Here is a 1,104,695-nt window from a genome sequence, read left to right on the forward strand (position 1 = left end):
TTTTTTAGCAAAAGAAACAAGCTTTCTTTGAACTTCTTTTAAGTAAAATCATCTAAGAGAAACAAATTATGATTTTCCTCACAATACCAATTGAAATATTCCAAAAGTTCATCTAATTCAGTAAATGAAACTTACTACATAAGTATTTTATGAGAACAAATTAAAGTTATTACCAAAAAGGACAGATAATATTTCATTTTCACTCTGTAACAGAAAAATCTATCCAATTCTGTACAATTACTTAATAAAATATATATGAATAGATCAAAAGAAACCTGTTCATTTCTATCATGATTGGAATGACAAAGAGATTGAAGTGCTGAATAAACACTTTTTTTTTTACTTCAAAACCAATGGTCTATTTGGTTAATCTTTCTGAAATAGACTACATTAGAGAGAAAAACAAATGGTTGTTAAAAATTAAAGAGTGGGTGGACAAATATGACCCAGGTGCCTTGGTCATTCCTTTTAGTGGGGCCTTGGAACTCAACCTGCAAGAATTGAGTGCTGAGGAGAGACAGAAGTATCTGGAAGTGAACATGACACCAAATGCTTTGCCAAAGATCATTAAGCCTGGGTTTGCAGCACGCCAACTAGAATACTTTTTCACTGCAGGCCCAGATGAAGTGCGTGCATGGACCATCAGGAAAGGGACGAAGCCTCCTCAGGCTGCAGGAAAACTTCACACAGATTTTGAAAAGGGATTCATTATGGCTGAAGTAATGAAATACGACGACTTTAAAGAGGAAGGTTCTGAAAATGCAGTCAAGGCTGCTGGAAAAGTACAGACAATAAGGTAGAAATTATATTGTTGAAGACGGAGATATTATCTTCTTCAAATTTAATACACCTCAGCAACCAAAAGAGAAATGATAGTTTTTGCTTGGATAAACATAAAATTTTCAAAAAGTCATATGCATTTTTTAAATTAAATTTTCTGAAGGGGTGAATAAAGTTGGGGACATGGGACTCTTCACATCAATTATTTTTTATTTGTTTTAAAAGTATAAAATTCAGTGTACCTCCAATGAAATATGTTACTAAATGTGAACAGCTTTGCTTTTCACAGGATTAAGATCCTACTCCAAATTATTAGAAACTTTTCAGAAACCATATTACTCTCACGATACTTCATTAATCTCCATCATGTATGCCAAGCCTGACACATATGACAGTGAGGACAATGTCGCTTGCTCCTTTTTGAATCTACAGATAATGCATGTTTTACAGTACTCCAGATGTCTACACTCAATAAGACATTTGACGAAAAAAAGCTAAAAGGCATGTTCATGATATAAGAAGACGTCGTCTTCCACAGCAAAATACATTAAGCATATATTCATTTAAAAACATATTTATGCTCATATACAAATATGCAAATACATATCTTCTGCATATACAACAGAAACAAGGAATACATCAAATGATTGTCATTCAATTACTTAATATTCCGTTTTCATTCAGAAAATTAAAATAAACTGAAGGAATACATCAAACTATTAACTCAGTATATGGACTTTAATTTTACAACTTTCTCTAATGTACTTGCTTAATATATATATGTACAAATGAATTGTTTTAAATTATAATTTTTACAAGATACAATTTAAGAAAGACTTCAACTTTTTCTTGGTTTTTGCCAGAAGCCACAAAATTAAACATGACATACAAAGTAATACTGAAAGTAAAGTTGAGTAACATCCATTAAACTTTAGATAATCTTACAGTTTCTACTTACAGATTCAATAAGTTCCAGCGTCTCTGCAAATTCTGGGATGGTCTGTAGAGAAGACAGCACAGCATTTGCCTCTACAGCCAAGAATTTGGTTGGTGAATTCTGCTGTGCAGAAACAGTCTGGTTTTCATCCATACCATAAAATTCAGTAGCATGCTCCTCAAGACTATTTAGAGTATTAGCCATGCTATCATCCATGAGGAAACTACCAGACCAGCTAGAAAAGTTTCCAGGTTGCTAGAAGTACAAAAGAAATTTGTCTTTCTTAATGTAGGCATAAATTTATATTTTAACAAATTCAGATTTTAAGTAGAAGTTTTGTTTTATAACAACACACTTCACATTATTTCAGCTAAAAATATAATACTAAATATAACCTTTCCCCAGCACTGGTATAAATTTCTTTTATTAATCTCGTATTGACTAGATTTTTTAATTCAATTCTTACCTATATAATCATTGTAAGATAAAAACTAGTACTTACATTTAACAAAGTCTCAATTCTTAAAAGCTAGCTTCTCTTTTCCATCTTGATTTCACAACACTTGCATTCATAAGTGCTACACTCAGCTCTCAGGCCCAGTATTTGTCACTCTCTAGTGAATGATGCTCTCTTGCTCTGAATGCCTTTGCACAAACTGTTGCTCCTTTTATCTAGAATGTTCACTAACCACTGATAGGGGAAGGAACCTATATTCTTCACGTAAGAGACAGTTCAAACACTTGTTAGGATTTTATATGATATATGATTTTATCTAGTTAGAATAATGTCCTAATTTTTCTGTCTTAAGACTGAACTCAGATAGGATTTTTTCCAGTTAACGTGACAATGTGGCTCTAAATCAGGCACTTCACCTAAATGCAACATTTTTTTTGTACATCCTGGGGCTTGAACTCTGTGCCCTGGCACTGTCCTTTGAGTTCTTTAGGTCTAGGCTAACACTCCACCACTTGAGCCACAGCACCACTTCTGGTTTTCTGGTGGCTATTTGGAGATAAGAGTCTCAAAAGACTTTCATGTCCAGGCTGGCTTTGAGATCCTCAGATTTCAACCTCCTGAGTAGCTAGGATTATAGGCATGAGCCACTTGTGGATGCACCAAGGACTTTTTTTTTTAATCACAAACACTATATCCCACTTCTTAGTTAAGATCCTACTCAGAAGAAATTCTTTGATAGCAGGAGCTGTACTTTGTTACTCTTAAGAGAAGTTGCCTGAAGCATTTCTTCATTTTCCATTATCTTATAATAAATTTCTTTTTAAAAAGAGGAGAAAGAGGGGCCCGGAGTTTGGCCTAGTGGTAGAGTGCTTGCCTAGCATGCATGAAGACCCAGGTTCAATTCCTCAGTACCACAGACATAGAAAAAAGCCTTAGAAGCGGTGCTAAGGCTCAAGTAGTAGAGCTCTGGCCTGAGATCAAGCCCTGGACTGGCAAAAAAAAAAAAAAGAAGAGAAAGATCTTGGAATCATGAAGAAAAACTAAACACATAAAGAATCAAGTATATAGCAATGTGCAAAAGAAGAAATGATGAAAATATTCTACATCATTAGCTATTCAATAAGGGAGCTAGTGGTCATGAACAACCAAAATGTAGCTGATACAAATAAGGAATCAAGTTTTAAATTGTATTTAAAATTAAATATGGTGGATTCACAGCTGAATTCTGTAAGGCCTTCAAAAGAACTCACTCCAATACTCCTCAAACATCTCAATAAAACTGAAAAAGAAAGGAATGAAGAACAGAAAGAAAAGAAAGAAAATCTCACCTTCTAGAAGACTAAATATCTATTGAAAATAAAGAAAATAACTGAATTAATAAAAAATAAAATAAAGATAAGTAAAATTAAATGTGGTTAATAGCTACCCTATTACAGCAAGAAAATTACCTATTTCAGAAGAATCATTAAATAACTCACTCCCATTTCTATTAAAAGTAACAATTACCAAATTGACAAGCAGCAGGAAGGGAGAGGGCTAATAAACAGAGTGAACAAGTAAATGAGAGTGGAGTTTATATGCAAGAAAGTAGAAAAAAATGAAACTTGCTGAAATTAAGAAAGGAAAGTTGTATGGGGTGAGTAATGGGCTGATCAGGATATACTGTATACATGGGGAAATATCCCAATGAAATCCTCCTTGACAGTTACTGTTGCTAATTTAAAAATTTTTTAAAGAGACATGTATAGAGGCAAGATGAAACCAACATAATAACATATTAATTACAGAACTAGGAGGGTATTTAGTATACAGGTCTTCACTGTTCTCTTTAACTTATAAATATTTGAAAATGTGTGTAGAATATGGAAAATAATCTTCTGGAGCATCCTTGCACAATCCAAGAGCAGAGGTAATTCGGTTTCCTTTCCCTCAACTTTTTTTCTTTTCAAATTAACGATCCAATGAGTATCTTTCAGCACAAAATGTACTAAGATTGACAATAAAAAATATTAATTTTCGGGGCCAGGAGTTTGGCCTAGTGGTAGAGTGCTTGCCTAGCATGCACAAGGACCCAGCTTCGATTCCTCGATACCACATACATAGAAAAAAGCTGAGGCTCAAGTGGTAGAGCTCTAGCCTTGAGAAAGTTCAAGGACAGTGTTCAGGCTGTGAGCTCAAGCCCAGGACTGGCAAAAAAAAAAAAATTAAGTTTCAATGTAAATAAGGTACAAAAAATATTGTTGCAAAACAAGTTCTACCTCTATTAAATTTTCCTAGCACTAAAATAAAACAATAATCTCACTAGGATAGTCATTTTCTGAATGAATGATCACATCTGTTTTTCAAGAGTTAGAAAGATCCAGACCACAAAGGGAGGTCAGTCAGTCTAAGAAAAAAACCATGGCAGTGCAATCATAGAGACCTAGATCTAAACTTCCAAAAATGTTTTCTTCATAGAAATGATATGCAAGAATATGTATAAAACACCTACAAGAGTGAAACACCATAGATATTCAGATGATAATCATATCATCACGTAATGGTATAAAAGAATAATTCATGTGTATTCTAGTGACTAAAGCAACTTCCTTCTGAATTCAATACTGATTACATTTATTCAATCAGATGGTTAGAAGAATGGATTTCAGTTAACAGGTTCTAAAAAGGAATCAACTTCTCCATTTTATTGCAAAACGCATATTCTTTTATCTACATTTATTTTAAATTAAGACTGTTGTTTTTAAAAGTTAAAAAAAAGTGTGTGTTTTGTTTTTGTTTTACAGTTCAGAAATGGCCTTGCACTTATGAGGCAAATACTTTCGCTTAGTTGCATACACCATCAAAAACAACAACAAAAAAATATTCTAGGGCTGGGATGTAGCTCAGTGGCAAAGCATTTGCCTAGCAAGTACAATGTCCTGGATTCGATCCCCAGTACCAAAAAAGAAAAGACAAAAAAAACTCTAAAAAATTTTAAACATGACATGTTTAAAATTTGTCCTCTCCAATATTAACTATTATTTGTAGCTTCTTACAACTGAAATTACACCTAAGTTTCTTGCTTATGGCTTATCAAGTTTCAAAACAAAAACTGTTATTTCTATAATATATAGCTTACCAATAACAGTTAATGAATGTTAACCTTAATCTTCTCTTAGCTGGTATAAACACACTACCAGTTGCTTCATAATACTATTCCAAGATCTCAAATTGTTCTTACCATAGTAATATTGAACAATTACTCTCAATGTGCTAGCTTCTCTTTTAGACTCAAAAAATCGATCTCAGATGATTTTTTTTTTTTTTTGGTACTGAGATTAAGCCCATGGCCTTAAGCATATACGGTAAGTTATACTACTAAGCTACAGTGTCAGATCAAGAAAACCATTTTGTAAGCATAAAATGGCTCAAGATATTATTTTAAAGTTTAAAACTTACCATACAATTATAAACATGTCTTTTTTTTCTTTTAATCCATCTAACATGGCCTATTTAATTCTACTAGAATAAGCAAACTAATACAAGTTATTTTTTTATTTTTTCCATATATTTTTTATTGTAATTAATGGAAGGGTTACATATTCACCAGATAGCAGGTGCATTACTTCACAAACATTGATACCCTTTCTCATGTCATGGTCTCCATTTCCCTCCCCCCCTCCCCCTAATATGAGTTATTCTTGCTTAACCAAATCTCAGATAATGGTTATCATACCTAGTAACCAAAATCCAACAACCATAAACAATTTCTTCTTTTATATTTCTTTTGTAGGTCGTGGGGCTTGAACTCTGGGCCTGGGCAATGTCCCTGAGCTCTTCTGCTCAAGGCTACCGCCCTACCACTGAGCCACAGTGCCACTTGGAGTATTCTAGTGGTTAATTGGAGATAAGTCTCAGGGGCAGGGGAATTTGGCCCAGTGGTAGAGTGCTTGCCTAGCATGCACGAAGACCCAGGTTCGATTCCTTGATACCATAAACATAGAAAAAAGCCAGAAGTGGTGCTGAGGCTCAAGTGTCCAAGGACAGTGCTCAGACCCTGAGCTCAAGCCCAGGACTGGCAAAAAGAAAAAAGAAAAAGACAAAAAAAGAGCCTCAGGTACTTTAGTGCCTAGGCTGGCTTTAAACTGTGATCCTCAGATCTCCGACTCCTGACTAGCTAGGATTACAGGAGTGAGTCATCACACCCAGCTTAAAAGACTTCTGTAAGACAACATATAAAGTGTAAATGGTCTCTTTCTACATATTGTAATGTCACTACAATGTGTTGAATTCACATTCTAAATAGATTAAACAGGGAAATATATTCAGAGAGAATGAAAGTCCTACATCTCTTAAATTCCTAATTTTCCAGGCTTAACTTTTTCCTATTAAATTCGTCACTATATAGAATATTTAAGATAAAACCAAAGCCTATCTATTAAAAATTTTTATCTAGAATCTGCTTGACATTTATGACTCAAAACCCAATCTTTTAAACACAAGCACCTTAATAAAGAACATCATAACATATGCTCAGCAATACAGAGAGCAATCAGCCAGTCTCAAAAGTACAAATTTTAAAACTGCTTACTCCGTATTAAAATGTGATGTCAGTAGCTAGCAAATTAATTAGAAAGCCTACAGAGTGGGAGAAAATCTTCACTAACCATACAACAGACAAAGGCCTCACATCTAAAATATATCAACAGCTCAAAAAATCGAATCACTCCAAAACTAATCTCCAAAGAAACAACCATCCCATTAAAACATGGGCCAAAGACTTAAAGAGAGTCTTCTCTGAAGAAGAAATAAGAATAGCCTATAGCACATGAAGAAATGCTTAACATCTCTGGTCATAAAAGAAATGCAAATCAAAACAACTCTAAGATTCCACCTCACTCCAGTTAGAATGGCCAGGATCAAGAAATCTGATAACAACAGATGCTGGAGGGGATGTGGCCAGGAGGGATCACTACTACACTGTTGGTGGGAGTGCAAACTCTTTAAACCACTATGGAAAACAGTATTGCAGTTCCTCAAAAGACTAAACATAGAGCTCCCCTATGACCCAGCAATTCCACTACTTGGCATTTACCCAATCCTCCACAAACAAGGACATACTAAATCCACTAGCACAATGATGTTCATTGCAGCACTATTTACCATAGCAAAGATATGGAACCAACCCAGATGCCCCTCAGTTGATGAATGGATCAACATGATGTGGTATTTGTACACAATGGAATTCTATGCTGCTGTCAGAAAAAACGACATCGCCCCATTTGTAAGGAAATGGAAAGACTTAGAAAAAATCATATTAACTGAAGTAAGCCAGACTCAAAGGAACACAGGCTCAATGGTTTCCCTCATTTGTCATAATCAGTAGAAACCTTGGTCTCTCCTAGCAGAGATTTACAATAGAACAAAACCTAGATACATAAGGCCATACAGTATGATCCTAAATGAAAGAACCTCCAGGATATAGAAACAAAAGCCATATAATGAGTGATTGTTGTCCTTAATGTACTATGTTATCTCTCATCTCTTTTGCTGTCCCTTGGTTATCTCATATTGTTACAGTAATTCACCTTGTTATCTGACATACTGTATATATGCATATTTGGTTATTTGAAATCAGATAGGGAAGGGGGGAAAACAAGAAGAGGGGTTGGGGTGGGGGGAGGGAAATGGGGACCAAGACATGAGAAAGGGTATCAATGTTTGTGAAGTAATGCACCTTATATATAGTGTGTATATATATATATAATGTAACCCTTCTATTAATTATAATTAAAAATATGTGGAAAAATGTGATGTCAGATAAAACTTTACAGCTAGTGACAACTATTAAAAGTGTCCATAAAAAGTTCAAACAATAAGGTCTAAACATTTAAGCCTATGTCTTACAGAAGGAAGTCGCTTTCTTCTAACTTCATTCTCTGCTGACATAAGAAGCAACTCCAGTTCCTTTATTTTCTTTTCCTTATCAGGATCTTCATCAACAAAGGGTTGCTACAAAAAATTAAAGAGAGACAAACTACTTACCAAGTTGCTATAAAATATTAATGTTCTAGGTTTGGGAGGCAAAAACTAAGAGAAAATGGGGGAAGAAGAAACATTGTTCAAAAAGAAATGTACTTATTATCTATGTAACTGTCACCCCTCTGTAACGATTACAATAACAATAAAAAATATTTTAAAATATTAGGATTCTAATTTTTTCTCCTATGCAACATAAAATATATTTCCTCTAATAAAACTTCTTCCTACTATATATAGCAGATACATTGTTTTAATCATTTTTGGTTTTTTGGCCAGTCCTCGCTTAAACTCAGGGCCTGAGCACTGTCCTTGTGCTTTCTCAAGGCTAAAGCTTTACCACTTAAGACACAGCACCACTTCCCACTTTTTTTCTATGTATGTGGTACTGAGGAATTGAACCTGGTGTTTGTACATGGTATGCAATCACTCTACCAGTAGGCTAAACTCCTACCCCAATTCTATTTTAACTCATGAAGAAATTGGCAATATTTGACTTTTTTAATGTTTAAAAGTATTACCCAGAAATAGTGCTGTGGCTCAAGGGCAGGAGTAGCCTAGAGCTAAAGAGCTCAAGGACAACGCCTAGGCCCAGGTTTGAGCCCCCCACGACTAACAACAACAAAAAAGTATTCCCTTTGTTTTTTGTTGTAAATAAGTTACCTGAATAAAGGCAGAAGAAGTTTGAACATGTTCTACACAATTGCCTTCAGGTGGTACATACTGATAACCAGGGATCTAAAAAGGAAGTAAATTATTACATTCTTAAATTGGTACATATGAAATTATACATAGGGATTTTATCACAACAGTTCTATCAGTTCTACACATGCATATAATGTACTTTGATCATATTCACCCCCTATATTACTTTTTCTAATAAAGCATTACTATTGTACACGTAATGCTTTATCTAAAAAATTTTAATCTGAGGTAAACAAAATTTGTTATAAAATATCAACATTAAAAACTTTGGCAGAGTGCTACTGGCTCATACTTGTAATCCTAACTACTTAGGAAGTTCAAACCTAAGGATCCTGGTTCAAATCCAGCCAGAGCAGGAAAGTCCATGAAACTGTTATTTCCTATTAACCAGCAAAAAGCTAGAAGTACAGGTGTGACTCAAGTGACAGGGTACTAGTCTCGAGCAAAAAAGAGCAGGTACCGTGCCCCAATTCTGAGTTCAAGTCCATGACTGGCACACATTTTTCCATTTCATACCTTCACTAGTTCCACATCTAGTAACTACATTCCTGTTTCTAGAATCTACATCAAGAAAACTATAAAGTTCAGGAAACACAAGAATTACTTAGCCTAGTTTTATCAGCCAATCAAGTAACAATATTGCTATCCCTCACTTATTTTTTCATCTCCTATGGAAGAGTTATACAATCAGAATTACTTGTGTACTTTTAATAGATATTCTGACAACAGAGTAACTATTTCCCCTCATTTAAAACACTTGGAATTGTGAGGTTACATGTGAATTCAGTGAGCAGTAATGAAAAGAAATATAAGCTAGGCAGTGTGGCTCACATCTGTAACCTAGGGTACTTAGGAGCTAGCCTTGTGGCAAAAAATGTGAGACTCTATCTTAAAAAGAACGTAAAAGGGGCTGGGAGTTTGGCCTAGTGGTAGAGAGCTTGCCTAACATGCACAAAGACCCAGGTTCAATTCCTCGGTACCACATACATAGAAAAAAGCTGGAAGTGGTGCTGAGGCTCAAGTGGTTGAGCTCTAGCCTTGAGAAAGTCCAAGGACAGTGCTCAGGCCCTGAGCTCAAGCCCAGGACTGGCAAAGAAAAAAAAAAAAAACTGTAAAAGCAAAAAGGGCTGGGGTGTGGCACTCAAGTGGCAGAGTACTTGCTTAGCAAGTATAAAGTCCTAGATTCAAATACTAGTACTTATTTTTTAAACAAAGGAAAAGAAACGTAAGAAAGTATTTTGGGGGGCAGGAGCGTGGCCTAGTGGTAGAGTGCTTGCCTAGCATACACGAAGGCCCTGGGTTCGATTCCTCAGTACCACATACACAGAAAAAGCCAGAAATGGTGCTGTGGTTCAAGTGGTAGAGGGATAGCCTTGAGCAAAATGTGTCCAAAGACAGTGCCCAGATCCTGAGTTCAAGCCCCAGGACTGACCAAAAGAAAGAGAAAGAAAAGAAAAGCCAAACTCGCCACCCCTAAGTATTTTTGAACCTGAGAATCAAATAAACATGAAATCGTCTACTTTCTATAATGGCACACCTAAATCACTGTCCAAAATAAAGTCATTATACAAAAATTCTAACATAGTTCTTTTAATTTCAGTGTCATTTATTATTCAAATTTTGTAACTTCAATAAATGAATCTTATCATTCTTAAACTTTTCATGAAAATCTGTGTATATTTAATCTATTTCTTCAAGTCATACTTTACAGATGAAATTTAAGTAATCACAATAGAAGTATTTCTAAAATTGTTTAAAAGGGTTAAATAATTCTTAACACACAGGAGACAGCCTTATCTAGCTGGTTGGGTTTAAGGGTTGGGGAGCTGTCTGACTTTGAGACAAGGTCTTGCTGTATGTGTGGCTCAGGGTAGTCTCACTCCAGATCCTCCTGCACCAGCTTCCCGAGAACTGGAATTATAGACACATACCACCATGCCTTACTCCCAACATACTTTGACTAAGATATTTCTGAATTTTTTTTAACTAAAGAGTGTGTTAAAGACTCTAATAATACCAAGTATTTTAAAAATTAATTCTCTGTCAGTTAAAAGATAAACGTAAGTAATAAACTTTCTAAGAAAAGGGCAGAATGTTCCATTTACAATGATGGAAATCTAGGACTAAAGAAAAATGTAAAGGTACAGATAATTTGTTAAAAAAAACCTTACTTAAGATTGAGTATCAATAGATAACTATTGTCTTCATATGTTTTCCTATGTCACTATTTTAAGTGGTTCTTATAAAAAGAATGGTAGAAAATAATGTCAATAAAATATAAAATAAAACCTCAGATCCTGTAAGCATGGATTGTTTTTAACAATTTTATCTTCTGATAGATAGTATTTATCTCTAACTTAATCTTTACCTTTTATTTGAAAAGAACCAAGAATTGTTCATCATTTAATATATATGTATATAATAGGAAAACAGGTAAAGATAAAACAAACCTTATGAAGACTGCTGAACTTTTAAGTAGGAAATGCACTGAAAAACATACAGTTTGGCCCATTTTGAGCTTGGATAGTTTCTACCTTAATGAATCTGCCTAAAAAAGTCATCCAAGCCAGGTGCGATGGTTCACACCTGTAATTCTAGAAACTCAGGAGGCTGAGAGCTGAGGATCAAGGTTCAAAGCCAGCCTGGCCACAAAAGGACCTGAGACTCTTATCTCCAATTAATCACTAGAAAATGGGAAGTGGGTCTGAGGCTCAAGGGTTAGGGTGGTAGCCTTGAGATGAAGAGCTCATGGACAACACCCAGGCCGAGTTCAAACCCCATGACCCACCAAAAAAAAAAAAAAAAAAAAAAAAGTCATTCAGGTGAGTAGTTATTCGGGGAGAAAGAATGACATCAAAAACCAAGTATTTATTTTAATCCCAATGACTACTTATTTTTTTAGCCAATTTTCCTTTAAATCATTTTATAAACACTTACAAGATAAGCTATACTACAATTACACAGAACTTTTTTTTTTTCCTGGTTGGTTGTAGGGATTAAACTCTGGGCCTGGGCACTGTCCCTGAGCTCTTCAGCTCAAGGCTACCGCCCTACCACTTGAGCCACAGCACCACTTCTGGTTTTCTAATGGTTACTTAGGGATGAAAGTCTCTCAGTCTTTAGTGCCCAGCCTGGCTTTGAACCACAATCCTCAGATCTCAGCCTCCTGAGTAGCTAGGATTACTGAGGTGAGCCACAGCATCTAGCTACATAGAACTTTTTGGGTGCAAACTGCAATCGATGTTAAAGCACAGATAACAATTAAATCATAAATGAAGAGGCAAAGAACTGGAGTATTAATAAATGTATACACTACATTTCTTAATGTAAAAAGTCCACAAAAGGAAGATTTTTTTAGAATCTATTTGCCAAAATTATGGCAATATCTTTTAGTATGGATCTTCAAATCTTGTCTATCCCTACCCAACTGAGTTTTATTTTCCTATTAAGAAACTAAGCACCTTCTCATATATATCTACTAAAGAAATGTTTAAATAATAAATATATTAAAAATATGTGCCTGAACAGGTATGTAAAACTGATTCTGGGTTTGCAAATGGTCCATAGTCGCACAAGGTTTGTGTTGAAGTTTTGATGAAGATCGTTCTGATTTTATTCCATCTTGTAGATAGCCTTCCTGTTCCACTTTTCTTCGCATAGTAGAATTCCAATGATTTTTGATAGAATTATCAGTTCTAAGAATAAAGTAAAAAGAGAAAAAGAGAAAAAGGATTTCACAAAGTTCAATCCTATATATCATGCACAAGGTGCTTATAACAAAATTTTAAGAGTTGGTGAAATTAAATATTTCTTTAAATTTTAAACTATTTCTATATGGCAGATATATAAGCAGCAGAGATACTGCAGTAAGACTAAGAAGCCATGATCTTATGGAGTTTATATTCTCACTGCAAGAATAGCCATGAGAAAGGAAAGAAGAAGAGAAAACTAGCAGTGCAATGAAGATAATTAAAGTAGGATGAGAAAAGTGGCTAACTCAGGTTATTTTAAAAGCTATTCCAGGAAGGTCCTGTGTAAGATAAAGATCTGATTTACAAGAATGGACCAGTCATACAAGAACAGGAAAAAAGCCAGGCATTGTGGCACATGTCAGTAATCCTAGTACTTGGAGAGGTTAAACCAAGAGGATCCCAAGTTCAAGGCCAGCTTGGGCTACATACTGATATCCTGTCTCAAAACAAGACAGGAAAAAAATGTAGATAAAGAATATATCAGGGGTCAAGACCAAATATCATCATAAAAAGCAAAACACGGCTACCGGGTATGACCAGAGCACTTAAGTCCATGAGACTCTTATCTCCAATTAACCACCTGAAAACCAGTGGCGCTGTGGCTCATGGGGTAGGGTGGTAGCCTTGAGCTGAAGAGCTCAGCGACAGTGCGCCAGGCCCAGAATTCAAGCCCTATAACTGGGCAGAAAAATTTTTAAGAAGCAAAACACAGCTGGGAGTTTGGCCTAGCAGTGCTTGCCTAGCATGCACAAAGCCCTGGGTTCAATTCCTTGGAACCACATATACAGATAAAATCATAAGTGTTGCTGTGGGTCAAGTGGTAGAGCTCTATAGCCTTGAGAAAGCTCAAGGACAGTGCCAGGCTGTGAGTTCCGGCCCCAAGACTGGCCCCCCAAAAAGTGGTAAAGTGCTTGCCTAGTGAACACAAGGCCCTGAGTTCAAGCTCTAGTACTTCCCAACTGCCCCCCCACACACAAATGAAAGAAAATACAAAATACAAAATCCCAGTATTCTTTTTTGCTTTTTAGGACAAAAAGAGCTTACTGACTAACTTAACTTATGTTCATGTCTTTATAAAAATGTAAATCCTCTGTAATATAAATAATTCTATCCTATACAACATACAAATTTACTGTTAATCTGCTTTATGTTAAGGTACTAGGCTAGACTCTATGTGGGAAAAAGGATGCAGAAAATCTGGGAGCACTGATTCATGCCTATAGTCCCAACTACTTGGGAGGCAGAGAATGTGAGGATCAAGCATCTGTAGGAAGACTTCAATCCAGACTATCCCAAGTAAAAACTCAAGACTATGGAAAGTAACTCAAGCAAAATGGGCTCAGGACATGGGATAAGCAATAGATAGCATCCCTGCCTAGCAAATACAAGGCCCTGAGTTGAAAGCCCAAAATTACCAAAAAAGAAAAAAGTATTAAGAGACTAAAACTGTCAGAAGCTACTAGTCCAGAGTTCATAACCCACATAAAATATTGAGCACTGCTTTAATTTTCTCATCTATAAAACAAAGACAGTAATATTTATTTTCAATATTTCCCAAATATATAATTTAGAATACATATAAAAACAATAATCTCTAAAGTACTAAAGTACTCTGCAGAAATTATACAATATAAAACAAGTATGTAACTTCAGAAGGAAGGAGGTATGAATTCTCCAAGGTTGTTAAAATGGTTTGCCATTGTAAGTACTAATAACCAATGCAATGTAGACTGTAATGAGCTCAACACTGCCTCTGATGGATAAAAATATTATATTTTAATCACATAGTCATATATACTAATTCCATGGCTACAGCATACCATCATTTATTAAAAATTGAGCTTTCCTAACATACTATCACAAGCAATTTATCTCAGCCAGGATATTTGTAATTCTTTGAACACGCGCATAGTATCTGATCCAAAAGAAATCTCTGATTTACAATCCATTCCAAAAGAATTTGTAGAAAAGTCTGCCTAACAATGACATGTAAACATGATTTTGGAAGTATATTAAACATTTACATAAATATAAAGGTCTATTATTTCATTGTATGATTTACTGCTATAAAATACTTCATTAAGAAAGTAACCAAGTTACTTACCAAGGAATTTATTACGAACTACCAAACAGATACATGTAGAATATAGCCTAAAACCTTAATTACAAATTAAAGACATTTTAAAATTTTTTGTATGTTGTGAGGCTTGAACTCAGGGCCTGAGTGCTGTCCCTGAGCTTTTTTGCTCAAAGCTAGTGCTCTACCACTGGGAACCAGAGCTCCACTTCCAGTTTTTAGGTAGTTAATTACTTGAGCTGGCTTTGAATCTTGATTCTCAAATCTCAGCCTCCTGAGTAGCAATGATTACAGGTGTGAGTCACCAGTGCCTGGATGGGTACTATAGCTAATAGTGAGAGAATACATATCATGCTTAAGTATAGAAAACTGTATATATATATATATACATATTTATAATGCACCTTCCAGGAAGTAGTTTGGCAATTTCGGCCCAACGATTTCCCAACCGTTTATGTGCTTCATAGATGATTCTGTCTTCTTCTTCTGTCCAGGAAGATTTCTTTACCTCAGGGTTCAGATGATTATGCCACCGTTCTCTACACTGTTTGCCTATTCTTCCTTTTAAATGTTTTGCGATTAAAGACCATCTTTTTGGTCCATATTTCTGAACTAATTCAATAACCTAAAAAACAAAACCAAAGTTTTGAAAAGCATTCCTTTGAAACAATTTTAAAAACTAACTCAAGAAAGACAGGGCTGGGGATGTTGCTAAGTGGGAGCGCTTTGTTTCACTTGTTCAAGGCCCTAGATTCAATCCCTGGCACCACCACCACAACTAAAATAACAAAAAAAAGACATTAAGAATGCCTTCAAGTCATTAAGACATTCATAATATCTTTTTGTTTTATTTTATTGGCAATACTGGGAGCTTTGAACTCGAGCCTTGCATTTTACACAGCAAGTATTCTACCACTTGAGCTCTCTGCCAGCCAGTTTTGGGGTGGTTATTTTCAAGATAATGTCTCGTTTTGTGCATGGGCTTTATTGGGCTACGACCCACCTACTTATGCTTTCCCCACATCTGAGATGACAGGCACATGACACTGTGCCAATCCAATGTGCTTCTTGTGTAGCTGAGATGACAGGCATGTGCTGTCACACTGAGCTATTGGTTGAAATGAAGTCTCACAAACTTTTAAACAGGATGGCCTCAAATCCTTCAGATTTCCACTTTTCAATTAGCTAAGATTACAGGTTTGAACCACTAAATCCAGCCCAAAACATCATTTTATTTTTGCCAGTCCTGGGCTTGAGCTCAGGGCCTAAGCACTGTCCTTGGACTTTCTCAAGGCTAGAGCTCTACGACTTGAGCCTCAGCACCACTTCCAGCTTTTTTCTAAGTATGTGGTACGGAGGAATCAAACCCAGGTCTTCAACACATAGTAGGCAAGCACTCTACCACTAGGCCAAACTCCCGGCCCCAAAAACATCATTTTAAATAAATGAACCAAATTCCAGTTGCAACTATAATTTGCAAAGATATTTTCATAATTTTTAAAAATAATTTTACAATATATTAACCGTCAGTGATAACCTGTGCAAAAACTGATTCCCAATTTATCAGAACTCTAAGGGACTAATTAAAGTGACTCAAAAGTTAAATTTATTTGAAATAGAAATTAACAGAATTAATAGAAATTAACTTAAAATAGTTAAGACATTGATATGTGTTTACTTTATATCTTAAAAACAAAAACTTCAGTAAAAAGTCAAACAGAGGGGGGTGGGGGGATGGGGGGGGGGGGAAGGGTGATGGGTACCAAGACATGTGAAAGGGTATCAATGTATGTGAATTAATGCACCTTCTATCTGGCAAATATCATGTAACCCTTTTATTAATTACAATAAAAAAACTCATACAGATCAGTCTGAATGATTCCCTAACTGAAAAATACAGATCACACATTTTAGGGTTTTTATTGTTGTCGGTGGTGGTTCTGGGGCTTGAACTCTGGGCCTGGGTGTTTGTTATGCCTAAGCTCTTCAACTCAAGGCTAGCACTCTACAAATTAAGCCAAGTCCCACTGTTTTTCTGGTAGTTAATTGAAGATAAGTGTCTCACAGACTTTAGTGCCCGGGCTTGCTTTGAACCATGATCCTCAGATCTCAGCCTCCTGAGTGGCTAGGATTACAGATATGAGCCACTGCACCAGGCTTCAGGTTTGGTTTTATTTTACCTAAACTTGCAAGAATAGTTATTCTCAGTCTACCTTACTGCCACTTGCTTCATTATCAAATAGGTCATTGTAAACCTAGTAGAGCGACATTTAACTTTAATATACATCCATTTTCACCATATATATACTATGTTTAAAAAACAAAAATTTAAGATTATATACATCATACATTTTAAAACTTTTATCAACCATTAAATAAATCAGATCACTACTGAGCCTACTTAAGCAAATTATTTTTCAACAGACCAGAAAAACTTGAATCTTTAATGGAAAGTTGAAGAAGGAGGCCAAGGTGACATGAATCAGGAGACTAAGGTATAATACTTGCAGGTAGAAGGAACTTTAGGTAGGGTCATGGGTAGGATCGCAAGTAGCTGGAGAGTTCAGGGGGTTTCAGGACATTCCTTGAAAGGTTGTGGCCTGGTTCAAGGAACCTACTGTGCAGATTAATGGTTCAGCCAGGCCTGTGAAGCAACCTTTTTTTTTTTTTTTTAAAGGAAATCTATTCTTTTTTTTTTTTTTTTTTTTGCCAGTTGTGGTGTTTGAACTCAGGACCTGAGCACTGTCCTTGGACTTTTTCTCAAGACTAGAGCTCTATCACTTGAGCCATAGCACTACTTCCAGCTTTTTTCTATTTATGTGGTACCGAGGAATCAAACCCGGGTCTTCATGCATGCTAGGCAAGCACTCTACCACTAGGCCAAACTCCCGGCCCTGAAGCAACCTTTTAAATTGCTCTGAGCAGTAGTAAGAATCCAGTCATTAGAATACACTAGCATGAATGCTCTAATTATTCCAACTATATCAGCAACCGGCAGGCCTTAAGGAGCCTCAACTATAGAGCAGAAACATCCATTCCTCTCCAACTTTTACTGCACAAAAATGATACTAGCTCTTAATTATAAATCCTCTGGAAACATGATGCCCTGATTTGTGCGTGCGTGTGTGTGTGTGTGTGTGTGTGTGTGTGTGTGTGTACACATATGATTCATTAAAGGTCAGGAAGAAAATAGCATCCTATATCTAGTTATCAAATTAAAATTTAAAATGTTGGGGCCAGGAGTTTTGCCTAGTGGTAGAGTGCTTGCCTAGCATGAACGAAGACCCGGGTTCGATTCCTCAGTACCACATACATAGAAAAAAGCCAGAAGTGGTGCTGAAAAAGTCCAAGGACAGTGTTCAGGCCCTGAGCCAAAGCCCAGGACTGGCAAAAATAAAATTAAAATATTTGTAAGCAAAGCATGATAGATCACACCTATCATCCCAACTTCTTGGAAGGTGGTGCCAGGCCAGCCATGTTTGAGAAGGGTCAAGACAAAGATACTTTGAGAAACCCTGGCTAAAACATATACTGATTACAAAAGGACTCTAACTCTAAGCATGGCTCAAGTGGCAGAGCACTTGTCAAGCATGCCTCAGTGCCATGCACACAATACACACACATACACACACACACACACACACACACACACATCTTTTCAATGTTTCAATTTTTGATAGGAAACTATGTTTTAATTGGTTAACAAAGCTTATGGTGGGTCAGGATTTTTTTCTTTTGCAAATCACTATCAAAATAAAAAGAAGGGGTCTCTATATGCCTGGATGTGGTAGCACAAGTTTGTAGTCCTAGCTATGAGGGAGGCAGAGATTGAAGGATCACAGTTCAAGGCTAGCCCAGGAACAAAAATTAGTAAGACCAACAAACAAGTCATATGTGGTATCACAAGTCTGTAATCCCTGCTGTGAAGGAGGACTAGGTGAAAGAACTGAAGTGTGAGGAAAGCCCAATACAAAACTCCAACTGTATCCCACAAAAATGGCATTGAGACATATCATACAATGTCTTCCTAGTAGTATGAAACCCTTATACTGATGTGACACACAAGAGTACTATCTTTTTCTAGTAAGTATAAAACCCTTAGTTCAAACTCCAATACTGCTTTCCCCAAACATGGCCTGTACATATTATATAATTGGTTCAATTCAATTAAAATAAAAATTATTTCAAAATAGCCAACAGCTGATTCTTATGCAACTTCTTCTAAAGAACAAAATCCAGGGATATAAATACATACTTCATATATTAAAACAAAGTATCAAGAAAAAAAGGCTATGCTACCTACTCAGTGAATATAAAGAATATAAAGATATTACCCTCTGATCTTCTTCTTTAGTCCAAGGGCCCTTTATCAATTCTGGATTTAAAACCTTCTGCCATCGATGTTGGCACTGAAAATCAGACCGATTCTGAAAAAATTTAGTCAACATAATGTTGTTATTGAATAAATATGTTCCAGAGGCAAGTCAACTGTAGCATACTTTAATTAAGAACAAAATCGTAAGCCATGCACCATGGCTCATGTCTGAAATCCTAGTTATCCAGGAGGCTGAGATCTGAGAATAGTTCAAAGCCAGCCCAGACACAAAAGTCCATGAGACTCTTATCTCCAATGAACTATCAGAAAACCAGAAATGGCATTGTGGTTCAAGTGGTAGAGTGCTAGCCATGAGCTAAAGAGCTCAGGGTCAGTACCCAGGCCCAGAGTTCAAGCCCCATGACCAACAAAACAAAAACAAAATTGCAGTTGAGAGGCCGGGAGTTTGGCCTAGTGATAGAGTGCTTGCCTACCATGCATGAAGACTGGGGTTCAATTCCTCAGTACCACATACATAGAAAAAAAAGCTGGAAGTGGTGCTGAGGCTCAAGTGGAAGAGCTCTAGCCTTGAGAAAATCCAAGGACAGTGCTCAGGCCCTGAGCTCAAGCCCAGGACTGGCAAAAAAACAACAACAAAAAAAATTGCAGTTAAGAAAATGTATTCAGTTGACTGCTGGTAACTCACACCTATATCTAATCTAGCAACTTGGGAAGCTGAGATCTGAGGATCACAGTTCAAAGTCAGCCTGGACAAGAAAGTCACTGAGACTCTTATTTCCAATTAATCACACACACAAAAAGCCATAAGTGGATCTGTAGCCTCAAGTGATAAAGAGTGCTAGTCTGGAACAAAAAAAGCTCAGAGACAGTGCCTATGCCCTGAGTTCAAACCCAAGGACTGGCATTAAAAAAAGAAGAAGAAGAAAACAAAATGAGCCAGGTACTGGGGTGCTGGGGCTAACTCCAGTAATCCTAGCCTCTCAGGAGGCTGAGAACTGAGATCAAGGTTCAAAGCCATCCCAGGCACAAAAGAACCTGAAACTCTTATCTCCAATTAACCTCTAGAAAATGGGAAGTGGGGTTTGACTTAAGGGTAGGGCAGTAGCCTTGAGCTGAAGAGCTTACGGACAATGTCCAGGCCCAAGGGTAGGATAGTAGCCTTGAGCTGAAGAGCTCAGTGACAGCGCTCAGGCCGAGTTCAAGCCCCATGACCCACAAAAAAGAAAAGAAAAAGGAAAAAAAAGTGCTTTCTGTATCAATCTTTAGATAAATATATTATTTATTTTACATACCTACATTCAAGTTTTATTTATCACCAAAGCTTAAACTACAAATTAAAACAGAATAGTTCAAATCAAGTATATATCTACAATACATCTTATAACATGGCAAGCAGCAAAGCCATGGCAGAAAATTCCACAGTGGGCCAAGAGTGTGGCCTAGTGGTAGGAGTGCTTGCCTAGTATGCATGGTTTGATTCCTTTGTACTACATGCCCAGGAAAAAGCCACAAGTGGTGCCATGGCTCAAGTGGTAGAGAACTAGCCTTGAGAAAGTTCAAGGACAGTGCCCAGGCCCTGAGTTCAGCCCATAGAGAATGATCTGGCATTAAGGACTAAATGACATTCAGTAGAAAAACTGTACAAAGCAGACAAGAACTCAAAAACAACCCCAGATTCACGCAGTACAACAGTTAAAACTCCTAAAGTTAAGACTAGATTGGGGTACATTGTATGATAGTGAACCCCATGGAGTTATCAAGAAAACAAGTTATCATATGCAATTATGTAGGTTAAGAGTTGACACTTAAAGGAGGCATTGTCCCTGAGTTCTTCAGGTTAAGGCTACCGCGCTACCCCTTGAGCCACAGCACTACTTCCTATCATTTTTAAAGTAGTAATTTTTAAAGCTTTTTGTAATATTTGCATGTCTATAATAGTATTTCTGGAGGTGGTACACAAGTCTAACCACAAAATTCTCATGTGCTACATATACCTTATTCACCAATATGTTATTTTTAGGGTATTTGCATTTTTTTCCATAAGTCAAGTCTTCTGCATGTGGAGCCATGCCAGAACTCAAAATGTCTTAAGATTTTGTAACACTTCAGAGCTTGGATTTGGGGATTAGTTACTCAATATGTACTAGAAATGTAATAGCTCATAAAAAAATTTAACCCCATGTCTTGAAGCAGCCAAATGCAAAATATAAGTTAATATTTTACTTACCTGAAGATGACTAGCAATTAGAGTCCAATCATCAGTTCCATGTTGTTCAACCAACTTCTTTAATTTATCATCCTATTAAAGCAGGTATAACTATTAGAAATTGTTCCTCTGTCCTTTTCCTCAATCCCTGAATACAGACAACTTTCCAGTACTGTCTATCATATCTATACTGCTTCTGTCAGTCCCAATATCACCCAGTTTATTCATGTCCCTAATTAAAGACAAAGAATGTAAGCTAGTTGATAAGTAACTTATCCTGATATTTTGCTTTTAAAATATTATTTATTAACTGTAATCATACTACCTGATAAATACAAGCATGTAATTAGAAAACCTTGCCAGACAATTACCTCATCTCTTGTCCACTTTACTCTATTCCAGAGTTTTTTCAATCCTTTCTGTTGTGGTACTTCATAATCATGATCAGCATACTGAAGGTCATCATCCTCATCCTCACTACAAAAAAGCAAAAACTTGTGAATGCAAGAATTGTATTTAAATTAGTTCAATTGATGAGCTTGTCTTTGCAGGCATGACTGAAAATTAAGTCATACAAAGAGCAACATTTTTTTTCTTTTCTTTCTTTTTGCCAGTTCTGGGGCTTGAACTCAGGGCCTAGGCGCTGTCCTTGGACTTTCTCAAGGCTAGCACTCTACTACTTGAGCCACAGAATCACTTCCAACCTTTTCTGTTTATGTGGTAACCAAGGAATCGAACCCATGGCTTCGTGCATGCTAGGTAAGCACTCTACCGATAGGCCAAACTCCCAGCCCCAAGACTAATTTTTTTTAAGAGACAGTATGGTACTGACATATAAATAACCAAGCACATAAACGGAACAGAACATTCAGAAACAATGCAAACACCAATGTGGATAACAATTCAGTAGACTAAGATGGGTTTTTTCCATAAACTCTATTACTGGTAGTCATTTTTTAAGGACTAAAATACATACTGACTTTAAAATAAGTTCAGATCAGATATGTATTTTTTAATGAAACTGTAGCCTGGTGATGGTGGCTCATGCCTGTAATCCTAGCTACTGAGGAAGCTGAGATCTGAGGATCAGGCCAAGCAAGAAAGTTCATGAGTGTCTTAGGTCCACTGAACTACCCAAAATGCCAGAAGTGGAGTTATAGTTCAAGTGGCAATTCAAGCCCCAGGGCAGGCACAAAAAAAAGAGAAAGAAAGAGAGAGAGAGAGGGCGGGAGGGAGGGAGGGAGGGAGGGAGGGAGGGAGGGAGGGAGAGGGGCGGAACAAAGGAAGGAAGGAAGGAACGAAGGAAGGAAGGAAGGAAGGAAGGAAGGAAGGAAGGAAGGGAGGAAGGAAGAAAGGGAGGAGGGAGGAAGGAGGGTAGGGGAGGGAGGAAGGAAGGAATCAAAAGAATACTGAAAGAAAACTTTACTTTTTTACTTAGTAGAGAAAAGGCAAATGTGACAAAAACCTAAGGCCCACAAAAGATGAGCAAAGGTGAAAATAGTAAGTGAAAAGTAGTACATGAAACTCAAAAGATGAAATAGGGCTGGGAGTTTGGCCTAGTGGTAGAGTGCTTGCCTAGCATGCACGAAGACCTGGGTTCGGGATTTCTTGGTACCACATACATAGAAAAAAGCCGAAAGTGGTAGTAGTTAGAATACATCATGATTCAGACTAGCCACAATTCAAGAGCCGGTAGCCACATGTAGCTACTGCAAAGCAGATCTAGAAGCAACAGAGTAAATGAATCTTCTGCTAAAATACAAAGTCCAGAGTAGACTGTTTTGGCAATCCCTAGCGTATGAAGAATAGTTGAGATCATGAGATGACCCAAGGAAAATTAACACAAGGAGGTGAGGAACAAAGGAACCTGGGTTCATACAGGTCTTGTTTTGTTTTGTCTCAAAAAAAGGCAATTTTGAAAGTAGCCACCAAAAGGGTAGGTCTCCATGATAAACTGAATTATGAGATTACAAGAAGATTACTGAATAAAGTTATGAGTATCTGAGGATAACATGAGCTGCTGACATTTATTTGAAACTAGGTACGAGACATTCTGACAGACTATGAAATTTTTCTCTTAAAATTTCACAACCATAAGAAGGGAGTGTTAATAATGTCATTTCAAAGGAAATTTGACGTAAACAAATAATTTTTGTCACAGCAAATATGTCATAGAGCACACTGAAAAAACAGAAACATCAGAAAGCTAAAAGATACTAAGGACAAATCTCAAATACATTTTGAAATCAGAACAAGCTGCTAGTTCTAACTTCTCTGCACACTTTGTAATTAGCCTAAACATATTAGCCTGTCAGGGATTCAACTGTGAAATAAACCTAATACCACATATGTTATAGTGATGCTACAGAATAAAATAAAAATATAATGCACACAAAAGTGCCTTGATATTAGTAGCTGATTACCTAATAGAATTCAAAATTACTTTTGCCTTACTAGAATTAACTTTTCCAAGAACTCATTCTTATTTAAAATAACATACATTTAAAGATGTAGCTATCCTTACTGTAATACAGTTGAGAATAGGTAAGGCCAGGAACATGGCTTAAGTGGTAGTTAGTTTGCCTGTCTAGAAGGCACAAGGCCCTGAGTTCAATTCCCAATGTCATAAAAAAATTGAATTAGTAAAATATTAAAAAGTGTACTGGTGCTAAACAAATGTTTCAATTTTTTTGAGTAAAACATATATAAATTCAATCATACAGTGATAAACCTAAGGCCTTAGATCTAATGTATATGATATGCAGGTATTTCCTCTGACATGTCAGTTCCATTAGGACCAAAATCATAGCTGAACAGGCAGGAGAGCAAGATACCATGTTCTCCTATCTATAATATTTATCTACTTCTACAGCTCAATTCTTTGGGGAGGGAGGGGCCACAGGGAATGCTAGTACTGAGTTTGAACTCAGGGCCTCATACCCTTGTTTGATTTTTCCTGCTCAAGGTCAGTGCTTGACCACTTGATCTACAGATTTACTTCTGGCTTTTTGCTGGATAACTGGAGATAAATAAGGGTCTCAAAGATTTTTCTGCCTAGTCTGGCTTCCAACTATGATCCTCAGAACTCAACCTCCTCAGTAGCTATGGTTACAGGTGTAAGCCACCAGTGCATAGCTTAATGTACTTTCATTTTCCAATACTGTCTTTCCATGAAGCCAACATTCATACGTAATAATTCAGTCCTTAACTATTTTGTTTCAGATTTCAAATGCCAAGCCTAACTAAAGAAAATACATCATTGGCAACCAGTTTCAGCTATCACAAATATCACAGGTTAAACAAACTGTTAAGTCACAGATGTTTTAATGTCCAATTACTTCATAAATTTCCAAGTAATCTACTAAATCAGATAAAGCGCTGTATTCAGAATATCTACTCTATGTCACCAGCCAACTACAACCACACAGTAAGTTCCAGAGTGCAAAAACTATGTCTGTCATGTTCACCTTTGAGGATCAAGCAGAGTTCCTGCCAATCAAATATTTGTAAGTTCAATAGTCTGTTTTTTATAATTCCATTTCCTCCAAGTGCTCTATATTCCAAAAATACACCATTTCCTTTCAACCCAACCAAAACTTTCACCTTTCTCAATACAGATGAAATCTCAAAGTGAATATGAGAAAAGAACTCATTTTTAACAACAAAAAGTACCACTAGGAAGAGACAGAACCCATTCCCATTTGTTAAACTGAACTTTCAGAATCCAAATGCACCTCCAAGTGGCAGAATTTTAAAAAGCAGAACCTGATGAAACATTCTTTTAAAATTCAATACAAAAATGATTCTATGAAGTGTCTACTGTTTTTCTTAGAAATGCCCACTGCAACATTACCACTTCCTGATACCCCAAATAACCCTCTAGCATGCTTTTCACAGGTTGTCCTCTTTCTCTCTCCCTTTAGATTCCAATGGCTTCCACAACAGCACATTAAAGACTGCTTTTAAAAAAAGTTATTTCTATCACAATTTAACCTGGGAATTTTCCTGCATAAACATTGAGTATTTGTCCCCTCCCCCTCCCAAAACCTACATCATATCTAATCTGTAAAAAGTCCACTTTAAAGTTGCTACCAAAATTATTTTAAGGATATACACACACAAATGTAACTTTAGTCCAAAAGAATAAGCAAGGAGTAATTTTCCTAAGAACTTGTTCCTTTTAATTGTTAAATGCAGCTCCTTAATTTTGGGCTACATAACTCATGAGAGATCTTTATTTCTACATGAGGTTTCATTCTCTGCTATATTCAGCATGGTCATCAGTTTCATTCAAGAAGCTGGGTTTTCTAAATGGGTGAGAACAAGGGAACATTAAAGTAGAATTCTTAGAATCATCTTTCTACCACCTATGGGACTTTCCTAAAATCTAATTCTATTTTTTAGTTTTGTCATCAAGTTAGTTTACTTTTCATTTTTCTTTCTTTTTTTCCTTTTTTGGTGGAGCTAGGGATTGAACCAATGGTCTAGTTTTGTCTCATGATAGGCAAGCACTATGCCACTGAACCATACCTCTAGCCTAGTTATTTCTATGCATCTCTATATGACTGTTGAAAAATACCACTTTTAAGTAAGTGTGACAGCACACATTCCTAAAAATGTACCAAATCACTAGGTATACTATAAGAACATTCCTGGCAACACTTAATTTGAAAGAAAAAAACCTGGATGAGGGAAGGGATAAATCTTCACAAATAACCCCACCAAAGTAACACTTTTATCATTTAACAATGAAAAAGTTGTAACCAATCATCACTAGAAACCATTGAGACAAACTCTACTCTATTTTCTACTTTGTATATAATTTTTGGCACATTTTTATTGTAGCAAACAGTGCTGGTAATACATATTAATTCAACCAAATCAAGCTTCCTGCTTCATAAGTAAATAAAACATTATAGTCTTATATGATTATTTTAGAAGAGGGCAAAAGAAGGTAAAATTATTTCCCAAGTTACAAAGCAAAAATGTTAGAGAATTTTTATCTTTTTCTTCAATCTAAGACATGGGTTCTAGAATTATCAGTTTTCTTTTCTAAGTCAAAGAAAATACTAATTCTATATGCCCAATGTTTAACCAAACTATCATATTCAAATAGAAACAGTTTTATAAACTATGAATCAATAAAGTGATCAGGGTACATATGAAACAACAAAAGCAAAAAAAAGTCTATAGCTTATTAGGCCAGGAAAATGGTTAAGGGTAGTGTCTAGTGCAGTATAAGCTAAAAAGTTGTGATAGTCAAAACTTCACTTGTGAAATAATACACAAATTGTTCACACTTGATATTAAGATAAAACATTTGGAAAAGTTCAGAATTCAGTTTTAAATGATAACAACTAAACCATCTAAAATAGTATAAAAAAACAAAATGAAGTAGCCATAATTCATTTTTATTACAAATGATTCTACTAGTACTGGTTTGAAACTAAAGAGAAATACAAGTTGTTTTATAAAATCTGTTCTCATAAAATTGCTCTAACTTGCTCTTTAAGATCACAAACTTTCAGAAGTCTGAAATCTTTATATTTAATAAAATATATACCTTTATTATATTTTGTGAAGATAGGCTAACTGGATTTAATGTTCTTAAGTTGTTATATTCAAGGGTATGAGAAGTTACCAGGTTAACATAATAAAGTGAAATCAGGCCACCCAGTGGTTATTATAATGTACTACATACATAAATATTGAATTCTAAATCTGGACTGCAAGCCAGTATTACAGTCCAATCTGATTTCACATTGCAGACCATGATTAATGCCAAAAGTAAAATAAAGTCTGGGGAGAGGTCTACCCAGTTACCCATAAGCCCAAATGTGATAATATGTCTATTTATTATTTTAGAGTGTATATTTTTAAATGAGAAAAGATCAGCACAAAAGGTCCTCAAAGTAGGATATAGTTTAAAGCTAGAAACTATCTTTACAGACCTACAAAATCCAAACCACAACACTAATAGATTTTAAACTGAGATAGAATTTATCTTCTTTCCCAAAACAATTCTGCCATAATGACAATATACTTCACCTCCACTTATTTTGCTGGAAATAACAAAAGAACGATTACAAACATGCACAAACACACATGGGCACATGTGTGTAAACATGCACAAATATCACTAAATAATACCTTCAAGCATAAAACTAGGCTTTATCTTGTGGTTTAGTGCAGTCAACGGTTATCTCAAGTGCGTATCTTAATCTTTTAGGAGTAACAGGTTTTGCAGCTAGGGAGAAGTTCTAAAATAATGCTTATTTGTACATAAAATGTACTTTAACATTAAATATATATTAATAGGATAACCTAATTTTATAATTGCCTATAAATATATCTTCAAAACTGCTGCTACACTATGTGCCTACTCCACAATGCAACTGAGGGGAAAAATATAGATTTCAATGAGTTACTCTACAGCTATTAAATAAAAACCAAAGGAGCCACTATCTTTCAGTTATTTCATACTTGAGGCAACAGTTTTATTTAGATCATACTGAAAAAGTCTATTAAAGGATTTATGTCTATATTCATATGTGGAGATTTTATGCAGCCAAGTACAGATTTCGCTTACATTAATAAGGGTTGCATACTGGCAATATCAAAGTACAACTTGAAATAACTAGGTTATTGCCTTTCTCTTACTACCATAAATTTCATTCATATATGTTAACATTCTTAACCAAAGGATGAGTTAATTTTGTCCAATGAATAGGTTTCTCCTGCAAAACATTCCATTTGTCATCCTCTAAAATACACAAGCCATACATATTTACAAATATCAGAAACACAATTTAAAGCATAAAACTTAAGTATGAAGACAGGAGAAATGCACCAGTCAGAGGTGACAATTTCTTGCCACATCTTCTGTGTGCTCCCTAAAAAAAGTACACCTTTATTCTACTATACTTATTTGTTCCAGACCTAAACCTTAAAGTATTTAAAGCTCACAGTAATGTTAATAAAAGAATTTATGTGTGCAAACTAATTATAATTTTTCCTTTCTTACTCTAGTATTAGGAAACAACTATATAACAGAAAACCCAAGCAGGAAAGAGAGTTCTAACACTCAACTATCAGTGTCCAAACATACTGCAGCTAAAAATGACAGAACTGGCCAAGAAACTGTTTCAGAAAAGATTGACATCAATACTAAGCAGATAACTTCATCTTAAATATAAATACAATTTTATGGACTTCAACTTGTTACTTTGCATTGTTCTCCTTGAGCTTGTGTTCTCAAGGCTAGTGCTCTACCACTTGAGTCACAGCTCCACATCCAGCTTTTTTTTTTTTTTTTTTTTTTGGTATTTAATTGGAGATAAGCCAGTCCAGGCTGGCTTCTAACAGAGACCCTCAAGTCTGTCTCTAGAGTAGCAAGGATTACAGATATGGACCACTGACACCCAACTTAATAGGTTTTGAAATTATTTTAAGATGTACCAATTCCAAAGGCCTAAAGTAGTACTTCAGTAAACATCACCACAGAAGCTTCTAACTTCTGTTTTCTGAAGATGGAGCAGTTACCTGTGTGGTTTTGCTCCCTCCCCCAAATGAAGACACTTTTGTCAGGACTGTGGGAAACGGAGTATTACTGTGTTCCACTAAGTACAGACTAAGCGTGTGGCTGAACATCCCCCCCATTCCACTTCCTCCAGCCCAGTACAAAGAACTGGGCTGACTAAAGTGTCAATTCTGTGACAGTTGAAAACCTGATTGCTAAAGATGTGTGTGTGTACACAGTTGTTCTACTTCTCCAGGGGTCTGTCCTATATTGTAGTTGCTATAAAAGAACTATAACATAATTTCATATAGATTTATGCAGATCCATCTTACAGCAGGCAAGTGATGCTATGTATAAAGTAAGAATATTATGGATTATTATTGCTGAATCTGTTTTGTCAGAACCTAAAATGAATATTCCCAGCCCTAATTTCAACTCAGGAACCACAACTGTAGATAAGACTTTGGGGTTATGAATCCAGATAAAAGCATTTGAAAATTCTGCCCAAAACCTTTTAATGTGGAAAATGAAGAACTAACCCTACTCCGCAGAGTAGCAGCTGCTACTCTGTCACTCATTCCATAGTAACACAGTGATATATAAATTCATCCTAACATTTTCCATCCACAAAAAAAAAATTGTGCCCCACTCCTGTAACATAAGTACAGTTTCAAACGTTAAGCGAATAAAAAAAATACATTGTTTTATTTTAAGATCTAGCTATGGGTAGCAACAATTTAACACCGTCCCGGTAGAAACATACTACGAATGTATACAGAAATATGAGAATGACCCTCCACTAACTCCCCAGGAGGTTTTTCCATAACCTTTCGAGGCTGCAGAGCTGGCAAGAGGGGTGCCCACCCGGCTGGATCACAAGGTCCCGGTTTTGAGTGGCGCGATCCCTGAAGAGTCATCCAGACAGGGCATCACCACTTCTACCAGCGTGACGTATACCCTGAAAGGCAAGAAACCTCCCTCCCTGCCCACAGAAAGAAAAGAAAAGAAAAGAAGAATGAGGCTGAGAAAGGTTAGGAGCCTGGATGCGCACCGTGGGGAGAATCAACTCCGAGGAGCAACCCGAGTCTTTGTTGGTCTCTGCCTCCAGCACCCCGAGACCCCAACTTTCCCGAGGTCGGAGCTGCCCTCCTGCCCGCGGGACCCAGTTCACCCGGGAAGACTGCGTGTGCCCGGGGTGGGGGGCTCGGGCGAGGGGGCGGCGGCGGGAGAGAGGGGATCCGAGCCCGGACCCGGCCGACAGGCCCCGGGCCCCCGGGTGTCACCCACCTGCGCGACCTCTTCGCCATCCTTCAAGTACCGCATAGGCGCGGGCTGGGCGGGGACGCGAGTCAGCCTCCTCCAGCCTCGGGCGGATGCTCCTCGTCCCCCCCGACCCTCCCTCCGCTTCCCTCGCTGCTGCCCCGAGGCGGCCGGCCGAGTGCGGAACGCAAGCCCCTCGGCAGGACTGGACGGGACGGAGGGACGCAGGGACGGACCGCGACCCGCCCCCAGCCCGGGCGCCGCTCCTAACCCCGGCCCGGCCCGGCCCGGGATGCCCCGGACATGTCAGCAGGCGCGCCCCCGCCCACGGCCGGCCCCTCCCCGCCGCCTCTCTAGCCGGTGGCCGCCGCGGTCAGTCCCCGCCGCGCCTCGGATGCCGACGCCCCCCCCCTCCCGCACTCCCGCCCGCCCTCCGCGGTGAGCAGCTCTGCAGCGCTCGCAGCCGCCTGCAGGGTTTTGTCGGCACCGCCGAATCTCGCGCCCAGCCTCCCTCAGGAGCCGCCGTTTGAATCTGCGCACGCGGCCCGACACCCCATTGGCTGCAGCGGCCGCACGCGGGGGCGGGGGGCGGGGGGAGAGAGGGCGGGGCACGGGGCGCGCGCGCGCGGCCGAGGGCGGGGCTGGGGCGCTGGAAGCCAGGCCCGGAGCCCGCGGGAAGGAGTCTGCGGGGTGCACCGCGGCGGGGCCGAGCCGTGACAGGACCCGGAACGCGCCTGGCGGGGGTGCGGGGCGGGGCGCCGGGGCTGCCGGGAAAGCGAGTTCCTGCGCTCGCACCGGCCTGGGCCGGAAGCGGGGGCGGGGCTGACCCCCACGAACCCCCAATTTCGCGGGGTGCGCGGCGGAGGCCCTGGCGCGGTGTGGGAGCGGGCGGGGCCTGGCTGCGGAGGCGTTCCGCGGAGCCGCGGCTTCTCGTGATCCCTTCTCCCGCCACGCTCGTCACCAGCTGGGTCTTCAGACCTGAAACAAATCGAGCCTTTACCATTAGATGAGCTTAGCCGTTATTTCTCCAGCAGGGAAAAAAAAAAAAGTTGTGACTTTAATTCTGCCCAGACGTAGCTACGAAAGTGGCGAAACTGAGCCTCTTCAACGTTCTTTTCCTTCACCAGGGAGCAAAAGTGTGCAAAGGTGTTGGAAGGGAGGGGGGGGACATTTTGTGACTTTGGAGATGGACTGACGGGCGTCGGCCGGGAATTTTGCCCAGATGAATGGGTTCGGAAGTGCTGGGCTGAAGGTGACCTGATGCCGAAGAGATGGGAGGGAGCGCATTCTGCACCCCAGGAGTTTCTATGCAGTTGAAATTTAGTGGTCCCCAAACTAAATACCTTCGAATTGCACCGTTCCTGTTGCCTTAAAGTAGGTTAAAGAGGATTAGACACGGTTCAAGGTCCGCATTTGCAAGGCAACATGCTCTACTGCATAGAGCATTGAACCACACGGTTACTATTGTAACAAACTGAACATTTTGCTATTTTGAAATGCTACATGCATCATCTTCTGCAAAGCAGAGGCACAGGTGCACATATGAATTCAGAGGAGCGTGCATGCAAGATTGTCAGGCACGCACACTTTTATAGTTCTTTTTTTTCCCCCCGCAAGCATAGATTTGGGGGGCGATAAAGTGTTTTTCTTTTAAGCCGTTCCTTGTTGCTTCGCTTAACTAGTCTCCAAATTTTATTAGACTTATAATGTCATTAGAAATCTTTTCTTTTTATTCTTGCAGTTCATTTATATTCTAACAGGAAGCAGAGAGCTTCTGCTATGTTTTAGGCTATAGTTAATTTTATATAGAATACCTTTTTTAGATCTTGAAGCAGATGTTTTAGATTTTGATAGTAAAACTAATTCCTCTCACTTTACATTAGTGGAAATAACTTATGAGGATAATATAAGGTCATCTAAATCATTCATAAAACTTGAATTAAAGTAATCTATTTATTTGAATGCGCATACTCAGTTATATCATTAAGATTTGAAAGGGGTTGAGAAAAAAGCAATAAAAAAACAGGCAAAAGATTTGAATACATAGTTCGCTAAGGGAGATGTAGAAGTGAATAAAAGTGATAAGCACATGAAAATAAAATCAACAGATACATGCAAATTAAACCACAGTGAGATATTACTGCATGTCTGTTAGAAAATAAGACAGAGGATGTGTTGGTGAAGATGAAAATGGTTAAACAAAGCTTTCGTGCATTGCTTGTCGAAATGCAAACGGTCACGTACTTTTGACTGTATAATAGCTTTATTCGTAGTCATCAAAAGCTGAAGACAAATGGACTTTCTTCCTTATTTCAACTCTCAAACTACTCCAGAATAATCTTAGTCTGTTAGTTCTCAGGTTTTTTTCCATGGAGATAACCTGAACTATGGGAATTGAGTACCAAAAAGAAATGGGTGATAGGGCAAATGCTGGAATTTCTTTGAAAAATTTACCGGAGATAGAAATGTAGCTCTAAGCATGTGTGAGGACCTTAGTTCTGTTCCCAAAGCTAAATAATTATAGTTATTATTTTTTCTATAAATATTTGAGTAAACATCTTCCCATAAAGATGCAGTGTTGATATAGCTGAACCTTCTTAAGGTTTGCTGGCTAATGGAATGCCTAAAAGACTATACTTTCTAATAGAACTGCATGTGCAACTAATTTCACACAGGAATTTTTGTCTGTTTTATTTGCAACTAGACTCCCAGTCTCTAACAGAAGCCCACCCAGGACACTCAATAAATACAGTATCTGTAGAAAATAAGGCAAACATTTGAATAGATATGTTTAAAAGGATGCAAGAAAATTACAAATTGAAGTAGATTTGAGTAGAGGGGTACTGGGAAAGAAGAAAAAATAGACAAGGTTCATTTGACTCGATTATGATGTATGAATATTTGAATGCCCATAGTGAAACCCCGTTGTACAATTAATGTATGCTAGAAAAGGAAAAACAGTATCCAGGCTATATTGGGGAGGGAGTAGGTATCAGCAGGTTGGGGAGGATCAACAGGAAAAAAGATATCAAATCCTATTTTATGACTACTGAGGTAGCAAAATTTTCTAAATTCTGCCAGCAAAATTTGGATAAATACCAATTTCATGCATTGGAATGTGATAGATGGCCATATTCATCCAGATACATATGCATATCCTTGTACCAATTATTTTGTCTCAATGAAATGATTCAATAAAAGCAAAAATTAGATACATTTGAGTGCTACAGTAGTGTATCCCCATAGAACCCCAAAACAGAAGACTTCATATAGTTGTGATACTACTTTGAATAGTTGCTCAGATTGAAGGGAATAGCTAGTAAAAGTAGTATAAAATTGAGGAGATGCCATTAAATGGCCATTAACAGTTAGGTCTCTCTAAGTGCTTTGTGTGCACTCACCTTTAGTAATATTCACAAATTCATTAATCATAGAAATCTTATCAGCATAGGTATTACTTTCATCTACTTCATTAACTGTGAAAAATAGCCAACAGAAGGTTAATTTGTCCAAGTGCATACAGAGGCAGAAGCAAGCTTAGAAATGGAACTCAAGCTCTCTCTATTCTACCTTACTATCTTTGGGCATTCAGCTATAAATACTGTGTGCATGTAGTAAAGAGATAGTAAGGTATAGTGGAAACTAACAACTGTATAATTAGTATATAACTTATATAAAAACTTTACATATTTGGATACATGCTGATCATTCTAGAAAAAAATCATTTCTGGAATACACACTGTGAATGAGTTTCACTTTGGAGAAAAAGCTGGAAAGGAGGCAGGGCAGGTTTTATCATTTGCCTGACACATTTTCACATTATGCAAAATTTTTAGAAATATTCATGCTAATTTTATTCATTTAAAAAATAGAGTTGATGCTAAACTCTAAATATCGCTAAAATTCCTATAAGGAAATAGCACAAGTATAGCATCCACTATCATTTGGATTTTTGAATGTCCTCCAGAGGCCCATATTTTAAACTAACCAACAAAAAGTTTGGTCCCCAGAGCAGCACTATTGAGGAGAGGTAGAACCATTGAGAAGTGGACTTGGTGGGAGGTCATTAGATTATTGGCAATGTGTACCTGACAGGGATTATCCCTTCCTGTTCCTCTGTTCCCTAGCTTCCAATGTAGCAGCCTTGTTCTTCATGCACTCCTGCCATGATGAGCTGCTGTGCCACAGGTCCAAAACAACAGGGCCAGCCAAACATGGACTGTACCTTTCCACTCTGTGAGCCAAAAATAAATATTTTCCTTTTAGAAATTGATGATGTCAGAGTGTCAGAGGCTAGCTAGAACAATATATAAATATCCTCCAATATTGGTGATACTTTCTTTAAAATATATATTGGCAGGAACCACATAGTATAATATTCAGTATGTAATCAAAACATGGGCTTAGAACTGTGTCTCAGATTCAGAATCTTTGCTACAACCTCTCTCCCCCATCATTGTCCTTTTGCTAATCTCTATATTTCAAGTGCTGTTTTAAGTTTGATGAAAATTTTAAATAGAAATAACATTGTCTGATATAAGCAGATGTAGAATTCTTGGTTTAGCTTTGAAATTTTAAAATAAGAGCAACTGAACTGTAAACAAAATTGTAAAAAAAAAATGTTTTAAAGTGTCCCATTCCAACTCAGTACTCTTTGCCTCTAGTCTTTTGTGCCAGATAAGAATAATGGCTCCCAAAAGATGTTCCTTTTCTACTCCCCAGAAACTAAGAATGTGTTACCTTAAGTGGCAAAGATATTTTGTAGATATGGTTAAATTAAAGATCTTCACATAAAAAGATTAGCCTGATAGGCCCAGTGTAATCTCTAGGCTAGAAAAAAAGGGTTATAAGGGAAGGAATTTCAGGCAGTCTCTAGGTACCGGAAAAAAGCAAGGAACAAATGCTTGGCCTACAGCCTCCAGAACACTCCTTGATTTTAGTGGGGTGTTATTCTTATTTCTGGTTTGCAGAACCAATTAACTACTCAAAAAACAGAAGTAGCATTGTGGCTCAAATTGATAGCACGCTAGCCTTGAGCAAAAAGAGCTCAGGGATAGCATCCAGGCCCTTAGTTCAAGCCCACTACTAAACAAACAAACAAACAAATAAATAGAGCAAGCAAGCTAGAATGCTTGACTTTTCTTGGCAACAGGTTGAGGTGCTATACCTGGGACTGCTTTTGAGACAAGAGAATAAAAATGTAGTGCCTTCAAGCATTTATCCTCACATTTATAACTATACAATGCTGCAAAATAAATAAGAGTTAAGAAATGCAGGAATGTTCTGTATGAGTTAGGGTAATTCATATAATATTCTTGAGTTTTCTGTGCTTGTTGTGTTTTTCATGCCTCTCCGTATGTACACATATTCACCCTTCTGTCAAGTATGTTCTATTTTTGCCTGTGAAACTTCTATTCATCCATCAAAACCCAGATCACAGGATTAATTATCTGTGGAAATCTACCTTCTTCTGTCCACAAGCTAAAAAGTTTGTGGTTTGTGGATGCTGGCAAGACAGCAGATTCTTAGGTCAAAAATTCTTTTTGCCATCAGAGAGCGTGGTGGCTCACGCCTGTAATCCTAGCTACTCAGATCTGAGGATCAAGGTTCAAAGCCAGCCTGGGCACTAAAGTCTATGAGACTCTTACTTCCAATTAACCACCAGAAAACCAGAAGTGGCACAGTGGCTCAAGGGGTAGGGCAGTAGCCTTGAACTGAAGAGCTCAAGGACAGTACCCATGCCCAGAGTTCAAGTACCACGACCTACCACAACAATAACAAAAAAATCCTTTTGACACATGAAGAAATGTTTGACATCTCTGGCCATACAAGAAATGCAAATCAAAACAACTTTGAGATTCCACCTCACTCCAGTTAGAATGGCCATTATCAAGAAATCTAATGACAACAGATGCTGGCAGGGATGTGGCCATTAGGGATCACTACTACACTGTTAGTGGGAGTGTAAACTCATTCAAACACTACGGAAAGCAGTATGGAGACTCCTCAAAAGATCAAACATATGGAATTTGTCTCATTCATAGTTTTCTCCCCCAAGTTCTAAATTAAAAACAAAACTTGTCTTTTGACTAGTACTTGTTGAATAAATTCAAATATGATTTAAGTATGACCATATAATGTGCATATTCCATAAATCAAATATAAAAACAAGACATTATGGGGCATGGTGGATAGGACATCTAACTGGAATAAGATTTGAGGCTAGCCTGGCAAAGCGCTGAGTATGGTAGTATGTCTGTTATCCTAGCTACATGGAAGCTATAAGGATGTGAATCTGAGGCAACCATGAGACCCTACTAAAATAAAAGAAAAAAAAATCCAAAGTCCATTATCACACACACACACACACACACACACACACACACACACACACACACACAGTCATTGTTTTACAAGTAGAACCCACCTCCACACACTTCTACACATAGAACCAATAAATGGGATGAATCCCTCAGATTCCCACCATTTGTTTCTCAGGTAAGAATTATGTGATATAACAAATGGACCAAAGATAGATTTAATTCCAGGGGACAGTACAAATTTGCAAAAAAAAAAAACTTTAAATATTTATGCCTTAGTGAAACTTACAGCTTGGATAATCAAGAATGATTCCCTAAGAAAGGGGGGGAGGAGAACGGTGACAAAAACATGAAAAGGGGTATCAATGTATAAGAAGAAATGCACCCACTACCTGACGAATATAACTGTAACCCCTCTATACATTATCCCAACAACAACATAAAATTTAAAAAAATGTTTCCAATCATTTCTGTATATATTTTTTTTGCCAGACATGGGCTTGAGCTCAGAGCCTGAACACTGTCTTTGGGTTTTCTCAAGGCTAGAGCTCTACCACTTGAGCCTCAGCACCACTTCTGGCTTTTATCTATGTATGTGGTACTGAAGAATCGAACCCGGGTCTTTGTGCATGCTAGGCAAGCACTCTACCACTAGCCAAACTCCTGGCTTATATATGTATTTTTTTTAACATTTGAAAAAGTTATTCAGGCTGAGTGGTGGTGGCTCAAGTCTGTAATCTAGTTCTTTAGGAGACTTAGATCTGAGAATCATAGTTCAAAGCCAGCACAGTTAGGAAAGTCTCTTATGAGACTCTTACCTCCAATTACCTACAGGAAACCAGAAGTAGAGTTGTAGCTCAAAGTGATAGAGCTCTAGAGCTCTAGCCTTGAGTGCAAAAGGTCAGGGGTACTGCCCAGACCCTGAGTTCAAGCCCCATGACTGACAAGAAAAAGAAGAAAAAGTTATTTAGTCAATATAGCAGTAACTGGTATCTGATCCAGTCAATAAAAATAAAATCCATAATGAACTGCCATAAGTAGTATGTTTATCTTAATTTATTTACAGAAGAGTTTTTGAGAACTCTGTCTTGATGAGATATGACTAATGGCATGCAAATACAGACCTCAAGTTCAACTATAGCCACAGGATAACACAAAAGTACTTATGTTAGTACTTGGGGCTCATCCCTCATCTCCTGTTCCATTAGCACCACTTTCAGCAATGAGACTATGAAGAACACAATGATTACATCTGTGAAACCACAGGGTTATAGTAGAAATGGAGGTCTTGAAAAATCCATGGCCTGACTTGGGTCATGGAGCCCTGATCATCTTATCTCTAGATTGTTGCACATGCTCAAGAGAAAGTCTTCAAATATTTGAATATTTGAAGCTCAGGGACAGTGGTCAGGCCCCAAATTCAAGTCCCAGAACAGCACACACACACACACATACCACACATACACAAGGCACAAACCAAGTTCTCTTTTTATGCCTTTGTTTTCAAACATTTCATAAGCACTGAATGACTCAATTGCTTGAAGAAATTTTAATCCTTTATAGATAGGTACAATATATCTAGTAATGAACAAATTACTGCTCCTAGATGATAACTCATTTGAGGAAGTTTTTCTTTTAAACACGAACTTTGTAAAACTGATTTGTTCATACATTATATTAATGTATAATTCCATAAACAAACAAAAAACCCAAAGAATAAAATATTACTTTACAAAGCCAATGTAGAGAAGTTGAAGGGAAAATCAGTGTCAACTTAGTTTTATTACTGATATAAAAGAAAACTTCAAATACTGTACAGTGAGGTGTGCTGTAGAACACTATACACTGTTGTACTATTATCAATTACTCATTATTTAATTTTAATATATACATCAGGAAATAAAAAAATAACAAGCAACAACTAGTGCCATAAAGAGATATAACATTTATACTACTTTACTGAGCAGGTGAAGCCTTTGCTATTTACTTTTTTCTAAATATTGACACTATTACTGCATATTTCTAAATATTCCCAGCAGCCCTTTCCTCCAGTTCTTAGCATTAATTCTTAATGTCAAATAAACCTGAAGATATTGATAACCTTTTCAGTCTTTTATTGCTCTACCACAGGCATAAAGTCTCAGGGAGGGATTTCTGCACTCTAAAGACAAGTATGCAATATCTTAAAATTTAAAATACTAAGTAATTGATACAAGCAGATATCAACTATAACATTTTCTTTACTGGTTTTTCCTTTTCTTTTACAAGAGAATAGTCACTGTATTAATATACTTACAAAAGCATGTAGACTCCATAATTAAAAACTTTAAATGTCAGATATACAAGGAATGGCATTTTCTCCAATAATACGCAATTTTTACAATCTCTGTTGGAACACGTTTAAATTCTCACAATTAAGTCCCATTAAGTATGAACTGATAGAATCACTTAAGAATGGCAGGATTCAGCCTGAGCATGGTGGCACAGCTACTTGGGAGGCAGAGAAGGGAGGATTGAGGTTCAAGATGGGCCAGGTCAAAAATGGAAGTCCCTGTCTAAAAAATAAACTAAAGCCAAATGGGTTGGAGGTGTGGTTCAAGAGCAAGTCCAAGGCTCTGAGTTCAAATCTCAATACTCATGAAAAAAGAAAAGGCAGAATTTGCAATGAATTATAACTTAACATTTGTGATTTTTCTCATTGTTATACTCATGAGTTTTACTTTGAAAAACTACTTCTTGTGTTATGAAGAGCCTCAAGGTGGCACAGCTTTGTTAAATTATATAATATTGAAGGGAAGGACATGTCTATACAACTTAGAACATATTAAAAAAGTTATACAAAGCCATTTTAAATTTATAGTGAAATTTAAGCCAATTTTGCTAAGGCTATTTTTATTAAAATCTTAAGATGAATCTTACTTTGAAAAAGATGACTCAAAACTTTCACTGCAGTATTTTATCTTATTTTTTCAGTCATGGGACTTTGAACTCTGGGCCTGAGTAGTTTCTGAGCTCTCCAGTTCAAGGCTAGGGCTCTCCCACATTGAGCCACGGTGCCACTTCCGGTTCTCTAGTGGTTAGTTGGATATGAGTCTCACAGACTTTAGTTCCCAGGCTGGCTTTGAACCGTGATCCTCAGATCTCAGCCTCCTGAATAGCTAGGATTACAGGTGTGAGCCACCAGCACCCAGATTCACTGCAGTCTTTTAAGTTTGGGCTAGTTGAAAAAATGAGAAAACTATATTGATACTTTGAAATAAATGTGTTATCACTACATTGTCCAACTGAGGTAAATTAATGACAGAAGTTACACATTTATTTCCTACCTAAAGGTCAATTAGTAAAGCTGAAATATTTAAGAGAAAATTTAACTAGCAGCCTTATCAAGTACCTACAAAAACAATACTGTTACAAATTTTGTACTTAATAGCTAATGAGATATGCCAGTAAAATTCTCAAAACCTGTAATTAACAGTGTATGAGTTGCTAGCAAGTGATCTTCCCTGAGGTAAGAGACTTTTCATTTCAAAGTAATGGTAATAAAAGTAATGGTTATAAAGACCTGTGGCTGGGAATCACAGATACATCACATACTGACAATGTAACTGTCAGCATTAAGGCTTGACTGTAAAAGACTAAGTAAAAATATATAAAGATCTAAACCAAAGTTTAGTCAGTAACAGTAGCTGTGACTCTGGGTCCTTCCCCTGAGTTTGGCCTGTTTGTCCTCCTTACCTTCTCTATTTAGAGCTGGAATCACACACATGTTCTAAAACCCCCTGGGCTTGCTTTTTTGATACAGGGTCTTGCTCCATTTTCTGTCTGGTCAGGTCTCAAACGTCATTCTTCCCATCTCTACCTACAATGTAGCTCTCATGCCTCTATTCTACCATTTTCCAATAAAATATTCTGAAACACAGTTTGACACAGGGGTAATCAACTGTAGGTTAGCTCTTTTGTTCCTGAGTAACCATTCCTTTGGTGTTAGAATCTAAATCATAATATTTGGCAATGTCTTGTTTTCTTTGATTTTAACTGTCTCTCATTTTATCAGTATTCTAGACACACACCACCTTTAAACTACTTGGACTTGGGGCCATCAACTCAAACTTGGTATAAATTCACTACAGAAAAAAGTAAAAATACTGTTTCCATATTCAGTTATAGTGTTATAGCTAGGAGTAAAAAAAAATACTGTAATTGAGATTTCTAACGAAAAATGCAGCAGTTACCACCAATGGTAGTACTAAAAAACAATCATTCTACAGTCTAATGTAAGTCTAAATGTAAGGACATTTAAGAACTCAAATCCTGTCCTAAAATTTTTGTGAGGCCCACCCCTGCAATGCCAGCTACTCAAGGGAGGAGGGGTTGGTGTTTAAAGCAAAAATCAAACAAGAAATTCTCAAGGACCCACTGTCAACAAAAAAGCTGAGCATTATAGTACAAGCCTGTAATCCCGATATGCAGAGAGGATGAGACTGTGGGTCAGGCCTGGACAAAAAAATAAGTGATCATTTTAAAAAATGACATCTTATTTGAAAAATAACTAAAGCAAAAAGAGCTGGGGATGTAGCAAGCCTGAGACTCTGAGTTCAGCCTCAGTACCATCAAAGAAAAAAAGAAGGAAAGAAAAAAAGAGCCTTTGTAAAGATACCTGACCCACTTACTAGAAACTGCTACTTTGTTAATATTCCACTCAAATTTTCAGCTAATATAAAATAATTTCAAGAAATCTTGACCACTTCTCAGAATCAAGCCTTTTATTCTTTATCAAGGGAGAACTCAAACTGTTAATGTACTATTCATATGCAGCCAGCTTCTAAATAGCATACTGTTGCTACAGAAAATAATGAAGTATTGTCAGAGATCAAGCCCATCTTCTAATGTTCATATCTGCATTATAATTTATACTAAAGTATTTAATAGGGAGATACATTTTCTATATTTTTCATTTAATGTTTTAAGATCCTATTTGTCGGTTATTAATATTCCAAGCCACAGGTGCAGAAAATAACCTGTTAAAGAAAGGTGATCATGGCAGGGAGCGTAGCCTAGTGGTAGTCTTTGCCTAGCATGCACAAAGCCCTGGGTTCAATTCCTCAGTACCACATACACAGAAAAAAACCAAAAGTGGCACTGTGGCTCAAGTGGTAGAGCTCTAGCCTTGAGAAAGCTCAAGAACAGTGCCTGAACACTGAATTAAGCCCCAGGGCTGGCAAAAGAAAAAAAAAAAGAAAAAGAAAAAAGGAAGGTGGTCATATAATTTTCTTTGAAGCAATGTATATTTTGCTCTTGAACAGCTTCCCTACACTTAAAAAGAAAAACTTTTAATGGCTAAAATGCCAAAAAATAGTGGTAAGTGATTTTTGTAATTTTTGGTTTAATAAGGAAGGTAGACTAGCTATACTAAATGTTAAATGTTATTTGGTAGCTCTCTTGCTTTATGCAAAACTAGAGCACAATATAAAATTTCTAAATTTTCTTGCTATTTTGATATAAAGATTCTTGAAAGTAAATTTAGAATGCAAAACATGTGGCATTATGATAAAAACGAATCCATATATATCTCAGATAAAATTATAAAATGTCTGTATTCTCCATTCTTTCCTTATTAAAAAAAATGGAGTAACTTAATAAGTGGATTTGGTTCAAGATACTTTCATAAAAGAAAAACTTCCCTTATCTGAAAAACAAATTAAAAGTACTGTCTATAACCCTTTATGAACAACAGGTAGATTTTTAAATACCTAATATAGTTTCTGGTGTACAGTTTCTTAGAATTGCAAACAGTTCTGTATTTGTTACATGTGCAAACAGAGACAGCCAGGCTTTGAAATGCTCTAAAGTAAGAAACTGTATTAATATAACTTTTCTCTCATCCATTCAAATTCAACTTAATTTCAGTAAACAGAGGAAGAAGATGGACTGAACTGTACATTTTAGAATACAAGTTTGCAGAACAGCATAAAATAGAGCAGTATCAATCTCAGGATAAACACTCTTAGTCTTTAAGGAATATGTATGAAAGCTGCTTCTCAAAGACACTGGCACTAAAGATTTAATGAACACACTATTTAAGCAAATGCTCAGGATATGTTGCAGTAAAATTTGCATCTAAACTCAAGTAAAATGAACAAATAAAGAAAACTGTATGATTCTAAGACAAAAAGGAAACATTTTTGGTTCAAAAGGGCTTAAAGACACTTAGCATATACAGGCTTAAATATCATTGATCAAAGTTCCAGAACAATGTAACACATTTATGAAGATAAACTCTTATTTATAAATCCTCCACGAATCTGACATACTCTGAAAATTAGAAATTAACTACTGCTGTAATTGTTTTTAATTTTTCTACCACAATTTGCAATCAACTTTTCTGCAAACAAAACAAAGCCAAAATTAGGTGGTACTTGACCAGGCCAGGATTAAAATAATGGTAACATAGTATCAACAGATTACACAATTGGCTATGTTGGCTCAGACAGCAACTAACTGAATCACATTGACTTTATCATTCTAGAATAGGTATTTTTTCCCCCAACTTTGCTCAGTTCGGCAAAATATTATATCATTACACTATTCTCAAAGTATTTTTTTGCCAAGAATAGCTATCTCTATGAATATGTTCATGTTCACAGAAATGTCAGAATACTACTGTCTAATAAATCATTTTCTGAATTTTAAGGTACAATTTAGTTCAGATCAACTTCAAATTTACATAAATCTTTTGACACTCTACTAAATACCAAGGATGGCTATCTGAATGACATCAACATTTTTCTTCCCAGTTCTGTTTTTTTTTTTAGAAATCAAATGTATCAGCAAGAGAATTTTCAATGTTTAAAACATTAAGACTTTCATGGAATTAAAATTACAAAGAACTTCCAATGAACCACATATATGGAAGAAATGCATTTCAACAAATCTAATAACTAGTTTACAGGAATTCAGAGCCAGCCCGGGCAGCAGTACATTAAAAGCTATTGCCAATCACACACTTGCTATCATGCACTGAATAACAAGATATAATCTTTGAGTTACATACATACAAGATTTTTAATGACTAATCAAGTTATGTGGCCCAGCCAACAAATATTACATATTCACAATAAACATCCTGCCTTTATTAGTCTCTAACTAAATCAAGAGTGATCCATTGGCTCAGTCATCTCAGCATCTTGACTATCCATCTCTTCAGGCTCTTCCACAGAATTTCCCGTTTGTGCTTTTGACCTTGTGGCAAATGCTGCTCCCAGCGCATCTCCCACACAGCTATCAGTTGTTTCTGTATTCAAATTTTCAGTGCCACCAGTTAGAGAAAAAGATTCAGGCAAACCAGTCTGAAGATTTCCAGGCCTCACAGAAGAACTTACAATTTCTACTTTTCTTTGAGGAAGATCAGATGTTGACTGCTCTGTATTCTGATCCCGCAAATGCTTGTCCATTGAAGCCTGAATAGAAGAAACCATTTCCTGTAATTTTTTCCTCTGGGCCTCAACCAAATCAGGATCAAGCTGCCTGTCTCTCATTGTTACTACACCAGGAGCTATTCGAATGAGCTCATTGTTACCTGGAGCAACTGGAAATACCGGAAGCTCTGTTTTAGTGGAACTATTACTGAAGTCTGTCCCTGTATTATGCTTTCTTACAATTGGAGTCTCCCTACCTCTTGGATCAAGGTGTGGGTTACTAGATGCAGTTCCTAGAGAATGCCCCTTTCCCTGAAAGGCTGTTACATTATGAAGTTGCTCAGATTTCTTTTTCACTACACCACCACTACCTAGTTTTAACAACCCATGTGAAGGACTTGATTCCCTGCTTCTTGTAGTAGCCTCTGCTCGAACCTGACTTAAAGCCTCTTTAACTAAATCTTCCACATCAGGACCAATGGGGAAATGTCCTGCAGGATCCACACACAACTCCACTCTGTCTTCAGAAGCGTTATACACAAAGGTTTTGCCAGGTAGATGTGGAAAAGTACAATGCTTTCCATCAGCCATACCTAAAGAAATAGAAAAAATATTCACAAATTAAATTTTCTTTCAGGCATTAGCAAAGATGTAGTGAAGACAATTATAGTTTAAATAGTGAGTCTTCAACAGATAACAACTTTCCAAGCCAGATTTATCACAAAGTAATTATACTACAATACTACAACAATGAGCATTATCATAGACTTTGTGTTCCCCAGAAGACTTTAAAAAATAATCATTTTTCTATTAGGAAAGAAAATTTATTTCTCTTTACAAATTCAAATCACAATTTCAAGTAAATATGGCTTTCATGTCAGATAAAGTATCTGTTAATAATAAAAATCCAAGCAGAATTTTCCCTTGATATACTTTTGGCAGAAACAACTGACAAAAAACAAATAAAACTTAAAGATGCTGGACTATAGCTTAGTGGAAAAGGGTGTGCCTACTATGTTCAAGCCCTAAGTTTGGTTCCTAGCACTATAAACAAAATGGCACAGAATGAGTTTACTATTTCTTTTTTTTTGTGTGTGTGTGTGTGTGTGTGTGTGTGTGTGTGTGTGTGTGTGTATGTGTGTGTGTACTGTGGGGTTTGAAATCAGGGCCTAAGCGCTGTCCGTTAGCCTCTTTGTGCTCCAGGCTAGTGCTCTACCACTTGAGCCACAGTGACACTTCCAGTTTTTAAGTGGTTCACTGGAGATAAAAATCTCAGACTTTTCTGCCTAGCCTGGCTTCAAACCTCCTGAGTAGCCAGTTACAGGCAAAAGCCACTGACGCCCAGCTCAGTTGACTGTCTCTAAATATCCACTTCAGAGCTCTAAAAACCATAGCTCCAGAAAAAAAAGTAACAGAATTTTCTAAGCCCAGGAAGCATTTATCTACTTTACTAAAACAGACTGTGAGGATTTAAAAATGAACAGATTAAAATAAGTTAGGTAATGGGCTGGGAGTTTGGCCTAGTGGTTAAAGTGCTTGCCTAGCATGCATGAAGACCCAGGTTCGATTCCTTGGTACCACATACATAGAAAAAAGCCAGAAGTGGTGCTGAGGCTCAAGTGGTAGAGCTCTAGCCTTGAGAAAGTCCAAAGTCCAAGGACAGTGCTCAGGCCCTGAGCTTAAGCCCAAGACTGGCAAAAAAAAAAAAAAAAAAAAATAAGTTAGGTAAGAATAATGATGGAGGACTGGGAGTGTGGCTTAGTGGTGGAGTGCTTGCCCTGCATGTATAACCCCCTTTCAATTCCTTGGTACAACATACACAGAAAAACTAGAAGTGATGCTGTGGTTCAAGTGGTAGAATGCTAGCCTTGAGAAAGCATAAGGACAGTGCGCAGGCCCTGAGTTCAAGCCCCAGGACTGGCAAAAATATCAGTAATGATAATGGTGGAATATATATATATCAGATCCCTTGACTCTGAGAATTATTAAGTGTATGTAAAGCATATACCACAGAGACTACTATTAGTCAGGGAATCAATATGAGATCATGAGGGCTTTGTAATTGTTTCCAGGCTCCTACTGTGATGTTTAACTTTGGTTATTGTAGGGGAAAAGTCAGTTTCATACTCATTCATTACAGCATTATTTATAGTGAAACACTGGAAATCAACTTTAAAAAAAACAGAATAACACACTATGGCCTACTTAATGAAAATAATATGAAATTACTAAAATTTATATTTACAAAAAGCTATGATGCCTGACACATGTAATAAAAATTTTAAATGAATAAAATAGTATGTTCTATGTTAATTCAGACAGAGATAATAGACAAACTTAGAAATGCTGTGGGACTTTAGGTTATACTTCATGAAGGATACTAATAATAGTTTCTTCCCTCACTCTAAAAAGCTATCCAGTAGTTCCAATGTGTCTCTTTAAGAGTACTTTAAATAACTAGAGAAAAGGAACAAACTGGAAATGAATAAATTGCTGAACATTTATAAAGCATAAAGTTCTCTGAATACAGAGTTCAATAAAATTTCTCTAGCACAGGTTAGATATAATTACATATGCTAATGATCCTAGCTATCCAGGGGGTATACATCAAGAGGATCTCAATTCTAGGTCAGACCAGAGAAAAAGTCCATAATACCTTATTACAAAAACCAACCAAGAGGGCTGGGAGTTTGGCCTAGTGGTAGAGCGCTTGCCTGCCAAGCACAAAGACCCGGGTTCGATTCCTCAGTACCACATATGTAGAAAAAAGCACAAACTGGTGCTGTGGCTCAAGTGGTAGAGCTCTAGCCTTGAGAAAAGTCCAAGGATAGTGCTCAGGCCCTGATTTCAAGCCCCACAACTGGCCAAAACAAAAAAAAAACCCCAAGAGTATGGTGGTGTGTGACTATCATTCTAGCTACACAGGAAGTGGAAATGGAAGGATTTTTAGTTGGAGGCTGGCATTGGATAGAAAGTATGAAAATAAACTAAAGTAAAAAGGGCCAAGCCTGGTACTGGTAGTTCACACCTGTAATCCTAGTCACTCAGGAAGCTAAGATCTGAGGATCACAGTTCAAAGCCAGCCCCATCAAGTAAATCAAAGAGGTTCTTTCCTTTCCTTTTGCTTTTCATATATTTTTATTGTAATTAATAGAAGGGTTACATTATATTCACCAGATAGTAGGTGCATTACTTCACGTACATTGATACCCTTTCTCATGTCATGGTCCTCATTTCACCCCCCACCTCCCACCCCCGCCCTTTCCTTTTCTTTTCTTTCTTTTTTTTGTTGTTTTTTGGCTTTTTTGTTTTGTTTTGTTTTGTTTTTTTTGGTTGGTCATGGGGCTTGAACTCCAGACCTGGAAGCTGTCCTTGAGCTTTCTGGCTCAAGGCCAATGCTCTACCACTTTGAGACACAGAGCCACTTTCGGTTTTCTGGTGGTGGAGACAAGTCTCATGGACTTTCATGCCCAGGCTAGCTTTGCACCACAATCCTCAGATCTCAGCCCCCTAAGTAGCTAAGATCACAGGCATGAGCCACCAGCACCCCCTTGTCAAGAAGGCTCCAATAAGCTATTCAGAAAAAGTGAAAGTGGCATTGTGACTCAAGTGGTAAAGCACTAGCCTTGAGCACAAAGAAGCTCAGGGACAGTGCCCAGGCCTTGCAAGCCTCAGGACCAGCAAAAAACCAAACAAACAAACAAAAAAATGGGGGTGGGGGGTGGGGGAAGAGGCATGACTCAAGTTGTAGAGTACTCACCTAAAAAGCCCCAAACCCAAGCATCACCTCCCCAAATTGTGTATTACATATCAACAATTTCTTTACTCAGTTAAAGAAATGTAACCTATTATTTATAACTATATTGTTCCTTATATCAAAAATCTGCAAATTACCCAAAAGTCTATCAGCAGAACAATGGACAAGCTGTGTTAAAAAAAACAGTAGAATACTATGTAATAGTGAAAATAAACAAACCATAGTTGAACCCATCACATAATTAGCAAGTCATAGAAGAATATGTAGAGTGGAATTCCATTTTTACCAAGTTCAAACACAAACAAAGCTAGGTACTACATAGTAAAAAGAAACCTACACCCTATGACTACTCTATAAACATAATGTTTTATCTCATAAACTAATATGTATCTATGACATACAAACCCTTAGCCCAATTTTGATTAAGTTCTAAAAACTAAGCGCCAGTGATTGCATATAGAAATTCCCTTCTTGAACACTTATTTGTTAAACTTGTCATTTGAAATATGATGTAAAAATCAATGTTAATAAATTCTTTAATAAAAAAGAAACCTACACAAGTATTAAAACAATTTTCCATTCATTTCTGCATTTACCTCTGCAAAGAAATTTACTACAATTTAAGCCAGTTAACTTTAAAATACTTTTCCAAATAGCTATAATCACAGCTAGTTGGGAAGCTGAGGAAGGAGGATCACTTCAACTTACAAAATAAAGACCAGTCAAAAGAACAAAGTAAAACACTGTCTCAAAAAAAAGTCTGTTTTATAGTCAAGATAACTTTATAGTTCAGTCACATAGCACAGGCTTAGCATGCACAGGTCTCTAGGAATAACCTTCAACAACACACACAGAAACAGAACTTTAAAAAGAAATCTAGCAAGTAGCAGCTAGAATTCTAATAATAGTAACGAACTTTGCTAAATGTTTATTAGGTACTAGGCTCTTTGTCAACTACTTTATGTGGCATATCTAACTTGACCCTCATAACAACCCTGACATGATCACTTAACTAAAAATGAAAACTGAGTCTGAGACGTCATATAGGAAGTAAAAGAATAATTTCAGATTTCTGACTCCAGAGCTCTAAACTATCTAATAGGAAAAAACACTACGTGTAATGTTTTAAAAAATACAGCTCAACTGAGATACAATTTACTCATCTTTATAAAGTGTACAATTAAAGAGTTTTTAGTATATTCAGAGTTCTTTAATCATAACTACATCTTCAGAACTTTTTTCTCTAAACGAATCCATGTATTGAAGTGACTCCTCATTTTCTCTTGCTATCTATCTCATCCCTATTGCTAAGCAGCTCTTGATTTACTGTTTCTCTAGGTTTGTCTATTCTGGGCATTTCATTAAATAGTCTTAGCTTTTTTTTTTTTTTTTTTTTTTTCAGTGGTTTAACTCAGGGCCTGGGCACTGCCTCTGAGTTTCTTTCACTCAAGGATCATGCTCTACCACTTGAGCTACAGCATTACTTCATTATATAGTCTTTAATGACAGGCTTCTTTTACATACTACGCTGTTTTCCTTCATAATGGGGCATGTACTTCTTTCTTTTCAAATTGCCAAATTAATACTTCATTGTACTGATATGCCTTTTTTTATCCAGTCCTCAAATGATGGACATCCAAGTTATTTTTATATTGGAATATTATGAATAATGCTATGAACATTTATGTACAAGCTTTGAGTATATGTACATTTTCACTTCACTCGGGTACACACACACTCAAGAACAGAATTATTGGGTCATACAGGAAATCTGCTGAGTGTCCGGAGAACTGCCAGACTATTTTCCCAAGCAGCAATGCCATTTTACAACTCCACCGACAAACAATATATGAAGATTTCAATTTCTTTACAATTGTGCCAGCAACTCTTATTGACTCTTTGGTTATAGCCATACTAGGGAGGAGAAGGTATTATCTTATTATTTGCGTTTTCATTTCCTTGATAACTAAAGATGAGTGGCATAGTTCATGCACTTACTGATCATTTATTTTCTTTGGAGAAATGTTTACTCAAATTCTTTACCATTTTTTAATTGAGCTATCTTTCTTTTGTGTTTAGCTGTTATGAATTATTATTCCAGATATAGGCCCATTATCAGATATATGATTTGCAAAAAGAACTCTTTCATTCTGTATATTGTCTTTTTGCTCTCTTTATAGTGTTTTTTGCAACCTAAAAGCATGTTTTTCAATTACCAACTTATTTGGTTGCTTAAGCTTCTGGTGCTATAGTGGATTTTATCTAATTCAAGATCAAAGAATTTTACATCTCTACTTTCTTCCAAGAATCTCCTAGACTTTTAGTTCTTACATTTAGGTCTGTTACACGTTTTGTATATATTTTATTTATAATTCACATAGAGGTCAAACATCCTTATTTTGCATGTAGGTATGTCCCCAAAATACCTACTGAAAAATTATTTATTATTATTAATATATGTTTTTGGCCAGTACTAGGGGGTTGAACTCAGGGGCCTCGAGCTTCCTGGGCTTGCTTGCTCTTGGCCAGCAGCACTCTACCTCTTGAGCCACGCCCACAGCCTGGCTTTTTGCTGGTTAATTGGAAATGAAGTCTCGTAGAATTTTCTGCCTGGGCTGGCTTCGAACTGTGATCTTCCAGGTCTTGGCCTCCTGAGTAGCTAGGATTAAAGGCGTAAGCCCATGGCACTAGGATGAAAAAAAAATATTCTTACCCCAGTGAATGGTCTCGGCACTACAGTTAACATTTTTTAAATCATTTCAAAATAGAAATATAAAACTATTTAGAAAACCAAAGCCGCCACCATCACATCAACCTCTTTTATCTCTTCAACTTTCTTCTATTACAAGAAACAACTAAGGGAAATTATTTTCAGTTGAATGGAAGACAGATACTTACACGAATTACTAAGATCCTCATAACTGGTTCTAATATCTAACATTTAAAAACCATTAATTGGCATCAACACTTTTCACAAAGTACAATGAAAGAAAAAAAGGAAAAGTTAAAAGGGATACAAAGACAGATGCCAATGGCTCATGCCTATAACCCTAGCTACTGAGAATCTGAGCCTGGGCGATTAATCTAAGAAACTTTTTATCTTCAAATAACCAACAAAAAACTAGAACTGTAGAAACAGAGGCATGGCTCAAGTGTTAGAATGCCAGCCAAGAGCCAAAAATCTGAGTGAGAGCATGAAGCCTTGAATGCAAGCACGGACACCGACGGACACACACACACACACACACACACACACACACACACAGAATTAACACCCCCCCCAGAAAGCACAAGAAAATAAAATAATCAATGAAATGAATATAGAAGACAGAAATTCAATTCAAAATTGTTTCTTTGAAAACATCAATAAAATTGATAAACCATTAACCATAAGAGTGTGTGTGTGTCACAAATTGCTAATACTGGAAATGAAAGAGCTTCAGATCTTACAGACATTAAAAAAGAACCATAAGGATCATTATGAACAACTCTGTGCTAACACAATTGATAACAGATGAAATGAAGATTTCTTGAAAGACAAAACTATCAAAGTTTACTCAAAAGGAGTTAACTTTAGCACTACTTACTCTATCAAAGAAATGAAACTTAAAAATTATTCAGCAAAGAAAACCCTAAGCATAGATGGTTTCATGGATGAATTCTGACAATTAGTTATTTCAAAAGCTAGCAGAGATGGCCACTGGTGGCTCAAGCCTGTAATCTTAGCTACTCAAGAAGCTGAGATCTGAGAACCACCATTGAAGGTAGCCCAGGCAGACAAATCTGAGAGACTCTTATGTCCAATTAACCAGTGAAAAGCTCCAATGGCAGATCATCAGCCTTAAACAAAAAAAGCTCTGGGACCCTGAGTTCAGACCCTGATTTCAAGCACCAGTACTGATATGCACACACATGTACGAACATACACACCCATAGCAGAAAACAAAAGGATAGACTTTCTCAATTCTAATATATCTAAGACTTTCTCAATTCTAATATATCTAATAAACACTATTCTTGGATTAAATAGTATTATACACCATGAAAGCACTGAACAAAAGAGTAGCAAACTGAATTCATCATGCCATGTTGGTTCAATATTTGAAGATCAATCACAGAAACCTACCCTATCAACAAATTAAATGAGAATAACTACACAGTCATCTTCACATATGTAACAAAAAGAACACAGCAAAATATAATATTTATTCCCAATATAAACTATCAGCAAACTTAGGAACAGAAGGGAATGTCCTTATGAAAAACCCACAGGGTGCATACTTCCCTCCAAGCTCCAAGATAAGAAACAAGGCAATAAAGTCCCCCTTTGTCACTTCTTTTTTTTTTTTGCCAGTCCTGGGCTTGGGCTCAGGGCTTGAGCACTGTCCTTGGACTTTCTCAAGGCTAGAGCTCTACCACTTGAGCCTCAGCACCACTTCCGGCTTTTTGCTATGTATGTGGTACCGAGGAATCAAACCCGGGTCTTCATGCATGCTAGGCAAGCACTCTACCACTAGGCCAAACTCCAGGCCCCTCCCCTTTGTCACTTCTATTCAACAATAAATTATAGGTTCCAGTCATTTCAGTAAGGTAAAGATAAAAGGTATTTGAGCTGAAAAGAATAAATAAAACCTCTTTTTGTTTGCAAGAGTCCTATATGGACAATTCCAAGAAATCTGCTAAAATGTAATATATGTTTGGCAAGATAATGGGTAGGTAAACATTTAAAAAAAACAATTTTATTTCTATGCACTAAAATGAACATCAGAAAATTGAAATTTTTAAAACCTATGTTCTACAATAGCACCCCAAAATATGAATATTTAGGTTTAAAATGAAGTATTTGCAAGAGCTGTATGCTAAAAACTATAAAATACTGATGAAATTAAGGACTTACATAAGTGGAGAAATACGTTTTCACAAGTTGAAAATGTAGTCTATCAGAGACAACAAATGTCCCTGATTTGTTCTACACATTCAATGCAATTTTTTAACCAAAAAAAAAAAAATTCAACAGACTTTTGTAGAGGTTGACAAGTTGGTGCTTGAATTTATATACATATATATAAAGGAACCAGAATATGCAAAACAAGATGGTTTTGTTACTTTGTTTTGCTGGTCCTAAGGCTTGAAAACTGGCTCAAGGCTAGCGCTCTACCACTTGAACCACAAGCACCACTTCTGGCTTTTTTTTTTTTTTTGCCAGTCCTGGAGCTTGAACTCAGGGCTAAGCACTGTCCCTGGGCTTTCTCAAGGCTAGAGCTCTACCACTTGGGTCACAACATGACTTACAGCTTATTCCTATGTATGCGGTACTGAGGAATTGAACCCAGGTCTTCATGTATGTTAGGTAAGCAATCTACCACTAGGCCAAACTCCTGGCCCAAACTTCTGGCTTTTTTTCTGAGTGGCTTATTGGAGAAAAGTCTCTCATAGACTTCTCTGGCAGGTTGGTTCCCTGTGATCCTCAGATCTCAGCCTCCTGAGTAGCTATGATTACAGGCGTGAGCCATCAGTGCTTACTTTCTAAACTAGGTTTTTAAAAAGAATAGCCATGGGCCGGGAGTTTGGCCTAGTGGTAGAGTGCTTGCCTAGCAGAATGCACAAAGGTCCGGGTTCAATTCCTCCGTACCACATACATAGAAAAAAAGCCGGAGTGGTGCTGAGGCTCAAATGGTAGAGCTCTAGCCTTGAGAGAATCCAAGGACAGTGATCAAGCCCAGGACTGGCAAAAAAAAAAAAAAAAAAAAGAATAGCCATGAAATGTTCTTACTAGCAGGCTTCAAAAATTGCTACAATGTAACAGGAACTCACATGCTGTTTTTGCTGAAAAGCACTAATATCCTAAAAATACCCAGGGATTAACTAAAAGCAGGAGAAAATCTTGGCATCCCAGCCTTAATTTTCTCTACAGTTACTCTAAGCCATTCTCTTTGTATGCATGTACTTCATAAAATCACCTTGGAATCCAGGAAGGACTGGATTCCAGGAAGATAGAATGGTGGGAAATTCCCCCAAGAAAAGGAACAACAAAATTTCTCCTCTAGACAGACCACCTGACAGGACTTGGTTATCCTAAGCAAAACTGTTCTCCTGAAATGATGACAGTGGTAATATCTCCCAAAACACCTCATAATGATTAATACCAGTCCAAACTTTAACCAGACTGTTAATAATTGTGCATCCCTCAAGTTTTTTTAAGTTATTCAAATTTTAAGTTCACCCAGAAGATGGGTTTAAGTGTTTCTTTGGCTTTTCTCACAACCTCCTTTCTCTGCCTTTCATCATTACTCATATTTTTATTTAATATATGAGTAGTTGGACCTCACATATAGAAAAGGAAAAAGGACCTGGAGCCTAAAATTCAGTTACAAAAAGATACAATAACCAAGACTAGATGTAGTAGCTCCAGTTTATAATCTCAGCTATTCAAGGAAGGGGTGAGAAGGTTGAAATTCAATATCAGTACAGAAAAATATTAAGAAGATCTTAAACAAAAACTGGATGTGAAAAAAAAAGAAAAAAAAATTGGATGTGGTGATGCATGTCTATCATCCATGCTACATAGGAAGCATAAATAAGAGGTCTGCAGTCGAAGTAGGCCCAGGCAAATATGTGAGAATATCTTCAAAAGATAAAACAAAAAAGAGGCAGCCGAGACTTTGGCCTAGTGGTAGAGTGCTTGCCTAGCATGCACGAAGACTTGGTACCACGTACATAGAAAAAAGCTGGAAGTGGTGCTGAGGCTCAAGTGGTAGAGCTCTAATCTTGAGAAAGTACAAGGACAGTGCTCAGACCTTGAGCCTAGTGGTAGAGTACTTGCCTAGCATGTACAAAGATCCAGATTCAATTCCTCAGTCCCACATATGTAGAAAAAAAAACTAAGAACCTTCTTCAAGTGGTAGACTGCCTAGGAAGCTTGCAGCCCTGAGTGCAACCCTCTAAAATTGCCAAAAAAGAGAGAAAGAGGAAGAGAGAATAATGAAGATGTTTACTGTCAGGAGAGACACATATGGTAACAAAACAATAAAGATACTCTAGAATTAGATTTACACATATGTGGTCAACTGAAATTTAAAATATAACTTAATGCATACAGTTGTTGTTTGTTTTGATGCTGGCCTTGGGGCTTGAATTCAGGGCCTAGGCCCTGTCCCTGGGCATTTTTTCTCAAGGCTATTGTGCTACCACTTGAGCCTCAGTTTTACTTCCACCTTTTTCACAGACTTTTCTGCCTAAGCTGGCTTTGAATCACATTCCTCAGATCTCAGCCTCCTGAGAAGCTAGGATTACATGGACCACCAGTGTCCAGCTTGCATGTTGTATTCTAACTTACGATTTTCAAATGTACAACATACAGTCAACTACATTACATCAAATAGATAAAATGTAGCCTTTTAAATAAATTACACCAAAAAAAGGGGGAAAGAACCTTGGCTCATAACATTCAATAAATTAAACAATTAATTTGATTTTATCTTTAAAATAATACTGTATATTAATATTCAAAACTATAGGTGGATTATAAACTTCAACACTTGGGGCCTGGAGTATGACCTAGTGGTTGAGTGTTTGTTTAACATGCTTGAAACTCTGGGTTTGATTCCTTGGAACCACATACACAGAAAAGCCAGAACTGATGTTGTGGCTCCAGTGGTAGAGTACCAGCCTTGAGAAAGCTCAAGGATAGTACCCAGGCCGAGTTCAAGCCCCAGAACTGAGCAAAACAAAACAAAAACAAAAACTTTAAAACTACATCTCTAAAACTATTAGAAAAAAAATTGAGAATTAATGTCTATGGAGTAGGCAAAGATGTGTGTGTGCACACGCACACATGTCCATATTGGCCTTCAGCTCATTTGGCTTGCTTGCTAATAGCTGACAACCGCTTAAGCTATGCCACCAGTCTGACATTTTGTTGATTAACTGGAGAAAGAGACTTGTAGACTTCTCTGCCTAGGCTGGCTCTAAATTGCAATCCTCTAGATTCTTGCCTTTTGAGTATCTAAGATTACAGGTATGATTCACTGACACTCAGCTCAAAATCTTCTCATATTAGAAAAAGAACAAACCATAAAGGAAAAAATGTTAAAATTGAACTTTAAAATTTATGGTCTTGGGGTCAGGAGTGTGCCTAGTAGTAGAGTGCTTATCTAGCATGCACAAAGCCCAGAGTTCTATTTCTCAGTACCACATACACAGAAAAAGCTGGAAGTGGTGCTCTGATTCAAGTGGTAGAGCACTAAACTTGAGAAAAGCCTAAGGACAGTGCTCAGACCCTAAGTTCAAGCCCTAGGACTGGCATGCGCACACATGCATACACACACACACACATATAGTCTTCCAGAGATACCACTAAGTGAATGAAAAACCAGTTACAAACTGGGAGAAAATATTTGCTAAACATTTATCTAATCAATGGTGGATGTCAAGAGTATATACTAAAAGTCGAAACTCAGCTGGGTATCCGTGGCTCATGTTGTAAAGCAGGCCTGGGCATTCCCTATGAGACTTTTATCTCCAACTACCAAGAAAAAAAAAAAAAAAGTAGGGTACAGAAACAGTGCCAAGTTCCAAAACCACACGCATGCAAACACACAAACACATACAACCTCAGAAATTAAAGCAATTTTAAAATTGGAAAAAAAACTGTAATAAACACATCAAAAATTGGTCAACATCACTTTATTAGATAAATGAAGAGCTAAAGGTATATGGCTTAGTGGGAAAGTGCCTGCCTAAGGCTCAGAGCTCAAACTCTAATACTGCAAATAAAAACAAAATAATAACAACCAAACAAATAAAAAGCCAGCCAGGCACTGGTGGTTCATGTCTATAATACTAAATACTCAGAAAGCTACGATCTGAGGATCACAATTCAAAGCCAACCTGCGCAGAAATGTCTATGAGACTCTTATCTCCAATTATACACCAAAAAAAACAGAAATAGAACTATGTTCAAATGGTAGAATGCTATGTGTGGGTGTACTAGCATACACCCACACATATACACACTCACAAACCAACTGTGGGATGGAAATATATATATATATATGTGTGTGTATACACACATACATACATATGTAGATAGATAGTCCAGGTTCGTAATGCAAATCTTAGTATTAGTACATGTGCGTCCATGCATGGGCACATACACACACGCCAAAGAAATACTAATAATCAGGATACACACATATGCTTCTGTCTCTATCCAGAGTCATTTTGCCAATAGGAACCAGATCTTGGGCCACAGCACTTAAACAGTTGACCTTGGACCAGAACCACGACCTAAAATAAACCTCTTTCCTCATACTTCATAATTCAAAACAAAAGAAAAAAAGGCAAATTGTTTACTATAAAGGGCAATATGATAAATATTTTATGTTTTATGGAACATAAGATCTCTGCCACAAAATATTTAACTCTGCTACTGTAATGCAAGAGTACCCACAGATAACATATATACATGAATATGGCTGTTTTCTAATAAAGCTTTACATACTATCGGCAACAATTCTATATATACATGAATATGGCTGTTTTCTAATAAAGCTTTACATACTATCAGCAACAATTCTACAATAGCCTTTAGACAGCAGTTTACCAACTCCTATGCTAAATCAAAGCCAAACACAAAAGGGTCCTTCTAAATAATTCCAGTTATATGACAGAACAAAACAAAAAAAGATCAAAAAACATAAAGGATCAAAAAATAGATCAGTGCTTGTTAGAGCAAGGGGATGGTCAAAGGGGACCTGACTACCAAAAATCAGAAAGCAACTTTTTAGACAATGGAGATATTCTATAGCTTACGTTGATTATATGATTGTATATATTTCTCAAAATTAATATACTGTATACAAGTTTCATTTATAGGTTCAGCATATATAATCCAATAGTCTGAAATCCAGAATGCTCCAAAATCTGAGAGGCTTTCAACACAGTGTATCATAACTGGTAGAAAATTTTACACTGAAATTGCCTCATAGAACAAAATTACTTAAAATATCATATAAAATTACCTTCATGCGATGTGTATAAAGTACACATTTTAGATACTGAATGAAGGAAAATCTAACTATCTGTAAATTATACCTCAATAATCTTGTTTTTAGTTTTTTAGTTTTTTTTTCTAAAAGATATTCTTTGGTCCTATATTTCAAATACGGCAAAATAAGAAAACATTTAGGAACAATTAAGTATCAAGGAAATTTGAATATTGACTCCATAATATTTCAAATTAAGGATCTGAGGGTATAGCTCAGTGGTATAATGCTTTCCCAACCTGCACAAGGACCAAGATTTGAGCCTGGCACTATGAACAAAGACAATAAGAGTTTTGATTTCTTCAATATTGGATATTTTCATATAATTTAGATGTGAAGAGTATTATATTATAGTCTTTTGTTTATTTAGTTAGAGGCAGGGACAGGATCTCAGGAGCCTGGCTTAATGGCATTTATTTTTTGGTCTTGGGGCTTGAACTCTGGGCCTGGGCACTGACCCTGAGCTCTTCAGCTCAAGGTCACTTGAGTCACAGTACCACTTCCAGTTTTCTGGTGGTTAATTGGAGATAAGAGTCTCACTGACTTGTGCTCAGGTTGCTTTTGAACCTCGATCATCAGATGTCAGCCTCCTGAGTAGCTAGGATTACAGGCGAGCTACCGGCTTACAGCCTTGATGGTTATTTTTGAAGATGGAGTCTCAAAGACTTTCTGTCTAAGTTGGCAGATTTCAGTCTCCTGAGTAGCTAAGATTACAGGTATAAGCCATAAGCACTCATTATTTATTACAACAGAAAAAAAAAAGAAATCGTTTACCTTTAGAGATAAAATATTGTGGACTTATAGGTGATACCATATTATATCTGAGATTTACATTTTAAAAGTCGAGTTGAAGCCAATGCCAGTGGTTCACATCTGTAACCCTAGGTACTCAGGAAGTTGAGATTTAATAATCATGGTTTAAAGCCAGCCCAGGCAGGAAAGTTGGTGAGACTCTTATCGCCAATTAACAACCAAAAAGTTGGAAGGAGAGCTGTAGCGCAAGTAGTACAACACCAGCCTTGAGTAAAAACAGCTCATGGACAGCAATGTAGGCCCTAAGTTCAAGCCCCAGGACCAGTACACACACACACACACACACACACACACACACACACACACACACACACAAGAACCCAGTCCAGTTGAGAAAGGAACAGACATGCCAGGCCTGGTAGCACACATCTGCAAACCTATCACTCAGTAGTCCGAGGTAGTAAGGTGGCATGTTCAAGGCCAGCCAGGTCTATATAACAATGACCTTGGCAGAAAAGGAAGGGGATAGAAAAGGGAAACACAAGGGAAGGGAAGGTAAAAGGGAAAGGAAAGAGGGAAGGAAAGGAAAGAGGGAAGGGAAGGAATAGAAAAGACAGTTTAAAAACAAACAAAAAAGAGAAGAATAAAAGGAAAGTTAGACCACTGGTAATTGTTGAAGATGGGTCATTGGGAGTTCATTATGACATTCTTGCTACTTTTACATGTTTGAATATTTCTACAATAGCTATAATAGCCAAGTTGAAGTTTCAAAGAAAAAAAAAAGCATATGAAGAAGACATGAAAACTACAAAACGGAGATTCTATACTTAAAGACTGGAAGACAGAGAAAGCACACTGTGTGACAGGGCAAAGGAAAAATTCAGGAGCCGAAAAAAATCATGTATCTGAATCTTTGAGAAAATGTTAAGAGGTCGAAACACATGCCCTAGTAACTTCTCTTAAGACCCTAAAATTCCCAAGGTACAGTTATAAACTTACATACCATGGCATAACCTTTTTTTTTCCTTTGGTCGGTTGTGGGGCTTGGACTCTGGACCTGGGTGTTATCCCTGAGCTCTTCAGCTCAAGGCTAGTATTCTACCACTTGAGCCACAACGCCACTTCCCATTTTCTGGTGATTAACTGGAGATAAGAATCTCAAGGACTTTCATGCCTGGGCTGTCTTTCAACCACTATCCACACATCTCAGCCTCCTGAGTACCTAGGATTACAGGTACGAGCCACCAGTGCCTGGCAATGGTATATACCTTTACAAATAATAAACACAATGTCAAAGACATTCAATGTTAGGTGAGCTGTCTCCCAAGACCTAGAAAACTATGAACTATATTCTAATCATAGCTAAACACAATAGCAAGAAAAATACTATATTATCTTCTGAAATAGTTGCTAGCACTATAACTGTTATTTAGTTATTAAGAGTTATATATATATAATTTAAGCCAAGCACTAGTAAACCACAGCTGTAATCTAGTGTTTCAAATCTAGTCCATGGAAACAAGTTTTGAAGACTATCTTAATCAGTACTGTGAACAAGTGTGGTGTGTCTGTTAGCTCAGCTATGTGAAAGAGTAAAACAGGGAGAGATCATGATCATGTTGTAGGCCAGCCTGGGCAAAAATTCAAGAGACTCATCTCAACAGAAAAAGCTAGGCAGGCTGGTGTTCGCTAATCATCCTAGTTATGCTGGAAAGCATAAACAGGATCAAGCCAAGTCAGACCAGGCCAAAAAACAAAAAAGAAAAAGAAAAAGGAAAAAAAGAAATCCCATCTCAAATAAGTAGCACAAAAAGGGATGGTACCATGGCTTAAGCAATAAAGTACCTGCCTACCAAGTAAGAAGCCCTGAGCACATACAGAGGTGTGTGTGCACATACGTGTGTACATATATATATATATACATATATATGACTATATAGCTAAGAATATAAGAATAGATATCCTGTGATAGTGTGTATATGTATACACACTATGTGTGTTTATGTCATCCCTAACTATATCATGGCTCACATATTGGGACTTCACTGTATCATGGGTTAAAATGTAAATAGTGATTGATTCCTTGCCTATCACTGAGTTACCTTCCAGAGACCCACGCAATAGGTGAAAACCCACCAAGTAGCAATAAGGGAACTGCTATTTAGCTGAGGGAAAACTATATAATGCTGCTGCTTCATGGATTTTTCATCTATTGCAGGGCTCTCTGGAATATAACTCCTGGGATAGGTAAGGGATCACTGTAATTTAAACTGTGCCTAATGTGTAGGAACAAAAGAGTGATAGAAAATTTTTAATAATAATACAGCAGAAAACACAGCAGACCATGTAAGGATAATCTATTTTAATTAAAACAGATTTAATAAGAATATGTACTTAAGCAACTAATTTTTACCACTTTTATAAAAAATGCACTAAGTATTTAATATAAATATGTACTCTAATATACATGATACATACTATATAAGATACATATGATATGCATATATATGTATGTGTGTATGTATATATGTACATTTATGTATTAGCTTTATACTCCTGGACTCAAGTGATCCTCTCAAACACTGGGACCAGTAGGCATGTACTCCAATCCCTGGCTAAGAATTTTTTTTCCTGGTCCTGGGGATTGAACTCAGGGTCTGGGCGCTATCCCTGAGCTTCTTTTTGCTGAAGGCAAGTACTCTACTACTCCAGCCACAGCACCACTTCTGGCTTTTTCTGGATAGTTTTTATTGAAGGTAAGAGTCTTACAGAGTTTCCTGCTCAGGCTGGCTTTGAACAGTGATCCTCAGATCTCAGCCTCTTGAGTAGCTAGGTTTACATGTGTAAGCCACTGGAACCCAGCTAAGAATGTAAATGTGTGTGTGTGTGTGTGTGTGTGTGTGTGTGTGTGTGTGTGTATGTGTGTGTATGTATATATACATATACATATTTAAGGACTCATCTTTATCATTTATTAATTTAGTTAAGTTAGTTTGCCAGTCCTAGGGCTTGAACTCGGAGCCTGAGCACTGGCCTTGGGCTTTCTCAAGGCTAGAGCTCTACCACTTGAGCCACAGCACCACTTCCTGTTTTTTCTATGTATGTCGTACTGATGAATTGAACCCAGGGCTTTGTGCATGCTAGGCAAGCACTTTTCCACTAGACCAAACTCCCGGCCTCAAGAATATTTTTGATAGAATACTATTTGAACTTTCTTAATCCTCTAACAACTTGAATAGAGATATTATCTAAGAACATCAGAAATTAACTGTACCCATGGTTTTCTTCATAATATTGTAGAATACGCCACCCTGCTGAAACATGTGAGGAAGTCCTTTTGCATAAGACCATACATCTTCTCCTGCAAGACAAAAACAGAACAGAATAAGCAAAAACCAAGATTGCTACTCAGGGGTGCTTGAACACAAATTAGAATAGATTGCAGGGTAGAGCTCCTAAATGAGTGAAGTAGATAGGCATAACATAGATGATACAGAGCAGCAGGTCTGTGGCATACTAGAAAAATGCATGGACAGTTTCAAACTAACAGTGGCTGCCAAGAGCTGTCACAGAAGAATACAGACCCAGTGTTTCAATGCTAAGTAGCTTTTCAAAAGAGGACAGCAAGCTACCGTGTGTGGGTGTGTATATACTGAGACTTGAACTGTGGGCATGGATACTGCCGTTAGCTTTATTGTTCAAGTCTAGCACTTCACCATTTGAGCCACATATCCACTTTGGCTTTTTCTGAAAAAAAAAAAAAAATGGGGTGTGAACTTGGGGCACTGTCCCTGGGCTCTTTTGCTTACAGACAGCACTCTACCACTCAGAGCCACAGAATTACTTCTGGTTTTCTAATGGTTAATTGGACCAAAGAGTCTCATGGACTTTCCTGGTTGGCCTGGCTTTGAACTGTTATCCTCATATGTCAGCTTCCTGAGATGCTAGGATTATAGACATAAGCCACCAGCACCAGGCAGCAAGCTATCTTTCTAATAATGAATTTTCTCAAAATTTAAATGTAGGAGCTAGTTGGGCATGGTGGCTCACATCTGTAATCCTAGCTACTCAGGAGGCTGAGATCTGAGGATCGCGGTTCAAACCCAGCCCAAACACGAAAGATCAATTAACCACCAGAAATCTGGAGTGATGCTGTGGCTCAAGGGGTAGGATGATAGTCTTGAGCTGAAGAGCTCAGGGATAATGCCCAGGCCCTGGGATAGGGCGGTAGCCTTGAGCTGAAGAGCTCAGGGACATCGCCTAGGCCCTAAAACCAATTAAATAAATAAATAAACAAATAAAAAATTAAATATAGGAGCTGATTTTAAAATGTCACTAAAGTTGCATGAGTACAATTGACAGAATGTTTTAAGACTGAATTAACTTAAAGGAAACTAGTTTGCAATTTCTGGGACTGATCATGGTTCAAAGCCAGTCTTTTTCCAATTAACCCAAAAAGCCACAAGTGGAGCTATGGCCAAGTGTAGGTAACTAAGTTTAGGCACAAGAGCTCAAGGACAGTGGCACATGCCCTAGTTCAAGTCCCAAGATAGGCGCGCGCACACACACAGACAGACAGACAGACACACACACACACACATACACACACACAGACATACAAGACCAGACAATGTCTACAAGTAAATTTATTGCACATAAAAAGACACTTTGATAATGTCTATTTCAATGAAAAGTTTAAAATACTGAAAACAATGTGGCTAAGATTGTGATTTAGTAGTGTAACATTTGCTTGGCATAGGCTCTGAGTTCAATCCTTAGCACTAACCCCCCTGTAAAGTTGTGAATGATAAATCATTCTTGAAGCTACAAAAGATGGGAAGAACCTAAAAAATTAGTGTTGTGGTACATAGTTCTTTATATGCTTCCATATATTTTCATTTTTCTATTGTTAATGCGTACTATTTTATTATTAGGAAATTTTTAATTTGATAAAGTTAACTTTTGTTTTTTCTAGTATGAAAATTATACAGACTTGAGATTTCAATGACAGTAATGATACTAATTACTATTACCTATAAGACCTTCTCATACACACAGGAAAAATAAGAATTTGTGTAGCACGTTGTATGCTGGTTGTTTTTAAAACAGATTTTTTTTTTTTTTTTTTTTGCCAGTCCTAGGGCTTGAACTCAGAGCCTGGATGTCCCCGAGCTTTTTCTGCTTAAGGCTAGCACTCTAGTGCTTGAACCATAATGTCACTTCTGGCTTTTTCTGTTTATGTGATACTGAGAAATCAAACCCAGTGCTTTGTGGACGCTAGGCAAGCATTCTACCACTAAGCTACATGCCAAGCCTCTAAAACATTTTTTTTTTTTTCCAGTCCTGGGGCTTAAAATCAGGGCCTGGCCTTGGGCTTTCTCAAGGCTAGAGCTCTATCACTTGAGCCACAGCACCACTTCTGGCCTTTTTTATATATGTGGTCTTCGTGTATTCTAGACAAGCACTCCTGGACCCCCTAAAACAAATTTTAAAAGCCTTTCCTGGGGCTGGAGGCTCACCTCTGTAATCCTAGTTACTCAAGAAGGTGAGATCTGAGGATTGCGGTTCTAAGCCAGCCCAGGCACTAAAGACCAAGAGACATCTCCAATTAACTGCTAGAAAATAGGAAGTGGGGCTGTGGCTCCAGGGCAGGGCAGTATCCTTGAGCTGAAGAACTCAGGGACAGTGCCCAGGCCCAGAGTTCAAGCCCTATGACCAACCAAAAAAAAAAAAAAAAATTAAAAAGTCTTGACTCTCGAAGTTTCAGTTAACCAGAATCTACTAATGGTGCCATTCGTAAACTTGCTAATTTAAAGCTAACCACACAGAAATTTTCGATTTTCAATTCTGAATAGGGCCAGGAATGTAGCCCAGTGGTAGACTGCCTGCCTATACACGAAGCCCTGGGTTCAGTACCTAGTACCACATAAACAGAAAACGCTAGAAGTGGTACTGGAAGTGGCAGAGCTCTAAACTTTAATAAAAGGTATCTAAGGACAGTGCCCAGGCCCTGAGTTCAAGCCCCAGGACTCCCCCTCCCCCCAAAAAACCTCTGAATACTAATAATAGCTTCCAAATACAGAAATACTAATAATCCCTAGCAGAAACTCTGCTTTCTAAAGTTACTAAAATCATTTGGATAAATTCTTTTATGGTGATAAACTTTCACTAAATTATTACTATTCTACTGTACTTTAATATTTTCTAAAATACTCTAGGTCATCATTTAGTTGGAAAACATAAATCATATGAACATTAATAACATGAAAGATACCAACATTTGTTAGTACTTAACTATTTCTTATTTAAGCAGGACCACTTACTCTATGGCAATGTTTCTCAACTATATTTTTTATTATTTTGCCATAAAGAGCCTTTTTGACATTTTCATTAGTCCCAAGCCTCATGACATTTGAATATCACAAATATACTGCACTGGGTGTGATTCTATTGCTTTGCTGACTTAAGAGAACAATAAATACCATATAAGCCTCTATTATCTAGGAAAGCACGTTATATACAGGTGTATTTACTCGCCCTAACTATGTTCTACTGACAAAGGAAACAAGCTCAGACTGCTTAAATAACAGAAACAGGATTTGAATCTTGCATGTCAATCCAAAGCTTATATACACTTTCCAATGACATTAAATTCTTGTTTACAGACCCAATTCTTGTACAACAAATCTGATGGCATGACCTAGGCATTCTGAGATCAATATGAGTTTGTCTGTAGTTTGTATGTCTGTCTTGCCTCTTCTCCCTCTCCTACGTCTCCATTCCTCTTCCTCTCCCTCTCTCTCTTCTTCCCAGCATGGGAGTTTGAGGGCAAGCGACAACTCCAACTTAACCAGTCTTGCTTTTTTAAAGGTATTTATGGATTTTTTTTTTAATGGGTGGAGAGTTGGGCTTCAGTGGCTCACGTATGTACAGGAGGTTGAGATCTAAGGATCATGGGCCAGGAAGACCGTAAGACTCTTATCTCCAATTAACCACTAAAAAAAAAAAAAGAAAATAGAGGTATGGCAAGTAGAACATCAGAAAAAAAAATAAGAAGAAGAAGAAATAGAGTTGTGGCAAGTGGCAGAACACTCGTCTTGAGCAAGAAAAACAAGAGGTAGGGCCCAGGCACTCAATTCAAGTCACAGTATCATTACCAAAAAAAAAAAAAAAAATATATATATATATATATATATATATATATAGTACTTCATACAAGGCCATTACAGACTCATACTTCTATCTCCATCTATCTTCCTACTGTTGTACTAATACCACAGTTCAGGCCTGACCACCTGCCTAGATTATTACCAAAGCCTTTTGGCTTGCTTGTTTTTGGCTCTTATCCTTCCCAAATTACTCCTTCAGACAATTAAGAGTTAAACTTTCAGTTAAATTTTACTGGTTCCCCAAAAGCCACGTGCCAAAAATGAAGTTTCATTTTCACAGCATAGAAAGGTAAGAATTGGTTTGCCTTATCCTGACTTGATTCCTACAAAATAACATCAAACTGTTCCAGTTCCCTGAAAGGGCGATAATTGTTATATATTTTTTGAAGACTCAACTTAGACTCTTAAGATTCTTCAAGTGGTGGTTAGGTAAGTATCCTTTCATGTTCATATGAACACATATACCACAACCTTGTTATATAAACAAAGCTAATTATATTTATTTTTTTCTCTTTTTACTTCTTAAGATTTTTTAGATTCAGGGAACAGTCAGTGGTCTAGCAGACTATTTTCAGGACCAGGTCCAGTGTCAAACTATCATTCTTGGTATTGGCTGAATGAATGTACAGCATGATAATACAAATGAGGATTTTACTTTAAAACAATTCCTGAAAATACAGAAAAACAGTAACTGAAGTACCATGTTAATTGTTCTTCAATGCTAAACCTATAAAATATAACTAATATTTTCTACTGTATAGTTTTTTGAGAAGTTAGTACACTAGTATAAAAAAGATTGATTTTTTTTTGTGGGGGGGGGGAGGTGGGTCATGGTTCTTGAACTGTGGGCTGAGCGCTGTTCCTGAGCTCTTCGGCACAAGGCTACCACCCTATCCCTGGACCTTGTTCCTGAATTCCTAAGCTCAAGGTTATCACCCTACCCATTGAGCCATAGCCTCACTTCCTGTTTTCTAGTGATTAATTGAAGATAAGAGATACATGACTTTGAAACTCCATCCTCAGATGTCAGTCTCCTGAGTAGCTAGGATTATAGGCATGAGCCACCATGCTTGGCAAGATTAATTTTTTTCTACCATTTCATTAGAAAGCAAATTCTTAGAGAATAGGAAAAGCAAGGGAAAACTTCTAGCAAATATTACGTCAATGCGTATTTTTCTAAGTCTCCAATTATTTTTACTTTAGGTTCAACTATTTCTTCATAATACAACAATGAAACATTGCCATTCAACTTATGTGTAAACAAAAAAGTATATTTTACTAACATAAAGTAATTTATTTGCAATTTATCTTCTACTGATAATCTTCTATAGTCCTATCTCCTACAGTCTTCAGTTCTCCTATCTGAAAAAGTTATATATAGCAACATTATAGATGGTTTTCCCATTCGTTTATCCATTTTTTTTCTATTGGATAAGATGTAATTTTCAATTTTTTTTTTTTGTCAGTCATGGGACTTGAACTCTGGGCCCGGGTCCTGTCCCTGAGCCATTCAGCTCAAGGCTACAGCCCTACCCCTTGAGCCACAGTGCCACTTTTGGTTTTCTGGTGGTTAATTGGAGATAAGAGTCTCTTGGACTTTAGTGCCCGGTCTGGCTTTGAACCCCTATCCTCAGAGCTCAACCTTCTTGGGTAGCTAGGATTACAGGCATGAACCACCGTGCTCGGCTATAATCTTCAATTTTTTTTAAATTATTACTTAAATAAAAAAAATAGTTTGTGGGGCCGGGAGTCTGGCCCAGTAATAGAGTGCTTGCCTACCATGCATGAAGAGCTGGGTTCGATTTCTCGGTACCACACACATAGAAAAAAGCTGGAAGGGGTGCTAAGGCTCAGGACAGTGCTCAGGCCCTGAGTCAAGCCCAGGACTGGCTAAAATGAACAAATAAATAAATAAATAAATAAATAAATAAATAAATAAATAAATAAATAAAAGTTTGTTTGGGGCCATGAGTTTGGCCCAGTGGTAGAGTGCTTGCCTAGCATGCATAAAGAGTCAGATTCCATTCCTCAGTATCACATACATAGAAAAAAGCCAGAAGTAACGCTGTAGCTCAAGTGTTAGAGCTCTAGCATTAAGAAAGCCGAAGGCCAGTGCTTAGGCCCTAAGTCAAGCCCCAGGACAGGCAAGAAAAAAAAAAAAAAAAAGGTTTTTTTGTTTGTTTGTTTGTTTTTTTTAAGTCAGGCACCAGTGGTTCATGCTTGTAATTCTAGCTACACAGAGGCTGAAATATAAGGATCAACAGTCAAACCACACTAGGCACGAAAGTTTGTAAGACTCCACCAAAAAGCCAAGCATTTTGAAAATGGAACTGTAGTTCAAGTAGTAGAGCACTTCAGTCTTCAGACACTGCCCAGTTCCAAGATCCACAACTAGCACACACACACACACACATCCTAACAAAGTAAGTTTAAAAGGTCATAAGTCGTAGGTGCAGTGGCTCATGCCTGTAATCCTAGCTACTAAGAAGGCTGAGAACTGAGGGTCAAGGTTCAAAGCCCATCTAGGCTCAAAAGGACCTGAGACTCTATGTCTAATTAACCTCTAGAAAACAGAAGTGGGGCTTGGCTCAAGGGTAGGGTGGTAGCCTTGAGCTGAAGAGCTCAGGAACAGCACCCAGGCCTAGTTCAAGCCCCATGACTCAAAAAAGAAGGACATAAGTCTTGGGGGGCAAGGGGACCTAAGGGTTAGGGTAAGTAGGAGAAAATCAAGGGAGGGAGTAACAATGTTCAACAAGAAATGTACTCATTACCTTATATGTGTAACTATAACCTCTCTGTATATCACCTTAACAATAAAATTGAATTAAAAAATTTTAAAGAAGGATAGAAGATGGCTAATAGGCATGCAGGGGTGCAGTTGAACAGGAAGAACACCTTCCAATATTCTATAGCACAGTAGGGCCACAATTTTGATGGGGGGGAGAGGTTGAAGTTGTTGTTGTTACTGGAATTTGAATGCTCTTCTCCACCTGAGCCATATCTCTAGCCTTCAACTGTATATTTTTAAATGGCTATAGAAGGCCAGGAGTGTGGCCTAGTGGTAACCCACGAAGTTCTGGGTTAAATTCCTTGGTACAACACACACAAAAAAAAGCCAGACATGATGCTGTGGCTCAAGTGGTAGAGTACTAGCCTTGAGAAAGCTCAAGGGCAGTGCCCAGGCCCTGAGTTCAAGCCACAAGACTAGCAAAAAAAAAAAAAAAAAAGCCAACAGAGGAAATGGATGTTTGGCACAAGTGGTAGATAGTGTTCCAGCCTTGAGGGGAAAAAAAGCTTGAAGTTTTTAGTTCAAGGCCCAGTATTAGAACTAGATAGACTGATACAGACAGAATGGGGGAAGGAGGATGACAGGCTAGTAGAAAGGAATTTAAATGTTTCCAGTATAGAACATGATATATGACTGAGGTGAAGTATGCCAATAACCCTGATCTGATCATTATATATTGTATAAAAGCATTAAAATATCACATTGCACTTTATAAACACATACAGTTACTATGTCTCAACTAAAAATAAAAAATTATAAAGCAGAGGGCTGGGAGTTTGGCCTAGTGGCACAGTGCTTGCCTACCATGCCAAAAGTGGTGCTGTGAGTCTAATGGTAGAGCACTAGCCTTGAGGAAAAAGCCAAAAGGCAGTGCCTAGGCCCTGAGTTCAAACCTGAGGACTGGCCAAAAAAAAAAAAAAAAAGTGTAAAGCAGGGCACCAGTGGCTCACACCTTAATCCTAGCTGTTCAGGAGACTGAGATCTGAAGATCACAGTTCTAAGCCAGCCTGGGCACGAAAGTCTATGAAACTCTAGTCTCTCATTAACCACCAAAAAGCTGGAAGTAGAACTATGGCTGAAGGGGTAGGGCAGTAGTCTTGAGCTGAAGAGCTCAGAGACAATGCCCAGGCCCAGAGTTCCAAGTCCCACAATAGAAGGAAGGAAGGAAGGAAGGAAGGAAGGAAGGAAGGAAGGGAGGGAGGGAGGGAGGGAGGGAGGGAGGGAGGGAGGGAGGGAAGGAAGGAAGGAAGGAAGGAAGGAAGGAAGGAAGGAAGGAAGGAAGGGAAGGTGGGGGGGCAGGATGGACAGACGGACCCAGGTTCGATTCTTCAGTACCACATATATAGAAAAAAAGCCAGAAATGGTGCTGTGGCTCAAATGGCAGAGCTCTATCCTTGAGAAAGCCCAAGGACAGTGCCCAGGCCCTGAGTTCAAGGCCCAGGACTGGCAAAAAAAAATCAGTTGGCTGAGATCTGGAGATCAAGGTTTAAAGCCAGCCCAGGCACAAAAGGACTTGAGACTCATCTTCAATTAATCTCTAGAAAATGGGAAGTTGGGTTTGGCTCAAGGATAGGTTGGTAGCCTTGAGCTGAAGAGCTCAGGGACAGTGCCTAGGCTGAGTTCACACCCCATGACCCACAAAAAAAAAAAAAAAAGGAAGGAAGACTTAAATTATGATTTAAATAAAAATAACCTTAATGCATTTCAAATTCCTAAAATAATTTAAGTTGTTCTAAATTTAAAGTATGAACCCAAAGGTATTCATTTGCTGAAATGATTGTTGCCACATCTCTACTCTTTCTGTAGAACCTCCCATCTAATTCCTTATCTAACCCTATAGTCAAAATTGCTTCTAAGAAAGATATACCTGCTTCTTATACTCAGGCCCTTAAATGTATCCACTCATACAGCTTTTAGAGTCACCATCAGTTAAAAAAATTAATAATGCAATCATGCATACCAGCCCAATTATGTATAAATACACATAGACAACACACAATACATCCAATCTGCTAATAATAATTTCCTTTACAATGTTAAGTACTATATTTCATGTTATACATCACATCTTATAATTGAAAAAATTTAAAAGTATCAATTATCTGATAGAAAGGAATATAATTAATGTTAAATCTTCAAACTATGATTATATAAAACCACTATTTCCAATGCATACATATGTCTGTAAATGCATCGACATGCTTTTTTTTTTTTTTGGTCAGTCCTGGGGCTTTCACTCAGGGCCTGGGTTCTGTCCCTGAGCTTTTTTGCTTAAGGCAAACAACTGTTCACTTCCAGCTTTTTTGGTGGTTAATTGGAAGAAAGAGTTTCACACTGTCCTTCCCAGGTCAGCTTCTTCAGTAGTTAGTATGCTTAAGTCACCTATACCCAAATTAATTATATGCATTTTCATTGAACTTTATGACTACTCTCCCATTACAAATACGTGACATATAAATAAATATGACCATCAGATGGCATATACAGAATATACATAAGTAGTATCACTATTTGAAAACTACCCTTCATCTAGCATCATCCTAGAAAATAATCATGAGTCTCAAGTATGATTCTAGAAAATCTTGAGATATTCGTGAACATCAAGAGGTAGAATGGGATTAGTGTTTGGTTTTTCTCTTTTTTGTATGGGTCTTGGGACTTGAACTCAGCCTGGGCACTGTCCTTGAGCACTTCAGCTCAAGGCTGGCGCCCTACCTTGAACCAAGTCCCACTTCCTGTTTTCTAGAGCTTTATTAGAGATAAAGAGTCTCAGGTCCTTTTGTGCCTTTTCTGGCTTTGACCTTGATCCTCAGATCTCAGCCACCTGAGTAGCTAGAATTACAGGTGTAAGCCACCTCGCCAGGCATGGTTAGTGTTTTAACTCAGTAGCAGAATGCTTAGCATGGATGATTAGGCTTTGAGTTTGATGAAGAACACACACACACACATCAAGAGGTATTATGAAAAAATACTGCAGGACATACTTCTTTCAGGAAGAAAGAAGGCATAGAAAGTATATCAAAATGAAATAAGTTGGGGCCAGGAGTTTGGCCTAGTGGTAGAATGCTTGCCTAGCATACATAAAGACCCGGGTTTGATTCCTCAGTACCACATACATAGAAAAAAGCCAGAAGTGGTGCTGAGGCATTTACCATATTTAAAATACACTATCACACACATACCAAATAACTGGTCCACAAAAATTTTAGCATCATACTCTGAGAAAAGGTTGAGTTGAAGTCATCTAGGTACTATTTAAATAATGAAGATGACAGTCTGAAAAAAAAACTAAGTTCAATACTTCTAGTGCTCTCAACAAAATAGATTTAAAATATCTGAAACATTAGAAAGAACACTATTGTTCCATTTTCTGCTACATATGATTCAAAATGATTGTGACTAGTTAATACATGTGGTCTATCTTGACCAAAAAAATATGCACCTATTGTTTAGTTGATATAAATATACAAATTCCATTTAATGAATATGCTAGTTAAAAGCAAAATAAAAGGCAGCCTTGAGTTCAACCTCCAGCAACCCCCCTTCCACAAAAAAACAAAAACAAAAACATCCCTAAATAATAGGAAGTCAACACATTCCTGGTACTATATGGTGAGCCCATTTCATGAAGCTATACAATCACCATGTGTGCGTGTGTGTGTGTGTGTGTGTGTGTTATTTAATTGAATAAGTTTTCCCTTTTTATAGGTGCCACTACACCTACAAACTCAGGGCTTAAACTTAGGAAATCTCAGAATTCTTATGAATTCTACCATCTGAGCCACAACTCAACTTATAGCTTTTTACTGATTGGTTAATTGGACATAAAAATCTCAGATTTGGCTTTGAACCACAGCCCTCAGATCTCAGCCTCATGAGTAGTGAAGATTACAGGTGTTGAATGAGCCACTGGTGACTAGCTTTTGAAAAATTTTTCTAAAATATATGTCAGTCATATTTTGAGGTTTTTAATTTTCATATCTATAGAAAGGAAAGCTGGCAGTGTTTTGATGAAAGCTATAAAGCAGAGGACTTCCCTAGTGGTGATCCTGCAGGTAATTTTATGATGGGTAAGATCTATGTCTCATCCATCTTTGTACCTCCAGCAATTTCAAGCTCATAGCATACATTCATTTTGCTGAAATAATCTGTGTTCGTTCATTTAGTAAACTCTTATTTGCACCTACTATGTGCATGTCCTGTACTATATGATAAGGGATTCACTAATAAATTAAGCTATAGCGTCTACCTATAAGGACCTTATAATCAAGGTGGGAGACACAAACAACTGTAACAACAAATAAGATCATTAAATTTGTGATCAGTACTGTAAGGTGAACAAAGAGGATACAACAAATCCTAAGTAGGGGGAATTCATTCAAAACAGCCAGCAAAGGTCATTATTTTCTAAGCTATTTTCTAAACTAACATAAAGGCAGTTTATCTCATATTTGGTAATTTACAAATTAATTTTCCACTCTGAAATTTGCCATTTCCAAAAATTTCAATTTAGTGTAATTTTCCAGCCCTCCCCAATCTGAATATCACTAGTCCCAAGCACTCTTTATATATGAATGTACCGAACTATCAAAATACATTTTATAAATACACATTTATTAAGAATACTTTCTACATCATTTGAAGTTATGAGAATTGAAGAAAATTTGTAGAGGGTCAGCACTCTTAGTATATTAAAGCATAAAATTTCTCAAGAGCTATTAGTATAAAATTATCAAGCCATTTAATTCAAATTCTGTGGGACTAGAAGGTATTTTTTAAATTGTACATTTGTGAACATCAACATTAAATATTAGCAGGAAAGTTAGGAATAAACATTATTTTTTTAACTCATTTCAGTCCATAGACTCTTTCACAAACAGATTCAAGAAGCTCAAATCAAACTCAGAAAAGGAATTATAAACCAGAATTAGTTTTACTAATTTTCATTGTGAAAGATTATCATACTAATCAGATTTCTAAGTATATGAATCCCAGCAGGCCAAGTATTAATCTACCCAGTGAATATAATCCTTATTTGCAGCTGTACATAAATATTTATTATCAGGAAGGTAAATATCTGAAAAAATAAATGATGGATAAAGGGACTGAGATCTTTCAGAGTGGCTTTATAGTCAGGACTGATTATATATTTCTGACCCATCAGCAAAGATTACCTTTCTAATTACCAGAATTATCATGAAGTACAGATAATGTATCATTCTCCTTTGTACAACAGTGTGTGAACATTGCCAAATTCTGCTTTTCAACCTTTTTCAATGTTCAGTGCTGACCATCCATTCCATTTCTGCAGCTACAGCCTTTCTTTACATATGTTAATGCCATCTATTGAATTCAATTAAAAAAATTTTGAAAGTGCCTTATTCCTGCATGAGCACTATAGTAGGTACCAAATTTACAAAATTAGAGAAGATACAAGTTACATCTTCAAGATTTCAATTCCTATTTAAGAAGACCTACTCTTTCTTGGGTTTTACCTAGAAGAGTGCCAATCTTTTGAAAATATTTTCTTTATTTATATAATTTTATCCTTTCTGTAAGGACATTATTTAATTTTTAGAGGTCTAGAAATACTTCACCATTGCCTTTACATACCAATTACAAGGAGTCCTTGTATAGAAGTAACTCAAGTTCTGGAGAGCTGAGGAAAATGCCTGAAATCACAAGTTAAGTAATAGAACCAACTTTCAAATTCTAAGTCTTTCTGATGCCAAGGATCACACAAATTTACCTCAATTCGATTCAGTCGCTAAACAACAAAAACTCTGAGATGGAGAAAAATGTGTAGTGCTAAAGATAGTTCCTCTAGTCAAAGTGCAGTGTCCACCAAATTAAAATAAAAAATATCACGCTATAACATTTGTAAACAAATTGTATGTATGTATAATTATCTCTATCCAACATTCAAAAATAAAGGAAAGGAAAAGCATGAAAAAAAATCAAGCTATAAATTAGTTTAAAAATCTCTGATTAACTACTAGGCCCCCAAATTTAGTAAGTCAGAAGTGAATAATCTTCAATATGGGAGGTCAAGGTCTAATTCTTTGCTATTTAGTACTCTTTGAAAACAGAATCAACCCAGACCACCTATCTAGTATCACAACAAAAAAGGTGTATCACAACAAAAATAAAGCCCTTCTAATATCATATCTAATATACTTTATACTTTTATACTTTATACTTTTAGAGTTAGTAAAACATTGAAGCAATTTTAATAGTAAAAAGATAATGTAAAAAGTGTACTACTAGATGACCCCAAATCATCTAAAGGTTTACATATTTAGTTGATATTTTAATTTATGCTGAACTATTAAAAAGTACTTCTTAGCCCATCGTTTTGTTTCTTATGCAAAGATTCACTGAACAATGAAATAGAAATGAATAAGAAAAATGTGATGAATTATGAAAGAGAGAATAGGAAATGGAGAAGAGAAACTATTACTAAGGGGGAATGCATCAAGAATATAAACACTAGAAACTGAAAATCACTGAGCAGGAAGTCCTGAAATCACATGAGAAGCAGGAAAATGAAATTTAAAAATAAATGAAAAAGGAGCAAAATGGAAAGGCCTAACAAAGCTTGAAGGGAGAGAGAAAGGTCAAAGAAAAAGCCTTTACATATGAGTCTGTTTTAAAAAAATTTAAATAAGATATATTTAAATAATTCAGTGTCAGCTGAGGGACTACTTTCACTTTGTACTTGTTTTCCTTAATCACTCAATCACATGAACTATTACTCCCGAAACTTGATTATTTTCTCCTAAAATATATAATCAAGTATTTACAATGATCACAGATGTTTGTTTCCTAGGCAACAAGAAAACTCTATTCTATTCACAGTTAATATGTACCATCTGAAGTAAATTGATCTTACCCATTAATGTTGCCAAAAGACACAAGGAGTACATCTCTTTGTCAGTTTGCTCGAGAAGTTCTTTAGATGACAGTTTACTAGTAACAGCAATCTCTTCTTGGTTCACAGTGTGGGCTGAGTGTGCTGCAGCAGACTGACCACCTTCTGCTTTGCTTTTTAGAATATCTATTGTAATTCTGTCCCCATGCTGTAAAGGAACAGGCTCCTTTTCCATGCCTGCCTGTGGTGGCATTAACTCTTTAGGAGGAAAGCCATATCGAATGCACTGTAAATACGGAGGAATGTTGAATTCCCTGGCTATACTTTCCTGAAGTTCAAAAAAGGTGGTTGAAGACTTAAGTGTAACCATGGACTGTCGTCCATCATTAGTTGTTATTCGGATCTTCTTCTCCTTAGAAGTTGTAGGCGAATAGGGAGCCTTGGTAGGGGTAGCAGGTGCAGAGGATGGACCATCACGAATGGCACTAGGAGAAACAGTTCTAGGTTGTCCTTTTTGTTCTTGTTTTAACTTTTCTGTTTTCCGTTTCTGCATTGCAGAAGCCTGTTCTGTAATATTATGTTGAATAGTTCTTTCAGTTTTGCTCATGTTTAACTCTTCCTTGTGCAAAGTTTTTGTTTTCTGTCCAGTAAGAATAATTTTAGTAGGAAGCTGAGACTCTTCTTGTGCTTGCACATCTCCAATTCGCTGGGCATGAGCACCATCTATGTTTACAGGCGTATAATCATCAGGATTCTTTTTGGCAGTTTGATGCAATATAGTGTGGACAACTTTCTGAACTAGGATTTCACTCCCAAATTCACCTGGAAAGTGCTTGGTAACAAGTTTCATTGCAACATCATAAACATTACTATTCAAAGACTGCTCGCTTTCATACTGGAACCAATATACTGTTTCTCTGACCACTCTTCCTCCCCATTCTAAAGTAATAGGGAAAGCTTCTGGTAGATTGTCATACTCTTTACCATCCCAAAAGTGTTTGAATCCACAACCACATTTGCCACCAGTGGATTTAGAATTAGTTCTGTCTCCATCCAAATACACAATAGATCCATCTCCTCTGACCCTTCGCACAGATGAGCCATGGCACCAATTACAAGCTGTTAAATTACTCAATCCATAGTCTGGTACCAGAATATCCTTCAATTGGTCATATGAGCAAACCAAATTGTTTAAAGGAAAGCTATAATTTTTGTCAGGCCTCAGCTGTCCGTGAGTACTTTTTGCCAGGTTATACAGTTTCCCTCCTGGAGCCAACCACTCTGGAGGGACATGAAGTTCAGAAAGGGCACCACAGAGCAAACATTTGTGAAGGCGATTATCCATTACTGCTTTTTTAGCAGCTGCCGTTACTTCTTCAGGCTGAACTCCTATCACGCCAGTCCTTCTGTAGAAATACTGATGGACATCAGCTACCAGACTAGGATGGATACCATGTTTGTCCATAAAGACTTCTTCCATAGCAGCAACAAGTCTAAGTAAGTATTTATCTTGCAAACTTCTGTCTCCTCCAATAACACAACCACCATCCTCCTCAAGTTTGATGTACTTTTTAATAAGATCTTGAGGCACACCCCACGCTTTGGGAAGCAAATTCATTGGCAGTTTGGGCAAAGCAGCCCCTTTTATGCCTACTAGGGGGATATAATGATTTCTACCAGAGCTACTCCACGCAATACAGATTGGTTTGTTCAAATGGCCATCTCTTCCAGTACACTTCTCTGCGGGTATGAGCCCAGGCAGAAAGGTGGCTGAATAATCACCAGAGCTTCTCATGCCGCTGAGGGAATCTAACAGGATTATAGGACGATGTAACACATTAGCAAGGCCAAATATGTGGATGTTCCTCAGGCCTAAGGGCACACCCTCGGGTGGCACAAACAGAGGATCACACTCATTAATAATGTCCTCCCACTCCGCGGCATCAATAAAGTCATGGAACAGGGCTTGATATTGGGCCAGGTGCTGCTGAAAGTGCTGTTTGAGATTCTCTCTCAGGGCATGCCAGAAGAGTTCTCGGCCTACTAGGGCCCGAGACACAGCATGCACTAGGCAGTGTCCATCCCCATCCACATGCACTGGAATGAGGCATTCCTGACTTTTATTGGCCCGCTTGATATCCTCAAGAGTGTCATGCAAATAAAGGAGGCTCCCGGAGCGGTCCTTGCCGTAGCCCACCGTGTTCACATGCTCTGGCTCAATGAGGAAGGCACGGTCACCCAGTAAAGCACAATCGAACAGTTCGCCCTGGTTCATGTCCCGGAGCAGTTTAGCCCGACCTGTCTGTTTGTCCATTCCATAGCGAGCCAATATGGGCGACAACAATTTACAGTGGTAATTAGAGAGGCCCATCACCTTTACCAGTTCCGTGTTCTTCTTGGGCGCCCCCGTCACCCCGAGAAGCGCGTTCCGCAGCAGGTTGTGCAGTACTACGTCCGGGTCGGTCACCTCCTCCACCCCCTGGAGCTGGTGCTGCTCGTGCCGCTGTCCGCACTCGGTACACTCGATGCTGACAGAACCGGAGGCCGGGAAGAAGAGGCGCGCCTGGCACTTGGGATCCGGGCAGCTCCCGGAAAGGATTCTCCGGTCTCTCCTCTTGGAGAGTCCCCCCGGAGCGGCGGCCGCCGCTGCCGCCACAGACGACGGACTGTGAGGAGCCTCGGGGGGAGGCGGCGGCGGCAGCGGAGGCGGCGGCGGTGGCTGAGACATCGCTTTCGGCTCTCGAGGCTCGCTCCCGCGTCCCAAGCGACCCTCAAAGGCTCATAACCCAGACCCCCACCGACCCGACTCGATCAGGTCCAGGCCCAGGGCGAACCACTTTCCTTTCCCTACCGGCTCCTCCTCCTCCTAAGCAAAAGCGGAAGCGCCGGACGTTGCTTCTCTTCTTACTTCTCCACAGCCGTAGCCGTTGCCCCGAACGTAACGGCCACCACCCCAGCCCGCACTCACACTCACTCACTCTCGCTCTCTCCCTCAGATACACTGATATACACGCCCTCACTGAGACCGCGCAGGCGCAGCTTCCGCTTTACCCTCTGGGAATTGCAGTTTTCCGGTCTCTATTGCCTTTTGAGTGTATCGGAGTTTTCGTCCAAAAAGACTACAAATACCATAATGCCAAGCGGTTCGGCGCCCGTGGAAAGGAGGAAGAGGAAGGCTATCGGCTGAGAAGACGAAGGGAAGATGGTGACTCGTGTGGCCTGTTGGGAATTGTAGTTCTAATTAGGCCTCCTTGGTCGTTTTAGTCACTCTATGGCTCATGTGGGAGAGGCCAAAAGACCACATTTCCCAGGGTGCCACGCGTCTCGTCCCTCTGCCCTCTCTCCTGGGCCGTAGGGAGGATGAAGCGAAAACAGAATCAAAAGCCTTAGGTGTTGTAGCGGAGGGTCTGAAGTTCACGACTACTAAAGGGGAGGGGAGTGGAAAGGCTCTCTATGAAGGAGGTACCGTAAATAAACGTCCAGGGATATGGCGGGCCGGGAAAATAAAGCGAATGATCTAGTCCAGGCCGGAGGTCATAATATAAGGGGAAAGGGGGACCGTAGCTGATTCCTGGGATATCTCTTAAGGGTTTTTGTTAGTTTTCTGCGTTTCTTTTCTTCACTTCCTTATTCTCCTTCCGGTCAAAGTTCTTGGGCCACCTTTTCTGCCTTTTCCACCTCCTTCAGTGGTAGTCGTCGAAGCCCTATTTGATTTCTGGTTCCATGTTTTTACAGTTTACAGTACGAAGAATATCTTGAATATGCATAGAATTTCGTACACGTAGCCAGACTTTTTAAACTGTAGGTTTCATACAACCATCCCACTGACAGTCTTTGTAAGACAGACTAATAAAGCGTTGTCACTACCAATTTGTACCTAATAATTGTCTACAGTCGTCTCCAAAATTGTGTTTGAAAGAGTAATCTTGCAAGTGTTATTTTCTCACCAGTTTTACCTGACCTGTGCAAAAGTAATACTAATGTACCTTCATAATGGGATTAGTACTTTGAAGGGATTTTTTTTCAGTAAAGTTTTCTTCAAATAATTCAGACATGAGAACTGGCGTATTTTTACTCTGACTTCTGACAGGAGTTTACTTTTAACTACATAGATTGGTCTTAGAACTGTTTTTTTTTTCACTGAATGTTTGTAAGTTAAGAAATTGGACATTATCTCGACACCTGAAAAGATATACTTGTAATGAAACCTTTAAGAAATTGAACATGGTCTCCCTCACTCCCTCGGTTGAGGAGGAATACCTAAAATGAAATGTTTATTTTTGTAAAACAGGATAAAAGAATTAAATTGTTAAAGCATTGGAGCAAATGTCAGTCTGAAGTTCTACAGTTGTTATGCACTTTTATGTCATAAAATGTAGTCTTATCCTTATTGATGGTACATATATTTTTGTGTGGCTGGGGGTGGGTCAGGGGGCTTGAACTTGGCCTATGTGCTGTCCTTAAGCTCTTCAGATCCAGGCTACCATCCTACCCCTGGGCCTGGGCATTGTCCCTGAGCTCTTCAGTGCAAGGCTACCACCCTACTCTTGAGCCAAGCCCCACTTCCCCTTTTCTAGCGGTTAATTGGAGATAAAGAGTCTCAGGTCCTTTTGTGCCTGGGCTGGCTTTGAACCTTGATCCTCAGATCTCTGCCTCCTGAATAGCTAGGATTACAGGCATGAGCCATCTCGCCTGGCTTAGTGCAGTAGGTTTTTCAACGTTTTTACATGTAGGATAGGAATGTGACTTAGTGGTAGAGTGCTTGCCTACCAAGCACGAAGCCCTGGGTTTGATTCCTCAATACCACATAAACAGAAAAGGCTGGACTGGTGCTGTGGCTCAAGTGTGTGCTAAAGTACTAGCTTTGAACAAAAAGAAGCTCAGGGACAGTCCCAGGTCCTGAGTTCAAGCCTCAGGACTGGAAAAAAAAATGTACCTGTATACCTCATTCCAAACTATATCTTGAAAAAAAAAAAAAAAAAAACTACTTTCCACCCCATTGAAGAAAGGAGAAGCCTTTCTCTGGTCTGTCATGTTCACACACTTACCTGACCCACTTTTCATATGTGGAACCTTGATTTGTTTGAAATACTCTTTTTTAAAGAATATTCTTTTCTAAAGAATATTTCTTCCCCTAGCATAGTGCAGTGACTCATGCCTGTAATCCTAGCTACTCAGGAGGCTGAGATCTGAAGATGGAAGGTTCAAAGCTAGTCCAGGCACAAAAGCACCTGAGACTGTTATGTCCAATTAACCAAAACAAATGGAGAAGTGGGACTTGGCTCAAGGGTAAGGCAGTAGCCTTGAACTGAAGAGCTCGGGGACAATGCCCAGGCCCAATAGGGTGGTAGCCTTGAGCTGAAGAGCTCAGGGACAGCGCCCAGGCCAGAGTTAAAGCCCCATGACCCACAAAAAAAAAAAAAAAAAAAAGCAAGGACCTCCTGGCTCTCTCTCTTTTTTTTTTTTTAACTAGTTCTGGGTCTTGAACTCAGGACCTGGGACTGTCCCTGAGCTTTCTTTCGCCCAAGGCTAGCACTCTACCAGTTGAGCCACAGCACCACTCTGGCTTTTTCTATTTATGTGGTACTGAGGAATAGAACCCAGGGCTTCATGCATGCTTTGTAAGCACTCAACCACTAAGCCACATTCCCAGCCCCTCTACTTTTTAAGCTATGCTGCCCCCAGTCCTATTGTTTTCTTTCCTTTTTTAGAGGTAAAGTGGCATGGGATTTTTGAACTCAGGGCCTCAGGCTTGCTAGATACATGCTGTACCATTTAGGTCATGCCACCAACCTAAATGTTTGAACTATATGAAATGAAGATAGGCTTTAATTTACAAGTTGAATATGAAAATAATGATAGTAATTCTATTCATGATGTAAGCAATACAGATTAAAAACATTATATACAGTATAAAAGCCAGTAGAGCATTATGGTTAGGAACACAGGCTCCAAACAGATTGCTCTGTAGATCCTGCCGATGGCACTGATGAGCAGTGAGACACTGAACAGGTTACTCACCATTTTGTCCCTCTGCTTTGCCTCCCAAGCAGGAATGATTATTACCTGCAGCTTCCTCATAAGGGCATTATGTAAGATTAAGAAAATACATGAAAAGACCTTGGTGCTGAGCATATGTTCCACAGCTGTTAATAGCTATTTTTATGATGATGGTACAATCTTTCTTTCCCTCTTTTAGTTTAGGAAACATTGATTTCTGTCTATTTAGAAAACGTTTAATATTAAAAATGCAAAACAAAACAAAAATGTCATTAAATGGTTGGGCATTAACATTTCCCTAGGCCTTAAGTTTTCTTACAATTCTGATAATCTTTGTTTTATTTTGTTTTGGTGCTATCCTGGGGCTTGAATCAGGCCTGGGTGCTGTCCTTGAGCTTTATCTTTTCTCTCTCTCTCCTCTCCCCCACTTTTCTCTTTCCTTCTCCCTCCCTCCCTTTTTCTCTTTCCTTTCTCCTTTCCTTTTTCTTGCTTTTCTTTTTTAGGACAGATCCTTGGGCTTGAATGCAGGCCTATATGCTGTTCCTGAGCTGTTACACTCAAGGTTAGTGCTCTACCACATGAACCATAGTTCCATTTTGGCTTTTTTTTATAGAAGTCCCACTGTCTGGGCAAGCTCACTGCTGCTACTTACTAGCTGGGTGATAACAATGTTAACCCTTTGGAGTTAAAAAGACTACCTATCCTAAAGGAGTGCTTGAAAATTTAACACCAAAATCAACCTACCCGGTAGAGTAAGCCCTCAATAAATTTTTGTAACATTTGTATTATTTTTTTTGTCTGGAGACATGGCTCAAATAGAGTGCCAGCTTTGAGTGAAAAAGTCAAGTGAGAGTTCAAAGACTTTAATGCCAGTTTTATCAAGGATAGAGCTCTACCTCTTGAGCCACAGCACCACTTCTGGCATTTTTTCTATGTATGTGGTACCAAGGAATCAAACCCAGGTCTTTGTGCATGCTAGATAAGCACTCTACCAGTAGGCCAAACTGACGGCTTGGAGAGACTCTTTGTTTCCAATTAATCACTAGAAAACGGGAAATGGGATTGTGGCTCAAGGGTAGGACAATAGCTTTGAGCTGAAGAACTCAGGGACAGCACCCAGATCAGAGTTCAAGCCTCATCACCCCCCACCCCCCCAAAAAAAGAAAACTGTATCTTGTAGGAGCATTAGTAAGGCATATAGTGACTAGCATAGCTGCCTGTGAGAAATATACCTTGTGAAAAATTAGGTGATCCATTGAACTTGCTACCAGAGGGAGAATTTCTATGTAGTAAATATCTGGATAATCACCATAATTGTTATGGAGTGATACCAATGGATTCTCTTCCTCTTTTATCACCGTAGCCTAAGCATGAACCAAAACTCTCAGGACTCTGTTATTTGTTGATAAAGGAAGTAACATTAGACTAGGTAATGTGACATAAATGGCTTACCCAAAAAGGCTGCTTAGCATACCTCCTTGTGATAAAGGTCACATGCCATTGGGATAATCACAGAACTGCCAAATAGAACTATCTGCAATGATGTGAGGAAAATGTCCTATGGTAGTATGGTCCAAGATGGCAGCCCCTAGCCATGTGTGGCTGTTGGGTACCTAATATGTGGCTGATGCAAATGAGGCTTGTGATTTTAATTAGTTTTAATTGAATTTAGCATATATAGCTAGCACAGATTTAGGTCTTTAAAGGTCACATTAAAAATATCCCAGAGTGGGGTATAGGTGGTTCACTCATATAATACTAGCTATTCAAGAGGCTGAGATCTAAGGATCATGATTCAAAGCTAGTCCAGGCAAAGTAGTCTATGAGTCTCTTATCTCAGATTAACCATCAAAAAAGCCAGAAGTAGAGCTGTGGTTCAAGTGGTAGAGTCCTAGCCTTGAACAAAAACAACAGCCCAGGGACAGTGCCTAGGCCCCAAAATAAATAAAAATAAATAGGTAAATAAGTAAGTTGAGTTCTTGAGCCAGGAACCCCATCTCTGTCTTTAAAGAATGCCCACTGCTGTTTCTTTTCTAAGATACTCATTACTACAACATACATGACGTAGGTAATCTAGCAGGTACTGGCTGCTAGTTTTTCCATGTAACATCCAAGTGCTTTTCTGTCTCAGAGCCTTTGTACTTGCTCTTCTGCCTAGAAAACTCTTCCCAGAAGAATCCATGAGTGTGTCTGTTCCATATTGTTCCAGGGAGTTATCTTGCCTAAGCAACTTCTAAGACAGCACTTCTATCTTTCTCCCTCATCCCACTCATTTTCTGAACACCAACAATCATTATCTGAAGTTATATAATTACTTGTCTGTTATCCTCCTTCCTCACTAAAACTGTAACTAAAGCTGTTCATAAGGGCAAACAGTTAATGGTTGGATGTCTGTGCCAGGCATATAACACTCAAATACTGTTGAATGAATGGCTGTTATCTATGGCAGTGTGTCTCAATCTAAGATCCAACTATAAGTTCCTTCAGAAGCCACTAATTCTCTGCTAGAATTTCTTTAATTTTGTATTATGTTCTTTCTTGATTACTTAATTTTTTTTGACAGTCCTGGGCTTGAGCTCAGGACCTGAGCACTGTTCTTGAACTTTCTCAAGGCTAGAGCTCTACCACTTGAGCCTCAGCACCACATCCGGCTTTTTTCTATGTATGTGGTACCGAGGAATCGAACCCGGGTCTTCATGCATGCTAGGCAAGTACTTTAATCACTAGGCCAAACTCCCGGCCCATTACTTAATTTTTGTGTAAATTTAATGTTAGTCTGAAATATTTATGATTGTCTAGATAAGCACTAAAGCATGTAGTTTTGAATGCCTGAGTTCACATGCACTTGGGATTTTGGGTCACTTGATAGAAAAACGCATACAGATTTTGCAGTCATCATAATAAAGGACAGAGTTTGGCGAGTTGAAGTCTCATGTGTTTAATAGACAGATGTGGCAAACTCAGAGAGCCAGCCCTATAACTATCGGTGCTTTATTCCCATTAAAAGGGAAATTGCACAGAACACACATGCATATACTTACTTTCACAATAAATGAAGAGGTAATACAAGGGAAATGTTTTTTTTAACTCTCAACAATAATTACACTATTTAATTTAGATTGCAAATACCTCAATTTTGTGTGCATGTGCATGCAAGTGTGTGTGTGTGTGTGTGTGTGTGTGTATGTGTGTGTGTCATGTATGTGTGTGGGAGTGTGTTTGTGTTCATGTGCATGTGCACTGGTCCTAGGCATTGAATTTGAACTCAAGGTCTGGACAGTGACCTTGAGCTTTTTTGTTCAATGCTAATGTTGCTGGTTAATTGGAAGTCAGGCCTTCACAGCTTTCCTGCCCAGTCTGACAATGAACCATGATCCTTAGATCTCAGCTTCCTGAGTATCTAGGATTACTCATGTTAAAGTGAGTAAGACAGCTTTTACAAAGTCATCAAGTGATAGTTAAGTAAAATTGATGTTCCACAATTTTGTAGTAGCAGGATTCTTAGTAGAATGCAAGTTGTACTGGGTACAGTGGTTCAGTCTTATAATCTTATCTACTTGGAAGGCAAAACAATTAGTACTTTTTGAGGTCAGCCAAACACAAAGTTCATGAGAGTCCATCTCAAGAAATGGCTAGGCGCAGTGGTGTACCCCTGTCATCCCAGCTACAGGAGAAGCACAGAGGCCAGCCATGCCTATCATTCCCAACAACAGGGAGAAGCCCAAGTAGTAGGATGGCAGCCCAGGCCTGCTCTGGCATAACTGAAACATAGCAAATGCAAAAGGAGACTAGAAGCATGGTCCAAGTAGTAGTTGAAACCTCAGTACCATTAAATAAATAATAACTAATAAAGTGATATTCTTTTGAACTAGCAATAAGAGACCTGGAAGTTACTAATTTAACATATATGCTCAAATATGTGTTATTTTCACTGGTAGTATTAAGCATACAGACATAGCCAGGCACCTCAGGAGGCTGAGATCTGAGCATCTTAGTTGGAAGCAAGCCAGGTCAGGAAAGTTCATGAGACTCATACCTCAACTAACCACTACTCAAAAGTCGAAGTAGAGCTGTGGTTGAAGTGATAGAGTGCTAGCCTTAAGCAAACGCCTTCAGAGACAGCACCAACGCCTTAAGTTTAACACAAAATAAAAACAAAAACAGCTACATTTAACAATGAAATAGGAAATTGAGTCTTTTATTTTTTAATTTTTTATTTCATTATTTCTTTTGTCCGTCATAGGGCTTGAACTCTGAGCCTGGGCTCTGTCGCTGAGCTCTTCAGATCAAGGCTAGCATTCTACCACTTGAGCCACAACACCCCTTCCAGTTTTTTAGTGGTTAATTGGAGAAGAGTCTCACATGCCTGAGATGGCTTTGAACAGTGATCCTCAGATCTCAGCCTACTGAGTAGGTAGGATTATGGGCATGAGCCACCAGTCCTCAGTGTATCTTTTATTTTTTTTGTGGGGGGGGAGAGAGACGTCAGTCATAGGGCTTGAACTCTGGGTCTGTGTGCTGTCCCTGAGCTCTTCAACTTAAGGCTACCTCCCTACCCCTTGGCCTGGGCATTGTTCCTGAGCTCCTCAGCTCAAGGCTTCCTTGCTACATCTTGAGCCACAGCCCCACTTCCCCTTTTCTAGGGATTAATTGGAGATAAGAGTCTTAAAGTCTTTAGGGCCTGGGATGGCTTTGAATCTCAATCCTCAGATCTCAGTGTCCTGAGTAACTAGGATTACAATCCTAATTAACCTACTCTTATAATTCAAGTTAACATTAATTTCAAATTGCAAGTCCAAATAACTAATGTCATGGAGTAGGAGAATGCTTATTCTTGTCATAGTACCTGTGCTGCTTCCTTCCCTTTTTTCTTAGAACCTAGAGGGTACTGTTAGAGTAGAGAAAGTAACATTTCAAGTGTCTAGTCAAACACTTAAGCACCTGTATTTTTCTAGTAATACTTCTGCATTTTTGTACAGTTTTCTATTTCTAAGTCAGTTAGCTCTGTTCCTTAAACTCAACTTCTTTTTGTTTGTATAGTATAAAAATAAAAAAGTCCCTGACACTTATTTTGTTTCTTTTTCACCACACTTTTTTTTTTTTGCCAGTCCTGGGCTTGGGCTCAGGGCCTGAGCACTGTCCTTGGACTTTCTCAAGGCTAGAGCTCTACCACTTGAGCCTCAGCACCACTTCTGGCTTTTTTCTATGTATGTGGAACCAAGGAATCGAACCCAGGTCTTCATGCATGCTAAGCAAGCACTCTACCACTAGGCCAAACTCCTGGCCCCTTCACCACACTTTTTGTTTCTTTCATAGGTACTAGATTTATTCTGAACTGTCTTCCTCCTTTATTATATGTGTGTGTGTGTGTGTGTGTGTGTGTGTGTGTGTGTGTGTGTAACATATATATGTGTTAACTTTTGTGGTTTTGAGGGTCAAACTAAGGACCTTGCACATTCTAGGCAAGTGCTCTACTACTGAGTTACATCCCAGCCTTTTTTGGATCTGTAGTTGCAAAAGGCATACTTTAGTAAGAATAAAACTACAAGCCTTCATACATATTCAATTTGCAGATCATCTTCATAAATCCTTTCGTATTCTAAGATATAAGAGCATGATAGTAATGATGTGTGAGAATTTGAATCCAAGGCAATTACAAATGTTTTTGTGTGTGTGTGGATGTGTGAGGGGTCAGGGGGTTTGAACTCAGCTTGAAGTCAGGCTGGGCGCTGTCCCTGAGCTCTTTTGCTCAAGGCTACTGCCTTATCCTTGAGCCAAGCCCCACTTCTCTTTTTTCTAGAGGTTAATTGGAGATAAGAGTCTCGGGTCCTTTTGTAACAGGGCTGGCTCTAAACCCTGATCCTCAGATCTCAGCCTCCTGAGTAGCTAGGATTAGGGGTGTGAGCCACTGCACCCAGCTTTGGTTTTTATTTTGATGGGCAGCTGTTTATTGGGGGAAGCTGTGTGTGTACTAAATGACAGTATCAGAACTAGGTGTCAGTAGATCACATCAGAAAATGCCTCAGAAGTTAAGCAGGAATAAATAGATGGTATATCCTTCACAGAGACACCTCTCACACAGCATTTTTTGATTTATAATTAACCTCCACAAAGTCTGGCATTTGGATTTGGCAGTGTGTGCAACATGAATTCTATGGGTATTAATAAGCATCAGATTGAAGGAAAGGGTCTTTCTTCCCTTCCTTCCTTCCTTCCTTCCATCCTTCCCTTCTTTCTTCCTTCCTTCCTTCCTTCCTTCCTTCCTTCCATCCTTCCCTTCTTCCTTCCTTCCTTCCTTCTTTCTTTCTTTCTTTCTTTCTTTCTTTCTTTCTTTCTTTCTTTCTTTTGGTCATGGGGCTTGAACTCATGGCCTTGATACTGTCCCTGAGCTTTTATGCTCAGGGTTGACACTCTAACACTTTGAGCCACAACACCATCTCTGGTTTTCTGGTGGTTAATTGGAGATAATAGTCTCATGGACTTTCCTGCCTGGGCTGGCTTCTAACCATGATCTTTGGTAGTTTCAGCCAGTAGTGCCCAGTGAAGGAAATATTTTCCATTCAAATGTAAACTAGTTCCTCTCCTCCACAGCCCCACTGGAGTTCTGACCTTTTTTAGTGCTTGATGACATTTTGACTTTACAGAGTGTGTAACAACAAGAATATGTCAAGAGTCTTCTTTGAGCATAAGATATTTTAGAAGTTATATTACCTCGGTGTTTTATTTAGACAGTGTATTGTATTGAGAGATAAGGATAACAGAGGTTATTAATGCCCTCAGCCATTTCATGTCACTAGGGCTGATAAGGAACATTTCCATATTTCTCTGAACAATTTTGAGTTTGTTTCAGAGGCATACTTACTGGAAAATCAATATAAGTAGTGTCGTCTTGATTTCTGCTTTCTTCAGTATGTTTTAAAAGGTTCTTTTTAGGGATTGGTGGCTTGGCTAAGTTGGTAGAGAACCAGCCAATGAGCAAAATGTCAGGTACAATGTTTGAGTCAGTCTTAAAAGAAACAAGAGAAAGAATCCCTTCAGTCGGGCACTGGTGGCTCACACTTTTAATCCTAGCTACTCAGAAGGCTGAGGTCTGAAGATTACAATCAAAGCTAGCTCAAGCAAGTCTATGAGACTTACCTCCAGCGAACAAATGGGTCAAGTGGTATGAAAAAGCTAAGGGACACACCCAGGCCCAGAGTTCAAGCTCCATTATTAGCAAAAAAAAAAAGTGCTCTATAATTGCCCATATTTTCTTTTAATTTACACAGAACTTTTTCCAGTGCTTTAATCTATTTGATTCTTAAAAATATAAGGGAGAAAGGTGAGGGGCGGGAGTGGGGGGAGGGAAATTGGGACCAAGACATGAGAAAGGTATCAATGTTTGTGAAGTAATGCACCTTTAATCTGGTGAATATAATATAATCCTTCTATTAATTACAATAAAAATATATGAAAAAATATAAGGGAGAGGGCCGGGAATTTGGCCTAGTGGTAAGAGTGCTTGCCTAGCATGCAAGATTCCTTGGTACCATATACATAGAAAAAAGCTGGAAGTGGTGCTGTGGCTCAAGTGGTAGGGCTCTAGCCTTGAGAAAGCCCAAGGACAGTGCTCAGACCCTGAGTTCAGTCCCAATGACTGGCAAAAAAAGAAATATTATATATATATATATATATATATTAGGGAGAGATTCAACTTACTTTACATACTTATTTACTGCAAAATATCAATTTACAAAACTATATTAAGAATATTTTTAATCTTTGTTTTCAGATGCAGAACTCTTCAGATTAAAGCTTACCAATAAAGTCAGTATGTAAAACATCATTATAAAATGAGGAAGAATGAATGATCTCAATCAGCTGCATCTCCTAACTCCATTCCTCTTGTTCAGAGAGAGCTCTAGCTCTAGCATGTTCTTTGGAAATCACTGGAGAAGTTCATCCTTTCTAAATTACTTTAAATGTCACCTCTGTACTACATTTGAGTTTTTACCTATTCCACTTACTTTTCTTTTTATGCTCCTTCATACTTTAATTAAGGAGCTTCAGAGCTTTATAATATAACAAAAGAAGAAATGGAAATTTCTAAATGAAATTCTCAAAAATTTGAATTGTTGGCAGGTTTCTTTCTTGTTTTATTTTGGAGGGCCTTTTATTGGGAAGAAGGTTGAGTTTTCTCCCTTCTTTTAATATTAGAAGCCTTTAAAACTGCATCTATCCAGTATTGGGAAGAGTTGAATATGCATATATAAATTTTTATTCACCAGTACTGGGTTTGAACTTAAGACCTTGAGCTCAGTTGGCTTGCTTGCCTAGCTGGCACTTTACCACATGAACCACACCACCAGCCCATCTTTACTTGCTGGTTATTTTGGAGTTGGAATCTTAAGGACTTTCATGAGAGGGCTTGCCTCAAATGTCAATCTAGATCTTGGCCTCTTTGGTAGCTTGTATTATGGCATGAGCCACCAGCACTCAGCTGAATACGTATCTTTAATAAAATATAGAGAAATGCCAAGCACCAGTGGCAGTATATGAATAGAAATGTGTGTATAAATATATATATATATGAAGGAGAGAGAATATTTAATGTGGTATACTATGTTAATAAATATTGTTAAAGTATAATTTAATTAAAAATGTACAGTCCTTTTTATTACAGGATTCACTCCTAAAGAATCAAGAAATATGTGGAAAGATTTTTCTGTTGTTTATACTGATAATATTGAAAATGATGAGGATCTGCTTAAATGAATCATGTCCATGAGATAACTTTCAGTCATTAAAATGATGTTGCAGAGAGAAAAGTGTTGAGAGCTTTTGATGACTCTCACTATACTAAGTATCTTAATTGTACTGAGGCTAATAATATTTTAATGTGATAAATATCATTATTCCTGTTTATAGTCAAGAAAACACCCAAGTTAAATAAAATTCTGATAACTACTAAAGTAGGGTTGTCAGAATTCAATCTCTGTTTTAATCCTTCATTTACAACCATTGATATGAAAAATACCACTTACTGATAATGAATTGTTTATAAACATTCTGACATCAAAATAAAACCATGTAGTCTTTTTTTCCTCCCCTAAATGACACTGTTTGATAATTTTTTTTCTAAAATAAATTTACATTTAGAGTGCTTGACTAGCCTGCACAAAGCCCTGGGTTCAATTCCTCGGCACCACATATACAGCAAAAGCTAGAAGTGGTGCTGTGACTCAAGTGGTAGAGCACTAGCTCAAAGACAGTGCCCAGGTCCTGAGTTCAAGCCCCAGGACTGGTGGAAAGAAAATAAACATACATTTATAAATTTTTTTAATCAAGTTTTGAGTTTAACTGGACAAACAGTAGAGCACAGATATATGCGTAGCTCACCTTCAATGCCAGATGATAAGTTCTGTATGTGATGATTGAAGCACTAGTCAGAGAGACCAACTGTCTTATTTTGAGTTCCAGCTGTGTTATTTACCAGCTGTTTGAACTTGCAAAACTTGTCCCTTCTCTGTCTCAATGTTTTCATCTATAAAATGAAGGTTTTCGGGCATGGTGGCTCACACTTATAATCCTAGCTACTCAGGAGGCTGAGATGTGAGGATCGTGGTTCAAAGCCAGCCCAGGTACTAAAGACCATGAAACTTATCTCCAGTTAATCTCTTGAAAATGGGAACTGGGGCTGTGGCTCCAGGGTAGGGTGCCTTGAGCTCAAGAGCTCAGGGACAGCACCCAGACCCAGAGTTCAAGCCCCATGACCTCCCCTACCCCCAAAATGAAGGTAATCATTGTATCTGTCTAAGGTTGTGGTGAGGATTAAAACAGTTAAAACACTTAGGACAGTACCCGAAGCAGTACAGGCTCAACTGTGAGCTCTACCTATTAGTATTATTAGATATGTGTGCAGAGTTGAGAAAGAAAAGAGAAATGAGTACTCACTGTATATCCCAGTTTCTCCAGTTGATCGCTATGAATTAGGTTGGATTTGGGGGGGGAGGTTATTGGGGAGCATATTCTTTTGTTTCATAGTACAGAGTTGTAATTTAGGGCTTCCCAAACTTGCTAGACAAATACTCTACCATGGAGCTACTTATCCCTTTTTAGCACTGGTTATCTTTGAGAGAGGGTCGTGTTTCCTGCCTAGGTGTAAGCCTAGACTGTGATCTGCCTATTTGAGGCTTTACATCTTAACTTGAAAGACAGGTGCACACCTTTACACCCAGCTTTTTTTTTCTGCTGAGATGGAGTTCCTATTCAGGATGACTTAGAATTGTGATTTTTCTCAGTATTAGCCTCACAAGTAGTTAAGATGACACTGGATTCAGCTATTAGTTGAGAAAGGGTTTCTCGTGTATGCCTGGGCTAGCCTTGAATGGGGATCCTCCAAACCTCAGCCTCTACATAGGATGGCAGTCCTGATCCACTGAAACCCAGACAATTGAGTATTTGTAGTCTACTTTTCTATAAATGAGACCAAAAATAGGGTGGTTATATATAGAGATAGCAAAGTGCTTAAGGGGAAGGAAAGAGAAGATGAAAAAAGAGAAGGGTACTGGAGGCTCACACCTGTAATCCTAGCTACTAGGAAGATGAGATCCAGAGAATTACCATTTGAAGCTAGCCGAAGCAGAAAAGTCTTTGAGACTCCTATCCTAAATAACCAGGAAAAAGCAGGAGAGCTGAGTGGTTCAAGTAGTAGAGTGCAAGCTGAACAAACCACATAACCAGCAAAAATTCAGTAACATGAAGGAACAATGTTTTAAGATACAGGACTGAATGGGTGTTCTGTATGGCAATCAAAATGCTGTTTTGGGAAAATAACTTTTGAATGCTATTGTCTTAATATTTTCCTGCTAGAACTTTCAGAGAGCACATGTCCATTAGAGACTAGATGTGCTGTGCTCCAAATCTCAGAAACCCAAGAGGGAAAGTAACTCCCCAGAGGATTCTGGAGTCTGCTCTGTTCTGCCCCTGGAAGCTTGTGAATAGTACTTCCTTGAGGATGGCCTTTCACTTACTTACTCATCTGAGAAGCATGACTCATTTCCAAGGACCTTGAGTAATGTGGAAAGAGCCTGGACTTTGGAGCCAGGCAAATCTGAAGTAAACCCTGGCTTTGTCACTTACTTAGCAGCTATATACTTTAGGGCAAGTTAAACTTCTCTGGGCTTCCTCATCTGCAGAATGAAAATAAATGAAATCTCTCTGGGTTGAGTAGGAAAGCACACACAGGCACCCTTCTTTCCCTGTCAGATTGTGGTTGAGGGTGAGAATTTGGCCCTATTTTTTTTAACTATAGCTAAAGGCTACATTGCTATATTGCCTAAGATAGCTGCAAACTTAAAATAGTTCTCCTGTTTCACCTTCCCAAGTACCAGAATTATAAGCCTGTGCTACTGTATCAAGATATTTTATATTTTTCAACATCTAGTGCTATGATCATTTATGCTGAGCATATGTAGATATGCAATCTAACATAAATGCATGCAGAAACTGAACAATGAGTAAACAAGATGTGGATTTAGAGTTGAAGAGTTGGGTAGGTTGTTGTCAATAAGGGACCACTGGGGAGAACAAGGCTTTAGTCCCTCTGCTATGAAGTGTTGTGAAAAAGTGCAGCTACCTGTGGACCCCTTGTTTCAGTTTATCATAGGATGCCTTCTGAGAAGAGAATGGCCACCTCATCTCTTCTGACAATGGTATGCTATTAGAGACAATTTACTATCCTTGCTTTACTTTTTAAAGTTATGAAATACTTAAAATATAAAGAGGATGGACACTGGTGGCTCCTAGCTACTCAAGAAGCTGAAATCTGAGGATCGTGGTTGGAAGCCTGCCCACACAGGAAAATCCTTTTGAGACTTTTAATCTCCAATTATTACATGAGTATTCATGTATGCTGAGCCATTATAGATGTTTCTTCCTCCTCCTCCTCCTCCTCCTTTCTTTTTCTCTCCCTTTCTTCCTTCCTTTCTTTTCCTTTCTCCTTTCTTCTTCTTCCTTTTTGGTTCAATACTGGGGATTGAAATCAGATCTCTTGTTCTCACTCAGGTTTTTACTCACAGTTGGTGCTCTACTGCTTATGATATATGTATATATATGCATATATATCCATGATACTGAGGGATTGGAAGCTTACAGAAATCTTTATGATTCACTCTTGAATATTATTGTCTATATTTGGGGGAACAAAATACATTGGAGATTTCAGAAGAGGGAAAAATAAACATGAGACAACAAATAATATATATAAAGTATACGTATATGTATGTGTATATGTGTGTATGTGTGTGTTTTTGTGCTTTTTTTATGGTGCCAAGGATTGAACCAAGACTTTGTGCTGACTAGTTAAGCACATTATCACTTGAGCTAATTGAAAAATAAAGATAATTAAGCAAGTAAATAAGTGAATATCTTGAGCTATTTTTTCTTTTTTGTTTGTTTTTATTATTATTATAAAGGTGAAGTATAGAGGAGTTACAGTTACATAAGTTAGGTAATGGGTACATTTCTGTTTGGACAATGTCACCTCTTTCCTCACTCTTTCCCAGTTTTTCCCTTCAGTCCCTACCCAAAAGTTGTATAGTTCATTTTCAACACATAAAGTCTTATTATCTTGCATGGGTTGGCCTAAGAGTGTGGCCTCCCCACCTTTACCTCCTGCATTTTAATCATTATTAATTTAAACAAACATTTCTGCTGTTTCATTACATTCTTCCTACATTAAAAAAGATCTTTGTTTGTGAAGTAATGCACTTTCTATCTGGTGAATATAATGTAACCCTTCTATTAATTACAATAAAAATATATATAAAAAAATTAAAAATTAAAAAAATAAAAAAAGATCTTTCCCATGTTTTTACATCCATAAAATTATCAATGTTTGCTCCTTTCAGGCATTTTTTAATTAAATAATTTATTAACATTGATTTTACATCATATTTAAAATATCATGTTCAACATACAAGTATTCAAGAAAGGAATCCCTTTATACAATCACTGGCACTTAGATTTTAGAACATAATTAAAATTAAGCTGAGTGTTTGTATATCATAGGTACATATTGATATATGTAATAAAATATTATGTTTATAGAGTATATAGTCCATCATAGATTTTTATGTCTATGTAATTATGTTTATATCTCCAAGACCATGTCTATAACATTGGGTACCCAAATATTGAGTCAACGCTCTTGTACTGTTTGGATCTAATATCCACAAATGAAGGATACCATGCTTATTTTGTTTTTGGAGATAAGGTTTTGCTAACTTTGCCCAGGCTGTCCTCAAACTCATGATCCAATTATCTCTGCCTCCCAAGTAGCTGAAATTATAAGCATGTATCACTTCACTCAGCTACTAGAGATGGAGTCTTTGATTTTTTTTGGCGGGGGGAAGTCCATCATGGGGCTTGAACTCTTGTCCTGGGCTCTATCCCTGAGCTCCTCAGCTCAAGGTTAGTGATCTACCACTTGAGTCACAGTGCCACTTCCCATTTTCTGGTGGTTAATTGAAAATAAGAGTCTCACAGACTTTCATGCCCAGGAAGTAGCTAGGGTTACAGGTGTGAGTCACCACCGCCCAGCAAAGAGATGAATTCTTAAGGAGAAAACTGGGTTAATGAGTGTTCCAAGAACATACCAACCAGCTCCAGGAAGATCCTGAGCCGGGACAAACCTTGGCCACGGAAGATCTAAAAGAAACTAGGAAGGCTGGAAGAGAGTACAGGAGGTGGCCAAGAGACTGGCTCACATATGAGGGCTTTGGGTTGTATTCCAGGAATTAGGATCCATTGGAGGTTTTTAAGCAGAAAATGAGATGACTAGATTTGTGTTTTTACTGTAGCTAGGTGAAGAATGACTAGAGATCAGCGGAGAAAGCAAAAATTCAACTCAGGGCAAGTAGGAAATAGAGGATTTTGGTGCTCTTACAGTAGGTTTTCCCCCTTGTCAGGAAATTTAAATTCACATCAGGTGTCGAGGTGCATGTATGTGACCATAACATTCCAGAGGCCAAGGATTGCAAGTTTGAGGCCAGCCTGGGCTACACAGTGAAACTCTTGTCTTAATAAAACAAACAAAAACAACCATGACACAAAGACTTAACTTTGTAAAGAATTGTTTTAATAATTCTTGAAAGCCATAAATTCCTCATAGGTCTAGAAGATCTACTGTTAAAACCATAACACCGGCCAGGCACTGGTGGCTCACGCCTGTATTCCTAGCTATTCAGGAAGCTGAGATCTGAACATTATAGTTCAAAGCCAGCCTGGGCACGAAAGTCGGTGAGACTCTTATCTCCAATTAATCACTGGAAAACTGGCTCTGTGGCTCAAGTGGTAGAGTGGTAGCCTTAAACTGAAGAGCTGACAGAGCCCAGGCCCAGAGTTCAAGCTTCATGACTGATCAAAAAACAAAGCAAAACAAAATACCCAAACCATAATACCTCTCCACATTATTTAAATTTCATGGACATTTTTTTTTTGCCAGTCCTGGGCCTTAAACTCAAGGCCTGACCACTGTCCTTGGACTTTCTCAGGGCTAGCGCTCTATCACTGGAGCCACGGCACCACTTCTGGCTTTTTCCTATGTATATGGTACTGAGGAATTGAACCCCAGTATTTGTCCATGCTAGGCAAGCACTCTACCACTAGGCCAAACTCCCGGCCCAGCTTAACCAAATTTTAGTATAGAGTTTAGCAGTAAGTGCATGCCCAATCTCCAGAACTCTCTTCATCTTGCAGAGCTGAAACTCCATAGTCATTGGACAATAACTCATTCCCTATTCTTTCTCGGTCCTTGGTAACTATTCTTCTACTTTTGGTGCCCATGAATTTAACCATTCTAGGACCTTACATAAACGGGAGCACACAGTATTTGTCCTTTTGTGACTGCTTATTCCACTTCACCCAGCACTCTGCTACTAGGCCAAACTCCCAGCCCCTTCATGGACACTTTGTTAAAACTTTTTACTTTGAAAGTTTCCATAGAGAAGCCTCATATTCCTTTGACCCAGTTATCAAAGAGACAACTCGAGAGATGATCGCTCGTTCTGCTGCTACCCTCATTACACATCCCTTCCACGTGATCACTCTGAGATCTATGATACAATTCATTGGCAGAGAATCCAAGCACTGTGGACTTTGTGACTCCATAGTAACTATCTATCGGGAAGAGGGCTTGCTGGGATTTTTTTCGGGTCTCATTCCTTGCCTCCTAGGTGACATCATTTCTCTGTGGCTCTGTAACTCCCTGGCCTACCTCGTGAACACCTATGCACTGGACAGTGGGGTTTCTACCATGAATGAAATGAAAAGTTATTCCCAAGCTGTCACAGGATTCTTTGCCAGTATGTTGACCTATCCCTTTGTGCTTGTATCTAATCTTATGGCTGTCAACAATGCGGGCTTGCTGGTGGATCCCCTCCTTACTCCCCACTGTGTACTTCCTGGATAGATTGCTGGTACATGCTGCAAAAAGAGGGAAATAGCAGAGGAAATAGCTTGTTTTTCCCGGAAGGTCCCCTGTGGGAAGTCTTATTGTTATGACCTGAGAATGTTAATTTGAAGATGTGGGGCAGGGACAGTGACATTTCTATAGTCCCAGATGCACAGAATTATGGGAGAGAATGTTGATTTCTATACAGTGTGGCGCACTTTTTTAATAATCATTTAAGCTTGGGAAAATGGAGATGATTGGTGTCTGCCTTTTTTGTTCTTTTTCCCAGCACAACATCCTTTACCACTGATACTCCCACTGTAGTTATTCTGGATAGGGACTTTTTGCTCCAGATTTTTGTTTTACTTAAACAGAAAAAAAATAGTGTTTTCATTTAGGTACAAGCAGGTTGTCATGTGATTCGAGCCCTAATTTAAGGCTTCATGAAATGAAGAGCAATACCAGTAAGAAAAAGTAATTCTGTAAAACGTAAGAGAATTAAACGGACATGACATGCTGTGTGGGAGGTTAAAAAATAAAAAAATATATACTTTTGCATAATGAAATTACTCTTCTTAGTAGTTATTTTAGTAATAATGTAAATCATTTTTCCATTCATGTGATCATTGTTTAAATTATTTTTGAAGCACCTCCCTTGGAATTATCATCAAATACCTAAAAATGTATGCTTGTAAAATTAAAAGACTCAGAAAAAAAATCTAAGAAGTTACCTACTCTACTCTTTTAACAATTCCAGGAAATTCTCTGATGTACCATAACTTAGTTTTCTCACTTTTCAAATGATTAACATTTGAATTGTGCTCCAAGATGTCTCCTTTGTAAAGTTCATATGAATTATTTTTGGTACATATATCTTTGGGTTTACTTGGAGATATTTTGATACTTTTATTGGTCAAAGGGAAGAAACACCATTAAAACGCTGAATTAGTCCTTCCAATCTGCCATCCACCAAAGCCTTGTGTTTCCACTATGATGGATACTAACAACCTTTTGCATTTTTGCCATTCTGTTAGATGGGGTATACTATAATGACATAAATGGGAGCAGACTGGTCCAGTAAGAAAAGATTTTCAGCATTAGCATAGTTTAGTGTTGCTAAAGCTTAGTGTTAACCTTATTTAATCCACAGGTGATGCATTCTTTAATTGTTCTCCCCCTCACATGACTCATTTTGTCCCTCCACCTCTGGGTATGTTGCACTCAGTTTTCAAAAGGTTGTCCTAGGTTGAACATATGCTTATTTGTATTTCTTTTTTCTTTTTTTCCAGTCCTGGAGCTTGTATTCAGACACTGCCCTTGGGCTTTCTCAAGGTTAGACATCTACCATTTGAGCCACTGCACCACTTCCTGCTTTTTCTGTGTATGTGGTACCAAGGAATTGAACCTGGGTCTTCATGCATGCTAGGTGAGCACTCTACCAGTAGGCCAAACTCCCCGTCCCACTTATTTGTATTTGTTTCTTGGTATTTGACCTGTTTTTGTTTGGGGTGAGATTTTTGATCCTTTTATTTTATTTTATTTTATCATTTTAGACATTTTTTTGGTAGTACTAAGTTTTGAATTCAGGACCTTAAGATTGCATGGCAAATGCTCTGTCACTTGAGAGCCAGGACCCCAGAACTCCTCTTATCGTTTTAAAGGAACTCTATATAAGTTATAATCCTTGCTCCACATATTGCAGATATTAGCATAACTTAAAGCTTCCTGGAGTCCCCTGCAGGATTCTCTTTGATTGCCTTCCTATATTTCCTGCTAACCACTATACACTCTTAACCTCCAGGATAATGCAAAGCATAACAGGGTTCTGTATTAATCTATATAATCTAACCAACTGTCACTTTCATCATGGTGTTCTATGTTATATGTCAAGTCAAAAAAGTTTGTTCCTACCCAAAGTTTATCTTTCTTGTTTCGGCCTTGAACTCAGGGACTGAGCACTGTCCTTGGGCCTTCTCAAGGCTAGGGCTCTATCAATTGAGCCACAGCACCATTTCTATGTATGTGATACTGAGGAATCTAATCCAGGTCTTCGTGCATGCTAGGCAAGCACTCTACAACTAGGCCAAACTCGCTGCCCCATGTTTACCTTTTTTTTTTTTTTTTAAATAAGTGGCCCGGAGCATAGCCTATTGGTAGAGCATTTGCCTAGCATGCATAAAGCCCTGGGTTCGATTCCTTGGTACCACATACACAGAAAAAGCTAGGAGTTGTGCCGTAACTCAGGTGGCAACTAGCTAGCCTTGAGCAAAAAAGCATCCAAGGACAGTGCCCAGGCCCTGAGTTCAAGCCCTAGGATTGGCAAAAAACAGACAAACCAAAAAAAAAAGTAGTTATATGGTCAGGGTTTCTTTTTTGTTGTTGTTTTAGTTGTTATCTCTTAAAACCCTAAAAAAGGAAATTAAAGCAGAACTGAGGAAATGGAAAAACCTCCCATGCTCCTGGATTGGAAGAATCAACATCATGAAAATGGCAATCTTGCCAAGGGCTAGCTACAAATTCAGCGCAATACCCATCAATATCCAAATGTCATTCTTTAAAGAAATAGAAGGGGCAATCCAAAATTTCATATGGAATGATAAAAGACCCCGTATAGCAAAAACACTTGTTAGCAGAAAGAGTAGCGCAGGAGGAATTTCAATACCGAACTTTAGACTCTATTATAGAGCTATAATCATCAAAACAGCTTGGTACTGGCACAAGAACAGGCCTGAAGACCAATGGAATACAACTGAGGACCCAGATATTAAACCACAGACCTGTGGCCACCTAATCTTTGACAAGGGAGCCAAAAAAAATAGAATGGAAGAAAGATAGCCTCTTCAACAAGTGGTGCTGGCAGAACTGGATAAGTACCTGCAGAAAACTAAAGTTGGATCCTTCTTTGTCACCCTGCACTAGAATTAACTCCAAATGGATCAAAGACCTGGAGGTAAAAGCCGACACTCTGAAAACTTTACAAGAAGGAATAGGAGATACACTAGGCCTCCTTGGCACAGGTTGAAACTTTCTTAATAAGGACCAAGAATCACAACAAATCAGAGAAAGGCTGGATAAGTGGGACTGCATTAAACTGCAGAGCTTTTGTATGGCAAAGGACATAGCTAGTAAATTAATTAGTAAGTGGGACTGCATTAAACTGCAGAGCTTTTGTATGGCAAAGGACATAGCTAGTAAATTAATTAGGAAGCCTACAGAGTGGGAGAAGATCTTCACCAACCATACAACAGACAAAGGCCTCATATCTAAAATATATCAACAACTCAAAAAATTGAATCAATCCAAAACTAATCTCCAAAGTAACAACCATCCCATTAAAACATGGGCCAAAGACTTAAAGAGAGTCTTCTCTGAAGAAGAAACAAAAATGGCCTATAGACACATGAAGAAATGCTCAACATCTCTGGTCATAAAAGAAATGCAAATCAAAACAACTCTAAGATTCCAGCTCACTCCAGTTAGAATGGCCAGGATCTAGGAAACTAATAACAACAGATGCTGGAGGGGATGTGGCCAGGAGGGATCACTACTACACTGTTGGTGGGAGTGCAAACTTGTTCAACTACTATGGAAAGCAGTATGGCAGTTCCTCAAAAGACTAAACATAGAGCTCCCCTATGACCTAGCAATTCCACTACTAGGCATTTACCCAATGGTCCAGAAACAAGGACATACTAAATCCACTATCACAATGATGTTCACTGCAGCACTGTTTACCATAGCAAAGATATGGAAACAACCCAGATGCCCTTCAGTTGATGAGTGGATCAACAAGATATGGTATTTGTACACAATGGAATTCTTTTTTTTTGTGAATATCTTTTTTTATTGTAATTAGTAAAAGGGTTACATGATATTTGCCAGAAAGAAGGTGCATTAATTCACATACATTGATACCCTTTCACATGTCTTGGTACCCGTTTCCCTCCCCCCCCACACCCCCCACCCGTCTTGGTTTTCCCCCCTTCCCTATCAAATTTCAAATATCCAAATACAAATAAATTCAATATATCAGATAACAAAGTGAGATACTATACCAATATGAGATAACCAAGGGATAGCAAAGGAGATGAGAGACAACATAGTACATTAAGGACAACAATCATTCATTATATGGCTTTTGTTTCACTATCCTGGAGGTCCTTTCAATTAGCTTCACATTATATGTCCTTATGTATCAAGATTTTGCTCTATTGCAAATCTCTGCTAGTAGAGCCCAAGGTTTCTACTGATTATGACAAATGAGGGAAACCATTGAGCCTAAGTTCCTTTGAGTCTGGCTTAGTTCACTTAATATGATTTTTTCTAAGTCTTTCCATTTCCTAACAAATGGGGTGATGTCATTCTTTCTGACAGCAGCATAGAATTCCATTGTGCACAAATACCACAACTTGTTGATCCACTCATCAACTGAGGGACATCTAGGTTGGTTCCATATCTTTGCTATGGTGAATAGTGCTGCAATGAACATTGTTGTGCTAGTGGGTTTAGTATGTCCTTGTTTCTGGGTGGTTGGGTAAATGCCAAGTAGTGGAATTGCTGGGTCATAGGGGAGTTCTATGTTTAGTCTTTTGAGGCACTGCCACACTGCTTTCCATAGTGGTTGAACGAGTTTGCACTCCCACCAACAGTGTAGTAGTGATCCCTCCTGGCCACATCCCCTCCAGCATCTGTTGTCATTCGTTTTCCTGATCCTGGCCATTCTAGCTGGAGTGAGGTGGAATCTTAGAGTTGTTTTGATTTGCATTTCTTTTATGACCAGAGATGTTGAGCATTTCTTCATGTGTCTATAGGCCATTTTTGTTTCTTCTTCAGAGAAGACTCTCTTTAAGTCTTTGGCCCATGTTTTAATGGGATGGTTGTCACTTTGGAGGTTAGTTTTGGAGTGATTCAATTTTTTGAGTTGTTGATATATTTTAGATATGAGGCCTTTGTCTGTTGTTTGGTTGGTGAAGATCTTCTCCCACTCTGTAGGCTTCCTGATTAGTTTACTAGCTATGTCCTTTGCCATACTAAATCTCTGCAGTTTAATGCAGTCCCACTTATCCAGCCTTTCTCTGATTTGTTGTGATTCTTGGTCCTTATTAAGAAAGTTTCGACCTGTGCCAAGGAGGCCTAGTGTATCTCCTATTCCTTCCTGTAGAGTTTTCAGTGTGTCAGCTTTTACCTCCAGGTCTTTGATCCATTTGGAGTTAATTCTAGTGCAAGGTGACAAAGAAGGATCCAGCTTTAGTTTTCTGCAGGTACTTAACCAGTTCTGCCAGCACAACTTGTTGAAGAGGCTGTCTTTCTTCCATTCTATTTTTTTGGCTCCCTTGTCAAAGATTAGGTGGCCATAGGTCTGTGGTTTAATATCTGGGTCCTCAGTTCTATTCCAACACAATGGAATTCTATGCTGCTGTCAGAAAGAATGACATCGCCCCATTTGTTAGGAAATGGAAAGACTTAGAAAAAATCATATTAAGTGAAGTAAGCCAGACCCAAAGGAACTTAGGCTCAATGGTTTCCCTCATTTGTCATAATCAGTAGAAACCTTGGTCTCTCCTAGCAGAGATTTGCAATAAAGCAAAACCTAGATACATAAGGCCATATAGTATGACGCTAAATGAAAGGACCTCTAGGATATAGAAACAAAGGCCATATAATGAGTGATTGTTGTCCTTAACGTACTATGTTATCTCTCATCTCTTTTGCTAGCCCTTGATTATCTCATATGGTTACAGTATCTTACTTTGTTATCTGATATATTAGATATATTTGTATTTGGTTATTTGAAGTTGAATAGGGAAGGGGGGAAAACAAGATGAAGGGTGGGGGAAGAGGGAGGGAAATGGGGACCAAGACATGAGAAAGGGTATCAATGTATGTGAATTTATGTACCTTCTATCTTGCAAATAAAATGTAACCCTTCTATTAATTACAATAAAAAATATATGAAAAAAAACAAAAATAAAAATACCCAAATGAAAAAAAAGAAATTTATGGATAGCTAAATCATCATTGTGCTGGTTATTGAATAATCCTGTCTTCCCCTACTAATTTGAAGTGTCACTTGTATGAAATATTATATGCAAGAATGTTGTTTATAGCTGGGAATTTGGCTTAGTGGCAGAGTGCTTGCCTAAGATGCATGTGACCCTAGGTTCAATTCCTTAGTACCACATAATCAAAAAATAAAGTTAATTAAAAAAAGAATATTGGTTATTTTCTAAGTTCCATTGCACTTCATTGATTAGTATCATTTTGCTCTGTGATGTCATATTTCTTTTTCATATGTCAGTATATCACAGGCCAATTCTTTTGTTGTATTTCAAAACTTTCTAGGCTATTTTCAAACATTTATCTTCCAGGTAAAGTAGAAAATCAACTCTCAACTCACTCTCTCTCTCTCTCTCTCTCTCTCTCTCTCTCTCTCTCTCTCTCTCTCTCTCTCTCTCTCTCTCTTCCCCCCACTATTCTCCCTCTCCCCATCTCTCCCCACTCCTATATTAGGCCTTCAACTCAACTGCTGGACACTTAGCTTTTTAGCTCAAGGCTAGCACTCTACCACTTGAAGCCAAATCTACTTCAGGAAAATTATAATCTGTGTATCTTCCTTTTGTATTTAATGCTTTGTATTATTTAACCTCTCCTTCATTTCTGGACAAAATTGTTCCAAATTTTGATGGTTATAGCTGGTATTGGTTTTTAAAAAATCATTGTTACTTAGATCATTTTTTCCCTTTCAAATTTCTTACCATGACTAGAAAAAGCATTGAATGTAATTTTATAGCTCTTATCACATACTGAATGTCCAGCTTTCCTGAGGGACATACTCCCTTTCCAGTAATACCTAGAATAACCACAGAATATCAGTAACAATAACAAGAATGAAGACAATGACAATATGGATGGTGAAAACCTTTTCTCAGAGCTGAGCATCCCTAAGAATTACATGTCTTTCCCTCACCAGTGTGTGTGTGTGTGTGTGTGTGTGTGTGTGTGTGTGTGTGTGTGTGTGACTGGAGTTTGCTGAGCCACATCTCAAGACCTTATTTACACTCATTATTTTGAGATAGGGTGTCACTGTTTGCTCAGGCCTATGAACTACAGTGTCCTATTTTGTGCTTCCCAACATATCTGGGTAACAGGCATGATACATCCCACCCAGGTTCTACCTGTTGAGATGGAGTCTTCCAAACTTTTTTTTTTAACCTGGGCTGGCCTCAAACTGCAATCCTTCCACTTTCAGTCCCCTGAGATTATATATAGGCAGGATTATAGGCATAATACAATTTCCCTGAACTACAATAGGTTTTTAGTGTATATTAATAGAGGAAAAAACAGTGGATTTTTATTATTTTCTTGTTTATATTTTGGAACATGATCTCAGAGTCTCACTATTGTCTTGCCTCAGCCTCCCAACTAGTAGAACTGCAGGCATATGCCATCACATTCAGCTCATTACTGTTCTTTTCATACATGAAAATAAAGTACTCTCCAATTAGGTACATTTATCCTTCCTCTTTGTATGTTTTTATTTTCCTTTTAAAAATTATCTTTTAAGTATTTGTACAAAGGGTTTGCTATTTAACACAACAGTTTATAAATACATCTCAATGTTACCTTTTCAACATTCTTATCCATCTCTCCCCTGCCCACTCTTTCTGTCACTCTTGTTGATCTTATAGAGTATGCATTGAGTTCTTGACTGTGTTCCCTCCCCCTTAACCCCCCCCCAGTTCTGCTCTTCATCCATCTACCCCTCTTCCTTTACTTAAAGGGTTGTAAACTAATTCTAGCTTCCACATTTGAGGGAAACACACAACACTGTCTCTTTAGACATGATGTTCTTCAGGTGTATCCATTTTTCTACAGAACACATCATTCTTTATGATCAAATAATACTGTTCTTTATATGTGCCATATTTTCTTGACTTATCTATTGATAGTCTACTAGGCTGATTTCATTATTTGGCTATTGTGACCAGTATCATGATAACTTGGATATCCAGGTATATTGCCAAGAGTAGTATAACTGGATCAACTGTCAGTTGAATTTCTAGTTCGGGGTTTGTGTTTGGGGCAGTACTTGGACTTGGACTCAGTGCCTTGCACTTGCTGGACAGTTGCTGTACTACTTGATCATTACTTTATTTCTCCATTTTTTGTTGTCACATTGAGTCTATATGATTCTGTTGCTGTCATTGCATAGAAAAGGAAAATGAGGTACAGCGAGGAGAGAGTACCCACTCCCCTCATAGAGGAAGAGAGTTGGTCAGGTGAGTCATATTCCAACATCAGGGCCTTCACATGTCTTCCCTAATGTCTATTCATTTTTCATTATACCTTGAAACTCCTGAAGGTAGATGAGCCCTGAAACTTGCTTTATTTTTCATTTCTTAACTAAGGAGTAGCCTGCTGCACCTTTTCCTCCCCCCCTTCAGTGTTAGGAACCAAACCCAGAACCCTCAGGCGTGCTAGGCAGGTACACTACCACTCTAGGACTGATTCTTAACAAAAATCTTTGACCACTTATGTGGTAGTCTAGTGAATTTATAAGTATAACAATGATTTCTGAATACTGCAAGAAAATTTTAAGGATTCAGTTTTTTCCCATAAAATCTTCATTAACATTCTTGGGTTTTCATGTCCAGTAATTGCTCCTTTGCTATACTCACTATAATTTTGTAATTTCTTTGAAAATTATATTCCCAGCACGTATAATAGTACATTAAGTATTTGTGCTTACATAGAACATCATTATCTCAATGTTGTAGTTGTGATAATAGAAAATAACCCTCTTGGGCCAGGAATGTGGCCTAGTGGTAGAGTGCTTGCCTAGCATGCATGAAGCCCTGGGTTTGATTCATTGATACTGCATACACAGAAAAAGCCAGAAGTGACTCTGTGGCTCAAGTGGTAGAGTGCTAGCCTTGAGAAAGCTCCAGAACAATGCCCAAGTCCTGAGTTCAAGCCCCAGGCAGGAATGGCAAAAAAGAAAAGAATATTCTTTTCCATTTTGGGGAGTTCATTTTGATAAATGTTATTTAACATGATCAGAGGTTCTATAGTTCAATGAAATGGTCAGGATGGTGGTACCCACAGTCATTTCAGCTACACTGGAAGTTGAGACAGGAGAATGGTGAGTTTAAGGTCAGCATGAGCTACACAGCAAGACCCTGTCTCAAAATCACCATCATCACGATCATCATCATCATCATCATCATAAACATCATCATCCATTAAAACAGCTTCACTTCATAAATAATCTCTCCCTTCCTCCCCCTGCCCCAACTTTCCGCCTAGGTCCTAGTGCCTGCTAAGCAAATGCTGATCCATTGATTCACTCTGCAGCTCAACTTGACTTCTACCTCAGGAACCTCTTCCTTGAGTGCTGGGATTATAGAAATGTACTATCATGTCTAACTAAGCTGATGCTTTAAGGAAAATGTTCTTTACCATATTAAGAAAGAAAATCTCCAAACATATGAACATATTTTTTCATTTATTTTACTTTTAAAGCAAAGACTCTACTACTTAGGATACACCCCCAGCCTTTATGTCTACATTTTGTTTCTGAGGTGTATATGTTTTGGTTTTGAGATGCCTATGTATTTTCAGAGTGATCTTGAAGTTGCCATCCTTCTGCCTCTGCTTCCTAAGTAGCTGGATTGCAGGTGGAACGTAACTGTTGTTCATTTGTTTAGATACAATATAACACATAATTACCAAGACATTTCTATCTTTTTAATTACTACAATGCCAACTTATTAAAGGCTTTAGATTTGAAAATACTTTTTAGTTCTGTTTCTACCAGCTTTTCCAGCTTCTATAAATCTCTGGATATTGCAACTATAGCCTCCGGGAGGCAGTGTTTCTCCGTTAATCGTGAAGCAAGACTGACTGAATTCTTTGGAGTACAGACGGGACAAGGAAAAATACTTGAAAACGTTACAAACTTTACAAAGTGTTCAAGACAAATTATATGGCAAATGAAATACTGGGAGTAATAAACAACTCAACAATGTGGTTTACTGAATAAAATATGGGTACTTCAGCCTTTGACACTGGCAAAGGATTCCTCCCTTCTTGCTTCCTACTAAATGCACAACACAAAATCCATTTTTTCCTACTCTGTCCGAAGTTGGTAAACCTTAAACATCAGGCAAGGGCCTCTTCTAAATTCTAAGGACCAGTCTCACTATCTGCCACTTTCTTAGGGGATGGATATAAAGTATAGCAGCCTTTTTCTGAGAAGCAAAGTGCTATGGTATGCAGAGTTTCTCCCATAAAGGTTCATGTGTTGGAAGTTTGGTCACCAAAGAACAGGGCTGAGGTGGTAGAATGTTTAAGAGGTGAAAAGTTAAAATATATGGGCTCCATCTTTGTGTAGTGGTTTGAGTCTTCTGGGACTGACTCTTTTTCATTTTTAAATTGTTATAAAGATTATGTACAGAGATTATAGTTCTATAAGTCAGGTAGAGTACATTTCTTTCGAGGCAGTGTCACCCCTTCCCTCACTCTCTCCCAGTTTTCCCCTCCCTTTGGACTCTTTTTTGAGAGAGATTATTTAAAAACAACAAAACCTAGACCCTAGCTAGGAAATGTTAGTCTTCCACCATCTTTGATGGACATAATATAATACCTCTGACATGTGAGTTATGATGATACTTGTTGCCTTAGTTACTTTCATGCAATTGGAACCCACTTTACCTGAGCTGATGTGTCAGACAGGTGACCTCTCTGCATGTGGAGGCTGAAAACTCCACCTTCAGATCTTAGTACCTCTGCCATTTACTGAACATGAACGATATAAGGAGATATGAAATTTGATAAGATATGTGCAGGCCACTATTATTTGACTACACATCACCTTTCCTCATGCCTTAAATAATCCTGCTTTTTAGCCCATAAATATTCCTAAACCCTAGCCTCAGAGAGTTGAAATTGAGACTTAGTCTCTCCTTCCATGCTCAGCTGTCCCAAGAATCAACTTTTTTCTTTTGCATTATCTCAGCAGTTGGCATACTGTGAAGTGAGCAAAAGAGAGCTGGTTCAGTGACAATGGCTTCTATCATCCGTGAAATAGCAACAGGCTAATTTGCTAGCTTGTTTGCTTGTAGGGCAAAGTAGAATCAAAGTCCTTGGCGGCTTGACTAAACAGGACAACCACACTTGAATTACATGCAGCCCTCTGACAGTAACACACCATTAGAAATCCACATATTATCCATTTTAACAAGCATTGATATGCCAGTTATTTTCTTAAGAGTTTATGGCTATACTCTCATTTAACCACGATGTATGTACTAAGAAATTTTCCCATGTAAAAAGTGCCTGCTTAGCAACTGTGAGGCCCTGACGTCAAAGCCCAGTACAGAAAAAGAAGATTCCTATTTTAAGATGTGGAAGAGGAACAAAGGTGTTAGAGTCTAGGACAGTAAATTACCCCAAATCATACAGTTTTTGTCAGAGCTCTGTCATTCAAGCAGAAACACCAGAAACCTGGCCATAGCTTTTTGGCTCAGTACATCATAGTAACTGTGTTGAAGTCAGGAAGAGGCTGGGCAGTGAGAAGATGGGAAAAGATGATGAAATAGTTAATTTCTCAAAATATTTGTTGAGATCACCCATTTTTAACCTTTAATTCCTAATAATGTTAAACTTTCTCTTCTCTCTCTCTCTCTCTCTCTCTCTCTCTCTCTCTCTCTCTCTCTCACACACACACACACACACACACACACACACACACACACACAATAGGGTCTCATTATATAACTCAGGCTAGTTTCAAATGCATGTTCCTTCTGCCTCAGTCTACTGAATGCCATGATTAAAGGTATATACCACCACATCCAGCTTCATTGTGTGTTCAGAGGATAAACTCTTCTCATATTGATAAATGTTGTGATCTGTTATGCTATATTTGTTATGCTTGTTAAGATTTGAATGAAAAAAATTAACATATATATGCTTTGTCCACACAAAAACCTAAACAAGAATGTTTATAGAAGCATTTTTCACAATCGCTAAAATTTGGAAACTACCAGAATGTTGGCAGTATTTATAATGTGATTGATAAATAAAATGTGATATTATCCAGATAGTGGAGTATTTTTCAAATTAAAACAAGTCAGGTTTGTTGATTCACGCCTATAATCCTAGTACTCAGGAGGCTGAGGCAGGAGGCTCATGGGTCTTTTTAGGCCACTAGCAAGACCTGAGCTTTTTATTTTTCCTTTGCCACTCCTAGGGCTTGAACTCAGGGCCTGGGAAATGTCCTTGGGCTTTCTCAAGGCTAGCACTTTACCACTTGAGCCACAGCATCATCTGAAGATTTTTCTATGTATGTGGTACCAAAGAATTGAACCCAGGTCTTCATGCATGCTAGGCAAGCACTCTACCACTAGGCCAAACTCCTGGCCCTCTATCCCTTAGATTTTTTCACTCAAGGTTGGTACTTTGTCACTTTGGAGTCACAGCTGACTTTTTACTGGTTTATGGAAATAAGAGTCTTATGGATTTTCTTGCCCAGGCTGGCTTCAAACTGTAGTCTTCAGATCTCAGCCTCCCGAGTAACCATAATTACAGGTATGAGCCACTGGCACTGAGTCACAATTAATTTCTGAAATGTTACATTGTTTTCTTTTTTAAAAAGTAGGCTAAGCTGGGTGATAGTGACTCACTTCTGTAATTCTAGCTGCTCAGGAGGTGGAGATCTGAAGATCTTGATCCAAAGCCAGCTAGAGCAGGAAAGTCCCTAAGACTCCTATTTTCAATTAACCACCAGAAAACCAGAATTGGAGCTAGGGCTCAACGTAGTAGGCTAGAATTGAGCACAAAAGCTCAGGGACAGCACCCAGGCCCTGAGTTCAAATCCCAAGATGGGTAAAAAAAAAATTAAACTAGGTCAGCCACTGGTGGCTCATGTTATAGTCTTAGGTACTTGTGGCTGTGAATGGGAGCATCACAGTTGGAAATCAGTCATGACAGAAAAGTTTATTGAGATCACTTCTAAATCCATAGCTTGGTGTGGTAATACATTCTTGCCATCCCAAACTGAGTAGGAGGTTGACATTGAGAAGACAGTTCTAGGCCAATCCAGTCAGAAAATTTTGCAAGACATCATCTCCATAGAGGGAAGTCCGATGCTGAGGACTTCAAACCTTCTATCCCAGTAATGACAGGAAGCCTAAAGGTAGTCAGGTCATGGCTCTCGTGCAAACCTGGATGGAAAGCAAAACCACATACTGAAAATAATCGGTGAAAAGCAAAGCTGGCTAGGCACAGTGGCTCACACCTCTAATCCTAGCTACCCAGGAGGCTGAGATCTGAGGATAAAGGTTCAAAGCCAGCCTGGGCCCAAAAGGACCTGAGACTCTTATCTCAATTAACCTCTAGTCTAAATGGAAAGTGGGGCTTGGCTCAAGGGTAGGGTTGCAGCCTTGGGCTGAAGAGCTAAAGGACAATGCCCAGGCCCAGGGCTCAAGAACAGAGCTAAGGCCAAGTTCAAGCCCCATGACCCACAAAAAAAAGGGAGGCTGGAGGCATGGCTCAATAGCAGTCTCAAGGCTCTGGCTTCAAATCCCTCAAATGCCTCTTAAAAAATAAAATAACTGGGGCTGGGAGTTTGGCCTAGTGGTAGAGTGTTTGCCTAGCATTCACCAAGACCTGGGTTTGATTCCTTGATACCACATACATAGAAAAAGCTGGAAGTGGTACTGTGGCTCAAGTGGTAGAGCTCTAGCCTTGAGGAAAGTCCAAGGACAATGCTCAGGCCCTGAGTTCAAGTCCCAGGACTGGCCAAAAAATACAAACAACAAAAATAAAATAGCTGGACATGGTAGTGCATGCCTGCAATCCCAGTACTGGGAAGGCTGGGGCAAGAAGATGGAGAATTTGAAGCCAGCCTAAGCTATACAGTGGGAAGACTCTGGTTCCAAGGAAGAAGCAGAGATTTTTAAAAAGAAGAAAAATAAAGGAAAAAGGTTAAGTTCTCCTAAGGCGGTGAGCTTTGACTTTGTTTATTTGTAGTGCTCAAAAGTAAACAAGACACCAAGAAGTCATGTGTTCTGATCTCTTGTCTTGAATAGCTCTCAAACCACCGTATTTTCATTACTGTTTGGAGAGAAGTATGAGATCCACTTTAATGAACAAGGCTCTTAGTTCAATCCCCAGCACTGGAACAACAAACACCTCCAAGAATTCCACTATGGGCTTATCCAAATCCCCAGCACTGGAACAACAAACACCTCCAAGAATTCCACTATGGGCTTATCCAGTTCTCATTGCTGTGACCTTAGTTGCCACTAGTATTTTTCAAAAGGTCATTCTCCAGTGCAAAACAAGAAAATGTAACTTAGCCCAGTTACAAATTGAAGTGATGAGTAAGGAGATAAAATCTAAAAGAAGTAGCTGCTGTCAAATAAAATGCTTGTGAAACTTTCCAGTAGTACAGTGCCAAGCTGTGGAGTCAATCAACATAGTGAGAGGAAAACTGTCTCCCAAGCACAATGTGTCTTTCATCATTTACCTTGTACCTGCTCTCTGTCTTGGCACAGTGCTTTGCAAAGGAAATGTTGATTAAGTCACTAATGCTTATATAAATTTGGTTGTACTCAACAGTTATCGAAAGAAAAGAATAAAAAGCATTGCATTCTTTTTTTTTTTGTCCGTTGTGGGGCTTGAACTCTGCACTGCATTCTTAGATGATATGAAACTAAGGAACGGGGATGTAGAATATACCAAAAACATGTTCTGTGCACATGTACTCTATCTATCTTTTTTTTTTTTTAATGTTGGGCATTGGTGGCTGACACCTATAGTCTCAGCTACTCAGAAGGCTGAGATCTGAGGATCCTGGTTCAAAGCCAGACTGGGCAGGGAAATTTGTGATACTCTAATGTCCAATTAACCACAAAAAAATAAAAATTTTGGAAGTGCACTGTGGCTCAAGTGTAGAGTACTAATCTTGAGCAATAAAGCTCAAAGACTTCTTGAGGCCTTAGTTCAAACTCCAGGACTGGCACCAAAGGAAAAATAAAGTTTCAGAAAGCAGTGATTAGTAGTTCATGCCTTTAGTTTTAACTATTCCAGAGGCCTGAGTGGGGCTGGGGAAGAATCACCTGACCCCAGAAGATCCAAGCACAACACAAACAAATTACAAGTTTAAGACTTACATTAGTACTTGTACTCATTGGAAAATGTAAGTTTCAATCTTTTAAATGTAAAACTATCAATATATTTGAAATAATGTAATAGCATTTTATTAATAGTATAAAAGGTTTTTGCTAAACAATATCAAGATACTATAATATGAAACTTTCATTTGATGTTTTATTACATTGTAATATATTACTGGTGAAGGTTTTGGTTTAATATTGTGATATAGTCAATTGATGTTCTAGTTCTGAGTTTAGTTATTCTAATTATTTATTTTAATAATTGCACAGCTGAAAGAGATATTTCACAAAGATATTTAGATTTAAATGGAGGAAATATGAAGTGGTGCTGTAGCTCAAGTGGTAGAGTGCTAGCCTTAAGTTAAAGAGCACAGGAACAGTGCTCATGCTCAGAGTTCAAGCCCCATGACCAAAAAGAAAAAAGAAAAAAAAAGCTGCCTATATTAAATGGAGGAAACACATTATCATTGGTTTATCTACTAAAGTACTCATGTTCATTTTCAGACCTGTCAAGCAGTTGTGTAGCAGTTTGACTTGTAAATGTTCATTTTCCTTGTTATCTTGTAAAGGAAAAGCATAACAGCATTTTACCTTTCAACACACTTTAAAACCCACTGAAATTCATTAGCTGGGAAATCCTTGAATAAGTAGAAAGATGTACTTCAAAATTTCTAGTGCATACAGAGTTTAAAATGGTTTTGTTCCCATTTATATATACACATTGCTGTTTTTTTAAAACACACACACACACACACACACACACACACACACACACACACACACACACACAACATTTGGAAGTATTTCCAAACACTTCAGAGTTCTCTCTCCAAAGTCCTTCTCCTAGAATGAACATATATGCAACTACAACTATGGGGGTGAAGGGAAGTGAGTATCTCATGCAGAGCTAAAACTTTAAAAATAAATGTATATATGTCTCTGTGTGTATATATACATGTGTGGGCATGTCTACTATGTAGTATGTTGCCCACAGACAGTATTACAGAAAAATCCAGATTGCTTGGATATTTTTTTTGTCAGGGAAAACATTTAGTGATGCATCTAGTGCTTGTGTAATGCATATTTCTGTGGTAGATACTATACAAAGAGATTTATTTATACTGTTGTCTCTTGGTGTCTGTGGAAGACTGTTTCCAGGACCCTGTATGTACTAAGATCTACAGATACTCAAATAACTTACATAAGAAGTATTCAAAATGGCATAGCATTTGCAGATACCTTAAGTCATCTTTAAATTATTTATAATATCTAAAAACAGTGTAGTTGATACAATTGATATGTAAATAGTTCTTTTATTTTATTTAGGGAACAACGACAAAAGATAACTGTACACATTCAGTATAGGCAGAGTCTCCTTTTATTTTTCAAATATTTTCAATATGCGATTGGTTAAACACACAGGTATGGAACCTGCAGACATGAAGGGTGAACTGTATGCATTAACTCAATCACCTGAACTGAAATCAGTAGATGCTATTATTACTGCCACAGATGAGGAAACTGAACCCAGAAATGTTAAGTAACTTCTTTTTTCACAAGTCCTGTAATGGAAACACTATGGCCACATCCCAGGCAGTGTGCATCCAGAATTTCTGAGTGTGTGTGTGTGTGTGTGTGTGTGTGTGTATGTATGTGTGTGTGTGCGTAATGGGACTTGAATTCAGCACCTTGAGCTTTCACTTGTCCTTTCATTCACATTAGGTGCTCTATTCCCTGAGCCATGCTTTTAGTCCTGTTTGTGAGTACTGATTCTAGGGCTTGAGTTCAGGGCCTTGGCACTGTCCCTTAAGTTTTCACTCAAGGCTGACACTCTTACCACTTGAGCCACAGCTCCACTTTCAGTTTTTTAGTAGGTGACTGGAGGTATGAGTCTTATGAGCTTTTCTCCTCAGGCTGACTTTGAACCTCAATTCTCAGATCTCAGTTTTCTAAAACTAGGAAATGTGTGTGTGTGTGTGTGTGTGTGTGTGTGTGTGTGTGTGTGTGTGTGTGTGTATACAGGACCTCTCTCTGTAGCCCAAGCTGGCCTCAAATTTCTATCCCCCCATCTCATTTTCCCAAGTGCTAGGATTATAGGTGTGTACCACCACAACCAGGTAGAATCACAAGTATCTTGAATACATTGCTAGAGAAAAAAAAAGAGGTTTTACAATCAGTCCCCATCTCTGTATAGTCCCCATTTCTGCAGTCCATAGAAAGGATTCCTTGTATAAAATCTGAAGTAGCGCTGTAGCTCAAGTGGCAGAATGGTAGCCTTGAGTTGAAGAGGTCAGGGACAGCGCCCAGTCCTAGAGTTCAAGCTCCATGACCATCCCCCCCACCACCAAAAAAAAATCTGATCATAGATGAAGGTATCCTCATTAACCCTTTGAATTTGTAGAAGATCCATCTTCCTCAGGTTACCTTAGTCAACACATTCACGTAACTGACAAATGTGTCATATGTTAAAATGTTAGTTAACAATAAACTTACATTTCTTTCTTAGTTTTTAGATATAGTAGTCATTGCAAAATTTCCTTTCTGAACTATAGATTGTCTTGAGAACCTCTAGAATGTGTATCCTCTACTTTTGAAGTGATTTGCCTCAGGAAATATGAAAAAAGTAAAAAAATTCAGAAAAATGTCTCAATAAAATAGGTGCAAAGCTATTCAATAGGGCAATCAGGATAACTCCTTAAATATAATTTAAGAAATAAAAGGTGTCCGTGTAATAATGATGAAATGTAATATCAAGTGCACAAACAATACTGGGTTGTATTCAGAAAGTGTGAACTGAATTGCTGGAGTGAATGTTCTAACTATACTAAGGAGTTATTCAGTCTTTCATACAGTTCCATGTCTCATTCTGGCTACCATATCTAAAATCTAAATAGGAATGTGGAGAATTTGGAAAAAGAAATGATGAGAATCATAAAACATAAAAATAGTGTAAGAAAGGTTAAAAGAACTAGGGTTGTTTATTTTAGAAAAGCTAAAGGAATTTAAACCTTGCAGTATGAGAGGAGTTATAATCCCTTAAAGTCTATTTAAATCTTTGTCACATGTGGTTGAGGCACACAGATTCTTTAGAGAATTAGCTGAGGAAATAACAGCAACACCCCTCTTTAAGCCACAGGCTATTAAGCCCTGGCTTTTGAAATGGGTTCAGTCATTAATTGCACATAATTGACAGTAAACAACTGAGTCATCAAATGAACTGTATTTAAGAAAAGCTATTATTTCCTACTGATAAGCAACTTAAATAATAGTTATCTTCAAAGTTCACTTAGCAGATTTGAATTTAAGGCCTAATAGGATCCTCTGAACATAGAAACTGCTAACAAGATTATATAAATAAGTTATGGTCAACTATTGACTATTCAAATAAGATTAGGATTAATAAAATGAGAGGGAGAGGGAAAGAGGGGAGACAATAAATGTATGAGGGAGATTTAATAAACGTGTGTGTGTGTGTGTGTGTGTGTGTGTGAGAGAGAGAGAGAGAGAGAGACAGAGACAGAGACAGAGACAGAGACAGAGAGGGAGGGAGGGAAGGAAAGAGGGGAGAGAGAGAGAGAGAGAGAGAGAGAGAGACAGAGAGACAGAGAGACAGAGACAGAGACAGAGAGACAGAGACAGAGAGACAGAGAGAGAGAGAGATTTCCCTAACAGGAAATCTTACTTTAGTAATCTTACTTTAGTAATTTCTTTTTTTTTTATTTCCAGTCTTGGGGCTTGAATTAGGGCCTGGGCACTGTCCTTGAGCTTTCTCAAGGTTAGTGCTCTACCACTTGAGTCAGAGCGCCACTTCTAGGTTTTTCTGTGTATGTGGTGCCAAGGGATCGAACCCAGGAGATGCTAGGCAGGCACTCTACCACTATGCCACACTCCCAGCTCCACTTTAGTATATTTAACTTGGGAAAAAAAATCTTAGCAAAACTTAAACTGAATTTCTAGCTACTATTTATTTTTTGGAAAAGAATGGGTGGTGTTGGGATAGATGGGGAGGATGATGGAAGAGGTGACACTGATCAAGATACATTGTACACATAAATTGACATGTTGAATTAAAACCTTTTTCTTTTTTTTTTTTTTTTTTTTTTTTTTTGCCAGTCCTGGGCTTGAGCTCAGGGCCTGAGCACTGTCCTTGGACTTTCTCAAGGCTAGAGCTCTACCACTTGAGCCTCAGCACCACTTCCGGCTTTTTTCTGTATATGTGGTACCAAGGAATCGAACCCGGGTCTTCATGCATGCTAGGTAAGCACTTTAACCACTAGGCCAAACTCCCGGCCCACCTTTTTCTTTTTTTGTGCAACCATTTTAAGCCTAGCAGGTTAAGGTGTGTGTGTGGGGGTCCAATCTTTTAACACTTCCCCTGGATTTTTCTCATGAAAACTCAATGTCCTGTGATCTGAGAAGCCTTAGATTTGATCTTACTTTAGACTTGCTTTAAAATGCAGTTTTGGTTGAATTGTAAAATACACTTGAACTTTAGGCCTTTCCAATCAAGTTTTGAGTTTGACCTTTACTAATTTGACTCAAGAAATGAGGTTGAAGGCCTGGGGTTTGGCCTAGTGGTAGAGTGCTTGCCTAGCATGCACAAAGACCTGGGTTTGATTCCTCTGTACCACATACATAGAAAAAAGCTGGAAGTGGTGCTGTGGCTCAAGTGGTGTAGTTCTAACTTTGAGAAAGCCCAAGGAGTTTGGCCTAGTAGTAGAGTGGTAGCCTAGCATGTATTAAGACCCAGGTTCGATTCCTTGGTACCACGTATATAGAAAAAAGCCGGAAATAGTTCTGTGGCTCAAGTGGTAGAGCTCTAGCCTTGAGGAAGGACAGTGCTCAGGGCTTGAGTTTGGGCCTCAGGACTGGCAAAAAAAAAAAAGAAAGAAAGAAAGAAGAAAAGAAAAGAAATGAGGTTGAACTTTGGGTCTTCCACATGCATCTCCCAACACCCCAGAAAAGCATTTACTGAACTGTTTTCCAGATCATAGACAAGTTGGATCTGCTATGTGCTAAGGGGGTATTAAAGCAGTCTCAATTTCTGTTCCCATGAGTATCTACATTTTTCTAACTGTATCTTGGATTCCTTAATATTTCATCAAATAGTTTTGCTCAGAAAAAAAATCAATACACCTAGTAATAAACTAGTTTTCCCATATTTGTACTCACTTTTACAATAGTTTTCTTTTAAATTATATTGCTGAGATAATTTATACTGAGGATTATGTCTTAAACTACCTTCCCCATAAAAATGTTTCTCTTTTATTTGAGGTTATGGTATATCCTATGATTAATCTATTAACTGAGAAACAAAGCTAGAAACTATACCAAAAATCCATGATGTCTGACCCATTTAAGGAGGTGAGTCTGTAATAGCATAAAGGTAAAGTTGCAAATAATAGGATTCAAACATGCAAAAACATTTTTGCTTTGTTACCAGGTCATTGGTAATTATTACCTAGACTAGACACTCATCTTCCATAAAACAAATTCTCTAATAAATACTGGTCTCACTTTCTGAACTAGTTACCAAGAGAAGTCATTCAGGTCCTGTAACTGCCACTTAATCAATTTTTTTCCCTGTTAGAAGTGATTTCTCTTAGCTTGGTAAGCCCATAACCTCTTCTAGGGCTATGATAAAAGAACTGTAAATAAAACAGGATATATTATAATATAAAAAAACAAAAATAGACAACAGCAAAAACAAACAAACAAAAATTCCCCCAGAGGCCTGGAGTTTGGCCTAGTGGTAGAGTGCTTGCCTAGCATACACAAAGACCTGGGTTCAACATACATAGTAAAAAGCCAGAAGTGGTGCTGAGGCTCAAGTGGTAGAGCTCTATCCTTGAGAAAGTCCAAGGACTGTGCTCAGGCCCTGAGCTCAACCCCAAAACAACAACAATAACAACAACAAAAATAAGTAGCTAGGCACTGGTGGCTCATACTTGCAAACTATTTCAAGAAAGTTCTCCAGTTAACCACCAGAAAGCCTGAAGTGAACCTGTGGCTTAAGTAGTAAAGTGTTAGCCCTTAGTAAAAGAATCTCAGGTAAAGTAACCAAGCCTTGACTTCAAGCCCCAAAGTTAGCACCAATAAATAAATAAATATTTAAAACAATTACCCAGACCTTGTATGCTTTTATAATCCTAGTATTCAAGAGATAGAAGCAGGAGGGTATGAGTTCAAGGCAAGACTGGGATACACTCATTTCACTGACATAACCTGAGTTGGGCACTGGTGATTTATGAGAGAGATATATGTGTATATATGTGTATATATATATATAACCTGGTTAAAACTTTTAGGCAACATTTATATTGTCAGTCGAATTTTACAAAATTCTGAATGTCTTAGCATTTTTCCTGTTTTAGCCTTTACATATAGATAGATAGATAGATAGATAGATAGATAGGGAAACTTATCTGTATGTGTATATATCTATATAGATATATTCACACATATATATATGTATATCCTATTACAAACTTCTAAAATGTGACTATTGTGTATAACTACACATGAAAGAACATTAGTACTTTTATATTTGTTTGAGCAGTCTATTTTCTGCTGCTATAGATACAACCATGTATTTATAATTGAAAAGAAATGTATGTGTCTCATGCTTCTGTAGGCTGTCAAGTTCAAGAGCACAGCACCAACCTAAGTTGAGGATATTCATGATGTGTCATCCCATAGCACACAATGGAAGAGCAAGAGAGTGAAAGAGAGTGTCAAACTCATTCTTTTTTTTTTTTTTTTTTTGGCCAGTCCTGGGCCTTGAGCTCAGGGCTTGAGCACTGTCCATGGGCTTTCTCAAGGCTAGAGCTCTACCACCTGAGCCATAGCACCACTTCTGGCTTTTTTCTATGTATGTGGTACCAAGGACTTGAAACTGGATCTGGAATCTGAATTTCCCCCTCCACCCCCCTCTTTCTCTCTCTTCCTCTCTCTTGTTTGTTCATGGGGCTTGAACTCTGGGCCTGGGCGCTGTCCCTGTGCTCTTCAGCTCAAGGGTACCACCCTACCACTGGGGCCACAGCCCACTTCCAGTTTTCTAGTGGTTAATTGGAGGTAAGAGTCTCATGGACTTTGTGCCGGGGCTGGCTTTGAACCAAGATCCTCAGATCTCAGCCTCCTGAGTAGCTAGGATTACAGGAGTGAGCCACCACACCCGGCCCAATTCCAAATCTTGTTCTCCTTATTTCTACTCTATAGATAGAACACACAGGTAGAATATTTATCTTATCTGAACTAGTAGAATTATATCTGGGTTCCAATTTTGGGATAAAAACCTTGTCCTATTTTCAAAAAGTTATATACATGAAACCTTCTATAAAGCCATCATTTGAACATGCAGCTAGAGACAATTTTTATAGTTTAAATATAAATTGGAAATAATGGATATTGGATATTATCTATATCTTCATAAGTGAATGTGATTAAAGTGATTAGCCTCATCATATGTCCTTAAACTTAATTTTGGTGCCTAGAGATATGGCTCAGTGAAAGTGTTACCTAGCATTAATAAATTCTTGGGTAATCTCCAGAAAAAAAAGAGTAACTTTAAAACTGGGAAAATCCCTTATGAATACCATTTACCTCCCCTAATTTTTACGAAATTAAGCTCTTGGGCCCGGAGTTTGGCCTGGTGGTAGAGTGAGTACTTGCCTAGCATGCATGAAGGCTGGGGTTCAATTCCTTGGTACCACATACATACAAAAGCCGGAAGTGGTGCTGTGTCTCAAGCAGTAGGGCTCTAGCCTTGAGAAAGTCCTAGGACAATGCTCAGGCCCTGAGTTCAAGCCCCAGGACTAGAAAAAACAAAAAACAAAAGAAAGAAACCAAGTGATTAAAACTGTAGCTCTCAATTATACTAGCAAATACCTAACCTTTTGTCAACTGAAAATAGTTTATCCCTCTTTTTTTGTGTGTATGCTGGTGTTAGCATTGGTTTCTCTACTCTTTTGAATACACTTTCACTTCTGGCTTTTTACACTTCTGGCTTTTTACATGTTACTTGGAAATAATCTCTCAGATTTGTTTGCTTGGGTTGACTTTGAACTTGGATCCTCAGCTTCCAGTCTCTCAAGTGGCTAAGATTCTAGTGTCTCCAGCCTCTTAAAATATTTGTGGGAGGCAGAGTGTATGTGTGCGCATGTGTGTGTGTGTGTGTGTGTGTGTGTGTATTCACAACAGGGAGACAGACATCCTGGAAATATAATGCTTCCCAGATTCTTTTTTTTCTTTTCTTTTCTTTTTTAAAGAATGTGGTGATAGCAATGGAATTCTTTGCTGCCATCAGAAAGAATGACATCGCCCCATTTGTAAGGAAATGGAAAGACTTGGAAAAAATCATATTAAGTGAAGTAAGCCAGACTCAAAGGAACATAGGCTCAATGGTTTCCCTCATCTGTAATAATTAGTACTTATCTAGAACTCTCCTAGCAGAGGACTATAATAGCTCAAACCCTAGGTACATAAGGCCATACAGGATGAGGCCAAATTAATGGACCTCCAGGACATAGAAACAAGAGCTTAATTATAAGTGACTATTATTCTTTATGTATTATTTTTTTCTCTTGTGTTGCCCTTTGGTTAATCTCATATTGTTACAGTATCCCACTTTGTTACTTGGTATATTATATGTTTACTTGTTTATTTAAAAAAGGAGGGGAAAATGAGGGGAGGGGGTTGGGGGAGGGAAATGGGGACAAAAACGTAAGAAGGGATATCAATGTATGAGAAGTAATGCACCCTCTATCTGGCGAATATAACTGTAACCTCTCTATAAATTGAAATAAAAATAAAAATATTTTTAAAAATATAAAAAAAGAATGTGGTGATAGGCATTTGTCTTTTTGTTGTTGTTGTTTTGTTTTGTTTTTGCCAGTCCTGGGCTTGAGCTCAGGGCCTGAGCACTGTCCTTGGACTTTCTCAAGGCTAGCACTCTACCACTTGAGCCTCAACACCACTTCCGGCTTTTTGCTATGTATGTGGTACTGAGGAATCGAACCCGGGTCTTTGTGAATGCTAGGCAAGCACTCTACCATTAAGCCAAACTCCCGGCACGGCATTTGTCTTTAAAGCAAGAATGATGTCATTCTATTTGGTGTTTATTGATACAAAACTTCCTTTTGTCTGAGAACATTTTCAGCACGAAGAATATGCCTTTAATTAAGACCTACACTGACCACTTGCTGATTTTTATTACAAAGAAGGGACTTTGCCTGTGCATTGCTTTGTCTGTGGACAAGCATTGACAACGTGTCAGTTTATCTATCACATCCATTTCCCAGTGTCACTGAAAACTATTGTTTAGAAAGTTCTGCAGGATTATTATGCTTTAAAAATATAAAAAGTATTTGGCTTCATAAGCCTTTTTTTGGAGAAGAAAAAGTCACACTGTGGGTATAAACAAAAATAAAGGAATATTTTTATGTTCACACATGGGGGACTAACTATTCGAATATTATTTTAAAATATAAGGAAATGTTCTTTGAATTTAGGAAGTCACTGTTAGATCTCGGTTCCTCTATTTTTAACAGTTTGTAGATTTGTAGCAAATGTTCTGGAATGGTATGACTTGAGTAGAGATCATGCCTTCAAAATCTGAAGCCCATGCACATGGGAGTGTTAAGTGGTTGTGGGGTCGATCTCAAGGAGTGCAGAGTGGGACTTAAACTCTGGGCCTGGGCGTTATCCCTACCCCTTGCGCCACAGAGCTACTTCTGGTTTTCCAGTGGTTAATTAATTACAGGTTAAGAGTCTCCTGGACTTTAGTGCCCAGGCTGGCTTTGAACCTCCATCCTCAGATCTCAGCCTCCCGAGTAGTTAGGATCACAGGCGTGAGCCACCGCGCCCGGCTGTACCTCAAAATCTTAAGCACTGTGCTCCACACCCAATCATATAATTCTTAGTTGTTCAGTTCTTGAATAGGGCTTAAAACTCAGCTCCTGCAGTCAAACAGGGAAGACTAAGAATCCGTAAAGACTGGCCTCTTGATTTGGATGGAGATGAATGGGCATAGAAGACGGGGAGGGAAGGAATCTGATATGGAAATATATATATATATACACACACACATTCCTTTATATATAAATATATAAAGAAAAAATTCTCTGTACACAGGATCTGCCAAAGTTGTGACCACTTTCCTCGGCCTACCAACGCGAAGGTCACAACACTGGTGATGAAAATAGGAGAAAACTGACCCCCGCCCCTCAAATGATGCCGAGGGAAGCCTTCGCGGTTCTGCTCAAGGATTTGGCTCCAGGCCCATCTGGGACGTCTCTCAAGCCCTCAGGCGGTCAAGCAGTCCGGCTCACCCCGCACAAACCAAGGTCAACTTCAGCCAGCGGCCGGACGCCTCCCCGCACGCGGCCTGGGGGCCCGGGGCCCCGGGGCGGGGGCGGAGGGGGGCCCGGGGGCGGAGGCGGAGGGGGACCGCGCTCTCGGCCGCCGCCGCGACGCCCGGCACACGGAACCCACCGCCGTCCTCTTGAACTTTGCACACCGCGTGACGGGGGCCGACGGCGCACGGTGCTCAGGGGGGACCGGAGGCGCTGGTGCCCGCGGCTGGGACGGAGGGCCTGAGCTGGGGTGCCCGTCCAGAGCCCCACCGCGCGGCGTCTCGGGTGGTCCCTGTCCCAGGACTCCCCAGCGGGCCGCCCGGTTCTCCTCGGCCGCCCCGCGCGCGCTCCGCGGGAGGAGCCGCCGTGACGCGTCAGGGAGGAAACGCCGGCGCCCGGCGGCCCTGCCGGGAAGGAGGAAGCGCCAGTGCGCTGGGCTCGGTGCCTGCGGAGCGGCTGAGCAGCCCCGCGCAGCCGGGTAGGTGTGCGGCGGGCCGGCGGGAGGGTCCGCGCACGTCCCGGACACTGTGGGAGCCCCCGGGCGCCCGCCAGGAAGACGGGGCTGGCCGAGGGAGCTGCCGGGGCCTGGGCCGTCGCTCCCCTCGCGGTCGGCGCGAGTGTCCCGGGGTGCCCGGCAGGAGAACACTCGTGCTCGCGCCCGACCCGCGACTCGTGTGTGCGTGGGGGGTGTGGGGGTGGAGAGTTCGCGGCGCCTTTTGTTTCCTCGAGGTGAAGGGAGATGAGGCTTTGGAGATTCCTCCGCGCCCGCGAGGTGTGGGTGGATGCACGTCGTTAACCCGTGCGCAGCCCCGAGCGTGGGGAGCCGGCCGCCGGCAGGCAGGGCGGGGGACCCGGCCGGAGCTGGAAGTGGCGCCCACGGACGGGGCCGGGCGGGCCGGGGCCGGACGGGGCGGGGGGCGGGGAGGGAACCCTTCACCTGCGGTCGCCGGACTAGCGCGGGCTCAAAGTTCTCCGGGGTTGGCACTCCCTGCCTTTGCACGCGTTGTCCCTCACGGAGTAAGCGCTCGTAAGGTAGCCAGCCAGGTGTGATGGTTATTTGCAAAGATAGAAAGAGAACGGAGTCTTCTCTGGAAGCTTAAAAACCCACACAAACAAAACCCCGCCTCTTTCACTGAATTTTGCACGGTGCATTTGGAACGCTGTCGGTTTGAGTTCGGCCCTGGAGACTCAGGAATGAATGCAGAGCACCACGATTTCAAACAATCTTTGTCGAGGTGGAAAAACAAAAAAACAGACCGTGTGCGGTTACGTACTCATTCACCCACCTGAGCTGGAAGGTGATGTTTTTCTTTTTAATTGACCTAGCACTTAGCTCTTCACCTTGTACTGGTCTCTTTCTGAGTGCTTTATAAATATTAACTCACGTTCTTAACTCAAAATATTAACCTGAGAGCGGTTCTCAACATGAAGAGCCTTGTGTACTTTAGTTCTCTGAATGTCACGGAAAGCTAGGAGCATTAGAGGAAGTTAGTTCTTAGGGCATATTTTAGGACTGGGTTGCTTTCTACCCCCACCTCCACGCCACCCTCCCTTGGCTTAAGACCAGCCATCACCCCTCATTCCCTTTGGGGAGTTCGAGGAAGACCCATTTGTAGAGATTAGGTCTGCAGCAGACCCCCAAGCTGCCTCTGGAAGGTGGTTTCTGTCCTCCACCATAGCACCAGTCGGCTAACTCTGCAGAGACTTTTAACTTCCCTCTTCCTTTCACCGCCACTGCATGGAGACTTATTTTGTTTTTCAAAGGAGCTTTGTTCCTAATCGGGCTGACAGTTCATATGACAGCTTAGATGTGAGCAGCGTCAGATTGAATTTGGAATGCACTATAAAGAGAACGTTTTTGTTTGCATGTGTTAACATAAATAGTGTTTTTATGGTTTTACTGCTGGTTGCTGTTGGCAACATTGGCTTGGAGAGTTTTCTTCATAAGGTGTCCATTTTGTGATATACTGACCATATAGGAAGAGGTATTTTTCCAAAATAAAATGCCTTTTTCTAATGATCATTGGGGGCCAGATGGCAGATTGGTAAAGACCCAGAATGGTGGATAGATAAGATTGACAGTTTCTGTCATCCTGGTGGTTATAAATGTAATATCAAAAATCTTCACGTCCTGCTCTGTCTTCTTTCTTCCCAAGTTCTTTTTTTCCTCCAATATATTTTAATTTCCTGAGAAGTGATCCAATAAGCCTTATTTAATCATGGTTTGAAGTGTTTCAAAGCAAGAAGGCTCTGTATAATTTATGGGATCATAGACATTGGTGACATTCATGAAGTCATTTCAGTCAAAAGACACCAAATACTTCCATGGTTTCCATTGTATCTCGAGGCACACTCAAGACCTGTGATGTCAGTAGCCCTTTTTAAATTACCATTTATGCCAGTCAAGAAATTGAGCTAGATAAATGTTGATGTGTGCGGACTGCACGGCTGGAGAGGCAGAGCTTGGATAGAGTAGACATGTAGGCAGGGCACGTGTAGGCCTGTAATAAACATTTGTGGAATGAATGACTTCAGATATCTTGATCTTTCAAAACACGCCTCTCAAAATACCATCATAATTGATTTATGCTGGGGAGATTTCCAGGCCTGATCCAGTATCTCCTTTCAAACAGGGTGATAAAATTACTTTTCTACAAAACTGACAAGAATGCTGTTTTGACTCATTTCTTAGGATTTGTCAGCTCTGGTATTTGAAAAGGTATGTGCTTCCCTTCCTCCTCTCCTCAAACATCATACCATTTTTCTCTGATTTTGAGAGTGTTGGGATTGTGTTGATAGCTTTCTTATACCTATCTCTAAACTTCTTAGATTTATGAGGAAGTTCAAACAAATGATCATAGTATTTTAATTTCTTTCTGAAGTATCTAACATTACTGTGGGTTTTTTTTGAAATGCTGTTATTACTTTAGTATAAAGCATGTTTTTTTTTAAGCAGGGAAAAATCTTCAACTATTTATATCCCTCAGGCATAAACCTCTGTATGCTAAATTATGTGATCCTTAGATAGTAACCTTCAATTAGAAAGGAGAATATGTCTATTACCTGGTTTGAGAAAACAAGAAGGGCTTTCAGGGAGAAAAGGAAGCTGGGATGGCAAGAAATCGTTAAGGATTAAGGATTTTAGAGAAATTTCTTAAGGATTTTAAAAGAAATCCTTAATGAAGCCAGACTGAGTCATCTGCCTGTCAACCTGCAGCATGGGGGTGGAATAAAATACTTTTGAAACTTGCTTTGTTTCAGAAGCCACTTTACCTTTTCCCATCTTCATATTTTCTCTTCCTTGCTAATTTACCAATGAAACTGCTGATTCACGAAACTCAAATTATATAACACATTATTCCCGACAGAGTTCCTACATTGTTTCAAGCAACTCCTTTACCTATTCTATTCCTTATGGTGGAACTTTGGTACTCATTTCAATCCCAAAATTATTTCATGGAGAAAAGTGAGGAATCTAAGCGGTACCGATCCTGTGTCTTACAATCTGCATTAACATAATTTTAGCTGAATATTAGCTTTGAGTTAATTGCTGTTGCCAAGGAAGCTGATGTGAAATCAAATACTAAGTCCAACTCAGAGCACCAGCCATTAAAATAGTATCATCTGTCCAAAGGTTTTCAGAGAGAGTTAGGGAAGCGTGCAATATCTTTATCCTTGTCTAATTTCTCAGGCTCTTTCCTCTTGCCATGGCTCCTGAGAAATCTCTTAAAATTTACCTCCTTGTACCTACCCTTCTACTTAAAACTAACCTGGGCATAGCATCACAATACTGTGATTCCACTGAGGAATCTGAGGCTGAAGGATCTGAGTTCCATGTTAGCCTGGTCTATTGAGAAAGATTCTATTTCAGAAAACACCAACCAGATTACCATATTCTTGTTTTTCTGGAGTGAAAGAGATAATGAATTCGGGAACTGGTGTAGGCAAAATGTCTGGTAAGATGGAAAATAGATGGTGTGTAAGTGAACTAAGATATTATGTCTTACAGTGAAAAATAAGTCCTGTTAGTATAGCTGTTTCCATTGTGGAGCCATATATAAAGGAAGAACTATATGGGAACCCAGCACTGGTGGCTCACACCTGTAATCTTAGCTACTCAGAAGCCTGAGATCTGAGGATTGAAGTTCAAAGCCAGCCCAGGCACTGAAAACCAAGAGACTCTTACCACTAGAAAAGAAGTAGGGCTGTGGCTCCAGGGGTAGGGCGATAGCCTCCAGCTGAAGAGCTTAGGGCCAATGCCCAGGCCCAGAGGGAGGTAGCCTTGAGCTGAAGAGCTCAGGGACAGCACTCAGGCCCAGAGTTCCAGTTTCACGACCTACAACAAACAAAAAATTATATGGGAATGAAGTCTGGGAAGGACCAGGAATTTTTATTGGCATGATAAAATATTGGTGGGAAAATTTCTTTGTATTCCAAGTACAAAATCATTTTTATAAGCAATGCTTTCTTTGGAAGTAAAGTCATGGTTCAAGGGGTAGAAAGCACAAGAATTCAGGGGCAAGCCTATACTCTGAGTTCAAGCCCCAGGACTGGCACAGGAAAAAAAAGAAAAGGAAAGGAAAAGAAAAATGAAACTTTTTAGGTTACTGAGTAAGATTATTATTTTTTTGCAGGTAATTTAGAGAGGTTTAGTGGCCTTTATCTTAAGAGTAAGTGATTTGACAGGTTTTTGGTTAAGTAATGGCCTAGATTTTTGTATCTTTCTAAACACTTTTATTGTTGAGATAATGTCATTCTTTTCATGGATTTTGTTCTGTGATTTTGAAGAAACAACTGTATGTGCACATGGTAATGAGCATGATTCTCCATTCAGTTTCCTGATAAATTGCTGTTAGCCAATACAAAACATTTTGTTCTCTTCAGATAAAATGAACTTCATATTACAAAATTACTTCATATTTTTAAAAATGGGTCTTACTGAGGGATTAATCCACAGATTTCTGGGTGAAATTTCTTCAAGTGTCACAGTACTTTACTAGGACTAACTAATGTGCTTGCTTGAGTTTGCAAATGAGAAGAAACTTTATAACTCTTATTTATTTATTTTAAGGAGGTTTCACTGTGGTACTGGTTAGCCTTGAATTCTTGGACTCAAGTAGTACTCCTCCCTCAACCGTATGGAATTACTGGGACCAATAGCACATGCTCTAGTTATTTACCTTCCTGTCTTTTAAATAAATAATGAAATTAAGTTAAAATCATCTGGTTTACAACTCAGTATCTACACATGTAGGCATTTATGGGGCATATATATAATATATATGTATGTGTAAACTACACAAGCTAATGAACATTATAATAAACACAACCAGTAAAAAGGGAATTTGGAAATTATATCCTTAAATTCCCCAAGAAAATTGTATGTGCACAACTTTTTGTTCCCCCCCCCCTTTTTTTTTGTCAGTTGTAGGACTTAAACTCTGGGCTTGGGTGCTGTCCCTGAGTTCCTCAGCTCAAGGCTCTACTCTTTTTTTTTTTTTCAGTCCTGGGGCTTGAACTCAGGGCCAGGGCACTGTCCTTGAACACTTTTTTGCTCAAGGCTTGAGCACTCTACAATATGAACCACATTGTAGAGCACCACTTCTGGTTTTTTCTATGTATGTGGTTCTGGGGAATTGAACCCAGGGCTTTGTGCATCCTAAGCAAGCATGCTATCAGTAGGCCATACTCCCAGCCCCACAGCTGTACTCTTTGAGTCACTTCCAGTTTTCTGATGATTAATTGGAGATAAGGGTCTCACAGACTTTTGTGCCTGGGATGGCTTTGAACTGTGATTCTCAGATCTCAGCCTCCAGATAGCTAGGATTACCGGTGTGAGCTACTGGTGCCCAGCCTCTTCCTGTTTTTTAATTTTTAATTTATGTATTTATTTATTTATTGTATGGGTCATGGCTTGAACTGGGCCTGGGGCTGTCTCTGAGCTCTTCAGCTCAAGGCTACCACCCTACCCTTGAGGCAAGCCCCACTTCCTGTTTTTTAGAGATTAATTTGGAGATAAGAATCTCAGGTCCTTTTGGTACCTGGGCTGGCTTTGAATATTGATTCTCAGATCTCATCCTCCTGAGTAGCTAGGATTATAGGTGTGAGCCACCGCACCCAGCTTATTTTTATTTTTTAATTGTTGGGGTACATTTTTAATTGTAGTGGGTACATTACTTCTTGAACATTGATACCCCTTCTCATGTTTTTCTCTTACTTTCCCTTCCCCTCACACCCTCCCAATCATCTTGTTTTTCCCCTTCCCTTCCCTATTTCAAATAAACAAATACATGTATATACAATATACCAGGTAACAAAGTCAGATACAATAACTGAAAGACCCTCCCCCTGAAAAGATAAACAAATTAAAAGCATATCATATACTTAGCAGCTTAGCATTAGTAACGCCATTTTGCAAGGCCTGAACTAAGAAATAAAAGTGTAGTCTTAGAATAAAAATAGGGGGGCAATAAGAGGAACAATGTATGGGCCAACATCTGACCCGGGTCCAGGAAACAAGAGGAACAGATGTTTGGTAAAAAGAATGGAGTGACACCAGGGCGGCAGTTGGGCCAGGCCTGTGGTTAGAGAAATGTGTTAAAATAGAAAGTCGCCAGTATATCAATAAGAGGAACTTGATAAACCAATCAGAACCCTGTAACTATGCTGCCTCTGCTTCTGTAAGCCTGCTTCAGCTGTCTATAAAAATATACCCCTCTCCCCAGCCTGGCGCGCAAAGTCTTCTAGGAGACTTTGTTGCCCGGGCGCCCGATACCCTGAATAAAAACCTCTTGCTGCTTGCATCCGATTGAGTGGTCTCGCTGTTCCTTGGGAAAGGCCTCCCACTTGAGGGACCTCCTCTTAGGAGGGTGGTCTTTCATAACAACATGAGATTAACCATATGGGGGAAAAATAAAGAGGAAAGAAATAATTTCACATAGCACATTACGAACAACAATTATAAAGATAAACCTTTTGTTTCCATATCCTAGAGTTCATTTTGCTTAGTCTCATCCTCTATGTACACAGCTTTTGAGCTATTGTGATCCTCTGCTAGGAGAATACAAGACATGTACTAATTATTACAGATGAGGGAAACCATGGAGTCTATGTTCCTTTGGGTCTGGTTTACTTCACTTAATATGATTTTTTCCAAGTCTTACTTCCTTTTTTTTGGTCAGTCGTGGGACTTGAACTGTGGATCTGGGCATTGTCCCTGAGCTCTTCAACTCAAGGTTACCATCTTACCCCTTGTGCTACAGCACCACTTCTGGTTTTCTGATGGTTAATTGGAGATTAGACTCTCATGGACTTTTTCTCATGCCTGGGCTGGCTTTGAAACTCGATCTCAGTCTCCTGAGTAGTTAGGATTACAGGCATTGGCCACCAGCACCTGGCTCTATACTTCCTGATTTTTACTTTACTTTTATTCCATATTTTGAGCATTATTTTTGAACTGATATGTTTGTACAAAGGGTTACAATTTTATAAGTGAGGTTATGAATATAATGCTTCTTGGACATTCCTCCATATTCCCCTCTTCCCTACTGATCCACAAAATATTTCATACAGCTTTTACATTGTGTGTATTGGATATCATGACTGCATTTATTCACTCTTCTTCTCTCCATTCCTGTGACTCCATTCCCCCCAGCCCCCCACTAAAACAAAGGGGAAAAAATAAAACATGCTTCCATTTCTGGGAATTCATTTGGTAAATAGTACTTTAGTTGTGCAGGGACTAAAGCCTTTGGAGTCTTCCTCTATGTATACACCTCTTAAGTCAGTTTGTTTTTGTGCAGATGCATAGAGCCCCATATAAATTATCATGTTTAGTTGTGTTTTAGATCTATTTTCCACCTACAAGAGAAAAATATACACCATGTGTCTTTCTGAGCTTGAGAAAACAGTATTTTTAATTAGAAAGGTATGTATATCTTTTGATTCAAGCAATAGAAAAGCACATATGATTTAAAAAAAGATATTCAAGCCACAGGCATGGCTAAAGTGTTAGAGTTCCTGAAGCTTGAAGCCCCGAGTTTAAATCTCAGTCACACACACAAACACACAAAGATAACCACTGCAAAGATTTTATATTCTCCTAGACTTTCCCCCTTGCTTATACAAATTTGTGTATCTATATTTATATAATGTATTTTTAAAGCAAGAATTATTCTATGCAGTTTGTCTTTGTTTCTCATTTAACACTTTAGCTTAGGATATCTACTTTTCCACATTCTTTTTTTATTCTACAAAAGGGAGAATAAATACTGTGCTAGGTACAATGATGTATCTGTTGTCTCACCTACTGGAGAGACTAATTGCATGAGCCCAAGTTCTAGCCAGCCTGGGCAAAAACACCAGGCTTCAGTGCCTCACACCTGTAATCCTAGCTACTCAGGAGGCTGAGATTTGAGGATCCCAATTTGAGGCCAGCCTGGGCAGGAAAAGTCCATGATACTCTGTGTGTGTGCACACGCATATATGTACATGCGTGCACAAACAATTGGGCCAATCCTGAAGTGTGAACTCAGGGCATGGGTGCTGTCAAAGCTAGTGTTCTATCACTTGAGCAACAGCTCCGTTTCCAGTTTTTTGGTAATTTATTGGAGGTAAGAGTCTCAGGGACTTTCCTGCCTGGGCTAGCTTTAAACCTTAATCCTCAAATCTCAGACTCCTGAGTAGCTGGGAGTATAGTTATGAGCACCAGTGCCTGGCAAAGGCTCATTTCAATTGACAACCAAAAGCTAGAAGTGGAGCAGGGGCTTAAGTGGTAAAGGACAGGTCTTGCAAACAAACAGAGAGACAGTGTTCAAGCCCTGAGTTCAAGCCCCTGAATTGTCAAAAACAAAAGGTAAAGTGGGTGCTGGTGGCTCACATCTGTAATCTTAGTTACTCCAGAGACTGAGATCTGAGGATCACAGTTTGAAGCTAGTCTAGGCTGAAAAGTTCTTGAAATCTTAAAAAAACAAAAACAAACAAACAAAAACCTCAGGAAAAAACAAGTGCTACTGTTGCTCAAGTGCTAGCCTTGAGCAGAGAGGCTCAGAGACAGCACCTAGGCTCAGAGGTCAAACCCAAGGACCAGAAAAAAAAAAAAGCAAATATATCTCTTCTTAATAACTCTTACTCCCATACCCAGAACTTTTGTGTGTGTGTGTGTGTGTGTGTGTGTGTGTGTGTATACAAATTTTTCAATACATTTAAAAATGTTTCCCTGATACAGGCTTGCTTTCTTAGTTAGAAAACTGCTTCAGTAGCCAACCAACGTCATAGATTCCATGTGCCTTTGAACTAGCTATTTTAGTGTATTTCCTGGCTACCTGCCATACCCCAAACCTGGCTAACACTCTTGGAAATTTATATTACTGCCCATAAAGGAGATGAGGTGTGGGTGTAGATGTTCCAGCCCATCCATCCGCATCCACATAATACAGTCAGCTAATGGAAGGCAATCAGTTGTTGAATTGTCTGTGCTTCTAAAGTATAAGACACTTAAGAAATTATAAGAATATCCACACATGGTTGATTTTAATCAATAAGGAACAAGCACAATTGATTTGAGCCAAAGGTTCAGTTAGACAGTTGTTAGAAATCAGAACAGCTGCTGAATGATGGTGGCTTATCCCTGGAACTCTAGCTGCTCAGGAGGTTGAGATATAAGGTTCTCAGTTCAAAGCCAGCCCAGGCAGGAAACAACATGAGACTCTTATCTCCAATTCACTGCCAAAAAAAAAAAAGCAGAAGTGCTGTGGCTCAATTAGCCAGAGACAATGTCCAGGACCTGAGTTCAAGACCCATGACTGGCAAAAAAAAAAAAAATCAGGACAGTTGAATTTGAGATGTATTGAAATATTTTCCTAATGATAAGTACATTGTTTAAAGTAATTCGTTCAGTAAAGCTGCTGCCAGTGATGGCGATCGGTAACACTGATGTTTCTTACAATTCTATTTAGCCTGGGGTTTAGTATAGTATGAACTCCCTCTTTACATTCTAATACCATCAGTTTTTCCAAGTGGCATCTGTCTATGCTAACTCCTCTACTCTCTTTTCTTTTTTTTAAATATATTTTTATTGTAATTAATAAAAGGGTTACATGATATTTGCCAGATAGAAGGTGCATTAATTCACATACATTGATATCCTTTCACATGTCTTGGTACCCATTACCCTCCCCCCCACCCCCACCCCCCCACACCCCCCCACCCGTCTTGGTTTTCCCCCCTTCCCTATCAAATTTCAAATAACCAAATACAAATAAATTCAGTATATCAGATAACAAAGTGAGATACTGTAACAATATGAGATACCCAAGGGACAGCAAAGGAGATGAGAGATAACATAGTACATTAAGGACAACAATCATTCGTTATATGGCTTTTGTTTCAATATCCTAGAGGTCCTTTCAATTAGCTTCATACTATATGGCCTTATGTATCAAGGTTTTGCTCTATTGCAGATCTCTGCTAGTAGAGCCCAAGGTTTCTACTGATTATGACAAATGAGGGAAACCATTGAGCCCAAGTTCTTCAGCATTCTCACACTTATATAACCCACCACCTCCTTGGCCTCCTTTGAGGGCTTCCTCCCACCTCCAAAATAACTTGGTTTCTTTTTCCTCTTCTAGCTCTTGCATTAAGAAAGTATAGAATACTTTCTCCATCTTATTCTCTTTATTTTAGTCTTGAGCAAAAAAAAAAAAGATACTAATCATGGTGTAGTACATTTAACGACAGGCCTTTAATAAGGAAAAAGAAGGCTTTTAGTTTGGAAGGAAAGGTAGACATTTAAAGAAGGAGTGGTTTCAACCTTCAGAGCCCTTGAGAATACCTAGTAATTCCTTTCAAAATATCCATACTAATCTCCATCTACCTCCTCTTCTTTAAATAATAAGCTGTTTTTCCTTAAGCTTGGTATAAACTAATAAATTTGAAATGTATTTAAATTTTTTCTTGTTCATATCATCATACCAGCTTTGGGATTTGTGCTGTTTCCCCCTCTGTTGAAGATGTTAGCCACTGAATGGGTTGTATGGCATATTCAGTGTGGAAAGATTAGGCCCAGACATGATCACTGCTTCCTTTAGACAATGCATCAAGGTCCAAAGTTTCTGGCTTTAAAAACAACTTTTTTTTTTTTCAGTTAAGTTGAATTCTAGAAAGGCTACCTTAGACCAAAGGTTAACAAGCTTTGAGAAGTGGTATATCAAGATTCCAAACCTTTCCCCTACAGATTTTCATCAATGGAAATATGTGTAGGTGAGACCTGGAAGCTGCCTGGATCCTTGGAAGTTAGAGAACAAACAGTACAGGTTGAGCAGTGTCAGGTTTCTTCTGAGACTTCCACAAATTTGAGGTACAGGTTCAGGCCCAGGTAGCTGACTGCATACCAACTTTAGCTTACCTGTAAAAAGGTACTTGGGCTAGATGTTTTGAAAACACTTTAGCCATCTCAGCCCACCCCCACCCCCCAGACAGTAGCTACTTAAGCTGCCCTGAGAGTAAAGGTTTGTTTTTTATAAATATTTACAAAGACATTTTTGAAAAGACATTTACATTTTTATTCAGCTTTCCAACAACATGGCTCTGAAATTAAAATCTGAAAACATTGTATTTGTTGCTTATTTGAGCTAGGGCCATTGTTAACAAAGTTTTAGAAGACTTAAAAAAATGTTTCTTATTTTTATGCTTCTAAGTATATATGGTCAGGCCGGAGTATGGCCTAGTAGTAGAATGCTTGCCTAACATGCATGAAGCCTTGGGTTCGATTCATTCATACCACATATACAGAAAAAGCCATAAGCAGGGTTGTGACTCAAATGGTAGAGCACTAGCCTTGAGAAAGCCCAAGAACAGTGAGTGCCTAGGCCCTAAGTTCAAGCCCCAGGACTGGCAAAAGACAAAAATAAAAACTAAGTGTATGTGTTCATGCATAGTAGATCATTTAGTTTACTGGGAAATAAACATTCTTTTTTTATATAATTGATTTTTTTTTGCTCCAGTCTCTGCTTTATTTTTTTTCTTAGTATAAGATAAAATATTCCAATGTTTTAATGAAGAACATTTTTTTCTTTGAATTTTATCTTTTATATTTCTGTTATTTTTGGTCACTACCAATTCTGACTTCTAATGTTAACACCATTTATTTCTGTTCGTTCTTTTTTAAAACACAAATTTTATTTTTTATACTCGTGTGTGTGTGTGTGCGCGTGTGTGCGCGCATGCATGCCTGTTTGTGTGTGTGGTGTTTTGAGACAGAGTTGTACTATATAATCCAGACTGGCTTGTAATTTGTGATCTTCCTGCCATCAGCCTCTTAAATGCTAGAAAGACACCAGCATGCTAGCTACCATGCCTCGCTTTATTTCTTATTCTTATTCTCTTCTTTAAAAGTCACCTCAAAGCTAGACGCCATGGCTCATGCTTGACCTTCTGTCTACCTGGGAGGCTAAGATCCAGAAAATCTCAGTTGCAGGCCAGCTTAGGCAAAAATGTGTGATATCCTCTTTTCAGCCAAAACTCCATCAAAGTGGGGGCACTTGCCTGTCTTCCCAGGTATGTGGGAGGCCAAGATCAGGTGGATCTTGGTTCCAGGCCAGCTTGAATGTATCCAGCTTAGTTTCGTTCTTTTTACAAGATTATTTTAACTATTTTGAACATGTTTCAATATAAATTTTAGTGTGAGCTCATTAATTTATGAAAAAATAATTTTATCAGTGATTATATTAAACTTTGAAGATTTTTAGTATTATTATGAGTATTAAGTCTTTTGATGTGTGTACATGCAGCTTTAATTTCAACAATACTTTGTAGTTTCCAATGTATGAGTTTTGTACTTTTGTTAAAATTTAAGAATTCAAAATTTTCAGCTGGGTACCAGTGTAGTGGCTCACACATATAATCCTAGCTATTCAGAAGGCCAAGACCTGGAAGACCACAGTTTAAAACCAGCTTAGGTAGAAAAATCTGACAGACTCAATATCCAGTTAACCCACATAAAACAAGACTAGAGGAATGGTGCAGTTGGTAGAGTACCAGCCTTTAGTAAGTAAGCTGAACAGGAACTTGAAGCCCTGATTTCAAGCTTTGGTACTCAAACATACAATAAGAAACATTCTAAGCATTTTTTTTTTTCTGGTGGGTCATGGGGCTTGAACTTGGCCTGGGCGCTATCCCTGTGCTCTTCAACTCAAGGTTACCACCCTACCCTTGAACCAGGCCCCACTTCCCATTTTCTAGAGGTTAATTGGAGATAAGAGTCTCAGATCCTTTTGTGCCTGGGATGGCGTTGAACCTTGATCCTCATATCTCAGCCTTCTGAGTAGCTAGGATTACAGGTGTGAGCCACTGTGCTCGGCACATTTTATTTTTCTTGATACTGTTTTAAGTAGAATTGCTGTCTCCATTTTATGTATTTTTGCTACTGTATGAAATACAACTGATTTTTGAATATCTATCTTGTATTCTTCAATTTAGTTGAGCTCCTAATTGTTGAATAATTTGGGGAGATATTCTTTAGAATTTTCTGTAAGATCAGATAAGTGAACATAAATGTTTTTACCAAGCTGATGCCTTCACATTTTTTGTTGTATTGTTGCTGTGTTAAAACTTCCTTTAGAACATTGAATAAAACTGAATAGAACTGAAATAGTTACCTTGTTCCTAAAAGCATTCAGCTTTTCTTTGCTGGTATAAGCTGTGAATTGATCCTATATGGCCTTTATTAGCTTCAGGGAATTAATTCCCTTCTACTTCTACTTTATTGATATTTTTATGTGTAAAGGATGTTGAATCTTATCAGATGTCTTATTAATATGTAGTGAGATTAGTCTTGGGTTTTTTGTTGTTACAATATTGTATTCAACAATGATTGATTGTCAGATATGAAACCAATGTTGCATACCTGGCATTAACCATACTAGATCATAGTGTAAATGTTGTCATTTCTGGATTTACTTTGTAGGTACATTGCTGAAGATGTTTGCATCTGTATCTGTGATATTCACATCTGTATTTTTTGTGACATCATCATTTGGTTTTGGTATCATAGCAATACTCAATGTATTAGCTGGAAATGTTTACTCAGTTTTGGGGAGTTAGAGGACAAGATTTTGTGAAGAATTGATTGAATTTTTTTTGATGTGGGACTTGAACTGTGGGTCTGGGCTCTTCAGCTCAAGGTTACTACCCTATCCCATGAGCCACAGCACTACTTCGTTTTCTGTTTGTTAATTGGAGATAAGAATCTCAGAGACTTAGCTGGGCGCTGAAATCTAAGGATCGCCTGGGCTGGTTTTGAATCTTGATCCTCAGATCTCAGATTCCTAAGTAGCTAGGATTATAGGTGTGAGCCACTGCACTGACATGTTTTTTTTTTTTAACATTTGATAGAATTTACTAGTGAAGCCAATTAATTGTACCTACACTTTTCTTTGTGGGAAGCTTTTCTGAATACTAATGCAATCTTTTTCCTTGACATGTATTTATTCAGCTTATCTGTTTCTTTATGAGTTAGTTTTGCTAGTTGGTTTTTTTCTGTAAATTCATTTAAGTATGTTGAACAATAGAGTGATATCAAGGTGGGGAAAGACACTGCTAAGAAGAGATGGATACCAACTGAAGTTAGTTTGGACTTACAAGGAGAATGAAACAGGATGAACATGATTAAATCATTCGCAAATATGGAAATAGAACAATATAATGTATTGAAATTATTTGAGGAAGGAATAAAGTAGAAGGGAGGGTATTAGAGGGAGCGAGATTGATTGGAATACACTGTAAATGTATGGTAATGTCACATGAAATCTCACCTTGTATAATTAATGTAAACTAATTTAGGAGAAAAAGCTACTGGGTGCCAGTATCTCCTAAACTTGTAATACTAGCTATTCAGAACTGAGATCCAGAGAACTGTTGTTCAAAGCCAGACAAGGCAGCAAAGTCTATGAGACTTTCCACATAACCAGCAAAAGGTCAGGATGGAGGAGTGGCTCAAGTGGTAGAGCATCAGCTTAGCAAGCAAGCACAAATGAGCTTGCTACCCTGAATTCAAACCTAATATCAACAAAAATGTAAATACTTGATAAATCTTGGTTGATGGTAACTTGTTCGGTGTTCCTAATGTTTACTAACTTTGGCTAGGGTATTTAGAAGACCTGGGCTATAGTACTACAACTACCACTAAGTTAAGTAACTTTTAGTATAACTTTATTTTCTTTTCTGTAAATAACTCAAAGCTGCTTCTACCTTGAAAATGTTATGGTCTTATTAAATTTATAGAGAAAAAAATCTTTAAGTAAAGATTTTTTTTTCAATCGAGGTGGAAGTTTTTGTTGTCGTTTTCAGCTTTTACAACTTTAACTAGGGTATGCTGCATGAATAAGATTCTTTATAGCATTATCTAAAGCCAAGAGCTGATTTATTTGAAAACAAAGGGTTTCTTTGCTGTGTCATCTATCTTGGCATGGCCATGAATCCAAGAATTATTCTACACAAATCAGAGAACAGTAATGCAGTTGTGCTTAAATCTAGAGTTCCACACAGCCATTCACTAGAGATGAATTGAGGTGAACAAGTACTTCTAACTTAATTTGCAAAAGTTCTAAAGTGCACTGGTGGAATTCACTGCAGGAATCATAGTAAAAAGAATTGGAAATGTGACTCAGATAGTCTAAAGCTGTTGGAGGAATTATTGCTGGTTTTTTGTTTCTTGTTGGTTTTCTTTTGCATTTGTTTTCAGGAGCTGTGAAATTTCTAGTAAAAGCTAGCAATAATGTAAGTTTTATGGACATTTTTACAGTTTTGAAATAATTCATGATATGACTGTTGGGGAATAGATCAGAATGATGGGTTGTCTGTACTTTTAAAAGGAGATAGGGAGCTGGAAATGGGGGTTAGTGGTAGAGTGCTCACCTAGCATGCACGACGCTTTGGGTTCAATTCCTCAGTACCACATAAACAGAAAAAGCCAGAAGTAATGCTGTGGCTCAAGTGGCAAAGTGCCAGGCTTGAGCAAAAGCAGCTCAGGCACAGTACCCAAGCCCCGAGTTCAAGCTCCAGGACTGGCAAAATAAAATAAAATAAATAAAAAGGAGCTGGTATATAAGGAGCTACTATTCATATAGTAAATTTTATTTGAAAGTTGGAAAAAAATATATATATATTTTTTGCCAGTCCTGGGCTTGGGCTCAGGGCCTGAGCACTGTCCTTGGACTTTCTCATGGCTAGAGCACTACCACTTGAGCCACAGCACCACTCCTGGCTTTTTTTTTCTTTCTATATATATGGTACCAAAGAGTCAAACCTGGGTTTTCATTCATGGTAGGCACCACTCTACCACTAGGCCAAACTCCTGGCCCCCCCTTTTTGTTGTTGTCAGTCCTGGGAAATGAACTGTGGCCCAAATGCTTGCTAGGCTGGCACTCTACCATTTAAGGTATGCTTCCAGCCCTTTATGCATTTGTTTGTTTGTTTGTTTATCTGTCGTAGGACTTAAACTCTGGGCCGGGGGCATTTTTCCTGAGCTCTTCAGCTGAAGGCTACCTCCATACCTACTCCTTGAGCCACAGTGGGCCTCTTCTAGTTTTCTGGTGATTAACTGGAGATAAGAGTCTCACAGACCTTTGGACTTTTTAGTGCCCTGGCTGGCTTTTTGAACTGTGATCCTCAGATCTCAGCCTCCTGAGTAACTAGGATTACAGGTGTGAGCCACCTCGCCACCTCATTATTTTTGAGGTGGGGGTCTTGCTTTATTTCCTAGAACCACCTCCTACTTTTACCTCCTGATGGGGGTGGGGATGACAGATGTGTGCTATTCTGCCCCGCCATTGTGTTTTCCCTTTAGGGAAAGATGGAGTCTCAAGAACATTTTTGCCCAGCATGGCCTGATCCCCAGATCTTGGTCTTTTGTTTCTTTGTTTTTGTTTTGTTTTGTTTTTGGTGCCAGGCCTGGGCCTTCAACTTAGTGCTTGAGTGTTGTCCTTGAGCTTTGTTGCTCAAGGCTAGCACTCTACCACTTGACATACAGCTCCACATCTGACTTTCTTATTTGCTATTACTTTTTTTTTTTTTTGCCAGTCCTGGGGCTTGAACTCAGGGCCTGGGGCACCGTCCTTGGACACTTTTTACTCAAGGCTAGCGCTCTGCCACTTGAACCACAGCGTCACTTTTTCTGTGGATGTGGTTCTGGGAAATGGAACCTAGGGCTTTGTGCATGCTAGGCAAACATGGTACCACTAGGCTACGCTCCTGGCCCCCACATGTTTTTTTTTGGGGGGGTATGTTTAATTACAGATAAGAGTCTCATAGACTTTCTTGCCCAGGCTGGCTTTAATCTTTACATCTCAGCCTCCTGAGTAGCTACAATAACAGGCATGAGCCACTGGGGTGACAGAGATCTGACTGCATCTTTGTCTTTTAAGTAACTAGGATTATAGGCTTGAGCCACCATACCTGGACCCAAAGTTTTCTCTATGTCTTTTAAAAGAATGCACTTTAAGGTGGTGCATGTCTATAATTCTAGCACTTGGGAGGCCAAGAAGGGGGACTATGAGTTTGAGACCAGCCTAAATAGGAAGACCTTGTTAAAAAAAAAACCAAAAATGCAAGAATATGTTTATCAACTATATATGTAAAATAGACATGTATCTGTTTGAGGTTCTCTGGGAAAACCAGGAGGCAGATCTCTAAATGTATCCAAACACTGCTATTAATGTTTGTTTATAATTCCATGTATAGTTTGTGTACAGAGTTCAGTTTTAAAAGGGGAAAAAGCTGTGAAACACAGACTTAAGTAATTAACTAGTAGTCACAAGTCATTATTGTTTATTGTGTAAAGCATACACAGAAGTAGAAAGCTCTATCAGGTCTATTGCACTGTACAAATTAACAATGGAATTCTTAATGAAAAGGATGGGTTATATGGTTGTTCCTGGGTACCCAGGGGGGATTGTTTCTAGGATCTCTTATGACTACCAAAATGAACAGAGCTCAAGTTCATTATATAAAATGATGTAACAAGGTGAACGGTGGCTCACGCCTATAATCCTAGCTACTCAGGAGGTTGAGATCTGAGGATCATGATTCAAAGCCAGTCAGGGTACTAAAGTCCATGAGACTCTCATCTCCAATTAGCCACTAGGAAATAGAAGTGGCTCTGTGGCTCCAGGGGTAGGACAATAGCCTTGAGCTGAAGAGCTCAGGGCAGCGCCCATGCTCAGAGTTGAAGCTCTACAACTGACAAAAAAAAAATGACATAGCATATGTATAAATCTGCATACAACATTTAAATCATCTATAATTATTTATAATACCTAATACAATGTGAATGTAATGTAACTAGTTGTTGTACCATATTATTTAGGGGATAATGCCAGGACAAAGTTTGTGCATGTTCACTGCAACCACTGAGGCAACCATCATAGGCTGAACTATTATAGTAACAAATGATACATAAAGTAAACAATGCTTGAACAAGAGAGGGCTGGGGTCTGGGTACCAATGAGAGACAAGCAGGCATGCCTACACATCTTGTTGTTTCAGTGAACTCAACATAGTGCTTGAATGCAACATATTCCTGTTTTCTTTTGTGGAACGTTAGGGTATTTTTTTTCTTTTTATGCTCGAGGTGGAACCTAGGCTTCACACATGCTAAGCATGTGCTCTACTACTGAGCTATACTTCTAGCTCTTAGATTCAGTTTGCACATTTCTCTAGATGACTAAAGAATGAATCCTGGGATTGTAACACTTGATAGAACCTGTACCCAAATATTGGTGTAATCACAGGTAAAAATGCACTCCCTATAAAATGTGTATGTTACAAGATGGTCACAGTTTAATGAATGTTATTGGCAAACATGGCTATGTATACAAGTAACAGTTCGATTCTGGTAACTCATAATCTAATTTCAGCACCTGGTAGATTATCTGTAATAGTGGTTAATAATGGAAGCTCTAACTTTACCCAGACCTTAAATCAAATGATGGTTCATCTATCACTTGTAAATAAGTTTCTTCATGCATAGAACAGTCACAGTAGTATGACATACAAGGAAGATAAATATAGTACTTGTAAAGCACTTAACATAGTGCTTATGAAATGCTAAGTGCCAGTCAATTAACAGTATTTTTCTTGTGTGCTGGGGATCAAACGAAGTGCTTTGCTCATGCTAGGAGAGTTTTCTTTCGCTACAAGGTCACATGCCAACCCCTAATAATATTCTATGTTAACTTTGTTTCTTGTGTTAATTATTTCAAAGAAAGAATACTTTTTTTTCCTTCAACAAAGTCTTTGGGTTATAAAGGACAGTTTGGATTATAGGAAAGGATTCTTTAGAGATGAATCCTAACCCAGGCATCAAGATGGAGCCCTCTTCATGTTTTTGGACATGGTGTTTAACCATTGCCTTTTCTTTGGGCTGCAGAAGATCTTATGCACAATGAAAACTACTCTTTTTTTTTTCCCAGTCCTGGGGCTTGAACTCAGTACCTGAGCTCTGTCCTTTCTCAAGGCTAGAGATCTACCACTTGAGCCACAGCACCATTTTTGGCTTTTTTTTTTTTAATGTATGGTACTGAGGAATCAAACTCAGGTCTTTGTGCATGCTAGGCAAGCACTCTACCACTATGCCAAACTCCTGACCTCTTCTTCCCCCTCTCCCCATCTTGTACTCATGACTCCCAAATCTACGATTTCCAGCCTAGCCTCTGGTCTTTACCCTTTAGCCTGAGATATCCAGTTACCTCTATTAGATACCTAGGTTTGTACAGTGTTTCCCCATGGTGTCATAAACCATTTGTCTGGGTTCTTTTTGCTGTATCTAGATAGAATTATCTAGATAGGCAAGTAGAAGCACCTCCAGTTAATCTGGGCCATTGGCAGGTTTTTGTATATAGTGGTAGCTGAGGAGAGTGGTTAGAACTACCCTGAGTTCAGGTGGAGGCCTTTGACAGCTCATGCATTTCACTTCCGGACCTCTGGATGACAATCCTGAATTTTTGTCAGCCAGAGGAAGGGCTGTGTTGCAGCTTTCTCATGGAATCAGGTCTGGAACATTCATCAGCTTCCTCAAGCTGCCTTGCAGCTTTCTTAAAGGGCTGCTGGTCTATGGATTAATTGATTTTTATATCATATTTCAAATGACGTGTTTAACAAGTATTCAAGAAGGGGCTCTCTATATACAATCACTGGCACTTAGATTTTAGAACAAAATTAAAATTAGGCTGAGGGTTTGTATGTCATAGATATTAATCTATGTAATAAAACATTATGTCTATAGGGTTATAAATTTTTATGTCTATGTAGTTGTGTTTATATTTCAAATACCATGTCCATAACATTGGGTATGCAAATATTGAGTCCTCGCTCTTGTACTGTTTGGCTCTAATAGCCACACATTAAGGATACCATGCGCCTTTTGTTCCTTTGGTCTTGACTTGTCTCACTGAACATGATTTGCTCTAGATTCATCCACTTCCCTGCGAATGCCATTATTTTATCTTGTCTGTTGGCTATGTAGAATTCTGGTGTGTGTGTGTGTGTGTGTGTGTGTGTGTGTGTGTGTGTGTGTGTATCACGTTTTTTTGTATCCATTCATCTGCAATAGGGCATCTGGATTGTTTCCATCACTTGGCTATTGTGAATAATGAAGAGATGAATGTGGCCGGGCAAGTGTCCTTATCATATCCTGGGTTATGATGTTCAGGATAGATGCCCAGGAGTGGTATAGTGGGATCGTAGGGAAGGTCTATTTTCAGTTCTTTAAGAAACTTCCACACTGCTTTAAAGGAAAACACTTTTTAAAAGAATGCTTTAGTAGGACACCAGTGACTCATACCTATAATCCTAGCTACTGAAGAGTTCGAGTTCTGAGAATGGAGGAGGCCAGCCTGAGCAAGTCTTATTTCCAGCTAACCTCTAAAAAGTTGGAAATGAAGAAGTGACACTGTTCCTGAATTGGTAGAACGCTGGCCTTGAGCTGAAGAGCTCAGGGACAGAGCCCAGGCCCAGAGTTCAAGCCCCATAACCGACAAAATAAATAAATGAATAAAATGAAATAAAATAAAATAAAAAGATGGAAATGGGAGGTGTAGCTCAAGTAGTAATATCCTTGAGTAAAAAAGCTACTCTCTCCACTCCTTTTTTTTTTTTTTCACCAGTCCTGGGCTTGAGCTCACTTCCGGCTTTTTTCTATGTATGTGGTACTGAGGAATCGAACCCGGGTCTTCATGCATGCTAGGCAAGCACTTTAACCACTAGGCCAAACTCCCGGCTCTCCACTCCTTTTTAATATAGTATTAGAATTCCTAGCCAGAGCAATAAGGCAAGAAGCAAGCATAAAGGGGATCCAAATAGGGAAAGAGGAAGTGAAACTTTCCCTCTTTGCAGATGACATGATTCTGTATTTAAAGAACCCTATAGACTCCATTCCCAAGTGCTTGAGCTGATTTGAAACTTTGGCAATGTAGCAAGGTATAAAATTAACCCTCAAAAACCAACTGTTTTCTCGTTGCAAACAATGAGAGGAGCGAGGCAGGAATCAGGAAAGCAATAGCCTCAAAGAAAATAAAGTACTTAGGAATTAACTAAGAATGTAAAGGACCTTTATGATGAAAGTTTTAAATATCTGAAAAAGGAAACTAAAGCAGAACTGAGGAAGTTAAAAAATCTCCCATGCTCCTGGATTGGAAGAATCAACATCGTGAAAATGACAATCTTGCCAAGGGCTATCTACAAATTCAATGCAATACCCATCATTACCCCAATGTCATTCTTTAAGGAGATAGGAGCAATCTAAAATTTCATATGGAATAGTAAAAAGACCCCATATAGCAAAAATAATTCTTAGCAGAAAGAACAGCGCAGGAGGAATATTAATACCGAACTTTACACTATTACAGAGCTATAGTAACCAAAACAGCTTGGTACTGGCACAAGAACAGGCCTGAAGACCAATGGAATACAACAGGACCCAGATATTAAACCACAGACCATGGCCACCTAATCTTTGATAAGGGAATCAAAAAATAGAATGGAAGAAAGACAGCCTCTTCAACAAGGGGTACTGGCAGAACTGATTAAGCACCTGCAGAAAACTAAAGTTTCATCCTATGTCACCCTGCACCAGGATTAATTCCAAATGGATCAAAGACCTTGAGGTAAAAACAGATACCCTGAAAACTACGAGAAGGAATAGGAGATAGACTAAGTCTCCTTGGCCCAGGTTACAACTTTCTTAGTAAAGACCCAGAAACACAACAAATTAAAAATTTGAACAAATGGGACTGCATTATACTGGATTAAACTGGCAAAGGACATAGCAAGTTAAATAGAAAGCTCACAGAGTGGGAGAAGAGTTTAACCATACAACAAAGGACTCATATCTAAAATATATCCACAGCTAAAAAAATTGAATCTCTCCAAAACAAATCTTCAAAGAAACAACCATCTCATTAAAAGATGGGCCAAAGACTTAAAGAGAGACTTCCCTGAAGAGGAAATAAGAATGGCCTATAGACACATGAAGAAATGATTGACATCTCTGACCATAAAAGAAATGCAGATCAAAACAACTTTGAGATTCCAACTCATTCCTGTTAGAATGGCCATGATCAAGAAATCTAATAACAGATGCTGGTGGGAATGTGGCCAGGAGGGATCGCTCTTACACTGTTGGTGGGAGTGTAAAAACTTGTTCAACCACTCTGGAAAGCAGTATGGTGATTCCTTAAAAAACTAAGCATAGAGCTCCCTTATGATCCAACAATTCTATTCCTTGGCATTTATCCAAATGTCCAGAATCAAGGACGTACTAAAGCCACTAACAGAACGATGTTCATTGCAGCATTATTTACCATAGCGAAGATATGGAACCAACCCAGATGCCCCTCAGTAGATGATTGGATCAAGAAGATGTGATACTTATACATAGTGGACTTCTATGTTGACATCAAAAAGAATGACATTGCCCCATTTGTAAGGAAATGGAAAGACTTGGAAAATATCATATTAAGTGAAGTAAGCCAAACCTAAAGGTTTCCTTCATTTGTTTCCTTCAGTGGTTTCCTTTATTTGTAATAATCAGTACACATCCAGGACTCTACTAGCAGAGGTTTACAGTAGTGCAAAACCTAGGTCATATAGGTTGAGACTAAATGAAAGGATCTCTAGGATATGGAAACAAGAGCTTTATATTGTGTGATTGTTGTTCTTAATGTACTATGTTATTTCTCTTTTATTTTGTTGCCCTTTGGTTAATCTCATATTGTTACTGTATCTGAATTTGATACCTGGTATACTGTATATACCTTTATTTGTTTATTTGAAATAGGAAAAGGAAGGGGGGAAATGATGATTGGGAGAAGGTGGCGGGAGAGAAGTGGGGAAAAAAACATGAGAAGGGGTATCAATGTGTGAGAAGTAATGCACCTACTGTCTGGCGAATGTAACTGTAACCCTTCTGTATGTTACTATAAAAAAATTAAAAAAAAAACAAAAGCTACGGGACTAAGTCCAAGCCTCTGTAGGGATACAAAAAAATGCATTGTTTTTGTAAATTGACATGTTGAATTGAAACCCCCTTTGTGTGATTATTTAAAGATGACTTTAAAAAATTTAAAGTAAGTGCCTATAACAAAGGCTTATCAGTCATGGTGCTTTGACAGCATATCCTGGGTAGTGTTGGGTCCTCACCATCTGTTTGCCATAGAGCTCAATAAGTATAAAACAACATTTTTTAACCCAATTCCTAATGTGCCACTCCCATGTTTCACCAATTTTATTTTCGTTTCATTGTCCTTATGCAACTAAGCTTTCATTGTCCAACTAGAAGGCTGAGAGGCATTCCAGACTTGTTCGTCTCTTTGATGGCATACATCCTATTCCTTCTGATTCTCATTTAGCAGATAGTAGAACAGATACCTACCATTTTTGCGACCCTGTATTTAATTCCTAATACGAAAAACAAAACAAAATTTCACTTACCTTTTAAATATTTCTCAAGTCTGCCATGACCTCTTGAGGCTCTTTTCATCTGCATCTTCAGTGACCCTTTCATAAGTCATTTTTTTCTAGATCCAATCTTGACAAAGTCCATGCACTTCCCATATTGATGTCAATGTAACGTGAAGTACATCTAACCATTGCCAATATTGCCTTCCTTTCATTCAAGGTCAAGTTCAGATTTGTTGGGAGGAGGAGTTGGGAGGGGTAAGTGGAGAGGAGGGCTAACCAGAGGGATGGTGGATGGTGTATGGAGGAGTAAATGTAGGTGAATATGGTTGATGTACTCTGCAGCCATAGGAGAAAAATAGAACAATAAAACTTGAAAAAATTAAGATCAAGTCTAATGTCCTTAGCATTGCTTGTCAGATTCATTATGAACTTCTGATCTCTACTTATCTGGGTGCTCCCAGGCTCATTCTTGTATTGATGGTACCAGGATTTGAACTCGTAACTGGGCTTGCTAGATTAGTGAGCTACCACTGAGCTATACTTTCAGCTCTCAGGCTCATTTTTTAAAATCTCCACTATAGTAATATCTCTCACACTCACTATGCTAATAAACTTGTGTAAGCTTAGAATGCCGTCTCTCTATTGTTCACTATTTTATACTAAGCCCAAGAGCCACCTGCTTTAGGAAATCTTTCCTAACTTTTCTTTCCTGTTCTGCCTCCCAAAACTGCAGTATCCACTTTTCTCCATTGTTTCCATGTATATTTCTTGAGACATCTATTACAACTCAACCATTTTAAATAGAATTATGTATTTCAGATGTGTTTGTCTACTTTTGCCATCTATGGAGGAAATCTTGGGCTGAGAAAAAAATCAGGCTTGAGTTCATCTTCCGAAGTTGACGTTGTACTTGTTATTGAAATTATTTATTGATACCAAAGCACTAACAAAAGAATAAGAAAATGTGATTTGGTTCTGTGAGACTAATAAGGGTGGTCTTATGCATGTTAAGCGGATATTCTGCCTTGGAGCTGTAAGCTCCAACTCCTGGAATCTTTTAATTATAATAGCACTATGTGGGCTAGGGGTGTAGTTCGAATGGCAGTGCTCTTTGTTTCATTTCTAAGGCCCTAGGTTCAATCCCCAGCAGTGGAAAAAAAAACAAGCAAATAAACAAAAACCAAAGAACAAAATGTAGTACAGTGCACGGAGTATAGTAGGATTGGGGAGGATGATGAAAAGTGTGTTGCTGATCACGATGCACTGAACTCATAAACTGACATGGTGAATTGGACCTTCTTTGTGCAAGTACTTAAAGATCATTTTAAAAATTAACGAATGTTAAACTCATTCATGCAAACTCAGCTTTTGGGTTGATTGTTTGTGCTGGTATGGTCATCTGCTCACACCTTAAAATACAAAGTAAAAAAAAAAAAAGGAAAAATATCCCCATCCTACTGTGCATTCCAGAAAAGACTAATCTTCTTAAAGGCCTATTTTAATTGCATGCTTACTTTTCTCACACACAATAGCTCTTTATTACTTCAAGTTTAAACTCCTCACCCTGTGTTACCTATTTAACCTATCCTGGGCAGTCCTTCTACAGAATCAGCCTGCAGTTAAGTCAGTTTACTTAATAGGCACTGTAGGCAGAGAGTATGAGTTAGATGGTCATGCTTACAATAGATTCTGACTTTTCAAATCTAGATTTTAGTATCAGAGTATTATAGACTTTTGTTGGGAGCCAAGTGCAGGGTCAGGCTGGCCCATGAATCTGCATCACTGAGTAAGATAACCACACAAAGAAATGAGCTGTCATGTATGAACACCATGCCTAACTTTGAGCTATATCGTCGGTATTGTGAATCACTTTCTGCTGAGACTTGATTACCATTGGGTACGAATGTGCTATTGCTTTATCCCTCTCTGCTGAGAACTATAGTGAGAGTAAATACATGGACCTCCCCCACCCTGCCCACCTTTGTGCTGATAGGCTCCTGCACCCTATATTAGCTGAATGGACTTTCTCAATAAACTAGTTTCTGCCTTGACGGGTCTCCCTGACGGGTCTGATTGTCCTCTGGCAAGGGAGGGCTGGGTGCGGGCGGTCAGTTGGCCCTCTCCTTTCTGGTCGGGGTGTGTTCTCTCTATCTCTCCTGTGGGTCGGGAGGGACCTAGGACTAAAAACCCCAACAGACTTTAATATGATATGTTTGTGCAATAAACAGAAGCTTTATATTCACAAAATATTTATTGAGTGCTCACTGTTTTGGACTAAGCACCTTTCCAGTGAATGAAGCTTTGGCTACAGTGAAAAATCAGTCTAACTTCTGTCTTCATTTAGCTTTTGGTCTAATTTTGAAGGCAAATAACTGTAATCTCAAGCCATGAGATCAGGCGTCTTCTCAGGCTCAGTGACATTATCCTGATATCACTTGTCAGGAAGTACAACACAAGTGGAAGGAACAGAAAATTCAATAGTGTAGTAGAGGATCCTGGTATACTCAGGCAAGTGAGAGGAATTTAAGGATGGATCTCAGGTACTAGCAGATACCTGGATTACTATAACTGATCATAAAGGGGGAAATAAAGGAAATTTCCATCAAGGACATATATATTCTTTTCCTGAGGATCTGAAATGTTCAAATTAGATGATTATTCTTTCATTGGAAGATTTAGTGGTGGGTAGGGAGGGGAACAAATAAAGAAAATAAACTTCTGTTGGTTCACTAACCACTCAGCTTCATTTCTTGCCACCTGTTGTCTAAAACAACAGGTGGAGCTCTAAATCCTTTTGCCTCTGTCTCCTGAGTGAAAGATTATAGGCATGTGCTACCATACCTAATTATCTGAAGTATTTTCTTTTTTTTCTTTCAGTGTTGGGAATTGAACCCAGAACCCACGCATGCGAGGCAAATATTTTATTACTGGGCTACGTCTTCTTCCAGGAATGCTGGTTATTACATGTCAGAGTGAAAGTGAGTGAAGCCATTCCATGGCCAATCCAAATATTCAGTTAGGATTATCAGAAGACAATTCCTAATATCAAGCATCCTGAATGTGGCTTTATGAATATTGTGAGTTCTCATGCTATTAAGGTGTGAAGCTTATTTTAAAAATAGGCAGTTTAATTTTCTAACCTCATTTTAGTGTGTATGTGTTAGTTAGCCTATGACCATAGTTTTTCCACTTTGGTAATCTTTGCAAAACTTACAGTGTAACTCCCTATAAATGAAAGACTTTTCACATGGTTTAAACAACCACAGTTTTTGGAAAATACAATACAAAGTGCCTGTTATAGAAGCCAGCAGACTCAGGAGAGCGTTGGAGTAGACTTGGGAGAGCTGGAGCAGATGAGTTTGGATATAGTGCTGCAATAGGTAGAATGTGTGACATATCATTTTTAAAAAATCTGTCATTTTAATACAGAGCTAAGAAACCCTTTTATATTTTTAGACTTTTATTGTAAAACTGTCTTTTTTTTGCCAGTCCTGGGGCTTGAACGCAGGGCCTGAGCACTGTCCTTGGGCTTTCTCAAGGCTAGCACTGTACCGCTTGAGCCACTGCAGCACTTCTGGCTTTTTTTTTTTTTTTTTGCAACCATCGAGCTTGAACTCAGAGCCTGAGCACTGTTCTTGGACTTTTTCTCAAGGCTAGTGTTCTACCACTTGAGTTAGAGTACCACTTCCAGCTTTTTTCTATGTATGTGGTACCAAGGAATGGAACCTAGGTCTTCCTGCATGCTAGGCAAGAACTCTACTGCTAGGCCAAACTCCCGGCCCCACTACTTCTGGCTTTTTCTATGTATGTGGTACTGAGGAATCAAACCCAGGTCTTCATGCATGCTACAAAAGCACTTCCACCACTAGGCCAAACTCCTGGCCCCTGTAAAACTATTTTTAAGCCTGTTGAAATCTTATTAAAAGTAAATGTAATGTGTTTTACTGTATAGCACAGCAGATAGAACACCAATAGTTTAGGCTAGCCAGCACAGGGTTTCATGGATGAATGAGGAAGGGAATTGGAACAAGTCACCTAAATGTTTCACTTTCCACATCCGACAAACAGAGTGCATAAAGTTCTCCAGGAAGAACTGGATGAGGTAAAGGCCTCAGCACTGTGTATGGCTCTTTACATTGAGGTATGTCAAACACTAACATAGCCTTTTCCTTTTAGTTGCTCAGGATGTTCTGCTGAATTGGAACTACTAGGAAAAAGTTATATAATCTAAAGCCTTTTCTGATTTTCAGAAAATGTAATTGGGAAATAGCTAGGTAAATTTCAGAACTTCTGCAGTTAAAATATTTGTTCATGCTCAGAGACTTATGTGTGCTGAATTAGCACCCTGTAAGCACAAAAGTGAGTTGTTGGAGGGAACTCCAAATAGTTGAAATAATTTGTTTACTAACTTATTGGGACTTAGGGTGTTGCCTAGGGAATTTATAAGTATGTCAGGCCATGATAGATTCTTTTTTCATATGTTAATGCACTGTGCATTAGTCTATGGGCCATGTTTTCCTTGCCATTATTGTGACACCAGCCTCATGGTTCTCTGGGATCTGACTTAGCGTTCACTGGCAGGCAGGCAAAGGACCCAACAGACCCAGTCTAGCAGTGCTCTGAGTCACATTTTCCTCTAACACAGCTGATGTTTAGATCAATAAACTCTGACAAGTAGAAGGAACAGGCTCATCAATTTTAATTTTGAAAACTGTCTACTTTCTATTGTCACTTGTCTGAATTACTTTTAAAAAGATAGTAGACTCATCAATTTGAGATCTATCATGTCAGAGTTGGCCATTAGAGACTTCTGAGTTCTCAATTATTTCCTGTGAAACTCTCACCAGATACTCTAATTGTGTAAATGCTTCTAAGAGTCAATGGTGAAGAAATGTGAAGGGCTTATTGTTTCATTTACTTTTACAATACACTATCTTTGATTAGTATATGTAAAATGGGCAACATTTAATTTGTTTAATCATAGAAAACTTACTTTATTTTTATTATCAATTTGAGGTTCTTGCATTTGATCGATTAACTCTAAATTGTTTGGTAGATTTCTCTTTTTTCCAGTTTTATGGTTTGAATTCAGGGCCTGGATGTTGTCCCTGAGCTTTAGTGCTCAAGGCTAGCTCTCTACCACTTGCATACAACTCTACTTCTGGCTTTTTGGTTGCTAATTGGAGATAAAAGTCTCATGGACTTTCCTTCCCTGGCTGGAGCCACATTACCACTGCTAATGATCATTTTATGAGAAAGCAATCAGTGAAGGATAGTAAAGCATAACAGATTTGACCTTGAGAAGTGCACTGTGCCAGCAGTTGGTGAGGTCCAGGGTAAAAGATGATGATCTCGGTTGAAGAGTAAGTAGCGAAGTTGTAAGACAGAACTGATGGTTTATGAACTCTTTGCTGAATAAAACTTACTGGCCTGTAGTATGCTGGCAAGCCACTTGGGAACAACAGAGATTTTTCTGGGAGATATAGGTCTTTCAATATGAAAACCAGTGTCATAAGTCAGACTTATAACCAGGGTTATAAGTCAGACAGTAACTGACACTATGTGCTAGGCTAGGCTCTAAAGGTGTGAAGAAAGTAAATTAACAGACATGCAAAGAAAATTATGTGAGATGAAGTAGAGCTGTAGCTCAAGGGAAAGAGTGGCAGACTTGAGGTGAAGAGCTCAGGGACAACACCCAGGCCCAGAGTTCAAGTCCCACAACAGAGAAAAAAAGAAAATTATGTGAGATGAAAATGTAGGGTAGAAGTAAACAGGCTGTAGACACCCACTAGTTGTGGAAGATAATCAGAGAGAAGAAGTGAAGAGAAGGTAACAGAGTTGCAATGAATTTAGAGAAAATGTCTGACAAAAACTTATTTGAAAGAACATTTCAGGCAGAAAGGGATATAGAGAAAGGGGACCTGAAGAAGAGAGCCTCAGTGATTATACCATACAATTGGAGTATTTGGGAGATGAAGAGGACATTAAGCCTGGTGGTTTCTTTGTATTCAGGGAGAGTGGGTCAGAAGACTAGGGAAAAGAAAGCTGGGGACTTGGGAGAAAGAAAGGAAATCACAGTTTCTGAGATGACCACATTAGAGGGAAAAGCTTGGAAAATTGCAAAGCATTAAAAGAAATATCTGGTACTTGTTGGATACTTTCTTTGGTTCGTGTACTAAGTATATAACCTATATTACTGCAACCCTGAAAATAGCTATCACTGTTATTTCCACTTTATAGATAGGAAACAAGGCTTCTGTATACCTCTGACTTCACAAGCTCTTTCTTGTGTCCATGTCTTCCCTTCTTCTATCCTCTAAAAACACTTTTCATTGGATTTAGGTATTACTTGGATGATCTACCATTATACTAAGATTCTTTTAAGGGCCACCGTTCAACCTACTAAGTCACTTACATTTTGAATGGATTTTGATGCAATTGTGGCTTTATAAGGTCATGCATTAGTCATTTAGAAAATATTGACTTACTGCCTTATGCAGTTCTTCCAAATGTTGCTACATTTCATCATATGATTTGTAAAATCACATTAATAAATATCATCAAGTATATCAGTAACATCTTTTCAGTGTAGGGGAACTGACCAGCTTATGATGGCAGTAACAAATTTTCTAAAACACAAACTTTTGCTTGAAATCTTAAATGTGCCAACAAGCATACTGAGTTGTTTGACTTAATGTGGCAGGCTTATTTTGTTCATTTTCAGGACAATGTCTGCCAAGTACCCAAGTTTGGCAAATGTAGTATCATTTTTTTAGTCATCTTTTCAAACTAAAATGGAGTTAGTTCTATTTAAGAACAGCAAGTTCAGCTTGGGACTCAAACTCACACAGAGCTCTTCCTCCAAATACCAGACTGGTTTATGGCAGAAGTACTCTAAATGTATGTCCTATTCCTTAGTAAACTTGCCTTAAATTTTTTTTGGTGGTGCTGGAGATTGAAACCAGAGTTTCATATACGCTAGGCAAGCCCTTAGCCTCTGAGCCCTACCTTAGTTTTACTTTTATCAGCTAAAGGCAAAGTGATAGTGAGAAATACAGTGACTACTCATACAGTAGCCTCAGTGCTTTGACTCAGGCTGGGTCACCAGTACTATTACTCACAATTGCTTTTCACTATCAGGGCCAGTGTTAACACACTGAAAAAGGCAAATAATATGTTAGTGCAATTATGAAAATAGTTTTACTTTTCATACCTCCCTAAAGGATCTTAGGGCTTTCCAAGAAACTGGGATTAGATTTTGAGAATTACTAGTATATTCCATTTAGTTTATAACTAAAATATAGACTAATTTTTTTGTGTGCCCATCCTGGGGCTTGAACTGAACTCATGGCTGAACACTGTCTTTGGGCTTTTTCTTCAAAGCTGGTGCTCTACCACTTGACCCACAGCTTTTCTATGTATATGGTAGTTAGAAATTGAACTTGGGTCTTTGTGCATGGTAGGCAAGCACACTACTACTTGGCCAAACTCCTGGCCCTAAAATATAGACTAATTTTTAAAGGTACATATATTTCTTACATAATCAATTAGACGACTTCCTTAGAAATAAAATATCCAAATTTATATAAAATACAAACAGAAGCTGGGCATTGGTAGCTCACACCTAACTACTGAGAAGGTTAAGGTCTGAGGCATGTGGTTCAAAGCTAGCTGAGGCAGGAATCTTATCTACAATAAACCACTTAGCAAAAGCCCGAAGTGGTGCTGTGGCTGTAATGGTAGAGTGCTAGACTGAGCAAAAGAAGCTCAAGCACAGTGTCCAGGACCTGAGTTCAAATCCCAGGACCAGAAAAATAAGTATTTTTATAATACATAAATTAATATATTTTATTAATATTAATTAGAGAAAAATATGATACAGGTGAGTTCAAAATGACAATCAATTCTTCTACCTTAGCATTGCTCTAAAGCAAACACTTTTTGTTTTTTTAATCATTCTTGGGACTTGAACTCAGCCCGGCATTGTCCCTGAGCTCTTCAGCTCAAGGCTACTGCCCTACCCCTTCAGCCACAAGCCTACTTCCAGGTTTCTGGTGGCTAACTGGAGATAAGAGTCTCGTGGACTTTAGCGCCTGGGCTGGCTTTGAACCATGATCCTCAGATCTCAGCCTCCGGAATAGCTAGGATTACAGGCATGAGCCACTGTGTCCAGTGCAAATACTGTTTTAAGGGCAAAACCCTTTCTTTCAGAAAATTTAAAACATGCACAACATGGGTGTGCAGAGTATAACCAGCCTCCATAAACTCATTGCCCAGTTATCTAACTATTGCTATGTCTCATTTCAACTAATATACCCCTCCCTGTGTATTCTTTATATACATGTATATATATATATATATATATATATATATATATATATATAATTTTGAATCCCAGACATTGGGTTGTTTTGTATCCATAAATATTTCAGTACTATTTTTGTAATATGGACTGTTTAACAAAAAGCACAACAAATAACATCAGCCCATTTATAAAAATTTGTGTGTGTGTGTGTGCACACGTGCGCACGCACATGCATGTGTATGTGTGTGCACACGCACATGCTGGGGCTTGAACCCTGAGCCTTGTTCCTGAGCTTTTGTGCATAAGGCCAGCATTTTCCACTTGAGGCACAGCTTTACTTCTGTCTTTTTGCTTTTTGCTTTTTTTTTGGTGGTTAATTGGAAATACTCGTCTCACAGATTTTCCTGCCAGGGCTAGCTGCAAACCATGATCTTCAAATATTTGTCTTCTGAGTTGCTAGAATTACAATGTGAGACACTGGCACCCATTCTCAAAGATTTCTTCATGTCAGTGGATATCTAGTTAAGTACAATTTCCCCCAATTGCCTCATATTCTTTTCAATAGATTTTTGATCTAAGCAATATCCAAATAGTATATTGCTAATGAATGTGTTTGTAAGTCTTTTCATATGTGTATTTCCTGCCCTTTTTCCTTTCAACTTACATAGTAAAGAAAGTAGGACATTCAATCTAGATTATTTCACACTAAATTCTACTGATTACATTTCTGTGTTGTCATTTAACATGTGCCTATGCCTATGACGCCAGTATTTCCTATAAATTGCAAGTATGAGCTATACTTAATGATAGTTGGGTTCAAACATTTTGGCAAGAATAACTTGGTGGGGATGGAAACAGGGACAAAAACATGAGAAGGGGTATCAATGTGTGAGAAGTAATTCACCCCCTACCTGATAAATAGAACTATAATCCCTCTATACATTACCCTGACAATTAAAATGAAATAAAAAAGGAATAACTTGGTGATGTGTTTTACCATCAGGAGGCATAAAATTGTTTGGTCAACTCTTAACCCTATAAAGTCTTTGGTGATCATTATCTATGTGCATTTATTTATTAATTCATTGCAAAGAAGTTGTATTATATCCCTCCTTCTCTTGCTCCTCCCCTTCCTATCCTCCTCTTTTGCCTCTCCTCCTCCTCCTCCTCCTCTTCTTCCTCCTCTCAGTCTTTCTCTTTTTCTTTTCATTTGGATGCTAGCTATTGAACACAGGGTCTCATACATGCTAATAAGTACATGCTTTGCCACTGAACTTTACTCCCAATACTTTTGTCTCTTCTTTATTCATAACTACAATTCCTCAATAAGGAACATTTCCTCTCACTGTTTGGTTGTCCTAGGGTACAGTTTGTATTGTTAAGGCAAAATACTTCATTCTTGCCTTTTAACTAGTTTCCAAACTAATGGCTAAGTTCCTTAGCATCATCCTATAAGATTCTTTTATACATGTTTAGAACTTGTATAAATTCTTGGTTTTGTATACTTCTGAATTCAATGTATTTCAATTCACCATAGTCCTCTTCATCTTCTTCCTCCCCTGGGGCTTAAACTCAGGGCCTGGGTGCTGTTTTTAAGCTTTTCACTCAAGGCTGCACTCTACCACTTCTGGTTTTCTGATAGTTAATTGGAGATAGGAATCTCATGGACTTTCCTACACAAGCTTGCTTTGAATCATTGTTGGGAGCCAGAGTGGAATCAAACTGTACCTTGATTTGCATCAGACAATGGCTTTATTGTCTTATTGTTTTCTGGCCTTATTCTGTTTAAATGACCTGAGATTTACCATATGAATGTAACACCTGGAAGTTCCCTGGGTCTCAAGGAGGGAAGAAGCTGGAGTGGAAAATAAACGCGGCTGCGGACATCCCGGACCCGGTGTGTCTGTCTCTCTTCTATTTCTTCCTAGTCCTTGCCCCCTATTTCAGGAACCCCGATCTGCGAACCCTGGTTTGCTGCCGGCTGGCCCCGGCAAATCATGATATTCAGATCTCAGCCTCCTGAGTGCCTAGGATTAAAGGCATGAGTCACTAGAGCCTTGCCCATAGTGATTCTTTTCTATGTTCAATTTTCCTATCCTTGGCTCTCTTTCAATTGGCTTCTTGGGCCTCTTAAATAACTCTGGTAGTCACTGATATTATTATACTAGAAAGTAAAAATTAAAGACATCCCAGGCTCATCTGGAATGCAGATCTCTAGTTAGCCAATACTACAAGAAGGAAAATACTAATAAGGCATCATCTTGGCACTAGGGAGACTCACATTGGTGGGTTTCTCATTAATTTTAGTCTTTATATATTAAAGCTAGGAAATACATATGTAAGAATGTTCCTAAGATAAAACACAGTGAATACTCATTATGATACTTTCAACTGAAAGTCAGTAATATAGTTTCTTATATTTCCTTTCTTCCCCATCAAAATCGCTGATTCTTAAGGACTAAGGTAATTGTTTCATTATCCAACAATACAGACATGAACTCAGAATACTAACAGCAATAATAAATGATTACATGAACAGATTTTTATTGTTATTGTAAAGTTGATGCACAGAGGAGGTACCATTTCATTAACCGAATAAAGAATACAATTCTTTTTAAACAATGTCATCTCTTTCATTCTCTCCCAGGTTTTCACTCCTACCCCATTTTTTTTTCAGTATTGAATTTTGAACTCAGTTTTACTCACTTGCTCAAAATACATGGTTGGCTAGTGCCAACTAGTTTGGTTTTGTTTATTTGGAGAAGGAATTTGAAGGACTTTTCTTCCTAGATTCACTTCCAACCAAAATCTTTTGGATCTCAACTTACTGAATTGCTAGGATTACAGACACAAGCTACCAGTGTCTAGCTTGAACAGATTTGTGTGTAAGTGTGTGTGTTGTCCATTGTCCGTGTGTGTTGTCTGTGTGTGTCTGAAACGGAGATTTGAACACTTGATCTGATGCTTTCACTCATTGGCTGGCTGATGCTTTGTCACCCCAGGCACACCTCAAACCTCTTGAACAGATTTTTAAAGTTCATTTTGTCCTTAGGATTTATTTCACTTGGGCTACCATTTATTTTCTAGTCACTTGAAATATTTCCAATAATCAATTCCATTTATTTAACCTTGAGATGGAGCCATGTTTAATCTCTTCTGCTTTTAATTTGTGTTATTGTCTTTTCAAAACCTCTAAATATGATCAACTTAAACCTTTTTTCCCCAAGTTTGTACATGATTTTAAGGTTTGAACTTGGGGTTTCATGCTTCCCAGAGAAGCACTGTACCACTGGAACCTGCTCCCACACCTTTTTTTCCGGCTTTTTTTTTTTTTTTTATGTATGTGGTGCCAGGAATCGAACCCGGGTCTTCATGCATGCTAGGCAAGCACTTTAACCACTAGGCCAAACTCCCGGCCCCCCACACCTTTTTTTGCTTTAGTTATTTTTCAGGTAGGGTCTCCCAAATCAGCCCCAGCTGGCCTCAGACTGGTCTCCTACCTATGCTTCCCACATAGTTGGAATTTTAAGAATTGCTACTAGACCTAGCTTATTTGCTTACATAGAGGGGTTGTCTCAGTAACTTTTTGCCAAGGCTGGCTTTGAACCATGATACTCCTGATCTCTACCTCCCAAGTAGCTGGGATTATAGGTGCATACTATTTTGCCTAGCCTAAGGTTGTACACATCATAAAATATACAGTTGTAATAGATGTAGCCTGAGTTCACTTAGTGTATCCTTCTTTCTCCCCTACCAAAAGAAAAATCACCATTTTGGTGACTTCCCTGGCTACTTTATACTCTCTACATTTAATAATCTTTATTTCTTTTATCTCTATGGTAGATGGTGGCTTGAAAGGTTTTATATTATACATCTAATGTATGATGCAAGGGGCCTTGAATGGAACTATTAGCATGTTTAATAGTTAATATTCCCTTAATTATATTGATTTTTTTTTTTTTGGTCCATTGTGGGGCTTGAACTCTGGGCCTGAGCACTGTCCCTGAACTCTTCAGCTCAAGGCTAGCACTGTGCTACTTGAGCTGTAGCACCACTTCTGGTTTTCTGGTGGCTAAATGGAGATAAGAGTCTCAGGACTTTCATGTCCAGGCTGGCTTTGAACTGTGATTCACAGATCTCAGCCTCCTGAGATTACAAGCATGAGCTGCTGGTACCTGGCTCTTATATTGAAATTATGCTCTTTGCCAGATAAAGAATTTGTCTTCAATTAATACAAGCATTAACTAGATCCCTTACAAATCACATCAGATCTCCATTAAGAAAAGCTGAATCATGTAGCATTTTAAAAGAAATATGAAAAATTTTGGATTTTAGACTACTGACCATATCATATAAATCATTTTGGGTAAATTTAAATTCAAAGTCCTATCCCAAGTTCTGGTGTCAAGTAAAATTCCTCAGCCCATCATTAATAATATTGGATGTCAGATTTAAAGGTTTTTGTTTCCTTTCCAAGATCTCTAATTGTTTATGAAATTTTATTTCCTCTGGACCACTACTAAATGAAGCTTGAATGTAATTATATAACAATTCTTTTGTAAAATTCAGGCCCTTTCATTAATCATGATGTATTCATAAATATTCATAAACTGCTTTGTTAAGTGATAACTCCTTTGTACATCTACTTAAAGATAATTAAAAACAAAAAACAATCCCTTGAGGCGGGAGCATAGCCTAGTGGTAGAGTGCTTGCCTAGCAGTCATGAAGCCATTCCTCAGTACCACATACACAGGAAAAAGCCAGAAGTGGTGCTGTTTCTCAAGTGGTAGAAGACTTTGTCTTGAGAAAGCCCAAGGACAGTGCTCAGGCCCTGAGTTCAAGCCCCAAGACTGGCAAAAAAAAAAATCCCTTTCCACTTACACTAAAATTTATGTAAGTTGACATGTATTCATGTATTTATACAAGAATATATAAGCACTGTTTTATATAAAAACTGTGTTGGAATCACAGGAAGTGACATTAAGAGAATGGTATTATCAGTCATCTCTCTTGGGCCTATAATGCCTGTAGTCCTAGCTACTTGAGAGGCTGAGAATGGGAGGATCATGAGTTGAGGCCAGCCTAGATACAGGAGTTTTTAACCCTCCTTCTCCTCCTGTGGCTGAGCACAGTAGCACATACCAAGCCCCCTAAACTATGTAAGAGGTTGAGATTGGAAAAATCTGGGTTCTAGACTAGCTTAGACAGAAACATTTTCAAGTCTCCATCTCAATGGAGGAAGTTATTCATGGTGACAAGTGTCTATCCTTCTAGGAGCTTCAGGAAGCCTAAAATAGGTGTGTAACCAGGCAGGAAAAATAACTAGTAAAAAGCTAGGCACTGATGGTCGTGTAATCCTAGCTACTCAGGAAGTTCATGGTTTGAAGCCAGCCCAAGCAGAAAGGTCTCCAAGAGAGTCTTATCTCCAATTAATCCCTCAAAAAAAATACTGGAAATAGAGCTGTGGCTCAAAGTGATAGAGTGTTAGGCTTGAGCAAAAGAGCTCAGGGACAGGGCCCAGGTCCAGAGTTCAAGCCCCATGACTGACAAAATCAAAACTGAAAAATAAATAGTACTGGAGGAGTGGCTCAGCAGTACAGTGCCTGCCTAGGAAGCAAAGGCCCCCAAGTGTAGACCTCACATTACCATGCACACACACACATAAACACACACATACACACACAGGTCTGCTTTACCATATGTTCTGATTCTTTTGTGTCTCTTTCAATGCACCGTTGCATTGCCCTATTTAAACTTATTTAAATGTGTTCCTCTATTACTAGTAAATTTTTAGTTTTTGTTTTTCATCTTTTGGCAGCATTGAGTTCTGGACTTCATGCTATCTATGCAGTGACTCTACCAGGAGATCATGCCTCTAGCCCTTTTTTTGTGATGGTTAATTTTGATCTAAGGCTTGGTTGTGTGCTTTGGACTCAGATCTGCCTATTTTTGGCTTCCTGTTGTTTCTAGATGATTAACACATTCTGCCATGCTCAGGTTTTTGTTGAAAGGGAGTCCCTTAGACTATTTTTTATTTTTTTTTGGCCTGTGCTTGCCTGGAACTATGATCCTTCCACTGTTAACTTCCTCTGCATCTAGGATGACAGGAATATGCTACTGTGTCCAGCTGGTGTTTGAGAAGAGGCATCTAGAAAACTTTTCTGCCTGGGCTGGCCTGCAACCTCAATCCTCCCCATGTTACCCTTCTAAGTAGCTACGATTTCCAGTTCCCATCTTAATTTTTATTATCTTTCTAATTGTGGGTTCCAACTTGAGATCTGTTTTAGAATGTTTATTGGTGTATTTGTTGATGATTTTAGCAAAATTTCTTCAGTATAATGAAATTCTTTTTTTCCCCTCTTAAAATTTGCCAGTCCCAGGGGCTTGAACTGAGGGTTTGAGCACTGTCCTTGGCCTTTCTTCCTTCCTTTCTTCCTTCCTTTCTTCCTTTCTTTCTTTTTTTCTCTCTTTCTTTCTTTCTTTCTTTCTTTCTTTCTTTCTTTCTTTCTTTCTTTCTTTCTTTCTTTCATGGGTCATGGGGCTTGAACTCTGGGCACTGTCTCGGGGCTCTTCAGTTCAAGGCTATCACCCTACCCTTTGAGCCACAGTTCCACTTTTCATATTTTAAGGGTTAATTGGAGATAGGAGTGTCACATTCTTTAGTACCTGGTCTGGCTTTGACCTGCGATCCTCAGATCTCAGTCTCCTAAGTAGCTAGAAATACAGGCGTGAGCCACTGCACCTGGCTTGTCCTTGGCCTTTCTCAAGACTAGAGCACTACCACATGAGCTACAGTCCCATGTCTGGCTTTTTCTATGTATATGGCACCTAGTACTGCAAGTACTTGACCACTAGGCCTAACTCCCAGTCCTAAAAAAATTTTTATGGTGCTTAGGAAAGAACCAAGATATTTGTTAGGCAAATATCTTACTTTTCTGCATTAACCAGAATTCAAGTTTATTTCAAATTAGCAACTAACTTAGAATTCTAGAACATAAAGTCTGAGACCAGTGAAAGTTTGAAATTAGCCTGCTATAGAATATTAGCACATGTTTTCTTGGAAATTCCCTGAGCTATTCAAAATCATTTTATGAAGTGATTATTACATAGAAGTAATCTGCATAGTGGTAAAAAAGCATGAATCTGAGCCAGCGTGCCTAGGTTTCTAACCCCAGCCCCACTCACTGTTGTGACCTTTGGGTATGTTACTTGACTTTTAAGGTGCTTCTTTCCCTGTAGATTGAGGTTGATCACCAGACATAGCTTAGGGTGTTACTGTGAAGATCAAGGAAATTAATATCTGTAAGGTACTTGAAAAGTCAAGCACATGTTACATAAATGTTAGCTATTATTCTTGTGACTGTTACTGTGAAGGCTGGCAAAGTATTTTGACTATATTGTCAAGAATACAAATAGTTCTCATTAACATCCTATTGTTCAGAAATGTTTTACTATTTTGTCAGGAAATTACATTATGACTTACTTAGAAAACTTCTGTAGTATCTACTCTTGTCAAACACTTGGTGTATACTGATAATCTTAGAGATCATTTTTTTTCATTCCTAGCAATTTTCTAGAAATGTATCTTTTTGTTTTTTAAATCTCTACCTAACTTTTTGAGTATAATACAACTAGAGTAGCTGTTTCACTGTTCTAGTCCCAACATCAATGTCCTTTTGTGTGTGTGTGGGGGGGGGTCATTGGGCTTGAACTCTGCCTGGGCATTGTCCCTGAGCTCTTCAGCTCAAGGCTACCACCCTACCCTTGAGCTAAGCCACACTTCCCATTTTCTAGAGGTTAATTGGAAAGTCTCATCCTTTTTTGCCCCTGCTGGCTTTGAACCTTGATCCTCAGATCTCAGCCTTCAGAGTAGCTAGGATTACAGGCATGAGTCACCTCACCTGGCTGTTGTATACATGTTGTCTGGCAGTCTTGGTTCAGATGTGTCAGTCAATCTGATACAAACCTCTCAGCGCTAGATTTTGACATCTCCCCACAGGGATGAATAGAAAGTAGAAAACAGAATAATGGAGGTTGAGTTCTATCAAACTATACTGTATCCTTGTATGAAATAGCATAAGGAAACTCATTTAATGCTGCTGAATAATGGGGAGAAAGGATGGACAGGGAAAGAGAACAAGAGATTGAGATGGTTAACCTGATTAAAGTAGAATTATATGTATGTCAAATACCACAGTGAACCCCTTTTCACAATTAATATATACTTAAAAAAGAATGGTAGGAACATAAACCGGCTCTTCTGTGGGGTGAGTACTCTCAGGAGGGATAGGGGAGCTGAGAGGGTGAATATGGTCGAGCTCTGTGCACATGTGTGAAAAACACAACAATAAAACCTGCTAAAATTGTTTTAGAAGGGGGTAAAAGGGATAAAGGAGATTGACAGAGGGGTGAATTCAATTAGGGTATATATTATATAGATAATTGGATATATCACAGCAAATTCCCTCATACAACTAATATACACTAATAAAAGATGCTAAGAAAAGGAAAACAACACAAAAAAAGAAGTCCCCCCAATTCTTAATTATCACCTCATATGTTGAGGAACAGAGAGCACTTCCAAGACTCTGGAACCAATAGCCTCTGGTAACCACTTTGTAAATAAAGTGTGACTGTTGTTTAGTCTGCCTATTTAATATTTTTTAAATCTCTAGCAAGGGTTGCTGTGAGTAGTGTTTTATAGATTATTTGGGCTAGACTTCAGAACTTTGGGGCCTCCCTGAAATGTGCCAGTGACATTTTCTAAACACAAGAGGCCATTGATAGATTGCAAATCAGTTTTCACTCTTACTTGGTAGTCCTTTTGCAAACTTGGTTCTGTAAACTTGTGCCATCTGGTAAGGTTGCACTTAAGGAAAGTTTACTTTCTAACAGTCTTTATAATGTGGCGCTCCCTAACATGGGAAATTTACTGAGAGTCCAGGTTCATTTCCAGAATGTCCAAAGCAGAGACGTGTATGTGATTCTTTACTTTATTCTTGAGAAATTCTTTGAAAAAAGAAGTTCTTAGTATCTTATTTGTGTGGAAAAGGACCATTATTTAGTTAATGGTGGGGGGGATACACTTACATGTTTAAAATAGTTAGACTGATTTCACACACACACACTGCCATTCCTGGGGCCTGAACTCAGGACCTAAGCACTGTCTTTGGGCTTTCTCAATGCTAGTTATCCACCACTTGAGCCATAGCACCACTTCCAGCTTTTTCTGTGTAATGATACCAAGGAATCAAACCCAGGTGAATGTTAGGCAACCACTCTACCATTAGGCCACACTCCCAGCCCTGAATATGTGTGTGTGTGTGTGTGTGTGTGTGTGTGTGTGTGTGTGTGTATGTGTGTATGTGTATTAAGGGGATTGAACCCAGAACCTTGTATGTAGTACTAAGCAAATGCTTTACTGCTGAGCTATCTTCCCAGCTCCTCTTTTTTGTGTGTGCAAATACTGGGGCTTGAACTTACAGCCTGGGTGCTGCTGGTCCTTAGATTTTTCCTCAAGGCTAACACTGTACCATTTGAGCCACAGCTCTATTTCCAGCTTTTTCTTTTTTATTTATTTTTCCTATTTATTTATTTATTTATTGCCAGTTCTGGGGCTTGAACTGGGCCTGAGCACTGTCCTTGGGTTTTCTCAAGGCTAGTACTCTCCCACTTGAGTCACACCACCACCACTTCTGTGTATGTGGTAGCTAGGAATGGAGCCCAGAACAATTTGGTTAAAGATTTTAGTTGCCTTTGTTTGGGGGCTGAACAGAGGAGGTTGGTTTTATCCACAAAGAATGGCTGAACAAATAGGGATCAAAGAAAAAGCAAATTGGTTATTTGGGAAGTTGCTTTTCTTATAAGATAGGGATAGGGAAACAGAACAATGGAAAAATAAATGATTAAAAGCAGATAACTTTAGGTTACTTTTTTTTTTTTTAAAGGATTAGAGGATGACAGGATTAAAGCAGAGAACTCTCAGGATTAAAGCAGAACTTCACCTTCATTGACCTGTTTGGGAAACTGGATTATCTTATTTTCATGTCTGGTAACAATGGGTCTACAGTTTTTATTTAACCCTAGTAAACCCACCATGGCTGTCTATAAGGGGACTGGCTTTTTGGCAGGTGATGTGCCTGAACTGTTGGAAGGAAGAGGAAATTAGTGTTCATTTATGCCTATGATGAGGATTCTTACCAGTAACTAGTGTCCACAATTTTTAAAAAGGAAGCAGAAGAGCTTGTGATGGAAGTCAGTAAAGGAATTGCTTATTTTCCTTTTCCCGCTTAATACCATTCCCAACTACTTCCTACGCCTGGAAAGACGAATTCTTCCGTGATTCCTGGCTGGCCAGAGAAGAATGGGATTAGGCCAGTGCTCAGTATGAGTCAACTTCATTCTTTTAAGATCTCACTTGGTCCTCCTGCACCTTTATCTGGAACCTGGGGAGTGTGCTTTCTCTGTCTCATTCCAAGTCTCTTCCATCATCCCCCGGACTCTCTCCTTTTCTCTCATCAGTCTGCTGGGGTCGTGTGCCTTTCCCGCTAGAGGCTCACGCCCCCCCCCTCCTGCTTCCCCTCCCGCCACCATTATTTACCCAAGGCAGCAGACTACAGTGTACCCACCTCCTTTGGCCTCTAACCTCGCGGAGCTCCCAGGTTTGGGCTGAGCGAGCTGAAGCCCCGCCCCCTCACCGAGGCGGCAGCATCCGTGATTGGACGGGGGCGTGACCTATCACGGGGGGCGTGGCAGGGGCGGGGAGGGTGGGGCCCGGGCGGGGAGCTGGGCAGGCGCCGCTGGGGGCGTTTGGCGCGGCGTGGATCCGAGCGAATGTGGCGCAGTTGTGGTGTTGCTTCCCGCTCGCCACGCTCAGGGGCGGCTTCCCCCCCACCCCCGCCTCAGGTAAGCGCGACGCCGGGTCCACCCCCCCTCCCAAGAAAGCGAGACGCCCGCTTAGTCCGGGAAGACAGATGGGGAGAGGGGTCGCACAGGTGTGTTTGGGGGTCCGGGCAGGGCGGGAGGCGGCCTCCGGAGGGACCCGGGCCAGGTCCGACCCTGCCGGGCTGAGCTCTGGCTCTGCAGCGCTCGTTCGCGGCGCTGGCTCCGGGACTGGGAAGGTTTGCGTTGTTCTACATGGACCCTCCTCCCCCAAACTCCCAGAAACCTCAAGTACCATAAAGTTTGTTATTTTCTAAAGTCTTTAAAATAGCTTTATTGTTCTAGGTCAGAGGAGAAAACCTTGGTGAGTTTGTAAGATGACCTTATATTGATTTCTGTACTGTTGAGCTTGCGAGAGCAGGTCTGACAAGTAGTGGGACAGTTATTTAAAGGACACCAGGGTCTTCCTGGCCAGTGTATCCCGCGGATGAAGCGCGCATCAGCTTGGCAACCAGAATGCCTGGACTGCAATTTTCTTATTAAAAGTAAAAACTGGGGCAGTCTGACCCGTTCCTTAGTTTTCACATATGTAAAATGGTCATAATTAACAACCTTATAGGATTGTTGTAAAGATTTGGTTAATACCTAGTGCTAATTTTATTATGCTTTTCTATGCTCCCTGATATTGATGCTAGAAATGCTTGGAGATTCATTTGAAACAAAATTTTGTTGTTTTGTTTGAGACTGGGGTTTAAACTACCCAGGCTGTTCTCAGACTTTCCATCCTCTTGCCAAAGCCTCCTGAGTGCTGTGATTACAGGCATTTGCCACCACACCTGGCTTAGAACAGGGTTTTTGTAAACGGACTCCTGAAGGTTTCCATTGTCAAGTGTTTCAGAGGTGTCAGTTGGTGTTACCACCTATTTGGGATTAATTCATCCATTCCAAATCAAACCCCTTTTCAACTGCTACAGATCACTCGATCCCTTTGTTTTTTCTCTTTTCACTTAGGTCCTTCCACATTTTAGACAAGCGGTCTCCCACTGAGCTATACCTTCAGGCCTCATAGTAAAGCCCCCAGTTTTGAGAAGGCTGTTCTGAGAGGAGTGAAAGAAGGCATGTTTAGGGTGGGCATAGCCTCTTTTTAACCAGTTTAAAACAATTTAAAATCAGACCCTATGAATTTATGTGAAACTTAAAATTGTACTATTGAAGTGTAGGTATTGCAAGAGTACATAAACTAGAGGACACAAAATAGATAAACAAGATCTCATCTCATTAGGTGAACCATAACTTTCCATATAGAACTTCAGAATTCAAAGAGATCTTAAAAATCAGTACAGTTGGTCTTCACAATAAGGTTGAGGCTAAAGACCCATAACCAATAAACAGCAGCCCTTAGAATGGAAATCAGCTCTGTTGATCAACAACAAAGGAAGATAGATATTGTTTCTAGTTTTGATGGTAGTTACTGTTTTTATTTTTAACAGTTTTATGGTGCTGTGAATGGTTTTCCTCTCAGTGACATCCTGCTTGGTAGCTTAATTGCATGATTCATAATCATTCTTCAGTCCCTTTGATTTAAATCACAAGTCTGAAAGTTGCTACACCAATTATTGCTTTCAGAACAAGATGATTGTCTTCTTAAGCTTTGTTTAAACATGTTCTAACATTGCTTTGGTTTTGTTGTTTAAAATACAGCCCTTTTCTCCCATGTTCAGAAGGTAAATAGCCAGTATAAACAAATTGGCAGTTTTCACTCCCTGTGTATTGGTGATGTGTGTTCTGATTGGGTAGGATACAGTCAGGAAGTTGAAGCCAGAAAGCCAGCCCAAAGAAATAGGACTGGGTGATGCAAACATACTTCAAAGCATTATGGAATAAAATTATTTTGAGATATTGTTGTGTGAGTTGCTGACTACCCCAGTTCATTGCATAGCTCACTCCTTCACCTCTGGGTATTTGCTCAGATGTTACCTTCCTATTTAAACTTACATACAATCTCACAGTTCCTATAATATATACCTATCTGTTTATGTATACATGTATAATTATTATCTGTTGTCTGTCACTAGAGATAAGTTCTAAGAAGTTAATGATGTTTTCCTGTTGAGTTCCCTGCTATATGCTGAGGGCTTAGAAACAAAACTTGGCACGTAGGAGATATCAAATGTGTGGATCTGATGCGAATATTTCCAGCAAGACTAGTAGTTACTTAAGCTAATTCACTACCCTCCTGTGTGTGTGTGTGTGTGTGTGTGTGTGTGTGTGTGTGTGTGTGTGTGTGTATCAGAGGCTTGAACTCAAGGCCTAGACATTGTCCCTGAGCTTTTGTGTTTAAGGGTAGTGCTGTACCACTTGCACCACAGCTCTATTTCCGGCTTTTTGCTGGTTAGCTGAAGAGTCTCATGGACTTTTTGTGCCCAGGCTGACTTTGAACTGTGATCCTCAGATCTCAGCCTCCTGTGTAGCTAGGATTACAGGTATGAGCCACTGTTGCCCAGCTTCATTATCCTTTTGCACTGTTCTCCTTTGTCTTGACTTTTAGTTTTTTCTCCTGGTTACCAGGGATAAGACAGTGAGACAATGTTAATTGTTCCTCCTACCTTGCACCCCACATGCAAATAGTTACCAACTTATTTCACCTGTCATTGTGCCTTCATTTCATTATACCTTCTACACCTACAGCCTTGCAATTCTCTTTCCAAATGCCTTTGCATCCTCTTCTGCAGCATAAGATCCTGAGTGAGAAGAAGCCTGACTTTTCAAGTCCCTTACAATGTGATCAAGGCTTCCACTTTCACAAAATGTGTCCTATAGATCAAAACAGTGATTTTCAACCTGGGCTTGTAAATAGGCAAGTAAGAGGTTTTAATGGCATTGCCTTATAAAATCCTATGGTAAGTATTGCTTCATGACAGCTTCTGTTTTTATTAACAGGTCAGTAATTTTCTTCAATGTACCTGAACATTCAAACTGATTTAATAGTTCATTTCTGTTTAAGGCTGTTTATCCAGCAGTGTGCCCTCATTTGTCATCACATATTTGTAGATTTTTTTTTTTTTTTTTGCTGGGCCTGGAGCTTGAACTCTGTCCTTGGGCTTTCTCAATGCTAGAGCTCTATCACTTGAGCCACAGCACTACTTCCGGCTTTTTCTATGTACGAGGTACCAAGCAATCAAACCTAGGTCTTCATGCATACCAGGCAAGCCAACCTCCTAAACCACAGATAAGTTTCGTTATTATAAGTGATTTTTCTTCCTTCTGAATTCTTTTGGTTTTCTTAGTGTCTTTATATTATAGACCACTTTGTGTTGTAATTCTTTAAGCAATTTTCTTTTTTATTACAGAATTTATTACCATTGATTTTTACATCATATTTCAAATGACGTATTTAACAAACAAGTATTCAAGAAGGGAATCTCTATATACAATCACTGAGCAGTTTTCTTTTTGATATATATAAACACAAGGACAAGAAACACACAGAAATTCCAGTTACTGTTTTTTCCTCTATAATTTTTTTTTCTTTCTAGTTACTTGGGGAGGAATAATAAGACCAACTTATACGCTTTATAAATAAAAGTAAATTTAATGTTCCATCTAATAGGCCTTTAAATCATTGCAGATTAAGCTTCAACAGTTACTCAACAGAAAGAGCTTACAGGTACATGGCAGGGGATAATCCAGTCCTAAATAAAATATGCAAATGAAGGCACTGAATTCTAGATTCTTTTTTCTTTTTGTTGGTCATGGGGCTTGAACTCTGGGTCTGGGTTTTGTCCCGAAGCTCTTCAAATCAAGGATAGTACTTTACCACTTGAGTGTATCACTTCTGGTTTACTGGTGGTTAGTTGGAGAAAAGAGTCTCACAGACTTTGTGCCCAGGCTGGCTTTGAACCAAGATCCTCAGATCTCAGCCTCCTGGGTAGCTAGGATTACAGGCGTGAACCACCCGGACCTAGCTGAAGTCTGGATTCTTAAGGGCAACATACCACCACTCACATAGACAGGCAGATATGTAGAAAAGGACACAGCAGGAAGCAAGTAGGACAAAGTTCATGGAACAACAGCTACACAGCTTTGACTTTTCCACTGAAACATTCCTAAACTATATTTTGTTTTTATATCTTAAGCACACATAATACTCTTTTTCTGTTTTGTTTTCTAAGTTGGGTAGGAGTTGCATAAAGTAATTTACTTCGTTTTATTAAAAATCTAAAAACTGACAGAAAAAAATCCTTAGTATATTTTTTCTGGGTAGATGTAAGATACGTAAGTTTGTTTAAAGCTTATGCTTTTTAAATTTGCTATCAGTAAAATATTTTAAGCTTGATGAAAGTAAAAATAAAAGGAACATAGGTCAGTATTTCTTCCATATTTAAATTTTATCTTACTTGTTTTTGTTGCTGCCCAAACTTCAGCTGGACTTTTCCATACTAGGGCAGGGATGTTCCTGACTTGGTTTTTTTTTTTTTTTTTTTTTAAGTGCTTTTTAGATACAGATTAAATTTCTTTGATCATTCTTAGGGTAAATGCAGTCTATCCTGATAGGAAAGTTAGTAAGGAAAATGAATATAAAGTTACTAAGTTTTGAAATTTTAAAATTTTGCATACCGTTTTTTACTAATAACATAACTGAAACAAATGTTCTACTATTTAAACAAATGTTCTACTATTTCAATAAGTATTATACTTTGAGTAAGTAATTGGTTATACTTTATATGCATTGCAGAATAGCTTCTAATGTGCTAGCTAATGAAGTTTACTCTCTGAAGAATTTTGAAAACAAAAGCTTTGGCGTAGAGTTTTCTTTATCATACTACCTAAGCACCTGAGTTTATTCTGAGTTCTCCTTGTTTTTAAAACACCTTTGTTTAAAGTGTTACAAATAATGAAGTTGGGACACATAAGGGAAATCCAATCCTTGTATGCTGTAAGCACTGTGTAAGTAAATCTGTTTTTAGTAAAGATTTTATGTGGGAGTGATGCAGTAAAGAGAGAATGATGATTCAGGGTACTACTTTGAAGATTTCATCAGCACACCTCTGCATATTGGAATTTCCGGTGTCTCTACCTGTTGAATGAATAAGCAAAACTAGTGAGGTGGGTGTGTGTGTCTTTGTGCATTTTTGAACTCAAGTTCTAGGCACTGTCCATGAGTCTTTTTGTTCAAGATGAATGTTCTACCAGTTGAGACATAGCTCCACTTCTGGCTTTTTGGTGTTCATAAGAGTCTCATGAACTTTCATGCCTAGGTTGGCTTCAAAACTTGATCCTCAGATCTCAGCCTCCTAAGTAGTTAAGATGAAAGATGTGAGCCACCAGCATCAGGCAAAACTAGTGTTGTCGTAGGGTCTGCTAGGTGCATGGCAATGAGTAAATCAGTTTTTAACCCTACTTGGGAAACCGTCAGTAGGCAAGCAAAATGCAATCTTTAAATGCTCAAATGAAACTGTATTAATAGGGGATGATGGAGGAATATTGGGAGCAAGTGCTTTAGTTAGTGTGTTGTAGAAGAAGTGACATTTATGCCATTTCCACATGACAAGGAGCCACTGTAGAAGAGACAGAGTGGAGATGTGGAAAGGTTTGGTATGTGTGACCTAGGAGGAAGGTGCTGACGGAGTCTAGTGAGTGGAGAGAGAGTGGCATGGTGGGTGGAACTTGAGAAATAGGAAGCTGGATAGGTGAGGTGGGGGTGGCCTATAAGCTGTCACCATCAATTTAGTTTGGATTTTCATTCTAAGGGTTGTGAGAAGTTATGAGAAGGATGTAAACAGTGAATGAGATGGACAGATTTATAGCATTTTAGTTTTAGGATACTTTGGGCAGAATAGATTGGAAGGAAGTTAGAAGCAGAGATAGCAGGTTGGAACTCCCCTGAGGAATTCTGAGTTGATGGTCCTTGTTGATTCTCTATTGGTTTTGTGCCTCCTCAATATGAATTTTCCTCATATTCTCTGCAGTTACTAGGCAATGTCTTTGTAGTGTTGTGTGTTCACATCTGCCTGCAGGATGTACTGGGAATGTGGTTCTTAATGGGAAAGCTTGGGCAGTAGAGAATGGTGCAGCCACTCTTCTAATTGAACCCAAGACTGTGAGCTTGGGGGCTGAAAACAGAGCTTGGGGTCATTGCTACCATTCCTCCTCTGTTGGTTCTGGACCAAGTGGAAGAATGGGTTACCAGTAGAGTTTAGGGCCTTCTGTCTTACCCTGGCAGTATATGGAAGACAAAGGACTGTCATAGTTACTTTTCCCTCCTCCATTCCTTTCCGTAAATATGTATATTAAAATAGTGTTGGTTTCAGGGAATCAGCAGGCTTGTGACTTTTGTTGAAGTTCTTGAACCCTCCTCTCAAATTGCTGGTTACACACAATTATTCTTTGTTATGTTAGCCCCAACTATCACTTTTTCTTTATCAAGAATCAGAATAAATAAATGGTAACTTTAAGAGATGTGATAAGTCTAGGAAAAACTAGAACTGCTTTGTGATTACGGAATGAAAGAAAAATCAGAGGGAGGTGGGAGTAGGAATTAAAGGAAGGATATGTTAGTAAGGAAGGAAAACAGGAAGAGTTGTAACTGATTTATCATGTGATATATATGCCAGGAAGAAGGTCACTATGTATCTTTCACTGGCTATCCTGTTAGATTTTTTTCTTCATCTCTTCTGCAGTGAACTTAATTTACAGATGTGACAAAGATGTGCTTTGTTTCTGTTGAAACATTTTGGCTGTGTTTGGAGCTAGTATCCTGAGCAGCGAAAACAAACAGATACAAGTTATTACAATTACAGTAGACTTTAGGTTCCAGTGGCTAGTTAGTTTGGGATTAGAATTTCCTGAGAATGTGCTTTGAGTGTAATTTAAAATAGAAACCATTCACTCAGTCTGTTCCTTTCTCAGGAATAATGCCAGTCCCCATCACCAAGCCCTTTTGTTACTTCCTGGGCCTGTCTCCAGTTCCCAGACTAGTTCCTCACTAATCTTCATGCCATGCTCAGAGTATGTGTATAATTTCCTATGTACCCCTTTTCTTCCCACCTATTGTTAGCCTCCATTATCCATATCCATCTACCAGAATGGTTCATCTGTTGCAGTTGTTGAACCCACCTTATCATATTTTAATCAACTAATCCCCATAGCTTATCTTGGGATTTTCTTTTGGGTTATATACATTCTAAGGGAATGCACAAATGTATATGCTATGTATCTACTATTATCAGACATATAGGTGAATAGTGTATGTATGTAGATAAGTATGTATTTAGTACTGGTCCTGGGGCTTCAACTCAGGGCTCGGATGTTGTCTCTGAGACTTTTTGCTCAAGACTAGTGCTCTGCCACTTGAGCCACAGTTCTCCTTTTGGCATTTTGGTAGTTTGTTGGAGATAAGAGTCTCATAGATTTTCCCCACCTGGGCTTTAAACTGTGATCCTCAGATCTCAGCCTCCTAAGATTGCAGGCATGGTACCTGACTGGTATCAATCTTTTAATGTGTGTCTTTGGCATTTATTTTCTGACAGATTGGCTTGCCTTCGGAATTTCTTGGTATTCTTTGATGTTTCATGCCTAGAAAAATGTAAGTTATACCTAAAGTCCATTTAGATTTTCTCTTCCAGGAGTTTTAAATTTTTTGTCCTTTGTTTGCATACATTTTCTATTGCATTTTCCTAACTTCTACCTTTAGGTTTTATTGTTCTTAGAACACCGGTACCTTGGTCCTGTCCTCAATGAAGAAAAATTTTGGTAGCTCTTTCAGACCTATGGTGCATACGTTGTGACAACTTTTTTTCCCCCTCTCTCCTGGTTTAAATTACCAACCCTCTACCTGCTGTATTAATTTAGAGTGAATATTAATACCCACATCTATCTTTAGTCTGGATAAGATACACTAGACAATACAGAATTGTAAAATTTTTATGGAATGTGAGTGAATAGAGGTTTGAAATTTCTGTCTTAGAGATAAAAGCAGAAGAATCTTTTGGCCTTTTCATTAAAGAAAATTTTATCTCACCTCAAACAAAGATGGAAAGACTGTAATTAGGATATAAGTAGACAAGATGTATAGACTAGAAATTTTTTTTTCTTTTTTTTTTTTTGTGGGTCATGGGGCTTGAACTCTGGGTCTGGGTGCTGTCCCTGAGCTCTTCAACTCAAGGCTAGTGTTCTACTTCTTTGACCCACAGTGCCACTTACCGTTTTTCTGGTGGTTAATTGGAGATAAGAGTCTCACAGATTTCTGGCTTTGAACTGAGATCCTCAGATCTCAGCCCCCTGAGTAGCTAGGATTACAGGCATGAGCCACCAGTGCTCGATGAAAATTATTTTTTTACAAGTTTTAACTAATGTCCATTTATTTTAAGAAGTGTTTGAATCAATAAAACTTTGACCTAAAACTTGAGTGGTTTTCTACCATTGAGTTCATCCACATTGCTATTTTTTTCTGTTCTTAAAAATTATTATTATAAAGGTGATTACAATTTCATAAATCAGGCAATGAATGAGTACATTACTTTTTGCATAGTATCACCCCTCCTTTGCTCTCTCCTAGATTTACCCTCCCATCCCTGTCTACAAGTTGTCTAGTTCATTTTCAATGTGTGTCTGCACTGTGCACTGCTGCACTTGTTCACTCTCTGTCCCTCCACTTGTGTCACCCAAAGACAGATGACTAAACAAACAAGACCAAATAACTCTTGTTTCCATTTCCTGGAATTCTTTTCAACAAATATTGTTTTATATGATCAGAGGCATTACCCTTTGGTCTCCTCCCCTAAGAGTATCCTCTTTTGGTCTCCTATGTGAATACCTAAGACTCTTATTTCCAGTTAACCTCTAGAATATGGGATGTGGACTTGGCTCAAGGGCAGTAGCCTTGAGTTGAAGAGGTCAGGGACAGCGCCCATGCCTTCAAGCCCTATGACCCCACTTCCCTCAGAAAAGGTAAGCTTGGCTTACCTTTCTTAACATGATTTGTTCTGGGTCCATCCATTTTCTGATAAATGGCATATGAACGTTTCTAATGGTTGGATAAAATTCCATTCCACAATGGAATTTTAAGTATCACATTTTTTTTGATTCACTCATCTATTGTAGAGCACTGTACTGTTTCCATGGCTATAATAGTGCAGCAGTGAACATTGATGTGCAAGTGTCTTTATAGCATGCTGACTTGTGGTGGTCTGGGTAGTTGCCTAAGAGTGATATGGCTGGTTTGTAGGGAAGACCTATGTTTAGGTTTTTGAGGAACCTCCATATTTCTGCCCAGGGTAATGTATTAGTTTACACTCCTTCCAACAGGGCAATAACATTCCTTTTTCTCTATATCCCTGCCAGCATTTGTTAGTCAGATTCACAGTGTTGACCAGTCAACACTGTGGAGTGAGAGTTGCTTTGATTTGCATTGCCTTTACGGTCAAGGATGTTGAGTATTTCCTCCTATGTTTCTTTGCTATTATTAATTCTTCTTCTGAGAAATATCTCCTTAGCTCCTTTGCTCATTTAGTAATTGGTTTAATAGATTTGGGAGGGGTTAATTTCTTGAATTCCTTGTATACTTTGGATATTAGGCGTTTGTTGGATGTATTGATGGTAAAGATCTTCTCCCAGTCTGTTGGCTGTCTTTCTAGTTCAGTAACTATGTCTTTTGCTGTGCAGAGACTTTTTTATATATTTATTTGTTTATTTTTTTGTGTGTGGAGGGGAGTCATGGGGCTTGAACTCTGGGCCTGGGTGCTGTCCCTGAGCTCTTCAGCTCAAGGCTACCACCTTACCCCTGGAAACACAGCCCCACTTCCCATTTTCTAGTGATTAATTAGAGATGAGTCTCTCCTTGTTTAGTTCCCTAGGCAGGCTTTGAACTACGATCCTCAGATCTCAGCCTCCTGAGTAGTTAGGATTACTGGTGTTGAGACTTTTTGTTTTGATGCTAGTCTCTCTCCTATCTGCTCCGCCTTGAATTTTTTTTTTTGGTGTGTCATGGAGTTTCAACTCAGCCTGGGCCCTGTTCCTGAGCTCTTCAGCTCAAGGCTACCGACCTACCCTTGGACCTACCCTTGAGCCAAGCTCCATTTCCCATTTTCTTGAGGTTAATGGGAGATAAGAGTCTCAAGTCCTTTTGTACCTGGGCTGGCTTTGAACCTTTATCCTCAGATCTCAGCCTCCTGAGTAGCTAGGATTACAGGCAGATTAAGCCCCTCTTTTTTATCTAAAAGCATATCTTTGGGTTTTTTTTTATTTGTTTGTTTGTTTGGTTGGTTGGTTAATTGGTTGTAGGACTTGAACTCTGAGCCTAGACATTTGTCCCTGAGCTCTTCAGCTCAAGGCTACCACCCTACCTCTTGAGCTACAGCACCACATCCTAAAAACATACCTTTGAGAATATCATCTGTACTTTTTATTTTTATAATTTAGCCTATGTTTGCCCGTGTGATGAGGCAGCGTACAGAGTCTGTTCCCAGTAGTTGTTGGTGAGATGTGTTAATACAATGTGATGTATAAAGGAGGAGAGAGCAAGGGTGGCTCTGACAGTTCTACTTAGCCCTGACCCCTCCTTGTGGCAGAATCAGGAATCTGCCTTCCTATGTAATCCAATTGCCTTGTGAATTCCCAGTGTCCTCTCCAGTTCCAACGAAGAGATTCTAGAAAAGGTGATTTAGAAAAGGATGCATGTAAAAGTAGTGTAATGAATTGAGGGATGTGGGGTGCAAGCTGGGCTTTTGGGCTGGGAATTGTCCTACATAGCAGTGTGATCATATGAAAGTACTCCTAATAACCTGGGTGTCTTTCTTTCTTCTCTTTTATTCCTTTGCTTTCTTTTCCTTCCTTTCTTCTCTTTCTTCCATCCTGTTCTGTCCTTTCCTGTCTTGTATTTTGCCAGTCCCAGGGCTTGAACTCAGGGCCTATATGTGTCCTTGAGCTGTCAAGACTTGTACTTTACCATTGGAATCACAACTCTGCTTTTGGCTTTTTTGTTATTTTATAGGAGTCTCACAGACTTTCCTGCAAGGCTGGCTTTGAATGGTGATCTCAGATCCTACCCTGCTAAGTAGCTAGGGTTATAGGTGTAAGCCACCAGTGGGTGGCTAGTGTAAGTTTCTTTATCTGTAAAATGAGAATAATGATAAACACCTCAGGAAGTGATGGATGTTAGAGGTGAATTCTTAAAACAGCACCAAATCTGGCACCAATAAAGCTAAATTCTTGACTTTAGCACTTTTGACATTGGTCCAGATAATGTTTTGTTATAGGCAGTTGTTAGTTCATTGTATATAGTTACTATCATTCCTGATCTCCCAATGCTAAGACAACAATCTCTAGATGTTACCAAATATCCCCTTAGGTAAAATTATAGTCCCATCTCCAGGGATCAGTTCAACAATAGTATTCAATAACTTCTGGAAGGATTTTGTATATTTCCCTTTCTGCAGTCTCCTGGGGAATTGCTGTAGATTGCATTTGGGAAAGTCCTGGAGAAAGATCAACAGAATAATCTCATGTTTGATCTTCTTTGGTCTAGAATTCTCTGAATTTACTTCCATACTTGCTTCCCAGGGTCTTGTTGATAAAAATTGTAGAGATTGTTCAGATTTTATGGTAGGGAAACAGTATTCTCTTCAGAGTAGTTCCGGAACTCATTTTTGTATTTTTTAAATTAGGACAGAATGAAGGGTGGAAGAAGTAGGGTAGTAAGTAACTGGAAAAGGTCTTGTAGAGGAGTATCGAGAATATGGGTCTTCTTCCAGGAGTTCAGGTAGCAGGAAGTTTAGTTGGAGTTCAGTGTTCTTCAGGACGGTAGCATCCATGATTCATTCTGCATTCCCGATAGTGTCCTTATGTTAGCATAAAGACAAGCCTGCATGTTTAATTGTCTTTGAGATACACAAAACTATGAGAAGTAAAAGACTGAGAGTCACAGGTTTTCTACCTATCTATTTGGAAATTTATAGATTTGACATATCACTTGATTTGCACAACCAGGAGTAACCTCCGCCTATGTTACAATCTCTGAAGTCTGCAATTTCATCAGCCATTTGAATTCCCAGGAGCCTTCCTCTACCAGCACTCCACCCTGTGTCTCCCTATGTAGGAGGCAATTGGAGGGATCATGAGAGCACTCTGTTACCCTCCATGCACAGGAAGCTTATTAGGGTACTTCTCGAATATATATCCCTTTTTAAAAACTTTTTTGGTCAGTCGTGGGGCTTGAACTCTGGTCCTGGGCACTGTCCCTGAACTCTTCAGCTCAAGGCTACTGCCCTACCCCCAGAGCCACAGCACCATTTCCAGTTTTCTAGTGGTTAATTGGAGATAAGAGTCTCATAGTCTTTAGTACCTGGGCTGGCTTTGAACTGCAATCCTTAGATCTTAGCCTCCTGAGTAGCTAGGATTACAGGCGTGAGCCACCATGCCTGGCTCATATTTTTTTTTTTATTTTTACATCATATTTTAAATGACAAGTTTAACAAACAAGTGTTCAAATTGGGAGTCTCTATTTTGGCCATATTTTTTTCATATATTTTTTATTGTAATTAATAGAAGGGTTACATGATATTTGCCAGATAGAAGGTGCATTTTATATATATATATACATATATATATACATATATATATATATGGCTCATATTTTTTTCTTTCCTTTCCTTTCCTTTCTTTTTTCTTTTTCTTTTTTTTTTTTTTGCCAGTCCTGACCTTGAGCTCAGGGCCTGAGCACTGTCCTTGAACTTTCTCAAGGGTAGAGCTCTACCACTTGAGCGTCAGCACCACTTCTGGCTTTTTTTTCTATGTATGTGGTACCGAGGAATCGAACCCGGGTCTTCGTGCATGCTAGGCAAGCACTCAACCACTAGGCCAAACTCCTGGCCCCTTTCCTTTCTTTTTTCATCTTTGCAGTACTGAGTTTTAAACTCTGGGCCTCACACGTCCTAAGCAGTCATTCTATCACTTGTCATGATCCCAGACTTTTTGTTTTTTGCTTCGACTAGAATAGCAGATGTGCCCAGGTTTTTACCGGCTGGGATGGGATTGCAAAAGCCTTTGCCATCAGGAAGGGATTGGGAGGGATCTAACCTTCATGTCACATTTCTCCTACCCTCTGATATACTATTACCTTACATTGGCTGAATCTAACTAGAAGACAAGGGGCAGGAGGTAGAAGGCCATGATATGTAGTTTAGGATTGTGGGACTTTCCAAGGCAGAGAAAGATTGGCAGTTAGATCTGGAAGAACAAATAGGGAATGTCTAGCACAATGCCAGACCACAACCTGTGGCCCAGGTTTCTATATGCTCTATACTTTTAGGTGTCCTCCCTGGAAACCTTGTATGGAACAGCTTATCAGCTTATTCAACTCTTTCTTCTTCCTTCATTTTTTTTTCTTTTTCTTTCTTTTTTTTTTTTTTTTTTTTTTTTTTTTTGCCAGTCCTGAGGCTTGAACTTAAGGCCTGGGCACTATCCCTGAACGTTTTTGCTCAAGGCTAGCACTCTACCTACTACTTAAGCCACAATGCCACTTCTGCCTTTTTCTATGTATGTGATACTGAGGAATTGAACCCAGGGCTTCATACATGCTGGGCAAGCACTCTTATCACTAAGCTACATTCCCAGACACATTCTTTTCTTTTTTCTTGTTTTGCCAGTCCTGGGCCTTGAATACTGATCCTGGGTACTGTCTCCAAGCTTCTTTTACTAAAAGCTAGCACTGTACCCGTTGAGCTACAGCACCATTTCTGGCTTTTTCTGTGATTAATTGGAGATAAGAATCTCCAAAAGTATTGACAGGGCTGGCTTTAATCTGAGCCTCCTAAGTAGCTAGTATCACAGGTGTGAGCCACTGGCGCCTGACTTTTCTTCATTCTTAATGAAGGACACTCAGTGTGATCTCTTTTTATATCTTCAGAAAGGAAGACCTTAGGTCTGATGTTCTAGAGTTCTGTTTCTGTGGGCTACAGCATAGTATTGCAGACATTTCAGCTCATAAATAGTAAAGTACTACTAGAACCTATAGTCCTAAGTCCCGTCTTAACAAGAGGAAAATGTGCATGGTGTGGTTCATAGCCTTCCCCTTCTTGTATCTGCTGCAGGTAGAGAAGGATGAGCTAAAGTGGCTTCCGAGTTCCCAGACAAAGCTAATCTGCTTTGAAAAATAATGGGTTCCACCTGGTCTAATACTTAAGCAGTAGACTACTGTGAGAGGAGACAGGCTCTGGTCATCCCATTAGAGATCCTTTAAGTGTGATATAACTTCTAGCACGTAAGACCTGCAGTATAAGACTGGCACCAGTGGCTCACTCACACTTTAATTCTAGCTACTCACGGAGCTGAGGTCTGAGGATTGTGGTTTGAAACCAGCCTAGTAAAGTCTCTTTATTTCCAATTAAAAAATTTTTTTAACATAAAAAGCTTAGAGACAGTGCCCTGGCCCTGAGTTTCAAGCCCCAGGGCCTACACCAACAAGCAAAAGAACCTCAGCAGGTAATTTTGCAGAATCTATTGAGCAGTAAGGAAGGTGGAAAGGATTATTGCTTAGTGAAAGGGCTATATATCAAATAATAAATTTCTAATCTAAGGTACAGTAAGTGAAAGTAAATATTTGCTAGAAGAAACACAAAATGGAACCTATGTATGAGGAATGATAGTATTTTAAAATTGTTTTGCTAATCCTTTTTTTTTCTGTTGGTTAAGGTTGCATGATGGATTTTGAACATTACCTCGAGAGGTTTCGTATTTTGGATTAGTTAATTTTGCTCATCCTCTGCTGATTATTTCTTTGGATACATTTTTTGGTGTCCTTTTGATTAATTCATGCAAAGAGATTATACCATGGACCACAAGGAAAGCTGCCCAAGTGTAAGCATTCCCAGCTCTGATGAACACAGAGAGAAAAAGAAGAGGTTTACTGTAAGTATGTAACGTGAAGCATTTGGGAAAATTGATTCTAGAGAATATTTCCCCCTCTACCTTTTTGTTCTTGTCTCACCTAGAATGTCACCCCTTCTCTCATGTATTTCTTTTGAATGACCTGCCTTCACAAAATCTTTCCTGGTTTTAAAACAAACGAATTAGCCTTTTTACTGCTGATTTTTTTATTTTGCCACTTTACCTATTTCCTGGGAGGGCATTAAGAAATTATCTCATAAACTCTCTTAGCCAAAAAAAATGTACCTGTATATATACCTGCTAATATAGACACTGGAGGTTTTGTGTCATTGTCAGTGGTTGTAGACTCCTACACCTACTTCATGCTGTTTTGAAATATCTATTCATATCTTTCCTTATGACATTCATTATTTTGTATCTCAGCTAAAAAATACCACTTTTCTCTCTTTGTAATCTTTTTTTTCTCTTTGTAATCTTAAATGTAAAGACTTTCTAATTTTGTATTTTTTATTTATTCTGGTGGTATTTGGGTTTGAACTCTGGCTTTCATATTAGCTAGGCAATCCCTATTATGGGACTTTATAAAGAGTAAACACAATGAGAGATTAACTCAAAATGTAGTGAACTTCTTTGTGCGTTCAATTTCCAGTACTGGGAGGGGGGAAAGAACAGAAGAGTATGCATGATGAATATTTGCCAAGTCAGTATTATTGATGATCATTATTGGAAAATGCTTTATTAGTCTAATTTGTATGTATGGAGATTTCCTGCCATCCTTCTGGGGAAAAAAAAGGCTACTTGTTTACAACGCACTTGGTCTCCCTTGTAAATATATCCTATCACTCCCATACTGAATATATGAAGAAAATCATGTAATTTAATCCTGTTTAGCACTTAGTGTGATTTAGTTAAAAATTTCCTGGCTGTGTTAACTATGTTATTGTTGCCTTATTTGAACACTTTCTCTGCCCTGAGGTTGGCAAGTTGGTTTATTTGAGGAGAGGTGTCCCCTTTCTTTTCTTTCTTCTTCGTTTTTTTTTTTTTTTCTAGTCCTGGGATTTGAACTCAGGACTTGAGCACTGTCCTTGGGCTTTCTTAAGGCCTAGCGCTCTACCACTTGAACCACAGCACACTCTGGTTTTTTTTTTGTGTGTATGTGGTACCGCGGTAACAAACCTGGCTCTTCGTGCATGCTAGGCAAGCACTCTACTACTGGGCCAAACTCCCAGCCCCAAGAGGTGTGGAGTAGATAACAGTTCTCAAGATAAGCTACTGAAGATATTTATATTCTTGTCATTCCTCTAGCTCTTTATGAATCCAATTTTAAAGTGCTTGGCCAACTATGGTTTACATGGACAAGCCATGTGGCACTTTACCAGTATCTATTATGGTATCTGTAATTGGTGGACTGAGTTGGAAATCCTTTTTGTTGGCCTGTATAATATTTTATGCTATTCTCCATAGCTAAGGAGCACCCTGAACTTCTGGTATATGCTTTCTTGTTCTCTTGGCTTAGTAGACCACCCTAATGAGTCATTCTCTCTAATGAGGGAGGTCACCTGATGTTTGCCCAGTTGAGTCACATGACAAGTGGCTTAGAGTCTTTGTTTCTTGGGACTTGGGGGAAGCTGAAGAATTAAACCCTTTGGAGGAAAACCCCCCCAAATAAACACATTGACCATTGTACTCTGCTTAACTATGTGTTGGTAGGGGCTAGATTCCTCCAAATCATACTCCCAAAGTTCCAATGGGGAATTGCCAATATAGTCCCTTGGCCCTCTGTTCTGTTTTCCTAAACAAACACAGCTCTCATATCATTCACTAATACCTAGAACAGAGATTAGAGGGTGTTACTGCTCATTTACGTCTCCAGCCTCTAGGTTGTGAAGATATTTTAAGACAGCATGTGTTTGTTACACATTTGTACAAACATATTTTTATTTTTAGCAGTATCACATTGAAGGCTACAAAAAGAGTTATATATACCTTGGATAAAATAGTTTCGACTGGTTTCCTTCCTCCTCATTTTTTTTTAAACTTTGGGCCATTCTCTCCTTTAAGGAGGGACTTCACAGTGTGCCATGCTTGACAGAAGTTTATACATTGCAAATGGGGGCAGATTATCTCAGGTGTTCCTTACTTTTTCAGGGTAGAGGTATTTCCATATCTTCTATGAAAGGGTCAGGTCTACCTTTAGCAACATTCTTACCCAGCTGTTCTCATACTAGGCCCTGAGTTCCCAGAAACCCTGTCCAAATCACATTGTTCATTTACTTCCTTCAAATAATCCCAAGTGTTGCCTCATGAAAGAAACTTTTTTCTGACACTTTCAATGTAAATTAGCGCCTTTACACCCACTTGACCTCTTTCACTCTCTGTCTTGCTTGACTTACTAAATTTAATAGCCATTATTACCACCTGCCATGGCTTATGTTTATTTGTGTGTACATTGTCTGCTAGAATGAAGAATCCTTGATAGAAGCAAGGACATCCTTTATTATTACTTTTCTAGCTCTTAAAACAGAGTAGATGCTTAATGTGTATTTATTTAATTACTGTCAGATGACAATAGTACTACCTTAGTTATTGGTCAGTATAGTGTGGTTCTCAGTTCTTAAGAACCTTGGATCCATTCAGCAGTTAGACCTTACCTCACTTAACACAAACTATCCAATTTCAACAAGCCCAGATGCCTTATTATACTTATGAACAAAAATTGGTATTATGTTAGCAATTTTTTTTGCCAGTCCTGGGCTTGGGCTAAAGGCCTGAGCAGTGTTCTTGGGCTTTCTCAAGGCTAAACCTCTACCACTTGAGCCATAGCACCACTTCTGGCTTTTTTCTATGTATATGGTACTGAGGAATCGAACCCGGGTCTTCGTGCATGCTAGGCAAGCACTCTACCACTAGGCCAAACTCCCAGCCCAGTTAGCAAGTATTTTTGTATGTCTTTTCTCATAGGCCATTCATATAGTTCTCATAGATTCATGCATAGTATTCTAACATGTACATACTAGTATAAACCATTATAGTACATTATGCTTTGATTTATTCATGTGATTAAATTATCAGTAAGTGTCTATATTATTCTAGATACTATTATAGGCCCTTTTGGGAATTAAGTGAGTAGCAAAAGTGACATATCTCCAGCTGTTAAAAAATTTAGAATCTTGTGGAGTTAGACAGGCCCTGAGGTAATACTGAAAAAAGAAAGATAATTTCATGTAGTAAAAACTATCATAACTATCTGAGAAATCCTGCTTTTCTTCCTGAATATTTAAAAAATTTGAAGTGTTTTTTCTTTTATATCTTTAATGTTTTCCTAGAAGTTATTTAATAAGCACCTACTTATAATCACAGTGTTACTAACTTTGCAAGACTTATTCCTGTAAACATATTTGCTTCAGAGCCCTGTCCTGGAACTTGGACTTGGTTTTAGTCTTGGCCACTTAACCCTTCAAGGGACCGTTCTCCACACCAGAAAGCTAACACAAAGAACTTAAAAAAGCTTATATTCACAAACATTTATATTATACTATACACATTCTGTTATAATTTCTATTGTTGTTTATAACATAACTTATAAGCATTTTTTTGGGGTCCTTTTATAAGAGTGCTGCTTCCAAGTCTGTTTCGATGACTCTATAATAAACTGTTTCATTCACTGGCCCTTTCAGTGGATCTTCCTCTTTTCCTGCTGTACTCTGTGTGTTTGGGGAATGTTTATTTTAAATCAGTTCTGATATTTTACCTGTAAGAGCTTTTTCCTTCTTCAGTTAGCTTGATTCCTGGATTCCATGCTTGTGTCCAAGTTGTTTTGTTCTCTCTATATGAGTGATGCATCCATTGTACATATGACTAATGCCAGTGATTTTTGCCTCATCATCAGTGTGACTTTAAACAGTATTACATAAGTCATATAATATAATCACATATAATATCAGAGCAATATTTTCCTCTTAGTATCTAATATGAAGTTGTGAGTGGAGATTATCTTTCATGGGAAAGGGTAATTAATACCCATGGATGTGTCTATCTCCTGAGATAAACCTGGTTTCTTTTTTTTAAGTTGTCTGTGCACAATTATATTACAATCTCAAAACTAATCCATGTCTCTCTCTAGTCACCATTGTAAAACATAAGATTAATAATGTAAGCTCTGTGTGTTACCTGGGTCTTGTTACTTTATACCATTTAAAAATGATACAAAATCTTTGGGGCCTCAAATTCTTTCCACATAATTTAGTATGTGTTGAATTATATTCTGAGATTACCTATGCAATGAATAATGAGAGTTAATTCTCTCATTGTAATTTTGTTACAAATAATACTGTATAAAAAATATGACTTAGGGGGCTGGGAGTTTGGCCTAGTGGTAGAGTGCTTGCTTAGCATGCATGAAGACCTGGGTTCGATTCCTTGGTACCACATACATAGGGGGGGAAAAAAGCCGGAAGCGGTGCTGAGGCTCAACTGGTAGAGTTCTAGCCTTGGGAAAAATCCAAGGACAGTGCTCAGGCCCTGAGCTCAAGCCCAGGACTGGCAAAAATAAATAAATAAATAAATAAATAAAAATTTTATCTATATATAGAGAGGGAGAGGGAGAGAGCGAGAGCGAGCGCGAGCGCGAGCGCGAGCGCAAGAGCCAGTGGGGGAAAAAAAGATTTGTATTGAGTGTTCAGGAAGTAATGTACTTTGGCCAGGAGTTTGGCCAGTGAGACAGATATAAGACACTCTCATCTCCAGTTAACTAACAAAAAGCCAGAAGTGGCTCTGTGATTTAAGTGGTAGACAGCCAGCAATGAGTAAGAAAGCCAAAGGAGACTGTGAAGCCATGAATTCAAGTCTCAGTACTCTCACTGGGAGTGAAAAATGACCTGGAAGATGATAGCTAGTAGTTAAATGATTATATTGTACCAGATTTCACCTAAAAAATATAATCACAAGGCAAATGCTGGGGAAGAAAAGAAAAGAGAAAATGCTGTCAATTGAATCTATAATGTTTAATTATTGGGAAAATATCTCAAGAAAGAGATGGTATTAGAAGTTAATAGATCTAAATAACGAGCCCATGCATGTTTGTTGTGTTATTCTCCAAAGATAAGAGAGAAATTTAATAACACTTAAAAATTACCATCTTTTGATAGGATCATACGTTTCAGTTCATTATGTTATTCTGCTTTTATTTCTATAGGTTTATAAAGTTCTGGTCTCTGTAGGCAGGAGTGAATGGTTTGTCTTCAGGAGATATGCAGAGTTTGACAAACTTTACAACACCGTAAGTAATACTCTACAAGATTTCTTTGAAAAGAAAACATTAAAGTCCCCCAAAAAGTTGAGTGTGTGTGTGTGTGTGTGTGTGTGTGTGAGAGAGAGAGAGAGAGAGAGAGAAAGAGAGATGAGAGAGAGAGAGATGCAGGGGGAGGAGGCAAAAAGGTGAAAGATTCATCAAAAATATCCAAATAATGTTCAAATGACTTACAACTATTAATTTTTTAAAATTTTTGTAATTTTGAAGTAACATTTATTGTCCTTATGTGAAATTAGTACAAATTCTAGAAAATCTGGATAACAGATTGTGCTTGCCTAGCATGCATGAAACCCCAGGTTCAATTCCTTGGTACTATATACACAGAAAAAGCCGGAAATGGTGTCGTGGCTCAAGTGGCAGAGTGCTAGCCTTGAGCAAAACATGTCCCAAGAGCAGTGCCCAGGCCCTGAGTTCAAGCCCTAGGACTGGCAAAAACAAATTTAAAAAACCCAGAATGCTCAAGTCATTGTCATTTTACAGAAAGGAAAATTGAGGCACAGAGATGGAACTTATCTAATGCTTTACAGCTACTGCTAAGTTTTTGGGGATAGTTTATAATATAATTTAATTTTGTATTGGTATAATTGTATTGGTCCAATTGGTATATTTGTATGTGTACAATTAATATTGTATTGGTATAATTTAATAATATACAGTGAGTGATATGTTTAAAAGTATATCTTAGGATGACTTTTCTTTAAAAATTAGTTTTACTTAACATATAACTAGAAAATCTATAATAATTAATATATGTAATGCTGTTATTTAAAAATTTTTGCAGTTAAAGAAACAATTTCCTGCTATGGCCTTGAAGATTCCTGCCAAGAGAATATTTGGTGATAATTTTGACCCAGGTAAGCAATAACTTTATATATCAGCTATTGAGTGAAAGCTGAAGTTTGAAGTAGTTAGCATATTTATTGTATAATAGTTTAGAATATTTTATAAAAACTGTCTTTAAACTTGACAATCCTTATCTGATTTAGCCAGGAATTTTAAAGAAACAGAAGCACAGTCTGATTCATTAATCTACCCAAGATTTACATACAGGTAGTAAAAAAAGGAAAAGCAAAAGCACTGCAGGTATAGCTAAAGTGATATGGAGTGTTTGCCTCACAAGTATGAGACCTTGAGTTCAATCCTCAATAAGGCCAACAAAAAAATAAACAAAGAAAAAAAGTTATATGGGGCCAAGAGTATGGATTAGTGATAGAGTGCTTGCTTAGCATGCATAAAGCCCTGGTTTCAATTCCTTGGTACCACATACACAGGAAAAGCTGAAAGTGGTGCCGTGGCTCAAGTGGGAGAGTGCTAGCTTTAAGAATGCTCAAGGACAGTGCCCAGGCCCTGAGTTTAAGACCCCAGGACTGGCAAAAAATGGAAGAAAAGAAGCTATGAACCAGGACTGAGAGTCAATACCTCACACTTTTGATCATTGACTAGTACTCTACCAATTGAACCATGCTTTCAATCCCAAGAACTCTTTTCATGAAATAACTGTAATAATTTCCAAAGCAAAGTACACATACAGAGAAGACAACCAGAGATATCTGAAATGTTAAGACTGAGTGACACAAAATTATTTTTTGAACTAGCATAAAGACATTAAGCAAAATAAAACTGCTGGGCAGGGCTGGGAGTTTGGCCTAGTGATAGAGTGTTTGCCTAGAATACACGAAGACCTGGGTTCGATTCCTTGGTACCATATACATAGAAAAAGTCAGAAATGGTGCTGTAGAGCTCAGGCCTTGAGAAAACCCAAGGACTATGCTCCAGGCTCCATACCGCATACATAGAAAAGCCAGAAGTGGTGCTGTGGCTCAAGTGGTAGAGTGCTATCCTTGAGGAAAATCCTAAGGACAGTGCTCAGGCCCTAACTTCAAGCCCTAGGACTGGGGGCGGGGGGGGGGGGGAGACAGTGGGGCTTCATAGTAAGACTCTGTCTCCCCTCTTCCCCCCCAAATAGGTGTTTAGATGTAAAATGAGAAGTGTTTGAGAATTTTGGGGGGGAGATCACATTTGCTATATTAACTACCATTTACTATCTTATGTTGTATATTTTTAAGTAAATGTTTTAATAGTTACACAGGCTGACAGAAGTAATGCTAATAGTTTATATCTCTCTTACAGATTTTATTAAACAAAGAAGAGCAGGACTGAATGAATTCATCCAGAACTTAGTTAGATATCCAGAGCTTTACAACCAGTAAGTAATTTTCACGTGTTCTAAAGGAACATTTGAAAACAAGTCAAAGAATATTGAATAAGCCTCACAGGGAATTTACCCTTTTTGTGGGTTTGTGACATTTTCCTGCAGTGTTTTCCCTTACATTTTATTTTCCATTCTCTTCATCAGCTCATCTTGGTTATATTATTTCTTCCTTTTGTATTTGTATTCGTTTTATAGATTAAACTTGAAAGAAATTTGCAAATACAGTTAAACATTTTGCTTATCATATGATATCTCACTTATTTGTACCTTCAGGAAGTACTGCAGTAGCTCCTGTTGCATTTGAGAATATAAAGCTCAGTGAGCATCATCCATAGCTTTTAGAGGCATGGACCCCCAATCTAGTGGGAGTGAAGGACATAGAAATAAAAAACTGAAGCCAGGTAATTTTTGTTATAGATGCTAGACAATAACAGAAAATATAGCTAACTTTGCTGAGGAAAGTCGAGCAAAGTTTAATGGGACTTAAAGGACATATAATTATTTTCCAAGAAATGTAGGGAGAGTATTCAAGCTAAAAGGTGGTGCATGTTAACAGAGGGTACAAAAGTCTGCAAAATGAGGACATTCAAGAATTAAGTAGGGCCGGGAGTTTGGCCTAGTGGTTGAGTGCTTGCCTAGCTTGCATGAAGACCCGGGTTCGATTCCTCGGTACCACATACATAGAAAAAAGCCAGAAGTGGTGCTGAGGCTCAAGTGGTAGCCTTGAGAAAGTCCAAGGACAGTGCTCAGGACCTGAGCTCAAGCCCAGGACTGGCAAAAAAAAAAAAAAAAAATTAACATAGTATCATGGCTGGAGCAGTAGCATTTCACAGCACACATACAAAGCCAGAGTTGGTAGTTTTGAAGCATATGTCTCTACTTCCTGAGCAATCTGGGAAGTGTTTGCCTTTCTGAACCCACACAGACTTCTACCCACCCAAATATCCAGATAGCCACTTAAGTTGAGGTTGTGCTAATGAGCTTAAACTTTTTTCTATGGACCATTTTGAATCTGGTACTTGGTGCTTGAGTATTGGCAATATCCTTTGTAATTTTAAATTAAGATGTGATACTATTTTGTGTATATGAAGCATATTCTAAGAAATAAAATTAAATTACTTTCACAGATCACCTGCCTAATTTTTATATAAATATAAAAATTGCCTTAGGGATGATGTGAGAACATGTTTTTTTTAGTTTTCTTTTTCAGAATCACAACACTGAATGACTACATTTTTGAGCAGTTTATGATTGAACCCAGAGCTTTGTGTGTGTTTGGCAATTGCTTTATCACTGAACTACATTCCTATGTGAGCTACATTTTCTAGAAATGATGATTGCCTTTTTGGTTTTTGGTGGTTGAGGGGCTTAAACTCTGGGCCTGGGCATTGTGCTCTGCCACTTGAGCCACAGCGCCATTTCTAGCTTTCTGGTGGTTAATTGGAGATAAGAGTCTCATGGATTTTTGTGCTTGGGCTGAACCATGATCCTCAGATCTTAGCCTCCTGAGTAGCTAGTATTACAGGTGTGAGCCATCAGCGTCTGGCCTTGATTGCCATTTTTGTAGTAATTTATAGTACATAGACGGATTCTGTTATTCTGAGTAGAACTTCTGGCTGCTTTTTCTTTTGGGGGGGTGGTCATGTGGCTTGAACTCTGCCTTAGCACTGTCCCTGAGCTCTTCAGCTCAAGGCTACCAGCCTACCCTGAGCCAAACCCCACTTCCCTTTTCTAGAGATTAATTGGAGATAAGAGTCTCAGGTCCTGGCCGGGAGTTTGGCCTAGTGGTTAAAGTGCTTGCCTAGCATGCATGAAGACCTGGGTTCGATTCCTCGGTACCACATACATAGAAAAAAGCCAGAAATGGTGCTGAGGCTCAAGTGTTAGAGCTCTAGCCTTGAGAAAATCCAAGGATAGTGCTCAGGCCCTGAGCTCAAGCCCAGAACTGGCAAAAAAAAAAAAAAAAAAAAGAGTCTCAGGTCCTTTTGTACCCCAGCTAGCTCCGAAACTTGATCCTCAGATCTCAGCCTTCTGAATAGCTAGGATTACAGGCCTGAGCCTCTGTGCCTGGTTTCTGGCTGCATTTTAGTTAATTTATTATTAACTAAACCATTAAGGCCAGATCTCTTTTGATAAGGTTTTCTTCCCAGAGTTTTTCTCTACCTTTGACAGATGTTGGCATGGAACAAGTATACTATGAATGGTTATTATCATCTTCCATGGTATTTTAAGTATTACTTAGAACTTCTAGCATAATATCGTATATATTAAATATTGTTTCTGCAACTTGAAATAGTATAAACATGTTGTTCTTGGAATTAAAATTCAACTTTATGTAATCCATTATTTTAAATGACCAATTTTTAAAACAATGAATTGTAAAACTGTTTAGTTTTTACATATCCAACTTTGTATAATTTTGTACACATGTACTGCCCTGCTATTCAGGATAGAAGACATTTCTAGCATCAAAATTTGTACTGACATTTTTCTCTTCGATATGACATTTCATATTTTCTTGACTTTATAATTTCTGTATTTTCCATTTGAATGTCAAACTCTTTTAAATAGGACATTTAAGTGTTGACTCTTCAGTATAATTTGTATCTCTGTGATTATTCATGAAATAAACATCATCACTAGTTTACTTGCCATTTGGGTTTCCTCTTTGATGAACCTCTGTGCATAGCCTATTTGTTGATTTCCCCATTTTAAGAAATTAATTTGCTTTTCTCTTTTATGTAATGTATTTTGTGTAGCTACACATGCTAATATAATGGTTTCCATTTTGTTCTTATTTTAAAGGGGAGAAAAATCTATAGCCATCTTTTCAAAGTCATATTAAAGTTTTATTTTTTTCAGTCCAGATGTTAGAGCATTCCTTCAAATGGACAGCCCAAAACATCAATCAGATCCATCTGAAGATGAAGATGAGAGAAGTACTCAGAAGGTAGTAAAAGAAATAATATTTTTAACAGAAAGAAAAAGATGTCAGTACAAACTGGAATGTGGCCTAGTGGTTAGAGTGCTTGCCTAGCTTGCACGAAACCTTAGGTTTGATTCCTTGGTACCGAATACACAGAAAAAAAAAAAAGCCAGAAGTGGTGCTGTGGCTCAAATAGTAGAGCGCTAGCTTTGAGAAAGATCAAGAACAGTACCCAGGCCCTGAGTTCAAGCCCCAGGACTGCCCTCTCCCCCCAAAAATGTCCACAAAAATGAAGTTAGAGTTACCTTAGGACATAACATTTACTCAAAATGAAGTAATTTTGCCCATAATAAATTTCTACTCTGCAGAATAACTAAACACCATGTATATACCACCCATGGATCAAAAAATTCAATTAAGAAATTCAAAGAATTCATGTTCTTTTCTTTTTTTTCTCTTTGAGATCTTCATACAGCATACTTTCTAATGTTGCTATTTATAGGTTCAGAGAATTACTATAGCTGGCTAGAATTAGTACTCGCTATAATAAAAAGTACTCAGGTTAAATGAAAGTTAGAAGAACCAGGCTCGTGCCTGTAAATCCTGCTTACTAAAGAGACTGAGATCTGAAGTTCCTGGTTCAAAGTCAGCTCAGGTAGGAAAGTCTGAGAGACTCTTACCTCTAATTAATAACCACAAACCCAGAAGTGTCTGTCTGTCTGTCTGTCTGTCTGTCTGTCTCTATCTCTCTTTCTCTCTCTCACTTTTTTTACTATCCAATAATATCTATATTTTCTCTTCAGGTATAGAACACAATACCTAGCTAATTCCTTATCATCTTCATTATCTTACTTCTACCACCACTTCCTAGAAATTTCACAAGTATTTGAGCACTACTAGCTTGGAGCACAAAAGCTCAGGGACAGGGCCTAGGCCCTGTGTTCAAGTCCCAGGATTGGCAGAGAAAAAGAAGGGAGGGAAGGAGGAAGGGCAAGAGAGAGAGGAGGGGAAGAAGGGAAGGAAAGAGAAGGAAGGAAAAAAGGAGAAAAGGAGGGAGGGAGAAAAGAAAGGTATTCTAGTATGTACCTTTAGAGCTATGAGGAAAATTGGACTTGTTAGTCCATACTTGTAATCCCAACCTCTGAGGAGACAGAGGAAGGATTGTAAACCATGAGGATAATTTGGAAAGTCAGTACCTGAATAAATGAGGAAAGCATTTATGAAAATTCCAGACAATTGATCCTTTAATACATACACAACATACACACACGTGTGTGTGTGTGTGTGTGTGTGTGTGTGTGTGTGTGTGTGTGTGTGTGTATTAAGAACTTAGGAGACAAAAAAGGAAAAGATACGTGAATTAAAACTCTTATTTTGAAATATAGGACAAAATGCTCAGCTTTGAAGTTAATAGCAACTACAGTTATTTGGCTTTTTATTATATTTTGTTTTTAACAATGCTGGAGTAAAACCCATGGTCTGAGCATACACTCTTGTAAAACTGCATCTCAAAAACAAAGTACAAGGTGGAAAGTGAATAAGAAAGAATAATAGAAGGGATGATAAAAGAAAATATAAACAAAGGGGTTAGGAGTATGGATTAGTAGTAAATACTTGCCCAGTATGCAAAAGAAAACTATAGGGAAAGGTAAATTATAATAATCGAAATCATAGTATATAACAATTCTAATTTTAAGTTTATTAATGTACTCCCTTTGTAATAACTGGTATTCAGTATATAAAAGAAAATCAGAAGTGCTGGCTTAAAGGCACTTTTTTCCCCCCTGCTGGTTCTGGAATATGAACTCAGGGCCTGGGCCATGTTCTTGAGCTTTTCTGCTCAAGGCTAGTGTTCTACCACTTGAGCCACAGCTCTACTTCTGGTTCTTTGGGTACTTAATTGGAGATAAAAGTCTCAGGGTCTTTCTTACCTGGGCTGGTTTCAAACCACAGTGCTGAGATCTCAGCCTCCTGAAGAACCAGGATTACAGAAATGAACCTCTGGTACCTGGATCTCATTTTTCTTTTTAATATCTTTTTGTTTTGTTATGATTCTGCTAACTTGTGATTAAACAATAGTTTTATGAGTTGGAACATTACAGTCCCAGAGCTAACCTCTTCAGAAATTTGATGTATTTCTTTTTGTGATGACTAGAAAGTAGCAATTTTCCTTCTCTGATGGCCAAGATGATTGTCAGTGAAGAAAAAGACAGATTCAACTTTTATCTTTTCTGTCTTTGATACATTATTTGAAAAAATTGCCATTATTCAACCAGTTTTCTAAATAGAAAAAGTAATTCTTCTTAAATTGTACTTTCAACACCTATCTCTTTCTGTTTAATTTTGCCAACCTGGAGCCTTATTTCTGGCTTAGCTTTTCCTTATAACTGCCCATGAAAGTTATATACAAATTATCTTTTGATTGTGTATAGTTGGAACATTAGTTTTTCTTTAAAATGTGCTAATATCTGGTCTGGGAGTTTGGCCTAGTGTGATAGAGTGCTTGCCTAGCATGCACAAAGACCCGGGTTCGATTCCTTGGTACCAAATACATAGAAAAAAGCCGGAAGTGGTGCTAAGGCTCAGGTGGTAGAGCTCTAGCCTTGAGAAAGTCTAAGGACAGTCCTCAGGCCCTGAGCTCAATCTCAGGACTGGCATAAGAAAAAAATAAATAAATAAAATGTGCTAATATTTGTGTGTAGTATAATTATATATGTTTTACTTCATTAAGAGATTTTTTTCCTCTCTATCCAAACAGCTACACTCTACCTCACAGAATATTAACCTTGGACCAACTGGAAATCCTCAGTAGGTGAAATTCATTTCAAACAATCCTTTAACTAAATTTTAATGAAGCTCTTTTTTGAGGATGTACAGATAACATGTATCAGTTTAATGGAGAACTATGAGATACAACCATAGTTACATTGAGTAGAATGCTGTCATTTGCCTGACTGACTCACTGTTTGGCTTTTTATTGTTTTAGTAGAAACTTACTAAAGGGGTAGGATTGTTGCTTTTTAATCCAAAATGTTGATTAGATTTTACTGTTTTACTTATTACTTTTCTGGTTTAGGTTTTTGTGTTTTTATGGAAAATCAGTTGACTATATTTTCCAAGAATCTTAAGTCCTGTAAAAAGAAAGAGAAAAAGCATCTTTGCAAGTGTAATTGATATTCTTCTCATAATCTGTCAGTGGTGTGTCCTAGTTAGTGTTAGCCAGCTTGTTTCAAATTTCCTAATGGACATTTAGTGTATTAAAGGGCATTACACTTTATCTTGCTTCCTCTATTACACACAGTTTATGTGAGCACCTAGGGAACATTTTGAGGAATACAATTTGAGAAATGTTAAATAGTACCAGAGGTGGCAAATACAGGCTTCATTTCTAATGTTGATCTGTTGGAAGTGAATGTCTGAAGTATTCAATACTATAATCCTAGTGACTCAGAAGACTGAAACCTGAGGACCTTGGTTCAAAGCCAGCCTAGGCAGGAAAGTCCCTGAGACTCAGTTACCACCAAATGTCAGAAGTAGAGATGTGGTTCAAGTGTTAGAGTCCTAGTCTTGGGACAGCACCCAGGCCTTGCTACTAGCCCTAGTACTAGCACCTCCTCCCACCAAAAAAAAAGCTTGCATCTTTCTAACTTATGAGAGGCTGATTCTTGTCATTGTTAATTTATTTCAGTGCTAAACCAACTGACTTTGATTTTTTAAAAGTTATTGGAAAAGGCAGCTTTGGCAAGGTAAGAATGTCTTAATTTTCCTTCAGTGATTAAGTATATATAGAATGAATATATGCTTACATATATGAGTCATGGAATTTTTTTGTATGCAAGGCATGAAAGAGTCTCAACTATCAAAGTGTTAACAGGATAATTAAAAGCTAGGATTCTAAAAGGGCATTTATTCACCAAGTATTTGTAGAGCACATATGCTCAACAGGTACCCCTGTGGGCTCTAATGAGATACTATTGTGATACCGAACAACGTAGGGGAAGAAATAGTCGATTAGAAATTTGCCCTCCAGTAAATATAAATAGTAATGGGATGTGATGGACATTCATAAGGTGAAGTGTTAGAGGACAGTGTACAGCGGTGGGATGTGGAAGCTGTGCTTGGATGTGTTGGTCAAGGATGGCATCTTTGAGAACAGACTATGTATGCTGAAGTTGAAAATGAAAATGTGATGAACAGCACCACTGTATATCAAAGACAGATTTTCTTTTTCTGTGGCAAGATGCTCTAGGTTTCTTTTAAAAGTGTATGCGTGGCTTTGAGTCACTCTCCCCTTAATGCTGTGGAGCAGCTATACACAAGGAGCTACTGGTTGCTTCCCTTGCCTTTGGTTTTTTTTTTTTTTGCATGATATTTTTTATTTTTATTTTTTCATATATTTTTTATTGTAATTAATAGAAGGGTTACATTTTATTTGCCAGATAGAAGGTACATTAATTCACATACATTGATACCCTTTCGTATGTCTTGGTCCCCATTAACCTCCCCCCCACCTCCACCCCTCATCTTGTTTTCCCCCTTCCCTATCCAATTTCAAATAACCAAATACAAATATATCCAATATATCAGATAACAAAGTAAGATACTATAACCATATGAGATAATCAAGGGATAGCAAAAGAGATGAGAGATAACATAGTATATTAAGGACAACAGTCACTCATTATATGGCTTTTGTTTCTATATCCTAGAGGTCCTTTCATTTAGCGTCATACCATATGGCCTTATGTATCTAGGTTTTGCTCTATTGCAAATCTCTGCTGGGAGAGCCCAAGGTTTCTACTGATTATGACAAATGAGGGAAACCATTGAGCCTATGTTCCTTTGACTCTGGCTTACTTCACTTAATAGGATTTTTTCTAAGTCTTTCCATTTCCTTACAAATGGGGCAATGTCATTCTTTCTGACAGCAGCATAGAATTCCATTGTGTACAAATACCACATCTTGTTGATCCACTCATCAACTGAAGGGCATCTTGGTTGGTTCCATATCTTTGCTATGGTAAATAGTGCTGCGGTGAACATCGTTGTGATAGTGGATTTAGTCTGACCTTGTTTCTGGACAATTGGGTAAATGCCTAGTAGTGGAATTGCTGGGTTATAGGGGAGCTCTATGTTTAGTCTTTTGAGGAACTGCCATACTGCTTTCCATAATAGTTGAACAAGTTTGCACTCCCACCAGCAGTGTAGTAGTGATCCCTACTGGCTACATCCCCTCCAACATCTGTTGTTACTAGTTTCCTTGATCCTGGCCATTCTAACTGGAGTGAGGTGGAATCTTAGAATTGTTTTGATTTGCATTTCTTTTATGGCCAGAGATGTCAAGTATTTCTTCATGTGTCTATAGGCCATTTTTGTTTCTTCTTTAAGTCTTTGGCCCATCTTTTAATGCGATGGTTGTTTCTTTGGACATTAGTTTTGGGGTGATTCAATTTTTTAAGCTGTTGATATATTTTAGATATGAGGCCTTTATCTGTTGTGTGATTGGTGAAGATTTTCTCCCATTCTGTAGGCCTCCTAATTAATTTACTAGCTATGTCCTTTGCCATACAAAAGCTCTGCAGTTTAATGCAGTCCCACTTATCCAGCCTTTCTCTGACTTGTTGTGATTCTTGGTGTTTATTAAGAAAGTTTCGACCTGTGCCAAAGAGGCCTAGTGTATCTCCTCTTCCTTCTTGTAAAGTTTTCAGTGTGTCAGCTTTTACCTCGAGGTCTTTGATCCGTTTGGAATTAATTCTAGTGCAGTATGACAAACTTTAGTTTTCTGCAGGTGCTCATCCAGTTCTGCCAGCACCACTTGTTGAAGAGGCTGTCTTTCTTCCATTCTATTTTTTTGGCTCCCTTATCAAATTCCCCTGCCTTTGTACTCTTCTCCACTTGCCCCTCACACAGGTAGCAAGGCCTCTTAGACTCTCTATACTGGCCCTTTGCCTCTCAACTCAGATGCCATTTCTGCCAGGGATGTTCTCTTGCTGTCTCCCCCGTTCCCCCCAACACACAACTTGTATGTCCCTGATCCTCTCATCACCACACACTTGTAATTGTTTAACTTCCTAGACAATGTCTTATTATTTCATGTAGGTCCAAATCATAATGTCTGGGTTACTGCAGACACTTACCCTGAGTTCAGTGGTTGGCACTCCAAGGTTACCAGAACAAGAGGCAGATTTCTACTGATGGTGGTGGTCATAGTCTCTGTGCCATGAACCACCTCCTGGCCAACTCCTCCATCTCGTCAGGCAACTCCCCCATAGTTAACGCTCCATCACTTCCTGAGCTTTTGTCTGCATTCACTCTTCAATCTAGGGTTTCTACAAAAACTTCTGGAAGGATCACATCTTCCACAACTGGCTTCATTTTTTGTTATTATTATATAGAAATGCTGTTATATACATAGAACAATTAAAATTAAATTAAACTTTGTACAAATATTAAAATACTATCTTCACACCCACTACAGTGTACAGGATATCTATCTATATACATGTTATATATATCTACACATACACACACACACACACAATAAAGCAAACCCAAACTGAAAAAAAAGTGTATGCATGCATTGGTGTTGATGGCTCACACCTATGATTGTAGCTACTCAGGAAGGTGAAGTGTATAGTTAAAAGGTTGCCCAGAGAGAAAAATCCACGTGATTCCAATTAACTAACAAAAACGTATTAAAGGCATGGCTCAAACAATAAAGTACCAGTCACAAGGAGAAAAAAAAGAAGCTGAGCAAGAGCACAAAGCCCTGAGCCTCACTACCAAAAAAAAAAAATGTGCATGCAACTCGACCCATTATAAAAAGTCAACATGATATTTCTTTCTCTGAACTCTTTTGACTTAAAAGCCTGGTTGAAAAATCTAAACATGAAACAGAAACACATTTTGATCACCAAAAAATGACTTGTACCAGGCACCAAGAATTCATTCTTGTAATTCTAGCTACTCAGGAGGCTGAGATCTGGGGAATCTCAGTTCAAAACCAGCTGGGGCAGGAAAGCCCATACGACTCCATTCTCAGAACAATTGGAAGTAGCTCAAATGATAGAATACTAACTGTGAGCAAAAAAATCCTCAGGACTGGTGCACACACACACACAAGAACATACATGCATGCACACAAAATTTCCTTTATTTTATAGCATGAAGTTAATTACCTAGTATTTTACAAAGGCATTCTCTGGGCCTCCTTGTTCACATATATACACCAAAGTTTTCAAGCAGTGTGAATTATGTAGTAAAAGTCTTATTATTAATATATTGAGTTACAAAAATATAATACCTGGTTATTTAAATCGATGTCCTTTTTTGCTGTATCAGAATACCTAAGAAAAAGTAGAGTTACAAAAAGGAATGGAATAGAGCTCAGCCTTCCAAAAAGAACATCTAGGTCTTCTATGGACTTGCTTTTTTTTTACAGTTTAAAAATTTGGGCTGTGCATTTCTTTGGAAATAATAAAATACAAGTCCAGGTACATGATACCAATCTTTAATCAAATAACTTAAAAGGCATACACTTAGTGTCTTAATTATAAAGAACTTCAACTAATTTATTATTTCAAAATATGCGACATCGCCCCATTTGTTAGGAAATGGAAAGTCTTAGAAAAAATCATATTAAGTGAAATAAGCCAGACTCAAAGGAACTTAGGCTCAGTGGTTTCCCTCATTTGTCATAATCAGTAGAAACCTTGGGCTCTACTAGCAGAGATCTGCAATAGAGCAAAACCTTGTTACATAAGGCCATATAGTATGAAGCTAATTGAAAAGACCTCCAGGATATTGAAACAAAAGCCATATAATGAATGATTGTTGTCCTTAATGTACCATGTTATCTCTCATCTCTTTTGCTGTCCCTTGGTTATCTCATATTGTTACAGTATCTCACTTTGTTATCTGATATATTGGATTTATTTGTATTTGGTTATTTGAAATTAGATAGGGAAGGGGGAAAAACCAAGACTGGGGGGGGTGGAGGGGAGGGTAATGGGGACCAAGACATGTGAAAGGGTATCAATATATGTGAATTAATGCACCTTCTATCTGGCAAATATCATGTAACCCTTTTATTAATTACAATAAATATAAAAAATATGCATAAGAGATTCTGTCTTTTATTTCAGTTAATATTGCAAATAAATGAAAATATTTTTATAGTTTTAAAATCTTCACTATACATTTTCATTTAAATAATTTGTATCTTTAAATCCATGAGAATTTCTTTCTTAAAAAACTTAATATGCTTAAAGTCAAAAAGGAAATACTGATTTAGGATCACCATTGACCTTTTTTCAAAATAAAATTACTCACAATTGGTTGTACAGAAGGGTGAAACTTGTTCAAATTAAAGTGGTACATACACACACACACACACACACACACACACACACACACAAAAAAAAAAAAAAATACTGGGGCTGCAGTATGGCTCAAGTACCAAAGTACCAGCTTAGCAGGTACAGGCCCTGAGTTCATACTCTTGTACTACCACAAAAAAAGTTATTGACAAGGGAATTATCCTTATAAAAGCATTGAAATTTGTAATTATTTACCCAATTTTTATTACAGGTTCTTCTTGCAAAACGGAAACTGGATGGAAAATTTTATGCTGTCAAAGTATTACAGAAAAAGATAGTTCTCAATAGAAAAGAGGTAATATTAAATAGTTATTGCTTCTACTGACCCCCCTTTTTAACTAACAGAATTGTTTTCTGGTGTATAATACAAGTTGATCTTTTCCCATTATTTTTTAGCAAAAGCATATTATGGCAGAACGTAACGTGCTCTTGAAAAATGTGAAACATCCATTTTTGGTTGGATTGCATTATTCTTTCCAAACAACTGAAAAGCTTTATTTTGTTCTGGATTTTGTTAATGGAGGGGAGGTGAGTTTTACAACTGATTTCCAAATATTAATAATAGTTAAAAAATAGCTTGACATTTATATGGCTATATTGCTCTGTGTATATAAGCATATTTTATAGGCTCACATTCTCTGCTTATGTATGTGTATTGTATGTCCATGAGATCTAGTCTTATCATCCAGATGGTAAGCCCTCATTAGACTGTTTTGTGTGTGTGTGTGTATGCCTGTGTGTGTGCACACAGTATTGAGGCTTGAACACCTGAGTTCAAGGACAGCCTGGGTGCTATCCTTTTTATTCAAGGCTGATACTCTACCACTTGAGTGACACCTTCACTTCTAGCTTTTGTCTGGTTAATAGAGATGAGTCCCTTAGACTTTTCAGCCTGAGGCTGGCTTCCAACTACAGCCCTCAGATCTCAACCTCCAGAGTACCTAGGATTATAAATGTGAGCCACTGGTGTGTGGCTTCTCATTAGACTCTTAATGTGGACTCTTATGTGTACATGTACACACTGCACATAACTGAAGCCTCTTCCCCACCCTTAGCCACAACACTTATCACTCATTTTATCTCAGGCCTAGAGAACACCTTTTAAATCTTACATCTGCCACTTCCTTTGGCCAGAAATGGTGTGAGCCCAAAAGACAGCTTTCAAGGTTGATGGTGGCTCTTGGAGGTTTCTGGGTATGTGCTTGATGCTGGATTTGTTTCTGAACATAGGGCAACTCAGCATTTGCACCCATGGACTTGATGGGGGCTAGGGGGTGGAGACTCTCACTCTTACACATGGAGTTGCCCAACTTGCTTGAAATTAATTGGCTGGCATCTTATAAAGGAGTCTCAGATAATTCAAAGTCCAATAGATCTTACCAGTACATTTATTTCCATGGTAGCTTTGCATTATCTATTACTGTTTCCTGATGAGAGCTCAGATAACTAAGACCTGACTGTTTTCTTATCACTGGATTCTGGAAGCCTTGACCTTTCAACTGGATGTATGTTTGTTTCTGCTGTATGAAGCCCCAAAGTGTTGCAATAGGCTTTGGTTTAAAATTGTTTCACTGTTTTATTGATCAGCATTTTTGTAATAAAAATAATAGTAAATAATTTTTTTAAAAATAGCTTGAAATTATAAAGGTATTCTTATAAGCTTTAAAGTGATATTATTAGCAGGTTTTAGATACATAAATACTCAAAGTACCCAGTACAATGTACAGTAAGGAAATGTAACACAGGGCCTTCAGGTACAAACTTCATTGATAGGTTTGTCAGCAAGCTGTACATAGCTTCTACACAGAATGATATACTGAAATACTAGAATTTAACATGATTTGTAATTTAGATAATAAATTTTATTTGGGTGTGTTATTTTCTAAAATACACGACCTTTATCCTAATAAAAAGTCCTGTGGTGAGTCATGTAGGCAGTGATTCAAATGAATGATTCACAGTATGTTTTAACATCAAAGACTTTAAATCTTTCTAGAACAAAGAATTTTATTTAAAAGAAAAATATTTTTAAAAAAGAGTCCCATCTTTTCTTCTTCCTGTGGTTGGTTGTAGAGTTTGAATTCAGGGCTTGTGTGTTCAGAGCTCTTTTGCTTAACACCAGCACTCTACCTCTTTAAGCAACAGCTCCATTGCAGGTTAATGGAGATAAGAGTTTCATGAGGATTTTTGTGCCTGAGCTGGCTTTGAACCACAATTCTCAGATCTCAGTCTCCTGAGTAGCTAGGATTACAGGTGTGAGCCACTGGCACCTACTACTAGAGTCCCATCTTTTGAGTCAAATCTATTTATAATGATCTCTAAAGCACAGATCTAGAAGAATATTGAAATACACTCTTGGCAATGTTCTACATTATCTAGTTCTCTTTAATATTTTATCTTCACAACATTTAAACTGTAAAAGACAAACTAGGCTTGTGGAAGTTATGTAGTTAACAAATATAAAGTCAGGGACTGAATTCCAGCATCAGGTACTCTAGTTACAAGTTCTACAGTTGGTTACTCCCCTTCCTCTACTCCTCAACTTTCATATCTTGCTAATTTGTCTAATCATTTCCTAAAGTTCTTAAAATTGTTTTAACTGATAGATACTGTTGTATCTTTATTTATTTTCTTTTTGCCAGTCCTGGGCTTGAGCTTAGGGCCTGAGCACTGTCCTTGGGTTTTCTCAAGGCTAGAACTCTACCACTTGAGCCTCAGCACCACTTCCAGCTTTTTTCTATGTATATGGTACCGAGGAATCGAACCCAGGTCTTCGTGCATGCTAGGCAAGCACTCTACCACTAGGCCAAACTCCCGGCCCTGATACTGTCGTATCTTTATAAAGGAATAATCTGTCCCCTAACCTCAAAGTAAAGAGAGAAGAAAAAAAAAGAATATTTCAATGTTACAATGGTACACATAACTGTGGCATAAAAGAATCAGGAGGGGGCTAGGAGTTTGGCCTAGCGGTAGAGTGCTTGCCTAGCATGCACGAAGACCCGGGTTCGATTCCTCAGTACCACATACATAGAAAAAAAGCTGGAAGTGGTGCTGAGGCTCAAGTGGTAGAGTTCTAGCTTTGAGAAAATCCAAGGACAGTGCTCGGGCCCTGAGTTTAAGCCCAGGACTGGCAAAAAAAGAAAAAATCAATCAGGAGGAAGATCAATTTCTATTCTGTACGTCTGACAGAAGATCAAAAACACCGAGAGGGTCCAGGAATTTGGCCTACTGGTAGAGGGCTTGCCTAGTATGCAGAAAGACCTGGGTTCAATTCTCGGTATCACATACATAGAAAAAGCCAGAAGTGGTTCTGTGGCTCTAACCTTTGGAAAACCCAAGGACAGTACTCAGGCCCTGAGTTCAAGCCCCAGTACTGGCAAAAAACAAAAACCAAACCCTAGATATTTTACAGCAGTCTTCTAAAAAGCATCTATTGACCTTGTAATCCTACCTACTCAGGAGTCTTGAGATGTGAGGATCATGATTCAAAGCTAGTCTTGGCAGAAAAGTCCCTATAGAGACTTATCTCCAATTAACCACTTAAAAATGAAAATGGAGCTTTGGCTCAAGTGGTAGAGTGCTAGCTTTGAACACAAAGAGGCTCAAGGACAGCACTCAGGCCGTGAATTTGAGCCCTACAACCGACCCCCAAAAAAGGTAAAAAAAATTTTAAAATGAAAAATAAAAAGCATCTATTGAAACTCCTTAAGTCCATGTCAGATGTCTCTTTAAGACTTAGCATGGTGGGAAGAAGGGAGAAAAGGAAATTACTGTGGAGAATCTACATGTAGGTGTATGCATGTGTAAACATAAAATCTATGTCTATCATAATGAAACCTATCTAATGCTACTGGAAAAATTAGGAAGTAGAGAAATAGGAATATGATGGGAAGGGTATATATATACTGTGTGCCAGTATGGAAATTGAACAATTAACCCTTTCATGTTACAAATATATGTTAACTTAAATTTATTAATAATTTAAAATGACTACATAGAGGCCAGATTTTGAGGCATCTTGATTCAAGAATGTAGATGCTCTTCCATTGTTCCTTCCCATTGTTTCTGTGGGCCTGAATACTAACAGCTAATGAAAAATTATTGAAAGCCAGCACTTCACAGTTATTTCACATGCATAATCTCCTCAGTTAATTACCACAACTTTTCTTATAACCCATTTTTGTCCCATCCCCCCGCCCCAGCCAGCCCATTTTATAGATATGAGGCTTAAATTAGTTAACTTTCTTTGTCATATTGTTCTAGTGTAAGGCTCCATTTGACATAGGTATTCAACCTGCAAAGCTCTGTTCAGAATCACACATAAATGTTCAAAAACATTGATATCTTTGAAATGTAGATATGAGACATCTGCCTGCAAATGAGATCTTACTATAATCCTCCTAGGTTGCTTCATGCTGTTTTAGGACTGCTTCTGAGCCCTTTCTGTTCTGAGCAGCAAAGAAGAAAAGAGGCAGACTTGTCATCTAAAAGATACACTTGGCTAAGATAATGAAAAAAGAGAATGAACTATAATAGAACGTGTTGGTGGGGGTAGAAGGTGTTGAGTATGGCAGCTAGTAGACAAGGAACAAAGGTGAGGAAAAAGAATGAAGAAAGCAGGAGAGTGATTTCATTCCCTGTTCATGTCATTCTTTTGCTGATATTCATACTTATATTTTAAACTTGACATGTGATACTTACATTTTTAGCTTTTTGTTTGGTCTTTTCAGGACCACAGTCCTTGTATTTATACTTCCCATGTAGCCGAGATGCTAGACATAGGCCATTGCTCCCTGCTTTTCACTGGTTGAGATGAAAGTCTCCCAAACTTTTTGCCCAAGTAGGACTCAAATTTCAGTCTTTTCTGTTTTCACTTTTTTGAGTAATTACTTTAGGATGACAGAATTGAGCCACAGTGCCTGTCTAGGATGTCACACTTTTACCTGGCCAACCTTGGACTACAATCCTCCCTCTGCCTCCCAAATTGCTGGGACAGACATGTACTACCACACCCATGTTTTCCCCATACATACCCAGCTGTTCTCTTCCTGAACATAATACTCCTATCTCTACTTCCTGAATAGCTGAAATAACAGGAATGAGCCACCACACCCAGCTGTGTTTTGCCTTTTGATGTACTAAGCAATTTTTGTTAGCTGTTTATCATTATTTATCATTATCATCATTTTAGGTTGTTTTTTTTTGGTGGTACTGGGGATTGTATGTAGTATGTGGGAAGTCAGCACTGCAGTCATGTGGGTCATGGCTGATAGAAACAGTGATAGGGATAAGATTTCAGAAATAAATAGAAGACAAAGCAGAGTATATTCTTTGTGGGATATAGGGAGTGAAGGTAAAGGAACAGTTCAGGTGACTCAGGCCAGTTCCCTCAGAATACATTGCAACTGATCTTTGTCACAATTTAAAAAAGAATCTTTGATATTTGGATTAAATAAAATAAGTAAATTGTTGGTATTTAGAGTTTCTATAAAACAATCACAAGCAAATTATTTCTGTGGGTTATATTTGTCCTGCCAGTCACTAGTATTTATTTTGATGAAAAAGCAGTCAGAAAGGTCCAGTACATGGCACTGTGAAGATTGTCAGTCTTTATTGATAATCTTTTCTAGAGCAGGTGGAAAGTTGAATATGCTGTTACATTAAGGACCGATAATCTGTAGGACATAAGTTTAGGAGAATAAACAAAGATTGGTGGATAATCAATATTGGATGAGATGGGAGGGTCGTAGCTCTGTGCTTCATTGCATTTTTGTCTCATGTTCAAAATATCGAAACAATTTTCACTTTTGTATTTGCAGAATATTTTTGTTTAACACTTGTGACTGATCCTAACCCCTCCCCCAATTTTGTAGCTGTTTTTTCACTTACAAAGAGAACGGTCCTTTCCTGAACACAGAGCAAGGTTTTATGCTGCTGAAATTGCCAGTGCACTGGGTTATTTGCATTCCATCAAAATAGTGTACAGGTAAATTGCTTAAATATTCCATGTAAATATATATTTTAAAATTTTCACTTCAGGTAATATTCAGGGCTTTTTCCCCCTTCTTTTTAAATTCACAGAGACTTGAAACCAGAAAATATTCTCTTAGATTCAATGGTAAGTAGTAATTTAAAAATCCACTGGGTTTCAGTTTTTTGTTGTTATGCATGATGGAAAAAAGTCTTAAAGGTTCTATATTGCATGATTGCATTTCTGTCACATTGTTGAAATGACAAGACTAGAGCCACAGAACAGATTACGGGTTGCAACAAGATAGGATCCTAGGGGAATGCAGAAATAAAGGATAAAACAAGGAAGTACATGTGTGATAGAATAGTTCTTGACTGTGATGGGTGTTACATGAACCTCTACATGTGTATTGTGTAGTGCTATATGCACACACTCAAATGCACACACACAAGTTAAGATTTGTGTTATAGTGATACGTCTTTTACCACTGTCAGTTTCCTGTTTGATATTAGTACTGTAGTGATATAAACACTGAGCTTTGCGGGGAAGCAGGACAGGGTAACATGGGACTCTGATATTTTTGCAGTTTCTTGTGTGTTTATAATTATTTCCAAAAAGTTTTTAAAAAATGGTTTGTATCTAAGCATTGTCGTATCTGACTGCTGTTGTATTTGTCAGGGACATGTTGTCTTAACAGATTTTGGGCTTTGTAAAGAAGGAATTGCTATTTCAGATACCACCACAACCTTCTGTGGAACACCAGAGGTAAGAAATATGTCTTATCCTGCTGACTATAAAAGAGACCCTCTCTGGATATGAGTATTAGGGGGAGAGGGGAGGGCGAATGGAGAAAGTGAATATGGTCAAAATACTTGATGCATGTGTGTAAAAATGGGCAATGAAAGATGTTGAGATTGGTTGGGGGAGGAGAATGAGAGAGTAAAGCAGAGTGAGTCTGATCAAAACACACTATGTATATATGGACATGTCAGAATGAAACTCCTCTGTACAATTAATTGATACTGATTAAAATTGTGGGGGGATATATCTGTCCTTGACATAATAATTTGTAAAATACAAATGTGAATTATATTACATATATAAAATTAAAAATAAGCCAAGAAGAACAGAACCTATAATTACAGCTTTCAGCAAACTAAAAATATCTGATAATCTTTCTTTATAGACAGTTTATTATTATTCCTCATATAACTTTTTTATTAAAGAATTTATTAACATTGATTTTTATATCATATTTCAAAATAATGTATTTAACAAAGAAGTATTCAAGAAGGGAATCTCTATATACAATCACTGGCACTTAGATTTTAGTACATAATTAAAATTAGGCTGAGGGTTTATGTCATTTATGCATATTAATCTATGTAATAAAACATGTCTATAGAGTCATAAATTTTTATGTCTATGTAGTTGTGTTTATATTTCCAGTACCATGTTCATAGCATTGGGTACACAAATATTGAGTCCTTGCTCTCCTATAACTTTTTTAAAAAATCCAGGAAAGATAAGTTATGCTATTTCTTTTAATATCTAAGGCAAAATTTACTTAAAGTTCTTCAAGCACTTTATTATGTTGATAAATCCCTTAAATCATATTTCAGGAAAATGTCCTAAAATCAGTTGTGCTGATGGTTGTATAACACTGTGATAATGCTAATATATATTGGCTTATGCACTTTGAAAGGGTGAATTATATCTTTACCACATAATAAAGCCTTTTTAAAAAATGAGTTCAAAGCAAATATGGCAAAATATTCAAATTGTCTATAATTGTATTGCAGTTTGATTTCTGATATACACTTTTTATTTATTCCATATGGTTGAGTCTACTTTAATAAATCATTTATTAGTGGAAATAAAGCTATATATATATGAAAAGCATAAATCAGAATTTGTTAGGGAGAGATCTTATTCATAGTCATATTAGGAAGAGAAAATGTGTATGAATATATGCATGTATGTATTTAACTCAGGATCTTACACTTGGTAAGTGAGCATTCTGCCAGCCTACTTCCAGCCCCATTTTTATTGGTTATTTTTGAGATAGGGTCTTGCTGTATGACTCTGATGGCCTAGGCTGAGATCCTACTCGTGCTTCCTCACCTGTTGGGGAAGACAAGCAGATGCTACCTCTCTAACCACTAATTGAGATGGAGCCTTGTGGATTATGATTCCTCTAAGTCTTCCTCACAAGTAGGTAGGATTACAGGATTTGAAGTCCCTTGCTCAGATTTTTTAAAAATTTCACATGAATAATTGTAACTTAGGGGCCAGGAGTGTGGCCTAGTGCTAGAGGCTTGTATAGCATGCACAAAGCCCTGAGTTTGATTGCTAGGTACTACACAGAAAAAGCTGGAAGTGTGCTGTGGCTTAAGTGGTAGAGCTCTAGCTTTGAAATAGCCCAAGGACAGAACCCAGGTCCTGAGTTCAAGCCACAGGACTGGGAAAAAAAAATAGAAGGGTTACAAATATAGACAAGATCTAGGTCTAGATTAGAGTGGGAGAAAAGAGGAAAAAAAGTACATTTTAAGGTAAATGATTATTACTATAATACTTTTAATTTAGTAACATTTTCTTATTGCTTCTTTTTTTATGCTGCTAGGGATTAATCCCAAGTTACATTTCAACATTATATCTGTAATTATTCCACAGTAATGATAAAGGTTATATAACATCTAGGATAACAAAATTAGGACAGTTTGAAATAAACTGCCTTGTATATATAGTGAGACTTAAACTTTAACAATTATAATTATTAGAGTGTATTGGTTATACATGTTAACATATTTCATTGTAATACGAATACAAATTCAAATTTGAAATAAATTACCTTTTTTTTCCCCAGTCCTGGGGCTTGAACTCAGGGCCTGCGTTCTGTTCTGGGCTTCCTCAAGGTGCCACAGCCCCACTTACGACTTTTTCTGTGTATGTGGCATCGAGCAGTCAAACTCAGGGCTTTGTGCATGCTATACAAGCACTTTACCACTAGGCCACACTCCTGGCCCATAAGTTACAATTATTCATGTGAAATTTTTAAAAATCTGAGCAAGGGACTTCAAATCCTGTAATCTTACCTACTTGGGAAGAAGATTTAGAGGAATCATAATCCACGAGGCTCCATTTCAATTAGTGGTTAGAGAGGTAGCATCTGCTTGTCTTCCCCAACAGGTGAGGAAGCACAAGTAGGATCTCAGCCTAGGCCATCAGAGTCATACAGCAAGACCCTATCTCAAAAATAACCAATAAAAATGGGGCTGGAAGTAGGCTGGCAGAATGCTCGCTTACCAAGTGTAAGTTCCTGAGTTAAATACATACATGCATATATTCATACACATTTTCTCTTCTTAATAGGACTATGAATAAGATCTCTTCCCTAACGAATTCTGACTTATGATTTTCACATACACACCTTTGTTTCCTCTAATAAATGATTTCTTATTAAAGTAGACTCAACCATATAAAATAGATAAAAAAAATGTATATCAGAAATCGAACTGCCACATGCTTATAAAGGCTTATGGAGGAATTGAATCTGGCTCTTCATGCATACTAGGCAAGCACTCTACCACTATGCCAAACTCTCGGCCCAACCCTTCTATTTTTGTTTGTTGTGAAGTAACATTTTCTTGTGGATGTACAGTGATCTTAAATTCTATAATTATTAGAAAAAAAGCATAAGGCTTTTTTATGTTCAGAAATTACTATATCCATTTTATTTTTGTTTCCATTTTTGGATCATATAAAAGCCTCATAGAGAATTATTTACTTATTTGCATTTGATGCAGAAAGAGAAAATTCAAATTTGTCATTGTCTTAGTGAATTTGTGATTGTGGGGCTTGAACTCAGGGCCTGAGTGCTGTCCTTGGGCTTTCTCAAGGCTCGAGCTCTACTACTTGAGCCACAGCAACATTTCCAGCTCTTTCTCTGTATGTGGTACTGAGGAATTGAACCTGGGTCTTCATGCATGTTAAACAAGCACTCTACCACTAGGCCAAACTCCCAGCATGAATTTGTGATTTTTTTAATTAAAATGTAAAATTAACAGTTTATACAAGTTTGCGAAGTATGCTTGAGAATTGCTATTGTTAATTCTTGAATATGAATGCAACTTAGTCTTTTTCACTAAAAAGAATAAAAAAGATTATACCTGAAGTGCTACAGTGACACTAAGAACCACTGCTATAGAGCAAGAAGATATAACCCATTGAAAATCTAGATGTGTTTCTAGTGTATTAATAACACCTCAAATGAGTTAAATTTCTTAATTATTCCTATATTTTGTCTTGATTTTTTTTTACTGAATTGTTATGTTGTTTGCATTCCTTTCAACAGTATCTTGCACCTGAAGTAATCAGAAAACAGCCTTATGACAACACTGTAGATTGGTGGTGCCTTGGTGCTGTTCTGTATGAAATGCTGTATGGATTGGTAAGTATTCTGTTCTGAGATCATTATTCCAATACATTATTGATAATAGGGAAATCAGTTGTCTCTGTTAAGAATTTCACAGACACTTAGGTAATACTAACAGAACATTAATAGCCTTGTTAAATGAATCCAAAATACATTAAGAAAAATGTACAAAAATAAAAACTTTGCTAACAGTACCGCTAATAAGCCAAGTCAGCTGAGAACTGAGGTAATACTTCTTTCTTCCTTTCGTCTTTCCCTTCTTCTCCCCCTCCCTCTCTCATCTTTCTTTCTCTTTTCTCACTGCCCCTCTTTCCCTCAATTTTTTCCCCTGTGAATTATTAGTCTCTTGGTTCCACTACACTGAAGTTTAACTTTAGTACACGTGTTAGATATAGATTTTTTTAAATTTATTTTAGCAGTACTGGAGTTTGAATTAAAGGCCTTGGATTTGCAAAGAAGGCACTGTACCATATGAGCCGTACATCTAGCTGTTTCTATGGATAGTGTCTCATACTTTAGGTTTGGAGCTGGCCATTAAGACATTTCTAACTGAAATATCATATGTAGTTAGGATTACAGATATGGACCACTGCCCAGTTTGTTGAGGTGAAAGCTCACATTTCTGCTTTGGGCTGGCCTTAAACTGTGATTCTCCTGATGTCAACTCCTGATTAGCTGAGATTACCAGCATGCATCATCACACCAGCTACATAATTTTGAATGATAGATTTTTAGGAAAGCCAACACTGTCTCTTCTTTTCCCTTGATTTTGATAGCCTTGTCCAAAGCATTGTTTCTAGATAACTACTTATTTTGTCTTTTGTCTTTTTTTTTTATCTGAAACTGTGACTACTTATTGGCAAGGGCCCTACAGTCTAAGCCAGGACTCCAACCATGTATTTGTCATCTAGATCTTTTCCAGTCCTTTGTATTTCTTTAGTTCTCAAGTATAGAAAAGATTGTGTTTTGAAACTTAAGGTACATTTTTCCTTCCAATACAAAAGAAAGGAAAAATAGTAGGCCTGTAAAATTTCCTTAATTTTAAAAATTATCTTTTACTTTAAAACTTGGAGCCCAGCATCAATGCTCACTCACCCTGTAATCCTAGCTACTTAGGTGGTTGAGATCTGAGGACCACCATTCAAAGCCAGTGCAAGCACTAAACTACATGAGATTGGAAGTGGAGGTGTGGCTCAAGTGGTAGAGCATCAGAGTTTTTTCCTCCTATTTTTTCTTGTTATTATGAAGATCATATGCAGAGGAGTAAAGGTTCATAAGTCAAGTAATGAGTTCATTCTTCCTTGTTGTTTTTGTTGGTCATGGGGCTTGAATTTAAGACCTGGGTGCTGTCCCTGAGCTTTTTCACTCAAGGCTGACACTCTCCCACTTTGAGCCACAGAGCCACTTTCTATTTTTGGGTGGTTAATTGGAGATAAGAATCTCTTGTACTTTCTTACACAGGCTGGCTTTGAAACTCCATCACCTTCCTCAGATCTCAGCCTCTTGAATAGCTAGGATTATGGGCATGAGTCACTGGTACCCAGCCATGAATACATTTCTTTTTGGTCGGTGTCACCCCCTCCTTCTTACAGCACCAGTTTTGAACTAAAAAGCTTAGCAAGAGTGTGATGCCCTGAGGTCAAGTCCTAGTACCAGCACATAGACATACACACATTTGGACATTGTCCAAAAAGAAATGTACTCATTACCTAACTTATGTAACTGTGTATCATTTATACAATAAAATTTTTTTTAAAAACTTTGACCAGATGAGTGACTAGTGTTCATGTTGAGGCTGCATCTTAATTCTTCAGCATATGATAATGTATCATTGTCACAAGTAGTCTCTGTCTCCTAGAAACCTCTGTATAGCTACTTTATTCCTAATAATGAGGAAAGTATTTAATGGTGATCTGCCTTGAATCTCTTCTTCCAGTGATTCTACCATAATGCCTATGACGAGATTGGTGTTTTTCTCTAAAAGATGCTTTTCATTTGCTTTTTGAAGTTATTTTCAGCCCTCTGCAAGATGCTATGGAACGCTGGCCTTGTGAGCATCTGTGGAGCTCTGTAGTATGTGAGATTATAGAGTCTCTGTATCAGGAGGCCACAGTGCCCTGGGCAAATGTGCCAACACGGTCCTTCTCTGCAACTGTCCAGACACAAATACTCCCTAAGGATTCATACTCAAGTCCAACTTTTTTTTCATATATTTTTATTGTAATTAATAGAAGGGTTACATGATATTTGCCAGATAGATGGTGCATTAATTCCCATACATTGATACCCTTTCACATGTCTTGGTCCCCTTTTCCCTCCCTCCCACCCCCACCCCTCATTTTGTTTTCCCCCGTTCCCTATCCAATTTCAAATAACCAAATCCACCTTTTAAAATGATTTGTGCACTTACCATTACACTTCCTTAGTTTGCATTCTCTTTTCCAGCCTCCTTTTTATTGCCGAGATGTTGCTGAAATGTATGATAATATTCTCCACAAGCCTCTGAGTTTGAGGCCAGGAGTGAGCCTCACAGCCTGGTCCATCCTGGAAGAACTCCTAGAAAAAGATAGGCAAAACCGACTTGGCGCCAAAGAAGACTTTGTACGTAACATGTTTTACAGTCTCTGCTGTGTTTAAGCTTATTTAAAATTAGCAAACAAGCCCTTATTTTATGTGGTATTTAACGGAAAAACTATTAAAGAGCAGTACAATTGAAAAAAAAAAAGTACACTTATCCCCACAATTTTCAATAGTGTTCCCATAAGAACTATATGCCATTTTAAACACCTTAGTTTACATTTTCTCATTTGATCTCTTTGTACCTCAAATCCAGCTTTTTTACTCTTACGTTTATCTCAAATTTTAATTTTATTTCTAACAATTTCTTCTCCTTTCCCTATCCTTTTAAAATATTGTATTAGTATAATTTTAGATGCGTAAAAAAATTGCCAAATTAAGTACTTTGCAGTTGCTAAGATTGAATCCCAAGGACCATGTACTCCACTACTTGAACTGTGTCCCACAGTCCTTTTATATTGAGACAGTTTTCCTGTTGTAGTTTTCTGAGCTGTCCTGGAACTCTCAATTTTCTTGCTTCTTCCTCCTAGAGTAGCTATAATTATAAATATACCTCAATTCCAATTAAATCTGTGTTCATTTTTGGTTTTTAGGCAAAGTCCCATTATATAGCCAAGACTAGCCTGGAACTTTCTGAGTAACCCAAGCTGATGCTGAGCTTACAGTATTCTTGCTTCAGCTTCCCCAAGTGCTAGGATTTCAGGCATATGCCATCACAGACAGAAATTTAATGTTTACTGCTTAAATAATAACAGCGCTTCCTTTCTTAAAAATTCTCGGAGGGGCTGGGAATGTGGCCTAGTAGTAGTGCTTGACTAGCATGCACGAAACCCTGGGTTCAATTCCTTGGTACCACATACACAGAAAAAGTCAGAATGTGGTGCTGTGGCTCAAAAGGTAGAGCGCTGTCCTTGAGAAAACTCGAGGACTGTACCAAGGCCCTGAGTTCAAGCCCCAGGACTGGCAAAAAAAAAAAAGATGAAGGAGGAGAAGATCGAAGAAAAAGAAACCTTAGAGATGGATTTCCATCTTGGACTTGAACTGTGAGTTCAAGACTTTTATGTTTTTGTTTCTGTTAATTCCTCCCACCGTCCAGTTCAGTGGGTAGTTTTGTCTACAGATTGTTTCCCTCCGTCTTGCTAATATTTTACAACTTCTTTTTTGTATCCCTTGTTTGAATTCACTGTCAGAAATTGCAACCCTAGATACATCCAGCTATCTTCCACCCTAGCTACTGGAGGTGCTGAGGAAGTAACACAACAGGGCTTGTTGAAAGATTAATGCCATAGTCCCAGCTTCCTTTGCATTTCACCACTGTTTGCTAATGCCCCTATATTTCTCCATCCAGCTCAGACTCTCCTAATCTGTGTTCTCTATTTCAGACTTCTCTAAACTTCCAAATTCCCTTTTGAGTTTTACCTTTTGCTTTTATAAGATTTCATTAACACTGGGGCTTAACTTTTTTCATCATTGGTAATCTTGCTTTATTTCCTTTCCTAAAAAGTTGTATCTTAAAGATTTTACAACTGATTCTTATTATTTCTAAAGACATATAAAGATAGCCAGAGCCTTTGATAACATGAGAAAAGTTATATTAATCACTGTATTCAGTGAGTACTGCTCCAATTCAAAACTAACACCTTGGAACTTTAGTTTACCTGTGTTTCTAAGAGGAAGTTTGGTCTGGAAGTGTAGCTCAGATGCAGAGAGCATGGTGAGTGTGCATAAGGCTCTGTCACTCTCCAGTACCACCTTTTGTAGCAAATGATCTTGCCTTCTGTTCTACAGGCAAAAACAGAACTATCAGCATGAAACCAGCCCAGTTCCATGCAGTCTCTCCAGACTGCCACATCCTCATGGGTTTATTTGTTTTGGTTTATTTTTTCAGGTAGGATATTGAGGTTTTGCAAAGGCCCATCCTCAGGACATGAACCTCTACATCCCACATGAGTAATCCTACAGATTTGTGTCACCATGCCCTACCTTGGACTCTTGAGATTGCTCATTCACCACATGCTCAAAAAGTGAACTCCTGCTATTATCATTCTGTGTTTCCTAGAAAAATTTAAAATATCACTATTCATCTGGTTATTTTGATTAGAAATCTGACAGATATTCCTAATTTCTTTCTTCCATATTTAACAGTCATGTCCTGTTGCATTTGCCACCTGAATCTTCATATTTATGCATTACACACAATTGAAGTCAGCCAAGGTTGACCTCAGTTGCAGTATTCTTACCTCACCTCAGCTTCCTCAGTGCTGGGATTACAGATGTGTACCATCACACTGGCCCTGGACTCATCTCATTTTCTAAACCAAATTTGTCACCTTAGGGCTTTCCTTCTCTTTATAGAACCTTTTCTCTTTACTTTTTTTTTTTTTTTTTTTTTAGTACTGGCCCTAGGACTTGAACTCGGGGCCTAAGCACTATCTGTAAGCTCTTTGCCCAAGGCTGGCACTCCATTACTTGAACTACAGTTCAAATTCTGGCTTTGTGGTGCATTAATTGAAGGTAAGAGTCTCACAGACTTTCTTGCCAAAACCATGATCCTTAGAACTCAGCCTCCTGAGTAGCTAGGACTACAGACATGAGCCACCAGTGCCTGGCCTTTCTCTATCAAGTTGCTTAGCTAATTCTTACTTATTTTTCATACCTATTCAAACATCATTTACAAAATTTTATTGTTATTATAAAGGTGTTGTACAGAGAAGTTACAGTTACCTAAGTGAGGTAATGAGTATATATATATATATATATATATATTGGATAGTGCCTACCTTCCCTCACTCTCTCCCAGTTTCAAGCATCATTTTTTTTAAAGAAGCCTTTAAAAAAAGAAAAAAGACAGACTTGTGTCCAAACTCTGATGGGTCCTACTTTATACATTCCCATAGTATCTTTCAAGAATTACCCCCCCCCCTGGGAGTATATCACTTTTACTTCTGTACTACTGTCTAGAACTCTCTGCCAGCTTCCTTGTATTATATATTCAGGTTAGATTCTTTATCCACATGCTTTCTTCCATATTTTTATTTCCATATTTGTATAGACCTACACTTTCATATATGACTATAATACAAAATATTATCAAATGAATCTCAACTTAAAACTGTTAATATTCATATTTGGTGTGTTACTTGTACAAATGAGAAAATGTAAGCTCAGTCATGTCACCTGTGATGAAAAGGAATATGTTGATCCCTAAAACACCAGCAGGTTATTTAGGACAGACAGTAATCCATTTTACCTGAGGAAACTGTCTATTGAAAGGATATGACTTAAGTTTATGTCATTTTGAATAACTGTCTTTCAATGGTTAGCTCTGACAGTCTCTGTCTCCCACATAAATGACATAAATGTTTATATAAAGAGAATTATTGAGGGGAAAAATATAATGGATTTAAGTCCTAAGATTCTTCAATGATTAATATATTCTTCATCACCACTAAAAAATTCTTTTATTGATCTAGCTTGAAATTCAGAATCATCCTTTTTTTGAGTCACTCAGCTGGACCGATCTTGTACAAAAGAAGATTCCACCACCATTTAATCCTAACGTAGTAAGTATATATGCGGACCTTTCTAGAAGAGTAAAACCTAGAAAGGTCTCAAAACCTAACCTGAATGAAATGGCTTCAGTACCTGTTTGTGAAGTATGTCATTGAGGGTTGTAAAGTACAGTTAATAAAATGTCAGGGTGGGCTGGGGGTAGAGGAGTGAGTGGGGGAGCATCTGCTTAGATGCTCAAGGTCCTAATTTCTATAACCAGCACTGCAAAAAAGGAAAACTGAAACAAAAAGTTCAGGATGCTGGGCCAGGAGATCTGAGACTTGGGATTCACAGCCAGGTAGAAGAAGAAAAGCAAGACTCTTATTTCCAGTTAACCACCAAAAAGTCAGAAGTAGACCTGTGTGGCTCAAGTGGTAGAGCTTTAGTCTTGAGCAAAAAAAAAAATCTTAGGGATAGTGCTTAGGCTCTGAGTTCAAGCCCCAGATTGGACACACATCCAGGACACACAAAGGAATTTTTTTTCTTTAAACTTTTATTTTGATGTTGCTGTAAAACTTAAAGAATATTTAAGTTAGACCAGGATAATGAAATTACTTTCCTTTATTCAGGAAAACAGTCTTATTTGGTATAATCAAGCCTCTCTGAAGGTTAGTTTCTGTACATAGCTCCTAGTTCACACCAATAGGTGTAATACAACCTACATATATAACTATTTATAGACTGACTTATTTCTTGTAGTCCAGAGTGATCATTTGAAAAACTATTCACTCTTTTGGATATAATTTTTGCCTTAATTCCTAGAGGTTGTGTCTGCTTTACCTGAAATCCAGATTGGATTTCAGATCTTTTTTTTTTTCAATTTTGGAATACTATATCAGCATGCACACGATGAATGGTTATGGAGACATAACTCAAGTCTAAAGCCAAAGCCATCATGTTCATATACACCTAATATACATAGCCTGAAGGTAATTTTATATTAAAAGTTCAAAACACCTGAGTTTTGACTGCGACTCATCACATGAAGATCAGCTGTGAGATTTTCTACTCGTGCTATTGTATTGGAAAACAAATAATAACAGATACTGGAGGAGATGGGGCCAAATAGGAACATTACTACACTGTTGGTAGAAATATAAACTCATTCAACCACTGGGAAGCAGTATGGAGATTCCTCAAAAGACTAAACATAGAGCTTCCCTATCACCCAGCAATCCCACTCTTGGGCATTTATTCAAATGACCACAAACAGGCCATATTAAAGCTACCAGCACAACTATGTTTGTTGCAGTATTATTTACCATAGCTAAGATATGGAAGCAGCCCAAATGCCCCTCAGTAGATGAATAGATCAAGAAAATGTGGTATATAATCACAATGGAATTCCATCAGAAAGAATGACATCACTCCATTCATAAGGAAATGGAAAGTCTTGGGCAGGTTTTTTATGGAAACTAAAAGTAAAAGCTGGACCAGGTTCAGGTGGCTCATGCCTGTAAGCCTCACTATTCGGGAGGCTGTGATCTGAGGATCCAGATTCAAAGCCAGTCCGTAGCAAGAAAGTCCATGAAACTCTTTTCTTCAATTAATCACTAAAAAGCCAGAAGTGGGGCTGTGGCTCAAGTGGTAGAGTGCTAGTCTTGAGAAAAAATTGATCAGGGACAGCATCTATACCCAGAGTTCAAGCCCTAGCACTGGCAAAAGATAAAAAAATAAGAAAGTATGCCAGGGACCAGTGACTCACCCCTACAATCCTAGCTGTTCATGGGGCTAAGATATGAAAATCAAAGCTAGGATAAGACAGTCGATGAGACTTTTATCTCCATTTAACCATCAAAAAGTTGGAATGGAGCTGTGGCTCAAGTGGTAAAGCCCAACCTTGAATAGAAATGTTAAGGGACAGAGATCCAGCCCTCACTTTAAGTTCTAGTCTCAGTACTGGTGTATGCATGTGTACATGTGTATACACACACATACAAGAAAAATACTGTGCAAACCTATTAGATCTCTGTTTTTGCATGTTAGGGGTGGTAAATAGAGAAAAGGTAAGTTACAGTCTCAAATTCAAGGTAACTTAGGTGCTATTAAGACTCTTACTCTCATCTTTCCTCTCCCCCGAGCCAATAAGAACCGTATCTATTAGGACAGATAATGTTACCTAAATACTAACCAGTCAGGAAAGATGTAAACTTTAGCAAAAGGAGGCTGCCATGTTATTCAAGCAGAATTGAGTTTATGGGGGTGGGGAGCTGCTGGTCCACGTGATACAGGAAAATGAATATAGAAAGTATTTAGAAGCCAGGAAAAGAGTATACAAAGTTATGGAAATGATTTAACAAAGAACTAACTTAAAGAAAAGCTGCAGTGATTAATTATATGTTCTTTGTGTTTTAGGCTGGACCAGATGATATCAGGAACTTTGACACAGTATTTACTGAGGAAACAGTTCCATATTCTGTATGTGTGTCTTCTGACTATTCTATAGTGAATGCCAGTGTCCTTGAGGCGGATGATGCATTCCTGGGTTTCTCTTATGCTCCTCCTTCAGAGGACTTGTTTTTGTGAACAGTTAGCCACCTAGAAACTATCAGAAAATACAAACCTGCAGATGGGGATGAGACACCTCTGTTTGTGTGAATATATTCAAATATGTTTAACAGTGCCTCATTTTTTACTTGTAATGTTGAAAACAATGAAAAATGTATTTTCCGTTGTATGCAAGACAATAGGGCATTTCAAGTAGCTAAGTTTTGAATTAGAATTTGTATTCTAGTTTATAAGCTTATTTTAAACAAAATTTAAAAGCTATTCTTAACATTAACCTATTTTTAAAGACGTTTTGCTATTGACTGTTCTTCCCCTTGCAGTTTACACTAACACACCCAAAATAGCCTTTTTTTTTTAGCAATCTACAATTAATACATTTGTAACTCTACTATGACTTGTATTATATCAAAACTATGCAATTGGCACATTGTTGTTTTAAGAGAACACCATATCTTTTCACAGTAAATCACTCTTGAAAATAATTCGGTCTTGGTAGAATTAAAATGTGAGAGCATAATTAATAGAGTGGCTGTTACTTAATATAAAATAAGCATTCATTTCTCAGATGATATAAGAAGTAACAAAAGGAAATCACTTTTGAAATGCCAGTTCAAATTTGTACATCTTCTAGAAGAAAAGAAAATTTTAATGCTTAAAAAATTTAAGAATTCCCATAGATCTGAAGAGAAATAAAGTACTGCTAGAATTTTTTAAGGTGGTACAAAAACTGAATGTCTCTGTCTATATCTATACAACAAATACATTGTATTTACATTCTTTTTGGTTTCTGAAATGTTTAATACACTGTTACGTAGGTTAAATCTTGGTATTTCTTTCTTTTTTTCCTTTTGCCAGTTCTGAGGCATGAACTCAGAGCCTGAGCACTGTCCTTGGTCTTTCTCAGGGCTAGAGCTCTACCGCTTGAGCCACAGCACCACTTCTGGCTTTTTTCTATGTATTGGTACCGAGGAATAAAACCCAGGGCTTCGTGAATGCTAGGTAAGCACTCTACCAGTAGGCCAAACTCCTGGTCCTTGGTATTTTCTTTTGCAAACAGCTCCTTCAAACCTGTTTTCTAATTTTAAAGAATAGAGTATTCCAAATATTTTCTTAATTGGCAATTAAAAAGTAAAATAAAGAATCTGGGTCAATAGCAGAGGTTAGAACCATTTAGAAGATGTATATTCGATATCATTCCCTTATTTTGGGTAGTACTAAAGATCAAACCAGGACCTTAAATGTGCTAAGCAAGTTTTCTGTTGCTCTGCATATCTTTGAGTGTCTTAGAAAAAGTACAATAAACTGACCTTAAAACCATAACATACAGTTTTTTTAGCTACAGAAAAACTTAAGATTGCTACATTTGGAATTCTGATTCTTAAAGCAGCTATTTTTTAAGTTGTATAAGAAACAGTGTAATGACCCAATTTAAAAAGCTCTGAGAAAAAAAACTTCCTGTGTAGTTTTTCTTGAGAAAGAAATCACAAAAGTATTCCTCATCATTGCCTTTCAGCTTAAAAATGTTCAGAAGAATGGCCAGGCAGCCCATGTCTCATGCCTTTAATTCTAGCTATTCAGGATGCTGAGATCTGATAATTGTAGTTCAGATTCAGCCTGGCAAGAAAGTCTGTGGGACAGTTGTCTCCAACTTATTACAAATAAGGAAGAAAGGAAGGAAGGAAGGAAGGGACGGACGAAGGGAGGGAGGGAGAGAGAGGGGAAGCAACTATGGCTGTAGTGCTAAAATGCTAACCTTGAGCAAAAAAGCTCAGGGACAGAACCAAGGCCAGTAAGTTCAAGCTGCAGAACCGGCATGAAAGAAAATGTTCAGAGGATTGAATTTAGCTTCAATAAATATTTATATACAGTACACAGAATCTTCTTTTTGGAGATATGATATTAATGTCTACATTGTAAATATTTGGATTGTTTGGCACTACTATAAGTTCTGCTTTTACATAAAACTTTTTATTATAAAGCAAAATAAAAATTGTAATTTCTTGTATGACTTTTGTATTGAGATATTCTTTAATTAAACTGCTAAGAATTATAGTGCAATATTGTATATTTTAAGAGCAAATTTAAAATAGCATTTTGATGTTTCTCAAATTACAAGAAATACTATATAGAGAATAATAAAATTAACAAAGACTAATGATCATCTGATGCCTCTAATGAATGTCATTGTTTGAAATTGAAGTTAGTACTGGTTCCAGTAGTCATTGCAAATGACTTATATGTATGAAGGGGGAATATATATAAAATCTTGATATTTGGACAGTCATACTTTTTTACGTAATCATATCATCTAATATTCAAGGTGTAAAATTTCTTTTAAGACTACCTTCTCTTATGTCTTTTAGTAAAATAAATATATTCCCTTACAGTAGAATTATCTGTGGCAATTACTTAAATAAACTCAAAGTTCTAAATGAAGAGTCACTACTGTATACCTCAGGTCTGGAAGATCGTATTCTCTTGTTGCCAGTCCTGGGGCTTGAACGCTGCACCTGGGCAATGTCCCCAAGCTCTTCAGCTCAAGACTATCACTCTACCACTTGAGCCACAGCACTACTTCCGATTTTCTGGTGGTTAATTGGAGATGAGAGCCAGCCCAGGCTGGCTTTGAACTTCAATCCTCAGATCTCAGCCTCCTGAGTAGGTAGTATTACAGGCTTGTTTGTTCGTTGGTTCCTTCCTTCCTTCCTTCCTTCCTTCCTTCCTTCCTTCCTTCCTTCCTTCCTTCCTTCCTTCCTTTCCTTCTTTCTTTCTACTTTGTTTGGCTTTTTGTGATAGGATCTACGGGCCTCAAGCACATGACTTTGTTCATTGGTCTGGAATTACAGGCATGTGCCTATTTTTTAAGAGGGATTTTTCTGCCTCTTGCCTTTAAAGGTAATTTTTCCAGATTATTCCTCTCATAAGGTAGTAAAAGTTTGTTGTAACAGGCTTTTTCTTCACAAATGAAAGCCTCACTGCATGTGTCGTTAACTATAAATTCTCTTAAACGCACTAATCTCATTCACTTCATCAAAGCCCCCAATCACCCTGCACCTTCACCTTTGTGAGGACACAGACATTGAGAGCATTGTGCAACCCTAAAGTGTACAACAGTGATTTCAAGTGGCTTGAGAACCTTAAAATAATGTGCCAAGTTTTGTATGTACATGAGCTTAACAGAGTAGTTGGGCAAATAGTATATAGCTTTATCCTGAAAATTCATGTACAAAATCTTTGTGTGTTTTTTTTATTTATTGTGTGTGTGTGTGTGAGTCACGGGGCTTGAACTCTGGACCTGCACACTGTCCCTGAGGTCTTCAGCTCAAGGCTGCTGCCCTACCCCTTAGCTAGTGGCTAATTGGAGATAAGAGTCTCATGGTCTTTAGTGCCTGGGCCTCCTGAGTAGCTAGGGTTAGGCGTGAGCCACCACAACTGGCTTGCTTTTATTTTTTACTCCACTAGTATTAAGAGCAATTGCTCTTAGCTCCTTGAGAGCACTCTACTTGAAGAATCATTTATGTCACATTTTTGGTATTTTGCCAGTGTTGCAGTCCTTTAAACATAGTATTTAGCAGCTAAAAAGATCCCAACACAAAATGTTATTTAAATTTTTTATTTTGACGTAGGTAATGAACTAAGAAAGATATTAGGCTGTCTTAAAATGTGTTAATCCAAAGTTGAGACAGTAGAGAACAATTAAAACACTGTTACACAAAGAAGAAACAAATAGCCAAGAGTTATAAATTGATTTATAGCAGTAAAGTAACCGAAGAGCCTAGAGTTGAAAAGTACTTTATTTTTACACATTGTACAGAAAACTATGGATCACTGTTTGAATGCTAAAGAATTTAAAACAATTATATCACTCTTCAAATCCTGTTTGATGAGAGAACCAGACACAGGATTTTTAGAAATTTCAGATTTGAATGTAATTTATAAATTTGTATTGTAAATTCCTTTTTTCAGAAATGTATCTCAGATTGATCTCCTCCAACCAATATATTTTAGGCAATTTTAAAAACGAGTTATTTCCATGTTAATTTTGGTTAAATCTATGGGAAAGTCTACAATTAGTTAATTGGTGGGGCTTTATTTTGTTGGTTTTGATTTGTTTTTGTCAGTGACTGGAACTCAGACTTCGTATCTTATGTTTTTGTTGGCATTCTACTACTTGAGCCATGTTCCAACCTACATCAACATTTTAATAGTTAACTCAAGCAATCTAGGCTGTGTTTGTGTGTGTGTGTGTGTGTGTGTGTGTGTGTGTGTGTGTGTGTGTGTGTATTTTTTCCACTCCTGGGGCTTGAACTCTGGGCCTAGGCACTGTCCCTGAGCTGTTTTTGCTCAAAGCTAGCACTCTACTTCTTGAGCCACAGTGCCACTTCTGGCTTTTCCGTTTATATGGTACTGAGGAATCAAACCCAGGGCTTCATGCTTGCTAGGTAAGCACTCTACCCCTAAGCCACATTCCCACCTCCCAGGTTTATATATAATAAAATTAACTTTAAATGGTCAAATTTTATCTCTGTTGGATTTTTTTCAATTCTGTTTAATCTAGTTTTGTGTTTATTTTTTCTTATGACTCAGTAATAGTAAATAATAATGCAAACATCAGCTTAAAAGTTGAGCAGGTCACTTACATAGCAGCCAATGTCAGTTCCATCACGTGTACACACAAAAAATAATAAACTTGTTAATTAAAAGGTCAGAATTGAAACAAAGTTATCCACTATCTACTTGTATTCATAATAGTGCTTGAATAAGGCAAAAGTAATAAATGAAAGGATTACAGTTTTGAAAGGAGGTCAAAATTATCCCTTTTTCAGGTAATAAAAGCCCACCCTTAAAAGACACTAAAGATTACTCAGGAGGCTGAGATCTGAGGATTGTGGTTCAGAGCCAGCCTGTGTAGAAAAGTGTGGGAAACTCTTATCTGCAATTAACAACCAGGAAACTGAAGTGAAGCTGTGGCTCAAAGTGGTAGAGCACAAGTCTCAAGCAAAAGAGCTCAGAGGCTGTGCTCAGGCCCTGAGTTCAAGCTCACAATCCCCCCCCCCCCCAAAAAAAAAACACACTAAAGGGGAAGATGGCGCCTAGACAATAGGGACACTGCCTAGCTCTCTCTCACAAAAAGAGAGAACCAGGGAGTCCCATGAGCCAATTACCTTAAGAAATCCAAACAAACTCAAGAAGCAACGGAAAAGGACCCAAACCGGAAAAGAAATCCAGATAAAGCTCACATCCAACTTTCTCAAAGAATTCGGAACACGAGGACCCCTCCCCTACCACACCAGTTATGAGCCAAGAAAAGCTGCAGCAGAGAGGGAGGCGGAGGGAGCTGGGCCGAGCCGGGCCCAGCAACCGGGTCAGCGAGCCATAGAAGCAGCAGAACCCAGACGCGGAACCAGAACAGTAAGCAGCGGAACCCAGACCAGACCACAAGCTGTGGCAGAGATCCGAGGGGAGTGAAGGATTCTCCAACACTGTGCAGCACCCACAGACAGGCGTGAGTACTGCAGCGGGCCCCCAAACACAGAGCGGGTGCCAAGCCATAGAACTTAACTCAGATCCCTCCACCCCGCCTGAGAAGAGCAGGAGCAGGGGGGGCAAGGAATTTAGAATCCTTTCCCTTCCCTCAACAGCCCCCTCTCCCAGGCCAATGACTGGAGATTGACAGGCGTGAGGCGCTAAGACCCAGCACCCCACCAATGGAGGCGGAGGTGTCCCAGTCCCTACCCGCCCACCAGGTTCCTCTCCCAGGCCTCTGACTGGAGACTGACAGGCAGGCTATGCCAAGACCCAACACCCCACCAGGGGAGGTGGGGGTGTCCCAGCTCCCACCCGCCCACCTGGTTCCTCTCCCAGGCCACTGGGTCTGGAGAGTGGGGAGCACAGTGTCCCTGCCTTACAACAGCAGGTGGGGTGTACGGGACAATAGGAGCCAGCATCTGTCCCCCTCAAATCTTGAGCCGGGCATTCTCCAGCGGGGAATCCTGAGCAGGACAGCACCAAGGGGCCTCCCCACAGTCACAGACTCTCTGACAAAGCAGCAGGGAACTGAAGGGCCGACCAGCAGCCAAGCTCGCCTTCTGAGAATCAGAAAGGTGCGGCTCCGCCCTTGGAGTACACGTCCTCATTTGGGCCCCGCCCCTGGGAACAGAATGGTCAGCTGCAGGTCCTGCTGAGAGCCCTTGGAAACTCCCAAACCCCAGACCCTTGGCCGGGGCCCTCCCCTAGAAGCAGCCCAGGAAAACCAACCATCCTCCCAGCACGCTGAGACCAGAGCTCGCAGATCCATCCCACGGCCCACTGCGAGGGCACTGGCTAGGCTGAGAGCTAGTCATATAGCAGCACACAGCCTCTGGGAATTGACTGAACACCTACAAAAATGGCAAACTCTGACATAGTCAGCAGAGGAATCAATTTGGCTGAGAACCACAGGTATTCACATATTCCCAGAACCACGGTCCCAATCCAAGCAAAGACCGCTACCTACTGACCACAGAGCGAACTACAACAACAGTTCTCGATGCCGAGGAGAGCTCAAAGAAGAATCACGACATACATAATCAAAGTCCCACGCAAAGCCCAAAGGGCAACAAGAGCAAAGGGACGAGAGAGATGTCACCATCCCAAGAAATGATACCTGAAGAGACATGAAACATGACCCTATTCAAGGAGATGATTGTGAACATGACTAAAGAGATTAAAACAGAACTCCAAAAAAAAATTCCAGGAACATAAGCAGGAAATCTCCAAAGAGCTCCTCGAATTCAGAAGAGAAATGGAAAAGATTAATACCCTCAGAGCAGACATGATCAGCTCAGTGTCCACACTTCAAGCAAAAATGGAGGCATTAAGCAGCAGATTGACGGAGATGGAGAATAGAACATCAGAAACGGAAGACAAAACACAAGAGCTGGAACAGAGAATCGCCACCTTGGAAAAATCAGTCAGAATCTACCAGAGAGAGCTCCAGGAACTGGCAGATGCAGCAAAGAAGTCTAATCTTCGTATAATAGGGATTGAGGAGGGGGCTGAATTCCAGGACAAAGGTATGCAACCTTTATTCACCAAAATCATAGCAGAGAACTTCCCCAACTTCAAAAGGGAAAATACTCATATTATTGAAGGCTTCAGGATTCCAAACAGGCAAGATCCTAGAAGGAACTCATCTAGACATATCATAGTAAAGACACTAGACCTGAATACCAAGGAATTGATCTTAAATGCTGCAAAAACAAAGAAGGAGCTATATTATAATGGGAAGAACATTCGAATTACAGCAGATCTCTCCACACAAACCCTAAATGCAAGAAAAGCTTGGAAAAACATCATTGATGTCCTGAAGACCAACAACTGCCAACCCAGACTGATATATCCAGCAAAACTAGCATTTACATTTGAGGGAGAAACAAGAATATTTCACTCCAAAGAGAAGCTTTATGAATACGTGCACACTAAACCAGCGTTACAAAGAATACTAATTAACCGAGAACAAATTGTAGAACATCAAGAACCCCCATCAAAAAGCAAACATCTATAATTCACTAAACACAAAAGGGAAAAAAAAGAAAGAAACTTAGAAGTAAAAATAAATAACAACAATGGACACTGACCACTTCTCCATAATCTCCCTAAATGTGAACGGGCTGAACAATCCTATCAAAAGACACAGAGCAGCAGACTAGATTAAGAAACACCACCCATCCATATGTTGCCTCCAAGAGACACACCTCACTGCCAAAGAGAAACAAATTCCAAGTGAAAGGCTGGAAACGAATTTTCCACTCCAATGCACCATGCAAAAAAGCAGGAGTAGCAATCTTAATCTCCGACAAAATTAACTTCTCAGTAAAATCAGTACACAAAGATAGAGATGGCCATTATATATTAGTAAAGGGTACAATCCATGCCCATAATATTACAGTTATAAACATGTACTCCCCCAACACAGGAGCACCCAAATTCGTCAAACTCTTTTAGAACTACAGAACAAGATAGACTCAAACACAATCATTGTCAGTGACCTCAATACTCCACTTTCAACAAATGACAGGTCAATTCAACAAAAGTTAAGCAAAGACACCATCGACTTAAATGACACCATAGCCCAGCTGGGCTTAACAGATATACACAGAGTCTTCCACCCAACGGCGAAACTTTTTACATTTTTCTCAGCAGCACATGGAACACACTCCAAAATAGATTATATAATAGTTCATACAGAAGCCTGATATAATCCCATGCATCCTATCAGACCACAGTGGAGTCAGACTAATTCTGAACAATGCAATCAAAGTCAAAAAACATTCAATCACATGGAAACTGAACAACACACTTCTGAATAACCCCTGGGTAACATCAGATCAGAAATGAAATTAAAAACTTCCTTGAATGTAACGACAATCAAGAAACATCACAAAGAAACTTATGGGACACAGCAAAGGCAGTTCTAAGAGGCAAATTTATCGCACTACGAGCGCATATTAAAAAGACCGAAGAAGAGCATGTAAATAACCTTAAAAAAAACTGAAACACCTAGAGGAGCAAGAAAAAGTTAATTCTAAAACAGCTAGAAGGACAGAAATAACAACAATAAAATCAGAAATTTCAGAGATTGAAATAAGATCTACTATACACAAAATTGATAAATCAAAAAGTTGGTTCTTTGAAAGAGTCAACAAAATTGACAGACCCTTGGCAAGATTAATCAAAAAAAGGAAAGGGGATACTCAAATAAACAAGATTAGAGACCCCACGGGAACAATCACAACTGATTCCCAAGAAATCCAGTCCATAATGAATAGGTACTACCAGGGCCTATATTCAAAGAATCAAGAAAATCTAGTAGAAATGGATGATTTCTTAAATAAATATAGGCTACCCACACTGAACAACGATGAGGTAAACAAATTGAACAGACCAATTTCTTACAACGAAATTGTGGAAGTAATCAGGGAAATGCCAACCAAAAAAAGCCCAGGTCCAGATGGTTTCACTGCGGAATTCTACAAGACATTTAAAGATGAAATAACACCTATACTCTTGAAACTCTTCCGAGAAATAGAAACAGAAGGAGCAATACCAAACTCATTTTATGAAGCTAATATTACTCTCATCCCCAAACCAGGGAAAGACCCAACAAAAAAAGAAAACTACAGACCTATCTCTCTAATGAACACAGATGCAAAACTCCTCAATAAAATATTGGCCAACAGAATCCAGAAACAAATTTAAAAAATCATACACTATGATCAAGTGAGCTTCATCCCACAGATGCAAGGCTGGTTTAACATTCGCAAATCAATCAATGTAATACATCATATCAATAGAGCTAAAGATAAGAATCATATGATAATTTCTCTGGACGCGGAGAAGGCATTTGACAAAATACAACATCCATTCATGTTGAAAGCACTAGAAAAAATAGGAATAAGAGGTACATTCTTCAAAATAGTGAAAGCCATATATGAAAAACCTACAGCCAGTATTATACTAAATGGCGAAAGACTGGAACCATTCACCTTAAAATCAGAAACTAGACAGGGATGCCCACTCTCTCCACTTCTCTTCAATATAGTGCTGGAACCCTTAGCCAGAGCAATAAGACAAGAAAAGGACATCAAAGGGATCCACATTGGGAAAGAAGAAATTAAACTATCCTTATTCGCAGACGACATGATCCTCTACTTGAGTGACCCAACAAACTCCACTCCCAAACTACTAGAATTAATAAACCACTTTAGCAAAGTGGCAGGATACAAAATCAACTTTCAGAAGTCAGTAGCCTTCTTGTACACCAACAATACACAAACAGAAGGCCAAATCAAGAAAATGATCCCATTCGCAATAGCCCCCAAAAGAATAAAATACTTAGGAATATACTTAACCAAAGAAGTAATTATTCAATGAAAATTATTAAAGCCTAATGAAAGAAATTAAAGAAGACACTAGGAAATGGAAAGACATCCCATGCTCATGGCTAGGGAGAATCAACATAGTGAAAATGGCTATACTGCCAAAACATATTCAAATTCAATGCAATCCCCATCAAAATCCCAAAGACATTCTTTATGGAAATTGAAGATATAATCCAAAGATTCATTTGGAACAAGAAAAGACCTAGAATAGCCAAAACAATTCTAGGCAAAAAGAGCAATGCTGGTGGTATTACAATAACAGACTTCAAACTGTACTACAGAGCCATAGTAACAAAAACTGCTTGGTACTGGCCCAAAAACAGACCAGAAGATCAGTGGAACAGAATAGAAGACCCAGAAATAGAACCATATACCTATAGGCAACTTGTATTTGACAAAGGAGCCAAAGATATACAATGGAACAAACACAGTCTATTCAATTATTGGTGCTGGCAAAACTGGGCAGCCACATGCAGAAAACTAAAAATTGACCCTAGCCTTTTGCCATGCACAAGCATTAACTCAAAGTGGATCAAAGACCTCAACGTCAGCCTGGAAACTGTGAAACTGCTACATGATAAAGTAGGATAGACACTGGAACTCATAGGCACAGGCACATGGTATCCTTAATATGTGGTTATTAAATCCAAAGTGTACAAGAGTGAGGACTCAATAACTGCATACCCAAAGCAATGGACATGGTAATGGAAATACAAACAACTATATAGACAAAAAAACCTATGACTCTATAATTATAATGTTTTATTTCATAAACTGATATGTTTCTATGACATACAAACCCTTAGCCTAATTTTGATTAAGTTCTAAAGACTAAGTCCCAGAGAATGTAATTAGAGATTCCCTCCTTGAATAATTGTTTGTTAAACTTGTCATTTAAAATATGATGTAAACATAAGCCATATAATTAATCATTGTTGTTCTTAAGGTACTATGTTATCTCTCATCACGTCTACTGTCCCTTGGTTATCTCATATTGTTACACTATCTCACTTTGTTACCTGATATATCGGATATATTTGTATTTGATTATCTGAAATTGGATAGGGAAGGGTGGAAAACAAGATGAGGGGTGGGGGAGGGGGGAAAGGAAATGGGGACTATGACATGTGAAAGGGTATCAATGTGTAGGAATTAAGGCACCATTTATCTGGCAAATATCATGTAACCCTTCTATTAATTACAATAAAAAATATATTTAAAAAACACACTAAAAAGCTTAAACCTTAAAGCTATTGACCACTTTCAGCAACATATGAAGATAGAAAACCAACTTACGAAAATCAGTATTTCTCTGGGAAAGAAATCAGTAATTAGAATCGCATTCACAGTAGCCTCATTTTTAAAAATACCTCGGAATAAACTAACAAAATGAAAGACTTGTATAATGAAAATTAAAACACTAAAGAAATTGGTGACAGAAAATGAAAAATACTTCTCTTGTTTATGGATTGGCCCAAGTAATATTGTGAAAATGGCCTAAGAATCAACAGTCAATGCATCCCCATCAAAATTTCAATGATTCTTTACAGAAACAAAAGTCAATCCAAAGAGAAATGAATAGGAAAGCCATATGAAAGAGGGAAAACAACCCCAAATAGCCAACAGGCAAGGTGTGATGGTTCCCGCCTATATGTTCCTGCCTATATGGTTCCACCTACTCTGGAGGTGGAGACTTGAAAAATTATAATTCAAGGCTAGCTTCGGCAAAAGTTAAAGATTTCCATCTCAACCAGTAAGCTAGGTGCAGTGGAAATTACCTTTTCACATAAAATGCCACTGAGCTTCACACTTAAGAGTTAAAATGTGTTACTGTGCAGCTGAAAATGAGACAGGGGGAATAACTATCTTGCTTCATCATGCAGCTTTATAGTAAATCCTAAAAGATGGACTTGAGCCTCAAGCTCATGCGCTTAATACTTAATACTGTGTTACTAAGAGTGCCAAATTTTTTCCAAAGCCAGAATGGGGGAAGATGGCTTATGCATTTTTTTTTTGCCAGTCCTGGGTTTGAGCTCAGGGCCTGAGCACTGTCCTTGGACTTTCTCAAGACTGAAGCTCTACCACTTAAGCCTCAGCACCACTTTCAGCTTTTTTCTATGCATGTGGTACCGAGGAATCGAACCTGGGTCTTCGTACATGCTAGGCAAGCACTCTACCAATAGGCCAAACTCCTGGTCCGCTTATGCCTTTTTTAAAAAAAATTATAAATTGACAATCGTTCTTTAGAATTTTACTTAAATAAATTCCTGGAGCATTAAGCACAATCTTAAGTGTGAGGGGAAAAGTAATTGCAAAGATCTTGGAAACTGAAAATGGATGGCAGGTAAAAGTGGAGTCATTCATTGTATTAGCATCACTTTTTTGAATTTAAATTTTCATGCGAAAAATACTGATATTAAAATATTCAAAGCATTATGTTCAGATACATGTATATCTAGAAATCCCGCCTCACAGGTGTAGATTGCAGGTAGGAGCCACCAGTGCCTGGCTTTCATTGCCTTTAAGGTCTGATCATCTGTACCACACCTACCCATTGATCAATTGATGGACCTTCAGGCCTCTGCTTTAAGGCTATTACGAGCATTTCTGTATAAGTTTTTGTGTGCACACGTTTTCAAATCCTTTTGAGATTTATTTGGGGAAATACTTGACTATTTTCCAAAGTGACTAAGCCGTATGTCGTGCATCCTCTGCAGCAGATTTTTTTTTTTTTCCCATTCCTGGAGCTTGAACTCGGGGCCTCGGCACTGTCTCGGACACTGTTTGCTCAAGGCTAGCCACGCTCCACACACCACACTCTGCCTGGCAAGGTAGGAGCAACACATGCCATGCGCGCGCGCTAACGGTCCAGCTGCGCACGCATGCGCACCAGCCCCCCCCCCCCCCAGTCCCGCTCCCGCCTCAGGGAAGAGCCAGAACATTCACGCCGCACCAGGTGGGTGCTTGCAGGGCGGATAGCGGCGGCTCGGGAGGGGGGGCGGAATCTCCCTGTGTCCCCGGAGCGAAGCCGCTGCCTTCCATCTCCGCGCGGGTCTCTTCGCGGCGCTGATGGGCGCCGCGCGCCTCAAGGGGCCCGCGCGGCCTGGACCCTGAAGTGGCGGGAAGCGGGAAGCAGGGAAGAGAGGCACCATGGGCGGCCCGCTGGGCAAGGCCGGCGGACCCGGCAGCCTCGGAGCCTCTCAGAGGCCCCTCCGAGGGGCAGTAGCCCACACCAGCTGTTCCTGGTTTCCCTGCACATCTGCCCACAACCTGGGCTTGAGCTCGGGGCCCGGCCTCTGCCCCTGAGCTTTTGTCCTCAAGGCTCACTATCGCCACAGCTCTGTTTCTGGTGTTTTGGTTGTTAATTGGAAACGAAATGCTCGTGGACCTTCAAACTATGATCCTCAGATCCCAGCCTCCCGAGTAGCTAGGACTGCGGGCGTGAGCTTCCTTACCAGCATCCAGCTTCCTTATAAACACGTGCCAGCAACTGTACATATGTGTGTACACGTGTATACACATGTGTAGACTGTCTACATACCTATACACATGTACAAATACTGTGTGTGTATACCGTGAATTGGGTACTGATCCCAGGGCCATGTAGTCAAGGGCTACATCACAGTTCTCCATCCCCAGGCCGTGGTATTCTGAATTAGGATCTCCGACTGGGTAATTCAGGCCGATCTGGAACTTGAAAATCCCTCAGGCTAAGTTCTAACTGGTGAGTTACAGGCGTAGGGCACTACTCTACGCTTCTATGCGTTTTGACACTCTTTCTTATATGTATTGTGTAAGCTGGTCACTAAGACTTGTTCAAATTCTAGAATTCATCTCTTCTGTTCGGTTTTATTTCTGATACCCTTGACTGGCCCTTCTATGTCTTGGGGATATTGAAATAGCTGAAAACTGATAGTCAACTTTCATGATTTCAGTTCTTTTTTTTTTTCCACACAGACACGGGAAGGAGTTGCCATTCAAATTAAAAATCTGACCCTACAGAAAATTCTTCTGTGCCTTAAAAAACTTGGTAATAATTGGGGCCGGGAGTTTGGCTTAGTGGTAAAGTGCTTGCCTGGCATGCACAAAGACCTGGGTTTAATTCCTCGGTACCACATACATAGAAAAAAGCCAGAGGTGTTGCTGTGTCTCATGTGGTAGAGCTCTAGTCTTGAGAAAACCTAAGGACAGTGTTCAGTCCCTGAGCCCAAACCCAGAATTGGTAAAAAAAAAAAAAAAAATAAAAAAATTGTAGTAGTTACTGAAGGCATGGCTCAAGTAAGGCACCAGTCTTGAGCAAGAAAGCCAAGCAAGAACTTCAAGGCCATAAATTCAAGTATACACACACACACACACACACACACACACACACACACACACACATCTTTCTAGATGGACTTCAGAAAGTTGCACAATGAAGCAAGAAGGTGATGTTCTGATGTTGTGCTGGGCGTGGTGGCTTACACCTGTAATTCTAGCTACTCAGGATGAGATCTGAGGATCTCAGTTAAAAGCCAGCCCAGGCACTAAAGTCTGTGAGACTCTTATCTCCAATTAGCAAAGTGGAAGTGGCGCTGTGGCTCCAGGGGTAGGGCTGTAACCTTGAGCTGAAGAGTCTGCAGGGACAGTGCCCAGGCTGAATTCAAGCCCCACGACCAAAAAAAACAAAAAAACAAAAAAAACAAAAACCCACCCCCAAAATAAAAAAAAAATCGTGTCTACTAAATGTAAGGACCTTCAGGATAAGGAAACAAAAGCCATATAATGAGTGACTGTTGTCCTTAATGTACTGTTATCGCTCATCTCTTTTGCCATCCCTTGGTTATCTCATATTGTTACAATATTTCACCTTGTTATCTGATATATTTTATATGTGCTTAATTGGTATTTGAAATTGGATAGGGAAGGGGGGAAACGGGAGGGGCGACCATGTCATGAGAAAGGGTATCAATGTTTGTGAAGTTATGCACCTTCTATCTGGTGAATATAATGTAACCCTTCTATTAATCACAATAAAAAATTATTTAAAAATAATAAAAAAAATCGTGTCTATGGCCAGGGATAAACTCTAAAGTGAAATAGTGAAAAGGGCAGACTGACTGCATTATGTATCTTTGGAAAGCAGGCTCAGCTCCTTTCAGTGGCAGTGTTGGATCCAATAGCATCGGGTTCATAATGAGGATTAATAGTGTTAAACTGTCTTTGCAATACTCTTTCTTCTTTCCTACAGTTAGAGAAACATTCATCTGCTAGATGTCATCTTTAAAGCAGAATTCATAATTTTGTAGGAACCCACAATCTATAGTCAAAATGTCCTAAAACAATAGAAAATATGATCAATACACAGAATGATGCCAAATTTTATAAAATATTTCATATGATGTCCCCTCAATCCTCCCTAGTAGATTCATATTTCTCTTATAGCTCTTAAGTTATCATGTAATGGTTTCCATATGTCTTTCTTCACTACTCTTTCTAAAGGATAGAAATCAAATTATACTCTTTTTGTATCCCTAGTGCTTCTGACAGATTGTCCAATAAATAGCAGATAACAAATTAATAATTGATAATGAGTAAATTATTGGCCATTATTTCTGACTTCTCTAAATTGGTAGCTTCTTGAAGCAGACATAATACATTCCGTCACCTAATGTACCCTCATTCATTCTTACAAATAAAGATACTAAGCCTACAAGACAACAGTATCATCTAATATTATTTCAGTGAGCATCTTTTTTAGTGCCTCGCCTATGAAGACATATAAGGATCCTATTCTTTGTGCTCTTTTTTTTTTTTTAACAGCCCTGGGGCTTATTCTCAGGGACTGGGCTTCTTTTGCTCAAGGCTCTCATGCTACCAGTTGAGCCACAACCTCACCTCTGGCTTTTTCTGTTTATGTGGTATTGAGGAATCAAACCTAGGGCTTCATGCTAGGCAAACACTACCATTAAGCCACATTCCCAGCTCTCTGTGCTCTTGTGGAGTTCTAGGAGTTGTAGAAGTTGCTTGTATTTAACATGTGTGAGATGGAGTTCAAAGCCAAGGACCTCTCAAACACTGGCAAAAGAAAATTGTTCTTTGTGTAGGTATTTTGAGAATTGGAAAGTTACCTAGTTTTATTTTGTTTCCAGTTTTAAGGTAGTAAAGTTTTATTAGAAATCTCCAAAAGTAAAATTTATTTCTATTTCACTTTTAGATTTCTTCATCCTTTTTATGAATTTCACCACCTGTAATGTCTATCAGTAACTGTGGGTTAATCCATTAGTAATAGAGAAGAATTTTAACTAGGAGAAAAATGTCAAATCTAAAAATGAAAGACGCAGCCCTTATCTATCTTGACAGAAGTGGAGGCCTCCAAAAGTTTATAGATGATTGCAAGTACTACAATGGTATGTTCAGCAAAGGTGACTTTGTTAAAGCTTTCAAATATATGTTTATAGAAATAGTAAATTTTACATTTGTGTATTTTTATAGATTCAAAACAAAGTTATGCTGTCTATCGATTCAATATTTTGATAAATCCCTCTGATATTGTTGAATTAGATGCTGAGCTTGGAAATCACATTTTACATCATCCTTTAAAAGCTGCACAAGTTTTTCAATCAGTAAGTTAAAGAAAGAAATAATTTTATATCATATGGAATTTTTGGTAACTTGTTTATTTGAAATCACAGGTCTGTTTTGTTGCTATTAAGACACTTTCATTAATTGGACAGTTGCAGACTGAAACTCAAGTAAGTTTTAATTAACTATTTTTTGTTATTGCTTTGTTTTTGTATTTTTGTGCTGGTCCTGGGGCTTGAACTTGTGCCTGGTTACTATACCTGAGCTCGTTTTGCTCAAGGATAGTGCACTACCACTTCCTGCTTTTTGCTGATTAATTGGAGGTAAGAGTCTCATGAACTTTACTGCCCAGGCTAGCTCTGCACTATGATCCTCAGATTTCAGCTACTTGAGTAGTTAGAATTACAGGCAGGAGCCACTGACATCTGACAATTTTAGCTAACATTAATAAAGAAAATGTAGCTGAAAACTTTCACATTACTTGTAAATTAATATTTTTATATTCATAACTTTTATTTGCTAAAAAAATTAAATTTTGTGGCCTGCATGTACATTCATGTCTAGTGTTTTCTGCTTGTTATTATGCATGAGGAAAGGTGCTGGAAATATCATTTTATGAACATTTTGGGGGAAAAAAATAAATTTTTCCGAGGTAGGAGTGTGGGCTACTGGTAGAGTGCTTGCCTAGCATGCAGGAAGCCTTGGGTTTGATTCCTCGGCATCACATATACAGAAAACAACCAGTGGCTCAAATAGAAGAGCGTAAGCCTTGAGAAGTCCAAAGATAGTACCCAGGCCCTGAGTTTAAGTCCTAGACTGGCAAAAAGAAAAAAATCACATTTTTCCAAGTTCTATAGAATTTTTCTTGTTAGATTTTTGTTATGAAACTGTGACAAAATGTCTGACATAAATGAAGGGAGAAGCTAGTGTGGGTGGCTCACGCCTATAATCCTAGCTGCTCAGGAGGCTAAGATCTGAGGATCGTGGTTCAGAGCCAGCCCAGGCACAAAAGTCTGTTTAGCTTCTTATCTCCAATCAACCACCAGAAAACCAGAAATGGTGCTGTGGCTCAAGAGCTTAGGGACAGCACCCAAGTCCTGAGTGCAAGCCCCATGACCAACAAAATTATTTAATTTTGGTTACAGTTCATAGATTACAGACCATCATGGTAGGGAGAGTTTGGCCGTGCAGAGCCTGTAACATAATGATAATCAGGAAGGAGAGGGGATATGGAGAGAGAAAAGAAGAGAATATTCCACTCCTGTATTCCCTGATTTCCCCGTTATTAGTCTATCTGGGCCCTAAGCCTATAAGATGGAACTAGTTACATTTAGGCTATGTCTTCCCTAGTAGTAAATCCTCTCTTCAAATAACCTCACAGGTGCATCCTGCAGTGTTCTACTAATGTCCTAGATAGTTTTCATTCCAACCAAGTAGAGAATCAAGATTAGTTATCACAACTACCTTACATATGCTTTTTTATTTCCCACGTTTTCAATTGAAAGGTTAAACATTTTTATAGTAAAATGCTTCAAACATGCCAAAAGTAAAGTTATAAGTATGGTGGACCTTCGTATACTTGCCACTCAAATTCAGTCTGGCATATGTATATCATCTATTTTATTTGAAATATTTTGAAGCAAATCTTTTTCTATTGTTTTATTCTTAATTACTTTTTAGTTGGGCTCACAGATATGCACCTCCATGGCTTTGTTTTTGATATGTTTTAATGAAACTATCATTTCAATGTTATATTATCATACCGTTGATCTTTGTAGAGAGAATGCCCTTCAAGATTGTTCTTACGTCCTTTAGATACATACTATTCGTTTTTGATAGTTTCCTTAGTTTCTGACACAAGGAAATGCCCCAACTCCATTTGGTATATATTTCATCCCAGAGCTTTACCAGTCATTTCTCCCTGGGAGCCCTAGTTTCTGTTAGTGAGAAATTACATTTAGAGGTAAAAATTTGGCCACTAAGGGCCAGGAGTTTGGCCTAGCAGTAGGGTGCTTGTCTACCAGGCACAAACCTGGGTTCAGTTCCTTGGTACCACATATATAGAAAAGCCTGAAGTGGTGCTGTGGCTCAAGTGGTAGAGCACTAGCTTTGAGGAAAAAGCCTAATTACAGTGCTCAGGCCCTGTGTTCAAGCCCCAGAACTGGCAAAAAAAAAAAATGGGTACTAGAAGTATTCACTATTCTTCTTGTTTAGTGAATTTAGTCAGGCAATATGTGTTTTGAGTGGAAACAATTAGTGTATAAGATTTTTTTCTTGTTTAATTTTGACTCTCTTTTCTTTGGCTAGGGGAATGGCTCAGTAGTAAAGGGCAAGTGTGAGGCCCTGAAACTTCAGAATTGCCAAAAATGACTTCTGAGCATTCCCTTGATTTACTGTGCAGTCCAATTGTGTTTGCAATTTTTATTAATACCATTTTATGTTCTTACCAGATTAATATAGTGCTGAAATTAACACATTTACCTCCTCTGCCAAGTTATGATTTTGATATTTGTGAGTTTCCACTTGATTATACATCTCAGAGATTTTATATGATGCAAGGAATTGTGATTGCAATGACAACTATAACCAAGTATTCACAAGGTGCAAGGTTTCTTTGTTCAGATGAAGGATGCCCTTTTTCAAAAGGTAAATATTAAAATGTAAAATCAAAACATCCATCAATATATTGCTTAATTTCAAATCACATTTACAGTTACTAATTGCTTCAAATTATAATGAATGTAAATTTGATTATCTTCTAATGCATTCTTTCCCTCCACCCAGCAGTTTTACAAGTACTTTTACATTGTTAAATGTCGCTCTTTTCATATATATTGTTCCATGCTATTCCTTGTCTACTTAAGGATACTCTGTAAACTCTTTGGCTTAACCAGCTCAATCCTTCTTTTTTAGGGGGAGAAGGGAAGGAGAGGTCCTGGGGCACTTAAGCTTTTGTGCTACTAGTTGATCCACAGCTCCATTCCTGATTTTTTTAAATTTTATTCATTTATTTTTAAATTGTCAGGATAATATATAGAGGGGTTACAATTACATTCATCAGGTAGTAGGTGCATTACTTCTCGCACATTGATACCCCTTCTCATGTTTTTTGGCCCCATTTCCTACCTCCCACTCCCTCCCAATCATCTTGTTTTCCCCCTTCCCTTTCCTATTTCACATAAACAAATAAACATATATACAATATACCAGGTAGCTGGGCGTGGTGGCTCACCCTGTAATCCTAGCTACTCAGGAGGCTGAGATCTAAGGATCATGGTTCAAAGCAAGCCCGGCACTAAAGATCTGTGAGACTCTTACCTCCAATTAATCATTGGAAAATGGGAAGTAGGGCTGTGGCTCCAGGGATAGGACAGTAGCCTTGAGCTGAAGAGTTTAAGGACAACACCCAGGCCCAGAGTTCAAGCCCCACAACCCACAACATATATATGTATCAGGTAACAAAGTCAGAGAAAGTAACAATATGAGATTAACCATAAGGGCAAAAATAATATAATGAACATTAGTTGATCCTCTCTGAACCCTAGTGCAAAACTGAATGGTGCATGCCCTGAATTAGTGTTAAATTATTGAACATAGCCAAATCTGAAAGCTCTTTTTCTTTCAGGATTTCAGTATATAAGAGTGCATGTGCCTGGTGCTACAGAATCATCAACAGTAAGAAATGACTTTTTGTGTAATCTTTGTTCATCTTCACTTCAAGAAGACAGAAAATTTAGAGTACTTGGTGGTAAAAATGCATTTACATTTTGGAGTTATAATTTTCAAAATAGTGTCTGATATTTTAATATGAAAAGCAAAATTGCACATATGTTCTAATAACTAATTTATTTTGTTTTTTTGTCTGCAGATAAACAGATAGTTGAAATAATTACCACAAAAGTTATTCATGCTTTTCAAGGGTATACTAAAAACCAGCCATTTAGGTTTCAATCTCTTACAATTTTCCTGAGAGGTATGTAGAATTTGAAACAAATGGCTATAAAATAAGGAATTGACTTATTCATGCTTATAAATGAGAAATTATTACAAGTTGTCTTATTCTTAGGTTGCTAAATCCCAGAGTCATAGCCATTGTATGACAATGTTCCCCCATTATCTCATGTTAAACTGGAGGTTTTTTTAAATTTCTTTGTTATTTTCTTTGACTGCACTGGAACTCAGAGCCTCATTCCTGCGAGGCAGGTACTCTCTCTTTTTGTATCATGCCACTTACCCCTTTTGCTTTCAGTTGTTTTTCATTAGGTCTCACATTTTTGCTAGGGGCCAGCATCAGACTTTGATCTTCCTACTAAGTCTCTTGTATAGCTGGGGTTCCTGGAGTGAGCAATCACACTCAGCTTCTTTGTTAAGATAGTCTCACCTGTGATTTGCCCAGTGTTGTCTTGAATCAGGACCCTCTCACTCTCTGCCTTCAGGTATTGATTAAAGACATGCACCACCATGCCTAGCTGAAGTAAAGACTGGCTGTTTTTCTGCACATAGTAAAATCTTAGCATTTTTAAAATAATTGAATTAACATTTACATATGATTAACTATGAAGAATTATTTGGATATGTTCCCATGAAGAAGTGGTGTTGTGTGTACTTCAAAAAGTATAAGCCACACATGGGCAAAAAAAAAGAACTGAGTAAAAGCTCAAGGACCTGGGTTCAAGCCCTAGTACACACACACACACACACACACACACACACACACACACACACACACCACAAAATAGCCATGAATGGACAAATTCTTCCGTGTAGGAGGAAAACACTCACAGTAACAATTACTCAGGAAGCAAAGCATATTTAGGAAATGAAGAATCATTATCTAGAAGCCAAAACTGCAAAAATATGGGGCTCTTTTCCTTCTGGGAAAATTAGAGAAATTTAGGAAGGTCCTAGATGCCATAAATCATAGATGGGAAGCACGAGTTAAGAAAGTTAGGACAAAGACAGGCATTTAAATTAGAAATAGTAACTAATTTGTAAACAAATATTAGCTTATTTAGTCACAGCAACCCTAATGTAGTTCTGTTAATACATTTTTTTTCTTTTTCTTTTGTCAGTCCTGGGGCTTGAACTGAGGGCCTGGGCACTGTCTTAGGGCTTTCTCAAGGCTAGCATTCTACCAATTGAGTCACAGCACCACTTCTGGCTTTTTGTGTCATACCAAGGAATCAAATCCAGGGCTTTCTGCATGCTAGGCAAGAACTCTACCATTAGGCCACACTCCTGGATCCTGTTAATACATTTTTAAATGTAGTTCTCACTTTACAATGTAGAAACTGAGATATAGAGTTGCTAAATACCTTGTCCAAGGTCACAGAGATAGAACTGGAGGTATGACTCAAGTGGTAGAAAGCAAAGTCACACAGCTTGTAAGTTGTACAGGCAAGATTCAGACTCAGGCAACCAGCATCAAATATCTATATTTTCAATTATATATATATATATATATATTACATTGCAACATAGAAATATAAGTGGCTGGGCCAGGAGTTTGGCCTTGCATGCACGAAGACCAGGGTTCAATTCCTCAGTACCGCATACATAGAAAAAACTGGAAGTGCCGCTGTGGCTCAAGTGATAGAGCTCTAGCCTTGAGAAAGCCCAAGGACAGTGCTTAGGCCCTGAGTTCAAGCCCCAGGAGTGGCAAAAGCAAAACCAAAACCAAAACAAAGAAATATAAGTGGCTATCCAGCTTGCTTTTTTGTTTGTTTGTTTATTTGTGCAGGTCCTGGGGCTTGACCTTAGGGCCTAGGTGCTGTTCCTGAGCTTTATTGCTCAAGACCAGTACTCTATCACTTGAGTCATAGCTCTACTCTGGCTTTTTGGAGGAGTGGTTAATTGATATATGAATCTCACAGACGTTTTCTGCCTGGGCTGACTTCAAACCACAATACTCAGATCTCAGCCTCCAGAGTAGCTTGGATTTCAGGAGTGTTTCACTAGTGCCTAGTTCCAGCGTGCATTTTAGTAGAAAAACTTTTCCCTAAATAAACTCTTCTGAAGAATACAAATGTTTATCATCCTAACATGATGATTGCAAGTTTGAAAGCATCCTGAACAACACAGCAAGACGTTATTAAAAAATAAAAAAGTGGGGGAGGAGGCAGGGGAAGGAAGATACAAATATATTATTTAAAATTGAATGACGGGGGGCCGGTAGTTTGGCCTAGTGGTAAAGTGCTTGCCTAGCATGCACAAATAGCCGGGTTGATTCCTCGGTACCACATACATAGAAAAAAGCCGGAAGTGGTGCTGAGGTTCAAGTGGTAGAGTGCTAGCCTTGAGAAAGTCCAAGGACAGTGCTCAGGCCCTGAGCCCAAGCCCAAGACTGGCAAAAAAAAAATTAAAAAAATAAAAAAAAATTAAATGACGGGATGGGAGTTTGGCCTAGTGGTGGAGCGCTTGTCTAGCATGCATGAATACCTGGGTTCAATTTCTTGGTACCAGATACGTAGAAAAAAGCTGGAAGTGAACTGTGGCTCTAGTGGTAGAACGAAAACCCAAGGTGAGTGCTCAGGTCCTGAGTTCCAATCACCAGGACCAGCAAAATAAAATAAAATGACTAGATGCAGGTCTTTGGGGTTTATATAAATGACTTGTCTAGTCTTCCTAGCCTACTTATTTTCCTCTTGATTAAAGATTAGAAACTATGAACTAATTTCCTGTGAACTAGGGACACATCAACCGAGGTCTAAGATTCCAGGATCATGGCCTAGTGGTAGAGTGCTTGCTGAGCATGCACAAAGACCTGGGTTTGATTCCTGGGTACCATATACACAGAAAAAGCCAGAAGTGGTGCTATGGCTCAAGTGGTAGAGCACTAGCCTTGAGGAATGCCCAAGGACACTGCTCAGGCTCTGAGTCCAAGCCCCAGGACTGGCAAAGAAAAAAAAAAAAAGAGAAAGATTCCAGGAAACAGTTTAAAAACTATTCATGATAGTTTCTAATTTGCTTCCTATAATTAATTTTGCATCCTTTATTTATTTTTTTATTTTAGTTTTTGTTAGTGTTTCTGATTGTTTCTGCCGGGGCCAACCGGCAGCAAACCAGGGTTCGCAGATTGGGGTTCCTGAAATAGGGGACAAGGACTAGGAAGAAAAAGAAGAGAGACAGACACACCGGGTCCGGGATGTCCGCAGTCCAGGCAAAGACTGCCGAGACTGCCGCGTTTATTTTCCACTCCCCTTTCTTCCCTCCTCCTCTCCCAGGGAACCTCCAGGTGTTACATTCATATGGTAATTCTCAGGTCATTTACATAGAATAGGGCCAGAAAGCAATAAGACAATATAGCCATCGTCTGATGCAAGTCAAGGTACAGTTTGATTCCACTCTGGCTCCCAACATGTTTCTATCTTGTTTCTTAATTATTGAGCATAGTTCTTAATTTTATGTCTACAGGATATACCAAAATATTTCTTGTAGTTGAAGGGTGAGGGAGGGAAATACAGAAAGATTATCTATCATCCATCTGTCTATCTATCTAGCTATCTCTATATACAGAGAAAGTCACTGATCTGCACATAGCGAAGTTAATCTTTTGCTTCTCATTGTAAACCTTTTTTGGTAATTTTAGGACCAACCAATTTTTGATTATAGAATAGAGACTCATGTTTTTCATTGTATTTTTTTAAATAAATTTTGAACTCATCCAAAACGTTGCCTTTTTATGGGTGTAAGAGAAGAATCTATCCTTCTCTAAAAGAGTAGATCTTGTAGGCAACTATAACTTCATGTCAGTTCTCCACTTGATAGTTATCTAGCTCCATACAAGTCACTTGCCCTCATAGGTTTTCTTTTTTTCGTATATCAAGTAGAGATAAAAATAACTGTCTTACAGGTTTGTTTTTTGTTTTTTTGCCAATCCTGGGCTTGTACTCAGGGCCTAAGCACTATCCTTGGGCTTTCTCAAGGCTAGAGCCCTACCACTTGAGCCACAGCACCATTTCTGGCTTTTTCTATGTGTATGTGTTACCAAGGAATCGAACCCAGGTCTTTGTGCATGTTAGGCAATCACTCTGCCACTAGGCCAAACTCCCAACCCTGTCTTACAGTTTTTAATTAATAACTAATTATAAGTAGCTTACTAGTAGCTTATAAGTAGCTTATTCGTGAATACCACCTTTCAACATTACACTGTTTTTAAATAATACTATAACTTATGAGAACATTTATATAAGCAATTAATGCACATATATTGCATATTAAACTGGGTTATCTCTTTCCTTTTGCTTACATTTTAGGGAGATATCTAGTTGCTATATCACATGTTTCTTGAACGTAATTCCTATTTCATACACATATCAGTATTTATCAGTCCCAGTTTGCATTATGGATGCCATTGTATACAGATATTATAGTAAACAAAACTGAATATATCATTAATAACTACTGAATCATTACTTGTTCTGGTCCTTTGGATCTTATGACCATGTAAAAGTTTAGTAAATATTTTGTTCTGTGTTTAATTTTAGATGAATTAGTAAATAAGATGAAAATGGGAAATGAATATAAAATTGTTGGAATTCCAGTCTGTGTAGAAACCTCACAAACTTCTGTTTGTATAGAAGCAAACAGCGTCATTCTTTGTAATCCAAAAGGTAAAGAAAAGCATGTCTCAACAAATATTTGCATTTAATTCCATTTGTTCAGTAAATAGATGTTATTTACTTTGTGATGGGCATTTTCATAAGCAGTGGGAACAGAGTCATAAATAGGACAGTCAAGGCTCTTACTCTTAAATCATGTAGTAGATGGTCAATAAAAACAAACTAATCAACAAAATGCTTTATGATACTAAGTGCTATTTATTTTTGTGAGTGTGCTAATCTTGGGACTTGAATCCAGGTTCTAGGTGCTGCCTCTGAGAAGCTTTTTTGCTCAAGGCAAGTATTCTATGATTTTGAGCCACAGCTCTGCTTTTGGCTTTTGGGTACTTAATAGGAGATAAGAGTCTCATGAGTTAGGTGCTGATGGCTCCTGCCTGTAATTCTAGGCATTCCTAGCCAGGCTGGTTTTGAAATGTGATCCTTAGCTCCCAGCCTCCTCCTGAAGTCAAAATATCAACTTTATGACTAATTATTCCTTTACAAACTCCAACATAGGGAGGGGGTAACAATGTTTGACAAGAAATGCACTTACTACTTTACATATGTAACTGTAACCCCTCTGTATAGCACTCTGACATTAAAACTGAATTTAAAAAGAAAGAAAGAAAGAAAGAAAGAAAGAAAGAAAGAAAGAAAGAAAGAAAGAAAGAGCAAAAGAAAGAAATTCAAAATAGGGCTGGAAGTGTGGCTTAGTGGTAGAGTATGCTCACGTAGCATGCATGAAGCCCTGGGTTCAATTCTTTGGTACTACATACACAGAAAAGCCAGAAGTGGTGCTGTGGTTCAAGTGGTAGAGCACTGGCCTTGAGAAGGCTCAAAGACAGTGCCCAGGCCTTGGGTTTAAGCCAGCATTAGATAACAGCATTAGATAAACAAAAATGGAGAATATACTTACTTTTTTCAATTGGTTTACAAATATCTAAAAGTAGAAAAGCCCAGTTAAGTCTTGAGTAGAGTAGGGTTTTTAGACTCTGTGTAACCACCTGCAGTAATAAAGGCCCATTTTGGAATTAAATGCACATGGATTCTACATATCTTGACTCATCTTGAAAAGTCAAGAAGATCTTGAAGATCTTGTAAAGAAAAAAAAAAACATTGACAAAGGCAAGTATTGATAGACCATAGTTTAGTGATCATTTATTCATACATTTGTGTGCCAGTACTGAGGTTCATCTCAGGGTCTTGATCTCTTACTCTGCTTTCTTATTCATGGCTGGTGCTCTACCAATTGAACTTCATCTCCAGTCTACCTTTTTGCTAGTTATTTGGAGATTGAGTCTTGTAGAATTTCTGCCAGGCTAGTTTTAACCTTTCATTCTCAAGTCTCAGTCTCCTTAGTAGCTAAGATTACAAGTGTAAGTCATTGATACCTGATTTATCATCTGTTTTTAAACTGTGAGCTGTTTCAAGAGTTTTAAAATTTGTTTGCAGAATACAACTTATATGTAGGCTAGAAAGTGAGCATTCTTATATTGTAATCTAGAATTTGACAGATTTAAGCAAACAAAAGTGTCAAGAGCTTGTGAGAAATATAAAATCTAATATCTCCCCACAATGTAATAGTACTTTCACAACACAAACATAATCCAAAGTCTTAAAAGAATGGCCTTTAGAATAGTGCAAGTAGCTGCAGTTTATACAATGGGCTGAAGAACAACCAACAGGATGTGCAGTTTGAGTTGGTTCGAGTCAGTGAAACTGTATACCTTATGAACCTGAATAAGAGGAGGAAATTCCAGGGATAAAACAATAAAATATGGCCAGAAACAAGACATGCAGTCAACTGCCTGTTTAACCAAGTGGAAATTCAATAAACCCCTAGCTGAGCCCCTAGCTGAGACTTACCTAATGTGATTATAATCAATCATTAATCAATCATTACCCTGTAACTATGCTTCTGCTTCTGTAACCTGCTTCAGCCACCCATAAATATCCCCCTCTCCCCAGCCTAGGTGCGCAAGTCTCCTAGGAGACCTTGTTGCCCCGAGTACTCGTGTTCCTGAATAAACCTCTTGCTGATTGCATCCGACTGAGTGGTCTCGCTGTTCCTTGGGAAGGGGGCTCCGTCTGGAAGACATCCCGCTGAATCGGGAGTCTAACATTTGGAGGCCCCAGCGAGATAGAGACCCCCACCCAGGGACCACCGACCCACCTCCGGGAGGTAAGCTGGCCAGCAAATTTCTGTTGTCTTTTGTGTGTCTTGTCTTATGTTAAGAGTATTTCTGGAATCTGTGACTCGGCCGTGTCAATCTGTATCTGGCGGACCCGTGGAGGAGCTGACGAGCTCGTACTCCCGACCGCAGCCTCCGGGAGACGTCCCGGAAGGCGTCTGGGGTCAGATTTCTGACCCATCTGGTTTCGGGGCTTAGCCCCGGTCTGTGGACTCTCTAGTCCGTCTGGTAGGGGAGACTCCGAGCTCCCCCTCGAACGCCCTTCCCCTTTCGGTTTTGCACCGAAGCCGCGCTGCGAAGTGTGTTGTCCTTTGTGTCTGTTTAATTGTTGTGTTTATGGTGTCAGAAGTGGGACTGATTATTAATATGGGACAGTCTGTGACTGCTACCATGCATGTCATCAAAATTTGGGGTATTTAAAGGTCTCTGCTTCTGTCTTGTTTTGTGAGATGTTTTTTTTTTGTTGTCTGGTTTTGTTTTCAAAATTGGTACCAGTTTTATGGATCCTTGCAATTTTTGTGTGTATTCTGAGCAGTTGTAACAAGCCCTAAAAAAATAAATCACTGCTAAGTTGCCTTGTAAAAAGTTTTGTTCTGAACCTGGTTCTCACCTGCAAGAGTAAAATTGGCAAGGCTCTCTTGACACAAACTTCCGGAAAATGAACGGCCGATATTAATTTTGCGCGCTTTAAGATCTTTGAGTATGAGTGTGTGTGAATGAGTGAGTGAACATGTTCAAGGTTAAATTATCAGCATGCTGTATAAAACAATGGATAAATTTATACTTGAAATAAAAAAAGGCAATTGGGTAAATCTAAGTCTAAACTTTAAGAAAATTATCAGGTTAAAATGTTTTACAATGTCTCAAAGGGTTATTGCATTGCTTTAAAGAGAAACTGGTAAAAAGTATTTTTCTAAAGTAGAAAAAGTATTTTCTAAATGAAATTTGCATTAATAATTTGATATTGAAATGCACAGAGCTGTTTACATTGTGAACATTGTATCCTGTTTAACCCAGAGGTATTAGGGAATTTGGAATCTATTCCCTTAAGTTAAAATTTGGAGATAAATATTAGGAATTAAAATGTAAATTTATTTATTTCAGAAACCTTACCTATTTTTCAAAACTGTCTAAGCAATCAAATGCTAAGAGAAAGGATGGGAAAACTTGGGATAGTCCTGTGTGACCATCTTTGGGGGTGAGAGGTGGACTGGCAAAGGTGCAGCTCTGGGTAAATAAGCTCTGGGTAAATAACCTGGTCAGGTGAACTGAGATCCACATCTTCGCTCTTTTTCTTTGCAGACTGACATTGAAAATCTGATGGTAAAATCTGGGTAATATAATTAGTATTTTAAAAGGAATAAATATTTAAAAGTTTATCTCTGTATAATTTGGGTTCATGCTACTGCATTGCAATTGAATGCATTCGAGAAAAAGAAAGAAACTAAGTCCAGATTTAGACTTTTGGTGCACTGATGATGTTTACAGTTCTTGCATTGAGGAAACTGTTGCTGGAGTGTTGAAACCTGGAAACAAAGGGAGTTCCTGGGCCCTTAAAGATTTTTCAAATGCACATAAAGGCTAAAGTGTTAATTGTTTAAGCAAATATCAGTAAAATTTTTAAAGAACATTGGATCTGAACAAAGTTTGAAATTGAAATTATCCTAAATGTTTGTTTAAACAAGAAAAATTAGGACTACCAAAATGGTTGCTTAATTGCTATTTCAGCTTATTCTTGCAAGTTACTCTATAGCAATCTGCAGCAGGTCCATGGAGAAGGACAGCAGATCCTCATTCAGATGTAAATTTGGCCCTCACCAAGTTCCAGGTAAGCTCATGCTTAGAGACTATTTCTGAGTTGACCACCTTGTTGCTTCTAATTGGAGTAAAGTGGCCTTTGTAGGACTCACTGATCTGAAAGCCGCAGTTTTGAGCCAGCCCGGGCAAGGCAAAGTCCCTGTGAGACTGTGGTGTCTAATCTGTCAGAGTGCTATTGAGAGTTACTTTGGAGCTCGAAGTGGCAGGGTGTTAGCCTTGAGCTGGAGAGCTGAGAGACAGCACCCAGACCCTGAGTTCAAGTCTAGCAACCAACAAAGTGAAATGCCAATGGGACATTTATCCCTGTGTGAAGAGACACTACTGGGACAATGAAGCATCCAAATGCAGTAAGCCACAGCTTGGATGGCAGAGGTGGTGTCAGATCCTAGAGTCATTTGTGCTTGGCCATTCAAAATTAATCAGAGCCGGGAGGTCATAGAATAGTTTGTAAGCATGCCTTACTAATGCCCATGCCTTTCATACCTGGGCAGGAACTTGTCAATCATCTGTAATAGAGGATGGTTTAAAATCCTAACTGAGTGAAGTTTGATTTGACACCAGCCACAAATTCAGGGTGGATGTGACGCTTGCGTCCCTATTATCTGTTTAGATCTGGCAACTGAAGCATAGAGTGCAGGGATTAAGTTCCCCAGAAAATCAGGAAAATGCCTTTGCAAATGGGTGCTAAGTAAGCTACACTGTTGTAGCCAAAGAAAAAGTTTGTGCAGTTGTTAAATGCTTTACATGACCTCCAATTTGGAGTAGAATATCACTCCTGATATGTAATCTTGGCAACCTCTTGGTAAAATAGGCTAAGTTTTTAGGGTCCCTGGCTAGGTATAGAGACAACGCCCCTGAGTCAGCCTGAAGAAGTTATAGAAGATGGATCGTCGCCCATCAGTCCTCTTTAAATAAAGGGACCAAAAAGTTGTTTCTTAAAAATTAAGACAGCATAAGTTAGAGGCATAAAAAAAAAATAGTAGTAACAAATGTGCAAGAGTGGAGACTGCACTTGTGGGGAACGGCTACAGTTTCAGTCTTCTGTGCCTGTCTAGAGAGTGCTAAGCCTTGTTCAATCTGGTTACTAAAAGTTGCCACCCTGGTATTACTTTGGATTCTCAATCCTATACTGTCTTAAAAACCAACGGGTGCCAGCCTGCAAAAATGAGTGTGCTCGGGTAAAGCAACTAGAAAAGCATTGGGAGAATTCACCAGAGTCAGGCCTTAGGTTAAGTTTCTTTAGAAATTTTGCAGGTGACCCAGCAGGAGGTGTGACATTCTATTGGAGCTGCTGTGCTGCCGGATTCAACCACCACCTTACAATTGTTTACTGAGAGGACTGGAACTAAACTCTTGGTGATGGGACCCGACCTGATTTGACAGACCACCCCCTTCAGGATGCTGAGCTCACCTGGTTCACGGATGGCAGTAGCCTTCTGGAAAATGGAGAGCGGAAGGCAGGGGCAGCTGTTACCACTGAGAATGAGGTAATTTGGGCTGAAGGACTACCCCCTGGAACATCGGCTCAGAAAGCAGAACTTATTGCCCTGACAAAGGCCCTAGAGATGGCTGAAGGTAAGAGACTCAACATTTACACGGATAGCCGATATGCATTTGCTACAGCTCACATACATGGAGAAATTTATAGAAGAAGGGGCTTACTGACTTCAGAGGGAAAGGACATTAAGAACAAAGCCGAAATTATAGCCCTATTGACTGCATTATTCTTACCCAAAAGACTGAGCATCATGCATTGTCCGGGACACCAAAAGGGGGAATCCATGGAAGCCAGAGGCAACCGCCTAGCAGACAAAGCGGCCCGGGAAGCTGCACTCCAGGGCAAGAGAACTCCACAAGTGCAAGCTCTCTCAATAATAGAGAAGCCTCACCGTAGTCTTCCCCCACTCCCATACACTCCAGAGGATATTGAGTGTCTTAAGAAAATGGGGGCGGCCTATGACTCCAAACAAGGACGATGGACTTTTGATGGAAAAACAGTTTGGCCCAAAAAGTGGACTTTTAAATTCATTCTGGATCTCCACACTCTAACTCACTTAAGTAAAAATAAAATGAAGACTCTTATAGAGCGGCAGGAAAACCTCGGCCACTTCTTAGGAAAGGAGGAGGCTTTGCAACAAGTGACTGCCCAGTGCCCAGCGTGTGCTAGAGTAAATGCAGGACAGACTAAAACTGGTTTAATCAATCCCCCTGGTTTGCAACTCTGTTATCCACTATAGCAGGACCACTCATTATACTCATTCTAATTCTCACCTTGGGTCCCTGTAACTGTAGTACAAGCCTTAGTGCTCACTCAACAGTATCAACAACTTAAGGAAAGAGAGACCACACTCATTGAATGAAGGATTTCATTCGACCCATAAGAAAATGGGGGATGTGAGAAATATAAAATCTAATATCTCCCCACAATGTAATAGTACTTTCACAACACAAACATAATCCAAAGTCTTAAAAGAATGGCCTTTAGAATAGTGCAAGTAGCTGCAGTTTATACAATGGGCTGAAGAACAACCAACAGGATGTGCAGTTTGAGTTGGTTCGAGTCAGTGAAACTGTATACCTTATGAACCTGAATAAGAGGAGGAAATTCCAGGGATAAAACAATAAAATATGGCCAGAAACAAGACATGCAGTCAACTGCCTGTTTAACCAAGTGGAAATTCAATAAACCCCTAGCTGAGCCCCTAGCTGAGACTTACCTAATGTGATTATAATCAATCATTAATCAATCATTACCCTGTAACTATGCTTCTGCTTCTGTAACCTGCTTCAGCCACCCATAAATATCCCCCTCTCCCCAGCCTAGGTGCGCAAGTCTCCTAGGAGACCTTGTTGCCCCGAGTACTCGTGTTCCTGAATAAACCTCTTGCTGATTGCATCCGACTGAGTGGTCTCGCTGTTCCTTGGGAAGGGGGCTCCGTCTGGAAGACATCCCGCTGAATCGGGAGTCTAACAAGCTGGACAGAAGTACACATCTCTGTTCCTGGGCTAGGGTGAATATCATACATGTTTGCTCTGTGAGGACTGCCCAAAAGGAAGAAAGTGTCTAGATTGTTCATGTATATCTGTTCCTCCAGAACTGGCAAACTAAATAAATCTCATCCTTTTTTAGCTGAAAAGACGTGAGGAGAGTATCTTGTTATAGTACTGTATATGATGTGCTTTCAAAGTAGTAAAATATACATTTTTCTTTAAATGAAGTCTTGTATTCTCATTCTTCTCATTGGTCTTCACTGAGGATTTTAATATTTCAAACATAAGAAATATAGGAGCAAAAACAGCAAATATAGGAAATATAGGTGCCCCATAATCTGTTTGTTCAGACAGGTTTTTGGGGGTTTTTTTTGTGGGTTTTTTTGTTGTTTTTTTTTGCCAGTCCTGGGCTTGGACTCAGGGCCTGAGCACCGTCCCTGGATTTTCTCAAGGCTAGGGTTCTACTACTTGAGCCACAGCACCACTTCTGGCTTTTTGCTATGTATGTGGTACCGAGGAATCGAACCGGGGTCTTCGTGCATGCTAGGCAAGCAGGTTCAGACAGGTTTTAAAAGAAGAATGAGATAGATGCTTTGAGTTTATAGCTAATCTATGTGGATGTGTGTAGTGACTGACTGATTTCTTTTATCTCATTCCCTGGGATAGAAATAACAGACTAGTGTAACCACCAATCATAATTTCACTTCATTATTTTAAAAATTTCAACAGGGCACCAGTGGCTTATACTTGTAACCCTAGCTATTTGGGTGACTCAGATCTCATGATTATTTAAAGCCAGGTGAGTCACAAAAGACTGTGAGATTCATTATTTCCAATTAACTACCAAAAAGCCAGAAGTAGATTTGTGGCTCAAGTAGTAGAGCCCTAGCTTTATGAACAAAAACTCAGGGCAAGGGCCCATGCCTTGAGTTCAAACCCAGGACTGACACACAAAATTCAAATTCAAATATGCTATTATTAGAAGACTAAAATTTGATAAATGTTATTTCTTCTTATTTCTTTTAGTTCCTTTAGGAATTAGTGACAACTTCAGGTGTCTTCTCTCCTTGACATCTACCTCATGCTGGAAATTTACAGCAATACTTGCCAATATCTTTGCATCACAGATTGTTCCTCCTGGCACTTACAATTTGCTTAAGTTCTGTTTGTTGATGAGTCTAGTACAATCAAGTGACCGTAACAAGGAGCTTGAAGATTACTTGGATATTTTAATTATAACAAGTGATACTCTACTTGTAGACAGGTAAAGTATTTGTCATGAAAATTTCAAATTATATGTTGATTATAGTACTGCTTAAGTCTTTCCCATTAGTATTATTACCAAGAAAATATTTCAAATCCATCCAAATAATATAGTATTTATATCTATTATTATCTGTGAAGCTTAAAATGTTTAAAACATGAATTAAGAGCTGGAATACATGCTTTCAAGATTTTGAGATTCTACCCACTCAACATTTCAACTTATTTCCTCACTCAGAGGCTTTATTTTCCAGTATTCTCTAGTTCAGTGCTCTGCTTTTACACTTCCCTCCCTTCCTCCTTTCTCTATCTCCCTTCTTTCCTTCCTTATTTCTTTTCTTTTTATTTTGGCTGGTACCAGGTTAGAACTGAGGGCCTTGTGATCTTGAGCACCGGCATTTTGTTGGTTAATTGGAAATATAGTCCCATAGACTTGTCTGCCTGGCCTAGCTTTGAACCACAATCCACAGGGCTCAGCCTCCTGCATATCTAGGGTTATAGGAGTCAGCAGATACATATGATTTGGATTTTTTTCCCATGGTACTTTGTTTGAACTCAGAGCTGTATGTTTTCCAAGCAAGCGCTCTACCTCTGAGTCTCATCAGTATAGCCCCTTTTTTACATTTTTGAATATTCTCCATACAAGCCAAAAGGCTGTTCTTTTAATTTTCTTAGAGATTTCATTCAATGATAATTATGCATTGCATTTTAAAATGTTGTAAAATTTTTCAAAATTGCTGAGTTTGGAAGAGAAACATCATCCTAACCCTAGAATAAGTATCAATTCAACATTTTGAGGCTCTCGACTAGCAAGTACCCTCTTTTTCAAACAAATTACTTTAAAACAACAAGCTGGGCGAGGTGGTGGATGTCTGTAATCCCTAGTAGATGGGAGAGAGAAATGGGAGAACTATGGTTCTCAGCCAGTCCAGATAAAACAGGAAGATTCTCTTAAAACCAAACCAGGTATCTTGCTGGAGGTAACTGGAGGGGGTCTGAAACCAGTGCTATCAAAATCACAAAACACTATCTGAAAAATAAGGAAAAAGGGCTCAAGTTTGTAGAACATTTGGCTGGCAAGTTCAAGGTCCTGAATTCAAACCCAGTACTGCCCAAATATAAACACATATATACATATTCACAGATTTTTATTTGAATGTCTTATATGCAATTCTGAAGCAACAAAAGGTATAGAGCCTGGCTCACACCAGTAATCCTAGCTACTCTGGAGGCTGAGATATTTGGATCTATGGTTCGCTGATAGCAAAGTTCATGAGATTTTTACCTCCAATTAATAATCAAAAATAAGAAGTGGAGCCTTGAGCAAAACATTCTGGGCCAGCATCTAGACTTTTGAGTTTAAGTCTCAGTAGTAATGCATGCATGAGTGCTCGTGTGCACACACAATATGAATTTTAAGTTAAAAGTCTAAGTATAAGAAAAATCTAATATTTAATTGAGCAGATGTTGTTTTGCTAAAATCACAACATCACAGTTGATACAAATATTTTGCTAAACACTACTAATTATACAAATATAATTTTACACTAACAGAACTTGAAAGTACTCACTTTATTTTCTTAGTTACATAAAAGTGGAATTTTATTTCCACTATATTAACTCAAAATCAGGTGATTTTGATTTAGTCATTTGTGAGATTTTTTTTTTGCCAATCCTGGCCTTGAGTTCAGTGTCTGAGCACTGTCCTTGGACTTTGTCAAAGCTAGAGCTCTACCACTTGAGCCTCAGCAGCACTCCTGGCTTTTTTTCTATGTATGTGTTACTGAGCAATCGAACCGGGTCTTCGTGCATACTAGGCAAGCACTCAACCACTAGGTCAAACTCCCCGCCCTAAACATTCTTCTTCTTCTTTTTTTTTCTTCCCAGTCCTGGGGCTTGCACTCAGGGACTGAGCACTGTCTTTGGGCTTTTCTTCCCCTCAAGGATAGAGCACTACCACCAGAGCCACAGCACCACCTCCAGTTTTTTTCTATGTATGTAGTACTAAAGAGTCAAATCCAGGTCTTTGTGCATGGTAAGCAAGCACTCTACCACTAGGCCAAACTCCCTGCTCGTGAGATTTTTTTTAAACTTTTGTTTTGCATTATAATGTTTAGAATCCATATATTAATACCAAAAGAAGAAAGAGAATGCTTTTAAGGATTTGAAGTTAAGAAATGAAGAGACTAAAACAATTAGCAAAGATGTTAGAAATAAAAAAGGTGTATCAAGAGTATTGTATGATGGCCGGGAATTTGGCCTAGTGGTTAAAGTGCTTGCCTAGCATGCACGAAGACCCAGGTTTGATTCCTTGGTACCACATATATAGAAAAAGCCAGAAGTGGTGCTGAGGCTCAAGTGGTAGAGTTCTAGCCTTGAGAAAATCCAAGGACAGTGCTTAGGCCCTGAGCTCAAGCCCAGGGCTGGCAAAATAAAATAAATAAAAATCAAGACTTCCATTTAAAAAAAAAAAGTATTGCGTGAATAGTCATGATGGCATATTGGCAAAATGTAAAAATGGGCATATGTAAAAATGGTGAATGTGCAAAAGAAAGCAATCCATAGATGAAAATGGATCTGTTTAAATGTCATCTCTTTGAGCTTTCTCTGACACCTATCCAGGAAAAACATCACTGCCTTTGAGTGTTCTCAAGGTATTTTTTTAGTACTTATCACATATTATAAATTCACTTTTATGTCTTTTTTTGTCAATTGTGGGACTTGAACTCTGTCCCTGGGCTCTTCAGCTCAAGGCTACCACTTTTGTTGAGCCATAGCACCACTTTCTGGTGGTTAATTGGAGATAGGAGTCTCACGGAGAGAGACTTCAGTGCCCAGGCTGGCTTTAACTTCAGATCTCAGCCTCCTGAGTAGCTAGGATTACAGGCATGAGCCACCACTTCCAACCTTCATTTTTATGCCTTTCTAGGCTATGAGTTTTCCAAATGAATGACTATATTTCTTTTTCTTTTTTCTCCTTTCTTCCTTTCTTTTTCTTTCTCTTTCTTTCCTTTTTTTTTTTTTTTTTTTCCTTTTTATTTTGTGCTGGTCCTGGGGCTTGAACGCAGGGCCTGGGCATTGTCACTGAGCTTTTTTGTGCAAGGCTAGTATTCTACCAGATAAGCCACAACTACACTGCCAGATTTTTGCTGGTTAATCATAGATATGAGTCTCGTGGACTTTCCTGCGTGAGCAGGCTTCAAACGACAATCCTCAGACCCCAGCCTCTCTCAGTATCTAGGATTACAGGTGTGAGACAAAGCACACAACTCTCATATGTTTTTACTCCTAACCCAGAACTCATAATGCTCAATAAGGTTGGATGTAATTTAATTATGTAGCACTTACACATTACAACTTCTGAAAATCAACTAATAAAATGAGCTGGTGGCTCACATCTATAATCCTAGCTACTAAAGATGCTGAGATCTGAGGTCACAGTTCAAATCCAGCATGAAAGGAAAGTCTGTGAGACTCTTATTTCCAGTTAACCACCAGAAAACTAGACTGGCTCAAGGAGTAGAACATCAGCTTTGAGTTGAAAAGCTCGGGGACAGTGCCTAGGCCCAGAGTTTAAGCCTTAGGACCAACCAAAAAAAATTAATAATGAATAATGTGTTTTCTCCCTAGACTTTTGAATTTTAGCATAAACCTTGTTCCCCGTGGTATACGTCATCCTGTTTCTACTGAAATTTTTCCTACTCTATCCAAAAATACATATGGAACTGGAGCAGTTAGCATTCAAGCAGGTAGTGCTTTGCTAGCTAAAGGTGGTGTCTGCTTTATAGGAGACATAGCTTCACACAAAAAAGATAAACTTGAACAACTTCAATCAGGTAAGCATTAATTTTTTTCAAATTAATTTCACATATTTAACTTAGTCTTTTTAATAACAAATGTTACTTAACAGTGAAGAATGTTATACTGAGCTGGCAGTATGACTCATTTGCTAGAGCACCAGCCTAGGAAGTGCCTTGAGTTCAAACTTTTCTTTCTTTCTGTATTTATTCAATGGTACTGGTTATCAAACATAAAGTGTTGAACCTACTAGGTAAGCACTTTGCCACTAAGGTACACACCAACCCTAGTTCCAACTTTATTACCACCAAAAAGGATACATTTTAGGAGTTAAAAATCATATCAAACATCTGTTGTACAAATAAAAATAATTTGAATGTGTAAATGCACCAGTTCATCATTTGCTCTGAGTTGTGCTAATACATGATATATTGGGCCAGGTTTATTTCTTCTTCTGGACATACTGCATTAGCTTTCAGCATAATGTGAACAGCAGTAGTGAGAGAAAGGCATCCTTGTATGTTCCTCATTTTTTCCATATATTTTTTATTGTAATTAATAGAAGGGTTACATTATATTCACCAGATAGAAGGTGCATTACTTCACATACATTGATACCCTTTCTCATGTCTTGGTCCCTATTTCCCTCCCCCCCACCCCCACCCCTCATCTTGTTTTCCTCCCTTCCCTATCCAATTTCAGATAACCAAATATGTATCTATTCAATATATCAGATAACAAGGTGAAATACTGTAACAATATGAGATAGCCAAGGGATAGCAAAAGAGATGAGAGATAGCATAGTATATTAAGGACAACAATCACTCATTATATGGCTTTTGTTTCTATATCCTGGAGGTCCTTTCATTTAGCATCATATTATATGGCCTTACGTATCTAGGTTTTGTTCTATTGTAAATTTCTGCTAGAAGATCCCAAGATTTCTACTGATTATGACAAATGAGAGAAACCATTGAGCCTATCTTCCTTTGAGTCTGGCTTACTTCATTTAATATGATTTTTTCTAAGTCTTTCCATTTCCTTACAAATGGGGCAATGTCATTCTTTCTGACAGCAGCACAGAATTCCATTGTGTATAAATACCACATCTTGTTGATCCACTCATCAACTGAGAGGCATCTGGGTTGATTCCATATCTTTGCTATGATAAATAGTGCTGCAATGAACATTGTTGTATTAGTGGATTTAGTATGTCCTTGTTTCTGGACCATTGGGTAAATGCCAAGTAGTGGAATTGCTGGGTCATAGGGGAGGTCTATGTTTAGTCTTTTGAGGAACTGCCATACTGCTTTCCATAGTGGTTGAACAAGTTTGCACTCCCACCAAGAGTGATCCCTCCTGGCCACATCCCCTCCAACATCTGTTGTTATTAGTTTTCTTGATCCTGGCCATTCTAACTGGAGTGAGGTGGAATCTTAGAGTTGTTTTGATTTGCATTTCTTTTATGGCCAGAGATGTTGAGCATTTCTTCATGTGTCTATTGGCCATTCTTATTTCTTCTTCAGAGAAAACTCTAAGTCTTTGGCCCATCTTTTAATGGGATGGTTGTTTCTTTGGAGATTAGTTTGGGAGTGATTCAATTTTTTGAGCTGTTGATATATTTTAGATATGAGGCCTTTGTCCATTGTATGGTTAGTGAAGATCTTCACCCACTCTGTGGGCTTTCTAGTTAATTTGTTAGCTATGTCCTTTGCCATACAGAAGCTCTGCAGTTTAATGCAATCCCACTTCTCCAGACTTTCTCTGATTTGTTGTGTTTCTTGGTTCTTATTAAGAAAGTTTCGACCTGTGCCAAGGAGACCTAGTGTATCTCCTATTCCTTCTTGTAAAATTTTCAGTGTATTGACTTTTACCTCAAGGTCTTTGATCCATTTGGAGTTAATCCTGGTGCAGGGTAACAAAATAGGATCCAACTTTAGTTTTCTGCCGGTGTTTAGCCAGTTCTGCCAGCACCAATTGTTGAAGAGGCTTCCTTCCATTCTATTTTTTTGGTTCCCTTATCAAAGATTAGGTGGCCATAGGTCTGTAGGTTAATATCTGGGTCCTCAGTTCTATTCCAGTCTTCAGGCCTGTTCTTGTGCCAGTACCAAGCTGTTTTGGTCACTATAGCTCTGTAATAGAGTCTAAAGTTTGGTATTGAAATTCCCCCATTTTAATGACAAAGCCTAAAATTTCTTAGCATTAAAATGCTAGCTATACATTTTTGCAGAATTTTTTTTTTGCCAGTCCTGGGCTTGAGCTCAGGGCCTGAGCACTGTCCTTGGACTTTCTCAAGGCTAGAGCTCTACCAGTTGAGCCTCAGCACCACTTCCGGCTTTTTTCTACGTATGTGGTACAGAGGAATCGAACCTGGGTCTTCATGCATGCTAGGCAAGCACTTTAACCACTAGGCCAAACTCCCAGCCTTTTTGCAGAAATTTTTAAAGGTCAAATTGTACAAGTTTTTTTTACTATTCCTAGTTTGATGAAAATTTTTATGATGAATGAATGTTAGATTTTGTCAAATGATTTTTTTCTAAATCTATTAATAATCTGATGTATAATTTTTCTCTTTTAGCCTATTGATCTACTAACTTACATTAATGGCTTACGTTAATTACTTGGAATAAATCTTGCTTGATTGGGGTATACTATTCTGTGTGTGTGTGTGTGTGTGTGTGTGTGTGTGTGTGTGAATGTATGCATGTGGGCCTTGAACTCAGGGCCTGGGTATGCTCGTTAGCTTTTTTACTCAAGGCTAGAGCTCTACTATTTGAGTCACTGCTCCTCTTCTTGATGACTTTTTTTTTTTTTACATTATTGAGTTTGGCATGTTATTATTTTTGTTGAAGAGTTTTGCATTTTTATTCATGAGAGCTAGCTATTGTATTATTTGTTTTATATTTGCTTAGTTTAGGTTTGATATTATGATAATGCTGGTTGGGCAAGATATAAATTTTAAAAGGACATGTTTGGCTATAGTATTGATTAGGCAAAGAGCAGTGGTACCTTGCCTTCTTAGCATGACATACTGTGCAAGAAAACTCTCGGGCCGGGAGTTTGGCCTAGTGGTTAAAGTGCTTGCCTAGCATGCATGAAGACCCGGGTTCGATTCCTCAGTACCACATACATAGAAAAAAGCCAGAAGTGGTGCTGAGGCTCAAGTGGTAGAGCTCTAGCCTTGAGAAAGTCCAAGGACAGTGCTCAGGCCCTGAGCTCAAGCCCAGGACTGGCAAAAAAAAAAAAAAAAGAAAACTCTGGGCACATAGCACATTATAAATGAGAAAAGAATACAGAAATGAACAACACTATATGGTCAGTTGGGTTTGTTTATAATGGCACCAAAGTGAGTCAATGGGGAAAGGAGTTTTCAACAAGTGATGGTAGAATATCAGGCTATATATATGAACAAAGTTTATATCTCATATGCAATAATTAATTTAAAATGTCCATAAAGATAAAAGTAACAAAAGCCATATAACGAATGATTGTTGTCCTTAATGTACTATGTTATCCCTCATCTCCTTTGCTGTCCCTTGGGTATCTCATATTGTTACAGTATCTCACTTTGTTATCTGATATATTGAATTTATTTGTATTTGGTTATCTGAAACTTGATAGGGAAGGGGGGAAAACCAATCCGGGGAGTGGGTGGTGGGTGGGGGGAGGGTAATGGGTACCAAGACATGTGAAAGGGTATCAATGTATGTGAATTAATGCACCTTCTATCTGGCAAATATCATGTAACCCTTTTATTAATTACAATAAAAATATATATAAAAAAAGATAAAAGTAAAACTATAACTGTAACCAGGAGTTTGGCCTAGTGGTAGAGTGCTTGCCTAGCATGAACGAAGACCCAGGTTCTTCTATTCCTCGGTACCATATACATAGAAAAAAGCCAGAAGTGATGCTGAGGCTCAAGTGGTAGAGCTCTAGCCTTGAGAAAGTCCAGGGACAGTGCTTAGGCCCCTGAGCTTAAGCCCAGGACTGGCAAAAAAAGAAAAAGAAAAAAACTGTAACTGTAAAGCTGCTAACAGACAATATAGAAGCCAGTTGGCTCAAACCTGTAATTTTAGCTACTTAAGAGGGAGAGATAAGGAGGATTCAAGGCCAGCCTGGAAAACAAGTGAGACTCTAGCGAGGCTAGTGGTTCATTCTGTAAATCCAGTTATACAAGAGGCATAGGAAAAGATTCTTTGTCTGAGATCATTCCCAAGCAAAGAAAGACTTTGCCTGAAAAATATACTAAAGTGAAAACAGCCTACCTGTTTTTTTTCTTTTAATCTCATGTATGGCCTTTCGTTTATCTTTGTGATGACTGGTGATGTTCAGCATTCTTTGATGTGCTTTTTGGTTTGGGGTTCCCCCCAACACCCATGGGATCCTGGAGGAGGATCCTACTTCTTATCTAGGTGCTGGGAAAAATGTGAGATACTACCTGCAAAATAAAGCAAAAAAAAAAGGCTTGGGCATTGTTTTAATGATATAGTGCTTGACTAAAGTGTGAGGCTTTGAGTTCAAACTCAAATAAAATCTTCCATTGTTTTCTTTTTTTATCTTTTTGTTTTGCTTTCTTTTTTTGTGTGGTACTAGGGACTAGCTAAACAGCTACTCTACCACTTGAACCAAACCTCCATTGTTTGTTCAGGATAAGGTCTAGCTTTATTTTATTCCCAGGCTGCTCTGGCCTGGAGTGCTTCTTCATATGACTGAAGATGACAAAGGCATGCTGTCATCCCCACCCAGTCATTGGACGAGATGAAGTTCAGTGAACTTTTATGCTCAGGCTGATCTTGAAGTGTAATCCCCTGATCTCTGCCTCTCTAGTAGCTAGGATTATAAACTTAAGTAGTCACACCCAGCTGCCATTTTGAAAAGCTCTTGTTCATTTTAGAGCTGGGGATGTAGCTCAATTCAGAGTTTGCTAAGCTGTTACGTGTCAAGCCCTGGACTTGATTCCTAGCACCACATAGAGATGGCCATTTTGTTTTTATTTTATTTTTGTTTTTGTTTCTTTAGTGAAGTTATCACTGACTTTGCCCAAGATTTCTTCAAATTTTCAATCCTCCTGTCTCTGCCTCTCCAGTAGTGGGGAGTACAGACTTTCACTCTAATGCCTGTCTGTGTGGTATTAATCTTGACTGCCCAACTTGGTTAGATTGGGAGGCACCTTGGAGATAAATAAAGCATACCTCTGGGTGTGCCTGTGAGGACATTTCTAGAGGATTAAGAGAGAAAACTTTCTCCAAATGACATAGTAACAAATGCCCCAAATAGGAAGAAATACTGTCTCATAGGTTGGGGCCCATATAATATAATGGGAGAAAAAGAGAAAGATGTACATGTAGAAAGTCTCTCTCTGCTTCCTGTCCACCATGGTATGCACTGCTTTGCTTCATACCTCCACCATTCAAGACCAAAAACCCTGAAACTGTAAAGCCAAAATTCATTTCTTACTATAACTTGTTTATGTCAGATAGTTTTTTTTGGCTTATACATATGGACACGAGACTATTGTCATGAATGAAAAAAAAAAGGTCAATTTGAAAATGGGAAGTAGAGGGCTGGGAGTTTGGCCTAGTGGTTAAAGTGCTTGCCTAGCATGCATGAAGATCTGGGTTCGATTCCTTGGTACCACATACATAGAAAAAAAGCCAGAAGTGGTGCTGAGGCTCAAGTGGTAGAGCTCTAGCCTTGAGAAAGTCCAAGGACAGTGCTCAGGCCCAGGACTGGCAAAAAAAAAAAAAAAGAAAAAAAAAAGAAAATGGGAAGTAGAATCCAAAGAATAGAGTCAAATCTTTAAACCAAATTATTATAAAGAATGAAGGGAGACAAAGCTGGCACTGGTGGCTCATACCTGTAACCCTATCTACCCAGGAGGATGATGTCTGAGGACCAAGATTTTGAAGCCAGTAAATCCAGGAGATTTATCCAATGATTTCAGTAGTCAGCAAAAAGCCAGTAGTGGTGGTGTGGCCTAAGTGATAGTGCCAGCCTTCAGCAAAAAAGCCAGGCAAGGGGGTAAGGTCTTGAGTTCAAGGCCAAAAAAAGAACGAAGGAAGGCTAGAAAGGAGAATAAGATGTTCCCACATTCTTTAAGTGGATAGTATACCACCAATTATGGACAACAAGCAGAGGTATGAGGAGTGATCTTTGATGACTATAGACTTGAACATGTTGGATTTGAAGTCATTATGTACAATTTTATATACAGAAAAGAATATTGATTGCATCCTTCCTTGTAAGTTTGCATATGGACAATCTCTTCATCCTCTGCCTGTTCTGCCCACATGCCCAACAGCAATTCCAGTACATGCTTTCACCTGGTGGTTTTTGTTAGGTTTGACTGGAAGAAATAACTTCTTCCCTTGGCTCTCTCCCCCTGAACCCTGGAAATCCCCGCCCAGCACCTGTAACTCTGGCAACTGGCATGCCTGGGGGCAGTGGGAGGTTCCCACTGAGGTATTTCCCCATCCCCTAGATCACATCCCCTTCTGCTGTGTCTATACCCCTTCCCCTATATAATCTCTCACTTCCCGCCCTAAACTCTCTTGCTCACTGGACTCCATCTTGGGCGGCTGGAGTCTGCTCTTTCCTAACCCAAAAAACCCTCTTCTGAACTTCGTGGAGTTTCCTTTCGGCAGACCTTACAGTTTTCATAAATTCAAAAGATGTAGAAACATTGGATATTTATCTTGTCTTTGTTCAAATGTGGGTGGTCTAATGAGTTTTCCATAAAGCATCATATTTACTCATGTCTTCACTAACTGAAGTGTAGTAAAAATTTATGTTAACATAAAATTTTGTTAGTAATTTGTACACATCTAGGACAAAATGGAAAAAAAATAACAAATAAATATCTTCTGACTTAGTTCTGGAGAACAGAAGTATTACAGTATACATTCCAGGAAAGAAGTTTAGGGATGATACTGATCAGCAAGTGACTTTTCCAGTTCAGTGCAGTTTTTGGTCTTTTGTTGATATGGATTCACCTTCCAGGAGAAATGCACAGAGACCCAGCACTCTAATTGGTCAAATGGTAAGGCATATATTTATTTTATTATTAGGCTATTGTGCTAAGGAATCTTGTCATAGATTTTAATTATTTTATTTCTATAAATTCTTCTTTTTTCCTTCTACCTGCTTTCTTTTTCTTTGCAGAACTGAGATTTGAACTCAGGGCTTTGACTTGCTGGAAGTGTCCTACCACTTGCTGTAACTAAATAACAACCCAGTTACTGAAAATTTTTTAAGTTTTTTTGGTTTTGTTTTACTTTGTTTTGTTCAAGCCCAAGGCCTCATACATGCTAAGCAAATGCTCTACTACTTACCACCAAATAATATCCTCACCTCTAAAATTTTAATTCTTTTAGTTCTGTAAATCAGTTATCTGTTCAGTAGAAAAGAGAGATGAGGTGGCTTTAATAAAAATATTGCTCTCCATAGTAGTCTATTGAGATACTGTAAACAATATAAATAATAAATTATATATAGTGATTAATTTGTAGTTATTTAGATATTGTTATTAGGTATTTCCAAATTGTGAAAATTCCAGAACTTATTGTTTAACTCATCTTTTAATTTGAAATAGGATTGCAGTTTGATTCCATCTAACCTAATAGAGGCATTTGGATTATTGATAAACTGCAATGAATCCTCTCCTTGCCACCCACTTCTTCCTTCTGTGCAACATACTTTAAAGAAAGCCATTGATCCTGAAGGCCTACTTTATTTAGCCTCTAAACAGTTCACAACAGAAGATTTTGAAAAGGTAAAGGTAGATAAAATGGCTATCCAGAAAGCCTGTGTTAATGTTTTCCAATTTAAATAGAAATCTCTTCAAATATTCTTTTATTACAACTTTCCTATTTTAAGTACATTAAAGATAGTGTATAGAAATTACTTAGGATTAAATTATATAAACATCTGTACAGGGGGTGTGATATCAAAATGTTGAGTTTATTTTTTGTCTAAATTGCCATAGCTTAAAGAAGCTCCATGAAAAATAAAACTGAAATAGAATATTTCTGTAGAAAATTATGACAGGCTCTATGAATATACAGTAATTTTCATTTTAAGATATTCAAAAGGATTTTTCTTATATGAATGCCTTTAGAGTTCTCATTGTCAAGAATATTTTGTATACTTTCATAACCTGTTTTATTATTTTGATATTATGAGAATATGTGTGCCATATTCAGATAACCAAATAACAGATGACTTAGTATTAGTATCATAGTTTTTGCCTTGGTTGGCTTCCAACCTCAATCCAAAGACCTTAGCCTATTGAATAACTAGGATTGCAGGTAAGAGGCATTGGCACTGACGCTGAGCTTTTTCAAGAATATTACTCTACCATTTTGAGCCACAATGACACTCCTGGTTTTTGAGATAAGAATGTCATGGACTTTCCAGCCTGGGCTGGTTTTGAACCATGATCCTCAAATCTCAACCTCCTGGATAGCTAGGATTATAGGCATGAGCCACTGACACCCTACTTTAGCTCAATTTTTAAGTCAATAAAAATATAATACCGGCCAGGAACTTGGCCTAGTGGTTAAAGTGCTTGCCTAGCATGCACGAAGACCCGGGTTCGATTCCTTGGTACCACATATATAGAAAAAGCTGGAAGTGGTGCTGAGGCTCAAGTGGTAGAGCTCTAGCCTTGAGAAAGTCCACGGATAGTGCTCAGACCCTGAGCTCAAGCCCAGGACTGGCAAAAAAAAAATAAAAAAAATATAATACCAATATACTGTGGATTTTTTATATAGATTCCATAATAAAACTTAAATTTCTTAATTTTTTTCACATTTTTAATTTAGCTACTGGCTTTTGCAAAGAACCTGAATGTAGAACTCAGCTTAGAGGCAGAAAGAATGATTCATGGATATTATCTATCAAGTCGCAGAATCAGAACAGACTCTATATGTGGATCCAAATTGTCAGCATCTGCATTAAAATATTTGTAGGTATTCAAGATTTTAAGGCCAGTATTTACTTTTATATAGTGTGTTTAACGTTTCTATTTCCATTGTTTCATTATTCATTGATTTAGGTAGGTTGGTTTATAATTTACCTTGTTTCAAAAGAATTTAAGGTGGCTTAACAATTTCTTTTATTATATTTTACATCATTTACACCTCTAATAATTATGAGAAAAAATACAGGCTTCAAATGCAAATGATTGCTTTTTTTAAGCATAGGCATTTGTATTCCAAGCATTTTTTCAGTTGGACTTAGAGATAATTCTTTAAATGTAATTTTCCTTACATTTTACTTTAAATATGTACAGTTTAAGACTCTCAGTTATGGCTCAATAAAGCTTTTCAAAAATAAAAAAGCAAAAAAACATAACAAAAAGAAAAAACAAGCCAGGGAGAGGGAGTAATGAATGGTTTATTTGGAGACAAGCAAACACCTTTTCCTTTCAAACACTCATCCCTCGCCTTGGGCTGAAAAGAGAAGGAAGGAAGCTTTTCCTTTCTTTCTTTCTTTCTTTCTTTCTTTCTTTCTTTCTTTCTTTCTTTCTGTCTTTCTGTCTTTCTGTCTTTCTGTCTTTCTGTCTTTCTGTCTTTCTTCCTTTTCTTTCTTCTAAGAAAGTTTCTCTGTTTTAGGCAAACTATGCCTGACTTCCCACAGAATGATGGAGATAGTGAACACAGTGTGGGACAGCCATCTTGTTGTCCTGGGATGAGGGACTTGCCACTATAAAAACAGGATGGCTACAAGGATCTTACATTAATAGCAGCTCAGTGGAGGAGACAGTGGTATACTACCCCAGTCACCTACTTATATATCTTCAAATGGAAAAGATAAAATAAGATAAGGTAGGGAAGATAAGCTAAGGTAGAAATCAACTCTTCAATGAATGTTGGTAAACAATTCATGTTTTCAATTTCCTAAATGCTTAAGTCAGATTTTACTACTTTAAAATTTTTAAAGTCCTGCTCTCTCAAGTTTGTCTGTAGTAAAAATATTTTGTATTAAAACTACATAGCATTAGTTTATGTATGACTATGTCGATCCAGATTTAATGGAGTTATTTTAATATAACCACATTTTCACATATTAATATAGTTCACATTAATAAATACTGAGGAGTAAAGATAGCTTTTATGAAACAGCGCAGTAAATGAATAATACCAGAAATGTTTGACACTTTAATTGTCCCTTTCTCTAAACAGGCCTCTCATAAAACCATTTTTGCTTTCCTGGAAAAGTAGAGCTGAACATTGCACTGTCTTTGCTTTGTATTCAAAGCTCTGTACATGCTCTATTCTGTGATACATTTTTAGGAGGTTAGATGAGAATATGAAGGATGTGATATTTTAATACATAAATAAGCACCATGGGTGAGACATTCACAGACCTAAATTATGGTTTTTTTGTGTGTACCCCTACTAGGTCTTTAAGCTCATGGCCTAGATTCTGTCCCTTAGCATTTTCACTCTACCTCCACTTCTGTTTTTTTTGCTTGCTAATTGGAGGGACAAGAGTCTCATGAAAATTTCTGTCCAGTTTGACATTGAACCTTGATTCTCAGATCACTTTCTTCTGAGTAGCTAGGATTACAGATATTAGCTACCAGTAACTGGCTTGAATCATGGTATTAATCTAGTAAGAATGAAATCAATAGGATTAATGTAAAAACCTTCATTAGTCCCTGAATTCCTTAATCTAACTATGAATGTGAAACAACTTGAGATTTCATTCTGTTTATATTTAGTATGAGTAAACAATTATGTGGCTGCTATAACACTGGGATTTGGGTTGTAGTAACAGAATATGTATCAAGATTAAGGAAATACTATTTATTTATTACTTCTACTGTGGTCTTAAATCAAACTTCAGTTTCTGAGCTAAAAAGGAGTATCAAACTAACCTGCACACAAGAGGGTAGCCAGGATGGTGAAGGACTAACAATTATCCTTCCTGGCTTATTACTTTTTTGTTATATGTGGTGGTAGAGATGAAGCAGGGTCTCTCCTATGGTAGGCAAGCATACTGCGATTAAGGGGAGAAATACCCTCCTGCCATTTAAAGATATTAGGAATATTTAGCTTGGAGGAAAGAAAACAAAGGGCAACTACAAAAGTTACTTCAGAATTTGAAGAGCTATCACATCCAAGAGTTATTCTTTTTCTGCAGACAAGCAGGTGACAATACCTTTCAGCTTAGATTTATGTAACCTTTGTAAGTTACAAGAAGCCTCAGAAATCAAATGTTATAAAACTATAGTTAATTAAATTCTAGAGACTCAGTCTCAGTTTTCTGCATCTCAAGAACAGCATTCATTCAAGTATATCACATTTGCTTTAAGGAAGCTTAAGAAATGTTTCAGTAATTAAAACATTAATTTTTTGAATAAAGAATAAAAGAAATGTATTCATTATCTGACTTATGAAATGATAACCCCTCTGTCCAACACCTTAATAATAAGAAGAAGAAAATTATAGTTTAAAAACACAAAAATTTTAAAAAGCCAAAAAGGAATGAAGAGATAGCTTGGCTGGCCCTCAGCGGCTTACACTTATAATCCTAGCTACTTAGGAGGCTGAAATTCAAGGATTGTGGTTTGAATCCATTTTGGGCGGTGGGGGGTGGATAGGTCTAGCTGAAGTTTAAGCCCAGAAAAACGTTTTTCTCTGTGTATAAAATCTTTCAACTCCTACCCACTTCTCTGCCATTTTTTTTCCTCCTGAGAAACTAGATTAGCAACTGCATGATCTTGCTCCTTTTTCCTGCCTTCTCCTCTCTGGATAGGCTGGAACCTTTGATTATATCATATGGGCATGTGTGTGGGATGGGATGCCACTGATATAGATTGAAGTAAACCAGTTAGATGAAAAAAAAAATCTGGACTTGAGATGTGGCTCAGGTAGTAGAGCGCCAGTCAGCTGTGAGCAGAAAATTCTAAGCCAGAGCCAGAGGCTCTGAGTGCTAGTCTTGAACAAAAAGGATAGTGTATGAGAGATAATATATTACCTTGTAAAACAGTGAAGGCTAGGAGGGGTTCATAAGAGACTGGAAAGTTAAGTAGGCCAGGACTAAGTAGAGGAGGAAATTCACTTATGTGATAGGAATTTGAACTTTTAACTCTAAGATCCCTTATAATAACTAAGGCTTCAAATAGATAAAGAACTGGTTAAAAACAAAAACGTAAGTGTGGGTCTGTAAGAGATATTTAGCTAGGCTTATTGTCCCAATTGTGTATTTATTTGAACAGAATTTGGGGGGATGAGAGTGTAGAATGTTAAATAGAAGCCAGGATAGAAACTACTCTCATAAGTCTATGTAGTAGTATACTTGCCTGCCCTAGAAGAAGCTAAGTTGTTGGGAAAGAAATATTGTTTCAAAGGAAGAACATGATGATCTTTAGTGTGTCCTTAATGTTCATTTATGTCTTAATTTGTTCCTTCTAAAACATGTTATTTTTATATCAATGTTGTAATTATGTATTTCATCTTTTAGAGTTTCCTTATCTGAAGCCCATGCTAGACTAAGCTTAAGGAATAAAGTACTCAAAGAAGATGTTCTAATTGCAGCCCTGTTATTTGAAACATCTCTCACACTAAAATATGGTAATGTATTAAATTACTATTGGTCCCTTCAAATAATTTTAACTTAAATATCCTTAAATTGTTACTTACTCTAAATAATCTCAGGTAAAACTTGTTTGAATTTGGATATTTACTAAGCTGCTTATTTTTGTTATTTTTTCATTTTTTGCCAGTTCTTGAACTCAGGGCTTCGGGACTGTCCTTGGACGCTTTTTACTCAAGGCTAGATCTCTGCCATTTGAGTCACAGCACCACTTCTGGCTTTTTCTGTGTATGTGGTACCAAGCAATCGAACCCAGGGCTTTATGAATGCTAGGTGAGCACTCTACCACTAGGCTATGCTCCCAGCCCCTAAGCTCATTATGCATATATATATTTGGTTTGGTTTGGTTTGGTTTGTTTGGTCATGGAGCTTGAACTTTGGGCCTGGGTGCTGTCCCTGAGTTCTTCAGCTTAAGGCTGGTACTCTTATCACTTTGAGCCACTTTGTGCTTAATTGGAGATAAGAGTTTCTCGGACTTTCACTTTCATGCCTGGGCTGGCTTTGAACCACAATCCTCAGATCTCAGCCTCCTGATAGCTAGGATTATAGATATGAGCCACCAGCACCCAAATGCATGATTGCTTTTATACTTCAACTTTTGTATTGTTTAAAATATCATAAGGAAAAAATAACTTAATAAGACATGAAATTATTTAAATTTGTGTTCATTTAAAAATAACATTCATAGTGCCAGACGTGGTTGGTTGCATGTGCCTATAATTCCAGTACCTATTTCACTAAGATCATTCTTTGTTTAAAAAGACTAGTGATTGGTAAAATACTTATGTTACATAACTTAAAATTTTAAACTGCATTACTTTGATTGGAAGAGATTTTATGATTACTATTTTAGACTATTTTCCACTTACACTATATTTTCTTCTTCATTTAGGGGCCACTATATTTTGTGTTGCTCCAAATGCATTATTCCCATTTGAAGTGTATAATGAGGAGTATTTAGAGAAGAGGGATCTCTACCTCACTCAGTGCCAGCAACAGCTCCAACAGTTCATTGCTGCTTGTGCACCTGGGACAGCCGTTTTCTCTAATGATGAGTAAACAAGAAAAGATTCTTTCTCATTCCTACTTAGACAATGGGTTTTACTTTGTCTAGTAGAGTGATTTTGAATGTTTCAGGTATACACAGCAGAATTATCTGAGTCTGTATAATGTACAAAATTAACTAAAAGGATGAATACTAATTCAGACTTTTAAAATCAGAGTGGAGATTTAAAATGTTGAGCAATCTACTTAAAAATGATGAAATTTTATTAAAAAAAGAAAATCTCAGCTGGGTGTGGTGCTTCATTTCCTGTAATTCTAGCTTCTGTAAAGGGTGAGATTAAGATTCCAAATCCAGCCTGGCAAGGTGGGCTGATGCCTATAATCCTACTCAGGAGGCTGAGATTTGAAGACTACAATTCAAAGCCAGCCCAGGCAGTTAAGTCCTGTGACTCTTATCTCCAATTAACCGCCAGAAAACCGGAAATGGGACTGTGGTTCCAGAGGTAGGGTAGAGGCCTTGAGCCGAATAGCTCAGGGACAATGCCCAGGTCCAGAGTTCAAGCCCCACAACCAAAAAAAAAAATGCAATTCCAGGTCATCTAGGGCAAAAAAATTTGTGACTCAAAAAGCAGAGCAAGAGTGGGGTGTGGTAGCTGTAATCCTAGCTACTCACGAGGCTGAGACCTGGGGATCACGGTACAAAGCCAGCCTGGGCACTTAAATCCGTGAAAGTGCGCAGTGGCTTAAGCGGTAGGGCAGTAGCCTTGAGCTGAAGAGCTCAGGCACAGCACCCAGGACCAGAGTTAAAGCCCCACAAACGACAAAAAAAAGCAAGCCAGGCAATGGTAGCTCGTGCCTGTAATCCTAGCTACTCCTAAATGAAGTCAGGGAAAGCCTGGAAACTGCCCATGTCAACTGACTCTAAATGACTGTAAGAGTTCAAAAGGCAGGAGACTAATTTTTAAAGTCTTCATTCTTATAGATAGGATCTTGCTGTTGCCCAGGCTAGAACTCCTGGGCTTAAGCCATCTTCCTGCCTCCAAACCTCATCCTAACTACACTATTGTAGTATACCAGATTTCTTGGCTGCTAGTCTTCTTTTTAATGTATCAGTTTCAAAACTGCTTCAAAGAAATCAAAACATACTTCCCACAAAATCATTCACTAATGGGGCAGTTTGTGAAACTATACCAAGGAAGGCTTATTCTGAAACTAGCTCTGTATAACCTGATGCTGTTCTAACTAAATGTGTATGGATAAAATTCAATTTGTCAATTAAAATTGAAATCCTTTTTGTGCCTGTTCTTTCATGTTTCCAGTGAAATGTGCGTGATGGTAAAACAGTGCTATCTCATAAAACCCAAGATCTCTAGCTGAGCGTGCTTTTCAGGAGGCTAAGATATGAGGACCACAGCTCAAAACTAGCCCAGGAGGAAAAGTCCTTGCCTCTTCTCCAATAAACTATCAGAAAAGCCAGAAGTGGGTTTGTGGCTCAAGTGGTAAAGTGCAAGCCTTGAGCAAAAAAGCTCAGGGACAAAACCTAGGCCCCTTAATTTTACAGTTGAAAAACAACTGTAGGAATGTTGAACTCTAGTAGTCCTGTGGTGTGAGGGATTCTAAGCCACATCTAAATCCTAAGTTTTAAGATGCTGCCTCTGATGTAAACCTGTTACACCATATTAATTCTATTGTATTACTCATATTACTATGTTGTTTGATACAAAAGTATGGAATACCTGAAGATTTGAAGCAAAAACACCTGTTTGAATTTAACCCATCATCACATAGGCAGAATTCTTGTGAATATTAATTTTCCAAAATATAATACTAGAAACATCACCCCACCTCAATGAGAACCACTCTTTCCCCCTAAATGATCTATGTATTGGTGAAAACAGGCCATTAGTGAGCATGAAAGCAATTATTTAGCACTACCCTGTACAATTAAGATAACTAGCCAGTCATATATTTTCTACATGTTTATTGAGTTTAACAACAGCATAATCTTCATTTGCTTCTGTTCATGTTCTTTTCAGTAGTTCTTCACTTTCCTTCCAAAATGTAGCATGCCACATCCTTTGAAATAAAATAAAAAGCCAGGTGAAAATCATTTTTACTCAAGCTCAATAGTTTTTAGCCCCAATTTTCTGTAAGTGCTGTTAAAAAAAAAATCTGAGGAATAAAAACATACCCCAGCCATTTGGAGTTATTAGGGATTGTTCTTGAGAAACTGCTATCAGTTCAAGCAATGCAGTATTTTAGCCACCAGAGCTAATGGTCTTGGGCATTCACCTATATACTGAAAAGAAAAATAGTTCACTCAATAAAAAATTTCATTACATCTTTCTAATTTATCTAAGAGATACTGGCATCTCAGTCTTAGAAAATTTCTTCAAAGAAAACCTCAGCTGGGTAAACGGCAATAACTTATGTCATCATTGTGCCAGCAGCACACCAGACATTCTGGCTACTTTAGTGATAAAAGCACACAGACCTTGTTACCTCCCAAGTGATCCTATTTGGTTTTCTCAGCCATTTTCTATGACAAACTTCTAGGAAACATTTGTTCTAAAATTAAATCATCTTCATGTATCTTCAAAACTCACAGGCCTATTGTACCTAGAATAAAAAAAAATCATCAGTCCTTATCCATGGGAACCATAATCATAACTGAAACCTGACTGCAACTTTTTTTTTTTGTGCCAGTCGTGGGGCTTGAACTCAGGGCCTGAGCACTGTCCTTGGGCTATCTCAAGGCTAGAGCCCTACCACTTGAGTCACAGCACCACTTTTGGCCTTTTCTATGTATGTGATACTGAAGAATCAAACCCGGGCCTTCGTGCATGCTAGGGAAGCACTCTACCAGCCCCATGGCTGGTAGCTCTTAAGTGAGCTATTCAATCTGGAAATAAGTTATTAGCAAAGGCCGTTTTTATCAACCGTTTTTATCACTATTGGGGCAATATTGACATGTGGTCCTAAAAGTACCACATGCTTTTCTCAGAGCTTGACAGAGATGAGCAAGTGGGAAACAAAATACTAATATGGAAGCCTTAAAACATTACAACAGCAAATCCAGTATTTTTGTAGCCTGGATGATGCTGCCAAACTAATTTCTTAACTACTACAAAGGACATGGCCAGTGAGGAATATCCTACAGTACTCCAAAAGATAAATCATTTGAGCCAAAAGCTATTCAATGAGCTTCAATATGACTTATGTAATAACTACCACGTCCAAATCTTGAAATATTTCATTAGGAACAGAAGACATACGGCTACCAGTAATCTCAAATTCAAAACCATCTTTAAAAAATTAAGGCGCATAATATTCCACATGGTTAGCACCACTGGGAGTGACAAGGAGCAAATCAACATTTGAGAAGTAAAACAGCTTTTACTTCTGAGCTCTGTATATTTTAGTTTTGAAAATTTGCCTGAGGCTGGGACTCAACCTTGGTACCTGATGCTCACAGGCTGGGGCTCTACCTAGTCTGTAGAGCCACGCCTCCAACCCCTTAAATATACTTTTCAACGGGAAACTTTCCGTCTCCCAGCTGTTATAGTTTTACATTGGGAACAGTCGTCTTACGTAAAGGCGAGCACGGAGTACAGCAGGCATTCGTGACTGAGGACTTCCTGCACCTGCGTGATTTGTCCTCAACGTCAAGGTCTCTGCAGAGGCTTTGTAAGGATGAGCCCGCAAGTGCTCGGGAGTCCTACCAATACGCTGAGCCCGCAGCGGCGGTGAGCGCGGCCCGTGCATGGCACCCGCAGCGGAACGTCCGCACAATGGCCCGGAGGATCGGAGGCCCGGGACGATCGGAAGCCCTGGCGACGCCGCGCAAGCGCCCCCCGCCGATACAAAAGGCATCCGAGCCAGGCATCGCGGGCAGGGCCTGGGGCCAACGGCCTCCCTTCCGGCGCGCCGATTTTCCCAAGCAGCAGGTCGTTTATGGACTTGTGAACCCCAACAGTCAGCAGCGTTGTTTGTGGGATGCAGTGAGCTGTTTCGCAGGTGCGTACCCGCAGACGGCGCCCGGGAAACGCTCCGGGCCGCGCCTCCCGGGCCCCACGGAGACCGCTCAACTGCAGGGGGCTCAGCACCCACAGCGCGAGGGGCCTAGCACCGAGGGAAAGAGGACCGGGAACTAGTCTATTCTCACCTCCCGGGGCCCGGCGGCCCACCCGCCGGCGCCACGGCCCAACTAGCCCGGCTGGCCCGGCTGACCAAGCCCTGGGAGCCATTTCCCCTGCGATGCCACGCAGGAAAGGAAGCGCGGCCGCCGCAGCCGCGTTTGGGAGCCCCGCAGGCCCCGCCCTTCCGGTATGTGGCCACGCCCCTCCACGGAGAGCGGCCGGTAGCGGGCGTGGCCGTGGCCAGCGGGGGCGGGGCCAGGCCTGCCTCTCCTTACCTGGGCCCGGAGCCGGTCCACTGAACGTTCTAGGGCGGAAGCTCACGTTTGCAATAATGTTCTAAAATGGGACTCTCGTTTTCCTAGCGCTCCCATCTGCCTGACACACACCTCACATATTTCAGTGTTTAAGAAATGGATGGTATTGGATTACTTCGTTAGAGTAAGCATTCTGGAACCTCTCCCTTTTACACATACAGACTCAGTTACCAGGTAGAATAGGATAATGGCTAAGGTTAATTATTATTCTGTGTAGTTAGGACTATAGTTGAACCATTGGCAGCTGGTTTTGGAGGGTTTGGACTCAAGGCGTGCTCTCAGCATTTTTGCTCATGGTTATTGCTCTACTACTTGAGCCATGATTCCAATGCAGCATTTTGCTGGTTAGCTGGAGATGAGTCTCACAGACTTCTCTCCAGGTTGGCTTTGAACTTCAATCCTCAGATCTTGGCTTCCTGAGTAAGTAGGATTATGGATATTAACGACTCATGCCTAGCTCAGTACTAGAATTTTTAAAGTACTTGTGAACCAGTTAATAACTTACCTTGTTCATGAGCATGTATTTTTTCTTTTTGTCAATCCTGGGGCTTGAATTCAGGGCCTGAGCACTGCCCTTGGGCTTTCTCAAGGCTAGGGCTCTACCACTGAAGCCACAGCACCACTTCCAACTTTTTCCATGTATGTGATATCAAGGAATCCAACCTGGGTCTTCGTGCCTGCTAGGCAAACTCTCTACCACTGGGCCAAACTCCCGGCCCAATGAGCATGTATAATTTTATGTCTCATTACTTCTCTTTCATTATGACATCCTACAAAATACTAGACTTTGTGCTAGAGAAGAAAGGTCTGTGATCTTGTTGCCTGAAAGAACTCACAGGAAAGCATTAGCTTGAAAAGTGAATCAGTTAAAGACTGATCTAAGAAACAGGGCTACGAGTGTGACCTAGTGGTAGAGTGCTTGCCTAGCAAGCATGAAGCCCTGGGTTCAATTCCTTGGTTACTACATACACAGAAAAAGCTGGAAGTTGTGTTGTGGCTCAGGTGGCAGAGTGCTAACCTTGAGCAAAAAGTGTCCAAGGACAGAGCCCAGGCCCTGAGTTCAAGCCAGAACTGGCAAAAAAAAAAAAAAAAAAGGTGGGGGGGACAGGTCTATGAAACAGATACAAATATTGGGTGAATTGAGCCCCCAAATATTTCTTCTACCAGATAGTAGGAAGGGCATTATTTTACCTTAGAGACTTGGATTCCAGCTAAATTTTGCTTCTATGCACTAATTTTGCAACCAGGACCAACAGGTATTTGTTTGCTGGCAATTGTATGGACAGGTGTGTGAAGTGTAGGAGAGGATGAGTTTGGATGCCAAGCTCATAGATGCTAAGGGCTCTGATTTAGACAAGTGCTTGGTACCACTGAGTCCTAGGTCATGAACTGAAGACAAATACAAACATGTTCTTCCTCTACCACAGCTCCCTGTGGACTGACAGCTTCGGAGCTGCTCACAGGCTGTGGTTGCCTTCTGCAGATGGTTCCTGTTGCTAAAGGATTACTGAGCTGGAGGGACCATAGAAGGCAACCCTGCTTTAAGACTTAATATGGACTCCTTTTAGACTACAGACAATTAAATATCAAACTAGACTAGAACTTAGGTGTTTCTAACTGCACAACCACCAGTTTCCAATTATCATTTTAGATCAGGATTTTGTTGTGGGTTGGTGGAGGAGGCGTGAATGGCGGTGCCAGTCCCAAGACTTGAACTCAGGGTTGAGTGCTATCCCTTAGCTTTTGTGCTCAAAGTCGGTACTCTGCCACTTGAACCACAGCTCCACATCTGGCCTTTTAGTGGTTACTTGGAGATAAGAAACTTGCAGACTTCTGTGCAGGGGCTGGCTTCAAACGGCAATCCTTATTTCCTAACCTCTTGAATAAGATTATAGACATGAGCTACCCACATCCAGCTTGATCAATTATTTTAATTGTTTAAAGTTTGTATTCAATTAGATATGACACAATACTCAATTTTGCTTTTTAAAATGAAGGCTCTTTTATCCCTTATTACAAGAAATCTGAGGGTGTTAACCAATTCTAGGGTTGGTTAATTCACCAGTACAATATGACAAGAGTTTTTGATTAAGTTAAATGAGATTCTCTGCTTTCCCATTATCAAACACAAAATGCCTCTAATAGCTGTAAACAACGTATTTGCACCTATGAGCATCCAAATTCAGGAAGGTAGAACATTGCTTCTCAAGTGACTTTTAACCAGGGCAGAAAATCTATTCATAGTGTCCAGAACAGACTTCTATTCAGGGACCTTTGGCCATTATAGGGTTATATACAAATCTAGACATCATCATCTGTATTTCTTCTGAGAACTGTCCATTCAATTTGCTTGCTTGTTTATTAGTTGAATTATTTGTTCTTTTGGTATTTATTTTTTTGAGGCCTTTGAATATTCTGGATATGAATCCTTTATCTGCTGAAAAGTTGTCAGGATTTTCCACCATCTATGGTTTATCTGAGTTCTGGTAATTGTTTCTTCTGCTATGCAGAAAGTCTGTAATTTGATACAGCCCTATTTGCCATCTCTCATTCTGTTTCTGGACAATTAGAATCCTATTCATCATCTAAGAAGAGCTTTATTAATCAGAGTGGTATTAGGAAAGAGATAATAAAGGTAGCTTTAAATAATACCAAGTATTTTATTATGTAAAGAAGAGATGGAATCTAATATTGATAGGGATTAATGAGAAAGTGGAGTAAGGAAAGTAGAAAAGATCCAGTGAATGTGTTGTGGTAGGAAGTAGAAAGAAGAAATGAGGAGAACAGAGTAGATACACACACACACACACACACACACACACACACACACACACACAATAACTAAACAAACAAATGATGCTCAGGCAGTCTGAACATCAGTTGCCAAAACAAAATGGAGGTAATATGGAAGGATTAGAGGTGAAGGAAAATGAGTAGAAGAAGATATTAGCAACAGGGCAGTTTTACTTGTAAATAGAGGAAATTTGAATGGGGAAAGGACCATAGAAAAGAGGATTCAAAATAGCATTTAAAAGATTTAAAGATTAACACATTGAAAGACAGGATTTAAAACTGAATACACCACACACAGATTTTATTTAGATTGGGTCTCAAAAACTTCTCCAGCCTGGTCTCAAACTGCAGTGCTCCTGACCTCTGCTATCCCAGGAGCGATTTTCTGCTCTATCAACCTACGTCAGTCCATCCCCCTCTCCTTCAGTCTTCTCATTCCACCTGATAATTTACACTATAACTGCAAATTAGTAGACATTCCTAGGCTGGAGTTTAGACACCTCAGAGTAATTGAAACAGGAAAAAGTTAATAAAGAATTACGGTGACAGGGACTGCCTGTTAAAAGAAAGGGCATCTAAGGAATGTAGAAATAGGACCAGGAGTTTGGCCTACTGGTTGAGTGCGGGTTCGATTTCTTGGTACCACATACACAGAAAAAGCTGGAAGTGGTGCTGTGGCTCAAGTGGTAGAGCTCTAGCCTTGAGAAAGCCCAGGGACAGTGCTCAGGCCCTGAGTTCAAGGCCCAGGACTGTCAAAAAAAAAAAAAAAGGAATGTAGAAGTCAGGTCTGTTCATGACTTAACTCTGTCAGCCTCAGTGCTGGGAGCAGGGCTAGGTAGTTAACGTAGACTGGTGTTATGGGCCTTTTATTTTCTCCTTCTCTTTTCATTTCCTATTAAACTATGTTCTGCTTCTCTCTAGGAGACATGCTTGAATTGTTGTCTTCATTCAGGTTGTTTCTTGTTTCCTCTTCCTACATAAAGCTTAATGTTCTTTAAGAATATTTCTCTAAGCAGTAGCTAAAGTTTTGGACTTTAGAATGCTCCTTTCTCTTCAGCCAATTATTTTTATTTTCAAAGGGACTGAAGGAAGTTACTCTAAAGTTTTCTAATAACCTCGATTACTCATGTCAGTCACTTCCAATTATATGTTAAAATATTCTCTTATGTATATGGCCAATTGATTTTTGATAAGGTGCCAGTATCTTTTAAGCAAGCAAAGACAGACAGTCCAGCAAATCTGGAAAACTGATATCCACATGCAAAGAAATGAAGTTGGGCTTTCACATTATACCATGCACAAAAGTGGACTCAAAATGGATCACAAATCTTAAAATACCTTGTACAGTTTTGGCTTATCTCTAAGTTCTATGTGAGGAAAGTTCTGTTGTGTACACCCTTTACTCCTTATCGTCTAGTGGAGTCCCTAGCACTTCATCAGTCATTGTTCTGTCAATAAATTATGAATCATAAACTCTCCCATTCTCACTCTCTCTTCCCTGTGGTACTGGGATTGAGCCAGGTTCTTGGGTATGCTAAGCAGCGATCTACGATTGAGCTACAGCTACAGCCCCAAGGTATTTATACGTTTTAAACAGTTATTATTTTCTTACAAGCTGTCAGGATCTATACTCTGCACAGAAATAGGTAACTCCCATTAGTAAATTAATACATTTGGCCCTTGGTCCTTTTGCATATTAGTGAGTGATGTGGAGAACCTCCCAGACCTTCTGGAAGTTGGCAGCAGAAAATAGGTGGGAACTGGTGGGGCCTGCTGGAATAACCACATCCTTGTGCTTTCCCCTGCAAGCGTGTCAAAATCGAGGCAATGCAAGAGAAACGTAAATGATCCTAGTCATGAAAGCATGACATTTTTCTAGGAGAACTTCAACTTCAGCCAAGATTGTTTTTAAACATAATATTGACATTGAGATACACAGCATTTCTACATCTTGTCTAGTTTCATGTTCCAAATCTATGGGAAAAAATATATATTAAATTGTCAGAAAATAGGGCACTGATCTGAATGAAACTTGACTCTTAAATACTTGAAGTCCAGGAACTCTAATTTTGGTGACAATTACCTAAATTGCTTATGATTTCTATCCGGATCTAAAATAGTCACAGTGGCTTTTACTGTCCATGTGGGACATTTCTGTTCCGTAGTTTAACGTTCCCATCCAGGAAAATAAGTACAGACCTATCACTAATTCTGAATGCAATGTTTTACCAAGCTGTTAAGACTGGCCAGTGGGGATGTCTGCCGGGGGCTTTGAGGGAAAATGTTATATTTGTTGTTGTTGTTGTTGTTAATGAAGACACACATAAGAAGAAATGGCTCTTCTTTCTCTACTTCTGATCTGTGAAAGAATCCTCCCTTCTCAATGCAGGAGTTTCGCTTTGAGGAAGGGCAGCTGAAAGACAATGAGGAGGTGCCACAGTGAAGCTTCTTGTTGTATGAAAGAATACATTCTTTGGGGCCGGGAGTTTGGCCTAGTGGTTAAACTGCTTGCCTAGCATGCACGAAGACCCGGGTTCGATTCCTTGGTACCACATACATACAAAAAAGCCAGAAGTGGTGCTGAGGCTCAAGTGGTAGAGCTCTAGCCTTGAGAAAGTCCAAGGACAGTGCTCAAGCCCTGAGCTCAAGCCCAAGACTGGCAAAAAAAAAAAAAAGAAAAAAGAAAGAATACATTCTTCTGACTATTTAAAAAACTATTCAAGAATGATTGCACAGAAAAATCAAGAATGTATGAAGTAACTGAAAACTTCAAATGAAGGTTAACTTGGGATGTTATTCATATCTCAATAATAATCTATATCAATTATGTCCTGCAATCAATCTCCCATTAAACCTTCCAGGGCAATAAGGAATTAACAACTCTTTTCTCAGATTTTACCAGCTTCACTTTTAAGGCACAATGAGTATACTGTTTTCTAAAGAGACCCCGAGGGAAAACATAACAATGGACAAGAAATATATTAACAGGAAGGAACTGGTGGTTAACTAGAGAGCATAACACTGGAATTGCAGCTGTGCAAAAAACTAATTTGAATATCCTCAGAGTGTAGATATCAACACTCTTGTTTTTCCTTGTGCTGGTTCTGGGGCTTGAACTCAGGGCCTCAGGCTCTCACTTGGCTTTCTCACGGAAGGCTGGTACTTTAACAATTGAACCACACTTCCACGTCCAGCTTTTTGCTGGTTAATGTAAGATGAGTCTCATGGGCTTTCCTGTCTGGCCTGGCTTTGAACTGTCACCTTTAGATCTCAGCCTCCTGAGTAGCTAGGATTACAGGTATGAGTCACTGGTGCCCCACTGCTATTCTGGTTGTGGATTATTAGGTGTATGTATATCTGAGAAGACCCTTGTGCCCCACCTTTCAGAAGTATCCTGTGTGCACTAAGCCTCCTTCCAGAAACCTCGTTCTGTGCTACCTATGCAGGACACAAATACAAATAGCAAAGTCCCTTTAATAGTAAAGAAAGCAAATGTGGCCTGGAGTTTGGCCTAGTGGTAGAGTGCTTGCCTAGCTTGCATGAAGACCGGGGTTCGATTCCTCGGTACCACATACATAGAAAAGCCAGAAATGGTGCTATGGCTCAAGTGGTATCTAGTCTTGAGAAAGCCCAGGAATAGTGCTCGGTCCCTGAGTTCAAGCCCCAAAACTGGCAAAAAAAAAAAAAAAAAGGCAAGGGGCATTTTAATTGAGGGTGTTGTTTTCCAAGTGGATTCGAGGTACTAACTCTAATGCTCCAGGCATCCAGGCAGCATGGGAGGAACCAGACTACCTGGATTCTGATCCAGGTTCTGCCCCTGACTTGCTGGACAGTTCTGAGCAAGCTTCTCTGATTGTTTCCCTTATCCTTTGTGTAAAGGCCCATGAAGGTCCTTAGTATCAGAAAACCACTTAGGTGTGCTGTGTGCTCTAAACTAGAAGTTAAAGAAGATGGACTACTAAGTGATTAGGTTATAACTCATCCATCTAGATAGTCATACGGTCCATGTACGATCACGTTAAACTGTCCACATCACTTCTCACATGTGAGGACAATAGCATAGTTTTCTTTATGTGATGTAATAGACCCCTTGGTGTTCTGGAACCTCTATTCTCAAAGAGATAAACTACCTGCAAAACAGGTCTTTTCTCTTTTTTGACAGTCGTGGGCCTTGAACTCAGGGCTTGAGCACTGTCCTTGGGCTTTTCTCAAGAATAGAGCTTTACCACTTGAGCCACAGCACCACTTTAAGCTTTTTCTATGTATGTGGTACCAAGGAATCAAACCTAGGTCTTTGTGCATGCTGGGTAAGCACTCTACCACTAGACCAAACTCCCTGCCCCCTTTATTTTTATTATTAAATATATTTTTATTATTATAAAAGAGATGAACAGAGGATTGCTATTTCATAAACCAGGAAACGAATACATGTCTTTTGGGTCAATGTCACCTCTTCCCTCGCTCTCGCCCAGTTTTTCCCTCCCATCCCCACCACAAGCTTTGTAGTTCATTTTTACCACAGTTTCTAGTGGGTATCACTGCTGCATTTGTCTACCCTCTGTCCCTCCATCTCTGTTTTTCCCCCAACCAGATTAATGAGCAAATAAGACAAAAAAAGAAGATAACCTTACTTCCATTTTCTGGAATTGGTTTAGGTAATTATTCCCTTATAGGATCAGAGGCACATAGACATTGCACCTTTGTGTTTCTCCCCTAGAATATCCTTCTTTGGTCTATTGTTTTGTATAATTTATCATATCCCAGTGTATTTTAGGTCTAGAAACCATACTATAAGAAAACATGCACCCATGTGTCTCTCTGATTTGTTCTAGGTCCATCCATTTCCCTGCAAAGGATAAATTGTTTCTAATGTCTGTGTAAAATTCCATTGCGCATGATACCGCAGTTTTAATCCAATCATCTGTTGTAGGGCATCTGGGCAAAACAGGTCTCTTCTAATGCTAGTCTCTGTCCAATAATAAAATTTGAAACTGTCAGGGCTGGCTTCTCGCTCAGTGAATTTTCTACCTGCCTTCCCTTCCTACCACTAGACGGCTTGAGGGGGGAGCTGTGTATCCAAAGGAGGCAGCGGAAGGCAGCAAAGGTGCCAACACTTGATCCCTGGTCTAAATGGAATGCTGGCATGGCCTGTGTGTGGTCACCTCTCTCTCCAGGTCAGGCCTCACTCACAGCCTCCTGATTCTCGAATTTGGGCTCAAGAGCTCTCCACACCTACTAACTCCGCCAGGTATCTCCCTCAGCCTCTGCTCACCCTGTCTTGCATGCTGTGCTGCTATGTGTAGAGTCCTGGCTTCTGGGGAATGGAGAGGTGGTCAGTTCTGCCCCACTATACCAATGTACTGGGCACCTCTGCAGTGAGACTGGGAGGTCCTCATTGCTGTCTTCCTCCCTCCCATCACCTGGCCCCAACCTCCCTGTGCTCCTGTTACCAAGCAGAGTCTGTGGTTTCCACTATTCTGGTGTACAGTGGCTTCCTCCTAGGGGAACCTGCCCTTAGCCCGGCCTTCAAGGGCCACAAGAGTCATTAAACATACACAGTATCCTCCTTCCTTGGTAAACTTCTACGCGTCCTGACCTTTATTCACAAAGGTGTTTCCCCAATTTATACCCTACTACGTGGAATCTAGAAGCAATGTCTCCTCTTCTCCATTTTCTTTCTTCCTGGGATTAACTAAACCGGGATCTTGGCTCACAGGTCTGCAGGAGACTCCCGCCTGGCTTCTGTAAGGAAGGGGGCGGGCACTAATGTATGCAGTGTGCATCCAGGAGGGCAGTCATTGCTTTGGGGACAAATCTTCACTGGGGTAAGCCACTTCCACCATCACCATCACCCTTCACGCTGGGTGTGTGGCTGGAGAAGGCGTCATAGGTGGGACATCTCTCTGGGGTTCTCAGGTTGAGCAAGGCCCACCATCACTAGCTTTAGATTCTTGTTCTGGTCTAGTCTTAAGGTCAAGTCTTCCACTTTAGGGTTGTGTCCCCTGTGTGTCGCTCGAATCCAATCAACACATATATCCTGAGTGGACACTGATGGAACTAGCATTCTTTTTCTAAAGGAATGATGTAAAAACATTCCATCTTCTTCGTTCTGACCTTCCCTTCGCCTCCACTGGCACACCTGCTTTCTCTTGGCAGTAGCCCACATTTCAGAATCACTGTGATACAGGCATTTAAGAGGAACAAGAGCAACAATGCGCTGCACACGGTCCTTTCATCTGAGCTATGCCCCTGCTCTTTCAAGTTTTGTGGTTTTACCTGGAGCCAGCCTTGGACTACAACCCTCCTACTGACGGGCCCCCTGCCTTGCCAGCATCTCAAGCGTGCGCCATCGTGCCCAGTGTATTTTTGAGGTGGAATCTCGTTCACTTCCTCTTTAGGCTGGTCTCACACTGTGATCCAAATCTCTGTTCCGTAAGACTCTTGTGCTTAAAGGTGTGAGCCACCAAACTTGGTCCTTTTTGTGTTCAGATCTTGGGCCTTAAACTCAAGGCCTGAGCCCTGTCCCTGGGCTTTTGTTCTCGTGGCTTGTGCTCTACCACTACAGCCACAGTTCTACTTCTGGCTTTTTCGTGATTAGAGATAAGTTTCACACACTTTCCTGCCTGGCTTTGAACCACAATCCTCACATCTCAACATCCTGAGTAGCTAGGATTACAGGTAAAAACCACCAGTACATAGCCTTTTTTTCAAAAAAAAATTATTTCTTGTTGTAACTGATTTACTCATGGAATAAAAAAATATGGTGATATAATAAAAAATTTAAACAGTGATTTCAAAATTTGTTTGAAAATGAGTATATTTAAAATCAGTTTTCTTTAGATCTCAGTTTTCAATGCTGTAACAATGGAGAGGAGCTGTCAGGACACCCCGCTTGTTTCCTAGAGTGCAGGAGCCCTCAAGCTCCTCGGAAACTTTCATATGCACAGGAAATGACTATTGACATAATCTTTAAGCCTAATAGCTAAGATTATTCTCCCGTTTATAATTTAAAGGCTTCTGACAGCTAAATGCTATGGTATAATTCATAATGAAAGTATTTGAGTGACTGATGTATGTTTCACTGAATTAAGGCCTGTGTAAACATCAGAAGGGTTCCCTTCCCGGGTAAGCTGTTAGGCACACTATCAATGTCCTGGTTCCCAGCTACACTGCAGCTCCTTGTGGGGCATTGTGGTCCCTCAATCCACAGGAAGCAAGCTGACAGGATTTAAGGGACATTTTATTCTCAGTACAAGTTAGCTACTGTTAGGTAACAAAAGCACATGGGAAATTCCCTGAGCTAGACAATTTTATTACATTGTCCTTGAATTCTCCTTTTAAAATTTTGGAATTGTACCTTGGGGATATTTTGTAAATTGTAAGAACACAAATATAAATTCAAAAGTGTACACCTTGGAAAAAAGACAGTAGCGTACACTGCTAGTAAAATCTTAGGAGACCTGGAAGTTAATCCTCTAGCAATGCTGGTTTTAATACAAAATAAAAATATGAATTTGCTATTAAGGCAGAATCTGTTGGCATGAGCTGAGTAGAAGTTTGTAGCTTTTCAAATAAAGCATATAATTCATACAATTTAGAAAAAAGCAGATATCCCTCGTAATATCTAATGCATACATTTCGGTCAGAAGTAATCTGTTGGGCATTTCCCTCCCTAACAGCTAAGAAGAGCAGTGATACAATTTTACATAGAGCCAACAAGAAACTTGTCTTATTTGGATGACAAACACATGTGTTGATTCTAAGAGAATCATGTGTGGCTGTTGTGGATGTGTTTTGTCTGTATTGGATTATTTTCTCCGAAAGGCATCGACTAAAGAACAAAGACTGAGCGCTGAGCTGGAAACCTAAGAAGGAAACACTAAGAATGAGCTGAACAGAGCCTGAAGACTTGCTCTATAATTGAAAATAAATGGTTAGGTGCTTTGATGAATAGAAATGAGGCCCTATGGGGAAAAGAGAAATTATGGAATAATTTCAACTAAGGCACATTTTCAACTAAAATAATGACCGTACATATCATTTGGGTCAGTCAGCACATATTCCCCTTTTCACAGTTCTTCTAGGACTACATAAAGTCTCTATGGAGGGCTAAGAAAGTCATTGTTTCGGTTATGTGCAACTGCAGATTGGAATAATTTGGTTAAAAATAATTTGGTTAAAAATAATTTGATTCATAAACTAGTGCAACAGTGATACTCACTAGACACTATGGTGGAAATGAAATTTACAGTTTGAGGGGGAAGGGAGTTGCGGGAGAGGGAAAGGAGAAAACGAGGGAGGGGGAACACTTTGAAAGAAAATGTATTCATTCCCTTATGTAAAGTAACCCCTCTGTACTGATGTACAATATACAATTTTTGAGCCTTCAAAAATGCAAAATGGGAATTCTACATAACCAACAGACAAAATAAAATAATGGCATTTGCAGGAAAGTGGATGAAGCTAGAGCGAATCATGTTGAGTGAGACAAGTCAAGACCAAAGGAACAAAAGGTGCATGGTATCCTTAATATGTGGATATTAGATCCAAACAGTACAAGAGCGAGGACTCAATATTTGCATACCCAATGCTACAGACATGGTATTGAAATATAAACACAACTACATAGACATAAAAACCTATGACTCTATAAACATAATGTTTTATTACATAGATTAATATGTATCTATGATATACAAACCCTTAGCCTAACTTGATGTTCTAAAAACTAAGTGCCAGTGATTGTATATAGAGATTCCCTTCTTGAATACTCGTTTGTTAAACATGTCATATGAAATATGATGTAAAAATCAATGTTAATAAATTCTTTAATAAAAAAACAAAAAATGCAAAATGATTCTTCCTTACCAAGTAATGGGGAACAGACAGACAATCCCCTTTCTTCTCTATCCCAAGCATCTTTACAACAGTCTTTTTCATCTGATTTTTCAAAAGTTTGTATTTGGTGCTGGTTCTGTGGCTTGATTGAACTTTGGGCTTGGATGCTGTCCCTGAGCTTTTTTTTTGTATAAGGCTGGCATTATACCGCTTGAGCCACACCTCCACCTATGGCCTTTTGGTAATTAATTAATTAATGAGAACTTACGAGTCTCATAGGCTCTCGTCTTGGCTAGCTTCATATCATAATCCTCAGATCTTAGCCTCCTGGATAGCTAGAATTACAGATATGTGACACTTATGCTCATCTAAAGTTTATTTTTCAAAATAAAATGTGTGTGTACTTTTTGACACAGTTTTATGGATATATAGTTGAATACAAGAAATTAACTGATACACACACACACATATATATATATATAATCAGATTAAAGAAAAAATAAAGCCTGTTACAACTTGTTATGCCTCTGAAAGTCATTTTCCAAGCCCCCAAAATTATATCATTATAGAGGAATTTTAAATGGGAAATCCTACTGGGAAAGCTGAATGAACTGAAAGAGCTTGAGGATTTCCGTTATAGATTGTGGGTAATATGATGATTCAAATGCATCCCCTCCCAAGTTCTAATGTGGCCTCTTAAGTGAACACTAGCTGGAAATATCTATCATCTAGAAAGATTTTTAAAAATATATTTCATTGTAATTAATAGGTTACATTATATTCACCAGATAGAAGGTACATTGCTACCCTTTCTCATGTTTTTGTCCCTATATACCTCCCCCAGAAAGATTTTTAAGTGTACTTTTGTTAACTACCCAAAGAAACAGATGCAAACTTTTTCAGACTAATTTTTACATCAGCATTTTATTTTAATAATGCTCCATATCCTGACCATACATCATTAATTAAAACAGCATGCTCCTTCGAACCTTTTGAGGAAAATACAAAACTTTCCTCTAAGACTTTTTTCCACCTACTAAGGCGTTCATATATTTAGCGATTTAATAAATGTTATTAAGGTTTATGATATACATATACTTTCTTGTATTTAAAACATTTGAACCAGGACAAGTAAAAATGAAAAGTTATATCATTAAAGACAAAGCTCTTCTAATAGAATGATTTTTGGAAAGTGATAATTCAACAAAAGCCATAGGTTTTTTCCCCCCAATTAAATGCTGTAAAATTTGTAACCAAACAAATGATTTTGCTGAAATTCATACTAAAAATTTTACAAGTCTGCTTGAGGTAACTTTAAAAAAATCTGATTCCATTCCTTAATATTACAAGACAACAAACACTGTATTTAGCAGCCAATAACAACTACTGAATTCAAACCTTATTTTGCTTCTTATTCAGTTTCAGGGCATGGGTAAATATATCTATAAGTATTTAAATATACAAACGTTTGTCTTACCTATTCATATGTAGAAAGATTTTCTAATTGGTCACATTTTAAGGTTATTCACATTAAAATAATGAGAATTACAAGTTGTTGGAGTTTAAGTTAAAACAGCCGTGTTCTCTTGTATCAACTGAACAGGCGTTCAACTAATCTTTTCCTTTTATTTCACTGTCCCAAAGCTGGAAAACTGAGGTGAAGATAAAATGGTGTTTCAATTCTTATAGTAATTCAACCAAGCCCATTAACTGGCTTCTCTATTTGCTAATCTTAGGACAAATTCAGCCACTTTCAACCTGGTTTACTGAAAAAGAAATGAACTTCACAACTGGAAAGGAGAATAATAAAAACTAAGAAGAAAAGACGTGGTGAAAACAAAAAGAAGCCAGTAAAGAGAGGATGCCTGTTTTTTTTTTCTTAATTATACTGCACTGTTTTGGGGTTCGGTGAGTTCCCTGCCAGCCTCTATGCATGGTACATGTCTCCTCTGAAATTTTCCAACTTAATGAAAGCTGTTAGTGTATTCAACAATTTAATAAGATGGTATAAAAATATGTACTAGAAGTAACACTTCTTTGGTATTAAAGTATTTGTAACTAAGTAGGAATGAAAAGGAGCAGCATCCAAGACAAAGCTCTGTCTACTTTCCCTACTGAATTAAGTTCAGCAGGCTCCTGTTGAAATGACTGGTATAAAGAAAGCAGCTACTTCCTGGGCATTTAATGGTAGGAAGCAGAAGGGAAGATGCCTGCAAGGAGCGGTGCATGCAGGGCAGACACAGGAGTCTACTCTAGTCTGAATTTGTCTCAGCGTGGTGCTCTGTGTCTTTAGAATCCCTCAAGGTGCAAATCTGAAACCAGACTTTCCCATTTCATAACTGCCACTTGGGTCACTTTAAACAGCTGACATGAGGAGGAAGCGCCTGACAGCACTGGCTGAGGGAGTTTGTGGGGATTCACTCAAGGCCTGTACCAAGCCTGAGAGTTCACTCTTCCATGTGGCCGCGTGGCCAGGTGCTCCCGTGCACACCCACTGCATGTGTTCTAATGCCTTCTGCAGTCACATCGTAATGCTGAAGAAACCTATTGGAAAGTGGCTATGCCCTATAGAACAAACCATTTTTAAATACTTCAAGTTTTCCAAGAGAGAAAAATTACTAGTGATACAAGTTATCGCAATAATTTTTACACTCACATATATAATCCAAGGTGAACAAATGATAGCACAAAATAGCTTCATAAATCTGATAAAAGCACACACTGGTTTTCACAATAAATAAAAATACAGATTTAAATTAGACTGTTAATATGCATGTGTTTGTATGTGTATGCCAATTTGGGGGCTTGAACTCAGGGCCTGAGTGCTATCCCTGAACATTTTTTATTTCAAGGCTAGCACTCTAACTCTACTGCTTCAGCTACAACTCTATTTCGGGCTCTTTTTTGGGTGGTTAATTGAAGATAATCATCTCACGGTCCTAACCAGCCCAGGCTGGCTCTGAACCACAATGCTCAGACCTCAGCCTCCTGAGTAGCTAGGGTTACAGCCATGAACCAGTGGCAATGGATTGTTGATCACTTATTTATAATAAAGAAAATGTGTGCATTCTTTGAGCATGTATACTACTATTTGCTTTTATGTATTAGATTTTTTCTGATGGTACTGGGATTTGAAATCTGGGCCTGGTGCTCTATAGCTTGAGTCATACCTCTAGCCCTTTTTCTTGTTTTCTAATAGCTTTTCTTACACTATATAGTGGTAATTCTCACAATGAATACATAGGTAAGCTGTGTTTTATATAGGATAGGTCATTTAATTTCATGTTTACTTAGATAAACCTTGACATTCAAAGATGGGCTCCAAAGTACACCTTCAGAAATGTTTGCTATTTTTGATATAATAAATAACATTTTATTTAAAGCAAAGAGCCAGTACTTGTACTGTCCCCCCACCCCCCAGAGAGATCCTAAGGCTGTGAGTCTGTTGGAGTGCTGCTATGGTTTGCTTTCTCTCCAGACACCGAATGCTTCAGAAACTGACCAGTAGCACCAATGTATAATCTTGATCGCATGGGCCATTTCTGAAAAAAATAATTTTAAAATAAGAATCTAGTACTTAGCACAACATACATAACATATATTAAAAACTCCAAATATCCTCCATGTAAGTGAAATATGAAATATGATATAGTCAGTAATAATTGTAATTATGAACCCTACTAACATGAAAAAAATCTTTAACAAATAATAAAATACTGGTTATAACTAAAAATAATAATGTACATGTAGACAAGAAATACCAGAAGTCACAGAATAGTGTAGAAAAAATGTAGTTGAAAAATAAAATTTTTTTTTAGTTCTTCTGGACTTGGTCGCTGTCCCTGAGCTCCTTATGCTTGAGGTTAGCTAGCTCTCTACCACTGGAGCCAGTGTGCCACTTCTAGCTTTTCCTGTGATAAATTGGGGATGAGAGTCTCATGGACTTTCCTTCCCCAGCTGTCTTCAAACCAAGATCATCAGATCTCAGCCTCTGGAGTAGCTAGGATTATAGGCATGTGCCCGGCTTACTTGAAATATTTTTTAATTTCAAACTACACCTAAAGCAAAATTAAAATGTAGCTCTAAAGAGTAAGTGCTCTGAAAAAAAAATAAGTGCTTTGGAGGTACATGCAAACAGAGCTAGGTTCACAGGCAGAGTCCCACCCCACAATGTGTGATCCTGAATTAAATGCATATTTTCTACATGAAAAAAGTGTTCGATTTTATACTATATATACATGCAATAAAACTGGAATGATGCAGAGAAGGTTAGCATGGTCCCTATGGAAGGGTGACAAATTCATGACACATTCCATACTTTTGGTTTGGATATTTTAGTACATGAGGGGGTTACAGATAATGGTAACGTACTTTATAATTCTAAGAAATCCGAGGAAAATGTGAAACTTTGCATATTTTCAAGACCTTGATAATTTGAAAAAAATAAAAAGAAAACCTTCAATAAAAACGGAAAACCTTTGGGGCTGGGAGTTTGGCCTAGTGGTAGATTTCTTGCTTAGCATGCACAAAGACCCAGTTTCGATTCCTCAGTACCACATACAAAGGAAAAAGCCAGAAGTGGTGCTAAGGCCCAAATGGTTGAGCTCTAACCTTGAGAAAGCTTGAGGACAGTGCTCAGGCCCTGAGTTCAAGCCCAGGACTGGCAAAAAAAAAAAAGGAATAAAAGTGGGCAAAAGTGGATTGGAAAGTCTCTTTATTGATATCCACCACAAAGTTTATTTTAACGTCTCCAGATGTGATCGGTGACTGTTCCTAGGTAGCTCAGTTCTTTTAAGATGCTGGCTGGCACTTCATATTTTAAACCCAAATAAAATAGGAAATTTGTGCTACTGGAAATTTAAAAATGAACTTTTCTTATTAAAAATAGTCTACTCTTGACCCTTTTCAGCTCCATGATCTTAAAGTTCCTGGCTTCCAGAATATAGACATGTGAATTTCTCTTATTTAAAGCATCCAGTTTGTAGTGTTTTGTTATGATAGCCTCAACAGACTAAAACATAGTCTGGGTTAGAAACAGTCTAGGGCAAAAATCAGATACAGGTTTCTGGCACTCTAATAAGCCAGTGCTTAATACCTTGTAATCTTAACCCATTTTTATAAGCATAAAAACTTCATGCTTAAATCTCGTGTAATTTGGAAATTATGTGAATCAAATTCACCTAAAAACCAATAAAAGGAAAATACCAGACTCACTCCTTGTAGTTCTCATATGTGATACTGAGATCCCATTGTGTTGAGAACTGCGGGCAGTCATTCAGCTAAAGTGATAAGTGAAAGAATCTATTCCTTATCGCCTTGCTAGGATATATGTAACTTCCTTTAATAAGAACTTTGTGTCTTTGATTTTCAAAAGGCTTATAATGACCTTATTCAGTATTTTCTATTAATTTTGCAGTACTAGACAGAACTTATAGCATGTGTGTTCTAACACTAGTCCTTTTTTTCTTTTTCATTTTGAGAATGAGACTTGGCAAATTTACCTGAGCTAGTCTTGAACTCAAGATCATGGTGCTTTGGCTTCTCAAGTAGCTGGAATTATATCTTATTTAATCAAATTAATGTCATAGTTTGCAGTATGCATAGTAGATTTTAAGAATTAGAAATTGTTATTTTGATTAGATTGTCACTAGAACGTCAAAAGAAAAAGAAAGTTGACTGATCTACCTTCTGGTTTCCAATGGTTGTCTCACTATGTAAACTGATAAAATCCTGAACTCTACTTCTCTTACTCATACTTAAAACCAGGTAGTGTCATTAAATTTAGAAAAATCTAGTAAATTCATAATTAACTAGAAATGAACCTGAAACTGAAGATCTTGGAAATGTACTCTTGGTCTAATTAATAACATAATAACATAATCCAACATTTATTACTGAATTATTATTTTTGTATGTTATGATAAATGATTAATGGGCACAACAATGGATAAAGTCTTTTGTGCTTTTTTCCCCCACTACGGAAGTCTAAAATATATTTCTGTCCTTCCAGAAAAATCACTGTCCTTTGAGCTATGGGTGCTGAAATAGTTCATGTCCCCAAAGGATAAAAGTTGTAGGAGACCAAGCTCTTAAATCTTCTGATTTAACCACTTTTCTTTTTGATGCCAAGGATGGAGCCTAGGGCTCTGCTAACACTGAAAGACTCTCCACCCCTGGTGGCTTCAAACTGTGATCATCAGATCTCAGTCTTCTGAATAGCTGGGCTTCCAGGACTGAGCCACCAAGGCTCTCTAAATTTCATTTTTAAGAGACTATCTTCACCCTTTGTACTGCTCAAAGATTAAAAAAAAACTTGATCTCTAAAAATGAAAGAGATCATTTTCTGTTTTCTACCACTATCTTCTACAGCTGATCACAATCATTGATTCAGAGGACCAGTAAGATTTAATTTTTCTTAAATAGTTAAAACTATAAACATTAGTGCATTACAACATTACCAAAAAGCTTTCAATGCTTTATTGTTACATTTTAATACTGTGCTTCTAACATTACTCACTTAAAAACACTAGACAAAACTAAGGTGAAAATTTATTTCTTATTCTGAACTTTATCTCCCAGGAAGAATTTAACATATGATTTTTATACTAAAATGTATTTAATATAAAATAAATCTCCTTAGAATACACCAGAAGTGTTACATCTACATTAGTGTTATATTTGAATAGCAGTTTAATGTCTGCTGCAATACAAAACCATTAATTAGAATGAGTAAGATTCATTCAGCTGAAATTTTTATGCAATTTCATGAATGGGTGGGGTCTATCATAATAAATAATGGTGTTTCACATTTTATACTTGTAATAGTTTGTGTATCATCATGTTGATTATATTTGCAAGGTAAATTTGGGTAAGCCTTACCCCAGAACTGTAAGTACTGTTAATATTGGGTGTGCTTTATACACATCAATAATAATGCATAATTATTGAGCTCTAAAGTACTTAAAACTAAGTCCTAATTGTATATATGAGTATGATGAAAACAAGAATTCAAAAATATGGGTTAAGCAAGTATAGCTTATGTATTTTCTAATAGTAAGCTAGCTCAAATACAAGATTTCAAAACAAATCTAGAGGAAAAGGCAATTAATCAATATATGTGATAAAGATAAGTATACATTTGTATAGGCAATAAGTAATGAATCAGTCACATATATTACATTAAATAAGAAAGTGGACAGTTTTAACTAGAAGTAGAGAAATTATATAAAATAGATTCTCTTGGCTAGTTACAAATGCAGGCCAATCTGACAATAGAGTAAAACATTAGTCTTCCTATGGTTCTTGGTAGCTGTGTACTGCATGATGTTTAACCTTTATCTTAAGGGGCTGAAATGTTACTCCACAGAGTTATAAAATGGTCTCCTTGATTCGTACATAAAAATAAAATAAAATAAGCTGTTTTCCTAGGATTACTTCGGAGCAATTCTACGGCTACGTTTTAATTCGTGAAGCCTTGCGAATAGCCCATGAAAAAACACAACGGAAATCTACCTATGTAACTAAAACACAGCCTCCTAAAGGGTCCTACATATCACTTAAATATGATTGATAACCAGGATGGGTAACCAAGGCCCCCATTTCTCACTGGAGAGGCGGGAAACGCGCAGGCAGCCATCCTGTAAAAGGCGCGAGTCCCCTACCCACGGCGCGCCGGTTTAAACGCCCGGCCCGGGCTTTCGCACTGTTAGGGAGCAGTTCTCGTAGTCGGGCCCTTGCCCCCAGTGCCAGCGACTCGGGTAGCTCTCCAGATCTGCCCCCGGGTTGGTTCCAGGGAGAAAGGGCTTGGCGGCCTCGGCCCCGGTGGTGAGAGGCAGGGCGGCTCTGGCGCCCGCACGTCCCCACCCCAGCCCAGCCGCGCCCTCCGCCCGCCTACCTTGACCGGGTGCAAGTAACCATCGCCTCGCAAGGTGCCCAGGCCGGGGTCTGCCGGCGCCTCGGCGTCGTCCTGCAGGCTGCGGGTGAGGTGGGCGATGTACGTGGTGGCCAGCAGCAGCACGTCCAGCTTGGACAGCTTGGTGTCGGGCGGCACCGACGGCAGCGTGCGCTGCAGCTCCAGGAACGCGTGGCGCAGGGTCTGCACGCGGCTGCGCTCCCGCGCTGCGTTCGCCGCCGCCGGCCGCCCGCTTCCGGAGCGCGCTCCGACCCCAGCTCCGGGCCCCGCCGGGCCCGCGCCGGTTCTCACTGGGCTCGAGTCGCGGGTGGCCGCGGCTGAGGACGCGGGCTCAGCGCTGGCGCTCAGAGGGCTGGTCGCTTTTTGGCGGCCGCGGTCCATGACGACGTCTGGCACCGTGTGCGCTGCAAAAGACAGCCGGCGAGGTGAGGGGAGCGGGGACGCGGGGCGGCGGGCGCGGCGAGGGCAGGCGCGGGGGTACCACACGGGCACAGTGGCCCCGCTCCCGCCGCCCCGCGGAGCTCGGGCTCCTGGACGGTCGTGGGACCCGGCTTCCCCCGGGGACGTCCCGGAGCGCAGTGTTGCCTTGATTAAGGGCCAGGGCTCGGCTGTGCCCGGTAGATAACTCTTCCAAGGTCCGCCCGAGCGTTCCCCGGCCAGCCTCTCGGGGAGTGTGCGGGCCGCGGGGCGAGGAGGACGTCCCCTGGCCATTCGTCCCGGGGCGGGGGATTTCCGTGGAGGGATGGGGAACCCGGGCCTCTCGCCTAGAGGAAGGCACCCGCTTCTCATCTGGGCCCGGGAACCTCACCTTTCCCGGAGCGGCTGCGCGTGCGGGGCTAGACTCCGCGGGGCGAGCGCGCCGGGGCGTCTAGCCGAGTCTGCGTGGCCAGGGCCCGCGGGTCACTCCATCCTCCTTCGGCCTGAACTGGAGGCCCCTTCCAGACTCTTGCCAGGTGCGCCTTAATTGTCTTCGCCCGAGGCCAGGCGAGTGAGCCCGGGGCGACGAGGCACGTCCTGCGGAGGTCGGTGCCCAGCCGCGTGCCTGCTCCTGGGGCGGTCGACTAGGTACCTGGCCGTCCGGGAGGCCCCGGGACGGTCATTAATCACCGCGTCCGGCGGGGAGGGGCGGGCGGACGCCGGGCTCCGCCCCCCGCGCTGAGCTCTGCTCTCCGCGAAACCCTCCAGGCGCGGGTCTGGTGGGCGCCAGCGGGGCCTGGTCTGCCCGGGTCCGAGCCTTCCTGGCTGACTGCGGTCCTGTGACCTAGGCCGGCCCTGTCTCCAGCCCTCGCAGTCGGCGTCCCGCCAGTGTGGGGACGCTGGCACGGGGTCCTTTGGGAAGAACAGAGCGCGCCCCTTCGGTGCGCAGCCTTTGCTCTCCCCGCCAGGTGAGGGGACTGTTGGTACCGCATGCCCCGCGCCCACACACCTCGTGTTCCTTACACCTAAAACTCTTCGCCGGCTTTGCTCGGGAGCGAAGTTTTCAGAGGTGCAGTTAGAGTCCGATAGATAGAAGTGGACCCCAGCCTTGCATGTCTGCCGCTTGTCCTGAACCTGCCTCCGTCTAAGGTGGCATCTTAAAGGTGGAACAGTAGGTTCCAGCAAAGTAATGAGGACATTCTCCAATGTGTTTGGTGATCAAAACACACTCAAAGCGACTCTTGTATATGTTGTGTACCTTCCAATAGCTTTCTGCCTCTCCAAATCGGGAAGTAGATAGTATTAGTGTCATTTATCCTACCAGAACAGAGCAGAACTCACACAAATTATATTTAGTGAATCAGAGCCATCTCCAGGCTTCCATCCCAGTTCCCTTTTATAACCAGATTACTACCTTAGGAAAAAAAAGTACACCCAGATTCCTTCGGTTCAAAAAGAACTTAAGCAAGCAAATCTTTATTTTCCCAGTAACTTGTATGCAAAGAGTGATAAAACATAGATCCTCATATTTGCACGTGGAAAACTCAAATTCTACTAAGAAGCAAACGAAACAAGAACTTAGCTCACATACTGAGACACCATTTAACTACAGACCCTCAAAAGATGTTGCACGGTTCTATACAGTGAGGAAATCAGATCACTCGAGGATGATATTACTCTTTTCCTCAAACACATTTTCATTTACGTTTGGGTTTTGGAGAAGGTGAGGTTCGAGTATATCATTTGTTAGCAAATTTTCAGATTCCTTCAAAGAGAGATTCCTACATTCGCAAGGAGAAAAAATCGTGTTTAATGGTTTTAAATACGTAAGCATTTCCTTTCCTTCCCTCCACCCAAAGGTAGCACACAGAATGTGGGACACAGTAACAACAGTAAAAGCTAATGATTAGTTCCTTCAGTGTTGCACCCTTGGCATGTCCCCTGGGCCGGCTGCCAGTCTCGGCTCTGTGGGAGGGTGGAGAGGTGTCAGGACTCTTCACCTCCAGCAGCCACTGGACCTGAATGCCCTTTGCTGCAGGTTAGGTGAGGCAGGACCAGACTGCTCCTTTTGTCCTATCTCTTGCCTCCCTAAAGCCAATCTAAGTAGTCCCAGCTCCTGAAACTGTTATTTGCAGCTACAGTCAAAATTTGAAAACATGAATGTTTCTATGGTTACATCAATAATTAGCAATAGATGGCACCTCAGTTTTACAAATGTAAAATTTTATCAGCTGTAAAAGCATTTGCAAAACAGTATACTTCAGCTTTATTGCACAATATCTATAAGATAACTAAAAGACAAAAAAGATAACTAAAAGACATTTATGTTGCTTACTTCTATTTTTTTGAGGAGTAAAGTGGGTGTCTTAATTTCTAAAGTTTTTTTTTTACAACTGCAGGTTAATGTTAATATCATACCTACATTACTGGTACACATTAAAAGTTTATTTTCCTTAGAAAATTAAATAAACTAAGGTAAGATTTTACAAAACAAAAATAAAGGTATTTTTGAGCTTTGCAAGTAAGAACATCCTAGAATTGATGACTAAAATATTGAGTTTTAGAAATTATTAATTTTTTTGCCAGTCCTGGGGCTTGCAGTCAGGGTCTGAGCTCTGTCTTTGGGCTTTCTCAAGGCTAGTGTTCTACCACTTGAACCACAGCACCACTTCCAGCCTTTTGGGTGTGTGTGGTACCAAGGAATCAAACCCAGGTCTTCCTGCATATTAGGCAGGCACTCTACTACTAGGCCACGCTCCAGGCGCCTAGGAATAATTAGATCTTTTGTTATGACTGTCTACAGATATAACACTGGTCAAAGCAAGTTATGTTAACTATTAGTTATGTTAACTATTGGTTTTCTTAATGCAGAAAACCAAATGCTTCTATATTTTAGCAAGACAGACTAGGTGTTCCAGAAATAGTTATATAATATATACTTTATAAAAAATATAAATTATGAGTCCCAAGGGTTCGCATTCCTTACAGGTGTCAAAACCAAGAGCATTTTAACCCAGCTGGGAAGTTATTTTTATGTTAACAAGAGATGGATCCACTCTATCATCATTAGAGTTCTTTAGAGATAGTTGAATAATAAAGTAACAATTTGCTTTTTTTTTCACTGTTCAGTGTTGTACAGCATTCCCAGTGGACCTTATATAAATATGTAATATATTTATATGTATACAATATATAGATGTTTTTAATGTCCATTTTCAGATTACTATGGCTCAAGCATCTCCTAGTGTTTTTGAAGAGAGGAAATACCTGTCAGAAGTATTTACTGTGACAAATACAGAAAGAAACAATAATATGTACCTGTTTTGTTTTATACCATATATTATTTTTAATTGAACAGTGAAGGCATTTGTTCAAAGTCAGCTTTAAATAAAAATAGTTTGACCTAATCTTTAATTAAAGTGTACATTGATAGTATCAAGTTCAGTTTGAGGGTCAAAAGCAACGTCAAGGAGTCTGACTTTTTCCTCCCTGTAGGGAAAGCAGGCTTGTGTAAATATACATGAGCACAGACTGCATGCATTTGTGAAAGTAGTGGAAAACATTCTCTGTCTCTCAACAGATGTTGCCTCACTGTGTTCCTCAGAGGACACAGGCCAGAGGTGAGGGGGAACACATACTTTCAGACTTTTGAATTGTACAGTCTAAGCTGTGCAGTCTCCTAGTCTTGAGTGTTAAACAGGGATATATGAATAGAGACTACATACAGGAATGATTCGGCTGATGCCAGTTCATTCTTTCCCTTAAAGCCAATAAGAGAAGGGCACTGCTTTTCATCATTTTTTTAGAAATTAAAATCTGATTCCTTGTTTTTTCTTTAATTAATTAATTAATTAATTTTTCAGAGCTGAAGACCAAACGAAGGACCTTGCATATGGCTGATAAGTACTGTAACTCTGTGCTATATTCCGGCCTGTGTGTTTTGTGTTTAATAATTTAATGACATTTCAGCTTTATTCTCATCTCTTAGCTTTATGTTAAATGTACTAATGTGTTAAAAATAAGTAAACCCTGAAAAAAACTCTGTATCAAGAGCTAGATGAAATTCCATGATGCACTTTGTAGTGTATTAAAAATGGAAATATAACCTTTTATTAGAAGCATCTAGAAGATTTAAGTTTGGGGGGGATATTAAAACAATAATTTGGCATGCCTGAAGTGAAAATGCTAAGGTAATTATAGACATCTGAAAGAAATCAATTATGTAATACTTTTCAGAGGATAACACTGAAAATTCAGAATTGAAAATATTCACTGACTTCTCAAAGGAACCTTTATTGTCCTGGCTCTGTTTAGGATAGCTCACTGTTTTAGTGCCGAGGGGCTTATCACATCTAAAGTATTTAATGTTCCTAGTTAGGCAAATGAGGATTGAATGATTTACTGCTTCATCAGTCTGGTCTTAGTGATCTCAGCTTTCCTCAGGGACACAGAATATGGGTGGACCATTACTGATCTAACTCAGTGAGTGCAGCAATATACACAATTCCCCAACTTGTGTGTGTGTGTGTGTGTGTGTGTGTGTGTGTGTGTGTGTGTGTGTGTACTGGGCCTTGAACTCAGGGCCTCATGCTTTTCTTTTCTTTTTTTTTGCTCAGATCTGGTGTTCTACCATTTGAGTGATATTTCTACTTCCATCTTTTTCCTGGTTTATTGGAAATGAAGAGTACCATAGACTTTCCATCTGGGCTGGCTTCAAATAGTTATCTTCAGATCTTAGCCTTCTAAATAGCTAGAATCATAGGTGTGAGCAACCAGTGCTCAGCTAGAATTCACCAACGTAGTATGCTAAGCCTATGTATATTTTTATTGTTTTATTTTCCACTTCATGGTATGGATGCAATACTTCTTAGTGCTCCAAAAAGAAAAAAAGAAAGACATCAAGAACACTGTTGTGGAATTGAAACCCAGTGTAAATCTCCCTGAAACTATCAAGAGTGTTGTGGGCAAAATGGCGATGGTTTGGTTGATAAAGATAATGTATGTTGTAGGTAAGCAGAAAAGCAAATTCCCATATATCTTTTTTTTTATTGTGAATGACTAAGAGACACGACCCAAATAAAGTGTCTTCCACACTCACAGATTCTGAGTGCATCTTGGTAATCTAGAGTCATCTAAAAAACTATTAAAGCAAAAAAGCACTGCCTGGAAAGCAGAAAACCTTGATTTCAAATCCCAACATAGAAAAAGAAAAAAAAGATCTCTGATCATTCAGACATCTTTTCTTCTGGGACTTTGTCAAGTCATCTAGTTTGTAACTCCCAACTCTTCCTGAACAAACTATTGGGGATAACCAATAGTGAACTCTGTGTGTGTGTGTGTGTGTGTGTGTGTGTGTGTGTGTGTGTGTGTGTGTGTGTTTGGCTGAGGATTGGAGACAGAGAACCAGAAGACAACATGGAGGGCCTCTCTTACTGCAGACGATAGGTCTCATCTCTTTTAAAAAGATAAATGAAGCCAGGAGTAATGGCTCATGTTTGTAATCCTAGCTACTCAGAGGCTGAGATCTGAGTTTTGAAGTTCAAAACCAGCTCAGGCACTAAAGATTGAGACTCTTATCTCCAATTAGCCACTAGAAAACTGGAAGTGGCAGTATTGCTCAAGGGGTAGGGTGGTAGCCTTGATCTGAAAAGCTCAGGAACAGTGCCCAGGCCCAGAGTTGAAGCCCTACGACCAACCAAAAAAAAGATAAATGATATGAATATTTGAAAGAACCTACCCCATATCTTCTGCAGTTGTAGAGTTATCTTCTAGAGAACTTTCAGGAGATACATTTCTATTTGCAAGGTAGTTTTGTATGTCAGAGAAAAAGACTAGTTTTGGCCTACCCACATGTGGGTAATAAACAGGAACTATGTGATGCATTGTTTCATAGTTACCTGTAACATACAAAGAATGAAGAGCATTTTGCTTTGAAACTAGTAAATTATAAAAAAAAGACATAGCAGTATAAGTTATCTTAAAATTACATTTTATGAAATATAATTTGAAAGTCTTAATGGATCAACAGTAAAACTGGTTACAAAACATACAAGAGAAAACATCACAGACCTTTATACATAAAATCCTGTCATTTTTTTGCCAGTCCTAGCTCACACCTGTAATCCTAGCTACTTAGAAGGCTGTGATTTGAGAATCATAGCTCAAAGCCAGCCTGGGCACAAAAGTTTGAGAGACTCTTATCTCCAATTACCAACCAGAAAACCGGAAGTGCTGCTGTGGCTCCAATGGTAGAGTGCTAATCTTGAGCTGAAAAGCTCAGGGACAGCACCCAGGTCCAGGGTTCAAGACCCATGACTGATGGGGAAAAAAAAAATCCTATAGTTTTAAATTTATGTGTTTCCTTTCTCTTTAGAAGTAACAAAATATCTTTTGCAAATCCAAACCATAGAGTGTGCTGTTTGGCTATATAAGGATTAAATTATTGTACATAACATACAAGTATCTAAGGGTACAACTTATTTTTAAGCCTAACAGACAACACTCTGTTTAAAAGAGGATGACAAATGTGCAGGTGGGGGAAGGATTCATAACTGGATAAGGAAGAATATTCTTGAGAAATGGTCAAATGACTTTCTACTGTAGATAGCCTCCATTGTAAGTTTTAATTTAATTGAGCTTAAACTCTGTTTTCAATATTGTAAGCCATACAATCTTTATCTATATATCTTTCTGTGGACATTTAGGTTGCTTACACATCTTCACTACTGTGAATAGATCATTAGTGAATACAAGTATGCAAATGTTTCTTGGCAATCTTTGTTTCATTTTTTCTGAATAATACTCAGAATTAGCATTGTGGGATCATATGGTAGTCATCCTTTTAAAATAATAGCCATCATGGCAGGTATGATTTAATTTAATTATAGTTTTGATCCACAGATCCTGATGGCTGCATTATGTTACTTGTACAGTTTTCTCTTTTCCATTTCTTAGAGAAAAGGTAACTGCAATCCTTAGTTCATTTTTAAAATCAGCATGCTATTTAGTTTTTTCCTTGCTTTCTTTGGTGTTGATACACTGCATCCTCCTCCTTTTTCTTCTCCTTTTTCTTCTTCTCTGCCTCTTCCATCACTACCTCCTCATCCTCCTTTCTCCTCTTTGTTCTTTGGAGTAATGTTAGCTCAAATCCTTAGTCCCTTTCTAAAACTACATGGTATTTTTGTCTTTATCTTTGCTGTCTTTTTCTTTTTCCTCCTCTTCCTCCTCTACCTTCTTTTCCTGTTTCTCCTGCTTCTCATTTTCTTCCTTTTACTCCACTTTGTTTTTTCTTTCCTTCTCCTCCTCTTCCTCACACGCTTCTTGGCACTTTTTCTTGGGGCTGGTATTCTATTATTTGTATGAACCTCCATTTCTAGGGTTTTGCTTGTCAGTTTGAGTTTTGCCAAGAAGGACCCCAGCCGTCACCGCCTCTGTAGTTTGGGTGGACCCCAGCCACCAATGTCTATATTCTATGATCTTTTACACACCGTAAAATGTACACCTAACAAACACCTACTGTAATTACATTCTTTAAAATATCATGAAATTTATTTTTTACTTTAGGTACAGTGTTGTACACTATACCCCAGACTTTTTATAGATTACTGAATGAAGCTAGTGGAGTGGTTGTTTATTAACTCATTTCAATATATGTTAGATAAGCAAAATCATACTGTTTTCTGTGACTGATATGTCATTCAACATAATGTCCTCAGTATTCATCCATATTGTTAATTTTTTTTGCCAGTTGTGGGGCCTGAACTCAGGGTCTGAGCACTCTCCTTGGACTTTTCTCAAGGCTAGAGCTCTACCCTTGAGCCATAGCCCCACTTCTGGCTTTTTTCTATGTTTGTGGTGCCAAGGAATCGAACCCGGGTCTTCGTGCATGCTAGGCAAGCACTAGGCCAAACTGCCAGCCCCCATCCATATTGTTATACATTATTTTCTAATGGCTGAGTAATGGTCTGTGATTCATGTTTTCTCTATACGACATTCTCTTTATGTACTCGTCTCTCTGTGCATATTTAGGTTTTTGCCATGTCTTGGCATCTTGGGTCTTGTGACTGTGGCTGCGGTGAACATAGGTGTGCCATTGTCTCATAGTCATCTTGCTTTCAACATGTTCTGCATAATATTCAGAGGCTACTGGATCATGTGGTAGTTATATTTCCTGTGTTTTCAGGGACCTCCATAGGATTTATCATGTTTGTGAGGGTTTCTTTTGCTATTAGTTGTAGGAATTTCATATATTTTGAAAATTAATTGATGTCAAATATACAGTCTGTAAATATTTTCCTTCATATGTTACAAAGTGTTCATTATTTCCTTTGTTTAGATGCTTTTTAGTTTGTTATATCACTTACGTTTTTATTTTATTGCCTTCCTCTTTATTGTTATAACCCTATAATCATCATTTCCAAGATGAATATCATGGAATTCAGTTTTCTTCTAGGTTTTATTTCACAACTTTAATCTATGTGAAGTTGTTCATGAGTATGTTCCCTGATTGGGAAATTGAAATTAGGTAAGAAAAGAAAAACATTATTATTAGAATAGGTCTAAGCTTTAATTCTAGTAGTACTTTAGTTTTAGTGAGAAGCTTTGGCATCTTTGGTGTAATAGTGAAAATAAATAAAATGTTAAGTTTTTTTTTCAGCAATAGATACTGAGCCTAAGAACTTGTTTTATGCACTACTGAACTAACATACTCAAACTTTTTTTTTCTTTCTTTTTAACTTTATTTTAAGACAGGGTCTTGTTAAGTTGCCCAGAATGGTTTCAAGCTTATGTTCCTCTTGATTCAGCCTCCCAAGAAGCTTGAGTTGGAGGTGTATGCTCCATGCCTAACTGAAATAATGGAATTCTTTTTCTTTAATTTTTTAATTTTTTTTTTACTTTTGTGGGTCATGGGGCTTGAACTCTGGGCCTAGGTGTTGTTCCTGAGTTCTTCAGCTCAAGGCTACCGCCCTACCCCTTGAGCCACATCCCAATTTCCCTGAAATAATGCAATTCTTATTGGGCCTTACTGGGTCTAGCTAGCCAGAAGTATGATAGACCAGAGATGTGTCTCTGATCTTCTTTAAACAATGAGCAGTCCTTATTGCCAATACCTTACCTCACAGCATACACTATCAAGTGCATGATTCCTAAATGTTACCCTTTTCCTAAGTGTTAGGTAAGTTACAGTTAAGTGGATAAGATGTAGCAAGAGCACTAGCCTCTCCTGCCTTTTTCCCCCTGCTCCTCTTCACCTTACTTCTCTGGAAGACAGACCTACTAGGATATGCTATCCAGGCATAAAACCTCACCCGCCCCCCTCCATTCTATTCCATTTCCTATCCTCTGGCTTAACACTCTTGTGTTAAACCCCAATCCCTGTATACAAAGACACTAGGATAAGTCAGTTGAGAAACAAGAAGAAGCTCATTCCAATGCTGCAGTTAATTTTAGGCAGCCCCTTTATATAATGAAGACAAATGTTACACATTACATTTAGTAACATTTGTCCTTTGTAGCATAACTTTAGAATGGTACAATCCAAGTATTTAAGCTTGGGCTATATGCACGACAAGAGGATATACCCACAACAGAGGCCAGATGTGATTGTGAGTAATTTTAACTTCTTTTTGTTGGTCATAGGGCTTGAACTCAGCTTGGGCTCTGTCCCTGAGTTCTTTTTGCTCAAGGCTAGAGCTCTACTACTTCATTACTTCCAGTATTCTGGTGGTTCATTGGAGATAAGAGTCTCCTTCCCCTTGGCTTTGAGCCATGATCCTCAGATCTCAGCTTTCTGAGTATAGCTAGGCTTATAGCTGTGAGCCACAGGCATCTGGCTTAATTTTAACTTTTTATGCTCATGGAAACTTTTTGATACATTTTTATTTACTGTCTTGAATTTTTCATCATTGCCAAACAATTTACATGGCTTTTATCTTTTTTTTAACCACTTGTTGGGGGGGGAGTATACATTTCTCCAGTCCTGTAAATTGTGTCTACATAGACATTCAGTATGTCACATTCAGTATGAACCAAACGAACAGTTTCATAATGGCTAACATTTTCATAATAGGTAAAAATTCCTAGAAACTGTATTATCTTTATTGACCACTGAGTAAGTAAATATATAGGGGAAAAATCCCTCATAGGCCAAGCACAGTTTTCACTCCTATAATCCTAACTGCTTAGGATGTGGATATTGGGGGGATCGTGATTTAAGGCCAGTCTGGGGGAAAAAGAAAGACCCACTGAAACAAAGGTCCTGGGCATGGTAGCTGATGTATAATCCTAGCATAGGTAGGATCACAGTCTGAGGCTTGTCTAGGTAAAAAATTAGACTACCTTAAGCATTAAAGGGCTGGAGTAAAGCTTAAGTGGTAGATCACTTACATAGCAAGTACTCAGACCCTAATTCAAAATCTAGTGCTGCCCTACAAACCAAAAGTACCCCCCAAAATAAAAAGAACAAAACCCCACCAATGGCAATGAAACCTGAATTTAAAAACTAAAACAAAAACCTTATGTTTGTTGACAGCTTGTTTGTTGAGACTGCTCTTTGCTAAACTATATACTCTCAACTGATAAGGGACATGGTACTTACCTATGTAAGAGTCTTTTACATCCGCATCCTCATCTTTACTGATCTTTTTCTTGCTGATTTTCTTAGCATCTTTGGATGCTTTCCAGTTAATTAGAAATTGTCTTTCCATGTTTTTTATTTCCTTTCCATCAAGAAATTCTAGAGAAAAGAAATGTTAAAAATGCAGTATGTATGTATGAATATATAAATAAAAAATACACTTGTGGCTGAAGACATATAAACTTAAGCTACATTATAGGCAGAAATGTTTCTTTTAAAATAGCTGTTTTACATGGATTATATATTTTTATTGAGCTTTTACTTATTTTTAGTTCTCTGATTTCAAAAAGAATATGAGCTAGATGGTGGTATTGGCTCATGCCTGCAATCCTAGCTACTCAGGAGGCTAAAATCTGGGGATATAGGCTGGGAATGTGACTTATTGGTAGAGTGCTTGCTTACCATGCATGAAGTCCTACCTTCTATTCCTCAGTACCACATAAACAGAAAAGGCTTGAAGTGGTGCTGTGACTCAAGTAGTAGAGTGCTAGTCTTGAGCAAAAGCAGCTCAGGGACAGTGTTCAGGTCCTGAGTTAAAGCTCCAAGACTGGCAAAAAAAAAAAAAAAAAAAAAAGCTGGAATTTCAGTTTCAAGCCAGCCGGGAAAGTCCAAAATTGCGCCCCCCCCCCAAATATTCTTATCTCCATTAATCACAAAAGATCCCTGAAAGTGGATCTGTACCTCAAGTAGTGGACAGCTAGCCTTGAGCACAAGAATCTAAAGGATAATGCCTGGGCCTTGAGTTAAATCCTTCCCCTCCAAAAAAAAAATGTTACTATAAACATCTGAATTTTTTTCTTTTTTTGCCAGTCCTGGGGCTTGAACTCAGGGTCTGAGCACTGTCCTTGGGCTTTCTCAAGGCTAGAGCCACACCACCACTTGAGTCACAGCACCACTTCCGGCTTTTTCTATGTATGTGGTATACTGAAATCGAATCCAGGTCTTTGTGCATGCCAGGAAAGCACCCAAACACTAAGCCAAACTCCAGGCCCAAACGTCTGAAATCTTATGAAAAGGCTCAAATTATCACTCTTCCTATCACTGTCAGAGATAAACACTGTAAATGATTAGTTATAGGATATCCTTTCTATAGTCATATGTAAACTATATTATGATTAAAAAATTATACACAGTAGAAATTGTATCCCATTTTCTCCTGACTAATACTATTCTTGGGAAAATGTTTTAAATGTATAGTAAGATTTATAACATAGTATTCAAACTGCTTATTATATCTTAGGACACAGCTTGTCAAGGGAGCAGCCCACAGAATCAGTTTGTATGAATTCTGTGATCCATTCTCTTCACATTTTTTCCTTTTAGAAAATTCCAAAAATTGGCCAGGAGTATAGCTTAATGGTAGAATGCTTGCCTAGTATGCATGAAGCCCTGGGCTTGATTCCTCAATAGTGCATACACAGGAAAAGCTGGAAGTGGTACTGTGGCTCAAGTGGTAGAGTGCTAGTCTTGAGGAAAGCCCAAGGATAGTGCTTAGGCCCTGAGTCCAAGCCCCAGGACTGGAAAAAAAAAGTCGGTGGTTGTGGCTCACGTCTGTAATCCTAGCTACTCAGGAGGCTGAGATCTGAGGATCGTGGTTCAAAACCAGCCTGGGCACTAAAGACCATATAGTGAGAGTTAAATATTCTAATATATAAGGTTTCAATTATTTTTCAATGATAGGTCTCATGAGATAAAGTACTTTTAATTTTTCACATTTTCCACTATCTTAACAATTATTTGTGTAATTTTAAGCAACTCAATTTTTGAAAATTTTTTTTGTTTTAATTTTGTCGGTCATGGGACTTGAATTCTGGGCCTGGGAATTGTCCCCAAGTTCTTCAGCTCAAGGCTACAGCCCTATCCTTGAATCACAGTGCCACTTCCGGTTTTCTAGTGTTTGTGTATATTACAGATAAAATGGACCCTTTGTATAGTTTCTATATTCTTCTTTAAAAAGAGTGTATTGTGAACATTTTGCCATGATTATTTAAGCACAATTTTAGGGGGTGATAGTATTTGTTACGTATGAATATTCTATAACATATTGAATAATTCTTTTTTTTTTTCTATGTGTGTGGTACCGAGGAATTGAACCCAGGTCTTCGTGCATACTAGGCAAGCACTCTACCACTATGCCAAACTCCTGGTCCCTGAACAATTCTTTTCTTATAAGGTATTTTGTATTCTCCATAATACAACAAATAGCCTGGCTATTTGCTAGTTATTTTGGAAATTAAATTTCTTGAACTGTACTAGCTTCAAACCGTGATCCTCTGGATCTTAGGCTTCTGAGTAGCTAGATTACAGGCATGAACCACCACCAGCACCAACAAGGCAGCTTATTTATTTTTTCAGTGCTGGGGCTTAAACTTAGGGTTTTTAAGGCAGACATTCTGAGCCACACCTCTATATCACATACATAAAAAAGCTGGAAGTGGTGCTATGGCTCAAGTGGTTGAGTACTAGCCTTGAGGAAAGCCCAAGTACAGTCAGTGCTCAGGCCCTGAGTTCAGTCCCCAGAACTGGCAAAAAAATAAAAATAAATAAAAGTTATTCTTTTATGTGCTGCTTTCTCAACTACTTGAAAGTATTAATATAGTTCCAGATTTGTTTATATTATATAAATTTGCTAGTATATTTTCAGATGGTATACACATCATCAATACATAATTTTAAAACATGTAGTACAAAAGGTAAAAGTGAAAAGTCCAAGTCTTTCCCCATAATTCCCCCCCCCCCATAATTCCTTTTTTATATGTTAAAGTCACAGACAAAGCTAGGAACAACAAGGCGGCTAGGCCTCAGTTAACCAAATTTGACATCACTGTTTGCCTGTCATCGTATTGGAGGTTATTGTGTGGGAAGCAATATAGGAAGGGAAGGAAAGTAATGAATACAAGATATTGAAATTTATTTTATCTTAATGAGTTGCTCACACATGAAATTTTCTCCCATTCATTCTAACTAAACAAGTAGATGGTTTGTCAGCCTCCTATTTGGTGATAACTGGGTAATCTACCAAACATGAAATGTTTCCTCATAATCGTTCTTACTAAGAAAAGCAAATCAGTCCCTCACCTAACTTTACATTCTCTTTTGTTTATATTTGGTTAAATAAAAAAGAAAAAAACCTTGAGAATAAGAAAGGCTAAAATAAAAAAGAATTGTATGTGTATACTGACATAGAAAAAGAGTAGAAAGATATATGCTAAATTATTAATAGATTATGGTACAATTATGACATATTTTCTTCTCTTTTATGTTATAGAAAGAGTATTTAAAATAAACTTAGAATAACTTATTTATATATGTCAATATACTTACCTTTCATTGTCTCATCTACAGTGTTCCATGAGAAATGTTTCTAGGGACCATCTCAAGAACAATGAAAGGTTTTTATTAGTTTTTTGGGGGGAGGGGGCTGGCAATTGAAACTAGAACTTCCTGCATGCCAAAGGTGCACTTTCTCACTGAGCTGTACCTCAACCCCCAAATGGAAGGTTCTTTAGCTTGTAAGCCCTTTACTTTGATGCTGAAGAAAGTAGCATGAGTGCAATTGTGTGTTGGTGGTCAAAAAGAGGACAGGATGAGAGGATAGGGTAGTGGATTGCACAGCAGAAATGTCTGTAGAGCTTTTTAAAATGCATGACTGGGGCTGGGATTTGACCTAGTGGTAGAGTGCTTGCCTAGCTTGCACGAAGACCCAGGTTTGATTCCTCAGTACCACATACATAGTTTTCTATGCCAGAAGTGGTGCTGAGGCTCAAGTGGTAGAGCTTTAATCTTGAGAAAATCCAAGGATAATGCTTAGGCCCTGAGCTCAAGCCCAGGGCTGGCAAAAAAAAAAATATGCATGACTGCTTTCTCTGTGTAATTTGTTCCATACATAGTGGGTTGGATGTAGCCTTTGCCTATGTATTGTGTAGAATTTCCTGCATTTTTCTTCTGTGCCTCCTTCCTACCCCTAAATACCGATAAGCTAGCATCATGAGTTTTGAAATGTTTTGTCATGTTTTAGTTTTTATATTCAAGTACAGCATGCTTTAGCTGTAACAATTCAGGAAACTCTCATAAAGCTCCTCCATGAATCAGCACTCCTGTTTCTGATGCTATTTAACTTAGTCACTACTGACCAAGTGTTCTAGTCCATTTTCCTCAACACAGAGCATGTTCAGGAATGCTATTACATGTAAGAATTGCATAAAGGAACTCTCTACCTTTCTTCTCTTTACAAAGGAAAGGTCTGCTTACATGTTCTTTGGGGACTGTTTGGCAAACATCACACAGAAATGAAAACCTTGATCAATTTTATCTACAGAACCAAGAGGAAAGAAGTCTTTGGGATCATCAGAGGATTTGTGCCAGTGAAAGTTTAGCAGAAAGTCAGAAAGTTTTCTGCAACTATGACTAACCACTTCCATTGTTTACAGCCACATTTTCTCCTTAAATAAAGAATACCTGGCATTTATTTTTTATTTTCTTGCCAGTCCTGGGCTTGGACTCAAGGCTTAAGCACTATCCTTGGGTTCATTTTCTCAAGGCTAGGGCTCTACCACTTGAGTCTCAGCACCATTTCTGTCTTTTGTCTATGATTGTGGTACCAAGGAATCAAACCCAGGTCTTCCTGCATACTAGGCAAGTACTCTACCACTAGGCCAAACTCCTGGCCTCCTGGCATTTTTTTTTTGAACAACAGATAGTTTTCTAGTGCTATTTCTCAATTCTTAATTTTTGCTCTTAATTTAAAATAGCAGTTTTAAAGCTCATCATTTGCTAGATCAACATGTTATATTTATATTTCTGAAGGACTGCTGAAAAAATAGCCAGAGAAATATAGTATTTTCCAAGAAAATAGTATTAATAGTAATATACAATGCATACCTAGTGATTTGGACACTAGTATCAGCCTGTCCCTGTATTTGGGTTTGAGACAAACAGGATTTCCATTTAGATCCATTTTCCATAGCTTTATCAGCTTGTTCAATAAAATCTCCAAATCCTAAAATCAGAGAAAAAAGCAGGACACAGGTTTCTCATAAGTATCACTACTTTGAGTGTATCAGTTAACTGGTTTTTTTTTTTAAAGATAATTACTGCTTTTCATGTAGTCTTAACTTAGTGCTAGGAACTTACAGGATGTATAATAACTAGCTTTTGAATAAAATAGTCTACACTAGAAGTGACTGAAGATGAGACAAAAAGTGAACCCTTAAGTTAGGGATCACAGAACTGTTCTTGGTCATGTCACATGTAGTTCATATAAGAGTTTAAATTAAGTTAGGCCAATGAAAAGAAAACGGCCTGGCCATGTGGTATTCGGGCAGGAAGGAAAAAGGTTTTATTCTGAGATGAGCCCTACACTTGGCCAAAGGGGGCCGTGAGGCTGATTTACCCCAACTTATGTAGGGAAGTGAGGGAGAGGGGAGGAACAAGGGGAGAAGGTATGGCCAGGTGTGGCCAGGTGAGGGGAGCTGTGGCCATACTGATGCAGATGTGACCTTGGAGCCTGGGACACTCCCACAGTCCAATGGGAGGTGACCAGGGCGGTCCAGGACCACCAAGTGTGCCAGTTGCCTAGGTAACTCAGGTACTGGGAGGAGACTTGTGGGGGGGGGGGAGGGCTTCCAGAACTGCCTTCTTGGGAGCACCTTAAAGTTCAGAAAGCATGTTCTGCTACAGAAGATGTCCTGTTCTTACTGGAAGTAAAAGTTTACAGATTAATTAGAGAGTAATAAATTTTAGAAAGGCTTTGCAAACTATGTATTTTTGCCTTTTATGAAGAATGTGGAAACCTCATCAAGCTGGAAAGAAAATCACTTGCATACTTATCACCTAAAGATCACTTTTATTACTTTTTTTTTTTTTTTTGCCAGTTTTGGGGCAAGAACTCAGGGCCTGAGCCCTGTCCTTGGACTTTTTCCTCAAGGCTAGTGCATTAACACACTTGAGCCACCGCACCACTTCCAGCTTTTTTTTTTTTTTTTGCATGTATATAGTACCGAGAAATCAAACCCAGGTCTTAGTGCATGCTAGAAAAGCACTCTATTACTAGGCCAAACTCCCAGCCCTTTTATTACACTTTTATATATCCTTCTTGACTTTTTTTGAGCTTAGGGACTTCAATTGTCATTATATAAGGTTTTTTTTAAAAAAATATTATATCATAAATGTTTGCATGCTGGTATAACTTATGAGAAAATAAGACACTTGGCATTTGAAGAAATGATCCATGATATACAGTTAAAATTGATATGAGGAAAACAGATTAATTGTATGTTAGAACTGGCTTTCAGAGCTTGCCTTCTTTGCCACCTCTTCTTCCCTATCTATATTTCTTTTTGTATTCATTGTCAGTCTCTTCCAGTTTTTTGTCCTTTTCTGACTTTCTCTTTTTAAATGTTATCTTAACTACAATTTAATGGAAATGAAATCTATTTTGAACATTTCTAAGTCTTGCCTCCTGTTAAAAAAAAGTAATGACAAGATATTGCCATATCTTGGCTACTGTGAATAATGTTGCAGTGAACATAGGGATACAGATAATTCTTCAAAATAGTTTAATTTCCTTTGGCCTTATACCTAGAATTTTGTCTGTGCTAGACCCTAAGGGATGCAAATAAATGGTCTATGAAAATACAGAAATTCATTTTTAAAGGCAATGGTAAATTTTCTTGGCACTGTTGCTTACTGTGTGCATGGGTTCATTTATAGAATGAGGATATTTAAGATTAATTGCCATGGAATATAAAGAGCCAGGAAACAATATAATAAATGAGTTCTCTGCCTTTTGCTTACCCTGCTATTCCTCAGATAATTGGTTTTCTTCTTAATTTTGGCCAACGGGACAAAAGTTTTAAGTAAGAAAGAAACTTCTGACCTACTGACAATTAGCTGTCTCGTTATAAGAAAACTTTCAAAGTGATCATTTAAACCCTCAATCCCAGGTCCTAGAATAGGCCCTCTAAACATTTGTTCAACTGTGATTAACAGCCGTAATTATTTTATGTGAGAGTTATACTGTATTTCTCTTACTCTGAAAACCTGAAGGAAGGGACTGTATATTGCACTTTTTTCTAGTTGTTATAGTGTTGGATACAGTATGAGAACTTTAAATTGATATAGATAACAAGAATGTTTGGCATTTTGTTAATTATTCCTCACTTGATAAATGACCCTCGACATAGTCCCTCCAGTGTATGTTTATTTAAGGCTAAACTATGCCTGTGCTGAAATACGATTACCCTTTGGATACGCTCTGGTTGTTCATTGCCTTCCTGTCTGTAATAAATGCTTTCACTTTCCCGCCCTTCAATAAGTTACTAGAGGAAGCAGACACTTTTCTGGACAGTCTCTATTTGATAAATGATCATGTCATGCTATCACTTAGAAGAGTGCTGTAAAATACTGAAGAGCCAATTCTGTTTCCCCAGCAGGGCTGGTGTTGAAGCTCCTGGATGGCTGTCTGCAGCAGGCCGTGCTCCTCACACAATTAATGATGACCACTGATGAACCTGTATTTGACCAGCATGCTCCAATCTTTATCGGAAATGTCTGCCCTACTGTCCTTCCTAAATCAAAAGACAGCCATTTGTCATCCTCCTGACTGCCTGTCATCATATTGCCTGGGCAAAATCTATAATTTTAGCTGTTCCTGACTAAACTGTGGGATGAATAAATTTATCTTTGGGCCACTCTGCTTGTCAGAATCAATACTGAGCAGAGGTTGAATAAATTAGAAAATAAAAAAACATGACAGGCTATAGTAGTTGCTACTAAATCAAATATTTCATTTATATAAGATACAAGATGTCACATTTTAAAAATTCTTTCCACTTATTGTGAAGATTCTATATACCTCACGATAAATGGTCATCAGAAAACCAATAAGTAAATCACTGCAAATCGGACTGTGCAATGTAATTTTCAGGTCATCTTATTGATTGGGCAAACTTTAAGGCATAAAAACTGTTCATATTGAAAATGTTCTATTCTTTCAAGTTCTTGTGTGTTTTTACAAACTGATATCTGGTTTTATAACATTAGTAACCTATACTATGCTCACAAAGAACTTGCAGAAATTCAAGTATTTAATATTCTTAAATATTGATATATACTTGCTTAAAGAATGCAATGTTAACCAAAGTAATATTAAACGAAAGCAAATGCCATTAAACTAGAGCCCTGTAAGAAGGAAGTTCCTAAACCATGTACTGTTTAACCTAGAACTTTTTTGTCCTCTTCCTCAAATGTTGGCATTGCCACTAATTTTATGGAGGGAAACATGAGACATCATCTGTAAGTTTCCAGTTATGTGCTTCTGGTCTCACACTTCCTCCTCTTTCCCATTTTCGACAAAGATAATTTTTTCCTTAATCTTTCTCTGGTCTTGGGATATTCTCTGTCTTTTATTTCTATTCCTAGTGTTCTTTCTCCAGCTATTGTCTTCATAGCTACTATCACCAGATTCCCTTACCTTTTGTCTCAAATGTTCATGGTTAAGAATTACCAACATATCTTCTTTAAATTGGCAGGTCCGAGAAAGAAACTGCAATACTGAATTTGTTGCTGTTGCTTGTTCTTAAGTCTCACTTGGAGATAAAAGAGTTCATAGCCTTTACTTCTATACCACTGGACATTGCTGGAACCACTGAAAAGGCATAGCTCACTGTGCCAAACATTACGAAATCATGAGCTTTGAAAGTTTTAGTTCTTTGGAGCATCCTACCCTGTGTCACTTTACTTAAGGCCTTGTGTTTCTATTGTTCAGCCTTTATGAAATATTTGTAAACCTGTCTAGCCACAGACATCCCCAATGTACTCTCTAGAGGTTGCTCTTGAGAACTGAGAATATATATCATAAAAGTAATGTTTTATCTGGTGGATTGTTGCCTAGGCCAGCTTACAAAAACATTATCTCTGTGAAAAAGGCTTCAGAACATATGTGCCATACAGTACTATATAACCTTCCCATATTGCACTCATGTTTCCAGACCCCTCTCTCTGTGTCAGACCCTCCTGCTTCCTTTTTCCATAATTTATATTTGTACTTTCAAACTATTTTTGTTTCCTCTTGATCACAGAAGAGTATAAAATCACTCTTTCAGAGCTGCAGATCAAAAAGTTATCCTTTTCTAACCCCTTTTCTATCTTCTCTCTTTAAATCTCAACCCTCTTCCAGAAAGGAACATTCCATCTGTGCCACAGTCACATTCTTGGTGGCATTTTTGGTGACTACTAAACCAGTATGCTGAATACTCCTCATTCATCTCTTCTCTGAGTCTGGCCTCATATATCCAGTTGTTTACGTGATTATTTTCTCCAGAATTTTTCAAAAGGTACTCCCAAAATTATCTCTCATAGAATTTTTCTATATGACCCCAAATTATGATCTCCAACCTGCTTCTTCAGTTTATAACTTCTGATTGCTTGAGGCAGAAGTCCAGAGATCATCTCCATATTTCCTATATTCAGTTCACAATCAAGCCTGTCTACTTTACTTGCCTTTTCATGCAGGCAAACCCAGGGGGACTTTCAAGACTTATCCTTGTTTGAGAATAATTGAATTTCCTAATTCTTTTCTTTTCTTCCCAAAGAACTCAAATTTCTTTCATTTTAATTCTTTCTTAATCTAAAGATTCTGTTATTTATTCATTATAAACCAGTTTTTTCTTAGATACTTAAAATGAGCTTTCCATGCTAATACACATAACCACAAATCACTTCAGTTTATAAAACTTCACAAAATCAAAGTAAAAAATTGGCTAGCAAGACTTTTCATAATAATGTGTGACCCATTACAATGTTGACAATTTTTAGTAAAATGGGAGTGACTGAAGACTGTTTTGATATACATTTTGGTGGTTACTTTAACTTTTGAATCTTTATTTTTAGAGATAATTATCAGCAAAAGCAATGAATTAAAACATACTTTTTAACGTAAGAATTGTACTTTGTTTTTCATTTTCTGTAGATGTATTTCAGGAACCTACTTGATGGCTACATAAAAGCAGCTGGTCTCCGTAAGTGCTTAAAAAAAAAGAACTCTCAGGTAATTACAGTGGTTTTTCCTCTCATCCCCCATGGCACAAAGCTGTCTACTTGCTGACGTCTTTTAGGATGAATGTCAGCAATCTCATGTATAGGATGAGAGATTTCTTTTCTTCATCACAAGGTTTGATGCCAGTAGATTTGGGGCAACTTAAGTAGGCAAAAAGAATGGAAAATTGAAAGGAAAAAAAGACCCACTGGATCCAGATTACATATAAAAGATTCTTCTGGTGATACTGGAGTTTGAACTCTCAGCCATGCACTGCATTTGTAATAAACTTTACATTTTGCTGAAGAATACCGATCCACTGTCTCCTTTTGTAATGTCACTGCTTAACATCTTGGTCCATTTAATGAAGACATTGTCTTACTATAGAATTGTAGGAGTTCTTTATGATTTTAGATCCAAATAGTTAGATAAAAATTTGATAATACATCCTTTTAGTCTATAGCTTCATGTTTTATTAACATCTTTCAAAGAGCCAGTGTTTAAAATTTATAAAGCCTAGTTGATCAGGTGTTTTTAGGTGTTAAAGGAATCTCTTTTTTTCTTTTATTTTTAGTTTTTTGTTCTGTGAGGTCTGAGGGGAAGGTGGTCTGGGGGCTGAGGGAAGGCATGGCCTCCCTCACTTTTCTCCAGTGGTCCCTGTCACCATTGCTACCTCCTGACCAGGGTCAGGGAGTGGAAGCACCACTCCCCAAGGGTTCCTCTATTTCATTTAAAAAAAGAAGCTTTGTATTTTAACAGTTAAATTTAGATGTATTTTTTTTTAATTTTAGATACTGGGATTTAGATACAGGGTTTTGTACTTAATTTGTAGTAAATTTTGAAATAGGAAAGTGTGAGTCTTCCAGTTTTGTTGCTCTTTTCAAAACAGTTTTGACTACTTAGGTACCTGAAGGCTGCCATTTCTTCAAAAGTATCTTCTGCCTTTACTCCTTTTCTTCTCCTAGGACTTAATTTACAAAAATGTTTTAATGTTTGTAATATCCCACATGTCATTAAGGCTTTATTTGGTGTTTTCAAAATAGTTTTTCTTTCCATGTTTCACTTTGAGTAGTTCTAATGCTATATCTTATTCTTTCATTTTTGAGTTAACATACATTTGCAATGTGAGAGAATTTTTTGAACAACCCATTCCTCCTCTGATGCCATATCTTTAAGTTCAGTTTTTATTCAATCCAATGAACTTTTTATACTTTTTCAGCTTTAAAATTCATGTTATTCTTTTTTATCTTCTTTTTGTACTCTTAATTCCTTTACATTCTATATAGCTTTTTAAAAAAGTTCTGTCTTCAATTTCTTTCTTTCTTTTTTTGCCTTGAACTCAGGGCCTGAGCACTGTCCTTGGGCTTTCTCAAGTCTAGAGCTCTACCACTTGAGCCACAGCATCACTTTCAGCTTTTTTCTATGTATGTGGTACTGAGTAATTGACCTGGGTCTTTGTGCATGCGAGGCAAGCACTCTACCTCTAGGCTAAACTCCCAGCCCCTCTGTCTTAAAATTCTATCTTACATGTCATTTATATTTGTTCTTTACCTGAATTTTCTCCAGTATGATTTATATTTTCATGTTTCTTGTCTACTATTTCTCTCCTAGATTTCTGGTCTGAAAAGTGCCTAAAGGAAGAAAGCTAAGATACTTTAGCACGCGCTTTGTTTTCCTTCTCTTAAGAAACGCAGGTCTAGGCTGCCTGTTGTCCAATGTCTGAAAAGTTGCTTGGTTTTAATTTGTATTTTGTGTGTGGGAGAGGGGTGAGTCTGGTCCTGGTTACTAAGTCATGGCCTATTATATTATTTTTGTTGGTGGTGGTCGTCATGTTGTTTGAACTCTGGGCCTGGACACTGTCCTTGAGCTCTTCAGCTCAAGGCTACCATCCTACTCCTTGAGCCACAGCCCCACTTCCCATTTTCTAGTGGTTAAATGGAGATAAGAGTCTCACGTTCTTTAGTTCCTGGGCTGGCTTTGAACTTCAATCCTCAGATGTCAGCCTCCTGAGTAACTAGGATTAAAGGCGTGAGCCATCGCACCCAACTCCTATTATATTACTTTTTCAATTTAATTTTCTTCTTTTCTTTGCCTCTGATTGCTATGGTAGTCTAAATGTATCCCTCCAAACTTCATTATGCTAAAACTCAATTACCTGTCTTATACAGCATACTAAAAGATGGAACCTTTAGGAAAGACTTAACTGGTAAAATGGAACTTTCATGAATGGATTAACACCTTATAAACTTACTGCTGGTGATTCATCCCTGTAATTGCTGCTCAGGAGGATGACATCTGAAGATCAAAGTTTGAAGCCAGCTAGAGCAGAAAAGTTCATGAGACTCTTACTACAATTAACTAGCAAAAAGCCATAAGTGGAGGTGTGGCTCAAATGGTAAAGCATTTGAAATAGTTAAGGGATAGTACGCAGGCCCTGAGTTCAAACCCCAATTCTGGCACACAAAAATAAATAAATAAGTGACTTTTCCCTTTTTGTCTCTTCTGCCACACAAGGACACAGTGTTCCTGCTCCGCAAAGGATGCAACAACAAAGTACTCTGGTGTGGAAGCAAATAGTGACCTTCACTGACTCTGATCTTGCCAGCGAGTTGATCTTATACTTCCCAGCCTCCTGAACTGAGAGGAAATAAATGTATGCTCATATAAATTACTGAATGTCAAATATTTTGTTATATCAGCATAATACTTACAGTCTGATTCTGACCCTCTAATTGGTCATGTATTGGAACTCTTGAATTAATTCTCTAGGACTCTACCACCTGAGCCATAGCACCACTTCTGGCCTTTTCTGTGTATGTGGTACCAAGAAATCAAACCCAGGGCTTTGTGCATGACAGGCATTCATTCTACTGCTAGGCCACACTCCCAGCCCTAGTACTCTTTATTTTCTAATCTTGTTTTTGTTCTTTCTGAGATATTTCCTCACTTTTATTATGTAAGTCTTTTTTTTTTTGTAGGTCATGGGGCTTGAACAAGGAGCCTAGATGTTCTCCGAGCTCTTCAGCTTAAGGCTACCACCCTACCCCTTGAGCCTCAGACCCACTTCCCATTTTCTACTGATTAATTGGAGATAAGAGTCTCACGTTCTTTAATGCCCAATCTGGCATCTGACTTTGAACCATGATCCTCAGATCTCAGCCTCCTGAGTCGCTAGGATTACAGGCATGAGCCACCATGCCCAGCTTATTGTGTAAGTCTTATATGGTATATTCTATTTCTTCTATCATAAATTCTCTCTTGGTTTTTAATTGTTACTTTAAATAGTATCTTTCAAGGTTCCAGTGGTTCATGCCTATAATCCGAGACACTCAGGAGGTTTGAGATCTGAGGATTACGGTTCAAAGTCCATGGGACACATATCTGCAAAAAATAAAAAAGGTAAAGGTGTGACTCAAGTGTAGAGTGCTAGCCTTAAGTAAGAAAGCCAAGGGAGAGTGCTGAAGCCCTGAGTTCAAACCCCATATTTGCAAAAGAAACAAACAGTTCAAAAAAGAAAAAAGAAAAAAAAAGGAAGGAAAGGAGGGAGAGAGGAAACAAGAACTCTATTAATTCTTTCTGGAGAATGCCCCCAAGACCTAAATTAACTTCCAGCAGATTCCATTACCACAATATTGCCATACTGGGAATGAATCATGTGCAAACCAAAGTATATGGAAAGGAAAAAGAAAAGAACCTTCTAAGTTTATGTGGATTTGGTTACAAGAAAATCAAAACCCCTGCATCTGTCATGAAATATGTACAAAGCATGATAGATACTTGACCAACATACTCTTTTTTTTTTTTACCAGATCCAGTATATTCCTATTATCCTCATATTAACTACTGAACTTTATTTGAGGCAAGTGACCTAACTCTCATTTTTATCTTTATTTATCATTGATTCTTACTTAAGCCTTCTCTTCTAATTGGTCTTTGAAATGTTTCTGTTTGGCTTTAGCCTCATTTGTTCTCTTTCTCGTCTTTCTTTCAGTCCACTACACTAAATTAATGAAAATGTTGTTGATTCTCAAACTTATCAATCTTACTTCACTGTTGATCTTCCCATGCCAGACAGGTTCAATTCAATTTCCAAATAGGAATCTATTCCCCATTACCCCTCCTTACCAGCTAATAAAGTCTGTTGTCACACAAAAACTACAAGTCATCCTTCATCTTCCCTTTCATTTCATTTATTCCTACATCCTATTCACCACAAGTTCCATGGAGTCTATCTAAAAACAGTCCTCCAACATTCCTATTTTCTTCATCTCCAAGGAAATATTTTCTTTTAGTTTCTTAGTTTCCTAACTGCTTGCCTACCTGTTTACTCACTTACTTCTCTTTCTTTCTCTCTTCCTTTCTTTCTTTTTCTTTATCTGTCTTTCTTCATTCCTTTGTTTCCTTCATTCTTTTCTGTGTGGGTCTCTGTCTGTCTGTCTATTTATCTGTCTGTCTGTCTCTCTCATCATTTTATTTTTTTCTTGGTACCAGAGTTTGAATTTAGGGCTTCATGCTTTCAGCCCAGCTACTATTTTTACTGGAGTTCTTGGAATTCATTATTCACATAGCAGACAAAAACCCCTATTAAGAAATAATAGTCCTTTCAAAGACTTTGTGCTGTACTTAGAATAAGGTCCTTTACCTGGGATTTGTTCCCTTCTTTCCAATCCCATATAAGACTGCTGTTTCTTTAGTCATTCAGCAATTATTTATTGGGCATCTGCTGTGTGTTAGGAACTGAATGAGGCTCTGGAACCCACAACAGTGAACTGATCCGGTTCCTTAGATACACCAAATTCTCTTCAGCCTCAGAACTTTCATATTTGCTGTTCCTTGTGCCTGGCATGTTCTTGCCCTAGATCTTGGCTTTTCTTTCATTTTTCAGATTTGAAGGCCAATATACCTTCCTTAAAACCTTTTCTTGTTGATCTAATTTAAATTAGCCACTGAGCCCTTTTCTGTTTCATCATCTAATTTAATTCATAGCCTTTCTTTACAGTGTTGTGTGCTTATATATTTTCTTGCCACTTCCTCCTTTGTCCCACTATGATGTAAGTTTCCTGAGTGGAGATACTGTGCCTGTTTTATTTATCACGATAAACCTAGCACCTTGAATGAACTTCTCCAAGCACCTAAACTAGTGCCAAGTGGTCAGAAACTAATATACATTGTGAACCACTTGAAGTGGTTCAGAAAGGCAACACAGAGGAGGGGATATTACATGCAGTCTTAAAACAGATTTGATTAGTTAGATGCTAATTGTTAGATATTCTTACATATTTATGCTGCCTATGCATTCCTAACATAGCTGAAGAGGAAATCATTGTAGGCAAAGTAACAATCATAATGTCATATAGGAAAATTTCATTTAGGATCATTTGAAGGCTGTAATATTTTATCAAAAGTTCCCTTTTCTCTATTTAAAGCTAAAGGTATTGTAGAATAAGACTTGAGGGGTCAGGAGTTTGGCCTAGTGTTCGCCTAGCATGCTTGAAGACCCAGGTTCAATTCCACTGTACCACATACACAGAAAAAGCCAGAAGGGGTGCTGTAGCTCAGGTGGTAAACTCTACCCTTGAGTAAGTCCAAAGATAGTGCTCAGGCCCTGGACTGGCAAAAAAAAAGAATATTTCAAAATATTTATTGGTAATCATGACACTAGGTAATTGGATACTTTAAGATGTATTTATATATCCACCAATCATTGCTTGGGAAAGCATTTGTGAAAATACTTATCTATAATTTAAAAATGATGCCAATTTGGGAAATTAGAATTTTCTTCCATTCTTCCTTTAAAAAGTCAAGTGTCTTTGGCTGGCCACCCCATTCCCATTTCCTATGTAGGGGAGTATGGCCCACCATATTCAACCCAGGCCTTCTCTGCTCAAATCAAATTCCTATAACTCTAGTTTCAGTCACTTTGAATAGGATTGCATGCACTATATATTTGTTTGAAGACACTCAATTGTAAAAATCATATTATGTTGCAAATATGGGAACATCATAGAAAAATTTAAAAATCTGATAATGAATACAAAATGCCCAATAAGAATTTACTGCTAAATTTAAAATATTTTTGGATGCCAAGTGAATTGGCTTAAGCTTGGCTTGAGAGATAGAGATTGAAGGTTTGTGGTTAAAGACTAGTCTGGGCATAAAAGTTTGTGAAATTTCACCTCAATTAATGGCTAGGCACAGTGACATACACCTGTCATCCAAAGGAACAAGGAAAGTACAATGGTTGAGTGCAGTGGTATGCTGCTGTCAGCCCAGCAACAAATACAAGAACAAAAAGGAAGATTACCATTTGATCAATCTCAGGCATAAAGAGAAACTCTATATTGAAAATAACAAGAAAAAGGAAAAAGAAAATAACCAACCAGCCAAATACAAACACACACACACACACACACACACACACACACACACACACACACACACACACACACACACACACACACACACTGGTAAGGTGGCTCAAGTGGCTCAAGCACCTCCATAGCAAGTTTGAGGTCCTGAATTCAAATTTCAATACCAAAAACTATTTTTGAATTCGGAATTTATTTTCTGAAATCCTTATGTTTTGTGTTTAACTTGAAACAACTGACTTGTGCTTCCTTATGACCTTTACATTGTAAACATCCACTCTGATCCACTCAGTAGAATTTTGGTATTTTGAAGAATTGATATATATATATATATATATATTTCATAGTTATCTATTGTTCATGGAGGAACTATGTAATATAGTCTAAATCTGGAAATTTAGATGAAGAAATATTTTTAGGTTAAAAAATGCTATTTGGATGTCATTTTGATTATACATACTCTATTCATGGGCAAAGGAAATTCTTTGTTTTTCCTATGGTCCTCATGTCAGAAAACTGTATCAGGCTGCTCACACCCAAGCTGAGTTAGCCTCAGCTGGTCAGTGCAATAAACTTCAGTTCTGAGACATCAAACAAAAAAAGAAGAAAACTATATCACACCTCACCGCATTGCCAGACCTAAACTTTAAAGTCATAGCAACAGCTCAGCATGTGGGTGATTTTTTTCCAGGTAACATTTCCTAGCTGTAGGTTCTATGTTAGCACTACCAAACTTAAAAAACAGACCCATCTTGTTCACAGTAGGTTTCTTGAGGTCTGGAACTGAGCATTTTCTTCTTCTATGAGACAGTTGGTGACAAATATGTAGGTGTCCAGTACATATTTGAAAAATGAGTAGTTGAATGTATATAGGACAATATGACACTATATGAATACAGCTAGTTTAACACCCAGGTTACTTCATGTAGAAGGAGCTAGATGATAGCAGAGGTGGTTTTTAGAAATTCATTCATTGGGGCTATCAAAGCTAAGAGGGAAAAGTTTGATGGACAAATAATGTGGAAGGGAAAAGCATATAGTGTCTCAGAGAAATTTTATTCTATTAGTGAAAGAAGCACTAGACTGAAGAATTATAAAAAGGATTACATTAAGAAGTAAAGAATCATAAGATAGTTTTATAACAGATCCAGAAGTTTCTAAACCTCATTTGTTTAAATTATAGATATTTCAAGGCATGCTTTCCAACCATAATTCATTCACATATTTTAAAATTAATTTTATTTACACTACCTTCACATGCAGAAGTTGGTTGTCAACTGCTATGAGGTGATTAAGATTCTCCAGGATTTCTAAATCTCTTATGTCATCAATATTATTGTTGCTGATATTCAATATAGAGAGGGATTTCTGTAGGAAAAAATAAATTATCACTAGTAAACAGTTTAGACACTGTATGTGGGAACCAGAATTCCTAATTCAAGCTTAAGGGCTTGAGCACAGTGAACTCCTAATTCTTGAAAAGCTTAAAGGCCTGAGCACTGTCCTTGGGGCTTTCTCAAGGCTAGAGCTCTACCACTTGAGCCACAGCACCACTTCCAGCTTTTTCTATGTACGTGGTAACCAATGAATCAAACCTGGGTCTTCCTGCATGCTAGGCAGGTACTGCTAGGCCAAACTCCTGGTCCTTCAATGCTCTTTTTTTTTAATTGAACTTTTAGAACTTTAGTATATGATATATATATATGTATATGTATATACATATATATATATTTTTTTTTTTTTTTGCCAGTCCTGGTGCTTGAACTCAGGGCCTGAGTATTGTCCTTGGGCTTTCTCAAGGCTAGCACTCTACTACTTGAGCCACAGTGCCACTTCTGGTTTTTTCCTGTGTATGTGGTACTGAGGAATCAAACCTGGGTCTTCATGGATGCTAGGCAAGCGCTCTACGCCTAGGCCACGCTCCCGGCCCTATGATATGCCTTTCTCCTTTTGCTTTTAGCACAGCATAGAAAAATGTTTATTATACTGTAAGAAAATTATTATTTTATGCTAAATGTTGCTAAGATTTCTACTATCAGGTAAAAATACTTTTTTTTTTGTCGGTCGTGGGACTTGAACTCTGGGCCTGGGCACTCTCCCTGAACTCTTCAGATACCACCCTATCCATTGAGCCACAGCGCCAATTCCTAAAAATACTTTTATATCTTTGTTTTTCAAAAGAGAAAACATGACCAACCTGATCTGGGTTTTAATTCCATTATTGCCTTTCTAGTTTTCACTTTACCGTCTATGTGTTCTGAGGTCACTTGGAAATAATATGAACCTTAATGAGGATACAGGATAAATAATATGAGAATCCTAAATCAAAGTTATCTTAAAATTGGAAGCTAAGGAATCTGGGTATCATATACATACACAAAGGAATCTACGCATAGGCAACCTTTTAAAAACATTTTGACATTTATTTATTGGTAATACTTACTTGGGCTTGATCTCATACTTGATAGGCAGGTACTTTATCACTTAAACCAAACTTCTAACCCCCTGGTACCTTTTCTTCCTTTCTTATTTTTTCCTTTTCACTTCTCCTCCCCCTTTCTGTCCCTTCCTTCCTTCCTTCCCTTCCCTTCCACAGCGGGAGGATAATGAGTTTGAGGCTAGCCAGAATAGTATGGTGAGATCTTGCCCCATAAAAACAAAACCTACTATGTTATCTCTCATCTCCTTTGCTGTCCTTTGGGTATCTCATATTGTTACAGTTTCTCACTTTGTTATTTGGTATATTGAATTTATTTGTATTTGGTTATCTGAAACTTGATAGGGAAGGGGGGAAAACCAATACGGGGAGTGGGTGGTGGGTGGGGGGAGGGTAATGGGTACCAAGACATGTGAAAGGGTATCAATGTATGTGAATTAATGCACCTTCTATCTGGCAAATATCATGTAACCCTTTTATTAATTACAATAAAAATATATATAAAAACAAAACAAAACAAAAACCAAGCTGGGCTCCAATGACTCATGCCTATAAACCCAGCTATAGGAGAAGCCAATCTGGGCAGAAAAAAATACTCAAAATTCGAATCTTCATTTAACTAGAAAAAAAAGGTTAGACTTGAGTTGTGCCTCAAGTGGTAAAGTACCAGACTTGGGAAGAAGTGGGACAATGGATGGGGTCCATAAGATTGAGAGGCTCTGAGCTTTGTCCCAAATCAAACACAAAACAAAACAAAAAGTTGCCAAATAACTGTGCAGTCCTTTTTTATTAGGATTTTCCATAACTTTTTTTGTTAGTCATGGGACTTGAACTCTGGGCCTAGGTGTTGTCTCTAAGCTCTTTAGCTCAAAGCTAGTGCTCTACCACTTGAGCCACAGTGCCACTTCATACTTTTATAAATTTGGGCTATGATAATCAGCAACACCTAAATTGTGAATTAACATCTATATTAGAAGCTTAGTTTACAATAACCTTTTCACATCCTCCTTTGAATCCAGCTACTCTTAAGTGGCTGGTAGCACTATTTCATTTATGTTACTGTCATATTCTGAGATGTTATGTAAAGACAAAACATACACACACACCCACAAAAAAACCCAAACAAACAAACAACAACTCAATCTCAGAGTCTTGAGTCTTGAATGACCTCTCAAGCAAGCAGAATGTGTGCAGTACCCTGCTCCATCATCACTTACTACTCACTATAGTTCTTGTCAAGCATTTAAATGTGGCTTACTGACAAAGAATGAAGAGTTCTTGGATCAAACAAAAGCTTTTCTCCAAGGGGAAGCCGCTGACTCTCAACATGAAGCTCTCTTAGTTCTAATCCTTCCAAACCTTCTACGACAGCAATGTAATTGCTTCCCAGATACCTGCAAAACATTAGGAGTAGTTCTAAACAGACTTCCTAAAAATGCCCTAGTCATTCAGCATGATCAAAGGGTAATCATAAATGGTGCTGGGCAAGGATATGGTGTTTATATAGAATCTGTGAAGTTTTTTAAATGACCATTTGTATTCTCAGACTTAACCTAAAAATTTTACTTTAAAAATGTTTTGAAAGGCTGGGAATGTGACTCAGTGTTAGAATACTTGCTTAGCATGCATAAAGCCCTGAGATAGATTCCTTAGTACCACATAAACAGAAAAGGCTGGAAGTGGTGCTATAGCTGAAGTGGGAGAGCAGTAGGCCTTGAGCACAGAGAGGTTCAGGGATAGAGCCCAGGCCCTGAGTTCAAACCCCAGGAGTGGCAAAAACAAACAACAGCAAAACATTTTACATTGGAGTTGTCTTTGCTAAACTCTCTGCCAGGACCTCCCATAGGTTAGGGTATAGGAAAATCAACTGGGAAGTAGGTTGGGATCTGGATGGGAAGCCAGCAACCTGCATTTAAATAAGCATTCCTCACTTCACCTTTGTGCCCCCATTCTAAGGCCACTGGCCCCCTTCTTGAGAAGCATAGTATTCATTCTCATCTGAGAAACTTGGATCTTCTAGTCTTAATTAACTGGAATTATTTTCTATTTCAGTGTATAGAGGAGTTACAGTTATAATTACCAGATAGAAGGTGCATTACTTCTCACACATTGATATCCCTTCTTATGTTTTTGTCCCCGGTCCCCTTCCCCTACCCCCTCCCTTAACTGGAATTATTATACATATTAAAGGACACCATACAGTCAAATTATATCATGATGATCAATTCTAAAATCTTTTTTTAAGAGACCCAGGCTGACCTCAAACTCTCAATACTGCCTCTACCCACTAGGTGATGGGATTACAGGTGTGAACCTTGTCCAATGGAAATAATCTTAACCATCTGAGATGAGTTATGCTGAAAGGCACAAAACTCATCTGGGTTCCATGGAAAGTTTTGACAAAATAAGTCTACATAAGGATGTTTTAGGTGTCCCTAAAACATTTATACTAACCCCCCCAAAAAACTAGGTCATTTACTAGAACCTAAATTATTGACTATTTCATAGTTAAAAATTTATTTCATACTAATAACAACATAAAAGTGAAAATCCAGACCTGTTCTGCAAAATACATATGAGAAACATATTCAAATGCATTTTCACTTTACTAAACGCAGATTGGGAATGGATGGCTGTGTAAAATATGTGCAGGATGATGAGCAATTATATTAAAGGCACTATATTAAAGCACTATATTAAAGCAGTATATTAAAGGCACTTACAGTTTTTCCAGTTTCTTTAATGATGCAAGGTTCTCTATACATGAAATACAGTTGTTTTGTAAGTACAGGTGGGTCAGATTGGTGGCATAATTCAGGTTAGTTATTTGACTAATACGGTTATCATATAAATATAAAACACTAAGACTTTTGCAATGAGAAAGGTCATCCTGAAAAGAAAAAAGTGAATCATATATAACCTTTCCTGAAAACTTAGCTGTTTCTTTTAAAAATGTTTTTTACTTGAGTATGCAACAGATTTTGCACTGTTCTAAGTACAACCAAATAAGAGAACAATGATTTTAAAATAACTTTGAGGCTATAACATTTTATAATTATACCAGTCGAACTGTGTTTAAGATTTTCCTATTGCTAATAACTTCCCTTGGAAGTAAATAGGTTCCTCTGAAGGCTGGATCATTGAAAAAATTGTTGTTTTCACTTATAAAGCAGGGTTTGGAAGAAATTATTATAGCTTTAAATACTGAAAATTAGAAATCATCTGGTATTCAAAATAGTGGATTAATAAAAATACTACAATAATTCTATGAAGTGAATACCATAAAACCACTAAATGTCCTTTTGTTTCTTTAGCACTCGCTCATAGATTTCAAAATACATAATTGTGACAATATCATAATATTAGTACCCAATATCATAAATTTATATGAATGCATATCTAGAAAAATGACTGAAGGATAAGATATCACCTAAAAATTAAAAGTAGTTATCTCTCAGTGGTAGGATTGATATATGCATATATATCTACATATATTACTATATAATGCATATTATGTATAATGAACATTATACATACATTAAAATTATACAGAAATTAAAGGGTTTTTTTTTAGAGCTGTCTTTTTTTTTATAGGGTGGGGAATACTAGGAACTGAACTTATTTGATAAATGCCCTACCACTTGAGCCACTCTCCAGATCCTTTGCTTTTGTGTGTGTGTGTGTGTGTGTGTGTGTGTGTGTGTAGCGAGTCTTGAACTTGGCCTTCTACCTGATGCTCTATTTGAGCTATGTCTCCAGTTTTGACTTTTTGCCAAAACTTAAAGATGGGGTCTCAAAGACTTTCTCAAAGACTACCAGCACTAACTTTAACCTTGAAGCTCCAGGTTTCATCCTTCTGTGTAGCTAGGATTGTGGACATGAGCCACTGGCATCTGTCTCAGTTTCCTTTCTCCCTAATGAAAGCATTCATAATGGAGAAGTAATGATTTGCTGTAAAGGCCAAAACAACTTTAAATGGGGGCACTCCAGAAAAATCAGTCTATGTATTGTATGAAGAGGTATAGAGCTCTGAGCAACAAAAAGAAAGCATGAGATTGGTCAGTTGAATTTAGAAGCATCATCAGAAATAGAAACTTTTTTATTTTTTGTCAGTTATGGGGCTTAAACTCAAACCCTTGGCTCTGTCCCTGAGCCTCTTTGTACTTAAGGCTAGTGCTCTACCACCTGAGCCACAGTGCCACTTCCATTTTTCTGAGTGAATAATTTGAAGTAAGTGTCTTGTGGGGGATGGGGGGGAGGTTGGGAGCATGCTCTAGTGGTAGAGTGCTTGTCTGGCATGCATGAAGCCCTTGGTTTGAGTCCTTGGTACCACATGCACAGAAAAAGCCAGGAGTGGTGCTGTGGCTCAAATGGTAGAGTATTAGTCTTGAGAAAGGCCAAGGACAGTACTCGGCCTGGACAGTACTCAGGCCCTGAGTTAAAGACCAGGCCCAGAAAAAAAAAAAAAAAAAAAAAAAAAAAGATCTCATGGGGCCTTTCTGCCCAGGCTAGCTTTGAACTGTAATCCTCAGATCTCAGCCTCCTGAGGAACTAGGATTATGGGTATGAGCCACTGGCACCCAGCTGGAAACAAACTTTTAGAATACTTTTTATAATACCAATTTCTCCAAGATATCTTTTTTATTGCTTTTTTTGCCCCAATACTGAGAATTATCTCAGTGTCCAAAATGTTTTTTTTTCTTATAATCATCCTGAACTCAGGGCTTGAGCACTGTCCCTTAGCTTTTTTTTCAGGGCTAGTACTCTACTGAGTGAGCCACAGCTCCATTTCTGGATTTTGGTGGTTAATTGGTGATGATAATGAAACTTTCTTGTTGGGGCTGGCTTTCAACTGTGATCTTCAGATGTCTGCCTCTTGAGTAGCTAAGGTTATAGGCACCGGTGCATTGGTGCCTGACTCTACAGTGTCTTTTGGGGTGGTGGTAGAAGGGTCGAAGGGTCATGGGGTTTGAACTCACCTGAGTGCTGTCCCTGAGCTCTTCACCTCAAGATTACCACCCCACCCTTCAGCCAAGCCCCACTTCCTGTTTTCTAGAGATTAACTGGAGATGTCTCTAGTCCTTTTGTGCTCGAGCTGGCTTTGAACCTTGATCCTCAAATCTCAGTCTCCTCTGTAGCTAGGATTACAGGGGTGAGCCACCCCGCCCGACTTCCACAATGTCTCTTAATGGACAATTTTGCCTGAGACTTTTCTGTTTCATTCATTCATTATTCATTTAGGGCTAGTGGTATGGCCTAAGTTATAGATCACCTGCCTAGAAAGTGCAAGGTACTGAATTTAAAAGTCCAGTAATGGGGCCAGGAGTATGGCTGAGTGGTAGATTGCTTGCTTAGCATGCATTAAGACCCAGGTTCAATTCCACTGTACCACATAGAGAGAAAAGCCAGAAGTGGTGCTGTGGCTCAAGCAGTAGAGCTTTGGCCTTGAGGAAAGCACAAGGACAGTGTCTAGGCCCTGAGTTCAGTCCCCAGGACTGGCAAAAAAAAAAAGTCCAGTAATGCCAAAAGTAAACAAAAGTAGAAAAAGTAAATGTTTATTAAGTACTTGAGTCAGCCATTGTATTAGATGTTGAATTTAGCATAACATAAACAAAATAGACATTATCCTTCCTCTCATGCAGTTTTTATATTTCAGAGGAATTATCTTTCATATAAGGATAAAAATTTATTGAAAACAACAGATACCAGTACAAATAACCCAAGAATATACACTTTAAAGTTTCCCAAATTAAAACAAAAAATCATTTTAGCAGTGAGTAAATAACCATGTTTTTAAAATAGTAAAAGGCAAAAATTTTGAAGAAAACTGGAAAATCAGTGAAACAAAAAGCTGTTCTGTTTTGTTTGAGCTGGGTGCTGATGGTTCATGCCTGTAATCCTAGCTACTCAAGAGGCTGAGAGCTGAACTGAGAATAGTGGTTCACAGCCAACCCTGGCAATAAAGTCGAAGAGACTCTTATCTCCAATTAACCACCAGAAAACTGGAAGTGGCATTGTGGCTCAAGTGGTAGAGCCCTAGCCTTGGGCTGAAGAGCTTAGGGACAGAACCCAGGTCCAGAATTCAAGCCCCACAACCAACCCCCCCCCCAAAAAAAGGTGTTTTGTTTTTGTTAAACATAAAAAAACTGACAGACCATTAGACGATTAGCTAGGTTCATGAAGAAAATAAAGAGATTCAAGGGGCTGGGAGTTTGGCATAGTGATAGAGTGCTTGCCTAGCATGCACAAAGACTCCTATTTGATTTCTTGATACCACATACATAGAAAAGGCTGGAAGCAGTGGCTTAAGTGGAAGAGCGCAAAGTAGTAGAGCGCTAGCCTTGAGAAAGCCCAAGACAGTGCTCAGGTTCTGAGTTCAAGCCCCAGGTATGGCAAAAAAAAAAGAGAGATTCAAATTAGTAAGATCAGAGATGCCATAGGAAACATTACAATTAACATCCAAGAAATTCAAATGACTATTAAGGAGTACTTTCAAAACCTACACTCACAAAAAAAGGAAAATCTAGCAGAAATGGATGAATTTTTAGAAACATACAGACTCCCTAAACTGAGCCAGAAGATATAAACCAGCTAAACAAGCCAATAATATGCCACAAAAATAGAGGAAGCAATCAGATATCTTCCAACAAGGAGAAGCCCAGGCCAGGATGGATTCATCATTGAATTCAATAAGATTTTTAAAGATGAACTAATATTAATATTCCTTAAGCATTCCTGTGAAATAGAAACAGAGGGAATAGGACCCAGAGTTTGGCCTAGTGGTAGAATGCTTGCCTAGCATGCACAAAGATCCAGGTTCAATTCCTCGGTACCACATACATTGAAAAAAGCTGGAAGTGGTGTGTGGCTCAAGTGGTAGAGCTCTACTCTTGAGAAAACCCAAAGACAGTGCTCAGACCCTGAGTTCAAGGCCCAGGACTGGCAAAAAAAAAAAAAGAAGAAAAGAAACGGAGTAATTCCAAAGTCATCCTATGAAGCCAATATCATCCTCATCCCAAAACCAGGTCAGTATCCAACAACAAAAAGAGAATTCCACACCAGTTTCTCTGATGAACATAGATGCAAAGATCTTCATTAGCCAACAGAATCTAGAAGCAAATTTTAAAAATCATACATTATGACCAAGTAGGTTTCATCCCACAGATGCAAGAGTGATTTAATATATGCAAAATCAGTCAATAATTTACCATGTCAACAGAGCCAAGACAAGAACCACATGATCATCTCAATAGATGCAGGGAAAAAAAAAAGGTTTTGACAAACTACGACATCAATTCATGTTCAAAGCTTTGGAGAAACTAGGACTGGAAGGAACATTTCTTAAAATAATAAAGGCAATACATGACAGACCAACAGCCAACATCATACTAAATGTGGAAAAACTAAAACCATTTCCCCTAAAGTCAAGAACAAGATAAGGATGCCCACTCTCTCCACTCCTCTTCAGTATAGTTCTGGAATTCTTGGCTAGGGCAGTAAGGCAAGAAAAGGACATAAAAGCGATTCACATAGGGAAAGAAGAAACTAAACTATCCTTATTGTCAGAGGACATGATCTTATATCTAAAGGACCCAAAAATCTCCACCCCCAAACTCAGATAGCTGATCAATTACTTCAGCAAAGTAGCAGGATACAAAATTAGCATACAAAAAATTATTAGCCTTTCTATATGCCGACAGTATACAAGCAGAAAGAGAAATTATAAGAATAATTCCATTTGCAATAGCTTCAAAAATAAAATACCTAGGAATTTAACCTAACCAAGGAGGTAAAAAAGCTTTATAGTGAAACCTATAAAAAATTGAAGAAAGAAATCAGAGAACATCAAGAAATGAGAAGACCTTCCATTTGGTTTGTGGATAGGCAGAACTAATATTACAAGTATGGGCATACCAGTAAAAATGATATTCATATGGAACAACAAAAGACCTAGGATAGCCAAAATTATTTTAGGAAAAAAAGCAATTTGGGTGGTATCACAAACCTGACTTCAAACTCTACTACAGAGCCATAATGACAAAACAGCTTGGTATTTGCACAAAAATATATCCAGTGATCCAGTGGAACAGATTAGAAGACCCAGGAATAAAACCACATACTTACAGTAATCTGGCATTTGACAAAGGAGCCAATGACATATGGTAGAAAAAATATAGCCTCTTCAACACTTGGTGTTGGGAAAAGTGGGAAGTCTTATGACCCTGCTTGTTACCATGAACTAGTATCAATTCAAAGTGGATCAAAGACATGAATGTCATCATGAAATTTTGAAACTACTGCGAGAGAGAAAGAGAAACATTAGAACTTATTATAGGTATAAAAAGAAACTTCTTGGGTAGAGTCCTAGAGGCACAACAGATAGGAGAGAAACTTGACAAGTGTTTCTGTACAGCTAAGGACATAGTTATGTACTGAACTAGAAAGACAGCCAACCAATTGGGAAAAGGTCTTTACCAGCAATACATCAAAGGCCTAATATCCAATATATACAAGGAGCTCAAGAAACCAACCCCTCTCAAACTTACTAAGCCAATCACTAAATGGAAAGGGAGTTAATGAGGACTTCTCAGAAGAAGAGGCAAGAATACTCAAGGAAATGCTTATCATCCCTGGCCATAAAGGAAATGTAAATCAAAACAACTCTGAGATTCCATCTCACTGAAGTTTTATTGGCCAACATTTTGAACAACAAATAATGCTGGCAGGTATGTGGGGGAAAAGGAACCCAACTTTACTGCTGGTGGGAATGTAAACTAGTACCACCACTCTGGAAAGCAGTCTGGAGGTTCCTCAAAAAACTAAACATAGACCTTCCCCATGACCCAGCCATGCCACTCCTAGTCATCTACCCTGGGCCAGGATATGATAAGGATATGAACCAGAATATGATAACACCTGCACATCCATATTCATCGCCACATTATTTACAATAGCCAAGGATGGAAATAGCCTAGATGCCCCACAATAGATAAGTGGATCCAAAAACTGTGGTGCAATGAAATTTTACAAAGCAATTAGAATAAAATAATGTCATTTGAAATGGATGGAACTAGAACAACTTAGGTTAAATGAGGTAAGCCAACATCGGAGAGATAAATGGCACATGTTCTCTCTGATATGTGGAAGTTAAATCTAAAATGCACTGGGATATGACAAATTACACAGGATTCTAGGTACTCACATACAATGAGACCACAAAGGTGCAATGCCTAAGTGCCTTTTCATATTTATAGAAATTAATATATATACTGAAATGAACTCCTAAGATATGGAAACAAAAGACTTTTTGAATTTGTTTTTTTCTTTTTGTGATGATTCTGTATTCTTTACCTAATAGATGCTGTATTCATCTGCATATCTTGGGGGGCACAATACAAAACTTGAGGAAAAGGGGTGAAAAGTGCAGCAGGGGAGCACACTGGACATGGATGAAAGTGAACTATACTATTTATGAGTAGAGATGGGAGAGAGGGAATGGAAGAGAATGGGGTAAAAGATGACACTGTATGAAAAGAAATGTACTCATTACCTGACTCATATAAGTGTAACCCCCATGTATATCACCTCTAAATTAACAATGAAGTAATTTTTTAAAGCAAACTAGAATTCTTACCAAGTCAAAATATCTTTCAAAAACAAATCTGAGACCAGAAGATCAGTGGAACAGAATAGAAGACCCAGAAACAGAACCACTTACCTATAGTCAACTTGTATTTGACAAAGGAGCCAAAGATATACAGTGGAACAAACACAGTCTATTCAATTATTGGTGCTGGCAAAACTGGGCAGCCACATGCAGAAAACTAAAAATTGACCCTAGCCTTTTGCCATGCACAAGCATTAACTCAAAGTGGATCAAAGACCTCAACGTCAGCCCGGAAACTGTGAAACTGCTACATGATAAAGTAGGAGAGACACTGGAACTCATAGGCACAGGCAAAAGATTCCTGAACAGAATCCCAGGGTCAAAACAGATTGGAGAGAGACTCGATAAATGGACTACCTAAAAATAAAAAGTTTCTGTACAGATAAAAACATAGTTGCAAAAGTAGAGAGACAGCCAACCAACTGGGAAAAGATATTCACCAACAATACATCTGACAAATGCTTAATATCCAGTATCTACAGGGAACTCAAGAAACTAATCCCCCGAAAACCCAATAAACCATTCACTAAATGGACAAGGGAACTAAAGAGAGATTTATCAGAAGAAGAGATTAAAATGGCAGAAAAGCATATGAGAAAATGTTCATCATCTATGGTCATAAAGGAAATGCAAATAAAAACAACCCTAAGATACCACCTTAACCCAACAAGAATGGCCAAGATTTTGAACTCAGACAATGACAGTTGTTGGTGGGGTTGTGGAGAAAAAGGAACCCTATTACACTGCTGGTGGGAATGTAGACTAGTTCAGCCACTCTGGAAAGTAGTGTGGAGGTTTCTTAAAGAACTGAAAATACACCTTCCCTATGATCCCGCCATACCACTTCTGGGCATATATCCTGAACATCATGACCCAGGATATTATAAGGATACCTGCTCAGCTATGTTCATCTCTGCACTATTCACAATAGCCAGGCGATGGAAACAACCCAGATGCCCTACTGCAGATGAATGGATACAGAAAATGTGGTATATATACACAATGGAATTCTACATAGCCAACAGACAAGATAAAATAATGGCATTCGCAGGGAAGTGGATGAATGTAGAGCAAATCATGTGGAGTAAGACAAGTCAAGACCTAAGGAAAAAAGGCGCATGGTATCCTTAATATGTGGCTATTAAATCCAAAGAGTACAAAAGCGAGGACTCAATAACTGCATACCCAAAGGTATGGACATGGTAATGGAAATATAAACATAACTATATAGACATAATGTTTTATTTCATAAATTAATGTTTCTATGACATACAAACCCTTAGTCTGATTTTGATTAAGTTCTAAATACTAAGTCCCAGTGATTGTAAATAGAGATTCCCTCCTTGAACACTTGTTTGTTAAACTTGTCATTTAAAATATGATGTAAAAATCAAAGTTAATAAATTCTCTAATAAAAAAACAAATCTGAGATTAAACATTTTCAAACATCTCAAAGCTGAAAGATTCTGTCAACAGCATGTTACAGGAAGTTCGAGTATAAATAAGTATTATCATATAACTACTTAATGATAACCAGACCAACTAATCTTTTTTTGCCAGTACTGGGGCTTGAACTCAGGGCGGGGGCACTGTCTCTGAGCTTTTGTGCACATGGCTTGTGCTCTATCACTTGAGCCACAGCTCCACTTCCAGCTTTTTGGTATCTACTTAGAGAGAAGAGTTTCCATAGACTTTCCTGCCTGGTTGACTTTAAACCATGATCCTCAGATTTCAGCCTCCTGAGTAGCTTAGAGGCATCAGCCACTGCTACCTGGAAGATCAGCTCATTCTCAAAGACACATCTATAAATATAATACTTAATTTTAACAAGTGTAATATTGCAAGAAGGAAAAAACTTTAGTCAATGACTATAATCAAAATAGTTACTATATTCAGTATGCTCTCAAACCAAATTCAGCACTATACGTTGCTAATTATGCACAAATAGGAAATAATTCCAGAGTTCTTACAATTGCATCAATATTTCTTTCTGAAAAATTTATATGAGTTATTTTCTTCAAGCATTGTGCAATAGTTTCATCCTTTCGGGGTTTAAGATTGCTGTTTCTGGCAATCAACTCCAAGGTCAGTCGAACCATAATGTCTCTATAAATTAAATTCTCAGCAGTAGTTCTGTTTTGATACCATGTTCAGAAGCAAATTAGGTAGTTTATTTCCAAATTTCTAAAAAATAACCAAGAAAGGGAATATTATGATATTATATTTTGACTTATTATTTTCTTATAAAAATTATGTAATAAGCTAGTCTACAGATTTTTTTGTGTATGTTGAGGTTCAAACCCATAGCCTCTTACAAGTTAGGCATGTAAGAGTTACATTCCAAGCCCATTTTTTTCTTTCTTGGAGAGAACAGTCTCACAGACTTTCTTGGGTGGGCTGACATCAAGCCACAGCTCTCAGATGCTTTCTTTCTCTCCTTTCCTTCCTTCCCTCCCTCCCTCCCGCCCTTCCTTCCTCTTTCTCTCTCTCTCTCTCTCTCTCTCTCTTTCATTTGTCCTTTCCCCCTTTTCCTTTCCTTTCCCTTCCTCAATCTGGTATCAAACTCACAACCCTCCTACTTGAACTTGAACTCTGTTCCTGAGTTCTTCAGCTCAAGGCTAATGCCCTACCGCTTGAGCCACAGTGGCACTTGGGGCTTTCTAGTGGTTAATTGGAGATAAGAGTCTCATGGACTTTAGAGCCCAGGCTGGCTTTGAACCTTATCTTCAGATCTCAGCCTCCTGAGTAGCTAGGATTTGTACAGGTATGAGTCACTGCACCCAGCAAGCCCAGCTTTTTTTTTTTTTTTTTTTTTGCAGTCAGGGGACTTGAACTCTGAGCCTGATCACTGTCCCTAAGCTCTTCAGCTCAAGGCTACAGCCCTACCCCTGGGTCTGGGTGTTGTCCCTAAGCTCTTCAGCTCAATTCTTGTTTTCTAGTGGATAATTGGAGATAAGAGTTATTCTTTAGTGCCTGGACTGGCTTTGAACTGTGATTATCAGATTTCAGCCTCCTGAATAGCTAGGATTACAGATGTGAGCCACTGCCCCAAGCCAGCCCAGCTTTTGATTTAACTTTTTTTCCATATATTTTTTATTGTAATTAATAGAAGGGTTGTTGGGAGCCAGAGTGGAATCAAACTATACCTTGACTTGCATCAGAGGATGGCTTTATTGGCTTATTGCTTTCTGGCCCTATTCTATGTAAATGACCTGAGAATTACCATATGAATGTAACACCTGGAGGTTCCCTGGGTCTGGAGGAGGGAAGAAGGGGGAGTGGAAAATAAACGCGGCAGTCTCGGGAGTCTTTACCTGGACTGCGGACATCCCGGACCCGGTGTGTCTGTCTCTCTTCTATTTCTTGCTAGTCCTTGCCCCCGATTTCAGGAACCCCAATCTGCGAACCCTGGTTTGCTGCCGGTTGGCCCCGGCAAAGGGTTACATTATATTTGCCAGATAGAAGGTGCATTACTTCACATACATTGATACCCTTTCTCATGTCTTGGTCCCCATTTCCCTACCCCCCACCCCCACCCCTCATCTTGTTTTCCCCCTTCCCTATCCAATTTCAGATAACCAAATACAAATATATCCAATATATCAGATAACAAAGTGAGATACTGTAACAATATGAGATAATCAAGGAAAAGCAAAACAGACGAGAGATAACAGTACATTAAGGACAACAATCTCATTATATGGCTTTTGTTTCTATATCCTAGAGGTCCTTTCCTTTAGTGTCATTCTATATGGCCTTATGTATCTAGGTTTTGCTCTATTGCAAATCTCTGCTATGAGAGCCCAAGGTTTCTACTGATTATGACAAATGAGGGAAACCATTGAGCCTATGTTCCTTTGAGTCTGGCTTACTTTACTTAATATGATTTTTTCCTAAGTCTTTCCATTTCCTAACAAATGGGGCAATGTCATTCTTTCTGACAGCAGCAAAGAATTCCATTGTGTACAAATACCACATCTTGTTGATCCACTCATCAACTGAGGGACATCTGGGTTGGTTCCATATCTTTGCTATGGTAAATAGTGCTGCAATGAACATCGTTGTGCTAGTAGATTTAGTATGTCCTTGTTTCTGGACCATTGGGTAAATGCCAAGTAGTGGAATTGCTGGGTCATAGGGGAGCTCTATGTTTGGTCTTTTGAGGATCTGCCATACTGCTTTCCATAGTGGTTGAACGAATTTAGCACTCCCACCAACAGTGTAGTAGTGATCCCTCCTGGCCACATCCCCTTCAGCATCTGTTGTTATTAGATTTTTTGATCCTGGCCATTCTAACTGGAGTGAGGTGGAATCTTAAGAGTTGTTTTGATTTGCATTTCTTTTATGACCAGAGATGTTGAGCATTTCTTCATGTGTCTATAGGCCATTTTTATTTCTTCTTCAGAGAAAACTCTCTTTAAGTCTTTGGCCCATTTTTTAATGGGATGGTTGTTTCTTTGGAGATTAGTGTTGGAGTGATTCAATTTTTTGAGCTGTTGATATATTTTAGATATGAGGCCTTTGTCTGTTGTATGGTTAGTGAAGATTTTCTCCCATTCTGTAGGCTTCCTATTTAATTTACTAGCTATATCCTTTGCCTTATAGAAGCTATGCAGTTTCAAGCAAACTTTACTTTCACTGAAACCATACATAGATCGAAACACAGTGATTGCTGGTGACTTTAACATACCACTCTCACCTATGGACAGACCAACCAGGCAAAAACTCAACAGAGAAACCTTAGATTTGAAGAACTGTGTAGACCAACTAGATCTAACAGACATCTGCAGATTATTCCACCCAGCAACAACACAATATACGTTTTTTTCAGCAGCACATGGAACATTTTCCAAAATAGACCACATTTTAGGGCATAAAACCTGGGCATATTCAGAAACACTAAAATTATTCCCTGCACTCTCTCAGACCACAAGGGCATCAAATTGGAACTAAACACCCATCTCCACCAACGAAAACCCTGTAACTCATGGAGATTGAACAACACATGGGTCCTCGAGGAGATCAGAACAGAAATCCAACAGTTTATGAAATTTAACAAAAAGGAGCATACAAAATACCAGCTCCTTTGGGACACGGCAAAGGCAGTAATCAGAGGAAAATTCATAGCTCTGAGTGCCTACAATAACAAATTGGAAAAAATCGCAAACCAACAATTTAATGTGTCACCTTAAGCTCCTGGAAAAAGAGCAACAAACCAACCCCAATCCCAGTAGAAGGAAGCAAATTATTAAAATCAAAGCAGAATTATTTAACTTTTAAATCATTTCCTCTTACTGAATAGTACCAAATTGTTGTTTGGAGCTTTTCCTTTTCCTTCTGGTGCTGGGCCTCACTAGGCATGTTCCCTACTATACTGACCTACATCTCCAGCTCTATTTTGTTATTTTTCTCTAGGAATAAAAAGGACTTGAAGAAATACTATCCAATGTTCAGTTTATAGGTGAAGAAGCTACATTCCAGAGAATTAGGTCTTCTTGACTCTCTTTCCCATAGTTAGCACAATAAGCATATTTATATCATAAAACCCATAAATCAGAATACATGATGTGAAAACCTTAAGTTACACATTGCAAAACAATACAAAGTACTTGAAAATGGAGCTGGCCTATGAATTTCATACTATAGTACTATAACTATAATCCAGAAGGAGCAACATAATGCTGTGCCTCCTAATTCCACGTTCAATTTTGGTTTCACTGCTTACTACTTAGATAATCTTGAGTAAGTTACCTCAGTTTTTAAAAAATAGGGCTAAGGGTAGTATGTCTCGGTGCAATAACATCTGCCTAGTATGTATGAGGTCCTGGGCTGGATCCCCAGCACTGTGGAATAAATAAGAAAATAATCAAATAAAACAAGATAAGAGACCCAATGGAGCTGGGACCATTGGTGTTACCTGTAGTCCCAGCCACTCAGAGGGTGAAGTAGAAGAGTTCTTGAGTTCAGGAGTTTGAGGTCACACAACTGAATATGTTCGAGAACCTGTCTCAAACAAATAAGGATAATGATGTTCACTTCAAAAGGACAGTGTGGAGATTCATGGGATAACAGTACGAAGTGTTCTTCCATGTGCCTGTACATAGAGTAATAATGTTTGCTGTCATTGTAATCATCACCATCAGCATCATTACTGCTTTGTTCACAAATATATCCATCTTCACTGTTTCCCCTCCAGTATATTGGGACTATTAAATAGGAGACAGCTTATCCAATACATTATTACTTTATATCATATAGCCATGTGTTGCCTGTAGTTTGTGGCAACCCTTTTTCCCCCATTATCCAGAAACTACAGCTATTTAAGTCACTATTTGTATATCAATTTGTTGGCTTGAATTCTGGGCTATCTCTTTGCTTTTGAGCTCAAATCTAGAGCTCTACCACTTTCAGCCTCAGCTCCACTTCCAGTTTTTGGTAGTTAACTGAAGATAATCTCATGGACTTTCCTGCCTGCAATAATCAGATCTCAGCCTCCTGAGCAGCTAGGATTACAGGTATGAGTGACCAGTGTCAACTTGTACTCATTGTGTGTGTGTGTGTGTGTGTGTGTGTGTGTGTGTGTGTGTGTGTGTGTGATGGGGCTTGAACTCTGGGCCTGTGCACTGTCCTTGAGCTCTTCAGCTCAAGGTTACCATCCTACCCCTGAGCCACAGCACCACTTCCTGTTTTCTAGTGATTAATTGGAGATAAGAGTCTCATAGTCTTTAGTGCCTAGGCTGGCTTTGAACTGCGATCCTCAGATCTCAGCCTCCTGAGTAGCTAGGATTATAGGCTTGAACCACTCCAGAGCCCAACTTGCAAGACTGTAAGAAATTTATTTCTCCCAATTCATGATCTTTGGGTGTTTCTATTATTTGTTTTTGCTGTTACAATGCTGCTTTAATTATTCTTGTGCAGGTCACCTTTAGCATGTGAGCAAAAGCTACTCTAAGGTTGAAACCAGAAGCACCTACTTCTGGGTTGCACACTTCCAACCATACTATATTTTGTCAAATTTTTCTTCATGGGCATTTTTTGTTTTTTTTTAGCATTGGCTGGTAGAATCACCCATTATTCTATAGCACTTGACTTTGCAGTTTTAACTTTTTGCCAAGCTTATATTAAATACCTCATGTCCTAACTTGCCATTCCCTACTTACTGCAGAGATTGGAAGTATGTTCCTGCTTACTGGCCTGTTAGAGTTCCACTTTTTTTAAATGTAATTTTTAGAACACATGTATTTTTTCCTAATAATAATTTTCCCCACTTAGGATATGCATAGCAAATATCTTGGCCTGTCTTTTTTATTCCCCCACTTGTTTTTAATGATAGCCTTGTGGGATGAGGCTAAGTGAAATGAACTAAAAAATATGGAAACAAGGTTTATCTCCATGGTTGTCTTTCATGTACTATGTGAAATTTATTTATTTACTCTTTTATTCCTCCTTATGGTTTATCCCCTAGTGTTGTATCTGACTTTGGTATCTGGTGTATTGTGTATACACTTATTTGTTTATTTGAATTAGGGAAGGGAAGGGGAAAAACAAGATGATGAAACAAAGGACAAAGGTGAACCAATGTAGCAGCAATATTCACAAAACAAAGTGTTGGAAATAAACTTCACAACTTGGGAGAGGATGGAGGGAGGGAACGACCCCCCCATAACATGGGAAGGGGTAACAATGTTCAAAAGTAATGTCCTCAGTACTTTACAAATGTAACTGTAACCCTTCTATATTTTACCCTGACAATAAATTTTTTAAAAAGATGTAGCCAAATATAGTCAACTTTATTTTGAATTTAGTCAGAAGAACAATTCGTTCTTTTTGGCTCATATTTTGTGGTTTACTTAGCAAGTCATTGCTTGCCCTAATTTTAAAATTTACTTATATTTTCTTTAAAAAGTTTTGTTTGGCTGGGAGTGTGGCCTAATGCTAGAGTGCTTACTGACCATGCATGAAGCCCTGAGTTTGATTCCTTTGTACCACATACACAGAAAAACCCAGAAGTGGTGCTGTAGTTCAAGTGGTAGCACTAGCCTTGAGAAAACCCAAGAACAGTGCCCAGGCCCCACGATTGGCAAAAAAAAAAAAAGTTTTATTTTACACATTTAGGTGTAGAACTGATTAATGTGTAAGAAGTGAGATAGTCTACCCATTGTTTCTCTATGAAGAATCAGTTATCCTAGTATTATGTGTAGTGTTGTTTCATGTATGCATCTGTCCTCAGTTCTATACTGTCTTAGTTCAGATAAATATCTTTTCACCTTGGTTATTCTTAGTCCTTATTTTACTCAATTTTAACATAATTTGTCATAGTCTATGAAAAACAATTCTCAGGACTTTGTTATGAATTGTGTGGAATTTATAAATGATTTATGAGGTAGTTTAATTTCCCTATTACTGAGTCTTGTTTTCTATGACTGTGGTTTATCTCTCCATTTGAGATGTGCTTCATTAATGACTTTCAATACTTTTATAATTCCCTTTGTTAAGGCCATGAATAAATTTTGTTGTATTTGGGGGGATATGTTTTTCCTAATGATGTAAATGTCATACTTTTAGAAATCATATCTCACATTTATAGTTTCTATATAAAAATAACTAGTTGGACATTTTTCATCATATATTCAGTAATACTGTGAATGATACAGTAATTCCAATAATTTATAGACCTTTTTGGGAGTTTTATGTTGAAAATCCAGACAATCAGACACCTTTCTTACTGATACTGGACTCAACAAAGTATTGGCAACATCTCAATACTAAATTATAATGCTTCCCCCCCAAACAGCTACTCTATGGTTAAAACATTAGCCATCTATTACTGTTATCTTTTCTTTTACATTCCAGAGATAAACTTAACTCAAAAAAGAACATACTGAAGATAAATTAAATTTTTGGGATTAAAAGATCTAGTCTCAGAGAACTTTGTCCTTTTCTTTCTGATACTTTGTTGGCTTGGTGAATATTGGCTTTTAATTCCCTTGAATATTTGTTTATGGTTTCTGTAAAACTAACTGTACTTGTTGGGTGCTCTTTTATGAGGTAGTAATTTAGGGGAGGATTGATGTTTACTGTTGTTTTAGTTTCTTCAATGGTTATACACTTATTTTTCTCTTCTGGAGTCTGAATACATGCACACACACAACTTACTTTTATGTCTACATTTTAAATTTGTTGTCATAAAATTTGTTCTATTTTAATTTTCCAACTTTAATGCTGTTCCCTTTGCCTTTCCTATTTTGTATTTTCTCAGTTTTTCCCTGATTAGTCTTGTCAGTTTTATCTTGAACAAACTTGTCTATTTTGTTAAGTAATTTAGAAAGTGCCAGTTTCAATACCTTGTTAATCATCTCTACTGCAGTTTCATTAATTTCTGTTTCATCTTTTGGAAATTTCTTTTCTCATATTTCCATTTCTCAAGGTCTAAATGTCCATGGCCTCCCATCTACACTGTTTTTTCTAATATAAAAAGATACAGTTGTTAAAAGGATACCTTTAGCTGTTTCTACAAGATATAGTATTTTCAAAAGAGATATGTTTTTAAAGTTGAATAACCAGTGGCCAAGAGTGTGGCCTAGTTGGTAGAGTGCTTGCCTAGCATGCACGAAGTCCTGGGTTCCATCCCTTGGTACCACATACATAAAAAAAGCTGGAATGGGTCTGTGGCTCAAGTGGTAGAGTGCTAGCCTCAAGAAAGCTCAAGGACAGTGCCCAGGATCTGAGTTCAGGCCCCAGGACTAGAACAAAAGTATAATAAATAAACAAATAAAAGTTGACTATCCACTTATTTCATTGGCCCATAATTTACAGTTTTAGAACTATTTCTGGGAATTTCAGATAGCTTTTGACAGTAAAGTGAAAATACATATTTTAAAGAGGTTATGCAAGTCAGAGGTTATGCAGTGGAGGAGTGTTGCATTAGTATTTATGGAGGAGATGACCCTTTGGGGTGATTTTGACCAATAGGAGAGAAGACCTACAAGGAATTTACTTTCTCTTCTTTCCCTTGAGCATTTCTGGAGACATGTTCATTGCAATCTCTCTCAACATGCTGTTATTTTGAGGTATAGTCTCTCTTACATTTGCTCTCTTCCTGTATCTGTCCAGTTCCCTTCTTTCCTTCACTCCTGTTTTACTGGGATTACAACTCCTAAGTATTGCTAACTCAAGGGTTTTTTTTTGTTTGTTTGTTTGTTTTGTTTTTGCTTTAGGCTGCTAAAAATAAAATAAATGATGTGAATCCCTATGAATGACTACTCTCTGGGAATTCTTTTTTTTTTTTTTTTTCCTTCTGGCTGAGCCTGAGAACTAAGTTGACACAGGGCAGAGAAAGAGGAGGAAACAATATATATTTAATACAAGTTTTCACAAGAAAATGAAGACTTAAAGACATAGGGTTGGACACATACATATTGAAGACAAAACCAGCAGAGATTTTTTTTTTTCCAATCTTGGGGCTTGAACTCGGAGCCTAGGCTCTGTCCTTGGGCTAGTACTCTACCACTTCCAGCTTTCTTCTGTGTATATGACATGGAGGAATAGAACCCAGGTCTTTTGTGCATGTTAGGCAAGCACTCTACCACTAGGCCAGGCTCCTGGCCCTCATCCTATCAATGTCTATTATCTGGATAGCTTCTAGGCCGCTGTGACCCGGGCCCCCCAGAGCCGGGCTGGGCACCCAACGCCGTTTGCAGCCCCCCCCCAACCCCCTTAACCAACCCGACTCCGGGGGCGCCACGGGTCTTCCAGATTCAGTTCCTGCCCACACGTCCAGGTAGGGACGTCAGAGGCGCGCCAGGGCCCCGGCCCCCGCACCCCCTTCCTCCGGAGCCGGTTCCCAGCCTCTCTCAAGATGGGGGCCCCAGCCACCGGGTCCCGGGGAAGGCTTACGTAGCCTACGCTAGGGCTTCTGCAGCCCCCCCAGGCTCCGTCCCGAGCGGGACGGTCACCTCTCCACTCGCAGGACTCGTCCAGCCCCTGGCTCCAGCTCCGGGCGTTTCCAGACGCCGCCTGCTCGCTCCCAGGACGCCGGCCGGCAGTTGCCCAGCGACCCGACGCTCGCGGCGGCTCGCACGGCTCTCGGGAGATCTCGGGAGATCTCGCGTGGCCTTGGGGCGCCTGGGGCAGGCTGGTGAGCCCTGACCTCCAGTGGAGGCCAGTGAACTTGCCGGGGCATCCTGGCAGGAGTCTGTCCTTGGTGTTCGTGCGCCAGGTAAGAGAAGGCTTTTGGCAGACCCCCAGTGGCTCCTGTTTGGTTAACTTGCTCTCAGCTTGGACTAGCTTAGGGCCCAATACCGTCCTTGTCCCAGGAACAAACCAGGAAAGGGATTCTCCGGATCGTATGGGCCACGCATTCCCCTGGGTTTGGGGTAGGTGACCTTCAAGGCATGCATCATGACCTCCTACCGTGCTAGCCCAGGTGGCAAGGCGCACATTTCCTTCCCTCTTCCACGCTTATTTTCCTTTCGAAGAAGACAGCTGGTAAGCGCATCCTTTCTGAAACCTTCCAACATCTTAAGGGATGTTCCCTCTTCTGCCACACCAACAACTGGGGTTAAATTATGTAGGTTGGCTCTCAGCCCTGTTTCTTTCTTTTTACTTTTTACTTTTTTATTGCCAGGATAATGTATAGAGTTACATTCGTCAGGTCGTAGGTGCATTACTTCTCGCATATTTCACTCAAAATTCTTGAAATCAGTTTCAGTTCGCCCTAAATCCTACAGATTTATGTCTAAAACTACCGTTTTATCTAACGTGAAAACCATTACATCCCATGACCCCCAATCCTGATATGAAAAATAGTTCTGTTTCTAGTCATGTCTGTAAGCACCATCCCAGAAAACCACACAGACAGGTCATGTAGTTGAAAGCAAGAAGACAAAGGCTGATCTCTGCAAGACAGAGAAGAGAGAATTGCTCTCAGGTAGGGGAGGTAATTATAGGGCAGGGGGGTGGGCGATAAAGACCAGAGAAGGGGCTGAGAGCAGGAGATCTTTAAAGTCGCAGCAGGACCCTGGAGATAATCAGCTGTCCAGGGCTAGACATTCTATAGCTGGCTTATCTCCAGGAAAGCATTCTATATTGAGACACATAGCAGCTAGCTGGTTTATACCAGGAAAACATCCCATATCTGGCACATAGCTGAGACTATACATTCTATGGCCTGGCTTATCTCCAGGAAAACATTCTATATTGAGGCACATAGTCAGCTAGCTGGCTTATGCCAGGAAAACATCCCGTATCTGGCATGTAGCTGAGACTATGTATTCTATGGCCTGGCTTGTCTCCAGGAAAACATTCTATATTGGAGCACATGGTCAGGTTCAGACACATTGCATCTGGACACTAGAAATAATATGTGACCAGGAATGGGCACCAGACTAAAGTGACAGCATGTCACTGACACAGTTGAGGCTGGGTGTATGTGCACTTTGGGGTGGGAATGGGCAAAGGGCACATGCAGTTAGTGAATGGGCAACTGTGTTCAGGCCTTGCCTTTGGACACCCCAAGATGAGGGCTGTCAGAGGTCAAGAGTTAGAAGTGAAGGGCTAAAGGTCAGAGGGCAGGACCAGAGGTCAAAGGTCAGATAGCAAGGCCAGAGGCCAAGGGTTAGAAGGCAAAGGCCAGAGGTCAAGGGTCATGAGTCAAAGTTCAGACGTAAGAGTCAGAGGTGAAGGGTCAAAGGGCAAAGGTCAGGGATCAAGGATTAGAGGTCAGTGGTCATGGGGCAAAGGTCAGAGGTCAAGGGTTAGAGGCCAGGTTTAGGATAAGGTTAGAGTCAGGGTCAGAGGTTAGGGTTTGGTGCATCAACTCTGGGCCTGGCTGTTATCCCTGAGCTCTTCAGCTCAAGGATACCACCCTGTCACTTGAGCCACAGCACCACATATTGTTTTCTGGTGGTTAATTGGAGGTAAGAATCAAAGGTCAAAAACCAGGGGCTAGGGGGTCAAAGGTCAAGGGCCAGAGGTTAGAGGTTGAAGGTCAAGGGCCAGAGGTCAAATGTGGTCAAAGATCAGATTTAGATAAGGTTAGGGTTTAGGGTCAGGGTCAGGGTCAGGGGTCAGGGGTGGGGCTTGAACTCTGGTCCTGGATGCTGTCCCTGAGCTCTTCAGCTCAAGGCTACTGCCCTACCTCTGAAGTCACAGTGCCACTTCTGGTTTTCTGGTGGTTAAGTGGAGATAAGAGTCCTGTGGACTTTTCTGCCTTGGCTGGTTTGAACTGCAATCCTCAGGTCTCAGCCTCCTGAGTAGCTAGGATTACAGGCATGAAGACCCGGCTTCACTCAAAATTCTTGAAATCGGTTTCAGTTTGCCCTATATCCTACAGATTTCCTGGTCATATGTCTAAAACTAACATTTTACCTAATGTAAACCATTACATCCATGACCCCCCAATCCTGATATGAAAAATACTATAGTGTTTAGTTACGCCTGTAAGCACCATCCCAGAAAAACCACAATGACACAAGTCACATAGTTGAAAGCAAGATTTAATGTTCATCAAAGCCAACAAGGCTGATCTCCTGTGAAATAGAGAAGAGACTTTTCTTCCTGGACTGGCTTTGAGCCATGATTATCAGATCTCTGCCTCCTGAGTAGCTGGAATTATAGGCATGAACCATCAGTGATCAGCTAATTGTTCTTTTTGGATCTTATTCTTTAAATAAAGAATTAAAAATCACTTTGTGACTACAGATGTTTAAGATGAATTATGGATTTTTAATGAAATAATTAAAGGGAAAATAAGCTATCATCAACATATGAAATATAAACTGGACAGAGGGATATACACTGGGAGGTTGGGGCAGCAGGATATCAAGTTAAGGCCAACCTCAGATATATAAGGAGTTCAAGGCCAGCCTAAGCTACATATGTATACCTAGGCTACATATCACTAGACCTTGTCTCTAAAAAAAAAAAAAAAAGACATATAGCTCCTTTTTTAGTGGCACAGTGTTAAATAATCACCTGTATTTTCCAATGTGACAGAAATTTGGCAGACTACAAGAAATACTTGTCAGGGCCTGGAGTTTGACCTACTGGTAGAGTGCTTGCCTAGCATGCATGATTACCCGGGTTCAATTCCTCAGTACCACATACATAGAAAAAAGCCAGAAGTGGTGCCGAGGCTCAAGTGGTAGAGTGCTAGCCTTGAGAAAGTCCAAGGACAGTGCTCAGGCCCTCCAAGACTGGCAAAAAAGAAAAGAAATACTTGTCTTCAGTACCACATTAAGTTCAGCATAAAATACTCTTTAAGACTTTCCACTTTGGTAGATGTTGGGGAATTTGTATTTGAAAGAAATGTTACAAAATCTTGAGAGTCATTTTAAAAGGCACTTTTGGGAGAGAGATCTTGAAAAGTACCTTTAAAAAAGACCCAACTAGAGTTTCCAAGTAACTTTAGCCAGAAACATACTTTATATTTCATATGGTGTTCTACCTTTGTCAATCAGTATTTTCTAAGCACAGCACTGTAAAGCACTAAACAAAACTGTGATGATTAATTGCCTTTCATTGAGAAACTGAGAAAGCAAAGGGCTCAGACATGTATATCATCACATAACTCTATACAGACAAAAATAACATTAATTGGGTTTAATAGCTCTCCTTGTCTTCATCATGTAAGATTTGGATATAGTCATTTGTTTTGGAAAACTTCAAAGATGGTGTTAGTGGTCTTGCTTCCTGGTGTCCAGGCTCTTGAGTAAGCCTGTCCCCTTAAGTGGACCTGTTCTAGTGGCCTGTTCTAAGTCAACAGAATAAGGTATTTATGTGTTGTCCTTCCCTGATGAGGTTACAAAAGATTGTGACTTCTGCCTTGCAAGCAGATCTGTGGCTTGCACTCTTTGATAAAGCACGCTGTAATTTAGGAAAGTCCATATGATAAAGATCTGAAAGTAGTCTTCAGGAAACAGTGAAAAACTGATACTTAGTCCAGTGAGAAGTTAAATGCCAGAAACTCCCATCTGAACTGTAAAGCTGGTTGTCTCAGAAAAGATGTCATCCCTGGCCAACACCTGATTATAACCTTTCGAGAGATCTTGAATCCAAGGACCCAGATTCTTGGCTCCTGACAACTGTGGAAAATAAATGTGTGTTGTTTTAATTCACTATGTTTGGGGGTCATTTGTTAGGTGGCAGTGAACTATTACAGGAAGAAATGGAAAATTCCCTTAAGGAGAGAACAACTGTTCAGAGATTTGAGCCAGGATTCTAACTTTCATGAGATATTATGGTCAGAAGAGAGAAATTACAGTGATTATAGGAGGTAGTGGCTTATTTGGAACAAAAGGTTTCTTAAGAAACACTATATTCAGAAGCTGAAAGCTGAAACAATAGAAATGAAGCCCTTTTGGTTATGGATGAATTTCCATTCATAATTTCTATAACTTGTAGTTGATCCTGTATCTCAGTGCTTCTATAGAAGATAGGTGCCTTCTAATGCCACAATGTGTATTATTGGACCCCAATGATAAAATGATCTTCAAAAATCTTAACTTAGTAACTGATATCACTTATTTATAAGTGTGTATCATAAACTGATGACTGCATAGTTTATGTAAAAATGGTCCAACTGGTTTCTAGACATTCAGTAGGCCTGGATACCTAGAGGTATTGAAACCCAACCTGTCAAAACTCATTATTTTTCTAGTCTGTACAAATCTTATATGCTTGTTTTAATTACTGCTTTGCCCAGAGTCTATCCTGCTATAAAAACTGGTGCCTGACAGCCATCTTCAGCACTCCTACACATTGGCGACATACTTGTACCCTCAAATTCAATCACCAAATCAAGTTCATATCATCTCAGAAATGACTTTAAAGACAAGCTATTTCTCCACTGTTCCCATCACTATCTACGAATGATTAGCAAGTATTTTATCAAGTTTCACCATTCTTTTTTAACATTGTGATGGAAAATCCTGTTTCTTTTTTTCCAGTCTGGGGCTTGAATGCAGGGGCTAGGCACTGTCCCTGAGCATCTTTGTGCTTAAGGCTAATACTCTACCACTTGAGCCATAGCACCACATCTGGCTTTCTCTAAATAGCTTATTGGAGATAGGAGTCTCATGGACTCCTCAGTTGGCTTTGAATCATAATCCTCTGATTTCAGCCTTCTGAGTAACTAAGGATTACAGGTGTGAGCCACCTGTGCCTGGAAATTCCTTACTTTTAAGTGATGTATTTCCCTTAAATATTACCATCTGTTGGAAAGATTGAAAATTATCTCCCCTAAAATGTTGTGTACTGACATCAGGCACAATAGCACCAGCAGTTTCATTTATTTTTATAAGAGATAGATTACAAGCATGTGACAGAAAAGCTTGGAAATAATCATTAAACTGTGCCAAGGATAGTGCAAGAAATTATGCAGGGAAATCTAAAAATTCATCTTCATACTCAGTACCAGATGGTAGAAAATCATTACTTCTTTAAATAGTTGCTTAATCCAGGAAAACAGATTTGATAAACTGACATCTATTCTGTTTATGATCAAGTAACCTTCCAATGAAGGAAGTTCTAAAGAAAAAACTTGGATAAAAAATTTAAATAAAAGTCAACACTGCTATTAAAATGTTCCTTTCTTTTAATATGCCATGAAATACCTTGATTGTTTATTTTCTGAAGAAACTTTCCAGTAACATTTCCCAGTTCTTCTAAAAGTCTTTCAGTGCAGAAAGATGATGGATCGTTGTTCTGTCCATGGTCTTTTTGAAAGCACTACTAATGACTGTAATGATGACATGTTCTTATGTAATAGAAAAAAAGTTTTACAAAACTCAGTGTTTTGTGCATTTTTGTCTTTAAATATGGAAGTTTGGAGGCCAGGAGTTTAGCCTATTGGTAGAGTGCTTGCCTAGCATGCATGAAGACCCAGATTCAGTTCTTTGGTGCCACATATACAGAAAAAGCCAGAAGTGGTAGAGTGCTAGCCTTGAGAAAGCTCAAGGACAGTGGTGAGGCCCTGAGTTCAAGCCCCAACTGGCAAAAAAAGATGGCACTTTGTCCACTATGTTTTACAGTTCTTCTATCTTGAAATATAATACACATACTCTTTTCTAAAATGCTTTCTTTTTTTTTTACCCCATCCTCACCAGGGTGTCAAACTGTAACAAACGCAGCTGTAAGTTAAAGAATCTCACCCTTAAATCAGCTTCATTATCATAAAGATACATTTATATCACACAGTTATCTATGGTAAAAGGATATCTTCTGAAAAAATATTTTGCAAACATTGCCTTTGGAGTTCTAATTTAAATAATGTTTCATCTTTATATCTGAAACATTTATTGTTAAAGTTTAGTATGGCTTTTTTCGGGAAGAATTTGAGACTAAAGCACTTATAATTGTAAAAACTTTAGGTTAAGAAAATTTAGGTTTGAATTTTAGAAAGTTTCTTGCTTACGTTTTAGGAATTTCTTGAAGGCACTTTTTGGGGAACCTCTGTGTCTCCTAAAAGAGATCCAAGATTTTTCTTTAAATTTATCAGGCCCAATAATAAGTTCAACAAAAGTTTAATTACTTGCTGATGGATTAAAGCCGAGTAAAATTCAGCAATGTAACTACCCTCATGTTTTTTCAAAATAATGTTGTAAGTAGATGAAACAACTGATGTATCTGTGTACTGCTATATAACTGCTTCATCTTTTGACTCATTTTAGTGAGTTTGTTGGAAGGATTTCCATTCCAACATGATTGTTTTTTGAATATTGCTAGTGCTTTTTTTTTTTTGCCAGTTCTGGGCTTGAGCTCAGGGCCTGAGCACTGTCCTTGGACTTTCTCAAGGCTAGAGCTCTACCACTTGAGCCTCAGCACCACTTTCGGCTTTTTTCTATGTATGTAGTGCGGAGGAATCGAACCCTGGTCTTCGTGCATGCTAGGCAGGCACTCTACCACTAGGCCAAACTCCCGGCCCTGCTAGTGCTTTTTTAAAAAAATCAGTGTGTCCTGCAATGGTAATCTTTCACTGAAAAAAATTTTTTTTCATTCATGTCCTAAGTATATTAAGAAATTTGGGAAAATGTTATTCATTTTATAATTATCTTTTGTAGTATAATAAAAGTCATATTTACATTAAAAAGGCATGAACAATAGGGTTGCCAGTTGTTATAGAGGCTGAGATATGGGCATTTCTCTTTGAAGATAGCCCAGGCAGGAAAGTCTATGGGAGACTTTTATCTCTCATTATCCACCAATAAAGCCAAAAATAGAGCTGTGGCTCAAGTGGTAGAACCCTAGCTGAGCAAAACAGCTCAGGGACAGAATCCAGGTTCTCAGTTCTGAGAATTTGGGGTTTTGATAGATAGCAGTATTTTCATAAAACAGAACATACATTTTCCTTTTATTAACAGAAACAATGAACTTTAGAATTTGAGGACCAGAGCAGTTGCCACTTTATTAAAAGTTGCAATTCGAAATCCTGATGGTATATAATGTTCTTATAGTGTAACATATAATGAATAGTGGTATTGAGAATGCCCTTAGAAACATGAAGAAGAGGCTGGGAGATTGGCCTAGTGTTAGAGTGCTTGCCTAGCATGCATGAAGACCTGGGTTCAATTCCTCAATACAACAAATACATAGAAAAAGCCAGAAATGGTGCTGTGGCTCAAGTGGTAAAGCAGTAGCCTTGAGAAAGCCCAAGGATGTGCTTAAGCCCTGAGTTCAAACCCCATCAATATATCTTTTAGTTTAGTTTAGGATTTTTTTTAGGGGGGGTAGTAGTGGTGGTGGCACTGGGATTTGAATTCAGACCTTGTGCTAGCTAGGTAGACACTCTACCACTAGAGTCGTAACCCTAATTTTCTCTTTAGTGAATAGGCAAGCCATATACTAATCAGTAATCTTTAGATTTTACAACTGGAAGTCCATAGTGTTAATGTTTATCTAAACTACCATTTCAGTAGTTCGTAGTTCCTTATTATTATTCTTACTATTATTATTTTGCTGTGCTGAGAATCAAACAGAGGGCCTTTTAGATTCTCTAAAGTACTCTACTATTGAGCTTATAGCCACACCCAATTCATTTATTTTTTGCCAGTCCTGGGGCTTGAACTCAGGGCCTGAACACTGCCTTCGGACTTTCTCAAGGCTAGAACTGTACCACTTGAGCCACAGCACTGCTTCTAGCTTTATCTATGTATGTGGTACCAAGGAATTAAAACTGGCTCTTCATACGTGCTAGGCAAGCATTCTACCGCCAAACTCCCAAACACTCCCCTTCCCAATCCCATATATATATATATGGGATTGCCATATATATATATATATATAGTGCCACTTCCAATTTTCTAGTGGTTAGCTGGAGATAAGAGTCTCAAGGACTTTAGTGCCTGGGCTGGCATTGAACCCCGCTCCTCAGATCTCAGCCTCCTGAGTAGCTAGGATTACAGCTAGGAGTCCGCACCTGGCTTATGGTAAAATATTTTTAAAGTCTAGTATCTTAAGATAATAGCTTTGGTCATGCTGAAAAAAATATGCATGAAATAGCAGATGAATTACATGGGAATTGAAAAATAATAAAGCTCAACATATACAAGTTATAAAGGATTTATTCAGTGTCATCAACAATAAAAATAATAAGGTGTACTGAACATGAGGAGGTATGAAGTAGGAAGTTATAGGAATAAGAATGAATTATCAAGTTAAATGTTTATTTGGAGATCTTTATATTAACTGATTTTACAGGAAGTTCAGCTCTTTAAAGTCATAATTATTAGTGGTAAATTGATTTATTTTATGATAGATATTCATACCCTCTAAGATCCAACCTAACTGTTAAACATTACTCTAGACAATTTGCTTTTTTGTGCACATGCTTTTTAGGATTTAAATAGTACAACTGTGGTTCATCAAAACATACCCCAAGGCACAATACCATTTTACTTGATCATTAACAGTTTAGCATAATTGCTTAGTATAATCCAAAGAAAATATGAATACTGACACTGGGGGCTCTCCAATTTGTCAGGCAATTGTTCCATAATTTTTGGCACCAAGATTATTCACATGTTGAAAAAGCAATTAATCACTGGTGTTAGCTAGTAAATTATGATTTTAGCTGTTTCCTTACAAATCTAACATATAATGACAGAGTTCCTGATTTTGTTTTTGTAATATTCTGACTTCTGAGACAAACAGTTTAAATATGCCAATCTGGTCACAGTGGATCTGGACTATATATATATATATATATACACATATATATGCACACATATATGTATATATCCATGTATATGTTTTCTAAAACAAGATTATAACTCTGTTTATAATAGGTAGATTGGTAGTATTCCTGCCACTAATACTTAGATGGATAAAAGGTTTAGAAACCTTTAAAAAGAGATTAATTTCCTGTTTTCGAAGTCCTTTCCTCAGACTTAAAGTCCTTAAACTAGTAGTTTTGCCCTGAAAAGGTAAATTTGCAATTGGAACTTATAGTGACACAGATACATTTTATTTAGTGGATGACATTTAACTCATCATAATTTGAACACAATCATTTTTTATTATTTTATAAGAATATGCAAACAGTAAAAGCAACCATCTGTGTAGTATATTTTCCTGTCTTCTACCACCCCACACATTTTTCACTAATATGTGTGTCTTAGATCATAATTAAAACAATCCAGAAATATAGAAAGAAAACTTGGAAACTCAACCATCTGTGTTGTTGATTCAGCTACAAGTGGATACAGTGCAGACTTAGTAATATAAATGAAGTCTTCTCCACATGCCTGACATATACATCTGTACCTCATCACTCATGAAACCGTTTAGACACTCTGAACCTCTGCAATATGCAGTACTCCAATCTCCAAACAACTTCTCTAATTCATGGAAAAGTTACTTGTACTGTGATTCTCCTGTGTTTATTTTTATGTGCTTGCACTATTATGCAAGGCAGTGATTTTTCAAAGTTCAGAATACCAGGTAGTCATACTAATTTGTGCCAACAATCTACAGACTTGATCTCTCAAAAAGAGCAAGTGATGCTTGGTTTTATACATTATTTTCCAACTTAAGAAACACGAATGGCTTATTGGCTAGGTTGTTTTGGGCAATACTAATGATTTTAAAGTAAAAAAATACATGATATGGTATTGGTAATAAATAATTGGATTACTCACAAAAGTGTACAGTATAACAAAAATAGGACTAAATTCACAACTGTATTATGTATGTATATAATGAACACATGCACATATGTGCATCTGTTGAATCATTGCAAGTTGGACCTTGAGATATTAAAACAACCTAGTTAACATGGAACTCGCTTGATGTTGGGGTTTCCTTGGTCTCTTAATTGGCTCAATTCATTCCACATCCGCTGGCTTCTTTCTTCCTCTGTGTTCCAGCCTGGCCTTCTACTCTGGAGCTCCAGTTTTATTACCTGGACACTGGGATTAAATTTTTTATGATGACTAACATTTCCTGCATATTAGCACTGAAGCATTTGAGAAACTATCTCTGAAAAAATTGAAACTGAACAGAAAACAGACTTTACTTAGGAAAAATGGCTTTAGTTCAAAGATGTTAGATAATACTTTGCAGAAAAAGGCAAAACTTCATCCTATGATTTAGTCTATGAAGCATGCCAGCAAATGGAACCCTGACCACCTAGAAAGCTCAAAATTATAGAGTACTCATATAAGATATGACCATGAAAATACATTAAAACTGAAGATATACTTCAAACATATCAACAAATAGGTTTTTTTTTTTTAATAGTGGTAGTGGTACATGTGTGTGTTGGGGGTGTGCCACTTCTGGGTCTGAGTACTGTGCCTGAGCTGCTTTTGCACAAGGATAGCACCTTGCCACTTTGATCCATAGCTCTACTTCCAGCTTAATTGGAGATAAGATTCTAACAGACTTTCCTGATCAGGCTAGCTTGGAACTGAGATGCTCAGACCTCTACCTCCTGAGTAGCTGAGATTGCAGGTATGGGCATCCGTGTCTGGATTTTAATGAGATATCTTCATTGTTCTCACTGTAAAATTAAGTGTGGATCCCCAGTGGCTCACACCTGTAATCCTAGCTATTCAGGAAGTTGAGACCTGAGGATCACAGTTCAATGCCAGCCTCAGCACAAAAGTCCGTGAGACTTACTCCAATTAACCCAAGAAAATGGAAAGTAGCACTGTGGCTCAAGTGGTAGAGCACTAGCCTTTATCAGATGAGCTCAGGGACAGTACCCAGGCCTAGAGTTCAAGCCCCACAACTGACAAAAAAAAATGTGGATACTGTATCCAAGTCTTGGAATTAAAAGTGCATGTTTTCTCAGTTGGTTTCAATAACTTCCTAGTCTGGTGTGGAAATTGTAGCTACTTACTCAATTATGTCTTTGAGAGAAAACCACCTTGTTAGGATAATTAAGTGTGCTAGAGTGGCTGACACTTGGTGTAGTTGTTTGGATGCAAGTGTTCTTTGTTTTTGGCTAGTCCTGAGGTTTGAACTCAGCCTGGACATTGTGAACTTTCCACTTGAGTCTCAGCACCACTTCTGGCTTTTTCTGTGTCTGTAGTACTGAAGAATCAAACCCAGGGCTCCGTGCATGCTAGGCAAGCACTCTTCTACTAGGTCACACTCCTGGTCCTGGCAGGGTTTTTTTTTTTGTTTGTTTGTTTTGCCAGTCCTGGGGTGTGATCTTAGGGCCTGAGCACTGTCCTTGGGCATTCTCAAGGCTACAGCTCTGCCACAGCATCACTTCTGGCTTTTTCTGTGTATGTGGTACTGAGGAATTGAACCCAGGGCTTCATGCTTGCTAGGCAAGCACTCTACCACTCGGTCAAACTTATGCCCCCTTTTTTTTCTTTTAAGGACATAAAGTATGAGATGAACTAGAACCTTGAAATTGGAGGTATGTGCTTTTATTTGAAGGTATTGTGAAACAAAACCAAACTTTCAACATCCTGACAATTTTAAGTATTTGGGTTTTAATATTACTTTGGGTGCTAACTGGATTTTTCATCTTAACCACTCTTCTAAAGCTACTAGAAACCTTTTAGTCTTTTTCCAACTCTTCTGGTAGCATGTAAAGTCACTGGTAAAATTCCTTAAAGATCTTTCACTCCTTTTGCTCCTTCAGTCCCTTCTTTCTCTGCCCAATTTAAAAAAGCTGAAATTTCCACAAATCACACTTGAGCCCTCTGCACAGTTACTCTCCCTGCCCCCCTCATTTAGCTTTTACTGGTAAATCTCTAGAGTGCTTTTAGAAAAACAGTTTAGTCAGGCACTAGAGGCTCATGCCTATAATCCTCACTACTTGGGAAATGGAGAATGGGAGGATAGAAGTATTAAGGCCAAAACCCAGTACTGAAGAAAACAACCCACCCAGACCTGAGTGTGGTGGCACACACCTGTAATCTCAACTTCTCTAGAGACAGATGGAGACGGGACGTTAGAGAGCCCATGCATTGGCGGTGGTGTAGTCACCCTTCAGTGGCTGGCATCTGGCTGCTCAGGTTCTGCCCAGTTGCCTTCATCTCAGGTTTCTCTGAACCGAGCCTAACCACTAATGTCAACCCACTCACAATTTCTCACTGCTCCCCCTCTTAATATCAATTTCCTGTGCACAAAGCCGACTCCCACTTCCCCATTCCTATAGGTTTACTGATCACTCCTACAGGTTCACTACCCAATCATTACCCATTAGCTTAATAGCTGTTTGTTGCTGTTTGTTCTCTGTCTAGATGGAAGCAGCCTGCCAGCCTCTCTGACATTAAACCTTTCTTTCCGTGGACCTGGGTGCTGTGCTTTATTGGGTCAGGACTTCTAACACCATGTTAGTGCCAATACACTCCTTTCCCATAGCTTAGCATGCTCTTACCTAGGCAACGCCAGGCCCATTTGGTAAAGGCAGTAAAGAGTCAACCTTGTTCTCCCTTCACCTTGAGATGGCACTCCTTTGGGGCAGTACAATCATAAAAGGGAACAAGCTCCCCTAGTGTGACCTTCAGGTCTGGACAGCTGCAAGACCCCTTATCTGCCATTTGGGCAGCAACCATAAATCCTAGACCACCATGATGAAGCTCGTCTGGTCCACAGCAAAGTCCCCACCTCTTAGCCCCTCCTCGTCCCGCCTCTGTAGGTTATATAGGTCACCTGAGACAATAGCCAGCACTTCTCTCTTGTGAGAAGGAGTCTTGCAGCTCCCTCTGCTGACAATAAACCTTTCCTTTGTTCTCCGTGCCTGGAAGTCCCCTTGGTTTTCTGACAAAGTCTGAGGTAGCCTAACTTTGGTGTGTTGGCGGGGAACTAGGTATTATCTCGGTGGTGGCGGTGTGGGGGGGGCGGAATGTGAGCTACTTCCAAATCGCCCCCTCCCCGTTCTAGTCCCGCCCCAAGGATGACGACCCCTGGGGCCGGAACTTCTGCCAGACTAACAAGGCCAGGCTTCCTCAGGCTCCACAGCGCTCTCTGCATCCAATTCACAGCCTGCGTTCAGCTGCACCGGGAAGTGGACTTGGGCTCCCGCCGGTGGTAAGGTTTTCTTCCTCTGTCCCGGCTCGTAATTTTCCTAAAGCCTCGGTACCTGAGTCTGCGAGCTTGGGGGCCTCTGCGCCCCGGGGGCAGCGGGGAAGGATTGGGGAGGAGGGGCCCTTCTGCCTGGAGAGGCCGGGGTTGATGGCTGACGACCCCCCGCCCCCAACTTGCTTTCCTCACGAGGACGACACAGATCAGGGACTCCTGTCTATTCTTCCTAGACGGTCAGCATGGGAAACTCGCAGTCCAGCATCCCTGCGGTCTCGCCTCTGGGCTGTGCACTGGCCAATATGCTCTCTCTCCACCTGGCTCCTGCACTGGTTCATGACCTGGCATGCCAGTCCACGTGGCCGCTCAACGCACCTTCGATCCCATCCTCATCCAGGATACATATGTATCTACATACTGCCAGTGCTCGGGAAAATGGAACCGACCGCAGTGTTATGTTCAGGCTTTCTCCTTCCTTCGCCCTCACCCGGCGCTCACGCCAGCCCCTAAGCCATTCTCCGTAGAAGGCTCAGAAGCCTCGGCTTTAGACCCCGCTGATTAGTGTCACCCCCTTGTCGACGACCCTCCCCTACTAATCAACCTCGGCCTCCCGCAGTCTCGGCGCTCAACTCGGGTCTCCCACCCAACTGCCTTCCAGAGAGCCCTGCAGGCGCCTGAACAAACTTCTACTCTCCAGCCCCGCCCACCTTCGCCGCGACTCCTCCCTCTGTCTCCGCCCCCTCCCCCAGGCCCCACCTCCCGCTCCAGTCCCACCCGGTTTTGCTGCGGCTCCTCCCTCTGTCTCCGCCCCCTCGGCCCCCCACTTCAAGTTTAACCTTGCCTCTCCCTTCCTCCGCTCCCACCGGGCACTTCGGTCCCCCTTTCCCCCCCTCCCGAGCCCATCGGCTCCTCTTCCCGCCTCCTCTCCTGGAAGGCAGTCCTCCTGCTTCTCCCAGTCCTCCTGTCACACTCGCTCTCAATGGTCCAGGGAGCTCCGGATGCAGCCCGGGGGCTGGGTTTTAGGGAGGGGAGGGGGGGGGCTGATGGAATAGTAAGAGCACACAGGCCCTGCTCTCCAGGTGACCGATCTCCGATGCAACAGTTTGGGATCTTTCACCACAAACCCAGCAACTTTTGTGAGAGTCAATATCTTTGTCTTGCAGCCTTACCGTGATGTGCATACTGTACTATTCACTGCTCTCCTTCCTGAGGAGCCACGCCAGGTGTGGGAAAGGGCTCAGGATCGTGAAGATGAGATCCATTTAACAGATCAAACCTACTCAATAGGAATTGAGGCTGTCTCAGGGAGAGACCCCAATTAGAACTAAACTACCCATCAGGTATAGCTGGGGACCTTTTTATTACCAGCACCCTCGATGGCCTTGGCAAAGCCAACGGTAAGCCTGCAAACTAGGATACATTAGCTCAAGTCATTCGGGAGCAACAGGAAAATCCATCCGCTTTCCTCGAGCGCCTCACACAGGCATGCCTCCAGTACACTACTCTGGCCCCAGAGACCAAGAATGGCCAACAGTTACTAACAAATTTTTTATTCTTCCAATGCACCTCACACATTAAGGCTAAGCTTAAAAACAAAAAACAAAAAGCAAAACAAAAACCTCACACCCCAAGCGGAAATTTTAGAGACAGATAAAAAGGCCCTAAAAACAGAGATGCCAAATTACTAGCCAAGGCCCTTCACCAATCTGCCCCGCCTACTAAAAATAAGTCCCTCAAAGCCTTCCAGGCCCCTGCTTCAAATGTGGCCACATGGGCCACTGGCCATGCACCTGCTTCAACCCTCCACCACCAGCATGACCATGTCCTGAATGTGGTCAGAAGGGGCACTGGACAAGGGACTGTGCCGCAGAGGAATGAGCCAACCATCCTCCCCTCTGCTCTGGGTTAATCCACTCAATTGCCTTCATTCCCAGCATAGACTCCCTTCCCTCTTTCTATCTCTCTGCTTATACCCTTGAAAAGTCAGGCTCTCACTACCAGAACCAACCCAGATATCCCTCAGTCGATGATTGGACCAGCAAGATGTGGTATTTATCCACAATGGAATTCTGTGCTGCTGTCAGAAAGAATGACATCGCCCCATTTGTAAGGAAATGGAAAGACTTGGAAAAAATCATATTAAGTGAAGTAAGCCAGACCCCAAGAAACATAGGCTCAGTGGTTTCCCACATTTGTAATAATTAGTACACATCTAGGACTCTCCTAGCAGAGGATTATAGTAGTGCAAAACCTAGATACATAAGGTCATATAGGATGAGGCCAAATGAAAAGATCTCCAGGATATGGAAACAAGAGCTTTATCTTGAGTGATTGTTGTTCTTAATGTACTGTGTTATTTCTCTTCTCTTTGGTTGCCCTTTGGCTAATCTCATATTGTTACTGTATGACTTTGTTACCTGGTATATTGTATATACATTTATTTGTTTGAAATAGGAAAAGGAAGGGGGGAAAACAATGATTGGGAGGAGGTGGGAGGAGGGAAATAGGGACCAAAAACATGAGAAGGGGTATCAGTGTGTGAGAAGTAATGCACCTTCTATCTAGCGAATATAACTGTAATCCCTCTATACATCACAATAAAAAATAAAAGAAAAAAAAGAAAAGTATCCAACAAAATAAAGGGGATCTGTTTGGGTGGCTTACTCCCTGGCTCATGCCTATCTTGGGTCCATTAATAATTTTTTGCCTTGTACTAGTTGTGCCTTGCTTATTTAGGAATATGCAGAACATCCTTATGGGAAAGATGAGACTTTCATCAATCAGTCCATCAATCAGGTGCTCCTAGAAGGGACCCAGCTGAGTGTCCCCTGCTGACTACTTCACCCCCTTCTCAGCAGGAAGCAGCTCCAGAAGGAAAGACCTTTGCCCATACTCCAGACCTGGTGCCTTCATCCAATTATTAAAACAAAGAGGGGAGAATGTTAGCACAACATGCTCTTCTCCCAGACACTAGGCCCATTTGGTAGAGGCAGTAAATAATCAGCCTCTTCCCCCATTTACCTTGAGAAGGCACTCCTTTGAGAGCAGTTACAACCATATAAGGCAACAAGATCCCCTTGGAGTGACCTTCACGTCTGGGCAGCTGCAAGATTCTTTATCTGCCACTTGGGCAGTAGCCATAAATCCTGTCCTGCCATGATGAAGTCCCTGCCTCCTGGCCCCTGTAGTTTATATAGGTCACCTAAGATAATAGCCCACACTATTTTCTTTTGTGAGAAGGGTTTTTGCTGGTCCCTTTATCAGCAATTAACCTTTCCTTTGTTTTCTTGTGTGTGTGTGTGTGTGTGTGTGTGTGTGTGTGTGTGTGTGGCAAAGACTAATAGACCAGGTTGGGCAAAAAAGTTAGCTGGATCTAGGCCGGTGTGGTGGTTTACATCTATATTATCAGGTACAGGGAGGGAGGAGGTGTGGTGATAGCAGTCCCAGGCTGGTGTTGGGCAAAAAAATACAGACCCAAGTGTTAAGAATCTGTCTGAAGATAACTGAGGCTCACTCATCTGGTAGAGCACCTGCCTAGTGGGAAGCCAAGTTCAAATTGCCACAATAATCCTGTACATGTATCTTGTTTACGACTCCTAACTCCCCAATGCTGGTAGGATCAATTCCAAAGGCTCCTGTAAGAATTATTTTGGAACTACTTTTTTTTGTCCATCCTGGGGCTTGAACTATAGGCCTGGGTGCTGTCCCAGAGCCTCTTTGTGCAAGGTTAGTGCTGTACCACTTAAGCTACAGCACCACTTCATGCGCTTCCTGAGTAGTTTATTGGATTTAAGAGCCTCACAGTACTTTCCTGGCCTCGCTGGCTTTACACCTCTATCCTCAGATCTCAGCCTCCTGAGGATGACACGATTACAGACATGAGCCACTGGTGTTTGGCTTCAAGCTACCTTTTAACTTACCCCAGTCAATTAAATATCTTTGCCTATGGGATAATCTCAGCTTTGAATCATTCCCTTGCTTTCTGCCCTGACTTTCTCCACACTGTAGTATTCCTTGTCTGTAAGAGCAGCCTTCCTATTACTCTTTATTTGGCTAGACATTCATTCTTTCAAGTTTCAAGGTTAATGGTCAGGTTACTTCCTTTGGAAACCTACCTAACATACATTTCTTTAAAATAAACATTTCTCCCGAGGTTTCCCCAGCACACATTTTCTCCCATTAGTATACTTTTTTTTTTTTTTTTGTCGTTGTGGGCATTGACTTCTTCAGCTCAAGGCCACTGCTCTAGCCTGGGCCAGGGTGTTGTCCCTAAGCTCTTCAGTCAAGACTACTCCCTTACCCTTGAGCCATAGCCCCACATCCCATTTTCTAGTGATTATCTCAGCCTTCTGAGTAGTTAGGATTACAGGCATGGGCCACACCACACCTGGCTCCAAGTAATTCTTAATTTAGCTTTGACTTCTTTTGTGGCTGGTCCTGGGGCTTGAACTCAGGGCCTGAGCACTCTCCTTAGGCTTTCTCAAGGCTAGTGCTCTACCACTTGAGCCACAGCACCACTTCCAGCTTTTTTGTGTGTATATGGCACCAAGAAATTGAACCCAGGGCTTTGTGCATGCTAAGCGAATGCTCTACCATTAGGCCACACTCCAGGCCTTAGCGTTGACTTCTCTAGTGAGTTGTGAGGACAGTGGACATGCCTAGCTTGCGCAACATAACCAGAGTAACATTGGGTCTGGTTCAGCACAAAGCTCTTGGTGAATGTTTGAATGACCAGCTACCTTTGGCTAGCATCTCCAGTACATCATTTGACTTCCAGGAAAATAATTATTGGTGGCAGGAATTGGCTTCTGTTACATAGAACAAGAAACTGTTGAATCACATTTTAACCAACAGATTGTCAAAAGTAGGTTAAAAGCCATATTGGAAAGTGGTTCTGACCATTATATGGCAAGTGAAGTGTTGAAATTCTCTGAATACTTTCAGCAGATAACATTCTTTAGAAAATAGGAAAGGTCTAATATTTTTTCACAATCAAGAGCATTAAAGGAAAATAATCTAATATTTATCCCCCAAAGAATGAAAGGACAATTTAATTTTATAGACCTTTATTACAGGATTTTAATATCCAGGACACTTCGGAGCACCTTATACTGCTAATCAGATTTTTGGTAACTGGTTTTAAGAGTGTTACTTGAGTATTCTTCACATATGAACTTTCAGGCAAAAGTATTACTCAGTGATTATTTAGGAGATATTAATCTGATTAAATAGTTTATCCTTAATGACCTGAGACATCAATCCATGGATGGCTTCTATGGTAGTTTTACAGCTGAAAAAGAAAATCACAAAATATCAGACACGTAAGTTACCCTCATGTCTATCCATGTTTTCTCACATAATTTTCATGTTATTTCTATTTCTCAAACTATACCAATTTAAAATTTACCCTTTTAGTTTTTGTCCTCCTGCATTTCTTGGCTTTTTTCTTTTTTTGATCATGGGACTTGAACTCTGGGCCTGGGCGCTGTCCCTGAGCTCTTCAGCTCAAGGCTACCACCCTACTCCTTGAACTACAGTGCTACTTCCAGTTTTCTGGTGGTTAATTGGAGATAAAGAGTCTCACAGACTCTAGCATTTCATTAATATATATTACCTAGAATATTTATTTATTTATTTATTTATTTATTTATTTATTTATTTATTTATTGCCAGTCCTGGGCTTGAGTTCAGGGCCTGAGCACTGTCCTTGGGCTTTTTCCTCAAGGCTAGAGCTCTACCACTTGAGCCTCGGCACTACTTCTGGCTTTTTTCTATGTATGTAGTACTGAGGAATCAAACCTGGGTCTTTGTGCATGCTAGGCAAGCACTCTACCACTAGGCCAAACTCCAGGTCCAGAATAATTTTTTAAAAGGTAAAGGACTATGTGCTTTTATCCTGAGATAATCATAAATACTTTCCAAACAATTAAAACATTAGTTAATAATAGAAATGATAAAAAAAAGCAGAAACAATGACAAAATCCTGTGCCGAAAACTACCACAAAAAGGAAACTTCTTTTGCCCTTCTATGTTCCTGTTATATAATTCAAGATTTTTTTTTCTATAGAAATCTTTGTTTCGTAAGAAATTGAGATACAAATATAGACAAAATTACAGATATAAAGACAGTAAAACCATATCATACTAAAAGCATACCAAATATAAGTCTCATCGGCAAAGAAAAACATGACTTTTATTCAGGTCTCTTGCTGTATTCCTAAAAACCCACGAAGAAGGGAATAAGGTGGCTGGGAATGTGGCACAGTGGTAGAGTGCTTACCTAGCATGCATGAAGCCCTGGGTTCAATTCCTTAGTTCCACATAAACAGAAAAAGCTGGAAATGTGCTGTGGGTTCAAGTGGTATAGTGCTAGTCTTGAGCAAAAGCTCAGGGACAGTGCCTGAGTTCACACAAGTCCCATGATTGGCGAAAAAAAAAAAAAAAAAAAAAAAAAGGGAATAAGGTATTTCTAAGCCAAGACGACTTCTATTCTCAGATAAACTTCCCCTTCCCTTTTTCCTTCTTTAAAAAAAAATATTTTTTGGGGGGCTGGCTGCTGTCCCTGAGCTAGTGCTCTACCACTTTATCACCCGAGTCACAGAACCACTTCCAATTTTCTGGTGGTTAACTGGAGATAAGAGTCTCACAGACTTTCTTCCCTGGGCTAGTTCTGAAACATGATCCTCAGATCTCAGCCTCCTGAGTAGCTAGAATTATAAGCATGAGCTACGAGTGCCTGGGGCACTTTCCCTTCTTTTCCCTACAGATAAGATTTTTCTTTTTGCCCTCAGTCCTGGGACTTGAACTCATGACCTGAGCACCACCATTGAGCCTCTTTGTGCTCAAGGCTAATGCTGTACCACTTGAGTCACAGTGCCACTTCCAGCCTTTTCTTAGTTATTGGAGATAACAGTCTCATGGACTTTCCTGTCCAGGCTAGCTTTGAACCTTGATCTTAAGATCTCAGCCTCCTGAGTAGCTAGGGATTGTAGGTGTGAGCCACCAGCACCTAGCTAAGATTTGATTTTTCTTAAAGTAGATACAAATGTAAAACTTTATGTATATGTCAACATATTTTCTGCTTTCCAATATATTAAAATTCAAATTTTTATGGACAGAAATGATTAGTTATCTCAATTCTATGTAATTTAAGAATTAGAATGTATGCCAAATTATTATAGTATAGGTTGTCAGAGACTGTGTTGTTCAGGTTTGTTCCTAACAAAATCTTTGGTACTAAAACTTGGGATACTGAATTACTGCTAAGGAGGAATTCCAGAAGCATAAGGTTGAGATAGGCCAGTTATTTCTATGATATGTAAAGAGTTAAAAATGTTTGAAAAATTCAAATTTGGAACATTTAAGACATTTTAATTTAATCCTTTCAAAAACTCTTAAGTTAGCATAGGATTTTTTTTTTTTTTTTTTTTTTTTTTTTTTGGGTCAGTCAGGGCCTGGGCACTGTCCCTGAACTCTTCTACTCAAAGTTAGTGGTCTACCACTTTGAGCCATAGTGCCACTTCTCGATTTCTGGTGGCTAATTAAAGAGTGTCATAGACTTTCTTGTCTAGGCTGGCCTTGAACTATAATCCTTAGATCTCAGCCTCTCTATAACATTAGCTAGATCTTTTTTATTTTATTTTTTTGGTGGGTCATGGGGCTTGAACTTGGCCTGGGCATTGTCCCTGAGCTCTTCAGCTCAAGGCTACTGCCCTACCCCTGGGCCTGGGCGTTGTACCTGAGCTCTTCAGCTCAAGGCTACCTCCCTCGCCTTGAGCCAAGCCCCACTTGTCATTTGCCAAGCCCCACTTGTAGTTTTCTAGAGGTTAATTGGAGGTAAGAGTCTCAGGTCCTTTTGTACCTGGGCTGGCTTTGAACCTTGATTCTCAGATCTTAGCCTCCTGAGTAGCTAGGATGTAGTAGTGTGAGTCACTGTACCAGTCATTACCTTGATCTTTAAGTGTTTTATGTCTCCCTAGTTGTTAAAGGTAAAAACTGTGTATCAGAATAGAGGGAGGCAGAGCAAACAAATGCTGTCATATTTAAGGAATATTATATAAAAATTGAACTATGTAGCCATGCACAGGTGGCTCATGTCTACCTGCTGAGAAGGCTGAGATTTGAGGATTACATTTGTTTTTAGGACTTTTTTTTTGGTCAGTACCGGAGCGTGAACTCAGGAAGTGGGCACTGTCCTTGGGCTTTCTCAAGTCTAGAGCTCTACCACTTGAGCTACACACCACCTCCAGCCTTTTCTGTGTATGTGGTCTTCATGCATGCTAGGCAAGCACTCTACCACTAGGCCAAACTCCTGGCCCCCGTTTTCAGGATTCTTGTATTTTTATTTTTTATTAAGTAGTTGTATAAAGAGGGTTCAGTTCTACAAATCAAGTTGTACATACAATGTACCTTGATCAAAAGGAATCTGTAGGATTAATTTGTACCTGTCTCTTGTAGCTTTGGCGAGTTTGTCTTCTGACTTTCGGTCATGTGTTTCTAAACCCAACATGAAACTCCCTCGGCCTAGTTGGGCTTCTGATTGCTCTAGCTTTTCAGACAGATCAAACACCTGACCAGTGGTATAGTCTGCATTCTGTGGAGAAAATGGTATTGTTAAAAAATTACATCTCTCATTATGTCTATCTGTCTATCTATCTATATTTGCATACTCAAGATTAAACCTAGCATCCTGTGCAAGCCAGGCAAATTCTCTTTTGCCTTGTCTTTTGAAGAAAAATCTTACTAGTTCCCCTTGAACTAGTTCCGCCTTGAACTTCTGATCCTTCTGCCATAGCCTATAACTTGGTTTATTCTGCCAGATTACAGATGTGTAGATGTGTGTATGTGCATTTTTTTTTCTTGGTAGTTTTTTTTTTTTTTTTCCATGCAGGTCCTGGGGTTTGAACTCAGTGCTTAGGTTCTCTGAGCTTTTGTGCTTAAGGCCAGCACTCTACCATTTGAGCTACAAGTTCATTTCAAGCTTTTTGGTGATTAACTGGAAACTTCAATGCCCAGGTTGACTTTGAACTACAATCTTCAGATGTCAGCCTCCCGAACAGCTTGGATTATGGGTGTCAGTCACCTGCACCCAGCTCCAAAAGTACATATTTTTATGAAAATTAGTTTTAACATAGAAAATTTCACTTAAAATCCCAGGGGGCAGTCAAAGTAAGAATTCAAATTCCAGCTGCAAAAAACAGATTCTAGTTCCAGGTGTTTGAGGGTAGAGGCTTTTTGCTTATACTTTCAAGATTAAATTCGGAATTTGTCTTCTTGACTTCTTAAATGGAATATCTGCTATTATAGGAGGCTTTGAAGTACAGGTTTGATGTTTAGGTTTTAGCCGTGCTATAGATTAGCTGGGAAGTCTGGAGTAGGATTTGTGTTCTGAAAATGGGAGAAGGTGACAATCATCTTTAGCTTAATGCAATTATGAAACTTATGTGAAGTGATATGCAGGATGGACACTGTCACATACGCCACCTAGTAAAGTCTGAATAATTATTAATTTTGTTTTTGTTCTAATTGAACTTTTAGGAATAGCAGTCCAAATACTTAAAACAAATAACACTCATTTTTCTAGTGATAAGACTTTAATTATAGGAACTGGAAAATATGGAAATTGTCGGGTAATATAAAGGAAATAAACACTATTTTAGGTCTTGCACTCCTGAGGTGTTGTTGTTTCCACCTGAGAGCAACCAGTAAAGAGCTTGCCTTGGCCTAGCCACTCAAGTTTATCCCTCTGGTCTACAGCAGATCTAAGGATGGGCATGTACTTAAGTAAAGTCAGTCAGAAATGAGAGGCTTTGCCTGAGAGCATACAGGTACATGCTTGCAACTTGATTTTTTTCTTCTGAACACGAATGCAAGAAGCTAAAAGATCTAAAGTTAAAGCTGTCATCTTGTATTCATATAAAGCCTGACATGAACCTGACAATGCTGAGGGAAAAAACAAGACATTATAAACTTAAATGTAAACTTAATGGTGCCTAACGTATACTCTGTTGTTAGACTTAGTAACTTACACAACTCCCTTCCTTATTTTATTACTTGTCACAATAGTCATCAAGATAATCTGTTATCTGATGCAAAAAAAGCAATGCTTGTAATTTGTTCTCTATAAGTCTGTTCAAAGTATATGTAATCCCCCTGATCTGGCCAGTCTATTTGCCACTTAGGCTGCATCTCTTTAATATACTTAAATTGAAATTGCAATTTGATCCAGCTTAGAGGTGCAGATTCCCACCCCGACCCTCAGATCTCTAGACTTGGTGTCTGCACTAAGTAAGATATAGCTTTTCTGAGAAATAGGGTTTCAGATATTAAACAGTTTCTATAGCTTAAATAAAATCCAAAATTTCCAGGCAAGATGGCCCATGTACTTGGCAGTGTAAAGGCCAACTTGAGCTACGAAGTGATTCTGTTTCAATCCTTCTTCCCAAATTTTTTTCAAGTACATTCCTCAAAGAACAGTACTTACAGTAAGCAAGCTGGATGAACTCAATGTATTCACCCAGTATTTATTCCATAAAAGTTCAAGTAATTTGCGATCCAAAGAAGATTTGAAATATGAGACTTCTAACGCGTAGTATCTATGAAAAGAAAGTAAAGATTCTAGTAAGGGAAAGAAAATATTTAGTGATAACACATAGAAGTCATGATCAAATTTAAGCAAATTTTATTTTTTCTGGTAAATTATATTTTTTACTCAAATAGTATTATTTTTTCTCCATAGTCTGGGAGCTTGACTCAGGGCCTGGATACTGTCTCTAAGCTTCTTGGTTGTTTGCTCAAGGCTAGCACTCTACCACTTGAGTCACAACACATTTCCAGCTTTTTCTGCTTATGTGGTACTGAGGAATTGAACCCAGGACTTCATGCATGCTAGGCAAGCACTCTACCACTAAGTCACATTCCCAGACCTACTAATATTTTAGTTTTAATTCAAGAGAAAAATGGTAATGAGGAATGTCTTTCTTTTCTGAGTTGTGGTTGCAAATCTTCTGTTTACTGAATTGGTTTTGTAATTTTTCTCCTTCTGCAGAATCCAGAAAGTTCCAAGATCTTATTAATAATTAGAATTTCTGACTGACATGTCTTCTGAGTTTGTTAATTCTAACTAATGATATATAAGTATAATGAGCTCTCTATGTAAATTTTTGCCAGCTTAAAAAAAATACAACACATGGATTCCCTACTCTTTTCTTTCTAATTCTCGTATTAGGATCTACTGCTACTTTTTGGAAAGTATGCTCTAAGTATGTTCCCCTCTCCCTGCCTAAATGTCAGTACTAGGGTTTGAACTCAAGACCTTAAGCTCTCACTTGTCTTGTTTGCTCAGCTGGTGCTCCCAGTAGACTCTAGCTCTGTATTACTCTTTCTTAGCCTCCTCTGGTTTCCACACTCCCTTGGACAATGTATTTTTCCATTCCGGGGCTTAAGCTTAGGGCTTGAGCACTGTCCTTGGACTTTCTCAAGGCTTGCGCCTCAGCACCATCTCTGGCCTTTTCTATGTATATGTGGTACCAAGGAATCAAACCCTTGTCTTCATGCTTGCTAGGGAGGCACTCTATCACTAGGACAAACTCCCAGCCCTCCCTTGGACAATTTTTGATGGGTATGGGTATTATTGTGCTAGTTTGTAAATATGTACATGTATGTATGTATGTATGTATGTATGTATGTATGTGTATATATGTATATAAAATTTACTTCTACAACATCATCGTTTTTTTCCTTCCTTCTAGTTTTCTGTCATTCTTTTACAATCATGAAAAACAACAATCCCCCCCTCCCAGCCAGAATGTGGGTTAAAAGACAAAAGATTGAATATAAATGAGAAAAGGGTTGCCATTCAGAACATGAGAGTTCACAGACAAACATGCTCCTACTCTCAAGAGAAGTTCTCTTTCAACAGCACGAATACAATGGTGAAGCACAATCCTTTAAGACAGAAGTAAACCATTTTTACAGAAATATATCAGAGTTGGATGAAAATCAGATATATTCAGAAACAGTTTTAGAAAATCAAATTTTCTAAGAATTTATAAGTGAAAAATAAGAGCAATAGTAGTACATGTTAAGATGTTCCTTGACATTGACATCATTTACTCATTTCAGAAACAGTTCTTCTTTAAATGCCTACTCTTACAGGTGCCATGGCCTATTTTAAACCTAAGGATACTGCAGCTGGTATTTGTGTTCTCACGTAAGACATCAATGATAAGGAAGCACACATATCAAAGATGAAAAGAGCAAATAAGAAATAGGAAAGGGAGCCGGGCTCAATGGATCACAGCTGTAATCCTAGCTACTCAGGAGGCTGAGATCTGAGGATCAAGGTTCAAAACCAGCCTGGGCACAAAAGAACCTCAGACTCTCATCTCCAATTAACCTCTAGAAAATGGGATGTGGGGCTTGGCTCAAGTGTAGGGTGGTAGCCTTGAGCTGAATAGCTCAGGGACAGCACCCAGTCTGAGTTCAAGCCCCATGACCCACATAGAGAGGGGGTGGGGTGGGGAGGGAGAGAGGAAAAGGAAAGGGTAATAGGAAATTATATTTGAAGTAGTGATCAAAGAATATTTTCTGTTAAGAGGACCCTTACAAAGAAACTTGATGATTAAAATATGCAGGAATAAGCCTTGTAGAAATAAGGAAGAATGTTTTAGATGGAAGGAAGGGTAAACGCAAAAACTGTGAGGCAGAAGTCTGTGTAGCTCCTTCAACAAATGGCAAGAAGCAGTATATCTGGACTAGAGATAACCCAGATAAAGATAAAGAGTTGGTAGAGTTGAGCTGAGAAAGGAGACAGACCATTCAGGGTTGCATATTTTATGGCAAGTTACAGTCTTTATTTTTGGTGAAATGGGAAGTCATTTTGAGGAGGAACATGATTTGATTTACATTTTAACAGAATCACTCTGGCTGAGAAAAAAACCTTTAAATGGGTGAAAGGTATTCAAAAGAAGACCAGTTAGGCAGCCAGTACTATGGTTTTGTCTTTAAATATGGCAGCAGCTTCAACGATGGTCATAGAGACACAGTGAGAAAAAGGTAAAGAAAATAGCCTTTAGTGGGGCCTCTTCTTTCTCCGGAAAAATGCTCTACCACTTGAGCTATACTCCCAACCCTTTTTTTTTTCTTGCTTTTTCCCAGACCATCCTGAGATCTTGATCCTCCTGCTTATGCTTCTTGGTCAGCTGCATTCTTATACCCAGCTTATTTGCTGGGAGGAGGATCTCACAAATTGTTTTGCCTTCAGAGCTGGTCTTGAAGCATAATTCTCCCAATCTCTACTTCCCAAGTGGCTGAGACTGTAGGCCTATATCACTATTTGTAGCTCTTGTTGGCTTCTTCAACATTAAAAAAATTCAGATATAATTCCTATGCCAAAAACTTCATTATTTGAAAAAAATATGTCATTCAATGATTTTTTTTTTTTCATGTCTTCGTTGGCATTTGGAGTGAAAATGTATCTAAAGAGTTTCTGCTAGGGCTGAGAGCATGGCATAGTGGTAGAGTACTCACCTAGCATGCACAAAGCCCTGGTATCACATACACAGAAAACGGTGGAACTGGTACTGTGGCTCAAAGTGGTAAAACACTAGCCTTGAGAAAGTTCAAGGACAGTACCCAGGCCCTGAGTTCAAGCCTTAGGACTTGAAAAAAAAAAAAAAAACTTTGTTAAATGGAAATTGTGTATTTTAGTGGCTACAAACTTAGTTGTTTTCAAACAGAACTTTCAATGATTAATCTCTTTATGTGCTAAGTATATGATAAATTCAAATGTTATGAATATTAACATTTTGAATATAATTATATTTGAATATTATCCTCAATTGATGTTTTTATTCTTTCAGAAGGTACTTATAGGACTGAGAATGTGATTTAATGGTGGAGTGCTTGCTTAGCAAGCATGAATTTCTGGGTTTGATTCCTCAGTACCACATAAACAGAAGAAGGTGGAAGTAGTGCTGTGGCTCCAGTGGTAGAAAGCTAGCCTTGAGCGGAAGAAGCTCAGGGACAGAGCCCAGGTCCTGAGTTTGAGCTTCAGGAATGACCAAAAAAAAAAAGGTACTTAAATTATGAAATGCAAGTTGTTTGAGCCTATTTCTAATTTGTAAAATAAAGAGCTTGGACTGGATATCTTTGAGGTTTCTTAGGATCTTGGTATTAGATATATTATTTATTTATTTATTTTGTGGGTCATGGGGCTTGAACTTGCTTGGGTGCTGTCCCTGAGCTCTTCAGCTCAAGGCTACTGCCCAACCCTTGAGCCAAGCTCCAGTTTGAGTTTTCTACAGGTTAACTGGAGATAAGAGTCTCAGGTCCTTTAGTGCCTGGGCTGGGTTTGAACCTTGATCCTCAGAGCTCAGCCTCTTATTTTTATTTTTTGAAGAACTAGGGATTGAACTTAAGTCTTTGAGGGTACTAGGCAAGTGATCTACCTCTGAACTATGCTGAGCCTAGATACACTGGTGCATTACTTACTGTTTGCAGTGTACACCAAAGTCTTCTATTTTATTCAGTGGAATAGTCTGGTATTCAGAAGGTCCTTCATCAGGAGGTTTGTAGCCCTAAGCAAAAACAAAGAAAACAGAAGACTAAATGCAACAACAAAAACATGAAATTTTCAATGTAGCTTTTTATTTATGGAAACATTAATTATGGGGAGCCAAATACTCAATTTAACATAGTCATAAAAATGCATGGTAATTTCAATCCTTCACTAACTCCATTTGGTGGTTTGTATTTGCGTACATGTGTGCTCATGTGCGTGTGTGTGCATGTGCATGCATATGCAGTTCTGAATTCTGGGGCTGGGTATTACCCCTGAGCTTTTTTGTCCACTTCTAGCTTTTTGGTAGTTTACTGCAGATAAGTCTCATGAGCTTTCTTGCCCAGATTGGCTTCAAACCATGATCTTTAGATTTCAGTCCTGAAAAGCTATGATTATAGACGTTAAGTCAGTAGTGCCTAGCAGGAGATATATTTATGTAGAAGCTTCTATTGTAGACCAGACTCTCTAGGGGAGACTGACCTGTTTAGCCTTTTGTCTCTCTAGTACCTGTCAGAATGTTATAGATACACATAAATATTGTATTTGTAAATATTTATTATATTGATAAAAAGTGCTTTTCTAGTAAGCTTAAAGATGTATTTCAAACCAAGTGTTGGTGGCTCATAACTATAATCCTAGCTATTTAGGAGGCTGACATCCAAAGATCATGGCTCAATGCCAGCATGAGTTTCCAGGAAGGTCCAAGAGACTCTTATTTTCAGCAAATACCAGAAGTGCAGCTGTGGCTTAAGTTGTAGAGATCCTTGAGCAAAAAGCTCAGGGATAGCATGTAGGCTCTGAGTTCAAGGCCCAGAAGCAGCACCAAAACACACATAAAAAATCCTCCTCAAAGTTCATAAATAATATTACTTTTTGATATAGTCAATTTATGATAGACAACTGACAACTATTTTGTAAATATATTAAATTGATTTAGGCTAGACAGAAGTACTAATTGGGATGAAGAGGCTTAGGTATAAAACACTTTATTCAGGGGATGGAAGAGTTATTAGGTATTGAACACAAGGATTTGTGCATCTTAGACAAGCTATTTTAGCTATACCTCCTCAATCCTGTGGAAGGGAACTTGCCTAGTACAATGAAGCCCTGAGTTGGCACATGTACACACACACACACACACACACACACACACAATCATAGAAAAGTAAAATGCTAATCACAGCATTAACTTAAAAAAAAAAAGTTAGCTTAGCTACTCCGGAGGCTGAGATCTGAGAATCATGGTTCAAAGCCAGCCTGGGCACTAAAGTCTGTGAGAGCCTTATCTCCATTTAACCACTAGAAAATTGGAAGTGGTGCTGTGTCTCAAGGGAACAGCACTCAGGCCCAGAGTTCAAGCCCCATGACAGACAAAAAAAAAAAAAAAAAGACTTGTAATTACCTTTGGATATGTCCTAAAGGCTCCAAGATTCACTTTTCCTGCAGAAATTGTTCTGGTAGGATCAATCTATGAAAAATAAACAAATGATAATATATATAAATCATTATATTCCTCCATTTATTCAAACATTATACAAAAAAGTATATTCATACAATATGTAATACAGCATATCCTATATATTTTAGAATGTACTGCATATTCAATATATACTATATATTCTTAGATAGTATTATAAATTACATAAAATATGGGAAAAATAACCAGCCATCCCTCCCACCCAAATATCACATAAAAATCCACTGACATGGGTAATAAACGAATGAAATGGGTACAGCAGTGGCTCACAGTTAAAAAGTAAACAGCCAGGCACTGGTGGCTCACACCTGTAACCCTAGCTACTCAGGAGGCTGAGATCTGAGGATCTCAGTTCAAAGCTAGCCTGGGCATGAAACTCCATGAGACTCTTATCTCCCATTAACCATCAGAAAATAGGAAGTGGCACTGTGGCTCAAAGTGGTAGAGCCCTAGTCTTGATCTGAAGAGCTCAGAGACAGTGCCTACACCCAGAATTCAAGCCCCACAACCCACAAAACAACAAAAAAAGAAAACATAACTATTTTATCACTTAAAAAGATTATTTAATACTGCAGATGAATGGATACAGAAAATGTGGTATATATACACAATGGAATTCTACATAGCCAACAGATGAATCTAGAGCGAATCATGTGGAGTGAGACAAGTCAAGACCTAAGGAACAAAAGGCGCATGGTATCCTTAATATGTGGCTATTAAATCCAAAGAGTACAAGAGCGAGGACTCAATAACTGCATACCCAAAGCTATGGACATGGTAATGGAAATATAAACATAACTATATAGACATAAAAACCTATGACCCTATAGACATAATGTTTTATTTCTTAAATTAATATGTTTCTATGACATACAAACCCTTAGCCTAATTTTGATTAAGTTCTAAATACTAAGTCCCAGTGATTATAAATAGATTCCCCCCTCCTTGAACACTTGTTTGTTAAACTTGTCATTTAAAATATGATGTAAAAATCAACATTAATAAATTCTTTAATAAAAAATATTATTTAAGCTGTGTATGGTGGTACATGTCTGTAATTCCAGCACTCCTGAGGTCATTTTAGGCTATATATCAAATTGAGGCCAGTCTGGACTACAAAGTAAGACTTTGTCTCAAAATCAATAAAACACATTTTATTTAATACTTAAAACACATTTTAAAATTTGATCATTTAAGAAGTCTTTCTTTTTCTATTAACAGATGAACATTTTCTACTTTTCTCCTAGAAACTTGGACAGTGGCTCTGGCAATTCCTGTTTATTCAATTCAGTCAATACTGACTGCCTAAAATGGGTTATATTTACCATGATTATCCCCATTTTATAGAGATGGAGTGGGTGGAGGATGAGATGCAAAGAAGTAACTTTTCCAAAACTTGAGATTCTAAGAGGTAAAAATTCAGATTCAAGCCTATGCAGACTGATACCAGAGCTTTGCTCTTTATTATACTGTTTTGATTTCTCAGTATACTTGCTTTAGAAAAATCTTCATGAAGAACTTAATTAGAATAGGTTTTAAAAGTAGTTACCACCACTGCTACAAATGGTTCCTGGAACTGCTGGTTAAGCATCTGTGTACTAACATCAATCCCAGAAAGCCAGCAGCCATAGCCAGGGTGGCTATGATACCAGCCAATTGCATTTTCGAGGCGGCCAACCTAACAAATGAAAAGGACAAAAAGCTTGAAATTACTGTTCAATTTCAGAGTAGTCATATGTTTTATATAATACTGACAGAATTGTACTGTGAAGGATTGTTCATAACATTAAAAAAAAAAAACCTGGATTTTCATCAGGCACTGGTGGCTCATACCTGTAATCCTGGCTACTACCTGTAGACTGAGATCTAAAGATCATGAAGCTATCCTGGGTAAGAAAGTCTATGAGACTCTTATCTCCAATTAAGCACCAAAAAAACTGGGAGCAGAGCTGTGGTTCAAGTGGTAGAGTGTAAGACTTTAGCAAAGAAGCTTGGGGGGCAGAGCCCAGGCTCTGAGTTTAAACCCCGGACCAGCACCAAAAATGGTTGTCTGAATAAAAATGCATACATAAAGCACAAAATAAACAAGCTACAATTAAGACAAGTTAATCAGTTTCTCTTCCATCCATTTAGTTTCTCAACCTAGATGCTATTCCTATAGCTAGGATCTTACACACACTTGCAGAGATATTATTTGCATGTGAATAAACATTCAAATATAATAGCATAGCACATAGTGTTTTTATTTTAGTTTTTCACCCAACAAAAAATTCTACAGTTTGCTCCATGTAAGTAAATACATAGATAGCTACTTTTTGAAAGCCTGTTTAAGTGGTCCATTAATGTATACACCAAAACTTAAGTGGCTTTATACTCCTGAATGTTTAAATAGTTCCCAACCTTTTAATTTTATTGTATCTGATTTAATTTTCTTGGTATTGGGGATAGTGAACTCAGGGCTTCCCACATCCTAAGTAAAGAAACCTTTTATTAAAAAAAACAAACAAACAAACCCCAAACCTCCCAAATAGATGCTTTTAAGAGACTTTTAATCTCATGTACACTTCACATAGAAATTGTTGAGTTTTAAACATTGAAATTTAACATGCAGAGGATAGTTTTAAGTTCAGAAAAAGAGTCATCTTGAAGCACTTAGTGGTTATTAAGCATTTTAATTATCTTTAAATAGTTGCGCATAAGAGTTGCCATTCAACAATGCAGTTTATAAATACAATGAATTTTGATCAGCCTCACTCCTTTTATCATTCTCAGTAACCTTCTAAGAAAGACTTTTTACCTGCTTGGCATTTTCTATATAGGCAGCCATGTACTCGTAAGCAGCAGCCTGAGCATTTACTCGGGTTTCAGTGCCTTCTACAGGCAAAGCAAAACTGTCCATAATGATCATGGTTTCACCATCCACCTTTCCAAGCATCAAACCCATCACCTCCAAGTTGCCTCCTGATCTGGCATGCATCACCATTTTCAGTAGAGCCAATGCTGAGATTTTGCAGTACTTAAAGTAATGGTGGCTACAAAACAAAATCAGGGTGTAATTAAACTTCTCATAAAAGGTACAATTTCAAAAGACATTTTGTTTTTATTTTGTAGGTCAAGGGCCTTGAACTCTAGGCCTGGGAGCTGTCCCTCAGCTCTTCAGCTCAAGGCTACAGCTTTACCACTTGAGCCACAGCCCCACTTCTGGTTTTCTGGTGGTTAATTGGAGGTAAGAGTCTCACAGACTTTCATGCCTGGGCTGGCTTTGAACTGTGATCCTCAGGTCTCAGCCTCCTGGGTAGCCAGGATGACACAGGCATGAGCCACTAGCACCTGGCAAAAGACAGTTTTTGAAATCATTACAAATTGTAGATTAGCGGGAAGCCAATGGCTCACACCTGTAATTCTAACACCTCAGGAGGCTGAGATCTCAGGATGAAGATTCCAGTTATCCACCACAAAGCCAGAAATAAGGTGTGGCTCAGGTGGTGGAGCACTAGCCTTGAGCAAACAACTCAGGGACAGTGATCAGGCTCTAAGTTTAAGCCCAAGGACCCCCTTGCCCCCCCCACCCCCATGCACATGCACACACATATTCATTCGCACACGGTGCTTAGCTTAGATTGTGACATATCGTAGAAGTTTTAAAAGTATTTCCACTTTGGGAGCAACCACGGGGCACGTGGAAACGGGCTCAAGGCAAAGTGTGTGGCACACGGGACAAACAAGGATGAGGATGCTGAGAGATGACAAAGCGAAGTCACCGCTGGTTGCCCCTTCACACCCAGAAGGTGTGAAGAAAAAAGGTTAAAGACAAAGAAAGTGAAGACGAAGTAGTGCCCAGCGGGGGGGGGGGAGTGTGCTGGCGAAGAGGAGGAGGGAGCTTGGGCTCCACGCACCCCGACGATCAGGGACCCAGACACCGCCCCCCTCCCCGCGGAATGACCAGCCCTCCCTCCGGGCCCCACGACTCCCACTCCCACTGGGGTTCTAAACCTCCCGCCGTCCCTCCCCTCCCCTGCGTCTCGCCAGGGACCTCCTCACTCCTTAGTCCAGGGCTTCGCCGCCAGGATCTCCTGCTGCTGCTTCTTGTCGTATTTGTAGATTTCATCGATACTCTGGGCTTCTTGCATGTTGTTGGCTAATTCCCAGGTTTTCTGAGCCATACCGCTCCCGGACGCCGCCATCTCCGAGGAATCGGGGGTGGGGGGGGGGACGTTTTCTCTGCAGCCGAGACAGCTACGTCACTTCGCTCTGTCTCTAAAAGCAGGCTTTAGTCCTTACTACGTGAGCAAATTCCCACTAGGTTCTCGAGGCAGCCATGACACCCAGGAGCGGAAGTGAGGTTGGTACGGACCATTCGGGGACAGGAGAGGGCCTTGAGGGAGAGTGGTCTAAAACACGTTTGCTTGTCTAGCTATGGAGAGAGGAATAGTCTGAGGGGTGAACATCGTGCGTTAGGTTTTGGAAAGTTGTGTAAATGAGTGAGTGCAAACATGACGTTTCGGCGTGGGAATGGTACAGTCCATCGCACCGGAAGAAGGGCGGGTAACGACGGGCCAGAAGCGAATTCGCCGTCCGTGTTCCGACTGCGCAGGCTCGGAATTCGCCCGGGCGTCGGTGGGTGGAGCTTTAAGGTGGCGTGGGAGGGTTTTTGTGGGGGTGTTGCAGGTTCCGTAAACAAGTTATTTGGAAGACGAAAAGTTATAAGGACGTCTTTGGAAAAACTGGGATGTAAATACTGTTGGATGCTGATTCTGAAGACGAAAAGCAAGGCATCCTGTTTAATACAACTTGATGCACAGGAGCTAAACCCCAAGGGTTCTGGGTTTCTAGACAGTTGCATTTTAGTTGGTTAGTACTAATGTCGTGTTCCGAATGGATTGGTTCCGTTTCTATCCTTCGACGTACCTGTAAAAGTTAACTATCCGTACATGTATTAGGAACTTAGTGTTGTGCAAATACCCAGTTTTGTCTTTGGTCAAATCGCGGCTATGACTTGCTTTTGTCCTGGGGCAGGCTACCTCTTCCAGCAGTTAATACTGTTTCATCTGTTTACTTTCCTTAATTTAGGCATTTTCCCTCCATTTGCTCATCCGACATCTGCCCTTCCCTCAGAGGGAAGGGGATTGGAATCGATCTTGTCTATTCTAGGGCTCAGCAGCTGAAGGACGTGGCAGAGTCGGCTGCAGCCCAGGGTGCTTTGATCACCTGACGTGCAGCCTCCGGGACGGCAGGGGGCGCCCACGCGCACACGCATCCTCTCCCCACCCCTCCCACCGGGCGCCAGCGGGGGCGGGGCCGGGTCAGGCGGTTGGCGCGGGGCGCGTGGGGGCTGGGCCTGAGAGGCGGAGCGCCGGGCCCGGCCGTCTGTCCCCGTGTTCCCGCGCCAGACAGCCACTGCCACCTCTCCCGACGGCCGAGAGCCCCTCTGGAGCGTCTGCGGGACGCGAGCCCGCTTTCCCAAGCACGAGTCCTCCGGCCGCGGGTGGACAAAAGGCCCCGCGGGATGTGGCTGGAGGTGGGTGGCACTGGCGAGAGAGAGTTCCTGGGCCGGGTTCGCGGGCCGAGGTGGGGGCCGTGGGCCTGGGGGGCGGAGGGCCGCGCGGCGGCCTGGCCTGCGAGCGGCGGTCGTGCGGAGTCGGAGTCGTGGGTTCCTCGGGGCAGCCGCTCCGGAGGCGCTGTCCGGGCTTGAGGGTTGGGGCCGGTGTCGGGAGTAACCGGGTCTGCGTGGCTGTTGGCGAGGCGGTGCCCAGGTGACCGGGGTGGGGTTGTGCCCCTCGGTTGCCATGGTTACGCGGCGCCGACTCCCGGGTCACCCCGGTGGCCGCCGTCGCGGGTGTTGTCGGGAGCCTGTTGCTTGACGACGCGTTGACGCTGTGGGAAGCCTCGGCGGTCCCCGGCGCCGGCAATGACGGGCTCGCCCCGACCGCGGGGCTGCCTCGGGCGGTTCCTCTCCGCGCGGGGGCCTGCGCCGCGCGGGGCTCGGTAGTGCTTAACGTTTGAGTGCTCGCCTCCGCCCTCGATCCCGTTGATCCCTTTGCGCCGTTGCTTTGCTACTACAGTTTAATCTTTACTGTAAGTCTTTAAGGTCAGTACTTTTTTTTTTTTTAATCATTTTCCCCCCTCTCCTGTAATTGCCTGGTCTCTTGAGCCAGAGCCTCTTTCCGTTTTGAATTTTAGGATTCTTATTTGGAGTTTGAACTCAGTTTTCGTTGAAGGGTTAGCGATGGGACTCATTTTAGAAGACGTCTGGTTAATTTTTGGGGAGGTGGGTGGATAGTGGGGCTTGAACTCTGCTCCTGGGCTTTGTCCCCGAGGTCTTCAGCTTTCAAGGCTAGCGCTCTACCACTTGAGCCACCGCCCCACTTCTGTTTTTTTTTTTTTTTTTTTTTTTCTGGTGTTACTTGGATATAAGAGTCTCCTGGACTTTCGTGTCCAGGATGGCTTTGAACCATGATCCTTAGATCTCAGCGTCCTGTGTACCTAGGATTATAGGCGTGAGCCACCAAGCGTCCAGCAAAGGTTAAATTTTGAAACCCCCTGGTTTTCAAGCACCATCTTATGCAAAGACTCAAAAACTGCCAATGTTAGTCGGGCGCGGTGGCTCACGTCTAGGATTGTAGCTACTCAGGAGGCTGAAATCTGAGGTCGTGGTTCAAAGCCAGCCCGGATACTGAAAACCCTGAAATTCATAGCTCCAATAAATCCTAGAAAACCGGAAGTAGTGCTGTGGCTCCAGAATTAGGGTGGTAGCTTTGAGGTGAAGAGTTCAGGAATACCGCCCAGGCCCAGAGTCCAAGCCCCACAACCGACAAAAAAAAAATAATAATAAAAAAACAAAAAACGACAAACAAAAAAAACCTTCCCAAAACTGCCAATGTGAGTTTGCCTAAAGCTGATTACTCTGAGATGGTTCAATTTTATATGGAAGAATGGCTTGTCATGTAGATAAGCAAGGCAGAATATCCTGGAAACTAGTAGGATGCTTTTCCTCTATTCTTTTTCTCTGACTTTGTTGTGGTGGTTGGATATCTGCAGAAATGCTCCACGGGGAAGACATTTTGGATCTTCTGCAACACAGATGATGTTCCGAGAGGCAGCAGGTGATTTAGACAAGATAAATTGAAACAGGTGTTTTCAGGACACATTTTTCTCAAGTGAGATTTTTTTTCAGACAGGATTTAACAATTAGAACCCAGATTTTTCATTATTTTCAACTATCATTCCACTTTCCTGAGTAGTAAAAAAATTTAAAATTTTGCATCTCTGAAAGGACAGCCAATATATGCAGCTGCCCTTGGTTACCATTGATGATGTATTACCAATAGATACTAAAATTCTGGGGTGGTTTTACATAGACTTTTTCTATCTTGTCCTCTGATCTTCCTTTTTTCCCCCTTCCCAGGAAATATTATTTGTTTCCTAGCAACAATTAGAAATCTTTACTACTTTGGTCACCCACCAGAGTAAGTTGTGTGCTTTTGCAGGAACCTTTTCCCACTTCTTATATTCTATCAGCCCTGTTCACCCTTTTTCCATTCTCCCCTCCTCTTTCCCTGAGCAGTTTGTGTTTGACCATCTGAGTATGTGATGATGATATATACTTACCTATATGTCCATGAATATGTATGTCTTTTAGTTCTAACTCCCACATATGATTGAAATCACGATAGTTTTTTTTTTGAGTCTGACTTGTCTTGTTCAGTATGATGTCCTCTACTTTCATCTATTTTCCTGCAAATGACATATCACTTTCCTTTATGGCTTTGTAATATTCCATAGTGTATGTGTATTTCATATCTTCTTTATCCATAGGATGAGTGAATTCTATGACATAGAAGTTATTTCTTGTGTAAAACTATAACTTAGGAATTTAGAAGGGGGCGTGGGAGGAGGGAAATGGGGACAAAAACATGAGAAGGGATAGCAATGATTGTTAAGTAATGCACCTTCTATCTGGCAAATATAATGTAACCCTTCTATTAATTATAATTAACAAAAAAGAATTTAGAAGGAGGTTGGGAGTTTGGCCTAGTGGTAGAGTACTTGCCCAGCTTGCCTGGGTTCGATTCCTCAGTACCATATACATAGAAAAAAGCCAGAAGTGGTGCTGAGGCTCAAGTGGTAAAGCTCTAGCCTTAAGAAAGTCCAAGGATGGTGCTCAGGCTCTGAGTTAAAGCCCCAGGGCTGGTCAAAAAACAAAAAAAATACAAAGAATTTAGAAACAATTCTAGAGCAGGGTTTCTGTCAGCTCAAATCCTATCTACTCAGGAGGCTGAGATCTTAGGATTGTGATTTGAAGCCAGCCCTCCAGGAAAATATGTGGGACTATTTCCAATTAATCACCAGGACACTGGAAGTGGTGCTGTTGTTCAAAGTTGTAGAGTGTTAGCATTGAGTGGAAATAGCTCAAGGATAGCCCCCAGGTCCTGAGTTCAAGCCCTATGACCAACATAAAAATCCCCAAACAACAATAATTCCAGGGCTTATTAAAAAGAAATTAATAGCTGGGTGCTGGTGATTCATACCTATAATCCTAACTACTCAGGATGCTGAGATCAGAGGGTTGAGGTTCAAAGCCAGCCTGGGCACAAAAGTTCATGTGACTCATCTCCAATTAACCACTAGACAACCAGAAGTGGGGACTGTAGCTCAAGTGGTAGACCAGCTCTAGCCTTGAACAGAAGAGCTCAGGGATAGCTTCCAGGCCCATAATTCAAGCCCTACGATCAACCAAAACAACAACAAAAAAGAAAACAAATTCATGATTTTAGATAAATGTAGAATTAAATGGGATGAACTAAGGGCTCTTGCTAACAATAATAAGCAAGTAAAGGTGTAGGGAATGATGGAAGTAACATTTTATAGCCAAGAATGAGGTTGGAGCAATCAATCAAGGTATAATACAGCTGATTTGAAGCCAGCATGAGAAAAACAGACAAATCCAGGTAACTACCAAAAGGTAGAAATGGAGGCATGACTCAAATGTGAAGAATGCCAGCTGTAAAGGAAAGAAGCTCAGCAGGAGTGTGAGGCCCCCAGGCTCAAAAATCAAAAGTTAGGGACCAGGAGTTTGGCCTAAGTGTTAGAGTGCTTACCTAGCACGCACGAAGACCCGGGTTTGATTCCTCGGTACCACATACATAGAAAAAAAGCCAGAAATGGTGCTGAGGTTCAAGTGGTAGAGCTCTAACCTTGAGAAAGTCCAAGGACAATGTTCAAGCCCAGGACTGGCCAAAAAAAAAAATCAAAAGTTAATATTAATTCTTGGGGAAAATTTTGATCAGGAGAAGGGTATTTACATAATCTTTCTTCACAGATTGCTATGGGAATAACAGTAGAGAAGTCAGGCAACTTCTTGAACAATTTATTAAAAAAAATAAGTACCATGTATTTTTACTGGTATTGCCTTGAGAAAGACACATTACATAAGGTTCCTGCTGAGAATATATGGTCTGAGTTTAATCATAAAGAAATAATGTCCTTTTGAAAGTGTGACAAACTTAAGTTTGAGCTTATGAGATAGGGATGGGCAGAGAAGAACTACTCATGATTAGTATACAGTGACTTTCTAGCTACCTGACTTTTGGTTAGCTGGGTGCTTGAAGAATACTTCTGACATATGCTTAGTAACTCAATGACATCAGAGAAAAGGGAATCGTGGCTCTGAGTGATTTTTGTGAAGAAATTAGAAAAGCACATTTCTGAAAAGAGACAAGTAAAAATGAAAAAAACAATAAAAAAGAAATAATGTCTTTTTGAATAATATCTAACTGTAGATTAGAAATGGTTTATTAAAAATGGTTAGTAGGTAGATTTTATTAAAATATTAATGTCTTAAGAGATTAAGCTCGTGCCGGGAGTTTGGCCTAGTGGCAGAGTGCTTGCCTAGCATCCGGGTTCGATTCATTGGTACCACATACATGGAAAAACTGGAAGTGGTGCTGTGGTTCAAGTGGTAGCGCACTATCCTTGAGAAAGTCCAAGGACATGGTTATCTCATATTGTTACAGTATCTCACTTTGTTATCTGATATATTGGATATATTTGTATTTGGTTATTGAAATTGGATAGGGAAGTGGGGAAAACAAGATGAGGGGTGGGAGTGGGGGGGAGGGAAATGGGGACCAAGACATGAGAAAGGGTATCAATGTATGTGAATTAATGCATCTTCTATCTGGCAAATAAAAAAAAAAAAAGAGATGAAGTCTGGATCCTGAATTGGGGAAATTGGGGAAAGGGAAAAATAAGATGTTACAGGCCAGCTGATAAGATTTTTTATAGCTTCTTTTCTTTTTTTTCTTTAATATATTTGTTATTGTAATTAATAGAAGGGTTACATTATACGCACCAGATAGAGGTGCATTACTTCACAAACATTGCCACCCCTTCTCATGTTTTTGTCCCCCATTTTCCTCCCCCCATCCCCTCCTCTCATCTTGTTTTTCCCTCTTCCCTATCCTATTTCAAACAAACAAACATATATTCAATATATCAGATAACAAGGTAAGATACTGTAACAAAATGAGATAACCAAAGGACAACAAAAGAGATGAGAAATAACTTAGTACATTAAGAACAACAATCATACATTATATGGCTCTTGTTTCCATATCCTGGAGGTCCTTTTATTTAGCCTCCTCCTGTATGACCTTATGTATCTAGGTTTTGCGCTATTGTAATCCTCTGCTAGGAGAGTCCTAGATGTGTACTACTTATTACAAATGAGGGAAACCATTGAGCCTATGTTCCTTTGAATCTGGCTTACTTCACTTAACATGATTTTTTCCAAGTCTTTCTATTTCCTTACAAATGGGGCAATGTCGTTCTTTCTGATGGCAGCATAGAATTCCATTGTGTATATATACTACATCTTGTTGTAGATTAGATTTTTTAAAAAGTATTTCTGAACTTAGTAAATCAAGCTAAAGTTAAGAAATTTGTCAAAGGTGCTGGAGATACTCAAGTGGTAGAGTACCTGCCCAGAGAACACAAGGAAGTCCCCGAGTTCAAACCTCAGTACTGCCAAAACAAACAAAACCCTAGGTCTTGTTATTCGAGAGTCTGAACTCAGTGCTAGGCAAATATTTTTCACTGAACTACATCCTCAGCTCCCACTCAGTTCTTAAGAAACACACCCTAGACAGTTTAGGTATTGATGATTGTGAGATAGGCATTTCACCCTCTGAATTAGAAGAAGTGTGCATGCATATGAAGATACAGCTTTGTATATACAAGCAAAGGATAATGCAGGGTAAAATCTGAACAATAAGAAATTAGTAAAGAGTGTATAAGAGTGCTCAGTGACTTTTGAGCAAGTTAGGAAGTGTCTATACCTCCCCCCCACCCCCCGGCTTGAATTCAGCCTGGGCACTGCCCCTGAGCTCTTCAGCTCAAGGCTACTGCCCTATCCTTGAGCCAAGCCCCACTTCCTATTTTCTAGAGGTTAATTGGAGATGAGTCTTTTTTTTGTGTGCCCAGGCTGGCTTTGAGAGTTGATCCTCAAATCTCAGCCTCCTGAGTAGCTGGGATTACAGGCATGAGCCACTGTGCCTGGCTATGTCATTAACATTTTGAACTTTTTTTTTGTCAGTCGTGGGACTTGAACTCTGGGCCTGTATGATGACCCTGAGCTCTTCAGCTCCAGGCTATCCACCTACCTCTTCAGGCACTGTGCCACTTCTGGTTTTCTGTTAGTTAATTGGAGATAAGATTCTCAAGGACTTTTCTTGCTCCAATGGCTTAGAACAGCGATTCTCAGATCTCAGCCTCCTGAGAAGCTAGCATTATAGGTGTGAGCCACTGGTTCCTGGCTTTAAAAACATTTTTTATGGGAGGAGAGAAATTATTTTTTCTTTTTGCCAGTCCTGGGGCTTGAACTCGGCCTGGGCACTATCCTTGGGCACTGTCCTTGGACACTTTTTCTTTTTTTTGCCAGTCCTGGGCTTGAGCCCAGGGCCTGAGCACTGTCCTTGGACTTTCTCAAGGCTAGAGCTCTACCACTTGAGCCTCAGCACCACTTCCAACTTTTTTCTATATGTAGTACTAAGGAATTGAACCCGGGTCTTCATGCATGCTAGGCAAGCACTTTAACCACTAGGCCAAACTCCCGGCCCCTGTTGGACACTTTTTGCTCAAGGTTAGCTCTCTGCCACTTGGGTCACAGCAACACTTCTGTCCTTTTCTGTGTATGTGATACCAAAGAATCAAACCCAGGGCTTCATGCATGCCAGGCCAGCACTCTACCACTAGGCTATGAGCTTATATTATATAAAATAATGGGTTTCATTAAGACATTTTCATACATATAATGTATTTGCATCAGATTCTTTTTGTCAGTCATGGGGCTTGAACTCAGGTCCTGGGCGCTGTCCCTGAGCTCTTCATTTCAAGGCTACTGCTCTACCACTTGAGCAAGAGCTCCACTTGTCAGATTTTTAAAAACTTTTTTAGACTTTCCTACAAAATTGGAAAAGAAGGAAGAATATTTATAATCAGGATTCTTTTTTGAAGTTATTTTTCAGGTTGGGGACTGGGTCACATGTTTTGTCTGGGGCAGCCCCATCGTCTTGTGGCCTTTGTAGCTGGGATCCTAGATGGCCATCATTTCCAGCTCATTTGTTGAAACAGCCCTAGCTAACTTTTGGCCTGGGATGGCCTCGAATTGTCCTCCTGACTTTACCTAGGGGATTTCAGGTGTGAGCCACTACATCCAGTATCAGGTTTAAATTTGAGGTTCTCAGTGTGGTAAGTGGGATTGAATGAGAAAAGTAGAATAGGTCTTCATCTTAATAATTAGCCTAAAAATAACTGTAATAAAGTTAAGCACGTTCAAGATTTTTTCTTTTTTTTTTAGCATCTGCAAAATGGCTGATAATTTAGATGAATTTATTGAAGATCAAAAAGCCAAATTGGCCAGAGACAAAGAAGAATTACAAAGTGATCCACCCTACATGGAAATGAAGGTTAGCAATTTTCTTCCAACATGCTTTATTAAAATAGTTTCTGAGGAGTACAACTCTGTAAATGCAAAACATTCCTTTCTATACATGAGTATCTTCTGTTTCATACATACTCTTTAGTTAGGTTATACCCTCATTCTGACTGGAGCCTGACTCCAGACAAGATTTCGGTGGTTTTGAGGATGGTTTTTCTTTTGTGGTGTTTTTGTATCTTACAGCATTTCTTCTCTCTCTTATCAGAGTTTTAATGCATAATTATTTGTTAGGAGACAGCACAAAGAAGTATAGAATATATACAGTGCAGATATACAAGGAAGTTCTCATTCTATATGAAAAAGTTAGATTAATGGATATAAAATTCTTTGAAATACCTATTAGTGAATTCATTTGGGTAGTTTATTTTGTACTATTTGTTTTGAAGAAGATTAATTTGTTAAAACTGTTTCTGTAACAGTGTCAAAAGTTTTAAAGTTATTCTCATTTTGGTGAAAGTAATTTGTCCATTTATCGAATTCTGAGATTATGCTAGATACTGCTAGTTTCTGAAAACACTTGTACTGATTAGACAGATTTGTAATGCTCTATCTTGGACTAAATGTATGTAGTAAGATACAGCAAGTAGATTAGTCTATGCCATATGTTCTATCATAATAGGAATAACTTTGCTCCAGTTTTCTGTCTTAACCTTTGTGTTAGCTTGTAGTAAGATTTATCCACATGCATGATTTGGATATTCTAATAATGGAGTATTTTTACTTGCATAGTTAATATTTTTTGTGTTAAGTGTTGATAAGGCACAGTATTAAAAGATTACATCTTATAGTAATCTATGTGATAAGTGATGCTGTGATTATCTAAATGAGTGAACGAGATGGGAAATTAAATACTGAGACGAAGGTGATAATAGAACTAGCCAGGAGTTTAGCCTAGTGATAGAGTGCTTGCTTAGCATACACAAAGACCCAGGTTTGATTCCTTGGTACCACATACATAGAAAAAACTGGAAGTGGTGCTGTGGTTCAAGTGGTAGAGCACTAGCCTTGAGAAAGCCCAAGGACAGTGCTCAGGCTCAGAGCTCAAGTCCAGGACTGGCAAAAAAATAAAATAAAATAAAATAAAAGTTAATAGAGCTGAGTGTGGTGGCTCACTCTTATAATTCTAGCTACTCAGGAGGCTGAATTCTGAGAATCAAGGTTCAAAGCTAGCTGGCACAAAAGGATCTGAGACCCTTATTTCCAATTAACCTCTCGAGAAGGGGAAGTGGGGCTTGGCTCAAAGGTAGAATGGTAGCCTTGAGCTGAAGAGCTCAGGGACAGGGCCCAGGCCTAGTTCAAGCCCCATGACCCATAAAAAAAAAAAAAAGAAAAAAGTTACTAGAACTAGGCTCTGACCCTTGTCAGCCTGACTCAGTGCTTATTTCCTAAGCCATCATAATTTTCTTTTTTCAATAATAATCTGTACATGGGTTATGCCAAGGATTTTATATCTATCATTTAGTTTAGTTATAATATCCTTGTGAAATAGGGGCCATAAATAAACACACCAAGAAAATAAGATTCAGAGGGATTAAATAATTAATCCAGGTAAACACAGGTAGGTTCAGAACTGCAACTTTCATCTAGTTCCAAAGTCTATGCTCTTAATTACCCTATAGTACTTAAAATTAGCATGCATTTTTTAGAGTTACATAGTATAATACTAGCTTTAAATATGGTTATTATAATCTCAAATAGTCAATAATCTTTTAAGTGTCAGTTCAAGATCATCTGATTGAAGCCTTGTAGTCTCTCTTTCAGCATTTCTGGGCTTACCAACTTTACTTTTTCCCATAGCTCCTTTCTTGTTCATTCTTTTCCTATTACATAATTTATATATAATGTTTATTGTGTGTCTTACCAACAGTTTAAAAGCTTATGAAGGCATAGGTTTTTATATATTGTTTTACTAATTAATGTAAAAATTCACTTATTGATTAATGCATGAATTAAATATTAGATTATTACAATAGTAGCATAACTTTGCTTAATATCTCAAAACTTATATTTAAATTTCTCCTATTATCATGTAATTTTGTGAAGTTTTTTAATTAAAGTTTTGATTAATTGCATATTTTGTGTAGTTCCTTGCCCTATTTGTAAACATTGTGTCTCTTTCAGGGAAAGACTTCAGAGAAGCTTTCTGAAAATAGTAAAATACTAGTTTCCATGGCTAAGGAAAACATACCTCCAAATAGTCAGCAGACCAAGGGGTCCTTAGGTATGTGATACATACTGACTTTAAGATATCTTTAGCAGGTCATTGTGAAAAAAATTTGTCTTTGTTAGAAGAAGATATTTATTTGAAACTCCAAATTGTTACTTTCTGGGATTATTCATGAGACAATGTGGATTGCATATGAAACTTAATTTATGCTGAGAACCTTGGACTTATTTTTATTAGTATTACATTAGTTAAGATTCAAAGAAATAAAAGCTGGGTTCCAGGACTTCAGTGAGGAGGCTAAAACCTGAAGTCAGCCTGGGCAGAAAAGCCTGAAAGCTCTTTTTCTAATCAACTAGCAAAATAGCCAGGCTGGAGATGTGGCTCAAGTGTCATAGTGATAGCTGTGAGCAAGCAAGCCAAATAAGCTCTAGGCTCTCAGTTCAAGGTTTTGTCCCAGCAAAAAAAATGTATGAAAATCATTGCAGCAAGTTTGTATAGCATAACTAAAAATTAATTTGATATATATATAGAGAGAGAGAGAAAGAGAGAGGAAAGAAAGAAAGAAAATGGACTTTTGTTTCAAAATCAGATATACTTCTTGAGCTGAAGAGCTCAGGGACAGTGCCCAGGCCGAGTTCAAGCCCCATGACCCCCCCCAAAAAAACCAAAAAACAAAAAGATACAAAACATTTGATTAAAGACCATCATTTATAGATTATATAATTAATGATATAAAAATTAATATGTGCCCAAACAGTTAGAAGGGTTGCAGTTTGAGGTCACCTTGGGCAAAAAGTTAAAAAAAAAAAAAAACCCACCGTAGGCCAGGAGCATAGCCTAATGGTAGAGTTCTTGCCCAGCATGCACAAAGCCCTCGTTTTGATTTCCCAGTACCATATACACAGAAAAAAAACAGATGTGGTGCTGTGACTCAGTGGTAGAGTGCTAGCCTTGAGAAAGCCCAAGGACTGTGCCTAGGTCCTCAGTTTAAGCCCTAGAGCTGTCAAACAATAACAATAACAAACCACAAAAGCCAATGAGACTTATTCACAAAAAATAAGCTGGTCACAATAGCTTCTACTTGTCATCCCAGCTACAGCTACATGGTAGGTGTAAATGGGAAGACCTTAGTCCAGGCTGGCTCGAGGCAACCAGAGTGAGATATTATCTGAAAAATAAAGCCAAAAAGGGCTGTGGGTATGGCTCTAGTACTAAATAATAATAATAATAATAATAACACTAGAGTCATAATGATTGATGATAGTTTTAGTATGAAAGGGTTTAGAAACTTTTTACCATTTTGACCTGTTGGCAGGTATAAGTTTTAAGAAAATAAGTTTTTTTTTTTTTTTTTTTTTTTTTTTTTTTTTATGGGTCGTGGGGCTTGAACTCGGCCTGGGCACTGTCCCTGAGCTCTTCAGCTCAAGGCTACCTCCCTACCCCTGGGCCTGGGCATTGTCCCTGAGCTCTTCAGCTTAAGGCTACCACCTTACCCTTGAGCCAAGCCCCACTTCCTTTTTTGTAGAGGTTAATTTGAGATGAGTATCACAGTCTTTAGTGCCCAGACTGGCTTTGAACCCTGATTCTCAGATCTCAGCCTCCTGAGTAGCTAGGATTTACAGGCATGAGCCACCATGCCTGGTGAAAATATGAATATTTTTAAGATACCTCTTGGGAATCATTGATGGTAGCTAAAATACAAAGTAAGTCAAATATGATTCAAAAATTGTTCTCAAAACTATCTGACTTAAAACTATTCTTAGCTGGACTATTTTATGGCTATAGATATGTTCCTAAATAGTTTATTTCTTTGCTTTGTATGCTTCCAAGTAAAAAGAATGCCATTGCTGTGTAGGAGACTAAATAGTAGTTAATGGACTTTTTATTACTTTACTGAAAATAATTTATCAAAATGTCCTGTGGTCAATAGCAGATTTATTGTTAACTTTTTACATTTTGATCTCTTATACGTGAGCTAATATGCACCTTTAGTGAATTAAAGTGTTAGTGAATTAAAGTGTTGATATAGTTCCTTGATCTTTAAGGTTTTCAGTTTCTTTAATTTATCTTCTGGTATTAGATTTTTCTTTTTCCAAGTCCTGGGGTTTGAACTCAGGGCCTGGGCACTGTCCTTAGACACTTTTTGCTCAAGGCTAGGGCTTTGCCACTTGAGCCACAGCGCCACTTTCTGCTTTTTCTGTGTATATGGTACCGAGGAATCTAACCCAGGGCTTTGTGCTATGCTCCCAGTTCTGTTTGTTTTTGAGAAAAAATTACTTTTTCCAGTCCCAGGGCTTGAACTCAGGGCCTTGGCACTGTCCCTGGACCAAGCACTCTACCACTTTTCAGCCCTATTTATTAATGAGCAGTTGTCCTAAAAGGTGCTTGTAGAGCAGTAATTGAGAACATATGAAAAGACAATTGATACACAGTTGGACCCTAATAGTGTTTTTCCTTCTTTTATATCTTATAAAAGGAAGTTTTTTTTTGATTTTTTGAGAATTATGTTAAGATCATACAGTCACAAGTGATAAACTGTTGAAAGTATAACTTAATGATAATTCCTTAGAAGGTGGCTTACACCTGTAATTCTAGCTCAGGAGGCTGAGATCTGAGGGTTTTGGTTCAAGGCCTGCCTGGGTATTAAAGACCCTAAGACTTTATCTCCAGTTAACCACTAGAAAACCAGAAGTGGTGCTGTGGCTCCAGGGGTAGGGTTGTAACTTTGAGCTGAAGAGCTCAGGGACAGGGCCCAGGCCTAGAGCTTAAGCCCCACACCGACCCACCCCCCAAAAAAAAAACAAAACCAAAAAACAAAACCCATATAATTCCTTCTGTCTGTCCTCTCATTGGTGTTGCTTAGAACAGATGTAGGCCTATATTTTCCCGCTTCATATACTAAGCGACTGCGCATTTATTCATATAACTTCCTTTATCAAGAGTGTGTTCACAACTTCTAAAACTATTCCAACTCCAATTTCATTCTGTGAGTTTTAGGCCCCAGATTTTTTTTTAGAAAAATATTATTTTTAAATTTAATTTTACTGTTAGTGTGTTGTATAGAAGGGTTTCAGTTTCATATAGGAGGTTGTGAGTACATTTTTTCTAGAACATTGTTATCCAAGCCCTCAGTTCTTTTGCAAACTTCAAATGGAAATAAATGTGTAATTTATTATTGAGCATCTCTACCTGAATGTCATGAGCTCAAAATTTATGTCTTATTAACTCATAATCCTCTGTAACCTTTTAGTGCTCACTATTTACTACTACTGGTAGTAAGTTGACTACCAGTCTTTTTTTTTTTGACAGTTGTAGGACTTGAACTCTGGCCTGGGCGCTTTCTCTGAGCTCTTCAGCTCAAGGCTAGTACTATACCATGTTAAGCCACCACAATACTTCTGTTATTTTGGTGGTTAATTGGAGGTAAGAGTCTCTGGTTTTCGAATTTTTGTGCCCTAGCTGGCTTTGAGACACAGTCCTCTGATCTCAGCCTCCTGAGTAGACAGGAATACTGGCATGAGCCACCAACACCTGGCTGACTAACAATCATCTCCCTCCATCCCCCCAGTTCTGAAGCTTGAACTCAGGGCCTGAGCACTGTACTTGAGCTTTCTCAAGGATAGCATTCTACCACTTGAGCCACAGCACCACTTCCAGCCTTTTCTGTGTATAATACCAAGGTATCAAACTAGGGCTTTGTGCATGCTAGGCAAGCACCAAGCATACTCTAGCAGTAAGCCATGCTCCCGGCCTTACCAGCCTACCAGTCATTCTTTTTTTTTTTTTTCTGGTCTTGGGTCTTGAACTTAAGACCTGGGTACTGACTGTCCTTGGACACTTTTTTTGCTCAAGGCTAGTGCTCTGCCACTTGAGCCACAATTCCACTTCCAGTTTTTTCTGTGTATGTGGTACTGGGGAATTGAACCCAAGGCTTCAAGCATGCTAGGTGAGAGCACACTACCCGCTAGGCTATGATCCTGCCCGCTCTACCAGTCATTCTTGATTCTCATCTTCTGGCAATCACAATCCAACTTCTCCTTGTGCCCCTGTGATGCTGCCAGCCTTCTCCCTATCCTGGAATGACCTCAGGGATCCCGGATGTACTCTTGGCATCAGGATTCCCATGTGAAATAACTAGACAAACACTTTGATTTGAATGCCTAACTCTCAAATTACTTTTCTCTAAAAAAATGTGTGTGTGTGTATATATATATATATATGTATATATATATATATATATGCTGCTCTTTCACTTTTTTTGCTTTATAGTCTACTTCCCTCTGCTAGGTCTCTCCACAGGTTTTTTTTTTTTTTTGCTAGTCCTGGGGCTTGAACTTGGCCTGGGCACTGTCCTTGGGCTTCTCAAGGCTAGTGTTCTACCACTTGAGCCCCAGCCCCACTTCCAGCTTTTTTTGTATATGTGGTACAGAGGAATTGAACCCAGGGCTTCGTGCATGCTAGGCAAGCACTTTAACACTAAGTCGTGTTCCTGGCCCCTCTGCACAATTTTTTATAACTGTCTGAAAATGTGAATTTGATCATGTTAGTCTCTTTCAGTGCCATATTTTAACTAATTTAACATATAATTTTAACTTATGTCTCCCAGATTTGGAGAAATACTGGTAGCTCAAAGTACAACTATCACATAGCAGTAGACTGTTATGATTTTACAAATTCATTTTTTCTAGGTATTGGTATGTATGAATAATGCAACCCATGTGGCTCCTTCTTCCACTGTTTCAGGGAATGGGAAGTCTATATCAATCTTTGGTTATTTCCTGTTGGTGACTTAAGAATTTCCTTTTGCCAGGCATGCCTTCCAGTTGTCTCTTTTTGCTTATGTATGGTGTTTTGTTTTTTTGAGTCTCAAAGGAAAAGTCATATTTACCTATCACCTGTATATCTCCTATTATTGTAACTTAACATCTCAAAGTAGATGTGACATGAATGTAGGTAAATTTGGATTTTGTTTTATATCCCGATATTAATATCTGAATCTGACCCTTTTAATATTTATTTATTTATTTAAATTTTCTGTTCTTTTCATTTACTTATCTTGCCTCAGGTATCAAATACTTAGGAATAAATATTAAAAAAACTTAAAAAGAAAGATGCCATTGTCATAGACTGTGAGGTTATCATAATGTCAATTTTTCCCTGGGTACTAATAGCTCTTGTTATCTGAGGCTGAGATCTCAACATGGTTCTAGCCAGGCTAAACAGAAAAGTCCTAAGACTTCATTTCCAAAATAACCAATAAATACTGGTCTCATGGCCCAAATGGTAGAGTATTAGCTGAGCAAGTAAGTTGAGCCATGCATAAGTTCCTGAGTTCAAACCTTGGTACTGGAAGAATTGGGGGAAAAAAATGTCAGTTTTCCACATGTAGTACATTGCAACAGCAGCTTCCTTTTTTTTTTTTTTGGAGATACTGGGGCTTTGAGCTCAGAGTTACATGCTTGCTAAGCAGGAACACTCTGTTACTGTTTTTGTGTGTGTGAGTACATGTATGTGTGCATGTATGTTTTCTGGTCCTGGGGCTTGAACTTCGAGCCTGGACACTGTCCCTGAGATGTTTTCTTTCCTCAATGATAGCGCTCTACCATAGCTCAAGTGTCTCATAGATTTTTCTTCCCAGGCTAGCTTTGAACATTGATCCTTAGATTTTAGCCTCCTCAGTAGATAGGATTACAGGTGTAAGCCACTGGTGCCTTACTCTTGAGGTTATTTAGTTATTTTTCAGGTAAGATCCTTAGGGATTTTTGTCCCTGGCAGTTATGGGACCATAATCGTTCTACTTAGTGTCCCACATAGAAAAAAACCTTTTTGTTGCTCTTTATGAATAGTAATTGAAAAGTACTAAGTATAAATAAGTCTGGTTAAATGAGCTTTATTTAAATTGAAATTGCTACTCCAAAGATAAGAGGGTAAAAAAGTCAACCTTAGAACAAGAAAATGTATTTTTGTTGTGTCTGAAGAATTTGTTATCTGTGTGTATTATGTATGTCCTATAAATTAGTAGAAAAAAGACAATTGAACTTAAAATTTGAGCAAAAGACTTGGATGGTAGTTTATATTAGAGGATATCCATATTCATTTAAAAGGCCCTCATTATTTGGCATAGGGAACATGATGATTGGAATTACAGTGAGATAGTACTATAGACCTTTGAAGAACTTAATAGTGGAATAACAAAAGAGTATGAATTAACTGGAATTCATTCATTGCTGATGAGAATGTATAATGGTATAACCGGACAACTGATATTATCTACAAAACTCTGTACTAGGCAAGAAAAATACATGTGTGTGTCTGTCCTGCCTACCAAAAGACACATCTTAAAGTGTCAAAACTTTGCTTATAATATTGCTCCCACAAACAGAAGGAAACAACACATATGTCTGATAGGACAAGTGAGAATTGTCCACACCCTAGGATCCTATGTAGAAATTTAAAGAGGTGAAACAACTGATTGTGGTAGCTGATACTTGAAATCCTAGCCACTCAGGAAGCTGAGATTTGGATAAGCACAATTCTTTTTTTTGCCAGTCCTGGGCTTGAGCTCAGGGCCTGAGCACCATCCTTGGACTTTCTCAGCACCACTTCTGGCTTTTTCTATGTATGTGGTACTGAAGAATCGAACCCAGGTCTTCGTGCATGCTAGGCAAGCACTGTACCACTAGGCCAAACTCCCAGCCTGGATAATCACAATTCTAGGATGTCTTGGTCAAAAATTTTCCATAAAGATCTTAACAGAAAAAGCTGAAAAAGTGGCTGCATAACTCTCATCCCAACAAGAAACATAAAATCTGACAAACTCATGAGATCCTATTGAAAAAGACCCAAAGCAAAAAAGAATGGTAGTATGGCTTAAGCAGAACACCTGCCTATCAGGTTCAGGGCCTTAATTCAGGCTACAGTATTGCCCAGAAAAAAAAATGCTGTATATATCATGAAGCTGCATCTAATAGACATATCTAGTAAAAGCAGCAAGATATGAAAAAGTACAAATTTTTTGTTGAAGTTCAAGAAGAAGCATAGTATATCTAATTGATAGAAATCTAAACACCTCAAATATGGGTGGGGATGTTGGCTGAGATGATATATAAGTATGCTTTCTGAAGTACTTCAAATCTCCATCTGGGTTTTAATTACTTGAGTACATTCAAATTCATTGAGCAACATAAGATTATGCTGTTTGCTGAGTTTTTTATTATCAGTTTTCCAAATATTTTACTGTAGGTTGTATTTTGCTTTCTACTATAAAAGTGCTGAAAATGAGGTGATGTGTTGGAATCTGCTGAAAAAATGTATTTTACTGGTAATACTGTATACCTGTCACAAGAGACACATCAGTTTAGCTTTAATCAAGGATCCTAATATTTGACAGTAAAAATTGTATTAGCTTACTATTCTGTTGATATTACCTTTTATTTTTCTTGCTATTAGTGCCAACTGTCATTAAGTGCTTACTTTGTGCTAAGTGCTATGCTACGTTTTCACTTGAGGTAAGAGCTGGATTTATCCTCTGTGATTTTTAGACTAGCCTTTCCTGTTTGATTCCAAATAATTGACCTCATTAGGCTCGATATTTCTTTGGTACTCCTTCTTTTTCAGTGTCATTTTACCATCTTGTCATCATTTTCTTTTTTTATGCAGCCTGAATTCACAATTTCAAGATCAGTAATATCCCCTAATGTAGTTAAATTCTAGTAGTTAATTATTAAATCTCATCTTTTCAACTTCCTTCTTTTATTAGCATGTAAGTACCTCCTTCTTGAGGTATTCTACTCTTCTCAAGATTTCGTGTTTTTCTACCTAAAGATAGGAAACTCCAGGTAGAATGGAAAAAATATGCAATTGTGGAATTCCTCTTATATTAATAGTTAACTTCCATCATCAGATGGGTCCTGATGCTGCTGATAGTTATGTTTACTTAAATCCATATCATATCACACTGCCTTATTACATTGTCTTCTGTCCATCATACTAGTTTGTTATTTCTATTTTATTCAAGTACATTTTCATTTGTTTTTCTCTTCCTGTGTGGAAAACACAGTAAGCCTGGAGCTGCCTGTCCTTAGAAAGATCTGCTTGCATGATTGGCCTATGCCTGGTATTTAGCAGATAAGCAGTTCCCTGTATTGTTATAAGAGTTTGCTTAAATGACAAGGATGTTTTCTTCTGCCGAAACCTGAACAAATTATATGATTTATGTTGGATACTTCTGTAGAGTCTAGAATTTTGGTACATGCTAGTCAGAGGTCACTATGTGATCAGTTATTTGTATAATTTTCAGCATTTATTGTGTCTTGTATGACTCCATTGGGGAAATTTCTATATAGTTTCTTCTGGACTTACATGCCTTTTCTTGTTAACATTGCCTTTATAAGCTGTGACTGTGGTGGTAACAATGACTCAGTTGTTGCATCTTGTGTGAGTAATGGCCAATCACCATGCCTGTGGGTAGTCATGGTACGCTGGGCATACTCCTGTTTCTTTTCGTTTCTTATTTTCTCTTTCTCCCCCCCCCCTTTCTCTCTCTCTCTCTCTCTCTCCAGTTTCTTCTTAACTGCTTCACCCCTAAGCTTTGGTACTTCAGGAATTCATCTTCTCTATCTAACCACTTTAGGTGCTTTTTAAAATTTATCAATTCTAGACATTCTCTCCTTAAATTAAAATGCCATCAATCAGCATTTCGGGTGCCAAAGTTAACTAGATTCATTTTACTTTTCATGCTTTGAAGTCATCATTTTGGAACTCTGCAAAGCAAATATTAGAGTACCAAAGTAAGGTAAAGAGAAATTTACTTGTTATTAGAAATTATATGGTTAGATTATTACTTTTTTTTAAAACTATCTTTGGCAATACTTTGGTTGTGCTTGCTATGCAGGCAGTTTACTACCTTGCCTCTCCTTCAAATACCATCTTGCATTTGTGCTTGGGCTAGCTGGACTCTTGGTTCCCCTATTTACATTTCCATGTCCTACTTTTTGTTTGAGTTGGAGTTTCTCAAATGTTTTGTGTGGACTGTTCTTGAACCTCTTTCCCTCCAGATTCTATCTCCCAAAAAGCTAGGATTATAGGTGTGAGTCAGAATACCTGGCTTTTTTTTTTTTTTTTTTTTGTCGCGGGGCTTGAACTCTGGGCCTGGCACTGTCCCTGAGCTGTTCAGCTCAAGGCTATCACTCTACCACTTGAGCCATAATGTCACTTCTTGTTTTCTGGTGGTTAATTGGAATCTCACAGATTTTACTATCCCTGCTGGCTTCTAACTGCGATCTTCAGATGTCAGCCTCTTGAGTAGCTAGGATTACAGGCCTGAGCCACCTTGCCTGGCCTGTGTGTGTGTGTGTGTGTGTGTGTGTGTGTGTGTGTGTGTGTGTGTGTGTGTGTGTGTGTGTGTGTGTGTGTGTAGCTCCTGTTGGCTTCAACTTACCACCTTCACACATTCAGCTTTCCAAGTGTTTGCATTATGGACATGAATAATTTTAGATGGTTGATTTTTTTTTCAGTATTGTAAAATTTTAATAAAGCCTTTGTGAAAGGTAATTCACCCACTAGCTGGTTGAATTTTAAAACTACTTTTCATGGTCATTTGATGGTGTATGCCTTTAATATCAATTATGTGGGAGGCAAAGTCAGAAAACGTTAGGCAGACCCCCATCTCAACAAAACAAGCTGACTGTGGTGGTAGATGTTCATATTCCCAGGTAGGTGGGAGGTGTAGGTAGAAAGATCACAGTTGGAGACCAGCCCTAACCAAAGTTGGTCCCCTATCTGTAAAATAGTTTAAAAGGGCTAGGAACTTGGCTTATGTGGTGGGGTGTTTTCCTAGCAGGTGCAAGGCTCTGGTAAGACAAAAACAAAACAAAAACTCAAAAATTCGTTTTGAATGTATTTATTCTCATATTGAAATTTGGAAAAGAGTTATTGGGAAGAAAGAAATTACATTGTAATTTAAAATTACAAGAAAAGGAGTAGCATCAGAATGTCGTATTGCAAAGCTCTACAGTTTAAGGTTGACTAAAGGCAAAAGGCCAGGAGCATGGCCTAGTGGTAGAGTGCTTGCCTAGCATGCATGAAGCCCTAGGTTCAATTCCTTGGTACCACATACACAGAAAAAGCTGGAAGTGGCTTAAGTGGTAGAGTTCCAGCCTTGAGAAGTTCCAGGACAGTGCCCAGGCTCTGAGTTCAAGTCCTAGGACTGGTAAAATCAAAACACAAAATATTAAGGCAAAAATTTCAGCTAATATAAACATAGTAGAAAATATATATAAGAAAGTTTTCACTAAATTTTTTTCTCTTAATTATTCCTTTTAGCAAGTTAATTTTAGGTTTTTTTTGTTTTTAAAACTAAGATCCTTAATACTCTGCTAATTTTTTACTTAGTTTGTGCAGAGCCAAATAGTTCCTTTTTACTAAAAAGAGAATACAATGTTCTTCTCAAAGTAGTTATAAATTAGCTATTTATGTAAAGGCTTACTGTTATTTCCTATCATTTTTTTCTTCTGATTTTATGAAATACTTGCTTAACGTAGTACATGAAGTAATTCTATGCTAATTTGTCTAATGGGGTAAATAAGTATTTGAAGATATTTTATGTTAGCTATTCTGTAAAATTTATGATTATCATCCACCAAGAAGAATTTGATATGGTTTTGGGTCTACTAAGACAGTTGCTACAACTTGAATTAATACTAAAAATTTAAGCAATTTTTTCTTCTGCTGGTCTTGGAGCTTGAATTCACCGCCTAAGTGCTATCCCTGAGCTCTTTGGCTAAAGATGAGCACTCTAGCACTTTGAACCACAGTTCTACTTCCAGCTGTATGAGGATAAACTGGAGATTAGAGTCTCATGGACTTTCTTGCCCATTCTTGCTCGAACTAGGATCCTCAGATCTCAGCCTCTTGCTTAATTAAGATTCCAGCAGCCACTGATAGCTGGCCAAAAATACTTGTGAACTATTGTTCATGTCATTTTTTTAGTTATCAACTAATGAGTCATAATTTTTTTCTGCTTCTCTATATAAATGCAAACTATAATTGAAATAGATTGTAAAAGCTACCTTAAATATAGGACATGACAGAAAGTCACAATTTGCTGGTTTCATCCTGGGAAAGCTGAGCCTGTTAGGAGATACCTGTTGCACCTTTGTCTTTTTCTCCTTGACACAATAGAATATCCATTGTGATCTTACATAACTAGATATGTAGTAACTCTGGTTACTGATTGCCATTCCTTTTGCTCTGCAGTCAGACTTCCAAAGTAAAAAAATGAAATCCCAAAATAAATGTGTTCTTTCCTCCCTTTTTCATTTTTCTTTTGCTTAGGCATTCAGTGTATATTTGTTTCCACATTTATTTGATGTATTTCTTGTATATAGGCTGTATTGTAAAAATGAAAAAAGAGTGGCCCTTGAATCTTTTTTTTTTTTTTTTTTGGTAGTCCTGGGGCTTGAACTCAGGGCCTGAGTGCTGTCCTTGGGCTTTCTCAAGGCTAGAGCTCTACTACTTGAGCCACACAGCACCATTTCTAGCTTTTTCTGTGTGTGTGGTACTGAGGAATTGAACCTGGATCTTCATGCTTGCTAGGCAAGCACTCTACCACTAGGCCCAGCTCCTCTTGAATCTACCTTTGTTTGTTCGTTCGTTCATTTGTTCGTTCCTTCCTTTTTCTTTTTCTTTTGTGGGTCATAGGGTTTGAACTCCGCATGAGTATTGTTCCTGAGCTCTTCTGCTCAAGGCTGTGGCCCTACCCTTGAGCCAAGCTCCATGTCCTGTTTTTTCCAGAGGTTAATTGGAGAGTCTGAGGTCCTTTTGTGCCCAGGCTGGCTCTGAATCCTGATCTTCAGATCTCAGCTTCCTGAGTTAACTCTTTCTTATAACTTAGTTTCATATTTGTTACTCCATTCTGAATGTGAGAATCAAAACTATTTTTCTCCTTAGGCTTAAATTCTGTATTTAAAAAATGAAGGGATTTTTCCAATCCAGGAGCATGGGAGGTTTTTCCATTTCCTTAGTTCTGCTTTAATTTCCTTTTTTAAGGTTTTAAAGTTTTCATCAAAAAGGTCCTTTACATTCTTAGTTAAGGTAATTCCTAGGTACTTTATTTTCTTTGAGGCTATTGTGAAAGGAGTTGCTTTCCTGATTATTGCCTCGTTCCTCTCACTGTTGGCGTAAAGGAAGGCAGTTGATTTTTGAGGGTTAATTTTATACCCTGCTACCCTTCCAAAGTTATGAATCAGCTCAAGGAGCTTGGGAGTAGAGTCTATAGGATTCTTTAAATACAGAATCATGTCATCTGCAACTCTTTCCCTACTTGGATCCCCTTTATGCTTGCTTCTTGCCTTATTGCACTGGCTAGGAATTTTAATACTATGTTAAAGAGTAGTGGAGAGAGTGGGCATCCTTGTCTGGTTCCTGATTTTAGAGGAAATGGCTTTAGATTTTCACCATTAAGTGTAATACTAGCAGTGGGTTTGTCATACACAGCCTTTATTACATTGAGGAATGTTCCATGGATTCCTAGTTTCTCCAGAGCTTTTAACATAAAGGGGTGCTGGATCTTGTCAAATACCTTTTCCACATCTATTGAGACAATCATGTGATTTTTGTCCTTGCTCCTGTTGATGTGTTGAATTATATTAATTGATTTGCGTATGTTGAACCAGCTTTGCCTCCCTGTGATGAATCCTGTTTGATCATAGTGTATAATTTTTTTGATGAGTTGTTGTAGACGGTTGGCCAGTATTTTGTTGAGAAGTTTTGCATCGATGTTCATCAAAGAAATAGGTCTATAGTTCTCTTTCTTTGATGAATCTCTTATCTGGTTTGGGGATGAGGGTTATACTGGCTTCATATAATGAGTTTGGTAAAGAACCTTCATTTTCAATTTTGTTGAAGAGCTTGAGGAGTATTGGTGTGAGCTCTGCTTTGAAGACCTTGTAGAATTCAGCTGTGAATCCATCTGGCCCTGGGCTTTTCTTAGGTGGAAGTTCTCTAATTGCCATTTCTATTTCAGAGCTTGAAATAGGCCTGTTGAGTTTGGTTAGTTCTTCTTGGTTCAGTGTGGGTATGTTAATATTGGCTAGGAATTCATCCATTTCTTCTAGATTCTCAAATTTGTTGGCGTAAAGGTTTGAGAAGTATTCCCTCATGATATTCTGGATCAACATTGTGAAAATGACAATCTTGCCAAGGGCTATCTACAAATTCAGTGCAATACCCATCAATATCCCAATGGCATTCTTTAAAGAAATAGAAGAGGCAATTCAAAATTTCATATGGAATAATAAAAGACCCCGTATAGCAAAAACACTTCTTAGCAGAAAGCGCTGGAGGAATTTCAATTCCAAACTTTAGATTCTATTACAGGGCTATAATTCTCAAAACAGCTTAGTACTGGCACAAGAACAGGCCTGAAGACCAATGGAATAGAACTGAGGACCCAGACATTAAACCATAGACCTATGGCCACCTAATCTTTGACAAGGGAGCCAAAAAAATAGAATGGAAGAAAGACAGCCTCTTCAACAAGTTGTGCTGGCAGAACTGGTTAAGCACCTGCAGAAAACTAAAGTTGGATCCTTCTTTGTCACCCTGCACTAGAATTAACTCCAAATGGATCAAAGACCTGGAGGTAAAAGCTGACACACTGAGAATAGGAGATACACTAGGCCTTCTTGGCACAGGTAGAAACTTTCTTAATAAGGACCAAGAATCACAACAAATCAGAGAAAGGCTGGATAAGTGGGACTGCATTAAACTGCAGAGCTTTTGTATGGCAAAGGACATAGCTAGTAAATTAATTAGGAAGCCTACAGAGTGGGAGAAGATCTTCACCAACCTAACAATGGACAGAGGCCTTATATCTAAAATATATCAACAACTCAAAAAATTGAATCACTCCAAAACTAATCTCCAAAGTAACAACCATCGCATTAAAAGATGGGCCAAAGACTTAAAGAGAGTCTTCTCTGAAGAAGAAACAAAAATGGCCTATAGACACATGAAGCAATGCTCAACATCTCTGGTCATAAAAGAAATGCAAATCCACCTCACTCCAGTTAGAATGGCCAGGATCAGGAAAACGAACAATAACAGATGCTGGAGGGGATGTGGCCAGGAGGGATCACTACTACACTGTTGGTGGGAGTGCAAACTAGTTCAACCACTATGGAAAGCAGTATGGCAGTGCCTCAAAAGGCTAAACATAGAACTCCCCTATGACCCAGCAATCCCACTACTTGGCATTTACCCAACCATCCAGAATCTAGGGCATACTAAATCCACTAGCACAACAATGTTCATTGCAGCATTATTCACCATAGCAAAGATATGGAACCAGCCTAGATGTCCCTCAGTTGATGAGTGGATCAACAAGTTGTGGTATTTGTGCACAATGGAATTCTATGCTGCTGTCAGAAGAAACGACATCGCCCCATTTGTTAGGAAATGGAAAGACTTAGAAAAGATCATATTAAGTGAAGTAAGCCAGACTCAAAGGAACTTAGGCTCAATGGTTTCCCTCATTTGTCATAATCAGTAGAAACCTTGGGCTCTACTAGCAGAGATCTGCAATAGAGCAAAACCTTGATACATAAGGCCATATAGTATGAAGCTAATTGAAAGGACCTCCAGGATAGTGAAACAAAAGCCATATAATGAATGATTGTTGTCCTTAATGTACTATGTTATCTCTCATCTCCTTTGCTGTCCCTTGGGTATCTCATATTGTTACAGTATCTCACTTTGTTATCTGATACATTGAATTTATTTGTATTTGGTTATTTGAAATTTGATAGGGAAGGGGGAAAACCAAGATGGAGGTGGGGGAGGATGGGGGGGTGGGGGGAGGGTAATGGGTACCAAGACATGTGAAAGGGTCTCAATGTATGTGAATTAATGCACCTTCTATATGGCAAATATCATGTAACCCTATTAATTAGAATAAAAAATATTTTAAAAAAATGGAGGGATTTGATTCCTTTGTGAGGAAAGAGCTCCTTTCCAGGATGGTAGGAAATTCCACACTGATGGAATGCTTTACATTCTTTTGAAGTTAGTTAGGAGCATAGGTGAGAGGTACCCCATGTATCCTATGGTTTGTCACCAAGAAATTAAAATAAGCCAAAAATATTTATCAGCAGTCTGCTATAGTGCTTACTAAGGAAAGCAGGATTTTAATATTCTATAAAGATAAGTAGGCGTACATTTATGTTTTACTACTTTGGCTTTTTCCCCCCTGAAATATTTCAGTGATGTAATAAAGCAGTAATATGACACATATATGGTAAGTTCCCATAGTGTGCTGCATTACAAGGCACAAAAATGGTAATTTTTATTAATTGTAGTTAGTTATTTTGTCTATAATGCTTGTAGTAGCTATAGAATTTTTAGTGTTTAGAAATGATAATTTTTACTAACTATACTAGTGTATACATAGTAGGACTAAGAAGGGAGGGCTTTAAATATGTAAATGTACTTATGATTTTTGTGGTACTTTGCCTTTTTTTGTGTGTGGTACTGGAACCTTTGAAATCAGGCCCTTGAGACTGCTCAGCTTGTTTGCTTAGTTGATGCTCTATTACTTGAACCACACTTCAGTCCAGCATTTTGCTGATTAACTGGAGATGATATTTCCTTGGGTGGACTCAATGTAAGGTCTCCATATTGCAGCCTCTTGAATAGTTAGGGTATAGGAAGGAACCACTAGAGCTTATAATCTAATTTTGTTTTTGTTGGTTCTGGAGCTTGAACTTAGGGTCTGGGTGCTGTCGCTAAGGTTTTTCACTCAAGGGACGGCACCCAGTGCTTTTTCACTCAAGACTCATTATCAGTTTGAGCTAAAGTGCCATTTCTGGTTTTCTGGTGGTTAATTGGATATGAATCTCACAGTCTTTCTTGCCTGGACTGGCTTTGAATCACAGCTACTGAATTGCAGGATTACAGGCATGAGCCACCATGCTCTGGCTTGTAATATAATTTTTCAACAGGTCTTTTTAAATATCTTTATGTATCATGAAGTTTAGAATAAAGTATGTAGTTCAGTGGATTTAGTGTATAATTTGGGTTATCATCCCAAAATGTAATTTTTGAGTTCTGTGTGAAGAAAGGTACGTAAAATTGAGTTTTCTTCAAAAAATTACATCCATTTACAGAGTTTATATTTGGAAAAAATAGAAAAAACAGAGTTTCGGTTGAAAAAAATCTGGAATTGGATTGTGAATATAAAAAGGTTAACCATTATGTGAAGTCAGAATACACAGGTGAACTTTAAATTCTTGGCAATTTTAAAAGCATATAGCTTTGTTATTTTTTTTCTAAAAAATGTGTATAGAAAAGCTACTCTTGTTAACTAAAGATAAGAATTGATAATGAACACAAAGTTGTTGTAGGTACTTTTTTGTAAAAGTGAGTAAAATTAAGCAAAAGGGTGGAGGTAATCAGTTTTTTTCCCTATAATTTTGCTATCTTGAAAACAAGTTGCTAAGCATTCTATATCATTTTCTAAGTAGAGGAAAAGTAAATATAACATATCAATGCCTATCCAAGGACACAAAATTATTTGCCTGTAGATGCATAGAAGAATTTCTGGAAGGAGATAAACACAAATAATGTTCTTAGCAAGGAAACAGGTTGGCCAGTGTTCATGGATGAGAATGACATTTGCCATTATGAGCATGTGTTACCAGTCAGAACACTGTAAATCTGAAACTTTTTCTGAGCCCAGTTTCAGAATTGTACAGCTGTGCTTTACTATGTAGCAGGTAGAACGTCAATGAAAGTGCTTTGAAAATGAACTATATTACTTAATATTAAAGTTGTTTTCTTTTTAGGAATTGACTATGGATTAAGTTTGCCTCTGGGGGAAGACTATGAACGGAAGAAACATAAATTAAAAGAAGAATTGCGCCAGGATTATAGACGTTATCTTACTCAGGTAATAAGTTGTATTAATAAATTGTGTCTTATGCTTCAGAATTCATCTCTTAAATTCTTATTAGATACATGTGTTAATTTTCTATGATATCTACCAATGTCATATAGCTTAGCCAAAGTTAAGTGACATATATGACATTGAAAGGAAAAAAATGGTGTTGAGAACTTGTGCCATGAAATAACACAGACTTTTCCTGGGGGTTTGATTCATTGGTAGAAGGTATGACCAGCATGTACAAAGCCCTGGATTCGATCTTCAAATGGGATGGATGAGTAGGATATAGTGAGTGACAACAGACTTGTACATTTGGAGTAGGGAAGTGGCTCCTAATTTTAAATGATTAAGTTCTTATTGTCCCATGTTTCCTGTAAAGCTATCATGGTTTGATTATGATTTCTCAGTCTTCTATTTATCAACTGTATGTTAAAATGATATGTGGCATTCTAGTTGATTATTATGAGCTAATAAGCATTTTATATTTTGTTGAACATGTTTAGTAACTACTGATATATATATGTATATATATATATATATTTTTTTTTGTGGTGCTGTTGTTGCTTGAGAACTAAGAGAAACAGTTTAAGGGAGGAAAGATTTATTTTGGCTCAGAATTTCAGAGGTTTCACTGTAGTTGACTGGCTCTTAGTCTGTGGTGAGGCTGAAACACATGGCCAAATAATGTGGCAGAAAAAGGTTGCTTTTATGGCAGATAGGAAGCAGAAAAGCTAGACAGGAAAGGGCAAGGATAAGGTAGGTGTATTCCCTTAAGGATAGTTTTTCTGTGACTTACTTCTGGCAAGGTCCCAGCACCTTGCTAAATTTCTAGCACCTCCCAAAATAGTGCCACTAGCTTGGCATTATGGCTTCCATGAACAGCTGTCAAAGTCTTTGCTTTGTAATTGATGTTTTAACTAGCAGAACATAGCATAACAGTTATTTGAGGTAATTTTGTCAAAATTATATAATAAAGTTTTAGAATATAGATTACTTTTTAAGGTTATAAAAATATTTTAAATAATTATGATGTTTTTAGACATCCAAGATATCCTTCAGTTTTTCTGCTACTATGTCATATTTGTATCAAATGCACAAATAGTCTCTTATTTATTGTCACTTACACATGGGGAGAATGGAATTTGACTGAAGATATTTTTTCAATGGTCTATTTTCTTTTTGACTTTAGGGCATTACCCAAGCAAAAAGAAAGGTAGGGTCACCTTAAAAATGTTTTCTTTTACTTTAGCTTTTTAAACTGTAGTTTGCAGTCATCTACATATATGGTTCAACCAATTAGAAAAGTAGTTGCATTTTTTCTGAGAGGTTTGAATGTTATCATTTTGTATCTTTTAACAAGATGATAATCTATGTATGATAATTTTCCATCAGTTTATTCGTTGCTTTTGGTTTCTGTTTTGTATTTGTTTTTGGTGTTTTCTTATGCTTCTTTTTATTAATATTGTGCAAGTATTTTCAATATGCTTTTTGCTCACCATATTATGCTTATTATCATCAGACATTTGAAAATAGTTAAGATATTTAAGAATCATTTGAACTATATGTTGTCAGGACATGTATTACTTAGAAGATTTGCAGCAAAGCCTGTCAATTGTGTTTATAAATTCACATTGGAAAATAATTTTTTTTTCTATGTATGTGGTACTGAGGAATTGAACCTGGGTGTTCGTGCATGCTAGGCAAACACTCTACCACTAGGCCAAACTCCCAGCCCTGGAAAATAAATTTTTGCCAAGCACATTTGTAAATATTTTAAATATTGTAAATACTGGAAAACAGAAATGAATCACAAAGTGTGAATCCTATCTTCAAGGATATGGCTGTGGGGATCAGTATTCATACAATTTGGAAAGTGATAGATAGCTACAGCAACAAATACACAATGAGACAAGACTAGACTAGTGGAGAGTCTTACTTGGTAAAGCATGACAAGACAGGTAGAAGGCAGGGTCATCATTGGGCAAAACTGAAGAAAGCTTTTCACTTATAGATTGTAGGCTGACAGAAGGACTAGGAGGCCCAGCTTTAGGTTTGTATGGATGAGATGTACTAAATTTCCCAACATGACTGGATCAGTTATGATTCTTTTTCAAGTATTAAGAAAAAGATAGATCAGGTTAGTAAACTTAAGTTTTGATTTATGTGTGTGAGGCAGTGGTGAAGCAATATTTCTGTAAATAGCCTGTGAATTGCCCAATAACTGTATTTTATGATAATTTTCTTCTACTTCTTTTAGATTCTCATCTCACTGTCTTAAATTGCTGTTAAAGCTTCTTTACTGCTCTTGTTGCATTGACAGTCCATTTTCCAAACTACAGTGAAGAATGTGATACTGATCATTCTCAAAGTTCTGAAAGACCAAAGAAAGACATGCCAATTTAGTATTCACAGTTTTTTTTTTATTAGATGCACAGAGAAGTTTGTCTTGGACAGCAACAAAGTACCATGATCCATCTTGAGGACTGTTATACAACTTATTAGGCAAAGCAGACAAAGGATAACAGTGACCTTTCTCAAAAATAATCACAAAGTGGAAGGTCAGATAAGAGACAGCCTGGGCTTTGGTTGCTAGCACAACACATTTGGCTTGCTTCTTTCATAACTTTATTTTCGTAGGACTGGAATGTATGCTAGCGTCACTTGGTGGACAAAGTTGGTTACAACCAAGATGACCATACTTACCTTAGATAACTGGATCTCCATAGGAAGCATAAAAAGAAAGTGAAAGACAAGGAAGCATAAATCTTTACATTTAAAAGAATGTCAAGGCCGGGAGTTTGGCCTAGTGGTTAAAGTGCTTGCCTGGCATGCAGGAAGACCCGGGTTCGATTCCTCGGTACCACATACATAGCAAAAAGCTGGAAGTGGTGCTGAGGCTCAAGTGGTAGAGCTCTAGCCTTGAGAAAATCCAAGGACAGGACTCAGGCCCTGAGCTCAAGCCCAGGACTGGCCAAAAAAAAAAAAAAAAAAGAATGTCAAGAGGTTTTTGTTGTTGTTCGATTATCAGGAATATAATTGCAGTAGAAGATACTTTCTTAAAGTGACAGTAACAGTCTTTGGAACATATCTAAGAAGGTGGGAAAAAAGATACATTGAATGTGGAGAGATGGTGCCATTCTTCTTGTAGTGTTTGGATGTGTGTAGTTTCCAGCTATATTCCTTAGTTGGTTTTTGGCTTCTAGACTGTAAGATGTCATGGATACTTAATAAAAAACAGAACTTTTGGGGCTGGGAGTTTGGCCTAGTGGTAGAGAGCTTGCCTAGCATGCATGAAGACCCGGGTTCAATTCCTAAGTACCGCATACGTAGAAAAAAGCAGGAAGTGGTTCTGTGGCTCAAGTGGTAGAGCTCTAGCCTTGAGAAAGTTCAAGGACAGTGCTCAGGCCCTGAGCTCAAGCCCAGGACTGGAAAAAACAAAAACAACAAAAAAAAACCTTTTGTTTTGGTCAGTTGTGGGGCCTGGGTGATATCCCTAAGCTCTTCAGGTCATGGATACTGCCCTACCCTTGGAGCCACAGTACTACTTCTGGTTTTCTAGTGGTTAATTGGAGATAAAGAGTCTCATGGACTTTAGTGTCCTGGCTGGCTTTGACCCTCAATCCTCAGATCTCAGCCTCCTGAATAGCTAGGATTATAGGTGTGAGCCATCATGCCTGGCAAAAAAAGAAAACTTTTTTTTTTTTTTTTTTTTGGCCAAGAATAGTCACTTGAGAATTAAGAATACTTGACCATTTATTCGCAGGAGAACAGTTTTAAAATTGAATTATTAAATTAATGTTACTAGCCCAGCCCAAGTTTCTGTACTGAGCCTAAAACTTTACCATCTGGCTCTCTAGTAGACATTTTCATTTATGTGTTAAAACTATGTAAAAATATGTTAGGTGCTGCTAGTAGCATGTAATCTTAGCTACTCAGGAGGCTGAGTTCTGAGGATTGTGGTTTGAAGCCAGCCCAGGCAAGAAAGTCTGTGAGACTCTTATTTCCAGTTAAGCACCAAAATTCAGAAATGGAGTTCTGGCATAAATGGAGGAGTGCTAGCCTTGAGAGGCTTAGGGACAGTACCCAGGCCCTCGTTCTTAGGACTAGAGTCCTCTGTCCCAGGATTTGCCCAAAAAGATGTGTGTGTATGTGTGTGTGAGACCTAATTTCCATTTTTTCTACTCTCATCTCTTAAAATTCTGAACTCCTGGTATGTGTGTTCTTTTTCATTATTACTTTTGTATCACCATTTTGACCTTCCAGCATACTGATGGATCCCAGATGTATTGGGCACATAGTAGGTACTCAACATTTACTTAATGATTAAAGAATACCTGAAATTCAAGAGGGTATGTGTGAGTGTGAGTGTGAGTGTGAGTGATGGGGCTTGAACTCGATCTGGGCACTGTCCCTGAGCTCTTCAGCTCAAGGCTACTACCTTACCCTTGAGCTAAGCCTCACTTTCCAATTTTTTAAGAGGTTAATTGGAAATGAGTCTCTGGTTCTTTTGTGCCTGGGCTGGCTTTGAGCCATGATCCTCAGATCTCAGCCTCCTGAGTAGCTAAGATTATAGGCGTGAGCCACCGTGCCCAGCTGAAATTCAAGTTTTTATGAAACTATTATTGTCATTATTATTAATTAATTAAATTTTGCCAGTTCTAGGGTTTGAGCCTCAGGGCCACTTGAGCCTCAGTGCCACTTCTGGCCTCTTTTGTGTATGTGGTTCCGGGGAATTGAACCCAGGGCTTCATGCATGCTAGGTGAGCACTATACCACTAGGCCATGCTCCCAGCCCAACTTTTGTTTTTTTCTATGTGTGTGGTACCAGGGAGTCAAACCCCAGTCTTCGTGTATGAGAGACAATCTCTCTACTGCTAGGCCATACTCTTATGCTCCCTCCCCCGCCCCCAACTTTACTTGTTTATTTATTGAAAATTTCAAACACTATTCTAGACCTGGGATGGGAATGAGGAAGATTTATGAAGGAAGATTTATAACTATCCTCTTTGTGTTGAAATTCTGAACTTTTTTGTGTGTGTGTGTGTTAAATGATCAGGCTTATACTATACTATATACAGGGAGTAAACTAGTTTCAGGATATAGTCATGTGTCTTAGTGTTTCCTTTGACAAAGAAGTTTATATTTGGTCGAGAGTTTGGCTTAGTAGAGTGCTTGCCTACATGCACAGAGACCTGAGTTCGGTTCCTCGGTACCACATACAGAGAAAAGCTGGAAGTGGTGGTGTGGCTCAAGTGGTAGAGCACTAGCCCTAAGGGAAAAAAGCCCAAGTACAGTGTTCAGGCCCTGAGTTCAGGCCCCAGGACTGGCAAAAAAAAAAAGTTTATATTGAAGCTACATACAACCAACTTAAAATTAGCTTTTGTAGTGCAACTAATTTAAAATTTCAGATGTTATGAAATTGTTGTTTTAATTAAGTACTCTGTTCTTATGTATTATTAATTGTTCTATTTTCATATGTTCAGTTTTTTTTTTTTCCCTTCTGTTCTGGGGTTTGAATCAGGGCCTGGGGTGGTTATCCCTTGGCATTTTTGTTCAAGGAATGGCACTCTACCACTTACGGCCCAGCCCTCCTTTTTTGTATTTAGTTAAAGATCAGAGTCTAATGAACTTTTTTCTGGGGCTAGCTTTGTATCTTGCTCCTCAGATCTGAGTAGCTCGGATTACAGGATCAGCCTGTAATAGCTCAGGCTATTCAATGTTTTGAATATAAACTTATTATAGCAAATAATACATTGTATTTCTTTTGCTAACTAGGTTGTTAATTTCTTGAATAGAGGAAACATAGGCTTATCATTGTTTCCATATTATTTAAAATAGTATTTGGGGGCCAGAAGTTTGGCCTAGTGGTAGAGTGCTTGCCTAGCATGCACAAAGACCCGGGTTTGATTCCTCGGTACCACATACATAGAAAAAAGCCGGGAGTGGTGCTGAGACTCAAGTGGTAGAGCTCTAGCCTTGAGAAAGTCTAAGGACAGTGCTCAGGCCCTGAGCCCAAGCCCAGGACTGGCAAAAAAAAAATAGTATTTGGAAGATATTAGCTGGTCAATATTTAATGCATAAAAACAGAGTACAAGCTGGGTGTGGTGGCTCATGCCTGTAATCCTAGCTACTCAGGAGGCTAAAATCTCAGGATCACAGTTCAAAGCCAGCCTGGGCATTAAAGATTGTGAGACTCTTATCTCCAGTTAACCACCAAAAAATCAGAAGTGGCAGTGTGGCTGAAGGGGTAGGGTGGTATCTTGATATTTATAATATAGTAAGTGATTTTGTCTTTGTTTACAGATGAAGAAACTTAGGGAAGTAACATGTGTGTTAAGTAATACGTGTGTCAGCTTTATCAGTATATGAAAGTTGGAGATTTTTTTTTAATCATCTGTGGTTCATTTATTTTTTTGTTCTAGTCCTGGAGCTTGAATTGGGTCTGGATACTGTCCCTGAGCTTTTATATAGTGCTTTACAATTTCAGTCGCAGATCCCCTTCTGGCTTGTTGGTGTTAATTGGAGATAAGTGTCTTATAGACTTTCCTGTGTGGGCTAGCTTTGAACTATGAGCCTTACATCTCAGCCTTCTGAGTAGCTAAGCATTTGAGCCACCAGCATCTAGCCTTGTATAAGGCTTTGAAAACTAAGCTCTTTTCAAAGAATTGCTGATTGAAAGAAAATTCTGTTTTATCTCCTAGTAACTTTTGGTATGCTCTCTAGACTGAGATATATATATATATATTATTGTAATTAATAGAAGGGTAACATTATATTCACCAGATAGTAGATGTATTACTTCCCAAACACTGATACCCTTTCTCATGTCTTGGTCCCCATTTCCTTCCCCCACCCCCTCCTCTTATCTTGTTTTCCTCCCTTCCCTATCTGATTTCAAATAACCAAATAAGCGTATATACAATATATCAGATAACGAGGTAAAATATTGTAACAATATGAGATAACCAAGAGACAGCAAAAGAGATGAGAGAAAACATAGTACATTAAGGACAGCAATCACTCATTCTATGGCTTTTGTTTCTATATCCTGGAGGTCCTTTTATTTGGTGTCATACTATATGGCCTTATGTATCTAGGTTTTGCTCTATTGTAAATCTCTGTTAGGAGAGCCCAAGGTTTCTACTGATTATGACAAATTAGGAAAACTATTGAGCCTATGTTCCTTTGAGTCTGGCTTACTTCACTTAATATGATTTTTTTCTATAGATTGAAAAATTTTTTATCTTTATTTTTAATCTTTATTCCTGTTTTAACCTTGCTTCTATAATGTAGTGGATTTGAATATAGAATGTAAAGAAATGTATATAACACTTTAAGAGGCAACTACTTAATATATATTTTTTAAATGTGTGTGTGTACAGAAGAATTTTCTAACCACGGGTGAAACAGACCTATCTACTCTGGGAGTGTCTCTTCCTATTGGTGAGAGGTTATCTGCTAAGGTAGGTGGATAAAGAGTAGTTACTCTGAGTAGTTTTCTGAGGCATCAAAATTATAGGAGAACCTATTACATTGTTTTCTCATCATATATTTCTTTTCTGAAAATATGGAGTTTGTAATTGTGCTACTGAAAAAGTTTTATACATTATATTTGTAACTATGTAATGTGGTATATTTATTTACTACGTTGATTATTGTTTTTCATTATACTTAAGTGGATATACAGGACTTAATTTTTCAGTATTGATTTCTTTTTTATAATTTTTTAATTGTGGTTAATAGAAGGGTTACATTATATTCACCAGAGAGAAGGTGCATAACTTCACAAACATTGATACCCTTTCTCATGACATGGTCCCCATTTCCCTCCCTCAGTATTGATTTCTAAACTACAAAGTGTATGGTATTGCGACACAGTTGGCAGTATTAAGAGTGAAGATGAGACTATAGTGGACTTTTATGAGGGTGAATATAGAGAATATTTGAAATTTTTTTTTGTTCAACGCTAGCACTCTGCCACTTGAGCCATAGTGCCACTTCTGGCTTTTTCTGTGTATGTGGTACCCAGGAATTGAACCCCAGTCTTTGTGCATGCTAGCCAAGCACTTTACCACTAGGTCAGGCTCCCAGCCCCGAAATGTTTCTTTTTCTTGAGTAATACAGAGTTATATTTTAGAGGCAATAATGACAAAACTTTACCTCTTTTTTTTTTTCTTTTTTTGGTCAGCAATGGGACTGGAACTCTGGGCTTGGGCATTGTCTCTGAGCTATTCAGCTTAGGCTATCACCCTACCCCTTGAGCCATAGCACCACTTCTGGTTTTCTGGTGGTTAACTGGAAAAAAGAGTCTCACAGACTTTAGTGCTCATACTGGCTTTGAACTGCGATCCTCAGATCTCAGCCTCCTGAACAGCTAGGTTTACAGGTATATGCCACCATGCCCAGTTTAGCATTACCTCTTTTAAGACTTTATTCCCAAGATAGATCATTAAGTAGTAGATAAGACAAAATGGACATTAAATTTCATTAGTTGGCCTTATTTCTTCAATACCTTTACATTATATTGTTTCAGTGATATTGGATGTTTAAAAGTATTTCCTAATGTATTAATGTTTTAACAGAATATTTCTAGGAAAGTATTTTAATGTCAGTACAACTTTACTTTCTTACGTTTAAAATACAATGAAAGTCCTTCCTTAACCTTGGCAATTAGGTGGTTAGAGTGGGTTTTAGTTGGAAGGAGGGAAGTGTTTTTGACAAGGAATAAAAGGAAGGCGAGGGCCGGGAGTAGTCTAGTGGTAGAGTGCTTGCCTAGCTTGCACAAAGACCCGGGTTCGATTCCTCGGTACCACATACAGAGAAAAAAGCCGGAAGTGGTGCTGAGGTTCAAGTGGTAGAGCTCTAGCCTTGAGGAAGTCCAAGGACACTGCTCAGGCCCTGAGCTCAAGCCCAGGATTTCCCCCCTCCCCCCCCCAAAAAAAGGAAGGCAACTGGGCCATTCCTCCTTGGCAAATCCATGTATCTTATTTATTTTATTTTATCAAATTTATTGTTATTTATTTATCTTATATGTCTTATATCTTAGCTGGAGGGACTTAGAAATGATTTTTGGATGCATAGACCGGTTTATCTAGGATTGCTCTTCATAAATAAAAACTGGAATGCATGGATTTATAAGTCAAGGCTATTTAGAAATACCTTCTACACTGAAATATAAAGTGAAAGTTTTCATTACTGGATCATTTCCCTTCTATCAGAGACCTTATGTGTTCATAGACCAAAGCATGTAGCCATGCTTATTCCCATGTGGCAAGAGAATTGGGCTACTGCAATGATAGTCAACTCTTTTCTACTTATCTTGTTCCTTGCAATGACTTTTCTTCTTCAAATTATTGGTAAAGCTCAATTCTAAGAGTTCTGATTCATAGGATTCTGATTTTGACATTAAGGTAACTTTTCCTAAAGCTGAAGTATAACATTGCTTTTTGATTTCTATTTTAAGGAAAGGTTGAAGCTTGAACGCAATAAAGAATACAATCAGTTTCTCAAGGGCAACGAAGAATCCAGTGAAAGGATCAGGCAGGTAGACAAGAGTACTGAGGTATGTTTTACTTTTAAAGTATTTTAATACCACAGCTAAATATTTTGTACTTACTTAAATAGCCATTTAAGTTTTAGATATTTCACTTGCTTTTTCTTTTAAGTTTTTGTTTGTGTATTTGTTTTTATGCCACTTCTGGGGCTTGAACTCAGGGGCCTGGGTGATGTCTCTCAGCTTTTGTGTCCAAGGCCTGGATTCTGTCTCTGAAGCTTTTTGGTAATTAATTGTAGATAGGAGTTTCACGGACTTTCCTTTGTGGGCTGTCTTTAAACCTCAACCTTTAGATCCAGTCTCCTCCATAGCTAGAGTTACGGGTGTGAGCCTCCAGCCCCTTGCATCTCATAGTGTTTTAGATAAGAGTTGTGCTATGTATAACCTAGACTGTCCTAAATCATCTGCTTTAGCCTCCAGAATGCTAGGATTATTTGTGAATGCCATCACACCTGTCATTCCACCTAGTTTTTATCTAAGCAATTGACAAATTAAGCCAAATCACATCAAGTATAGAACATTTAAATATTTCCTTTTGGAAGTTGTTTTATCTCATAGTGAAGAATTTAATTTACCATTTAATATTTAATCTTAAAATTTTGTTTTAGGGTCAACTTTAAGTGATTTTTTTAAATATTAAGAATTTATATAGGTATGTATATTTTTTCCTCAAATTTGAAGGTAGTTGATAGGTCAGAAGTTTACTACTTATTCTTTGCACTGAAAAATAATTTAATTTGAAATATTTTCAAATAATATGTGAATATTTAAGTATTCTTATCTAGTATGCCCTGGAATAAGAATTTGCATTTTGTTCATCTTCTGTTTTTGTAGCCATTTCTACATTTTGCCATTGCTTCTTTATTAATACTTAGTAAGGGTTTTTTTTGGGGGGGGGATGGGTCATGGGGCTTGTGTGCTCTGGGCTGTCATGGGCTGGTCATGGGGCTTGTGTGCTGTCCCTGAGCTCTTGAGCTCAAGGCTCCTGCCCTACCCCTTGAGCCACAGCCCTACTTACCATTTTCTAGAGATTAATTGGAGATAAGAGTCTCCTTGTCTTTAGTGCCGGGCTGGCTTTGAACTGTGATCCTCATGGTCAGCTTCCTGAATAGCTAGGATTATAGGTGTGAGCCATCTGCCTGGCTTACTTAATAAGTTTTAATGTGAGATAAAATTTCCTTAAGTTTATTTTCTTGAGGAAAGATATTTCTTTTGGATAAATACCCAAGTTAAGATAAGAAACAAACTATTTTTTTATTAAAGAATTTATTAACATTGATTTTTACATTTTTCAAGTGACATGTTTAACAAGTGTTCAAGAAGGGAATCTATATACAGTCACTGGCATTAGTTTTTAGAACATAATAAAAATTAGGCTAAGGGTTTGTATATCATAGATATATATTAATTTATGAAATAAAACATATCTAGAGTCATAGGAGGCTTTATCTAATTTTTAAGTGATAGCATCTCATGAAAATTTTGTTTCTTTTCCTTTAAAATTGAACAACTGAAGAGTCAAAGAAGTAAAAATCCTATTAATCAAGTTAAGCCTGTTCTACCTTCAGAAATACAAACATCTTGCATAAATTCAGAGGCTCATAGGAGAGAGATTCTAACTCCTTCAGAGGCATACGAAGAACTTCTAAACCAAAGACGACTAGAAGAAGACAGATACCGGCAACAAGATGATGAAATTGAGTTAAGAAATAGAAGAGTCGCTAAAAAAACGAATGAAGGATTAGGCATTTCAAATGCAAAACATCAAAGGTTTGGCAACAAGACTGGTGTTTCAGAAAGAAGATCTCGAAGATTTAATGAAGATCGTGTTTTTGACAAACAATATTCTAGACCAGATCAAGATCCTGAAGTAAGTGAAGAAATGGACGAGAGGTTTAGATTTGAAAGTGATTTTGATAGAAGATTTATGAGAGTATATACAAATGACAGGTATTTACTTTATTTTATTTTATATATTTAATGTTATTGTTGTTACTTTTTATGATTGTATTAGGGAGACATAATTTGATTTACTATATTTAATTCTAAGATGCTATCAATTTTAAGAAATGTAGTCGTCTTATGGGTCGAGGAAGAAAAAAACATTCAAGCTAAGAACCCTATTTTAAGGGCCAGGATTTGGCCTAGTGGTAGAATGGCTTGCCTAGCATGCACAAAGACCCAGGTTCTATTCCTTGGTGCCACATACATAGAAAAGCCGAAAGTGGTGCTTTGGCTCAAGTGGTAGAGCACTAGCCTTGAGGAAATTCTTAAGGACAGTGCTCAGGATCTGAGTTCAAGACCGAGGAATGGCAAAAAAAAAAAAAAATCTACAAAAACAAAAGGTAAAACCTTCATGTAAAAGTCATTTGAAAGGGGCCAGGAGTTTGGCCTAATTGTAGAGTGCTTGCCTAGCATGCACAAAGCCCTGGGTTCGATTCCTTAGTACCATATACATGAAAAAAGTCAGAAGTGGCACTGTGACTCAAGTGGCAAAATGCTAGCCATGAGCAAAATAATGTCCAAGGACAGTGCCTAGGCTCTGAGTTCAATTTAAATGCTAAATTTATTAATAGATGGACATTTGAGAAAGTATAGAAAGGAAGTTTAGTAATTGGAATAAGTTCCACAGAATCGTACAGAAACTTTTTAATTCTTTATTTTTTTTGCTGGGGGGGGTCTGTTGTGGGATTTGAACTCTGGGCCTGGGTGCTGTCCCTGAGCTCTTCGGCTTAAGGCTAGCACTCTACAAGTAGTAGAGCCCCAGCACCACTTTAGATTTTCTGGTGGTTAATTGGAGATAAGAGTCTCATGGAATTTTGTGCCCTGTCTGGTTTTGAACTTTGATCCTCAGATCTCAGCCTCCTGAGTAGCTAGGATTACAGGCGTGAGCCACCAGTGCCCAACTTAGATATTTTTTAATAGAGAATAAGATGGCTAGACTATGAGCTCATTGATAGAGCAGCTACCTTGCATTCACTAGGGCCCTGAGTTTGTTCCTTAGCACCATTGGAAAAAGGAAAAAAAGTTGTACATGAATTCAACAAGGCTAATAGGTCTAATTAGCTCAGCTCTTAAGGTCGTTTAAAAAAGTGGGTAACTTTCCAAACTATCAGCTTCACAGTTTGAGATTTACATTTTTCCTTTTGTACTGGGCTTTGAGCTCAGAGCCTGATAATTCACATTGCTTTTACTCAGCTATTGAGCTAGCCCTAGTTACTTTGGACTTAGAGTCTTGTTAACTTTTTTTTTCCAGGCTGCCTTCAAACCTCAATGGATTACAGAATTGAAATAACCAGCATCAAACTCACTATTTTTTTTTGCCAGTCGTGGGCTTGAGCTCAGGGCCTGAGCACTGTCCTTGGACTTTCTTAAGGCTAGAGCTCTAGCCCTTGAGCCTCAGCACCATTTCTGGCTTTTTTCTATGTATGTGGTACTGAGGAATCGAACCCGGGTCTTCATGCATGCTAGGCAAGCACTTTAACCACTAGGCCAAACTCCCAGCCCACTATTTTTTTTAAATTAACATTTTATATTAGTAACTTTAAGTAGTAATTCTAAATTTAAAAATGGTAAGCACAATTATATTAGTTGTTTTATAAAATAAGTAGGACTCCTGAAGGTTTTATGAATTTATTTTAGTAAAATGTGTATTTATGTTCTTTTTCTTGGCCTCAAACATTTCTTTCATACTGGTTTCATTCTAATTATCAATGACAGGTGACTTAAAATCTTGTAATGAATATTTTTGTGTCTAGTGTAAGGCTCACCTTAGAAAATCTTTCATATGGATTCTGTGTAGTTTTCCTGTTGTTTTTGTCAGAGGCATTGACCTTAGACATAAATATAATCATTGGTTAAGTTGAATAAATTTAGCATATGCCTTGAAAATGATTTCTTCAATATGGTGCTTGCTTTATTAAGTTATCTATATATGTCAAAGCGTCTATTAAAATTTTAGTGTGAATAATTTAGAAATAGCTTACATTAAAAAACCTAGAATTGCAAATAGTGTCTTTGGGTAACAACATAAAACTCAGGAAGCAATAATTTCTTGGAAAATTTTGTATTTCTAAGTGGCCTTTAATTCTAGGGTCCCAAGTGATGTTAAATTTTTAAAAGAATTTTATTCAAGTGGAGCAGGTGGGGAAGGGAAATGGGCACAAAAACATGAGAAAGGGTTGCAATGCTGGTTAAGGAATGCACCTTCTATCTGGCGAATATAATGTAACCCTTCTATTAATTACAGTAAAAAAATTAAAAAAAAATTTATTCAAGTTGTTGTACATTGGGTATTGATTCAGCCAGAAACATGGGGGCACACTTTTAATCTTTGAATATCTTGGGTTTCTTCAAGGTTTTATGCTTTTTTTTTTTTTTTGCAGTTTTCATTACAAAAGATCTTCTCCCTTGTTGGTTAGGCGTATTCTGTTTGTTGTATTATATTGCAGCTATTTTGAATGTTTTTATTGTTATAGCTTTGTAGTAGAGTTTGAAGTTTGATATTGATTTTCCTCCAGCACTGTTCTTTCTGCTTAGGATTGTTTTTGCTGTTTCTCTATTTTGTTAAAGAATGACCTTGGGATATTGATGGGTATTACATTGAATTCGTTTGTTGATTTTTGGGCATATTCTACCGTGTGTGTGTGTGTGTGTGTGTGTGTGTGTGTGTGTGTGTGTGTGTGTGTATCTTTATGTATTTGTATATGTATGTGCACATGTGAGCACACACACGTACACATGAATACTTGACCAGTCTTGGAGGTTGAACTAAGGGCCTGGGAATTGAGCTTTTGTTCTCAAGGCTTGTCTAGTGCTCTATTACTTGAGTCACAGCTTCACTTCTGGCTTTTTTCTGGTTATTTGGACATGCGGATCTCACAGACTTATCCAGGCTGGCTTCCAACTATAATCCTTCTTCTTCTCCTCCTTTTTTCTTTACAAAAGTATGAACATTTTAATTTTTTTGTGTAGTAGATAGAATAGGCCAAATCAAGAAAAATAACACGGTTGTAGTCAGATAATACTAACAAAATACTAATCAGGTAATAATAACAAAGGTCAGATAATATTAATTTAGATAATACTAACAAAATAGATAATACTAACAAAATTCCTGGTTAGATGATAGTAACAAGAACAGAAGTCACCAAATGCACACATAAACATGGCTGAAAACAAAACCACCAATCTTCGCAGAATTGTTTAAGATGTTTTGTCACATTGTTGCATGCTGTTTGGGAACTTAGTGGAAAACAGAAGCAAAATGAATTGCAGATAGAAAACCCTACTGGAACTATAAATTTCATTCTAGAAAGGAATTTTATCAGTCTGTGACATGCTGAGATGAATAGCTGTGTGTTGTTATTTTAACAGGTATAATGTGGTGTTTAAGTAATCAAAAATTGGACCCTTAAATAAACAAAAACCCAAACAATCAAACAAAAAAATGGGCTAATTGCTTAAAGAGGGACTTTTCAAAATTAAAAATGGCCAGTAGACACATGAAGGAATATTCAACATCTCTGGCCATAAAGGAAATGCAAATCAAAACACTGAGACCCCACTTGAGCCTAGTTAGAATGGCCATTATCATGAAAACTAACAAAAACAAATGCTGGCATGGATGTAAACTTGTTTAACCACTCTGGAAAACAGTATGGACTTTCCTCAAATGACTAAACAGAACTACCCTATGATCTAGGAGTTCCACTCCTGGGCATTTATTCAATGGAACACAAACAAGAATACACTACTATTACCAACACAGCCATGTTCATTGCATCACTGTTTTTAATGGCCAAGATAAGGAATCAGCTGAGATTTCCTTCAATGCAAAAATGGATCAAGAAAATGTGGTATATAGTATATTAAGAACAACAATCACAAAGATAAATCTCTTTGTTTCCATATCCTACGTTCATTTCATTTAATCTCATCCTGTATGACCATATGTATGTAGCCTTTTTTTTTGTTTTATGGAGGGTCATAGGGCTTTAACTTGGCCTGGGCATTGTCCCTGAGTTTTTCAGCTCAAGGTTACCAGTCTACCCTTGAGCCAACTCCCACTTCCCATTTTCTAGAGGTTAATTGGAGATAAGAGTCTCAGGTCCTGTTGTGCCCAGGCTGGCTTTGAACCTTGATCCTCAGATCTCAGCCTTCTGAGTAGCTAGGATTACAGGCATGAGCCACCAGGCCCAGCCTGTACGTAGTTTTTGAGCTAGCTACTCAGGATGCTGAGATCTGAGGATTGCAGTTCAAAGCCAGCAAGGGCAGGAATGTTCGAGAGACTTTCATCTCCCTTCCTTCGAGTTGGTCATTTTTTGATAGTTTGCATCTCTTGTTTTAGATCTGTTTTTACCTCCTTGATTTGGATTTGAAAACTCTCTTTGAAGTCCTTTATCTCAGAAGGCTCTACCCTCTGTGTACTTTGGTTGGAATTCATTAAGCATTCTGTTTGTGGACTCCATGAATTCCTTCATTATTCTTTGGCTTCATCCCATTCACATATATCCTTTTTTATGCCTTCATCCTATTCACGTATATCCTTCTTTATGGCTTCCTCACGTTCACATATAATCTTTAAGGCTTCCTTGCGTTCACATGCGTTCATGCTTTCAAACTTTTCATCCTGCTTACCAGTAGCATTTGTAGAGCATTTTGAGGACTCTTCTCTAGGTTTTCCATTGGCTTCTTTGTTGCCTGTTTATTTTGAGTGGGAGATGTAATTCCTTGACTTGCCATTTTTCTTGAGTTTCTTCTGCCCATTTGGAAGTGGGAGCAAGACGCCTGGTTGTTTACATCTGTCTGTAGCTGGCAGGATGAAGATTTCACCCGGTCTGTGCTGTAGGTAGATGAGGCACTGAGCTGAGCCCTCAGGCTCCAATGCCTTTGTCTTGGCGCTGTAGCCGCCTCTGCCACTGCCTCTGGTCACTGGTGTGGTCTCAAAACTGTCTTCTTAAACTGGTTGTCTGACTTTTTCTGTTGTGCCCAGATTTCAGGGTCCCCAAAGACCACCAATGAGCCAAATCCGATGTAAGCCCAAGAGTTTTTATTGCAAGCTTGAGCCTGGACTCACAACCGACAGGAACATAGCCTATAATCCTTCCTTTTCGTCCTCTTGAGTAGCTAGGATTATGGATGTTAGCCACCAGTGCCTGGCTATCTCTACATATTTTGAGATGGAACCTTTTAGGGTCTTTTTAGGTATAGTATTATATGATCCTATAGATAATTGGATTTCTTTCTTTTCCTATTTGGGCCTCTTCTGTTTTTGTGATATATGGCCTTTATAATGTTAAGGTAAATTCCTTTACCCCTAATTTCTTTTCTCTTTTTCTCTCCTGCTCTCTCCCCCCTCTACTTTTTTTTTTTTTTTCTCATGCCTTCCTTTCCCTCTTGGGCCTTGAACCTATTAGGGCCTCATGTTCTCACCTGGCTGTTTTGCTCATGACTAGAACTCTACCACTCAAGTTCTGGCTTTTTGCTGTAATTAGAGACAACAATCTCTTGAATATGTATGCCTTTGAACCTTGATTCTCAGATCTAAATCTAGGATTACATGCATGAGCCACTGGTGCTCAATTCTTCATAATTTCTTCATAGTTTTAGTTATAAAATGATGTTTTATTTTGTCAAAAACTTTTTTTTGCATCAACTGAAATGATCACTCTGTTTATGTGCTCTGTTGATTTCCATATGTAAAGTAGCCTTACATTTCTGGAATGAAATCAACTTCATAATATATGATTTTTTTCACAGGTTATTTAATTCATTTAACAAGTATTTTATTGAGGACTTGTGCATCTATACTCATCAGAATGATTAGCCTATGATAGTTGTGTGTGTGTATGTATGTATGTATGTGTATATATGTATGTGTGTGTCTTGGTTTGGTTTTCAAATGAGTATAATGTTATGCTCATAGAATGAGTTTGAGAGTATTTCTTCCCTTTCTTGTAGCATGGAAAAAATTGAGAGTATTGGTCTTCTTAAAGAATTCAGCTAGATTCAGAGGAGTCCTGAGCTTTTCTTTGTTGTTGGGACATTCTTCTTTTTATGTTTCAGTCTCTTGCTATAGATCAGTTTAGATGGATTATGTCCCTTTGGCCAAATTTTCTAGATTGAGGTTATCTAGTTTATTTGATGAAATTTATTAAGTTTATTCCTGCTGATTTGATTAAAGTTTTTTGAAATACTGAATTTCATTTGTGTTTGTTATGAAATCATTTTTCTGATTTTGTTGTTATTGTTTTGAGTCATTTTTCTTTTCTGGTTAGATTACTTAAGGGTTTTTCAATTTTATATATCTTTGTACAGAACCAATGTTTTGTTTCATTTTTTGTTTTTACGTTTAGTTAATTCATGTTTTGTTTTTTTGTTGGAAATTGAGGTATAGTATATCATTAAAAATATTAATTTGAGATATCTTAATATGTGTGTATTCAAAGTTACAAACTTTCTCCTAGAACTTCCTTTGTTGTATCCCAGAGGTTTTGGAAGGTTTGAATTTTCATTGAATTCTAGGAACTTTCTGATATTTTTTCTTTAGTATTTCTGTGATCCACTCATCTTCTGTCAGTATCTTATTCAGTCTCTGTGAATTTGAAAAATTTCTGTTGTTTCTTTTGCTGTTAACCTCTAGTTTTATTCTGTTATGGTCTGACAAGATTCAAGAGATTATTTGTTTTCTGGTATTTGCTGAGACTTACTTCATAGTCTAGGATTTAATCTATTTTTTTTATACTTTTTTTGCCAGTCCTGGGCTTGAGCTCAGTGCCTGAGCACTGTCCTTGGACTTCCTCAAGGCTAGATCTCTACCACTTGAGCTCAGTATCACTTCAGGCTTTTTTCTATGTATGTGATACTGAGGAATTGAACCCAGGGCTTCGTGCATGCTAGGCAAGCCCTCTACCAGTAGGCCAAACTTGCGGCCCCAGATTTAATCTATTTTTGGAGAAAGTTCCAGGAACTGCTAAGGAGAATGTATTTTACAGGTGCTAGATGAAATAGTCTGTAAATTTCTTTGAGGTCCAATTGACCTATGGTGTTACTTAAATAAGAGTTTTTGTTTTTGTTTTGTTTGTATAATCTATCTACTAGGGAGCCTGGGCATTGAGGTCTTTTGTTATTGGGTTGGGATATATATATATACATATATATATACATATATATATACATATATGGGATATATATGGGATATATATATATGTATATATATCTGTTTTTAAATACAATGATGTTTAACAGTTTTGGCTTAAAGTCTGTTGGATAAGGGTATAGCTACTCTTGCCTGTTCTCGGTCTGTTTTCTTGGAAGATCTTTTTCTAGCCTTTCACCCTAAGCCAATGTTTGTTTTTGTCTGATAGTTATGTTTCTTACAGGCAACAACTGGCTAGGTGCTGCCTTTCAATCCAACTTGGGCCATTCTGTCTTTCAATTGGAAAACTAAGTCTATAGATACTGTTAATTTTTTTAAGCTTAATTTTTCAGTTTTTTGAAATCTTGTACTAGTCTAGGTAGCTCTTTACTTTATCAGTTAATTAACGTTTGTGTGTTAGGTTGTGGGTTTTCACGTTTGGTGAGTCTCTGGAAAGACTCATAGGATTTTGTGTCTAGTTGTGGTTTATTACAGAAATGGGTAAAGGAAAATCAGCAAAGGGAAAATGTTCATGGGAGATAGTCAGAAGGAAACACTAGTTTCTAAGAATCCAGTGAAAAAGTATACAAGAGATGGTTAATTTCTCCAGCCTAGAATTGTGATAGGGTGGGGAAAGGGAAGGCTGATAATGTCAGGTCTGGTAATTAGGCACTCTTTTTTAGCGTGTACTAAAATTCAAGGCTCCCTGAAGGAAAGCAGGTATTTTGCCATGGACTGTATTGTTTATGCAAGTAGTTTATGAATAGTGAGTCTTGTGTTACTAGTTCTGGCAATGGTGGGAACCATCCTAAAACTTTTTTTCAGGCGCCAGCAAAGGGTCGTTTTTGCAAGCAGCTTTTCTAAGATGAGCATTTTGAGGCCTGCTCTAGTAAATCTTCATAGAATCAGGAATGGATAAATCTGGTGTCTAGCATTGTCACCTACATATTTGAATTTGAATTATTTAAATGGTAGAACTAGGGAATGATACTAAACATAATAATTCAAAAGAGTTTGTGTATTAATACTTTTAGTTTAGGTAAAACTAGCTATCTTTTAAAAAATGATAAAATGAAGCAAAATTTAAAAGGGCTTGTGAAGTGTTTTGATTTTAAATTTAGATGGAAGCCATCTGTGTATAATGCCAATTTAAAATTACTAAAAACCCAAAAGTTGATTCTCCACAAATAATGCCCATAACTTGTGTGAAGACCTACATGTTGATTCTATAGAGAATAATTTTTTTTATCTAAAAAATTTTGCTGGTAAAAATTTTGATAGTGAAATTCATATTAAATGTTGAATAGTGCTTTAACAACCATATCCTGTAATTCCTCTTGAGAAAGACAATACAGTTTGCAAATCCCACAACCATAAAGAAATGTGACTTATGATCATTTCATGAGTGCTAATAATGTTGGTGTAAAAAGGCATGTTGGTTTTTCTCATGTCAGAAATTAAATTTGAAAGCAATCAATGTTTGCCAAATGGAAAAATTAATTAAAAATCATAAATATTTTCATCTTTTATTTTCTTGCTTATGATCTTGTAAGTAAAATGAGGCAATCATTTTCTATACATTGATTATGTTAGCCTATTTCTTTAAATAATGTGTTCTATTCTGCTTTTTGTAACATTTATTCTTTCATGTAATTTACAGTATTAGCAAATGTCATGATTTTCTCTATTTGGTTTAATGATAAAACTGCTGATCTATATTTATGCTAAAATGCATCGCATATACAGTGAACTAATTTTCTAAAATTCATAATTTGACTTCAAGAGCAATCTCATTTTAAATTTTGACTATAATCTTAATAGATGCAGGAACTATATATATATATGTGTATATATGTGTGTGTGTGTATATATATATATATATATATATATATATATATCCTTTTAGACTAGTACTTGCCATGCAGATTCTGCTCAACCATTCACTTACTAAATGAGTGATTAAAATTTTCAGAGCTTTGTGCAGTGGTGTATACCTATAATCCTAGCTACTTGACTGGTAGAGATAAAGAGATCTTGGTTTGAGGCCATCCCAGGCAAAAAGTTTGAGACACATTGTCTCAACCAATAAGAGCTAGGCATGTTAGTATGTGCCTATCTATAGTCTCAATTCCCTAAGAAGTAAAGGAGATAATTATGGCTTTGGTGGGCCTATATAAACAGAAGACCCTATTAAAAGAATAAAGCAGAAAGGGCTGGAGGCATTCTCAAATGGTGCAAAGCCTAAGTTCAAACACCTGTACTGCCATAAAATCTTTTAGTGTATTACGATGTTTTAACACAGTGTCGTATAAATATGTCCTAGAACTTGAGATCCTCATGTCTTAGTTTAGCCACATGCTTGCTGGGATTTGCAGGTACGTACCACCATAACCAGATAATAAAAATATATTTAAGCTTCATTATTTTAAAATGAAAAACTTCTAGAAAGTTGTATTGAAGTAATTTATAATAATCTTTAGGAGACAAAAGGCTGTTATAGGCTGGGAGTATAGCTTAATGGTGGAGTGCTTTCCTAGATTTTACAAGGTCCTGTTTAAAAAAAAAATCTAATCCCTTAATGTTCATTATTATCCAGCATCAAACTGAAATCTCATTTGAATTGATTTGAGAATGTGTTTATAGATGTCTTTGTAACACTTTGGTTTTCTTTGTTTCCAACATTATATGTTAAAACCCCCCCAAAGTTATAACAAGGTCCACTGTGTGTGGAACATGTTTTGTAAGCTAATGTGTTTTTAAGGATTCATGGAAACAGACGAGGGCACATGACTCCTATGGAGAATGATGATGCTGTCACAGAACAGTCAAACATACGAATTTCATCTGCTGGAAATAAAAGGTATAGTATGTTATACAAATTCTGGCTCTACAGTATGAAATAACACATGCCTAAAATTGGCTCACTGATAAAACAGGGTAAGGACCAAGTTGAAGAGATAATACTATATGGCTTTTTTTTTCTTTTCTTTTCTTTTTTTTTTTGTCCTGCTGGGGATAGAACCCAGGGCCTTATGTATGCTAGCTAGATAAGCACTCTACCACCAAGGTTTATCCCAAGCCTTACATTGTTTCTTTTGAAGAACAACTTTTTGTTTATAAAATGTACCAGGGTGTTCTGAATTTTTACCTATTATATGAAGTGTATATATAGGCATGCACATGCACACATATGAAATATATGTATGTAGACACATATGCATATGTGCATATCCATACAAACATATATGTGTATATGTCTGTATATATACACACACACTTGTGTGTGCATATGTGTGTATAATGTGTGTATAATAATGATAGGAAAAAAGTAACATAATAGGTTAATAATTTAAAATATTTTGAGTAATTTATTATGACAAAATGAAAAATCCTAAATTCTGTAGGGCAATACTGTTTAAATTTATTTTTGTTTAAACTTTTGTTTGAACTCAGGACTTCACACTTGCTAGGCAGACATGTCACCACTTGAGCTATAGCCTCAGTTCTTAAAACTTTACTTTGACTTTTAGCTTACTGAGTGTAGATATCTTTTATGCTTACTTTATGTGATTAGTACTTATGTATTTCTGTCTATAGAAAATAAATACTTATGATTTTTGTGATTTTGGTGGCTTTCCTCTGTCATGTGTAAGTAATTTTTCTACAGAAAAAAATAAGACATGAAAGTAGAAAGGGAATTAGGGAAGAGGAAGAAGAGAAGGAGTAAGGGGATAAGAAAAAAGAAGTTTGAATGACTTAAGTATATTATTCGCATGTTTAAAAATGGTACAGTGAAACTCATTCTGTGCAACCAATATACAACAAAAAGAATAAATGGTTCTAGTCTATAGTATATAATGAAGAAAATATGATTATCAAAAAAGGTGTTTTTTTTTTAAATAAGAAAGTAAGAGAATTGGCTATTTGGTTCTAATTCCCTCCCTTCTTCCCTTTCTCCCTTCCATCCTTTTTAGAGAACTATCTTTTCCCCTTGTACCTATGTTTGAAAGAGGGTATCTTTTAGGATTAATCTTCTTTCCCAAGTGTGTGTATAGATTATGCTTTCACCTTTTAATGCCCTTACATTAATTTTGCTTCCTGGATAAATGTTCTTATTAAAAACATAATTTTAAAATCTATAGGGTCAATGAAGCAACCTGAAGGGAAAGATCATATTTTTATTCCCTGAATATATTAGGGTATCACTTTAAAAAAATAACAAAATTTTTATTGCTGCTGTTTATACATGTAGATATGGTGCAATATATCATTGCTTGTCAAATCCATAAAATACCAATAGTGAATACAAATTGCCAACTATTGCTAATATTTTATGCATACTTAATGCCATTAGGATTTACTATTGTACCATTAAGTAAATTATGTATTTAACAGAAAAACAATCTGTGAGTGTGTGTGTGTATGTGTGTGGATCTTAGGGGCTTGTACTCAGGGCTTGGGCCTCTACCCTAGGACTTTTTTGTCGTAGCACTACTTCCATCTTTTTTAGTAGTTAATTAAGGTTAAGAGTATTATAGACTTTCCTGCCAAGATTGGCTTTAAACTGCAATTCTCAGACCACAGCCTCCAAGTAGCTAGGATTGTAGGCATCAACCACCAGTGCCTGGCTTCATATCTGGATTTGTACTTTTTGAGCATTATCTGTATTTTAATATATTTTTTTTAATTTTTAGTGCTCGGGACAATGTGCCATCCACATCTGCTAATCAAGAAATCTGTAGTCCTTTTGCTGGGATGCTCTTTGGTATGTACAGAACTGCCAGCCGGTTGATGAGACCCTTGCAAAGAGTTGAATGTTTTCAGAACTACTTTTACCAGTAATGAAAAACGCTTATCAGTGCTTACTTCATGGGAAGTAATGGGCTAAATTAAGCATTTAACTTTAATTGTATAACTGTGTAAAGTCAACTAACAGTGCTGTACTTGTCATTGATAATAAGTGAATTAGTGGTTTCAATAATTAGATTTTTTTTTTTTCTTTTTGATTGGTTGCGGGCCTTGAACTCTGGGCCTTGGTGCTGTCGCTGAGCTCTTTAGCTCAAGACTAGTGTTCTACCTCTTTGAACCATAGCAGCACTTCTGATTTTCTGGTGGTTAATTGGAGATAAGAATCTTAAGGACTTTTGTGCTTGGGCTGACTTTGAACAGTGATCCACAGATCTCAGCCTCCTGAGTAGCTAGGATTACACTAATGCCTAGCTCTTTTTTGTGTGTGTCTGTGCAAGACCTGGGGCTTCAATTTAGGGCCTGCACTCTCAATAATAAGCTTTTAATTTTGTATTTTATTATTATATAATTATTTGTTATTTTAATTTTGTATTGTATGCTTGTTTTTAATTTGACTTTATATATGTTTTATTTTTTATATTTCTTTCTTTTTCAATTTACCAGAATAAACTTGTGTTTTATTTCCATTTTTTTGAACTAATCCCTTTTTTCTTTGCTCTTTTCATGTAGTTCCTGAGAACCTTTTTTATTCAAATCTTGATTATGGTTGAAATTTCGTTTTTTTTCAATTAAAGAATTTATTAACATTGATTTTTACATCATATTTCAAATGACATGTTTAATAAACAAGTGTTCAAGAAGGGAATCTTTATATATAATGACTAGCACTTGGTTTTTAGAACATAATCAAAATTAGGCTAAGGGTTTGTATGTCATAGATACATATTAAGGATACCATGCACCTTTTTTTCCTTTGGTTCTGTTTGTTTTTATCAGAGTTTAGTTACTGAATATAAGCTAATGTAGTTACTCAATATAAGCTAATATATTCAGTAACTAAATATATTAGCTTATAACTGAAGGTAGTATAATGTAAGTTGATTGTATTAGCTTATATTAGCTTGTACTGGGGTTTGAACTCAGGGCCTCACACATGGTTGTCTTGCTTGCTTTGCTGGTACTATCACTTGAACCTCTCCTCCAGCCCAGCTTTTTGCCTGTTATTTTTAAGATGGAGTCTCTCAGAGTTTTCTTGAACCTTGTTTTTCCAGATCTTAGTCTCCTTAGTAGCAAGGAATTGAGTTGAGTCACTGGCATCCATTGTAAATACACACTTTATGATTTGCAGATGTATACTTGTTACGATTCAATTTGGAAACAGTTTGGAGAGACCCTCTTTTCCTTTTTGTGCCATTAATTTTAAAAAATGTTCTTTTTATGAAAATTATTAGAAAAGTTATTTGAAATTTGCTGAAATTTGTATACTTGGTTAAGTGCAAATGTTATTTACTCACTAATAGTATAGGACCAATAATTAAGGCAGTAGACGTATTGCCTTTTGATACTCTATGATTTATACAGTGTTCATATTGTGTTTATCTACATTTAGAGCTAATTTTGTGATACTAATTTATGCAATAATAGTATTTTCTCCTGGGTAAATTTTTTTTTTTAAAGTCAGTCGTGGGGCTTAAAGTCTGGGCCTCGGCACTCTCCTTGAGCTCTTCAGCTAAAGGCTAGTGCTCTACCACATTGAACCATAGCATCACTTCCAGTTCTCTGGTAGTTTATTGAAGATAAGAGCCTTGCAGACTTTAGTGCCCAGGCTGGCTGTGAACTGTGACCCTCAGATCTCAGCCTCCTGAGTAGCTAGGAATACAGGCATGAGCCACCAGTGCTCAGCTTCAAAAAGGCTTTATCAGTTGGATTTTTTTTTTTTGAGGGGGTCAGTAGTGTGGCTTGAACTCTGGGCCTGGGAGTTGTCATTTTACCAAATTTTTTCCCTTAATTGTGGTTACCATTGATATTTGATGGGAAGACTACCAGTGTGGTTAATGTTGCTTATTGTGAGTGTGTGTGGGGGTCACTGATGCTTGAACTTAGGGCCTCTTAGCTTACTGTCTCTTAGCTTCTGTACCACTTGAGTCACACCTCCATTTCAAGATTTTTGATATGTTCAAGGTGGTTTCAAATCTTGATCTTTAGATCTCAGCATTTTGAGTAGCTAGAATTATAGGTGTGAGCTACTAACACCTGCTAGTATTAATTTTAAAGTAGTTACCTATGCTTGAGTGCATTGGGGAAATAGTTAAGACACTGCTGCTACAATCTAGGTGAAATGCAGTCAGAATATATCTAAGGTTGTGGACCTCAGAAGAGAAAGGAGGCCTTACGTGAAATAAGAGAAGATGAGCAGTGGAAGTGAAATTGAAGTATTGTGACATTAGAAAAAAAGCATTTGGTTTCAAGAGATGGACACTTGAAGAGACAAAAGGTATTAAGGGAAGATATTAACCAACTTTGTGAAAAAAATGGGGGTGAGGATTAGAATATTCTGTTATTAGGAAGGTTTTCCACTAAAGGTAAATACTTGGGAATTACTGATGTGTATGTTATATTGACACATGATACAAACTCATGTATTATTTTTATCATATAATTATATAATATATTTTATGAAATAAATAAGTACTGATGCATGTGATTTTTTTTCCTTCTGTACTTCTTCCATGTTCACTAATCATTCTGTATAACTAAACATGAAGCTTTAAAAATTTTTTAATTGGTGCATAAAGGTGTTTAACATTGCATTTTTTTTTTTTTTTACCATTGTCCAGGAGGTGAAGATCGAGAACTCATTCAGAGGAAGAAAGAGAAATACAGACAAGAACTATTGGAACAAATGGCTGAGCAACAGAAGAACAAAAGACGGTAATGAAAGCACAAATAGCTGGGAGTTTGGCCTAGTGGTAGAGTGCTTGACTAGCATTCACGAAGAGGCTTCTTTTCCAAACACTATGTTTTGATTTGTAAATCATTTACATTGTAATCACCACATTATCAGACAGCAAGGAAATTAATTTGCTCCATTTTTTTCCATTTAAATTTTTTAAAATTTATTTTAATGTAGAGAGAGGTTATGGTTATGTTCGCCAGATAGAAGGCGTATTACTTCTCACACATTGATACCTCTTCTCATGTTATTTGCTCCATTTTTTTATGTAGAGTAGTATTTAGTGTTATCTGAATGCCCATTGTATTATCCCTTATATAGTAACAAATATAAATATCTTCTAGATATTCAGTTTGAAATAGTAAGCATATGCACACATGAAAACAAATATGGAGGTTCACAGGTATTTAGTTGCATATATTCTTCAAGTGTGAGAATATTGTGAAATACTACTTCTAGAATTATGAGTAGAATTCTGATTCTAGACAATCTGAGACGTATAATCTTTTTGTTTTCTTTGGCTCTAAGAGGAAACTATTATCTGCACAGGTGCATACTAGGCAAGCACTCTACCACTAAGCCAAACTCCTGGCCCTTAACATTTTTTTCTTAAAAATTTGAATTCCTAATAAAGAATTGTAGTTAATTTGTTTAGTCTTTTTATTGTGAACTGAAAATACATATGGACCCTAAGAGAGGACTTTGTGAATGACTCTTTGCCTTTAAAGTATCCAGCACACTGGTTTTGAAATATTTAAGTCACTTTTATGGAAATTCTAACTTACTGTGTACTATCAAAAATAGTGTTTCTTTTGATATTACTTAAATTAAGGCTTTTGTCATTTAAAGGCATTATTTGTATTTGTTTATAAATTTATTAGACTTCAGTGAAAGTTTTTCAATAGAGATTATAATTTTGGTAGTATTTACTATAAGTTTTTAATAAATATAAAACTTTAATTTTGTTAGAGAAAAAGATTTAGAACTCAGAGTTGCAGCTTCTGGAGTCCAAGACCCTGAAAAATCGGTAAGTGTTTTGGGAATCTTTTATTTATTAAATTAAATTAATTAATTTTTTATTGGTCTTGGGGCTTGAACTCCGGGTATGAGTGCTTGCTATCCCTGAGTGGAATCTTTTAAAAATGTTTATAATCTTTAAATTAGCTTAAAATGTGGTGGCAGGTTGGGGATAAAGGGTATTGTGAAACTGTAAAGGTAGAACAATTGGAACAATAATAAACTAAATCCAGATCTCAAAAAATACAACCCATGCCAGGTGCAGTGGCTCACGCCTGTAATCCTAGTTACTCAGGAGGCTGAGATCTGAGGATTGAGGTTCAAAGCCAGCCTGAGCACTAAAGTTCACAAGATTCTTACCTCAAATTAACCACTGGAAAATCAGAAGTGACACTGTGGCTTAAGTGACAGAGCGCTAGCCTTGAGCTGAAGACCTCAGGGACAATGCCTAGGCCCAGAGTTCAAGATAAAAGAAAAATACAACTTATAACTGTTACTATTGTTTAATTCCCTAAGGGATTTCTAAAAAAATTGTGTATAGTTCTTTTACTTTGTTTTAAATTATCCTTTTATTTTGTTTCATATGTATTCTTCCAAAACAAAGTTTAATTTACAATTAATTTAATATTTTTTCCTGATTACTTTTCTTACATAAATGATTTTGAAAAAAAACTTTAGTACTTCTTTAAACATTTTAATAATTGTTATTTACTGTAAAACTAGAGAGATAATAATCTTATTTTTACTTTAATTTTGCAATTCTCAACATTAAGTGGAATGAATTACTCACATCATTGCAGTTAAGTAAGGAGGAGGTAACAATTTATTGCTCTTAACAAAATGTACTTTTTTGTAGTTGAATATGTAGTATTTGCTAATGCAGAGCTTTGTTTTTATTTTTAAATGATGGTTAAAGCCTTGAATTTTGTTAAAATGTTAAGTCTTTTAAAAAAGGATACAGAAAATCTTTAAAATTAAACTTATTTGAATTGTTATATGACTGTAGGTAACTTTTTTTTTTTTGGCCAGGCCTGGGGCTTGAACCCAGGGCCTGAACACTGTCCTTGGGCTTTCCTCAAGGATAGAATAGAGCTCTACCACATGAGCCCCACAGCACCACTTCTGGCTTTTTCAATGTATGTGGTACTGAGGAATTGAATAGGATTTTTCGTACAGGCACTTTACCACTAGGCCAAATTCCCAGCCCCTGTTGGCACCTTTTGAATTACTTTTACTGTTATCCATTCAAAAAATTTAATTTAAAAACTCAGCATATGTTTAATGTGCTCTGGGATCAATCTCCAGCACCAGCCCCTTTCTAAAAAAATTTTAGTACTGTAACATTATCTTCCCCATCTACTTCTGAGTGTTTACAGAATGAAAATTTTAGATTAAATAATCTTAAAAGTAATTCCCAATAAAGCCAGGCATGGTGGCTCATGCCTCTAATACTAGCTACTCAGGAGGCTGAGATCTGAGGATCAAAGTTCAAAGCCACTTGGTCACAAAAGGACCTGAGACTCTTACTTCCAATTAACCTCTAGAAAACAGGAAGTTATGGCTTGGCTGAACAGTAGGGCAATAGCTTTGAGCTGAAGAGCTCAGGGACGGCGCCCAGGCCGAATTCAAGCCCCGTGTCCCACCAAAAAAAAAAAAAAATACAAAAAAAGAAAGGGGCCAGGAGTTCGGCTTAGTGGTAGAGTGCTTGCCTAGCATGCACAAAGACCTGGGTTTGATTCCTCAGTATCACATACATAGAAAATATAGAAAAAAGCTGAAAGTAGTGCTGTGGCTCAAGTGGTAGAGCTTCTAGCCTTGAGAACATCCAAGGAGAGTGCACAGGCCTTGAGTTCAAGCCCCAGGACTGGCAAAACAAAACAAAAAAAGTTATTCCCATATAAATTACTCCTGCACAAGAAAATTAGATTCCCAAACTAAACATTTTTCCTTCTTAATGAATATCTTTAAAGTAGCTTTTAGAATCCAAATCTTCCTTTTTATAATCTTGAGCTTTTTTTTTTTTTTTTTTTTTTTTTTTTTTTTTGCCAGTCGTGGGCTTGAGCTCAGGGCCTGAGTACTGTCCTTGGACTTTCACAAGGTTAGAACTCTACCACTTGAGCCTCAGCACCATTTCTGGCTTTTTTCTATGTATGTGGTACCGAGGAATGGAACCCGGGTCTTCGTACATGCTAGGCAAGCACTCTACCCCTAGGCCAAACTCCTGGCCCCTAATCTTGAGCTTTTTAATGTAATATATTGGCATATTAAATTTTGTGGATTTGCAGATTTTTAAAGTTTAACTTTGAGTTTAAACTCTTTGTACAGTGTCAGGTTTGATTTATGAAAATGTGTTAGTGGTATAAGAGTTAAACATTACTTTTGAGCTTACTTTTTGGTGTCTAAATCTTAGATAATAATGAATGATGCTACTTGAGTCAATTTCAGCAGATTGACCTGTGGCCAAGTCCAGCTGGTGCTCATTTCTGTGAATTTTTATTGCAAGAGAGCCTTTTCATTCTTTACATATTGTCTGGCTGCTTTAGCAGTACAATGGAGTAAGGGCATTAGAAAAAAACCATATAGTCTGAAAAATCTAATATATTTCCTGACACTTTATAGAAAGTGTTTACTCAAAACCCTGTTTCACAGAATACTCTAAACAGAAATGTTAATTAATAGGGAAGCATCATATTGTCGCAGTATAATAGGAACAGTACTATAGTTAATTTTTTTAATATCTGACTTTAGTTGTTGATTATTAATGATGAGTCTTTAGGTGACTTATGTATTTCTCAGGAAGCTTCAGTTACTCATTTATAAAATAAGAATTAAATCTTTAAAATCTTTTATAGCTGTAAGATTCTGTTGTTTTGTACTTAAGTGCTTGCTTGGATAGATGATGTTTTGAGGTTCTTCTGTGTTTAACTTAAGATTTTATATAACAGTGATTTTTTTCCCCTCTATTTTAGCCTGATAGACTAAAGCAGCTTAGTACAGCACCAAGACTTTGTGAAGATAAGATACCACCTGAGAGACCCAGAGTAGCTTTCCAGACACCTCTCCCTCCTTTATCTGCCCCAAGTGTTCCACCCATCCCATCAGCTCATTCTGTCCCTTCTCAAAATGAAGATTTGCCTAGTGGACTCAACAGCACACTTGGTGAAATGGTGCCTCCCAGGTGCTTATTTAAAATTTAAGTTTTGTGTTTGAGAATTGGATAAGATATTGTTATATTTATATATGTTTAGAAGTGTATCCTGAAGCAGATCATACTGTATATTTATATATGTTTAGAAGTGTATCCTGAAGCAGATCATACTGTCCGTTAGAGATTTTACATAATAGCTTTGGCAAATAATTTCTTTTCATTTTTGTTAGTCTTTAGTATTATAAAACAAAGGAAATTCTTGTAACAATCTTAAAGATGATTTATAATTTTTGAATGAATTGCATTTAAATATACTTCAGTACATATTTTTAAATGAAATATTTAATATTTTATTATATAAAAGGTCTACATTCTCAATTTTGTTATTTCCACTTGGCAAACATTGAATTCTTCCTTCAACTTCAACCAAAAAGATGGTAATATGACTCATTTACAAATGATTTTATTTTAGCTTGTTTTCCTTCAATTCTTTCTTTCTGATTACTTGGGCTAAGGAATTCAAAAGACTGGGGAAAAATGTATTGAGATAAAACTTAGGTGTTAAAGATATTATTTCTGTAGATTAAAGTCATTGTGTTACACTGGACTGCACATAAAAGTGTGTTTTTTGCACTGATATTTTGTGGTCTGTACTTCATTTTTTTGTGGAACCTGAGGTTTTGTTTTTCTTATTATGAGTGAATTAATGGGGCGCGTTTAAATGTGGATGTTTTTCAAATATTTCTGGGCTCTCCATTCTTTCAGCAGGACTCGTCTGTCTTTCATGTATAGTACTAACAAAATGGCAGGATTGTGTTTACTGTATTATCAGGTGCTTTGTTTTCTCTAATGGCTCTCCTATTCAGAAGACTGGGAGGGATTGGAATTATAGATTGTATTGTGGTTTTAGCTTTTGGGTAGGGATTGAAATGATTGACTTTACTGTCTAGAATTCAGGTGAACCACACAAATTTGTTGAACTTCAAAATTAGTACTATAATATTTTTGTTTTCTACTATTACATTGTTATGAAGATTAGATCTTATATAAATGTATAGAATTTAGACTGGTGATGACTACTTCTTTTATAACAGTTACTTGGCTTCTTCTTTTTTTTTTTTTTTTGCCTGTTGTGGGGCTTGAACTCAGGGCCTGAACTTCAAGGCTAGTACTCTGCCACTTGACCCACAGCATCACTTCCAGCCTTTTTCTTTATATGTGGTACTGAGGAATCGAACTCCAGTCTTCGTGCATGCTAGGCAAGCACTCTACCACTAAGCCAAACTCCCCCGCTCCTTTTTTTTAAAAAAAAAAAAAAAAAAAAGTTCTTGGGGCTTGAACTAGGCCTTGGCATTGTCTCTGAGCTTTTCAGCTCAAGGCTACCACCCTACTCCTAGGCCTGGGCATTGTCCCTGAGCTTTTCAACTCAAGGTTACTGCCCTACCCTTGAGCCAAGCCTTCACCCTGTTTTCTAGAGGTTAATTGTAGATAAGAGTCTCAGGTCCTTTTGTGCCAGGGCTGGCTTTGAACCATCACCCTCAAATCTCAGCCTCCTGAGTAGCTAAGGATTACAGGTGTGAGCCACTGTTCATGGCTTCAGCTTTTTTATTGACATGTTTTAAGTGACAATAGTGAAGTCAGTTTCACTGAATGACTTGAAAAAAGCTTTAATGCTTTCTTAGTTTTTCAGAATATTTGGAGTACACAATATGAATTTCTTAAGTTACAGCCAGAAATGAAAATATTCTAGACTATACCTCTATCATTTTTTGTTCATCTAAAGGAATGTGTCTTTACCATTTATATTACTGGAAAGTAATGTGGTTTTAGAAATAACAGCAGAAATCATGAAGCTCTTTTCTAATCAGTGAAAAGCTAAACTAAGTTTTTGTAATTTATAAAATACACTTTCAATTTCTTTTTTCTCTCTCTATCTCTGTGTGTGTGTGTGTGTGTGTGTGTGTGTATGTGTGTGTGTGTGTGTGTGTGTGTGTGTGTGTCCATAGTGGGGCTTGAACTCTAGGCTTGGGCACTGTCCCTGAGCTCTTCAGCTTGAACCACAGTGCCACTTCCAGTTTTCTGGTGGTAAATTGGACCTAAGAGTCTCACAGACTTTTGTGCCCTGTCTGGCTTTCAATCGTGATCATCAGATCATAGCCTCCCGAGTAGCTAGGATTTCAGACATGAGCCACTGGCACCTGGCTTCTGACTTGTAATTTTTATTTCACATTACGGTTGACTTTCTGGAAGACCAATACATTTTGCAGTTAAAAATGTATCCCTTTTCCCACCCTTAGTCATTTGTGCAGTTTTGAACTCTGCTCGTGGTTTCTGGGTTGTCCTTTGATTGCTCAAGCATTTCCATTTGGGGAAATTCTTTGGAGCTCTCTATACCTCTCAAGAGATTTCAATGCCCCTGCTGTTCATATAGCTCTCTGCTTGTTTTATTTCACTTGTTTGTTCTAGTTTGTTCTACTTCTGTATTATTTTGAGGGACATGAAATACATCTCTTTTTACTTGATGTTGGCCCACTATTGGCTACTAATTATTAAATGTTAACTTATGTCTTACAGAACTGTTGTATTTCAAATTGTGAAATTTTATTTGCTTTTTATTACTTGCTTTTTGAGTCATAGTTTTGGAAGAACAATTAGAGTGAGATTGTGGCTTTTTTAAGCTTGTGATTGGACTCTCAGTAATGTTTTGCAGCAGAATGATTTTGGTAAGAAATTTACAACAAAATATGAGAAGAATTTTCCATTTTCTTTTGATATAGGATTGCACCTCTGCCTCCACCTCCCCTACTACCATCTATGGCTACTAACTATCGAACTCCTTATGATGATGCATACTATTTTTATGGTGCCAGAAATACTTTGGATCCCAGTTTTGCTTATTGTAAGTGATCTATAGGGTAAACATCTTTTTTCAAGTGGTTTAATAAGGACAATTGGTTTTCTACAAGGGAAATATGCAGTTAACATATTAAATTTTTAATTCGCGTATATCTATTCACTTGATAAATTCATTTCCTGTTCCAGTACATTTCTGGTACTGTATCAGAAAACCTACTTTATAAAGAAAAGTTTATTTGCACTCACAATTTTAGAGGCCTAAAGTTCAAATAGGTACATAGGCTCTGGACTACATCATGTCATGTAGGAGTGTGTATTTCTGCATTCTCTTTTCTTCCCCTTATGCTTTAAAGTGTTACTTGACTTCTTCTGGGAGTTTTCACCATTCAGATGTGACAGATTGGATAAAAACAACTATTAGGCTGAGTCTTTCTTGTCTTCAGTCAGCTTTGTATGAAATCCAGTTGTTGTAAGATGTTTTTGTTTTGTTTGTTTCCTCCTTTCCCTGAGGATGTTTTCTTGCTACTGTTGCTTTGTTTGTAATAGTTTATAGACTATGTGCTGTCACTAGTCAAGAAATTCTTATATACGAAAATGTATTTCTTTACAGATCTGTACTATACTATTCTTTGGACCTTCTGCTGGAAAAGTAGAACTAAATCTCAAATAATGTCTTTTTTTTTTTTGCTAGTCTTAGGACTTGAACTCAGGGCCTGGTCACTGTCCTTGGGATTTCTCAAGGCTAGAGCTGTACCACTTGAGGCACAGCACCACTTCCAGCTTTTTCTGTGTATGTGGTACCAAGGAATCAAACCCAGGGCTTCATTCATGATAGGCAAACACTCTACCAAGAGGCGAAACTCCCAGCCCTTAATGTCTTTGTAATGATAGTATCTAGTAATATTCTAGTATCTAGTGTTGTAGATGTAAGGATAGTTCTGTGTCATTCCTTTGAGAATGTAATATATCTTCTGCCTGCCTTTATTATACATAGTAGTGACTATACTTTATCAGATCTTTTTTTAATGATGCTTCTCTAGAATGTTTTCTTTCCAGATGATTATTAGAAAGCTATTAAAAAATGATGGCAGTTACCAGAACAGTTAGAGAATTTTTACTGTTTTCTATGGTCATACTTTTAGCTTTTCTTTTCTTTTTTCTACATGTGTTGGATGTCTCTAGAATGTTGTTTAGATTACTACAGATTCAGAAATAATTATTGCTACGTTTGATGTATAATATACTGTTATCATCCTTTATTTTTCTCTCTCATTCTGAGTGTATGTATATAATTTGTACAATATATATATAAATAAATATATATATGTTTGAATTTTTAGAAACTGCTGTGAGAAAGATTTCAGTTAAGTTGGCATTGTACAGACATTAAATAGGTCTAGAAATGATAAAAACTTACTTTTTTCCATTTGTACAGGGGTAACTGCACTGTATTAAGAATGCTAAATTTTATGTATGTGGGTTTGATTACAGAAAGTAATGTCTTCTCTACTGAAAAAATAAATAAAGCCACCAACATCTAATCATGTAGCTTAGGTCCTTATCTAGTCTACTATAATCATGCTTTCAAGACCCTACCTTTAAATTTTGAATTGAGATTAAGAATAACATTCTTAAGTATGTTAATAAGACTTGGGGGATTAAACTCCTGTATGAGTTCTGGGGAAACAAATTATACTCAAAACATATGTTTTTTTATTAAAGAATTTATTAACATTGTTTTATATCATATTTCAAATGACATGTTTAACAAATAAGTTTTCAAGAAGGGAATCTCTATATACAATTACTGGCACTTAGTTTTTAGAACATAATCAAAATTAGGCTAAGGGTTTGTATATCATAGGTACATATTTATGAAATTAAACATTATATCTATAGAGTCATAGGTTTTTAAAACACAGTTATAGACTGAAGCAAAAGGATCATGAGTTTGAGACCAACCTGTGTTACAAAGAATTTCTAGGTCACTCTGATCTATGTACTGAGACCTAGCCACAAAATAAAATCATCAAAACCAAGATTTTGTGTGTGAGTTAAACTTTTTTTTTGCCCCCTGGAGCTTGAACTCAGGTCCTTAGCACTGTCCTTGAGCTTTCCCAAGGCTAGAGCTCTGCCACTTGAGTCACAGCACCACTTCCAGCTTTTTCTGTGTATGTAGTAACAAAGGAATCGAACCCAGGGCTAGGAGCATGCTAGGCAAGCACTCTACTGCTAGGCCAAACTCTTGACCCTAGGGCACAATTTTTTAATGTGTTATCTTGTATTGTTCTTTACTAACTCTTAATTCAAAATGATGTATTGATGCTTTTTATTAGGAAATATTTTTTTCTTGTGCTTTTCCCTTCCGTCATGAAGTGTTATTAAATGGGAATTCATTCTTTTTTATTTTCTCTCTAAGATGATTCAAGAATGATGGGAGTACAGCCTGTACCTTATGGCCCTGTAACACATCAGCTAGCACAACCTAATGTGTAAGTTATAAATTAAGATGATAATTGTTTCTCTGTTTCACTGCTTTTACTTATTGTATTAAAAGAGCATAATAAAATTTTATATTGTAATAATTTAAGGGTACTGGTCTAGTGTAGTGTATTATATTTATCATGTTAGGTAGTGATGTCGAAAAATCTTTTCATTGTATAAACTGAAACTTGGTATTCATTAAACAAAATGATAGCACTCTTTCACCAACTTCCATTCCCTAGCAACTTCTATTCTGTTATCTGTGGTTTTGACTCTTCCCAAAGTACCTTATGTAACTAGTCAGATATGTGTTTCTGTGACTGAAGCTAGTCACAGAACTGGTTTATTTCATTAGGATGATGTCTTTAATTTTCATCTATATTATACATGCATCAGAATCTTTTAATAGTGAATAATAGTGCCTTGTATGTATATGATATAAATTTTGTTTATTCATCTACTTGGATTTCTTTTGTGTTTAGCATTGTTGTGCAAATGTATCTTTGGGACCTTGTTCTCAGTTATTATTATGCAGAAGTGAGATTACTGAGTTTAATTGATAGTAATTTGAAAAATACTATTAAGAAACTGTCATACTGTTTTCTACAGTGGCTGTACTAATATGTAATACCTCTCACAGTCCACTAGGATTTGAATTTCTTCACATACTTGCCTACACTTTTTTTTTTTTTTGCCACTCTTCGGGCTTGAGCTCAGGGCCTGAGCACTGTCTTTGGGCTTTCTCAAGGCTAGAGCCATAGTATCACTTCTGGTGTTTTCTGTGTATGTGGAATCAAACCTGGGTCTTTGTGCATGCTAGGCAAGTACTCTACCAGTAGGCCAAACTCCAGGCCCCATACATACTAGTTATTTTTATTTTGGGATTTGGACCTAAGTCTCCAAAAATGCTATGGGAAGTATACTTCTAACCTTCATTTTAGTTTAATTTGCATTTATCTAATTGGTCAATGATATTGAGCATATCTTGTATATATTGGCTGTTTGCGTACCTTCTTGGAAGGACTTTATGCTAGACCTCTGCCATTTTCCCCCCCTTTGTGGTAGTACTGGGGATTGAAGCCAGGATATTACAGGCACTTTTTTTTTTTGGTGGATCATGGGGTTTGTACTGGCATGGGCGCTGTCGCTAAGCTCTTCAGTTCGAGGCTTCTGCCCTACTGCTGGGCATTGTTTCTGAGTTCTTCAGCTCAAGGCTACCACCCTACCTTTGAGCCAAGCCACACTTCCCCTTTTCTAGAGGTTAATTGAAGATAAGAGTCTTAGGTCTTTTTGTGCTGGGGATGGCTTTGAACCTTGATCCTCAGATCTCAGCCTCCTGAGTAGCTAGGATTACAGGCGTGAGCCACCAGGCCCCGGCTTACAAGCACTTTCTAGGCAGGCACTATACCATTGTACCACTATACTACTTCCAGTCGTTTTTTGCATTGATTTTTTTTTTTTGAAGTAGGGACTTAATTTATGTCTGAACTATCCTGGTCTATGATTTTCTCTTTGTGCTTTCCTAGTTGACTGGAGATAAGAGGCCACTGCCCTTGAGCCCAGCTTTTGTGCTTCTGCCTATAGCTGGGACAACAGACTTTAAGACTGAGTTTTTCTGCCTTTTGTGCTTGTGTTGGTGTTGAACCTTGATTCCTCAAATCTCTTTATCTCTCGAGCAGCTTAGATAATAGGATTGAGTCTCCATTCCTAACTTTTTCCTTTTTTTTTTTTTTTTTTTGTTGTTGGTCATGGGGCTTGAACTCTGGGTCTGGGCTCTGTCCCTGAGCTCTTCAGTTCAAGGCTATTGCTCTACTTCTTGAGCCAAAGTGCACACTTCTGGTTTTCTGGTGGTTAATTGGAGATACGAGTCTACTGACTTTAGTGCCCGAGCTGGCTTTGATCCTCAATCTTCAGCTCTCAGCCTCTTGAGTAGCTAGGATTACAGCCACCAGCCCAGTCTTTGGTTAATTCTTAATTTTTTTTGTAAATGATATTAAATAGAAATTCAACTTTATTCTTTTGTATGTGCGAATATCTATTTTTCTGAGCACATTTCTTTTTTTAAGAGATCATTCTTACTTCATGGAATGATTGGGGCATCCTTGTGAAAATCATTTGAATTTATATATGACAGTTTATTTCTGGGTTCTCTATTCCTTTAGTCTATATGTCTGTTTTCCTTATAGTACAATCCTATTTTGATAACCGTAGCTTTGTAGTTTGAAATGAGGAAAATGAGTCTTTCAGTTTTGTTCTCCTTTTCAGAATGTTGTTTGCCTGTTTGGGCTCCTTGACATGCTATGTAAATTTTAGGGTGGGTTTTTCAATTTCTGTTAAAAAAGATCATTAGAATTTTGATGAGGATGCATTGAATCTGTGGATTTGTAGTTTAATAATATTGACTTTTCTAATCCTTGAACTTGAATTGTATTTCTACTTACATCTTCATTAATTTCTTTTGTCACTGTTTTGTAGTTTTTTGTGATATTGCTCTTTATTTTTTTTCTTCCAGTCCTGGGCTTGGGCTCTGTCCTTGGACTTTCTCAAGGCTAGCACTCTACCACTTGATCCTCAGTATCACTTCTGGCTTTTTGCTATGTATGTGGTACCGAGGAATCGAACCTGGGTCTTTGTGCATGCTAGGCAAGCACTCTACCACTAGGCCAAACTCCCGGCCCCGTTATTGCTCTTTTTGATGCTTTGTACATGGAACTATTTTTGTAGTTTCCAGTTGTCCATTTAGCTTATTTTTGTATATTGACTTGTTACTTTTCTGAACTCATTAATTTTGCCATTATTTGGGGGGGGCATGTGTGTACTCTTTAGGGTTTTGTACATACACGAACAGAGATGATTGACTTCTTTCTAATTTGGATGCCTTTTATTTTTTTCTTGTTTGATTACTCTGCTTTAAAATTTTAGTACTATCTTAAGTAAAAGTGGCAAAGAATATATTCTTGCCTTGATCTTAAAAGTCTTTTTTCTAGAATGGATATTGCTGTGGATTTTTTTTTTATATATGGCTATAATTATGTTGAGTTAGTTTCTACTATTAGATGGCTGAATTTAGTATTTTTTTCTGTGGTAGTTGACATTCACGACCAAATCATTGCATCCCTGGAATAAATCTCCCCTGGTCATGGTATATAATCATTTTATTTTATTTTTTCAGATTTAATTCACTTTATTATTCCACACAATCAGTAGAGTTTCTCTAGTAATGCACTTATAGATATCCCTGAAAGTCTAGTCTTTATCAGTTTATAATCTTTTTTTTTTCCCCCTTGGCGTTTGAACTCTGGGTGGCCTGGTCGCTGTCCCTGAGCTCTTCAGCTTAACGCTAGTGTTCTACCACTTTAGCCACATGGCCGCTTCTGGTTTTTTGGTGTTTAGTTGGAGATGAGTCTCACTGACTATCATGCCCGATCTGGCTTTGAACCATGATCTTCAGATCTCAGCCCCTGAGTAGCTAGGATTATAGGCGTGAACCACTGGCACTGGTGCTTACTGGCTTTTTACTAGTTTACTGGTGATAAAGAGTCTTGGAAGATTTCTCTGCCCAAGGCTAACTTTTAACTTTGATCCTCAGATTTCAACCTCCTGAGTAGATAGGAATAAGTGACCAGTACCCATCTACTCTCAGTCTTACTTAAGAAAAAAAACTGAGTAATGGGGCTGGGGATAGGAAGGATAATGAATGAAATAGAGACTAAGAATCTGTATAATGTGTATGGATAGCAGTTACATTTTTTTCTTTATTAACGTTGATTTTTACATCATATTTTAAATGACAGGTTTAACAAACGAATGTTCAAGAAGGGAATCTCTATTTACAATCACTGGGACTTAGTATTTAGAACTTAATCAAAATTAGGCTAAGGGTTTATATATCATAGAGACATATTAATTTTAGAAAATAAAACATTGTTTATAGAGTCATAGGTTTTTATATCTATATACTTATATTTATATTTCCATTACCATGTCCATAGCATTGGGTATGCAGATATTGAGTCCTCGTTCTTGTACTCTTTGGATTTAATAGCCACATATTAAGGATACCATGCGAGCAGTTACATTTTTAAAGATTGAATTTACTCAGATAAATCTTAACCTTTTTTCCCTTACACTACAGAGTCATCCTGCTTTCAAAAAAAAAATTAAGATGTTAAAAATAACTTGATCTGGTTCACCGAGTGAGAATCCATTGTGGCATTTAGCAATATAGTTATTTAGCTTAATATTATAAATATATAAATTACATACACAAAAGAAGCTTACTGAAGTGATGAGGCTAATTTTAGAGAAAAGAAAACTATAATTTGAGACCGTTATACTTTTTTCTTTATTGATTTGTTTTGAAATGCAGTTTCACTCATTATTTGGATACTATTTGAGAGAAGTACTAATATCATATCATTAATGGATAGTATTTGAGAAATTTTTGGTGTGTTATTTCTAAACATTCAAAATAGATCATACATATGTATACTGCTTAAGGAATTACCACAAGGTATTTCCTTAGATGTAACTGCCAACTAGTCAAGAAATAGATCTATTATATTTTCAAGATTGACAGATTGCCAAGAAGAGTCAGGAAGGAGAATTTTAAAATAGATACTTGCTTGAAGATACCTCTTGACCTGTAGAGAAATATAGTTCCTTCTTTATTTTGAGATATTTTTATATGGCATGTTATTTTCTTTGTTGAATTTTTTTATTCTTGAATAATAGGTAGATTCAAATTATTTGTTTGATATTAGGAATACAGTTGGACAGCATGAACTGAAAATTACGAATGATAAGACAATGACTTCTGGACTGCTATTTGAAGATAAACCAAAACCTTCCAAACAGTCTCTTCAGTCTTATCAAGAAGCTTTACAGCAGCAGGTATTTACTTATTGACTTAATGCCAAACGTTTTATTTGTGACACTATGGTCCTTTAGAACTAAGTGTGGCAGAGCAAGAAAAAGATATTTAATTACAACAGCATGGTAGTTTGTGTTGTTGTTTGTTTTGGTTTGAGCTTGGAACTCAAATTTTGTATCTGATACTTACTTTCATTCATTGATTGGCACTCTAAGATTGCAGGCATGACTGTAACCCCAATAGGATAAGTCTTGAAGTAGAAATATTGGAATGCTGTTAGAAGCATGGGCTAGAGAGAATAATTGCCTGGAACAATTGGGAGGGCATCACATGGTATTTGATATTTAGGCTGCATGTTATATAGGTTAGATCTTCCTTGAATATTCTGGGAAGGGAATTGGTTTGGAGGAAGAGAGATTTTTTTTCTCTTTTTTTTTTAATTAAAGAATTTATTAACATTGATTTTTTTTACATCATATTTCAAATGACATGTTTAACAAACAAGTATTCAAGAAGGGAATCAATATACAATCACTGGCACTTAGATTTTAGAACATAATTAAAATTAAGCTGAGAGTTTGTATGTCATAGATACATATTAATCTATGTAATAAAATATGTTTAGAGTCATAAGAGGCAGAATGTTTTTTATTAGACTATGAAAGATGAGCTAATAAAGTTTTTTTTTTAATTCCATCTTTATACAGCTAAGGGAAGGAATTTTTTTTTTTTCCCGTGCTGGGGCTTGGACTCTGGGCCCAGGCACTGTCCCTGAGCTCTTCAGCTCAAGGCCTTGCCCTACCTATTGAGCCACAGCTCTACTTCCGGTTTTCTAGTGGTTAATTGGACATAAGAGTGTCTCAGTCTTTAGTAACCAGGCTGGCTTTTAACGTAATCCTCAGATCTCAGTCCTTGAGTAATTAGGATTACAGGTGTGAGCCACTGCACCACACCATGTCTGGCAGGAAAGGAAATTTAAACCAAGAAAGATGAAAGGACTAGTGATGTGAACAGATTTAAAGGTATTTTAGAAAAGAAAACTGGTTGTGATTTAGATATGGGAGAAAAATATTTGAACTATGGATATAGTCCACCTAAGAGGCAATGAGGGTCTGAACTAGATGAAGTAGGGAGAAAGGGAAGAAACTGAGATTTCATTAAAAGTACCTACGTTATTCCTTGTGGATTTAAAAATGAGCAAGAACAGAATTTGAAATGTCAAATTTCTAATCTAGGAAAATAACCAAGCGGGAAATTAGTGGGGAATACATGTAGTAGAGTATGTTTATGGAGAAGGACAGTAGATTTAGTTGTTTTCAGTGTGGTAAGAATTCATTTAAGAAAAACTTATGTGGGCTGAGAGGGTAGCCTAGTGGTAGAGTGGTTTCCTAGCATGCATGAAGTCCTGAGTTTGATTCCCTGGTACCACATACACAGAAAAAGCAGGAAGTGGTGCTGTGGCTCAAGTGGTTGAGTGCTAGCCTTGAGAAAGCTCAAGGACAGTGCTAAGGCCCTTAGTTCAAGCTCCAGCACTGGCCAAAAATAAACAAATGCAGGCATTTTTATTGGGTTAATAACCTTTTCTCTGAAAAGACCCTAGGACTGGCAACTCATGGTAAGATACGTGTGTATGTGTATATTCTGAAGTATTTACTACTGTAAAATTCCTTTCAGAAATCTTAAAGCACTTTCATGGGCCAGGAGTTTGGCCTAGTGGTAGAGTGCTTGCCTAGCATCTATGAAGACACGGGTTTAATTCCTCAATACACACATATATAGAATAAAGCTGGAAGTGGTGCTGTGGCTCAAGTGGTAGAGTTCTAGCCTTGAGAAAGTCCAAGGACAGTGCTCAGGCCCTGAGTTCAGTCCCCAGGACTTGAGGGGGGGGGGGAAATCTTATGTAGTTTCTTTGTGCTGGAGTGAGAGTGCCTAGACTTACCATGCATGTGGTTTGGGGTTTGAAAATGACTTAGGAAATGTTGATTCTTATTCAGGAGTCTTATTTGCCTATCTATATATACATCACTAGAGAACAGTCTTGTACTTACACTTGGTGGTAAAGAGCAAGCATTTGTTTTACATGTTTTCATAACATTGTACTTAACGTTGCCTAGCAGTTTGTCAAAACCTTTGAACCTTCAGTGTCTGAATTCTGGGAATAGACTGCATAAAGAGTGAACGTCTGTGGAACTAGAGATGAGACTTTGTGTCTGGACAGTTTCAGTGAAAGAGCAGATAAAGAAACTAGGGAGACCTCAATGGTACTACGGATCTGGAGAAGTCAAGGGGGTGGAGTGATTGGGGTAGAAATTTGGGGAGTAGGGGTAGAGTTGATTGGATCTCATCTAGTTTTAGTGCCTTGAAAAGCCCCTGGTGGCATGATCTGGTGCAACTGCAGCTATTTATTCCAGACATTTAGGTGTTTTGAGAATCACAAATTTAAATTTCATAGTAAATGTACTAGAACAAAACAGGGGTATATTAATTTTTTAACCAGTCAAATAAATATACTCTGTTTTATGTTATCAAGATTCTAGAGAGAGAAGAAAGAAGGAAAAAAGAACGTGAAGAAAAAGAAGAATATGAAGCTAAGTTGGAAGCTGAAATGAAAATTTACAACCCTTGGGGAAAAGGTGGAGGTGGTGCACCTCTCAGGGATGCAAAAGGAAATCTGATAAGTATGCTGTTTCTGTGTACTTGTTGTTAAGATAAATAATTTTACATTTGAAAAACAGAGCAGAAAGGAGAGAGATTTGTAGCTTGTAAACGAGTTTTTTTTTCCGTAATGCAGAAGAAACATTTTGTATACTTATAATCATTTGTTATTACAGTTTTTCCATCTCATGATGTAACCCAACTGCAGAGAGGAGTTCATGTTAGTTGGCATTTACCCAAACTAGTATTTAGATTATTTTTATTTTTTAGTAAAAGTAATAAACTTAAGTTATTCATATTTTAAACTAATAAGACATCTTAGAAAATACCTGAGATAGTTATAAGAAATGATACTGTGTTTACTGTATATATAGAACATTCCTACTCAATGCAGAAATCTTTCTTAGAGATCTCATTTCAGGAAAAAAGGTTTATTCTCAGAAACTTTATGGCAGGTTGCAGAATTATGTTAATTTTTCATTTATGTTTTGATCCTAGTAATCATAACAAATACCTTGAAAAAGGGACTCTATAACAAATAATTTCTGATTAGCTTGTGGCAGAATAAAAGTGAAGATAATGGGGTTTTGGAAAATTCTTTTATTAGAAACAAGAAATAAAGGATAATAGAAACGTCTCTGTTAAAATGTTTAAAATGTAAATTTTATGTTCTTAAGATTTTATTATATGTTACTATAGGATGTGTAATGGAATCAGAAGATTGATGGGTGTTGAGTTACTAGAGTTCTTTTGCATTATACCTTTGATTTACTTTTTGTTAAATATATATACAAAGACACATTTCAGACACACTTAAAATTAATAACTTTTCTTATCAAAATATTAGTTCCTTTTCTCCTCATGAATGAGTACTTAGTTTTGAAAGATTGAAACTCATCACTTTTTTGCAGATGAGATGATTTTAGGAGACAAACATTTGATTATTTCTTATTTTATTGTTTACATTTCTTTTTATTTATTCCTTGAAACTGCCTGTATTGCAGGTTTTTCATGGATGAAATATGGAACTGAGCAGATTCCTTTTTTTCCTACAAAATTATGGTATAAACTTGCTCAATTTTCTATCTTACTGCTTACATGCGCACAGTTTGTAAAGTAAACCCCTTAAGGACTGAATGCATACAGCATGCTGCAAGGTACGAGAAATAAGCTAAAAGTGAGCATATAAACCTACATCTGGACCAGTACTGAAGGCTGGCAACAACACAGGGGAAAATTAATAGAAGGAGATACAGTTCAGTCCTGAAAGGGTTCAATAGAAACTCTAGATTATTTCTTATTTTAATAGATTATTTATATGGCTATGTATTAGAAAATACCTGTTTTCCATTTAAGGGTAGTGATAGAATATTTCCTTTTAAAGCAGAGGTGTTCCTTACAGCAAAGGTTTTAATCACAGCACTTAATGAAAAGTTCTGTACCATCTCAATTCTCAAGAAGGTTGAGATGATTTGTGTCATACTCTGTTGCTGCTTGGGAGCTTCTCTAACTGGTAACTCAGGGATGTAGATCTCATCCATTGTGTTCTACTCCATTTGATAGTTTTTATTTTGTTGTTGTTGGTTGTGGTGATTAATTGGAGATAAGAGTTTCATAGACATCCTGCCCAGGCTGGCTTCCAATCATAATCCTCAGATCTCAGCCTCCTGAGTAGCTAGGATTAAAGAGGTAGCCACTAGCACCTGGCTTGATAGTCTTTTACTTCAGATAGCACTGATATTCATGCATTTGGATGGCACTTGGCAAAGAAATTGTTGATGGACACAACCTGGATCTTTTTCAAATGAATTATACTAAGTAAAGGAATCCCTTCTGAGAATGTTATATACGTATGTATCTTTCCATCGTTATGACATTCTCAAAATGACAGTACTATAAGGAAAGAGAAATTGCTATGGGTTATACAAGGGGAAAAGGGAGAATATATAAGGAGATAGCATGATGGAATGGTTTTTGGGTAATGAAACTTTTCTGTATCTTAATTATAGTGATTTTCTAATGAAGTTTCACTGTTAAAAGGCATGTGTTAAAAATTTTACAAGTACTGAATACCAAATGGAAATGTTCAATTAAAATCACAAAACAGAAATCTAACCAACTTGAAAGATGGTCAAAACTATTTCATAATTCTGACTAGCAGCATTATTAAACATCTTTTTAATATATGCTTAAGTATCTTTAACATATTATCATATGCTGGTTAGACTTGTTTTTATGTATGAGTGTATGTAAAGTTAAAATTTGCATGTTTAAAGTTATTGAGTTTTGACAATTATTTCTAATAACCACCACTACCACCAGCACCATAATTAAAAGATTTAGTATATTTCCAGACCTGCACAGAAAATTTCCTGTGTTTTTTTAACCTCTAATTCTGTTATCCAGCTATCTGCCACTGACAGCATATGATTTTCAAAAAACAATAATAGAATTGCTATTTATTTTACTTCATGTTTTTGAAATAATAGGATTTAACTCGGCCTCATGCTTGTTTAAAAGGTACTTTTTAACAGTCCTTTTTTTTGCATTGGTTTCCTTCCTTCCCTTCCCATCTTTCCCACCCCCTCCCTAATCTCAATCTCTTTGTCTTGGGACTTGACTTCAGGGCTTGAGTGCTGTCTCTAAGCTCTCTTCAGCTTAGGGCTGAAGAGCTAGCACTCTGCCACTTTGTGCCACAGTTTCACAGTACCACTTCTGGTTTGCTGGTGGTTAATTGGAGGTAAGCCTCACCTTTGAACCATGATTCTCAGTTCTTAGCCTTCTGAGTAGCTAGGATTACAGGAATGAGCCACCAGTGCCTGGCTTTATTGGTTATTTTCTAGGTAGGCTATCACTGTGTGCCAGACCTGTATTATCTTCATACTAGTGTTTCCCCATTTTGCTGGGGATGATAGGCACTCACCATCAGGCCCAGCCATTGTACTTTCTCTGTAACTGAAATTATAGGTGCTTGCTATTGCTCACCTGTAAACTTTTACATTTGGGCTGATCTTGAACAATGATCCCTCGATCTCTACTGTCTAAACAGCTAGGGTCACAGTCTTGAATTGCCAAGCCTAGATGCCTTTTAATTTTGACAGTTTAGCATAATGCTTATAAGATTCATCCCTGTTATTCCATGCATCCTTCTACAGTGCCTGAATTTATCAGATAACAAATTTAAAAAAGTATATCAGTCTCATCAGCATTCATTTGCCATTGTATATACTACTGATTATACTTGATCATCAAGCACCAATTGGCAGATTGCTCTCAAATCTTATTACTAATGTTAATTTTCAGACCAAACATTGAAGGATTACAGGATTTCTAAGAGTCAGAATAGATGTGTGGATCAAAGAGGCCTGGTTGGAAGGTTAAGTATGGAGGTAGAAAAGATGCAAAGGGATCACTTCTGATGGGTAGATAACATAAGAATAAAAACCTGATGGCCCAGCTCCTGAGATCAGAGGTCAAAATGCAGAACTAGTTTAAAGGGAAATGTTAGTTCAGAGCATGGCGTTGCCCTTTTGCTTCCTTGATTGGAACCAATTGCAATTGGGACAAATGGCTGTTCAAGTGAGCAGGGGGTATAGAATGAAGCTGAACCACAACACCAGATAATCTGATGACTGGTCAGGGTATGGTGGCATATCCTTGTGTAAGTTTCTTCTTTTTATGTGATTCTAGTGAAGGAGTTAAAGTAAGTTCATGGGTCATATTCTGCTATGGGCCTGATACACCCAACCATCCATGTATTTTTGAATTATCAGTTTTCCAGATGATTTTTTGTTTTTAAATTTTAGTCCTAGGACTTGAACTCAGGGTTCTGGATATTGCCTTTGAGTTTTTTTTTGCTCAAGGCTAGTGCTGTACCACTAGAGCCACAACTCTACTTCCAGTTTTTCTTTTTGTTAGTTCATTAATTTTTTTTTTTTGGCCTGGGCTGCCTTTGAACCCTGATCCTTAGATATTAGCCTTCTTAGTAGCTAGGGTTATTGGGTGAGATCTACAGGTATCCAGCCAGTTGATGTTTGTTTACTCGCATAAGTGAGTCATAACTAAGAATGGTTTAGGTTAAAACTGTTGTCTTACAAAATGTAGTGAGTTAAGGTTAGGCCCCACTGTAAAGTTATTATTTTACATATCGTTGAGTAATCCAGACCAGGCCCAATCTATTCTCAATATGTCACTTTTTTCTTCCTTTGTAGTTTGCATTGTTTGGAAGTACCACAGTTTTTGTTTGTTTGTTTTAAATTTAATTTTTCCCATTTACCAGTTATTGAACATTTGGATTATTTCCAGTTTAAAACTATCATGAATAAACTTTTACAGACATTCGTTTATGGGTCTATATTTTCCATTTCTCTTGGTGCATTCTTAGGAATGAGTTCACTAGGTTATATAGCAGTGTGTTTAATTTCATAGGAAACTACCAAACATTTTTTTCAAATTGTGTCTTTTTTCCCCCACAAGAAAAGCATGCAATTTTCAGCTGCTGTGAATTCTCATCAACATTTGAATTTATGCATCTTGGAAATTTTAGTCATTCTATTAATTTACATTCTATTAAGTCATTAAAATGATTAAAATTGGATGAGTCATTTTTGTTTTATTGAGGTGTTACACAGAGGGGTTAATGTTTCATAAGTCAGGTAGTGAGTACATTTCCCCATTTGCTCTATGTCATTAAAAAACCTTTTTATTGTGAAATAATTTTAAGGCTTCTGGAATAATTGCAAAGGTCTTTTATTCAGATTCCATTAATTTAACATCATTTTACAATGATTATAACTAGAAATTAACATTGGTGTGATATTCTTAATAAAATTATACTTTACTCAGATTTTACCAGTTTTCCCCCCTAATTTCCTCATTCTTTATTTTTTATTTTATTTTTTTTGTCGGTCCTGGGCTTGAGCTCAGGGCCTGAGCACTGTCCTTGGACTTTCTCAAGACCAGAACTCTACCACTTTAGCCTCAGCACCATTTCTGGCTTTTTTTTCTATGTATGTGGAACTGAGGAATTGAACCCAGGTCTTCATGCATGCTAGGCAAGCACTCTTACCACTAGGCCAAACTCCCAGCCCCTCCTCATTCTATTCTAATCCAAGATCCTGTATTGCATTTAGTTGTAATGTCTGTCTCCTTTAGTCTGTGATAGTTCATGTCTGTCAATCTCTCTAAATTTATGTTTATAAATAAGTTTTCTTAAGATTCAGTTATTATGTTACATAGTTTACTCATGCAAAGTATGTAAATAGTTCTAGTGGTTTCAAAATTACAACCACATAACCAATTTTAGCACATTTCCCATATTGAATTTTCTTGATATTTTTGTCAAAAGCCAGTAGACTATAAATTTATTTCTGTGTTCTTTGCTATTATCTCTGTGTTCTTCATTTTCCTTCATGGTTCACACCTGAGTTTTAACATGTATCAAATCTGACACTTTTTAATAAGTAACATTTTAAATAATTCTGTATTTTAACAATCATTGAAGATTCTGGAGTCTTACAAGCCAGATTTTCATACTTGCTCTGCTGCTTAGTTATCTGTGAACAAATTAATCAATTATGTCATATATAATATTGGCATGAAATTATTACTTATTATTTTCTAAAAATGTTGAAGTTTTCATGTTGCTTTCAGTTGGCACTACCAATTATTGCAATAATTCCTAAAACAGTATCTGTTTTCAATGGTACCAAAGTGAGACTCATCAGCATGCATTTTAGAATGGACATCTAATGTACCATTTCCTGCCTCATTCTCCTGTTGTACTTTGTATCCTAATCAACCTCCTAGAACTTCTTCATATTCTATCGTGAACCATTTTCTCACATTATTTAATTTTATTTTTTTCTTATATCTTTTTACCTTTGAAGCTTCTATCCATTTTCTAAGTCAAGATGCCCTAAATGGTTTTATATGAACTCTCATGATTATGATATTTTCTCTTTTGTAACGCTCATGTTATTTGCCATGTTCTATATGGTATTCTAATTGTGATTCGTAAGCCGGTGCTGTAATCCTAGCTACTCAGGAGGCTGAGATCTGAAGATCAAGGTTCAGCACCAGCGAGATCACAAAGGTCCTGAGACTCTTACCTCTAGTTAACCTTTAGAAAACTAGAAGTGTGGCTTGGCTCAAGGGTAGGGCAATAGTCTTGAGCTGAAGAGCTCAGGGACAGCGACCAGTTCAAGCCCCATGACCACCCCTCCCCCCACAAAATACATCTTTGAACATAACTGCTTCCTGATAAATTTTGCTAAAATCCAGATTTGAGTTTCCTTTCATTGCTAACTATACTCCCAGTTTCTTTGGAAGACGGATGAAGGACTAATTTTTTACCCTTGAGTCTGAAACCATTTAAATGTTCAGAGATCGACTAGTGATTGTTCCAGTTTTTTGTACTGAGACGTTTGCTACATATGTATTAATATGTATTGCTGAGTAACCAACTATCCCCAAATCTTAGTGTTTAAAAACAAACAATATGTTTTTCCGTGGGTTTTGTGATTGGTTTTGTTGGTTAAATTTCTGAGTGTCACCTGATATTGTAGTCTAGATACTGACTAGGGTTGTAAAAGGCATGATGGGAACTGGAGAATCCATTTCCTATATGCTTATCTAATGTGGCTCCGGTGACCTGAGTTGGTTGTCATATATATCTCTCTGGGGGTTCTTTGAGAATCATTATGTTATAGCAGTTGATTTTCTTTTATGTGAATGATTTGAAGATGGAACAAGGATTTTTGTGAATGATTTGGGTTTTCTACTAAGAAGCCTTGGAAATCAATACTATACTTTCTGTAAAATCCTAATCATAAGAAATTAATTATTAACTGGACCATACTGAAAGGGAAGAGAATTGAGCTTTGACTTTTGAGGCATATTGTCAAATAACTTTTGAATATAGTAACTCTACCCTACAAGAATGTAGTTGCTTTACAGGAGCTGATGAATCTAGGTAAATTTCACTATGATTGCATGGAATTGCTGCTGTTTGTTCCCTATTAAAGAAAATCGACTTTAAAGAAACTCGACTTGTGATGTAATAAAGATGCTGTCAACGATTTATCCTTTTTTTCTCTACTAATTTTGAGTTATTTTACAGAGTTTTGGGAAAACCTAAATAGTTTTGATCATTTGTTTCTGTTTCAGGGCAGCATTCTATCACTGAATTATTCCCAACTTTGTCCTGTTGTTTTTCTGGGAAAAAAAAGTATAACCTTACCAGAAAGTTACAAAAATGTTTATTGAAATAAATGGCTTATTTTTCCCTCTCAGCTGATTTGAATAGGATGCACAGACAAAATATAGATGCCTACCATAACCCAGATGCAAGAACATATGAAGATAAAAGGGCTGTTGTATCTCTAGACCAAAATTTAGCCACTTCAAATGCTGAGAACCTACAAGATTCTACAAATAAAAACTCAGGTTTATAATCACATTTTATTTTTTTTTAAAACTTATTTCTGAAGTTCAGTAACGTTTCTCTGTTATTCTTTGCCGAAGTTCTTAGTTTGAGAATTGGATTACTTTGAGTTGGGAAGCATAGCATAACACATTGTTTATATTATTCACAGTGTCTTATCTTCAGTTACTTTGAAAAAAGCTGAATAGAAAAAGATTTCTTTTTAATCCCATGCATTTCGTCTTAGATTTTAGCTTGTTATGTATATATTAGCTGTAGCTGGCTATTATATTTTAGTTGCTACTCTTGTTTTTATTATGCTAGTTGAGAGACATTTTACAAATTAACCTTAATTTGCTTCTTAAACCTAAGACTGTGTGTTACAATAGAAGGCAATTCAGTGTTTACTTATTTTAGGAATCACCTTCCCTTTTAAAATCACTGTAGGTATATAAAGAAATGAAGCAACTGAAAGGCTTTTAAAGTGTTGTATTTTCTTGTTCTTGTTTTTGTTTTTGTTATATGGGAGCTTGAACTCAGGACCTGAGTGTTCTTAGTTTTTCACCGAAGGCTGGCACTCTATTGCTTGAGCCACAATTCTGCTTCCATCCTTTTGTTGTTTTGTTTTCTTTTTTTTTTGGTGGTTAATTGAAGATCAAAGTCCCACAGACTTTCCTGTTCAAGCTGGCTTCAAGCCATCCTCAGAGCTTAACTTTCTGAGGAGAATTATAGACATGAGACTTTCTTCATAAAATGTAGCTGATTTACTATTAAAACAACATTTGAAAGTCAAGGATTCTGTAGTTGAAATCATTCAATATTTTTATGATTTTCTACAGTTATGATCATCTTTATCCAGTTATGTTTAAAAATTAAAGGAAATTTGTAAGAATGTACCACCTTGTATTTAATTATGATGCCTATATAAAAGTGACCATTTATTCAATATAAAATTCTGCATGTGTATATTCACAGTTTTGATTGTAAACTAGAAAAGAACTTTATGTTGTGAAGTTTTTATAAAATATTCCTGACTGGTCTTGTAGTTTTATTTATTTTTTAACCTATAATACTTTATGTTCACCAAACAAAAACATTGGAAAATAAACAATTTCCATGAGTTCTTCCCAAGAACAGGAGCCTGATAATAGAATATGCACTGCAAATTTGTTATTTGTAGACTTCCTTCACTTACACCAGATTTTTCTGCTAGTGGTGATACTAGGATGCTATATCTTTTAATAAATTGAACATACTTAATTCCATAAATTAGACTGTCTTTCTCTAAGAACTAAAGCTTTTGAAGTTCAAGAAACTGTCTAAAACAACCTAATTTATGTTATACCATAGATATGTTATTATGAGTGCCTTGCTAGGTAATTTTCATACATGTCCCATGTAATTTATTTTTTCTTTTTGTACCTGTTCCAAAGCTTGAACTCAGGGCCTACATGCTGTCCCTTAGCTTTTTTTTTTGCTCAAGGCTAGTGCTCTACTACTTGAGCCACAGCTCTATTTCTGGCTTTGTGGTGGTTAATTGAAGGTGAGAGAATCTTATAGGCTTTCCTGCTTAGGTTGACTTTGAACTGTGATCCTCAGATTTCAGCCTTCTGAATAGCTAGGACTACCAGCACCTGGCACCAGCACCTAGCAGCCCCATGTAATATTTTTTTTAATAGGCTTTAAACATATCTGGAATTGCATGTGTTATTTTTAAAGTTCATAGTCTTCTGATATTACATGCATGATTGACATTTTTAAGATTTTTCATAATGTTCTTTTTTTACAGAAGCCAAGGTCTTACTGTGCAGCTTACTGGGCTCATGCTTTCACTCTTAGATTTCTTAGTGCTTAATACTGTAGATATGCTTCACTATGTCCAGTTTACAGTATTCTTCATTTTCCTCATGTCATTTTAATTTGGCTTAATTTTATTTTTTAAATTATATTCTGCTTTCTTTATAATGGAGCTAATGTTTCTAGATGGTTTTTAAACTTAGTTTCTGAAATGGCTTTTGTCTATTGCTAATATTTCTTCTTTTTTTCCCTCTTCTTCTTTTCTTGTTTCAAGTCAGGGTTTCATGCTTGCTCAGTTTGCTTGCTTGGTTGGCTCTCTACTACCTGAAATATGGTTCTAACAACAGGGTTTTGTTAGTTTTGGATTGTCTTGTACTTTTCTTCCTGGATCAGCTCTGTCTGAACTGTGATCCTATGTATCTCAGCCTCTTGAATAACTAGGATTACAGGCATGAATCACCAGCACGTGACTGTTTGTAATATTTCGTCTTTAATTGTCCTAAAGATTTAGAATGCAGTTGATCAAGGTGAAAGATATCACTCAATTATATTTTGTCTACCACTGCACAAGAACCTCCAAAGAATATGTTTAGTTTGTTTTCCAGAGGGCAATTTTCTAGTGGAAAACGTGTTCATGATATTTAAGTTTTGATTTTTTTTCTGTTCATCTAGTCTCTTTGCCATTAATAAACTTAATTACAAAGGCACAATAAGCATGAATGACCACTAACTTGCAAGCATACAGTTTTGCCTACGTAAATGACAAAAGTAAGAAAAGTACATGCTTGGGATTGGTGGTATAAAGAATGAATCAGTAACTCAAAAATAACATTAAAAGTTATTTGATACCATTTTTTGTTTCTGCATTCAAGAGACTCCTAGAAAATAATTAATTTTCAAATTGCTTTTATGAAATTTTTCCATTCAAGAGTATTTATTATAGGGAACATATGTTACAATCGCTTAATTATTCATGTTTTGATACTTTAAAAAGTTTTTTTGCTGGTTTATTTTTTGGTGGTCTTGGAAATTGTCTCAAAGGCATTTATACCTTAATTTTGATAGTTTTTAAAATTACAATTGTTAAAATGATTGACTCATTTTATAGTAAAAATTGACTTTCTGATTTAAATTAATAAATGAGAAGGATTTTGGAAATATTGATTAAAAATAATTTAAGAAAAATTTTGGTATGTACCAACATTTAATATATGATTAAGAAGTTTTTACTTTTGAGGCAGGTTCTTTCGCAGTTCAGTCTGGGCTCTAATCGATAGTTTTCCTATCCTTACCTCCCAAGTGCTAGGATTGTAGATTTGACTCTATACCAACTAGAGTGATAACTTAAGTAAAGAATAAATAGCCAGGGACTGGTGCCTTATACTATTATCTTAGCTACTCTGGAGAGTGAGATCTGGATCACAATTGAAACCATCCTGGGCAAAAAAGTCTATGACATTCTTATCTTAAATTAACCAGCAAAAAGCTGGAAGTTGAGGTGTGGTGGGGAGCCAGCCCTGCCCGACCAAAGACACTAAGTAAGTGTGCAAGACCCTAGTACTAACATAAAAAAAGGCTATATACAGGAATTTAAATGTCTTTTTAAAAATTTCTTTTTTCACAATTTTTTTTTTTTTGCCAGTCCTGGAGCTTGAGCTCAGGACTTGAGCACTGTCCTTGGGCTTTCTCAAGGCTAGAGCTCTACCACTTGAGCCACAGCACCATTTCTGGCTTTTTTCTATGTATGTGGTACCAAGGAATTAAACCCGGGTCTTCCTGCATGCCAGGCAGGCACTCTACCACTAGGCTAAACACTCAGCCCACAAATTCTTCTTTACAAGCTTTACTGTGATGAAAGTTGTCAGGCTATTAGCTTTTATTCCCATATAGGTAAGATTTTCAATTATTAACTTTAGTCTTGCCATTTTTATTTCTCTTGCTCCATTCATGTGCTCTTATCTCAGCCTTTTTTTAATTTTAACTTCTAGACTTCTCTGTTAACATTTTTTTTCAAAATATGGGGTAATTAACATTCTTCCATTGTTAACTTATATTTGCTAATATGTATTTTCATAAAATTATTTTTCAAGGTCATGTGCAAACACAGAGCTCTCCTTTTGCTCGGGGAAATATATTTGGTGAGCCTCCAACTGAACTTCAGATTAAGCAGCAAGAATTATACAAGAATTTTCTTCGTTTTCAGGTAAAAGTCTTATTTGATCATGGCTTCAAACTTGTAAGTATTCTAATGTATTGCCAAATAGATTTTTATCCAGAACATCTATATTAAATCTAACATGTCATACATATAATACTTAATTTATATCACATATGGTTATTACTAAACTTACATCTAAAGAGAACAGATGAGATACACTTGACTTACCTTTTCTTTTGTTTATGTGTGTGGGGGTGGGTCATGGTGCTTCAACTCAGCCTGGGTGCTGTCCTTGAGCTCTTTAGCTCAAGGCTACCACCCTACCCCTGGGCCTGGGTGATGTCCCTGAGCTCTTCAGCTCTAGGCTTTGATCCTACCATTGAGCCAAGGTCCACTTCCCGTTTTCCCATTGTTTTAGAGGTTACTTTCCCTGGCTCTAGGTAGGACCATAGCCTTGACCTTAAGTTCTCTGGGACAGCGACCAGGCTGAGTTGAAGCCCCATGACCCACCCTCCCCCCCAAAAATAAATAAAATAAAATTCAGTTTAATTTTCAGTTTTTCATAGTAGCCTCCCTAATAAGACACACGATATTGAAAAGAAAATTACAAATAAGTTATAAGTATTGAATTTGTAGGATTATAGGAAAAAAGCTGCATTCTAGATTTTCAGTAGGTTAAACTTAATTCTTCAGATAGAGGAAAAGAAACAAAGAGAGGAAGCAGAGAGGGAGAGACTGAGAATTGCAGAAGAAAAAGAAGAAAAACGGCTTGCAGAACAGAGAGCACGAATCCAACAAGAATACGAAGAAGAACAGGAAAAGAAAAGAGAGAAAGAGGAGGAGGTATTTTTCAATTCAGTTTTCTATTTAGCTTGAAAGTAAAGTTTTTGACTTGAAAAGATATAATAGTTTTAAACTATAAGATTATATGTATTCGTTGGCTATTATTTTATTGAGATAAAAACTAAATTTAGGGTCTAGAGTTTGGCGTAATGGTAGAGTGCTTGCCTAGCATTCACGAAGACCTGGGTTTGATTCCTCAGTACCACATACATAGAGAAAGCTGTGGCACAAGTGGTAGAGCTCTAGCCTTGAGAAAACCCAAGGATACTGCTCAGGCCCTGAGTTCAAGCCCCAGGACTGGCACCAAAAAAAATAAAAAACCTAGATTTAAAAGAAATGATTTTTTTTAGCTGAAAAACAATTATAAGCTTACTAAAACTATTAGAGAAGATAGCCAGTATTTTTATTAAGCAAACAGCTTCTTAAAAGAATTTTATCTCTTTATTTTCCCGCAAATAAGGTAGCTGTGTTGTTCCTTCTGCAATGCTGGAGATCAAATCCAGGGCCTTGCACATGCTAGGCTATTCCTAGATCACTAAGCCATCAACACTTGTAAGTGTACTCCAGAATATGTGTGAAGTGTATATTTTTTTCTTTATGTTAAAGCAAAGGCTAAAAAATGAAGAGCTCATTCGGTTAGCTGAAGAAAGACGAAAAGAAGCAGAAAGAAAAAAGAAAGAAGAAGAAGAAAAACATAACTTGCAACTTCAACACTATTATGAAAGAGAAAATATTATTGGGGATGAAACAAAGGCAAGTTTCAGATAAGGTGTCATACTTCAATTTGTATTGGGAAAATTATGATACCGTTAGTAACTAAGAGTTGCTGATTATGTGTTCCCCAGTACTGTATTACTACTGAGTCTGGCCGCTGAGAATATGGAACTTCCTCTGTGGTACTCTCTTTGTGTTGGTACTTCCTTCACAGTGAATTTAATGGCTCTTCTTACCCCTTTTCATTGCCATTACCATGATCTTCAGCAGAATAACCTATAAATATAGTTTATAGACCACTACTCCTATGGAATGTTTGTCCTGCTTCATGCCAAGAGTAAATACAGAATATGAGAATGATTGGGAACTTTTTCCGTATTAATTTTGTCTATTCAGTATACAAACAGATATTATAGTTAAATTTTATATACCTGAAAATCGCTTTGAGTGGTGATTTTTTTTTTGCCAATCCTGGGCTTGAGCTCAGGGCCTATGCACTGTCTTTGTTTCCTTAAGGCTAGTGTTCTACCCTGAGCCACCACACCACTTCTGGCTTTTTCTATGTATGTGGTACCGAGGAATTGAACCTGGGTCTTTGTGCATGCTAGGCAGGCACTCTACCACTAGGCCAATCTCCCGGGCCTTAAGTAATGATTTATTCTTATTCTATTTTACAATTTTTTGTTGTTGTTGTTTTGCCAGTTCTGGGCACTGAACTCAGGGCCTGAGCACTGTCCTTGGCCTTTTCTCAAGGTTAGTGCTCTACTACTTGAGCCACAGCACCAGTTCTGACTTTTCTATATATGTGGTACCTAGGAATCAAACCTAGGTCTTTGTGCATGCTAGGCATGCACTCTAATACTAGGCCAAACTCCCGGCCCCTACGAAAATATTTTTAACTGGTAAATGTGTGTGTGTGTGTGTGTGTGTGTGTGTGTGTGTGTGTGTATTTATATATTTGTATCTCTATATATGGTATATTTAGGATGTGGTTTGTTAATACTATTCAATATGTAACCTACTTTAGAGAAGATAAGCCTTTCTGATGGAATCAGTTGTGCGGTTTGATTTTTCGTTCCAATGTTTTTATGGTGATATAAGTGGTAAGTATTTAGAGCTAACATTTGCTAACAGATTGTTTAAAAGAGAATTTAAAAGTGACACCTATACTTTGTTTTTGCTGTTTATTTTCAGTTTTAGGAATGTTAGAATAATTTATCATTAAAGAATGAGAATTGCTAGTTTTCCAGCATGTTGCTGTCATTTTTTTATGCTTAAAAGCAATACTATGGGCTGGAAGTTTGGCCTAGTGGTAGAGTGCTTGCCTGGAATGCACAAAGACCTGGGTTCAATTCCTCAATACCACATACTCAGGCCCTGATTTCTAGCCCCAGGACAGGCCAAAAAAAAAAAAAGCAATGATATATATATATATATATATATATATATATATATACATACACACACACACACACACACACACACATATATATTTTTTTTTTGTGACATAGTTGGAGGGGAGTGGAAAACAAAGTACTGAGGTTTAAATTTGGGGCTTGGCATAATCACAAAGCTATTTTTATGACTGGCTTAATTGCAAAATAGTCTAAACTTTTAGCTTATCTAACTGTCATTTAATGCATTAGGGTCTTGATTCTAAACTTGCTTGTTGTCATTTGATATATTTTTATGTACTCTTTTTTAAAGCAATCATCTTATTTTTTAGTTAATTTGTATATTTATTTGCTCACTTTTTATCCTGAGTTAGCATCTTTGAGAACCCTACTCCCTACTATGATAGAATTCCTTTATATGTTTTTGATGAAAGTACCTAAATTTAGAGGTTGATATGTATTGTGTTTCAGAAGAGATTTTTTTGCATAATGTATTGTTATTCTGTTACTAAGGTGATTATATTTTAAGTGGATTTTTTTTTCGTCTTGTTTGGCTTCCTGATAATTGAAATGCTCTTTGTTTTAAATTATTTGTTGATTAAAAAGAATCCTAATCTGCGATAATGCTCTTATAATTAGATATCGAAATCCATTTATGTTTATAATTGATTGTGAGTGTGTGTGTGTGCATGTATGTGAATTTTAACCAGGACCTGGGCCCTGTCCTTGAGCTTGCTAAAGGCTAATGCTTTACTATTTGAGCCACTGCACCACTTCTGGGATTTTCTGTGTATGTGGAATCAAACCCAGGCTTCATGCATGCTAGAGAAGCACTCTACTGCTAGGCTAAACTCTCGGCTTCTAACTGATATTGATCTTTTAATCATTTCATAACACTTTTGTATAAGGTATTTTATTAACATTGTCAACCTGAACTCTTAAAGTACATATTATATGTATGTGTATATGTGTATTTATTTATAAATACAAATTAAATTTTTCATTTAAATTTTTCAGCACTTAAGACAACCTTCCCCTGTAGTTCCCGCTCTCCAGAACAAAATGGCAAGCAAGTTGCCAAGACCACCATCTGTGGACAGCATCATAAGTTCCTTTATTAATGTATGTACTTTTAATTGTGGTTAGTGTTCATTCAGTAGTTTTACAGTGGGACTTGTCATATTTGGATACGATGAATTTATTTAGATTTGAAACATGTATACATGTCTACAGAAATTTGTCTCTGAGGTAATTATAACTAATTGTGTTGATTTTGCAATGCAACTTTGGAGCCTTAAAGTAGAATTCTTTTAATAAATCATAATTTAGCAAATGGTTCTTGTCTAGGCGTCTCAACAAAATCCTTTGAAATTTTGTTTTAGCTAGCTGTAGTTGTTCTTGGGAAGTTCATATTTTACAATCAAGAGAGCTGGGAAGATGTTCCAGACAGGTGGATTTAGGAATTGAATTTGCCATGAAGTGGTGGTAAAAAGACTTTCTGCACATGCAGTCATGGAAGGCAGAATAAGCCACATGGCGATTCTCTGTGGTTTGATCTGGCCTGGATGTGCTTTTGTGTAAAGTCAGCAGAACAGAACATATATAGGGTGTTAAGAGTGTTGGGGGCTTTCATCCATATTCCATGTGCTCCTGAGTTCCAAAGTGCACTAGACCTACCTGTGAGATTCTGATTGTTCAGTGGTAGTAAATGCATGGGAATTCATTGTAATATTTAAGTAGGACAATGACATTATTTCTTTCATATAATGTGTTCTTTAGGCATTAAAGAGAATATATCCTGCAAGTAATTAAGACACTTTTCAAAAGTCCAGATATGAAACTTTGAGAAACTAAAACAAAGGCATAACATTAAAGAAAAACTAGGAATAGTTGACAGTTTCATGAAATATTGAAGGCACATAGTTGTGAATTAAAACTTTCAAGTTTCTGGTAAGTTTCTAGAATAGGAGTTTGAAAATATAGTTGTGCTGAGGTAAGAATTTTGTACTGAATTTCAGTTTAGGAATCTTATACTGATGCTTATCAAATTATTATAATTTTCCAAGATGAATGTGTAGAGGGAGATATACAGAGGTTTAAGGATGGAACAGTAGGGAATCATTGGCATTTGAGAGTCAGAGAATGGAGTAGAGATAGAGAAGATTTGAGAAAAGGGCAGTGATAGCAATTTTTGCTGGCCAAGTAAAATAAGTGCTTAATATTCCCATTGAATATGCCACTTAAGTCTTTGTGACTTTGATGAGGACAATGCTGCCAGAGCAGTGGGCATTAAATTGCAAGCAGAGTAGCTCTGTATTGAGGAGTAATTGTTAATAGGAAGTAAATAAAAAAGTATGTATTTGCTGTCCTTTATGGAGATTGCTTATGAAGGAAAAGAGAAAATGACAGTAGATAGTGAGGAAAAGGAGTTTTTATGCATAGACTGCAATGAAGGTGCTTGCAGAGAAAAAGATGGAAGAATAGCATAATTGGAGGAGGCAGTATTCACTTATTAGATGCCTAGGACAGATATAAAGGAATTATTTTTGATTACAGGTAATAACCCTTCCATTTTTTGATTTTTTAAAATTGTAATTAATAGAAGGGTTACATTATATTGGCCAGATAGAAGGTACATTTCTCCATCATTGCTATCCCTTCTCATGTTTTTGACCCCATTTCTCTCCCCTACCCCCACCCCATCTTGTTTTCCCCCCTTCCTTATCCTATTTCAAATAAACATATATACAATAAACCAGATAACAAGGTAAGATGAGAAATAACATAGTACATTAAGAACAACAGTCACACTTTACATGCCTCTTGTTTCTATATCTTGGAGGTCCTTTCATTTAGCCTCATCCTATATGGCCTTATGTAGATAAAACCCTTCCATTTTGCTGAGAAGAAAGATTGTAGATGTAGGTTTTTATAGATGGTTTCCTTTATACATAGATATAATTACTTGTTTCAAGATTGTGAGTACTGAGCACATTGACATTTTGAATGTATCTTTGTCATTATTGTTAAACAGGAAAATTTGGTGTCAAGGGCTCAGTCTCCGCCAGTACCTGCAAGAAAAAATCAGCTTCGTGCAGAAGGTAGAATTGAATGTTACCCTTGAAATATAGAGTGTTTCTCTCTTTTTTTTATTAAATATGATTTTTACATCATATTTCAAATGACGTGTTAAACAAGTATTCAAGAAGGGAATCTCTATATACAATTTTGATTTCTCCAGACTGATGATTCTCTGTTCCAGCTCTTGCGTTTTATCTTCCATTCCTGATGTCCTATTCTCCATCTCAGTCAATCTGTTGCTTAATGCTTCCATTTTTGTTTAAATTGTGGACACTGAACTGCTCATGTCTGCTGAGAGGATATTAATCTTTGCTTCCATTTCTCCTTTGAATTTGAGGAGATCCTTGGTAACTTCCTTTTTGGAATCCTGCTTTAATCTCTTTACTCATGTCCATGAATAGAGTCATGTTTTGTGTCTCTTCAGGCATCATTTCTTGGGATGGTGACATCTCTCTCATCCCTTCATTCTCATTTCTTTTTGGGCTTTGTGTGGCACTTTGATTATTTATATATGTTGTAATTTGTAGTTGTGCTTTCCGCGGCATTGAAGACCGTTGTAGTTTTGCTCTGTGGTCGGTAGGTGGCGGTCTTTACTTGGTTTGGGACTGGTTGTTCTGGGAATCTGTGTATGAGTGTGGTTCTCAGCCAAATTTGTTCCGCTGCTGAGTAGGTCAGAGTTTGCAGCTTTTACAGGTGTTTGGCCTGTTCCCAGAGGCTCTGTGCCACTGCACAGCTAGCTCTCAGCCCAACCAGTGGCCCCACAGTGGGCCATAGGATAGAGTTGTGCACTTTGGTCTCAGCTAGCCTGGTGGGTGGCTAGTTTTCTCACCCATTTCCCAGGGGCAGGGCCCAGCAGAGGGCCTGGGGTTTGGGAGTTTCTGGGAGCTCTCAGCTAAACCAGCCAGGTTTCCACCCTGTTCCCAGAGGCGGGGCCCATGAGGACATGGGCTCAGGCCTTTCTGTCTCTCAGAGGGCGAGCTCGGCCCCTGCTGGTCTGCCCTTCAGTTCCCTGCTGTGTTTCAGCCACTTTGGCAGAGAGTCTGTCTGTGACTCGTTGGGGGGCCCCTTGATGCTGTCTTGATGGAGATTCCCAGCGAGAGGACGCCTGGTTTAGGTTTGGGTCATTCAGATGCTGGCTCCCAGACTCCCGCACACCCCCACCCGCTGTTGGAAGGCAGGGTCTCAGCGCCCCTCAGTCCCCCAGTTTCAGTGGCCTGGGAGAGGAGGCTGTTGGATGGGTGGGAGCAGGGACACCTCTGCCCCCTTTGGTGGGATGCTAGGTTCCACCTGCCAGTCTCCAGTCAGTGTCCTGGGGGAGGGGGCTGTTGGGGAAAGGGACAGGATTCTGAATTCTTTGCCCCCCTGCATTTGCCAGTCTTTCTTGGGAGGGTTGGGAGGGGTCTGTGGTCTGTGTCAAGTTCTGTAGCTTGCCACCAGCTCTGCTTTCCTGATGGGTTTGGGGGAACCCACTGGACTACTTACTGACAGGGTTTGGCTGTGAGCTGCTCCAAGGTGTTGGAGGGTTCTTCGCTTCCCCTCTCGTCTCTGTCACCATCTGTGCTGCCCATGCCTGGTCTGTGAGGGACTCCTGCGTCTGGATTCTGCCGCCCGCTCTGCTGCAGCTTTTGTGGCTTGGAGTCGGCGGCGAGGGGTGCATGAGGGGTTCTCATGTTTGGGGTTCTTTGAGAATGTTTCATATAAGCTTTATCTGGATTTCTTTTCCCGTTTGTTTCCAGGTTTCTTTTTCTCCGTTGCTTCTTGAATTTGTAGTTGTGGTTTTCTTAAGATAATTGGGTCATGGGATTCCCTGATTCTGTCTTTTTGTGGGAGAGCGCTAGGCCAGGTTCCTGTTGTCTAGGCGCCATCCTCTGACCTTGTATTTCTCTTTTTTTACTTTGAAACTATTAATAGAGTTGGAGAATGTTGAAAAAAATAGTATAGAAATATTCAGATGTAAAGAAGAATGAAATTATTTCAATTGTAGGAAAATGGTGGAATTAGAGATGATCATATTCAATTAGATAATCAAGCTCAGATAGCCAAAACTGTTTTCACTTCTGAGAGTATAGACTTAAAGTGATCATGATGGTGATGACGATAGCTGTACATAGAGTACAAGGGGAGATTCAAAGAGAAGAAATCAGCAACTAAAATATTAGTATAGAGCCAGTAGCTCTGGCCTGTAATCCTAGGTACTCAGGAGGCTGAGATCAAGTCTGAAGCCAGTTAGGCAAACAAATGTGAGAGGCTATTAACTCCAAAAAGCCAGCAAAAGGGTGGAAGTGGAGCTTTGCCTCAAGTGATGGAACTTCTCCCTTGAGAACAAAGCTATATGTGAGCAAGAGGCCCTGAGTTCAAGCCACAATATGCTCATGCATGCACGAATGCACGCACACGCATGCCTTTACACTTGCTCATTCACTTGCTTGCTTGTTCTTTCTTTAGGCTTCCCTAGTGGAGAGACATCCTTTAAATAGGACCATGAAGTAGATTGAGGGAGGTAATTCTCTGGCAAGTAGTTGACCTTGGTGTACTTGGCATACACTGAGCTTTGGTCAGGTCTCAACAGCTTTTCTTGTATTTGTGAGATTTGGGCTGGTTTTAGGGATTTCAGGCTTAGAGTTGTTCCATCACCACAAAGGAGCTCCCTTGTTCTGCTCATCCCTAACAATAACCTGTAAAACTCTAATGTGTTTGTGAATCTTAATGGTTTTGGTTAATATGATTTGTGTATATATATATATGTATACATTCAAAATTCATATATTGTCTTTCATATATAGAAAACAATTTCCCTAAAATTTTTCCTGGGAACATTCTTTTAATTGTATTTTATTGTTGGGTGTAATGTATATAGAGGGCTTACAGTTACATTCGTCAGGTAGTGGGTACATTGCTTCTCGAACCCTGATACCCCTTCTCATGTTTTTGTCCCCTTTTCCCTCCCAGTCATTTTGTTTTTTTATGGGAACATTTTAACTTTGTGATAAATCCGTTTGTCTCTTAATGTTTAGTCTTTTCTTCATATGGCTTTCTTGTTTTTTACTCACTGATTGAAATTTGCAGAGGAGAAAAAAAATGTAATTATGGAATTATCAGAAATGAGAAAACAGCTTCGAAGTGAAGAGAGGCGTTTACAAGGACAGTTGCTTCACATGGACAGTGATGATGAAATTCATATAAGGTAAGTTTAAATTGCATGTTTGTTTTTTCACTTATCACCTGGTCAATATTTCTATACTTTTGGAGCATGATTATTTTCCTTTTCTTAGTCTTTTACAAAATTTGGTGTAGAAATTCTCTTAAATAATGCTTCAGGAATGGTATATTTAAGACTAGAGTTATCATAGACAATTGCATTTTCCTTTAGTAGTGTAATTTTTTTTGAGATATTTAGGCTATTTTCATACTTGCAGTGTATTACAAAATGATTCACTCTCTATTTTTTCTCCTCCTCCTTCCTCTTCTCTTCCTAACTAGTAGTAGTAGTCCTTTAGTTTAATCCACATTCTGTTTTTCTCCATAGAAACAAGTGTGTCTGTGGGAGGGTACACATATGTTCATGTTCATGTTCATGCACACTTAGGTTTTTTAGTCTGGCTTCTACATACATATGACCATAATGTTTTTTGGAGCTTATCTTGTCTTAATCCACTTTTTCTGCAAATGTCATGGTTTCATTTTTCTTCACGGCTGGGCAACACAATTCCGGTATGTAAGAGTGTGTTATATCTTACTCATCTTTTGTTGACTATTATGAATAGTGCTATAATAAGCATAAATATCCATGTGTTTTTATAATTTACTCTTCCTCAGATATATGCTCAGTTTTGGCATGGCAAAGTCATTTTTAGTTTAGTTCTCCCTCCCACCTAGTCTGGGGCTTGAACTCAGGGTCTGAGCACTGTCCCTGTGCTTCTTTTGCTCAAGGCTGGAACTCTACTACTCGAGCTACAGCTTTTCCTCTTTATGTAATACTGAGGAATCAAACCCAGGGCTTCATGCATGCTCGGTAAGCACTCTACGATTAAGCCACATTCCTACCCCCTATTTTAATTTTTTGAGGAGCTTTCATACTGATTTCTACAGTGGTTACCTTAGCTTACATTCCTACAAACAGTGCATGACAGTTCCTTTATTTCACCATCTTTTCCAGTATTTGTTACTCTCTTAATCGCTGCCATTCTGAATAGGGTGACATGGAATTTTAAAAGTGGTTATTCTTTATGGCTTTAGGATATTGAATGTTTCTTCATGTTTTCATGTTTGGCATCTTTTTGTGAGAAGTATTTGTTCATTTTGCTTGCCTGTTTATCAACTGGATTGTTTTTCTCTTGCTATTTATTTTGTTGAGTTCTTTATATATTCTGGATATTAACCCTTCATCTGTGGAATAGCTGAAAGATTTTTTCTCCTGTTCTGGTGATTTTTTTTTTCTGTTCAGAAACTGAGATAGTCCAATTTGTTGACTTTTGCTTCTGTCCAGTTATTTGACTTTTGGATGTCTGGAGACCTTTTTAGAGAAAAAAATGACAAATGCCTATAACTTCCTCGAGATTATCCATTTTTTTATTTCCTAGAGCCAATTTTTATTTCATTGGCCATTTCTTTTGTTTATTTACTTTATTTATGTATTTATTTATTTATTTTTGTGGTTACCGAGGCTTGAACTCTGTGCCTGAGCACGTCCCAGGGCTATTAAGAAGAATATGTATTGTTAAGCTACTGGGTGAAATACTCTGTGATTGTCTGTTAATTCCATTTGGTCTATGTGTTATTGAATTCTAAGATTTCTTGGTTGATTTTTTTTTTGTTTGTTTGTTTGGGTGACTTTTGTATTGGTGAGGGTGAATATTGAAGTTTCCTACTTTTATTCTACTGGGGCCTATCCATGCTTATAAGGAGAGGAGTATCCCAGAAACTCAGTTCATGTGTGGGTCATATTGCTAACCTATGCCAACTCAAGAAATATGGAGCAGCCACCATTGAATAAGGTAGCTATACATGCCTGGCAGCTAAGCATCTGTGGATTTCTTTCTATGGGAAACTAAGCCGTCAGCGTGTATACTCTGAATTTCTTCTACAGTGTAAAGACTTAAATGAGGCGCTTTCCATTTGAGTATTATAAATATTTTTTTAATATAAGGGACTGAAATTGAAATAATACCTGTTATAATGTATTGAAAGATGCAAAAATGTTTTTACAGTGAAATAAATTTAAATTCAGGCTTTCTTCCCATTCAGCACATTCATCATTGATTTTTTTTTCATTTATTTATAGGAAAAGAGAAAGGAATCCTATGGATATATTTGACATGGCCAGGCATCGGGTACAAGCTCCTTTCAGAAGACAATCACCTAAGGGCTTAGATACTACTACTTTTCAGAATATTCATGATTTTAATGAGCTTAAAGATAGAGGTAAGAACATGCTGCTACTTTGAATATACAGCAAGAATATCTACTATATTAAAAAATCCTTTAAGATACTTTTACTTTCTAACTTGAAATTTCATTTATAATATATATGTATATTTTAAGTTATGAATAGAACTTTATTTGTACCCTAGATGACAACATTGTCCTTCCCTTCTTCCTTCCCTCTTTATTTTATTTTATTTTTTTGTGGATCATGGGGCTTGAACTCTGCCTGGGCACTGTCCCTGAGCTCTTTAACTCAAGTCTACCACCTTATCCCTAGGCCTAGGCATTGTCCCTGAGCTCTTCACCTCAAGCCTACCTCCCTACCCTTGAGCCAAGCCTCACTTGTCTTTTGCCAAGCCCCTTGTGTTTTCTAGAGGTCCTTTTGTACCTGGGCTAGCTTTGAACCTTGATCCTCAGATCTTAGCCTCCTGAGTAGCTAGGATTACAGGTGTGAGCTACCACACCTGGCTTCCCTCCACCTTTGAACATTGGTTATGCATAGTTTTGGGTTTGGTTAAAAGTTTTCTTTTGGAAAACAGATAGCTGTTAAAACTTCGATGTGGAGCTGGGAGTTTGGCCTAGTAGTGTGCTAGCCTAGCATGCGCAAATACACAGATTGGATTTCTTGATACCACATACATAGAAAAAAGCTGGAAGTGGTAATATGGCTCAAGTAGAGCTCTAGCCTTGAGAAGGCCTAATGACAGTGCTTAGGCCCTGAGTTCAAAGCCCAGGACTGGCCATAAACATAAATAAATAAAATTCGATGTGAATGAGATTGTGTGTAGAGAAGTATAAGGAATAAAACTTGTGATTCAATGGAGATGGATAATGGAAGATGAACTTAAGGAAAAGAAATGTTGTTAATTAGTGAAAAATCATACAAATATGGAATCCTGAAAGTGAAGGGAAGATTATCTATCAAGAAGGGATTGTGTGACAAAAATATTAGAAAGTGTTAGTTGGGGTGTGACTGCAGGTAAATGGAAGGGAATGATAAAATCAGAAGCCCATAGACTTCATATGTGAATCTATCAAGAAGCAGTGTGGGAAAGTGCAGGGAAAGGAGCAGAGAATGAGCTTGGGAAGATAAGAGGGTGAAGAGCTAGTGAGGAAGAAGATTCTTAGGGACAGGAAAGGGAAGAAGGAATTGTGGAAGAGAGTGATTTTCCTGAAAGGCAGGAGGAAATCTAGTACCTTTGACAGTTAAGAGTTGACAAGAAGATTTGATAGAGCCTTTTAGGAAGAATAAGACCGAAAGCTGAATTGTCAAAGTGTAAGTCTTGGGAGATTGAAAAAAGAAGTTTGAGAAAGCAAAATGCATGTTGTGTGATTTTTTTTTTTTCTTATTTATGTTTGCTAGTTCTGGGGCTTGAATTCAGGGCTTTTTCTCAAGCTACTGCTCTACCACTTGAGCTATAGCACCACTTCTGGCTTTTTTCTATGTATGTAGCTGGGGAATCAACCCAAGGTTTCCTGCAGGCAAGCACTCTACCACTAAGCCACGCTCCTGGCCCTTTCTCTTCTTTTTTGAGGAGTCTTCCGCTGAGCAGGTGTCAGAGTAGAGAAGGCAAATTATTGGAAAGGAAATCATCCAACAATACTAGGTAAACTAGAATTTACACTTTTGATTGACTGATTGATTGATTGCCAGTACTGGTACTTGAACTCAGGCCTGGGTGCGGGCTCTTATCTTTTTCACTCAAGGTTGGCACTCTTAACACTTGAGCCACAACTCCACTTTCAGCCTTTTGGTTAACTGGAGTTAAGTGCCTCATGTACTTCATGCAGTCTGGTTTTAAGCCACAATTCTTAGTAGTTTCTATTACTGAAGATTTCCTGAATGCAGAAAGATGGAGAAATGATTTGAGTCATTTTTTTCTTTCCTTCCCTCCCGCCCTCCTCCCTCCACCTTCCTTTCCTTTCCTTTCTTTCTCTCCCCACCTCTCTCCCTTCTCTCTCTCTTCTTCCCTCTTTCTCTTCCTCTCCCTCCCTCTCTCTTTTTTTGCTAGTGCTGGGGCTTGAACTCAGGGCCTGGGCTCTTGGATACTTTTAAGGATAGTACTCTGCCACTTGAGCTACAGTACCACTTCTGGCTTTTTTTGTGTATGTGATAACGAGGAATTGAACCCAGGGCTTCATGCATGCTAGGCAAATACTCTACCTCTAGGCCACACTCTGGGCCCCAAGTCAAGTTTCTTATATATAGTGTTAACATTGTTAACATTTTGATTATTTCCTAGTCTTTCTGAGTATACTTAAAACAACAGAAAAGATAATTCTACTTCTTTATTTTTCTCTCCATTTTTCATGTATCATTAATTACATAAGCTTTTCTAACTTTATGTTTACTGATTATATTAATTAAGCCAGTGAGTCTCAAGGAGTTTGGTTCAAGGACTTCTGTGGGCAAAATTGCTTTTCTTTTTTTTTTTTTTTTTTTTTGCCAGTCCTGGGCTTGAGCTCAGGGCCTGATCACTGTCCTTGGACTTTCTCAAGGCTAGAGCTCTACCACTTGAGCCTCAGCACCACTTCCGGCTTTTTTCTATGTATGTGGTACCGAGGAATCGAACCCGGGTCTTCATGCATGCTAGGCAAGCACTTTAACCACTAGGCCAAACTCCCAGCCCCGCAAAATTGCTTTTCTTATGACATTATTTTTTAAAAACTTTTTCCTGCTTGGTGCCATTGAGTTTCAGACCCATAATTCGAGCTACTTAGGAGGGTGACCTTTAAGAATCACAGTTTGAAGCCAGCCAGACAGAAATGTCCCCGTAAGATGCATCTGCAATTAACTACTTAGAAACTAGCAGTGGAGATGTGGCTGAAAGTGGTAGAGTGCTAGCTTTTGAGCAAAAGATGTCAGGGACAACAAGCCCTGAGTTCAAGCCTCACAACAGACCACCCCCCCCCAAAAAAAAAATCATTTTCCCTTATATGCTTAACAGTTTTCTGGAGGGTACACGACATATGATGCTTTTATTTCCCTATCGTTAATAGTCTGTGCTTGGGTATTTCCATGTTAAAAGAATTTACTAGATTTAATTTCAAATATAGCATATATATATAAATGAATGATACATAAATAAATGGTCTTTGAAGTCCTTAATTGTTATGAGTTTACAAAGGTCTTATGATAAAAAAGGCTTGAGTTATAGAATTGACTCATTTCCCCATGTTACCACACCTGGTTGTATGACATGGTTGCTGGTATTATTATCCATAGGATGAAAACTCTGGAAGTGGTGAGACCCAGGCTTCATTGTAGTTTGTGTGCAGAGTAACCTCATCTAACTTCACTCTTTTAAAGGCTTTTGTAGATTTTAACTGTATTTTTATTCTTAGGATTTAAAACTAGTACTATTTACTATTTTGATTCTGATCAATTATAATTCATAAATCTTGGCAGATAGGAATTCTTAAACTGCTAATTCTTTCAGTAATTATATATCTCCTAAAATTCTAGGATGTTTGAATTTGTCTTGCTTTTCACATGATTTTTATAAAATAATTATATAATTATAATATATTTATTTTCATAAAATATTAATTGGATGATAGGTGTGTGTATGCACGCGTGCATGTGTGAATGCATGAATATGTGTGCCAGTCCTAGACTTGAACTAAGGCCTGGTACTGTTCCTGACCTCCTTTTGCTCCAGGCTAGTCTCTATACCTCTTGAGCAACAACTCCATCTCCAGGTTTCTGCTGATAAATTCTGCCCGAGCTGGCTTTGAACCATGATTCTCAGCTACTATCTGAGTAGCTAAAATTATAGGCATGAGCCACTGGTGCCTGACCTGTTTATATTTCTACAATATATTTTAGCTGTCAGCTGTAATCAGTGTGGCTTTCTGTGTGATAGGCAGTGATTCACCTCTTATATGTACCAGCACAGAAATGCCCTCTTTTATTTAAGAACATGATAATGAACTTTATCTGTAAAGCAGTTTTAGATTTATGGTAATATTGAGTAGACATACAAAGAGTTTTCATATAGTCTCTGCCTCCACATTTTCTCTGCCTCCTCCAATATGGGCATCCTGTACCACAGTGGTACACGTTATTGAATCTGTTAACCCATATTGACAAATGAATATCATCCAAAGCTCATAGCTTATTTTGAGATTTTTTTAAAATCAGTTTTGACAAGTGTATGGTGACATATATTCATTGTTGTAGTAAAATACAGAACAGTTTCATGCCTGCAAAAACCCTGTATGCTATACCAACTCATATTTCCCTCTCCCTTGGCAATCAGTCCTTTTACGGTTTTCATGCTTTGCCTTTTGCAAAAGGTCATATAGTTGGGTATCACATTGCACATAGCTTTCTCAGATTGGCTTCTTTTGTTTACTAATGTGCATTCAATTTTCCTCGATGCCTTTTCTTGGTTTGAGCATTTGTTTTTTCTTGTTATTGAGTAATGTTCCATTGTTTATCAGTTTATCCATTTATCTCCTGGTAGACATCTTAGTTATTGTCATGTTTTGACAATTGTGATCAAGCTGTTACAAACATTTGTGTGAAGGTGTTTGTAATATCTCATTTGAGCCGGGAGTTTGTTGGCCTAGTGGTAGAGTGCTTGCCTGGCATGCATGAAGACCCATGTTCCATTCCTTGGTACCATACACATAGAAAAAGTTGGAAGTGGTTCCGTGGCTCAAGTGGTAGAGTCTAGCCATGAGGAAAACCCAAGGACAGTGCCCAGGCCCTGAGGTCAAGCCCTAGTACTGGCGGGAAAAAAAGAAAGAAACCTCATTTGATGTACCTTGGTTATGTCATGTGTTTTTTCATGTGTTTTTGCGTACCAGATTCAGAAACACGAGTTGATCTGAAATTTATGTACCCTGATCCTCCAAGAGATCAACACACCTTGGAGATTCAGCAGCAAGCCTTACTGAGAGAGCAGCAGAAGAGGCTAAACAGAATAAAGATACAGGAAGGTGCTGAAGGTGAGAACTAATCACTGCTATGTAAAAGAGCATCAGTCAACTTCCCTTTTGTCTTCTCTTGATTTTCAATCTCAGGCAGGCTTCTTCACTGGCTGCTCTGTGTTTATACGGCCGTTTTGCCAAGTGGTCCCAGAAAAGAACAAGTCTCAGCATTCTGGTTGGTTTAGTAGGAGTTGGGGGTCATGTATTCATGTACGAGGGGTCCCACCCACCTGGTCACTGTAGCCAGCAAAATTGAATATTCTGCTCAGGCAAGGCCACATCTATACCAGAACTGAGAGCTTAAGGAAGGCATGCTGAGAGGACACATTAGTGCCCTTCAGGGCATTTTCTCTACGTGTTTGGGCATTGTGTTTTAGTTTTCTCTTTGAAGTCATTCATGCATATGGTTATTTCACTGATTATTCTCATAATCTTTCTTTTGCATTCTTTTGTCTAGGCTTTCATCTCATTTACTGTCCTTAATGGTCCACTACTTTGGGACTGGTGACTTTTGAGTATGCTATGTTTCTTCCCCTCCCCCTCTCATAGGTTTTACATGTTTTGCATTGGATTTGGATGTTTGATGCCAAGTTATTTGTTGAGAAGTTTTGTTTTGTTTTGTTTTAAAATCACCTGTAGTCTTTCAGCTGAATAATCTCAGTGTTAAGGCAGGACTTGTGTAGTGGGAAAGTTGTAATTTAGTTTCCCGCACTGGACCAGTAATCAAACTTTGCTTCATTCTTCTTGCCAGGCCTGATCCCCAGCACCACTAAGAAAAAGAAAGAGTCTCTCATAGTTCTCTGTGATAAGGGTTAGGGCAGGGCTAGTTAAAGGTCAGTTGTCCACTTCTGTGCTTTCACTTCAGAAGCTTCCTTTCTTTGTGTTGTAATCCAGTGCTGGCTTCATGGAGATTGGTAGTCTGTGAGCTAGGATGATTCCCACTTCTGCACAAGCCTCCCAATTTGTACCCTTTGGTGGCAGCTCATATGCAATCCTAGTAGTGTCCCTCAAATCTGATAGTGGGAAAGCCAAGCATTCAGTTCTTGTGGAGAACTGAGGGACTGCTCTTCCTGCAGGTCTCACACCCTACCCATCATTTCATCACCCCATCACAGGGAAGATCTTGTGCTCAGAGCTCTCAGCCCTATCTGACAGCAAGTACCTACAGTCAACAGGTAGTCATCACCCATGGGCGTGGTGCTGCTCACAGCCATCTCTTGTGACTCTCCCTTCCTAGTACTGGCCTGCTGATCTAAGACTCCCCACAGCTGAGACTATTCTTTAGTTTTCAAATTCCCAGGGTAGTTCATTCTCAAAACCCACCTGACCTCAGACACAGGTGGCAGCTCCTGGAACTTTAGCATTCTGCTAAACATGGGTTCCATGCTATTTTCAAAATGTTCCTCTTGCAGTAAAACTCCCATCATACCAGTGTGGCCCAGGGACTCTGACCACTGAATCCTACTCTTCCTGAGCTTTCAGTTGATTCAGTTTCTCAGCTGGCCCTCATTAGAACCTCTCCCTCTCCATAGCATCTCTTCCTTTGATACAGTGACTGGTTGTCCATGTCCCACGAGCTCTGATTGTTCCTTGTTTTTTAGTTCCCTAGGTGTCTTGAACAGTAGGTTCTTTCTGTAGGTAACATCTGCCACAGCCTCCAAGATGTGGAGTTAAAAAAAAAGTCCTTTTCTGATGTTAGATATCACATTAAGTCACTTGTGATCCCCCAGTCTCTCACCAAGGCTATCTGACATCTAGAGCTAGAGACTTTCTATTTCTCTGTACTTTTCAGTGTCCTGTCTGTCTTTGATGATTCCCAAGGTTCTTCCTCTTTTTTCTCTCTTTAAAATCTTTGCTGCTGAAGATAAATAGCCCACAGAATGGAAGAAGATATTTACTAGTATCAGTCAAGGGCCTCATATCTAAAATATACTCAGAGCTCAAAAAATTAAACCTACCCCAAATAAATCCTCAAAAGAAATAACAACCCAATTAATAAATGGGCTAATGTTTTAAAGAGAGACTTATCTGAAGAAGAAATAAGGATGGCCAATAGACACATGAAAATGTTCTATATCTCTGGCCATAGAAGAAATGCACATCAAAACATCATTGAGATTCTCTCTCTCCAGTTAGAATGGTTGTTATCAAGAAAACTAACAATAATAGATGCTGGTGGGGATGTGGCCACATACATGGTACATAGTTGAGGATGTAAACTTGTTCAACTACTCTGGAAAAGCAGTATGGAGGTTCCTCAAAATACTGGAATTTCCCTTTGACCCAGCAATTCCATTCCCGAGCATCCAACCAATTGACCAGCCAGACTACACTTAAGCCCACCAGCACAACCATGTTCATTACCTCATTGTTTACTGTAGCTAACTTCCAAGATACCCCTCTTTGGATGAATGGATCAAGAAAATGTATTTATACACAATGGAATTCTTTGCTTCCATCAGAAAAAGACATTGCCCCATTCATAAGGAAGTGGAAAGACTTGGGAAAAAACTATACTAAGTGCAGTAAGCCATATAAGGTTAGCTGAGAGTAAACAGCTATAAACAGTAAAGTTTATAAGAGACTACACTGTGACCACTCCACAGTGAGGGTCCACGGAGAAGGGCCACCGAGCAGGAGGAGGTATGAGCAGGATATGAACTCAGAAAAGGGAAGGTGACTGACTGCCTCCAGGTAGCACAGGATGGGGAAGTGTTGTGCCTGGGGCTGGAGGGGCAGAGTCTGCATGGGGGCCTTCCTGGGTGGACCTTACAAGCCAGATCCAAGAAGACATAGGCCGCATGGGTTCTCATTTGTAAGAAGTAGAATGTGCCTGTAAATCCACAGGTAAACACAGTGGAGAGTAAAGGACAAATAAACATTCGCACAGTGAGAACAAAGGGAAGAGGGTTCTAGGGGATCAACAGCTGTGTGCATATGATCATATAAAATGGTATTTATCAAAATGAATGCCAAAAAATGGAATTGAGGGGCTTTTTATTATACTATTTGGGCTGCTGCTTCTGCTTCTGCTATTGCTGCCGCTGCCTCCCCCTCCCCCCTCCTCTCCCTCCCCTCCCCCTCCTCTTCCTCCTCTCCTTCTTCCCCCTCTACTTTTCCTCCCCCTCTTCCTTCTCCCCTTCTTCTTCTTCCTCCTTCTATTTCATTGGTTTATTCCCTTCTGTTGCTATTCTTGATTCCTGTACTCTTTGTTTTGTATATAAGTTTACCTGATTTGGGGAGACGAAGCACAGAAATGGTGGGACAAAGAGCGAAATAATTCAGCAGTGATACTCAATAAACTATACGTTGGAAATGAACTTTACAACTTGCATTGGAGTTAGGGAAAAAACTTGTAGAAAATGGGGTGGTAGGTGATACTATTCAAAAGGAAATGTAGGGCCAGGAGTTTGGCCAATTGGTAGAGTGCTTGCCTAGCATGCATAAAGACCTGGGTTCGATTCCTCTCTACCACATGCATAGAAAAAGCTGAAAGTGGTGCTGTGGTTCAAGTGGCAAAGTTCTAGCCTTGAGAAAGTCCAAGGACAGTGCTTAGACCCTGAGATCAAGCCCCAGGCCTGGCAAAAAAAAAAAAAAGAGAGCGAGAGCGAGAGCGAGAGAGAGAGAGAGAGAGAGAGAGAGAAAATGTACTCATTGCCTGACTCATACAACTGTAACCTTTCTGTATATCACCTTTACAATAAAATTTTAAAAAAATGAAAAAAAAATCTTTGCTAGTTGGGTCTAGGTTAAAAAAAAAGTTCTATGGGGCCAGAAATTTGGCCTACTGGTAGAGTGCTTGCCTAGCATGCCCGAAGATCCGGGTTCGATTCCTCGGTACTACATGCATAGAAAAAAGCTGAAAGTGGTGCTGAGGCTCAAGTGGTAGAGCACTAGCCTTGAGAAAGTCCAAGGACAGGGCTCAAGCCCTGAGCTCAAGCCCAGGACTGGTCCAAAAAAGAAAAAAAAAAGTTCTATGTTCTTAGAACTTAGTTTAATTCATTGTTTAACTGCACCCAGTGTCTTTCTATTCAGGCAATAGAAATATGGTAGAATATGGTGAAGAATCCTGTGTTAATCACGTGTGTACATGCACAAAGCCCTGTGTTCAATTCCATCTTTACCACAGGAAAAGTCGGAAGTGGTGCTGTGGGTCAAGTGGTAGGACAGTAGCCTTGAAAAAGTTCAAAGATAGAGCCCAGGCCCTGAGCTCAAACCCCAGGACTGGCAAAAAATGAAAAAGAAGTAGTGATTTTATTAAATGTATTATTGTGAACAGGGAAGTTTTATCTAGAATGGATGTAGAGTTTTATTTATTAATAAGCAAATAGTAACCTAAGAATGTTTTAAAGTATGGTAGATGGAAAGGAATTTATGATAGAAAGCTAGTCAGAAAAGATAATTTGAAGCTTATTTTTATTGAATATTTCCTAAACTTTTAACTTGTTTTTGTTCTGCTTTGTCTACAGTTGACTTAGATGCTATCCCAAGGGCTAAAGTTCAAGGGCACAAAATGGTAAGTAACTAGTTCAGGTGTTTTAGGATAAGTTTGAGGATACAAATTTTAGGAATCTGAAAAGTGAATATTACAAATTTTTAATTGTTGAGGAAATTCAAGATTTTAAGCTTTATCTTATCAGGGCAGTGGGTATAGAGAAATCCAATATGATATATAGAGGAAACATAAAGGCTAAGAAGATCTAGTGCTAGGCTGTGGGATTTAATTTAGCAGGTTTAATCTTTGTCTTGATTTTTGAATATCTATAAAATAGAGATAATAGTACTTACCTCTGAGGGTTACTATGAAAAGTAAAATAACATTTTTCACATGGATAGACAGGTTTAGAATATAAGTTTTGCATAAATGTTAGTTAAATAAAAATATAGTAAATGAATAGTAAAGAAATAAAAAGTAAAGTAAAACAAGCTTTGTTGGTGGGGAGGAGTGCCCGTAGGAGAGGAAAGGGCATAAAAAAGAATTTTGCCTAGTGGTTAGAGTGCTTGCCTAGCATGCACAGAGACCCGGATTCGATTCCTTGGTACCACATAGAAAAAAAAAAGCCCGAAGTGGTGGTTTGGCTCAAGTGGTAAAGTACTAGCCCTGAGGAAAAGCTCAAGGACAGTGCTCAGGCCCTGAATTCAGTCCCCAGGACTGGCAAAAGAAAAAAAAAGAGGGACTAAGAGCGTGAATGTGGTTAAAGCAGTTCATTTGTTTCTATGAAGACAAAGCAAAGAAGCCTATTGAAATTGTAAGGTGTAAGGGAGAATGATAGAGGAGGTTGGTTTGACTAGGTACACTGTAAACATGTAAAAAAATGTGAAACTCCCCTTACACAGCTAAGTATGCTAATAAAACAAATAAAGCAGAATGGTTATTATGAGGATTAAGTGAAATAACACGTATTAAAAAGTCCTTGTAGTGGGGCCTGGCCCATTCTGAGTGCACCCTGCTTAACTCTTCTTTACTATAAAATTACATTTAAGTGCCGTCTCCTTTGTGAACTCAACATGCCTAGTGCAGTTTTTTCCCTTCTGTATGCCCCAGCATATGTGTGCTCTATTGAGAGTTGTTTTAGCTGGGTGCTGGTAGTTCATGCCTGTAATCCTAGCTACTCAGGTGGCTGAGATCTGAGGATCATGGTTCAAAGCCAGCCTGGGAATGAAAGTCTGTGGGACTCTTTAACTTCAATTAACTACCAGAAAACTAAGTCGTAGAGCACTAGCCTTGAGGTGAATTGCTTAGGGACAGTGCCCTAGCTCAGCGTTCAGACCCCCTCCCCACCAACCCCACCACCAATCCCCAAAGGAAAAAAGAATCGTTTGCCATGCTGTCACTATGTGAGGGCATGTCTCCTCTTCCATAGGGCTATAATCTTTCTACTTTAGAATAGAACCTCTTAATTCACTGTTGTGTTGACCCCCATCTTGGTGCAGAGGTTTGGAAAGTGTGCCATACAAATTTACGAGAGGTTAAGTGAAATTTCACTAATGCTTTAAAGAATGGGTAAAATGTTTTGATTCACTGCATCATGGTCAGCAAATGCTTACCAGACTCGCCTGTGTCTTGGTGAAGTTTCTGTGTTCAGGCTTTCCAGTATTTTCTGGTTAGTGGAACAGGTGATGAATAGAAGCAGTTCTACTTCTTTCTCTCCATCTTATTTCCTTTTGGGGGACCTAGTATAGATACTTGAGTTGCCTGTTAGAGTAACTTTGTTTCCTCACATAGAATAGCCATTAATACATGATGTTTCTTTCAGTCCAGAGATGACACTGATGACTTTTTGAAAAATTCATTGTTGGAATCTGATAGTGCTTTTATTGGTGAGTACGTCTAATTTACTAATGCTATACTAGTTTATACAGTATTTATATTCAAGTGCCTTTATGCTTACAAAGCCAGTACTGTTAAACAAGATGACACACAGCCATAACATTCTATTTTATTGTCATATACAGCTTATAATAAAGCTTTCAAAGTCAAAATTACTGAAATGTATCTTAAAAAGTCAAAAGAGTACATGAATGTTCATTAACCACTTTATTTAAAATACCCCCAAATTGGAATCGGCCAAGATGTCCTTCAGCATGTGAAAACTCAAGCCATCCATACCATTTCTTATGGCTCAGCCATAAGAAACTGCGTACTGAAATACGCAGAAACTGGGATGACTCAGAAAATACTCTGAGCAAAACCAGCCAATTCTAATATAGTACACACTATATGATTCTACTTTATTTTTGAAATGACAATTTATCAATGATGGTTTCAGGGGTCAGAGTGACATTTGTTTAGCTGGGAAAGGGTAAAATGAGAGGTATATGTGTATTCAGAATGAATATCTTGTTTGTAGGAATAGATTTACAAATACCTTCAGCCACAAATGAGTAAAAATAAAACAAGAGGCACTTAAATGACTGATAGAGGATGATGTTGACATCAGTGTCCTGGTTGTGAGGCTTTGTGTTTTCTTTTTTTTCTGAGCTGCACTGTTTGTTTTGCTGCTTGAAACCTAAGTGACAGTGTGCCACTGTAATTACGGGCTTTCATCTAAACTTTTACTACACCGCAGGTACAGAAATACACAGACACATTTTTTGGAGAATTGACATTTTGCAAAAGGCAGCAAACATTTTCACTGATACATGAGAAAAGGAAGTGTTCAAAAGGGTATCCATTTGAGGTTATTGCAGGTTATTTGTGAGAGAATTTCTGCAGGTAAAACACGTTTAAATTTAACCAACAGTAGCGTGTCAGTGTATTTGAAATCATGACAAACATCTCTCTGGTCATGTTTCCCATGGCAAATTACTATGATGGTGTGTGTTTAGGGCAAGATGTCAGTACAGCATAAATCCCATGGGACTTTGGTTTTCTTCTGGAGATTAAAGCTGTTTTTTTTGGGATAAATGCAGCAGCAAAACACAAACCACCAGTTGATCAAAAAAGCACTTCTACCATAACTACAACAATTTTCAGGACACATCAAGCAACAGTAGTTTTGCCTTTCCCAGTTCTTTTAAGGATTACATCTCTGCACTGTTGTCTTAAACACGTCTGTAAAAGCTTGTTCTCTGTTAAGCCAGTTTACTGACTACAGCCTGCTTGAGGGAATTTAGTTGGTCGGTCAGTTTATCTAGTGCGGTATAACGTGTACCACCTCTCTTCTGATGATCCAGTTCAAGGAGTTGGTTGACTTGATGAATTCGGCCATGAATAATGTTACCCAATATGGACTGCACCAGCAAGCTTTCCACATCAGCTACATCTGTGTTCAACTCCTTAAAAATGCAAAGAATATGAATTCTTGTGTAAGGCTTAATTAATTTTCTGAGCACTTGTGTTCTAATGTTTCGCAAAAGCTCTTCAGTGTGTTCTCTTATGAAAGGGTCATCCATGATGTTGCTATGATTTGAGAATCTTTTCAAACTCACTGATGTCATTATTATTATTAAGTGGTAGGCACTTACTAAGTTAGTCATTGCTAGAATTTCTGGATCATTTTTGTTCGGCTTGGCTTCCTGTGAGTCAAACGGATTTATTCCAGATTTCATAAGCATATTTGTGAGGACCAGATATTTTAAGAAAGTCGTTTGTCTTGGACTTCCTGATTCATTGTAATTCTTGAACGCTTCAAAAATGTCAGTGTGTGCCTTTTCAAGTTCACCTTTTCTCAAGTGACTCCCAGGGTCAGTGGATGAGGGATGGCAGACTTGATGTGACGTGACTGTTCGTAGAGTGTTTTCAGATTTTTGTTGTTTTTCTGTGCTGTGTACATCTGAATTTCCAGAGCATATATTTCTAATACCTGTGTACCCTTTTTCAGGTCATCTTCTCCATCATCAGTCTGGCAGGACTGATGTAACTTGTAAAATTTTTCGAAGCTTTCCATATGCTTCTCGTTCTAAATATAACTTGCCAAGATTCGTGTTTGTTTCAAACCAGTCTATCATTCTTAGCATTTTTCAAAGCTTCCAGTGTTGTTTCATAAAATTCCTGCAGTAAATCCATCTGTTTAGAAGTAGAGATATAATCAAGAATAGAATTAATGGATTTTTCAGAATAATTTCTTGGGACTGCACTTCGAACATAAGTCAGTAACTGTTTATATCTATTCATTTCTGGAAGGTTTGTCAACCTGAAGTTAATCTTAATCATTTGTTTCAGTGCTTTAAATCTCCATTTTGGAAGCTGCTTAATGCTGCTTTTGGGTCATCTTCTTTTAGTGCTTTGGAATTCTAGCACTGGTTTTCCAAATCCACACTTGGCCCAGTTAATACCTTCAGAGTGTTTCAGGTCCTAGTCCTTGTGGTTGCATGTGAAATCCTCCTCCATGTCAGACATCTTGGCTTGGAGGGGGAGGGCAGGAGAAGACTCTGTTCTTATTGTAGTATTGTTCTACAAAACATCATCATGGGGACAAACTGAGCCAGTTTTTCTCAAAGTTTAAATTGTTTTAAACAGAAGCGTTGGAAAAACCTTGGAATCATATTCTAGTTTAATAGGTTGTTGACTCACAGGAACATCTCTAGCAATACCAAGAGTCATTATAAAGATGAAATTGCTGGATATTACACTAACTCTTGGTATTACTAGAAACACATTCCATGCAAAGACTTATACCTGAACGTTCAAAGCAGCATTGTTCATAAGCACCAACAGGTAACGGTGCTTATTCATTTGTAAATGCAGAGACAAAATGTGACATATGAAGTGCCTGTCAGCAGTAAACATTGTACAACGTAGATGAACGTCTCTGTAAACTCCCATTGTAGTGAGTGTAAGGGAAGGTAAATCATGGAGTGGGATTCGGGTTGCTGTTTGGGCATGGGGACGTTTGAGATGATGGCAATGACCATTATGCGTCCACGAAAACATCACTGAGTTATATGTGTTATGACAAGTGTATTTTATGATGCATAGTAATGTCGATAAGGCAATTAAAAAGCGGGCTTTTGGGGCCGGGAGTTTGGCCTAGTGGTTAAAGTGCTTGCCTAGCATGCATGAAGACCCGGGTTCGATTCCTCGGTACCACATACATAGAAAAAAGCCGGAAGTGGTGCTGAGGCTCAAGTGGTAGAGCTCTAGCCTTGAGAAAGTCCAAGGACAGTGCTCAGGCCCTGAGCTCAAGCCCAGGACTGGCAAAAAAAAAAAAAGCGGGCTTTTGCTGGGAGCTAGTGACTTACACCTGTAATCCTAACTACTCAGAAGGTTGGAATTTGAGGTTCAGAGGCGGCCTAGACAGACAAATAGTTGAGACACTTATCTCCAACTAACTAGCAAAAGCGTAAAAGTGGAAAGAATGGGCCAAGTGATAAAGTGCCAGCTATGAACAAAAAGTTGAGGGCAAGGCACAGAGTTCAAGCCCAAATACTGGCAACTTAAACAAAATAAGAAAAACCGTATCCTTGGTGTAAGCTTGGGTTTAATATTTGAAATGATGTAAGTATAATACTTTCCCCTTGTGTGGTATGTTTAGGTGCTTATGGTGAAACATACCCTGCCATTGAAGACGATGCCCTCCCGTTACTATCACAGCTGCCCTCTGCGAGGGAACGGAGGAGGAACAAGTTGAAAGGACTAGACCTGGTATGTGTGACATGTCTTAACTTTTCTCATTTATTAGATTGAGGGGTCTGGGTTCTCACCTACCTAAACTTAATGTGGCCTAATAAAGAATACTTGATTTAAACATTAATTAGCTTTGTCGATCACCCATTAGCTTGGTCACTTTTATAGCTCATTGAACTTTGCTAATTAGGGTTTTGTTGTTGTTTTTTGTTTTGCCAGTCCTGGGGCTTGAACTTAGGGCCTGTGCACTGTCCTTGGAGATTCTCAAGGCTAGCACTCTACCACTGAGCCACAGCACCACTTCTGGCCTTTTCTGCGTGTGGTATTGAGGAATCGAACCCAAGGCTTTGTTCATGCTAGGCAAGCACTTTACTACTAGGCTATACTCCTGGCCCTGCCTGCTACGTAGATTTTGAGATATTATTGTATCATCTCTTGGGATGGATATTACGAGTACAAAGTCTCTGCCCTGTGTTAATTCAGTATCCCATCTTCATGTTTCCCCTACAAAATACATGGGATTCAGAGATGGTACAAGAAAGTTTATTGTACCCCTATAATAACTTAATTGTGATATTGGCATTCATCCCATTTTGCTCAAGTGACTCATGCAAGGTCAAATAGGCAAGACCCATGTCATTTCTTTTCATTCTTCTAAACTATACATGCTTTGGAGCATTCAGCATTACTTTTGTACCCATGTCACCTTCTTCTCTTGTAGGCAGCTTTGAATAGTTTCTTAAATGTTGTATTTTCTTCTATGACATAGTTAGATACTGTCAGTGAAGCACAGAGCATTGAGCAAGGAATGCAGGAAGCTCCCAACAAATAAGTGACACTGCTCATATGTACAGCTTTACCAACTTGCAAAAACTTTGTTGCCCTGTAAATCACTAATCTACTTCAGGCTCTACAGACTTGCCTTTTCTGGGTAATTAAGTGATCATTTGTGACTGGTCTCTTGTCACTTTTCAAGTATCTTCCATGTTGTAGCCATGTGTGAGTAGTTGATTTTTTTTTGTTGTTGTTGGTCATGGGGCTTGAAATCTGTGCCTAGATGCTATGCTGTTCCTGAGCTCTTCAACTCAAGGCTACTGCTCTACCCTATGAGCCACAGCACCACTTCTGGTTTTGTTAGAGTCTCATAGAGGGCCAGGAGTTTGGTCTAGTGGGGAGTGCTTGCCTCGTATGCATGACTGTTTTTGATATCACTGTTTAGATTTTGCTGCGTTTCATTGCCAGTCCTGGAGCTTGAACTCAGGGAGGGCCTGGGCACTGTCCCTGAGCTTCTTTTGCTCAAGGCTAGCACACTGCCACTTGAACCACAGCACTACTTTGGGCCTTCTCTAAGTAGTACTGAGGGATCAAACCCAGGGCCTTCACACATGCTAGGCAAGCACTCTACCACTACGCCACATTCCCAGCCTACTATTTAGTTCTAAGACTTCTTTATACAATTCTGGGTATAAGGCAAATATATGATTTGCAAATGTTTTCCCATTTGGTAGCTTGTCTTTGATGTTTTGTCTAAGAAACAATATGAACCACCATAATGAATATTTGTTTTCCTTTATATTTTTGTTCTTTGACTTAGGTCTGTAATGACATACTAAATTCTTTTTTTGATAGGGATTGTTCAGTACCATTTATTAAAAGAACATTTTTCCCCTACTGCATTTTGTTGGTACTTCACAGAAAAATGACATTTCTCCTCTACTGTACTTATATGCCTATTCTTACATCAGTACCACTCTTTTTATCTTTTTTGTGCCCTTAATTTCAAACCATATCCAGTCTGACAGTAGTTTGTTGTTACAGATACAGTAATCCTTTGAAAGTAATTTTATCTCATTCAGATAAACATAATATTAGTGTTTATGTTGAGGATTTTCATTGATTTTGTTCATCATGATGTGCATTTCTTGAGGATAGGGGTATAGGTTTTGGTTCTGATTGTTAATGAATCCTAACAATCTATGGTTTTAAAAACAGGATGAAAGTCATTCTGATATACTACCAGATGGTCTTTCTTTAAAATCCGTCTCCAGTGTAAATGTTCATCAGCTTAGAATGAGAAATGAGGAACGAATGCGAAGACTAAATGAACTTCAGAATAAACCCATTAATACAGGTAAGTGGTGAAATTTATTAGCCTGTAGCAAGCAAATCTCCAAAGAACCTTTTACATTAGCTCAGATAAGGGAGTAAGAGATTTAGGTTCTTTTGAGTTGCAGGATCTAGACTAGATCCCAGTAATTGTGCTACAAAACCAGACCTCAGATTCTACCACAAAGCTTATCCATTTAAGTGGACAGGTGAAATTAATTTTGCATATAAACTGTATCCAGGCTTTGTTTTTAAATAACAAAGCTGTTGTAGAAAATCTGTCTTTTATTTTCCTTTCTGTCCCATGCAAAAAGCAAAATAGCACCCCAGGCAGCCTTTCCATTGCAAATGGACTTTGGTGTCTTACAGTTTGAACCCTGTCAGGACATGACAGCTACTTAAGACAGCCGCTACATTCTCTACCTATGTTCTACATCACGCTATTAATGATAATGTGCTAACAGGACAATTTATATTAGTAAAATACATTTAACAAATAACTAGTGATCTGTTTGAACAATATTCTTTGGTTTATTAAACTACATTGTAATATTTTCCAAGTAGCCATCTCACACCAAATGAATGGAGTATTAGAGAAGAGTGGCTTTTCAGCTAAAATGCATTTTCTTCCCATGAATACTGAAAACCTTTTCTTTGGTATCCTCCCTCCTTTAGTATCAATAAAGTGAGCAAATATAGATATTATTTTAAGTTGACAGAGGATAGAATATTTTAAGATTCTTTTTGAGAAGGTGTTCAATGTCTAAACTGTTTTTTAACACTGTCCTTTCAAACAGGAGCTTTGAGGTACGATATGGATTGATTTGCTCATTAACTGATTGCTCATATTCCTTTGCTGGGCTAATCCTTCACAGACCAGGAGATGTAATTTTTTTTTAATAAAAGAAATTGACATCACAGGGTAGGAAGACAGATTTTCCTATTATTATACTTAATAAGTTAAATACAGATAAGTGAAGTTGAGTACAAATACAGATAAAATGAAGTTGAGTACAAGCAAATGCAATGAAAGACAAAACAGGGGACATGGCCTTCTGAAATTAGTTGTAAAAATTACTAAGTAATTTTATTTCCACTCATGTTTTTCCCAAATGACTTTGTTTGCATAGAGTAATGTTATACGTGGGACAAATAGCCCCCAAAGTTTGTGAAATTCAATAGTTTTGTGTGTGTGTGTGTGTGTGTGTGTGTGTATGTATGTATGTACGTATGTATATATATGTGTTTCCTCAAGGTAATAGATAAAAAATAAGATTGCCTGCATCAGTGAACTTAATATGGGGTAGCCTGAGTCTCTTGATAGGCTATGCTTCTAGCCTTGTAGTCAGCCTCCTGCACATCTGGCCCCCTTGGGCCTGCTCCCTACCTCTATAAGGGGAAGGTGGGAAAGCATTGAAACAGGACAAAACAACACAGATCAGAAATGTAACTTTGTGGGGACATACAGAATTGAAAGGGTTGGATTACAGATCTGTGTTTGGTACCTGATCCATGTCTTGCCTCCTGTAGATGATGAGAGTTCACTAGTTGACCCTGATGACATTATGAAACACATGAGTGATGATGGATCAGCCTCTGTAGCAACTGAGCCCTGGCTCCGCCCTGGGACCTCAGAAACCCTGAAACGCTTCATGGCAGAGCAGCTTTCCCAGGAGCAGCAGCGGGTTCCAGGAAAGCCAGGGACGTTCACTTGGCAGGGTCTGTCTACAGCACACGGTTAAATAAATCTTCACTGGACTAAGTAGTGCCTTTTAAGGTAAAAGGAATGTTAAATCTGTACCTTTTAAATAATATGCCCTGTTTTGGGCCCCTACCTGAAAATTAATTGCATTCCACCCGTACATAAACTATTTTATTCTTGATGCTGTATATGATGTATATGGTGTACATAAAAGCTGTGACTGATTTACATAATAGAATTGTATAAATTATTTTTGCACAATTTTGCCATAAATTACGATGGTTAAGAATTCTTGGGTTCAACTACCAAATGTGCATTAAAGTCTACTTGTCATTTAAGGTGAATAAAACATGTCTCAATAGTACTGTAAAACAAGAATGTACTTTGTTTCTTGCACATTTACCATTGTTATCGCCATTCAAAAATGATTCATTTAGTAAACACATCTGTTGTTTGATGTATGAATGAAGGGACTCAAATGAGCTAGTTATTTTCATGTCATTTGTAGCTACTGATTCAGTGGAAATTGAAGGAGCTGTGATTATTTTCTTTCATGAGCCATGCACTAATATTACCTCTTTCAGCCTCCATTTTATTTTTATAGTTATGAAAAAAGGCACAGTCTCAGAGTTATTTACATGATCTCACTACTTGACAGAAATAAATTTTTATTTTTATTACCAGTGTCAGTTTCTTATTTTACCTGGAATTGGGGATCTTTGTCCTACTACCCCGGGCCCATGTATATCACTAAGCAGTAGTTCTGAAAAAGCAAACATTCAGAATTTGGGAAGTAAATTTTACTTGAATTAGAGGTCAGCTCAGCATGCACCAAGACAGTTAATACTACCCTACCCAGGCAAGCTTCTCTGTTTCCAATGACAGGCAGACAAAACTATGAAATTTCTCTGGAATTTTGCCTATTCTATTACGTGTATCTTAAGAGATCCTATGTCTCACCTGGGAAGAAAGTCCTGATGATGTAGTTTAGAAGGTCACAGTGGTTTCCAGCCACCTGAAGTTGGATAACCTAGCTCTTAACCCCTGGTCATGTCTTGCCAGTAATACATATGGTACCCATATAACTGCACTTTTCAGTTAACTCTTCATTATCTAAGTGAGGCATGGAAGGGAGGTTGAATATAGAGAAGTATCTATATCTAGTTATGGGTGTTCATTTTTTAGTATAATCCTCTTAAAAATTAACTGGCATACTCCACATTTTTGATACTATACACTGACGTGATTCCTAGGACATACGATACTATCATTTTGCAAGCTATCCCAAAGGGGAATTAAGCAAATATGATTATAAAATGCCCTAAGTCACAAGAAAGCAAAGGACTGGGAAAGGATATAATGCCAAACAGAAGCTAGAAAACAAAAGCATCATTCTGGCTGGCAATATCCTTTCTGTAGTCTAGATTTTTAGTTAAGACTAAAAGAATTGATGAAACATGGAGCTGCGGGTTACACAGGTTTTGATTGCATTGATGAAATTATTCAAAAATTTTATTGACCTATAACCTGATTTGAATGTGCCAGATGAGAATCAATATTGTACAGAAAGTTGTACAGAATTTTTTACATAGAAAAACTTTACATCTGTACCATATACATTTTATCCATCTGAAAATTTCTACATCCACTGTTAATACGGAATGCTTGACAGTCTTGTCTTTTTTTAACCATTAGAGCACAATTCACAGTATGAGTACATTTCCAGTAAGTCTAACCTCCCCAAACCATGCCAGATTGGTTATTTTAATATATCCAACATTAAATTCTGTGTACAAGAGTAAATCTACATCAAGCCCCACCACCCAAAAGAAGAAAAGTGACAGCAAGATTCATTTTGCAGTGATTCAAGTTTCAGTCCATGAAGGATCATTCTATTTTAATGGCTCATCTGTAAAAGCCCTAAGAGAAGTATATTACAGGTAGTTATTGTCAGTAGGGATATTTTCTACCTTTGTCCATCATGTCCTCACTCCCATTATTCATCTTGACAACAGCTTCTGAGCACATTGAACTCAATTACCACCCCCCACAAACAGGGCATGAAATAAAGACAAAAGTTCAACCCAAATGTTTAGTGCATCTGACAAAATATGGGTATTTAGCAAATCGATAAGAAAATAAAGAAATAAAATAAAACAGTGCAGGAAGAAGTCTATGTTTAAGATTTTTTATATTACAGACCTGCAGCTCTGTACATTTTTCACAGAAGGATGATTACCAGTATCTCAGGTAACCTGAGTGTGCAAACAATCTTTAGAATAAGAATACCATAGTTGCTAAATATCTTACCATGAACAATAATTTTTCTCCCCCACCCACCCCCAATTATAAACATTTTATCCTTCAAAATACAGCTCTCCTGAGTTGTACTTCTTGCAGAAGTTCAAACTTTACATCTGTAGTTCTTTGGGTAAATTTACTTCCATGCCTGCCAAAAATATGTAGGGCTCTCCCTGCCTCAGACGACAGGCAAGGACCCCTGAGCATAAGCTGACACTGTTTACATAGGCTTTCTAGCTCAACATGAGCCCACATGACAGAATCTACTAGATTGCTAAAGGGACTAGATGGAGTGTTCCAAGTTTGAGTTCTAGTTGTAAGCATATTTACCAGTAACTCAGACACTGTAATTCAGAGAGACCATTTTCTGGTAGGAAACCTCAGCTCCAGGGTCCTTTGAAAGAACAGAGGGATGCAGAGGGATGTAAACGTCAACAGAATATTACATTCCCATCATTGTTTGTTTATTCCAAGTTCCTGTTCAGGTGGTTGTGATATTTGGAAAACGACTCCGATTCGTAGAAAAAATCTTCTAAGTACAGCACGCAGTTCAGGAATCAAGTCAAACTGCATAATTTCACATAAGAGAGGGTAGTAGAATGACGCATGAGCTTTAAACTGGGGAAAGATAAAATTCTCCATTAGTTGCTTCCATTGCAATCCATTGAGCCTAAAACTTCCTTTAGAGCATGTGGGGGCAGGCACTGGCTAACCAGTGACTTTGTGGGTTGTAGAGTGAATGGAGGTGTGGCTTAAGTGGCTCCGCTTTGCAAGATACCCTGGTTTCAAACTCCAAACCCCAGTACCAACTCAAAACTGCTAAAGTTGATGAATCCCACGGGAGGAATAAGTCCAGTTATTATATTCACTGTACACTAGGTAATACAATGAACTAGGTAACGAGGGTGGGGAGTGGATGGGGTGATACTGGTCAAAATGCACTGTACACACAACCTGAATCCTAGCATTGAAACCCTTTTGTTCAGATATGGAATTTTAAAAATGTCGCACATGGGGCCGGGAGTTTGGCCTAGTGGTATAGTGCTTGCCGAGCATGCACCAAGACCCGGGTTCGATTCCTCGGTACCACATACATAGACAAAGCCAGAAGTGGTGCTGAGGCTCAAGTGGTAAAGCTCTAGCCTTGAAAAAGTCCAAGAACAGTGCTCAGACCCTGAGAAGCCACATGCACATGCATGAAGCAAGACTAAGAACCCAAGACTCAAACCCAAAGCCATTCATCTGTTTTTCCTGGGAAATAAGGAAAACTAAGAAGCTAAAATTGGAATGGCACAGAGATTAACATAGTTCTTATGTCAGGATTAGATGATAATTCATACTTCGTGTATTTTAAAATTTCTTTAAAAAATTATGAGTTAACTAAATCTCTTTAAATTTTAAAATTACAATTTAATAGTCTGTAATTTCTGCCTAAACCTGCAATATAAAATATGTAAGCATTCTTTAGGCAAAGCTATATTAAAAGACCACTTTTATAGCACAATTTATATACACTCAGTCTCTGAGCACAAGTCTGTCCTCTTTCCTTCACTTCTTTGTACTGCAGGAAGCAGCACACCACACAGCTAAAAGCAGAAGACAAGCTCACCCAGCATGGAGTGCCATACAGCACATCCTGCTTGCACAGGACAGGAGTGATCTTTCCCTGTCAGGCCACTTGAGTGGGTTTTTCAAACTTAATCAGGGGTCACATCAACTTGTTTTACATGTAAGATGCTATACGTGTTTTAGTGAAATGTGTACTTTCAAAAACCTTAAATATGCACTTATATTTATTGCTATAAAAGGCTATATTGGGGCCAGGAATTTGGCGTAGTGGTAGAGTGCTGGCGTAGCATGTTCAAAGACCCAGGTTTGATTCCTTGGTACCACATACATAGGAAAAAGCTGGAATTGGTGCTGAGGCTCAAGTTGTTGGAGTACTAGCCTTGAGAAAGTCCAAGGACAGTTTTCAGGCCCTGAGCGCTCAAGCCCAGGAACTGGCACAAAAAAAAAGCTGTATTTTACCTCTTTGTAGACTTAAACATGATGAGTTCATAGCCTGTTCACTAGAGGTTCTGGTCAGGTGGAGTCACAAACTGTGTCACAGGCCTGCTGTGAGCTGGAGAGCTACTTCAACACAGGGAGTGTCAGTGACACAAGGAATTAGAATAAGAATTTCAATGTCAGGGGCTACAGGTGTGTCTTAAGAGGATTCTGACTCAAGTGAGAAAGCTAATCTAGCAACCTAAGACCCTGAGTACTGCCAAAAAAATAAAAATCTGACTCTTCTGTAGAATAGCCGATTGTAGAACAATGGTGAGTGAGGACTGTGTGGGTTGGGAACAAAGCCTTGTATGCTTCAGTAGAAGCAGCACCTGGGTTGGGACCTCACATCAACTCCTGGCATGGGCGAGCTTCGGAGGCCGCGTCACACTCACCCTGTCATCGCTGATCTTTAGAACTTTAGTGAGGAACAGCAGCAGCAAATTCGTCCATGCTTCCCGGTGGCTTTCTGATGTGAGCGTGAGAAAGTAACTTAGTGCTTCACTACAGACACTGCAAAAGAGAAGGCTTTTATCTTACTTGTATACAGTCTGTACTCACTGGCAAAGAACAATTAAGACAAAAAGGCCAGTGAACAATAGTCATGAATGTGCTGGACATTAACAAGAATGTTAACATTTACATTTATGTTTTTCAAATTAGAAAAAAATTAATCCAATCCTATTTCTAGGGAAATGCACATTTTCTTAATTTGCTCAGCTCACTAAATCTGAAGCCAGTGTGAAAGCACATTCACAAACCTTATCTGAACGGACCTGGCTTTTCCTAACTGATAAATAACGAGACTTCAGACTCTTCTTCAACACAAAGGTCTTGTCAGTACAAATGGAGAGAATGAATATATAAATTTGAGAACGTCTATCCCCGAGAATACAAATTTAAATAAAGTATGTAAGTGGCAGTAATAGTTCTAATTAGCATGTCCCATTCTTAGTCTACTTTTAAATTTTAGTTGTCCAGAAGTAAAATTAGAATAAAAAAAATCTTCAAAGATTTTCTGAAACAAAGTAATTTTCACAAAGGAATGCTCTAAAGATCTGATCTTCTTAATCACAGTTTAAAGCTTCTGAATGTTACAGATAAAGCTTTCTTTTTCGACCTGTATGCCGACAGATCTGTTTATACATGAACTCTACTCCCTTGAAGCCTTCTACAGCTGCAGTCCAGTGACCCAGGAAGATGAAGCACCTGGACTGCTTGAGCTGACTCTGTTCCTGGCAGCTTAGACAACAAAGACCTTATCTTTAGCAAAAAGATACTAGTCCTTGGAAGATGGCAAGTTTCTACAATTTGGCAAGTTTCTACAATTTTTGTGAATAACAAGAGTCAGATAAGTAGGAGAGAGTTCTGAAGGAAGGAAGATTGTCAGGAACTATGAAACGGCCTCAACAAAAAGCAGCCAACAGTTCCATGCCATTCCCTTGCTTCCTAAGAAGCTGAAGACACCATCACAGATGGCCCTGGTGACAAACAGCAGTTCTAACTGCAGGACAAACCCACACCTTCCACGAGACCTAAGCCCAGTTTGGGATTTGTAGGATACAGGCAGCTCTGGTGTGGAAGGCTAGCATGAGTGAAGAAAGACATTTTTCCACTCCCTTGCTCTTAGGGTGCAAACAAAACAGTGAACCTGTATTTGACTTAGCATTCAACTTCCAAGCCCTGGCTGCCAGTGCTGACTGCTAAAGTAAGTTAGAGCCCTGGACCCTGATCTTCTCAATCACATGACACCCATAGCTTCTCTCCCCCACAGGGAGATGAAGTGTTAGATAGGAGGTGTAAGCACTGCGGCCTGCCCTGGGAACTGATCCCTGCTTGTCATTGCTAACACTTCAATACTGGGTCCACAGTTCCAGTCCCTCTGGATCACGAAACTCCTCACAGCCTCTTCTCATGACACAGAAGTGAGTGCCAGATGGGGTCTGGAAGCACTGAGATCAGCAGGCAGTGAGTAGGTCTGTCAGTTGGCTTCTAATCAATGCCCTGTTAGCACCCTCCACTCCAATGCACCCTGCTTGTATGTTTGCTTCCCCTGAGTACACACAGGGAGTGGGGGCAGTGGGGAGCAGCAGGGTACATACAGAGACCATGGGTCATCAAGCACATCGCAGCACAAAGGAGGGGAGGGTTCTACAGTGGAAGTGCTACAACACTGGAAGAATACGGAGATAATGGATGAATCACTGGCAGTCTAGCTTTTGAGGGGTGATATGGAAGGTATTTGGGTAAGGGCCTTTTGAATTCCTCTCAGAATTTTCTACTGCCTGGTACCAGACAGGAAGAAGAACACATCACTTTCTAGCACTTTAAGGGTGACAGTTAGGGACCTAGTTCACCACCCACAGAATGGGAAATTGTGCATTTGCCATCTTGGACTGTAGTTCCATTGGGAAGAGAATGCTCTGTAAATCAGAACAAAAAATTCTGTAATATTCTGTTGGCTCTTAGGCAGATTTCTGCCCATTTGAGAGAATCTGAAGATTTTTCTCAGTTCAAACAGACTGAATAAAAGCATGCCAAATTCAACACCAAAAAAGAAAAAAAAAGGATATTTGGCTACTGAGCCATGCTCCCAATCCAGTGGTGAGAAACAGCATCTCAATCCAGCTACAATATACTATCCATCAAGCCGATCGCTGAATGTATGTTAACTGAAAAATTACAGGTGATGAGACAACTTGGCCTCAGATACATAAATGCCAATGTAGAAATGCACATAATATGAAAAACCAGGCAACATGTCACCTCTAAAATTATTCTACAATAAAGGACTTGAATGAATCAAGTGGATAAAATTTTACACAACAAACTCAAAAGAGCAGTGAAAAAAATGCTCAATTTGAGTACATGAATGAGGATGGTCGCCAGTGGCGCACACCTGTAATTCTAGCTACTTAGCTAAGAGGATGAGATCAAAAATTGAGGTTCAAAGCCAGCTGGGCAGAAAAATCCAAGAGACCATCTGTAGTTAACCAGCAAGATGCATGGCTCAAGTGATGAGTGCCAGCTGTAAGCAAGTAAGCTGAGTAAATACAAGGTATGGGCTCAGGTGTCAATGCTTGTGGGGGAAGTACATAAATAAATTCAAGGATAAAAATGAAATCACAACTTACTGTAGCCTTTCAGATATAGAAAAGGCAGTACAGACAAGTTAACAGCTATAAGCACTGATATCAATAATCTAGTCTAAGCATTTATATGTATCTGACCTATCAACTTTGAACAGAGAGGATATAAACCAGCAGATCTATAGCAAACAAGATTGAAAATGATGTGTCCCAACAACAAAAAGGATCCAGGATCAGAGGAGTTCACTACTGAATTCTACCAGATCCAGAGAGAAGAAATAACACCAATACTCCACAAATTTCTCCATGAGACAGAAAGAGAAGCAAACTTCTTCTACTTGAAGTATTATCCTCAAACCAAAATCTGATAAGGACACAGTAACAATAAAATACACTTTCAATAAATACTTACAAAATAAATTCAAAAGATCATACATATGATCAAGTTGGTTTCATTGTAGGTATGCAAAGATGGCTTAAAACACTTAAGTCAGTAAACAATACACAGAATCAGGAACGAAAATGATCTCAATACAGAAAGGATTCTGACAAATTCAATATCCTTTCAGGCTAAAAGCTTTAAAAAGAACAGAAGAAACATACATTAACACAGGAAAGGATGTATATAATTTGGTAGTTACATCACCTTGAAACAGAGAAAAACCAAAATGTCTTCTAAAGTCAGGAATGAGACAAGATGCCTACTTTCCATTCTTATTCAAGGCAATATTGGAATTCCTCACTAGAGTAGTAAGGTAATAGAAATAGAAGATTCACATGGGGAAAGAAGAAGTCAAATTATATGCAGATAATGTCATTTTATTACTAAAAGAAGTACACTATGGGAAATGGTGCAGTGGCTCAAGTGGTAGAGTGCTAGCCTAGCACCCAGGCCCGGAGTTCAAGCTCCGTGACCAACCAAAAAAAAGTACATTATATGTGTACATTATGTTACATGTATAAGTATACATATGAAGATAGCAGAATAAAACACAACACTGAAAAAGGGGATAAGAGATGAAGGGGATATATAGAGGGGTAAATCTGATGGATTTGTTTAAAGTACCTTTTATGCAACTATAGAATTATTCCAATAAAACTGGCCTATTCTACTAATACATGCTAACAAGAAAGAGGGGAGCTGGAGACCAATGGCTCACACCTGTAGTCCTAGCTGCACAGGGCCTCAGATCTGAGGATTGTGGTTTGAAGACAGTGTTGGCAAGAATTCCAAGAGATTCTTCTCTCCACTAAACTACCAAAAAACTAGAAGGGGAGCTATGTCTCAAATGGCAGAGCACTAGCTCTGGGACAGCACTAAGGCCCTGACTTCAAGCTGCAGGATTGTACCTACACACACACACACACACACACACACACACACACACACACACACACACACACACCCCACCCCCACTATGACAGGGGAAGCACATCTATAGGTGCTGTGAAATAGAAACTTCCAGGACCGAAAGATTAGCTTCCTTTGTGGTTATGTCATTGTTCCTTTCCCAGTCACATGGGTCAAAAGCAGAAATCAGTCAAGATCTTACTTTAAAAGCCTCTGCTGGACCTCTTCCCAGGCACTGACTCGGCTTTCATCCATGTACATCCGGAAGAGAATGCGCAATCCACAAGCAAGGCTGCTTGTCTCCTGCTTCAGAAGATTAGGTTTGGACTTGCCTTTGAAGCCTGCAGAAAAGGGATATTTCTGGGATGAGACCAGGCATTTTACAGAAAGGACAAACAGGCTGTTGGGAGGCACATTTGTGTATAGCTTTTGGCAATGGCTGTTTACAAAGCAGAGCTGCCCTACCCCACATCAGCCTTAGATACTGTATGTTAAGATTTAAAGCTGGGTATCAGTGGTTCACACCTGTAATCCTAGCTATTCAGGAGGCTGACATCTGAGGATTGAGGTTCAAAGCCAGCCCTGGCACGAAAGTCCTTGAGATTCTTATCTCCAGTTAACCACCAGAAAACAGGAAGTGACGCTATGGCTCAAGTGGTAGAGTGGTAGCCTTGAGCTGAAGAGATCAGGGACAGCGCTCAGGCCCAAAGTTCAAGTCCCACAACTGAACCAAAAAAAAAAAAAAAAAAAAAGAGATTTAAAACAACTTGTGGCCTAGGAAAACAGAATCCTTTAAATGGATTCCACATAAAGCCCTCCAGATAAGGCTATGGAGGTAGTATGCTCTGCCCATAGTAGGGATCTAAGATAAAAGGTGGGAGACAGGGGGCTACTTAAAAATCAGAGCCAGGTCATGGAAACAATCCAGATGCCCTACTGCAGATGAGTGGATACAAAAAATGTTTACACACACACACACACACACACACACACACACACACACAGGAATTCTATATAGCCAACAGACAAGATAAAATAATGGCATTTGTAGGGAAGTGGATAAATCTAGAGCGAATCATGTTCTTGAGTGAGACAAGACCAAAGGAACAAAATCCTTAATATGTGGATATTAGAATCCAAACAGTACAAGAGTGAGGACTCAATATTTACATACCCAATGCTTCGGACATGGTATGGAAAATATAAACACAACTACATAGACAGAAAAATCTATGATTCTATAGGCATGATGTTTTATTACATAGATTAATATGTATCTATGACATACAAACCCTCAGCCTAATTTTAATTATGTTCTAAAATCTAAGTGCCAGTGATTGTATATAGATTCCCTTCTTGAATACTTGTTTATTAAATACATCGTTTGAACTATGATGTAAAAATAAATGTTAATAAATTCTTTAATAAAAAAAAGAGATGTGAAAGAAGCATGGATAGACCCAAGGAACTTGTCATCCCCACAGAAAGTGTCCCAGTCAACAATGAGTTGGAGGGAGAAAACAATTACACTTTGTTCATTCTAGAAGTGTAAAACGTGAAGAGGATGAAAAAAGCCATATTATTGAATAAAATTTCAGGAAATGTAAAGTATCTAGTATATGATATAGAAAAGAATGTTAACTATCAGCTTTCTTCATTTTTCTGCTGTCCCTAACTCTCCCAGCACTTTTTTTTGTTTTTTACCTAGCAGGTACTGAACAACTACTTTTTAAATAAACAATTAACAATGGCAGTGTAAGTTGTATAATTACACTACAGTGTAATTTGTACTTGGTGGGGGGTGAGGGGAGTACTAGAACCTCCTTCCCTGATTTCCTCACTGGGTCCTGCCCTTTTTTTTTTTTTTTTGCTTGAGACTGGCCTCAGACATCCATTTTCCTACCTATAATTTCCACCACCTGCGATTGTAGGTACACAATGTTGCCAGGTCTATGCCCAGCTAATTTGTTGAGATGGGTTATTCTCTGTGATCCTCCTCATCTCACAGGTAGTGTGTGCTACCACGTATAACACCTGGAAAGCTCTTTATTTAAATGTGCTAATTTGTTATACAACATGTATACCTCCCTACCACAGTCCATTCACTTGTATTCTGAGGTACAGTCACTTCCAACCAAATCAAAGTCATACCCTACATATCACATACAGGATTGCAAGGTTTTTTCCCTGTAAACGGACTATATGTAGAACTATATATTTTCTTTATAAAAGTTCTACCATACTAATGAACAGCCTGGGGCCCAAGTGGCCAATTGGACAATTATCAGGTAAGCTAAAACAGGGAAAAAGAAATCCATTTATATAGTTGTCTGGCTTACTGTTGAGTAGAAAAAAACTTGGTTGTTAGATTACATTGTCATTATTATTACTATTACTTGTCATTATTACAACTATTATTACATTGTTATTACTACTATTCAAATCACATCGATGAATTTTGATAGATTTCTGTAACTGAAGAGCAACAACTCATAGTAACTGTTCAACACACATAACATCTGAGCAGCTTACCTGCCTTCCAAAGAGCAGTCCTCTGCTCATTATTAGAATTAAATGCTTTTGCAAATCTATGTGACTCTAATAAGCAGTCCAGAAGCTTAAAAAGTTGTTGTGATGTCAAAAAGCGGTACATTCCTTGGTCTTGAGTATCAACTCGAACATCGAAGTCCACTGCATCTCTCTTTGGAAGACAAATCACCAAAGCACAGATATTAACCATAGTTTTAATATATTTGGAACTTGATATTCCTAAAAACTTCTACAAGTAAACCACAGAACCTCAATATGCTCTATCTTACCAAAACAGGAATGGCTGTGTTTCTGTTATGCCTCTCCAACGGCCTCAGGCCTCCTGGAATCCTGATTGTGGGGCTTTGTGTGTCCCAGGCCTGGCATCACCTGTCCTCCAACCTGCTCCCAGCCCCTCAGCTCTCCCCTCCTCTTCCAATGTAGTTAATGTAGTCCCTGGACTGTAATACTAATGATTCTGTGTGACTCCTCACCTGGCACTAAAACTCTGTCTATTCTACATCTGTATCGAGAGAACCAGTAGGACTACTGAGACAAACATAGACGGTTTCTCTCGAAACTCAACAGCCATGCACACTGCTAGCACTCCTCCACGGTTCCCTGTCTGTTTCTCAATAGCTAACTCATGCATTCACTTTTCAAGCATTCTTCCCAATCTCACACTGTCAATGACTTTTTTCTTCCCACCTCCAGGAGAAACAGAAGCGGTCAGACGAAATCTCCCACCAATTCCTAAACCCAAATGCACCAACTTCCGAGACACCATAGCTCTTTACAATTATCCTCTACCACAAGTGAATGAGCTGGTGGTGATCTCAGGGAAGTCCACCTGTGTGAAGTGCCATCATCAAGAGCAACAGCTTTGGCACCCCTACCCCTTCCCAGAAGCACTCAGGGAACACTGCTACAGTGCTGACCTTAAGAGCAGTATGAGGACAAGCAAGCCCCTTTCATACCCATGACCACTCATGCCCCTCCAGTTATTGCTCTATTTCTGTGGGCTCCTGTAGAGCAAACTCCTTTATAGGGTTAACATTATTTCCTTTTCCAGTTCCTCTCTTCTCATGTACCCATTACAACCATGTTTGGGCCCTCAATGGTAAAATTCATCGACTGTAAAGACCAAGTTCTTCAAATGGCTAGGGGGTATATTTTGAGGAGTAATGTTACATGACTCATCCAGAGTACGTGATTTACATTCTTCTCACGGCATTTTATTGGATCTCCAGAATGCCACAGAGCATCAGCTCCCCAGGGCTCAGTGCCAGCCCCACACTCCCCACACTACTGTAGCCACATTCACTAACCTCACAATCTACCTCATCCAGCCTCAAGGATTAAAATGGTAGCTATGTGACTAAAAGCCCACCATATAAAACCTCTAGCCTGACTTCCTAGCCAAAGCCCAGCCTTTACAGCTAAACTCGTATTCTCGCAACAACAAACCCCCTTACCTGGGCTGCAGCTAAGTTTTCTGCATCTTCTTTCTTACTTGTGGCTGGGAAGAACACGATGTTGTCGATAGTCTGGATGAGTTCCAGCTGCACAACACATTTAATCAACAGGGCAGCAAACAATTTTTGTTCTGGAAATTCTGTGAGGAAACCCCCCAATGCACATGCAAACAAAATATTATTTTGAATCCTTTACAATTCTATGGCATTACAATGTTAAGGAAACATTCACATGTATGAAGATACCTGAACATACCGCAGTAAGGACATCCTGCTCTGTACATAGGTACCAGTTGCTAAAAGTTTCATTAAAACAACATTTAGAAGCATTTATAATTTTTTTGTTTTATGTTTTTTGGTTTTTATTTTTTTTAAATTTCGGTGCCAGTCCTGGGGCTTAAACTCAGGACTGGGCACTACCCCTGAGTTTTCGTGCTCAAGGCTAGTGCTCTAACACTTGAGCCACAGCTCCACTTCTGCAAGATTAATTAGAGGTTAAGAGTCTCTGGACCTTCCTATCTGGGGCTGGCTTTGAACTGCAATTCTCATATCTCAGTCTCCTCAGTAGCTAGGATTACAGGAATATGCTGCCAGCATTCAGATGAAAAAATAATTTTTTTATTTTGTTTTTGTCCGTCCCGGGGCTTGAACTCAGGGCCCGAGCACTGTTCTTAGCCTTTCTCAAGGTTAGTGCTCTTCCACTTGAGCCACATCACCACTTCTGACTTTTTCTGTGTATGTGGTACCAAGGAATCAAACCCAGTCTTTGTGTATGCTAGGCAAGCACTCTACCACTAGGCCACGCTTCTGGCCCCAAAAGTAATTTGTTTAATAAACAGAAAATCATACATAGTTTAGAATAGTAAATACATTCAACTTATGCTCCCAATTTTAAAATAAGACAGCACTGAATAAAACACTAAAACTTAAACAGCATTTACTGCAAACCCAAGCCTGGCCCTTGAAAGAAAAAACTGTTCCAAAAGAATTAAATGTACGATATAGGAAGTGGGATAGGAGGAATTGTAATCAAATCATTCAATATAATATTTTAGCCATAGGTTATCTGTTGGGGATCCAGGTCAGGGGCTGTAACTAAAAACTGCCTCTTATTTTCAAATGGACTCATCAATAAAGAAGCTAAAATATGCTGACTGTATATAGTGAAGTAACAATGTGTCTAAAGAACTACTCTCCATTTGGCTTCCTTCTCCATAGGTCTAACACTGCTACCTTCTGCTACTCTGAATAAGTTTCCTAAACAAGGCAATTCTGATAATCCACCAGTTTGTAAAGTCAACTTCAAAGGCAAAGGCTTTATCTGACCTAGTGGTGAAACACAGGGTTAGAGGGGAGGACTAAGCAATTCGCAGAACTGACATGTGACTCTAGGGCAGAGGAAGGGAGGGGCAGACATCAAGGCCACACATGGCTTCTCAGGAGCAGCTTTTCCAGGGGAGGTGGCTGGTTGGCCGGCTGCCCAACAGCAGTGGCCTGCTGTATCAGGTTTAGGGGTATGGGTCCAGAAGTGGATAACTTACAATTCCTGTTTCTTCCTACTATAAATAAGGCATTTTATTACAAATTCCTATTTGTATACCAATTTGTGAAAATTAAATTGATTCTTACTGAGGACATTTACAAAGGCTCCTTCCCAGATATTTTCCAAGAAGGTTGTTCTATTCAATATTGCTGTCTTACCACTACTTCTCAAGTTAAAAAACAAAATGAAACAGGGGAACTCTTAAGTCCCATTCATGGTATCTCTTCCTCAAGAAACTCCTCCACTGTCCTTCACTGCAGTCACAGCAACCTGGTACACTGACTCACCCTTCATTTGAGTCATTAAAAACACCAGTTGCCAGGAAAGATAGTCCTACTCTTGATAGCAAGCACCTGGACTCCAGAAGGGACTGAGTGGTAGGTAGAAGTCTGAGGAGCCAAACTCATCAGTTGTGTGGGCTACCTGTGGTTGTCAAGACAGAGCTCTTAGCAGCACCAGCTGATTCTGCCAGCTAAGATGGCCCTATACAGGGTAGTGAAACTATGCCTCTCCACACTCTCCCATGCCCTTTAAGAACTAGAGGGAATGAATGCTGGCTACAGTCTCATCGATACCAACAGGTATTATCAGCACCTTTGGAAATAAAATCAATTTCCACAATATGATTTATAAGGACTGGAACTTAATAGGTTTTTTTCACTGTAAAACTGTTAGTACTGAAATAAGACTAGTTGGGGCAGTGGTTCTTTCTAAAACACAAGGCTTATAGACAGGTGGATACTCAGCTATGTTGCCATTCTTTGAGTAGCAATTAGGTGGCATGAGACCTCATCACGCAAAGGAACATGCTCTTTGCACCAAAGGGTTCAAGAAATGAGTGACCATTTGTTCTTCTTCCAGTAGCAAGTTCAGAGTGAAGCTCTTCAGAATACTTTAAAGGAAGTAACAATACCATGTCTGAGACCTAGGGTCATGGCAGGAGTATAGTGCCCTTGCTCGAGATTAGCCAAGTGAAAACCTTTTCATGTATGAACTGAAAGTCATACAAAGCTAAGCATATTTAAGTTCAGTCTTGGGAATAAAGGAGATTTATAAAGCCACTCATTATTCTCATTTATCAGTCCAGACTAAGGCTAAAGGATTCCTAAAAGAGCCATTCTGTTCTCCAGAGAACAAGAATGAAAAACAGAAATGGGCCACTCACCACCACCTATCTCCCTTTTAAGGTGTTAGCAAGGTACAGTGACTGAAGCCAAAAGGTGCTTTTAAAGTAGGGTAACAGAGCCTTTCTTCTCTCAAGAACAACAGTAAGCACCAGGGTTAATAAATTCTCTGAAAAAAAATTAAATCAAAATGGATCAATGACCTAAACATAAGCACTAAAAGAATACAACTCTTAGAAGACAACATTGAAGAAAACCTTCAAGACCTTGAATCTGGTGTTGGCTAATTAATTATGACCCTGAAAGTATGACCAACAGGAAAAAATAAAATAAAACCAAGAAAGTAAGCAAAAAACATAAATTAGATCTCATCAAAATTAAAAACTTTCCTTAAGCAAAAAACATAAATTAGATCTCATCAAAATTAAAAACTTTCCTACATGAGAGGACATTATTAAGAAACTGAAAAGTCAACTTACAGAATGAGAAATGAAATGGTTGTATATAATATACCTGATAGAGGTCTTCTATCTGGAGTATATAACAATTCAACAAAAACAAAAAAGGACAAATCATAAAGAAATGGGTGAAGGAAAGTAGAGATTTCTCTAAAAAGGATACAAGTAAAAGTTTAAGAAGCAAATTAAAAGATGGCTTACTTAGTGATAACAATCACTAATAATTACAGAAATACAAATTGAAACCACAATGAGGTATTATTTTATATCTACGAGATTAGATATCTACTTTTTTTTTTTTTTTTGCCAGACCTGGGGTTTGAACTCAGACCCTGAGCACTGTCCTTGGGCTTTCTCAGAGCTAGTACTCTACCACTGTAAGCCACAGCACCAGTTCTGGCTTTTTTTTCTGGCAAGCACTCTACCACTAAGGCCCAACTCCCAGCCCTGGTATCTACTTTTTTAAAAAAGAAGGTGATGGCAAAAATGTAGAAAAACCAGGAACTGACAGTAAGAGTATATAATGGTGAAACCACTTTAAAGAACAGTTATGTGGTTCCTCACAACGTTAAACAGAATTACTACGTGATCCAGTAATTCCATTCCTAGGTACATTTGAAGAAGATTTGAAAATAACTACTCAACCCATGAATGCATGATAAGCCAAAGGCAGAACAAACTCAGTGTCTATCAGCATATAAATAGACATGGTATATTCATACTTACAATGAATTACAACTTAGTAATAGGATTTATCTATGCATGCTACAATGAATCTTTAAAACATTATGTTAAGTGACATAAAAGATCACAATGGGATTCCAATTATATGAAAAGCACAGAATAGCTTATCTATAGATGTAAAAGCAGACCAGTGCTTGCCAAGGGGTTAGGAGGGAAAGAACAGGAATTTATACAATCGTTATGTGGTTTCCGTTTTGGGATGATGAAAATATTCTGAAACTAGAATTGGCAGTTGTACAACATTCTGAATGTAGTAAATGGTACTGAGTTTCTTTATGTTTTCTTTTGCTGGTCCTGGGGCTTGAAATCAGGGCCTGGATACTGTCTCTGAGCCACTCTGTTCAAGTGTAGCTCTCTACCACTTGAGCCACACAGTACCACTTCCAGCTTTTTTCTGAATAGTTAAATGGAGAATCTCATGGATTTTCCTGCCTGGGCTGGCTTCCAAACTCAATCCTCAGATCTCAGCTTCCTGAGAAGCTAGGATTACAGGTGTGAGTCACTGACACCCAGGGAGTTGATCATTTTCAAATAGTTACAAATAGTTTAAATGTATTATGTGAATTTAAGATCAATATTTAGGAAGTGTTTAGAACCCTTTTGTTTTCTTTTAAAGAGGTTGAAGTCTTTCTAGGGGTTTCATTCAACAAATGAAACTGAAACAATTGAAGTAAAGAAGTGAGGGTTCCCCCTTCTCAGGACAAAGGTGAATGGAGGATTACTATGGCTTCTTACTATATGCCTCTCCCTCCGGCAGCATTGTGGCAAGGCTTGATCCTTTGTGCTTGGAACACCTGCCTTTAGAAAGCAGGGTTCCATTAGTAAGTCTTCTGGCAGGTAGGTATTTGAAACCATGTTTGGGTTTACCTTGAAGACAGAAAATGGGCTGACATGTAGAAAGGATGAAAAAAGAAAACCCATATACCTAACTCAAATGCAGGGTTGGGGAGACTGATATTGCAAGTGCTAATGGAATTCTTGGAAAAAGAGTCTGTCAGGTGTTTCCACGTTGGAAGTATATTGGCACAGTAAAGAAGTGACTACAGAATATACCGCTTCTTAATAACAGAAGTAAAATCAACTGTTACTCATGTCTACAATAAATAAACAATATTTATATTAAAAGAACTCACTTGCTGATGACTTGGTTTTGTTAACTTCTTCATTCACAATGGAGGAAGAAATCAAAGGTGCTTGATGTCTATTATCTGTAGATCTTGGTTGAATAGAATCATGTATATCTACAGATTTCTGTGATATTGTATCCTAATAAAATAAAAATTTCATTGGTAAGCATGCTGAGAGAATGCAAATATTTTACTATCCTTTTAAAAAATTACTTCAAAAATGGCACCATATATAATTTGACTATATGCATAACATTAATTTTTCATACATACGTAAAAGCTGTCTTTTTAAGAGCAAAGCTTTTTCCTGGCCCTTACTTAGCACAGACCAAATATCACTAAGAACAATGGATAAAATGCTTAGTTGCAGTAACAGAGAAATAAACTAATCAGCAATGCTCTAAAGGGTTCACCAAATGAACAGAGAATATACATTTGTTGGGGGGAGAGGAAGATTTCCACAAGCATTGTATAGGCTGGGCTCAGTGAAGTATTATTGAGGTAATCTAGGAGAAAATCTTTTGTCATTTAAAGACCAGATAGACCAGAAAGGTCAGTGTGAGAAAAGACCAATGAGAAGTGTGGCACCCTGAGAAGTGAACAATGGAGTTCACTAATTCCAACATCATTAACATGGAAGTCTTGAGAAATAATACTCCTGAACTAAAGTTTTCTGATCTAAAAACAAATATGAGACTTCTTATCAGTTATTCTGACTGAGCCCAGCCTGAAGCAGCCTTTTCTTGGTTTGTAAAAAGGAAGCGGGTCTATAGTCCTAGAAATACTTCTAACTGAAATATTTTAATTGGGCTTAAAACATCATAATTTATGATCTATTATTTCCAGTTCTGGATAAAATGAGGTTAGCACATACCAATCCTGGCCATCAAGACTCCTGGAAGGATCAAATGCGAGACATTTTAAAACAAGAAAGTACTGTTATGATAGCTTCCTATCTTGGTAAGTAAGTGCTAAGACTTATCATATAAAACTTAGAGCAAAAAGTGTATGGATCCACCAGGCCTGGTCTGCCTCTCAGGAAGCTGAGATCTGAGGATTGAGGTTCAAAGTCAGCCCGGGCACTAAAAGTCCGCGAGATTCTTATCTCCAATTAATCGCCAGAAAACCGGAAGTGGAACTGTGGCTCAGAGGGTTGGGTGGTAGCCTTGAGCTGAAGAGCTCAGGGACAAGGCCCAGGCCCTGAGTTCAAGTCCTATGATGATAAAAAAAAAAAAAGTATAGATCCACTAGAAGTATTTGACCAAAATGGCCTCATATATGTGTATATGTGTGTATATATTTTGCTAGTCCTGGGGCTTTGAGCTCAAGGCCTGACCACTGTCCTGGGGCTTTAAGGCTAGAGCTCTACCACTTGAGCAACACCACCAGTTCCAGATTTTTCTGTGTATGTGGTACTGAGGAATCAAACCCAGGTCTTCATGCATGCTAGGTGAGCACTCTATCACTAGGCCAAACTCCCAGCCCTCAAATATATTTTTGAATAAAAACAAAATCACAGCTGGATGGATGTCAGTGACTTTCACTTGTAATCCTAGCACTGAGAAAGCTGAGATCTAAGGATCACAGCATGAAGCCAGTCAGAGCAGGAAAATTCATAAGATTCTGATTTCCAATTAACCACCAAAAAGCCAGAAATGGAACTGTGGCTCAAATGGTAAAGAACCAGCTTGGAAAGGAAAAGCAAAGAGGCAGTGACCAGACCCAGAGTTCTAGTCAGAAGTAATGGCACAAAAACAAAACAACAGTTCTGCATCAGAACTAGTATTTACACAGTTATGCAGTATAAAAGGAAGAGCTCACATAAGAGAAATATATGGACTGGTATAGAGATCATTCTTACATATTCAAAAGACAAGCACCTATGAAAAAAGACTCGTTTTTTTCAAAACTGTACATAATACTAAATATATATAACTGCACAGAAAATGAGGTCTAAGGAAGAGTATACACATATATATGTGTATGCACACATGATTTCTGTATTAGCTTTTTTATTTTTTTGCCAGTGCTAGGCTTGAGCTCAGGGCCTGAGCACTGTCTTGGACTTTCTCAAGGCTAGAGCTCTACCACTTGAGCCTCAGCACCACTTCCGGCTTTTTTTCTATATGTGATACCAAGGATTCGAACCCGGGTCTTCATGCATGGTAGGCAAGCACTTTAACCACTAGGCCAAACTCCTGGCCCCCCTGTATTAGCCTTCTATATCATTTGTCTGGTATGTAAGTTTATCTGGAGATTAGTTTTGGAGTCATTCAATTTTTTGAGCTGTTGATATATTTTAGATATGAAGCCTTTGTCCATTGTATGGTTAGTGAAGATCTTCTCCCATTCTGTAGGCTTCCTAATTAATTTACTAGCTATGTCCTTTGCCATACAAAAGCTCTGCAGTTTAATGCAGTCCCACTTATCCAGCTTTTCTCTGATTTGTTGTTATTCTTGGTCCTTACTAAGAAAGTTTCTACCTGTGCCAAGGAGGCCTAGTGTATCTCCTATTCCTTCCTGTAGAGTTTTCAGTGTGTCAGCTTTTACCTCGAGGTCTTTGATCCATTTGGAGTTAATTCTAGTGCAGGGTGACAAAGAAAGATCCAACTTTAGTTTTCTGCAGGTACTTAACTAGTTCTGCCAGCACCACTTGTTGAAGAGGCTGTCTTTCTTCCATTCTATTTTTTTGGCTCCCTTGTCAAAGATTAGGTGGCCATAGGTCTGTGGTTTAATATTTGGGTCCTCAGTTCTATTCCATTGGTCTTCAGGCCTGTTCTTGTGCCAGTACCAAGCTGTTTTGATTATTATAGTTCTGTAATAAGAGTCTAAAGTTTGGTATTGAAATTCCTCCTGCACTGTTCTTTCTGCTAAGAAGTGTTTTTGCTATATGGGGTCTTTTATTATTCCATATGAAATTTTGGATTGCCTCTTCTATTTCTTTAAAGAATGACATTGGGATATTGATGGGTATTGTGTTGAATTTGTAGATAGCCCTTGGCAAGATTGTCATTTTCACGATGTTGATTCTTCCAATCCAGGAGCATGGGAGGTTTTTCCATTTCCTCAGTTCTGCTTTAATTTCCTTTTTCGGGGTTTTAAAGTTTTCATCAAAAAGGTCCTTTACATTCTTAGTTAAGATAATTCCTAGGTACTTTATTTTCTTTAGGCTATTGCAAAAGGAGTTGCTTTCCTGAAACAACCATCCCATTAAAAGATGGCCAACGACTTAAAGAGAGTCTTCTCTGAAGAAGAAATAAGAAAGGCCTATAGACACATGAAGAAATGCTCAACATCTCTGGTCATAAAAGAAATGCAAATCAAAACAACTCTAAGATTCCACCTCACTCCAGTTAGAATGGCCAGGATCAAGAAAACTGTTAAAAACAGATGCTGGAGGGAATGTGGCCAGGAGGGATCACTACTACACTGTTGGTGGGAGTGCAATGGTGGGAGTGCAAACTCTTTCAAACACTATGGCAGTGCCTCAAAAGACTAAACATAGAGCTCCCCCATGATCCAACAATTCCACTACTTGGCATTTACCCAATTGTCCAGAAACAAGGACATACTAAATCCACTAGCACAGTGATGTTCACTGCAGCACTATTTACCATAGCAAAGATATGGACCAACCCAGATGTCTCTTAGTTGATGAGTGGATCAACAAGATGTGGTATTTGTACACAATGGAATTCTATGCTGCTGTCAGAAAGAATGACATTGCCCCACTTGTTAGGAAATGAAAAGACTTAGAAAAAATCATATTAAGTGAAGTAAACCAGACTCAAAGGAACATAGGCTCAATAGTTTCCCTCATTTGTCATAATCAGAGAAACCTTGGGCTCTCCTAGCAGAGATTTGCAATAGAACAAAACCTAGATACATAAGGCCATATAGTATGATACTAAATGAAAGGACCTTTAGGATATAGAAACAAAAGCCATATAATAAGTGATTGTTGTCCTTAATGTACTATGTTATCTCTCATCTCTTTTGCTGTCCCTTGGTTATCTCATATTGTTACAGTATCTCACTTTGTTACCTGATATATTGGGTATATTTGTATTTTGTTATTTGAAATTGGATAGGGAAGGGTGGAAAACAAGATGAGGGGTGGGGGGGGAGGGAAATGGGGACCAAGACATGAGAAAGGGTATTTATGTGAATTAATGCACCTTCTATCTGGCGAATATAATGTAACCTTTCTATTAATTACAATAAAAAATATATGAAAAAAGTTTATCTGATCTATAGAAAGGGAAATCACAGAAACAGCAGACAAAAGCTGAACTAATACAACAATGACATTCACTAGAAACAAATAAATAAAAAATTTGAAGGAGTGGAGAACAAACCAAGGTCAATGGACACACTTTGGCTTCCTAGTTTCAAAATTCAAGGGCCCTAGTGAGTAAACAGAAATCTGAAAAGGCCTATAGATTAGGTAAAGATAAAGGCTCAAATAGTTCTGAGAAATGCCTTGAAAAGACTTGTAGGTAGAAATACAGACATTAAATACAATCTGATGAGGTATCAGAAGGAAGAGAAAACTTCTACTTAGCAAGTAAATTATTAATAGGAAGTTGAAAGCTTTAAGCTGGTGGCTCACACCTGTAATCCTGACTACTCAGGAGGCTGAGATCTGAGGATCACAGTTCAAAAGCAAGCCCAGGCACGAAATTGGAGCCTCTTATCTCCAATTAACCACCAGAAAATCACAAGTGGTGCTATGGCTCAAGTGAAAGCACTAGTCTTGAACTAAAGAGCTCAGGGACAGCACCTAGGGTCAGAGTTCAAGCCCCACGACCAACAACCCCCCACCACCACCAACAACAAAAGGAACTTGAAAGAAATATGTCATATGCATTTCTGATAAATATCAGAATCAAAGAAACCCATAATATGTTAGAAGTAATTGATAATATATATAAAACATTCACAATCATGAATACATACATACATACATATTAACTACTAATGTATGGTATATACAGGGAAGGATTCTAATGGTATAATTCCTCTGAATAACTTATAGTCCAACAAAATGAATATGAGGAAGGTAGAACTTGAAGGGGGTGTGGGGGGTGTTGGTGAAATGGAGAAGAATCGGAGAATGTAATCTTAATAACGTTAAGAAGTAGCCTGGTTTTTCCTTGTTGCTTATCATAAAATGCAGTAAGAGAGGTAAAAGAAAAAAATGGTTAAGCAAAAAGAAACCAGTACTTATGTGCTACAACTAGATTAGGCAGATTGTAAATGAACTAAAATTAGAAAATTCAATGTCATTTGCTCCATTTGTAAGGAAATGGAAAGACTTGAAAAAATCATATTAAATGAAGTAAGCTAGGCCCAAAGAAACATAAGTTCCATGGTTTCTCTCATTTGTAACAATTTGTACAAACCTAGGACTCTCCTAGCATAGGATTCTAACAGCGCAAAACCTAGATACATAAGGTCATATACGATGAGACTAAATGCAAGGGTCTCTAGGATATGGAAACAAGAGTGATTGTTGTTCTTAATGTACTGTTATTTCTCTTCTCTTTTGTTGCCCATTGATTAATCTCATATTGTTACAGTATCTGACTTTGTTACTTGGTATACTGCATATACCTGTATTTGAAATAGGAAAGGGAAGGGTGGAAAACAAGATGATTGGGACGGGGTGGAGGGAGAGAAAGGGGGACAAAAACATAAGAAGTGGTATCAATGTGTGATACCCCTCTATCTGGCAAATGTAACTGTAACCCTTCTATACATTACTTCAATAATAACAAAATAAAATTTAAAAAGTAAAAAAAGAAGAGAAGGCTGGACCAGTGATACAGATGGAAAGTATTGTGGTGAAAAGGTTAAGTGAGTGACTCAATTAGCCATCTCAGTAGAAACCACACAAAGTCATACAGGAAAGATATGGCTAATCCTTGTTTAAAAGACACAGATCCTTGAACATATACAGAAGACCAACAAGGACTCTGAGAAGGCTATTATTAACAGAAGTAAAACCAGTGAAGACTGAGACCAAAATTGGATGAAATGAAGACATGATGTCAGGTTTCTAGGATTTTGACAAGCAGGAAATGGGATGATAGAACTACTTGGCTGTAAATACCTTCTAATGGAAAGAAAAAGGAGTATTAAGCTTAGAGGGCAGAGCTGGAAGTCAGGGAGAAGCATGAAGCCATACAGCATCATTTTCAGGCCTTGAAACTTAAAGGAATTTGCCCAACAGAGTTCTGAATCTACTAAAGACTGGTCATTTTTATTTTTTGTCCAATTTCTTTCTTTTAGGGTGAAAGTGTCTACATCCTATGATATCTTGCTATTGTGGAATATGATTTCCCCCCCCTAGATTTTTATATTCACATATGGACATGAATTTCACCCCAAAATAGACAATACCCAATATCTTACCCATTCTTAATCTAGATGACTGAAATCATAATTAAGATCATGGGGTTTGGCTGGGAGTTTGGCCTAGTGGTAGAGTGTTTGCTTAGCATGCACGAAGACCCGGGCTCAATTCCTCGGTACCACATACCTAGAAAAAAAGCTGGAAGTCGTGCTGAGGCTCCAGTGGTAGAGCTCTAACCTTCAGAAAGTCCAAGGACAGTGCTCAGGCCCTGAGCTCAAGCCCAGGACTGGCAGAAAAAAAAAAAAAAAAATCATGGGATTTTTGATGATGTTTAGAATGTGTTTTTTTTTTTTTTCCAGTTCTGGGCTTGAGCTCAGGGCCTGAGCACTGTCCTTGGGCTTGCTCAAGGCTAGAACTCTACCGCTTGAGCCTCAGCACCACTTTCGGCTTTTTTCTATGTATGTGGTACCAAGGAATCAAACCCGGGTCTTCGTGCATGCTAAGCAAGCACTCTATCAGAAGGCCAAACTCCCAACCTTAGAATGAGATTTTTTTTTTTAAACTTAGAGTTGATGCTGCAATTAATTGAGACTTTTCTTTGAGGGAGAGGGTCTCAGGATTCAGCGAATATCTTTTGCCCTTGGAAATAATCATACGCAATTTAGGTTCCAGAATGTAGATTACAGTAAACTGGACAGTGGTCTTAAAAAGATATTAAGTAGAAACTCCTAGTCCCTGTAAAATGCCTTCTTACTTGGAAGTTATGCTTTGTAGATACAATGTAAAGATCCTGAGATCATCTTGGAAAAGTGCGTTTCCTTAAAGCTTTGGGGGGGGAATGAGGGAGTCTTGTTGACTCCTCAATTTTGAACTTCTGATCTGATCTTTAGAACACTTAACATCAAGTTTGACATACAGTTCTAGGTAACTACTAGTATATTAACAAAACTTTTCTATAGGATGAAATTATATCAAAATTTTAAATAAGATATTATCAATAGAATATAACTGTAACCCTTCTACTAATTATAATAAAAAATGACATTAAAAAAGATATTATCAACAAATACTTTCAGATTGGTATGAAAAATTGCACTGTTACTTGAAACCTGGCATTGATAATCTTAAAATCATTGTACTCTATGTTCTATGTCAAAATTCTCCTCCATAGTACTTATAAAATTGTGGTTATCTGTAAAATTTATTGTTTAGAAATTTAACCTGAAAATTCCAGATAACAAATTGATATCATCTTTGTAAAAGAGTTGGGCTTACTGCTACAGTTTGAATAAATATATTTTTCTGTCCTTTCCAAAATCCATGTTGCAGTAGTACTGGCACCAAAACAAACATAAGCAAAAATAACACCTTCTAACACTTTGATCATTTTTCCAACTTTCTTTGTTCCTTTGTGCTTTTTTTTTTGGGGGGGGTGGGGGTAATGGAGTTTGAACTTGGCCTGGATGTTGTCCCTGAGCTCTTCAGCTCAAGGCTACCGCCCTACCCTTGAACCAAGTCCCACTTCCCATTTTCTTGAGGTTAATTGGAGATAAAGAGTCTCAGGTTTGTGCCCATGCTGACTTTGAACCTTGATCCTCAGATCTCAGCCTCCTGAGTAGCCAGGATTACAGGTGTGAGCCACCATGCCCAGCTTGTGCTGTTTTTATTAGACACTGTGACATGTTGTAAAAATAAATGAAGTAAGATAAAGTAACAATAATGACAATAAATTGTCCAGAAACTTAACTCCAATGAACAGTATTAAGAGGAGGATGGGGCCTTAAGGAGGTGTTTAGGACAAGGTGGCAATGTCTTCATCAATAGGGATGCTACCTTATTAAAAGGATGGGAACACTAACTAGGTAGGCCCTTCTCTGTTCTTTTGCTTTCTAACATGTAAAAATGGAACAAGTGCCATCTTGAAAGGAAATCAGCCCTCACCATCACCAAACTGGGTAGCTTCTTCTAAGACTCCAGAACTATGAGAACATAATTTTTTTTGCTATTCATAATATAACCAGACTCAGTTATTTTACTATAGCTAAAGGAACAGATTAAGACTATGGTATACAAGCACTGGACCCTATCATACTTAATTACTTACCAACTGTTTTTCACTCACAGGAGATAGAGGGGGGAGTGCAGTTTCTCCAGAACTCGGACGCCAAGTCAGGAGTCTAAGATAATAAAATCACAGCAGTCACTAGAAATGCATGCTACAGGCTATATTCAACAAACTTAGAAGTGAGCGCACTAGAGTAAAATAAATATATTGAAAACATACTTTGTTTTTGATTAGGGTTAAAAACAATTTGCTGAAAAACATCAGAAGATTTTAAAAATACATAGCTGTAGGAAATAATTCAGTAACATTTAAAGTAATTGGAAGCATTGTTTGGAATTAGTTTTGTAGTTAAATACACTTTGAAAAGTTCCAGAAAACTTTAAACCTACTTTTTCTGAGGGTTATAGTCTTCAAATATTATTCAAGATAAAATTTTTCAAAGTTTAAGACTTTTCAGAAAGTTGTAGATTAAAAACTAAAAAGCAAAAAAAGAATTCAAAATTCATAGAAATCTTCAGATTCTATTTTTTTATAAAAATAAATCTTGGCTGAAGAGAAAAGTGAATTTGCCATCCTTCAAAGAGATGTTTGGGACAGAATGCTGTCCAGACATCAATTTCTTACCTAACTACTGGGGATCAGGCAGACAGATGGCAAATTGATTATTCTATTTCTTATTAAAAGATGCTTACTAGATGATGATATATATATCATATATACATGCACATATATATACATACATGTATATGCATATAGTCCTGAATATATAACTTAGTAAATTAGATAGTTCTTGTTTTTAAAAAATTGGATAGCCAGACGAGACTAACCAAAAAAAAACTCTAGGATACGGAAACAACAGATTTATCTTTGTGATTGTTCTTAATGTACTAAGTTATTTCTTTTCACTTTTTCCCCCTGTGGAAGTAAGGTACCCACCCCACCTGACAAATGTAATTGTAACTCCTCTATACATTACCCTGACAATAAAATGTAATAAAAAAAACTGGATAGTTAACTTTGGTACAGATTTTATGGGATTTATGGGATAACAGCTAGGTAAGAATTCATATAACCACTAACCTAAAGATTATAAACTCTGATACACTTGCTTTATTTCTCAGATACCAGAAGAAAGTGCATCTGCATGTGCTAGGCACAGTAGCACATGTCTGTAATTCTACCTACTCAGGAGCAGAGATTGAGAAGATTGTGGTTAGAGGCCAAAAGTTTATAAGATTCTGTATGAATCAATAGTAATAATAATGAGAGGGGGGAGGGGGAAGGAGAAGAGGAGGGGGAGGGAGAGGGAGAGAGAGAGGGCAAAGGACATAGCTAGTAAATTAAATAGGAAGCTTACAGAATGGGAGAAAATCTTCACCAACCAAACAACGGACAAAGGCCTCATATCTAAAATATATCAACAACTCAAAAAATTGAATCACTCTAAAACTAACTAATCTCCAAAGTAACAACCATCCCATTAAAAAATGGGCCAAAGACTTAAAGAGAGTCTTCTCTGAAGAAGAAACAAAAATGGCCTATAGACACATGAAGCAATGCTCAACATCTCTGGTCATAAAAGAAATGCAAATCAAAACAACTCTAAGATTCCACCTCACTCCAGTTAGAATGGCCAAGATCAGGAAAACGAATAATAACAGATGCTGGAGGGGATGTGGCAAGGAGGGATCACTACTACACTGTTGGTGGGAGTGCAAACTCATTCAACCCCTATGGAAAGCAGTATGACAGTGCCTCAAAAGGCTAAACATAGAACTCTCCTATGACCCAGCAATTCCACTACTTGGCATTTACCCAACTATCCAGAATCTAGGGCATACTAAATCCACTAGCACAACAATGTTCACTGCAGCATTATTCACCATAGCAAAGATATGGAACCAACCTAGATGTCCCTCAGTTGATGAGTGGATCAACAAGTTGTGGTATTTGTACACAATGGAATTCTATGCTGCTGTCAGAAAAAACGACATCGCCCCATTTGTTAGGAAATGGAAAGACTTAGAAAAAATCCTATTAAGTGAAGTAAGCCAGACTCAAAGGAACTTAGGCTCAATGGTTTCCCTCATTTGTCATAACCAGTAGAAACCTTGGGCTCTACTAGCAGAGATCTGCAATAGAGCAAAACCTTGATACATAAGGCCATATAATGTGAAGCTAATTGAAAGGACCTCCAGGATATTGAAACAAAAGCCATATAATGAATGATTGTTGTCCTTAATGTACTATGTTATCTCTCATCTCTTTTGCTGTCCCTTGGGTATCTCATATTGTTATAGTACCTCACTTTGTTATCTGATATATTGAATTTATTTGTATTTGGTTATTTGAAATTTGATAGGGAAGGGGGGAAAACCAAGACGGGGGGGGGGGGGCACGCGGGAAGGTAAAGGGTACCAAGACATGTGAAAGGGTATCAATGTATGTGAATTAATGCACCTTCTATATGGCAAATATCATGTAACCCTTTTATTAATTACAATAAAAAAACAAAAATAGCTCCTGAATTAAAATAAAAAAAATAATAGTTTTACCAAAAAAAAACAGTAACAATAATGGGGGGGAAGGGGAAGGGGAAGGGGAAGGGGAGGGGGAGGGGGAGAGGGAGAGGGAGAGGGAGAGGGAGAGGGAGAGGGAGAGGGAGAGGGAGAGGGAGAGGGAGAGGGAGAGGGAGAGGGAGAGGGAGAGGGAGAGGGAGAGGGAGAGGGAGAGAGAGAGAGAGAGAGAGAGAGAGAGAGAGAGAGAGAGAGAGAGAGAGAGAGAGAGAGAGAGAAGAGTTGCACAGGCATATACCAGCCATCCAATGCAGGAAGTGTAAATAGGAGGACTGTTGCCCAAGATCACCCGGCATAAACACAAGGCCCTATGTAAATAAAAACCAAAACAAAATAAGTCTGCGGGAAACATGGCACAGGGGTAGAGTGACTGACAAACCGGCCCTGAGTTCAAATGCCAGTGCCACCAAAAAATAGACTAGAACCCAACAAAATAATAACAGTAGAATTAAAATATTAATAGTTAGAAATAACAGTGGCATTTCAGTGGTCCTACCTACACATGGACTCTTGACACATGTATGTTTAATTACTGTTATATTTACAGGGATACAAACATTTAAATTGGGGGAGGTTATAAAGCTTTAAAATGTGGATACATCGCAACTTTTTTTTTAGTTTTATGGATGTGATAGTGTACATTTGTGGTTCAGCAATCATGAGAAAACTAAAGCAGTCTTCAAGCCCAGGAGGAAAGTTAGAACAGTCTAAAATATAACCAGGGTAAATCGAGGTTGGAGAAATGACTCAAATGGTAGACCACCAGTCTGAGCAAGTGTGTGCCTGAGTCCAAATCCCAGTATCCCCCTACAAAGTGAGTGTGTATGTGTGTGTGTGCGTGAGAGAGAGAGAGACAGAGAGAGAGAGACAGAGAAAGAAGACAAAAAGGGCTGAGCTATAGTCATGGGTTAAGAAGTAGAGTGCCTGTCAATCATGCACAAGGCCTTAAATTCAAACTCAGCACCACTAGAAAAAGAAACACAACAATAACAACAACAAAAACCCCTACAAAACAAACAAAAAAAACTTCCTACCTCTAACTCAATTCCAAACTCAGTTTACAGAAAGATGATAATTATGACATACATGAGCACATGGTGTAATGTAAGCCAAAAAAAAAAATCTTACAAAAGTCAGTGGGGTCATTCTATTATGACCCAAATAATGAATTATCAGGCTAAAGATTTAGTTTGCAGAGAATTTAATTCATTTATTTGTTGTGATTTATAAGAGTTTGATTTGTAATCAATCTAAATCCATGCAACACTGAACATGCTTTATAAAAACATCCATAATGAGAAATCAGTAGTTACTTCCAAACTTAATCACAGGTCACTAGTAAGCTTATTTAGTATACAAATATGAATGTAAAATGACATGAAATCTTACGCATGTGGGATTGTGGTTTTGAAGATATCCAGTGTGCAGTTACAAGTTTTATCCCAGATTTCTAGGGTAAATTTTTCACCATTCAGAATAACAACATTCTCTAAGCAGTTTGTACCAGATCGTGCTAACTGCTCATTGTCTAGAGAAAAAAAAAATTCAATTATATTTTAACAAGATAACATGCAGTATTTTCTGTTCACCTTGTATATTATAGCTGTTACTGACATACCTTGTTGCACACACCAGTATAGCTGAGCAAAGATATCATCCAACAGCACATCACTGAGTACTTCTAAATACTGGGTGAATACATCACAGATTGCATAAAGGGCGTGATTGCAAGTTGTTGTCATCCATTCAGCTTTCTGGGGGCGGAAAAAGCCATTAAATGAAGGGTATACTATTTATCCATTAACCACTAGAATTAAAAGGGAAATATGCCCAGGGTAAGACTGATACATGATCTTCCTACTTAATGGTCTCCCATATAGTTGGGATCATAGTCAATGTGTGCCACATGCGCAGCTCATGAATAAGATCTCACTGACACTTCTGCTCAGGTTGGACTTAAGCTGTCTTACTTTTGGTCTCTGCTTATAAGTGTGAATGACTATTCCCACTGTCATTTTTCTTAGTAGTACTAGAGTTTGAACACAGGGCTTCATACTTGCTACACAGGTACTCTACTACTTGAGCTACATCCCCAGGCAGTTTGGCTTAGTCTTACAGTTTTGTCTGGACTGCCCTGAACTACAACCACAATCCTATTTATGCTCTCAGGGAGCTGGGATGTTGGTTGTGCATCTCTATACACTATCCAGACTGGTTTCAAACAGTGATATTCCCAGTATTTATCACCGGAGAGTTGGGAATACAAATGTGAGTGACAATACCTGGTTTACTAGAGTTTCCTGACATTAACACTTGTAACTTTTGTTTTTTTCTTTTTGACAGTACTTAGGTTTAAACTCAAGGCTTTTCACTTGCTAGGCAGTACTCTATATTATATGACCTGTGTCTTTAATCCTTGACGCTGTTTTTTTGTTTTGCGTTGACATAAAGTGCTTGAAACTCAGGGCTCTGCACTTCTACTTGCTTTTTCTGCTCAAGGCTGGCCCTGTACCACTTGAGCCACATCTCAACTTCTGTCTTTTTACTGGTTAATTGGAGATAAGAGTCTCATAGACTTTTCTCCTGGCTAGCTTTGAACCATGATCCTCAGCTATTATGCTACTAATGAACTAGGAATAAAGTAGTGAGCCACGAGCACATGGCCTGGCTCTGGTTGTTTCTGGGGAAATGTGGCACTCAGATTGACGTAGATGTAATCAGGCTTCTTGAAGGGTAGGTGTGCACCATCGTGCCCAGTTTTTGCTTCACACAGGCTGGCCTGGAACTTGATCCTCCTAATCTCAACTTCCTGTATACCTGGGATGACAGGCATGCATTATTATGCCCAGCTATTGGTTGAGATGGGATTTTGAAAACATGTTGTCCCGGTTGAGCCACTATCATCTAGCCTATATATACCATACACTTTCCAACATGAACAACAGGAAACATAGAAAAAGAATATGCTAATAGGGCTAGCAAAGACTTATAATCAACTTTCCTGAGGTACGGTTACTTCAAAACACACTAAAAGCAAGGGTTATAACAGGTATGACTAACTTTTTTCAAGCCTAGTTTAATACTGTTATAATAGGTAGGACAAAAACGGGAAATTTGGCACCGTAGCGCCAAACACATATTAGAATGGGTTTTTAGTAAAATATATTGAAATAAAGCATATTTTACTTTGTATTCTTTACTCAGTTCAGGGTAAGACTTCGCTATATAAAACTAAATGAAGTTATTGGGGTTTCATAGTTATAACATTAAAATGAACAAAAGAAATAGGAAGTTTAGCAAACACAATGTAAATAAAGGTTAAATTTACTTCTATTCCCAAATAATGTTCCTGCCTACAATTACAGCATTATCTCTTTTTGTTGTTGTTGTATGGTTGGTTGTATGGCTTGAACTCTAGGCTTGGGCATTGTCCCTGGGTCTTCGGATCAAGGCTAGCATTCTACCACTTGACAGAGCCACTTCTGGTTTTTTGGTTGCTAACTGGGGATAAGAGTCTCACTTTTGTGCCTGGGCTGGCTTTGAACCATGATCCTCAGGTCTCAGCTTCCTGAGTAGCTAGGATTATAGGTGTGAGCCACCAGAACCTGGCTTCAGCATTATCTCTTATGCATCAGAACAGAACATTCTCAGGAATTCTTCTCTGTTCATTATGTTTAATTTGAAACATAATATGTTGGGGTAAAACTATTAAAAACTTTTCACAGGCTGGAGGCATGGTTGAAGTGGCAGAACAACAGCCACAAACTATCAAGACAAAGTAAGTGTGAGGTCCTGATGTTCAAGCCCTGGTATTTAAAAAAAAAAAAAACAAAAAAACAAGCTTTTAAAACTTGATTATGCTGAATAAAATTTTGTGTTCTCTTACCTCTGTCTGTTGTTCTGGCAATTTCATGTTGTCAAAAATTCTGAAAACAATTCTAAATAAATCCTGCCACCAGTGTTTTTCGTAAGTGTGGCCATATGTTTTCATTATTTCAAACATTACTGTTAAGCCCCTAAAATGACAAAATACAATCAGGAAAAGTTATAATACAAAAAAGCAGCTTATCTCAACTTTTACTACTCACCAAGCTACTAAGAACATAAAGTTTAAAACTGATCTATAAGCTGATAAATAGTTTTGGCAAAGTAGCAGGACACAAAATTATCTTACAAAAAGTGGTAGTTTTTCTGTATGTCAGTAAAGTGCAGACAGAGAGGGAAATCAGGGAAACAATTCCATCTGCAATAGTCTCAAAAAGAAATATAGGAATAAATGTACCTATAAAGTAAAGAACTTTTCTCTCAAAAACTAAAAGTCCTAAAAAAAAAAAAAACCCACAAAAAGCACAAAAAACTGAAGGCATAAGGAAATGGAAAAGCTTCCCACATTCATCGATTGAAACATGAAAATGGCCATACTGCCAAAGGTGATCTACAAATCCAATGCAATACCCATCAAAATCCTAATGTCTTTCTTTACTAAGAGTTAACAATCCAAAAATTCATATACAACCACACAAAAGACCCCGAGTAGACAAAAGCAAAGTTAAGCAAAAAAAAAAAAAAATGCTGGAAGTATTACAATTCCACACCTCAAACTTTACTACAGAGCATAATAACAAAAACAGCTTGATACTTGCATAAAAATAGGCCCAAAGACCAGCACACATATTTACAAGTTATCTGATATTTGACGAGGGAGCCAAAAAATGTTGGTAAAAAGCTGGAAAAATTGGACATCCCTATGTAGAAGACTGAAAATGGATCCCTGTCTATCACTTGCACTAATTTCAACTCAAAAGGACTTCAACACTAGACCGGAAACCTTGAAACTACTACAAGAAGGAGTAGGAGAAGCATTAGAATTCATTGGAATAGGCAGAAACTTTTTGAGCACAGTTTCAGGGACTCAGCAAATAGAAGAGAGACTTGACAAATGGGATTGCTCAAACTAAAATGTTTCTGCACAGCGAAGTACATAGTTACAGGGGCCAGGGGTGTTATCTAGTGGTACAGTGCTTGCCTAGCACACACGAAGCTCTAGGTTTGATTCCTCAGTACCAAATTCATCCAGAAGTGAGGCTGTGGCTCAATTTGTAGAGCACTAGCCTTGAGCAAAAGAAGCTCAGGGGAAGTGGTGCTGTTGTTCAAAGTGGTAGAGTGGTAGCGTTAAGCTGAAAAGGTCAGGGAATGTACCCAGGGTCAGAGTTCTAGCCCTATAACCAACAAGAACAAAAACAAAAAGGACATAGTTACAAAGCTAAAAGACAGACTCCAGATCTTTACCTGCTACATGCTATATATTTGACAATTGCCTTCTATCCACAATATAGAAAAAGGTCAAGATACAAACCCTTCCTCCAAATCAATAATCATAAATGGGCACAAGTGCTACATACACAATTCTTAGAAGAAGAAAGCATGGTCAATAAACACATGAAGAAATGCTCAACATCTCTGGCCATAAGGAAATGCAAATCAAAACAACATGAAGATTCCATTTAACCCAGTAAGACAGGCCGTCATCCAGAATATAAACAATAGCTAATGCTGGTGAAGATTCTGGGAGAGAGGGACAAGAAATTGTACTGTGCTGTTAGTGGGAATGTATACCAATATAACCACTTGGAAGGCAGTTTGAAGATTCCTCAAAAAACTAAACATAGAAAGAACTACTGTTAATCCAGTAGTATCACCCTTGAGCATCTATCCAGAATATTACAAGTCAAGACACAGCAAAGACATTTGCCTTCATGTTCATTGTCACACTATTGATAATAAGTTATAGAAACAGCTCAGATATCCTGCAATGGATGAGTGGATCAAGAAAATGTGATACATACATTCAATGGAATTTTACTCATCCATTAGAAACAATATTTCATCATTTGCAAAAGGATAGACCAAGAAAAAAATTACATTAAGCAATATAAGTCAGGCTCAGGGAGACAAATGGAGGATGTTTCCTCTCATATGTGAAAGTTAGACCTAAAAAATATACATGATAAAATGTACAAAGTTTTGTGCAAATGCACAAAAACAAACTGACAAAAGGATGGTATACTTAGTCTAATAGTGTAACTTTCAAACTAACCAGTTATTTAATAAACACCCGGAAGCAGAAACATGTTTCGGGGAAGAGGTTCTAAAATGGATTGTTCATGAACAGAGAGAGGAAGGGTGAGCAAATGGAGTCATTATATTCAGTGTGTATCAGGTATAACAAACTATGTAAGTTCAAGGCAGGGATGGGAGGGGAAAAATGGGCAAGAACAATGGAAGGAATGACACTGATCAAGAAGCATTATACTCATAACCTGACTTGTAGAATTGTAACCATTTTATACAAATACTTAATAATAAACAGTAATCTGAGATAGTAGTGACACTGAGGCTTACTTAGCCTGTAACTGAGATTTACTCTTGCTTGACAGAACTTTCCTTGACAGAACATAAGAAAAGGAACGAGAATGCACTCTGTTATCACATTTCTATTACTAATTTTGTACCATTCTGTATTAGCTTCATAATTTAAAATTTTGATAAACTAATGATTATTCCTAAAAAGGAAAGACACTTAAAAAGGAATTTTATATACTATAAAACTAAAGCCATGATGGTCTTAATTATTCATTGACAGGCCATTTAAATATGGTAGTCAAAGCAAGAATGCCAAGAAATACTCCCTTCATTAAGCTTATGAAGTATATACTAGGTTAGAAGACTGTCTATATAGTTGTAATAGTACAAAAACCTTAAAAGATTCATATGTAAAACATCTCATACAAATTAACTCAAAAGGCTAAATTTCTAAAAACTAATACTAAACAATACTAAAATAAAAACAATACTAAAATATAATACTAAAAAACACATACCATGTAGAAAAAAATTAGGAAATTGAAGTATATTAAAAATTTTAATATAAATACATTTGGTAGTCCAAACTACATAGCAAGCAAAATTATTCACATGAAATTTAAAAAGTATACTGACTTCTTGTCTAGTTATATAACACCCTTTTTAAAGGTCATATGCATGAATGGAATGTCACAATGAAACCTCTAATGACTTTCTAAACATTTCTTAACTAGCATATATTAATTGTTCAAGTAGACCTATACTGTAACATTTCCACATGTGAACAGATCAAATTCATTCCTCCTATCTCTCACTTCTCCTCCTCCATTCTTAAAACCATTTCAACAAGTTTCATTGTTCTATTATTATACCTGAAACTATACCTGAACTATGACCATATCCATCCTTCTGCTAGCTCTTTCTGCTCTCAATACAGGAAACCCCTAATTTGCACAGTAAATATATACTAATTGAAAATAACGCTACAAATCATTCTTAAGGCATTAACTTTGAAGCTAAAAAGAGTAGACTATAATCAAACTTTAGGAAACTAGTGTATTTAAAAGTTTTTTTACTTTTCATCTTGCTGTCCAAAAACATATTTTAAGCTCATGTTTATTTTTTAATTTCCCAATTTTATAATTTTGCATTGAGAAAGCTTATGATGTGATGCTCTGAACTTCTTTGCATACTAAGAAAAGTCAAACTCTTCAAAACTTGAATTTCAAATACTGATTGTTACCTGGTTCTTACATCTAATTTGCATCTATTGATGATACAGGATAACTCAAAGAGAATAGGGAACCATCCTCTCACCCACACCCTGTCTTCAGGTGCCACATTCATGTCGTCACTTGTATATTCCTTGAAAGCCTTCAAGAAGAAAATTTGGATTACTAATAGCAAACAAAATATGTGCATATTCAATGGTTTATTTTAATAAAAATATTTAAATTTTTACCAACCAAGTAGTCAACTAAGTAACAATGTACAAAAAGACAGTGGCCCACAAACAGCACTAGAATAGAGCCCCAAACTTTTTTTTTCAATTGGTATCAGTTCTCTGCATCATACTAATTCAAGGTTCTCATTCTTAATATTTAAATAGAATTCCACATAGCCACATGAGAACAAGATGAGGTCAAATGAACGAATGTAGGTAAAAATTACTAAGTGCTTCATGGGTCTATGTTAGTATATTGTAAAATTTATTCCTAAATCTATAGATTGATATATAAAATGACAGATTTTTCAATTCATTTTTTTGCCTTTTTAAAAATTGTAATTAATAGGAGGGTTACATTATATTCACCAGATAGAAGGTGCATTACTTCACATTGATACCGCTTCTCATGTTTTTGTCCCCATTTCCCTCCCCCCTCAATTCAATTTTTTACTTCAGAACTTAAGCATGTATTTATTCATAGTTAGTCTCAGTGCACCACAGCCACAAGCAAATGAGCAACACTGTTAAGAAATTGTCAGAAACACAATCTGGGATTAGAGCCCTACCTCTATTTCATAAGCCCTGAAACTGTGGGCTAGCAAAACATGTGCCTTAGTTTGTGCGGCTAGCACAAATGTATTACCTAACTAAAAATGTATTATCTATCTCATAAAGTGTTATGAAGAATAAGTAAATTAGTACATGTGAAATGTTTAGAAAAGACTTAATAATACCTCTAAAATTATTAAAATACCTTTAAGAATGCTTAGCAACTTTACAAACTGTACTAACTTAAATTGTTTCATATCCTCAATTCCAAAACAAATTCAGATTTCAGACTGGAAATTCATTCTCAGGGAAATTTTTTTCATATTTTTTATTGTAATTAATAGAAGGGTTGCATTATATTCATCAGATAGAAGGTACATTACTTCACAAATATTGATACCCTTTCTCATGTCCTATTTCCCATTTCCCTCCCTCCCTCACAACCTGATTTCCCCCCTTTCCTCTCCTATGTCAAACAACCAATTAAGCATATATAAAATATATCAGATAATAAGGTGAAATATTGTAACAATATGAGATAACCAAGGGACAGTAAAAGAGATGAGAGATAACATAGTACATCAAGGACAACAATCACTCGTTATATGGCTTTTCTCAGTGAAATTTTGTTAACTAAATACCATTATACCTGAGGTCTTTCAGATACATATTTTGCACAATGGCGAATAAGTCGAATTGCTTCCATACTCGTATCTGGGAAAGCTGCATTGCATGCAAACTCAGACAAACACTTCACTGCATCCTGGAAAGAGTCAATGGTTGCTGGAAAGTGTTTTTCAAATACAAGGGCTAAAACAGAGAAAGATAAAGCAAAAAACTGTAATTTTTCAATTATTCTTAATTGTACCCAAATATGTCAATCTTCAGATGTATACATATTTCTTATAAACTGCTAAAGGCTTTAACATCCAACAAATATGAAATTTCAGGTCTGGCCCTACTGTTTACTTACCTGTCCTGGTATAATATGTCTGTTTCACTTACTATTAAACACAACTCACAAAAAAATTACTGGTTCAAAGAAGTACTGATCAGCTTTTTTGAATAAATACACAAAATTACTCAATGTCTCCTTCTTTCTTGTTCTACAAAATGGGAATAGTAATACAAGAAAATTGTAAGTATTACTTATACATATTTTAAGAGCTCAAGCATTTAATAAATGATAGCCATGGTGATGCCATGAGTCCCGATGTTCTATGACCTTATGCAGATTACTTGTCTCGCTGGGTCGGTTTCCCAATCTATTGAAATCTCTCTTAAAAAATTAAAAAAAAAAAAGGGACTGAGAATGTGGCTTAGTGGTACAGTCCTTGCCCAACATGCATGAAGCCCTGAGTTTGAGTCCTCACTACTGTATAAACAGAAAAAGCTGGAATGGCGCTGTGGTTCAAGAAGTACAGCACTAGTCTTGAACCAAAAATGTTCAGGGACAGTATCTAGTCCTGAGTTCAAGTCCCAGGACGGATAAATAAATAAATAGCTACAGATGCTAATATCATGAAACAGAGAAAAAGAAAATACATGAAATATGATTATAGTGAAGACCATACAGTTATTCTTCTATAAATACTACATATAATTGTTCCTTTTTCTAGTTTTACAAGCCTCATATTGTATTTCAATTATCATCTGAACACATTAAGCTTAAAAAAAAAACAAAAAACTTTAACACAGGAAAAAGAACACTCACTGACAATATGCCCTGTTGTTTGAAAAGCAAGTTCCACTATGCTTTCATCTTGATCAGATGCAGCTAGGTGAAATACAGAGAAAATGTTCTTCCATCCAGACCGAATGTTAGCAGCTTGAGAATTAACCATCTGTGCTATACACCGTACAACCATATCTCGAATTGTTGGAGACCTAAAATTTAAATGTAATTGTTTAGATACGCATACAAATGAAACTTATCAGCTTTTCTTCCGCTTTATTTGTTCTCTCTGTCATGGAAAGCAATAAGGCTTTTCTGGTATTATTCAATTTAACAAACAGTACCGTACCTGTTTCGTTTCATTATATGTTCAAAAGGTCTTAAGAAATCCTTCTGGAATCTGAAATTTGCAAGTTCCCCTTTCTCTAAAAACTTCATTGACAATTGCCTCAAGGAGTCTACTGCAAAAATAGCTACATCTTCATTAGGATTGCAGCCAACCTGGATAACAACAGTAACAAGAATGTTACAACAGAATGTTAATGTCAGTGGTGAAAACCTATAATGCTTTATTTATGCCTTAGAACAACATGCTTCAATATCTTTCTTCTTTTTTTCTTTCTTTCTTTTTTTCCTCTCTCTCTTTCCCTCCCTCCCTCCTCTGCTCCCCCTCTCTTTTTTTTGAGAGGTCTTGGATATATAGCCAATGCTAGACTTAAACTTGAACTTGGCATACTCTTCTCTAATCTTCTGAGTGCTGGAATTATAGGTATGAGCCAATATTCTTGGATGGATTGCTAAATAATTATGAAAAAGTAATAACTACTTGCACGGAAAAAAGTCTCATGATTCAAAAATTTTAAAAAATCCTCTAAGGTATTTTTAGAACAAATAAAGTTATTCAAGTACCTTATTAAAATGATCTCCAATAACTTCCCAAATCCGAGACCACTGCAATCTTATTCTTCCCATGTTGTAATATGATATTTCTACTATTTTTTGTAGACTAAACATTCTTGGGTGTGTAGTGGAAAGTAATTCATCCATAGATACAGCACAGAGCCAACGGACAAAATCCACTACAACATAAATACATTTGGTTTTTTAGTTCAACTTTAAATGGTTTTGGTTGAAAGCCAGTTTGTAAGTAGAATGAGTACATACACTTACCAATAGCATTTCCATCTAGCCTTGTAGATCCTGTGAATATTCTGGGGAGAATAAAATATAATTTTAAGAACTTAAATAGTCTTACCTTTGATACATCAATTTAAAAATAAGTGGCTTGGAATAGCAGTCATTTTTATTTGTTAAGGGGACAAAAATCAGGTATTCAAAGGAGTATTTTATTATTATTATTATTTATTATTGTTATTAAGTAGTTTACAAAGAGGTTTCAATTCCATTAGCCAGGTAATAAATGCAATACTTCTTGGTTAGTAGCACCCCTTCCTTTGTTCTCCCCTTTTATTCCCAGTCTTACTCTCAGGTTACATAGTTCCAGTTGTATATAACATACATGGAACATAATGATTATATTTTCTCATTCTCCCTTCTTCCACTATGCACCCCCCCCAAAATAAGCATATTTTTATCTTACAATTTAGTAAATAACATTTGTATTTGACTCTTCTCCCTCTTACATTAATGTTACTAGAATAAGCCTATAGTGAATTTTTTTTTGGTGGGGGGGGCAGTCCTGGGCTTGAGCTCAGGGCCTGAGCATTGTCCTTGGACTTTCTCAAGGCCAGAGCTCTACCACTTGAGCCTCAGCAACACTTCTGGCTTTTTTCTATATATGTGGTACTGAGGAATCAAACCTGGGTCTTCATGCATGCCAGGCAAGCACTTTACCACTAGGCCAAACTCTCAGCCCTAGTGTTGTAAGTTTATTACAAAATTCACAAATAAATTTTATTACTAAATTTACAAATAAAGATAGTATGGGATTTTAAAAATAAGAGAAATATTTTGTAAAAACAATGAACTGGTACAGTATTATTAATGAGACTTCAATTTTTTGATTGTTTGATTGTTTACTAGTTTATAAGCAAGTTCTTAAAATTATATTTTATTTCTATAGGTGATGTTTATTTGACTAGAAAATTCAACAGAAACAGCTAATGGTCTTGATTTAATCAAAAAGGGGCTAAATCACTTTCTTGGACATTCAAAGGTTTAGCTTTCTAAGGTATGCAATAACCTTTGTCCAGCCTGCTTTGCTACATTCTTTTTCTACATAACAATTTCATTAAAGATTTTAGCATAAATATCTTCATCTTTGTTTTTTGTGGGGGGGGAAGGGTGTGTGTGTGCTGGTACTGAGGTTTATATTCAGGACCTGGGCACTGTTCAGCTTTTTCTACTCAAGACTAGTGCTTTAAACACTTGAGCCACACTTCTACTTTGGCTTTTTGCTAATTAAGTGATGATTTTCATGGACATTCCTACCTAGGCTGGCTTTGAACTGTAATCCTCAGAACTGAGCCTCCTGAGTAGCGAGCATTACAGTCACTGGCACCCTACCTCATCAATTATCTTCTTAAAAGTCTGCATTGAAATGTGGTACATATACACAATGGAATTCTACATAGCCAACAGACAAGATAAAATAATGGCATTCACAGGGAAATGGATGAATCTGGAGCGAATCATGCTGAGTAAGACAAGTCAAGACCTAAGGAACAAAAGGCGCATGGTATCCTTAATATGTGGCTATTAAATCCAAAGAGTACAAGAGCGAGGACTCAATAACTGTATACCCAAAGCTATGGACATGGTAATGGAAATATAAACATAACTATATAGACATAAAAACCTATGACTCTATAGACGTAATGTTTTATTTCTTAAATTAACATGTTTCTATGACATACAAACCCTTAGCCTAATTTTGATTAAGTTCTAAATACTAAGTCCCAGTGATTGTAAATAGATTCCCTCCTTGAACACTTGTTAGTTAAACTTGTCATTTAAAATATGATGTAAAAATCAACATTAATAAATTCTTTTAAAAAAAAGTCTGCATTGTACCCATGTTCTAGGTTTGTAAGGCAAAGTTCTGTGACTGTTCACAAGAATTTACCTGGTAAAAGGAAACCTGAAGGGTAGGAGGCAGGTCAAACAAACTTACAGATAACATTATAATACCCACTCACGAAGTGGGTATTATAAACATAGCACAATTAGTCCACATTAAACTGTATAGAAGAAACAACAGAAAAAGACATAAAAAGCATTAATTTCTATCTAAGAAGAAAGTAAATGGCAAAACGTATAAGAGTAAATAACAGAAGAAGAGTGGAAGAATATCCAATAAGCTAAAGGTGGAGAAATGTTGGCAAACAATGGCAAAAAGGACACAGAGTTACATTCACAGTCCCTCAGGTTCTGTTGCCTGAGGATAGCGTGGAAGTTAGTGCATTTTGGGTATGTTCCCTGAGGCAGTAGTCCACACTACTTATAATGTCCTATTAAAGATAAATCATGGGCCAGGAGTTTGGCCTAGTGGTAAAGTGCTTGGCTAGCATGCACGAAGACCTGGGTTCGATTCCTCGGCACCACATACATAGAAAAAAAAAAAAAAAGCCAGAAGTGGTGCTAAAGCTCAAGTGGTAGAGCTCTAGCCTTGAGAAAGTCCAAGGACAGTGCTCAGGCCCTGAGCTCAAGCCCAGGATTGGGGGAAAAAAAAAAACTTGGGGGGAAAACCAAGACGGGGGTTGGGGGGTGGAGGGGAGGGTAATGGGGACCAAGACATGTGAAAGGGTATCAATATATGTGAATTAATGCACCTTCTATCTGGCAAATATCATGTAACCCTTTTATTAATTACAATAAAAACAATATATAAAAAAACAACTTATGGGCCAGAAGTTTGGCCTAGTGGTAGAGTGCTTGCCTACCATGCACGAAGACCCAGGTTCGATTCCTTGGTACCACATACTTAGGAAAAGCCAGAAGTGGTGCCGAGGCTCAAGTGGTAGAGTTCTAGCCTTGAGAAAAATCCCAAGGACAGTCCTCTGGCCCTAAGCTTAAGCCCAGGACTGGTTAAAAAAAAAAAAGATAAATCATGTGGCAGAATATAGAGGTTTATCTTTGTGATTGTTGCTGTTAATGTACTATATGAAGTTATTTCTTTTCTCTTTTTTTCCCCCCCACTTAATCTCATGTGGTTATTGTATCTGACTTTGTTACCTAGTATTTTGTATACATGTTCATTTGTTTATTTAAAATAGGGAAGGGGAAGGAAGGGGGAAAATGAAGATTGGATGGGGTAGGGGAGGGAAAGGGAGACAGAAACATGAGAAGGGGTATTAAGGTTGGAGAAGTAATATACCCATTACCTGATGAATGTAACTTGTAACCCCCTCTATACATTACCCAACAATAAAATAAAAAAAAAAACCAATAAAACAGTAAGGTAAATCTTAAAATACTATAAGGAGAACACAACTCGGTTTCACAAAACCAAGTTTATAAAAAGGATTCTACATTTTCTTTATGAAAAGCAATGAATACCATAAAACAAACAGATTTAGTAGGGTGTGGGAGTTGGCCTAGCAGTGGAGTGCTTGCCTAGTATGCACGAGGACCTGGGTTCGATTCCTCAGTGCCACATACATAGAAAAGCTGGAAGTGGTACCCAAGTGGTAAAGTTCTAGCCTTGAGAAAACCCAAGGATATTGCTCAGGCCCTGAGTTCAGTCCCTAGGATTGGCAAAAAAAAAAAAAGTTTAAAAGACATGCCTTAAAAACAGCAGAGGGAAAATGAAAAAGAACAAAAGAAAAGTTTGAAAATATTTTTTAGAGAAATAAACTATTCAACACACAGATTCATTCCTATAAAAGGTTTCTGCAGTATACACATTAGAAGTAACTTTCCTTTCTTAGATTAATAGGAATTTATGAGCAAATTCAGCCGGAATAAACTGGTTATAACTTCACAAAAGCAGAAAAATGATGCACAGTAGGAGATGGGCTAGTATAAAGCAAGATGTGGTACGTTTTAAAAATTGTACAAAACTGATGTTAAGCAACTTTTTTAACCTTTACAAGTACAAATAAAACATTACTAGTCAAAATCTGCTTGATACACAGTTTAGTAATATTTGTCAAGTTTAATAGTGCCTAGAATACTTTAGCAACTGCTGGAGGATTAGCTACTACCAGATTAAAATGCTTAGTATTTTCTTAAATTCTTATGGTACAGAATTTCCAAAACAAACAAGGAGAGAATTTGAAAATCACCTTAAAGCTTTTAAAAGGATTGGGGGAAGGAGGGCTTGAGGGACTTGAACTCAGGGACTAGCCACTGTCCTTGAGCTTTTTTGCACAAGGCTGGCTCTCTACTACTTGTACCACAGCTCTACTTCTAGTTATTTCTTTGGGTGATTAATTGGAGGAAAGAGTCTCATGGACCTTTCTGCCTAGGTTGACTTTAATCCTTTATCCTAAGATATCAGCCTCCTGAGTAGCTATGATTAAAGAAGTGAGCTGCTGGCACCCACCCAGAATGATAATTTTTTGTTGGCTAAGAAACAAATTGTAAAGACTTTAAACATAGACTTAACTTTCTCTTGTTTAGTTATAACAAACAATGGATCAGAAGGCCAAATTAAAACTGGATGTAGTTGTTTTATCACGGAAACAGAAATTGTAGGAATAACACTGAACCTTTTCTGAATGAAGTCTTATAATGACTAAACATATGCTCATAACATGATTCTGGAGACATACATATATGCAGAAAGGCAGAGAAGAGTACAAAATCAGAGACAGGCTGTCCTGATAGGTTTGACAGACAAACCATCTGTCACTGCTCAAAATTCTCTATGAATTAAAGAATATAAGTTATTGCAATGACCAAGACATGATTTATGGGAATCAAGACCTGTTTAATGGAAATAAGTAAGTTACTTAAATCCCACTGTTCCGTTTCCTCATTTGTGAAGTGAAGATGCCAATAATGCTTATCTCATGAAGTTACTGAAAGGATTATATGAAGTAAAATAAATGTGCAAAACATATGCTCCATTTTGGGGAAATAATAAGAAAATGCACAAGTGAAATTCAAGAATTTTTTTTTAAGGATAACATTCCAGGGAATACTTTTAGGGTCATTAATTACTGAACATTTTAGTTCTTTCTTAATGCAAAAAGTTACTGAAACAGAGTAAATAGGCACTATGAGCCTCTAGGGCATTTGAAAAGATTATGGCAAACATTTTTTCAAGTTTCCATCATAAGTAATAAAAGAAAAAAAGTTGGTGTTTCAATTTTAGCTAATCTTCAAAATACTAAAAGATTAGGTCTATGGGCTGAGCATTTTAAAATCTGAAATATTCCATAGTAAAACAACCACAGTGTGTGCTTTCTTTTAGAAAGCAAAAATCAACAGCAATAATAAAGTATATAATATATAATTTTAAAGTCTTTTCCAAAGAAGCTTATAATGATTTTCAGTAATACTTTCACTTGTATCATAATGCAGTTTACATCATGCAATCATAGAGACAAATTACCCTACATTTTCAGAGTGATAATAAGGAAAATGTTTCTATACAGACAATAAAACATTTGTGGTTTTTTTCCATCAAGATTACTACTCCCAAAAAAAGAAGAAAAAAAAAGATTATTACGCCCTAAATACTCATACCTATTTTAATTTAAATTTTCATCCCATTTACTTCTATCCTATTCTAACAATGAAGAAATAAAATAACAGTTCTTCACTAAAATCACAACATAAGTCAATACAGTCTTATTTACTGGGAGAAAATTTACCACTGAGTAAACTGAAATTGCTGACAGCTGAAAAGGGAAGAATGTGAACACTTTACCTATCTACAGCAACAACAACACTTTGAGAACTGGTTTCTCCAATGGATTCTTGAATACTCGCTATCTGCTTCCAGTCCACATTTCCTCCAACTACAACACATAAAAGAGAGTCTTTTTAGTTTGAAAATAATTCAGTGAAAAAACACATTCATAGTTCTAAAATTTATTTCTCAAAACATTTATTTTCTTAATAAAAGTATAGGCTTCAAGTAATTTGGGGGGGGCACCTGTGACAGGACAAATGTATTTAGTGAGTGAGATACACTAAACAGCATATAAGACATGGTATACGGCATGCTTATAAAAATTATACTAATTAGGAGTACTATAATTTGGAATACAAAGTTAATGATTTTAGACATAATTACCCTTAATCTTTAAGAAAGATAAAATGAACTCCCATGTTAATGAGACCTTTTGTGGATGATTCCAATTATAGATGTTAGACTTTCCCTGTTATTTAATATTTAATTCTCTTCTTCTCAAATCCATTGGAAACTCTGTTCTAAAATTATCTCATTCAAAAGACACATTTACCTTTTCCCTAGTATGTTGGACAGTATAAAACACTATCTCTAGTTTTGGATCCTTAATCTTAGAATTATTATTTTCCTTCTCCATCATCAATTCAACTAGTCACTAAATCTTCTCTGACTTATTTTTCACATCTATTACTTTCCATTCTACTTAATTTAGGCCCTCACAATTTCTGTTTGGATTACAGAAACAGTCACCAGACTTATTTCCTCCATTAAGTTTTCCTCTTCTATCCACTACCAGAGTAGTACTAAATCAACACCTTCATTGTATTTATTTATGGGATAAAGTATAATCTCTTCAGCTTAATACTGAAGATACTTCCCCTCAACATTTTAACCAGTATGTATTACTACTATTTATGCGATCTTTTGACTATTTAAAATGTATTCACCAGGGGCTGGGAGTTTGGCCTAGTGGTAGAGTGCTTGACTAGCATGCACAAAGACCTGGGTTCGATTCCTCAGTACCACATACACAGAAAAAAGCTGGAAGTGGTGCTGAGGCTCAAGTGGTAGAGCTCTAGCCTTGAGAAAACCCAAGGACAGTACTCAGGCCCTGAGCTCAAGCCCAGGACTGCAAAAAAAAAAAAAAAAATTATTCACCAAAATCAATTTGAGTTCTCAATGAAGGATTCCTATACATTATAATATTTATAGATCCACACAAATTACTGTTGCCTTCTCACCCAAATGTAAAGTTCCCCAGCTAGGAATCAGTGGCTAATGCCTGTAATTCACGCCACTTGAGAGGCCCTAGTGGTTTACACTTGTCATCCCAGCTACGATATGAAGCCTAATACAGGTGATTTGTAGTTTAGGTGTGCATGTAGTCAAAAATAACCTGTGCAAAAAAGGGCTCCAGGTGTTACTCAGTGATAGAGGACAGGGAGTATAAGTCACTGATTCTGACTGTCAGTACCACCTAAACCAAAGCCTCCTAAGTATCAGGAGACTAATCACATAGATTTAGACTATTCTACCTTACTTAATATTAAGTCCAAAGTGGGTATTCAATAAGTGTTCACTTAACTGACTAACAAGTGAACACTATACCCTTCTATTAATGCAAACATAGGTGAGAAAACTAATGTGATGCTAACACAGAGCAATAGTAAGGAATTCAAAGGTCCAAGTCTAAACTTTGCTTCTTCCTTACTGAAACTATTTATGTACTGCCTTTAATTAATCTGTAACTATTTTTAACATTTTCTTTTGTTCTCTTCTATTAAACATGGGTATTTTCTAGTCATTCTGAGCATGCAAGAAACTTCTGTTCTGGCAGAAAGGTTTGACTAGGATTATCTCTTCAAAAAAATCAATGTTTCTACCACTTGCCCCATTATCAAGTATTTCATAACCGACTTTCACCAGTTATCTGTTTGGTCTTAAAAGCAAGTGATTTACCATCACTGTTCTTATCTTGAGTCTTTAAATATGGCAAACCAGTCTAAACAAAAAAATACTACTTCCCCAACTTAGGCACTTTGCTTTTCTTTATAGGGTTAGACAGTCATTTTATTTAATTTCTCTAATTTTCTTTCATTGTTACAAATAAGTGACTTACAATGAAGATGTTAAAAAACAACTTTGATAGAAAGAATGTGCAATATTCTTACCTAATCCAAGACCCACAAATTCATCAGGAGCCTGATCTTTTGTTCCTGTAAGAGATCCCTCTCTGCCTCTCACTGTTCCTGAAATGTATCGAGGTTTCACTCCAGTTCCTATAAGTTGTGCCAGTTCCAATTGACTGATGCACTTCAAAATCTTAATTACCAAAAAAAAGGGGAAAAAAATTAATTTTATGTTAACAATATCCTTAGTATTTTTATGTGTGGAGGCTGGATACACACATTTTTATTAATATTATTGTTGCTGTTATAAAAAGTTAATATATTTATTTAAATGTACTAATTTCTCCAAAGTATTCAAGAATGTCAGGGGTAGAATAATTATTATTAGCTTATATAAATAAATCAAACTACAAAGCTAAAAATGTTTATACCTCATGCCATGAATTTCCTAAATAATTTCCATCTGTATGAGCCACTGTAATAAGCGTTTTTATTGTGTCAATATTCTTCTGTTTCATTTCAGTAATACCAGAACTCACTGTAAGTAATGTAAATCTTGCTAGTGCCTGGACATATGCATCTCTTTCAAGCTATAAAAAAGAGAAAATTATATTTATATGGTTGTAAATACAGCAGATTAACTTATTCCGTACCGACAAACTGTTTAGTAAATTTTCAACTGACATATCATGGAATGCATTTGAAACCCCAAAACATATTTTTAAAATGACAAAGCAGAAAAATTATTTATTTCTAAAATCTAAAAGCAATGGAGGTATGAATTAAGGCTGCAGTTTTAGTAATAACAAATTTATAAAATAACACATTGAACACTTTTTTTGAATTAGCAAAAACCTGATTTATAAATTTGCTCAGTTTTCTGAAGACTGTGCTTTGTTATGCACTATGTTATAACATTCATAATTACAAAAGGGACAGGCTTTTTTATTTAAAATAAAAGCTTGGTTAAATTTTTTCTTCAATGTATACAGGAAATACTGCTTTATGAAAAGTAGGCATTCGATATTTTTGGTTCTCTTAAAGAAAGAGCTTGAGAGATATAACTAGTTCTTGTATTTAAGTTACAAAATCATACAAAATAAATGCAAACAAATAGAATATATGATTCACTAAGTATGAATGCATAATTATGTTTAAATAAGAGAAATTTAAAATTTCAGAAACTTTTTGTGGTTGCTGTTTTTAGGACATTTCTGGGGCTGGAAGTCAAGGCCTTGGCACTTATCACTAAGTTACAATGATTACAGGTGTGAGCAACTGGTACCTGGCTCAGAAGCCTAATCTATAGCTACAATTTCATAGAGAAAAAAACTAGAACCCAAGAGTATTAATAAAGAAATACTAGTATCAATAAAGAACTATACTTTTCCATTATTTAGAATTAATTAATAAATCTGATATTAAAGAGTGTCATGTAGATTATAGGGATGTGGCTGAAGTGGTAAAGTACCTTTAGTAATTGTGGGTTCCACCAAAAAAGAAAAAGAAAAAAAAAAAAGTATTACAAATTGAACTACAGAAATGACGTAAGTAATTAATGTTTTCCAAACTGGCTGCTACCAAAGGTAAACAGTTTCCATACCTGAATACTGAAAATGCATGCTATTCTGATTGCACATCTTATTCCTTCCAGGCAAAGAGAAGCTACTTCAGTATCATCACAGTCTTGTAGTCCCACACTAAATGCAGCCAGAAAAGGTGTCCAAGCCAACTGGAAAATTTAAAATGTATTATCAAGTAATAAGTAAATTATCCTAGGACACTATTAATATTTTTCAAAGATTCTAGACAAGGAACACACAATTTAAGAGCTGAGAGAAAGAAATGAGGTTATTTGCACAGTGACACGGACAGGTTTCTTAGAAAATGGGGAAAATGACATAATGCTGCCTGACCTAAAATAAGTGGGAAAACAGATCATGTAGATAATTACATACATATTTTAAGAACAGTATAAATTATTTGTATCAATAATAAAGGAATAGTGAGTATCTGTGAAAATATTAGTTTTGTACAATCTTAGAATTTATCATTTTGATAGCTTTAACAATCCTAATAACTCATAGCCTATTTCCAACAGAAACATTTTTCATACCTGGGACAAATTAAATTATTCACTCTTTAAGCTTGTACCCTGGACATCAGCTAGAATAATTAGTAAATATTTTACATTGAAGTAATTATCTCAGGTTCATACTTGGACAATTTTATTTTTTTATTGTAATTAATAAAAGGGTTACATAATATTTGCCATATAGAAGGTGCATCAATTCACATACATTGATATCCTTTCACATGTCTTGGTACCCTTTACCCACCCCCCCACTGCCACCCCCACCCCCGTCTTGGTTTTCCCCCCTTCCCTATCCATACTTGGACAATTTTAAAAACAAAAGTTGTATCTTTCTTACATTAAAGATTATGGAAGATAACAAAAAATAAAATTTACTCTCAGTAGTGTGTGTGTGCATGTATGTGAACCGCCTATAAGCCTAATTTCAGCATTTAGAAAGCAAGAGGATGGAAAGTACAGAATTCCTCAAAAACAACCACCAAAAACACCTCTGAATAACTAACAAAGTTGTATTTTTTTTTTCTTTTTTGCCAGTCCTGGGCTTGAGCTCAGGACCTGAGCACTGTCCTTGGATTTTCAAGGCTACAGCCCTACCACTTGAGCCTCAGCACCAATTCCAGCTTTTTCCTATGTATGTAGTACCGAGGAATCGAACCCAGGTCTTCATGCATGCTAGGCAAGCACTCTACCACTAGGCCAAACTCCCAGCCTGCAAAATTGTGATTTTTAAAACTATGCTAAAACCTTAACATTAAAATTTGTAACTTGGGAGGTTGGAAGTGGAGCTGAGGCCCAAGTGGTAGAGCACTAGCCTTGAGAAAGTCCAAGGACAGTGCTCAGGCCCTGAGTTCAAGCTCCAGGACTGCCAAAAAAAAAAATTAAAAATTTTAAAATTTAAAAAATTGTAAAAATTTGTAACTTGGAAATGTATGAAGAGTATTCCCTGCTTTTAATAAATCATCAAGAAGCAAAATCAGTACCTACACAGCCATGATGATGAATAATGTTTTATCAGTGTATTACAGAAATGACAACAGGATTTTTTTTAAAGATCTATAAAGCTTTTAGTATGTCTAAGGGAAAACAGAATTCTTAGAGCTTTGCTTCTGAATTTCAGAAAGTTTAGAAGTAATTGCTTAAAAACCCCGAAACAAAGAAACATGAGTCATAGTACTTAGGTTTTTCTCCAGTTCTGACCTACCTTTATTTAATCTCTGAAACTTATTCATCTATAATCCTTAAAAAATGCCACTTTAAAAAAAAAAGCTACTTTAGAGAAATGCTGTGAGAAATACAGAGAGTGCAGCATTTATAAACTACAAAGTACACTGTGAAAGCAGTAAATTACTAAGAAAAACAGTACTTTAATTTGGAAATCTGTGCTCTATTAAACAAGAAGAAATGGTCTCAAGTTAATGTTTATCTTCATAAGGAATCAAAGTAAATTATTTCTTTTATCAAATTATACTTAAATAATGTTCAAGGAAGAGATAAACAGTCTACTACTAACCATATAAAACTTTTGTAAAATACAGTTTGATAATACATGAAAAATTCTTAAAACTATTTATATTTCCTAATATTATAAAATGAATTCTAGGAATTTACCACTCATCTTCTCCCCAATTAATGTTTATTTGCTAAATAATCATAACCTACTATGCTAGATAATAGAAAAATTAACACATTCCCTGGCTTCATATATATAATGTGTATGTAAAAATAATATGTTTATCAAAAAAAATCAAATTACTTTAACTAAACAAAAGAAAAGCACAACAGGTTATGAAAAGTAAAGAGATCAGGGACATAACTCTGAAGTTTCAAACTGGAAAGTACCTGGGCAAAAATGAAAAGAACATTCTAGAAAAAAAAAGTCTAAACTTAAAATAATCTTGGTGTGACTGTGGCACAATCAGAGACAGAAAGATCAACAACGATATAAAGGGAGATGTGGCCAAATTACTTTAAGTTTCACAGACTGTGAATATGTGGAGTTTGATAGCACCACTACAAGTCAAGGAAAAGGTTCATACAGATGACATTCATTTCATTTTGTATTTTTAAAAAACTCTAGGTTATGGAAACAAGAGGCTTCTCATTGTGACTGTTGGTCTTAATACACTATGTAAAGTTATTTCTCTTTTTTTTCCACTTATGGTTAATCTCATGTGATTACTGTATCTGACTTTGTTTCCCAGAATACTGTACATGCACTTATTTGTTTATTTGAAATAGAAAAGGGAAGGGAAAAAACAAGATGATTAGGAGGGGGTAGTAGGAGTGAAAAGGGGACAAAAACATGAGAAGGGGTATCAAGGCTCAAGGAATAATGTACCCATTACTTGATGAATATAATTGTAACCCTTCTCTGCATTATCTTGACAAAAATACAAAAAAAAAAAAAGGTATCTGTAGCTGCTGTAAATTGATAAGAGCAGTGAGGAGAAGGCTCTGTTAAACAGAAAGAAGTAAGAATGTTCGGAGTAAAATAAGAATAATTAGAAATGGTTATGAGAGGAAAACTCGGAAGATTGAATTTGTGATCGCCCTGGGGGTTAGACCTCAAGGTGTGGGCCTTGACCCTGAGTTTCTTTGGCTCAGGGCTAGTACTCTATCAGTGTAGCTACAGCTTCATTTCCAGCCCTTTTTAGGAGTTTATTGGAGTTAAGAGTTTTAGAATTTTCCTGGCTGGACTGGCTTCAAACCACAATTCTCAGATCTCTACCTCTCCTGAGTAGTAGGATTACAGGCTTGAGCCACCAGTGACTGGTTGAAGATTTTAAAGTAAATTATAGATCATTTAGAGATTAGATCATAAAAACTATGAAGAATTTTCAGTGAAATGGGAAAATATTTATATGAGAAACAGCAAGAAATAATTTTTTTTTACTCAGGATGATCACAACTGATGAAAATAGAAAAGCAGTACATACAGAGCAATAACTCTCACCCCACCCCAGCAATAGAATTACAGTTTTGCTATTTTGTTGAAAAGACAAAAGCTAAATGAATGAGATTATATGGAAGTGTTACATAAAATTTAATTCTGTATTATTCCAAAAGATAAAGCTAGCTACATTCCAGTTTTCCTTTTGTCTCCCTCACTCCTAGTCCATAATTCAACAACATTTTAGAAACATTTTAACAAGCAGCCCTTGAAGAAGTAGGAAAAAAATTATAAAACTTTAGAGCTGAAAGGAAGCACAGTAATCTTGTAGATTTTTCCCTATCTACATCTATGTGTAGTTAGAATCAGAATAAGATCTTGAATTATAATCTTCAGCTTCGCAAGACATCTCTTGAACTGGAAAATAGTTGACCAATTTTCCCTTTTCAAATTTGACTGGATTCTCCTCTAGAACTTCTAAAGAACGCTTATAATACACTGTCATTCATTCTGAAACTTGGAGAAAAGAAAAAAGACAAAGAAAAAGGAACCGAATAAAGAAGGAAATGAAAATCAATTTCAAAGAACAAATGAGTATCATTTATACTAAAGTACCCACAAACACAAACAAAAGTTCCATTTGTTTTTTAACCTGAGTTCTTGGCTCCAGGCCTACTTATAACTTTCATACTACTAGGTCCTAGAGGCTCTAAGACAGAATAAGCTTCCAGATCACTTTGAAATCTGAGTCAACCCTAAAATTTAGGTATTAATTCATTTACAAAAACAAGGACTAATGATAATTCTCCAAAACTTTCCTAATTCCTAAGATTCCACTTCCATTAGTTACAGCACATAACTCCTGTGGCTTTCTTTAATGAAGACCAATCAACTAAGCCCCAAATAACATGGCTATATCTGCCATATGCAGAGTAAAATTACATATATATGCATACATGTATATATACTACAGCAAAAAAACGTTACTAGTTATTCTAACCTTAAACATAGGCCTCACATGCTCCAAATGTGTTGCGCTTGTAAAAGGTGCCTGAACATGGCTCACAGCCTCCATTAGTGCTTTAGCCGTCTTGGCCATCTGCTCCATTTCTAAGTTATACAGAAGTCTTCTTTGTTTTTCACTGGCTACATCTGAAATAACAAAGACTGTTAGCATTTAAAATGAAACCACTAGCTTTCTCTCTCCAGCCACCCAAGATGCCGAAAGGAAAGAAGGCCAAGGGGAAGAAGGTGGCCCCGGCCCCTGCTGTCCTGAAAAAGCAGGAGGCCAAGAAGGTGGTAAATCCTCTGTTTGAGAAAAGGCCCAAGAATTTTGGCATTGGACAGGACATCCAGCCCTAAAGGGACCTCACCCGTTTTGTCAAATGGCCCCGCTACATCCAGCTGCAACGCCGAAGGGAGATCCTGTACAAGCCTCTGAAAGTACCTCCTGAAATCAACCAGTTTACCCAGGCCTTGGACCGCCAGACAGCTACGCAGCTACTTCAGCTGGCCCAAAGTACAGACCAGAGACAAAGCAGGAGAAAAAGCAGAGATTGTTGGCCCGAGCTGAGAAGAAAGCTGCTGGCAAAGGAGACATCCCCACTAAGAGACCACCAGTCCTTCGAACAGGGGTTAACACTGTTACTACCTTGGTAGAGAACAAGAAGGCTCAGCTTGTGGTGATCGCACATGACGTGGACCCCATCGAGCTGGTCGTATTCCTGCCTGCCCTGTGCTGAAAGATGGGTGTTCCCTACTGCATCATTAAGGGAAAAGCCAGGCTGGGCAGTCTTGTCCACAGGAAGACATGTACCACTGTTGCCTTCACCCAAGTCAACTCAGAAGACAAAGGATCTCTAGCCAAGCTGGTGGAAGCTATCAGAACCAACTACAATGACAGATACGATGAGACCCATTGTCTCTGGGGAGCAATATCCTGGGTCCAAAATCTGTGGCTCGAATTGCCAAGCTGGAAAAGGCAAAGGCTACAGAACTGGCCACTAAGCTGGATTAAGTGTGCAATGTTGATTTCTCTGTACTAACCAACACCAGTAATTAACACTAGCTAAAAAGTTTTAAGAGTCCCCTTACGTGAAATAGTCAGAATAGGTAAATCCATAGGAACATAGATAGTGGTGGTTAGGGTCTAGAGGCTTTGCGGTTTTAATTTGAGGTTAGAAAACCATTTTTGTTGTTGTTTTTGGACCTAGACAGAGGTGGTGGCTATACAACATAGTGAATGTATAATGTATAGATGCCAAAAGAATTGTTCATGTGTACTTGCAGTGCTGGGGATCAAACTCAGGGCATTATGCATGAGAAGCAAGTGCACTACCAGGAGCTGAATTATTTATTTTAAAATGGTAAATTTCACCTCAAATTAAAAACAAGGGAAGGGAAAGAAAAGAAGCACAGCTTAGACTAGAAATCAGAAGTTATTGAAAACCTATGAATCTGGAAACAAGCAAGTACAACTACCACAAAGTATTAGGAAAACCACTTCAATGTAGGACAGAAACAGCAGAAAGAAATGATCTTGTATCATATATGCTTGAATGACAACTCCCAAGTCAACATACATGTATGTATATGTATAAAATATTCTAAAGTATTGTAATATTTTAGCATATTATCATCTACTTTTCATACCATTTTCCCTTTTCATTGATTTTCTATTATCATATAGAGAAAAGGAGATGTAAAGATGTAAAGTTAGCTCAAAGGTTCTGATTCTCTTTCCTAATCTCTCTGTATCTACAGTTTTCTCATGTATAAAATGAGAATCATTTAAATTTGCAAAATCTAATTTTCTATAGTATCCTAAAGATAAGGTATAAGGTAAGTCATACACTATTCTTTCTGACAGCACCTGCCTAATCCTCTGACTCTCAGGTTTTAGAAAGATGTCATATAGACCTTACTGCTTCCATGTCAAAACAATTCGAGGTATGGGAGCATATAACAGGAATTTCATGTACCCAGGAGGCAGAGATAAGAGGATTATACTGTGAGGCCAGCCCTGAACAGAAATGTGAAACTCAAAAATAACTACAGGAAAAAGGGACTGGTAGTATGACTCAAGTGGTAGAGTGCATGCCTAGCAGTACTGTTTCTCACCGTACTAAAGTGTCTTGCTGTGATTTGTTCAAGCTTGAGATCTGGTCTTAAAGTAGAAGTACCCAGAAAGCCATCAGTCTTCTTTCTACACTATAATTATAGTTTTAAGCTATTATCCTCAACTAGCAATATCCTGAAGACAGATCTTAGCTCTAATCTAACTACCTTTTTCTACCTTAAAACACAATGTCTAGAAGGAAGCTGGGTCTTCAATTGGCTCTTAAATGCTAGTAAGATCTAGAGATTCAATATTATCATAATTTGTAGTTTGTCTAGAAGTCATTTCCAATAATAACTTTCCCTACTTCTTCTATCTTCTCTTCATGGGCAATAATATATAAGAAGACTTATGATGCTTGCAGATGAAGATAAAGCAGAATAAAAGAATTAAAGTCTGGTCTAGCCTGTCTTTTTGAGTTCAAAATCCTTGCTGAGATAAACTGCTAATTTAGACAAGTACATATTTAAATTTATACTAAGACAGACAAATTATTTGGCATTCCTAAAGTGACCAATGTTACCTTTCTACAAGGTGTGAAAAAAGTTGCATGACCATATTTCACATTATACTACTTCTCATAAAAATAAAAAGTTAGTTGCCATACTTTCATAGGGTTACTTTATTTTAAATCAAGAAATCAAACTTGCATAAGAACTCACACTTTAAACCAGGCGCGGGGACCCAAGTCTATAATTTTAGCACTTCGGAGGCTGAGACAAGATCAGGAATTTCAGGCAAGCCTGGGCTACATAAACAAATGAAATAACAAAAATACCACAAAACCAAAACATTCTAAAATCTTATGATTCTCCCCTGAATAAATAAGGATTCAAGTGTTCTGGATACTTACTTTGTTTACTTGATTTTGTAGGGATTGTTAGTTCTTTTGTTTCTTTCATTGATATCTTTTTCCCAGCTATTTCATTATAGATGGCTGACAGATATTCTTCAGGAAGGTCTTTACTATCATTGATACCTCTATTCATTTTAATGTATTGTTCCTTTGTCATTTTGTTTTTAACCTAAATATGGAAAAGAATTTATAATTCCTAAAAGTTAACATAAAATTTTCACTCATTTTCACTATAGACATGTTTTATTTCTTAAATTAATATGTTTCTATGACATACAAACCCTTAGCCTAATTTTGATTAAGTTCTAAATACTAAGTCCCAGTGATTGTAAATAGAGATTCCCTCCTTGAACTCTTGTTTGTTAAACTTGTCATTTAAAATATGATGTAAAAATCAACATTAATAAATTCTTTAAAAGATTAACAAGATTATACACAGAAAAAAAATTTTTTCACTCATTTTAAAATATCGATTTTTAAATTTTGTTTTCAATCAAGTGTGGCCTGGGCACTGTCTTAAGCTTTTTTGCTTAAAGCTAGCACATTACTACTTTGAACCATAGCATCAATTCCAGTTTTCAGGTGGTTAATTGTAAATAAGAGTCTCACAAACGTTTTTGCCTGGGCTGGCTTTGAACTATGATCCTCAGATCTTAGCTTCCTGAGTAGCTAGGATTATAAGCATGAGCCACTAGCACCTGGCACAAGTACTTTTTTAAAGTTATAATCTGAAGGTTGAGAGTGGAAAATTTCAATAATAATAATAATAATATATGTAAATGAATAAAAAACAAATTCAAAGTAGTAAAGGTAATAGAAAAGACCCTTCTAGAATGTTATAATTCACTTTGTACTTATGTGGAAATAAACAGTATTGTTACAAAATAATCAAGATTTAACAGTGCTAGTGGTTCTTAAATAGATCACAACAACTTTTGGAAACGCACAATCAAAAAATGTAAAGCTAGTTCAGAAAACCATAAATATGTTATTAACAGCAAATTTTCTAGAAGAGTGGATACAAAAATATCAACTGTTGACAATGAAAACCAAATAACAGTCTCTGACTGAGTTATCATGGCAATGAATCTGCAAAGAATCCATAGAATGTTTTTTTATTCAAGAATATTCTCAAAAAGAATGCTCTATTTAAACTATAAGATGGCAGCCTTGTTACAAAACTTGGGAATTAACACTAAAAAAATTTTCACTGTACTTCTAGAAATTCAAATAGAGAAAATCCAGAGTCTATCGCTGCAGGGATATATTTCTAACCACCTTTCATAAAACTTAAAAGCACATCTAAAGATGAAGCTCTTCTAAAATAAAGAACACAGAACAATAATCAAATTATCAAAAACTTGCTAAAGTAATTATGCTTTGAGGATATAATTAGAACATACATAGTTAAGTTCGTATTACTCTGCAAGTAGAATATATCTTTTTTTTTTTTTTTTTTTTGGCCAGTCCTGGGCTTGAGCTCAGGGCCTCAGCACTATCCTTGGACTTTCTCAAGGCTAGAGCTCTACCACTTGAGCCTCAGCACCACTTCTGGCTTTTTTTTTTTTTTTTTGTATGTATGTGGTACCAAGAAACCCGGGTCTTCGTGCATGCTAGACAAGCACTTTAACCACTAGGCCAAACTCCCGGCCCCTAGAATATATCTTAATGTTTCCAAGGATTGAAGTGCATTGTCTAGAAAACTTTATAAAAATAGTACTGTGAAACTTTTTTCATATGGAACTTCTTCCTTAAGAAAACAAAACTATCATATTACAACTTTAAAAATGTACCATCTCATAACACTAAAAAGTATAAAAGTAAGTTAATTTACTTATAAAAAGAACGGATATGGAATGACTAAAGGAATAAAATAAATGTTGCCCAATAAATGGCAAAAAAAAATTAAAATCACTAGGAAATTCTAAGCATGGTAAAATATCTTTTTTTTTTTTTTTTTTGCCAGTCCTGTGGCTTGAGCTCAGGGCCTGAGCGTTGTCCTTGGGCTTTCTCAAGGCTAGCACTCGACCACTTGAGCCACAGCACCACTTCCAGCTTTTTTTTCTATGTATGTGGAGTGCTGAGGAATCGAACCCTGGTCTTCGTGCGTGCTAGGCAAGCACTCTTACCACTAGGCCAAACTCCCAGCCCCAGCATGGTAAAATATCTTAACATCAGTTGAATCAGAAACAAACTGAGGCAGAAACAGATCTTAGAAGGAAATCTTAATTAAATACCAGGAAAGCAACTGTGTGTCTGAATATAGGCTTCCAGAAGCTGAGATTCTAGGCAGTGCAAACTTTATGCTTAAATTAAGTTGCCCAGAACAGGGCATCTGCTTTTCATGACTGATAAACACACACACACACACACACACACACACACACACACACACACACACAGTGTTGTAAATATATCTCAATTTTTTAATCACTGCCTGGCTGATCCCCAAGTACATATTTCATCGACAGGAGGTCCTTGCCTGACGACCAGATACTGCTTCAATATGCTTTCTAATTGTATGTGTTGAGAAACTTAACCATGTTGAATACTAATGAAAACGGTGTAAAAGAAAATTTTAATATTTGTCTCATTAACACAAGTGTGTGTGTGTGTGTGTGTGTGTGTGTGTGTGTGTAGGAAGAGGTGGCACAGCTGCAAATGATGTTGTTTGGGAATAGAAATCACACTAAAAACTGATGTAAAGATAGTCAAATAAACCATTATCTCTAAGATATAAAAACAAACATGAAAAAATTAATCATGGTTATTAACAAAAAAACCTAAGCAAGAGCTTCTCCAAGTACAATGCCAATAACTTGCCAAAGGATTATTGTTGTTGCTTTGCAGTGCTAAATATTGAACTAGGGCCTCATGCTTTCTGGGTAGACACTTGGCCACTAGAGTCCCTCCTCTGGCCCTGCTAACAGCAGATTTTTAAATAAAATGGTCTATATAAAGCCCAGTAAACCTGTGATACATTCAGAACTGTTCCATTCTGATATTTTCAAAAGAGAGAACCTTCACACATAATGCTTCCATCTTATATTTTCCATATCCATCCACCTTAAACATATCAGAACACACACATTCACACAAAAAATTCCTACACTGAAGATTAATCTTAAACTGAAAATAATTTTCAATTGTTCTATTATCTCAGAGATAACTTACATAAGGATAAATATCTGTAGATGTCTTCTCCTAGAAATATTAAGAAAGTCTTTTTTTTTGGCCTGTTGTGGGGCTTGAACTCAGGGCCTGAGCACTGTCCTTGGACTTTTCTCAAGGCTAGAACTCTACCCTTGAGCCACAGCACCATTTCCAGCTTTTTTTTTTCTATGTATGTGGTGCTGAGGAATTGAACCCGGGTCTTTGTGCATGCTAGGCAAGTACTCCCCACTAGGCCAAACTCCCAACCCTTAAGAAAGTCTCATAAATAATTTCTAAAAGTAATTTTACCCAAGGATATCACAGTATGCTTTTAAAAAATTAAGTGAAGGAAACAAAAAAGAACAAAACTTAGACCTTAAAATAAAAATCTCTGTAGACAACAGAAATCCAGTGACAGTTCTTCAATATTTAAGAAGGAATTATCTGGGAGAGAAAGGATGCAGAATGAACAAAACTGGCCATAAACTTGTAACTATAGATGCTGGGTAACTGGCATAATTCTAATGGCTCTACTGGTGAGCCAGTGGTTTATGTATAGTGTATTTCCATATGACATATACAAAAGACATTTTTTATGTTTAAATTCATCTTAAGCTTTGCATAAGTATTAATCATGAGACTGATCAATATACTATATCCCTCAGCTGCTTAAGTCTAGTTAATTAGCTAGGACTAAAGCTCTGTGGTGGAGTGCCACCCCACTGGGTTGGATTTCCAGCACCACTGAAGAATAAAAAATTAAAGGATTTATAGAACATAAGGCAGAATACCTATGCACATCTGATCCTATAAAATAATGTTTATCAAAAAGAACTTCAGGGAATGGAAATGAGGTTTATTCTTTGCTGCTGTTTTTTGTTGTTGTTGCTTGGTTTTGTCTTGTTTTTCCATTATAGCTTTGAGCAGGTATGGGGGGCACAGAAAGGGTCAAAGTGTGAACAAACAAATATAACAGTGGTACACACTAAAGACTATGTTAAAAGTGAACTGTTCAACGTGTAGATGAGGACGCTAGGGGAAAACTGGGAGAGAACAAAGGAAGGGGTGGTAATGATCAAAAAGAAATGTTCTCTTTATCTGATTTATGTAACAGAGTTATCTATATAGGGGGCTCTATATCATCTTTACATTAACAATTAAAAATGAATGAAAAAGAAAAAATAAACTGAAGACAAATAAAAATAGACCTCATTTTTAATGAGTAAATGAATTATTAAAATATTCATAGTACTCAAAAAAATCTAGGCAAACAAGTGTGGCCTAGTGGTGGATTGCTTACCTACCATACACAAAGCCCTGAATTTGATTCCCTGGTACCACATACACAGAAAAGGCCAAAAATGGTGCTGTGGCTCAAATGGTAGCTTTGAGAAAGCCCAAGAACAGTGCCCAGGCCCTGAGTTCAAAATGTAGGACTGGCAAAAAAATAAAAATAAAAATAGAATCTGAATTTCAGGCATTGTATTTGTTAGATGTTTCTAACCTCTTAATTTAGCAGCTGTTTTAACTTCTCAATTAGTACTTACTGAATTCAAAAGAATATATTTAACTTTTACTAATTATAAAACTGACATAGAGGAAAACATACCTGTGGACTATGAAGGTCTGTGGTCAACATGATAATTGAGTATGCCAAAACATAAGCAGTATCTGCACTAGCAAAAAGCGTTTGTCTGGAAAAGTAAGTGTTTTATGTTATAAACTTTTATTGTTTTAAAGTTTCAATTAAATAAGTTACTTCAAACCCCACGGCATTTTTAACCTTTTCATTCTGTATTACAATTCTTGATGCATTTGACTCGTCCATTCCAGATTTCTTCCAATGAAGAAAGAGGAGTATGTCCTATTATCGGGATCCTGATGTTCCCCAGCTTAGTGTTAAGAATATAGTTGGCAATCAAGTAGTGTCTGACCCTTACTTACCCTTGGTTGCACTCTAGGTATCTAGCAGCAAATTTTTCCATTAATCGATCAATTTTTTGAGCTTCCCCTGGAAGACGAAATCCTTCCAAAAACATCCGCAGGGCTGAAACAAAATCTTTTCCTGAAAAGTCATGTTGATCCACATATGCATACATGACTTCTTTATTAAATTTGTCGTTGTCTCCCAGAAACTCACCCACTTGAGTCTAAATATAAAATATAGAAGTTGATATTCTAATGGCACATTACACTTCCACACAGGCATTTAAAGAGAAAAAAATCTGTTATAATGCAAAAGTTTTTGACTTACAGAGTTAATGTCAAACGTGAAGCCAAAGGTAAATGTGCTAAATGTTTTATTAGAAAGTCAATATATTCTAATTTAAATATTTTAAAATATTAAAATATTAAAATATTAATATTAATATTAAAATATTAAAAAATTTTTAAAAAGCAAAATCCATTAGCACTAGTAATTTTAGTACACACATAATACATGTGTATATATAATGTATATATGTCATACAGCACATATAGCAACTTGGCTATTCTTTAGGTTTTTAAGGAACCATTTTAAAGGAAGCACAGTATGCATTATTAACTTTAAAGGGAATTCTCCAGAAAAGGTTAAAATAAAATGAAAGAGTATATTTACCGAGTCTAATCTTTCCTCTTGATGTAAGAACTGAGCAATATCTTCAGGTGTAGTGCCCAGCATCCCTTGTTCTTGGAGGTACTGTATTCCTCTCTTTGGTTTCTTATTAAATCTGATGGTATTAAAAGTTAGTAAGTACAATAAAAACAGAATGTCATTTGTATTCCTTAAAAAGATCCTAAACTACAGAAATTAATTTTCTAATAGGAATTAGAAAACAATCTAATATGTGAGTACATAAAAATATGACACAAAGTTTTCTTTCATCCTTCACAGAAAAGAACAACAAATGGAAGGCCATCATTACCACTGATACAGATCACAAAGACTTCCTGTTGTAGTAAATCTTATTTCCTCCTATATCAACAGTGGTCAACAAGATTTAGGGGAGGGGGCCGGGAGCTTGGCCTAGTGGTAGAGTGCTTGTCTAGCATACACTAACACCTGGATTCGATTCCTTGGTATCACATACACAGAAAAAGCCAGAAATGGTGCTGTGGCTCAAGTGGTAGAGCTCTAGCCTTGAGGAAGCCAAGGACAGTGCTCAGTCCATGAGTTCAAGCCCCAGGAGTGGCAAAATAAAATAAATAAATAAAATTTAGGGGAAATGCCATTTAGTCAATTAATTTTGAGTGAGGATATAGACAGACACTAAATATCTCACACTTTGAACATGTATTCTTCTAAATTCTTAAGTGTTTTTGGTTCACTTGTATATGTGGATTAAAATGGAACATAAAACCTTCCCTAAGTATAGTTTATCTTTACCTACCATTTCTGCTCTATCTATTCTTATATATTTTCCTCAATTCCTTAAGCATAAGTGTTTGAAGACTCTTCCTTTGCATGCCTTTGCAGTCTCCATTTACATTTAAAAAACAAATGTGAATTTCTTAGCTTACGAATTACCTTTTATTACTTGTGTACCTTATCCTGTTACAGGTGTTTTTAATATTTTCATTACTTTAAGGAGTCGTATATTCACCAAGGCAATTCTCCAAGGCAATTTATGAATACAGTGCGTCTTTATCTGTGTTGTCACTTTAACATCATCCCTGTTTGAGCCTCGCATGCCTTATATTTCTCAGTTCTGTGGTATATATAATGAATGCTTATCTACATTCCGTCCCCCCGCCACTTCCCTCCATTCTACTCCACTCTCCTTAACCCCACCCTCCCCTCTTGCAAGCATCCATTTCCTGGTACTTTTTTTGTTGGGCTTTTGACTTACAGTCTTTTAAAATAATTATCCTACTTGCACTCTCCACTATTACACTACTGTTAATTCATTTGTAATACCTTGCTTACCACCCAGATATTTATTTGCAGATTTATAGGCACATTCTAGCTACCACAAAAGAAGGAAAACATGCAACCTGTGTTACTCTAAGTCTGGTTACTTTAATTTTTTCCACATAGTTCCATTTCCTTAGAATCCAATGTTCTTTTTGATGGATCAAAAGAAACTCATTGTGTGTATATACCACATTTTCTTGAAAAGGGACATCTGGGCTGATTCCATTGTTTTGGCTAGGGTAAACCATGCTGCAGTGAACATGGTTATGCTAGTAGCTCTGACTTTTTTGTCTTCTATTGGACAAATAAGTTCTTCCTATCTCATTTTGTCTATATTATAAACCACCCTTGGAACTGCTGGCAAATAATCTTTCTAAAACAGCTATCTGTGTTGTCATTCCTCTGTCTAAAAAACTGTAACAACTATCAAGAGAAACAAGATGAAAACTCCTTTACAGGGAAAATGAGATCTTCTATAATACAAATCTATCTCACCTTCTGTTACTTCTCCATTTGGCTGTCCTTGCTGAATGAAGTCCTCAAATATCCTCCCTCTCTACAATGGAGCCACACTCTCAGTCCTTCTTGCTATTTTTCATATAGGGCTTTGCACTTTTTTTTTTTTTTACCATTCTGGGAAATATTCGTCTCTTTTCTGGAATGTTCTTTCCTATTCTGTCCTAACAATTCCACTGTTACATTCAAGTTCATTTTCAGCCACATGTTAATTCAATTCTCACTGAGATAAACATCTCTACTTTCTAGAAGGTCATAATTATTTCCTGGGGAGGATAATTCTTATTTTTTCTTTTTCTTATTAGGGCTCTGATCTCAGTACCTTTTGCTCTCACTCAGCTTTTTTGCTCATGGCAGACACCCTACTACTAAAGTTATGAATCTGATCTGGCACTATTGCTTGTTAACTGGAGAGAGAGAGAGAGAGACAGACAGACAGACAGACAGACAGACAGACAGACACAGAGATAGAGAGACAGAGAGAGATTTCTACTTCAGCTGGCTCCCAACTTCAATCTTCAGATCTCAGCTTCTTTGGTAGCTAGGCTAAGTTCCAGCCCATTGGTGTTGGGCTGGAACTGAGTTTTAAAAAATGATTACATTTTTACAAGGAGTAGGGGGAAAAGATACCAGATAAAGAATAAACAAAAATATAAAACAGTATGAACAGCTCTGCATTTTTGGATCAATGATTCCAGAAGATATAAATCCTGATGGTACTGTTATCACAAGAAGCACTGTTACTCTATGAGTAACATAAGAGTGAAATAGAGGCAGACTTAAAAAAAAATGGTACTGGGTCTTGATGACCTCATAAATGCTAAGCAAGCACTCTACCACTGAAGTACAACTCTAGCCTCTAGAAATAGACTTTGATTCAAAAGAGCAGTTGGTGTCAGGCACAGAGGCTTAAATCCTACTAGATGTTTATTTGAAATCAGTCTGGGCAAAAAGTTAGCAAGAATTGTGTTCCAATAAGCCAGATGTGGTGATACATGCCTGAGGTCTGAGCTACGGAAGAGTCTTAGATAGGACTGTGTTCCAAGGCAAGACTAGGCAAAAAAAGTACAAAGCCCTATATGAAAAATAAGCAAAATAAGCAGAAGACAGAGTTCAAACACCAGTACTATAAATAAGGAAATAAGTAAGATTGCTCTAAATCTTAGAAGAGGCTTAAGAATGAGGACAGCAATAAGATTTTCAAAATGTCTTTTGTTTTTGGTAAGAGGTGTTGATTATGGTAAAAACAAACTGATAAATTCAGCTATGAACATGATGAGGGTAGGAAACTTACAGTGCACAGGCTAAGAGTAAGATACTTACATTAAAAAGTAACACTTGGATAATGCGACTGACTAGTTTAAAGAGTAAATTTTGTTTTGCATATTCTACAAGACTGAAAAAAAAAACAAAACACTTAGAGCTAGCACCAATGGCTCATGTCTATACAAGGAGTAGGGAAAAAAAGACCCCAGATAAAGAATAAACTACACAAAACTATAAGACAATATGATGACTACCTGATGAATGGAATTGTAAACCCTCTACATATTATCCCAACAATAAAAATTAATTAAAACAAAACAAAAACAAAAGCAGCATTTTTGGAACAATGATTCCAGAAGATACAAATCTTGATGGTACTGTTATCACAAGAAGCACTGACTGTATTCGCTTAGAGTAACAGAAGAGTGAAATAGAGGCAGACCAAAAAAAAAAAAAAAATGGTACTAGGTCTTAAGGACTTCATAAATGCTAAGCAAGCACTTTACCACTTTCAAGAGCTCTAAGGATATCTTTCTAAAGGCAGCATGGGCAACAAATGTGCAATTACCATGAAAAAAACAGAATTGTTGGTGATCAAACCCAGAGCTTCATCAATCAGCTTTTTCAACTGAGCAAAAAAACTAAGTGAAGCTGGATATGGAGGCTCAAGCATGTAATCTTAGCTACTCAGGCTGAGATCTGAGGATCACGGTTCAAAGCCAGCCCGGGCACAAAAGACTGTGAGACTCTTATCTCCAATTAACCAACCAGAAAACCAGAAATGGCGCTGTGGCTCAAGGGGTAGAGCAGTAGCCTTGGAGCTCAGGGACAACACCCAGGCCCAGAGGTTGGGGGGGTAGCCTTGAGCTGAAGAGCTCAGGGACAGCCACCAGGCCCAGAGTTCAAGCCCCACAACTGACCCCCCCCCCCCAAAAGCTAAGTGAAAGTGCCAGACTCTGAGTTTAAGCCACAGTACAGGCACAAATAAACAAACAAAAGCCACTTAGGAAGTTGTGTGACATTGGTATATAGGTAATAGATGAAGTTATTAAAGAGAATACAATCATTTAAGTTAAGACACAAAGTAAGAAATAGAATCACCAAGGGGAATGCTAAGTAGAATATAAGAAATGCTAAGTAGAATGTATGAGAAAGATTTTACTTTGAAGTCCTGTGATGATATTTTCCTGAGCCTGAAGTACTTTGAATTCTTAACAGTACTTTGTTCAAGTCTCTATTCTGACCTTACATGGAACTAATTCAAAAACAACTATTTTGTCTGCAATTAGACTATAATATTGAAGGTAGAGACTAGTGACTTCATGGTGCTTGGTATATTGTCAAGTACCAATTCTGTGTTTGCTGAATGGCAGACAGAATTTCAAAATGTGTAACTGTTTATTCATACTAGAAAATAAACCCCTTAGAAAGAAAGGCCAATTCATTCAGCTACTTTACCTAGAAATTTACATATGGAGAACAGATGGGACATGGATATATACACACTGCACAATCTGAATGAAGTACTGATGATTACTTTGTGAGTCAACTTGGTAAGACTTTAAAATCTTACAACAAATATGTGTAATTTTTGTCAGTAACATACTTCAACTGTCAGCCAAAGGCATTGCTTAAGTATCAGAAAGAAATGTTCTAAAGTAGAAGTAGCAAAACAGATAAACACATAGTGATTTCAAATAGTTGACAGTAGCTAAAGTAAGGATCAAAGGCCAGTAAATACAATTTTTCTTTATTGCACCTTTGAAACAGGATGGTATGAAAGAAAACAAAACAGTTATCTGTATAGGAAACAGACCAGGAACAGACTAATATCACAAAACTTAGAAGAAAAACTGATTTCCCAAGATTAGGCTCTGATACAGTAATCAGGCTGAGAAAGAGATGATCACCTTAATAATAGTGAAATCAATAACAAAAGTGTATCACTAACAAAGTGTATCACTACACTTGTAACCCAACTGGAGAAAATATAAAACCCATGTTTCAAAGTTTAAAATTTTGAGTTGTCACCTGAAATATAATGGGGGATTTTCATAACTGAGCCAAATTTACACAATACAGAAGTACACAATGTTCACTAAGAGCATATAATGCCTGGTGCAACGTGTGTTATCTATATGACAATTTTTAGGGTTTTATTTGAGCTAGACTACAATAAACAATGGGAGCTAAATAAGGAATAATTAGAATTCTTAAATCCAAGAAAGCTAAGATAGTGATAAGATAGTATTTTAAAAGAGATAAAATTAAGAAAATGTAGAGAAATTCAGGGCAGAGGCAAAACATTTCTGGCAGAGGGATAGTCAGTAACATTTCTCCTTAAACTCTGACACTTACAAATCTATCCCTTGTTCTATGATTTCCTTTTGTTGCTTCAGGACTTCAAATTGCTCTGGATTATCAGTGCCAGACATCTGTGTGCTATAGCTACCGATTCCAGATGATGATGTTGACTCCAAGGAGTTTAAACTTCCATATCTGTTTATTGTTTCAGGGTGTTTCATTTCACTCATCTCTTGTTCTGATGGTTTTTCCTGACCTGTAAGAAAAAAACCTGATATAGTATTCACATAGTAGCCTGCCTATCTGTGTGAAAGAAACCTGTACTTCCATACCTGTAGCAGATGCCCCAAAGCACAAATAGAACAAAAGTCTGTATTTATCATGTTTGTACCTATAATATATTTCCATAAGAAGTTAAAACTTTGGTATACAAAATACAAAAAGTGGTAGTGGACATTTCCCAAAATCTTATTATACCGTAGACGTAAGCAACTTTAGTGTACAGTATGTTTCCCTTATTAAGTAAAAAAACTTATATCTCAAAACAATATTCTACCCTTTCTCTTTGGCATATCCTTATTTCTACCATCTCTGCTCTTACACTTTGGAGTCATTACTAAGTAAAATAAAGGTCACCTTATCATACTTATCATAAGTACCTTACTACCACGACATTTGATCGGATAAATAAGGTAACAAGAGGATAACAGATAGGTAATATAAATGATATAGATACAAAGGATAAAACATGATCCATTTCCTAGGTGAGAAAGAGGAAAACAGTGTAAGATTTTATTATACTATTCAAACTAGCAGACAAATTTAAAATTTATCAATTGCTACCTACTATATTTTTCTATTTAGTGTTTTCAGATTATGGCAACTAAAACTGAAAAGTGAAACCTGAAAAGAGGCACTACTATATTCCATTAAAAATATTAAAAGAGACCGGGAGTTTGGCCTAGTGCTTAAAGTGCTTGCCTAGCATGCCTGAAGACCCAGGTTCAGTTCCTTGGTACCACATACATAGAAAAAAGCCGGAAGTGGTGTTGAGGCTCAAGTGGTAGAGCCCTAGCTTTGAGAAAGTCCAAGGACAGTGCTCAGGCCCTGAGCTTAAGCCCAGGACTGGCAAATATATATGAATAAATAAATATATATATATTAAAAGATATATATATTAAAAGAAAATAAGGCATTTCAATGTCACTTAGACATCTAACACAAAGTATGAGGTGCTATAACAGATGATATACTATTTTAATGGCATCTTCAACTTTCCTTCAAAGGATCAGTTATTTAACATGAAGAGGACTTCGAACTCAAAATGTCACCTTACCAAGAGTTGTCTGAGAGTTGGGATTCACATACTGATCCTTACTCCATTCCACCATACACTTCAAAATTGACACTAAACATTCTAAGCCTTTCTTCCTCAAGCTCAATTCCTAGAATTCACAAATGGAGTGAAAATTAGATCTTTCCAGAAAAACACATCTCTTCTTTGACAAAGTTTAAATTTGAAAATGTTCTTACCTGAACATTACTCATACCAAGTTCTTGACTGCCCCTTCCTTGGGCAATTTTTGATAGATCATTTACTAGTCTTTCAAATATATTTGCTGCATTTAAGTCACAGTCATAGTTTACATAAATATCCACTACACTCTGAGCATCTGTAACAATACATTAATTTTACTAATATGTCTCAAAAACATATACATATTTGGCTTTTAAATATCTCAATGTAAAACAGAGAATAAAAAAGGATAATTTCACATACCTGCACAAATCCTTGTAAGGGTCTGAATAACCATCCATTTGTGATCAAATGAGCTGGTTGAAGTTTCCAAAATGTATAGAAAAATTTCTTTAAAGAACACCTGTAATTATGAGGAAATTTCTGTTTACAATACTACCTATAATTCAGGCATCAGAGTCCTCTAGAGTTTAACTGTTTTAAGTTCTATCTCTTACTCTCAGTATTAAAATAACTTAGAAATAAAATATCCTGTCATCAATTTTATCTTTCAGATATTCTAATATTGGGCAGGCTTAACTGTTCCTGGATGTAAATGTAGCTTACAGTTTCAAAAGGATCTAATACACACTAAGATAGCCACATTCCCAGTCTCATGTGTGTTACTGTTTGGCCTGGCCTGAACTATAATAAATAGAAGTGTTAGATATTTCTTTCTAAGTGTTCTATAAAAATACAGTAAATGTTGTGAATAAAGGAAGTCTGGAACTCTCTGATTTACAGGATAATACATAATACAGATTTGGAGAGCTGAAGGGAGGTAAGAATGATGTAGGAAACTATAGTAAGCCCAAAATATTTTTGGATTTATTAAAATGCTTTGACTAAGGATGATTAAAAAATAATTTCAAATAATTAGAAGAAATTTTGAAAACAAAATTTTGGAATTCTCATATGTGTATTGTGTATCTCAGAGGATTATAGAAGTGTTCAATCAATCCTTCATCAAAGGTGTTTTCTTGTCCTCAACTTTATGAAAATCAGCCTCCTAAGAAGCAAATGGTACCACAAAAGAAGATAAAAGTTAATCTGCTTCAGTGTTAACATTTTAATGTTGCTGCCCATGGCATGTCCTTGGCAGAAGTTATATAGTCTGATTGAAAAAACAAAAACAAAAATGAATCAAGCACTTGTAGCACAGCACTGAGTTCTATGCATCTTGAATTTTTTCAAAATTTTCCTTCAATAGCAGTATCCTTAGAACCTCAAACCAGTGAATACCAAAAGTCTACAGTATAGCTACTATATGGTTTATCATATTACACTCAAAGTCTAGCACTACATGCTGGATGCTGGTGGCTCATACCTATAATCCTTGCTACTCAAGGAAGTGGATAACTGAGACTCTCAGTTCAAAACTAGCCTAGGCAAAAAAGACTGTAAAACTCATTACTTCCAACCAATTACCAAAAAGCCTGACTAGAAGGGTGGCTCCGGTGGTAGTGCCCCAGCCAAATAAGCAAGACAAGCAAGAATGAGGCTTTAGGTTCAAACTCTGGTTTGAATTGGCTTAAAAAAAAAATTAACAACAAAAAAAAGTTTCACTGTTAAATTTGAGGTTTCAAAAAATAAACTAAAAAATTATATACTATAAAATATAAAGTACTAATTTCAAATACTGATTTATTTGAAGATGAAAAACAGATCTTAGGAACTGATATGCCTGTACATCTTCCAAACGGCTGGAAGATTCTTCAGTTTAGCTTTATAAATCTCCAATATATTTTAAAACCACAAAAATGTTACTGTATTTTGAAAATTCTTGGGAGAAACTTTAGGAATAATAAATGTATGCATATGTGTATACATATACATGAAAGCACAAACATCAATTCTGGAAACTTTCTAGCATGTTATTCATCTGTAATGAAACAAATGAGATAACCAGTAAAATCAAACTGTAATGTCTAAAAATGGAACAGACCTCAATTTGCATCTTCAGATGTGTCTTGAAGTTTGACAACAAAGTAAGAAATATGGAAAGAGAAAGCTCAAAAACTTCTGGAACAGATGAGACTCCATTTTTTGAAAGTGCAACACAAAGATACTGCTTAATAGCATTAATAAACATTTCATTTGTTCTAAAAACAGGTCCTGCATTCTGCAGAATGGACAAAAGTAATTGCAATGAAAGAATCTTGGAGCGTAATTCATGAGACCTGAAATATTGAAGAAAAAAAAAAAGAGAGAATATATGGACAAGTTTACCATTACCATTATGATAATAACAAACTAATCAAGGTATTTCCTGATACCATATTATTTTGCAAATGTCTAGAATACAGAGGAAGAGATTACAACATGAAGACGGGAAAGCTTGGCTACTAACCATGGATACACTTAGCTTGTACCACATAACTGTAGACTTTCTAAATAAGAAAAAAATATCTCTCACAAATAGTTAATATTAAACTTTTGTTTCTCTAGAATAACTTGTATATTTATAACTTCTTTAGTGTTTTTCACATATATACTTCTCCTTAGAAATCGCTGTAATCTTTCTCAGATTAAGCATCATCTTTAGCATATAAGAATTCCAATATATTTTTACTAGTTACACAACTCAAAAATCCTCAATATCAATAAAAGGTTTTGGTTGCATTAACAAGCATTATAGCATTATTTCATGCTTACCTTTTAATAATCACTTAAGGGTGTTTTCAGTTTTGAAATAATCATATAGGCTTTTAGGAACTATTCTATATTGAAAATCTACCCTAAGTGGCTGTTTTTTCCAATGTATTTTTTATTGTTATTGTAAAGGTGGTACACAAAGGGAGTTATAGTTACGGAAGTCAGGTATTAAATACATTTCCTTTGAAAAGTCTCATCCCTTCTCTTGCTCTCTCCCAGTTTTTCCCTCCTATTCCCAGTCACAAGTTCATAGTTCATTATCAACATAGCGTCAACTGAGTATCACTGATACTTACTTTGGATCTGGTGGTCCATCTGACAGTGGTTTCATTGACAGTTTACACAATGACCTGAATACTAGAAAGGCATCCTTTTGTAAAATGTGGGAAAACTTAGCACCAGGTGAAGGTCCTGAAGAATTTCCAGATTCCTAAATAAAAATATCAAGAAAATAAAGACAATTGCCAAAATAAGATATTTCAGCCTTCCAGACTATTATTCAATTCAATTACTTGCACGTAGGCAGCAATCCCATCTAAGCCAGATACGGAATTGTTTTAACACATTGCTTTTCTTTGGATTTTGTTTGTTTTTTGTTTGTTTGTTTTTTTTGCCAGTCCTGGGCTTGAGCTCAGGGCCTGAGCACTGTCTTTGGACTTTCTCAAGGCTAGAGCTTTACCACTTGAGCCTCAGCACCACTTCCGGCTTTTTTCTATGTATGTGGTACCAAGGAATCGAACCCGGGTCTTCATGCATGCTAGGCAAGCACTTTAACCACTAGGCCAAACTCCCGGCCCTGTTTTTTGTTTTTTTTTGGTAGTCCTGGGCTTGAGCTCAGGGCCTGAGCACTGTCCTTGGACTTTCTTAAAGCTAGAACTCTACCACTTGAGCCTCAGTTCCACTTCTGGCTTTTTTCTATGTATGTGGTACCGAGGAATCGAACCTCGGTCTTCATGCATGCTAGGCAAGCACTAGGCCAAACTCCTGGCCCCGACACCTTGATTTTCACATACTCAACAATAAATCAGTAAAAACATTCTTTTAAAATACTTTCACATCATTCTTAAATATAACTAACTCATATTATCATTGACAACTAGGCATGTTGTGCCCTGAGAAAAATACATACTCAAAGGCTTTAAATCATGCTTTTTAATATCTGTTGCTTTGTGTTTTTTACTTTTGTTTTATTCTGTTTTTTTAAATTTCAGTCTGAGTAGACATAAGGTAGTTGTAAAGATAGTTAGGATGTTATCAAAGTCAAAAGTTAAACTGTTAAGAAGGTCAAGACAAAAAATCCCCTGAATATAAAGACATGATTTATAATAGAGGAAGTTTCAGAAAAGTTTGTTACTACTATGGTACTGACTTCTTTGTCTCTATGAGCAAAGGCAAAGATGAGGGTTCCCTAGAAAGCTAAAATATTTCTTACCCAATCATACTGCAACTGTTCGTGAATATGTAAAAAGAATGCTTTTTGAAAACATTAATTTCAGTGGGAGGGAGATATGAACACTGATAACACACTGCTTAGAATTAGAAATATACCTATCAGCATATGAAGGAAATAAACTGTCCTAATTGATAACAATGAAGAAAAAAAAAATATGACCCGGGCTTTTTATTTCCTCAAACTAAAGTCAGCCAGTATATCTTTAAATGGGAAGATTTACCCCACATATCTGGTAGACTACAAATTTGTTTTCCTTTCCCTCACCCATTATACCTGAGTATCATTGGAAGAGACAGACAATCTGTCATCAGGTAAGGATGGTGTATATGCAACAGAAATTGGTGTTCCTGGTATTCCATTTGCTTGAATATTCTCACTGTCACTACCATCCTCTATAGTTCCAATGTTGCCATCTGCACTTGCATTTATAGCAGTCCCTTCTCCCATATCTAAAATGATAAGAATAAAAAACATGCACATATCTGACTTAACCAAAGCGTCTTTAAAAAGAAGAGTATGTAAAACCAAACAGTGGCAGAAAAGCAAAGAGAAGCAAAATATATATTGGCACTATTTGAAGGTTAGCATATTTACTATTTAAGGAAATTTGCATTTGGAATGCTTCCAAATACAATCCTTACATTGTTCTGGTAATAAACACACTCAGCAAATTAAAGTCTACTACAGATGTGTCAAAGCAGGAGCTTAGATGTTTCCCTGTTTATACTAACATTTAATGGACTGGATTCCGATTAACACTAATGCTTTAATATGTTAAGAGAAATTCATTACAAAAAACATTTCACAGTTTTGTAAATGTTGGGAAAAAGGTTTCTTATTATAAGGGAAGAGTTTTTTAAAACTGCGATTATTATTGCCTTTAAGTTGCTTTTATGTACTGTTTTCCTAGCAGAGATTTACAATAGAGCAAAACCTAGATACATAAGGCCATATAGTATGATACTAAATGAAAGGACCTCCAGGATATAGAAACAAAAGCCATATAATGAGTGATTGCTGTCCTTAATGTACTATGTTATCTCTCATCTCTTTTGATGTCCCTTGGTTATCTCATATTGTCACATTATTTTAACTTGGTATCTGATATATTGTATATATGCTTATTTGGTTATCTGAAGTAGGACAGGGAAGGGGGAAAACAAGATGAGGGGCGGGGTGGGAGAGGGAAATGGGGACCAAGACATGAGAAAGGATATCAATGTTTGTGAAGTAATGCACCTTCCATCTGGTGAATATGTGACCCTTCTATTAATTATATATATGTATATATATACATATATATGAAGTACATCATATGCAATACTCCCTGATTTTTTTTCTATCATGAGTCCCTTTCTTTTTAAAATATCTTGTCTTTGGAACATCACAAAAAGTTTTCATTGTATCACTGAGTAATCATTCTTGCAATTAATATAAACAGAAACAAATAATTGTAGAACACAGACAATAGAAAAAACAACAAGTTCTAAAACTACTCTGCATATATTGTAAATTCATTTAATAAAGGTAAGGAACAACATATAGTATATGACCACGGCTACAATTCAGTAGCTATGTACCAAGAAATTGCTCCTTTCATGATATCAACTGAAAGCTGGTTTGAAGGAAACATATGAAACTATAAAAACATTCTGGAGTATGAAAGGTTTGTGCTTCCATATCTTGTCCATTTAACTTGAGTTATTTCATCTTTTCTTTAGTTTCTTTATAAGAAATAGAAAACATAAAATTTACAAGGAACCACTAGAGCATAAAGGATGAATAAATAGTGGCTATGATTAATTTTGTTATTAGTTGATAACACAGCTTCAACTTTTAAGTAACTCAAGTAACAGGAAAGAAGTAGAAGCTCTATCTTCTCTATGTCAAAACTGCTGTTTGTTCCTTCAACTAGAACATCTTCAATAGATTAAGCTGGATAATTCCAAAGTATATTTTGCAATTAACAAGAATTACATGAAAATGATCACCAATATAGGCTGAGTGCTGGCGGCTCACATCTCTAGTCCTGGCTAATCTTAGTTCGGGAAACAGATCTGATGATCACAGTTGAATTCAGCCCAGATAAAAGTCTCTTGAGGGACCAGGAGCTTGGCCTAATGGTAGAATGCTTGCCTAGCATGCATGAAGACCCAGGTTTGATTCCTCAGTACCACATGCATAGAAAAAAGCCAGAAGTGGTGTTGAGGCTCAAGTGATAGAGCTCTAGTCTTGAGAAAACCCAAGGACAATGCTCAGGCCTTGAGTTCAAGGCCAGGACTGGCCAAAAAAAAAAAGTCTTATGAGTCTCTTGCCTCCAATTAATCAGCAAAAGGCCAGATGTACAGCTGCAGCTTTACGAAGACAGTTCTGGGAGCCCTATTGGCAGAGACTGTCTAAGAAAGTATTTCCCATGCTCAGCCTCCAGGTACTCAGAAGGCAATGCAGCCACAGTCTAAAGGTACCTGGCTAATGCTCAAGCTGGCATAGGTGCTTGGTAATGTCCATTTGATGCTGGTTTTCAGTTATGGAGACTTCCTTCCACCCAGAAGGTTTTCAGAAGAAAGCCTGGGAGGCCAGGCAATGAGCAGAGTTTGCTTCCCTGCAGGCAAATCATTAAGTTGTACGACTGAAACAAAAGATGCAATGGAAATTCCAAGAAGTAAGATATTAAGAATGTGGAAAGCCACAGGCAGCCAGAAACTGAGAGATCATGTGAGCTACAACTGGCAAGAACATAGATGTAGAGTTGCCCAATCTTTCGGGATCTCATGTTTTTCCACAAAATGCCCCAGAGGGTAAATATGGAGCTACAGAATTTAATGTTTTTCTTCTGAGGCTCCATCTTTCTTGGTCCTATCCTTCCTCTCTATGTCATCATTCCTGTCTTTTGGAATTTTTCAATGATATTAGAGCAATTCCTTTTGTTTTGGAGATACTGGGGTTGAGCTTAGTATTTTATCTCACACTCACTAGGTAGATATTTTACCACCTCAGGAACCCCCACATTCTAAGTAGTTTTTCAAATAAGTTCTTGTTTTTTTTGTTCATTTGTTTTAGGTCTGGAGTGTGTTTTGATTATGATCCTTCTCATGTAATTGGAATGACAGCTTGTCCCAACTTGGATTTTTTGTTGTTGTTGCTGTTTTGGTGGGGGTTTTTTGTTTTTGTTTTGGAGATAGGTGTCTCACTAACATTCTGAATGAGCTGGCCTTAAACTACTATTTTCTTTTTTTTTTTTTGGCCAGTCCTGGGCCTTGAGCTCAGGGCATGAGCACTCTTCTTGGGCTTTCTCAAGACTAGAGCTCTACTACTTGAGCCACAGCACCACTTCCAGCTTTTTTTTCTATGTATGTGGTTCCAAGGAATCAAATCTGGGTCTTCATGCATGCTAGGCAAGCACTCTACCACTAGGCCAAACTCCTGGTCTTAAACTATTTTTTTGATTTCCACTTCCCAAGTAACTAGGATTATATAGATATAAACCACCACACCCAGCATAATTTTGGAACTGTAAAGATTTTAGGCATCTAATAGATGGACTATATGCATGTTGCATTGTGAGACAGGCATGGTAAGTCTTTGGGAATCAGAAATTATCTTCAAAGGCTTAAGTGTTGAAGGCCTGGTACCTACCTAATATTGCTATTTGGAAAGGGGTTAAAATCTTTAGATGGTAGAGCCTGGTTGAAGGAAGCAGGTTACTAAGGGCATGCTGCTGAAAAATACCTTATCTTTAGCACCTCCTCTCTCTGCTTCCTACCCATCATAAGGTGAGCAACTCTGTTCTGTCACTTGGTCTCCATCGTTATGTTCTGTCTTACTATAACTCTGTTTCAATGGAGGCAAGTGACTATGGGCTGAAACTTCTTTGAGTCAAAATAAATCTTTTCTCCCTTTACGTTGATTTTTCAGGCACTTGTCAGTGAGAAAAGGCTGACTAATACAACCCCCAACTATAGTACTTGCCTTGACATCTCTTAGTTGTTTCCATTATGTTTTTCAGTTCCTTAAGCCTTTCATACTAAAAGTTAATTCAGTGTGCTAAACATATTACTTTTCCCAGCAAATTCTTTTCCCCAAGTAACTTTTCCAATATCACTTAACTCTACCACAGTATCATCAATAAGTAAATAATCCATTTAGAGTAGAAAATGGGGATGTCATCTACAAAGAAATGAGGCAAACATAGCAGGACTGGTACTGCTTATACTTCAAAAGGCTTTTCTTCATTTTTTATTTTTTTCTGGTGCCAGTCCTACGGCTTAAACCCAGGAACTTAGCACTATCCTTGAGCTTTTTTGCTCAAGACTAGCCACAATGCCACTTCCAGCTTTTAGGTAAAAGTCTCATGGACTTTCCTGCAGGGGTTGGAATGCGATGTCAAATCACAAACTTCAGGGCCAGAAGTTTGGCCTAGTGGTAGAGTGCTTGCCTAGCATACACAAAGACCTGGGTTCAATTCCTTGGTACCACATATAAATAGAAAAAAAAAAAAAGCCAGAAGTGATGTTGTGGCTCAAGTAGTAGAGTGCTAAGCGCTAGCCTTGAGAAGGCCCAAGTACAGTGCTCAGGCCCTGACCTCAAGCCACAGGACTGGCAAATAAATAAATAGATAGATAGATAAATAAATAAATTTTTTTAAAAAATCACAAACTTCAGTTTAAATAACTAGGATTATGTGCATGAGCACCGGCACCTGGATGAAATGTCTACTTTCATGGCATCTGGCTGATACCTATGACCCTATATTTTGGAGGCTTCCCACCAGAACCAATTAAAGGATGTGTTTCAGGTACTGAGCTTAAAAAACAAACAAACAAGAACAACAAAACTGCTGAGCAGGTTTGATATTCTTTTTCTCCATGAGAGTCTGAAATTTTAATATATGCTAAGCAGAGGGTGCCTATGTGACAATTCCCCTCAAAAGTATTGGTCTTGAAGACTTCAATACATTTCTTGAGTTTGAAATTACTTTCTTAATTTCACAATGCAATGCAGGAGGAATTAGCATTCTTCATGAATTCAATAAAAGAGGATTCCCAAAAGTATATACTAGGTTCCTCCAGGATCTGCTCCACATAGCTTTCCCCACTGATGATTTTGCTCTGAGCCCTTCTGCTATGATAACAGGAGTATAAATGCATATGTACTTCAGGTTCGATTCCTTGATACCACATACATAGATAAAAGAAGACGAAGTGCTGCTGTGGCTCAAGTGGTTGAGCCCTAGCCTTGAGAAAGCCCAAGGACAGTGCTTAGGCCCTGAGCCCAAGCCCAGGACTGGCAAAAGTAAAAAAAAAAAAAAAAAATATGAATGATGAGAAGGCTTCTGGAGTTATATTAAGGAAAGAAATGTTTTAAATGGGAATTAGTGTTCCTGAAATAGCAAGATTCTTATTCAAGATCCACATTATACATTCAATCCTACTTCTAAATGTATATGTAGGAAGGTGCTATGCTTACTCCTATGCAGGGATCATGAACTGAAGATACTTCTGTGTGTTGGTTTCAAATAATCTTATATATAATAAAACTTTATGAAAACCAACAGTGAGGCCACGCATGGTAGTTCATAATTATAGTCCTAGCTACTTGAGGAGGTGGAGATGGGTAGGATCAAGGTTCATGGTCTCACAGAGTGCTCAAGACCCAATCTCAACAGAAAAAGATGAGTGTTAGGACACCCACCTGTTACTCCAGCTGTAAAGGAATTATTATATAGGAAGATCGAGGTCTTGGTTGGCTTGTGCATGAAATGCTAGACTTTATTTTAAAATAACCTAAAAGAAAGCCAGGACCTATGGCTCATGCCTCTAATCCTAGCTAGTTAGGGGGCTAAAATCTAAGGACTGTGGCTCAAGCCAGCTCAGGCAAGAAAGTATTCTGTGAGGCTCTTATGTACAATTAATCACCAAAAAACTGGAAGTGAAACTATGGATCAAGTAGTAGAGAACTAGCCATGAGTAAAAAAAGCTAAGGGACAGAGTCAAGGCCCTGAGTTCAAGTCCCAAAAGTGCCCCGTCCTAAAAGGTAACAGAAAGAAAGAGATGAGTACATGGTACAAGTGATATGAGTTCTTGTCTAGCCCTGTGCTTAAATCCCAGCACTGGCAGAAAAATACACACACACACACACACACACACACACACACACACACACACACACTTCCTAACAAACTTTACAACGTATGTATAATACAATCCATTAGTCAAGGACTGACCTTACATCAACTACAAGTTGGTACCTAAGTTATAAATCATGCTTTTCTCCAATACTCTAACAGATATAAAATACTCAGAACCAAAATACTTTATGCATTTTTATACAAATAGAAAACATTTTCCTAACATTTAAAATGTTATCCCTTAATGAGTCCCTCAAAAAAAGGGACAATAGAATCAACCTTTTTAAAGTGGGATAGGGGAGAGCAAGTTTTTATAAAAATTGTAACTGATGCTGGAGAAAGACAGGGGATAGTAATTTCTCCTCCCTTATCTGTGCTTTGCTTTCTTTGTTTTAGTTAGCAACTAATAACTGCAGTCTGAAAATGTAAAATCCGTAAATAAAACATTCCTAAATTCTTACTGGGTCTTAGCTGTGTAACTTGATGAAAATTTGCCATCCCATTCTACCCTATGTGGGTTGATCTCACATTAGTTACTCTGTAATTGTTTCACTTACTAGAGATGCAAATTCCCAACCTATTAAATAGTTGCTATTCAGCCAACTCTTACACTTTACAGACTCAAAGCACAATAGTAGTGAGACTGGCAATTGGTATGTTCTTAACAGAAACATAAATTGTTTCCTCTTAAATACAGATGATAAAAGGCATTGCACTTAATGGAGATAGGGGGGAAAATGCCGAGAATACTAAGATTGATGATGAGCATGAATTTGGAAAAAGAAAAAAATAAATTCAGGCTAGTTTTGTTATTGTCTGTCAGAATGTCAATGTTATGATCATAATATATGGTGAGTACATTAGTTAAGGTGGAAAGAGCTTCAAGTTTGTATATATGTATAGTAAAACACAATATATATAGGGTTGGATATGACCTGGTGGGACATTCTATTGTTTTAGCGGACACACATACAATATATAATCTGATAACAAGCTGTACATTTTTTCCCTTTTGGTTGCATGTATGATATTTTCCATGGTCAGACGGAATCCCATAAAGCAGAATAAACTAATTTCAAGTAAAGTATATAATACCTCCAACAACGATGTTTACCATTTCTTCTACAATGCTCTGTACAATATCTTGTGGCTTTTCTTCATATTCATGGTTTTCTCCATCATATAATACATCATTTTTACATAATGCTTTAAAAGAGAAAAAGTACGAGAACATCTTTATTTTTTGAAAACTTTTACTAAAAAAGTAAAATATTAAAAAAAATGTAACTCTAAGAAATTATATAAGAAACCTTCACAACTAGAACCAGAGGTGTGACTCAAGTGGTAGAGAACCCAGTCATGGGCAAAAAGGCTGAGGGAGGGCATGAGGCCCTGAGTTCAAACTCCAGTACAAAAATGCACTAATCAAAACAAATGTTTTTCGGGTATTTTTCAATATTTTTAACATATTTAAGTTCTCAAGTCAATTTAACAATGATCCATTTGATAAGCTATTTAATGATTATTCAACTTAGTTGGATTTTCTATATTATTCTATACTGTTTAAAAATCAAACTTTTAAAAAAAATTAATACTTAAATAGAACACTTCCATACTATATCTTAGAAAAAATAACTTAATGAAGTTGAAGCACATTTTAATTACTAAAGGATCAACATTGCACTTTCCTAGCTGAGGTTATTAAAGAGGCAATAAAAAGGCCATTTAGATTTCCACTACTTGGGGCCAGGAGTTTGGCCTAGTGGTAGAGTGCTTGCCTAGAATGCTCGAAGACCCCAGTTTGATTCCTTGGTACCACATACATAGTAAAAAGCCAGAAGTGGTGTTGTGTCTCAAGTGGTAGAGCTCTAGCTTTGAGAAAGTCCAAGGACAGTGCTCAGGCCCTGAGCTCAAGCCCAGGACTGCCAATAATAATAATAATAATAATAATAATAATAATAATAATAAAAATTAAATTAGATCTCCACTACGGCTTTTCTTACTATTTCTTCCTCAGAATCTGTATTTTTGATGTAAAACGCCAGGTGTTATAACTCACAACTGAAATCCTATCTATTTAGAAAGTTGAGATCAAGAGAACTGTGGTTCCAGACTCGCCAGGCACACTGACAGACATGTGCCAGTCATTCCAGCTGCTCATTTACAGGAGCACAGCAGTGTAGACTGGGTTGGGCAAAATAAATAAATAAATAAATACAATGAAACCTTATTAGATAAATATCAAAAACAAAAAGAGCTGGAGGTACCACTCAAAATGGTAGAGTTCAAGCTCCAATACTAATAAAAAATTTTCTAAGAAGCAAATAAATATCTTTCAATGTTATGAATAACAAAATAGGTAATCACACATTACAACTTCTGAATAGCCTATGGAAACTGACAGAACTTAACATAATATATCTACAGATAAAAACCAGGATTTCCACTGAGTGGTTCAAAGTCGAAATTAGAATGTTTTCATATCTGGGATCTTGTTCTGGGAGCCACTGTCCTACCAAATGCCCAGACTGTACATTAGCCAGTAGCAATTCTTCCACTGTTCTCTCTTGCTATTTTTGTAAAGGATCACCAATTATTTCATTTATTTTTATTATTACCTTTAAGTAATTTCACAAAGGAGCTGCCAATTAACAAAGTAGAATGCATCCTGATTCATGGCAACCCTTTCTACACTGTTACCCATCTCTCCCAGTAGGATACCCAGTTCATTCTTGCCAGCATTTCCCATGTCTCGCCTTCCTCACTTTATTTATCTGACTCTTTCCTCTTGGCTCTACCTTTTCTCTTACAAGTAATCATTTCTTGGTATTTCTTTTGTTGGGCTTTGACTTTGCCTTCCTAAGGAATTATACTATTTGAGTTCTCCCTTGAGCCTCTTATATTTCAGTTAATATATTTATAACCATTGCACACCATCCATACTCATGAGTTCAAATCTAGCTCCCACATATAAGGGGAAAAACATGCATCTTGCCTCTTTGGGCCTGACATAATTCACTTAACACAACTTTTCCAAATCTTTCCATTTCTTTACAAATTATACAAAATCATCCTTTCTAACGAATGAGTAAAATTCCACTGTGTACGTCACATTTTCTTGATCCATTCAGGCATCTGGGCAGATTCTAGACCTTGGTCATGGCGAACATTGCTACAATGGATGTGGTTGTGTAGGTGGCTTGAAAACTTTTACTGAAAATGTATTCTTTTTAAAAATGAAGAAAAAAATGTAACTGGTTTGTATAACCTGGTTTGTGATCTTTTGGATAAATGTCTAGGAGTGAAATTGCTATGTTTAATTACTTGAGGAACCTCTATAATACTTTCCAGATACATTCCTATCAAGCATATTCAGAGTTTCCTTTGGCCACATCCTCATCAGCATTTATTAAGGTTTGTTTACATGGTAATGGCCATTTAAACTGGGATGAGATAGAATCTAGTGTTGGTTTGATCTGCATTTCCTTTATGGCCAGAGCATGTCTTCATGTGTCTGTTAGCCATTTTTACTTTTATTCTGAGAAGTCTCTCTTTAGGTCATTAGCCCATATATTAATAAGGTTGTTGGGTCTCTCAGAGGATAATTCTTAAAAGTTTTATGTACATTTACAATAGCAGGCCCTTGTCTGACATATAGCTGGGAAAATCTTCTCCCCTTTCTGTAGCTTTTTATTGGCTAGGTCCTTAGCTTTACAGAAACATATAAATCTGATACAATCCCATCAAATCTTTCATTTGTCGTGCTTTTGGATCCAAGGAGCCCTAACGTTTCCTCTACTCCTTCCTGTAATAGTTTCATGGTTTCAGATCTTGAACCAAGCCCCAGTTCCTGTTTTCTAGAGGTTAATTAGAGATAAGAATTTCATGTCCTTTTGTGCCCGGGCTGGCTTTGAACCTTGATCCTCAGATCTCAGCCTCCTGAGTAACTAGGATTACAGGTGAGAGCCACCATGCCCGGCTTGAACACAGTATTTTCTAAAGTCGAAATGATTTCCTACAACTTCCTAAAAATGTCTTAGGAGATCCCTTGTTTGCTATAAAACTAAGGAGAAAACTCAAGTTCTTAAAGTGCTTAGACATTTATGATTCTTTAGAAAATCTTATCTTCTCCAAAGGAAGTCTACAGACTAAATTACTACTGAGATGCTACTATGTACACCATAGTGTTAACAGAACATCAGTAGGTGAAATTAACTTTAACTTAAAAGGTCACAATTACATTTGATTATCCACTAGATCATACTGTTTTTCCACATTTCTTCATTTCCACCCACTTCCCTTAGCACATATACACCCGAATTCCCTTGTCAAGATTACTTTCAGCTGCAGTTGCCTGATCAGCTTCAGTCTGCTCATTCTCTGCACTGGAAATATCAGATCCATTTTCAGGCTCTGTGTCATCCTGAAGACTTTTATCCACATCATTTGTATGGGGGTCAATGTCCCCTTCATGTTCTTGGGATATATGATCAATAGTTTGAGGTGGCAAAAATCTAAGTTGAGGTGATTCAGGCTCATGATGGCTTACTGGAGACTGTAACAGATGATGATGTTGTCGATGTCTTTCTTTCTCCATTTGTTTGGCCTCTTGTAACTGAAAAGAAATAATTTCTACTATTACTACAATTACTAGTTCAAAAGCTAGAAGGATAAGGTTTCATCCAATTAGAACTCTAATATAGGAGATAGCATCTTGCATCTAGGCTTCATATAAACAAACAAAAAACAATTCATAAAGACTTCCAGTATCTTTCACTTTATTTTACTTCTATGCAAAGTCAAAGAAGGCAAGAAACTTCACAAACCAAACAAAATAAAACACAATACAGTAAGAAGTGTAGGTGGAAAAGATTTTACTATAATTCCTTTCTATATCTGATAACTGCAGTGCTTTACATAAGCTTTTTAAAAATACTTACTGCTTGATTTTCCATACGTGCAAAGATAACATTTAGCATTTGAGTAAGAGTAGCTTTGGCCGTTGTCTGATTGATGAGATTTTTGCTTGCAAGATAGATATTGTAACATGTTCTCACAGCTTGCAGTACAGTTCCTTCATGAATTTCTATGTGTTGTGATGTTACTGCAGTAAGTAAAGCCTTTTAAAAAAGTTTCACAATAAAAATATGAGTATTTTCAACATTACTGATATAAAGCTTTCAAAAACAATTACCACATTCACACAGTACATACAATTTCTGCCTGCCCTGAATATATCAAATCTGCCATCAATTCTTAAAATAGTTAATAATTTCCTCATTCTGGAAGTAATTACTACATAATCTTCTTAACTCCAGACTACCATTTAACTAATGTCAAACCAAGTCTCACTATAAACATTACTTATTAAAATGCATAGCATTTACATTGTCTTAGCTGAATATAAAACATATGCTTCATGTGTTTTATCTGTTCTATAAGATTATCAGCTTTGGAAAATACTACGTCTTTATATCACCTTCAAATTTTTCTTGCTGTTTTAAATGACTAACCACAATAAATAGACTATTATTATCATTATTATAAAATACATTTATAAACTTTTAGGACAAAGCATTTAAAATAGTCCTAAATGAATTATCCAATAAAATATACAACTTTATGTGAATTTTTACACATTAGGTACTTGGAATTTCTCTAGTGCACACATTCCTGTTGTCCTCTTTATGGTGCACAATTCTACTAGAGTTAGAATTAATGAACATATATGTAATCAGTAAATTTTTATTAAACCCTGAATGCTATGAAATTACAAACAGGACAAAATAATTGGACAGTTTCTAGAACATGCCTTGTGAAACAAATACATCAATGGAATGAAAAGGCTCAGAAGGGACTATATTCACACATAAGGAAGCATTTTTACATGTAAATAATTTTAGAGTATTAAAAATTATATTGATATATACACACAGTACTGTAATAATAACACTGAATACCATCCCTGCAGGAATTCAACCATCCAGGCTCATTATAGCACAAACCTGGAATGGTATTCAGTAGATGGTACAATGAAATAATGAAAGCTGTTGGACAATATATAGCATTTATGTTAATCTATGGGTTGAGAAGACAGGCTAAGAGGGGCCAAACAGTACTGAAAGAACATTAGTAGCCTTTAAGGATCTCATGCTAAACTTGAAGAGTGGAATACATAAGAAAACCACACCAGAAACTGAAAACCTATGGGAAAATTCTAGGGACCCAATGCTTAATTAGGACATTCAAAAGAAGACAGGAATACAGTTTCATTCTAATGAACACTTGGCATTCATTCATCCTGATATGGTGTCAAAAAGCACCAAACTACCCTGTTATAACTAGAATGTACATAATCATCTTTCCTAATATTTTTAAGTTAGAATGCTTTTTCTGATTCCAAAAAGTACTGTTTGTGTATGTGTGCATACACACACACACATGTATATATATATACACATATTGCATAAATTCACACGGTATAATGAATTACCTTTATTATCTGTAACTGAACTCCTTCATCCGTCTGAGGTCCTTGAAAGCAGCCACATATTGTTTCAATAATTCGATCTATTAATTTTTTGCCTGGGGTTGTACTGTCTGGAGCATTGCCGGTCAAGTGCCCATAAGCAATAAGTTTCTGAAATAGAAAAAATAAAGATCTCAATTAAAATAACTGTACTACTTGTATACTATGGCCAAATGCCATATAAAGATTGCCTGAAAAGTTTATTATCGACACAAGAAATTACTTATATTTGAATAACTACAAAAAGAAAATGACTACAAGTCAACCCTGATCAGGCAGACAGTGCTTTGAGAAAGCCAAGTCTTAAGAACTTCTCCCTGATGCATTAAAACTGCTAACTGCTTTCGATTAAACAAGGCTTAATTGATATTGTTGATACCGGTGAAAACTATCTTAATCCTTTGCTTATTTTTTTTTTTTTTGCCAGTCCTGGGACTTGAACTCAGGGCCTGGAATTTCCTCAAGGTAGTGTTCTACCACTTAAGCCACAGCACCACTTCCAGCTTTTTCTGTGTATGTGGTACAGAGGAATTGAATCCAGGGCTTGGATGTTAGGCAAGCCCTCTACCACAAGACCATGCTTCCAGCTCTTTCAATACTTCTAAATGACACCAAACCACATCAGTTGATTTGAAGAAACCTGTTTTCCTAAACTGGCTTCCAAAAATCATAAATTTGTTCATTCATTACTACCATTATGGCCTGGAAGACACTGGATGTTAAGATTCTAATTTTCCAGGAAAAATAAGTTCAGAAACCAGATGTACTTATCTCTATCTATCTTAAGGACAAACCATATGATCTCTTCATAACCACCGAGTTGATAGTTGAATATGTGAATCTATATAATCCCCAATAACAACACCTGAGCATGTAAGTTTGCCTTACAAAATATCTGAGGAGAGGAGAGGAGAGAGAAGGGGGAAAGAGGGTAGGGAGGGAATGAGGAAGTGTCTACATATATGAGTGTGAATCAGGATGAAAGAATTCAGTAAATTTTCTATCACAAATGAAATAGCATAGATAAAGTAGTGAAATAAAAATTTGCCAATATGAAACTGTTTCTTTCACAGCTTGGAACTTTTCATCTGTCAAGATCATCTGTATACTTGCAATGAAATTATGAAACATACAAAATTATCAACACAGGAAGATAGGCCAAGAGCAGCTGACAAGAAGCATTATGTGCCTGTCCTGCCATGTACCAAATAACAGTCCCCACTCCTGCTTTATATAAAATAGCAAGCATTTAGCAGTTTTCCAAATGATGGTATGTGTAAAGCTAGCAAATTAAAACACTATTGTTCTAGCTAGATGTTGTGGTGGTGCACACCTGTTGTCCTAGCTACTGAAGATACCAAACCTAGGGAATTGCTTGAACTCAACAGTTCAAGATTAGCCTGACCAATGGAATAGAACTGAAGACCCAGATATCAACCCACAGACCTATGGCTACCTAATCATCGATAAGGGAGCCCCAAAAAATAACATGGAAGAAAGACAGCCTCTTTAACAAATGGTGCTGGCAGAATTGGGTTAAGCACCCTAAAGCTGGATCCTCATATGTCACCCTGAACCAGAATTAATTCCAAATGGATCAAAGACCTTGAGGTAAAAGCAGATAACCTCAAAACTTTACAGGAAGAAATAGGAAATACACTAGGAATCATTGGCACAGGTAGAAACTTTCTTAATAAAGGTCCAGAAACACAAAAAATTAAAGAAAATAGACCTACCTAAAAAAAATTCAATCTCGGGCTAAGAGTTTGCTGGTGATAGAGTGCTTGCCTAGCATGCACGAAGATAGGGGTTTGATTCCTTGGTGCCACATACACTTAAAAAAAAAAATCTGGAAGTGGTGCTGTGGCTCAAGTGGTAGCGTTCTAGCTTGAGAAAACCCAAGGACAGTGCTTAGGCCTTGAGCTCAAGTCCAGGACTGGCAAAAAATAATAAATAAGTAAGTAAATAAATAAATAATAAATAAAATGAATCTCTCAAAACCAAATCCTCAAAGAAACAACCATACCATTAAAAGGCAGGCTAAAGACTTAGAGACTTCTCTGAAGAGGAAATATAAATGGCTTATAGACATGAAGAAATGCTCAACATCTCTGGCAAATGCAAATCAAAACAACTTTGAGATTCTACTTCACTCCAGTTAGAATGGCCATGATCAAGAAATCTAATAAAAACATATGCTGGAGGGGATGTGGCCAGGAGGGATCACTACTACACTGTTGGTGGGAGAGTAAACTTGTTCAACCACTATGGAAAGCACTATGGCAGTTCCTCAAAAGACTAAACACAGAGCTTCCCTATGACCCAGCAGTCCCACTTCTTGGCATTTATCCAAATGTCCAAAACAAGGACACACTAAAGCTATTAGCACAACGATGTTCACTGCAGCAGTATTTACCATAGCAAAGATATGGAACCAACCCAGATGCCCCTCAGTGCATCAAGAAGATGTGATACTTATACACAATGGAATTCTATGCTGCCATCAGAAAGAACGACATCCCCCCATTTGTAAGGAGATGGAAAGACTTGGAAAAAATAATATTAAGTGAAGTAAGCCAGACCCAAAGGAGCATAGGATCCATGGTTTCCCTCATTTATAATAATTACTACACAATCAGGATTCTCCTAGCAATGGATCAAAATAGCTCAAAAGCTGTGTACATAAGGTCATACAAGATGAGTCGAAATGAAATGAACTCTAGGTTAATGAAACAAAGTTTATCTTTGTGATTTCTGTTCTTAATGTATTACGTGACATTATTTCTTTTTTCTCTTTTTTTTCCCACTGATAGTTAATCTCATGAGGTTACTGAATTTATATACTGATAAACTGTATATACATTTGTTTGTTTGAAATAGGGAAGGGAAGGGGGAAAACAAGATGAGTAGGAAAGGGGAACAAAAACAGGAGTAGTATCTAAGTTCAAGAAGCAATGTACCCACTACTTGACAAATGTAACTGTAATCCCTCTACATATCCAGATAATAAAATACAATAGAAAAAAATAAAAAAAGAAGAGATTAGCCTGAGCAATATACCAAGACTCCCATCTCAAAAAGAAAAATAATTAACAAGAACAACAAAAATAATCCTATACTAGCATCATAAATCTTACATTTCTTGAATAGAAAAAAGATCAACACTTTCATTATTGATAACAAAAGTAGACTTCAGTTTTTGCTAAGGTAATGGTTGTTATCACTAACCTAAAAGCATCTTTCTATAACTATTGTTTACCTTGAATATAAGAAACTATTTGATATCTTATCTCTAAAAAAAGAATAGTCACATTTTTGTTCAAATGTCAGAAATCATCAACTGTTAGTAATTTAGAAACACATTTTAAAAAGTTTTTAGATACTTTTTCATACACACCTGCAAACAATCTAAAGATGTACTAACTATTCGGGGACATCTGGACTGGCATGCCAACTCAAAAGGTAAAAAGTACTTGTCTGCTTCAATAAAATTTGTCTTTGATTTCACTGGTGGAAGGGTGCTTGATCCAACTTTTGCTTCTCCATGGGGAGGACTAAATGAAAAACAAGAGTCTAATTTTAGAAATTCATTTTTTTCATAATAAATTCATAGAAAAAATTAGCAATGTTCCAAAATGAGAGAAGAGTGTGATTACTGTTACATGTATTTTGTTGATGATAAACTCTTAGAAACAGAATTACAGCTCTAAATGAAACCTTGAGAAACCAGTCCTCTATCTTCTAACAGGACATGAAGAAATCAAGGCCTACAGAAAAATCAGTGACTTGCTACAAGGTCAGAAAGTAGTGGAGGATTCCTGTTTTACCAAAGACCTAAAGATTTATTATGTAAATGTCTCACTTGCACCCACCTGCAGTATCATACCCTAAAATGCAACAAGCTTCTGCACACCTTCCAGTTAAACTGTACCTCTCAATTACTTTCAATCTGTTCTAAAGAAGCTAACCCAATTTAAAAATACATCCTAGGTATTTTTCTAAATATAAATAAAAATCGTTAAGAAAAGATATTAATATATGCATCATGGTATTTCAGAAATACTTCTCTACACTTACATGACAGTTTTGTAACTCTATGCCTAACAATTCTATTTCTTACAATTCTATTTCTTAAAACTATAAATATCACTATAAATATCACATGTAAAGTTTGTCCTCTAAAAACAGATGCTTGTATTATTACTTTGACCAAGACAGCCAAGTTTGCAAATTATTTTTACTAAAGAAAAGAGGGAAATCCCACAAACCTCTGCTTTTCAGTTTCAGCTTTTATTTCATCTGGTAGAGGGAAGAAAAAGAGAAGCACACATTAGAAAATTTCACAACAGAAAGATCATTAAATAACTTGATTATATAGTCTTTGTAAATCCACTTGGAACTTCTGAAATATTCGAAAGACTGGGAATTCAAAGGAAAACTAAGTACTAGAAGTCTGTTTTAGTTAAATGTATTAATTTATACAAATACTGTATGGCTATTCAAAGAATGGACATTACCAACCAGACTTAGAATTGCAATAGAATTCCATTTTATCAGATCAATTGCCTTTCTGTCAACTAGGTCATACTAAAGTCACACAATACACAGCATATTTGGGAGAGGGTCCTTTAATGCACCCCACTTGGGCATCTGAGAGATTATCAGCCCAGAACAGTAACTTCTTGAATAGGTATACATTTGCTATTTAACCATGTTTTCCTATTCATGCATATACAAGGTACTATAAAATATGCATGCTAACTTAATAACGAATTTTCCCTTTTGCTATATATAATCTAAGAGACTTGGTATATCAGATAAATCTTAAATGATGGAAACTGCTTAAGTAAATCTACATGAAGTTGAAAAGAAAAGCACATGCCAAGCACATGTTATACTTGACATAAAGTAAATTTACATAGACCATAACATTGCACATGTAAATATCTTAATAAATAAATCTTACAGCAACCCTGTGAATGTACTAATGTACTAATCAAGAGTTCTTTAAATAATAGAAAACTAAGGTTGAATACTTTGTCTATGAGCTATGTGGTTAGGGTGTCTGGCTACTCAAATTTCTCCAGGTTACAATATTAGGTAGTCAATTAAAGATCCTGATTTATTACAGTATATTACACTGCAGCATCTAAAACTATCAAGAAAAATATTTTATATAATCTATGCCTATAAATTTAATAATTATCAAAACTACCATTTTAGCACTTCCCATGTACCAGACTCTCTAGTAAGCTCTTTATAAAGCATAACATCATCTTCTAATGTAACTTATTTATAAATTATGCTTAATTTATTCATTACCTACGATGTCAGAAACTTGACGGTTTAGTGTTTCAGTCTAATTTTCTTTGAACCAAAGTCCTTTCTGCTTTAACAAGGGTAGGAGTAAAGGAAGAACATTACAAAAATTATCTAGACCTATTTTAAAACTACTCAATAAAGATTCACAATACCTAATCCTTAAAATTGGTGTCAGACATAAAAATCCACAGTACAAACAAAAATAATTCAACTAACTTAAAAAAATGTATAAAGCTATGAGTATGTTTCAAGTGGTACAGCATTTGTCTAACAGCCTTGAGGAAAAAAAAGTATAGATAATAGGAAAAAATACAGCATCAATTCACCTCATTTTTTTTTTTCTTTTAGTTGTTCTGGGATTCAAACCTCAGGCTTGCAAAACAAGTTACCATTTGAGCTATGCTTGTATTTCTTTGCAGTTTACTTTGAAGTAGGATTTCATGTTTTTGCTCAAGCTGGTCTGGGACTTCAATCCTCATACCTACACTTCCCTCTCAGATCTGGGATTACATATATGCACTACCCATGTCTGGCTTAGTTGCTGAGTATTGAGTTGTCTAACTTTTGCCCCTGCTGGCCTAAAATCACAACCCTCCCCAAAAGCTAGGATTATAGGAGTGTGCCACCACAGCATTTGTCATTATGTGACCATGAGTACAACTCTCAATTACTGAATAGTTGCAAAGATCACTTATAACACCAGTTATTTGTATAGTCATGAATTATAGCTGTACATTTGCAATTGACTTAATTAGAAGAAACACTAAACTTGAGATTCTTTTTCTTTTTACAAAAGGTTTCACATTGGTTGGTTCAAATACTATTTATAACACTTGCCAATCATGCATTTCACACTAACCAGTCACATTTCCACAGGTAGTCAGTTCACAGGTTGAGGCCTACCCCTTGCCAACAGGCAGGTGCAGGACTTAGCAAAGGGCCTAAGCAGCCTGCAGAGCCTGCCAACTGTCATTTAGTCATGCAGGGTTGATGCAGGGCTGGAGGCCACCGGCCTTTTGGGAACATCCCACTTGCTCAATTCCTATCTGTGGGTGGAATTGGCAGGCTTAGGTTATAGGTGACACCCAAGGCAAAGGTGGTGACTGTGAGAAATGGCACTTGCTATGCCCTGAGCACAGGAAGGGGATGGAGGCCTCTTAGAGGTGGTGGCTCATCCCTTGCTGGGCAGGTGGGAGGGGCTCCCCAGAGGTCCAGACATTACAATAGAGCTACAAGCCCCTACTGCAGGCCTGGGGTAGCAGCACAGAAAAAAACACCAATAGCCCAAGAAAGGTGGAGCTTCTTTCTAGACAGAAACATGTAAACTGCCCAGAGCTACACAATTTCTTTTCTCACAGAATTCCTCAAAGATGTATCGACTAGGATATCACTTATGAGGTAATTTCCGCCCCTTCCCCTAGGTTAATTAATTGGAGGTAAGAGTCACATATTTTCATGCTTTTCCTGAGCAGTGGAAAATTACAGATGTGAGCCACCGACACCTGACAATGTTCATTTATATATTTAAACAGCCTTTTAGAAATTCACCCAATACAATTTTAATCTTTTCAAGTATACTTAATAATTGAAACCTAGTCAACACTTTTGGTAAGGTATGTAACTCACTTAATAAACAGGAAAGGATGTGGTTTTTTTAAAGCATATGCAAGTTATATTTGATCTCATAAATATATTAAATATTCCTTACCATGTTTACTGCTAACTGTGTTTAGTAACTCTTCTTTCCCCACTGACAGTGCAAATACAACTTCAACATGAGACATATCGTCCTAACATTATAATTTCTATCCACCTCTTGATGCAATTTTATCTTACAGCAGCTTCTACTCAGTGCCAAGAAATCTGAGGAAAGACCTCAAAGTCAAAAGAGAGACTCTTAAAACACATCAGAATTTACTCATTGTAAGTAGTCTTCTTCAAAGCATTAACTGAGAATCTATGCATCAATTATTATAATGCGTGTAGTATTCTAAACTATTTGTGGAGTTTGTAGTTCTCTGCTCATCTCCTACTTTTAAATTAATGACCTCAGAAGGAAAATTTAATCACCAACTAATCAAAAATGGCTTAGACCTCTAAAGATGCTGAGGGACTATAAAATGAAAAGTTTTTTAATTCTCTATTTCTGCGATTCATTTTGAATTGTGAGTCTAAGAGTTAAAGTAACTCTTAATTCTCTTCCTGGACAATTTCTTGCTATAAGGCCAACAAGAGATGAGTCTACTTATCCTCTCCTTGATCTGGGCTTCCTTAAAAAAATCACTTAGTAACAAACAGAATGCAGTGAAACTGATAGTGAAGGAATGCCAAGGCTTGTTCAGAAAAGGCCAAGCAGTTCTTGCCTTATTTTCTAGGGAGGAAGACACTCTAGACACCATCTTCCCCTTCAGAATCTAAAGGGGAAGCCTAAAAAACTTGAAGACTGTGGGATGAAAAGAGATTCAGCAACTAGTCCTAGTTGAGCCCAGTTTTGGGTCACCATAGCATAGTCCTTGAGCCAACAAATGGGTGAGAAAGATTCTAGAAGAATCCGGATTCCCCTGTTATTTTTGAGTTTTCCCAGCTGTGGTTCCAGACATTGTTCCACCCATCTGAAATCCTAAAAGGAAGTCTAATAAGTGAACAAATAATACAGAAAATAATAAATTTGTTACTACAATATACCATGAGTCTTTGGTGCTGACCAATGAAAGAAGTAATAGAGGAGAAGCAGAAAGGACTGCCAAGAATATGGTAAATTCCATTAATAGGTTCTGAAGATTTGAATAAGGAAATGAGATGTTAACAAGTATAGTTCTCTACAAAATACACCTTTTCTATAGTTTAATGCAGTCCCACTTATCCATTCTCTGATTTGTTGTGTTTATTGGTCCTTATTAAGAAAGTTTCAACCTGTGCCAAGGAGACCTAGTATATCTCCTATTCCTTTTTGTAAAGTTTTCAGTGTTATCTCCTTTTACATCGAGGTATTTGATCCACTTGGAGTTAAACCTGGTGCAAGGTAACAAAGAAGGATCCAACTTTAGTTTTCTGCAGGTACTTAACCAGTTCTGCCAGCACCACTTGTTGAAAAGGCTGTCTTTCTTCCATTCTATTTTTTTTTTTTTGGCTCCCTTATCAAAGATTAGGAGGCCATAGGTTTGTGGGTTAATATCTGGGTCCTCAGTTCTTTTCTCCTGTCTTCAGGCCTGTTCTTGTGCTAGTGCCAAGCTGTTTTGGACACTATAGCTCTGTAATGAGTCTAAAGTTTGGTACTGAAATTCTTCCTGCGCTGTTCCTCGCTAAGAATTGTTTTTGCTATATTGGGTCTTTTATTATTCCATATGGAATTTTGGATTGCCTCTTCTATTTATTTAAAGAATGACATTGGGATATTGATGGGTAATGTGTTAAATTTGTAGAGAGCCCTTAGCAAGATTGCCATTTTCACGATGTTAATTTTTCCAATCTAGGAGCATGGGAGGTTTTTTCATTTCCTCAATTCTGCTTTAATTTCCTTTTTCAGGGTTTTAAAGTTTTCATCAAAAAGGTCCTTTACATTCTTAGTTAATTCCCAGGTATTCTATTTTCTTTGAGGCTACTGCAAAAGGAGTTGCTTTCGGGTTGTTGCCTCGTTCCTTTCACTGTTGGCATAAAGGAAGGCAGTTAATTTTTGAGGGCTAATTTTATATCCTGCTACCTTGCCAAAGTTTTGAATCAGCTCGAGCAGCTTGGGAGTGGAGTCTATAGGGTTCTTTCAATATAGAATCATGTCATTTGCAGAGCTTCTATGTGGCAAAGGAGAGCTAGCAAATTAACTAGAAAGCCTACAGAGTGGGAGAAGGTCTTCACTAACAATACAACAGACAAAGGCCTCATATCTAAAATATATCAACAGCTCAAAAAATTGAATCACTCCAAAACTAATCTCCAAAAAAACATCATCCCATTAAAAGATGGGCCAAAGACTTAAAGAGAGTCTTCTCTGAAGAAGAAACAAAAAGGGCCTATAGACACATGAAGAAATGCTCAACATCTCTGGCCATAAACAACTCTAAGATTCCACCTCACTCTAGTTAGAATGGCCAGCATCAAGAAATCTAATAACAACAGATGCTGGAGGGGATGTGGCCAGGAGGGATCACTACTACACTGTTGGTGGGAGTGCAAACTCATTCAACCACTATGGAAAGCAGTATGACGGTTCCTCAAAAGACTAAACATAGAACTGCCCTATGACCTAGCAATTCCACTACTTGGCATTTACCCAATCATCCAGAAACAAGGACATACTAAATCCACTAGCACAATGATATTCATTGCAGCACTATCTACCATAGCAAAGATATGGAACCAACCAAGATGTCCCTCAGTTGATGAGTGGATCAACAAGATGTGGTATTTACACAGATTGGAAGTCTAAGCTGCTATCAAAATGAATGACATCACCCCATTTGCCAGGAAATGGAAAGACTTAGAAAAAAAATCATACTGAAATAAACCAGACTTACAGGAACATAGGCTCAATAGTTTCCCTCATTTGTCATAATCAGTAGAAACCTTGGGCTCTCCTAGCAGAGATTTACATTAGAACAAAACCTAGATACATAAGGCCATATAGAATGACACTAAATGAAAGGACCTCCAGAATATAGAAACAAAAGCCATATAAGGAATGACTGTTGTCCTTAATGTACTGTTATCTCTCATCTCTTCTGCTGTCCCTTGGTTATCTCATATTGTTACAGTATTTCACCTGGTTATCTGATATACTGTATATATGCATATTTGGTTATTTGAAGTCCGTTGGGAAGGGAGGAAAACAAGATGGGGGCAGGGTGGGGGGAGGGAAAAGGGGACCAAGACATGAGAAAGGATATCAACGTATGTGATGTGATGCACCTTTTATCTAGTGAATATAATGTAACCCTTCTATTAATTACAATATATTAAAAAATACTCTTTTCCTTTTTCAAATCACCTAATCTAACATCTTTGTAGCACACTCCTTATCTACCTTCTAGCATCTGGGCAATCTAGAGCTAACCTATCAAAGTCTGACTCAGATGACACTCAGACTTAACTTTACAGGTGAAATATTCCACAAGAGGATTTAGCTTCCAATTTGGCTCCTCCTCTCATTCACCTTTCCTGCTTATGTGTGCCTCTAGAACTTTCTCATAAAAGCACTCTGACTACTTGCTTATCCTTGATTCTGGGCTTCTTGAATGTAAGGGATATCTATTAACAAACATCTGTTTATGTGGTACAATAAATTTCATTATGTGTTTGTTATAAATGATCAAATCAAACACATAATATTTCATACTAATTTTATGAGTTTCATATACTATTTTTGGTGAAAACATTTAAATTCTACTTAGTAAATGTGAAATGGACAGTAATTACTTTTAGACACAACAGCTAATATGTTAATATGTTAAGTATTCATAACTGAATGAATGAACCAACATGGTACATAAACACTGAATAATACTGGTATTCAGTTCTTTTTTGCTGTTGTTTCCCCCCAGTGATGGGGCTTGAACTCTGGGCCTGGACACTGACCTTGAGCTCTTTAGCTCAAGGATAGTTCTCTACCATTTGAGCCACAGTGCCACTTCAGGTTTTCTAGTGGTTAACTGGAGATAAGAGTCTCACAAGCTTTAATGCCTGGGCTGCTCCTGAGTAGCTAGGATTACAGATGTGAGCCACTGGCACCTGGCTAATACTCAGTTCTTAAAGAAGGATATCTTGTTATTAGTGACAAGATGGCCAAACAAGAAAGATGTTATGCTAAATGAAGTAAGACAAGCACAGAAAAACAAGTACTGGAAGTGGCATTGTGACTCAAAGTGGTAGAGCATTGGCATTAGGTGAAGATCTCAGGAACAGTGCCCAGGCCCAGAGTTCAAGCCTCATGACCGACAAAAAAAAAAAAAAGAAAGAAAGAAAGAAAGAAAAACAGACAGACCGACCCAGAAAACAAGTACTATAAGATCTCATTTATATGAGAAATCTAAAAAAGTAGAAAACATAGAAACAAACAAGGATATAATGGTAGTTAACAGTCTGGGAAAGGGAAAGGCATTGATTAAAGGTTATAAATTTTCAGTTAGGCAACAGAAATAGTGATCTACTAACCAGAACAGGGATTATTTTTATTTTTGCTTTTCTTAGCATTTAGCACAGTGTCAGTCACATAGTAAACAGGCATTAAAAGTTCCCTTTCTTTACTATTTCTTTTTCCTTTTTTCTCATACTTTTCCTACTTTTGTTTCTTGCCTATGACATCAGTAGTAAAAAAAAAAAAATAGAGTCCAGTCTTTTATATATTCAGAGTTTAGACTTTTCAGTTTTAATTGGTTAAAAAACAAACTATGACATACAGGTGATATGGAGAAAAAAATGCCTTTCTTCAGAGTCCCAAATTCAGGGATGCTACTTTTTAACAAAATGTGCATGATTTTAATCCACAGTTTTCAAACACTTCTTCCTACTGGGGAATTGTGGCTCATTTCTGTAATCCTAGCTATCTGGAAGGGAGAGACTGAAAAAAATAATAGTTCAAGTCCAGGCCAGGGAAAACTGTAATGAGACTCCTAAGTTAGTTATGGTGGAACATGCCTGTGTTGTAGATACGAAAAAAAGAGGCCTAAAGTGGCTATACATGTCAGACCCTACTATAAAAATAACTAGAGCAAAATGTGCTGAGGTTCTAGCCCAAGTGGTAGGGACCATGGTTCTGATGTTAAGAGAACCTAACTAGCAAGCATAAGGCCCTGGGCTCAAGCATAAAATATTTGTTTAATGCAATTCCCAAGAATATATGTTTTACACTGGATCACAGAACATACCTGAAATGTTAAAATTTTAATTATTACTTGAGACATAGTCTTGTCTTAGAAAAAGTATTTTAAATATATAATAGAAAATGACATTTTGACTAAACAACTAATAACCAGTAATACAAAGTACATTGACACTATACACAAATCTATAAATTCAGGCAGCCAGTGAACAAAAACAAAATAAAGAAAATGCACACCAAAACACATCATAATCAAACTTCATAAAAGTAGATAATGTAATGTTGAAAACTAATACAAAGTAAAGGGCACATTATGTGTGGTGAAACAATTGTTATTGAATTTCAAAAAATTTGGACAACATTTGGGGAAAGTGGCACATTTCCAAGAACTAAAGAAATGTTACTAGCTGTATTCGTACAGATGTACTTTTTTAAATGAAAAATCCTACTACAAGTAAAATTTTCCATTTATCTGTGTAACTAAAGAATTTTGTCTCAATAGATGCGGGAAAGGCATTTGACAAGATCCAACACACCTTCATGTTAAAAGCTCTGGAGAAACTAGGAACCCATGGAACATTCCTCAATATAATAAAGGCTGTGTATGACAAACCCACTGCTAGTATTATACTTAATGGTGAAAATCTAAAGCCATTCCCGCTAAAATGAGGAACGAGACAAGGATGCCCACTCTCTCCACACCTCTTTAACATAGTATTAGAATTCCTAGCCAGTGCAATAAGTCAAGAAGCAAGCATAAAGGGGATCCAAGTAGAGAAAGAGGAGGTAAAACTATCCCTCTTTGCAGATGACATGATTCTGTATTTAAAGAATCCTATAGACTCTACTCCCAAGCTCCTTGGACTGATTCAAAACTTTGGAAGGGTAGCAGGCTATAAAATTAACCCTCAAAAATCAACTGCCTTCCTTTACGCCAACAGTGAGAGGAATGAGGCAAAAATCAGGAAAGCGACTCCTTTCACAATAGCCTCAAAGAAAATAAAGTACCTAGGAATTAGCTTAACTAAGAATGTAAAGGATCTATTTGATGAAAACTTTAAAACCCTAAAAAAGGAAATTAAAACAGAACTAAGGAAATGGAAAAACCTCCCATGCTCCTGGATTGGAAGAATCAACATTGTGAAAATGACAATCTTGCCAAGGGCTATCAACAAATTCAATGCAATACACATCAATATCCCAATGGCATTCTTTAAAGAAATAGAAGAGGCAATCCAAAATTTCATATGGAATAATAAAAGACCCGTATAGCAAAAACACTTCTTAGCAGAAAGAACAGCACAGGAGGAATTTCAATTCCAAACTTTAGACTCTATTACAGGGCTATAATTATCAAAACAGCTTGGTACTGGCATAAGAACAGGCCTGAAGACCAATGGAATAGAACTGAAGAGCCAGATATTAAACCACAGACCTATGGCCACCTAATCTTTGACAAGGAAGCCAAAAAAATAGAATGGAAGAAAGCCTCTTCAACAAGTTGTGCTGGCAGAACTGGTTAAGCACCTGCAGAAAACTAAAGTTGGATCCTTCTTTGTCACCCTGCACTAGAATTAATTCCAAATGGATCAAAGACCTGGAGGTAAAAGCTGACACACTGAGAACTTTACAAGAAGGAACAGGAGATACACTAGGCCTCCTTGGCACAGGTCGAAACTGTCTTAATAAGGACCAAGAATCACAACAAATCAGAGAAAGGCTGGATAAGTGGGACTGCATTAAACTGCAGAGCTTTTGTATGGCAAAGGACATAGCGCTAGTAAATTAATTAGGAAGCCTACAGAGTGGAAGAAGATCTTCACCAACCAAACAACAGACAAAGGCCTCATATCTAAAATATATCAACAACTCAAAAAATTGAATCACTTCAAAACTAATCTCCAAAGTAACAATCATCTCATTAAAAAATGGGCCAAAGACTTAAAGAGAGTCTTCTCTGAAGTAGAAACAAAAATGGCCTATAGACACATGAAGAAATGCTCAACATCTCTGGTCATAAAAGAAATGCAAATCAAAACAACTCTAAGATTCCACCTCACTCCAGTTAGAATGGCCAGGATCAGGAAAAATGAATAATAACAGATGCTGGAGGGGATGTGGCCAGGAGGGATCACTACTACACTGTTGGTGGGAGTGCAAACTCATTCAACCACTATGGAAAGCAGTATGACAGTGCCTCAAAAGGCTAAACATAGAACTCCCCTATGACCCAGCAATTCCACTACTAGGCATTTACCCAACCATCCAGAAACAAGGACATACTAAATCCACTACCACAACAATGTTCATTGCAGCACTATTCACCATAGCAAAGATATGGAACCAACCTAGATGTCCCTCAGTTGATGAGTGGATCAACAAGTTGTGGTATTTGTACACAGTGGAATTCTATGCTGCTGTCAGAAGAAACGACATCGCCCCATTTGTTAGGAAATGGAAAGACTTAGAAAAAAATCATACTAAGTGAAGTAGGCCAGACTCAAAGGAACTTAGGCTTAATGGTTTCCCTCATTTGTCACAATCAGTAGAAACCTTGGGCTCTCCTAGCAGAGATCTGCAATAGAGCAGAACCTTGATACATAAGGCCATATAGTATGAAGCTTATTGAAAGGACCTCCAGGATATAGAAACAAAAGCCATATAATGAATGACTGTTGTCCTTAATGTACTATGTTATCTCTCATCTCCTTTGCTGTCCCTTGGGTATCTCATATTGTTACAGTATCTCACTTTGTTATCTGATATATTGAATTTATTTGTATTTGGTTATTTGAAATTTGATAGGGAAGGGGGGAAAACCAAGACGGGGGTGGAGGGTAATGGGTACCAAGACATGTGAAAGGGTATCAATGTACGTGAATTAATGCACCTCCTATCTGGCAAATATCATGTAACCCTTTTATTAATTACAATAAAAAATATATTAAAAAAAAAAAGAATTTCCATCCAGGCTGGGAATGTGGCCTAGTGGTAAGAGTGCTTGCCTAGCATGCACAAAGCTCTGAGTTTGATTCCTCAGTACGACATACACATAAAAAGCCAGAAGTGGTGCTGTGGCTCAAGTGATAGAGTGCTAGCCTTAAGAAAATCTAAGGACAATGCCTATGCCCTAAGTTCAAGTCCCAGGACTGGAAAAGAAAGAAAAAGGAAAAAAAAAAGAAGAATTTCTATCCAAAGCTACTACAAGTCAATAAAAAAAAAACAACAACAAACAAATAAAAACCAGATAATCCAGTTTTTAAAAGTGGAAAGCCTGGTATATTTTATAGAATATGACAGCAAATAGATAAACTTGAATATTCATAAAACTCATACTTTTTTCACATAAACTATGCCCTTTTTCAGATAAAAGATAACTAAAGAAAAGTCATCACCAGACCTACCCTAAAAAAGTGCTAATAGCAGGAGCACTGGTGATTCACATTATAATCTTAGCTACTCAGGAGGCTGAACTCTGAGAATCCTTGTTTAAACTCATGCCAGGCAGTAAAGTCTATGAAACTTTTATCTCGGATTAACCATCAAAAAGCCAGAAACAGATCTGTGGCTCAGGAGGTAGGCTATCTGTTGAGCTCAGCAACAGCCCCCAGGCCCTGAGTTCAAGCCCTAGGACCAACACACACACACTCACACACACACACACTCACACACACACACAGAGCTAATGTTCTTTCAGGAAGAAAATATAAAAATAAATACATAGGAAAGAATAAAGAAACCATGGAACACCAAAAAGAACAGAAAGTGGTAAAAAGATGGTAAAATATTATCCTTTTTCCTCTTAAAGTTCTGACTTTAAATATTTGAATACTGTCATTTGAGGACCATTTTATAGAGAAAATAGTTAAGACAAAGTACAAAGGCAAAAAGACCAAAATGAAGGTTTCAATACTCTATTCAAAATTGATTAAATGCTAACATCAATACACTGTGATAAGTTACATATAATGTAATGCCTAGCACAGCTACTAAAAATAAGGTAAAAAGATACACTTAAAAACAGTTCAGAAAAACAAAAACAAAACTTTCTAAAATTATCCAAGGAACTTACATAAAATGTCAGAAAGAATCAAAAGAAAAACAAGAGGCCAAGAGAAAACCAAAGAAATGGAAGAGTTAAATTATAACATTATTAATATTACATTAAATATAACAATTCTAAGTACAAGAATTAGGACAGTTTGGCAAATAAAATTTTAGAAAACATGACCAACTAACAGTAGTCTCCCCTTATCAATGGAAGACAAATTCCAAGAGTACCAATAGATAATTGAAATTATATACCGAATCATCTTTTCCTATATATTCATATACAAATGCTTTTCCATCTTAGTAGTTCCACACAGACTTAACTTATAGTCTAAGTCAAGACAGCAAAACTATTACCAATTTCTTTTTCCGTTTTCACAAGTTTATGGATACAAAATTTAATCTTACTGTAGATGGAGATCCTAGCAATCAATGACTTTTTTCTTTCCTTATCTAATCAAAAACTATCAATATGATTTTTCCTTCCCTTATTTAATAAAGAACTTTTCCTTTCATTTACATAAAGCTATTTATAGTTTCTCCTCACTGTTTACAAACTGTCAATATCCACTACTACTGTGCATTGGGATCTTCTTTATTTTGTAAATAATGGGAACACAAAGACCATGCCTGTAATCCTTGCTACTCAGGAGGCTTAGCTCTGAGGATCTAGGTGCAAAGCTAGGCTGGGCACTATAAATTGATTACATTAAAGAGACTAAGTATAAACACTGGTCAGTGGAGATGAAGAACTGAATTCCCCACAAAGGAGAAATCATCACAATTGTCCCAAAATAGAATAGTTTGAATAAACCTAGAATTATTAAAGACAGTGAATTTGTAGCTTAAGAACCATCAAAAATAAAATCTTCTAGACCAAATCATTTCACTGGAGAAATCCATCAAATGTTTATGAAATGATTAATACCAATTTTATAGATACTAGAAAAGGTCTCAACACACTATCTTCACAATAAAACTAAATTGTTACTGAATGGAATTTCCTTAATTTGAAAAAGAGAAGGTACAAACATATGTATATATACTTACATATGTATTTTTTATGTATATACATAAAACATGATTCTGACTATAGGAGTACTTAGGATGTTGAGGTTAAAAGAAAGGGAGAGGAAAACTAAGGGTAAAAACTTTGAAATTGGCCTGGGCGTGGTGGCTCATGCCTATAATCCTAGCTACTCAGGAGGATGAGATCTGAGGATCGCAGTTCAAAGCTAGCCCTGGCACTGAGGTCTATGAGACTCTAACCTCCAATTCACCACCAGAAAACCCAAAGTGGTGCTGTGGCTCACAGGGTAGGGCAGGGTAGCCTTGAGATGAAGAGCTCAGAATAATGCCCAGACCCAGAGTTCAAGTCACATGACCGAAAAACACAACAAAACAAAACATTGAAATTATTTTAACTGTGTATGAAGTCAGTATGAGTTCCAATGAAAGCTACTGATGAACAGGAAGTGTGGAACAAGAAAGGAGAAGGCAGTAGAGACTATTGTTCCAAGTAAAGGGTTGTATATGCATATCTGAAACACTATGGTAGAGCCTATGAGTGCAATTTATACAAATCATAAAGATTTTTTAAAATGAATGACAAGAAAATGAGCAGGTGCCATTGAGAGGGTGGGTGCCAGCAGGAGCAGTAAGTTTATTTTCATGTATGAAAACAGAACAATGAAACTTGCTGAAACTGGGCACAGAGGGGAATGAGATAGAAGAGAATGATAGAAGGGTTATGGTTATCTGGAATACATTATATGCATAAATGGAAATGATAGGAGAACCCCTCTGTACAACTTACATTAATAAAGAGTAATCACAAAATACTAACAGACAACACCATCTCAATGAAAGACTAAATGTTGTCTCCAAAGATATGTAAACAGGGTAATGTTTGCTTTCTCATCAAGTCTATTAGCCTTTGCATTAACATCCCAGGGAGGGAGGGAAGACTGCAGAGAGGAAAAGAGGGAGGGCAGGAAAGAAAGAAATAAGGGAAGGAGGAGAGGTAGGAAGAAAATACGAAGGGAGGGAGAAGACAGAAGGAAGAAAGGAGGGAGAATAAATGAATGCAGACTAGAAAAAATAAACAAGCCAGTACAGGCTCATGCTTATGTAATCTTAGTTAGGAGGCTGAGATCTGAGGATCTAAGGGTCAAAGCCAGCCAGGACATAAAAGTTCAGTCCATGAGAATCTTATCACCAGTTGGCCACCGGAAGTGACACTGTGGCTCAAGTGCTAGCCTTGAGCTGAAGAGCTCAGGGACAGGGCTCAGGCCCAGAGTTCAAGTCATAGAACCTGAAGAAAGAAAAGAAAAGGAAAGGGGAGGGAAAGGGAGGGGAGGGGAGGGGAGAAACTGTTCTCAAAGGTGAGATTGTTATCTATGTTAAAAAGCAGTGATCAAGAACATAAAAAAAAGTCTGTTCATTTGTCAAAGTCACTAAACAACAAAAATAAATCATTTCTATATATTTGTAATGAATAGTTGAGAGCTAGAAGTTCACTTGTAATAAGGTTCCCCAAAATTCTTAAGAAAATCTTAACAGGCACAAAATACATACTGAAAGAAATGCTAATAAAGGAAATAAAAGAAAAACTAAAAAGTAGGAGCAGCATCCCATTTCATCAATTGAAAAACTCAAAGCAGTAAAACGTGTCAATCTCCCCCCCCATGATTACAGACTTAAAAATAAACATTTCCAGCTGCACATGACGGTACACACCTATAGCCCCAGCATTCAGGAGGCTGAGTCAGGAAGATCATTAGATACAGGCCATCTAGTGAAACCCTGGCTCAAAAAATTAAACCAAATAACTGGCTTATTAATTAAAAATTCTAGCAGGATTTTGTCTACATAAGTAAGCAGATTTTACAATATATTGGATAATATAACTAGAATAATCAAATGACTAACAAAGAACAGTAATTTGGAAGAAATGATTATACATAATTTTAGGGTGTAAAGTTAAAATATTCAATGCAATGTGGTACAAAAGACACACACACACAGGCCAATGGAACAGAGACCAGACACTGACCCACAGTACAGATAACTGATTTTTTTTAAAGCAGATTGATTTTTGACAAAGGTGCAAAGGCAAGCAGATGAAAAGGGGATAATCTTTTAAATAAGCAGTATTGAGAGTAGAATTGCTATGTAAAATATCGAAGTCCTAAAATATATTATAAATAACCCATGCGGATCATATATATAGACACTAAAAAATCTATTAAAAAAAAAAAACTTTTCAAAGCAGGTGAAATTCTGTGAGCTTAGAGTGGGCCAAGCCCTTAGATCTATACAAAAAAAAAGTCAGCACTTTGGGGCCGGGAGTTTGGCCTAGTGGTTAAAAGTGCTTGCCTAGCATGCATGAAGACCCGGGTTCGATTCCTCGGTACCACATACATAGATAAAAGCCAGAAGTGGTGCTGAGGCTCAAGTGGTAGAGCTCTAGCCTTGAGAAAATCCAAGGACAGTGCTCAGGCCCTGAGCTCAAGCCCAGGACTGGCAAAAAAAAAAAAAAAAAAGTCAGCACTTGGGCATCTGTGGCTCATACCTGTAATCCTAGCTACTTAGGAGGCTGAGATCTAAGAACTATAGTAAAAAGCTAACTTGAGCAGGAAAGTTTATAAGACTTATCTTTAATTAAACACCAAAAAGCCAGAAATGCAGTCAGGCTCAGGTGGTAGTAGGTGGTATCCCTGAACTAAACAGCTCAGGGACAAGCTCCCAAGCCCTGAGTTCAAGCCACAATGATGGCACAAGAAAAAAAAAAGGTAGACTTTCCTAAAATTAGAACTTTTTGTCTGTTAAAGAGACTATCAAAAAAATAAAAGGTAAACTGCAGAAAATATATGCAAAGGGTTTATATCTAGATTGCATGCTTTTAAAATTCTTGAAACTTAATTTAAAAAAAAACAACATCAAACTGAAAAATGGACAAAAGCTTCAGAGATTCCCCAAAGAAAATAAACACAGGGTGGCTAACAGCATTAAAAAGCATGCTCAACATCTGTCATTAAATAAAGGCAAAATTAAAACCATACACATATATAACTACCACACACCTATTAAAATGGTCAAAACCTAAACATTAAAAGACACTGATACTATGGAGAGTTGGTAAGGATAGTGGAGCAGAGTGAAACTCACACACAACTGGTGGGAATGTAAAATGGCATATGACCTCTTTTAGAAAACGGTTTCGAACTTTCTTATAATGTTAAACATTATACTTACCATATGACCCAGCAATCCCACTTCTGAGTACCTATCCTAGAGAAATAAAAACTTAAGTTCATGTAAAAATCTGCACATCAATATTTACAGCAATTCTAATCTTACTCCCCCAAACTGGAAACAATTCAAATGTCCTTTAATAAGTGAGTGATCAACAAATGATCCTACATCCATGTAGTGGAATTATTACTCAAAAATGAAAAGAACACACTATTAATACCATCTGGTAGATTCGCAAAGGCATGATGAATGAGAGAAGACAGACCCAAAACCTTATATACTATGGTTTTACATATATAAAATTCTTAAAATAACTCTGTAGTGATGGAGAACTTAAGAGTGATTTTCAATGTGAGTATATATACATGGAGAAGTTAGGATTACAAAGAGATGACAAAGTAATCTTTTGTAGTGCTAAATCCATATTGTAATAATTATAACAAAGGTTACACAAACCTTCATGTATGCCAAAGTACACAAAACTGTACATCATACAAAAAAGTCCATTTTACTGTATGTTCACATAAGAAAAAAAAAAAAAAGATGTCAGAGCCCATTCTCAGGCTTAGTGAGCCAGAATCTAGTACTCCAAATATGGCTGGGTATTTTGTAATACTGAGGGCCTTGCATTTGTATTCTTCCACTGAGCTAAATCCACAATCCATTTGTTTTGTTTCGTTTTTGTCAGTCATGGGGTTTGAACTCAGGGCCTTGGTCACTATTCCAAAGCTCTTTTACTCAAAGCTCTACCACCTAAAGGCATAATTCCACTTACGGTTTCTGAGTGGGGATAAGAGCCTCCAAGGGACCTTTCTGCACTGGATGGCTTCAAACATCGATTCTCTGATCTCAGCCTCCTGAGTAGCTAGAATTACAGGTGTGAGCCACCAAGGAAGGCCCTTTTTGTTTGTTTGCTTTGTTGTTTTTGTTTTAAAGACGTTCCGTGGATGGTCATGGTATATGCAAGAATAAGTTCTTCTAACAGCTGAAAGAATTCAGTATTATACCCAATACCCTCTCTCAATGTTCTTCCTTGTATTCCACACTCCAATAAGAAAAAAATACACATATCCTAAAATGAGCTATTTTATAGCTCTAGGCATTTGTTGAATGCCTGAATGCAATCTTATCATCAGTTTGCCTGGCAAGCACTTTGAAAGACACCTTTGTTAATGCTCTATGTCACTTCCCAATCAAAAAACTTTCAGTGGTTTTCTAAAACCTGTAGAACTTTTCATGAATCCCATCTCTTACCATTCATACTACATACTTAAAATGCTGATCTTCTAGGAAACTCTACTTCACGTCTTTTCAACTATTCATGCCTCATTTTAGCTAACGATATTCACTTGCCCAAATATTTTTTCCCATCCATCTTCTCTGGACAAAACCCTTCTAGAATTAAGTGACTTACGTCTCCTGAATCTACAGGCTGTTTTTTTCTTCTTTTTTTGTCGGTTAAGAGGCTTGAACTCTGGGCTGGGTGGTGTCCCTGAGTTCTTCAGCTCAAAGCTACTGACATACCCTGTGAGCCACAGCCCCACTTCGGGTTTTCTAGTGATTAATTGGCGATAAGAGTCTCATGGACTTCAACTTCAGTGTCTGGGTTGGCTTTGAACCATGATCTACAGATTTCAGTCTCCTGAGTAGCTAGGATTACACGTGTGAGCCACCGCACCTGACTGCTAATTACTTTTCTACCCACAATTTCCTCTGGTTATTATAGTCATAACACTTATCTTATTACATTGGACTTATTTTATATGCTAATTTCATTCAATTTCCTCCTTTATAGGAAAGACCATATTCTATATCTTTGTATTCCTCACTTAGCATAAAATCTGAGAAAGTGGATATTTTGATGTTTCTTAAAGAAACTTTATGTCTGGAAGTAATGAGTATATTTAACAGCAACTTAATTTACACTTTTTTTTCAGAAAGGTAATTGTTGTACCTGTATACTGATAGTACCTAATCTCTGAAAATCATTTTCCTAAGGCTCTCCTACCATCAATTAAACATCTTTCCTTACATGTCCCCACCCTCTTCATTTCATGTCCCACTTGCATCTCAAACTAAGTTTAAATGGAGAAATCTTTCTTTTGTCTAAACCCTTCTATTTCAAATGTGCTCACTTCCTTGTATTGCTAGTTTGCTTTCTGAGATCTTGTTTTATTGACCAGAACATTGTCTTGAATATAGAAGATAGACTTGAACCAAAATACAGCCTGTTGGCCTTGACCTTATGTCATGAGCTTCCTCCCAATCTCTTATGAGCTAGAATTATAGGTGCATATCAACATACCCAACTGCTAATTTTGAACAGATTCTTAGATTTGGGGCTTACAAGACATCTCAGAATCATCCTCAAAGATTTCTTCCTCCTATTTCCCACACTTAAATAATTATGAAGTCCAGTTGATTTACTGAGATCCAAACTTCCCATATTTAATCCCTATGGGTTCAAACCTGAGCTATACTAACCATTATTATTGTAACGATCGCAACTGCCCACAGTTCTGAATCCCAACATGAATCACCAACAGAATGATTTTGTAAACTTCAGCCTCATCATTTCACTTCATTGCCTGCTTGGTACTCTAACTGTAAGCTTCAAAACTCCTTAACTAGCATAAAAAAATCATTAGTAATTTGGCTCCTATCAAATTATAATCCTGATTATATACAGTTAATACCAAACTTTCTGCAGTTCCCAAAGGCAAAAACTTGCCTATATTTTGTACTCAAGCAAATAGTTCTACCTGAAATGATCTCCTAGGGCATACTCATCTGTCCATCTTCCAAGACTAAGATCTAAAATAACTCCTCTACAAAGCTATTCCTCTTCCTCCTACTACTTCTGGTAAGAACTGATCACTTGTTCCTTTCGGTTTCCATCAACTTCATATGTGTACCATTACAGCTCCTCGTTATTAATAACCTCTATGTAATATAAATTTCTCTCCCCAACTCAAGAGACTATAAATCCCCAAAAGGCAGAATGTAAAAATATGAATGCTTCCTCAGTATCTAGTATAATCTTAAGATGTACTGAGGGGTTCGATGAATGAAAGAGAAAAGATTAAGTCTTTGCATTGCTTTTTCAAATCTATAGTAAATCAGAACTCACAATAAAATTTTAAAGAAAAACATTAGCTGTCTCACAAACCCTCCCAAAGGGAAAACCTACTATTTTTTAAAAATAATAAAAAGAGCTAATTAATGGGCATCATCCTCCACATACAGAGAATAAGCTATCATTAAGTTTTAATGAAAGCCTCCACCATTAAAATAATTTTCATTGTTCTTAAGTGCAAAGTAAAAAAAAAGTTATTTTTAATAATTTCACACTTCACCATTCAGCACCTTTCTACTTTCTTACCTACAACTTCATGTTTGTTTTAAAAATAACTTTCTCTCAGGCTTGTTCCAATCCTCTCAGACTTTTTCCTAATCTTCCGATTTCTTATAATGTCCTGTGTTTCAAAAACTATTCCATTCTCTTTCATTATTTTAATCAAATTTCTCATTCTCTAAATGTGGCAAAACTCAGATGCTGAAGGCAAAAAAGCCTTCTAGAAATCTAGACATCAACATACAAATTGCTAATATGCTTAATATTCCCAATAGATAATCTGCATATTAGAGGATAGTAATAAATGCAAATAAATACTACATTCATGTAATATGAGAAACATTTTTGAGGAATTTCCAAAAGGACGAGGAAAAGATGACAGAAGTTCATCCTCTCAGGACTAAACAAGTTATAATAGTTATAATTAAATGAACACAAATTTTAGCTCACTCATTTAAAAAAATTATAAATATGAAATAAGAATAACAGCATCAACAATTCACAATATTTGTGTTGTGATTCTAAAAAATATTTGCTATGTCACAAGTTCTACATAACTGAAAATTTTATATCTAACTCGAGAAAGAATATAGACCTAAGAATTTGCATAATTAATTTACACTGATTAACACTACTAGGTTATATAGCTTTATGTGGTTTTTCTCCTTTCTTTTTTTTTTTTCTTTTTTTGCTGGTCCTGGAGCTTGAACTCTGGGTCTGGGCTTCTCCCTGAGATCCGTTCATTCAAGGCTAGTGCTCTACCACTTGAGTTACAGAACCACTTAGGGCTTTTTCTGCAATTGACTGTAGATAAGAGTCTCATGGAATTTCCTGTCTGAACTGGCTTTCTACCACGATCCTCAATCCTTGGATCTCAGTCTCCTAAGTAGCTACAATTATAGGTGTGAGCCACTGTGTCCAGTTATATGATATTTATATGGAATAAAAGACCCCTCTCGACAGGTGCAGGTGGCTCACACCTGTAATCCTAGCTACTCAGGAGGCTGAAATTTGAGGACTGTAGTTCAAAGCCAGCCTGGGCACAAAAAGTCCATGAGATTCTTATCTCCAATTAACCATCAGAAAATCGGAAGTGGTACTGTGGCTCAAGTGGTAGAGCAGTAGCCTTGAGCTGAAGAGCTCAGGGAAAGCGCCCAGGCCCAGAGTTCAAACCCCACGAAAAAAAAGACTGCTCTCCTCTCTTCTTTACCTTCTCTTCTCTCTCTCATCCTTTTTTTGCTCTGTCATCCCTTCTGGGGGCTAGTGATAGCTTGCCATAAATCATTTTGCTACAAACTGAATTTTCTCCCATTTCCATAAAACTTAATGGACATTGGGGAAGTTATAATAGGCTAATGCGTATTTCAAGTTACCCTACGATAATTTTTAAACTGTCTTAACTGCTTTAAAATTTTTCTTTATGAATCAAGAATAGTTCCATTTATCAATGCAGACAGACAATCTGAGAGAGAAGCACAATGAAGATGAAAGGAACAGTCTGAGAAAGGAAGTGATAATTTAATTTCAATTTCTGCCCTATGTCTTCCAAAAACATAGCTATGAACTTTCTACAGTGTTGCTATTTGTATTTACTTCTATGTCCTGCTAATTTTATTTTAACTTTGGGTGAGGGGCACACTGGTATATATTTTAAAAGCTTAACAGCAATTAATTGATATTAATCTATCTTATTTCTATTCTTCACATTACTAGACAATGTACACCATTTCATTCTTATTTCTAAAGATTCACATTAGAAATTACATATAAGATTTTGCTTTTCATTGCATTAAACACATTTTCAATGGCTTAAGTGCTAGCACTAGCCTTGAAAAAGCCCCAGGACAGTGCCCAGGCCCTGAGTTCTAGCCTCCGGACTGACAAAAAATAAAAATAAAAGCCAAAACACTGATAAATTTATGTTATTGTTCTCTACTATTAGTAGAAGTTTTTTTAATCCTAAAATTATCTGAAAAAAGCAGCAAGCAAGATTATCAAAAACAAGAAAGGGGCAATGAAGATGTCTGCACCAGTGCTACAAAGTCATAGGTTAGATATTGTGCTAACACAAATTCAAAATAACTGTAAAAAAAAAAGTTTTTGAGGTCATTGAGTTAAAACACACTTCTCAATTCAGAGGAGACAAATATGAGCTCATTAAATACATATCCCATGTTACACACTGCTATATATGTTTAACACTTTTTATTGTAATTAATAGAAGGGTTACATTATATTCGCCAGATAGAAGGTACATTTCTTAACAATCACTGCTACCCCTTCTCATGTTTTTGTCCCCACTTTCCTTCCCCACCCCCTCCCCTCATCTTGTTGTCCCCCCTTTGTTTAACACTTTTCTATATACAAAATATAAATTTCTTTCTTTTCTTTTTCTTCCAGTCCTGGGGCTTGAAGTAAGGGCCTGAGCACTGGCCTTGGGCTTTCTCAAGGCTAGAGCTCTAACATTTGAGCCACTGCGCCAATTCCGGCTTTTCCTATGTATGTGATACCAAGGAGTCAAATCTGGATCTTTGTGCATACTAGGCAAGCACTCACCACTAGGCCAAACTCCCGGCCCACAAAATGTAAATTTCTTAAAGATTCTTCAGAAAGGCATTACAGGTGAAGTTATTATGTCCTACATATTTAACTCCACATTCAGCTGTGGCATCCATACATTGCTTAATCTCCTGGAGTCCCCTGACAAGCTTAACAATGAATTTTTTTTAATCCAAAGAAATATTATCAAGTTCTATAAAATTCTTACATGTATCTTGCTTAGATTTATTAATTTATCTACACCTGATCATGTAAAGCAAATCTGGAGACAGACAGCTGAGGTAGTGGCAATTCCTTGTTCTATTCTTGTGTTTCCTGCTTAAACATATTGGTATCTGACACCTGAATTCTAGCTACTTGGGAAACTATGACTGGCTTGGGGCCTGTGCCCTGGCAGAAAGTTCCGAAGATTCCTTTTCACAATCCATCGCTGGGTGCAATGGTAAGTGCCTGTCATCCTAAACTAAGTAGAAAGCAAAGATCAGGAGGACTGTGGTTCCAGGACAGCCCAAGCAGAAAGTCCAAAAGACTCCCATCTCAGTGGAAACAAGTCAATTGTGATTGCTCCCATCTGTCTTTCAGCTAAGAAGGAATATTAAAATAACTAGTTCATGGTTCAGGTCTGTGCCTAGTCAGAAGGTAGACCTTATCTCAAAAATAACCTGAAAAAAAAAAAGGAGAGAGTGGCTCAGTGGTGGAGCACTTGACTGGCAAGTGCAGTCTTGAGGTCAAATCCTAGTATTGCCCCCACCCTCCACCAAAACTAACCAGGTGCTAGTGACTCATGCCTGTAATCCTAGCTACTCAGGTGGCTGAGATCTGAGGATGGAGGGTCAAAGCCAGCCAGGGCACAAAAGTCTGTGAGATTCTTATCTCCAATTAACCACCAGAAAACTGGAAGTGGAGCTGTGGCTCAAAGTGGTAGAGCACTAGCCTTGAGCTGATGAGCTTTGGGACAATGCCGAGGCCCAGAGTTCAAGCCCCATGACTTGTATTATTATAATACAAGTTATTATAATAATTTTGTTTTCCCTTGATTGCCAAAATTGGTATATAAACTTTCTTAAAATATACTTTTATTTGTGGATCATGGTTCAAAGCCAGCCAGAGCAAAGAAATTCCATAAGATTCTCATTTCCAATTAATCTCCAGAAAACTGGAAATAGAGGTGTTGCTCTATTTAGTGGTAAAACACTAATGCCCAGGTCCTGAGTTCAAGCCCCATGACTGATGATAGATAGATAGATAGATAAATAGATAATTTTTATCTTTAACTAGTTGTACAAAGTAATTGCCATTTTACAAAGTAATAACCTTTTTTCAATCATATTCTAGGTTGCAATTAGTCTTTCCTATTACAAGGCTTCTTTAACAGAAGTTTATTGGCAATGTAATTTTTTTATGGTATTTTGTATCTGTGTTCTGCACATTCCACATCATGACCCATCAATTTTAGTTAAAGTTATTATATACGGTTATCATACAGCTATAAAGCGCTTAAATTAAAGTAGATTATGTAAGAATGTTTCCTGTTATCTAATCTTTTATAAGTCACATATAAATTTAATTACTTTAAAATCTATACATATAAATACATTTGTAAAGTTAAAAATGTCTGTGGAAGATTTAAATATAAATGTCCTGAGTACTAAAACATATTTAAACTAATGATACAATATTAAAACCTGTGTAGATACACAACATACAGAAAATGCATACGACATACTGATGACTGAAAAGAAAATCATGACAAATAAATAATGACATGTATATTCTGATAGAAGTGATTGAAATATACAAGTTATTTTTCAGGTCTTACATGTAATTATGCATGGTATTTTGAGAAGAGTTTATTTTTTATTTCAACTGTTGAAATCACTTTAAACACTACAAAACATTAAGCTAAAAGCAAGTGGACATATTTTTAAGGGTTAGAAATATAAGTACAATAAAAGCTAATCTACCTGAAAATTACAAGACCGTTCATATTTCCACTTGACTCAAAATACAAAAACTTTACAGAAAAATGAACTCTAGAATACGGGGAAAAAAACTTTAGAGATCATTTATTTGTTATATGCTGTTTCTGTTTAAAAATCTTAGAAAAAAAGCTGTATGCTCGTAGTTCATACCTGTAATTCTAACTACACAGGAGGCTGAGATAGGAGGACAGAGTTTGAAGCTTGCCTGGGCTTCAGAAAAGACTGTGACTCTTATCTCCAAATAACCAGTAAAAAACTAAAAGTGGAGCACTAGCCTTGAGAGGGTAGAAAAAAAAAGCCATGTGATATTATTAGGCTCTGATTTCAAGTCCTAGTAGTGGCCAAATGAACACCTTAAATATGAATTTGCCTTTTCTTGAAAGTACAACATGATCTGAACTTGTAGATACAGACATACAGATCTATATAGATCTATGATGGATATAGATTGATATATATCAATATGTACCTATGGTATACATTCAGCTTAATTTTAATTTTGTTCTTAAATTTATGTGCCAGTGATTGCATATAGATTCCATTCTTGAATACTTGTTTGTTAAACTTGATGCTTAAAAATAATGTAAAAAATCAGTATTAATAAATTTTTTAGTAAGAAAAGTACATCATGATCATGATATGATGGTAATATTACTGAAATGTGTACTACAGTATTTTCCTATTTTACTAATGTTTTGTTGTCCTTTTTCTCTTCTTGATAGATCCTTTCTATCTCCCCAGAGTCTTTTTCCTTTTGTTTTGTTTTGTTTTGTTTTGTTTTGTTTGCCAGTCCTAGGCTTAAGCTCAGGGCTTGAGCATTGTCCTTGGACTTTCTCAAGGTTAGCACTCTACCACTTGAGGCTCAGCACCACTCCCGGCTTTTTGCTATGTATGTGGGGTACCGAGGAATCGAACCTGGGTCTTTGTGCATGCTAGGCAAGCACTCTATCACTAGGCCAAACTCCTGGCCCCTCTTTTTCCTTTTGTAACTTTTCACTTTTAAACTGTGTAACAGGTGGTCCAAAGGTACAGGGTAGGCCTGCCACATTAACTAAAACACAAACACTGCACAAGTCCTAATATAGCTCTGTGTAAGCTTGTGTTCATGTTCCAACTCTGCGAAACAAACACTAAGCTCGATTTCTTCCATCTGCAAAATGTAAGTGATAGTACTTAAGCATTTGGGTTTATTTTGAGGACTAATGAAGAGAAAGCCAAAGTGATATACAGTAAAGGGAAAATGTCACCTGTTCTATAAATTGCCTTACAAATAAACTGGCTCAAATATTTGAAGAATGTAGGTATTTGAGATTGGTGCCCACACTTTAATGAGAATACAGAATGTGATTTGGAAAAAAACAAAAAACAACAACAAAAAAAAAACCTTGAAATGTTAAGGCTTTTCACCCAACTTGTTTCTTCTCTTCAGTTCTGAGAACTGAACCCAAAGCTTATACCACCAGCCCTTTAAAGATTTTGTGTTTGAGATAAGATTGCATTAACTATGTCCATGCCTGTTTCTGCCTCCTAAGTAGGAGATTATAGGCAGGAACCACCAAGTCTGGCTTTAATGTTTCAATTAGGTTAACATTACACACACACACACACACACGCACACACACACACACTTTAGGGCAATAGACTTCAGTGTCAGCATTTCCTACTATGTGTAAGCACTGGACTTCATTCCCAAAATCGACAAAAATAAACAAAATTCTAAAGTAATGTACATGTCAGTATGCCCAGGATCATGAATTTGAGACCAGGCTAGACGACATAAGATATCTTCTCAACAAAACAAAATTTAAATGTACGTAAAAGGCAGGATGACACTTTCTGGCTATATAAAAACCTATTTCCAGACGGTAGGGTGGTGTCCGTAAGCCTGAAGCAATTGGATCTCAAGTTTAAGGCCACCCTGACCTATATAGAAAAGCCCTGTTTAAAAATCATTTTGGCTTCTAGTGTCCCCTTTCGAGGTATATAATCTCTAAGTACTCAAGAGCTTCAGTTACAAACTTGATGTAAATCATTTTGCATTCAACCATCAACAAACTTCTATAGATCCTTTAAAAAAATATATTCCTAACAAAAAAATTCACACTTTCCACTGCCACCAGTTTTCTTTTTTAGTCTCCATCACCTCTGGCTAAAGGGAGCTCACACTTAAACCCTAGCTTTTCAAGAGGCTGAGATAGATAAGATCACAGTTTGAAGAAAGCAAGGACAAGAAAGCCCAGTATAGCTGGACACAATGGCTTAAGCCTGTAATCCTAACTACTCAGGAGGCTGAGATCTGAGGATAGTAGTAGTTTAAAGCCAGCCCGGGCACTAAAGTCCTTGACACTCTTATCTCCTTGAGCACTGTGGCTCAAGGCATAGGGCGGTAGCCTTGAGCTGAAGAGCTGAGGAACAGCGCCCAGGCCCAGAGTTCAAGTCCCACTACTGACCCCCCAAAAAAGAAAGCCCATGAGACTCTTATGAAGGCTGGAAAATGGAGCTGTGGCTCAAGTGATAGGGAGCTAGCCTTGAGTACAAAAGCTCAGGGAGAGCACCCATGTCTCTGAGTTAATATCTCAGAACCAACACTAAATAAATAAATAAATACTCTGTCACTCCCCTGTTTAGAAACTCTCATGGGGGCTGGGAGTATGGTCTAGTGGTAGAGTGCTTGCCTAGCATGCACGAAGACCCAGGTTTAATTCCTTGTTACCACATGCGTAGAAAAAGTCAGAAGTGCTGCTGTGGCTCAAGTGGCAGAATGCTAGCTTTTAGGAAAAAGCCCAAGGATAGTGCTCAAGCCCTGAGTTCAAGCCCTAGGACTGGGACCAAAACAAAAAACAACAAACTTCTCATGGCTTTTTCATTCTTTTAAAAATAAAAACAAAAAAACAAAACCCTCAATCTGTCCTTGTTTCCCTTTGTACCTCTCAAACACATAAGCTCCTTGCATCCTGAAACACATATAGTACAAATCTATACATCTTTCTGTTCTGTTTCAGTTTCATCCAGGTAGATATAAGGCAGAATCATTCAAGGCTATGGTCTAGGCTCAAAGGTTACTCACAGAAAGGCCATCCTTAACAACCCTATCTGAAGCTGCACTCCAGCTCCTATCCTTCTGAACTATTTCTTCAGATACTCTGATAATATATATTCATTTGTAGTTTCTTTTTCTCACACCACAAGAATGTTAAGTTCCATGAAACCTATTTGGTTTCTTTCTGTATGCTTGGCATTGGAGCAGTACCTTAAACATACAAGGAATTCCACAAATATCTGAGAAAAGACTAGCTAGCATCTAGGTTTGGTTTTTTGTTTGTTTTAGTTTGATTGGGGGGAGGCAATACTTGGGTTTGAACTTAGAGCCTAGCATTTGCTAGGTATTCTACCACTTGAGTCACTCCCCAGTCCTTTTGTTTTTGAGACCAGTTATCTCCAAGTTGTCCAGGCTGATCTGATCTTTTGCCTCAGCCAAATAAGTACAACTACAGGCACACATCACAGCACCTGGCAAGAACATATACTTATATATTCTATATTATAATTTACTCGTGTTTTTCCTTTGCGAATATGCTTCCATTATAAAAAGAAAATAGGGGCCGAGAGTTTGTGCTAGTGGTAGAGTGCTTGCCTAGCATGCACGAAGACCAAATTCAATTCCTCGGTACCACATACATAGAAAAAAGCTGGAAGTGGTGCTGAGGCTCAAGTGGTAGAGTGCTAAGCCTTGAGAAAGTCCAAGGACAGTGCTCAGGCCCTGAGCCCAAGCCCAGGACTGGCAAAAAATAAAAATAAATAAATAAGATAAAATAAAAAATAAAAAGAAAATAATGGCAATGTTATTTCCCATTCAAAATTTTTTGTTAAACCTTACCAAAAGAGAAAAATTAGCTACCTACCACTAGATGGAGTAAAGAAAAAAGACTAATTGGCAAATCACTCTTTTGATCTTATTCATGCCAACTATGCCTTCTTCCCTTCTCACACTATCAATAAGAGTACTTTCTCAACACATATAACTGCTCTGGAAGACAGTTCATCATTGGGTAGGCCTATAGTACTATTTATTTTGCCTTTCTTTCCTCTTAAACAATGTCACAAAGAAATTTTCAAGGGGACAAGGTGTCCTAGAGGCATTGTGTTTATAGACTAAAAAGCAGCCAAGTAAATAAATATGGGGGGGGTGGGGGGGAACTGAGCAGGATTCTTCCTTAGAGGGTACATGGTTCATGTTATTGTAAATTTCCAAAATGGAAAAAGATTACACACTGTGCCCTACACATATTTCTTCAACTAAACTTACTTTCAATAGAGCTTTGCTAAGAACTCAGGGTCTATGACATGTAGTTTACTCAATGCTATCCTGAAGTAAGGGTCCTTAAAACCAATCTGAAATGGAAAAGGACAAATATAATACGGATCTTTCTTTTAGTCATTTCATTTACTGTATCATTCTTTCCTAGCTTTCTCAAGAATTCAAGAGAGTTGGCTTACTAAAAACATCTTTTACTTCAGATATCAAGGTAGGCTTAAACGGTGACTTAATGACTGATTTTAAATGTAATTATTCACAGACTATAACACATAGTTGGAAACGTCATAAAATGGGGAAAAGTGATAGAACTACCAAAAGTAACATACAAGGGCCAAAATCACTCAAGTAATTTCCCCCTCCATGCATATATTCTCTTTTTTATATCATTATCAACCAAAACCAGTAATAAATGGGGCAGAATTACTGTAAAGTTTATCAATACTAAATTGATATTTCTGGGGAAAACTAATTATAAATACTAATATCATACTATAAGAAAACTAGCAAGATCACTTTATGAAAAACTACATAAATTCATATCCTCTGAGGCAAATTACTTCTGTAATGATTCTTCGGTTTCTCATCATCTTCTCATATCCATTTAAGAACCCCCTCTAGCTTCCCTTTAAAACCTGTTTCTGAAAAACACCAGTCTCTCCTATTCAGTATCAATGCCAGTTTAACAACTTTGAATTCTTCATTCTAACATTTGTAGAATATCTTCTGCTTTCTATCCAAAGCTGAACTTAGTAGAACTAAGGACAACCCAAATATCAAAGAAACTCCTAAAATTTAGAAGCCTGGCTGGAATATGCCCAAACCTAAGAGATAAACAATGCTACCTTCAAGCCCAATCCCAAAACAATCCTAAATTCTTTGAAACTAAAAATAGTTTAGCTGTTGTCTCATCTGCCAGCAGATGGCCAGACTATTTTTAATTCAGGATTCTCGAGAGCAAGAGTGGATCAGACTAAGCTAGGGCAACCCAGACACCCTCACTCTACAGAACTCAATGAGCACTGCAGAAAATTGTGGTAAGGCAAGTACCAAAAGAGGGCCAACCTGGAGTTGCTACTGGGCCTGTGGGCTTCATATAAATCATACAGAGGGGGAGGGAGCTTTTTTTTAACCATCTTCAAAGTAAAATGTTTAAGAAAATTGAAATAAGTTTCAAGCAATTTTGCATATCCTTAAAACATTTACTTTTGTGTATGGAAGTTCTTTTAGATAGTGTCTTTGAGAATAGATTTTGTTATAATGAACAAGATCTCCATTAATAAGATGCTTTCTTAAGTAGGTATGCATTTTAGCCAAAAAATAAAATGTTCTTAATAATAAACAGTAAACTACAATCTGTGATATACAAAAAACTTCTCTAATTAGTCATGTTTAAAGTTGGGAATTAATTTTGAATACCAATAATCTGAAATCTAGTCATATGCCAATAAAAAAATTTTCAAATGGAAGTCAACTGTGTTAAAAGTATGTATACAGGGACCGGGAGTTTGGCCTAGTGGTAGAGTGCTTGCCTAGCATGAACGAAAACCCAGGTTCAATTCCTAGGTACCATATACATAGAAAAGAGTTGGAAGTGGTGCTGAGGCTCAAGTGGTAGAGCTCTAGCCTTGAGAAAGTCCAAGGACAGTGCTCAGGCTCTGAGCTCAAGCCCAGGACTGGACCAAAAAAAAAAAAAAATACAAATATACAAAAATACAAGAATATACAAAATGTATATTCTTATTAGCCATCTCCCTTCAATTCCATGTAAGTGCTGATCAATACTTTAAGGGAAAATGAATACATGCAGGCATGTATTCACACTCCCCACAAAATGACCTCTGTACTTCCTCCATCACTCAACCCCACCCACTCACAATCTATAAACCAAGGATGAACAAACTAGGCCACTCCAATTTGCTTCCCCATCCAGTTTAAAGGCCACATAAACTATTAAGGGACCTATGAAGGCCGGGCCTAGACTCCTATAGTAAAGAAAAGGGAAGTCTTTAATAACTTTCAGACACAATAGATACTTGAATATAGCATTTATATGTGCGGTATACTTCCTGACAGGATCAAAGAGTCTATCTCTACCAATTTGTGTCACAATACTGATGGATAATTGAAGAAACAATAGTCAGGGATTAGCTACTATGACAATGTAAACCGAACTTTTACTCTGTAGCAGGCTAAATGTAACTTTTATAAAGATCAAGGAAAGTGCCTAGTCCATCTCAAGACAACTATGTATAGCTGACATAGTATCAAAAAAAAATTCCTACCTCTAGAAATGGTAAAGACAATTTAGAGAGCTAATAAACCCTCTAAAGATGCCAAACTAGAGCAGCAGGAATACTAAATGCACAATTTGACAACAGAGTGCATTCACATTCACGGCACATCAGAGGGGAGGTGACTATACAATCAGTAAATTCAACACTCTAATTCAGAGAAGGAACTTAAAGCCAACAGACTTTTTAAATAATCTCAAAATGTAACAGAACTGAGATGTAAGCCTGGCATCATTTCCAAACTCACTATTAAAACAGGCAGCAATCTTTAGGGGAAGGATGTATACACAACACATTCCATTTCTTTAGTGTAATCTTTATTATTTAACATATTAAAATATATTCTAACATGGAAAATCTGAGTTCTCAAACATAAAAACTTTAATTTGATATTCTATGTTTTTGACCCTGCCAGATTATTTATAAGCCTACATTTAACAATTCTCTAAAAAGTACACTTTCCTCCTGTCACCCTCACCTAACAGTTAATCCTTTCAAGATCCAGATATAAATATAATATCTGACTCTCACATACTTAGAAAAAATTTTTGTTATATACAAGAAAAATAGAATGGGGAACCTCTGGCTTATAAAGGAAGCATAGAGAAAGGTTAAAAAAAAATAACAAAACAATCCTGAAGTCCACTGTACTATAGATCCAGTTTTTGTTGAGACTTCTGACCCCAACTGTAGAACCCTACCCTCTTTCACGTTGAGATTACAGGTGTGTACAAGCATACCAGGCTAAAAATTTAGAGTTTGATACTGAAATCTCTTTTGTGCATTTCATATCACCGTTATAAGAACGTAGAGCAAGTTACATAGTAACGTACTTTATTTTTAAAACTTAAAAGGCACAGTTGCCTTTTAAACCGTGAAAATTAAAGTAAGGATTTACTTTTTTTTCCTTTTGAGAATGTTCCCCCCCAAAAAAAAAAACATTTAACCAACTTCATTGCTTGCTAATTTGACCTACTCTGTATTTCCAGTGCTACAAAGTATAAGCCTCAGGGATTTACCACTATGTAAAACGTCCTGAACTATCCTTAAAGGTTCTGCCTTTGATTGATAGATGCAACAGAGCTACCAATAATCTCCTCCCCGCCCCCCAATCAATTCCTCATCTGCCTACTCTGGCTCTAGGTATTGTTTGGATTTTTCCCTGCTGCGGTCTTCATTATACCACATCTCTTCCATCTAAACTATAAATCACAAATGAAGCTTGAGAGCAGCTGCCACTGCCCAGACATGTGGCTGGTGGGTGTCATTGTCTTTTTTTTTTCTCCTTCCCCCCCCTCCTCCCATTTCAAACCCTTCCTTCCCGGGTTTCCTAAATCAACCACTTTAATCTACAGGATCTTTTCTCTCTGGGCTTTCACGCCCGGAGCCCTCCGGTCTTGTTCTTCCAGGTTAGGTACAACATTACTCTCGTTTTTCCTGATGTCAGGACGGGCTGCACCCCTCTCGCAAAGCCCCTTTCCCGAGACTGTCAACCGGAGAGCAACTTCAGCCCGTGAACCCAGAGTAACCACCCGGTGTGGGGGGGGGGGGGGAGGAAGAACAGAAACGATAAAGTTACTAGGGTCACGACGGTACGGAGCCCTTCCCACAAGCCACCCTGACACCTCGGCCCCACCTCGATCTCCCAGCTAACAAAACAACCGCTCGTCCCCGGCTCCATCACAAAGGGTGGCTGCGATCCACCCCGTCCGCGCCGCGCGCGGTCCACTCAAGCCGTCCCCTCCACCCGGCCCGGCCCCGAGCCCGCCCCACCTCCTTCGCCCCTCCGGCGCGGCGCCCCACGACCAGCTGAGTTCCCGTCAACTTCGGTCCGGGCCGGCTCCCCGCCCCGGAGACCCCACCTTCCCGGCGGGACACCCCCAGCCCCGGCCCCCCCCCACTCCCTCACCTAAGGCCACCTCGCACGCTTTGCGCAGCTGGGAGTGATGCGCCTTCTTCACTTCCTTGTCGGCCAGAATCTTCTCCAGGGCCCGAGTCAGGAACATGTTCTTGGTCTTCTTGCCCTCATACATGGACGCGGAGAAGGGGGCGGCGGGGGCAGCGGCGGCGGCGACGGAGCGTCCGACCCGCAGCTCCCGGCGGCCGGAGGGGGAGGATGCGGGGGGGAGGAGGAGGAGGAGGAGGGGGGACGGCGGAGAGAAAGGAGAGGCGGCGGGGGAGGAAGGGGAGGCGTGGAGGGCAGCGGCGGGAGCGGAGAGCCCCGGCCGCGTCGGCCCCGCCGCGCTGCGGGCGAGGGGCGTCGAGAGCCTCGCTGCCCCGGCAAGGTGGCCCCCTCGAGGGCCGTGCCCGTCGAGCCTCCGCTCCGGTCGGGCCCGGGGGTCGCGTCCCGGCCGCTCCCCCGCCTCTCTCGTCCCTCCGGGGCCCGGCGGCGGTGAGGGAGCCCGGCCCGGGAGGCCGTCTTCCGGGAGCCGAGGCCGAGGCTGCTCAGAGGCCCGGCGACAGTCAGGCTGCCCGGGCTACTGTGGGGATTAGCACCCGCCGGAACCGCGAACGGGTCTCCATCACCGCCAGCCTGCCCCGGCCGCCATGTTGGGAGGAAACGACGCGTCACGCAGCGGCCGAACGGCTGCAGAGGAGGAAGCGGCGGCGGCGGCGGCGGCGGCGGCGACGGCGGTGCTGGCTACTCAGAGCTGCCGCGGCGCCGGGAGGCGAGGGGGCGGAGGGCGGCGCGGGAGGGGCGGCCCGAGCCGCGGCGCTACGGCGGCCGGGCGGGGCCTCGCGGAGCCTTCCGCGTTCTCGCCGGCCGGGCGGCGTGGGGCGTGGCGGCTGCCCTGCGCTACCGAGCCTGGGCCTGGGGGTGTCTCGCGTCGCCGGCTGCCGGATCTGGGGACCCCGGGCGCCCCGGTTCCACCTCTGGGCCCCGGTGCACCTGCCGGCAGGGGTGGGGTCGGCTCACAGCAGCACCTGCAGTGCCGTCTCCTCCCGCACCGGCTCTCCACCTGCCGCGCTCCAGTCTGAATTTCCTTCCCGAGGGCTGGAAACTGCTGCTCCGGGTCGGAGCAGGGAGGATTCTAGGTAGTAAAAAGTAAGCTTTAAAAAAAAATAGACAAAAAATATATTTCACTTTTTCATTTCCGTAAGATAGGCGAGTTAGGAAAGGTCTAGATTTCCGATTCTTTCTTGACAGACTTTGAAGTTAGGGTGAGTGCTTTTGGCTCCAGTCCCTTTAGAAAGAGCCCGGGGCTCCTGTGCCTTTAATATACCCATTCGGTGGAAGATAGGAAAACCAGTTTCAGGATGGAAATGCTTTCTGTACAAACAAGATGAATGCTCGTGACCGTGTGTCTGCTGCCTTGATACCAAAGATCTCAAATGTCTGCAGTGTTTCCTCCTGAGCAAGAAATTATGTGAAATACCAATACATATATGTGTACAGTTTGCACAGTTGACCAGGGCTATGTCTCCAAGTTCCAGGTTCCACCAGTACAGGGTCCTTTAGTTTTTGCATATGCTCATTTCTATACCGTTGCGTTAAACATGGACTTTGCCTAATGAAGTTGCCCAAATCCAAAGATGTAAAAGCTTGTTCCAGATTAGGAAATAAAAAATGGAAAATCTGAAGGTGACTCAGAATTCAAGTGAACACACTTGGCTGACCTAGGATACAAGTCCATAACCTTGTTAATTTCATTTTTCTTTAAGCTACGTATTCATAGAAACTAGAGGTTCGTTATACTCCCGCATCAAACACAATACACACACTAAAAAAAAAAAGAGTATAAAAATTTGGGAGGAAGAGCACCAGCTCTACCTTGTTTCTTCATAATGCCACCCTTGTACCAGGTCCTGTTGAATGGTGCATTCTGTATGGTGCCTTATCTACACCAGCCTAAGGGAAGTTAGATATAACTGAGGGACTTTGACCATGAAAACAAAACAAAGCAAAAAACTTCCCTAAGCTGTCTTTCACTCCCTTTCCTCTTCTAAGGGTACACATTTAAAAAGTGGCAGAAACACAAGTTAAAGGAAGTCTGGGTCTCTGAATTACTCTTGGAGCAGAATTATCCACCCATTGGGGATGTATGTTTTAGACTTTTCATGAAACATAACTTAGTTATGTTTAGCCCTGAGCTTTATGCTAAATAACATATGCAGGATGGTTAATGACCCTGCGGAACTCACAGTATACCTCACTGCAGATATCAATCTTGTCTCCCTGCTTCTTTGTGTGCTGATTCGTTGTCTATTTCTCTCATACGTGCAGGTACCTCATCTACCTGCTTGCACTACTATACTAGCATCTTGCTGACATAAGGAGTAATAGGAGTTTTTGTTAAATAGAAAGTTAGATAAATGAGATTGGACAGAATCAAGTATGATAATTGCCCTTGTGTAGCTGAAGATATATAGTAGGAAAAGAGGTTTTAAGGAAGCAAGTCACTAGTGAATTTTTTTTTTTTTTGCCAATCCTGGGCACTGAACTCAGGGCCTGAGCACTGTCCTTGGGCTTTCCTCAAGGCTAGTGCTCTACCACTTGAGCCACAGCACCACTTCCAGCTTTTCTATGTATGTGGTACCAAAGAATTGAACCTGGGTCTTCATACATACTAGTCAAGCACTCTACCACTAGGCCAAACTTCTGGCCACTAGTGAATACATGCTTACGTATACAGTATTAGTGAAATGAGTGCAGTGGAGCAATCTCATGTGGGTTATAGGTTCAGGGATGGCTTCCCCAAAGTAATATTTAAACTGAAATGGGAAGGAGAAGAAAAATTAACCAACATGCATCAGTGAAAACTTCCCCCAAGACCCCAGGTTTTGGGGCAACAGAAACTTGGCTAGTCTTAGGTACAAAAATGCATGACTGCAAGAATCAAGGAGACTTAGCTCCAGTAGAGATGAAGAAACTAGAAGCTGTTCATACAGACAGACCCTTGTTGGAACATTTGAGGTTTCATCCCAACAGCAATGGTAATCCTTTCAAGACTTTAAGTGGAGGATGAAACAAACTGATTATTTGAAATACTCTTTTGTTGTGTATAACATCCCTGAGACAGAACTTAATCTCTTAGGAGAGTTTTCGACCTTCCTTTCCTAGGGAGACAAGTCTTTCTCCCTTTCTGGGTGTAGAACTTGACCCAAAAGATAAGGAAGTGTTGGGGAAAATCTCAGGAAGTGGGTACTCACAGACACTAAAGATGTTAACCCTAGCCTGGAGCAAAAAAATAAGATTCAATTCAAGAATAAAATTGATGCTCTTGCATGATAAAAAGAAATTTTAGTCTTTCCTTGACAAGTATACAAAGAGAGTTAACCTCAGACGTTTTGACATGAAATTGTAAGTATATTTCCAGGCGCTTATCTGTGCATTTTTGTTTGTTTTTCACTTTTCATTGGAGTTGATGAGTTGTTTCACAGTTAAACCTAATTTCAGCATTTGCTTACATCTGACTCTTTGCAGTTTTCAAAATATTGTCTATTTCAGAAATTTAAAATGAGGTGTTCTTTTTTTCCCTCATACCTATTGATTTCCTGAGTGCACTTGCCCCAGCCTGCCATCTCACCTTCCTAGCCCGTGGCAATCTCTCATTATTTTCCTTTTCATTCATCTTTTTATGATGTACTTGCTGCTTTGGCTTTGCTCTTTAGGTAATTTTCCCTCCTTACTTCCAAATAATCAAATATTTTCAAATAATAAAAGGCTTTAGTTTCACTGTCTGTTACCGTGTTTTAATGTTCTTTGAAATATAAATTCAGTAAAAAATAAAAAACCTAAACGAATACTCAGACTTCTTTGAAAATCTTCTATAATCTTACTCTAACATGCAGGGGCTAAAGAGACATTCTTTTTCTATCTTACCCATCTTAGGTTCTTTGGCCAGGGCACTGCAAATATTGTTTTAAAAGATTTATGGAATATCAGGTGCCAGTGGCTCACACCTGCAACCCTAGCAATTCAGATGGCTGAGATCTGAGGATCCCAGTTTGGAGCCAGTCTGGGCAGTATAGTCTATAGGACTTTTATCTCCAATTAAGCACAAAATAGAAGTAGAGCAGCAGTGGCTCAAGTGGTAGAGCTCTAGTCTTGAATAACAAAAATGCTCAGGGATAGTGCCTAGGCCTGAGTCCAAGGCCCTAGGACCACACCAAAATCAAAACAAAACAACAAAAAATAAGCAAGTCTATTAATATGTTTAGTGCACATACATACGGGGCTATTCAATGATGAGAAATTCAAAGGAATGATGAGAACTTGGGTTAGAGCATCTTAGCAAAGAACAATAAAATATTTAGAGATGTGAAAAAGGAAAAGTACTTTATGAGTTTCTACAGTAGCCAATTTCAGGACATAAACATGGGGAAATGGTGGAAGATAAAGGCTAATCAGTAAACTTTGCTGAGGAGATTCTTCTGGTAGAGGCTGTAGGCTAATAGTCTAAAGTTGTGTCCAATAATTCTATCCATCCAAACAGGAGAGAGAGCACCTTCATTAAAGTGTTCTGATTTTAGGCAAACAATAGGAGAGCAGAAAACTTTTGTGGCATTTGCTGTTTGTATGTCTATCTGTGTGTGTGCCAGACCTGTAGGTACTGTACCTGGGCTTTTGTGCTCAAGTCTAGCATTCTAGTCACACCTTTTTGGTGGTTAATTGGGGATAACACAGACCTTCCTGCACAGACTGGCTTTGAACCATGATCCTCAGATCTCACTCCTGAGCAGCTAGAATTATAGCATCTGCCTTTAGTTCAAAATAACCAATGTGACAGATATAGGGTGGAATATTCTGCCGCTCTTGACTTTCTAATCCAACCAGTTTCTCCATACTAATGATAATACATAATAATAGAACAGTAGTACAATTGATATTTATACAAAGTTTATTACAAGCCAACTACAACAATCCAAATGAAGTTTCCATTAGTAGTCTAAATTTATGGATAAAGAAATCAGGATTTTAAGGATTAACATGACTTTCTTATAATTAAGAACCAGAATTAGAATTGTGACATCTGGCTCCAGAGCCCATACTAAGCCCTACTACCTCAATAACAATCCATCTTCTACTATGACTGCCTCCCATGCATATCCTCTTCCCATATCCACTCCATTCATTCTTTCAAATCTCCATTTCATGTTATCCCTTCATCACATGAACACCAAATCCATTTTACACTTACATGCCTTTGTGCATCTTGCAGTAATCCATCTCCAAAGATGTCCTAGCCTTCAGAGGTCCTTTGAAAGTCCATCCCTTCCGAGAGCTTGCTTTCTTTTACTTCCAGCAATACTATTTTACCTCTTTTCCTGTCTTTTCACAGCATCAGCAATCCAATACTTTATCCTACACATATAATACTACATATATTCATAGTCATATTTAATCAGACCAGGCATACGAAGAAAAGATAAGGCCAGCCCTTTGTAATAGCTGACAAATATTGACTAAACAGAAACACGCTCAGTTTTGCTGAGATCAAAATAATTGCATAACTAACATAAGAAAGGCCATCTCCAAAGCAAATCAAATCTGTTTTCTGGCTACAAATAGGCAATAAATGGAATTGATATTCTCCTTTTTACCAGTGTGCCTGCTTTATCTTCTTTATTAAGGAAATGAACTAGTAAAATGTATCATTTAACTTTGAGGTTCAGTTCATTGTCTTATGGCAAAAAAAACATACAATGGACAGGTAGATGGAAAATTTTCCAAAATGATAGGATGTAGTTGCATTAAAAAAAAAAACCAACAAATATAAGCTGGGCACAGTGTCTCACTCTGGTAATCCTAGCTACTCAGGAGCCTGAGATATGAGGATCAAGGTTCAAAACCAGCCAGGGCACAAAAGTACCTGAGACTCTTATCTCCAATTAACCTCTAGAAAACAGGAGGTGAGGCTTGGCTCAAGGGTAGGGCGGTAGCCTTGAGCTGAAGAGATCAGGGACAACACCCAGGCCCAGGGATAGCGCAGTAGCCTTGAGCTACTGGGACAACACCCAGTCCGAGTTCAAGCCCCATGACCCACCAAAAAAAAAAAAAAAAAGAAGAAGAAGGAGAAAGCTACAGCTAGAATTTGGAAATACAATTTCTTTGAATTTTAAACAATTGAGTGATCATGTTTCACAGACCAATAGATTGAAAGCATAAGCCCTTAAATTTCTTTCTTTTAGTAAAGACTGGGTTTATATGTAGCCTTGACTATTCTCAAATTTATGATGATCTCACCTCAGCTTCTCAAGTGCTAGGATTACAATATGCACTGCCATACCTGGTTAAAAAATTTTAAGATATGTATTTCTTTAGGAGGATAGAAAGTTTTTTCAATCTGGAATACTATTCTCTATGCTCCTATACACACTGTTGTAAAAATTATGTCTCAGTGACATGGGAAAACACAAACAAGAAAAGCCAAGGCTAGCCCTGGCAAAAAAAAAAAAAAGGTGGGGGGGGGGCGCTGAAATTACAACTCATCTGATAAAGCAATTTCCTAGAAAGCATGTTACCCCAGTACTTCTGAAATCTCTCAAAACATCAAGTAATGTATCTGATTGAATTACAAACTAATAGAGAGTAAAAATTAATACTACATGTTCATATTCAGTGATAATAAGGAATACTGCAAAAATTCAACATTCATTCATGAAAGGAATTCTCAGAAACATCCTCAGAACTCTAGAATTCATTTTATATTTAATGGGAAAGCACTAAATGCTAGGATTGGAGGCATAGTAAAGATACCTGCTGTCATGATTACTACTCAATACAATAGTGGACTTCCTAGCCAGTACAAGGCAAGGAAAAGAAAAGAAAAAAAAGATACAAAGGTTAGAACAGAAGAAACAGTATCCTTTTCCACAGTCAACATAATTGTCTGAAGAAATTTTGAGTTAAAATAACACTTATAGGGCCGGGAGTTTGGCCTAGTGGTAGAGTGCTTGCCTAGCATGCATGAAGACCCAGGTTCGATTCCTCAGTACCACATACATAGAAAAAAAAGCTGGAAGTGGTCTGAGGCTCAAGTGGTAGAGCTCTAGCCTTGAGAAAGTTCAAGGACAGTGCTCAGGCACAGAGCTCAAGCCCAGGACTGGCAAAAAATAATAATAATAACACTTATAACCAAGTTTGAAACTTTTCAGGATACAGAGTCAATACATTAAAATTAATGTATTATCTACATTGATAGATAAAATGAAAATCTGTTTAAGAAGTACCATTTACAATAAAGCCAAGAAATAATATACTGGGTCATAAATCTAATGAAACATGTGCAGTTCATATGCTGTCAACAATATACTGTATTACAGCCAAGTGCCAATGGCCATCCTATAATCCTGGATCACAGTTCAAAATCATTTGGGACAGGAAAATTCATAAGACTTCTCTCCAACTTACCACCAAAAAGCCAGAGGTGGAGCTGTGACTCAAGTGGCAAAGCTAAGGGACAGAATTCAGGCCTTTTGTGCTGGTACTGCAGCACACAAAAAATTTTTTAAAAAATGTTACTGCAGGATACCAAAGAAGTCCTAAGTTAGCAACATTTTCGTGGATTGGAAGACATTATAAAGACATCTTTCAATCCAAAGGCATCGTTACAGTTCCAAATCTGTAATTATGGTCAAGCCAATTCCAAAACTTATATGGGAAGACAACCTAACTGACATAAACGTAGAATTTTTTTAAAGAGTAAAATTCGAGAGCCCAGTGTCAGTAGCTCATAGCCGTCATACTAGCTACTTGAGAGGCTGACATTGTGGGGACTGAGATTAGAAGTCAACTCAGGTACTCAAAAAGTTTGTGAAGCCCCTTTTCTACAAATTGCTGAACATAGTCTCTGATCTGTTAACTTTGCCTCCATGAAACCTAATATAGACAGACTGTCTTAGGATAGCAAGAAGGGAAGAAGCCTGTCTGAAAAATAAGCAGCAAAAATCAGACCTGAAGGTGTGGCTCAATGAGATTGAATTAGAAAGCATAAGTACAAAACCAAGTAGTACTCTACTCAATAACAAAAGAGAAAAAAATTAAATAATCATGACAATTCAGACGCTCTGGTAACAGCTAAGGGGTAGATACATAGACAGCAGAAAAGAACAGGAAGTCTTGTATGGACGAACAAAAAATTGTACATCATAATCAACTTCATTCTGACATTTTTATATTTGCATATTAGATACTTCAGTCCTATTAATTATAGTCTTCAGTCTTTCTTCCTCTTCCTTCTGACTCCCCTTACCCTGAATGGTCTACCTCTTGCTTTCATGTTTGTTTTTTAAAATCTAGACTAATATTCTATTGCGCATCCTTACGATATGTTCTTTATCCATTCATCTGTTGATCAGCACTTACATCAATTCCATGATTTTTACCAACAGATTTTTAGCAAAGAGGCAATGAGGCAAGTCAGCGAAAAAAAGTCTTTTTTTTAATATTTTTTATTGTAATTAATAAAAGGGTTACATGATATTTGCCAGATAGAAGGTGCATTAATTCACATATATTGATACCCTTTCACATGTCTTGGTACCCATTACCCTCCCCCCCATCCCCACCCCTCATCTTGTTTTCCCCCCTTCCCTATCCAATTTCAAATAACCAAATACAAATAAATCCAATATATCAGATAACAAAGTGAGATACTGTAACAATATGAGATAACCAAGGGACAGCAAAGGAGATGAGAGATAACATAGTACATTAAGGACAACAATCATTCATTATATGGCTTTTGTTTCAATATCCTGGAGGTCTTTTCAATTAGCTTCATACTATATGGCCTTATGTATCAAGGTTTTGCTCTATTGCAGATCTCTGCTAGTAGAGCCCAAGGTTTCTACTGATTATGACAAATGAGGGAAACCATTGAGCCTAAGTTCCTTTGAGTCTGGCTTACTTCACTTAATATGATTTTTTCTAAGACTTTCCATTTCCTAACAAATGGGGCGATGTCGTTTTTTCTGACAGCAGCATAGAATTCCACTGTGTACAAATACCACAACTTGTTGATCCACTCATCAACTGAGGGGCATCTAGGTTGGTACCATATTTTTGCTATGGTGAATAATTCTGCAATGAACATTGTTGTGGTAGTGGATTTAGTATGCCCTAATTTCTGGATGGTTGGGTAAATGCCAAGTAGTGGAATTACTGGGTCATAGGGGAGCTCTATGTTTAGCCTTTTGAGGCACTGCCATACTGCTTTCCATAGTGGTTGAACTAGTTTGCACTCCCACCAACAGTGTAGTAGTGATCCCTGCTGGCCACATCCCCTCCAGCATCTGTTGTTATTCGTTTTCCTGATCCTGGCCATTCTAACTGGAGTGAGGTGGAATCTTAGAGTTGTTTTGATTTGCATTTCTTTTATGACTAGAGATGACAAGGGAGCCAAAAAAATAGAATGGAAGAAAGCCTCTTCAACAAGTTGTGCTGGCAGAACTGGTTAAGCACCTGCAGAAAACTAAAGTTGGATCCTTCTTTTTCACCCTGCACTAGAATTATCTCCAAATGGATCAAAGACCTGGAGGTAAAAGCCGACACACTGAAAACTTTACAAGAAGGAATAGGAGATACAGTAGGCCTCCTTGGCACAGGTCGAAACTTTCTTAATAAGGACCAAGAATCACAACAAATCAGAGAAAGGCTGGATAAGTGGGACTGCATTAAACTGCAGAGCTTTTATATGGCAAAGGACATAGCTAGTAAATTAATTAGGAAGCCTACAGAGTGGAAGAAGATCTTCACCAACCAAACAACGGACAAAGGCCTCATATCTAAAATATATCAACAGCTCAAAAAATTGAATCACTCCAAAACTAATCTCTAAAGTAACAACCATCCCATTAAAAAATGGGCCAAAGACTTAAAGAGAGTCTTCTCTGAAGTAGAAACAAAAATGGCCTATAGACACATGAAGAAAAAAAGAAGTCCTTTTAAAGTTATGCTGTTAAGAAAAAGACATCAGGGGCCGGGAGTTTGGCCTAGTGGTTAAAGTGCTTGCCTAGCATGCATAAAGACCCGGGTTCGATTCCTCGGTACCACATATAGAAAAAAGCCGGAAGTGGTGCTGAGGCTCAAGTGGTAGAGCTCTAGCCTTGAGAAAGTCCAAAGACAGTGCTCAGGCCTTGAGCTCATGACCAGGACTGGCCAAAAAAAAAAAAAAAAAAGAAAAAGACATCATATGTTTTAGAAAAGAATGGTCCAATATACAAAACAAACTCAATATATCTAAATATAGAATAGAAAGCTAAAATACTTTAAGATAAAGCACACAAAATCTCTATGAATTAGAGTTTGGCAAAGGACTAATACCAAAGTCTTAATACCAAAGCATGATCCAAAAAGAAAATTAAAAAAAATTGATAACCTTCACAAATTTTTTTTATTTTTGACTGTAAAAGACATTGCTAAGAACAAGAAAGGAGAACTGAAAATGGGAAAAATGGAAAAGTCATATACTTGATAAATATATTGAGAATACATATTTCTTTTAATTCTCAAAATTGACAGTAGAAAAACACAGACATCACAATTTGGTAAAACCTTAGACACTTCATTAAAGAAGATATTTTTGGCTGAGTAAGCATAAGGAAAGCTGTTTAATTTTATTTCCCATTGAGAAAAAACATGAATGAAAACCTCAGTGAGATACTACATATTAGAATAGCTAAAATAAGAAATGCTGACAATAAAAAATGGCAGAGAACATGTAGATAAAACTTAAACTCATATAGTGCTGGCAGAAGTGCAAGCTGTGAAAGTAACTCTAGAAAACAATTTAATAAATATTGCTTGTGAAGTTTAACACCTAACAGGTAACCCAGTATATATCCTATGGAAATTTAAACAGGCTCACACAAAACCTATACAGATACATCTAAAGCAATTATCTTCATGGTTACTAACATGGCATTACTATATAATGAAATCATACTTAAATATAAAATACCAAAATATTGATAGATGACACAAGTAATGTTATAGTTTAAATTAGAAATGTTTCCCCACAGGCCACAGGCTCATGGGTTGAATGCTAGGTCCTCAGATAGTAGGGCTATTTTGGGTTTAGGGAGGTAGTAGAAACATTAAAAAAGATGGGCCTTGGGTAGAAGAGGTTATTGGGTGTGACTTTGAAAGTGTTCTCTCTCTCTCTCTCTCTCTCTCTCTCTCTCTCTCTCTCTCTCTCTCTCTCTCTCCCTCCCTCCCTCCCTCCCTCCCTCCCTCCCTCCCTCCCTCCCTCCCTCCCTCCCTCCCTCCCTCTCTCTCTCTCTCTCTCTCTCTCTCTCTCTCTCTCTCTCTCTCTCTCTCTCTCTCTCTCTCTCTCTCTCCCCTTCCTGTCCTCCTTGAGGTGAGTAGCCTCTGCCACATGCAGAACCACCATAATCTTATTTTTCACCATGGGTGGAGAACCAATGAAGCAAAAAAACCTATGGACTGTGAGGAAAAATAAATCATTCTCCTCTGTATGTTATTCTTTAAAGTGCTTATGTTACAAGCACTAATGGACTAATTCATGCTGTAACTTCGGGATAAATCTCAAAAGCATGATGTGGTATGAAAAAGGACCCTAAAAGATCTTCTGTTTGCACTTACAGTTTAAATCTGAAACATCCTCCAGAAGCTGTATGTATTGTAGATTCAGTCCCCAATGTAGCAGTTCAGAGATAATTGGGTTACATGGGCTCTAATCCCATTGACAGATTAATCCATTCATGAATAGGCTATTTAGGAGGTAGGAACTGGTAGATGTAGGTCCTAGTGGAACTTTTTTAGGGTATCTTTGCCCCAGTGTTCTTCTTCTCCCTATTTTGCTCCCTCGCTACCAAGGAGGTGAGGAGCTTTATGCTACTATGTGTTTTCAGTATAATATTCTGCCTTATCACAGGCCCAAAAATAAAACTTCTGATCTTTCCTCCTTTAAGTTGATTTTTCTCAGGTATTTTGTCACTGAGATAATAAGCTGACATATTTATTTGTTTTAGTTTGGACCTTGAATGTCATCTGCATATCAAAGTCTTGGTGCCATCTTGGCAATATTGAAAAGTGATAGAATATTTAAGATGTGTGTGGATTGTGGGGGTAGAGGTGGTCTTTGGGTCATGGTGGAGATGCCATCAAAGAAGACTGTGGCATCCTGGCTTCTGTTCCATTCTCTTCCAGATCATGAGAGAGTCTGATTTTTCGCTGCTATTTGCTTTTGACAATGATGTACCTACACAGAACTACAGCATGATTGTGATCATGGAACAAATTCTCTAAAACTAAGAACCAAACAAGCTTTTTCTTTTATCTTTTTTTTTCTTTTTCTCTTTTAGAGGTCCTAGGGTTGTGAAGTTAGGACCTCCAGCTTGCTAAGCAAGTATGACCATGGAGCAAGTGCCATGCTCCAAAACATCTTTTGAATTTATTATTTTCTGGACAAAGTCTTGTGTGCATTTTAGGGATAGATGTACTGTTGTTTTGAACTCAGGACTTCCTGCTTGCAAGGCAGATGCTCTACCACTAAGCTATGCCTCTAGCAATCCTTTTACTGGTTATTTTTGAGATAGGTTCTCGGCAAAGCTTCCTTGACGAGATCATAGGTGCATGCCACTGCATCCAGTTTCTTCTATCGAGGCAAGAGTTTGGTGGACTTTTTGGCCAGGACTGATATCTCTTGTGTTGCTTAGGGCAACAGCGGCATGCCACTGTGCCTAGCTGTGAGTTGAGGTGTCTTGAGGAGTTTTCTTCACAGTCTGGTCTTACTCAGTCTCTCAAAAAGCTGATTACAGGTGTAAGACACTGGTGCCTGGCTTGAGACTTGTATTTTTGATCAGGTTGGCCTTGGACCACAATCTCCTATCCACACTTCTTAGTATAGGCAATGTATATCCATATTCCAAGTAATATATTCTGTATCCTAATTGTGATGGTGGGTGGATACAGAGATATGTTCAAATTCGTAGATGTGTTCAGAAAGGTAAGTCTGTCTTACTGTGTGGTCATATTTGTTTGAAATTTTCCTTCAACACTACCAAATATGTTCTATTTCAATGAGACCACTGAATCAGAAGCCATTGGATATGTGGTAAAGAAATAATTAATTCTAGACTTTTTCCTTTTTAATTGAAAAGAAGGTTTGCTATACTTAGCATTTAAGTAGCATTGAGAGGAGAATGATTTGGGTAGAATGTAAGGTAAATCAACCAGCCAGGTTATGCATGGAATTTTCTGGATAATTATGCAGAGTTCCTATTTGCCTCCAAGCAAGCAAAACTTGACATGGAAAAATGATTCTATATGAATAAGTTACATATTTTTTGGAACTCTCCATCAATACTTAGGTACTTTCAAAACTCTTGTTAGTGATTTATCACTATTCCAACTGTAACTTTTGATGGCACCATTCATAATCTTGAGGGGATCTTTTATACACTGAAAGAAGTCAACATTGCTTTCCTTTCAAAATGTTAGTGCTGAGTGCTGAGCTCACATTTGAAATTCTAGCTACTTAAGAGGCTGAGATCTAGGGAATCTTGGTTTGAAGCTAGTCCGAACAGAAAAGTTTGAAAGATTCAATTTCTAATATCATTGACAAACGAGCTAAGCTAAAGGCATGGCTCTACAGGGGAGCACCAACTGAACAGGCAAGCTGAAATATTGTGAAGCCCAGAGTTTAGCCCAGTAATAGGAAAAAAGAAAAGTCTCTATGGATGTTCAGTTAAGTAAAGTCAGTTTTTTTGAAATATTTAGGAAACATACTGAGATCATTACAGGAATAGTAACAAATGTAACCTTGATCTTGTGTATAAAATGTTTATCCGTAGTTGGAAAACTGTAATTTGGTTTTATTTATGGTGGTTAGAGCTATCAATTGTAATCATAATAATTTAAAACTACTTTTGGGGAGTGATTGAATAAATTGCAGCACATCCAATGAATAGAATTAAGATACTTTTGTTTTTTTAGTTTATGCAGTGTTTTGCTATGTAGCTCAGGTTGGCAGCAAACTTAGGATCCTCTTGCTCTTGTTTCCTAAGTGCTAGGGGTCATATGACACCATCCCATCTGAAGATATTTTATCATTAATGTCTGGATATGGAATTATCTCTAATATATATTTGTGTGAAAAGTTACCTCTGAAATGTTATGCAAATATGCTATCATTTATGTAAACATATTCACACCTAGTTGTACATATGTGTATGTGTTAACTTATAAGACTTAATTAGGTTCATTGGAGAAATACAGAACTGGGGAATTGGGTGGCATGGGGTGAGATTTGAGATAAATCATTATAATTATTTTGTATCTTTTACATATTGAATTTTATGAATGATTTCCTATCATAAAACACAATTTTAAAATGACTTCCCTTTTTCCATAAAGAATATCTACATTAAACAAATTAATTACCTAGGAAATGAATCAATAATTCAGTTTCCTTCTTGGGGGGGGGTCCAACATTCTCACTGATTATAAATGCACAGAATAAATTTCTCATTAGGCACTTGGTCTGAATTTTTTTCTTTTCAAAAAGAATGCCTGAAAGGGTAAAGGATCCTTCAAATATTTTGATATCTTGCTATTCAAATTTTGTTCCAAGACCAGCAGTATAAGGAACTAGCTAGATATGCAGAATACTTGTGTCCCACCCCAGGCTTACCAAATCCAAACCTTCACTTTAAAGAGAGAACTCCTCACTCCTCACCCTTCTCCAGGAGATTTATAAGCAATTACAAGCATAAGAAGTACAGCTTCCATAGGCAAGATGTGATTGGGTGGAGACAGTGCCAATGACTAAAGCCTGTTGGCAAATTGATGGCTCTTGAAGGTATGGAGCAAGCTCCTGTGGAGTTTGCTGGATAACATGACCTTAGAAAGACCTTAGAATTTAGGGTCAAAAGGAAAACCCTAGGAATAAAATCGTAATTTGGTTTTCTAATTAATGTATAATTTGGCTAACAATAAAACAAGACCATAATTGGAATCTCTTTAGAAAAGATGAATTCATTATCTGTTTCTAAAAGTCAAACCAAATAAAGGAAAGGATTTTTGTTTGTATTTTGACCTAGTGTGAAATTTACGATATGTTTCAGAATGGCCCCAAACTTGCTGCCTTCCCATCTCTGTCTCCACAGTACTGAGATGAGTCATGGACCCCCACACCCAGACTAAAAACTCCTGATAAGCATTTATGAATTGTCAGGGAAGAGTCATTGCTTTTGCCTTCCTCCATTATCTCTCCACGATTTACTTACCAGTGGGGAGGCTTCTAACATAGAAATCAAATCATGTTGATCCTGGTTCAGTGCTCTTCAATGGCTCTACATGCTACTTAGAGCCAGACCCTTAGACACTTACAAGGCTAAAGCCTTGTAAAGCTTTGTAGAAAACAGAGCTGCTGGTTGGTCACGTGGATGCTGCTATGCTTTCCATGCTTGCTAAGAAGTCAATCATGCTTGCCTCCTTGCTCTTCTCTGACCTTGCCAATCATGTTTTGTTCCCAGGTCTTTGCTTTTGTTCCATCTGGTTAGGCTCTTCATGCAGACAACTCACGCCACACCTTTTTTGATAGAAAGGCCTTCCTTGGCCCACTACATAAAATAGCTACCGTCTGCTTCTCTGTCCTCCCTTATCCTTCCTGGTTTTGTTTGTTTTCCTTCTAAATTATAAATTCTTCAAAGGCTGAAGTTAATTTGGTTATTGCCCTATTTCTAGTGCCTAAGAGAGAATGAAAATGAATGATAATGCATGAATACATGAATGAATGAATGAATAAATGAATGGATAAATGATGTTGCCCTAATTTTTATAGGCTGCTTTCACACAATACCATAGGCTGAATAGCTTTAAGGATAAAAATTTGCTTGTTACATATTTGGAAGCTGGGAAGTCAAGCTTCCATCAGATTCTGGTCCTGGTGAGGCTTCTTTTCTGGCTGGTAGGGGCCCCCACTTTGTCCCCATATGGTCTTTCTTCCATCTCACCCAGGGATATGACAATTTCTCTTTCTTTCCCTTCTCATAAGCCTACAGAGCCCATCACATTAGGACCACATCTGAATGACCACATTTAATCCCACTGTCTCCATACACCAGCGGGCTACGGAGGTGGGGGGTGAAGTTCAACACACAAATGCTGGAAAAAGAAGAGAAAGGGGATAACATTCTGTCCTTAGAAAACTGAATAAACCAGTTTCCCCTTAACATCAACATGTTCTCCCTTGGGTTGCATATTCCTTTTAGTTCCTGTGTTAATTTGGTGTTGTTTCCTCCTGACCTAAATGCTGCAGTGGCCAGGAGTCCTGTCATTTGATACACTTGCCCTGGCATAGGGTATCTTTCATCATCAATAAGTAGATGTTACTGAATCTATACACACACACACACACACACACACACACACATATATTAAAAAAAATTCACAATGTTTGTTGCATTCACGGTTTGGTGCCTTATCTTCCTTGACTAAGAACTGGAATGACCTTAATAAAATATAAGCTAATTGGAGATGCTCTGAAATGCCCATGTCCACACTATACCAGAAGTAGAAATCCTTCCAGTTTGCCAATTGCATCTGTGGTTGTGTCAGTATTAGGACCAATTTATGAAAAGCCAAGTTTACTCCTGTTACTAGAACTGTAAATCTCACTGTAGGCTTTGTTACTAGAATCACCCATGGAATTTGTTTCAACATGTACATTCCCAGTCTGATAAAATTCTGTCCTTACCCAAAGTCAAACCTTACTCCTCTGAATCCTCTTTTAAAAGTGGGCCTCCACTGTAGCCTATAGGAACATGAATGATTTCATCCACTTTCTGTCCTCACCTCCTGACACCACAGACTTGCCCCGACATTAGCATCAAACACGCATCCCTTAGGATGACAACTCCAGCTTCCTTTCGTTCTTGTCTGAAAGAATTCTGTGTTGCCAGGAGAATTCTCTTTTGGTTTGGTCCAACCAAAATCAGATTCCAGGCAGAAGGCTTCTGTTCTTCCTCTTAAAGCTATTGCAGTAGAACATTTGCAATTCTAAATTCTTTCTCTGACCGTTTGAGATGAACATCTACTACTCAGAACTGTCTTCTCAAGGTTGAGCTATATCTCTTGAAGTGTAAATATTTAAGGATGTAATTCTTACTATCAATCTATGGAGGGGAAAGATATAATTCTGGAAGGTACAGGGGGCGCCGTACTAGAGTTTGAACTCAGGGTCTTATGCTTGTTAGGCAGGCATTCTTCCGTATGGTCCATAGACACAGAGGTGTTTTTTTGTTGTTGTTGTTTTGTTTTTTTTCAGGTAGGGTCTCATGTTTTTACCCTGACTTGCCTCAGACATCAATCATTCTATTCTTCCTGCCCTCCTGTGTAGTTGGGATCATCATTATATTTCACCATGTTTGTTGAGAAAGGGATCTTAAATTTTTGTCTGGGGGCCCGGAGTTTGGCTAGGGGTAGAGTGCTTGCCTAGCATGCACTAAGACCCAGGTTTGATTCTTTGGTAACACATACATAGAAAAAAAAAAGCTGGGAGTGGTGCTGAGGCTCAAGTGGTAGAGCTCTAGCCTTGAGAAAGTCCAAGGACAGTGCTCAGGCCCTGAGCTCAAGCCCAGGACTGGCAAAAAAAAAATTGTCTGGACTGGATTTGAATTGAGGTCCTTTCAATTTCCACCTATCAAGTAGCTGGGGTTACAGATAGGAGCCATTGTGTTTAGCCCAAAGTTGACAGATGCAATGCTTTAAGCCAAACACTACTTCTAATCTCCAATGTATCAGAAGTTTCTCTCCTCAAGATAAGGATCTGCTGATAAACAAGATGTCCTAGAGAATGTGGACTAGTGACCCTTCACACCTTATCCTGCTTTGCTTTCAGTCTGCACCAGTCTTTTAAAAATAGTCACTAGCTTTTGTTCCAGCAGAGTGGAGTTCAATTCACTCTGGGGCTTCTTTTTTATAATAGTTATTAATGAATAAAATCTATTATTAGATAGATTAGACCCTTAAGTATCCTTTAACCACCCACTAGTGTTTGGCTTGCTTTCTCTTTGACAAAATCAATTCTAAAGATTGTTTCAGAAATTCTGGATATGGGTATCAGTATGAAGATTTTATTTAAAAAAGAAAACAAACCTCCACGAAGAGCCTTCTGGCGCAGAATAAGAACATTTCTTTTTTTCATATATTTTTTATTGTAATTAATAGAAAGATTATATTATATTCACCAGATTGATGGTACATTACTTCACATACATTGACACCCTTTCTTGTGTCTTGGTTCCCATTTCCCTCCCCCACCCCAGCCCCTCATCTTGTTTCCCTCCCTCAGTATAAGAACATTTCTATAGGATAGTGGTCCTCAAGATGTGGGCAATGCAGACCAGCATCATCAACATCTGGAAACTTACATCTGCTTAGTTCCCTTTCTACACTTAATCTACTGATTTTCAGAGGCTAGGGGTGGAACTCAGCAAGCTGGGTTTGTCTGATTATAGACAGGATCTTTCTCTGTAGCTGAAGCTAGCCTTGAACTCTTCATTCTTATGCCTTAGCCTGACAGCTGGGATTTCAAGTATGTGCTACTATACCTGACCTCTCATATATTAGATTTGGAGAACTACTGTTGGAAGGGTTAAATATATTCTGTATGAGGCAATTAGGACTTGTTAGTCATTAACTGTGCCTTGGAGCCTAGTTATGTCAACAAACATTAACCTGAAGAATGTGTCTGCAAAATCTCCTATTTCTGCTCTATTCACTTCCCTGCATTCCCATCCCACCCTAAAATAAAAACCAGAACACTCTGGGCCATGAACAGTCTTGGAAATCTTCATTTGCCTAACAAGATTGCTGAAATTCAATGACAACAGTGATTACTGGAAAGAGGAAACAGAGTGTAGAGCCCATAAAATAGAATCACACCTTCCTGTCCTAAAAACCCCCAAATCTCTGAAACTATACCCTTAAGCTTAAGCTTACACACACACACACACACACACACACACACACACACACACACACACACACACTTTTCAGAGAGAAAGCATGGGAAAGAAAAATGATGGTATTTATGTATGATTGCCTTTTCCTCTCTGCTTTTTGAAGATTAAATATGTTGGCTCCATGATAGGTAGCCAAGGTCATTACCAGTCTCTCATTGGAGAGCAGGGGGAGCAATCACTGACTCCCTAGAGGAAACAGAAAGGTCATTGAGAGAAAAGAGAGGAAATCTGACCGTGGTTCTCTTTCTCTCTCATTTGTCAAAGGGATTTTAGTTCAACATGTCAGTTTATGAGTAAATGCATGTTAACCAGTGTCACCCCTTTTATCATTCTCATTCATCTCTTCCAACTCCATCTATTCCCTCTATCTGTTTTCCTACTTCCATTTTTACATATATACTTTGAATATTATGACTGCATTCTTCTTTTTTCCTACCCCTCCCCCTCCAACTGTTAGACCGTAAGTTAGTTGTTCAAAGGAGTTGCACCATTGGAATTCTCTCCTGTAGATACATTCGTTAGGTAATTCGTTTGTGTATATGTGTGCATGACTCTGTATATGTTTACATATATATTTATAGTTTAGATCTAAGTTCCACATATGAGAAAAATATGTTTCCTTTGTCTCTCTGGGCTTGACTTAGCAGAAAATAATATTCTAATTGCACACAGTTTTCTTCTAAGTATCAACAAACAGTAAAAGGCTTGTGCTTTTGTGTTTGCAAATGGAAGAACACATATCACTAAAGAAATCTCTGTTTCTGAAAGCACTTGTTTCAGTGCTTTCTTTCAGGTAAATATGTTCTATTGTTTTCCTTTGCTTCATACTTATATATCTTTGAAAAATACATGATATGGTAAAAACAAGTGAAAGAAATACTGACTCACAGGTACATATACAGTATACAATATTGTTTTGAAGCATATAGGCATAAAAATAATCTGGGACTTTGGCAATAAATACTTTGACATTTGTATTTCTGACAGAGTTTTATTGTGTAAGCACATAGCAGTTTTTAGAGTGTACTAACAAATGTTGAGGAGATGCCATTTCTGCAAGCCATCAAGGTATACATCTGCTGGGGATGACAGCACACACCTGTAATCCTGGCACTTGGGAGATTTAAGTAAAAGGATCACAAAATCAGAACCAACTTGAGCTAACTAGTAAGGCCCTATCTTAAAACAAACAAAACAAACAAAACCAAACAAAGGAATTAACAATACTCATTTGCTCTTCAAATGACCGAGAGTGTCTGTGAAATTTACTTAAGGGTTAACTCATACCAATGTTTCATTGAACTGTTACAGAACTCAGTTTAGCAGCTTTACTTAGTAGCGTCCAAAGAATCTCAGATCCTGCTCAAGCTACCATTGCTTCATCTGGCCATTAGGGTAACAGGTCCAACCAGTCTCCTTCCACTCAGCCTGTCCATCTCGAAACATGTTTTATAAGACAAAGGTGAATTCTGTTGGGAGGAGCAAGTGGTCTCTTCCTTTTCATTGAAGCTAATTATTTCTTTTTACTTCTTCCCCAGTGGTATTAGCTACCACCCCATCTTGAAATCCTAGAGCCATTTCTACAATGTTTATTACTTCACTTTATTAAGCAACAGATGCTGCTATCTAAAGGCTTAAAAAATAGTGGAAACAAGCAACAGTTTGGTTAGCAAGAATTTCCTGAGTCCTGCTCTGACACATCCATGAACTTTTCACATTTCATTTTTTTCTTTTTTTGTCAGTCCTGAGGCTTGAACTCAGGGCCTAAGCACTGTCCTAGGGCTTTTCCCTCAAGGCTAGCAGTTTGCCACTTTAGCCACAGCACCACTTCTGGCATTTTCTATGTATGTGGTACCAAGAAATCGAACCATGGTCTTCGTGCATGCTAGGCAAGCACTCTACCACTAGGCCAAACTCCTGGCCCAACTTTTCACATTTCAAAGGTAGTAGTAGCACAGAAAACTGCTTCTCTAAGGGAAAACCTTTATTTATTTATTTATTTATTTATTTATTTATTTATTTATTTATTTTGGGGGCTGGAACTGGAGCTTGAACTCAGGGCCAGTACACAGTCCCTTAGTTTTGTAGGTTGATGCTCTACCACTTGAGTCACACCTCCATTTCCAGCTTTTAGGTGGTTAATTAGAGATAGATCTTCAGACTTTCCTGTTCTGCTTGGCTTATAAAATTACAATCCTCAGACCTCAGTCCTCAGCCTCCTGAGGAATTAACAGGCATGAACTTGACCCCCTCTACCCCACCTTTTTCTAACTTTTCTATCAGAAAACCATTCTGTTGAAATCTATGGGTAAGAGGGAAAAAAGAGAAGAAATCCTTGACCTGTATGTATGTTTTGTTTGTGTATACTGGCTTGCCTATGTCTTTTTTTTTTTGCCAGTCCTGGGTTTGAGCTCAGTGCCTGAGCACTGTCCTTGGACTTTCTCAAGGCTAGAGCTCTACCACTTGAGCCTCAGCACCACTTCCAGCTTTTTTCTATGTATGTGGTACCGAGGAATTGAACCCGGGTCTTCGTGCATGCTAGGCAAGCACTCTACCACTAGGCCAAACTCCCAGCCCCTTGCCTATGTCTTTTATATGCAGCGGAGACTGATCTCATAGGATAGTTGGTAACACAAAAGTTTCAATACTCAGAGAGCCAACAGTAAAATTAGTAGAGAAAAAGCAAACACATAAACAAGAGCTAATAGTCAAGCAGTATGAACTAAGTGATAATACAGAACCACATGCATAGTAAAGAAACAAGAATGAGTCGTGTACCTTTAGGCAGAATTATATGGCAGCCCCAAGTAGTGAACTCAAACAGTAGTGCTCAACCACACAACCACAGATGAAAAACAAGGCTCACCATGGAATTGATCAAATGATAAAATATAGATGGGAGTCCTCAGTATTCAATGTCTGTGGTTACAAGAAGTAGCTGGCATCTGATTTTAAATCTAAATGATGAAAGAATTTTTAAAATGAGAGAAGGGTGTCCTTGGCTGAAGGAACAGCAAAGAGAGTTGATGGGGGCTTGAGAAATGAGATGGTGAATGAGGGCAAAGGCTTGCTTCCAACACACAGTACCCGGAGAGATAAAAGAAGATGGGTGGAAATTTTTGTTGCTGTTTGAGTTTTGTTCGTTTATTTACTTTTTGATGCCAGTCCTAGAGCTTGAACTTAGGTCCTGGGTCTTGTTCCTGAGCTTTATGTTGCTGTTGCTGTTGATGATGTTTTTCAAGACTAGCACTCTACCACTTAAACCTTATAGCTCCATTTTTGGCTTTTGGGTGGTTAATTGGAGAGAAAGTCTCACAGACTTTCCTTCTGAGGCTAGCTTTAAACCATGATCCTCAGATCTCAGCTTCCTGAGTGGCTAGGATTATAGATCTGCCCAGCTTAAGATAGAAAGTTCTGTTGGACAAGGCATGGAAAGCTTTGTGTAATATGCTTGGGGATTAAGTGGAAATAAGGAGGATGAACATTTTGTCTTCTTTACATGTATCACCTTGGTTTTTTTTTTCGCCAGGCCTAGGGCTTGAACTCAGAGCCTGAGCACTGTAATTGGGCTTTCCTCAAGGTTAGTGCTCTACCACTTGAGCCACAGCACCAGTTCCAGCTTTTCTATATATGTGGTACTGAGGAATCGAACCCAGGTCTTCGTGCATGCTAGGCAAACAATCTACCACTAGGCCAGACTCCCGGCTCCATAGCACCTTCTTTCCTCTGATCCACCTGACCTAGTGAAAATTACCAAAGGAGAATAAGCAAGTCACCATGCTGCAAACCACAAAGGCATCCTTGCAGCACCACTATGTCCTACCTAACAAACAGTGAAACAGGCCCAGATGTCTCCAGATTCTTCCAAAGTTGCTAACTGCATTATCTCTACTTCATGGAGTCCCAGGTCACCCTCCTCCCCCATCTCAGCCCCCATATTGCAGTCTGCTGCTTTTATGAGACCAGCATCATCACCAGGATCACTGCACATCCATAAGGTGCATGGAGTAAACTCAGAATCCCGGCTTAGAAAATGGCTGTGTATTGTCCTGCCAGGGAATGCCAAGCTTTGTCCCAAAAGGAATTGTTAGAGGATGAATCCAGATGGTTCTTGGTACTTTGTAGGTCCTTGATATATCTCCATTAGACCAAATTTTAATTGTTTATAAGCTCCTGATGAAGATGAATTATGCTACTTTTTGCTCTATGAAATCTTTCTAAATCAGATGAAGAATGTCTGGAAGCAACTGGAGTACTGTCATGTTGGGAGCTGAGTGCAGGGTCAGGCTGGCCCATGAATCTGCATCACTGAATAAGATAACCACACAAAGAAATGATCTGTCATATATGAACACCAGGCCTAACTTTGAGCTATATCGTCAGTATTGTGAATCACTTTCTGCTGAGACTTGATTACCATTGGGTACGAATGTGTTATTGCTTTATCCCTCTCTGCTGAGACCTATAAGTGAGAGTAAACACGTGGACCTCCCCTGCTCTGCACACCTTTGTGCTGATAGGCTCCTGCACCCTATATTAGCTGAATGGACTTCCTCAATAAATGAGTTCCTGCCTTGACGGGTCTCCCTGACACATCTGATTTTCCTCCGGCAAGGGAGGGCTGGGTGCAGGCGATCAGTTGGCCCTCTCCTTTCTGGGCTTGTCCTGGTTTTGGGGTGTGTTCTCTCTATACCTCCTGTGGGTCAGGAGGGACTGAGGACTAAAAACCCCGACCCTGTCTGATTTGACCTTAAATGCTTTACATTTTCTACTACAGCGTTCATTGTTATCATTTAGTAGTATGTAAAAGACAAACAATTACATCTGCCTATGATTGAACAACAGTCTAAACATTCACACCATGAGTACAAAGGAGGACATTCTTAGGAGAGGATTACAAGGACTCAATTACTATTTGCAAATAATCACATAAAATGATGCTTATTGAACTCCAGGAAACGGAATTAAGAGGGTTTTTTTGGTACTGTTTTTGTTTTTTTTCCTTTTCTCATTTCCTTTTTTCTTTGGTTTATTTTCAACTGCCATTGTTTTTGATTCCTGTACTCTTTGTCTTGTATATAAATTTACCTGAACTGGGGAGGGAAAAGGGAATCACAGAAATGGTGGCACAAAAGGTCAACCAATTCAGCAGTGAAACTCACTAGGTATGTTGGAAATGAACTATGTGATTTTTTTTTTGCCAGTCCTGGGGCTTGAATTCAGGACTGACCACTGTCCTTGGGCTTTTTCCTCAAGGCTAGAGCACTGCTACTTGAGCACAGCACCACTTCTGGCTTTTTTCTATGTATGTGGTACCAAGGAATCAAACCTGGGTCTTTGTACATGCTAGGCAGGCACTCTACCACTAGGCTAAACTCCTAGCCCAAACAATACAACTTTGGGGGGAGGGAAATTGGAAGGGGGAAAAACTAGGAGAGAATGAGGGGGGTTGACACCATTCAAAAAGAAATGTACTCAATATCTGACTCATTAACTATAACCTATATAGCATCCTGACAATAAACATTTAAACATTACCGCCAAAAATATACTTACAAATGTAATAAACTTGTGGTTTTCCTCTATCATAGATGTCCTCTCTTATCTGTTTTTCTGCTTTCCTCAGTTTCAGTTACTAGAAGTCAGCCAAGTTTTAGAATTTCAAATAGAAAATTCTAGAAATAAATAGTTCATTATTTCTTTTTTTGGGGGGAGGGGTAATGTTTAGTGCTGGAAATCAAACCTAGGGCCTTGTACTCATTAAGCATATATTCTATCACTAAGCTTGAGACCCAGCCCAGCAATTTATAAATTAACTTTCAAGTTGTTCTGAGTAGCATAATAAAATTTCTTGTTCTCTATTCCACCCAGGAAATTAACCAGCTCTGTTTAGTGCATCCATGCTGTATTTGCTTCCCTCTCATTACCTACTTAGTAATGGACATGATTATTAGTATCCATCTTGGTTATTGACTGTCATAGCATTACTGTGCTTCTAATCCAGTAACCCATCTTTTATTTAAGAATGACTCCAAACCCAAGAGTAGAGATGATGACAATTTAGTTATGCCAAAGAGAAGCTGTACAGGGTTTCCTTTCTAAGTGTATCCATGAAAATTCTTGACCTAATTAAAAAAATTTATGGGGTGTGTGTGTGTGTGTATGTGTGTGTGTGTGTGTGTGTGTGTGTGTGTGTGTGTGTGTGTGTGTTTCAGTACTATCTATAGTTTTAGAGGTCTTAGAACATGGATAAGGGATAACTATTGCATTCAAATAACTTGTGGTTAGTGTAAAAATTTGGAAAATATATAATTCTCTCTACTTTAAAGTCTGGGAATGATAGCCAGAATCGCCCAATGTGATTTTTTTCTTCTGCTGTGGTAACAAATTATTTTAAATGTGGTGGCTGAAGATAAAGGTCAGATGCTGCTGACAGTGGCCATCATGGCTAGCTTCAATATGGAGGCTCCACAGGAAAATCCATGTCCTTGCCTTCCTCAGCTAATGAAGGCTATCTACAATCTTTAGCTGTGGCCTCTTTCCCTATTTAATCATTCATCCACAGCTATATGTTCCTCTGATTCTCTTCTAGCTCTCTCTTCATTTTTTTTTGTTTTTGCCAGTACCCATCAAGGTTTGAACTCAGGCCCTACATTTTCTTGTCTTGCTTGCTGGACTGGTCCTCTACCCTGAAGCCACAACTCCAGCCAGCCTTTTGCTCATTAATAGGAGATATAAGTTCCATGGATGTTCTTTGCACTGGTTGGTCTTGAATTGTGATTATCTGGATCTCAGCTTCTGAGAAGCTCAGCCTTTGTGAGCCATCAATGCCGGTGGCTCCCTTCTGTACTTGGGATTATGTTGGATCTATTTGAATACAATCAAATATAATCCATTTGTTCATAATCATCATTTTAATTCCTCTTTGCTATATAATGCAAACTATTCCAGATCCTAAGGACTGCAAAATATGGACATCTCATAAATTTTTTTGGGGGGAGGTGTGTGTGCTGGTCCCAGGGCTTGAACTCAGGGTCTGAGCAGTGTCTCTGAGCATTTTATTTCCTTAAAGGGGAGTGCTCCACCATTGGAGGCACAGCTCCACTTCTTGGCACTTTCTGTGGTTAATTGGAGATAAGAGTCTACTGGACTTTCCTGTCCTAGCTGGCTTCAACCACAATCAGATCTCAGCCTCTTATTACAGGTGTAAGTTACCAGAAAATGGCTTCATAAACCTTTTGTTATGGGGCTTTTTATACTTTTTAGAGTTTGCATGTATGCAAGGACTTAATACATGCAATAGGCTGTTTCTCTCCCTCAATGTGTATGTAAGGAAATGAATTTCCTGAATAAGAGTAGACCTGTAGGTCAGGTTCTACTTTCATCTCAGCTAGTCAGTGAGGCCCCTTAGAATAAAACAATTGCCTTCTTCTCCCTCTCAGATGTTAGTGGAAGTGGAGTAAGTGTGTTAGGATGTGATGACTCATTAGTGGATGAACTGTTGCCAGAAAAACTTTCTTTCTGGGAAGAGTTACGGGGAGTTCCAATGAAAACAGGAGCTCCTGGCCTTAGTGAAGCTCAGATATGTTCACACTTGTAACATGACCTTCTATTAATCATGCTTCAACCAACTGTGGAAAAAGAAGGGAACTTGTTTGTCTACATATCCCAATCATTTGTGTCTGACTGGGCAACCCTTTCCTTCATTGGTGTTCTAAGATTACAGAAATGCAAAGAGTAGTTCATTTTCTCCTGGAAGGTCACTGTTGAGTCATCAGCAAAGCTGTGCTCTAGGTAGGGAGTTGAAAATGTAATGCAATTCATGCTCTGAAGAATTTTCAAAATGGCAAAAATCTGTTAGAATAATCAAATGATACAAGGGAAATCATTTAAAGTTTACTGGAGTAACTTAATTATAATCACAAAGAAATATGTTATCAGTCTGTCTCTCTGTCTGTCTTCTTATCTACCTTCCCGACACCTATTTGTTTCTAAAAGATTTTATTTTTCAGGACCTGCATTTGAACTCAGAGTCTGATGATTTTACTCAAAAGTTGGTGTGATACCACCTGAGCCATATTTCTAACCATTTAAAAAGACTATAAGCCACTAAGTTATCATGCTACTTATTAACAGTCAAATAGGAAGATAAAAAGTTTACCATTTATGGTGATAAGACAGGAAGGTTTCTCATTCTAATTTTTTCCCTCATTTTTCTCATCTCTTTACAGTGCACACTGGAATTTGGGTGTGGAATAAGATATGTCATCTACTCTCAACCACGCATTCTCTCAGAGGCCAAAAAACAAAATCACTCCATTGATGTTTTAATCACGTGTGACCAAGTGTCTCCCTGATCCTTGAGATCTCAATTAAATGGAATGAACTTTTCAATTCCAAGACTCTTGGCTGATGATGAGACATTCTCCTAGGCAGTTTACATTTGCAAAGTCACTTCTGGCTTCAAACTTTGTTCTCCTTGGTGTATGGATTATATCAATGTCCCGTGTCTTCTTGTTTGGCCATGCATTGACTCAGACATCACAATCAGGCTCTCTTCCAGAATGTACACACACACACACACACACACACACACACACACACACACACACACACACATACACGTGCACACACACACAGGCTCCTAGGAGGTAGTTGGAACAGTGATAGACTTAACTGAGGATTTGAGAAAGAGACATAGAGACAATGATTTCAAGAGCATTTTCACTCATTCTTTCTCTATCTCTTCTGGTATGCTAGTTTGACCTGATCAGCTCTGCTCCTGTTCCTCCTTCCCTCTTTCCTCTCCTGGTTCAAATCTCTTTGTTTCTGTCGGTCAGAACCCATTGGCTGTTTCTTTGGTGTTACTCCATCTTCCCTAGGCATTCCTTCTTCTAAGTGTCTCATCAAGGGATTTCTCTAGGCCTGGGCCTGGTCTCTAGGCACTGATCCCCTCCTGAGAAGAACTCAGGTGCCAGCTGTTAAGATAAACATTTCAGCCCTGTTTAATGTATTTTTTTAAACCCTATAGTATTTTCGGCCCTGAGAAGACTAGACTTTCTTTTATTCAAAAATAGTTTGTGTATATTCGTTGTACAGTAAACATTATTGCTGGCGCTAGGAACCCAACAGGGAATTAAACCCCATCCTGGCCTTCAAGAAGTTTTGATCTCCTGGAAGATGAAATGAATAATGCTTTAAACAAATAACAATATGAATCAAACACAGAGGAAAATCTCTGAATATTATCTGGAAGGGAGGTACTAGTGAAAAGGGGTGAGGAGTAAAAGCTTTTCGGGATGTCATTAGAAAAGCAGAAAAGGCTGATTTACTTCTAGATCATTGTTTTTCCCTACCAATGGTGCTTCTGAATAGACAATAAAAATAGGAAGTACAACATTTATTGAATTTCTGTCCAAAACTAATTAAGCAATTCAACAAAGAGTTAATGAGGGCTTTATGTGCTCTGGGCTTTATGTGCTGAGTACATGAAGTTTAAAGTAGCATTGAGTATGTGCACACACCTGGAACAAAATATATAAAAATAATTACAAATATATAAACTATATAATTTAAGAGATTATAGTGTAAAATGAAATAACTGAAAAGAGTTGTAAAAGGAGTAGTCAGGGAATGACCTACCAAAGAGGAAGCTCTTGAGCAGAGTCTTGGAGAATGGGGAACATGATGAAGAATGTGTTTAGTAAATGGAGGAAGACTGCTATGTTCAAAGGCCCTGAGGTTATTATTCTACTGAAAAATTCTAATCGAAAATAATTTAAAAAGTGGGAAACTACAAATCACTGTAATATCTCTGAGCCTCAGATATCTTTTTTTAAAAGTCATTGTTGACTTACATTTGCTATGAAATTTTGTAGTTCTAGAATTTCATTAATTCTTTGGTTCATAGTTTTCTTTTCTGGATAAAACTTTAAGTCCCTTATACATTAGCTGTTGCCTAACCATAGCAGATCTCACCAAACACCCGTGGACCTATGTGTGAATGGGTATGTGACTGTGGCCATGTACATTTTAGTTCTCTGTAACCATGGTTTTCCTTAGTCCCTTTTGTTAATTTCAAAGACATCCTTTGAATTTTAAATTTCTCATGTTTTACAACAGTTGAGTACCATAAATGTCATCAGTCTTTTACTTGTATGTTTGCAAAAATTAAAGGCTATTTGTTGTTGCTTGTTGTTCAGTACTGTCTTTTTGACATGATTTTCTGTCATTTTTGTATAAAACAGCTTGGGTTTTCTAGATCCGTTAGTGACCTATGTCCAAAATAAATTTAAAATATACTGTGAAGAAACTATCTAACTTGCTAATTATGCTAAAGGAAAAGTGTGAATAAAAACTATTTTTAAAACTAGGCAGCTTTAATATTTTCTGTTACAAGGGCTATAGAGATATCTTTTCATTGAGTGGAGGTGGCAAAATGTTCTTGGTTTTTGCTTTCATGATACAGTGTTTTACAATCCAGTTGTTGTTGTATTGTGATTTGTATAGGCAGGCTAGAAAATTATTTGAAAACAGCCTAGTCTTTCCTCCTCCTCTTTTTCTCCTCCTGTTTGCAGAACCATTTATTATCAGTAGAGAAATGATCTATTCATATCTAATCATGGGATTAGTATATGATCCTAATGATGAATTCTGACTTCAGTACAGGATACATTATTCAAAGCAGTTAAGTTTTTTTATACTACATTTCATTTCAAATATGCCTATTTAACATAGACCCATTATTTAGGCAACTGGGCCACAGAAACACTGTACCCTCTGTTCATCTCAGATCTTAACAGTAGCTATTACCATTTATATAATGTTCTATGGTTTTCAAAGTACTTTCACATATGTCTTGGATAAAAGGTTTTCAAAGAGATCCTAAAATCTTTAGGTAATGGACATGTCTTTAAGTTGTAGGTCTGAATTACCTATTGAAAGCATCGCTTCTTGGCTGTCATATCTACTTTCAAAACCTGTATAATATAGACTTGCAACCTCATAACTTCTGATGTCTGAATAAAAGCCCTCTCAAATAACAATGGAGCAAGGCTTTATTCTAATCAATAAGCATATGTTGACTACTTATAATTTGTGGGCATCAGCAACTTGGGGACACAGATTAAAGTTAACTACTACTTTCAAGAGGGTCCCTTGAAACATTTTAAAACAGATTCTCAATATGAAGTTTAATGATGCTATTTATGTCAATAAAGACAATGAACTCTGGCAAACAAGATCAAGGAAACCTTCACAAAGCAATAGCATTCAATTCCTAGATCAAAAAGAACCTCAAAAAATAAAACAAAACAAAAAAAAACAAACAAGAAACTACCATACTCATCCTTCAAAGAGATCTTGTGAGAGGTCATGTTTTTGTTGATCTCATGAATGATAAAGGAAAATCTGGTAGAAATGGCCTCTAGATTCTGTTTTGAGTCATATGATCATTAACTCTATTTCACTGCTGTTTCTGGCCTTTGTAACATCTTCCCTGCTCGTCAGTTGGAGCAAATAGCAAAATTTTTCCCTTCAGAGAAGCCTAGATTCTCTGTCTTCACCTCCATCTCTTGTGCATTGTGAAAAAGATGGAGAAAGACATTCACATCTCTAGGAATTTGCTGATCTTTATCTACAGGAGCTTTTGTCATGTGCTATTGAACTTCAAGGACCTGGAGAAGCCATAACATTTTTCTGATGTGAAACAGGTCTTAGGTCCTAGATTAAGAATCTTCAGAAATGCCTTAGTGGAGATTTCATGGAATTCTGCATAGTAAAGACAAAGGAAAGAGACTCTGCTTTTATTTTACATATGGTTATAATAACCAAGTCTTCTCAGAGAAGCACTTGGTTGAGATTGGGAAACCAAGAATAGATCTCAAGCCAGTCATTCTTGATACCTGCATCTCCCAATGTCATGTGGATGGGAAGACATTCATTTTTTTCTTGCTATGGCTATAATCAACTAACTCAACTAATTAACTAAAAGTTAAAGGCATATCTAAAATGATTTGGAAGTATATTTTAATTTAGTGCAATATTCAGTTCAGAGGAAAGTGGCCAAAAGGAAGAAGAAATGGAAAATGGGAAAGAGAGGAGAATAACAGACCACCTGGAAAATTCATGGAGGACAGAGTTAGGCACTGAAAGAAAAGAGTGAGAAGCGATACAAAATGGATCACAGATTCCCATTTAGGATAATATACTCTTGATTTATGATGGTGCTAGGGCTTTAAATGAATTTCACTCATTTTACAGTTTTGTTTAAATTTAACTTGTTGGGAGGGGATGAGGTGAGGGAACGTGGGAGAAAAACATGGAAAGAGTAACAATGTTCAAGAAGTAATGCACTCACTATCTTATGAATGAAACCTAACTACTCTCATATGACTCGAGAATGAGGTTCCTGTTTTGTACATTTTATGTTTTGTGTGGTTCCTAAAACAATTAACACATATAATAAATAAATAATTATTAAATAAATAACAAAAATAAATTTAACTTGTAAATTTTTATTTATTTAATATTTTATGAGAACTAAAACCTGTGATATTTTGTAAGTTGTTTAGGTTTTTATGTAGTTAAGACACTGGTATGTTAAACACAAATCATGGCATATTTGTGAATCCAGAAGATTCTTGTGAAGGAATCTATTCATCATTCAAGTTTGAGAAGCATTGGTATCAGTTGCAGTGGGAGATTAATGTTAGTGGTTGCTAAACAACTTCAAAATATGGACCATTCAGAGCAAATAGAAAATTTTGTGGAAATTGAATCTTGTTTGCTGATGAGCTTTTTATTACTTCCTAGATATTATGTATTGGTTTACAATTACTATTTTTGGGAAATAAGTCTTTAAAACTTTAAATTTTTTCTCCTTCTAGTAGTTCTGAAAACAAATGATTAATGATAACAAACATTGACCATTTGAAAAAAATGTCCATTCAGAGGCTGAGTACTGGTAGTTCACAACCTAGCTACTCAGAAAACTGAGGAAGGAAAGTCCATGAGACTCTTTTTTTCATATATTTTTTATTGTAATTAATAGAAGGGTTACATTATATTCAACAGGTAGAAGGTGCATTACTTCACATACATTGATACCCTTTCTCATGTCATGGTCCCCATTTCCCTCCCCGCCCCCCACCGCTCATGTTGTTTCCCCCCCTTCCCTATCCAATTTCAAATAACCCATCAAGCATATATACAATATATCAGATAACAAGGTGAAATACTGTAACAATATGAGATAACCAAGGGACAGCAAGAGATGAGAGATAACATAGTACATTAAGGACAACAATCACTCATTATATGGCTTTTGTTTCTATATCCTGGAGGTCCTTTCATTTTGTCATGAAATTCATATCCAATTACACACTAAAATTTGGAAGTGGAGCTTTGGCTCAAATGGTAACACATTAAGCTTTGAGCAAGGAGTTCAGAGACCCCGGCCTAGGACCAAAGCTGGGCGCTACTCAGGAGGCTGAGATCTGAAGATTGTGGTTCAAAGCCAGCTGGGGCACTAAAGTCTTTGAGATTCTTATCTTCAATCAACTATTAGAAAAGGGGAAGTGATTTTGTGGTAGGCCAGTAGCCTTGAGCTGAAGAGCTCAGTGACAGCACCCAGGCCCAGAGTTCACGCTCCATGACCCACCAAAAAACCCCCCAAATCCTAGGAGCAGCACACATACAAAAAATATTCATTCTTTTTTTTTAGAAACTCTGAAAACTAGTCCTTCCAAAAAAAGAGAATATTTCCAAATAAAAAATAGTTATTTAAACGTATATATGACTATTAAGAATATTTGTATATAACTTCAAATAAATGATACATATAAATGATATATACATAAATGATATATATATTCTTATATAAATAAACTAATACTTATAATTGACCAAGTGAGACAGATAAGATATGAGAAGTCTTATGGGGGGGGGGAGGGAAATGGGGACCAAGACATGAGAAAGGGTATCAGTGTTTGTGAAGTAATGCACCTTCTATCTGGTGAATATAATGTAATCCTTCTATTAATTACAATAAAATATATGGAAAAAAGATATGAGAAGTCTTGGGAAGTTCAAATTCTGGAAGGGAAGATAAATGTGAAAAGATAATTAGGAAGCAATAAAATAATTATTGTAATAGATATGTAAGCTGAGAAAAGAGGAGAAATACTTTTTGAAGAAAGGAATTTTTTTTACTTTAGGAGTATACATTACTTTGGTTTGTAAGTCAGAACCCTCACATTCTAGAGTGCAGTTTATGTACTCTTAAATTGACATTTATATCCTTAAGAGAACAAAATTTATATAGGTTTCAAGTTTTTGTATCATTGAGGAAATATGCCTGCAACCGTGTTTTGTAATAACACAAGAATTTGCTACACAGAGTGAGAATTGTGTAATGTAGCAAGGAAGTGTTGAAACTATGCTATCACACAAAGCATTCTTTAACATTATTGTATGATATCATAAGTAAATAGAATATAGTGAGTAGATAGCAGGCAAATATATGACGAAAAATGTGCATAGTACCATCTATATGTAATATATTGTCTAGGTACCAGTGAGAAAAATAACTATATCATCATTCTTGCCTTCAGAAGAGTATAACCTTGAAAGGAAGTAAAATATACCCAAATGACTATAATTTCAAGAAATTTGTGCCAACTGACCTGAAAGTTATATAAGTAAAATATGAGAGAAAATGCCTACTCTGGGTAGGAGGAATGGCTTCTTGGGAGAACATGATTTGGACTTCATCATCAGGGTCTCATGGAGACAAGGTAAATGAAGCAAACAAAGGAAAAGTTTGGATGGTGTAAATGTAAGCATAGAGGTGGGGGAAGACAGGTCAGATTTGAGCAATAGCAGGTATTCTAGCTGTGTCTGAGTATGAAGAAGAATTGTGGGAGATTATTTTTGAGAAATTAATAAGATGACCTGAACCACAGGAAAAACAAAATGTAACACATATTCATTGAGGGTTTATAATAACCTGGGAGTTGGAAATTCAGAAATGAATAAAGTAAAAGCTGTGCTCTTGGGAGCTCAGACACAGGGTCCTCAATGCCTAAGAGATAAATGCAGTGCAATGATTACCAAACCCGAGGCTATAATGAAGCTACAAAGGACTTTAAGAACAATTACCTTTCACTAGAGGAGTCAGAGAAAACAGCAGAGCAGGAGATCCTATTATAACTAGGTCTAGATAAATGAATGCAGAAAACAAAAGAACATACTGGATATAGTCACAAAGACATAGAAAAGCTCGCTGGTCAAAGAATAAAGTGTGGATCAATGTGACTCCAGGGGAAACTTTGGGAGTTGAGGCTGAAAAGAATAAAATAAAGGCCTCATGCACTGTATGAGGGAATTTGGATATAAGTTTGCAATTTCTATCAACTGGGTTTTTGGCACATTTTAAAATCCAAGTCATGTACCAGATAATGATATTTTGGACTATAATGGTGCTATAGGAATCTATGCCTAGACATTGTAGCCATCTTAATTTGTGTATGCATATTCTATCATATTGGTCTAATAAACACACCTAGTGACAGCTGTCTCAGAATATGTTCCCATCAGTAACTGTTGATTCTAGTACATGACATCTGGCAGGACAATGGAAAGGATTGCAAGTCTGGAAACATTACAGCAGCTAGCAGCAAGTATAGCACAAGCAATAGGACAGTGCAGTTTTGGTGTTAGTGTCTATCAAAGTTTTCCTGGTTATCATACTCTTCACTCAGTTGACCTTCAACTCTATGTTTTTGCTGGAGATGAGCTATTTCTCCCAGACAGTACACTTGTGAATACTCAGAGGTGATGTTATCACAAGTTCCAGCACTAGATCATTCTTTAGGCATACACCTAACCTACTCCAAGCCTCTGATCTCTGAGTTGTAACGTTATACTCTACCTAACAGTACACCATTGCTCAGATCAACAATTTGCCAGAATTTGTTTGAATGAGGACGTAAGTGAATTCTATCTATTGATCAAAAGGTTATGGGACGTTTGCTAAGTATGCAAGGTATAGCAGCTAAGTGCTGGGCCCTACCGGAGGAAGAATGTTACTGTGGCCATGGGAAGACTTTTCCAAGAGGTAGATCTTATAACCAAAGGGATGACATGAGCAGACTGAATGGACTCTCTGTTGTGTGCAGAGAGTGTAGAAGAGAAGGGAGATGGGGAGCTTGGAGATGGAGTTTTGATAGAAAGGAAACTGAGGTCCCAATTTATTGAGGAAAAGTGGGATTTGGTAATTGATGATATGAGGAGGAGGTGTATTATGAAAAAGCATCAAAGGTGGATCGAACATTTATACCTGACTGAACAGAACATAGATGCCATTAGGAGAAATAAGATAGGAGTGACAGTTATCTAGTATTATGGGAGAAATATGGTTTGTTCATGGTAAGTGAGTTTAAATGTGGTAATTCAAGGGTTGGGTATTGGTGGCTCATCTCTGTAATCCTAACTACTCAGGAGGCTGAGATCTGAGGATTGCAGTTTGAAGTCAGTCAGGGCAGGGAAGTCCATGATACTCTTATCTCCAATTAACCACCCAAAAGCCAGACAAGTAGAATTGTGTTTCAATTGGTAGAGTGCTAACCTTGAGCAAGAAAAGTTCAAGGACAGAGCCCAGGCCCCTAGTTCAAGTCCCAGGACTGGCCAAATAAGTAAATAAGTAAATAAATGGGGAGAAGGGTCAATGAATGGAAAGGGAAAAGGGGAGAGAATGTAGTCATGGTGCATACCACAAAATTAAGAAAAGTAAGGGAAGGGGTGCATGGAAGGGGAGTGAAAATGTGACACTGTACAAGATACATTGTATTCATAAACTGCTCTGTTAAATATAATAAATTAAAAAACAAAATGAGTACATATTAGTGGTATCATTAGAATATTCTTATTCTAGTTAAATACTTGGAGAAAGTGGATATTGCCTTAATATAGTGGATTAGCAGTTTATTAATTTTACTTATTGTTTTTCATATTGAATTCCTTTTATTATGCAGTTTTCTTTCTAACCGTTTTACTTATAGTTTTGGTGAAACCCTCACAAGCCTTAAGGGCTAATTCTAGGAGCTGAGATGTTAGTGGTATTAGATTAGTTACCACCCTGGGAAGTTTGTTAAATCCCCTGCTTCTGAGAAACATTTGTGAGAGTGTTTGGGGATCTCTACCTCTCTACTCTGGGGTAGGAGATACTTGCAGAACAGATTACAAAATCAAATTTCAAGTCAGGCAGCCGCTGAGTAACTCCAAGTTTTAAGCCCTGTTATTTCCCCTATTACAAATGAGAAAGTAAATTAACTATCACTTGCATCAATTTGGAGAAAGAATGGAAATGACTTCCAATTCGGTGGACCCAGGCACAAACTTGAGGGATTGGGTCACAAAGTTTTCCTTCTAATGTATAGACTAAGTTCCAGAGTTTCTTGGGATGCCTCTGCTGATGTTTCAGTCAGCGATCCTGATCTTAGTACCCAGGGACCCAGAATGACACAGGAGATGATTTCATTGATATTCATATATTAGACCAGTTTGCAACATGTATCAAAACATATATCTGTGGCAGTCGAGAACTGTAGTCATATTCCCTACAGAGGCTTTGAAAAGAAACAAGTAGATTGCAAGGAGTTGGGAGTCAGAGCAAAAGAGCCTGCTTTGCAGGAGAGGGAAGGCAATGGGGAGAGGGGGAAGGTGTTGAGACTCAAGTTTCATTTCCTTTTCCTTAGTTGTTTTTGTTTTCACACTATCTTGTACCACCATCATCCACTTCTGAAGCCAGAGTTTCTCTAAAGAAATGCTTTAGTTGTCAAAGGATGGTGGTTCAACACCATGTTGGTTTTCCTGGCCTCTTACCATTAAGGAAGGTGCTGGTGAAGAGTTACAATGGAGTCTTCAACATAGGAGGGGCCATACTGATTTGGCTCTGAAATTGATAAAAACAAGTAGGTACCAGAGGTGTTTCATTGGCAGTGGCTAAAGTAAGACCTTGTTCATTTTTGCTGTCACTAACAGAAGAAGCCTGGACACTTGAATGAGGTTCATGGTAGATTATCTAATCTCTTCTTAAAGCCTCCACTACATATACCAACCACTCTGGTTTAGAACACAATCAGGGCAGTGCAGTACAGCAGACAAAATGATGAGGCTACATAGACTATTTTCTGCCCATATTTGAAGTAGTTTTATCTCCATTCTGCTTCCACTGCTTTGATTAATGATGGGTTCACATGGGGCCAGTTTCCCATTTTCAAGCTCAGAACAAGATTATGACTGACTAAAAGGTGCAGAATATTTTGGCAAAACATCTGACTGCGTTTTGCACTCTGAATTGACCAAGCCTTGGAGCCTGACTATACGGTACCTGGTACTAATTGGGAAATAAGCTGGTGTTACTGTCACCTTAATATGGTCTCACAGCCCACCAGATCAGAAAGATAAGAGGGACTGGATCATCCTTTTTCATTTAGCAAGCCAATATTCATTCAGTCCTGCCTGTAAGATATCTGACAAATAAGAAGTGTGTTTCTATCAATATACATATGGTTCACATGATAGAAATTTTGGTTTCAGTTCTTAAGTACAACTGTTTGACTCCTGAATTGAGCAAAATAGTACTACTTTTCCTCCCACTTGGACTGGAGGAAGCAGATGTTTTTCCGAGTAGCCTTGTTAGTGGAGTAATTCTGACTTCCATCTTAGAAGCACACCTGTGGCCTACCACTGGAGAAATGTCTGCTGTTTTGTAGTATCTTCACTTCTGGGGCTTTCTAACAGTTGTTTCTGTTTGCTACTTTGCCTTTTCTCTATTTTTCATTATAATCTCATAACCAAATGAGATCCTTTTTATTCCTTTTTTTTCCCCCAGCCATGCCTCCTGGCTCCAAGCCTGTGATAAAATCAATAGGAAAAGAATTCAATAACTAATGGCATATTTTCCTCCTCAGCTGATGAAATTCAGGATGATACCTTATTCAAAAATCTCAAAATGTAGACTTCACCTTTACCCCTGATAGACAAGAAACAGTTCCCTGGACTACAGACGGAATACTTCTAAATGATTTTTTTAACGTCTAAGAATTGTTAATAGGATCATGCTGGCTGAATTTAATTGACACAGGGCATGACTGAAAAAGATTAATAACATCACTTTCAGATTCCCTAGGGTTTTTAGAACATTCATCATTTCAGGAGCACCTGTGACAATGAAAGGAGAGTTTCACATTGTCTGGTCCATAAAAATGGGTCCAGTTTTAGTTAGAAGAAAACGAGGCAGCTATGAGAACAGAGACATTTACTGAACTAAACGTATCTTATTTATTTTACTGGACACCTCCTATATACCAGACCCATATTCTGCTATAACAATAAAACTGAGAAAATATGGTGTTGATTGTAGAGAGGAAATGCAGAAAATCCACAAACGCTGTCAGAGATGGGAGGCTGTGAAAGTCTGAAAGAGTTTGGGATTTCATCCTACTTTTTAGCTAACTAGTAGCCTGGCAATGTTTCATGCATGCTGGTGGAAGACCCAAGACTACTGGCTCAGAGACAAATGACATTATTACTGGTAGAATAGTAAAAAAAAAAATGTAAGTTTGACTCCATGGGGTTGAGATAGGCCATAGAAAAGAGTAGTTAGGGCTTTGTGTTCTTGGAATGCCTGTGAAGAATGTGTCACACAGATACTCAGATTCCCAATGGAGGACAGCCTCGTGTAGCAGTCTCTTGACTGAGAAGATATATAGGCTGACAGGAATGGGTACTTGATGACAGCAAGAGGGACTCATTTCAGAGGTACAGCATTTGCAAAGGTCCTGAGACATAAGAGAAAAAATGGAGAATCTGGTCTCATGGGTGTGGTCAGAAGGCTAAGGCACAGCTTGGTACCTAATCCTCAAGAGCTTTGTAGGCTGTTGAGATTATGGAGTATGGTTCATAGTAATTTATATGGTTTATAGAAAGCCTAACAAATGTTACAACTTTTTAATTAGTGGATGACATGATTAAATTTTATTTTCTATTATCTGGTAATAATTAGCGATTAGTCTCTAGGAATGCTAAGTCCCCCTTCCAGACGTACATGTATGTATGTATGTATGTATGTATGTATGTATGTATGTATGTATGTATGTTGGTTTTGGGGCTTGAATTCAGGGCCTGGGACCTGTCCCAGAGCTTTTGCGCTCAAAGCTAATACTCTACCACTTGAGCTACAACTCTACTTCTGGTTTTTCTGGTGTCTAATCAGAAAAGAGAGAGAAGAGTCTCACGGACTTTCCTGCCTGGGCTAACTTTGAATCAAGATCCTTAGATCTCAGCCTCCTGAGTAGCTAAGACTAAAAGCATGGGCCTGTGGGGGGGAAGGAGTTGGGGATTTAATTCAGGGCCTCTCATTTACTGGGCATTTACACCTTCTGAGTAGCTGTGATTAAGGTGAGTTCTACCATTTCCATCCCTCCCATATTTTGAGATTCTACTACCACTTCTAGCTACCCTATGATCACCGTCAGTAACCTCACACACTCACATTTATGCCTGGCAGCCCTTTCTCTTTGACCCACATTGTACATGCTCAGATAATGGATGAAATATTGCAGGAGTATTTCTGTTTAATTTACCAAATTTCTTAGTAATTTTGGAATTGTAAACATTATTTTCTGGGCATTTATCCATGTTTTTCATATGTTAACATTCTGGTGTGAATTTTTACTTGGCAAGATATAATTTATCAATCTATGTCTAAAAGGTAAATGTGTGTGACATTCAGTTTGCTAAAATGAACATGTATATATTCTATCGCAAATCCTATTTTATTCTAAAAGTTTTACAGAGACATCTACAAAGTATAAGGATGGTATTTTAAAAGGTGAAAACCAGAAATCAACTATAGTAAACATAAGAAAGCCAATACATGTTGTTTTCTTTTTTTGTGTGTGATTTTCAACGCCTTCCAAATTTCACAATGTATTTTGAGATGAAAGAGATGATGATTAATTTTAAAGTCTGGGAAAGCGCCCTCAGACAGTCCCTTATTTTGTTTCTTGTTGTTGATGTAAAAAATGACACCATATTCTAGTGACTTTTAAAACAACACAATTTTTTTGTACAATTGTGCTGGTCAGAAGTTTGCAATCATTTTCACTGGACTGAAGTCAAGATTTCTCAAGGTTGGTTTCTTCTGGGTGCTCTGAGAGGGACAGGCTGGATCTGAGTCTTTGCTTTCTTTAGCTTCTAATAGCTACTTGCACTGTTTAGCTCATTTTCTCTTGTCTACCTTCAATATGTCACTCCATCCTTAGCTTCTTGGCTGACATCTCCTTCTGTCTCTGGTTCTTTCTTCTTGTACTTATAAGGATTCTTTTTATTTCACTGAGCCATGTCCCTACCTCAAGACCATTCATCTAATGGCATTGCATAATCCCTTCATGCCATAAAAGGAGCCGTTTCCTGGTTCTCAGGATTGGAAGATGATAGATTTATCAGGTGAGAACCATTGCTCAGTCTATCACTGTTGCACTTTCCACAGAGAGCCCTGTTTATTTTACTTGATTTGGGGTTATAGGTGACATAATTGGGTTCCCTAGATGTGTCACCCATGTATTATTGATCTGTTTGGTATAAGTTTAGAACTAAGTTCTTGGAGGTAGATACTGTTGAGGGAATACTAGTTCCCTACACAATGCCTCATCTTGAGTATATGAGGCACAGGCCCTGTCTGTCTGTCTGTCTGTCTGTCTGTCTGTCTCTCACATCCATCTTTAAACAGAAAACTGCTGGCATTTGCATCTTTGGTAAAAAGCTTTGTGGGGACTGGGAGTTTGGCCTACTGGTAGAGTGCTTGCCTAGCATGCACGAGGACTCGGGTCCGATTCCTCAGTACCACCTACATAGAAAAAAGCCAGAAGTGGTGCTGTGGCTCAGGTGGTAGAGATCTAGCCTTGAGGAAAGCACAAGGACAATGCTTAGGCCCTTGAGCTTAAGGCCCAGGACTGGCAAAAAAAAAAAAAAGCTTTATGGTAGTTTCTGGAGCCTCTTCCACTTGTGTTTAGGATAGGATGGAAATGAACACATCTTCCCTTACAGCCTTGGTTCATGAATAGAACTGGTGTGTAAATATCCTAACCCCTTCATTCATTTATTTGAAATTTGTTTTAGATACAATTTACATAAGATTCACCCATATTAAAGCATATAATCCCATGGGATTGAAAAGTACATTCACAATGTTATGCAGTCATCACTGCTAATTTCTATCCTTCCAAAAGAAACCTCATACCAATTCGTTACTCCAACTCCTCCCTCCCACCCCATACTCTCTGTCCTTATGAATTGGATTCTTTATATAACTGCAGTCATACAATACATTGTTCTTCATTTCATGGATGGACTCCATTTTTCCCAACAGAATTACACCTAGGCCTTTCACAGTGGTTATAGGTAATGTGACTGACATTTTTCTTCCTTAGTTTCCTTCCCATGTTTCTCCCAGTGTTTCTGGAATTATCTCTCAACCAAAATGCTTATATTCAAATTCTTGATTGATGGTTAGTTTCTAGGAGAGCCCAGAACCCCATAAGTTCTGGGGTTTGAACATAGGACTTTTTGCTTGCTAGGCAAGTACTCTAACATTGAGGGGAATTCACCTGGAAATGTCAGGTGTCAGTGAGTCAACTCATCAAATATAAACTGAACATGTACTTTGTGCTTGCACATGGCTCAACGCTGAAGATACAATGTAATCCAGTTGGACTTTTGTCCCATTTCTTATGGAGGATATGCAAACTGGGGATTACAGTATTAAACAAATTTTCAAGTGGAGTTGAAATTGAGCATTGTAAAGGAATGTGAGGGAAAGCCTTTGAAAGGATGATACCTGAAGAATGGAAAGCAGTAAACCAGGGGAAGATGAGGGAAAATGTCCTAGACAGCACTCATTCTATAATAAGAGCCTGTTGCATTGGGAATAAAGAAAAGTCTGTCTGCCTTTCTGTGTATTTCTGAAGGGAATAGGAGGAGGATAGTTGTGGTAGATATTTAAGTAGTTGAAGACAGATACTAAAATTTACCTCCTAACATGGAGTTGATGTCTAATTGGAAAGCATGTAATCAACAGACTCCAGATCCAGCCAAAGGCCCCAGGTCCACCTTGTCTAAGGCAGTCCGAACACAGATACAGAGACCCGGAGACAGAGACACAGACATCCAGCCAGCCACTTTGGCTGGGAACCCTTCTGAAGGGCATTGCTCACCTCAACCTTCTCAATTGTGTTTGTTGGGTTTGTGTTGCAGTTCAATTGCTTGTGTGCATGATCCTGCAGGCCTCTCACCTTTACAGGTGTTGATCCTTAATAAACACCCAGTCTTGTTCCTTAAGCTCCGAGTGCCTGTTCCTCAGAACCCAGACTCTAACAGCATTGAAACAGAAACACTTGTAAAAATATTACCAGGTTTCTTCTAAAATGCAAAGAAATTGAGGGGTTTCTCATGGCCTCATAAGAATGGATGACACTTAACTTGAACTAGAATGACTCTGGAGTCCTCATAGAAACATTTACATGCAAGTTTGACTTGCACGTGGCAGTCAGAGAACGACTTAGGGGGAGTGAAGTTCTTTCCTCTCTCATCTCTCTCTCTCTCTCTCTCTCTCTCTCTCTCTCTCTCTCTCTCTCTCTCTCTCTCTCTCTCTCTCTCCCTCCCTCCCCCCCCACCCCCCCCTCTCTCTCCTCATTCTCTTACTCTATTCTGGGATTTGAAATCAGAGCTTTGCGATTGTTAGGCAGAGACTCTATAGCTTGAGCCAAGCCCTTAGCTAAGCATTTAATGCATTGTTATGGATTTTCCTAAATTTGTCTCAAATGATCTAACATTTGTATTCACTTTTTATAAAACTTAGAAAATTTATGATAGTAATATAGCTCTCATAAAACTTACGATAGTAACATAGTTATTTGAATTTGTATGTTCTTATGTCTCTGGGCTCTTCTAGGGATATGGGCAAAAAGGAACTTCAGAGGACTTCCCCCCCCATATAGGATAATACTAGATTTTATACTGCAAGCATTTTAAATTTTATGTTCCGTCTAGATGGTAGACTACTCAAATGATAATTGGATTTGACTCCAGGGGGTACTGTGGAAAGCATTAAAACATTAAATAACAGAATGAATGTTTAACTTACATGAACTGAAATAAGGGGATGGACATTTATCTGTGTTTGGGATGTACCATTTTGGTCCAGTCTTCACTCCCCCTCTCCCTAAAAGAAGATAGAGGAGCTCTTTCCCTCACTAAGGGTATTAGTATGCTACCAAAAACACCTTTCTTCATTACAGCTTTTCAGTAGTGGGGTTTTTACCACTAGTTATCCAGAGACATCAGGATGAGTCAGGAGCCAGGTCAGGAGCATGCCAAGGTCCTAGAGGCATTCCTCATCGGGCATAGTTCCTCTCAGGTGTCCCTTCTAGGACACTCAAGCTCAAGAGTCTAGGGCCTTGCAGGGATTTCCTGTGTAATCCTTAGGTTCTGAAGTCTCCTCTCAGGCTAGATTTCTATCAAGTACCCACCATTGTCCTGGAGGGTGGGAGATGGGCTATTATCTTCAGGGCTTCTCATGTGATTTTAGAAGAAAAAATATATATATAGCTCAAATCCCCCAGTGCAGAGCAAAATAAAAATTGAATGTGCAAAAAGTAAAAGCAGTTTTGTTTGCATAAAATTCTAGAGCAGGCAAACTTTCTCTATCCTGGGGAAAGATCAGAAGCACAGTTGTCTGTGGAAGCGCATACTGTTGGGAAAAAGATCCTGATGATCCTTTCTAGAGTGAGCAATGTGCTGTGCAACTTTCCTATGTTTCAAAGGACTTTATTTTTTTCATATATTTTTTATTGTAATTAATAGAAGGGTTACATAATATTTGCCAGACAGATGGTGCATTAATTTCCATACATTGATATCCTTTCACATGTCTTGGTCCCTATTTCCCTCCCCCCACCCCCAACCTCTCATCTTGTTTTCCCCCCCATTCCCTATCCAATTTCAAATAACCAAATACAAATATATCCGATATATCAGGTAACAAAGTGAGATACTGTAACAATATGAGATAACCAAGGGACAGCAAAAGAGATGAGAGATAACATAGTACCTTAAGAACAACAATCATTCATTATATGGCTTATGTTTCTATATCCTAGAGATCCTTTCATTAAACTGCAGAGCTTTTGTATGGCAAAGGACATAGCTAGTAAACTAATTAGGAAGCCTACAGAGTGGGAGAAGATCTTCACCAACCATACAACAGACAAAGGCCTCATATCTAAAATATATCAACAGCTCAAAAAGTTGAATCAATCCAAAACTAATCTCCAAAGTAACAACCATCCCATTAAAAGATGGGCCAAAGACTTAAAGGGAGTATTCTCTGAAGAAGAAACAAAAATGGCCTATAGACACATGAAGAAATGCTCAACATCTCTGGTCATAAAAGAAATGCAAATCAAAACAACTCTAAGATTCCACCTCACTCCAGTTAGAATGGCCAGGATCAAGAAAACCAATAACAACAGATGCTGGAGGGGATATGGCAAGGAGGGATCACTGCTACACTGTTGGTGGGAGTGCAAACTCATTCAACCACTATGGAAAGCAGTATGGCAGTTCCTCAAAAGACTAAACATAGAGCTCCCCTATGACCCAGCAATTCCACTACTTGGCATTTACCCAATCATCTAGAAACAAAGACATAGTAAATCCACTAGCACAACAATGTTCATTGCAGCACTATTTACCATAGCAAAGATATGGAACCAACCTAGATGTCCCTCAGTTGATGAGTGGATCAACAAGATGTGATATTTATACACAATGGAATTCTATGCTGCTGTCAGAAAGAATGACATAGCCCCATTTGTTAGGAAATGGAAAGACTTAGAAAAGATCATATTAAGTGAAGTAAGCCAGACTCAAAGGAACTTAGGCTCAATGGTTTCCCTCATTTGTCATAATCAGTAGAAACCTTGGGCTCTCCTAGCAGAGATTTGCAATAGAGCAAAACCTTGATACAAAAGGCCATATAGTAGGATGCTAAATGACTTTATTTTTTTAAAAATTATCTTTAAGTAGTTGTACAATGGAGTTTCCCTTCACCGTGTCTGTTTATGAGTGATCAAGGTCAGCTTGGGTGTGAGTATATTTGCTTGACTCACTGGGCTACATACTTAAACTCTAATCTTTTTATACATATTTAAAAAGATAAAGCAGGGTGGAAAACAGTTAAAAAAAGAAAGAAAGAATGAATGAATGAAAGGACAATGTAAGGGCTGGGAGTTTGGCCTAGTGGTAGAGTGCTTGCTTAGCATGCACAAAGACCCAAGTTCAATTCCTTGGTACCACATACATAGAAAAATGACAAAAGTCTTGCTGTGGCTCAAGTGGTAGATCTCTAACCTTGAGAAAGCTCAAGGACAGTGCTCAGGCCCTGAGTTCAAGGCCCAGGACTGGCAAATAAAATAGGAAAAAGAAAGGACAATGTAAGCATAGTTCAGTAAAGATTTAGATTTTGAAATTTTCTGATGGGCAGAGGTCCAGTGATAGGCCAAAACCCACCATCACCCTTGCAGCTCTGTTAAGGAATATAAAATCATTCTTTTCATTCTCTATCCACAGCTGTTTATTTATTACAAATAACTAGTGTGCCTAAAATAAAGCTCCTTGGATAGAGGAGAACAAAACCCCTACACATTTCACAAATTAAAGATAGCTCTATCAGATTTATACACATCTCATTAGTTTTTTTTCTGAATTAAACTGTAGCATTTATTTTTTATTTTTATTTTTACTTTTTATTGTACTTAATAGAAGGGTTACATTATATTTGCCAGATAGAAGGTGCATTACTTCATAAACATTGATGCCCCTTCTCATGCTTTTGTCCCCATTTCCCTCTCCCATCCCCTCCCCTCATCTTGTTTTCCCCCCTTCAGTTTTTTCCCATATATTTTTTATTGTAATTAATAGAAGGGTTTACATTATATTCACCAGATGGAAGGTGCATTACTTCACAAACATTGATACCCTTTCTCATGTCTTGGTCCCCATTTCCCTCTCCCCACCCCCACCCCTCATCTTGTTTTCCCCCCTTCCCTAGCCTATTTCAAATAACCAAATAAGCATATATACAATATATCAGATAACAAGGTGAAATACTGTAACAATATGAGACAACCAAGGGACAGCAAGAGAGATGAGAGATAACATAGTATATTAAAGACAACAATCACTCATTATATGTCTTTTGTTTCTATATTCTGGAGGTCCTTTCATTTAGCATCATACTATTCGGCCTTATGTATCTAGGCTTTGTTCTATTTTAAGACTCTGCTAGGAGAGTCCAAGGTTTCTACTGATTATGACAAATGAGGGAAACCGTTGAAGGGAACCATTGTTCCTTTGAGTCTGGCTTACTTCACTTAATATGATTTTTTCTAAGTCTTCCCATTTCCTTACAAATGCCCCCCTTCAGTTTTTGTGGATAACTGACACTCGGAATTCCTGCCCACACAGAGTTTGAAAATTAAGGTGATCTGCTGTGTTTATTCACCTTAACAGGCCTTCAAGTAGTGTGTATACCTCAGGGAGAAAGGGGGGTCAGCCTGAAAACACCTCTACATGACCCACCAAGTGGGGAAAGACTGGAAGAAAGATAATTTCTAAAATTGATTTGGATGCTAAATCCATGTGGAATGTGCTGTGTTCTGGCCAGATCAACTCACCCTTAGGTATTGGGAAAGGATGCCAGAAAAAAAAAATAGGACACAGAATGAAAGGTTAAAATTTGGATCAAATAATTAACAAGTATCTCCAAATATGTATGCATAGGATACTTAATATATCTCTTGCACATAATTATACTATAATCTGAAATTCAAACTTAGTTGAGAGTCCTTCTATATTTTAATTTCCATGACTAGCAAATGTGGGACAGGGTAAGAGGCTGCTTTGTCCCAACTTCCCCACCTCCTAGTGAAAATCAGAAACAAATCATCTGAGCCAATGGGTCTCGAATGTTCACTCACAGCATATGCAAAGCTTGTTAAAACCTAGATTATTAGCCAGATTTTTGGATTTAGTAGGGCTGAGATCAGTCCCCAAATCTGAATTTTAAACATTCGTAGGCATCATTGATCCTGCTGAGTTTAGGGATCCTGTCTGAGAACTACTGATCTGAGACGATGCATTACAGATGCATGTGTTGGGATGGTTAAAAATTTTGTGTTAATGTATCTGGTTCATTGCCATTCTGCTTGGCACATTAAACTATGCATTGCTAATGAGGGAAAACACATCAAACATATCATGTATTGTAATGCAATATCAATAAATCATTTATTATTCAGTCGCCTATGTTTCTAGACTTTATGGCCATTTGATAGGTAAGTAATTTCCCTCTGCAGTGAGTGATTGTCTTTAAATGAGTGCAAAATTAATTCTATTCTATTAAAGTTAGAATAGAATTAAAATTTTGTTAAACCTATAAAATAGTGATACCAGAAATCCTTTGTTAAATAACATACAAAATAAGTATTTAACAAGATAAGACACTCAGGAATTTGCCTTACATTTTATTCACAGCCACAATTTCCACAGAAAATTACATATACACCCAATCTTCATACAACCTCAGGATTTGGGGGCTACTCAAGAGTAGAGATCCCATTTTTTCCCTAGGGATCTAGTTGTGTTGAAGGAACAAAAAGAGGCATTTGCTTCTGTTATTCATATATGTGGAGAATACTTAAATATTCTGAAGTAAAACTAAAGCTGAATATTTAGTTTTTTTGTCATCAAGATTATTGCTCTGTTTGCTTTTCTATTTATTGGCCTACTGACTTGAATTACTGTATATCTCTCCGCACTTTGCATCTCAAAGACCTTTAGTTAGTTAGGGACGGTGTGCACAAGACTGTAACTCTAGCATCATGTCTGCTACATTCAGGAGCGGACAATAAAATGAAATCTTTATCTCCACCTCATAGTTCTAGGGCTTTCTCTCTGAGATCATGCCAGTGGATTTTTGCTCCACACATCTGTATTATGTCATCCAAAGCTCCAGATTGGATGTGGTCCCGAGAGCTTTAGAAGGGGTTGCAAATACAACTGTCTGTACAAACGTCACCCTCTCAAAGGGCTGTGTTGGAGGAAGCCATCACAGTGGGAAACTTCCCCTTGGGGTTGGTCATATTCTCTGTGGGGTAGAGGTCCAGGTAAGAGAGTCCTCTGTTCCACCAAGGCCTTCCTGCTTGTAGAGATCTTCTCACTCAGCATGTTCAGGGAATTACATCAGAAATTCAGCCCATTTTCCACTGGGTGCTGCAGAAGTGGACAGGATAATTCTCCCTGGCAATCATGCAATGCACACTACCATCTTAGGAGGCCTGGCATCAGGCTTATTTTGTCTACAATTTAGTAGCCATTCACTAAAACCAGAACTGACGCGAAGGAAAAAAGAGTTTATTCATGAAGTCACCAAACATGGGGAGATGGGAACCTCAAATCTCCAATCTGCTTCCTTGAGGACAGGGTTTGGCAGTACTTAAGAGATCAGGAAATGGGATAGTTTAAGGAATGGGGAAAGGAGATTAGAGTGAAGGGAGAAAGAAGTAACCAGTGGTTTGCACATGAATAAACACACTTAATGGTTTCATATAGGGTGTGTGGTGAGAAAATAGTGACCTTGGAGTACTCTGAAGGTGGTTTTGGCCTCTCATGCCAAATGGTGCCACATAGGATATTTGCACAAACCTGAGTGAGGGGGTCACTGGTTTAAACTGGTTTGAGCTATTACTAAAGCTTGTGAAAAATAACTCTGGAAACCACTATGATGATGAGATGTGATATGTCAGAAGTGTGAGTTATAGCAAGGTAATGGTAGTATATCACCTTTTACTAGGTGACCTCTGATCTAGATGATAAAGCAAAGTGAAGCTAGAGGGTGTAGTTTTGCCTTGTTTTTGATAGTGCTCTGGACTCTGTTTTTCTTTTCTTTTTCAGGAGTACTGAGGGCGGAACACAGAGTCTCATGTTTACTAGAACCACACCTTTAAATCCTTTCTTCATTGTTTTTCTTTTTTTTTTTTCCAGTCCTGAGGCTTGAACTTAGGGCCTGAGCTTCTTTTGCTCAGGGCTGCAATCTACCATGGGCCACAGTGCTATTTCTGCCTTGTCCTGCTTATGTGGTACTCAGGAATTGAACCCAGGGCTTCATGCATGTTACAGCAAGCACTCTAGCACTAAGCCACATTTCCAGTGTACTTTGGTTATTTTTGAGGTAAGGTCTCACTTTGTGAGTGTGTGTGTGTGTGTGTGTGTGTGTGTGTCTGAACTTGGGGCTTGGGCACTATTTCTGAGCATTTTGCTCAACATTAACTCTCTACACCTGAGCCACAGCTTCACTTTCAGCGTGTGTGTGTGTGTGTGTGTGTGTGTGTGTGTGTGTGTGTGTGTGTCTAATTGGAGATTCGAGTATTGCAAACTTTCCTGCCCAGGCTGGCTTTGTATTATAATTCTCAGATCTCAGCCTCTTGAGTAGCTAGGATTACAGGCGTGAGCCACCAGTACCCAGCAGTCTCACTTTTTTTTCTATCCACCAGTGAGCCTGGGTTGTAATCCTCCAACTTTTACTTCCATCCATTATGTTTTCTTTGTAGCTGGGACAATGACGTGCATGCCACTGTGCCCAGCCACTAGTTGAGATGATCTTGAACTTTAAAGATGCTACAATAAGAAAAAAAGAAGTTGAAGAAAATCGCGAAATAAATTTGGTAAAATGTAATGTTAGTAATTATTCAAACTGGGTGTTGGTGTTTATTGCACTGTATCACCTTTTTTGTACTGTACTTTCAATAATATGTCTTTTTAAAAAAAAGTCTAAGGACTTAGAATGCATTCTCAGCCTTACCACTAATGGAAAGGAGAAACCACAATCAAGTCTCTTAAGTATTCTGTGCTTCGATTTTTACAAATAATTATATAGCAATTAGTCAATCAGCAATAATTATTGAGCAAAGCTTGCTGTGCGGGGAGCATTCTGTATTACTATCTAAATTCCTGGGGCATTGTCAGATTATTAGAATGTCTAATGTACTTTTACAAAAAAGTACTTTTAAAAGAATTAAATCACTTTCGAAGTATTATTATCACAAGATCCATTGTTGAAATTTTCTGAGTACCAATGCACAGAGCACAGCTCGATAAATGAATGTTCCCAGGGACACCTTCTTTCATGTTTAAGAATAGTTATTTAGGTTAGGTATCATCTGAGAGAGCAGCTGCACAGACTCCTACATGGAGAGTAGGATAGAAAATGAAGAGTAATATGTTACACATCTTGGCTCCTCTTACGTTTCTGAGGGAAAAAGCAAAGCAACCTTTAGATTTCTAAAAAACCATCTGTAATTGCTACATGGTAATGCCATTTAATCTGGACTCTTCAGCTCCCCCCAAAGCAAATCATATAGAAGGAAAACGTAAAAGGTAAAAATACGCAAATTTGTGTGTGTTGCTGCATGTGCACAAATATAAATGATTTAAAATTTTAAAAATACATCCAAGGGCATAACTGTAGTTTATTTCCAGAATAAGGGAGATTATTTTTTCTCTTTACCAAGGTTTGATTTCATAGTTTCACATTTACCAGGAGAGTCTGATACCTTCAGGCCGAGACTTCTTTTTTTCTCCTTTTCTATACTACTAAGGATTGAACTCAGGGCTTCTAATTGTTAGGCAGGCACAATATCGTTTTAATTATATGTTCCTTCCCTTTTTTTTTCCCAGTCCTGGGCTTGAGCTCAGGGCCTGAGCACTGTTCTTGGACTTTCTCAAGGCTAGAGCTCTACCACTTGAGCCTCAGCACCACTTCCAGCTTTTTCTATATATGTGGTACCAAGGAATCGAACCCGGGTCTTCCTGCATGCTAGGCAAGCACTTTAACCACTAGGCCAAACTCCCGGCGCTGTTCCTTCCCTTTTTGCATTGGCTATTTTTGAGGTAGGGTCTCACTTTGTGGCCGATCTATAGTCCTTCAATGAGTGTCTTCCCATATCACCGGGATGTCAGGCACGCACCACTCTGCCCGACCCTGTCCCTTCCTCGGAGCTGGAATAGCAGGTGTGAGCTACTGCACGCAGCCACTAAGATGGAGTCTCATAAACTTTTTTGGGGGGGAGAAGGGGTTGGGATAACCGCAGACTGCAATTCCTTGATCTCTGTCTCCCAAGTCAGGAGGATTACAGGCTTGAGCCATTGTGGTCAACTCTAACTTTCCTTATTTGTAGACTTGAGGCCATGGGCAAGATTCAGGTCCACAAATGACCTGTGAACTGAATAATAAAATGAATGGTCTTATGCCCTGTCATCAAGAGGGTAGAGGGGGGGGACCCCTGCACATCTTGTAGTGGAGAAGAAGGAAAAACTAAATCCTAGGTCCTGCGATCTAGGATAAGGGCCGGCTTGCATAACCGACAAGTAGTGGCAGGCATGGGTGTACTATGACAGTGTAAAGCATACTGATGCCTTGAGTCATTAGACTTTCTTCCTTGTTGTTATTAGGCAATGGTTCCCTGCTAGAAAGAGCAATCAGTGCAGAGGGTTAAAATTCCTTCATACTGTGGTATGTTTAAGTTGTCTGTGCCCCATCCAATAAAGAGTTAAATGAGAATCATTCTTAACAGTAGCTGTCTAACAAATGTTTATTGAATACATGGCACAAATTCTCTTGGGACATGGATTTTTATCTGGCAGATAGCTGGTTTGCTATAGACAGAGTACAAGTGCATCCAATAATTATTTGAGTCTAGTTAATTTAGGCTTTTAAGAAGAAATTCCAAAAGAGGAAGCTGTCCTCCCATTAAAGCTTTCATTTAAATGTTTTTTTTTCCTACTCTTGTTCAGAGGAGATAGAGGAATCTGTTTTTTTTCTTCCAGTTCATATACTTTGTTAACAGTTGTTGCTAGAAAAAAAATTAAATTTCCTAATTAGTCAAACAAGATAGCTTGAGTATGAAAAAAGTAGTCATAAAAAAATCTGAATGATCATTTGTAAATAAGAAGATCTTAGCATGCTTTGATTAGATTAATGTTTTCCTCCAGTACAAAGAATTGTTTATATCCTGCATTCTGCCTATATATTGGGGGAATTTTACGGATTTTTGTTTGGTATGGACAGGTATGTCTCAGATTCATTACAGATATTTTCTTTTACTGGTTTAAATCTTCAATCATACCTATAATAGGGTAATGCATATTGTAATCCCCCAGCTATGTCGGAGGCTTAGATGGGGAGGATTGTCAGCCCAGACAAAAAGTTGGTGAAACCTTATCTTAACTAATAAGCCAGTGTAGTGGTGTATATATGTTTATAATCCCAGCTATGTGAGAGGCAAGAGGTAGAACGAAAGATTATAGTCTGAACCTGGTCCTGGCAAAAATGTAAGATCTGGCCTAAAAAATAACAACAACAACAACAACAACAACAACAAAAGGGGTGGAGTTGTGACTCAGTTGGTAGAGCTGTGGTAGCTCTGAGTCTGGTTCCTGGTACAAACAAAACAAACAAAATGTAGATTGCTCTAAGATCTGTGACTGAAATGTTGATAGTGTCACGGTATTTGATATTAAAGCAGTTTGAGGTTTATGGACTACTAAGTGTTTTAAAAGATGCTACTTTTACATTTCTGAGTCTAAAAAGAACATTTTAATTGCAAATTCTGTCTATAGATAATTCCTCTTTTTTTTTTTTTGCCAGTACTAGGGCTTGAACCCAGGGCCTGAGCACTGGTCCTTGGCCTTTCTCAAGGCTAGAGCTCTACCACTTGAGCCACAGCACCATTTCTGGCTTTTCCTGTGTATGTGGTACTGAGGTATTGAACCCAGGGCTTACATCCTAGGCAAGCGCTGTACCACTAGGCCATCCTCCTGGCTTAGAAAAAATTCTTTGGGAATAAATTGTACTAAGAATTATGAATATACTGTTGTAAATGATTAGGTGTTTTTTTTGGATGCCACTGTTAGCTCAGTTTTCTGGTTCCCATGATAACTTATAACAAGTGACAAGTGCAGTAATACTTTTAATATTTTTCTTGCCAGTCCTGGGCCTTGAACTCAGGGCTGGGCATTATCCTTGGGCTTTCTCAAGGCTAGAGCTCTACCACTTGAGCCACAGCACCTTTCCTGGCTTTTTGCTGTGTATGTGGTACCGAGGAATCAAACCCGGATCTTCATGCATGCTAGGCAAGCACTCTACCACTAGGCTAACTTCCCGGCCCTACTTTTAATACTTTTGCATGTGTGTGTGTGTGTGTGTGTGTGTGTGTGTGTGTGTGTGTGTGTGTGTTGGTTGTGGGGCTTGCACTCAGGATCTGAGCACTGTTCCTAAGCTTTTCTGCTCCAGAGATAGTGCTCTACCACTTTGAAACATGACACTACTTCCAGTTTCCTGGTGTTTAATTGAAGATAAGTCTCCTGTCTGGGCTGGCTTTGAACCATGATTCTCAGATCTCAGCTTCCTAATTAGCTAGGATTCAGGGGTGAGCCACCAGTGCTCAAATGCTTATTTTTTTTCACCAGTCCTGGCTTGAACTCAGGGCTTGAGCACTGTACTTGGGTTTTCTCAAGGCTAGAGCTCTACCTCTTAAGCCATAGAACCATTTCTAGCTTTTTTTCTATCTATATGGTACCAAGGAATAGAACCCAGGTCTTTGTGCATGCTAGGCAAGCACTCTACCATTAGGCTAAACTCCTAGCCTCAAATGCTCATTTTTTAAAGAATTTTTTTTAACCCCAACACAAAGCTATTAACTATTTATTCATGTTCATCCTTATGAAAACTTTGCATGGTATTTCAGACCAATATTGCTTGAGATAGACAACTGGATACAAACATATCCAGCAACACAATTTCTGCTTAGCAAGCATCAGTTAGTACCTCTTAGAATACTGAATATAACCCTAAATTACTGAAGAATTCAATCTAGGACAGCAGCCATTTATGCCACTGACCAAAAAATAGTTATAATAGGAATTCAATAGCTGTCTTGGTCTGTTTTCTTGAGCTATAACTGAAAACTAAAGAAAGGTCTGCTTATAAATAATAAAGATGTACTTAGTTCACAGTTTTGAAGTTAGGAAATTCAGATGCAGCTGGTAAAGGCATTCTTGCTGTACACAATGGTGGAAAGAATTACAGGGTGAGACAGAGCAAGTCTGCTAACTCTGATTTTTCTTTCTTCTTTTTTGGGGGGAGCAGATTTTGAGTCCTTTTCCTTCTTGTAAATCCACTAGAGCCATCAGGCAGACTCCACACTCATGATCTTTGTGAATTCGTGTTACCTTCACGAAGCCTTACCTCCACTGTGAATTTGGGGCTGAGACAAGCTTTTGGGGGGACTTTTGGGCATTTAAGCCATAGTAGTAACTGATCAGACAGTCAAGTATTTACAGTTCATGTATGTACGTACATGCATGTATGCATGCATGTATGCATGTGTCTGTCCTGTGGCTTGAACTCAGTGTCTGGGTATTGTCCCTGAGCTTGCTTGCTTGTTTTCTTTCTTTCTTTCTTTCTTTCTTTCTTTCTTTCTTTCTTTCTTTCTTTCTTTCTTCTTTCTTTCTTTCTTTCTTTCTTTCTTTCTTTCTTTCCTCTTTTTTTCTCAAGGCTAGTATACAACTCCACTTCTGGTTAATTGTAGATAAGAGACTCACAGACTTTTTTTTTTTTTTTTTTGCTGGGCCATGGGGCTTGAACTCAGCCTCGGTGCTGTCCCTGAGCTCTTCAGCTCAAAGGCTACCACCCTACTCTTGAGCCAAGGCCCACTTCCTGTTTTCTAGAAGTTAATTGGAGATGAGAGTCTCAGATCCTTTTGTTTCCGGGCTGGCTTTGAACCTTGATCTCAGATCTCAGCCTCCTGAGTAGCTAGGATTACAGTCGTGAGCCAGCATACCCAGCTACTCATGGACTGTTTGCCTAGGCTGATTTCGAAATGTGATCCTCAGATTGTCACCTCCTGAGTAGAAAAGATTACAGGCATGAGCCACTGGTGCCTAGAGGCATTTATTTTTAAGTCAATTTAAAACTTAGAGGCCACTTCTCAGTGTCTATGTATAGGTCAGGAAGTTAGCCTTTTAGCTCAACTCATAACTAAATTATAAGACTAATTATAGCATCCACATGCTATAGCGTCTGTAGAAGTATTTTGATAGGCCTGCTTCACCTAGCTTGGGCTGGTGCAACAAAGATGGGTGCCCTGGGCCGTGACCCCCCTATAATATTCTCTGGGGAAAGAGGATACATAGAATTCATAAATGCAGAATCAGGGTCAAGGATTTGGAATCAAGGGGTTAATTAAAATCTGCCTTTGAAGATCTTCAAGCTATTGTATTTGCATGTGCTTTGTTCAGATGTCTTAACAGGTCTCAGTGCAATATGTGTTGTGCAATGCATCAGGTCTTTAGTGGAGCTGTTTTCAAGTGTAGCATGGAATATTCTGATGCTGATTCATGAAAATATTCCACTAAGTACAATTGCTCATATAATTATGGTCCTTAATCTGCAATGTTCTAATTAGCATCACACAGAATTCTGTTTGAATCAATATCTAATCTAGTTTAACTTAGTTATAAATACATTTTTTAAACTATGAAGCAGCCTCCAAACAATTGAGAATGGAGATCATATACAACTCTTAAATGAATAAATTCCTCATATTAAAAAGAGCACATCATTATATGAGCTATAATTTTGTTATTTAAAATGGTAAACTATATCTGGGTGTGGGTGGCTCACATCTGTCAGCTTAGTTACTCAATGGTCTGAGATCTGTAGGTTTAAAGCCAGCCTCGGCAGAAAAGCCCATGAGCTTCCAAAATAACATGCAAAAATCTCAGCTAAGAAATCATGGAAACAGCCCTTCAACAAATGAATGGATCCCCAAAATATGGTTCCTATACAGAAGGGAATTATACACAGCCATTAGAAAAGAATAATATGTGATTTTCAGGGAAATGAATGGACCTAGAGCAAATTATGTTAAGCTAGAGAAGCCAAGTTCAGACACATAAATATAACATGTTTTCTTTCTTACGCAGAAGCTAGATCTAAAATACACTAGGACATGATAAATTATACAGCACTCTAAGGCATCCACGTCCAGTGAGATTAAAGAGGATACTTTTGGGAGAGGAACACAAAGGCTCAATGCCTATGTGCATTTGATCATACAAAATAATATTAACCAAAATGAACTCCAGGAAATGGAAACAAAAGGTGTTTCTCTGTTACTGTTTTTTTTTGTCATGTTTGTTCATTTATCTTTAGGAGGGCGGGTGGGGCACAGAAATGGAGGAAGAAAGGGTGAACAAATGCAGAAGTAGTACTCACTATATATGAACTACATAACTTGTGGGTGGGGATAGGAAGGAAAAACTGGGAGGGTAGAAGGAAGAGGTAACATTGTCCAAAAAGAAATGTGCTCTAATAATAAAAATATTTTAAAAATCAGACTAGAGGCTTAAATTGTAGCGCACTAGAAGAACAAGAATGAGGCTCTGATTCAATATTGGGGAATCACAAACATTGGGGAAATAGATAAACTATAAGGAGAAGACTCTTCTACATTCTTTAATAGTCTATGAAAAAAAATTGTTGAAGCTAGATGCCAGTGATTCACACCTGTAATCACAGCTACTCCAGAAGCTGAGATCTGAAGATCATGGTTCAATGGCAGTATAGGCAGGAAAGTCAGTGAGATTCTTATCTCCAATTAACCAACAAAAAGCTGGAAGTGCTCAAGTGGTACAACACTAGCACACACGCACAGACACATACAGACACACATATACATGCACACACACGATTTACTGGAATTATTATAACCTGAGAAAGTCAATGTCATCTATTTCAGTATATGATCTTATTTGGAGATAGGGTTATTGCAGATGTAATTAGTTAGGAGCCAGGCAGGCTGCTGATCTAGTGTGACTAGGGTTTTTATAAGCAGCCAGCCCCTTAAAGACACACAAGAAGACCATGTGAGATCAGCCATGTGAGACCAGCAGAAATTAATTAACCATGCAGCAGTCAATGTGAAAGACTATCAGCCAATGACCAGAAGTGGGGAAGAGGTTTTGTTTCCATCTCTAGAACTGTGAGACAGTGCATTTTTGTAGGCCTGAGCCACACAATTTGCCATGCTTTAGTACATACAGCAGCCCTAAGAAACTTAAATACTTGCTCTACTGGATTAAATTGACAATTAAAACTTAATGTATTCAGGATCTAGCAAATGACTATTATAACAGTGGGGAAAAGTACTTTGGTAAACTATATTTAATGCATATGGTACTTATAGTTAAAGTAAAATTTTATTTTCTTAGGTACTGACACAAATATAACACTTCTGTTCTTCGTATACAGCACCTTACAGAACGCCTTGAACATAAATCATCCCCCAGCACATCCTGTGGCTTAGCTTAGAAAGATTTAAAAAGGAAAATAGCCTACAAATATTAAAATACGCACTTATAGAACTTGAGCCATAAAATGTATACAGTGCTAGTGAAAAGTGAGATTAATCATGGAAAAGAATTTACATGAGGTTGAACAAGGTGAAATTACATTTCTACTCTATCCAGGGCTAATAAAGAAACTATGAACTCTGGAGTTTATTGGATTATTGAGATTGTACATTTTCTGTTGCCCTTATTTTGAGTTTGGAAAAACGAACATTGGCACCTACATTATGAAGTGGACAAACAAACAAAGACAAATTTAATTCTCAGTATTCACTTGCTACCAGAGTTTGGGAAGGAAAAGAATTGACTATGATGAAAAATGAATTTTGAGGGTTATTTGTAAGTTCTTAATTTTTCTCCTTGATTACTTAAGAGTTGAGCATTGTCTGGCATCAGAGGCATGATAAAGGTTAGTGACAAGACATCAGTAGACATCAGCAAAGAGTCTGAACACAGGCGCTAACGGAGCAGAACCGATATAGTGCACTCCAACCAAAGGGCAAAATTTCCTAGCAACAAAGTGTGCATGAAAGTTATCAGACAATCTCAGCTAATTCGTGTGTTTTGAGAAGCATCACCTTTCTATTCTTGAAAGACTTCATCTTCACTAGCCCTTCTGCTTATTTTGGACATTTTGGCTTTTGCCTGTTAGTAGCCCAACTAGACTCCCTAATCTCCAGTTTTTCCAAGTGTCTCTTAATAGTTGGGGTGAGTAAGAATTTAAATTCTCAGGGGGTATGTTCCTTAGTAGAACCGAACCTCAAACTTGTGTGCAATCTTGTCCTGAAAGTATGTCTCTGGGACTATGAAATAAATCAGGAAGCTGGGCCTAGTTGCTTATGCCTATGATCCCATCTACTGAAGAGGCAGAGTTGGGGAGGGCTGTGGTTCGAAGTTAGCCTAGTCAATAAGTTAGTATATCCTATCTCAGTGAATGGGCTGAGTGAGGTGGTACACACTTATCATCCCAGCTATGCAAGAACCAGGGTTGGAGGATCACTGTCTGAGGCCAACCTCGGTAAAAACGGGCGATCTTGCTGAAAAATAACTAAAGTAAAAAAAAAAAAAAAAAAGGTGAGGGCATGCATGGCTCACTTGTGTAGAACAGTATAATTCTTTGAATTTAACCCCAGAGTGATAATAATAATAAATGGTAGTAAAATGGTAATATAAATTAATGTCATGGTGCATATCTGTAATCCTAGGACTAAGGCGGCTGTAACCACTAAGGATTGAGAGGTTGAGGTCATTTGAGAGTTCAGCTACACAGGGAGACTGAAGAGAACAAAGTATCTCATACATTGGATTGGTGATACAGGTAAAATTAATATGCACTGATGGTTGACAAAATTCTAGTCTCATTGTCGGGCATTTCCATACAATGTCATTTAGAATTTTTAGAATTCAATTTGGTTATTTTTATAGAAACAATAAATATACATTTTATAAACATCAGAAAGACTGAGCTGGGTAGAATGGAACACACTTGTAATCCTGTGCATATGCAAAGTCTAGATTTGGAAGCCTAGCATTCCAAAGAAAAACAAAATAAGCTTTGCTAAGCATGTGGTTGCACTCCTATACTCTCAGGAGGTGGAGACAGTGGAGTAGCAAGTTTAAGGCCAGCCTGGGCTACACAGTGAGTTCCAAGACTATCTTGAGGTACATATAGTGAGATTTTAAAACAAATGGGTCTTTGAGTATTTTTGTTTATTTTGAGCAGTGCTGGGGATTAAATGAGGAACTTTAGTCTTCTTAAATGGGTGCTCTGACCACTGAGTCATGTCTCTTACTCTGAATTTTGCTAGAGCTCTTTTACAGATAGAATCTACCTTTTTTTTTCTTGTTTGGGCTGGCCTCAAACTGTGATTCCAACAATCTTAGCCTCACAAATAGCTAGAATTAGAAGTGTCAACCCTTGATTCCCTGGCTGAGAATTTTTTTAAACTAATTATTATCTTCCTTTAAAAGGAATATACTTTTGTATGTTTACTCCCAATTGAAAAAAATGAAACTTGCTAAATATGACAAAGGGCGTATGCTATAAACAAGGACCCTTTGTTCCATCCCTCTCAATTCCCTTTCATTGGGCTAATCATTTTAAATCTTAGTTATTTCAGTATTTACCTTGTTGTTCCCAAAGCACATGCAGGTACACATATACAGATATTTGTTGCCTTTTCAGGCTTAGAGATAGCCTGTTAATTTCATTCTGTGGAAGATGAGGATTTAGTTCTCTTTTTACCCTCTCCTCTCAAATATTTTTCCTTCTTCCTAGCCTTCGGGTGTATTTATATCTAATGTTATTTGACTATGTAAGTATTATTTATAGCTGAATCACAAAACACACTAGGATTCTGTTTCTTGCTTTAGAACTCATTGTTTTTACCAGTTAAAAAATAATATTGTATTGTTGTTTGGTTTTCTGTATTGCTATCAGGAATTCATCCCCAATTTGCTATTCTCTATGTAAAAATTTGCCTCTGGCTATATTTCTGTGTTCTATTCCCTTCACATTTATCTTCATTAGTCACTTGAGGTCTTTAGTTCTTTTCTGCTGCTCCATCTTGTTCTATGAATTCTACATAAAGCTGTTACCTTTCTCCATTATCTCAAGACTCTTTCCCATTCCTTCCCTCTGTCAGATTCCCCATGTTCCTCTACCCCTTATTTTTCTCTTGGTTTACTCCACAGAGGTGGAGCCCATCCTCCAAGAGCTTCTTAAGAAATTGTTAAGACCACATTTATATGAAAATGTCTATGTTCTATCTTTCTATTTCATTAACATTTTATTGGGTGTACTCCCCCACCCCTAAAAATTCTGGAGACATTTTTTCATTGTTTCCAAGTTTAAGTGACAGAGTTGTAATGCTTCATGGCACTTAAGTTCTTATTCCTTTTCTTGTGCTTTTATCCCCTCTCTGAAAGTTTTTAAGGCTCATCCTTTACCTTAGTGTTCATATGCCTTCAGTTAGACAAATATGTTAAGAAGATTTGTATTTGCTTCGATTAAATGCTTAGGGGTATTACCAGTCTGGGATTAATCTGAATTAAATTCTTTGCTAGAGATTGATTGGATCAGTTAAACAGGATGAATTGGGCAGTGAGCTTGTGTGAGGAGTGATTCTGGTTCCACATCCTCAGTGGCAATCTCTTTCCCCTTTAGTCTTGCCCAAATTTGAAATGGCCAGTTTCCTGTGGTCCATTAGAAGTAGTGTGGGTTTGATTCTAACTTACCTTTAAATTGAAGATCCAATCATTAGGAATTTTAGAGTTCTAGTAGAAGAATCTATTAGAATTCCCAACTTGGACGAGGCCTGGGCTTTGTTCTCTGGTCACATTTCCCCACATGCTGTGGGATTCCAAGTCACATTAAGCCGATTTGACAAATGCTTTCAGGATCACAGTGTACCAGTTAAGTTTCTTGATTCCTGTCTTTATTCAAGACCTGGCTAGAGATTTCCTTATTTTCTTGTCTGCTGATTTTAAGATGATTAAAATGTTACAAGGCAGGCATGGTACCAAATGCATATAATCTTTATATGTTTGGAGGCTGAGGCAGAGAGAGCAAGAGATCAAGGCCAGCCAAGGTTACATGGTAAGTCTATGTAACCCACTCCTGCACCTCCACACACACACACACACACACACACACACACACACACACACACAAAAGAAACAAAAAGCTTAGATTTTGTTCAAGAGTTATAGTATTTCTAGTAGGGCTAGTATCTATACTGTCATCTTCATGGAAGTGCAAGTCTATGTTATTTTTTTTTGGCAGGGGTTGGTTGTGGGCTTGAACTGTGGGCCTGGACACTGTCCCTGAGCTCTTCAGCTGATGGCTCCTTCTCTACCACTTGAGACACAGGGCCACTTCTGGTTTTCTGGTGATTAATTGGAAATTGGAATCTCATGGACTTTTGTTCCCTTGGCTGGCTTTGAACTGTGATCCTTAGATCAGAGCCTCCTGAGTATCTAGGATTATAGGTATGTGCCACTGATTTTCCTCATTTGAAATATATTTTGTGAGGAATCAGTGGGACTGTTAGTGTAAAGCTCATACTCCTGGATCTGGCCCCTCAGTCAGTATGGTCTCTTATGAATTAAAACATAGATAATATAGATTGTAATATTTTGCAATAATTTTATAGACACATGGCACACTAATACTAGGGGATATAGATCAGGCCATTGTCCGTTTATTAGGAAATACAGGTGGGGAACTGGAGGCAGAGCTCAAGTTTTAAAATGCGCTCCATGAGTTTAAAAAGCCAAGTGACATCTACCCTGAGCATCATAACCCAGGATACGATAAGGACACATGCACAGCCATGTTCATCACTGCACAATTCACAATAGCCAAGATGGAAACAACCCAGATGCCCCACTACAGATGAATGGATACAAAAAATGTGGTACACATATACAATGGAATTCTACATAGCCAACAGACAAGATAAAATAATGGCATTCACTGGGAAGTGGATGAAACTAGAGCAAATCATATTGAGTGAGATAAGTCAAGACCAAAGGAACAAAAGGCGCATGGTCTCCTTGATAGGTGGATATTAGATTCAAACAGTACAAGAGTGATGACTCAATATTCAGTTACTCAAGGTCATTGACATGATCTTAGAGCTATAAATATAATTACATAAAAATCTCTGATGGGATATATACTCTACAGACATAATGTTATATAGATCAATATGTATCAATGACATACAAACTCTCAGCTTAATTTTAAGTTTATTCTTAAATGTATGTGCCAGTGATTGCATATAGAGATTCCATTCTTGAATACTTATTTGTTAAATGACATTTGAAATATGATGTAAAAAGTCAATGTTAATAAAATTTAAAAAAGAAAAAAAGCCAAGTGAGAAGTAGGGGCAGACCTTGAGTTTAAGCCTTAAGCCTGGTGCACATATACAAGCAAACACACTCGCACACACACACACACACACACTCGCACACACACACATACACATACACATATATAATACAATACAATACAATACAATACAATACAATACAATACAGCTGGTTCGTTCTATTATTTCTGTTCAAATAACAGCCAAATAATTCAACATCATTAGTAGCCTAGCTCTTACCTGAATGGTATGAGAGTTCTTCAAGGGCAAGTCTCAATTACTCTGTACATTTCTTGGGACAAAAGAACTTGGAAATGTCTATTCTCCCTTCTAATCAAATAATACTTTGAAGGAATATAAAAAAAAAAGATGCGGTTTCTTGTCACATACTAGGCTAGTCTCCAATCTTTACCATCTTTTATTGTTACCAAGTGTCAATCTGCACAAGAAGTTCCTTTGAAGTTCTGTAGATATGTTCAGTCTACACAATGACCCTCCCTTAAAACATGATTTCCACCTCTGCTATGTGGCTTTTGGCCCAATTCTGCTTTGTAGCAGAGTTGTCCCTCCTGCATTCTTTGGGACACTTCTTCAGCAGGTGCATCGTGATATTTTTCACAGCCAGCATTGTCTCGGTACAGGTGGGTCTGATGAGCATCTCTGGGAGTAAAAATCCAAAATGCCCTGTGTCACGTAGTTCAAAGGCGAATGCATATGGTATTCCAGTTTTATAAGCCCAATCCATGGAGCTACCAGAGCTCACATCTACAAGTTAAAAAAATTAGCATTACTTATGATGGCACAATTTTTCAAAATGTTTATATGATCTTGCTTACTAAACTATACTGCATCATTTCAATAAAATACCTTTTGGATTGACTTAACAGTAGTTCCTTGGCATAGACTTGTGTAATTTATATTTATAAATCGTATCTACTACCATCTTTGAAGATCTTTTCTTTTTGGGTGGGGGAGGGAAGGCTGGTGTTCTACCATTTGAACTACAGCTCTACTTCCAGCTTTTTGGTGGTTAATTGGAATCTCATGGACTTTCCTTTGGATCTCAGGCTGACTTTGAACTTTGATCCTAAGATCACAGCCTTCTGAGTCACCAATACAACAAGGCCTGAGCCATGGAGTGGCTCAGGATTTAGCCTTAAGTATTGATTTTGGACTTTCTTTCTTTTCTTTTCTTTTTTAGTTCTGAGCACTCAGTTCTTCCTTCCTTTCAAGGTCTAGAGTGTTGAAACTTTGTTTCCAGAAGACTTCCTTATTTCTTCTACCTTCCCTATTTCTTTCACTCTTGTTGAACTTGTTCTCAGTCTTTAGCTTGGAGTTTCCAGACTCTGGTTTCATAACAGTCTCCACAGAGACAAGACAATTACTAACCCCCCCCCCCCCAGTCTCTTTTTTCTGCCTTTGTTTTGCTAATTCTTTGGCCCATTTTCTCTTGTTTTTACCCTGTAGTCTTTTTCTGCTACCATGATGCTCACAGCTCCAACTTTCCTTTTTTTTTTTGCCAGTCATGGACTTGAGCTCAGGGCCTGAGCACTGTCCTTGGACTTTCTCAAGGCTAGAGCTCTACCACTTGAGCCTCAGCACCACTTCTGGCTGTTTTTCTACATATGTGGTACCGAGGAATTGAACCCAGGTCTTTGTGCATGCTAGGCAAGTACTCTACCACTAGGCCAAAATACCAGCCCCCAACTTTCCTTTTTTTGGGTGGGGGTGGGGAATAGCGCCCCACTTAAGGATTCCTTCTCATTCTCTTCTTGTCTCAGGTCATTTCTTTCTCTTTTTTTTTCATTTTATTTTTTTATTATAGAGGGGTTAAAGTTACATTCACCAGATAGTAAGTGCATTACTTCTCACACATTGATACCCCTTCTCATGTTTTTGTCCCCACTTAGCTCCTCTCATCCCCTCCCAATCATCTTGTTTTCCTTCCTTCCCTTTCCTATTTCAAATAAACAAACATATATACAATATACCAGGTAACAAAGTCATATACAGTAACAATATGAGATTAACCATAGGGCAACAAAGGAGAAGAGAAAATAACATAATACATTAAGAACAACAATCACTTAAGATAAAGCTCTTGTTTCCATATCCTAGAGATCCTTTCATTTAGTCTCAACCTGTATTTGTAAGGAAATGGAAAGACTTGGAAAAAATCATATTAAGTGAAGGAACATAGGATCAATGGTTTCCCTCATTTGTAATAATTAATGCATATTTAGGACTCTCCTAGCAGATGATTACAATAGCAAAAAAACCTACATATATAAAGCCATATATATATATATATTCAGGTCATTTCTTGATGCCAGTTGTTACCATCTTCTCTGTAGGAATAAGGTCTCTTTCCTAGGGCCTAGTTTCATTCATTCTCTTTCTCTTACATCTGCATTTGCCTTGGTCAGAACTCTCTGGGTCACTCCTTCACCCAACCAGGACATACACCTTTGGTGACCTTTTCTTTTTCCTTTTGCTTGAGAACTCAACAGAGAATCTAAATATGCTGCTTCTTCATCCTTAAATAGTTTCAGTCTTGGTGATTGTTTTTCTTTTTCGAGTAATATATTAGACCTCAGGATCTCACAATATTTGTTCAGCTTGCTTGTTCATCTGAAGCCTTATCACTTGAGCCACAATCCCAGCCCAGCTTTTTATGCTGGTTATTTTGGAGACGAAGTCTTGTGATCTGTCTGTCTGTCTGTCTGTCTGTCTGTCTGTCTGTCTGTCTGTCTCTGTCTCTCTGTCTCTGTCTCTGTCTCTCTGTCTCTCTTTGTCTCTCTGTATGTCTCTGTCTCTCTGTCTCTCTCTTTGTCTCTGTCTCTCTCTCTGTGTCTGTCTCTCTCTCTCGGGGGGTCGTTGACTGGCTTTGGACCACAATCTTCTGGATCTCTGCCTCCAGAGAAACTAGGATTCTAGAGGTGAGCCACCAGCACATGTCTTCAATCTGGCTTCAATCTGGTTCTCATTTCTACTTATCAGTTTAACACTGCTCTGGAAGGCCACCAAGAACTCCAGCTTAATCTCTTTTCTGGTTTGTGTTTTCCCCTCAGGTCCTACTTATAGCCTCTCTTCAGCACTTTATATAGCTGACAATCCGTGCTGGCAGCTCTGTGTTCTGGCCCTGTGACTTCACAAGCTCTAGCTTTTTAGCACAGAGCTGGCAACACAGGCACTGAAGACAGTGTGCCTTCATGCTCTTTCTCCAACCTCTTGCGTGGCTTCTTTGTGCCTCAGTCTCTCTTTCTTCAAAAAGGAGATGGGGTTGTAAAAATGAATGGAATAATAGATCATTTGAAATTACTTATTATTTTATATCTATATTCTCTTAACATCTAGTCTGTAGCTTTTAATATGAGCTCTTATGAATCTTTTATTAAATGAATAACTGTTCAGAGAAAATGTATTCCTTTTTAAAACTGAACTATATAAGATTTACTTTAGTATAATACTATTATCATTGTTAACTTTCCAGAGCATGTTTATTTATGAATAATAATTTGTTTCTACTGCTGTTCCTGGGACCATTTAGAAGAGCATCATAACGTAAAAAATGACAGGTAAATGGCTCTGCTGTCATTCAAATTCCTCTTGGCTCTGGCTCCCATGTCTCTCTGGTTAGAGGACTTTGGAACTAGAAATGGTAGTCACAGTGGCAAATGCCAGAGACAGGATGAGCCCACTGTTACATTAGGGTGATGTGAGCAGCTCATTTCCATGGTACTAGACTGTTCTCCATAAACATAACCATGACTGTGTCTTTATGCCAAGTTGAAAAATAATAAACTGTTCAGGCTCTGGTGGCTCATGCCTGCAATCCTGGCTACTCAGGAGTCTGAGATCTGAGAATAGTGGTTCGAAGCCAGCCTAGGCAGAAAAGTTCCCATGAGAGTCTTTATCTCCAATGAACCACTCAAAAATCAGAAGCTGGGTTGTGGTGCTGTGGCTTAAAGTGTTAAAGCACTAGCCTTGAACAACAACAACAAAAATGCTCAGGAACTATACCTAGGCCCTGAGTTCAAGCCTTACAATTGACCAAAAAATTTTTTTTAAAAAGGTTATATTTCAAGCTGGTTTCTAGTGGCTCATGCCTATAATTTTAACTACTCAGGAAGCTAAGATCTGAGGATGGTTATTTGAAGCAAGCCTGGACAGGAAAGTTCATGAAGTTCTTATTTCCAATTACCCACCAAAAAGCTAGAAGTAGAACTATAGCCCTAGTGGTAGAGTGCTAGCCTTTAACAAAAAAGTTCAGGGATGGTGCTTAAGTCCTGAATTCAAGCTTCAGGCCTGGCACACGTGTAAAATTAATGTTTAAAAATGTCCGTGTTCATATGATGTTGTTATTACTTGGTAATGTGATTGCCTTTCTATACTGTTGTTTTTTCTCTCTCTCTTTATTAAAAAACAACTATATCTGGATATGGTGGTAAATGCCTGTAAACCTAACATCCAGGAGGCTAAGATAGAGAGATTAGCAGTTTGAGGCCAGCCTGGGCTACATAATCAGAAACTCTCTTCAGAAGGAAAAAAAAGAATAACAAACAAAAAAGAAAAAGAGTTCTAAAAATTGACAGCAATATGGGACCGATGATGGTGGTTTTGGTAAAAAAAAAAAAACTTGATACTTGTATCATTCTATTATTAGCATGAACTTATTAGACAAGCAATGGTAATAGACAAGCCAAGCTCTGTTTTAAAGGCAGAAGAAAATGAGAGGTAAGACATTCAGGATAGCTAGCTTGAGAAAAATCAAGGAGAAATTTGCTGCCTTACTGAGAAGCATAATTAGATGCCAATACTTGCACATACTCACATAGCTTATTGTTTACAACTGTAAACATAGGCAGATATTTATGTATACATGATTTCTCACTAGATTTTCCAGGTAATAAAGTCACTATCATTTTAGAGTTTGAAAGTGTAAGAGACATGATCAGTTGTAATTTCTTATGCTGCAATCAGATTTCTATTTTGGAAACTGAGCCTAGATTAATAATTCTGGCTAGAATGGTAATACAGCCTATTCAGGACTTAAAGAAATGTACATCTTCCAGATCTTTATCTAAGTTTATTTCATGTTTATTTTATATCAAATGAGAAATATTTTTAAATAATCATTCAAGAGAGGAAAGTCATCTGCAGGCACAATGTACAAAACAGCACTTCATAATTTCAGGATATGGAAACAAGAGATTTATCTTTGTGATTGTTGTTCTTAATGCACTATGTGAAGTTATTTCTTTTGTCTTTTTTTCCCCCTCTTATGGTTCATCTCATGTTGTTACTGTATTTGACTTTGGTACCGGGTATATTGTGATAGTGATGCTGGGGGCCTACTGGCCCCCTCTCTTACAGCCCAGCATGCTTGTTCCCTAGGCAACGTTAGGCCCATTCAGTATAATTAGCTACCAACCCCCTTGGCCTGGGACAGACCCCTAGGGCTGAGCTATCACCATGCAGGCCAGCAAGGTTCCCCTTCACCTTACCGGTCCTATAGGTCACCTGAGGTGACCAGGCCACGATCATATAAGGTAGCAGGGTCCTGCCAATCCCTACAGGTTATATAGGTCACCCCCTAACAATAGCCAGCACTTCTATGTGGGAGGGGTCTGCCGGTCCCATTCCTGGCATTAAACTTCTTCTTTGTTCCCTGTATCTGGATGTCTGCATTTTTTTGCAAAGTCTCCATATTATCTAACATATTGCATATATGTTAATTTGTTTATTTGAAACAGAGAAGGGGAGGGAAAATCAAGATGAGTGGGAGGGGGTGGGGGGAAGGAAAGTGGGAGAAAAGCATGGGAAGGGGTTTCCATGTTCAAGAAGTAAGGTACCCATTACCTACACATCACTCCAGCAATAAAATACAAAAAAGAAAAAAAGTATCTCATAGCCAGAATAATGAAGGCAAGGAATGAAAGGGAAGCAATTGTAGCGGTGAAATATTTACTTCATTATCTTCCTGAGGACCATCTCCACCCTTCCACTACTTACAATTGCTTAAGGCATCCATTTTGGTGTTTTCTGCTATGAAGAGTACTGCAATTCAAGTCAGAGTCATTAACATATACTTAGCATATTCTCTGCTTAGAATTTGTTTAAATTAGTACAGTGATTTTTGTCAGGCAGTATAAAAGTAATCAGATAGAAATTCTCTCCATCTTCTTTGGCTAATTTGATAGTCACAAATTACCCTTTCAGGAGAATATACTCTCCTTTTTTTTTTGCCAGTTCTGGGCCTTGAACTCAGGGTGTGGGCACTGAGCTTGATCTTTCTCAAGGCTAGTACTCTACCAGTTGAGCTACAGCATCACTTCCCACTTTTTTCAGTGAAGATGGTACCAAGAAATCAAATCCAGGGCTTGGTGCATGCTAGGCAAGCATTTACCACTAGGCTACACTCCCAGTCCCTCTCTTTTTTTCAAAAGGAAATCTTGGCATGGGATATTATTTAAGAGGTGAGTCTCATGTAGTACACACAGGAAACTTACACAGTGTGCTGGAGGCAGGTCCATATTTATACCGCACCCCATGTACTGACCGAAGCGCCTTTACAGCTTTATGAGCTGCAGATTCCTGGTAAAAACAAAACAAAACAAGAACAACAAAAACAAACAAACAAAAAGAACAAAATCTGTATTGTTGCATTGAAATTTCTAGCAACACTGATATGGGGCTTAATCCTTGTTAGCTATCAATATAGAAAATAGTCATAAGCACATTAATTAATGAGTATTTTTTAAAAAATAATTTTGCCAGTCCTGGGCTTGAGCTCAGGGCCTGAGCACTGTTCTTGGACTTTTTCAAGGCTAGAGCTCTACCACTTGAGCCTCAGCACCACTTCCAGCTGTTTATTTACGTATGTGGTACCGAGGAATGGAATCCGGGTCTTCGTGCATGCTAGGCAGGCACTCTACCACTAGGCCAAAGTCCCGGCTCATTGAGTATTTTTTGTTTTTGGTTTTTTTTTTGCCAGTCCTGGGCTTGAGCTCAGGGCCTGAGCACTGTCCTTGGACTTTCTCAAGGCTAGAGCTCTACCACTTGAGCCTCAGCACCACTTCCAGCTTTTTTCCATGTATGTGGTACCGAGGAATCGAACCCGGGTCTTCATGCATGCTAGGCAAGCACTTTAACCACTAGGCCAAACTCCCAGCCCATTAATGAGTATTTTTAATAACAATATTTTACTCTTAGAGAATATGGTACATTTTACTTTTCCTTTTTTGGTGGTGCTGGGGCTGAAACATACTTTACATGTCCTTTCTCTGGGGATGATCCTCACGGTAAGCCAGTGATCAATAGTATTTCTATTCTACAGATAAGAAGGCCCAGTAGTGTGGCAGATATGCTGGGATTATGCAGCGAAGATGGGGGAAGCTGTGATAAATGCCCATATTTTTCTGAGGCTGATTTTGGGTCTTTTCCTCTTAAATGTAGTTTAGAGATACCAGTTACTGTTTATTCCAGGATGACAGAGCAACGCCAATGTCAGTTTTACTAAAACTCCAGTCAGTCTTTACTAATCTGTCTGGGTTTAACAGATGCTTAATCAATATTTCTCATCTGAGTGTTGAATAAGTGTATTTGCAAGAGTATTAAGGCAACTGTATTGATCCTTAAGTACATATTTCAAAAGGCTCAATGGTTTAGTGGATATCTACAAGGTATTTAAAGCACATCTGGATCACTCAAGAAGCCACCGATAAAGACTGGAGGTGGCTGCTGATGAGAGCTGCTTACTCTTTCTTTCTTTTTTTCTCTCTCTCTTTTCTTTCTTTCTTTCTCTCTGCCTCTCTCTTCCTTCCTTCCTTTCTTTTCTCCCTCCTTCTCTCCCTCCCTCTCTCCTTCCTTCCTTCTTTCCTTCTTTTTTCCTTCCTCCCTTCCTTCTCTTCATCTTGCTTTTCCTCCTCCTCCTTGTCTTCTACCTCCTCTCCTCTTTCTCTTTCTCCTCCTCCTCCTCCTCCTCCTCCTCCTCCTCCTCCTCCTCCTCCTCCTCCTCCTCCTCCTCCTCCTCTTCTTTGACTTGTTTTTCTTATTTTGTATTTCTCCTTGTTAGGAACAAGAACATCAGTTTCAGAATGCTTCATGACTTCTAAAGTTACAGATGCCTCAGACAGGGCTTCGGTAGATGCAGAAATTCGAATGTAGCACTCTTGCTATTGTAGCCAGGACTCAGGAAAACTCAAAAAAAAATAGTCAAAATTTTAAATGGTGGGGATTCTTACAGGCACTTAAATGATATGATCTGTCCTTTAAAACATCCCAAAGCACTTCTTTTTAACAAGGAGTTAGGCAAGTATTGTATAACAAGTGAGGGGAAAAGAAGTATATTGAAACCAGTATGCATCTCTCCCATTTCCATTTGCCTATGAATAATTTAATACTTTAATTGAAGCACTCTGGATAACACTGTAGTGTGTGCTGGCCTGAGTCCAACATTGGTGTCCTCATTCAGCTCTGTACAAGGCAGAGTTTGTAGCTAATGCCACCCTTTGTGAATGTTCAAGGACCAGGTTTCAGGAGTCAGGAGATCACTTGTTATTGATTTCAGTGATGATGGCGTTCCTCTCACAGGCGCCAACAGAAAGGGGATGTAAACAACATAACCAGCTGTCTTCATGGAGAATCTTCTAAGATTTCAACAGCTTCTCCAACTATTGTAGCAATGTTCCGTGGCAAGGGTAGCTATTTCTACATTTAGAGGATTACTGCATTCTGCTAGTCAGAAGATTTTTGTTCCTCATTATTTTAGATAACCAAGCCCTCAAAAATAAAATAAGAAGCGACTGTGCTTATTTATACAAAATATTTGCATAGCTTCAACATTCTGAGCTCCTCGCTGGGCTTCTGCCGTTTGTATATAGGTTATGTATTGATAAAGGTTTAAATATAATTTACACACAAAAAGGAGAAATTTCACTAGTTTATTTGGGTGGCTCATAAGGCTTGATCTAGGCCTGGGAGCCGTCCCTGAGCTCTTCAGCTCAAGGCTACCACCCTACCCTTGAACCAAGCCCCACTTCCTGTTTTCTAGAGATTAATTGGAGATGAATCTCAGATCCTTTTGTGCCCAGGCTGGTTTTGAACTTTGATTCTCAGATCTCAGCCTCCTGAGTAGCTAGGATTACAGGCGTGAGCCACCATACCCAGCTTCACTAGTTTTTCTAAGAATTCTTTTTAATGATAGTTAGACATCTCCTCAAAAGTGATCAAGTGATCTTTTTTGTCGTGTGCCTGTTTGTCAGGGCCTTGTGTTCTTGGCTAGCTTTTAGACTCAAGACTGGTGCTCTACTACTTGAGCCACATCTTCACTTCTGTGTTTATGAAGATTAATTGGAGATAAAAGTCTCTTGAATTTGTCTGTCTGGTCTGGCTTTGAACTGTGACCCTCAGACTTCAGCCTTGATTACAGCGTGAGCACCAGTCCCCAAATGATCCTTCTTTTTCCATTGTTTTTTCTTTCCAGTTGTCCAAAAAGACCTACACCTTACTTACAGGTCCTTAAGGAAAACATTTTTTGAAAGTATTTCTATATTTTAAAGTGACATAATGACTTTCAATGGTAGCAGAAAATGACTCAAATATGGATGGCATTTTTTCTGAACAATTCTAGTAGAATTTATCCATTTCTGCTTAATAGTCAAGAATTATCTCATTTCTGAGAATTAAAAAAAATTAGTTTCAATGATTAGTCTTACACATTATGTATCCCAGGATTTCTAACCAATGACATTGCAGATTTGTTTAGTGAATGGTTATTCACTATGGTTGGGGAAGGTGGCAGGTTAATGCATCTTAGAATGTTTAGTCTGGGGGGGGGGGAGGGTAATGGGTACCAAGACATGTGAAAGGGTATCAATGTATGTGAATTAATGCACCTTCTATCTGGCAAATATCATGTAACCCTTTTATTAATTACAATAAAAAATTAAAAAAAAAGAATGTTTAGTCTCCACCTTGGTTCTACTTACAAGATGCTATCCCGCCTCCCTCTGTGCCTCCTGACACTGCTACATGTGGACTGGGAGGCAAATTCATTCATGGCTACAAATCATTGACTTACCCTTATGCCATATCTTCCAAACTGAAGACAAAATGAAAACAGGCTGAACTTAAGGCATGAGGATGAATTTTAAAATATGGGAAACATTCCCAACAAGAATGCTTTTATTTTTATTCTGCAAATGCCTTCTCTTCTGTTATAAAAATATAAATAGGTCCTGTTCCCCAAAGGGTTGAGTATTTGCCTATAGAAATATTGTGATATGGATGTCCAGGGTGTCAGGTCAATAAAAATAATAGCTATGGTGCAGCCACAGCAATTGAATAGAAGCCTGTTTGCCCCTCAGCCTAGCTGAAGAACAGCACTGTAGACTGTAACTATAGCCTTTACAGTCTTCATAAGAGGAGGAATTTGCTCCGAATTCTTGGAATGCCGAAAGCAAAGCCCACTTTGGATAGTATAAAAAGCCCACTTTGGGGGCTGGGAGTTTGGCCTAGTGGTTAAAGTGCTTGCCTAGCATGCACGAAGCCCCAGGTTCGATTCCTTGTTACCAGATACATAGAAAAAAAGCCGGAAGTGGTGCTGAGGCTCAAGTGGTAGAGCTCTAGCCATGAGAAAGTCCAAGGACAGGGCTCAGGCCCTGAGCTCAAGCCGAGGACTGGTAAAAAAAAAAAAAAAGCCCACTTTGGCTCTTTCTTGACCTCACATCCTCTATTCCTGCTAGGCCTTGTCTATCTAAGCTAGAAATTTCTCAAATCCCAAGCAGTTTGGGCGGGGTTTATAGTTCTAGGTATAATGAAAAGAGAAATATGTCTTCCTCTTTTATAAAAATGCTTTTAGTATCATAATATAACAAAAATAAATAAATACTTGGTTTTGGTTCTGGGTTCTTGACATGTAGCTTCTAAAACCCTCAGAACCTTTAGAATGTTGCGTATTTGAGAGATGACTAGAAGATAAATTCAGGATAGGATCTAGTGTCAGAAAGCCCAAATCATAGGAGCAGAACACTGCAATTTCAGCCCTATCCCTTAGCCTTCACCAATAGACAATGATTTCTTCAATTATGCATATGTAATGATGCCTTGTAAAGCCCCTGTAACAATGGGATTTGGAGGACTGGATTGGTGAGCATGTAGGAGTATAGAAAGGTGGTTTAGCTGGAAGAGGGAAAGAAGCTGTATGGCCCTCCCCTTCTTCTCGCTCCCTTGTCTTAGTCACCTCTTCCATTTGGCTGTTCCTGAGTTGTGTGCTTTAAAAGAAATTTATAAGAGTGAGTAAAGCACTTTCCTGGATTCACTGAATCATTCTAGTGAATTATTGAAACTCAGGCAAGGCTGGAGGGCCTTTGGGACTCTTTAGGCAAGTCTTTCAGTTAGGTAACATGGGAAGCCTCTGCTTACAGTGGATATATGACATGGGGGCAGTATGTCATGAATCCTGGGTAGTTGGTGTTAGACTTGAATTGAATTGGGCACCACCTAGTTTGTGTCTGAGAAGTGATGTTAGAAATACTACATACTTGATGCCAGGAGTGAAGCAACAATGATTTCTCAAGCATCCATACAGACTGGAATACAAAATGTAATTTTATGGCTCAGTGAATGTTGACAAAGTACATTACATTCTTGTAACCAGTATCCTGGTCAAGGAATCAAACAATGGCAGCCACTCAGAAATCCCTGGGTTTTTTTTTTTTCCCCACTACTGCCTCCCTCCCTCCATTTTCCCCCCAAAGTAATTGCTGTCCTAACTTCTAAAAGTATGTATTAGGATTTAATTTTTCTTGGTTTTGAACTTTACAGGCCTTTGGATCCTATAGGCTCTGAAATGAACTCACTTTATGATGAATTATGCCATACAGGGGATAGCTTATTGGGTTTCTAAGATAAGAAGAAAAAGAGCGCTACTGTTTTAACTTTCAAGTAATCTTATGTGTGAAAGCCTGCTCATTCTTCACTGTAGCTTGTCAGATGCATGCCCAGAGACTTACTAGCATTAAGCAAATAGCACTTATTAATTAAACTTGCTTTTAATTAGTGAGTTAGACTATAATTTATGAACAATTATTGACTCAATAAAGTTAATTACAGTCCTGCATATGTGACCCAAACTGTAATACTAATCAAATCCATCCTGACCTTTTCTATATAACCTGTGGTAAGAATGTAAATATGCTTGCAATGAATGCATTGTGAGAAGCAAAATCAACAACTCTGGAACTACGCTTGGGAATGAGACTTGAAAAAGGTGAACCTTAGTAGCTATGTGCCCTTAACATGGTGATTTAATCTTCCTGGACCTCAGTTATCTGTAAAATGGGGATAAGAGTTGAAGATGTTGGAACTCAACTATATAATATTCGTACTCAGATGAAGGCAGGAGCATTACAAATTCAAGGTCACCCTGGGCTACTAGACCCATCTCAACACAAGTTATGAGGAATAAATGAGTTAAAATATACAATATTCATTAGGAGAAACACAACATATTTGCTATTGTCACTGCTACTAAGATCACCTTAGCATCTGAAAGGACACCTGGTGTCTGACACACACCTTCATAGAGAGAGTCAAATACTTACCACACAGCCAAAATTGGGGATTGTGGCATGTTTGTAAGAATAGGGATACAGCAACATCTGTGCATATGCGTGAAAGGAGAGGTAAGCCTTAATGTGCTTTCTGTGTTTTCGAAGGAATTTCGCCACAGCCTTCACTTCCGGCTCAGATTCTGGGAAAGGCCCACAGTATGTGTCATCACAAGGGTGCCCTGAGGCTCCTTCACCTGCCAGTTAGGAAAGGAAGGGGGTGACAGAGCAAGCAGCGAGAAAGTGGGAAACACCAGTCAACTTAGATGTGCTCAAAAACATATACAGTGCCATTTCTTTTCTTTCTATAAACAGGTGTTAAGGGATTCATCTAATCTTTTAAAAAATTTATAGCATATAGTTACATATGATTATTGAAAAGTTCGAGGTAACTGAAGCCCTCATGGTTGATAGGAGAGCTGAATGGAAACCAGGTACTGTCCTAAACACTTTAAAGGAATGGTTCTTTCCTCTGTCAGTTCTTGTTCTCTAGAGAACTAAGACAACATAATCCCCTAGAGCAGGCTAGGCCTCCCATTACATGCCCTGTAATACCTGCACTCTTTTCATAGCATTCAACACACTTGTAATTAGTGTTCAATATTTACTCATTTAACAGTCAACCAGTGTTTACACTGTTCTAGGTAATTGGGAAATAACACAGAAAAAAACTGTGTTATTGGAAATAACAGAAAAAAAATCCCAAATCTAATAGGTTATTTCTTCCCCTTCCTCCTCCTCCTCCTCCTCCTCTTCTTCCTCCTCCTCTTCCTCCTCCTCCTCCTCCACCACCACCTCCTTCTCCTTCTCCTCCTCCACCACCACCACCACCTCCTCCTCCTCTTCCTTCTGCTCCTTCTCTGCCTCCTCTTCCTCTTCTTCCTCCCATCGCCTTTCTCTTCTTTCTTTTGTCCTCTTCTTCTTTTCCTCTGGCTCTCCATCCCCCTTCTTTGGCAGAACTGGGGTTTGAATTTAGGGCTTCATTCTTGGTCTGCAGGTGTTCTACTGCTGTACCATACCTTTAGTCCTCTGAATGCACATTCTTTCTCTTTGCTCAGTGTAAACCAGCACTGCATTCCACCCTCACCACCCCCCCCCACACCAGATACTTGTCATCTAGAACACTACGGTAAGCATTCTGCAAATATGTGTTGGGTAAGTCAATGTTAGATCACAAGGAAAATATAAGCCACATGCTAGTGTCTCACATCTGTAACTCTTGCTACTCAGAAGGCCGGGATATGAGGGTCCTGGTTTGAAGCCAGCTCAGGCAAAAAATTCCTGGCAGGATTCTTATCTCTAATTAGCCATTCAAAAACTGGAAGTGTAATTGTGACTAACCTTGTGCTAGCCTAGTGCAAAAGAGCCCAGTGATGGCACACAGGCCCTGAGCTCAAACTGCATGACGAAGGAAAAAAGAAAGCAAAAAGGAAACAAAAAATAAGTACAAATGTTGATATAGCAAGAACATAAAAGCAGGCCAGAAATAATTGGGCAAGATCACATGTCTAACACATTTCTATTATACTTTTAGATGAGCAATATTCAAAATGTCTATGAAACTCCGGAGGCATTTCTAATTTTTGTGGGAGTCAGTTATGGTTTAGTTAAGAAGACTTATTTATTGAGAAAAAAGCCCATCATATAGGGAAAAGTTAGAAGGAGGTCTGTGAAAGGAAAGGAAGAAGATTGGATCACTGAAGCATTTCAGTCCCAAGAAAGTTTGGAAATAAATTATTCCCCAATGTTATTTTCCAGTATGGGGGTATTATCACTCATTTAGAAAAAAATAACTCAGTAAGTTCATGACAAATGTTTGGTGATTTTGTAGCATAGTCCAATCTGCTGACTAGGAGCAGAGGACTAAGACAAGTCAGTCTTGATTTTGAGAATATTAAGTATGGTTCATGATATTGGAGAGTCAAGAGCTGAAATGAGCGAACTCAAAGCAACTGACATTTCCTTTTGAATTTTATTCTAGAGGTGCCCCAGATGCAAGTGGGGTTTGGAATATACTGTAAAGTTGGTACTCTGAAGGAAATGGGGGAAATAAGAGCTATCTGGCAAATAGCAATGTAAAGCACTAGAAAAACCCAAACACAGACTGAACAACTAATTCCAGAAAGAGCAAACCAAATGAGCCAGAGAAAACAAGAATGTACAATAATGCTAATGCATATTCTCAAGGGCAGCTAGGACACTAGAAACCAAAAGGGACAAGAAGGTTTTTTTTCTTAAGCAATCAGATGTAGTAGAAATAGAAAGCTTAATTCATGGGTTGAATGAATACAGTTGATGAAAGTATTAATGAGAAGGAGTTGAATTAGAAACATCCCCAGAAGCCCTCTAAAAGACATAAAGAATTAGAAAAATGACTAACAAATTAAGGGATATGAAAACTAGAATAAGTATCAATATATGATTACTAGGAGACCTCTTAGGGGAAAAAATAAAGTTAAATATTTGAAGAGAGGCTAATTAACAGGCTTGGCCTTGTACTGAACAAAAGATGCAAAAGAGAAAATACAAAGATATGGAATATTAAAATAAAAGGAAATAATTCCATGGAGGTTAAAAGCAGGTTATTTAGAAAGAACCAGAAACAGATGAACATTTGATTTTTTTTTCAATAACAGCACTAGAGGGAAAGTTTGAAAGTACATTTTATAAAAAGAATTTTGTTGTTGTTGCTGTTGGTTGTGGGGTGTGAACTGTGGGCATGGGTCCAGTCCCTGAACTTTTCAGCTCAAGGCTGGCATTCTACAACTTTGAGCCACAATACCACTTCCAGTTTTCTGGTGATTAATTGGGTAGGAGTCTCACGGACTTTCATATCTAGGCTGGCTTTGAACCATAATTCTCAGATCTCAACCTCCTGAGTAGGTAGGATTACAGGTGTGAGACCAACACTCAGCCTCCTATTTATTTCGATAGTACCGAGGTAGAATTCAGGACCTCAAAATTGTTAGGCAAGCACTCTACCACTTAAGCCAGGTAATTAGCTCTCCATCTATTTTTCTGTAAACATAGCAATAAAGTCTTCAAAATTTACTAAAAGTAAGTAAAGATGTCAATGATTCCTTATTTATTTATTTATTTTATTCAGTTCAATTAAATAAAATATTTTGTTCCGTTTCAATTAAAATCGAATTAGAGATGCAAGATTTGGGGAGAACTCAACTAAAAAAATATTTTTCTTTTTTTATGGTATGACCAAAATATACCTTAGTCATATCCATCCCTACCACCCAAATCAAATGGATCAAAGATCTCTATGTAAGATCAGATACCCTGAAAACATCACAGGAAGGGATAGGATTCCTTGGCATGGGTCCAAACTTCCTAAGTAAAGATCCAGAAACTCAAAAAAGTCACAGAAAGTCTGGGTAAATGGGATTGCTTTAAACAATAGAGTTTCTGAGGGCAAAGGACATAGCTAACAAGATAAACAGATTGGGAGAAGATCTTCAGTAGCTACACAACAGACAAGGGCCTTATATCAACAATATACCCAGAGCTCAAAAAAGTTAGCCTCCCCCAAACAAATCCTCAAAGAAGCAACTACTCCATTAACAAGTAGGCTAAAGAATTAAAAAGAGTCTTCTCTGAAAAGGAAATAAGAATGGCCAATAGGCACATGAAGAAATGTTCAACATCTCTGGCCATAAAAGAAATGTCAATCCAAACCACATTGAGATTTCACCTCACCCCAGTTAGAATGGCCATTATCAAGAAAACTAATAATTACAGATACTGGTGGGGATGTAGCCACAAAGGAACGCTATTACACTGTTGGTGGGAGTTTAAACTAGTTCAATTATTCTGGAAAGACTAAACATAGAGCCTCCCTACCACCAAGCAAGCCCTTTGCTGAGCATTTACCAGTGACCACAAACAAGGCCACATTAAAGTGATCAGCACAACCATGTTCATTGGAAAGATTTTTATAATTCTAAGATAAAAGGATAAAGAAGGTTTTGTTAAAGGTTCAATGAAGATTGATATTTATATTATTCCATAACTTCCTAATTTAAGTAAAATAGCAGCTAGAACTACAGATCCAGCAACAGATTCTTCAACTTCACTAGTTAGAATCTGAATTGGTAAACTGATTCTTTGTGCAAAACAATGCTATAACTATGCCTTTATCATATGCTCCTAATTCTTTTGTGCTCACTACATGTCAGGCTCTTTAATGCAATCACATCTACCTTATCCAATATCCAGTATTATAACTGCAATTTTATCAGAAGAACAAAAAGTAACCTCTAAATCTATAGGACAAAACATAAATCAGATCATGAGCAATGATGAAATAATGAATGCAAAAGGCTAGCTGGGCATGGTACCTCACATCTGTAATCCTAATATTTATGAGGTTGAGGCAAAATAAAATGATTCATAGCAAGCCTAGGTCACATAGTGAGACCTCAAGTCAAAACCAAAACAAAATCAAAACAAGAGAATAAACATAAGATATGAAATAATAACTGCAAAAGGCTAATATTTTATGATCAAAAGTAAAAACAACACACACACAAAAGAAATAGCATTGGTTGAACACTTCTAGCTACTGAGTTAGGCACTGGGAATGCAAATATGAAGAAACAAAATACTTTGAGGAACATACAGATTGGCCTAGAGGACAAACACATAATGGACAATATTCAGAAAGCAGAGAAGGGGAATTACCCTCCATGAGTGTTAAGAAAGTCCTTTTACAGGAGAAAATGTCTCTTGGAACATGTAAGGCTAGAAGGATAGATGTGAGGTGGTCAGAATAAACCCAAAATATAAAGGGTCTGTTCGCAGGATGCAGGTGTCATATGGTAGTAACAATTGCAAGGGAAGGAGGCTTGGAGGGAGGGTAGAAAGGAAGGGAAAGAGGTTAGGAAAAGAAAAAGGAGGGAGGGTGCCAGAGAAGAAGAGAGGGAAGGAAGGAGAGAAAGGAACAGAGGGAAGGAAAAAGACAAAGAGAGACAGACAGAAGGACAGACAGACAGACAAACAGACAGACAGAGAGAGACTGTTGGGATAAAGTTCTAGAAAGTATGAGAATATGTAGACTCAATCATCAGGCCTTGAATACTAGGTGAGATTTCTGATTTTTGGCTTCTTTATAGTGATCATATTTGTAAAAAACGAAGTATTTTCTTGGTATATATTTGTCATTTGTGATTTTTAAGCTAATATATGAATGCACAAAATAAAAATTAAACAATGGCTTTAGAAATAACAATAATTCAAGATGTTTAAATTTTTAATTAGTCATGCAGGAAAATGTAATTTTCTTAAAATAAGGATGAGATAGTTGACATCTAATTTAAGTACTTTAGAAGTGTCCAGAAATTATTTTTCTTAAATGACTACAAGATGTAAATTATGCTATAAAAGAACATGAGTACATTAAATTCTTGGTTGATCTCCCAACTGGAATTTTTAATGAAAAGTATACGTACTGCAGTCTTTCTGGATGTTTAAAAGAATCTTTCATTTCTCTAGGAATAGCCATTGCAAAGTTAATTTGATATATACATAGAAAATGGCTATAATTGAATATTTGGTAGAAAGAATATGCAATTGTATAAAATGAAATGGTTAAAGATATCTATTGGAGAAAAAAAGAAAATGGACTAAAAGAATGACAGTAGTTTGCTAGGCTGGTGATATGCTAATCATTTCTCCCCGTGTTTTATTTCTGTAACACTATATCAATTTTATAAAAATATAGTAGAAAAGAATAGATAGCTCAGAACTTTTTTATTTTTTTTTGTAGATTGTGGAGCTTGAACTCAAGACTTGGGCACTTTCCTTGAAACTAAAAATGGTTCTAGCTGGGTGCCGTGGCTCATGCCTGCAATCCTAGCTACTCAGGAGGCTGAGATATGAAATCAATTTGGGTAGGAAAGTCTGTGAGACTCATCTCCCACTAACCACTCAAATATTGGAAGTGATGCTGTGGCTCAAAGTGGTAGAGTGCTAGCATTGAGTGATAGAGCTGAGAGACGGAGCTTAGGCCCTGAGTTCAAGCCCTATGACCTACAAGAAAAAAATGTTTAGAAAATTTAAAAGGGAAATAAGCAAAAACAGAAAAATCGTTGGCCGTATTTTACATTTTTCAGCCATTGATCTCTGAAGAATTGGTAGATATACCGGAACCGGCTAATGAGCAGTATCTAGGGAGATCAACATTATTTTTGTGTTTTTATCAGTTATGTTTTTATATTTGTTCCTATTTTTATTTATTGCTTTAAGATTTAGTAAAGAATGCTTAGGCAATTTAAAAAAAATTAGTATTTTAAAAATATTTTGGGGGGAGGCATTGAGGGCATTTGCTTAGCATGTGCAAGTCCTCAGCACATACAAAAAGAATATTTGTCTTTTATTCTCACTTCCACACTACCCTCAAGTAAAACTTATGCTGAAAACTGGGCACAGTTGCCAATATACTTTATAAGTACATACAAACAGATATGTGTTCATATACCCATGCATGCACCTATGCACCTATGAGTGTTTGCATAGCTATTCATTCGTCTTTAGAAACAAATTGGTTACAAAATAGAATTATAATCACACATTTTGCCTCTTGCTTTCTTTTTTTTCAATTGTATTTTGTGGAACTTTATGTACATCACCGTGAATCCAATCTTTTTAATGCAGTATATTGTAATTGATGTATAATTTAATCTCCTGTGTGTTTACTGTAGTAGCTGTGCTTATTTTTCTTTTGCTCTTCTCTGTTTCTGGCACACTGAATGAATATTACATTAAAGAAAGTGGGGCCACTACAACTGATCTGATATAAACAATATTGTAATAAATATCCAAGTACACATGTCCTTGCATCTGAGCAAGAACATTTCCATGAGACAGACTCAGAGAGAACTAGAACACTGGCATGAGTGATAAGTTCACATGACGTAACATTTTTAAATCTTTAAGAAGATACTTTAAATTCTCATTGACTTTTGGTCCAATTGCCCACCATGGATATTTCAGGCAGTGTAGGAATACCATTTCTTTTCAATTCATACATGAAATTACCTGCAAGTAATCATCTTTTAACTTTTGTCAGAGGGTAGAAAGTTAATCTATCAGCATTTTTGTAAATATGTGTATTCATCTTTATTTTAGATTGAAATCTTTCCTGAATGTCTTAATAATGTTCTTATCTTGTTTCCTCTTGGGTTGTTTATCTTTTTCTTAGTTGTGTATAAAAGTAGATTGTGTACTCAAGAACATCTTCTTCATTTGAAAATGGATACATTGTTTACATGGAAAATTAGTACTATTTCAAAGGAAAACTTAGAATAAACAAGCTAGTTGAAGGTGGTAGCAAAAAAAAAGTAGATTGTGTGGATATCTGCTATCTGTATTGCATTTTATACTTGAATGTATAATTTTTCTATCTAATTATTTATGGCAACAATTGTCATTTTAGATAGTTAACTTTATGGCCACTGTGTATTTTTTGTGCCTTTTTAGTTTTCTCATTTTGTTTAAGAAAATTTTACCTATTGTAACAGATTAGGGGTATTTCTAGATTTTCTTCTAAGAATTTGCTACTCTATTTTTCCCCCTTCCTAGCACAGTATTTAATCCTTCTAGATTTTTTACATACATAACACGTGGTTGTTTCTGGATGGATGGCTATTTCTGTCAACATTATTATTAAGCATCCTATTATCTTCCCATTTAATTAAAGTACCACCGTGGTCATAAAGTCTGCTACCTGTGTGGACCTATTCTTGGAGCCTCTGTTTCCTGCAGATTTTTTTCTATTAATACCCATTTTGTTACCACATTTATCTATAGCAGCATTGATTCCAGGATCTTTTATAGTTTTACATTTGTAAACTCTTCATTTATTTTTCTCATAAGCTTTATAATTCTTTTATTCCATTTCTAGAATTAAAACCAATCTATATTCTAAGTAGAATGATACTCAACTTACATTATTTGGGAATGACTTTCATCAAATAACTTAATATAAGGTCAGATTAGGCCATTGTCCTTATTAGGTTTGGTTTTTCTCTTCATATTTAATCTTTTTCCCTTTGTTACAAATTCCTTATCACTGTTGCTGTTGTCATTATTGCAACTGGATAACTTGCTCAAATGGTCTTCTAGAACAGTGTGGGGAAAACACTTCATTGAGCTATCAGTATTCTTTGCAGTATCTACCACTACTAAATGTATCCTTGGGAATTAGTCACTTGAACCATCTCTTTAAACTTCACTTACTACAAACTATCAAAATCAAAATACAATCTATTAAACACATTTTCATGTGCAGTCTGCTTCCTGCTTGCTTTTATATTTACAATATTGAGGAACAGATATATTGGCATTGCCTTAGAAAACTGGATCCTCTTCTAAAGGAAAACCTTCTAAATTTCTGAGGGTAAATTACTTATATTGTTCAATGTATCAGTGGTTATGGTAATCAAAAAAGAATGCACTTTTCATCTTTTCTGTAGGTTGAAACTATTTCAAACCATTCCTGAACACCACAGAGACCAGAGACTTAATTCCTCCATCCTACAATATAGACAGAGTGGAAGTTGCTATGTTTGTATGGGAAGGAAAACAAAACTTACTAATTTTTGCCTTCAGGATTGAATGACTAGAATTATGGCTGCTGTTGAAAACAGGGCGGAGGCTGCCGTTCCTGTTTGTAATGGCTGAGCACCAGCCACAAGTGGAGGTGTATGAGGAGATTCACCTTGCCTGGGTCCATTGACTGTATAGCTGTAGCCAAATACTCCTTTTTAAAGTAATGCATTAATTAACTAATTAGTGCATTAATTTCTGCCAGTCCTGGTGCTTGAATTCAGAGCTAGAGCACTGTCTTTGGGCTTTCTCAAGGCTAGCGCTCTATCATTTGAACCACAGTGCCATTTCTGGCCTTTTTCTGTGTATGTGGTACTGATGAATCAAACCCAGGGATTTGTGCATGCTAGGCAGGCATTCTACCTCTAGACCATGCTCCTGGCCCCTAAATTTATTTTTATTATTATAGTTTTTGTGTTTGTGTACCAGTTAGGGGCTTGAACTCAGGGCCTGCACACTGGCCTTGAACTTCTTTTGCTCAAGGCGAGCAATTGACCACTTGAGTCACAGCTCCACTTTTAGCTTTTGGGGTATTCAGTTGGAGATTAAGGTGTCACAGACTTTTCGATGCAGGTTGGCTTTGAACTATCATTCTCAGAACTCAGCCTCCTAAGTAGATAGGATTACAGGCATGAGCCACCAGTGCCCTGCTTACTATCTTGTAATAGTGTACAAAGGGGTTTTAATTCAATGTAGCATTTTATATGTACACTACATCTTGGTCAATGTCACCCTTTCCAAATCCTCCTCTCCTCTCTCCACATTTAACCCAGCACTGTACATCTCCTCAAATATCCTAGACCCATTTTCAGTTATATACATCAAATATCCACCCACTGCACCTCTATCCATTCATCTGCTTACCCTCCCTTATTACTACCACCCTCCCATTCCCTGGTATTTATTTTGTAAAATGGACTATTGAAAGGGGCTACCCCATGGAAATCCAGCCCTGTGTAGACCATACTTTAGTCAGCTTCATTGCATGTATGTGCTATGGCTCTGTATATATTTTCATATATATTTATATTTTAGGTCAGACTTTTATATATGAGAGAGAACAGGTATCCTTTTCCTCCTTGACCCTAATTTACCCTACTCCACATATATTTTCCAGGTTCGTCTTTTGAAAGCTCTCTGGGCGGTTTGCATCACTTAATTATAGTGCATAGTGAAGCATGAACGTGGGTGTGAAGACTACTTCATCGTATCCCGACTTGCACTTTTGCAGCCCAAAAGTAGTCTTACTGGATCATAGCATAGTTCTAGTTTTAGTTGTTTTCCATTTTACAGAGATTCTCCTTACTGCTTTCCATAGTGATTGCATTACTTTACATTCTCATCAGCAGTGTCAGAGGGTTCCTCCCTCCACCCCTGCGTCCACTCCATCATTCATTCTTATTCATATTCTCCACGAAGGCCGTTCCAAACACAGTGAGATCGAATCTCAAGGTTGTTTTGATTTGCATTTCCTTTATGGCCAGGAGGTTAAAACATTTTCATGCATTTATATGCCAATTTTTACTTTTGAAAAACATCTACTTTACTCCTTTGCCCATTTATTAACTGGGTGATTGGATCTTTGGGGGTTAGTTATTTGAGCTCCTTACATATCCTGGTTATCAGGCTGTTGTCAGACACAGAACTGGGGAAGATGTTCTGTCACGTGTAGGCTGTCTTTTTAGCTGAGTGACTACATCCTGTCCTGTGCAGAAGCTTTTTAGCTTGATGTAATCCAATTTATCAATTCTCTTTCTTGTTTGCTGAAACCCTGAAATTTCCTGAAACGCATGAAGTTGTAGCCTGTGCCAATAAATTCTAATATTTCACCCATTCCTTCCTTTGGTAGTTTCAAGGTTTCAGGTCTTAGATTCACCCTGATTTGATACTGGCACAAGTGAAACACTCCTCTTGACTAGCAACTATATACTTCATCCACAGCATCCTTGCTCTCTCATTTAGCCTTCTCTGAGTAAACATTTTTTAAAAAATCTCATACTAGTATAGGTGGTGCAGAACAGAGCTGACATTGCAGAGAAAGAGGCAGACTATAAAATATAGACTAGTCTATATAAAGGTGGTTGTGTTTGGCTGTAGATAGCTGGAAATCTTGTAGTACATATGTTGCAGTTATTTGTATAGAGAGTGAGCTATGTAGTTTAGCTTATCACCCTAGAAGGCTGAAAATACACAAGGACTGTATCAATAAAAACAAAAATAGTGAAAATAAAATATCTTCAAGTACGCCTATTGATCCATGAAAATGTCCTTCTATTTCTTTAATAATTTCAAGCTTATAGTTATAGGGGCCTTAACAAATATTAACAGTCAGTATACGCAGGTAATAAACCCCAAATTATTTATGCTCCTGAAAATAAATCTCCATTACAGCTGAGCACTAGTGAATCATACCTATAACCTTAGCTACTAAAGCTAAGTTTTGAGGATCACAGTTGAAAGCCAGCCTGTGTAGGAAAGTATGGGAGACTTTTATCTCCAACTAAACACCAAAAAAAAAAAAAGAAAAAGAAAAAGAAAAGCTGGAAGTGGAGCAATGGCTTAAGTGGTAGAGTGTTATCCTGGAACATAAAATGCTCATAGACAGTATTCAGGCCCTGTGTTCAAGTCCCAGGACCAGCATACACACACACACACACACACACACACACACACACACACACACACATTCCACTTCCAACAAAATATGGAGTCCATAGAAATAGATGGGAGATAATTGGTGGGCACGCAGGCCATGTATAGTTTGTAGGCCAAGTATAGACTAAATACTGTGGGAATGTAAAATAAGGAGCCATTGTAGCAATTTGAGCCAAAGACTGACATCATCTGACTCATATTTTTAAAGTTTTGTTGTAGCTGTGGATAGCATAAGACAGGAAGGGAGGGAGGGAGAGAAGGCATAAAAGGCTAAGAGTGTGGCTGGAATACAGAGGAATTCTAAATGTACAGCAAAAGGGATTTTTCTAATGGATTCAATCAAGAGTGTAAGAGAGAGGTATTAAAAACTAGTCAGTCCTATGTAGACATAATTATGTTCTGAAATCTAAGTGCCAGTGATTAGATATAGAGATTCCCTTCTTGAATACTTATTTGTTAAACACTTCATTTGAAATATGATGTAAAAATCAATGTTAATAAATTCTTTAATAAAAAATAATAAATGTGTGTGTAAAAAAACAAAACAAAACATCGTTTTAGTTTCGAGCGATTAGAAGCAACCAGATTGGAAATAGCTATAGGAAAGGCAGATCTGACAAAGTAAAGAGCAACTGTTCATTCTTATGTATCTTGCGTTAGAGCTGTAAATTACACTACTATTATCTAATATCCCCCACATGGAGATGAGAGGTAGGTGTTCTATTATAAAAACTCATGAGAAATTTGGGGGGCTGGAGATTTGTATTTGGAAAGCATATGGTAAATGATGACATCTCTAGGGGAATAAATGCAGGTGGAGAAGACAAAACAACCAAGACTGAACCCTGGGTATTCTATTGTCATAGGAAGAAGTAAGGGATCATTCTGTAAGAGAGGAGCTGTCGTCATCTGCCCCGAAGTCCCTAAGCTGGGTGGTTAGGTGTTTCTCCTAGATGTGCTCACAGCACATTTTATCTGTCATATAACTTAATATCTTACATTAAAATTGTGTATATACCAACTCCCCTACTCAGTTGGCCCTGGCACAACATTGGCCAATATTAAGTGTGTAATAAAATGTGAAACATTTTATGGTATTATTATCACGTATGAACATAACTGTATAATATGAAGAGTTGCCATTGTTTGATTAAATGCTGTTTACCTGTGAAACACTTTAGATACTGGAGTATTTCCTATTTTATAGACTGGCCTCTTGCCAATGTTATTTACTGCAGATTAAATATTGATCCAGCAGCCAAATAGGATATCGCATTCAAAATTCTTTTTGCCAGTGTTTGATTCTCTTTTGCCTTACTCATTCCCTATTCTAACCCTATCTTTACAGAATAAAATCAGAATCCTGCGTAGAAGAGTAGCTAACACAGTAATAAGTTAATTCTGGGGGAAAGGAGACCACAAAACAATTTAATACTATTTATAGCCTTCCGGGGGCATTGCATAGATTTTACCAAAACATAAAGGAAAGGCTTACAAATACTATTAAATGGTAAGATACTTTGGGGTGTTATGAATCTCTATCGGATTCACATTATTGAGGAGTCCTTTCTCCATCTGGCCTCAATTACATTGATTTTGATCTGAAATATCTTCTCTACCAGATGAAGATAGCAAAAGCCACAGCATCTTAAGGAAACAGCAAAAACCAACATAAAAGGACTTGGGAAAGGATGATAAAACAGGATTTTAGAGGAAAGGAGCAAGAAACATCCAATGTATCACTCTTAATGTTTTAGGAGTCTGAGAATCTAAAGGCTATTAGTTTTCCCTTAGGTTACAGGGCCTATATATTGTTTCTGAAACTGTGACAAAATTCATTCTCATCTTCACATACAGAACAACTGCAGAATAAATTAACAGATCTCCGCAATGCAGAGCAGAGAGATTCTTCTCTTTCCAAATAAAATAGCCTACATCTTTGCTATGAACCCTTCAACAATTTAGCTTTTAAACCATACATCACCTCTTCAGTTTCTAAATCTTGAGACATGAAACTCTACAATGGCCTCATAAATCTAGGAGGGAGACAAACCGTGCACATAGGAAATGAGAGGACATACAATGAGAGGTGTAACTGTAAAGCATGCAGTGCAGACAATAAGTCCATGAGAGCCTGGGGGAGGGAGAGGAAACCAGGAGATCTGGAAACCCTGGGGAAACAGTGAAGAGCCTGGATAGAATCCAAGATAGATAGAACTAACAACAACAAAAACAGGGGGAGAAATAAGGGGTGAAGGTTTCTTGCTTCTATAAGCTCTAGTCCTCTGGATGATAAAATGAGGTGGAGGCTAGGCTTTTGAGAGGATAAAGGAAAAGCTCACCAATATTATTGAATAGTAAGATCCCTTGGGATTTTATGCAGCTCTATTAGATACACATTAATAAGGAGCCCTGTCTAAATCTGGCCTCAGTTACACCAATTCCGATCTGAAATATCTGCTGTAATACAGAAGATGAAGATAGCAATGGCTACTGCATTTTAATGGGACAGCAAAAAGTTGCATACAATGAGAAGGAGGGGGAGAGAGAGAGGGAGAGAGAGAGGGAGAGAGAGAGAGAGAGATATGGGGGGGGCTAGAAACAACAGGGGGCTTCATTCACAGCTATACCACTAATGTATCACTAACCAGTTCAGTGACAGGCGTATCACTGCCCCTGACAAATTGTCCTGGTGAACTTGGGAACTGAAGAAATGATTCTCACTGTGATGTCAGGATCAGAAGTTGCTGTTAGTAGTAGATGTTTCACATTAATTAGTTGTGTATTATAAAATTGCTTAAAGGAAACAGCTGCTTTGGTTACCCTGATAAATAACCTGTAATTTGTTCTAATAGATTCATATTAATGGGGAGGGGAAAGTGCAATTAGTGTGGGTGTGTTTGGAACTGACCAAGGAATGCTGTCATCATTAATTAGGAATGGAGAAGGAAAAGAAAAAAGAGAAGAAATGGCTATTAATACATAAAAAATATTACACTGGTAGTTTACCAGTAGGTTAACTGGATAGATACTAGTTCAGATAAATTTCTTTTTACCAAATATAACTACATACTCAGTAATTTTAGATTCTGTTTCAATGCTTTGAGGAGAAAATTTAGTAATAAGATGTATTTATCTGATTTCTGGTCTTAATAGAAGTCTCCAGGATGGATTGCAGTTGAAATCATATTTGTAAAATATTTACTGGTTTTAATGGGGGGGTCTTCTAATTTTTTGTCTCAGGACTAGCCTCAAACTATAATCCTTCTGATTGCTGCCTCTCAAATAGGTAGGATTCAGGCATAGGCCTTTATGTCTGACTAAGCTATTTGATTTTTGTTAACACAGTTTTCTCTAGTCAAAACTTCTCTCCTTATCCAAAGTCCTCTAAATATGGCATCTGAAAATAGAAATTACTACATCTACAAAGAGCTGCTGGTGCCATTGTCTTAACTTACTATATCTTACTCCAATGGCTAATGTCTCAGCCCAGCTTCTCTCTTGCCTCCAGGACCTTCTTCAGTCTGCATCCTTGGTGGAGTTGCTTTGACTCACATGCCATCTTACCATGTTACTCCTATGCTTAAAAATTTTACAACATCTTACTGTAACCTTCAGGGAAATGGGGCAGGATTAGGAACTTTTCCTCTCTATCCATCACAGTGAGCACAATGATCATCAAACCTTAAATTATATAAAGTTATATGATAAATTACTGATCTAAAATAAGGATATTGTTCAGGATTATCTGGACAGGTCCTAAATGTGACCCCCAAGTGTGTGTGTGTGTGTGTGTGTGTGTGTGTGTGTGTGTGTGTGAGAGAGAGAGAGAGAGAGAGAGAGAGAGAGAGAGAGAGAGAGAGAGAGAGAGAGAGAGAGAGATTTGACCCCAGAAAAAAGAGAAAGACAAGTGAGATGCAAGTTCAGAGCTTTGAAGTTGGAGGAAGAGGTCGCAAGTCAAGAAGTGTATGTGGTTTTGAGGAGTTGGAAATAAACATAGGTTCTTCCCTCAAGACTGCTAAGGAGGTATAGCCTTTTTGCACAGCTCAGGGAAATCCATGTTGGGCTTCTGGCTTACAGAATTATGAGAAGAAACCTGTGCTGGGTTTTAAATTAATTAGTGTGTGTGTGTGTGTGTGTGTGTGTGTGTGTGTGTGTGTGTGTGTTGGTATTAAGGCCTGAAGACAGGGATTGTGTACTATTCCTTAACATCTTTCTCTAGATTGGTACATCACCACTTGAGTCAACAGCTCCATTTCCAACTTTATTCTGTTTAGTTGGAGATAAGTCTCTCAAATATCTCTTCTCCAGGCTGGCTTTGGACTATGGTCCTCAAACTTCAGCCTCCTGAGTAGGATTATAGGTGTGAGCCATGGTGCCTAGTATTTATGCTACTTTGGGTTTTTTTGTCAGTCATGGGGCTTGATCTCTGGGCCTGGGTGCTGTCCCTGAGCTCTTTAGCTCAAGGCTACCACGCTACCCCTAGAGTCACATTCCACTTTTCTAGTGGTTAATTGGAGATAAGAGTCTCACAGTCTTTAATGCCCAGGCTGGCTATGAACTATGATTCTCAGATCTCAGCCTTCTGAGTAGCTAGGATTACAGGCGCGAGTTACTGTGCCTGGCTACTTATGCTGTTTTAAACCACCAGCTTTGTGGTAATGCATTGTAGCAGCACCAAGTCTCTGATTGCTTTTATACGTCCTTTTCATTTATCCTAAAACAGCATTTATCACAGTGTAATGTAATGTGTGTGTGTGTATGTGTGTGTGTGTGTGTGTGTGTGTGTGTGTTTGTGTGTGCAAACTGAGCCATCAATCTTCTTTAAGGCAGAATTTGTGTCTTTTCATGTTTGTATCCCCTGTGCCTCACATACTGCCTTTAAAATATATAATATTAGAGGAAAGAATTGCTTAATGTGATTCAAACTAAAGATGCTACCCTGAAGTTCTTTTCTACTTATACTTTTTGATCTTCTTGATCAAAGGTTTTTAAGTAGATATGTGTGGAATAATTTTTTTCAGGTGGGGGGACTAAAAGATTTTTGATCTTCTTCAACTCCCCAGTGACATTATCTCTCTCCTACTCCTCCGCTGTCCACAGCTCTGCCTTCCCACGGGCTTCTCCTTTCTCTCCTCTCTGCCCCTACCCTAGTTTTGGCCTGCATCATCTATCATCTAGGCCATGCCATGACCTCTCAGCTGGCCTCCCTTCCATCAAGGGTTCAATTCACTCAGCTGCATATGGATATCAGAGTTCTACTGCAAAACACAGTACCTATCTCATTACTCTTCACCACCACAGAAGTTCTCCCTGACTCCTCATGGGCAACAAAATCAGCGCATGGTATCCAGGCCTCTACTTACTGGTGTTCAGGCAAACTGCGTAAGTAGCTATAGCCCTATCCCTTACCAGCATCTTCCTGCTATGTTATTCCCTCTTATAATTCCTTTCCTATGTATCTATGCTTCCTTCATATCAGGCAGTCTGTCTTCTCTTGAAGCCTTTCAAAAATCTTTCCTTGCCTGGAAGGCTTAGCTCCAAAGCTACTTGTCAGGCAATACTAAGGAGCAAAGCTAGCCTTTTGTGGAGAGAACAATAAGGGTTGGCATTCATCAAGATGCACTGTACTCATACATTGACATGTTGAATCGAAACCCCTTTGTACAACTACTTAAAGATGAAAAAAGCAGTCTTTTGGACAAATGATGTTGGAACAATTGGACACCTGCATGCAAAAAATCAAGATGAACATTATTGTCCTTTGCAAAAATTAATACAAAAGACCACAAACTAACATGCAGAATGCAATTCTAGAATATTCCTAGAAGATATCATGAGGAAACCTAGTGGATGCTGCCTTTGATAACGATTTTTTGCACATAATGTCAAGGGCATAATTCATGAAATAAAACACTTATTAGCATATATTAATTATACAGAGATTACATTATGATATCCACATGCATGCTAATAATGTATTTTGATTAAATTCACTCTCCATAGCTTTTTATCATGTTTTTTTCTTTATAATTTTAGTGGCTTTATTATTCTATATGAAGAAAACACTTCTTTTTCCGAAGGGAACATACCGAAATAAACAAAATCACAGATGAGAATGGTAATATCACAACAGAAATTACCAAGATCTAGAGCATCATGAGGGAATACTTTTCAAACCTTTATGCCAACAAATCTAGAAGAAATGGATGCATTTCTAGCCAATATTAACATACCCACACTGAACCAAGAAGAACTAAGCCAACTCAACAGGCCTATTTCAAGCACAGAAATAGAAATGGCAGTAAGAGACCTTCCACCTAAGAAAAGTCCAGGGCCAGATGGATTCACAGCTGAATTCTATAAGGTCTTCAAAGCAGAGCTCACACCAATACTCCTCAAGCTCTTCAACGAAATTGAAAACGAAGGCTCTTTGCCAAACTCATTCTACGAAGCCAGTATAACCCTCATCCCCAAACCAGACAGAGATTCATCAAAGAAAGAGAACTATAGACCCATTTCTTTGGTGAATATCGATGCAAAACTTCTCAACAAAATACTGGCCAACTGTCTACAACAACTCATCAAAAACTTATACACTATGATCAAATAGGATTTATCACAGGGAGGCAAAGCTGGTTCAACATACGCAAATCAATTAAGATAATTCAACACATCAACAGGAGTAAGGGCAAAAATCACATGACTGTCTCAATAGATGCAGAAAAGGCATATGACAAGATCCAACACCCCTTTATGCTAAAAGCTCTGAAGAAACTAGGAATCCATGGAACATTCTTCAATATAATAAAGGCTGTGTATGACAAACCCACAGCTAGTATTATACTTAATGGCAAAAAGCTAAAGCCATTCCCTCTAAAATCAGGAACGAGACAAGGATAACCACTCTCTCCAATCCTCTTTAACATAGTATTAGAATCTCTAGCCAGAGCAATAAGGCAAGAAGCAAGCATAAAGGGGATCCAAATAGGGAAACAGGAAGTGAAACTCTCCCTCTTTGCAGATGACATCATTCTGTATTTAAAGAATCCTATAGCATCCAATCTCAAGCTCCTTGAGCTGATTCAAAACTTTGGTAAGGTAGCAGGGTATAAAATTAACCCTCAAAAATCAACTGCCTTCCTCTACGCCAACAGTGAGAGGAACGAGGCAACAATCAGGAAAGCAACTCCTTTTGCAATAGCCCCAAAGAAAATAAAGTACCTAGGAATTGTCTTAACTAAGAATGTAAAGGACCTTTTTGATTAAAACTTTAAAACCCTGAAAAAGGATATTAAAGCAGAACTGAGGAAATGGAAAAACCTCCCATGTTCCTGGATTGGAAGAACCAACATCATGAAAATGACAATCTTGCCAAGGGCTATCTACAAATTCAACGCAATACCCATCAATATCCCAATGTCATTCTTTCAAGAAATAGAAGAGGCAATCCAAAATTTCATATGGAATAATAAAGGACCCCGTATAGCAAAAACACTTCTTAGCAGAAAGAACAGCGCAGGAGGAATTTCAATACCAAACTTTAGACTCTATTACAGAGCTATAATAAGCAAAACAATTTGGTACTGGCACAAGAACAGGCCTGAAGACCAATGGAATAGAACTGAGGACCCAGATATTAAACCACAGACCTATGGCCACCTAATCTTTGACAAGGGAGCCAAAAATAGAATGGTAGAAAGACAGCCTCTTCAATGAGTGGTGCTGGCAGAACTGGTTAAGCACCTGCAGGAAACTAAAGTTGGATCCTTCTTTGTTACCCTGCACTAGAATTAACTCCAAATGGATCAAAGACCTGGAGGTAAAAGCTGACACACTGAAAACTTTACAAGAAGGAATAGGAGATACACTAGGCCTCCTTGGCACAGGTCGAAACTGTCTTAATAAGGACCAAGAATCACAACAAATCAGAGAAAGGCTGGATAAGTGGGACTGCATTAAACTGCAGAGCTTCTGTATGGCAAAGGACATAGCTAGTAAATTAAATTAGGAAGCCTACAAAATGGGAGAAGATCTTCACTAACGATACAACAGACAAAGGCCTCATATCTAAAATATATCAACAGCTCAAAAAATCGAATCACTCCAAAACTAATCTCCAAAAAACAACCATCCCATTAAAAGATGGGCCAAAGACTTAAAGAGAGTCTTCTCTGAAGAAGAAACAAAAATGGCCTATAGACACATGAAGTAATGCTCAACATCTTTGGTCATAAAAGAAATGCAAATCAAAACAACTCTAAGATTCCACCTCACTCCAGTTAGAATGGCCAGGATCAGGAAAACGAATAATAACAGATGCTGGAGGGGATGTGGCCAGGAGGGATCACTACTGCACTGCTGGTGGGAGTGCAAACTCGTTCAACCACTATGGAAAGTAGTATGGCAGTTTCTCAAAAGACTAAACATAGAGCTCCCCTATGACCCAGCAATTCCACTACTAGGCATTTACCCAATTGTCCAGAAACAAGGGCATACTAAAGCCACTAGCACAATGATGTTCATTGCAGCACTATTTACCATAGCAAAGATATGGAACCAACCTAGATGTCCCTCAGTTGATGAGTGGATCAACAAGATGTGGTATTTATACACAATGGAATTCTATGCTGCTGTCAGAAATAATGACATTGCCCCATTTGTAAGGAAATGGAAAGACTTAGAAAAAATCATATTAAGCCAGATTCAAAGGAACATAGGCTCAATGGTTTCCCTCATTTGTCATAATCAGTAGAAACTTTGGGCTCTCCTAGCAGAGATTTGCAATAGAGCAAAACCTAGGTACATAAGGCCATACAGTATGACGCTAAATGAAAGGACCTCCAGGATATAGAAACAAAGGCCATGTAATGAGTGATTGTAGTCCTTAATGTACTATGTTATCTGTCATCTCTTTTGTTGTGCCTTGGTTATCTCATATTGTTACAGTATCTCACTTTGTTATCTGATATATTGGATATATTTGTATTTGGTTATTTGAAATTGGATAGGGAAGGGGGAAAACAAGATGAAGGGAAGGGGTGGGGGCTAGGGAAATGGAGACCAAGACATGAGAAAGGGTATCAATGTATGTGAAGTAATGCACCTTCTATCTGGCGTATATAATGTAACCCTTCTATTAATTACAATAAATATATATATGAAAAAAGAAACTACTTCTTTTTCTTTTGATGGTATCGGAGTTTCACTCCGGGCTTCACTCTTGGTAGCCAGACACTGTGACATTTGAGCCATGCACCTAGCCTTAAGGAAATACTTGATAAGTGGGACTTCATCATGATAAAAACTTTTGCTCTGTGAAAAGTCATGTCCAGAGAATGAGAAAATGGATGTTTGTGAAAAGGCACATCTGATAAAGGATATATAAAGAACTCTTGAAACTCAACAATATATTGAGTTAAAACAGTCTAAAGTCTTTAATAGACATCTCACCAAGGAAAATACATAAGCCCATGAAAACATGCTTTATACCATGCCAACTATAATGCGATGCCACTACCCATCCATTAGAGTGGCCAAAATCCAGGGCACGGACACCACCAAATGCCAGTCACACTGTGGAGGACACACAGGAACTCTCATAATTGCTGGTGGAGAAACAAAATGGATCACTTGGCATGGATATCTATAGCAGTTTTATTCCCCATCCCTAATTTGCTTATTCTAAAACTTGGAAGCAACAAACATACCCTTTGGTAGTTGAATGCAATATCATTCAGCACTGACAAGGAATGAGCCATTGGATAGTACTGGGATGTGGGGGTGGAGGAATTTATATTTTAGGTTCCTAAATTAAGAAGTCAGTCTTTCTGTAAATTCTGGAGATTCTAACCACAGACCATTTCCCTTATATATGGGTTTTGCATCTATAAGTTCAATTAACCATGAATCAAAATTACGAAGTAAAATTTTAGGTATAAGTAATTAGCAGGTCATTTAAGGTCTATGAGAAAACTGTGCAGGTTATCATGTGCAAACAATGACATTACTATATAAGGGACTTCGGTATGTGCCCAGGTCTAGGGACCAAACCCAGGTGGCTTCTAAGGGATAATTGGATGTGTCATTTTGGGAAGTGTGGCCTGTGGGTGATGATGTGTCAACATGCTTCATCTGGTGGGGGTGTTGCTATGGAAGAGTCTAGATATGCAAATATGGAAAATATGTGGGACATTTCTATACTCTCCTCTTAATTTTGCTTTAAAAAGTAGAGTCATGAAAATCACCAAGTACTAGTCCATGGCTTCTCTGCCCTCTCCCGAGTCAAGATTTCTCCTTCCTCTGCCCTCCATGAGCGAGACACCCATGCCTCTATTCATCCGCTTTCACTCAGCTTCAGATCACAGCTGGTTGTTTGCATGCTAGTCTCCCGACTGGACTGCTGGTTCCTAAGAACAAGAGCCAAATATGACTCTTATTTTCCTCCCTTTGTGCTTTGCTCATGGCAGGGGCTCAATAAATGTTTATGAAGGGATTCAATCTGCCCCACAGCAAGGTGTCTCTTAGTCCATCACATCCAATTCCATTTGCATTTTATATTTTAAAGTCAACTTATTATAATTGAAGGCTGTAATAAATGTGAAGAGATTGCACAAGAGCCTGAGCGCTGATATTTCTGGCTTACCAAAGGTAAAGTGACTGAGATTATGAATGAATACCAAAGCATGGAATTGCAGTAACCTGTCAGGATTAGCTGTCTAATTCTGTTTTGGGTTTTTTGTAAAAGATGCTTCAACTGCTTGACCACCTGTGTGTGGTGTTTTCCTGGTGAGCAGGACCACTGTGTGTGGTGCTCTCCTTTGACAGCTCAGCCCCACTGAAGCTGGGGGCTGCTCTCTATCTGCCCGAAGGTGGAGAGTAGCTGCTGTGCTGCCATTCAATTGACTCCCCAGCTCGGTACACTGAGTGCTGGGGACTATTGCTGAGGGTTCCAGACCCCCCAAATGGCTGGGATATTATAGAATTGGTGATTGTGAATGTTATACTACTTTGTCTTTGTACTTCCCCAAATCTAAGCATGGTGAAGGAAGTGAATGAATGCTTTTTCTTTTCTTTTTTTAAATTCTGTATTGTAGACCTTGCTAAAAGGTCATTTTGTCCTCTTTTAGAATGTAGATTAGAATGGCATGCCAGCTCCATTCTACATTCCATATGTGCTTTAAGGCATCGTGTTGCCTAGTAAATTCATATGACTTTATCTTTGAATTAAAAAAATGAGCATTTAGTGTAGTGGCACACACCTGTAATCCCAGCATCTACAAGGCTGAGGCAGAATTGTGAGTTCAAGATTGATGTGGTATTACATAGCAAGGTTGTCTAAAAAAATCATCCTTAAAAGTAAATGAAAGTTGCTGGGTATTGAATATGGCTCATACCTGTAATCCTAGCTACTCAAGCTGAGATAAGAGGATTACAGTTCAAAACCAGCCTGGACAGGAAAGCCTGAAAAACTCTGATCTCCAATTCACTACCACAGAAGCCAGAAGTGGAGCTGTGGCTCAAATAGTACAATATTAGCCCTGAGCAAAAAATGCTCAAGGATAGCACCTAAGCCTTGAGTTCAAGACCCAGGACTGGCACAAAAAGAAAGAAAGAAAGAAAGAAAGAAAGAAAGAAAGAAAGAAAGAAAGAAAGAAAGAAAAAAAGAAAGAAAGAAAGGAAGAAAGAAAAGAAATTATACGACGGCAAATGTATTCAAATGAAATATAACACTACATTAAAATGTCTTTGCTGATATACACACCCTAATACCTACATAAGAAAATATATTGTGAATCGTTTTGAATTCAGTCTATTTCAGCACCTTAAGATATATCAGGTGAAAGGAGAGGCAGGGAGTGATTTCCAGCCCCAATTTGATAATGGTAGTGTGTGAGAACAATGAAAAATGATAGTGGATGGAGAATAATGTAATTTCCTTTATGGCTCATGAGGTGCCTCTTGTCATGCTGTCTGCCTGTCTTACTAATTACCAAAGCTAATTAAGTTGAATAACAAAAGCTAATATGAAGGGAGAACAAGTATTTTGAATAGCAGTAGGAAATTATTTTTCTTAAAATTTTTATTTTTATTTTTATTGAAAAAGAATGGGGAGTGGAGCTGGGAGCTGGTGGCTCTTGGCCTGTAAACCTAACAGCCCAGGAGGCTGAGGATCTGAGGGTCACAGTTCAAAGCCATCTCTAGTAAAATCCCATGTGATTCCTATCTCCAATTAACCCTAGAACTGGCACCAGAAAAAAAAGAAAAAAACAGACTTCTGTTGCTTAAAACTCTTTTTTGAATGGCCAATGGAGGTACATCCTGTAAATTGCTCTCTTTAAACTGTTTCTCTCAGCTTAAAATTTTATGATGTGAATTACACAGCTCACTCAATTATATATTTGGATTTATTTTGACAAACAAATTCTCCTTTCAATGTCTTTTAATGAAATTGATGGCCCTGAAGGTGTGCTGTGAGTTTTTGTGACTTCTGTGATATTACCCCATATATTTTGAATGGCTCTGAGAGTCAGATCTGCAGAGCTCAGCCCTGGAGCCCAGTGCGTTCAGCAGGCACTGTTCCTGGGGGTACCCTGACCCTCTTATCCTTCATCCTAGCCATGCAGCCTTGCTGTCCTCATCACACTCCATCTGATGAGAGATTTTCTCTGAGGCCTCCACTTGCTTCTCCTACCTGGAATGCTCAGTCCCCCTCCCCCTCTTATTTTTTGTGGTATCATGATTCACCTTTCAGCCTGGCACTTGTGATCCTCCTATCTCAGCTTACTGAATACTGGGATTACAGACATATGCTACTCCTTTTCCCTCCCTCCCTCCCTCCCTCCCTCCCTCCCTCCCTCCCTCCCTCCCTCCCTTCTTCCTTCCTTCCTTCCTGCCCTCTTTCCTTCTTTTTTCTTTCTTTCCCATCCATCCATCCATCCAGCCAGCCAGCCAGTAGCCAGCTGTGTGTGTGTGTGTGTGTGTGTGTGTGTGTGTGTGTGTGTGTGTGTGTGTGTGTGTGTGTGTGTACTAATACCAGGGTTTGAACTCAGGGCTTTGAGCTCTCACTTGATTTTGTTACTCATGTCTGACATTCTACCATTTGACCTACACCTCCAGTCCTTGCTTTTTGCTGTTTAATCAATCTCTCAGATATGTTTTTCCCAGGATGGCTCTGAAGAGATCCTCTGAGGCTCTCTGGGGTCCTCAGATCTCAGTCTTCTGAATAAGATTACAGGTGTGAACCATTAATATTTGGACTTTTTATTTATTTTGTGCTGGTCCTGAGGCTTGAAACTCAGGGCCTGGGCATTATCCCTAAGATTTTTTTTTTTGCCAGTCCTGGAGATTGAACTCAGGGCCTGAGAACTATCCTTGGACTTTTTCCTCAAGGCTAACACTGCTACTTGAGCCATAACACCACTTCTGGCTTTTCTATGTATGGGTACTGAGGAATCAAATCAGGCCTTCATGCATGCTAGGCAAGCACTCCCAACCTCTAAGATTTTTTTTTGTTTATTTGCTTAAGGCTAGCAATCTTCCTTTTGAGACACAGCTCCACTTCTAGCTTTTTTGCAGGTTAGTTGGAGATAAGAGTCTCATAAATTTTTCTACCTGGGCTGGATTTGAACCTTGATCATCAGATCTCAGTCTCCTAAATAGCTAGAATTATAGGCATGAGCTGCCAGTACCTGGCTAACTCTTCATTCTTTATAAGTAAAGATGTATTTACTACTCATTCTCTTACATACCATATTTGTCTAAAGATATGGATTATAATATTTTTAGGTTATACTTTTAATCATACTTTGAGAATGATAGTTTTCAATAGGAAATATATAATTTGAGTCCAAATATCTATTATCAAAAGTTTCAGAAACTAAACCAATTGTTCCTCATTTCAAAACCCTCTACTTTCATTATCATTTCCTTCCTTTCAGAGCAGACAGTAGTCATATCACCTTGCCACAGCTTCTTCTCTGACTTCACCTGTCTCCCTGTCTCCTTCTCATCCTTCCTCTACTCCAGTCAGTAGCCCTCATTACTCTGCCCTCAACACTCAAAGCTGCTGCCAACTCCAGTACTTTCTGATGTGGTCCCATTCACTTTTCTTGCTCTTTCCCAAGACCTTCATTCTCCAGTGACACAAACAGCATGGGTTTCCCTCTGCACCTGTGATAGCTCACCCAGCTGCTTTGCCACCCTTCCTTACTTTCCTGCTGTTAGGGTTTTCTTCGGAGCATTTATCATTGCCTGATCTCATTTATTTTGTTCAGAGCTATGTTCTTAATAGCCGGCCAGCCAACAAAGAGTAGCTGAGTACATGAAGGAAAGGAATCATTCATGCACTTGGTAATCACTCAGGTGAGATCTATAGAAAATGTATGCAGTATTTTATTCTTCCATTGTAAAAAAGAATCCTCCTTTTTCTGCATCTTAAAAATATTCCTATCATTTTTTGTCAGTTGTTTGGGGAGTCCCTGTGACTTCTATTGTGCATTGGTTTGGGGGGGGGGGGCGTCCTCCTGGGAAGTGCTGTTCAAAAAGGCAGCACAAGGATTGAATGACTGACCTGTGTTTCTCGTCATGATGGAGCATTTCATAGCTTTCTAAACAATTATAAAATATGCTAAGAATACCTCTGTTTACCTGTATCTACATATAAGATTAACATTTACTGGAGTTTGAATTCGGGATTTCACACTTGTTCAGCTTGACTGCTCACCTGGCTCACTTGAGCCATATCTCTATCTGATTTTTTTTGTTCATTATTTTGGAGATGGAGTCTTACTGATTTTTTTTTTTGCCTGGGCTGGCAGAAAAGTTCTCAGGCTCCCGAGTAGCTAGGATTATAAGTGTGAGCCACCAGTGCCCAGCTGAGATTGTTTTTTAATAAAAGAAAAGCTACTTCAAAAGGAGTGGGATTAAAAAATAAGCATATATGTGAAAAGAGAGCTGGGAATTTTGAAGATAAGGAAAACATTGAAAACATTAATAATCTAGAAGGAACTAATGCTGATGAAAGTTTAAAAAACCCCAGCATCAAATGCCCCCCCCAAATCAAAGAGAGGATATGCATGCGTTGTCTAAAAATGCAAAATAACATGACATCTCAAATGCAAATGATACAGCAGGAGGAAAATGATTAGAGGTAGTTTGCTTTGGATAAAATGCAAGAATGCTGAAAAACAACCAATCTGTTAGAAAAAGAATTACGAGACAAAACAAGTTTTAAAAATAAACAACAAAAACAACCTTACTCCTGGCTCAAGGTAAGAACAGAGGCTTCTTAATGGCCGGGAAGTACCAGAGAATTACCTGCTATAACAGTTATGCCATCTTTTGATTTCAAAAACAATTTCAAGTGAAACCAGTGGTTCAGTTTCTACTCTGCTTCCACTTGTCCCCTGACAAATATCGTATGTATATGCTTTCTTTTGTGACTTTCAAACTGAACCATTTTCAAAAGGCTCTAAAACTTGGAAACATCATGATTAAAAACTTCATTAAAGATACTTCTCCCGGGGCCAGGAGTTTGTCCTAGTGGTAGAGTGCTTCCTATCATGCACAAAGACCCGGGTTCAATTCCTTGGTACTACATACATAGAAAAAAAGCTGGAAGTGGTGCTGTGGCTAAAGTGGTAGAGCATTAGCCTTGAGAAAGTCCAAGGACAGTGCCCAGGCCCTGAGTTCTAGGCCTAGACTGACAAAACAACAACAACAACAACAACAAAACCAACCAAACAAAATACTCCTCCCTTGGGCTGGGAATGTGGCTTAGTGGGAGAATGCTTGCCTAGCACGCATGAAGCCAAGGGTTCAATTCCTCAGTACTACATAAATAGAAAAAGCCAGAAGTGCCACTGTGGTTCAAGTAACAGAGCACTAGCATTGAGCACAGAGAGTGTTAGGGACAGTGCCCAGGCCCTGAATTCAAATCCCAGGATTGGCAAAAAAAAAAATACTCCTCCCTAATGTTGGGATGGCTGTTAGGAATAGACTAGATATTGTCTTTCAAAAGAAAATTCTTTTTTAAAAAATTTTATTGAAGAATTTATTAACATTGATTTTTAATCATATTTCAAATAACATTTTTAACAAACAAGTATTCAAGAAGGGAATCTCTATATGCAATCACTGGCACTTAGATTTTAGTACATAATTGAAATTAGGCTGAGGGTTTGTATGCCATAGATATATATTAATCTACGTATTAAAACATTATGTCTATACAAATATGTCCATATAAATGAGCAGAGAAATAGACATTTTATGCATATACACATATCTAGGACCAACCACCATTTGTACCACGGGTTTTTTGCTTTTTGTTCTGTTTTGTTTTTTTTGGTCAGTCATGGGGCTTTGACTCTGGGCTTGGGTGCTTTCCTGAGCTCTTCAGCTCAAGGCTACTGCCCTACCCCTGGAATCACAGTGGCAAATCTGCTTTTCTAGAGGTTAATTGGAGATAAGAGCCTCAGGGTCTTTAGTGTCAGGGCTGGCTTTGAACTGTGATCCTCAGATTTCAGCCTCCTGAGTAGCTAGGATTACAGGCGTGAGCCACTGTGCCTGGCTTCACAGTTTTAAAGTTCACTTTCAAAATCACTGGGTAGATGGGATAATAATTGTTGTTTGCAAATAATTGTCATAAGGTGAGAAAACAGAGACGCCACATTTTGAGAGGTCAAATCTTGGATTCTTTATGAAAAGGCTGATGACTTGTGTGGGGGAACTTCTGTCTCAAAGACCAGCAGCCAGCAAATACACTTAACAGAGTTAGGAAACTGAGCCATGAAGGCCAGAGAAAAGAAAGAACAAAAACAATACCAACAAACCAATTCTGTGCCAATAGAGAAGTGAATTGGGATGCCATGGTGACTGGAGAAGAGCCAGAGCCAGGAGATAGAACTGGAACACAGAAACACATGGCATGGCATAATGACATCTCTGAGCTGGGTCCTGGCCTAAATAAATTCAGGTCAGGGGGTAGGGTCACAGGAAACTCAGTCCCAGGCACTGGACTGACAGGTCTAATAACCCATCAGCCAAGTCCCTGCTGCTGCCTCCAGGGATTCAGGCACACCCATCACTTGGGAGCTAGGGGCATCACCTTCCCCTACCATGAAGACAAGATGCCAGACACTACCATCTCCCATATGGCTAAGATGGCGCTGCGCAGACCCAATCACCCTGTTCCATAATCAGTATCTAGATGAGAGGTGGGGGTGGGGAAAGAACGTAAGAGCTACTTCCCCAAAGGCATGTAATATATTAGTGGGAAACTATATGAATAGGAAGAGAAGAAAATGGAAGTCTTGTATCTTCTTTAAACCTTACACACTTTCAGTTGAGTTGTGATCCATGTGAAAAGGAAGATGTTTGCAAAAATAATGTTTAAGGCTGCTGATTTAGAAGAGCACTGTGGGGAACGAATACCTAAGTAGTGCTAAGTAATAGTCTAGATAAATAGTGCTAAGGAGAGAGAGAGAATAGCCTGCTACTCTTTTTAATAGGTCTGTGATTTTAAGAGGACAAAGCACAGACAGATACTGCAGTGGAGCGGCAAAAGAAGAGACAGTAGCTATTCTGAACACCAAGTCAAGTCAAAGAAAGGCTGAGCTGAATGTGGCAGTTTTTGAAAGAACAGAATTATTAGCTAAAGTCACAGAGACAAACAGAGAATGAAATGTTTATGGGAGATTCCTTAGAGGTCAAGATTTTACCAAAGGGTATAGAATCCTCTGTGGTGAGCTGTAGCAGAAGGAGGCAATATTTTTTTTCCTTTCCATTTAATAAGTTCATAAATGTCAACTCAGTCACTGGGAAAGAAATTCGTGTTTGAGCCTTCTAGAGTGATTTTAAGAGGCATTACATAAGAACAAGAGGGTGATGGCTGCATTTAAGAGGAGGAAGAGGGACACTTGTCAGGGAAGAGGCAAGAGGGTGAAGCCACTTCCCACAAAGCACACATCTGCAGGGTTGCACTGGGCAGCTGGGAGAGCAGAAGGTGCTAGAGAGTGTCCTCCACCTTTCCCTACAAACTCTCAGTCACTCTGGGTACCAGTTTTCCCGCTTACTCAGCACTCAGATATGACATTTTTCTCTTTTTGGCCTGAGCAGTACGAGAAGTGCACTAGAAAGAGGTTGTCCATAGTTCACATTACAAAAAATTTTACCCCACCTCAAACATTGAAGTCAGAAATATCAACAAGAACCACTTTCTAAGTTCTAGCATCTGCTGTCTCTTCTCCCTAAGTACCAACAGACAGATTTGAACAGGAGCAAGCATGCCACTTTTGGGGTGAGAATAAGAAATACCATAAAGCTGCCCACTTTTGGGGAGGAAGTTTTCTTTTGGGAACTGTGATATTATAGTTCTTATAATGATATTACTCGTAGGAAGCAGCAAAGCAGAAAGGATATTACCAGGCCTTAGTGGGTTTTATAGGGTTAGGTATGGGTGATATTGTTTTAAATGATATTAGAGAGAGATAGAAGACCCTGCAACTCTCAATACATCAATATTATTAATTCTAATCATGTTTATGTTCGAAATGATAGCTTGGTTTTCTGGCAATATACAGAGTTGGGCTACATCCTTTGATAAAAGTTCTTGCTACAAATATATTTAAATGATCAAGAAGTCAATTTAAGAGCTGGATGTGGAAGTGTAGGATTATGGTCTGAGACCAGCCCTGGGCAAAAATTCCAGGACCTAATCTGAAAAATCAGTAAAGCCAATACAAAACAAAACAACACACCTCCCCCCCCCTACAAAAAAGTTTGAGGGGCATGGATCTAGTTGCAAGCATGCTTGGTATGTTTGTTAATCTTCACACTTTTCAAGGTCACAAGTGGGGAGTAAGAGGAAGGAGGTGGAGTGTTACAGGAAGGGAGCACACATTTTACACTGACACCAGGAACAATCAAAGTGTGACACTTTTACATAAAATAAAAAGTATGAGCTATGAAAATATCTGCCATCAGGAGATGACAAGTTTTGGCTGGGAAGAAAAATATCTCTCTGGAGAATTTATTACCTTATTTCTCACAGCCCATACATAGATTTATACTAAAGTTGCCTGTGTGGTATGGCCAAGAACAGAACTAGCAGCTGGGAGACTGGCTGGGGGCATGGCTCAAGTGGTAGAGGGCTTTCATTCCTTCTATCTCAGTACACATTCCTAATTTCTCTCTTACGTCTGTCTGTATTGAACAAAACATTTCCCCCCCAACATTTCTTTATGGAGATTAAGTAGTTACATATATATCACAGTACTTTGGCATAGTTATACTTAGCTAAATGCACAAAGTATTTTGATATCTGAATTACTTCTTTGGAGGTACAAATACCTTCCTTCCTCCTTCCCTCCCTCTCTCCCTCCCTCCCTTTTTCTCTCCCTCCCTCCTTCCCCCCTCCCCAACAACACTCCTTCCTTCTACTTCCCTCTACTAGGGATTGAACTCAGGGCCTTGTACTGGCTAAGTATGTGCTTCACCATCTTATTCCATGTCCCTAGTCCAATTTAACTTAATATACCAGATTAACAATGCTCCCCCTGGCAAGTCAATCTCTAAGGAGTCCAATTTTGGGTTAGAAACAGAACACTGGAGGCATCAGTTTGATTTCCCATTGCTCTCAACAACTTTCCTCACTTCTTTGTTTCCTTTTGTCAGTTAAAAAGGCACAGTAGTAAATTCATGTCACACACGCTTAGCACATGCTTAATATACAATGAATCTTTAATAAATGTTATCCAATCCTCAGTAATCATGAGCAAACCTCTTATGATCTAAAAATTCACAGATGTCCAGGATTTTTTTTTTGCCAGTCCTGGGGCTTGAACTCAGGGCCTGCGTACTGTCCTTGGGATTTCTCAAGATGGTGCTCTACCACTTGAACCACAGCACCACTTCTGCATATATGGTACTGAGGAATCAAACCCAGGGCTTTGTGCATGCTAGGCAATCACTTTACCACTAGGCCACCCTCCGGCCCAAATGTCCAGGATTTTATCCTTTAAGAAAAGCACAAATAACCATAGAAATTTATCATGTTCATTGCTATAAAAAGATATTAGTGGGCCGGAGTTTGGCCTAGTGGTAGAGTGCTTGCCTAGTATGCATGAAGACCTGGGTTCAATTCCTTGGTACCACATACATAGAAAAAAGCCAGAAGTGGTGCTGAGGCTCAAGTGGTAGAACTCTAGCCTTGAGAAAGTCCAAGGACAGTGCTCAGGCCCTGAGCTCAAGCCCAAGACTGGCAAAAAAAAAAAGATATTAGGTGATTAATATATCTTTTTACATTAAAAAGGTTCTGAAATGAGAGACGGGTCAAGCCAATAGATTTTTCCCTTTATATTTATCAAAAATCTAAAATTATTTCTTGGAAGTTGGCTATGAACTCATTAAATCTTTTGGGACTTTCTGATATAATTTATGGCATGTTTCATTATAGTTAGTGTTTTGCTTTCTAATGTAAATAAACTATTCTAGGATTATCACCATTGTTATTACAAATGTGGGAAACCATGCAACTTACTTTTCTTTGGGCTTTGCTTACTTGGCTTAATATAATTTTTTTCAGGCCTTTCCATTTCCTTATGAATGGGAAAGCATAGAATTCCATTAAACATATATATATCTTCTTGATCCATTCATCTACCGAGGGGCATCTGGGTTGGTTCCATGTCTTAGCTATGGTAAAAAATGCTGCATGGTTGCACTCATAGCTTTAGAATAGCCCAACTACTAAGTGCATAGGACCATATATAATGAAATGTATGAACTCCAAGAATTGGAAACAAGAAGTTATTATTTCCTGTGTGCAGCTCCATTGCCCTCCCTTCCTTCCTTCCTTCCTTCCTTCCTTCCTTCCTTCCTTCCTTCCTTCCTTCCTTCCTTCCTTCCTTCCTTCCTTCCTTCGTTCCTCCTTTCCTCCCTCCCTCCCTTCCTTCCTTCCTTCCTTCCTTCCTTCCTTCCTTCCTTCCTTCCTTCCTCCCTCCCTCCCTCCCTCCCTCCCTCCCTCCCTCCCTTCCTTCCTTCCTTCCTTCCTTCCTTCCTTCCTTCCTTCCTCCATTCCTTCCTTCCTTCCTTCCTTCCTTCCTTCCTTCCTTCCTTCCTTCCTTCCTCCTTTCCTTCCTTCCTTCCTTCCTTCCTTCCTTCCTTCCTTCCTTCCTTCCTTCCTTCCTTCCTTCCTTCCTTTCTCTCTCTCCTTTCTTTCTTTCTTTCTTTCTTTCTTTCTTTCTTTCTTTCTTTCTTTCTTTCTTTCTTTCTTTCTTTCTTTCTTTCTCTTTTGCTTGCTTGCTTGCTTGCTTTCCTTCTGTTTTAGTTTTCTGTACCCTTTGTCTTATATGTAAGTTTATCTGACCTGGAGAAGGGAAAAGGAATCACAGAAACAGCAGGACAAAGGGTGAATTAATGTAATGGTGACACTCATTTGACATGATAGAAATGAACCATGCAACTTGGGCAGGGGGAGGGGAGTAGGGAGAAGTAAGCAGAAGAAAATGAGGGAGGGAGGGGGTAACAGCGTTTTTTTTTGTTGCTGTTGTTTTTTTTTTTTTTTTTTTTTTTAAATGTGCTTGGGCCAGGAGTTTGGTCTAATGGTAGAGTGCTTGCTGAGCGTGCACGAAGAGCCAGGTTTGATTCCTCAAGTAATAGAGTTCTAGCCTTGAGCAAGCCCAAGGACAGTGCTCAGGCTCTGAGTTCAAGTCCCAAGACTGGAAAAAAGTGTACTCATGGGGCTGGGAGTTTTTCCTAGTGGTAGAGTGTTTGCCTAGCATGCACAAAGTCCTGGGTTCGATTCCTCAGTACCACATACATAGAAAAAAGCTGGAAGTGGTGCTGAGGCTCAAGTGGTAGAGTTCTAGCCTTGAAAAAGTCCAAGGACAGTGCTCAGGCCTTGAGCTCAAGCCTAGGATTGGCAAAAAAAAATGTACTCATTACTTAACTGTAACCGCCGCCCCCCCCCCCGTTCATCACCATTGCAATACAGATATGTAGGTATCTATACATATATATAAATTATCAACACTGGAAGTAAATCTTAAGAGTCTAATTTTACCATCTAGTTAATGTTTACTTTCATTCTTAGCGCAACATTATCTATATTTTGTCTAAATCTTTAGTAATAGACACCATGATCTTCTTAGGCAGTGCATTCTTGTTTAATTTTATTTTTCTTGGTCATGGGTCCTGAACTCACTGCCTGGGCATTATCCCTGAGCCACAGCTCTACTTCTGGTGTTTAGGTGGTTAATTGGACATAACAGTGTCACAGACATTTCTTTCTGACCTTGCTTTAAACAGTGATCCTCATATCTTAGCCTCCTGAACAGCCAGAATTACAGGTGTGAGTCACCAACACCCAGCTTGACTACAGGTCTCTGGAAGCTCTCTGTGAATTACTTTCCTTGAAACAAGTTCCTTGAAGGCAAACTCTGCACTTCCTCACTTCCCCAGAGGGCAGACCCAATTCCACAAATCTTTGGGAAGGGACCCGATCGTGCTGAGTATTAACGGTGGGCAGTGACAGAACACAGTGAAGTGTCATACTCATGGAGAGCCTTCATTACCTTCTTCGTTAGACATTTTGAGTCCCCGTTTCCAAGTTCTAGATAGTAGTAATGTTACCCACACCCTTTCTCACTTTGAATTTAGCCTCTAAAATTCCATATATATCCACAACAATTCAGCTTCGATTTTCAGCTAGCTAAATCTCTTGAAACAAAAGCCCTTCAGCTGCAGGAACTCATTTTCCTCAGAATTAGGCCAGTGGCCTCTATTGTTATTTCACAGGCACTGGCTAGAAAGCACCCCAATAATGGCTTCTCCCTTTACCTTAGATGCTCTATTAGAATATATACAACCACTGTAAATATATTTATATACAAGGTATAGATATACTCAAGACAATTTCAGGGAGAGAAGCAACATACAACACACACACACACACACACACACGCACACACACAGTTTTATTTTTCCATATATGGTTTCACTCTATGTAGCACAGGCTGGCCTAGAACCTATGATCTTCCTGCCTCAGCTTCCTGAGTGCTGGGGTTTCAGGCATGTGCCACTAAACCCAGCTAGGAGCTATTACATTAAGAGACTAATTTGGTCTTAAGTGGAAGTTAAAAATTCTTTTATAATAGCCTTATTTTTTTCAATAGCTCTATTTTGCATACTATAAAAGCCACCATTTAGCGGTGTATATTTCAATGTTTGTTTTTTACTGCATTTATGATTGCCATCATGTTCTAACTCAGGAACATTTTCATCACCCACAAACAAAACCCTTAATATTAGCAATTATTTCCTTCTCCCAGCACTTGGCTCTCAGGGATCCCTTCTCTGTTCCTATGGGGCTGCCTATTCCTATTCTACAAATGTGATATAAATGGAATGATACAATCTTTGATCTTTTAAAATTGGTTTATTTTAGTTAACACATGATTCATGATTCATCCACACTGCAGCATGTCTCAGTGTCTCATCCTAGTGAGTTTTTGTTGTTTTTGTTTTATTTTTTTTATTGTCGGGATAATGTGTAGAGGGGTTACAGTTACATTTGTCAGGTAGTGGCAACATTATTTGTGCTTATAATATCTAACACTTGACCCAAAACCCATGTTTGTATTGGCTATTTTTTTTTTTGTTAGTCGTGGGGCTTGAACTCTGGGCCTGGGCATTGTTCCTGAGCTCTTCAGCTCAAGGCTATTGCCTTACCCCTTGAGCCATAGCACCACTTCCTGTATTGGCTATTTTTGAGGTGGGAGTCTTGCTATATTGGCATCCTGTCATTGGAGATGAGAAACACACCTAGCCATTGCATTTCCTCTATAACTATTTATAGCTATCTAGTATGCTCAGTATGCCAGGGCCGGCCTTGAATCACAGTCTCCTGATCTTTGTATCCTAAATAGCTAAGATTGCAGGATTAAGACACTGTATCTGGCTCCTTCATTGCTTTTTATGACAAAATAATACTCCATTATATTTTAGGAGACCAGAACATACTTCCCTCCTATCAGAAAGATCACTGAATTGAAGACAGTTAAGAAATACCGGATGTGGAAAAGCTCTCTGCACTCCTCCTATTGGCCTAAGATCAGGACATAAATTTGTGAAGATTATTACACAACAGGAAGTCACTGGAGGTGACTAGACCTTCAGATCTAGTCCACTAGATTATCCTCTGCATAGCAACTGACAGATCTCCATAACAACCTCCTGGGCTAGCCTTATCTACCATCACATTCTCCTTATCTTTACCGTCCTTCCTCCAGAAGCCTGAAACTGTTTTCCTCCATCTTATTACTTCTCTGAAATTTGCTGTTCTTGGTTGAAGAAGCCCTCAAAGTCATGTTCTAAGCCACTGTTTGCAGTTACACTGTTTGCAGTGTGTACTGCATGCATTACTGAACTTCCCGGTCTTATAGGGGTCTGTGCTAACTTTCCATAGAGTTGAGGAGAAATTTTATTTCTTCCTTGCTAGTCTGGATATACTACAGTATGCTCACCAGTTCATCAACTGATAAACAGTCCCCCCCAACACTCCCTTAGGTTTTGGCTACTATAAATAATGCTGCTATGAACATTCATTGTAAGTCACTGCATGGGCCAAAGTTGTCATTTCTCTTGAGTATGTGCCGAGAAGTGGAACTGCTATGCCATAGGCTAAATACACACTTCACTTGTTGAAAAAGTGCCACACTGTTTTCCAAAGTAACTACTCCATTTTTCATTCCCACAATTAAGTATGAGTTCCACCTTTACACACAGTCGCCAACACTTGGGATTGCCCATCTGTATCCCAGCCATCACCCTGGTGTAAAGGGTTACTTGCTGACTTGGATGCACATTGTTTAACAGTTTTTTGGTGCACTTATTTGCACTGGTTTATCTTCTTTGAAGAAATAGCTGTCCAAATCACTTGTGCTTTCTCCAAATTCCATTGTTTGTTTATTGTTGAGCTATCAGCAAAATAATTCCCTTATCAGAAATAGGATTCACAAACATGTTTACCCATCTGTTCCTTTTTTAAGTTTGGGCTACATGAGGCAATTCAGGGGTTAAGGCTTGTCCTGTCTCCTAGATAGGTTGCAATTTAGAACAACAAAAAATCTGTGCTCCCTGCAAACTCTGTGATATAGAAGGTGTAGAGAAAAGAAAATTATGCAATGTCAAGCAGAGAGTAATGGGATCAATTATGAAAAATGAATAAAATGTATGCTTAGTCCTGGCTTGCACTACTACCTTGACTTATTTGTCTATCTTCTGGAATTTCAGAGCTAGGATCCTTGTTTTCTGCATGTCCTCTGATCCCCAGGGAGCTATGGAGAGTGGAGAAGGTGTACCTATTTCCAGCTGGGAGCTCTCCACTGTCTGTTTACTGGACACTGATGCCCTGATGTGTAACCACTGCCACAGGTTTTTGTGGTAAGGAGCATTTTTTAAGTTCTGTTCTTCACATTTCAGATAAAGAAATGGTAGAGGTTTTTTTTTTTTGGGTGTTGTTATGTTTTGTTTTGCCAACTTGATGTTGACATCTAGTGTTTTCAATGCCCACATCTTCCTGCCTATTAGATCTTCTTAATCTGCTCTGGAAACCTGGGGGCTGGGGCCGGGAGTTTGACCTAGTGGTAGAGTGCTTGCTTAGCATGCACAAAGACCCGGTCTGATTCCTAGGAACCACATACATAGAAAAAAGCCAGAAGTGGTGCTGCGGCTCAAGTACTAGAGCACTAGCCTTGAGAAAGCCCAAGGACAGTGCTCAGACCCTGAGCTCAAGGCCCAGGACTGGCAAAAAAAAAAAAAACCAAAACCATCACCACCACCACCACCACCACCAACAACAACAAAACAATAACCATCCCCCCAAAACAAACCTGGAGGCTGATAGACAGTGGTGACCAGGCCCTATATCTCTGCATATTATCAGATAGGGTTGCCACTGGCATTTGACATAATCCCTTGCATGTCCTGAGTATTGAATCACAGAAAAATCAAGAATTCCCCCCCCTCTTTTTTTTAATAAAAAAAAAAGGTCTAGTCAAAGGAATGCTGGTAGGGAGAAAGTGAGGTGAAACTAAGAAATCAAAGGAATTGTATGAAGGCAATATGTTGGGTAAAAGGAGAACAAAGAGGAAGAATGGAAGAAGGTCTCCATCTGCAACCAGATATTGCCAACAGTCTATCTTTACACAGGCAGGAGCTGGCTAAGGTTACTCAGATGTTTCCACCAGGGGCACCCAGCTGAGCTGAGTGTGGGCATGTGCATGACATACATATGGGGGCAGGCACCTGCTACCCAGCCGCTGCTTAGTTATCAGCTTTCAAACTGTTCCATCGGAAAAGCATTTTTGAATTAGTTGCCTATGACTCTAATAATGTAGTAATATACTAATGTACTAATAAAATGCATTCTAGCTGCTATAACAGAAATTTGTTATAGTAGGTTTGGAAATTTATAAGCAACAGAGATTTCTTGCTCGCATTTCCAGAGGATAGAAAGCTCAAGATTAGTGTCAGAAGTATCTGGTGAGGGCTTATTCTCTCTGATGAGGCTGGCTGTCCCCACTTGGGGAGAAGCATAAACTAATTCCTGACTGCTTTTATTATAATTTTAAAAATGTATTTTATTGTCAGGGTGCCTCTGACTGCTTTTTATTTATGTCTTTTTCTTTTCGGGGCAAAGTAATGGAGTCTGAATTCAAAGCTTCCATTTGCTTTGCTTGCTTGGCTGGAGTTCTTCCACTTGAGCTGTACCTGCAGACCGGATTTTTGCTATTTAATTGGGAATGGAATCTTGCAGATGTTACTGCCCAGGTTGGGTTCACGCTGTAATCCTCCTGATTTCAGACTTCCAAGTAACCGGGATTACAGGAATGAGCCACCAGAGCCCCATTCCTTGGACCTCTTTTTATAAAGGCATCCGTTCCATTCACAGGGGTTCTATTCTCTCAACACAATCACCTCCTAAAAGCTCCACTTCTTAATACTGCTGTGTTGGAGATTAAGTTTTGACATATCCTAATGTTTTAGGGGTAGATAAAAAACATTCATCAGAGAATGAATATGAACCTGTTAGTGGCTTTAGTGTAGTTTTAAGAAAACGATCTCTAATTCTAAGCAGGCATCTATGGTGTCATATTATCGTATTTCTACAGTTCTCCTATAGATGCAAGTACATTTATGATTTCTCATCATCACCACAGGAAGAGAAGTTGTTTTACCAGCTGCTTGAAGGCACGGAGTTTATGCACTCCATTTTTGTTGAAGGGCAAGACCACCGATACTTAGAACACTGTATGGGGCTAAAAAGTAAATTAGGCATTTCATGAGTGTTAGTTCCTCTAAATCATTTAAGCCTCCCACAAGGTGGGTGTGATTTTTATAATCTCATACTTTTCCTTATAACAAAAGGAAATTGATTAGTTACTGGTGGCTCATACCTATAAATACTAGGGAGGCTGAGAACTTGGTTTGAAGCTGACCCAGATGGACAAGTCAGAGGGACTTTTTATCTCCAATTAACCATCAAAAGGCCATATGTGGAAGTATAGCTCAAGTGGTAATGGTAAGGTGACATGAAAAGATAAAGGAGAACATGAGGACCTGGGTAAAAGCCCCAGTATAGGCACACACACACACACACATACACACACACACACACACACACACACACACACACACACACACACACCTGACTGACTCATTCTGCCTGGCAGAATTAAGCATGTCTGTCATAACTTAGAGATATATTTTTCAGCCACGTCACATTCTTATTCACCAGTTCTAATTGATTGGGGGCTGTTGTCTGTCAGGATGTGTGGAAGGAGTCTGAATGCATGCCCACTTATTCTGTCTGAAATAGGTAGGATGGGGTATAGTGGCATCTAATATGCAAGACAAAACATGGAGAATGAAGGAGGGAATTGAGATAGGCTCATTTCTAAGGATCTATATTTTGAGGGCTAACTGCATTTTTACAATACTTCTCTTTCTCCTGCCTTTTCTGTTGCCAAATATAATAGCCATGGCTAACCCTCATTCCTTCTCCACCCCTGTTCCTACTTATTTATTCTGTAAAAGGCTTGTTTTCCTTAAAATGACGTCTTCCCTCCCACTTGATAGCTGAGTTACAGTCATTCAATGAATCCGTGGTATAGGCAGAAATCCATTTCTAGTGTGAGTGACTAAGAACTGCATGACTAGATGACTAGCAGGTTCTGGAGAAGGAGCTAATTGCTTTGATGACCACAGACACGTGAAGGCGGGTCAGTACCACTCAGGAGGAGAATAAAGATATGTAAAGACAGATTTATAGCCATAAAATCACGATTCTTGCTGTAGTTTTGATGAATGATAGGTCTTCCTCAATTTTCCACTTGATTTTTTCCCCTGTGTTTATATATTCAAATTTGGGGGTTGGACTGACAGATTTAGACCATTGGTTTAACATATTAAGAACTTTTCACATTTGTTTGCAAATTATAGTGATAATGTACCTACTCAGTGGCTTTATTTATGTATTATCTATTTATCTATCTATTTATTTATCTTTGTGGTGCTGTAGATCTATCCAAGGCTTCATACATTCTAGACACATGCTCTGTGAACTGTGCTTTTAGCTCTTATCTGAGTCTTCCTTAGCATTTCACATACATTACAAAAAAGTCAGTTTCCCAGTAGAATGCTATTGGGCCTATCATTTTGCAGAGTGATACCTGAAGGAAGCTTTGGTTTGGTGAATCCTTATTAGGTTCCACACTTACCACACCATTTCACTTTCCAATTTCGATTGGCATCAACACCACGACAGTGAATCCCTGGGCTCCTTGATCTTGTTTTTCTCCAGAATCGATCCTGAACCCAGGCAAGAAGAAAAACACAAAGGGTCACTCTCATGCATTTTTATTTGTTCCAGTCCTAGGACTTGAACTCAGGGCCTGGGTGCTATCCCTGAGTATTTATGCTCGAGCCATGTGCTCTACAAAATTGAGCCACAGCTCAAGTTTTGCTTTTTTAATTGTTTATTGGACTTTCCCACCTGGACTGGCTTCAAACTAAGATCTTCCCATCATGGCCTTCTGAATAGCTGGGAATACATGTGTGGTCCACCGAGGCCTGGCCTTCTGCCTTCTGATGATGTTTAGTTCATTCAGTGAAGGAGCTGTATTACTGTGAACTTTTCTACTGAAGCCCAGGGAGTAGAAAGGACTAGATTAACAGTTAAGACCCAGGATCAGATTATAGTTTCTGTCACACATTTCCTGTTTCCTACCTTCTCTTGGTTTTACTTTTTCACAAGCAAAAGATTAGGCCAGTCATTTTTTTCTCACAATTCATTTAGAAGGCAAAATCTTTATTTATATGAACCCTTAGGTCCATGTAAACTATGACAATGAAATCAAAAGGCTGGTGCTCTGGGGAGGGAGTGAAGGCTTTGTCTGCAGCTCTGAAACCACTCAGTGGGCTACCCACCAAGCTACCTTCCTGTCCTAGGATTGTTTTCTCTGACTTCTTAGTCTTCTGTTCAGTTGAATAGGCAAACTGACTTACATGTGTCCAGCTGAAGTGGTATCCATCAACGTTAAACACAGGCATGATGTAGAAATACAGATGATTCAACAATTTTCTCATGGCTGGGTCACTCCTGTATGTGAGAAGAGCCTGAAAGACAAAGAAGTCATGTTTTATTTATATTTTTTTATGAAGGGAAAAAGAACATAAGAAATCCTTCGTAGCCATAAGAAATACTACATTCAGTGGGCTGGAAAAGCAATAAGTAAATTGAACTGCACTCTTTGACATTACACACTGAGAATTTCATCTGAATTAATTTATTACCACTAATAATTTATCCGGGCTGTTAAAACAAGTTAAAAAAGGCAGCCTTTGGGGCTGGGAGTTTAGCCTAGTGGTAGAGTGCTTGCCTAGCATGCATGAAAACCCAGGTTCGATTCCTCAGTACCACATACATAGGAAAAAGTCAGAAATGCTTCTGTGACTCAAGTGGCAGAGCTCTAGCCTTGAGAAAGCCCAAGGCCCTGAATTCAAGCCCTAGGTCTGGCAAAAACAAGGCAGCCTTTCATAGTGATGGTGATGGTGTAGGCTCAGGGAGCTCCTCTCCAATAGCTTAGCATATAGCACAAACAGCAATCAGCACTGCTCAGGGCCAGGGCCCCTCCCTCCCTTCCCACAGTTTAGCATGCCCTGCCTAAACAACACCAAGCCCTGATTAGAGCAGTAAATAACTATTCCTCACCCCTTTACCTCCCATGTCCCTCCCCTGGGTAGCCATAAATCACTGGGCCACAGGATCCTCCCAGAGTGACCTTCAGGCTTGGGCAGCTACAGACCCCCTTATCTACCATTTGGACAGTACCCACAAATCCTAGGCAAGTGCTCTACGATTGAGCCACACCTCCAGCCCCTCTTTTGGTCTGGTCATACATTTTTGAGATTAGGCCTTTCTTCCTGCTTAGGCATGTGTCTGCACCATGATCCTCTCCTGTTTCAGGCTTGTTCATAGCTGAGCTGCCTGGCATGGATTACCATGCTCAACTTCTTCCATTGAGATCGAGGTACAGGAACATTTTGCCTACACTGGCCTAGACCTGCAATCCGCAGCCTCACACATAACTAGGATGACAGGTATGCATCATGGTACCAGAGCTATTCACTGAGATGGGGCCTTACAGGCTTCTTACCCAGCTGGCCTCAAGCTATGATCTTCCCATTTCTGTTACCTATGATTTAAGCCACTGCACCTTCTCACATATGCACACTCGTGAGAAGAAGTGCTAGGTGTAGTGTTTGGGGTGACCTATATAACCTGTGGGATTGAGGGGGCAGAGAGGAGGTGGAGACGCTAGAGTGGACGTGAGGAATAGGGGCTTCAACATGGCAGACCATGAACTAGAGAACACTTTTGCTTTCTTTCTACCCCTACAAATGTTTATTTCCTCTCTCCCTCCCCGCTCACTTTTCCCTCCCTCTCCCCCACCTCTTTCTTGCTCTCTCTCTCTTTTTTTTTTTGTGCCAGTGCTAGAGCTTGAACTCAGAGCTTTAGTGCTCAAGGCTAATGCTCCATTACTTTGCATCACAGATCCACTTCTGGTCTTCTGGTGTTTGGTGGTTAATTGGAGATAACAATCTCATGGACTTTCTTGTCCAGGCTGTCTTTGAACTGTGATCCTCAGATGTTAGCATCCTGAGTACCTAGATTACTTCCTTCTCTTTTTAATATTAGCGACCTTAGTGTTAGGAGGGGCTATCACATTGTGGTTTTAATTTATACTTCCTTGATTAGCGATGTGAATCCTTTTCATATACCTGAGGCTTTTTGTTTTCTTTTTGGTGCTGACCCTGGTATTTGAACTCAAGAGTCTGAATACTCTGCCATTTTAGCCACAGGTCCACTTCCAGCTTTTTGGTAGCTAATTGGAGATAAGATTCTCACCAATTTTCCTGCCTGGACTAGCTCTGAATCCTGATCCTCAGGTATCGTTCTACTGAGTAGCTAGGGTTACAGGTGTGAGCCACCAGCACTTGGCCCAGATGCCATTCTAATATCTTCTTTGGAAACACATCTGTTCAGGTCCTTTGCCAATTTTAACTAGCAAGTGATTTTGTTTGCTATTATGTTATGAGTTCTTTATAAATGTTGCATATTAACTTTATCAAACAAGTTGCTTCAAATATTTTTGGCTGTCTATATGTTATGTTTTCATTTTATTGACTACTTCCTGTCTATGTTGATTTTTACTTTGGTGCAGTCCTATGAACTGATTTTTTTTTAAAACTTTGGCTTTTGGTGTGTTAACCAGAAATTTAAGGCCAGGCCAGTATCAAGGGGCATTCTCTTCTAGGAGTTTTGTGGTTTCTGGGCTTATATTTAGGCTTTTTTTTGGGGGGGGTGCCAGTCCTGGGCTTGGGCTCAGGGCCTGAGCACTGTCCTTGGACTTTCTCAAGACTAGTGCTCTACCACTTGAGCCTCAGCACTGCTTTCGGGTTTTTTTTCTGTGTATGTGGTACCGAGGAATAGAACCCAGGTCTTCGTGCATGCTAAGCAAGCACTCTACCACTAGGCCAAACTCCCAGCCCCATATATTTAGGGTTTTTATTCATGTTGAATTAATTTATATGGATGATGCAAGACAAGAGTCTAATTTCATTCATTTCCAGGTGAGATGTTCATATTTCATTAATCTTTTATAGTTCACTCATAATTCATTCATGTCTGTGTGAATTGTTCATATTTTCCTCAGTCTAATTACGGAAGAGGCTATTCTTTTCTTATTGTGTCCTCTTGGTACGCCTTCAAAAATTAGCTAACTCCAGAGCTGAGCTGGGCTCACACCTGTAATCCCATCTCTTTGAGAGATGGAAATTGGGAAGAGTATGATGCGAGGCTATCTTGGACAAAAGTTTGTGGAGATTCTGTCTCAACCAGCAAGCTGGTATGGTAGTTTGTGTATGTGATCTCAGGTATTACTTATTGTAATAGCTCATGTTCCATCTATAATTTTATTCATTTTGTCTTCCCTTTCCCTGGTGATAAATATGACTACTGTTAGGGCTGCCTGGGAGAAATGATTCCTTCCCTTGGTGATCTCCTGTGCACCCTGGAAATCCCCACCCAGACTATAACCTTGGCAACTGGCATGTCTGGAAGCAGTGGGAGGTCCCCCAGTCTGAAGTATTCCTTCATCCTCTGAGGTCACAACCACTTCCGCTGTGGCCACACTCCTCCCCCTATATAGTCTCTCACTTCCAGCCATAAAGGCTTCTTTTTCCGTCTGACTCCATCTTGTGTGGCTGTAGGTCTGTTTTCAGTCTCTCTCTCTCAATCATCATCTCTTTGTTTCACTGGTCCTTTGTAGTTTTTCTTTCCTTTTTATTAATTTCTGTCTTGATTTTTATTAGTTCTTTCTATTTGTTAATTTGAGATTTTTCTCTCTCTCTCTCTGTGTGTGTGTGTGTGTGTGTGTGTGTGTGTGTGTGTATGTGTGTGTGTGTACACTGAGGCTGAATGCAGAGCATTATGTTTGCCAGGCAGGTACTCTCTCACATAAGCCATGCCTTCATTTGCTTTTAGTTATTTCATAGGGTTACATGTTCTTTTGCCCAGGCTAGTCTTATCAGTGTTCTATTTATGCCTCTCATATAGCTGGGATGGCATGCACCATCATAATCATCTTAATTATTGAGATGGAGCCTCAACAAACAAAAAGGAGATTCTTTTGGAGTTTTCTAATGCAGCAGTCTGCCAGGTCTTGGGACTAGTGACTTGCTCCTTGTCACTGGCCACCTTCATACCCTGCATAGCCTGAGGTCACTGCCACCTAAACTTCTTAGTGGGTCTGTAGGCAATCCTTTCCCACTTCTAACAGCTTCTCATGGCTGCATTCTGGTGACAGGGTGTCCCCAGGTTGTCTGCCTGGTGATTCTTCCTAGCTTTCAGGTCCTCAGAGCAGCTGTCTCAAACAACAGATCTCTCTAGATGGTTCTTGAGACACCCATTCAAAATATAGCAAGGAATGCAATAGATGTCTTCTTCAATTTAGTGGGGCAGGTAGTAGGAGTCACTCTCAGACCAGATCTCCACACTGGACTTAAGGCCTGTGGTAACTGCAGGTTCCTCCTGCATCTGGGACTCCCAGGCTGATTTAACTAGTGCTGCCTGGCTTCTCTTGGGGAGCCAGGATTAGAGCTACAAACCATTTCCTATTTTTCTCCTTATTACCTTTTTGTCTCTTCATGTTATGTACAGCTTTTCTATCACGTCTTTCTTTACTCCTGCTCTTTTTCATCTCTTTCTCTCCTGGGAATATAGTTTCTCCTACACTAACCTACATTAGTTGTACAAGGGAGTGTCATTGTGACATTTCTATACATGCATACAATGTATCACCCCCATCAATATCACCCCCTCGATTTCTCTCTCTTATTCTACCTGCCTCAAAATTTCAACAGGTTTCATTGTTCTACTTTCATAAATGTGCATAAACTAACTTGATCATATTCACTTTCATTCAGCATTTCCTCTCCCTCTCCTGCTCATGTTTATTGAGAGCTTACTTACTATAATTGGGAAATGGTATTCCAGTATAGAGAAATATAGACTATATAGATTTTTTACTTTAGATCAATATGTTTTGGACAGTCAAGTTGTGTTTGCTGTTTCACTGTTATGTTACAATAAATATCCTTACACATTTCTCCTGGACATATGTGAATTTATTTATGATACATATCTAGGAGTAGATTTTTTAGGGGGGGACAGAGTCACATGAGTTTATCTTTATTAATGGTTGCCATTTTTTTCTGTGTGTAACTAACCATTCTCATCTGTAGTAAAGGAGAGGAAGTAAACATGTCATCTCTGTCAGGTAACAACTCTTCATCTGTGTGTGTGGCCTTGCTTTAATGCAGTTGGTTTGTAGCCACCTGCCCAATTCACACCATTGTTTACAAAGAATCCAGTGGGCCTGGTAGGATTTTTCTCCCTATGTTATTCAAATTCCACGCTATTGTGGTTCTTTTCTCATGTTCATTTTTATACCAAATGCAACCACATTGAAGAAATACTATTTTATACTTAGATTGTTTATTGTTATTTAACAAATGTTGAATTTGAGCAAATGAGTTTTCTTCATGTATGGACATAATTGTTCAGTTACTTTTTTTTTTTTGCCAGTCGTGGGACTTGAACTTGGCCTGAGCACTGTCCTTGGACTTTTCTCAAGGCTAGAGCTCCACCATTTGAGCCACAGAACGCATTACTTCCAGCTTTTTTCTATGTATGTGGTATTGAGGAATGGAACCCAGGTCTTCATTCATGCTAGGCAAGCACTCTACCACTAGGCCAAACTCCTGGCCCTGTTCAGTGTTACTTTTACAAAACATTTCAACAAATAATTTTCTGTTATTAAACCATCCTTATATTCCCTGGGATAAGCATTTTCCTCACCTGGTGTGGGTTAAGGGTTCTATTACTCTATTCTGATTTGGGTTATATTTGGGAATACATTTGTGTCATTGGTTCCCTGATAGTGGAATTCACCTCTACAACCATCTAGAATTAACTGAATAGAAAAATATAGTAGGAGAGAGATAGCTTTGCTTTTGCTTCTATTTCCTGCTTTTTATTTCTTTCCTTTGTTAACTCTTGCTGTTTTCTAGAGTTGGAAGCTTTGATCACTACTTTGGAGACACTATCTTGGTTTAGTATATTAATTTAGAACTACAAATTTCAGTACTACCATAATTGTATTTTGCGCTTTTTAGTTACAGTAGTTTTACTATTCCATCATAGATACTATTTTTCCCTTTAGTGAAATCATGACTTATTTATGAATTATTTTATTCCTCATTCTGTACATTTTAAGAGCATTTTTTGTTAAACAAGTGATTTTTAAAAATGCATTTGAAGTTAGAAATTATGATTCTTTGTTATTGTTGAGCCTTTCTATGTCCTAGTATCAGGTCAATTTCTGTGAATTCTCTAGTTATATTTGAAAAAATATGCACTCTTTAGTTCTTATTGAATGTGGTTCTCATATGTACTTATTGTATTGTTTATTATATGGTTTGGGTCATCATAGTTTTTACTGAATAGTCTGCTATTTTAAGTCACTGAGAGTTGCACAAATAACTTCTAATGTTATTTTAAGTTTTGAGTTTGTGATTATTGTTACATCTTGTCAATTTTTGTTTTACATGTATTTTGGGAACATTTCATATTACTTTTTAATGATCTTTGTTTTTAAATAATATATAATCAAGGAAACTTCCTTAGTGTTTTACTTTGGAATGGATTTATTTTTCAATATTTTCCAGAATGTGTTTTTCCTTGATAAGAAAGTATGGAATCATTGTATTGTATATGCTATATCTGTGATTTTTATAACTCTCTAAGAATTACAGTTATTCTCCATCTGGTCAGACAAAGCAAGAATGGTCACAAAGTGATGACTGTTACATGCTGAACAAAATTATTGAGTAAAAAGCTACTAGCACAACCATGTTCATTGCAGCATTATTTACCATAGCTAACTATGGAATCAACCCAGATGCCCCTCTGTAGATGAATGGATCAAGAAGATGTGGTATTTATATACAATGGAATTCTATGCTGCCATAAGAAAGAATGGTATCACTCCATTCATAAGGAAATGGAAAGACTTGGAAAAAATCATACTAAGTAAAGTAAGCCAGACCCAAAGGAATATAAGCTCCATGGTTTCTCTTATTTGTAATAAGTAGTACACATCCAGGATTCTCCTAGCAGAGGGCCACAGTAGATGTGGATATGGCTAGATAGGATGAGGATAAGGGAAATGAACACCAGGATATTGAAACAATAGCTTGATTTTTGTGTTTGTTGTCCTCAGCTTACTGTGTGAGATTACTGATTCTCTCTGTCTCTGCCTCTCTTTTTTGTTTCTCTCCTTATGGTTTATCTCATGTTGTCGCTGTATCTGACTGGTAACTGGTAACTGGTATATATGTTATTTGAAATAGGGAAGAGAAGGGAAAAACACGATGATTGGGAGGGGTTGGGGGGAAGAATACTGGGAGAAAAACACAGGAATGTGTATCAGTGTTCAAGAAGTAATGTTCTCACTACCTGATGAATGCAATTGTAATCCTTCTTTGTATCATCTTGACAATAAAATACAATTGACAAATAAATAAATAATGTTCTAAACCCCAAAAAGATTATTGAGAGACTGTCTTAATTTGAATACCTTAAATAATAGGACACAATTTATTTTTTTTAAATGGTATAGATTTCTAGAATACACATTGATCTTGTATCCAATTTCCTTTTTAGGTACATAAAGAATGGATGGGCCATTTTTTCTTTTAATGTGTAGAATTCTTTTAGCAATTCATACATACCACGTATACATGTACAAAAAAAGAGAAGACTACTAACTAAGTTGCATCTGGGCTTAATAAGTTTAATTTCTTGACTGCTCTTGTCACTGATTAGGACTTAAAAGTACTCAACAGCTGAAAGCCAGGCATTAAATAATGCACCACACGCCTCACCGTGGCAGTCCTTAGGAACTGCAGTCACACTACAACAATTTAAGAGTGCTTCCCTAAAACTGATTTTGATTTTAAATGAAATGATATCAAAGAAAGTGTTTGAGATATTATCTTCTGGGAAGCAAATGGAAATATGTTTGGTAGTATATCAAGACATTAGTGGAATTAGGAAAGACAGAGAATGACCAAACTATCATGACAATAAATATATACATTCATACATCAGAATCAACCAGATAAACCTTGGGCAAATTGCAGATAAATTTTCCATTACTAAAGTCCTGGTGTGGCCACCAAGGCTCCTGTTCAATACTATTGAATTTGATGGGGTAGTCTTTTCATATGGCTTGATGAGCACCTGGACTGAAGAGCAGCTGATCTTTGTGAAAACTGATGTTACTGGTTTTTAAAAGGTAAATTGAAGAAAAAAACTTGTTTGTCCCTTGGACTCATTGCATTTGATTTAAAAATATTAACCACACATACAATGAAGTGTACCCTAGGACAACCGAGTATGTCACAGCATAGTTCAGTCACCATTGGAAGCAAAATGGCACCATCTATCAGAAAACAACATCTTCCCCTGGACTATACAGGAAAAAAATTATTGAAGGTAAAAAAAAGTATTTCATTATCAAAGTGGGTGAATCTTAACACAAAGAGATATTTAAAACTCAATACTGGAAGAATTAATGAGAGCGAGCAAGGCTTTCTAGGAAATAGAAAACAGGGGGAAGGGGAAATTAATTTATAAAAACAATTGATACCACATTATATGATTTTCAATACAGAAATGGCCAGCTAAGTAATAGTTAAAGCTACGTGAACAATAGGGTCTGTAAATGATGAAGAAATCACACATTGACCTTATAAATCCTAGTTCCTTTATTCTGAGAGAGACAGACTCAGAGGCAGAGACAGAGACAGAGACAGAGGCAGAGACAGAGACAGAGACAGAGAGACACAGAGAAAGTTTTAAGCATGAGGCTTGAACTTGGTAATCTTGTTTGGCTTTTTCACTCAAGGCTGGTGCTTTACCACTTGAGCCATACCTTCACTTCCAGCTTTGTTTTTGCTAGTTAATTGGGGACAAGAGTCTCTGAGCTTTGTCTGTTTAGGTTGGCTTTGCACTACAATCTTCAAATTTTAGCCTCCTGTGTAGCTAGGATTATATATCTGGCTGTAAGGCATATTTAAGATCCACTACATAAGACTGTTTTACCTGTCATAAAAGAACATACAGAGGTCCTTTCTTTGCAGGGATAGAATAGACAAAAATTTCAGGGACTCTCCCCAGTGTGTGATTAGTCATTGTACACCTCATTCAGATGGAGCACAGCAAAAATGTGCAGCTATGTCATCTCTTGTTTAACAGTGATAAATCTGTATGAGATTTCACAAAACTAGAGGGTGGAAAGAAGAAATTGTCCAATTCACATGGAACTGCAGCAAAGAAATGAAAAGTGATGATGCTGGAGGTAAAATGTGACCCACATCTAAGCAGAGTTTAGGATAAATAGCTGAAAATGTTGACACAGCCAGTACAGATCTCTAGAGATGTGAGCAGACAAACCTAGCAGCCTAGATGAAGGGAATGGCTGAGAGGAAAAGAAGAAAGATGTCCCTGAAGAGGTGATGCTGTGACACCTTGCATTAAAGGACTGCTCAGGGATATTTTACAACACTGAAAGCACAAAGCAAAATAAAGTTGGAAGGTGATTCAACTAAGCTAAGAGTTCTGAGAATTTTCCAGAGCAATTGTTAAAAAATGCTTAGTTTATATTGTAAGTTATAGAGGGAAAAGGCAAAGAACAATCCAAATTATCCTTGATAAGAAATTTTTATTTCTCAGCATTCCTCATGATATTTATTTATTTATTTAATTGATTGTGACAGTAATGGGTCTGGGTGCTGTCTCTGAGTTTTTGTGCTCAAAGCAAGTACTATCCCACCTGAGCCAAGGTCCACTCCTGCCTTTATGCTGATTAATTGATGATAACCATCTCAGATACTGTCCTGTTCAGGATTAACTTTGAGCTGTAACCCTCAGATCTCAGCCTCCTGAGCAGTGAAGATGACAGGCATGAGCCGCTGGCACTTGGCTTTTCTCATAATATTTAAATAACAACATAGTCAATAAATGTTTTACCATTTATCACCTCTAACCTGTATTTATAGCACAAGAGTAGGAGAGTTTAATATTTTGACAAATATTGTAAGGCACAGGACAAATGGTTTCTCTGTGGTTAAGGCTGAATTGACTGTTTCTTTCTTTTATGGCTGACTTTTTAAATTTGATTCTGGGATGTAACAGGAGGATTACCTGAGCAAGAACATTCTCAGTCATTAGACAGATATACAATAGTCACAGTAGATTTCAATTTTGTTAAAGTGCAAATAAACAAAATAAATATAGATTTGGCTAGTATAAGATAGTATATATTGTATCAAAGGAGAGAAAGAGATACATTGGTATTGGCAGATTAAAGAAAAGGTTGAGGAACTAGAAGAAGATGTGAGAATGTGGAAACTAATGTACTAAAGAGGAAGAAGAAATTAATAAAATATTGTAATTATACATAATGTTAGGAAACATTCTTAATATTGCAATCATTTCCAAATGGTAAGCTAAGAACAGAGAACTATTTGTTTATTCAGTTGGACTTGTCAGATAGGATCTGGACTTACTAACCGTTTTCAGTGGTTTAGTCTGTGCCTCTTGGCACATTTTATACACTCAATACACACATGCATATACATATACAATATATACACATGCAGATATAATATTTCAATATATATGAATATATGATATGCATATATATTTAAATTATTTTTTCCTATATTGGAGTTGAACTCAAGGTCTTATGTTTGCTTGGTTCTGTGCTGGTTAATATGAAATTGAAGTTTCTAAGACTTCTAAGCCCAAGCTGGCTTCCAACCATGATCCTCTAGGTTTCAGCTCTCTGAGTAGCTAAGATTGTAGGTATGAACTATTGGTGCTTGACTCAAATTTTTACCTTTCATTGTTACGTTAGTGTAAGCTAATTATAGAAAGGTGTGTATTTGGATCAAATTCACATCTCCTTTATTATAGTTCATTAACTTGTTGCCTTCCTGTTTTTAACAGGGTTTCATTGTTTCACCCATAGGTTATGTGCTTCAGTCTCTTCCCTTCAACCCCTATCCTTTCCCTGCTAGTACCTCACCAGTCCCCCTTGTACAATTATGTCTTGTTATTATTTTATTACATTAATTATGAATAATTCATTTTAGACTTAGATGCTGCATGTGAGTAAAACCCTGATATTATCCTTTTGAGCTTGGCTTATCTCACTCCACATGACAATCTCCAGTTTATCTACTTTTCATGAAATGCAATTTCATTCTTTATGGCTGAATAATACTCTATTGTGCACATATACCACTTTTCTTTATCCATTCACTGCTTATTAGGCACTGAGATTGAGGCCATAGCCTGGCTACTGTGAATAGTGCTGGGGTAAACATGAGTGTCTGAGTATATCTATTGTATACTGGCTTTGATACACACACACGAGAATATTACATATTATAGCTGGCAGTTCTATTTTTAATTTGTTGATGAACTGATCATTTCTACAGTGGCTGCATTCATTTACATTCCCACCAACTGTGGATGAAGGCTCATCTTCTTCCTCCCCAAGGCATCACCCTGTCTGTTTTCTTGATGACAGCCATTATGACTGGGGTGTGGTGGCATCTCAGTGGTACTTTGATTTGCACTTCCTTTATGGCTAAGGATATCAAATATTTCTTTAGGTATCTATTGGCTACTTACACATGTTTAGCTTCTCTAAGCAACAAGATATAATGAGACTTAAAGATCTAACTCTCCAGTGGTATTTCTTGGAAAGCTGTGGGGTTTGGGGAGAAAGAGCCTTTGAATTTGGACTTCTCCTACAAAGCCAGCTCCAAGTTTCAGATCTCTGTCCTATACATACAACCTATCCCAAACTCCAAATTCTACTACTTACCATTCACTGCCCCCTCCAAAACAACTCCTTTTTCAGAAATTGTTCAATTCTTAGTTTTGAATATTTGATCTGTCTGCATAATACATGTACACAGCATGAGCCATATGGCAAGGTTTTACACTTCATGTGGTACTAGAATAGATGGGTGGGGAAGGGCATGAAGAGGAGGTTTTTAGTACAGTCAATGGGCAGGAACACTTTGTATACAACAGAGGCACATGATGGACACTTCTCTGTGCTACTTCTTTTTCTAACAAAATCATACAGATATATATATATATATGATATCCATATATATATAGCAATCCATCTATATGACACACACATATACATATACATATACATATACATATACATATACATATACATATACGTCATCCCTCTTCAAAGTGTATAGTCTAGAGGACCATTTAATCTTAGACTCTCTCTTAGTCATCTCTGCACATACCCTTGCAATGTTTTTGGCCTGACACTGAGTAAAGTAGAATTCAATCACTGTTTCTAAGACACCTGTGGGAAGATATAATTTAGGCACAGCTGAGTTTAGTTTGAGAATGAATTATACACAGTTTACCCATATTAAATTTATTTAAAAATATAATTATTTTTGGTCCTATTTACTATGGAAAATCCAGAAAAGAAAAGGAAGAAAACATAAGTCTCTCATAATTGTCTCCTATTTAGGATTTGGCATATTTCTCATACTTGTATGTTTTAGTTATAGATTTTACAGAGCTAAAGTTATAATGTGCATAATTGCATGCTGGTAGGTGTGTGTCTGTGTGTGTGAGTCTGTGTGTGTGTGTGTGTGTGTGTGTGTGTGATATAGCAATATGTCACGAGCAGCTTCCTTCATGATTAAATGATCTATTAAATTACTGTAGTCAGTGCTATCAACCTTTCTCTCTTTACACCTTCCTCCTTTGCTTTTATGTTTGCAAACATCTTCTTTTGGAAACTAAACAGGTCCCTTTGGAAATACCATACAGATAGATTCTGGTTAAATTTGCTTGGGCACTGTGGAATTATTTGAGGCAAAACTTGAATATAGTGCATGATCCTGGGCAGTGAATATCAGACTGGCAGTGGTCAATCCTGGAAACTAACGATTTCAAATACTTCAGTGTAAATAAAGCCTGAATGCTCTGTATTGGTTGAAGGTGATTTATAAAAATAAAGCAAATACTATTCCATCTGTATTCACAACAAATAATAAAATTGGTCTTTCCCCCCATACAAACACACTAACAAAATGTAAAAGATGGGCTGCTGCTGAAAATGTCTGGGCTACTCAATATATTGACAGTTCTCTTTCTAAAGAGAAAGATCTGGTATACTAAGACCTCAGTGGGAAACTGCTACCATATCATCCCTTTCTCTGATTCTTCTTATCAATTGTGTAACATACACAGGAAGAGTACTTAAAACTAGCTTTGCTATGGTGAAAGAACTGATTCCAGGTTATCTGCTCTCCAAAGTAGATCTGTGAATCAAGTATTTATTTATTTAGTCTGTTTGCACAATTTCTGTCATATCTCATCAAAGAACATGTAGTTTAGTGGTCCAGAAGAATTCAGTTGCCTGAGAGCACCGTTCCAATTTCCCTTCCCTTCCCCTTCTCTCAATAGCCACATGGGTTGGTGCATTAGAAACACTCCAGAATAAATGACAATCACTTACTGAATAAGTAATCCCATTTTACTTGCTTAGAGCAGTGCTGTGTTGAGTGTTGGTCTCTTCACACCCAGAGCACCACTGACACTCATCAGCCTCAAGGACACCGTCACTCTCCTGGGCATCTTGTCATCTTTGCCTCACCCTGCTTTTTATCTCCCCATATCAAGGCAACTGTGGGGTCCTAAAGGCTTCCTTCATTTATGAATCCTTCCTTCTTTCTCTATGTGTAGAATCCCAGCTATCCAGGAGGCTGAACTCTGAGAATTGTGAGCTCCAGCAGGAGAATCCACAAGACTCTTATACCCAATTAACCACCAGAAAACTGAAAGTGGTGCTCTGGCTCAAAGTGCTAGAGCACTAATCTTGAGTGGAAAAAGCTCAGGGACAGTGCCCAAGCTCTGAGTTCAAACCCCTAAACAGACAAAAAAGTGTTAATGAATTGAGAAAAGGGTTAATATTGAGTATATTTCAACACAGTCTTTTTATCATACAGCCTGCTGACTTCACATAAAAAGAAATACTTAACATTGGGTAAGTGACAGGAAAAAATCTCTTCCTTTGAACTCTTGTGCACTTTCTACACCCACTCCTCCAGTCCATGCCTAACTTCCTGTCTTTCCCACTCCAGTTGTTGGCTCCTCCTTCACCCAGACATTTGGTCTTTCACCTTAAGCTCTCTAATGATGGCACATGCTTTTCACATTAGCGTTTCCTCATTTTACTTTATTGACCAAACTCTACTTCAGCAGTCTTTCACCTAGTATCACTGCACAGGACCAAGCTGTGGTCTGTTGTTTTATTGCTATACTTCTATACCACGCCAGGTTCCCTCTCAGCCATTTGCTGTCCTGATCAGATTGCTACTTTTCTCTTGAAATTTAGCTTCAGACTCATCTCCACATACTTCTGTCTTTCTGATCCCTTAATTCCTTCAGGTACTAAGAATTAGTCTAATTTACTCCTCCATAAAGATATTACTTACTTACTTACTTAATTAATTAATTTGCTGGTCCTGGGGCTTGAACTCAGGGCCTGCACACTATCCCTGGGCCTCATGGAGTTCAGTAGAGCCAGTGCTCTATTATTTGAGCCACAACTCCACTTCTGGCCTTTTTTGAGTAGTTGATTGGACTTAAGAGTCTCAAAGACTTTCCTGCCTGGCCTGGCTTCAAACTGGAATCCTCAGATTTCAGCCTCCTGAGTAGCTAGGATTACAGGCATGCGCCACCTGTGCCTGACCAAGACACATTTTATGTTTTTTTCTGCGTATATGGGTAGACAACACATGTTTTCCCTCAAATTATATAGTGATGATGACTTGTACTTCTGTTGACAATACAATATAGAATCCTGGACACATAGTGATCAACAAGAATAAAATAGACTGATTCATATAGATATCCTCTTTTTCCAAGACAGGCAACAAACTCAGGGACTGTGCAAGCTAGTACAATAATCTACCTCTGAGCTATATGCCCAGTATCCTGTGCAGTTATCTTTTTTGGGGAACATCCTATCAAGTTTTTTTTCATATAATTAATAGAAGGGTTACATTATATTCATCAGATAGAAGGTGCATTACTTCACATACATTGATACCCTTTCTCATGTCTTGGTCCCCATTTCCCTCCCCCCCACAACCACCCCTCATCTTCTTTTCCCCCCTTCCCTATCCTATTTCAAATCCAATATATCAGATAACAAAGTGAAATACTGTAACAATATGAGATAACCAAGGGACATCAAAAGAGATGAGGGATCACATAGTATATCAAGGACAACAATCACTCATTATATGGCTTTTGTTTCTATATCCTAGAGGTCCTTTCATTTAGCATCATACTGTATGGCCTTATGTATCTAAGTTTTGCTCTATTGCAAATCTCTGCTAGGAGAGCCCAAGGTTTCTATTGATTATGACAAATGAGGGAAACCATTGAGCCTATGATCCTCTGAGTCTGGCTTACTTCACTTAATATGATTTTTTTCTAAGTCTTTCCATTTCCTTACAAATGGGGCCATGTCATTCTTTCTGACAGCAGCATAGAATTCCATTGTGTATAAATACCACATCTTGTTGATCCACTCATCAACTGAGGAGCATCTGGGTTGATTCCATATCTTTGCTATGGTAAATATTGCTGCAATGAACATCGTTGTGCTAGTGGATTTAGTATGTCTTTGTTTCTGGACGGTTGGGTAAATTCCAAGTAGTAGAATTGCTGGGTCATAGGGGAGCTCTATGTTTAATCTTTTGAGGAACTGCCATACTGCTTTCCATACTGGTTGAACAAGTTTGCAGTCCCACTAACAGTATAGTAGTGATCCCTCCTAGCCACATCCCCTCCAGCAACTGTTGTTATTAGTTTTTTTTTTTTTTATCCTGGCCATTCTAACTGGAGTGAGATGGAATCTTAGAGTTGTTTTGATTTGCATTTCTTTTATGACCAGTGATGTTGAGTATTTCTTCATGTGTCTATAGGCCATTTTTGTTTCTTCTTCAGAGAAGACTCTCTTTAAGTCTTTGGCCCATCTTTTAATGGGATGGTTGTTACTTTGGAGATTAGTTTGGGAGTGATTCAATTTTTTGAGCTGTTAATATATTTTAGATATGAGGCCTTTGTCTGTTGTATCGTTAGTGAAGATCTTCTCCCATTCTGTAGGCTTCCTAATTAATTTACTAGCTATGTCTGTGCAATTATCTTTTAAGTCAACATTATTTTGACCTAATTCAGAATGAACAGATTTTAGAGGGATTATAATATATAATTCACACAGTTGATAATTCATCCTTTTAAGTTATACAATTCAGAGATTTAATATATTCATAGAGCTGTGCAATCATCTGTATAATTTGATAGTATTTTTGTTATCTAATAAAAAGTTCCACACCCCTTTAACTACCAGCCTTCCCCAGACTCTCATGTTCTCTGGCAATAAGTAACCATTAGATACTTTCTATCTCTATAAATCTGCCTATTTTGGACAATGCTTACATATGTACTCAGGTTATGTAAGGCCTTTAATGACTGGGTCTTTCATTTAAGATAATATTTCCATGGTTCATCTATGTTGTAGATATAACACCACTCCATTACATTTTTAAGTTGAAGTATAACTCATGTAAAAGAATGAGATCTTTGGCAGGGAATTTGGCCTAGTGGTTAAAGTGCTTGCCTAGCATGCACGAAGACCCGGGTTTGATTCCTTGGTACCACATACATAGAAAAAAGCCGGAAGTGGTGCTGAGGCTCAAGTGGTAGAGCTCTAGCCTTGAGAAAGTCCAAGGACAGTGCTCAAGCCCTGAGCCCAAGCCCAGGACTAGCCAAAAAAAAAAAAAAAAGAATGAGATGTTTTTTTCCAATCCTGGGGCCTGGACTTAGAGCCTGGGCATTGTCCTTGAGTTTTCTCAAGACTAGTGCTCTACCACTTGAGCCACCGCACCACTTCTGGATTTTTTTGCGTGTAGTAGAATCAACTCAAGGCTTCGTGCGTGCTGGGCATGCACTCTGCCACTAGGCCAAACTCCCAGCAGGTTTTTTTTTAAGGGTATAATTGAGTGGGTTTTTTTTCCCAGTATGTTTGTAATGTTTTTGTAACTACCATTACCATCTAATTCTAGAAGGTTTTCATCACTTCTAAAACAACCTGGTAGCAGTTAGTTTTAATTTTCCCAGCCTCCATCTGTGTAACCTTTACTCTACTTCCTGCTTCTGTGGATTTGCCTATTCTGCATATTACATACAAACATACAACATGGGGCCTTTTGTGTCTGCTGTATTTCACTTCGCAGAATGTTTTCAAGGTTGATTGTGTTGCAGCTTGTATTCATTCAATACTTCTGTGGCTAAATGACATTCTACTGCACAGATATATCATTCTTAAAAACATTTATGTGTGGCAGGCATGGTGGCACATGTCTATACTTCCAGCACTTAGGAAACTGAGGCAGAAGATTCTGGAGATTGAGCCAACATAGCTGGTCTTGGGCTATGTAACATAACTGCCTCACAAAACAAAACAACAAAAGAGGAAAAAACCCTTCCCTCAAGGAAACCGACAAAGTGAACATTTGTTCATCAACGGATGGCATTTTTTGGCCATTATGACTAATGCTGCTATGAATATTCATATACAAATTCTGTGTGGATGGGTGTTTCTCTTGCAAATATACATAGCTTTGAGAGAAACTGCCAAACTGTTTTTTAACTCTATTTTTAAGCTGCTATTTTGTTTTAAATCCAATTTTCAGCCCATTGTTTTAAGTTTTGAGCATGTCCTTCTTTACATGGATCTGATTGCTATTTTCTTTACTGTCAAGTTTATGACTCTTGTTGTCCTATAAATAATATCGGCTCTTTTTAAATTTTTGCTTTCAGTAAGATAACTTCCAGTTGTACATACTTATCTTTCTTCTATTTAGCTATTTTATTTTTTCCCAATTAATTTATGATCTACATTATCTTTCTTTCCCATGATATGTTTAAGAGAACTTTATTATCAAAAGTTTTTCTAACAGCTTTTTATAAGTGGCAAAAGGAGCATCCTCTGTACATATTCCAGTATTAAACACATTATATCTATGCATCTTTCTCTCCTCAAAGTATCATAAATATAATGTTAGTAATGGCTTTGTCAGCCTGCTGAAAGCAAGCATTCAACAAGAGAAAGATCTTGCAGCGCAAGCATAGCTCCCACTTGCTTCCTTTATTGATTGATTGATTGATTGATTGATTGATTGATTTTTTTCTTCTGAGCCTCTTTAATGCCCAAGGTCTGCACTCTACCACTTGAGCACCACTTTTGACTTTTTTTGTATATGTGGTACTGAGGAATGGAACCCAGGGCTTCAAGCATGCAAGGCAAGCCCTGTACCACTAAGCCACATCCCCAGCCCACTTCCTTTATTTTGCTTGCATCATAAAAATTCGTGACATGTAAATATTAGGAAAGAATGAGAAGAGGTAGGCATGGTGTTTCATGGACTCAGTTAGAGGCAGGAAGATCACAACTCTGAGGGCAAATTGGGCTATATAGTGAGACCCTGTCTTAAAATCCAAACCAAGGGCTGGGTGCAATGACTCATACCTAAAATTACAACTACTTTTTTTTGTCAGTCATGGGGCTTGCAATCAGCTACTTTTTTGTGTGTGGGGTGGGTATTGGTATAGATTGGGAGGCTAATGATTTGAAAAAAACAACAAACTAAACCAAAACAAAAAAACTAGTGAGACTCTCCCTTCTCTCCCAGTGATTGGGTGTGGTGGCCATGTCTATCATTCTAGCTAAATGGGAAGCAAAATTAGAAGGATTGCTTTTGAGGTTTGCTTTAGTATAAGACCTTATTTGAAAAGTAACTGGAGAGGGAAAGGGTTGGGGATATGTTTCCAATGCAGAGCATGCCTAGCAAGTGTGAGGCCGGGAGTTCAACCTCTAGTACCACCACAAAAAGAACAAGAACAAAAAGAAAGAAAACCAAAAGAGAGAGAGGGGTAGGGGGACCGGGTGGGAGGAGGGGGGAGGAAAATACGGAAATCTGGTTGGGAGAGAAGGTCAGTAGTAAAGTACTAGGCTGTAGGTGCAACCTTCAGAACCATTAAAAAGGAAATAAATTTAGGGATGGTGGCTTACTACTGAGGTTCCAGCTATTCAGCTGGAAGCATGGTTGTATTTTTGAGGCCAGCCCAGTCTAAAGGTTAGCAAGACCTAATTTTAATCAATAAATTGGGTATGAGGGTATATGGCTGTAGTCCCAGCTGGCTCCAGACCAAAATGCAAATTTCTATCTAAAATAACAGCTAAAATATAAAAAAATCAGAAAAGTGATGATTCTAAAACAATTAAAATGATCATTAGTTTAAAACACGAAAGCCCATATGCTTTATATACTTGAAAATGCCTACCAAGTAACAGCTATTTGCCAAGATAATGAATTCACTTTAACGTTAAACAAATAACCAAGTTATTAAGCCCAGGTCACCTGTCATTTCAACCTGGTAGTCTGCTTGTGTGTCACTGCTCCCTGAGCCTTGTGTTTCTAAAATAAACATTCATGGATCCATCTGCTGACATGGAGCGGAGGCAGAGTGGAAGAATCTCTCAGGGCTTGGGGCAGGATAGTCAAGCTGGCCACAGAAGAAATGGACAGATAGAGGCAGACCCATGTCTGTCCGACTACTTCTGTTTCTATGGCAGAAATTGCCAGCATGTTGGTAGGGGTCATTCAGTGAGGAAGAGAGTGTTTTTTAAAAACATAAAAAAAGAAGAATGCGGATATGAATCGTGTAGCATGTGTCTATCTGGCCTTTCATTGCACTCAATTCTCTAAAGATGCACACAGATGGTTATGTGAATCTAGCCTTGGTTCACTTTTATTGTGAGGTACTTTGCCCATGCAGTGGGCCTGCAAAGTTTATTCTAAGTATTTGTGTTGATAGATATATGGATTGTTTCCAGTTTCAGGCTAATATAAATAAGGGTGCTATAAACATTTGTGTACAGATTTTTAGAGTGAACCTAAGTTTTAACTTCTCTGGGATAAACGTCAAAGTGTAATTACTGGATCATATGGTTGTGTACCCTATTTTTTTCCTTCTTTAAAAAAAATCAAGGTAAATTAATTGTATAAAGGGGGTTCATTGTGCTATTTACAGACATATAATGTACTTTGATCACATTCTCTGTATTGCTTTGTTTTAAACTCTCCTTCCTCTCCTTTTAAAGACTTTTAAGCATTTCATTCTTATTTTCATGTGTGTATATACTATGATTCTATAATATTCACTCTATTATCAGCTACTTTCCTTCCTCTTCCCACTGGCTGGTGCCTCCCAAGAGTCCCCTTTTTTATAATTGTGCATGCCTAATTTTCAGAGCTAGCCAATTCTCTTTAATAGCAGATATGCTATTTACATTTGTCCCCACAATGGGTGAGTGACCCACAGATTCAATATGGCAAATTGCATCGATTATCTTTCCAGTATCAATTCCTGCTTGTATCCTTGAAATTGGTCATGGTGTCTAATTCTTTGGGTACATTGGTATATGAGAAATATGTGCTAATATTCTAAATACGTTTTTATTTTCGTGAAGAATGTTGGTGTGCAGTTTTCCTGTATCAGTTTTGTTATCAGAGTTTATAGGATGAATTGAGTTAAACTGCTGAAGCATTCAGTAGTATTTTCCAGTCAAACTTTGTGAGCCTTGAGCTATGATGCTTTGGTTATTTTATCAAAATGATGAATTTGATCTTCTTAATCATTATTTGGATTCTGTCTATCATAATAGCTGTGCTGCTGTTTTTGTTTTCTAAATAATTGGTCCATGTTTCTAAATTGTCAAGTCAGTATGTGTGGAGTTATTCATAATATTTCCTTTTGCAGTCTGCAGGGTCTGTGGTAATAGTCTCATCTTCATTTCTACTTCTGGCTTTTTTGTCATTCATGCCGGAATTTAGCCAATTTTCTTTTATCTTTAATAGAATTAGCATTTGGTTACATTGGTTTTTTATTTTCTAATGATTTGGTTTTTTTTGGTGGGTCATGGGGCTTGAACTTGGCCTGGGCACTGTCTTTGAGCTCTTCAGCTCAAGGCTACCACCCTACTCTTGAGCCAAGTCCCACTTCCTGTTTTCTAGAAGTTAATGGGAGATAAGAGTCTCAAGTTCTTTTGTTCCCTGGCTGGCTTTGAACCTTGATTCTCAGATCTTAGCCTCTTGAGTAGCTAGGATTATAGGCATGAGCCACCACACCTTGCTCTAATGATTTTTTTTTTGCCAGTCCTGGGCTTGAGCTCAGGGCCTGAGCACTGTCCTTGGACTTTCTCAAGGCTAGAGCTCTACCACTTGAGCCTCAGCACCATTTCCGGCTTTTTTCTATGTATGTGGTACCAAGGAATCAAATCTGGGTCTTCATGCATGGTAGGCAAGCACCCTACCACTAGGCCAAACTCCTGGCCCCTAATGATTTTTAAATGTTCAATTTCATTATGCTTTACATTTCTTTCTTCTCCTTGTCTTTATATTCTATACTCTTCATTTTCTCTTTTTTTTTTTGCCAGTCCTGGGGCTTGAACTCAGGGCCTGAACACTGTCCTTAGGTTTTCTCAAAGCAAGCGCTCTCCACTTGAGCCACAGCACCACATTTAGGTTTTTCTGTATATGTAGTACCAAGGAATGGAACATAAGGCCTTGTGTGCTAGGCAAGCACTCTACCATTAGGCTACATTCCTGGCCCTGCATTTTTTTTTTTGCCAGTCCTGGGCTTGAGCTCAGGGCCTGAACACTGTCCTAGGACTTTCTCAAGGCTAGAGCTCTACCACTTGAGCCTCAGCACCACTTCTGGCTTTTTTCTATGTATGTGGTACCGAGGAATCGAACCCAGGTCTTCATGCATGCTAGGCAAGCACTTTAACCACTAGGCCAAACTCCCGGCCATGGCCCTGCATTTTTTTGAGAGAGGAATTCAGATTGTTGTACAGAGACTTTTCTTCAGATTCAACATTTATTAAGGCTGTGAGTTTCTCTTTCAGCTTGGCTTTCACTTTGGCCATTCCAGATTATATATTCAATATGCTATACATTCATACATAGATATGTATATAGTTGGGTTTCAATGTAGTTATTTAACACATTGTATTTTATATTTGTTGAAGATTTTTGTCTAGCATATGTTTAGTAGGCACTTGAAAAGTGCGTCTATTAGATAATGTTTGTGTTAAGTACTTTTATATCCTTTTTTTCTTTTACTTTATTGATGGGGTGATATACAGAGGGGTTACAGTTACATTCATCAGGTAGTGGGTACATTCTTCTTGATTTTATATCCTTTTTGATCCTCCCTTCCCCTCTCCTTCTCTCTCTCTGCTCTCTTCCATTCCCTTTTATCCTTTTCTTTCTTTTTGGACCTATACCAGTATCCAAATAAAGGGCTTTGCAATTGCTCTACTACTTAAGCTCTACCTCTAGCCCTGCTTTTTGCTTGTTAGTTTGGAGATGGGAGTCTCATAGATTTTCTGCCCAGGTTGGCCTCACATTGTGATTCTCTGAGAGCTCAGCTACCTGAGCAGTTAGGACTACAGGCATTTTAATTTTTTTTGCGTGTAGGTTATTTAAAAAAGACCAAATTGTTGATACTAATGGTAACGGTGAGTGGATTTTTATTAAATGCATGTGTTATATACCCTGTTAACTCTTTTACTTGCATGATAACACTCAATCCTCCCATGGTAACACTCAATCCTCCCAGCACTCTGGTGTGTCACATAGTGTTATTAGTTCATTTTGCTGAGGTTCATGATGTTAAGTGACTTGTCATCAAGATTACATAGCCAGTAAGAGGCAGAACTGGCATGGTGGGCTAGGGTTGTGTGTGTGTGTGTGTGTGTGTGTGTGTGTGTGTGTACTCTGTCATTTGCTGTTCTATTGGGATTCCAGAAGGGTTGACAAAATGTCTTCCAGTTCACATTTAAGTCAGGATGCAAGACAACAGAGTGGTGGTTGGGGTGGGCATCTGAACATGCATGTAGTAGGCAGCTTCAAAGGTGGAACCTGGTGATTTCCCTTTCTTCACTCCCATGCCCTCTATTATCCTTTCCTCTTATGGTTTAGACCTCATAACTCACTTCCAGTGGACTGAATGTGGCAGTAGTGATGGTGGAATACTTCTGAGCTTTGTTATGAAGGTTTCTGTCTTGGGCCTGCTCTTTCTTACTGTCTCCCTCACTTGCTTAAGTAGGGAGGTCAGGGGTTAAGATAACCAGTGCCTGTGTGGCACTGGCCCACAGCCAGTGAGGTCCTAAGACACCTCCCAATAGCTGCACGAAGGAGCTGGGAAGCTCACTTCTGCCTCAAGCTACAACATCTTCATGAATGTGCCTTGTGAGAGGCCCCAAGCCAGAGGCACTCAGCCAAACTGCACCTGGATTGATGACCCACAGAAGAGATGCAATCAGAGCTTGTTATTGTTAAGCTGTTTAGGAAAACACAAGAGAGAAAGGGAAAGAGAAAGGGAAAAGGAGAAACACACACACACACACACACTCACACACACACACTCACACACCCACACACACACACTCACACACCCTTAGCAAACAAAGGAAGCCTGTTCTGTTCATGTGTCTTGGGAGAAGGATCCAACAAGAGGGTGAACACAGTGGGGACGTAGGGACCTGAGATAAGTCTAGACACAGCACCCTGGAGTCTCTGGGACTCTTGTTAGGCACCAATTTCCTGGTGTTCCCAGAGAGAACATGGAAACCAGATAAGAACTTGGAGCCAGTTACAGAGGGATGGGAAAAGCTTGTGGAAAGGGCATTGTTGACAAGAGCTCTTTTGTAACAGCCACTCCTGGAAGGCAAACCAGTGCAAACCAGGTGTTATACTAATTCTATCTGTGTTAAGCTTATTTAAATCTCCATTATCCCTGTTTCTTCTGCTTCCAATACCACCATCAATGGGAACGGGAGTTTTGAAACCAGTTAAAACTGTGTGTATGTGTGTTTGTGTGTGTGATAAGCATGTAATGTGTAAATATTTGCTGGGTGTAGTCATTACTACCACCTGGCTATTACACCGTGGAGGTTCCATTGCGGGGAATGACCTCTAGGCCTCCCTTTCCTATTTCTCATTGTTACCCTGACTCACAAGAGAAAACTTAAGTGGTCATAACTGGAGAGAGAAAGAGGTATAGAGAGAGTAGCAGACACAGAAATGTTTCGATTCATCGGCACAAATGAAGTTTCAGTTGGTGTTTCAAGTTTCTTTTATCCTTTGTGGTGCTGGGAACCAAACCCAGGTCCTTAAAAGCCAATCAGGCAAGCTCTACAAGTGCTGAGACATGCCTCCATCCTGACTGCGGCTTGTTATTCTTGCTCTAAAAGCAACTATCTTTGGGTGGCGGTCGTCAGGCTTGCCACTTCCTTGTCCTGTGGTTTACATTGTGTCCTTCTCTTGTGAAATTCAACTCAGCTTACAGGGCTGCTGCACATGGCAAGAAGCCATGTACACACCCAGGTGGTCCCATTCACATTCTCTGACATGTCACCACCCACACCTTTCCATGCCATTGCCACTGGATGAGTGTCCTACCCATTCATTAACATGAGTCAGAACACTTCCTCAGTACTGGGCGGTGCTCATGCTGCAATTTGGCTGTGAACAAGATAGAGTCTGTGCCCTGGGAGCTGGTAGAGGATTAGCACTGAGGGGGAGCATACCAACAAGACAAGTTCAGAGTTTGAAAAAAATAAAAAAAGATGTACACATTTTACGGATGAACCTGAGATACATTCTAAAATCCTCCCACAATACACAAGACTATATTGTACAGATAATAGCTCTTCTGTATTTAACTATTTCCTTCTTTTCACCCAAACTTAAAATAGCAGACTTTACATTGTTAGGTAAAAGTATTTGATACTAATTCATAGAGAATTAATAGTTTCTTATGAGATTTTGTATTTGTAGTCTTATTTTTTTTAAAGCAAGATTAAAGGTTCTTTTAAGATAATTTGAACCAATCATCTGAGCAGGAATAGAAATATGTTTTAGTTAGGTCATTTTATTACATAATATTTTTAAACTAATGATATTTTGGGTAGTTTTATAGTGGCATAGAGAACTTTCAAATCGAATATATTGTGGATCCTTGTAAAGAATATTTTCTCATACCCAGGAGAGTCTTCAAAGTCACAAACTCTCCTAGGGCACATAAGCTCCCCACAGAATATACTGAAATATGGCTGAAATATATTCAGATACACTGTGGATCATTGATGGTTTCTTAAAAGTACAGAACTAGAGAAATGTGCAGGTTATCTTCTAAGAGCCTTATTTCCTTAGATGCTTTCATAACCAGTTCATTCTTGACAATGAGCAGACAAATACCAAATGTGAAGGTAACTCTTTTGGAGGGAAACTCTCTTGGAGATAGGTCTCTGCTGAGCACATCAACTCCGAGGGTTCAGGATTCAAACAAAACATCTTAAAATGGATCACTGGCTATTATAATTACAAGAGAGAGCAGAACTAGAGAATATAACATGTACAGATACTCAAAATCAGGTGCTTCTAAGTCACAGCAAGATTTTGCAATGTCACCTCTTGTTCACCTCTGTATCCATATGACCTGTGTGTGAGACCTTCTTCACAGGAAGTCAAGTCATGTAGGACTTTCTGAACTGTGTGTAAGTGTAGGTAATTGTTCTAATCAGATTTTTAGACTTTTGCCATATATCTGTTGTTATGGTGGGTCTATTATTTGTCACAAATTCACAAAGGCTCTAGAATCCAACTTCTTTCTCTTTAACCAAGTGAGTACCCATGCACAAAAGCCTCCCCACTTCCAAGGTCAGAGGTGAAGAGAAACTAAATGAGGGTTTTTGGAGTTCTTTAGAACTAAGAAAGTAGTCCACAACATCAACATTTTGTTATCATTCAATCACATATTGTTGGGTTCAGGTTCCTCCTTTGCTCCTTAGGGAGAGTGAAAACACAGTGCTAACTAGCTGAAATGGACATTGTGAAAGGGTTTAACTTACTTCTCTTACAAACCACTGACAAAAGGCAGGACCAATCCATTCTCTTGCATGAATACCACAATCCATCCAGACTGCTCTTTTGTAAGCTTGTGACTTCCTGCCCAGCTGAAAACAAGAGCATTTGTAGTAACCAACTCAGGCTTTCAATTTAAGCTTCACTGTGCAACAGCGTCTTCACTGTAGTTCGGTTCATTGGGCAATTAGGTAGACAGAGATTTCCTATCTACTTTGGAAGTCAAGGCTTGCTTATGCAGAAACAGTAAAATTACTTCACTAATTGCAGCCAAAGGACTAGAAAATACACAAGTGATATTGTTGCTACATTTAATTGTAGATGAACACTGAGTAAAAAGCTGCCAAATCTGAAGGGGAGTAAGTAAGTAGGAACAATATGAATAGATCTTACTAGAAGTTTGATTAAGATGATATGGTGAACAAGTCAGCTGGAAAAGAACTCAGTACCGAGAGAAGTATATAATGAATACTTTTTTCCATGGTTATATAATTTTGCATTGTCATCATAAGTATCAATTCACAAGTAATTTGCACCAATAAGGCCGAGTATCTTACATATTCTCTTAAATAAAACAAATATGAATAAATAATGTAAGGCCTTGTTTTTCCTTTGTGCTGCTACTGAGGCTTGATCTTAGGGATTACATTTTTGTTTGGCTTTTTTTTTTCCCTCAAGCATGGTGCTCCACCACTTAAGCCACAGCTCTACTTCTGGCATTTTGGGGGTTCCTTGGAGATAAGAATCTCAGTCTTTCCTGCCTCTGAGTCTTGATCCTCAGATTTCAGCCTCCTGAGCCACTGGCACCTGGATATATTTTTTCTTTCTTAAGTTATCAGATCAAGACCAGGTGTGGTGGCTCAAGCCTACAATCAAAGCTAATCAAGAGTCAGGAATTGGGAAAACTGTGGTTTAAAGGCAACCTGAATAAAAATGTTATCGATATCTTCATCTTAATAACATGTTGGATTTGATGGCAGGCGCCTGTCATTCTAGCTACATGGAAGGCATAAATGGGATGATTGTGTGGGCAAGATATGTGAAACCTTACCTGAAAAATAAGCATAGAGAAAAGGGCTGGAGGTTTAGGGCAACTGGCAGAGCATTATATGTGTGTGTATACATATAAATAACATTGTAATAATAATATACTAATAACTAGTAAGATGTATTTATGTATATTTACTATGTGTAGTAAATATATGCTTAAGTTGATATTACATGTCTGTAGGTAAGATCACTCCATTTCCCCCCATAAATCAAAATTAAAAAATAAATGTTGTGTTTACAGGCTATACTTAGTTAACAAGTTCTTTTTACCTTTAAAATAAAGAGAGCTCTTCCTTCATAGGATTTTCCGATAGAGAACATCTGAATGAGGTCTGAACGAGTTTTATTCAGATGATGCATCCAACACTGAATCTAAAAGCAGATAAGCAAAAACTCTATCAGACACTTAGGCCAACAGAGCTTTTAGAAAACCAAAGGTTAATAGAAAAGGCAACAATAGGTGTCAGAACTTAGAGAGCATCCATGGAATAGAAAATGGAGAAGAAACTAATTTTCTGTCTTTAATTTTCTTTGGGATACTGAAAATTACATGTCATGTTCTGCCTTTCTAAATAGTAGTTTATATCTTCATGTTGCTACTTCTCTAAAGCATACTTTCTACTACTGTGTGTCTTTAACAGCCTGATGACAGTGTTTTGCAGAAAATTAATTGATATGTTCTGGTTTCTTTTATAAAAAATTCAAATTGATTTCCATTTCTTACAAGCATTTAAGGGGACAAAGAAAAAACAAATTAGCTTCTGGCAAACCATTCAAACTACTTGAATGTGTCTCTAAAGTATTGACTATTGTAATTGCCACTGACCAGAAAATTCTAAGAAGACATTCTCTTTTGCATTTCAGGGTTATTCTACAGAGCCACATGTTGGAGGGCACGCTGGAAATACCTTTTCCTGTAATGATGACACATTTGCATACATTTTCCTGTCATTAGGAAAGGTTATATTTGCGATGGATGAATAAGATACCTAGAAAGGTGGGTGACAGTTCTGACTGAAAAGCTAAAAAAATGAAACACAAGTGTCCCACTGTTCTGATGCAGTGTCTCACTGTTATGAGACGTTCTGTTCTGAGAAAATATATTTTGCAAAGTATCTATATTTTCTTTTCTTCTTATTCTTATTTAATAAATCTATAAACACTTCTGCATACATTTCTTTTTCTTTCCTTTTCTTTTTCTTTTTTTTTTGCCAGTCCTGGGGCTTGACTCAGGACCTGGGCACTATCCTCGAACACTCTTTGTTTTTTTTTTTTGCTCAATGCTTGTGCTCTGCCACTTGACCCACAGCACCACTTCCAGCTTTCATTCTGTATATATGATACTACGGAATTGAACCTGGGTCTTCATGCATGCTAGGTGAGCACTCTACCACGAAGCTATGCTCTCGGCCTCTGCATTCATTTCTATCTATATCCACTTTTGGAATTTGACTTTTACAAGGGCATGTTTATAGTAATTTGGCATGCTAGGTTATAAAAAACATTCCCACTAATCCTCATTTCAAGCTTCTAAGAAGTGTAGTTGAGACATGGAGTGTGTGAAAAGGGTTTTCAAAGGGGTCTTATTAACAAAACCCAAATATTCATTCTAAATAAGGGTATCTCATTGGTGTTGAGTCTGGCATTCCTTTGATTGACTCAAGGGAAGTATGACAATGTATGCATTCATTTATTCTGTTACCAACTTGGTGGACTTGATTTGCCTGCCTTTAGGGATGGAGGAAGAAAAGTTCTCTGCTGTCATGGATCTTGCAGCATAGAGGATTGAGAACATTAGTCAGACAACACAATCATATAAGTAAGAACTGTGTCATACTTGTGCACATTATGGGAGCATGTGATATGTGGAGAGTTGGTAGGTAGAGGGATTTCATTCAGTTTAGGAGAGTAGAAAGAGCTACCATCTTGCTTTAGCTGAAATTTGAAGGACGACAGATTGACATCACATGAACAGTAAAGATTTGGCAGTGAGTTTGAGGTGAGCTGTGAGCTAATCAGGCAAATTAAGTAAGCAAAGCTTCCAAGGTACCATCAATACAACTTGGTCTTTGGGAAGTCTCAGCTTTGCAAAGGATGTAGGGAAAGTATTAATTATACCTTTCAACCAAAGCATAGCTCTCAAATTCTGGTTACCTCAATGGCTTTTTAAAAAAGTTAAGGCTCTATTTCTTACCAAATGACTTTACTCTTCATTTTTACTTCCTATGTTCTTTATATGACTAAATTGAGTGAAGTAGGTGAATTCAAATTATTATTATTATTATTGCTATTATATCTTGTATAGCAGCAAAGGGTTCACTGGAAGAAATGAGTGAAGAGTTATGCCTGGGTTATGTACATGATTCTTCCCAGAGCCTGTGTCTATGTTTTAATGATTCCCTCTCAATCTTTACACCTAAGAGACAAAAGTGGTCTTAAAAAAGAGTAATAAAAACTCCTTTGATTACACACTTCTTCTAAAGAGTGATAAACTTCATAATTATATTTAGACAGGGATCTTCTCCTTCTCTGGGTTCCCAAGCTGCTTCCATATTCCAGAACTTTCTGAAGATCTCTGATGAGGATCCTGGATTTGAGATAATAGAGATGATGATCAAAAGTTGAAATTATGCAAAAAGTCAGGCAGCACCAAAAAAAAAAAATCACAGGTTCAGGCATAAGGAATGAAGAACTAACATCGAAGAGACCCAAGTCCTATGATACACAAGGAAAGATTTCTAAAAATATCAAATTTTTAGAATATGTTCTTTTTCTGGAAGTAAACAGTGTTAAGTAAATGGTATAATGAATAATTTAAAGTGTAAGATTACAGGCAGATGTCACCAAATAGCACTAGTGGTATAATCACAGCTACCACTGAGTGAGTATCTCCAACTATGGACCAATGGCTACAAGTGCTATGTTGATTATTATGCACATGATTTCCATGAATAACTCTGTGGGATTCTATTGTTACTTCCAATGGGAAACCTGAGATTCAAAAGTGTTAGGAATTTGCCAATGTCACGTCACTGGTTAACGCTGAGCCAGAATCTGAACCTAAATGCCAGTCTTGGGAGACCAAGTCCAATATGATGCCATGAAACTAAGTCTCTGTTGTAACCCCCCACCACCCAGTGCCCTCACTTGACCATCTCTCCTGCTGCTTCTACGTGTTCATATTCCTCTCTTCATAGAAACTGCTCTTTTGCTAACACCCAGCACAGCTGACCCAAGACTCTGAAAGGAAAGTGAGAGGATGGAAGGAGCTACAGTTCTTAAGAGAAAAGTGCATAAAAACTCAAGAGATGACAAAGCTATCTTGCTTCCCTGACAATATCAGGGATGTTAAAAGAAAAGAAGCTTACTTAGACAAAATTGAAAGGCTGAGCCCAGGGCAGGGGATCCCAGGCTCATTACAACTGGGGATCTGATCCAAATAGCGACATCAGTGTACTCGATGTGACAAGAATTAGCTTCAGGCTTGTCTTCCTAGTACTCATGGGTCACTACTAACCAGAGTACTAATGCCAATAAGGTACTTAGAGGATGCCAAGCCCTGTGTTGATTTTTCTTGGCAGGGCAGGTCCTTGAAAAGCTTTGCTTTCATGTTTAATCTTCCAAAAGAAACTTGCTTAATAGTGTAAATGTAATTAGAACATGTAGTAACATTTTAAAATAGCTTTCAAGGATGATCTACATAAGCCACTTGATGAAAAAGATTATCTAGGATCATCTGCATTCCTACTTCTTGGGCCAAGCACCAGTGACTCATGCCTGTAATTCTAGCTACTCAGGAGGCTGAGATCTGAAGATTGTGGTTCAAAGCCAACCTGAGTAGAAATGTCAATGAGACTTTTTTTTTTTGCCAGTCCTGGGCCTTGAACTCAGGGCCTGGGAACTGTCCTTGGGCTACCTGAAGACTAGAGCTCTACCACTTGAGCCGCAGCACCATTTCTGGCTTTTTGCTATGTATGTGGTACCGAGGAATCCAATCTGGGTTTTTCTGCATGCTAGGCAAGCACTCTACCACTAGGCCAAACTCCCAGCCCAAGTCAGTGAGACTTTTATGTTCTGCTAAACAGCACAAAGCAACAAGTGGAGCTGTGGTTCAAGTAGGAGAGTGCTAGCCTGAAGTGAATAAAGCTAAGGGACAGATCCCAGGCTCTGAGTTCAAGCCATCATACCTGCATTTAAACAACAACAGAAGCCTTTCCCAGGTGCTAGTGGCTCACACCTGTAATCCTATCTACATAAGACGTTGAGATCTGAAGCTTGCAGTTCAAAGCCGCCATGAAAGCCTGTGAGATTCCTCTCTAATAAACTGTCAAAAAGCAAGAGGTAGAGTTTTGGCTCATGTGGTAGGAAGTGTACTAGCTTTGAACAAGAAAGCTCAGGGATCACATCTAGTCTTTGAGTTCGAGCCCCAGTATAGACGAAAAACAAAGAAAAAGAAGCAAACAAGTTTTGGTCTATGAAGGAAGTCAACTTATTCAGGGGCATGCTAGATGTATGGCAGCCATTTTGAGTTTACTCATTATTATTTGTTGAGTACTCACCACACCTAAGCATTGATTGTTCTTTTAGTTTCAGTTTTCTACTTTGAAGTTGGCAACATTTTAGAAATAGTAAGAAGGAAGTCTGAACCAAGATAGTTTTCTTGTTAGCTGCTTGTATGGCTCAAAATGTGCATGTAACACTAAGGTGTCAGACACTGTGCATGTAAGTTTTCCTTCTTTCAAAAGATAGAAAGTTATTGCTAAATCTGATCTTCAGAGCTAAATGAACTCTAAATTGGACTTTCATTCCTTCCTGTGTTGAGAAAGAACTGGAATGGTCAGAAAGGTTGCTAGGAATTGCATGGTTATAAATTGCCCACATATTCTAGCTATTGCAGCCAATCTCCAGATATGTTCTCTTCCCTGAATTATTTCTCTTAGCTACATTTTCCCTATCCCAGGAAGCAAAGAGGCACAAATAAATTGTGCACAGATCTGTGACAGCCAGAAATTCCCACAAGGATCTCCTTCTCAATGTACAATGACCTAGCTACTTTGTTACAGAAGCTCTACCAGATTAACTCAACTCTCTGCTTAGTCATATAGTCTGCACACTAAAATAACCTCCAACATTCCTACCTTAAATGAAAGAAATTGCAGTACGGTAGTCCCAGTCCCAGAATCCTAGTTAAGTAGTTGATTGGAAACCAGTATATTGATGAGAAAGAAAGTTGTAAGTTGGAATTCCAAAATGGTCTTCTGAGCTTTAGTTAGTGATTGATAAATCAATTGGATCCATTCCTATAGTAGTGACTCAGATCTATTAGAAACTTTCCAAATGATGCCATCACTTGGTACAAAGCTACAGAGTAAGGTGAGCCCTCTAAAATGGAAATTTCATTGTCTGGTTTTATAGGCATTTATAACAGATACTTTTTTAAACAGCAGAATAAATCATCTCATTGAGATAAGCTGGATACCTGTGGGCTAGACCCTGGGTCATATTATCTCCACTTTAAAGACCACTATAGTGATACATTATGTTTCGTTATGCAGAATAAATGATGATCTTTTGAAAATACCCTAGGCTATAATGATCAAAGTCAATTAAAGTGATGACTATCTACTGTGTCTATGGAATTTAATTGACTCTTACATGGTATAAACTTGGGTCCAACAAAATGAATAATTCTAAATACTTGTTCTTCACAAGGAGACACCTGCTTTAAAAATACTTCTTTTTTTGATTCAGTTCTCTGGGACACAATGTGTGATATTCCATATCAAGTCTACATGACCTATATTTAATAGCAAAATAGAAACTTGTTAAACTAACTGCTATGTTCCTTCCTACTGAACAATAATTAATGAAACATGTACATTGTTACTGGACACCTATCGATATAATTTGCAGGTTCTTTCCTGCCAGGCATTCAGAAAGTCCAAGCAATGCCTTCAAAGCTACAGCAATGATGGAAATGTGAGCAATATGAATAATAGTTTTATGCACAGCTGTGATTATGTTCCAGAAACACAGATGAAACACCTTTCTACAGAAGGCATATTGGTACTTTAATAAGGTTGCATGGTTCTTTCTGGAAGGGTGATATTTATTTGGGGATGTTACTGCCATAATTTTACCCTTTATTTCAGATTTTGAAAGAGCCTAGGATTCTCACTTTTGGCCACGTGCCATCCTCCCCAAGAGCAAGCTGCTCACCCTAAATTTCTCCAGGTGCCATTAGAAACCTGGGGCCAGTTGTGACAGTATAACACCCTGTTAAGGTGGGGATTGGTTAGGAAAACTATTTACTATCATGTCTCTCAGCTTGCTGCCTCACTATACTGTACTTCCTGCCCAGATCCTCCATAGGGTCTCCATTCACTCCACTCTACCTCCATTCTTTTGTGTCTCTAGAGTCCCTCTTCTATTGTGAACAGCCTTTCTATATCCTCCAGGTTCTTTAGAGAACTCTCCCTTTTCATGTCCTTGCTCCATCAGAAAACTAATTCTTAAGAACATACTTTTTTGTGTGTGGTTTTCTACCTCCACCCTTCTTTCCGACACACTTTGGGACCAAGATGGAGGAGAATCTAAATTTTCTGTCTCTTATCACTGCTTCCTTATTAATATTGTAACTTTCAGGAACAGCTTGCCCTCCCTTTAGCCTCCTACTCCTGGTTATTTTCCTCTCACTGCTGGCTATGCCTTTACCTGTAATGTGCGAATTAGACAAGTAGATGCAAAATAGCTATGTTCATTCACTAGTGACTTACTCCTCTCATACTTAACCACAATAGGTTTAGTGATCTCCATCCAAAAATTCCATTTCAACCATTCTCTCCTTTATCAGCTTACAAATCTGTTACCCTCCATAAACTTCCTACCCTAGACCTTATAATGTCCAATAATCTACAGTTTAAGAGTTCCTTTCTTTGTTCCATAATTCTTCTTAGTCTCTTCCCTCCAGATTAGAACCCACAGATGAATACCTAATAAGGTATCTCACTGAAAACTTGAGCTTTCTTGCCATACTGTCCTTTCTACGTTCCTAATCTACAAGCTCCTAGCCCTGTATCATTGCTGTATTCCTATTTGGAAGTAACTGCCTTTATTTGTTCTTACCCTAGTGTTTTTTTTTCTTGGTGACATTCTTCAATATCTGTTTTTTCACTTTCATTAGATATACTTTTTTTTTTTTTGCCAATCGTGGGCTTGAGCTCAGGGCCTGAGCACTGTCCGTGGACTTTCTCAAGGTTAGAGCTCTACCACTTGAGCCTCAGCACCATTTCTGGCTTTTTTTCTATGTATGTGGTACCGAGGAATCGAACCCGGGTCTTCGTGCATGCTAGGCAAGCACTCTACCACTAGGCCAAACTCCCGCCCTACTTTTTTTTTTTTTTTTACTATTCTTCATCCAAACAATAATCATCTTTGATTTCTTTTAATTTGTGGACTCTCCTCTCTGTCCTCTCACGTAGGCTCTTATTTACTTCTTCATTCTGAAAGGATGAGGAATTCTTCCATTGTCCAGGCCCTTTCCTCCTCTTGGAAACTCTCTATGGCTTCATCTTCACCATCTCCCTTTCTACTGGTTCTTCCTTTTAGTCACCTGGCATGTCAAAACTTCCCCCTACGAATACAAATCTTAAATCTTCTGAACAACACTTCTTTGTGGTCATTTCCTATATTTCTTTCTCTCCTTAGTCTAACTGCTGAGCACATAGTCTGTGTCTCACTTGTTCACTTCTGCCTTCTCCTCTCAGCAACTAAATCTCACCATGAGTGTTAGGAAAACAATTCCCAACACCAAATATCATTGTAGCTCTTGACACCATGAATCATTCTCTCTCTGAAATCTTTGACTCCTATTTCTCTTTTCCACTCACCTTCTACCTGTCTTCTACCTACTCTACCTACTCCTTCAAAAAAAATCCTCATAATATCTAAATCTGTTCAAATCTGTCTACTAGCTAGAAAACTTGGAGCCATTTTTGACTTCTTTTCCTATCTATCGTCCAACCAAGATTAGAGTTGGCAGATTTTCTCCATGAAATATTGATGTGAATGTACTACTTTGATCTGAACTCAGGGATTCACCATCCCTTGCATGGACTGCTGTTATCCCTGACACCCACAGACATGTAGTTCTTTTACCTATATCCTCCTGGAAGCAGCACCAGACACAAGAGGCTTGGGATCCTCCCCTGCAATAAGACTTTCCACAACTTTGCCTCACTCTGTCTCTGTAGCATCTTTTCTTTCTTTTGCCTGGCTTGTTCTTGGTGTACTATATTAGTGCACTACTGTTCTGCTTCTTTGTTTGCATTGCCTGCTAGGTTTCACCTTTCATCCTTAGCCTGGCTGATATGGCTCCTGTCCAAGGCCTTGTCCTCTCAGTCAGCCATCTTGGAATGGCCAGGCTGCTGCTCTCTCTTCCCACAGAGAAAAGTTCATGTTGACACTGATCACTTCTTAGTCACAGTAAAATGGTATTAGATTAATACTTGACTAATAAAACCACAGAAGGTGAATATATTTACAGTAGTTTTCTCAAAATGATAAACTATGTAAAGCACTGTTGTAAACATTTGATAATCTGAATACAAAAATTTAGTTCAATTTAGTTCAAGTGAACGTTGTTGCAAGCGGAAGGGGATGCTTACTTGTACTGGATGTTGGCTTCCTGTAGGAAGGTTAACAGGGCTTGAGAGGCATTTTGGGGAACATGGATGTCAGTAACGGTGCCCTCTGATACATAGGAGATACTGCTGGGCTGCCACAGGTCCACCTGTAGTGCAGGAACCAACCTATAATTCACATTCAATGCAGGTGGGGAAAAATCCATGTCATAATGTCAATGACATCAAATGCATTTTGGAATTAGACTCAATGTTTAAATGACCAGAGACAAATCCCTGTTTAATTTTGAACTTGTCCTGTCCATTTTTTCCTAGCCATGTAAATTTGTTCTTTATTTTGAAGTAATTATTTGAAGACTAGTTCATGAAAGCCAGAAGAGAAAGAAGAAAAGTAGTTTTAAGTATAATTCTGATATTATTTTAAAATTATTTATTGAGCAATCTTGATATTTAAAAATTACTTATGCAAATATTTGCATAAATATTTGAAGGGTATAATTATTCTTCATCCTTCTACACAAGAAAGTTATGGTGGTTTCACAGCATTCAGCTCTATTATTGTGGGAACTGAACTCAGGTCCTCTCCTGTGCAAGACAAATATTGTACCACTGAACTATACCACCAAGGCAAAGTTTAGAAAGTTTAAGTAGAATATTCTCTAAGTGCTTTCTCCTCCCTAACACCCAGCTTTCTTCAATTCCTACTCACTCTTCATAGATCCATGTAATTCTCCCTTCTCAGAAGGTCTTGGAGCTAGAACAAGCCTCCTTTTCATAGTTGCTATAGAACCTCATGCCTCTTTCATTGGCTTTCTCTGGCCTGAATGTAATCTGGTGAGGCAAAGTATTTGTGCATTTAGTAACTTCCTAGAACAATATTTTGTGCGTGTTAGTCCTTCAATCGTTGGAAATTGCTGCACATTTACTACATGTTCAGTATTTTGTAGGAAAGCAGGAGTCATGTTTGTAATTCCAATCCTTTGAATCAGATTTGAAGCTGCTAGGAGCTCTGGATTTTAAAGAACAACAGAACATAGCTGAGGAGAAGGGGGGATGGCCTCTTCTTTTGTGGCCATATTTTTTTGAGCCACATTTCTAGTTAGACACAATTTTAGACTCATCTCTATCTGTTGATGTTTTGGTCACCGTTCTTCTTGTGCTTTGATTCTTGGTCCTGTAGCAGGGTTCTGGTGTCTACTAATCTCTTATTGAATAAGATTTAGTTACTTTAATGTCACTTGTGGCAATGTGGGCATTCTGTGAGAGCATTCTGAAGACCAAATATACTTTGTGATTCAGTGAAGCCAGTGTCCAATAATCTAATCTAATCTGGAACAGAGTAAACACAATTTTATTTTTGGAACAGAGAATGTATCCATTTTTCTTTTTTTCATATATTTGTATTGTAATTAATAGAAGGGCTACATGATAGTCACCAGATAGAAGGTGCATTACTTCACAAACATTGATACCCTTTCTCATGTCTTGGTCCCCATTTCCCTCCCCCCAACCCCTGCCCTTCATTTTGTTTTCCTCCCTTCCCTATCCTATTTCAAGTAACCAAATAAACATATATACAATATATCAAATAACAAGGTAAAATACTGTAACAATGCATCCATTTTTCTTTCAGGCAGCAGACTCCTTAGCTAACTTGCAAGGGCAAATTTTACTGCATTAACAAGCCTATCCACAATCTCAGCAAACAAAAGTGTGGGGTTGGGAGGTATGCAGAGAGGTCATTCTATCCATCTGTCAGCCTGCGGGCAACGATATTGTTAGGACTACTCCAAACTGTCCTCAATAGGCACAACCTTTTAAGTCTTCAAAAGGAAGAGTGTTGACAGAATCCTAATTTAATTTCTGGCCACATTTAACAAGATTGTCAGATATTTTTCTTATTCCTTTAGAGTTGTGACACAGTTTCATTCTTGTTCTGTTCTTCAGTGAGGAAGGGTTGGATTCTTGCTTTTGTGGTGTAAAGCATGTTGATACTTTTCACTTGCCTTTGTACATTAGATTTTCTAACCCGTGACTTGCCTCTTAGTCAAAGATGGATTTTTTTTATATTAAGGGAAACATTTCTTTCAATGGATACAAGAAAAACTGTGCTCTATTTTATGGGGTGGAAAGCCACAGGTACCTACAATACTATGGATTATCACCTTACACATGAGTCGGTATGTACTACTTTTTGAGCTACCTGTGAAAGTAAAAATCTTCATCCCACAGAAAACAGTAGCTCCCCAAAAGTTGCATAAAAGTAATATACCCTACAAGAAGACCTAAAATGAACATTATCATCAAACATGATGGTGCATGCCTGTAATCCTAGTACTTGAAAAGCTGAGTGATGAGGATGCTGAATTTGAGGTCAACCTAGGCTGCATAGTGAGACCCTGTCATAAAGAAACAATAATAAAATTGTAATTTTCTCAGAAAGGAAAAAGAAATTGACATAAAGAACAAAAACTGAAAAATATAATTTGCAAAATCAGTTAAGATATGACATCATTGGTTGTGTAAATTTGTGGGAGGTTTTAACATATCTGGGGATCAGTTTTCTTATTAGTACTTTCTTATTGGTACTATCCTTAGTCTCTTTTAGACAATCAGGCTAATGGATGCAAAGCACATAATAAGAGCTCAAAAGATATTCAATGACAGTATTATCCTGAAGTCAAGGATAAGAAATGGCAAGAATAAACAATAAAATTATATATCAATGGTCATGACAAACACATATTTTAAAGTTCCTAACAAAGTATTAGTAAATTGAATTCAACTGTGCATTCACTATGAATCAAATATGATCAAGTATGTCAAGTTTTATTCTAGAAATGCAAAGATAGCTCAACACATCTGACTCATCAGAAATATATCACATAGAGAATGAATAAAAACTAATGATCATTCAATAGGTATAGAGAAAGCATTTTATAAAATTCAATACTACTTTAGGCTAAAACTTCTGAAAAGGGCCAGGAATATGGCCTAGTGGTGGACTGTATGTCTAGCATGCACAAAGCCCTGGGTTTGAGTCCTTGGTACCATATACATGGAAAAAGCCAGAAGTGGTATTGTGGCTCAAGTGGTAGAGTGCTTGTCTTGAGAAAGCCCAAGGACAGTGTCCAGGCCCTGAGTTCAAGCCTTAGGACTGGCAAAAACAAACAAACAAACAGAAACAAATAAAAACTTTCTGAAAGCAGTAGATGTAGAAAGATCATAATAAAGACTATGTATGGTGAAGCCAGAAACAGCACTATACTAGATTAGAAATATTGGAATAAATGTCCTGTAAGATCAAGAATAAAATTAGGGTATTCACTTACTACTCCAATCCAAAAAAAATTGGAAAATAAGCAGGAAAAGAATGAAATGAAAAGCATACAAATAAGAATGGTGAAGTCAAATTCCTCATTTGCAAAAGATAGGATACTATATATAGAAGGATCTTACCAAAAGATTAACTAATAAACCAATACAGTAAAGTTGCTAGATACAAAACCAACATTCAAAAATCACTTGTGCCGGTCAAAACTTTCTTAATAAGGACCAAGAATCACAACAAATCAGGAAAGGCTGGATAAGTGGGACCGCATTAAACTGCAGAGCTTTTGTATGGCAAAGGACATAGCTAGTAAATTAATTAGGAAGTCTACAGAGTGGGAGAAGATCTTCACCAACCATACAACAGACAAAGGCCTCATATCTAAAATGTATCAACAGCTCAAAAAATTGAATCACTCCAAAACTAATCTCCAAAGTAACAACCATCCTATTAAAAGATGGGCCAAAGACTTAAAGAGAGTCTTCTCTGAAGAAGAAACAAAAATGGCCTATAGACACATGAAGAAATGCTCAACATCTCTGGTCATAAAAGAAATGCAAATCAAAACAACTCTAAGATTCTACCTCACTCTAGTTAGAATGGCCAAGCCCAAGAAAATTAATAACAACAGATGCTGGAGGGGATGCGGCCAGGAGGGATCACTACTACACTGTTGGTGGGAGTGCAAACTCTTTCAACCACTATGGAAAGCAGTATGGAAGTTCCTCAAAAGGCTAAACATAGAGCTCCCCTATGACCCAGCAATTCCACTACTTGGCATTTACCCACACGTCCAGAAACAAGGACATACTAAACCCACTAGCACAACAATGTTCATTGCAGCACTATTTACCATAGCAAAAATTTGGAACCAACCCAGATGCCCCACAGTTGATGAGTGGATCAACAAGATGTGGTATTTATACACAATGGAATTCTATGCTGCTGTCAGAAAGAACGACATCACCTCATTTGTATGGAAATGAAAAGACTTAGAAAAAATGATATTAAGTGAAGTAAGCCAGACTCAAAGGAACTTAGGCTCAATGGTTTCCCTCATTTGTCATAATCAGTAGAAACTTTGGGCTCTCCTAGCAGAGATTTACAATAGAACAAGACCTAGATATATGAGGCCATATAGTATGATGCTAAATGAAAGGACCTCCAGGATATAGAAACAAAAGCCATATAATGAGTGATTGTTGTCCTTAATGTATTATGCTATCTCTCATCTCTTTTGATGTCCCTTGGTTATCTCATATTGTTACAGTATTTCACCTTGTTATCTGATATATTGTATATATGCATATTTGGTTATTTGAAATAGGATAGGGAAGGGGGAAAACAAAATGAGGGGTGAGGGTTGGGGGAGGGAAATAGGGACCAAGACATGTGAAAGGGTATCAATGTATGGGAATTAATGCACCATCTATCTGGCAAATGTAATGTAACCCTTCTATTAATTACAATAAAAAATTTATGGAAAAAAATCACTGTGCCTGGTGTCAGTAGCTCACACCTGTGAGCTTACCTACTCAGAAAGCTTAGATCGGAGGATCACAGTTTGAAACTGGACTCAGCAGGAAAGTCTGTGAGACTCTTATCTCCAATAAATAAATAAAAAAGCTGAAAGTGGAGTTGTGGCTCAAGTGGTAGAGTGCTAGCCTTGAACAAAAGACACTCAGGATCTTAGCCTACTCTCTGAGTTCAAGTTCCAGTACCTGGGGAAGAAATTTAGTAGCATTTAATAAGCCACAGTTCCTGAGAAAGATATCATGAGAAAAACCCCATTCATAATAGTTACAAAAATGAAGAAATGCAGATAGCTAAATAGTAACTTCTTTGTATAACTTAGTGATAATAAAAATTTAATTAAAAAAGAAGAAACATAAAGCATAACCAGGGAGCAAAAGACCTCTACAATTAAAATGACAAAATATTGACTAAGGAAATTGAAGAATACAAAAGAACTCTCTTTATGGGTAGAAGAATTAATATTGTCCAAATGTCCACAATACCAGGAGCTATTTACAATTCAAAATTCATACAGAAGGCAAGAAACCCTGAGTATTCAAAACAGTCCTGAACAAAAATATCAAAATTGGAGACAAAACAATACCTGATTTCAAGACATACTGCAGTGCCATATAAAGTTGGCATAAAACAAGACATAAATCAATGGATGAGAACAGAGATAACAGAAATAAGTCTATGAGCCTATACAGACAATGGCACCCAAAACACACACTGGCACAAGTACAGACTCTTCAGTATCTGGTGCTGAGAACACTGGATATCCACATGCTGAAGACTGAAGCTTGATTTCTGTCACTCTACAAAATCAACTCAAAATGGATCAAATCCAAATGTAAAAAATTAAACTAAAAAAAAACTATGAAAAAATAATAGGGAAACACCTCACGATATTAATATATGCAATGATTTCTAGGAGATGATCCTGCAAAACACAGAAAAAGCAAAAATGTACAAATGAAATTATGTCAAACTAAATGGTTTTTGTACTACAAAATGAGACCAATTAAATAATATGAGAAAATATTTGCCAACTATTTTTCTGAGAAAGAGTTAATATCCAAATAAATCAGAAACTGGAAGAATTTAATGACAAAAGTAATCAACTAAAAGATGAACAAATGATCTCAATAGACACTTCTCCAAAGAAATACAAAAGGCCACCAAGCAATTTGTTTGAAAGAAAGAAAAATCAGTATACTAAGGGAAAACCTTCATTGTCGTGTTTATTACAGCATTATTCATCATACCTGTAATAGGAAATCAACATTGGTGCTCTTCTGTGGATAATATGTGGTAAACACACATAATGAAACATTGTTCAGCATAAAGAGAATGAAATATTATTTTGTGCAGCAAAATGAATGGAACTGGGGGATATTATGTTAAGCAAAATAAGCTAGATACAAAGGTAAGTGCCACATCTTCTGCATGGATGTTAAAAAAGTCAATGATTGTAGAATAGTAATTACTAGAGTCTGGGAAGGATGTTGCTGGGAGAATGGATAAAGAGTGGTTGGACTATGAGGATAAAAACAGACAAAAAAACCATTTTAATGTTCTACACAGTGGAGTGACTAATCATTTATAGTAGCCTGTTATCTACTTTAGGAAGAAAGGAGCTCAAAGGCTCTAAACAAAAAGAAACGATAAGGAGAGGGAAATGTAAATTTCTCTGATTTCCTAAGTGCATAGTTTTCCCATGATGTAATATCACACTGAACCCAGTCATCTGCACAATATATATATATATTAATAAAAATAAACACAAACAAGAGCCTTTTGTAATCATTGTTATTTCAAAAACATATGAAAAAGTAAAGGCTATAAGTTGTAAAGACAAAGTTCTATTTTGTGTGTTTCTGATCAAGATAATATGATTGTCTCCTTGTTTGGGGAGATTCAAATGTAGAGCTGAAATGAAGGTATGGGGGAAGGAAGCAAGAAATAAAGCAGAATAGGAACAAAGCAGGTGTTTTTCCTAACACAAAGGCAAACAGCTGCATGTGGAGACACTGTAGAGGTGGTAAATTCCTTGGGATCTGGGGTAAGTTCCCTAACTCTGGCCTTCAATTTCTTCAATGGCAGAATGAAGATGATAATTACATCTTTTTTGCAGATCAATATTTAATGATGTTAGATGTGGACGACTTCTAGCAGCAGACAGCCTGCCACTTAAGAATTGTGTAACTCTGCGAAATTTGCTTTAACTCTCGGTGCTGCAGTTTCCTCATTTATACAATGAGGATAATTTATTTTTTTATAGGCTTAAATGAATCAATGCATATAAAGTACATAAAACAGTGCTTGTTGCTTGGAGCATTTATTGAATGATAAATGATTCTAAGTTAAACTAACTTGCAATTAAAATATAATTATAATTCAGCATGATACTAATATCGCAGCTCTTCAGGACCTTATTTTTAGCTAGCTTCTTGGTTTGGTAGATCTACTTTTGAGAATAATCCCAACTCAGGCCTCGGGCTGCTTGCACACCTGGTCTCCAGATGTCCCCAGGGGCTCTCAGAATCTCCCAGAAGCCCCAGAGAGAGTCCGCTATGTAGATAAGGGGGAGGGGGTCTAGGTGGCCCTCAGTTTTTGTCTCATGGCTAGCCTTCCACCTACTTGAAATAACACACAGAAGCTGAGAACTGTTGCATTCTACTCTATTTTCTCTTTTCTTTTCTTTTTCTTTTAGAACATGGTTATTCAGGCACTTAAGTGTCACAAGAAAGACTTAGTGGCTGATCAGTGTTTGATTTACTTTACAGAATCATATTCAATATTAAGACACACAAAATTTTAACACACTGAAAAGCCTTTTGCTTAATTGCTCTGAAAACACTCTGACTTGGATTTAGTTTTCTAAAAAGCTTCTCAGACTGCCACATTTAGAACAACATTGGGTAGCTGCTTCCTTCAAATTGTGAAGCTAGATGTGGTGGCAGACATCTATAATCTCAGCACCTGGGAAGTGAGGGCAGAAAGATTATGAATGGAAGGACAGCCTGGACTATATAAACAAATAAAATACAAACAAATAAAATACAAAAAAATAAAAATGTGTTTGTTTCATAGTCTACAACTTTTAATGATAGCTTATTTGCTTAATTTTTTCCATTAATACATTTATTTATTTTTAATTTTTATTGTAATTAATAGAAGGATTATATTATATTCGTCAGATAGAAGGTGCATTACTTCACAAACATTGATACCTCTTCTCATGTTTTTGTCTCAATTTCTCTTCCCCACCCGTGCTCCTCATCTTGCTTTTGAAACCCCCTTCCCAATCCTATTTCAAATAAACAAATAAACATATATACAATATACCAGATAACAAGGTAAGATACCGTAACAATATGAGATAACCAAGGGACAACAAAAGAGATGAGAAATAACACAGTACAACAATCACACATTATATGGCCCTTGTTTCCATATCCTGGAGGTCCTTTCATTTAGCCTCATCCTATATGGCCTTTTGTATCTAGGTTTTGCCCTATAGTAAACCTTTGCTAGGAGAGTTTAAGGTTTATACTAATTATGACAAATGAAGGAAACCATTAAGTCTATGCTACTTTGGGTCTGGCTTACTTCACTTAATATGATCGTTTCCAAGTCTTTCCATTTCCTTACAAATGGGGCGATGTCATTCTTTCTGAAAGCAGCATAGAATTCCATTGTGTATAAATACCACATCTTGTTGATCCACTCATCAACTGAGGGGCATCTGGGTTGGTTCCATATCTTTGCTATGGTAAATAGTGCTGCAATGAACATCGTTGTGCTAGGGGATTTAGTATGTCCTTGTTTCTGGACGATTGGGTAAATGCCAAGTAGTGGAATTGCTGGGTCATAGGGGAGCTCTATGTTTAGTCTTTTGAGGAACTGCCATATTGCTTTCTATAGTGGTTGAATGAGTTTACACTCCCACCAACAGTGTAGTAGTGATCCCTCCTGGCCACATCCCAACCAGCATCCGCTGTTAATAGATTTCTTGATTCTGGCCATTCTAACTGGAGTGAGGTGGAATCTCAGAGTTGATTTGATTCACCTTTCTTTTATGACCAGAGATGTCGCGCATTTCATCATGTGTCTATAGTCCAGTCTTATTTCCTCTTCAGAGAAGACTCTCTTTAAGTCTTTGGCCCATCTTTTTTTTTTTTAAGAATTTATTAATGTTGATTTTTACATCATATTTTAAATGACAAGTTTAACAAACAAGTGTTCAAGGAGGGAATCTCTACAATCACTGGGACTTAGTATTTAGAACTTAATCAAAATTAGGCTAAGGGTTTGTATGTCATAGAAACATATTTTGGCCCATTTTTTAATGGGATGGTTCTTTCTTTGGAGATTAGTTTTGGAGTGAATCAATTTTTTTTTAGCTGTTGATATATTTTAGATATGCGGCCCTTGTCTGTTGTATAGTTAATGAAGATTTTTCTCCCACTCTGTAGGCTTTCTAGTTAGTTTGCTAGCTATGTCCTTTGCCATATAGAAGCTCTGCAGTTTAATACCGTCCCACTTATCCAAACGTTCTCTGATTTGTTGTGTTTCTGGGTCTTTATTAAGAAAGTTTTGACCTGTGCCAAGGAGACCTAATGTATCTCCTTTTACTTCTTGTAAAGTTTTCGGTGTATCTGCTTTTACCTGCAGGTCTTTGATCCATTTGGAGTTCATCCTGGTGCAGGGTGACATAGATAGATCCAACTTTAGTTTTCTGCAGGTGCTTAACCAGTTTTGCCAGCTCCACTTGTTGAAATGGCTGTCTTTCTTCCATTCTATTTTTTTTTTGGCTCCCTTATCAAAGATTAGGTGGCCATAGTTCCATGGGTTGATTTCTGGGGCTTCTATTTGCCTAATTTTTATCCTGATTACTTTCCCAGGGCTCTGTTAGAAGTCATAAGAAACCAAAATGTTGAAAACACAAGAAAAGTATTCTTTTACAGGCCTAGATAGCAGAGGTCCACAATTAAGGTGGCGCCAGTACAGTTTCAGTACTGTTCAGCTTCCCACTGGAGCCTCCAGGGGTGACTTGTTTGTAGCTCTGGCAGCCCTAGGCATTCCTTAGCTTGTGGACCAGTCATTACACTCTCTGCCTCAGTGAGGGTCTGTGTCTTCTCTTCTCCATCTACGGATACTTACTGGATTTAGATTGCATCTTGGTGATCCAAGACATCATCTTGAAATCCTTAAATCCATCTAAAAAGATTCTCCCCACCCCTCTGCTAAATTTAGATCACTTTCACACTTCTGGGTGGAACATGAGAAAGTCCTTTGATATCTGCCGTTCAATTCACTAAATTTCCTCACTGTGTATTAATATGTTTTCCATTATCTCCATAAAAATAGAGATTATGAGAGTCTATCTCCCCACCCCCTGCCACAGTCCGTCTCAACCCAGTCTCTCTGGTACTCAGAATCATATCGTTTACTTACTAAATGGGCACTAAATAATATATGTTTTATAGGTGGAGTAGCACATTTTTCCCCTCCTTAGGTAAACATATACCATCTCTAAGTTTGTTTGTTTGCATTCCCTACCCCAGTTAGGCCATGTAAAGACCATGAAATCATTTGGTACATTATAGTATAGAGATATATGCTTTTTATCAGCTGCCCACATTGATAATTTTGTATAGCCTTCTAATGATATCATAAATATGCAAATACCACTTAGCAGAATAAAGATTCTCAATCCCTGCATTTCTAGATTTCTAATTCTAGATCCTCTCAACAAAAATGAAAAGTTTTCAAAAAATTATTTTATTGCTGGGGTGATGTACAGAGGGGTTGCAGCTACATTCACAGACTTTTCTGCTCTGGCTGGATTTGAACCTTGATCCTCAGGTCTCAGCCTCCTGAGTAGCTAGGATTATAGGCGTGACCAACCATTGCCTGGTTGTGGAATGGCTTTAATAGAACTCTATGGTCTAGAAGTGGGAGCCAGGCTAGCTTCGGGGGCAACATGTCCAGCTGTAAATGCCAGATTGGCACTGAGTAGAAATATGCCCAGCTGTGAGTGCTGGGTTGGTGCCTCTTGATTTATAATGTTGTTTTTATTGGTGCTACTGGGGGTTTGAACTCAGGTCCTGTGCTTCCTAGATAAGTACTCTACCACTTGAGTCATGCCTTCAGTTATGATTCTTCCTTTCTAAAGGCAATTACCATTCTGCTTAGGCCATGCGATAACTGAACGCATGATAGATAAAGAGAGGTAGCTTTGAGCATTAGTGGGACAAGATGGCTAGGAGGTGATTTGGGAGATATAGAAAGAGATGTAGACCTGTATTTTCATACCAGGAGGATTTAGGAAGCTTATACCTTCTGACTTTGGCACCCTGGATTTTTTTTTGGAACACCAACCTAGCATATGTCTTTCAGATACACTACTATCTTAATTCCTGCCTTCTCAGCGAACATTTGTAGACAAGTACTAAGAGATTTCTTGACTTCTACACGGAAGGCCAAGAACTTAGAGACCACCAGGGAAACTTATTAGATGAAGGAAATAAAACTTTTACTAGCTTTAATTCCATGCCTGAGAATCAAGATAGCATTTTCATCCTGGATTCGTCGTGAAATTGTTATAAAGTAATCAGTGCTCACCTGGTATATCACTTGAATAATAAGTTCATTTGAAGACAACAGTCTTTGGAATATATCCCACAATAACAGATGGTTTCACTTCACCCACTTCTGGTGATTTATCATTTTAGACATGGAAGACATTTTCATGATATCTGATCAATATATATTCTATTTGACAGTCAGAAAAACAGTAGGATTGAGAATTCTCATTAGAAGTCTGTGCCTTTTGCAGGGTTTGATACTTAATGGAAATCACTTCTGTTTTGTGATACATTTCATCTTTCAGATCTTGGCTCAAGAATTCTATGTATTAACCAAAGAAATAAAACAAAGCTCATTTTTTGTTTGCTAGTCCCGAGACTTGAACTCAGGGCCTAAGCACTGTCCTTAGGCTTTTTCTTCAGTGCTAGTGCTCCACCACTTGAGCCACAGCACCACTTTGGGCTTTTCTATGTAGGTGGTACTGAGGAATCAAACCGCGGTCTTCATGCATGATAGGCAAGCACTCTACCACTAGGCCAAAGTCTCAGTCCAAAACTCATATTAAGTTTACTAAATTTCCAACTTGGGACACAATAGAAATGGTGATTTCCTTATTTTATCTAAATTTTCATATGTTGCATTTCAAAGAATTAATTTTTCTAATTACAATTAAGGGTTGAACTGTGTGATTTACCTAAACTCTATTTTGATATGAGTTATAAGGGCTTTTTCAGCATAAAAGTTTACATAATCCTATAAAATGATTCCTCAAATTCACCAATATTTTTCTTCCTTTCCTGAATATCAGGGGCAAAAATATTTTTCAACAAAGTGTTGACTTTCAGTGGTATATAGGTCAGTATCAATAAATCATTTATGGGCAAATATTCCATTTAAAATAATTGCAACCCCTCTACTGGGATCATTTTTTTCAGAATAGCTAAGAAGATGAAAGAGAGGGAAGTCCGCACATTACTTTACTCTAGTTTCCTTCACATTCATGTGAGCAGAGATAAAAACACTCAAGGTAGAGATGATCTAGCAAGTGAACCATCCTCTTGTGAACAAGCCTGAGGACTTGGGGATGGTGCTACCTCTCAGTTGTTGGTGGGAAAGAACAGGCTGCTTTTCAAAGGTCACCGCTATGGTAACAACCTCACACACACAGCTATGGTAACAACCTGACTGCAGAATTACAGTCATTGAGCAGAGTGCTGAGGATGCAAGATGGGTAAGAGACAGCTCTGTCCTCAAGGGTTAAAGCAGATAGCCATGCCCAATGTGATTAATCTACAGAGATGGCATAGTACTGTTCTGTCACATTTTAAGGGATCATTTGAGACATTTTTTCCAGGAGAGATGTTGCCTATGTGTGAACACTGAGTTTGAATAGGAATTAACCTTTCTTCCAAGGATGGAAGAAGGGAAGGTGTCCATACAGAGTGTGTTATGTCCAGTGTAGACATAAATCCTTTAGATTCCCATACTTGCCTCATAAATAACTGTATTTTTCTCTACTGAGCAATTTAGACAAAATACCTACTATCACGATGTGACCAGACTTCATGTATGCTTTTCTCCAATCTAAAACTTCAAATTTTCTCCTACCCTTAGCCTGAATTAGCATTTCAGCCCTTGTGTAGATACATTTTCTGAAGCATCAATTGATCTTGGGGAAAACATTTTTTTGGCTTTCTATCTGATCAAGTACCTGTTATCCTACTTCTGACAATTCTGTCTAGTCTTTTTGCTCTTCCCTATAAAAGGAAAACTCTTTGCTGCTTGAGATTTGAGATGCATAGTTCTTTTTTTTTTTTGCCAGTCTTGGGCTTGGGCTCAGGGCCTGAGCACTGTCCCTGGATTTTCTCAAGGCTAGGCTCTACCACTTGAGCCACAGCACCACTTTTGGCTTTTTGCTACGTATGTGGTACCGAGGAATTGAACCCGGGTCTTCGTGCATGCTAGGCAAGCACTCTACCACTAGGCCAAACTCCCAGCCAAGATGCATAGTTCTTAAAGCTGAATGGAGTCTTGAGGTTTTGTCTTTCCATCCTGGCTCTGAACTTTGATTCTCAAATTGGGAGTAGCTGGGATTATAGATGTGACTCACTGGTGATCAGCTCCAGCCTCAGGTACTTTGTTATAGTAACAGGCAATGGATTAAGACAATAAAAATGCAATTCCACTGCCTGTGGGAAGATTTGAGGATTGAGGCCAGCCCAGGTAAAGTTGTGAGACTATTTCAAAATCTAGTGAGACATGGAGGTGCATGCTTGAGATCCTAGGTCTATCAGGGGCAAAGATAGAACGATGGTAGACCCAAGCTGGACGTGAGAAAAAGATGTAAGACCCTATTTGAAAAATTAACTAAAACAATAAAGACTTGGAACATGGCTTAAAGACAAAGCCTTGATTTTGAACCCAGATCTAGTCTCCCTACCCTCTTTATCATGAAAAGACAATATAGAAGCACTGTGTACTAATAACAACAAAAGCTCCAGAGAACAATACAGCCTTAAGCTTTCTTATAGACAAAGGCATGCTGAAGAAGAGTTCCTACAGGATCTATCAATCTATTGTAATCAAAAGCTACACAGCAGGATTATAGACTCAACATCTTCAGATACTAGTTTCATTGCATCTAAAATAATGCTTAGAGAAAGTCTTGCAAACAAGGAGGAAATGATAAATCAGGGAACCTTGGAATAGCTGAAGAGAGTCTGATGTGCCTTTCCATGTAGGTGGATAAAATATTTAAGACAAATTATATTACCAATAAAGAGAGGGTTGTGGGACTTGAAGGTAATGCAAGGTAGCTACAATGCAGAAAGGAAAGAAAGAGATAGCATAAGAACACTATAAAATATTAGTATTAAAAAGAAATGACTAAAGTATAACTGAGGGTAGATAATTCTCCAATAAAAAGGAAATTTGATATTAGTAAAATACCTTGTTACATTATGGTTAAGATACACATAAGATTCATCTTTTAGTGTTCTTTTTTCTGGATGTAGAAATATGGGCCTGGGACAAATGGAAGTTTATGAAGACCGAACACATTGGATTTAAAGTTTGATGTTCTAAGAGGAGTGTGCTGTGGTAATCATAAGTGATGACATTCCTTACTCCTTGTTCTTGGTAAACAATAACTTTTCTAGGACCAATTGTAATTAGGCTTCATTTAGGAAAGAATTTTCCTTTACCTTTTTTTATTGTTATTGTAAAAGTGTTGTATAGAAGGATTATGGTTACATAAGTCAGGTAATGATACATTTCTTTTTTTAATAGCATCACCTCCTCCCTCTTTTTCTCCCAGTTTTCCTCTCCTATTTCTCTCCCTCTCCCAACGTGTACAGTGCATTTTCAGCCCAGTTTCTAGTGAGTATTACTGTTACATTTGTTCACCCTTTGTTAGATAGTAATAAATAGCCAACGGGAACAAAACCCATCCAATTGTGGAATTTTGCACATCCTGAATGGGCCAGAAATCAATTTAATCGCATCTCTAGCTCTATGTCTTAAAATGAGATCACCACTGCTAGGGCCAAGAACTGTCAATGGTGACAAGAAAGGGAAGGATTAAAAATGAGAACACTTAAGGGCTAGTATAATTTGAGGAAAGGTAACTGTTAACGCTTAAAGAAATGGAAGATTTCTAAGGGTTTAGCTGATTAAGATTTTTTTTATCCTTTTTGGGAATTGGGTAATTACATGCATAATCATTTTCTGATTAAAAATTTTAAGCAACCAAGAACACTCATTGCTGAAGTTATCATTTGATTTGCAAGACTCTGCATCCTGGGCTTTATTAGCAAGTTCTGAATGAATAATTAATTAATGAGTGAGTTCTTAAATGAATTCAGAGACTATATTCTGGCTGTCAGCTGTCCCTTTGCCTTTGAGGCTGCTGTGCTCACATGAGTAGCCTTTACTTTTCACCTGTAACTACTGATTAGAGAATGGAGTTCTTTGCATAGGCATTAGTGAGCAATGTAGACTTTACTGAATATTTTATAAGGAATATAAAGTAGGGACTTTGGGCCACATTTTTTTTCCCATGGCAAGCTTTTTATGCTTTTTTGTTCCCTTTATGCTTTCTTTTAGAGACAGAGTCTCACTATTCTTATACTGAATTCTGACTTGCCACCCAGCACAGGCTGGCCTTGAATCTGAAATCCTCTTGCAAGTACTGGGATTACAGGAATCCACCAGTAGGCCAGTAACTTAAGTAACTTAAGCCTTTTTCCACGTTTTTCATCTTCCAGGTCTCTATTCTTCTTTGCTAGCTCTCTGATCTTTTTTCTTTCCCCCAAGTGAACCTCAGCATCTTCACTCCTTTATCAAGCAGAGTGTGTTCCCCTTCTCTCTGAAGCAGCGGCCTGAAGTTCATTAGTCTTTTATCAATTGAGTAGGCTTCTTCCATGGGCAACATGCCACAATAAGATAGAGATGTGACAAGATGCCCACAGATCCTGAAAGTTGAAGAATTTATGGGTTCCTCTGAGATGGTGACATGAGCTAGAAGCCAACTGAGTATGCTGTCAGCTGGAGATACAAGCTTTCTAGTTTCTCCAATACTGCTTTTGGCATATACAGCTGCTAATGCTGTAATATGCACACAGCAAATGTCCTGTTAGATTCAACAAGTGGTGTCTAGGTATTCTTCTCAGTCTAAGTTGAAGAAATTAATGAGTGTGAGTACTGTCCAATCTTAGCACATTCTAACTTTGGCTAGACTAGGGTTTCAGAAGTCCTTTGTATTCTTGGCTTTTAGCTCTTGATAGAAGAACTGTGTCCAGGTTGCACAGGTCATAGCTAACATACCTATCCATTGGAGAAGTAGGTCAATAATTACCAAACTGTGCGAGCTCATGTAGGCTTAATGTACAAACCCATTCCCCCTTTCTCATCCTACCAACTGACTTAGAGACCTTGAGGATGAATCTTCCAATGTATATAACACAGCTTTCCTGAATGCTCACTAAGAATACGTACACACGAAGTGACTCAGAAGTACTTTTCTCTAGTAACACATGTCCAAGTTTATTCATGCAAAACCTTCTCCCAATTCTGTGCTTGGCATGCAGATCTATCACATACTAAGTAATATATGCTTTGGAAAGCGTGCTCTGGGACAATCTTTATCTATGATGGCTATTTCAATCAGTTAGCAAGAAACCATTCTATCATGCTGTCTCAAAGCTTATTGAGCAGCAGACACATGTGGGTATTTTGCCAACACGCAAATATTGTGACTATAGCTATCAGTCCTAGTGTTGATAGTCTTGGGTTGGCTCAAGGAAATATGACTTTTTAACCAGTCCACTATGCCTTCCTGAGGTCAGTGATTATTGATCTGATTCTAGGTCACTAGTCCAACGACTAGGATTTGTAATTCCTCAATGTTTGATGGCTGTTCTTTTCATGTAGTTAGTTATATTGACAAAGGACACCACACTTAGGTGTCTTTTTGAAAACACCAGAATTCTCTTTGCTTATTCTATACATTAAGAAAACCCTTAGCCATATTTTTCCAGCCACACAGTTTCAGCGACTCTTTGAGAAGGATGAAGTCTTGCACCAGCTTTAGAAGAAAAACACACTGATTTGGCTTCAGAGAAGGATCTGCCAAGAAGTACTGACACAGAGATAGGCACCAAGTCAATTCTTGATTTATCTCGAATCAGAAAATGTTTAGAAGCAGGTAGAGTCTGTTCTGCAGGGTACTTCTGTAATTCAAAGTAGCCATGACATGATTGCTAATACAGGATTCATCAAGTGTGCACTGGTGTTGCTCAGCATATCAGGTTTTCATTCTGCCAAGTAACAGCAACTGTACATAAAGCAGACTGTTATAGGAGGGAACTGCTAGCCACAAAGACAGTCCTATCCACCTTCTCTCCTCAGCTGGATTCTCCCATTTGTCTCAGTGACCAATGCTCAGCCTTGAATGTACCCTTTGCCCTGACTTCCCTGATCCTTTTTTGTTTTCCTTATTTGATATGAAGCTCATTGGTCTCAACTGCCTTATCTCTTACCCTAGAACTACTATTATTTGCTGAAATAAATGCCTGTATCTATTATGTATATGCTACCAAGTGTAGTATTTATTACTTAGGAATGTATATCACCTTTTAAATTATACTGATATCTTGTTAGAGATTTTCATCATTGATATTTTGTCTATGAGTTGCATAGACTTGAACTGTCTGTTGATAATCCAATCTGCTCAAAGTCCCTGCTATTTTTAGTGTAAACATGCAGCATGTATTACCTTCTAGGATGCAAATATTGCCTTATAGCCAAATTGCTAATATTGACAAAGAAAATATAAATGATTATCTATCTATATGCTGCTTGAAATCATTTATACATTATTTTTTCTGAGAAAAGAAATACTGTGTGTGTGTGTGTGTGTGTGTGTGTGTGTGTGTGTGTGTGTGTATGGGGTGTTCAATTTGGAATTATAAACACTATTTTTCAGTATCGGATTGAGTAGTTTACAAAATCACACAAGTTGCAGCAATCTAGCTGCAGGCTGTATGCCTGTCAGTTGAGTTTCTTTTCCTTTCTGCTTTTATTTTTTTGCTTTTGGTTTTGGAGATAAGGCCTTGTAGTCTGGGCTGGCCTTGAACTTACAATTATCCAGCTCTACCTCCTGAGTTCTGGGCTAACAATTTGTTCCTCCACATTTGATTATACTGTTCATTTTTGTTTGACAAGTTGCTGAATATCCCCCAAATCAGACTGGGAACCTTACTTAATCAGAACAGAAAGAAAGGTAGATTTAGGAGTATCTGCTGAAGTATCTGTTGAGGGTCTGAGGGCTGTTTATGATATAATATATAATATGAAAGAACTTTTAATTATTATTTTTACCATTGAATGTGTGTAAAACGCATCCCTAGAACCTTTACATCTATGCTTATCAAAGAATTTCCCATTTCCCTACTTTCCCATTTCCCTAGTTTAAATTCCTAGCCATTTGCCAATTGAGCAAGTGGTGACTGCATTACTATCTGAAATGGCCTTTAGCTTGTAGCCATAAAAGTTACAGAGAACCAGAGAAATCAACTTTAACCAGATCTGAGATAAATCCAGGAAATTGGTAGAAATATGCTCAGATTGTACTGTCAAAATCCCAGGTGCATCAATTCATAATTCAAGGAGAGGAATGCTTTGACAGATGTTAAGTTGACCTGCTGACTTTGATGGCAACTACAGAATATCCATTGCTTGTCTCTCTTGTGTACAGAAGTGTCACGGTCCATCAAACAGAGCACTAAATTAGGAGTGGGGCACCCAGGCAGTGGCTTTCCTGTTAAATAGTAATGAATAAGTCATGAAGTCTAATAGGCTCTTCAAAACTCAGAGACCAAAACCAGATGTCCGTCATCCTTGAGGAGTTTATTCTTTCTGAATAATCTCAGTGAACAGTCCTTTAGGAATATTTAGATGACCTTTTCCTTGAAACATCATGCTGTTTTATGCTTTGTTAAATGTCTAATTTGTATGATGTCATTAAGTCACCAATTATGTTTTGAATTGGTGTGGATTGCAGTTATAACTCTCTATTTTTGTCATGCATATCTCCTATATGCAATAATGGACTTTCTTCCAATAACCTCAACTTTACTGCTGCTTCTTCTCCTTCCTACTTAGCCAGCTTCCTTTTAATGATATAGAAGCCGACTCCTCTGGTCTTCTTTCCATATGCTATTTGGAGATCTTTTAGAACTGCTGTTCTAAAAGCCATATAATGAGTGATTGTTGTCCTTAATGTATTATGTTATCTTCTCATCTCTTTTGCTGTCCCTTGATTATCTCATATTGTTACAGTATTTTACCTTGTTATCTGATATATTGTATATATGTTTATTTGGTTACTTGAAATAGGATAGGGAAGGGGGGAAAACAAGATGAGGGGTGGGGGTGACGGAGGGAAATGGGGACCAAGATATGAGAAAGGGTATCAATGTATGTGAAGTAATGCACCTTCTACCTGGTGAATATAATGTAACCTTTATATTAATTGCAATAAAAAATATATGAAAAAAAGAACTACTGCTCTAAGGATTGTTTCATTGTTTCTTCTCAGCAAGAAAGATTTTTGTCTAGATAATTAAATATAATTTTATTATTTTGAGAAATGGTGATATCATGAGGCCAGATTATGTTTTGAATAAAACTATTTTTCCACACTTTATAAGTGTACATTAAGTTTACAGTGTGGGGGGTCCATTATGTTTTTATACCTGCACATGCTTTGATTTTATCCACTCCTCTTCCTTTAAAAAATCTTTCTTGTAATTGTTTTTTTTTTGAAGTATTGGGGATTACTTTGTGCTTGTTAGACAACTGCTTGAGCCACACAACTAGCACCTTTGTGTCTTTGATTGTTTTACAGATACAGTCTCAACTATTGCTTTTGCCAGCCTTGAACCATCATCTTCCTCTTCTGCTCCTGAGCAGTAGGATTACAGATTTTTACTATGCAGTTAGCTCTTGGAATATTCTAAGAATGGGTTTATTATGACCTTTCACACATACATACAATGTACTTTGATCATGTTTTCCTTCCCTTTCTCTCTCTACCTCCCACTGCCACTTTCATGAATAATGCTATTTTATTATTATAAATTACTAGGTTATGCATAAATGAGTTTTCTTTTAAATATCTAGTCCTTTTCAATCATTAGATTGTTAAATTAGAATTTATATATTTGTATATGTGTATAGATTCCCTAATGTAGAAAAAAGTCAACTTATCCAAAATTCAGATCATTAACTTCATTATGGATCTTGTAGTTCTCTCATATTTTGAGTTGAGGGTTTTTTAAATCCACATATTGAGTCATTTGAACTCCTTTTACTGCTCTGTCTTCTAATGGGTTCCAAGTAGCTAGATTCTCTCTTTGAAATGCCTATCATATTCATCACTAACATCAACATTTCCTTGCTGGTCTATTTCTTGATGTTGTGGACTGACCCGGCTTTAGTCCATTTTCTTTTATAATTGTTGTAATTATGTTTTACAAAAATATAGACACTTACTGCAAAAAAAATCCCTGTCATATATTGTGTGGAGGAGTCAAAGTCCCAGTTCCTTGGAAAAGCATGCAAGGCCTCTGGCATGCATCTTGTCCAGCCTCACCTGTCCCCCCACACCCATGCTTAACACATGGGTCACTCTGCTTCCAGCCTTGGGCCAAGGAATTCTTTTGCTGGAAGCTCTTGCTTGCTTCTTTCCTGTCATCCTTATTCTTTCCCTTTTGTCCTGAACAGAACAAGGGTGAGGTGCATCTAGTGTGGAAGGGATCTAAGACTGAGAATATTGAGAATCCAATGTGAGAAAAAGGGAACATGGCTGTTATAACAAAAACAGAAATGAACCGGGCCAGTGGCTCATCCCTGTAATTCTACCTGTTCAGGAGGATCACGATTCAAAGCCAGCCCAGGCACTAAAAAGTTCGTGAGATGCTTATTTCCAATTAATTAATAACCAGAAAACTGGAAGTGCCACCATGTCTCAAGGGGCAGCGTTGTAGCCTAGAGCTGAAGAGCTCAGGGACAGAGCCCAGGCCCAGAGTTCAAGTTCCATGACTGATCAAAAAAAAAAAATAGAAATGGTATTGGAAATGGCTCAGATAAATGGAGGAGTGTAAAGCTTCTGCTTGGTTGGCTTACTGGTCAATATACTCCTGAATTGTTGCTTATTGTCCCCTGCTGAACTACTGCTTATCAAACTTTCTTAGTCTGGCAGGCTGATTAGAATGGTATATGCTCAATGAAGATTTGTTTTGTTTGTTTATTTTGAGACTGAAAATTGACATAGTCCCAGGTAATGCCGATGGCCAAGTTTTTATAGAAGATGCATCTTATTTAAGGAGATTCTGATACATGGTGGCTGCTTAAATATATATGAATCTATGTATGTTAAGGTAAAATATGAAGATAAACATGAACTTTTACATTTCTATACTCTTAATAAATATGTCTAAGGAATAACCTTTTCAGTCAAATATTCCATGAATATATAATATAATAAACAATATTTACTGTTGGTTGCATATTACTTTCCGAATGAGTAAGCCATTCTCCTACTTTTAGATCACATTTAAGAGGAAAAAGGCAAATAAATAATTTTAAAGATTCAGACTCGTTCCTATACTATATAATCCAGATTCTTTTTCTGGACCACGGAATATTACTTTTCTTATAATGAAAACAATACCAAGAGAATATAAGAGAAAATACACGTATAATATAATTCTTGATTAAAATCATTTGCATAATTATTTGAAGTTTTAATATAAAAAGCATGTTCCATATGGCAAAAAATCTGTAATATTAAATTTCATGATGTTTAAGTTCCATATAAAATACCTAGACCAGTATAATTTTGAAGATGCAAAAAGAAAGGACAGAGCTTGTATGAAGTGGAGCATAATGTTGACAAGATTTCATAAATAACAAAGGAAAATTAGTTTAGCAAGGAAGGCTTTAAAAATTTAAAGCAATAATACTTGTGCCTTTGGAAATAAGAAATATGCTTCATTTGAATATCTGAGGATTTAGCTGTCTAAGGAATGAAAGAAAAGAAACAAGAAAGAGGAAGAAATTAGAAGACATTTTGAAAGACAATTTTACTGTATTATCATTCAATTTTGAATTACTTTATTGAGAAATGATTGACATTCAAAAACTGACCATGTTTAATGAATACAACTTGATAGGTTTGGATATAGTGAAATCATGCCACAGTCTATGTCATAAACATATCCAGCTTTTCCATGAGCTATCTACTTTTTGTATACTTAACATAAGATCTACCCTTTTAGCAAATTTTTTTTAACAATATGCATTATGCTTATTGTGATTCTTGAAAAATTATCTCAAATAATTAAAACATTGTACCCTCTTTCCTCAGCCCTTGGCCACCCACATTCTGCTTCCTGTTTCTATGAATCTATCCCTAAATTGTTTGCTCAGTGACAACTGCTGAACTATTTCATATTCCTTCTCTTAAGTAACATGTAGTAATTGTTCTTCTGTGAGTAGCTTATTTCTTTTGCACAAGGACCTCCAGGAGTGTTGATGTTGTTACAAAGTGCAAGACTTCCTGCTTATGAGAGGATAATTAATGTTCCATTTTCTTTGCCATTTGGTACATGCCTCTAAAAGTATGTATCAGAAAATTCATCTCCAATGCAATAGTGTTGGGAGGTAGACTCTAATCTTTATCGATATATTAGTGTTGATTACAAAAGGGCTTGAGGAGACGAGAATGTGGCATAGTGGTAAAGTGCTTGCATAGCATGCATGAAGACCCGAGGTCCATTCCTTGGTACCACATAGACAGGAAAAGCTGGAAGTGGTGCTGTGGCTCAAGTGGTAGAGCATTAACCTTAAGAACAAGGACAGTGCCCAAGCCCTGAGTTTGAGTCCCAGGACTGTCAAAGAAAAGATGGGGCCTGGGGTGGGAGGTTTGAGGCCAGTGTTCTATCTCCTCTCCAGTCCTCTTGCTTTCTGCCACGGTATGACTCAACAAGAAAGTCCTTACCAAATACCAGCACCTAGGTCTTAAGACTTTGGAGGTTCCAGAATTGTGACCCCTGAGTTTCTTTCTTCAAAAAATGTATTTTAGCAGGCATGGAGGCTCAAAATCCTAGCTACTCAGGAGGCTGAGATCTGAGGATCAAGGTTCAAAGCCAGACTGAGACTCTCATCTCCAATTAACCTATAGAAAACAGGAAGGGTGGCTTGGCTGGAAAGTAGGGTGGTAGCCTTGATCTGAAGAGCTCAGGAACAGTGGCACAGGGGTAGGGTGGCATCCTTGAGCTGAAGAGCTCAGGGATAGCACCCAGGCTGAGTTCAAGCCCCATGATCCCCCCCATATATATATATATTTATGTTATTGCAAAGATGATACACAGAAGGGTTACAGTTACATAAATATAGAAAATGAGTACATTTTGTTCTGAATAATGTCATCCCTTCCCACATTTTCTCCCACTAAGTTTCTATTGTTTATAAGTTAGCCCATTTGTAGTGTTCTCTGACAGTAGCATAAAATGGATGGAGCCACACTGTAAACCTCTGCTTTATCCATTCATCCACTCATGAATGATACCTTTTTATGAATGGTGCTGCAATAAACATGGAGGCTCAAATACCATTTCCAGGTCCTGACTTTAGTCCTTCTGGATAAGTACTCTCCAGTGGGATCATCAGATCATATGTAGGACAGTTAAAACTCGAATGTCATCTTGATTAGGTTGTGAGGTAGTTAGGAAATTCCAGGGTATTTACAGACATCATTAGATGATGAGGGTTCTAATCTCATCAGTGGTTTAATACATTGGTGATTCTTCTTCCTCTCCTCAATTCTTACTTTGTTCAAGTAGTTTGTCAGTGATTACTAAAAATGACAAACACAATATGAAAGCTTTTTTTTTTCAATTTGAAGAAGAAATTTTCAGAATGGCTGTACCAATTTACATTCCCAACTGTATATATAAAGTTTCGATTTTTTCAACCCCTCAATAATATTATATTCTGTTTTTTATCTGTTGTTCCTAACACATGTGAAGAGACACTTCAAGTGGTTTCAGCTTGTCTTTCTCTGATGATTAGACATGATGGCCATACTCTCATTTCTGATGATGACTTGTAGATCATCTCTGGAGAAATGACTATTCAAGTTCTTTGCCTATTTTAAAAGCTTGTTATTATTTCACCAGTGAGTTGGAGTCCATTTTATATTTTAGATATTAATGCTTTACTTAACACATGTAATCCTATTTACTGAAGGCTATAGCTGGAGACAAAAGTTAGTGAGGACCCTGCTCTACATCTCAATTAATAAGCTAGGTGTGGTGGTTCCTAAATGTCACCCCAGCTTTGTAGGAAGTATCAATAGGAGAAACAAGACTCCTCACTGTCTAGACAACAATGTGGCACCCTATATATAAAATAACTAAACATTCAAAAGGTTTTGGGGCATGACTCAAGTGGTAGTCTGCCTGCTTGGTAAGTATGAGACCCTGACTTCAGTGATAGAGTATGCATTTCCCCCAGCAAACCTGGGGAAAAATAAGTATATTTGTATATCCTTTTAATGTATAAGAATTGCCTTTGTGTGATTGTTGTCCTTAACGTACTATGTTATCTCTCATCTCTTTTGCTATCCCTTGATTATCTCATATTGTTACAGTATCTTACTTTGTTATCTGATATATTGGATATATTTGTATTTGGTTATTTGAAATTGGATAGGGAAGGGGGGAAAACAAGATGAGGGGTGGGGGTAGGCGGGAGGGAAATGGGGACCAAGACATGAGAAAGGGTATCAATGTATGTGAATGAATGTACCTTCTATCTGGCAAATATAATGTAACCCTTCTATTAATTACAATAAAAATATATATAAAAAAGAATTGCCTTTGTGTAAATTTCTAGACCACTGGGATTGTATTCAAGCTTGCAATGATTACAGCAGATGGAGATAGCATAGTGAAAAATTCAAGCTGGTATTTCTGATCATCTGATACAGTAAGAGGATTGTTACTTTAGAATTATCTGTCTTCTTTTCTTTCACCTACATACTGTTTTCACAATGGATAAAACAGTTTAAAAGAGAAATCTGAGTTCCATTCCCTTCAAAATCCTTCCTATGAAACAAATATGATCATGTAGTTTATAAAAAAGTATTTTTATTCTCTAGCTATTAAAACAGGCTTATGAGTGAAGAAGTAGAGAAATACAAATAGTCCATGCAAAAAAGCAAGTTGGAATTCAGTGGAATCAGAGCAGAAGCAGGTTACTTACTAAATCCTGGCAAGTGCTGGTCTATGGTGTTATGAGTTGTTTCACTTATCATATCCTGCTTGTTTAGTGAAAGTTTTTTCTGTGACTCAAGGCTTTAGAAATCATGGCGATAGGTAAATGGCTGTTCTCATGTTGTTGTTGTTGTTCTGATGTCTTATAGCAGAATATGTTGCCTACCATAGTTACTTCCTTTACATTAATTAATACAAATTAATCTACAACATATTAATAATGAGATAAAAAATAAAATCTCTGAAGGGCCTGCTTCTGAATTATATTATAGGCTAATAGCTAAAGATAATCAACTTGCTTAGACTGATAAGCTCCATTTGTAGAATTATATTTTTATTTGAACTATTACAAAAAGAAGATTGAGGATAAGTAGATTAAGAATTAGCTATGTGATTGAGACTGTGAAATTACAAAATAATAAAGTCATCCTCATGCCATCCCTTTATCTAATATGCTTGAATAAATACTATGTAGGACCTTATCCTTTGAATCACTTATTAATTACCCATATGTGGAGCTGATACTCTCATCTTACTAGGAAGAATCAATGGATGTTTTTCACACCTGGCTGGATGTATTTTAAGCCACAGTCGATGGTTCTCAACTTCAGAGATGTCAAAATATGAAAAATGTGTGCATATTAAAATAGATTAAATATGGTAGTACAGCAAAAATTTATTGAGCTAGGTATTCTATGTCAGGTATTATACTACAGTTTTGGACATACATAAATGAACAAGATGCAGACTACATACTCAATACATTTATACTCTAGCAGGAGAAAAATAACAATATCTAATTTTCATGGGGGAAAATGATAAAAGGCATGACATTGTTCAAGATTCATTATAGTCATATACTACTTGGTTGAATGTTAAGTACTATACTCCTGTGTACAACTATTTAAAGATAAAAGAGAAGATTTAAAAGATAAGATTTAAAAATTACAGTGTTACTCAGCACATAAAGCCTCCACCCCCAAACAAAACACAAATATGTATTTCTCATGTTAATTTTCTTGTCTGGTATATAAAGAGAAAACTTACTGGTAATATCATTATATAAAGAAGACTTATTGTCTCTAAAATCTAGAAGTAGTAATAGGGGTTTTGATGAAATAACCTGTGTTAGTCCTTTAAGGTATTTCTCCAGTATTTACAATATCAATTCCTCACTGGCAATTAAAAGCCTGTGTAGTTTAGAGTTGCTTGAGGGGAAAAAGTACTTATTTCCCTCTTGGGTCCCATATTGAGAAGTGATATTCAACTCGTGGATTTTTCCAATAAATATTTTAGCATCTTGAAGTTGAAATAAGAAGAAGTATTTTAGTTCCAAAGAATAAAAAATAATACTAATAAATGACATGAACAACTCAATTATAAAAATAACACCAAATAGACCAGGCACCTGTGGCTCATGCCTATAATCTTATCTACTCAGGAGACTGAGTCAGGATTGTTACTTTCAGTTAACCAGCAAAAAACAGGAACGGAGATTCTTCTCAAGTGATTGAGCACCATCTTTAGTGAAAAAGCCAAGCAATAGCGCAAAGCCCTGATATCAAACCCCAGAAAATAACACCAAACATGCTGTTTGCACCAAATTCAGGTCCCTCAAATATTGTGGAATAAACACTATAGTAAGTGACAGACATGACACTCTTCACATTTAAATCTTTGTCTTTTTGTAAATTATGTAAATCTAAATTCCTGGAGGTGGGGAGAGAAGAGAGGGAAGGTGAGAGAAGAATATATTTTTGTGGTATGTGTCTACTTACCTGTTATTAGGACATATTATAATAAAAATGTGTTAGGTTTATCCAGAGGGACAGAATCAATATAGAAAGAGATAAGATATGAAATAGCAGATATACAAGGGAATAGGTTCACATAATAATAGAAGCCAAGAAGTCCATTTCTGAACACTGAAAACATCACTTTGTCTTCCTGCAACCAAGTTTATTTCTTTTGTTGCATTAATCTCAATCTGTGGATGCCATGTATACTTCCTTTGCTGATTTACTTCTCTGTGAGAACCTCTATCTTGTCTGTTTTGTTTACTATCCTACCCTTTAAACACTTGTGGAACAAAGAATAAATTTATCTTTTGGTAGGTCTAAAATGTGAAAAATCAATACGCATTGACTATTGTATCTTACAAAGGAACTCAGAAACACAATACACCTAAATATATCACTTATTTTGTTTTAACTCCAGTCAGAACAACCAGGGGATTCTTACTACTGGACAGGATATTTATACATCACAGTCATTCATTTAAGCAAAGATGGTTTGGCTGCCAGAGGATTCCTCATAGTCCTGGTGAAAGACACTATGTGCAATAAATACTACTGGACTGAAAGAGGTTTGCTGTGATCCACCCACAGATACATTTAATCTAGGCAAACACATACTACAAATCCTGTAGGCTTTCAGTGTGGTCACACTTCATCACCAGCCTAAAGGTGTTTGTAAATAACCCTTCAACATGAGTTCTAACAAAAAGGTACATTTTTGTGGGGGAAGCAAAAACCAAAGGCAAGCACAAGCATCAATGAAATTGATGAATTTTTCTATTAACCAAGACTTATTAAATTATGTTGGCCTCAGAAGTTTTATTAGTCTAATATCAATTTATGGTGCTTTTCAAAATCAGTCCCCTGATTTATGAGGATCTCACAGTGCTGTACTGCTAGTGCCTTTTTTACATATTTAATATATTTTGAAATTTTCAGAGTTGTAGCTCATAAGCCAGTGGTAATTTCCTTTTGCCTATTACACCAATCAGCCCATTTTTTCCCAGGCTTGAACTCAGGGTCTGAGGACTGTCCTTGGGCTTTCTCAAGGCTAGAGCTCTACCATTTGAGCCACAGCACCACTTCCAGCCTTTTCTGTGTATGTAGTACTGAGGAATTGAACCCGGGACTTCATGCATGTTAGGCAAGCACTCTACCACTAGGCCAAACCCTCAGTCTTAATTAGCATATTTTTGTAACTCTATAACTATTCTATCACACCATTTAATATGATTAATTATTAACATTACCAGGTAATGCCATAATTAATACTACTAAGCTATTTAATATGTGCATTCATAAAATGTAGTAAAATCAGTATGAGTGACTTGAAGCACATCAGTAATCTTGGTTACTTTGTAGGTAGAGGTCAGGATGGTTAGAGTTTGAGGTCAACCTCAGGAAAATCGTTCACCAGACCCTATCCTAAGTAATAGCTGAATTTGGTGGTATGTTCCTGTCATTTATGTGGAAAGCATAAATGGCAAGATCATGATCCAGGTTGACCATAAGTGTAAGAGCCTGTCCCCCAAATAACTAAAGCAAGAAAGGCTGGAAATGTAGCTCAAATGGTAAAGCATCTGACTAGCAAGTGTCATCTGTAAATCTGGCCTCAGAACGAAGTCTCTAGTTTTCACACAGATTCCTGTGCAGCCCTGGCCATCCTGGATTATATAATTTCTCTTTCCGGAGGTAGGTAACACAGGCTAGTAAATTCACCACCTTCACATTTCTGTCCCAGTTGTGACATTATACATTTTTAGGAGAAGGAAACTGGCTTTATCTACTGCCAACATTCCAAGCTCACTTGGGTTTTGCATGTGTGAAGATACAGCCAACTTCCTTTCTAATATAGTTCCTTTCTGCCCTTCTATGGGCTTCATAAATCCTTCTGAGTCATTCATAGAAGAGGATAAAACTGGGAAATTCGTTTGTAGCCTCAGAAACGTGGGATTCTAAGCTAATTGCTGATGTCTTGGGTAAAGAAATGAGTCATTTGTGAGACGTACACTTGGTAGGATTGTAGTTCTAAGCCACCCATGACAGAATGAACACAACACTGGAATGCTGAACGGAAGACTGCTTCTCTAGATGTGCTTGCTGGTCTCCATCATTCAAGGCACGTCATACTGCTCACCAGAGTCACAGGCCCCTCAGTGGGACACAGCTATATTTGGTCAAATTTAGATTTCTCAGGCTTCCTACCCTTGATACAATTATGTACTGGAAAGAAACACCAAGCTTGCAAAAGTAGGAGATCCAGCAGTCTTCTGCAAGTCTGTTGAACCTCTGTGGAAGTCCACAGGGGGAATGAACAGGGTCTTGTGGATAGAGAAATTTCTCTGTGGAATGCAATGAACTGTGGTGTTTATATTTAGGTGTGGAGAGAAGGCCAAGGGTCAGGAGGCCCAGGACTGCCCCTGATGCTCAGTCTTTCTTCTGCCTCAAGAGGTTGGAAAGAGATAAACAGGTTGAATCTTGGAAGTGAAGGTCTGCTGATTTTCCAACTCTTCACTTGGGTATCAACACCCTAAGTGAGACTCTAGCTGCCACCAAGGCCTGGTGCAAAAGGGAAAAGGACATGTAGGCTGCCTCCTATTTTCCTTTCAGAGGCCCCTCCTGACTGCTTTGTGACTCTGCATCCCATGCCATCCCTGCTTAGTTCTATTCGTCATTACTGTGCTCACCAGAGTATCACAACCAAAGTCATCTCCCCCACTCATAGTCATATCACACAGTGAGCTTTGGAAGAGTGAGTGGAACCTGGCGGATCAAACCCTGATCATTTACAATCCCACTCTAAACACGCAAGGGAGGGTGTTTTTTGTTTTTTATTTTTGTATTGGCATTTGAACTTGGGGCCCTGACTTGCTATGAAGGTACCATTTGAACCACTCCCCAGTGTACGCAAACATGGATAACTGACCAGTCAGAGACAACTTCTAAATCTCCTCTTTAGTTCTTATTCTAATTTATCTTAGATGGAGGTGTCTGATTAATCCTTCTATTTAACGCCTTCCAGTTTGTTTACTATATCTAAAAATCTGTAAATATTACACTGTAAATATCTCAGTTGCTTATCGAGCAAACTCCAAAAATTCAATCTTGGTTATTAGAAGCTCTTATGGTAGCAAATGCCTGCAATCCTAGCTACTTGGGAGGTTAGCATTGGGGAAATCACAATTTTTGGGGCCATTCTGATTAAAAAGTTAGTAAAATTCCATCTCTGTAAGCAAAAAAGATCTGTTGGTAGCTCTGATAATCCCATCAGTGTGCAAGTAGATTTGAGGATCATAGCCCAAGGCTATCTCTGGGCAAAAACACAAAACCTTGATTGAAATTACTGTATCATTTGTAAAGACATGGAAAAAGTTGAGAAAAATTACAAGCGAAGTAAGTCAGATCCAGTAAGTCTTTCCCTTATACATGGAAGCGAGATATAGCTTACAAGCTCATAAGGAAATGCATTGGGTGGTATGCAAGTATATACAAATGTATTAACTGAAATATGGTGGATTCAAGGGATATCTCAAGTAGTGTAATGCCTTAGAAGGCCTAAATGAAAGTTTATCAAAATAAAACGCCAGTGGGTACTTGAAAGGGGTGGATGGGGTGGGATCAAGGAGAAAGGGGTAGAGGGATAAAAAGGAGAAGATGTAGATAAGAATTTAGAGGAACGAGGCAGCAATCAGGAAAGCAATTCCTTTTGCAATAGTCTCAAAGAAAAAATACTAGGAATTAATTAAGAATATAAAGAACCTTTTTGATGAAAACTTTAAAATGCTGAAAAAAGGCATTAAAGCAGAACTGAGGAAATGGAAAAACCTCCTATGCTCCTGGATTGGAAGAATTAGACTCTATTACAGAGTTCTAGTGACAAAAACAGCTTGGTACTGGCATAGGAACAGGCCTGAAGACAAATGGAATAGAACTGAGGACCCAGATATTAACCTACAGGCCTATGGCCACCTAATCTTTGATAAGGGACCCAAAAAAATAGAATGGAAGAAAGACAGCCTCTTCAACAAGTGGTGCTGGCAGAACTGGTTAAGCCCCTACAGACAACTAAAGTTGTATCCTTCTTTGTCACTCTGCACCAGAATTAACTCCAAATGGATCAAAGACCTGGAGGTAAAAGCAGATACACTGAAAACTTTACAAGAAGGAATAGGAGATACACTACGTCTCCTTGGCACAGGTCAAAACTTTCTTAATAAGGACCCAGAAACACAACAAATCAGAGAAAGTCTGGATAAGTGGGACTGCATTAAACTGCAGAGTTTCTGTATGGCAAAGGACGACACAGCTAGTAAATTAACTAGAAAGCCTACAGAGTGGGAGAAGATCTTCATTAACTATACAACTGACAAAGGCCTCATATCTAAAATATATCAACAGCTCAAAAAATTGAATCACTCCAAATCTAATCTCCAAAGAAACAACCATCCCATTAAAAGATGGGTCAAAGACTTAGAGTCTTCTCTGAAGAAGAAATAAGACTGGACTATAGACACATGAAGAAATGCTCGACACTTCTGGCCATAAAAGAAATGCAGATCAAAACAGCGCTAAGATTCCACTTCGCTCCCATTAGAATGGAGTGAGAAAGAAATGATCAAGAAATCTACTAACAACAGATGCTGACAGGGATATGGCCAGGAGGGATCACTACTGCACTGTTGGTGGGAGTACAAACTCTTTCAACCACTATGGAAAGCAGTGTGGCAGTTTCTCAAAAGACTAAACATAGAGCTCCCCTATGACCGAGCAATTCCACTACTTGGCATTTACCCAATGGTCCAGAAACAAGGGCATACTAAATCCACTAGCACAATGATGTTCATTGCAGCACTATTTACCATAGCAAAGATATGGAACCAACCCAGATGTCCCTCAGTTGATGAGATCAACAAGCTGTGGTATTTATACACAATGGAATTCTATGCTTCTGTCAGAAAGAACGACATCGCCCCATTTGTAAGGAAGACTTAGAAAAAAATCATATTACGTGAAGTAAGCCAGACTCAAAGGAATGGTTTCCCTCATTTGTCATAACCAGTAGAAACCTTGGGCTCTCCTAGCAGAGATTTACAATAGAACAAAACCTAGATACATAAGGCCATATAGTATGACACTAAATGAAAGGACCTCTAGAATATAGAAACAAAAGCCATATAATGAGTGATTGTTGTCCTTAATGTACTGTTATCTCTCATCTCTTTTGCTGTCCCTTGGTTATCTCATATTATTACAGTATTTTACCTTGTTGTTATCTGATATATTGTATATATGCATATCTGGATATTTGAAATAGGATAGGGAAGGGGGGAAAACAAGATGGTGGGGGTGAGGGGAGGGAAATGGGGACCAAGACATGAGAAAGGGTATCAATGTTTGTGAAGTAAAAAAGAAGTATGACTCCAAAGACACTAATTTGTACTATTTTCTTACTTTCATTGTTCTCAAACACCAATCCTCTGAACATTGTTTTTTGTGTTAAAATTGTCATTTTTTTTCATTTCTCTTCAGAAGAGTTGGTGACCATATGTTGTACAAATCTCGAACACAAAATTTAAAAATTGTAAATAGCCTATCTGTACTCTATTATGTAAAATTCTTACTTGTAAGATTCAAACATCCTTAAATCAAACCACTGTTATAAGTAAATGAATATCCACTAAATGCTTATAATGCTATGCTCCAGGATCAAGTGTTTCATTTCTATACAAATTTCAAAGGCCTTTAGAGTATTAAAATCGACAAATCAGGCCGGGAGTTTGGCCTAGTGGTTAAAGTGCTTGCCTAGCATGCATGAAGACCCAGGTTCGATTCCTTGGTACCACATATAGAAAAAAGCCGGAAGTGGTGCTCAGGCTCAAGTGGTAGAGCTCTAGCCTTGAGAAAGTCCAAGGACAGTGCTCAGGCCCTGAGCTCAAGCCCAGGACTGGCAAAAAAAATCTACAAATCACCCCCCCAAAAAGAATTTAATGTATAACCTACAGAGTTAAGATGAGTGAGGGAAGGGAGGGACTAAGGGAAGGATGAGTGAGAATATTGAAGATGTAATATTGGCCAAGATATATTGTATTCATATATTGCTTTGTTAAATGGCAGGAAAAGGAATAAATGTCTTTTTATTAAAAACAATAAGGAAACACAAAAGAAAGGGGGGTGTCTTAGCTTGGCTGACAATACAAAAGGATAGTATATTATGTAGTTTCCAAGAATCTCCTGATAAAGCATATATAGAGAACATAGCCTGGACAGGAGTCTTCTCCATCAAACAATCACAGTGATTTTCATCAGCTTCCCAGACACTGGAACCTTAAGAGGATTAGTAAGAACACGGCATCATTCTCTGATACTCTTGCCAAAGAAGCCTAAGAAGATTCTGGTCATGGGGAAGCATGAGAAAAATGGAAGCTGCAGCATTTTAGGAAATAACGGGCATAAAATCATCAAACAACAGCCAGGTTGTGAAAATTAGGGCAAGTATGAGGGAAACTATAGAGATCTGACAACTTAATCCCATCATGTTACTCTCCTTACTGCTTTTACCATAAAAGCCAGGACTGAGGGAGTTGGTGATAGCTGAGCTGGGTCTGAGGGTTATGTATCCATGTCAATACTGATGTGAGAGTCCTAGCGTATTACAAACCTGATCTTGTTCTAAAGAAATATGCACTGAAAGTGCAGCAGCTCACTTCCAAGTGATTTAAGAAAAAAGCGAATTAGGTTATACTTTCAAAATTGTTTACTATTATTTCAAAACAAGTCAGTGGAGGCCAGAGACTCATGCTTGTATTCCCAGCCACTGGGTGGCTAGACATGAGATGGTTTGAGGCTAACCTAGATCCAAATGTTTCTGAGACCCCTTCTTGAAGCACAGCTGTGGTCCCAAGCTATGTGGGAAGTTGAGATCAGGTAGACTGAGGTTCTAGTTCTGCTCGGGCAGAAAAGCAGAAGAGACACTGTCCACATAGTCTGTATCCGAGGCATTATGGAAATCCTGAAAGTGTACAGATTTTAGCTCATGTATGTACCTGAGCAAGAAACAAGATCCTATCCCCAAAATAACCAAGAGAAATCCAGGCTGGAAGCATGACTCAGTGGTATTGTATCAGCATAGCAAGTACAAGGCCTTGAGTTCAAACCCTAGTACTTCCAAATTAAAAAAAATAAAGGAAGAAATTCATTCGTTGTCATTTTAGATGTGCTCTCTTTTGAATATTTTTCTTTTGAGGCATTTCCCCTTAGGGCAAAATGTTAGTACCAGAAAGCTGAAAACAGAGACATTAATGATAGTGGTTAGAAAAGTCTTCATGGAGGAAGTAGAATTTGATATTTTTCCTAGGAGGGAGCTTTTTCATGTTTCAATAGGTTTAGAGTTTCCCTGCTGCCATGCAGACTATGTTGGTGTACCAGGCAAATGAGTGGCTAAGAAGGGCATTCCAGTCAGACCAGGACTCAAATGCTGATTTTGATGTTCACCTTTAACCATCTGACTCTGCTTCATCATCTTCAAAATGAAAATAAAGCTGATGGTGCATGTGACCTCCCATGCAATTATCTACATAAAGTGCAAGCACAGCTTCTGCCATGTAGAAGGTAGCATGATTCTAGTGAAGCACATTTGCTTTTGCCTACCATGAGTGCTATCTGGTTTTTTTTTTTGCAAGTATCTATTCTGTATCACTCATTATGGGCTGATAGGTGGAAACTGAAAGAATGATGCACCCTCTAGTGTAAAAGCAGCATGGTTCCAAGGCTTTGAGGCAGATGAAGACTGCACACATGGCAGTCACGATGATGTGACCTGCAATTCAAGGAAGTCATCTGTGCCATGGGAGGCAGGGACTCAGAGTGATGCTGAAGAATGCTGAGTAGCTAAGATACTCATAACATCATCCCAATAGGAGCAGAGTAAGCTTGAAAGGTGTGTTTGCCCCCAGTCATTGATCATGAAAAGACATGTGCAGATGGAATTGGTTAGGGTAAGTTCTCCTAGGTTTCCAACTGGGGAACCAGAGCTCAGAATGATCCTCAGGAGTTTCAAGATTGCTCTGAGATACAGAGCTCCTTAAAGCAGAGCTTCAAGTCTAATTCTCCCCACCTAGGGCCTTCAACATCCGAGGTTGGGTCAAATATTCAGGCACATTTTTATTTTGTCTTTTCTTATTGAACCTTTATCCTTCTCTGTTTCTGTTCTCTTCCTCTCATCCTTTGCCATAAGCAGTCAAACCCCTATATTTTGTTCAGTTTTTCTTTAAGTTATGTGCCCTGTTTGTTCTGTACTTCTCACCTGAGCATGTGGTAAGCGTGGGTGGTTGAGCTTGAATATTCCAGTAGCTGTTCTCAGATGGATGCTATTGTCAAGGCAGTTGTTTCTTCTCTCTGAAATTCTACATACGGTCTGTTATAGATGGAACATTTGTGATCTCCAAATCATATTTTGAAGGCCTACCCTTCCAATGAGATGGTATTGGGAATGGCGGATTTGTGAGTGATGAGGTCATGACAGTGGAACCTTTAAGAAATGGATTAGTGCTCATATAAAATGGCCCTCCAGAGCTCGCTCATTCCATGTGACTATGCAATGAAAAGACATTTCTGTCAAAGCAGGAAATTGTTCATGGCACACTAAATCTGCCTAGATCTTGGACTGCCTATGATCTTATCTTAGATCATATCTGTGAATGATCCAGAACTGGGATCATTCTCTCCATCCATGATAATTTTTGTTATTGTAGATCCCAATAGACCAAGACAGTCTCATACCTTCCTGTATTTCCTAAGATAATGTATTGGACTGCTAGGGTTCTATTTCTCTGTGTTCAGTTTGACTTCTCCATACAGTGGAGGCTCTCCTGGGGCAGATGTTGCATCTCCATGGCCACGAGCACAGTATGACTACTGATTGGATGATCGATGACTGCTTGTAGAGCATAGAATGCTGACCATCCACAAAGGACTACATAATATTTAATTCAATATTTAACTATTTAAATACAAATAGGAGCCACAAAATATGTGTTTCGGTGCTTGCTAAAATGTGGAGTATTGTTTTGGGGGAAATTCAGGCTGGTGCTGGAGGAATATAGCCTGGAGATAGCTGAGTAGGTTGCATTTGAATCATTTCTCTGCAGTTTTCTAGATTTCTAATTCAGAGGTTATTAGTGGCATTTACTCCTTATGGGCTTTATATTAAATGAGATTATAAATGCAAAAAATATGCAATGAATTTAAGGTAGCAACAAATCAAGGGAACTTAACTATTATGATTAATTCTTTTCTAATGGTTAATTCTTTCAAAGAGATCATTCTCTCAGATGCCTCTGATGGCAAAGCTGATATTGGAGTAACTCATTTGGGCTTTCTCGAGGGAAAAGGAGGAATTTTGTATTCTGTTTCTAGCACAAAGAATCCTGTGGGGATCCAGAATAAATACGTTTCTACACAAATTTCTTAGACATATAGCCTTAAAATCTTCATTCCTGGACTGGGAGTTTGGCCTAGTGGTAGAATGCTTGCCTAGCATGCACGAAGACCCGGGTTCAATTCCTCAGTACCACATACATAGAAAAAAGCCAGATATGGTGCTGATGCGCAAGTGGTAGAGCTCTAGCCTTGAAAAAGCCCAAGGACAGTGCTCAAGCCCAGGACTGGCAAAAAACCCCCAAAACAAAAAAACAAAAAAACTTCATTCTTTCATTCCTTGCTGGATCAGAAAGCTGAGATCTGAGGATTATAGCTTGAAGTCAGTATGGGAAGGAAAGTCAGTGAGACTCTTATTTCCATTTATCACCAAAAAGCTGGAAATGGAGGTATGACTCAAGTGCTAGAGTGCTAGCCTAGAGGACAGAAGTTCAGGCCTCAGTTCCAGGACACACAATGAAGTCTCATTCCTCTTTTATAGTGAGATCTCCTTCTCCTAACTTGTCTTCCCATAATGTAGCAGCTTTCTGTTACTAGAACAAAATACCTGTGATACGAAAGAGAAGGTTTAATACCAGGTATTGGAGGCTCATGCCTGTAATCCCACCTCTAAGAGGCTGAGATCTGAGGTTAGTGGGTTTGAAGTCAGCCTTGGCAGGAAAATCCATCTGACTCTTATTTCCAATTGCTCAGCAAAAGTCTGGATGTGGAACTGTGGCTCAAAGTGTTAGAGTTGCTAGCCTTGAGTAAAAAAGCTAAGGGACAGCACCTAAACCCTGAGTTCAGACACACACACACACACACACACACACACACACACACACACACACACACACACACACGGGTTTATTTTGGATCATGATTTCAGTCCATGGTCAATTGGTGTAATTCAGAGGAGATGGTGGGACAAAATAATTTACCTCATGGAAGGGAAGCAATAGAAAATGAGAAACAGAAGACCAAGGTTCTGCAATACCTTAAGAAGGTAATACGCTTGTAGTAACCCACAACCTCCCACCCATTAGACTCCATCTCTTAATGGTTCCGTCACTTCCCAATAGTGCTATAGGCTAGGAATCAAGCTTTTAACACAAAGGCTTTTGGGGGTGGAGGTTGGGGACTTTCAGATCCAAACTAAAGCACATCTTCTTTCTAAAATTGCTGCTCTAGCCGGTGTCTTCTAATGCTAATATTAACAGATTGCCAGCCCATTCTCAGAGGCACAGTTAGAATGATGAATCCACCTTCCCGCATGCTAATGACAGAAGCAGTCATCTTAGACTGGAAGGCCAATCCACATAGGAGAGTGTCCAGAGCTCATTGGTAACTCATTTCTCCAGTGCTCCCAGGGTAGAAGAGCATTTTGTAGCACATTGTATTGGTTCCTCTGTATCTTCACAGACTGTAAGAGAGAGGGCTCGGGGGAAAGTACCTTGAATAAGTCCTTCTTCCAAACTCCTATCTATAGAACTTAGAAGAGTGCCTGCTACCTGGATGTTAGATGCTTAGTGCTGAAAGAAAGGCAAAACATATCTTCATGGGGGCCAGGAGTTTGGCCTAGTGGTAGAATGCTTACCTCGACCCGGGTTCGATTCCTCAGTTACCACATACATAGAAAAAGCTGGAAGTGGTGCTGTGGCTCAACTGGAAAAGCTCTAGCTTTGAGAAAGCTCAAGGACAGGCTCAGGCCCTGAGTTCAAGCCCCAGGTTCAAAGCACCATGCTGCTGGTCTGTGGCTCTGGAGGTCAAGTTTAGCATCTCCGGGAGAAATTTGAGATGGTCTGATGCCTATGTTTTTCTTTGTGCTCTGGACCTATGACTCTCTCAAGGATTTGTTTGTTTGCTTTTAGTAGTCTGTGCTTACCCTGGGATGGAAGCTGAGCAGCAGTGATTAAAAATATTCTTTTGTAGGAGTTTTGCTTTATGATTTGGAGAAACAAGACTATATCTGAGATGTTAGCTTATTAATTTAGGTTTCTGACTTGTACCATAAGAATATAGCCTCTTAGAATTTCCTAATGTTTCTTGTGTGAATGAGTTTTCAAGGTTGAGGGAAGAGCAGCTCAATGCTGAATCAAAAGCAGAGAATGTTCTTAAAATGGACATAGTGTTTCTCACAACTATTTCTGCCTAGAGTTTTCTAATATAAAAGGGTTTTCTGTTACTATTATTTTTCCAGTCCTGGGCCCTGAGCTCTTTTTGCTCAAAGTAGTGCTCTATCACTTGAGCCACAGCACCATTTCAAGCTTTTTCTGTGGATTAATTGGAGATAAGGGTCACACAGACTGTCCTGCCCAGGGTGACTTCAAACCACGATCATCAGATCTCAGCCTCCTGAGTAGCTAGGATTACAGGGGTGAGGCATAAGTGCCTGGCTAATTCTGTTACTTTTATGCCATTGTTTGATATCAGTGTATTTCAGTTAGGGGTTAAATTTTTTATATGTTCTTTGAATGTAAAATATTTCATAATATGACAATATATCCCTTCCGATTAAACAGTGACCGGAATGGTTAGTGTCAAGCAACAAAGAATAGCATTGCTCTTATGAGAGATTCCTTTCATAAGGATTATTTGAATTAATACCAAAACAAAACATTCACGGGAAGATGAACTGTGGCCTTCTAAATCATTTAATAAACTTTAGTCCAATCAGATAATCTAGAAATGGGTATCTAAGTCAACATGGCCCCCAAACAAATATATTGGATAATGGAAAGCAGGTGGCCCATAATTAGAAAGATCTGAAGCAATGCCATGGTGTTTTTGCTTGCTGTTGTTGTTTGTTTGAAGGCTCTTGCTCTGTTGCTAGGTATGTTATAAATGGCTGTAGAATCCCTAAGCATCCAGCTGCAGATGGTGTGTGAACACTTCAAAGGGGCAAGGCTAGAAGAATAATGGAACATAGAAAAACAAAACAAGGAACTTTCTGTCAGTAGCTTTGCCATTCAAAATCTCCCCACAGATCTGGTAGCATGTGCATACTTCTGAAAATAACACTCACTTTGAAGTCTGTTCTATTAGTTAGACCTCTGGTAGGCTAAGGACCACTCTTGGTGCTGACATGAGAGATCAAAGAACACACCTTACACTGTGTATGAGGTGCCTGACTAGCCCAAGCCACTGTAGCAATAGGACAGCTAGTGGGAAGGCAGCCAAAGTCACCACCACCAAAACACCACATGTTTTGGTTCTCACAGGATAAGCTTCTTTGCAAAAGACCTCTAGGAATGTCTGGTAAATGATGGTTGCTTGCCAAATTGCTTAACTTCCCTCCCTCGCCTAAAAAAAAATAAACTGAACAAACAAGCCATTACTTGGAGGGTGCCCTCCAAAAATATGGTTCTGCTGTGGAATTTTCTGCTTATGCTTGTGGAGTGCCAAGTCCTGGTGTCAACCTTTCGGGCAAGAGACTTGTGCTCAGTGTTGCAGTTCAGTGGCAGGCTGTGCCTGCCAGTGTTATTTACTGCTGTCGTGGTTTTCTCAGGTTCTTGTCTCAGGAATTTGATAAGTGTAGACCAGAATAAGGGAGGCAAATGCAAAATCAGAAGAGAAGCACCTGGCTTGAAAGCTGCTCTGTGTTCTCAATACGTTTGTCTCTTTCCTAGATCCCATGTGTAGGAATTTTTATCTTCTGCTCAGTGTTCTCTTTCTGATGAGTTATTCCACTTTAATTAGGAGTTGACTCTTCATTGGTCAGGTCTCAGAACATTCAGATGGGTTGTTAATTTCTAATCAGGTCCCTCTGCAAATCCTCTTTCCAGAGTAATGGGAAAGTTATTGCACCCAAAGGAGCTAAGGAGAGTCAGAGAGAAGATCCTCTGAAACAATGCCTCATTTCATTTGATTTTGGCTTGCTAGAACAAGATTCTGTCCAGGGGTCCTGGGTCCTAATTAATTTCCCATTTCAGTTTGACTTCAGGTACTATGACTCTCAGGGAGGGAAGTTCTACCTCGTAGACATCTTCACTTAGATAAAGTTTTCAGAACATACCAGATTCCAGCCAGACACTGGTATCTCACATCTGTAATCCTAACTACTCAAGTAGATGAGATGAGAGTGATTCAAAGTCAACCCAGGCCAGAGAGTCTGTGAGACTTTTATCTCTAATCAACTACCAAAAGCCAGAGGTAGAATGTGGCTCAAGTGGTACAGTATCAGTTTTGGGCAAAAAAGCTCAGGGATAATGCCCAGGCCCTGAGTTCAAGCCCCCAAACAGACACTCATATAAAAAATTACCAGCCTACTTGTGTGACATAGGAGATTGTATTGTACTGTACTGTACTCTTACTGTATTCCTATAACAGGGTTGCCATGACAAGTGATCAATTCCATTCCTTTGCTGTGGTCAAGGCCAAATTTAATTTCCAGAGACTTTCACTTTAAGTGTTCTAGCTGACTCATGAGTTTAATTTTTTTTTTCTGGCCAGATATTCAAACTTTTTTTTTTCCAGTCCTGGGCTTGAACTCAGAGCCTGAGCACTGTCCTTGGACTTTCTCAAGGCTAGAGCTCTACCACTTGAGCCTCAGCACCGCTTCTGGCTTTTTTCTATGTATGTGGTACTGAGGAATTGAACCTGGGTCTTCGTGCATGCTAGGCAAGCACTCTACCACTAGGCCAAACTCCTAGTCCCTCAAATGTTTTTTGAAGAGTCTTCATAATGAAATTCACATCTCCAGATCCACAGTTCAAGTTTCAGGGAAGATAAAGCCAATCCTGCAGTTTTCTTCTTTGGCATTCTCTTCTCTCTTCACTGTTGCTTCAACAGATGACTCTTTCTTGCTTCCACAGGAAAGCATCCTCCTCCAAAGATACTGTATTTGGCTAGACCACCATCTGTTTTGCCTTCTGTTGCTCCCCTTAGACCTAGACTGCAACAAAATCCCACCTGCAGGCAACAGCCTAGAAGCTGTCAATGCCCTGCTGACACCAGAGTCTCCACCTTCTCAACCTTTGAAGGGTCAGCACCCATTCCCCTTCAGCCATCTACAGCGTTTCCTCTGAAATCTTAAATTAAAATGTCTTCTCCCTTGATCACAAATCCCTAACCATCCTTATCTCCTTCCTGGTGTCTCATTTAGATATATCGTCCCTGGAGCCCTCTGCCTTCTCTGGATTCCCTGTTCTCTTTGTGCCATCCTTCTCTCTCTACTCAAATGGGTTTGATGGTTGAGAACATTTACTTATAGGCATAGTGTTACATCAGGCCCCAAACCAGGATCAGGGCTTCAGTTCACTGTCTCCACCCCAAAGTTCTAAGAGAGGAACTACAGGAGAAAAGAAAGACTAGATAGATTGGTCCCACTTTAACTTTAGCAAGATGCTTCATAGTGCTCATTGACTTTGTTTTCTTCTTTCATATTTTTGACTGGAGATCATCAAGTGAGATGCCCAGGAATTCTAGAAAGGTAAAAGATAGTTCTTTGCCTAGAATGACCATGTCATTGGAGTAGAAGGATGGACACTCAAAAAACATAGACCTTGCTCTGCATCTGAGAATTCTGGTATCTATAATACTCTAATCTAATAATTTTTTAATAATAACAATATAATAATCTATCTTATATAAGATGGAATAATATTTGCTTATAGCCCTTGAACATCCTCTCATATATTTTAATCATCTCTAGATGATTTATAATACCTAAGATAACATAAATGCTGTGTGAATAGTGTCCATACTATCTTGCTTGGGGTATGAAAAATAGTCTGTACATGTTTAATACTACGGAGTAAAGTTTTCTGTGAAGAGGCCAGATCTTATTATAGGTCCAGCAGACTGTTTCACCTTGGCTAACTGGAACACTGTGATTGTGAGGAGATGGGATTTTAAAGGTCAGGAGTCAAAATTACCTTGGACTATGTTAGATCTTTCAATAACAACTTACTTTTACTTTGTATGTGACTTAATATTCTTTTTATCCATATATTTTTATTGTAATTAATAGAAGGGTTACATTATATTCACCAGATAGAGGGTGCATTACTTCACAAATATTGACACCCTTTCCCATGTCTTGGTCCCCACTTCCTTCCCCCCACCCTCACCCCTTATTTTGTTTCCCCCTTCCCTATCCTATTTCAAATAACCAAATATGCATATATACAATATAACAGATAACAAGGTGAAATACTGTAACAATATGAGATAACCAAGGGACATCAAAAGAGATGAGAGATAGCATAATACATTAAGGACAACAATCATTATATGGCTTTTGTTTCTATATCCTGGAGGTCCTTTCATTTAGCATCATACTATATGGCCTCATATATCTAGGTCTTGTTCTATTGTAAATCTCTGCTAGTAGAGCCCAAGATTTCTACTGATTATGACAAATGAGGGAAACCATTGAGCCTAAGTTCCTTTGAGTCTGGCTTACTTCACGTAATATCATTTTTTCTGTCTTTCCATTTCCATACAAATGAGGTGATGTCATTGTTTCTGACAGCAGCATAGAATTCCATTGTGTACAAATACCACATCTTGTTGATCCACTCATCAACTGTGGGGCATCTGGGTTGGCTCCATATCTTTGCTATGGTAAATAGTGCTGCAATGAACATCATTGTGCTAGTGGATTTAGTACGTCCTTGTTTCTGGATGTGTGGGTAAATGCCAAGTAGTGGAATTGCTGGGTCATAGGGGAACTCTATGTTTAGTCTTTTGAGGAACTGCCATACTGCTTTCCATAGTGGTTGAAAGAGTTTGCACTCCCACCAACAGTGTAGTAGTGATCCCTCCTGGCCATATCCCTGTCAGCATCTGTTGTTAGTAGATTTCTTGATCATTTCTTTCTCACTCCATTCTAATGGGAGCGAAGTGGAATCTTAGCGCTGTTTTGATCTGCATTTCTTTTATGGCCAGAAATGTCGAGCATTTCTTCATGTGTCTATAGTCCAGTCTTATTTCTTCTTCAGAGAAGAATCTCTTTAAGTCTTTGGCCCATCTTTTAAAGGGATGGTTGTTTCTTTGGAGATTAGTTTTGGAGTGATTCAATTTTTTGAGCTGTTGATATATTTTAGATATGAGGCCTTTGTCTGTTGTATGGATAGTGAAGATCTCCCACTCTGTAGGCTTTCTAGTTAATTTACTAGCTGTGTCCTTTGCCATACAGAAGCTCTGCAGTTTAATGCAGTCCCACTTATCCAGACTTTCTCAGATTTGTTGTGTTTCTTGTGACCTAATATTCTTAAGACTAATAGATAAACTCAAATGGCTTATAAAGCTTAGAAGGTTGCTAGCTTCCACCAACTCTAAAGCTAAGAATCCTCCATCATGTGAAACTTACAGGAGAGATTTCCTTCATCCTACTGGGTCATGCTATTCAAGGTAGTTAAGTCTTTGTGCTCAGAGTATGTTCACTCATATTTGGGTCAGAATAAAGTATTATTTCCTCTATTATTCTATGTTGATAATAGAACAAATGTTTCCTTTTTAATATTTTCAACCTATGTTTGGCTGAATACACAGATAATAGAATTGTTATGTGGCCTGGCATGGTCACAGATACCTGAACTGGGAGAGTGGAAAAATCTGAGCTGGCGAATGAAAAGAATCTGCCAATTGGCCTGAGGAGATGGGAAGGGAAACAAGACATGTTGATTAAGAGATTCATAGTAGTGGTGGAAGAGAGCTTCCCCTTCCCCTAATGTTTCTGCACACATGTGTGTTCTTATTTTGATAGCAGAAAAAAGCAAGTGGGTATCTCTCTTTGTTATCTGATATATTGAATTTATTTGTATTTGGATATTTGAAATTTGATAGGGACGGGTGGGGGGTGTGGGGGGGGGAGGGAAATGGGTACCAAGACATGTGAAAGGGTATCAATGTATGTGAATTAATGCACCTTCTATCTGGCAAATATCATGTAACCCTTTTACTAATTACAATAAAAAATTTAATAAAAAAATAAATAAAAGTATAGTACTGAACAAGAAAAAAAAAGAAAAAAGCAAGTGTGCATAAGATGGGCAGATCTTGGTCACGTTCGATCTAAACCCACACAATTTGGGGATATCCTCTAAGAATAAAAGAAGCTAAGATGAATACAGGCAAAAGTAATGCATTTTAAGATGGCTGCCATTCATATTGATCTATAATAGTGACTGTATAATCAAACAGTCTGATAAGACAGTAACTGACAATCATAAAATACAGAAGTATTTCTACTACAACACTGCTTTCTTCAGGATGTTTAACTAAGTTTCAGTGGCAGTTTTTTCTGGATCTTACCTTCCCCGGCGCATAATCAGGGCAAGGTGTATATTATCATCTGTAGGTAATATTGGAACACATAAAAACAACAGATCTTTTCTTTTCCTGTTGTTACCCCCAGTACTCAGGTGTGAATTCAGGGCCTTGTGCATACTACGCAGGTTCTATTTAAGACATACTCCTATTTATTTATTTATTTATTTTTGCTTTAGCTACTTTCTGAAGAGGGTCTTATATTTAGGCCCAGGCTAGCCTGGACCATAATCCTATTTATAATTCCCCTATAGTTGGGATGGCAGGCACATACTACCTTGCCCAGCGTTTTATTGACTGAAATATGGTTTGTGAACTTTTATTTCCCAGGATTTCCTTGAATGGTGATTCTCCTGATTTCTACCTCCTAAGTAGGTGGGGTTTTAAGCAAGATGACTCTGGATGGCTCAACCTTGATTTCTTTAACAATTCTTCTAATATTGGATGCTATGTGACACATTCTTACCAGTTTACCATATTTCTCTTGCCCCAAGCCACAGACCTAACCGTATTGATACAGTAGATAGAAAGAGATGACTAGTAATAACTGTAGACCAAGTCCCTGGGAGTTGAAGAAATATAATCTCATTTAAGCCAAACAAAGTATATTCTGAATTCTATTTGTGTTTAACTAAACCTCCCAAATACTCATGGTTGTTTCAAAGCAAGATGGTACAGATGACAAGGGCAAGCCTGAATGAGGTGACATACTAGTCTTGAAACAAAAAAAAAAGAAGAAAAAGAGAAAGCTAATTCCACAAGAGCGTAACTTAATTTCAGGAGAAACCAATGGTTATTTAAATAATATGAACGAGTAATTCCGGCATGTCAGGCAGTGGACTTTGGATGTTCTTAACTTAGAGGCTGTATCCCAACCTAATACCTTTGGTTTAAGTCATCTCAGGGTATCTAGAATGTGGAATATGTTGTAGCCATGAATTGTCCTCCTTGTAAATTATTGGGATTCAGAAAATGATTCTGCAAAGTGAAGGCTGCAGAAGTAAAGTTTCTCTTTGATAGTCTTCTGCCCTTTGTCTGCCCTTTATGCCCTCCTGAAGCAAGTCATAGAAATCAGAATTTGTCTTGTTCTGTGGAAACTGTAGCTCCTTTTCCTTACCTTGCTTGTTTGTAAGTCATGAGTCCTTCACTATTTTCAGGAGGAAAGAGTTCTGTACAGATACCAAGAATTTAAACTGACAAGTCCTGCTGAAATTTCCTTTAGTCTATCACTATTAGACCACATTCTTGTTTAATCAGATTTCTATATGGTGACCCTCCTTCATCAAGCCTAAGCATAATATGGATAGTTAAACCTGAGTCTTTGGGGGTCTTCAGTCTAAAGTTCACCATATTACTCAAAGCTATGATCAAATAATACATTTTCCAGTTAAGGTATATCTATTGACGACTTCTTTTAGCAGGCTAAAATATTCAACCTGCACAGGGAGTGAGAAATTGTCTACAATATCAACTCACTTGAGATGATAAAGCTACTCTTTTATAGCAGAAGCTGGCAAACTTTCTTTTAAAAATGAAAATAGAAAACACTTCATATTTTGAAGCAGGTTTGTTTCAACCCTGCTCAACCCTGACACTGTAAAAAGAGCTACAGTCAAAATAATAACAAGTTAGGGTGACTCATTGCTAAGAAAAGTTTGTTTATAGACAATGATATCTGAATTTCTTATAATTGTCTTTTTCTTATTTAAGACAGAATTTTACTATATTACCTAGTCTAGCCTGTAACTTGGGCTCTTCCTACCTCAATAAGCACAGCGTTGCAATTATAGTCTTGTGCCACTCAAGCTGGATAAAATGTATGTAATTTTCATGTGTCATACAATATTCTTATTTTGGCTTTAAACCTATTAAAAATTAAGACTATCTTTAGGTTGAAGGCTGTGTCCAAATAGGTGACAAAGCCTGACATCCTGGATTGTTTACTGAACTCTTGTCAATTCCGCTGAGATAAGATAGGGGATTACACTGATGGTAGGTTGGGGTGGAACCTACACTGTTCTACAGTTTAATATGGAGGTGATTTCTCAGCTTTCCAGTAATAACACAAACACAATATTTGGTAAGCATTGTATGCTGAAGATCTAAAGTATACCAAGTGGATCTCTACTCTCAGGGTGTTCAATACAGCATTGCATACTTTCCCTACCTGGGAACCATTACTTGCTGGTTTGGATTGGTTTATCTAGTGAAAGGCATGTATTGTACATAAGCTACCAAAGCAGCATCCTTGGCACCACCCAATTTGGGTCAGAAAGAAGGAACACCTTGCTTCTCAAGATTGGCTACCTTAGATGACTGTATCTGGTATCTTTTACCTGCCAAGTGCACCTTATGAATTAATTTCTCTTATTAGTATGAGTTTTGAAGTTCAAGAAACTTTTGTAGAAAAATGATTAATTCTAGTATTTGCATTCAAAGAAACACCAATTTAGTCATAATCATATCATTTAGATAATTAAAACATCACTCACATAATTTCAAACATGATCTATAATTACAAACATTTCCACTTACACTGAAGTTCAGCGTGCAAACATTACTGTTCCATTTACAAATTCTTAGCTATATTAAGAAGCTAACCTTCCCCTGCTTGTTGATTAATGTTTGATTAAGTTGAACAGGATAAACATCATTCTGGAATAATCAGCCGTTAATTTATCAAATTCCATGAAACATTTTACAGTTACATTTAAAAATGTATTCAATAGGCCAGGAGTCTGTCCTAGTGGTAGAGTGCTTGCCTAGCATGCACAAAGACCCAGGTTTGAGTCCTCGGTACCACATATATGGAAAAAAGCCAGAAGTAGTGCTGAGGCTCAAGTGGTAGAGCTTTAACCTTGAGAAAATCCAAGGACACTGCTCAGGCTCTGAGCTCAAGCCCAGGAATGGCAAAAAAATAAATAAAAATGTATTCAATAAATTTTATTCTAAGTCCTTGACCAGGCAAACATATTTAATGAGCAATAAAGCTTTTCTATATATTTAAATAACAAATTAAACTTACAAATATAGAAATTTTTTCATTCTTTTTTTTTGCCAGTCTTAAGCTTGGGCTCAGGGCTTGAGCACTGTCCTTGGACTTTCTCAAGGCTGGCACTCTACCACTTGAGCCTCAGCACCACTTCTGGCTTTTTGCTATGTATGTGGTACCAAGGAATCAAACCCGGGTCTTTGTGCACACTAGGCAAGCACTCTACCACTAGGCCAAACTCCAGGCCCCCTTTTTTCATTCTTTTATGTATTCCATCATTGGTTGTAAATATAAATTTTCTTTTTACTTTCAACTTAAAAATCGCAATCATATTTTAAACCAGAATCCTCCAACTAACCCTCCAACTAATATGTCAGGTTCTTCTATCTCAAGTACATAAAGAAAACACAGAATGGTTCTAACAATTATAAAGTTAATGTCTGAACTTAATCCTATGATCCAAATATGTGGGGTTGAATAACCTTCATTGATTTTTTTTTTTTGGCCAGTCCTTGGGCTTGAACTCAGGGCCTGGGCACTGTCCCTGAGCTTCTTTTGCCCAAGGCTAGCACTCTACCATTTGAGACATGGATCCACTTCTGGTTTTTTTTTCCTGTATATGTGGTACTGAAGAATTGAACTCAGGGCTTCATGTATGTGAGGCAAGCACACTACTACTAAGCCACCTCCCCAGCCCACCTTCATTGCAAATACCCTGAGATAGGAAGACTATATCTTTTAAATCAGGGATAAGTAACTACAATCCATGTCAAGTCAGGCCTGTTGCCTGTTTCCTTACGGCACTAAACTAAACCTGGTTTATACACAGTTGAGAAAAAAGCCTATCTTGGCATTCATAAATAAAGTTTTATAGAAACACAGCTATACTCATTTGTTTCAATATTATCTGTGGCTGCTTTGGGGCTGTGCTGTCAGAATTGAGTGGCTAAGACGCAAACCAGATGGCTCTCAAGTGAAAAATATTTACTCTTTGGCTCTTTACCAAAAGTTGGCTGATCTGCTTTTTATTTAGGATAAAGTCATGCTATGCTTCCATTTCAAAGCCCGAAATGGAGATCTTTGGAACAAAAGGTTTTGCCTGGAAGACAGTATTTAGGGGTCAAGGGCAAAGAGCCTCTTGAGAAAGGTTGCTTATTGCTTTTTCTCTTCAATTTACTTAGAGAGCAACAAACAATAAAGATTGATGATGAGGAAGTAGGAAAGAAATTTATTATTATTATTATTATTATTTTATTTGAAAATGCTAAAACCAGAGGGGTTACAGTTACATAAGTCAGGCAAAGAGGACATTTCCTTTTGGACCACGTCACCCCTTCTGTCACTCTCTTCCAGTTTTCCCTCCCATCCCACCCATAAGTTGTATAGTTCATTTTCAATATAGTTTCCAGTGAGCACTGCTGCTGCTCACCCATTTTTAAATTTGGTATAAGAACCAAATCTCTCCTCACTCTCTATACATCCACCACCACTCAAGTGATTTCTGTCTGATTAGGTCTTCCAAATTTCCAGGCTGTGGCTGAGCTGTGGAGACCTCCCACAGATTACTCAGGAGGAAGTTGTAGGGATTAGTGTTCTAGGCCCCCACCAACACACATGGAGATCAAATCACTAGGTGAGAAGAGACAGCATACTGGAGACCCATTAGCCTTGCTTTTCAGTCATCGCAGGAATAGAATTGTAGAAATGCCTCTAGACTATTATTTAGAGTCCAGGTTCTCTATTCAATTCTGGACATTGTAAAGTCTTAAAACTAGAGGAAACCACTTAAAGTAGGAAGTCCAGAGGAGGTATACGTGTAGGGAGAGAAAAAAAATCAGCCCAATGGATAAAAAACAAAAATGCAGCCTCTAATTACTACACTGAAAGGATACCAGCCCTCTCCCTCTTGTTCCCTTTATTGTTCATTTAATGTTACATTAAAAGAAGAATTAGGGCATGACCTAGTGGTAGGATGCTTGCCTAGCATGCATGAAGACCTGGGTTTGATTCCTTGGCATCACATATGCAGAAAAACCTGGAAGTGGTGCTATGGCTCAAATGGTAGAAAACTAGAATTGAGCAAAAGTGATCAAGTGTCCGACAGTGTTCAGGCCCTGAGTTCAAGCCCCAGGACTAGTTAAAAAAAAATAAAGGTTGCTCACGTGAATAAGGGAATAGTAGAACTGTTTATTACTTTGTTATATCCATTAAAAAGGACAAACAGAAACATATCTCTCCAGACACATATATATATTTATACACACAAATACATAATGTAAGAATATTCATGTATATTTGCCAGGTGCGGTGGCTACTCAGGAGGCTGAGATCTAAGATCAAGGTTCAAGACTCACATCTCCAATTACACCCTAGAAAACAGAAGTGGGGCTTGGCTCAAGGGTAGAGTGGTAGCCTTGAGCTGAAGAGCTCAGGGACAGTGCCTAGGCTGAGTTCAAGCCCCATGACCCACAAAAAAAGATTATTCATGTATATTTAATATGTAGATAGATATTAGGTTTATTTGTGTAGAGCTCGCTCTATCTATCTATCTATCTATCTATCTATCTATCTATCTATCTATCTATCTGCATATATATCAGAGAGAGAGAGAGAGAGGGCTAAATAGCAAATCCTCAAAGAAACAACCATCCCATTAATTAGTGGGCTAAAGAATTAAAAAAAGACTTCTCTGGAACAGAAATAAGCATAGACCATAGACACATGAAGAAATTGTTTAACAGCCCTGGCTATAAAAAAAATGCGAATCAAAACCACATTGAGAGTCCACTTCACCCTCCTTAGAATGGCCATTATCAAGAAAACAAATAATAGCAGATGCTGGTGGGGATGTGGCTAAAAGGGAGTGATATTATACTGTTGACTGGAATGTAAACTGGCTCAGCCATTCTGGAAAGCAGTATGGAAGTTCCTCAAAAGGGGAAGGGAAGGAGAATAACAAAATGGTGAGACAAAGGACAAAGGGTGAACCAATGTAATAGTGATACAAGACACTTCAGTGGAAATGAACTTTATAATTTGAGGGGGAGGGAAGTTGGGGGCAGAAAGGAGGGAAATTGGGAGAACACAAGGGAGGAGGTAACACTATTTGGCAAGAAATATACTCATCACCTTACTTATGGAACTTTGTAACCCCTCTGTATATCACCTTTACAATGAAATAAAATAAAATAAAAAGTCAATAGTCTTTCCATTATAATCAAAAGACTAAAGGGAGGCATAGAAATCATCTTTGAGTGGTGACAGGTAAGAGTGCTTGTTATTGAGATTCAATCTGGGATTTTTGTCTATTATACTTTAACGAAAATTCTTTTAGTTCCAACAATCCTTCTGTTTTTATGAGCTGTTGTTCTGTATGGCAGAAGAATTAAATTCTTGCAATGAAATACAGAGGACACTTTTGGCTTTCAATTTTGTATATATACTCTTTACCTCCCAAAAGGAGATAGGCATAGCACCTATCCCAAACTCCTCCTTGACATTTAGCAATTCTTTTTTTTTCATGTATTTTTTTGTTATAATTAATAGAAGGGTTACATTATATTCACCAGATAAAAGGTGCATTACTTCACAAACTTTCTCATGTTTTGGTCCCCATTTCCTTCCCCCCACCCCGCCCCTCATCTTGTTTTCCCCCCTTCCTTATCCTATTTCAAATAACCAAATAAACCTATGTACAATATATCAGATAACAAGGTAAAATACTGTAACAATATGAGATAACCAAAGGAGAGAAAAGAAATGAGATAGTACATTAAGGACAACAATCACTCCTTATGTGGCTTTTGTTTCTATATCCTGGAGGTCCTTTCATTTAGTGTCATCCTATATGGCCTTATGTATCTAGGTTTTGCTCTATTGTAAATCTCTGCTAGGAGAGCCCAAGGTTTCTAATGATTATGACAAATGAAGGAAACCATTGAGTCTATGTTCGAGTCTGGCTTACTTATGATTTTTTTCTAAGTCTTTCCATTTCCTTACAAATGGGGAGATGTCATTCTTTCTGACAGCAGCATAGAATTCCATTGTGTACAAATACCACATCTTGTTGATCCACTCATCAACTGAGGGGCATCTGGGTTAGTTCTGTCTCTTTGCTATGATAAATAGTGGACATTTAGCAATTCTTTCAAAAATTATTTGAGGAGAAAATTCAGAAATTTAGTTAACTTCTTACTAAATTATAAACATGTTTTTCTATATTTTATTATACTTCTTTTAGACTTAGGATTTGCTAAAAGGAAGACTCTCTACATTTTAAATGGATACTAAATGAAACTGACAATTCCTAAGACATGTTCATAAATTTTTGTTGAAAAATGTCAAATAATGTAGATTCTTTCAAAAATATCCATACTCAGTATAAATTAGGCCTTTCTTCACTGGAAGTATGTATTTCATGATAGTCTAAAAAATGTTCCCAGGCAAATCAGACTTTCCCTTCCACTTTTCCTTTTGAGAAACCCAAGATACTTGAATTGCCCAGTGCCATCATCTCTAAAACCATTCTCTTAGTTAACCCCACATCAGACTGGGCCTCTAATTCCTTGGTTGATTTTGCTTCACTTTTACCTTTGTATTCTCTCACAAGTCTTTGTATTTTTCTCCTTTCTTTTGCTACACCATCCTGTTCCCTAGATGTAGCCTCAGTCCCAGAGTGTCATTAACGCTTTTATCCTTCTGGTTAAAAGATGTACTGTGTGCATTTAAAAATGTATCCTCTGTGCATGATGCCTGGCAGGTATAATTCCTATGTGCAAAGGACTGGCGCACGGAAATTTGCTTGGAAAGGATGAAAAGACACTAAGAAAGTTATCAATTGTCAATTTCCAATTATGCTGAAGGTCTTGTGGGATGAAAAAGGTAAAGAGCATGTCAATTTGTTGATATGAAGTTATCCTAATCACACTGGATAGCTGTCCCAGGACTCTCATGTGAATGAGAACATGTGCCTTAACAAAGAAACCAGACTTTGAGAACAGATTGCATGAAAGCATAACAAAGTTCTCCAAGAATTTCACAAAGAGAAAAAACACATCTGGTTCTGGCAGTGGACAGAAAGATCTGATGAGTTAATACTGGGCACTGGTTCTTCTGAAAGATGGGTAAAGTAGGTTGAGGACTCTTAGGGGGTTGGGTTTACAGTTGTAGCCCTCAGCTTCTAGGATAGCACTGGCACACAGTGGTTATTTAACAAACATTTGCGGAACACATGGCACATGTCTACTTGTGCATAAAAAGGCTCAGAGACTGGGAGATACAAGACATTTAGAGAAGGAAAGTTGTTTGGCTAAATTATTGAATATAATAAAGGGAAAATTTGGAATTCATTTATGAGATTCTACCAAATTACCTTCTCTCTTTTTTTGTATGTCTCTGCTTTCCTGCCTGTTTCTTTGTTTTTATTTTTCTCTCATCTATCTATCTATCTATCTATCTATCTATCTATCTATCTATCTATCTCTGCATATGTCTCTCTCCTCTTCTGGATGATGATCTATTGAACATCTCTGAGGTCCTTGTACAGAAGTCCAGTTTCTCTTCCACACTACAGTGGTTGAGTCATACAATGCCCAGCATAGGGTTTTAACTTAAAATCTGTTGAGAGAATAAGGATGTTTGGGATATTCTCAGGCCACATCAACTTTAAGTATTTCAAACTGCCAAGGTAGTAGATCCACAGAACTTACAGCAAGAGCCCAGAAGTGGAGTGATTACTAGAGTTCCTAATTTCAATAATAACAATGATGGCTAATAAATAGGTGCATTGGTCCTAACATGCTAGTCTCCCCCATTTCTGAACTTTGATGTGGGAAACTTTCTATCACATGATTTAGGGACCAGGTCCCATTCATCTTATACTTCATCACTATATTTCAAGGCCTTGCTATGGGAACAGCTAGTGGACAGTGAGGAGTGGTTATGAAGCTTCGCCTGTATATCACTTTGGCTTTAGGGAATATGAGCTCAGAGGAATTTGAGTTTTGGTGACTAGTCATTATGCTCTTATGATCACTCTATATCTGCTGGAGGATCCACCCAGAGTGCTTCCAAGTCTTCTCTAATAGATCCAGATGTGGCTCCTTATTCGCTGAGATGCGTAAAGTTGTGGGGCATGTCACATCAGGGAAATGGGCTCATTTCCTGGTTTTGGACTCAACCTGTCTGTCACCTGGTTGGAAGGCTTGGCTGTGGTTTGTGATGTAAAGTAAGTCTGTCTCTGGGATTGGCCCCAAACACTTCCACCCTCTCAGACAGCACCTGATTCCCCTTCTTCACCTACCTCCCACCGCCTGCCCAACTTTGTGCTGATTGGCTCCTGCATCCTATATTAGCTAAATCTACTTCCTCAATAAACGAGTTCCTGCCTTGATGGGTCTCCCTGACGCATCTGATTGTCCTGTGAGGAAGGGCTGGGTGCGGGTGGTCAGTCGGCCCTCTCCTTTCTCGGCCTTGTCTTGGTCGGGGCATGTTCTCTCTATCCCTCCTGCAGGTCGGGAGGGACAAAGAACTAAAAACCCTGACATAAAGTATAAGTAGATTCTCCATCTCCTGTCATTCCTGAGCTCCATGTGCCACGAGCAGAGCATGGACAGAAATATAATAACAAAAATACCTCCCTCTTGGAAGAGGAAGGAATATAATCAGGGGCCAGACAATCATCATAGCTGCCTCAGGGGATATGGGACAGACTTTGTTCTTTCACAACAGAGGAAGGCCTAGCATCTGCTCTTTGGCTTGAGCTACTTGGGTATAGTTACAAGAGAAATGTAATGGTAGAAAGTGTACCTAAAACCTATCTAGTTTTTGAGAAAGAGCCTGAAACATCACAGACTTGACCAAAGAATCAAATCAAATGTTGTCAGATAAGACCTGAAATGACTGACACTATTGGATAATGTGAAGGAAGCCATGTAATCCTGTGGCAAGGCTCCAGCTTCTTCTGGTCAGAATCTCTGCTTCAGCCAGTCTGTGTTTCTCAGTGAGCTTCCTTGTTCTCAAATGATCACTGAAGAGTCTCATTTTTAATTTTTTTCATATATTTTTATTGTAATTAGTAGAAGGGTTACATTATATTCACCAAATAGTACAAGGAGAGTCTGGATGTAAATCAAAGAAAAATGTCTCTAGGGTAGCACTCTTACTTATTATGCCAACTGCTTCTTACAGTTGGCCTGTATAGGACCTCACATGGCTGAATGTTTAAAAATGGTGGTAGTCTGTCTCTGTAGGTCATCAGAACTCATTTAAGCATTTTTGCACCATGATGCTCTTAAGTTCATGGATCCAAGAAATGGTACCAAAAGTATAGCCTGTATATTTGATAGAAAATTCTTAGTCACCAGATCACTATCTCAGTCACTACAAAGAAAAATAGAAACCCTCAAAAAATAATCTCTTGCCAGGAGCGGTGGCTCATGCCTGTAATCCTAGCTACTCAGGAGGCTGAGATCTGAGGATCAAGGTTTAAAGCCATCTTGGGCACAAAAGGACCTTAGATGCTTATCTCCAATTAACCTCTAGAAAACAGGAAGTAAGCCTTGGCTCAAGGGGCTTGGCTTGAAGATAGGGCAGTAGCCTTGAGCTAAAGAGCTCAGGGACAGCACCCAGGCTCAGTTCAAACCCCATGACCCACATTAAAAAAAAAAATAATCCCTTACTGTACCCTTGATCTCATATTGACAGTCTCTAAAAATGGAAATGGATGAGAGTGTCACATTTAATGAAGCATAAGTGATTCTCTTCTAATTTTGATTTTTTTAAAGGTGGAAGCTTAAGAATAAACAGAAAGCGTGAACTAATAACAAAAAGAAACATGTAGAACCTGAGCAATGGATCATGCAAGAGAAATGGTCTCTTCTAAGCATTGGGTAGACTGTGTTCCCAGAGGCAGGTGAATAATCATCTTTTAGCAAGAACTGAATAGTCACATCTTCCTTTTCCATCAGTGTTACAAGATGCAACTCACAGATTCATTATGTGTCATATTGAAGAGAAACTCAGTCTTTTAGAGATGTGGGTGAGAAGAGAAAGCACAAAGTGGTATGGACACCAGGATACACCTATCTATATAATGGAGGGAAGATCTAAGAATTCAAGGAGAATCTGATGTTTTGAGCTTCATCTTCAAAGATGAGGGATGTCCACCAGATGGGCAAAGGATAGAAGAGCATTTCAGACAAGGTGATCAGCTAAGAGGTGCTTAGGTGAGAAACTGCAGTTAGTTCAGTAAGATAAGGATGGCGACAGATGCACAGAAGCATTAGAAAGGCAGGCAAGTGTCATCTTGTCATAATGTGAAGAATCCATACCATAGATCAATAATTTGCTCCCTTAGAGACATACAGACTCTAATGGGGAGATGGTAATCTCAGCTTCTCAGGAGGCAGAGATGTTTGAGGCTAGCCCAGACAAAACATTATTAAGACTTCCATCTCAGTTTAAAAAATAAAAAAAAACTTAGGTACAGTGGTGTGCAACTTTGACCCTAACTCTAATGGAGGCTGTAGGTAGAAGGATAGAGGTCTGAGTCTGGCCCCAGAGAAAAAACGTGAGACCCTTATGTGTGTATCTGACTTAGAATCTCTGGAAATGGGTCAGATTTTAGCCTTTTAAAAATTGCACAGAGACCGGGCATGGTGGCTCATCCTGTAATCCTAGCTATTCAGGAGGCTGAGATCTGAGGTCCATGGTTCAAGGCCAGCCTGGGCACTAAAGACCAATAGACTCTTATTTCCAATCAATCTCTAGAAAAATGGGAAGTGGGGCTGTGGCTCCAGGGGTAGGGTGGTAGCTTTGAGCTGAAGAGCTCAGGGGCTCAGGGACAGTGCCCAGTTCAAGCCCATGACCCACAAAAAATTGCACAGTTTCTCTGTGATGATGTTGACAGGAAGGACATTTGGGTGACAGATAATTTGGGCCAAAGGTGATCATGCCTAGAACTGAGGCAGCAGTAGTGATACTGAGGGGGAGAAGTTGTCAGCTGTCACTCTCCAAATGAAATTTGATGAGGGGTGACACATATGGGGCAAGTGCCAGGAAGTAGTGAATGCGGTCTGTCCATGACAAAAAATGAGCACAAGTTCTTCGGCTATGTATTCATGCCTTACCATGTTCTCATTCAACAATAGAGTTGGCTTTTTTCCTGAATTTTGATTCTTTTTTTTGCCAGTCCTGGGACTTGAACTCAGGGCCTGAGCACTGTCCTTAGGCTTTCTCAAGGCTAGAGCTCTACCACTTGAGCCACAGCACCATTTCTGGCTATTTCCATGTATGTGGTACTGAGGAATCCAACACCGGTCTTTAGGCATGCCAGGTAAGCACTCTACCACTAAGCCAAACACCTGGCCCTTTTCCTTGAATTTGAACCAACCTTGTAACTTTTTGGGGGGGAGAGGGGGGTTAGCCAACTGTGGTTCAAGTGCTAGGTTGCCAGTGGCTTTTACCTGTAATCTTAGCTACTCAGGAGGCTAAGATCTGAGGATTAAGGTTCAAAGCCAGGCCAGGCTGAAAAAATCACCAAGACTCTTATCTCTAACTAACCAGCAAAAAGCAAGACATAAAGATGTGGCTCTAGTGGTAGAGGCTTGACTGAAAAAGCTGAGGGAAAGTCCCAGTATGGGACAAAGACGAAGTATGGTACAAAGACAAAGAGTTGTTTGAAGTGACATCATTCACTGGAACTTGAGCAGGGATGGTGTCTCCCAAGCAAATTGCATGTGTTAGCCAGACAGGTAATGAGACACATGATCTGGTTGTCCTGGCAGCTAGTAGACATGCAGAGGAGGAAATGGCCAGTGACAGTTCATGTGTGATGGAGGACAGTCAAGGTCACCCTCCAAAAGGCACAATCCCAGCTCCTCTTCCACAACTTTCCTCTTGAAAAATATCCTAGGGGAAGTGGCGCTGTGGCTCAAGTGGCAGAGATCTAGCCTTGAGCTGAAGAGCTCAGGGACAGTATCTAGGCCCGTGACCAATAAAAATGAAAAAAGCTAGATTTTATCACTGAACAAGAACAAGTGCATCTCAATCCAGCAAATTCCAAACAGCCTCAGCACAGGCTCAAACTAGAAAGTTTTATAAATAGATATGAAGGAAACACAATCAACAAAAAACAATATGATTGTAGCCCACGGTCAGGTCGCTCATCTGGCAGTCAATGAGATGAAGGGTCCTGGAGCCAGCTGTCACCTCTGCCGTGACTCTATAGACGGCACCTTGCTTTTGAAAATCTGTTTCCTCCTCTTTTCATACATGGTGTATTGGATCTCTTGATGGCTTTTCTTACTGAGTTCACTAATTATTGATAGCCACACAGAAAGAGAAAAATGTATTCCATATTTTTACAATTTTGACAATTGGGTTGGTGGAATTTAATCCACATTTGGCCATGTGCCTGGATTAGAAGGAACTTTTTCTCTCTTACAGAAATCTAGCCAGTAAAAGCAAAAAATGTACGATTGCTTCTTTCCATGATAAAATCCTTAACAGCAACACAATGGAAAGGAAACGTTTAGTTCCAAATATATTGACAGACTAGTGTCTTTTACTTTTCCCTGCTGAAAGGTATCATTAGCCAGCCATTTAAGAACTTGTATTGGATTTTTTTAACTGCTAAATTACCACTAATCCACCCTGGGTTTATAATACGTTACTGGGTCTGTGGGTGAGAGATCTGTACATGAGAGGGCTGGATTCTCTGCTCAGGGAACCACTGAGCTGAAATTAAGGGGCCAAGTTGGTCTGTGTTCTAGATGCTTAGGCTCTCAGTGGTTGTGGGGAAAGTTTGTTTCCATGTAGTTGTATGATCCAGGTTCTGTTTTCTTCTTAGTGGAGTAGAGAGAACGACCAGTACTATCAGCCACTTGCAACTTGCTTTCACATGCCTACTTGCAACATGGATGCTCCATTTATCCTTGGCCAGCAAGAGTGAGTCTCTCTTCATTTCTCTTCAGTAGCCAGCTGACTAATCTCCTTATTTTTAGGGTCAATTGATTTGGGAACCAAATTATATCTGCAAAATCCTTATATAGACATCTCTAGATAGAAGCAGAGGTATGGCTCAAGTGGTGAAATATCATTCCTGAGCAAAAAAGCCAAGCGAGAGCCTATGTCCCTGGATCAACAAAACACACACACACACACACACACACACATACACACACACACACACACACACACACACACAACCTAGACGACTGGGGGAAAGATGTGTACGTACCAGAGTAAAGAATCTTGAACATCATCCTGGAATTCTGCCTACCATGGGTCTGATTAAGAAAACCCTAAATTACACAATCAGTTTGTAATAAAATCAGGAACATATGAACTCCCATGCCACGAATTCTGTCACCATTCATTTTCTTTTTTGTAGTTTCCCAGTTGGTTTAAGTGTTCAGTTGCATGTTTATATTTAGAATTCCCAGGGCCCTGTGACTTGAGAGTACACTAAGGATTAGAGGAGATGCCAGTCAGCTATGGTATCTAACTGGGGAGAGATAAAGAAGGAGCAGCCACATCTGGGATGCCAGCTGCAAAGGAGGAGAGATGAATTCTTTCGTATTGGAGGCATATTTGTCCTCCCTGGGACCCCACAACTCTTAGTATATCCTTCTAGGACACCTGACCAAGCCACATCTTTTTTGTGTGTGTGGGTCATGGGGCTTGAACTTGGCCTGGGCGCTGTCCCTGAGCTCTTCAACTCAAGGATACTGCCCTATCCCTGGCCTGGGTGTGTCTCTGAGCTCTTCAGCTCAAGGCTACCATCATACCCTTGAGCCAAACCCCACTTCCCATTTTCTAGAGGTTAATTGGAGATAAAATTTCAGGTTCTCTAGTGCCCAGGCTGGCTTTGAACCTTGATCCTCATATCTCAGCCTTCTGAGTAGCTAGGATTACAGGTGTGAGCCACTGTCCCCAGCTCCAAGCCACATTTTGAGCTTGTATTCTAGTTTGGTAAAGATGCCTAACTCTTGAGACAGTAAGAGTTTTCATCCTCCAGCTCTCCAATGACAAAACTGGAAACAGAGACACCATTTACACCATTTCTTTTTTCTTTCAACAGGATCGTGTCAATCCTATAACACACTCTGTGATTTTACATGAGGCATTTTTGTTCCTTCAGAGCCCAAACAAAGAATTTATGAAGAAACATTGACAGCATGCAGTATTCTGCTTCTAATTTTACTCACCTGCAAAACTGTTCCCCTTCTAGCATAACTTTACTTAAATCATGTCTTTGCTCTTAATTAACACTTTAATTGGCTAGTACATTCTCCATCCGGTTCTCTGGGGGGGGGGGCTCAGTTTTCTGTTTAACTTTCTTGTTTTAATTCTTCAGCAGAACCATGAAATTTAATTAGGAAAGTAACCAGCTTTGTAACAGCAGTCCTATGACTAATTAGCTCCGCTTGGCCCATACCTTCTCAGATTCCACTCAGTAGTGTACATACATTTTGCATTTATTCATGTCTCAGATAAGACATTGTTAATTTGCAGCCTAAGCATGTAGTCCAATCTTTTTGCTTTCTCCAAGATGCTTCCTTACAGCCAGTGAAATGAGCAAAATTAACTTAAAGCCTTCTTATTGGAAAAACAAGAGTTAAAGGTCAATATGTAGTTGGTTTCCAGACTGTAACGTGTGCTTTCCTTATTGGGGAATAAATATCATCTCACAATTCCGTGGGTTGGAACGTGATGCAGACCTGGCTGGATTTCTCTCTTCTGGATCTCAGAATAAGACCCAAGACAGCTTGGTTGTCCCAAGATCCTCTTTTTTTTGTCAGTAGTGGGGCTTGAACTCTAGGCATTGCTCCTGAGCTCTTCAGCTCAAGGCTACCACCCTATCCCTGAGCCACAGCACCACTTCCTCAGAATCCTCTTCTAAGCCCCAGTAGTTGTGGCAGAATCCAGGTTCTGGTCTTTGTAGGAGCCCACTGAAGTGTCATTATTTTCTTAGTGTGTATCAGTTGGAGTCACTCTCACTTCCTTCTCCTAGGCGCCACTGCCATTTCTGGCCACATGACTTCAAAGGATAGTTTACAACATCACAGTTTGTGAAATCTCTTTGAAACCAGCGGCAGCACTTCTCTACCTTTTTCTGTGGCGTTGAACAGCTGGACCACACTCCTTGTTTCTGAAGGGCTCAGTTGATTAGGTCAGGCCCACCCCAGGCAATCTCCCTTGGGCTGTCCAATATGACATCATCAAGACAATGGCTAATCTATTAGAGTCACCGAGAGAAATGATTCTGCACAGCATGTGTACCCCAGGACAGAAATCTTGACTCCTTCTAGAATTCTGTTGATCTTGCTTTGTCCTGGGGGAAGAAAGAAACTGAGATCTTCCCTCCAAACCCCTTCCTTTCCCCATGAGCCTGGCACTGGTACTCACGAACGCTGTTAGCAATGACCCCAGTTCTGCCCTATCAGCTATATGGGGCAGGAGATGACAGACAGTTGCACTCTGTGCTCTCCGCAGGCTGCTTTCTCTGGCTGGCCAGAACTGTTGCTTTTCATGGAGTAAATGAATTACTTGGTGGCATCATTCAAATTTAAAAAGACATTGAAGCTTTTAGATAGAAACTTACCTAAGTTCAAAACTTGGAAATTCAGCCCAAGAAAATCTCTTGTGTGTGTGTGTGTGTGTGTGTGTGTGTGTGTATGCCAATTTGAAGGCTTGAACTCTGGGCTTGGGCCCTGTCCTTGAGTCTTTTTACTCAAGGTTAGTACTCTACCATTTGAGCCATAGTTCCACTTTTGGCTTTTTGGTGGTTAATTGTAGATTGGATTGCCTTCCCAGGCTGGCTTTGAACTGTGATCCTCAGATCTCAGCTAGGATTACTGGTATGAGCCACCAGTGGTTGGTGAGAAGTACTTCTTAGTGAAGGGAAATAAAGGAATGTGCAGATGAGATCAAGCAGAGGGGGTTGTAAATGCTGTCTCTGGGAAAGCCTGATGGCAAAACTCTCCCTTGGCTGACATCTGTGGGCTTGGACTTGGGAGGACTCTGACCATGATAAGAAATAAAGCTACATAGAGTGACACAGAGTGCTCACACCGTGGGAATAATACTGTGTGGCCAAATCTCTGCTTTTTCTTCTAGAGTCTGTAATTTTTGTACCTGCGAGGCCCTGGGGACTATATGATCAGGCTCCAACATAACCCCAGCACTGTGTCTCCACTGAGCTTCCTTGCCAGTTAACATGGCTCATGTGTGGTCACATGTCCTTGCAGGGGACTTGAGCAGACCTTGTGGGCTTCCACTGGCAGAAGATTGTTGAAAATCTGGATCTGAGTTCCCCTGAACCTCACCCCATATGCCTGTCCCCCTTTGCTGATTCTGCTTTGCATTTTTGTGTGTAATTAATCACAGTTATGAACAGGAGTATATGCTGAGCTATGTGTGACCTCCTGCAAATTGTTGAATCTGGGAATGGTCTTCGTCACCCCCAGTTCCAGGGATGAAGAAAGTAAGAATCTGATAACCTTCATATTCAGAGTGTAGGCTCTACTTCCCTGCAAACTCAGTGTTAATTCTTTCCTCTGGGAAGGCAAGGCCAACAGCCTAAGTGGCAGGCCTCATTCAGGCCTCAGTGGACTGCATGCTGTACACACATGTGTCCTTGTTCCACGTGGTGATTGGGCAAGTTACTTAACCTTTGCCTGCTGTCTCTCTCAGTTTCTTAACAGTACCTCATCTCAGAGCAGGTAATAATAGAGCAATTTATAGAAGGCACTATGATGGGCTCTTGGTGACTGAGAATGGAGAGAGGAAGGGTGGGTGAATTTGGTTGTAATAGTCAATACCCATGTGTGGTGTGGAAATGGAACCAGGTAAATGGAGGAGATAGGAGTTTGGAGAGATGAAGGAAAAAGATGTGTCGGGACTCAAGGGGTATTATACTCAAGAATATATTGAAATAAAACCCCTTAGTACAACTACTTGAAAATAACAATAATAAAAAGTTAGCAAAGAAAGAACAGATTCATTGTTTGTTGTGCAGAATCACTGGAGTATTATCAGTATTCCTAAATTAACTCTTTTTCTTCTTTTCACTTTTCTCTCCTCTTTACCTCCTCTTTCTCCCTTCTCTTAGTTGTCTGCTAAGAAAAAAGTACAAGATATTTTTCCCAGCTGATTATCTTTCCTTAAGTGTTGAAATAAAAACAGTATGTAGAAATGCCTTTTTATTCAATCCATACAAAAAAATGGTCTAAGACCTGTGGCTCATGCCTGTAATCCTATCTACTTGGAGAATTATGATTTGAGATCACACAGGGCAGAAAAGTTTGGTAGATTCCAACTCCAACAGTAACCAGCAAAAATAGGATTTGAGGTATAGCTCAAGTGATAGAGAGCCAGGTGGTAGGCATGAGGCCCTGATTCAAGCCCCAGTACCACAACAGTCCAGTACATGGTCATTAGTACCAGTGGCCCTGTATCTTTGCTCAAAATCTTTCACTTGCATCCAGGATGGTTTTTGAGTCCTCATAATAGTCCTTATTGATGAATTTTTACTGCATTTCACAAGTGAAGCGCAACTCCACTTTCTACGATCTGTCGTGTAAGTAGGTTCACAAAGTAAAGAAAAAATGCTTCACCTCAATATTTAGTCCACAATATCTGTTCTCTAAACATACTTTAAAATGAAAGCGGCCATTTTGTATTCCCAGTGGTATATCTCAACTCAGTTTCCGTAGAGATATAAACCTTTACATTGCTTTTTGGCAATTTTTGCATCACTGATGGACTGTTATAGAAAGGGTTCAGACACTACTACCCAAAAAGAGGGTTAACGTCAGAATCACAGAAGGAGAGTTCATCAAGGACAGGAGAAACTTGAGGGAATGTCCACTGAACCCAAACTCTACAATGCCTGAGGGTTTTGTGTTGTTGTTTTTGAGTAGGTGATGAGATATCAGTGCTTCCGTCTGACATAGTTTGTATCAGACTGGGAATTAGGAGGAAAAAAAAGAATCAATAAACTGAAACTGCAATACTTCCCTTGCAAGTAAATGTAATAATTAAAAGGAAGAGGCGACGAAAAAAAATCAAAGCACAAATAGTGAACCAAATACATGTCTGATAGTTATGAAAATCTCCGTAAGCCATCTAATTTATCCAGCTTCTCTCTTTCTCCTGGGGGACTGTATTTTCATCATCTAAGGAAACACTTGTCATAAATTAAAGATTAATGAAGCCCTTTTGGTCAGATTCTTTGCCAGCCATTAAAATGAGGCCTAAATCTCCATGTATTTTATGGGCCTGCTTCTGCTTTGGAAGGCACAGAAGACAGACATTGCAGTTTTCGCCCTAACATTTTAGATAATGCTAATGATTGTCTGAAGTGATAGAGAGATGAGAACTTCTATAACTCCCAAATCCATAAATTTCACCAGAGATAAAATTATCAGAGCCTTTGCCAACACAGTGTTCTTATCAGACCCACTGAAGCACAGCAACATTAGTGAACTTGAATTTCTAGTTTTGTTTCCTCAGCTCATTTCTGCTTATGTTTATCCAGGAAGATTTGAAGAAGAAAAAATGAAGGTCTGAAAATTATAAATCAAATTAGCACATTCTTTAAAATAAACACTGAGTTTCAAAGGCATACCAGGTGTCCATTGTAAACAATAAGGACTCAAAATTAGACAAACTTTCAAAAAGATTACAGTGTTACTAGCTATAGGCAAAATGGCAAATAAAAATAATGTGACAAACTTCTTTGTCTGAGACTGAGACTGGAACTAGGGATCTGATGCTTTGGCTCACTGGCAGGAACCTTACCACCTGAGCCATATCTCCAACTTATGGTGTGTTCAGTTTTGAATAGCTTCAACTCAAATAGCCTGTAAGTGTCTTTTCAATTTATCTCATAATCTGTACTTTCTTGGCTAATTAATTCCAATTATTCAATTTCTATTCAGAAAATACTTGCATAGCTATCAATAACTCTATAACACTTGAGTGCATGCTTGATTACCTGAAGGTTGTGGTATATTTTCTTCAGTGCATATGCTTCCTCTTCTGTTTTAGGAGTAAGTCTTATCACCTTATCACTATAGAATAAAAAAAGGAGAAAAGGCAATATTTACTTTCCAAGAATGAAGATATTAACCATTTCTTTTTTAAGCCTCTTAAGAATTTGCCTTGACATTTAAGAGAAAACAGCAAAACTTAGAGCATATTTTATGTAGTTCTTATTATTCTCTGCATTGTATTTTATCCCAGTCTCAAACCTCCTCAGAACTTCCTCATACTACAAACTGACATGCTATATAATAAATACAGAATGCCAGGATCAGTGAAAATAAGAGATAGGAATCTTCACGAATGGTTCAGAACAGATACAGAGAAAAGGAAATGCTTAGTGATGGAAGAGCCATTCCTTTCTCTCTTCTGTTATTCACATTCTCTGCCACTGAGCACTGGCTCTGGCTCTCACTCTTTTCTTTAACCCAATGTTGAAAAGATGTATAATTCTCTACTATGTAGAGAAAAATATTATGCACTGCTCAAAGCATCTTGCTTGGATACGTTCCACACGGAGAACAATAGATTAACCCATCTCTTCAGGAATCTTACTTCTCCAATTCAGAACTTCCTGACTGACCTGGGATAAACAGAAGAACCAGGTACGCAATGAGATGTCGATAGCTTCACAAAATGTAAATACAAATTTAAAATCAATGTCAACAACTAGGAACATTTTACCATAATCAAAAATACATTTGGACATAGTCTTAGGTTCTTCATAGTGTACGACTTGAGATATTACTCTGCAGAGTCTTTAAAGGATGACACCCTTCCTAGACTGACAAATAGGTCTTTTCAATTTCCAGATGTATCATAATGACACATATGTATCAGAAAATATAAACCACCAGTTCATCTACATTTTTTATCTCCAGCCCCCAAAGTGCACCTGGAATAAGCAGACTTTCCTATGACCTTACTCTCCCAAAGAATAGCAAGATGAAGTTAGGTTAATGTGGAGCCCATCAGTTTTTCTACTGTGTGACTTCTGGATTTGTTGGGTTATTATTATTACTACTACTGGAGTTTGAACTCAGAGCCTTAATCTTGCTATGTAGGTGCTCTACCCTAAAATCTATAACTCTTGCCACGTTTGCTTAAGTTACTTTTCAGGTAGGGTCTTACTTTTTTTTTTCTGTCTTTACTGTGTCTGCCATGTAGCTTAGATGAAAGGCGCATGCTATCACATTTGATGTGGATTAAGATGGAGTCTTGCCAACTTTTTTCTGGGCTGACCTTGGACCACAGTACTTTCAATCTCCACCTCTAGAGTACATAGGATTAAAGACATACACCATCACACCTAACTTGTTGTTTTTAGGGTTATGTATTTACTTTTAATTAATTTAACTTTGCAATTTCAAGTAATTGCATTTACTTTCCTTAGTTCTATGATTAAAAAGACCCTTGGCTTGCTGAAAATAATTTAGTATGTTTTAGGCATTACAATTTTAATATGGCATTGCACCTTGGGTTCCTTGAAGATTACACAAAACAATTTCTGTATCAATGTCATAAAGTCTATATGTCTGGAAAAAATTAAAACAAGTAGAGCTAGAAATGTCAAATCAATATAAAACAGCTCTAAAAGGTTCAAAATTTAAATGTAGTCTCAATTTCTTTTATTTCTGCTACAAATCCCTTTGGCTTTAATTTTCCTTGGCTTCATCATATGCTAACCTCTCCAACATGACCGGATACAAATCTTGGCAGAGAAGGAAAATTCAGCAGAGTGGTAGGGCTTTTTTGATGGATGGATCACTTGACAGCTTACTGAGAAACGCCTCCATCTGGGACTCTGTCTGCTCCTCAAGAGTGCAAAGAAAGCAATCTGTAGTCGTTTTACAGCCATAAGAATATTTTTTAAAGAGATGGATAATTCAGCCTGGCAATCAGTTCCTCTTCCCTGAATACCAGATATAAAGGATCTTCCCTGAGATTATTTAATCCTGAAAGTGACTGCTTAAGACCAGATTTCTTACTTTCACCAAACAAATAGTAGCAACAACAACAAAATCCCTACAAGTTTCTTCATCTCAGCCTTTAAACTTTCTTAGGTATAATTTTAGAAATGCATTTTTATTATTTAATTCATTATTAAAGAGTGGAAAATAAGGAGAGAGAAATGATTGGCACAAACAGTTGTAAGGTTCAATGTATAAATGTGAGAAGGGAATCAGGTATCTTGAGGAGCTGGATGGGGTTAAGAGAGATGGGGGAATGAATGAGATGGAAAGGGTACATTGACCAAGGTGCATTTGTACTTACACACTGAGGTACTGAAATGAAATCCCTTTGCACAACTATGTTACTAATAATAATATAAAGGCTAGTTAGGAAAATCCATGAAATGTTATGTTTTTGTAAACTAATAGGTTATTTTGATAAACTGAGCATTAGTGGTTCGTGTCTACTGTCCTTGCTACTCAGGAGGCTGAGATCTAAGGATTGTGGTTCGTAGCCAACCCAGGTAAGAAAGACTCCAAGACTCTTTTCTCTAGTTAATCACCAGAAAAATGAAAAGGTACCTGTGACTCAAACTGGTGGTGTGCTAGCCTTGAGCAAAACAGAGGAGAGAGTGACTCAGGCCCTGAGTTCAAGCCTCATGACTCACAAAATTATTTTGTTAGATCTCCAATTACTAGGACCCAGTGAGGGCTCTTCAAGATAAAAACCTGCAGCACCCCAAGTAGTCCATTTGTTTTATCAAAGAGTTTATTCTAAATCTGATACCTAGAATTTTTTAACTGTGGGAACTATGCTTTGGTACTTTGAAAAGGGAAGTTTCAGATCAAAATAGGTATCAAAATATATCAAAATATACCTATTGGAACTTAGAAAAATTTACCTTGCACAATTATGATGATCTGATATGTGTGTGTATGTGTGTGTATGTGTGTGTGTGTGTGTGTGTGTGTGTGTGTGTGTATGTAGTATTTATTATATATATTTTTTTTGCTGGTCCTGGGTCTTGAAATCAGGGCCTGGGCTTCATCCTTGAGCTTCTTTTGCTTAATCATAGCACTCTACAATTTGACTCCCAGCTCCACTTCTGGCTTTTATTGGAATTTATTGGAGATAGTGTCACAGACTTTCTTGGTTGGGCTCCTTTTGAACTGCAATCCTTAGATCTCAATTTCCTAAGTAGCTAGGATTACAGGCATAAGCCACCAAACAGGTGAGTTGAGTGATTTTTTAAAAAATCATAATTTATTAAGGTGCGGCACCAGTGGCTGATGAATATAATCTTCTGATCTGTAGTCAGACGCGTTATCCATTGCGCCACTGGCCCACCTTGGCTGATGAATATAATAGATACTCAGGAAGCTGAGATCTGAGGATCACTGTTCAAAGCCATCCTGGAAAAGAAAGTGCCCCAAACTCTGATTTCCAATTAACCACCAAAAAGGCTGAAGTGGAGCTGTGGCTCAAGTGGTAGAGAACTAGTCTTGAGCAAAAAATCAGAGGGACAGTGCCCAACCCCTGAGTTTAAACTTCAGACAGGGGCAAGAAAAATAAAAACAAATATATTCAGGATTTATTTTTTTCTACTCCTAATAACATCAATTAAAACCCTCTGGTTACTTTTTAGATCAAGATGCAGAAATTGACTGACTAGATATAGCTGAGGTTAGGATGATTGCTGGGTACTTATGTGTACATATATTTGGGAATCAGATATTTCTAACTCAGAAAATCTACAGACAGTTTCAAAGAAGGACCACATGAACACTTTAAATTATACCTTAAGGCTATAGTGTAGAGCCAGTAGTATCCTAGTATACTACCAGATAAATAATCTCCTAGGAATTATTAATATTCATTCATAACTTTATTAAGTAAATAAGCAGACAAGCAGACATACGGACATAAAGCAAACAGATAAACAGAAGGGCCAGGGGCATATTCTAACAGAATGTGGGTGTAGACATACAGAGAGAGAGAGAGAGTGTCACACACACACACACAGATACACACACAGACACAGACGGAGAGAGATACACAGTTCCTTGGCTGTTGGGTAAAACAGGGGGTCTGATTCAAAGTCATGTAAACATAGGTGCTTTTTCTTTGCTCTAATCTGGTGTGACTTCTGAGAGTTTCCAGGTAAAAATGCACCCTGACTTAAAGTAAATCCTTATCCTTGGATAAGGAAGATGCTTAAGTTTTAGGGAAGTGTTTTTCTCAGTAAGGGATACTTCTTGTCAGACAAATGTTAATTCTTTGGGTGAGGAATGCAGGAAGGAATGAATCCTGTTGTCTCTCTTTGAAGTAAAGATGGCACTTCCTTGTTTTTATATACCACATTTCTGAGTTGCCTTCATCAGGCCTCATTTTCCTTGTTATTCAGTTTTACTTTCCCCTAAATGACTTTGGTTCCTTAATCTTAAAAGAAGTACATGAAGGAATATCTCTGGTATTTGCTGTAAGCTGACCATTTCTCATTTTCCCCTATCTGAATTCATTTCCTCAAAAATGATTCTGTTCTCTTCATCTTCAGGGAAGTTGATGGACGAGCTTTAAGCTTGACTTTTTGAGTTCCCGGCAGCCATTTACCATGCCTCGTTTTCCCTAGGCTATCCTGCCTCAGATGGAGCTCTTGGTTTTTCTTTCTGATTCCTTTCAAGATCTTTCCCAATGAATCTCTTATTAAACTGGACAGTTTTTTGTGACTTATCGAACTACTTTATGAACACACAGTTGTAAAAACTAAACATTACAGCATATGAAATGATCATGCTCTCTTCTCAGTGCTGCTATGGAGGCTTGAACTCAGGACCTTGTACTCTCTCTTCACCCCCCACCCTTCCATCCCCAGGCTAGCTTTGAAGAGCTTGGGTTACAGGCATCAACAACCAGCATCTGGCTTTCTTGTGCGTTTATATTGAACTTGTCTCATTGGATCTAATTGAGGCATAGCTTCCTCAAATCTAAATAATGCACTAGTATCAAAACCATTAAACTGTTAGAAGTGGCCCTGTGGCTCAAGTAGTGAGCATTAACCTTGAACAGAGGCTCAGGCCCTGAGGACTGGCAAAATCAAAACGAAACAAAAACCAAAATGTTAAACTTCAGTTACTTGGTTTTCTCACATCTGTATTCTGCAACATGTTTCCCTCTTTATTTAGGTGGAACAAGGGAATAAGGGTGCATTCCAATTTGGGTTCTACCACTTGCTCAATGCCCAAATATCTAAAACCCACAAATCCTAATCCTTAATTTTGGGGAAAACATAAATATTTGTGTAAAAATAGTTGTGAAAATTATTTCTGTCAGCATTTAAGGCTACTTTATGTCCAAAAATGTACTGGTAGGTGCCAGGAAGTTAGTGATTTCTTGCTCAGTGTGGTTTATGCCTAACAATATATCTGCCTAAACACAGTAGTTACCATTATCATCTCTATAAGGAAAGATTCCTCATGTCCTTTAGATTTAAAAGAGCAGAAATGGATGCTTTTTCAAATGGATTTATGATAAATCCCAGAAACAAAAAAACACAACTTGGTTATGGATCCATTCAACCTTTTGTTGCTGCTGTAGTTTGGTTTTTGGCCTTTGTGTCACAGGTGTTTGACTCTGACCACTGATCAGCTTTGTAATTTGGGAACATTTGCTCTCCTCTCAGGTGGCTTTTTAGCCTATGAACACACATGGTGTATCACAACAGTGATATAGGACACTATAGAAAAAGAAAAGGGAAAGTAGTTGTAGAGATTTTTTGTATCAAACTGTATCAAAACAAATCACATGTATAATTTTTTTCTTTGATGCATTTTTATTATTACTAAGGTGATGTACTGAGGGCATGTAGTTATATAAGTCAGATAGAGAATATATTTCTTGTTGAATAATGTCACCCCTTTCCTCACTCTTTCCCATTTTTTCCCTCCTTCCCCCACTTTCACATAGTGTTTAGTGAATACCATTGTTTCATGTGTTTACTCTTTGGGCCAACCTTTACTGTCCCAAAGTCAGATGGAAATAAGACAAAAGGAAAACACCAACAAAGAGAAAACCTCTTGTTTCTATTTATTGTATACTTTTTCAATATTCTGAAAGAAACAGCTTACCTAGGTATGTTTTTCTTCTTTCATATATTTTTATTGTAATTAATACAAGGGTTATATTATATTCACCAGATAGAAGGTGCATTACTTCACAAACATTGATACCCTTTCTTATGTCTTGGTCCCCATTTTCCTCCCCGAACCCCCACCCCTCATCTTGTATTACCCCCTTTGCTATCCTATTTCAAATAACCAAAAAAGCATATATACAATATATCAGATAACAAGGTGAAATACTGTAACAATGTGAGGTAACCAAGGGACAGCAAAAGAGATGAGGGATCACATAGTACATTAAGGACAACAATCACTCATTATATGGCTTTTGTTTCTATATCCTGGAGGTCCTTTCATTTAGCGTCATACTGTATGGCCTTATGTATCTAGGTTTTCTCTATTGTAAATCTCTGCTAGGAGAGCCCAAGATTTTTACTGGTTATGACAAATGAGGGAAACCATTGAGCCTGTGTTCCTTTGGGTCTGGCTTGCTTTATTTAATATCATTTTTTTCTAAGTCTTTCCATTTCCTTACAAATGGGGCTATGTCATTCTTTCTGGCAGCAGCATAGAATTCCATTGTGTATAAATATCACATCTTGTTGATCCACTCATCAACTGGGGGGCATCTGGGTTGGTTCCATATCTTTGCTATGGTAAATAGTGCTACAATGAACATCGTTGTGCTAGTGGATTTAGTATGTTCTTGTTTCTGGATGATTGGGTAAATGCCTAGTAGTGGAATTGCTGGGTCATAGGGGAGCTCTATGCTCTATGTTCTAAGGTTGTGCGGATGGAACCCTTATGAATAGATTACTGCTTTTCCCTTAAGAATGGGTCAGCTGATAGTGGGGACATGGCCAGGAGAGATCACCACTACACTGTTGGTGCTAGCGTAGACTTGTTCAACCATTATGGAAAGCAGTATGGCAGTTCCTCAAAAGACTAAACATAGAGCTCTCCTATGACCCAGCAATTCCACTCCTTGTCATTTGCCCAATTGTCCAGAAACAAGGACAGACTAAATTCACTAGCACAACAATTTTCATTTCAGTACTATTTACCATAGCAAAGATATGGAACCAATGCAGATGCCCCTCAGTTGATGAGTGGATCAACAAGACGTGGTATTTATACACAATGGAATTCTCTGCTGCCATTGGAAAGAACAACATTGCCCCATTTGTAAGGAAATGGAAAGACTTGGAAAAAAATCAGATTAAGTGAAGTGAACCAGACCCAAAAGAACATAGGCTCAATAGTTTTCCTCATTTGTAATAATCAGTACAAATCTTGGAGTCTCCTAGCAGAGGATTACAATAGCTCAAAACCTAGATACATAAGGCCATATAGGATGAGGCTAAATGAACGGACCTCTAGGATATGGAAATAAGAGCTATATAATGTGTGATTATTGTTCTTAATGTACTATGTTATATCTCATCTTTTTTATTGTCGCTTGGTTATTTTCATATTGTTACAGTATCTGACCTTGTTATCTGGTATATTGTATATATATGTTTATTTGTTTACCTGAAATAGGAAAGGAAAGGGGGGAGAACAAGATGATTGGGAAGGGGTGGGGGGAGGGAAATGGGGACAAAAACATGAAAAGGGTTATCAATGTGTGTGAAGTAATGCATCTTCTATCTGGCAAATATAACTGTAACCCCTCTATTGATTACAATAACAAAAGAATGGGTCAGCTGAAATGGAGAGATCAACACACCTTTTCTTTACAGCATGGCCTACTTGTCATTCTGCTTTTCTGCCATGCATGGAGTAGCATTTTACCCTCAATGAAATCTGAGCTGATGTTAGCATCCAGTTGTGAGCTGCAAACCGGGGAGAACACAATAAGCTTCTTTTCTTAAAAATGACCCAGTTTCTGGCATTTTGTTATAACCACAGAAAACAGACTAAAACATATAGCTTATGTAAATCCTGAGAACGTGTGCTATTCTGGGGCTGGTCATCTGGTACAAATTGGCCTCACTGGGTTTAAAGAAAGGGTTGCTACTCTACAGTGAAGGTGGTAGGGATGTGATATCTTGTTGGATGTAAATAAGGAAGGTATTGTTCTCTTTCCACTGGCCTCTTGCAATTATGAAGGCAGCAAACGTAAGTAATTGTGGAATATTGAGTGGAGCCCAACTGTTGCTTATCTTAATGCTAGACTTCAGGTTATACATTAAAATAATGAATATCTCTATTGAGCAGACCAAAATGAGACAGGGTTTCTTTTACCTGTTTAACAAAGCACTCTAAACAATAACAATAATTTTACTGGGCTTGGCTATTTTTAGAGGAATAAGAGAAACTGATGGGATAAATTCACCGTTAATTCAGTCTTCCAAATATTGATACAGCAATTAAAATTCTTCATTTTCTATCAGATACCTCCCTCTCAAATAGTCTTTTTTTAAGTAGTGGCACCTTAAAAAAACTGTGTGTTTTTCAGGAAGGAAGAGTTGGAAGAATGTAAAGGATCCTTATGATGAAAACTTTAAAAACCTGAAAAAGGAAATTAAAGCAGAACTAAGGAAGTGGAAAAACCTTTCATGCTCCTGGATTGGAAGAATATCATATGAAAACGGCAGTCTTGCCAAGGGCTATCTACAAATTCAATGCAATACCCATCAAGAGCAAAATATCATACTTTAAGGAAATAGAAGCAATCCAAAATTTCATATGGAATAAGAAAAGACACTATATAGCAAAAACAATCTAAGCAGAAAGAACAGTGCTGGAGGAATATTAATACCAAATTTTAGACTCTATTACAGAGCTATAGTAACCAAAACAACTTGGTACCGGCACAAGAACGGGCCTGAGGACCAATGGAATAGAACTGAAGACCCAGAAATCAACCCGCAGACCTACGGCCACCTAATCTTTGATAAGGGAGAAAAAAAATAAGAAGGAAGAAAAATATGAAGGAAGAAAGACAGCCTTTTCAATAAGTGGTGCTGGCAAAACTGGTTAAGCACCTGCAGAAAATTAAAGTTGGATCTGTCTATGCCATACTGCACCAGGATTAATTCTAAATGGATCAAAGATCTCGAAGAAAAAGCAGATACCCTGAAAATTTTACAAGAAGGAATAGGAGATAGACTAGTCTCCTTGGCACAGGTTGAAACTTTCTTAATAAAGAGCCAGAAACACAAAAAAATCAAAGGAAGATTGGATAAATGGGACTGCATAAAATGGCAGAGCTTCTGTACAGCAAAGGACATAGCTAGTAAGATAAATAGAAAGCTCACAGAATGGGAGAAGGTCTTCACTAGACATACAACAGACAAAGACCACATATCTAAAACATACCTACAGCTCAATAAATTGAATCTCTCCAAAACAAATCTTCAAAGAAACAACTTCAGACTTCTCTGAAGAGGAAATAAGACTGGACTATAGACACATGAAGAATTGCTTGACATCTCTGGCTATAAAAGAAATGCAAATCAAAACAACTTGGAGATTCTACCTCACTCTAGTTAGAATGGCCATTATCAAGAAATATAATAACAACAGATACTGGTGGTGATGTGGCCAGGAGGGATGATATGACACTGTTGGTGGGAGTGTAAACTCATTCAAACTCTATGGAAAGCAGTATGATGATAACTCAAAAGACTAAACATAGAGCTCCCCTATGACCCAGAAATCCCACTCCTTGGCATTTACCTAAATGTCCATATATAAGAACATACTAAAAAAGCCGAGGAAAGCCGCGAAAAGTGGCAGCTGGCACCGGACCAAGCCACGAAAAGCAGCTTGAGCAGGTACCGGCTCCACGCGGGGAAAGCGGCGGCGGGCGCCGGCTCTAATCCACGAAAAGCGGTGGCAGTGCAGGGCGCCAGGCTGGGAGCCCAACGGCTGCAGAAACCAGCACAGAACCGGGCCAGCGAACGGCGGAAGCAGCGGAACCCAGGCGCGGAACCAGAACAGCAAGCAGCAGAACCCAGACGCAGAACACAGGCAGCGGCGGAGACCCGAGGGGAGTGAAAGACTCCCCACCACCGTGGAGCACCCGCAGACGGACACAGAGGCGTGAGTAATACAGCGCATCCCCAAACACATCGGGAAAGCGGAGCGGGTGCCAAGCAATAGAACTTAACTCAGACCCCAACACCCCGCCCGAGAAAGACTGGCAGGAGCAGGGGGGCAAGGAATTTAGAATCCTGTCCCTCCCCTCAACAGCCCCCTCCCTCAGGCCATTGACTGGAGATTGACAGGCGGGCTACCCATAAGACCCAGCACCCCACCAAGGGAGGCGGGGCTGTCCCAACTCCCACCTGCCCAACGGTCTCAACCCCCAGCCCTCTGATTGGAGACTGACAAGCGGGCGGACCCTAAGACTCAGCACCCCACCAGGGGAGGCAGAGCTGTCCGAGCTCCCACCCGCCCACCAGGCTCCTCTCCCAGGCCACTGGATCTGGAGAGTGGAGGGCGTTGGGACCCTGCCTTACAACAGTGGGTAGGGGGTGCGGGAAAATAGGAGCCAGCATCTGCCCCCCCTCAATTCCTGAGCGGGGCATCCTCCAGCTGGGAATCCTGAGCAAGACACCACCAAGGGGCCCCCCACAGTCACAGACTCTGACAAAGCAGTGGAAACACAGCAGGGATCTGAAGGGCCAACCAGCAGCCAAGCTTCCCTTCTGAGAACCAAAAAGGCACGGCTCCGCCCTTGGAGCCCACCTCCCCAGCTGGGCCCCACCCCTGGGAACAGAGGGGTCTCCTGCTGGTCCTGCTGAGAGCCCCTGAAACTCTCAATCCCCAGACCCTTGCCTTGGGGCCGCCCCTGGAAGCAGCACAGGAAAACGTCCGCCAACCGCGCTCAGACGGAAGCTCGCAGATCCATCCCATGGTCCACTGTGAGGCCACTGGTTGGGCTAAGAGCTAGTCGTGCAGCAACTCATAAGTTTTATTCTAATACTTTCCAAACTTTGTACTCAAATATGCTACCTACTTACCCCCTGACCTCTCTCATTCTATTTTTCTATCTCTGGACCTCTGCTCGTCTTTCAACCCTTATACTACATGGATCTACACTTGATGGCTGTTGAGCAACACTGTATATCTAGGTGTTTAATTATTCTCTAGGCTCAGAGGGACTTAAAGACAATAGATATTGGATTGAGAGGCTTATTGTTTTGGGTATAAATCGCTTATCAGTGGATTATTAGACTGGTCGGTAACTGCACAAAAAGAAAGAGTGATAACACCAATCAAAACTTGTGAACATCTAGAGTCTGCCAGGTACAGAGGTCTAGGTTGGTTATATCTGAAAAACTATAATCGTGTTTAGTATAAATCTTGCTCCCATTTTCAAATGGTCAGAACAAGAAACTCAAGAAAAATGTCAAATCAAGAAACAACATCCCCCAACCCCACCCCCAATGTAAACAGCCAATGGAACAGTCACTGGCAAACCTAGAGGAGAGTCTTCCAAGTGCTGTACAAATGCAATTGATAAACATCATTAATGAAAAATGTGAAAATATAAAGAAAGAGATAAGGGAGGAAGCCATAGCTGAACAAGAGGAAACCATAAACAAGGTGATAAGTGAAAAAGAAGAAGCCATAAAGGAGGCCATAATAAAGGTTTTTCAAAGAAAGATGGATGAATTCATGGAATCCACAAATAAAAAGGTGACCGAACTCCAGCAAATGTTCAAAGAAAATAAAGCTACTGAGCTAACCACTCAAATGGAAATCAAGGAGCTAAAGAAATCCATACATGATCTAAAAGAAGAGATGCAAGGCATCAAAAATGAGCAATTAGAAGCAAGGGAGATGAAAAATAAAGTAGATAGCTTTGATAGCAGGTTAGACAATGCAGAGGAGAGAATTTCCGGGGCTGAAGATAATTTAGTTATTATAGAGAAAGAACAGAAAATGAGTCAATCCAAATCTAGGAAAAATGAGAGAGCGCTTCAGGAGGTCCAAGATACAATTAGGAAGCCTAATTTAAGGCTAATTGGTATTGAGGAGGGTCTGGAGAAAGAGGTCAATGGTATTGGAAATATACTTCAGGGAATCATCTCAGAGAATTTCCCAAATATCCAGAAGGGCAGGCCCATCCAGATACAAGAAGCTTTTAGAACCCCAAACAGACCTGACCAGAAAAGAACATCCCACCGCCACATCGTAATCCGAACTGGATCAATAGAAACCAAAAAAAGGATCCTAAAGGCAGCCAGGGAAAAGGGTTCAGTAACCTATAAAGGAAAACCAATCAGAATAACCCCAGATTTCTCAGCAGAGACCATGCAAGCAAGAAGTGACTGGAAGCATATATGTCATGCCCTTAAGTCAAATAACTACCAACCAAGAATACTGTACCCAGCTAAGCTCTCATTCATAACTGAGGGAACAATAAAAACATTCCATTCCAGGGAAAAGCTGCAACAATATGTCGCAACAAAACCAACACTACAGAGAATTCTCAAAGATGTTCTATACATAGAAAACCAAAATAAATGCAATATAGGGAAAGAAATGACACCTAAACAGCATACCATCTAAGGACCACAAGAACTGTCAAGACACAGGCCCAAATAAAAGCTTTTAAAAATGGTAGGACCTAATAAATATCTCTCAATCCTAACTCTCAATATCAATGGACTCAACTCTCCAATTAAACGGCATAGGCGGTCTAGTTGGATCAAAAAGCAAGAGCCATCGTTCTGCTGTCTTCAAGAGACACATCTTACCCCAAAAAACAATCATCTTTTGAAAGTGAGAGGTTGGAATAAACTCTATCAAGCTAACGGCCCCCATAAACAGGCTGGAGTTGCCATCCTCATATCAGATAAATACACTTCAAACCAAAATTAGTAAGAAAAGACAAAGAAGGTTACTACATACTACTAAAGGGATCTTTCCTCCAGGAAGACATAACGATCCTAAATATTTACACACCCAATCCCGGAGCTCCAAACTTCATCAAGCAAACTTTACTTACACTGAAACCATACATAGATCGAAATACAGTGATTGTCGGTGACTTTAACACACCACTCTCACCTATGGACAGATCAACAAGGCAAAAACTCAACAGAGAAACCTTAGAACTGAACAACTATATAGACCAACTAGATCTAACAGACATCTGCAGAACATTCCACCCAGCAACAACACAATATACGTTTTTCTCAGCAGCACACGGAACATTTTCCAAAATAGATCACATCTTAGGCCATAAAACAAACCTGGACAGATTCAGAAACACTGAAATTATTCCATGCACACTCTCAGACCACAAAGGCATCAAATTGGAACTGAACACACATCTCCACCAACGAAAACCCTGTAACTCATGGGGACTGAACAACACATTGTTGAATCACCAATGGGTCATCGAAGAGATCAGAACAGAAATCCAACAGTTTATAAAATTTAACAGTAAGAAGCACACAAAATACCAACTCCTTTGGGACACAGCAAAAGCAGTACACAGAGGAAAATTTATAGTGCTGAGTGCCTACAACAATGCCATTCTTTAAAGAAATAGAAGAGGAAATCCAAAATTTCATATGGAATAATAAAAGACCCCGTATAGCAAAAACACTTCTTAGCAGAAAGAACAGCGCTGGAGGAATTTCAATTCCAAACTTTAGACTCTATTACAGAGCTATAATTCTCAAAACAGCTTGGTACTGGCACAGGAACAGGCCTGAAGACCAATGGAATAGAACTGAGGACCCAGATATTAAACCACAGACCTATGGCCACCTAATCTTTGACAAGGGAGCCAAAGAAATAGAATGGAAGAAAGATAGCCTCTTCAACAAGTTGTGCTGGCAGAACTGGTTAAGCACCTGCAGAAAACTAAAGCTGGATCCTTCTTTGTCACCTTGCACTAGAATTAACTCCAAATGGATCAAAGACCTGGAGGTAAAAGCTGACACACTGAAAACTCTACCGGAAGGAATAGGAGATACACTAGGCCTCCTTGGCACAGGTCGAAACTTTCTTAATAAGGACCAAGAATAACAACAAATCAGAGAAAGGCTGGATAAGTGGGACTGCATTAAACTGCAGAGCTTTTGTATGGCAAAGGACATAGCTAGTAAACTAATCAGGAAGCCTACAGAGTGGGAGAAGATCTTCACCAACCAAACAACGGACAAAGGCCTCATATCTAAAATATATCAACAACTCAAAAAATTGAATCACTCCAAAACTAACCTCCAAAGTAACAACCATCCCATTAAAAAATGGGCCAAAGACTTAAAGAGAGCCTTCTCTGAAGAAGAAACAAAAATGGCCTATAGACACATGAAGAAATGCTCAACATCTCTGGTCATAAAAGAAATGCAAATCAAAACAACTCTAAGATTCCACCTCACTCCAGCTAGAATGGCCAAGATCAGGAAAACGAATGACAACAGATGCTGGAGGGGATGTGGCCAGGAGGGATCACTACTACACTGTTGGTGGGAGTGCAAACTCGTTCAACCACTATGGAAAGCAGTGTGGCAGTGCCTCAAAAGGCTAAACATAGAACTCCCCTATGACCCAGCAATTCCACTACTTGGCATTTACCCAACCACCCAGAAACAAGGACATACTAAACCCACTAGCACAACAATGTTCATTGCAGCACTATTCACCATAGCTAGATGGGACCTAGATGTCCCTCAGTTGATGAGTGGATCAACAAGTTGTGGTATTTGTACACAATGGAATTCTATGCTGCTGTCAGAAAGAATGACATTGCCCCATTTGTTAGGAAATGGAAAGACTTAGAAAAAAATCATATTAAGTGAAGTAAGCCAGACTCAAAGGAACTTAGGCTCAATGGTTTCCCTCATTCGTCATAATCAGTAGAAACCTTGGGCTCTACTAGCAGAGATTTGCAATAGAGCAAAATCTTGATACATAAGGCCATATAATGTGAAGCTAATTGAAAGGACCTCCAGGATATTGAAACAAAAGCCATATAATGAATGATTGTTGTCCTTAATGTACTATGTTGTCTCTCATCTCCTTTGCTGTCCCTTGGTTATCTCATATTGTTATAGTATCTCACTTTGTTATCTGATATATTGAATTTATTTGTATTTGGATATTTGAAATTTGATAGGGAAGGGGGGAAAACCAAGACGGGTGGGGGGTGTGGGGGGAGGAGGGAAATGGGTACCAAGACATGTGCAAGGGTATCAATGTATGTGAATTAATGCACCTTCTATCTGGCAAATATCATGTAACCCTTTTACTAATTACAATAAAAAAATTAAAAAAAAAGAACATACTAAAGCCGTTAGCACAACAATGTCCGTTGCAGCTTTATTTACCATAGCAAAGATATGGAACCAACCCAAATGCCCCTCAGTAGATGATTACATCAAGAAGACGTGTATTTATACACAATGGAATTCTATGCTGCCATCAGAAAGAAAGACATTGCCCCATTTGTAAGGAAATGGAAAGCCTTGGAAAAAATCATATTAAGTGAGGTAAGCCAGACCCAAAGGAACATAGGCTCAATGGTTTCCCTGATTTGTAATAATTAGAATAAACCTTGGACTCTTCTAGCAGAGTCTTACAGTAGTTCAAAACCTAGATACATAAAGTCATATAGGATGAGACTAAATGAAAGGATCTTCAAGATATGGAAACAAGAGCCATATAATGTGTGATTGTTGTTCTTAATGTATTGTTATTTCTTTTCTCCTTTGTTGCCCTTTGGTTAATCTTATATTGTTATACTATTTTACTTTGTGACCTAATATATTGTATACATATTTATTTAAGTATTTGAAATGGAAAAGTTAAGGGCAGAAACAAGATGATTGGGAGGGAAGTGAGGAGAAAAACATGAGAAGGGGTATCAATGTGTGAGAAGTAATGCACCTACAATCTGGTGAATGTAACTGTAACATTATGCTGACAATAAAAAAGAAAATAATTTTTTTAAAAAAGAAAGGAAACTTCAAAACTAAGATTCATGTGGCATTCTCAAAGGAAATGAAAATGGTTTTAAATATTTGCCAAACTTTCTAAAAGCTTGTATTCCATGGAAGAGTTAACTAGGATGATAAGTTATAATTTTTTTTCATTCCCAGAGCCCAAAGAGATCCATTACATAATTCTATCTAGAAAAACTAATGTTCACATGTAGATTTTATGTAATAAAGTGGTTGGGCCCCAAAGCTGCATTTCCTTTGTTGAAAGATTGCATTTGATGCACATGAAAAATTTCATTAAAAAGCAATAAATAAGGGACAACTTGGCAGTGCATACTCTTGGGAGCTAAATAGATTCCCCTTTCTTTGGTTATGGTTTATAGTTGCAATATAAAGTACTCAGAATGAGGAATCGCCTTCTGGCAGTTTGCTCAGGACATGAAGATTTAGATCTCACTTTTGGATTAAAGTTAGGCAGAAGTGATGACTTTATTTTTTTGCAGTTATTTTAACAGCAGAAAGAAAAATAATCTTCAAAAGACTTCCTGACATACTTCACAATAGGAATTTTTCTCAAGTGATCATGTGTGTCACCATGGTATCTCACATGACATGGATAATCAATAAACATTTGCTGAACTGAATTGGAAATTGGATTTTTGTAAGTCACATCATCCATTAAGAACCCTGAATTTGGCTTCACTGTTAGTTATGAAAATGTCTTCTTCCATTAGCACAGGTTGGAGAGGGAAAAAAAACAGTAAAATGCTATCCTGTGATTACATTAAAGTCTTACAGAAAGATTTTATCTCCAGTGTGTCTCAAGTACTGCCATACACTGTGTCGTTATTATATCATTCTTCATTTGAGTTCTTTCCTGTAGTATCTAAGAATGAGACTACATCCAAGACAAACAATATCACACTGAGAACAAGCCATTCATTCTACAGCTACCCATTTAGCAATTATCCATGAAAAGCACTTATGAAGAGGAAGAAGGAAGAGCTTACAAAGCATAGGGAAGAACTTTCAAGATGGTTACTTCAGTTAAATACTTAACATATAAACCATACTATTGCAATATAAAGGAGCATGTCTCAAATGTTTCAAGAATTATGTAAAAAATATATGAATAAAAGGTTAACTGGAATAATCAGAGAATACAATATGGAAGGAATTTGATACTTAAAACTAAGAAGACCCAGGTCCAGTGGACTGACCATCATTAGTATATATTCATTTAATGGTTTTAAAATCTGAAGATGGGCCTGGGAACAAACATTAGGTAGCATATTAATTTTGATTACATGACCTGAAACCTCTTTTCATTAGAAATCACTTAAAAATGCTAGAATGTGTGTGTGTGTGTGTGTGTGTGTGTTCACATGCATGCGTATGTGTGCATGTTTGCACACATATTGTTTCTATGTCTTTTAATATAGTAGAGTCGCAAGAAAATAGAGAAATTCATAAGAGGCTGAAAATAATGAGGTGTGCTACGTCTGGAGTCAGTGTTTATCCTGATTGATAATTATGTTGATAGTCCTCGATGTCCTAGATTCTGAGCCAAGTAGGAATTCAGATCAGAAACCCTTAAGATAAAGTGGTAAGATGATGCTAAGTGAAATGAACTCCAAGATATGGAAACAAGAGGAGTTTCTTTGTTGTTGTTATTCTTAATGTACTGTGTGTAGTTATTATTTTTCTTTAGTATTTTTCCTTTGGTTTATTCCCTGTTGTGACTGTATTGATTTTGTTACCCCATATCTTGTATATATGTTTATCTGAATTGAGGAAGGGAAAGGAACAACAAAATGGTGAGACAATGGAAAAAGGACAAACCAATGCAACAGTAATACTCACAAGACAATATGTTGGAAATGAACTTTACAAATTAGGGAGCGAGGACTAAGGAGAAGGGAAAGTGGGAGAAAAACAAGGTGAGTAACAACATTGCATAAAAAATGTACTCATTATCTTATGTATATAACTGTAGCCCCTCTGTACAGCACCTTGAAAATAAAATAAAATTTTAAAAAGCCTTAAGGAGGTCAATCTCAATGAAAAGATGACTAACAAAGATTCACTGTGAAAGAATACAGTAGATACACTGCTGGTGGGAGTGTAAACTCATTTAACCACTATGAAAAGCAGTATGGCGGTTCCTCAAAGACTAAACATAGAGCTCCCCTATGACCCAGAAATCCCACTTCTTGGCATTTACCCAATCATCCAGAAACAAGGACATACTAAAGCCACTAGCACAACGATGTTCATTGCAGCACTATTTACCATAGTAAAGATATGGAACCAACCTAGATGTCCCTCAGTAGATGATTAGATCAAGAAGATGTGTACTTATTTACAAGGGAATTCTATGCAGCCATCAGAAAGAACGACATTGCCCCATTTGTAAGGAAATGGAAAAACTTGGAAAAAATCGTATTAAGTGAGGTAAGCCAGACCCAAAGGAACATATGCTCAATGGTTTCTCACATTTGTCATAATTAATACACATCTAGGACTCCCTAGCAGAGGATTACAATAGTGCAAAACTTAGGTACATAAGGTCATATAGGATAAGACTAAATGAAAGGATCTCCAGGATATGGAAACAAGAGTTTTATCTTGACTGATTGTTGTTCTTCATATACTATGTTATCTCTGTTCTCTTTTGTTACCCTTTGGTTAATCTCAAATTGTTATAGCATCTGACTTTGTTACCTGGTATATTGTATATATGTTTGATTATTTGAAATAGGAAAAGGCAGGGGGAACAAGATGATTGGGAAGGGTTGGGGGAGGGGAATGGGGAGAAAAACATGAGAAGGGATATCAGTGTGTGAGAAGTAATACACCTCCTATCTGGCAAATGTAACTGCAACTCCTCTATACCTTATAATAAAAGATAAAAGACTAAGTAGAGAAACTTGTCTTGGACTTGGATCTAGAGAGAAGAGAGAAAAATATATTCCAATAGTCCTCTAATGGAATCAGGAATAAAATTTAAACCTTGTATGTAGTACAAAAGTTCCCAAGCTAAGCATCTGTGTGAAAGTATCCTTCAGACTGCAGTTCCAAGAAGTCCATACATACTGTGATGCATATGGGATGCTGATCACATCAATCCCTGAAGGAACTGAGGCGGTCCTTCTCTTAGTTGCTAAATACTGCCCACTAATGGCTTACAGATGAGTCCATTTCAAGCAAATATATTTTCAACTGATAAGAAGGCCACTCCAGGGACAGTCCCCATGTAAACATTCAGTCACTTATGCTGAGCCACAAAAGCTTACTGTCTTTGTCTTAATTTGAGATGTATCCAGGCTACTTTTATAGTTTCTCATGAAAAATTTGCTCTAATTATATATGCAGTTCAAGTTTTCCTCTGTTCTCAACTTCCTTCCCCCTTCCTTCCTTTCCTCCTTCCATTGAAGGTTGTTATTTGTAAGAGTACCTCTCAGTAAAGACCTCCCTGAAAAACCTCCATTTCTGAGTCTGTTTTCTGGCTTTTTTGGCATACCTTTCTCTACCTTCCTAGATGAATAAAGGAAATAATTCCTGGAGGATCTCTCTTACAATTAGACCTGAACAAAATCTCATACAAATCAAGTTCAGAGAAGAATGAGCTTTTTATTTTCAAATCAGAAAATAAGGCATAAGGAGCAAAAAAATCAATAAAAACAAAAACAGAAGAATTAGGCCCATAGAGCTTACTGATGTTGACAGGTAGAGTAAAGATGAGTAAGGGTTATCTGTAAAGGGCTAGATGGGAAATGTTTTAGGCTTGCAGAGTACATGGTCTCTATAGCAACTAGTGGATTCTAGTACTGCAGGTTAAAAGCAATCAAGATAATATGAACAAGTGAACTGAGTTTCAGTATGGACTATTGAGCATGGCTAACCATGATCTATCCCAAGCCACTGAAAAATAAGATCCGAACCATAATTATTAAACAAAAGACAATAAAGCTAGAAAAACTAACCTGAGAAAGTTGAATCATGCAGTAAATGAAGTAATAAGCTTGATAGATTAAGCAGCACATCAGTTGTGCCTGAACAGATACTGGCAAAAATATGGCCAAACGAGAATCCTAAAACATTGTTGGTGGGAATGTAAACTTGTTTAACCACCCTGGAAAGCAGTGGGAAGGTTCCTCAAAAAATTGAACATACAACTACCCTATGACAGCAATTTATCCAAAAGATTATTCAAAAGATTTGGGCTGAGAGTTTGGCCTAGTGGTAGCGTGCTTGCCTAGCATGCCCGAAGGCCCAAGTTCGATTCCTTGGTATCACATATATAGAAAATAAAAAGCTGGAAGTGGTGGTCTGGCTCAAGTAGTAGAGTTCTAGTCTAGAGAAAAGTCCAAGAGCAATGCGTAGGATCTGAGTTCAAGACCCATGACTGGCAAAAATAAAAGATTATAAACCAGGTTAACAGTAAAGCCAACAGCACAAACATGTTCACTGAAGCACTATTTACCACAGCCAAGGTATGGAATGAGCTCAGATGGCCCTAATGGATGAATGGATCAAGAAATATGGTATATAGATGCACAGTGGAATTTTACTCATCTACTAGAGACAATGCCATTGTACCTTTTTTTTTTTTTGCCAGTCCTGGGCTTAATTAAGCTCAGGGCCTGAGCACTGTCCTTGGATTATTCTCAAGGCTAGAACTCTACCACTTGAGCCTCAGCACCACTTCTGGCTTTTTTTTTCTAAGTATGTGGTACCAAGGAATCAAACCCAGGTCTTCGTGCATGCTAGGCAAGTACTCTATCACTAGGCCAAACTCCCAGCCCAATTGTACCATTTCGAAACAAATGGAAAGACTTGTAAAAAATGTATGTTAAGTGAAGTAAGTCCCAGAGAGAAGGGATTCACCTTTTCCCTTATCAACTTATAAATAAATGTCCTGGGTTTTATGTAATATACAAATATATTAACTGAAATATTATAGATTCAAGGGAGTACTCAAATAGTGTAAATGCTTAGAAAGGCAAAGTCAAAGTTCAACAAAATAAATAACAGGAAGTGATACTTGAAAAGGACAGAATGAGGTCAAGGGGAAAGGGGCCGGATGAATGAAGAAGAGAAGGGGAGAATGGCCATCAAGAACTCAATTTTGTATCTCCTACAAACTTAAGCAAGGGAAGGGATGGTTAGGAAAGGGATGGGAAGAACATTGGAAGGGGTGACACTGATCATGATGCATTATACTCAGAAACTGCTTTATTAAATGGCAATTCCTATGTAAATTACTTAAAGATAATACTAATAAGAAGTGAATCAGAAAGTATAGAGAAGTCACTGAAACTGCAGTACAAGAGAAACAGAGTAGAATATATAAGAATTGTCATATAAGCTAGAGTGAGGCAGCCTATTCTGCTTTGAATCTGTATATATTATATCCAGCAATAAAATACTTCAAACCTTTTTATTCAAAAATGAAGAATAAGGTATGGATGCTAAACCATCATTTTCATTCAATGGAAATAGTACAATAAAATATGAAAGGTAAGGAAAGCAAGTAAGAAGAAGCAAGACTTCCAGTTTTCACAGAGCACATGACTAAGCCCATAGAACATAAAATAATCATTTTGTACACCAAGCAAGTGCACTTAGCATAATAAATCAATGGAGAATTAAAATTCAAATGTCACTTGATGGGTGGACAGATAGGAAGATTGTGGTTCAACACTTGCCAGGCAAGAGGCCTGACACTTTGTGCAAAAAGGTCTAGAGAGTGACTCAAGTAGTAGAGTGCTTGACTAGCAAACACAAGGCCTTGAGTTCAAAACCCCAGTATAGCCAAAAACTCATTTTAACTTCTATAATATAGCAACAAAATTAGGCAAAATATACCATTTATAAAATGTAAAGTATCTGACCAAAATCTATGTTTATTAAAACTTGTTTTCTCACTTTATAATTTGAAAATCTTCCATTACGCATACACATAGAGTGTGCATATACACACATGTATATGCATATATATATGTGTACAAACATATACATATATATATATACATCACACACATGCACATACATGAGTATTGATACCCTATCCTTTATTCATTTAGTCATTGGTGGATATCTTTTTTGATTCTGTATCTTAGCTAGTGTGAAAAACACAACAACCATGGGTCTATTGGTATCTTTTTAAAATGATTTTATTTTGGAGGAATATATATCCAAAAGTGAGATAGCTGGATATATGGTAATTTCTACCTCCAGTTTTAAAAGGAACTCTATACTTTTCTTGATAGTTGTGTAAAAATTTACATTCTTATGGTTACTTTTTGTCTTTTTGATGATAATTATTTAAATTAGAGTGAGATGATATCTCACTGTGGTTTTAATTTGCATTTCCCTGATTATTAGCAATATTGAATGTTATTTTCATATACTTGGCCATTTGTCTGTCTTCTTTGAAGATATGTTTATTCTGGTCCTATGTTAATTTTTAAATCAGATTTTTGTTGGCTGTTGTTTAAGTTCCTATATTAATCCCTTGTCAGATGGGCAGTTTGTAAATATTTTCCACCATTCTGCTTGTTGCCTCTTTTAGTTGTTTTTGGCTATGCAGAAGAAGTTTCTTAGTTTGATAGGATTCCACTCTACTTTTGTTTTCATTGTTTGGACTTTGGGAACCTTATCAAAAATAATATTTTTCCAAAATAATATGCAATCTTAATGTTTACTCTGTTTTCATCTAGTAGTTTCAGACCTTACATTTAGTTCCTTGATCCATTTTGAGTTATGAAGAGTCTCAGTTTCAAAGACACTCATTTACCAGAACAGTCATATAGTCCTATATTATAATCACAAAACAAAAGAAACAACTGAAACTTGCTAAATGAAACTGTGTTTGTGCAGAGAAAGGCATTTTCATAGCAGCAAGAAAAGAGAAACCAAACACACACACACACACACACACACACACACATGCACACACACACACACACACACACACACACAACGAGGTCCATATATCACATATATATATGTGATGCAAAGATTATTGAGAAAAGCTATATGAAATATATAATTAAATTCTTAAAAATTTTAGTGTAAAATGAAAACATTTCAAGAAATATGCATTTACAGTCATTCTAAAGCAAACAATAATCACTAAAGATAGAGGTAACTTCATAAGGAAAGGAGATGAAAGATAGATGTAATTAAGCAAGTGACCCATGGAGGATTCAGAAACATTGACATTGTTCTACATTTTTTGATCAGTGGTGGAATTCTGGTGTTGATTTTATAGTCATTTGTTTTTATTTATGTCTATTCTTTTACTACAGTATCTCACTAAAGAGGAATCATGACCCATGCTCTTGTTAAATGTAGATCTTCAGAGTTTCTCCCCCCATGTTTTGATTCAATCGGTCTGAAAATTATGCCAGGGGCTTCTGAAGAGGGTAGGTTTGTAGAACTCTCTGAAAGAGATACTGGCTTAGTATTCAAGGAGGATTTTTTTTGTCAGTTGTGGGGCATGAACTCTGGGCCTGCTCTGAGCTTTTCAGCTCAAGGCTGGTGCTCTCTCACTTTGAGCCACAGCACTACTTCAAGAAGGATTTTCTATGCTAGGAAATCTAATACCTGAGAAATTGACCTCTGAGGAAGCAAAGAGAGTTGGTTTAGCAGTCTGAGAAAAAGGGCTACCCTCTCTCTACTTCATATGGTGATACAGATTGGGTGTGAATGGAATACTGTGGGGACAGCATGGATGATGATGGAACTCCATTCTCTCACAGTTATGTTGGCACAGTAGAAACACGGTGGTAAAATGTCATGGAGTGTGTATGTGTGTGTGTGTGTGTGTGTGTGTGTGTGTGTGTGTGTGTGTGTGTGTACAGGCATATGTGCACAAGGGAATTCCAAAATGTGATATCCTAGATTGTGTCAACTGAAGCAAATTCTGTATCCTTTGCAGACTCTTGTAAGCTTCTTTTTTATTTTTATGTTTTTGTTTTGAGACAGGGTCTCACCATGCAGCCAAGTCTGGCCTTGAATATTCCTGTTTCTACCTTTTGAGGGCTATCAGTTTGTTCTTCTTGCTTAACATGCCCAGGTGCAGAATTCTGCACAAGAACTTGAAGATGAGCTGCAGACTCTGAAGTAGGGTGGGAGTGATACTTGCCCAGACCCAAAAGCATGGGAAAGAGAATAGAATCTGTGTAAATCATGCATGTCAGGAACAGTGCTACAAGAGTAGCAGCAGCAATAGCCAGAAGACAATACACAGAGTGTCTTGGTCCATCTCTTTCCAGGCTTGGATATCCAAATCTTTTGGTGTGAACAGATTTTCCTCCCCCCAAGGAAACAAAGAAATTAACATTTTCAAGGTAATGAGTCTCAGCTCTTTCACATTCATATATTTAATTATTGCTAGAATGGATACATCATGGGAATGCAGCCATTCTTTAGAATGTATTGTTTTTCTGGTTCTGCACTCACACCCTGCCATCCTTCATAATTACTCACCTCCTCCTATGTACTAGAAAAAGAGGGGAGGAAGACCCTTCTCCCTTACATCTTTACTGTGGCACATTGTGTGAAGGCAAAATAAGTTCACGCTATTAAATAAAGCAACAATTAAATAGGGTGTGGTGAGTCCATGGTGGTACTTCATGACTTCTCTATCTTTGGGTCATAGGTCATACATGTTAAGAGAGTAAATATGGCTGTACAATTAAGAGAGTACTGTGGTTTGGAACGTTAAGGTCATGCAAAGGAGCAGGATGGCACTATGAGGAGGTGGTAGAATCTTAATGAGTGAGGATTTGGTGAGAGGTCTTTAGGTCATTGGAGTATTCCTTCAGTAGGGGAAGGGAATCTGGTCTCTTCCTTTCTCTTTCACTTGTGGACATGAGCAGTACTTCTCAAATGCTCCCACCATAATGTACTATCTCATCCTGGGCCCAAAGCAATGGACTCAAACAATCATAGACAGAATCCTCCAAAACTGTGTGTGAATATCACCCTACTCTCTTTCTACGTTGATTATCTCAAGTATTTTATCACAGGAATGGAAAGCTGAGAAGCATGGCCAGTTGTTATTGGGAAATGGAAAATGCATATCCTAAATGAAATAGGGAAAACTGAGGGGGGAGGGTAAGGTTGGGAAGGATGAGGGAGAATGATGAAAGGCATAATATTAATCAAGATGCATTATATTTATAAACTGACTTGTAGATTACTATTTTGTATGACTGTATAAAGATAATAAAAGTATAGGTTAAAAAAGACACTATATCTTCACTAGTACAACCTACATTCCTGATGTGGAGAAGATTTTTGGAATTGGTTTGTAAGATTTGTTTGGCACGGCTGGGTTAGAGAAGAGTGCTATAAGCAGAGCTGCATGGGTGACTCTGAGGGAGGCTCAGAGACCCAGCATGCCCATAGAAATGCAGGCAGAAAGTACCAATTTTAGATAGCAATAGGGATTATATTAGAAATGGAATTAGTAGTAACCCTTATACCTTGGCGAATAATTTGAAAAATTTCACAGCATGGTTAAAAAAAGAAATGTATGTAAAGGTATGACTCTATTTTTTTTTAATTTAAAGCCAAGTACTTTATATCAAGATAACAGGGAAGATGCCTCAAGGGTGTCTTGAAAATCTGCAGGACCACCCAACTCATCACGGGCTACGATGTATGAGAGTACAAATTACTTTTAAAGGCTTTTCAGAGCAAAAATCTTTTGAGAAAAGAGCTGTGGGGCACCTTGTATATCCAGGACAGACTTGGGATTTATTTTTCTGAATTCAGCCAGCAAGGCAATTAGATGCCACTGTGGTCATGTTTCAAGCAAGCCCAGATACTGATTGCATTGGTGGCAGAACCTGATGCAGAGTCACAGTGCTGGTAGGGAGGCATGTAGCATGGGAGAGTTATGAGGTGTATGGCAGTTTTCACAGAGTATAAAAGCAAGTCTGGGGGGCCGGGCTGTGTTCTGCAGCATTGGAGACTTGGCAAACAACCTCTGAAAGGATGAAATGAGGAACTAAGAGAGGGAAGCCAAATTAGTAATGGGAAATCAGGAAAAACAAAGCATGTCAGTAATGAGGATTCCCTGCTGAGAGATGTTTAGGTACTATACAAAGTCAGCTCAGGAGAGACATAGGAGCAAGGCTTCCCAAGTCTGTATAAGCCAGCATTCTGCTATGATGTGCCCTGTGTGCTGGAGATGGAGATCAAGTATCCCGTATTTGTATTGATATGCTTTCATCTTGCTTTGATCTCACTCTTCCTTGTTTACCTAAGACTTTCTTTTGTGATACTGGGAATCAAACCCAGAGTCTTGTATATGCTAGACTTCTAGACCAGTGCTCTACTGCTGAACCACTACCCCTTTGGAAATGGGAATACTTACACTGTGACATTGTATTCTAAACATATCTACAACTTGTTTGTTTCTTCTTAACCTGGAGTTTACAGATGAGTTTATCACAGCTTTATTTCCAGATTTTTGGTGACTCATTGGAAATAAGAGTCCCACAGACTCTCTTGCTCTATTTGGCTTTGAACTGTGATCCTTAGATCTCAGCCTCCTGAATAACTAGGATTATGGGCATGAGCTACCAGGTACCTGGCTACTAAGTGTATTTTCCCTTTTGATCAAGGGCAACATGCTAGATCTTTATTATCTCCCAAAGACCCACACATTAGATTTAGTGTCCAGGGTGGCACTATTGGAAGATAATGTAAACTTTATAAGGTGAGACGTAATGAGAAGTTTTAATATCATCTGGGAATTGACTTTGAATAGTATACTGAGACTCTAACTGCCCCTAGATCTTTTGCTTTTTTTCCCAAGCCATGTGATGAGCAGTTTTGTTCTGTCATGTACTGTCACAATGATTTACTGTCTTACTACAGGCCCAAAGTAACCAAGTTACTGATCTTAGACTGAAACCTCCAAAAAAACCCTTTCTCACTTGTCTCAAGTGTTTCATTACAGTAACAAGAATGAGTTGAAGATAGGGTGCATCTTCAGCCTCATCTTCGTTGCACATTAATAACAAACTGTCTTCATGATGAAGATGTGTCTTATAATAGTAAAAAATTTGAGAAACATGACACATATTTCTTCCAGGTATCAAAATGTGGCAGAGATCTGCATCTTACTAGAATCTGTATGTTTTAGAAACACATTGAGCCCAAGCACCAGTCTGCAATCCTAGCTATTCAGGAGGTTGACATCTGAGGATTGTGATTCAAAGCCAGCCTGGTCATGAAAGTCTGTGAGACTCTTATCCAGAAAACCAGAAGTGGCACTGTGGCTCAAGTGGTAGAATGCTAGCCTTGAGCTGAAGATCTCAGGGATGGTGCCCAGGCCCTGCGTTCACACCCCACAATGGGCCAAAAAAAAAAAAAAAGGAATACATTGAGAAGGGGAAACAATGTGCAAGAAGTAAAACGCTCATTACTTCATGAAAGTAACTGTAGCCCCATTAAAATAATAAATTAAAAAAGAAATAGAGTGAGAAAGGAAAATGATTGTGGGCTATGAAATAATACACGAGTACAAAAATATGAAGCTCAACTTTGCTGATGTACAGGAAGTGTAATTTGGCTGACTGGTTTGTCAAACAAGTTTGCTATCAATCTTATGATACGATATGACATGCTTTCCTATCTACTGCTTCACAACCTTTGTCAACTTGACACTCACATATTACTACTATTATTTCTCTTTCCCCTTTCTGTTCTTAGTTTATTGCTGTTTGCTTGTTTTTGGTGCCAGTCCCAGGAAGGGCACTATATAACTTGAGCCATGCCTCCACTTCCTTATTTTTTGCTGGTTATTGGAAGATAAAAGCTACTTGGATTTGTCTGCCCAGGCCAAGATCCTAAGCTCTTCAGCCTACTGAGTAGATGTGAGTCACTGATACCTGGCAATATTTCTTGAACCATATTTAATCTCCAAATAAAGACAATAACAAAGTCAAAATTATGACTAACATGAGATAACCATCTCATATTCTGACTCCTTTTCCAACGTCTCCCACAGTTCTATTACTGTTCAAAATGTAAGGTCCCACGTTTTCTCTAAGCTTAAGGCAAACCCTAAACTTCCAGCCTAGTACTTATGACCTTGCCAGCTGCAGCGCATGTGGCTTCTCACTTGGGCTGGCTATGCTCACTGCCTGTGGTTTTTCCTCAGTAGATATGCCCAACTGTAAAGGCCTAGTGCCAGAACGTGCTCGGTCTACATGAGGACTAGAATATGGTTTGTGTGTTTGGAGCAGAAAATGGAAAGAGGCGGTGCTGGGAAGCTGGGCAGGGCACACTGTAGAGTGAAGCCCTGTAGACACCATGTAGTTTGGCTTTTAAACTCCCTGCAAGGGGAGCTTTTAGAAAAACAATCAGAAAAAATATTGGATTTATACTTTTCAAGATGCATTTGGGAGAACTGCCTTCAGAGAAAGAGAAGAATAGAGTACAGATGGCTAATTAAACAATTTGTCAGAGGTCAGGGGAGAAGTGGCTGGTCTAAAGAAGAAGGAAAGGGGCGAGGAAGGATATATCAGGAATGGTGCCAAAGTGATTTTCTCATGACTTTAGGCAACTTAAAGAAGGTTCTAAAAAGAGGATTCACAGAGGATTTCCGTGTTTTTTGAGAGTGAGGAGTCTGGAGCTAGGTTTGGTGAGAAGTGAGTTCCTGTTCCTTCTTGGACATATGTGTTGAAGTGCTGCCAGATATCAAATGGTGGCTGTAAGAGTCACTTAGACACTTGAATTGGGGGCTTAGCAGAAAGTTAGGACTGGAGATACCCATTTGAGTTAGTATTTTACCCATGATACCTCTTCCACTCATATACTCTACATTCCTATTTTCATTAAAACTTGGTGAATATTTTTAAGAGCAGAATTTGAATTTCCTACAAGTTGCTTGCCAGACTCTTTTTTTCTTAGTTATTCCTTCATTCTGCTTATATAATTACAAGTTTATCCTTTAGTAGAAATCATAGGAAAGATGAAAGAGTGGAAGAGCAGAAAAGACCACAGGCTCTCCAGTTATTAGATATTCCTCAAAGACATGCATTTGAGTGTCACACTGCCTACCTCTTCCCTTGCCCTTTCAATTCCAAATTCCAGTCTGAGCAAGTGGAACCTAAATACCTACAACTACTCTGCAAGGGAGCTTGGGTCTGTCACTCTACTGCCCCAAGCGGCCACAGGAGGAGTGTGGCACAGACACTGAGGAATACTGCCTAGAATCAGCTTAAGAAAGCTTAGGATCTCTAAGAAAGATACTGGGGCTAGGTTTTGTAAGAATTCAGGCTTTATCTTTATTAGAAATTTTAAACTTTTTTTTCTTGGAAAATATTCATGCAGCGTTTGATTTTTTTCTTCTGCTGTAGGAGTGAAATAAAAGTAGTTGTAACAAGCTATAGAAAAACTCCTCTTACATTTACCCAACCGTCCAGAAACAAGGGCATACTAAATCCACTAGCACAACGATGTTCATTGCAGCACTATTTACCATAGCAAAGATATGGAACCAACCCAGATGTCCCTCAGTTGATGAGTGGATCAACAAGATGTGGTATTTATACACAATGGAATTCTATGCTGTTGTCAGAAAGAATGACATTGCCCCATTTGTAAGGAAATGGAAAGACTTAGAAAAAAATCATATTAAGTGAAGTAAGCCAGACTCAAAGGAACAGAGGCTCAATGGTTTCCCTCATTTGTCATAATCAGTAGAAACCTTGGGCTCTCCTAGCAGAGATTTACAATAGAACAAAACCTAGATACATAAGGCCATATAGTATGACGCTAAATGAAAGGACCTCTAGGATATAGAAACAAAAGCCATATAATGAGTGATTGTTGTCCTTAATGTACTGTGTTATCTCTCATCTCTTTTGCTGTCCCTTGGTTAACTCATATTGTTACAGTATTTCACTTTGTTATCTGATATATTGGATATATGCATATTTGGTTATTTGAAATTGGATAAAGAAGGGGGGAAAACAAGATGAGGGGTGGGGGTGAGGGGGAGGGAAATGGGGACCAGGACATGAGAAAGGATATCAACGTATGTGATGTAATGCACCTTTTATCTGGCCTATATAATGTAACCCTTCTATTAATTACAATAAAAATATATGAAAAAAAAGAAAAACTTCTTTTAGAAGCTATGAGCTGGATTTCAAAACCAGCTTTTCATGTAACTGAAATGGCTGTAAAATATCATTGGGGATTTTATCCTTACAGCTGGAAACATAAACCAGTTTCTGTTTTCATCCTTGCCAAATATGATCCTCAGTTTGAGGATTCTCTTTATTGATGATTTTGGTTTGGTTGGTTGGGCGGTGGGGGTGGGGGTGGGGGTCTCTGTGTCTGTGTGTGTCTGTGTGTGTACATGCCAGTAGTGGGTCTTAAACTCAGGGCCTTGTGCTCCCTCTTGGCCTTTTTGCTCAAGACTGGACTCTAACTCTTGAGCCACACCTCCATTTCCTCTAACTTGTTCTTTTGAATCTGGTGATAGTCATTGTAGACACTGCAGAAGGAAAGGAAAAGATGGGAAATAGCATACTGGCAATCAGCCCATCTAGATAGTGAAGACTGACAATGAAGACAAATAATTATTAAAGTATAAATAATAAATAATGAGGACCAGGCCTTTGAATCTGATGAGCCAGAAAAATTCTCAACGTATAATGTTCAGGCCCTGAGATCAAGTTCCAGGGCCAACATGCACACACACACACACACACACACACACACACGCACACAGATCAAAGGCTGTTTCACAGTGCAGAAAGGTGATCAGGGACCATTCACAGCCTTCCTTGTAACATATGCAATATTCAGGATTTTACCTGCACTTGCCTTAGAAACTCTTGTCCAATTGTCTTTCTAAACTGTGCAGAGGGTGCTGGAATGATGCCTGCCGGGGAGATTTGTTAAGTAACAGAAGCTGTAATTTGTAGGGATGGAGGAGGGAAATAATCTTATTAGACTCCTACAAACCAAAGCTTTCTGGAAGAATATTCTGAGGATGCACATTTTTGACATTTAGCAATAGCTCAGGAATAAGTTTAATTAAGAATAATCAGTGAGAGGATGTTAATATTAGCAGTCTAAAATTAACCACTCAGAAGCTGCAGAGTCAAATAGTTGTTGTCAGCTTTGTTCAAAGGCAAAAACCTAAAAGCTCTTTCTTTGCTCCCCCCCCAAATAATTACCATAGAATTCAGTGGCTTTGTGATTATGTAAGGATCTTTACTTCTCAATACCTTCTTCATACTCTAGTTGTGCTTTCATACTTGACATTAATTTTTTCTCATTTCTGACTAAAATCTATGTGATATAGGCTTTTCCAATGTATGAGTACCAGGTCCTGGGGAGAAAAATTGATTCAAAATAGCCTGAGATTGTGTAAGGCTAGAAGAGTGGAGATTTTCTTTGTTTGCCTTTGTCTGCAGCATGAGATTGAAAAGCAGCCAGGGAACATGATGGCAAATGTCCAAACCCTGCACCTCCATGCTGGCTCCCTACAGCCCACAACATACACCTCTTTCTTTCTAAAATGCAATTTGGGTTGAAGCGGAACTGTGGGACACTGGCAAATGGAGCTTTGTACAGGAAGGGTGCCAATCTATAATATCTATGGCATTGTATGTCTCTAGGTGAGACTATAAACAGGATTCTTGTAGACACTATGAAGTCATTCTAACATGTTTAAACTGGTCTCCATCCCAGGCATCAAGGGTGTACAGGTGGCTAGATATATCTCATTTTCTGCTTTTTTTCCACTTTGTGTTCTAGCTCCAGATTTTCTATTACTAGCTATGAAAAATTGTTGGCAAGTGATCTCACCTTCCTGCCCTTTCTGGAAGAGTTGCAGAACACTAACTCTTTATTATAGCTTCATCGGTAGGATCATGTTAGATACTCTTTGACAAATACAAAGTCTCACAATGGTAGAGAATTATTGTTTCATCTAAACTGGGCTGGAATGCTGTAACCATGCAACCTTTGATGGTGCCCATGGTTTCTTTGTTGTAGTAGGAATTCTTATTGCAGAATGACACCATTGGATCATTCCAAAATGCTAAACATGAAACTGCTTCTACTTTGCCAAATTAGATATTGAGGAAAAAGATATAGGTGAGCCTTTAGATCATTACTGTGCAAAGAGAATGTCAGTTAAGTCTGATACTAGAAATCTAGCCTTACAATTAGCCCAGTGTCTGGGATTTCACTTGCTTTAATGAGCTGGAGAGATAGACTGCCTCTGCTTATGTATGTATGCATGTATGTATGTAATTGTTAGGAATCCAGAAAAGCAGATCTTGATGGAAAGATACCAGGATGTCCATACTTCTTGAGATGAATTCTAAGGTCCTGGGCCATGTAAAAAACATTTACAGTCTCTACCCTAAACTGCTTAAAAATAACCTTTTATAGGACCAGGTGTGTGGCCTAGTGGTAGAGTGCTTGCCTAGTCGATACCACACACACTGAAAAGGCTGGAAGTGGCACTGTAGTTCAAGTACTAGAGTACTAGCCTTGAGCACAGAGAGGCTTTGGGACAGTTCCCAGATCCTGAGGTCAAGCCTTGGGACTGGCAAAAATAAATGAGAAATAACCTTTTATTCAGATGGAGCTTTTTTCTTCTGTATGAGTCAGAATCTATGAAGAATAATAAGCTAATCCTCCTCTAAATCTAATCCTGTGGGTGATCCCAGAGGCTGGTGCTGGGGTCTGGTCAGAAGTCCTGGTAAAGTAGGGGATGAGATCACCTGGAAATGACAGAGAGGTTCCCATTTGACTCTCTATAAGGAAATCATTAAAAAGGACTATTTGATCTCCGAAATCCCTGACTTAAAATGAGTGTGAATTTGAAGATTCAAGAGAGATAGAACTGAGAAGGCAAGCCCAAAGGAAGTATCCTTTGCTTTATTTGTCCTTGGCTCCTTTTTTTCCCTTTAAGGTTACATTCTACAAATCCCTCTTTTTGGAAACAAAAAGGTTGACTTTGATATTACCATGAGGGTATGAATTTTGTTGTATTGGAATCTTTCCCCTTCTAGTCTCTTCAGAAGCAAAAAGGAAAAGAAAGTCAGGCAATCTGAGATGTATTTTATCCAGATTATGAATGGGGATGGAGGAGGAAGAAAAATCCAGAGGAAAGGCTGTCTGGAATGTCATTCCTGGCTCAGGTCACTTGAGAACAAGGCACAGCTGATTTGTTCTCATCCCTGTGACTTTAGGAATCATTTTTTCTTTTTCTGTGAAAACCATGATTTTAAACACTGTTTCCCCCACTCCCAAAGTACTGTCTGTGACATTTCTGTGTCTAGTTGTCCAATTTACTTTCAGACAGCTTCATAAATGTCAAAGGACAGAAAAAAGTAGATGAGCATAATAAGTACTGGTGGTTCCCCAACCCAGGTCCTCCAACTTCAACATAGGTGGAGAACGGCTGGGAGGATTCATGATGCCATATTGCCATGTCATGTCCTATTGTGAGTCTGACTGCATGGAGGAAGGAAGGGAGTTGTAGTCAGGATATCTACTTGGTGTGTGTGTGTGTGTGTGTGTGTGTGTGTGTGTGTGTGTGTGTGTGTGTGTAGAACCTGGGGCTTGAACTTGGTGCCTGGGTGCTATCCCTAAGCTTTTGTGCTCCAGGCTAGTGCTCTACCACTTGAATCACAGCTCTACTGCTTCTTGATGGCTAATTGGAAATAAAAGTCTCATAGGCCTTTCTGTCATCTATAAAATGGTTATCATACCTTCATCTACCTAGCAGAGACTCAAGGGAATTGAATGAGACTGGAGGTGAAGGCTGTTTGTAAAGTAGTCAAAGACATCTGAAAATGAGTACTATATGGGTCCTTACTTCCCTGAGCACTGTAAAAGGGGCCTTTATGAGTTTGGTAAGTTTTATTAATGGACCAGAACACATTGCCAGAGTGAAAAGAGTAATCCCTTAGGTTGAAGCCTATGAGATTGGATCTGTACAAAGTATTTCCCAGTAGTGTGATCTCAAAGACTGGTGGACTTGTGGAAACTGAGGTAGCATGACATTTTTCTCTCAAGTACAAGACTAAAACATAACACAAAAACATATTCTAGGACTCTCCATCTCCTTACCCTTTATCTCTGGGCTTATTTTGCTTAAACATACAGCATCTTTAGACTCAGATCAGAACTGTGGCTTAGCCAGAAAGAGTACAAATACAGACTAAGGTGAGGAAGACACAAAGAGGGGAAGGCTTGGAGTAGAAAGAAACTGAAAATGTGGGAACATTCTATCTATCATTTTTCTTCAGAAGAAAAGTAGAAAGCAAAATTGGCTAAAATGATTTTAAATCTTGGAGGCTCTAAGGAAGTATTTTAGACAGATTAACAATATTTAGGATATTTAATGTCCTGCCCTAATTAGTCCATATAGTGCTCTGACCTCTCTCCCTCCTGCCTAGTTCCCTCCATTACAGGCTCTCAGATTGCTTTTGTTATTTGGCACGTCGCTCCTCTCCTACTTTCTCCTCAGGCTGATGCTCTGACGCATTCTTTGCTGCTCCAAGAAAACATTTTATGAAATGCAAATTCAATCATGTATTCATTAAATCCATATTTACTGAGTTCCTGCCTCTGATGACTCTTGGTTCTGAAGATCCTCTTCAATAACTGCCTTGCATTTGTGTAATTGTGTGGTTCTGTACCTCCTCTCCTGCCTTCCTCACCCAAACAAATGCTGGCCCTCTAAGATCAGAATCCTTTTTGTTTCTTGACAGTAGTGTGCTCAAACACTTTCTATTTCTGTCATTCCATCTGCAATGAAAATCTTTTTCTACATATGTTGGGCATAGGGATTTGTTTTCATCCTTTAGCATTCACATGGGGGAATTTCCTTTGTTCTTTTCTCTTTTTTTCTTTTTTTTGTGTGTGGGGCAGTCCTGGGGTTTGGACTCAGGGCCTGAGCCCTGTCTTTGGACTCTTTCAAGTCTAGAGCTCTCCCACTTGAGCCACAGCACCACTTTCAGCTTTTTCTACGTATGTGGTACCAAGCATGCTAGGCAAACATTCTGCCACTAGGCCAAATTCTCAGCCCTGTCATAGGGATATTTTCTTGAAAGATTTTCTGATTTTTTTTCCTATTTATCCCAGGGTGAAGTTCTATACTGCCTGCATATTGTAAGTGATATAAAATGTTTTATGTAAGATTACAATGCTTTGTTTCCATGATTTCTGCATTGTATGCAAACTTCCTGGACTAGTCCTTGTCCCTTGGAGTATATTCAGCATCTGCTCTCCACAAAACAGGCAAAATGATTTTTAAAAAATTGCAAATTTTGCAAGGCGCCATTTACTCACACCTATAGTCTAAGGATCCTAGTGCAAAGCCAGCTTTGCAGGAAAGTCCTTGAAATTGTTATCTTCAATCAACCATCCAAAAGCTGGAAATAGAGGTGTGGTTTAAAGTTGAACAGTACTAGCTTTGAACCAAAAAACTCAGGGAAATTGCCCAGGCCCTGGGCACACATGTATAGACACACACACACACACACACACACACACACACACACACCCCAAAAACAACAACAAAGGCCTGGGGTATGGCCTAGTGGTAGAGTGCTCACCTAGCATGCACGAAGCCCTAGGTTCAACTCCTAGGTACCACATACACAGAAAAAGCCACAAGTGGCACTGTGGTTCAAGTGGCAGAGCACTGGCTTTGAGCAAAAAGTACCAATGACAGTGCCCAGGCCCTGAGGACAAGCCCCAGGCATGGCAAAAAATACATATATATTTATATATATTGAATGTCATTCAATCCCATTTGCTTCATTTCGTCATTAGTTTCCAGTTATAAAAGGTCATATTCTCAAATTCTTAGAATGACCTGAGCACTGTTCTTTTCAGTGACTTTCCTAATCCAAATTTCCCTTGTTCCCTCACATTTTAGATGTATAGGCTTTTTTTCTTCTTTGCTTTATAATGAGCCCAGGTTCCCCCTATCAAATAAAAGCCCAAGTTCAAGTGCAGATTATTTCAGTCATCAGGGGATGTGGAGATTTACCTAATTAAACTATAGCTGCTGATCGTCAAATTAGAGAAATTGCTCATTAAGAGACAAAACAGTGCAGAGCATGCCTAAGTTAGTATTAACTAAGATGGGAAAGGAAGGTATGGACCTACTGGTTTAAGTTAAAACTAACTGGAGTCATTTGGTATAGTTTATATTGGAAAAAATTGAATTAAGTTATTATATTGGATAGGTAAGATTTTTCTGCTCTCAAGCATACTAATAAAATATAACTTTCTTCCTGGTCTCTTGAAGGAGTTTCCTAGAACTTGGATTACTGTTGAATCTATATATTGGAGAACTTTAATCTATACTTTCATAAACTACAAAGTTAATAATATTTGCAAAACTGACCTGAAGTCTTACTCTACATTTCAACAAGATATTCAACTAATTGGATGCTAGAACCAAGACTAATGCTTTCCCCAAAATGTCCTATTCATGAATTCCATCAGTATGGTTTATTTTCACACTTACCATAGGTAATAAATAAATCACAGGTTGTTATCAAGATGCAAAACACATTTTGTGATACACTGCCTGTTTTCTTTATTGCATTGCTTTTATTGCTTAGAGATTTTTCCCCAGTGATAAGCCAAAGTGATTTTCTAGAAATGAATTAGAAAAGATAGCAATCTTTAAAATATCATTTTCCTCTACTGTGGAAATATTTCATTGCTGCAGTCAGTATTTTAATAACCCAGGTAGAAAGCAGTTACAGAGGCTCAGTGATTTCAAATATAGTTGAGGATCAGCAAGAAACAAAGCCCCTGTGAGAGATTTTTCTTTATAAATGGAAGAAGGGCATCATCATAGAAAAGCTTCTGATTTTAGGTTCAGTAAGTCTTAGCTTGATTCACTGTCATAGCATAAATTTGGGAAGATAACTTCTTTGTCACTCAGGCTCCCAGGAGGAGAGCCTTATACTTGTAGGGCAGGGGTGAAATTTAAAGGACTTTACCCATCACTGTTGTGTGTTTGATGCCTGGCAAGGGTTGAGAATTTCAGTTTAATAAATCATAATAATGCAAACTTTTTGATCTCCCTTTGATCTTATTTATTTCTAAAGAAAGGTGCCAAGCTGTGTTGGGTATTCAAATTACTCAGTGGTTGCAATTGATGCGGTTACTAATCCTACTGGTTTCCCAAAGGATGCTGGTTTCCTAGGGGGTGAGAAAAGTGTTTTTGTGCTGATTTATCTGAGTGTTTAGTGATTTTTGCAATTATTGATATTGCCAGTAATCCGGATTCGTCTTCTCTAGCAGCCACAGAATGTTAGGATTATTGTGCAGTTTTTGTTTGAGTCATATGTACTAGGTTTTTTAACTCAAGGCCTTGCACGAACTAGACTGAGTTGGCACTTGACTTCTGAACCATGCCTCCAATCTTGCTTTTTGCTAGGATAGGCTCTCAGTTCTCCCTCTCCCCACCAGGTGTATGCCTGTCATGATCCACCCACTTTAGGCATCCCATAGTTGTGGGGATCACACACCTATACCATCATGTCAAGCTTCCCTCTGTTTGGAGGGAGAGTCTCATGAAAATGTCTGCCTGGACTAGTGAAGTAATGTGAGATGATGCACGCTATGGGCTGAGAAAGGAGCCTTATGAACTTTTGTGGCCTAAGCTTGTTTCAAACCATAATCTGGTTATTCTCAGCCTTCCTGAAACCCTTTTAGGATTATAAGCCACACACATCTGGTTTATAAAGTCTAAGGGGAGGCAAGGTTTTACATCATTATATGATTTCTAACCTCTCTGAAAAGCAGAGCACTAGTTCCTTCACTTTTATTCACTTATTCAAACATTTACAGATCGTACCATCCATCACGACTGTTGTAATCAAGATGAAATGGCCACAATGAGCAATACATAAATCAAGAACAACAAGAACCCCATTTCTGTCGGGGAAGAAATGAAGAATCAATAAAACACGTAGTGTGTGAGGAATGGCGGAAGATGGCGACGGTTCAGTGTGAGACGTATTGAGCTCCCGCCAAGGTTCAAGTTCTGGCAGTGGAGGGGACAGTTCTTTACCAAAATCGATCCTAAGTAAGCTTTAGCGCCACAGAGATCTCAGTCAGAGAGGAAAAAGGCAGAATACCGGTGTGAGAAGACAGCGTGGAGCCCCGCCAGCCGCGGAGCAGACAGAGCCACACAGAGGCTGCGCGAGCCCAGAGCCGACACCTGGCTGTGCACGGAGCAGCCAGCTCCATGGAACCGGAGAATCCAGCAATTTGTGAGCACCTCCGAGGAGAAGTTTCCACTTTTGCTCCTTGAATGGCATTGGGAGCGAGCCCCTCCCCCTCCAGCTGAGAGCAGCGCCATCCTGACTGCTGGCAAAGACCCGGCCAAAGCAATTGGAGCCTGAGAGGTGATGCTCGCAACGCCATAATTCTTACTGGCAAAGGATTTCCCAGAGGTCCCTTAGCCAGAAATCCGGCCCAGCGCTGCTGAAGTCCATCCCCCTGCGCCACCCGCAGACCTGGTAAACAAAGTCGCCAGCGAATCTTTCAGCTTTGTTTTACCAATCAAGCAATCTGATCCGAAAAACTGCAAAGCCAAATCACAAGAGAAAAAGACTTTGTGAAGAGTTTGGATCCCGAATTTAGTGGAGACAGAAATTTCCTATCCTGCCCCCCACCAAAAAAAAAAAAAACCCTGAAGAATACCCTTTTTTTTGTGTGTGTTCTTCTACTCCTTTTCATTTGCATTTTTAGGTGTTCTTATTTTCTCGTTGCCATTTTACCTATACCTTTTTTTCTAATGTCATGAGTCATTCCTTTTTTTTTTTTAACCTCTCTTTTCCCACATTCCTTCTGTCACTGTGGCCGTTCCTAGAAACACAGTGACATCTTTGGGTACAGTCTGAATAAAAATGATATCTATATTGATACAGTCACCTTCTTTTTAAACTCCTGGTTCTCAACCCTAGTATCTATTGGGTAAGAACTCACAATAGAGAGGAATCTCCCCACTCCTTTTCTTTTTTGTGTGTGTATATGTTCTGTTTTCTTTTATTTTGTTGTTGTTTTGTTTCTTTTTTCTTTTTAAAATATGTATCATTGCAATCTTCTATATCTACCTTCCTTTTTTCTCTATATATTCTTCTTATTACTTTTATTGTTTTCATAAGTTTTATCTAAGTTCTCTAAATTTTATACTCAAATATTCTACCTGTCTATCACCTTAGGTCAGTTATCCTTACACGATATCTTTTCTTCATTACTATAATAATCTTACACTCCTGCGTTATTCTTTTCCTACTTTCCTTGTTGTCTTTCATATTATTTTTCTATCTCTGGTCCTCTGTTCATCCTTCAACTCTTATAATACATGGTTTTACATTTGATGGTTGTTGAGCAATGCTGTGTATCTAGGTGTTCAATTATACTCTAGGTCCAGAGGGACTTAAATACAATAGAGATTGGATTGAGGGGCTTATTGTTTTGGGTATAAATCGCTTATCAGTGGTTGTATTAGATTTGTATGTAAGTGCACAAAAAGAGAGAGTGATATTACCAATCTAAAAGTGTGAACATATATTGTCAGCCAACTAAAAAGGTCTAGGTTGGTTGTATCTGAAAAATTATAATCTTGTTTAGTATTAATCTTGCCCCCATTTTCAAATGGGCAGAACAAGAAACTCAAGAAAAAGGTCAAATCAAGGAATAGCATCTCCCACCTAACATAAACAGGCAATGGAGCAGTCACTGGCAAACCTAGAGGAGAGTCTTCCAAGTGCTAAACAAATGCATTTGAAAAACATCATTAATGAAAACTGTGAAAATATAACATAAGAGATAAGGGAGGAAGCCATAGCTAAACAAGAGGAAACCATAAATAAGGTGATATGTAAAAAGGGGAAGCCATAAAGAAGGCCATAACAAAGGTTTTTCAAAGAAAAATGGACGAATTCATAGAATCCACAAACAAATGTACAAATGTCCAAAGAGAATAAAGCTGCTGAGCTAACCATGCAAATGGAAATCAAGGAGTTAAAGAAATCCATACATGATCTAAAAGAAGAGATGCAAGGCATAAAAAATGAGCAATTAGAAGCAATTAGAGATGAAAAAGTAGAAAGCTTTGATAGCAGGTTAGACAATGCAGAAGAGAGAATTTCCGGGGTTGTAGATGATTTAGTGTTATAGAGAAAGAACAAAAAATGAGTCAATTCAAATCTAGGAAATATGAGAAAACGCTACAGGAGGTCCAAGATACAATTAGGAAGCCTAATTTAAGGCTAACTGGTATTGAGGAGGGCCTGGAGAAAGAGGTCAATAGTATTGGAAATATTCTTCAGGGAATCATCTCAGAGAACTTCCCAAATATCCAGAAGGGCAGGCCCATCCAGATACAAGAAGCTTTTAGAATCCCAAACAGACCTGAGGAGAAAAGGACATCCCACCGCCACATTATAACCCGAACTCGATCAATAGAGACCAAAGAAAGGATCCTAAAAGCAGCCAGGGAGAAGAGAACAATCACCTATGAAGGCAAACCAATCAGAATAACCCCAGATTTCTCAGCAGAGACCATGCAAGCAAGAAGAGACTAGAAGGATATATGTCACGCCCTGAAGTCAAATAACTACCAACCAAGAATACTGTACCCAGCTAAGCTCTCATTCATAACTGAGGGAACAGTAAAAAAATTCCATTCCAGGGAAAAGCTTCAACATTATGTAGCAACCAAACCAACATTACAGAAAATTCTCAAAGATGTTCTACACATAAAAAAAAAACCAACACAAATGTAATACAGAGAAAGAAATGGCACCTAAAACTGATACCATCTAAGTACCAAAAGAACTGTCAAGACACAGGCCTTAATGAAAGCTTTTAAAAATGGCAGGAACTAATAAATATTTCTCAGTACCAACTCTCAATATCAATGGACAACTCTCCAACTAAATGACATAGACTATCTAGTTGGAACAAAAAGCAAGATCCATCGTTCTGCTGTCTTCAAGAGACACATCTTACCCCAAAAAACAAATATTTTTTGAAAGTGAGAGGTTGGAATAAACTTTATCAACCTAACGGCCCCCATAAACAGGCTGGAGTTGTCATCCTCATATCAGATAAAATAGACTTCAATCTAAAATTAGTGAAAAAAGACAAAGGTTATGACATACCACTAAAGGGATGTTTCTTCCAGGAGGACATAACCATCCTAAATATCTACACACCAAATCCCAGAGCATGGAAACACAGTGATTGTTGGTGACTTTAATATACCACTCTCAGCTATGGACATATCAACCAGGCAAAAACTCAACAGAGAAACCTTAGGATTGAACAACTGTATTGACCAACTAGATCTAATAGACATCTGAAGATTATTCCACCCAGAAACAGCACAATACATGTTTTTTTCAGCAGCACATGGAACATTTTCCAAAATAGACCACATTTTAGGGCATAAAACAAACCTGGGCAGATTCAGAAACACTTAAATTATTCCCTGCATTCTCTTAGACAACAGGGCATCAAATTGGAACAGAACACCCATCTCCACCAATGAAAACCCTGTGACTCATGGAGATTGAACAACACATTGTTGAATCACCAATGGATCATCGAAGAGATCAGAAAAGAAATCCAATAGTTTATGAAATTTAACAAAAAGGAGCATACAAAATACCAGCTCCTTTGGGACACGGCAAAGGCAGTACTCAGAGGAAAATTCATAGCTCTGAGTGCCTACAATAACAAATTGGAAAAATCGCAAACCAACAATTTAACTTGTCACCTTAAGCACCTGGAAGAAGAGCAACAAATCAACCCTAATTCCAGCACAAGGAAGCAAATTATTAAAATCAAAGCAGAATTAAATGAATTGGAGACCAAAAAAAACTGTAGAAAGAATCAACAAAACAAGGAGTTGGTTCTTTGAAAAAATTAACAAAATTGACAGACCCTTAGCAAATCTTACCAAGAAAAGAAGGGAGCATACCGAAATAAACAAAATCACAGACGAAAATGGTGATATCACTACAGAAATTACCAAAATCCAGAGCATCATGAGGGAATACTTCTCAAACCTTTATGGCAACAAATTTGAGAATCTAGAAGAAATGGATGAATTCCTAGCCAATATTAACATACCCACACTGAACCAAGAAGACCTAATTCAATTAAACAGGCCTAATTTCAAGCACTGAAATAGAAATGGGAATAGGAGACCTTCCACCTAAGAAAAGCCCAGGGTCAGATGGATTCACAGCTGAATTCTATAAGGTCTTCAAAGCAGAGCTCACACCAATACTCCTCAAGCTCTTCAACGAAATTGAAAATGAAGGCTCTTTACCAAACTCATTCTATGAAGCCAGTTTAACCCTCATCCCCAAAGCAGACAGAGATTCATCAAAGAAAGAGAACTATAGACCGATTTCTTTGATGAACATCGATGCAAAACTTCTCAACAAAATACTGGCCAACAGTCTACAACAACTTATCAAAAAAAATTATGCACTATGATCAAACAGGATTCATCACAGGGAGGCAAAGCTGGTTCAACATACGCAAATCAATTATCATAATTCAACACATCAACAGGAGCAAGAACAAAAAAATCACATGATTGTCTCAATAGATGCAGAAAAGGCATTTGAAAAGATCCAACACCCCTTTATGTTAAAAGCTCTGGAGAAACTAGGAATCCATGGAACATTCCTCAATATAATAAAGGCTGTGCATGACAAACCCACTGCTAGTATTACACTTAATGGTGAAAATCTAAAGACATTCCTCTAAAATCAGGAACGAGACAAGGATGCCCACTCTCTCCACTCCTCTTTAACATAGTATTAGAATTCCTAGCCAGAGCAATAAGGCAAGAAGCAAGCACAAAGTGGATCCAAACAGGGAAAGAGGAAGTAAAACTTTCCCTCTTTGCAGATGACATGATCCTGTATTTAAAGAATCCTATAGACTCTACTCCCAAGCTCCTTGAGCTGATTCAAAACTTTGGAAGGGTAGCAGGCTATAAAATTAACCCTCAAAAATCAACTGCCTTCCTCTACGCCAACAGTGAGAGGAATGAGGCAAAAGTCAGGAAAGCAACTTCTTTTGCAATAGCCTCAAAGAAAATAAAGTACCTTGGAATTATCTTAACTAAGAATGTAAAGGACTTTTTTGATGAAAACTTTAAAATTCCCTGAGAAAGGAAATTAAAGCAGAACTGAGGAAATGGAAAATCCCCACATGTTCCTGGATTGGAAGAACCAACATCGTGAACATGACAATCTTGCCAAGGGCTCTCTACAAATTCAACGCAATACCCATCAATATCCCAATGGCATTCTTTAAAGAAATGGAACAGGCAATCCAAAATTTCATATGGAATAATAAAAGACCCCGTATAGCAAAAACACTTCTTAGCAGAAAGAACAGTTCAGGAGGAATTTCAATACTAAACTTTAGACTCTATTACAGAGCTATAATCATCAAAACATCTTGGTACTGGCACAAGAACAGGCCTGAAGACCAATGGAATAGAACTGAGGACCCAGATATTAATCCACAGACTTATGGCCACCTAATCTTTGATAAGGGAGCCAAGAAAATAGAATGGAAGAAAGATAGCCTCTTCAACAAGTGGTGCTGGCAGAACCGGTTAAGCACCTGCAGAAAACTAAAGTTGGATCCTTCTTTGTCACCCTGCACTAGAATTAACTCCAAATGGATCAAAGGCCTCAAGGTAAAAGCCGACACACTGAAAACTTTACAAGAAGGAATAGGAGATACACGAGGCCTCCTTGGCACAGGTTGAAACTTTCTTAATAAGGACCAAGAATCACAACAAATCAGAGAAAGGCTGGATAAGTGGGACTGCATTAAACTGCAGAGCTTTCTATGGCAAAGGACATAGCTAGTAAATTAATTAGGAAGCCTACGGAATGGGAGAAGATCTTCACTAACCATACAAAAGACAAAGGCCTCATATCTAACATATATCAACAGCTCAAAAAAGTGAATCACTCCAAAACTAATCTCCAAATAAACAACCATCCCATTAAAATATGGGCCAAAGACTTAAAGAGAGACTTCTCTGAAGAAGAAACAGAAATGGCCTATAGACACATGAAGAAATGCTCAACATCTCTGGTCATAAAAGAAATGTAAATCTAAACAACTCTAAGATTCCACCTCAAGCTAGTTAGAATGGTCAGGATCAAGAAAACTAATAACAACAGATGCTGGAGGGGATGTGGCCAGGAGGGATCACTACTACACTGTTGGTGGGAGTGCAAACTCGTTCAACCAGTATGGAAAGCAGTATGACAGTTCCTCAAAAGACAAAGCACAGAGCTCCCCTATGACCCAGCAATTCCACGACTAGGCATTTACCCAATCGCCCAGAAACAAGGACATACTAAATCCACTAGCACAGCGACGTTCATTGCAGCACTATTTACCATAGCAAAGATATGGAACCAACCCAGATATCCCTCAGTTGATGAGTGGATCAATAAGATGTGGTATTTGTACACAATGGAATTCTATGCTGTTGTCAGAAAGAATGACATCGCCCCATTTGTAAGGAAATGGAAAGAGTTAGAAAAAAATCATATTAAGTGAAGTAAGCCAGACTCAAAGGAACTTAGGCTCAATAGTTTCCCTCATTTATTATAATCAGTAGAAACCTTGGGCTCTCCTAGCAGAGATTTGCAATAGAGTGAAACCTAGATACATAAGGCCATAAAGTATGATGCTAAATGAAAGGACCTCTAGGATATTGAAACAAAAGCCATATAATGAATGATTGTTGTCCTTAATGTACTATGTTATCTCTCATCTCTTTTGCTGTCCCTTGGTTATCTCATATTGTTACAGTATCTCACTTTGTTATCTGATATATTGAATTTATTTGTATTTGGTTATTCAAAATTGGATAGGGAAGGGGGAAAAACAGGATGATGGGTGGGGTTGGGGAGGAGGAAAATGGGGAATAAGACATGAGAAAGGGTATCAATGCATGTGAATTAATGCACCTTCTCTCTGGCAAATATAATGTAACCCTTCTATTAATTACAATAAAAATATATGAAAAAATACACGTAGTGTGCAAAATGGGGACGAACACTAGAGAAGTAAAGAGCAGGGAAGGGGAATATGAAGTGCCAGCCAGAAATGGCTAGTTCTAAATGTGGTAGTCGGGAAGGGATAGTGTGGCTGAACAGGAGAGACAGATGGGGAAAGGCACAGAGGAGATGAGAAAACGACACAGAGTTTTGTGGGAGGTGGGGTTGGGGAGATATCCCAGCAGAAAGAAGGTCAAATGCAAGAGCTGAGGCCCTGGGGACTCACTGGTCATTGAGGTGGTATGGCCACAGTAGTGAGTGAGGTTAACTGCAGAGATATCAGGAAGGATGGCTTTAGGCCACTGCAAAGCCTTTACTTGAGGGAAGGTTGGGCTGGGCAAGGGTTTTAAATGAAGAGTTGTGTGGGCTGAGTGGATTAAGGAGTGTGTTCCAAGATTTCTTTCTTATTAACATCAAGAGACAGGTTGCTCCTGTAGTTTCTTTCAGGGCTGGCCTCAGATCCACTGAGTCTTTTGAATACTATGCAAACTTTGTATCACTAAAAACTAAAAACAACAGAAACAAACAAAAAACCCACCAAAACAAAAAAACCATTTAAATGTGAAGACTGTTCAATTACAGCAGAGGTTATAAACTAAATAATTATATAGCACTGGGAACTAGCTCTAGAAATGTCCAAGAAGTAGGGATCTGAACTGGAACGAGGAGAAGTTGAGATAATAAACAATAACTTCCAATTTTCCTAATCTTTAGAAAAGATTTTTTTTTATCAGTAGAGGGCTTGAACTCTGGGCCTGAGCACTATCCCTGAGCTCTTCAACTCAAGGCTGGTGCTCTACCACTTTGAGCCACAGAGCCACTTCCAAAACGATGTTTTTTGTATCTATACGTTTTAGTTCTCTGGGTACTTCATGGGAGTGGAGTCAGTCAGCATTTACCCTTTTTTGTGACTGGTGTCTTTCACTTAGCATGATGTCTTCAGGGATCAATCATGTTGTAGCAGATGCCATAATTCCATTCCTTTTGAAGGCTGTGTAACGTTATACGATATGGGCTGTTTTAAGTTCTCCTAAAGTTCATTCCTTCAGTCCATGTTGGACTTCCTTTCATCTGCTGAGGACAGATGTCATGGTAGAATATCATGGTAGGAGTCAGGTCACTGGAGCTGGGGGAAAGGAGGAGGTGATTTTCTCCCCACTTGGATGGGAAAGGAGCACAAGATGGTTGGTACTGGATATAAATTTAAAGAGAGTGGCAGGTGAATCTGCTATTTCCTCCTGGTTTCTATTCTGGTTTCTTTTCTTCGATCCACTGGGGAAAGTTACAAGGAATTCATGATCTGACCAGCGACTAGCAGTCTCCTGGGAGCAGTCCATCTCAGGTCCACTTCCATCTCAGAAGCCAGCACGACTCTGGGTTTTTATAATTATATGGTTCTCACTCATGATGTCGTTTGGAAAAAATGAAATCTTAGACTGCACATCAACTCTAACAGAAGGACTATTCCTCCTGCATCCAATGATTCTGTGCCTCTTTGGCCTTTAGGAGAAAGCACTAGCTTGTGACGTTACTGTGTCTCAAGGGGACACGATGCTAGCAGCACTCACCTTGGGAAGTATTTGATGTGAGTGCTACAGAGGCAGAGCTCTTCTCCCCTATAAACCTGCAGCATGACGCATTTGCCCAGGAACTTTAGAGCCAAGTCACGCTGAGATGAGAGGAAGCACAGAAAGGAAAGGGGTGAGAGGCAAAATGGAGACTCTTCCCTGAGAAGCGGACTCAGGAGGCCTCTGGCCGTGGCAACAGAGCCCACTCCTAGACACCCTACTCCATTTCCTTCCTGTGAAAAGTTTTCTCTGTATTCAGGACCCAAAATATGCAAACTAAACGTGTGTACTCACTGGCTCCTAGTAATCCAACCTCAAGGCTAACCTAAAACAAAGGAAGTGACAACTTAAGACTGATGAAGAAGTTTCTTCTGGTAAAACACGTAGGTATAGAGATTTGGTGAAGTCTGGGTAGGAGGCTATTAGCTTGTCAATTATAGGAATCATCCATAATGGAATCTGAACTGTTTAATGCAGCAGAAATCATTTTTATGGACAAATTGAGAATCTCTATCATCAGGCTGGCATTAAGCAATAAATTCATTCAGCCTTGCTCTCCACGTGGTAAGGTAGTTTATGAGGAACGAGTAATAGATTTTTTTTTGCAAGTTAACAGTAGAAAGGATTCTTCCAGGAAGGAGGATGGTTATCATATAGAATGTAAGGAGAAGTTTGGGCAGCCAAACTTAGAGTTTGAGTGGAGGTTCCAGATACTCCTTGTGGTGGCCCTTTGAACAAGGAGGACTCAGGTCTGACATGCTTGTGATCTCATGTCAAGTGATCAGCCGAAATGAATCTCAGTTTCTGCATTCCAAGGTGAGAGCATCTATTCAATGGCCTGGGGTAAGATGTCATCCAACAATTAGAGCTCCCCTAATATTTGTAGGCTAAAGCATGTCATGGGAGACTTTCATGACAAATGCATAAATATTAAAAGTTCCAAAGCAAGGTAATAACAGAATAAAGCGATATATTTGCTCTTCTGGACAGGTCTACATTCCTAAAAGCCTGGAAGTCCAAGTTCAAATTGAGAATTTTGGATTCCATGGTGTACTTGTGGCCAAATTGCCCCCTTTTACTTTCGCCCATGCTTAGTTTTTGAACACTCAGTATGCATCTGCATGCTCCAGATATGGTCCCCACAAACACCTGCCCCTTTATAACATGCAGTTAGAAACTGCTTTTGCTAAGAACAATTGGTTCCTTCCATGGCTCACAAGTTAACTGGAAGCAGCATGAAAAATGGCCTCCATTATTACACCAGTCTTTACTCTGAGCAGTCACCGTGGAATCCAGAACAAGATCAATCAATCTCATTTTCTGACAAACGAGTTGGGAACAATGGCATTCTTATTTTATTTATTTTTTATTGTTGAGGTAATGTACAGAGGGGTTACAGTTATATTTGCCAGGTTCTCACACATTTATACCATTTCTCATGTTTTGTCCCCATTTCCCTCACCCCACCCCCTCACATTCATTTTATTTCCCCCCCTCCATTTCCTATTTCAAATAAACAAATAAATGTATATACAATATGCCAAGTAACAAAGTCAGATACAGTAACAATATGAGATTAACCAAAGGGCAACAAAAGAAAAGAGGAATAACATAGTACATTAAGAACAACAATCACACGATAAAGCTCTTGTTTCCATATCCTGGAGATCCTTTCATTTAGCCTCATTCTATATGATCTTATGTACCTGGGTTTTGAGCTATTGTAATCCTCTGCTAGGAGAGTCCTAGATGTGTACTAATTATTACAAATGAGGGAAACCATTGAGCCTATGTTCCTTTGGGTCTGGCTTACTTCACTTAATATGATTTTTTTCCAGGTCTTTTCATGTCCTTATGAATGGGGTGATGTCATTCTTTCTGATGGTGGCATAGAATTCAAACAATGGCATTCTTCTCATGATGAAGCTCCCTTGACTGACCCTAAGGCCTGATGAGGAGTGAGACCACAGGTGTGACCACCTCTGAGCACCCGTGACACAGACAGTTTAACCTTTAAACAGACAGTTTAACCTTTAAACATGTATTTTCCCCCTTGGCTCCAATTCTTCCTCTTTTTAAACCTAAAATTACATGCATGTACCTGCAAGATGAGCTGAAGTGCTTCCTTTGCCTTAGCCCATAGAGCACCTGGGACACATAATAAAAGTCTCTTGCTGCCCTTTACCACTATCATCTCTTTATTTGGCATATTGGGGTGAGTGGATGGATCTGGCATGTGGAATCCCTGGGGCTAGGATGTGGCCTAGAACTCTGGTTATACTTTCTTACCACTTGAACCTAGACCTACAAGGCTCCAAGGGGCCCTAGGAAAGGGCTTGAGACTGTTTGAACATAGTTTCCACGGACTGGTGTTTCCCAGGCAGTAATAAGTAGGAGGGGGGTAAGAGAGCATGACTCTCTCCAGTACTGACCTGTGTGATACTAGTTGTCATATCAGGAAAAAAATGATTACTCTGGTTGAACATGACAATTATATCTCATTTTATTACAAGGCTTAGTTGAATGTATGAATGAAAGGAACTTAAGTTTTGTTTAACTATAGACTGAGCTAAAGGTGATGCACATTTTGGGGGTACTATTAGGAGCAGGAAATCGGGAAAGAAAAGATGTTAGCAACACTGCAGTTCCTAAGCAATGTATCTTCTTCGGGAGTCAAAATTGCTTATTCTTCCTAAAGACAAATCAGCAAAGTTTTGGTTTGTCAAGGTCAAGTAGACGATCAATGCCGATTGTGTGGCTTGGCTGTATAAGATTTCTACTTCTTTGGAGGAAAAACATAAACAAAACTAAATCACTTGGGAAAAAATCTAGTCAGGTTTAAAGTCTGCTAAGGTTTTATCTCATTACTTTTGTCTCCTGGGTTCTTATCAGTTACTTCTGAGTGCAATGAGCCTCTCTAGGCTTCTCCATGACTGATTTTCTACATGAAGCTGTAACTGCCTACTTTTCGGCTTCTGTTTCTATTTACTACTCAAGCTAAGAGAATGATACCAACAGAGTGGGAAAAAATGCTGTGGGAAAAGTCATGGTAAGTAGCTCTTGGCCATGAAGACTGAAAACCAAAGGTGGTAAATACAGCTTGTGGGCAGTTTTGAAAAATCTTTCAAATACCAAGGCTTTCCAAGTGGAAAATCTGTGAGATGGTTTTTCATTATCTACAGAATAAAGACCAAGTTCATTGTCATTGTCCTTTTTCTCCTTTTGCTTCTTTCTACCTTCCTACATACACAGAATTATTCTTTCTGAATTCCCATTTTACTTGTATTTTTCTTCTTATCCCACAACCTGCAGTGTGATCCCATTTGCTAGGGCAATGATTTGAACATAAACTTTCAAATCCAACAGTTCTGGATTTAAGTTTCCATTCTTCAATACTGTATGATTCTAGATGAGTTACTTTTCCTCTCTGCCCTTCAACTTCCTGAAGGGCATGTATTATTCACATGATAAATATGTCTTTGGGAGTATAAGGAAATATAAAAGTGTAAAGACAAAGGGTAAACATGAAGCAATGGTACTCACTGGATACTGTTGAAAATGAGCTCCACAACTTGTGGGTTGGAATGGGAGGGGAAAACTCGGAGAGAGAGGAGGGAAGGGGTGATATTGTTCAAAAAGAAATAATTCTACCTGACTTATGGATCATATCCCTGCTGTATGTCACCTTTTTAATAACAATAAAAATGTTTTGTGAACATGCTATTTCCTTCCTTCATTGTAAGACAACAGAATTCTCTTTCTGTTAAAGAGCCAAGCTAAGACTGACCTCTTCAAAAGTTTCACCACTTGCTTGGACACAGAACAAAGTGGTGCTCTCAGCCTTATTACTCCTTCTGTATAAAATGTACCATTCTTCTCCTCTGTGGGGCTTGCACAGGGATAGACACCTGAAAGCCACTTCAGCCTTTGCTTCATGAACAGAATCACAGATTTGCCATGAATTTGTACCAATGTGCAGGGCTGCCAATTCCCTGAAGCAAGACAGGCCCAGGAAAACTTGGGACAAGGCTGGTAAGAGAAGGCTAAGGAAGGTCACTCCCACTAACAGAGAACCTTGGTAACTGCCAAAGGTTCTTATTATGTTCTGTATGTAGTTTTTTTTCTTTCTTTTTTGTTTCTCTCTGTTTTCTGTACTTGTGTTTTGTATATAAGATTGGTCAATATATGGAAGGGAAAGGTAATCACAGAAATAGCAGGGAAAAGGATGAACCAAACCAACATTAATACTCACTGGACTTGGGAGAGAATGAGGGATGGGATAAGAAGGAACAAAAACAAATGTACATATTCCCTTGCCCCTGTTCATCACCTTTATAATAAAAATTTTTAAAAATAATGATTAACATATAATAAAATACAGAAGAGACACAGTGTGTACAAATTAAACTTGGACAGCAAGTTCCCTATTGTGAGTTAGACCTGGCGGTGCATGCCTGAAATCAGTGAACTCAGGAGGCTGAGGCAGGACTATCATATATTGAAGGCCAATTGGAGTTCCATAGAAAGTCCTTGCCTCTAAACACACTGCCCTCCAAAAGAAGAAAAAATTCCCCTTCTGTCCTCTTTGTTACTGGGGGGAACAGAAGGCAAGTCATGGAGGGCTGGGAAAACTTTTCTTCCAGAAAACTGAGTAGCAGCACCATCAAGCAGCATCACAGCTACCAGGCACCTGGTGTTTGGGGGCGAGGGAGGGAAGAGGGAAGTGCCAGGACAGGGGCTGCCTGGTGGCATGGATGTGACTCAGGCTCATGACAGAGAGGCTCTGGGTGAAGTCTACAGCTCTGGTATCCTTCGCCTGAGAGGAGATGAAAGGGCTTGGTCCAAGTGACAGTGTGCAGGAACCATGGGTTGACCAGAATGGTTGAATTTTATTGTTTGGAGGCATTAGGCATGGAAAGTATTTAGGGTGACCTAACATAGGATGTTTGATAATTTTAAAATTATCTATGCTAAGAAAACCTATCATCAGTCAACCCAAGCAGGCTCTGAACTGTGTTGTTCCTATGTGTAGGCCACTTGGTAATGGTTCAGCTTAGCAGTTACCATCTGGTTATTTCTCAAGACTGTAGTGTCTCCTTCAGGGAAATCATATTTTAGAAAATTTGGTTTATCAGATTCTTACTATTAACAATGTGTTCCATTTTTATTGAGACATTTTAAACTGCCAGCAACATTTTCTTAACAACTGAACAAACCATTTGCCACAACAAATCATGGTAAACCGTGAATGAACTGATTTAAACACTTCACAGCCAGCCCTCTGGAAAACTTTGAACTTAAAGGACCTGGGATGATAACATCCAAACCTCTTCCACATGCTCCATAACAAAAGTCACACGAAAAGACGTTCAAAACTGTGTGAACCTCAAAGGACTTTGGATTCTTTCATGGTCCAGATTTTAAAAGAGTTTCTGTTAGGTAGTGGTGGTTCAGGCCTGTGAATTTAACTACTCAGGGGAATGAGATTATGAGGTTAGGGCTTAGGGTCAAAGTCAGCCAGGGCAGAAAAGTCCATGACATATCATCAATCAACCATTAAGAAGTCAGAAGTGGAGGTAAGGCTTAAGTGTTAGAGTGATAGCCTTTGGCAACAAACAGACAATTGAGAGCACAGAACCCTGAGTGCAAGCTCCAGTAAGGGCACAAAATAAAATAGTTTGATCAAGGCTAAATAGCTTACCTAAAAAGGCAACCTTAACCTCAGAACTAGAAGTTTAAGATTAGAGATTGTTGGTTCTTTGACTTTTCACGCAATTACTTTAGAGAAAAACAAACAACCTCCCCCCCCTCGAAATAAATTTAATCTCCTCTGAAGATAAGACATATCTCCACTGCTGGGGTGCTCCATCTTAAGAAGAATTGTACAAGCACTAGGTGCTCATGGTAAGACGGTGAGCTGGATGTGTCCAGCCTTCCTGGCTGGTGGGAGGAAACAAAGCTGCTCAAATGTCAAAATGTCTAACCAGCAACACTGTGTCCACAAATCACCATGTCACAAACCACGTGGAGCTATTCTCCAATATTTCCACTAGTTTGGCACTTGCCATGCATTTGAGTTTTTCTTTTTATAAAAATCCACATCCACAACCCTTTTGAGGAGAAAACTGTGTACATATAAGAAATATGGGAGTAGTAACTGGTTGTAAAAGCTTTGCCCCAGTTTAAAGTGAGCTAAAAATTGCATTGCAACAAACTAAAAAAAAGTGTCAAAGTAATTTCAACAGTTTCCAATGAATTAATACTCTATATTCTCCATATCTACTTGACAGTTCATAGAATCAGATGATACAGTCATCCTTAATAAAGCCCCCACATGCTAGTTTCTAATGGGTTGTGTTTTAGTTACTACATCGATAATTCTCTACAGCTTTTCTAACTATGCCAATTAAAGTGACTTAAACAGCACTTCCAGATTATGATAACGAGAGCTGTTTATCAATGCAGTGCTTTTTCTTTCTAGTATAATAGCTGTTCTCCAATTCTTATTATTGTAAGATTAATGTATCAGTGATTATGCAGAGGAGGTATGCTCTAGGAGGAAAAATTGATACTCACTGCTAACGGTATTATTTATTATATGTTTCAGTGGTTTATATGAAGTTTTCATCATCATCTTTAAATATCCAGCCATTCAAAAAGTATTTGTAAGTGCCTCCTGAGTTTCAAGCATTATATCACGTATTAGGTATGCAAAGAAGAGCTTTAGTCAAAAAGAACATAATTAAGAAAGGAAATTACATGAGTCTTTTGTACTAGTCCTGGGGTTTGAACTCAAGGCCTAGGTGCTATCACTGAACTTGTTTTCACTTAAGGATGATGCTCTATGACTGCTTGAGCCACAGCATCATTTGGGGATTTCTGGTGGTTAATTGGAGATATGTATCTTATGGACTTGTCAGCCTCCCGGTTAGCTAGGATTGCAGGCATGAACCACCAATGCCCAGTCACATAACACTTTCTAATTATATTACAGAAGATATTTGTAATTTTATTATACGTGTATATGGAGTACCATGGGAGAAAAAGGTTTAAAGAGAACCCAAGTCTTCCTGGGAAAAATTTTTCTAGAGTCAGGGTTCTACTCTTAATGGATTGTTGCAGTTTACTCACAGATAGCTAAGGAAATCATGGAATAATATTGAGTGAGAGCTTAAATATAGGAAAGATCACTCCGATGTTCATGAGGAATAGATTGGAGGCAGATTCTGAATATTAACAGTCAGCTTTCTTATCATATTAGATGGCAGTTTGTTGCCAAAATTATTACCAAGGGAAGCTAATCTGAGTCACATGTAGTTCATTCCAGTGTTAATCATGAATTATTGACTATTCCCTACCACATTCTTAAATGAGTAGTTTTTATTCCTGGAGATTACAGATGGTTACTTATCTATGATTTTTCTTCTGTGTGGCACAGTGCTACAGAATCAATGCTGAAGTAATAGAGTTCTTCATGAACTTCCTTAGAAATAATTCTAAGAATTACTCCAGTAATCTAGTTTCTTAGATAACTTCCTTCCTTCCATTCTCCCTATGCCCTATCCCTCCCAGTTAGTTTCTCTTGTTCTCTTCCATCTTCTTATGTTAACCTAGAAGGGCAGGCATTCAGAAGAAAGTAAGCAGTTGGCTTACCATACACACTTGGTATCTCTTGCTTGTACAACAGACACTCCTTATTCATGGAGGGACACAGGTAATGGTAACCATGAACAGTGAGGCTGTTGATGGGTGGAATGAGGGGGAGAGAATGACTGGGATCCTGTAACTAAGAGTGTTGTGCCAAGATTGTCCCATGTTCTGGGAATGACCCCCTACCCCCCTTGCTCAGGACCCATGTACTTGAACCCCAGGTGACAACGGCTTGATACTCAGTGGTTAGACACCTGAGCTCTGACCAGTCTTGAAGAGACCAGTGGTTTGAGTTACCAAACAGCCAATCAGGTGATTTTAACTATGAATTCCCCTATAAAAGCTGTGTAAAATCCTTGTTCAGGACCTCTTAGCATTCCCGGCTACGGGTACGCGGAGGTCTGAGTTTATTACACTTGTAATAAACGACCCTTGCTTTTTAGCTTTGACTGTGGCCTCTGGTGGTCTTTTCGGGGTTCTAGAAATTCGGGTACAACATTTGGTGCATTGACCGGGAACCCTCAAGCCCACTCAGAGGCCTAGTCAACGGGTCGTGGAAAAAACGCGGTAGATAAGTCGGCTTCGTTTGTCTATGTGTATTATGTTTTATCTGTTAATCTGTTAATCTGGGTTGCCTATAGGTTCTGTATCTGGGTCAATGAAGAGTCCTGGCAGACTCAGTATAGGATTGTTGATGGGGCCAGTGGGAGACATCCCCTGGACCCCATCTGGGCTATCTGTAAGGAATAATAGCCCGTCTGGTCAGGCAGGATTTAGCCTGAAGTGCACTTGTGGTCTATGTTTTTATTCGTTCGATTTCTGTTTGTCTTTTGATTTGGGTATTTATTTCCCTCCGAGATGGGTCAGATACAGACTACTACTCCGCTTACTCTTCTAACGACGAATTTTAAGGATGTTAGAAGTAGGGGTTTTGATTTGAGTAAAGATAAACTAATTACTCTTTGTAATTCGGAGTGGCTGACCTTTGATGTTGGATGGCCCCCAGAGGGCACTTTCAGCCTCCCCATAATACGGAAGCTAAGGGAAAAGATACCAGAACGGTCTGGCCACCCTGTTCAGATTTTTTATATTCTTGTTTGGCAGGATTTGGTAGAAAATCCCCCTGCCTGGTTATCCCCCTTCTTCTCTCAACAAGCGATGTCTTGGCCCTGGGCCAGGCTGATGCCCCCCGACCCAAGCCCTCAGCTCCCCTTTACCTGGTCCTGGCCTATAGTACAGATCCCCTACTCTTTGAACCCCCTCCATGTTTTCCTCCCCCTTTCAACCCACAACTTCCTATGCCAGCAGGAGGAGCAGAGGCGCCTTCCCCGGGCGAGGTGGAGGTGAAAGTGGCCGCTCCAAATGCCTTGAGTAATGCTGAAGGCCCAGTGGGCAGGACACGGGGACATGCCCAATGAGCAGCGAGCCTGCGCTTTCCCCATTCCATGGTGGCCCTCCCGCTGCATGAAATTGGTTTTGCAGATGACACTGGGAATCCTAGGTTCCAGTATTGGCCTTTCTCCACCAGTGACCTCTATAATTGGAAAACCCAGAGTGCTCGTTTTTCTGATAACCCCAAAGGTTATGTGCACTCACCAGCCCACCTGGGATGATTGTCAGCAGCAACCCCGAATCCTGTTCACCACAGAGGAGAGGGAAAGGATCCAAGTGGGGGCCAGGAAATTGGTCCCTGGTGACAATGGGCAGCCCATTGTTAATCCAGATTTAATTAATGATACTTTTCCCTTAATTAGACCTCCCCAGGATAAATGGGACTACAACACTGCAGAAGGTAGGGGAAGGCTACGGGTGTATCGCCAGACTCTAATGGCGGGTCTCTGGGCTGCTGCTCGCAATTTGGCTATTCAGTTTTTCAAGGTAAAGCAGAAACTCCCTCTGAGTATTTAGAGAGACTAATGGAAGCCTTTAGACAGTTCACCCCAATGGGCCCCGAGACCCCTGAAAATCAGGCAGTGGTGGTCATGTCCTTTGTTAACCAGGCGGCTTCAGATATTAAGAGGAAGCTACAGAAATTAAAGGGCCTAGAAGGAAAAAGTATCTAAGATTTACTCAGGATTGCTCAGAGAGTTTTTAATAAATGGGATGCCCCAGAGGAGAAACAGCTGAGAGCAACAGAGAGAATGACTAAAGTACTGGCTGCTGTAGTTCAACAGGGAAGACCACCGCAAAGAAGTTCACGTGGCCCACAACCTTCGAGGACTCCAGGTCAAGATTTGAGCAAAGATCAATGTGCTTACTGTAAAGAGTTTGGTCACTGGGCTAGGGAATGCCCGAAAAAGAAAAAGAACAAATCGGACCAATGGCAACGAAAAACTTCCGTGTTAGTCACTCATGACGTGGAGGACAAGGAGAGACAGGGTTCGGATCTCCTCCCCGAACCTAGGGTAACTTTGCAGGTGGAGAGGACTCCTGTCCAGTTTTTAATGGACACAAATGCTCAGCATTCAGTTCTTACTAAGCCTCAAGGAAAACTCTCCACAGCTATGTCGTGGGTGCAGGGGGCTACAGGAATAAAGAAATACCCCTGGACAACTCAGAGGATGGTGGACCTGGGAGCTGGTAAGGTGTTACATTCCTTCCTAGTCATCCCTGAAAGCCCCTACCCCTTATTGGGGAGAGACTTATTAACCAAGTTAGGGGCTCAGATTTACTTCCTGCCAGGCAGACCTAAGGTAACAAACTCCCAGGGCAGGCCACTGACAGTATTGACCTCAGCACTAGAAGATGAGTATCGCCTTCATCAGCAGCAGAACCCCCCTGATTCGGGAATTGATGTTTGGCTTAAACAGTTTCCAGAAGCATGGGTGGAAACTGGAGGGATGGGATTAGCTAAGCACCGGCCAGCACTCTACATAGAAATAAAACCTGGGGCGGACCCCGTTCAAGTCCGACAGTACCCCATGTCCCTGGAGGCTCGGGTAGGAATAACTCCTCACATTCGCCGCCTCTTAGATCAGGGAGTGCTACAACCCTACTGGTCAGCCTGGAACACTCCATTACTGCCGGTACGAAAGCCTCACACAGGAGAATATTGGCCAGTGCAAGATTTAAGAGAGGTTAACAAGTGGGTTATGGACATACACCCAACTGTGCCTAATCCTTATACCCTCCTGAGTACTCTTGACCCTGAAAAACAGTGATATGCAGTCCTGGATTTAAAAGATGCCTTCTTCAGTTTGCCTTTGGCCCCTAAAAGCCAAGATCTTTTTGCATTCAAGTGGACTGATCCAGAAAAAGGCATTAATGGACAACTGACCTGGACCCAACTGCCACAAGGATTTAAAAACTCACCCACACTATTTGATGAGGCCCTCCATGAGGATCTAAGTGAGTACAGACAAAAACACCCCAATTTGGCCCTTCTACAGTATATGGATGATCTTTTAATAGCGGGACAGACTCTTGAGGGGTGCATCCAGGGGACGGAGGACCTCCTACAGACCTTAGGAAAGCTGGCTATCGAGCCTCAGCTAAGAAAGCACAGATCTGCAAGACTGAGGTAATCTATTTAGGGTACCTACTGAGAGGAGGGCAAAGGTGGCTAACTGCTGCCCGCAAAGGGACAGTGCTCCGCATCCCCAGACCACAATCACAATGACAGGTGCGGGAATTTTGGGGGACAGCTGGATTTTGCTGGCTGTGGATTCCTGGGTTTGCTGAACTGGCCAAGCACTTGGCTACTAAGGATCAGCAACCTTTTTGCTGGACAGAAGAAGCTGAACAGGCTTTCCATTACTGTCTGCCCCAGCCCTGGGACTCCCGGATGTTTCTAAACCCTTCCAGTTATTTGTGGATGAGAATAAAAGGGTAGCTAAAGGAGTTCTGACTCAACATCTGGGTCCCTGGAGATGACCCATCGCTTATCTATCTAAAAAGCTTGACTCCATGGCTGCTGGATGGCCTCCCTGCCTCCAAATGATTGTGGCCACGGCACTGATGGTAAAGGATGCAAATAAGTTGACCCTGGGGCAGGAGTTATAGGTCACAACACCTCATGTTATCGAGGGCATTCTCAAACAGCCCCCAGGCCGATGGCTCAGTAACGCCCAGCTTATTCTTTATCAAGGACTATTGTTAAACCCTCTTAAGATTTCTTCCAGCCTCCAACTGCCCTTAACCCAGCCTCACTACTGCCCGATCCAGACCTGGAAGCCCCACTTTATGATTGTACTGAGGATTTGGCTCAAGTGCATGGAGTAAGAGAGGATTTGCAAGATAAGCCTCTGCCAGATGCGGAGATTGTCTGGTTCACCAATGGAAGCAGCTTTATGCACCAAGGACAGAGATATGCGGGGGCTACAATAGTCTCAGACTGAAGTAATCTGGGCTGAGTCCCTGCCTGCAGGAACGTCAGCACAAAGAGCGGAACTGGTGGCTTTAACCCACGCTCTAAGACTGGGTAAGGATAAAAGACTGACAGTTTATACAGACAGTTGGTATGCCTTTGCCACCGTCCACATACATGGGGCAATATACACAGAGAGGGGCCTCCTCACAGCAGAAGGAAAGACTATCAAAAATAAGGAGGAAATATTGGCACTCCTGGCTGCTCTTCGGGAACCAAAGAAATTGGCAATAGTCCATTGCCCAGGACACCAGAAACTTGTAGATCTTGTGTCCAGGGGCAATCATCTGGCTGACCAGACTGCCCAGGAGGTGGTATCTTCAACTCCAGTTCTAGCCCTCCAACTCCCAGACCCAGGACCCAGAGCCTTACCACCAATCCCAGGGTATATGGAGGAAGACTTGCAATGGATTGAGAAACTACCTATGGTACAGCTCCTTGATGGATGGTGGAGAGATTCCAGGAGTCACATAGTAGTCCCAGAAAAATTAGGGACAAAGGGGGGGTGGGGAGGAGGGAAATGGGTACCAAGACATGTGAAAGGGTGTCCCAGAAAAATTAGGGACAAAGGGGGGGTGGGGAGGAGGGAAATGGGTACCAAGACATGTGAAAGGGTATCAATGTATGTGAATTAATGCACCTTCTATCTGGCAAATATCATATAACCCTTTTACTAATTACAATAAAAAATTTAAAAAAATTAGGGACAAAGGTGCTACAAAAAATTCACCATAATACTCATCTGGGAGCCACAAAGATGCAAGACTTAATAAGACAAACTGGACTATGAATTAAGGAGGCAGCCATCAAAATTGATTGGATTATCTCAGGTTGCAGAGTATGTCAGCTAAATAATGTAGGGAGAAATCAGCAAAATTTAGGGGCAAGGCAGCAAGGGGACAAGCCTATTGGGAGGTTGACTTTACTGAAATAAAACCAGGGAAGTATGGATATAAGTATTTGCTAGTTTTTGTAGATACCTTCTCAGGATGGGTCGAGGCCTTCCCCACAAAAGGGGAAACTGCACAGATAGTGGCCAAGAAGATACGTGAGGACATCTTACCCAGGTATGGCTTTCCAGTAATGATAGGTTCGGACAATGGACCTGAATTTGTCTTGAAGGTTAAGTCAGGGACTGGCTTCCATACTTGGGGCAGATTGGAAATTACATTGTGCCTATAGACCCCAAAGTTCAGGAAACGTAGAGAGAATGAACAGAACATTAAAAGAGACCCTAACTAAATTGACCATGGAGACTGGTGCAAACTGGGTAGCTCTTCTCCCCTATGCTCTGTTCAGGGTTCGAAACTCCCCTTTTAAACTTTTGTTTTCACTCCAAGCCCTGAAAAGGGCTCACCAAGAAGTCTGGCCCAAGCTGAGGGACCTGTACAAGACGGAACCACCTCTGGTGCCTCATCGCTATAGACCAGGTGATTGGGTACTCGTGAAATGTCACCTTCAAGAAAATCTGGAGCCACGATGGAAAGGACCCTTTCAGGTCATCCTGACAACACCCACCACCCTCAAGGTAGATGGAGTAGCTTCTTGGATCCATTACACCCATGCCAAGCCAGTGGACCCGTTTCCAGACCTCATAGAACCTTCGGCTGAAACAACTTGGAAGACTGATTGGACCAAAAGTAGCTCGTTACAAATTAAATTGTGCCGCCAAAACTAATAATAGTTATGGGCAGTATCTGGACAGGGACTCTGTGTGGGCAAATACTTATAGTTGCGCATTTCCACCTAATGTTTTAAAATGGGAAAGGGAGCAAAGTGAAGGAAGTTTTCCCCTTGGTTGACAACCCTGTTTTCTGCCTTAGCTGGACCCTTAGGCCCTTGTGTGATTTTAACTAGATAGATCCAAGATTGGCTCTAAAAGTATCATGGGAAAGAGGGGAATGTTGTGCCAAGATTGTCCCATGTTCTGGGAATGACCCCCCCCCCCCCCCCCCCCCCCCCCCCCGCTCAGGGCCCATGTACTTGAACCCCAGGTGGCAACAGCTTGATGTTCAGTGGTTAGACACCTGAGCTCTGACCAGTCTTGAAGCGACCAGTGGTTTGAGTTACCAAACAGCCAATCAGGTGATTTTTAACTATGGAATTCCCCTATAAATGCTGTGTAAAATCCTTGTTTAGACTCGTAATAAACGACCCTTGCTTTTTAGCTTTGGCTGTGGCCTCTGGTGGTCTTTTCGGGGTTCTAGGAATTCAGGTACAACAAGAGCAAAGAAGAAATATAAAGCACTGCCCAAAGGACAGAGCTCAGAGCATCCTGAAGCCTTGTAATTATGGAAACTAAGAGAACTCAGCCCTTTGTGTCTCTAAATAACTCATGTCGAGTATCAATCTTGGGTTCACTTGGTATGTTTCTAATTTTGGAGTAATTTCTTACTAAAATTGTCAAAAGAAAACACTCATATGTATTATTATCAGTTCCTGAAAAATCTAGTCTATATGGAATACTACTTAATGAGGGACCTAAGGAATTATTCCTGTGTAAGAGAGAGAGAGTACAAACTTACTAGCAGTTCAAGCCTGTTTTCAGATTAGACAAATGATGAGCCCTTCCTTCCTTCCTTCCTTCCTTCCTTCCTTCCTTCCTTCCTTCCTTCCTTTTCCCTTCCCTCCCTCCCTACCCCCCTCTTTTCTTTTTGTCAGAGTGATGTATAGAGGAGTTACAGTTACATAAGTCAGATAGAGTACATTTCTTTCTGAAGCATGTCACCTCTTCCCTGGTATTTCCCCAATTTTTTCACTCTTGAATCCTCTCCCCAAATTGTGTAGCTCATTTTCACCACAACATCAAGTATCACTGCTGAATTAGTTCACCCTTTGTCTCAGATAAAATTACATACAAGACAAAAAGTACAGAAGTCAAAAGCAGTGATAAAATGGAAAAAGAAAACAAAAATTAAAACAAAACAAAAATTAAAACAAATCACAAAAAGTAAAGCCAAGAGCCTCATTTCCATTTCTTAGAGCTCATTTTGGTTTTTTTTTTGCAATTTTTTATTGTTAGAGCTCATTTTGATAAACATTTTTTATTACGATTACAAGAAAATAGCTATTGAGCCTTTGTAATCCTCTCCTAAGAATATCCTCTTTTGATCTTACTGTGTGAATATTTAGAATCCTGTTTAATTTATCCTATCCAAATGTATTTTTTATGTCTTTTACCATGCATTGTGTTTATTTGTAGATTTATAGGTACATTCAATCATTACAAATGAGGGAAACCATGCAACTGTCTTTCTTTGGGTCTGGTTTACTTCACTTAATCTAATTTTGTCCTAGTTTTTCCATTTCCTTAGTGCAATATGATTCTTTCTGATTCAAGCATAGTATTCTATATATATATATATACATATATATATCTCACATTTTCTTAATCCATTCATCCACTGAGGGCCATCTGGGTTGGTTTCATATAGTGGCTATGATTAGCAATGCTACAATGAACATGTGCTGGTAGCTTTATTTTTGATGCAGTCAAACTTCATCTTATATTTCCTAGATCTGAAAGTTCAACAGGATACTTCAGGAGAATAAAAGAAACCACAGGTTTCTTCACCATTATTAAGAGAACTAGTGCTACTTACAGCATCTACTCTGTTTTTGTCATGGCATGGCATTATCTTTGCTTGTTAACAGTCATGTAGTAAATGATACAAATCAACATAAAATACATTTTGTTTTGATTTTGCAGGTCAGGGATTGAAGTAAATCTGCCTTGTGCTTGCAAGGTAGGAGTTCGAATGCATGAGTCATAACTCTGAGTTCTTTTGTTTTTGTTTCTTCTTCACATTAGGTCTCACACTTTTGTCCATGAGGGATTCAAACGCTAATCTTTCTATGTCTGTCTTCCAAGTAGCTGTGTCTAGCTAGAGTGTAGTCTCATTAAAACTTGTTTGCCTGCACAATCATTTCTTAGTTGTCTCTGGCCACATACCACCTGCTCTAGCCTACTCTTTCACATCATTTGATATTCCAGTTATGTGTCTCTTTGCCCCCAGATCATTCAGCAAGAGTTGCTCTTCTGGAAGGCTCTGGTCAGCAGGATCACATTCTTGGACACAACTGTCTAATGTTAGATGTAGAATGCATTTGGTTCCTTAATGTCTGGAAGGGTTCAGTAGGGTTTGCACAATGGTGATATTAATGGAAAGGGTTGATACCTCTGCTCTAAAAACATGTGGAATGTGATAACATTTGGCTTATATAGATGTCTTCATTGTGGCTTCATTAAATACGCATCTGAGTATCACTCTCATCAGTTCACTAAAGGAAACAATGTCCTGAATCCAAAGCACACCACTCTAGTTTATGCAGAGGCAGACAGCTATTGAAAAAGCTTTTTTACTTTACTGTTAATGGGAGAAAAACATGGGAAGGGGTAATGATTTTCAAAAAATATGTATTCACTACCTTATGAATGTAACTGTAACCCATCTATACATCACCCTGGCAATAAAAGTTTTTAAAAAAGAAAGCGATTTGTCATGAGAATCTCTTTGTGTAGGCTTGAATGGTACCTGGGTTTTCTTCTGTAGTGTTCTTCCAACACTTGCGCTTATTTATACTCCTATGAATTGTGACAAATTCTTTCTTGGAACATTTTCAAGTTAGCTGTAATATTTTTCATTGTAACTTTAATAGCAGTAATGGGCATAGTACTTCAATGTATTGTAAAATATTGTTATTTTAAAATACACCCCATTTTTCAATGTACCAAAAGGAATCCAAGTGGCATATAACTAGAAATTTTCATCCATTTTTCTCTTTGAACTCATGCTCATTTATTCCATGTGTAGACTTTTCTTCCAGTGCCTGAAAACTTCCTAGATCATCATTTCACATCTCTGTGTGACTCACTTTAGTTTTGTTCCTCCCTCATGCCTGATCTCATTACATTGTACTATCTATCCTGGTCCTCGAGCTAGTAGCCTGGCAGTTATCCTTTCTTCTTATCTTCAATATTTCCATCCATCAATTGCTGCTTCCTGTATCACTTCAAAGCCATTGTGCCTCAGTTGATCCTAGAGGGCTTTCAGAATTTTTGCAAGGAAGGTTCTCATAGAGATGATGTCCAACATAAACAAGTGACAACGAACACTAGAGCATCTAGAAGATGTCATAATTGACAGACTGTTGGCATAGGTACTAAACTAGGGTAGAGTCAAGCTGCTTCACCATGAGTCTTCCCAAATGACTTTTGATTTTTCAGATTAAAGGAATGTTGCCAGGTTCCCATAACTCACACATAGCAACCCAGATGGCTGAGGTTTGAAGCCAGTGTAGCAGACAAATCTGACAAACTCTTAACTTATTAACCAGCAAAATGCAAGAAGTAGAGTTGTGGGTCAAGTGGTAGAGTACCATCCTTGAGTGAAAGAGCTAAGGGAAAGTACACAGGCCTTGTGTTCATACTCTAGTACTGATGCAAGGAAGGAAGGAAGGGAGAGAGAGAAAGGGAGGGAGAGAGAAGGGGAGAAAGAGAGGAAGGAAAGGAGGGAGGGAGGAAAATCACAAGAAAAGAAAGAAGAAGGAAAGAAAGTTGATTCATGGAAAGACAAATAGTTTCCTTTGGACAAATAAGCCTTGTTTCATTAGCTGTAAGTTCCTAGAATGCTTTAGACACTACCAAAGAAAATATTGCTTCACAACATTTCAAAATATTGGTTCAATAAATATTTGTTAAGCAAGTGGTGCTTAACAAATATTTGCTAGGCAAAAGAGTTACTATGCAAACAATAGTATATTCTAAATGCATTATGTTCAAATCAGAGTCTAAGAATAATGACCACTTTTGACACTGCTTTATTTTAAAACCAAATACTGAATTCACTTATCAAACTTTTAAAAATGACATTTAAAGCCTTTAGATTTATGGGGCCTGGCATTATTTTGCAACTTATGGGTACTAGTATACAATGGTCACATCAGGATCACCAGTATTTCTACTTTATATATTTACCTTTTCCTTTTTTAAAGGAATTATTTTTTATTAGCACACATTAGTCATACAAGGGAGGTTTCATTGTGATATTTTCATACCTTTACAATGCACCCCACTAACTCATCTCCTATATGTATTTAAAAGCCATTTAAAAATACAATCAAGTAAGTGTAAGAGTTACAGATTATATATAATAATATATAAATAATATATAATATACACAGACGCTTTTTATCCCTTTTTGTGCCAGTCCTGGGGCTTGGACTCAGGGCCTGAGGATTCTCCTTGGGCTTTCTCAATTCCTACTGAGGAATTGAACCCAGGTCTTTGTGCATGCTAGGCAAGCAGTCTACTACTAGGCCAAACTCCCAATATAGATAATATAATAATTTGACAATAATAATAGAGATAATTACTTGGGAGATCTAGCAAATTCTGCATTATGAAGCCATGCAGCTTGATATGAGTTTTGAGGGCATGTATGTTGGGCAGCTAAGAAAGTGCTGTTCAGTAAGAAATATACAAGAAAGGATTAAGGAAAAGGAAGAATCCCCAAACTTCTGCTCTATGAAGAAGCAAAGATTTCATGCTAGGATCTTGCTTTTTGGTTCATTTGCATGTAGATTCTGATAGAACAAATGAAAAGCTTTTCAAATTCTCTGATATAGGATATAACATAATTTCAAAACTATATTTATGGACCGGGTTTAGCCTAGTGGTAGAGTGCTTTCCTAGCATGTACGAAGACTGGAATTGATTCCTTGGTACCATATACATAGAAAAAGCTGGCAGTGGTGCTGTGATTTAAGTGACAGACCATCAGCCTTGAGAAAGCCCAAGGACAGTGCTCAGGCCCTGAGTTCAAGCCTCAGAACTGGCAAAACAAAAACAAACAAAAAAACCCTGCATTTATAACTTGAAGTTTGTATTATTTTTATTTCATAATCTTGTTTTGTTATTTTTATTCACAAAATGACAGTATTATACCTTATGGATGGAATAAAATACACTTAGTTCAATGAAACCCAGTTAACCAAAACTTATTATGAAGGTTTGCTATGTACCAAATATTATTTCAAACACTGGGAGGGAGCGAAATAAAAGAAGGAAAAGCCCTTTCCCTCAAGAAGTGCTTCTAACACAATTCTTATAAAACTTCTATCAAAAGTTGCTTAGTGTCAGGTGCTGGTGGCTCACGCTTGTAATACTAGCTACCCAGGAGGCTGAGGTCTTAGGATTGCAGTTCAAAGCTAGCTTAGATACCAAAGTCCATGAGACTCTTATCTTCAATTAACCACCAGAAAACCGGAAGTGGACCTGTGGCTCAGAGTGGTAGGGCATTAGCCTTGAGCTGAATTGCTCAGGGACAGAGCCAGACCCAGAGTTCAAGCCCCAGGAACAGGAAAAAAAAGTTGCTTAGTGGGCTAGGAGTTTGATCTCGTGGTAGAGTACTTTCCTAGATTGCACAAAGCCCTGGGTTTAATTCCTAGGTTACCACATGCAGAGAAAATAGCAGAAGTGGTGCTGTGGCTCAAGTGGTAGAGTGCTAGCTTTGAGAAAACTCAAGGACAGTGCCCAGGACCTGAGTTCAAGCCCAGGACTGGTGAAAACAAAGTTACTTAGTGCCAGGCATCAGTGGATCATGCCTCTAATCTTAGGTATTCAGGAGGCTGAGATTTTAAGATTGCAGTTTGAAGCCAGCTTGGGAAGGAAAGTTCAAGAGACTCTTCCATTAACCAGCAAAACCCCAGAAGTTTTGGCTCAAGCAGTAGAGGGCTAGCTTTGAGCAAAAAAGCTAAGGGAGAGTACCCTGGATCTGTGTTCAATCTCCAGAATTGGTACACACACACACACACACACACACACACACACACACACACACTGAATAAAATTATCATCTATTTTATTTGTATCATCTTAGTGCTTGGAACAACCCCATGCTAGAACGATGCTCCCTCTTCTAGAGTTGTGAAATCTGACATTTTGGGATTAGGTCCAATGTGCCATCGCTAGTGAATGTGAGTGTCAGAATTGGAACTGAGTTCTGATTTCATGGCTCAGGCTACAGAGGCAGGTGATCTTGTAGAAACTAATTGGAACATTTCCAGAAACAATATAAAGAAGATGCCTGCATTGGGTCCAAGTCGATGCTAAAAATCTATGATTGATTAAATGCTAAAATCAAGGGAAACTACTTCACAGCATCACATTCATAGCCTGACTGTATCAATCTTCTGAACAGGGATAAAGACAGTATGAACAATTCTCTTGGCACATTTACTGAAAAAATTAAAGTTCTCAAACAAAGATACAGCCATGGTAGGACTGGCTCTAGGCATGTTTACCCATCAGATACTGACTTTCCCATGACAAGCACGTTGCCCTCTGCATCATGTCTAGACTTGTGTCTCTTTCATACAAGACAGGCTGGTTGTCACTCTGGAAACTTATGCAGGTGACGTGTGCCTGACAAGGTGGGTTTGGATCTGTATCTACTTATCCTTTTATCACTCACAATTCATATTCTAGTGGAATTTTTATAGACCAATATTTCCCAATATACACCTTATCCTTTTATCTCTCTCCTTTTATCAAAAGAGATTGAATAGACACACCCGTGCTGGAGAAGATCTGATTCCACTGTGCTTGAGTATTTGTTATTTAAATGAGAGTAATACTTCAGTGAAATAAATTAACATTATTGTTATCTGTTAACATTATTATTATCCTTGTTATGGTGCCAGAGCTGGAGCTTGAACTCAATGTCTGTTTGCAGTCCCTTAGCTTTTTTGCGCTTGAACCATTCACAGACTTTTTTCCCCCTAAATTTTGTCAGGGTAATGTATTGAGATGTTATAGTTACATTCATCAGGTAGTGGGTGTATTACTTCTCACACATTGATACCCCTTCTCATGTTTTTGTCCTCATTTCCCTCCTCTCACCCCCTGCCAGTCATCTTCACAGACTTTTATCTGGGCTGGTTTTAAACCTTGATCCTCAGATCTCAGCTTCCTGAATAACTAGAATTTACAAGTGTGAGCAACAAGAGCCCAGATGAAATTCCTTTTTTTTTGCAGTGAAAGTTCAGTCTAATTTAATATGAAAGGCTTTGTGGGGATGTGGAGATGCTTTGTGGAGGTCATCAAGTCACATAACCCCAAAACCCTAGCGCTGCATGACACCAAGGCTCTGAGACATTTGTTCCTTTGGAATGTATTGCAAAGCTCAAGTTCTTCTTGTTCATTTTAAGATCAACAAAACCTTGCTTTTCATTCAATAGGCACATTTCTATATGATAGTACCTTTGGATAGAATGCAAGATTCTCACCTGTTAACTGTAGTATCCAGTGAGTATGTCACTTTCTAATAGAGTTAAAGGAGTGTTTCAGGAGGGATGTGAGAGTTCATCACTATTTAATCTGTTCATCAATACAGAGAGGAAGCTGTGCTTCCACTTCTCATCAAGTAGCATCCAGCAGACTCTACATTTGTCCGCTTTAACCCTCATTCAAATAAGATTTGAATAAAATCAGATCTCACTCAGTACAAGATCAAGCTCGGGCAAGTCCACATCTTCTTTTAAACCCCTTAATCTTAATTACTCTCTGTGATGGTTTCGACATGTCAGATGTTACTTTATGTTTTAAGCTGATGATAGTCACTGTAGTAACTTCAAAAGACATAGTTTGTGTCAGACTACTCTGTTTTGGGAAGTGGGCTGCTGCCATTTAGCTTTCAACTTGAAGACTCAGTTACATTGTAAAACCTTTATGGATTAATTGTACAGAAATCTCTAATGCCAACTGTAGCAAATTCATTTGTTCCTGTAGACAGGCTTCTGCATGCCTGGTGGACACTCCTCCAGATCGCTCAGCTTTAGCACCAGACATAGTAGAAGGAAGACTGTGTTACATGACCTTTATTGTTTTATAAAAACACATTGCATATAAATGAAATACAGAATAAAATAAAATAGCATACAAGAAGTAGACTGCACATTAAAATATACATAAAAGGCATTCAATTCTAAGATTCTTATTTAGAACAATTAGTAAGAAGAACATAGCTGAGTGTGATGGCTCACATCTGCTCTTCCAGCTATGCAGAAAGTGAACACAGTGGGGGCTCAGTCCAGGCTGGCATTGACAAAAACTATGAGACCATCTCAGAAATAAAGTAAAGAAGGTGGGCTGTAGGTATGCACCTTACTTACTAGAAACGGTGATAAGAAAGATAGTCTCACAGGCTTTCCTGCCTAGGCTGGCTTCAAACCATGATCCTCATATCTCAGTCTCCTGAGTAGCTAGTATTATAGGTATGAGCCACCCATGCCAATAACTTTTAGAAAAGATGTAGAATTATCTTTAATTATTCAATGTAGACAAAGATAAAAACCAAAAGATACCTTATAAAGACAGCCTAGAATGAGGAAATGTATTTATAAACTATTATCAACTTATTATTTTAAAGCACATAGAGAGACTTTCTATCCAAAATAAAGAACCCTTTTTGCCAGGCACCCATGACTCATGCCTGTAATCCTAGCTATTCAGGAGTCTGAGATGTGAGGATCACGGTTCAAAGCCAGCCCTGGCACAAAAGTTCATGAGACTCTTATCTCAATTAACCACCAGAAAACTGGAAGTGGTGCTATGGCTCAAGGTCTATTAAAAATAGAAATACACTGCATTATGAGAATGTGTAAGTTATGCATAAAGATGGACACATCTCTTGAACATAACATTGAATGAAAGAACCTAGGCTAATCATGGTTTCTTTGCTATAACACTGATAAAAGGGTAGCTATCCGTGAAGGGGCAGTAACTTGGAAAACACACAACAAAACTACATCTAATTACCTTCTGTACCTTGGCTTAGGTATCAATCATGTAAGTGTATTAATTTTAAGTCACTTAACTGGATGCATATGGTTCATACCTTTCTCTTCTGTATGGTCCCCCAATTAAAAAAATTCACATTAAGAAACAGCAGCCCCAGTACGCCCCAGTCAGGAGTGGTGGCTCACGCCTGTAATCCTAGCTACTCGGGAAGTTGAGATCTTTGGATGGTGGTTCAAAGCCAGCCCAGGCACTAAAGTCTGTGAGACTCTTATCTCCAATTAATCACTGGAAAACCAGAAGTGGCACTGTGGCTCCAAAGGTAGGGTAGTAGCCTTGAGCTGAAGAGTTCAGCCATAGCCCCCAGCCCCAGAGTTAAAGCCCCGACAAGAAAAAAAAAAACAGTACCCTCAAACATTCTGAGAATCAAACACATTTTATATGCCTTGTATGTATGAAAACTTAATGATTACATTTTTCAGTGTTAACCTGTTTTATTTTAAAGGAACATTTTTTTTCACAGAAGAAGCCTATGTCTCTGTGTTTAAAAAAGCCTGCTTGATATTGGAGGAAAATACACTATTGTGAAAAATGCTTTTCAGCATCAGTTTGGAATGGATTTGAATGCCTCTGAATCTTTTTTTGTTATTGATAATACAGTACACTAAAAGATTTTTATTTCATTTAATTGACACAAATACTTCTATTGTGCTTTAGCTTTAAGAGATTAGCAAAATGCTAATGCTACCCAGTTTAATATTTGGGATTCCCAAGTGGAAGTTTCTTTTCTACAGAAAGTAGTCAAGGTGGAAAACACCTAGGTATCTTCTTAACCTTAGTGCTTCTGGTGTGTAGAAAGCTACAGTCAACTAGAACAGCTTGGCCAAAACACCCTCACCACACTCATCAGCATGCCAGTTACCAAGTTCTTTCACTTGTGGTAGAAATAGCTGTCTGCTATTCAGAGAGTAATCGTAATTACCTAGCTCAATGTAATATTAGGCTTAGAGCTAAGGATCCAGGATTTAATTGTCTCATTTCCTCTGCAGGTTATTACTTGGCTACAGCTGCTGATGGGAATGTTACCCAGACATGGAGTTGGGTGTGTTGGGAGCTATGTATTAATTTTGGAGGTAGCCATGGAGGTTGAGGCACACAGAGAGCACTGGCTTGCATGCAGACTGAATGCAAGCTATCTTCATGCTCCTCTCCTACAGATTGATCTTAAAAAGCATGTTTCCCAGGGTTCCTATGTTTATGTCACATTGAACAGATGAGAGTTGAAAAAGGTTATTTTCAAAATAAAACAAATTATATTAAGCTGACAAACATTGATACAGCATGAAGCTGACAAATATTTATCTCGTTCTTAGTATTTTTTGAGGCAGTGAGCAAATAAACTTTTCATAACACTGCCCATATGAGCATACACATACACAGAGAGAGAGAAATATTCATCATCAAGGTAGGTAGGACACTTGGCTGTTTATGCTTGTATGTTTCTGCCTTAAACAATCATTTATCCAGATATGACCTGGCTTCTAACTGCTAGCTTTAAATCTTTATCTCTCTGCTAGATAATTCCTCTCTATGGGTCCTAATGTCACTTTAAAAATATGACTAAAATTCTGCCCTATACCTCCAGTTCTTATTTTCAGATTTCAGTAGTTGAATATGCCACCAATCTCCCAGTTACCAAGATCCAAAGCTAGATATCACTTATTATCATTTTGATTATAATGTGCATTTATCTGATGACTATGTCATACCCCTTGCTTTTTCTTTTTGGCACTGGAATTCAGCCCAAGGCCTTCCTCGGGAAGCTGTCTACCACCCAGACTAATGTCTTCAGCCCTTCTGTTTGTATTTTTGTTTTTGAAATAGGGTCTCCCTAACTTTGCCTGGTCCATTCTTTTTCTTTTTTAATTGTATTTTATTGTTGGGGTAATGTATTGAGGTGTTACACTTACATTTGTCATGTAGTGGGTACATTACTTCTCGAACATTGATACCCCTTCTCATGTTTTTGGCCTGGGCTATTCTTAAACTCATGATCATGTCTCTGCCTTTCAAGTAGCAGAGATTATACTTATTTAACACCATATCCATCCCAGTTTTATTTTATTTTTGTTAGATTGTAACTTTTTTCTTAGTGAATTTCAAGAGTTTTATATAAATATCCATCTATCTATTAATATATATATTACACACATATACATATATACATATATTCTGGCTACAAATCCTTTTACAAATGTATGGTTTATGATTATATTTTTTGCGTGTGGCTTATCTGGTGATTTTCCTAATGATATCCTTACAAGAGCAGAAGGTTTATATTTTAATGAAGTTTAGGACCCTTTCCCCCTACATAGTTGATTTAACACAAGCTTGCAAAGATTTTTCTCTTACATTTTCTTCCTGGAGTTCTGTACTTTTTAAGATTTTCATTTAAGCCTTTAATACAGGTATGATGCCTGGCTTTATCTTTTGCACATGAATTTTATATGGCATTTGTTATGGTGACTAATCCTCCTTCACTGTATTTGCATCACTGTGGTCAACTAGTCACACACATATGCTTCCATTTCTGAGCTGTCTATGCTGTTGTTGTTTATATTTCTGTCAGTATTACAGTTTTGATTAATGCAACTCGATTCTCTATATTAAGTCAGAAGTTTTAAGGCCTTCAAGCTGTTCTTCAGAGTTAGGCTGTTTTAGGATCTCTCATTTCTACATAAATTTTAAAATCATTATGTTTGTTTAAAAATGTTAGGTTTTTGATAGAGATTGAATAGTATCTACAGATCAATTTGAAAGAAAAGTCTGCTTTTAGTCTGTTCTGTACATAATGTGTCTTTCTATCTTCCAGTCTCTTTTAAGATTTTCTTTTTTTATCTCTGGTTTTAGGTGACTTAATTATGCTGTACCTTGGTGTGACTTTTCTTCCTTCTCCTTCCCGTCCTCTTTCTCTTTTCTTTACTCTGCTTTTTTTCTCTTTTCCCTTCCTTCCTTCCTTCCTTCCTTCCTTCCTTCCTTCCTTCCTTCCTTCCTTCCTTCCTTCCTCTTTCTTTCCTTCTCTCCCTCTCTTCTTTTTTCCTCTTTTCTTCTTTCTTTCCTTCCTTATATCTCTTTTTCTTCTACTATATTTTGTGTTCCAAATTCATTGAGATTTGTGGTTCTGTGGCTTTATGTTTTCATTCATCCAATTTGTAAAGATTTTGATCATTATTCTTCAAACATTTTCTCTACTCTCTTTCCTAGTGCACCCTTTCTCTTTTGGTGGCTATCTTTGCATGTATTCCAGACTATTAGCCATGTTCTCCCCTATCCTCACATAGATTACAGAGATTAACAATGACTTTGCCACTTTTTTTTTGTCAGTGATGGGACTTGAACCCTAGGCCTAGGCATTGTCCCCGAGCTCTTCAGCTCAGTGACACTGAACCATGGTGCCATTTCCAGTTTTTTAGTGGTTAATTGGAGATAAAAGTCTCATGGACTTTTTGGTGCCCAGGCTGGCTTTGAACCATGATCCTCAGATCCCAGCCGCCTGAGTAGCTAGGATTATAGGCATGAGCCACTGCACCTTGCTATCACTTTTTTTTTAATTTCTTACTATGTCACTGTTTGTCACTTATGATAGTTTCTGTTACAATGAGGTCAAGGTACTAGATTCTATTCTGTTTTGTCTAATCTTCCATTCATTTCATCTGATATCATTTTCATTTTTTAATTTTCTCATCTCTTTAATTTCAATTTGTAACTTTTCCATATTTTCCATGTCTCTACTTATATACTGAATCTTTTATCTGTCTTCTTGAACATATAGAATACTGGTAGAATGATTTGGTTTATGTATTTGTCTTCTCAATCTATACTGATGGCATTATAAGTTTACTTATATTGATTTCCTTCTCATTATTGCTTATGTTTTCCTCCTCTTACATGGAAAGAATAGTGAATTTTACCTTGTTGGGTCTTAAACATGGTTTTCATTCTTACAAGGATTTTTGGGATCTGTTTTCAGAATGCATTAAGTTATTTTAAGAATCAATTTCAGTCTTCCAAGGCTTGTGTTAATGCTTTGTTAGGCAGGATCTACTGTGTCAACTTCTATACTATGGCTAACTTAATGGATAAAGGGTAATTCTTCTGAGGACTTTCCTTGCTAGTCTTGGAATGAGGAAGTTTTTCTACTCTGGCCTTGGAGAGTATGAGCTATGCCTTCCCTGTACGAGGTACAGATATCATTCCCTGTCTACTTTTTGATGGTTTTTGGTGGTTCTGAAGGCTTGGATAGTCTCTACATACATATTTGTTAGTATTTAGTTGAGGGCTCAGACATCTTTTCAGATCTCCCAATTTCCAGTAAGTTTCAGTAAGAAATGTCTCTTTCCCAGAATGCATTGCAAGTTCAGACTGAAATGCAGGATTCTTCTCTCAATCAGTTTCCGTGTATCTACTCAACCTTATTCTAGCCAAAGCCATCAGCCTTAGTTGTACTTCACCATCCTCCTTGCCTTATGTTTCCCAAGGGAAAAAACCTCCATGTGCTTATTCAAATTTGATCCCTTTCCAATTAGTTTGTCCCATTTTCTTTAGATATACATTTGCTTTTAGTACTTAATTTGATATTTTACCTATTAAAGGCCTTTATTATTACTATAAGGTATTTTCTCCATACAAATCTTGTTTTCTTCACCATATGACAGATAAATATAGATAGATAGAATGATATCAAGACCTTTTCCTACACATAAGAATCCCTAGCCTTAAACTTATTGTTGTGTCAAGTAACTTGTCTTTAAATAAGCATTTCATGGTCATTCTCTGTCTGGCTCATTTTTCTCTCACCAAAAATACAAGTTTCCTATCTGTAATAATGCAGCATCCTACAAAGCTTCAAGGTAATATTTTCTTTACCTTCTCTCCTCTCTTGCCACCGCTCAGAAACAATCCCAAGCAGCCTTACCTATGTAATGATTCCATGGATAGCTCAGGCATGTCAGTGAAACAGTCTAATCACCCTCAGCTTCTCCTCTGCTTTAGGACTAGACATCACCAGGCACTTGGAGAAACCCAGGCTCACTCACAGGTACTAATCAGCCCAGAGAAGCAGAGATTTGCCAACCCTCTTTCAACAAAGGATCTTTCTTTGTTTGACCGAATTTTAGTCCTCTAAACTGTCTTCTAGTCTCATCTGTGAGACATAGTTTTACCTCGCTTGCAAAAGGGTATGTCCATTCAGTCAAAAGTCACAGTATTTGATATCTGAGCACAGCTTCTTCATCCTCCACCAGCCCCTTCAGATGATGAATGCTCATCATGGCCTTCCCTAGCCAGAATCCCTTTATCTATGGCAGTTTTTTTAACCTCAGCGATGCTCTAGTTATTTTTGAGTCTAGTAGAGATTTTAGACTTGGTCTTTTGAGCAATGCTGAAACAATAAGAGATTGGGGATTTTTAAAGATGCATTGTTGGATTGATATAAAAATCTGAGGGACAGGGATCTTTTTTATTCTAGTCCTGGGGCTTGAACTCAGGGCCTGATCACTGTCCTTGAGCTTTTTCAAAGATAGTGCCCTACTACTTGATCCACACCACCTATAGTTTGGATTTTAAATGTTCCGAAAGGTTCATGTGTTCAAGTCTTGGTCTTCAAGATGACACTACTGGAGGTAGTGAAACCTTTAAGAGAGGGAAATTGGGAGAAGGCCTTTGAGTCATTGGGGCATGAAAATGATCTGGGGGAATTTTAAAGGTGTTTGCGTGACTCTCACATCCTCTTTACTCTCTCTGTGCCCTGGCTCATGATGAGCTGAGCAAATTTGTTCTGTTCAAATTCACACCATTACATGATTTCTCACTGTATGTCCTAAGCAACGAGTTAACTAATCCTGGTCCAGAATCTCCAAAACTGTGAGTCAAGATAAAGCTTTTCTCTTTATATGTTGATGACCTCTGGTAGGTTTTTTTTTAACATATGGTGATGGAAAACTAGTAAACATCTCTCACTTCATTCATAGGTATAATCAATACATTTGCCTGGAGAAGACTTCTCTCACTACAGTTAATTAGTACTCCTTGCTCCCCTTCATTTGACATCTCTTAATTGTTGTTATGTTTTATCATAGCACTGATGGCTGCTAGACTGCTTATGTTTCTCTACCATGATGTGGTAAGGTCTATATATCTAGATTAGTGCTTGAGATGTAGTAGATATTCACAAACGAATGAATGAATGACAATAAAACTCCTTTTATCCCCAGAGACATTTTTCTTTAGACTCATGATGCACAATTCTTTCACCTGTGATTAATGTACAGCTTCTTTTGTGCCAGAAGAGCTTTATATAACTCCCCTTTAATTGCTGATCTCTTTCATCAATACCCTAGCCTATGTTAATGGTTTAGCTCAACTGTCTGTGGGAGAGGCAATTCCATGCCAGATGATCGAGTCATTAGGACCTTTATTTTGTTTTCTTTTTCCCTTGGCTGGTCTGCTAATACCTACATGTCACCCGATTACTCAGTTTTCACATACAAGGCCTTATCCAAGACAAACATTTAAAAAGCCCTCTTTTATATACATGTACATATATTACGCAGCAAAGATGGAAGTAAGAATTCCTCACAAATGCCTAGAGAGGAGGCTGGTTGTGATAATGATTTTATGATCTTCCAGACATTGGGATTCTGTCCTATCTAACCATGAAATACAATAGAAAAATGTAATAGCCTTTACTTTAGTATGCAGGTTCCTTCAGTAAAACTGTAATAAAACAAGTCAGAACATTATTCAATTTTGTGTTTACAAATTTAGTGGCTGTGCTCCAAGCTGAGATTTTGCAACTCCAAACCATATGAAAAGAGCAGTTTATAAGCTCAGGTTGTTTTGAGGAGACATGTCAGCTAAAGAGTAAATTTATGAATACAAGTTAAATACAACTGCAAAGAGGTTCAGTGTAACCCCTTAATAAAGATAAAAGAAATTATAAATTTTAAGGGATTAGGGGATAAGAAAATATAAAGAGATTGATTTTTTTACATTGGTTATCATGAAAACGTTCTGAAATGAAATTCTAATGAAAATATCAATTACATTTTAGCAGTTTCTAGTCTATATCTTCAGAGGCGAAGAGAATTTTCTGGTTTAGTCAAAGTTGGTTGCAATTTTCAGGATTCGGGTTTTTCCCTTCTTGCTACTGAGAAGCACCATCTTAGCCTCAAAGACAAGTTAGAACTTCCAGGAAATGAAAGAGAAAATTGAGAAAAGTGGTAAGAATGAAATCACTCACATTTGTTTGTCACAGAACAACTTTTTTTGTTCAGAACTTTCCAGGTTTAGTACTACAAGTCCTACAAACAGAGAGGCCCTTCACTTAGGGGTTGCTTAGACCAGTTACCTCCATTTAGATACCTATGTGTAGGATGATAAACTTATGAGTTATCAGACACAACCTAGGACTGTTTCCAAATTTTGTGAAGACACTGCCTGATTCAACAAGAGCAAAAAAATTCGACTTGGAACACTCTACTTGGGGAAGGGTTATGTAGAAGGTATTAAAAAGCTATATCAGGGGGAGGGAAATGGGGATCAAGACATGTGAAAGGGTATCAATGTATGTGAATTAATGCACTTCCTATCTGGCAAATATCACGTAACCCTTCAATTAATTACAATAAAAAATATGAAAAAAAAGCTATATCATCTGGATCATCCGGATTTAGGTGCTGATTTTGCTCTGACCATCCCTATGACCTTCTGAAAATCACTTACCTGTTCTGACCTAGGTTACTAGGTTTGTTGGTTATAAGGAATTAAATATGGACATATATAATGCATTAAAGCTGGGTCTAGTATTTAGTAGGCATGCATTTAATAAGTCACAGTATACGATCCCTCCTGCATCCTCATTGTGTGGGAGTTGACTCAGAAATTCCAACTTCTGACTTTTTTATTAGTTATTATTGTGAACTTGGGCAAGGATTTCATGTACCCAAACCTCATTTTCTTTATCTATAACATGAAGAAAACAATAGCAAATGTCCCTATGCCAGAAGATTATTTAAAAGTGGAAGGAAGAAAGGGTGGAAGGAAAGAAGGAAGGAAAAAAAGGAAGGGAGGAAGAAGGAAAGGAGGAAGAGAGAGAGGAAAAAAGGAAAGAAAGAAGGAAAAGAAAATGCAGATTAGGAGTAATTATAAATAAAAATTTCCAGGCTACACTATTTTGTCTGTCCCAAATAAGGTATTGGAATTAAATCAAATAGATAATAGCAGTTACATTGACTAGAAACCATTACCCGACACACTATATGTAGCTTGACTGATTTTATTTCAAGAAAAACAAAGATTTGGAGAGGAGTCTAGGGAAACTCCCCTGCTACGGATTAAATGTGGTCCTCAAAAGTTTCGTGTGCTAGGAATTTAGTCCCTAGGGCCTAATCTTTATTTATTCTTATTTTTATTTTATTTTTCTTTGTGACAGTCCTGGACTTGAACTCAGGACTTGAGCACTGTCCTTGGGCTTTCTCAAGTCTAGAGCTCTACCACTTGAACCACAGCTTTTTCTATGCATGTGGTACTTGGGAATCAAATCCGGGTCTTCGTGCATGCTAGGCAAGCACTCTACCACTAGGCCAAACACTTGGCCCCTATTCTTATTTTTAATCATATTTTTATATCTTAAGTAGTTGCACAAAGAAGTTGAAATTCAACCAAGCAGCTTATGAATACAATGCATTTAACTGATGTCACCCCTCTCATCATTCTCTGATATCTCCCTCCACCTGCAGGGGTCGTATGAAGAGCTGATAGAATCCTTCAGCTGTGGAGTCTACAGGGAGGTTGTCAGGTCACTGGTGGGCATGCCCTTGGGGATTCTAAGTTCTTTATGAGGTGTGTTATCAAAGAGCCCCTCTTGGAGCTCTGGCTTCCTATTTAACCATACACTCTCTCCCTCATTAAGAGGCCCTCATCAGAGGTCAAATCAATAAGGTATTAAGTTTAAATGTTCAGCTTTCAGCTACTTTCTTTCTGTTTTCTTCCTTTGTTCTTTGTGGTATTGGGGTTTTGAACAGAAGCTCTAATGCTTATGAGGCAGGTGTTCTACCACTTGGGCCATACCTTTGGCTCACTTTTGCTTTTTCAGGTAGAGTGTTGTATTTTTGCCTGGGGACAACTTCAGACTATGATCTCCTCAACTTCTACCTAAAGTAGCCAGGGTTACATTTCTTTTCCTTATGAAGAGTCCAAATTTAGGGCTTTCATCATAGTATCAGAAAATGGGGGAAAAATAGCAGTGCCAAACAGCAAGGGACAATGGAGATGGTAGGATATCCAGAAAATAAGAATGTCTGGAAAAGGTCTCCGGAGACATTTTCTAAATACATTGCACATAGTTAACATGGTACAAGCTTATTTACAATAGGCCTAATGTGCAAATCAATAATAAATGATGAAAGGCTAATATCTCACTAAATAGTATCTTTTGAAAGACAAAACAAGGGACATTAACTTGAAAAATCACATTTCAAAGCATTTATTACTTCCTCCTCCTTCATTTGGTAATACAACTGGAAAAATTATAAAAAAAGGAAAGCAAATATCACACAATAACCGTCCATTTGTGTGAAGTTTCTAGGAACAAAACATTTTGCTTCATATTCATGTTCAACAGAATCCATGCAATGGATTCTGTGCAGCTCACGGTCTGCAATCAAGATCAGCAATACTCAACAATCTCTTTTATTTCCTGCCCTCCACTGGCACACCAGTCTAAATATCTCATGTTCCCTAATTGAGGAGGTCTGGGTGATTGGCCTGGTCAATGAAAAATGTATGGAAATGACCCATACTTCCTCCACACTTTGCCCCTAAAACCAGTGTTGAAATAACCTTTGTCTTCCCTATCCTTGTTTGCTAATAAGTGCAGAGGGTCTACTGCAAACTGAGGCCTGAGAAGATGTCAGAAAGTTGAAACAAGCCTGGACCCCTAAGTGACTGTGGGAACAGAGGACTTCTAACCCCAACTTGACTTCTATAAAGCAAAAAACCTTTGGGTCTCCTTCACTATTTCTGCAACTCCCATGGTGTGTGGCATTTAAATTCCACAAATGTATTAAACACTTTACCACATCATTTTACAGACTTTTTAAAAAAATGCATGTAATGTTTTATCTCCATAGCACTTTAAGATGCTGAATGGAGAATGGGCTCATTGAAGAGGTTTAAATCTGCAAGGGTTATCTGTTTGAGGGCCAAACATGAGTTAATAAATTAAAATTAAACCTCAAAGCTTGATACCAACTAGAGATATTTGTGGTTGACAAAGAACAGTTCCCTTATGCACTATATTGGAAGTTGTTTAATTAACACATTATGCTTTTGTACCAGCAGTTGACTGGGAAAGAAATAAAAAACAGGTCTGAAGAACAAGAGAGTAGGGAAGCTGAGTGTGCCAAAGCATGCTTCACTTGGTCAAGTGTGAAATGTGTGCCAGCAGCTGCTGAAAATATAATTCTTTTCATGAGTCTAGCATAATACATTTCATCAGTGAATTATTTTTTTATTAGAACTCTATAAAACTTTCAAACACTAATAGGAAGCCTGTTCCCTATTAAGATTTTGCATGGTGAAATCTATCTTTGGTATTATACATAAATCATGCCTTTCTTAGTCATATTGTTTCAAAACAGACATGCAGGTCATTTTTCAGTTCAGCTGCATCACACGGAAATACTGATCCTTCAGTGACAGGTCTATTAAGTGGTAGCAGGAAACATGGTCTTATTAGCAGGAAGTTAGTGTTACTTCACCATTAAATCATAAGTCTCCATAAAAATGTTGACCTCTTTGCTTCAAATTGAGGCACACATTATAAACATAGTTCACATATATTAACAAACTGAAGTAGAAAGAGAAAACTGAATAAAATTTTCCAATAATAAATCAGAATACCACACCTGCTAGTTACTAAGGCTAATAGTTGCTGCAGTGCTGAATCACTGACCAGCTTGAGAAGACTGGCCCTACACAGAATGAAATGCTTCCCTTCAGAATTAGTGCACTCTAGGATCATGGCTAATTTATCCTATAGCACTATTCTAAGCAGTCCTTAGAGCTATAACCAGGATTCTCCTTTCATAAATGCCTTTGCAAAAGCAAATGAGCATGCTCAGGCCTATTTTCAATTCATACTATATAAACCACTAGAAGAAAAGGATGCTCATAGAATGTAAAATATACTAAAGTTAATCAGAATCCCAAACTACCTTTTAGAATTGGTGGAAAGTGAGAGAAGGGGGGTCTAGTAGATTGAGAACATGAAAAAAATCACTTATTGAAGTGGATACTGTCATGAACCAATGTTTGTATCCCCTAACTTTGCATAGAAAGGAGACCTCCTGAGTGGAATATGTGCCCTTTTAAAGAAGGCCTAGAGATCTCCCTTACTTTTCTGCCATGTGAAGGCCATGTCTGCTATGAATCAGTAGGCATTCAATCTTCCCATCCCATCATTGAGCAGATTAGGCTCCCACAGGCGCTGAAGGCACCAGGAAATAAAGAAATGACTCAAATGTCATGGTTCCTACACATTTTTATTTCTTTATTGTTTGAACTCAGAGCCTTATGCTTTCTAGGCAAGCACTCTTCCACTTGATCCATGCTCACATTCCATACCTTTTAATGTGAGTTTATTTGGTGATCTCATGCTCTTGCCTGGGCTGCACTTAGATGATGTGGAAGGAGCTTACATTAAGTGGTACGGTGCTCTACCACTTGAAGAAAAAATTTCTGAATTTTTACTGGTTAATTAGAGATAAGAGTCTCATTCACTTTTCTGCCCAGACTGGTTTTGGACCGTAATTCTCTGTTCTCAAACTCCTGAATAGCTAAGATTCCAGATGGGAGCCTGCTAATATGTGTGGCAGATGTGTACAACCTTAATGAAAACTGATGATCTATTGAGAGTGGAAAATCTCCTAAAATTACATAAAATTGTTGTGTATTTCTAGTTTAGAAATTCATCAGAACCAGAAAGAAATTCACAACTCAGGAAAAGTTTACAAAATGTTGTAAATTCTTGTTTAAATATTCTATCTTGATCTATAATCTTGAAGTTCACAAATAATTTTTCTTCTATACTTATCCAAATAACATTTTTTCCATTTATATAGTCAGAGGTCTTTATTTTTTTTTTTACATCTCTTAGGCCATGAATTCATAGGGGATAGGTTCCAATAACTCAGGCTCCTTCCCGTTGGTTCTCACAAAGTGTGCTTCTCTGGGTGGAGTGGGCTGGCACTTCAGTTGAACCCAGGTTCCTTTCTCTTTGGCTTTCTTCTTTTTCTGGTCATATTCCTTCACCTGTTTCAGAAAGCTATCTTGGCTCTTAGAATGCTTACTATGCTCAATACGCACATTAATTCTCTTGGCAAGTATCTTGCCCTTAACTTGTTTGTTCACAACAATGCCAACAGCATGCTGGGTAACATTGTAGGCCTTTCCAGTTTTGCCTTGATAACATTTATGGGGCATTCCTTTTTGAACAGTACCCATTCCCTTGATGTCTACAATATCACCCTTCTTGTAGATTCTCATGTATGTGGCCAAAGGAACAACTCCATGCTTCCTGAAGGAGAACATGTACCGGGTAAATGTCCTCTTTCCTGTTGTGTTTGTCATTTTGGCAAATTACTGGAAGATGGAGGTTCTAGCCAAAAGGACAAAATGACATTTTTAAAGTCAAGTTTTTAAGTACTAAAATATATTTTTATAGAGGCATTATTTAAAGACTCAAAGATTTGATGATGTCTTTGCTGGTCTCTGGAGCCAGATGTTTACATATTTACTTAAAGGGGCTTACTGAATAATCATGGTTACAAATTAAATAGCACACATTCTTTCTCTTATATAAATACCAGGATTTTATAAACCCTGAAAGAAAAACTGCTATTTGGTAATTGACCCTGAACCATATTTCCTAAGCTAATATAAATCATTGTCCTGAATCAATATAGCCATTCTCTTTAAAAATCACTGGGTGGCATTTCCCTAGATGGAAAAAAGAAAACTAAAAATGTTTTGTAGTTTGGGGTTTGTAATGGACTTACAAGTCAATGAAAATTTTAATTTTTGTCAAGTCTTACTAAATAAACCAGAGCTCAAACAATTTGACATCATCAATATATTTGTGGGAAGATCTGGAACAATTTTTTTTGTTGTTGGGGAGCTTGAACTTAGGAATTGGGCAATGTCCCTGAGTGATCTACCACTTACAGTTTTTTGGTGGCTAATAGGTGATAAATGTCTCACAGACTTTCCTGCAAGGGCTGGCTTTTAACCATGATCCTTCAGCAAAAGGACCAGAGGACCAGATTCCAGGCCCAGAGTTAAAGCCCCAGGACTGGGAATACACACACACACACACACACACACACACACACACACACACACACACACACACACATCAAGAGAACATCTAAAAACATCTAAAACATTTTGCTTCAAGGAAGTTTCATTTTATACATTGTTCCCTAAAACTATAACCTCAGAATTATTGAGTCTGTTTTTATTTCTCCAACAGTATCATATCCATATTCATATATAAAATACACACCCTCAATTGTGGATTTGTGATTTATTTCTATATTCTTCAAGTAACTCTTATATGCCAGCAATACATAAAGTAAGACAACAGTCAGGAATATACAGATGTTCCTCATATGCCCTTATAAACCATCATAAGCTTAAAAAATTTTTAAGATGAAGCTGCATTTAATGCACCTAATCTACCAATCACCAGGCTTAGCAAGACAGCACTCTGGAAAAGATTGACCTTGTGATCAATCATCAAGAAGCTGTGAAGCCCACATCTACTCCCAAATTTCCCACTCTATATTACCAGCCTGGAAAATGACCAAGACTCTACATGCAAATGAACTTCCACTGAACACCTATAATTTTATTCTATTATAAAATTGAAAAATCACATTGAAATATTATAACTGAGGGATCATGTGTATACATGTTCCCCAATGATAGACTATTATGGAAGCAAAGTAATTATGTGTCTCACATATAAATAGCACCAATGGTGACTAATATTCCTTCATTGAGTGTAGTCTTTGAAGAAATATGATTTTGTGGAAAGCACATGAAGTTAGAAGTTAAATTCATTCCTTTAATCTTTATTTGAACAAGTGACTAAGAGTACAATGGGAACTCAGATGCAGTTCTCTGGAACCAGTTTTAGGGTCCTATTGAATGCTTAACATGTCAAGTAATTTAATCCTATGGAACTTTCCTTGTCTTGCCTATTAAAGGAGAAATCACTCTTTTTGGGGAGGCTAGGTCTGGGGCTTGAATTCAGGACCTGGATACTATTCTTGGGCACTTTTTGCTCAATGATAGCATTCTGCCATTTGAGTTACAGCACCACTTCCAGTTTTTTTTGAGTATGTGGTACTGAGGAATCGAACCTAGGGCTTCATGCATGCTAGGCAAGCACTCTACCACTATGCTACACTCCCAGCCCAAAATCACTCATTTTTGAGAGTTGAAAATAGCACAAGCAAAAAAAAAGTTTCAATATCCAAAGAATAGCTAACAGTTAATATTTAAATCTGAATTATATTAGCCATTTTTGTTTGTTTTAAAAGGCTAGACATATCATGATGGAAAACTGTGAGGCATGCCAGAGAACACATCTCAAAATCTTTAAAGAATAGAAAATGCATTTGCCATGGCTTTATGAAATGTTCTGCAGTCTAGTGATGATTTTATTTTGATTAACTATGTCTGATCAAATAGTCCCACATTTCATTAACACAACACAGAGCTATAGTGGAAGGCCTGGGCAGTTATTCAGAGTACCTGTATTGTTGGAGAAATGGCACAGTCTGAAGGGCTGCTTGACACACAGACCAAATTCTAACTTAGGAATGTGTGAAACCATAGCGAGGACCAAACTCAGAGGTGGGAAAGCAAGAGAAGGTTGGGCTATGCAATTGTTTTTCTTAAAAGAACTGCAACTCGCTGTTCAGAGTGGAATATTTTTACTTCTGTATGGGGATTACTGCAGAGGATGGACTTAACTACAGTAGCTCACAGTTCAGTGCTTTCCAATCTTCTCTGCCATCGAAAGATTTCTTTCTGAGTCTCTTCCTTGAACCTTAGGTTTTTAAAGGTCATATGTGCAGTGTCTAGGTCAGTGTGTGTACACAGCATATATTGCATTAATATTTGTTCAGTGTCACACTGCTATTGCCCTGATATAAGAATGCAAACTTAAGGTATTTAAATAACTTCTGTTTTATCCATGAAAAAATACAGATACGAGTATTTCTTATCATGAAGATAAGTAAAATACCAAACTTGAATTTAAGAAACTCAAGGTCCTCATGATCCTGTTCAGCATTTTTTGGCACAAAATGAAGCGGGAGGGCTTTCTGAAGAGCGTCCAGAAACACTGGATGTTCTTTAGGGGTTCAGGGAATTCAAGTTCATAACTAATAGGTTTATTTTCAAGATTTCTTTCTGAAAAGTATGTACTATAGTATTATTTGAATCCTATCTTGCTGTCATTTAATAGTGAGTATTGTTTTAATAAAAGGAATGTCCTATGGTAGGCACTTTCTGGAACCTTGGACACAGAGCTCCATGTATCTTATCCATAGGACTGGGAGCCAGGGTCTGGTGTGAGTTACCTCAGCTTGTATCCCCGTCCTTAACTGAGAATACAACATGTAAGTTTAGTTACCAGTTCTTTCTGCTCAGAAAAGAACTGAGAAAAGAACTGGGGTATTGAGACTACAAAGAAGGCTTAGCAAAGCACAGTACTACAAGGGGAAGTCACTATTCTGATTTCAATTCTCCAGAGCCTGAAACACATTACCCATTTGGGTCTAAAGTGACTGGAATGGTATCTGTTACTTGCCAGCAATAAATCCTTAACAAATATATGATTCAAATGTTAATTTGTTAGAAAGCCAGACTGCCTAAGAAAGCCTAGAAAAGCTCAGATTCCATTTCTAGGAAGCCTATGAAAACAAGCTTTGTTATTCCTGCAGTACCTTTTACCAGGATCCTGTGTGGGCTGGTGATCTGGGTCAGGGAGTGAGCATTAGTTTTCTTCTTGTCTATCTGTATCAGGTCACTGAAAGCCTGAGAAAGCTTCTGGTTGGCGGTAGAGTTGGGGAACAGATGCTACATTAGCCCTATCCCCAAAAGAATATGTATATGTATGCAATTGCTGTGAACACACTTATACTTACCTAAAAGATGGAAGTGCACCTCCCATTAAAGGTTTCTCAGAGCCCAAGGAGGACAACTGGAGGTAGTAGAATAGGGAAGCTGTTGACAACTCAACCATGTGAGTTTTAACATCTGGCCGGAAGTGGTAACTGTGAGGCCAGTGAAGGGTAGTCTGGTGCTAGCCCAGTGGATATTTACTCAGGAAGAAACAGTCATAGATTCAGAAAGCCATGCTGTTCTTTGGAGTCCAAGCCAACCAGCACAAGGAAAGATCCCACATACAAATACGAACTAGAAAAACCATCCCCTTCACCCCTTTGACCTGGTTGGTCTTCAGGGACCCATACTAATATCCATGCTTGGGTCATCTAGTTCAACCAGTGCAGGGATGGCTTGCCCACTGCGGCTTTGGTAAAGTTTTGCTGTAAACAGTGAAGTTGGGTTTGCAACTTTATGTACTAAAGGCCCTGGTAGCATCAGCTAAGTGTCACAGGTTTGGGCCCTGAATTTATAGATAGGATTGTACCCACTGGGGAGTAGCTCCCAAAAGCCAGCCATGCTAAGTGGTAATAAGAATTTTCTTAAGGACTGAGAACAATAAAGCACAAGAAATGAAGTATCATTTTCATACTACCATAAGGCACCGAGATGTATGGGATGTATTGAGAGTATCCGGGGATTCACCACGATGTAGGACAGGATGTTATCCATAAGTGACAGATCCAGATACATAGAGTAACATCCACTGAACTGTGTGGGACAAACTTAAACAAAGAGTATGTAACCTCATGACAGGATGGAAATTCCCTCTAAAAACTCAGAAAGAAGGCCTACATGTGTGACCTGTGGGACAGAGATTTACGGTACCTAGAAAGCCTTCTCCCCCAAATATGAACTCATTTGAGAGGCTCACTCCTTCATTAAGGACAACCCATTTTTCAATAGTTAGGTGATCACTTTCATAATCAAAAGGTACCTGAAGAGTTGTTTTAGTAGAGGAAGAAAAGCTGGCTGATTGTCTTGACTGTAAGGATACTTAGTCACATTCTTTCGTTGTTTCAGATTTTTATGGGATTGGCCTCACTGAACAAGCCATGTAACCACAGAATCCACTTATGGTCTGCTTTTGTAACAGTGGGAAGAAAAACCTCTCTGTGCTCTGGCAATTAAGTGTGCTGGAACCTGGTTGTGCATGTGAGTGGGCGTGCGTGCGCGTGCGCGCGCGCGCGCACACACACACACACACACACACACACACACACACTGTGTAATAAGTAGACAGTAAGGGTCCCCAGTAGTTTATAGGCAAGCTAAGAATATTTTCTCCACTGTTTCTGAGTCATCAGATTCATAATTGCAATTTCCACCATAAGCATTTGACACAACCCGCATTTCTAATGTGCTTCCCTATCTCCATGTGGCTTCATTTAGTTCTTTAATTCTAAAGGAAGGCTGACTTTATAGTATATTGGCTAGCAGAAGGCTATGTTTTCTGTATCAAATCAACTGACATATAAGTGCAATAAAATACTATTTCCTTTTTTTCATTCTAAACATAGGAACTAAGCTGAACTCCAGTGTTCTGGTGAGTCTTAAAAGCTAGTTACAATCCTAGTTTTATAAAAGCACCAAATCCAAATAAATGTTATCAAAAGTATTTTGTGAAACCTCAAGGCTAGTCTGTCAGGTGTCCTGGCAGTGTGCGCTGCTGAGTTGGTAGGATTGTGAGTGTGAAGGGGGAGAGAGAGGAACAAATGCTCATCTCAGGCCCCAGCTCAGCTTCCATGAATCAGGATCTGAATTTGAACAAGAGCCTTAGGTGATTTCCATGCAAAGTTTGAGAAGCTCCACTCCATATGTTTTCCATAACCCACCACACCCATCTCCCTTGCATCCCTGTCTTAAAGCACCTATTCTGTTATTGCCTTTATTCTCAGTGAAAACTTTTTGCAGTGTGAAAGTGAATGCAGATTTTATTGGCAGCTTTTAACCCCTTTCCCATAGTATTCCAGCCACATGCACACACCAGCTGTGTTTACCTCCATGATTAGACAGTACAGTAAGCTCACCTAGTGGTGAGCTTAGCTGATTTAATTAAATGCCTGATTACAAATACATGTAAAAACACTTGGCTAGTCCACCAAGACAAAAATGTCTTGTCACACAGAACTACAAATACCTCTATTGAGCTAGGCAAATAGTATGTAACAGTGAAATAGTTTGATCAATTTATAGAATACATATGAAGTTTACAAACGTATCCTTTAACCTAATGAAATCTCCTTTGACTAAAATGATGTTCCCTTATAATTCAAAATGTTAACAATGGTTAGTAGACACAGGCAGTCTTTAGATTTTTGTTGGCAATTATTGGGAAACTGGATGATGAAAAGAGACTGAATAAATAACTAGTTCCTAGTGAATGGCATACGTTTTGCACTAGGCATTGGGTCTTAGCAACCTAAGACTCTATGACTTTTGAGGGATGGCTTTTATTTCACTTATTACCATATTCCCAGCCTGCTGTTCAAAACACCCTCCTCCACCTACAAAAAATAGCCAATTGATCCAAGAATATAGGTTGGGAAAATGAATGAGCTATACGTCTCCCACAAATGATAGAGATCTGGACACAAGATAGAATCTCCATTCTTTCCGAATAGTAGGATTCTGCTGTTCTTATTAAGGGGTAGGGAGAAGCCTAACAATAAAACAAAAACAATCTCAGAGGGTATGTCAAAAACAGAAAAATTTGTATTCTTTCTAATTATTCTCCTTATTCCTTTTCTTCTGGAAACTTCTTTCTTTAGTCTGAGAAGGAAGAGATCAGGAAAACCAGCCTGCAACAGAGGGAGCAGTATTGACGTTGAAGCCAAGCAAATCTGAGTTTGGATGTAATTGCCTGAAGTGTGTTTTTGATCCAAATTACACAAATGAGTGAAAGAGACCAGCTGCACAGGGAAGAAGCGAGTGGGTGATGGTGGAAATTATTGCTATGAAATAGAGAATAAACAGTGCCCAAATGGGGCACTGTTGGTTTCATAGAAGACAGCTGGAACTGTGTTTTATTCATTTTAAGTCTTATTGTTTTACCTCTAAATACAAATGTATCTGCTCTTTATAAAAGAGTAAAATGTTTCAAAAACATATTGAAAATGAAAATTCCCTACCATTCCACTCCATTCAAGTTAATTTTTACTCATATGATGTATCTCCTTCAATCTCTTGCTGTTTTATTATTTATCATACTTATCTTAGAAACTCATCTCACACCAAGGTGTTGAAACATACTAAACATTTTTTTAATAATTGATGTTTTAAAAATCAGTTGAGTTAATGCTAAAGAAAATCTAGCCAGAAAGTGAAGTAGAACTTGCTCTTTTGTAAAAGCATGAGGAATACAGAATTTTCTAAAGCAGAGGTCAGCAGTGGGAGCCTGCTCCATTCTTCTAAATTAGGACCATGGCCTATTCCCTAGCTGTGGTATGGTATATGTATGCATATGAGGCCATCCCTGCCAGTCCCTCCCACCACCCTTGCCCCAAGCATTTTTCTTTTTCCAGATTTGGAAGTTAGAAAGCTAGCTTTGGCTAGAGCCTTTTCTGGATCAGTAACTTTCTCCAAGCACAGATTTCCTAGTTGGTTTTGTTTTTTGGTGGGTCATGGAGCTTGAACTCAGCCTGGGCATTGTCCCTGAGCTCTTCAGCTCAAGGCTACCACCCTACCCCTGAATCAAGCCCCACTTCCCATTTTCTAGAGGTTAATTGGAGATAAGAATCTCATGTTCTTTTGTGCCTGGGTTGGCTTTGAACCTTGATCCTCACATCTTAGCCTCCTGAGTAGCTAGGATTACAGGCTTGAGCACCAAGCCCAGTTTCCTAATTTTTACATGTAGATTATCTGATCATAGACATTTAAGGTTAAATCCAATTCACGGAACTATTCTCCTGTTGGAGGGAAAAGCTGAGTTTCACTGTCCATTTTTACCTCCTTTTTCCCCTCTCATTGTTTTGGGAAAACTGGAGAATTCCATTCAGGATGGTCTCCAAATCTAATTAAAACAGTAAATATTTTTTGAGCATTTACTACATGTGAGATTTTATGAAAGGCATGTCAAGCAGGTGAAGAAATGGTCTTCATGTTTAAATTACTGAGAGTGTGGTGAAAACTTGTTAGAGGAGACAGAGAGCCCTGTAGGGTTGTTTTGTTAATTATAGAGATGGGCTAGAGAGTAGGGACAAGTCAGAGGGACAGATGAAGCACTTCATTCCTAGTGGGTCTGAACTGAGTGTGTGGAGTGTAGGCAGGTCATAGTCCTATTGAATAAATGGGGAATGCCACCCTAAAAGAATGTGTATTTCCCTTTGAAAACTTAATTGGTACAAAAAGAAATTGTGCTTTGTATAGGGTACAATGTGATCAGTTGATGCATGTACACAACATATATTAGTCAAGTCAGGGTCATCAGAAGTTCCATTTCTTTAAACACTTGCCATTCCTTTGTGGTTGGAGCCTTTGAACTTGCTACTTCTTGTTCTTTATAAAATGAGTGGTTGTAAACTATAGTCACCACGCTGTGCTATCCAATACTAGAGCTTATTCTTTCTATGAGAATTTTTGGAGTAAACAAGGAGCTAAATTGGAAAGGACTGGCTTTCTCAGGGCCATCTTGTAAAAGGCTTTGGATGTCAGACAAATGAGCTCAGATTTGATTCTTGGGATATCATGGGCCACTGATGCATTTGGACCACAGAGCAATGTAACAACAGGCACTTTTTAGAAAGATTAAATTGGTACTAATGTGCATAGTGCGTTGAAGTGAGGAAAACTGGAGAGAGACAAGATAGCAAGTGATTACGATGGCCAGAAAGGCAGAAAATAATGAGTGGAATGAAACCAGGGAGAAGACTGTAAAAAATAGTGATAAGACTTGGTGAGCTAGTGAACTAAAGAAGAAAGAAAGGTTGAAAGAACTGATTCTGAACGGGTTGGCTTTTCTAAATTGAGTGAGAATAGGGAGAAGTGGCAGAAAAGGTTCTATGTGGAATAAAATGATGATTTTAAGAAGCTGGCATCCACATCCTGACATAGCAGTGTCCAGCTGGACATATGGGACTGAGTTATGGGTAAAAAGCCAGGGCTTGAAATGAAGGCCCAAGAGTCTTCAGAACACAGACCACAGTTAAAAATCATAAAAATGACCAGCGTCTCAGAGACAAAGGATGCACAGATCACAGACACTGAGTCCTGAGCTATGACTGAAACACTAGAGAGACATGGAATCTGTCAATGGAAGCAAAAGGGAGGTGGTCATGGATTAGCTATTACTATCTTTCTATTTTTAAAATAGAAATGTAAATGCAAAGAATGGACAAACCTAATAGAACTTGGACTAATTTCCAATTTGTGTATTGTGTACCCTGCATCTTAACCAAGGACTCAGTTTAGCAACCTAGATTTACTTTGCCTTAGGACCTTTGTGTGTGAGTAGAGTTGTATTCTGGAAGCTCATTCCCAGGTTGACCATTTCCTGGCTGTTTCCATTAGAGAATAAAGTCCCTTGTATACATTATGTAGTGTACTCAGCTTAAGTAAGATGAGCATCGGTTCATCTTTTACAACTGCTCAGTTAGAAGTTGCTAGTTAACACCATCATCAAATATTTACTAACCTACCTACTATGAGAAAGATGCCCAAATTAGTGGCTAAACAAACATCTTTACCTGTATCTGCCTAGATAATACAAAGGGCAAGCACTACATGTGTTTAAATAAACCAAATGCAGGCAAAACAGAAGTCCTAAGTCTGACATATGGAGTTAATGGTGCCGAGTTGCTTCTTTATATAAGCACAAGAGCCTTTTAAAGTAAGTACTCTAGCTATGCCCATTAGGTTACATGGTCCCCTCAGATTTCCTGGCATGACATCTGGTATTTTACTGCCTTGGTGGCTAAAGAGAAATACCACACATGCCATTTGCTTTGTCTCAGCCTTTCTAAAAGGTCCCCCTTCAACTTAGTCTTTTCTTTGTTAGTGGTAACATTCTTCAAGCGTTTCAGATATTGAAGGTCTGGTATTAATAGATTTTCATTTGACTTTTAAATAAGTCACACATCCATTACTCAGAAAAGAAGGAAGGGAGGGAAAAATACAAGTCGAATTTGTGTACAAGCTTTACTTTTGCAGAAATTTAAAGTATAGTGTTGCCCAGACAACTTTGTGTGTTTGAAACAAAAGGTATGCTTATTTGTCTAGAAACTGAGACACAATCAATTTGAGGACACTGATGTGGAGGGAGGGTCAAGTGCAGATCGATGGTAGAGGTCATACATTTTTATAACAAGGCTGACATGTTATTTTAACAAACACCCTATAACATGGATCAATGGTTTCTGAAAAGTGAAAAAAATACTCCTGAGCTTGGTAAACATATTTGAAGTTTATATATTCTGCTAAATGTACAGGAAGACTTAAGTGTTAAAAGGCCTTTCTTGATGGCAGGGACTTTGAAAACACTTGTCAGCACTGTCTGTGTTACCTTGGCAGCAGCTTGATGCATGCACAAATGCACGTGTGTGTGTGTGTGTGTGTGTGTGTGTGTGTGCGCTCTATCTTGGCTTCTTTTCTCAAAGCTTATGTTCCCATTTCAGCATTTTGAGTACATGATATTTTCTTTATTTTTTTAGTGTGTGTTAAAAGAAGAGATGTCAAGAGCACAATGATAAAGCTAAGACATGTAAATCAAAATGAAACCCAGATTTCACCTTCCTTAGTCCAGTTTTCTTGAATGTATGATACAGGATTAAATTAAATCCCTTTTATTGGTCTCGCAGACCACCAACATTAGTTTGTATTTTTTAAAACAAACAAAACAAAACAGAATAAATTCAAACAATGTTCTCAAAGAAATAGTCCTACAATACAGCAGTTAACACATTCCCCAAATGGGATGATGTATATTACTTTACTTTTATTATATTTTTTAAAAGTCATGCATATTCTTCTACACTTGCCCATAACTCATTCTCTGTTATAGTTTCATGTTTCATAATATTCTGCAGTACCAATGTATTAGTATTTTTTCATTTTGGATGACCAATTATTAATGGGTTTCATTTCAGGCCTTCCCCACCTCCCCCTTGAATTACTATATTCAATGCTACAATAATCATTTGAAAATTTTCCTTTTAGACAAGTATCTTTAAATGGGGTTTCTCTTCAAAAGGATGCAAGTGTCTTACTCTTCACATATTCTGCTGAATTGCCTTCCAAAGATGTAGCAATTTCACTTTTCTTCTAGTTCTGAGTGAAAGGTCTATTTCCTTCCATACCTCCATCAGTGCTGAGTATCTTCAGTCAAGATTTTGCCCATTTGCTGTGTGAAAAGTGGCATTTCATTGTTACCATTCACATTTTCCTCTGAGGGAAAAGTTGCCAGGTAGATTTGAAAATAAATGTTGTCTTTTTCAAATATCCTTCTGAAAACGGTTTTCTTAAGATAAAATAGTTATGCTCTTCCTTATTTCATGCACAAAAACTAATTCCACATAGAGATTAGAGATTAGAGAAACAAAGGATACCAAAAAGACTAGGAGTAAAAGTCTAAAACATTTAAATAATTTTTGAATAGAAGGGATATTTGACATATTTAAACAAGATCCAGTTACAGGAGAAAAATTAAGGGCAGATATGAATGTGCAACCATTAAAATTCTTTACATTGCCTTCTACTTTATAGCAAACTGAAAAGACAAATGATACGTTAAAAACCATGCATTATATATAAACACACACATAAGATTAATGTCCTTACTATCCAGTTCTTGCAAAACTGATAAGAAAAAGCAAGAGAGAAAGAAACAACAACAAGAGGAACAAAAGATAAACATGCACTGATTTATTTTCACACTGCTTCAGGAGAGCTCTGTATGGAAATGTCTCCCACGCGCTGGCTTACATCAGAGCAAGGTGCAGAGGTACAGTTCTTCTTCTGTGACCCCACCCAATCCTGGAGAGCTCCTCGATAAACATGAGGGTCTGATTTTTCCCATGCATTTGAGTTGCCTTTGTCACATCTCCCACAGCTATGAATCACATCTGAGTTTTTCTTTGACAGTTCCCTCCACCTTTGCCTTTCAACTCTCTAGCAAATTCCCAGGAGTTCAATGCCTCTTGAAAGCAACAGCTTCTATTCTGAAAGTTCTGTACACAATGCAGAGTGCCCCACTAAGTAAAGCTCCACCAGGTTCAGGTGCACCCAGCAATGAAAGAATCATGGAAGTTTCCAAAGGGGCACTTGTGTTTGTCTTTATCCCCATCAAGATGTAAAGCATTATTTGTATGCCACAAGTATGGAGGAGGAGCAGTGGAGATAACTCAGATGAATGTGCTTTGCCAAGTCCAGGAGCCTATGTGCATAAAAGTGATAGCAAGTGTTGGAGCCAGATTTCCCATGAAAACCTCAATGTAGTCTAGCCAGTGGGAGCACGGTGCCTCCTTAATGCTTTCTCCTAGTTGGAGCTGGCATACTTCTCAGTGGCTTCCTCTGTAACAGCCACACCCAGAAAACTGCTCACCATTTAAGGCCCTCTTGCCTACCTTACAGATAACATCCACACAAAGACTCTCCCATCTCTAGGTCATTCCTCCATATTTTGGAGAGTCGGTTCTTTTGGGCCTGTCAGGACGCTGCCCTACTTCCCCTTGTAGTCACAGTTGTAATTAATGTCTGCTATCTTGACTAGACTGTAAATTCAGTAAAAGCAAGGAATATATATATATATATATATGTATATATATATATATATTTTTTTTTTTTTGGTTGGTCAAGGGGTGTTGTCCCTGAGCTCTTCAGCTCAAGGCTACCGCCCCAGCCCCACTCTTGAGCCATGCTGTACTTGCCATTTTCTAGAAGTTAACTGGAGATGAGTCTCAGTTCCTTTTGGCTGGCTCTGAATCTTGATCCTCAAATCTCAGCCTCCTGAGTAGCTAGGATTACAGTGTTAAGTACATAGTAGATGAAACATTTATTGAATCAATTAATGAAAACACAGTTCCTTGTTTGTATGTTATATCTATTGTAACAATGTACAACAATGATTTGCTTGTGCAGTACCTTTATTCCTTATGAAATTATAGGCTTCATAAGGATAGGGGCTTTATCTTCCTTGTTCTTAGCCCTTTCTACTCACAATATTCAAAACCAAGAATTTATCTTGATTTCCTTCATTTCCCCCCTTCCCTATCCAATTTCAAATAACCAATTAAGCACATATAAAATATATCAGATAACAACGTGAAATATTGTAACAATATGAGATAACCAAGGGATGGCAAAAGAGATGAGAGATAACATAGTATATTAAGAACAACAGTCATTCATATATAGGGGAAGGTGGGAGGGAAATGGGGACCATGTCATCAGAAAGAGTATCAATGTTTGTGAAGTTGTGTATCTTCTATCTGGTGAATATAATGTAATCCTTCTATTAATCGTAATAAAAATTATTAAAAATAATGATAAGAAAAAAATAAATTTGACATTTTTTCATAAAAAAAAGAATTTATAAATAAATGAATATAAGTCCAATTATATGCTCATGTTGGCTAACTTAATGAGACTTTGAGATTATTAGCACCTCTACTTTCAAAGCTGCATGGCTAAAAATTATGAGGAATCACAAGCTTCATATCTTTAAGTTACTGTCTATCATTATCTATTAATCTTACTGTCTATATATCACTCACTAGCTCTACCATTTGAGCCACAAGCTCAGCTCTTCTGTTTTGTACTTTCTTTTGGAGGTAACATTTCACTAACGGCTTCACTGGCCTCAAACTTGTGAGTATTCTGCTTCTACATTCCAAGAAGCTGAAATGACAGGTGTGTGCCACCATGTCTGAACTTGCAAGTATATTTAATTTTCCGGAATATACAAAAAATTAAGAATGAAACAAAATAAATATTATATATTTGATGTTTCTTTGGTAATCCCATTTTGGAGAGCATTTGTGTGTGGGAGGGTAGGTGTGGGTGGGTGGGTGAGAATGAACCACCCTGACTGTTACTGCAATCTTCCAGAAAGTTACCTGCAAATTTCTTTTTCTTTAGAAAGCCTTTTCAGAAATGAACCTTGTAGAAAGCATACATTTTACAAGCAGTTTATATTAAGTTTATATGCGCCACTTCTCTGCTTGTCCTATACATGCTACATATAGGAACCAATTCAGTATTAGGTCTGTTTTTCAGATGGATAAACTGAGGCACTGAGAATTGTATTTTAGTGTTCTCCAAGTTCCCCTTGCTAGTAGTAAGTGTGAGAGCTGGGATGTGTACACAGGCAGTGTGAGGATGAAGCTGGTATTTCTAACATTTATCCTGTGTGGGTTCTCTAATCGCATGTGTCTCTAATCACATATGCCCTGGTAGATCATAGACACAGAATTTGGAAGAGACAGTTCTCCCAATTTAATCCCTGGACATTTACAAAAGCAAGGCTCAGAAAGAATGGCTCATTAAAGTAGCACAAATAAAGCAAAAACTTAACACATGTGACTCCATATCCAGCCAGAGGATAGCTGGCTGCTATTCAAAGCCTCTCTGTGAGCCATAGTGTTTGCACCATCTGGGAACGTGCAGGAAATGCAGAGTCTCAGGTTTCTCTCCCACTAGTCCCATTTGCACATTTAAGTTTGAGTGATTCTGGCAAAATATTCTGCAAACTTGATAGAGCTTTGATACTTTAATGAGAAAAAATCTGCATATCATCTGCTAGTGTTTCCACGGCCCGAAAAGTCTTCATTCTAGCTAAAAAGGTGATATTGAGCCATCTGAACTTGCCTGTTATTATTGTTATCATTTTTTTGTTTCAGTCCTGAGGCTTGAACTCAGGGCCTAACCATTGACTCTGAGCTTTTTTGCTCCAGCCTAGCATTCTTCTACCATTTGAGCCACACCTCCACGTCTAGCTCTTAAAACTTGTTATTTTAGTTTAAAAATAAATAAAAATTGGCAATTTATTTGGTTCAGCTTCAGTGGAAAGTAGAGCAATAAAATTACAAATGCCTGTCAATTTTTGTGAAGATTAGATTTGCAGAAGAATCAAACGAGCATAGTTTAATCAGCAAAAACACAAACAAAAAACAATACCAACAGCAAAGCATTAAATAATTACTGTCAAAATGACAAGTGTTACTATGTTGGGAATAAACTTTACAATTTGTGGGAGGGAGCCAGGGGAAAGCAGGAGAAAATGAGGGAGGGCGGAACACTGTTCGAGAAGTTTGTACTCATTACCTTACTTGTGAAACTGTCACCATTCTTTCTATCACCTTTATTAAAAAATTAAAGCATGAAGAAGTAAATGATTATTGGCTTGTATTAATGGCTAGCCCTCCTGGAGCCCAGCTCAGAGCCTCATAAAGCAAGTACAGAGAGTCTAGGAGATATTAATTCTTTTAGGAGCCCATCAACTTCATTGTTGGTAGGTAATGGTAAGTAAAGAAAGCCATGATACTTGGCATGTGCTAGTCTCACTGCCCTCAATTTGGCCATTTCTATGGTTTGAAATAAGTAGATGTGATGGGGGGAGGGGTGGGAACCACAGTTTTCTCCTTTAACACAGAACTCTTCATTGCAATGGAGTCCTCATCCATACCACCTAGATGTCTTCTAATCCACATCTGGCACTAGTGCCAGACCCTTTACATCAAGGGCTTCGTTAGTCCACATACCACCTCCAGTTTTAGCCAACAGCAAGAGCAGGTGCTAGCAGCTTCTGACTGACTGGACACTCCTACAACTGTTTCCTTAGGTTCTTTCATTTGCTAGGAAGTAACACAGAACTTGGAAAAGCTCTTCATTCACCTTTCCCTATATACTATAAAAGATACAGATAAGCACAGGGGAGGGCAAGTTGGAAGAGGACTGGACTGCCCCAGCATTGTCTGGAGTGTCATCCCCCTTCTATCACTTCCTCATATCCAGCACCCTCAAGCACTTGGAACCATGTTCTATGAGAGAATAAGCCATGTTTATGGCCATTGTGCTCAATACAGCTTTTAGTCCTTTTATCCCTCTTTTAAGCCTTCCTCAAAGGAAACAACTGATTTTATATGTGTCTGGATTCTCCTAAGGCTGGACTGCTATCATGGAAAGCATGTTTAGCTTCAATTAGGAAATACTGCAAGTCTGAAGACTGTTATTACCTAGCCCTCTCTATGATTGATTCCTTGGGTGCAGTTTTTTTGTTATTATTGTTTATTAAGTGCTTTTGGAAGAAAGCCTGCCTATACTTTCCAGGACTACTTTATTTCTATTTAACATAGAACTGAGTGTAGGAATCATAAGCAAACTGCTGCTTTTTTAACACCAAGTCAAGGCATATAAAGAGAAAAGGATGAGCAAAAGAAACAATATGGCCAAAAAGTTTCAACTCTAAGTGAACTGGTTGAGAAGCAAGCTGTAGTCTCAGATGCATTCATATGTATTCCTTGTAGGATAAAGCAAGAGTGATCATAAGAGGAAATAAGAGACAAAGCAAGGAGCACCTCTTTTCATTTGGTCAAAGGCAAATGAATGGCCAATAAACACATTGACTAGAGGGTGCTCAATTTAACAGCATCCAGTAAACAGTGGTCTAGCCTCAGAGATGTCTTCTGCAATGCAGATGTTGCATACAGAGATTTTAAGAGCTTTTATGAGTATAATATTTAGGATGGAATTTAGACAAGAATGTGAATGGTACAAAAGACAAGGCCCAGAGAGAAGCTGATTGCCTGAGGGTGGGAGTATCCTACATAAGTTCATACAGGGGCAGCTCTGGACTTCCCACAATGCTCCTGAAACTGTTAGGGACTAGTGGTTTCTGGTCTCTGTTGACCATCACTGAGGAAGTCTAGTCTGGCAAAATTGCCTGTAAGTGGCAGCAAGGTAACCCCAAGCTTCTTTGTGTCCTTCTGTAGTCCACTCTTGCCTTTTTTGTATTTTTAAAATTTTTGTTGGGGTAATGTATAGAGGGGTTACAGTTACATTCGCTAGGTAGTAGACGCCACCCTTGCCTTTTTTAAATCTTTCTTCCCTTCCTTCCTTTTTCTTTCCTTCCATCTATCTATCCCAGAATTTTACTATGTCAAGAACTGTTTGGGGACTGTAAGAATATCAGCAAGAGTAAAGTAACAGTATCTCATTTTCAACTTGCTTATCACCAAACAGGATAGATAGGACAGCCACCAATTGTGGTACCACCATTGTAATCGGTGACAAGTACACATGATAGAGTGCTGTGGAATCTCAGAGGAGGACACACTCATGGTTGATTCATGGCATCTGGAACCTGGCTTGCTGGAGAAGGTAAAGTTGGAACTGGTTCATGAAAGGTGAGTATGTGTGAAAGGGGAAGAACTTCCCCAAAATGTACTTCATAGACAAATACTCAGAAGAAAAGAGCTGTATGTGATTCTGGACAATTTACAGTGGTAAGAAAAAGGCAGTGGATCTCTGTCTGGCAGGAAACATAGGAAGTGAAGCCTCATGAAGGTTCAGGTCTCCACCCTACTGCACACGTCTCTATGTGATTCTCAAGTTTTCCATTTAGCACAGGCAGGGTTTGTTAAAACCTACCTGTACCATTTTGATTTGGGAGGACGAGGAGGCAGGCCTTTAAGAATTTGGGACTTCTAACAAGTTCACAGATGGTGTTGAAGTTGCCTATCTGAAACACACTGTTCAAGGTCACACCAGAGATTCTCCCTCACTGACTGACTTTTACACCTGGAAAGTTCTACCATGCTTTCCTTTATTTGTTCTTTCTACCAACTCTCCTGACATTCTTTATCACTGTATGTAGTTTATCTCTCTCCATAACACTTATCAGGACTTAACACTATGCTTTATTAATTTTCCATCATCCTATTAGAATGTAAATCCCACAAGAGGCTGTTTAATTCATGAGTACCTAAGGCAGTGCGATTTTCCTAGCACCTAAATTCCTGCATTGCTAGGTCTTTAAAGGTATTGGGCTCACGGCAGGCACACAATCTGTAATACTAAATAAATGGAGAAGAGATTGCTTTGCAAAGAGCAGGAGTTAAGAGACCTCTGTAGTGTGGCGGAAAGGATGGAAGCAGAGATGGCTCAGAGCAAACGTCTCAGATGCTGCCATTTTATCACTACAGACACCTTTCTTTGCCTTTACTAGTAAAATGTCTGGGGTCAGAGTAAGAGAAAGGAAGGGTATAGGCATGGGGAAAGGTGTGTGGACCAAGTATACATTGTCTCAGAAAACTAGGCTCCTGGGAAAAGGATAATAAAACCCTTCATTTTAGGCAGAGAAAGGCAAAGCAGACTGTTTATTTTCTTCTGAAACACTGGGAAGTGGCTTTCCTACTGACATGATTTTTCTATTCATCACTTACAGTCACTCTCTGTGACTGTATTATAGTCTCCCTATGTGCCTTTCCTTCTTCCATGTAAGTCAGTGACTTATACTGATGAAAAAAACTATTCTGATACTCCAAACATCTTTCTACGCAGGCTTATCTCAAACCACCCCAACCACTAAGATGTTTAGTAATTTGATGCCAAGTGTACTGTTATCATCAGACAACTCATGTGCTCATATTATACATCTTGCCATATTATAAGTCTTGTCTCCTTATTGTAGTCACAAAATCTGAAAAATGAACCTGGTGATTCATGAGTTAGTTTGGTAGAGACATTTTGAAAGGAAAATGGAGGAAACAAAAATATGGATGGGATTACATGTACAAATGATAACAGATCTTAGCACACAAACACAAACCAAGGTGTTCCCTCTAGAAGTTTCATTTCTAGAAGCCTCATCTTCTAGCAGTAATGAAAGACTGAAACTTCACAAAAATACAGTATGTGTGTGTTAAGAACAAAGATATAAAGTGCAAAAGCAGGGAGAGGGTGTGTTTATCTAATAAACTGGCATTTATATTTGCTTAAAACACATATTCATGTTTTCATTTCCTCCTTTTGTGTCTATCTCTGTTTCTTTGTCTTTCTTATTTAAATTGTTGAATTGAAACCTAAGACTTCTGGAGGCAGAGATAGCTATTCTCTCTGCAAAACAATGCCTGTTCTAGCTACATTAAAAGATCCTGAGTCCAGACTGGGGATAAGGAATGGTGAATGTGCTCCTTAATCAGCATGTGTGTAGAAAGAGGGAGGATGGACAGAGCAGGAAGAGGTACCTTCAGGTCTCAGGAAGGAATGAAAAGACCCATTTGTTTGGCTAAGATGCAACTAAGACATCTTTTAATTAATTCCCCAGGAAGATAAAAGGTAATAGAAATAGTTGATTTTGCAACAGGATATATTTTCATGAGGGCCTTCCCAGTGAATAGTCAAGTAATCACCTCCCTAATATAACCCCTGGTATTATTGTTTTACAAGATAAACGCCATTTCATTCCATACTACAGAAATACACACTCGTGGCAGCACTCTTCTTTCTTCCAAAGCTATTACATTTCTGCCTTTTTCCCCCATTTTATTTCAGAGCCCCCCAAGTCACTTTAGCACGAATCCTCAGAGTTAGTTACATTCTTTGTGTTTTCAATTCTACCCGGGTTTCTCTATCAGTCTGGATCCCAGCAGAGGTAGTATTCTGCTCAAATAGTTCAATTAAGAGAGCTTTAACAAAGGGGCTATTGACAGAGATGTGGTCAGCAGACAGACAAGTGATCCCTAGCTCTGAAGGGAAGGAAAGGAATTAACTCTTCAGGTTAGGAAGAACTGGCCTAGCAGAAGTGTAGCAGCTTCTGTCAGACTGCGACCCTATAGACATGAAAAAGACAGAGAAGAAATATCCTGACCTTTCTCTTCCTGTTCTCCATTTTCTTGCTGGCAAAGGGAGCCAGGTCTGACTTAAAAGGATCATCTCCCTGGCACAGAGAAAAGTAAATCAAAGAGCAGATTAAGGATGGGAAGATGGCTAACACTAATCTCCCTTGATTTTCTTTGTTATTTCCTATGAGCATAAAGATATATCTTCTTCATTCTTTTTTTATTAAAGAATTTATTAACATTGACTTTTACAACATAGTTCAAATGACATGTTTAACAAACAAGTGGTCAGGAAGGGCATCTCTGTATACAATCACTGGCACTTAGATTTTAGAACATAATTAAAATTTAGGCTGAGGGTTTGTATGTCATAGTAATCTTTTGAGAAGATATAACAGATTTAATGAAGAGGGTTCACGAGCATGTTATGTGCAACACAATCAAGATCATGGAATGGTTCAGAAGAAGGAAAAATAAAAATCACAGAGATGGGCTCATTGTTCCATTATAAGCTTATTATCTTTATCAGCTGGAATCAGCTGGAATCTCAGTTAACACTTTGATCCTTCTAAAAGCCCTAAGTCATCAGGGCACTGGGGACTCAATCTGTAGTCCTAGTTACTCAGAAGGCTGGGATCTGAGGACTGTGGTTTAAAGCTAGCCTGACCAGGAAAACCTGTGACACTCATTTCCAGCTAAGTACTAAAAATCGGAAGTGGAGCAGCCAAGCCCTGAGTTCAAGCCATAGTCCTGGAAAACAAACAATTCTTTCCCTCAGGAACATTTTAAATCTAAATCTTCCCTGCTTTAATCAGGACGTTATTCCCTGCATTTGTCTCTTTCGAGATTTAATTCAATCTCTTTCTTTCAGACTTTTCTTTATCTACAGTCTCACTCTTATATACTTTACCTGACATAAAATATGAGCACATTATTCTTATCTGAAACGAAAAGCAAACAATAACCTTCCTCACTTCAAGTTAAGCTATTGACTGCCCACACTAACATTCACCTGTTTTTCATAGATAAGTGTCTTGAAATTATGATCCATACCCGAGAATCTCTTCATAGCTATTCAATCTTCAACTGCCTAGAATGCATCACTCCATCAAAAAAATACCCTCACTGGTATCAAAATGATTTCCTTCATGGAAATCAACTTTGTAATAGTTTGTGTAAATGACTTTCCTTTCTTGGAACCCTTATTTCCTTTAGCCATCATTTTCTGGACCTCTTACTTTCTAGACTTTTCTGCTTGTTTGTTATCTGGATTTTTTCCTCTCCATACCTTTTACAGACCCAGTACTACATTCAAAGTTTCAAGGAATTGTATTTGCACACCAACACTGTATTATATTTCACAGGCTGGATTTTTCTTTTGTTTTTGTTCTTCAAAAATGTATTTAAGTGATTTGTTTTAATATACAGTACCTGAAAAAATGTTTATCTTCCTTGACAAAGAGCTTAGCCCAGTCATATGGGTTTTCAATAATTACTTCATGGTATTTCTCTTTCCCTTTCAACATTTGATTATCTAATTATGAAAATCAGAAGAAAAAAATCTACATCTGAATATTGCTTTAATAGGTTATTTTCTGTTGCAGTTGTAAACTTATTATTACTGTTATTTCCATAATACCCCAGCCATCTTGCCCAACCATGTCTGTGATTAAGTCTTCCCATATCAGTGATTTCAGAGAAAAGTTTATTTAAAAAATGAAATTACCTAAATTCCCTGGATAAATTCTTCATTTGTATCCTATTACTTTTGGGTCATCAGAACTGTGGGCTATGGGATATGAGGGACCTAAGGACATCTGCAGCCTTACTTTACCTTTCCCTACACTCAGAAGGCAAAATTACTTTCTATTTGAGCTATGCTGTGATTATCTAGACTTGACCACACTCTCTCCCTTGTAGTTCTATGCTGCAATATATTCCCTGTGTCTGAAAAGCCTTAATCTAATCAGGCTATGTCCTTTCACTACCAGCCATTTAAAAGAAAAATGTTGAATACTTGGCATATTTAACTCATTCCAATTCCTCTTTGTACTTTAAGACACAGCTCACATCTGTCTCCCCTCCTTTGGTCACCTGATGCCAAGAGTTTTCTCTGTGGGCACAGGATCCCTTGAGTGGGAATTGTTTGTTTACTTGCCTGGCTACTCATTATATTGTGCCCATAAGCTGCTCTTTCATCTTTACAGTCCCAGACCAGTAGAAGGTAAACAGACACCCTACAAATATTTATAGAAAAGAAATGAAATGCCAGGAGTATCAATGTATGTGAAGTAATGCACTTTCTATCTGGCAAATATAATGTAACCCTTCTAGTAATTATAATAAAAATATATGAAAAAAAAGAAATGAAATCTCCCCCTCATTAAACACTCCTCAGCCTCACCAAATCACCTGATTCCATCCCCAACAATTCTCAGGAATAGGAAAGGGTAAGATAATTTCTACATTCACCAAAGGCAGCAGGAATAACTGTTAAGAGCATGATGAAATCCGCTGACCTGAGTTTTGAGTCATAACTCCATGACTAGCTCTGCAAATCTTTCTGCCTTTGATGAGCTCTCCTTCCCTGGGTATTCAACAAAGGGATTAAGCTATGGTTTGTCTCAAGTTCTGACATTCAATGATTTAAAACCATCATTTATAAAAATGCACACTTTTAAACCAGTTTAAAGTATAAACTTCTAAAGTCCACCTGGAAGGATCGTTCTTCAGGAGAACCAGTTGGCATGGGTTGGTAGTTATGGATGTCTGTATGACTGAGGAGAAGCTGCTGGTTATCATTTGGTGTGTTCTTCCAGATTGGGCTGTTGGCTAATAACCCTATTTCATAGCCTCGCTTGCATCTCAGCCCATCGAAATAATTCTAACCCACATGAAGAAAATTATATCTGGACCTGTGGACTAAAACTTTTCCTTCCCACTTTTCTGAAGGCTAAACTGTGCAGAACAGGAGACTCTAGTTTGGAGAGTGTCAAAATACCAGGACAAGAAGAAGCCTGGCTTCCAATAGTCATAATTATTCTGGAGTTTTGCATGAGTGAGAGATGAACTTTTAAAATTAGGTCATTGAGGTCAGAGTTTCCTATAGAAGAGCAAATAAACAAAGGAAAAGCAAACAATCCAATAGCATTCTGCATTCCATTTTATCATAAGGAAGCTGCCTGTGCCTATAGGCAGAGTAGAAAGACATTTATTCAGCAAGGCAAATTCTAATCCAATAAACCACTTATCTGTTGAGAGATCCTAATAAAGATGCTAAAGCAAGTCTCCAAAAGACTTTTTATTTTCTGTCCATTAATTCCATTTACAAAGACCGGAAAAAAACCCAAAGAATGGATTTGTAGCTTGTGTAAAATAATCTATGAGGTTAGGAAACATTAACAGTCTTCTGCTGCTTTTCTTTCATGGGATGGGGGTGATTGTGCTTAATGGTTTTACCCAGAAAGTTCCTTGGTGCCATCAAGTGCCATCAAGTATCCATTATCAGATTGAGTTCTAGGGAAAACATGGCTCAGGAGCATTTGGAAAACTCTTTCCACTACCTCAGTGAGCAGATAGAGTGCTTATCCCTGTGGAGTGCATTCTGCCTGTAGGTTCAGGTCAGAGGAGAAGAGAGCTGAAGCACTGAATTAAGGAACTAAACATGAGGCCCTAACACAAGTAGTGTTTATTGGCTATAACTAGCCAATAAAAAAGGTGAGCACTTGTAGCTAGCATATAAGGAAAATGAAAACTATCCTACCATTAATAGAGAGCAAGAGCCCAAAAGAACTTTCAGAGAGTGCAGGAAAGAACTTTTGGAGAGTATAGGAGTATGCTTGCGGAAGAAAAGTTCAAAATTGATTTTAGAGTGAGGTACAGTGGTTCAAGACTGTAATCTCAGCTACTTGTGGGGCTGAGATGGGAATATGTGTGTTGTACTTTGAGGCCAGCTGAAACGTAAACGTTCATGACAGGAATTGTGACATGCAACTGTTATCCCAGCTATAGAAGAAGCACAATAGCTAGAAGCAGTAGCTCCCTCAGCAATACTGTGAAGCATACAGATAAACCAGATAAGCTGGTTATAAAGCCAGAACCTGCTTTGGAAATAACCAGTAGAAAATGGGCTGGAGATAGGGCTTGAATTGGGAAGAATGACTACCTAGGAAGTACAGGAGACCTTGAGTTCAATCTCTGTCTGGTACTAGGAAAAAAACCAAGATGATGTGAGAATACACTACACATTTTTACAGTTAAGTTCTCAGTGTATAGAGAGCACACATTTCAATTTATGAATTGAAGTGGCTCTTTCTTGCTGTAGGCCCTGGTTATGAGTGGGGCCTTCTCCTCTTACAGAGGAAGAGCGTGGGTGGAAAAAAAACAGAAGGAAACCAGAGTTTGATTACAGAGCCTTCCAGAACAATGCAGAAGAATCTGGATGTGATATGAGTTGAGATAGGGAGCCAGGGTAGATCTTTGAACAACTTAAATCTTACTTTAGTAGGATCATCCATGTGAGAGAGGATAACAGAAAGCAGATCCATTAGGAGAAGACTATCTTTACTTAATTGAGATAAAAAGTTCTGAGCTAGGAGTTTGGCCTAGTGGTAGAATGCTTTTTGCCCAGCATGTATGAAGACCAGGGTTGGATTCCTCGGTACCACACACACAGAAAAAAGCTAGAAATGGTGCTGTGGCTCAAGTCATAGAGAACTAACCTTGAGGAAAAAGGCTAAGGACAGTGGTCAGGCCCTGAGTTCATGCCCCAGGACTAGCAAAAAAAAAAGTCCTAGTGTGGTCAGTAGCCATTCCAAGAAAGAGAAAAACATAAACAAAATATTTTTCATAAGAATTAAAGAATTAGATATAAATTTGTTTTTTGCATTTCTTCAACAAGCCTCTTATGTCATTTCCAATCTTAAGGAAGCAAACAACAAAGAATAAAAATGACATTGCCAATGACCTTGTTGACCTTGTTGATATGGCAGTTACAAACTGGGCAAGTCCCTAGTCACCTGGACCAGCCTGGAAGAAGCAGTGATTTACAGCTAACCTAATTGAAAAAGAGCTTTATTGACCTATGTAGAAAATAACTCTGATTTTTATAACCAGTTTTTAAAAATGTTTTTATTATCTTTAAGTAGTTGTACAAAGGAGTTGTCATTAAAGCAGTTTATGAATACAGTATGTTAGGATCAGTGTCACCTCTTTAAACATAAGATCATTTTTAGTCTTCTGAACTCTAGATTTCTCAAAGGTCAGGACATTGTAAGGAAGACAAAACAACCCATAAAAATAAAAAAAAAATGATGAGAGCCAGCAAGAGAAGAGCCATAGAGGTAAGGTGGAAAACAAGCACAATGCCCTCAAGATTGTCTGCTCTACCAGAATGCTGTTTTCTGATGGACTCTTTCTCTTTGCTGTCTCACATCCCAATTTGGGGTCTCTTTGCTTGCAGGAGTTTAAGAACCTTCTAAAAAGTTTTACATTGTTCAGATCTACTTCTCTGAGTTCTATGTCTTGTTTTTTTCAAAAACCTAAGTGAGCTTGGTGGACAAATACTGAAGTGGAGGTGAATGCTTGGTAGAGGAGGGGATTCCAAACATACATTGACTCATTTGGATGTTCTGTCTGTTTGTGTGTCTGCTACTTGTAAGCAAACCTGTACAGATATACAGGCATGGGAGTGAGGTTCATTTCCAGAGTTGCTCCCCTGGGAATAAAAAGAGAAGGAGGAGAAACAGCATTGAACATGACAGTTAACATGAGAGGAGGAAAGCTGAATCCCGAGGCCCTCAGCATGTGGACTCAAGACCTTTAAGAAGCAGCTATAACACAGAAGAAGCCAATGTTGTGTCAACCACTAGTCTAGACACAACAAGGCTAGAGAATCAGCCCCATCCATGAGGGAATTTTGAACCCTTGCATGAACATACCAATAAATCTTGCGGAGCTTCTGCTCAGTGCATGTATAATATACTGCCTGCTCACTCAATATGCGGCCTTTTCCTTGAGTGAACTATATCCCTCAGAGGTCATTCACTCTGTTAATATTTTTGGCACCAGATAGTATTCAAATGATAGTTATTGCAAGTACTTACTAACTGCAAAGACCCATGTAATATTCATGCTATTACTTTAATTCTTGCAATAACTTGGTGATGCAAGTTCCAATATTGTCTCCTATTGCCCTAGATATGACACTTAGGTCTAGAGAAGTTTAGGAACTTGCCTAAGAGAATAGAGCTAATAAATGTGGGAAAATAGGCATTGAAAACCAGAACTTATGTTACACTGAGGCTGCCTTAAAGAAGTATATGAAGGGCTGGGAGTGTGGTCTAGTGGTAGAGTGCTTGCCTAGTATGCATGAAGCCCTGGGTTCTACTCCTTGGTACCATATACACAGAAAAGCTGGAAGTTGTGCTGTGGCTCAAGTGGTAGAAAGATAGCCTGGAGAAAGCTCAAGGTCACTGCCCAGGCCCTGAGTTCAGGCCCCAATTACTGGCAAAAAAGCAGGGGGGGGGTAATGTAAAATACATAAATAATAGTTTGGGAATTACCTACTCACTAGATCTATAGTATGTCCTTGAGCTTCTTTTGCTCAAGGCTAGCACTCTACCACTTGAGACATGGGGCTACTTCCAGATTTTTCTGTTTATGTGGTACTGAGGAATCCAACACAGGGCTTCATGCATGCTAGGCAAGCACTCTTCCACTAAGCCACATTCCCAGCCTTCAACTTAACTTTCTTTTAGGTATATTTTTTGGCCCTTTAAAGTATGCAGTGTTTATGTCTTAGACATATTGGGGTTGAGTCTCGTGCTCACCAGGATACAAATTACTGGGCAATTGATCTACTACTTGAGCCATGCCCTCAGCCAGTTATTTGCTTTATTCATTTTATTCTTTTTCTGATAAATACTTGAGTTTTTTCCCCTCAAGGCCAACCTCTGCACCTTGATCTTCCTACCTATGTATGCCTCCTCTGTTTCAGGGATGCCAGGTACTTTCTATCATGCTCAACTTGCTGAGTTGTCTTAGTTGACTTCTAACTATGAGTCATCCAGATCTCTGCCACCCGTGGAGCTGGGATTGCAGGTATGCACTCCTACACCAGATCTTTGTGTATCATTTACCCTCAAATAGTATTAACTTTTGCCATTATATCATCCCTGAAGTTACTCTACACATTTTTGTTTTGTTTCCTGAACTGTTTAAATTTTGTCTTTTACTAAGCATGGATTACATAATTGGCCCCATCCAATCATTAATAAATTAGGTATAGAAAGAACCCACTTCATTAGCTGCTCTTGGGAGCCATGCTGTTTTTTTCTGACATAGTTGTTGTTGCGCTCAAACTGATATCCTGCAAAATGATAATCACGTACTATTGGCACACATACCAAAAAACTTCACAAGAATGCAAGAAAATAGGCTTTTCTTAATTAACCAATAAAACATACTGAGGGATAAAAACATGAGGTAGCTGAAAATAACTGCTAGTCAAAATTAATGCTAAATACTATTCTATCCTTGCTTCCCATCAGATTCTGGTTCCCAAACAGCTACACACGTAAAATGTAGTTCCTAAGACCAAGATACTTCTCAAAGCTGTGTTGCATTTCAGTTCCTGGTCACAAGAGAAAGACATACCTCTCATGAAAGTAAGCTAAAGACTTCTATTTGTAGTGGGGAATAGACTCAGAAATAGTCCTGGTTTGAAAGAGGCCTTAGGTGCCTGTTGTGGTGGACAGGCAAAGTTCAGTTCTTTAGCTTCTCATTATTTCATCTTATTTATTTTTTCCTTATAACTTTCAGGCATCTGGTAATTGATACATTTGGGACTATTTTATTATGTGGTTGCTGAAGAGAGAATGGCAATTATTACTTTGAGAACAGAACAACGGAGTGAGTAGCTCAGTCTCCTGCAGTGGGTCCCACTTGCTCCAAATGCTATAGAAAAGATACTGCTTATGGCTTATGTCCTCGATGAGGTGTTATTTAGAGACAGACACACACCTGCTCAGCTGGAGCAGCCCTAGTAATTCATCAGTGAGGAATGCCACACGCTGAAATAATTATGGACAAGCTGGCAGCTGAGTGGAGGATTGAGCGCCCATGTCTCGTGGGCACATCGTTGTCCCATGACCCAGGAGAGCCAGAATTTATTCTTCTACAGTCCCATGTCACAAATCAGTCATTAATAGACATATTGACAAAGAGGATCAGCTATGGCAGAAGGTGTTGGGGGTAGGTAACACATTACAGGATGTGAAGTCTGGCCCTGTGCTCAGACTCCAAAGGGCAAGCCTCAGATGTCAAATCTCCTTTACTCCTTCCAGTAACACAAGGGTAGAAAAATTGGGAGATCATATATCTCCCAATCTACAACCCTGCCTCAACCAACACTTCTACCCACTTCGTGTATCCTTTAAAACCAAGAATATATGTTAACCACCACCCCCCAAAAAAACACTATTCAGGGGATCACGAAAAGTTATGCTCAGTTCCTTTGGAAGAGAAAGCAACACATGTCTCTCTTCTAGGCTCACATTAACTTTTCACATCATTTCTAAAATAACTTTTCTTTAGGATGCTAAGTATTTCTGGGTCATAATCTCCAGCAGTATGAAAACTTTTTTTCAGTTGGAAATTCTTGAGCAATAGTAAACTATTGAAAAAGACTAAGGACACTAGCTTTCCTTTTCTCTTTCAAGGAGTTAAACTACAGGAATGATTTAAGTTTTTTCCTAAAATGTAGGCATGCCATAATTTTCAGATTCAAACAATGACCCCCTGCAAAGCTGAGTCACATCCATGCTGTCAATACCACAGCTAGCCTTGGAATAATAAGAGCTGCTTTAGATCCAGCCCTGGGCTTCCTTAAGAAAGCCATATGACAAAGCATGCTAATCTATAGGTGTGTGTGTGGGGGGGGATTAATTGTTGTTCTTTTTTTGCCTTCAGACAAATACCCAGGATTTTACAGCTGGCTACTTCTATCCTTTGAATTGAATCATTTATACTGTTCAGATCTGAAAAAAAATTATTTTAACAACTGCTCTGAACACTAGCAAGTAATATTACAATAACAACAAAAACATCACACTCAGTTCTTAAATTAGTCACTGGTGAATTTCAACCCACTGTGCCTGAATACAATTCTAAATCAGAAATCTTAATTTTCAGGTCACAATTTACGCAATACAACAGTATCCCAGAGTCAACCCAGACAGATTCTGCAGATACTAGCCACGGCTACTCCAAAGACAGAATCTCATTCAACTCAGGGTCCACAACTGATGTCACCCTTGTCCACACTGAGCTCAGAAGAAAGTACTGGGAGATGGGGAGGTGGTGCTACATGTACATTTAATAGAAAAGACCAGAAAAGCTTGCAAATTCACAGAGAGACTCTGAGTCAGAAAGAAAAAATAGGGAAAGATCACCCCCCCCCCTTATCCAAATTAAAGCCATACAGAGCACGGAAGTCACTCCACTTACCCAGAATAGCGGTTGTCATAAAGGTAGCTGTGGACTGGTTGCAGAATCTTCAAAAAGAACCAGCAAACAGACAGCAAAGCAGTTGTCTGACTGCTGGGCTTTCCCAGCAACTTCATAGCTTTGACCAGGAGAAGAGTTGAAAGTAACTTGGAGAAGGGAGAGGCAGGAGGTGGCTCCTGCACGTTCTTTTCTGAGAAAGGGGGTGGGGGAGAAGAATTGGGAATGAACAAAATGTGACACTTCTTTCCAGCCACCAGGAGGAGGGAGGGAGAAAGGGAGAGAGGGAAGAGAGAGAGAGAGAGAGAGAGAGAGAGAGAGAGAGAGAGAGAGAGAGAGAGAGAGAGAGAGAGAGAGAGAGAGAGAGAGAGAGAGAGAGAGAGTGTTTAGGTAGTCAGAGAAGGGAAGTTGCTGTTAAGACTTGGTTTGGAGAGAAGCAGCAGCTCAGCTCAGCCCAGCGCAGCTGAACAGGATCCTTCATCAGGCTCCTAGAAGGGGCTGGGCCTTCCCACAGCTGACTCATGGCAGGAGTTTTACTGGGAGCTCTTGTTTCTGACAACTCTTGTCTGTTTGGGTCTGTCTGCTTTGCCAGTTCGAAGTCCCTGTTTTGGGCAACCATTTTCCCTCTGCTGCCTTCCTCAGCACATGGACTAATTGCAAACGAAGCCTAAGGATGAGTCCCACAAACAGTCCTAGAGCATTCCAGGCTTACCGTTGGCTCTCCTGCGGCAGATTTCTCAGCTAGGGTGCACAGTTCTGAGAGCAACTGTGCAAGAGGGGGGCTCTGGCATCTGGCTCTCTGAGGCCTCACTTCAAGGCTTCTGGACCCAAGTGTAGCTACTGGCCGTGGATTTATTGGACTGCGGGGAACTAGCTATTGCTATTCATTCTGCTTCGGCGACAGCAGGATCTGCTACCACTTCTGAGGTTCTCAGACGGAAGAGGGGGTGCCTTGGTTGCACATTTGGAATCATTTAGGAAGGCTGAGCATCTAAATCAGAACCTGAGGGCTGGAATCGGTGGTTTAACAAGCTCCTCCAGTGACTCTAATGTTAAATCATCTTTACCATAGGTCTAGAGCGTGTCAAACTCCACATACAGAAATATAGGTCGCTTGAGGGTCTTTTTCCCTGGCAGTTCTGGTGAAATAGTTTGGGGTTGAGGCCTGAGACTTTGCATTTCTAACACATTTCCGGGTGATGCTAGGTGCCAGGGCATAAGCCCTTTCCATGCGTGTGCTGTGTGTCAGTCCTGGGGCTTAACTAGGAGTGCAAGTGTGAGTCAAGCCCTTCATCTTGAGCAGCAAGATTTTATTTTTCTTTCTCACTAATCATGTCTTTTAAATTTTCTCCAGGTTGGTGATGAAGTTGTTTGATTTGGCTTCTACTTGAATATACCCCAAAACACATTGTTACCCTTCTACAAGTTTTTGGTGGTACCCAGGAAGACGGAGCCAGCGCTTATTTCTCACGTTTCCCAAATGGAGCCAAGAGCTCCTGCATCCTCCTGTGTGATATTTGAATGAATACCTGTTAAAGAGAAAGAACCATAATGCATTTTTGCTTTTGCCAACCACCACACAGATAAATGGTTTTGTTATAAATCAGCACATCCATCTTGCCAACTTGGCATTGATTGGCAACTATAAACATTGATTCCTGTGCCTTTGGTGTCATCTTTTGCACTAGTGTGGCAAGGGTACTGACATTTAAGATTAGAGAAAATACTCTTAGAAAATCTTCTTAGGAGTATCCACTGTTGAAGTATTATTCATGAATCTACTCTGAAGGATTTAAAAAGATATCCTAAAGGTCATAATCCATAAAAATTCAACCAATGCAGTGTTTTATTTCTAATCCCTCAGAAAAGTCTAATAAAACAATCATTTGTTGCTAATAATAAATATAGACTCACATCTACTTATTAGAAGCCAAACCAAAATCACGGAAATCAAATAAGCCAGAACTAATTGTAAACCAGCCTTCAATAAAACCTATCTGAACAAAGCAAAGATAACCCTTTTATTTCTGATGAAAATAAAAAGGAGAGAAAGGACCAAACCTTTTCCATCTTTTCTGCTTGGAGAGTTCAACCAAGTTCCTTTGACAGACTCAATTTCAGGTTCATGGCAGCTGAAAAGATTTTCATTTAAAATGATTCCCTGAAGTTTTCGTCAACATTCTCAGCATGGGTTGAGTTAGTCAACGTGTTCCTCTCCCGAATATTTGGCACATCTTTGACTATAGAACTCACTATACTAAATTACTTGTTTTCTTCTTTGGCCTGCTTTCTCCTTGAATACAGAAGTATAACTCTCTTGTTCAGGCATATACTTGGGAACTATAATTCATATAGTTTCTTCGACCTCTTGGAAGGAAGCACAATGTTCATGAAAACAATGATCAATAATGTTTGTTGAGTGAATGGTGGACCTGACAAAGATCATGCATTCAAACTGAGGAAGCAATAAATCTGCAGCAAGAGATGCCACAGGAAATGGAAGTTCCACTGGCCTCCTAGGTTTTTTTCTTTGTTTTTGGTGTATTTTTCTTCTTTCCTTCCTGACTTAATAGCCTATTGCTTTGGTCTTTCTAAGCTGGGAAGGCTTCTTTGCAAGGCTCAGAGGGATACTGGAGACCTTTCAGATGAGGCCAACAAAGCCTATACAGCAGCCAGTGAACTGTTGAAATAAGAGGTTACTGCGTAAATAAAATACTTCATCTCTTTGCATTTCATGATGCCAGAACAATGTATAAATCTGTCATATTATATCACAACACTAAACTAGGAATGTTTCAGTCTCTGACTAGGGATTAAGCTATCTTCTGATCATTCTGGAAGATTGGATCCAGCAAGCAATGTTGGACAAAGAATTCTCCAGACTTTGAGACCAGGATAATCATTTCCTGAGTCATCAGAAATGCAAGAGACCCTGGAGACCTGCTATAACCTTCCTAAAAATTTCAGATCAAAGAGAGGTTCTCAAACAATAGATGCCATTCCTAGCAATCTTCCTCTGCTTTCTTAAGGGCTAGGTTATCTGATCAAACTCCTCTTGAAGTAGATAAGCTCCCATAAAATGAGTGATAAATGAAGTCCATTTAGCAAGCCGGAGCAGAAGAGAACAGTTTTATAGATGAATTCAAAGATAAGAGTTCCATCCTTAAAGCACCAAGGGGGAGTGAATTATTAAGCCAGTTAAGGATTTCAAAATGAGAATATGAGCATTGCTATTTACTGGCTCTCTGTCATATTTTAGTGGAAGAGAGAACTATATTAAAATACTACCATGCCAAAAAAAGGACATCGCATTTGGGAAGGGACATCAACACCTTATATTTGGATCTATTAGTTGTTATTAGATTGTTTTTAATCTGTTCCTTCCAGATCTAAAACCTGATGAATACTATGGTAGGGAAATTTAGTGCCATGCCTTTTCTTAAACATGTGAGTGAGAAAATATAGACCTTATTTTGTATACGTACCTGGAGAAGTTAAAAAGGTATGGGTGGGTTTTATAGCATCATGTAGGTAACCCTTCCATGGCAGTTGGTTTTGTGCTCCATGTTTTTTGTTCTTGATTTTTTTTTTTGTCAGTTGTGGGGCTTGAACTCCACACCAGAGAGCTTTCCCTGAGTTCTTTTTGCTCAAGTCTAGTGCTTTCCCACTTTGAGCCATAGCACCACTGCCAATTTTCTGGTGGTTACTTAGAGATAAAAGACTCATGCACGTTCCTGCCTGGGCTGGCTTTGAGCCATGATCCTCAGATCTCAGCCTCCTGGGTAGCTAGGATTACAGATGTGAGCCACCAGTGCCTGGTACCTGGCTTCTGGCTTCATGTCTTATGAGCATAGATATTACTGCCTATCAAGACTCTCTCTCTCTCTCTCTTTCCCTCCTCTCTCATTTTTTTGCCTTTTTGTTTCAATGTGAGGAAACAGTAAATATAAACTTGGCTACTGCTTCTTTTACCTTGATGTTCTCAAGCTTCTTTTTCACCTTACAAAGACGGCCGCTCAAACATGAGCTGCCCCCACATTCTTCTGTGCCATGAGTCTTTTATCTTTTTCTTGTCATCTCTCCTCGTCCTTCTCTTCCTCCTCTTCCTCCTCCTCTTCCTCCTCCTCTTCCACTTCTTCCTCTTTTCTTTTCTTCTCTTCCTCTCTGCCTCTCCCCTCTTGCTCCTTCATATCTTTCTTTCCTTCCTCTCCCTCTTCTCCCCATTCTTAACCACAGCCATTTCTCTCCCTTTTCATCCCCTTCCATGTTTCCTTAATGGCATACTCCTGATTGCTTTCCATTTCCACTATGCCTCTGCAGTCTCTCAAAGATTAGCAGCAACCTCACCTCACACCACCCCACATTACCCGGTTTCTAAGGCTATTTAATTTTCTTTGGATTTCTCTTCTCCCTCAGGACCTTGGACATTGTTTTTTATTATTATTATTATTGTACTTAATAGAAGGGTTACATTATATTCACCAGATAGATGGTGCATTACTTCACAAACCTTGATACCCCTTCTCATGTTTTGGTCCCACTTTTTCTGTCCCTCCACCCCCTCCCCACATCTTGTTTTCCCTCCTTGCTTATCCTATTTCAAATAAACATTTATACTATATACCAGATAACAAGGTAAGATACTGTAACAAAATGAGATAACCAAGGGAAAACAAAAGAGATGAGAAATAACATAATACATTAAGATCAACAATCACACATTATATAGTTCTTGTTTCTATATCCTGGAGGTCCTTTCATTTAGCCTCATTCTATATGGCCTTATGTGTCTAGGTTTTGAGCTATTGTAATCCTCTGCTAGGAGAGTCCAAGGTTTATACTAATTATGACAAATGAGGGAAACCATTGAGCCTATGTTCCTTTCAGTCTGGCTTACTTCACTAAATATCATCTTTTCCAATTCTTTCCATTTCCTTACGAATGGGGTGATGTTGTTCTTTCTGATGGCATAGAATTCCATTTTGTATAAATACCACATCTTCTTGATGCAATCATCTGCTGAAGTGAATCTGGGTTGGTTCCATATCTTTGCTAAATTAATTGTATTTATTTTTTTGTTTATGTGGTACCACTAAGACACATTCCCAGCCCCAGACATTATTTTGTCCTGTTCCTTATTTCCAGACTGTCTTGGGGGTGGGGGTCTGTGTCTTTTCCCCTCCTTTTATTCCATAACACTACACACATGTGTTCTGATTGTGTGACCCTAGGTTCTGGTGGAAGAAGAGAGAGGAAGAAAAAGAAAAATGTCATTACACTTACTAGTTTAGTGATTTTATAAGACCAAAGTGAAGTGAGCTGGTATGAATCAGGCAGAGGGGAGTAGATGGGTTTTGGGAAGCAGATGCTTAAAGCAAATGTGAGAAGAAGCCATCCATACCTGGGAGGTTGGGTGGGGGGGAGACGGTTAGGAATGATGAGGTGGCTGGAACAGAGATCAACCTGTGCAAAGAGGACTGGTTCAGAGCTGACAGGTCTCTATGCACTGCCCATAGGATGAAGAGGACTCTTGCCCTTAGCTAGCTGTCTCAAAAGAACAGTCCTGTGGCAATGGCAGCTTGGCTTAGTGGTAGAGTGCTTGCCTAGCATGCACGAAGACCTGGGTTTGATTCCTTGGTAACACATACATAGAAAAAAGCCGGAAATGGTGCTGAGGCTCAAGTGGTAGAGCTCTAGCCTTGAGAAAGTCCAAGGACAGTGCTCAGGCCCTGAGCTCAAGCCTAGGACTGGCAAAAAGAAAAAAACAGTCCTGCTCACTCAGATGAAAAGAAATTTGAAGAGCAAGACTTATTTATGGACAAGCCTATTATTATATCTTTATGTTGCAAAGATGATTTAAATGTTCACGTTTAGAGGAATATCAAAGTATTTTAAAGTAAGGCAGAAGGGAGTTCTACCTGCTGGCTCAAAGCAGCCCTAGGCCTCAGTTTTCCTCCAGTCTTTTCCCTTCTTTTTGTTCTTCCCTCCTCTTCTTACTGCCTTCTAGCTTCTCCTCCTCATATTTTGACCCCCAGACTTCTAAAAGAATAAACAATGCTTTAGGAACTATTATTTCTAATGGCAATAAAAATATGCATATGATAATAGGTGTGTTCATGAATATTAAGAGCAAACCGAGACACGAGGGGAAACATTATGAAAGCTTGATTAGAATGAAAGGTCAACAGCAATGTTGAAGCAAATGAATGAGGACCTGTTCTCTTATCCATTTGTGTAGGAAGGTGATGGGAGAAAGGGAGTAGAAGGGAGAGAAGAGTAGAGGAGAGAAACAGAGAACTAGAAATAAAACCAATATAATAACAGAAAAGACCCAAAGTATGCAATATGTTTACAAAGAAAACTACATAGTAAATCTTAGCTATAACAAAGATTAAGTGAATAAGTGATAGAACCTGCCTTTGGGAGAAACTTGTGTGAGAAGAGGAGGAATCAGGCAATCAGTAATACTTGAGCTTGGGATCTGCTGAATGGAGTCTGGATAAGGTGGAAACAAAAGAATGCTCTCTTAGTTTGTGAAAGTCAGAAGAATAAACAGAAAATTTTTAAAAAAGAGACAGGGAATTTTTTTCCCAGTCTTTCAGAAAATGAACCTGAAAATGTACACTATATATAGAATGTTTGAGATTGCCTAAAAGTTACCACAAGGAAGATGGAAGAGAAATTTTAAAGTAGGATATATTTAAAGTGTCGATTTTGGACAAAGAATAAACTGAAAAGGCCAATAGCTAAAGGGATGTGTTTACATTCAGTAGGAGAATTTTAGGAACTGGAGACCATGGTTCTTTTGACTTTAAACAGTCACTATTATGTTTGTTCACAAGCGATGATTGGAAGAATAGCATGGTTGGTTTGTAAAAAGTTCAAGATGGAAAAAGGTACTTAGGAGGAGAGGATCAATTTAAAATACTAATGAGATATCATAACAATTTCATTTGCCAAAAAACCATATGTGACCTGACCAATAGCAATAGGTAAAAGAGAAATCTACTAGATGTGTTTCTTCAACTCCTGCCAAAAGAGCAAAAAAATCTGTTTGAATGCGATCTTATAAGGAGAAATTAAAGACGTAGAAATAAGCAAAATTCCCAGCCATCCCTTCAATAAGATGCTAGACTCTGTTATCGCCGGACTTCATATGGATATGCAACTTTATCTCTGAGTCGGTTACTTTACAATCTTATACATTTAAGAAACTTGTAAGCATGTAAGTGACTGTGTCCTTATAATATTTCTTGTTATAATTATCCAAATAAATTCTGACTGGTAGAAAGCTGATCTTCCTCCTGTCCTATTCCTTTGTTGTTTGTGTTGTTAGATTAAACTTCATTTGCTCTAAAGATGCATCTATGCCTCTAACATAATGAACTGCAATTTGATATATGGACTAAGTAAAATCCTATTAAAGAGGAAGATAGCAGAATGCCAGCCAATCATAGACAACTGATTAAACCTCATTCAAAGAAAGCAACTCCCCTCTAAGCTATAATCAGTCCATACCTGATTTCTATTTTCTGTCAAAAATGCTGCTCACTGACACATGTAGAAGGAAGCTATTTGGACCTTGCTAAGAGCTACTCAATTTGTAAAGTGCTCTCTACATATACTACTAAATTAACCTGAAGCTTTTTTTTTCTCTCGTGACAGTACCAGGAGGTTGACCTCAGGGCTCAGGTACTATCCCTAAGCTTTTTCACTTAAGGTTGGCATTCTACAATTCCACTTCTGGATTTTTGGTGATTAACTGAATATTCTTATCTCCCAGTGACTTTCCTGCCTGGCCTTGTATTGAATCTCTATACTTAGTCTCCTGAATAGCTAGGATTATAGGTATTAGCTACCAGTGCCTAACTAGAACTTTTTTTTACAATGATTGTGAATTTATTTTCAGTATATGATCATTTACTTATCGCCACAATGGAATGTGGAGGTGGTTGATATAGATTTCTTTTCTCTTGTGAGACAGAAGATGTCCTAAACCCTTCTCTTAATCTATTTGCCTGTTTGAATTAGAATCATTTCAAAATACCATGACCAAAAGAAGAACAGCTTTTTTTTGTATCAGCACTAATGGATTTTAAAATTTTTTGATTAATTCTTTTTTAAATTTCTTTTTTTATTGGAAAATTTATTAATGTTGATTTTTACATCATATTTTAAATGAAAAGTTTAACAACCAAGTGTTCAAGGAGGGAATACATTTCTTTTTGTATTGTAATTAATTAGAAGGGTTACAATTATATTCACCAGATGGAAGGTACATTACTTCACAAACATTTATACCGCTTCATGTGTCACCATTTCTCTCCCCCCACCCCCTCTCCTCCTCTTGTTTTCTCCCCTTCCCTTTCCTATTTCAAATAAACAAATAAGCATGTATACAATATACCAGATAATAAGGTAAGATACTGTAACAATATGAGAATAACCAAGGGACAAAAAAAGAGATGAGAAATAACATAGCACATTAAGAACAACAATCACACATTATATAGCTCTTGTTTCTATATCCTTGAAGTTCTTTCATTTAGTCTCTTCCTATACGGCCTTATGTATCTAGGTTTTGCGCTGTTGTAATCCTCTGCTAGGAGAGTCCTAGATGTGTACTAATTATTACAAATGAGGGAAACCATTGAGCCTATGTTCCTTTGGGTCTGGTTTACTTCACATAATACGATTTTTTCCAAGTCTTTAAAATTTGGATTAATTCTTGACCAATGACTAAAATGGTAAATTAAAGTAGTAACTTTTAAGTTGTAGAATGTAGAATATGTTATGTGTTTTAATGAGTTCTGATATAATGTTTGTTTGTGACAGACAGTACTCTTTTATTCACTCTGTAAAATTGAAGTTAGTTAATTTGGTTGTAAAACTGAAGTTAGTTAATTTGGATAAGAGGAAAATTAATGAATAGTCTGGGATGTGGCTCAAGTGACAGAGCACCTACCTAACCAACCCAACACTCTGAGTTCAGCCACAATACTGAAAAATGTATAAAAATTTAAGCTTACTTAATATTGGTGGTTGGGACTATTTTAGGAACCATAGTAATGGGGAAAAAATTCTCCTTGTATGCTTTTTTTTTCCCAAGAACTCTTGAAAGAGTACTTCTTTGTTTCTTTTTTTTCTTTTCTTCTTTGTTCTTCAAACTCATTTCCACCCTCGAAACTAAGGTTCTAAGGAAGAGGTGACACTGTTCAAAGAAAAATCTACTCACAACCCATTTGTCCATCACCTTTATGATAAAATTTTAAAAACAAAAAGACACACAAAGTTCTATTTATGTAGGTAACAGTGACTAATATTGACCGTATTGAAAATTGAAAAGCAAGAACCGTTAAACCGCTTTCCTATGGATTTGTGCGGGGATCAGTAAAGAAGGCAGAACTGTATGCTAGTAGCACCTTGTGAAATTAGTTCCTGTGCTCTCCAGAGATGGGTCCCAAAGTGCATATTTGTTCCAGAATATTAAGGAGCACAAAGAAGCCTGGAATGTAAATTTTATTTGCTTTCTTTTATAATCCTGGAGTTTGAGAACCTACGGAATGTGAAGAGCTTAGCAAAGTTTGCTCAATGGTGATGGGCTTGCTTCCTTGATTTACTGCTTGTAGCATTCCTCCACACAACAGGAAGGGTTAATGTTTCTATGTTATCTGCCTACAGGCCAAAGTTTCTGTCTTATCAGAGTGAATCTCTGTGCTTTAGTTGACAATATTACATACAACAACATCAAGTAGGGGGGATAAAGAATCTATAGAAGTTACATTTTATAGTGATAATGCCATCTCTGATTAATTTTAAATTTATTTTTGTCATTCAAATGCAATTAGTAACAAGTACTAATTCTCAGGAATCCACAATCCAACTTGAAAGCAAGCATCTAAATAACCTATAATAATATTTTTTTCATTTTTGCCTTCAATTCAATTTATAATTATAAAAATAGAGCTTTCAGGATATTTTTAATAAGGCTTATTTATTTGCTAATCATGATTTTTCGGAAGGCCCTTAAAATAAGCATAAATGTGCTCTTTTACCTTGGAAAATACTAGAAATATTTTTTTCCTCAGATCTATATTCTTATCGATGTACTTCATGAAAAGTGTTGTCAAAGTTAAAGAAAATTTTCTTGTTCCCCAGTGAAATTCTTATAAGAAATATATATTTTTTTCAGAAATTTCAACTTAATGGAAGGTTTCTCAGTGTCCTTGGTATATGTAAATAGTTGTATAAAAGATTTAACAGGGGAGATCGGCAGAAGATAGCGGCAGTTTAGTGTGAGACTTACTGAGCTTCTGCCAAGATTCGAATTCTGGCAGCGTAGGGGAAGTTTTTTTTTTTTTTAAACCAAATTGATCCTAAGTAAGCTTTAGCACCACAGAGGAAACAGGCAGAATACTGGCGTGAGAAGACAGTGTGGAGCCCCGCCAGCTGATGAGCAGCCAGGGAGACAAAAGCTCTTCTGAATCAGAGCAGAGAAAGCACTCCACAGCAGCGCAGACCCGCCGGCTGCAGACAGAGCCACACAGAGCCTGCGCGAGCCCAGAGCCCACACCCGGCCGTCCACTGACCTGCCAGCTTCACCGAACCGGAGAATCCAGCAATTTGTGAGTACCTACTCCGAGGAGAACTTTCCACTTCTGCTCCTGGAACGGCATTGGGAGGGAGCCCCTCCCCCTCCAGCAGAGAGCAGCGCCATCTTGACTGCTGGCAACGACCCAGGCCAAAGCAATTGGAGCCTGAGAGGTGTTGCTGACAGCGCCATCTTTCTAACTGGCAAAGGATTTCCCAGAGATTCCTTAGCCAGAAATCTGGTCCCAGCACTGCTGAAGTGCATCCCCTTGTGCCGCCCCAGACCTGGTAAACAAAGCTGCCCGAGGATCTTTCAGCTTTGTTTTACCAAACAAGCAATCTCATCTGAAAAACTGCAAAGCCAAATCACAAGAGAAAAAGACTTTGTGAAGTGTTTAGATCCCGAATTTAGTGGAGACACAAGTTTCCTAACCTCTCCCCCCACCAAAAAAGAAAAAAAAAGAACTGAAGAATACCCTTTTTTTTGTTTTTTTTTTTTGTTATTTTGTTTTTTTCTTTAGTTTTGTTTTGGTTTTGGTTTTTTGCATGTGTTCTGTTTTATTTTGTTGTTGTTTTGTTTCTTTTTCTTTTTAAAATTTGTATCATTGAAATCTCCTATATCTGCCTCCCTCTTTTCTCTCTATATTCTTCTTATTACTCTTCTTATTTTCATAAGTTTTATCTAAGTTCATCTAAACTTTACACTCAACTGTTCTACCTGTCTATCTCCTTAGGTCAGTTATCCTTACATGATACCCTTTCTTCACTACTATAATAATCTTACACTCCTGCATTATTCTTTTCCTACCTCCCTTGTCATCTTTCATATTATTTTTCTATCTCCGGCCTCTGTTCATCCTTCAACTCCAATAATGCATGGATCTGCATTTGATGGTTGTTGAGCAATGATGTGTATCTAGGTGTGCAATTATACTATAGGTGCAGAGGGACTCAAATACAATAGAGATTGGATTGAGGGGCTTATTGTCTTGGTCATAAATGGGTAATCTGTGGTTGTATTAGATTTGTATGTAAGTACACAAAAAGAAAGAGAGAGTGATATTACCAATCTAAAAGTGTGAACATCTATTGTCAGCCAACTAAAAAGGTCTAGGTTGGTTATATCTGAAAAATTCTAATCTTATTTAGTATTAATCATGCCCTCATTTTCAAATGGGGAGAACAAGAAACTCAAGAAAAATGTCAAATCAAGGAATAGCATCTCCCACCCAACATAAACAGGCAATGAAGCAGTCACTGGCAAACCTAGAGGAGAGTCTTCCAAGTGCTATACAAATGCAATTGATAAACATTATTAATGAAAAGTGTGAAAACATAAAGAAAGAGATAAGGGAGGAAGCCATACCTAAACAAGAGGAAACCATAAACAAGGTGATATGTGAAAAAGGGGAAACCATAAAGGAGGCCATAATAAAGGTTTTTCAAAGAAAATGAACTCATAGAATCCACAAGCAAAAAGGTGACTGAACTCCAACAAATGTCCAAAGAGAATAAAGCTGCTGAGCTAACCACTCAAATGGAAATCAAGGAGCTAAAGAAATCCATACATGATCTAAAACAAGAGATGCAAGGCATCAAAAATGAGCAATTAGAAGCAAGGGAGATGAAGAATAAAGTAGAGAGCTTTGCTGGCAGGTTAGACAATGCAGAAGAGAGAAATTCTGGGGCTGAAGATAATTTAGTTGTTATAGAGAAAGAACAGAAAATGAGTCAATTCAAATCTAGGAAATATGATAAAATGCTACAGGAGGTCCAAGATACAACTAGGAAGCCTAATTTAAGGTAATTGGTATTGAGGAGGGCGTGGAGAAAGAGGTCAATGGTATTGGAAATATACTTCAGGGAATCATCTCAGAGAACTTCCTAAATATACAGAAGGGCAGGCCCATCCAGATACAAGAATCTTTCAGAACCGCAAACACACCTACCAGAAAAGGACATCCCACTGCCACATTATAACCCGAACTCGATCAATAGAGACCAAAGATAGGATCCTAAAAGCAGCCAGGGGGAAGAGAACAATCACCTACAAAGGCAAACCAATCAGAATAACCCCAGATTTCTCAGCAGAGACCATGCAAGCCAGAAGAGATTGGAAGAATGTTTGTCATGCCCTGACGTCAAATAACTACCAACCAAGAATACTGTATCCTGCTAAGCTCTCATTCATAACTGAGGGAACAATAAAAACATTCCATTCCAGGGAAAAACTGCAACACTATGTAGCAACAAAACCAACATTACAGAAAATTCTCAAAGATGTTCTACACATAGAAAACTAACACAAATGTAATACAGAGAAAGACAGGCATCTAAAACTCATACCACCTAAGTACCACAAGAACTATCAAGATACAGGCCCTAATGAAAGCTTTTAAAAATGGCAGGAACTAATAAATATTTCTCAGTCCTGACTCTCAATATCAATGGACTTAACTTTCCAATTAAATGACATAGACGATCTAGTTGGATTAAAAAGCAAGATCCATCGTTCGGCTGTCTTCAAGAGACACATATTACCCCAAAAAACAAACATTTTTTGAAAGTGAGAGGTTGGAATAAACTCTATCAAGCTAATGCCCCCCATAAACAGGTTGGAGTTGCCATCCTCATATCAGATAAAATAGACTTCAAACTAAAATTAGTGAGAAAAGACAAAGAAGGTTACTACATACTATTAAAGGATCTTTCCTCCAGGAGGACATAACCACCCCAACTTTCATCAAGCAAACTTTACTTTCACTGAAACCATACATAGATCGAAAGACACTGATTGTTGGTGACTTTAACACACCACTCTCACCTATGGATAGATAAACCAGGCAAAAACTCAACAGAGAAACCTTAGAATTGAACAAATGTATAGACCAACTAGATCTAACAGACATCTGAAGATTATTCCACCCATCAACAACACAATATACGATTTTTCCACAAGCACATGGAACATTTTAAAAAATAGATGACATTTTCCAGCATAAAACAAACCTGGGAAGATCCAGAAACACTGAAATTATTCCCTGCACTCTCTCAGACCACAAAGGCATCAAATTGGAACTGAACACCCTTCTCCACCAACGAAAACCCTGTGACTCATGGAGATTGAACAATCCATTGTTGAATCACCAATGGATCATTGAAGAGATCAGAAAAGACATCCAACAGTTTATGAAATTTAACAAAAAGGAGCACACAAAATACCAGCTCCTTTGGGACACGGCAAAGGCAGTACTCAGAGGAAAATTCATAGCTCTGAGTGCCTACAATAACACATTGGAAAAATGGCAAACCAGCAATTTAGTGTGTCACCTGAAGATCCTGGAAAAAGAGCAACAAACCAACCCTAATCCCACAAGAAGGAAGCAAATTATTAAAATTAAACCAGAATTAAATGAATTGGAGTCTAAAAAAACTATAGAAAGAATCAACAAAACAAGGATTTGGTTCTTTGAAAACAATTAACAAAATTGACAGACCCTTAGCAAATCTTACCAAAAAAAGAAGAGAGCATACTGAAATAAACAAAATCACAGACAAAAATGGTACTAGCATGACAGAAATTACCAAGATACAGAGTATCATGAGGGAATACTTCTTAAACCTTTATGCTAACAAATTTGAGAATCTAGAAGAAATGGATGAATTCCTAGCCAATATTAACATACCCACACTGAACCAAGAAGAACTAACTCAACTAAACAGGCCTATTTCAAGCTCTGAAATAGAAATGGGAATAAGAGAGCTTCCAGCTGAGAAAAGCCCAGGACCAGATGGACTCACTGCTGAATTCTATAAGGTCTTCAAAGCAGAGCGCACACCAATACTCCTCAAGCTCTTCAACGAAACTGAAAATGAAGGTTCTTTACCAAACCCATTCCATGAAACCAGTATAACCCTCATCCCCAAACCAGATAGAGATTCATCAAAGAAAGAGAACTATAGACCTATTTCTTTGATGAACATCGATGCAAAACTTCTCAACAAAATACTGGCCAACCGTCTACAACAACTCATCAAAAAAAATTATACACTATGATCAAACAGGATTCATCACAGGGAGCCAACGCTGGTTCAACATATGCAAATCAATTACTATAATTCAACACATCAAGAGGAGGAAGGACAAAAATCACATGATTGTCTCAATAGGATGCAGAAAAGGCATTTGAAAAGATCCAACACCCCTTTATGTTAAAAGCTCTGGAGAAACTAGGAATCCATGGAACATTCCTCAGCATAATAAAGGCTATGTATGACAAACCCACAGCTAGTATTATACTTAATGGTGAAAAGCTAAAGCCATTCCCTCTAAAATCAGGAATGAGACAATGATGCCCACTCTCTCCACTCCTCTTTAACATAGTATTAGAATTCCTAGCCAGAGCAATAAGGCAAGAAGCAAACATAAAGGGGATCCAAATAGGGAAAGAGGAAGTAAAACTTTCCCTCTTTGCAGATGACATGATTCTGTATTTAAAGAATCCTATAGACTCCACTTCCAAGCTCCATGAGCTGATTCAAAACTTAGGAAGTGTAGCAGGGTATAAAATTAACCCTCAAAAATCAACCGTCTTCCTCTATGCCAACAGTGAGAGGAATGAAGCAACAATTGGGAAAGCAAATCCTTTTGCAATAGCTTCAAAGAAAATAAAGTACTTTGGAATTACCTTAACTAAGAATGAAGAGGACCTTTTTGATGAAAACTTTAAAAGCCTGAAAAAGGAAATTAAAGCAGAACTGAGGAAATGGAAAAACCTCCCATGCTCCTGCATTGGAAGAACAAGCATTGTGAAAATGACAATCTTGCCAAGGGTTATCTACAAATTCAACGCAATATCCATCAATATCCCAATGTCATTCTTTAAAGAAATAGAACAGGCAATCCAAAATTTCGTATGTCATGATAAAAGAGCCTGTATAGGGGGGGAGGGAAATGGGTACCAAGACATGTGAAAGGGTATCAATGTATGTGAATTAATGCACGTTCTATCTGGCAAATATCATGTAACCCTTTTACTTGGCACAGGTTGAAACTTTCTTAATAAGGACCAAGAAACACAACAAATCAGAGAAAGGCTGGATAAGTGAGACTGCATTAAACTGCAGAGCTTCTGTATGGCAAAGGACATAGCTAGTAAATTAATTAGGAAACCTACACAATAGGAGAAGACCTTCACCAACCACACAACGGATGAAGGTCTCATACGTAAAATATATCAATAGCTCAAAATATTGAATCACTACAAAACTAATCTCCAAAGAAACAACAATCCCATTAAAAGATGGGCCAAAGACTTAAAGAGAGTCTTCTCTGAAGAAGAAGCAAAAATGGCCTACAGACAGATGAAGAAATGCTCAACATCTCTGGTCATAAAAGAAAAGCAAATCAAAACAACTCTAAGATTCCACCTCACTCCTGTTAGAATGGCCAGGATCAAGAAAACTAGTAACAACAGATGTTGGAGGGGATGTGGCCAGGAGGGATCACTACTACACTGCTGGTGGGAGTGCAATCTTGTTCAAGCACTATGGAAAGCAGTGTGGCAGTGCCTCAACAGACAAAAGATAGACCTCCCCTATCACCCAGCAGTTTTACTACTAGGCATTTAGCCAATCATCCAGAAACAAGGACATACTAAATCCACTAGCACAACGATGTTCATTGCAGCACTATTTACTATAGCAAAGATATGGAATCAACCCAGATGCCCCTCAGTAGATGAATGGATCAACAAGATGTGGTATTTGTACACAATGGAATTCTATGCTGCTTTCAGAAAGAATGATATCGCCCCATTTGTTAGGAAATGGAAAGACTTAGAAAAAATCCTATTAAGTGAAGTAAGCCAGACTGAAAGGAACTTAGGCTCAATGGTTTCGTCATTTGTCATAATCAGTAGAAGCCTTGGGCTCTCCAAGTAGAGATTTGCAATGGAGCAAAACCTTGAACATAAGGCCATATAGTATGAAGCTAATTGAAAGGACCTCTAGGGAATAGAAACAAAAGCAATATAATGAGTGATTGTTGTTTTTAATGTATTGTGTTATCTCTCATCTCTTTTGCTGTCCCTTGGTTATCTCATATTGTTACAGTATCCCACTTTGTTACCTGATATATCGGATATATTTGTATTTGGTTATTTGAAACTGGATAAGGAAGGGGGAAAACAAGTTGAGGGGTGGGAGTGGGGGGGAGGGAAATGGGGATCAAGACATGTGAAAGGGTATCAATGTATGTGAATTAATGCACCTCCTATCTGGCAAATATCATATAACCCTTCTATTAATTACAATAAAAAAGATTTAACATTCCACAAGTCGGTTTTTAAATACAATTTTGTATCTTGGTAGATGCCATTCCTGTTATTTTTCTCCCCATCCATCTCAACACAGCCCAGCCCTTATTTTTTTATTGTTATGGAACATTTGTTTAATATTATAACTTCATTCTCTCTTTGTTCTCTCCATTATTCCTCTCACTTCCCCTTGAATCCTCCCCCAAACCATTGAAGTATTGCTTTCCTGGTGTTTATTTTGTTGATTGTGCATTCATTTTTCTAAGGAATTACAACACTTTGAATTCTCCCCTACAAATACTAATTCAGTTAGCATTAATGTGTATGCTCACACAGCCCTGTATGTGTTTACTTGAGCATTTATAATTTAGTTCTCACTTCCACATATGAGGAAAAAAATACATCTTTTGTATCTCTTACATCACTTAAGGTATTTCTTTGCAAATGATATATCTTCACAATGGATGAGTAAAATTTCATTGTGTCCATATACCACATTTTCTTGACCATTCATCCACTGGAAGATATCTAGGATGTTTCCATAAGTTGATTGGCTATGGTGGACAGTACAGCAATGAACAAGGTTATACAAGTGGCTTTGCCTTTTTTCATATATTTTTATTGTAATTAATAGAAGGGTTACATTATATTCGCCAGATAGAAGGTGCATTAATTCACATACATTGATACCCTTTCTCAGGTCTTGGTCCCCATTTCTCTCCCCCACACCCCTCAACGTGTTTTCCTACCTTCCCTATCCAATTTCAAATAACCAAATACAAATATATCCAATATATCAGATAACAAAGGGAGATACTGTAACAATATGAGATAACCAAGGGACAGCAAAAGAGATGAGAGATAACATAGTACATTAAGGACAACAATCACTCATTATATGGCTTTTGTTTCTATATTCTAGAGGTCCTTTCATTTAGGATCATACTATATGACCTTATGTATCTAGGTTTTGCTCTATTGCAAATCTCTGCTAGGAGAGCCCAAGGTTTCTACTGATTATGACAAATGAGGGAAACCATTGAGCCTATGTTCCTTTCAGTCTGGCTCACTTCACTTAATATGATTTTTTTCTAAGTCTTTCCATTTTCTAACAAATGGGGCAATGTCATTCTTTCTGAAAGCAGCATTGAATTCCATTGTGTACAAATTCACATCTTGTTGATCCACTCATCAACTGAGGGACCTCTGGGTTGGTTCTGTCTTTGCTATGGCAAATAGTTCTGCAATGAACATCATTGTGCTAGTGGATTTAGTATGTCCTTGTTTCTGGATCATTGGGTAAATGCCAAGTAGTGGAATTGCTGGGTGATAGGAGAGCTCTATGTTTAGTCTCTTGAGGAACTGCCATACTGATTTCCATAGTGGTTGAATGAGTTTGCACTCCCACCAACAGTGTAGTAGTGATCCCTCCTGGCCACATCCCCTCCAGCATCTGTTATTAGTTTTCTTGATCCTGGCCATTCTAACAGGAGTGAGGTGGAATCTTAGAGTTGTTTTGATTTGCATTTCTTTTATGACCAGAGATGTTGAGCATTTGTTCATGTGTCTATAGGCCATTTTTGCTTCTTCTTCAGAGAAGACTCTCTTTAAGTCTTTGGCCCATCTTTTAATGGGATTGTTGTTTCTTTGGAGATTAGTTTTGTAGTGATTCAATATTTTGAGCTGTTGATATATTTTAGATATGCGGCCTTTGTCCCTTGTATGGTTAGGGAAGATCTTCTCCCACTCTGTAGGTTTCCTAATTAATTTACTAGCTATGTCCTTTGCCATACAAAAGCTCTGCAGTTTAATGCAGTCCCACTTACCCAGCCTTTCTCTGATTTGTTGTGTTTCTTGGTCCTTATTAAGAAAGTTTCAACCTGTGCCAAGGAGGCCTAGTGTATCTCCTATTCCTTCTTGTAAAGTTTCCAGTGTGTCGGCTTTTATCTCGAGGTCTTTGATGCATTTGGAGTCAATTCTAATGCAAGGTGACAAAGAAGGATCCAACTTTAGTTTTCTGCAGGTGCTTATCCAGTTCTGCCAGCACCACTTGTTGAAGAGGCTGTCTTTCTTCCATTCTATTTTTTTGGCTCCCTTATCAAAACTAGGTGCAATATTATTGTCCTTAAGTTTTATTAGTTTTTTTTTGAATTTGAAAAGAACTAATTAAAAAGAAATATTTCAAAGTGCATCTACAGAAAGTTTTTGTTTTACTCTGATGCTTTGTTTCTTTTCTGTTCTCTTTTTTTTTCTTCTCTTATTTGTGATGACATTCCTGGGCCTTGAACTCAAGACTTGGCTCAAGGTTGAACCAGTTGAACTCTACAACTTTAAGCCCCAGCTCCATTTCTACCTTTTTTCAGTCAAGTGGAGACAAGAATCTCATGGATTTTCTTGCATGGACTGGCTTTGAAATGTGATCCTCACAGCTCCTAAAATAGCTAGAATTTCAAGTGTGAGCCACTGACACTGGCTTCTAATGATTTTTTGATATAAAAATTTAAAAATTATCAAAAATGGCAGAAGACGTTAAGCTTCATTCTTCGTCTTTTAAATCAGAACGTGACCTGCGCCTCCCAGGCTCCTGATATCATCACGCTTCCCATCCTGTCCACACTTTCTTCTTTCCCTACTCCCAAATTTCCCAGTTTATTTGGCCTTCCTATTTATTTTCTCCTTTGTTGGAGATTCTTATTCTTTGGTTGTTTATTTCATTTTCCTCTCACTTATTTCCAGTGGTTGTCAGGTCTTATTCCTGTATCTCTTCTCTCTGTTACGAACTTGTCTCTTTCCTTCTCCTCTTTTAAAATACCTCTTACAAATGCTACCCAAATTCTTAGCATTGGCTTCCCTTTCCTCATCCTGGAATGCTCCTATCCTATTCAGTACATTCCTGTGTGAGTTCCTTTCAGTTTGTGCCCAAGTTTTCCTTTAATGTGAACCCTTAATCTATTATAAGCAAATTTTTTTGCTTATCCAGAGGCATTTGAACTTCATTTTGCCTGCTTGCTGGAGCAGAAAATTTGCTTACTAAATTTTATTGAACTGTTTCTTAGTTGCTTTGCTTTGTGGAAACAGGATTCCCAAACTAAAAATCCATCTAGTGCTTTTCTAAGTGCTTTAAGTGCTTTTCTAAATTAAATGAAGGCATCAAATACCCAACCAGAATTTCAACAGCTGCTGTATAAAGAATCTCATAAAGTCTCTTGTTATCTGAGTTAGCTTTCTTTATTGAACTGTATTTGAAACAGACAACTTGGCATTAAAGTAATAGCTACGAGATTTCTAGGAAGGAGCAGGGAGGGGCAGTCTAGATAGAGTTACATCAGCTACAAAGGAAACAAAACCTATCTGTGATCTGATTCTTCAGTTGGTCTGTGGAGGTGGTAGGTATTAACCTATTTTTTGTTGTTTGTTTTTTTTTTTTGGTCGGTCATGGGGCTTGAACTCTAGGCCTGGGTGCTGTCCCTGAGCTCTTCAGCTCAAGGCTTAGTTCCATTACTTTCAGCCACAGCACCACTTCTGGTTTTCTGGTGGTTAATTGGAGATAAGAGTCTCATGGACTTTTGTGCCCAGACTGGCTTTGAACAGCAATCCTCAGATCTCAGTTTCCTGAGTAGCTAGGATTACAGGTATGTGCCACCTGTGCCTGGCTGGTAGCATTTTTAGAATTGCTTGGGGGAGTATTCTTCCCTGGGCTTTTTCATTGTGTGTTTTCATATAGCTCATCCATCAGAGGTAACTATCTAATTCTTAGAGACACTGTCTTTGCTTCTTTCTGAAAGCTTCTACTTAATTCGACAACTCTGGGAGACTCAATGCATCAATTAAGAAATACATGAAATTATGTGAAAGAAACCCTTGAATTATGAGCACCACTTTATAATTCCTCTGTAAACATAAATTTATCAATTACATACAAGTAGCCCCATATTCTCTCTTCCTTCCTCTTGCGTCTCGCTCACATCTTCTCTCTTTTACTTTTCTCTTTCTCTTCTAATCATCCTCAACATAATTTATATTTCAAATATTTTTTACGTGATGAGTATTGTTCTAAATTAGTATGTCCCAAAGTTTTCTGCATATTGGATTCATTTAGTGAGGTTTGAAAACTCTTCATCAGAGTATCTGGGGAGGGAATTAAGTGTCACTATGTTATAAAGATTCTTAGAAGATTCCAGATGACAATCAGATTTAGAAACCATTATTTTAAGACACCAACTTACTTAAAGCTCAAAGAGTTGTAAGGTAATTATTCTAGCAAATATATTATTGTTCCCTACAGTAGGTGGGGTTCGATTCCTTGGTACCACATATATAGAAAAAAGCCAGAAATGGTGCTGAGGCTCAAGTGGTAGAGCTCTAGCCTTGAGAAAGTCCAAGGACAGTGCTCAGGCCCTGAGCTCAAGCCCATGACTGGCAAAAAAAATTATTGTATTTTGTTGTCAGGATTGCAGTTATGTTTGCCATGTAGTGGGTGCATTACTTCTTGAACAGTGATACCTTTCCCATGTTTTTCTCCCACTTTCCCTTGCCTGCCCTATAATTTCCTCTAGTGAAAGACTTTTTAAAAATTGTATTTTATTGTCAAGATAAATGCATAGAGGGGTTGCAGTTACATTAGTTAGGTAATGTCTCGAAACTTGATAAACCTTCTCATGTTTTGTCCCCCTTATCCTCCTCCCACTCCCCTTCCAATCATCTTTGTTTTCCCCCTTCCCTGCCCTATTTCAAATAAACAAGTAAGTGTACATCTAATATATCAGTCTGCAAATTCAGATACAGTAAGCACATGAAATTAATCATGAATGGAAAAAAAAGAGAAAAGAAGTAACTTCACATAGTACATTAAAAACAACAATCACAAAGACAAATCTCTTCTTTTCATATCTTAGAGTTCATTCTGCTATTCTCATCCTGTATGTACATAGCTTTTTAGGTATTGTGATCCGCTGTTAGGCGAATCCTGGGTGTGTATTAATTATTACAAATAAGGGAAACCATGAAGCCCATGTTTCTTTGGGTCTGGCTTACTTCACTTAATATGATTTTTTCCCAATTCTTTAGAAATGGGGTGATGTCATTCTTTCTGATGGCAGCATAGAATTCCATTGTGTATAAGTATCACATCTTCTTGATCCAATCATCTACTGAGATGCATTTGGGTTGTTTCCATATCTTAGCTATGGTAGATAATGCTTCAGTGAACATCATTGTGCTAGTGGCTTTAGTATGCCCTTGTTTCTGGACATTTGGGTAAATTCCAAGGAGAGGAATTGCTGGGTCATAGAGGAGTTCTATGTTTAGTCTGTTGAGGAATCACCATACTACTTTCCATAGTGGTTGAATTAGTTTACATTCCACCAACAGTGTAGTAGACCCATGGCTACTTAATCTTTGATAAGAGTGCCACAAAAATAACATGAAAAAAGACAGCCTCTTTAACAAATGGTGCTGGCAGAATTGGTAAAGCACCTGTAGAAAATTAAAGCTGGATTCATATAGGTCACCGTGCTCCAGAATTAATTCCAAATGAATCAAAGACCTTAAGATAAGAGCAGATACCCTCAAAAACTGGAGGAATAGGAGATACACTAGGACTTATTAGCACAGATCAAAGCTTTCTTTTTTTATATTTTTATTGTAATTAATAAAAGGGTTACATGATATTTGCCAGATAGGAGGTGCCTTAATTCACATACACTGATACCCTTTCACATGCTTGTTACCCATTACCCTCCCCCCCGTCTTGGTTTTCCCCCCTTCCCTATCAAATTTCAAATAACCAAATACAAATAAATTCAATATATCAGATAACAAAGTGAGATACTGTAACAATATGAGATACCCAAGGGACAGCAAAGAGGATGAGAAATAACATAGTACATTAAGGACAACAGTCATTTGTTATATGGCTTTTGTTTCAATATCCTGGAGGTCCTTTCAATTAGCTTCATATTATATGGCCTTATGTATCAAGGTTTTGCTCTATTGCAGATCTCTGCTAATAGAGCCCAAGGTTTCTACTGATTATGACAAATGAGGGAAACCATTGAGCCTAAGTTCCTTTGAGTCTGGCTTACTTCACTTAATATGATTTTTTCTAAGTCTTTCCATTTCCTAACAAATGGGTTGATGTCGTTTTTTTCTGACAGCAGCATAGAATTCCATTGTGTACAAATACCACAACTTGTTGATCCACTCATCAACTGAGGGACATCTAGGTTGGTTCCATATCTTTGCTATGGTGAATAGTGCTGCAATGAACATTGTTGTGCTAGTGGATTTAGTATGCCCTAGATTCTGGATGGTTGGGTAAATGCCAAGTAGTGGAATTGCTGGGTCATTGGGGAGTCCTACGTTTAGCCTTTTGAGGCACTGCCATACTACCTTCCATAGTGGTTGAATGAGTTTGCACTCCCACCAACAGTGTAGTAGTGATCCCTCCTGGCCACATCCCCTCCAGCACCTGTTATTATTCGTTATCCTGATCCTGGCCATTCTAACTGGAGTGAGTTGTTTTGATTTGCATTTCTTTTATGACCAGAGATGTTGAGCATTTCTTCATGTGTCTATAGGCCATTTTTGTTTCTTCTTCAGAGAAGACTCTCTTTAAGTCTTTGGTCCCTTTTTAATGGGATGGTTGTTACTTTGGAGATTAGTTTTGGAGTGATTCAATTTTTTGAGTTGTTGATATATTTTAGATATGAGGCCTTTGTCTGTTTGGTTGGTGAAGATCTTCTCCCACTCTGTAGGCTTCCTAATTAATTTACTAGCTATGTCCTTTGCCATACAAAAGCTCTGCAGTTTAATGCAGTCCCACTTATCCAGCCTTTCTCTGATTTTTTGTGATTCTTGATCCTTATTAAGAAAGTTTCAACCTGTGCCAAGGAGGCCTAGTGTATCTCCTATTCCTTCTTGTAAAGTTTTCAGTGTGTCAGCTTTTACCTCCAGGTCTTTGATCCATTTGGAGTTAATTCTAGTGCAGGGTGACAAAGAAGGATCCAACTTTAGTTTTCTGCAGGTGCTTAACCAGTTCTGCCAGCACAACTTGTTGAAGAGGTTGTCTTTCTTCTATTCTATTTTTTTGGCTCCCTTGTCAAAGATTAGGTGGCGATAGGTCTGTGGTTTAATATCTGGGTGCTCAATTCTATTCCATTTGTCTTCAGGACTGTTCTTGTGCCAGTACCAAGCTGTTTTGATAAAAGCTTTTAAAAATGGTAGGAACTAATAAATATTTCTCAATCCTAACTCTCAATATCAGTGGACTTAACTCTCCAATTAAATGGCATAGAGTGTCTAATTGGATCAAAAAGCAAGAGCCATCATTCTACTGTCTTCAAGAGACACATCTTACTCCAAAAAACAATCATCTTTTGAAAGTGAGAGGTTGGAATAAACTCTATCAAGCTAATGGCCCCCATAAACAGGCTGGAGTTGCCATCCTCATATCAAATAAAATAGACTTCAAACTAAAATTAGTAAGAAAAGACAAAGAAGGTTACTACATACTACTAAAGGGATCTTTCCTCCTAAATATTTACACACCCAATCCCGGAGCTCCGAACTTCATCAAAGCTTTCTTAATAAAGGTTCAGAAACACAACAAATTAAAGAAAGTTTGGACAAATGGGACTGCATTAAACTTCAGAGCTTCTTGTGTGTCACAAACACACAGCTAGTATTACACTTAATAGGGAAAAGATAAAGCCATTCCCTCTAAAATCAGGAATGAGACAAGGATGCCCACTCTCTCCACTCCTCTTTAACATAGTATTGGAATTCCTAGCCAGTGCAATTAGGCAAGAAGCAAGCATAAAGGGGATCCAAATAGGGAAAGAGGAAGTAAAACTATCCCTCTTTACAGATGACATGATTCTGTATTTAAAGAATCCTATAGACTCCACTTCCAAGCTCCATGAGCTGATTCAAAACTTTGCAAAGGCAGCAGGGTATAAAATTAACCCTCAAAAATCAACCTCCTTCCTCTACGCCAACAGTGAGAGGAAAGTGGCAACAATCAGGAAAACAACTCCTTTTGCAATAGCCTCAAAGAAAATAAAGTACCTAGGAATTACCTTAACTAAGAATGTGAAGGACCTATTTGATGAAAACTTTAAAAGCCTGAAAAGGGAAATTAAAGCAGAACTGAGGAAATGGAAAAACCTTCCATGGTCCTGGATTGGAAGAACAAACATTGTGAAAATGACAATCTTGCCAAGGGCTATCTACAAATTCAACACAATACCCATCAATATCCTAATGCCATTCTTTAAAGAAATAGAACAGGCAATCCAAAATTTCATATGGCATAATAAAAGACCCTGTATAGCAAAAACACTTCCTAGCAGAAAGAACAGCCCAGGAGGAATTTCAATAACAAACTTTAGACTCTATTACAGAGTTATAATCATCAAAACAGCTTGGTACTGGCACAAGAACAGACCTGAAGACAAATAGAATAGAACTGAGAACCCCGATATTAAACCACAGACCTATGACCAATCTTTGATAAGGGAGCCAAAAAATAGAATGGAAGAAAGACAGCCTCTTCAACAAGTTGTGCTGGCAGAACTGGGTAAACACCTGCAGAAAACTAAAGTTGGATCCTTCTTTGTCACCCTGCACTAGAATTAACTCCAAATGCATCAAAGACCTCAAGATAAAAGCCAACACACTGAAAACTTTACAAGAAGGAATAGGAGATACACTAGGCCTCCTTGGAACAGGTTGAAACTTTCTTAATAAGGACCAAGAATCACAACAAATCAGAGAAAGGCTGGATAAGTGGGACTGCATTAAACTGCAGAGCTTTTGTATGGCAAAGGACATAGCTAGTAAATTAATTAGGAAGCCTACAGAGTGGGAGAAGATCTTCCCTAACCATACAAGGGACAAAGGCCGCATATCTAAAATATATCAACAGCTCAAAAAACTGAATCACTCCAAAACTAATCTCCAAATAAACAACCATCCCATTAAAAGATGGGCCAAAGACTTAAAGAGAGTCTTCTCTGAAGAAGAAACAAAAATGGCCTATAGACAAATGAAGAAATGCTCAACATCTCTGGTCATAAAAGAAATGCAAATCAAAACAACTCTAAGATTCCACCTCACTCCAGTTAGAATGGCCACGATCAAGAAAACTAATAACAACAGATGTTGGAAGGGATGTGGCCAAGAGGGAATCACTACTACACTGTTGGTGGGAGTGCAAACTCAGTCAACCTCTATGGAAAGCACTATGGCAGTTCCTCAAAAGACTAATCATAGAGCTCCCGTATGACCCAGCAATTCCACTTCTTGGCATTTATCCAACTGTCCAGAAAGAAGGACATACTAATCCACTAGCGCAATGATGTTCATTGCAGCACTATTTGCCATAGCAAAGATATGGAAGCAATCCAGATGTCCATCAGTTGATGAGTGGATCAACAAGATGTGCTATTTGTACACAATGGAATTCTGTGCTGCTGTCAGAAAGAACGACATCTCCCCATTTGTAAGGAAATGGAAAGACTTAGAAAAGATCATATTAAGTGAAGTGAGCCAGACTGAAAGGAACATAGGCTCAATGGTTTCCCTCATTTGTCCTAATCAGTAGAAACCTTGGGCTCTCCTAGCAGAGATTTACAATAGAACAAAATCTAAAGACATTAGGCCAAATAGTATGACAGTAAATGTAAGGACCTCCAGGATAAGGAAACAAAAGCCATATAATGAATGATTTTTGTCTGAATGTACTAGGTTATCTCTCATCCCTTTTGCCATCCCTTGGTTAACTCATATTGTTGCAATATTTCACATTGTTATCTGATATATTTTATATGTGCTTAATTGGTTATTTGAAATAGGATAGAGAAGGGGGGAAATCAAGATAAGCAGGGGGAGCGTGGGAGGGAAATGGGGACCATGTCATAAGAAAGAGTATCAATGTTTGTGAAGTTATGCACCTTCTATCTGGTGAATATAATGTAACCGTTCTATTAATCACAATAAAAAAAGAAAAAAAACTTTAGAGCTTCTGCATGGCCAAAGACATATCTAGCTAGTTAAATAGAAAGCCCACATTTGGGAGAAAATATTCATTAGCCATACAACCGACAAGGGCCTCATGTCTGAAATATATCAACAGCTCAAAAAATTGAATCTCTCAAAAACAGATATCAAAGAAACATTAAAAGGTGAGCTAAAGACTTAAAGAGAGAGGAAATGAAAATGGCCTACAGACACATGAGGAAATGGTCAATATCTCCTGCCATACAAGAAATGCAAATCAAAACAACTTTGAGATTCCACCTCACTCCAGTTAGAATGGCCATGATCAACAAATCTAATAACTACAGATACGATTGGGATGTGGCCAGGGGGGATCACTACTACACTGTTGGTGGGAGTGCAAACTCGTTCAAGGACTTTCTGGGCTGGCTTTGATCCACAACCCTTCAATCTTAGCCTTCTGAGTAGGATTATAAGTAGGAGCTCCTAGCATCTGGTTTCTGAGAGGTCCATAAACTTCTTTACCACAATACCTATAATAAATCTTTAACTCCTAGTATCCAGGTGATTCTTTCCCTTACTGAACCTCTTTGGGTTCTGTGTATTATTGTTGCTAGCTCTTATTTTTCTGAATACTGACTAATCAGAAAATGTTTTAAGATTTTGCTTGATCTAGATATAAGTTTTTTTTGTCAGTCTTGGGGCTTGAAACTTGTCTAGGCACTGCTCCTGAGCTTGATTACTTAAGGCTAGTACTCCATCACTTTGAACCACAGCTCCACTTCCAGTTTTTCTGGTGGCGAATTGAAGACAAAAAGTCTTATGGATTTTCCTGCTCCTAGCTTGCTTGGAACCTCAATCCTCAGATCTCAGCCTCCTGAGTAGCTAGGATTACAGATATGAACCACCAGTGTCTGGCTGTCTTTTTAGTAGTTTCTAAGGATTAGCTTTTAGAAAAGAGAGACACAATTTTTCTCATGCTTTTAGATTATTTGCTATTTCTCTGTGATTCCTCACTAGTCCTCTATTTCATCCCATGAATGCACCAGAACATTGCTGGTATAATGACTTGGAATAAAATTACTTGGTCTGAAAGTTTGATAATGTTTCCTGAGACCAAGTAATCTTTGAATTTACTTTGTATCTGGGGCTTTAGTTCTCTCTGTTTGTCCTGTCTGCAGGGTTTGAAGTTGATTTTTGTCAATAGACATGATAGAAGTTTTAAAATAATACCAGATGAGTTTTTGCCCTGATGTTCCTAAGGCCTCAGTTTCAATACAGACTCTAGAATGTGGTCTTATAATATGTGACCACTAGATTTCATTTCACATAGCAACATTTACTATTTCTCCATAAATTACATTTTTTTTGCCAGTCCTGGGCTTGAGCTCAGGGCCTGAGTACTGTCCTTGGACTTTCTCAAGGTTACAGCTCTACCACTTGAGCCTCAACACCACTTTTGGCTTTTTTCTATGTATGTGGTACCGAGGAATTGAACCCAGGTCTTCATGCATGCTAGGCAAGCACTCCACCACTAGGCCAAACTCCCGGCCCTCATAAATTACATTTTTATTCAGCTTATCATCTTGTGGGGGGATAGGCAAATTCTGTTCCCTCAGCTATTTTTTTTCTTTTCATATATAAAATAATTCAAAATGCTGCTGGCCACAGTTGTTCCTGCCTATAAACCTAGCTACTCAGGAGGCTGAGATCTAACGATCAAGGTTCAAATCCAGCCCAGGTACAAAAGAACCTGAGACTCTTATCTCCAATTAACCTTTAGAAATTGGGAAGTGAGGCTTGGCTCAAGGATATAGTGGTGGCCTTGAGCTGATGAACTCAGGGACATGCCCAGGCTGAGTTCAAACTCAAGGATCTACCAAAAAAAAATTCAAAATGGGGCCAGGCACCAGGCACCAGTGGCACTTCCTATCTTCTTAGGAGGCTGAGTGCTGAGAATTGTGAATTGAAGCCATCCTGGACAGGAAAGCCTATGAGACTCTTATTTACAAGGAAATCATAAAAGTTGCAAGTGGCACTGTGGTAGTGGTAGAGCACTGGCCTTGAATAAAAAAATGCTCAGGGACAGTGTGTAAGCCCTGAGTTCAAGCCCAAAAGCAACACACACACACACACACACACACACACACACACACGTGCGCGCACATACGCATGCACATGCACACACATACAGACACACATACAAATTCAGAGCTTCATTTCACTTAATTTTTTGACCCTTCATATGATAAAACTGATTTAGGATTCTTCATGTATAGTTCTGATGTTATATTAGTTCCCATATTTTAAGATATTCATTATCATATTAGGTGAAAAATGTAAAATACGTACCTTGCACAATTTCTCAAGGGAAAAGTAACTTGCTGAAATGTGTTGATGGCTTCTTTTTTTGGGCTCCAGAAATAGCTGCTGTGTGCTCTTAACTTTTGTGTGTGAAACACCAGACCTTTCCTGAAATTATCTCCAAGGACATTAACTCTACCTATTGCTCTATCTATTGAACTAATTTTGTTCACATATCTGCTTGAGTTTTTTTTCTAAACAGGGGAACTAAAATGTAAATGTAAAATGTTCTTGTTAATGAGTTGTCTTAAATTAGCATTGTCAGTCACATTTGTCCTATTTTTGTTATACCAGTAAACTGGGAGTCTTTTTTTTTTTTTTTGGTTAGTCTTAGGGCTTGAACTCTGGGCCCTGGTGCTGTCCCTGAGTTCTTCAGCTCAAGGCTAGCACTCTACCACTTGAGCTACAGAGCCAATTCTGGATTTTTGATAGTTGGTAGATATAAGAATCTCATGGACTTTTCCACCAAGGCTATAGCTAGGATTACAGGTATGAGCCACTGGCACCCAGCCTGAAAACCATTTTTTATTCTCTAATAATTTCCCTATTTTTCCCTGCATATGGAGATACTCAGCTGAGTAGACTAACTATAAGGGTGTCCTTCATTCTGTGGAAAGGAAACATCTAGAAAACAATACCTTTACACAATTTTAATTTAACATTATGACTATGAAAATATGACAAGTGTCTGTAGTCTCAGATACTTGGCAAGCTGAGGTAGAATGACTGTGTAAGCCCAAAAATTTGAGGCCAGACTGGACAACCTTATGAGACTCTATCTAAAAGATACAAGAAAAAAAGAAAAACAGAGACAAAAGAAAGAAGGAGGGAAGGAACAAATGGAGGAAGGGAAGGAAGGAGGGAGAGAGGGAGGAAGGAAGGAAGGAAGGGTAAAAGAAAAAAGACAATGTTACCAGTGATACCTACATTTGGGAATGTCTTGTCCTTACTGGAGGAGAAAAAAAATGATATCATATGAGTAGTCATGGTTGCATAGGACGTCACCTTCCCTGATTTGTGGTGACACATTACAGATCCCCTGTGAGTGCCTGAATCCACAGCTAGGACAGAATCTTATAGGCATTTTGTTTTACCTGTACTTGTTCTGTCTGTACACACTATTACAAAGTTCACTTTATAAAATAAATAACAATGACAATGGCAAAAACAATTACAAATGGTAAAATAGAATAAGTATAACAATGTCCTACAATAACATTCACTTAAAACTTGTGAAAACAGAAGTTTGGTTGTCCAAGTGAACTAAAGCTATGTCATTCTCCTCTTTAAAGTGTTTACACACTCTCGTATGTTTAGTGCATGAAACTAAGTCAATCCCTTTAAAAATGTCACATCAAATCCATGTTTACAAATCCCCAGGTTCTGGGAGGAATGTGTCAGCAGGCTTTCTGGAAGTCTGTGGGGGGATTTCTGTAAATATTTATAACTGTCTACAGATCATCTTCACTGGAACGTCCAGTCACGACATCAGGGCCATTCTACCCCTAACAATCACATCATCTCCCAAAAAGTTGACTTCCTTTTTCCCTACCTTGTGTTAGAACCCTTGATATCATCTTTGATTCTCCCACTGTATTTTCTTCTGACTCTCATCTAGGTGCATTTTTTCTCTTTTTCAAATAGCTCTTGTAGTGGACCTTTCATCTGTACTGCCTCATAGCTCTATGATTTTGTATAAGTTTCTTAACCCCTCTAAACTTTCTCATGTGTTAAGTAGTGTAAAATGAGCCCCCATGGAAGTGACAATGAATTGACACATCTAAACAAAACACTAAACACAGTTCTGATATATAACAAGAACTGAATAATATTAAATACAGACACTGGAAGAAAAATAACAACTATATTAGTGCCAGATTATTATAATGATCTGCTAGGTTTTCTCCTTACCTTTGTATGTTTCAATTCATTTATTCATGCAATAAACTTGGGCCCAACACTGAGCAAGCATTAATGAGGTTATGATTAAGGATAATACACTGTTCCTACTCTGAAGGAAATTTACCATCAGACATACTTGGCACCAAAGGAAGTATATAGAAGCCTTAGGGAATCTACAGGAGAGATGCATAGCTCTATGGGAAAAGAGTCTTGACATGTTTATAGAGAGAAACTGGCCAAAGACCACAGGTTGGGGGCTTGGAGATGGGAACCTGGAAAGTGGTTCAGAGAAACAGACCAGGTAGGGGGAGTATGTTGTCCAAAAATGTTACATAGAAACTGTTGTAAATGGAAAATGGCAAGTAAGTTAGCGTCTAGGACACAGGAGGTATGTCTGAAAAGATCAACAGAACTATAGGAGGGAAGCTCCTGTCTGTCTCCTCAAGGCAATAGGAGAATCTTTTCTGATGGGCTTTAAGCAGAAGAGTAGGCTACATGGTCAATTTGCAGCAGGACAAGGAAAGCCCATTGGACTGAAGGCAGAAACAGGTAGCTGTGGTTGGGAGACCGGGGAGCCCTGCTGCAGTGCTGCATTAAGGGGGAAGCCAGGAGATGAGAAGTGGATGTGTTTGATATTTGACCTCATGAGAGCTGCAGATCCAAGAGAAACAGTGGAAGATGTAGGAAGATTCTTGAAGAGAACCAGGGATGGGTTTAGTCTCACTTGAGCAGGAGATCACACACCCCCAAACATTTTTCTCTTTGGATTCATTTGTTCAGGGTATTGCTCCAAACTTTTCCAAGTTTGAAGGTTCTCCACATCTACAAAGACTGATACGAAGTCATGAGCTTTGCTTTTGTTCACTTCTGTCATTCCAGTTGCCATCACTGAGCACTTAATTACGTATTACCAAGATGGGAATGTCTTATAAATATGTGTACAAACCCAGCTGTCCGTTTTATCACAAGCTCTTAAGGCCAGGAGTCTCACAGTTCATAGTTAGGGCAAACACATCAGCAGAAGGGCCAGGCTAGCTGGTTTCATCATGAACGATGAGGCTCACATATCCCTGGCGATTATGACATTACTCATTTTATTCTATTCAAGAAAACTGGGCTGACACCTATAATCCTAGATACTCAGGATGCTGAGATCTATCTGCAGAAAAGTCCATGAGACGGTTACCTCCAATTTGCCATCAAAAAGTCAGAAGCAGAGGTACTAGAGTGCCCATCTTGAGTGGAAAGGAGAAGAGATGGCACATCCAACCTCTGAATTCAAGTTCTAGTACTGGCACAACAAACAAATAGACAATCAAAAACCAAACCAAAACAACAACAACAAAAAGCAAACCAGGAAGTAACATGATAGTTCCAAGTGGAAAAGCACTAGCCTTGAGCAGAAAAGCTCAAGGCCAGTGCCCACGCCCTGAGTTCAACCTCCACAATTTAAAAATAAAACAAAAAAATAACCCCACACAAAAACAAAGCTGTACACGGACACCAAGTTCCCTGAAGGTACTGTGTCCCTTAGAGCCAACTCAATGCAGATGTTTTGAACAGGAAAATATCTGAGAAATCAAAAAGTGGATGCTCAGCAGTATCTCTGGTTGGGGAGCAGATTCAGGGACAGTTAGATCTGCTCTATGGTGCAAAAGGAAATTGACTAAATCATAAACTTCATTTAAAAATGCAACGGTACACAAGCATATTAGCTGAAATACGGTATTTTCAGGAGAGAATTCAAATTCCTTAGAAAAATGAACTTGCAGTCCAACAAAATAGATAGCAGCACACTGGTACTTAAAACCGTTGGGAAAGAATCACGAGAAGGAGGGGCTGACAAATGAAGAGAAGAAGTGGGGAGGATGTAATAATAATATTCAATGTATAGTCTATGAAAGTTAAAAAAAGAATGGGGAGATTGAGTTGGGAAGGATGAGGAAGAATGACGAAAGGGGTGATCAATCAAGATGTATTGTAATCATCAACGGTTTTGTATCACTTTGTTCAACTACTTAAAGTTAATACACATTTAAGAAATGGTTTTGATTGTATATAGAGATTCCCTTCTTGAATACTTGTTTGTTAAACACATTTGAAATATGACATAAAAGTCAATGTGAATAAATTCTTTAATAAAAAAAAGAAATGGTTTTGATCTTGAAACATGTCTAACAAATGTGGAATTGCTGGGGAATCTGATGTTGTAGCCAGCAGCCTTTATTTCCTGTGAAAATATTCCCCTTGCTGTGTATAAAACAGTGGTGAGGATGGGGTTGAGATTGTCAGGTGTCCATGAGGAAGAATCCTAATCTGTATATGTTGGATAGAGGCAAATGAAAAAACCAGATTTCCTTTGTGCAGAAGAATGGGAAAAGTCTGAAGTGATGAACAAAGGAAAAGAGACTCAGGATTCTCCCTGAGGTTTTCAGTACTTAAATTTCAGAATGATTTGTGCTTGATTGGTGTATGTTTAGCAATTATATAGAAAGACCAGCCCCTGGGCTCATTTTGCCTATCTTTTTCACAAAAAGGGTGTAGTTCATAAGCCCTCTGAGACAGCAGATTAAGAATGCAATCAAAAAAAGATGACTAAGAGGAAAAGCCTAATGCCAGCCCCATAGAGAGATGGTGGGCAGATTGCTCCAAAGGTCCCAATTAGGAAACCTGTAGAGAAAAAGTGTGGGTTGATGGCTTCCTGAAATGCAGGTTATCCAGGTCAAATGCTCCCAGGGAATGCGACAGGCTCTTATCCAGCTCCTGTCCGACCACATCATAGGACAATGAGCTCACTTTTTGAGAAGTAGAGGGCAGGGAATTAAAATCCTGGAGCTTAAGCACTTACTGGGGTTTTCTGGGGCAAACTATTTTAGAAGGATTATTTTAAGGGGTTGTCATTTAATAATGAATTCTTTAATATTTAGAATCAAAAAGACATGTAGGAAACACAAGCAGTGGATGAGATAGTAATTAAGAAGATTTAAATTTAGGATGATAAACAGTCTGTAAATTATTCAAGTGTTTCTATTTGTTAACGCCTATTTGCTCATACCTAGCACTTTCACCTGCATGCTTAGCTCATTCACAGCCAGCTCTAGAGGTATGGTTGTTACTTACATATTTTACACAGGAAGAAACTGAAGCCCACGGGGTTAGATGATTTGCCTAGAATTTCTTGGGGGCTGAGATTGAATTACAAGGCTTTGAGGAGAACAGGAAGGGAAGCTCTGTGAAGCATTTAATGTATAGTCAGGAGTTTGGTAAGGCTGGGCACTGGTGGCTCACTCCTGTAATTCTAGCTACTCAGGAGGCATCAGAGTTCAAAGCCAGCCAGGGCACAAAAGTCCAAGAGACTCTTATCTGCAATTAGCCACCAGAAAATGGGAAGTGTGAATCAAAGTGTTAGAGCTTTAGCCTTGAGCTGAAGAGCTCAAGTCCAGAGTTCAAGCACCATGACCAACAAAAATAATTAGCAACTACTAGACTGAAGTGAGGGAGTCCCATCATCAGCTGTCACCACTGTTATTCATTGTTTCTTAACAGCTCTCTCCTCCACAGTATGCAGTAATTAAGAACAATAGTGAGGGACCCTCAAAGAACTTGAAGATAGAACAAATAATTGCTTTTTACCAGCCATGTGTTGGCATGCACCATGAATTGGCATTAGGAAACTATGATCAGGTGGTAGAAGAACACAGGATTTGGAAATTCACTCATCTATAAACCACATCAATCTAGAATAATCTCAAAGAGTTCAGGCAAAAAAAATATGAGCTTAATGTCATAAGATGAAACGTAATCAATTTGAGAAAGCCTGTATAAATGAATCAGGTTTCTCTGAAGAGATCTTAAGGTAGTGGGTAGAGCTATTTTATTGTATTTTATTTTACTTGAAATATTTTGTGGGCTCTTTTTTGTTGCTGTTGTTGATTTGTGTTTTAGCTTTCCTGAAGTGCTGAGAATTCAAGCAGGACTTTATGGTGTATTGAGCAACTGCTCTACCACAGATATATATATTTCCAGCCCACTTGAAATCTCAGGTATTATTCTAGGCAGGTAAGAAAGGGCTGAGAAGAGATTCATGAGACTCAACAGATTCTCAAGGAGCTAGTGGTCACCAGAAAAAGCATTTCAGGCCCTATTCCATATAAATAGTACATTACTGGGTGGTAGTGTTCATTTAAACCCTCTTATAAGAAAGCGCATCTTTTGGACTGACATATGTGATGACATGCTTGGCAGAAACTTACCCATTCTAGAAACGGATACAACAGCACAGCAAAACCAAGTAGCACAAACCATGCCAACCTACTCCTTTCCTTTGATCTTTTCAAATCAAGTACTGGAATGTGGCTCTCCTGGTAGCTCTACTACTGAAAACCACGTCTACTGTCTGCTGTCTATATTGTCAATTTAAATGAATAAATTAACATTCTAATATCTAGACATCTATCCATGTGAGTCCGCAAAGCTGAGGATGAGTCCTTGTGCTGTTGGGAATTTGCCAGAATTCACTGCCATTTTGGAAGTGGCTGCAACCTTGTCATGGGAAATGTGAGCCTTTTTCCAGTACAAAGCACAATATTGTTTCTACCAAGAAACTAGGTGACATTACCTTTAGGTGCTCTGAATGATGAGGTAGATTTGAATGATTATGATTAAAAGAGAATACTATGTATTCTTCCACTGATTTAGAGATAGGGGAGATCCACACAGTCATAAATTCAAGCTGTGGCCATTCCATGGCTTCTGTCTATGAACTTGGTGCCTTGAGAACCAAATGAAGAAATGATAGCCGACACCACACATTCTAATATGTGTCACTCATGGGCACAAAGAACTCAAAAAGACATTTATAGCATTCAAGAAAACCGTATGTTGTTGTGTTGGTATAAATATAATGTTATGGCCAGAAGAAATTGAAATCTATAGCAGTTCATATTTCTTCCAAGCGAGTTGTAATTTTCCAAAATTGTGACCAATTTTTCCTCGCAGAGTTTCTGGCATTTGGTTGGTTTGGCAGAACTACAATTCAGTACTTGCTGCTTTGCTGTTAGAAGACTGCCCTTTGTGTTTCAAAAAAGCATTCCTGAGAATAGCAACTTCTGCATGTGCAAGTGTGTTTAGTTTTTAACGCAAAATATTTTCTGTTCTTTTTTTTCTTTTTGGACTTGCAAGGCACCGACACAGATATCTACTACACTACCTAGGTGACAGGTTTTTTTTTTTTATAAAGATATATAGGGGAGTGCAATTTTATAGTCAGGCATCATAAGGGGAAAAGCCATTCCTGGCTTTTCAAGGTACAGGAAAAGCTATGTCCAAATCTGGCATTCATTGCTCCCTATTCTAATTATAATGAGATACAAGTTAGAGCTCCAGCTTTTGTTTCAGGGCTTTGTGCTGTAGTTTCTCTGCCACTTCCTATTGCTTCCTTTGCCACCCTCTGTTCTGTGTCATGATTATATCTACTCCTGGATGCTTTTTCTACATGGTTCCTGTTTTCATTGAGATTTCTCTCAAGATTTAATTACATCAGGTTGACACTCTTTGATGCCATCTGTGTTGGTAGGATTCTCAGCTGAACAACCTCATAGTCTGCTGGTCTTCGCCTCAGACCTTCAGCTCACATCCAAGGAGTCCTCAGTCCCCAATCCTATTTGCTTGCGGTCAGGATAACAGGATCACACAACACAAATCATGAAACTAAGGGCATGAAAGTACTGCTGGAAGCTTGAATGCTGGTGGAAGATAGGTGAGGTAGGTAATTATAATTTAGTCTATTCATTATAGTCATCAAAACATCAGTATTATCCAGGACCAAAGCCTGACCATCTCCAGCTCTATTCTAGAAGGTAATATGCAGCTGAGTACATGCACACGGAGGCATTATTATTGAGAAACTGTGTCCTTAATTATAGGCTTCATGCTGATAATTTATCACACCATATGTTCCAAAGCCAGAACTAAAGCTGTGGATTTCCATTTCATTCAGATGTGGCTCACACTGAATGCTTCCCAGAGGACCTGCTACCCAATGTGTAGGTGGTGATGGCTCCTTCAAAAACTTCGCATCATAGAAAGGGTTTCATTTGCCTCTATAATTACCTATTTCGAGCCTGGCAGAGGAACTGAAAGGCAGGGGAAAGAATTATTATTCAGCTGTGAAGTCCATATGCGATGATTTTCTTGTATGAGTTCCAGCAAAAAGTAGTAAGAAGGACATTGAAAAAAATAAAATAAATTATGGTAGCCTTCACGTTTCTTATGTAGAATATATAGGTTCTGTGTACAAAAGTGGTTCCTGGTGGGAAAATTTCGATCACTTTCCAGAAATATCTGTTAGGAGAGATCTTGAAGGAATTGTTGCTGCCTTGGAGCATAAGTAGGCTCCTTTTAGATTTTACATTCAAGGCTCCTGAAAATTCTCTCACTCTTTGATCCATTGGACTTTAATGGTTTTCAGCTGTTTCTAACTCATGGGTGTGCTTCAGTCAGTGTCATTTATGGGATCCTGAGCCTTTCCTGGACCACTATCACTCTAAAGGGGAATTGTAGCTGAGGGTGCCATCGCTTTATTCCAGTGAAATGTCTAGCAGGCAGACATCTTCCTAGTAAAATGACCGGGCTTATGAATTAGATGCTCTCCTTTTCCTTGTTGAGATTTCTCCACATGGTAACTGCCTCTCCTCAAATACATTTGTTGAAAGCTAAGGCTTACTGTGACCATCGACGTGGCTGTAGGAGGTGGTGAAGCACTAGTGAGGGGTGATTAGGTCATGAGGTTGGAGACTTTTTGAGTATAATATCTTTTAGCAGCTGGGTGCCAGTGGCTCATGCCTATAATCCTAGCTACTCAAGAGGCTGAGATCCAGGGATCATGGTTCAAAGCCAACCCAGCAAGAAAGTCTGTAAGATTCTTATCTCTAATTAACCACCAGAAAACTGGAAGTGGAGCTGTGGCTCAAGTGGTAGAGTGCTAGCTTCAAGCAAAAGAGCCTCGGGACAACACCCAGGCCCTGAGTTCAAGACCCACAGCCAACAACAACAAAATCACTTGTCACTTTCTTGTTTTAAAAAAGTAGGAAAATGCTATCTATTAACAAGCACCATAAATAGTCTGATAATGACTTCTCAGCCTTCAAACTTTAATAGAATGAAGGTGTTACTTTAACCACAAAGTCATCCCCAGAAAATTATTAATATAGCAGACTGATAGCTTCTACAAGGAAAATGTTGAGAGGTGAGACTTTCCTTAAACACAGCTAAACTGCTCAATGGAGCTCCTTAAAATTCATCACCAGTGATTCTTTTTGTTGTTGGTGAGGGTTGAGGGGCTTTAACTCTGGGCCTGGGCACTGTCCCTGAGCTCTTTAGCCCCAGGCTACCACTCTGTCACATTGAGCCACAGTGCCACTTCTGATTTTCTGGTGGTTAATTGGAGATAAGATTCTCACAGACTTAGGTACCTGGGCTGGCTTTGAACCAGAGTCCTCAGATTTCAGGAGTGTCTAGGATTATAGGCGTGAGCCACTGGTGCCTAGAAACCCTTGCTTGCTTGATTTTTCTGTTTTGTTCTTTTTTTGTCCTGTCCTGGGGCTTGAACTCAGGGCCTGGGAACTGTCATTGAGCTTTGTCAAGGCTAGCACTCTACCACTTCAGCCACATCGCCACTTCTGTTTTTTTCTGTGAATGTGGTACCAAGGAATTGAACCCAGAGCTTTGTGCATGCTAGGCAAGCACTCTATCACTAGGCAACACTCTCGGCCCTTAATTATTCTTTTTTTTAAAAAATTGTAATGTTAACAGTTATAGTTATCAGATAGTAGGTGCATTACTTCTCACACATTGATACCCCTTCTCATGTTTTGTCCCATTTCCCTCCCCCCATAAAATCCCAATCATCTTGTTTTCCCCCCTTCCCATTCCTATTTCAAATAAACAAATAAACATATATATATATATATATATATATATATATATATATATATATATATACTATGCCAGTTAACAAAGTCAGTCACTGTAACAATATGAGATTAACCAAAGGGCAACAAAAGAGAAGAGAAATAACATAGTACATTAAGAACAGCAACCACTTAAGATAAAGGTCTTGTTTCCATATCCTAGAGATACTTTCATTTAGCCTCAGCCTATATGACCTTAGGTGTCTAGGTTTTACACTATTGCAATCCTCTGCTAGGAGACTCCTAGATGTGTACAAATGAGGGAAACCATTGAGCCTATGTTCCTTTGAGTCTGGCTTACTTCACTTAATATGATTTTTTCCAAGTCTTTCCATTTCCTTACAAAGGGGGCGATGTCATAGAATTCCACTGTGTATAAATACCACATCTTCTTGATCCAATCAAATCATCTACTGAAGATCGGCCCCCAATTATTCTTAATCCTGCTAAAAGTCTTGGATAAAAGCCGTGTGTGTGTGTGTGTGTGTGTGTGTGTGTGTGTGTGTGTGTGTGTCCTACATGCATGTATGTGCATTGTTTGTGTATGCATTCTTCTTCTAGATTCTGTCACACTTTCTTTTCATTCATGTTGTTCACTCTTTGTCCTTTGGACCAAATCAGACGTATGCGCGTATGTACACACCCCACTCCCCCACATCCTTTTAGTGTCTCCTACTTTTGGAGCCCTAGTCACTTCCCTTCTGCAGTCTTGTCCCTTGTTTCTCAATGTTCTGAACCTCTCCTACCCTCCAAGGCACAACCCAATGCCCCCTCCTGGTGAACTCTGATCCCATCTGAAGTTATTTTCTCTGTTCAATGAATGTCTGGAAGTGCTCCATGGTTCCTCTCTCCTGACCCCTGTTCTATTCAACCTTACCTTGTAGCATTATGTCATAGTTAAATGCACACAATCTGAAAACATAGCCTGAATTTGAATTCTCATGTGATTATTTAAGAGATGGTCGACCTTGGGAAAGTTATATAAATTTTCTACACTTGAATTTTTTCATCTAAAAAAAAGAAAGAGCAGATAGTAATAGCAGTAATAACCGTGCTGCTGATTGCATGATCTAAAGACTTGCTGGTTCATCCTCAAACTGGTAGCCTTATTGCCATAATTTTATGTTAGGTGTCAGATCTTCCACAAGGATCTTTGTCTTATTTCCTCTTATTTATTTTCCTCACAGTTGCTAAGAAGAATAGCCTATGCTCATTTACATGCTTATACTTTGTTTAAAACATTGGCTAAAAGTTCTTGAGTATTTTGTTATAATGATTAATGCAAGGTCCAAAAAAACAAACAAAAACTCAAGATCAAAAGAGTAGGTAAAACCAATGCCTGAGGGCTGCAGGCATAGAACACGGCTTCTGCCTAGCAAGCACAAAGCCCTGAGTTCATACTTCAATATGGCCTAACAAGCAAACAAACAAAAACTTACTTTACCTTATCTTTCTATTCATTAGCATAATGAATAGAAAACCAATGCCTGGAACATGTAAAATATTTAAAGAAGGCCAGGTATTGCTTTTCTAAATATAATCTTATTTTTTAACTATAAATTCCTCAATAGGAAAGCCATGTATTCTATTTGTTTTGGTCTTTTAAAAAAAATAGTTCCCTAGCTCGATGTATTGTCTTGATCAGATGCTTGCTAATTTCTTGTTTCAAGCAAGTATGAAATTCTGTCTGTCAAGACAACAGATTTCAGAGATCTTGATGCATCAGTATTAAGTGGAAAAGAACATTTCCTACATCTCAGTCACTGTAATCCTTTTCTACTTCACTGGTGATACTGGTGATACCAGATCACTAATGATTTCTTAACACCAGGCAACGATTTAGATCTATCTTACTGCTGCCCACTTTTCCTCAATGTCCCTTTTCTGTTTACATTGTTTATGTCATATGCTAGTGATTCCTCTTCTAGTTCATTCATTTTTCTTTTTCTGATCCCTTGAGGGGTTCTTCTTTTTCTCTCTGGATCTAATATATTTCCTCAAGGATTTCCTCAAGAGGCTTTCTGAGAATCATGGTCATTTTTATGATTTTTGTTACTCATCATGTGCCATATGCTGATGACTTCCATATTTATGTACAACCTAGACAGCTCACATGAATTTCAGACTCAAATAACCAGCTGAGCACGAGACAGCTCATTCTTCATAGGCATGTGCAATTCCATAGCAATAACAAGATTCCATGCACCTTTTCCCCCACTAAAAGCATCCCTTCTTGGACATTTCTATTGGTGTTGGAGTTACAAACATTTACACAGGGAATTGGTTATGAACCTGATCTTCTCTCACTAAAATCCAATATGCAATTGACCAGTACATGCTGCAAATTGCATAAACTAAATGCTTTTAGGTTCACCCTCAGTTCTCCTTACTACCATTGTCTTATCTTTCCTGGTCTTGTACAAACATGTTCTAAAAGTTCATTTTCCTAGGATCCTTTTCCCTCATTCCTTTGAGAATGATTATCTATTTACTTGCTTACACCTTACATACAATTGACTCCAAAGTCAATGCTTATCTCCTCCTTGCTTACAGGTTATAAGGCTACTTGACATGCATTATTTCTTTGGCTTGGCCCTAGCCAAGTCTTGGCCTCATTCTTTGCTCCCTGCTTCTTCTTCTGATTCAACACACAGGGCAGCCTTTGCATCTTCCCACATAACATACTACTTCCCATCTCTCTGCCTTTATGCATACTGTCCTTGTTTAACTCTTCCTACTAGAACCAGTATGTCTACCATCTCTTACTGTAGAGCTTAGCAGAGTTGTAGGTAAACTGAAAAGTACACAGGAATATTCCAGATGCTGGGAGTCCTAAGCTAAGAGGAACTGTGGGGGAGAACTCATCCATCCTCAGCAATGATCAGATGCATTCTTTTCCTATCATCCCATAACAAATTTGCATCAATTAGGGGCTTAAGCAGCACAACTGTATCATAAACTGCATAATTCTAATCCCCAAATCTGAAATCTAAAATGCTCCAAAACCTGATTTTTTTGAGCACTAGAAGATACCATAAGCTGGAAATTCTATACCATGAAACATAGTTTCATGTTCAAATTTATTAAAACATATTATATAAACTTCCTCTCAAACTATATGAAAAAGTCATATGAAACACAAATTTTGTGATTAGACTTGGGTCTCATCTTCAAAAAATCTGTCTATCATGCATCTGTCTGTCTGTCTGTCTATATTAAATCTTCCAAAATTTTATAAGCAAACATTAAATCAAAAACCCTTTTCAAGCATTTTATATGAGAGACACTCACCCTTCTTCTTACAGATCTGGAGATCTGAAATACTATTCAGATTCAAGTCAGATTATACTGGGCAAAAATCAAGGTGTCAACAGGCTTTCTTTCTTTCCGGAGGTTCTGAGAGAAAGTGCTTCGTTGGTCATTTGGGTTGCTGGCAGACTTCTGCAGGGCCCTGGTCTCTATTAGTTATTCAGGGAGGCTCCTTCACAAATTCCAGAGGCCACTCTCTGCTCAGCCTTCAAGGCCAGTAGGTTAATCAGCTAGCTAATCAACGTGCGCTCTCTCTCTCTCTCTCTCTCCCTCCACCCCCTCTCTCTTTCCATCTCTTCCTCCTTCTTCTCTCCCCTTGGTCTCTAACCTTCCTTTTTGGTTTCCGTGAGCATGTGTGTTGAGTTTACATCAGATCATCCTTGGTAGTGCACACAAATCTCTTTCTCCACATTCCAAACCTGTATCATTTTTGAGTTTTTTAATCATCTTTTGAATTCATTCATGAATTTCAGCAGGAAATTCTTCTTCAGGTTACACTAGGATTGGGACCAATAGGCAGCTAATGCCTGAGGTCAGTGGATTTGAGTTCTTTATCCACATAATTGAAACATCATTGTTTTTCTTGTATTATTTTGGTTCCTTATAACTCTGGCTGTGGCACTTCAATTTGAACCCAAGGGATACAGGAAAGAACTAAGCCTTCTTTGGCTCATTCAGAGAATAATTTCAGAAATTTAAGATTTCAACATTTCAACATTTAAGATTTTGACCTTTCAACATTTGCAATCTTGTGCAAGGAAGCCTTCACAGACATCTCCCTTATGGCAGGGACCTGAAAAGCCATGAGAGAGTTATTAGAAATCAATGGGGGTTCTCTGTTGAACAATTGTAAGCAATTAACTGTGGAGTTAATAGATTAAACAAAATTCTGAGGGAAGAAACCTATAGCATAATAAACAGGCACAGAAAAAAAGCAGCAATGGAGATTTTGTTTTTCTTTCTAGATAAATCTGTTAAACAAAAGATGCACAGTATGTTAATAAAAATGTTTATTTTTAGATTACTATCCATAACAGTTTATCATTTTTCCTATAAAATTATTAAAGCAGAAACAATTGTTTATTATTTCTTATATTTATTAGTGCTCATGAATTATTCACCAAAATAATATTTATTTACTGAATAATTTCCTTCCTGTAGGAAGTCATTATGGTTCCCTAAATACAGTACTTTTGAGGTGTTTTGGAAGTAATATACTTTAATTTTCTGCCCCCTAGTGACAAAAATAATGCACTCACATTCTTATATTGGGTAAATGCTATGCACTTTTATATCATACATAATATTAAAGAAATTTGGAGCAGGAAATATGAGAAGGCATGACTCTCATCAATGCTCTAAGCTTCACCATTTTATTGTCTTTGGGCCCTTATTGCATGCTTCCTGAAGCTTAAAGTGTCAGTACCCTGTATCCTGTAACAGCTTGGTCAGGTGGGTGCTGACAGGAAAAGGACTGGTTACTACTCAGAGTCAACTTTACAATCCACAGCATGAAACTGCAGTTAACACAGATACATTTTACTGAAAATTGCGGAGATTCTTACATGTTCCAAAAAGTGCAATGATGGAGATGGTGATGGGTCTGATAAAAGCATTTACACATATGTATAGGTTGCATATATGCATTATATCGCATTCCATAACTATGGATAATTTGTCTTTGTCTAGATTTAAGGACAGAGACAGAAAGATATCAGATAATGTCATTTTTACAGCTGAAGGACCATGTGATACATAAAGGCACACAATCTTTGCAGAGAAAATGTATTTATTTAAAATTTAAATAACCAGGGGCTGGGAATTTGGCTTAGTGATAGAGTGTTTGCCTAGCATGTATAAAGTTCTGAGTTCAATTTTTTGCTGCCACATACACAGAAAAATCCAGAAGTGGTGCTGTGGCTGAAGTGGTAGAATGCTTGCTTTGAGAAAGCTCAAGGACAATGCCCAGGCCCTGAGGTCAAGCCCCAAGACTGGCAAAAAAAATAATAATCAAGAATTAATTAAGATAAAATAGGAAAAAAAGAGAGTGATGAGGCTATGTTAATGAAGGGGTGAGAATGAGTGGGCATGCTGGTATCTGCACACAAGGTACCTAACAGAAATTCTTTGATACAGATTTTATCTAGCTTTCAAGGGAGGAAATAGGAGTTAAAGTAGCCTTTCACAGGTTATCCAGTGGATAATGGATGTGCTCACATGGCCTTCTTGTCTGTGTGATTCCATGATGCTGGAGATAAAGGTCAGGAGGAGTGGGTAGGGTCCCTTGTTACCTGTTGGCCTGTCTTTAGATGGACTGACCTCAGTGCTCAACAGCATTTGCTCTGTGCTCAGCCTCCTTTGCTGCCCCATCCTTCGCCTGCTTCCTCATGACTCAAGTTCAGACTGCACAGAAGAAACACTCATATATTGGACTTCATGACTATGTGGATGACATGACAAACAGCTCTCTTTCAAAAGGAACACATCTCCATTATAACAAGCACTGGGTGCTCAGAGTGAATGAGCTGAAGAGCTTTTATGGAAAGACAAAGCAGAGAAGAAAGCCATGGGAACCTTCTTGAAAGCTGCTTTTAATATGGTGTTGCAGCAAAGAAATAATAGTAGGTTGGCCTAAGATGGAAGAAATCGAAGTTTTGAGGGACTTGAAGCGCTTTTTGTCAGGAGATCTGGGTTCTGGGGAGGGGGACACCCAGGTCTCATAAGAGAAGAGTCCTAGCAGGAGTGAAGGATTCAGCCAGAAAACAAGAGACTGGCTCACATATGTGCCTCCCTTTTCCTATACAATAACGCAAATCCCGAATGCTGTGAGCTAAATGTGTCGTTCCAAACCTCACATATTGAAGCTCTTGTCACAAAAGCGATAATCATCAGGTCACAAAGGTGATAAGATGATGTCTGATTAAAAAGTGGGCAAATATCTGACTAGACATTTTTCCAAAGAGGATATAAAAACAGCCATCAGGTATACAAAAATGTTCAGCATTGTTAATCATTGAGGAACTCCACTTCAGAATCACAATGGGATATCACCTCATGGCTTTGTCCAAAAGTCAAGAGATAAGAAGCGTCAGTACTGCTAGGCCAATGATGGCTCAATCCTGTAATTCTAGCTACTCAGTGTGCTGAGACCTGAGGATCATGATTCAAAGCCAGTCTAGAAAGAAAAGTCCATATTTCATTAACTAGCAAAAAAACTGAGTTAAGAGATATTCCTCAAGTGGCAGAGCACCAACTGAGCTAGGAAGCCAAGCAAATTTGGGGTCTTGAGTTAAAAAAAAATATAGTATTACTTCCCCCCACCCCCCGCAATGGGTTTGCCATCAGGATGCAGGTGCTGTGAAAACCACCACTATTTCGAAGCCAAAATGGGAAAGGAAAAGACCCATAACACTGTCATCATTGGACACCTGATCTACAAATGTGGTGGCATTGACAAGAGAACCATTGAGAAGTTCAAGAAGGCTGCTTAGATGGGGAAGGGCTCCTTCAAGTATGTCTGGGTCTAGGATAAACTGAAGACTGAATGCGAGCATGGTATCACCATTGCCATCTCCCTGTGGAAATTTGAGACCATCATGGACACCCCAGGACACAGAGACTTCATCACGAACATGATGACAGCCACATCCCAAGCTGATCGTGCTGTCCTGATGGTTGCTGCTGGTGTTGGTGAATTTGAAGCTGGTATCTCCAAGAATGGGCAGACCCATGAGCATGCCCTTCTGGCTTACACACGTAGTGTGAGACAGCTCATTATTGGTGTTAACAAAATAGATTCTACTGAGCCACCCTACAGCCAGAAGAGACAGGAGGAAATCGTTAAATAAGTCAGCACCTACATTAAGAAAATTGGCTACAATCCTGACACAGTAGCCTTTGTGCCAATTTCTGGTTGGAATGGTGACAACATGCTGGAGCCAAGTGGCAATATGCCTTGGTCCAAGAAATGGAAGGTCACCAGTAAAAATGGCAGTGCCAGTGGAACCACCTTGCTCGAGGCTTTGGATTGCATCCCGCCACCAACTCATCCCGCTGGCCAGTCTTTGCACCTGCCCCTTCAGGATGTCTACAGAATTAGAGGTATTGGCACCGTCCCTGTGGGCGAAGTGGAGACCGGTGTCCTCAAACCTGGCATGGGGTCACGTTGCTGATGACAGCAAGAATGATCTGCCCGTGGAACAGCTGGTTGTACTACTCAGGTGATCATCCTGAACCACCCAGGCCAAATCAATGCTGGACCTGCCCTGTGCTGGACTGTCACACTGTTCACATCGCTTGCAAGTTTGCTGAGCTGAAAGAGAAGACTGACCACCGTTCAGTCTTCCTCAAGAAGCTTGAGGATGGCCCTAAATTCCTCAAGTCTGGTAATGCTGCCATCCTTAACACAGTTCCAGGCGAGCCCATGCTACTTGTACACAATGGAATTCTATGCTGTCATCAGAAAGAATGACATCGCCCCATTTGTAAGGAAATGAAAAGACTTGGAAAAAATCATGTTAAGGAAGTAAGCCAGACCCAAAGCAATGCAGGTTCAATGGTTTCCCTCATTTGTCATAATTAGTATAAACCTGAGACTCTCCTAGCAGAGGATTACAACAGTGCAAAACCTAGACACATAAGATCACATAGGATGAGACTAAATGAAATGATCTCCAAGATATGGAAACAAGAGCTATATCTTGTGTGATTGTTGTTCTTAATGTACTAGGTTATATCTTTTTGCCTTTATTGTCCTTTGGCTAATCTCATATTGTTACTGTATCTGACTTTGTAACCTGGTATATTGTGTATATATGTGTGTGTGTGTGTGTGTGTGTGTGTGTGTGTGTGTGTGTGTGTTTATTTGAAATAGGAAAGGGAAGGAGGGAAACAAGATAACTGAGAGGGGGTGGGAGAAAGGAAATGTGGACAAAAACATCCAAAGGAGTATGAATATATGAGAAGTAATTAATACACCCACTATCTGGCAAATGTAACTGTAATCCCTCTATACATTAACTCGATAATAAAAAATAAAATAAAAAAATAAAAGGGAAGTGTGGCTTGGCACAAGGACAGGGTGGTAGCCTTGAGCTGAAGAGCTCAGGAACAGCTCCATGACCCCCCCCACTATATATATATATATATATATATATGTAGTATTAAATACTAAACCTAAACCAAAATATGCCAATAAACACATGGAGACAAGTGACCCCTTAATGTGCAACCATTTAATTGCTAAGAATCCAAAACAGAACTTACAGATGATCCAGTAATCATTCTATTGTAACACAATCAATATGCCGAGAGACATTTTCAATCTCCTATCTACTGCAGCACCTTTTACAGTAGCCAAGACATGAAATCAGCTCAAGGTTCACTCATGGACAATGGAGAAGGAAATTGGGGGAGAAATGATTCAACCTCAAAAAATGAAGATACTACCATTCATGACACATGAATGAAACCGGAGGACATGATATTAAATTAATTAAATTAGAAACAGAAAGACTATAATCTCACTTGTATAGGCAATCTTATTTTAAGAAAGCAAATGAATAAATAGAAAAAAGTAAATAGAAGCTAAGGAGAAGGAAGGAAAAAAGGAAAGGAGGGTGGGAGGGAGAGGAGGAAGGGAGGAGAAAGAGAAAGGAAAGGGAAGGGAAGAAAGAAAGAAACTCAAAAGAAGGGAGCTGTTTATGAAGAAGCTGGCACTGAATCTGACTGCACCTTGGTTTTGGATTTCCAAACCTCCAAAACTATGAGAAATAAACTTCTGTGTTTGCAAGTCACTTAGTTTACAGTATTTTGTTTTAGCAGCCCAAAGGCGCTAAGTTATTAGGAAAGAGAGGCAGTCTTCTCAGTGTTCTTTTTCTCCTGCTCTGCAAAGTATGCCCGTTAGCCTTTAGCTCCAGAATTTAGCTCTGCTATTAGAACTATGGGTTCCATATGTCACAAGGTGGCTTTATTGCCTTGGGTAGACCAAGAACTCATCCAACATTTATTTTCTTTAAGAGCAATTCTTCATTTAACCTACTTCCAAATTCACTATTGGAACGCTGTCAGATTTTAAAATGGAAAATGCCTCTAGCTGCTTACTGGCATTTCTGTGTGGTAATGTATATAATCCCACTTAGAATGCATTTTAAGAAATCATTCAGCAAAATTTGCGATTTGTGTAAAGAAAGTTAAGATTTTTCTCATTTTGAAGACTACAGGGGAGATGTGTTAATGGGACTGGTGTTTGGGGTTGATGGTGAGAGGAGACTAAACTAAGGCAAAATAATTCTATAAGTCCACCTATAATATCAAATACTGAATGTATGGCTAGTGCAGCTAAGACTTTCCTTATGTAGCCACAGGACTGAATTTGATTCCAACATTTCAAAAAATCTGCAATTATTTTTCTTTACAAACTTAGCACACAGCCAACCTGCCCTATTGGCTCATGTTCTGTGTGCTTTGGCTCAGACTTTCCAACAATGCATAGCTGTGGTTGTCCAAATTATGCTTAGAGGTTTTAAAAAAATTCACAAAGAAATGTATAATAGTAAATTTTATGTTTCATCACATTTAAATTTTGGGTTTCTGAGTATTATATTAATGAAGATATCCACTGCTAATGATAATTCTTTTATTATCATATAACCTTTTTTCCTATAGATTTTTATCAAATACTTGCTAATGAACTGATAATTTAATTTCAGTTCTTTCCTTTTACCTTTCTTTCTTTCTTTCTTTCTTTCTTTCTTTCTTTCTTTCTTTCTTTCTTTCTGTGTAGTTTTGTGCATGTGCCAATTCTAGAGTTTTGGAGCTCTACCACTTGACCTACACTTCCACTTTTGGCTCTTTGCTCATTAATTAGAGCTAACAGTCTCATGGATTTGTTCACTCAGCCTGGTTCCAAATACCAATTCTTAGATCAGAGCCTCCTGATTACCTAGAACTATAGGCATAAATTGCTGTGCCTGGCTCAATCCAAGATTTCTTAAGTGAGTACTTTTTATGGGATTTCTGTTTCCAAACAAGTAAAAATCTTGTATTCTTGATCTATTTTATTTATATAATGTGGATTTTCATTATTTTGAGAGAGTGTGTAGCCTACCCAAAACTCTCTAAGATCTCAGAGTTATAGGGACCAAAAGGTGTTTTTATACAGTGTCTCAACAAACATAGTCCCTAAGCACACTGCCAAGATACAGGCTACACTGGTGTAGGCAAGGAATTCTGACCTAAAGCATATCCTTTGGAAATACCAGTCTTACCACTTATAGCCACCTCCCTAGGTCAAGTGAGTCTCAGAAAGTGATTGTCTTCCATGACTGGGGATCAGTTATAGTTTTCAAGCTTCATTTATATATTTATTTTATTTTTTATTGTCAAGGTAATGTATAGAGGGGTTAAGTTACATTTGCCAGATAGTAGGTGCATTACTTCTCACACATTGATACCACTTTTCATGTGTTTGTCTCCATTTCCCTCCTCCCACCCCAATCATTTATTTTTTTGCTTTATTTTTTATTGTAATTAGTAAAAGGGTTACATGATATTTGCCAGATAGAAGGTGCATTAATTCACATACATTGATACCCTTTCACATGTCTTGGTACCCGTTTCCCTCCCCCCCCCACCCCCCACCCGTCTTGGTTTTCCCCCCTTCCCTATCAAATTTCAAATATCCAAATACAAATAAATTCAATAGATCAGATAACAAAGTGAGATACTATACCAATAGAGATAACCAAGGGACAGCAAAGGAGATGAGAGACAACATAGTACATTAAGGATAACAATCATTCATTATATGGCTTTTGTTTCACTATCCTGGAGGTCCTTTCAATTAGCTTCACATTATATGTCCTTATGTATCAAGATTTTGCTCTATTGCAAATCTCTGCTAGTAGAGCCCAAGGTTTCTACTGATTCTGACGAATGAGGGAAACCATTGAGCCTAAGTTCCTTTGAGTCTGGCTTACTTCACTTAATATGATTTTTTTCTAAGTCTTTCCATTTCCTAACAAATGCACCCCAATCATTTATATATGTTTTTGTCCATTTGTTTTTGAGTTTTTTCATATCATCATCATGTCAGCTAGTGTACCCTTCCATTATAGCACTTTGTGCATTTGCATGTATATGTATATATAATTTTTGATGTTCTCCCTAGCTACAATATAAGCTCCTTAAATTCAGAAAACACATTTTATTCATCAAGACAGCGTAGGCTTCATTCTCAGTAAGTTCTGAATTATCATCAGTGAACAGGATAAAATGAGAAGATATAGGTGATCTATTACTCTCTATGAGAGGGTGGGGTGGGGATAGTTAACCTTAACTCATTTTAACTCATTGGAACAGAGTTTTTGATACCCACTGGCTTTCCAAGACCCTGCAGAGGTAGCTATCAGCTATCATAGGAAAGCACAAGGAACTTACAGGATGGCAGGGTGTGAGCAGATTGGATGATAGGAAAAGTAAGAAAATTATCATGAGATTACTTGTCAACCTTACAATTCTATCTCAATTTGATTTTGGTCTTGTTCTGCTTAAAGTCTTTTTTTTGTGCTTCTTTGCCAAGTTTTATAAAAGGGTATAGTTGGAAAACCGTAGAAGATGAAGACAGCTGGTGTCTGAACTTATGTGCTCAAATAAAGTGCCTCGATGTTGGAGCACAACAGGACAGATGGTCAGACACTTAAACAAGTATGAAGAGCTTAGACTTTGGGCTGCCCCTTCAACTTCATGTTTCTCCTAGACGTTCATATGCAAGAAAGGTGGAAAAGGATTGTCACTGAGGATGCTTAAGAAAGGGCTGAGAGCAGAGATATGATGACACCTCAGCAAATAGTGGGTGTGAAAGCATAGCTGCTTCAAATGGGAAGATTTTATTGGAAATCTGTAGTCCTGCCTGGTAAAGTGCATAGAAGATGTCTGCCTGTTTACAGACCCAGCAAACGAGCCCTAGCCTCTGTGTTCTTCAACATGGGGTTTCTCATCAGTGGCATTCTACTCCTGAGGTCTGTGGGGATGGGAGTTGTATTCCATTAAGTTCAATCTGGGGCATCACAATGACTGGACAATTGGAGGACTGGTCGGGAGGACTAGGAAACTCTGGGAACATCAGAAAAAATTCCAATGTACTCACTGGTCGGTGATGATGATTTAGGCCTACATAGTGCCCTGGAGCAATGAGGCAGGGTTGCTACCATTATTGGCAATCTTGGGAGTTGTGGCCTCACTAGATGCTGCAGTTGAGCTGGATTATTCCAGCACTGACTCAAAATCAGGAATATTACTTTCTTTTTCTTTTCTTTTCTGTCCCTTCCTTCCTTCCTTTCTTCCCCTCTTTATCTCTTTCTTTCATGCTAAGTTTAGGGATTAAACTCAGGCCTAGAACAAGTCCCTGAGCTGTTTTTGCTTACAGTTATCATTCTATCACTTGCATGTCATCTCCACTTCTGCCTTTTTGCTGGTAAATTGAAGATAAGAGTCTCACAGAGGGGCTGGGAGTTTGGACTAGTGGTAGAGTATTTGCCTAGCATGCACGAAGACCTGGGTTCGATTCCTCGGTACCCCACATACATAGCAAAAAGCTGGAAGTGGTGCTGAGGCTCAAGTGGTAGAGCTCTAGCCTTGAGAAAGTCCAAAGACAGTGCTCAGGCCCTGAGCTCAAGCCCAGGACTGGCAAAAAAAAAAGAGTCTCACAGACTTTCCTGCCCAAGCTGGCTTAGAACTGTTGTGTCCTCAGATCTCAGCTTCCTTAGTAGCTAGGATTATAGGTGTGAGCCACTGGTGCCTGGCAGCAGAAATTATCCTATAATTGTAAAAACAGTATTTTTGTGGAGAATGATTTAAGCCCAATATTTTAGTTGTTACTTTAAGAAAGTATTTCAAATACTCATGGTTTGTGGTGAGGGTCGGGGAGCGTCCAGAGCTAGATTGATTCTAGACTGATGATTCTTGTCAGTCTTATGCCAAAGCAGCAGCGGGTGCTTTGCTAAGGTCAGATGGCCACTGCTGTTCTCCACTTGAACTTTGTCATCCCTGGCAACCCACTATGGAGCTTGGCTGGAGACTGCTTTCTAGATAGAGTGCCACCAGAAAGGAAGCTAACCCTGCTGGATAAATTTGCTCTCCTGAGTCTCTGACTGCAAAGATTACATGACATTCACTTAATAAAAACAGATTTCTGCAGCTCAAAGTTGTATCCACCTGGTGTTAGAAACACCAGGAAAACAATTTTAGTTCTTATTAAGCATGGGATGTTTTCACCCCTGAAGGGCGGCCAGTACATGTGAGACTGGAGCATATACAAATGTGACAGAGGGACCCCACTAGCAAAGGTCATTCAGCACAACTGAGAGATGACTATTTGCCTCTCCACCTTTTAATTACTAAGCTGTTTTTTTTTAAATAAAGCATAGTTTGGGACCTTTCACTATTGAGAGATTAAATCTGAGTTTAAATGGCACCAGCCATATACAGAAATGAGGTGTTGGGACATCAAATGCTTAAAAATGCTTTTAAGAGATATAAATAAGTGGCTGCTGAATTCATTATTATTAGAGCTTAGAACCCCTGATTGTTGGTGTGTGTGTGTGTGTGTGTGTGTGTGTGTGTGTGTGTGTGTGTGTTTGCAGTATTTGGGTTTGAACTTGAGAAGCTGCACTTTTTAGGTACTTGAACAATATCCAAGCCTTTCTTGCTTTAGTTTACTTTAAGTTTTTTTATTGTATGTTATTGTTGGGATAACGTATAGAGAGGTTACAGTTAACATTCGTCAGGTAATGGTACGTTACTTCTCATGTTTTTGTCCCCCTTTGTCTCCCCCCACACCCTCCCAATCATCTTGTTTTCCCCTTTCCCTTCCCTATTTCAGTAAATAAATAAAAATATATGCAATATACCAGGTAACAAAGTCAGGTACAATAACCACATAAAATTAACTATAAGGGGAAAAAAGAGAAAAGAAAAAAATTTCACATGGTACATTAAGGACAATCACAAAGATAAACCTCTTGTTTCCATATCCTAGGGTTCATTTTGCTTAGTCTCATCCTATATGACCATATATACAGAGCTTTTGAGCTATTGTGATCCTCTGCTAGGAGAATACTTTTCTTACTTTTTAGATAGGGTCTCACATTGTTGACTAGGGTCAACTCGAGGCCTTGATCCTTCTATCTCTTCCTCCCATGCAACTGGGATTACAGGAGCAACGCACACTACCACATCACATCTCATTTTACAATCTCATTGTTATAGTCAGAACACTATAAGAACAGGGGATCCGAGCATGGTGGCTCATGTCTGTAATCCTAGCTATTTAGAAGGCTGAGATCTAAGGATCAAGGTTCAAAGCCAGCCCGGGCACAAAATAACCTGAGACTCCTATCTCCAATTAACCTCTAGAAAACAGGAAATGGGGCTTGGCTCAAGTGTAGGTCAGTAGCCTTGAGCTGAAGAGGTCAGGGACAGCACCCAGGCCAGAGTTCAAGCCTCCTGACCCCACCTCCTGACACACACACACACACACACATACACACACACACACACACACACACACACACACACACACACACACACACACACGAAGAAGAAAAGAAAAGAAAAAGAATAAGCATCAGGGAAGAAATAAATTGAAAATATTAGTGAAGTGTGGGGACTGTATATACTTCTTAATCAAATGTCCAATGTAGGAGATGCATACACACCACACATATTTGTCAGAATAAATGCTACTTTATCTAATTTAACACATTATGATGCTCAAGAAAGACCTAACCTTTCCTGAGTGACACAATTATAGAACATTTGTAGGGAGGCTCTTTGTAGGTTGCTAGTGAGATGATATTTGTGAATTTATCTGTTCAAGTCCATTTGAAAAGTACTAGGATAGAGTAGATTAGTGTATCTTAATATGCGAGGCATGTAGGGGTGGTAGTTCACTTTGACAACACAAAGGGTTTGGGCTCATTCTAATTGCTGACCCAGAATTCCTTTTTTAATATATATATATATTTAATTTGATTGTTAGGGTGCTGTACAAAGTGGTTACAGTTATTTATGTAAGGTAGTGAGTACATTTCTTGTCAAACATTGCTACCCTCTCCCATATTTTTCTCTCCCCCAATCTCCCCCTTCCCAAGTTGTAAATTTCATTTCCAACATATTGTTTTGTGAATATTGCTGTTACATTGGTTCACAATTTGTCCTTTGTCTCACCATTTTGTTGTTCTCTTTTCCTTTCCCAATTCAGATAAATTTATATACAATACACAGAGTACCAAAAGCAAATACAGTGACAACATGGGATAAAACAAAGAAATAAATGAGAGAAAAAGAAGTAACTCCACATACTACATTAAAAACAACAACCACAAAGAAGAACCTCTTGTTTCCAAATCTTTGAGTTCATTTCACTTAGCATCATCTTACTTGGTCATATATACTTAGCTATTGAGCTATTGTGATCCTCTGCTAGGAGAATCCTAGATGTATACTAATTACTACAAATGAAGGAAAACCGTGAAGTCTTTGATTCTTTGCTGACTCAGAATTCTTTTTTTCTTTTTTTCCCATATATTTTAATTGTAATTAATAGAAGGGTTACATTATATTCACAAGATAGAAGGTGCATTACTTCACATACGTTGATACCCTTTCTCATGTTTTGGTCCCCATTTCCCTTTCCCCACCTTGACCCTCATCTTGTTTTCCCCCCTTCCTTACCTAATTTCAAATAACCAAATACACAGATATTCAATATAACAGATAACAAGGTGAAATGCTATAACAATATGAGGCAACCAAGGAACAGCAAAAGAGATGAGAGATAACATAGTACATTAAGGAAAACAATCACTCATTATATGGCTTTTGTTTCTATATCCTAGAGGTCCTTTCATTTAGCGTCATACTATATGGCCTTATGTATCTAGGTTTTGCTCTATTGTAAATCTCTGCTAGGAGAGCCCAAGGTTTCTACTGATTCTGACAAATGAGGAAAACCATTGAGCCTATGTTCCTTTGTAACTCAGAATTTTTAAATCAGACTTTCTTGATTCTGAATTTTTGACTTGATTTAAGGAGAAATTTGACTGTTCCTATCTAATTGACATTTTCATTTTCTCCCAAGACCTAAAATATTTCTCTGACCCTCACCACAAAATGCTATGAAAGGGCTGGCCTGGGACCCTAGAAGCTGGACAGAAAGAACAGGAGGTAATGATGTAGTCATAAGGATGAACATAGCTCAAACAGAAACTAGTCTTCACTTTTGGTACGCTTTTGATCTAGCTGTTATAGTCTTCAGATTCAGAGAGTGTTGTCATAAGACTGTGTGCTTTTTTTCTGTTGTTTTTCTTTTTTTTTGCATGGTTTTCCCAAACATTTAGGCTGTAATATCAAGAATAATTAGAAATCTCTGAAAAAATAACTATTGAATTTCGGTGGATAGCTGCTGGAACAGGCTTTGTTTACCTTTTCCTGGTTGGACCCATTGGTCTCATCTTTATTAACAGGAGCTAGGAGAGGGACTCCCTTGCTGGAGCAGGTGGAGGTGCTGGGCTGCCATATTGCTTAGTTCCCAGGGCACCAGGAATTGATTTCCTGAATGGAAAGTGATAATTCCTTTGAGTCCCTGGAAATATATCTAGAAAACACAATGACCTTTCTTATTCATCCCTATCTATCCTTTCTTGCAATGTTGTTAAATACCTTTAATCCCACTCTACACTCCCATTCCATTCTGATAGCAAACATTTATCATGAACATTTACAGAGAAAATAGAAGAAATAGCTCAAAGTGGCCTGGAATCATCTTTATTCTAAATCTCTAGTTTTACAAATGAGAAAACAGAACTCCATGAAACTATCGATATCTATCATATAATTTTAGTAGCTACATATTGATCTATAGTTTTAGATATACCAACTGATTTAATGAATTCCATGTTATAGAAACCTATTTTGTTTTTCTGTGCTAGTCCTCAAGCTTGAACTCAAGGCCTGAGTGTTCTTTTTGAGCTTCCTTAGCTCAAGATTAGAGCTCTACCACTTGAGCCACAGCCCATTTCCAGCTTTTTGTGGTTAGCTGGAGATGAGTCTAATGAACGTACCTGCCAAAGCTGACTTTGAACTTCAATCTTCAGATCTCAGCCTCCAGAGTATGTAGGATTTCAGGCATGAGCCACTGGCACCCAGATGAAACCCATGTTTTAAGAATGATCATTATTAAGGATAGTTTCCTATAATATCATTATCATAAAGGCAAGAGGGTATGTACTAGATTTACATTATATCATGACAATAGAATTTTAGATTCTCACATTCAAGGAATGTTTACAAGTACTTTATGTAAGACTTACTCTTTATTAAGTGTTCAGTATGAGGCAACTCTGATGGTATGCAATCATGAGTTATAACTCAGACAATACTAACTTGGGGTTTAGGGTGGGGATTATTGCTGATTGATGAGGTGAATGAGGTTAACATAAGCTACTAGATACCTCATATGCACAAGCTGCAAGAAACAGAAGTAGGTGCCACCTCATGTTTCCTGACTTAGGAAGGCTATGAAGTAAGGAGAGGGGAGTTCGTGAGGATTTTTTTCTTTTCTCTTTTCAAGAAGACTTGTGAGCATTTTTCCTTTTTTTTTTCAAAAATACTATATTAAGAAATTATTAGATGTTTTAGTGCATGTAAATCAACTTAAAATGCTATTTCATAAAAGGCTAGTAATTCATTAGATTTTGATTTTAGATATCAACCCCCCAAAAGTAAATTAATGCTTTTTTTATGCCAGTCCTGAGCTTGAGAGCTCACGGCCTGAGCACTGTCCTTGGACTTTTTCAAGACTAGAGCTCTACCACTTGAGCCTCAGCACCACTTCCGGCTTTTTTCTATATATGTGGAACTGATGAATTGAACCTGGGTCTTCATGCATGCTAGGCAAGCACTGTACCACTAGGCCAAACTCCTGGCCCGCATTCTTCTTTTATATGTTAAATTTCTGGGTCCAGGAGCTATGTTCAATTTAAATTGTTTTGTATTTTACTGCAGAAATGTCTTTAAGAACTTTCTAACAATTTATCTTATTTTTCCATACTGGATGTATCTTTTTATAAAATTTCTCAAAGTAGCCCGACGTCAGTGGCTTACGCTTGTAATCTTAGCCACTTAGGAGGCAGCTGAGATCTGAGCATCACAGTTCAAAGCCAGAGCAGGCACCAAAGACCATGAGAGTCTTATCTCTAATTAACCAATAGCAAACCAGAAGTGGCATTGTGGATCAATGTGGAGAATTCTATTCTTGAGCTGAAGAGCTCAGAGACAGTGCCCAGGTTCAGAATTCAAGCTCCATGACAAAGAAGAAAGAAAGAAAGAAGGAAAGTTCTCAAAGTACCTCTTGAAAAAAAATCCTCACCTGTAACTTTCCTTTAAAAACTGTGTTGAATTCTTTATACATTGAGTAATGGAGACTGATCTTTACCAGTAGTAGTTTGCATTTCATTAATTAAGGACTCCACCTCTCTGTTATATTTAGTGGTATTTATTCTTTTGTAAACACTATTTCTTTGCTTTTTACTACATTTTCTGTTCTTTAAAATAATTTAATTGAGTAGACCAGGAGCATGGGGCCTAGTGATAAGAGTGCTTGCCTAGCATGCATGAAGCCCTGGGCTTGATTCTTCGTTACCACATACACAGAAAAAGCTAGCAGTGGGGCTGTAGCTCAAGTGGTAGAGCTAGCCTTAAGAAAGCCCAAGGACAGTGCTCAGGCCCTGAGTTTAAGCCCCTGGACTGGTAAAAGAATATTTTAATTGATACATAAAATTTATAAAGTTTATGTATCACAATATGACAATGTGATATAGGTATACAATGTGAATTAATCAAATCAGGACAATTAGCACTTTTGTCTCCTCATTATGCTAGGAACCTGCAGACTCTTTTCCAATCATTTGGAAATATGTCATAAAATATTAGAGACTACAGTTATTCCACTAGGCCAGGTTATACCACAATGAGTTCCTTCTATCTGACTTAATATTTCATAGCCCTTATCTAACCTCTCTTGAGTCTTCTCCAGTGTGTAGTGATCATTATTACACTATATTTGTTTGATTATTGTTTTTATTTATTATCTTCCACAAATGAAGATTTTACCTTTTGGTGCCTGGGTTATTTCACTTTATGTAATGGCTCCCAGTTCGAATCCATATTGACTTGAATGACAGGACTTCTTTGTTTTTATGGCTAATAGGGTTCCACAATTGGTACATATTGGTATACATGATCAACTGTACAGTTCTTTGGGAGTGTTATACATATTTTTCTCTTTTGGGTTATAAGACGTTTTTAAATGAGTATGCCAACCTTCATTTTGACACATATTGCAATCTCCCCTGCTCGTTTCTTCTTTGGCTTTTAAATTTGCTCATGGAACTTCTCATACAGAAAGGTTTATACTTTTAATAGTAAAAAAAAAAATCTATCCTTGGGGCAGGGAGTTTGGCCTAGTGGGAGAGCGCTTGCCTAGCATGCATGAAGACCCAGGTTTGATTCCTTGATACCGCATCCATAGAAGAAAAAAAGCCGGAAGTGGTGCTGTAGCTCAAGTGATAGAGCTCTAGCCTTGAGAAAGCCTAAGGACAGTGCTCTGGCCCTGAGTGCAATCCAAGACTGGCAAAAAAAAAAATCTATCCTTTCATAAATTCTGCTTTCACTTGCATGCTAGACTTCTTGGCAGCTCTTTGCTGATGTTTTAAGACTATATTACATGTTAATTTGTATCATTGTCTTATCTCAGATAAGGGGTGAGAGCATATTGTCTTAATGAAACCTCCAGTCACTCCCTGGAAGTGAAGTACTTTTAATTTGTCACAAATGCCCCAGGCCATTATTGACCCTAGTGTAAACTTTTAGTGAAATCACAAACCTTTGCATTCTGAAGAAGACTACAGCCCTGAAGTCATAGTAAGAAAGAAGGAAATTAGTTTAACAGGCTTCAAGCACTCTTTGTGAAGATGAGCGGAAAAAAGTCTACACAGCTTTTTTTTTCCTGAGAGGTGATCATGCCTGAGAGAAATGATAATGGCTAAAATGAAAGGCCTCTCTTGCTTCTCCTGTGGGTTCTCCGCATTTTCATCCTAATTAAAGAAGAAGTCCAAGGGCGCCGTTCCAGAGGACTCAATTATAACCACAGCAGTGTGGGGGTTGCTGAAGGTTACTGTCGCAGCTGTTGAGCCTTTTGGCATGAAATGTTTGCTTCAAATGTCTCTATACTAAGCACACACTGAAAAATACTTTTCTAAATTTGGGTACATGGGAAACCTGTTGTGTTTTTAATGTCAAAAGGACTTTTTTTTAATATCTCAGGAGTTCCCATAAATAAAAGCTTAACAAAGCCCTGGTGACATACGTGTGTGCACGCGCATGTGTTTGTGTGTGTGTGTGTGTGTGTGTGTGTGTGTGTGTGTGCGCGCGCGCGCCTGTGTGTTGATACTAGGGTTTGAACTCAGGGCCTTTTTTTTTTTTTCAGCTTTTCCACTCAAGACTGGTTCTCTATCACTTGCGCTCACACCTTCCACTTCCTATTTTTTTGCTGGTCAATTGGAGATATGGGACTTTCAAATATGTCCACCTGGGCTGCCTTTGAACCTCAATCCTCAGCCTTCTGAGTAGCTAGAATTACAGGTGTGAGCCATAGCTACCTGGAAGTTATATGTTTGTAAACACTGCTATTGAATGTCTGCCTTTGAGTCGAATGTCTTGGTTGTATCTCTGATAATAGACACAGGTTTTAAATCTTTGAGTCTTTCCATTTCCTTACAAATGGGATGATGATGTTCTTTCTAAAAGCAGCATAGAATTCCATTGTGTATAAATACCACATTTTCTTGATCCACTCATTAACTTAGGGGCATCTGGGGTGATTCCATATCTTGGTTATGGCAAATAGTGCTGCAATGAACATCGTTGTGCTAGTGGATTTAGTCTGTCCTTGTTTCTGGATGATTGGGTAAATGCCAAGTAGTGGAATTGCTGGGTCATAGGGGAGCTCTATGTTTAGTCTTTTGAGGAACCGCCATACTGCTTTCCATAGTGGTTGAATGAGTTTGCACTCCCACCAGCAGTATAGTAGTGATCCCTCCTGGCCAAATCCCCTCCAGCATCTGTTGTTAGTAGATTTCTTGACCATGGCCATTCTAACTGGAGTGAGGTAGAATCTTAGAAAAAATCATATTAAGTGAAGTAATCCAGACTCAAAGGAATATAGGCTCAATGGTTTCCCTCATTTGTCATAATCAGTGGAAACCCTGGGCTCTCCTAGCAGAGATTTACAATACAATAAAACCTAGATACATAACGCCATATAGTATGACACTAAATGGAAGGGTGTCCAGGATATAGAAACAAAAGCCATATAACTTATGATTGTTGTCCTTAATGAACTATGTTATCTCTCATCTCTTTTGCTGTTCCTTGGTTAGCTCATATTTTTACAGTATTTCACCTTGTTATCTGATATTTTGTATATGTGAGTATTTGGTTATTTGAAATAGGATAGGGAAGAGGGGAAAACAAAGATGAGGGGAAGGGTGGGGGGAGGGAAATTGGGACCAAGACATGAGAAAGGGTATTAATGTTTGTGAAGTAATTCACCTTCTGGTGGGTGAATATAATGTTACCCTTCTATTAATTATAATAAAAATATATGGAAAAAGAATTAAAACAAAAAAATCTTTGAGCAGAAGGATTTGGATTATTCTTGACCTGCCAGGAGTTAGAAATGGAATGAGCACTTCCTGTGACATGTTGCTGATATCCATGGAGATAAGTATAATAGAGCAAGATAGGAAAGGTTATGGAAGACTAGCATAGGTCTTACCAACACCTGCCCCAGGATGAGTTAATGTGCTAATCAGTATGCACCACAGAACGATCAACAGCAGGCAGAACTGGAGAATGCCTAGTGTTACAGAACTAGAATATCATTATAGTGCTACTTTGACATCAAAATGGGAATATATTAAGGCAAATATCTTGTTTTCTTCTTACTAGTCTCACCCACAATTTTGCACCTGAAGCAACCATAGTGAAGACTAATGTACATATATATATACATATATATATATTCACAGAAATCTGAAGGGAATCTCACATTCCATTTTAGCTGATAACTTCCTATTCTCACCTTCATTCCCACCCAATTCTTGAAGGCTGGCAGTAATAGGTGTTAGGCTTAATGTGAATTCAGATAAAGAGAAAGTGAGGCTGGCATCATGCTCGGGGTTCAGCTTCTACCCTAGCTACTCCATTATTAGCAAATTAAGAAGGGAGAGAGGTGGGGAGACCTTCTCTGGCCTGTGGCCAGGAGCAGGAGATGAGAATGGCTGCTGCTATCTTTTCTGAGTCCTGGAGGGAAGAAACGCACAGAGAATGTTTTATTCTTCACTGAGCCATTGCCAAGAAGGTGAACAAGGCCCTGAGTTCAATGACTGATGTTTCCTATTAGACAGGCTCCAGTTGTAGAAAGGAGGCCTTTGTCTAGAACCCACCTGGCCATTCCTATGTTTTGGCTGGAGATTGAACCCAGGGCCTCACATGTGCTCTGCAAGTCTCTAGCACTGAGCTCTATCTTCAACTCTCCGCTTACAACTCTTAAACTGAAAGGATGATGGGAAACTCTCCCAAGTATATATGTTGATGTTCTTGTAGGCTGGGACAGTTACCAGGTAATGGAGCTCTGTTGCTAAATCAGCTTGAATGTGCATGTGTGCATGCATATGTGTGTGTGCATTTGTGTGTATGTGTTTATGTGTGCACATCCGATCATGTTAGCCTTGGGGCTTGAGCTTTGGGGTTGAATTTTTATGCTCAAGGTTGGTGCTCTATCGTTTGAGCCACCACTCCATATCCAGGTTTTTGGTGGTTAATTCATAGGCTTTCTGCCTAGACTGGTTTCGAACCACAGTTCTCAGACCTCAGCTTCCTTAATAGCTTGGCTTACAGGTGTGATCCATTGGTCACTAGTGCCCAGCTGAAAGGCATATGAAAATGGAGGGGGCTCTCCTATTGTTCCCTTAAAATTGGGCTTGTGGGGCCCGGAGTTTGGTCTAGTGGTAGAGTGCTTGCCTAACATGCACAAAGACCCGGGTTCAATTCCTCCATACCATATACACAGAAAAAAAAATAAGCCAGAAGTGATGCTGTGGCTCAAGTGATAGAGCTCTAGCCTTGAGAAAGTCCAAGGACAGTGCTCAAGCCCTGAGTTCAAGGCCCAGGACTAGAGAAGAAGAGGAAGAGGAAGAAGAAGAAGAAGACGAAGACGAAGACGAAGACGAAGACGAAGAAGAAGTTGAGTAACTGAGCATGGAGTCTTAAATCTGAAAAAAAATAGGGTTTATAATCTAGATTATTGTGTTGTCACCAACTCTTGTCAAATAAGAAATTGAGAGGCCTTACTTTAGTCAAAAGGAAAATGATGCCATCTTTCAGAGGGTGGGGGTGAGTGATATTTACATTTTGTTGTAAGGTGGGGCATGTTTTTCTAATCACGTGTCAAACAGTCAAAGTTAACTGCAGAGGTTTAGTCCAAAAAGACTGAGATTCAATTATCCAACAACTATTTACACAGCACCAATTAAAAAGCCAGATATTATTACAGTAGAGAATGTTACTAGTGGGGCAGGGAGTTTGGCCTAGTGGTTAAAGTGCTTGCCTAGCATGCACGAGGACCCAGGTTCGATTCCTCGGTACCACATACATAGAAAAAAAAAGCCAAAAGTGGTGCTGAGGCTCAAGTGGTAGAGCTCTAGCCTTGAGAAAGTCCAAGGACAATGCTCAGGCCCTGAGTTCAAGCCCAGGACTGGCAAAAAAAAAAGAGAATGTTACTAGTGAACCAAATGGACAAAGATATTTATGGTGGCCTAAAATCATGAGCTTCCAGATCACAACCTCTTGAGAAGCTAGATTTATAGGCAGTAGTCACTGGTTCTCAGCTCCATCCAATTATGTTTATAATTTAAAAATAGAAAGTATATGAAATGACAGACATGTTATTTAATTTGATTTAATCATAACATGATATATACATCCATACCATAATATATGTAAATCCAAAGATCATGTTGTAAAACATCTATGTATAGAAATATTTATTTGCCAATTAATAAATAAGTGAAGTGAGACTACTCACTGGTTTCCTGCCAGTCTTCACCATCTTATCATTTGTCATTATCAGAAGAAAATCTAGTCTGCCCGTGGTTCTTGCCTGTAATCCTAGCTACTCAGGAAGCAGAGATCATAGGATCGTGGTTCAAAGTTAGCCCAGGCACTAAAGACCATCAGACTCTTATCTCCAATTAACCACTAGAAAACCAGAAGTGGCACTGAGGCTCTAGGGGTAGAGTGGTAGCCTTAAGCTGGAGAGCTCAGGGCCCAGAGTCCAAGCCTATGACTGACCAAAAACAAAAAGAAAAAACAAAAACAAAAAACAACAACAACAACAACAAAGAATACTACTCTCAAATATAAAGGATATTGATTTTGTTTTACTTTTATTTATTTTTTTTGCCAGTCCTGGGCTTGGGCTCAGGGCCTAAGCACTGTCCTTGTTTTGTTTTCTCAAGGCTAGAGCTCTACCACTTGAGCCACAGCACCACTTCTGGCTTTTTTTTTCTATGTATGTGGTGCAGAGGAATCGAACCTGGGGTCTTCCTGCATACTAGGCAAGCACTCTACCACTAGGCTAAACTTGCAGCCAGATTTTGTTTTACTTTTCAGGGAATGAGGTAATTTTGATTCACATTTTTTTTCTGATTTTCTCAGTTTTACACCAAATAGTTATATTACTCATCTATTCTAAATGTTATATTTACATATATGAGCCTGATGAAATTGTCAAGGAATAATAATGCAAAACAGTGCGATAAGAAATTAAAATATTTCTCTATTGCAAATCTTTGCTAGGAGAGCCCAAGGTTTCTACTGATTATGACAAATGAGGGAAACCATTGAGCCTATGTTCCTTTGAGACTGGCTTACTTCACTTAATATGATTTTTTCTAAGTCTTTCCATTTCCTAACAAATGGGGCATTGTCATTCTTTCTTACAGCAGCATAGAATTCCATTGTGCACAAATACCACATCTTGTTGATCTGCTCATCAACTGAGGGACATCTGGGTTGGTTCTATATCTTTGCTAGGCCAAATAGTGCTGCAATGAACATCGTTGTGCTAGTGGATTTAGTATGTCCTTGTTTCTGGATGATTGGGTAAATGCCTAGTAGTGGAATTGCTGGTTCATAGGGGAGCAAAACCTAGATACATAAGGCCATATAGTATGACGCTAAATGAAAGGACCTCTAGGATACAGAAACAAAAGCAATATAATGAGCGATTGGTATCCTTAATGAACTATGTTATCTCTCATCTCTTTTGCTGTCCCTTGGTTATCTCATATTGTTACAGTATCTGATACATTGTTATCTGATACATTGGATCTATTTGTATTTGGTTATTTGAAATAGGATAGGGAAGGGGGGAAAACAAGATGAGGGGTAAGGGTGGGGGGGAAGGTAATGGGTACCAAGACATGAGAAAGGGTATCAATGTATGTGAATTAATGCACCTTCTATCTGGCAAATATAATGTAACCCTTTTATTAATTACAATAAAAAAAGAATTGACAAGACTATGTCAACACACATAATCACTGAAGCATAAATTGATGCAATATATCTGAATGTGTACAACATAATCTGAAGGGAAATCTAATGATTCCAAAGCCTTGTACTTGAAAGAATTTATTTTAAGAATAAAGTTAATCCAGACCAGAAAACCAAAAAAAGAAATTAAAATATTTCATAATACTTAATGCTAATAATGAAAACTATATGTAACTTACTAGCTTATGACAATAATCTTATGAAATTATTGGTGTTACTTTATGGTTATTTAGACCACATTGCATAATGATATATTCAGCCACACATTTATTAGTTATTATGATAACTATCCTTACATTATATTGTAGAATGTAATAAAACATACATCATAAAATCATACATATACATGTACAGTTACTAAAGCATCCACAGATCTGGAAGGCATCTAAATGGCATCAATTGTGCAGTGAACTTAGAACAAAAGCTGCAGGGACGTAGCCATTCTCTTCATGTCAGCCCTTCTGATGGGCTTCTGCTTGATTGACATTTGTGCTCTTCTTGACTTCTCAGAGTTCCCAGGGGCCATATTTAGAATCTAATTGCCAGAACTGAAACTGTGCTTTTTAAAAGAAAATCCCAATTAGGGTTTTACATAAAGCAGGGGAAAGGGCAGAAACCAAGTCATTTTTCATGATAATAGGAATGCTGATGAGATAAAATGAAGCATAAAAGTAGTGTGGATTTTTTTTCTGGTGCCTAGGAATGGGGGGGTAGGAGTGGAATTCTCTTGGAATAATGCCGAGTTCCCTCCTGTCTGTGGGTTTGCTCTTGGCTGCCTTTTACATCTGTCAACCTGGAAATAGTCACAGATATTTTCAGAAAGAAACTGCTTGTAGTAAATGCTTTAAATAACTTTTATTACAATACATTATTGTAACCATTCTATTATTAGTTGCCCCATTGATCTTTTACTGTGCTTAATTTATTAATTCAACTTCACTGTTGAATGCACAGGAAAACATATTCCACACAGGTTTCAATACTGTGTGGTTCAGAAATCCATTGGGGGTCCTGCAAAATTCCCTGTGGACAAGGGAGGGTAACTGTGATTTGATTCTGTACTGTTGGAAAAAAAATGACTGAAGGATACTTTTCCATAATTCAAATGTGCAAAAGCAACAGGACAGGTTTGAGATTCATATGGCTCCTCATAGTCTAGATTATAGGAGAATCTAGGTCCATATGAGGGAAGTTTTGTGAATATTTATAAAGATTTTCCTGATTTCAAAATAATCAAACCATTCATGCCATATGTCATGCCATATGGCTTCCTAATGTCTTATTTACTGATTATTTGATTACCTTTAAATAGGGGTACAAAGAGGTTTCAATTCAACATGTCAGTTTATGAGTATGACATATCTTGATCAAAGTCACCCCTAATCTCTTTTTTTAAATTTACAAATTTGGTTACTTTTCTCCCTACCTGGATAAACGGGGAGGAAGAGAACCTTTGATCTGGGAGCATAGACTGGGTAAAGCAGCCTGCAGAAACCCTGGAAAAGGCTGACCCAAACACAAGCCTCTTATGTAGCAAGTATCTTGGTGTTCTGGAGGCAGAGTGAATCGTTCAGGTAGAAGGAGGGAGGAGAAAAAGTGTTCTGAAGGGGAAGGCCCTTGGGGAGAGTGCATCAAAGTCTTGGAGAACTGCTGTCCTCTGGCTCTGTCAAAAGACTTAATTCCCATCAACAGTCACTCTAGGTACCTTTTTGTTCATGATCCTGAGTGGCCACAGCATTCTACTGTAGTTATTAGATACAGGTGACAAAGCAATGGCCATATATAGGAAGTTTCTGGTAGAAAGCAGAGATGGTAGTTTATTTTTCCTGTTAGTGGAGTCACTTACAGAGATAAGAAATGAATATAAAATATAAATATAACAATACAAAATGCCAAAGTATAAAAAGGAAATACTAATATAAGCTATAACACATATAGAACCACAATTGTTTCTGTACTATTATGTACTTTTATTAAACCACAAGAACTTCTTCATGGAACAATTGAATCACAATTGTTTCTGGACTATTATCTAGCTTTATTAAACCACAAGAACTTTCTCATGAAACATGATACAAATAATATGCAATTTCTTTCAAACATCTAAATTGCCTTTATAGGTTAGATCTTTAAAAATAGGATTTATTGCTGAGCACTGGTGGCTCACACCTGTAATTCTAACTACCCAGAAGGCTGAGATCTGAGGATCACAGTTCAAAGCCAGCCTGTGCACAGAAGTCCTTGAGACTCTTATTTCCAATTAACCACCAGAAAACTGGAAGTGGTGCTGTGGCTCAATGTTGTAGAACACTAACCTTGAGCTAAAGAGCTCAGCAACAGTACCCAGGCCCAGAGTTCAAGCCCCATGACTGACAAAAAATAGGATTTGTTTGATCAATTTTTGAGAACTGGCATATAGGAGATATTCAGTAAACGTGACTTGTAGTGATGATTAATAATCGCTTTAGAATTTGGTAATTATTTTTGTGTGTGTATGTCTGCCAATTCTGCGTCGTAGGCAGCATCCTGGAGTGTTTTTTCTCAAGGCTAGCACTTTAATACTTGAGCTACTTCAAGAACTTTGTTAGTGAATTGGAGATAAGAGTCTCTCAAACATTATTTCCCAAGCTGGCTTTGAACCATAACCCTTAGATCTCATCCTCCTGAGTAGCTAGGATTAGAGGTGTGAGCCATTAGTGCCTGGCAAAACCTGATAAATTAATAAAATATTGGAAATAAGGGGTTTGGAAGGTCAAAATGCAAAAAACCCCATCATGATAGCAAAACTCATGCCTGTAATTTCAGCACTCTCAAGACAGAAGCAGGAGGATTGTGAGTTTGAGGTCAGCCTGGATTAAAAAAAAAAACGGTGATGATACATATTAGATATTTTTGGTGAAGGGAGAAGTGAGTTTGATAATTGTGAGCATGTGACAGAACACAAATGAAAGATTTATGAAGTGACAGAATGTGTCAAAGACAGAAATTTGAGAAATAAATTTGCTCAAATAGTGAGAAAATTTAACTATATCTTGGTTAAATTTTAGAGGGGGGGAGAAAAAGAAACAGACATGCTTAATAGAAATCCTAGACATTAATTGGCAATGATGGGAAGGGGAGTTATTATGTGAAAAAAGTATGAGTTGCTTAGTTAATTAACTAAAATTAACCAAGATTTTATAAAAATCAGTTAAGTTGATTTTTATGTTTAAATATTTGAAACTCATCAATGTAGTTGAGATGTGCACATACCTTTCCATATATATTAAATATTGCATAAAGGACTGAGATAGAAACTTTCATTCATACTTATTCCTAGAATAATTCATCTTCCTTGGAAAGATAAAAAATGCAGAACAATTTTATTGCTTTATTTTCTCCCTCATCCTTGCTCTGATCTCCCAGAATATGCATGTTTAGTTTTAGCTCAACAGAATTTCCATAGATAGCTTGGATTTCTGCTTCTTTATCTTTGTCTACATTTATATTTCCCCTGTGAACATTTCTAAAGAATCTATTTTTTATTTCTCTGTGACCAAAGGAACTCTGTTGGTCAAGTTTAATAACATCCCCAGGAGGAAATTACAGGGAGAAATTCAGACCCATCACTTTCTGGAAGGGAAAATATTAACACTCTCACCTCTTGCTCTCAATATAAGGTCCTGTGTAGGAGCGAGGCACTCATTTTCTGTAGGAGTATTAAGTCTTTCAGACTCCTTAGTCACTTGGTAAATTACACCTTCCATTTTCCAGAAAAACAGCTTTAGAGGTTTTAAGGAATAAATGCTTTAAAAGTTCAGTATTCTCATGGACAGCTCGGCTTGCTTAAGTGTCAGTACTTGGGGCTGAAGGTGTAGCTCAGTGGTCAAGAACTTGCCTAGATTAGTGAAGGTCCAGGGTTCCATCCTTACCACTACAGTCAATTAGTCAATCACTTGAGAACATACACTTCTTCAAACATTTTTTTTAAAAAAATCTGAGCTGGGTACGGTGGCTCACACCTGTAATCCTAGTTACTTAAAAGGTTGAGATCTGAAGATCATGGTTCAAAGCCAGCCCGGGCACTAAAGTCCATGAGATTCTTATCTCCAAATTAATTACCAGAAAACTGGAAGTGGTGCTGTGGCTCAAAGGATAGGGAAGTACCCTTGAGCTGAAGAGCTCAGGGGCAGATCCAGGCCAGGAGTAGAGTGCTCGCCTATCATGCATGAAGCCCTGGGTTTGATTCCTGGATACTGCAGACATAGAAAAAGGCAGAAGTGGTGCTGTGGCTCAAGTGGCAGAGTGCCAGCCTTGAGAAAGCTCAAGGATAGTGCCCAGGCCCTGAATTCAAGCCCTAGGACTGGCAAAAAAAATCCATAAATCATGTTTTTTCTTTGGGGGGGGGGAGTCATGGGGCGTGAACTTTGGGCCTGGATGCTGTCCCTGAGCTCTTCAGCTCAAAGCTACCGACCTACTCTTGAGCCAAGCCCCACTTCTCATTTTCTACAGGTTAACTGGAGATAAGAATCTTAGGTCCTTTTGTGCCTGGGCTGGCTTTGAACTTTGATCCTCAGATCTTGGCCTCCTGAGTAGCTAGGATTATAGGTATGAGCTACCATGCCCAGCCTAAATATGCATTTTAAAACAAATAATTTACAGAAGGAAAAAAAATCTATAAGTTTAAAATCAGCATTCACCCTCAGATTCAAAGTAAGCTTCTATTGCTGTTGAGAGATACTCTGGTTTAGATTCCTTTTCCTCATTCAAAAACATCTGCAAGCTGGGCTTATAAACCTAGTTACTCCAGAAGGAGGCTGAAATCTGAAGAGGATCATGGTTCCAAGCCAGACCAGGAAAGAATAGTCTATGAGACTCTTATCTTCAATAAATTACTCAGAAAAAGTTGGAAGTGGCACTGTAGCTCAAGTAGTAGAGTGCTAGCCTTGAGCAAAGAAGAAGCTCAGGGATGGTGCCCAGGCTCTGAGTTCACCAAGACTGGAAAAAGAAAAAACAAAAGAAGAGAGAAAGAAAGAAACAATGAGAGAGAGAGAGAGAGAGAGAGAGAGAGAGAGAGAGAGAGAGAGAGAGAGAGAAAGAGACAGAAAGAAAGAAAGAAAGAAAGAAAGAAAGAAAGAAAGAAAGAAAGAAAGAGAAAGAGAGGGGGCAGGAAGGCTGGGAGGAAGGGAGGGAAGGAAAGGAGGGAAAGAAAGAAAGAAAGAAGAAAAACATGGAAGGGGTAACAATGTTCAAGAAGTAGTGTATGAATATGAATATACTACCTAATGAATATAAATGTAACCCCTCCATGCATCACCTGACAATAAAATAAGAAAAGAAAGAAAATCTGTAATATTTATTCCTATTCATCACTATAGAAGACCATCCCCTTCTCATGTCATAAATGAATCTGGGAATGGTTAGAAGCATGTATCCAAAAAACTGTTGACAGGCTAGTCAGATATTTAGCCTGTGGTCAGTACAAAGAGAATCTAAAAGACCTAAAAACATGAAAAAAAATTCCTTTGTTAGGAAAAACAAATTACCTATTGACTTAGAATCTCTAAACATCATCAGTTAGTATTGTAGAAACCCGTAAATAACAAACTTAAGAGAATTACTTTCCCTCTTGCTCTGTCACAATATTTTGGTATAAATAACATTGTAAGAATTAATAGTAAAAAAATCAGAATAGCCTGTATTAAATAAGAAAAAGTAGAGAAATGTCAAGAAAAGGAAAAATAAATGGTTTCCTTCAAGTTTTATTTTAAATATGGGTCAATACATACATGAACAAATGCATAGACATCCATTCTACTATGAGGGTGTGTATACATTTGAATTTATAGAAAGAATTATATTGGGGATTTTATTTGCTTATTTTTATACTGGTGCTAGGACTAGAACTCAGGACTGTTCTTACTAGTGATAACATTCTACTTCTTGTGGCACACCTTCAGCCTGGCTTTTTGCTGGTTAATTGGAAATGGACTACTGTGGGCTTTCCTGTCTAGGCTGGCTTTGAACCTCAGTACTGCGTGTCTCAGACTCCTGAGTAGATAGGATTATAGGTGTGAGCTAAATTTGGGATTTTGTTTTAACTTTTGTGTTCTATTATTGGTGTATAGGTTTTCTGGATCTAATAGAAATCTTGTATACTGGTGGTTTAAACTTCATGGTTTCTCAACATCAACACTATTAATATTTGAGCCACATAATTCTTGGCCATGAAGCCTGTCCTGTGAATTGCTGGTAGGTTAACAGCGATCCTGGTCTCTAACCATAGATTACAATAGTAATTATATCTTCCAGTTGCGAGACTGAGAATGTTTCTTGGCATTTCCAAATGCTTGCCAGGGGGACAAAACTGACTCCTACTGAGCCTCATCGAGTCAAGTAGAAATTCCTGTTTCATCCATGGAGGAACTTAGCCAATATGGCTTAGTTCTGCGATGGAAACTAGATTCCTCAATATACAACCTTCAGGATTTGCCTTCTGCATCTGCATTCAAGTATTACATTCCAGAGTATTGGTTCTAGGAGGCCCAACACAATGGTGTCCTAGTGACACTATGATGGAGAGAAAATTCAATAATAAAAATAATAAAGCTTGGAATCCCATATTCAGTTACCAGCAACAACAAATGGTTGGCAAAAATCCTGGTACATGGGACCAGGAGTTTGGTCTAGTGGTAGAGTGCTTGCCTAGCATGCATGAAGACCCAGGTTTGATTCCTCGGTACCACATACACAAAAAAAAAGTTAGTGATGCTTTGGCTTAAGTAGTAGAGTGCTAGCCTTGAGGAAACCCAAGGACAGTGCTCAGGCCCTGAGTTCAAGCCCCAGGACTGGGAAAAAGAAATCCTGGCACAATAGTGCTTGTCTCTTGTAAGGGAAGGGAAAAGGTGAGGACAGAAGAACATCATCTGACTGGCCAGAATTTAGGCACGGTGTTTAACTTAGCTGTGAGTCAGAATCACAGCGCTGATTCAGGGTTGCCATGCATCCAGTTAAATCATGGATGAGGAAGAAAAGGAGGGGGTAGAGAGGAAGGGAGGGAAAAGGAAGAGAATGACAGAGAAAGAGGAGTGGGGAGGGGGGAGAAGAGAGGAGGACAAAAAGGGAGAAAAGGAAGGGGGAGAGCGAAGGAGTAAGTGGGATGATGGTAGAGTGGGGAGGGGGAGAGAGAGAAAGAGAAAGGAGAGAGAAGTTAGCCCTTAATGATACTAAGAAAATTAAGAATATAGCCTGGTGCTTGTGGCTTTTGCTTTAATCCTAGGTACTCAGGAAGCTGAAATGTGAGGATGGTGGTTCACAAGCCAGTTGGGAAAGGAAAAATCCTTGTGAGAATCCAATTAGCCACTCAAAAACTGGAAGCAATACTGTGGCTCAAGTAGTAGAGGGCTAGCCTTAAGCAAAAGAAGCTCAGAGATAGTGCCCAGGCACAGAGTACAAGCCCCAGGACCAACAAAACCAAACCAGAACCAAAACCAAAACAACAACAACAAAAAACCCGTAAGAATATGAATGAATTACAACATCTTTAAAAAGCTCAGCATTTACTGGAGGGGATGTGGCCAGGAAGGATCACTACTACACTGCTGGAGGGGGTACAAACTTGTTCAACCACTATGGAAAGCAGTATGGCAGTTCCTCAAAAGACTAAATATAGAACTTCGCTATGACCCAGCAATTTCACTACGTGGCATTTACCCAATAGTCCAGAAACAAGGACATACTAAATCCACTAGCACAACGATGTTCATTGCAGCACTATTTACCGTAGCAAAGATATGGAACCAATCCAGATGTCTCTCAGTTGAATGGATCAACAAGATGTGGTACTTATACACAATAGAATTCTATGGTGCTGTCAGAAAGCATGATATTGCCCCATCTGTAAGGAAATGGAAAGACTTAGAAAAAATCATATTAAATGAAGTAAGCCAGACTCAAAGGAACATAGGCTCAATGGTTTCCCTCATTTGTCATAATCAGTAGAAACCTTGGGCTCTCCTAGCAGAGATTTACAATAGAACAAAATCTAGATACATAAGGCCATATAGTATGACGCTAAATGTAAGGACCTTCAGGATATAGAAACAAAAGCCATATAATGCATGATTGTTGTCTTCAATGTACTGTGTTATCATTTATCTCTTTTGCTGTCCCTTGGTTATCTCATATTGTTACGATATTTTACCTTTTATCTGATATATTTTATATATGTTTAATTGGTTATTTGAAATTGGATAGGGAAGGGGGAAATCAAGATGAGCGGGGGGAGGGAGAGAGGGAAGGAAATGGGGACCATGACATGAGAAAGGGTATCAATATTTGTGAAGTAATGTACCTTCTATCTTGAGAAAGTCCAAGGACAGTGCTCAGGCCCTGAGCCTAAGGCCAGGACTGGCAAAAAAAAAAGCTCAGCATTTAATATGTAGTAAAATGTAATAAATAATGAAAGAGAAAAGCTTCTCAATACAGCTAACAGCAAGATGCCAATGTGGTTCTAACATCTCCTTTAACTCAAATAGCTTAAATAGGTAAGTGATATATTTCACTCTTAATCTAGGAAACAAATGCTGGGAATATTTGGAGATAGAGATTAAAATGATTATGATACTCATTTTAAGAACAGGTAGATACACAGGATAAGATGCTAGAGACTGGAAGTAATAATAAAAAAAGTCTTACATCAGAGAGAAACCTAGTACTAGAGTGGCTTACTGCTGAATTCAATAAAAGACATTAAAAAAAAACTCCAATAACCTGACTGATTCCTCTCAAATCATTCAAACCATTTAAATCATTTTAAACTCATTCTGCAATGCCAACATTATCCTAATACCAAAATCAAATAAGGGCATGACAAAAGCCATAATATAATATTACTGATGAACATAGATATAATAAATAATAGCAAATTTAATCCAACAATGCAATAAAATGAATCAAGTGAACCTCAGCCCAGGAACAACAGAGAGTATTCAATATGTATAAACCAATTGTCAAAACATATACCATAAACAAAATGAAGTACAAAATATACTTGATTATCTCAGTAAATATTTGATATAGTTTAGCTTACTTAAATTAATAAGGAATAGAAATAACAAACTGTATCTTAACAGAGACTTTAAATAACAAGCACACAGCAAAAATCAAACTGGATAAAGAAAAGATGAAATCTCTCTAATCTCTACCACTTTGAGCTACAGATCCACTTCTGATTTTTGAGTGGTTAAGAGTATAGATAAGAGTTTCACAGGAACTTTTCTGCTCGAGCTGTCCTGGAACCACTATCTTCAGATTTCAGCCTTCCCAGTAGTAGTTAGGATTCTAGGTGTGAGTCACTATTGCCCGGTTTATATTCCTAATTTAAAATAGACTTTTGCCAGTTTTTTTTTAACCTCAGAAAAAATTTAATGTGATTTGTACAAATTTATATTTGTAATATGTAAATAGAAAATTTATAAATATAGAAAATTTATAAATAAAGAAAAAAGTTTTAATGAATATATATATATATATATTCCACTATGGGACTTGAACTCTGGGCCTGCTCATGGCTACTGCTCTACCATGTTGAGCCACAGCCCCACTTCTGGTTTTCTGGTGGTTAACTGGAGAGCCTCACAGACCTTGGTACCCAGGCTGGCTTTGAACCTCCATCCTCAGAACTCAGCCTCTGAGTAGCTAGGATTACAAGAGTGAGCCACCAGAATCTGGCTTAGCAAATGTATCTGTAAGCCAGCTCTTTGGATTTATTGCCTTCTTGGCCTTTTGCTTCTCATCAGTTCTAATGGATTTTTTACAGAAGTCATAGCTGGCTTCCCTATTTCTAAGAAATGTTTTTCTACTGTTTGTCATCAGAGTACACTTCATAAACTGGGATTCGGACTCTGTTTTTATGCAGCTTCCAATTCTTAAACTGGCCCATTGTTTCCTCAGCCCGGTGGCACACTGCAGACTTTCCATTCTCCATCCCCACCCACCATGCAGGCTCTTCCTTGCTCTCTAAGCTGCCCAGGATCTGGTACTTGGAATGATTTGCAGTTTCCCTCCTAAGCCAGCCTTTCTGGAGGCAGCTGCATGTAAAGAAACCTCACTGCATCATGTGTGTGCAACAGACTCACTGATCTTTTAAAAGCCCAAATAATAACTTTCTGTTAAGCTTCCCCACTCACAATGAGGTGTTTCCCCCCATGGTCTCATAATACAACTCCACAGGCCTCTGGTAGAGCTCTGTATTATACTGAGTTTTAATTATTTATTTACTCGTCAGATTTCCTCCCTGAATGGACTCCTGCTACTAGGACTTTGTCTTTTTTTCTGTTTGAATTCTTTACACATTATAAACATTGCATTATATAATAATGCTCCATGGAATTTTTGAAAGAGAATGAATAGTGGATACATGTTGAATATGTAAAAAAATATATTAAAGTCAAACATCAATTATCTTCAAAACCTTTAACCACCTGAATCTTTTTCTTAAAGTATTTTATAAAGAGATATATTTGAAAGTTGGGTTGTAGCACATTTTGAATGTAACTGAGGTTATTATTCCAAGTTAAAGAAAATGTCCTGTTTTTATTTTGTGAGCCTCAAGGGAATATTATGATAAGCATAAAGAATAGAATAATCAATTCACAATAAACTCAAAAGTCATGGCTCAAAATGTTATTTCAAAATTCCATTAGACATTGAGCACACTTTGAATGTCTACCAGTTTAGTGAGGAATTACTACCAGAGAAGTATTTAGAATTCCACGTCTAAAACAGCTTTTTCTAGCTGTTAAAGAAGTAATTTCTACTAAAAAATATTTTATTCAGAGGTTTGAAATGACTAACTTGACATTAAATTCAGTTATGCTTACTTTACTATAAAACTAATAACTTATTTTCAAAAATGCCTTTCAGGTCATTTTTCCCCTAATTGAATTAGTTACCATTCACGATACTGCTATTTGGTTACAATTCATCACATGCATTTACCCTGGGAAAATTTCATTCATTAAATGATCAATTTTGATGAAAATTGTATTAAGCAATGTCTATTAAAGAAAAAGAAAAAAAGAGAGAGGAAATGAGTAAGAGAGAAAGCCACACAAGAAAATTAACTGAGGAGTAACAACTTGTAGATGGAGGTATTATCTTAAAAAAAAAAAAGAGTGTTTCCATGTTCTTAAAAAAATAAGGTAAACATGTAAAGACGGGGGAAAAAATACACTAAATCAAATTCAGAGAATCAGTCAGAAGAGAAGGAGAAGACTGCATTGCTGTCAAGATAGAGGGGTTCCAGCTCCTGGGATCAGAGGAAATACAATGGACTGTGGTTCACTCTTAACCATTGATCTGCAACTTGGTCTAACGAGAGAAAAAAAAAAAACCAATGCGGTTTGCTTAGATGTGTCTAATAATGTCTCAAGAAGCTACTGGATCTTCTGAGAAGAAAGTTGGTGAAAGTACAAAGGATTTCCGCTCTGATTCACAGAGAATACTGTTGGAAGCATCTGTAGGTTCTGGATCTCCTGATGAGTCAACCTCAGTTGGAATAAATCAAGAAGAGCTCCAAGGGAAATAAACAGTCCTTCATATTAACACAACTCATTCAAATACAGAGCAATTTGGTGTGAGGCGGGCGAGGGTGGACTGAGAGTTATTGTTTAATATCTGCAAGAGAATTTTTAAAGTGTATGTCAAAGATCCCACACCTAAGAAAGCTAATGTTAATTTTCAGAGGTTATGTTATGTGTGACAGAAAGCCACTGGAGGGCAGTAGATAGTAAGAATTATGGCTTGTTGCATGGACTGTTGATTTATTTAAAAACATAAACTGAACAGCATATAACAGCTTAATTCTTTAAAATAAGAAATGACATGCAGCTCTACCGTCTTTTTTTAAGTTTTAAAATATTTCCTACTCTTAGTTTCTGGATAGGTCTGTGTGGCTCCCATTTGATGCAAAGAATGATGAGCTGATTATGTGTTGAAAGTATTTCTGTCTTATTGACAAATCAGAAAGTGTGAATTCAAGTTTCTGTGCTCGGTTGCACAGGGATATATTCAATCTCGCTAGACTTTAATTTATACTGAATTTCCCTGAGGAAGGAAACCAGCTGTCCAGAGACAGCTGTCATTAATTAAAGTGTGGGTACACTGCTTCACATGTCTTGACCCAGACTGCATGTTCTGGATCATATCCCTTGCATGTGTTGCCCTCTGCCCCAGTGAAATGTATTTGATTTGATTTCTGAGGATAAATGACACATCTGCTAGACAGAGCTTGGAATTCAACTTGTTCATTTAACTGTGGAAGAAATCATGTGCTTGATTAAAAAAATGATTATCTTTCACTGAGAATGTTTTCTTCTTCTATCCACATTTTCCTTCCTTCCTTCCTTCCTTCCTTCCTTTCTTCCTTCCTTCCTTCCTTCCTTCCTTTCTTCTTCCTCCTTCTCTACTACCTTCTCTCCCTCCCTCCTTCCATTAATTGGGACAATATTTCTTGTTCAACACTATGTACTGTACAAGCTCTGGGGTCAAAAGCTAAGTAAGAAATTTCGGTACAGGGCTGGGAGTTTGGCCCCCTGGTAGAGTGCTTGTCTAACATGCAGTAAGATCCAGATTTGGTTCCTTCGTACCATATACATAGAAAAAGCTGGAAGTGGTGCTGTGGCTCAAGTGATAGAGCACTAGCCTTGAGGAAAGCCCAAGGGCAGTCTTCAGGCCCTAAGTTCAAGCCACAGGACTGGCAAAAAATTTAGTTCAGAAGAATGGAACATGATATAAAATCTCCTCCAACTATCAGAAGTTTTGAGTCTAAGGTATTTCTCAAATAAGGACAGTAGATACACCAGACATAATTGGGTCATGTCTGCAATCCTAGCTACTCATGGGGCTGAGATCTTTGGATTGGGATTTGAAGCCAGCCTAGACAAGAAAGTCCATGAGATGTGTATCTTCAATTAATCACCAAAAACTGGAAGTGGAGCTGTGGCTCAAATGGTAGAGTGCTAGTCTTATGCAAAAAAGCTAAGGCACAGCCCAGAACCTGCGTTCAAGCCTCAGTACTAATACACACACACACACACACACACACACACACACACACACGCACACACACAGTAGTTACATAGCGTTTCAATTTGAATATTTGTTACTAACTGCGAGATAATTACATTTCACCATCCCCATTTTCATCTCCAGCTACAAAGGAGTGCATCAACCATGGAAAGGTCACAGAATCAGGCCGGTGATCACAGAATCTGAGTTTGTGACTTGCTTCAACCCCTCTGCTTTAAACTACTAAACAAGCTACTACTCCTGGAAACTTGGGTTCCAATGGAAGCAAATATCAATTTGAAAAAAATAAAAATAATTACTGATTACTCTGACTTTGTGAAAGATATAAACATGGTATATGATGAAGAAAATGTTTTAGTTGGGCTATTGCACGAGAGAGAATACTTATTAATGATCACCTGAAAGAAAGTTTGGAATTTTCTAAAATAGGAGGTCATTATGGTAGTTGATATCTCTGAATCCTCATAGGCACACAAAACACCCTCTTATAGTAAAATTCCTCAAAGTGGCAAATATAATCATGCTCTTCAACCAGACCCAAGCACATACTGTCTCTGGATCATAAAAACATAAATTTTAAAATATGATTAAATAGTTAATATTTCAGTATTTTTTCATTCTAGTCATTTACTGAACACTGAGTTACTTATCAGTGCACAGTTGTGGGGATTTTGTTTGTTTGCTCTTTTAGTGCCAGTCCTAGGGATTGAAATTAGGGACTGGACACTGTCCTTCAGCTGCTTTGATCAATGCTAGCACTTTACCACCTGAGCCACAGCTCCACTTTCAGCTTTCTTGATAGTTAATTGAAGATGAGAGTTTCATGGACTTTCATGTCTAGGCTGCCTTTGAACTGTTATTCTCAGATCTCAGTTTCCAGAGCAGTTTGGATTATAGGAATTAGCCACCAGTGCCTAGTTCAATGCACAGTTTTAAGTTCTCTAAAAATCTTGCTAAGTATTTTCTTGACTGTATACAAGACATAAATACCATTTGTCATAAGGACACAGATGCACTGTTTTTTGGCTGCCAGCAGGTTTTAAGCTTTACTTCTCCCTCTTCTTCTATCCCATGAAAACTCTAACCAGTTCCTTCTAAGCCTTCTTTGATCTATTTGGGGGTTCTGTCTGGATTACTCTCTTTGTGAACAATGGCTTCTGTCAGATTCCAAACCCCTTTTCAGGGGTGCTTATTCTTGCAGCAGAGGCCCAAAACAGAGAAAAGAGATTGTTGAAACCAAACTTATCAAAAGTATCAATTCAGTTTTGTGCAACACATTAAATTTTTCCATCATCCTAAAGAATCAGTAGAATTTATGTCATATCTGCATATATTTAGGAAAAATATATTCAAGCAGGAACGTCTTCTAATATCTTAAACTTACTACTAACCTACTAGAAAGACCACATGGCTATTTTAAATTGATCAGAATTGTTAAATTAGTCTAAAGATTTTACGTGAATTTTGTGAGCCTGAACTTGTAAAACATTTCTGATTCATTTTTTTAAAGATAGCTCTTTCATAACATTGAAAATATTTGAGATTGAATTCCATTAATTTATAAAGGTTTTAGTAGCATTTAGTTTGTCTCAGTGCTTATCTTAAAACTAATCAGAATAAGACTCCTCTAAAAGTATTTTGTAATCTAACATTAATACCTTTAGAAGAAAAATATTATTTACCGACATAAATAATACAAAAGCCTTTCTGAAATACAGAGATAAAATGCACAGTTACAGATGGAGAGTTTATACCTTCATTTATAAATTCAGCCATCAGTCAATAAAAATACCAAATACAGACCTTATTCATTTATATCAAAGAGCTGATTCCTTCCCAGTGGGTAGAAATTCTTAATTGATCTATCTCAAAATACACAAAGTGATAAACAGAAAAAATAATCTAACCTCTTAGATTCTCTGTTGGTTTTCAACCTAAAAAACAAAATCACAATAAATGGCTAATACATTTATTGAGATCACACAATCGAATCTTAAAACCAAAGAACCTGGAAAAAATCTAAATCAATTGCTGAAGAGGAATTAAATCAAATTCTGATTGTGCTAGGGATAGACAGGAGTCAATAACATAGATCTGGAGCTGGGCTCTCTTAGGGGTCCCAAGGGCACCCTTCATGATAAAGGGTTCCTCAGAGGCCTTGGTACCTGGCTCGAGTAAATGGAACTGAAGGTGAAAAATCACTGTATGTGCACGACTGTACCATACAGTGGAAGGCAATTAAAAATTATTTTATTCAGGCAATGGGAACAGAGAACATTCATTAATAATGGAGGTCTCAAAGAGAAAAAGAAAACAAGAGTTTTCCTATAAGCAGGGAGTCTTTGAAGGTGGATGAGATGGGTCTTGTGTTATGAAACATGGTAGGCCTTGCTATTTAACTTGGTTTTCGTCTCTCACAGCATAAAATAGTCATAAAAGGGTTGAGATTTCTCAACTGTCAATCCTTTCCCTGAACAGATGGACCATTTGAGATTTAAAACTATTGTTTGTGGGGAGGGAGGTAGGAGCGATATTTCCATGTCCTGGGGCTTGAATTCAAAACCTGGGCACTATCCTTGAGATTTATTTATTTATATACTTATTTATTTTGTCTTAAGGCTAGTGTTCTACCACTTGAATGACATCTCTACTTCTGGCTTTTTTTTGGTGGTTAATTGGAGAGAAACATCTCACAGATTTTCCTATCTTAGTTTTGAAATTACAATTCTCAAGATCTCAGACTGCTGAGTAGCTAGGATTACAGACATGAGCCACCAGTGTCTGGCTTAACAGTTACTTTATAATAAGTTGCTTGTGTTATCATCCCTCTGTTCATGGAATCCTCATACACACAGACAGATGGTATTTGCCTTGGTAGGCTTTTCCTTGCCTTAGGATATTGGGTGCTATATCAAACTTTGTATGTCTTTGAGAAGTATTTCATGCATTAACTACATGGCTTTCTACATTTAAAGATTTTTTTAAAGAAAATATATTTGCTCTCTTCTTAAAAATTGAGAAATGATATGAAATTTAAATTGCTAAATTATTTTCTTTTGAACTTTCAAAATGGAGAGTTTAAGTGATTTGTGAAGACATTTTTGGAAAACATACTCTGAAGCCTTGGACATGATTGAAGAAAATCATTGGTTAGGACTTTTTCAAATCTTTTCAAAGGGCTAGTTCTATTTTCTCTGAAGAGGGTTTTGAAGGAAGCAGGCATGGAGGTAGGCTTTGTTTGGCGCCTGTGAGAACTCCACGGTCTTGGGGAGTTTGGGCATTAATGAATAGCAGGTTGGAAAGTGTTGGGTGACAGATTGTATCAGGTGACATTGACATTCAACGTGAAGTGACAGAGCAGCTCGTCAAGCAGATGCAATGTGGATCCTGGTGGGACCTGTGTCTCTATCAAAGTGGGGTAACTCAAGAGGGAGATCAATGTCAGAAGTTTTTGGAATGTTCCATATTTTAAGAAGGCAGACAATCTGCAATCAGTGATATAGCATTCTCTAAAAGTCATACTTGTTCATTCTGGTTATTATTTAACTATTTAAAAATTAGTTATATCCCTATGAAAGATGTATCAAAAATTATTCTGGAATTGGCCCTGTGGCTCAAGGGGTAGGGTGAGAGGCTTGAGCGGAAGAGCTCAGACACAGCACCGAGGCCCAGAGTTCAAGCCCCATGACTGACAAAAAATATTCTGTGATGATGATCTGTCCACTTGTCATTTTGCTGAAATATTTGAAATGATCCTATTTTGTGTAAATGAATTTAGAATTGCCCCATCCCTCTAGTAAGTTGAAAGTTTTATGATAACACAGTAAAGGTATTTTTGTTTTAATTTTTATTCCATCTGATATTCATATAATTAGCCCAAATTTTCTTTTGATTAGTACTGGCTTACTATATTCTTTTATTCACAACTGGGGCAGTTTTGTTTTGCTTTTTTTGGTCCCCTCTGTGTTTCTTTTTGCTTCCCCTTTCTTTTTATTTAAGTTGCTTTTAACTGGTTGTACATGGAGTTGCTATTTAACAAAGCAGTTTAAGAATACAATATATCTTAATCAATGCCACTCCTTCCAACATTCTCATCTGTCCCTTCCCTACTCATTCCTTCCCTCACTCTCCTTAATTTTGTACATTGGATTCTGGATTTCATTTTTTCCCTCTTCTCTTCATTTGTTTATAAATAAATTCTTCTATCATTTTACTAAAAATGTCAACTAGTTTCTTGAAATCATTCAGTTTATTATAAATTCTAATAAACAAATATGTTCAACTGCCCTTTATATTTTATGGAGTATTTTTCTATTTCTTTGTTTCTTTCACTCTTTACCTTTTATATTTTATTTATTTATGTAATTGCCATGCTGGGGCTTGAACTCAGGGCCTAAGCACTGTCCTTGGGCTTTCTCAAGGATAGTACTCTACCACTTGAGCCACAGCACCAAGGAATCAAACCCAGGGCTTGATGCATGCTAGGCAAGAAGCACTCTACCACCAGGCTACATTGTTGGCCCACATTTTGCCTTTTATAAAACTGTCTGGGAGCTATTTCCCTACTTAAAACTGTTTTACTCTCTGATTACTTTTAAGTTTACAAGAAATATACTCAAGATTGAAAAAATAAAATTTATACATCATTCAATCACACACACACACACACACACACACACACACACACACACACACACACACACATATATATATATATATATATATATAATCATTCTGGGTCTAGTCAAGAAAAAACAAAACTCCTCCAGTAGAGGGCATTTAATTCAGGAGATTTGCTACTGCAAGAGGTAATTGAATTGGTGATAGAGGAGCTGTGTGGAAGACAGCAGGTCAGAACAGAACAATAGCTAAAAGTTGCTTTCACTGGGTTCTCTCTAGGTCTCCAGTTCCTGTGAATCTACCCTTAATATTTCCCATCTCTTGTCGTTGATGTTATCTGCATTCTATGTAGTCTCATTGGATATCTTCACACTTTCTAATTCTCCTCTCAACTTTCTTATTTATTCCGCACCAGCCAAGTATTTACATTATTACGGAGTTCATTTCTAGTCCTTCTCTTTGATCTTTAAACACGTTTGTTTATTTTTGCAATGCCTTGTTGCTGTTTTGTTCCACATTAAAGTTTCCACCATTCCTAATGTAATTCAAGAGGAGAAAGAACTGAGATTCTGGATTCCCATCAATACTTGATCTGAATAACCTAACATCCTCCCAGTAGGCTCCACCCCTCAAAGGTTCTAGGACCCCCCCACCCCATAGTAGGAAAGGTTAGTGACCAAATTTTTAGAAGGCATTTCTCCAACCACTTTATGCCTTAGACAAAAGCTCATTAATCAACATATTCCAAATCATATAAACTATATGCATTGAAAACTGAAAACTGATCTCTCGATATAAAACCTGTGCTCTAAACTACCACTCTTTTAATAAAGTGGAGTATAAGTAGAATGGCTGGAGTGCTCTACACTCAACAAAGTAATCTTTTAAAAAATAACTTCAGAGTTTAAACAGGAGGCTACTGAATTTTTAATATAAGGTAATAAGATTATACAGGAAGAAATTGTGAACATCTTTCTTAGTACTTTTAAAATTCTGGGTATGACAAAGACTTTGCTCAAGTTTGTTAAGTTCCCATTTACTGTAGCCCTGGCTCTACAGTAACGCTCACCTTTAAAGCATGCTAGGTGACAGGTGAATAAGGATATGTAAAAGAGAGAGTTAAGAAATCAAACGAAATATTACATGGTGTTAGGAACTCATACTTGAGATTTCCTGCTTAGCATCTTTTTGAAAACATAATTAAGATGCTGAAAAGTCTTTTTTTTTCTATAAATGTGAATCCAAGTTACTACATGACACATTGCAGATCAAGGAGAATGTGGGCCAGACTCATGAGAAAGAGCTTGAACTAGGAACTAGGTGTTGTCCCTGAGCTCTTTTGCTCAAATCTAGCACTCTCCTATTTGAGCCACAGCTCTACTTCTGTCTTTTTGGTGGTTAATTGGAAATAAGTGTATCCTGGACTTTCCTGCCCAGGCTGGCTTTGGATTGCACTCTTCAGATCTCAGCCTCCTGAGTAGCTAGGACTATAGGTGTGAGTCTCCAGCACCTGACAAGAAAATAATTCTTAATTTGAGTTTGAGATTCCCCCATGGAAACTTTGTATGTGATTATTAGTGAAAAATCTTCAATGCAGTGGAGAGCTAGCTTCAAGAAGAATGAAAAGATAAAGAAATTAGTAGTTTGAAACTTTATACTGGATGTAATAAAAAAAAGTTTTGAGGTAGAGAATGGACACCATAGATGGCTAATCACTACTGCAGACAGAGCACAGAGTTCCCTGCAGGAAGATGTGATAAGGAGGGATGTAGTCTCTCCTATTCTTTCTGTACAATGAATACAGAACAAGTCAGCAATTAGATTAGTTCTGGTCATTATGTTGGACGTCCTCCCTTTCCTTTGCCCACAAAGAAATTCTGATACATTTCTACAGGAAATCCTTAAAGTTCATTTGCAAAAAATAGGATCTTACTGTCATGAATGTTCTTTGAGAAATATTCAAACTTTGCTGCAAAAATAGAGGTCATAAATAAATGTGCAGAAATAATACATGCATAGGAAAAGCAGCCTAATGTTTATGTCATACTGAGGCTGATACAGTTCAGGACACTGTATCTGAAATTATTAGGTGTGAAGGATGGGTGTTAGCACTGTGAGATAAGCAAAATTCACTTGGTACAAAAAAACACCAGAAAGTGGGAAGATGACGAGACTAAATTGTTCATTTCTTTTTAGTTTTTTTGTTGGTCATGGGGCCTGGGCACTGTCCCTGAGATCTTTAGCTCAAGGCTAGCACTTTATCACTTTGAGCCACAGTGCCACTTCCAATTTTCTGGTGGTTAATTGGAGATAAGAGACTCACAAACTTTCATGCCTAGGCTGGCTTTGAACCACAATCCTCAGATCTCAGCCTCTTGAGTAGCTAGGATTATAGGCACGAGCAACAGACCCCCAGCCAGGAGACTACATTTTGTTATTTATTTATGGATCATTGTAGAATGCTGCTTTATGCTTGGACATGTTGAGGTTGAGGTATATGCACAGAAGTGAACTCGGTTGATGGCAAAATACTCCCCCGGGACCCTCTAAAGTCCCCAGCCCCACTGGCCTTGTACTTCTTTTGTTACAATAACTCTTCTATTTTCAATGACATGTGCCACAAGCCTTGGCTAGAGTCCCTACCCAAGATCCAAATCCTCATGCACCAGCACTCTTTCCACATACCTCTTCATCTTCCTTACAGGACTGAAGTGCACACATCAAAAAAAAACAACCCATGATACAAGTTTATCTGCCTGAATATGCACTTGACCTCTCTTCTGTTCACACACTAAAAGAATTACAATTTCTTTCTCATACTCGAGAGGAATTTCTTTGTCCTATTCTTGAGAGGAAAGAACAATGGAAATTGAAGATGATAAGTAAGAACAGATATTGCAGAGAATCATGAGCACAGGGTCAATGGTAGAGATAGCAGTGAGTAACAGCCCTGGGGTGACTGAATAGAGGGCTGCTGAAAACAGGATAGGCATTGGGAGGTGTCCAGTAAGTCTGTTCTCTAGAGAAGCACATCTGGCTTTGGGTGTTCAGCCACCATCATCACCATCTCAGTGTGCTTTGGTGATTGTTACTAGACAGGCTCTTGGTGACCTTCTCCCTAAAGGAAATAAAATCAACCCTGAAAGTGAAATTGCATAACAGGTCCTTTCAGCTTTACCAGACAGAAAAGAATAGGATGTCTAATACAATACATTGAGGTCTGCAATTTTTTTGGCCAGTCCTGGGGCTTGAACTCAGGTCCTGAACACTGGGGCTTTCTCAAGGCTAGAACTCTAGCACTTGAGCCACAGCGCTACTTCTGGCTTTTTCTGTGTATGTAGCACAAGAAAGAGAACCCAGGGCTTTGTGCATGCTACGCAATCACTCTACCACTAGGCTACACTCCTGGCTCATTTCGACATTTTTTTTTTGTTGTTAGATTTAGCAAATGTCTAAACACGTTGATGTTCTGGAGAGCCATTGCTATCTCTAGGGAAGAAAAAGCATCAGTGTATGGATTCATAGATAGCAAGGAAGATCCTTGTGAATTTCCTTCCTTCCTTCCTCCCTCCCTTCCTTCTTTCCTTCTATATTTTCATTGGTTATAGTGTTATATATTGAAAATAATTTTTCCTGTTGTCCACTGGAAAATATAATCTCTTTTTAAATTAATCTCTAAACAGTAGGTCTGCGTAGCTTTTAAATGTGCTTTAGGATGCTACATTTTTCCTGAACAATATTTCCTGCTGTGTTATCTGAACTCCTCCTTTGAATACTTCAGGAAGCACTCTAGACACTGATTCTGGGCTCTGCAGCTTGTTGTTGTCCAATTGTCCTCTAGTGCTTCGGGATTAAGCTAACCACTCTCTAACTTTAGCTATTTTAGCCATTGAATTTTGCATTCTAATTGTTAGTTCTAATATCCTTGTGTCCTGTTCCTCTTGCTCGAGCCTCTGTATTGACTGTTTAGTGTCTGGTGACTATGAATGGATTATACTATGCTAGGTAGATTCCAGTCCATAGAAATGAAATTACCAGACCTGCTTTATGCAGCCTGGCCTGAACAAAAAAATGACTTTCATAGATTCCTTTTGGCAGGGTCCAATGTTGGACAGCATTGTTTCATTTCCTGAGAACATCCTGATGACTTTGTTTTTGAAAAAAAATATGTGTGGTCATGAAATGAATATTTCTCACTTCAGGACCTGACATTTCTAACATATCAAGGGAACACACCCCTACTCTCTACCTCCTCCTCTCTCCTGCAGGTGGAACATGTTCACAATATTGCTTTTGTCTCAATTCATTTGTGACACTCACTTTGACTCATGGGAAAAGGGAGCAAAACCTTTGTATGGGTTGTTAAGATCAGACTATCTCTTCACGAATGGTTTTCCATTTATATTTGCAAAGTTTCTGGTTCTGGCTTTAATCACACCAAATAACCTATTGTAATATACCCCTTTGTCTCCCTCTCCTCTATTGCCCTCTCACCAGAAACTACCTAGCTACTCTGCCAAAATCATCCTTCTCAAGGATAATTATTTTTCTGCTAAAAATGCTGTGTCTCCTCAGAGTCCACACGTCTTACAAGGTCACCTGATTCCTTGTCCTGAGGTCAAGTCTCTCATGGTTTTAAGATGCACACTGTCACTGACTTAGGTCCTCTAACATAAAATGTGTCAAGGGATACCCTTGTATCAAGGCAGTCCACAGAAAGAGATAGCATGTAAAAGTTGTCTGGAGACTTTTAGTCATCTCAAGTGTCACATAAATATTTAGTAATTTCCATATTAAAAATAGCTCTGTTCCGAAGGAGAAACAGTTGAGTGTTTGACCTTCTCTATATCTGGAAGATGACAGATCTTGTTTTTCTTTGATCACAATCTTTGTATTGTGTGTGTGTGTGTGTGTTTGTGTGTGTCTTACACAACTCACTATAGTGTGCTATAAGTGCACATGAAATTCATTTAAAACTGGGGTCGATGGGTCAAAATAAATGAGAAATTTCATCTAATAAATGCAATGTGATATATGCGGCATTAAGAAAGTAAATATGCATGGCCAATTACTGAAGTAGAAGGATTTTTTATAGGATAAATGTTTTAGTCTTAATAAATCTTAGCCAGATCTGTGTATTTGTTACCTTGTCATCTTAATGTGAATCTTTTCTTCCTTCCTTCATAGCTCCTCCCTCCTCCCCCTCCCTCCCTCCCTCCCTCCCTCCCTCCCTCCCTCGCTTCCTTCCTTCCTTCCTTCCTTCCTTCCTTCCTTCCTTCCTTCCTTCCTTCCTTCCTTCCTTCCTTCCTTCCTTCCTTCCTTCCTCCCTTTCTTCCCTTCCTTCCTTCTTTCTGGATCTGGGGCATAAACTCCATACCTGAGTGCTATCCCTGAGCTATTTTACTCAAGGCAAGCACTTTACCACTTGAACATAATAGCGCTACTTTTTACTTTCTGGCGGTTAAATAATCTCACAGACTTTCCTAGTTTCTGTGTGTTGGGGGGCAGGCAGCTTGAATTCAGGGCCTAGGCACTATCCTTGAGCTTTCTCACAGCTAGCGCTCTATCACTTGAACCACAGCATCACTTCCAGCTTCTTCCGTGTATGTGGTGTCAGGGAATCGAACCCAGGACTTCATACCTACTAGAAAAGCAGTCTACCACTAGGCCATGCTTCCAGCCCCCCGAGCTAGTTTTAACCCACAATTTTCAGATATCGGCCTCCTGAGGCTGAGATTATAGCCACGAGCCTCCAGCTCCCAGCTGAACCTGAGTTTTCTAGTCAAAATCTGTTACTGTCAGTTAACATGAATTTTTTAAATCATGATTTAAATGATTTTGGAGTGGTTTTTGACTACGAATTTCAATGTACAAACAATCCCACATAAATAACATAACTCATCTTGCCTATTCTATTTTTTTCTTTAGCTTCCATTATTCTTTATCCTTGAATAAACAAAGAAAAACTTGTTAAAATTAATACTAAATGACTTGTTCAGATACTATAGGCACAGCATAAGATAAACAGATTATTAGCTCTGACTCAAAATGCAAAAATGACTCATAGGCTTTTCATGGTTTTCTCTCTGTCCCTGAGCTTGATTTTGAAATTTTGATTTAATTCTAGTAAATAAATATTTTCAGGCTATGTGCTGATTGCTACACTGAAAAGACTGTTTTCTTGTAGAAGCAAGGATAGATATTGTATGTCTTATATCACAACAGAAGCCCATATCTCTTCTTTTTGCCAGTCCTGGGACTTGAACTCAGGGCCTGGGCACGTTCCTTAGACACATTTTGCTCAAAGCTAGCACTCTGCCACTTGAGCCACAGAGCACTTCCGGCTTTTTCTGTGTATGTGATATTGGGGAATCGAACCCAGGGCTTTATGCATGCTAGGCGAGCACATTACCACTAGGCCACACTCCCAGCCAGTTTGTTTTTTTTTAAAGCACTCTTATTTCTTGCATACACATTGTTGCTTATGATTTTTACCTTTTGGAGGTACAGTAGCAGATATTTGTGATTTGTCTTCCACTCCCCTTTGTTCTTTAAGCATCACCTCCAGTTCTCATGACACAATCAAGATCTCCATTAATTTCAGACCTTGAGTTCTGAAGGGAATAAGCTGTGCCCATGGATCCCCTCATCTTAATGGGGGATGGCTAAAGATGAGATTCTTGGATAAGACCACTCAGAGCTGATGGAATTGTTTCTCTTTTCTGAGGCTTTGATTCCAGCCATTAGGGAAGCAGTCTCCTTTCCTTCAAGATTTCCAACAGAAAGCAAGATAGTGCCAGCATTTCTGAAGGATTCTCTTGGTCCATCCCTGAAGGAGTAGAGCCACGAGACTAGAGCCAGCATTGTATACAACAGAGCCAGCAATGGTGAGGCAGAAACTGGTTCTAAGGACATCACAACCTCAGACATGGTGGTGACATGGAAGTAAGTACAATTATTGCTCTTTTCAATCTGGGAAATAGTAGAAATCCTCCTTGCTTAGGCAGTTAGGATTGGATTGTACTGTTACCTATAGTAGAAATAGTCTTATCATTTTTTTATAATTTCATTGCTGTTGGAATATTTCATTTTAGTGACCATGAAATGGTAAGTCAATAATTTAGTTACTTTTAGATGATTGGTCAATAATTGTTTGCTAGAATTTTTACTTTTAATTTTATCCTTAATTTAGCACACTTTATTTCATATTTATTTTCTATTTTTTTCTTTTAAATAATTTTTATTGTGATTAATAGAAGGGTTACATTACATTCCCCAGATAGAAGGTGCATAACTTCACAAACATTGATACCCTTTCTCATGACATGGTCCCCATTTCCCTCCCACCCTCCCCCTGCTTATCTTGATTTCCCCCCTTTCCTATCCAATTTCAAATAACCAATTAAGCACATATAAAATATATCAGATAACAAGGTGAAAAATTGTAACAATATGAGATAGCCAAGGAATGGCAAAAGAGATGAGAGATAACACAGTACATTAAGGACAACAATCACTCATTATATGGTTTTTGTTTTTTTATCCTGGAGGTCCTTACATTTAGTGTCATACTATTTGGCTTGATGTCTCTAGATTTTGTTCTATTGTAAATCTCTGCTAGGAGAGCCCAAGGTTTCTACTGATTATGATAAATGAGGGAGACTATTGGGCCTATGTTCCTTTGAGTCTGGCTTACTTCAATTAATATGATTTTTTTCTAAGTCTTTCCATTTCCTTACAAATGGGGCGATGTCGTTCTTTCTGACAGCAGCATAGAATTCCATTGTGTATAAATACCACGTCTTGTTGATCCACTCATCAACTGAGGGACATCTGGATTGGTTCCATATCTTTGCTATGACAAATAGTGCTGCATTGTACATCATTGTGCTAGTGGATTTAGTATGCCCTTGTTTCGGGATGGTTGGGTAAATGCCAAGGAGTGGAATTGCTGGGTCATAGGGGGGCTCTATGTTTAGTATTTTGTAGAACTGCCATACTGCTTTCCATAGTGGTTGAACGAGTTTGCACTCCCACCAACAGTGTAGTAGTGATCCCTCCTGGCCACATCCTCTCCAACATCTGTTGTTATTAGTTTTCTTGATCCTGGCCATTCTAACTGGAGTGAGTTGGAATCTTAGAGTTGTTTTGATTTGCATTTCTTTCATGACCAGAGATGTCGAGCATTTCTTCATGTGTCTATAGGCCATTCTTATTTCTTCTTCAGAGAAGGCTCTCTTTTAAGTCTTTGGCCCATCATTTAATGGGAAGGTTGTTACTTTGGAGATTAGTTTGGGAGTGATTCAATTTTTGAGCTGTTGATATATGTTAGATATTAGGCCTTTGTCCATTGTATGGTTAGAGAAAATCTCCCATTCTGTGGGTATGCTAATGAATTTACTAGCTATGTCCTTTGCCATACAGAAGCTCTGCAGTTTAATGCAGTCTCACTTATCCAGCCTTTCTCTGATTTGTTGTGTTTCTTGGTCCTTGTTGAGAAAGTTTCAACCTGTGCCAAGGAGGCCTAGTGTATCTCCTATTCCTTCCTGTAAAGTTTTCAGTGTGTCAGCTTTTACCTCAAGGTCTTTGATTCATTTGGAGTTAATTCTAGTGCAAGGTGACAAAGAAGGGTCCAATTTTAGTTTTCTGCAGGTGCTTAACCAGTTCTGCCAGCACCACTTGTTGAAGAGGCTGTCTTTCTTTCATTCTATTTTTTGGCTCCCTTGTCAAAAATTAGGTGGCCATAGGTCTATGGTTTAATATCTAGGTCCTCAGTTCTATTCCATTCATCTTCAGGCCTATTCTTTTCCCAATACCAAGCTGTTTTGATTATTATAGCTCTGTAATAGAGTCTAAAGTTTGGTATTGAAATTCCTTCTGCGCTGTTCTTTCTGCTAGGAAGTGTTTTTGCTATACAGGATCTTTTATTGTTCCATATGAAATTTTGGATTGCCTCTTCTATTTCTTTAAAGAATGACATTGGGATATTGATGGGTATTGCATTGAATTTGTAGATAGCCCTCGGCAAGATTGTCATTTTCATGATATTGATTCTTCCAATCCAGGAGCATGGGAAGTTTTTCCATTTCCTCAGTTCTGCTTTAATTTCCTTTTTCAGGGTTTCAAAGTTTTCATCAGAAAGGTCCTTTACATTCTTAGTTAATTCCTGGGTACTTTATTTTCTTTGAGGCTATTCCAGGAGGAGTTGCTTTCCTGATTGTTGCGTCTTTTCTCTCACTGTTGGCATAGAGGAAGGCAGTTGATTTTTGAGGGTTAATTTTATACCCTGTTACCTTTCCAAAGTTTTCAGTCAGCTCAAGGAGCTTGGGAGTGGAGTCTATAGGGTTCTTTAAATACAGAATCATGTCATCTGCAAAGAGGGAAAGTTTCACTTCCTCTTTCCCTATTTGGATCCCCTTTATGCTTGCTTCTTGCCTTATTGCTCTGGCTAGGAATTCTAATACTATGTTAACGAGGAGTGGAGAGAGTGGGTATCCTTGTCTAGTTTCTGATTTTCCCTCTGTGTCTTTTCGTGACCTGGTAGCTCATTTCTTTTTCTTCTTTTCAATGATTTTTTAAACACTAAATATAGTGTTATTTGTATCCATCAATAATATTTCATTGTCTGACTAAACCACTGTTTTTTTCTGCAATCATGTACTGAAGTATACCTTGATAAACACATGCAATTTTACAAACAACAGCTTAAGCAATTCCCATATGCTTTTATAGATACTCTTCCTCCCCCTCTTCCTCCTCCTCCTTCTCCTCTTCCTTCTCTTCTTCTTCTTCTCCTTCTCCTTCTCCTTCTCCTTCTCCTTCTCCTTCCCCTTCTTCTTCTTCTTCTTCTTCTTCTTCTTCTTCTTCTTCTTCTTCTTCTTCTTCTTCTTCTTCTTCTTCCTCCTCCTCCTCCTCCTCCTCCTCCTCCTCCTCTTCTTCTTCTTTTCTTCTTTTTTGTTTGTCCCATGGGGCTTGGACTCTGGGCCTGGGTGCTCTCCCTGAGCTCTTCAGTTCAAAGTTACACCCTACACCTTGAGCCACAGTGCCACTTCTGGCTTTCTAGTGGTTAATTGGAGATAAGAGTCTCATGGTCCTTAGTGGCAGGGCTGGCTTTGAACCTTGATCCTCAGATCTCAGGCTCCCGAGTAGCTAAGATTACAGGTGTGAGCCACCGTGCCTGATAAGATTTTCTTTTGATAATGTTAAGATGGTGAAGACTGGCAGGAAACCAGTGAGATAGTCTCATTGAACCAGTCACACAAAGTTAGTGTTGTGCTCCAATTGACATGGTTGTTCTAATTAAGTGATTACTCCTTATCACTTCTTGATATGATCAAAGATTTCATTTTCTTTGACATTGGGAATTGACAACCAGAATAAAAATATGAAGGGTAAGAAGTAGGTACTTAGTTATCTAGGGCTGGAGTGCTACTCAGTAGTAGAGTGCTTGCTTAGCATACACGAGACCCTGGATTAATACCCCAGAGCCTCACACAAACCAATAGACAGACAAATGTGATAACTGCATGGTAGCACAGGATTTAAGATTAGTGCCACCTTTTTTCTTTCCTTTATCCCTTTTTATACGAAGAAAGAAGTCACTGAAATACAACATTCCTTGCAGTCCTATTTGGTAGGTCAGGTTGGCCTGCTCTGAAATGAGAAATGCTAAACCCAGAGGATCCATGTGTGGGAATATTTGGACTTCGTAGTGATTGGAATGTGTGATTGGAATGGCTTTGATGCTCCCTCTGTGTAAATGTAAATTTAGGTTCTGAAAGTTCTGGTATCAACGGACAACTGTGCCTAGGACTATGCTGAAAGCCTAGCATCTATTTGCTTATTTAATTTTCGTATTTATCCTTTTGGGTTGTAGCACTTGAAAAATGAAGCTGTGAAATTGAGAAACTAATTCTCTAACTGGATCCTAAGAAGAAAACAGATCTGATTCTCAATACCACATTCCGGTCATGGTTAGAGTATCTTACTAGGATACTTTACAGAGAAATGCACAAAGCAGAAAGCTACAGCTTAAGGAATATTTGTGTATGTATTTATTTGTATAACAATTATTTCATTCAGGATAGCAAATATACTTAGCCCCTCAAATTTCCTGTGTCTTTTAGATACATTCACTAATTTATCTCCCACCTTCAGGCACCTCACTTCTTTCATCAGAGATTTGCTTTTTCACTCTTCTGTTCTCTTTATATGTCCTTTTTTGTGAACCAGACAAAAATAAACTCATGAAAACTGAATTATTTTACATCTAGAGTCCTTTACTGAACATAATGCTTTTCAGATTCACTGACTTTTTCCACATCGCCTAGATTCCTAGATTGTTCTTTAAAAATATTTTTACATATAATAAAAAGAAAAGAAAATCAGTGGGGATGGGAGGAAAAAGCAGAGACAGAGCAGGGAAGAGGCAATATTGTCCAAATAAATGTACTCTCTACCTGACTTAGGTAATTGTAAACCCTCTAGACATCACATCTAATAACAATAAAATGATTTAGAAGGGAAAATTAGGAAAAGGAGATAATTACTGTATTCTTTATGCCCTTTGACTCCCAGTAGCAATGGAATAAGTGAAAATATTGAATAGCAATGATGCAAAGTGTATGTGATACCTTGGGACATGGTAGTAGATGTTCCAATTCTGTTCCCATTGTAAAACAGTATAAAGTTATTCTTTGAAAATTAGGCACTTTATTTTTTTTTGCCAGTCCTGGGATTGAGCTCAGGGCCTGAGCACTGTCTTTGGGCTTTCTCAAGGCTAAAGCTCTACCACTTGAGCAGCCTCAGCACCACTTCTGGCTTTTTACTATGTATATGGTACGGAGGAATTCAACCTGGGTCTTCGTGCATACTATGCAAGCACTCTACCACTAGGCCAAACTCCTGGCTCAGTTTATTTTTTTAATATCAAAATAAAGAATGGATCTTTATAAAAATATTTTTACATTTAAATAACATATTTATGGCATTTATGCTGTTTCAACTCTTGTAAAAATGTGTAATGATAATTAGTATGTCCATCAACTTTTCTGTGGTAAGAGCATCCTAATCTCCTCTGCTACCTGGTTTGAAATACATAATTAACTATGGACCACCATAATTAGCTTATATTACTATAGAATGTTGTATTCCTACCCAGAAATCAACCCACAGACCTATGGCCACCTAATATTTAATAAGGGAGCCAAAAAAATAGGATGGAAGAAAGACAGCCTCTTCAACAAGTGGTGCTGGCAGAACTGGTTAAGCACCTGCAGAAAACTAAAATTGGATCTATCTATGTCACCCTGCATCAGAAATAATTCCAAATGGATCAAAGACTTTGAGGTAAAAGCAAATAACCTGACAACTTTACAAGAAGGAATAGGAGACATGCTAGATCTCCTTGGCACAGGTGGAAACTTTCTTAATAAAGACCCAGAAACACAACAAATTAAAGAAAAGACAAATGGGACTTTATTAAACTACACAGCTTCTATATGGCAAGTTAAATAGAAAGCCCACAGATTGGGAGAAGATCTTCACTAGTTATACAAAAAAGGCCTCATATCTAAAATATATCTACAGCTAAAAATTTGAATCTCTCCAAATAAATCTTCAAAGAAACAACCATCCCATTAAAAGGTGGGCTAAAGACTTAAAGAGAAACTTCTCTGAAGAGGAAATAAGAATGGCCTATAGACTCATGAAGAAATGCTCAACATCTCTGGCCATAAAAGAAAGGCAAATCCAAACAACTTTGAGATCCCATCGCACTCCAATTAAAATGACCATGATGCAGAAATCTAATAACAACAGATGCTGGCAGGGATGTGGTCAGAAGGGATCGCTTCTACCCTGTTGGGGGTGCAGGGGAGTGTAAACTTGTTCAACCACTATGAAAAACAGGATGGTGATTCCTATGACCCGGAAATCCTACTCCTTGGCATTTACCCAAATGTCCCTAAGCAAGGACATACTAAAGCCACTAGCACAACGATGTTCACTGCAGCTTTGTTTACCATAGTGAAGATATGGAACCAACCCAGATGCTCCTCAGTAGATAACTGGATCAAGAAGATGTGGTACTTACACACAATGGAATTCTATCCAGCCTTCAGAAAGAATGGCATCACCCTGATCATAAGGAAATGGGAAGACTTGGCAAAAATCATATTAAGTATTTTGATGGGCTTGAGGTTTATTTTGAAGAGGTGGTAAAATGAGAAATAGTGTGGCACCTCCTCTGACAAAGATTTTTCTATATGAAGTCTGAATGATTAACTCCATAATGGCCTTTTCACTAATAATCTCAGTGTGAATATTCAAGGAAGTCTAAATGAGTCCATGTCCAGTTGGCATGAGTTAGAGTTAGCTTTGTGTTTATTCATTCTGTTTTCTGTATTAGTTTCCAGTTTGAACGCTCAAGAATGATGACCTTATTATGAGGTTTCTGTCCTGCATTTGAGTTGATTAGAAATGTCACTGGAAATCAGTCCCTGTGGGAACACAGGGAGATTTCTATCAGAGTATAAATAGCAATATTCAAAGAACATCAGAATAAAACCACACAGCATCACTGGAGGTTTTGAACTAGATGCAGTTTGGATTTGGAGTGAGGTTTTTGGCATGCCTTCAGAATATTTTCATTTTGACTTGAATTTTAAATTAGATTCTCATTCTGGTATCTTAAAAGAGGATCATCATTTCAGTGAACATACATTGTAGCTGTTGGTACTAGTGAAAGTTTGCTATAATATTAAAGAAAAAAATCAGAGAAAATTCACTTCTGAATCCAGCAGAAGGAAGTAAAGAGGTATTGATGTTTTTCCTTTTCCAATGGAACACTGTTTAGACATTCACAAATGGACAAAGTCTTCATTGAGTTATAGCCTCTTTTTTGCCAGTCCTGGAGCTTGAACTCAGGGCCTGGGCACTGTTCTTGGGCTTTCCTCAAGGCCTGAGGTCTACCTCTTGAGCCTCAGCAACACCTATGGCTTTTTCTCTATGTATGTGGTACCAAGCAATGGAACCTGGGTCTTCGTGCCTGTTAGGCAAGCACTCTAACACTAGGCCAAACTCCAGGCACTCTTCCACCCACACCAGTATTGGGGTTTGAATTCAGGTCTTGTTTGCCTACTAAGTATAATGCTGGTATGTGCAATGCCCCTACTTGCCTACAGAGGTATTTTTAAAATCTTCTTTCTATATTTATTGATGGACAATTAGAAGGGAAATACTTATCCTTTTGTATATTTACATATTAGAAAATTTAAATCTTTTATTAGAATTTGCTATTATAGGAATATAAAATAACATAACTTGGGTGTTGGGTAAAAATTCACTTTTCTTTTCTCCTTCTCTCCCTCTCTCCCCCTCTCTCTCTCTCCCCCCGTCTCCCCCTCTCTCTCTTTCTCTGGGCTTGAACTCTGGGTCTGGGCCTTTCTAGCACTCTACCACTTGAGCCCTAGTGTCACTTCCGCTTTTCTAGTAGTTAAATGGAGATGCGAGTCTCACAGGCTTTTGTTACCCTGGCTGGCTTTGAACCGTAGCTAGGATTACAGGTATGAGACACTGATGACCCGCTTCACTTTTCTTCAAGAAATTTTTATTAGCATACATTCCCAGAAAAAAGGTTTTCCTTGTGACATTTTCACATGTATCTATAATAGATCGATATCAAATTCAACCCTCTCTCATTCTCCCTTAGTCCCTCCCCCCTCCTAGAACATCCACAAGTTTCATTGTTTTACCTTCATAAATGCAAACTATTTTAGACATAATCATCTTTATTTTCTAAACAAAGGAGTAGAAATTTCTAAAATATCCTTTTGGGTCTCACAACACTTTTTCCCCCATGTAATAAAAAGCAGTATATATTGTTTTAGTTAGATACATAGATATACAGATACAGATCTATCTATCTAGTTATCTATCACCTAATCTAGTATATATATGCATATATATAAATAGACATATATTATAAAGAATATATCTACCTATCTAGAAGAGATAAAATATATACACATACTTGTCTAATTCTTTTTTCATCTCAAAAACAACGATTATATTTGTTAACATCTCAAAGAGGTAGAATATAGAGTGATAGAATATACATCTGCCTGGGTATGTACCTATGTGTGTGGGAGAGAAAGGTTCATATGATTATAGATACATGAGAGGGTATTTGTTACGATCATATCAATCATTATTATCAATATATAACTATAGAAACTGAGAATACTATGATATAATATCTGTAAGGGAGATACAGGGCATATTTATTTTTTCTACCTGATTGCAGTTCTTTGGGTCGTACATTTTTATCAAAAAAAAGTTTTAGATTACTAATTAGGCATGTGCGCTGTGTGGTCTAAATTAATGAGTTCTACTATGCTCAGTATAATTCGAGAATATTAAAGCCAGAGAAGAACTTAGCCTACACTGTATTAATTAGACCATTTCAGGTTAGTTAAAGAGACAGGAGGAGAAGGGAACGTAAACAGCCCTTACCAGGCCCTCTGAGGCCTGAAAGGAAGGGCATTTGAGGACAGTGCTGGGTTCAGCTTCCTGATAACAGTTCTGAGACTGAATAATTCCTGGCTGTGCCCTTGTGAGTGGGAATTCACAGCTTCTGTTATGGAAACTCCAGCCCTTTGCTTGTTCTTAGCTTATCCTAACTCATTACTTCTACTATCATTCTGTCTGCTTGCCTGAGGCCCTGTAAGACTTAAAACTGCCAGTGGCTCCCCCAGGTTTTATCTTCAAATCTCCACAGAGATAGGTTCTGAATAATTCAGAAAGGTATTCATCCTGCCATGCAGAGATCTTGCTTCTGTCCACCACATAATGTAGTGATCCATCCCCATAAATTAGCTTCTTTTGGTGCCAGCCATCCTCTCTCTGTTGGGCCTATATGGTGAGAGGAATAGTTTACTTTCATAGGGGGCTGGTGGGATGGAGTTTGCTGGATTCTCTCTGGGAGCTCCTCTCAGATAGAGTGGAGGCAGAACCGGAGCTTGAAGATTTAGAGATGGCATTCCAAGGAGTGCTTCTTTCAAAGCCCACTTTCATACACTTCTCCAATGCATGGCATAGCCATTTATCTCTTTGGCTTATAAACTTCTGAACCATTACCTGCAAACAGGGGATCCAAGATCTACCTGATTTATAGACTTTCTGAACCTATTTTCCCAAAGTCTTCAATGACAATTATTTCTGATAAACGAGATTTCCTATGTAGTTGGAAAATTGTTTACTTTCATTTTGTTTTTTTCTAGTCTCCACATATACATTACTTCCTTATGAATAAATGTGTAACCCTATAGAAGAAATTGATGTGAAGCTTAGGAGAAGCTGCTCTGATTTAGGTAGTATTGCTTAGGATTGGCCATTAGCGATGTACAATGGCATAGAAATTTATTCAGCTGATGTTTTCTGAGAACTGTGTGCCAGGCATTGTTCCAAATAGAGCAATCAACAAAGCAGACAACAGCTCTGCTCTCAGGGAATTTAAATAGCACCTGTGTTCACTTGGCTTCATTTTCCATCTTTCTCCAACAATGAAGAGTTGGAGAAACCAGGATCCAAACTAAATAACAAAATCATGTGTAGAAGTTTCCTAATTGAAGTGTCCAGGAAAGACCATAAGCAATCAAATTAGCATTTTGAACACTACAAGTGGCAGTTTAACCCCAACTGTAAGCAAAATGTGTCAGAATAATGCCATAATTATATTTTAATGATTAATAGCCTTGTTTTGTCACTCATTAGGGTTTCTTCCTTTGCTTTACTCCATTATTATCTTTCCATTGATGAAGAAGAAAAACAAACAGGGAGCTGTTGACATCTTAATTACTGGTCTAGTATTAAGCTTGTGTAAGTTTTATGGTATATATTTAAACCTCCTGACCAACAGCTTAGGGTAGTTAGAATTTCCATCACAAAAGGCCCCAGTGAATCATGGGGTTGCTCAGTCCCTGGCCAGCATGAAAGATAATGTCCTACTTGCCACTCTGATTCTCTTTCACTTGTAGCAGAGGCATCACTGCTCACAAGGCAGTTCTATACAAACCTGTGAAAACTACTGAAAAGAGCTAGGCAGTGACTCATGCCTATAATCCTAGCTGCTCAGGAGGATAAGATCTGAGCATGCCCATAAAAGAAAGTCAGTGAAACTTTCTGCTGCACTTAACCAGCAAATGAGAGAAGTGGCTTTTTGTGGCTCAAGTAGTAGAGCACTAGCCTTAAACAAAAAAGCTCAGAGACAACATCCAGGCCCTGACTGAGTTCAAGCCCTAAGAATGACACAAATAAGTGACAACAACAGAACTGCAAATGTTTTAATGATCTTCAAAATTATGAACTGAGAATGAACTGGGAGTTGTCTCCCATAGCCTACGCTTGTTCCCCTGCTCTATGGAGTGAAGGGTATGGTGTCCTTTATTCTCCTAACCTTATTCACATATAGTCTCATTTTCTTCTTTTTGTGATTTTTCCACTCCGAGAATACTTCTGGACCTACTTGATCAGGCAGTGTGTTGGGATATTGATTGCTTTTTCAATTTTGTATCTTGAATTAGGCCTTCAGTCCCTGGAGTATCAAAGATGTATCCTAAACAGTTTCTGCACTTGGAATATCATTTAGCTCAGTGTTTTATGTTAAGAGAAGAGGTTATATTTCTAAAGATGTGTAATAGGTCACATTGTATGGCGATGAAAAGGCTAGTTCTTCAAGAAGACAGGACAACCCTTAATGTACATGCATGTAACAAAAGCCCAGCTAAAAAACTTGAGTCAAAAACTGGTTGAAGTTCAAGGAAATAGAAGAATCCACATTATAGTTTTCAACATTGTTGTTTTAGGTGCTGACAAACCTAGTAGATAGAATTGAGAACAATACCATCACTCCAATGGGGTAATTGACATTAGAAAGGACATTATCCATAAAGAGCAGAGGAGAAAGAAGAAACAATATTGGGTTAAAGGTACCCAGCAATGTCCTGAATCTCTATCAGACTGATCTGAAACCACAGGAGTGTAAGTACATGGGAAACTAGAGTGTTGTTGGAAGGGTTTCGGAGAAGATTCAATGACTGGACCAAGTGCAGTGGTTCAACCTGTATTCCCCCGTATTTGAGAGGTGAAGATAGGAGGATCATCATTGATGACCACACCAAGGAGCTGAGAGCATAGCTTAGTGGTAGTGTTTGCCTAGCATGCACAAAGCCCCAGGTTCCATTCCTTTGTACCACATACTCAGAAAGAAAAAGCTGGAAGTGGTGCTGTAGCTCAAGTGGCAGGTCAGTAGCCTTGAGAAAAAAGTGTCCAAGCATAGTGCCTATGCTCTGAATTCAAGCCCCAGGACTGGAAAAAAAAAGTCTATCCCAAGCCAAACACCCCCCCACACACACACACATACACACACACAAATCCAGCATGTCTCTACCTCAGAGAGCAAGCTGGCACGTAAAGGAAAATGAAACTATGAATAATGAGCCTAATAGATATGGTTTCAGATTTAAAGAACATGAGTTCTGGAGGTTTGTTACATCGTAGAGAGAATTATGTAGGTGGCAAAACAGGGAAAAATATGGGGACAGTGTGGAGAATGGAGGTGTAGTACAATTTGAGGGAGGACAAAGAAAAAAGAGTGAGATGAGCAAGAGGGGTGGGTGACACTTTTGTGTTTGATTGATCTCCCTAGAGCCTTGCTCAGGATGTTGAATAGATGTGAAATGAGCAGCATCCTTTTCTCATTCCTACCACCTGTTCTGTACTATGTTTCTTCTTTAAAGAGAATGTTTCACACCACCAAGCAGTAGGGAGGATCTCATTACACTTGTGGGTAAGGCTGTCTGGAGTCATGTCTTAGATGTTCCAGGCTGATAGCGAGAAAAGTTAATATAATTTCTTGTCTTTGTCATTGTCAGCATGGAAATAATTATAATAATGTTATTTACCTCAAAAGATTGTCAGGAGGCAAAGTATTTTATATGTGCTAATAAAAATGCAGAGTAGCACTACCTTACTTATGTCATTGTAACCCCATCTGTGCATCACCCTGACAATAAAATTAAATAAAAAATGCAAAATAGTATATAGACAGGATGTGCCAATGAAATTATGAGCCATACTAGGATACAGATCATTTCCCTATGGCTTATGTTATGAAATTCATGAAGTGGTTTAAAGAGGGAAATCTTAGGTCTAATAAAAGGGCAGTATTTATCACTATATGTAGAAGATAAGAAATTATTACCTCCTCAAATTATATGGTTTATGTGCTGACTTTATTCTCTCACCACTGTCCTGGAACTGAAATCATATTCTTGTTCCTTATAGATTTATAATTTATCTGACTTGGTAGATACTGTTTTGTTATACATATGTATATATATAACAGTTATTACAGATAAGCTACGTTCATTTTACTGAGCTCTTGGGTGTAAGATGTCGGTGTCACTTTGTTAGGTATTAGGGAAACTGAGGTAAATAAAATACATACTTTCCAATAGTGTTTACAGGTCTATGGGCAGGTGTTTCTTACATATGTATTTAAAATAGAAATGTTGGGAGATAGTTTACTTTTAGGTATTCAATTCTTCCAAAGAGAAAGATGGTATAAAATTTTAATTCCAAATAAAACGCTGAGATGAGATGGTGATCTCATTTATGTGATAAATTTATGTGATAAATTTATGAGATGATGATCTCATTTATGTGATAAATTTGTATCCTGTGTTTAATCTGACAGCACATGTGATTTTGCTTAGCTTTATGGAAATTCCATGTTGGTGGATGGTTCACCTATGATCTGAATGAGTATGCTGCAGACAGGATTGCTGTGCACTGTTTCCCATCTCCCTTTTGTGGCGCACACAGACACAGAGGAATGGGACATCCTGAAGGTACATGTGTCATTGTGACTACCAGTGGTGAGCAGTTAGAGATCTTTTCCTACTTGAGATGTTACAAAATACCAGTAGCTCTACTCTTCCCCGTGGAGCAAATGTAGAAGTGAATCCAGGATGGGATATAAACTCTGAGTTGGAGTGTCTGAGTAACTAAGGAGCAAACTACCATCCCTCCAAATGACTGCCACCTGGTTCCCTGTGGAGCATTTAACTTCAGTGAAAACTAAATCTTTCCTGCAATCTGCTGAGATTCGGAATATTTGGGGCTACAAAGATAACCTTGCCTATCCCAAACAGCACAACAAGCAACTTCAGCTTGATTTTCACTGGCTGTTACAAGGAGCAAAACAGTATCCAGTATCCAGTTTCTCTGTTACAACAGATTTCCATGCTGCTGCCACTTCCAGTGCACAGTGGAACTTTATGTTAGAACAGAAAGACAACATTGTAAGGCAAAAATACTAAATGCTGAGAGAACGAATTCCTTCTGTGAGTTCTAAAGACCATGTGTATTGAATGCCAAAACTCTTGATGACAAATGAAACATCCATGTGTTCCCAAAATCTGGATGTTTGAAATCAAGACAAAACATCCAGTTAACTGCTTCAACTGGAATTTTTAATTAAATATTTGATATTGTCTACAAATATGCCTAAGATCATAGATTTGGGGAATTAACTAGAAACAGACTTATGTGCACATGATGTGTTGTTAAATGCTTTGTAGCTCCAGAAGCAAGAGAATAATTCTCTACCCCAAGCATATTATTCAACAATCAAACATTAAGCTGGGTCCTGATGGCTCTTGCCTGTAATTCTAAGTTCTCAGGAGGCTGAGAGCTGAGGATTACAGCTTAAAGCCATCCCAGGCAGGAAATTCCAGGAGACTTGTACATCCAATTAACTACTCAAAGAAGAGAGGGAAAAAAAGCTGGAATTGGAGCTGTGACACAAGTGGTATAGCAGAACAAAAAAGTTCAAAGATAGTGGCCATGCTCTGAGCTCAAGTTGTAGGACTCCCCTACCACACATACATTTTAGCCATTAGTAATAGACCTCTTTCCTTAAAAACAGTATTATGACTTGTACAAATGATTTTCATTGTGACCACTATAACATGTGTATAATATACTTTAGTCATCTACCTTGTTTATCTTTCTCTCCCCTTTAAAATAGTTTGGGGTGGGTTTATTGGTGTATTTTCATACATATATGTATAATGTAATTTGATAATATTCACCATTTCACTCATTCTCCCTCCTCCCTCCTACTGATTATTTTTATGGTCTGGATTCTTCATATGAGTGGAAATGTGATATTTGTGTATGGGCTTGTTCATCGAGACAAATCATTAAGACCATTCCAAATGATCTCTATGATCTTTAGTTCATTGATTTTCCAAAGATGACATAATTTCTGAATAATACCCATTTATGTATACAGCCCCTCTTCTTTATACAATTATCAATTCTCTTAAAGTGCAAATATGGTTCAGGGAAGTCATTATACTTTGAATTATTGTTGGGGTTTAGAAAATGATACCCTCGAGGCCCAAAGTATGGTGAGCACAATCTCAAACTTTCTGTATGACCTTTCCCTTCCCAATGCACTATCCTTAAATCCTCTTTATTTTTTTTCTCCCAAAGCACAAGAGGGACTTCCTCCAATACTCTTTTCCTGGAAGAAATGCAATTGTCATGAAAGTTCATTAACCAGAGGGAAGATAATCCACTAGAGAAAGAAAAACGTCGAAGGTTTCAATCAGGACACCTTACATGCACAGACTTTACTTATTTTCAAAACAACTCCTTGAGATTTTTGTGTCTTCTTCAGAGAAGACTCTCTTTAAGTCTTTGGCCCATCTTTTAATGGGATGGTTGTTAGTTTGGGGATTCGTTTTGGAGTGATTCAATTTTTTGAGCTATTGATATATTTTAGATATGAGGCCTTTGTCTGTTGTTAGGTTGGTGAAGATCTTCTCCCATTCTGTAGGCTTCCTAAGTAATTTACTAGCTATGTCCTTTGCCATACAAAAGCTCTGCAGTTTAATGCAGTCCCACTTTTCTGATCCAGCCTTTTTCTGATTTGTTGTGATTCTTGGTCCTTATTGAGAAAGTTTCGACCTGTGCCAAGGAGGCCTAGTGTATCTCCTATTCCTTCTTGTAAAGTTTTCAGTGTGAAATGACTTCTATTGTTTAATGACATTTTCCCCATACATCGGTAAGTTTAGGAAGGCGGTGGCCCTAATTATGGCTCCATTTCTCCTCTCCAAAGCAGAAGCTCACAGCTTGTTTCCTGTTATTCCTATGTCTACCTGAGGTCATTTCTTCCCTTCTGGGAAATGTTGCTTCTTCAATTGCTGTTGGCTTCCAATTAGATCACGAAATGCTTTCAGGTCCTGTATAGTGTCTTCTGTAACCAAGTGGAGGAAATCCAAGTTCCTGCTAGAATCAGCGAAGTTTCTGACACAAAAGGTCACTGTGCACTACAAACTCATGTGAAGCTCTGGGGCTTATGGAGGGAATTGGGCGTGGATCAGGATTTGGCCTTCTGCTCATGAACAATAGTGAACTGAAGCTCAAAGATTTTTATCTCATAGAAGTACAAAGAGTTTTAAATCCCCATAGTCTCATCAACCATCCCACAGCTAACTGAAGCCTACCTAAAATATTGGCTTTGCTCCTTTGGTTGCTATTGTGATTCAGGAGAGGGCATATCATAGAGAAGGCATAGAAAGGATGGATGAAGATATTATTTCAACCCACTTCATGACAATCAGGTTCCCTCCTTTAAGTCATTGATGATAAATGCTTAGACTGATAGCTTTACATTACATTTTCCATGCAATTAATCCAATATCATCTTTACTAAATATAAACACTCCCAAAGACTAAACTGCTCCTTTTACTGCATATTATTTTTCTTTTGCTATATATTTTTTCAAGTAAACCATTGCTGCCTATTGAGGTTAGTTGATAGTGTATATAGAACAGCCAGTCATATTTGTTCACTGATTTTTGTAGCCATTATAATCACCAGTCACTATGTAAGTTTATGATTGTCCTCATGAAAAGGCTTCAGTGATGCTGTCACTTGATGACTTTTGGCTTGGGAGGGGCTTCCTCCATGTCTTGCTAGCTGTGCCAAATCCATAGTGCCCTGGACCCTGAGCCACTTATTAAACTGGTTTATACAACCACAGCCTGGCACAATGCAACCCCTTCAGACAAAGAGCACACTGGCTTACTACTTGCTAGAAAAGAGGTTGATTACCTGGCTGCATTGTTGTTTGTTGTGCTATGAATATTAAAGCAAGTCTTTTGTTTGTGACCCAGGATTTGCTGTCAGCCCACAGAAAGATGTTGTATTGTTGTATGCTAATTTCTTTGTTTATAAGTAGGGTAGAAATAATTCCAGACCTGATTTCCTAGATTAGCTGGAGCAATTGTATATACCTACCTTAAACCCCACAATCAATTATAAGCCCTTTCATCAAGGAGGTATGTTCTCTTTACATTCTCATTGGCATATATAAAATAAAGATTCAGAGCCGTGAGTTTAGCCTAGTGGTAGAGTGCTTGCCTAGCATGCACAAAGACCCAGGTTTAATTTCTCGGTACTACATACATAGAAAAAAAGCCAGAAATGGTGCTGTGGCTCAAGTGGTAGAGCTCTAGCCTTGAGAAAGTCCAAGAACAGTGCTCAGGTCTTGAGTTGCAGGCTCAGGACTGGCAAAAAATAAATAAATAGATAAAGATTCAGTAGATGTTCATGAGCCATGATGATGAGATCAACTTAAATTAGGATGGGTAGACATTTTGATACGGAGACACAGAAATCATTATGGCAACTGGCAGAGCTGCCTAAAGCCACTCCTTGCTCAGTTTCTCTGCAGCACAACTTAGGAGGAAGGTGATCATGTGTTAAAAAGAGAGTTTTATCCACTAAAGACAGATGTAGATACTGAGAATATTGTGTATGTAATTTCTCCACTTTCTGTTCCCCTTCTAGTGATAAATACCTTCAGGTAGAGCAATCACTTCCTATGAATGAGAAAAGGTTGGTTGGGAGAGAGGGGCGGGGTGAACAAAGCTGGTGCTTCCTGTGCTGTATTGCTGTATCTTTCTTTCATTTATTGAGAAAGGAGTGGCAACTTTTTAAAACAAAAACTAGAAGGCATCCCGTGCCTTCTAAAGGAGGCATGTAGGTCCAAAAATGCTCTGAGTAATATGTGGGTGTGCATGCGTGTGTGTGTGTGTGTGTGTGTGTGTGTGTGTGTGTGTGTGTGTGTGTATGATGTTACTGGAACTTGAACTCAGGGTAACTTGTTCTCACTTGGCTTTTTCTGTTCATGGCTGGCCACTTAAGCCATATCTTCACTTCTGGCTTTCTGCTCATTAACTGAAGATAAAGTGTCTCTTGGACTTGTCTTCCCAGGCTGGGTCTGAACCTCAGTTCTCAGACTGATATTAGACCGTTATCTCTCACCTTATATCAAAATAAAAAAACTTCAATGTAAAACTGTTAAGCTACTACAGAAAAGCATAAGGGAAATAATGGATGACACGGGCATAGGTAATTATGGTCTAATAAGACTCCAGTAACCCAGGAAATAAAAGCAAGAATGGACAAATGGGATTTGATTTTAGTTTAAATGTTTCTGTACAGTAAAGGAAACAGTTACCAGAACCAAAAGGCAATCCACAGAATGGGAAAGAATCTCCACCAGATACTCAATGGATAAAAGATTAATGTCTAGAATACATGAGAAGCTGATAAATAGAAAAAAACCAAATAATCCAATTAATGAACTGAGTAGTTTTCAGAAGAAATGTTAATAACTAATAGATATGTGAGGAATGTTGGATATCCTTAGCCATAAAGGAAAGGAAAATCAAGACTACACTAAGATTCCATCTTACTTCAGTCAGAAAAAAAACCCCAAATACTGGCAACCATGTGAAGGAAAAGAGCATTCATACACTATTTTGGGGAGTGTAAATAACAAATCAGCATGGAGGTTTCTAAAATAAAACTAAAATTTAATCTGATTTATAACCTGCCATGCTACTTATAGATATATATCTGGAAAATAGTAAATCAACATATGGAAAAGATATCTGGGCACCATGTTTATTATATTGCCATGCACCACAGCCAGACAGTGGAATCCTCAGAGGTGTCAAACAACCAATGCATGGATATATAGATATCTGGATATCTATGATATATAGATATTGATATCATGGAATATTACTCTGCCATAAGAATGAAATTATGTTATTTGAAGGGAAGTAAATGACATTAGATATCATGTTTAACAAGCTAAGTCTAACTCAAAAAGCCAGTTACTACCTGTTTTCACTCATTTGAGGAATATAAATCTAAAATGATGATGATAATGTTGATGATGATGATGATGATAATGATGATTGTAAAAGAGTGATTATCTAAATGGGGACTAGTGAGAGGAAAAAGAGAGAATATCAAGGAAGGATTAAAGGAGGTCACACACACACACACACACACACATGCACGCGCACTCATGCGCACATGCACATAACATAACAGCATAATGAAATTCACTCAGTGCTGTTTGAAAAAGGGATAAGGAGGGAAGGGAGAAACGAGGCACAGGAATAGAAAAGAATATGGTTATGTTCGTGGTGTACAACAAAACCTTACCTTACCAATATATACCAATTCACAAATACAAAAAGAAAATTTCACAGGAAAGTCACTCCTTGCACTGACTGCAGTGAAGAGAGTCAGAGAGGCTTTAGTCCTAAGAAAGCCTCCTAGGATTTCAAATTTCCTAGGGGTCAAAAACTCAGCAGGCTGAGTATCATACTTAGGGCTGATTTTTCTTTTTGGCAAAGCCCCAGTATCATGAGGCTGTGATGTGAGGAGATACACTTAATACATCTCTAATTTGATTCATCTGAAGTCATTTTCTACATCTCTGTGACCAACAGCACTGGAGTAACAAAAGGCAAGGAAGAGAACCACTTGCATGAGACATTATATCAATGGATGGTTTTATGATTTCATAAAAGCATCATGTGAAAATATTGTTGTTCTCTTGAAATATTATTATATAGCTTCTCATAAATGGATTTATTTGTATGGTCAGTTGTTTTGGAATTATTTAACTCAGTGAATCTTTCAAATAATAGAGGGGTTGTAAATTTTTATGAAACCTTTGGTTACAAGTCAAGACAGGACTAAATATAGATTTCTTCCTGTGTCTTCAATACTCATAAATAGTTCTCCATAATACAAATTTGTATGAAGTGTGTTTGGGTATATTTTCAACTTGAATTTGAATAATAGAAATTCTGTTCTTGGGGGCAATTTTCAATGTTTCATATAAGATATGTGACAGCTTCGTATGCATGTATTCTGTGGAGGCTGAAAAATATTTCTAAGGCTTCTCCTTAGACCTCTCTATCTCTGTCTGAATCTGTCTATATGTCTCTGGCTCTGGCTCTCTGTCTGACTCTGCCTGGGTGCCTGCCTGCCTGCCTGTCTGTCTGTCTGTCTGTCTGTCTGTCTGTCTATCTAGCTACCTGATTGATAGGAAATCTACCAGTTTTTCCTCTGCCTTCAAATCCCTCCAAATATGAATTTCTGTCCCTTCCTTTTGCTAGGACACAATGGTATAGAATTCATTTCTGAAGTGCCTTTCTGATCTAAATCCCTTTCTCTATTCAGTTTGAAGCATTTAGGAAGTATAGGAAAACTAATGCAGATCACAGGAAATGTGTAAGAGATTCTTTTTACCTCTATGTATTGGCTGTTTTGCTATACATTCTTATCCCCGTCGGTAGTAAAGGTAGCCAGGCATGGTAAGGCAACCTTGTAATCTTAACACATGGAAGGCTGAGGTAGGAGGATCATGAGTTTCAGACCAGCAATACCCTGTCTTAAAAAAAAAAGCCTAGCAATCCACTGTAAGTCTTTTATTTTCCTTTTGACAAGTAATTATTATATATTTCTCTTTTAGATTTTTAAATGATCTTTTAGTAGTGTACAAAAGAGTTGCCATTTAACAAAGCAGGTTATACATAAAATGTGTCTGGATCCATAGCACCCCCTTCAACATTCTCACCTACCCCTCTCCTCCCCACAGTTTCCCTCTTTTTTTTTTAATTTATAAATATATTTGTTATTGTAAAGGTGATGTACGGAGAGGTTCTGTTTACATTTTAGAAAAAAAGAGTATTCCTTTTTGAAATCTCTCCCAGTTTTTCTCTCCTGTTACTACTCACAAGTTGTATATTTTATGTATTCATCATTTACATTTAAATGTTTACTTATTGCAAGATGATTTTATTATTCAGTTCCTATATTTTTCTTTTTTTTAAATGTATCAGTCTATCTAATAAAATTGTTTGAGTAATATTGGTTGAAAATGCCAGTATTTTTCCCATTTATTTAGTGGAACTTTTTTAAAATATGAAAGCTAGTGGTAGCAGTATTTCTCAAGTAAATCCAGCCATTAAGCAGTAGGATAGAATATATTGGTAAAATAAAGGAAAGGACCAAGTTGTAATTCCAACCTTGGAGCAATTTTAATTTTTTTAGAGAAGATGAATGATTTGTACACAAGAACACACAGCATGTAAATATATGGATGATTAAGAAATGGAATCTAATTCTGCTATATATTTTTTGTGGTTTAAGTGGCTGAATTCATTCTATTCTTCACATAAATAATGTTTTAGGAAGATCTGGACTTTATAAATTGAGGTCCAATCGCTGTGACTTAAAGCTACATAATTGCCTATGCTAAGTAACAGAAAAGCCATGGAGAAACAGAGTGAATCTCTCAATTTTGGGGTGTTGTTCAGCTATTCAAAATTTTTAAATCATCTTCTAATCCTTCATAGATGGATATAAATCTAGAAAAATTCACAATACTACACAGACGCTAAAAATGTTGTTTTATAGTCTTCCCATAAAATATGATTCATCATAATTGTTATTTTCTACATCGTTTGTTAGTATCTGGTAGTTGTACAAGGGAACATGTCCATATGAAACATACAATGTACCTTTGTGCACGTGTGCATGTGTGTGTGTGCACACATACACACCAGTCCTGGGACTTGAACTCAGATCTAGGGCCCTGTCCCTGAGCTCCAGGTTGGGCTACAGCACCACTTCTGATTTTTGTGAGTAGTTTATTGGAGATAACAGTCTCAAGGACTTTTCTGCTCAGGCTGGCTTCAAACCTCAATCCTCAGATCTCAACCTCCTGAGTAGCTAAGTTTATAGGCATAGAGTACTAGCACCAGGCTCTGTCCTTAATTTCATTTACTGTATGCTAGTTGATCAAAGGGGTTTCACCCTGGTGTTTCCCCCATGCATACACAGTATGCTAATCAGACTGGCTTCTCTACTGCTCTCACTTTCCCCATCCTCACTTACCCTTCAACAGCTTTCAGTGAGTTTTATTCTGCTATTTTTATTCTCAGATTCAATAAATCTCAGCATTGTTCATATTTTAACATTTTCTGCAACCCCCCCTCTATCTCATATTCTCAAACAGTCCAACAACATGATACGTACATGTATACATGTTTACATATAGGACTATGTTTTAGGTCTCTAGTGTCTAGATAAAAGAGAACATGTGACATTAGTCTTTGTTGAGCCTGGCTTATTTTGCTTGATATGTTCTCCACTGCATCCATGAAATGGTACCTATTTTTGCAAATAAGCATATCTGAGATTATATTCTAACCTCAGTATTTTCTCCTCTAAAAACAATCTCCTAGGGCATATACATAATCATAAATCAAGACTGGCACTGGTAGCTCATGCCTTTGGAGGCTGAGATAATGAGAATCACAGTTGGAAAGCAGCCCAGGCAGAAAAGTCTGTGAAACTCTCATCTCAAATAAACTATTTTAAAAAAAAAAAGCCAGAAATGGTGTTGTAACTCAAGAGGTAGAGTGCTAGCCTTGAGCACAAAGAGGCTCCAGGACAGCACCCAGGCCCTGAGTTCAAGCCTCAGAACCAGCAAAACAAAAACAAAGAAAAAAATCACACACACACACACACACACACACACACACACACACACACACACACACACACCAAACAAAAGGAAAACAAAAAATTGTGACTCTGTAGAAGGAATAATGTCACCAATGAGCTCTGGAATATACGATGCCTTGAACACAGGTTTCTATAAAGGATGGCAATCCATAAGAAAGCCTTTCCATTACCTCCTTAATAGAGAAGAAACTCCCCTCAGCACTGCCAACATGAATCCATAACAGGTTAATAAGGGATGGGACAAGGGAAGCATTCAATTACTGTAGTTTCCATTCAAGAAGTTAGGTCAGACATAGAATGTGGACAACTACAAAAGATAGTGACTTTGAATAATGAAGGAAAGGTCACTCATGACCTTTCTGGAGCCTATTCATGAGTATTGTAAAGCATTGATTCAAAAGGAGTTTGGTGGCAGATAGGACCGACTGCTCCACTTGTGTTTGGGAGATGGCTAAAATGAGCAAATAGCTGTTGTGAGTAGTGGGTCCCTTAGTAGGAATTGGATCAAGAGCCAAAATAAGAGAGACTGAGGATTACATAGAAACAAGACACAAAAAGGAATTCCAGAAAGGTACCCAGTTCTGAATTCCAGCCAGGCTCTTCTGCATGCTCTATGATGAGGGAATGCTGAGGGCCAAACATATTTTGACTTGACCGTGTTTCTGAATGACCTGGTACACTTTCACATTCTGATCTACCAACAAGGAGACTAAATACTGCTGCTCTTACAGAGTCAGCAGACTCATGCAAGCATTCTTTCCTGTATTATTTTTAATTTGTTTTCATTGATACCTAAAAATCTATACTATTGTATGGTATAAATATATTTCAATACATGGACACATCATGTAATGTTCAAATCAGGTTTGAACAGATCTTTTCAAACATTTCTCGCTTATTTATGGTGAAAACATTCAAAATCTTTCCCTTCCTTCCCTTCCTTCCTTCCTTCCTTCCTTCCTTCCTTCCTTCCTTCCTTCCTTCCTTCCTTCCTTCCTTTCTTCCTTCCTTATTTCCTGCCTTCCTTCCTTCCTTCTCATTCTCTCCAGTACTGGTGATTTCTAGATAGATGCTCTACCACTTGTACATAGTTACTGTTTAAAATTCTCCTGCCCCAAGTAGATAATGCAGAGATTTGTTGAACAATGCGTGAGCAAATACCAGCCTCTAATTCAACTGCATCAAAATTCCTGACAATAATACCAAGAGAACTGAGGCTTTCTAAGTCTACTGGAGCAGGTCATTCTCACACTGTGTGTTCTGATATAAACGTCATTTGTCTACCTCTTCCTAGCTCTAGGAAGCCCACTTGGCAGGAGGACTACATTAGCAAGGTCTGGTTACTTCTTGACCTAGGCAAGAAGGGAGATTGGACTGGGGTAGGAAGTGCTCTTATCAGGCTCTTGATTACAGTCCCTTCTTCGATCCTCAAGATGCAGTGATAACATGTCTTCTTGCCAAGGCTTCAAAAATCCCTTTCCTGGTTCCTTAACACCTACAATTACTCTTTCATATTTTTCTCTATCTCCCACCTAAGAAAAAAAATGTAGCTTCCCTTCATGGCACTTATATCTTCTATACAATATTTTATCATATATGAATTTATTTAATTTTCACAACACCCTTGGGAGAGAATATCATTTCTAGAGAGGTCATAAAATAGGACCATTCCTACTAAAAATATAAATATAAATCTGACTTAATTCTTGATTTAAATCCTTGCCCTCTTCTGTATATATGCTTTCTTTTTGGATGGTTTTTGGTATTTAATACCATTATCCGTTTTGCTAACAAGAAGATGACACTCAACACCATGCACTCCTACCCCACCTCATCCCACCAACCTGCCTATAGAGCACATAATGGTTTTGTTCTACAACTGCCTTCACTATGACTGTTTGCCATTCCAGGCATTTTGTCCAGGAAGTTGAAAATTAAAAAAAACATTAATGTTCCTTTCAGGAACTTCCAGACATTTCCTTTTTCTTTCTTTTTTTTAAACCAATGTTGCCTTTTAAGTAGACAATACCAAACATCTCTTTGGTAAGGCTCATCCATATTCTCACTTCAAAGATCTTAGGTTCAATGCCCACATAAACTTCACCCAGTGCTCTTTAAACCCTAGCCCTTACATTGAAAAGTCTGCCTAAAGCAAACCCCAAGCCTCGTAAATATCACAACTTTGCTCTCTACTACAAAATGGCACACTGTCAAAGTGGTGTTCTTCCTTGCTAAATGTAAGGAAGTAAACTCAGAATTAGCAACATATGATTTATTTTCAAGCATCCAGCCTTTTTACAGCACTACCACCTATACAAAGTAAATTATTGCCCATACTCATTAAGACGGAGCTGAACTTCAGAATCAGGTACTCTGACCAAGACTTTTTGCTACAAACAATTCATTATTTGGCTTCCAATAGATTTTGACTTCAAAGGTTGAATGTGACAAACTACCTGTGCTTGCGTTCCTGCTTAGTCACCAGAAAATTTAATGAAGCCTCTGATGGCTTGAGTACCAGAGCATTATTATCTTTGTAGCTACTTAGAAATAAAGTGTCTAAATAATTAGCCTTTATATTTTTAACAGCTCCAGATGCATACATTTTTAGACTTTATGTCATTTATATTTTACAAATATGTCATAGAGGTAATTAAAAAAGTAATAAAATTCCTTTATAATACCATCTTGTTGCATAAAAATGTTACGTTATAGTCTATCATTATCAAAAAGTGAAAAATGTCTCTTGGTTTGGCATGCTGTTATTAATTAAAGGGCCCATTTGTGAGTTGTTTTCACAGTGTTGCAGATTATTAGAACATAACAGGTAAATTATGGCAGAACTCTACTTTTTTTTGAAGAAAAGGGAGAGTGATAAAATGAAACTGGACATTTCTAAAAACAATGCATGTTCGAATTCTTGGGCATATGTAAGAGAATCTAGGGTGATATTTAAAATTTCTAATTGACATTTAAGGGTGATCAAGAAAATAGAAAGTAATGAATATGACCAAAGCAATTTAGAAAAGTCTGGAAGTGGTTCCTCATCCTCTTCTTATTTATTTAGATTTTCATGGTAATCTATGTCTTTGGGGGTCTCTTGATAAAGGTTCAAGCAAACACGTGTGGTGTCTAATGTCCTCTAACACAGTTACACAGGGAGCAATCCTAAACAAGCCTCCACTGAGGGAACCTCCCCCCCCCCCCCACATTAATCCATGCTCTCCTATCTGTGTCAATTGATTGGTTGATCCCATAGAAAGGAACTCTCTGCTTATGTAAGGTAGTTCCTTGTGTTACCCAGGCACCCATGCTTCCCCCAGATGAGTTGTGTTCTTCCCTGGACTCAGTTGCGCTTGATCCCAAATCCTTTCTTATACTAATAGAACAGCTACACATTACCCAACCAGAATTTCAAAGAAAAATGTTGCTCTGTAATTCAATGAAGTTCCTCAAAAGGCAAATGATTATCAAAAGGAGACCAAAACAAACAACTGTGAATGAATTTGGAAAATCAGCTTAAACAGTGGCAAAAACTTTTGCTCCTACGTTGTATTAGATGCTTCTATACACTTTTTATTTTCACCTAAGAAAACAAACACGGAAACCTTCGATGATGAGTGTTAAGTGCAGCAGTGTGGACAGGACTATCTGGAACTTCAGTCTGAGCCTCAGACTTAAAGAAAACATGCTGGATCAATGGCAGAAGGTTAGTAAATTGCTGCCAGGTACCACCGCTTCACACATACAATCTCAGCTACTCCGGGGCCTGACATCAAAGGATCAGTATATGAAGCCAGCCTGGGCAGGAAAGTCTGTGAGACTCATATCTCCAGTTAACCACAAAAAAGGGCCATAACTGGAGCTGTGGCTCAAGTGGTAGAGCAGGTGAGGGACATAGCTGAGGCCCTAACTTCAACCCCCAGGACCAGTGTGCATGGGTGTATGCACGCACATGTGCACACACACACACACACACACACACACACACACACACACACACAGAGTAAATGAAAATGCATTTGTATATTTGAAATAAAATAGTCAATATTTCCATTCCCTGATTATCTAATCTGATTGACATTTTCAATTGTGATGGTTTATTTAGCATACTGACTGGACCATCCATGTCTAGATGATCGTTAAAATATTATTCCAGTGTTTCTGAATGAGTCTCACTTTTGAATAGGGGCATTAAGGAGAAGACGTTTCCCTTCCAAGGCCTGAATAGGAAAAAAGAAGAAAGATTTACTTTCTGGCCACATCCCCTCCAGCATCTGTTGTTATTAGTTTTCTTGATCTTGGCCATTCTAACTGGAGTGAGGTGGAATCTTAGAGTTGTTTTGATTTGCATTTCTTTTATGACCAGAGATGTTGAACATTTCTTCACGTGTCTATAGGCCATTTTTGTTTCTTCTTCAGAGAAGACTCTCTTTAAGTCTTTGGCCCATCTTTTAATGGGATGGTTGTTTCTTTGGAGATTAGTTTTGGAGTGATTCACTTTTTTGAGATGTTGATATATGTTAGATATTAGGCCTTTGTCCGCTGTACGGTTGGTGAAGATCTCCCACTTTGTAGGCTTTCTAGTTAGTTTGCTACCTGTGTCTTTTGCCATACAGACGCTCTGCAGTTTAATGCAGTCCCACTTATCCAGCCTTTCTCTGATTTGTTGTGATTCTTGGTCCTTATTAAGAAAGTTTCTACCTGTGCCAAAGAGGCCTAGTGTATCTTCTATTCCTTCTTGTAAAGTTTTCAGAGTGTCAGCTTTTACCTCCGGGTCTTTTATCCATTTGGAGTTAATTCTAGTACAGGGTGACAAAGAAGGATCCAACTTTAGTTTTCTGCAGGTGCTTAACCAGTTCTGCCAGCACCACTTGTTGAAGAGGCTGTCTTTCTTCCATTCTATTGTTTTGGCTCCCTTGTCAAAGATTAATTGGCCATAGGTCTGTGGTTTAATATCTGGGTCTTCAGTTCTATTCCATTGGTCTTCAGGCCTGTTCTTGTGCCAGTACCAAGTGTTTTGATAATTATAGCTCTGTAATAGAGTCTAAAGTTTGGTATTGAAATTCCTCTTTCGCTGTTCTTTCTGCTAAGAAGTGTTTTTGCAATACGGGGTCTTTTATTATTCCATATGAAATTTTGGATTGTCTCTTCTATTTCTTTAAAGAATGACATTGGGATATTGATGGGTATTGCATTGAATTTGTAGATAGCCCTTGGCAAGATTGTCATTTTCACGATGTTGATTCTTCTAATCCAGGAGCATGGGAGGTTTTTCCATTTCCTCAGTTCTGCTTTAATTTCCTTTTTCAGGGTTTTAAAGTTTTCATCAAAAAGGTCCTTTACATTCTTAGTTAAGCTAATTCCTAGGTACTTTATTTTCTTTGAGGCTATTGCAAAAGGAGTTGCTTTCCTGATTGTTGCCTCGTTCCTCTCACTGTTGGCGTAGAGGAAGGCAGTTGATTTTTGAGGGTTAATTTTATAGCCTGCTACCCTTCCAAAGTTTTGAATCAGCTCAAGGAGCTTGGGAGTAGAGTCTATAGGATTCTTTAAATACAGGATCATGTCATCTGCAAAGAGGGAAAGTTTTACTTCCTCTTTCCCTATTTGGATCCCCTTTATGCTTGATTCTTGCCTTATTGCTCTGGCTAGGAATTCTAGTACTATGTTAAAGAGGAGTGGAGAGAATGGGCATCCTTGTCTCGTTCCTGATTTTAGAGGGAATGGCTTTAGCTATTCGCCATTGAGTATAATACTAGCTGTGGGTTTGTCATACACAGCCTTTATTATATTGAGGAATGTTCCATGGATTCCTAGTTTCTCCAGAGGTTTTAACATAAAGGGGTGCTGGATTTTGTCAAATGCCTTTTCTGCATCTATTGAGACAATCATGTGATTTTTGTCCTGCTCTTGTTGATATGTTGAATTTTATTAATTGATTTGCGTATGTTGAACCAGCTTTGCCTCCCTGTGATGAAAGGTACTATGTTATCTCTCATCTCTTTTGCCGTCCCTTGGTTATCTCATATTGTTACAGTATCTCACTTTGTTACTACTGGAGACATTTTTGAGGACATAATCAACAGGAATTACATGATAGATTCAGATGTGTAAGAAAAGTGTCTTTTCTATTAAAGTAGTTTGCTCCCCTTCTGTTAATCTTGAGAGAAGTTTTTGAAGGGTTCTGGCTTTGAGTATGTTGCTTGATTCTTGTGAATTACATTTTAGTTACACGTATCTGGTTCCTGCTGCTCTCTAATTAAGACATCCTGTTAGAAGTGCCTTGAATTTTACTTACATTTGGTTAATTAAGTCATATCCTTTTGCAGATTGTTAGTCTAAGCTCAGCCAATCTGAGCAGAGAAACAGGGCCTGCTGGGTTGGGGATAAAATGAAAGCAACCTGCCATGCTCTGTGTGTTTGCTTGCAAGGTGTAGCTGGTGGTATATCTTTCTGCACAAGTAACCTTTGCCTTGCTGAGTTCCATGTGAGTTGATGTCTTTATTTCTTACTTGACACCCCAATATTCCAAGCTATTTTTAGCAATTTGAAATATTTATTTTTCAAAGATGGAAATTAGAAAATGCTTGGTGTTCTGACATAATTTGCTACTAAAGTATACAGTATAAAGGTCAAGAATAAGAAAATTAACTTTCTGTAGGTTTGCCTTAAATGTCTGTTAACTGGCATTTGGGATTCATTAGGCTGCAGTGACCATGATAATTGGGTATAATTCTGAAACTAGACCTCTTGGAGTTAAACAATGACTAGATCACCTTAGACATTTGTTTGAACTGTCCTTGTTGCCTCAGTTTGTCCATCTAGTGAACATGCAGCTACTAATAATATCTTCAAACTCAAGTCATTGATAGGATTAATTAATTAAATAAAATCAGTAGGCTGCACACAATAATTCATGGTTATTATGGCTATTGTTTTATGACAATTGAAGCCTACAGGAGGAACTTTAGCTAATTTGATATATTTTTAAAATGGTAAGTTAGTAAGTGCTACTAAAACCAAAATTAAAAATTTCATATGAGTCCTGAATTCTTTTGGGGGGGAGCATGGCTTGACTCACAAATCTATTATTCTGTTGTTATCTAAAATCAATGCAAGGGCCCTTTTTCTTTAAAATTGGTCTCTCCCACTTATTTTTCACAGAGAACTTCTGGATCCTTTTGAACTTCATCTACACCCACCACGTACTTTCTTAACCTCACCTCTTCTCCCTGCTCCTTTTTTTTTTTTTTACTAACACAATGAAACATATTTCCACATATGGATATGATATATATGCCAATAAAATTCATCTTTCTATTACTCCTTATCATCTTTCAAAATAATTTCAGGAGCCAGGAGTTTGGCCTAGTGGTAGAGTGCTTGCCTAGCATGCACCAAGACCCAGGTTCGATTCCTCGGTACCACATACATAGAAAAAAGCCGGAAGTGATGCTGAGGCTCAAGTGGTAGAGCTCTAGCCCTGAGAAAGTCTAAGGACAGTGCTCAGGCCCTGAGCTCAAGCCCAGGACTTGCAAAAAAAATTTCAGTTGGTTTCATTGTTATATTTTCATATCTATGTATAAAGATGACCATATTCACCTTCTTACATCCTTTCCTTTTCCCCTCTCTTCTTCCTGCTGAACTCTTTCCCTGAACAGAATCTGTTTTACATTATTGTTGTTCATTTATAGAGAGTATAGGGAACAAGTTCTAAGAAGTTTTACATTTATGAGAAGACAGAGGGGAATCTATCAAAGATGGATTATAAGAAAATGAAGTTAGAGTGAGAAGTAATGCACCTACGATCTGGCAAATATAACTGTAACCCCTCTATACATTACAATAAAAATATTTAAAAATGAAAATGAAGTTAGAGAAAACCCAAAATATTGTATTTATAAGCCAACCCTGGACATATTTTAAGGAGTAGTTGATTAAATGCAAAAAATAAAAGACAAAAAATGGTGAGATTATGGCAATTCCCAATATATGTAGTAATAACGGATATGGCTGGATCTTAACAGAAGTGATTTCACCAGGGTGGTAAAAATGGAAGCCAGATTAAAAAGACGGAAGAGAGAAAGGCACTCCTGGTTAACTATATTGAATGTAAGTGGTTTCTTTGGATCTTTTTAGCAATGCCACCAAAAAGACAGTAGCAGAGGTTTCTGAAAAGAGTGGTAAGCCTAGAATAACAGCAATGGATGAAGATGACAGCAACTGAGAGATTTCAACAAGCTTTAAAAGGATAGAAAATGCTTGCATCAAGGCTGACAGAGCTGTCTAGAATAAATATGACTGCAGTACTGTTAAAGGTGAGTAGACAAAAGGAAAGATGACATGTCTCCTAGCCCTGGAAGAACTTGGGACCCTTCATTTATCAGTTGTAAATTTGTGCATGAACAGGTCTTTGCATCTCCTCCAGTCTTTTCATGGTAGGTAACCTAGCCTCCTAGCAGAAGGCCAAAGTGTCATTCTTTCAAAGGACTGAAATTTTCCCTACCAAACAATAATGAGAAAAATTGCTAGCATCATTTTATGATATATAGATAAAGCTCAAAATTAGAAAATAAAACAAGAAATGTTTAAAATATCTTAATATCTTTAATATAGCAGTTGATATTGTGTCTACAAAACAAGAACAGAATGATACAAACTTTGAATAATCAAACCATAAAAATAGGCTTTTTGATATTGAATATGGACCAACTATTAAAATAAATAGAAGACTGAATGACACCATTCAGATAATCTTTCTAAAAATAAATTTAAACTGAATGAAAATTTAAAGTACAAAGCTAAAAAGATTGAGAAAATCGAGGTATAAAGTTCAACATCTGAATAGTGAGAATCCCAAAGAAAAGAAAACAGAAGAAAATATGAAGGAAGTCTCTCTCTGTGTCTCTGTCTGTCTGTCTGTCTCTCCCTTTCTCTCTCTTTCTGTCTCATTTGTCTGTCTGTCTCTCTTACACACACCCCACACACACACACTCACTCACACACATCCTGCAAGGGAAGATATGAACTTCTAAACTAAAAGGACTTATTTCCAGAGGTAAGATAAGGGGAACAATTTCAGAAGCTTCTAGAGAGCAAAGATTTAGGCTCAGAATGCCATTCACGGGAATGAGCGATGTGCAGCAATAGGAATCCTTAGAATTTAGGGAAGAAAATATTCAATAAGAGCATCTCTGACATCTGTATAACAAGAAATGAGTCAGCAGGTGTCTCTGCTGCTGGGAAACATAAGGCAAACAGGATTCAAAGCATGTGAAGAACTCACAACAGGAAGGTGGGTAAACAGCCTTGTCCTGAATTAGCCAGTAGAATGGAAATGCTAGATATGGCTGTTTTCCTCACGCTCCTCTGAGCAGAGAAGTGTTCTGTACAGCTGGAGGTGTGGACTTGAACTACCCATCGTAAGCTATTCCCACCTACCACACAATGCTCTCAAGTTTTGGCTTGTTAAGCTTTCATGTTTATAACTGCCACTGTCATTGAGAATTTTCTAAAGTAAATGCTTTCACTGACATTGCCTATTCTAAAATACTTTAGTCTTAATAATTACAGGTAATGTTGTATATTGCTAATACATGGCATAAGTTAACCAAGCAATTGACTGTGGGTTTTTTTTAAATATAAGTCCAGTGTTTTGAAGTATTGAATTTATTTTCTTAGCTGTTGGTATCATAATGCCGAAAGAAAATTATCTCTGAGGTGATTTCATAGAAGGTAGAACCCATGGTACAGACTGTTCAGCAAAGACAAAGCCATAAAAAAAAGGCAAATTTTTTTAACTGAAAAGGGTAAGTGGAAGAGAGGGAAGCAAAGAGAGAGGAGAGCAGAATTTAGGAAAATCACTTAGAATATTCTAGATGATGAAAGCATAGCAGTAGTTAGATAAAACAGGATGACTGAACCATAAAGTGGTGGCTAATGCTTGTAATTGCAGTGGGGTAAGATCAGAGGCATTTTGAAGCCGGTTCAGGCAGATGAATCTGTGAAACTCATCATTTTTTTTTTAAAGGAGGCAACAATGTTCAACAAGAAATGTACTCATTACCGCATGTATGCAACTATAAGCCCTCTGAACATCACCTTGACAATAAAAGTAAATTAAAAATTATTTGCTGTTATTGTAAAGAAGATGTACAAAGGGGCTACAATTACAATAAGTCAGATAAAGAGTACGTTTTTCTTGAACAATGTCACCCCTTCCCTGCTCTCTCCTTGTTTTTCCCTCTTAGCCCTACCCACATGTTGTATAGGTCATTTTCAACATGTCTAATGAGTATCACTGTTGCATTTTTTCACCTCTTGCCTCACCATTTTTGTTCCCTCCCTTAATCCCCCCCAAAGACATATAAATAAATAAGACAAAAGAAAATGAAAATGAAAACAGGGTTTTTGAAAATCCCTCTTATCTGTAACTGTCAAAAAGCTGCAACTGGATACATGGCTGAAGTGGTAGTGAACCTTCTTGAATAAAACAGGCAAGCAAGAGTGCAAAACCCTGAATTCTAGGCCGGTTACTGGCAAACAAAATAACAAACCACCAGACTGGAATAAAGGAGCTTTTGAAGAGGATTGTCACCTCAGCAATGTCTGCAGTGTTACACGAGAGACGCTCCTGAGATGGCCCAGCCAGCAGCAAGTCTCCTGGCGTGTCATGCTCACCACTGCTAATGCACAAGTTCACTAATACAAAGCTGAGGCTTTTATACCTCAGATAACTCAATGTCAACTAGTGAACACTTCCCAGAAAAGTAGGAATTTGGAAAACAATTTGAACTTAATGGATATCATCTTTTCCACATTATGCAAAATGACGCTTAAATCCTGGACCTGTTGAGATGTCAAGAGTAAGAAGCCCGGCTGTGTGAAAATTATATTCTCACAACTCATCACTAACCTAGCCAAGTTTTGAGAGTGACTTGGTTTGTTTTCTCATGGCTAATTGCTTGTCAGCATTTTAACCTAAAACTCATTTTGTCTAAGCCACAGCTCCATTTTCATTTAATTGTTTTCAGAAAACTTTATGCAGAATTAATTCTGTCTTGTGAACGGTATTTTTAAAGGATACTGTTACTACTGCTCCAGTGTTGCTTCATTGTCAGATGCACACTCTCAATTTTTCTGATTTAAGAAACAAAACATAAACATAAAGCTGGATGCAAAACTTGTGTAACTCATAGCTGATTGAATGGGATAGACCTATGGAGACTGGAATGAGTCTTAGCTCAACAATAATAATATTCAGCATGAGGCCTTACACATCATAAATTTGTTTGTCGTGTGAATGAGTTCACATAAAGATATTATTAAGTGATACAAGACAAATAGTTTTACTTTTATTTGCAATAGCCAAACTATTAAATATTAAATATTAATATTAAAGGAAAGCTGGGACATATTTATAGTGCTAAATCATCCTTAATAGAGTTGAAAATAGCTTCTTTTAAGATGACTAAAAGTGTTTTGTGTCCCCTTTCACAGTAAATGATTTCATCTAACTTTACTTTCTGATACTTTTTTTTTTTTTTGGTCGTGAAGCTTGAACTCTGAGCCTGAATGCTGTCCCTGAACTCTTCAGCTCAAGACTAGAGCTCTACCAGTTGAGCCACAGTTCTACTTTGGGTTTTGTGGTAGCTAATTGGAGATAAGAGTCTCACGAACTTTTGTGGCTGGGTTGGCTTTGAATCCTGTGATCCTTAGATCTTAGCCTCCTTGGTCGCTAGGATATGAGGCATGTCTGGCTCTACATTCTGAGACTTTTGAAAATAGTATCTCAGAAATTTGATCATTGCAACATTCCAAACCTGCATCCTACTCTGTGTATTTCTTATTGGTTTTTCTAATGTCTGGTATGTAATCTTTTACACACACAACCCAACATACAGTGTCCACTACACACACACACACACACACACACACACACACACACACACACACACACACACACACGTATGTGTGTGTGACTTAGTGCTCAGATTTTCAACTTACTTTGTGGTGCATTTTATACTACTTTTCAGTACATAGACAATGTGAGAACATAATTGAAGTTGAATCTTTTTGGTCAATTAGACATTTATTGTTTTTAACCAGACTTATATGAAAACAACATAGAAGTTAAAAAAATGAATTTGATTAGTTTCAATTTATGTGATCTGGAATCATTTAAAATTCATAATATTGTACCAGTGAATAATTTTGTTTTATTTAAAGATAAAAGCATGATTCTTATACAAATACAAAATAAATGTGTATTCAAGATTTTCTTCTTTTATTCATTTAACACTCAAAACCACACAAAAATAGAATCTGTTCACATATATTTAAAAAAATCTATTTATATAGATGAAGCGTTGAGCAAGTGGCTAGCTTCTTTCCCTCCTCTTCTTCTCCCTCCCTCATTCCACCAGAAGTGAGACTTGAAGGAGGGGGCTTCCTCCACTGGAGGGAATATATTTGCATGTCTTTTTGGCAGGGGGATCAGTAGTGGGGCTTATTAGGGCCTGGCTGCAATCCCTTAGTTTTTCACTCAAGGCTGGTTCTCTACTACTTCAACCAGAGCTGTACTTCTGGATTTGCGGGGGAGAGAATAGTTGGAGATAAGAGTCTCATAGACTTTTCTGGTTGGGCTGACTTTGACAATACTATTCAGCCTCTGGAGCAGTACTCTAGATCTTAGGGTTATAAAGTAGCTCAGTGGCAACCAATGCCATAAGACCTACATGAAGCAGAGTCTCTCTGAAGGCCGGGCTCGAGCTGCAAACAGCAGTTCTCTACTGAAGCTCATGTTCTTCATTACACTGGGAAGGAGGTAATGGGCAAAGGAGGAGATGCAGTGGTCAGCTTACGAATACTAACAAAAAACAATCCGTTCACTCATTGTGAGAACAAACCTGAATATCAGAAGGATTCATGTAACTTTATATAATGTGACAAAGCCAAAAAATCCTTGGAGGTTGCTTTGTAATATCTTGTTTAAGATGACTTGGGTTAGGCACAATGGTCTGTGCCTATTATCCCAGTACTTTTAGAGGCTAAGGCAGAGGAGGATCATAAGTTTGAGGCCAACCTGAGCTGTACAGCAAAAATTGGTTTTATATAATAATAATAATAATAATAATAATAATAATAATAATAATAATAAAGTAGAGGCTACTCAGCTAAGATGGCTTCTTATGTAAGTGATTGAAATCCACATCCATGTAAACAGTGAAACCAAACAAGTCTAGCCAACCAGAAAGTGACAAATTGCCTTCTAACTCTGGATTTTCCTCTTGGATCAACTAAGTGTGTTTTCTATGTCTTTTTTTCAGGAACACCTTCTTTCTCTCTTCCCTGATTTGACTGATGCCTATTTCTTAAATTGCTATCTGTTCAAACTCATGAAAATCCTAAAGTTCTAAAATTTACCTTTTAACATTCTGATCTCAAGAATTGAGCTCTGTTCATGTCTAATTGCCTCAGGGTCTTTGAAAACTGAGTGACAGCTGTCTCCTAATCGGGCATTGTTCCAGTATTGCAGGGAAAAACAACTTGTGAGCAATTTCTTCTGATTTTGACATTGTCAAGACTTCACAACATGGATGTAGGATCTTGTCCTGAAGCTCAGTAAGAGACCAAAGCTTTGATTAGAAGCATCAATGACCACACCTACTAATGCAGAGGCAAAGGCATTCCTAACACCAATTTGCTCCTAGTGGCAAGAGTTCCTTACCAGAATTTGGTTAGACGTGGAAGCCAGGAAAATAAAGGGGAGGAAAAGGAAAATGACGATCTGCTATTTGAGGGGATAAGGTTGTTTGAGAAGTGTTGTTGTTTTTTATTTTTAGGGGCTTTTCAGTTGTATCTGTTCCTCAGATCAGCATGTTTGGATAATTTATAGCATCAGAGGGAAATTACAATTCTCCCATGGTGAGAAGGAAGCTCTCATTAGGCCTAATGGCAATTCCGTGTGCTTCTCCCAAGTTGCCAACTGTCTTCCTCCATTCAGAAAATTATTTTCTTCAGCCTCCCTCCACCCCAGTTTTTTCAGCTTTATACACAAAGTGAATTGTATATGGTATTTCGATGCCTGTTTCTACATTTATAGCTTCTAAGTATGTGCCGGTTTTATGTTTGTGCAAGTTACCTAATGCACAACGAGAGTAAATGAAACAAAGCATTTAAAATTAAGAATTTAATTTCTTTCATGCAGTGCTTAATCCATCCTTCATGAGAAAAAAAAAGACACACATTTGCAACAACCTCCTATCATGTGTATATGTGTGTGCATGTGTGTGGAGGTCATGGGATTTTTCCACCTCTGTTGGAGACTCATGGGGTTACTTTAGTATAAATTATAATTGTCCTTGTCTGGAAATCAATTGAGAACCACAAGGCGTATTTCCTCTAGCTAGTCATAATTCTTTAAATGGAAAAGACCTTTGGCCATTGTTTCGTTTTTAGAGATGCAATTATTTTAGTATGATTAATGGGAGGAGCAGTTCCTTGACATTCTTAATAACTATATCCTATGAGTCGAAGAGCTCACTTTGCTCCCAATTTATGGTTAAATGTTCTAAATGCTTGTAATATCTAACACAAATACTTGTTGTGATGACTGCGACAGAACTTGGAAATTGGAGTTTTGATCATATCAATATCTCCATGGAGACAGAGGAAAAAGAACCATCAGTCTAAACAACTTGTCATATTGCTTTAACTTCAGTTTTATGAACAAACATGGAATTGTTTTTCTGTCTGTTTAGAACTTAAAGGAACTTACATACAACTCAGTAATTAACTTTATCTCTAAATGCCTCCAATACTATTAACTTCTTTAAGGAAAATACCTTTCCAATTTTTACTCCATTTCCAGTGTTTTTAACTATGCTACCCTTCTGGGAGTGACAGGAGAAACGTGGCAGATTAGATGTTTCAGGAACTGTTTGTACTCTCTGCCTCTTGCTTGTTTCTCTGGTCCTTGTGTTCTTGGAATCTTAATTCCATGATGCAATTACACTGTCCTCCCAAGATTATTAGAGTCAGCTTTGTATATTGCTTGCATTTTGATTTTTCCCAGAAGGCCTGACAGGAGGCTAGCTGTTCTCCAGCTTCCTTACTCTTTCCTCTTAGCTACTACCAAGGTCAAAACTTAAAGTCAGTCTTATCACTCTTACCCATTAGTTTTCAATGTGTCCGGAAGAATTTTCCAAACTCAAGAATAAAGGATCACTTTGTATCATGGCTCCTCTCATTCTCCATGTTCTGACCCAGGGATTCCAGAGCCAGATCGCCTAACAGAAGTGTTTGCAGTGTCTGGACACATAGGAAAAATGCAGATTTTTCAGGATCCCACTTAGGACCCAATCAGAAACTATCATTATGGCACCAACCATCCCTGTTTCCCACAAACTCTACATGGGTTCTGGGGCTGGAGAGCCAATGTTAACAGGTCCAAAGCATACCTCTCCTTCTCACTTCTATAACAGCCCCCATTCTCCTTCTCCATCCTCTTCCCCAGCCTTTTCCTACTACTCATTCAGTGAAAGTTAAAAAGTGTTCTGAGGCCGGGAGTCAGTACCACATATATAGAAAAAAGCCAGAAATGGTGCTGAGGCTCAAGTGGTAGAGCTCTAGCCTTGAGAAAGTCCAAGGACAGTGCTCAGGCCCTGAGCTCAAGCCTAGGACTGGCAAAAAAAAAGTATTCTGTAATTCTCCAAACTAGGCCCATATTGCATCTCTATGTCCTCATGTAAACCTTAGGCTAGTTAGTGTTGATATCTAAAAGGCTGAGCATAGCTTGGGCATTTCATCTCCTCCCATGAATGTAAGCACTTTAAGAGTAGGACAAACTGGGTGCTGGTGGTTCATGCTTATAATCCTAGTTAACTGGGAGGCTAAGATCTGAGGATCACGGTTTGAAACTAGCTGGGGTTGGAAAGTTCAGAAGATTCTCATCTCCTATAAATAATTCAAAAAAAAACACTAGAAGCAGAGCTGTGGTTCAAGTAGTAGAGCTCTAGCCTTGTGCAAAAGAAGCTCGTGGACAGTGCTTAGACTCTGATTTTAAGCCCCAGAACCAACACACCCCTACAATCATATCTTATAGATAATCAAGATGCAATGACATCCCTCAAATAAGACACTTTTAACAACAATAAAATTCTACCTCCCAAAGCACACCCATAGGTAACTGGAGAGTTAACGGAAAACCCTCCAAAGTCGCCAGCTTGAATAGGAAAGTCCATGAAACTCTTATCTCTAATTAGATATCTCCCCCCAAAAGCCTAAAGTAGAACTATGAGTCAGGTGGTAGAGTGCTAGCCTTGAGCTCTTGCCTGTGTGCGCACACACGCATGCACACACACAAACCCTTCTCAGGGACAGCACCCAGGGTCTGAGTTCAGGTCCCACAACTGACAAAAAATAGTCTTCATGTGTCAGGGTATTCTTAGTAAAGTCAGTGGAGGTGTGGAGTCAGAGTTCTAGCTAATGGAATTTTCTTCTTGGATTTTATTTCATGAATGGTGTAGTGATGAATCCGTTCAAATTTACTGGCTAAGGGATTCCCTGATTCCTGGCAAAATAAAATTTCTAAGTGTGTCTTGTAGTATTTTTGGAATAGTCTAGCATTCCAATCAGTAGATTAAGCAAAGTTCCACCCTGCCCAGTGTTCTAGAAAGGGATTTCCTATCTTTTCTTTTTGCTTTTCTTCCTTCCTCACACTCTTCTTCCTACCCCTCCTTTCTTTTCTTCCATTCTTTCTTTATTCCTTCCTTTTCTGTTTCTTTTCTTCCATTCTTTCTTTGTTCCTTCCTTTATCTCTCTTTCTTTCCTTCCTTCCATATCTCTTCTTTCTCCTTCCATTTCCCTTTCTTCCATCCTTCCATCCTTCCTTCCTTCCTCTCTTCTTGTCTTTCTCCTTTTCTCTTTCCTATTTTCTTATAGGATCTTACTCTATATATAGTATCCCAAGCTGGCCTCACTCTTATCATTTTCCTGCCTCAGACTCCTAAGTGCTAAGATTTGAGGTGTGTGCCACCTCATATTATTTTTACTCTCCCTTCAGATGCTGGAGGTCCTAACACAGTGCACAACATGGTGAAGATTTTATTCATGAACAGTGTTATCAACTATGTATGATTCTGAGGCAGGGTGAACATGTAAGGTAACTGGGAAATTAAAAATAGTAAATATTTAAAAGCACTAGATTCAGAAAATAGGCTCAGAAATGACACTGAAAAACACCACAGTAGCAGCCTCACAGATGTTATGATACAGAAATGTGAAGGGCCTAAAAACTCTTGCTGCCTGCCCACGCTTACACTCGAGTCCCATCCACCTCACGGGTATCCTCTGTTACTAAGGACAATTGCACACCAAATACCACTTGATCTAGATTCTTTCCCTGCAGATGGGATCTTGTAGATTTTTTTCCTTCCTAGGGTGGCACAGAATTGTGATCCTTCCATCTTAGTTTGGGATGATATGTGCAACCTTATGCACAGTTATCGGTTGAGATGTTCTCTTGTGAGCTTTTCTTCCCAGGCTAGCCTTGTATTGCATTTCTTCAGTTCTCAGCCTCCCAAGTAGCTAGGAAGACAAGCATAACCCATTGCCAGCTAGCTTATCTCTACCAGTTAAGTGTCCAAGTTAAGAAAAGACATGTATAATAATGCCACCATTACTGGCTAGACATAGTGTCCAGTCTCCAGGGTAACCAGAGTGGTAAAGCCCTTGCAGATGGGAAGTGCCTTTGGGTGAGAATGTCAATCATTTGGGGGGAAAAGATCCCATGCCTTTTCTTATTTTGGCTAACTCATTATTTAAAAATATGTTGCCTAAGGGCAAAGGGAAGATGGAGATACAGAATGAATTCTTTTTTTCACAGAGTTTGAAAGGAGTTTCCAAAAGTACACACACACACACACACACACACACACACACACACACACACACACACACACACACATCCTGAAGCAGTTGCCAAAAATGGGGCTGCTTGGTGTGGTATCCCTTGGCCCAGAGGCTCCAATTGGCTATGGTCAGAATAAAAACAATACAGGACATACATCATTAGGGAGAATACCAATTCCCTCTCTCTCCCTCTCCCCCTCTCTCTCTCTCTCTCTCTCTCTCTCTCTCTCTCTCTCTCTCTCTCTCTCTCTCTCTCTCTCTCTCTCTCTCTCTCTCTCTCTCTCTCCCTCCCTCCCTCCCTCCCTCCCTCCCTCCCTCCCTCCCTCCCTCCCTCTCTCTCTCTCTCTCTCTCTCTTTTTCAGGCAGCCCTATCTGCCCCACGTTGAGTCATTCTTAAAGGTTTTTGTGTTACATTGCATTGATTGGGTTGTAAGTAAAAATGAGTATGCTGTCTTGAAATTGGAGTTTAGGGCAATATATGCTATCCCAAAGTACAAGACCGAATTCAGACGGTGGTGTTCCACCACCAAAACTCTCAGCAGCACCTATCTTTCTCAGAGTTCTCACTCTGGTCAACAGTGTCCTTCACAATGGGCCCATTCCCCCCCCCCCCCCCCGAACTCATCTATTGCCTTCCTTCACCAGTGATGGCATCCTCAGACAAAGCGCTGCCTCAGGCCCTGCACTGACCCCACCCACCACCCAGAAACTTCTCTTTTGCCCAGATTATTTTCTTCTCTTCTTAAAGCCTTGTCTGAGATGGCTCTCCCCTCACCATGGCCTTCTCTAGACATGTTCTTGGTTCTAAAGAGCATGTGAAACAGATTGTAAAGTTTCAATAAATACTATATTTTTAAAATATTTCTAGCCTTAAAATGGCTTATCTGATCAAATTTACCTTTACATGGTTCCCTTTGAGAAATCCAAACTCACAGCTACCACAAAACCATCTGTAACAATAAAACAAATGGCAGTCATTTTCTTTTTAAGTTCCTTCCTAAAGCTCAATCCACACCTGGGTAGGAAGTATTCTAGCATACAAAAATCCTACATATTGATTACCACTAAGGAGGAAAGAAGAACAAAAAAACATGTCTACAACTTCCACAGAAAATTCCAAGCACAAATTCTCCTAGTTGCTTCTGTTCACGTGTTACTGCCATCATTGTTTTAACTGCATCTCAGAGAGGTGTTTTAGACTAACCAGAATTCTATCACTGCACATTCATTTTGATCATCATCATATTTGCACCATTTAGCTGTACTGACTGAAGCTAAGGACACCAAGAAATCAAAGATTAAATTTAAGAAGTTAAATTTAAAGTGGATTTAAGAAAAGATTCTCAGTGCTGTAAAGCATGATTGCAGATCATTTGTAAGCCCATAAATCAGCCCTTGTTGGAAGACATGCTTCATTAACTTTAATCTACATAGGCCCGGGGCTGAGAGGGGTTATCAGTTTACAAAATTAATATTATGGTCATGATTTTTCTTCTTATCATCAGGAACAAAACCTTTGCAAGAACTGTTTTTAAGAAAATTCTGATAAGGAACTATATACTACCTCAGAGAGATTTCTAAATATATGGTAATTGTAAACTTGCTCTATTTATCTAAATTCCTGGAATTTATTTTTGTTTTCTGCTGGCCAGCCTTTGACTCATTTAGCTCATTAGACTTTCTTTGTTAAATTTTAATTAAGTTTTAAGAGAGGCCACAGCTAGGGAGCAGCGCTAATTGTAGTGTTGTAAAATTGATTTCCTGAGTGGGAAGAAATACATTTTGGACATTTGCAGTCATTATCTGACTCTCTTCAAAGTGAATTTTGAGCAAATACATTTCTTAAGTTAATAAATAATTAGATCAAGTACAGAAATATATTTAAAATGTTTTATGTACTCATAGAAATAATAGTCTATAACTTTTTAAAAGCTTATATTGTTGTATTTGTTTCTATTGTATTCAATAGAATGGATGCTTGGTCCATGTATGCTAGGTTTTTTCCCCCTATTTTTGAGATTTGAACACAGGGCCTGGGCACTATCCCTGAGCTTCTTTTGCTCAAGGCTAGTGCTCTATCACCTGAGCCACAGTATCACTTCTGGCCTTTTCTATTTATATGGTACTGAGGAATTAAACCCAGGGCTTCATGCATACTAGGCATGCACTCTGCCAGTGAACCACATTCTCGGCTTGGCTAAGGTTCTTCAAGTGCATACTTGGATCAAGATAGTACATTGAGCTAGGTGCTAAGGCTCAGTATAATGATGGAATGTAGACTGACAAATTAGTGCAAAGAGAAGGAACTAAAACTGAGCAAGGACTAGATGATAAGATAATCTACTAGCAAATTTAAATTAACCTATGCCATAAAACATGGTATCCCTGGAGGAATTGAAGCTGTAGTTCACTGAGAATTACCATATCCACTATAAATTTCATATATAACCTAGAGTCTGAGTGGGCTAACACAAAATCTCAGTCTAAAAACTGACATGAAGGAAAATCATGCTTTACTAGAAATTTTGGAAATGTACTTCAGTAACTATTGTGCTGTGCAATAACAAAAACATGGGGTTGTATAAAATGGCAAAAAATCTGGAGAGACAATGCAGTCCTCACTGCTAGACTCAGGTTTCACAGATGTTGGAACTATCAAACAGAGAAATTAGTATAACTATCACTAATTTGTTGAAAAGAAACACAGGAGGTCAGATAAACATTTTCAGCAGAGAAATGGGAATTTTAGGAGTAAAAAGCAATAAAAGAGATGAGGAAATAACATTGATGGGCTTGTCAGAAGACTGGAGAGGCTAGATGAGATTCAGTAAACTTTAATGTAAGTCAGAAATTACTCAATGAAGAAGTAGAGAATGAAATACAGCATCCAATAACTGTGAGATAGCATAAGTAATCATATACATCTCTAGAATTCCATAGGAGAAGGAAGAGAGAATGTAGCAGAAAGAAATAATATTTGGAGTACTTCAAAACTAGTCACAGACGTCAAACCACAGATCCAAGAGGCTCAGAGAACACAAAGAATAATTAAAACGACAAACAAAATCTTCCAAAACCAAATGAAAGAAAGAAAGAAAGAAAGAAAGAAAAAAAGAGTCTATTCAAACTGGTGATAAACCTTGGAAGCAATCAAAGAGTCATTTTCATTTAGAGAGAAACAGTAGCAAGATTTATAGAAGACTTCTAAGCATAAATAATATAAGAAATATCACAAAAATGCCTTATTTTTAGTGTTGGAGAGATCAAACCTAAAGCCTTATGAATGCTAAATAGAAATACTGTTCCATCTACATTTACAACTCTGAAATGATATCTTGAAAGCAATGATGGAACATTATTATATCCCAAGGAAATACCCTTTAAAAGTGGAGAAGTAAAGGCAATATTAAACAGAAAGGAAATAAACCCATTTTTTGATTTGAGGAGTGGCATGGATATAGAGGGAGAGGAAAATGTGAATTGTTCTAATGAATATCATTTCTATACTTGTAAGATTATGCTATTTTGAATAAATTCATATTAGCCAACATTTGTAAAAGTTTGGCATTGGTCTGTATAATTTCAAAAAAGTTATACTACTTTAAATATTTATAATACTCTTTCAATATGGGGTTAGATATTTCTTTGTATAATAAGAAAATGTAAGGATAGTCTATGTTTATTGACTATAAGTGATTAAGAATCGGTACACAGAACTTCAACCATCTAAACATAAACTAATATCTTTAGGTTAATAGTAATATTACTCAAGATATAAATTCAGTAGAAAAGTACAGTGTCAACTTCAGGATTATACTTATTTGCATTGTCTTTCAGCTTTCTGCTTTGTTTCATATTGTAAAAAAAAGATCCTAGGATACATATTTTTTTTCTGTTAGCACTGGGGCTTGAACTCAGGGCCTTGCACTATAACTCCAGTTCCTGTTTTTTGCTGGTTAATTGGAGAAAAGAATCCTGTGGATATGTCTTTCCAGACTGGTTTCAAACCATGAACCTCAGATTTCAGATTCCTTAGAAGCTACAGATTATAGGCATCTAACACTGGCACCTGGCTTGTGCTAAGTTATTTTTGTGCTATGGTCTTGTTTGCTGTTTGAACACACACCTGAACTACAATCCACCTATGACTATTTCTACCAACCTCGGAGGACAGGTGTGCACCATTGCATCCAAGTATTAGTTGAGAAGGGTGATTACAAAGTTTTTTCTGCTCTAACTGGTCTCTAACTGTGACCTTCTCTGCCTCAGCCTCGAAGAATATAGAATTGCAGGCATAAAATTGGATTACAGCTGGTGCCAGACTCTGATCTAGTTTGGACACATAAAGAATCAATATCATTGATTTCTAAAATACAAACAATACTGTAAAAATCAGTTTGGTATTTGATATTCTAAAATTATTATACTGTTACTGATGAAAATATTTGTGATATTATGGAAATGAGCAACATTCTAAATAGAGCCATAACAACAATGTGTATTAATATTTGGTTATTTATGACAAGATTATATGCACATAAAATACACACATATTAGAAGTAGCATGGGCTAAGAAGTGAAATTTAAGTTTGAACAGGCATTCTATTGTTTGGAGTACATTTTAGAAACTGGATTGTTGGACCATCCCTCCTCTCACATTTCTGATTGAGGAGACAGAGCCTGAGAATTCACAGAATTGACAAGTTTAAAGGTAAATGCCATTGCCTCTGTCAGGGGACAATTCTGAAAACTTCTTGGCTAGATGAACATATGCTTCCATAAACCCAGCTCTGCTACCTAGGGAAGTTGTGTTAATGTGTTTCACAGAGTGATAAGTTTGGAGTATAAACACTGAGGTGTGTGGCGTCCAAGAAGGGTGGGCTTCCACTCAGTCTGATACACTGAAGCCACTGATACTATTTGGAATATTTGATGTTGACAGTGCTAAGCTGCTCTTGATACATTAATTTATATCTTTCCAGACAGTGAACAAATTCAGTACAAATGATCCTGGTTCAGTCAATCAGAACATATTCTTGGAAGGAAGACATATACAAGGGTCTTTATAGTGATAATCGTAGAGATGGGTACAATTTTATTCTGGCAAAGTTTACTCTGTTCATTTTTATTCCCATATTACCACTCCCTCTCCCTCTCCCTTTCTGAGTAGTCTTCGGGGGCTTTCATTGTGCTTTCTTTATATATTTCATGTATATATGCATGTATATGAATATATATGTTTGTATGTACACACATATCTTCAGATCATTTCCCCCTTTTCTTTTTCATCTTTCTCTCTTAGCTTCCTTGATTCCTCTCATCCCTATAGACCTCTTTTATGATCCTGTCTTACCCTCACCATTGTCATAATAGTCATTCTCTTCTGATATTGGTAAAAATTTGAAGGGAAAAGAAAAAAGAAAAAGAATTGCTTGGTAAGGCTTACATTATGAATCGTCAGAGATTTTCTAGAGTGGCGCAGAAGCTCCCTTTTGAACAGAACAAAATAAAATTCTGGTGTTCTTGGCTCTGTGTGTGTTCAGGAATTCCTAACATTTCTAGAATCCAGAGAAGTGACTATTTCAATTCAGTTCTTCAACAGATCCCTCTTTGGCAAAACGAGAGCCAGTCAATCAGTTGAATACCTTTGTTTCGAAGATATTTTAAAAAAGACCTGCTCACATATACACACAAGGTTTAAAGTGAATAAAATACAGTGACTTCACTTTTTCCTTCCCCATCATTTTGTCCTGAATTGATGCTTCCTTTGCAAGTTGCTCTGCTCTGCTTTGGGTCTCCTCCCTTCCTTGCAACTGACACTGCTTGTATCAATTGAACAGTTAGAAGGAAAGGTGGCTAGCACATGTGTGGGCTCTGTTGTATTTTGGTCCTGTAATTTTGTGAGATGAGAGAGAAAGACGAGAGAGAGAGAGAGAAAGAGAGACAGAGAGAGAAGGAGAGGGAGAGGGAGAGGGAGAGAAACAGGGGAGAGAGAGAGAAAGAGAGAGAGAGAGAGAGAGAGAGAGAGAGAGAGAGAGAGAGAGAGAGAGAGAAGGAGAGGGAGAGGGGAGGGAGAGAAAGAGGGAGAGAGAGAGAGAGCAAGAAAGGGAAACAGAAATGTCACAAGGGATTCTGTGGGATTTCCTGATTAGCAATGGTCTTTGAAGTTGAAGAATATTTCAGGAGAGGTTTTTTAATTGTGAAGAATCTCAATTGCATAGGGAAATATGCCTTTGAAATATTTTCTTTGAACAATATGTCAGTCAGTTCAGAGAAACTCATTTGCATGAAATGATATTGTGATCTTCATGCATTTACATTGTATATATTACAAAGGTACAATTTTATTCCTGATTCTATTTGTTACATTCTTCAAATTAGGCTACTTGCTTCAAGCTATTCTATACAAATGCTATTGTTCACAACACGCACCATTCTAGAGATGCAATTTTTTGCCCTTAATTTGAAAAAAAACCAAAAAGTTGCAATGACAGGTTGTTGGGGGTTTATTTTCTTGCTATCTCTGTTGGAGGTCATTTTCTACTTGAGAAATCTGAGAATTCTCATGAAGGTTAATCGTTGGTATAAACTCAATCAGTCTGGAGGAAAGACAGCTTTTCTTCTTAACCCATTTTTTAAATTTGTTTAGATTTTTTATTGTAATTAATAAAAGGGTTACATGATATTTGCCAGATAGAAGGTGCATTAATTCACATACATTGATACCCTTTCACATGTCTTACTCCCCATTACCCTCCCCCCAACCCCTCATCTTGGTTTTCCCCCTTTCCCCATCCAATTTCACATAACCAAATACAAATATATCCAATATATCAGGTAACAAAGTGAGATACTGTAACAATATGATATAACAACAGGACAGCAAAAGAGATGAGAGATAACATAGTACATTAAGGACAACAATCATTCATTATATGGCTTTTGTTTCAGTATCCTGGAGGTCCTTTCAATTAGCTTCATACTATATGGCCTTATGTATCAAGGTTTTGCTCTATTGCAAATCTCTGCTAGTAGAGCCCAAAGTTTCTACTGATTATGACAACTGAGGGAAACCATTGAGCCTAAGTTCCTCTGAGTCTGGCTTACTTCACTTAATATGATTTTTTCTAAGTCTTTCCATTTCCTAACAAATGGGGCAATGTCGTTCTTTCTGACAGCAGCATAGAATTCCATTGTGTACAAATAGCACATCTTGTTGATCCACTCATCAACTGAGGGACATCTAGGTTGGTTCCATATCTTTGCTATGGTGAACAATGCTGCAATGAACATTGTTGTGCTAGTGGATTTAGTATGCCCTTTTGCTGGATGGTTGGGTAAATGCCAAGTAGTGGAATTGCTGGGTCATAGGAGAGCTCTGTTTAGTCTTTTGAGGCACTGCCATACTGCTTTCCATAGTGGTTGAACGAGTTTGCACTCCCACCAACAGTGTAGTAGTGATCCCTCCTGGCCACATCCCCTCCAGCATCTGTTGTTACTAGTTTTCCTGATCCTGGCAATTCTAACTGGAGTGAGGTGGAATCATAGCGATGTTTTGATTTGCATTTCTTTTATGACCAGAGACGTTGAGCATTTCTTCATGTGTCTATAGGCCATTTTTGTTTCTTGTTCAGAGAAGACCCTCTTTACGTCTTTGGCCCATCTTTTAATGGGATGGTTGTTACTTTGGAGATTAGTTTTGGAGTGATTCAATTTTTTGAGTTGTTGATATATTTTAGATACAAGGCCTTTGTCCGTTGTTTGGTTGGTGAAGATCTTCTCCCACTCTGTAGGCTTCCTAATTAATTTACTAGCTATGTCCTTTGCCATACAAAAGCTCTGCAGTTTAATGCAGTCCCACTTATCCAGCCTTTCTCTGATTTGTTGTGATTCTTGGTCCTTATTAAGAAAGTTTCAACCTGTGCCAAGGAAGCCTCGTGTATCTCCTATTCCATCTTGTAAAATTTTCAGAGTGTCAGATTTTATCTCCAGGTCTTTGATCCATTTGGAGTTAATTCTAGTGCAGGGTGACAAAGAAGGATCCAGCTTTAGTTTTCTGCAGGTGCTTAACCAGTTCTGCCAGCACCACTTGTTGAAGAGCCTATCTTTCTTCCATTCTATTGTTTTGGCTCCCTTGTCAAAGATAGGTGGCCATAGGTCTGTGGTTTAATATCTGGGTCTTCAGTTGTATTCCATTGGTCTTCAGGCCTGTTCTTGTGCCATACCAAGCTGTTTTGATAATTAGAGCTCTGTAATAGAGTCTAAAGTTTGGTATTGAAATTCCTCTTTCGCTGTTCTTTCTGCTAAGAAGTTTTTTTTGCTATACGGGGTCTTTTATTATTCCATATGAAATTTTGGATTGTGTCTTCTATTTCTTTAAAGAATGACATTGGGATATTGATGGGCATTGGGTTGAATTTGTAGATAGCCCTCGGTAAGATTGTCATTTTCATGATGTTGATTCTTCCAATCCAGGATCATGAGAGGATTTTCCATTTCCTTAGTTCTGCTTTCATTTCCTTTTTCAGGGTTTTAAAGTTTTCATCAAAAAGGTTCTTTATATTCACATTTAAGCTAATTCCTAGGTACTTTATTTTCTTTGAGGCTATTGCGAAAGGAGTTGCTTTCCCGATTGTTGCCTCGTTCCTCTCACTGTTGGCAGAGAGGAAGACAGTTGATTATTGAGGGTTAATTTTACAGCCTGCTACCCTTCCAAAGTTTTGAATCAGCTCAAGGAGCTTGGGAGTAGAGTCTATAGGATTCTTTAAATACAGAATCATGTCATCTGCAGAGAGGGATAGTTTTACTTCCTCTTTCCCTTCTTGGATCCCTTTATGCTTGCTTCTTGCCTTATTGCTCTGGCTAGGAATTCTAATACTATGTTAAAGAAGAGTGGAGAGAGTGGACATCCTTGTCTCGTTCCTGATTTTAGAGGGAATGGCTTTAGTTTTTCGCCATTAAATATAATACTAGCTGTGGGTTTGTCATACACAGCCTTTATTATATTGAGGAATGTCCCATGGATTCCTAGTTTCTCCAGAGCTTTTAACATAAAGGGGTGTTGGATCTTGTCAAATGCCTTTTCTGCATCTATTGAGACAATCATGTGATTTTTGTCCTTGCTCCTGCTGATGTGTTGAATTATATTAATTGATTTGCGTATATTGAACCAGCTTTGCCTCCCTGTGATGAATCCTGTTTTATCATAGTGTATAATTTTTTTGATAAGTTGTTGTAGATGGTTGGCCAGTATTTTGTTGAGAACTTTTGCATTGATGTTCATCAAAGAAATAGGTCTATAGTTCTCTTTCTTTGATGAATCTCTGTCTGGTTTGGGGATGAGGGTTATACTGGCTTCATAGAATGGGTTTCGTAAGGAACCTTCATTTTCATTTTCGTTGAAGAGCTTGAGGGGTATTGGTGTGAGCTCTACTTTGAAGACCTTATAGAATTCAGCTGTGAATCCATCTGGCCCTGGGTTTTTCTTAGGTGGAAGGTCTCTTATTGCCATTTCTATTTCAGTGCTTGAAATAGGCCTGTTTGGTTGGGTTAGTTCTTCTTGGTTCAGTGTGGGTATGTTAATATTGGCTAGGAATTCATCCATTTCTTCTAGATTCTAAAATTTGTTGGCGTAAAGGTTTGAGAAGTATTCCCTCATGGTACTGTGGATATTGGTAAATTCTGTCGTGATTTTACCATTTTCATCTGCAATTTTGTTTATTTCGATATGCTCTCTTCTTTTTTTGGTAAGATTTGCTAAGTGTTTGTCAATTATGTTAATTCTTTCAAAGAACCAACTCCTTGTTCTGTTGATTCTTTCTAAAGTTTTTTTGGATTCCCAATCATTTAATTCCGCTTTGATTTTAATAATTTGCTTCCTTCTAGTGGGATTAGGGTTCGTTTGTTGCTCTTTTTCCAGGAGCTTAAGGTGACACATTAACTTGTTGGTTTGCGATTTTTCCAACTTGTTGTTATAGGCACTCAGAGCTATAAATTTTCCTCTGAGTACTGCCTTTGCCGTGTCCCAAAGGAGCTGGTATTTTGAGTGCTCCTTATTGTTCAATTTCATAAACTGTTGGATTTCTGTTCTGATCTCTTCGATGACCCATCGGTGATTCAACAATGTGTTGTTCAATCTCCATGAGTTACAGGGTTTTCGTTGGTGGAGATGTGTGTTCAGTTCCAATTTGATGCCTTTGTGGTCTGAGAGCATGCAAGGAAAAATTTCAGGGTTTCTGAATCTGTCCAGGTTTGTTTTATGGCCTAAGATGTGGTCTGTTTTGGAAAATGTTCCATGTGCTACTGAAAAAAACGTATATTGTGTAGTTGATGGGTGGAATATTCTGCAGATGTCTGTTAGATCTAGTTGGTCTATACAGTTGTTCAATTCTAAGGTTTCTCTGTTGAGTTTTTGCCTGATTGATCTGTCTATAGGTGAGAGTGGTGTGTTAAAGTCACCAACATTCACTGTGTTTCGATCTATGTATGTTTTCAGTGAAAGCAAAGTTTGCTTGATGAAGTTCAGAGCTCTGGGATTGGGTGTGTAGATATTTAGGATCGTTATGTCTTTTAGTAGTATGTAGTAACTTTCTTTGTCTTTTCTCACTAATTTTAGTTTGAAGTCTATTTTATCTGATATGAGGATGGCAACTCCAGCCTGTTTATGGTTAGCTTGATAGAGTTTATTCCAGCCTCTCACTTTCAAAAAATGTTTGTTTTTTTGGGTAAGATGTGTCTCTTGAAGATGGCAGAACAATGGATCTTGCTTTTTGATCCAACTAGACAGCCTATGCCATTTAATTGGAGAGTTAAGTCCATTGATATTGAGAGTTAGGATTGAGAGATATTTATTAGTTCCTACCATTTTTAAAAGCTTTCATTAGGGCTGTGTCTTGACAGTTCTTGTGGTACTTAGATGGTATGATGTTTAGGTGTCATTTCTTTCTCTATATTGCATTTACGTTGGTTTTCTATGTGTAGAACATCTTTGAGAATTTTTTGTAATGTTGGTTTGGTTGCTACATAATGTTGCAGCTTTTCCTTGGAATGGAATGTTTTTATTGTTCCCTCAGGTATGAATGAGAGCTTAGCTGGGTACAGTATTTTTGGTTGGTAGTTATTTGACTTAAGGGCATGACATATATGCTTCCAGTCAGTTCTTGCTTGCATGGTCTCTGCTGAGAAATCTATGATTATTCTGATTGGTTTGCCTTTATAGGTGATTGATCCCTTCTCCCTGGCTGCCTTTACGATCCTTTCTTTGGTCTCTATTGATCCAGTTCGGATTATAATGTGGCGGTGGGATGTTCTTTTCTGGTCAGGTCTGTTTGGGGTTCTAAAAGCTTCTTGTATCTGGATAGGCCTGCCCTTCTGGATATTTGGGAAATTCCCTGAGATGATTCCCTGAAGTATATTTCCAATACCATTGACCTCTTTCTCCAGACCCTCCTCAATACCAATTAGCCTTAAATTAGGCTTCCTAATTGTATCTTGGACCTCCTGAAGCGCTCTCTCATATTTCCTAGATTTGGATTGACTCATTTTTTGTTCTTTCTCTATAACAACTAAATTATCGTCAGCCCTGGAAATTCTCTCTTCTGCATTGTCTAACCTGCTATCAAAGCTATCTACTTTATTCTTCATCTCCCTAGCTTCTAGTTGCTCATTTTTGATGCCTTGTATCTCTTCTTTTAGATCATGTATGGATTTCTTTAGCTCCTTTATTTCCTTTTGAGTGGTTCGCTCAGTAGCTTTATTTTCTTTGGACTTTTGCTGGAGTTTGGTCACCTTTTTGTTTGTGGATTCTATGAATTCATCCATTTTTCTTTTAAAAAAAACCTTTATTATTTCCTCCTTTATGGCTTCTTCTTTTTCACTTATCACCTTGCTTATGGTTTCCTCTTGGTTAGCTATGGCTTCCTCCCTTATCTCTTTCTTTATGTTTTCACATTTTTCATTAATGATGTTTATCAATTGCATTTGTATAGCACTTGGAAGACTCTCCTCTAGGTTTGTTAGTGACTGTTCCATTGTCTGTTTATATTGGGTGGGGGATGTTATTCCTTGATTTGACATTTTTCTTGAGTTTCTTCTTCTGCCCATTTGAAAATGTGAGCAAGATTAATACTAAACACGATTATAGTTTTTCAGATATTACCAAGCTAGACCTCTTTAGCTGGCAGACACTAGATGTTCACAATTTTTGATTGGTATTATCACTCTTTCTTTTTGTGCACTTACAGACTAGTCTAATACAACCACTGATAACCAATTTATGACCAAAACAATAAGCCTTGCAATCCAATCTCTATTGTATTTAAGTCCCTCTCGACCTAGAGTATAATTGAACACCTAGATATACAGTATTACTCAACAGCCAACAAGTGTAGATCCATGCTTTATGAGGGTTTAAAGATGAACAGAGGACCAGAGATAGAAAAATAGTATGAGAAAGAACAGGGGAGGTACAAGAGGAATAACGTAGGGGTGTAAGATTATTATAGTAATGAAGAAAAGGTATAGCATAAGGATAACTGCCCTAAGTTGGTAAGCAGGTAGCATATTTGAGTACAAAATTTGGAAAGTAGTAGATAAAACTTATGTGTTGCTGCACGACTAGCTCTCAGCCCAACCAGTGGCCTCACAGTGGGCCGTGGGGTGGATCTGCGAGCTTCAGTCTGAGCGTGCTGGGCAGATGGTTGGTTTTCCTGTGCTGCTTCCAGGGGCGAGTCCCTGGCCAAGGGTCTGGGGTTTGGGAGTTTCCAGGGGCTCTCAGAAGGACCAGCAGGTGTCTGCTCTGTTCCCAGGGGCAGGGCCCAGCTGAGGATGTGGGCTCCAAGGGCGGAGCCTCGCCTTTCTGATTCTCTTCAGTTCCCTGCTGTGTTTCTGCTGCTTTGGCCAGGAGTCTGTGACTGTGGGGGGCCCCTTGGTTCTGTCTTGCTCAGGATTCCCAGCTGGAGGATGAACGGCTCAAGATTTGAGGGGGACAGATGCTGGCTCCTATTTTCCCGCACAACCTACCCGCTGTTGGAAGGCAGGGTCTCAGCGTCCACTACTCTCCAGACCCAGTGGCCTGGGAGAGTAACCTGTTGGATGGGTGGGAGCTGGGACACCTCTGCCTCCCCTGGTGGGGTGCTGGGTGTTAGAGTCTGCCTGCCTGTCAGTCTCCAGTCAGAGACCTGGGAGAGGAACCTGATGGGCGGGTGGGAGTTGGAACACCTCCGTCTCCCTTGGTGGGGTGCTGGGTCTTAGCATCGCCCACCTGTCAGTCTCCAGTCAATGGCCTGGGGGAGGGGGCTGTTGAGGGAAGGGACAGGATTCTAAATTCCTTGCCCCCCTGCTCCCGCCAGTCTTTCTCAGGCGGGGTGAAGGGGTCTGAGTTAAGTTCTATTGCTTGGCACCAGCTCTGCTTTCCCGATGGGTTTGGGGACCCGCTGTGTTACTCATGCCTTCGCGTTTGTCTGTGGGTGCTCCACGGTGTTGCGGAGTCTTTCACTCCCCTTGGGTCTCCTCTGCTGCCTGTGTTCTGCGTCTGGGTTCGCTGCTTGCTGTTCTGGTTCCGCGTCTGGGTTCCGCTGCTTCTGTGGCTCTCTGGCCTGATCCTATGCTGGTTTCTGCAGCGGTCGGGGCTGCCTGGCCCGGTGCCCTCCGCTGCCATGGGGGCTTGGAGCAGGCGGCGAGGGGTGGGGGAGGGGTCCTTGCCATCCGAGTTCTTTGAGAAAGTTGGATGTGAGCTTTATCTGGATTTCTTTTCTGGTTTGAGTCCTTCTCCGTTGCTTTTTGAGTTTGTTGTGGATTTCTTAAGGTAATTGGCTCGTGGGACTCCCTGGTTCTCTCTTTTTGTGGGAGAGAGCTAGGCAGCGTCCCTATTGTCTTGGCGCCATCTTCTGCCTCCTTCCTTAATCCATTTTTTTCTAAATAATTTCATTTAGTTGAGGTTTGAATAAACTAGACTCTTGTTAAGATGAAGATTTGGTTAACATGCCAAAGCCAACACATAAGAAATAAATGATTTGTCATCATTGAAGACAGGAGGACAAGATGTCATATTTCATATCTGTAATCCCGTCTATGCAAGAGGTAGATGAGGAAAAGGATTCTATGAGGCCAGTCCCAGCCAAGTTATTGAGTCTCCCTCACAACAGAAAATCTAGGTATGGTGGGAGCCATAGGTAAAAGAATCAAGATCTGAGGCTTACCTGGGAAAAATCACAAGACATTATCTTTTTGAGATTAACTAAGCCAAAAAGGGTTAGAATGGCCCAACTGCCCAGTAAGTACAAAGTTCTGAGTTCAAATGCCAATATTGCTTCGAGAGACAGAGGCACACCAAGATAGAGAGAAAGGGAGACAGGGGGAAAGAGATTATGTTCTAAGTTTATTGTAATATCCCACTCATTTGGGGGGCATGAACCCCCAGCAATAGTCACCAGCGCTCAGTGAACTGAGTCAGTTTAGTAGCAGCACAGCGAGTACTGCCACCTTCAAGCTGATAGAGAGTGGCGATGGGCTTTAGTGAGGCTGGACTTTTAAAGGTCAACACCACACACAGGTGGTAAGGTGGTAGTCACCGTATGATGTCACCTTAGGGTGCCCACAGTCAGTAACCACAAGGATGAAACCACACATAGTGGTCATAAGCACTCACAGGTGCCAGCCCCCTGCCAGGTTATAGCTCAAACATTTCCATAAATGATTTACTTTCCCCAATTTGAAGATAAGATTTTCTGGGGTCCACTTTCACAGGACAGGTTCACAAACCAAAGTGGCCTTCATGCATATAATGTCATTGCTTAGAACATGTATCTCTGGCCATCACTTCATATATAACTTGTAAAAATAGTCTTATACACACATACATGCATATGAGCTGACCACAGGTGGCTCATATTTGTAATAATTAGCTAATCAGGAGCTGAGATATGATGACTGTGGTTCAAAGCAAGCCTAGGCAAGAAAATATTATCTCTAATAATCTTTCCCCTCCAAAAAGAAAAACCAGAAGTGGAACTCTGGCCCAGGAAAAAGGCCGGAAGCAGCTTTATAAGTTGTCTTCATTTCTGTTTTTTTTTTTTTTTTAAAAAAAAAACAAGCATACTTTAGAAAATCCTGCAACAGATCCATCCACGTGTTTTAGAGTTTCATAAAAGAGTTTTAAAAAGGAACATTTGAAATCTTTCAACCTGAAAAGGGCAAGAGCTCCTATGGAAACCAATGTGCTGGAAATTTCTGATCCAAGTGAAAGAAAGGCAAAAATTTCCATGTCACCTAATTCGATTCTATATTTTCCAATTTTGAAAATTAGTCATGTATTATTTATTATCTTTAAGTAGTCACATAAAGATATTTCAGTTCTACATATCAGTTTATGAGCACATTTCATCTTTTTTTTAAAATTTATTTATTTATTTATTTATTTTTGTTGTTGTTGTTGCCAGTCTTGGGCTTGGGCTCAGGGCCTGAGCACTGTCCTTGGACTTTCTCAAGGCTAGAGCTCTACTTGAGCCTCAGCACCACTTCCGGCTTTTTTCTATGTATGTGGTACACTGAGGAATCAAACCCGGGACTTTGTGCATGCTAGGCAAGCACTCTACCACTAGGCCAAACTCCTGGCCCCACACATTTCATCTTAATCAATGTTTTCTCTTCCATTATTCTCTCCCATTTGTTCTTTCCCCTTAGGATGTCTGCTTCCATTTTTCATGGATGTACATTGAATATCATGACTGTTTTTTCCACTCTTCTCTCCATTTGTCTCTCCTTGACAACTGTGCCTTCCCTGCCTCCAGACAGATTCTAAGGCCATGGTGCTTGTTTTGTGAAACTTTAAGTTTATTGTTCATAGTGGTTACATCATTGGACTCTGCATCTGTACATACCATAGTTTGTTCAATTTGTGAATATCTGCATATGACCCTGTATATTTTTTAAAAGAAAAGGAAACATGGAGCTTCTTTTATGATAGCTTTGAGGAACAGTTAATGCAATCATACTCTTTAATGCCCTGATACTAAAATTCCAAAGATTACATCAAGCATATAAAAAGCAGTCTTGGCCTTTTAGTAAGTCATTTTGAAATTTTTAAACACAGATGTAAAGTGATAAATATCTTCTCCTTTTCATAAAGATTAAGAATTCAGGTCAACAATAAACACATATCTTTACTTGCACAATAGCTGAGGCAGAATGATTTTTACAGCACTTGTAGGACCTTCATTTCATAGAGGAAGTTTCGATCTTTAAAGTCAATATTTAAGCATGCAAACAAAGTCATTAACTCAAAGGGCACTTTGCTCTAAAAAGCAGAGACTTATTTTATTTCCTTTGATTGGACAACCATTGTATGGTTTTAGAAAAGATGGACCCAGCACTGTTATAAGCACCCTAGAAATGTTAAATCCTTTATATTTTAAATAAATACTATTGTTTTATTCAAGGCCATCCTGAAACAATTGCTTATAGATAATTGTTATTTATCATTATAAGGATTGCTAGCCAGGAACTTTTAGATTCCCAATATGCAAATAACAGTTTGCATTTTTTTTTTTACAAATAGAATGTCATATTTCCTTTCTCTTTGAGGAACCTTTTCTTTTTACTAGGATACTACCAATGGGGCCCCAGCATTTAATCATAGGTTTTAAGGGAAGAATAGAAAAGAATCAGCCTCTCAGGAAAGTTAGAGCCAGCAAAAGCTCTTAAATAAAAATTGATGTCTTGAAAATTCCATACAATGATGGGTATTTTTTGTTTTATTTTGTTTTTGATATCTGTCCAGGGATTTGAACTCAGCGCCTGGCCACTGTACCTTAGCTTTATTACTCAAGTCTGGCACATTACTGCTTGAGCCACACCTCCACTTCCAACTTTTTGCTGGTTAATTGGAGATAAGTCTCATGAACTTCTCTTTCTGGCCTAGCTTCTAACTGTGATTCTCAGATCTCATCCTGCTGAGTAGCAAGGTTCACCAACACTTGGCTGAATTTCTGATATTTTTCTGTAGATTTAAGTGGAGTATGGCTGCCTTTGCTCCTATCTATGATCCAGATTTTTTATAACTATTTGAATATTCTTGTTTGATATTGCCTTATCTCATCATTAGACCAATAAAGCACAATCTCTATTTGTCTATTTTTTCATCCTCTTTAGAAAATTTAAAATAAGGATTGGTCAAGTGAGACACTACTGTCACTTTGACTTTGGTGAAGTTTTGGAAGAAGGATGCTGGGCACAAAACTCCAGGGTTTCACGCATGCTGGACAAGCATTGTGCCACTGAGCAACATTCCCAGCTCTCAAAATTTCCTTATTTAAAAATAACAAGAACAAGTTGGATGTGGTGGCTCACACCTGTAATCCTAGCTACTCAAGAGGCTGAGATCTGAGGATCAAGGTTCAAAGCCAGCCCAGGCACAAAAGGACCTGAGACCCTTATCTCCAGTGAACCTCTAGAAAACAGGAAGTAGGGCTTGGCTCATAGTAGCCTTGAGCTGAAGAGCTCAGAGACAGTGCCCGGGCTGAGTTCAAGACCCATGACCTACAAATAAATAAATAAATAAATAAATAAATAAATAAATAAATAAAAGCAAGAACAGTTACATCAAGAAAATAAGAGAGACTCCCTTTCAACTGTCCTTTTATCTGATTATTTCATCTTTCTAAACCCTCTCTGTATCTCCTTTCAGTTTAGAAGTAAAATGTGAATATCAAAATGTGAAATCAGTTGGAGTATTTTTTGTTTGTTTTTAAAATATTTGGGAAAAGAAATTCCACATCTAGCCCAGGTTATTTCTTTCTGAGAGTTGCCTTAGCAATTTGCTTGCTGGCTGATGCTCTAATAAAGTGGAAATTCTGGTAAAGTCAACATAATCATTGCATTTGATTCTGTTCGGTAAGTATTGTAAATTTTTTTAATGAGGTATGTTATATGAGGTGTTGGTTTTGGAAAGTACAGATCCATTTACTGTGATATTATGGAGCATATTAAGTGTGAAAAATTAGGAAAATATGAAAATTGTTTGAAATTATACAGAAGTAAAGTGGTACTCTTTAATGTATTCAATAGCAGTAATGACCACAAAGGAATCTAAGTGAAACTGATCTCTTCCCCTGAAAGATGAATAGATGGTGAAAGGTGTGCTGGCTCTGAAGATTGCTGAGACAGATCTCCCACTGTGGTACATGAGTCTGTAGTCTGGTGAAAACCATGGGAATTACTGGTCTGCCTCTCTTCCTTTTTCTACAGTAGTCAGCACACTATGAATACTGCTGGACATCAGGATAGAAAGAAGGTGGAGTGAGAAAATATAGTTGGGGACAGGGATTCAGGTTGGATTTGGTGTTATCTTCAGGTTTCCCTTGTTCTGAGCACCAGCAGTGTGTACACCATCCAGGTATTGGAGTCTTGGTGAAGTCCAGTTTCACATAGACGCTGAGTTCTCTCCTTCTTTAACCCACAACCAACAAAGGAATGCATATCTTATGTCACAGATCAAGTAGGGATCAGGAGAAACTCTTTTCTTGCCCAAACCCACTTATACTACTTCTGGGTATTCTTGTTTCTTCCATTAGGACTGAAAAGCTGATGCTGGTCCACTGTTACTCCATTTGTAACACGGATGACAAACCTCCTTCCTTCCCATGTAGTTCCATCATTGGCCCCTCTCCGCATCATCTCCCTTCTCTTTTTCCTGAAACATTTTTAACTTGCCTTCTTTTAACTCCCACTGTCTACAGATAAGCTTGACTTTTAGTCTAAAGTTACAACACAATTTCTATTTCTTCTCTGTTAATATCAGCACATGTTTATTATTGGTGGCTGAAGAAGTAAGTACACTCAAATGTCAAGTTTCTTTAAATAAATCAGGAAAGCCAGCCAGGCACTGGTGGCTCATGCCTGCAATGCTTGCTCCTCAGGAAGCTGAGATTTGAGGATTGCAGTTCAAAACCAGCCTGGGCTGGAAAAGCCCTGAGATACTTACCTCTGATAAATCACTCTGAAAGAGCCAAAAATGGCACTGTAGCTTGAGTGGTAGAGCCAGAGATGCTTAGGGACAGTACCCAGGCTGAGTTCAAGGCCAAGGATATACAAAAATTAAAAATCAATCAATAAATCAATCTGGAGAACCAGCCACCAATGCTAATGCCTCTTAACCTAACTACATAGGAGCCTAAGATCTGATGATGGTAGCTCCAAGCCAGACAGAAAAGTTCATAGGATTTTTTAAATCTCCAATTGACTACTAAAACAAAACAAAATAAGACAAAACAAAGCACCATAAAAAAGTAGAAAATACAGCTCCAGTGGTAGAGCAATAGCCTTGAGCAAAGAAGCTCAGGGACAGCACCCAAGCCCCGAGTTCAAGCCTCAGGACTGGCAACAAAACAAAAAAGCAAATAAAAAGACATTCTTACTGTTGTAGTGTACATCTAAATTAAATTATTATTATTATTATTATTTGAGCTTAAGGCTCAAACCCAGGACCCTGCACATGCTAAGAAAGCACTGTATATCGCTGGCCCTTCCGTTTTTTATTTTTTTAAATCTCATGTATTAATTTTATATATTAATGAGGTTCAGTGTGACATTTTAACACATGTAGGCCAATGATCAAATCCGAGTAATTAGCATTTCTTTTCTTTCTGTTCAAGTCTTCAAGCTCCTAGTCTTATGACTTACAATCTGTGGTGCATCAGAAATATTTTTCCCTTCTGTCTGAGCTTTGACACCTATGTCAATCTCCCTTATCCACCTGTAGCCTTTCTTAGCCATCTTCTGTAATGTTACTCTGGTTAGGCAGGTTTTTCCCCCACCTTCTCTTTCCTAACTTAGATCCTTCTTAGCATTCAAATACTAACTAGAAACATCCTCTGTGAAACATACTTGACATCTCAAAAGTGTGGGTGACACATGTGTTTGCATATTCCCAGGACTGGGCTTTGCCCACCACGCCATCTAACAGAAGTTAGATGGACAGATAGTTTGGTGTCAAGAGTCACCTAAACCCACATTTTCCTTTGTGGTGCTTGTTATGAGATCTGATCCTCAAGCTTCCTCATCTCATAGGACTTACCATTTTTTCCTTCCTCAGGAATTACTGTTGTAGCTGCCTATAGTCTAAGGTCTGACAACCTTTCTTGTGTTAAGCTCACTTTTTTAGCTGTGTAACATGAGAGATTAATTTCAGTCCATATAATTCGGTCATGGCCTGCCTGAAGTGGAAGACTTCCTCTTTATGTTAAAATATCGCCTTTGCTAGATGTACAATTTCTTTCTTTTTCATTTTTTCACATATTTTTATTGTAATTAATAGAAGGGTTACATTACATTCGCCAGATGGAAGGTGCATTACTTCACATACATTGATACCCTTTCTCATGTCTTGGTCCCCATTTCTCTCCTCCCCACCCCCACCCTCATCTTGTTTTCTCCCCTTTCCTATCCAATTTCAAATAACCAAATACGAATATATCCAATATATCAGATAACAAAGTGGAATACTGTAACAATATGAGATAACCAAGGGACAGCAAAAGAGATGAGAGATAACATAGTACCTTAAGGACAACAATCACTCATTATATGGCTTTTGTTTCTATATCCTAGAGGTCCTTTCATTTAGAGTCATACTGTATGGCCTTATGTATCTAGGTTTTGTTCTATTGCAAATCTGCTAGAAGAGACATCTCCCCATTTGTAAGGAAATGGAAAGACTTAGAAAAAATCATATTAACTGAAGTAAGCCATCCACAAAGGATCATAGGCTCAATGGTTTCCCTCATTTGCCATAATCAGTAGAAATACAATTTCTGTATATATTAAGCATATCTATTGGCTGCTTGTTGTATTGTTTTAGTATAGTTACCTGTTTATGTGGTACTGTTATTTTCTTTTTTCCATATATTTTTATTGTAATTAATAGAAGGGTTACATTACATTTGCCAGATGGAAGGTGCATTACTTCACATACATTGATACCCTTTCTCATGTCTTGGTCCCCCTTATGTTATTTTCTTTTTATTAGAGCGGGCTATATATTAGTTGTAGTGTTTATGGAGCAAATATTTTCCAACATACATAGCTGTTTTTGACATAAAGTCTTGTGATGTAACCCAAGTTGGCATCAAACAATTTTTGTAGCCTAGACTGGCCTTAGATTTAATTTGTGATCTTCCTATCTCAGCCTCCTGAGCACAGGAATTAGAGGAATGCATCACCATGTCTGGTTCTTCTGTCTTTTTTTTAGTAAGTTTTCTTTTTCTTTGTCATTTTTTTAAAGCAGCAGAATTGTCAAATTACAATGGAATGGGGACATAAGGTATATTTTTCTAAGGGGCAGGATCTGTCGACAGTTGTTGAGTGAGGTCCTGTATTAAATTTCAAAATGATCACATGGACTCCTTCATTTACACTGTGCCTCATTTTTTTATGGACTGGTGTTCTGTTTGCCACGTTTGTCACATGTTCACGTGTGTTAAGTACATGTACATACTTTATTACTCAAGCTGTGAAGAAATTGCTAATTATGTATTTTTTACTGTCAGTCAAAATCTACTCATTTAAATGATCTGCTGCCCCTGTATTATGTCACACTTAAAACTAATACTTAAAGATAGTTGAATATACTTGCCTAATAATCTCTTTTACTGATTTCTCCAAACCACCCCCCTGCCATTCGATGATAATGAGATGAAAGAAATCACATTGTCATGAAACAATGAAAAAGAAATGTGTAGAAGGGGACTCCAATAAATTTGTGCAACGGACATAGATGGAGAGATTTTGATGATGAAAATGATCAACGAAGTAGTACAACCCAGGGACAGGAGGGGTCTCCCTGGAGAAAATATTGAAGTAGCAAGTTGATGGAATCAACTAAGAAGTGGATCTCAGAGCAATTTAGTTGTTCTGTTGGGCAAACTCATTTCCATATTACTTGATGTTTAGTGTGAGACTAAAGTCTTAAATTCTAACACTTCCTAAAGATTTTTCTCTAAGAAAATAAGTATCTACATAGGCATAATTATAACTCTTGGTACCAACACCACAGAATGAGGTTCTCTCCTTGTTGAAAGCTATGCTTCTTTTACACAAGTTATGGACCCACACATATAGCCCCACTTAGACTTTTTGTTGGCCTCTAAGTAAAATGGATTCCATAGAATACTCTTATACTCACAAAGGAGAAAGTTGCCACCAGTTTAAGAGAGTGTTAACAATGTTACCTTTAACATTGTTCTGTCTTCTTGTTTCATCAGAATGTCTTCAGAGAAAGTTATGAAAAAGCAGCCAAGGTCACAGAGTCACTCAGACACATTAGGTGGCTCATGCCTGTAATCCTAGCTACTCAGGAGGCTGAGATCTGAGGATTGCAGTTCAAAGCCAGCCCGGGCACTAAGGACCATGACACTCTTATCTCCAAGTAACCACTATAAGACCAGAAGTGGCGCTGTGACTCAAGGGATAGGATGCTAGCCTTGAGCTGAATAGCTTAGGGACAGTGCCCATGCCCAGAGTCCACACCCCAGGACTAATCCAAAAAAAAAAAAAAGAATAAACCTGACCAGAATTATTTGTGTCTTTGTTGTCTCCTTTTTTTTTTTGCCAGTCCTGGGCTTGAGCTCAGAGCCTGAGCACTGTCCTTAAACTTTCTCAAGGCTAGAGCTCTACCACTTGAGCCTCAGCACCACTTCCGGCTTTTTTCTACGTATGTGATATCAAGGAATTGAACCTGGGTCTTTGTGCATGCCAGGCAAGCACTCTACCACTAGGCCAAACCCCTGTCCCACTCATCTTTCCTTTTTAACATGTACTATATAACCTCAAGTTGAGCATGCTTTGAAATGTGCCTATCCCTACCTGTGCTTCCTGACGTGAATATGGAGAAGCTCCTCTGGAAGATCTCCATGTTATCTTCCTTTAAGCCACTGCTTGGTAAATAATCCCAGGGGTCTCCCATTTGCTGCAAGTGTTAAAGCCTTGGCTACTCTTTATCTCTTGGTTGTGATCACTGGCCTGGCACTCACAAAGAGGCAAAATTTACTCCTTTCAATTATATCCCTATTAATGGATGAGAACAAGCAGTAAAATGGAAAATCCTGGTACCATAGAGGGAATTATGTTAAATTAGCTTTTGTCACAATGATGACATACCTGAATAAACAACATTACCTTAGGTATGTAACCATAACCCCTCTGCATGTCACATTGACAATAAAATTAAATTTAAAAAAAATCAAATGAGGGAAATACTTATTCTGATTTACTGGTTCAGAGATTTCAGTCCATGGTTGCTTGGGCACATGTTTCTGATCTGGGTGGGGAAATGGGAGTGTATGGTACAAGCCTATTAGTGTAATAATTAAAGTTATAGGTAATAAAATGGAGACAACCTTCCTGAACTTGCTAAGGAGCATTTATGAAATATCCAGTATTTGCTTAATAGTGAGACTAGAGCTTTCTCACAAAGAGTAGGAACAAGACAATTAAGTCTATTCTCACCATACTTGCTCAACATCTACTGGAAATCCTAGCCAATATAATAAGACAAATGAAAACAAAGCAAATAAATAAACAAAAAGAAATAAAAGTCATGCAGTTACAATGGGAGAAATAAAATTGGCTTCGTTCATAGATAACATAAATATCCATGTATAAAATTCCTCCAAACCAATAACAAAATAAATCTCCTGAATCTAATAAATGACTGCAACAAGCTTTTAGGATCTAAGTCTAATATTTAAAAAGTCAATTGCCTTATTCTATATCATATTTCTTCTATGAACAATTTGGATTTAAAACTTCAAAACTTAAGACAATTTCTATTAAAAATAAAAGTAAGGAAAAAACATCTTCGGATATGTCTTTATATACATATATATATATGTATAGCTAAAAGCATGCAGTGGAAAATGCAAAACTTTGATGAAAGAAAAGAAGTAAACAAAAAACTAATTCTTTTCATCTTGAGCTACAGATTTAATCCAATCACAATTAGAATTCCAGGAAAATGTTTTGAGGATGCTGAGAAGCTGATTTAAAGCTTATATGGTGATACAACTGTTCATTATAGCTCACATAATAGTGATGGAAAATGAATCAGAGCACTAGTCCTATAGGACTATGATGTACAGTATTAAGACTGTATAAATGAATAAATAAAGAAATAGACCAGTGGAAGCTATTAAAGAACCAGAAATAAACTCACTCACATGGAGTCAACTGATAAACATTGCTGCAAAGATTGGATATCTACAGATGAGGCAGGAAAAAGAATAATAAACTACATACTGCTCAATTCCAACTAGAAGGCATTCTAGAGAAAGCAAAACTAAGAAGACAATAAACAGATCAATAGTTACAAGGATCTTGGGAGGAGGGAGAGAGGAGTAAGGAGGTAGAGCACAGGAATATTCAGGGTAGTGTGACCACTCTGTGAAGATGCTACAAAAGCAATGTATGTCATTACACACTTGACAAAACCCAGAAAATGCACAACACAAAGAGTGAATCCTCATACAAACCAGGAAGATGGGTATTAATATTAACAAGCGTGTTAATGCTGTCTAGTTGCTATGGTTTGACCAGAGTTTATCCCTATCAAACTCCTTCAGAAGCTTAAAGTCTTATGTTAATGGTATTTAGAAAGCAGAAGGTTAGTTTAATGTGGTTTTCAGAGGTGATGGCTTTGGAAAATGATTAAATTGCCTCCATGATTAAATCCTTGTAGCTCTATGAGAAGCAGGAAATAGGGAAGGGATGGAGTGGGAGATGGAGAAGAAGAGGGTGAGGGAGTGAGAGAGGGACAGGGAGAAAATACACATATATAGAGGGAATCCTACTATGTTATGATGCAACCTAGAGGAAGAACTGCACCAGAGCCTCTTCCACGCTGTTTGGATTCCAGCCTCCAAGACAATCAACTTCTTTACAAGGAGTAATACCTGAGTTTGCCTCAGGTGTTTCATTATAGCATCACAAGCTGACAAATAAACTCACTGTAAGAAATGTAGCACATGGATACAAAAAGTTATTACAGGGATTTACAGGAAGAGATGCTTGAGGATACACACACACACACACACACACACACACACACACACACATGCACACACGTATTCTCCCACTCAAGTTGTACCAGAAACATAAACCTTTTAAAAACTGAAGTCAATTTATCAAAAGAGTGAAAAAGAACTATTGCCTCCTGATTTTTCTTCATAGTTTTGTGATTCCTGGAGTATTTTAGAAAAAGTAAGCTCTTATCCAAATCAGGGTGGCCTAACATACAAAATACATACCTGCAAAATTATTTTTGTATGTAAGCTTCTCCTCGTTCTCAAACTCACGGCCTGAGGGTTATCCCTGAGTTTTTTTTGCTCAAGTCTAGCACACTTTCCACTTAAGCTACAGCTCCACTTCTGTCTTTTTTGTGGCTAATTGGAGATAAAAGTCTCTTGGAATTTGCTGACCTGACTGGCTTTGAATCAAAATCTTCTCATCTCAGCTCCTTAAGTAAGTATGAATACAAACATAAGGACTGCCTTCTGGCTAAGCTTATTTTCTATGTTCTAGTCATTACAATTTCACTCTGCTCTCTATGCTTTGAGTAGAGTAGATGGATTATATTAAGTGATTAGTGAGCAGGGTAATGCTATTTTGAAAACACTATCCAAACAATACTTCTTTCTTCTTTTCCTGTAAACAGTTTCATTATTCACAATGGAGAACCTTCACATATACACTTTTCTTTGAGGAAAAGAATAGAATATTTATGTTGGCTTCTCCTATTGAGAATGGACAAAGGAAAAGCAAAGGGCCAGGCCAGATTTAGCCTTCTTTAGAAATGCCTTGATCAAACCCTGGGAAACCAACAGCATTCTGTTAATTTTAATGTTCATTTGATCTGCAAATGTTTGTTAAATTGCCATCAGATGAGAGGCTCTGGGGAGGCTGTTTGCCTTAAGATATTCAGGGCTTTTTTGCTTTAATATACTTACTTATGAAAAAAATCTTGTTAATTTATCTGCATTTGTGATGGTGTGTGGTAAGGAAAAATGATTGTACCACACTATAGTACTTAAGAATTCTGGCTCATCAAAAAAAAATAGAATGGAAGAAAAACAGCCTCTTCAACAAGTGGTGCTGGCAAAACTGGTTAAGTTCCTGCAGAAAACTAAAGTTGGATCTATCTATGTCACCCTGCACCAGGATGAACTCCAAATAGATCAAAGACCTGCAGGTAAAAGCAGATACACTGAAAACTTTACAAGAAGGAATAGGAGATACACTAGGTCTCCTTGGCACAGGTCAAAACTTTCTTAATAAGGACCAAGAAACACAGAAAATCAAAGAAAGTCAGGATAAGTGGGACTGCATTAAACTGCAGAACGTCTGTATGGCAAACGACACAGGTAGCAAACTAACTAGAAAGCCTACAGAGTGGGAAAGGATCTTCACTAACCATACAACAGACAAAGGCCTCATATCTAAAATATATCAACAGCTCAAAAAAATGAATCTCTCCAAAACAAATCCCAAAAGAAACAACCATCCCATTAAAAGGTGGGCTAAAGACTTAAAGAAAAACTTCTCTGAAGAAGAAATAAGAATGGCCTATAGACCCATGAAGAAATGCTCGACATCTCTGGCCATAAAAGAAATGCAAATCAAAACAACTCTAAGATTCCATCTCACTCCATTTAGACTGGCCAGGATCAAGACATCTAATAACAACAGATGCTGGAGGGGATGTGGCCAGGAGGGATCACTACTACACTGTTGGTGGGAGTGCAAATTTGTTCAACCACTATGGAAAGCAGTATGGCAGTTCCTCAAAAGACTAAACATAGAGCTCCCCTATGACCCAGCAATTCCACTACTTGGCATTTACCCAATCATCCAGAAACAAGGACATACTAAGTCCACTAGCACAATGATGTTCATTGCAGCATTATTTGCCATAGCAAAGATATGGAACCAACCCAGATGCCCCTCAGTTGATGAGAGCATCAACAAGATGTGGTATTTATACACAATGGAATTCTATGCTGCTGTCAGAAAAAACAATATTGCCCCATTTGTAAGGAAATGGAAAGACTTAGAAAAGATCATATTAAGTGAAGTAAGCCAGACTGAAAGGAACATAGGCTCAATGGTTTCCCTCATTTGTCATAATCAGTAGAGACCTTGGGCTCTCCTAGCAGAGATTTACAGCAGAAAAAAAATCCTAGATACATAAGGCCATATAAGATGAGGCTAAATGAAAGGACCCCAAGGATATAGAAACAAAAGCCATATAATGAGTGATTGTTGTCCTTAATGTACTATGTTGTCTCTCATCTCTTTTGCTGTCTCTTGGTTATCTCATATTGTTACAGTATCTCACTTTATTACCTGATATATCGGATATATTTGTATTTGGTTATTTGAAATAGGATAGGGAAAGGGGGAAAACAAAATGTGGGGTGGGGGTGGGCATTGGGAAATGCGGACCAAAATATAAGAAAGGTATCAATGTTTGTGAAGTTATGCACCTTATATATGGTGAATATAATGTAACCCTTCTATTAATTACAATAAAACATATTTAAAAAAAAATTCTGGCTCATGCCTGTAATCCTAGCTATTCAGGAGGCTGAGATCTAAGGATCACAGTTTAAGGCTCGAAAGTCCACAAGACTCTTATCTCCAATTAACTACCAGAATTCTAGAAGTGGTGCTGTGGCTCATTTGGTAGAGTGCAAGCCTTGACCTGAAGAGCTCAGGGACAGCACCCCAGGCCCAGAGTTCAAGCCCTATGACTGACAAAAAAAAAAAAAGAATTCTGAAGGTATTGTATGCTGATGAGGCACATATTTCAAAGCAGAAGCATAGTGAATAATCAGAGGGGCTGGTTCATAATCCACAATTTTGTTTATCCTGAAAAATTTGAAGCATAATCAGTCCCTTTTGGTTATCGAAGAAACTCTCTCGATCTTTGTTTCTCTTTCCTAATGATCACGGAACTAGTTCTACAAATGCTCAGATTAAGCTAATGGAACAATCTAAACTTAATTCTTCCTGACTTTCAGACTCAAATCTTACCCATAGAAGCCTTTAAATACTCATTGATGGGCAATGTGGAAATACAGCAATCTTTGTTCTATTGGGTATAGTCAATAATCAACAAATTACCAAGCAAATATGAGCAAGAAGAAGGTGGCATTGGACCAAATTCCAAAGAATATCAGAAGATGACTCTGAAAGAGAACTCAGCACAGGGATCGAAGAAAAGCCAGGACAATGAATCGATCACAGAGAACGGAGTGCACGAGAAGTTTACTTAGATAAGACGCACTGTAAAATGTTGTAAGAAGGTCGAACAGCACAACGAATGAATTAAATTGTCTTCATTGGATTTAGAAACATAGAGACATGGCAATAATGGCAGAGTAGTCACATTATAGGTAGCCTTGAGGAAAGACTGGAAGGTGAAGTAGTAAGAAAGAAGCATTGATTTTTTTCATTGCAGAATAACAAATGACTAAAAAGTGAGCGCTTCCAACCATATACGTTTACTCTCATGTAGTTCTGAAGGTTCATACTCCAATGTAAGGCTTACTGGGTTAAAATCCAGATATTAACTGAGCTCTCCACGTGCCTTGTCTCTTCTAGTTCCTAAAGGCTGCTCATGGTCTTGACTTGTGGCTGCTTTCTTTCATCTTTAAAGCCAGTAACACTCCACTTCTGATCAGTCCTCTACAGTCACATCTGGAATGCTGTGAAGAATCTGCGTAAACTAGACCTGGTGATGAGAGCCTACCGAGTGAGATTGACGTGAGCATGGACTAGCTACATTAAGAGACCCCCCACCCCCACTTGGCACACATACACCATGTGATTAGATTTAGATTATGTCTCCCCCAGTAACTGAGGAAAGTCCCTCTATTCAAGACCCTTGATTTAAATCACAGCTGTAGGTGATTGCTTTCTACCAGGGAAGGCAACATCTTCACAGTTGCTTTACTCAGCATTCCACAAGCCATACTTAGAATCACAGAAAATTTTCTATTACAAGAGAAAGAGGGAGTAAGGCAAGATTTTTTTTTATAAAGGACATAACAAGGGGGCAAGCTCATCATGTATATTGATGCAGAAAGGTCAATACTTTTCTGATGCTAACCACATACCCAAACTGCCTGTTAATTTTGTTTGGATGGTTGTGGGTTAAGTTTTCATCATAACAAACTGATTACTCATTAAATATTTGATTGTGGCGAGGAGAATGATTTAGGCTTAATCAAGCTAATCTGGAAACTATCACATCTCTTAAGGATTTTCTTGTTGGTGAAGTAATAGCATGAAAATATCTACTTGTTTTGTTATGCCATAACTATTACATCAGAAATTAAAGCATGCCTCATAAAAATGACAATTTATCCTTTTGAGGAGCACACATTCTCAAATGCTTGTATTAGTATCATATTATTAACTGCATGCTCTAGAACATGCTGTTCTTGGTTTAGTAAAATTATCTTTAAGAATTGGTGCAAAGTGGTTTCAATTCAACATGTCACTTGATGAGTTCAGTGAATCTTAGCCAATGTCACCCACTCTGTCATTTGCTATCCTTAACACTAAACTGTCAACAAAATTCAGTGCAAGTAACTGAGGAATGAAATATGAATTATAAACTAAACTAACAGAATTACTTCTTGTCCAAGACTCTTAAATATGCATTAATGTATCAATATCTTTATATACTAATATGATGACCAGAACAGTAAAGAAAACAATAGGCCAGTCTTACTTGTGGAAAAGAACTCTGTGACCCAGAGTTCTCTGTTTAACAAGACTGTCATGCAGCACAGCAATCTTGACTCATTACTTCTTTCTTCCTTTCCTTTTTTTCTTTTTGTGTTTTAGCTGTCGTGTCTTCCATTGAACTTCAGCATTAAATTTGATCTATTATTTTACCTGGGGAGAGAGCAGTGGCAAATAAAATAGAATGACCTCTTTCTGAACTACGTCTGGGATGCTTTCATTGCAAAGCAACAGCTTTGGATTGTCCTGTCTTTCAGTCCAGAGTTGTCCTTCTCTGAGTCTGACCAAAGGAAACCCACTGTGCTCTGTACTTGGGCTCTTTGAATCTTTCAATAATGAATTCTAACCACACCAACTTCATGCATACGAAATAATTTTAATGGCCGAGCTAGTTTATTACTCAGCCACTTTTCTCTGTCTTCTTTTCTGTATTGGAGGTTTCAATCTCATTAGTATTTCAAGGGAAAAAACAACAACAACAAAAAACACCCCAACAAATTGGATTTTGTCCATCCTCTTGGTTGGTGCTTTCCTTTTCCTGGCAGACGGGGCCTAAAGTTTCAATAGAGGAAGTGGGAAGGGATACAACACATTCAGAGGTTATGAAAGACCTTATTTACCATCAAAGTGAAAGTTTCCAGATACTTCAGTCCTGTTTTCTTATGCTTCTCTGTCTTTGATGAGGAATTAAAGACTCCAGCCAGGGTTACAGAGGACTCTGAGAGGCGCTTGGCAGAAGGTATTACATGGTGTCCCGGAGTTGTTCATTAATTACCAATGATACTGAAGCAGAATAGTGAACAGAAATACAAATATAATAGTTTCAACACAGGCCCTTCTGAGAGAAATCTGAATCTGCACCATTAAAATATATTTTCAACTAGTTCTCATAATCTTTGTTGTTCCATTTATTTATTTTTTATTATTTAATTTATTTAGGAAGCCTTCATTGCATCATGACTTTGTTGTTGTTTTTATTCTTTATGTGAGTGCTGGGGCTTTAACTTAGGGCCTGGGCACTATCCCTTAGCTTTGTCGCTCCAGGCTAGCACTATACCACTTGAGTCACAGCTCCATTTCTGGCTTTTGGCTGGTAACATGGATATAAGAGCCTCACAGAGTTTCCCGACTGGTCTGGCTTTGAACTGTAATCCTCAGGTGTGGTGTTGTTACACTGGCATCTGACTGCAGCATGACCTCTTTTTAATTAAAGAATTTTATTAACACTGATTTTTTTACATCATATTTCAAATGTCAAGTTTAACAAACAAGTATTCAAGAATGGAATCTCTATATGCAATCACTGGTATATAAATTTAAGAACTAAATTAAAATTAAGCTGAAAGTTTGTATGTCATAGGTACATATGGATCTGGCATGACCTTTTATAAAGCCACTTATATTTGTGACTTCCCCTAATCAATATGAAGTCTTTAGATGTGGTTCTCCAGTGTTAGTGACTAAGAATTACCTTAGGACCTTGTTGAAAGAATATAGTAACATCTGATGTACATAATTAAGTTGAGGTAGGCCCTGGAATACTCATTTTTAACAAGTGTAACCCTCTGTAACTCAGCTAGAGTGGTATTTGTGCAGAGATTAGAGTCTCCAGTGTGGTTAGGTCCTAAAACTCAGCAAGGTTCATGGAGGTATCTCATGTGTGTTTGTGTGGCAAAACAATGCTTCAGATCGGTAAGACCCAGGTATTTAGAAGCTGCTTTTGCTAAAAATAAACAAATAAATACATATATAAAATAAACAAACATACAAAAAATCATAGTGATCCTACATTTGAGCCTGAGGCAAGATGGTATTAGGATCACTGGATGTCCGCTAGAGGTTATTAGATGTCAACATGATAATGTACATTTCACCAGCTCAGGGAAGAGAACCCACCAAGAGCTGCCATTTTTTAGATAGACTCTCACCCCATTCTTCCATCAGGAGGTGTTTTTGTTTACTCGACCCTCTTTTCTTCCTACCTTTACCTGGTATGTTAAGTTAAAACAAGGCTAAACTTCTATCTATGAGACTATCTTTGCTGTATGACATTTCTTTCCTGAACTTGAACTCAAGGCCTGGGCACTGTCCTTGGGATTTCTTAAGGCTAGCATTCTACCACTTGAACCACAGCACCACTTCTGGCTTTTTTCTCTGCATGTGGTACTAAGGAATTGAACACAGGGTGTAGTGCGTACTAGGCAAGCACTCTACCACTAGACCATGCTCCCATCCTGCTGTGAAAACTCCTGAAATAGTTTTCATGTGTGCATTTTTAAATAAAAACTAGGAAGCAGAAGGAATACCCTTAACTCTCCTCTGGTGACAGGCCCCCAATGTAACTAAAAGCAGGATAAAAATTCAGTATCCCTACTTTATTTTGCATCAGTCTCCTTTGTCTTAAAACTTTGGGATATATATCCCCCCAAAACAACATCAATAACAACAGCAAAACACATTAAGCTGGGTGCCAGAGTCTCAGACTTGAAAGCCTGGAGGCTGAGATCTGAAAATCTTGGTTTAAAGCTAAACTATACAGGGGGAAAAAAAAATCTGTGAGACTCTCGTCTCCAATTAACCCGCAAAACTCCAGAAGTGGAATTGTGGCTCAAATGGTAGAGGGTTATTCTTGAGGGAAAAAGCTATATGGGAGTGCAATGGCTTGGAAATCAAGCCCCAGTACTGGCACAAAAAAGAAACAGACAAAACACAACAACAAATAAACAACTAACATGGTATGCTTTTCTCCTGTTTGTCTTGGGTAAATAAAATTCTTAGTCTTAGTCACAACCCTAAGAGGACAGAAATGCAATTTTCCTTCACTTAAAATGTACTTAAGTATATTATAATCGGTGTAGTAATCGAGAAACTAAATTGTAGCACTAAAAGTTGATTGATAAAATAATCTCCAATAAAATTCACCCCTATTGACATAAAAAAAAGTACTTTGGAATCAGATTCCTCCTTAGCTCTATAGTTAATCACTCATATACTGTCTAAAAATTGGTGATACCTAATTATCTCATGTATCCTCTAGGCTGAAGGTTCAGAAATGAGTAAGGAAGGAATCACATTGTCAGTCTTTACGATATTGTGTCCAGATATCTTCTCTTGGGAAAGGACCTGAAAGCCTTCAGTGGTTGTCCTAAACTGTCAATCACCACGGATTCCATGCATCACAAGGCCTTGAAGACAGATCACCCCACGATGAGGTCACCCCAAGTAGGAGCCAACATCTCTGTGGAACTGGCTCATCTCTTCAAATAATAAGGGCCCCAGAGGTGTGGGACCTCTGTACAGAACTAGACTAAGGTTATGGTCCACCTGGACGTACTTGTTTGCTTCATCATGCACACCTCCCATCCTACCCCAGTTCTTCCTCTGGGTAAATAAAGTTAATGTGAGCAGCCCTGTTGATGGGCTGAGATTCTTAATTGTGTCCATCTTCCCAATAGTTGTATTGATTTTAATCCTGCCTTTCACCATTACTTTTGCTTACCTCTGGCCTTTGGCCTGGAATTCAGACTCAACTAGCTTACTGCTAGGAGGTTGAGATGACAGCTCTCATGACTTATGCAGAGACTAAATGTTGGGATACAGGGAATTTATGTGAGTCATTAGTTTTTAGAGGAAATATTTTGTTGGATCTAGAATACCCATGGCAAGCCATATTACATGCTTAGCTTTTTGGTTGAGGAGTTGGCATGCTCTGGAAGGAAGAAATACATTCCTCAATGCCTGGGTCCTCTGAGAAGTTCTAGTCCTGTTTGAGTTTCTCATTCACTGCTGGATGCATGCTTCCTGTGTCTTCCACTTCTTTTGTTTATTGTTTATCAGGTGCTGGGAGGTCTGGGCTTTCATGTGTGCTGCCCTTTGTTCTTCTGCTCCTGGGTGTGAAGCCATCTGTGTTCAAATAGCCAGATGCAAAAGAAAAAGGAAGAAATGCATCCAAGTCAACAGTTCTATACATTACCTTCAGTGTAAGATGGATAGTCCAACTCCTTTTCCTCTCACTGGAAAGCATTAGCAGGAAGCCTTGTAATTGTTTCACAGTAAATACAGAGATGAGTGCTTTTAGTGTTTACTTTTGCTGATGCTTGGGAACAAGTTAACATACTACTTTGAGGACTACTTGAAATTGTCCTACAAAGAAAAAAGTAATGCTAGAAAACGTGTGTGTAATCGCTAGCTAAAATTTTATATGGCTTGGGCATTAAATTTATTGGTATTTAGTAGATTTTGGCTCCCTTTCCAGATGAGAAAAGACAGTAAATATAAACAAACATTAAGATCAAGAATCTCTTTCATTTTTCAAATCCCAAATGTACAAGACTATCTATGTCTGTCTGCTTGTCTACCTATTTACCTACCTATTGTCTTTGTATATCATGTAATCATGTATATATATATTCTCTCCCTCCCTCCCCCCCTCTTCCCCCCACACCCCTCTGTATATGTTTCATCTCTCAGCCTTGAACAGCTTTACCTTTTTAAATCACAACATCTCTTAGAGACAAAATCCACACAATATCCTTGCCTTGTCTGGAGTCTGCATATTATACTGATCTTGAAAAGTTCTGGACTTGCAGAGCTGTCTAAATTTACAGCACAATTTGGTTGCAGATGCTTATTTATCTGGACTGTATTGTATGGGCAAGGGTTATCATTCTCCTATACTATCATTTATTATGCTAATTGACTTTTCAAGCACCAGGCAGGGGTGGAAGGGTGTCTGCTCTGTGAAATATTCTCAGCTGTGTGTGTGCTTA

General features: G+C 38.3%; 13 protein-coding genes, 1 long non-coding RNA gene, 1 other non-coding gene and 7 pseudogenes across 35 annotated transcripts in view; 10 read left to right on the forward strand and 12 right to left on the reverse strand.

Moving 5' to 3' along the window:
* The window catches only part of LOC150058828 (obg-like ATPase 1 pseudogene), a 901-nt pseudogene extending 28 nt beyond the window's left edge, over positions 1-873 (forward strand).
* The window catches only part of Mybl1 (MYB proto-oncogene like 1), a 43,068-nt gene extending 12,740 nt beyond the window's left edge, over positions 1-30,328 (reverse strand). For 3 of the 5 annotated variants that reach the window (XM_090338897.1, XM_090338896.1, XM_090338898.1), the window contains exons 1-9: positions 30,075-30,328; positions 21,640-21,745; positions 21,290-21,361; positions 19,061-19,153; positions 15,131-15,351; positions 12,418-12,592; positions 8,856-8,930; positions 8,061-8,165; positions 1,739-1,972 (exon numbers count right to left, since the gene is read on the reverse strand). In XM_090338897.1, coding sequence (XP_090195023.1) covers positions 1,739-1,972; positions 8,061-8,165; positions 8,856-8,930; positions 12,418-12,592; positions 15,131-15,351; positions 19,061-19,153; positions 21,290-21,361; positions 21,640-21,745; positions 30,075-30,094 — 1,101 coding nt within the window. In that variant the 5' untranslated portion in view covers positions 30,095-30,328. The remainder of the gene's footprint in view (positions 1-1,738; positions 1,973-8,060; positions 8,166-8,855; positions 8,931-12,417; positions 12,593-15,130; positions 15,352-19,060; positions 19,154-21,289; positions 21,362-21,639; positions 21,746-30,074) is intronic. The other 2 variants (XM_090338901.1, XM_090338900.1) reach the window with 2 other exon arrangements.
* Positions 30,329-42,206: 11,878 nt separating this feature from the next.
* Vcpip1 (valosin containing protein interacting protein 1) lies at positions 42,207-78,174 on the reverse strand. Of its 2 annotated transcripts, XM_090338902.1 has the most exons (4): positions 75,188-78,174; positions 61,613-61,699; positions 50,080-50,226; positions 42,207-44,375 (listed from the first exon to the last, which is right to left on the reverse strand). In XM_090338902.1, the coding sequence occupies exons 1-4, from the start codon at positions 77,892-77,894 to the stop codon at positions 43,516-43,518; spliced, it is 3,801 nt and encodes a 1,266-aa protein (XP_090195028.1). In that variant the 5' UTR covers positions 77,895-78,174; the 3' UTR covers positions 42,207-43,515. The 2 variants fall into 2 exon arrangements, with proteins under 2 accessions (XP_090195028.1, XP_090195029.1); XM_090338903.1 differs by lacking the exon at positions 50,080-50,226.
* Positions 78,175-96,141: 17,967 nt separating this feature from the next.
* Positions 96,142-96,851, forward strand: LOC150058830 (mitochondrial carrier homolog 2 pseudogene; annotated as a pseudogene).
* A 25,645-nt stretch (positions 96,852-122,496) lies between these two features.
* Sgk3 (serum/glucocorticoid regulated kinase family member 3) lies at positions 122,497-219,719 on the forward strand. 3 transcript variants are annotated; one of them, XM_090338904.1, is made up of 17 exons: positions 122,497-122,611; positions 179,961-180,176; positions 185,350-185,433; positions 186,248-186,320; positions 187,597-187,672; positions 190,541-190,628; positions 193,363-193,412; positions 194,293-194,350; positions 199,194-199,277; positions 199,379-199,510; positions 204,856-204,968; positions 205,064-205,100; positions 205,632-205,718; positions 209,308-209,403; positions 211,834-211,989; positions 215,439-215,528; positions 217,873-219,719. In XM_090338904.1, the coding sequence occupies exons 2-17, from the start codon at positions 180,081-180,083 to the stop codon at positions 218,041-218,043; spliced, it is 1,491 nt and encodes a 496-aa protein (XP_090195030.1). In that variant the 5' UTR covers positions 122,497-122,611; positions 179,961-180,080; the 3' UTR covers positions 218,044-219,719. The 3 variants fall into 3 exon arrangements, with proteins under 3 accessions (XP_090195030.1, XP_090195031.1, XP_090195032.1); XM_090338905.1 differs by lacking the exon at positions 122,497-122,611 and adding an exon at positions 165,201-165,296; XM_090338906.1 differs by lacking the exon at positions 122,497-122,611 and adding an exon at positions 172,823-172,857.
* A 3,731-nt stretch (positions 219,720-223,450) lies between these two features.
* Positions 223,451-269,179, forward strand: Mcmdc2 (minichromosome maintenance domain containing 2). 8 transcript variants are annotated; one of them, XM_090338657.1, is made up of 16 exons: positions 223,451-223,531; positions 234,145-234,337; positions 234,423-234,553; positions 234,623-234,682; positions 236,963-237,158; positions 238,138-238,260; positions 238,381-238,485; positions 242,999-243,124; positions 251,140-251,377; positions 255,007-255,212; positions 262,050-262,216; positions 262,769-262,948; positions 264,000-264,142; positions 267,649-267,758; positions 267,911-268,053; positions 268,673-268,755. In XM_090338657.1, the coding sequence occupies exons 2-15, from the start codon at positions 234,244-234,246 to the stop codon at positions 268,051-268,053; spliced, it is 2,022 nt and encodes a 673-aa protein (XP_090194783.1). In that variant the 5' UTR covers positions 223,451-223,531; positions 234,145-234,243; the 3' UTR covers positions 268,673-268,755. The 8 variants fall into 8 exon arrangements, 7 of the variants coding, with proteins under 7 accessions (XP_090194783.1, XP_090194780.1, XP_090194785.1 ...); XM_090338656.1 differs by lacking the exons at positions 223,451-223,531; positions 267,911-268,053 and adding exons at positions 230,865-230,904; positions 231,588-231,672 and having other exon boundaries at positions 268,673-269,179; XR_016536560.1 differs by lacking the exons at positions 267,911-268,053; positions 268,673-268,755 and adding an exon at positions 264,792-265,004 and having other exon boundaries at positions 267,649-267,727.
* Positions 269,180-270,760: 1,581 nt separating this feature from the next.
* LOC150058833 (uncharacterized) lies at positions 270,761-273,066 on the reverse strand. 2 transcript variants are annotated; one of them, XR_016536562.1, is made up of 4 exons: positions 272,951-273,066; positions 271,280-271,404; positions 270,977-271,084; positions 270,761-270,861 (listed from the first exon to the last, which is right to left on the reverse strand). It is a non-coding gene; the product is annotated as an uncharacterized LOC150058833 (long non-coding RNA). The 2 variants fall into 2 exon arrangements; XR_016536561.1 differs by lacking the exon at positions 272,951-273,066 and adding an exon at positions 272,377-272,938.
* LOC150058834 (small nucleolar RNA SNORD87) lies at positions 271,150-271,233 on the reverse strand. The gene has a single exon (XR_016536746.1). It is a non-coding gene; the product is annotated as a small nucleolar RNA SNORD87 (small nucleolar RNA).
* Positions 273,067-287,334: 14,268 nt separating the features above from the next.
* Positions 287,335-293,651, reverse strand: Tcf24 (transcription factor 24). Its single transcript, XM_090338662.1, has 3 exons — positions 293,590-293,651; positions 292,764-293,185; positions 287,335-288,411 (listed from the first exon to the last, which is right to left on the reverse strand). The coding sequence occupies exons 2-3, from the start codon at positions 293,160-293,162 to the stop codon at positions 288,298-288,300; spliced, it is 513 nt and encodes a 170-aa protein (XP_090194788.1). The 5' UTR covers positions 293,163-293,185; positions 293,590-293,651; the 3' UTR covers positions 287,335-288,297.
* LOC150058836 (U6 spliceosomal RNA) lies at positions 289,093-289,191 on the forward strand (annotated as a pseudogene).
* A 995-nt stretch (positions 293,652-294,646) lies between the features above and the next one.
* On the reverse strand, positions 294,647-314,830 carry LOC150058837 (protein phosphatase 1 regulatory subunit 42-like). The gene is made up of 5 exons (XM_090338909.1): positions 314,778-314,830; positions 308,716-308,833; positions 303,796-303,933; positions 298,936-299,095; positions 294,647-294,979 (listed from the first exon to the last, which is right to left on the reverse strand). Exons 2-5 carry the CDS (start codon positions 308,789-308,791, stop codon positions 294,856-294,858), a joined length of 498 nt encoding a protein of 165 aa, XP_090195035.1. The 5' UTR covers positions 308,792-308,833; positions 314,778-314,830; the 3' UTR covers positions 294,647-294,855.
* Positions 314,831-316,121: 1,291 nt separating this feature from the next.
* On the reverse strand, positions 316,122-343,384 carry Ppp1r42 (protein phosphatase 1 regulatory subunit 42). Of its 2 annotated transcripts, XM_090338907.1 has the most exons (9): positions 343,239-343,384; positions 341,687-341,807; positions 338,260-338,345; positions 334,313-334,526; positions 325,399-325,565; positions 323,934-324,069; positions 321,490-321,606; positions 317,147-317,251; positions 316,122-316,189 (listed from the first exon to the last, which is right to left on the reverse strand). In XM_090338907.1, exons 4-8 carry the CDS (start codon positions 334,439-334,441, stop codon positions 317,162-317,164), a joined length of 639 nt encoding a protein of 212 aa, XP_090195033.1. In that variant the 5' UTR covers positions 334,442-334,526; positions 338,260-338,345; positions 341,687-341,807; positions 343,239-343,384; the 3' UTR covers positions 316,122-316,189; positions 317,147-317,161. The 2 variants fall into 2 exon arrangements, with proteins under 2 accessions (XP_090195033.1, XP_090195034.1); XM_090338908.1 differs by lacking the exons at positions 316,122-316,189; positions 317,147-317,251 and having other exon boundaries at positions 321,481-321,606.
* Positions 338,235-356,170, forward strand: LOC150058839 (uncharacterized). The gene is made up of 5 exons (XM_090339673.1): positions 338,235-338,282; positions 342,981-343,220; positions 343,264-343,560; positions 355,170-355,209; positions 356,042-356,170. The coding sequence occupies exons 1-4, from the start codon at positions 338,235-338,237 to the stop codon at positions 355,191-355,193; spliced, it is 609 nt and encodes a 202-aa protein (XP_090195799.1). The 3' UTR covers positions 355,194-355,209; positions 356,042-356,170.
* LOC150058840 (uncharacterized) lies at positions 355,212-357,740 on the forward strand. The gene is made up of 3 exons (XM_090339675.1): positions 355,212-355,229; positions 356,685-356,831; positions 357,056-357,740. Exons 1-3 carry the CDS (start codon positions 355,212-355,214, stop codon positions 357,344-357,346), a joined length of 456 nt encoding a protein of 151 aa, XP_090195801.1. The 3' UTR covers positions 357,347-357,740.
* A 4,131-nt stretch (positions 357,741-361,871) lies between these two features.
* On the reverse strand, positions 361,872-377,157 carry Cops5 (COP9 signalosome subunit 5). Of its 2 annotated transcripts, none has more exons than XM_090338916.1 (8): positions 376,904-377,157; positions 375,660-375,894; positions 374,412-374,540; positions 372,788-372,853; positions 371,316-371,401; positions 367,306-367,417; positions 365,267-365,415; positions 361,872-362,112 (listed from the first exon to the last, which is right to left on the reverse strand). In XM_090338916.1, exons 1-8 carry the CDS (start codon positions 377,044-377,046, stop codon positions 362,028-362,030), a joined length of 1,005 nt encoding a protein of 334 aa, XP_090195042.1. In that variant the 5' UTR covers positions 377,047-377,157; the 3' UTR covers positions 361,872-362,027. The 2 variants fall into 2 exon arrangements, with proteins under 2 accessions (XP_090195042.1, XP_090195043.1); XM_090338917.1 differs by having other exon boundaries at positions 376,896-376,985.
* A 1,095-nt stretch (positions 377,158-378,252) lies between these two features.
* On the forward strand, positions 378,253-490,724 carry Cspp1 (centrosome and spindle pole associated protein 1). Of its 3 annotated transcripts, XM_090338915.1 has the most exons (30): positions 378,253-378,380; positions 385,719-385,827; positions 387,981-388,080; positions 404,868-404,971; positions 412,348-412,428; positions 414,429-414,527; positions 416,035-416,468; positions 426,419-426,517; positions 428,352-428,422; positions 431,244-431,337; positions 432,329-432,386; positions 435,346-435,554; positions 438,302-438,423; positions 440,800-440,872; positions 445,628-445,757; positions 448,268-448,415; positions 455,686-455,838; positions 459,703-459,815; positions 460,464-460,613; positions 461,220-461,366; positions 463,739-463,843; positions 465,756-465,822; positions 468,869-468,986; positions 471,084-471,223; positions 476,042-476,182; positions 480,634-480,680; positions 482,422-482,485; positions 486,142-486,251; positions 488,226-488,364; positions 489,870-490,724. In XM_090338915.1, exons 2-30 carry the CDS (start codon positions 385,729-385,731, stop codon positions 490,079-490,081), a joined length of 3,627 nt encoding a protein of 1,208 aa, XP_090195041.1. In that variant the 5' UTR covers positions 378,253-378,380; positions 385,719-385,728; the 3' UTR covers positions 490,082-490,724. The 3 variants fall into 3 exon arrangements, with proteins under 3 accessions (XP_090195041.1, XP_090195039.1, XP_090195040.1); XM_090338913.1 differs by lacking the exons at positions 378,253-378,380; positions 488,226-488,364; positions 489,870-490,724 and adding an exon at positions 378,865-378,950 and having other exon boundaries at positions 486,142-486,308; XM_090338914.1 differs by lacking the exons at positions 378,253-378,380; positions 488,226-488,364; positions 489,870-490,724 and adding an exon at positions 378,923-378,937 and having other exon boundaries at positions 486,142-486,308.
* Positions 482,724-485,006, reverse strand: LOC150058843 (COP9 signalosome complex subunit 2 pseudogene; annotated as a pseudogene).
* An 811-nt stretch (positions 490,725-491,535) lies between the features above and the next one.
* On the reverse strand, positions 491,536-613,198 carry Arfgef1 (ARF guanine nucleotide exchange factor 1). 2 transcript variants are annotated; one of them, XM_090338910.1, is made up of 39 exons: positions 613,041-613,198; positions 580,455-580,485; positions 579,584-579,740; positions 576,151-576,297; positions 574,598-574,777; positions 573,996-574,272; positions 570,753-570,863; positions 563,804-563,979; positions 562,374-562,507; positions 561,368-561,602; positions 559,687-559,786; positions 559,440-559,579; positions 559,243-559,351; positions 557,961-558,162; positions 552,525-552,636; positions 551,870-552,075; positions 551,535-551,619; positions 546,770-546,941; positions 543,799-543,950; positions 539,417-539,545; positions 538,245-538,403; positions 537,856-538,006; positions 535,700-535,790; positions 530,032-530,072; positions 529,771-529,940; positions 529,211-529,362; positions 528,901-529,073; positions 527,836-527,996; positions 526,434-526,564; positions 522,714-522,843; positions 520,446-520,581; positions 520,217-520,355; positions 516,291-516,363; positions 507,835-507,967; positions 502,833-502,972; positions 501,361-501,529; positions 499,031-499,169; positions 494,784-494,901; positions 491,536-492,960 (listed from the first exon to the last, which is right to left on the reverse strand). In XM_090338910.1, the coding sequence occupies exons 1-39, from the start codon at positions 613,162-613,164 to the stop codon at positions 492,796-492,798; spliced, it is 5,550 nt and encodes a 1,849-aa protein (XP_090195036.1). In that variant the 5' UTR covers positions 613,165-613,198; the 3' UTR covers positions 491,536-492,795. The 2 variants fall into 2 exon arrangements, with proteins under 2 accessions (XP_090195036.1, XP_090195037.1); XM_090338911.1 differs by lacking the exon at positions 613,041-613,198 and adding an exon at positions 581,509-581,527.
* LOC150058845 (large ribosomal subunit protein eL8 pseudogene) lies at positions 543,993-544,832 on the forward strand (annotated as a pseudogene).
* A 62,760-nt stretch (positions 613,199-675,958) lies between the features above and the next one.
* On the reverse strand, positions 675,959-940,634 carry Cpa6 (carboxypeptidase A6). Its single transcript, XM_090338664.1, has 11 exons — positions 940,355-940,634; positions 829,197-829,272; positions 764,459-764,583; positions 758,265-758,379; positions 756,063-756,164; positions 754,730-754,834; positions 728,994-729,104; positions 728,207-728,297; positions 688,146-688,348; positions 682,050-682,134; positions 675,959-676,302 (listed from the first exon to the last, which is right to left on the reverse strand). Exons 1-11 carry the CDS (start codon positions 940,468-940,470, stop codon positions 676,037-676,039), a joined length of 1,395 nt encoding a protein of 464 aa, XP_090194790.1. The 5' UTR covers positions 940,471-940,634; the 3' UTR covers positions 675,959-676,036.
* Positions 910,989-911,468, reverse strand: LOC150058847 (large ribosomal subunit protein eL21 pseudogene; annotated as a pseudogene).
* Positions 940,635-986,434: 45,800 nt separating the features above from the next.
* LOC150058848 (elongation factor 1-alpha 1 pseudogene) lies at positions 986,435-987,273 on the forward strand (annotated as a pseudogene).
* Positions 987,274-1,104,695: the final 117,422 nt, after the last annotated feature.

This window comes from Megascapheus bottae, chromosome 9, assembly GCF_031878675.1.
Source record: "Megascapheus bottae isolate mThoBot1 chromosome 9, mThoBot2.hap1, whole genome shotgun sequence".
Taxonomy (NCBI): Eukaryota; Metazoa; Chordata; class Mammalia; order Rodentia; family Geomyidae; genus Megascapheus; species Megascapheus bottae.

Bases quoted from the DNA above. Each gene is read 5' to 3' on its own strand.
- Ppp1r42 (XM_090338907.1), bottom strand. From the start codon at position 334,441: ATGGTTCGACTGACCTTGGAGTTGATTGCCAGAAACAGCAATCTTAAA. The intron at 324,070-325,398 runs GTAAGTGCCTTT...AATGTTTTGCAG, and splicing joins TTAAAGAAACTGGAAAAACT to GTATCTGGGAAGCAATTACA. The intron at 317,252-321,489 runs GTAGTGTAAATA...TATTTTTTGCAG, and splicing joins ACCAACTTCTGCATGTGAAG to ATATGTGTCCCATGGACTTT.
- Cpa6 (XM_090338664.1), bottom strand. From the start codon at position 940,470: ATGAAGTTGCTGGGAAAGCCCAGCAGTCAGACAACTGCTTTGCTGTCT. The intron at 758,380-764,458 runs GTAAGCATCCCC...TCTCAAATCCAG, and splicing joins GAAGCCAACATCCAGTACAA to GATCCTCATCAGAGATCTTC. The intron at 756,165-758,264 runs GTGTGTAATCAA...ATCTGCTTTTAG, and splicing joins TTTATCACTCTTTAGAAGAA to ATTCAGTGTTGGATGCATCA.
- LOC150058840 (XM_090339675.1), top strand. The intron at 356,832-357,055 runs GTAAGGTTTTCT...TATTCTTCCTAG, and splicing joins GACTTGGGCTCCCGCCGGTG to ACGGTCAGCATGGGAAACTC.
- Arfgef1 (XM_090338910.1), bottom strand. From the start codon at position 613,164: ATGTATGAGGGCAAGAAGACCAAGAACATGTTCCTGACTCGGGCCCTG. The intron at 574,273-574,597 runs GTAAGTATTTTT...ATTTCTTTTCAG, and splicing joins CACGTATGGAAAATCAAGCA to TTACAAGAGGCCAAACAAAT. The intron at 552,637-557,960 runs GTAAGTGTCAGA...TAATACCATCAG, and splicing joins ATAGAACAAGGGATAGATTT to ATTTAATAAGAAACCAAAGA.
- LOC150058839 (XM_090339673.1), top strand. From the start codon at position 338,235: ATGGAGCTGGGACCATTGGTGTTACCTGTAGTCCCAGCCACTCAGAGG. The intron at 343,221-343,263 runs GTCCCGGGGAAG...GGGCTTCTGCAG, and splicing joins ATGGGGGCCCCAGCCACCGG to CCCCCCCAGGCTCCGTCCCG. The intron at 343,561-355,169 runs GTAAGAGAAGGC...TTTTCTTTTAAG, and splicing joins CCTTGGTGTTCGTGCGCCAG to GACATAAAGTATGAGATGAA.
- Tcf24 (XM_090338662.1), bottom strand. From the start codon at position 293,162: ATGGACCGCGGCCGCCAAAAAGCGACCAGCCCTCTGAGCGCCAGCGCT. The intron at 288,412-292,763 runs GTAGGCGGGCGG...TATTTTTTTCAG, and splicing joins GTTACTTGCACCCGGTCAAG to AAATGGCCCATGCGATCAAG.
- Cops5 (XM_090338916.1), bottom strand. From the start codon at position 377,046: ATGGCGGCGTCCGGGAGCGGTATGGCTCAGAAAACCTGGGAATTAGCC. The intron at 371,402-372,787 runs GTAATTACAAGT...GTTTTTGCTTAG, and splicing joins CCTTTAGGACATATCCAAAG to GGCTACAAACCTCCTGATGA. The intron at 367,418-371,315 runs GTAAGTAATGCA...TTCTTTTCATAG, and splicing joins TTTGGTGTACACTGCAAACA to ATACTACGCGTTAGAAGTCT.
- Cspp1 (XM_090338915.1), top strand. From the start codon at position 385,729: ATGGCTGATAATTTAGATGAATTTATTGAAGATCAAAAAGCCAAATTG. The intron at 416,469-426,418 runs GTATTTACTTTA...TGTGTTTTTAAG, and splicing joins AGAGTATATACAAATGACAG to GATTCATGGAAACAGACGAG. The intron at 445,758-448,267 runs GTATTTACTTAT...TATGTTATCAAG, and splicing joins AAGAAGCTTTACAGCAGCAG to ATTCTAGAGAGAGAAGAAAG.
- Vcpip1 (XM_090338902.1), bottom strand. From the start codon at position 77,894: ATGTCTCAGCCACCGCCGCCGCCTCCGCTGCCGCCGCCGCCTCCCCCC. The intron at 61,700-75,187 runs GTAAGATCAATT...TTTGTCTTGCAG, and splicing joins TCTTTTGGCAACATTAATGG to GAGAAGATGTATGGTCTTAT. The intron at 44,376-50,079 runs GTAGAGTGCTGC...CTATTTCTTTAG, and splicing joins CTGTGGGCGTGGCTCAAGAG to GTATGGCTGATGGAAAGCAT.
- Sgk3 (XM_090338904.1), top strand. From the start codon at position 180,081: ATGCAAAGAGATTATACCATGGACCACAAGGAAAGCTGCCCAAGTGTA. The intron at 185,434-186,247 runs GTAAGTAATACT...AAATTTTTGCAG, and splicing joins TTGACAAACTTTACAACACC to TTAAAGAAACAATTTCCTGC. The intron at 211,990-215,438 runs GTACGTAACATG...TTATTGATCTAG, and splicing joins TTGGCGCCAAAGAAGACTTT to CTTGAAATTCAGAATCATCC.
- Mcmdc2 (XM_090338654.1), top strand. From the start codon at position 234,244: ATGTCAAATCTAAAAATGAAAGACGCAGCCCTTATCTATCTTGACAGA. The intron at 262,217-262,768 runs GTAAGGCATATA...AATTTGAAATAG, and splicing joins GCACTCTAATTGGTCAAATG to GATTGCAGTTTGATTCCATC. The intron at 262,949-263,999 runs GTAAAGGTAGAT...TTTTTAATTTAG, and splicing joins CAACAGAAGATTTTGAAAAG to CTACTGGCTTTTGCAAAGAA.
- LOC150058837 (XM_090338909.1), bottom strand. From the start codon at position 308,791: ATGGATCTAAATGGAAATCCTGTTTGTCTCAAACCCAAATACAGGGAC. The intron at 303,934-308,715 runs GTATGCATTGTA...TCTTTTCTCTAG, and splicing joins ACTAGTGTCCAAATCACTAG to AATTTCTTGATGGAAAGGAA. The intron at 299,096-303,795 runs GTAAGTACCATG...TGTATGTTACAG, and splicing joins TGTAAAAGACTCTTACATAG to GTAACTATGAAACAATGCAT.